Here is a 1153433-nt window from a genome sequence, read left to right on the forward strand (position 1 = left end):
ACCCGCCAAGCCTCCTGCACACCCATTCATTCCAATAGGTGTCTCACCCGCCAAAAACAAAATCGGGTGATTTCACCCGCCTTTGGACACAAATAGTTGAGAGCTATGCATAGGGACTCGGGTAGTTGTAGACATAAATCACATATGAACACACTCTAAACATAATCAGTGGGTGGCAAACCGCAGATGGAATGGTGGCAGTTCTACCACATTTTGCAAGACCCTTTATTAACCTGGTGTAAGTGGAAATTCAACCAGTGAATGACACCATTGCTCATACATGCCAACCCTCCCGATTTAGGCGGGAGACTCCCGATTTTCGAGTGAAAAATGCTGCTATTTTTCACGTTCTCCCGCCTAAAATAATGATTTCCCAATGCATTCCAATATCGAAATTGTTGTCTCCCGATTTCGCTGTAGAAATCTCCCTCTCAGCCACTTCGGAATGTTGGCATGTATGCCATTGCTAGCTGCTGGCACCATTTAGAGCATGCCTGCAAACTACAGGAGCACAGCATTGCATCCCTTTAACTGGGACCTTTCATACATGGCAACATTCAGATGCACCTGCGAGGGAGATTTCCACAGGGAAATAGGGAGACACATATTTCCCCATAGGAATGCATTGGGGCTACAGTTATTTTAGGTGGGAGACCATGAAAAATAGTAATATTTTCACCTAAAAATCGGGAGTCTCCCACCTAATTTGGTAAAGTTGGAATGTATGCACTTTAAGCATGTAATCTACATGCAGGCTCAAAGCATCTAAACACATGTTTGCTGAGTCTCTTCCAAGCACTTGCAGGGCTGCAGGAGACCAGTTCACCTTGCATCAGTGTCTGTTCAGTATAGTCATTACCACGGGTCCAGGTGCTCTCATGGCACAGTACAAAGGTTGGTAAAGCCACACCTGGAAGCACCAGGTGCCACATCGGCTTAGTCCCTTGAAGTTGGGGCAGATGGCGAGACGTAGGTAGCAGGGCGTCTAGGCTGCGCCACATTGATGTTAACAGGACATTGGGTGACAGCATGTTACTCACCCCCTTTTCTTGCCCACGCTCCTCCAGGCAGGAGTGTCACTTAACTGCAGTGGCACAGGAGGGCACACAAGCACTTGTGCAGCACTGCAACCCTCACTTGCCCATTGCACCACTTCTTGGTGGCAGGTGTCAGGACCACGTGACGTTGGTGGCCAGACACAGGTGACAGGGTGTCTGGGCCACTTCCTACCCTGCTCCCCCAGGTAGAAGTGCTTTTCATTCTTTCCTTTTTCTGCACCCGCCGGGGCAAGGTGTCGCTGGGGGCAGGGTGTTAGGGCCAATTACTGTGCAGGCAGGGCGACACTAGTGGCAGGTTGTTATGGCCACCTACTGTTCAGGCAGGGCGACACAAGTGGCAGGGCGATGAGGCCACTTGCTGCCTAGTTCTCTCCCCGAGGCACGAATGTGGGCAGGAAACTGCCAGCATCAGAGGGCACACACCAGTGGTAGGGTGCTGGGGCCACTTCTTTCTCCCCCTTGCAGGCATGGGGCTGGTGTCACTGGTGCATTGTACAGCTTTGTGGACAATATTGTGCATGTTGTGCTCCATATCACTGCCGGGCCCGGGATCTGCAGAAGACCATGTACAGTTTGAAATGTACACATCAACAGTTCACTGCCTCCTAGCCCGTGATATCTTTCTTTCAGCTCTGAAACGCAGCATGTGACTGCTTTCACTGCAGGGCAGCCCGGAAACGTTATTCTGCAGCCAGGCCCTCCATGCCGACATGGAGCTGCGTTTCAGCTCCAACATTGGAACTGTCCATGGCTCACCGCACTGGTGCCCAGGATCCCGCAGGGTGGCTGCCGGCACCGCACAGTGCTGGCAGGCACTGCTCAATATTGCTGGTGGGTGTAGGCACCCTCTTCTTTTATGCTCCGACGATGAACGCTTTCACTGTTCCCCACCTGCCTAGCCCGGGATATTTCTCTGAGGGCCCATGCTTCTTGTTTGCACTGCACAGGCACGCCTCGCTACCTTAATGCCTTCATGAGAGCTCCGGTGTGGCGTTGCCCCGTGAGGGTATGCGCACGCGGCGGCGTGACGTTGCACGTCGCCACGTGCGGCTTAAATAAACGGGGCGTTCCCGGCCGCGTCAGAGCGACCGGGGAGCCCGAAGCACACAGACGTGTCCTGCGTGAGGTCTGTAGGTGGAGGGGCTCACGGGCACGCATGGGGGCACCCAGAGACCCCCAACAGTGGCGACGAGTGATACTGGACGCCCGGGCCCGGCGGTGAGAGCCATCCAGGATAATTTTTCCATACGTCGGAACATCCGCGGATGTTTCGTCTCACGCCGTGGCCGCGGACCATACACGCGGCTGGCGGCCATTTTGCACACGTGGTTGCGGAACTTCCAGGAGCTCCGGTTTGGAGTCGGAAGGTGATACGAGCCAAATTTTTGGATATGCTGACTGCGGGCAGCCTAACCTGCAGGCCCATGCCTGGGTTTTGATGTTTTGACCAATTTTGGGTCTCTGACGTTGTGTAGTAGCTGGGAGACGGACTGAGGTGGCTGGGCCTTCTCAGCCCACTCCATTTTTCAAGCTCAATTTTTGGAACCTCCGGTTCAAGAAAGCTTCTTTAACCCCTTCATCATCACGAGGGTGGTGGCAGTGCGGGGAGAGGTCCAAGTTGCGGCCCTCAGGTCTGGAACGAGGGTGCCTGTGCGCTTCGCCCTATGAGTGATATTGGCGCCCTGGAGGGTGCGGCTGCCACGACCTCGGAGGATTCACAGGACGAAGGCTTGGCAGATCTATTTCGGCAGACTCCCCCACAGCCACCCACACCACTCGCGACGTCTGGACTGCCTGGACCTGCGGTAGGTGCCGCTGCTCCCCCGAATCAGCCAGGGCCTGGGGTCTTACAGGGCGCTCAACAACCCCCTCTGGCCATGGCCCAGGCCAGGGCGCAAGCGGCCCTGCAGCCCATTCTAGAATTTGACACTGCGGGTCCCCCGTCCAGCCTGGGCCCCCGGTGGAGAAGATGGATCGGACGCCTGGACATGTACTTCCGGGCCGCCCAGGTGACGGACAATGATAGTATGGTGGCTACTATGTTGTATTCAGCCGGAGCCGCCGTCCAGGAGATATTTGAATCGCTGACGCCGGTGGACAACTCCTACGACCAAGCCAAAGCCGCTCTCCTCGCACACTTCATTCCCCTTGCCAACGTGGATTACGAGAGATTCGTTATGCTGTCGGCCAGGCAAAAGGAGGATGAGACTCTCGACACCTTCTATGGTCGCCTGCGCCGCCTCTCCCAAGGGTGTGCGTGGGGGGATGCGGAGGACATGATGCGGACCATGCTAATCCAGGCTTGTTCATCGGGCAAACTGAGGCGGCAGGTCCTGAGAGATCCCGGCCTTACCCTACCCCGCATTCTGGAGCTGGGGCGGTGTCACGAGGTGGCCGAGGGCCGTGCCAACAAACTGGAAGCCGGATCCCGCGCCGCGCGGCCTGAAGAGGTGTGCGCCGTCAGGCGCAGAGGGGTGCGAAGGCCCGGTGGTGCTCCCAGAGACAGAGCAGGAAAACCCGTGGAGTCATGCCAAAAGTGCGGCTATGACCTCCCCCACTCATCTGAGTGTATGGCAATAGGGAAGATCTGTGGACGCTGCGGGATACCCGACCATTTCTCGAGGGTGTGTAGGGCGACCCTACCTGTACTGATTCCGAGAGGACAACCCCGACTGTGGACTCCTCGCCAGAATCGCCCGCCCAATGTAGCTCAAGTGGAGCAGGCGGAGGAGGATGCGCCAGCGGAGGAAGCTGAGGAGGAGGACGAGGAAAACATCTTCTTCGTCTCCAGTATGGAAGTCCTCAAAGGGAGGAGCAGGAGACAGCCGAGATGCGTCGTGGAAGTGAACTGCTCGCCTGTCCCGGTGCTGGTCGACACTGGGGCATCAGTCAACGTAATGGCGAGAGGACATTATGCCGCGCTCAAACCACCACCGAGTCTGGCGACGCCGAGAGCCCGCATCTTTGCATTTGGGGGGCGGAAGCCCTTGCCACTGGACGGAGCGTTCGTTGCAAAGGTGGAGTATGACGGGTCCATGATCAAGGCCCGTTTTTACGTGACTCCAGTGAGCAGCAGCACCCTGTTGAGTTGTGCGGCAGCGGAGGCTCTTGGCATCGTGAGTTTCGCATACTCAGTCTACCTAGAGGACATAAACGACCTCCTAGACAAGTATGCTGCCATCTTTGAGGGGATTGGGAGAATGAATGGTGATCCGGTGAGGCTCCACATTGATGAGTCGGTGCAGCCGGTGGCTCTGAAACATAGGAGGATCCCTTTTCATCTGAGGGACCAGGTTGACAAGGAACTAGACAACCTGGTAAACATGGACATAATCGAGAGGGTGGAGGGCCCAACACCCTGGGTGTCCCCCATCGTAGTGGCGAGGAAACCGAAACAGCCGGACTCTGTCCGGATATGTGTGGACATGAGGTTGCCCAACAAGGCCATCAGGAGAGAACGGCACTTGACCCCGACCATCGATGACATAATTGCAGAAGTGCAGGGGGCCAGGTTCTTCTCCAAATTGGACCTGCGAGCCGGATACCATCAAGTTGTTCTCCACCCAGAGTCCCGTTACATCACGACCTTCACTACTCACAGGGGGCTCTATCGATACAGGCGGCTGAGCTTCGGAGTATCATCAGCAGCCGAAGTGTTTCAAAACATAATTCAAGGCGCCCTCGCAGATCTGGAGGGCGTCCTCAACATTAGTGACGATATTCTGGTCTTCGCCAAGACTGAGCTGGACCATCTGAAACGTCTTGCCAAGACCCTTGAGAGGCTGCAGTCGCTGGGGCTCACCCTCCACAAGGACAAATGCGAATTCCTCCGCCCGACCATTGAGTTCTTTGGGTTCATATTCAAGGAGGGCGGTGTATCGCCTGACCCGAGGAAGGTCCGTGACATCAAGACGGCGCGACCGCCTGAGTCGGCATCGGATGTGCGAAGCTTCCTGGGTATGGTGACATACTGCGGGCGCTTCATCCGGAACCTGGCCACAGGTCGGAGCCACTAAGGGCCCTGACGAAGAAGGATACAGCCTGGCAGTGGGGCCCGTTGGAGCAGTCGGCGTTCGAGGACATCAAGGGCGCCCTGACAGCAGATGATACAGTGGCCTTCTTTGACCCGGCCCTTGAATCTGAAATTGTGATGGACGCGAGCCCGTTCGGTCTGGGAGCTGTGCTCACTCAAGTGGGCCGAGATGGAGGGATCAGACCAGTGGCCTACGCCAGCAAAGCCCTCTCCGAAACCGAACAGAGGTATTCCCAGATAGAACGCGAAGCCCTGGCCGTCCTGTGGGGTTGTCGGCACTTTCGTCTGTATGTGCTGGGAAGACCTGTAACTGTGGTGACGGACCATAAGCCGCTGCTCCTGATAATGGCTGGATCATCATCGAAGCCGCCGGCCAGAATCGAGAGGTGGATGCTTGCCCTCTTGGAATATGGCGTCACCCTGATCTACCGGCCGGGTGCCAACAATGCGGCTGACTATCTGTCCCGACACCCGGAAGGTGGTGGAGGATCAGTGCAAGACTCCTGCGCCGATGAAGCCGACGACCACATCAGAATGGTGGTAGAGGGTGCCACGCCCAACGCAATGCCGCTACCCGAACTAGAGGCTGCCGCGGCCAACGACGAATGCTTCCGAATATTGAGGAGCTCAATGCGGTCGGGATCCTGGAAGTCCGTGCTGGAGCTGGTGGCGGGGGGCACTGAAGAGGCCAAAGTGACCCTCGAGCAACTCTGGAAAGTGAAGGACGAGCTATCCCTCTCGGAGTCAGGCCTTCTGCTGCGGGGCGATCGCCTGGTGGTGCCGGGCTCCAAAGTCAATGAGGTCATCAATCTGGCACACCAGGGACACCAAGGAGCCGCCAAGACGAAGGCGAGACTGAGGCTGAAGGTGTGGTTTCCCGAGCTAGAAAGGAAGGTGGACGACTTTGTGGCGGCCTGCGTGTGGTGCCAGGCGGCCTCCCCGGTCCAGCGGGAACCTGAGATCGAGGTAATGCCACGAGGGACCCGGCCGTGGGAGATCGTACATGCGGACTTTGGATCCACAGCTGTGGGCACCCACTTCCTGGCCATTGTGGATGAATACTCCCGATACCCCGAGGTAGAGTTCGTCGAGTCAGTGGCGTTCGAGCACGTGGTGGGAGCAGTGGAGAAGATCTTTGCCACCCATGGGTTTCCAGTAACCCTATGCTCGGACAATGGATCCCCATTCCAGAGCGCACGGTTCTCGGAGTTCCTGGAGAGCTGCGGAGTGACACATAGGAAGGTGTCCCCGCTGTGGCCCCGTGCGAACGGGGACGCAGAGCGGCTGATGAGAACACTGAATAAAACGTTCCGAATAGCCCAAGGGCAGGGCCAGCCCCTCCAGCGGGTATATACCAATTCCTGAGGGTATACCGCACCACCCCACACGCCTCGACGGGGGTTGCCCCGGCGGAAGTCTTATTCCGACGATGCCCCCGAGGCCTCCTGCCGGAGGTACAAGAAAAGGAGCCCGGCATGATAGACGATCAACGGGTGGACGCGGAGCGACAGACAAGGACACAACAAGAAAATATCAGGCGGGGTCTCCGTCCGCAGCGGCTGGAACCGGGTGACGAAGTACTGATCCGGAACCAGCATCCTCATGGCAAGCTCTCGCTCCCGTATGAACCGGAGCCACTGGATGTGGTTGCAGTAAAAGGGTCAATGGTGACGGTCTCGGATGGGAAATCGGCCGTCACTCGTAATGCGAGTTTCTTTAAGAAGCTGGGCGACTCTCGAGCCGAACTACCGCCGGACCCGGATGAGACGGACCTCCCGGATGAAGACACCCCCGGGGGGAAATCTTGGGGTCGCCAGATCGAGGGACTGGAACAATGGGAAGTCCTGCGGTAGAGGTAGGCGGGAGGTACCCCCAGAGGGCTGGGCGAGGGAAACCTGCCTACCTCGGTGACTATGTGCTAGGACCGATTGATTGTGTTCCGAAGTGCAGGGACTCGGGTGGTTGACATTAAAGGGGCATGGGCTCTGAGTTTTCAATTGGTGTTTTGTGTGCAGTGCAATATCTAGAAGTATGTGTTATTGTTGTTCCTCCCGGAAAAAGGAGGAGTGTGGCGTTGCCCCGTGAGGATATGCGCACGCGGCGGCGTGACGTTGCACGTCGCCGCGTGCGGCTTAAATAAACGGGGCGTTCCCGGCCGCGTCAGAGCGACCGGGGAGCCCGAAGCACACAGACGTGTCCTGCGTGAGGTCTGTAGGTGGAGGGGCTCACGGGCACGCATGGGGGAACCCAGAGACCCCTAACATCCGGTAGGCAGCGCCTGACTGCTTTCACCACCAGCTGGGCCTGCAATCATGTCAGGAGTACAGGGGCGCTTCTGTTCCGCTTTGCTCTGCACCAGAGCACTTCAAGGTATACACCGCCTCCTGGCCCGGGATACTACTGTCTCCCACATGCTCCGGAGTCAGGAGCACACCACCGCATGGGCCAGGAATCTCTCTGGGGGGCGGCAGCATGGTGGGACACCCGCCGACAATGTCGCTTGCGGGGCCGTGTGGGCCCTCACCTCCTCTTTTCTGGGGTGCGTGCGAGATTACTTTATTCTTTGTTGGAGCACCGCCAGCAGCATGCAGGGACCATTTGGATGATATCTTCTTCTCGGCAGATGCCGCAGGGGCTGCGGGCAGACCCCCCACACGAGCACCCTCCACCAGCACCTGGGCATGGCATCCTCCATCCCCTTCTCCCACTTCCCTTTTTTTTGGGGAAAAAATGAGGGACAACAGGGACGGGGACATCACAGAGGTTCTTCCTCTTTTATCGGCGCGATTATTGTGGGGCCGGCTGCGGTCACATGGCTGACCTCGCAGGTGCTGGGGTCACCCAGACTTACTTGGTTGCAGGGTAGGACCCTGTGAGGCTGTGGGGACACAGCCTGGGTGCCGGCGCACCTCGGATGCCAGCAGCATCCTGGATGGTGGGTGGCTGGGTGCCTGGGCTGGACCCAGGGCACCAGGCTGGTCTGGGGGGCCCAGACCTGCAGGACCGTGATCACACGGCACAGGCCTGTAGACCCAAAATGAGAGACAGAGACAACAGGAGTTCCATAGTTGGAGTCTGCAGCCGTTCTGATACCTTTGCCTGCAGTTGCTCCTTTTATTAGTCACAGTCATGGCCCATCTTAAAAGGGCATTATACATTCGGAGGGGTCCACCTCTTCAAATACACATAGGAGGGTCACACATAACACCTTAGCTCTCTCAAAGGAGCTTTGACATGCATGCCAACAACCCAAAGCACCTGGGAGGGAGATTTCATCATAGAAACGGGAGATAACATTTATCCCATATGAATGCATTGGGGAAAGAATTATTTTGGGCAGGAGAACGTGAAAAATAGCAATATTATTCACAAATAAATCGGGAGTCTCCTGCCTAAATCGTGACAGTTGACATGTGTGCTTTGATAATATCAAGAATCCGGAATTATAAAATGATTCTAGTTGGTTGAAACTGTCGCCAGAGATGTTTCAGGCAGAGAACCTGCCTGGATTAATGTTATGAGACGTTCTGACAGAGCCCTCTTCCTGCTTCTGTAAAACGAGTCAGCTCACGAGAGTGTGTGCCGACCAGCATGTGAGAGCTGGTTCGTCTCTCCTTCTGGGTCTACTCTCTGCTGCCATCCAGTGTTTTTCAAGAAAATTAAAGTAACATTTTTAATTTTCATTTATCTCTCTACATCTTTAATTTCTGCCACATACCGTTGGCACCCACATTACCATTTAGATACAATACATTTGTAAAAGACAATTGTATATGTGAAAGCATTTTCAACAATTTCAAGATTAAACACCAAAGAGAGGCAATGGGCTGATTTATATATTTTGAATTACATTATCCTCCTCAATTACCTCCACCAAACACAGGAATACTAAACTTTTCAGCTGTATTCATTTACACAAAAGCTATATATAACATTCTTTATCAGACATGGCTATCAATCCATACCCAGTTCCTCAGGAGATTTATCAAGCATCAACAAAGGCATGGAAAATGTTTCATTGAAGCTCACCTCTATACAGTAATGTATGGGGAGCAGGTGCACGTGGATCTTGGTCACCTGGCCTAAGCCCCACCCACCTGGCACCTTCCTGGTTGACGCTCTTTTTCCCTACTTTAGAAGCCAGCCCTCCTCTTTTCCTTAGCATATGGGGAGCAGTTGCAAGTGGATCTTGGTCACCTGGCCTAAGCACCGCCCACCTTCTTAGCCCTGCCTCTTCCTTCCTGCTCTTAATTCTTAGATCAAGGCATCTCTTGAGTGGGTGTCTGAAGTGAAGGGCACTCGAAGAAAAAGGACAATTTCTGGTTTGACCTGTTCGGACCAGCAAACCCCTGCTCAGACAGCAGGTAAGCATGCATCAACATGCGTTTACTCCCTCTGTCCCCACAGGCCATCCCCACCCCTCTGGTCCCCCCGTGATAAGCCCTTGTGCCCCCGTTCTCGCACACAGGTGTTGCCTGTTTTACTTGATTCTTCTACCCTGCTCCCGCTGACCCCCTCCAGCCTACTTCTTCAGGAGTCTGTCATGATACATTCTAGTTTCATCATCACCGTATTGTGGCTAATGCTGGATTGGACTTTTATGGACTTCATTGATTCACAGTGCATCACCCTTTCTCATGGTGGCCCTCAATCATGCTGTTCCCATCTTGTATCCAGGCTTGCAACATTATGTGTTACTACTGACTTCTGCAATTGTATTCGCTTTCCCCTCTTGCTTTTCCACTTTTTTTGACTGCTTAGTCTCTGTTCTCTCCTCCTCTCCCTTTCTCCCTTTTCCTATCTCCTCCCTCCTCCCCTTACTTTCTTCTATGCACTTATTCTATCAGAATTGTCCCTGGACCTAGTATGAAAGCAACCTCGTCTGTCTCCTCCCCTTACTTGTTTTTTCCTCCCCACACCCAACCAGCACTATCTGAAATGTCGTCAGGTCTAGTACAATAGTCGCTTGTTTTGTCCCTCTCCCTCTGTTTTCTCCGGCTCTACCAGAAATGTCGTCAGGCCTAGTATGGTAGTCGCCTGTCTGATCCATTTCCTTCCCACTCTCTCCCTCCCTTCCTTCCTTATCTATGTCTTAGCTCTTGCACTATCTGAAATGTCGTCAGGCCGAGTACAATAGTTAATTTCACATCCTTTCTGTTCATGGCCTGTAAGAATGTCATTGTATTTTCCCTTGTTCCTTCCCTTGCCTTGAAGCGCTTTGAAACACATTGTGTATAGGCGCCATAAAAATAAACTATCATATTATACAGTCTTCCTTTTCAATTTTAGACAATACATCCCTATCCCTCCAAGATGGATTTAATGCTTTCAAGAATAATATCACTACAATTAACCCTAGACTATCTGAAATGGAAGAGCAGGTGTCCTTTTCCGAGGATAGGTTAGAAGGCCTTGAGCAAATGCAGTTTAAACATTTTAATTTAGAGACTGAAGTCTCTAACTTGGAGGATAGGAACAGGAGGGACAACATTCGAATTTATGGTGTCCCGGAAAACTCGAAACAAAATAATGCCATTAAATTCCTGACTGACTGGATTGCTAAAATACTGAATATCTCCTTTTCTCCCCCTCTGGAGTTCCAAAGGGCACACACAATTAGACCATGCTTTATCACAAACAGCTCTTCACCAAGACCACTCTAAAGCCTAGGCACACATCAGCGGGAGGTTTTACTGTCCTGGCATCCATGCTGATATAAAAACCTTTATTCAGAAGTGTGAAATATGTCAAAAAAATATGTACTTACATCCCAATGCCTACCCCTTTGAATTCTTTGCCAATCGTAGAAGTCCCTTTTTCAAGAATTGGGATGAACATCATTGGACCTTCGGAAACATCTAGAAAGGGCAACAAATATGTTCTTGTAATTGCCGACTAGGCATCCAGCTACCCAGAGATATTCCCTTTGTGTAACATCACTCAGCAAATTCTAAAGCACCTCCTACCGTATTGTTCCAGGGTTGGCTTTCCTAAAGAAATCCTAACAGATCAAGGCTAACATTTTGTGAGCAAGCTCATGGAGGAAGTCAAGGAACCACTCCATATTACCACTTTATGAACTTCAGTGTACCATCCCCAAACAGATGGTTTGGTAGAAAGATTCAATAAAAGGCTTAAATAATCCTAAAACGGTTGGCAAATAAGGATGGGAAGGACTTGGACCGTATGATCCCGTGTCAGGGCTGGGCCACGTGTTGGGGCCAAAAGGCAGATTGCAGCCACTGTGGGGGCTGCAGAAGGGGTGATAGCCCCCCCAAAAAGCCCTACCCAGTACTCAAGGCGGGTTCTCCATCCCTTTTGCAGAAAGAAGTCCCTGGGATGGAGAACCGCCTTGGAACTACATTTCCCAGCAGGCCGTGCCTTGCACGAGCCTGCTGTCCGGAAATGCCACGCCCGCGCTAATGCGCATGCGCGAGCAGCGCCATCGGGACGACGCTCGCAATTCCGGATGCAGAGGAGAGAAGACGTGTTTCATCCGAGCTCCGGCAGGCACGCCTTCGCGGGGCACAAGCTCCCGCCTGAACACCCCAGGCCCCGCGCACAACTAAAAGATAAGTTCCTCTTTTAGAAGTGCTTGTTGTCGGCTGTACTTTCGGCTGGGATTACGGTTTAGATACCGAACCGCAAACTGGGGCAGAGGCACGAGAAGCATCGCGCACGAGTCCCCTGTAAACTGGGAATCAATACATAGACCCCGCATGATTTGGGCAATGCCATGACTAATTGCCCACGCACGGAATGCGGGGAAAACATTACTGAGGCAACTCAGAGTGAAGTCAACTACGAGTTGTTTTCGCCCGCACTGACAATGTGTTTTGGTATTTTGCAGTGAAAGCTGAGCGTACTTTGGCTGAGCACACAAACAAGTCAGGAGGATCGGAGGCACCAGCCAGCAATCAGAGACTAAGTTCTGTTATTTGTTTGTTCCCTGTACGAGAATAATGTGAGGGGGTTGGTGATTACGCACATGATTTGGGAAAGCGTGCTGCATGAGTAAATGCCGGTGTAATTTATGTTGCGACACTGCAGTTAGTAGCGGAGCAGCTACAATGGTCAGCACTTTAATGTCATAGTGTCCTGGTTCAGGAGCTCCAGTACAGAGGCTCCCCTCCGAAGGGCACACAGTGTGGGTGAGGTGCATGAGTGCATGGGCGGAGTACGTCCATCGGAGCGGCGCACAGGAGCCGAGGAGTATGTTTCCCTAAAAACCCCCACCTATCCATAACAGCCTCCTAACCCTCTTTCCGGTTATCGTGAACTCCCTCTACCCATCCAAACCAACGGACCCTAACCCTCTTTCCCCAGCGGGTCAAGGTGGCCTGTGGTTTTTACATCCCAGGTGCTAAGACCCAACGGGGAGGCAGGTGTTTGTGCTGCCTCTGCGCCAGACAACAGGAGCCTGACAGAATTGCGAGCCCAAGTATACTAGGCGCCCGGGCAGTACAACCATGGCTGACGTAGTGACCCTACTTCAGGAACTAAAGGCGGAATTAGCCGCAACCAGACAGGATTATCAAGACCTGGCGGGGCAAGTACACAATTTGACGATTCAAACTCAGGCCAAAGCAACCCCCTTACCCAGAGCTTCCCCTCCAACCCCCGTGCAGGTGCAGGTGTCCACGGAGCCACCCTTACCCTTAGCTGCCCCAGAGAGGTACCATGGAGACCCCCAACAATTCAACCAATTCATCATGCAGTGCCAATTGCACTTTCTGACTAAACCAGCTGTGTTCAGGACAGCCCAAGCGCGCACAGCGTTTGTAATCTCCTACCTCACTGAAGATGCTGCTTCTTGGGCCACACCCTTGGTTCGTAAAGATGACGCCCTGCTATACAGTTGGGACATGTTCCTGGAGGAGTTCGGCAAAATATTTAATCGACGCTCAGCATCCTTGATTAAGGACAGGGAATTACTCACTTTAAGGCAAGGAAGCAGAGACCTAGTGTCTTACGTGACAGCCTTCAACCGATTGGCTATGGAGACTGATTGGCCACAGGACAAAAGAATGGCTCTGTTTTATCAAGGCCTCAGGGAAGATCTAAAAGACCTCATTGCTCAGGTGGACCCGCAGCCTGAAACATGTTCTACAATGATAGATTTAGCACTCTGCCTGGATCAACGGCAGAATGAACGCCGGCAGGATAAACGTAAGTGGGATACTAAACCCTTGGCACGACTGGATCAGCAGAAAATTTACAGAGCGGTGGAAAGGGCTACTGACGAACCCATGCAGATCGGGACGGTTTGCGGCCCGCTGTCCAAGGAGGAAAAGGATAAAAGAAGACGAGAAAAATTATGCTTGTACTGCGGTAAGGCCTGCCATTTCGTACGTGAATGTTCTGCCAAACCATCTAAAGAAGGGGGTTCGGGAAACGCCGCAGCTTGCCCATGAGGGTGGCAAGGGCGAGCGAAACTAAAAACACCCCGAGACTACTGGCCAACACTCATCACAACCAGGCAGCACATGTCATGCTTGCAGGCAATCTAAGTTGGCAAGGTAAACGCATTCCTGTGTCTTTAATGGTAGATTCTGGAGCTACGGGCAATTTTGTAGATGAGCAGGTAGCGCTAAGATTGGGTCTTCCATTGAGCAACAAGGCACTGAAAGAAGAAGTTAAATCGGTGGATGGTTCACCCCTAATCTCAGGACCCATTACACAGCAAACCCATCTCTTACGCCTGGATTGCGGAAAGTTTCATCAAGAGACAATACAATTCGATGTTATCGCCGCTCCACAGTTCGGCTTCATTTTGGGGTTACCATGGTTAAGGCTCCATAACCCCACCGTCAACTGGAGTGCGGGAACGTTGCTGTTCCAGTCAAGACATTGCCGTAAGACCTGCGGAACGCCGGGGGATTCGTCTCACTTCATAGGAGGCGTGGAGACAGTGTTGCCGGAAGTATATGAAGATTACCGGGATGTTTTTAGTAAAGTGGCGGCTGAGACTTTGCCTCCACACCGATCGTTTGACTGCAGGATTGATCTCGAGGGTGGTGCGATCCTCCCCTGCAGTAGAATCTACACCCTTACGGAGTCAGAAATTGAACATCTAAAAGAATACATTGACACCAACTTGGCAAATGGATTTATTAGGCATTCAACATCTCCAGTCTCATCGCCCCTGTTTTTCGTGCCCAAAAAATCCGGAGAACTCAGGACATGCATTGACTACAGAGTGGTCAACCGCATTACCATCAAAAACCGCTACCCTCTTCCTTTGATTCCAGTGTTATTGGACGAGGTGCGTGGTTCGACGGTGTATACGAAACTTGATTTGCGAGGGGCATATCACCTTGTGAGAGTAAGACAAGGGGATGAGTGGAAGACAGCTTTCCGCACAAAATTCGGCCTATACGAGTACCAAGTTATGCCCTTTGGACTTTGCAACGCCCCTGCCGCATTTCAACACTTCTTGGACGAGGTTCTACGAGGGTATCTGGATGTATTCGCGGTGGTGTACATCGACGATATACTAATCTATTCACAAAGTATTGAAGAACACCGGGGCCATGTGAGGGCAGTGTTGCAGAGATTGAGGGAACACCAGCTCTACGCTAAATTAGAAAAATGTGAGTTCCATCAATCCACGGTAGAGTTTCTGGGATTCGTTTTGTCACCCCAAGGAGTGAATATGGACCAGAAGAAGGTACAAGCTATCATCGACTGGCCATCCCCAACCTCAGTAAAGGACGTCCAGACGGTGCTAGGCTTCGCGAACTTCTACCGCCGCTTCATAGAGGGATTTGCTAAAAAGGTTCAGCCTATTACCCGTCTCTTACGAAAGGGAATACCATTCCAGTGGGATGCAGAGGCAGAAGCAGGGTTCTGAGCCCTGAAGGACACATTCATCACAGCTCCGGTTCTCATGCATCCAGATCCAACCAAACCCTATGTAGTAGAGACTGATGCATCAAGTTATGCCATCGGCGCCATCCTGTCACAGCGTGATGACAACGGACAGTTGCACCCCGTTGCCTATTACTCCAGGACATTGTTACCCGCAGAACGGAACTATGTAATAGCTGACAAGGAGCTGTTAGCCATCAAAGCAGCCTTTGGGGAATGGCGCCATTACCTAATGGGGGCCCGACACACCATCACTATATTTACTGACCATCGTAACTTACAATTCTTGAAGTCGGCCAAGGCCCTTAGTCCCAGACAGCTAGGATGGGCCATGTACTTTTCAGAGTTTGACTTTGTTGTAACATATCGTCCGGGGATAGACAATAGGAAACCGGACATTTTGTCACGATATCCCGAGCCCAACACTGAACACTCAGAACCAAAGGAAGAAGTCAAACCAATAATAAAACCAAGGTGCATTGTAGGAAGCATTGTAGTAGACAACATGTTTGAAGATATCCGGAAAGCGATGCCTGTACAAGATTTAGCGCAATGGACGGCGCAGGATTCAGATCGGACAATCAAGGATGGATTGCCCTTTTTCAAAATGGCCCTATACATACCCACTACCCCAGTTCAACGACAAGCAATTCAGTGGTGTCACGACTCGCCATTTGTAGGTCATCCTGGCTCGGTGAAAACCATAGAACTACTAAGGAGGCACTTCTGGTGGCCGGGTATGAAGAGGGATGTGCAACATTACATTTCCAACTGTGATACTTGTATGAGAAACAAATCCGAACATAAGAAACCAGCGGGACATTTACAACCATTGCCAACACCACCAACTCCTTGGCATACCATTTCTTTAGACTTGATAGTGGAGTTGCCCCTTAGCCACGGATTCACATCCATTCTTGTAGTCGTAGACTACCTCACCAAGATGGCTCACTTTGTACCCTGTAAGGGCACGCCAACAGCTAGTGAACTGGCCGATCTGTTCCTGCAGAACATAGTCCGACTGCATGGAATCCCATATAATGTAATCTCGGACAGAGGGCCACAATTCACTTCGCGTTTTTGGCAAGCATTTTGTAGTACTGTAGGAATGAGTATACGTTTGTCCACTGCTTACCATCCAGAGACGGATGGACAAACGGAACGCTTAAACCAGACACTGGAGCAATACCTGCGTTGTCTCATTCAAGGCAAAGACAATACCTGGGCGGAGGTCATCTGGCTGGCAGAGCTAGCGTATAATAACGCTGTCCACTCGTCAACCAAGGTAACACCATTCTATGGTTCATATGGATACCATCCACGTTTCCAGCCGTTACCACAGGTTGATGTACCGGAAGTACCAGCTGCGCAGGAACAAAAAAGACAGCTTGAAACCCTTTGGCAGTCCATACAACATACCTTGAACTCAGCAAAATCATCATATAAACATTATGCAGACAAGAAAAGGAGAGTGAGCCCACCCTACAAGACAGGGGATCGGGTATGGCTTTCAACTCGAAACCTCCACCTACAAGGGCCTCGCAAATTCCAACCTTGTTTCATTGGCCCGTTCCCGATCACGTCAATCATCAATCCAGTGGCGGTCCGACTATCATTACCACAACATATGAAGGTACATCCGGTATTCCATGTGGCCTTATTAAAACCAGCCCCGGCTTCTGTAAAAACAAAACGGCCTCCACCCATGTTGGTGGATGGTTATCCGGAATACGAAGTAAGGGCTATTTTGGATTCAAGTTTTAGATTGGGAAAGCTATGGTACCTCATAGACTGTGAGGGGTACGGCCCTGAGGATCAATCCTGGGAACTGGCACAAAACATTCATGCTCCTCGACTCCTTCGCCAATTCCATTTTAGGTACCCCGCTAAACCAGGGCCTGCGAGAGGGAGGGGGAGTACTGTCAGGGCTGGGCCACATGTTGGGGCCAAAAGGCAGATTGCAGCCACTGTGGGGGCTGCAGAAAGGGTGATAGCCCCCCCAAAAAGCCCTACCCAGTACTCAAGGCGGGTTCTCCATCCCTTTTGCAGAAAGAAGTCCCTGGGATGGAGAACCGCCTTGGAACTACATTTCCCAGCAGGCCGTGCCTTGCACGAGCCTGCTGTCAGGAAATGCCACGCCCGCGCTAATGCGCATGCGCGAGCCGCGCCATCGGGACTACGTTCGCAATTCCGGATGCAGAGGAGAGAAGATATGTTTCATTCGAGCTCCGGCAGGCACGCCTTCGCGGGGCACAAGCTCCCGCCTGAACACCCCAGGCCCCGCGCACAACTAAAAGATAAGTTCCTTTTTTAGAAGTACTTGTGGTCGGCTGTACTTTCGGCTGGGATTACGGTTTAGATACCGAACCGCAAACTGGGGCAGAGGCACGAGAAGCATCGCGCACGAGTCCCCTGTAAACTGGGAATCAATACATAGGCCCCGCATGATTTGGGCAATGCTGTGACTAATTGCCCACGCACGGAATGCGGGGAAAACATTACTGAGGCAACTCGGAGTGAAGTCAACTACGAGTTGTTTTCGCCCGCACTGACAATGTGTTTTGGTATTTTGCAGTGAAAGCTGAGCGTACTTTGGCTGAGCACACGAACAAGTCAGGAGGATCAGGGGCACCAGCCAGCAATCAGAGACTAAGTTCTGTTATTTGTTTGTTCCCTGTATGAGAATAATGCGAGGGGGTTGGTGATTATGCACATGATTTGGGAAAGCGTGCTGCATGAGTAAATGCTGGTGTAATTTATGTTGCGACACTGCAGTTAGTAGCGGAGCAGCTACAATGGTCAGCACTTTAATGTCATAGTGTCCCGGTTCAGGAGCTCCAGTACAAAGGCTCCCCTCCGAAGGGCACACAGTGTGGGTGAGGTGCATGAGTGCATGGGCGAAGTACGTCCATCGGAGCGGCGCACAGGAGCCGAGGAGTATGTTTCCCTAAAAACACCCACCTATCCATAACAGCCTTCTAACCCTCTTTCCGGTTTCCTGAACTCCCTCTACCCATCCAAACCAACGGACCCTAACCCTCTTTCCCCGGCGGGTCAAGGTGGCCTGTGGTTTTTACATCCCAGGTGCTAAGACCCAACGGGGAGGCAGGTGTTTGTGCTGCCTCTGCGCCAGACAACAGGAGCCTGACACCTTGTGCACTGTTTGCAGTGAGAAAAACCCCTCAGGCATCTACTGGATTCTCTCGTTTTGAACTAATCTATGGAAGAGGACCTAGAGATGTCCTGGACATGCTGCGGGAGACCTGGGAAGAACGAAAAGAGGCACCCATTCCCCATTCGTAGATGGCTAATGGACTGCGAGAACATATGAGACTTGTTCACAGCCTAGTTTTTACTCAAATGGAAAAGGCCCAAATCCAGCAAAACTCTTCCTATGACAAAAAGGTGAGCTTTAGATCGTTTTCAATAGGCCTGTCACACTCTGGCCCTTGTCTCACCTGTTTGTCCTGTGTTGTCTTCTTTCTTGGAGGTCTTTCTTTGTTCCTGGACGTTCAGGACTTATACAGTTATGGTCAGGTATCCTCTGCCCCCAGTGTGTAGATCGGACACCAGCCTCGGAGAGAAGGTAAACATTCATTATTCCAGGAAGGTAAGGTGAGTAACGGTCAATGCCCGGGATGGATCTAGGAACCAGGGAGGAGTAGTAATGCTTGTTGAGTGCAGCAAGCAGTGTGTGAACACAAAAGGACAGGACCAAAGGCCTGGGGAGAGAGAGGAATGGGCGGACCCTCAGGCGGGAGCGCCAGGAGCAAGATAAGCACACCAGGAAGGAATTTGGGACCGATAGTCGGAGGAGTAGCACGGAAGATGAAGGGAAGTTAGGAACGCACTTTGTCATGCCTGCGCCATGGGCGCATCCATTTACGCTCAATATGGACTATTTGTTTATCATTTATTTGCAACAGACTCTTGGATCCATCTATATTTACTTTGGGAACTTTATTATTTTTCCCACAAACTACGTATACCACAATGCACCTGGCTACAAGCATCGATTCCTGGCTGTTCCTATGGGTTATCAAAGGAACTACACCCCCCAGAAGCCCAAGGGACTTGCCCTGCTTCCACCAGCCCAGGAACAGAAAGGGAGGAGGCCGATTGCCTGCAGGTGTGCTTAGCCAGGTGCAACCAATTAGCCTGCCTCTGTGCTGGGCTAGGCAGTATAAAGGCTGCTGCCTGCAGTGGCTCAGCCTCTTGCATCTGAGAGTCCTTCCTCCACCTTTCGCGTCTTCCTACGGATCCTGTATGCTGTTTACCTTCACTCCTACTTGGACCCTGCCTTGTTGCTTGCTACACCCTGCTGCCTACAGCCCTAGCCTTCTGGGCTCCCTGCCTCAGTCCAGCTCCTCTGGGCTTCCTGCCTTGCAGCCTGTTACACTTCGCTGCCTACAGCCATAGCCTTCTGGGCTCCCTGCCTCAGTCCAGCTCCTCTGGGCTTCCTGCCTTGCAGCCTGTTACACTTTGCTGCCCTCCAGCCTCCGCCCTTGCCCTGCCGGGCTCTCCACATTGCAGCCGATCACGCTCTGCTGCCTTCCAGCCTCCGCCCTTGCCCTGCCGGGCTCTCCACATTGCAGCCGATCACGCTCTGCTGCCTTCCAGCCTCCGCCCTTGCTCTGCCGGGCTCTCCACATTGCAGCCGATCACGCTCTGCTGCCTTCCAGCCTTCAGCCCTTGTCTTCTGGGCTCCCTGCTCTGCAGCCTGCCTCACTCCGGCTGCCTTAGCCCTTGTCCTCTGGGCTCCCTGCTCTACAGCCTACCTCACTCTGACTACCTACTGCCCTTGTCCTCTGGGCCTTCCTACTTTGCAGCTTATCACGCTCCGCTGCCTACTACCTACCTTTTCCGCTGGGTGCTCGGCCTAGCAGCCCTCTACAGTCCTCTGCTACCTTCTACGTTCAGCGGCCCTGTCCCTCAGGGTTCACTCCTTACTGCCCGGCCCTTTTGGGATCCTTGCCGTGCAGTCTGCTTTACTCTGCTGCCCTAAGCCCTTTTCCTCTGGGCTTTCTACCTTACAGTCCTACTCCTGTGGGCTTACTCATTGCTTTCCTGCTCCTCTGAGCTCTCAACCTTGTTCCTTACTGTCCTCTGCAATCCTATCCTGTTACACGACTTTCCCTTCATTTCCTTCTGCTAGTTTGCTATTACCTTCTTTCCTGGATTTGTCTGTAGTATCTTCTCTTGTACTGTTTGTAGACCCTTTTGTACAGAGCTTGTCTGTTGGTTCCCATCAGTCAACCTCTGCCCCTTCCCTTGTCTCGTTTCTACATTACAGACACCCATTGCTGCTGTTCCAAGTCATGAGCAAACAGCGTGGGCCTCTGTTATAGCAAACTGTGCAGAAGGCTAGAGTATTTCCAAGGTTCGTGGAATACTCTTTTCCTATATCTGCATACACCCCAAGAGGGTATTCATTCTGTATCTTTTCCCTTGCTACTCTTGCCCACTCTTCGTTTTCTTTCCTTTCCGCTGTGTGTGTTCTTATCTGTCCACTTTATTTGGGACAACCACCCAAACCCTTTCTGGGTGTCCTGTGCCACTCTTAATAGAGTGCCATCCTTGACACACTTGCCGGGTACTCGGAAGGCTAGGGTTAAGACACGCAGAGCCGCGGGAGCGTGCCTGTTTTCTAGGAAACAACCAGTCTTGCGTAAACACTAGACAGCAGCGTTTCTCTGGTGTCGGCCATGTTGGTAGGATAGCAGGTACGACGTTGCGGTGCCTGATGAACCATGAAGTCCAAAAGGGGTGGAAACGGCGAATCATGACAAGGAGAAAAAGTATTGGTCCTCTTGCCTACCTCGGAAAACAAGCTTGTCTCCAAGTGGCATGGGCCATATCAAATACTGGAACCAACAGGAACGTTTACTTATAAGGTAGCACAACCTCACAGGTCCATTTATATCATGTAAATCTCTTAAAAGAGTGGAAGGAAAACCTGTCTGCCCCCAGTGCCACAATAAAATCCTGTATGATGCCAAAAGAGGTTGACAACTTTGAATTACTTCTTCAAGAGCTATCTAGTCAACAACAAGAAGATTTAAAAGATATAATAGTCTCATTCCCCGATGTATTCACAGAGAAACCAGAAAGAGTGAAAGGCAGTACATTAGAACACCTAAAGGAAAAGTGGTTCATTTGAAACCATATAGACTCCCGGAAGCCCGCAATCAGATAGTGGTTGGGGTGTGAATAAAATGTTAAGAGCGAACATTATCAAACCCTTTTCAAACCCATGGTCCTCCCCTATCATATTGGTCACCAAACCTGCACAAGGGTGCCAACTCAAGAGACTCTGGTCGACCCCCTTCAGAGCGAAACTATGGGTACTAGTGTAGGAGAATCTCCGAAAGAGGTCAAAGTGGTCATACAGGAGGTCTTGTAAAACCTCTGTACAATCGAAAGACTCTGATCCACACCAGTTTGAAAGCAAGGGAAATGAATCCCACCAAATGAGAAAGCAAAGGAAGTGAATCCCGCAAATACTGACAATAAGGGGGCAAGTCTAAAGTCCTAGGAAACCGTGTGTTGACAAGAGTGAACCTGCCCGAGGGATGTCCATTGGAACTGTTTGAAAAGACATTAAGATTTGTGAGCAAAGTAAAAACCGTAGTGAACCCAGAGAAGGGATGTAGAAAGTAAAGAAGGGTCTGCTCCCAGAAGAGGGGTACCCTGGGTTGAATCCATCACCCCAAAGAAACCATGAAAAGGAACTTTGTTATTTTTCTGACCCTCAAAGGCAAGAGACTTTAGTTGAAGAGACTTTGCCGTCAAGACATTAGAGAAGTGGAAGCCGGAACTGTCGTCTCGTGCTGGAGAAAGCTCAAGAACTGTGCTGTGGCTCCAAGATCCCAACTTACACCGTGTTTAAAACGTGGGGAGGGAGATCAAAGCTATTGCATCCCGACATATTATTTGTGGACACTTCTTTCTTTTCTTGAAAACCATCCTACACCCTTTTTGTATTCGTTGTAAGGTTTGGCAATAGGTTTGTTAGTATAGGCCCTTTTATTTTACACAACACCACTAGGACTGCCTTATCATTCATTTGATGGTCGACACTTGCTCCCATCTTAGATTTAGGTTTAGAATAGCTGTTTTTCCAATCTGCATACAGAATTCATTGTTCTATAAACACCTTTGAACTGTGATCACTTGTGTCTGTCTTACTTGCTGCCACCATGAGTTCCTCATATATGGTGTCAGAGTGGGATGGGACACAATTGAAACAAATCAGGGGACCTTACAATTTCAAAAACTTAGTCAGAGAGCCTCTAACCCTTCCATCAACACCAATGAATCAATAGGGTTTGATATATGAAGCAGAAGGGAAGCTATTATACCCACTGGGAAGAGAGGAATGATTTCTACAGACTTGGCCTTGATAACCCCTCTGGGGTGTTATATAAGATTAGCCCCGAAATCTGGTTTAGCATGGAAGTTCAGGATAGATGTCTTAGCAGGTGTTATTGATTCTGACTTCCTGGGGAGATGTGAAGGTTCTCTTACAGAATAATGGCAAAGTCCCTTTTGAGGTACGCCGGGGAGACCAAATTGCACAGGGAATTCTGAAAAGGGCTCTGTTTCCTCAATTCAAAGAAAGTGAACCAGCTAAAACAAAAAGAGGTCACTTAGGCTTTGGGGAAGCTTATAAATCTTTTACTTTTTCAAATTTGTATTTTATTGAAGTTTTCAACCACATTACATTGTATAATGCACCTTTCTGGCGGTACTGGAGTCCCTAAGGACAAAAAGATTAAACAAAATTGAATAACTCCCCACCTCCCCTCCATCAGCACCCCCTTTCCTCGGTACTTCCCCTTCCTATACAAATAGCACTGCTGTGTTCCTCCAGGGACATTATGTAGGCAAAATTAAAGTTTTTAAGTCTGCATTGTAATCCCTCCTTTCGAGTCAATTTCTCGGAATTGCAAATCCAAAATTTGACAGTTCCTCCTTGGTGAGCACCCCCTTTAAAGCCTTATAATGTGTTTCTTGCACGAGTAGTTCCTTTATTGTCTCATTCCCACCTTCTGCCCCTGGACACCTCAAGATCCTACACCCATGGACTACAGAGCCTGGTTGATATATTTCTCAGTGAATTTGGCCCATTCCATCTCAAAAGTGCCCACCAGGCCATGAAGCCTTGCCGTTATTCTCTCCATTGCATACAGGTTCCTAGCTACGTTAAGCCACTCACTCTAACAAAGGTAGGTCTCAGACTTTCATCTGGTTGCAATGCAAGACCTTGCAGCTAGGAGCAATGACATGGCCATTTTGGGGAGCCTCACGTATTCCCCCCTCCTCGAACCCAAACAGAACCAGGAGGTGAGACTTCATCCGGGCTATTCCATCTACGTCCCTTATCCACCCAAGCACCTCGTCCCAGAAGACCTGCACCCTTGGGCAGTCCCACCACATATGCCAGTAATCAGCGTTTCTCCCACACACCCTACAACACTTGGGACTTGTATTAGGGAACATCCTAGTTGGTCTTACTGGATCGTAGTGTCACCTGTGGAGTAGCTTGATGGAGTGGAGTTTATATTCACAAGAGATGGATGTCTCTGCTGCAGCCCTACACAATCTATCCCATAGGTCAGTTTCAATGTTGGACCCAAAGTCATGTCCCCATCAACCCCTCTGTTTTTCAGTGGATCCCTTACCCTGTCCAACCAAGGCCCCAAACATAGCAGAGATCAACCCCCTCATTTCTGTCCTTTTATCCAGGAGTGATTCAAAGGGCGGGAGTTCCCTTTGTATCTTTTACCTCAGGCATGCCCCCATGAGGGCCCCTTTCAACTGTAGGTAGGTGAATACAGAGAGCATACCTATTCCCAGTGACTCCTCCAAATCAGTTATGGTAATGAAATACCTCCCCTCCAGAGTTGACCTATCCTCTCAAGTCCAGCCTCATACCATTTCTAAAATCTTTCAGGGTTCGGTATCATATCCTACACCCCCGGGACCAATAGATGTTCCAACTGGGAGGGCCAGGTGGTGACCCCCTTCAGATCCCCCTTGTTTCCAAATATCCCACAGGTGCCAACAATAAGGTGATCACAAATCCTGAACGGGATTCTGTTTTTCAGGACCCATACCCATTCACGACAGAAGCAGGGTGCAGCAGTAAGTTATCCAGCACGATCCACTGAAGGTCACGCTGAGATCTAAGATGAGGTATGAGGACACGCAGCTGTGCAGCCTAATAATATAGCTTCATGTCTGGGAGACCCACCACCCCTTTTTCTTTTTGTAAGATCAATGTCTCCCTGGGGATCTGTGCTTTTTTCCCCTGCCAAAGGAACCTTGAAATAGCACCCAGGATCTCTCTAAAGAACCCCTCAGGTATGCGAATGGGAAGCATCTGCAAAGCATAAAGAATCCTGGGCAGGACTACCATTTTGAGCGCGTTGAGACGCCCCAACCAAGAGATCGTTAGATTACCCCACTTCGTGAAATCTTCCTTCATTTTGTGCATCAGGAGGGGGCCTCAAATAGTTCCCCACAAGTTCTCTGAAAATTTATACCGAAGTATTTCATCTTGTTCAGACTTATATGTATCCCCAATGGCGTGAACCTCTCTATTTCCCAGTCTCTTTTCCGATCTAGGGGGAAAAGCACCGATTTAGGCCTGTTAATTTTGAGTTCTGCCCCCAGCCTTATTTCTCGATCAGTGAAAGCGCTGTGGGTATGGATTGCAGTGGGTCCCTAACGTACAGAAGCATAGCGTTAGCATATAATGCAATTTTATATTCCACCCTCGACCTGAAACCCGCCACGCCTGGGTCATCCCTAATCCTTTGGGCTAAAGGTTCCAAAGAGAGTGCAAATAGTATTGGAGATAGAGGGCAGCCCTGCCTCGTTCCTCTCCCCAGTTTAAACCAACGCGAGTATCCTCCATTCACCATTACACTCGCTCGGGGGGATGAGTAAAGGGCCAGTATACTTTGGAACAATCTCCCCCCAATACCGAATTTGACGAGGACAGCCTTAAGAAAGCTCCACTCCACCCTGTAAAACGCCTTCTCAGCGTCAAGTGATAAAAGTATCCGGTCCCCCGCCATGTCATGAGATTCGTGAATTATATGAAGAGTCTTCCACATTGTGTCCACCCCCTGTCTTCCCTTAATGAATCCCACCCATTCCGGGTGGGCTAGAATCAGCATATACCCCTCCAATCTGGTCGCCAGGATCCGAGTGTATATTTTTGCATCTATATTCAATAGGGAAATCGGGCGGCAGGAGGCACATCCCCGGGGATCCCTCTGCCACCTTGTGTATTACTGTAATGAGTACCCTCCCAAATGATTCTGTGGCCTTCCCCGTAGTTAGTCATTGAACAATTCCATCATGAACGGTGATAGGGCAGGGAGAAAGTACTTCTAAAACCCTGCCATTTATCCGTCCTCCCCTGGGACCTTACTGTAGAGATGTGTCTTTGGAATGTTAGGGCACGCAAACCACTCTCCTTGTATTCTTTCGGAGCTTAGTTCGCGTGACGGATTGATCCGTTAGATGCGATGTTGAGTGGATGGGCCCGGCGGGCCCCGTTGAAATAAACTCACCTTATACCCACTCGAAGTGCCTCCTCCAATCTTTACATTGGCGACAAAGGTGGGATAGTTGCTTTCCATGGACTCTGATTTCAAGGAAGACATATGAAGTTTGTTTGCAAAGAAGAGTGGGCGAATTGAAGGAGCACAGCATAGAGCCATATGCCTATAGCAATGTCAAGATAGACGTGTTGGGCAAATTCCAAGCAGTGATTAAGTATAAAGGCAGGAGCTGTGATTCGGAGGTATATGTCACACAGGAGGGCTCATCCTTGTTAGGCTGGGAGGAACAGCGCAAACCCGGGATCAGAATACAAGCAAGTGCCGAAGAGCCAGTTTCAGTAGCTAAATTCATGACAAGTGGGAAGAAGAGTTCCCGACAATTTTTAAGGGAGAATTGGGGATGGTTAGAGATTTTGAACATGAGATTCGCTTGAAGGCAGGAGAAGTCCCCAAAGTGCATAAAGTGAGGCCAATTCCTCATAACCTGAGAGAGAGACTAAAGACTGAGATTGAGTCCTTATTACAGAAAAGGATTATTGAAGAAAGTGAGAGTTCAGAATGGCTATCACCAGTTGTAGTGGCAGCCAAGGCAAATGGTGATATATGACTGTGCAGATATGAGGGACATCAACAGGAACATTCTTGTGGACAGGCACCCTTTGCCGATAATCAGTGACAAATTGTCGACTCTCGATAAGGCCAGAGTATTCTCTGTGATTGACCTCTCTCAGGCTTATCATCAGATCCCCTTGAAGGAAGAGTGCCAGCATTTGACGGCGTTCATTACAATCTTTGGAACTTTCAAGTATCGGAGAATGCCATTCGGCCTTGACTCGGCAGCGGCCGTATTTCAGAGGGTGATGGACAAAGTTATGGAGGGTCTGAAGAACATTGTGGTGTTCCAAGATGACATGCTTGTGTTTGCGAGTTCTAAGTCTGAACATGATGAAGTTTTGAGGCAAGTTTTGGGAAGATTGTCAAAAGCTGGTATGACTGTGAGAAGAGACAAGTGTAAGATTGCGGTGGGGAAGGTGGAGTATCTTGGACATGAGATCTATGAACGGGGTGTGAGACCGAAAAGGTGTTTGGTAGAGGCTGTGGAAAAAGCCCCTGTGCTGACTGACAAAGACCAAGTGAGGTCCTTTTTAGGCCTTGCGGAATATTACCATCGATTTGTGAATGATTTTGCTATGGTGTCGGCACCCATAAGAATGATACTCAAAAAAGGGTCGAGGTTTGAGTGGTCTTCAGAGTGTGGTAGGGCATTTGAAAGTATCAAGGAAGCAATCAGTAAAGCACCGTCTATTGGGAGGTTTAATCCCATGAACAAAACAGTTCTGGTTGTAGATGCTAGTCTGATGGGGTTGGGAGCCACATTGGTACAATTGGATAAGGAGAATAAGGAGAGAGTTATTGCCTTTGCTTCAAGAGCGTTGAGGGGGGCGGAGTCCAAATATTCAGTGATCGAGAGAGAGACATTGGCCATGTTCTGGGCTGTTATGCATTTTAAATTTTTCTTGTGGGGCAGGCGATTTGTAATTCGTTCTGATCATAAGCCATTAGCGCAGTTGTTTGAGAGTGGAAGGTGGGCTCTGGGTTCGCCAAGGATAAGCAGGTGGGGATTAGGGCTTCAAGGGTATAATTTTGACTTGAGTTTTCTGCCTGGGAAGAAAAACGTTGTGGCAGATTGCCTATCGAGGATGCCCTTAAGTGAAACTGAGATGATGGAGGATGAGACAGTGGAAGAATCGGTGGTAGCTGAAGTTAACGAGCCAGTTGCTCAAGAGAAGTGGTTGCAGGGGGAAGATTCTGATGAAGAACTCAAGTTGATCAAAGAATGGATGGTGAAAGGATGGCCCCACTAGAATAGTTTGGATAGGAGATTTGACATATGGTGGGAAGTCAAGGAGGAGTTAAACATACATGAGGGCAAACTGAGGAGAGGACGATGTGTTGTACCTGCATGCATGACACTGTAAAGGGAACATTTTTAAATGTTCTGTCGGCCACACCGCTTGTTTTTGCAGGTGTGACTGATGTCATTTTGTTGGGGACATCCTCCAAGTTTTTTTTGGTTGGATGGTGCGACAATTTTCAATAATTGCGCACTAATATGAAAAGTGTGAAGTTTATGCAAATTTAAAATGCAAAGTGTATGGGGACATCCATAAAAGTTTGGATGGTGCGGCTATCTTTAGTAGATGCGCACTTATGGAGTAAAAATACAAGCAGTGTGAAATCTATAAAGGTTAATGCAATTGCTGTTTGTGACTTTAGAGAAGAATTTTGAGTAATAGGAAAAAGGCCTCAGGATTTATGCTTAATGAGAATTTCAAATGTAAATACAGTGCACTAAGGAAAGTAAACAATGTATAGGTTGTTAGGGTACCCAAATATTTTAAACTGTTATAGTTTTAGTTATTATAGCAATGTTAAACAATAAGTTAATGCTACCAGGAGCATTTCATTTGTTTTTGGTGTCTTGGCCTGGGTCTGGTAGTGTCTGGTTTGCATGATTTCGGTGATCAGGTTATGTGCGTAAGTTCTCATTGACTGGTTGTAGTTTGATTGTTGATTGTGCTAGTAACTGTTTTTCAGCGTGTTGGTGATTCTGTGGGATGTATGTGGGAGTCAAGTGGAAGCGATTTGTATTTGGATGTGTTGTGAGGGTGTAAAGAGGAAGAGGAGTGATCTCAGTAGCCCCTCTGCAATTGTTGACCTGTCATGGCAACACCTTTTTTTTTGTGTTAGATGGTTGGACTTGGACTCTATCCCTTGGGTGTCATGGTTGTGGTGACACCGGGTCCGTGGCGGGGCAAATGCGTGATCCCCCCCCCTGTTTTCTTTCCAACCTGTATGTGTGATTGGTTTCCTTGGCTGTGTATGGTTGGTGCCAGAGTGTGGCAGGCTCTGTGTTTGGATGTGGGAGGTCCAAATGGAAGGAGTTTGTTTTGGTTAGATGGTTATGGTGATAGGGAGATGTTGTGGTGAGTCTGTTATGGAAAAGATATGTTGTGTGTGGTGAGTCTGGTATGAAAGGGAGATGTTGTAATGTAGTCCTGTCTTGCCACTGGCCTGGGTACTTGCTGTAGAATGTTGGTGCATGAATGCAGCTCAGGAGAATGTTGGGTGAATCTGTGTGTGGATGTTCTGCGAGTGTCAGTTGGGGGCCTGAGCTGGGTTGAATGGATGGCCGGTGGGTCTGCTCCTTTGTTAGTGATGTTTATACCTTCCTATGTTCCTGTCCATGTCTACGCGTGTTGTAAATACATGAAGAGTAACTGGAGTATTGTACAGATTGTACATATGTGAATAAAGCCTACCTGGAACCAAACCTAGACTACAGCTGGTCTGTACTTCAGTGATGCATCCTGAATGTCAAGCATAAGGCTTTACAACATTGGAGGTCTCGGAAGTGTCCGGCAAACGTAGTGCACCGACCGATGTATTTATGATGAATGGAAGGATGGTGGCTTTGAAGGTGGATAGTTGCTCTCCATGGACTCTGATTTCAAGGAAGACATATGAAGTTTGTTTGCAAAGAAGAGTGGGCAAATTGAAGGAGCCAAGCATAGAGCCATATGCCTATGGCAATGTCAAGATAGACGTGTTGGGCAAATTCCAAGCAGTGATTAAGTATAAAGGCAGGAGCTGTGATTCAGAGGTATATGTCACACAGGAGGGCTCGTCCTTGTTAGGCTGGGAGGAACAGCGCAGACTCGGGATCAGAATACAAGCAATTGCCGAAGAGCCGTACAACACATCGTCCTCTCCTCAGTCTGCCCTCATGTATGTTCAACTCCTCCTTGACTTCCCACCATATGTCAAATCTCCTATCCAAACTATTCTAGTGGGGCCATCCTCTCACCATCCATTCTTTGATCAACTTGAGTTCTTCATCAGAATCTTCCCCCTGCAACCACTTCTCTTGAGCAACTGGCTCGTTAACTTCAGCTACCACCGATTCTTCCACTGTCTCATCCTCCATCATCTCAGTTTCACTTAAGGGCATCCTCGATAGGCAATCTGCCACAACGTTTTTCTTCCCAGGCAGAAAACTCAAGTCAAAATTATACCCTTGAAGCCCTAATCCCCACCTGCTTATCCTTGGCGAACCCAGAGCCCACCTTCCACTCTCAAACAACTGCGCTAATGGCTTATGATCAGAACGAATTACAAATCGCCTGCCCCACAAGAAAAATTTAAAATGCATAACAGCCCAGAACATGGCCAATGTCTCTCTCTCGATCCCTGAATATTTGGACTCCGCCCCCCTCAACGCTCTTGAAGCAAAGGCAATAACTCTCTCCTTATTCTCCTTATCCAATTGTACCAATGTGGCTCCCAACCCCATCAGACTAGCATCTACAACCAGAACTGTTTTGTTCATGGGATTAAACCTCCCAATAGACGGTGCTTTACTGATTGCTTCCTTGATACTTTCAAATGCCCTACCACACTCTGAAGACCACTCAAACCTCAACCCTTTTTTGAGTATCATTCTTATGGGTGCCGACACCATAGCAAAATCATTCACAAATCGATGGTAATATTCCGCAAAGCCTAAAAAGGACCTCACTTGGTCTTTGTCAGTCAGCACAGGGGCTTTTTCCACAGCCTCTACCAAACACCTTTTCGGTCTCACACCCCGTTCATAGATCTCATGTCCAAGATACTCCACCTTCCCCACCGCAATCTTACACTTGTCTCTTCTCACAGTCATACCAGCTTTTGACAATCTTCCCAACACTTGCCTCAAAGCTTCATCATGTTCAGACTTAGAACTCGCAAACACAAGCATGTCATCTTGGAACACCACAATGTTCTTCAGACCCTCCATAACTTTGTCCATCACCCTCTGAAATACGGCCGCTGCCGAGGCAAGGCCGAATGGCATTCTCCGATACTTGAAAGTTCCAAAGATTGCAATGAACGCCGTCAAATGCTGGCACTCTTCCTTCAAGGGGATACGATGATAAGCCTGAGAGAGGTCAATCACAGAGAATACTCTGGCCTTATCGAGAGTCGACAATTTGTCACTGATTATCGGCAAAGGGTGCCTGTCCACAAGAATGTTCCTGTTGATGTCCCTCATATCTACACAAAGTCTTATATCACCATTTGCCTTGGCTGCCACTACAACTGGTGATAGCCATTCTGAACTCTCACTTCTTCAATAATCCCTTTCTGTAATAAGGACTCAATCTCAGTCTTTAGTCTCTCTCTCAGGTTATGAGGTATCAGCCTCACTTTATGCACTTTGGGAACTGCTCCTGCCTTCAAGCGAATCTCATGTTCAAAATCTCTAACCAACCCCAATTCTCCCTTAAAAACTGTCGGGAACTCTTCTTCCCACTTGTCATGAATTTCAGCTACTTAAACTGGCTCTTCGGCACTTGCTTGTATTCTGAACCCGAGTTTGCGCTGTTCCTCCCAGCCTAACAAGGACGAGCCCTCCTGTGTGACATATACCTCAGAATCACAGCTCCTGCCTTTATACTTAATCACTGCTTGGAATTTGCCCAACAAGTCTATCTTGACATTGCCATAGGCATATGGCTCTATGCTGTGCTCCTTCAATTCGCCCACTCTTCTTTCCAAACAAACTTCATATGTCTTCCTTGAAATCAGAGTCCATGGAGAGCAACTATCCACCTTCAAAGCCACCATCCTTCCGTTCATCATAAATACATTGGTCGGTGTACTACGTTTGCCGGACACTTCCGAGACCTCCAGCACATGTTTGGCCTGAGGTAGTTGAACAACATCCGCGTTCTCCTCCTGTTCCGAGATCCTTGCACCTGACCCAATGTATTGCACTTGCCCTGATTCTCTACACACTCTGGTGAAATGCCCTTTCTTCTTGCACTTCTAGCAGAAAATGTTCTTTGCAGGACAAAACGCGCTTGTAAAGATATGGCGATTGCTGCCACATTTGTAGCATTTGACTTCTTTACTCAAATTCATCTTCTTGAATGCTCTCACAGCCGCTACCTCACCCTCTGGTTTGTCACTCTTCATTGTGGACATGTACCTGTGGGTCTGTTCCATGCCCCTGGCAATCTCAATTGCTACTTCCAGAGACACATCCTTGGTCAACAACCTCGCCTGTATCTTCATGTTGTTGGTACAACGTACCAACTGATCCCGTATTAGTGAGTCGGTCAGCACTGCGAATTCACAGGTGTGACTTACGGATCTTAGCGTTGCCACAAAGTATTCCAATGGCTCCTGTGGTTCTTGAACTCTCTGAAAGAATTTGTGTCTTTCAAATGTTGTGTTCTTTTTTGCCTCAAAGTGAATTTCCAGTTTTTTTTCAGCTATAGTGTACTGGTCCATATCACTTTGACCCTCTAGTGGCGGCTGGGGCAAACCATCATAGACACTACGACCCTCAGTGCCCAGGTTGTGCAGGAGAATCGCCTCTTTCCTTCCCGCAGCAAATTTGTCGCCCCCAATTGCCACCAGGAAGGTATCAAAAATCTTCTTCCACCTGTCCCACCTGATGGGCGGTGCTCCCGGCTCAGATAAGAAAGGCGGGGGCGGGGCCATGCTAGCTGCTGCCATGATGAATAGAAAGTGTCACTTGTTCCACCCAGCAAGACTTGAATTTACTTGTCAGTTCTTTCCTGCCTGACTATTGCAATTGTCTCTAAATTGTCTTCTCTTCAGATTTGCTTGTCTGCACTAACTCCACGGCACTGTTCCTCTATGCAAAGTCCTATGACATTCATGTGCCGTGACAATGCTTGCTTAAAGCTTCCTGGCGCTCAAATCTTTTTTTTTTCTTTTGTTTCTTGGGCCGGTTGGGCTTGTATTTCCTTTATGCCGAGGGCGGATCCACTATTTGTCCTGAGCCGCCACCCTGTGTCCGCCTTTGCCTCCCCTGTCTCTCCTCACCTCTTTCTTGTGCGGATATGCGGCCAGGGGAGCGCGGCTGGCATTTGTTCACTAATGTTTGGACAGCAAATTTATGGGTCCTAGGAGAATTTCTGCAGTAAGGAAGAGTGTGGTTTTATTAGAAGGAGGAGAAGTCTGATCTAAAGGAAAAATTGCAAAAGCATATGGCATGGATAGGAGAGTGGAAACAAATGAATCTAACGACAGCAAAGAGAAAAAGGTGAAAGTGTTCAAGGTGGGAGTGAAAGTGTTCAAGGTGGAGGTGCTCATGACAGTTCCGGTAGTTATCAGAGATCCAGGTCTAAACCAGTGTGGATGAAAGACTATACATCATAATGAAAGAATGTGTGAACACTGTTTAGAATTGTTAACTAATTCGGATGAAAGACTATATCATCTTAATGAAAGAATGTGTCATCCGTGCTTTAGTTGGGAATTTTTTTGGTGTTGACGAAGGTTAATTGTATCATCATGATACAAGCATAGGAGTTAATTTAATTTAAAATATTATCATATGTGGTTATTCTCTATTCTACGTTTATAGTAGTGATGTTAAATTTAGTTTCATTAATTGTATTGTAAATGATTCTTGTTTTCTTTAAGGAGGAAGGTGTGTAGAGATGTGTCTTTGGAATGTTAGGGCACGCGAACCACTCTCCTTGTATTCTTTCGGAGCTTGGTTCACGTGACGGATTGATCTGTTAGATGCGATGTTGAGTGGATGGGCACGGCAGGCCCCGTTGAAATAAACTCACCTTATACCCACTCGAAGTGCCTCCTCCAATCTTTACACTTATCCATTGGTAGTCTATCCACTGCTGTCCTGACCTCTTCCTCCATTATGGGGGCGTTTAGTACCTCTGATTCTGTATGGGAGAGTTTAGGTAGAGGAGTCCCCTACAGGTTCCGGACTGGATCATCTGCTTCCTGGCCCTGCCTCTGAGGTATACAAGGATTCATAAATGGTCACAATGGCTTCTGTAACCCCCTGGCTCGGTTAATCAATGCCTTTGTCTACCCCATCAATTCCTCTCACCCTTCTTTCAGCCTGTTGCCCCCTCAGCCTCGCTGCCAATAATGCGTTCTCTTCATACCCCTTCTCATAGAACCTTTGCTTCAAATACTGGAGGTTTCGGAGTATCTTCCCCTCTTCCAATAACTTTTACTCCTTGCAACCGTTATATGTTGCTCACGACTACAGGACCACTCATATGCTATTTTGTCCAACCTTTGGATTTCTTCCCGCAGCCTACCTTCGATTAATACATGTTCCCTTTTTCTCCTTGCCTCTTCTCTAATTAGAATCCCTCTCCATGTGGCCTTTCCAGCATCCCATACAATGTCCCATGCAACCTCCCCTGTGTGGTTTGTTTTGACGTATTCCCTAATTTTCTCATTCAACTCAGTGTGAAATATGGGGCCCTTCCAGAGTGATTCATTGCACCTCCACTTTTTCCCCTTGGGTATCAGTCCCTCTCATTGGAGTTCGACCATGACCATATGGTCAGACCATGAAATTGGGGTGATCTCTGAGTCTATTGCCTCTTCCCACAGATCCCTCGATATATACATGTAATCTATTCTGGTGTATGTACCAAGCGGGGGTGAGAGAAAAGTGTATCCCCTCTCGGGGTGGAAGTGTCTCCATATATCTCTTAAACCATAACCCACTAATACACAGTGTCCTGGTCCGTGCGAGTCCTGGACCGTATCCTGCGATGTCTGCCTGTCTATTTCCTTATCATCCCAGATATTGAAATCCCCCCCCCCCCCGGTGATGAGGTGGCCCATGCTCTCAACCAGTAACTTTGCTAGTACATTCCTCAAAAACCTGAGCTGTCCCTGGTTTGGGGCATAAACCGTTGCAAAAGAGAACCTCACTCCCCTTATGTTACCCGTAACCACCAAGGCCCGGCCCTCAAAATCCAACCAGGTCTTAATAAGTTCCATACTTAGCTATCTGTTTACCAGGATGCCTACCCCTGCCTTCCTCAGTGGGCCCGAGCACCAGTATTGGCTGCCTGTCTGCGCACTTGGAATCCTCCTCTCCTCCCCCCTGGAGAATATAGTTTCCTGCCGGAATAGTATTTCCAGACCCGATCTCCGGAACTCTCTTGCTACTTTTTGTGGGCGAGTCAAGCCCTTTGACATTAAGGCTACCCACTTTCAACGTGTCACCTCTGTCATGAATCGGCGATATCGACCCTTCTGGTCTGTCTGGTCCCTCAGTCAATAACCATATACTCTGTTCCCTTTCAACATGGCCGACGCCAAGAAACGGCATGGTCTAGTCTTTCTGTATTCATGCACATGGCTCCTTGAAAACAGACACGCCCCGCACTTCCTCGCGTCTCAACGCTCCGCTTGCCTGCATCTTCGCTCCCGCAAGTTTTGTTCTAAGTTCCCAGTCCTTTACCTTCGTGATTCCTAGTGCCCAGCCTCTTTTCCTTCCCGGTATCCCTTCCTCTCCCTTTCGTGACCTCTGTACTCAGAGCCTCGTAACCTTTTTCCTTCCAGTCCTGGTTCCGTCCCGGATCCTTCCAGGAACATTGAACACCTTCCTAGTCCCAGAGCTGCCGCAGCCGGGAGCCAGAAACCAGTGCGCTTGCCGTAGCCCAGCAAGCTGGATTCAGAGTATTCTAGACCTTACCTCTACAAGGCTCGCTCGTTCAGGAAAAAGAAACCTGCAAACTCCAAAAAGAGATCCACAAGAAACAAACAGGTGAGTCACGAACCCGAAGATTCGGATTCTGACAGTTTGAGACGCCACCCAATTACTACCGTTTCCACTATGGAGGCAGCCATACAAGACCTAATGAGAGGTATGCAGGAACTTACTACTGAAGTACAGAACCTCAAGGCTGAAAATGTGGCCTTAAAATTACTTGTTTTGTCCAGGGATTCGGCATATCAATAAAGTGCATCAGTAGAAGGCATTGTGGATAAATACGATGGTAACCCAAAGACCTTACGCCCCTTCCGAGACTCATGCCTGGTTCATTTCACCTTCAAACCTTACTACTTCTCTACACCCAGAGCTCAGGTGGGGATTATGATCTCTCATCTATCCGGCAATGCACTGGCCTGGGCTACCCCTTTAGTGTCCGCTGGGAATCCCGTACTCGACAATTACAATGAATTAGTTTCTGCCATCAAGGCCATGTTCGACCGCCCTGAACAGGTGTATTCCGCCCAGGAAAAACTGCTGGATTCCAGCAGGGAAACCAGGACATGCTAACATATGTTACCCGTTTCAAACAATTAGCTAAAGATGCTAAAATGCCTGTTTTACCTTGTTTAGATGCAGATTAAGCGAAGAAGTCATGGATGAAGTAACCAGGGTAGCCCGTCCCGCAACCTACCAGGCCCTCTTAGACTTGTCCTTACAGATCGATTTCAGGATACAAGAGAGAAAGGAAGAGAAGAAGAAGACACGGAACCCGCCACCCAAATCTCCGCCTGAATATATCAGTCCCAGGGAAAAAGAAACACCAACCCAAAGTCCGACTGAGCCAGAACCCATGCAGCTTGGTTCCTTGAGAGGCCCCATCACTTCCCAGGAAAGGACTCGATGGATCAATAGCGGTCTCTGCATGTATTGTGCCTCAGACAAACATTAAGTGCGTAATTGCCCGATTGCCCCTCCACGATGCTCGGGAAACACCAGCTCCCGATCCTGAATGGAGCCTAGTTTCGGCAAAAATAATCATGCTCCGACGTTTCACTTACACTGGACTGTTCTCTAAAAGAAACCTTAGTGCTACTCCAAGTGAACCTTTCAACACCCAACAAGGAAATATCTTCCATCCTGGCCTTGGTGGACTGCGGTGCCATGGGTCTTTTCCTTGATGACGATTGGGCACAGAGACATCATATTCCTCGAGAAGCCAAGGAAGTCTTCCAGGCAGTGAAAGGAATCGACGGGAGACCTCTTTCTTCCGGACCCATAACGCAACAAACCTCCAAGCTCATGCTCTCTATTCACAACCATCAAGTGTTGATGTGTTTTGACATAATCAAGGCAGCTCACTACCCCATAGTGCTTGGCATGCCATGGTTGCAAAAACATAATCCATATATTAACTGGGTGCTGGATCTTTGTTTTTGGGTTTCCGAGTTTGTCTCCCTCATTGTCTATTCGGGAAACCTAAACAGACCTCCGGAGCCAAGCTACCTCATCCACAACACATCACTGTTTCCGGGTGTACAATAATTTTTCAGATGTATTCTCTTCTGCCATTGTTCAGTCACTCCCTCCTCATCGCCCTGAAGATTGTACTATTAACACAGAAGAGAATGCATTCATTCCTTTCGGAAGGATGTTCATTCTGTCAGAGCCCGAGAAAGCTGCCCTACGCGAGTATCTAGATACCAACCTATCCAATGGGACAATTCATCCATCCAAGTCCCCAGCTGGAGCATCTCTCTTTTTCGTACCTAAAAAGGATACTAAGGAACTCCATCCATGGCTGGACTACCGGGGCCTGAACAAATGCACCTTAAAAGATAGATATGCCTTGCCACTCATTTCAGACATCCTGGAGGCATTACGTGGAGGAGTGATCTTCACTAAGCTGGATTTGAGAGGAGCTTACCACCGGATTCGCATCAAGGAGGGCGATGAATGGAAGACGGCTTTTCGGACCCCCTTTGGCCACTATGACTATCTGGTAATGCCATTTAGATTAACAAACGCTCCTGCTGTATCCAACGTTTTATGGACCGAGGTTTTTCTGACATGCTGTTTCTATTCGTTATCGTCTACCTAGATGACATATTGATTTACTCACAAGATCGGACCCTGCATCAGAAACATGTCTCTTTGGTCTTACAACGGCTACGTGAACACCATCTGCTGGCCAAACCTGAGAAGTGTATCTTTCACGTATCCACAGTTAAATACTTAGGATTCGTTCTGAACCCTCAAGGGGTAGCCATGGATCCAACCAAAGTCGAAGCAAATCTCTCTTGGCCGGCTCCAATCTCAGTGAAACAAGTGCAGTCATTCCTAGGACTCACTAATTTCTACAGGAAATTCATCCCTACGTTCTCAGCTATTGTACAACCCATTGTCCTTTTCAATGGCCAGCAATCCAGGAAGCTGCCTTTCAAAAACTCAAACACCAGTTTGTTAGTGAACCCATCCTGGCTCAACCGGACACTACTAAACCCTTCCTGGTAGAAACTGATGCTTCAGAATAGGCAATCGGGGCAGTCCTCAAACAAGAAGCTGAAGACGGACAGGAACACCCCATTGCCTATCTGTCACGAACACTACATCCTAGCGAAACACATTACTCTGTCTTGGAGAAAGAACTACTCGCCATCAGACAAGCCTTCACAGATTGGCGTCATCTCCTTTTGGGCACAAGGTATCTGGTTGTAGTAAGGACCGATCACCAGAACCTCCAGGTCCTACAGTCTATGGAATGCCAAAACAGTCGCCAAGCACGATGGGCCTATTTTTTTGCCCAATATCAGTTTAGCTTTCAACCCGTTCCTGGTCCATCTAATGTAATAGCAGATGCTCTCTCCAGAAGACTGGATTACATGAACGAGGAAACACTAACCTTTTCCAAAATGTTCCCTGACAAGGTGTTCATAGCCTAGGCTAACTCGCTCTTAGAAACAATATGAGAAGAGACTGCAACTTCGTACATTTGGAAGGAGTACATTAAGGACAACCTCTGGGCTCTTTCTATCAAGGATGGATATCTTTTTAGGGACAAGAGTTTGGTGATCCCTATCCAGAAAATTCAGACTAGGGTCATGAGCATCTGCCATGACACATTTCATTCCGGGCACCGTGGAATCAAGGCCACCTACCAGACGATCAGAAGGAAATTCTGGTGGCCTAAAATGCGCTCTGACATACGCGCCTATATACAAGCCTGCTCAGTTTGCAATCAGAACAAGACCGACAATAGGAAGCCAGTGGGTCTGCTTCATCAACCTGATTTACCATCTCAACCCTGGGAAATTATTGCCACTGATTTCATTGTGGACCTTCCTCCCTCCAAAGGATTTACCACCATAATGGTCACTATAGACCTCTTTTCTCACATGTCCCACTTTACTCCTCTAACCAAACTACCTTCAGCACCTGAAATGACTGGGATCTTTGTTACCCACATATTTCGGTTGCATGGGCTGCCCTCCAAAATCATCTCTGACCACGGGCCACAATATATTTCCAGGTTCTGGAAGCACCTCTGCCAACAGTTAGGTATTCAACATGCTTTGTCATCAGGTTATTATCCACAAACAAATGGCATCACTGAGAGAGTAAACCAAACCCTTGAGCAGTATCTACGATATTTTGCCTGTAAGGTACAGGATGATTGGTCACTCCTGATTCCTGTGGCTGAATTTGCCTACAATAATTCAGACCATTCCACGACAAACACCAGTCCTTTTTTGTGTAACCAAGGATTCCACCCATCAGTGTTACCCACACTCTTACCACAACCCACGTTAACTCCTTCAGTGAACGCTTGGATTGCACACCTGGTCTCCACTCACAAGCAAGCGAAGGAATACCTAGAAAAGGCCATGATGGACATGAAAAGGTTTGCGGATACCAAAAGACGACCCGGGCCTGCCTATGCTGTTGGAGATAAAGTTTGGCTCTCATCTCGTTATCTACCCAGGCATCTGAGACCCAACAAGCTGGCACCTCGTTTTTACGGACCCTTCGCGGTGATTGAAATCATCAATCCGGTTGCCTTCCGACTCCAATTACCAGCCACCTGGAATAAGATCCACCCTGTTTTTCATACATCACTGCTGAAACCCTTCCACCACTCAACCAAGTCAATACCTCGGCCTCCCCCCCTTCTTGTCAATAACCAAATCGAATTTGAGGTTTCTAGGGTCTGCGATTCCAGATACAGGAGAGGTTGTCTCCAATATTTGGTGGAATGGAAGGGCTATCCACCAAGTGAACAGACATGGGAACCAGTCTCCAATATGAATGCACCCCGTCTATTGCAACATTTTCATCGGACTCATCCAGGCAAGCCGGGTGGACTGGAGTTTAGGAGGAGGCATGCTGTCATGAATCGGCAATATCGACCCTTCTGGTCTGCCTGGTCCCTCAGTCAATAACCATATACTCAGTTCCCTTTCAACATGGCCGACGCCAAGAAACGGCACGGTCTAGTCTTTCTGTATTCATACACATGGTTCCTTGAAAACAAACATGCCCCGTGCTTCCACGCGTCTCAATGCTCCGCTTGCCTGAAACTTCACTCCAGCAAGTTTTGTTCTAAGTTCCCAGTCCTTTACCGTTGTGATTCCTAGTACCCAGCCTCTTTTCCTTCCCGGTATCCCTTCATTTCCCTTTTGCGACCTCCGTACTCGGAGCCTCGGAACCTTTTTCCTTCCAGTCCTGGTTCCGTCCCAGATCCTCCCAGGAACATTGAACGCCTTCCTAGTCCCGGAGCTGCCGCGGCCGGTAGTTAGAAACCAGTGTGCTCGCCGTAGCTCAGCAGACTGGATTCAGAGGATTCTAGACCTTACCTCTACAAGGCTCGCTCGTCCAGGAAAAAGAAATCCGCTAACTCCAAGAAGAGATCCACAAGAAACAAACAGGTGATTCACGAATTGGAAGACTCGGATTCTGACAACCTCTGGAGACCATTTGAGCTTGGGCCATCACGTTATCCCTATAATGGGTCTCAATTCTTGCCACCTACGAGGAATGTGGACTACAAAGTAAGATGTGCCATGAAATTCTTGGCTACAGAATTGGGCCTTTACCAACAGTTCCCCCCTCCCCCATCCTTGCGTCCCCCTCCCTCCTCTTTTCTCCTCCCTTCCCCCTCCACCCACCCACTCCCTTCCTTCCCAGGTCAAGGCACCAGGTTAGAACCAAAACACCAGAACTCCCGGTCGCCCGGGCCCAGCCCTATCCAACCCCCCCCCCCCTGGTAGGACCAACCTTGTACATCCCCGTTTAGAAGATCCCCTCAAATTAACAATTATAAGAAAACAAATCTCAATATAATTCACACAATCTCAGATCCTGGACCCGCGCCGAGGCCCACTTCAAGTGGTAGCCACCTCCCTACATAGCCGCACACTAAGCCATGTGTCACTGTAAGGTTCCGGTGGGGTGCCCAACTTCTTGTACATCCAGGAGCCTGGGATACGTCTTCTACTCAGATGTTTCACCTGGCAGTGACATTCCTCGTTGTTTTCCCTCTGAGTATGCAGTACCTACTCCACGCCCGCAAGCTTCCTGGTGTATCTCCTCTGCTGTGGAGAGCCGGTATTTGTGGTCCTCAATTTTAAAGGAGAGGGCAAATGGAAGCCCCCGCCTGTACTGCACACCCTTCTCATTGAGCCACTTGGTGAGGGGTAGCTGAGGCGCCTCTTCGAGAGGGTAGGTGAGGAGAGATCTTGAAAAACATTGATCCTTGCAGAGCCGTATGTCATCTCGCCCTTTCAAGGGTCTTGAGCCTGTCCCTGTAATTATGGAAGTGGACTAAGACCGATCTTGGACCACCTGTCATTCCCCCAGCCCTATGAATCCTTTCTATCTTGGCTTCATCCACCTAGCCATTGTCAAAAATTAGCTTCATGATCTCGTAGAGGGCCCTCCTCAGGTCTGCTTCAGTCTCCCCCTCCCTCTGCAGGATCCCAAAGATTCTGAGGTTGTTACACCTCTCACGATTTTCCAGGTTGTCCATTTTGAGTAGCATCTCCTCCTCTCAATCTGCGAAAGGCGAACATCCATCTGGGTCGCCAGGGTATCGAGGGAGGACTGGTTATGCTCCACCTTCTCAAGCCGTTCTTCCATCTTGTCAATCCTTTTAGTGATTTTATCAACTAGTACGCCAATGTCCGCTCTCATATTCCTAATCTCCTCCATCAGTGCTGCAATGTCTTTTTTGTCACAGCTGACTCCTCATTGCCCTGCGACTTGGTGTCCGTATTATCCGGACCTTCTGTGTCCGCCCTTGGTATGTATCTGGATTTCACTAGTTTTGCTCTCGGGTCCATATGCAGCCCCCCCAACACCGCACGAGTGCTTGGGGACCGTCAGTGATTCCGGAGCCAGAATATATTCACTCCTGTTCCCTTGTAATAAGGGAACCAACCTGTACTGCTAACAGGAAGCCGATCCAGAGATCAACTCAGGCACTCCCTGAAGGCGCATTGATTAGGGGAGACCCACCCATTGCATGCTCTGCCCACTTTGCTGTTGAGGTCCCTCCTGCTGCCCCTTCCATCTCCTCCATCACTGTGAGCAGCGGTCTCGGGGCATCTCCTTACTACCAGAAGGGTGGCCGCCCAACTCCTGTGGGCTCCTCCAGTCAACACAGTTGCCACCTGATGATGTGTGGGAGCAGAGCGGTTCGCTACCAGCAGGATGCCCCAACCCCCTCCGTGCCACTCCAAGCACCGGCCCCTGTGTAGGCTGGGGCAATGTGCCACACATGGCTCACCGGCTCTGCGGCCCAGGCAAGGGGGTAGCCACTGCCTCCGAGTGGCAGCCAGGGTGCCTTTCTCATGGTTCCCCTGAGCATTCATTTTCTCTCCTTTTTTGGACCTGTGTCAGGGATCTTCACCTCATATCTGGTTCTTGCAGAACCTCGGGGGGGGGTGGGGGGGGCAGGTGGGTTTGTGCAGGGGTTACCTCTACTTTCTCGTGCCCAGGTTGGGAGCGCACGCTAATGTGGACTGGTCAACAGCAAGCCCCCAGGTAGCCACCCTTTTGATAAATCTTTTAACATCGAAGACAAGAAAGGCGAAGAACCCACCATATATCCCGACGTAACCTTTGCCCAGAGAAATGATCCAGCCCTCGCTGAGGCTTTCTTACAAGCAATTCCAGAAGAGAAAGTCCCTTTTTCTTCATAAAACTACTGTACCGATGAGAAACTTCCCCGGAAGGTTTTATAAAAATCCAACTGGTAATACCAAAAAGCCACCGAAAGGTTGTGCTAGAGATTGCACATTGCCATCTCACAGGAGGGCATTTGGGACACGTTAAGACCCAGGTGCATATTAGTGGAAAGTTTTACTGGCCAGGCATCCATGCCAATATAAAAACTTTCATGCAAACCTGTGAAATATTTCAAAAGACTAGCCCCCAAATCGTAGTGCCTGCCCCTCTGAACCCGTTGCCGATCATAGAAGTCCCTTTTTCTAGAATTGGTATGGACATAATAGGACATCTAGAAACATCTAAATTGGGCAACAAGTATCTACTCGTGATCGTAGATTATGAAACCCGATATCCCGAGGCATTCCCAATGAGAAATAATACCACTCAGCATATCCTAAAACACCTTCTACCATATTTCTCTAGGGTCGTTTTTCACAAAGAAATACTAACCGACCAAGGTTTGCATTTTATGAGTAAGCTTATGGCCGAAGCCAGAGAGCTACTCCACATTACCACCTTGCAAAACTCTTTGTACAATCCTGAAGAGGGAAGCTTCGAAACCAGCCTTCCGTCCCAGAAGACCCTCAAACAGGAAGAAGCACCAAAAGCAATACGGCTGCCGAGCCTACGATCTAAATTCAATTGCCACTGCTCCAACGATGAACATCTACCACAAACAATACCCTCTCAGCAGACCCTACAACCCTGCAGCAGTATAAACTCTACCTAGAGTGGACGGAGCTGGAGACAGGTGCATGGACAGCATTGACTAACGTGACGAGCAGCCTACCACAAGTCATTAGAGACGACATAGCTGAGTTAGACAGGAAGCACACGTGCTGCCTGCACATTCGGGACAGTCACACACCCAAACACATGAAGAATACTCATATACAGTTCTATTAGTTGGAGGACAGTGACATATACATGCTATTTGCATGTTAATTATTTTGTCATTAGGCGCGCTGCAGCAAAGCAGAAACACAAGAAGCAAGAAGAGCTATTGTACATGCTTGCAGATGCTTACATGCAAATAACCCCATGAAATGACAGGAGCACTCGAGGGACCTGACAGCCATGCCACTGACATATGGACACTATAGAAGACACATACAGCAGTGGCCAGACTATGGCTCGAGAAATGTAGTAGGCCCAATGGCCTCAGAAAACCTCAAGCCACAGACCGCTGCATAATCAGAATCACTGCAGCGAGGGATGGAGCCGCAGCCAAGGTCGCAATGTTGCAAGTGACATTCCACACTCTGAATCCAAGTAACACGGGCTGCAGGAGAGGCCCGCTTTCAGCAAAATACAAAATAATTGAGAGCTCCAAAGCTCACGAACGTGGTCTCACAAACACGTGATCTGGCCAAGTTGATGAGGTGCCAAGATTAGCAGTTGGGAAGAGCACACAGTCTCACGTCCCAGACGTTGGTCGCTACAATATTTTTACACCCAAGCTACAGTTCTGTGCTGGGAATGGAGTCCGCTCACGGCAGCAATGGTCTACACACTTATGTCACTCATACAAAATTACATCCAGCAGACACATAATTGCACATGCACCGTTCACAGGTATCTTGCATGCTGGGAAAAGTGTTTGTCCCTGGATTGAGGGCCCGCACCTCGACCAATCACAACCAGGGTCCTAAAGGTAGACAGTGGGAGGTCACTGACCAATCACAGGGTCTGCTCACTGTAACTAATTTCAAGTAACAACTTTAGGAGATATAGCATCTATATGGGATTGTATAGGCGAGCTAGCACTCCCATCAGCCTATCCGGAATGGAGATAGGGTTTGGAGCGGGGCCAGGGGAATGACGCAAGTTGTGACATCACAAGTCATGAAAACTGGCCTGCGAGCCAGAGTTTAGCAAGATGTGTCTGGACCTCCCTCCAAACATATGACCCTGTTGGTTCTTTGGCTTCGAATAAACCTCTGTAAGCTTTGCTTCCTGCATGGACCCCGAGTTCTTTTGGGCTAAGGGGAAGGATTTAGGCCTCCAGGGACTCCTAGCATGGCCCTGCCTGCAAGGGGGTTCACCCTAACAAGTTGGTGCCCTCGGGGAGCGGTTTGTGATGTCTGCCCAGCCAGGTGCTGCCGCCTTAGCCGTCGGACCCAGAGAGCTGTAGGACCCTCGCAGGAATTGCGAGACAACCAGACTGCGCAACCAGAGGTTGGTCGTCGGGAGCAGATTTTAGAACAATCCCGCCCGCAGTCAGTGAGGAGTCCACACAGTTCAGAAAGCGAGACGAGCTGTTAACGGGGAACTAGCGGGCGAGCAATGTCATCGAAGTGTTACACTCACCTGGTCTCTGCAGGGACGTTGGGGTACAGTTGCAGCCCTCCCTGGAATGTGATCACCCCCGTCTGGCTTCTCCCCCTGTGAGTGAGCTGCGGTAAGTGGTAGCACTGCTCCTGCGGAAATATGAGAGTAGGTGAGTTTGCCAAGCTGTGACAGCTACCCTCTGGCATCCTTCTTCCCAAAGCGTGGTTTCTGTGTGCATGCGCCGACCCATAGAAGCTCACCAGGTAATTATTGATGATGAGCTCTACGCCCGGCTTCTTCTAGCAGGGGCGCTTGTACTACAGGACCAAATTCCTTCACTGGCCCCTTGCACATGGTAGTCCAGTCCAGCTGCGACTATGCCACTTTGTGTTGATAAGTGGCTTTGTTCTTTCTCTTGTCTCTTCTTGCCTGTTTCTTAATGTGTTTGTATTGTTCGTTCCAATCCTGTTTTCAATACTGGCATCCGCTAATTAAATAATGTCTTTCTCCTGCTTTCTTCCGAATAGGAGAAGTTGCGGCCAAGCCGCAGCTTTGGAGCCAGAGACAAAGCCGGATGGAAGAGGAATGAATCTGCGATGATCTGACAACAGGTAAGTGTTGGTTTCAGGATAAGCGCGAGTCCGATGGTAGCGCGACCTCAAACTGAATGTTTTTTAAATGTATAACCTTGTCTTTTGTGTTCCTTGCAGGAGTCGTCTTCATAGATGAGGAGCGTGTCGTGCTGCGGTGTCAAGGTCAAGATTCTGCGTTACGGAAGCTATGAAGATGAAATAATGGTGCTGGGTTCAGCTGAAGATGTGTGCAGGTGGGAGTAGGTCTCCAAAGGTAAGGGCGAAGGCAGGAAGCTGGATTCCAAGAGGTAAGTCTGCACCCAGGCGGCGGTGAGCATTACGCTTCATGCGAGTGCAGAATAACACTTATCGCTGGCCTCTAGGATTGGAGCATCTTATATAGCCGAGCTTGTGGGACACGCCCATCATGCCTGGTTTACCTGCAACACCCTGACACTCCCTGAGTCAGCACGTGCAAGACAACCCAGAGAAGCAGCCACACCCAATATTGTACACGTGGGGCTGCTCCTAAGTAAAGTACATGGAAAGTTCTGATAATAAAAGCACTCCTGCGCAAAAATGAAGTGTTCTTGTTTATTGTTGTTCATGAGCCTGGCGACAAAGGCACCAGGACTGTGTCCATCCGGGCCCCCTGTGTGGTTTTTGTGACTTTGGTCCTGCGACAATGACACGAACTGAGAACTTAAGTATTGATCGACGGAAAAAGCAAAGTGTGGTGTGGGTGGGTTAGCGTGTGCAGGAGTGGATGGCGTGAACAGGGATTGATATCGATGACAAAGTAATAATAGCATGTGCATGGATATAAGGAATTGAGCGGAGGTAGAAGTCCCTTTTCTATATCAACGTCGCGTGTGGGTCACGAGGCAACAGACTCCGGAGAGAGAACTGTATGTGTATATATATCAGTGAAATAACGTTGTTGAAGGGACTTTATGGTTAATTTGCAGTAGTAAAAAGCTATGGAATTCAATGGTCAAAACGTATGTTACAGGGACGTTTTTGTTACAGGTAAAACCGAAACCCCCAGAAATTCGCCAGTTATGGAAAGCTAAAGAACCATAACTCGCGCCACCACTGTGCACTGCTATGACTCACACCCATGGCATCAAAGATGACATCACTAATGCCATTGATGATATCACTGACTTTTATTTTTCTGTACTCTGCCCTTCTTACAGTAAGCTGTTGAACGCATCCTGTACATGGTACAACAAAAGACCATTTGCAATGTTGGACAAAGAAATGCCATTGTCATGCGTTAAGTCAGGATATTCAAAATCAATGATGTCACTGTTGCAGAACTTTGCATCATCGCACAAAAAAGTAGACATTCTTCCATTGATGATACATCTTCCGCCCTCGGGCTGTGAACAAACTGCGTTAGAACAATCCCATACCCTTCTTGCTAGTATGGATAAAAAAAAGGATATTTGCTTTTCATAGACATTTTTATTTTTCGGTACTCCGCCCATTGTTACAGTAACGCATCTTATAGAAGGAACAACAAAATACCATTGCCAATGTTGGACAAAAATGCCATTGCCATGGAATAAGTCTGCATTTTCAGAATCAATGATGTAATTGTTGCAGAAGAACATTCCAGAATCGCACCAAAAATGTACACGTTTACATTGATGAACACCTTCTGCCCTCTGGATGTGAACAAACTGCATTAGAACAGTTCCATATTCTTCTTTGTGGTATAGATAAAAGAATTTTCGAAGTGGCAAACAAACGCTACAATGCTTTCATCAATCTCTTGAGTTGATGGAACACATATGAACACAGCGCGTAACCCAAATGCTGAGCTCCGTACTGTATGACGACAACATGAAAAGGCTCTAAAGTGAGCATTTCTTTGCAAAGGCCAAGGACAACGGCAAAACTGCTCACATTGGCAGCGCACCACAATGCCTTCACTCCTTCCAACACGAAATTGCTTGCTCTTTCCTGGGCATACCTGTGCAAATCTACCCCAAACGCATCTCCCAGTAACAGCACTCTGCGTCTCTCCATGTCTACTAATCTAAGTACACTAAGTAATGTCAATAAATGTTTCCGCCCCTTTCTGTGAAGCAGAACCTCAGCAGCTAATTGGATAATCCCCACAGTCACATTCCCATTGGCCAGCATGCTCTGAAGGGCAGAATGTGGCATGTGCGCTTTCAGAACTAGCGCAAGGGCTGCACCCTGGTGAAGCAGCAGCAGTCCTTCTTCCCTTTGCAGTACTTCTTTCCTAAGACTCCCTCATTGGCTACTATGAAATAGTCACACACGCTTCCACCAATGACATGCAAGAGCTCTGCATCTAACAGTATCACTTCTGTACAACACTCCTTTTTTTTGGACCGTTAAACATCTCTACGGAGAAGCGCAAGCACCTCCAAGGAAAGTTCTGTGAAACTGTGCAAGATTTCTGCATCCCCATTTCTACACATCGACACCCATCAGCACAAAGTACAGTTACAAATATTTCCTGTACACTATTTTCACGACTCTGCATACACACCACAACTGGAAACCTTAATAAGCAAGGCCCCAGGCTCCACACTCCAAAAGCCATGTCTGAAAAAGGCTGGATGTGGCACGTGTAATCCTGAAACTACCGCAGAGCCTGCAGTTATGTGACTATGAATCATGCTGTTCCCATCTTCATCTTGTATCCTGGCTTGCAACATTATGTGTTACTGCTGATTTCTGCAATTGAATTCACTCTCCCCTCTTGCTTCTCCACTCTTTTGACTGCTAACTCTCTGTTCTCTCCTCCTTTCCCTTCTCCCTTTTCCTATCTCATCCCCTTACTTTCTTCTATGCACTTACTCTATCAGAATTGTCCCTGGACCTAGTATGATAGTAACCTCGTCTGTCTCCTCTTCCCTCCCCTTACTGGTATTTTCCTCCCCAACGCCCTCCAGCACTATCTGAAATGTCGTCGGGCCCAATATAACAGTCGCTTGTTTTGTTCCTCCCCTACCTTTCTGCACCCCTCTCCCTCACCTCTTGTTTTTTTTCCGGCTCCGGCTCTACCAGAAATGTCGTCAGGCCTAGTACGGTAGTCGCCTGTCTGTTTCCATTTCCTTCCCACTCTCCCCCTCCCTTTCTTATCTATGTTTTAGCTCTTGCACTATCTGAAATGTCGTCAGACCGAGTACAATAGTTAATTTCACATCCTTACTGTTCATGGCCTGTAAGAATGTCATTGTTTTTTCGCTTGTTCCCTCCCTTGCCTTGAAGCGCTTTGAAACACATTGTGTATAGGCGCTATATAAATAAACTATCATATCATGAAAGAGATGGGGGCTGAGGGAGTAATGTGAAGGAACAAGTTACTTACCTGTAACTGTTGTTCTCCAGCATGGGTCTGGCATGGATTCACATGCTCATGAATATTCCCCGCCGTCAGGCCGGGAATCCTCGGTATAGAAAAAATCAGTATCAGTTTCGTTTCTGATATTTCTTTCTCAGTAGTAACCAATCACTGGTCTCTGGGTCATACTGCCCCCAGCCAATGAATGCCCTCTCCCTAAGCCCCGCCCCTGGCAGCCATCCTCAGATTTGGTAGAACGTGAAGTGGCAGTATGACCAAGTGAAGAGCCGCATAGGAGTAGGCGGGAGGGTTCGCATGTGAATCCATGCCAGACCCATGCTGGAGAACAACAGTTACAGGTAAGTAACTTGTTCCTTCTCCAGCATGGGGTCTGGCATGGATTCACATGCTCATTAATATAAGAATACATAGCGGTATACACATGCACAAACACGGGAGGTGGCAAAAGGCTCAATATCAAGCAATACAACAACTCAACATTAAGCAACTATTACCTCCTCATCAGGCTCACCTTAGGCGAACAGGTTGCGCAGCACTACCTGGCCGACTCTGGACTCCTCCCTGGAATCCCGGTCGACGCAGTAGAATCTCGTGAAGGTGTGCGTCGACCTTCACGTAGCAGCCCTGCAGATGTCGAGCAGGGGCACACCAGACAGGAACGCCGTAGTAGCAGCGATCGCTCTGGTCGAATGGGCCCTCAGACGGCCTGGCAATGGTCGGTTTGCCAACCGGTGACAGTGCATGATGCAGCCGGAGAGCCATCTGGAAATGGAAGTCTTCGAGAGAGCCTTCCCTTGATTCACAGGTCCAAAGTTCACAAAGTAGCTGTGATGTCTTCCGAAACTCTTTGTGCGGTCCACGTAGAACTTCAGCGCTCTAGCTACATCCAGCGAGTGCAGAGTCCTCTCAGCCGGCGACGAAGGCGACGGGAAGAAAACTGGCAACACCAAGGGCTCGTTGAGGTGGAAGTCCGACGGCACCTTGCGCATGAAGGAGGGGTGCGTCCTCAGCACCACCCTTGTGTCGTGAAAAGTCAAGTATGGAGGCTTGCAAGAGAGGGGCTGGATCTCTCACACTCGTCGTGCAGAGGTGATGGCCACGAGGAATACTGTATTCCACGACAGAAACTTCAACGGCACTGAATGCATAGGCTCGAATGGGGCCCCCCATGAGCCTAGTCAGCACCACATTGAGCTCCCACGCCGGGGCAGGGGCCTTCACCGGCGGGAATGATCGGAACAGTCCTTTCATAAATTCCTTCACCAGTCGATGAGACCACAAGGACGCCCGTCCTGTAGTTCTGGTGGAACGTGAGACGGCAACCAGATGTACCTTGATGGAAGCGTGAGACAGGCCAGCCTTGGCCAAGGACAATACTTGAGGGGCCGGAATCCGCAGAGGGTTAATCTTCTGTGCACGGCACCAGACAGAGAACCTCTTCCATTTGTGTCCGTAGCACTTGAGAGTTGAGGATGCCCTGGCCTTCGCAAGGACCTCTCTGCAGTCTGCCGGGATGTCGTATCCTCCAAACTCTAGTGCTGCAGGAGCCAAGCCTGCAAGTTCAGCGACTCTGGTTCGTGATGAAGAATGGCGCCTCCTTCTCTGGAGAGAAAATCCGCGTCCGTCGGCAGCTTGACCGGTGTGGACGCTGACAAGTCCAGAAGGTCCGGGAACCAGATCTGCCTCGGCCACGCCGGGGCGACAAGGATCATCCTGCACCGGGACCTCTTGAGCTGGTTGGCGAGCCGGAGTAGCAACGGCAACGGCGGGAACGCATAAAGGAACAGGCCGTCTCAAGGGAACGAGAAAGCATCGCCCATGCTCCTCGGTTGGGGAAACCTGCTGGCGAACCTCCGGCACTTGGAGTTCGCCGCCGTCGCGAAGAGATCGATCTGGGGTTCACCCCATCGTCGGAAGAGTTGGTCCACTTGATCCTGGCGCAGTTCCCACTCGTGGCACGAGCGCAGCTTTCTGCTGAGTGAGTCGGCGATGGTGTTTTTTATCCCTGCCAGATGAAAGGGTACCAGAAACATCCCTTGGGCGACGGCCCAATGCCACAGATCCTGGGCTTCCTTGGATAGGGCAGGGGATCTGGTTCCGCCCTGCTTCCGAATGTAAAACATCGTGGTGGTGTTGTCGGTGAAGATCCTCACCACCTTGCCCTTGAGGGACGGAAGGAAGGACCTGAGGGCCCAGAATACTGCACGGGGCTCCAAGATGTTGATGTGGAGAGTCTTCTCCTCCGGGAGCCAAAGGCCTCTCGTGTGGAGACCCCCGGTGTGCACTCCCCAACCTTCCAGGGAGGCATCCGTCGTCACCGTCACCTGGTGGGCCGGGACTAGGAAACCTGTTCCCGCCGTCAGATGAGAGCGGACACCCCACCATCGTATCGCCTGACGGAACGCTTCGTCGAGCGGGATCCTGTCCTCGAAGCTGCCCGTCGTCTGGATCCAGTGGGCGTCGAGGAATTCTTGCAAGGGCCGCATCCGAAGTCTACATTGGCGCACCAGATAAATACAGGAGGACATCATTCCGAGGAGGGACTTGATAGACCTCACTCTGGCCACGTCCGTGGCCAGCAGACGTTGCACCTTTCCCAGGATGGTCCTTATCCTTTCCTCCGACGGTGAGGCCCGCCGCGCCACTGTGTCAAGCTGTGCTCCCAGAAACAGGGCGACTTGTGACGGGACCAGGTGGGATTTTGGAAAGTTGATGGAGAACCCCAGGTCCGTGAGCAGCTGGACGGTCTTCGCAGTGTGTTCCACGGCGAGCTCCCTTAGCCTTGCCCGTATGAGCCAGTCGTCCAGGTAGGGGTAGACGTGGATCCCCTGCAGGCGCAGCCGCGCCGCCACCGGTGCTAGGCACTTGGTGAACACCCTGGGTGCCGATTTTAATCTGAACGGGAGGGCCTTGAACTGGTAGTGCCGCCCGTTGACCACGAACCTGAGGAACTTTCGGTGTCTCTTTAGAATAGGGATGTGGAAGTATGCATCCTCCAAGTCCAAAGACGACAGGAAATCGCCCTCCTCCAGCTGTCCCAGCACGTGCTGGAGGGTGACCATCCGGAACTTCTGTGCCTTGATGTATTTGTTCAGTCGTCGCAGGTCCAGGATGGGACGCCATCCTCCTGTCTTCTTTACGAGGAAGTATCTTGAGTAAACTCCGGAGCCCCGAAGCCTCTTTGGAACGAGCTTGACGGCACCTTTCCTGAGCATCGCCCTTACTTCCAACAGCAGTTGAGGGACGTGATTTTCCTTCCTGGCCACGGGAGGAACGCGGGGGCACCTCTTGTGGAACTCGAGGGCGTGCCCCAGGGCCAGGGCGCCCAGCACCCAACGGTCAGTGGAGATGGACTCCCACACGCCGACTAACTTCGTCAGCCGGCCTCCCACCGGGGTGCTTCGGCGGGGGCAGGACCCGACGGTCGGTTCTATCTTGCTTGAAGGCCGCTTTGCCTCCTTGACCACCTTGGCGCCGACGGCGGGATCCACCTGACTTGCCCCATCCCCTGTAGGCCTTCTGCGACGAAGATCTTGCCGCTTGACGGTACGTAGAGGAGCTGCTGCCGGCTCCCTTGGAGGCAACCTGTCTGCCTCTGGAGCTCCGAAAACGACGGCCGTCGCTGTTGGAGCACACCCAGTGCACGGGCCGTCTCCGTGTCCGTCTTGATCGCCTGAAGGGACTCATCAACCGCCTTGCCAAAAAGGTTGTTCCCATCGAAGGGCATGTCCAAAACTTTGGTCTGTACGTCCTGGCAGAAATCCGTCGCCTTGAGCCATCCTCGTTGTCTCAGGTAAACGCCATTGCCCAACTGACGGAAACCGGTGTCGGCGATGTCCGTAGCCACCGTAATGGCGGGGTCCGAGGAAATCTCACCTTCCTGTAAGATTTCCAGGGCCTCAGCCCTCTTGGTGTCCAGAAGGAAGTCCAACAGAGGGGCGATCTTGAACCACAACTCCCTGTCATAGCGGGCTACGATGGCCAGGGCGTTGGCCGCCTTGATGGTTGTCGCTGCAGATGAGATGACCCGTCGTCCCATCGCATCCAGCTTCCTACCCTCGCCGTCCGGCGGGGAGGTTGAAGTCGAGGCCGATGCCCCCCCGCTTTCTTCTTGGCCGCCGCTGAAACGACCGAATCCGGAGTAGGTTGTGCCCTAAGGCACAAGGGGGCAGTGTCGGGGACCCGGTACTTCTTCTCGTACCGGTCCCTCTTCGCAGGAGCCGTGGCAGGGTTCTTGAGGAGGGCAAGCCCCTCATCCCAGATGTCATCAAGAAGCGGTGCGGCGAGGACCGTCTTCCTTTTAGCCTTGCGCCGTTGGTAAAGGAACCCTTCCTTCTTCTTTTCTTCGGGGCAGAGCTGGAAGAGCTCGGATGCCCTGGAAATCATAGCATGGAAGGATCCAATCTCGTCGGGCGGGGACGCCCGGGCAGGGGGCGACGGGGGACACGTCCCGTCGTCACCTCCGTCGTCATCCGTACCCGTCGTAGTCGTGTCCATGCCTGTATCATCCCTGTGGGTAGTGGACCGGGGGGAAGGCAGAGAAGGCCGCAGAGGCGGGAGAGGAGGCCTAGGATGCGTCCTCCTCCTCTTAAATGGTGGGCTCTCCGAAGGTCCTGGCTCCGGTTCCCCCGTCGGGTCTGGCTCAGGTACCTCCGTCGGGGGGAGGGGTGTCAGGAATCTGTGGAAAGGCCGAGGACGGCGCTTGGTGCTTGGCAGGAGGAGATAAACTACATTTCCCATTAGGCTTTGGGAAGTGTGTAGTTCTCCTCTCTCGCGCGCGGCACCAGATGCTCATTAGCAGCAACTGTTAAAAATCAGCTGCCGCCCGTGCCTCGGTGCAGGTAATTACAGATTATCAGCACGGGCGGCGGCAGCGGTAGGAGCAGGCATGTGGGAGCATATCGAACGCCGAAGGACTTATTGAGCTTCCCCCTCCCCGAGCCGCGACGGTAACGCTGATGAACACAAGAAAGGCAGTCGCGGGCTGCGGCGGTGAAGCGGCTCTTCCTACCCTGTGTTGGGCATCGCTCTTCAGGGTCCAGATGTCCTCGTGAGGCATCCGGACCATCAGTTAAGTGTTTTGGGCCTCAGTGCTTACATTCTGGGGTTATAATACGTTGATGTTCATGTATTGATTTATTATCCAAATAATGCAGTGAGTGTGTGAGGTAACACGCTTTAGGATACACGCTCTGCGTGAGACACGCCATGTGGGAGGAAACATGTTATAAGAACTCTGAACTGATAAAACAGTGCACGGAGAGCAGATTATCCTAATGTGCACGTATTTGGAATAAGTATTTAGGGTCCACTTATCACAAGGGCCTGTTGTGTGTATTTGTTCCCAAAACACTGTTTGTGGCTTCATTGTGCCCAGCGGGCCATGTGTCTTGTATCTTTATGAAAGGGACACCCCTTTTGTTTGTGCCATTTTGCTTGTAAGCCATCTTATGTGTTTTCACGGATTACTGTCCCCAGTTACATGTTACGTTCAAGGTCTGTGTTCTAGGTTATGTTTGTGATGTACAAAGTGAAGACCTGTAAAGCCACAATGGTTATGATGTAGCAGGTTCACTTCAGGAATATGAGATTAGGCTAGGTGTTTAGGAATTAGGGTTACAGGTACAGGAGTATTGCTATTGTATGTATTTGTTTGTTATGTTCCCTTCCTTTCCTTTGTCACTCCATCCCCTTTCCCTAACTCCATCTTCCCCCCATTGGCTGCCACGTGGCTTCCTGTGATATCCATTCAGGCGCCCGTGCCAACCACGGTGGGAGGGGTCAATCAATTTGGCTTCTGTGGTTCGGAGGAGGGGATCGAGACCCCTACTCCCTATAAGTTTTTGACAAGGGGCAACCTAGTCCTTATCTCCGAGCATAAGAAATGGATGGCTGACAAAATGGCCGCCGAGGTGTCCTGCGGCGCCGGAAACGACGGGAGCGAGGGCTCTTGAGGAGCCTCGTCTGCGGCACCGTCGCCCTCGTCGTAGCCCTCGTCGGGATCCCTCCCGATGGGCTGGGCCTCCTCCATGACTTGGATGAGCTCCTCTTCAGAGGTCGTGTCCGTATCCACGATGGCCTCCAGCACCTCCGCCACCCTTTCCAATGAGGACTTTGTGGGGGTCTTCTCAATGGGCCTGAAAGACGACTCCCTCTGCGGTGGCAGGGAGACTCTGGTACCTGAGGGCGCCTCCACTGATGTAGCCTCCACAGGCTGAGCCAGGGCCGCGGCGACATCCTCAATCGCGGTCTTAGCAGGGTGAATTAAGGCCAACGTCACCTTCTGCACACCTGGGGCCTTCACCTTGGGGGGAGGGTCCGAGCCTCGCTCCCCCTCTGCCGGAATCTTCGAGATCGACCGGGGCCTCTCCAGAAGCTTCGCCGGGTTCTCTGACTTCCTCTTACCCGAGCCAGAGCGTTGGCTCATGGTGGATGGCGCCGGGGAGGATGCGCCATGCCTGGCAGCCAAGGAGCCTGACCGTTCGGTGCCCGCGGACTCGCGGTGCTTAGCCTTTTGTTGGGCCCCTGTCGCCGGGGCACCCTCACAGGACTTAGAAGACCGCTCTGACTTTTTTTTCTTCTTCTCGCCTGGCGGGCTCTTACCTTCCAGCCAGTTGGCGAGACGGAGGTGGCGATCCTTCATGGTCCGCTCTGACATGTTCCCACAAACCGCGCAGTCCTTTTCCTTGTGCGTCTTGTCCTCATGGAGACAGTAGAGGCATAACGAATGCTCGTCCTCCTTGAAAACGTTCTGAAGCTGGCATCCAGGTCAGGTCCTGAACAGCTTCCCGGGCGTCGAGCTCCCTTTCTCCTGGGCCAAGTCCGGGGTAGGCCTCGGAACTTCTGGAATCCCCCAAAAGCGTAACTTGGCGAAATCTTCACCCTTGAGGGGCGTAGAAACTCCGAAACGGATCCCCGTTGAACGGAGGTAGAAACGGTGGAGCTTGAGGCTCTATTTAACCGAAAAAATGAGAAAATCTCCTGAAAAAAGCGCGAAAATGCAGCAAAAGCTTGAGAGCTACAGCACGAGGACTCCCAACACTTGAGCGTGCGGTAAAAATCTGAGGATGGCTGCCAGGGGCGGGGCTTAGGGAGAAGGCAGTCATTGGCTGGGGGCAGTACGACCCAGAGACCAGTAATTGGTTACTACTGAGAAAGACAGATCAGAAACGAAACTGATACTGATTTTTTCTATACCGAGGATTCCCGGCCTGACGACGGGGAATATTCATGAGCATATGTGAATCCATGCCAGACCCCATGCTGGAGAAACAGGGTACAATATTTCGTGTTTCGCGGTGGCTTTAGAAAAGGGTTGGGTTCTTTTTTAAAATGCTTTTTATTTTATTTATTATTACGTGCTTTCAAAGAACTTCTTTTTTTCTCTTCATATGACTGTTTTCTTCGTCTCCTTACAGAATACACGAATACGGCAGGCACCCCACCATCTACTTCCACCTAATTAGATATATCAGATCGGTACAAGTCCTCCAGCAATGCATGGAAGAGCCTACGAGCGTACAAAAGCCAGCACACTATAGCACACGCTATGTAGAAATGTTCACGTCATGTGCAATGCATTCCCCTTCTGCAATTCACCTGCCACCAGTCACCACGGAAAGATCTCACGCGCGACCTATTGTGCCATAACCAGGGCTGCGTGGATTCATTATACAAGGTAAGTCCTCTGTGGAGATACCCGCGAATTGCCGCTGTATGCACGAATACGGCAGGCACCCACCAGCTTCTTGCACCTAATAAGATATATCAGATAAACCACTTCTTACTCCCCCACCCTTTAGATCCCTTCTTCCCACCTCCACATAGCGTATAGTATGTGTTCAGCCCCTTTCAACACTGTACTGTCCTCGGATAGAACATGGCTGCGGTACCCAAAATTGTGGGCCACAACACGCTTCCCTCCAGCCAACCACTGGCGCATCCAATAGTCACCGATAGCACGCCACACTTCGGCCCAATCAGAGTGCTACCTGCAAAGCGAACATGGAAATGGGACCACAGAGCAGAGCCAGATATAACTAATTTTTCAGATATAAATTTTAGCTGTTTTTAAAGAAAATAGTGGATATATTTTCACCAAATTTACAAAAGCACGCTTTCGGGAGCAAGTCGCGGCTCCTGCCACACATTTGGTGAAACTCCGTCCACCGGTTTCCCCTGTACAGGTGCACAAAGTGTTTGACCATTCAGTCTATAGAAAAAAATACCATTTTGGTAAACCCCCATACAACTTTGCCCCCCTTCACGAAACCTCACCCAACTTCCCAAAACAATTCCGAGTTCACCATATACGTTTATGGCAAACTTTGGTGAGCATTCCTCCAGGCGGAGCGAAGTTATAAGCTGCCCAAAAAAGGGTCTTCTTATGGGTGTAGCACTTCAACCATAATAACTGTAATTAACTGATATATATACTATACTAAATGTAAATACGGCCACTACTGTGAGCCGTGTAATAATATACCTATATATATATGGAACAGTTCGCATAATCTACAAACAAAACACTGTCTTTGGCACCCCTATACACTTTCATTCACATACTATGGTCTTACCCACTTCCATTCACAAACTATTGTGTCACTGTCACCCTAACCACATAATGGTCACAACATTGCCCTACTCCAACCAATCTGCACAAACCACACTATGCAAGCACCAGCCTCTACCTCATGTAGAGTCAAACATGCAATGCCACGGAGCGTGTGCTCAACCCTAGCCTGAAATACTCACAACATTCCCTATTCCAACCAATCTGCACACACCACACTATGCAAGCAACAGCCTCTACCTCATACACAGTCAAACATGCATTGCTGCAGAGCTTGTGATCAAGCCCTAGGCTCTTGAGTGCATGGGCTTCGACCTACGGCCTTCGGCCATACAGCCAATAGTCCAGTCCTGCAACACACCCACTCCCAGGCAATGGAGGCATGGATGGGATCATAGCACCCCACACCATACTTGACAAACATTGCACAGCCACTGACACCCCTACCCACCGCCACAACACAATGGTAACCCACAACAGCAACATAACCACTGGCACCCCTAGCCAACAGCGGGATGTCAGAAGGTATGCGTTTAATAACTTATGCAAATGGGCAAAGGAAATGCACTCTTTATACATATGTGTGCAATTCACACACCATTATCACAGTGATCCAATACATGCCTGCACTGCGGGTGTTGTGTCGAAACCATATGCTCTTCGGTACATGCAGAGGCCTACGTCCTCCGGCCATGCCCCCAAGAACCTAGTCCTAGTACACACCAACTGGATGGCAATGGAGGCATGCATGGGAACATGTGGCCAGGGACCTTCCCTAAGTACAGGTACGTATCGGTACACTAATGGACCCAAACAAGGCAACATTCTCACACCTACTTCCAACCAGTGCCCTCACTGTTAGGTTCAAGAGCCGTAGCCATCCACACAAGGCAGTAGGGGCTTTGCAGGCACAACACAACATAGTACACCGACTGCAAATATCCTCATATTATCTCCAATTCACTCCCCATCCTGAATGCAGTCTACCTGCACTGACCAAAATATGATACTCCACTGTCCACCTAACCACCAATGCAGTATATGTCAATAGCTATGTGAATGGTCCATATCGCAAAAGTGTGCTGGTAAAAAATCCTTCAATCTCAATGGCGTAATGGCCTTCCTTAAAGGAAGGGTGTGAGCAAGCACTAGCCTCTTGGGTACATCGGCGCAGGCCTACGCCCTCCACCGATGTACCCAAAAGCCTAGTTCTTGCACATCCACTAGAAGGCAATAGAGCCATTCATGGCAACATGTGGACACTTACCTTCCCCGACTACACATACGCATGAGTACACTAACAGACCCACACATTATATGATATTATATTGCATTTATAACGCACCTATACATGACAACTTTGTCACACTTACTTCCAACCAATGCCCGCACAGTTAGGTGCAAGGGCCCTAGCCATGCACACAAGCCAGTAGGGACTTTGCAGCCACAACACAACATGGCACACTGACTGGAAATATCCTCATAGTATATCCACTGCACTCCCCATCCCCACTGCAGTCTGCCTACACTGACCAAAATAGTCGCCTGTGCAGGTACCCGCCAATGACGTATAAGTGAGCAGCTGCGTGCATGAGCCATATAGGAAAAAGGTGATGGTAAAAAATCCTTTCATGTAGGAATGTCACCCAGTCTCAATTTTTTTCCACCATCTGCAATTCATTCCCCATTCCCAGAGCAGCGTCCATGCCGTTGCCACAGAAGGTACTTGCCTGCTGACCTATCCGCTAATTGCCTCACTGTTCTCCCATGCATGGATACATTGCGTTGCGGGGGTGGTGCCCAAGCTGTACGCTCTGGGGTACAAGGGGAGGCCTGCAGCCTCTGCCCATGCACTGAAAAGCCTACACCATACCCACAACCACTACAAGGCAAGGCAGAGAAGCATGGGAATATTTCACCACAAACCACCACCATAAAACACTGTAAATGCACAAAGTCAACATAACCACCGGCAGCCCTACGCTACAGCACAACAGATTGGCAATTTCTTCGCTTCGCCCTCTTTCACCCACCCGATCCTGAAAATCATGTTTAGCAACCCCTTCCGCTGCACTATCCTCTGATACACCATGGCAGCGTTTCCCCAAAACTTTGATGCACAGCACGCTTCCCTGCAGCCAACCACCGGCCACGTCCAATGTTGGCTGACATCACAGCGTTCCGCTGGCTAATGACACTTTGGTCCGCGGAGCGAACAGGGAAATGGGTCAGCTGAGCGGACCCAGATATCATAAATATTTTGGGACATACATTTCAGTTCTTTGCAACAAAAGTACTGCTTTGATTTCCACCTAACACCCAAAAGCACGCTTTCTGACCCAAGCCCCCGTTCCTGCTGCAAATTTGGTGAAAATCCGTCCAGCCGTTCGCCCTGTAGCCGAGCGGATAGTTTTTGCCCATTCAATCTATAGAGAAAAAAATATCTTTTGGGCCCCCTCTATAACTTTGCTCCCCCCTGCACAAAACCTCACCCTACTTGCGAAAAGTTTCAGACCCAACTATAATCTTTTTTTTTGTGCAAAGTTTGGTGAGGATTCCTCCAGGGGGAGCGAAGTTATAAACTGCAGAAAAAGTGCTCTTCCTATGAGTTTAGCAACTTAACCATAACTACACTGCTGCTACCGCAGGCCGTGTAATTTGTGTGGTTTTCCTGTGAGTTTTGACGTTTTAGTCCAAAACATAGACAACGGTTCCCCGTATGTGTAGTCGGGGAAGGTACGTGGCCACATGTTGCCATGAATGGCTCTATTGCCTTCTAGTGGATGTGCAAGAACTAGGCTTTTGGGTACATCGGTGGAGGCCGTAGGCCTGCGCCGATGTACCCAAGAGACTAGTGCTTGCTCACACCCTTGCTTTAGGAAGGCCATTGAGAGATTGAAGGATTTTTTACCAGCACACTTTTGCAATATAGACCATTCACATAGCTATTGACATATACTGCATTGGTGGTTAGGTGGGCAGTGGCGTATCATATTTTGGTCAGTGCAGGTAGACTGCATTCAGGATGGGGAGTGCACTGGAGATAATATGAGAATATTTGCAGTCGGTGTACTATGTTGTGTTGTGCCTGCAAATCCCCTAGTGCCTTGTGTGGATGGCTACGGCCTTGAACCTAACAGTGAGGGCACTGGTTAGAAGTAGGTGTGAGAATGTTGCCTTGTTTGGGTCCATTAGTGTACCGATACGTACCTGTACTTAGGAAAGGTCCCTGGCCACATGTTCCCATGCATGCCTCCATTGCCTTCCAGTTGGTGTGTACTAGGACTAGGCTCTTGGTTGCAGGGCCAAAGGCCGTAGGCCTCTGCATGTACCGAAGAGCGTAGGTTTTCGGCACAACACCCGCAACGCAATGCAGGCATGTATGGGACCACTGTGATACTGGTGTGTGAATTGCACACACATGTATAAAGAGTGCATTTCCTTTGCCCATTTGCATAAGTTAATTTACCCATACCTTCTGACATCCCGCTGTTGGCTAGCGGTGCCAGTGGTTATGTTTCCGTTGTGGGTTACCATTGTGTTGTGGCGGTGGGTAGGGGTGTCAGTGGCTGTGCAATGTTTGTCAAGTATGGTGTGGGGTGCCATGATCCCATGCATGCCTCCATTGCCTTGGAGTGGGTGTGTTGCAGGACTGGACTATTGGCTGTATGGCCGAAGGCCGTATGTCGAAGCCCATGCACTCAAGAACCTAGGGCTTGATCACACACTCTGCAGCATTGCATGTTTGACTGTGCATGAGGTAGAGGCTGTTGCTTGCATAGTGTGGTGTGTGCAGATTGGTTGGAATAGGGGAATGTTGTGAGTATTTGAGGCTAGGGCTTGAGCACACGCTCCGTAGCAATGCATGTTTGACTCTACACGAGGTAGAGGCTGGTGCTTGCATAGTGTGGTTTGTGCAGATTGGTTGGATTAGGGCAATGCTGTGACCAAAGTTTGCCATGAAAGTATATGGCTAACTCGGAATTGTTTTGGGAAGTTGGGTGAGCTTTCGTGAAGGGGGGCAAAGTTGTATGGGGGTTTACCAAAACGGTATTTTTTTTCCATAGACTGAATGGACAAACACTTTGTGCACCTGTAAAGGGGAAACCAGTGGACGGATTTTGGTACAAAAGGGGCAGAACACACAGCAACAACTGTTACCGCCCCTACAAACAGCCCCATCAGACCCTACCAGCGATAGCATCACTCTCAAATGACCACACCCCAAATGACAGCAACAACGCCCCAGTACTCAAAGGTAGTACAACAACTGACACAAATACAAGACAGCTCCCCAGAACCCATGGACACGATGGCAACAGTGCCAATATGACAGATGGGGGGGGTTATCATAGTGGGAAACAGGAATGTCATTATACCCACAATAGGACAGCCTACAGAAAAACTTGTTGTGTTCCATCCCATCAGTCACACCTAACCCTGCAGAGGAAACCTCGCATAAGGGCGGCGATAGGTAACAAAATGTTTTCCTTTCTTGTTGACACTGGGGCAACTAGGTCATGTATCCGGGAAGGGACATTTGCATTGTAAGGCGATGCCATGAACACTCAAGGTTTCTCTGGGGCTCGAGAAGTGGTTCACTTTACTGATAACATCTCCTTATCTGTAGGAGATCACACCTTATATTTACTTCTACTTTACTCTAAAGAAGCACCTGTAAACATATTGGGACGTGACATAATGAGCAGACTAAACATGACGATCTCCTTTACAGACAAAGGCATAATATGCTCTGTTTTAAGAAGGATTTCTGAACTCTGACTTGGAGGGACAGATGTTCAGAAGGCCAACCTAGTTTCTTGGAACAGGGTAACATCTGGACAAGCCAGACCAATCAGGGTAGCTATGGCAGGAGGTCAAGACTAAGTCTCAGGAGGGGTGAGGGTGACTGAAGGACCTCAATGAGCACACAGAGCAAGGACACTTACAAATTACTGCAGACAGGTGTTATATTAAAAATATCGACACATTTATTACAAGGCCTTTGTAACATAGACCATAGCAAAAGAATCACAGTAACACTAAGTAAACCAACACATCACTATCAATACAATGTATATACAAGATCATTGGGGTCTAAGGGGTTAACTGCACGAAATATGTAACTAAGAGGCAGTCCAAGCCCTAAGAAGAGAGGAGCCTTGTGCTCAAACGTACATGCAATGCAAGTGCATGCAGTTGTGCCAAGGGGCAGAATAGGGTCTGTTCAAGGGTCTCTAGCAGCTCGGGAAGGTGGATGAGGTGATACAGAACAAGTTCCCACTATTCAAGAAGGACCTCCACTTGAAGGCAGAGGCAGTTTGAGAGTTCGGGATGGAGTCGCTACTTCGCAATAGCAGTGGAAAGGCGAGGGGCCCCCAGGGGCCACTTGTGCGTAAAAATGGGCCCTTGCGCTAGGTGCCACCGGTTGGGGTATTGAGTACTCACTGGTCCCCAATGCAAGCGGACCCAAACTTCAGCAGGTCAGTCCACTTCGCTTGCAGGTTCAAATGCAGCAAAAAGGAGGTCTCTGCACCTTTTAGTTCCTGATATACAGCAATGCAACCCAAACGGGACAGTGGCGATTTCTCTGCTCTAAGTGGATGAATCGACCCAGTTTCACTGCAGCAGGCTTCAGGGGCAAGAGGGTCACAAATGCAGCAGACTTGCAAAGGACGTTGCTGCAGCAGGGCAACACGGTAACCGCGTTTACTCTGGTCCTGGCGCACTCATTTCACTTCAGACCTGGGAATGCCAAGTGTACGAAATTCGGTGTGAGGGTGCCGTGGACACAGAGCTAGCAGTATACGAAGTTTCGAGGGCCTCCTCGAAACGGTGCCAGCAACAGAGCAAATCAACTGGGCAAGCTGGTCAGTCCACTGGTTGGCCCAGGGACACTTCCGAGAAAGCCTACTTGCAGGGTTTGATGAAGGTGCAGAGAATAGTTGGTCCCACTATTCGAAGGGGTCGAAGCATCTTTGCAGACCTTCTAGGACGACCAGATGCAGAGGGGTCCCACGGGACAACAGCGGGCTCCGGGTGCCAAACCTTCCAGCGGGTCACCAGCGGTTCCTCGACTCAGCTTTGTAATTGCAGGATACTTGGATCCTATCCTTTGTTCAGTGAGAACTCGGGAGATTGACACGGTAGTGGTGTTTTCAGCCTCCTCTTATCCAAAGTTCCCTTCATGCCAAAATGGAGAGGACCCAATGGGAGATCTGCTCACAAACACACACTCCATGTCGACCAATCACGGACCACAGTGGTACCAGGCATTCATGGCACTCCAGACTCTCTGGCACCCAGGATGTTTATTGGAATCAGACATTCCAGCCCGCATCCTTGAAGCACACACACAAAGCATGCAGAAGCCAGCGAAAGCATTGGGATTCGTAGGAAAGTGCATGACCAAATAAGGACTGACCCGGATTGACTCGACCTGGGGAAGGTGAAGGGGCAAGATGGCCAAAGGACAGGACAAAGAACCTTGTGGCATGGCCAGGCCACCTATTAGTGCCAAACACAGTTAACACGGTTAACAGGGCAGGAAAGAGTTACAAATAATGCGAAAAGATAGCTGCCACCAGTCCTGTCCATGACACATCTGCACAGTTCATAAAAAGTCCAGCGAGAGTATCTAGGGCCTTTGGAAATGACTATAGGCCCAAAGGTGCTGTATGGTCAAATACATTGCACACTTGTTACAAGTTGCACAAAAGCTGCAACATGAGGAAAGGACCAAGGGAAACAAAGTCTCCCAGTACGGACTGTCTTAAGGGCATGTCAGTTTCCCCATAAAAAGTGAGCGAAAGCCCAGAGGAGTGCAGCCGAAGACTGTGCTTCTCTGGCAAAGTCAGTCAATGGTGTCTAAACAGCAGCAAAAAGTTTGGGGGTTGACACATGGATGGAACATTACATACAATTATGAAATCTTTCCTAACATGCTCTACACCAGCAATACATGCTCACAGTGAGACAAATTGTTCAAGCATACTGTGGGAAGAAGATACAGAGGGGCGAGCCAACTAACCCCGAGTTGTTTCCAATATGGGACGGACATGGCCCTCTCATGGCTACCAGGAATAGCAGGAAAGGTATGGAGGCAACCAGGTGAGTATCTATTCAGGCCAGAGACACCATCAGATGAGAAAGAAGGAACAGTTGTAGCAGTTCACATTGAAGGGGTTATGGCAAGGATTGGGTTGCAGTGCATGTTATTGATGATCAGGGAATGGCATGGAGAGCAATAATAGCAGTAGCAGAAGGATGCAGGTTAACACACATCACTGATGAGGAGATATTCACAGAGGAGAGTGTCAGAAATCCTCGGCAAATGCTTGACCACTTAGTGTAGCCGAAGATATCTTCCTAACAATGTCACTGACTGGCTGCCAAATATCGGACAGACAGACATTCTTTGAAAGATGGAAATCCACGAAAATCCGGAGGAAAACCAGAGGACGCCCCGAGGGTTAAACAGCAAGGGATGTCAGCCAATTCCGGTAACCTATAGAAAAAGCCCCGGTTAGTTATCAGCACAATGCAATGCAACAGTCGTAGAGTACTAAGTATTAGAACCAACCTTGTAAGGTAGGAACACAGGAGCCGGTAAGAAGTACAAGGAAATCTATCCTCCAAAAGTCTGTGACAAAGTAATCAAAAAACAAATATGATAAGAGGAGGAAATCCTACACCTTTGAGTGAGCAATGTATGTAGTGTATGATGTAGCTTACCATGGAACTCCAAGAAGTCAGCAAGAGAGGTTAATCCAGGGATGCCGTACCCAGGTAGCAACAGCCCAATTATGCCCGACGAAACGAGGACGCCTTCGTAGAGTCACTAGTTCCAGATAGGGAACCCGACGAAACGAGGACCCACAGGCAATACACTCAAAGAAGTCTCTAGTCCAAGGTGTATGTCTGGGGGAGGCGGTAAAGGGCTGAAGTAACACTGGGATACAGGCAACTTGCTTGAAAAGTCGAAGTGAAGAGAAGGTCAAACAGGTCCGGTACGCTTGATCCGTAGGAAGCACACAGAACACTGTACAATACGAGCAGGACACGAAGCAGACAAGGAAGTAGCCAGGCAGTCCAGGAAAACTTTCCGAGGTCGAGGAGCCAGAGAATCCAAATAATCCAGACAACAAGGCAGACAAGGATAAGGCAGGGACAAATCCGAAACACGAAATCAAGGGTCAAGGCAGCAGAAATCCAAACAGTTTTCAAAACAGGAAACACGGCGCACTTCCGCGTTAATCAGAAGCGCTGAATCCAAGGCAAATGGGAACTAAATAAGACCAAGTCACATGACAGGCATTCAAACCTGATGACGAAAACATCACGGGTGCCACAGTTTCCAGGCCAACCGCCAAGAACGCCCGTAGCGTCCCATATTTTGAGCCTTCTGGGAAATGTAGTGTACGTTAGCACTATGTGTAAAACGGCGCAGGTTCTTATGCAGAACGAGGCGTTTGGCATTTACGTGAGACCCTGGTGTGAAAAGAGCATGTTTCCTGCTATATTGCGAGGTATCTAGTAACTTAGCAGAGCCCCTTAAACCTTGTGTGCGTGAACGGAGCTTAGTGGTAGGTGGATTCCTACCAGAGAGGCAGAAATTATGCTAGAAAGGAGTGTGCGATTTTGTTTACACATTACGTAAAGAGAGGTAGAACAGAAAATGGCGATGGCAAAGGAGCCGCCACCACCATTCTGGGAAGAGGATCTGGCCAAAGAACCTGACAGTTTATGGACCACAAGTCCCTATGATGTAGGGTGTATAAAAAGCATATGGGGAGTGAAAATAAAACTGAAGTCAGGTGCAATTCTACCATGGGCGAAACAATAACCCTTGTCGAAGGAAGCAGATGAAGGCATTTATGAAACAATTAATGCCCTCATTGAAAGAGGAATACTGGTACCATCAGAATCTCCGTGCAACACTGCAGTGTACCCTGTACGCAAGGCGAACAGGGGTTCATAGCGTTTTATACAAGATTTACACCCTCCTAACCACATTGTGGAAGTAGAGTACCATGTGGCAGCAAATCCTGCAATAATCCTATGTGGCATCCCGGCAGAGGCAACCTGTTTCACAGTTATTGACCTCAAGAACGCCTTTTTCTCAGTACCATAACACCTGGATTGCCAAGACTTGACAAGCTTCATGTACCGCAACCAGAAATGGAACACTAGGCTGCCCCAGGGGTACTGCGAGTCCCCCTCTATCTTTTACAGTCATACAGATGAATTTAGGGCATGTCCGTACAGACAGCACAGTTCTACAAAATGTGGGTGATATACTCATTTGCAGCGACTCAGAAGAAACGTGCAGAAAGGATTCCGTACACATGCTCACAGTACTAGCAGAAAAGGGGTACAAGGTAAGCAAGGCCAAACTCCAGTACTCCCAGAAGGAAGTACTTTATATTGGACAGATAATATCCAAAGATGGCAGGCACATTGCCCCAAAAAAAGCACAAACAATACAAAATACACCACAGCCCAAAACAGTGAGCGAGTTGCAACAGTTCCTCGGATTGTGTAATTACTGCAGGGCATGGGTCTTCGACTACAGCACTTAGACATGTCTGTTGTTAACTGCCCTCAAGGAAGCACAAAAAGGGACAAAGCAACTGGGTTGGACAAGAGAAATGACTGAAGCATTCAACAAATTGAAGGAAGCAATAAGCACAGCCCCAGTATTAGGGACCCCATTGTTTCCTATTTTCACACTCTAATGGTGTGGTTATGAAGCAGTATTAACCCAAAAGACAAGTTTGGGCCATAAACCAGTTGCATATTACAGTGGCCAACTCGCCCCAGTAATGAATGGGCACTTTCTGTGTAAACAACATTTGCTGCTGCAGCATTCGCAGTAGAAAGGGCTTCATCCATAACTATGGGTTGATCTACAACCCTTTACGTTGAACATGCCCTCTTTGCGATATTGCATAAGCCAAAGAGCACACTGACCACACAAAGTGTTAGGATATGAGATAATACTGTCAAGACCAGAATTGAAAATAGTAAGGTGTAAAAATGTAAACCCCGTGCTATTCATAGCAGATATCAAAGAACCAGATGAGTGGGCCCAAGACTGCACCAAAAACATGGAGTTTTTCACAGAAACGCGTAAAGTAGAAGATGTGCTTGAGGGGGGAGAAGTGCTGTACATTGACGGGTCTTCAACTATTGATCAAACTGATGGGATAAGAAGAAATGGAGCTGCTGTAGTGAGGTTGAGGGAAGATTGGACAAGCAAAATAGTTATGTGTCAGACTACCTTCTCATTACTCAGCACAAGCAGCTGAATTAGTAGTGTTAATACTGGCACCACAAAAGAGTGTGGGGAAGAGGGTGACGATATATTCCGATAGTGCATATGTCACCTCTATAGTACATTCAGGATTGGCAAGATGGCTCAGAAAGGGATTCAGAAAAGCAGATAGCACTCCGGTGCAGCATGCTCATCTATTAGGAGAACTAATAGATGTAATAACATTCCCAGAAGATTTAGCATTGGTGAAGTGTCAAACACACACCAATGTGGAGGACCCAATCTCAAAGGGAATGAGGCTGCAGACTATCAGGTAAAGTGTGCATCATATTTTGGAGAGATGTGGGATCTAAAAGAAAAACAAAAAGAGAGGGGAGGAGTGAGACAAATGTTGTTAAAGGACGGTTACAATCACTTACCAGAAACACAGATAATGGAACTGCAGGCAGCTGCAACAAAAGAAGAGAAAGAGCTGTGGGTGAGAGAGGGTGTTCTATGTCCCCTACTTACACTCTATGGTGACAAAATAATATAGGGATGGTTGTCATGCCACTAACATTACTGAAAACAGCATTAAAACAATTGCATTACCCCACACACACTGGGAAAAAGGTAATTGCAGCACGCATTGGAGAATCATGGTTTTGCCCTGACCTAACTACCCATGTAGCATACTTTATTAGTAATTGTTTGACGTGCCAGCAATTCAATGCTGGAGACGCACACACAGAGTAGTCACAGGAAAAATACCTATACCTCAAGGCCGGTTCTTGCACCTTCATGTCGACTATGTGGACATGATCCAGGTATGCCAAGACTACTGCTACATGATTGTAGTGGTATGCCCCTTCTCATGGTGGGGAGAAATAAGGCCCATGTTCCCATGCTGATGCACTCCGAGATGCAAACTTTCTGGTTAGGGAAGTGTTCCCAAGATGGGGCGTTTGCGAGATGCTGCGGTCTGTCAATGGGCCTCACTTCGCCAATGAAATGTTCCAGCACATCACAGCCCTGCTAGGGAAAAAACACCAATTTGCCTGTGCGTACCACCCACAAGCAAATGGGGCGTGTGAATGCCTCAATGACCTTTTGAAGGAGTGCATTGCCAAAACCCAATAAAGTACTAAGAAAAACTGGCTCCACTGCTTGCCTCTAGCACTGTTCAAATTACGCCATAAACCCAGGTCCGACCAACATTTAACGCCCCATGAGGTGGTAACAGGACGACGAAGGAATCTCCCGTCAGCTCCACCCACAGAGGCCCTGAAGGATTGTGACAGTGCGGCTGAAATAATGGGACCGGAGATGTATGATTTTGTCTCTTCACTTGTTTCTAGCGCCTCTTTTATCTCTCGCCAAATACAGCAAACACAGGGAAGGCCGGAAGATGATCTACAAGAAGATACATGAGACCGAGAGACGCATAAAGAACCGCCTGTGCAAATTGGGGACCGTGTTCGAGTGAAGAACTTTGTGAGGTGGTGGAATGCGCCCCGTTTTACGGGTCCCAACATAGTGGAGGTGGTGACAGAGAGGGCTGTGAAACTTCAAGGAAAGAGTGCCTGGAATCATCTCCAGGACATCAAGCCCTAAAAAGCATCGGCCTCACCCCACCGCACCACTACAGAAATCAACAGGGCCAAACGCTGCGCCAACAAGAAAACGCTACCACCCAAACCCCACTGCATCACAAACAACTGGCCACCCCATGGTCAGACTTTCTCAAGCCCCTGAAGTTACCACATCAATACTGGTGCAACTTGACTAGTAAAGAACATTGCCCATCCCCAAGACTTTTAGCAACATTAATATCACCCAGCCCAAAACTCCCTCCCATAAACTGGAACGATTTTTACTAACTGTAATAGCACTGTGACTTACTTTGCCATTCTGCACATACAGTTCATACTACCGACTACACATCACTGTCTTAACATTTCTCCCTTTTTCACACATGCAGGGTTCTATGACTGTTAATGTGAATTGTTAGGTAATTGCAGACTACTCGACAACTATTGTCCAGATGCCTTGGGACATGGAGTATGAGGGTCGGAATATTTAGCAGATTTGTTCATGATGAATCTTGTTTAAATAATGAGGATTTTTGGGCGAGACTATCCTCGGGAAACGAGATGATTCTCTCGGTAGAGGTGGGCAGATCCCTAAAGGAACTAGAGTTGATAACAGATTGAGACACTAGGGAAGATTTGATAGGGGATAAAATCCAGAGGCCCCAATCCCTTTGATCTGGGTAAAATATATTTGGTGTGGTAATCGGTTGTTTCGTTTCCTTATTTTTTTCTCTTCTTGTTTTGTCTCTTCCAAATATTTCAAATATTTTACATATTTCCAACTTACTCTGTTTTTAGTGATGTATGATCTTGTTTTATTTAAGTATTTGTAATCAGAGTCTGATTATTGACTGCTTAATTTAATTTCTTATAAACGTATGTATAGTTTTGTCTAAATGTGCTAAAAGTCAATTTTGGCTCCTGCACAATAAATAAATTTAAAAAAATTAAAAATTAGGGAAATTGCTAGATGTTGCCTCCTATTGACAACCCTGAAAACTTCTCTAACCAATTCGTCCATGCTATAAGAAGACGACGACACTTTAGGCCGGAATCACCTGAAATTTAATTCTGCATATTAATAGCTTACTTAGCGCAGACATACCCATAACTCGAACATAGTGCATTCCCTGTCCTGCCCACGTTACGAGATTCCTCTATACAGAAGATATGGGAAGAGATATTTGCATGGGCACTAAATGACTATTTAGTATGCTGAGTTTAAGCACATTTACTTACAAATCCTAACACAATAACAGCATTTAACTCGATTTTCAGGCGGGCAACTTTATCATCTCATCAGCTGCTCAATAGCAGCGTAAGTAACCATGGTTAAATTAATAAAAATTATTGTACTTGTGTGGTTTTTGTCGACTACTAGGCTCGTAGGTGCTGCCTTCTGGCAGCTACACTTCTCTTTGCATGTCTCCGCTGTAACCCATACTAACACTTCCCAAATCCCAGCAGCATGGACTACTATGTCAGGTGGCATAGAAGACACCACTGATAAGATAAGGAGAGATAAGCGCAGTGTTGGCATAGATATAAAGGGAGTTGACACATATTTCACAGATACAGCACATGTAACAAACAAAAGGTGGTATAAACGCATGTCTAAAATTGGTAAGGATAGAACCGGGGAGAGTTATGTCTGTTCACTGATCCCTTATGCCATGGGCGCCTCCAGAACTTTCTTAGCAACCGAAATACCACCAGCAACAGCACAATGCCTTATGTATCTAACAATGTTCCAAACACGAGGAAGATTTCAGGGAAAAACAGCAACACTATGCTGGTTGTCCAAAGTGACCTTTCCGTACGAGGACAACTACATCAACACATTACCTATGATGAACAACTACTGGCAACTGAGCGAGGAACTGCAGTACATAACGGAGGGTCCAGAGAAAGAGAAACTAAAACAATCACACTGAAGTACATGCCGTGCAAGTGGGGAGCAAGAGAGATAGGAGGAGAGACAGGATGCTGGGAGAGGCCACAAATACTGATATATGGACAAGTATACACAGACGACGGCTGGCAATACGGAGTGGTGGGGAGTAAAGCACTAACACTAGCAAAGGCAGCAGTAACAAGGTACAAGAGGAAAACGACAAGTGCCTCAAAGAACGGGACAAGAACACAAAGTTAGTAACATGGGTAGACAACGAAGCTGGACCAATGCCAATAATTACCCTTACTACCCCGTCATTATGTTGTCAGTACAATGGTGCAGAAGAGGTAGGAGAAAACGTCAGCTGCAAAACAATAGAGGTAATACCAGGAATGGGAGCTGGGATGGCAGTGTTAATGAATCACTACTGGGCCTGTGGGGCAAAGGCATATTACAAGCTGCCACCCAATTGGGAAGGAGTATGCTTCCTGGCACACGTAAACATGCCTTCCTTAGTAGTACCTAAAAGGACGTCAAGATTAACAAATTCCCCAAGATGCAAATTAACAGGAGGAAGAAGAGGTTGGTAGACATTGCAGCAACAATCCAACCGATGACACCCAACCAACACAAGAAACTGAGGAGAGTAAAGAGAGAAGGAAACTACTTGTGGGAATGATATGAAGAATCACTGGATGAGGTAGCCCCGTCTCACAGATTGTTCACAGGACCCAAATGTTCTTTTCAGCACTAATATCTCCAGGATTGCAAGAATTTGCAAATGCTAAATGGCTCCGGATCACCCATTGGGAGTTGATGCTAACAACAAATTCAACAATAAACGGGTTCAACCCAATAAAAGAAGAGCTCAGAGCAGTACTTTTGGTGGCACTACAGAACAGATATGTTGTGGACCTTCTCACAGGCATGGAAGGAGGGGTTTGCGCAAAAAAAAAAAATAGAGAGTTCCTGCTGCACGTTCATACCTTCCAATGACGAGGACAATGGGACACTCTCAGATGCAGTAGGACAATTGGCCCAGATGAATGCCAAAATGGATGAAGAATTAAAGGGAACAGCAAAGGATCAGAGCTGCTTCGCCTATCTGTGGTCATGGATGCCCTCATGGCTGGCAGACGGCCTAAAGGTGATAGTGGGAGGACTGAGCATAAGAACAGCATACTTGTGTGGGATAAAGATGTGTTTTGGGAAATGCAAGAAGACAACGGAAGAGGTGATTGGAATGCAGCTGCTCATGGACCTGGAAAATGACAGAGCAATGAATGAGATTTTGAAGGAAAGAGAAAGACAGAAGATAATAGTAGTAATAATTGTAGTTGGAAATCAAAATACAAATAAAATAAAAAAATAAATACAAATAATATAACAGCATCAGACATGTTTTCACTTGGAACGAAGGTAGAACACCCACGGGACCCAAAGTAGTATGTAGGGAAGTGGGTATATTACAAGTCTGAAGGTGGTTGCGTCTACATGTCCCGGTCCTTTGAAGATCACATCAACTACTATGAGCACTTGGCAGGAATAACAAATGTATGACGCCTGATAGAGGATGGGAGGAACAATGGTGGTGTGGTCGACAAGTCGACCAGAGTGGAGACTGAAGAGGAAAGGCTCGAACTAGCGTTCCGTCCCGGAAGACTCTCAAACAGGACGAAGCACCAAAAGCAATATGGCCACCAAGCCTATGAACTAACTTCAATTCCCACTGCTCCCACAATGAACATCTACCACAAACAAAACCCTCTCAGCAGACCCTACAACCCTGCAGCAGCATGAACTCTACCTAGAGTGGACGAAGACAGAGCTGGAGACTGCTGCATGGACAGCATTGACTAACATGCCGAGCAGCCTGCCACAAGTCGTTAGAGACACCATGACGACACAGCTGCGTTGACAGGAAGCACAAGTGCCGCCTGTACATTTGGGACAGTCAGTCACACACCCAAACCCATGAAGAATATTCGTGTACACTTCTATTAGTTAGAGGACCATGACATATACATGCTGTCTGCATGTTTATTATTTTCTCATTAGGTGCACTACAGCAAAAAAGAGACGCAAGAAGCGCTTGCGTAGATGCTTGCAGATGCTTACATGGAATTAACCCCATGGTATGACAGGAGCCCTCGAGGGACCCGACAGCCATGACACCAACATATGGACACTATAGAAGACACAAAGCAGGGGCCAGACTATGGCTCGAGAAATGTAGCAGGCCCAATGGCCTCAGGAAATCGCAAGCCACAGACCGCTGCATAAGCAGAATCACCACAGCGAGGGACGGGGCTGCTGCCAAGGTCACAATGTTGCAAGTAACATTCCACACTCTGAACCCAAGTAACACGGGCTGCAGGAGAGGCCTGCTTTCAGCAAAATACAGGATAATTCAGAGCTCCAAAGCTCACCAACGTGGTCTCACAAACGCGTGATCTGGCCGAGCTGATGAGGTGCCAAGATTAGTAGCTGGGAAGAGCACACCTTCTCATGGCCCAGACGTTGGTTGCAACAATATTGTTGCACCCAAGCTACAGTTCTGCGCTGGGAATTGAGTCCGCTCACGGCAGCAATGGTCTACACACTAATGTCACTGATACAAATTTACATCCAGCAGACACATGCACCGTTCACAGGTGTTTTGCGGGCTGGGAAGAGAATGTGTCCCGGGTTGGGGGCCCGCACCTTAACAAATCACAACCGGGTTCCTAGGGGTAGACGGTGGGGGTCACTGACCAATCACGGTCTGCTCACTGTAACTAATTTCAAGTAACAATTTTAGGGGATAGTCCGAGTCTGACACCTGACATTGTGTAGCCCAACCACGTAGCATCTATATGGGACTGTATAGGTGAGCTACGACTCTTCAGCCTATTCAGAATGGAGATAGGTTTTGGAGCGGGGCCTGGGGAATGACGCAAGTTGTGACGTCACACGTCATAAAAACTGGCCTGCGAGCCAGAGTTTGGCGAGATGTGCCTGGACCTCCCTCTGAGCATATGACCCCTTTGGTTTGTTGGCTTCGAATAAACCTCTGTAAGCTTTGCTACTTGCGTGGACCCGGGGTTCTTTTGAGCTCTGGGGAAGGAGTTAGGCCTATCCCTAACTATATGGATGAAACAGCAAGGCTAACAGATAAACTTAAAAATGCTGAACCCCACATACTCCAATGGAATGAGGATGACGAGATATACTATAACATCTTAAAGCAGACATTATGCCAAAACCACATCCTAAAGGTAGTCGACTTCTCGAAAAAATGTGTGCTTCAGACTGACGCCTCTCTTACAGGGTTAGGAGCCATCTTGTCCCAAACCTGCGACAGACTAGAATACCCCATATATACACCAGTCACAAGTTGTTCCCAGGTGAAAAAAAACGACTCCATGGTAGAACTAGAGGCCCTAGCCATCAAGTGGGCCATTATCCATCTTAGATATTACCTATTGGGACAAAAGTTTAAAACTCTTTACTGACCACTCATTCTAGTTTGGATTAGCCAATGTAAAGAGTCCAACCCTCGGGTCATGCAATGGTTTCTAGACCTACAACCCTATTGTTTCATAGTGGAACGCCGGAAGAGAAAATACTAGGAAAACGTGGATTTTCTTACCCGGTTCCCTTGTGAAGCACATGTGACTACATCGCATGGAGCAAGGGCATGTGAGAAACCCGAAGGTGTCTCCCTAGCTAGTCCCCGGGGATCTTTTATCCAGGTGGCCAGGACACGGCCATCACTATTGGATCCAGTTCCTGGTGGTGGACCAGTGAGGGAGGATCACCTGGATGGGGGGTTCCTCAGGGAGTGGGACACCGACGGGTGAGACGCGGTATCCCCCTTCAACACCTTTTCCCCATCCTACCACGTAGGACATTCAAAACCACTGCCCCCCCTTTTCCAACACAAAAACACTTGCACGATATACCAAAGAAAGGACTAACACCAAACCCGTTTACCTGACATGTCCCAACACAAGGGTCAGGCAAAGTCAGTCAATGGATCAGAATCACACACACCTGACAGTCCTTTCCCTTCTCCACAGGGATAAAAGGTGGAGCAAGAAAGTACAGTACGAGCAATTTGAGCAAGGCAGACTGCACGACAAGACGGCTAAACCGGCGCAGCAGTTCAAGAGAAGGAGAAAGGCGGCAGGAATAAAGAGGGTGGCGATGAGAGAAGCAACCTTGCACTTTTCATCCCAAGCACGCAGGCCCTTTGTGGAGGAGAGCATAAGACTGTGAACAATAGCTCAAGTGTCATGCAGCAGATGTACACGGGGCAAGCCTATGCCAATAAGCAGGAGCGAAGGAAGCTCCAGCGAACGTGGTACCAGCCTTGACTCCAATGAAGACGAAAGCCAAGCGGTTCATCACAGCCGTTGAGTCTAGGGGAGAACCGATAAGAACTGAGCTGGGTTCAATGAGATGCACAAAGTGGCAAGTTTGAACCAGTTTTATAATGAACTGTCTAAAGAACTGTGAAAAGTGTTAAGGGGAAAACCAGCACCACAAGAGTGTTAACTCGAGAGACTCTGGACGACCCCCATCAGAGTGAAGCTACGGGTACCACAATGCCGTAGGAGAATCGCTGAAGGAGGTCAAAGTGGTCATACAGGAGGTCTAGTAAAATCCCCATACCATTGAAAGACTTTGATCCACACCAGTGTGAAAGCAAGGGAAAAGAATCCACTAAATGAGAAAGCAAGGGAAGCAAATCCTGCAAATGCTGACAAGAAGGGGGCAAGTCCCAGGAAACGGTGTGTTGACAAGAGTGGAACCCGCCCGATGAATGTCCTTTGGAACTGTTTGAAAAGACATTAAGATTTGTGGGAAAAGGAAAAACCGTAGTGAACCCAGAGATGGGAGGTAGAAAGTAAAGAAGGGCAAGAACCCCTAAGAGGGGGACCCCGGGGTGAATCCATCACCCCAAAAGAAACCATGAAAAGGAACTTTGTGTTTGTTCTTTTTCTGACCCTCGAAGGCAGGAGATTGCTGTTGAAGAGACTTGGCCGCCGAGACATTAGAGAAGTAGAAGCTGGAACCGTCATCTCGTGCTGGAGAAAGCTTGAGAACTGTGCTGTGCTCCAAGATCCCATCTGACCCAGTATTTAAAATATGGGGAAGGGAGATCCAAGCTATCTCATCCTGACATATTATTTGTGGACACATCTTTCTTTTCTTGAAAACCATCCCACACCCCTTTTGCATTAGTTGTAAGGTTTGGCAATAGGTTTCTTAGTATAGGCCCTTTTATTTGACACAAAGCCAGTAAGACTGCCTTATTTTTCATTTGATGGTCGACGCTTGCTCCCATCTTAGATTTAGGTTTAGAATAGGTATTTTTCCAACCTGCATACAGAATTCATTGTTAAATAAACACCGTTGAACTGTAATCACTTGTGCCTGTCTTACTTGTTGCCACCATGGGTTCCTCACATAACGCACACCTGACTTCCATCACACTTCCCCCAAATGGATAAAAGACGGACACGAAAGCACACTCTGAGCAAGGCGAAACACACGAGGAAGCAGAAGTTCCGAGATGACGGTTTAAACGAGGAGATAGACGGTGAGACCAGAAACGGTTGCAAGGAGGGAATTGCCCTTGGACTTCTCAGAGGAAACAAACCGTTACTAGCACAAGCCCTCGAGGATAAGAAACATAAGATCGGGAATTAAAGCTGAAGAAAGGTGCATTGTGTGTTAAAGGTACCCGGGGCTTTCACGCATCGCTGAGAGGTGGGAGGAACGATTGCCGCTGTGGTACTGTCCTTGACTCTGACAACAAAGCCACTCCAATAAAGTCAACACAGCCGGTGAGTAGGGAAGACAGGTAGCAAACCGGTCTGTGTTAGAACCAAGGTTGCAAGCAGCAACATTGTATGAAGAAATCTGCAAAGAACAAAATGTAAGGCGTATGTGATGAGTGGCGCGAATATAATTGAATATCCAAGCAGTGACTGAACTTTTGAAACTAACGTGGATACCATACAGAGTGGTCCAGCGCCACGTGAGCGCTCATTCGAAAGGTCTCTGTTAGGTATCCAATTGAGATGTAAAATTGTGAATTGTGATTACAAAGGCAACTGTGAACCCGACGGAGGGATGCCGAGAGAAAGATAGGGGAAGGGAACCCCCCACTTTCTGATCGTGTAAAATAGTGGACTGGGAAATTGAAGTGGTCCTGCAACATGTCAAGCCAAATCCTTTGCATATTCAAAAGTTTGATAGCAAAATTCTGAACTGTAATTGTTAAAAGGGGATCTGAGTCCAGAAGAAGGGGATCCGGGGTGAAGCGTGAGTCACCTGCGAAAAGGTATTGCTGTGGCAAATGCAAACCTGACTGAGCTTGCCAACGAACTGAACCAAGACTGGTCCGAGCCAGGCTGAGGGAGACTAGTTGTATAAAAGGGGATCTGAGCCCGGAAGAGGGGGATCCTGGGTGAAGATTGACTCACCTGACTTGCATATTCTTTTTAAAGAACCTTTAATTTGTTTTTGGTACATCAGGCCCTCTGAATCAAGAGACTTAGATAAAACAAGAGACTTGGGCACACAAGCCCCTGACGTTGGTAATGGAACTGTGTCCTTGTGCTGAAGAAGCCCATGAGTATGGTGTACTTGAGTGAAGCACCTTGTTCTATGCTCAAAACGTGGGGAGGGAGGCCAACGGCCTGAACATCCTGAATTATTTTGTGAACACTTATTTCTTTTTCATGAACATTACCCCACACTATTTGTAACTTTGCGGTAAGGATTGGCAAAAGGTTTCGTAGTATAGGCCCTTTTGTTTTGACGGGACTCCACTAGGACTGCATTATTATTATTTTATGGTCGTAGCTTGCCCCATCTTAGATTTAGATGCGTTTATCACACCCTTGATAAAGTTCAATAAACACACTTGAACGGTGGTCATTTGTGTCTGTCTTACTTAGATTCCTTACATATGGTATCAGAAATGGGATGCGACTCAATTGAAACAAATTGGGGAACTCTACAATTCCAGAAGCTTAGTACTCGAGCCGCCAATCCCTCAGTTGCCACGAAAGAATCAATAGGCTTCGATAGCGGTAGCAGTATAGAGGCTACTGTCCCTCCTGGGAAAAAGAGGAATGATTATGTAAGGAAGGCATGGTATCAAGAATGGATAGACACAAGTGATCACAGTTCAAGGGTGTTTATTAAACTGTAAAGGTAGGTTGGAAAAACGCCTAATCTAAACCTAAATCCAAGATAGGAGCAAACTTCAACCATCAAATAATATTAAGGCAGTCCTAGTGGCAATTGTGTCAAATAAAAGGGCCTATACTAAGAAAAACCAATTGCCAATTCTTACGCTAAAATACAAAAAGAAGTGTGGGATAATGTTCTTAAGAAACAAGGAAGTGTTCACAAATAATAAGTCTGGATGCAGGACATGAGGTCTCCGTTCCTCACATTTCCAGCAGAGGACAAGGTGGGACTTTGGATCACAGCACACACGTTAGCTTTCCCAGAACAAGCTAACAGTTCCGCTTTCAGCAATCGGGGCACTCAGTGGTTAAGTCTCTATTCTATCAAAAATTCTCTTGCCGCTGTGGGCCTGGGGTATTCAAATAAACAAAAAGTTCCACTTCACAGATACATCTGGTGATATCTCATCTCTGGATTTCCCTCTTCTGGGCACAGATCCCTGAAAATTCTTATCAATATCAGAATCTTTGGAGGTTGTCTCTCCTGCTTCCGAGAATCTGATAGTTCAAAAAAATCAAACAAAAAGATATTTTGGATTGCACTTGATTGACTATTCTTCACCCTTAGGTCCCCCTCTTTCTGGCACAGACCCCTTTGTGGTATTCACGAGTCTTAATGTCTTTTCAAACAATTAAATGTGGCCCACCCTCTGCCAGGTTCACTATAGTCAACACACTGTTCCTTTGGGACTTTAGACTTTGACAGTTTTCTTCGGCATCCCTCCTTCTGGTTCACTGTTGCCAATCTCACAGTTCCTTTTACTTTCTTACGATGTGGGATTCACTTCCCTTTTTCATGATCATCTGCCGGTCAAAGCCTTTCGACTGTACCGAGAATTTTACTAGACCCCCGTATGACCGCTTTGACCCTCTTTTCGCCTTTTCCAAGGCCTTTTGGTAATAGTAGTTTCAACAATAGGGTAATCGCCCTAAGATTCTCGAATGAGCACCCATGGGGTGCCTGGTTGATATGCAGCTGGCTTTCCCATCCTTTTCATCAATCACTCTTTACGCCTTCAAAGGTCAATTAGTCATTTGCTACTTTTTGTTCAACTTAGTTTGGTTTCTTATCGACTCACTGGCTGTGATGAACCGATTGGTTTTCTTCTTCTTTGGAGTCAAGGTTGGTACCACTCAGACAAGCGTCTCTCCCCGGCTTGGTTATCAGTGGAGGAGGGTCTTGTGTACTGTTGACATGTGCAACACGCACTTGCTATTGTTCATGTTCTTACGATTCCTTCTGCAGAGGTTTCACAAGCCTTGGTCAGAAACGGCAAGGTCGTTTCTCTCGTTGTCACCCACTCAGTATGCACCGTCTTTCTCCTTCTCTTGAATTGCCGTGCCAGGATATCGGTCTAGTCGTGTGGTCTGGCTTGCTTGTAGTGTGCTCTCATGCTCCACCTTTTATCCCTGTGTGGAAGGGAAAGGGCCATCAGGTGTGTGTGATTGAAGTGGATTGCCTGACTTTGCCTGACCTTTGTGTTGGGACACATCAGGTAAACGACTCTGGTGTTTGTCCGTCGTCTTTCATGATGTGTGAAAGTGTTAAGGGGGGGCAGTTTTGGAATATCCTATGTGGTAGGGGGGGTAAAGGTGTTGAAAGAAGGGGGATACCGCATCTCACCCTCGGTGTCCCACTTCCACTCCCAGAGGACCCTCCATCCAGGTGATCCTCCCTCGGTGGTCCACTCCTAGAAACTGGATCCAATAGCGATGGCCGTGTCTTGGATGACAGATCCCAGGGGGCTAGTCAGGGAGACACCGTCAGGTTTCTCACAATTCCCACAGACTTAGTTTTGAGACCCCCTTCTGGGTGTTATATAAGATTGGCCCCAAAATCTGACCTGGCCTGGAAGTTCAGTATAGACCTTATATCAGGCGTCATTACAGAACCATGGCAAGATACCATTTGAAGTACATTGTGGAGACAAAATTGCCCAAGGGATTCTTTACAAAGCTTTATTTCCCCATTTTAGAGAAAGTGAACCAGAAGAAACAGAGGTACCTTAGGCTTCGGGAAAGCTTATATACTTCGAGCACTGAATAGAAAAGGGGCATAGAGCCTACCATCTATCCCAACCTAGCCTTCACCGAGCAAAATGAGGCCTTTTCATAAGCAACTTCCAAAGGACAGGATGCAGAGCAGGGGTGCCCTTTCTTCTTCTTAAAGCAAGGATTGCTATATAGAAAAGAAACACCCACACAATGCTAGAGTAAAACCCATAAAAAGCAGACCTTAGATCCTCTCATCCCTACTAACTACCGTCCCATCACCACGGTACCCTTTCTACTCAAAATAATGGACAAAGCTGGCTACACTCAAATCCAAAAACACCTTGAACTGCAAAATCTATTAGGGTATAGACAATCTGGCTTCCACCCATTAAACGGAACAGAAACTGCCCTAATTGATTTAAAATCCCAAATTGATGAGCTGAGAGACAAAGGGAGGACAGTACTTCTGCTACTTCTTGATCTCTCAGCAGCATTTGATCTAGTGGACCACAAGGTCCTCTGCAGACACTTGGACTCTGCCGCTCACTTCTTCCATGAGGCCATCAGATGGATTGAGTCATTCTTGAGCGAGAGAACCATGAGAGTATTCTCTCCATCAGCAGCCGCTGACCATACCCCCACCTTGTGTGGTGTTCCTCAAGGCTATTGTGTCTCCCCAACTCTATATAACATCGTCACCAAGCCCCTGTTCGATGATTTGGACCATCTGGGTATCACCTACACTAACTATGCAGATGATACACAGATCCTCCTCCCGCTTTCTGGGGATCATAGCAAGGACATGGAATTGGTGAATAGGGTTTATCTTATCATTCAGGCATGAACGATGATAAGACCGAGCTGATCATCTTGGGCACTCATACCAACATTAAAAGACTAGGCCAAGAATTCTCCTCATTTAATATTGACGGGAATATCATCCAAGTTTTGAAGGAAGTAAAAACCCTTGGTTTCTACCTTGATTCCACTTTGTCATTCGATAAACAGGTAAAATCCCTGGCCTCCACCACGGCCTACACTCGCAAGCTGATAAGAGCTGGTAAGCCACTGCTTTCCAATGACAGCTGCATGATCCCGGCTAGAGCCTTAATACTCTCAAGAATTGACTACTGCAATGCCCTATACAGTGGCGCTATCAAAACCACCATCCGGAGGTTACAAATATTACAAAATAACACCTTGATAGCAGCACTTGGCATAAACAAAAGAACCCATATCTCCTCCATCAGACGCCAACATAAATGGCTATCTACCGATAACAAAATACAGTTAAAGATGATATCTCTGACCCACAAAGCTCTAAATAACACTGCCCCTAGTTACCTTAACGACAAACTTCACAGGAAAATTTCTCCTAGACCAACCAGAGCTGACAATGCTAACTGCCTGGCAATACCTAGAAACAGGCTTACCACGATCGGTAGAAATAGCTTCCCAGTGAAGGCAGCCAAAATCTGGAACCTATTGCCACAAGACCTGAGAGATGACCAACCCTACCTACACTTCAGAAAAAATGTAACTAAACATATAATCTCCACTGACCCCCTAGTAGCTCACCACCTGACGCTGCCTACCCCCACTTGCCCTCTGTGCCATTGCTCAGATGACTATATGTTACCTAATCTAGTGTAACACTAACGCACAGTAAATACTTAGTGTAATATCTGGTAAATTGTACTTTTCTATATTGTATATTCAATATCTATGTAATATTTATATATGTATATTGGATATTGTAGAACTGTTTTATATGTTACCCACGGTTCTGATGTGCATAACAAGTGAATAAACAAACAAACATCTGGTAATTCCCAAACCACACCAAAAGATTGTGCTCGAGATTGCACATTCCTATCTGACCGGGGGACACTTAGGACCATCTAAAACCCAAGCACACATCACAGGGAAGTTTTACTGGCCTGGTATCCATGCTGATATAAAAACCTTCATTCAGATGTGTGAAATATGTCAGAAAAATATGTACTCACATCCCAATGCCTGCCCCTTTGAGTCCTTTACCAATCATAGAAGTCCCTTTTCAAGAATTGGGATGGACATCATTGGACCTTCAGAAACATCTAGACTGGGCAACAAATATGTCCTCGTAATTGTTGACTACGCAACCAGATACCCAGAGACATTCCCAATGCGGAACACCGCTCAGCAAATTCTAAAGCACCTCATACCATATTTTTCCAGTGTTGGCTTTCCTAAGGAAATCCTAACGGATCAAGTCTCAAATTTTATGAGCAAGCTCTTGGAGGAAGTCAAGGAACTACTCTATATTATCACCTTACAAACTTCAGTGTACCATCCCCAAACAGATGGTTTGGTAGAGAGTTTCAATAAAATGCTTAAAATAATCCTAAGAAAGTTGGCAGATAAGGATGGGAAGGACTGGGACCATGTGATCCCCTGGGCACTGTTTGCAGTGAGAAAACCCCCTCAGGCATCTACTGGATTCTCTCCTTTTGTACTACTCTATGGAAGGGAACTTAGAGATGTCCTGAACATGCTCTGGAAGACCAGGGAAGAATGAGAAGAGGCACCCATTTCCCTTTCGCAGACAGCTACCCGACTGCGAGAACATATGAGACTTGTTCGCAACATAGTTTATACTCATACGAAAAAGGCCCAAATCCAGCAAAAATCTTCCTTTGACAAAAAGGGGAGCTTAAGATCATTTTCCATAGGGCAAAAAGTATTGGTCTTCCTGCCTACCTCGGAAAACAAGCTTGTTTCCAAGTGGCATGGGCCATATGAAACACTAACAAACAGGAACCTGGACTCACAGGAAACAGAAGGTCCATTTACATCATGTAAATCTCTTAAGAGTAAGATACAATTGTCTCATTACCCGATGTATTCTCAGAAAAACCAGGAAGAGTGAAAGGCACCTATCACTACATAAGGGCACCTAAAGGAAAAATGGTTCATTTTAAACTATATAGACTCCAGGAAGCCCGCAAGCAGATAGTGGTTGAGGAATTGAATAAAATGTTAAGAGCAAACATTATCAAACCCTCTTCAAACCCATGGTCCTCCCTTATCGTATTGGTCACCAAACCTGACCATTCCTGGAGGTTTTAAATAGATTTCCGCCAAGTTAATGCCATTTACAACTTCAATGCTTATACCACGCCATGCATCAATGACATAATTGATAAACTCAGAAACGCCACTTTTCTAGCAACCCTAGACTTAACAAAAGGGTACGGGCAGGTCCCAGTGGATGGACCTGATAAGGAAAAGACAGCTTTCTGTTTTAGTTCAATGTCGTTCCATTTGGCTTACACAGGGCTCCAGCTACTTTTCAATGCCTTATGGATAAAATACTACGACGCTACTCTGATTTCTGTGGAGCTTATATTGACGATATCGTCATTTGTAGTAAAACCTGCGAAGATGTTTTCCATTTTTTAACATTTGAGAGCTCTCAAAGAAGCTGGTCTAACTGCCAATCCATCCAAATGCAGAGTGGCCCAATACTCTGTGAAATACCTCAGCTTCTTTATAGGGAATGGTAGTGTGCATCCTCAAGGCGAGAATGTGAAAGCTGTACTAGATTGTCACAACCGCGGGTTCCTGGCGGATATGGAACAGGTGGAAACATGGCCCCCAACGTGTTGTGCCGTCATGTCTCCTCCCTAGTCGTCTTTTGACGGTCTAGTTCTTTCCAAGATGGCCGCCGCCTAGTGTATTTATCCTTTCCACTTTCGGCGGCTCGGCGCGTTGCAACTTTCTTACTACCCTTCGTTGTCACGCTCCTTGTTATTTACCTTGGCGGTGTTCCGCCCATTCCTCGCCTTGTATCTTGGCTTCCCTCCGGACTCTCCTTGGCCCCTTTGCCATTTATTCCTGTTCCAGCTTAGCATTCTCTTCCTCCCGGTTCCCTCCGCTCTCAACCTGCATCTTCCGGCTCTGTCTGTGTCTGGTCATCGGACTGCTACGTTTGGATGCTCGCTTCCCTTCTCTGCTTCCGGATCGCTGGGATCATCATCCAGAGGGGTTTTTGTGCCACAAGGCTTTTCCCCTATTCCGTCTTGTCTGTCGCAGAGGGGAGTCTCTGTTGACCCGTTTCCGAGGTCACAGTGGCTTCCTTCCGAGGCCGGCCTTACCTACTTACGAAGAGCAAGACACACGGGCATCGCACTCGTCGGAAGAGGCTGGACTACTCCTCTACATCAGGTGAGGAGGAGGGGGAATTTGTAGACACTCTGTGTTTGAGTGAAGAGGAAGACATAACCGAGGTATTGGAAAACTTACGCACTCAGTCTGATACACCTGATATAGATACTCCTACACCTAAATCTAAAAGAGATCTCAGAGCCTTTCTAGGGTTAATCTGTTACCACCATAGGTTTATCCAAAACTTCTCCAACAGGACAGCTATGCTGACAGATAAACTAAAGAACGCTGAGCCCCAGAAAATTCATTGGACGGATGAGGATGATATAGGTCACAACCTAAAACAAATCCTGTGCCATAACCCAATCCTAAAGGTATGCTTCTCAAAATAATTTGCACTGCAGACAAACGCCTCCCTTACAGGGCTAGGAGCAGTCTTATCACAAATTTGCAACAGATTAGAACATCCCATCTTGTTCACAAGTCGCAAACTTTTCCCACGTGAAAAGAATTACTCTGTGCTGTAATTCGAGGCCCTTGCCATCAGATGGGTCGTTATCCATCTTAGATACTACCTCCTAGGAAGAATGTTCACACTTGTCACTGACCATTCCCTTTCCCAATAACACCTTTTCCCCATCTGAGCAGGTTGGATACCTAGGAACTTAACCCCTCCCCCTTTCCCGACAAGAACACCTTCTTACAGACAGTTCAACTTGAGCAACAATGGACTAACACCCGAGCCGTATACCTGACTTGTCCCAACACAAGGGCCAGGCAGAGTCAGGCATTTACTGATAGTTGCTGTGAGAAACTTGAAGGGGTCTCCTTAGCTAGTCCCCGGGGATCTGTCATCCCGGTGGCCAGGACACAGCCATCGCTATAGGATACAGTTCCTGGGGGTGGACTAGTGAGCGAGGATCACCGGGATGGGGGGTCCTCGGGGAGAGGGACACCGATGGGTGAGACGCGGTATGCCCCTTTCTTCAACACCTTATCCCCATCCTACCATGTAGGACATTCCAAACCACTGCCTGCCCTTTGCTGACATAAACACTTTCAAACGATATACCAAAGAAAGGGCTAACACCAGAACCATTTACCTGACATGTCCCAACAATAGGCACAGGCAAAGTCAGGCAATTGATCAGACTCAAACATACCTGACGGCCCTTTCCCTCCCCCACAGGGATAAAAGGTGGAGCAAGAGCACAGTAAGAGCAAGGCAGAAAGTACGACGAGACGGCTAAACTGGCGCGGCATTTCAAGAGATGGAGAAAGGCAGCAGGAATCGAGAGGGTGGCGAGGAGAGAAGCTGCCTTGCCCTTTTCATCCCCAGCCCACAGACCCTTTGTGGAGGGGAGCATTAGACCGCAAACAATAGCTCAACTGTCATGCAGCAGATGTCAATGGTACACGGGGCAAGCTTATGCCGATGAGCACGACTCCAGAGAAGCCAAAAAGCCAAGCGGTACATCACAGCCAGTGAGTCAAGGGGAGAACTGATCAGAACCGGGCTGTGTTGAATGAGAAGCACAAAGTGGCAAGTTTGAACCAAGTTTAATGAACTGTGTAAATATCTGTTAAGAGTGTTAAGAGTGTTAAGGGGAGACCAACTGCAGAGGGGAAACTGGCACCACGAGGGTGCCAACTCAAGACACACTGGTCGACCCCCATCAGAGCGAAGCTACAGGTACCAGAAGGCCGTAGGAGAATATACAAAATAGGTCAAAGTGGTCATGCAGGAGGTCTAGTAAAATCCCCATACCATCGAAAGACTTTGATCCACACTAGTGAGAAAGCAAGAGAAATTAATCCCGCCAAATGAGAAAGCAAGGGAAGTGAATCCCGCAAATGCTGATAAGGGGGCAAGTCTAAAGTCCCAGGAAACAGTGTGTTGACAAGAGTGAACCCACCCGAAGTATGTCCATTGGAACTGTTTGAGAAGAAATTAAGATTTGTGAGCAAAGGAAAAACCGCAGTGAACCCAGAGAAGGGAGGTAGAAAGTAAAGAAGGGTTAATACCCATAAGAGGCAGACCCCGGGGTGAATCCATCACCCCAAAGATACTGTGAAAAGGAACTTTGTATTTGTTTGTTATTTTTCTGACCTTCCAAATGTTGCTGCCTGAGGGAAAACTGAATCTGAGACATAATTTCTCCCAATTCCTCTACTCTTCTACTAAACTTAGCATTTTCCTGATGGGTCATCCTAAGCTCATCCCTTAACTCCTTCATTAACTCTCCCATCTCAGCCATGGTTACTAAGTGAGTTCAGCAGCTCAGGCGGATTCAACTATTGGCCTTTCATTCTGTCCGGTCCTGCTACCTTGTCCACAGGAGCTGCTGAGCCCTACGGACCCTCCAAAGTGTGTTGTCAACTACTGATCAGAAACAGGAAAAGTCGCAACACCTCTGAGGGAAAGGGGAAGTGGATAAAATAAAAAACACATGCTTCGCTCTTTAACTGAACCACCTTAATTCCTCATGTGACTTCTAATACCTGTTGGACCTCCTTGAACAACCGGTAGGGGTGTTGAATATCCAATTACTGTAATACGTTTTAATTTCTCTGTGTCTTTAGACTGAAGAGTCTTCTCCCTGAATACTATGATTCATTGTGTAGACTTGCAGAACAGTGTTCATTTCATGTGAATGTATTATAACCAAGTCTTATTATAAGCAGGACGTTTTACATTTTAATTGTATTACATTTAATCCATTTGATTTGAATTTGAAGGCAAAGTCTTTTTCTGCTGAGATGGTTCCAAAAGTGTTTTCTCTCAATATGCGTTTAATCCATATGCGCCTGAAGGGCGCACACCTTGTAACATTAGGTGCACTGAAATTACCTCCTTGTGCGCATGCTCAAAAGAGAGCTGTCTGAACGAGAGACGATAATCTCCTCCAGGCTTGCTCTGCTTATCTTCTATGTAAGCATAATGAAAAAAGAGACACTAGCCTCGAACTAATGTGTGCGGCGGCGTAGTACCTCAGAGAAGCGCTTGCCGCACGTAACTGCTATCACTAAAACAAACTTAAATACTCTGTATGCACGGAAAATTAGTCTTTGTCGGAAGCCTCACTTGCGCTGTTCCATTTTAAAACTCAATAGCTTCTTATCACGAATGAGCGCTCCAGCTGTTATCCTTAGAGCATGTTCCGCTATGCAAGCGTAAATGTTTTTCACTTCAGATTCATAGATAAACTGTCACAAGAAACGAAGTGTTGAGAAAAGCTCTCTCATTACAATTCAACAAAGAACCATCAAAAAACCTCACTAAATACTTAAACTATTTGGAATAAAGCAAAATTAGTTTTTGACTTTTCTTCACTGCAGACGCTCTTTTAGAAATAGTCTATTCAATAACTAGAGCGCTGCGCTCCCACCCGTCAATCCGTTTGTCTTGTCCCATGTCATGCTCCTAGGAGAAACTTGACCTTCCCAGAAAACCTGACCAAGATATCTGCTACTCTGTATTCAGCCTTAAAATTAAGAGTTCACTGTAACAGGACCTTGCTGTTTGGGGAAGGACAATGAAAGGCAGTTTAGAATGGCATTTTAATTTCTTAGCACCTACAACCTCCAATCAGCTTACAGTTCCTCCTCCTCAATTGCCAGCTCCTAAAGCACCATATTGACTTGGGGAACTCTCCTAAAACAATAGGGTTAAGGGCCAAACCAACTAAAGTTAAAATATAGACTCAAAGAAAATAGAAGAAAACAAAAGAGTGTGAAAATACTGAATGTAGCTAATAGTCACTGTGGTCAGACATATATCAGAATGGGAATGGGAAATCATAAGCAATCAGAATGGGAAACCCGACAGTTGGTGGTGGAGTCGTCAGATGACATTGAGGATCAGCGCCCCTTTTGGACTTTCTCTTCCGCGGGTGTGAGCTCAACCTCGGAGGCTCTTGCGTTTTCATGTGGAGGCGTAGGTCCTGATGGTGGCATCCCCTGCTGGATTTTGGTGACCAGTGTGGGCGCAGGGTCCTTAGAATGTCCAGCAACACGTCCCTAGGTCTAGGGGTCAAAGGAGCCAGTGTAGTGGGGTCTGGGCTGACTAGTCTTTTGCGAGCAGGGAACTTAGGTCCACCGCCCTCAGATCCTCCCCCTTCGTGATCTGTGTAGTAATCGTTGTGCAGATCATTCTCTCCCTCATCGGTACTTGAGTAGATCTGCTCTGCTCTCTCTGGAGCAGCCTGCTGGTCCATGTGCTGGAAAAGTTCCACCGGGGGACCGTCTCTCTCTCTCTCTCTCTCTCTCTCTCTCTCTCCTTATCAGGAGGTTGCTGGGTCAGTGCGGTCACTGGGTCTTTTCCTGACCCTGCAGAGGACGCCGCCTTAGTTGCTGCCTCTGCAGCCGTATGTCGCCTTGGGAGCAAGGACACCCGTGGAGTGGACGTCACTTCCTTCGTTGACCCACTCCCCTCAAGTGCTGCTGTAGTGTAGTCTTTGTCGATGGCACCGTCTTGACTCAGTTGACCTGGCATGCTGCAAGCTGACGAGTCCTCTGCAGACTTGTCCTTCGTTGGTTTATCCATGTACACACAGAGTTTGGACGGGGTTAGGGACTTAATCTTTGAAGAGGCCCCTTTCGTTGGTAGGCTCACCGTGGAAGCCACCAGGGGTGGAGCTTGGGGAGGGGACTGTCATTTGATGGGGGCAGTATGACCCAGAGGACAGTGATTGGTTTAGAGGGGAAATACAGTTTTGAAGTGAAAGTGAAACTGTTTTTTCTTTTACAGAGGATTCCCAGCCTGACGGGGAATATTCATGAGCATGTGAATCCATGCCAGACCCCATGCTGGAGAATCACTATGCCTCCTGTTCAGGGTTGTTGCTAGGTCTGGAAAAGATCTGGGGCTATGCTAATGTCGTGACTGTCATGACTCAGGACTAGCTAGCCTTTTGGTTGTAGCTCGAGCTTCTAAAAGGGGCTACAACCAAAAGACCTGGGGATATAGTCCCCACAGCCCCCCTCCCTAGCAACACTTCTGCTCTTGTTGGCTTCTTTGTGCCAGTACTTGACAAACACTCTTCATTACTCATGTTGTTACTCTTCACAGTAGCAGGCTGATATTGTTCTTCTGGTATTACATTACATTAATACATGTAAGAGGAGTGTAGTGGTCTGTCAGTTAATAAAGTTGTACTGGCTTTGGGGGGGGAATAGTAAGAAGGGAGTTCCTTATGGAAAAAGGAGTCCATACCCACAAGAGGTGAGTCTCTCCCTGCGAGTTCCCGCTTACCACCACCCCTATGGGGAATGTTGCATAGCGGCCTCACAGGAAGGGGTCCCCCCCTTGGGGAAAGTGACGGAATCCCTCGATTCACCACAGTGCATACATGCATACAAACACAGCTGGAGTGACGCCAACCCTTCATTGTCTACCCATGACCCATTCAAAGTTGGGCGGCCACCCAATCAATGATGGGTAGGTCTCAATCCCATTTTCACAGGCAAGATCGCAGGCATGCAGAGAAATTGAGTTGTCTGTCTTGGGTGTCTCCTTAACATCCCATGCTCAGCTCCCCTTTTGGTAATGCACAGTGAAGTAAACCATCCCTTTAAAAGTGGTGAGCTCAGACTAAAGTGCTTGTTGTATGCGGTTAACCTTATGGTGTAATCCAAATGCTGTTCTATCCTACACAATTCTTAATGGCATTCTCCCTAGAGAAAATATCCTAAGAATTCCTTGGCTGAATTGCATCTTTAACTGTGTATTGGAAGCAGATGCAGAGAATCTTTTTAGGAATCCAGGCACTATCACCCAAAAAGATGCTGGGTTGGTCAGTGGGAAATCGAAATGTACATCGGGGGCAAAGAGGCAGGAAAAGAAACTGCTCAAACAGTCCGATAGGAACCATGCTAGCATCTCTACTCCAGGAAAAAGGATGAAGTACATGGACTGGACCGCAATCACCTAGAGGCAGGTCTCTAAACAACACGCTACAAATGTAATGTCTTGCCGATTGGCAGCGTATAGACCTGGAATGTCCATCCTTCCTTCCTCCCAGAGATTTATCTGCCCATAATACCACCATGCAGAAGAAGATATAATGCACTATATGCTTTTATGAAAGCTATATGCGAAGATCAGGCACAAGACTCCTTTTTCTCTATTCAGGTTTAAGTGTATTAGGACACTCAACTCTGCCTTGCTTTACCTACTTCTGGTTCCAAATATGGCAGTCTCATCAGCACTGCAAAGGTATCTTTGTGTTGCTTTGAGGCTGAGCATTTGTCATATAGCCAGGATACCCATTTTGTAATGATTTTGGTTTTTTCCAATGTTTGCATTTTTCACCGGACAGGCCAAGGGTAGCGTGTGGTGGGCAGCTCTGGAACCAGCTGCATAGGAGCTCTGATACCCTGTTCTGCTGTTTGCTTCCTTCCGACACCTTTGGTAGGCTAATCGCTCAGGACTCTGAGCGAGTGTTTCTTTTCCCACTGACTCTCCCTTTCCAGCAGGTTTTATGTTTGTCTGTTTGTTTTTATTATTTGTAATGTGCACCTAACCCGGAGGTAGCAGGGTGCCAGAGCAAGAAGAGGATTGTATATCTCAGGTTACATGTGGCACTGTGGATGGAGTCCAGCTATGGTTACAGTGCTGGACACAACAACAGTATTGAGAACAGATACGATAAGTCATATTTGCATTAAGACTATAATATACACAATTTACAAATTTATAGCAAAAGGGTCGGTAAGGTACCAGTACATTAGATGTCGTGTTCCTTGATCCAGTGAATAAGATTAGATCTGAATTGTGAGTAAGGCAGGTCTTCCCTTAGGGATGGCGGTAGAAAGTTCCAATGTTGTGCTGCTTTGACAGAGAAGCTACTTCCCCCAGTCGTAGTGCGTTTGAATCTTGGCACCAGTAGGAGGTTGGAGTTCGCCTTTCTAGAGGGGCGGCAGGATACTTGTCTAGTGTATCTCGTTATGAGGTATTGAGGGGCAGAATGGTGGAGACATTTGTGAGTCAGGGAGACAGATTTAAGGAAGATCTTGTCTGTCGTTTAGAGCCAGTTGACAGATCTCCCAATATCTGAAATGTGGGCTTTCTTCGGGAGACTGAGGGCTGCTCTTAATGCATTATTTTGCAGGATTTGAATCTTGTCCGTGATTTATTTATTGCTGCCTACGTAGAGAGCGTTGCAATAGTCCAACTTGGACACGATCAAGGCTCTAGCTAAGGTGATGCAGTTGTTAGATGAAAGGAAAGGTTTGACTACTCTGATGAGTTTGCAGGTATAGGAGGTAGCGAAGGCCATAGTGTTTACCTGTTTTTTTTTTTTTTTAACTTATTTTTCGGTTGGCATACAGGAGAATGCATTACAATATCAGGTCAACACTTTATCTCGGCATTATTATACGCTTATTTATATCCCAACACCCAACCCCACCTCTTAGTCTCGGGCGTCTACCGTGGACTGTCTTTTTTCCCCTATAAGGTCCGCTTCCTGACTCATTCGCTCCTGTCTCTTCCTACCTCGGTTCGCCTTCCTCCTTCCTCTCCCGGCTTACGCCCTCAAATCCTGGGTTTGGCTATCCTCCAGGGCCTGCTCCATCATCAGCTGGGACCGTTCCCTGTCCGCCGCCTGCTGGGCCAGTTGCACCAGGCGCGGTTTGTATGTCAGGGCCGGGAAGCGTAAGTCATAGTCTATCACAGGCGACCAAATGTTTGTGAAACGATGGAGGCGGCCTCTGTTTGCTGCCATCACTTTCTCAGCGATGAAGATGTCCCAGATTTTCAGCCACCATAGCACCGTTAGGGGGCCCTCCGGAGTCTTCCATGTCCGGGCTATTGTGATTTTAGCGGCTAGGAGTAATTGCGTAATGAGGGCCGCGGATGCGCCCGTTTTCGGGTAGGTGTCTGGGATCGGGGTCCCCAGCAGTAGCGGCTCCGGTTCCAGTGGCAGCGGAATTTGGGTTATGTCTGTGATGGTCGCTATACATTGGGACCAGAAGACCTTCACCACCGGGCATGACCACCACATGTGTAGGTAGGAGCCTGGCGAGCCGCACCGACGCCAGCACTGTGGGTCCAGCGACTGGTTGAAGTGGTGTAGTTGTAGCGGTGGGAAATACCATCTCATGAGCAGTTTATATGCACATTCCCGGTTAGTGATGCAGAAGGACGATGAGTGTGTGCGGGCCCAGATATCGGTCCAGTCTTGATCCTGGATTGAGTGCCCTAGGTCCTTTTCCCACTGCGCCATATATGTCGCTCTATTGGACAGGAGGTTCTCCTGGAATAGTCGATGCAGCGTCGAGATCCGCCCTCGGGAGGGGGGGTCCGCTACTGTTAATTCCAAGGCATCCAGGGTCCGGGTGGCCGCCTCTCGCGTCTGGGGGTGTGTGCACCAGTGTCTGATTTGGCAGTATGTGAACCTGTCTGACTCTGCTAGGTTAAACGTACTTTTGCATTGGGTGAATGCCAGCGGCTGAGTTCCCTCAAATAGTTGGCTTAGGGAGGAGAGGCCTCCGGCGATCCAGTTCTTGAAGTTAGTGGGGTGAGCTCCCGGAGAGAACGCCGGATTGTGGAAGACTGGGGCTGAGGGGCCCAGACCTCTCGGGATACCTCTGGATTTGCGGGCCCAATCCCACGCCTTCAAAGTTTGCTTGGTTGAGGATAGTATAGCTGGCCATGTCCGGCGCAGCGCGGTTGGCAAGTGTAGAAGAAAGCGCAATGGGAGGGGTAATCTGGACTGCTCTATGTCCATCCATTTGGGGCGCCCTGACGTTATAGTCCAAGCCCTGGTATGCGCTATCTGCGCCGCCATTTGGTATTTTTGGAGGTCAGGGACCCCTAGGCCTCCCTGGTCCGGAGCACATAGCATTGTCTTCCGAGGAATGCGGGCCTTCTTCCTCCTCCATATGAATCCAAATATCTTCCTTTGAAGTCTCTGTAGTTGGGGGCGAGGGACTATGATGGGGAGAGCCGAGCAGGCGTATAGGAATCGTGGCAACAGATTCATTTTACAGGCTGTGATACGACCTATTAGGGATATTTCCTGCTTGTGCCAGGAGTCTAGGTCTTTTTCCAAAGTTTTCATCAGGGGCGGGAAGTTTATCCGATAGATGTCTCCCGGGTTAGCGGGGATCTGCACCCCGAGGTAGGGGATGGATGTGTCATTTAACGGGACCGCGCACTGGGCACTGAAGGATGCCTTCTCTCTCTGATTCAACCCTATCCCCAGAGCTGTCGATTTCATCAAGTTAATGGCAAATCCGGACACCTTCCCGAATCTGTGGATTTCCGCTAGGGCGGCTTTTAAGGATTGCGAGGTGTCTGTGATGGTTAGCATCACGTCGTCAGCGTAGAGCGCTATCTTGTGCTGGGCAGAGCCCACTTGGAGGCCTTTGATTCTAGGGTTAAGGCGAATCCGCTGGGCCAACGATTCCATTACCATAGCGAACAGTAAGGGGGAGAGGAGGCAGCCCTGTCTGGTGCCGCATGTTAGGGAGATCGGGTTAGTCAGGAGGCCGTTCACCCGGAGCAGGGTGGTCGGGGATTGGTAGTTCGCTAGGGTGAGCTTTAGGAAGGAGGGCCCAACGCCGAACGACTCCAGAGTGAGGCAAAGGAACGACCAGTCCACTTTGTCGAAAGCCTTGGTCGCGTCTAAAGCTAGCAGGGCGAGTTTCTTCGAGTCTTGTCTGGCTATCTCGATCAGGTTGAGGACTCTGCGCGTATTATCTGTGGTGGCTCTGTTTAAGATAAATCCCGTCTGGTCTGGGTCTATGATGTCCGGAAGAAGCCTCGCTAATCGGTTTGCCAAGACCTTCGAGTAGATATTCGCATCCAGGTTTAGTAGGGAGATGGGTCGATAAGCTGCTATATCGCTGGGGTTTTTCCTGGTTTCAGCGCTAATACTGTTATTGACTCTTTCATTGACGGGGTTGTTGATCCAGAAGTGGCGAAGGAGTTGAAGAGGGTCGTCATTGAGGCTAGTAGCTGAGGCCTGAAGAGTTTGTAGAATCGGGACGAGAAACCATCTGGGCCCGGGGCTCTCGTTCTTAAGCTTTTGACGGCTTTGTCGATCTCCTCGCTGGTGATCGGGGCCTCCAACTCTTCCCTACTCGTAGTTGAGAGCTTAGGCAAGGCGGCTTCCCGCAGGGTAGCTGACATAGTTTCGGTTACGTGAGCTTCTGCAATTCTCAGCTTATCCTGATCCGCGAATTGGGCTGCACCCTGAGGGTCCCGGAGGCTTAGTATAGTGTTCCTTTTCTTGATTCTTGCGAGTTTTTCCACCAGGAATTTATTTGCTTTGTTTCCCCTGGCGTAGTAGCTCTGCTTCGTCTTGGTTAGTAGCTGGCCTGTGTCCTCCGCGTAATGAGCCTCTAGTTTCCTCCGTGCCGTCTGCAAGATTCGGTAGGTTCTCGGGGATCAGTTTTTAGCTTTACATGCCGTTTCCGCCTCCAGAACCTTGTCTTCTAGGATGCGGCGTGTCTGTTGCTTTTGCCTATGGTAGGCCGCTCCTCGAGAGATCAGCACCCCTCGCACTACGGCCTTCATTGCATCCCATGTCGTCGCTGGGGAGGTATCTTCGTTTTTATTGTCTTCGAAGTACTGTTTGATGGTTTTAGCTACTACGTCTCTCGTCGCCATGTTATTTAGGATCGGGTCATAAAGAGACCATCTGCGTCTTGGGGGCGGGTCCGGGTTATAGGCTCTTAGCGTTAGCATTACGGGTGCATGATCTGAATGGATTCTGGGGCCTATGAGGACATCGCCCGTGTACGACAGGATCTGCGGGGATGCAAGCAAGAGGTTGATACGTGAATAAGTCCTTTGCACATAAGAGTAGCATGAGTAGTCTCGTTCCTCTGGATGGAGGATCCTCCAGGTATCCACCACTTCGAAGGTTCGGAACAATTTAAGCAGGGCGATCGCCAAGCCAAAGTCTCCGCGGGCAGGGGGGTGTGATCTATCTACTAGTGGGTTGGGGACTCCGTTGAAATCTCCCCCGATGATGGTCTGACCCTCAACAAACGGAAGCAGGGTGTTTTCCAGGGTCGAGTAGAATGCCTCTTGTTCTTGATTTGGTGCGTATACTGAGATCAACGTGTATAGTTGGCCGAGAATTCGGCATTTCACTGCCACGAAGCGGCCGTTTGGGTCCCGTTTAGAGTCCAGGATTTGAGGCTTCAAATCTTTGGCGATTAAAATAGCTGTGCCACCCTTCTTCGCTCCATTCGAAGCTAGGAACTGCGTTGGGAATTGCCGATCTCTGAGCCTTGCGAAGTCCGCTGGGATCAAGTGTGTCTCCTGCAGGAAGACAACGGAGGCTTTATCATTCTGGATGCGTTGTAGGATTGTTTTTCCCTTCTGTGGGGCGTTGAGGCCTCTAACGTTCAGCGTTAGGATCCTTAGTTTCTGGATCGGCGGGGGGGCCTCTTGGGTGCCTTCTGGGGTGGGATACTGTTCCTCGTGGGAGGGCTGGGGGTATTCAGTCTTCATTTCGAGATTCCGAGTTAGCTAGGTCCTCCTGCAGCCGGGTTTTCTGCATCCTCCAACGGGAGGGCAACATTTTATCTCAGTGGGTCCACCAACGGGTGGGCAAACTTAAACGGGTGGGAGAACTCCAAACTGTACTGGGGGGCGGAATTTTCTGCGCAGCCACCCTTACGGCCAACGTGGCCCAAACAGTTTTCCTCGCCAAAGGGGCGAGGGTCGAACCATTGAGATCAGCTCGGCTCCAAGGGTGGGTAGGTGACATACTCCTTGGAGAGGGGGGACTGGGCCGTTCGGGGCCCACGGCATTGCCATGCTTCGTTTTGGCTTCAGCGTCGGTCTTAGTATCATGGCCGCAAACCTCTAAATCATTTCATCTTTCGGCGTCTTTGCGCTTTAGACCAGGGTTGTTGCTGTCTTTGAGGGGATTGATCTGGTTCCTCTGGCTGGAGGAGTGGACTAGGGGTGGTTGAGGTTTCCGGAGAGTTTGGGTGCAGGATCGATTTTGCGTCCTCTAGGTGGCTAATTTTGCGTAGAGTTCCCTGGTACGAGAATTGTAATGTAGCGGGGAAGAGCCAACGGTAGCGGATCTGCTGGCTCTGGAGGAACAGGGTCAAGGGCTTGAGAGCTCTCCTTTTCTGTAAGGTGATCGGGGAGAGATCTTGGTATATCTGCAGGGGGGTGCTCATGAACGACAGTTCATCTTTGGAGCGGCTTATTGCCGAGATGGCTTCTTTGGTAGCGTAGAAGTGTACTCTCGTGATCACATCCGGAGGGCCGTCTGAATCTACTCCTCGTTGTTAGGGAGAATTCTCTGTTTAGGCTGAATTTCCCTACCTAGTGAGTCCCCCAGCAGCTTTGCTGGATTTCTGGGGTTTCTTTTTTTCTCCTGCCAAGAGTGAGACTCTTTTACCCTCACTCTTGGGCATGTTTGAAGTGTGTTTTCTTGGTTAAACCTTGTGTTGAATGGGCTATGGGGTCTTTTACTCCATAGGGCCTCATGTATTTTTGTGATGTGGGTTACACAGCACCCTCTGTGCAGTAACCCAGGGGTGTCCTAGGGACTCCCCAACATAGACTCCATACCCTGGGACTGACTACTGTCTCCCAGGGCATGTAAAGTCACCAAAGACTTTACTAGTCTTAAATCCTGAACAGAACCAGTACAAACCATCATATTGTGGACGTACTGGCTGGGGCAATTCGATTGCCCCAGGGTCTGTTAGTCGAAGGGGCACGTCTCCGTCCCCCCTGATCGAGTTTTGGCTGGTGGCAGTGGAAACTACTTTTTATATTCAACCGCGAATATTTTCCTATGGGATTTCCCATTGTTTTAGGCTAACACATTTAATTATTTATTTACGGTAGCCTCAAACATACCGCCGGTTTATATATTTATTATATTAACTCCGGTTGGGATTTTTTGCCAAAACTTGATTCTAAAATGGCGTTGGCGTTCGCCTCTGTAACTCTGACCCAAAGTGGAGCCCTTTGTTCCACTTTTGGCGGGCTTCTCCACAGAAGCCCTCCAAAGTGGTGCCACTCTGTCTGGGGTACTCAGGAGGGGTGGAGGGCGATTTAGGCACCCTGGACTGAGTTACCTTGGTAACTCAAGTCGCACTCCGTCCTGATTGGCCCAAGTGGTGAGCCGGCCGGCTCACCACTTAGCATGTTTGAGTGACAGCTAGGCTGGGTGAATGGGGGTTTGCTGCATAAAAGCAGGGCTTTGGGGACTGGAACTTCAGAAGTCGCCACAGGACCAAGAATCCGAAGAGGGAAGAGCTGAGCCGACCTGCTACGACGACACCACCCGGTGGAGCCCTGCTGAACCGTCTCACCACTCTTCCCAACGACCGAGGAGAACTCTTAACGGAGTGGCTCCTTCCCTTGACTGGTGGGGACAACCAGTTTTCACCTTCTTTCCGCTTCTTCGAGGTATCTCGTGGCCGCCTTGCCCGTGCCAAGCACCCCGGCAACCGGAATACCACACTTTTACCACAACCGCGAAAGTCGGTACAACCCTTTAACCGGAGGACTCCGCGGCTGGTTTCTTCCCGGGCAGTGCAACGACCTTCTTCTTCTGCTCTTCAGCGAGAACTTCTTCTTCCCTGACCGACGTCGAGCCTTGCTGCCACTGCCTGGAACAACTGCCACCGCTGGAGGATCCTCCCCGTTTAAGGTACCGTGTTCCGCCTGGCTTCCCTTGCCACCGACTGTACGGGGTAGTTTTAGCCCCCGGCTTTCGAACCTGGGAGTGCCTGGGACACCCTGGCTAAACTTTCTAAGCCTCTCTAAACTCTTTCTGAACTCTTTTGCAAGACTCTGAATCCCTAATAACTGTGTGATCTTGGGCACATTTTCGCTCTGTCTGCTCTAAGAGTGGGCCCTGCCTAGTGACTTTTGCTCACCTGTGACTTTGTCCTTCTTTGAGCCTACTGAAAGTGTTCTTGACCTTAGAGTGGTGTGTTTATCCTAATTCTGCTCTTTTTCCCTCCCTTCTTTGAACCACTAGAGTGTCATCTAACGTTAAGCACTCACCTCTGTTTGAATTATGTGGTGTTAACCAAGAGTTGTCTAGTTAGGAATAAGGGTTGGGACTGCTTTCCATATAACTGTGTTTGAAGTGTTTTACTATATATTGCTAGAGTGTTTTCAACTTATGTGTTCTTAAAATAAATAACTATATACTTTTGAAACCAAGCTCTGGTCAGTGTTTGCTTGTACTATTGTGTTTGAGTACCTATTGTGTATACTTTGCATACTTCCTAACTCTTCTTGAGGGAAGTCTGACTGCTCAGCCACAGCTACCAGGTAAATCTGGGTGGTGCAGACTGCTACCAAGTGGGTTTACTGCTATACCTGTAGTCTTAAATCTTTTGCAGTGTTCCCTAAGGGAACTGCACAGGTTTCTGCCTAACACTCGTCTCGGGCGTAGTCTGTGGGTTCGGTCCAGGACGAGTTGGGCTTTGTCCGTTAGCGGAAGGAGAGCCTGGAAGAAGTTGCCTATATACTCCGGGAGCTCTTTATCTTGGATCGTTGCTGGGACCCCACGGATGCGCAGGTTATTCCGTCGGGCCCTGTTTTCTAAGTCCTCTTGCTTGAATGCGAGAATCTCACGCCGCATTTCTATTATTGCTGCATCGTGGTTCTGGGTCAAGTCTTCGACCTCTCCTATTCTCTGTTCCGCTTCCGTGAGTCGTTGGTCCGTCTGGTCTAGTCGTGTGGTGAGCTCGGTCATTCAGGACCGAATTTCGGCTTTGATGTCCCTCATGAAGGCCATTAAGTCATCTCTGGTGGCGAGGTTACCTTGTTCTTCTGGGGGCTTTTGCGGGGTAAGCTTAGGTGAGGGGTCCGGTTTTCTTGTCTTGTCTGTTACTAGGAGCATGGTGGAAATGTCAGCGGTTTTGGCTGGTTTGGTGAGTCTTGACATTTCGCCGGGGCTGGGACTCTGGGGATCCTCTTCTGGCTGGAAGCCCCTGGGGGGGGGGGCGCTTTGGGGAGGATGATTGGTTTCGGACGAATCTGCTGTGTAGGACGAGTGATCCGCCCGCCGTATTAGTTGTCAGATTTGCAGTGGTTATGTCTGGGTCTTGCCACTCTTGGATGTAGTGGAGGGGGTCGGCTCCGCTTGAGGTATATGTCCACCCTGCCAGGGGGCTGCAGCTATCCAGGATGATAGGCCTGGTGGATGAAGTGGGCAGGAGCGCCTCAGGATATTTTGGCAGTCGGAGACGTGGGGGTGCCTTCAGAAGGAGGTCGGGGAAAGCCGAGTGGTCAGGGGGGGGACCACCTGACCACTCTCCCCAGCCGGCAAGGTATCTGGTGGGCAGGGGCGCCCCAGGAAGCTGGAAGGGGGGGCTCTGGATTCAGCGCCGGGGGGATTGTGGGGGACGGCGGACACTCACCCAGTCAGGCCTCCGATACCGCCTCCGGGGTGCCGGGCCGCAGGGAGGAGCCGCAGCCTCCTCCGCTCTCCGGGTCGATCGTTGCCAGTGTAGAAGGTGGGGGGGGCGGTAGAAGGGCCCCTGCCCCCACAGCTGGTCCCGAGGCTAGAGGGCCCCGGGGGCTTGGTCGCCCCCCCGCGAGCTGGTCCGCCGCACGGGCGAGGGTCGGGGAGCCCTGGAGGCCCTCCTCCAGGAGGGCCTCCCTCCACGGCCCAGCCGCCAGGTCCGGAGGGCCGGAGAGTCAATCGGACTGGGGGGGTCGAGATGGTGGTGGGGGCTGACGTCAACCCCGTACTACGCTCCAATGGAGGGGGAGAGGGGTGGAAGGAGCACCCGAGCCTGCCCCGAGGCCTCAGGTGGAAGGGCCCTGGGGACCGGAGCGGCCGCCCCTCCAGCGAGGCTCAGGATCGGAGCAGAGGGCGAGAGCAGGAGGTCCTATGGGCGTCTCGTCACTGGGCGCCGGCGGAGGAAAGGGGCCCGGGTCGCGGCCGCCATCTTGGCTCGGCGCGGAGAGGCACCCGCGTCGAGTTCTTTCGCCGCGTTTTCAGGGTTCCCACCGCGTTCGCTTTACAAGATTGGAGCGGTGGATGCACAGGAGGTTCCGTCAGCTTCTCCCGCCAGAGGGACAGCAGCGGCGGCGCTGGCGCCGGCTAAATTTCAGCTGAGGCCGCGGGTCCCTACGGAGGCCATTAACGGAGCAGCCTCATCAGTGGCGCTCCAGGCCACGCCCCCCTACCTGTTTTTTAAATGTTAGTGTGGAATCTAGATAAAAGCCAAGGGTTTTGACCTCCTTAGCCACGGCAATAATGTTATTGTCGATTTCAAATGAGGAGTAGTTCTGGCCAAGTTTGTTGAGATTAGCTGTAGTGCCTAGGATGAGGAGTTCCGTTTTGTCATCATTCAGGCATAGACCATGGGAGGCCATCCATGCCTGGATGATGAGGTACACTCTGTTTACAAAGGCCAAATCCTCGTCATAATCCCCCATCAACGGGATGAGGATCGGAGTATCATCGGCGTAATTCGTGTAGGTGATACCCAGACCATCAAGATCATCGAAAAGGGGCTTTGTGAAGATGTTTTATAAGGTGGGAGAGACACAAGAGCCCTGTGGCACACCACAGGTAATGGGCATCCAGTCGGCAGATGCTAATGGGGAGAAGGCTCGCATTTTTCTGTTATTGAGAAAGGACTGAATCCAGTCGATTGCCTTTTGGGAGAAGTGGGCTGCTGACTAAGTGATAGCAGAGGATCTCATGGTCAACCAGATCAAATGCAGCTGAGAGATCAAGGAGCAGCAGTAGTGCCGTCTTACCCTCGTCTCTCAGCTCATCTATTTGAGCCTTAAGGTCTCCGAGAGCGGTCTCAGTACCATGTTGGAGTCTGAAACCGGACTGCCGGACTCCTAAGAGGTGGTTGTATTCAAGGTAATGTTGGATTTGTAGGTATGCTATTTTATCGAGGATTTTAAGTAGGAATGGGAGTGTGGTGATGGAGCGGTAATTAGTGGGGATGGAGGGTCTAAATTTTGTTTTTTGAGGAGAGGGAGGACCCATGATTGTTTTAAGTTATTAGGTATGGTGCCTGAAGTGAAGGATGCATTTATAAGTTTGGTGATTAAAAGGGGAGAGTTCACGAGCTGCGTCTTTTTATGAGTTGTGCTGGGCATAAATCTACCATGGCAGTTCGAGGGTTTGAGAGTAAGGATGACTTGTTCAACCTCTTTGGTGGATACTTTGCAAAAGTTAAAGTGGGGAATGGCTGCATAAGGTAGAGTCAGGATAGATTGTGGCGCTGTCACATTGGAATTGCTAGGTTTAGAGGAGGGAAGAGTTTTTTTTTGTTATTAATCTTGGTTTGCAGGGTTGTAATTTTATTGGCCAGAGCATTTTGTATGTCAGAGCACCAGTTTTTGTCCTGGAGGCAGGAGTCTGGAGTTTGGATAGGGGATTCTACCTCTTTCAGAATAGCGAAAAGCTCGTTGGTATTAGATTTAGCTTGGGAAATTTGGAGGTTGTAGGAGGTTTGTTTAGCAAGGATGATTTCTTTTTTGTAGAGAGACGCTTGTTTATTTAGGTTATTCTTATTGGTCTCTGAAGGGTCTAGTCTCCATATTTTTTCATATCAGCGTTTCTCTTGTCTAATTATTTTTAGGTGTGGAGAGAACCAAGAGTTCACATTTTTGCGAGGTTTGCTCTTTCTCATTTTCAGTGGTGCTATAACGTCAAGGGATGATAGCATCACTTTGTTGTACGTATCTACCATATTGAAAGGATCTGTGTGGTCTGGGATAGAGTTAAGGGTGGGTAATATCAAAGGAATGAGGTTTTCGGGAGTAATGTTTCTTTTGTTCCTAGTAGGGACAGCTGGGGATATACTGTTTGTATGCACAGGAGGTAGGACCTCTAGTGAGAACATAATCAGATGGTGGTCCAGCCAGGGTTGAGGCATTATGGACGTGACCGTAGTTGGGCAGTTGTGCTCAGCAAACCAGTCAAGGGTTCTACCTTTGATGTGGGTGGGACCTGAGATCTTTTGGGTAAAGCCTAGTTCCGCTAAAGAGTTGTTGATTTGAGTGGCATTGGAGTCTAAAGGGTCGCTGAAGCCAAGGTTGAAGTCTCCCAGTATGATGCTCTGAGAGGAGTTTTTAAGGCTGTTATACAGGATGTTTGTTAAGTCTTCTTCAAAGGACCCTAGAGGGCCTGGTGGTCGGTATATCAAGTGGATAGATACAGACTGCGTGTTGGATATGGTTAACTTGGCAGTTAAGGATTCACATGACTGAGTTATGAGGTGAGGAGAGTCTCAGTGTAAAGTTGGTTTTCGCTATTATGCAAGACCTCCACCCCGAGAGGTGGTGCGATCTAGTCTTAGGAGGGTGTAATCATCTGGGATGGCTAATAGAATTGCTGGCCCAGCTGCAGGGTGGAGCCAGGATTCAGTAATTGCTAGGAAGTCTATATGTTCGTTATGTTGAAGGTCTGCAATACCTGTTGCATGGGCAACCATAGAGCAGGCGTTTATAAGTGCTCCCTTTGTCCCAGACTGTACTGGTTGGGGCAGTTATGGCTGTACCTTAACATTGCATTTCAGGGCGGAAGTAGGCTCTCGGAAGAGTCTGCTATACAGTTGGAAAAGGTGCTGAGGGTGGTTAGTTTTGCAAGGACCAGTGCTAGTATTACTTGACGCTTTTTTGGTTAAAGGGTCGTACAATCTTGAGAACCTCGCTCATAATTTGAAGTTCTTCTGTGCTAAGGGACAAGGTCTGGTGAACACATCACCCTGCTTAGGGAGATGCAACATAGTGAAGTCTTGTAGGGTGATTATATAGAAGATTGTCCTTAGTAGGACAGTGTAGAGTGGTGGGAGGTACATATCGTATGCATGGAGCTAGTTGTGGGGCGGACTGTGGATAGAGATGGAGTATAAGCTGCTATCAAGGCTCAGTTCATAGATAGGACCACAGGTCTATAATTTGGCAACTGAACATGTAGCACCCATTTGGACTAATAGAGTATGAGGCTACTGTCTATTTGCATGCAGGCAGAGTAAATGTGGCAATCAGGCATGGCAGAGTAAATGTAGCAATCAGGCATGGCAGAGTAAATCTGGCAATCAGGCAAGGCAGAGTAAATCTGACAATCAGACATGGCTAGCAATCTAGCAATCTGGCATGGCAAGGTGAATCTAGCAATCAGGCCAGGCAGAGTAAATCTGACAATCAGGCATGACTAGCAATCTAGCAATCTGGCATGGCAGAGTAAGTCTAGCAATCAGGCATGGCAGAGTAAATCTAGCAATCAGGCATGGCACAGTAAATCAGACAATCTGGCATGGAAAAATGAATCTAACAAGCAGGTGTGGAGCATGTATGTGAGAGCCAAGGGCTATACAGTAGGGGAGAGGTGCATATAGAGTAAACAAACTTGCGTGAAGCTAGCATACTAAGTAGCATATTGGGGCAAGCAATCATACGCAGTGTTCACTTAGTTAGGGCTAGGTTGGTTACAGTATAGTTTACAAAGTACTGCAACCTAATGGCAGACACGGGCGCCAGAGGGTCCTCGCGGTCGCACGGCGTGTGAGCTGGTGCGCAGCAGAGCGTGGGCGGCAAGTATAGTTCAGGGTTATGGCAACATATATTATGTGATCGCAGATCTGATCATAGAAGTGTCAAGTCAATACAACACAGGGTGCTTAGATCAGGCGCGTAGCGCGTGGCGCGTGGGCTAATGTTACCTTGGGATAGGTTGGCGGATCAAAGTGCGAGCGAGGAGTCAGCCACTTTCAGCTTAACACGCCGCCACGCCTGGTCGCGCTCGGTCAGCTCAGTCAGAGGATGGCCTTCTCTCTAGCCCTTACCTCGTTGGCCAGCTCTCGCCGGACGGTGATTGGTGGCAGGATAAATTGAAGAATGGGGCCAATCCGATCGCAGCTACAGCTGGTATGCAGTCAGGCATACAATGAAGACAAGGTCAGGCGCGGGAGGCACAAAGGACGGCAGCCATTTTAGAAGGCACGGATCAGCCAGCTTTCGGGCATTCTAATTAGCACATAGACAGTGTACTCGTGGATATTGTAAACAAATAAGGTGGACACCTTGGCAGGGTGAAGCAGGCAGGGTGCTTGGCCATAAAATCGAATTTAGATGGCTTTGGCATGAATGCAACGCAATGTGAAAGAGGGGCTCTAAGGCAGCTGATGATATGCCTGGAGCTTACCTCTACATCTCGGCATCTCAGGGGCGGCGAGTACTGCTCCGTACTGCACTTATAAAACTGAGTTTTATAAGTGCCTGGGCATGGAACACTGATGTGTGTGCCTCTTGCGGGTACTCTTCACCCGTGACTGCAGTGTTTCAGCAAAGGAAACACTTAAAAAGATTTGAAGTCATAGGTATGGGGTGATTCATGTGTGTACTACCATGGATACAAGGTCAGGGTAGGGATCATGTCACAAAATGCTGCCCTATATCTCAAGGTAATGTCCTCCCAGTGAGGTGCTCATGTCTCAATGTACTCCCAGATCAATTGCAATGATTAATTCAGCACGGGTTTGGATTTGTGGGTCAAGCTTTCTGACCGAATCGCTGCTCGTGATTGCTCCTTAAAGTCCAGGTCCACCAACACCACCTCCCCCCAACCCTCCCATCTGTGTCTGGATAATGGCTCAGGTGTTGGAAATACATTATCTGTACCAGCCCATGCCTTAGTCCCTGCAGGCAGAGTCTGATAAATACTACTTCCACCATTTTGGTATCAAGGCAGTAGAGAAATGGCAGCCCACTGACACGGCTTGTAAGCTTCCCGTCAGCAAGGTCACAATTCTTTTGTGGTGCTGACTGCAAGCACCCACCCCCTGCCTGGGTATGCTGCATGAACCTCAGAGCCCCATTTAGGAATTCCGGCCAGACTCCTCCTGTATCCTTTCAGCCGGTGCTCCCACTCCACCAGCAGATCCGCAAATAGGGCTTGCAACTGGTCAACCCAGTCTGAATGGTGGGGATGAAATCTTGTATTCCAGATATTTTTTCTTTGGGGGCTCCTTTCAGGTTGACAGAATACGGATTGTTGTAGCCACCTCATTCATCTCCCTTCTTGGTATGTCTAGATAGAATTACCTCTATCCCTCCCACATGGGTCTTGCACTAGCAATCTCCCTGATAACCGAGGCACCCTCAATTAAGAGCTTGCAGAGCTCTAGGGGATCCACTCTGTACTGCTTCTAGGAGTTGTATCATGGTCCAGGTGGCTCGACCTGGCCCTCAGTCCTCCCTACCCACCTGTTAGGGCTGCTGAACAGGCAACAGCACCACGCAACCAGACTAAACCATTGACCAACACACAGGGTATCTTTATTGTTAAAAATGTTGAGGTAAGCCAAGACACACCTTGTCATATCGGTACCTTCTCCTTTAATGTATACAACGTGAAGATGAAGGACAACAAAGACCATGGCAGCATCAAAGGGCTTAAAAACACTTGGAAGCCATTTTGTAGTAGCCAAGGTCACATGTGAACTCAAGAACTGTTACGCTCACCTGGCTCCCACAGAGGCGTCGATCGGAACTGGACAGCTGCGGTCTCCACCAATGAGACGCATAGGGCAGAGATGATGGACTGGATTGGCCCCCCTAGCTTCGTTTGCTTGGCCCGTAGGAATATTCTTCTGCAAATGGAGAAAGGGAATTAACCACTAGTGGAGTTGAGCGTAAATCCCCCTACCCCTACTGCTCTCCCCACAGATCACCTTTGATGTCCCCTCTTATAGTCTCACCTGATGGTTTGAAAAGATGAGCTCTCCATCCTGCATTGAGCGCAGGGGCGCGTTGATAACCGGTTGCTTCACTGGCTCGAAGGAATTGGTGAGTTCCAGAACAATATTGACTCCGAAAAGTATGTAGTTCGTAAGAGTTCACATGTCTGACTTTCACTCTTGTCCGATTCCTTGCAGTTTGCAGCTTGACCCCAGCGAAGAGTTGCTCGTGGTAGCTGACGAAGTTCAGGTAAGTATTTGGCTTATCCTACACAGTTCAATAAAATAAGGCCAGAATGTAACCTGTGGCTTGCTCCCTTATTCAGGTGTGGAGAGAAAATATGAAGTTCGGGGAATGATGCCTCCGGTGGTAAAATTAGGTAAGTCTATTGTGGTGAGAAGAGTTCCCCTTGTTTGTCCTTTCGTCTCACCTTGTTGTCCTGTTGTTCCCCTGCCGGGGTACGGAGAGGATGCAATGGAGACTGCGCCGACCCGTGAAGAGGAATAGTACCCCCGGCTGTAATCAGGTAAGTCTATGGGGGTAGTTACTATTGCCTCTGTTTATTCCCTTGGCTCACCTTTGCTGTTCTTGTGTTCCCCTTAGGTGCCACAGTGCGGCGGGAACGTGCAGAAGGATGCGGCGGATCGTGAGGATGCTGCGAAGGCCGGGGAGTTCAGCGCGGCACTGCAGCAGGCCAGGCGGCGCACGTAAAATGCTTCTTTCTTCCAGCTTGAAGGCGCGGTGGATCCGGAATTCAGGTAAGGATCGAAGGTTTCGCTCTTATTCTAATCTCTTCTTCTTCTGTTCCTCCCTTTTTCTAGGAGTTGCAGACTCGAGGCAGGCGTGGCAGAAGACTGGATGCAGGCTTGCAGACACGGTGAGCGTTACGCTGCTGGATGCAGAATAACGCGAAGCGTGTGCTGCTCTTCGGGCGTGTTTTAAATAGCCTCCAAAGTAGTCCCAGGTAAGTATTCCTCCCCAGCCCCACCCGAGTAAAAAAAATAGTCCCTAGGTAAAATAGTCCCTTCCAAGCCTCCTTTGGCTTGGAGCTCTGCAACATGGTTTGCATCAGGTATGTTTGCAGCATGGTCATGCATCAGGTAAGTTCTACTCTATGAGCCTGGCGCCATAGGCGCCAGGACTGCAGGACCGCACCCAAACAGCCCCTAGCAGGGGTTTTTGGGCTTGCTCAAAATAACTTGATGCCTGCTCCTGGGGGTTGCTGGACCTGGTCTGGTTCCCCGGGGGTAGGCATCATGACAAGAACACACCAACTTTGTTTTTTTCCCTTGGGGCCTGGGTGTGCAAGGACAAAGAGTGCCTTTTGGCTTAGTTGCTGGCGGCCCATTGTGCACCATTTAGTAGCCACAATGCCTGCCCACGTACACTTTGAAGTGAATGCTTGTGTACATCCAGTGAGAATGTTATTGAGCTCTCCTCCGACGTCTACGTAAACGTGCTGCAGTAAAGGGGCCGTCTCTTGAACCAGTAGGGGAGAATTGGCGCGTATGCTTGTACCGACTCTGAATGCAGGTTTCAGCCACTTCCAAGTTGACCATTTGTACCAAGGGGTCGCCGTCACTCCAGATAGCAAACTACTACCCACCTTAGAACAATAGACCCTCTGCCATCAAACGCATCTCAACTCAAGGGTACTCTGCTTCAGTGCTGGTGTTCATAGACATTGAACCCAAATATTCACAGTCATTGGGTTGTGCATGTAAAGGCCATATTATTAGAGACCACAATGTAGTTCACTTGCATGGGCAGCACTCTCACCTTGGGTCCCTGCTAAAGCAGACAACCTTGAGGTTAATATTCCTGGTCACCAATTTTATGTATATGAATAACGAATGAGCGATCATGCATGTGATGCTGGAAATGCATTGGAGGGACAGGGCCTCCTTGTCCTGTAGTCCTTTTACATGTGTGTTCTGTGATATTTTCTGCACCGGAGTCCATGTGGGAATCCTGGTAGTGCAGTTCTTCCTCTTTTTGGTTTGGTGTACAGACCCATGGGATACCCTTATGGCACCCATGGCTGGGGGTACAACCCTGTGCTCCTAGTGTATGTTTTGAGCACCTGTGGGTGGCCCACTGAGCACAGTATGGGCTGGTGGCAGCACCATGCTGAATTTGACAGGTGCTCAGAGTACCCTCCATTTTGGGATATCCAGGCCCTGCCATTGGAATCAGTTGACTCCTGATGGGAGACAAGATGGTGCCTGTGGCCTCTTGCTTTCTATTGGCTGTTTGTAACGCTCACCTGATTCCCGCAGAGGCGCCGGTCTTGACTGGGTGAATGCCGTATTTTCAAAGGTGATGTGTAACACACGGTTGGCTCTTTGGGCTGGACCTCTGTGCACTGTATGTCTGACTCGAAGAGTAAGATGTCTGCAGATAGAAAATATGCGATTAATGAACTGGGGTTATTGGGTGCCTCTCTCCTCTTCCCTTTCTCTTCTCCTGTAGAACCCCAAAGGTTAACGCCCTCACCTTAGGTAAGTGAACGCCGAGCTCTCCATCTGCCTCGGGGCAGGGCGCCGTAACCAGTTTCTTCACTGGATAAGGGTGCAGGCCTCTTGACCTCAGAGAACTGCTGTCCGTCGTTAACTGCACGAACGGTAAGTTCTGGGCACTTCAAATGTCTTAAGTCTTTTGTAATGATATCTCTTGTTTTGCAGGGTTCCGGCGATGGCGGATGGCGGGCTGATGAGAGTTGAGGATCGACCCCGCGTGAGGAATATAAGCGCCTGGAAGCACGTAAGTAAGCGCTTGTAGCCTGCTTCACGATGCGCACTAACTGTCCCTTTTATCTTGCAGGTACAAGTTCGGAGCTTTAGAGAAGCTGAAGGGTGCTGGAATACCCACTGGATTCGGCGTGAGAAGGAGTAATGGCACGTGAGTAATAAAGTTGCCCAATGTCTTTAAACGCACCTTCTTTTGTCTTTCAGATGCGGGATGCAGCGCCGAAGGCCTCCGGAGCGTGCGAAGAGCTGGTAAGCTTTTGCCTTTCAGATGCCGGAATGCAGTGCGAAGACCTCCGGAGCATGCGAAGAGTAGGTAAGCCTTTGTCTTTCAGATGCCGGAATGCAGCGCGAGGCGTTGGTGACAGCCGATGGACCAGGTAAGAGATGCGCTGCCACTGAAGACCGTAGTGCTAACCTGTTCTTTCTTTGTCTTTACAGGTGCTGCTGAAGACTGGATTCCAGGATGGTAAGCCTTTGTTCCCTTAGGCCCAGGATCAGAAGCAGAAGAAACGATGAGCGTTCTGCTGAAGAGAATGCAGAATAACGCAAAGCAAGATTCATCCATCGGGTGTGGTTTAAATAGCCTCCTGTAGTGCTCAGGTGTCTCCTTCCTCAGCCTCGCCTAGGTAAGAAAAGAGTTCCTGCTTTCCAGTAGAGTTCCAGTGTTCTGAACCTAGGGAGTGGCTCCTGCCCCACCCAACAGGAAAAGTAGTCCCAAACAGAAGAGGATCAGGGGCTCAACTGGCAGGTAAGTAAGCAGCATGGTCTGCTGCAGGTAAGTCCACCCAAGCATTATGAGCCCGGCGCTTCCAGCGCTGGGACTGGACATCTTTATGAGCCTGGTGCCACTGGCGCCAGGACAGGGTCCAAAAGGTCCCAATTGGGACTGGCTGGCACTCGGAACCGGGGTTATGGGTCTGCTTCCAAGGGAGTCGGGCAAGTCCTGATCTTTTGGAAGCAGAGATCATGACACTGTTACCTTTTTCCCCAAAGACCTGGGAAGCCCTGCCTCTGTCCCTTCTCCTGACTGGCTGTTGGGTGGATGTTCCATATATGGTATTGTGGGGGAAGTGCAGGCCAGACTGGCTTGAGCCTTCTCAATGACTATGTTGTGGGTACGCCTGTGGGTGGAACCTATGTGAATGGAGTGTGTGACCAATATGCACTTCATGTTACGGGTGTCTGGTTTCTGGCATGAAATACAATGAATGAGACAGCCCTGCCAGAAAATTGTAAAATTGCAGTGTGGAGTGCTGAATGGCTGGGTACTTGACCCAATACACATTCCTTGTTGTGAGTGTCTGGAGGGAGGAGAATGGCCTGAATGCACTGTGAGCCTGATTGGCTGCCTGAATGCCCTTCTGAGTGATTGGTGGCCTGAATGTGACCCAGCAGAGTGAATGAGAGACAGCACAGTATATTTGGGGGCCTCTCACTGCTAGAATTCGTTCAGAATCTGAAGTTGATACTTGATGCTTACTCTCGAAGCCGAGCCTGAAAGAAGGTGAACCGCTGTTTCCCTTGAGCACAATCTGAAACCTGCTGTGCCTTCAAGAAATTGATCCAAGAGAGGACCTGGCTAGGAGACCTCTTCCCGAGCTACGAGGGACCATCGTGCACCGCTAATCTTCGGCGAAGCGCCCTGGAAGCCAGCCTACAAAAGACTCAACCGGAGACTGGGATCGCCGAGGAGAACGAAGAGAAGCATCGTACAGCCGTCCACCATTGTCAACCAGGGTTCACAAGTTTGCTATAACTACTGGAGGCCCGTCGAAGCTGTGTTGCCCAGAAGCAAGAGCCGCTTGATGCCGAGCCACCGACGACCGGAGCCACAACGTTCACGTTGATTAAGTCACTTTGAATCCAAGGAATCTCTCGCCCGCACCGTCGACTGCTTTGTCCCATCGGAGAAAGTCGAGGCCGCTGACGTGCCAAGGTGATTCCGCCAGTGGGTTTCCCGCCACCTGAAGAACTGTGTTATCACCAACAGTGTGTGGATGCTTGGGGACTACACTGTACTTCAGAACCAGCCTGCATCACCCCGAGAGCTAGGCCTTGATTGCTCGCCCACGTTTTACCAAATAGAGAACCTTGGCTGGGGTCCTCTGTGCCTCTCCTCTGCCATGTAGAAAGCAGGAGTACAGATACCCACCTCCACACTTTACACTGGTAGCAGCGGTGGGATGATTATGGTTTTAAGAATCAGTGTGTAACCTTGCCACTTATATAATATCCACACTTTGTAAAATTGAGGTTTTTAGTTGTGTACTAAATAACTATATTACAAAACAAAGCTTACAGGCTCTCCAGAGTGCTTGTGAAGCCAGGGAGTTAGACTTTGAGGATAAGTCTAGGGCTGAGCTGATAGCTGCCCTGGTGGACTACCAGACTGATTGTGAAGCTCTTAATGAAGGGGGAGGGATGCAACCAATGAGGACCCTGCCCCTGGGGGTGTTACTGAATCTATGCCTGGGATTGCCACCTCTCCTGCTGCCTATATTTTTAAACCCTGCACTGCCCTTTAGGGGGAAGCCCTGAAGATTGAATCTTTAAAATTTGAGCTACAAAGGGAAGATAGGCTTTCAATACAATACGTTGGAAAATGACGCAGAGTTGAAGAAAGAGGAGTTGGCACAGCAAGTGATACTCAAAGACAGGGACACTGAGCATCAGAAAATCCAGCTGGAGAGCTCTTGAGTGGAGACTTCAGCTAGACCAGTTGAGAGTGCCAGGTCCCCAGCCACCACGTTTATGAAAGATTTGGTTGGTGTGTATGTGGAGGGTCATGATATCCTCCAATGGATTGAAGCATTTGAAATGGCTTGTGGAATCCATGATGTTGATAAAAGAGATTGGGCTAAGTGTTTGTTAAGCAGAGTGCCTCAGACTGGATATGACTGTTCTGAAACTGAGTGTGGAAGAAAGGAGTCCGTATGAGTGTATGAAATCTGCTTTGATTGCCAAGTTTGGCAAGACACCTACCCAATACCTTAAAAGGTTCAGAGAATATAAGAAAAGAGAGAATGTGTCTTGGGTTGACTGGGTGAGTGCTGCACATTTGTACATGATGGAGTGGATTGATGGTTGCAAAGTGAAACGTTTGTTGAATTTTCTCATCTTTTGTTTGAGTATTTTTCTGAAGCCTGTTCACCAGAGCTGCGTCAGTATGTTGACCAGAACATTTTGGATCCCATTGAACTGGCCAGGCTGGCTGACAAGTGGGTCTCCTACCGGGTGTCCCCTAAGGGCTCCAGTGGGAAGGACAAGGAAAAAAGAGAAAGGGACCTCTCAGACGGCTGAGGAGTCCCAGAAGCAGTCACAGTCGACTAAACGAAAACCACCTTCTCTGAAGACCCAGAAATCTAGTGGGGACAAGTCCTTTGTGGGTGGAAGTAAGAGTAGTGGTCTGCCTGCTGCAAAGCAGGGTTCCAGTGGCTCCAGTACCATTCCTCGCATTCCTGGCACTTGTTGGGACTGTGGGGCTCTGGACCACAAAAGCGGTGACCCCAAGTGTAAAGGTAAGGCACTTGGAGTCCAGGCTGTCAGCCTGACCTACCCTTACCTCATGTCTGAGGTGGAGGCCAATGTCCTCCCCTCTTCTGCAGGAATCACATTCGGTGCTCCTGCAGAGATTTCCCTGGTGTCCCTTGGGGCCTGGGACCAGTACGCAGAAGTACTGGCTACAATCCAACAAAACACCCGTAGGTTTTTGAAGTGTCCTCTTGAATGGCCAGCCTTCTACTGGTTTGAGACACACTGGGGCAAGCAGGACAGTGGTGGACAGGACCCTGCTCATGCCACAGGACTATGTAGGTGCTCCTCTGAGAACTACCAGGTTAGCTGGTGGGCCTCCCAAATTATTGCCTGTAGCCTTAGTCACAATCATGATTGGAGACAAGACAGAAAAGCTTCCAGTCCTGGTTCAGGATAATGTACCTGCTAACATTTTGTTAGGCAATGATCTAGTGGAGTTGGGGTTGAGCTCTGATGGTCTTCCCCTGACTGCTGATGCAGTCACTAGGTCACAGGTACCACAGGGTCTGACTGAGTCAGGTACCCAAGCCAAAGGCGAGACCGAAGGCAAGAAGACAGAAAAGTAAGAAGGCCACCTCTGTGGAGGGGGCTGCTCCTCTTCCTGCTGCTTCAGCAGCACCCACTCGGATTCATGCTCCAGACGGGCTGGATCCAGTGGTAAGCCCAGTCTCAACTCCTGAGGGAGAAGAGCCAGAAGGCACTCCTGCGGTAGAGGTGCTCAACCCAGAGGATCACCCAGACCTTCAGTGCCTGCTGGATGAAGGGGGGCCCTCTAGGGGTGACTTCTGTAAGGGTCAGAGAGTGCCACTCTCTCGGGGGTCTGAGGAAACAGGCCCTGGCCCAAGCTGGAGTGCCTCGGTCATTCCGGATTTATTGGCAGGGTGAGTTCCTTGTTAGTAAGCCCACTAAGCCTGAACCTGGTGCCCTCAAGAGGTTGGTGGTACCCCAGGTTTACAGGTCCTTCCTGTTGCAGTTGGCGCATGAGGTGCCCTTAGCTGGTCATCTTGGTACCAAGAAGACTAGGCAGAGGCTCTCTGTACATTTCTACTGGCCTCGGATGGGAGCTGAAGTAGAGGCCCACTGCAAAACCTGCCCAACTTGTCAGTTGTCTGGCAAGATCGGAGGCAGTATAATTGCCCCACTGTAGCAGTTGCCAGTGGTTGGCATACCATTTGAGAGGGTTGGCATCGACATTGTCGGTCCCCTTGACCCTCCCTTTTCAGGTGGACATTGGTTCCTCCTGGTCTTGGTAGATCATGCCACCAGGTACCCTGAGGCTATCCCCCTTCGGACAGTTACTGCCAACGTGGTTGCCAGGGCTCTCCTCGGCATTTTTACCCATGTTGGATTCCCTAAGGAGGTTGACTCTGACAGAGGATCCAACTTCATGTCGAGCTACATGAAAGCAATGTGGAAAGTGTGTGGGGATAACCTACAAGTTATTCACCTCTTACCATACCCAGACCAATGGTCTGGTTGAGAGATTTAACAAAACTCTCAAGGGCATGCTAGGTGCGCTTTTGAAGAGCCCCTGAGGAGGAAATGGGATCTCCTCCTACCATGCCTGCTGCTTGCTTACAGACGTACCTCAAGAGGGTGTTGGTTTCAGACCCTTTGAGTTACTCTTTGGACATCCCGTGAGGGGGCCCCTTACCTTGATCAGAGAAGGTTTAGAAGCTACCCCTCCAGGTCCTGCCAAGCAAGTGGGGGACTATATGTTAGGCCTCAGACGGAGGATGACACAGATGATGCACCAGGCGAGAGCGAACCTTAAGGCCAGCCAGGAATTGAACAAGTACTGGCATGACCTTAAAGCCTCGCAAGTGGATTGGACTCCAAGGCAGGAGATCCTTGTGATGGAGCCTATCAAGCCTAGAGCTTTGGCAGACAAGTGGACAGGACCCTTCAGGATCATCGCCAAGATGGGCGAAGTCAATTATCTGGTTGACATGGAAGTCCCTGGGGTAGCCCCTCAGGTATTCCATGTTAACAGTCTCAAGCCTTTCCATAGGCGAGCAGAAGTCTCATGCCTCTTGCTGGATTCAGAGCAAGAAGTGGATGAGAGTGAACCCCTTCCTGATTTGCTGCATAGCAACCCTCAGGATGGCTCAGTGGATGGAGTGCATCTCCCTCTAGATCTGACACCAGAGCAGCAGAGGGCCTGCAGGGCTTTGCTCCGGCAGTATGCCCCTCTGTTCTCACTGACACCAGGCCTCACTCCATGGTGCAGGCACGAAATTGACACTGGTGAGAGCATGCTTGTCGGAAGGACATACTACCGGATGTTAGAAACTTAAGTATCACATCCAGGAAGAGGTCGCCAAGATGTTGAATCTGGGTGTAATTGAACCCTCAACCAGTCCCTGGTCCAGTCCAGTGGTCCTTGTCGCCAAGGCAGGTTCCCAGGCAGGTACCAAGGATTGGCAGTTCTGTGTGGTCTACAGAGGGGTCAATGCCGTCAACAAAACGGACACACCCATTGCCCAGGGCTGACGAGCTCGTGGCCACTATAGGTGCTGCCAAATTTATGAGCACCTTTGACCTTACCACGGGCTATTGGCAAATAGCACTGACAGACCATGCCAAGGAAAAGACGGCGTTCCCAACACCTGAGGGAGTCTACCAGTTTAGGGTCATGCCTTTTGGGTTGAAGAATGCTCCTGCCAACTTCCAGAGATTAATTAATAATGCGCTCAGTGGGCTGGAGGCCTTTTGTGTGGTCTATTTTGACAACATTGCTGTCTACAGTTCCAAGGACTAACCTTACTATCAAGGCCACCAAGTGCCCGATAGCTCAGGGAAAAGTCACCTATCTCCCCAGTAAAGTACAGGATGTACATGACTGGGAGACTCCCACTACTCAAACCCAGGTGAGAGCCTTTTTTTGCCTCACTGGGTATTACCGAACTTCATGGCAGACTACAAAACCATAGCTGCCCCTCCGACAGCTCGGACTTTGCCCAAACAACCAAGGAAGGTTAATTGGACAGAAGACTGTCAGAGGGCCTTTGATGGCTTGAAAGAAAGTCTGCGTAGGGCATCTGTGGTGTGTGCGCCTGACTACAGCAAACCCTTTATCGTTCAAACTGATGCCTGCGACACCGGAATTGGAGCGTTTTTGTCCCAGTTAGATGACAAAGGAAGAGAACATCCAATCACATTCATCAGTAGACAACTCAAGGGTACATAATGTAGGTGGGCTACTGTTGAAAAGGAATGTTTTAGTATAGTTTGGAGCCTTAGGTGTTTTATCCCCTACCTTACAGGGTCTACCTTCAAAGTGCAAACAGACCATAAGCCCCTGAAGTGGCTTATGCAGATGAAGTGTGAAAACCCGAAACTGCTCAGGTGGTCCATTAGCCTGCAAGGGTTGGACTTCACCATTGTGCATAGACCAGGGAAGAGTCACGATAATGCAGATGGCCTTTCCAGAAGTTATGTTGACCGTCTGGATGAAGGTGTCAATCTCGTGGGAGATTAGACACCCTAACCTCAGTCTGGGGGCAGAGGGGCGACTGTGATGCTGGAAATGCATTGGAGGGACAGGCCCTCCCTGCCTTGTCTTGTAGTCCTTTTTCATATGTATTCTGTGATAATGTCTGCACAGGAGTTCATGTGGGACTCCTGGCAGTGCAGCTCTCCCTCTTTTTGGTTTGGTGAACAGACCCATGGGATACCCATATGGCACCCATGGGTGGGTGTACAACCCTGTGCCCCGAGTGTATGTTTTTGGGCACCTATGTGTGGCCCACAGAGCAGGGTATGGGCTGGTGGCAGCTCCATGCTGAATTTGACAGGTGCTCTGAGATCCTCCATTTTGGGATTACCAGGCCCTGCCATTGGAATCAGTTGATTCCTGATAGGAGACACGATGACCCCTGTGGCCTCTTGCTTTCTATTGCCTGTTACATTGTTTTACCAAAGATCTGGGAAGCCCTGCCTCTGTCCCTTCACATGACTGGCTGGTGGGTGGAAGTTCCATATATGGTATTGTGGGGAAGCCCATGCCAGACTGGCTGGAGCCTTCCCAATGACTGCATGTTGTGGGTACACACTTGGGGTGGGACCTGTTGAATGGAGTGTGTGACCAATATGCACTTGTTATGGGTGTCTGGTTTCTGCTATGTAATACAATTAATGAGACAGCCCTGCCCGAAACTGGCATGAATGCAGTGTGGAGTGCTGAATGGCTGGATACGAGAGTGTCTGGAGGGAGGAGAATGGCCTGAATGCATTCTGAGCCCGATTGGCTGCCTGAATGCCCTTCTGCGTGATTGGCTGCCTGAGTGACCCAGCAGAGTGAATGAGAGACAGAACAGTATTTCTGGGGGCCTCTCACTGCTAGAATTCGTTCAAAAGCTGAATTTGATACTTGATGCTTACTCTCGAAGCTTCACCTGAAGGAGGTGAACCGCTGTTTCCCTTCAACACAATCTGAAAGCTGCTGTGCCTTCAGGAAACTGATCCAAGAGAGGACCTGGCTAGGAGACCTCTTCCCGAGCTACGAGGGACCATCGTGCACCGCTAACCTTCACTGAAGCGCCATGGAAGCCAGCCTACGAAAGACTGTCAACCTGAGATGGGGATCGCCAAGGAGAACGAAGAGAAGCACCAGACGTCGTCGACCAGGGTTCGCAGGTATGCTATAACCACTGGAGGCCCGTCGAAGCTGTGTTGCCCAGAAGCGGGAGCTGCTTAATTCTGAGCCGCCGGCGACTGGAGCCGCAATGCTCCCATTGATTAAGACACTTTGAATCCAAGGAATTTCTCGCCCGCACCGTCGACTGTGTTGACTTGTTGGAGAAAGTCGAGGCCACTGACACGGCAAGCAGAATCCGCTGGTGGGTTTCCCGCCACCTGAAGACCACAGAGACGCTGATGACCCGAAGCCCTTGCTGGGCCAAAGTTCTTCATCAACACTCTGTGGCAACAAACTATCATCACCGAGGTGCACCGCGCGCCTCTTCTTCGCAGGACGTCCACGACCGATCGTCAATTAGGACCGCCAGGACCGAAGCTGCTGCCTCGCAGCCGTTGTTCAAACTTTTCTTTGTGGGATTTCGACGATCTGTGACTCCTGCCTTAAAGGGAGCCGCTCAAGAAGGATCCATCGACGTCCCGATGTCAAACTCTACTATTCCAGGTACACTGGGATGGTAGAACTATTTAGAAGGAAATAAGACTCATATTGAACAAATTATGGACTGGGCTTGTAGTATATCTTTATTTACAGGTTGCCCAGGTGGGGGGATCCTCATACAGAACTGTGCATAGTGGTAGGGGCCCAGTATGCTGCCTATTGTTTTAACCAACGTGCTTTCCACCGGCGTCTATTGTTGGTTCACTTTATTAACTGATTTGTATGACATTTGAACTGAGTACAGATGATGCATTTTAATGAAATCAAAGCATAATCGTGGTACCACAGAAAACTGTATATATTTGCCATTTTAGATTAACTGGAGCACAAAGTGTGTTATTGTGACATAACTTGACCCTATTTATATAAAGAACTGTGTTATCACTAACATAGTGTGTCAACATTCCTTTGTGGATGCTTGGGGACTACACTGTACTTAAGAACCAGCCCGCATCACCTCATGAGAGCTAGGCCTTGATTGCTCGCCCACGTTTTACCCAATAGATAATCTTGGCTGGGGTCCTCTGTGCCTCTCCTCCATATAGAGAGCAGGAGTACAGATACCCCCCTCCAGTCTTTAGAATGCAATCACCACACAAGAAAAGATGAGTTAAATCAAGTGGACTGTAGTGACACTCCCATCAATTAAATTAAATTACAATGACACCCCACTGGTCCTTAGACTTCAGAGAACAGTTCAAATAGTGGTAACGCCATTGAAAGCGTGGCAAACACATGCTGCAATCATTGGGTACAAACCTATCAGTAATCTTCCTCATGCCGTACCCCATAAAGTTGAATTCAGCCTCACAAAACAAACTTAATGAGATTGACATTGCCACTGTCCCCAAATTACACTTACTGAAAGCAGTACATTTCAGAAATCGCATATACATGTCGGCCTCTTTTCAACAGAACAGCAAAATGGCATACATACCTGCAACCAAGGATGGAGACTTTTTCCCACTGATCCCTCTGGAAACCATTTGCAGATGACCCCATGGAACAAACAACCATCTTGTGTGCTGAGGGGAAACATTCACTGAACTGCAGTGGAACAAATGGACCATGCTCTGCACTCCAGTGTGCGAGACAGACCTGCATTTGCACATCTCAGGGCCCGCCACCAACAGGTATCCAACCACCATCATGACTACTCAGCAAGGCATCTAGAGTGTAGAGCTTTCCTGCTATTGACTGTGGGTTGGTGAAAAAAAGTTCATAACTCAATCCTTTCATTGACATGTAACTTGGGGATTAATGTTGGTTAAAATCTGAGGTGTGTTCAAAACAGCACCTTGCTATTAAAAAGTGACAAAAGGTGACAATGCTTGTAGTTCATCAACTCTTCTTATGGAAGTGACCACTTTGCGTGATGTTTTAAGGAACTTGCATGTAGTGGTTCAAAATGTGGCAACAGTCTGCGTACGAACGTGTTGAGATCTCACGCTCGGGTTGGATTTTCCACCATTGGGCGTATTCACAGGAGAACCTCAAGGAAGGATTTCCCTCCCCGGGATCATCCTTGGGGAGCATTTATGTAGTGTATGTGGCCGATGCTGTGAGGTGCATCCTGAGTGAATTATTATTTAGACATGTGTCCAATAGTTGCAAGAGGTATGCAACTATGTTAAACCTCTGAGCAGTTTAAATGCTCCACATTAAGTTTCCTGCAACAGATTACAAATCCATTCCATTTGAGAAAGCAGCATGCGCGCGTGTTTGATTCACACGCCCCATTAAGAATGCCAAGGCATGTTTGAAGTAGCTTAAGACCTCCAAACTCGATCTCGGGAGCCAGCCTGTGTGTTTTATTTTTTTATTTTATGGGTCACTTGTTAGGCGTTTGTACAATTAGCAAAACTGTTTCAGAGCACCCACAGGGCAGCAGGGTGGGGACAGAGGAAGGTAGACCATGAATTACAACAAAGATAAATAATTGAATTAATAGTACAACCAAGTAATGAGACTAAAAAGAGGGGAGACAAACCTACTTTGCCTTCTGAGTGTTCAGAACGTGCAAGTGCAGAGGGTGGAGGGATAGGTGCTGTGGTGCTCATGTAAAAGTGCTCAGGATAAGTGCTAAGAGGAGAAAAACTTAAGTGCAACCACCCGTGGGTAGGGTGAGCCTAACTGTGGTAGAAGACAGCAGCTAGGATGAGAGTTGTGGGGGGCCTTGGCCCAGAGGACATATAAGGGCCATGCACATCAGTCACACTACTATATGATTAGCAGGAAAGAGAGGAGAAGGAAGAGGTAAAGAGAAAGGTCTTGAGGCTTTTTGGGAACTTGAGAAGGTCATACTCAAGACGCAGAGGGAGCAGGAGGCTATTTCACAGGAGGGAGCCAGCAGAGAAAAGTGATCGACAACCAGCTCTCTGTTTAGTAAAGCGCTTAATACACAGAGAATTGGTGCCAGCGGAATAGAGGAGTCTATAAGGGGAGTATTTGGTCAGGAAGCGTTGAAGATAGAGTGGTCCCCAGCCCCAGATAGCCTTGTGGATGATACAGAGGGATTTGAATGTAATCCGTACTGAGACCGAAAGCCAGTGAGGGCTTTGTAGGGCAGGAGAGATGTGGTCCCTGGGCTTGAGGCTAAGGATAAGTCTTGCTTCCCTATTCTGGGTTAGCTGGAGCGGTCGCAGGGTGGACGAAGGAAGATTAATGAGGAAGCTATTGCAGTAGTCTAGCCTGAAGTGAACCAGAGCACGGGTAACATTGAGTCTCTGGGGGGAAAGTGAGGAAGGGTAGAGTTCCTTTGAGAAGGAAGAGCTGAAAGTGGGACTTCTTGACAATGTCCTGAATATGAGGGATGAAGGAAAGGGAGGAGTTGAAGGTGACTCAGATTCCTGGCTACAGAAGAAGGGGCGGGGGGGGTCCCATGGTGGGGAAGGCCAGTTTCACACCTGGCCGCTCATGGCGGGTATGGGATAGGCGGAGGAGCTGCCATTGAAACACCTGTTACGTTTCCTCATAACGCGCTGCTGCAGTCTAGTGTGTTTTAACATGGCCGCCGCCGCATCCTTTATAGGAACGCCAGTTTCAAACATCTGCGTGTTGCAACCCATTCCTTCGGTTACGGGTTTCCGCGCTAGTGTTAGGATCTAACCCCTTTGGTAAGCTCCATCTCATTTCTTTGGTTTCCTGTTGGCCTTGGAGCTCTCGCGCTGCTTGCTTCTGCCCTCCTACGGCCCCTCCTTTCATGGGTCCTCTTTCCTCCGCCTCAGCGTTGGGGGTTATTCTTTCTACTTAGGCTCTCCCCTTTCCACTTACCTTCCTGTTCTTCCTTAGCTCTCTCCCCGTTTGCAGTGTTTCTTCTCCCCTTTCCAGCGGCCTCCAGCTAGAACCATAGCTTACTTTATTTCTGGGACTTCGCTATTGCTGTCTTAGCTTTTTCTGGACTGTACACACTCCTTGGGATCGGATTCTCAGTCTAGAGTATTGGGGGTATTTCCTGGCTTCACCAGACCATCGCTGGTCTCACCGAACCATCTCTGCCCCTACTGGACCAACACCCCAGACTTTCACAGCCTACGTTGCTGCCACCTGGATATAATCCACCGCAAACCATGACCACAAGGGGTTTTTCTTCCCATTAGGCTTTTCCCTTTATTAGGCTGCCTCTCAGAGGTTGCCTCTGGTCCGCCATTTCACCTTGGCAGACAGAGTGGCTTCCCTTCGAGGTAGACCCATCAAAAGAAGGGAACATGGAAGGATTCCACCTCAAGTCAAGACCATTCAGGTGAGAACCCGATTATCCGTCTGATTGGGGTGAGGATCCGGACAGCCAGAGTGCTGGGAAGAAGTAGGGTGCAGGGGACCCAATAAGGAGAATCTCTGTGTTGCTGGCAATGAGGCAGCGGTCATTAGCAGTGCACCAGGCCTGGATGGCAGAGAGGTGGTCAGGGATGAAGGAGGGTGCGAGGCCGTCAGTGGGAAGTTTGAAGAAAAGTTGTTATCGTCAGCGTAGCACTGGAAGTTGGGAGGAGGAGGAAATGAGTCGTGCTAGCAGAGAAAGGTATATGTTAAAGAGCCAGGGCGAATGAATGGAGGGGCGCACCAGGGAGTGCTTGAGGGAAGATGGAAAAGAACCAGTAGCAAAGAAGTGGTTGCCAAGATCAGCAAGAGCAGAGGCGAGAGAGGCAATATTTTCCTTGATGGTTCTGGAGGAGCATGTGGCGGCCTGTTTGGAGGAGACCTTAATGGTGTTCGCAACTCTGGTGACTTCTTCAGAGGAGACAGGAGTGAAGGAGGGCGAGTGGTAAGGGGGCAGAGGGTTGGGATGGAAGAGTGCGTGACGAGACTGTTCAGTATGTCCTGGGTTTTGGAAGTGAAGTGAGAGGTGAGGGCATTGCAGAGGGCCTGGGAAGGATTAGGGGCAGAGGATGCTGTGGATGGGTTGGCAAGTTCTCTGCAGATTTTGAAGAGTTCAGCCAGGTTATTGGACGCATTGAACACTCGTGCCTGAATGTGGGCTTTTTTTGGCACGGATGGAGTCTGTAGTGTCTCTGGATCGGGCGGCAGGCAAGTTTGTCAGAGGGTGAGTCTGAAGTGTGCCACTTCCTCAGCAGCCCTGCACTTACTTTTCTTGGATAAACTTTTTGGTGTACATGGTTTGTTAGAAGATCCCACCTTGAAAGGCCCTGAATTGGGGCTATACCATCAGTTGTATTAGGCGAGGAATCCTATTTCTCTCTAACAATTCGGTGAAATGAGGTTCAGTGCCATGCTTTCCTGTAGCACTTTGTGTACCACACTGTATAACACTGGTGTTGGTGGAAAAGAGTAAGCAAATGTCGCGACCAATATCATCCATAAGGCATTGCCAAAGGGTATTGACTGTGGGTTTCTGGATGCAATATGTTGGCATTTTGTGCTGTGTACTTGCTGCAAAGAAACTATCTGGTATCCCCCATGTTTTGAAATGTGTTTAAGTGGCTTGCTGTTTAATTCCCACTTGTGTTCCTGTTGTATTTGTCTGCTGAAACTGTCGGCTAAACTGTTGCGTCCCTGGTACATGTTGCCCTTTAAACCATGTTTGTCTGGCTGTGCACAATCACCAAACTGAGTTATTTTCAATAGGTTTACAGAGTGAGTACCTCCGTATTTGTTCACTGAAAACATTGCTGTGGTGTCGTCTGATCTGATGAGTATGCTTTTGTGATGTACTTTCGTCTTGAAACTGTGCAATGCTAGCTGTGCTGCTTTCAGCGCCAATGCGTGGATATGGAGTCTGCCTTCCTGGACAGTCCATTTCATTTCACAGTTGGACAATACAATGTGCTCCACATCCTTTCATGGACGCGTCTGAGGTAAACGCCTCTTGTACCTGGAGATGCACGTTAGTGCTCTTACAAATTCCTTCTTAACTACCACTAGATCTTCTCAATGCCAAGAACTCTTGACCATTGGCTGGGCTGTTTATCTACTGTTCTACTGATTTCATGTAAACCTTGCTAGAGGAATGAGATGTATGCAAGGTGCCATCTTTCCTAATAGTTTAATCACATTTCTTACTGATATCAGTTTTCCTGGATAATAACAAGGAAGCAGTGCTTGGATTGCTTGCATTTGTTCCTTTGACGGGTAATCTTCACACCCATTTATTTTGTACCTTTTCTGGTTTTAGACTTCACTGTCTCTAGCTTGTGAATTAACGAGATCGTATTTTGGCGTTTTTCTCGCTTATGAGCCGCTCGTTTGACGTGAATGCCCCGCCTTTTCAGGTTTGTTGACACTACAATCAGCACCTCTGTAAATACATGTGGTGCCGATGTTATAACAAAAGGGAAGTACTTGGAACTTTTCTCCTACCTTGAATCTGAGGTATGCTCATGGTCCTGGGAATATGGAAGTATGCATCTTTCATGTCCAAGGACGCCATGTAATCGTCTTTATTTACATGTGGGAAGACCTCCTGGAGGCACCATTTTGAAGTTGTGTGGCTCAGCATCAGGGATGGCTGGTCATAGATCTGGCATGGGATGCACCCTGACATGCTTCTTGATTTGCCTCGTTTGACACTTCTTGGAGCGCTCCCTTCTCTAGTAGTGACTTTGCCTCCACTTTAAGCAGTAGCAAGTTTTTTTTTTTTAGGCGCGATTTCCTTAGGGAGGAGTTGTAAACGTGATACAGTGTCCACTGTGCAATGACTGGATGACACTTTTCAGTAGCTATTCCCTCCCACGTGTAAGTGAACATAAATATTATTTCCCAATCCTGGGGTGTGGTGAGGCCGTAAAAAGTAATGTCACCGTTTAGTGGGCATTTCTCCTCTTGGGGGGGGGGGGGGGGGGGGGATCATCCTGCCTCTCGCCCCATCCTCCTCTTTGCTTGAAGGGCTGCCAATAGACTCCCAATATAAAGGATTGCTCTGGCTGCATCCACATTTGAGGGGGTTGAAAACCCAGAAAATGTTGATCTGCTGTTTGTTGCCTGCATCCTCCTCTTTCGCTTGGTGACTCCCTCTTGTCGAAAGGTCTGGCTGTTAGAGATCCTAGTGACTTTAGAGGCTTTTGACCTTTTTCCGTCTTACCTAATGCCTTGTTCACAAGTCTTTTGAATAAAAGATTAATAACAAACGGCTTGTCAATTAAAGATGCTTTGGTCTCTGGTGCAACTCTGAGCCATGCAAATATTTTCATGACTGCTTCTCTAGCTGCCTGTATTCGTGCTGTTTCTGCTGTTTTTGACAGTAGCATTTGTTGCCTTGTTACCACTTTTGAAGGACCCAAGTGTCCCCTCACACCTGTGCGCACAAATGCCTGTAATTTGACACAATAAAAATGTGCAATTTTGTTAGTCTCACTATGAGTAGTTTTAATTGTATAAGTAACCTCGTGAATATTGCATCAAATTCCAATGCAATCATTAAAAGCCAACACTAACCTCCTGGCGCACATGTAGAATAGGGATCGACAAGACAACAGTATTCCCCCTCATCTTTGTCCTAGTTTTGTAGGATAAGGTTCTTGCTTCGAATCTGTGTCAGTGTCTGTCCACTAGGATATCTGCTGGTGTTGCAGGGCCTCCCACACCTCTTAATGGACAGTTCTTGACCACGTCGTCCCACGCTCGGCCATGTGGAGAGTCTTGCCTCTGGAAATGGGCCCTCAGGGTCTGAAAATTCATATTCATCTTCCTCATAGAAATTGCGTGGAAAGGCATGACCTCAAGGAACTAGAGTTGCCATCTTGCGCTGGGGACTATAACAGGATCACTCTTCAGTATTTAGGGATCATGTGAGGGAGTGACGTCTACAACATAGCACTGGAAAAAGCGAGTTGCATGTTCTTCCTTGGCGTTTACCCGCCATACCGAGGATCCATTGCAACTCTTTTGGGGTGCTTGGTGGAGATGTGGGATGGCCGTTTCATAGCCTTTGCTCCTTCCTGCCTGTGCCCCTGAAAGCTCTGATTGCTTGTGTTTTGAGACGTGCTCTTCCTCCCCCTGGCCTCGACCTGGAGTACTTCTGAGTTTGTACCTTGGCCCTTCTGCACCTGCATAGCTTAGGTCACCCACCGCTGTGATCCATTTTTCAATGTTTTGGATTTAAAACCTTCTAAGGCTGCACACTTTGCTGACTTTTGATGTTTGGAGAAAGCATGATGGAGAGCGCGTGATTGTGCACCGAGTGTGTGTCTGCCTAGTTAGATTTCAGACTTGTCCCTTCAATGTGTGTTCTCTGCAATGCCAAAGCTAAGCCCAGCACACCCTCCCCACTTAACCTGAGACAGTGATCTGCTCCTTCCTGTTTCCTCCAGTGGTTGCTTGTAGATCCATTGCTGCCAAATGATCTGCCCACCCCACCTCATTTTAAGCTCCCTGCTCCCTTGGACCTCCATTTCCCTCACTGCATACTTCCCCCTACGACTTGTACAGCGCTCAGTTGCTTCCCCCAAGCTAGGTCTGCGTTTGATAAATACCCTAATAATAATGGGAAAAACAATCTGAGGGTGAAGGCACACAGGGGCAGTGTCGGTACCTGTACATGTAGACAAGGGATAGTGCGAGAGGAATGGCCCTGTCGATGAGTATTCTTACTTTGGAAGAAAACAACTGAAATACTCGGAACCAACCACGTGGAGGTGCATGCATAGCATACAAATCTAAAGAGATTCACAAGGCCACCCCCAGCCCCCGCAACCCTCCTCCAACACACACACCGATCCAATGCTAGGCAATGTGTAAATATGGAGGAGTCCATTTATACTCCAACAAACGTCCCCACAATTTTGGATACTGAGCATGGTCTGCCAAAAGAGGCCTACCCCAAAGTCATTGTTCTAAAAGATAAAAGCTCCTTTTGCATGGACTTTGTGCAAAAGTGGTTTCCGTGAATGAGAAAAGTATCAAAAAAAAAAAACTGTGCACATTATGCCCAATGCTTTTAATTCGGGAGGGATAGCGCCTTGGTGTTGGCAGCTCTTGCGGCGCATTTCACAAATGACTGAAAATGAATAAGGCCTTAAATATCTTTATTGAATTTTTTTAATAAATAAATAAACATGCACATTTCAAATGTAAACCCAAGTGAACTCAAGTGCAGACCAGATTGTAACCCCCATCATGCAGGAGTTATTTTTACATAAAAAAGCAGCTTTAAAATACCAGGATGTAACACCAGCTTTAATATCAAGGTACAAAGCAAAGCCAAGTCCAACATACCTCATTTATCCTGGTCAAATGTTTAATGCTAATGTATAAATAAAATAATTTACCAAAATGTGCACTCACAGAGTGAACTTTTATTTACAATACACAATTTATAACCTATTGTATCTGAATTACATTAGTTCATGTGAAGAACCTACTTTCCGGCTCCTTTGATAGCAGAGGGAGAAAGAGTAATTCCTCAGGTAGACATTATGTGACGATTTGTCCGATAATAGGCAGAATTCTTATCAAAGGCAGAATTGTATACAATTGAAAATGCCTGCCGTAAGCCATGTTTACTTCTTTAGGCATCCTGCTCCCTTGAACATGGTTAAATGAAATCAAATTCAAGGTTTCTGTATGCTGTCTTGACTGCCCAATTTCTGATTCGTTCATGCAAATGTCAGTACTCAGACTGTCACAAATTGTTTTTTGAGATGAGCTGTAAGGCTACGGTGAATTCCATGAGGAACACAAAAGAAAATGGATGGACCTGCCTTTAAAACAGTCTATTAGCAATTTACAAAGGCAAGGCCCTGTAAAATAAGAATGAAGTGACGCTTGATGCACCATCATTAGTTTGGCAATGTCGAACTGCCAAAGCAAGCGGGTCTACCGCGACTGGAATGGTGAAAGTCACCAAGCAGAGAAAACCTACAGCACAGATTTAAAAGATGGCTGGCAGATGAAACTTGAGAGCTTCCTAAAGAAATAGCGAGATAACAGGACTCCAACAAGCAACAATGGATGCTTACATTCAGTTGAAACACAACTTTTTTTTGACAGTGTCATGAACACTCTAGAACCCGTTCCGCAGCAGCGATAAGTAAACCATAATACTCTGTAAATTGAAACTATACCACAAAAGGTTAAAACACCTTTGCTATCCATTTTCCCATTTCATGAACATGATTAGGTTTTTGTTTTTTTTCATTTTTTTCTTTTACTTACAAAGGCCTGCACTGATTTCTGGGTCACCCGAGAAAATATAGTGTTGGGACACTACTGCAACTTTACAAGCCGTACTCACTAACCACAATCATGATACGTTGAGTATGATGAATGAGTCAAGTGCGTGCAGCTGGCTAACAGACAAGTTCATTCAAAACTAGAACCTTGCACCAGTTGTCTTGGAAATACACAACAGGATAAATTACCAATGTCCACACATTTTTACATATTTTTGTTGACATCAATTAACTCACATCCAAAACAATCAATGAAAAAACATACAGATTTTCCTAAACAGCAGCAGAAAACTTATACCAAAGTTTGTTTGTGATTCCCTAAATGTGTAACTTGGGGAGACGAGCCTGCACATGGATTATAGGCAGTGCCTGTCAAGGTTGTCCATGAGTTTCACTAAGTAAATTGAAAAAATGATCTACATTCGGTTATCTGAAATTCCCAAGAACTTTGTAAAATATAGTCTAATATACCAAGTGATATACATACATATCACAATTTCTACATGTGTAGGTTTTATTTGGTGGGTATTCCTTGATCCAGTAGATTTCCAGCCATTCGAGTAGCTTCGCTTATTCAGTTCATTCGTTCGTGTTCATACAGTTTTCATTCTCTAGATCATTGTCGTTGTCATTACTATCTTCGTCGCTTTCCACCGGAAGGCTTGAGGCAGACGAAGCACTTGGCATGGAATCCTTCTCCACGGGAAAGAATCCAGTTGCACTGATGGTGTCCTGTCTCTGGTAGAAGAGGACATAGGCTGCTTTGGACTGTTGAGGAAAGATGCATCACATCATTAGAAAATAGCAAACATCAAACCAGATATTGGTTTGACAAGAAGGGCAAGAGAAGCACAAATCCTGTCTCCCTCTCACAAGATTAAAAAAAAGTGTGGATGTCTTGACCCCCCCCTCCCCACGCACTCCCACTCCCCCCCCCCCCCCATCTACTACAACACTGGGTAGTTGGAGTTTGCTCCCACAAGCAGGAGCTGGGGGAAGGGGAGTTTATTTCACTTTTGCATTTGTGCAGTGGATAGTTTATATATCAATTGCCTGTTGTACTATTGCCTGGAGGTTCACGCAGACACTATTCTTTGCATGTTTGACTTAAGACACACCTGTATGAATCTGGGGTGAATAGCTAGAATAAACCACAAGGCTACACTATTACCTTAATTCTAGTTTTATTTTCATCCTTTTGTTTGCCGGATAATCACAAAAAAAATCAAATAATTTCACAACTATTAGCGAAATCTTCCTTTTTGCAGCTTTCCCTCCCAACTTGAAAGCGCTGACCTGATTTTTGGGAGTGAGTTCTTTTTAAGCCCCACTTCACGCATTTTGTTTAGGGGCACTGGTCAGTCCATTTTTATTAACCTTCAAATTTGTCTTTTTATTGAAATCTCGATGAACGTGATAAGAAATCAACAGCAATATAGCGTTCAAAATGGAAACATCGAAACTTCTCATTTTCATTTGCTAACCCCCCAAAACAAAAAATAATAAGGTTAACAAATAATTGGTTTCACAGTGTCCCAGTGTACTTTTATGTATCTCAAAAAGTACTAATCATCATTCCTCACTGAACCTTCCCGTCCCTCACAGGGCCTCTGCAAGTTACATTAGTCTTGGAATAAGTGCTTCAGGGTCTGCGGCCTAAAAAACATGTGTTCCTTGTCTTGCACAAACTTGAAGAATGGGGCCTACGTTCGAGAGAATCAAGTCATGTTCTCCGTGATCTGTGCGGTCAACTTTTCCATAGCCACTATTTCCCATATCTTAACCCACCAGTATGACAGGAATGGCCCCTCTGTTTTCCAAAAGCGTGCTCGATGTAGATTTAGATTAGGTGCCAGCAATAGCTGTGTTATGAGCTCTGCCCTGGGACCCGATGCAGGGAAAATACCATCATCAGTGTTGAGGAGAATTCTTATTTATGTGCCAATTCCCTTCAACCTTAGAGATCTTTTGCTGGACTTGACGACTTTTTAATTTCAACCCTGGAGTGAGTGAACCCTTTTTCTCACTCCCTCATGTGTTTTGACCTGAATTGGATTATGTGTTTCCTCTGTTTATGTCCACACATAAAACAAACTCCATAGGCATCTACTTTTTGTATGCGACACACAGCACCTTCAGTGCAGTGTCACCGAGAAATCCTTTAGATTTCTCATAAGGATTAAATACCTTTTCTTGGGTGAACTACCGTTCACAAGAATAGTAAAGTGAAATTGACTTTACTTACCTTTTCTCTTTGTAGGTCCAGCACACACCATCTTATGTGGCATGCTGGGGGGTTACTTAGTAGCCCCTCTTCCTACCTACTCATGTAACATTTCGTATGTTACCCTGACTACTTTAAATGGCTGGTGGCAGTGGTTTATTTTTCCTACCATTGTGCTTTTCTACCGGAGGCTGAATCCTCCGCTGCAGTACAGCACTCATGGGTGACCATTTTGTCAAAATGGCCCTGGTCGCCTTTTTTAGCCATTTTCTGTTTGTGAGATCTTTCTTGGTTTTTACTCTTTGAGTTAAGCCAGGTTTGAGCCCTTTGTTCTTTTTTGCCGTGGGCAGGCTTCAGCCCTGAAACCCACCTCTGGCTCCAATGTGTCTGGAAGGGCAGGAGGTGAGGGAGGTTCCCGAAACGACCCTGTCCGTTGCCTTTAGGAATGCCTGAATGCACCCAGTCCTGCTGGACTGCTCCAAGCTTGCTGCATCCTCCTGGACCTTTGAATTGCCCGGTGAAGCCCTGCTGCTGTGCTGAAACTTTTCTAAATCGACAAGAGAAGCTCTGGAAGGGCGACTTCTTCCCTTGGGTTAGTGGGACCAACTAACGACGAGACGAACTCCACTGGACCATCTTCCCTGATGGGCTATACTTCTTTGCTGCTGGAAGAACAGAGTGGCAGGGGTCGAGTAATCCGTAGTCGAGTGCAACGTCTGAAATCCGGCTAGATGCTCCAGGAGTCTCCCAAGTACCCTCCAGAAGCAGGACGACCGGAGCTCGAATCCCCTCACCAGAGTGCAGGATCCAAGGAGTGAAGAAAGCCCAACCGGTATCCGAAATCCGCGACGGTGAGGTTTACTAAGTACTGAAACCGTGAAGTGCTGCTGAACCGAAAAGAGCCTGTAGCTGCCAATGACCTCCGAACTACCGCCGCAGGAGCCCTCCAGACATCCTCCCTCTTGTCCCCACGACTGAGGCTCAGGAACACAGCGTCTGCACCGCTGTAACAGGACAGAATCCAGCTGGACCAAAATTCTTCAAACCGGAGGTAATGTTTAGACTTGGGGTACTTACCTCATTGGCCCTCATTACAACTGAGGTGCTAAGTGCACCAACTTTACCACCATGGTGTAAACTACGTTTACACCATGGTGGATGGCGGATTTACCGCCCCATTACAAGGTGAGTGGGGCGGTAAATCCCCATTTCCCATTTTCCCTTCCCCATTCCCATTTTTGCCCCATAGGGCATAATGGGAGTGGGGAAGGCGCTAATTACGGCACCGTAAATTACGGTGCCGTAATTAGCACCAAGGTGCCTTACCACCATGGAACTTAACGCCTGCAAAAAGCAGGCGTTAAGGTGGGAATCAGGCGTTAAGGGTTAACGGTGGCGTTAACCCTTAACGCCTGAGTTGTAATGAGGGCCATTGTCTTTTAAATGCGCTTTTCTCAATTGGGGATCTCATTTCTTACCTTTAGAGTTGATTCCAACTCTCCTTCCACAGGCTTAACAGCTTGTGCCCCTACAAGTGATTTTATTTAACAAACTCTCTAACTTTGTGCAAGACTTTGATTCTAAGAAGTGCCTCAGCTCCATAGACAGTTTCAAATGAACTTGGGCTGTCCTGGCTTCCTGCAGACTCTTCTAGCCCAATGATTTGGATATTGCTGTCCCTCATAGGTGCTAACTTGTTTTAGACTGTTATTGCTGGGAAAGGCTTGTCTAGATTTCATTGGAAGATTTAAGCGTCCTCACAGATACTGAACCTGTTTAACCTTTTTCCTTCCTTAAACCCTTCCTTTCTGCAACCTCAATCTGAAAAGTATAACTAGCGTGATATATAAATGCCATTACTGTCCTTGTGATTGAAGTCACCTCAGGGTGTAGGAATGGTGTATGAAGCATATCCAAAGATCATCCACTAATTTGTCCTGATTCTGAAAAGTTTTTTTAAAGTATAGTTTTACTGTTACACAAATTGCCTTTTTAAAGAATGCTCATTTAAAACTTGATGTTAAATAAATAGCTATTATAACTGGAGTATAAGTGTTGTTACTTGGCTACTTGTATTTACAGATTTCATTTGTACAGCTCTATAGCTCACATCTACCACTTTTGAGATAAGCCTCGCTGCTCAGTCATATTGCCAACTTGTGTAGTACAGACCTATACCACAAGGTGGGTTACCTAATACCTAGCAGATAAGCGTTGTGTAGTCTCAAACAGTGTGACTACATTTATTCGTAACTAACAATCGGGCACATCCACTAGGAGCATGAAAAGCCTAAACACCCTGTGGTATCTTTTATCCTCAATCTGATTTCTTGCCAATATGTTTGAATTGTAGGGCAAAGCTACCACATATGTATGAGATCCCCTAGCTGCCCACACCCATGCCAACAGCGCTCTGGATATTCAGGTTGATCGATCGCATGTAACCTCTGCAGAGTCATGCACCAACGATAAAAATTTTATCGCACGCTCCTTGAACATGGTACACCTGCAGCTTGTTTGAGCTCAAGCCCATATCTTCTGCCATGAATCTGCTGGGATCTCTGTCCTCAAATCTTTTTCCCATCATTTCATGCATGGTAGTTTGTCTTCAACAGAAGCCTTTTCTAACAGGTGATAACAACTGGAGATTTCCTGAAGACCTTGTCTCTCCGAGACCTGGAGTTTGATGCCCCAGGGGAGGCGTGCACCAGCCTCAATAACTGTCATTGGACACCCAATGTCTAATTTGGAAGTATCTGTAACGATTGGTTTCGGGAAAGGTACATTTTTCTTTACATTCTATTAATGTGAGGTGATTTCCATCTTTGTTTATGTCCCAGAGCTACACAGTCCCAAGTGATTCCCATTGTGGAAAGATTCCTTTTGCCATTCCTAGGGAGAATTCTGGATTCTGTAACACTGGTGAGAAGGGTCCTAGTCCTGTTTTAACCCCCAATTGTGTGCAGGCTTTATCCCAGGTAATAAGAGTAGACTGGGTGCATTCTAGCAAGAGGGCCCTGGCAGATTTTAGTAGAAATGGCAGATGAGCTAGAGGGAAGTGGGTGCAGCCTTGCGTCCATTTTGGGTGCCTGTCATTTAGCACCCAGTCCAACATTGGCGCAATCTGTGCTGCCCGGAAGTAATACTATCGATGAGACCCCTTTATCCACACCCCCTTCGACCTCAGGAGTATGTGGAGTGGAATTCTAGCTTGTTTCTTTTTCCAAATGAATTGGCCTACTGCTTTCGATAAGTCTAGAAGGTCTCTTTCAGAGACAAGGATTGGCAATGTCTGGAAGGCAAACAGGAGTCTCGGTTGAATTGTCGTTTTGATTGCACTGACCCTACCCAGCTACAATATTTCCTGGATCCTGCCCCCATGTAAGCCTACTGTAACCCTATTACCTCCCTTAAGGAGAGTAGTGCAGGTAAACCTTGTTTTCGCATTGCTTTTGGTGTATGGGTTTTTTTTAAAAAATGTAGCCCAAAGAAGGTGGTGATGGGGGCAGTGGCATTTTTACGATTAGCTTTTTCGGTGCACTCCTGTGCACCACCATCATTTGCACAACATGGCAGCATATTATGAACTACGATGCACAAAACAGCTGGCAATGTGGTTTTAGCCCTATCAGTGGGAGGTGGGAACTCTCTTCCAAGGCACTGGTCAGAACACAGGAAGTAGCCTCAGTGAGCAAGGAATTAGTTTGGACTGGGTCTGGAGCTGTATATGCCCCCAATACCCGTTCTAAACCTTGCATGAGGTCATGGCTATACCAGAGCTGGCTGTCAAGTTTGAATGTAGCAGGTCTTCTGCTAGGTATGCAGACGTGTCCCCAGCCCAGGATTTCAGATATTAAGAGAGGATCTGGGGTCATTCTTCAATTCACCACTGGGTCCAAAGATTAAGTTGGCTGACTGTTCCTGGGACCACCATTGGCCAAGCCATCCACCAGAAGATAAAGCTTTGATCTTCAATTGACAGGGGACACCTGCGACGGTGAACTACTTTTTGTGCAAGAGGTATCCCAGGGAGCCTTCAAAATTGTGGAGTCATCGCAGAGGTCCTTTAACTGCAGCCCAGTCCAGCCTTTAGTTTATCCATTTTCTCATGTCAAGGACAAGACGGGAACCACCAGACCGGTGTCCTTTTTATCATTCTAAAACACCATCTCTGCACCAATAGTGAAAGGAGTTGTCCTCAACAGTCCCACCTGATCTGCAGTCATTGGTCATCATGGTTTGAGGATTTTACACTATTTCCGTGAAGTAAATTACGAAGTGTTCATTTATTTTGTCAAAATGACCTCTCCTTTTTATTCATTTTAATGGGGGCTCCCTCCCATGCCCCCATCATCCATCCCTTACCCACCCATTCCCCTCTGCTCCTCCATAGACGACATATAGTCGGCTTTACCATCACTATGTAATTGCAGCAAAGTAAATGACCACTTTGTAATTTACTGCCGTGAAGCAACTGTACGCTGGTTCCGAGGATCTCGGTTGCTTACCTGTTTGGATGCTCACATGTTCCCCATCCATTTCAATTGGTGTAATGTCCTAACCTGAAGCTACTTGGGCTGAGAATTTTAGTGGTGGAATTTGATCCCAGCCATCTGATCTGAAGTTCTCCTGGTCAATTGGGATAGGTAGCTGCCCCTTCCCTACAAGTGAAACCAGACTATCACTACACAAAATATCTGTTCTGCCTCTATTACTATCTACAGCACCAAGGCCAATGGAAGAACTATTTGCGAACTATCCTGGTTACTTACATGGAATATTGGTGGACTCTGTTCTTAGGCTAGGGCATGGACTTGTTTATAATTGAGTGCTGGTTTGTAAAATGTTAAGGCCTATAATATATTGTCCAACATCTTTTCCCTTACTTCAGTTTTGCTATTGAAATTGCCCCGAATTGTAAGATGTAATGTGTGTACCCAAACTGTGATTGTACCAGTTTATATATGTTTTATTATATGTGACTTAATGCATATGCGCTGCTGAATATAGTTTTTGCGTACTTACCTGTGTGGACCATTTAGTGTTTGTGAACTTTGTGTTTATTTAATGTACTTTACACTAAACCGTTGTATTCCTTCCTCCAAGACTTGCTGCTCAACTTTGTTACCAAGTGAGAGTTTAGTTAAACTCGTGTGTAAAACCCTCCGAGATCCACTAAGGTTGGCTTTCCAGAAGCCTACATCAGTAATGGTCCTGAAAAACCACATAACACCAATTCGTTCACAAAATTAAAATCGATTTTGGTATTTTTCCAACTGAACAAAACTATTAAAATGGATTGAAGGACAGCAGTACGTCCTTTGTGAGCATGAGTTCTGGGTAAATCGGCTACAGGCAGTAAAGAGAGTCCCACTGTTAATTTCACACAAAACAGCATCCAGAGATTCCCAGATAAAAAAAAAGGTGGGCAATAAAGTGTCGAGAAAAAAAAAAGTTTTAATTTTTTTTAATGGGGTTCCCCCCCCCACGCAAAACCCTGTTTAAAAAAAAAAAAACACTTATTTTACTATACGAAATTAAAATAAACCCTTTAATATTAAAAAAAATACATTTGAAACTTTTTTTTCAACACTTTTGTTTCGGAACTTTTGTCATTGGAAACTATTGTCATTCAAAACTATTGTTTCGAAACTTTGACTGGACAGCACAATGATAGGGGAGAAGACATGCCAGATGAGTGAGCCCGGAGTGGAGGCAACTACATACCTCACCTTTGCGGTGGGTGAAGACTAAGTACTGTCATGACAGAAGGGGACAATAACGCAACCCTGACTGCAATAGAACTCTGGGAACTCAGAGTTCAATAGAGGGGTCTGGTGTTTCCCGGAGTGTACCTACTAGACTGGCTGGTTAGGAGGTCCTCTACTGGATTTCAATAGCTAATGCATTTGCAGAACAGCCTCCTTCGGTAATAGAAGATGGTCTTTACATCTCAAAGGAGAAAAGGGCAGAGCTACCTACCACCTGAAAAGGATTCCTTTCAGGTGCCACTTGGACATAAGGAAGGAGTGCTACAAAGACTGTGTGGTAAGAAGATGCCAACTAGGATTGGCAGATAGAGTTTGAGGCTCTGAAAAGAGAAGCAAATGGACAAGTGAGAGAGAGGAGAAAGATGCAGAGATGCTGTGAGCAGAGCAAGGCTGGTTAACAGTATTTCTATTTCCCTGCGGAAGAAACCTTTAGCAGCTGAATATATCCTTGTGCCCGAAAGTGAATGGTTCCATCATGGAACCAAATTAAGAACTGCAGACCACACTGAAGAAACACAAATAAGGAGCCCGAAAAGTAGTTCCAAATGCTAATGGCAATATAAAAAATGCCCAAACCTCATTACTTCTTGTGTTTCCTGTGTCCCACATGCAACTTTCCATCACCAAGTCATTCCAGTTTTTAAAAAGTGGCAGCATCCTTGCGGTTCAGCATGCATCATGAGGTAAATGGGCGAGGGACAAGACATTGAAGGGTCTATTTAATCTACTTGTTTCACCAAGATTTCTAGTCAAAGGTTTGTACTCATCTGGAGGAAAGGTTTTCAAAGAAAGATTATATATGTTGGTCTGGATAAAAGAGTGGAGTTGACTGCTGCGAGTTTAGGTAGAAGTCTGGGAGCACCCAAACAATTTTTGGGTAAAGTCTACCACTGGTTCCATTAGTCAATCAGCCGGTGGAGCACCCAAGTTTGCTGTGCATAGATCGTCTAATATGTCATTAGACTGCCAGAGTGGCGTGTCTGTGTGTGTACGGACTCGTAACTTGCCTCGGTTGACTAGCAACACAGCCACATACACTGCCTGTGAGAGGTTAGGCTGCTCCTTTATAGCAGTTACTTTAAATGGCTTTGTATTCATTAAATTAGAACTGGATTGGAGTAATAAGGTTAATTCAGGCCACAAAGATAGCACTGAACAAGATCAGAGAAGATTACGAACAACAATAGGGTAATTCCAATAAGTAGCTAATGGTCTACATCCGAAAAACTACAGTTCCTCTCGACAAGGGCAGTACTGTGAGCACTGATCACATGTATGAGTGATACTTTCCCTAGGCTACGTTTTGGCAGCATTACTGATACACATTTCCAAGAGAATTAGCAACCTACCTTGCTGGAATATGTTGGGTACATTTGATCTAGGCCAATCCATAGGGTAGGTCTACTTCTTGAAGCACAGAATTTAATGCAATGAGGCAATATGTCCGCTTCTATTATTGCGGCAAACATGGCCAATGCCCAACTGCTTTTCCCCTTTGCTAGTTGCACATTGTTTGCAGATGTTTCATTGTAATGGGATTAGGCAAAAATATGTCCATAACATACACAGTCGGTTTTGATTGTGTGGGGCGCATTAGTGTCAGTAGGTAACAGCTTTGGACAAACAGTTCACACACGAGCCTCAACCAGTGCAAACTATTGATCCATGTGGCAAGGCTAGACCAACCTTTCTGCATAGGCGTATTGGGTTCTTTTCATCATGAAATGAGCAACCACCCTCTTTGCTCTATATTATGTACTTACTATGACTTCTCCAGGATTCCTGTAATTCAGTGCATGGCCATTTCCGAATTAATTAAAAAGGATCATTAAGGAGGTAATACTTGCCACAATTTGATCTTCTGATGCAGTTGAGACACTGCTGTCATCAAAATAGTACCACTTGCCATCATCCTTATTTTTCGCAAAAGCTGTATCTAAGAAAGAAATAAAACAAAAGTTTGATACATTTGACAACCGATTAATGTGATCAGTATCTTGTGTTCACACGATGACTTACTATTATACAACCCATTTTATACTTCAACTCTGTGAAACGTACTACCAGATCATTGTACAAGGGGTCCTCAAGGTTCTCCCAAAACCATCCTTTGGGATATGGCAGGTGATACTGTATTGGCTGTGCATTATTATCAAAATCACATTTATAGATTTCAGGAACAGGCCCAAATGAAAGAGCAGTCTAGTTTGGAATGTCTGAAGTATTTGTCCGAGCACCAGCTTGCTTGACAAACTGCCTACAACTGTGTATGACTGCACATATCATATCATATGCTGCATATCTTAAGGCAGAAGTATATTCTATTTTCGCCCCATGAAATTACTGTTTGTGGTGAATATAATTAAATTTACAGAACCAATCATTCATACATACAAGTACATACAATGTTTATGCAAATATACTTATAAATTCTTCGGTAGCGCTTACGTTTTAGGTCATAAAAGCACTCGGACTACTGATTTAAAAAGGAGTGCATAAATGCGGAGTGACATGTCAAACTATCAGAAATTGGCAAAACAAAACTGCTTTTAAATGTTTTTTTGAAACAAAGAATTGCATATAAGTAACAGGGTATAAAAGCAATTAACTATTACATGACACCCATGCTGTTCGCCACCATTTCTTATGGGCTTTTCTTCTTTCCCAGGTTTTTCAGAATCACCACACGAGCCACTTAGTAAATGGTCATATAGTCTCTTATGTTTATTGGTCAATATTAGTATGAAGATGTTCCGCATCAGCCCTGAGGAAGGATTCAGGAGGCCAGCCTATTGTAGTGAACAAGGTTTAAACACTTGCATCTAAATCAAACTATCAAGGAAACCAGCAAGGTTTAAAACTTCACGTTCAGGAACAGTGGGGGTGGTGAAGGGGTACAAAGACACAAAGCACTCACATAAAACCAGTTAAGCAAGAGAGTACCAAAATACACCGTTCTAATAGGCCTGGATCCACACTATGAAATAAAACACATAGCTAAGTATTACTGCCACACTAATATCATATGCAATCACCATGGGGCTGAGGGATTCACTATAGACGATATGAAACATTCCATTAAGAATAAAAGGTAAAGCCTGTTGCAGTTAAGTCAGCAAAACAGGTTAGAAGTTCAAGAACAGTTGCACATTGGAGGTAAGAAAAACAGTATGTGCAAGACAATTACCCTACCATATAAAATAAGGCCCCCAACATTGCAAATGCCCTACCCTGATATAGTGAGTGGGCCTAGTCACTAGCCCCAAGTAGACATCTTTACAGAGAGTCAAGAGGTTTTTGGAGTGGTGAAATACGTTTTGGCAAAGTCAACAGGTTGGAAAAAAAGGTCCCTGAAATGCAGAAACAAAGGTCAGTCCCAGAGAGTAATGACCCTCTGCCAATCGCACCATATTAGGGAATCCCCAGGGGCTGGGGGATCCTTGGCCAGAACTTGACTGATCCCAACCAGGTAAGAGAGAGGGTGGGTCAGGACCAGGTGCCCGCATAGTCCGATGGGCGGGGCTGCAGCTGCAACAGCAATGTTCTAATAGAGACCGTATTACAATTTGGCTAGGAACCACACCAGGGTTCCCACATTTGCTCTTGGGCTACAAGCCAGAGTCCTACGTCGAAACATGGAACGACAACCAGTGCACATCAGGAGACCTGGACTGAGCTGGACAGTACACAGGCTTGTCGTAGAGCACCTCTGAAGAGTGCAGAGGGCAGATGTGTGGACTGGTTGGCCCCACCAGTCTAAGGGCCAAAACACTAGTGAGGGTCCTCAGCGGACAGCAGCTCTTTGCAGTAGTCTTGGCTCCAACACCTATCTCAAGAATGGTGGCATGGTCTTCCTTTCATCCCAGATTTGAGCTGGGGTCGACCTGAGCTTTAGAATGGAAAGGATCTGCACAAATCGAACTGGCAAGGTTGTGTAATCCAGGACAGTGTCTTGCCCAGCATATGCCCAGCAACAGACATGGAACAAGTTACTTACCTGTAACTCCTGCTCTCCAGCACTGGTATCTCTCATACATTCACATGCTGTGAATATTCCCCATCAGGCTGGGAATCCTCAGTAAAATAGAGAAGTTTAAATCAAACTGAAATTTCAGTCACTTTTGTACTGCATAGCCGTAATTTTGGGTCATACTGCCCCAAGCCAATAGGAATCACTCCCTTAGCTCCTCCCCTGTCAGCCATCCTTAGAGTTGGCACGCGAGTAGCAGTAAGAGCCAAATGATGAGTCATGAGGGGTTGGAGGGAGGGTTGCATGTGAATCTATGAAAGATACCAATGCTGGAGAACAGGAGTTACAGGTAAGTAACTTGTTCCTTCTCCAGCATTGGATCTTTCATAGATTCACATCCTGTGAATAGATTACAAAGCAGTAAATATAACCAATACACAATGGTGGAGGAGCTGCCCATATCACTTAACAAAGGAGACTTACCAACCTTATGCTAACAGGTTTCGTAGAACTGCCTGGCCAAATCCATGTCGACACAGTAGAATATGGTGAATGTGTGCACCAATCTCCAGGTGGCTGCAGTCCAAATGCAACAAATAGTTGACCTGTTAAACGGAATGACTGTGTGGCCCATATAGTACTTGAGGGAACGCATCACATCCAATGTGTGCAGGGTGTGCTCCGCTGGAGATGCAGGAGAGCCAAAGAACACTGGCAACATCACCTGCTGGTTAAGGTGAAAGGATAAAGGTACCCGAGTTGAGTGGTCCGCTGTGACCGGGATCAATTCTTCGTTGGTGGGCCCACTGTTTGGAGGAAGTCTCTACTCCATCTCTATTGTCATACAACAAAAGTGGACCCTTGGATAGAGGATGACAACATATTCATTTATCTTTTTTTTTACAAATATCGACAAATGATTTATTTATATCTTTTCAATCTTTTTAAAAAGATTTCACCACTTTAGTGTAAAATATTTTAAACCATAAAAAAACATTTTATTCTCACTTCGGATCCATAAACATTCACCCCTACATTCCATTCATTCACGCTCTTGTTTCTCATACAATCAATCACAACAATACAAAATAACCTAATATTTTAGGTCACACTCCACAATTTTAAACGTGAACAAAAATATATTCTCTCAGTTCAGTCTTAAATTCATATGACTGCCTGTCCTTAATCACGCAGTTGGTCGACACGTGTTTTGGTTGCATCTTTGGACTCAAATCAGCCCACCGCTCTCCCTCTCCCTCTCCAGTTTCCACCCTCTCCCCCCAAACCCCTACCGCCGCAGCTCCGACACCAACCACACCTACCGAAGTGAATTGCATCCTATTTAACGCCCGATCCGTAGCAAAAAACAGACACAGCATCTTTGACCTCCTCGCCTCTGACAAACCAGACCTGGTTTTCATCACTGAAACTTGGTTCTCTGACGACTTCGCCCCAATTGCCTATGAAGCCCCCCCCCCTGCACCCCGACTACTCCCTCATCCCACTGAACCGTCCCTCTAGAGGCGGGGGAATAGCATTCGTCTTCTCTTCAAGTCTCACTTCCACCCCTCAGTCATAGACAATCAACCTTCCATTCCTTCCTGCGAATCACTCTTCGTTAAACTATCCCTCTCCCCGTCGTTCTCACACACCTTCCTAATAATCTACAGACCACCAGGCTACGATAGACAATTCGCAAACCACCTCTGCAACTTTTCAACATATGGTTCGACATCCCCACCAACCCTATGACACTCTCTGGTTGACGGTCTAGATGCAATTAACCTCCAACCCCACATAAACGGCCTGACTCACTATAAAGGAAACACTCTTGATGCCATCTTTAGCTCCCACAACCGGGTACATCTAAAACCCCCCCCCACCCCTATCATCTGGTCCGACCACTTCATTGTTTCTTTCGCCATCTGCTCACCCGAACCGCTTCCCGTACTCAAGTCTGAACCTCCGGATCTACGCAAATGCTGGAAAAAACTAATAATCGTTCCTGACCTAGCCGACGCACTCCTCCACCTACCTGCCAACTCAATAAACGACTAACCCCCGACGCCTTCGACTCATGGCTCAACACCTCACTAATGCGACTCACATCCTCTTGTAAACCATCAGCCCGCCGTGGCATGTTCCCTAGATGGTTCATACCTGACTTGAAGGCCACTAAACAACTATATAAATACCTAGAACGCAAATGGCAGGAAGACAAAACCCAAGAGAGCAGAGGCACCTTAGCCCATCACCTTAATCAGTACAAGGCCGAAATCCGGAAAGCAAAAAAAGCCTACTACAACTCCCGAATCCTAAACTGCAAAAAACCCCAGCAAAGAACTTCACAAAAGCATATCCGAATTCACCAAACCGACATGCTCTACCACCGTCCCGACCCCCTCACAATCACTATGCGACTCACTCTCTCTCCACTTTTACGCCACGGCTCTCGAAAGAACAAATGCACTAACCACCAAACTAGCTCTCTTACATCCACCAGGCAACCCTCCCCCATACCGGCCAACCCCCCGCCCTAGACAACTACGCAATCAACATTCGACTGCTTTAGTCCATTATCACCCAACCAATTTCTCAAGCTCCTCTCTGCCCGCAAACCATCCGGCTCTCTGCTAGACCCGTGCCTGGCCACAACCCTCAAAGAAATTTTCACTTCTACCTGTGCAGGAGAACACGCAAGATCCACCATAAATGACTCCCTTTCCTCAGGTATTTTTCCTGACGCATTCAAAATAGTTCATGTCAAACTGCTTTTAAAAAAACCTTACCTTGACCCTCTCGAGCCCAAAAACTACCGCCCCATCTCAAACACCAGATTCCTTGCCAAACTCATTAACCAAACCACCTACTCCCAACTAAATGCCTTTGTTGAAGCCAACAATCTCCTTGACCCCACACAATCAGGTTTCAGAGCCAGTCACGGAACTGAAACCACCCTAACTTCAATCTGGGATGACCTTAAAATCACGGCAGAATCCATCCGCGGGATGCGCCGCATTAATCCTTCTCGACCTATCCGCCGCCTTTGACACAATCAATCACTCAATCCTCCTTGACCGCCTCCAGTCCCTAGCAATTCGTGGAACCGCGCTCAAGTAGATAACCTCATTCCTCAAAGATCGGTACCAAATAACGATACTGTCCACCTATTCCTCCCAAGCCCGACGAGTCGACACGGGAGTCCCACAAGGAGCATGCCTATCTGCCCTCTTGTTCAATCTCTACTTGACCACCCTCCCACCAATAATTCGTTCACACAACATCCTGTGTTACAACTACGCTGATGACACTCAACTAATTCTAAAACTCCTGAACTCAATACCCAACTGCCGACCAGACCTCGCCTCCTGCCTCCTTGACATAGAGCTCTGGATGACCCAAAGCCACCTCTTGTTAAACCCCTCCAAAACTGAAATCATGGTATGTGGCAACACCAAACTTCTTCCACATCCACTACCCTGGCCATCCGCCATGGGCAACTCACCGACTCCTTCTAACTCAGTAAAAAACCGTGGATGCACCCTTGACTCTGACCTAACACTCTCATGCCAAGTCAACAACGTCTCAAAGTCCTGCCACTACCACCTTAAAACTCTCAGGCACATCTTTCCATATCTCTTCTTTCCCAACAGACTCTCCGCGGTTCAATCAATTGTTATATGACTACCTCGGAGCCCACGCTTACCAACTGAATAAACTTCAAAGAGCCCAAAACGCTGCAGCCAAACTGCTACTTGCGCTCGGCCCGAGAGACCACATCCATTAAGCCATTAAGACTCTGCACTGGCTCCCAGTGGCCCGAAGGGTGACTTTCAAAACCTTATGCATTTCTCATCGAGCATTGCATAAAACAGGACCTCAATATCTTCAAGACAAACTAAAACCCTATCACCCTCCACGTCCTCTAAGATCAAGCTCAGCCGGCCTCCTAGTCATACCTAAAACAAACTCAGTCAGGTTAGGCGGATCATCATTCTCAGCCTTGGCCCCCACGCTGTGGAACACATTCCCACCCCACATCCGTCTAACTGAAGATCTAATGTCTTTCTGCAAATTACTGAAAACCTGGCTCTTCCCAGTGCAATGGACAAAATGATCAAAACGGGCAAAACGAATAAAGAGAAAAGGATGGAAAGATGAATACAACAGTCTGATGAGTACACAGATTGATGACTCCGACCACATGAGTGCATGGCATAAATGGAAAGTACAGAATTGAATATTCATGTACCCGAGACGAGAGTAGTGCATGAAATAGACAGAGAGCATGGAACGGATCCAGTGCGTATGACAAGTGACATGGCCTTAATCTATATTGCTTGATGAATGAACTAATGGAGTGGAAGAAAACGTTAGAATGGATGAAGCGCTTGGAACTGATGAGCACGCTGAGCGGAAGAATTCGTTGAACAGATAAGTGTGTAGATCGGACGAGTGTATAACGCGGATGAATGTATAGAACCAGACGAGTGTATCAAGCTGATGAATGTATAGGAGCAGACGAGGGCATAGGGGCAGACGAGGGCATAGGGGCAGACAAGGGCATAGGGGCAGACGAGGGCATAGGGGCAGACGAGGGCATAGGGGCAGACGAGGGCATAGGGGCAGACGAGGGCATAGGGGCAGACGAGGGCATAGGGGCAGACGAGGGCATAGGGGCAGACAAGTGTGTAGAGCGGATGAGTGCATAAGTGCGGAGGAGTGTTTAGAACACAGGAGCAGATGAATGTACTGAGCAGATGAGCGTATAGAGCAGACGGGCGCCTATGAGCAAACGACTTTGTAGAACAGACGGACGCGCAGAGTGAACGACTTTGTAGAGCAGATGGGCGCGCAGAGCAGACGGGTGCGCAGAGCAGACGGGTGCGCAGGGTGGTTCTGAGGGGCGGTTCTGAGTGCGCAGGGTGGTTCTGAGTGCGCAGGGCGGTTCTGAGTGCATGTAACGTTTGAAAGAACATGTAAACCATCCTATCACATTACTATGCTTAATCTCCTCTTTACACCACCATTCAACTAGAACACAGAGATACTACAACACCATTCGGTATAGCTGTTCTCATACCAACATCTGCCTCATACTCCACATCACTAACTAATCACTGCTGGTTTCACACCAGCCAGCCAGGTGTTCTCCTCAGGCCTAGAGCAGCCAGAACCGGTCTGGATAAAACCTGCCAGAACTAACACATACCCCTGATCTCTCAATCTCGACACCTACCGCTATGAAGCAGCTAATACACGAATGCCACACCAGCTGCACACAAGCACCTTTGACTCTCTCTACTGACTTGAAATTCGGTTCCCGAGGGCGTTCAACCTACTAGCGTCCTCAGACCATACCAATGGTACATAAGGCGCTATGTAAATGTAACATAACATAACACTGTGTACATCAACCATCTTCAGGACAAACGGGAGAGATGATTGTGTCCCGTTGCATATTGTAGGGTGGACCACACTTCCTTCGTCTTGCAATGGCGGTGCAGGAAACCAGAGTAGTGGATTAATCCTGTCTGCAGTTGTAAATGTTTCCCCAATCAATGAGAACAAACCTGGGAAACAACAAAGTGTCCATAGGAGTCTTCTGGGTTGTATCATCCGTTAGGCCACCATTTGATCCCCTTATTCAACCTCGGTCTATTCCAGAGACCATATTTATGGTAAACTATTTCCAATAAGACAGGTGGTGTCTGATCGCTTCCTACCGTTGAAGCTTTGAGTCAATTCTTATATATTCATCTTGTGTCTCTCCAATAATGAAGGCACGATGATCTTTCTTCTGTGGATCTCGCAGAATTGACTTCAGTAGACTATCAAGCTCGCCACATATCTGTCGGTGCTGACAGATACATGGCGAGCTTGATAGCGTACTGAAGTAAAAACACAGAAGAAAGATCTAAGCTTCAACAGTAGGAAGCGATCCTCTATCCAAGGGTCCACTTTTGTTGTTTGATAAGTATTTAGCCTGAAGGACCCAGGATCTCATCAGGCAATCCCCTTTGTTTTGGAACTCCATGTCTATTGTACAGAGGACTCGCCTTCTACAAAAACCTGCTCCATAGCAGAGCGTATGCGGAGTGTGTTGAGTGTTCCATGTTCCCGTGGCTCCTGTGACTCCGTAGACAGCTGAGAATCACTACACATACACGGAAGCGCACTCACAACGAAGGCAGTCTTTTGTTTCTATCTGTGGTAAACAACATCCTCTGTTATATGTTGTGAACTCCCAAACCGGGAGAACTCCATCTAAAGACTTATTTGCTTTATAACTAATTAAATCGGCAGCGACCGCTCTGAGCCTGAGGTGATCGCTCGCATGTGCAACGGCATTGAAGTTCTCATATATTCACAGAAGCTTTTCGACGAACTGATTTTATTTAGCAACAGCCTGTGGTTGAGGCTATCAGCCGCAGAGCGGACCTCCCAGCGATTGAAACAGTAGCCACTGCTGTTGTTTTACAGTGCAAACTGTGGGAGTGATGGTGAATGTGGGAAATATCCTTTGAACCGTTCTCCCCTCATTTCCAACGCATCTTTCATACTGTGAATTTGACAAAGAACCTGTGCCTGCTCGGCGTGCCCTTTGACTCGCCTCCCTTCTTCAACCTATTCCTTCCCCTGGGTCCCCTTCTTTCCGATACGCTACCTATTGCGTGTTCCTATGCCTGGCAGAGCCCAGAACCGCTCTAAGGCTGCAGCGTGCCGCACTAAAAAGCACTATGGGCTGCGATCCTGAAAACACACCAAAGTGAGCACTCAAGCACTGAGGTCAATGGGACAAAGTCAGACTAATGGGTGCATTGTTAGGGGGGTGGAAACTGTCCAGAAAGGCCCTATGGATGCATACTTCTCTACCAAGTCGTCTGGTCACCGGGTGGCTTTGGCAACAGTAGAGGCATTAAATTGCTCCTTAGAAGGCGACAACTGCTCAAACCCTCTAGATTTGGACAACTCCTCGCTACTCCAACTGTGCTATGCCCTGCAAGGAAATGCCCCGGTTGACCTAGATATAGGTGAAACTGGACCTCCAGTTCCTTTGGTGGGGTCTACCTCTGTGACACCTGAAATTGGTAATGGCACTAACATGGAGCTTGAAGCGACTGCAGCAAACAGAACTGGAGATTTGGGTCGGCCATCACCTACACGCCCACCCTTTCTGGCCCCCTTCTCAGTATCTTCTTTACCTGCCCCTCTGCTGCAAGCAACCACCTCAATCAGAGACTATCTGCTAGTCCCAATTTACTCAGAATCTGGAACTGCGCACTCAGACTCAGCCCATGACGCCTAAAGCACCCATGAAACCTCTGGAACTATGCAGAGCAACGGAGTGTTACACTTCGCCGTAAAGATCTTATTAAAACTCTGCAGGGCACTGCACGAGGACCTTAAAGCCCAGGGGCGGACTATAGAAGTAATGCATAATCTGCCAACTGATTATAAAGCATCTGAAGCGCCACATTCTGATTATCCTCGTGAGGAAGCAAACCAAAAGATTGGCCCTCAAAATCCTAAACTCTTGACCCTAGACATACACCTCCTGAACAGAGCCCATTGATGGATGCTCAACCGCTAAATTCCACATTGTGTCCTGGCAATTACATTACGTCAAAGAAACAACGAACAAGAGTAGCACAAAATAAGAGAAGGTCTGCACAGACTGTGGGAACTTTAACAAGTTGGCTTGTAGTGGAGGTACCTGCAAAAGAACAAACTTTGCAAGAGGAGCAAATTCCTCCAAATAATGTGAACATTAACTCCTCTTTAAATAAGTTTAATGGGCGCGAGGACGTTAACATATCACATTCAGCCTCATGTGATCTGGGCCGAGAACAAAGTCCCAGGAAAGTTCCCACTGTTATCTTGGATGAGAAAAAACTTCCCATAACCCCTATGGATACAACCAAAGCCTGCCGCCAACCAAATCCCTCCACATTAATTGCATTGCTCAGCAAAATACCTTAATTAAGGATCTTGAACTCGGGAGACTTCATTGAACCTCTGCGTAACCAACGGCAAAAAACAACGCAGATCCACAGTTGCCTACCTGAGACAGCGGCACGTATACGGCAGCATCAGCCTTCCCTGGTTCACTTGGGTTTTTTACTGGACATTCCCTTGCCCATAGAGGTGAAGCCTACGGGTTGCTCAGCGTGTAGCTGTTCCCGAGCTGCCATAAAACCCACATCTACACAAAAGAGCCACCAGGCCCGTTCAATGATGCCCAAGGATGGGAATGGCTTATGAGAATGATTCCCCAAAAGAGACTGATGGAGTGATACAACTATCCTAAACTGGGACACTAGGGGTTTCAATCATTGGCTCTGCCAGGGCAGGTGTCGAGATTTGCTTAGGGATAGTGAAATCTTTGCCCTTCAGGAAACATGGGCCACCTTTGAGTTCGAGTTAGATGGGTACGTAATATTCCAGACCCTAGCCAAAAAGGGTGAGCGTGGGCGACCAGCTGGTGGCCTACTGATTGGGTCTAAAAATAGCCACAATCCAAAAATCTACCAGGGCCAGCCGGGAGGTAACATACTGGCTGTGGAAGAATCCACCCCCGAGGGGGGAGTGGGGTACGTAAGAACATGCTGATAGTTAACATCTATGACCCACCTGGCACTTGCACAACAGAGACCATATTTGATGAACTGGATTCAATTTTATCATCCTGTTATGATACAGTAAGTGGCAAACCGTTGATCCATTGCAGAGACTGGAATGCCAAATGTGTGGACAAAGATGGGTCTGGGGCATGTGGAAATGGTGTAATGCTAACTTGTAAATCCAACGACAAGGGAAGACAGTAGTTGGACTATCTAAAAGAATGGAACTTGATCATATTGAATGTTCGTACCTCTGGGGACCAATCTGCCCGTGTAACCTGGTCTGTGGGTGCAAAAGAGGCGACATTGGACTATATGGCTGTGAACTCTTGTCTACTGGAACAAGTGGCATGCCTAAAAGTGTGCCTCAATGATTAGTGACTACGCAACCCTTACAATGGCAGTTAAGTCGCATGTCGTTGGGGAGGGGACCAGTTTATGTGGAGATGTAATGCCTAACCATGCTGGAAATAGAATCTGCTGGACTCAAGAAGGAATTGATAAGATGTGGCCTTCCCTGTGGGGTTTGATGTGTGTAATAGCCTCAGGGGTAAAGACCCGGAGGCTATTGAAGCATGGATACAGGCATTAACCCATTCAGTCTGAAAGAGCAATGGTAAACCCAGCTTAGTGTGGAAAACTGGGGGAAGCAAATCTTTTAATATAAACATTCGTGATCAAAAGTGCAGGATGCGCAGGGAGATGAGAGCACTCAGGGTGCATGCCCAGCACCTCGGCTCGGTCTCCAAGGCGCATAGAGCAATCAACTGTAAGGGGGAAAATATAGCTCCTGGCTGAAACACTATCGGTTATCTGAGCAAAGGACAGCTTGGCAGTACTTTGTCCAAGTAATGATCAGCAAAGATAGTCGAAAAATAGGGAAAGTATTCTCGAAAGCCAGGGGTGAAAAGTTAACTAGAATTTTTAACCCGATATCTAGTACCTAATGGATTATATGATATGATAAGATATTTGTAACACACTTAATACCCAGAGGTTTCTAAGCACGGACCGAACCTGCATTGCTCTGTGTCGTCTTGCTTCCAAGTCAAGCACTTTGCACCTGAGCTGTCCTCCCGAGACAGACGTACACACCTAATAGCAAATTTCACACTGACAATCCTTGCCCCACGGCTAACCACTTCTGTGAGCCATGGCCTTTGCTTCTAAGCCGTAGGATTCTGTTTGACGCCATACTGAAACTCAGTTGGACTCTTGAGCACAACAGAAATATGTCGTATGTTTACTTACAAAAATCCTTTGAGAAGAAATGTGATAAATGGGACTGGTGCGGAAATTATATCCATCTCTCAAAATTAAAGGGATATGAAGCAGTATTGCATGTAGTCCATCGATATAGAATAACCCAACCATATCTGCTTCTATGCCCCGCCCAGGACATAAGACTTTTCCTGTTGAAATTACATGCAAACCAACTGCCGGTCCATTCAGTCACGGGACCTCTCTAAAACTAGCCATTGAAGACATGTACTGCCGCATCTGCGGCGTAACAGGCAAACTGGAATCGGCCAGACATGTACTTACACAGTATGCTAACCTGGGGCCATTGTACATGTGCAATTTGGGTAGTTATGTACTTAAATACGAGGAAATCATAGAAGCCTTCTTTTGGGATTACTGCTTAAATACAGACGCCATGCACATTGCTTTATACCGAGTGTGGCTGCATATTAAAACTCTGCTGCCTGAATGAGGTGGCTCCTCCCTGGAGACTCAGGGCCATTATGATGGGTGCATCATGAACTGATGAATTGATGAATCTATGAGTCTATGAAACTTTGGAAAGCTGTGAATTGTTTACATTGATGCTTACGCGAAATTGTTTCATTGTTGTATGTATCCATTTATTCAATTTAATTCATTTGTATTTTGTATTTTACTTGCATCTAGATTAAGTTTGTGTAAAGTTCTAATTTTAACTAAATCACAATAAACATATTATTAAAAGGTACCTTAGGTATGAACTTTGGATTAGTTTGCAATATAGCCTTGTCCTTGTGAAACGTCAAAGTAAGGCGGTTTTAAAGAAAATGCCTGTATTTCCCCTACTCGTCTCGCCAAAATAATTGCCACCAAAAACGCTGTCTTCCACGACAGGTGCTTGATGGACGCCTGGTGCCTGGTACATGGACTGAAAAGGCGGTCTCCTCAGCCTTGTGAGCAGTACGTCGAGTACCCAGACTGGTGCAGGGTGGCGGACTGGAGGGAATGAACGAAACTGTCCTTGAAGGAATTCTTTCACCTAGACAATGAGACCAGAGGGAAGGTCCTCCTGAGGACCGGCAGTGTCTGGAGATTGCGGCCAGGTGCACTCTAAAAGAGGAGTGTGTCAAACCATGCATTAGCCAGCACCTCCTGGTAAGCCTGAGGGAGGGAAAGGGTCCCGAATTGTAGGAACACAGGAGCTAGGCCATCAGAGGCCAGGTCATGGTGAAAAACCGTTCCCTGGTTCCTGGACAAGAGCGACTGGTGCGGCGGCAGTCTGATTTGACCTCTCGCCTAAAGAGCACTGAGCTCGGAGTTGGCCACGCAGGTGCCACTAATATCAGTCTGCACCGATACTGTTTGCAAGTGTGTAGGACAAGCGGCAAAAGAGGAATTAGGGGAAATGCATACAGAAATTTCCCCTCCCATGGGAATGCAAAGGCATCCCCAAACGGTCCTGGTGGGGAACCCGGCTGGCAAAAATCTTGCAGTGGCTGTTGTCGCAGGTGGCAAACAGGTCGATATCCAGGGTGCCCCACTCATGAAACAGTAGGTGCAGCTGGTCTTCGTGCAACTCCCATTCGTGACAAGAGCACACCTCCCTGCTCAGAGAGTCCGCCAGAGTGTTGTGGATCCCCGGCAGATGGTGGGGAATAAGGAACATGTTCTGTTGCAGGGCAAATGCCAGAGCGCTTGGGCCTACTTGGAAAGCTGTGGGGACCTGGTCTCCCCCACCTTGCTTGCGGATGTAAAACATTGACGTTGTGTTGTCTGTGTAAAACCAAACCACTTTCCCCGCGAGCAGGGGGGAGGAAAGACTTCAGTGCCCAGAATATCACCCGTAGCTCCAAGCAAGTTGATGTGCTGGGTCTTGTCGGTCTCTGACCACAAACCCCCGGTGTGCTGGTCTTGGCAGTGGGCTCCCCAGTCCTCCAGGGAAGCGTCCGTAGTGATGGTTATCTGATGGCCCAAAAGCCTGAAGGGGGGCATCTTGCAGGATGTGTTCTCTCACTGACTACCAGAGCAGGCCCATCCTGAAGGCTGGAGTCTGCATAATGCAGTCCTCCCAGGAGCCTGAAGCTTGTACTCATCTGGCATCCAAGAATTCTTGCACTGGTCTCATGCGCAGTCTGTAGTTGGTGACCAGTGGGATGCATGAAGACAACATCGCCAGCAGAGACTTGTAGCTGCGAACTGTTGTCGACCGGGTCTTGCTGAGGCAGTGCACTTTCTGCAGGAGGGCCATCACTCTCTCGTCTGGGGCCTGGCTCTGCATGTTCTGGTGTCTAGCAGCGTCCAGAGGTAAAGCGCCCTCCGAGAGGGGGCCAGCTGCGACTTCGGGAAGTTGAAGGAGAACCCCAGTTGTTGAAGACATTGGATCGTGACAGCAGGGTTGTACTTGGCAAGAGAGTAGGACGGGCCTCTTATCAATCAGTTGTCTAAGTATGGGTAGACGTGGACTCCTCTCCGCCGCAGGTGAGCCACCACCAGTGCGAGGCATTTGGCGATCACCCGAGGGGCCGATGTGAGCCCGAAGAGAAGAGCCTTTAACTGATAGTGCACTCCCGCCGGTGTGAAGGGCAAATAGGAATGTGAAAGTATGCATCTTCGAGATCGAGGGACGCTAGGAAATCCCCCTGTTGCAGCTGGGTTAGTACTTGTTGCAATGTCACAATGTGAAAGATTTGCGCCTTTAGAAACTTGTAGCACACCCTTAGGTCTAGCATTGGTCTCCAGCCCCGTGATTTGTTCAGTAAGACCTTTTTTCTTACCAGGAAGTAGCAGGAAACCACCCCCTTTTGCATCTCGTTCCTGCGGACCTTTTCACAGTGCCCTTTCATAGCAGAGACTGCACTACCTGGACCAGAAGGTGCTGCCATCTTTCTGGTTTGCGTACTGGAGGAATGTCTTGAGAGGGGGGGGGGGCCAATTTGTGAACTCCAGCGAGTGCCCCGAAGAGGGACAGCATCCATTCGTTGGATGGGATTCTAGCCCATTTGTCGACGAAGTTTGATGGACGACCCCCACTGGGGAGCTGAAGTGGGAGCCTGCGGCTCTCACCCGGTCATGGGTGCTTGCCGGACTGGGCCCTAGGCTGGGAGGAGCCTCAGCGTCGCTACGAACCCCTGTAAGACTGGGTTTGCATCCTGTACTGATCCCCCGATGAATAAGGGGTCTTATAGAACATGGACGACTGGTACGTACTGCGGTTGTAACGCAAAGTTCTGTTAGAACGCCCTTTCCCCGAAGGAAACTGCTGGCGCCTGTGTTGTAATATGCCCAGGGAGCAGGCGGTTTCAGTGTCCGTCTTTAAGGCCTGCAGGGCCTCATCCACCTTTTTCCGCCCCCAAACAAGGATGTGCCATCGAAGGGCATGTCTGTAACCCAGGACTGGACATCTGGTCGAAAGTTTGCGGCCTTGAGCCAAACTTGTTGGTGTAGGCTCACTGCATTACCCATCTGGTGATGGCCCTTGTCGGCAGTGTCAACAGAGACAGTGATGGCATGGTCAGAGGTAATCTCACCCTCTGGGAGAATGTCCAGTGCCTCCTGCTTTTTGTCCTCAGGCAAGAATTCCCACAGGGGCCACAACTAGCACTATAACTCACGATCATAGCGGGCGAGTATGGCCATAGAGTTGTCCGCCTTGATAGTCGTGGTAGTTGTTGTGATGATTCTCTTGCCGAAGGCGTCAAAGAGCTTGCCCTCTTTGTCCGGGGGCACCAACCAGGAGGAAGATGGGTTGACCTAGCTCTTACTGGCTGCCACAGAAAGGACAGTCTGGCGGTGGGCTGCGCTCACTGGTGCCCTGTATTTTTTGTCGAAATGGTCCTTCTTTGGAGGTGCAGTTGCAGGGTGCGCCATGGCAACTAGGCAGCCCTTCCAGATATCCTCCAGTAGTGGGATTGACATGATGTACTTCCTGCGCTGTTCCCTGCGTCGATATAAAACGCTCTTTCTTTGCTTCTCCTGTGCTAAGCCGAACATTGTGGATGCACTAGTCATGAGCGCATGGAAAGCTTCTACTCACCGGTTTGATCGGAATGAGTGGGAAACGTGCCCTCCTCAGGCTATGTGTCCACTCTTTCATCCGCCAGTGGCTGCAGTGCTGACTAGTGCCTTTGCGGCCTGGTGAGGATTCTCTTACCCCTCTCAGGAGGGTCCTGGGGCCTCAGCCGGCACCGGCCAGCTAGGTTCGGCAACCGGTGTTCTTACGGGTAGTGCATGCAAGGTCACCACCAGTGTTGTCAGTGTTGACAAAAGATCCAGTGTTCCGTTCCTTTGACGGAACGTTTGTTGACGCTGGACTGCTCCTGCTGGCGGCATGGGGTTCCATTGGGGCACAGGTTGTAGATTCTGTACAACCCCCGCCTACAGGGGGTTCAAAGATAGTGGTCTAATGATGCTTGCCTCACCCCACAGTGGACTTCTCGGTGGCAGTGTCCTAGGGGAAAGATGGCTGCTCTGACACAACCGCTTCCTTCTCTTCCGATTGCTAAAGACTTGGTTCTGGGACCACGAGCCTCCCTGGTAATAGAACCACCCCCAGGTTTGGAAACAGTTCATGGACAATCTAGCTGTGCTTCTGCTGTGTTGGTGCGGGTATCAGGGCAAACAGCTGTGGCGACAATCGTCTGGTTGGATTTTTGACTCGTCAACGGTGCTGTCGATCATGGTATGGTTGACGAAGCACTCGTAGTCATAGCCGTCAAGGTTGAGGTCGACGACGGTCCTGTCGTCTTGGTCGATAATGGTCCTGGTGTCAACGGCCTTGTAGATGACGAAGTAGATGTCGCCAACTATGACGACAATTCCGTGGACTTAGCCGCCGTCGACGAGGAAGTTGTGGTCGATAAGTTCAGTGTAGATGACCTAGAGTGAGACGAAGGCGGCTTTGTAGCTGACTGTGATCAGGTCGGAGAGGAGTGCTCACCAGACTTAGAGCTGGACCTAGAGGTAGATGCTTCCTTGGGGCGATGAAAAGGGTTTTGGTCTTTCTCCCGTCCCACTGCTCACTGGGTACCGACCTTCGTGGAGGCCCGGTCCTTGTAAAACGACCTCGAGCCATCGCCTGAGGCTGCTTACGGCTTGGTCGTCGTGCAATCTGTACCTCTTACTTGAGGTGGGCGTCCTGCCCAGCCGTAACGAGGCATGACTTCGTACCGAAAATGAGTCAGAGGCCTCACCAGCGTCTTCCTGCCAAGCGACAAGACGGCGGCTACGGTCCTTCAGTGTCCTGGACGAGAAAAGCAGGCAGATCTCACAGTCCTTAATGACATGTTGGGGTGAAGGTGAAGGCAATAGAGGCATTCCTTGTGGTGATCCTCCACATAAACATTCTTCAGCCCACAACGGGTAAATGCCCTGAAGAGGCACTTCCTTATGGATTCCGCTATGAGATAGGCCCAACTGCGTAGCAGACTTGTCTTCAACATTTATCAGCGTCAGGAACGTTGGACGGAGGTCTCGTTGGCACCATGTTGTCGTCAAACATGTCGGAGAAAACACTTCTTTTTTGTAGAAAAAGCAAAATGATCCTATATTGATCGAAGAAAATTGTAGAAGAAGATTTTAGAGGACTCCCAACACTAACATGCAGTAAATCTGAAGATGGCCAATAGGGGAGGTGCTAAGGGAGTGTTTCCTATTGGGTATGGTCAGTATGACCCAAAACGACAACGATAGAGCACTAAAGATACTGAAATTTGAGTTTAATTTAAAGTGCTCTATTCTACTGAGGATTCCAAGCATGTGATTCTATGAAAGATCCAATGCTGGAGAACCCATTGGCCACAATGTGGATTGGGACTAGACAGTCCCAGCCTCCACACGAGGCCAGGTACACACTGCTGCTTTGCCCCATTTATCAATGCCAGGTCTCTCCCAGCACAAGCATTAGATATTGCTGACCTAATCACAACTCAAGATCTCGATTTCTTAGCCATAACAGAGAGTTGGTTACATGCCGCAGCAGGGCCAACCCTCTCACTCACCATCGCAAACGACTATGCTATTATCAGATGCAATAGAAACTCCAACCATTGTAAAGGCGGAGCTGTTGCATTTATAGCTAGAACCTCATTAGGCCTCAGACCTACACCAGGCCCGGACATACCATCAGCTGAGCTTCTGTCTGTCAAGCTACCGATTTCAACTACCCGAACCATTACTACCCACCTCATATATAGACCACCTGGTCCAGTCTCCACGTTTGTAGAAGACATCACCACTCTCCTATCCACTAACACCAAGCCTAATTCACAAATCATTCTATTGGGTGACTTCAACTTAGGCTTCCAAGATCCCAAAGATCACAATGCCCTTGACATGGCCATCACCATTTCAGAACTTGGCTTCACACACCACATCCAGGAACCTACCCATATCAAAGGAAGGATTCTTGATTGGCTCGCAGGCGTCAACTGCAGCAGTAACCTCCTGTCCAACGTGCCCTGAACCTGGTCGGATCACCATCTGATCACCTTCGCCACTAAATCTGACAAGCACTGCTCCAAACATGACATCACCCCACCCACCCGCACTAGAAATTAAAAGGACATTACCAGTGATAAACTGCTCCCGCTGATTTTACCTAATCTCAACAAGGCCGCCGAGCAGCACCAAGATGCAGTGTTAGTTGATATTTACAATGCAGGTACCAGCACTTTTTCTAACTAAATTACATCACTCTCTTCCTGCAACATGCAGGTATTTCAGCTAACAATTAGTGCCACTTCTGTCCATTATTATCCAGCTGCAGGTTGACTGCACAGGAAAACTTTGAGGTTGGGGAGGTCCTTAAATCACCGGATGTCACACCCTTCCAGCTCCTTCCAATCTTTGAACACTTACACACAAGTCGGGACAACTACCCAGGTAGGGCTCCCACTATGGGACATATGGGGCTCTCAATATCTAGCATAGAGGCAGCCAATCAGCATCTAATTTGCGCCTTTTTCTCTACTACCCTCTCCCTTTTTTTGTGTGTGTGTTTTTAATTCACAGGTATAAGAACACACACTACTTCCAGGAAAGGGATATTGGACCTTAGGATCCCCGCCCTTATTACAACGGTGTACAGGGCGGGCCACAACTAGAGGGGAAAGGATGGCCTAGCACTCCAGACCGGAGTCAACCCGAGACTTGGGATCCATTTATTGGCAGGTAAAGCCATAGCCGATATATCAGAGGTTATATTTTATACACAGATTCAGATACATACTGACTACGCATAAGAGAGGGAATTACAATCTCTGTTCTTTGCATATCCATACAGGGTCTTGAAATAAGACGCCCTGATGAAGGCGGATGTTTGTAAAAGCAGAAGGACCGCCGAAACGTGAACAGTTTGGTAGGGAACCAAGCGCCACGTCGGCAAAGAATTCTTTTACCACAAAAGACCCAGACACCAGGCTAGAGTCAAGCCCTAAAGAAAACTTTTTGGAATTCTCACCTACTCCTTTCACTACTACTAATTTAGAAGTAATTACCAGGGGAAGATATAGGGAGTTCTTTCAAAACCACCCATAAACAGGGTGTGCAAATAAGGGAACTGCATTCAAGTTTTCCCTTTGCAGAATTAATTTCGAAGTTTACATGTTGAAACCTTAATTTTGATTGTCAGGTTGTTCAATGTTTTGTCTTTCTATTAAATACAATGAAGATTGATTTTTCTTTTGATTATGACATATTATGGAATGGAACACAGATGCTAATCTTTCTATTAAGCACTATGAGGATTATTGTTTTTTCTTTTGATTATGACATTTATTATGGAATGGAATACATGTTAATACAAGATTGTTTTTTCTCTAACTAGCTCAATTCTGCTAAGAAAATCCACAAATAATTGTATTAGAAGATTGATGCAACTTAGTGGTCACCCGGAAAGCAATTATCAAGTGATCACTCCTGAATATACTTTTTTTCTGCTTAGACTATTAACATATAGGGTGAGATGCATCTATATTTACGTATTTGGAATTCTTGAGTCTTAGTATCCTCACCCTTTACAGCCTCGTTCTAGAACCCCAATTGGGGGTCTTCATGATACCAATAAGGGCAACCCAAGTTGACCCCAACAATCTCAAACACGCCTAGGTGCTACCACTACTTAAAAAACATACACTAGAATCTAGCACCGCGTCCAACTACAGGCCTATCACCACCGTCCCATTTCTGCTCAAAATACTGGACAGAACCTGCAGATCCAGGATATCTATAATCCAATAACCTCCTTGGCCTGAGGCAATCAGGCTACAGACCGAGGCACCGAACTGAAACCGTCCTGCTAGATTTAAAAACTCAAATAGAAACCTTGAAAGATAATGGCAAACTGGCTCTCCTATTGCTTGACCTATCGGCAGCATTTGACTTGGTCAACCATCAAATACTCTGCAACCACCTTAAATCTGCAGCCCACTTCTCGGACAAAGCCACTTCCTGGATCACCTCCTTCCTGGAGAATAGATCCATGAGGGCCTTCTCCCAGTTGGCCTCAGCTGAACCATCACCAGTTCTGTGCGGAGTTCACCAAGAAACATGTGCATCACTGACACTTTACAATGTATTTACGAAGCCCCCCTTCGACATTCTTGACCATTTGCGTGTCAATTACACTAATTATGCGGATGACACCCAAATACTCATCCCTATCTCTGGTGATCACATAAAAGATTCTAAAGCTTTGAAGGATATTTACTTGGTCATCCAGGCCTGGATGGCCTAACACAGACTTTGTTTGAACAACAACAAAACAGAGCTCCTACTCCTCGGGTCTCTACCCAGACTTAGGAACAAGTTACTTACCTGTAACTGTTGTTCTCCAGCATGGGTCTGGCATGGATTCACATGCTCATGAATATTCCCCGTCGTCAGGCTGGGAATCCTCGGTACAGGAAAAAACAAATCAGTTTCGCTTCTGATCGGTCTTTCCTACTAGTAACCAATCACTGATCTCTGGGTCATACTGCCCACAGCCAATGACTGCCCTCTCCCTAAACCCCGCCTCTGGCAGCCATCCTCAGATTTGGTAGCACGTAAAGTGGCAGTATGACCAAGTGAAGAGCCGCAGAGGGGTAGGCGGGAGGGTTCGCATGTGAATCCATGCCAGACCCATGCTGGAGAACAACAGTTACAGGTAAGTAACTTGTTCCTTCTCCAGCATGGGGTCTGGCATGGATTCACATGCTCATGAATATAAGGTTACATAGCAGTACACACATGCACAACCACGGGAGGTGGCAAAAGGCTCAACATTAAGCAACTCTTACCTCCTCACCAGTCCCTTCAGGCGAACAGGTTGCGCAGCACTGCTTGGCCGACCCTGGACTCCTCCCTGGAATCCCGATCAACGCAGTAGAATTTCGTGAAGGTGTGCGTCGACCTCCACGTAGCAGCCCTGCAGATGTCCAGCAGGGGCACACCAGACAAGAATGCCGTGGTAGCAGCGATGGCTCTGGTCGAATGGGCTCTCGGACGGCCGGGCAACGGTCGGTTTGCCAACCGGTGACAGTGCATGATACAGCGGGAGAGCCATCTGGAAATGGAAGCCTTCGAGAGAGCCTTCCATTTATTCACAGGTCCAAAGTTCACAAAAAGCTGTGACGTCTTCCGAAAACTCTTCGTGCGGTCCACGTAGAACGTCAGCGCTCTAGCTACATCCAGCGAGGGCAAATTCCTCTCGGCCGGCGACAAAGGCGACGGGAAGAACACTGGTAACACCAAGGGCTTGTTGAGGTGCAAGTCCGACGGCACCCTGGGCATGAAGGAGGGGTGCGTCCCGAGCACCACCCTCGTGTCGTGAAAAGTCAAGTATGGAGGCTTGCAAGATAGGGCCTGAATCGCTCCCACGCGCCGTGCAGAGGTGATGGGTGTTAGGCAGAAACCTGTACAGTTCCCTTAGGGACCACTGCAAAAGATTTAAGACTACAGGTGTTAGCAGTAAACCCACTTGGTAGCAGTCTGTACCACCCAGATTTACCTGGTAGCTGTGGCTGAGCAGTCAGACTTCCCTCAAGAAGAGTTAGGCAGTATGCAAAGTATACTCAATAGGCACTCAGATACAATAATACAAGCAAACACTGACCAGAGCTTTGGTATCAAAGTATATAATTATTTATTTATAAACACACAGTTGAAACACTCCAGCACTCTTATCGTAAAATATTCTAAACACAGTTACTATTATGATATATACACCCCTTTTTCCCTTATTAGAAAATCACAGTAAGACACCACTTATTTTCATACAGAGGTGAGTGCTTAACTAGATTGCACTATACTAAGGTTGTGAAAAAGGGAGGGAAAAAGACAGAATATGCAGGATTACACCACTCTACGATTCAGGAACACTATTAGCAAGGCAGAAAGCAAAAAGTCACTGGTGAGCCAAAGTCCAAAGGCTGGGCCCACTCTTAGAGAGAGCAGAGCACAAATGCGCCCAAGATCACACAGTTACACTAGGCTTAGAAAGTCTTGCACAGAGTTCAGAGAAGAGTTTAGAGAGGCTTAGAAAAGTTTAGCCAGGGTGTCCCAGACTAACCCAGGTTCGAAAGCTGGGGGCTAAATCTACCCCGTACAGTCGGTTGCAAGAGAAGCCAGGTGGGACACGGTACCTCAAGTGGGAAGTATCCTCCAGCGGTGGCAGTTGTTCCTGGTAGTGGTTGCAAGTTGCAGCGTCGTCCAGGGGAAGAGAAGATCTCGACGTGGAGGAAAGATGCAGGTCGTTGAACTACCAGGGCAGAAACCAGCCGCAGAGTTTTCCGGTAAAAGGTGGTACCTTTATCTCGCGGTCGTGGTAAAACGTGGTATCCCGGTTGCCAGGATGCTTAGCACGGGCAAGGCGGCCACGAGATACGTTGGGAAATCGAAAAGACGGTGAAACTGGTTATCCCCACCAGTCAAAGGAAGAAGACTCTCCGGCGGGAGATCTCCTCTGTCGTTGGGAAAAGTGGTGAGACGGTCCTGCAGGGCTCCACCGGTCGTGGTATCGTGGCAGGTCGGCTCAGCTTCTCCCTCGTCGGATTCTTAGGTCCTGTAGCGACTTCTGAAGTTCCAGTCCCCAAAGCCCTGCTTTTATGCAGCAAACCCCCATTCACTCAGCCTAGCTGTCACTCAAACATGCTAAGTGGTGAGCCGGCCGGCTCACCACTTGGGCCAATTAGGACGGAGTGCGACTTGAGTTGCCTAGGCAACTCAGTCCAGGGTGCCTAAATTCCCCTCCACCCCTGCTAAGTACCCCAGACATAGTGGCACCACTTTGGAGGGTTTCTGTGGAGAAGCCCGCCAAAAAGTGGAACAAAGGGCTTGACTTGGGTTGGAGTCACAGAAGAGAACACAAACGCCATTTTAGAATCAAGTTTTGGCAAAAAATACCAACCGGAGAATTAATATTAATTAAATAAACCGGCGGTATGTTCGAGGCTACCTTAAATAATTAAATAAAGATAGTAGCCTAAATCAATGGGAAATCCCATAGGAAAGTATTCCCGGTTGAATATAAAAAGTAGTATCCACTGCCACCAGCCAAAACTCGATCAGGGGGGACGGAGACGTGCCCCCTCGACTAACAGACCCTGGGGCAATCGAATTGCCCCAGCCAGTACGTCCACAATATGATGGTTTGTACTGGTTCTGTTCAGAATTTAAGACTAGTAAAGTCAATGGTGACTTTACATGCCCTGGGAGACAGTAGTCAGTCCCAGGGTATGGAGCCTATACTGGGGGGTCACTATGAAACCCCTGTGTTACTGCACGGAGGGTGCTGTGAAACACACATCACAAAAACACATGAAACCCTATGGAGTAAAAGACCCCATAGCCCATTAAACACATCTAGATTCAAAGAAACACACTCACATGTCCAAGAGTGAGGGTAAAAGAGTCTCACTCTTGGCAGGAGAAAAAAATAAACCCCAAAAATCCAGCAAAGCTTCTGGGGGACACACTAGGTTAGGAAATTCAGCCTACACAGAGATTCTCCCTAACAATGGGCACAAGAAAAGCTGTTTCTCCTAGTTTCCAGGAAGGCTTCTTTCCTTTTTTCGTGATTTGACATAAGTAGCTCTATTTCCGTGATGTCAAGTGAGAGTCGGGCTACGCCCGTGTCGGTGTATGGAAAGCAGAAGATTTTATATCATCAGATTTAATTCTTTGGCCATGCTTTAATTGCCAGCATTGTTTTGCCAAGAGTGCTTTCTTTTTTTGGGAAGGTTCCCAATTAACCAGCGGGAGTGTATAGCTCAGGTCTGGGTCATCTCTGCTGGGCTCAACGTGAGACTCATGCCCCAGCCGGATCCTGCCAGCAATAGAGTTCTTTTGGGAAATCAGAGCAGGGTTTGGTGGTGTCGGTGCATTATCAGCCATTGCTCGTGTGTTTGGAGACTTTATCTGTGGTATTGAGTCCTCTTGGTGGTTACAGGTGTCCTTTTCGATCGAAGTTTTGGTGGTATGCTTAGAGCCAACAGCGTCATCTTTTGATGTGGAGCGGTCGGATTGATCTAGAGCGAATATTAGTTCTGTTTCAGCATCGCCTGGGAACGGTTTTGGCTCGACTCTGTTTAAGGTCGATGTATTCAGATGATATACGTCAGGAGGGACTGTCGTACCTCGGCTCTCCACGGTGGCTGGTTTGCCGTGAGGAGCGCACTCTCGTGGCTGCAGATCTGAGGGCTCTAGCGTAGCTTGCATTTCCGCGTTGGCTTGTCTTTCGAGGCGGGCGCATCGGGAGAGGCTACCTCTCTCACTAGCTCTGGGAGTACAGCGAGTGCCGCTTTACCTTGCTCCGACATGGATTCGACCTTCTCGGATGCCATGTGAGTAATGGGCGCAACAGTATTTGAAGCTCTTCCTGGCCTTTTGGTTCTAGAATCTTGGGTCCCCACACTAGCTGGTTGGCCCTTTTTCTGCACCTGTTTAACTTACTTTTTTCTATAACTACGATGGACCTATGGGATTTGTCCCCAATGCGTCCTCATGGGAGACCATTTGGACTCTAGCACTGCGATTCTAAGTGTACTTGCTGTTGGTTTGCTATTTGGACCTGTTCCCTAACACCTTTCTCTCCCCCCCCCCCCCAACCCCCTTATGACTTCTATGCGCTCAGTACTCGCCTGTTAGGCTTTGATATTGTGTGTCCTGGAATGGAGCAGGCTCATTCTCTTATCCCTTCAACATTTATTTGCTGGTATATTTTAAGTACTTATTTGCCTGTTTTACACTATTATGCAATACCAAAGAAATGTTTGTATATCTTTACAGTATATTATGTGGGGCGTATTTTATTGCAAAGGGGTATGAGTCTTATTGTACTTTGGTACCAGCACATCCCCTCCTAACAGAGAAGCCCGACTGCTCTGCTACCCTTTGGGTGAGGTTTACTTCAATTCGGTTGACACCCAGTTTGTCTGCTCAGGATAGATCTTTTCTAACACCTGACCAGAGGACTGTGGAAAAACCATTGGAATGATTAATCAAGCATTTTCATTCCTATGTACTTCTTGAATTCCCTTTATAAGGCTCCCATCCAACCTCAAGAGCCTTGTAGCCCTTGAGAACAGACTCAAACAGGACTGTTTTTCTTTACCTCCACCTCATAACAGTGAGCATAATCAGAAGGTTTCACAATGTTGAGTGACCGAGTTGCACTACAGTGCCAAGCTTTCAAAAACATCAGATTATCCGGCAATGGGACCCCGTGATTTAAAGTAATCAATGTTTCCAAGCAGCTCAGCTCTTGGTCTCTCTCAGCAATTTGCACCAAGACATTTTCAGCTTTTAAAGGGAATGGCTGACTAGCAGTTTAATATTCATTAAAATTCACTTCCAAAGGAGGGAGAGTAAGTGCATCACAAAACATCTGAAGAACCGTCTTGCCATAGAATCCTTCTCGTCTCCCATTAATTTGTTCAGGCTAATTCTGTCTTTCTGGTCCATACAAGTTTGGTTCAAAAGTTGTTCAAACGCTGTAAAAAATCTATTGGGGTTAGTGCCAAAATACAGCGAAATAGAAATTACATAAATTGGACCGTCACTTAATTAAGGCTATAAGAAAGTGATGTAGATTTCCAAGGAATTGCATTGTTAACTGTGTACACACACAGACACACATCTGCACACTTATGCCACTCATTCTCGCAGATGGGAGACCTTTTCAAGGGTTAGAAAATCAAGATTGAATTCCAAAATTAGAGCAACTTGTTCCAATATTTGAAAGATGTGGGAAAGAACATCTGTCAAGTCAGCTATTTATAACACACTATGTTCTGCGTAATAGGAGACTAAAATAACAGCCATGTCAAACAATGCCACAATCAGTCGGATTTAGAACAGTGTCTCAAAGGTCACTCAACCGCCACTTCAAAGCTGATGGGAAGAGCAGGCATCCCCAAGTTGCACTCTCATGCGCATAAAGCACAAATAATTTAAACTTTTCGCCTGCAGCATGGCTAATTTCCATTGTACTTGGAGGCTCATGTAGGGCCAAGTGCTTTGACTTTAAGCACATCCCTATTTGGATCATATGCTCGCAGCTGACAGAATGAAATAATGAAAAAGCTACAACCATTTGGAAGGTTCTTTCCCTAATGAAATACTAAACAATGTATAAATGAGGAGCAAGTAAAACAGATTGGGTGTTTTTAGACAGCCGAGGTTACCATCAAGACTTCCTTCACAATTGATGGGAAAATGTAATTTTAATGCAGTTTTCTAGCCTATATCTTTGCTAAGAAAAAGTGATCTGAATAGTAAGAGCTATTGCTCCTTACAGTGGCCCCAAAATAATTAGAAAGAACACCTTGAATAGGTTCCCATATGTGGTGTGTTAGGAAAGATTTATGTTTTAGGCAACTTTTCCTCCATGTTCCATGGACCCCCAAACCTTTTGCTATTGTTTTACACCTTATCCGGACTATTTTTTTTACAGAGAAGAGAAGCATTTGGTTTCATGAGGCCAAGACATTTATAGGATACCCCTGTTAGGACAGTTTTTCTGAAGTCCAACTAAAGGCTTAGCAAAACCATTCATCTGAGACTCCACTCTTAGTAGACGGCTGTACAACCTGAGTATATGGTAGTGTAGACAGAGCAGCAAGGCTTCTCCTAGGAGGGAGGAGGGCTGTAGAATCAGTACAAAGACATTGTAGTACACATATGGTCCAAAGAAACACTGAAACACTATTGTACAAATACATGGTTTATTTAAATACAAGTAGGGCCAGATAGATCTTGGGGGAAATAAGTACCATCACAGATCATATAGACACATTATAAAAACAGAACACTACGTTTTAAAGTACACAGACTAAAGCAAATGACTTATTTAATAAACTAACAGTATTTCTAGGTAAGTCAGACCTTATCAAACACATTTAGTATAGGCCACACCTATTCACAAGTTACTTTCAGATTACTTTCCGTAATATAAGGGTAGTAGACTGTCAGTTATGCAGTGATACTCAGCAAAGAAATCACGTAATCAACCAATCCTGTTAACAAGATACTTTTCTGAATAGTGGAACACAGATTCAAGGAACGGTATATCCCTACTACTACATTTATGATAACACAGCTATACTAGATGAGTAAGACCTATTGGTGTTATATACAATTACAGCTGCACTTCAGCTCAGTTGAACACTAAGATAAGTAAGAACTCTTTACACTGATTTAGGATGCATCAGGCAGGACAAGTTCAGCTACACCTAAGAACACTTTTTAAGAATGGCACACCGCTATCTTAGGCAGGTAAAACCTACTGTTGTAATATACTATAAGAGTTGCTTTTCAGATCAGTGGAACACCGACCGAGATAAGCAATAACTATCTTATTTTAGGATGGCACACAGCTAACTCAGGGTAAGTAAAACCTATATACTTTTTAAAGGAGCTATAAAGGAGCTAAAAGCAACTTAAAGGTAAGTATAGACCCGAGACTGTTTTAGCATCTGTATGAAACAGACCAGGGAAATCAAACGCAATCTTACACTTTAGGCAGACTTACTCTAAAGAGGCTATACGGCAAATTAGGGGAAGCAAGACCCAGTTGGGAACGTATACAACTATTCTCTGAAAGAAATAGTTAGTAAAGCCAAAAGCATATTATTTTTGGGAAAGTGGCATAACCAATTCACAGGTGAGTAAAAATAACCTTACATATACTTTTCAGAATGTCACAACACACATTCAAGCGAAGTAAGGACTTTTGTAACTATTCACTCTTAGAGATACAGTTACCAACTAACTCTTTCACAAGTACTTTTCAACACTTGTTATACTTTTCCAGACAGAATCCTTGTCTTATCCAGTCCTTCCCTATTCTATGGAATGAGTTCATTCAGAGGGACCCTAGTGGTCTAGGTGCCAGCTGTAGGCAGGAAGAGAATGAGTTCTGTTGCAGACAAAAGTCAGAGTTCCTGTGGAAGACTGTTCAAACAAGTAAGCAGTTCACTTTAAAGTTAGTTAGGATCCAGGGACGTCCGAGAAAACAGCCTAGGAGGATTCCAGAGGTGGGCCTGCATGGACTGGATGAGAGGACTCCCAATAACAGAAAACACCCCCAAAGCTTACCAGAAATCACACAGGCTTAACGTAAGTAAACACCCCAGCCAACACAGTACCTCAGCAGAGAAGAGTTGCAGCAGGAATACATCAGGATCTGCAGCCAAAAACCTGGTCGATGGATTCTTTGTCATGAAGACAGGACTGTGGAAAGGAATTTGCAGCAGGGATCAATGGCTAAGGGTGCAGGCAAGAGTTTTCTCAGCTTTAGTTTCTACTTCGGTTTCAGCTCCAGTGGTCGACTTGTCAGTAGTTTCCAGGTTCAGAGTTTTTATCAGGAACTACAGCACAACCTCTGCATTCTCTCCCCGCTTTTTACAGAAAGGGGCAGTCTGGTGGTCCAATCAGGACAGCCAGCGCGCTCCCACCCTCCCGCCCCCACTGGGATTTGCTCCCATTCAGGCAAGGTGGATGACAAAGGGCTGCAGAGGTTTGGACACCTACCTTGCTTCCTGCCTTTCCTGACACTATGGAGCCTGGGCGTGGAATCTACAGGATTACTGTTGATGACAAAACAGCCACTGAGGTAGTTCCTGCCTAGAATAGCAGGGTAAGGCCTCAGAAACGGCAAGCACACAACAAGTGTCGAAAAAAAGGAGCCCACCTTTTTAGAAAAAAAGGTGGGCCCTCTGTGCATTACTAAAAGTCATAAAGGTAAAACCACTGACACCAGCCATTCATGTAAAATCGCAATTGTAACAAAATGTTACCAGGTAAGTAAGAAAGGGGATAGATTGTTAAGCCCCCCCAAGCACTCCACATAAGGTGGGGTGTGCTGGCTCAATATATAAAATGTAAAGAGGGATACAAATCCCTCTTTACTACTTGGGAACTTTAGCATACCCATAAAAAGAGTAAAAGACTTGGTGACAGTGGGGAAAAAGATCCCCCTTCACCTAGGGACAAGGTAAAATAGTTACCTAGTGCAGGTCAGGAAGATTTATCATTGATATGAAAATCTTACCTAACAACCCCTCAGACTACCTCAAGTCAGGGTGGTTTGGCAGCCTCCCCTGTTCAAATGCACCACTTTCGTACAGAAGAGGTTTAGTGTTCCAGGCCATACCTTTCAGAGTAGTCTTCAAAAGTTTTTAAATAGCATTCTTCATTCGTGGCTTTCAGCAGAGCCTTGAAACTTTTCATATTTCGGTAAATCGCAGATCTGGGGTCACTAAGGCTGGCTCATTTGACTCCAAGTTGGTTGCTTGGCTACTAGCGACAAACATTCCAGTTTGTTTTGGGGTTTTACACAGCACTACATTGCAAGCAAGCTGCTGGAAAAAGGGCATCATTAAAAGGCCAAAGGGATCAACAGTCCAGTGTAAGCGGACTTTACTGGCCCCAAGGAAAACCACCCCAGTTGAACAGGGATTAGGTTGATATACATTGAAGAATTGCGACAAAAGAACTTTTAGCATTATTAAATATCGTCTCGGGAGGATAGCTCAGGGGCAGCGTGCTTGCCTTGGAAGCAAGACGATACAGAGCAACACAGGTTCGATCCCCGAGTCCGCGCTTAGAAACCTCTGGGTATTAAGCGTGTTATAAATAACCTATCATATCATAACATATCGATCCAAGCACAAATCTCTTCAGAAAACTATCTACAGAGCTTGGCTTAAAACAAGTAAAAACCAGTCAGTGATCAAAGCATGCTAAGAGCTTACCACTGCAGCAGCTGGAACACATTCTAGGGAAATCTGGCAATTAGTAGCTCACAGTATTGATGTGGACACCGGAAAGTATTGAGGCAAAATGTCCATGTCCAGAGCAGGGCTTCTCATAATGCAAATATCTATGGGATCTCATATATAAATGAAGATGAGCATCAATGAAAAGGGAAGCGCTCTGATATGTTAAGTACAGAAGGTGAGGACTGTACCTGCACCATTACTTTCCTGAATTGAATCACAGCCCTTGCAAAGGAACGCCAGGTGGCCTGTTTAAATGTACAGTTCTTGACACCACTGTTATTAACTGACTTCATTTAGACTTCAAGATTGACTCTTTGACACCAGTACATTTTCCGAAAAGGTCTGGGAACAACTTAAAAGGCAGCAAATTATGTAACTGCCAAGCAATTTCCCCTATAGTTGACCCACTGGCTTAATTCGATCTTGGTAACCAAAACCAATTCTTGGCATCCTGTAACATGGGTATACCTTTTGGGGTACTCAGTTGACAGGTGAGGATATATGGCCAACATTGTGCAGTTATGATGTCTGATGGGGGGCAGGGGGAGGGGGCTGGGCGGAAAGTTACTGATTAGTGCCCTGCCTATAAAAGAGTGCTGTAGGGGGTGTGCTCTCACCCTTCTATTGTTTAGCCTGTATAACTCACAGCAATCATCCCTGCAACAGGACACACAAGATGTACAGCATGTAGGCAAAAGAGGTATTGCTTTGATATCCTATTCAGAGGACTTGGTTCTAAGCGCTAGAACCTCCACTACTAATGAATGCAAATACAGAATTAACAAGGGACAGATTATTCAAGAAATTAGTCAAATCGAGCATACTGACTGAGCAATCAGAACAAACGGTCCTGCTTCTTTCACTCAAAGGCAACCAGATAGGTCAATGCAGAGAATTTGATTATCTAAGTATCCGATTTACTGAAGTGATGAAGGGGGAGCCAAAGTCGATAGACAAACACTAAAAGTTCAGTTAACAGCTGCTATTTTCAGGTTTGTGAAACAGTTTCATGAACATTCTGTTAAGGTGGTTTTCTCAAACCTGGCTTGGTGGACAGATTTCAGGATGCCACCCTAGTTCTATTGAACAGGATGAACTATGAGAGGTTAGCCAAACCCAATCAAGGTAAGCGTGCAGAGTGGTCAAGGCTTAGTCTCAGGAGTGCATGAGCGTGGTCGGAGGTCCACAATAGTCCACAAAGTGAAGCAAAAAATAATTCTGCTTAGACAGGTAAGTACCAAAATACTTTATAGGCACAAAAGATACTACAAAAATGAACACTCAGTTATCAAACATATATACATTCACCTTTGGTTTGTAGAAATGCGCACAATTCACTTAAACATCTGAAAGGAAGGTAAGCAATGATGCCGAAAGGAAAACCAGTTCACAAGGATAATACCCTAACTTACTAATTCCCACGCCTATGTTGGCTGGGGCCTTGTGCCTACAAAGGTAGGAAACATTCTTGTGGTGGTGCAAAATGTTCCAGAAGACTTCTCAAGAATATTAGAGGTAAGCAAGATGCTTTTACTAGCTTTTAGAACACTTTTTGAACAAACGTTTAAAAAGCGATGGAATAGAATAAACAAAAGTTTATTCTAAATTGTATTATAGGTGAGAAAGGGGTGGGTTTAATTATTGCGATTACTCACCACCCTTGCTCCAATTTTCCCAATTGTCTAGGCAGGTCGACTGGGAGCCGTTGGAGGTAGGTTTTCATGCCGCTGGATCCAGTCGAGGAAGCCCTCAGGCACGGTTGCAGGCTTCTTCAGGACACTAGCACACAGAGAAAAGCTGGTTCCTGCGACAATCACTGCACACGGTCAACAGCAGGTGTTTTTCTGTGGTGGTTGAAGACGATCTTCCCAGACAGGATCCCTGGATGCTGGGAGGCAGAATCTTTACAGGAAGGCGACTTGTAAAATGATCTGGCGACCACCGAAGTTCCGGATGAAACTGCGGAACGGCAAATCTTCTAGTGCATGTGGTGCGTCGGAAGGAGGCGTTGGGACACATTGTGGACATTTCTAGCTTCTTTTATGTAATTATAATGAAAAAGGAGTATCGCTATAGGGACTTTCCTGCCTAACGAAAGAAACTAAAAGTGCTGGTCTGTCGTCAGAAAGTCAGAAGTAAATGTTCTTGGTCCAAACCTAACCAACCCTTCCACTAATATGTACTAAAGTAGAGCAAAAGAATGTCTCTTGGAGGGGGCGTGGCCAGCAAGCATGGCATGCAGACTTGAATTGCTGGAGCTTCTGTGGCCGTCTGTAGAAATCCTGATTGAATAGCGGTCAAACCGCATTCCGCTGAAAAAAATATGGTGCCGAGAAGAGGGGAATAATTTGCGACCCTGCCGATGAGCTTTGGGAGCTTGAGGTGCGCTCCTAATGTAATTATTCTTGTGCAAAGTCCTGAGGTGCGGTGGTCGAGCAGGTGGGATTAAGTTTGCCGCCGGCAGGCTCAGAAAGTGACCGGCCCAGAAGCAGCACGCAGTGAAAGGACCTGCAGCAGAGTGGAAAGTGCAACGCCGGAGAGCACTAGCTGGAGGAGGCGGACTCCACCACCTGGAGCAGGGAGGTGGAGCAGTAATGGAGTGCAGGGTCGTCTCAGGGCGACACAGGCTATGAGGACAGCAGAGCCCCTGGGGCTGTACGCCAAGGTAAAGTGGTGGCTAGGGAGGGCTGCCTCACTGGAGCGCGGGCTGATAAAGCCACGTCGTGGCTTGGCGGCCACCAGGAGGGACAGTAACCCGACCCACGGCAGGCGCGCCAGGAGGCTATATCACGCAGGCTGTTTTATGGAGGTGAGACTGATGGGCAAGTGGTGTGCAGCCTGTGGAGAGACCAGCTGCTGACTCCCGATGCATTGGGGTGTTAAGGAGATGGAGGGCAGACTGAGTGCAGGGAGGACCCTCCACCAGTCTCCTCGCTAACGCTGGACAAGGAGTTACCATTGGAGAAGGGGACAGCTGAGGAGTGCTGGGCTGGAAGATTAGCAGGGCTACATAACTGGAGGAGAGCAGTGCCAGCATGGTTTTTGACACATTGGGGGAAGAGCAGACTCTTCTATGTGGAGACAGCAAAGCTCCCATCGTTGGACAGCAAACAGGAAAGAGGCTGCATCTTTTCTTGATTGGCCCTTAGATGGAGGGCTGTTAGTGGGTACCAGGGTGTGATGATGCCCGCGCTATGCAGAAGCAGACCCCGTCACCGGACTCTTGGTCAGGCAGATGAAAGAAGGACACTGGAATGATCTCGCAGCAAAGGATTCTTCATGGTTCTGTGATTTTGTCGCCTTTTTCTAAGCACCAGTGAAGAACAGATACTGCCCGGGCGATTAGTCTCGCTTTCTCAGTCCAGTGCTCTGGTGAGTGGAATCCAAAGAGTCCAGAGTCCACCAAAGTTTCGGGAGGATTCGATTTTCGGAAGGTGAAGCATTGCACAGTGACCAAAGGTCCACGGGTCCCCATAAAGGTCACAGCTTGTCGTGGGATACCTCGAAATGCTGGTCGTCCTGAGAAGGATTGGACCCACCAGTCTAAGGGAGAGTGTCGTTTTCGGGGCTCTCCTGATGCTTGGAAGAAGGGGTCAGACAGCAGCGATTACTCAGAAGTCATCCCCGGTGGTATTGAGGTGGCTGTGGGAACCTCTCCTCTTCCTTCTCCTCAATTCTTCAGTTCTTGTGGTCGGCTTGTCTTCAGCTGAAAGATCCAGGCCTCTAATGCACAAGTACAGCAAATTAGCACCCATGCACCATTCAAACTGTGGGTGATGGCCGTCTTTTCAGGTCAGCCAGCCTCCCAGTTGGAACTGGTTCCAGGCAGGCACAGCAGTAGAAAAAACAGCAGAGTTTCAGAGTTCTCCCCCTTTTCCTGTCCTTACAGACACACTGGCGCCTTGGCGGCCTTCACAAAGGGATCCTGCTGAAGACAAAAGTCAAATCAGGACCTCCTCCACCCTGCACGACAGAAGGACCAATAAAGGACAAGCCATCATGAAATGGTGAAAAAAGAACACATGTCATCATTTTGGGTAAATGGTGACCCCTCTGTGCACTACTGTGGCTGCGAGTACAGCTTGGGAATATAAAACGGGCACAAAAGGAGGTAGGATAAAACCACTGCCTTCTGCCGTTCAGATTAGCTTGGCTTGCCATGTAACCAAAAAGTTACAGGAGCAGTGAGAAAGGGGATGCAGTGCAAGCACCCCACATAAGGTGGGTGTCCTGATCTAACAATAGAAAGTATAGGATACTAAACATCCCCTGCCCATGGGATCTATTACTGGGAAGTTGCTTCTTTTTTTTTTATAAGAGGGGGACTGAACTAACAGACCCTCGGGAGGTGTTTCTTCTCGTGAATTTAAGTTAGGCTTTTTTGCATGACCCTCTGTAGAAGGCCCTAATGATCCCGAGGGGTCTCCAGATCAGGAAGAAGGCCAAAGAACAATATGGCCAAAGGACAAGTGAAAAATCTCATGGCACAGCCATTTTAGGGCACTAGCCACGTTTAGTAGTCATGTGAGGTAAACGCGAATGTGCAAACTGACAATAATGCAAAAATTGTCAACATTTATCTGCGGCCATCAGCTTGTCTTTAGGCACATATAAAAGCATCAAGTGTAAAAGACAAGGGTGATCCGAAAGTATCCCCATGGCACTGCATTGCAATAACAGTATCCTACTGAGATTCAAGAAAGCACACATGGCAGCATTCTGATAAATGCATAAATACAATTTAAGCAGGGAGTGAGCTATTAGTATATTGGAAGAGGGTGGTTATTTAACTGTAATGTCACTTCAGCTTTTGACCAGTCAATGCCAATTATATAACACTGCACTCTTGAGTCATTAAACAGTTTTCAAAACAACTACACGTTCTTTAACAATAGTGTATAAATATAACTTACAATGCCCTCCTCCCATTCCTCCGTAGTGGTTTGACACAGCAATTAAATTGTAACGGCACGGCCCAGCATTTGGATTAATCAGGAACTCTGCCATGTCCAAGTCACTAAGTGAAGAAAACAAGTCACATTTAGCATTTTCAATACTTTGTAGTTGACTGTCTCTTACAGCACTTTCGATTGCAGATATGTGAGTGCCATGTAACGATACCAATTGCAAGCATAGCAAATACACGTCAGCAACAGGCATGCATCCTAGGAATGCGCAAACATTAATGACGCTGCATGACGCTGCATGAGCACAATGCTGCATCTTGGCCAATTATTTACCAGTAAATGTAGTATTCCTTTATTGGTGACTTTTGGATTCATATACTGTGCAAATCCCCATTTGTCAGGCTTGCACCAATTAACAGTTAAATAAAAAAATTAAACGTTGCTCTCGTTTGACTGTAAACAGGTGTGTACTGTTGAGAAGTATATTCCATCAGTACTGGGCAGATGCACCTTAGCCTGGGTTGATGAAAAGAAAAAAGCTGTATATGTATCTGTTACAGCAGTATTCCATTTTTGGGGGTTCTGCTGAGTCTTAAGGATTCCCCTAAACTTTTTTCCTCTTTGGAACTTCAACCTATATTCGTGGCCAATTCGTGGCTACAAAGACTACTTCGGAAGTTTCCCTGATACTGGTAGCCCATACTGCCCTTGGACAGGCTGGCTTTTTAAGCACCCCATTTTAATTCTACGGTGATTTCACCACTCTGGACTGGTTTAAGGAAATAAGCTGACGGCAGCTGTAATTGAGTGTAGGTTTTTCTAGGGGAGACACCGATTCTGTCTCAAGTTTTGTCAGATCTTTCTGAGAATCGATCAGGTTTACTTACCTGCTGTAGGATTATGCTGCCTGTTGAGGCAGTTTTTGGATTCACCCTCTATCCACAGCTACTTACCTTGATGGGGGCTAATAGACCCGACAACAAAGGGAAGCCAAACCTCTCAAAGTTTAGGTAACCTGGACAGAGGTGTAACTATCAGGTAGGGGGCACTGTAAGGAAGGCATGGTATCAACAGTAAGACTGACAAGTGACCACAGTTCAAGGGAGTTTATTGAACTTCAATTGGGTTTGGAAAATGCCCATCTAATCCTAAATCTAAAGATGAGAGCAAGCTACGACCATCAAACAATAACGTAGTCCTAGTGGTGTCTTGTCAAAATAAAAGGGCCAAAACGAATAAACCTTTTGCCAATCCTTACCTCTAAATACAAATAGTGTGGGAAATAATGTTAAAAAAAGAGAAGCGTTCAAGAAATGATATGTCAGAATATTCAAGCAATTGGCTTCCCTTGCCCACGTTTTCAGCACGGGACACGGCAGCACACTATAGCTTAGCACAGTCTCTGGCTTCTCTGGCAGGAGGGTGCAGTTCAAAGCTTCAACGTCATGGCCATCTGTGCCAAAGTCTCTTTGCCATTCAAAGTCTCTTCTTTCAGAGGGCCTGATGCAACAAAGTTCCTTTCCTCTATGTATTTCAAAGATACACAGTTCTCTTAGGTGATTTACTATGCACCTCGGGTTCCCCCTCCACCGGGCACAGAACCTTCAATCAGTCCCCCTCAGCCGGGCTCGACCCAATTCACACAAACATGCTTTAACTCAGAGCTTTCAATTGATCTCCCTCTGCCAGGCTCAGTCTAACTTTATCTAGTTGGCCATCAACTTTCTTTACTGTATCAATATCGAAGACTTTCAATTGTGCACTGGATTTTGCTTAACCCGTTGCAGGACTACATTGATTCACAATCTTTTGCCACTCCTTCTCTTACTCTCAGCTGAATACCTTACAGAGAACTTCCATTGAGCACACATGCGAGGCTGGACCACTCTGTCAAAGGTATTGTATCTAGAGTTTCAAAGTTCAATCACTCATCTGCACTACAATGTTATGTTTCATACAATGTTTGTTCCAGCACTCGCCATACAATGTTGCTGCTTGCAACCTTGGCTTCAACACAGACCGGTGTTGTATCGGTCTCCCCAACTCACCGGCTGTGTTAGTTTCACTGACTCTGCTTTGTTGTTGGAGTCAAGGACAGTACCACGGCAGCTGGTGATTCTCCCCACCTTTATTATCGACACAGAGGGCCCCGGGTACCTCCGACACATGATGCAGAATTCTTCAGCCTGGTTTGCTGGTCTTATGCTTTCTATTCTCGAGGTCTCTCGAAAATAACGGTTACTTGTGGAAAAGGTGTCATCTTGGAATTGCCGTTTCCTCGTGTGCTTTGCCTCGCTTAGTGTGCTCACATGTTCCGCCTTTTATCTGTGTGGGGAAGTGTAATGAAGTCAGGTGTGTTTGATGGTCAGTAATTGCCTACCATTGTATTGGGACACGTCAAGTATACGCTCGGGTGATAATCATTTTCTCTCGTCGTGGGTTGTATGTGAAAAAGTGTTTGTGTTGTAAAAAGGGAGGGTGGGGGTTGATTTACTAAATATCCTACCTGGTAGGATGGGGTGAAGGGGGATCATGCATCTCACCATCTGGTGTCTCACTCCCAGAAGACCACTCAACCAGATGATCCTCCCGCACTGGTCCACCCCTAAGAACTGGATCCCAAAGCTTCGGCCATGTCCTGGATGACAAATCCCCTGGGATTAGTGGGTGAGACACCTTCTGGTTTCTCACAGCACACATTATAAAAGCAGTAATGTACAGGACTCTCCTAACCCCACGGTCCATAGGTGCTCCCACTACCATAGGTAAACACCCAATATAAAATAACAGGTTGGTGGTGAGAATCAGGAAACCATAAAACATAAAAAGCAGGTAAGCCCCCTATGGGCTTGCAAAAATCTTCACAGCTTCCTAAAGACAAGGACCCCAGGAAGACATGGGAAGCCTCGTAAAGAGCTCCTAGTAGCTTGATGGAACGAAGTTAGCTGCACACGGTCTGAGAACAGGGTAGGGAGGACAATAGCTCGGGCGCCATCGGACATCCCCAGCTGACGATCTGGTAGATTGATGAAGTCTCAGCACCGTTCTGGACTCCAGCAGCAACCCACCGCCAAAGCGGAAGATCCTGGTGGTAAACTGCATGATGCAGGGGTAAACAACGCAAGAAACGGTTATAGAGTAGAGAGATCAGCCCAACAGTTGTGAGGAGTCACAATGTGCCTTCAAGAAGAACAAACTGGACCTCCAGTGGCCCAAAAAAAAGTATTGCCAAGTGAGGGCTTTACATCTGATAAAAAGAGTGGGAGATCTACTTCAGCAGACCTGCTACCACCAAGTTACAGGAACTAAGGGGCAAAAGAGTGAGGCTGTGGCAGGGCAGAACCAAAATACCCCTGCAAAAGGCAGCTGCACAAAGGCCAGCAAGCGATTACTAACGGGACCTTGGGGCAAAAGGGTCAGATGACCAAACCATTCTGGAATTGCCACTAAGCCACCCCACATGAAGTCAGGGGCGTATACTGATGTAAACCAGTAAGGACCTGTATGGAGATTGCCATTGAGGGATCAAAGAGCCCACATCATATCATCAGTACAGCCATTTTAGGACACCTCAAGGCCTCTCGAAAAAAAGGAAACGGCCGAGAGCAGGATTTTAAAACATTCAGTGGTGCCGCAATGGGCTTCCAATGTAGTTAAATGGCTCAAGTCCAGCTGCCACCAAACTACTCCCTAAAAAACAATGTTCCACCCAACAAATTACTTACCTCTCGGTAATGTTCTTTCTGATGAATGTTCCTCTCATGGATTCCTCATCTAGGATATCCCTCTCTCAACGCAACTGTCCTCCAGAAACGCTGTGACCCATGACCTCAGTTCCACCCTTTTTCCCTGGCACTCTGAAGCTGAGGGATCGTAGAACTGATGGTATACTAGCTTCCCGCAAGAGGAGCGGGTAGGGAGGGCGATGAGGAATCTGTGGGAGGAACCACCATCAGAAAGAACATTAGCGAGAGGTAAGTAATTTGTTCTTCTAATGGATTGCTTCCTTTGCACAGAATCCTCATCTATGATAGACTCCCAAAGCAGTATGTAAACCAGGAGGAGGGAGGAAGCAAGAACAATGCCTAGACCAGAAAACTCTGGAGCACTGCCCTACCAAAACAGTCATCGTGGCCCACAAGGGAATTCAAGAAGTAATGCTTAGCAAATGTGTGCAAAGACGCCCACGTTGTTGTCTGGCAAATATCCAGGACGCAGAGTGCCCTCTGCAGGGCAGCCACCACTCTGGTAGAATGAGCTCTGAGACTCTCAGGCACATATTTATCAGACAGATCATAGCTTTGAGATGCAGAGAATGATCCACCTAGGCAGAGTCTGTTTGGTTACAGCCCTTCCAGCACGAGCACCAGCGTAACCAACAAAAAGCTGGTCATCTTTCCTAGCCTCTCTAGTAGAAGAGACTGAGAACTTTAGGGCCCGTACCGGGTCCAGCTGATGGAATCATTCCTCCGTCTTAGAAGGGTGATGCGGAAGAAAAAACATAGGAAGATGGAACTTCTGAGAGAGATGACAATTCGAGACCACCTTCTGCGGAAAGGAAGGTCTCACTCTCAATATTATCACCTCTTTAGGAAAAAACAAACAGGGAGGTAAAACAGACAATGCCTGGAACTCCTTCACCCATCTAGTGGAAGTGATGTCAACCAGGAAAATCACCTTATGGGTGAGCATTCTAATAGAACTTTAATCAAGGGGCACAAACTGAGCACCCATAAGAAACATAACTAAATTGAAATCCCACACCGTAACCACAAACTGGCGGGAAGGAAACTGGGTACACAATTCCCACAGGATTGTGAAAAACATGCCGCTTTCTAGGCACCTCTTGAACACTCAAATAGGTAACCCTTCACAGTGGCAATCTGCAAGTCCGCCTGGGCCAAGAAATGCAGAGAATCCAACATAGGTGTGGGACAGAGGACAGGATAAAGAATACAGGTCCCTCTCCCAGCCCCAAATCAAAAATGTACACCACCGGCAGGCATAAATGGATTTTGTAGCGGGCCTCCAAGCTGAAAGTAGCATACAAGGAATTTGTCTAACAAGTCCCACTCCTTGTAGCTCAGCCTCTCAGTAGCCAAGCACAAAGGTTCAGGCTGCTGAGGTTCAGATGTCAAGTCTACACTCCCCGGAAGGTGCCCGGGAGGGGGGATGGACATGTCCAGCAACACATTCTTCAGGCTCGGTCTGGGGGATACCAGGATAATCGCGTTTCTGAACAGGCGCAACCTCCAGAACCAGCGAAAGTCAGGGGTCGGTGTGAATGCTTAAAGGAGGTTGAAAGTCCACTTGAGATTCAGCGCATCGGCCAGAGTTCTCTGATGAGGAAATTCCCTGGAGAAGAACGACTTGCACTTCCAGTTGACAATATAAGCAAAGAGATCCACTTGAGGAGTTCCACCAGAACTTCCTGACAAAGCTCCCACTTGTGGAAGGCCAAAGTCTGTCTGCTCCCATCTGCTGTGACATTCTCTCGCCAGATAAGGCGCTGTCAGAGAGACACTGTTCTCCAGTGCACAGAACCACCATCGCATTACTTCTCTGCACAGAAGCAAGGACCCCACACCACCTTGTATGGTGAGGTAGTGCATGGCCACTGTGTTGTCCGTCAGGATCAGCACAGTCTTGTGTCTCACAGTGGGAAGGAAAGCAACCAGGACCAGGCTGATCGCCCTCAGCTCCAGCAAGTTCATGTGTTCCAGAGACCCCACACACCCCAAGGGGTCCACAGTCCACTCACTGTTGGGTCTGAGAAGTGAGCGCACCAGCCAGTCAGATGCACCTGTGACCTGGGGCTACGGTTGGCAAAACATGCATCAGCAAGTTGTCTAGCATGGCCCACCACACAAGATCCGTACTCACCTAGTTTGAGACCTGAAGAAGGTACGACATTTGGCCCTGGAACTGTGACCATTGGCAGCAGAGAAGCCACTGAAGCGATCTCATGCGCAACTTCGCCTCAGGCCCCACAAGGATGCAGGATGCCATGAGGCTCAGAAGGCGCAGCAAAGCCAAGGCATGGACTTGTTCCTGTGAATGGAGGACATCGACCATCCTAAAGATGTTTGTCACCCGAACCTCGGGAGGGACAGCCCTGGCAAATGTCCAAGACTGCCCCAATGAATTGGAGAGACTCGGATGGCGAACCTGAGACTTTTTGAAGTTCAGGGAAAAGCACAAGCTCAGCAAGAGAGTGAATGTGCAGTGTAGGTGCTCCGAGTCTAGATCCGGGGAGGGAGCTCCGACGAGCCAGTTGTCCAGGTATGGTAAGACATGAATGCCTTCCCTCCTGAAGCAAGCTGCTACCACTGCCATCAGCTTGGTGAAAACCCTGGGTGACGGGGAAAGACCGCCTGGCAGGTCCTTGAATTGGTAATGGTGCTGGCCCACTGCGAACCTCAGCTTTTTCCCATGCTTCCAATGATTGGCACATGGAAGTAGGCATCCTGAAGGTTCAGGGAAACCAACCAGTCCTGCAGATTGAGGGCTTGTAGAATCTGGGCTAGAGTAACCGTCTTGAATTTCTCCTTGCGCAAGAACAAGTTCAGCAGCCGGGTGTATGGACTGGCACGGCCCACAGTCCTGGGTGTTTTGGTCCTCGCTCAAGCAATATAAAAAACGATCCGAGACTGACATCCGTCGGGCACAATCCTCACACGGCTTAATTCCCAAGGCCTTTGATGGACTAGGCATGGAATTGGAGAAAAATATTTAGGTCAACGAGTGTGTTCCCAATTAGCAAACAGAGCGCAGAAAAAGGGAACTGAGGTCATGGGGTGCGGCACAGCTATATATACTGGCACCGACATCATATCCGGCAGGGGGCGCATAGAGGAGTCGGATGGAGCCTAGAACAGAGCTGTGAAAAGGATCCCCTGGAAGCAGAGATGGCATAGGGTTATCATAGATGAGGAATCAGTGGAAGGAATCAATTAGAAACATATGTAGTATAAAAAAATAAAAAAATCACCATATCAATGGGGAGCCTGAGAGACCCCTGTGAATGGGCGCCTTAGTGGCGACCCAATACCATATACCCTAAGCGAGGTATAAAGGGTTCTAATGGCCGGGAGACCTCAAGAGAAATACCACTGGCCACCAAAAAGTAAAGATCCCAAAAATACTATGGAAAAAAGCAAAAGGTTGATTGGTTCCAAAAAGTGAGAAGTTGAGACCCAATGTGGCCATATTGACTGGGCTTGTTCCTCTGTTCCAAGCACTTGTTCTGATTTTTGCCTGTTTGACGTCCTTCCCTGTCGTTGGCAGGACTAGGGCTGATCTACTGGGACCATCTTTGTGATGTTTTACTGCTGTCGTCTTTGTTTTACCACCTTGGGCATCTGCCTTGGTGTAGGAAGCTGCCAACGCCCAGGTGGTGTGTTGGAACCCCACACACCTCTGGGAATGTGCTAGGGAGGGGGGGGGGAACTGTTGAACCATGGTTGAACGATCAGAAATAACAACTAACAGGTAAGTAATTTGTTCTTCTAATGGGATTCCTTCCTACAACAGATTCCTTATCTATGATAAGACTGCCATAGCAGGACATGGATCTGGAGAAGAGAGGACAGCAAGAGAACACCGCCTAAACCTGAAAACTCTGGAGGACTGCTCTGACGAAGCGAGCCCCCCACTCCTAAAGGGAAACCAAGCAGTAATGTTTGGTACACGTGTGCAGAGAAGCCCACATAGCACTTGGCAAATACCAAAGACAGGGACCTCAACCTGCTCTGAAAGGCACAGGTGGCAGCCAGACTGCTGGTGGGGGTATGAGCCTGGAGGTACATTTTTCCAAGACAGATCATAGCATTCGGAGATGCATAGAATGAGCCAACTCGACAGGGTCTGTTCAGTCACATTTCTGCCAGCATGGGCCCCAGCATAACCCACAAAGAGCTGGTGATCTTTCGTAACATCCTGCGTACGAGTGATGTGGTAGCTGAAAGCCTGCACAAGGCCTACCCTATGGAATCGCTCTTCTGCCTGGGAAGAGCAAGAGGGGAGGAAAAAAAAAGACAGGAAGATGGATCTTTTGAAAGAGATTAAAGTCTGAGACCACCTTTGTGAAGAACGAAGGTCTCAGTCAACTTCTCTTTGGAAAAAAATAAAAAGGAAGGCTTAACAGATAATGCCTGGAGCCACCCTCACCAACCGTATGGAGAGGACAACCAAAAAATACAAATAACCATAAGGCTGATCAAAATGAATAAAAAGGCTCAAACAAAGCACCCTTAAGGAATGTGAACAGTAATTTTAAATCCAATGCTGGAAGCACAAACTGGCGTGATGGACATTGCGCAGCTCCACAAAAATTGCATAACAATGGGAATTGTTGAGGAAAAGCCTTGCTCCGGGGTGCTTTTGAAACAAGTCAGATGCTGGGCACCCCTTCATAGTGCTCATCAGCAGGCCCACGCCAAGGAAACTATAAAATCCAAACCCAAGGATATGTTTTAGGAAAGATTTTCTTTTTGCTGCTTTTCTACCATATACTTCTATGGGATACCCTTTTTTTGCTCCGTTTTGTCTCCTGACCTGATTTCTTGGAGCCAAGTAAAGCCTTCTGCTTTAGTTTCCTTGCTTTGTGCTCATGCTCTTCATGGGGAGACTGATCAGTCCAGAAGATTATCAGTGCAGCAACACAGTCTTTATGGATTTCTTGTATTTTACAACTTCACACAAAACCTTAAAGTTAAGTGTGGTTACAATACTTTTTATCCTATTTTATTTGTAACACAAAAGTTACAAAAGAAAAAGATGTGTCCAAAATGGGCTGTTAGCAGCCGATATTTTCCAGCTGTTTTGAAATTTTTAACTTGCACACCTTTGCAACTGTCGCAAATTGCTACCAAGAGCAGCTAGGACTCTAAGATGGACATGGCACAAGTATTTTGCCTGTCCTTTGGCCAAATGGTTCTCTGACCACCTTCCTGCTCTCAGGGTTGGATAGAATTTATAGGGAATACACTTTCCCGGGAAAGGCTGCTGTTTTCTTGGGATAAGGGGTAGTCGGTGTATGTGGTTGGATGTGGGGGCTAGGACTGTCCGTCCCAATACACTTCCTGGTGCCTGAATGCCTGTTTCTGGGCATATTGTGTGGCCAGTCGCTAGCCATAATTAGATAGTCACTACCAGCTTGAATGGTGCAGGTGCCTTACCGTTAGTGGACCTGGGCGAGCTTCCAGTCCAAATCTGCGATAAAAGGAGAACTCATGCAGCCACTCCACAGATCACTGGAGCAAAGATTTACAAAGAAGTGCAGCCGCTGACAAACCAAGGACGGCTCCAGTAGCTGACCGGCACCAAACGCCAGTGAAGTCACAAAGAAGGCCTGCTAATATGCCTGATTTCGAAGAAGATCCTTGCCTGTGCTTCAACCCTTAGAACCGGTGGGAACAACCAGGGTCGCCCATTACGCCAGGATCCCAAAGTGTCCATGGACCAACTGTGGACTGACCAGCTCTTTCCTGGGCTACTTTTGAACTTGGAGGATCTTCAGCGTGTACTACAAGACACCTGCTTGTGTATTTTCAGACTTCTTGCATCAACGGAAGCTGTGCAGGGCCTGCTCCTTTGTTCATCCACTGAAGATAACATGTTGCTGCCTGACCGTGATAACTCTCATTATAATCAGTCTTCTTTGTTCTCGTTGTATGTATATGTTTCATAGCAAATGTCTAACTGGAATTAATGCTGTTGCAGTGTGTGAGCTCACTGTATTCTTAGAACACTCACACATCCCCACCCAGGTCTAAGCCTTAACGCTCTGCTACCTACCTTGATTGGGTTTGGCTTGACTTTAGAGTCTTACTTGTTCACCATAATAGGTTGTCCTCCCAAATTCAACCCCGAGGGTGGATTTAGGTAATTCACCTTAGCAATATGGGACAGGTCAAAGTGTCTAGACCCCTCTCCCAGCACCAAGCCGCATGTTTTTACACTATCCGCAAGCATAAAAGGACTTCTTGTTGGGCCTCTGAGCGGAGAGATTAACATCCAGGACATCGTTCGACAAGCCCCGCTCTTTGTACCTCTCAGCATGCAAGCATGATGGTTCAGCCTGTTGAGGTTCGGATGGAGGTCCCACACCTCCCACAGAGAGAAGATCCACTCCCTTCAAGGAGGGAAGATGGACATGTCCAGCAACTCCCAGTACTATGTTCTTCAAGCCCAGTCTTGAGTGATCAAAATCAGTGCAGACCTGAACAGGTGTGGCTCGAATGTCCAGTCAGCCGTCAGTGTGTTCCAGAGAGCTCCCTACTGAGGAAATTCCCTGGAGCAGAACAACTACCCCTTCCTGTTAACACTGGAAGTGAAGAGGTCCACCACAGGAGTCGCCCAACAGGAAAACAACTCCTCCAGAACTTCTGGGCAGAGCTTCCACTCGGAGGCCAAAGTCTGTCAGAGTGGAGGACTCAAGCAGGCACTCTGTTTGGGCAAGATGCACCACCATCAGCGATACGCCATTCTCCAGAACCACTTTTGCATTGCTTCTCTGTACAGTAGCAAGGACTCCACATCACCCGATCTGTTGAGGTAGTGCATGTCTTCTGTGTTGTACATCAGGAACAGTACATACTTGCCCTTCACTGCGGGGAGGAAGGCCACCAGGACCAGCATGACCTCCCTCAATTCCAGCAACTTGATGTGCTCCCGAGAGAGACCACAGACTGTTCAATGTCGGATCCAACAGTTGGTGCTCCCCAACCTTTCAAGGGGGCATCATTGATCACAGTTAAAAGAGGCCATGGTTGCCAAAGCAACACCCCTTTCAACAGAAAGTCTCGCAAGGCACACCATCCAAGCTCTTGAGAAGCGTGTTTGAGACCTGCAAAAGGTCTGACATATTCCCCTGAAACAAACCACTGGTAACGTAGGAGCCCCTGATGTGCAGTTGGGTGTCGGAACCACCAAATTGAAGGAGGAAATGAGCCTCAACAAGCTTAGGAAGACTGAGGCAGGAACTTGTTCCAGAGATTGGAGGACTTGCACCATTTAGAATAATATTGCCACTCATCGGGCAGCAAATCTCTGCCCGGGCGAGTGTCCATGACCACACAGATAAAATCGGAGGGACTGAGTTGGCATTACATGAGACTTCTTGAGGTTCAGGAAGAAGCCCAAGCTGCGCATACAGAATAGACATGCCAACACCTGGTCTGAGTAGTGAACCTGAATGAGCCAGTCGTCCAGGTAGGGAAAACATGAATGCTGTAGCTACTGCGGTGAGTTGCCACCACTGCCAACAGCTTAGTGAAGACCCTGGGTTTCAAAGACAGACCAAATGGCAGGATTTAGAATTGGCAGTGGCAATGACCCACAACTAATCTCAGGTACATTGTGCTTGTGTAAGTAAGCACATGGAAGTAGGGACCTGACAATCCAGTGAAACCAATGAGTCCTGTTGATCGAGGGCTTGAGGGATCTGGGCATTTTGAATTTTCCCTTGCGAAGGTACACATTTAATAGCCTAGGATACTGGATGGGATGCAAGCCCTGTCCCTCCTGCAGTACCAGAAATAAATCGAATACCAGCCCCTGTCTTCTTCACAGCGTGGTTCAAGCCCTATCCCTTCCTTCTCCAGAAGGAACCAAACCACTGCCACTAGGAGCAAGTCAGGAGGCAAAAGAGGGCTGGAAGGAGGATGGTCTGTTGGGCACGGAAGGAAAAGCACACAATAGCCCTGGAAAACAACCTGTAAGGCACAAGAGTTCGATGTGGTGCGACACTATTCCGAGCTGAACAGATAAGTCACCCCGCTCCCTCCCGCACTGCGGACTGATGAAGGAAATCGCCTTCACAGGGCGTTAGCAGCTGAGTGGGTAGAGGGCACAGCAAAGGCAGACACCCCACCTCTGGGAGTACCTCTGCCTCACCCCCCTGGGGAAACAAACTGGTTGCGGTTTGCCAAAGGGTACTTGACATCATCCACAGAGCACACAGGCGGTGGAGGGATGAAACCCTCTACCTCTTCTAGTAGGTGCCGAGTGCTGATCTACTGCAAGTCCTGGGGGAACCATCAGGTCCTCACTGAGGAGTGCCTACTCAGCTCCGTGCCCGTAGCAATTGCCAACCCAACACAGTTGTGCACACTCTCGATGGTAATATCTGTTGGGATTCTTCTTTGTAATTCAGGACCAAATCCCTCATCTCTCCACCCAGATGGGCTCTGCCACACGAATGACAGCCAAAGAGGCCAAAAGAAAATGTGGCTAGGGAAGAGGAAGCATTTATGATTGGATTTATTTTTTGTAAAGTGCCAACTCGTCCATAGGCGTATGCGCTACAATAAATGCAACACACTTTCATCACACACAAAAAAACAGTCCAAATAAAATAAATATAGAGGTAATCTATAAAACAGACTACTCTGTCAATTATCATTCTTAGGCTAGTGGTAGATGATAGATTTCCCAATTTGTTAAAATGCCTAAGAACGACGGGAGATTACTATGACTGCAGGCAAAGATAATACAGTCTGTGTTATTCTTCTAGGACCACTTGTTAATTTTAACCCTCCGAAGAAGTCTAAAGTCCTGGGCTCTAATGCAGCCGACTGTGGTAATTAATCCTATGGGTCAACTCTGAGTTTACCTGGATCTCAATCCCAGAAGAGGCTTGAAATGCCCCCACCATCAGAGTTCCGCAAAACACTAAGAAATTGTCTCTTTCAACAATACTTGCCAGATTAAAAGAAATCTCTCTCTCCCTTCACTAACAGTACTGCGCTACTGTATAAAGTGCCAAGTCCAATGCTGGCACACACCGGGTGTAAAGCACTGAGCTAGGTTAACACTATAAGTAATACAATCATATAAAAACTCTCCTACAGTGACTTTGGAGGTACTTACCTGCCTCTGGACTTTTATCCTGTGTCCACATTGGGTTTCTTTGAGTTTTAAAGCAAAGACTACAATTTAAGCCTGTACCATTGATTTTTTGTATATTTTTAAAGTTACATTTATGTCAATAAAAAGTGCTGGGCTAAAACGTAGAACAAAGTCGCCCTGCAACAACTTTCTCTAGGAGTGGCGCCATCGGTTTAACCAACATGAGGTCGCGTCTGGCTTTGAGCTGTGGAGTATTCTCCCTGTTTTTCCCTTCTCTAGGCCACACATTTACTGTGAGATGTACGTTGATATTTTAAATAATACTATGACCTAAAGGGGACCTAAAGGTTTAGGAATACAATGTCTGAGTTGGCAGTTTTGGCTCTGAAGAGGACAGTATGAATATACTGTCCTACTGTTTCTAGGACCCCCTTGTGCCTTCTCAGCCTAAATGTAACTTGTCTTTATTGTACCTACAGCTTGTAATTTTCTCCATTGTACTTTGGAGGGCAACATCACGCTGGTTTAACGCCTTACAACACACTACATAAAAAGCATGGCTTCAGTATTAATGTTCAGCAGAACAGTCTAGGAAATGACATTTCAGAGCTCAGCTTAAAGTGAATTCCTAGAACTAATGAGATATACCCTTGTGTTTTTAAAAGTGCTGTACAAGTATCACCTGGTGAAACAATGTGCACCTTAATTTTGGTCACTGCAAATCTATCACTGTTAGCCAATGTTCCAGTGTGACTAAATTCAAGAATTCTGATAACAATCCAGTTATCAATTAACCCGTCCCCTGAACTGGATTATCGGTGCAAAGACCTAAACATTGTTCCTTATGATGGTTTATTGTGCCCTGCTCAAAGATACATCCTATGGAGGGTCCCTAACAAGCGGGCTGTGGAACTAGAAGGGGGGTAGGCTCAGGTCATACCATTACATTTCAATCTGTTGTCTTTTCCAACTAATGATGAAAAAGATTGTGGAATCAAAACACCATCAATCTTCAGTTACACAAAGGAAAATGGGGATCCATTAATTAAATGTCTGAAAGCGCCTTATCTATATTGAAGGACAATAGTAAATAAATATTGGCCCACTTTCTAATGCAATTCTAAAGACCAAAAACTACAATATGTGTCCCCATTTATGGAGTAACTAGTCTACTAAAATTCTTGAAATAAACTGTTAATGTTCTCCATGGATACATTCACAGCGGAAGGTGTAGATTAAGTCTCTGCTAAAATACTATTTGTCTTGTAATAGTGATGGGCCTCAATGGCCGGCTTAAAGGCAGTAGTGTCAATAATAACACTTCCAGATTTATCTGGACTTTAAGACATGCTCAGAGTTCACAAAACCAGAGGAAAATGCACAATACGCAGTCATTCACCATACATGTACTACATAGAACCTAAAATAATGCGTGAACTGCAAGATGCTTGTCTGATTATCTAGGACCCTAATTCCCATAGAGATTAAACCATGCTAAAAAAAAGAGGCAATTTCGATGAATACTGCACATGAATACATGCAACACACATGCAACACACAATCATTTAAAAGTATATACACACAAGTACGTGTCACATGTTAATTCTTGCAAGCACAAGCTTTCTTCTTACAGTATTGGGAAGTCCACCAATGTGTCCAATTTATCCCTCATGTAGCGGCTGTAAGAGAAGCGTTTTAGATGGACCACGAGCACTGGCGGCAACGACCAGAGATCTAGCTTTTTAGAAGCTTGTTGATGTTCCTTGCAGGTTGGACAGTACCTACAATGTAAGAAACAGTATTGTAGACAATTGAATGCAAGGATGATGTCTTAAGGTCAGTACATTACTTCTCTCTGATCCCAATATTGGTCTATTACTTACAACAAATATTTTTAACATGCATTTTGCAGACGTTTATTTTCTGCTATAAGTGCTGTTAGTAATAACAGTTGTACCCCTATAATCAGCCAACAAAACAAGACCTACTGTGGTGGTGTGTAGTATCGCAATACTACAGTAGCTACAGCAGCTACGAAACATGAAGTGAACAAAATAAGACTAAAGGGGGTATACAATTTTCACTAAAATCAAGTATGTTGTTCCTAACTGCCAACCTTTTATCTTCTGCCTATTTTCTAGTAAAACAAAGTTCACATCTCATCTATCTTATTTTCCACATTTATGTGAGCATTTCTCTTGTTTCAGGTCTGAGATGCTTTGAACCCATAAAGAGGAAGTGACATCAGAGGAGGAGCGGAAGTGAAGCCTGCAGATCCATTACAGCAACAAAGGACAGCGAAAAATGTTGCATTATCTTTTAATTAACAAACAACTTTATTTACCCATTATTGGTGAAAAGGGAGCTTTGAGAGTTTAGCCAAAACTCAATCAAGGTAGAATGGAGAGCGGTCAAGGCTATACCTCAAGATTGCATGAGTGGGGTCAGGGGTCCTCAATGTGTCCAGACAGAATGACGCACAATAAATTCAGTTTACATAGTCCGTTATTATTTAGGCCTTTAGAACACAATGAAAAATTAAATTAGCAGGTAGTAATGTCACAATACTCTAGAATGGAATACATTACTTAGCGTAATCTAATTTCTGATGCTTGTATCTGCTCATGTGCATTTGCTTCGCATAGGCCAATATCTAGTGGTAGGTGTGGCACGGATCTGCGTGATTTTTCTGTCGCGGAAACCTCTGCGACGCAAAAGTTTGCATGAGAAATGTACGGACCACAAAAGGTTCATACATTTCCCATGCGAACATACATTTAAAACCCCTACAAACCCACAACACACCTCCCACCCACAACATAACCCCACGCACACCCTACTTACCTTTCAAGACGCGCTCTGTCCCTGCAGCGCCAGTTCCCTTTTGCTTCCGTGATCAGGAAGCGGCGCTGCAGGGTCCTTTTTTTTTTTTCCGGGCAGCTGTTGGGGTTTTCCCCCCGCTCACTATACTGTGCAGTATAGGGAGCGGGGTGTTGCGGGGGACACCCCCACAGCCCCTGTTTTTTTGTTTTTTTCTCTCAGGTGTGCTGCGGGGGTGTCCCCCGCAACCCCAGCTCACTATACTGTACAGTTTAGTGAGCGGGGTGTTGCAGGGGACACCCCTGCAGCCTTTTCTTTTTTACTTACCTAAAATGCATGCCACCAAAGGTTTGAACTTTTGGTGTTCGAACCTTTGGTGGCATGCATTTGGGATCTTTTTGCATAGGTCAGAACTTTTGGTGCAGTTATTTTGTCCTATACCTGTGGAGTATGGCCTAACTTGTTTGTGAAGTTCGAAAAGGGACGTCGACTTTGTGCGTTTGTAATACTATGTCTAATGTGACGTGTAGTGTACCCATGGGCCTCCACGAGTCGAGGTCCCTCGGCCAAATATATACAATCACCAGTATGTTCATTTGCAATACATCACAAAATAACTAACCATGTAAAACAGGTAAGTAATGCAGATGTAGTTCAAATGTTGAGAAGCAGTAATAAGTTCAACTCCCCACAGTTTAGAAGTCCAAACCCTAAAGGTATTTGGAGCTCAGTACCCAAAAGTCACAGGTTACAACAAAAGGTTTCTCACAGGTATTTGTTCTCAAAAGGGATACAATGGACCTGTGGTGGTGATTCAGAATACTACGTAAAAGTTCATCAACAATTTACCCGAAAGTAAGCGCTCCTCTTAATTCCAAATCCAAGGCTAACTTACGGGCAGGATACTTGACACAGGTTCGATGACCAAAGGTAAGTAAGAGGTAGCTAGGAGACAAAGAGCTTTGTTACCAATGATATCCTATGGAGGGCAGGGAAGGGGGAGTTGGGGGACAGGTATGTTTACTACAATTCCCCCAGCTCCCCGACTCTGATCTTCCCAGGGTTCATGATGGGTCAACTGGGGGTGGCTGGGAGCTTGGCTTTCCGTCCTTTGCTCCAAGGAGGTGCCCAGTGGTTACAGGTTCAAGGATTCTTCCAGTTGGGTGCAACTACACTCGAAGAAATTCAGATTCCGATGATGCAGACCTCTTCAGGACCCTTCACAGGAAGGAGGAAGAAGAGATCCAGCAATGCTCACCCTTTGCAGGTGACGACAGGTGCCCTTCGAGTCGCAGTCAAAGAAGCAGCTCCAGGACATGTTCCATTGATGTTAGGAAGCTGAAAATCCAGGAGGCGGCGACTTATGGCACAAGCTGGTGATCACCAAAGTTTCGGGGTTAAACGCAGAAGAGCTACGATTCTGGCGAGGTAGCCCATGCGGGAGCTGGTCAGTCCACCGGGAAAAGGATCCTCGAGAAAGGCATAGACTAGTTGGTCCCATTAGTCCCAGGGCGGAAGAACCAACAAAGGTCATTGTAGATCAAGCAGAGGAGCAGGGCTTTAACAAGCCAGTGGCTGAAGGGGATATTGTCCACTACAGAAGTCGTCCACAGGTCTCAACAGACTTTTCTTCAAAACAATTATTATTAAGATGGATTTCTAGAATCTGGCCTGGTAGACAGATTTTAGGCAGCCCCCCTAGTTCTAGTGAACAGGGGAACTCAGAGGTTAGCCAAACCCCAGTCAAGGTAGCAGAGATCAGATCAGTCGAGGCTATTCCCAGGAGAGTGCGAGTGGGGTCAGGATTCCACATTGAGTCCACACAGTAAAGCACACAATTCAATTTAGACTGGTAAGTACACAAAATACTATATTTATTCTAATCCCAAAACACACACTAAGAAATGAAACAAGCAGGTGATATTACACAACACTCAATTATATAAATATATGCAATCACCATAGATTCTTCGGAATGCATTCATTAACTTATTCAACAAAGGAAGGTAAGTAAGTGATGCAGTAGGATGTAACCAAGTCACAAGAAATGTGCCTTAACTTCAGACATCCAATCCCTATGAAGAGTGGGGCCTTGGGCCCAAAAGTCAAAGCTTCTCCCCGGAAAGTTAAGTAGGTACATTTCTTGTGTTGGTGAATGTTCCAGAGAAGATAAGCAACAAAGTTACTGGTAGGTATAATTGTGTTTCTATCTTTCAGGTACAGCTGCAAGACACGATGATAAAAAAGCAAGAGAACGGAATACGTTTATTCTAAGGTTTATTTCAAGGAGAACAGAGAGCGAGGCAATGACAAATGCTATGCGTTTACCCCCCTCCCACTTTTCCCAGATGACTAGGTGGGTCGACTGAGGTGGGGGTCGCTGGAGGTAGGTTTTTCCCACTGTTGGTTCCAGAGCGAGGTGCCCTTGAGCTATGGGTGCAAAGATTCTTACATCGGTTCCAGGAGCAGAGGTCAACCCTTCGCGATGAAGAAATACAGAAGGCACTGATGCAGACCTCTTCAGGACACTTCAACTGACGGGGGGCGGGGTCGGGGGCTTGGAGGCAAGGAGAGTTCAAGCTACAGTCACCACACACAAGGGACAGCATGCCTCCTTCCAGTCATGGTTGAAGATCTTCCAGAGCAGGATCCCTTGAAGGTGGGAGGATGAAATTAGTCAGGAAGGCAACTTACAGCACAAGCTGGTGACTACCAAAATGCTGGCACGAACGCGGAACAGCAAATGTTCTAGCGAGGTAGCCCATTGGAGAGCTGGTTAGTCCACCGGGTGGTCCAGGGACACGTCCAAAAGCTCAGGACGGCTGGATTATCAAGAACGCCCATATATTATCGGTCCCACCAGTCCAAGGGTTGAAGCAGATTAGGTAGTCTCCAGCGGGGCTTCACCAGGCCAAATGCAAGAAGCGATGCAGGGCCTCTTCGGGAGTCTACTGATCTTTAGTCGGCTGCTCTATGGACCCTTTGCCAACCAGGTTCTTCTGTGCAGTCATAACCTGTTGGCTTTTGTTTCTTTGACTGTTTCTGCTCTTTAGATGCTAGCAACGAAGCCTGATCAGGCTTATATTCCTGCCCCAATGCCAGTCTCTCTTGACCGCTAGTGATGGTGGTGTAATAGGTGCATAAACAGTGTCTCGATCTTACTGCGTGGGCATGGTTAGTGGGTAATGCAAATTACTGATGGTAATAGGGGACGATCAGTGCCTCTGTGCTGCTGTGTAGAGCGCTGTTTCTGAGCGGTCAATGTGCCATGCCTGTCTAGCAGTGCCTTGGCACTATAGAGTGGGCCATTGCAAAAGAGCAGCACAGACTTCCTTAAAAGTCACCCCTTGTCTTACTTCTGCACGAATGCGAGCATTTAGATCAACGCAAGTCCCACTTTCCCCCCATGGGCAGTGCAGCTTATTTTATATACCTAAATGATTTGCTTAGTCATTCCAAGTCCAGACTGAAACCCAAGGGAAATTCTAAGAACATCTGAAAGAACTGAAAGCAGAGCAAGCAAATTTGGCCATCCCTAAGAATAGAAAAGGATGCAGCAGACTTATCTGGCATTTCATGGGGTACCCCAAGCAAAAGAAACTTCAAAGACTATTTTAGAATTGTATAAACCGGTTATACTGAATTTTGCACCTGATCAGTCACCAGACCACCACTTGGCAGATGAATCTGCCTGCCATCTCCACCAGATGGGAAGATTCAATTTCAGAACCCAGATTCATTCCCCAGTGAGCAGTCAGCATATAGTCAATCTACACCTATACAATCACAGGGAGGGTCTACATCCCAACCACTTTCAATCATTGATGCGCGACACGATAGATGGCCCATTTCTAATATTGTTGGTGCCTCATCTAAGGCATCTGCAACGTCTGAAGGGTTCCCTAAACACAACCCTTCAGACTGACGCTGCAGCGGACCCTTTAAAACAGTTTAATGGGGTAGGCAATGCAGTGACTGTACATTGTCACAGACAGCCTAAATAACTTGCAGACACTTCGGAGAGGTTTCAAGGGTTTTAATCTGGCCAACTGAACCACAGCTTCACATAAGGAGTTATTTTCTAGATGGTTCAATGAATCAATACAGGCTGGAGCGCCAGTCTTCCCAAAACCCTGTTTAATGTCAAGGAATGGTAACCCCTATTTTCTAGGCACTTGTGTGATCCTAGGGTTCTCTCGCTAAAAGCCGCCTGTCAACACCCTCAGGGAATTTCCAACTGTCCCTACTCTATCCAGATGTTAATGTTCCAATAGGGATTTGAGTCGTGCACCTTGCACTTGTTTGGTAGGATTTAGGCAATACCACTCAAGCCTGCTGTGTCCTTACCCTTTTTACTCTGCTTGTCCTCCCTTAAGTCCTCTCACACCTAGCTTCTGCCCTCTGATTTTTCACTCTCAGGGCCCGATTCTCATCTAGGTGTTAAGTACCGAAAAGGACGTTAAAAGGCTTAACAACCTTTTCGGTACTTAAGACCTATTCCGAAGGTGGCGCATTCTTCTGAAGTCGGAAGGAATGTGCCACTTTCGGAATACATGTGGCGGTTGCTAGGATGGGTTGGAAACCAACCTAGCAACCGCCACATTTGTAAACTGCCTTTTTGGAAGCCTATTCTTGTGGCACTCCTCCAGTTTAATATGTGCGCTAAACTAGCGCACATTTACGCTACCCTTTTGGTGCCGTTAAACTGGAAGAGGGCCACCAGTGTAAATGGAAGTGTCCATACACCTGTGTTGTATATGTACACTTTCATGTACACCAAAGCAAGCAGCTTCAACGTTGAAGCTGCTTGCTTTGGTGTACATGAAAGTGTACATATACAACACACGGGTGTATATGAACACTTTCATTTACACCAAAGCGAGCAGCTTCAACGTTGCAGGATGCAGGATAAATCCTGTTCTTCAGCATTGATATCTTTCATGGATTCACAGGATTTGAATATTCCCTCCGACAGGATGGGAATCTTCTGTAACATTTTATTATAGCTTATAATAGAACTTTTACGCTCACGTTAGTAGCCCATCCATGTCCTTTTGGGTGCATTCTGCCTCAGCCAATGGGACGTCGAGTGACCAGCTCCACCAAAAAGGCCATCATCAGATTCTAACCCCAGAGGGATGAGAGTTGTCGTAAAGTAGCCTTCTTCCCTTAGGGGTGGTAGGTGGGCGCATATGAATCCAGGAAAGCTACCAATGCTGGAGAAAGGAGCTACAGGTAAGCAACATACTCTTCTCCAGCATTGGATCTTTCATGGATTTGCATGCTTTGAATAGATTGCCACATCAGTCAACATTTTGTAATAGGAGGTGTAAAGGGAGAAGGCATACCTTATTGAAACAATCGTAGGACGGCTCTTCCGACCCGTGCTTCAGCCTCTCCTTGGTCCCTCCATGAGCTGCCCAGGATACCGCGCAGCTTATTTCCGGCAGGACAACTCCTGCCCATGGTGCTGCCGAAGAGCCCACTGCCCAATGGAATGAGCCTGAACGGGTCCTTGTAGTAGTCGCTTGGCCTGGGTGACCGCTGTCGAAATTCCAGTGGAAACCCATCTGTCAATACCTTGCTTTGAAATAGGCAGACCTTTGTTAGGGGGGCTGAAAGCTACGTTCAGCTGGTGTGGAAAGATGTGCAAAGAAAACCGTTAGCGTTATTTTAGTCTGCAGGTGGAAGTTGGACAACACCTTGGGAACGAACGTAGGGTTTATTTTTAAGATGACCTTGTTCTTCTCAAACCGTAGATATGGGGGTTTAACATATAGTGTTCCAATCTCCACTGGGGAGTGGGGGGTTCGTTTGAGGGGGATATGTGCATAATAGACCACTCATGATGTGGTTTACAATGAGTGTTTAAAAATGTAGGCTCCGGAAATGGGAGCTTTTCCTTGTTCTAGGTGGAACTAGAAATGGCCGCCAAATGCACTGATGAACGAGTGAGATAAACCATCTTTTGCTAATTGTAATAGGTATGGTAGGATTTGGTGAGGTGCCACACAGAGGATCCAATTGTTGTTGAGAACACCAAGTGCAAAACAGATTCCATTTCTATACGTATGACCTGTTTGTGGACTACGCCCTGGCAGCCTTTAGGATGTTTCTGCACTCTTGCGTGAGTGGGACTTGTACGAACTCGTTGAAGTCAGGCCTTTAATGTTGAGCACCACTGGGTTGTCGTGTCCGACATGCTGGTTGCACATAGTCAGCAGGTCGGGGTCTTGACCCAGAGGGATTGGACAGTCCTGGGACAGGTGAAGAAGCACTGAGAACCATAGTTGTCGCACCCATGTTGGTGCTATGAGAATGACCGTGAACTTGCATGTCGCAATCATTTGTATGACCTTGCATATGACTGGCATTGGAGGAAATGCATAGGTGAATATTCCTTCCCATGACATTGCGAACGCATCACCTAGCGATTGATGGCGCAGACACTTACTTACGAACTGCAGGCATTTTTTGTTCTCCCATTTGGCAAACAAATCGATATTCGGTGTTCCCCACTAGTTAAAGACTTGTTGGAGCTTCCTGTTCGCCAGTTGCCATTCATGTGACTGGTCGATGGTTCTGCTCAGTTGATATGCATTTTCGATTTTCTTCCCGAGAAGGTGAAATGTTTGTAGTTGCATGTTGTTATCGATGTGAAGTGGGAGAATGGAAGACCAGGCTCCCGTCCTTCACCTCTCGCGCTTGGCCTAGAGGGTCACGGCCCAGACACCCGCCGCGAGAAGAATTTGTCCATCTACCAGACGACCAGGTACCCTGGTACAGGAACATACGGATGTGTCCACCTGCCTGCCCAGCAGCCCGCACTGGCCATGCCGACACCTGCGGCTCGGATCAGCTAGACTAAAAACCACACGTCGTTAGAGATGCCATGACGACCTAGACAACGGGAAGCACATCTGTATAAATATACCCACTTAACATTTCCACACCAATCTACACGAAGAACATACTCAGTGCTCTGACGTAGGCGACAGGCATATTCACGGACGTGCATCTTTATTATTTTTACATAGGCTTTCAGAGTGCAGAAACGCAAGACGCATCATGAACTCATCTATAACGCTTGCTCACGCTTCCCTTGAAACCCGTTACCACCATGAGAGGTATAATGGAAACACGATATTGGTCATGGAAATATATGCCACTATAATCTAAAGCACCCATGCACGAAATGGATCACTTATGCACCAGGCCCAAGTAGGCCTCAAGCAAGAGTTCCGTGGACATTAACAAAGCAAAAGTCAGGTTGCTGATCCTGCAGAATGAGCCTGGTGGAGCAACCAGCCAAGGTCGCAATGTTGCAAACCCACATCCAAGAACAAATCATCAAAGGCACGATGTTGCAACCTTGCACTCCGCGTACCAACGTTAAAATCATATCTACAAATTAAACCAGACACACAGTGGAAAAACAATATTAATTGTGCAGAATTCTGCCTCAAACACGGTCCCGCCTCACGTGACCAAGCCGAACCTGACGAGATGCCAAAACCCAGGAGAGAAAGGGCGTCTGGGTCCCTCACTACGAGACACAGGCCGGGACACTTGAAAGGCTCAATGGACACCTGCTACAGTGGGAACGGTCAGCTCCCACCTATGAATAAATCCTCACATTGTCTGCATGTACCCATATTGAAACATTGTTGCAAACACAGGTACACCGAGAGCTGGGAACAACGGTGGTCCCAGGCTGGGGAGCTCACGGATGCACCAATCAGAACATGGGGCTCTTATCTCAGACGTCAGTAACATTAGCCAATCCTCAGGGGTCTTCATGTAACAATTCTTATGTATCTAATTGAAGGGACAACCCAGATATACCACCTGACTACACCTTGACCACTAATATCATTCTCTATATGTGTACTATACTAACCCTACCACTCGAGCAACCAATTAAGAGTGGCGATAGGTTTTTTGTTAACTTTCTGAAGTGACGCAAGTAGCGCGTCATAATGTAGTAAAAAGGGCCTGCGAGCCCCACGATTATGTGTGTGTCAGGACGAACGCGTACGCTCCTTGACCCATCCCTGCCGTTTTGCATAAATAAACAGCAGAGTCGCCTTGCTCCTTGTGTGCGTCTCATACTCTATCTCACACCTGGGATATACGGGAGGTGTTGGGGCCTCCCTGCCCGGAGGTCTGCGGACGGCCCGGCCGACCCCGGCAGAATTTCCCCCCGACAAGTTGGAGGCACTGCTGAGATCTGTTTAAGATCAACTTTTATTTTCAGTTTTCCAGGCACTCCCGTTGCGAGGAGGCCCGGCGGCGCGGCCCCCTCTGCCGTTGCCCCCTTCTGAGGACTACAGGACCATCGCGGAGCCGCGAGAAGACCGGACAGCGCAATCCGGATATTGGCCCTCGGGAGCCGGTTGAGAAGTATCCCGCCCGCGGTCGGCGAGTGTCCAGACGTGGTCCAGACGAGGGGAGGTGGCGAGCCGCTTGGAGGGTGCACGCAGTCGAGCGGCCCTGCATCGAGAGAACTTGGTGAGCATGACACGCACAACAAGCAATGCGAAATTGTGAGGGAGGGGGAGGAAGTAAATAAGGGAGGGGGGAGGTATTGTAGAGATGTGCGGTGAAGGTTTAACTGAGTGTTGCAAATGGAATGAATGGTAGCGAAACGAGTGCGAGAACAGTGGGCTAACGTTACGCGAAAGAGGGGGGCGGGGCACGAAAACATCACGTGCAGCCGCTCGTAACAAGTGAGCTAACGTTACGCGAAAGAGGGGGGCGGGGCACGAAAACATCACGTGCACCCGCTCGTAAGACACTGATGGTCTAAATTGCGATTAAGTGTGAGGATGGGTGTGTGTGGTTTCCTACGACTTGACATTTATTGATCAATGAGTAGATGAGGTTCCCTATTGTTCGAGCAAGAAACTCGATAGGTAGATGACGTTTCCCTGTGGCCGGTAGCTAGTCACATAGTTGCCCAAAACGGAAGATAATTGGCTGGTTAAGCCCTCCTGTTGAGGGGCGTATCACACGCGAGGCGACGCAGCGTGCGCAGTCCGGTTATAATATTGATGAGATTACCTTGTTCCAGGAGAGACAGGAAGACAGCTGTAGGGTTAGCGGGGTAGATTGTAAGTGTATTTTGAACTTAAAAAACCATAACAAGAATATACCAGTAGCTCGAAGAAATCGGTGACGTCACCAGTAGGGATTTAATAGAATATAGCGAGCACAAGGAATTTTGGGTTTTAGAGTGGTGGGAAAGAGAAGCATGGTAAAGGAGCTGGTACGGAGATAAACTATAAACCAGTGGATCGAAAGAAGAAGGGGAAAGGGGCGTGGCTGCGCACGGAGAACGCCGGCCACGGCAAGTGTAAAAGGGGGAGGAGAACGGAGAAACAGGACGACTGTATAAGATAATCGTAAGGGGTACGCAGCCGCAGGGGGCTGCGTGCGCTTCGGCCGCAGGGGGCCGTAGGGGAAGGAATATAATATAACATCATATCTATTATTATTGCATAATTTGTCAGAGGATTATCGTAAGTCCCCACACTTGCGGGGCGAGGTAAGCAATACAAGGTTGTATATTGTAAACTGCTAAGTAAGGGGAAGGGTAACACGGGGAGTGAAATTATGTCATACGGGAGAGGGTCGGGAGGGTGGGGGAACACCCTCACTACCCCACTACAGCACATATGCACCACACTGCCACCACATAGGGAGAAGTTAATTAAGTACAGCATAGAGTGGACCCAGGGGACAGACAATAAAATGTTAACACCATGGCCGCCTAATGGCAGTTTCGATCCATATGCCCAACATTCACTACTAAACCATCTGCACAATACATACAAGGGGAAGAAGTTAGCAAACCATGTGGAGGTGTTTAACTTATGGAGGATGTTCCAGGGGTCTCGACCAGGACCAAATGGAATGTTCACTATGGGGGAAACACCGGAAGAAGAGGAGATTAAGAAAGAAGGAACGGGTGGGGAAAAGGAGTGCGAAAGCACAAAGAATACGGGGATCGAAAGACAGGGAGGAGAAAAGATTAATAAATCAGACGACATAAAAAAGGAACCGAGCAATGAGATAGCCATAACACCGGGTGTGAAAACAGAGGGAGGAGGGTTGTACCCTTTAAGAGAATTAGGAGAAATAGGACAGTTAAGGGCGGCTGAAGGATACTCAAACCCGGCATACAGCCCTCCACCATATGTGGCTCATGGGAAGATACCAATGGGGGACAAGAGGATTAGAGAAGAGCAGACTGTAGAGATAGGAAACGATGAGTGGGTAGCTGCACAGATATTGTTGAAATTACGAGGCTCACTAACTGGAGAAGAAAGGGAGGCGGTAAAGAGAACAAACGAGGATAGTGCCAGAGAGAGTGAAATGAGGGGAGAGGAGCTACTACGGCAGAAGGAAGAGATTTTGGAGGGAAGATTAGCAGAACTAAGGGATGAGCAGAATGAACTGGTTAAACAACTTGAGCGGGAGGAAAGAGAGAGAGTGAGAAAAAGGAAAGAAGGTAAGGACGAATTGGAAAAATTAAGGGAACGAAGTGAGGAGCAAAAGAGAGAAGCTGAAAGGGTAAAAGGAGCAGCAGATAGGATATCAAGAGTAGTGCTGAGAGAGAAGAAGAAGGAAGAAGAAGAAAAGGAGAAAGAAATGGAAATATGGAGGAGGAGGATAATATCAGAGGCAACTAAGAAATATGAAGAGGGGAAGGTAATAGAGAGTATAGTAGAAAGAGAAAGGGTGAAATGGGAAAGGAAGAAAGAGGATGAAAGGATATTGGAACAGATGAGCAACGAAGTAATGGAGGAGTTGAAAAGGAAAAGGGAGGAAAATAGTAGGGAAATGGAGGAGAGGAGTGAAGGAGGAATTGAAGAGAGGGGTTGGGAGAGTGAAAGATGGGGAGATGTATATAAGAATAGAGAGGTAGCAACAACATCAGCACTAAGGGGAACAGTTGGTAACAACGGAAAGGGAGAAAGAGACCTAATAGACTTAAAAACAGTAACAATAAAAGGAAAAAAGGCAGAGTGGGGGGTGCCATTTATGAATGATTTTTGCAGTGAGGAGGAAGGAGAAGTGGTGAAGGATGGAAGGAAGAGTGAAAGGGAAAGCTTAGATAAACTATACCTCACTAGAACAAACATAGATTCGCCCTGGATGAGTAGAAGATGGGAGGAGCTGGAGAGAAGTAAGGAGGAAGTGAAAAGAATAGGGGAAACACAAACCAATGAAACCACGCCACCCACATCACCACCGCGCCCTTCCACGTCACGCCCTACATGTTCAACCACCGCGCGCTCTCTGCACAGAATAAAGCTCGCGCCCTTCATGAATGAACTTACACCTTATGCATGTCGGCTTAGGGACCTCCCTAGTCGCAGGCAAGACAGACAAATAAACATACCCATATTGAACACAGAAAATGATGGAAAAAGGGGAAAGGAAGAAGAGGGAGGTAGGAGCAGAGGTAGTAAGGAAGAATTTGAAGTAGTAAAAGAAATGGGGGAAGAGGAGGGGTGTGAAGACTCAACATTATGGAGCGTAAAGGGTGACGCAAGACAGAATTTAATGCCACTGCTAGAGAGAGGAGGGGCTAGACCACAGTATGTACCTTGGAAACATACGGATAAGGAAAATATAAAATGTAGGCTCCCATCACTAAGTGGAGGTGCGGGTAAGTGGATATATGAAATGGAAAAACACACCGCAGGACAGAAACTAGCAGTAGGAGACGTGAAGGGCCTGTTAATATCAATATTAGGGGATAGAGCGGATGACATTTGGAAAAGAGCGGGATTCCATGGGGTAACAATAACGAACACATCGCATGATGGGGCACCATTTGCAAACTGCAGACATGCGCTATGGCAGGCACTGAGAGTACAGTACCCAGACACATCAGACATAGGAGCCATTACTTCCCGTAAGATGGGCGAAAATGAGGATCCTGTTGATTATATCCAGGATATTCAAGAGAAGTGGCGCATGGAAACTAGAGAACAATGGGACAAAACACCAGCCATATTTTATCATATACTAGTACAAGGGCTCCCAGAAGGAGTTCAAAAACAACTAAAGAAAGTAGTGGGGATGGAAGCAAAACCATGGCCAGAAATACAACTGACTATAGTACATCACTGCAGAACATGGCAAGGAAAAATGAAACAAAAGGAAGAGGATAGGAAAACAGAAGAGGCCAAATTAGTACAGAAAAAACTTACTAAATACACAATGGAAGGGGCACTAATAACTACGCCCACACCAATGGCCCAAAGCCCAACGCAAGTAGTGGCTGCACAAGATCCCGCTCAAATAGCGCCTCCACAAGGGGTAATAGAGCAAGTGCCGCCTCTGCAATTACACGCACCAAACATGGGAGGAGGGTACCCAATGCAAGGAACTGGGTATTATAGTTATAACAGAGGGAGAGGAGGGTTTATGAGAGGGAGAGGATATGGATATAATACCCAACAACAGGCTGGGGGACTCAGAAATAACTACCCCACAGGGCAACCCGTATACCAAGACAACACAGGGAGCTTCCCATGGCAAAACAGGGAACCACCCGTGTGTTGGAGCTGCGGACTATTAGGGCACATGTCACGTACATGTAGGGTCAGGCCAGGAACACCAGCATGGAATGAACAAGCACAACCTAGGACATCACAAGAACAGCAGGGCATACAACAGCAGCAGATGTCACAAGGGAGTGGCCAACCACAACAACCACAACAGCCACAAACCTATTCACTGCCACAACAACAAATAACACAGTATCTGCCACCGCCACAACAACAAGTAGCGTTAATACAACCACCACCACAAAATGAACGAACACAATTGGGTGGGGTGACGGTGTTGGGACACAACCCTTACACAGGGAATGGCCAATCATTGTACCCCCAATAGGCCAGCCCACAGACGGCCTTGGTGTGTCCCATCCTGTCAGTAACACCTAATAGTGCGGAGGAACCACGCATAGAGGTAACGATAGGTGACAAAAAATTATCATTTCTTGTTGACACCGGGGCAACCCGGTCTTGCATAAGGGAAGGTAAATTTAAGATGTCAGGCGAAGCCATGAACACCCAAGGATTTTCTGGGGCCAAAGGGTTGGTTCCATTCACTGATAACGTTCCGTTATCTATTGGAGATTATGATCTGTCAGTTCCACTTTTGTATTATAGTGCCTCACCAGTAAATATACTGGGGAGGGACATAATGAACAGGTTGAACATGACGATCTCTTTTACAGAGGATGGCATAATTTGCTCTACTCCAGGGATTAACATGCTCGCAGCACGACAGATTTTGCAAGCATACTGTGGACAGACAGCGATTAGGGCGGAGCCAGTAGATGGAGAGATATTCCAATATGGCACAGACATGGCATTTGCATGGATGCCAGGGATAGAAGGGAAAATATGGAGGAGACCAGCAGCCTATCTATTCCGACCAGAAACACCAGCTAATGAACTAGAAGGGAAGGTGTTTGTAGTGGACATTGAGAGCATTATTGCAACGGCTGATTATGTTGCTGTGCACGCCCAAGATAAAGAAGGGAGAGCATGGAGGGCGGTGATAGCACTAGCAGAAGGATGTAGGCTGACCCAGGTGTCAGATGAAGAGCTGTTCTCAGAAGAAAAGGAAGAAAATGAAATGGTGTTCATGATGAGTGTAGAAATATGGCTAAGAGTGGCTCACAGACAAGTAGCACAGAAAATTGCAATGGCACTTGAGGCACCCGCAGGCACCCCAGTCCCATTTTTTAAGGAGGATATGTCAAAGGTGCCCAAATCATTATGGACTACTAGCCCTTATGACGTAGGATGCATAAAAAGCATAGGGGGTGTAAGGATAAAATTGAAAAAGGGTGCCATATTACCAAGAGTGAAACAGTACCCATTGTCAAAAGAGGCAGATGAGGGCATATATGAAACCATAACGGCCATTATAAACAATGGCATATTGGTCCCCTCAGAATCACCATGTAACACAGCTGTGTACCCGGTGCGCAAGGCTAAAGGGGGGTCTTGGCGCTTCATACAGGACCTCAGACCCTTGAACAACATAGTAGAAGCAGAGTATCCAGTAACAGCAAACCCGGCCACAATATTGTGTGGCATTCCGGCAGAAGCATCACGGTTTACAGTGATTGACCTTAAAAATGCTTTTTTCTCAATACCATTACACCCAGACTCACAAGATTTGACAAGCTTTACTTACCGAAATACAAAGTGGAAACATACCAGATTACCACAGGGGTATTGTGAATCACCCTCAATTTTCAATAGAGTAATACAGATGGATTTGGGTAACGTTGAGGTGGAAAGCACAGTGTTACAGTATGTGGATGACATAATAATTTGTAGTACAAACGAAAGCAAATGTAGAGAGGACTCCTTAAAAATGTTGACGATACTGGCAGAAAAGGGGTACAAGGTAGACATGGAAAAGATACAATACTGTCAGGAACAGGTACTTTACATTGGCCAACTGATATCCCAACATGGAAGAAGGATTGCACCACAAAGAGCACAGGCCATCTCAAGCACTCCCGTGCCACAGACTGTGAGAGAACTGCAGCAATTTTTGGGGCTGTGCAACTACTGTAGAGCATGGGTATTTGATTACAGCTCATACATAGGACCCCTGCTTGAGGGTTTGAAGGAAGCAAATAAAGGGGAGAAAAAGTTGGGATGGACTATGGAAATGAGGGAGGCATTTGACGAATTAAAAGACGCAATATCAACTGCTCCAGTACTGGCATCCCCAGACTATGAGCGGCGCTTCTTTATATTTTCACATTGCGACTCAGCAGTGATGAAAGCAGTGTTGGCCCAAAAAACTAGCATGGGCTATAAACCAGTAGCATTTTACAGCGGTCACTTAGACCCTATAATGTTAGGCCACTTCTCTTGTGAACAAGGTCTCGCTGCAGCTGCTTTTGCAGTAGAAAAAGCATCAGCAATAACTATGGGGTGTCCAACTACACTATTTGTGGAACATGCACTATTTGCAATATTGAATAAACCTAAGTCCACATTAACGACACAGAGGGCATCAGGTTATGAGATTATTTTGTCTAAAGCTGAACTAGCAATTGTTAGATGTAGCACGGTTAACCCTGCAAGGTTCCTAGCAGAAGTAATTGAAGAGGGAGATTACGCCCACGACTGCACCCAAGTAACTGAACTATACTCATGTACTAGGAAAGTTGAAGAAAACGCACTAGAGGGAGGTGAGCTTTTGTTTATTGATGGGTCATCAACTATTGATCAAGGAGATGGGATAAGAAGGACTGGGGCAGCAGTAGTAAAAATGATGGAGGCGCCGGTGTGTGTGGCTATGAAGTGTGTACAATTACCACAGCATTACTCTGCTCAAGCGGCGGAACTCGTTGCACTCATATTGGCATTAAAGGAAAGTTTTAACAAAAGAGTAACTATATATTCCGACAGTGCATATGTTACATCCACTGTCCACTCAGGGCTATCAAAATGGAGAAGAAGAGGGTTTAGGAGAGCTGATGGCACTCCAGTACAACATGCCCTCTTGTTGGCTGAACTAATTGAAGTAATAAACGATCCCCAAGAACTAGCCCTAGTAAAATGCACCGCACACACCAATGGAGAAGACTACGTGTCAAAAGGAAATGCAGCAGCAGACGCACATGCGAAATATGCTGCATATTTTGGTGAGATATGGAACCCCACCGACTCACAGAGAGGGAGAGGGAGGGGAATAGCGAGGGAGATGTTAATAAGAGAAGGGTACACCCATCTCCCAGCCACACAGATTATGGAGCTACAAGCGGCTGCACCAATGGCCGAAAAAGAAGTATGGGTGAAAAGAGGATGCACAATGTCACCAACCGACGCACTATGGCGCCAGGGTGGCACTGGGAAAGTTGTAATACCAGTGGCACTGTTAAATACCGCCTTGAGCCAATTACATCACCCTGCCCATACAGGCAAGGAAATAATTGCAGCACGAATTAGAGAAGATTGGTTTTGTCCCGAGTTAACCTCTCATGTGTCAAATTTTATCAGCAATTGCCTAACATGTCAACAGTTTACGGCCGGTCATACTTTAAAAGTGATAAGAGGTACCATACCCCGGCCAGAAGGACCTTTTCGGCACCTTCACATTGACTATGTTGATATGATCAACATCTGTCAAGGCAATAGGTATATGATTGTAGTAGTATGCCCATTTTCTAGGTGGATTGAAGCAGGGCCCTGTTCACACCCCGATGCGTTTAGAGCAGCCAAATTCATAGTAAGGGAGGTCTTCCCCAGGTGGGGAGTGTGCGAGGTGTTAAGATCAGACAAAGGCCCCCATTTCGCAAATGAAATGTTCCAGCATATCACATCCCTGCTGAACATTAAACACAAATTTGCATGTGCATACCACCCACAGGCTAATGGTGTATGTGAACGCCTGAATGGCCTATTGAAGGAGGCAATTGCTAAAATACAACAAACAACAAAGAAAAGTTGGTTGTATTGCCTTCCGTTAGCATTGTTTGAACTCAGAAACAGGCCAGGGTCCGACCACCACCTCACCCCTCACGAAGTGGTTACTGGACGTCAAATGCGCCTTCCCCTAACACCAACGTCAAGGGCATTCACCGACAACGAAAGTTCAGCGAATGTGTTAGGTGATGAAATGTATCAATATGTGTCTTCTTTGATTACTAGTGTCGTGTTTGTGTCTCAACAGCTCGAGCGCACACGGGGCGGGTCTACCAGCAATCAAGAAAAAGACGAAAGTACGGAATTGGGAAAGGAGAACTCGTGCAAACTTGCCAAAGGTGACCACGTACTACTTCGCAATTTCAATAGAAAGTGGAACCAGAAGAGGTTCACTGGCCCCCATCTGGTAGAGGACGTATCAACAAGAGCAGTAAAACTAAAGGATAAGCGTGCATGGAACCACCTACATGACGTAAAGATCTACAAACTGCAGACCCGCCCCAGCGCCAACGACAGATCCATTGGAAGAACAGCAACAACATCGCCGACAGCGGAAGAAAGTTCCACCACAGACGACGACCCAATTGTTCCCTCGGAGACAATAACTGACGAAGAAGGGGGTGATCCCCATACTGCCCACCCCATGGTCACACGCTCAAAGAGTAAAAATACTTCCGCCATCTGAGCGCAAACCCCCCCCCATTGACTGCTAAGTACAGTTGTAACTAAAATTGAAGGACATTGCTAGCACCAATACACATGTAAACACGTGAATGTTCTCTTTTTTTTTCTCTCGCACATACAGGAACTGCGTAATATTGTATTGTTAAGAAAAGCTAATTAACAAATTCAGTGTGCAGGTGTCGATGGTGCTGCCAGACGATAACTACCCAGAAGAATTGTCACACCAATTTGTATACGAAATAAAGAGGCCAACATACTTAAAAAAGAGAAGGGTACGTGTATACTACACAGCCTTCCTCCTGGCCATAGAATATCACATGCCCCACCTTCACCCATACTTGCCAGTCCTAAGAGACCCATCACTTAGAGTAGCGTGGGAGCAGCTCTTCGCCTGGGCACTGAATGACTACTTGATAGGGAGAGCTTAAAGGTAACAAAACTAACATCTAATAACCATCACTTTTGAGAATTTTCAGGCGGGCAACTATAACGTCGCAAGAATAAGCTGCCAGGACCGCAGCAAGGTAAGAGCAAAATGCCGGTGAAATTAGCATATGTAATAAAAATAATAGGGATTTTTATGATCACCGGGTTCTTGGCTGCTTCTGTCTGGCAGTACAGCTATGCTATTGATTTTATTGCTGCACCCAAACTTAATATACCCCCGTCCCCTGCTGCAACAGGAGTTACGTCAGGTGGTAATAGTAATTTTGCACCCAAGCAAAATAGAGTTAAACGCAGCACATACTCAGACAATAAAGGTATTGATAATTATGTACAAGATTCGGCACACGTCACAAACAACATATGGTACCAGCACATGACCCGCATTGGTAAGCAGACAACTGAGGACAGCTGTTACGTTTGCTCATTAATACCATACGCCATGAGCGCTTCACGAACATTTGTTGCCACAGAAATAGATGAAAAAACAGCACAGTGCATAATATATTTGGCCCTGTTCCAAACGAAAGGAAGATTTCAAGGAACAGTAGTGCACATGACATGGAAAACACGAGACTCATACCCATATGAAAACAACTTCCTCAAGACCTATCTGAGTTATCACAAGACCAGTTTACATGCTGAAGCATTCAGGTACATAACAAGTGGCCCTGCAAAAGGAGAAACAAAGAAGGTAACACTGCAGTATCTACCATGTGATTGGTACGCCACTGAAGTTCCGGGTAAACAAGGATGCTGGGAGAGGCCGCTACTGACGATAACAGGAAAGGTGTTCCTGGTCAACAGCTGGGAGATAGGAGTGATTGGCAGCAACATGGTAACAAAAGAAACTATCTCAACTATCGAGACACACAATCATCGATGTTGGACGACGTGGATCAAGTATGTACCAATGCTCACATGGGTAGAAGAAGATGAAGACCCGATAACTATACTACCATTGACTGCGCCCAAAGTATGCTACCAGCATAAAGGAGAGGTGGACGTAGGATATAACACCAATTGTGCAAGCGTGATGGAGTTACCTGAGGGGGGAGCGGGAACAGCAGTAATAATGGACCATTATTGGGCCTGTGGAGAAAAGGCATATCATACACTGCCTCCCCTGTGGAATGGTGTGTGCACAATGGTACACGTCAATGTACCATCACTAGTGGTACCTAAGAAGCATGTCGATGTGGCGAAATTTCCTAAAATGGATGAAGGGGATAAGAGAAGAAAGAGATCTGCACCACTCCAGAAGGAGCAAGGAAACAGGACCAACAGCAATGATACTGTCCTAAATAGGAGAAAAAGACAAGGAGAGCCATTGACAGGAAATTACCTGTGGGGAAGGTCGGAAACGGAACTAACATCAATACCGCCAGAACACAGACTATTCAGCAGAGCAGCAATGTTCTTCTCCTCAATAATACATCCGGGACTGCAGGCATACGCAAACGCAAAATGGCTCCAAATAACCAGGTGGGAACTAATGATGACCATCAATTCAACAGTAAATGGGTTCAACGCAATTAAAGAGGAGCTGCGAGCTGTAAGGATGGTAGCACTCCAGAACAGATATGTATTGGACCTCCTCACAGCAATGGAAGGAGGAGTTTGTGCAAAGATAGGACAATCTTGCTGCACGTTCATACCTGCCAACGATGCTGACAATGGTACACTGACAGAAGCAGTTTCACAATTGGCCCAGATGCACTCCAAAATGATGGACGAAAGTAACGGTGTAAACAAGGATAAGAGCTGGTTTTCACTATTATGGTCATGGATGCCATCTTGGCTGTCAGATGGACTGAAAATAATAGTGGGATGTGCTATTTTGGCTGGAGCTGCCCTGATCATAATTAGATTTTGGAAGGCCCGGAAGGCGCGCACGACTGACGAGTTGCTGGAAATGGTGGGAATGCACCCCTTGATGCCAGCAGATAACGGCCAGCATACAGGTGTGATAATACAAGAAAGGGAGAAGTTGCGCACCCAAATCATCACCAATCACCTAGACCCACCATCAGTGAAGATCGAGAACCCAAGGAACCCCAGGAGCTACATAGGAAGATGGGTATACTGTACTCCTGGAGGAACCTGTGAATACATGTATTGGTCATTTGAAGATCATGTAAATCATTATGGACATCTCGGCGGGATAACTAAGATATGGAGGGTAAGAGGAGATAACGAGAAGGATATGTTTGTGGTCGACAAGTCGACCAGAGGGGGGACTGAAGTGGGAGAATGGAAGACCAGGCTCCCGTCCTTCACCTCTCGCGCTTGGCCTAGAGGGTCACGGCCCAGACACCCGCCGCGAGAAGAATTTGTCCATCTACCAGACGACCAGGTACCCTGGTACAGGAACATACGGATGTGTCCACCTGCCTGCCCAGCAGCCCGCACTGGCCATGCCGACACCTGCGGCTCGGATCAGCTAGACTAAAAACCACACGTCGTTAGAGATGCCATGACGACCTAGACAACGGGAAGCACATCTGTATAAATATACCCACTTAACATTTCCACACCAATCTACACGAAGAACATACTCAGTGCTCTGACGTAGGCGACAGGCATATTCACGGACGTGCATCTTTATTATTTTTACATAGGCTTTCAGAGTGCAGAAACGCAAGACGCATCATGAACTCATCTATAACGCTTGCTCACGCTTCCCTTGAAACCCGTTACCACCATGAGAGGTATAATGGAAACACGATATTGGTCATGGAAATATATGCCACTATAATCTAAAGCACCCATGCACGAAATGGATCACTTATGCACCAGGCCCAAGTAGGCCTCAAGCAAGAGTTCCGTGGACATTAACAAAGCAAAAGTCAGGTTGCTGATCCTGCAGAATGAGCCTGGTGGAGCAACCAGCCAAGGTCGCAATGTTGCAAACCCACATCCAAGAACAAATCATCAAAGGCACGATGTTGCAACCTTGCACTCCGCGTACCAACGTTAAAATCATATCTACAAATTAAACCAGACACACAGTGGAAAAACAATATTAATTGTGCAGAATTCTGCCTCAAACACGGTCCCGCCTCACGTGACCAAGCCGAACCTGACGAGATGCCAAAACCCAGGAGAGAAAGGGCGTCTGGGTCCCTCACTACGAGACACAGGCCGGGACACTTGAAAGGCTCAATGGACACCTGCTACAGTGGGAACGGTCAGCTCCCACCTATGAATAAATCCTCACATTGTCTGCATGTACCCATATTGAAACATTGTTGCAAACACAGGTACACCGAGAGCTGGGAACAACGGTGGTCCCAGGCTGGGGAGCTCACGGATGCACCAATCAGAACATGGGGCTCTTATCTCAGACGTCAGTAACATTAGCCAATCCTCAGGGGTCTTCATGTAACAATTCTTATGTATCTAATTGAAGGGACAACCCAGATATACCACCTGACTACACCTTGACCACTAATATCATTCTCTATATGTGTACTATACTAACCCTACCACTCGAGCAACCAATTAAGAGTGGCGATAGGTTTTTTGTTAACTTTCTGAAGTGACGCAAGTAGCGCGTCATAATGTAGTAAAAAGGGCCTGCGAGCCCCACGATTATGTGTGTGTCAGGACGAACGCGTACGCTCCTTGACCCATCCCTGCCGTTTTGCATAAATAAACAGCAGAGTCGCCTTGCTCCTTGTGTGCGTCTCATACTCTATCTCACACCTGGGATATACGGGAGGTGTTGGGGCCTCCCTGCCCGGAGGTCTGCGGACGGCCCGGCCGACCCCGGCAGAATTTCCCCCCGACAGATGGCCCAGTGCCACAGCTGTTGAGCTTCTCTGGTGAGTGCCCTCAACCTCGTGCCTCCCTGTTTTCGCACGCATTGGGGTTGTGTTGACCATGAACACTCGTACCAGTTCATCTTTGAGCACTAGTTGGAATGAGTGAAGGGCGTGTGCTACTGGCTTCATCTCCAGTATGTTGGTGTGGAGTTGTGTCTCGGTCAGCGACCAACAGCCCTTTACTGATAACTGGTTTGCGTACGGGCCCCATCCTGTTAGTGAGGCATCCTGTATCACGGTTTCTTGAAAGGGCAGATCCCTGAATGGGGCTCCTTTGGTGATGTGAGATGTGTGAGCGAAAAACCGTAAGCTGTGAGTGACATTGTTACAGTCAGCGTGTCGTTCCATGTTCCTGTTGGCTGGAACCACCAATCCGCTAAGAATTCTTGCAGTAGTCTCATTTGCAACCTACAATGTTGTTTTCGGGGAATGCAGGACGACATGGTGCCTAAGTGTTGCATGACGGTTCTGACTGATCTTGGCGCACTGGCAGAATGTCACGACTAGACTGGGTATGGCTGCTGACCTTTCTACAGAGGGACGTATCCGGACCTTGTTGGTGTTGAACTGTGCCCATAGGAACACTAGCATGTTTGATGGTTTGCAGCAGGATTTGCTTGCATGTATTGCCGAGGTGTAAGAAGGTGTTGGACACCTACTGGATCACTATTTTTGCTGACCAGTGCAATGGTGCTCGTACTAACCAATTGTCGAGATATGGATACACATGATATCCTTTTCTCCTGAATGACGTGGCTATTGGGGATAGATATTTTGTGAATTGGTCTTGCTGCTGAGCAAAGACCAAACAGGAGTATTTTGAAATGATAGTAATTTGTGCCCATGACAAATCTTAGGAACTTTGTGGCTTTTGCGAATGGGAATGTGAAAATATGCGTCTTTGAGATGCAGTGATGCTAGGTAGTCTGCTTGAACTTTTGTTTCTGGACATACTTGTTCAGACTTCTTAGGTCCAGAATTGGTCACCATGAGTCATCTGGTTTTTCGACTACAAAGAATCTTTAGTAGGTGCCTTTGCCCCTCTGATGCTTCGGAACTTTTTAGATTGAGTGCTTTATGAGCAGTTTCTCCACTTCGCAGGTCAAGATGTTTAAGAGCGGCTGGTGTTGAAATATTGGGGGCATCAGAGGTGGGTTTCCTTGGAATTGTCCGATGTGTCCACTTTGTATGATGTCCAACATCCATTTGTCTGTGGTTGTTACCATTGCTGTAGATGGTATTGCAAGTTGCCCCCACACTTCCTGCAGTTAGACTGTGGGTGCCAACAGTCGATGGAAATCAGGCTTGTTTTTGCTGCCTGTCCCTAGAGGCGGATATTGTTTGTTACCTTCTTGAAGCTTGTTTTGTACGGGTGGCCCAATGCGATACCACTGGTAGTACATTTGTGAATATGAGGTTCCCCTCTAGTATCCCTTTACACCTCCGTTTGTTGTCGTGGAACGACCCGAGGTTCCTCAGAAGCAGCGAAAAGTGAGTCTCACCGCTAGCGTGGTAAGAAATCTTGCCATTTCTGTGTACGTTTTTATTGTTTTAAGGGTGCTGTCAATTTTAAGACCAACCAGTCTCCCTCGAAAGGCATGTCTAGCACCTTCGACTGAACATCTGCCCTGAAAACTGCACTTTACATGCCTGTCTTCAGAGAAAGACGCGGTTATTGATTTGTTTAAATCATGCTATGTTGATTGCATGATTGGAGGGGGTCTTCACCTTCTGACAGTATGTCTAGAGTCTGCTTTCTTTAATCTTCTGGCAAGCACTCTAATAGCAGAGCCATCCGGTTCAACATCTCGCAGTCAACTCTCGAGAGCATCGCCAGTGAATTTGCCTCTTTTACTGTCGTGGATTCTATGGATAGAACCTTCTTGCTAAATTTCGTTTCCTGCTGTCGTCATGTGGTACAGTGCATTTTTGACATTGCGGGTTAGATTTTCTGCATGCTGATACCACCAATTCGGGGGTGGTTGGTTGAGATCTAAGACATTTCGGGGACAACTCTGGCGCTTTACATTTCTTCTCTAAGCAACCTTTTAATGCTGGTCCCGAGAACAATTTTTTTCATGAGCAACAGCCCTTCTTCCCAGGCATGGCCTATAATGGGAGTCTACATCACCTTTTTGCGCTTGTGCATTAAATCGAAAATGAAACTTTCTTGTTTCCGCTCAGATGGTATTAGGTCAAATTCTTCGCAAGCCTTTTGGACTGTATTGAGGAATGCTGTTATGTCATCGGGTGGAGACTGACTCGACGGTTCTTCAGAGTCTTGGTTTAGACACAAGTCTGTCCTCCCAGTTATCTAGCTGTGGTGACTTTGAGGTAGAGGTGTCAGTGTCTCTATTGTCTCTGCCATCATCTGTGGTAGAGGATTGGAGTTCTCCTTCCTGACTGTATGGGGAATGTTGTGACCGTGGAGAAGCCCCTCGTGTTTTAGTGGGGCTGCTGGTCCTGTACAGTCATGTGTACTTGCTAGCCGGCCAATGCGTTGAGGTTGTATGCCTTGTGGGTGTATTATCTCTTGGTTCATTGACCTGGCCCATTGCTGTTCTGTCAGACCTGCGGGGTTCCCCCGAAGGGCCCAGTGTGTCATCGGATGCCTGCGGGTGGGCTGGTTCACTGGTAGTCTAGTATCCAGTTGTTGAAGCAGAGACTGGAGAGTAGATAAAACCTGTAATGATAAAGGACTGTGGGTTAAGTAAAGGTTCTGTTGGCTTTGAAGGGACGGTCAGGGCCGCCATTGTCGGTTCCAGCAACTCCTGTAACCTTGGTTCCACAGTTTCTTCCTGTGGCAAATATTTGTCTCCCTCAGATGACTGCGGTGAATATCCCTGTTCAAATTCTGAATCAATATGGTGCTCCAGTATCTGGTCTGGAAGAATTGACGAGATCGGAGATAGGGCTGGCCCTTTGGACCCAATGGGGTGATCAGTGTCTCACTCGGGTGGTTAGGTGAAGATGGTTCCCCACTTCCTGCTATTATGGCCTGGTTGTCTACGACAATGGGCAAGTGCAGGGGCCCTGACAGGTATTTTAAGGAATATCAGGCATTGTTGTACAGGTGAAGAGTCTCCTATTGGCTCTTGTTCCTTTCTTTCTGGTATAGGTTTGCCTCCAGACCTGTGTTTGTGTCTTCATTTTTCAAATTCTCCTTCAGTTTTCTTGATTTATTTTTGTATTTTCTGCGTTCCTGTGGACAAGGATGCTCTAATTTCCTTTTTCGGGCTTCCCCTGTTGGCGGCACGGACTGAAAAGGTGATGGCGACTTTCCATGTACTGTCAATGCTGCAGTCTATGTTTGGGATTCTGTGGATGGTGTCTGGGAAGCAGCTGACTTTACCGAGGAATTTTTCAAGGGCATGGATGTCGTCAGGGGTTGTGTAGACGATATCGTCATCAACAATGATTTTACTTTTTCCCTTCGTCGACGAGGTTGACTACAGTGGTTTAATGGGCGATGACGAAGCTGATGACGATGCGTTGATAGACCTGGACTATGATTGTGTTGTGGACGATCATGGTGCCATCGACCGTGGTTGTCGGCGACGGCAGGGATCGCTGCGCTTGTTGACAGAGCGCTTACAGTGGATTCTGTCGCAGCTCTCGTCTTTGACGAGTCTCTCGTTGGCAAGGTCGACTGACGGACTTTTCTGTTTTCCTTCCTTTTTTTTTTTTAAAGGAAGAACACATTCTCTCATCCGACCTGCCTCTTTTATGGGTTTTTGGCCTGTTGTCCTCCACCACACTTCGAGAGGAGACAGGTCTAGTCTACTTTTTCTATCCTTGAGGGTTTTTCTGCTAAAAGTGGCACACATTTCACAATCCTCCTGGATGTGATTTGGATATAGACAGTATATGCATTCAGAATACTAGCCTCCCTCATATACATTTTTAAGCCATGACTTGAAAAGATCTTTCAGTTTTTCTTCCATATTTGAAAGTTAAAAGCACTTATCTGTTTTTATGAAGTGAAGAAATATTTCCAGATTTTCTTTGAAGAAATATATTGGTTTCTGGTCTTTTTGCCCCAGGAGAGAAAGCCTTGAGGACTCCTCAGCACGATGTGCGGTTAGAATCTGAAGATGGGACTCCTGGGTGGTGCTTGTCACTCGACGTCCCTTTGGCTGAGGCAAAATTCACCCAAAAGGACATGGATGGGCTACTAAAGTGAACTTAAAGTTATATTATAAGCTATAATAAAATGTTAACTAGGATTCCCAGCCTGTCGGTGGGGAATATTCAAAGCATGTGAATCCATGAAAGATTCAATGCTGGCGACATTTTATTACCGTAACATTTTACACTAGGGATGTGTTGCTAGATTTGTGTCTTTTATATGTGCATTAAGACAAGCGGGTGGCAGCAGTTAAACTTTCTGCATTTTTTAAATTATTTTGATGTGCACATTCGCACTTACCGTGCATGGCTACTAAACTTGACTTGTGCCCTAAAATGGCTGTGCCTCAACATTTTCAATTGTTCTTTGGCCAGATTGTAGTTTATACTTCTTCCAGGCTTCTCAGGTCAGTTAAGTCCTTATGAGGTCATGCACTTACCCAAAAAAGCGTGTGTGCGGCCCAGAAAGGGGGCTGATATTATTTAGTCCCAGTCCACACTCGTGCCAGAAAGTCTGTTACTGGGGCAGATGTGAAAACGGGAGTTGTCTCTGACTGGACAACTACTGGCTGTGTGAATGGTGCAGATCCTTACCATTGGTGGGCTTGGACTTGCTTCCAGCAAGGATTTTGGATAAGAGGGGGACTCCTGCAGCCGTTCCTCAGATCTACAGGTTCGAGCCAAGAATCCTTCGAAGAAGAGGAGCCTGTTGATTACCGGAGGACATGCAGAAGCTCTACTCCTCTGCTAGATCTCTGAAGACCCTCATCTGTGCTTCAGCCCTTGTAAAAGTGGGAACAACTAGTTTTGACGCCTACGAGGATCCAGCCCCTCAGAGCCAAGTGTCCCCGGTCAACCAGGTGGACTGCCCAGCCCTGTTGAGGGCTACTTTGTCAGAACCATCGTCGTTCTGTGTTCAAGCCCATACCTTTCGGTGGCTGTCAGCTTAAGCCACAAGTCGCATTCTCCCTGAATGTCAGCTTCCTAACCTCAAGAGAACCTGTCCTAGACAGCTTCTGTTACTGCAACTGAAAGGACGCCTGTCGTCGCCTGCAAATGGGGATTGTTGCTGGAATTCGCCTTCCTCCATTCTGTGCAATGTCCTAAACATGCCTGCATCGTTGGAATCTGCATTACTTCTTCAACCGGGATTGCATCTTGCAGTTGCACCCTACCGGAAGAATCCTTGCACTGCAACCCTTGGCCACCTCTCACTGGACAAAGGACATAAGACCACACTCCCAGCGACACCCAGTTGTCCGATTGTGATCTCTGGCAAAATCAGAGTCTGGGGGATAAGCATAACCATGCCTGTCCCCCCCGACCCTCCATAGGTTAATATTGGGAACAAGTCCCTTTGTCTCCCATCTACCTCTAACTTACCTTTGGTCGTCGAACCTGGGTCAAGTATCCAGCTCCTGCAGTGCTCCAGATAAGATTTCGAGTTGAGAGTATTTTACTCCCTATTTTTCAACTTTGAGAATTTGCAGGAGTAAATAGTACGTAACATCCAGTCGACGTGTGCAAAAGGTTAGCTGTATAGAAATTATTCTCATGAGTGACCACATTGTGACAGAAAAGCAGGTTTCTCTCACAATTAATAGATAAAGCACATAAGTAACCTCTCGCTAACGGAACAGATATACACTAACATTGAGCTTTCCCTTGAATGCATAGAATCTCATCGTCAAACATGTTGGCTGGACAGTTAGCTTTAAATTCTTCAGAAGGCTGTAAATTACTGACTGAGGAAATAATAATGACAGTGCTTAGAAGTTGAAAGAAGACTGCATGAACCACTACAGAAAGTTAAATACCGACGTGGCTTACCTCTAGAGGGACAGGTCTTGCTTAGTTTCCATTTCAGTTACAAATGAAGCCATTTTATTTTTTTGTTTTGTAAGAGCGCTTGCACTGGCTGGAGTGTCAGATTTTGAATGGTAGAAATATATTCTTGAATGAAATATGCTGTGAACCCTGCGATTGGTGTAATGACAATCACTAAAGTGCGAGCAAGGGCCTAGCTGCCACTAAGCGTGGCGTAAGTATTTTACATCCTTTTTATAATTAGAGTGTTAACTAAATTGTAAGGGTAAAAATGATTTGCCTACAAAAGAGTGTCAAATGTATGAGACAGGCACCCAAAAAATAACTCATCTTGAAAATGAATAGAACACATCATCAACAAAACAGTTGTGTAGCAAAGATGTCTGGCAAACAATGTTTTACATTTGTAGAAAACCTCCTACACATTAATATGAATGGAAACACCACGCACAAAACATAGGAACTCTGAAAAATACTTGTGTGTAATGCAAGGAAGAAGTTACTTACCTGTAACTGTTGTTCTCCAGCACGGGTCTGGCATGTATTCACATGCTCATAAATATTCACGGTCAGGCTGGGAATCCTCGGTAAAAGAAAAATACAGTTTCACTTTCACTCTAAAACTGTATTTCTCCTCTAAACCAATCACTGTCCTCTGGGTCATACTGTCCCCATCCAATGACAGTCCTGGAAAGCATTCCAAGCTTTAGAAGCCTTTACTGCACCTCCAAATTTAGACAACAGGAAGCAAGGTTGTACAAATGTGTGGCTATCGCCAGAGCTGAGGGATCATAGTGATCGATCGACCATAAGCCATTCTGAGAGATAGGCGGGGGCAGTTGAGGTCCAGCATTTATAAGCTAGTGTCAGGGTCTTGTGCAGTATCCTGTGCTTAACGGGCAGCGAGTGCAAAGCCCCCTGAGAATAAGAAATATGATCCTGCTTACGGAGGCCAAAGACTGCTCGTACCACGTTCAGTGTGGTCTGGAGGGCAGACAGGTTAGTTTGTGTGGTCCCACTGAGGAGACTATTACAGTAGTCAAGTCTTGAATTGACTACAGCAGATGCTAGGGTGGTTCAGTTGTTGACTGAGATGTAGGGCCCGGTTTGATTGAGAAGCCTGACCATATAGCCCATGATGAGCGTGTGTGGCACATGAGGTTTCATGTTAAGTTTTGCATCTAGATGAATTCCTAGGGTTTTGACACATTGAGACCGTTATCTGATTGTTTGCAATATTTAACTTTTTGTAGGTGGTATCAGGTTTCTTAGGTCTCTGGCTAGTAATCACAATAAGAAACTCGGGTTTAGAATCATTTAGAGCGAGTGATGTGGCTGCTTCCTTGAGGGCCTCCGTCCGAGACCCGCGGCATCCAGCATTTAATCAATCTCTGGCGATCGGATTGAAGCGATGGATGGAGTTATGGCGAGCCGATATGCTGGGGCACCCGCCGATGTGCAGCAAGGCTTCACTGTCCCCCGATTGAGCCCTGAAATGGCCCGAATTCTCCCGCGCTCGCTGTCCGGCATCGACACTTCCAAGATGGCAGACGGGACCCGCTGAGGAAGTGGAGGAGGAGCTGAGAGGAGAGATTCCTCGCTTCGTCGCCCGCGGCACGCTCCCGTAGCTTCCAAAGTTCTGACGGTGACTGCGCCGTGAAGACGGAGGGCTCCCCTCTTCGTGGGTGAGCGGCGAGGAGGCACCGGAGCTGGACCCGGAGCAGAGACTGGGAGGACTGCGGCGACAGAAGAGAGGTGAGCCCAACCCTCATGAGCATCGGCCCTGCGGAGTGGGCGATGCGCTCGGCCCCGAGGCACATTAACTGTGGGCTCCGGAGCCTCACTCCGACTCGACCCAACGGGGGCGAGTCACTTGAGCCCCTGACAAGTGGCGGCACTCCGGCTCCCCCTCCCCCAATATCCTCCCAACTATGGCAGAGGGACCCAGACACAGGAAAGGAGAGAGTCCCGCTCCACGGCTCACGCCACTTCCAGCTGACAGCCACTGCACAGAGTCCTGACGACACAACCGCCATCGGGGGCAACAAATAACAGACCCCCCCCCCCATCCTGATAACCTCCTGGGGCGCTCCGGCCCACACTCCCTAGTTCGGGGATTCCTCAGGGCCAACCACCAGCAGTGGCGCCCCTGGAAGCCCTCCTTCGGAAGCCTATTTGAGCCCCTTAGCTCCGTGGCATAGCCAAAACAAAGCTACTATGCCAGAGGTAACAAAGCAAACAAATTCTTGGTGGAGAAGCTAGCGAGAACCAAGAAGAGGAACACAATCATAGGCTTACGAAACCCGAACGGCAGAGTGCAGTTTCCTGACAGCGATAAACTGAAGATTGCAGAAGCCCACCTGATAGACACAATGTCGGCAACCACAAAAGCCAGCGGAGAGCAACAAAGCTACCTGCAGGAGACAGCCTTGCTGCACATCACAACTGCAAAGAGAGAAGAGTTGGAAGCCCCGATCACCCAGGAGGAGGTCGACGCGGCCATCAAATCTCTGAATTCAAGAGCCCCCGGTCTACACGGGTTTTCGACCCGATTCTATAAACTCTTCCGGCCCCAGCTACTAGCTCCTAGGACGGTGCTCTTCAATTCTTTTGCCAACTCAGGGAGGTTACGCCGATAATTGTAAGAGTCAATCACAGTTTTAGCCCTCAAGCCCGGAAAAGACCCCAGAGAAATTGCGGCATACAGACCAATTGCCCTCCTAAACCTCGATGCGAACATTTACTCGAAGGTCATGGCAAACCGGCTAGCAAGAATACTCCCAGATATTATAGATCCTGACCAGACGGATTCATAATGAACAGAGCAACGGCAGATAACACACGCAGGATCCTCAACTTGATCGAGATAGCTAATCGGGACTCGCAGAAATTAGCTTTGCTAGCCCTGGACGCGACGAAGGCCTTTGATAAAGTAGACTGGTCATTCCTCCAACTAACCCTAAAATCCTTCCACTTTGGACCCTCCTTCATGAAGCTAGTCCTAGCGAATTACCAAGCTCCGAAGACCCTCCTCCGTATTAATGGCTCACTATCCATCCCCCTAACGTGCGGCACCAGGCAGGGATGCCCTTTGTCCCCCCTACTCTTCACCCTAGTAAAGGAGCCCCTAGCCCAACATATCCGCCGCAATGCCAGAATTAAAGGCCTCCAAGTAGGCCCTTCCCAACATAAGATTGCACTATATGCGGACGACGCGCTGCTGGCTATAACGGACACCTCCCTGTCGCTGAGGGCTGCCCTAGCAGAGATCCACAGATTCGCGAGGGTCTCAGGGTTCTCCATTACCTTCGTGAAATCAACAGCTTTTGGAGTAAACCTGGAATTAGGAGACAAAGAATCCTTCGGATCCCATTGCTCGATCCCACTGAGCGGAAACTTAATACCTTACCTCAGGGTCCAGATCCCCGCTCGCCCCGAAGATACCTACCGGATAAACTTCCCGTCGCTATTCAAGACCTTGGAGGAAGACCTGACCCACTGGAGCTCACAGGAAATTTCCCTACTAGGTCGCATCGCGGCTTGCAGGATGAACCTACTTCCACGATTTCTATACGCCTGCTCAGCCCTCCCCACCATAATACCCCGCCTCCCCATCCAGCGCCTCCAGTGGAAGATATTCAGCTTCATCTGGAAGGGGAAAAAAAAAAAAAAAAAAGAAGAATCACAAATGCCACAGAAAACCACGATGTGCGCCTCAAACCTGGGAGGCCTCGGGGTTCCAGACCTCCAAAAATATCAGATGGCGGCTCAGATAGCTCACACCCGAGCCTGCACCATCGCATCTGGGCGCCCCAAGTGGACGGAAATTGAACAATCCCGGCTACCCCTGCCCCTCCGCTTCCTGCTACATCTGCTTGCTTCCCTGCGACGGACATGGCCATCTATCCTATCATCAACCAAACAGACGTTAAAAGCTTGGGATTGGGCGCGTAAATTCAGAGGCATCCCGCGAGACTTAAGCCCATCCGCCCCAATATTCCACAACCCGCCCTTCTCACCTTGAACCTGTCCCTCGAATTTTAAAAATTGGATCGCCGGTGGCCTCAACTCTCTAGGTCAGCTTTTTGAAGGAACTCAGCCACTGACCTTTGACCAATGCAAAAGCGCTTTCGGCCTATCGGAGTCCGACAGGTTAACCTATGCCCAAATCTGACATTGGTGCACGCATCCCCAGACCCGCATAGCGGCCACAAGGGATCTAGATCCCCTTGAGCTGACAGCTACCGACCCACCAAGCCGAGGGCGAATCTCGACATTATATAAACTATTGCAGACAAGCCTTCTTGACGCTAAAGCAACCTATATGACACAGTGGGAAACGGATCTGGGGCACCTGATACAAGATCAGTCTTGGGCAGACATCTGGTCGCGAACACACTCATCCTTCTGTAAAACCAACCGGGAATGTGCCCATAAACTGCTATTAAGATGGTATTATCCACCTCTCCGCCTACACCACTTCAATAAGTCCCTACACCCGCTATGCTGGCACCGCTACGGCCTAACGGGTTCCTATCTACATATGTGGTGGACATGCCCGATGGTGGCGAACTTTTGGTCCCAGTGTATAGCCATCATAGCTGACATTACCCAGACAACGCTACCACAGGAGCCGGAACTAATATTGCTGATGGTCCCAATCCCGGGCATTTACCCGCTATCGGGTAAGCAGGCGGCCCTCATAACACAGCTGCTTTTAGCCGCTAAAATCACAGTGGCACGAACCTGGAAATCGCCGGAGGGCCCGCTAATGATCCTGTGGTGGCTAAAGCTCTGGGACATCTTCATTGCAGAAAAGATCACGGCGGCAAGCAGGGGCCACCTTCACCGCTTCACGAATACCTGGGCGCCCGTGATGGACTTCGACCAAAGCTACCCAGCCCTAACGTATAAACCACGCTTGCTAACAAACGCCTTGTGGGCGGGAGACAGAGATTTGGCCCAAGAAGGAGTGGAACAGGAGATGCAGAGCAGCCAGATATAGAGGGTGGGGGAGAATAGTTAAGGGATGTTGAATATGGCTTTAAATGCGGCAGTTGCCGAATGATCTGTAATTTAATGTTTCTTGTGTGCTGACCAAAAATAAACAAGTTAAAAAAAAAAAGAATCATTTAGAGCCAGGGAGTTTGAGACCATCCAGGTTTGTATTGCGTTATGTCTGGCGCCGAGGAACAGCACTTTCTACGATGGCATCAAGCAGGACTTCAGAAAGTTTATGGAGAATCCCAGCTCCGCCAGAAGTTAGACGGTCTCCTTCGTGTGCTTGTCAGCCAGATGTTGCGAGGGGGCGCATACCAGCCAATCGTCCAGGTATGGGTATACATGCCCTACAGACGCAGATAGGCCGCCACCCGGGCCGGTCATTTCGTAAACACCCTTGGGGCCGATTTCAGGCCGATGGGCAGGGCCTTGAACTGGTGGAGCTGGTTTTGCACCATGAATCGTAGGAAATGTAGATGTTTCTTGTGGATGGGGACACGCGTCCTCTAGGTCCAACAACGTCAAGAAATCCTGTTCCTCCAGTTGGTCGAGCACGTGCTGCAACGTGATGATCCTGAATATTTGGGACTTCAGGTACTTGTTCAGATGGCGCAGGTCCAGGATGGGTCTCCAACCCCCCCTGTCTTCCTGCTTACCAGAAAGTATTTGGAATAGACTCCAGAGCCCCAGAGTTGTTGGGGAACATGCTCCATCACCCCTTTCCTTTACATATCTCACACTTCTTCCAGGAGCTGAGGGATGAGGAGCTCCTGACGGGAAACCGGTGGCATATGAGGGCACCTGTGTTGGAGCTAGGCGAGAGAGTGCGGCACCCATCTGTCAGTGGTGTTCTTACTCCACTCGCTGATGAACCTCGTCAGCCGGACTCCCACCGGGGTGCATGAGTGGGGGCCTGACGTCTTGGCCGGTGCAGGCCTGTTTGGGTGCTGGTGCCCTTCCTTGCGGGCAACGGTGACGCTGACCTCTGCTACCGTAGGCCTGGGAGCGACTGCTGTAGGCTTCCTGTGTGGAGAATCGGGGAGGCGGGCTGTATGAGGAGGAGAATCCCTTGGATGATCTGCTCGATTTACCCCTAGAGGAGTGAAAATACGTGCAATGCTGTTGAAGAGTGTCAAGGGAACGGCGTCTCTGTAGCCGTCTTTATGGCTTGAAGGGATTTGTCGACCACCTTCCCAAGTTTTCACTGCCGAAGGGCATGTCCAGCACCTTCGCCTGAACGTCCTGCCAAAAGTTCATGGCCTTCATCCTTCCCTGCCAATGAAGGCACACACTGTTTCCCATCTGCCCTGAAACCTGTTTTGGTGATGTCCACTGCCACCGTAATCGCATGCTCCAACACAAACCACCCTTTCCTGAAAGAGGGCGAGAGCTTATGATATGATATGGCATTTGTAACGTGCCTAAACACAAGTGTTTCAAGGCGTGACGAGGTAGGGAGGGGGGAACAAAGGGAAGACAGACAACGATCCTACTAGGCCAGGTGTCATTCAGATCGCACGACTGCATGGGTGGAGGGAAGTGAAAAGTGCAAGGGGAAAGGGGGGAGTGGGGGTGCAATACAGGGAGAGTAGAATAACAAATAGGGCCAGCTGGTGGCAAGTGCAAGGTAAGTGCAGAAAAGTGCTGGGAAGGGGGGCTGTAGGGATACAGAGACAGTCCCGCAGTGCAGGGGTTGCCAGGGAGGCAGTGCAAGTGGAGAGTGCTGGGCCAAGGACCGAGATCGGTGAGAGCGGCCCAGTTGCAGATTCAGTGCAGTTTCAGTCAAGAATTTAGCTGGGGAGAGGGGGAGAGAAAGCAGAAGCAAAGAGGAAGGTTTTGAGGTGCTTCTGGAACCGGAGATGGTTCTCCTGAAATTTCAGGGAGGCAGGAAGGCTGTTCCAGAGAGAGGCCCCTGCCAAGGAGAGAGATCTACCCCCAACTCGTTGCTTGGAGAAGCGGCTGACCCTGAGGGAGTTTGAGCCCGATTAGCGAAGAGCTCGAGATGGAAGATATTTAGGAAGAGAGAGTTGAAGGTATTTAGGCCCCAGAAGGCCTTGTGGACAATGCAGAGGGTTTTGAACTTAATCCTCGCTGCCACTGGGAGCCAGTGTAGAGATTTCAGTCCTGGAGAGATACGGTCCCTGGGCTTGAGGCCAAGGACAAGTCTTGCAGTCCTGTTCTGGATAAGTTGCAGAGTGCGGAGAGTAGAGGCAGGCAGATTTAGGTAGAGGCTGTTACAGTAGTCCAGCTTCGAGAGAACCAGGGCTCGGGAGACAATGAGCTTGTGGGGGAAGGAGAGGAAAGGAAGAATACCTCTAAGGCGGTGCAGCTGGTAGTGTGACTTCTTAGAGACGTCAGAAATGTGAGGAGAGAAGGAGAGTGTGGAGTCGAAGATGACCCCGAGTTTTTTTGCCTTGCAGGTAGGAGCAGGAAGAGGGCCAAGAGAGGCCGGCCAGAGAGCTGCAGGGAAGGAGGGAGTGGGTGTGCCGATGAGTAGAATCTCAGTCATACTGGCATTAAGGCAGAGGTCATTGGCGGCACACCATTCCTGGATGGCAGACAGGCAGACAGAGATGAGGGAAGGAGAGGAGGAGGCCGAGGGTAGCCTGAAAATGAGCTGGGTATCATCCGCATAGCACTGAAAGTTGGGGCAGAGAGTGGCGATGCGGTGGGCAAGGAGGGCCAGATACTGGTTGAACAGCCAGGGAGAGAGCTTAGATCCCTGGGGGACACCACAGGTAGAGAAAAAGATGTCAGAGAGGAAGGACCCCAGTTGGACCTGGGAGGGTCGATTGGAGAGGAAAGAGGTCAGCCACGCCAGAGCCTGACCAGTGATACCCAGGTTATCACGGAGATGGGTGAGCAGGATGGCATGGTTGACAGTATCAAAGGCAGAAGAGAGATCAAGCAAAATGAGAGTAGGAATTCCAGGATCGGGCCAAGCTTGTACCAAAGCTCCCGATCGTATCGGGCCAAGATGACAGTGCATTAGCTGCCTTGATCGTGGATGTTGCAGTGTAAATCACTCTTTTTCCCATGGCGTTCATCTTCTTCCCCTCATTGTCTGGGGGAATAGATGACAATGAAGCCGGGTAAGCGAACATTTCCTTGCGGCAGCCAACACTACTGAGTGCGGCGACCGTTGCGTCCTCAAGAACTTGGGATGTCTCGCTTGGTTGGAGACGTGCATGGGTTCTTCATGAGGGCTAGACCTTCCTCCCAAATATCATCAGAAAGGGCACCACCATGATAGTCATCCTCTTGGACTCTTGTCACTGATACAAGAAGCCCTCTTCACTGGTTTCCTCAGGCACCAGCTGGAACAGCTCGGAGGCCCTAGAAATCAGAGTGGAATGATCGGACCTCGTCTGGCGGAGAGACTCCAGCAGGGGCATCCAGGTGCGGTGATTCATCGTCTGCCGCGATGAAGTCCTCATCTTCGTCGGTTCTCGTGGCTGTGTCCGCATCTGCTGGTGGAGTTGGGGCCAGACGTGGTGGAGGCGCCGCCGGATTAAGCTTTCTCTTCTTCCGCAGAGGCTGGTCATGGGCCTGCGGCACCACCGGTGTCGGTGATGTTGCAACCTATGCTGGATCTCCATCACCAGGGTGTGGAGAGCCGACAGGATGTCCATGTATATGTTCCTTGGATGCGAGGGAAACAATGGGTCGTCCTCCTGGAAGACTCTTGGTCGTCATTTGTTTAGGGCTGTTTTGACCCCCCCTCCTTTTTCCTCCTTGAGGGTCCCCCCCCCTATTCCCCATGTGTGCCTGCAGCATTTTCAGCTGCATCGGCGGCTGTGTCGTGCCTTGGAGGCAGGGATACCATTTTGGGCATAGGAGCCACCCTTGCAGTATTGGCACCTACCACTGCTCTGGCCGTGGTGGTCACAGTAGGTGACGACGAAGTGGTCGATGAGGTCTTTGGCTGTGCTGGTTGAGACTGATTGGGCTGTGCAGCCTCCTTCTCTTCCTCCGGCCTAGGCGTCTGATTTTTCCCATAACCTGGCCGGGGTGGACGAATTCCTCTGAGGAGGAGCTTGATGGCAGCCTGGCTACAGAGGCTGAAGGTTTTAGTGATTGCAGCCTATCCAACCTGGAACCCGCATCGGCAGAGAACCCGGCGGAATCGGACTTGCGATTCTTGGCCTTATCTTGGACCCCCATGGATGGGGCAGCCTCAAAGGACTTGGATCCCTTCCCAGAGGGAGACCGCTCTTCGGACCGGCCAGTGCTGGGCGAGGCAGGACTCTGCTCAGAGCACAGGGTAAGGGCCTTGCTCAAATTGAGCTAGGACACCAGCCTGCTATGCCTGTCTTTCGCTGCCTTCTTCGAGAAGCCCAGACATATCTCGCACTCTATCTCCTCGTGAAAGACACTGTAGACGTTTGTTCTCCACAAAGACGTTCCGTACACCCGCATTAAGTGCAGGGCCTGAAGAGGGCCCTTCTCTCCTTTTTCTCTCCCGTCATGGTCAGAGGGCGTGAAGTATGCCCAAGACGGCCTTCCAGAAACTTTGACTAATCTTCGTCCCTTGAGGCATTCACAACTTCACCAATAACGGGTCCCTGTTGCCGGCTGATGAAGAAAGAGCACACAGGCGCTGGTGGGAACATAAATTGAACTTTTCCGCGAACAAACTTGGAAAAAACGTAGCTCGGAGAGCAACTCGAGAACTCCCAACACTGAAGCGTGCAGTAAAAATCTGCGGATGACTGCCAGAGTCAGGGCGTAGAGTGAGGACTGTCATTTGATGGGGGCAGTATGACCCAGAGGACAGAGATTGGTTTAGAGGAGAAGAACTAGTTACTCTTACCTTGTAACGTTCTTTCGATGGGATGTTCCTCCGACGTATTCCTTATCTTAGATATAAATCCTTCAGCTTTGCTGGCCTCGGAAAATTTTTTTTTTTGCCAGAGGGCGCTGCGCGTCGATGATCGCCGAGTCGATGACCCTCGACGGCCTCCGTGCCGACGTCGACGTCATCCTGCCTATAAAGGCCGCGCGCAGCGTCCGTTGCTCAGTTCCGTTTTGTAGTCCCCAGTAATGTTTTTGGATTAGACTAATCACCTTGAAGGAGCATAGGCTGCAAACCCACAGGAAGTCATACTGCGGGGATGGATGGGAGGGTCGATAAGGAATACGTCGGAGGAACATCCCATCGAAAGAACGTTACAAGGTAAGAGTAACTAGTTCTTCGAAGGGATTGTGTCCTCCGACGTATTCCTTATCTTAGATAGACTCCCATAGCAGTGGTATTGTGACTGGAGGCGGGAGTAATAAAAGTTATGTTACCCTTCCAGAATGGACAGAGTGTAACACAGCCTTGCCGAATCTAGTTTCTTGACTAGAGGAGGAATCCAGGCTATAGAATTTGGTAAATGTATGTGCGGACGACCATGTGGCAGCCGCACATATATCTCGAATTGGCACCCCTCTTTGAAGGGCTGAGGATGTTGCGATACCCCTGGTAGAATGAGCCCTTAGATTTTGAGGAGGCTCCTTTCCTGCCAATTTGTAGCACTCCAGAATGGCTAAAATAATCCATCTGGAGATGGTTTGTTTTGTTATTGGAAGGCCCAACTTATGTCCTGCATAACCTACAAAGAGTTGGTCTGCTTGTCTGATCTTAGCCAATCTGCTGATATAGAAGCTCAAGGCTCGCTTAGGGTCCAGCCTGTGCAGTCTCTCTTCCTCCTTCCCCGGATGAGGAGGAGGGTAGAAAGAAGGTAATATAATCTTCTGAGTGATGTGAAACTCCGAGACTACCTTCGGGAGGAAGTTAGGCTTCACCTGAAGAACAACTTTGTCCTTGTAAAAGATTGTATGTGGAGGTTTACACGATAAGGCTTGCAACTCGCTAACCCTTCTAGCAGATGTCAATGCTATTAGCAAAACAGTTTTGAGGGTGAGAAGCTTCAATGAACAAGAGTGTAGTGGTTCAAAAGGGGCACCCTTTAGGAAGTTTAAAATTAGGTTTAAATCCCATAAGGGAACTTGAAAAGGTTTCGGGGGATAAACATTAGTTAATCCTTTTAGGTATTGTATTACCAATGGAATTTTGAAGTATGAAGGCTCCTCTGCAGTGCGCTTAAAGATTGATAGCGCTGCGAGATAGCCCTTAATTGTGCCAACCTGTAGGCCTGAATTAGCCAGGTAAAGTAAGAATGACAACACCATAGGTGTACCACAAGAAAAGGGTTCAATATTCTTTTCTCTGCACCAGCTGCAAAATTTGTTCCAACGGCAGCGGTATAGAGTTTTAGTTGCCGGCCTTCTGGCCGAAAGCAACACCTCCATAACATCATCCGGAAGGTCCCAATCCTTGTACCTCAACCTTTCAGACACCAAGCGTGAAGGTTGAGGGTCTTGATGGCTGGATGGAGAACCTGACCTTCCTTCTGCGAGAGAAGATCCTCTCTGTATGGCAGTCGAATTGGAGGGCAGATGGACATGTCTAGAAGGTCCGGGTACCACGTTCTCCTGGCCCAATCCGGGGCAATTAGGATCATGGTCTTCCGAAACCTTCTCAACCTCCTGATCATTTGAGGAATGACAGGGACCGGAGGGAACGCGTACAGAAGTGGGAACTCCCAGTCCACTACGAACGCATCTCCTAGAGCTCCTCTCGGGGGAAATTCCCTTGAGCAAAATCTGTCGCACTTCCTGTTGATACTGGTGGCGAACAGATCCACTTGAGGGGTTCCCCAAAGGGCGAAGATCTCTTGAAGGACTTCCTGAGCTATCTCCCACTCGTGAGAGACTGTGCTCTGCCTGCTCAGAGCGTCCGCTGTCAAGTTCTTCTCTCCGGCTAGGTGAATTGCCGATAGAGAGATTCCTTCCTGAATTGCCCAAAACCAGAGCTGCATCGCCTCTCTGCACAGTGGTAGTGAGCCTACGCCTCCTCTTTTGTTGAGGTAGTGCATGGCCACTGTATTGTCCGTCATTATTAGGACGTTTCTTCCCCGTACAGACGGCAGAAAAGCCTTCAGCGCTAGTCTGATGGCTCTCAGCTCCAACAGGTTGATATGTAGTCTGGACTCCGATGGAGACCAACGACCGCTGATGGTCAAGTCGTTGGCGTGAGCTCCCCACCCCGTGAGTGAGGCATCCGTGACTACTGTTATCTCCGGCCATGGTTGCCAAAACATTTCTCCTTTCAGGATGTTCTCCCGACAGGCCCACCACTGAAGGTCTCGGGCTACTTTGACCGGGATCCGAAGGAGATCTGTCATCCTTCCTGAGAACTGTGACCACTGAGTTCTCAGTGCCCACTGGAGGGATCTCATTCTCAGGCGAGCCTCCGGCACGAGGAATATGCAGGATGCCATGAGGCCTAGCAACCTCAGAAAGTCGTAGGCTGGGAGATATTGGGCATTCTGAAATCTGATGACCATCTGCAGAATATCTCGAGCCCTCACCTCTGGTGGCAAGGCTTTTCCCAGGGAAGTGTCCAGGACTGCTCCAATGAATTGGAGTCTCTGTGATGGTATCATCTGTGACTTCTTTAAATTGAGGGAGAAGCCCAGCTTGTGAAGGAAGTGGCAAACATAATCCAGTTGTCTCTGAGCCTGTTCCGAAGATACAGCTCTGATCAACCAATCGTCTAGGTAAGGGTAGACATGAATCCCTTCCCTCCTTAGACTTGCAGCCACAACCGACATTAGCTTGGTAAAGACCCTCGGGGCGGAGGTTAGCCCAAATGGCAGAACTCGAAATTGATAATGAGAGCTGCCAATTGCGAACCTCAGGTATCTCCTGTGCCTGGGATGGATCGGCACATGGAAATAAGCGTCCTGGAGGTCTAGAGATACCAACCAGTCCTGAAGCTGGAGGGCCTGAAGGATCTGAGAGAGAGTCACCATCTTGAACTTGTCCTTTCGGAGGAATTTGTTCAATTCCCGTAAGTCTAAGATGGGTCTCAGTCCTCCGTCCTTCTTCGGTATTATGAAGTAGGGGGAGTACCAACCCTTGTTCCTTTCCGCTACAGGTACCAGTTCTATGGCACCTTTCTCTAGCAGGTCTAAAACCTCCTGCAAGAGGAGCGGATCTGGAAGCTTCAAAGGGTTGTTCCCCGGTGGATGACTCTGAGGGATATGTAGGAAGGGCAGGCAGTAACCTTGGGCCACTGTCTCCAGAGCCCAAGCATCTGACGTAATAGCCTGCCATTCCGTCAGATGGTGAGTTAACCTGCCCCCTACTGGTGTTCTGTGAGGGGAGACCTCAGAGTGGTTTTGAAGCGGCTGATGCAGTTGCCGAAGGTAAAGTGGCTCCTGCTCCTGCGGGTGCGGCTTTCTTTCCCCTACCCCGTCCACCACGGGTAAATCTTCCTTGGCCTCTTTGAGCCGGTCGTCCCCTGCCCCTTCCATATGAGGAATAGTAACGAAAGGACCGTCCTCTCCACGATGATCCCGAAGGACGAAAGGTATTCTGACGGATAGCAGCTCCCAATGACTTGGCTGCTGCCTTGGACGTTTGCAGTTTCTCCAAACTGTCATCCGCCTTCTTTCCAAAGAGGGTAGAACCGTCAAAGGGCATATTCAAAAGCCTGGTCTGCACGTCAGAGGCAAAACCAGACTTCCTCAACCACGCATGCCTGCGGATTGTGGTACTTGCCGCCATGGCCCTGCTGATACTGTCAGCAGAATCTAGGCCAGTTTGTAGGGTCTCGCACATCGCATCTTTACCATCCCTGATGATGTGTAAAAATGCGTCCCTTTCCTCTCCTTCTTGGAGGCAGTCAGCCGCTGATGAAGCGCACTCCCAAAGGGTGTGGCTGAACCTAGCGAGCGTACAGGTCGCGTTAATAGACTTTAACGCCATGCTACAGGCAGAAAAAACCTTCTTAGCCATGGCATCATACTTTTTGTCATCCCTATCCTGCGGAGCAGTGGGGTATGCAGATGTGCTGCCTGATGAGGTTGCAGCCTGTACAACCAAGCTCTCAGGAGTAGGGTGTTTTGACAAATATTCAGGGTCAGAACTAGCCACCCTGTATTTTGTTGACAGTTTTTTATTTACTGCCGGGATAATTTCTGGCGTTTCCCAGTTTGTCAAAATCCTTCTCTGTAGAGCAGAGTGAAATGGAACCACAGGATCCTCCTGTGGGCCCTTGTCCAGTATGTCAGTGAGGTCATCCTGCTGAAAGGCAGGAGAAGGTGCAGACCAACCCATAAATTCTATGATTCTAGACATCAGAGCTCTATATGGAGTCTCCGCATGTTCTCCTGGGTCTGGTTTGATAAATTCTGCTTCAGGAGAAGTGTCCAAGCCACTAGCTTCCTGAAGTGCATCCTGAAGATTTTTTAATCTTCCTTCCTCAGAGGCGAAAGTCTCTGGCTCTGGTGATGTGGTCCTCTGTAAATCAATATCTTGGTCTGAATCCTCCCTTTCCTCAAAAATCGAGGTTAAAGGGGGATACATTGGTTTTTGGAATGGTATAAACCCCATTTCCAATGCAGAAGGAGCCATCATCACAGGCCTTGAAAACGTCGATGTCGTCGACACCGACGTGAAAGTACTCGAAGGCGCCGTGAAAAGCGTCGAGAAATGTGTACTAGGCCTCGAAGAACTCGAAAGGATCGGAGTCCTGCTCGAGAACGACGTCGACGTTCTCGGCGTCGAGTCGGAGGTCTTTTGTCTAACCGTTGGCTGTGGAGTAGCCGTGGTTCTTTCCTTCACCGGCGTCGATATCGGCGTCGACGTCGGCGTCGACTCGATCGACTGATGCGCCGATGAATCCTTCGACAACGGCGTCGATGGCGCCGACCTCTGTTTCGAAGGAGTTTTCGACGATGGCGTCGATGATGCTTTATCTCCCGATGGCTCGAGGCGCTTTCGGGTTGACTTTTCCGCCGGGTACTGCGACTCGCGGCGTTTAGATTTTTTGGGTTTTTTACCCGGGGTATCACCCTCAGCTGTCTTCGAGGGGGACGAGGCCGCTTTCTCGAAGACGCTTAGCATCTTTTTCCTGAATTCCTCCCACTCAGCTTGCGAGCTGCGTTTTGTGGGGCAATGAACTCTCTCAGGAGAACTCGACGAAGATGACGAAGGGGATCTCCTACGTCTCTTCTTCGAGTGTCTCGATGTCGACGAGTGGTGGGAGCCACTTCGTGATCTAGATCGAGAGTGTTTTTTATGGTGAGGAGACGAACGTCTCGACTCTACCGAAGAAGCTTTCGAGGAAGTTAAAGTTGACCTACCTCTCTCGAGCTTCCCCCTACGCTCCTTCAAGGCTTTCGCCGTCATGGAAAGGCATTCCTCACACTCCGAACTCTGGTGCGTGATTCCCAGACACCACAAACAGACCCTGTGAGGGTCCGTCAACGACATTTTCTTCCCGCAGTCTCGGCACTTTTTGAAACCGGACCGAGGGGTCGTCGGGTCGGAGGAGGATGCCATCGATATCGAGGTAAATAGTAGTTATTATATACGTTATCTTGACGAGAACTGAGCAACGGTGTTCCGAGGCACAACGAAGCGCGGAAAAACGGAACTGAGCAACGGACGCTGCGCGCGGCCTTTATAGGCAGGATGACGTCGACGTCGGCACGGAGGCCGTCGAGGGTCATCGACTCGGCGATCATCGACGCGCAGCGCCCTCTGGCAAAAAAAAAAATTTTCCGAGGCCAGCAAAGCTGAAGGATTTATATCTAAGATAAGGAATACGTCGGAGGACACAATCCCTTCGAAATACAGTTTTAGAGTGAAAGTGAAACTGTTTTCTCTTTTAACAAGGATTCCCAGCCTGACGGGGAATATTCATGAGCATGTGAATCCATGCCAGACCACATGCTGGAGAACCATGCATTCACTTAAAGCACAATTTGTTTGTTACAAATGATTCTTCCCAATGGTAACCGCATTTTACATCATTTAAGGGGGGGAGCCCTTTCCCATGAGGCTAGAGCGGTGCAGCCGCTACCCAATAGTTCCCCCAAGGTGGTTTAATGCGGGAGAGACTCCCCTTCTGGGTAAAAGGACGATCACCTAGGGTACAGCCGGTTGAATAACGTCACACCCCAACCTTCCCTAACCCCTGTGAGAAACCTGACTGTGTTCCCTGGGTAAACAATGGGGATCTGTCATCCGGGTGGCCACGACACGGGCATCGCTATTGGATCCAGTTCCTGGGGGTGGACCAGTGAGGGAGGAAGACCTGGATGGGGGGGTGCTCGGGGAGTGGGACACCGACGTCTGAGACACGGTATCCCCCTTCTTCCAACACGTTTTCCCCATCCTACCACGTAGGTCATTCAAAACCACTGCCCTCCCACCCCCTTTTTACGACACAAACACTTTTGCACGACACACCAGAGAATGGACTAACATCAGAGACGTTTACCTGGCATGTCCCAATGCAAGGGTCAGGTAAAGTCAGGCAATTGATCAGAATCACACAAATCTGACGGCCCTTTCCCTTCCCCACAGGGATAAAAGGTGGAGCAAGAGAGCACAGTATGAGCAAGGACAGGTATCCAGGTCCGGCAGATCAAGAGGAGGAGAAAGGTGGTGAATATCGAGAGGATGACGAGGAGAGACACAACCTTGCCATTTCCGACGCAGATGCACGAAACCTCCGTAGAGACCGAGGACAATAGCCTAAGTGAGCTGCAACAAATGTCAACGGTACACGGAGCGTGTCGACGTTAATAAGCGGGAGCAGAGAAATCTCCTGCTGCCGTGGTACCGGCCTCAACTCCAGCGAAGAAGAAAGCCAATCGGTTCATCACAGCTGGTGAGTCGAGGGGAGAGCCGATACGAACAGAGATGTGGTGAATGTAAAGCCAAAGTGGCAAAATGAACCGAGTTCAAAAGAACTGCAAAAGTGTTGAGGGCAGACCAGATGCAGAGGAAACCGGCACCACGTGGGTGCCAACTCGAGAGACTCTGGTCGATCCCCGTGTGAATGAAACTACAGAAACTAGAAGTCCCCACTTCCCAGCTCTTAACACCTGCTGTCTGCACTTACCATGCACTTGCCACATGCTGGCCGCTACTTATTGTTATCATCTTTGCCATGTACCGCACTGTCCCTGCCCCTTCCCACACACTTGAGCAATCTGAATGACACCTGGCCTAGTAGCATCGTTGTCCGTCCTTCCTTTGTTCCCCTCCCCTGCCTCGCCGCGCCTTTAAACACTTGTGTATAGGCACATTATAAATGCCATATCATATACCCCAAGCCGGTATCCAGAAAGAGAGATGAATAGGCAGTGCAGGAACCCCCAGGGGGCTGGAAAAACTCCAGCATTGAATGTAAACTAGGCCAAAAAGAAATATTTCAGCAGCAAGGACAGAGAATGTGAATGGTTGCTTGTGCTTGGTACACAAACATGGTTCATTGCTTACACTTTCTAATGCAGCCTGACCGTGAGGATAGACAGTTTTCAGCAAATCTGGCTGGCAGAATGCAGACTCAAAACACCACCAGTATTCCTCTACCTGATTGACACAGAGGGTTCATGAAAGGGCCTGACAAACCCTACACAAATCCCTGAAATTAAAATGGAACAGGGCATAAATCACAGACACATGGGTTGAAGCTTGACGCAGAGGGGCAAGGTTTGTCAGAACCTGGGAAGCTAAAGCGGGACCATGCCAGTGAGTCAAAGCCTTTACAGTTGAAATAGTCCAATTATCCACAGTATTAAATGGGGGAGCCACTTTTTGACTTGTTGGTCAAGAAGATGGTGTTCCAGAGTAATGTGATTCTGAGAGCATCAGGAGTGCAGGAGCTGTGGTGGTGGTGGGTAACCATGGAGTAGATCCAGACAAGAGGTGGGGGATGTAGGCAGGGAATATCAGATTTAAGATTCCAGACTACAGCCGGTGGTGTGCCACAGACCTGTACCAAAAGACTTGCAGGGACCAGGGTATCAGGAGGTGAAGTGTATCCAGTGACTATATACCTTAGATGGGTGAAGAAGCGCCCTGCATCACATCCACCTCTTCATGCCCCCTCATGCCCCCTCATGGCTGCCCCTCAATCTCATACTGGTGTTCCACCTCATGTTGACACTCTACTGCCTCTTGTTTCCTTTAATGCTGAGCCCCCCCACCCCCATCTGTGCATTCCACTTCATGCTGACTTTTCTCCTCCTCAAGAGATGATGTTACAAAAGAAATCTACTCGTTCTTTTTCTTTTATTTATGGAAACAGCTGTGGGGCACTATGGGAAGTTTTTCCACAAGGGCTACTACAAAGGGTTTCAACGCGGATTTCCTTTACCATTGTCGAATATCTCAAAGGCAATATTTGGCTTGTCCCATAGATGGGGAGATTTCTGAGATTTCGAAAGTAGTGATTTATGCAGAAGTCACTAAATGTTCAAGATTCAACTCAAATTAATTACCTTTCCGGAATGTTCTTTGTTTCTTTCATGGAGTCTGCATTCATAATCTATGCCAAGTGCAGCCGATCTTCTGAAACTTTTCCCCCACCACAGGGCGCAACGCGGCTGTGTCGGCTCTGTTTGAAATCCCTACGCGCACCACAACAGACATGGCGGTGAGGGCCAGTATATATATTGAGATCCCACACTCCATAACCTCAGTTCCACATTTTCCCCAGAACTCTGTGGCATGGAGGAGGCAGAACCTTAAGATGTTGAACTTGGCTATCCGCCAAGTGGGGCAGTTTTCAAGGGTGATGATCCATGGCAGAAGCATCCATCAGAAGAACAAGTTACTTACCCATGGTAACGTTCTTTCGACTGTATGTTCATCCCACGTATTCCGCATCTTTGATATATTCCCATTATCTCAGCTCAGCTGCCTTGGAAAAAAAGATTTTTTAGCAGGGGGTGCCGTACGTCGATTGCCTGTTGAGTCGATATCCCTCGGAGGCCTCCGTCACGATGTTGAGGTCACTGCAGGTATATGTAGCACGGGCAGCATTCCCTTTGGCCTCAGTTCCATTTTGACAAGTGGAGCTTCTTGTGTTGGACGATTACTGCCCTGAGAGCATAGACTGCAACCGCAAAGCAAATTCTACTGCGGGGTGGGTTAGGAGGGGCGGTAAGGAATACGTGGGAGGAACATCCAGTCAAAAGAACATTACCATGAGTAAGTAACTTGTTCTTCGAATGGACTGTGTCCTCCTACGTATTCCTTATCTTTGATACACTCCTGCGCAAATATCTTATCGGAACTCCCCACTGAAAGTCAGATGAAGTTGTGATTCCCCTGGTCGAATGAGCCCTTAGATGTTCTGGAGGGTCTTTACCTGCCAGTTTGTAACATTTCTATATTGTTTGTATGATCCATCTTGATATAGTTTGCTTGGTAATGGCCAATACCAATGTGTGACTTGAATAGCCCACAAATAACTGGTCATCCTGCTGCAGTTTAGCCAATCTGGAGATGTAAAAGCTCAGTGCACGTCTAGGGTCAAGCCTGTGAAGTCTTTCTTCTTCCTTCCCCGGATGTGGAGGAGGATAAAAAGATGTAAGCGTTATTTTCTGAGTGATATGAAACTCGGAAACAATTTTGGGGAGAAAAGTAGGCTTCACTTTTAGTGCCACTCTGTCTTTATGAAAGATAGCATGAGGCGGCTTACAGGATAAAGCCTGTAGCTCACTCCCCCTTCGGCCTGATGTTATTGCCACCAAGAAGACAGTTTTCAGAGTTAAATGTCTTAATGGACAAGAATGTAGAGGCTCGAAAGGAGCTCCCAATCAAGTAGTTTAACAGCAAGTTGAGATCCCATAGTGGTATTTGAAACGGAATTGGAGGATAACATTAGTCCGTCGCTTTAGAAATTGTACTACTAAAGGAATAGAGACTTCCTCTGAAGTGCGCTTATAATAGAAAGTACCAATCTGGATCCCCAGATTTGCCAGATGTAATATAAAGGATAACACCATCAGTATTACATGAGAAGGGGGGTCCATTTGTATCTCTACACCAGCTGCAGAAATCATTCCAGCAGCAGCGGTATAACGATTTGGTTGCTGGCCTTCTGGCCAAAACCATAATCTCCATCAAGTTGTCCGGGAGGTCCCAATCTTTGTATCCCAGCCTTTCAGAAACCATGCGTGAAGGCTGAGAGTCCTGATATTCGGAAGGAGAACTCGACCCTCTCACGAGGGAAGGTCCTCTCTTTGTGGAAGACGCATCAGAGGGCAGATGGACATGTCCAGAAGGTCCGGGTACCACCATCTCCTGGCCCAGTCTGGGGCAATTAGGATCATGGGTTTCCTGAACCTTCTCAACCTCCTGATTACCTGAGGAATTATGGGGATTGGAGGAAACGCGAATAGGAGTGGCAACTCCCAGTTCACCACAAAAACGTCTCGTAGAGCTCCTCTCGGGGGAAATTCCTTTCAGCAGTACAGTTTACACTTCCTGTTGGCACTGGTCGCAAACATCCACTTGAGTGGGGAAGGACTTCCTGAGCTAGTTCCCACTCGTGGGAGACTGCTCTGCCTGCTCAGCACATCCGCCGACATGTTCTCATCTCCAGCTAGTTGAACTGCTGAGATTCCTTCTTGTATTGCCCAGAACCAGAGCTGCATTGCCTCTCTGCACAGCGGCAGTGACCCTACATCTCCTCTCTTGTTGAGGTAGTACATGGCCACTGTGTTGTCCGTCATTATCAGGACATTCTTTCCCTGTACAGAGGGCAGAAAGGCTTTCAGCGCTAGTCTGATTGCCCTCGGCTCTAAAAGGTTGGTATGTAGTTTGGACTCCGATGGAGACCAACGACCGCTGATGGTCAAATCTTGGTATGGGCTTCCCACCCCATGAGTGAGGCATCCATCACTACTGTTATCTCCGGCCATGGTTGCCAAAAAGGTTCTCCTTTCAAGATGTTCTCCAAACAGGCCCACCACTGAAGATCCAGCGAGAGACTGTTTGGGATTTGTAGGAGATCTGACATCCTTCCTGAGAATTATGACCACTGGGTCCTGTGAGCCCACTGGCGAGATCTCAGGTACTGTCTGTGCTTGTGATGATTCAGCACGAGAGTAAGCATCGCGGAGGCCCAATGATACCATCCAATCCTGAAGCTGGAGGGCTAGGATCTGAGAAAGGGTTACCATCTTGAACTTGTCCTTCCCGAGGAACCTTTTCAAGTATCTTAAATTCAAGATGGGTCTCAATTCTCCATCCTTCTTGGGAATTAGAAAATATGGGGAGTACCAACCCTTGTTCCTTTCCGCTATAGGTACTGGGTCTATAGCACCTTTCTCTAGCAAGGTTAAAATGTCCTGCATAAGGAGCGGATCTGTAACTTTCAAAGAGTTGTTCCCTGGTGGATGACTGAGGTTTTTGCAGGAAATGTAGGCAGTAAACTTGGGCAACTGTTTCCAATGCCCAAGCATCTGAAGTAATAGCCTGCCATTCTGACAGGTGCTGTGACAACCTGCCTCTTACTAGTCTTGTGAACGAAAGCCTCAGAGGTTTTGGATGCAGCTGATGCAGTGGCTGAAGGCAAGGCAGCCGCTGCTGTTGCGGTCTTGGTACTTCTTCCCCGACCACCACGGGGGAATCGTCTTTGTTCTTTTTGAACTGGTTGTCCTCTGCCTCTTCCAAATGTGGAGTAATGGCAAAAGGACCAACCTCTCCAAGGCGTACCTTTGGGGCGGTTTGGAGTTTGTCTTATTGCAGCTCCAAGGAATTTTGCCATTTCCCCAGACTGTCATCAGCTTTGTTCCCAAATAAATGCGTGCCGTCAAAGGGCATGTTGTCATGCCCTCCTCGTGCTCACCTGGTCTGGTGGCGTGTCGGCGGCACGGACCGCGGACCCCCTCCGCTCCTGCATCCACCCGGCCTCCGGGTGGATGCTGCGCGCCATGGCATCCCTGGTGCTTGTTTTCCCGATCGCGTCGAGGCTTACCCTGGTGCCTGAAGGCACACAGAAGTGCCGTTCTTCATCGCGGGCACCCACTGGACAGCGCTTCGCGGGGGAAGGTCACGTGGCCCGGATAGCAGTCACGTGACCAGGAAACTAAACGAAATGTGGTCATGTGACCAGAAGGGCAGTCACGTGACCCAGAAGAACGGCATAAAAGAGGTACAGCCCTCTCATTCAGTGCTTCTCAGCTGTTCCTACAGCGTGTAGCTACTCTTGTGCTTCCTGTGTTATTGGCTTTGACCCTCTGGATTTCGGACCTCGTTTTTCTCTTGGATTGCGTTTGGATTTGTCCCCTGGATCTCTGCTGGACTGCCTACTGGAATTGACTAGACCTCTGGATTATGCTATTTTGGATTGCCCTTTGTTTTGCCCTTTGGATCTGGATACTTGTGGACTTTACCTGAACTGCTCAGACATCTGGATTGTTTCCTGGACTGCCTTGTTCCCTACCCCTTCGGCTCAGGTACTTTTGCATCTGGAACTAAGTTCTGCATCTCTTGTGATACTCTCCGACCACGCTGGACCCTGCTACATTGAGGTTCCTTTTCCTCTCCTATAACCCAACTCACCACACCTTCAGGAGGAACAGTTAGGTTCTAAGCTGTCATCGGTCACCCCTAAGGGTAGGTGTTTTCTCTGCCTATCTACTTATGCTTACTTGTAGATTTCCTGTACCTACCTGTTAACCTTGTGTTTTCCTTACAGCCATCCGGAACCCGGTGTTCTCTGTTCCTGCCACTTGTTGCCCCAATAACCGGTCAGCGAGTTAATTGCTCTTCTCTGACTGGTACTTGAGGAGGAAGGTATAATAATCCACGTGGACCTCATATCTTGACACATGTTGAGAAGTCTGGATTGAACGTCTCGGCCAAAACCAGACTTTCGCAACCAAGCAAATCTGTGTATCACTGCACTAGCCGCCATAGCTCTGCTGATACTGTCAGTAGAGTCGAGACCAGTCTGGAGGGATTCACACATTGCGTCTTTCCCATCCTTGACGATGTTAAGGAAACCGTCTCACTCCTCCCCCTCTGGGATATGGTCAGCCGCCATAGAAATACACTCCCAAAGGGTGTGTGAGAATCTTGCTAGCATGCCCGTAGCACTGGCATATTTTAAAGCCATGATGCCGGCCAAAAGAACTTTTTGGGCCATGGCATCATAACGTTTGTCGTCTCTGTCCTTAGGGTAGTCATTTTGTCTGCCTGTGGAAGTGGCTGCCTGCAATACAAGGCTTTCTGGTGTTGGGTGCTTGGAGAGGTAAAAAGGGTCAGACCTAGAAACTCTGTACTTAGCCGTCAGTTTTTTATTTACAGCTGGAATAACCTGTGCTGCCTCCCAATTAAAAGTCACCCGCCATCGCAAGGATTGGTGAAAAGGGTCAATTGGATTTTCCTGTGGCCCTCTGTCCAATATGTCAGTGAGATCATCCTGCTTAAAAACAGGCTTGGGTCTCGACCATCCCATACATTCCATGACCCTTGACATTAGCTGCCTGTATGTTACCTCAGCGTCACCAGGGTCTGGCCTTCCGAATTCGACCTCAGGAGATGTGTCAATCCCACTAGCCTCATGAAGGCACTCCTTCAGGTTCTTCATGCGCGAGTCCTCCGAGTCCCATATTGTAGACCAAAGGGTCTTTTTTCATCAGAGGACTCCTCTGCATCTTCATAAATTGAAGATAGGGATTTAAAGAAGTTTGAATGTGATAGAGTATACATTTTTTCAACTGAAGTCGACATAATATTAGTTATAGGAGCCGAAAAAGTCAAAATTGCGGATGTTCTTGACAAATGCGTTGATGGCTTCGACGATTGGGTCGATGGAATTGACATGTGGTGTCGAGGTGGTCGACACAGGAGGCATCGATGGCTTCTCCACCAGTATTGGTGCTGATGGCGTCGGTGACGCACTTTTCGGTCTTGTCATAGTGGACTCTTTCGATGTCGGTATATTAGTCTTTGAGGAGACTTTCTCGACGGATGGGATTGCTCTCAAGGAGCCTTGGCGGCCGGGTCCAAAGACGCACAGCTCTTGTGCTTCTGAGGTCTTTCGACTGGAGTATCGCCTTTAGGTGTTGTCGAGGGGGACAAGGCGGCGTTCTCGAAAACCCTTAACATTCGGAGTCTAAATTCCTCCCACTGGGCCGGTGAACTAGATTTGGTGGGACAAATGACCCGTTCAGGTGAACTAGACGACAAGGTACATGGCGACCTATGGTGCCTTTTCTTTCCATGCCACAAAGTCGACGAATGGTGTGAACCACTTCGTGAACGGGAACGTTTGGATCTTTTTCGACGAGGAGAAGTTGTCCTCGACTGAGAGGTTTTTTGTTAAGATGGAGAAGGGGATTTTTGGGGCTTACCTACCGCAAACTTCTCTATATGCTCTCTCAAGGCTTTGACCCTCATCGATGGGCAGTCCTCGCACTCGGAAGATGGATGATTCGACCCCAGGCAGAGCCTGTGAGGGTCTGTCATGGACATCTTTGCACCACAGTCATGGCACTTGTTTAAGGCGGATCGAGGAGTGGACGACACCGAAGACAAAGCCATTTCGCGTTGAAACTCGAGATGGTGAAGAGATTTTGTTAGGCAAGATATATGCAGTACCCTCTGGGTGCACTACAACAACCATGACCTCCTGGCAATAGGAACCCAACCTTTGGTATAATGCTGTACTACACAGGTTGGTAGCGTGTTGAGCAGCCAGGGTTATATCAAGAGGGGTAAATGGGAGCTGTAGGGGATTTACACAGAGATTCACAGTGTACTCAAATAAAGCTCTTATACACAAGGTTTGATTAAACAATTTATTTAACAGTTAGAGTAAGCCTTCTTCAGAAGGGGCAATGTAATAGTAACTCAAACACACTTCTAGATAACTTCTAAATCATTAAGTACCCTTTTGGGATGGCACACAGACACTTGCTACACCCTCAGGTGACTTTAGTAACTACAACACTGTCGATATTAATATACTACTGTTTGCATTTAGAATCAGACTTCGGAGTATGTCAAAGGAAAAAGGTTATTAGACACAAAAGAAGAGATCACACAAATATTCTGAAGCAGGTTAAGTACTTTTGGTAACCTCCCCACTGCAAGGTTAGTTAACCCCTTCCTGGAAGGAACACCAACCACAATGTCAGAGGGAAGAAGAGTCATTCAGGGAGCCAGGCTAGGCCAATGTCAATTGGGCAAAAGTCTAGGTGAACTGAAACACTTCTTGCAGGCATGTTAAAGTCTTGCACAATGTTTTAGAAGTCTTTGTAGGAAAGAAGAAATCAAAGCAGGGCCACAAGCTGATTAGGCTTGTGAAGTAAAGAAGCTGTCAGCAACCCTACAGAGCAACACAGGCAAGTCTCAGCATAGAACAACTAACGATACAACAAGACGAAAGTTCTCTTAACCTGTACAGTACCTTTGGTTAGAACAAAAAGGGCTCTGGCTGACTTCTCTTCCTGTGCAGCTATGCAGATCCAGTGTTCCTGGCCCTCAGTCATGGGGACAAGAGGGAGGACGTCTGGAGGACTCCTGCACAGCAACAGGACGATCAGCGAGAGAAAAGGTCCAACTTCTATTCAGCTGCGCTTTGCGGTTTCAGCTCCTCGCCTCTAAGCAAATGGCAACACCGCAGACTCTTGGCTGTTGAGATGGGCTTTCCTTGCATCTGGGGTCCAGCACTCTATTGAGGTGGCTAATCTAAGATAGTATGTGCTGGGTCTAGAAAGTTAAAAGTGTAAGTAAAGTCAATTTCACTTAACTGCTCTTGGAAAGGGTAGTTTATGCAAGAGAAGGTATTTAAACCTTGGGAAATCTGAGAAGACTTCCCGGTGTCGCTGCACTGAAGGTCCTGTGTGACAATGTAAAAGATGATGCCTATGGAGTTTGTCAGACTCCACAACCAAAAGAAACAGTTCAAATCACAATAAAAAAATACATGAGAGAGTGGGAAAAAAAGGGTCTCACTCTCTCCAGGTAAAAAATCAAAGTCCTAGAGTCCAACAAAAGAGCCGGGGGTCTGTAAGGCAGAGGAGAATTAGCACATTTCTGAGAATTCTCCCTAACAGATTTCGTAGAAATTTCCAAGAAGATTTTCAGAAATATTCCTGTCAGGAACGAGGCGTTACGTTTCTGATGCTGAAAGTGCGGAAAAACAGAACTGAGGCCAACGGGCGCTGCATGTGCCACATATACCTGCGGTGACGTCGAGACGAAGGCCTTCGAGGGACATCGACTCCACAGTCATCGACGCACAGGGCCCTCGACTGACATTTATTTTTCTGTTTTCTGAGGCACTAAAGCTGAGATATTGGAAATATATCGAAGATAAGGAATACGCAGGAGGCCAAAATCCATTCGAAAGAGCATTACTGAGAGGTAAATAATTTGTTCCTTGAATTCCTTCTCCCCCACAGATTTCTCACCTTTGATACTCACATAGCTGTATATGACCACCCTGCCGAAATCAAACTCTAAAGAGCTTTTCACCATCCTTAGAGAACTGGAAAATCCAACCCCCGTCACCACTATGGCCAACTCCATTAAAGAGTGTTTTACCACTATCCAAAATGCATTAGCCTCCAAAATTGAATTTACAAAAGAAAATTCTCATAAAAAGAAAAATCCTAGCTGACAAAAACATTCCTGAATCCACTCTTTATATAACTAATGACAATGCAAACGTGCTATTCCACTTCTCTCCAGTGACCCAAGATCTAGTGTAAGACACCATCTCTAAATTAAAAGCCTCCAGTTTTAAAAGGGATAATTTCCCAGCACACCTAATCAAACTATGTGCCCCCACTCTCACTCCTATTATTACTAACTCTGTGAATGCCTCGTTCAACACGAACACAGTTCCAGCCAGTATAGAAGCAGCACGGGTGCCCCCACTTCTGAAAAAACATTCGCTGGACTCAACAATCCCTACAAACTACCGACCAATAACTACGGTCTCCTTTCTGCTGAAGATCATAGATAAAATAGCGTACATCCAAATTCAAGCCCATCTACAACAAAACCAGCTCCTCGGAGCTAGACAATCGGGATTTAGGCCTAACCATAGCACCGAAACGGCGCTCCTTGACCTCAAAATCCAGATGGACACCATTAGGCACACCGGTAAACTCTGCAATTTCTGTTGTTCGATCTATCGGCAGCATTCGATCTAGTGGATCACGATAAACTATGTGCTACACTAGCAAATATTTTAGATTCTCTAAAGTTGCCACCCTCTGGGTGAAATTCTTTCTAGCCGAATGTACGTCTCGAGTATCCATTGGTAAAGAGGCTGCTGATCCCATCCCAGTCCCCATTGGGCTACGTCAAGGGTCCCATCTCTCGCCCACCCTATACAATGCATACACTAAGCTCTTTTTTCAGCTTTGGATGCTATGGGTGTCATCTATACCAACTTTGCAGAGGATACCCAAATCCTCATTCCGATCACAGGAACTATGACCATGACACGTTGATCATCAACAAAATGTATGCAATAATACAAAACTGGATGAATCTGAACAGCCTCTGCCTCAACAATGAGAAAACAGATTCTCATTGTGGGCTCCCAAACTAAAATCAATGCCCTCCACTCAGACTACACATCCATCAACATTGATGGTACTCTTATTAGAATATCAAAACAAGTTAAAACCTTAGGAGTCTACTTAGATGCTAACTTAACTATGACGAAACATGTGAATGCTCTATCCTCATCTACCTCCTATACGTTCAGGTTGATTGCCCTAAGTCGCCAGTTCCTCTCGCCCACAAACTGCATTACCTTAGCTAGGGCATTGATATTATCCAAGTTGGACTACAGCAACGTACTCCTAATAGGTACCTTAAATACTAACCTAGGCAAATTACAAGTCATGCCAAACAAAGCGCTACGAGCTGCCCTAGGTCTAAAAAAGTCAGACCACATCTCTAATATCAGGAGCGAGACCCACAGGTTACCCATTAAGGCTAGAATTATTTTCAAATCACTGTGCGTTACCCACAAATGTCTCGCTAAGAGAGCACCCATTTACACCAATAACTCAATAAGTAAAAAATAATCTAACAGAACCCTCAGATGTAATAAAAATGTGCTGCTTGTGGTCCCACGTTATAAAAGTTCTAGAGCCGGGTGAAGTAGCTTCCAATATATGGGCCCTAAACACTGGAACGCCCTACCCTTAAGCATCAAAAATGAAGACTCCTTTCACCGCTTCAAAAAACTACTAAAAACTTGGTTGTTTAATCAATTTTAGATAGTGAATACCCAGCTAACAATAGTCACCTTCCGCCCTAGACAAATACCAATTTAACAATGACTACTACCAAAATATGTAAACAAGTAACATGACACCCATGTAACGTCAACCTATGTCGCTTCATTATGTATTCTTTTTGTAATTGTATTTTATATGCATGTAACTTGAATGCGGTTGAATTATAATTAAGATGTCTGTAACAACGCTGTGATACCCCCGGGTTTCGGTGCAGAACAAATGCAATAAATATAATAAATTAATAGCATCTGGCCCTAGAAGGGAATCCAAGCAGCAATGCTTTGCAAACGCGGGCAGAGAAGCCCAGGAAGCTGCTTGGCAAATGTCCAAGGCAGGTACTCGCCGCTGTAAGGCAGAGTTGGCAGCCAGGATCGGGCAGAATAGGGTCCGAGGCCTCCAGGCAAATATTTTACCGCCAGATCACAGCATTGCAGAATGAAGGGAATGGTCCACCTTGACAGGGTCCATTTAGCGACAGTCCTGCCTGCACAGGTACCAGTATAAACAATAAAAAGCTGGTCATCTTTCCCGACATCCCCCGTCCAAACACATAGTAGTTGAGAGTCCGCACCGGGTCCAGCTGGTGACATGAGGTGTAGGAAAAAGCACAGGAAGACAGATCTTAAGTCTGAGACCACCTGTGGGAGGATGCAAGTTCTCACTTTCAGTGTCACCTTCCCTTTGGAGAAAACCAAACAGGGATGTTGAACAGAACGCCTGGAGCTCAAACATCCATGTGGCGGAAGTGATGGCAACTAGAAATGAGAGCGGTACACCCAGACCTTCGTCCCATAAGTCCCACTCTTTGCATCTCAGCCTCTCAGCAGTCAAGCACGAAGGTTCAGGTTGCTGAGTTGTGGGTGGTGGGCCCACCCTTCAGACTGGCAGAGGGAATCCACTCCCTTTGGGAGCGCCAGAGAGGGCATATGAACATGTCCAGCATGCGTCCCACAGAGCTCCCTTCCAAGAGAATTCTCTGGAGCAGAACAACTTGCACTTCATGCTTACACTAGAAGAGAAGAGGTCCACCTGAGGACTCCCCCAGTCAGAGAATATCTCCTCCAGAACTTCTTGGCAGAGCTCTGACTCGTGGGAGGTCTAAGTCTGTTTGCTCAAGGCATCTGCCTTGACATTCTCTGTCCGGGCAAGATGAGCCACTGTCACATTGCTTCACTGCATAGTGGTAAGGACCGCACAGCACATCGCTTGTTGAGATTGTGCATGGCTACTGTGTTGTCTGAGAACCAGTACACACTTGCCCCTTCACAGAGGGGAGGAAATATCCAGCCACAAGCCTCCAATACACATCTGTGCGACAGGAAGTAGCTAGAGCACTGGATGGTTAGGGGCTGTAAACAGGTGGGACCAGAGGACTAATCTTAACAAAAGATGATCTGCTAGTGAAGAACATTCATCAAAGACCCAAGGTATCCCAGCCCTACCAACGTGCACTGCTTGGCTACTAGATCTACACTGTCAGCTAGCAGGCAGCTGGACGCTATGCTGGAATCTGGTCACCTTGTCTCAGTCCCAGTATTGCCTCTGGCAACTTTAAAATCATCCTAACTGGAGAGAAGCTTGTTTTCAATCTTTGGAATTGCTGCTGCCAAACTAGAGACGGTCCCTGCCGTTGGTGAACGTTGATCTCTAAAATAAGGTCCAAAGTGCAAGACAGCTAGCAGGTACTTATCATAACTGAATTCTTGTCCATGAGCTTTACACCAAGAGCATTGACCCATATTGGAGTCGTATTCCCTTTAGCAGGAGGGGTACAACTTTCAAGTTGCAAAGTACTTGCCAAATATAAAGTCACTTGTCCCCATAACTCTCCATGTACACACACACATACCATTTCTTACTTGACAACACTCAATTGTGACTAGCCAATAGCTGGTGGCAAGTGCACATTTTGAGGCCTGTCTCTCTGGGCATTCTAACCACACATAGTTAACACTACATTGAAGTATTGCTATTTTCATGAATTGCTTGTAATTCTGTACAAGAATTCTTTTCCCTGCATGGCAAATATAAAATATTACAGTGTGTGGGCGCATGTTCTTACTGAATACTATAAAGTGCTGACTTTACCTTTAACAACACTGACCCCAGACTTTGTACTGCGCTGCCTTTTTTAATACTAGGATAGCCGGGTGGTCTTGAGTGTAACACTGTTGCCTAGTTGTTAAATTTCTCTCATCACATGAACAAAGGGGCAGAGAGGAAGCAGCAAGGCCTGTATGCCGAACCACCAATGAGCCTCGGGAAATTGCCTATTAAACAAACCTCTGATCAGTAAAAATAACTAATGTCACCCTGCAGCATCATCCTCTACGGCACAGCTCATTCAGCCCATCCCCTTGTCGCCATTGCAGACACAAAGACACTTATTGAAAAATAACACAATTGGGATTAGCAGTCAGGAATATAGTCAAAGGAAACATATGACAGGTTAAAAATACACATTACCCCAGCATCCGATTTTGATTGAAATGAAAGGGCCCAGAATTAAGGCAATGATACAATATAGTTTATTTCAACTTATTGCTTATCAATCCAAAACACACACACCGCAATAAGCCTTAGAAGAAAACTCACCATGGATCCTCCACACCTAGTTTTTCCTTGGTCGTGAAGAGTTCAATACAATCTTTTAATTTGACAGAGATCTTTTTCTGTGGTTTGTACTCCATGCTTTCATGTTTTTCAAAATCCTAAAGAGAAGTAGGTCTTCAGTTAAGAGAGAACAGATGAAACAAGACTAAATTTAGTGACCTCGTCGTGCATCATATGATGTCTGTCAAAAAGCTTAAGGAAACATTTATGACAGCGGTACACCTCTTGGACCTGGCATTTCAATACTACTCCATGAAGCACTCCTGTTCAGCCTGTTTTTTGTTATTGTTACTAGGCTTTGGATGCAAGGCACATATTTCTCACTCAACTCTAACACATACAAATCATCTTTCTTTTTTAAAGGACTTCTTTTAAAGGAGTGGAAACCTAACCTGATCTTCTCTGTCCCCATCAGATAAAACAAACAAAAAACCAAACTTTAAAAAAGGTAAAATTAGGGCCCCTTGCCCAAATAGGATGGTGGCTGATTTCGGACCCCATTGATATACCTCTATTTGTATTTGTATTGTTTATTTGATAATGCGCACAAAACCCAGGGGTAGCCGGGCGCAGCAGGTACAAGGTTACTTAAGCTTGGGTTACATACAGAGTATAGACGAAAAACAACATAACAGTGCAGTAAGAACATATCATTACACGCCGTGTGGGAGAAAAAAAACTAGCATATTATAGTTTTGAGGGAATGTACAGGTGTGGGTATGAGAACAGAATCATTTTAGACAACTGTGCCTGAAAGAAGGGGTTTGTTACCATATTTCACACTTCAAGAAGAAGGCACCAAAATGTGCCCCCTCCCAGGGGAGCGTAACAGTCATTGTTCAATCTCTTTATCTTATAACAGTATTTGGTCAGTATCTTAGGCAAATACTTTATCTCAGTTCCAGGTCACCGTCCACCCTTGAGACACTTGGTTCCCAATTCCACACTGTTAGGCAGAATTGCAGGCAGTACCCTCTGGGACCACTACACACAATTAGGAATACAGGTGTTAGCCAAACCCACCTTTGGTATAAGTCTGTACTACACAGTTTTGGTAGCGAGCTGAGCAGCCAGGCTTATCTCAAGAGTGAATGTGAGCAGTACAAGTTCAAGTGGTTCAAGTTAACACTTCTACTGACGGTTTCTTGGTAAAAAAACGCTTAGTAATTTATTACACAATCATTTAGAAAACATTTCACAAGAAGATAACAACTTAATATTATAAACCAACACACTTCAATACAAAATTCGAAGGATTTGAGACAGTTTGAGCTCCCCTGAAATAGGAGCCAAATAGCAGTTCAGTACTTTAGAAGGGAGCAAAAGACACAAGATAAGTAGAATAGATCATATATACTTTTTAGACAGTGCAAATAGTTTCAGTTCACCAGAGGAGCGCAACTCAAGTCAATAGACCAGGTCAAAGTCAATGGGCTAGTGTTCTGGATAGGAAAGAACAGTTCTGGTATCAAACGGTAAAGTCTTTGCAAAAGTTCTTAGAAGTAGTTTAGGCGAAAAAGAATCATATGTCGGGTCACAAGTTGATAAGGCCTGCAAGTTGAGAAAGTTTCACAAACTTTCACTGCAAGAGTGGTTTTCTCTCAATCGGGTTGGCACAGTACCTTTTATATGAAGAAATAAATGCTGCTGAAGTCGTGGTTCCTGGCAGGTCCTGCAGATCTCGCTGTTCCTGAGCCTCAGTCGTGGGGACTCCTGCACTGCACGGGATCGTTGAAGAAAGCAAACAAAATGGAGTCACTTCAGTTCCAGTAGCTGTAGATTCAAGAACACAAGCTGGTGTCCCTCTCCCTGGTTAATCCCAACCAGCCTTGAGAATGGTACCCAGGTGTCTTATGAGTTGGTTGGTCCCACCACCTCAAGGGAAGAAGCCGTCCTTGACGGAGCTTCTCTGTCGAATGGAGTTTGGCAATTCGGACCTGTAGCAGGGCTTCACCGGGCAAACCAACGGTCCAGGAGTTGCAGCAGCTGTCCTCTTCCAGCTCGTCTTCGGTTCTTTTGTTCCAGTGGTCGACTCTGCCTTCCAGTCCTGGATGCTCACCTTTTTAACAGTTTTCTCCCATTCATTCCAGCCTAGCTGTCACTCACCCAGCAGGGTGGCTGTCCTGGCCGGATAGTCTGCCGGCCAATCACCACAGAGTGCATTTGGGTCTCCTAGGAGACTAAGCACATGCAGTTTCAGGCACCTCCCTCACTTCCTGCCCACCCCAGACACCCTGGAGCCAGAGGCAGGCTTCACTCGTGAATCCCGCCAAAGGCAAATCGAACAATGGGACGGACAAAAAGTGGTGTGGCGCGCAGAGTAAATCTCAAGAAGGACCTTTCCACAAAGAAAAGGCGAAAAAAGAAGACCAGGGCCATTTTGACAAAAATGGCACCCTTGGGTGCTTTACTGCAGCTGCAAACGCAGCCTGTGGTAAATGCACACCACGGTAGTTGAAATGAAACCACTGCTACCAGCCATTCAGTGAGAAAAGGGTAACATAAAAATGTTACATGAGAAGCTAGACAAAGGGGATGATAGGTAACCCCTGCAGCACCCGATTGTAAGAGTGTGTGCTGGGTCTAGAAAGATACAAATGTAATTAAAGTCAATTTCACTTTACTGCTCTTAGAAACAGTAGTTTATCCAAGAGAAGGTTTTTAAAGCTTTGGGAAATCTGAAAGACTTCCCTGTGCCACTGCACTGAAGGTGCTGTGTGACAATGTAAATGATGATGCCAATGGAGTTTGTCAAACTCCACAACCAAAGGAAACACAGAGCTCAAAATCAAATTAAAATACATGAGTGTGGGAAAAAGGGTCTCACTCTCTCCAGGTTTAAAAAAATCAAGTCCTCAAAATCCAGAAAAGTTGCTGGTGGTCTCTAAGGTGAAGGGAATTAGCACATTTCTGAGAATTCTCCCTAACAACTCATACGAAGAAAAGATGCAGACTTGTGCAATGCACGTGGCCTCTGGACTGTCTGGGATGAGAAGATGGATTGCAACAGTAGTCAGAATGGTCAAGTGGCAACAGGTAATCTTCCAGGGACATACAAAGGAGCAGGTCCTAAATGGCTCCCATTGACGCAGGAGGATGGAAAATGCAGGAGCAGGAGTCTTGTTGAAGGTTCTCCGAGTTCCAAGGATGCATTTGCAACGGCAACTCCTGCAGAGGTAGCCCAGAGAGGTGGCCAGTCCACTGGTTAGTCCGGGGACATTTCTGAAGGCTCAGATCCCCGATTTCTCCTGAGACTTAGCCTTGACCACTCTCCATGCTACCTTGATTGTTTTGGCTACAGCTCCCAGAGTTTCCATGTTTACAACAACTAGGGCGGCCTTCTAAACATTTGTCCACCAGAGTTTAGAAACTCAGTCTCACAAATTGGTGTTACAGCTGTGAGAATAAGGTCTTGGGTACCCCAGTGATGTCCACTGTTGTAGTCCCTGGATGTTGAGCCAGAGCGGGTTCGAGCGGTCGCCCGTAGCCCCGTGTGGCCTGCTGCTGAGGCTGCCTTCCTAGCCCTGTTGGGCTCCAGTAAGCCTCCTCCTTTTTCATTGTTTGGCCTTTGCCTGCGCTCCGTGCGCGTTTGTGCTGCCCCCTGCCCCCTCCCTCCCTCCTCACTTCCTGGTCCTCCTTCCCCTCTCCCTTCCCGCCCACCCCCCCCTCTGATTGGTTGTCCGCGCAGCCGTTCTGGGACTACGGAACGACCGCTCACCACGCTCGCTTCTTTGTTGAGCCAGAGCGGGTTCGAGCGGTTGCCCGTAGCCCCGTGTGGCCTGCTGCTGAGGCTGCCTTCCTAGCCCTGTTGGGCTCCAGTAAGCCTCCTTCTTTTTCATTGTTTGGCCTTGCCTGCGCTCCGTGCGCGTTGTACTGCCCCCTGCCACTCCCTCCTCCTCACTTCCTGGTCCTCCTTCCCCTCTCCCTTCCCGCCTCCCTGCCCGCCCACACCCCCCTCCCCTTCCTCTCCTCCTGCCTTTATTCCCCCCCCACCCCCTGGGCAGCCCCCCTGCCCGGCAGCCCCCTCGGCTAAGGGCCCCTTAGGCAAAGGGCGGCTCCTACGGCTGCGGCTCCCTGTGTGTCTGCAGGTGTCCGCAGGGGCCGCCAGGCGCCAGTGTCGCCTTCTATCTCCAGCTTCTGCCAGCCCACCCCCACCTACTCCTGTTCACCTCATGCGCATGGTGCCTTCACCTCACTGTCTTCCACAGCTGTGGCTACTTTTTTTTTTTTCTCTCCCCTCGCAGGTTTCTCAAACTTAGGTGGCCTCTCCACTGGGTGTACCTAATACGCATTTACTGTTGTTTTTCTGAAAAGTGGCCTCCTACTCCATGGTGCTCTCTATCTCGCCTATCTTCTCTAACTGCTTCTCTATTGACTATCCTGCTCTCCTCACTAAATCTGGTAGGAAAAAGTTTAAAAAGGACATCCTGGTCTCCAACCCAGGCCTCCCTATCGCTGACACCTACACTAGTGTGTGCTCCAAGGAAACTCTTACCGACAACCTCTTTTTTGTGACTTCGCCTGACCTATGGACCCTTCATATGGTCTCTGTGCTCTCTCCTTTCTCCTCTTCTCCCATTAATGGTAGCACCCGTTGGGATGTCCTCTTGGCCCCCTTCCGCTCCTCTAAGGCCATCATTAATGTCTACGCTAATGGGACCGTCTTGGTCCAAGGTCCTCAGGCCAACCTTCACCTCTTTGATAGACGTTTCCCACGCCTCATCAACTTCCTTTCCTCTCCTGCTGTCCCCCCTCCTCTGTCCTCGTCTACCTTGCCTCTACCCTCCCTCCCTGCCCCCTCTCTTGCTCCTTCTTCACCTCCTTCTTCTACACCTCCGCATAGCGTACCTCTGATCTGTACCCCTCCCCGGAAGTCCTTCAAGGATGGCAACCTTCTCCACATTGCCACTCTTAACTCTCGCTCTGCCATCAAACATTCCTCTGATATCCGTCACCTTCTTGAGGAACTGGACCTGGATTTCCTCGGTCTCACTGAGACATGGTTCACGGCCAGCTCTGTCACCAGCTTTGATACTCTGCTACCTGACGGATACAAGATCCTCTCCGTGCCCAGGCCCAACCGTGCAGGGGGGGGGTGGGTGGCCCTCATCTTCCCCAAGTGGATTCCTGCCACTGTCACTCCTATGCAGACCTACTCCTCTTTTGAGTGTCTTGTCTGCCGACTCTCTCTCCTAGCCATTCCCTTACAGTGGCTACTATCTATCGGCCACCTGGCCAAATTTCCTCCTTTCTCTCTATGTGGGCTGACCTCTCATCCTCACTCCTGGCCTCAACCACTCAACTCCTCTTCCTTGGTGACTTCAGCATCCACCTGGATGCCTCCTGTCCCCCCTCTGGACTCTTTCGAGACCTATGCGACTCTCTCTCACTCTCTATTCTCCCATCTGGGCCTACCCATTCTGCAGGGCACACTCTTGATGCTCTGATCTCTTCTGACCTTCCCCTCTCCGTCCCTCTCTCCACTCCTCTCTCCTGGAGTGATCACTTTCTCCTATCCTCCCACCTCACCCTCCCTACCCCACAGGCAAAGCCACTCATCACTGCCACCCACCTTCTCGGTCATCCGACCCATGAAGCGCGTGTCAATTGAGGCTTTCGCTGCCACCTTCTCGCCCCCCCCCATCCCCCTTCGGCTGACTCCCACCCTGACACAGCCCTCTCCACGCTCCACTCTGCTATATCTGATAGTCTTGATATCCTTGCCCCTGTCATGAGAATCCTCCTGAAGCCCAAAGCCAAATGCAACTCCTGGTATGACTCGGATTTCGTCACCCTAAAACGCAAGTGCAGGGTGGCAGAGAGGAAATGGCGTGCTTCATGTGCATCCTCTGACAAACGGGCCTGCCGCCTGCTCCAAAGGCAATACTGTCTCTCCGTTCTCACCAAGAAGAGCCCTTATCCAAGCCCGCATCTCTGCTGCATCTAACAACTCGGCCGAACTCTTTAAAATCTGCAAGGAGCTTGCCAACCCTGCTGCAGTCTCTACCTCTCCTGTCCCCTCCCAGGCCCTCTGCACTGCACTGGCCTCTCACTTCATCTCTAAAACTCAGGACATCCTGTCCACACTCTCCTCCTATCACCTCCCTCCATCTCTTCCTGGCTCTTCCTCTGGCCCTTCTGCAGCCACACCTCCTCCCTCCTTCTCTGCCTTTCCCCTTTTTTCTGCTGACGAGGTTTCAAGACAAGTCCGATCTATGAAAGTCTCGTCTAAACAGGTTCACCCCTGCTCCTTCAAAACTATCAAGGACCACATCGACTCCCTGGCTCCTGCCCTGGCTGACTTTTGTAACCACTCGTTCGCCTCTGGAGTCTTCCCATCCCCCCTTAAGCACTCCCTTGTGCACCCTCTTCTTAAGAAACCCTCTTCCGACCCCGCCTGCCCGGCTAACTATCGCCCAATCTCCATCACTCCCTTCCTGGGCAAGCTCCTGGAGAAATTGGCCATCAACCAGCTCAACCTCCATGCTGAATCTGTTGGTAGTCTTCATGACCATCAATCTGGCTTCAGAGCTGCCAGAAGCACGGAAACTGCTCTCCTGAACATCCGTGAGGACCTGCTCTCGAACCTCGAATCCAACACTCCGTGTGTTCTCATTCTGCTCGATCTCTCTTCTGCCTTTGACACTGTTAACCATGCCATCCTGCTCAACCGTCTCCGTGATAGCCTGGGTATCACTGGTCAGGTTCTGGCTTGGCTGACCTCTTTCCTTTCCAATCGACCCTCCCAGGTCCAACTGGGGCCCTTCCTCTCTGACATCTTCTTCTCTACCTGTGGTGTCCCCCAGGGATCTAATCTCTCTCCCTGGCTTTTCAACCAGTATCTGGCACTCCTTGCCCACTGCATCGCCACTCTCTGCCCCAACTTTCAGTGCTATGCGGACGATACCCAGCTCATTTTCAGGCTACCCTCGGCCTCCTCCTCTCCTTCCCTCATCTCCGACTGTCTGTCTGCTATCCAGGAATGGTGTGCCGCCAATGACCTCTGCCTTAATGCCAGTAAGACTGAGATTCTACTCATCGGCACACCCACTCCCTCCTTCCCTGCAGCGCTCTGGCCAGCCTCTCTTGGCCCGCTTCCTGCTCCTACCTGCAAGGCAAAAAACCTCGGGGTCATCTTCGACTCCACACTCTCCTTCTCTCCTCATATATCTGACGACACTAAGAAGTCACACTACCAGCTGCACCTCCTCAGAGGTATTCTTCCCTTCCTCTCCTTCCCCCAGAAGCTCACGGTCTCCAGAGCCCTGGTTCCCTCGAAGCTGGACTACTGTAACAGCCTCTATCTTAATCTGCCTGCCTCCACTCTCCGCCCTCTGCAACTCATCCAGAACAGGACTGCGAGACTTGTCCTTGGCCTCAAGCCCAGGGACCGTATCTCTCCAGGACTGAAATCTCTACACTGGCTCCCTGTGGCCGCGAGGATTAAGTTCAAAACCCTCTGCATTGTCCACAAGGCCTTCTGGGGCCTGGGGCCTAAATACCTTCAACTCTCTCTTCCTAAATATCTTCCTTCCCGAGCCCTTCGCTCATCTGTCTCCAACTCCCTCAGGGTCAGCTGCTTCTCGAAGCAACGAGCTGGGGGTAGATCTCTCTCTGCGGCAGGGGCCTCCCTCTGGAACAGCCTTCCTGCTTCCCTGAAACTTGAGAAGAACCATCTTCGGTTCCGGAAGCACCTCAAACCTTCCTCTTTGCTTCTGCTTTCTCTCTCCCTCTCCCCAGCTAAATTCTTCACGGAATCTGCACTGAACCTGCACCTGGGCCACTCTCACCGACCTCGGTCCTTGGCCCAGCCACTCGCCACTTGCACTGCCTCCCTGGCAACCCCTGCACTGCGGGACTGTCTCTGCCTCCCTACAGCCCCCCCCCCCCCTCCCAGCACTTGTCTGCACTTACCTTGCACTTGCCACCAGCTGGCCCTATTTATTTATTTATTTATTTTTTATTCTACTTACCCTGTTCAGCACTTCCCCCCTCTCCCCTCCCCTTGCACTTTTTCCTTTCCCCCTACCCCTGCATTTGCGCGATCTGAATGACACCTGGCCTAGTAGGATCTTTGTCTGTCTTTCCCCCCTGCTCCCCCCCTCCCTGCCTCGTCGCGCCTTGAAACACTTGTGTATAGGCGCGTTACAAATGCCATATCATATCATATCATTATACCTACACAAAACACTGATTTTGAGTTGGCTAGTAGTATGCAGTCACCTACTATAGTTAATACCATGGAAGCAGACAGTGAGCCCTTTTAAAGTTGATCAATTGAAAAAGCAACAAGGCTGACTGTTAGACTGGATGTCTACACTCTGGCTTTGTGGACAGATGTGTAGAAGGCCAACCTAGTTCGTGAACAGAAAACACTGGGAGCTGTAGCCAACCCAATCAAGGTAGCATGGAGAATGGTCAAGGCTAAGACTCTGGAGGGGTGAGCCTGATAAAGGGTCCACAATGAGTCCACACAGTGAGCAAACAAGGACTTGTGGTTCTACAAATGACAATGCATTACTTACCGTAAAAGCATTTCTGATGGTTGTATCTGCTTAGATTCACATGCTGTGCATAGTCCGACATCCAGTGGTCACTGCGGAGTATTGCATTTTGTTTTTCGTAGTCGTAAAGGGGACGTCGACAAGGCGTGTCTGTAACACTATCCCTATAGTGACGTGCAGTGTACCCACAATCCCTCACGCGGCGAGGTCCCTCTGTTTGTATTTTTTCTGCCCCGAGGGAGCCTTCTATACGTGAGTGAGTACAGAAAAGATAGAGAGATGTAGAAAGATGTCTATGTTCCTTCCATCCGAGCGGGGAGGAAGGGTGGGCGCATGTGAATCTAAGCAGATACAACCATCAGAAATGCTTTTACGGTAAGTAATGCATTGTCTTCTGAAGTTTGTTAATCTGCTTAGAATCACATGCTGTGCATAGACTAGCGAGCAGTACCCGGAGTTGGAGGTGGGTTGTGAGAAGGAACAGTAGAGAAAAGATGTCTTAATACTGCTTGTCCCACCTGGGAATCTGATCTAGAGTGAGCATCTAGACAGTAGTGTTTTGTAAAGGTGTGTACAGAACTCCAGGTTGCCGCTTTGCAAATGGACTCAAGGGGAACGTTTGCAATGAATGCTATAGATGCCCCAGTGCCTCGAGTAGAATGTGCTCTTGGCTTGAAGGGTAGTTCTCTCTTAGCAAGAGTGTAACAGAGAGTGATGCATTGAACAATCCATCTAGAAATAGTGGACTTTGAGACTGCATCTCCTTCTCTTCCTGCTGCCACCGAGACAAAGAACTGATTAGTCTTTCTCAGTGGCCTAGTTCTTTCCATATAAAACATGACAGCTCTGCGCACATCGAGTGTATGCAGGCTTTTTTCTCCCAAATTGGAAGGGTTTTGAAAGAATGTTGGTAGTTCTATTGACTGGTTGACATGGAATTTCGAGATGAATTTCGGTGCAAACCTTGGGTGTGTGCGTAGAACCACCTTATCTTTGTGAACTGTTACGAAGGGGTCTATAATAGAAAGAGCCTGTAGTTTACTTACTCTCCTAATGGAGGTGATAGCTATTAGGAAAGCAGTCTTAAGGGTGAGGTCCTTAAGAGTTGCCTTGTGCATGGGTTCAAAGGGTGAGCCCATGAGCCTGGTAAGTACCACATTAAGGTCCCAGCCGGGAGCTGGGTTTGCTATCGGAGGGTGTATTCTCTTTACCCCCTCCATGAAGGCTTTGATAACTGGGACTTTCCACCATGACACCTTAAGTTGAGAGGTGGTGTATGCAGAAAGTGCCGCTAGATGGACTTTAATAGAATTGAACACTAGACCGGAGTCCAGTAAATGGGTCAGGTACAGGACAATTTGTGTGGGAGAGCAGTGGACTGGGTTGATGCCCTTACCTCTACACCAGATGACAAATCTCTTCCACTTGCTAGAGTAGCAGTGGCGAGTGTTGGGTTTTCTAGCTTCTTTGAGAATGTCCATGCATCTCTGAGGGAGTTGTAAATGGCCAAATTCTATGACCTCAGGAGCCAGGCAGCTAAGTTCATGTTCTGTGGGCATGGGTGTAGTGTCTTGCCCTTGTCCTATGACAGCAAGTTGTACGGGCAGGGCAGTTTCACTGGTGGGGACAGGGACATCTCCATCAGGTGAGCAAACCATGGTTGGCGGGCCCACATCGGGGCTATCAGTATCATGGTGACTGGTACCTGGTGCATCTTGTGCACTATCTTGTTCAGCAGAGGAGTCGGTGGAAAAGCGTAAACAAATTTCCCTGACCATGGTATCCAGAGACCGTTCCCCTTGGAGCGGTTCTGTGTGCATCTAGAGGCGTAATCTAGGCATTGTGAGTTCTCCAGAGTTGCGAACAGGTCTATTTCTGGGAAGCCCCATTGTGTGAAGACGTCGAAGACGATGTCTTCGTGTAACCGCCATTCGTACTCTGAGGGCAGAGGGAAGTCTCTGCTGAGTTCGTCTGCTAGCAGATTGAGTTCCCCTGGTACATGTTGTGACAATAGGAACATGTGTCTGAGAGCCCACTTCCAGATGTTCTCGGACAGCTTGGACAGTCCTGGTGAGTGAGTGCCCCCTTGCTTGTTGAGGGAGTACATGGCTGTGGTGCTGTCTGTGAGGACCATCACTGTCTTCCCTTGTAGGTGTGTCTGGAAGGCTTTTAGTGCCTTGAACACCGCAAGTAGCTCTAATAAGTTTATGTGTTTGGACGCTACGTTCGGAGTCCAGACTCCGTGAGCAGTCTGATGGGATAGGTGAGCCCCCCATCCTGTGAGGGATGCGTCTGTGGTTAGAGTGGCTTCCACTGCGGGGGTGGCGAATGGTTTCCCTATTACCAGGTTTTCCTTCGACCACCACCATAGCGAGAGAACCAAGGCCTGTGAGACCACCACTAGATCGTCCCATTGTCCGCTGGCCTGACACCACTGGCTGTTGAGCCACTCTTGCATTGGGCGCAGGCGCGCGTGAGGTACCAAATAAATACATGACGCCATCATTCCTAGCAAGCGCATTGCTTTGCGTACCGTCACCTCTCGACCGGCCACATATTGAGGGATCTGAAACAGCATATTTTGGACCCTCTCATTGGAGGGGAAGACGAGGCCGTCCTTTGTTCGAATTAGAGCCCCTAGGAATTGCTGGGGTCTAAGCTGGACTTCTTCTCGTTGATGGAGAAGCCCAGTTGGAATAAAAGGTCTACTGTCTTCTGGGTGTTTGAGAAGCATGTCTCGTAGGACTCCCCTGTTATGAGCCAATCGTCGAGGTAAGGGTATACCGGTATGGACAACCTGCGCAGGTGGGCCGCTGCCACTGCAAGTACCTTCGTAAATACCCTCAGTGCAGACGCTATGCCGAAGGGTAGCACTCTGAACTGGTAGTATTTGCCCTCTATCATGAACCTGAGGTATTTTCTGTGCGCTGGCAACATCAAAATATGAAAGTATGCATCTTTCATGTCTAGTGTTGTCATGTAGTCCCCCTGAGATAGCAGGGGAATTACCTCCTGTAATGTTACCATACAAAATTTTTGTGGTTTTACAAATTTGTTCGCTGGGCGCAGATCTAGTACAGGGCGCATGGTTAGGTCCTTTTTGGGTACAAGGAAGTACACTGAATAAATACCTTCCATTACCTGAGATAGGGGCACGGCCTCTATTGCTCCTTTCTGTAGCAGCTGTTCTACTTCTTGCAGGAGGATGACGAGGTGTTCTGGTGACAGGTGTCGTCCCCTTGGAGGTCTGTAGGTGGGGGACCGATTGAACTCTATACAGTACCCGTGGGCTACGGTTGACAATACCCACCGGTCTGATGTTATTCCCTCCCATGCTGAAAGGAACAATGTTATCTGGCCCCCAACCGGAGACGCATGGGAGGGGACCCGAACCTTCGGGTCATTTGGTGTTACTTGCCGGGGTGCCTCTGGGGCTGGAGCCTCGGCCTCTGCCCTTGCCACGGCGTTGTCCTCTTTGGTTATACTGGTTACTGGTACCCTGATTAGAGGGCCAGTTGCCCGCAGTGTATTGCTGTTGCTGCTGCTGCTGTTGGCCACGAAAAAAGCGCTTGTTCCCAAATCCCCGCCTGTTTGGAGGCTTTGAGATTTGGTATTAAGTCTTTATGGTGTCGAATTCTTTCTTCGCATTTTCCAGTGCATCGTCCACTGCCCTTCCAAAGAGATTTGACTCTTCTATTGGCTTATTAATGAGCGACGCCTGCGTTTCTGCCTTGAAACCGGAATTGCAAAGCCAGACGTGACGCTTTAACAGAATTCCCTGCACCAAAGAACGGCCAGCAGTTTCTGCCGCATCAAGAGTGTTCTTAATGATGCTCTGGTTGACCAGAGCTCCTTCTGTAACTGTAGCCAATAAGCGTGTTCTTAGAGGTTCAGGGGCTTCTTCGATGTCCTGCTTAAGCTTTCCCCATTGGCATCGGCATAGCTTGCCAACAATGTATTATTATTGGCAATCGTAATTGAAAACGCTGCCGAGGCGGAAATTCTTTTGCCCAAGGCGTAATGTTTTTTCCCTTCTTTGTCTGGGGGAGCCTCGCTGGTTGACAGTGGAACCCCAGCCCTCTTCCTTGTGTTAGTAACCACTAAGGAGTCCGGGACTGAGTGACCCCTGATATATAATGGGTCTGACTGCGAGGGTGAGAACAATTTCTCGATTCTCTCGATTCTTGGATTGACCCCTCTTACCAGCGCGGGGGTAGATAGGGATGGGGTGAGTCGTCTCTTAACTGAGGCGAGGATAGGAATAGTTTGACTAGTTGGAGGTTTTTCCTTAATAATCCTTTCGACGAAATCAGTATCTGGAATGACCTCCCCAGTTTCAACTTCAAAATGCGCTGCTGCCTTACTCAGTAGCGCATTGAAGGTGGGCTGATCGTCTACTCGAGATGGGTTCCTGACCGGTGTGGTCCGAGGAGAAGAAATGTCTATAATGCTGGGGTCTGTAGACCCTGATGGCGACTGCCAGGGCTGTGAGCCACCTTCACCTGGGTCCTCCTCGTAGCCCTCCTCACCTATGTTAGTGTCATCATGAAAACCTTCTTCCTCTTGTTGGTCTTCATTATTCACAAACTCATCCTCTTCCTGGAAGTGAGAGTCCTCTTCAGTGAGGTCGTAAGAGTTCATGTCTTCCTGTAGGGGGTTAAAGAGCTTCGAGTATTTAGCCCATGGCCCCTCCTGGAGTACCTCCCTTGGCATCTTGGGTGTCCTATTTTCTGGGATGGCCATGAACCTGTCTAGCTTGTCCATACATGACTGGAACCTCTACAGTCCAGTAAGGTAGGCCAGAGCGGTCTGGGAGTGAAAAGGGAGGTTCTCCTTGCAGCTGCTTAGTTCTGTCCCATAGCGTCGAAGATAGCGTCCCTTCGCCTTCTGAGAAACCTACTCGCAGGCTAGGGTCTTCTGTCGACAGTGGGAGCTGTCCCAGCCTACCCTCCGGCGTCCTCGGCATTTCTTTGGCCTTGTGAGCGGTTATCGACGTGTTACCCGCCGTCCGTGTCTGGCCGTCTTTCGAAGCTATACGCGCGAGGCTTTCGGAGAGCAGCTTCTCCGTCGAGGGATCGCTCTCCGTCGCTGTAGGCAGTGCAGAGTCTTTACTGGCGACGTATGCACTCTTGCGAGGCGCGTCACCCGAGGATTTGGGGTTAGCGCCCTTATTTACAGAAAGCCCAGTCGCGGAAGCGGTGGCGGGGAGGGCTTGCGACCCTTATGGTCGGCGGAAGGCGCCGGTGGACCCGACGCCTCCGTTGACGCTATGGCTGCCTTAGTCTTCGACGAATGCATGCCGTGGCGTATGTGCTTATGTGTTTTCCTGTGTTCGTCCTTGTCGCCGGGGTGTTCATCCCCATAAGCGGGGCGTGAGCCGGGCGTGTCGGGGCCGGGGACGGACGCCGAGGAGCGGGAACGCTCCTTCGAGAGGTCTACAACCTCCGTTGCGGAGGTCGTGTAATCACTTTCCTCGTCACATTCGGCGATGGCGGCAGTCGGCGAGGAGTCAGACCTAGACATCGCATAGGCTGCCCACCTTTTGACCCTGCGGTCTTTTAAGGTTTTGGGTTTAAGTAACTTACAGGCCGCACAGCCGTCCTCTTTGTGATCGAGGGGCAAGCAACGGTTACACCGTTTGTGCTTGTCCTTCCAGGTAAACTTGCCCTTGCAGCACGGGCAAAACCTAAAGGGCGTCCTCTCCATAGCTGAGGGTATGAAATGTGATTACGACCTCGAAAGAGAAAGGCATTCTTAGAGTGAAGCAAAGAAATTACCACACAACCCCACTCTCCCTACTGTATTAGGCCGGCGAGGACAGGCCACGTGTTCGGCAGTGCCGAAGGATCTCCTCCGCTCGTCCCTCCGTCGAAGATCTTGCTCGGCGGAGAACAGCTTCTGCGTCGAGGGAGGGATCTATGTGTATGGTTATAAATAATAGTAAACGACCAAAGGTCGAGGAAATGATTTCGCAATGTCTCTCGAAGAGCTCTGCATAAAGGCGACCAATAACTGGGTGGAAAAAAAACAATCTGAGGGACCTCGACGCGTGAGGGATTGTGGGTACACTGTACGTCACTATAGGGATAGTGATACAGACACGCCTTGTCAACGTCCCCTTTTCGACTACGAAAAACAAAATGCAATACTCCGCAGTGACCACTGGATGTCGGACTATGCACAGCATGTTATTCTAAGCAGATTAACAAACATCAGAAACTATTTTTATGGCCAAAGAAGAGGATGGGCCCACAGGTCTTCCGACGTCGTCACAGCTGGGAATGATACTTGGATCCTCACAGGATCTCTGGGGAATGGCTGCAGGACTCATCTTATCCAGAAGCTCGGTTGAGACAAACTCAGCTCACCAAATGTAACATCTGCCCTTCAGACACATCCCCAGCAATGGTCCCATCAGGACCACTGATCGAGAATTACATGCATACTTTCTAGACATACAGAAATCAGTTTGTGGATTGTGAAAACACACACACACACACACCCACCCCACAAAAATCATGGCTTTCCTGGGCAGTGCATGACCATAAAAGGAATTTCCTAGCCTGGTAAGCCAGGAAGGTGGTAACAGAACAAGATGGCCAAGGAACAAACTTAAAATGTTGTGGCACGGCCATGGTGGAACTCTTGCCACTGTTAGAAGCCAAATGTGGCAAGGCTAACAAACAGTACCGTAAGAATCACTAAATGTAACGGCTGCCACCTGTTTGTCCTTAGGCACTTCTACAGTAACCAGACAATCCTTTTGAGCGTAGTCTAGGGTCATACAAAAGAAACCCAATTGCAGTGCCTTGTAAGATGTATTGTGCAATGGTAAAAATTTACTAAAAAAATAGATAGCATGTAAAAAGAATAGGGAAACAGTTTCCCAGTACTGACAGTTTGAATGAATGATCAAATGAGCAAATGAGTAGTGGAGTGACGCTACGCTACAAGCGTCACTCCACTGGAGAAAATCAGGACAGTGTCCCAAAACAAAAGCTAAATGTTGGGTGGTACATAGAAATGGAGGGAAAGTTGCTAAAAACAAAACTTTCCTAAAATTGACCTTATACAGAGGATTATGGATCAGCAGAAAAGCAGGATTGTGCCTGTTCCAGTAAATGGCGATACAGAAGATGCTGGGGCTCGGCCCAAGAGCACTAATGGACTTAATGTTACAGCCGATATTGAGCAGGAGGAGGAGCGTGATGACAAAGCTACCAATGTCTCACTTACAAATTCAGAAGCTGAAGTTATGTGGGAGCTGAAAGAAGAGAAGCGCAAACTTGGGCAGAAAGCTTGAGTAAAACATGGCCGGGCTGGAGTTTGATAGGGCTGAGAAGCAGAAGGACAGGGATCACCAACTGGAGCTTGCCAGGCTGCACGAACCACAAGGCTCATCCAAATGATCTGGAAATAGTTCTGGGTCCTCTTCTCATCCTAGGTTTCCTAAAGATCTGCTCAATATATATATGAGAAGAACGATATCATTGATTGGCTGACAACATTTGAGTACACTTATGAGGTACCTCCCCCGGGCCCAACATCACCACTCCTGTCAAAAAAACACTCGCACCCTCCCACGCCGAACTGGGATCGTGCTCATCAATGCCCGATCCCTCCCAGCACACGCCCTAGAGATCAACGACCTCATCACAGCCCTTGAACTTGACCTACTAGCCATCTCTGAAACCTGGCTACATGAAGCATCAGGCCCTTCCCTCTCTCTTGCCCTCCCTCAAGGTTGCACTATTCTGAGACAAGACCGCAAAACATCTAAAGATGAAGGCGTAGCCATCATATTCAAAGATACCCTCTACATTAGATTCTGTAACCAACAATGGGATAATAAAAAAGACCTCTTTGCCAAACTCGCTCTCTCACCCAACTGCACCATAAATATCACCATCACCTACAGACCACCTGGCTCACCACCAGACTACCAAAAGTACCTTCTCCAAACCGTAGGGAATAACTTAAAAAGCTCCACCAAAACCATCTGCTCAGCAACCTCAACTTAGGCCTGCATGACCCTAAGGACAAAGCAGCCGCCTCCCTAGCCAAAGAACTCACCAACATGGGGTTTGAACACAAAGTCTCTGCACCCACGCACAGCAAAGGTCGATCCATTTGGCTGGATCACTGACCACAACTGCACATCTTCCATCACCAACATCTCACCTCTCCCATGGACACACCAGCAACTCATCCAATTTGCTATTCCCACCTTTCCTATCCGAAAGATACTCTCACATGCCCCACCTGCTTAAGTCAGAAACTCAAAAAAACAAACTAAAATCAACCTCGCCCCGCTCCTCGACACTCCTGAACTTAAACCTCCTTTCAACAATGACCCCATATCTCTGGCCAACACCTATGCTCGGGTGCTCTAACAAGCCATTGAATTCATAGCTCCCCTAGAAGACAAAAAGGAAAATAAATCAATGCACTAACTCCTGGTTTACAAAAGAACTACCCACTTTACGCATCAACAAGCGGAAAGCCTTAGCCAAGTGGCAATCCTCACCCATCCAACCCTCTCTAAATGAATTCAAAGAAATCTCATCCACTTACAAAAAAGCCATATTCCTAGCCAAATCTGACTCTTTCAACAAAAGAATTCTCAAAGCCAACTCCAAATCCAGGGACATTTTCACTATCTTTAAAGATCTCACCACCACCGCCACTACCCCGGATGAAATCACCAAAGACAAAGCCTGGTGCTCCAGCATTCAGGATGCACTCATCAATAAAGTCAAAACGCTCCAAGAACAAATAATAGCTCAGCGCAAAGCCCTTAACAATAAGAACACTCCCCATCTGACCCCCTCATAAACCTCCTCCTCAAATACCTCTCTTCACCTTCAAAGATGTCACCGAAGCAGAAGTCACCAACCTTCTCAAAAACATCAAACCCTCCACTTGTAAAGGAGACATTTGTCCTCCCACCATCATTAAAGAATGCACAGACTTCCTCACCCCCATCATCACAGCATTCATCAATGCATCTTTCTTGTATGGTATACCACAAAGCCTCTTAAAAAACCCTACCCTAGACCCTGCATGCCCTAACAAATACCACCCCATCACGACTGTCCCTTTCCTCCTTAAAATCCTGGACAAAGCCGCACACATGCAAATCCAACAATACCTAGAATCCAATGCCATTCTAGGCAGAAGAGAATCAGGCTTCCGCAAAGGCCATGACACAGAAACTGCACTCTTAGATCTTAAGAATCAAATCTCCAAAATAATGGATACTGGCAAACCTGCCCTCCTTGATCTCTCCGCTGCGTTTGATCTCGTTGACCATGATATCCTAACCTCCCACCTATCCAACTCCGCCCATTTCTCTGACAAAGCCACATCATGGATAACATCCTTCTTAGAAGGAAGGGCTATGAAGGTCTACTCCGACCAAGCCAATGCAGACCCCACCACCATCAACTGTGGAGTCCCCCCGGGCTCCTGTACCGCACCCACCCTCTATAACATGTTCACCAAACCTCTCCGACTTGTTGGATACGCTCGGCATAGCATACACAAACTATGCAGACGACACCCAAGTCCTCCTCCCCCTTACTGGAGACTAAGACCATGATGCAGAAGCTCTGCTCCAGATATACTCCACTATCCAAACCTGGATGGCCCATCAACTGTCTGCCTAAATGGGGATAAAACTGAGATCATCTTGGGCCCCAAGGAAACCATTTCCAAACAACGCTAAATACAATGACTTCATCATCGACCACACTAACATAATGGTCTCCTCAGCTGTTAAGACCCTCGGAGTCTACTTAGACACGACTCTCTCAATGTCAAGACAGGTCAGCGCCATCACTTCTGCTTACACCACTAAACTCATAGCGGCCATAAAACCCTTTCTAACCTCTTCCATTCACCTCCATGCTTTCCCTGGACGCATCCTCCACACCTGTGGCTTGGCTGGCCATTTCTTTCTAATTTCTACATGCTCCGGAGAGCAGAACAGCTTGCAGGGTAAGCCCTAAAAATCTGTGTGCATTTTAGTGCGTGAAGCGCGATTTTCGAGAAAAAAAAGCACATTTTATTTTCGAATTTTGCTGGGCTGGCAGTGGATTGCACATTGAAGCTCCTCAGATTCCTTGTGAACCCAGCTCATGGGTTAAACACTGCCTGCTACCTTCTGACCTGCTCACATTGGTTTTTGGGCCCCTCCAAGATGGCCTCATCTTTTCTTCATCTGCCTGATGTCCTCTAGCCCTGCCTGACTCCCACCCGCATTGGTGGCCTGGGCCTTCATTGACCAATAGGAGCAACTGAGAGGCGAGAGCCGGCACCATCTACAAAGGCCCACTTCTAAGGCCCTGTCTGCTGTACAGGTCGCTAAATGAGACTCCTGCTTCTGCCACAGCCCAACCCTCCCTGAGGCTGCTACCCCCTTCACTATTCGGACTACCATGACTCTTCCCACATTCTGCATGGGTTAGTTTCCCTCCCTCTTATGTACTCATCTGAAGTCTTTCCATACTCACCCTCACCATTTCACTCCCATTTGTATTTCCTTAACCACTGGCCCCTGTATTAAATTGGACTTGGGTGTGTTTTTGCATTTAACTAGAAAGTCAAACTTGGGTGTTTTTTGCATTTAACTATGGCCACTGATTGTTACCTGCTAGCCCAGTGACTGCTCTATACCGCTGTACTTGCTTACTCCTCCCTCTGCCTCCTCTCTTCCCAATCATGGCACTTTCTGTTTCTCCCATCTATTCCAACTGCCTCTCTTATCAACTATCCTTCCCTTCTCACCAAGTCTGGAAAGAACTAGTTTAAAAAGGATATCTTGGCCTCAAGCCCAGGTCTCCCTATCGCTGATACTTATACCAGCCCCTCTTCCAGACAGACCCTCACCGACATCCTCTTTGTTGTTCCTTCGCCAGATCTAAGGACCCCCCCATATGATCTCTGCGCTCTGTCCTGCCTCCTCCTCTCCCATTAACGGTGGCACTCGCTAGGAAGTCCTCATGGCCTCATTCGACTCCTCCAGAGTTATCCTTAATGTCTACCTAAACGGCACTGTCACGGTCCAAGGTCCTCAGGCCAATCTCCTCCTCTTTGATAGGCGGTTATCTCGCCTCATCAACTTAATTTCATCTCTGGCTGTCCCCGCCTCTCATTCCTTAGCTACCTCACCCACTCTTCGCTCCTCCTCTGCCCCTCTTCAGGCCAACTCTACAACTCTGCAGGGCGTACCTCTGATTAGTACCCCTCCCCGGAAGGTCTTTAAGGCCGGCAACCTTCTTCACCTTGCCACACTCAACTCTCGTTCTGCTGTCAAACACTCCTTGAAGAACTAGACCTTGATGTCCTCTCTCTTACGGAGACATGGTTCACGGCCAGCTCTGTCACAAGCTTTGACACACTCCACCCGGCTCGGAGGGGGTGTAGCCCTGATCTTTCCAGAATGGATTCCTGCCACCATCATTCCCACTCAGATTTACTCCTCCTTCGAATGCCTTGTCTGCAGGCTCTTAATCTCTCCTAGCCACTCTCTTACTGTTGCTACTCTCTAACGGCCCCCTGGGCAAACCACCTCTTTTCTTTCTGAGTGGGCTGACCTCTCCTCCTCCCTCCTGACCTCTACCACTCAACTCCTCCTCCTTGGTAACCTCAACATCCACCTCGATTCTCCCTGTCCCTCATCTCTGCTCTTTCGTGACTTCTGCAATTCCCTCTCACTCTCTATCCTTCCCTCTGGCCTGACGCACTCTGCTGGACACACACTCGATGTCCTGATCTCCTCAGGCCCCCCCCTCTCTATCCCTCTGACCACTCCTTTAACCTTGAGTGACCACTGCCTTCTCTCCTCACATCTCTCACTCTCTTCCCCCCAAGCCAAGCTCACACCTACACTGCCACCTACCTTCTTGGACATCCGTCCTATGAAGCGTGTGTTAGTTGAGGCTTTCGTTGCCACCTCCCCCCCCTCCTCCTCTGGCTGAATCACACCCAGACACAACCCTTTCCTTTCTCTAGTCTTCCATTTCTGTTATGCTCTTGCCCCTGTCATGAGAATCCGCTTAAAGTCCAAAGCCAAGTGCAATTCCTGGTATGACTCTGACCTAGCTACACTTAAACGTAAGTGTAGAGCGGCTGAGAGGAAATGGAGGGCTTCTTGTTCATCCTCTGACAAACTGGCCTGTCGCCTGCTCCAAAGGCAATACAGACCCGCTGTCCGCACCAAGAAGAGAGTCCACATTCAAGCCCGTGTCTCTGCGGCATCTAACAACTCGGCCGAACTCTTTAAAATCTGCAAGGAGCTTGCCAACCCTGCTGGAGTCTCTACCCCTCCTCTTGCCTCCCAGGCTCTCTGCAATGACCTTGCTTCTCACTTTATCTCAAAAACCCATGACATCTTGTCCACTCTATCCTCCCCTCCCCTTCCTATTCCCCCCTCAGTCTGCGCTTGCTAACCACCCTTTAAGCTCCTCCCCTCGTCTTCCTATTCCCCCTCAGTCTGCACTTGCTAACCCCCCTTTAACCACCACCCTTCCCTTCTTCTTTTCCTTTCCTCTCTTCTCCCCTGATGAGGTTGCTAGACAAGTCCGATCTATGAAAGCCTCATCAAAACAGGTTCATCCCTGTTCCTCTAAAACCATCAAGGACCACACTGACACCCTTGCTCGAGCCCTTGCTGATTTCTGCAACCATTCCTTTGCCTCAGGATCCTTCCCCTCCCCTCTGAAACACTCCCTTGTGCATCCTCTGTTCAAGAAACGCACAGCGGATCCTTTCTGTCCTGCTATCGCCCAATCTCCATTACTCCCTTTCTGGGCAAACTCCTGGAAAAGGTGGCCATTTCTCAGCTTAACCTTCATTCTGATTCTGTTGGCTGTCTCCATGACCACCAGTCTGGTTTCAGAGCGGCCAGAAGTACGTAAACTGCTCTCCTGAACATCCGCGAAGATCTGCTCTCCAACCTTGACTCTAACATTCTCTCTGTACTCATCCTACTCGAACTATCTTCTGCCTTTGACATGGTCAACCATACCATCCTGCTCAACCGTCTCCGTGAGAACCTGGGTATCACCGATCAGGCTCTGGCTGACCGCTTTCCTTTCTGATTGACCTTCCCAGGTCCAACTGGGGTCCTTCCCATCATCTATCTTCCTCTCTAGTTGTGGTGTTCCCCAGGGTTCTAACCTCTCGCCCTGGCTCATCAACCGATACCTGGCAACTCTCAAGCACTGCATTGCCACTCTATGCTCACATTTCCAGTACTACGCTGACTATACTCAACTCAATTTCAGGCTGCCCTCAGCCACCTCCTCTCGGATTGCCTAACTGCCATTCAAGATTGGTGTGCCGCCAATGATCTTTGCCTGAATGCCAGCAAGACGGAGATCCTCCTCATCGGCACACCTTCTCCATCCTTTCCCCTCGCTTGGCCCTCATCCCATCCCCAACCGCAAGGCTAAGAACCTCGGGGTCATCTTTGACTCCACACTTTCCTTCTCCTCCCACATCTCAGAGGTCTCTAAAAAGTCAAACTTCCTACTGCACCTCCTCAGAGGTACTCTTCCTTTCCTCTCCTCCCCCCAGAAGCTCACTGTCTCCCAAGCTCTGGTCCTCTCTGGGTTGGACTATTGTAACAGCCTCTTTCTAAATTTTACCTGCCTCTGCTTTTCGCCCTCTTCAACTAATCCAGAAGAAGACTGCGAGACTTGTCCTTGGCCTCAAGCCCTCGGATCGTATCTCTCCAGCTCTGAAATCTCTCCACTGGCTCCCAGTGGATGCAAGGATTAAATTTAAAACCCTCTGCATTGTCCACAAGGCTTTCTGGGGCCTGGGCCCAAAATACCTTCAGCTATCCCTCCGCAAATACCTCCCCTCTTGAGCCCTTTGGCTCCTCTACCTCCAACTCCCTCAGGGTCAGCAGTTTTTCAAAGAAACGAGCTGGGGGGAGATCTCTGTCTTCGGCTGGGGCCTCCCTCTGGAATAGCCTCCCTGCCACTCTAAAATTTGAGGAGAACCATCTCCGGTTCTGGAAGCACCTCAAGACCTTCCTCTTTGCATCTGCCTTTGCTTCGCCTCTGCCCTGCTGATCCGCTCTCTTGGCACTGTGCACCTGGCTATCCTCTGTCCCCCAGGCCCAGGTACCGGCTCACCCTGCCAACCTTCTGCACTGCCTCCCGGCCACCCCTCGCACTGGGGACTGTACCTGTAACCCCCCCAGTCCCCCATGCCCCATTTTTCTTCTTTTATGCACTTATCAGACTTACCCAGTTCTGCAGCCGTAAACACAGCTCTTACCACTTGCTGACCGCACTACCCCTGTTATTGCTTCATTATCCATTTATTTATATTATCTGTTCTCCTCTGCGCTTTCCACTCTCCCCCTTCCATGCACTTTTCCCCTTTCCCTTTCCCATGCACTTGCACGTTCTCAATGTCACTGGGCCTAGTAGGATCATTGTTCTCCCGTTTCCTCTCCCTTGCCGCGCTCTGAAACACTTGTGTACGAGCGCGATACAAATAAAATATATATCACTCAGAACTGCCTATCCATAGCAAGAGCCACAATAGGAGACTTGATTATTGCAATGCCCTTCTGGCATGCACCTCAACTACAAAGGTCAATAGGCTCCAAATAACACAAAACGATGTGCTCCGCGCAGCCCTTCACATTTCTAAAAGGGACCATATTTCCCAAGCCAGACGTGATGCACACTAGCTCCCAGTCAAGGGAAGGATCAATTTCAAAATCCTCACTCTCACGCACAAATGCATCAATCTCTCCGCCCCATCTTACCTCTCTGATACCATATCCAAAAACATCTCTACTCGCCCCACCAGGAGCGACCTTGCTAACCAACTCTGTGTACCTCTCATAAAAAGAGCCAACGCCGGTGGCATTGGCTTCCCCTACATAGCCCCTAAACTCTGGAATGCCCTCCCCAGCGCACTCAGAGCAGAACCTTCACTACTCACATTTCGCAAAACCCTCAGAACCACACTATTCACATAAATCTCTGCACCCTGTAACACCCTGATGAACCCCAAATGCATATGTTGATGTAACTACTAAAGCCTTCCTGTGTAACTATCAATGTATCATATATGTAACAGCGCCACAATGCCTCCGGGCTGATGTGCGGTTTAGAAATGCGAATATATAAGTGGGTGAGTCTGATAAGATTGCTTGGTTGATCAGCACGCTACCCCACTCTGGCTGCAGTGCCATTATGGATATGTCAAAGGTTGAGAGAAAAGACTTTGCAAAACTTAAGCAGGCTCTCCTCTTAAAGTTTGGGAAAACACCTGCGCAAGACTTGGAGCTTTAGAGAGAAAGAGCAAGAAAAAAGAAAATATGACTTGGGTGTCATGTGTGGCAGACTCCCTGATGAACTTGAGTGGCTGGGTAGAAGGTTATAAGGCAGCCACATTTTGAGGGCATGGTCCATCTGGTCATGCATGAACCCATTTTTGCCTCATGTTCCCCTAAAATGAAGCAGCATTTGGCTGATTCCAAGGAGTTGGATCCAAAGAAAATGACATATGGGTGTCCCCTAGAGTGTCCCATAAGGACAAGCCAGCTTCTGGTAATCAGGAGGAGGTGAAGAAACAACAAGAGAAAGAAGGGGTGGATCATCAGATAACTCTTCATGCAAAAGGCCCACAAGAAATTCAATAAGGGGAAGTCACAAGATCCTGGAAAGGGTAGTCGGCCAACTATCCTAAGCATGAGAGTGCTTCTCTATATACAAAAGGTCCAGTGGATCCAAGTGACCACCAGAAGGGGTACCCTAGATGCAAGGGTAAAACCTTGGGGGTCCACTCTGAGTCTAGCCCTTTCCCATGAAGAGGAAGAGATCATCACAGGGGTTTCCTTCTCTCTAGACTCCTTGCCCAATGGTGAAGGGTCTGAAGTAGAGTTAGATTCATTAGAACCTAGCAATGCTGGAGCGTCTGCTCCCATACCTGTCCAAAATTATTTTCCCGAGGATGTTGTCCAAGTAGCAGGTGTAAGTGCCTCTACCTTTGGTAACACTGGGCTCAGTCCTACTGTAATAGATTCCCTTGTTGTAAACCCAGAGGTTTTTGCCAGAAATCCTTTGGGGCCTCTACATTGGCTGTGAGGCGCTCAACTTCCCAGAATTGCCTGTCATTCTTCAAGACTTGGGTCATGAGAGTCAGGGGAGTATCAGGAAGTGAACAAGACCTATAACCTCATCCAGGATTGGATGTGCATGAGTGGGTTGGCACTTAACCATGATGAAAACCAAACTCATGGTTATAGGCTCTAGCCCTAGACTGAAAAATCTCAGTGCAGATTATCAAAGCTTTCATATCGTCGTTAACAAAATAGTGACCAAGGATAAAATAAACACACTGGGTGCCCTTTTTATTTATTTATTTTTGCATTTATTTCAGCGCACAAAGCCATGCGGCATCTAGGTGCTAGTTACAGTAAGTGCTTGTTACAGTTTGTGGTTACAAGGATACACATTCGGATTACAGCGTAGTGGCAGTTGGTGAAAGCAGGCACTTCCATGCCTTACCAAATTATACGGGAGGCTACATCAGGCCTGCAGACATCAGAGACACAAAAGGTGCAAGTTTATACAGAATGGCAAAGCCTCACACAGGCATGCATGCATGATGGGGACAAACTAGGTGAGAATGTTTCTTCTGGTAGAGCTTAACTCTCTGGAATGGAGCATAGCAGCAGAGGAGATCAATACATAGGTTAAAAAACACCTAAATTCTACTTTATAGCAGTGTACGCTGTACAATGGGAAGCAATCAGTGCACCGATTAAAGATTGCATCTAGATTCGAGATCCCCATGCATCACTGAAATGCAGCACAAGATCAGAAGTGCACAGGTCAAAAACTAACCTTACGATGAGTTGGTAGCCAGCAGGAAGTGAACAAAGTTGGGGTTTCCCAGTAAGCACTGCATACAGTACAAATGGGGGAATGCACAGTTGGAAAAACATGCCAGAGGGATACAGTGAGGTAGAAGGACAGAGTAGCATTGGCGCATCTAGTTTCATCAGCATAGTGTGATGGGGAAAGGCTAAACAATGTCCTGGACATGACTCATGGCGTTTGTACTTGGAGAGCTACGTTCCTGTGGTGCAAGTTCATGGGGTGGTAGAACGCATGAAGTGGAGCTATCCTTGAGGCCTCACTTCAGGTACAGGTGGGGGGTGGGGGGTTACATCAGGCGTGCCGATAGGAAATTACAGTGCAAGTGTAGTAGAGCAAGTAGAAAATGCTGTAATAGCTCGAGGGTAGTGTAAAATGTACGTACAGTGCAAGCACCACACAGGGCTGGTGGGACGACACAGGCAAATTGGGAACACAGAAGATGCAGCGAGGAAGAGTGCATTTAGCCTAGGCAGACGTGGTGCATATGGTATGCGCTGCAAGCAATGCTGTGACCAAACCCTGTCCATGAAGGCTAGGGTGAGTAGTCCTGTCTCCTCAGCTGCTTATTACATTAGACTTGTGCGTCATATCCTCCCTTATCTGTCCCAAAACTGTGGTGAGCTAGTGACCAGAGCAATCGTTTGCTCAATGATTGACTACTGTAGCAGCCTACTGGTGGGGATTGCGAAGGGTGAGATGGCACGGAATAACACAGAGCCATTATGGGACTAAGAAAAGGTTTTGTATGGAGGAAAGGGGACTAGGAGTATTTTAGTCACTACAGTAACATTTCATGACTCCTACGTCCTGTCCCTCCATCCTATATGGGCAATTCCAACGTATCCCTCAGCTCTGGGAGGAGGACCCGAGTTAATTAGCTGCAAACAGTTTTATTAAAACCGCCTGCCCGAGGGGGTGAGAGGGTGCTGTTGCACAGCTACAACATGGCCGCAGCCGGAGAAGGCTCTGACAAATTACCCTAGAATCCTGTTTAAATATCATTTTCCTACAGCTTTCATCCGGCGAGCTTACTATTGCAGGTCGGAACTGCTGAGGAACACCCCAATGTTATTACTTCAGTGAAAGGTGAAAGCGGGAGGTCCCGCGATGTGGCCCTCAGTGCGAAGACAGCCTTTTGGCAGACTGAGGGGCACAGTGCGGGCACCCAACACTATCCATGGTGGAGCACAGTGATTGCACCTGGACACCGTGACCCCTGCTGGCTTGTGCCCGTGAGAGCCACTGGTGTGAGCTGCAGAGGCAGCGCTGTGAGCGGGTGTACTTCTCCACCTTGCATGCATCTGTGCCGTGGCACTGCTGCCATCTATTGGGGCGGGCGCCAGTGCTCTGTGGTCGAGCAGTGATCCGCACAATGCCTGGTACATCGTGCGCTATGTAGAATAAAAGGAACCTTCCAGACACACAGTATGCGACTAGAGCTTGTGGATCCAGACGCCCTGCAATGCAACAACCAGAAAAATCTCAATTGCTTACAACAACCATAGTTAGTGATTCAGGGGTTGAAGTACGTAAACAGCAAGTGGCAGGAAACAATGCTCAGCTGCCCAGCAAAAGGCCTTCTGGGATACGAAAAGGGAGTAGTGGCGATTTGTGGGAAAAACATGTGCACAAATATAGACAGAGCACATCCCAAAATTTACATGGATTGCAGCGATGGAGTAGCCAGTGAAAGTGCACCGAGTGGAGAACTACGAATTATGCTTCCACAGCGAAGGAACTGTCTTTGTCGGCTCCCAACGAGCGATGCAACAGGACATCGTTGATTCCAGAGTTGAAAAGGGGCACGGTAGCAGTGATGGACTACTACTGGGTCTGTGGCCAACAAGCGTACTTGCACCTCCCACCATCATGGAAGGGCTTACTGTTCCCTGGCCATACTACACTCGGCACGACTAGTAGTGCCAGAAAAACACTTGAAAATGGGGGCCAATACCTGACAACTCCAACAGTTCACCCCCTTGCCCCCCGGCATTCGAAGAACAGAACCCAATAATGCCACCAGAACTTTGCATCCTACCCGGGAAGAGCCAATATGATAACCTGCAAAGAAAGAAGAGAGCATCAAACTATCTATCAAAAGACTCAACGGCACTGATTGTGGAAATACCTGAAGAATACAGACTCTTCAGCTCTGCTGAAACCTTTTCCGCCTAACTATTGCTACGCGGGGTACAGGCTGCAGCTAATGCTAAATGGCTGCTGATAGTACGCGGGGAATTGGTCCAGATGGCAAAGGATACAGAGTATGTGTTCAACGTCATGAAGGTCGAGCTATGTGCCCTAAGGTTGATGAAGATGCAGAACCCTTCGTCCTGGATATGCTGACGGCAATAGAAGGAAGGAGGCATGTGCCAAAAGATCAGAGATTCATGTTGCACATCTGTACCTCACGAAAATACAGAAAATGGATCTTTGTCTCACATAATAGCAGCAGTACACGGTCTGGTGCGAAGGAAAAAAAAATCTAGTATCCAAGGAGAAGACTGGTTTGACATCGCCTTTGAGTGGGCCCCATCCTTAATAGGAGCTCTTGTGAAGATACTGGTACCGGTCATCATGTTCATCCTGGTTCTTTTCTGCACGTGCCAAATGGGAGTACGATGTTGTGCCAAAGCAGCGCCGAATAGCACAATGCTGATGGTTTCAATTGGCTTTTTAAAAGTACCTCATAATACAAAAGACATAGAAATACAAACGGACCATGCCATCCCCCAAATGCTCCCTATCTACTATGAAGTAGAGTGGGATGTATGTAGGGCAGTGATGCCAATTAAGGGAACACCACCATATGAGGCTGCAGTAAGATGGGAAAATGAACGCAAGTATGCGGAGGAATTTGTTACTGTAGAAGTAACGAAAGGGGGGAATGTTGGTAAAGAAATTAACCTCTCCCACCCCCACAGGCGCTTTAGAGTAAGTCAAATCCCATAACCAAATTTGCGATGTGCTAGGGGGGGCGTGCAAAGAAACCCTGCACAAAACACAATATTAAATATAAAGGTGTAGATTTAGTGTGCACATATAAAGAAGTGCCATTTTTGTAGTTCTGGTAGAAACCTTCGGCACTGCATGGCTGTGTGGTAAATGCAAATCCAACGAAGAAACCTGAACAGGCCCAGGCACTGCTGATCGAGAGACCCACGATTCTAGCTCCCATAGAAAGTTTCCTTTGTTCCATATGTGTTATCCCAAAAAGGAATGTGCTCTGCAAGGCCACAAGACAGTACCAGGCATCTTGCAATGCAGGTTTATAACAGCCAGGCCAAAAGCAGACCTGCAACCCCCACCAAGCCCACGATGACTTCTGGCACCCACAATTGCCCAAGTCGAAGACCCCTGAATTTCGCGATAGGTGACCTCAGACCAACAACCATAAACCCAGTGTCATAAAAGATCTAAAAGAACACAACCATTCCACCTTATTTCATAATGACACTTTGTAATGTGAGGAACAGGGAGGAATAAATTATAGCCCTAAGCGGTGGTGGAAACCTTGGGTGCGATATGGAATACGAGAGGAATGTGTGGGTCAGAAGGATCTTAAGCCTCCCTTGTGCCAGTTCCAGAGCTTCCAAGGTGCACACAATAATGCTAGAGTTGCATTGTCTTGCAATAGTAACTAATGAGGCACGTGACCTCCATTTCCTGGAGAGATGGAGAGATGAGCCCAGCTGACCCCGCGTGATGAAGACGGCCGGACGGGGCTGGATCACACAGCAGCCTGGCATCCCCTATGGAGCAGGCCGCCCATGTATAGGGTTTCACCAACCAGCCACGCAGGTTGTTATTGTATGTGTGACATTAGTGACCATGTGTTTCCTTATAACCATCTGCTTGTCCCATTTTTCGGCAGAACGTTTGAGCAGCAGGGTTCTTTGCTGACCTACCTATTTTTTTATGTAATTAAAAACTGGTTATCCTTGCAAGAATATCTAGGCCTTTTTTCCCCTTGCGGGTTGTGTTGATTCTAGCGTGAGCGTTCAGGAGCGTGTTTTCAGGTTGGCAGAGTCCAGGACATTCTTTAGCATATTTTGTGACCCCCCCCCCCTTTGCGGCCACCTTAAACAGGTGTGATTGTGTATGCTTGGGCACAGAGTCTAGGTGTTTGATGACCTTATGCCACAGGGTGCTGTTATAGCTAGCAAGCAACGTGGTGTGGTTTGAATTCCTGGTCATAAATGTGCCAGAGGTAGTAATATGCTTGCCCAGTGTGTAGAGCCGTTTACATTCCTTATTCTGGGGCACCTTGTCGGTGGAGAGTGGAATGCCAGCTCTCTTCCTGGTGGCAGTGACTACCAGAGAATGGCTTCACATGTCCTCTGGTATAGAGAACATCGGATGGCGATGGTTTAAAAGATCCTTACCACCCTTGGGTTGACTGCCCTAGTGAGTGAGGGGATCAACAGAGATGGAGACCCTCTTTTTGATGGATTTAAGTAAGCGAACAGCCTGACTGATGGGCTTTTTCTCATTGAGAATGTTGTAGACAAAATCAGTTCCCCCATGGGCTGTCTCTTCTGTCTGTATGCCGAAATGGTGAGCTGCTTTTGTCAGCTGGTCATTATATAGCAGTTTGCCCGCTATGGGCGAAGTATGACCGCTCTCGACTGCCACGGCATCAGTTGGATCTATAATAGTGAAATCCGGGTAATCTTGGTCTTGTAGCCAAGTATCATTGGGATCCAGATCAGGATCATCCTGATCAATGAGCCAAAGTTTCCCTCCTGAGAGGCCTCTCTGGGCGTGATGGTAGGGTTAGGTGTGGGTGACAACGGCCTTGGGGTTGAGTAGGTCCCACTGGTCCTGAAAATTGTTCCACAGGTTTTTGTGGAGTAGACCATTGCTCACGAAGTCGATAACGTATATTTTATCCATGGTTTCCACAAATCTTGCTTGAGTCCATGCCCCATTAATTGGCGTTTCTGCCAAAGGGAACGCTACCACATCAGGGTCTGCCCTGGGGGTTTCTATATGATATGATATGGCATTTGTAACGCGCCTATACACAAGTGTTTCAAGGCGCGACAAGGCGGGGGGGGGACAAGGAGAGACAGACAACGATCCTACTAGGCCAGGTGTCATTCAGATCGCGCAAGTGCAAGGGTAGAGGGGAAGGGAAAATTGCATGGGGGAAAGAGAGAGGAAAGTGCAGTACAGGGTTATTAGCATACAGCATACAGGATAAATAACAAGGGCCAGCTGGTGGCAAGTGCGAGGTAAGTGCAGACAAGTGCTGGGAAGGGGGGCTGTAGGGATAGACAGTCCCGCAGTGCAGGGGTTGCCGGGGAGGCAGTGCAGGGGAGAGTGGCTGGGCCAAGGACCGAGAACGGTGAGTGGCCCAGTTGCAGATTCAGTGCAGTTTCAGTAGTATTAGCAGGGGAGAGGGGGAGAAAGCGGAGGCAAAGAGGAAGGTTTTGAGAAGCTTCCGGAACCGGAGATGGTGGTTCTCAAGTTTCAGAGAGGCAGGAAGGCTGTTCCAGAGGGAGGCCCCTGCAGCAGAGAGGTCTCCCCCCAACTCGTTGTTTGGAGAAGCGGCTGAACCTGAGGGAGTTGGAGGCAGATGAGCGAAGAGCTCGAGAAGCAAGATATTTAGGAAGAAAGAGTTGAAGGTATTTTGGCCCAAGGCCCCAGACGGCCTTGTGGACAATGCAGAGGGTTTTGAACTTGATCCTCGCAGTCACTGGGAGCCAGTGTAGTGATTTCAGTCCTGGAGAGATACGGTCCCTGGGCTTGAGGCCAAGGACAAGTCTCGCAGTCCTGTTCTGGATGAGTTGCAAAGGGCGGAGAGTAGAGGTGGGCAGATTTAGATAGAGGCTGTTACAGGAGTCCAGCTTCGAGAGAACCAGGGCTCTAGAGACAGTGAGCTTCTGGGGGAAGGAGAGGAAAGGACGGATACCTCTGAGGAGGTGTAGCTGGTAGTGTGACTTCTTAGAGACGTCGGATATGTGAGGAGAGAAGGAGAGTGTGGAGTCGAAGATGACCCCGAGGTTTTTTGCCGTGCAGGTAGGAGCAGGAAGAGGGCCCAGAGAGCTGCAGGGAAGGAGGGAGTGGGAATGCCGATGAGTAGAATCTCAGTCTTACTGGCATTAAGGCAGAGGTCGTTGGCGGCACACCATTCCTGGATAGCAGAAAGACAGTCAGAGATGAGGGAAGGCGAAGAGGAGGCCGAGGGTAGCCTGAAAATGAGCTGGGTATCGTCCGCATAGCACTGAAAGTTGGGGCAGAGAGCAGCGATGCAGTGGGCGAGAAGTGCCAGATACTGGTTTAACAGCCAGGGAGACAGGTTAGATCCCTGGGGGACACCACAGGTAGAGAAAAAAATGTCAGAGAGGAAAGACCCCAGTTGGACCTGGGAGGGTCGATTGGAGAGGAAAGAGGTCAGCCACGCCAGAGCCTGACCAGCGATACCCAGGTTATCACGGAGACGGTTGAGCAGGATGGTATGGTTGACAGTATCAAAGGCAGAAGAGAGATCAAGCAAAATGAGGACACATGGAATGCTAGAGTCAAGGTTCGAGAGCAAGTCCTCACGGATGTTCAGGAGAGCAGTTTCCGTGCTTCTGGCAGCTCTGAAGCCAGACTGATGGTCATGAAGACTACCAACAGATTCAGCATGGAGATTAAGCTGGGAGATGGCCAGTTTCAACAGGAGCTTGCCCAGGAAGGGAGTGATAGAGATTGGGCATTCTTTTGGATGGTCTGCCCTAAGGATATCTACAGGACTTTCCCTTGGAGGTTTTTTTCTGAGCTGATGATAAAAGAGGTGAAGGGGCTTCCTCATAGCTAGAGTTTGTTTGCTATGAGCATGAGGCTCCTTGTGATGTTTTTGGATGGAGATTTTGATTTGTATATTTGACAGCTCTTTCGGCATCACGCCTGTTCCGTCGAAAGGGGTTCATGAGAGTTCTTTCATGAACACCTTGTGGTAAGTGCAGTTGCAGAACCAGAGCTGGTTTTGTCGACGGTGAATCGGTAGGTCGAGATACGCCTGCTGCATGCAGCCTTCCTTCGACAGTTCCGCCGAGGAACAGCCCTGGGGTATGTGCTTGGGTGTAGGCGTGTGCGCGCAGTCGCCAGATGTCTGCCTCATAGCAGCGCTCTGTGACTGCCTTTTGAGGCTGGGGACAGGCGCACAGGAACCAGAGGGTTCCTCAGTTATGTTCTCTAGCTCTGAATTGGAGCCTTGGCCTTCGGGATCTGAATCGAAGAGTCCTGCGGCGGCATCCGACCATCCTGGCGTGTGCCGCCCAACTCTGTTTGGTGCTCTTTGAGGCTTTTCGGCCTAGAGCGTTTGCAAGAGGCGCAGCGGGACGGGATCACGGGGAAGGCAGTGGTTACACACTGTCTTTCTACTGGAATTTCGATTGCACTTAGGGAAAAATTTAAAGAGTACGTTCCATGGCGAAACATGGATGAAAAGGCAGCGAGACAAGGGCAGCAGAGATTACGGATGGGGGCAGGCATTTTTTAGAAGAAAGGCTCAGTCCCCCCGCTCTCCCTACTTGTAGGCAGAAGCCAGGTGTAGACCAAAGCCTTTTGTTGAAACAAACTTATGTCTCGGTCTCCGAGGATTAGGTATTGAGATGGTCCCGAAGATCAACCGTCGAGAAGGTGCGTTGAACGGTAACTGACAAAATAAATTAAGAAGTATTAACTCCAAAGTAGCTTTTGCTACGGGACTCCGCGAAAACACAACTATCCACAATGGCAGGAAAAAATAATCTGAGGGACCTCTACGCATGAGGCACGTGTACAGGGTACCGTCACACTAGGGATAGTATTACAGACACGGCCTGTCGACATCCCCTTTTGATCTTTGAAAAACGTCATGTGCAATACTCTGAAACTTCCACTAGATGTCAGCCTATGCAAAGCATATGATTCTAAGCAGATCCACAAGCATCAGAAATGCATTTTATTATTAATGTGTGATGGTGTTACTTGCTTATAGTCATTTTTGTAGTGTTTGTTTGGTCATAAATAAATACAGTATTTGTATAACTGCTTGTCTAAATGTAATCTTTGATTACTTGCCTTGTGGACTCATTGTGCACCCTTTAACAGGCTCACCCTTCCTGAGACTTAGCCTTGACCACTCTCCATGCTACCTTGATTGGTTTGGCTATAGCTCCCTGAGTTTGACCTGTTCACCAGCTAGGTTGGTCTCCTACACATCTGTCCATCAGGCCAGAAGGCAGAAATCCAGTCTAACACAGGTCAGGAAAATCCTTTTATGGTCATGCATTTGCCCAGGAAAGCAGTGCTTTTCGCAGGCTAGTGCAGGCCATGTGTGTTGCAGGAAGTGGGCTGGACTGGCTGGTACCAATCCACAAAGTGGCTTCTGTATGCCTGGAGTGTATACATGAGTTCACCAACAGAGGTCCCCGATTGGACCAGTGCTGGGATGTGTATGAGGGGAAGATATTTGATTGGTTGGGCTTAGTTTCTGTGGTCTTCGGAGTATTGGACAAGAGGTGTCCTAGAGCCATTACCCAGAGATCTGAAGAAAAGTCAAGTATCCTGTATTGCCGCGAAGACTTCGGACGACACATGGACCGCTCCGGAGAAGGCCTGGCGACCAACTTTTGATTCAGTTCTGGTGGAGCTCTGTCTGTCTAATGATCTTAGAAGACCCTTGTCGGGTGTTCGACCCGGTGGAGTGGTGGGAACAACCATTCTCCACGTCTTCTTGGTGCCCTGTGATTTGGAGTCTTCAGAAGAGTTTCTGGGCCATCCAGTGGACTGACCAACTCCAATTTGTGCTTCCGTGGTATAAGCGGTGCTGTTCTGTGTTTTGACTCGGAACTTCAGGGTTCTTCAGCTTGTCCTGCAAGTAGCTTGCCTACGAAATGTTGGCGTCCCTGCATCCAAGGATCCTGGGATAGAAGACTTTCTTTAACTGCAAATCTTTGATGCCTGCTGTCGCCATGCACCGGTGACCACCGCTGAAACCAGCTTTCAAGCATCTAGTCAAGGATCCTGAAGTGTCATGCACCAGTGCCTGCTGCATTGTTGCGCAAGAGGCTTCACACAGCTCCAGTACCTGAACGGAACTCTTCTTAATTCTTCTACAGCAGCTCCTCGGCTTCTTCAACCAGAACCAACAGGAATAAAACAGACCTATGGTTATGCTCCAACGACCTGCTGAGTCTGCAGAAAAATCAGAGTAAGGATATGGGGGTAAGTTACAACGGTACTTACCTGCACCCCATCTTCATCCTTTAAAAGTTTAAAGACCTTTTAAATTATTTTATAACCTTTGGCTTTGGCAATACTTGTTACCTAAAGCCCTCCCATACGGTAGAAGAACAAGTTACTTACCAACTGGTAACGTTCTTTCGACTGGATGTTCCTCCAACCCATTCCACATCTTTGACATCTAATGTCCACAGCTGTGCACTTCGGAAATTTTTTCAGCAGAGGGTGCCCTGCTTCGATGGCGTTGGGTACATGTCACTCGAGGGCCTCCGTCGAGGACAACGTCACAGGATGTTATAAATAGGACGCATGGCACCCGTAGCCTCAGTTTAAGTTTTTTCCCCCAGAAAGTGTGAAACCAGTCTGATGCCTGCTGGACTGCACTTAGTCTTGCGGAAATGGAAGCTGCAATCGCATAGGAAATTCTCCTGAGGGGCAGGCTGGGAGGGCGATGTGGAAAGCGGTGGAGGAACATCCAGTCGAAAGAACGTTACCAGTTGGTAAGTAACTTGTTCTTCGAATGGATTGTGTCCTCCAACACATTCCACCTCTTTGACAGACTCCCAAAGCAGTACCAGTAAATGGAGGAGGGAAAAGAATTTTGAGTACCCAATTAGACTGCGGAATAAAGAACTGCCTTCCCAAAGGCCATATCCTGACCATGGATTGTATCCAGGGAATAATGTTTTACAAACGTATGATTGAAGCCCAAGTAGTGGCATCACAAATATTCCCAATAGGAACACCCGCTGGAGCGCGGTGGAAGTAGCCACGCCCCTAGTGGAATGAGCTCTCAACCCATCAGGAGGGTCTTTACCTGCCAACCGATAACACTCCGTAATGGTAAGGATAATCCACCTGCACAAGGTCTGTTTGGTAACAGCCTGGCCTAATCGGTGTCCAGCATATCCTAAAAAGAGTTGATCGTCCACTCTGACCCTGGACATCCTAGAAATGTAAAAGCTCAGAGCTCTCCTAGGATCCAACCAATGGAGTCTCTCCTCTTCCTTACCAGGTTGAGGAGGAGGGTAGAAAGATGGAAGAACCACCTTTTGATTCAAATGATATTCAGAGATTACCTTAGGTAGAAAAGAAGGACGTACTCGCAGTACAACCCTGTCCTTGTGAAACACAGTAAACAATGGCTTAGATGAAAGTGCATGCAATTCACTCACTCTGCGAGCGGAAGAAACCGCAACCAAGAACACAGTCTTGAAGGACAGTAATCTCAAAGGACAAGAGTGCAAAGGTGCAAACGGAGCACCCATGAGAAATATCAAAACCAAATTCAAATCCCAAACCGGCACCTGGAAAGGGGACGGCGGGAATACATTAGTCAGTCCTTTAAGAAACTGAGAAATCAAAGGAATCTCAAAGTAAGAACATTCTTCAGACGAGCGCCTAAAGATAGACAGAGCCGCCAGGTAACCTTTAATGGTACCCACTTGAAAGCCCCTGTGGGCCAAAGAAAGCAAGAAAGAAAACAATAGGAATTGAACACTGAAAAGGATCAACATTGTGATCCCTGCACCAGTCGCAGAATTTACGGCAACGGTACAGGGATTTTGTTGCAGGCCGCCTAGCTGAAACCTACACCGGTCCCAATCCTTATACCTCAACCTTTCAGATACCAAGTGTGAAGGTTGAGTCTCTTGACCTCTGGATGGTGACCCTGTATCCCCTAGCACGAGAGTAGATCCTCTCAGTGGGGAAGCCGGCGTGGAGGGCAGATGGACATTTCCAGAAGGTCCGGGTACCACGCTCTCCTGGCCCAATCCGGAGCAATGAGGATCATGTGGGAACCGAACCTCTGTAACCTCTGCAACACTTGGGGAATGACGGGGACTGGAGGAAACTCATACAGCAGCGGGAATGACCAATCCACCACAAGCGCGTCTCCTAAGGCTCCTCTTAGAGGAAATTCCCTTGAGCAGAATCTCTCGCACTTCCGGTTGACACTGATGGCCAAGAGATCCACTTGCAGGGTTCCCCAAAGGGCAAAGATCTCCTGAGACAACTCCCACTCGTGAGAGACTGTGCTCTGCCTGCTCAGAGCGTCAGCTGCTGCATTTTCGTCAACGGCCAGATGAACTGCCGAGATCGAAATTTCCTGCTGGATGGCCCAGAAGCAGAGCTGCATTGCCTATCTGCACCACGCCCCCCCCCCCCTTTTTGTTGAGGTAATGCATGGCCACTGTGTTGTCCGTCATGACCAGAACACTCTTCCCCCCGTACCGAGGGCAGAAAACCTTCAGGGGTAGCCTGATGGCTCTCAGCTCTAACAGATTGATGTGGAGTCTGGACTCCGACAGAGACCAATGTCCACTGGCTGTCAAGTTGTTGGCATGAGCGCCCCATCCTGTGAGGGAAGCGTCCGTCACTACAGTCGCCTCTGACCACGGTTGCAAAAACGGTTCCCCCTTCATCAGGTTCCCTTCGCTCACCCACCACAGAAGCTCCTGGGAGACCGAGCGTGGGATCTGAAAAGGATCTGTCATCTTGGCGGAGAACTGCGACCACTGCATCTTGAGGACCGATTGCAGGGATCTCATCCGGAGCCTGGCCTCTGGCACCAGAAAAATGCAGGAAGCCATGAGGCCGAGCAACTTTAAGAATTCGAAAGCCGGGAGACTCTGGACATGTTGAAACTTGTCCACCATCTGCACAATGTGATGGGAGGCGAAAACTTCCCCAAAGACGTATCCAACACACAGGTGACACCGAGAGGATCCAAAGCCTGCTCGTTAGAACGTGCTCGGATCAGCCAGTGTGCCCAGGTAGGGGTAGATGTGAATCCCCCCCCCCTCGCCTGAGGAACGCTGCCACCACCACCATGAGCTTGGTGAAGACCCTCGGGCGGAGATCAATTCGAACGGCAGGACCCGAAACTGAAAGTGCGAGTCCCCAGCCGCAAACCTCGGGTACTTCCTGTGCGTGGGATGAATCAGCACATGGAAGTAAGCATCCTTAAGGACTTGAGAAAGAGTGGCTATCTTGTACTTGTTCTTCCGGTGGAGTTTGTTCAACCAACGCAAGTCCACGATGGGTCTCAAACCCACTCTTTCTTTGGGATCATAAAATAAGGGGAATACCATCCCTTGTTCCTCTCCACTACAGGCACCAGCAGGGACAAGAATTCCTGCGCAAGGAGCGGATCCGGAAGCTTCAAAGAGTTTCCCCGGTGGATTGTCGTGAGGCCGCTGAAGGAAAGGAAGACAGTAGCCGTGGGCTATGGTATCCAACACCCATGCATCTGAAGTAATGGCCCGCCATTCTTCGAGATGCTGAGACAGTCTGCCCCCAACCGGCGAACCATGGGACATGGCCTCATGAATGTTTGGAAGCGGCTGCGGCAGTGCCTGAAGGCAAAGAGGCAGCTGCCTGAGCGGCTCTGGCACCACGATTTCCCCGTCCACCACGGGTACCTTTCGGCTTGCCCCTTTGACTGGCGGCCCCTCTCGTACTACCAAAGGAGGAGTAGTACTGAAAGGAACCTCCCCCTCCACTGCTGTTCCCTAGGATGAAAAGGCAGAGGATGACGCACCGCGGCGCTCAAAGACTTCGCTGCAGCTTTTGAGCTCTGCAACCTCTCAAGGATCTAGTCAGCCTTGCTGCCAAATAAATGTGCGCCATCAAAGGGCATGTTGAGAAGACGGGCCTGCACATCTGGAGTAAACCCTGACTTCCACAACCACGCAAATCTGCGTATTACGGTGCTCGCAGCCATGGATCGGCTAACACTGTCGGCCGTATTCAAACACGACTGAAGGGATTCACACATGGCATCCTTGCCGTCTTGCATGAGAGCAAGGAAACTATACCTTTCTTCCTCCTCGGGAATATGCTCAGCCGCCAAGGAAACAATTCCACAGAGTGTGTGAAAACCTTGCCAAGGCACACATGGAGTTGGCCGATTTCAAGGCCATGCTATAGCAGAAAACACCTTCCGGGACCGACCGTCGAATCGCTTGTCGTCCCTATCCAGAGGGATGGTAGGGTACGCCGCCTGCCTTGAGGTGGCCGTAGTTGACTGAACCACCAAACTCTCAGGAGTGGGGTGAGAAGACAAATCGCTGGGGTCGCTAAAGGAAGGGTGCTAGTTCTTAGATTTTTATTCACAGCCGGAAGAGATTCCGGTGAACTGCCAAGCAGCTGCCACCCTTTTCTGCAAGGTAGAATGAAATGGCAAAACAGGATCAGAGGACGGACTTGAGAAGATTGCCCAATCGAAAGTCTCTGAAATTTCTGATGATGTAGAAGGGGCAGGAATAGAAAGAAACGGATGCAAGATTTGTACTCGTTAGGTTTGACCACGGCAGAGGGCAACCTAGATGAGTTATCTTTGAACTTTGAATTTAGTACTATGCTGAAACTATATTTACCAAGAGGCCTTGGTGTAGGAGAGAAAAAGTGACGTTTTAGAAAAGAAGGTCGAAGTGGTCATGCCGAAGTAAGAGCAAAAGCCTCGCAGTTTTGAAAGTCTTCAACAGCGGAAGGAAAGTAAAAGGAGGCTTGAACCCGATGGAGGGAAGCCTATGAAGGTGTGATTGAAGCTTGGGGAAGGGAACCCCCACAAATTGTGATTGAAAGGTTTGTGCCCGGCGGAGGGAAACCTGTACTGAATTGCGGTAACCAGAAGGAAACAAACTGAATTACAAGTTAAAGGGTGACCTGGGCTGGAGTGAGAGAAAGCCGAGAGGTCCAGCAGTTAAACTAGTGACTTTTCGTGGAAGGCCAAGTGGACCCTGGTCCACGAGGCCAGAGTGCGTCGCAAGGTCCAAGTGCACCACCTTATCTTGTGCTACAAAATGTGGGGAAGGGAGTTTAATCCGTCATACTGGCATTTCTTTTGAACACTGATTTTCCTTTTTGCATTACACATTCCCTTCACACATTTATTGTATTAGAAAGAGGACAGGCTCAGAAGCACTTTGCCATACATTCCCCATTCCATTCAGTAGATGCAAGTCCAGTAACAGTGTTTCCTTTTCATTCTAGAGCTTTTAGACCTAGATTTGGAATTGGGAAATCCAGAACTACAAGTTACAGAATATGAATTAAAAAAGGAACTGGAACAGATCGGAGGCCTTTTGGCTTGTATGCTTTGCTGCTGCAAATGTCGCTTTTCCATGATTGAATGGCAACATCTCTGATTGGTTAATGCACCTGGGATAGCCACACAGGAAGGAGGCTGTCTCACCATTATAAGGGAACATGAGCCATCGGCTTCACTTGTGCAAAATCACTGGCATAGATGACAACATACAGCAGTCGTGCCCTAAATGTCAATGGTGCCGATCACTTCTCCCCAGCCACTCCCTACTCACCCACGTCTGATACTTGCTTCTGAGTTAGTCTGCATTTTATATTAATGAAAACCCTTGGAATACAATAATCAATTTTACCAGTGGGCAGGTGAGGAGTTCTGCAGTTGCTTTTGAACTAGGCCCGCAACAATGTGCATGTGTGGGATGTGGTTCTTACCATACCACTGTGAAAAAGATAATGTTATTGCCTTCAATTGTTTAAGTGATGAATGCATTTCCTTTTTTTAATGTGGGCATGTCCTTCAGAGCAAGGTTCAGATCAAAGAAAAGAGCACATTTATATTTTAGATTTCATAAAAATAAAAACAAATATGTACCACTTACCTCTGCAGTATTCTCATCAAAATATTTATTTTTCAAATCTGGATCCCAGTCCAAAGCAAGATAGGATCTTTCTAAAACAATAAAAAGTACAACTGGGTTCTCCAAGATGCAATAATGGAAATAACAAAAAAGACTGATATACATTGCTTCGACTCCTACAGCAGGAGTTACTCCTGATCAGTTCAACTGAACTAAAATTCCGACATCCGTTCATATTGTGTGAAAACTGCATTATCTGAATAGGAGGACCCTACCCATCCAAATGACCACCCACTGAAGCTGAAGAAGGTAATGTTGCCCCTTAAAGGACATTGGTTTATGGCTCTCAAACTTACTAGCACACCAATTCTCCTATTACTATCATTGCTAGAGTTCTGGATGTATTTAATTCAGGCAATGTCTGATGACGGCGTATAGCCTAATTTTTAACACTTATTATCCCATTATGGCTTGCTGTACATGTGCTCACTTTTCCCTCTCACACTCACCCCTCCCCCATACTGCTTTTCCTCCCTTTGGATTTCTTGCTCTCGCCTTTTAAGCTTGAAGTCTCTTGATCATGACATTTTGGTTAATGATGAAGGCATCCTCCCCTTTGTCTCCTATACAAACAATTACTTTGAGCATCCTAGTTAGGGCCTGGAATAAGGCTTAATGGGTAAAAGCTGAATGAGTCCCGTGTCTCTCTGTGCGTGTGTATCTCGAAGAGTGTAAGATGATCGGAGAGGCAGAGGTGGGAGGGGTGAGTAGAGAAGGGGAGAGGGAGGGAGAGTAGGAATCAGGAGACCAGAGGGAGAAGCTGGGAGAATATCGGATGGAGTAGGTAGGGATAGACGGTGTGAAAGTAGGAAGAGGACAGAGGGAGTTGGAGGAGAAAGGGGATTAGATTAATGAGACATAAGATAACTTAAGATGGATTTTTAGAATCTGGCGTGGGGGACAGATTTTAGGAGGGCATCCTAGTTATAGTGAACAGGGGAACTCTGAGGTTAGCCAAAACCCAAGCAAGGCAGCAATGGAGGGCAGTCAAGACTATTCTCAGAAGTGTGAGAGTGGGGGTCAGGGGTCCACAGTGAGTCCACACGGAGAAGCACACAATAATTCAATTTAAACAAATGTACAAAAATACTGTTTATTATATGCCCAAAACAAACACTAAAAAAATTAAACAAGCAGGCGATATCGCACAAGACTCAATAATAAACACATATATAGTCACCATAGGTTCTAAAAATGCATTCAATGACTTAAATCAAGAAAATAAGGTAAGTGATGCAGTAAGATGGAACCAAGTGACGAGAAACGTGCCCTGGATTCAGAAGTCCAATCCCTATAAAGAGTGGGGCCTTGTGTAAAAAAGACACAATGCTTCGCCCCAGAATGTATCTGATGCAGGTAAACTACTTTGTTGATGAATTGTTCGAGAGGAGATGCAAAAAAGAAAGTAAAAATGTGTTCTTATCTTTCAGGTTTCACTGTCCAGTGTTAGGAAATTTCTCTTTAGGAAACTTTCCATCCATATTCTATGTACCCCCAAACCTTTTGCTTTTGAACATGTCCTCACTTTTTACAGTGAGCTGAAGCCTTCCGTTTCACTCCACGGCACTTTTGCTCATTGTTATGGGGAAACTGATCAGTCCTTCAGACAATCAGTATTGGGAAACTAGGTTCCCCTTTTTGGTAACGTTTTTGACAGTGCACACAGTGCTTACAATGCAGTGGGGATACTTTTGTATCACCCTATTCATTTACACTTTGGATTTCAGGTTATTTTTATATGTGCCTAAAGTCAAGCTGGTGGGAGAAGATCTCTTTAAAATATTTACATTATTTTAGCGACCAACAGCAAGCCAGGCATTTATCAAGCTGTACAAACAAACATCTGTAATGGGGTGTGCTCAGACCAGAGGGTGGTGCTGGAGTTCGACATATTAGTCAAAAATCTTTATCCCATTTTGTTAGGCAAAGTTTGAATGGAGTACCCTCTGGGAACACTACAAGCAACTATGACTACAGGTGTAAGCAAACCAACCTTTGGTATAAGTCTGTACTACACTGTTTTGTTAGCGTGTTGAGCAGCCAGGCTTATCTCAAGAGGGGAAATGTGAGCAGTAATGATGTTACACAGAGGTCTACAATCACAGGTGTTCAAATAAACTCTTACACTCAAGGTTTCTTGGTTAAATACTTATTAATGTATTAAGCATTCAACTATAAAACATTCAAAAGAAAGGCAATCCTGTAATAACACACAAATGTACTTAAATACTGTACACTCCAAGTTTCTGAATCCGATAAGACCCTTTTGGGATGGCCCACAAACACAACCTACAACCACAGGCAACTTTTGTAACAAGGTTGCTGGGGACATAAATATTTTACTGTTGGCATTCAGAATACTTTTCAAGAGTAAAAGGCAAAGGTTATTAGAACATAAAAGGTTACAATTATTCTTAGACCGTGCAAATATTTTGACTTCACCAAAAGAGTCAGTTTAATTCAATAGCCTAGGCCAAAGTCAATGGGCTAAAGTCTTGGATAGGACAAAGCAGTTCTGGTAAGTAAACGGAAAAGTCTCTGCACAATTTCTTAGAAGTCGTTTGCAGAAAGAAGAATCATATGTTGGGTCACAAGCTGATTAGGCCTGTGAGTTGCAAAAGTTTCAAGCACTTTCACCGCGAGAGGCAAGTACTCTCACAGTCTTGATTTACAGCATCTTACAATGAAGAAAAAGTGGTATCTGATGACGTCTGTTCCTGCAGATCTCACTGTTTCTGTGCCCCAGTCGTGGGGACAAGAGGGAGGACGTTGGGGGACTCCTGCACTGGGACAGTCAAAAGCTCGCAACTGGCAACTTCAGTTCCGGTGGCTGCAAGTAACACACAAACTGGTGTCCCTCTCCCTGGTCACCGGGCAACCAACGGTCCAGGAGTTGCAGCAGCCGTCTTCAAGCTCTTTTTTCGGTTCCTTCGTTCCAGTGGTTGACTCTGCCTTCCAAGCCAAGAGTCTCGCCTTTTATTCAGTTCTCTCCCATTCATTCCAGCCTAGCTGTCACTCACCCAGCAGGGTGGCTGTCCTTGCCAGACAGTCAGCCAGCCAATCACCACAGAGTGCATTAGGGTCTCCTAGGAAACTAAGCACAGGGAGTTTCGGGCACCTTCCTCACTTCCTGCCCACCCCAGACACTCGGGCGCCAGAGGCAGTCCTCACTCCTAAAGCCTGCCAAAGGCGAATAAACAAAGGGACCAAACTAGGTTTGGCGCGCAGAGAAACTCTAGAAGGACCTTTCCAAAAAGAAAAGGCAAAAAAAGACCGGGACCTGTTTAAACAAAGGGGTTCAGACGCCATCTTGAAAAACATGGGTCCCGCGATTTTACGTTACCGGGGCTACGAATAGTTTGCAGTCGGGAAAAATCATGGTAGTTTGTTGTAAAACCACTGCCGCCAGCCATTATAAGAGGAAAGGGTAGCATTTGACTGCTACATGAGTATCTAGACATAGAGGATACTAAGTAACCCCTCCAGCACTCTATTTTAAGTTAAGAGTGTGCTGGGTCTAGGAATTTAAACGACTAGTAAAGTCAATTTCACTTTACTTACTCTGGGAAACAGTAGTTTATCCCAGAGAAGGTATTTAAACCTTGGGAAAGCCTGAAAAGGTTTCCCTGTGCCACTGCACTGAGGGTGCTGTGTGACACAAATGAAAAGATGATGCCTATGGAGTTGGTTAGACTCCATAACCAAAGAAAATACAGAGTTAAAACACATATCAAAATACATGAGATTGGGAAAAAGGCTTACACTCCCTCCAGGTAAAATAATCAAGTCCTCAAATACCAGCAAAGTTGCTGAGGGTCTCCAAGGTGAAGGGAATTAGAACATTCTTGAGAATTCTCCTTAACACCTTTAACAACCTCCATGGTTATGACCATAAGGAAAACTCAGTGGTTTGATGAAGAGTGTAGAGCCGCAAAGAAGGAAATTGGGCTATGCCTAGCATGTAATTTGCCTGTGGCCAAGATACGAATGCGGACTCTCAGAGCGACTATAAACGGGTAATTAAAAGGAAAGGGTCTTTCGTTAGTGAAAGATGGGATGATTTCATGGGTGCAGTCAAGAGGCGAGACTCTGCAATGTTTTGAAAACAAGTAATAGGCCAGTAACTTCGTGGTGATACCGACCTGCAATGTAGCATAAGCCCAGACATGTGGCAGAATAATTTTCAATGATTGTACATGGATGCCGGAGCATCCGTAACTATCCGGAGAGTAGGACTCAGCTACATCTGCTGGGGACACAGTAAATGTAGGTATAGGGGGTTTTAGTTTAGCCATAGCTGAGGAAGCTACAGGTTTATTGAGGAGGCGGAATGCCTCAGGCCCTGACAAAATCGCTATTGATTTCTCCAAGGACGAACCATTGGTGTGGACATCACTATTGTGCTGTGTTTTCAATTCAGTGATCAGAAGGAATACGGTACCAGGCTCCTGGCGGTAGGCCGAGTTAGCCTCCCATTTACAAGACGGGAGGATGGCGGTGTTCCAGAAATCACTGCCCAATATCACGGTTAGACGCGTCAGGCAAAATCTTTGCCACAGTGATTTTTGAGCATCTTCAGGGGTGGGTTGAATCAGGCGAGATCATTAATCACTTACACGCCGGCTTCCAGAAAGGAAAAAGCACCCTCGAACAAAGCTTTATGGAACTTTGGTTAAGTATGCAACCCTCAATAGATGCAAGATCTATGCAGACATTGTAGATTTAAAGACCTCTTTTGATGGTGTGCCGAGGAAGCAGAAACAGGTACTTAATAAAAAGAAAAATACCTGACCATTTATTGGAAATAATACCGATTTGTATACAGATAATAAGGCAGTTGTGCGATGGGGTTGTGGACGACCATGGACCCCCATAGGGGTGAGCGTTATGATGATTTAGGATACAACGAAATGGAAGGAGTTTTGGAAATGTAAACACTGATGTTTTATTTGTTATTTGTGTACAAGCAAGTCCAGTGTTCATTATTTTCTTTTGTTTTCAGCATACAGTGGTTAGGGAATAACCCACCAATTGGCATGGGTATTACGTGGCCGAGTCCCGGGAGCACCAGAGCTCAAGCATGCGCTGTAGGATTGCTGAGACAGCGGTTTGGGAGATCTCAGGAAATCTCAGGATTACTGGGTGAAGGCCACTTGGGCCACCATCTTGGATATAGCTAGTTTGGACTTGACAGAACAATGGGACCCAATTCATGGCAGGAAATACGTCGGGGAGCGTTGGCCCTATGACCATCAGCTGAGGAGTTAGACAACCGATATCTTCAGACCAGAGCGACAGAACCGGTAGGAAACCATCACGTGGGAAGGAGGATACACATGTAAACTGAGGACAGACTACTGTAAAAGAACAATTGCGACTATTGTGAAGACAGGAGGGGTGGGAAAGGTCAATTGGACATGTCAAATGGATGGGGCGAGACCATGAGGGGGATCTATAAGGAGAAGGCAAGTTGGAGGTGGGCTAATTGGGTACTGTCAGTTTATTCTGTTTGAAAACCTGGTTTGAATAAAACTACTTGCGTTGTCCATTCTCTACCCGACAATCAAGTCTCTTATTGCGTTGGATGACTGACACGGATCACATCGCCCTAAGCTGCAGACCTCCCACTCCTGAGGATCTCTGTCTGGACACCCCCAAGAGCGCTCAACACAAGAAGGTAGAAGACCTACTTTCAAATCTCTGAGGGGTTTATCCGAGGCGGATATTCGGGCTGGTGAGTGCATGCACAGCCACATGCGGAAATGACCAACGCAGGAAGGGACATTTTTAAGGGGTATGCGGAAATGGGATGGAAATTCTGGCCAGGATATATAGTATTGCTGGCTGCTATTTGTTTTGTCATTGTTGAGATTCTAGTGATTGTTTTCTTCTACACAGAGATTAATTTGGAAAAATATTGAGGTTAGGGGCTGGGTTGGTGTGGTAATTTGGCAGTTCCAAGGTGTCTCAGCAGGGGAAGCCAGTGGCCAGCCGTCAACCAGCAGCAACCACCAAAGTAAGTGTGGCATGGGTGGGGAATAGAGCAATCACTACTCCAGAAAGCCATGCCACTCTACATTACCTTACCTCAGAGCATAGCTTGCCAGGCAAATGTCACCTGCATCACTCTCTTGGAAATACTCAACACTAACAATCGCCCATTATAAATATACTCTCAAATATAGGTATATCAAACCATCTGTGTCTGCTATACACTAAAGCCACTGTATCATATTCTGAAACCTGCTGCACTATGTAACCTTGGCCTTTCTCCCAGTATACAAGACTCTCAAATCTAGGCGTAGCCCCATCTTTATATATGGTTAAAACACTATTAACCAATAGCCTGCGTCGCATCCAGACAGATTTGTGAATGTTGGCAAGCGTCGCATCCAGATAGAACTTTGAATGTTAGCAAGTGCCACACTTAGCTACAATTGTGAACATTAGCCTGCGTCGCATCCACTCTGCAGGACTCACAAATCTAGGTGTAGCCTCCACCTTTGTCTATTATATGGTTGAACGTAATGTACTATGAGGCTGGAGCCCCTCTCTCACTTTGCGGAACTCGCAGGGCTAGGTGTGGCCTACATCTTTCTCTATTGTATGATGAAACAGTGTGTTGTGGGACCTGGGCCTCTCTCATATGTAGCCCCATCTCTGTCTATTTTATGGTGAAGCCCAATTATTGTGGAACCTAGGCCTTTCCCCACTATTCGGGACTCTCGTATCTAGGTATAGCCTCCATCTTTGTCTACTGTCCATTGAAACGTAATGCATTATGAAACCTAGGCTTCTCCACTACATTGCAGGACACTCAAATCTAGGGGTGGCCTACATCCTTGTCTATTGTATGGTGGAACAGTGCATTTTGAGACCTGCACCCCCCCTCCCCCCCACAATGCAGGATTCTCAAATCTAGGCTTTAGCCAAACTGCAAAGGTTAGATGCGAGACCTAAAACTAACTAACCAAAAAAAAAAGCTCACCATTTTTGCATATTTAACTCATACAAAAACCCACGCAACCACCTCTCGCGCAGCAAGCCGCACGCACTTTACCACACTGCAACAAACTGAAGAAAACAACACACCAACAGCACACGAGGACTGACATTGATCCGATACCCACACCAAAGCTCAGCGCACAGTGTAAACCGAAATGAAGCTGCCAACAGGACACATCTTCCCTCACTATCCTACTCCCTCTACACCTTACTAACCCACTCCACCTTCTCCTTTACAGATCCGCCTGGGGACCAATCCCGTTGGTGACGGTGTACGGTACAAATACTTTAACATATATGTATAGTGGGCTATTAGGGTAGGTGAAGAACAAAAGCCCATCAGGACCACTTAACTATGTCTCCCTTATCCCTTTCAGGAACACGAAAGAATGGAGTCAAAGTATGAATGGAACAGGGGTATCTGGGGAACGAGGTAAGTGAATTAAACAAACTAGGGAAAGGAAAATGGGCAAGCAACAGTCAAAACAGGCAGAGAAACCCCAAAGGGGTAGCCCGCCCATTAGGCAGTTTAATAGTTTGTCTTATGACTATTTGGATTCATGGCATTATTTGTTTGTTTATTTGTTGTGCGCGCCGGACCTAGAGGTATCAGGGGCGCAGGTAAAAAGATAACTTACAGCTTAGTTACAGGAGTGGTAAAGACAGGTTGCCTCAAGGTTACAGGGGGAGGGTAATCAACATAGAACAAGTATAGTGGCATATAGGTGTGGACAACATGTCGTAACTTTACAGATATTTAACAGAACTAAATCAAAAATACAATGCATGTAGGCAGGATGGCTAAGTTAGGTAGGAGTAGGTTAAAATATCTTTCTCAATGAGCCAATTAATTGTGCTCTTTCTGAACTTGGTAAACGTTTGGTCAGATCTGAGTGTGTGTGGCAGGGAGTTCCACAGAACTGGGAAACTGGACCCTCCAATGGTGGACAGTTTGAATCTTGGCACTTCACGACAGTTTGGGTTGGCTATTCTTGGGGGTCTGATGAAGATTTTTTTAAAGAATCGCTCAGTTAGGTAGCGAGGGGCTTTGTTATTTAGGCATTTGTGGATGAGGGAAGCCGATTTGAGGTTGATTTTTTCTTGGGTGGAGAGCCATTTGTGTTTCCTTCTTATTTCGGATATGTGTACTCTTCTAGGGATGCTTAGGGCGGCCCGAGAGCATTTAATTTGTTTGTTTGCCCCATTGTAGAGAGCGTTACAATAATCAAGTTTTGATAGGATGAGGGCTCTGGAGAGGATTAAGCAGCTGTCAGTTGATAGGAATTGTTTCCCTGCTCTTATTAGTTTACAGGTATAGGCTGTAGCTGAGGCCAGTGAATTTACCTGTTTGGTGAGGGATAGGGTTGAGTCGAGGTAAAATGCTCGGGTTTTTACTTTTCTGGCGACCTTGATCGTGTTCCCATCAATGATGAATGCTGAGTAATTAAGGTTGAGTTTTGAGATGCGAGCTGCGGTGCCCAGGATGATGAGCTCTGTTTTGTCATCGTTTAGACACAGGCCATGGTTAGCCATCCATGCCTGAACGATGCTATACACTATTCACCAATGCCAGATCTTCTTCGTAATCCCCCTTGAGTGGTAGGAGAATCTGGGTATCGTCTGCGTAGTTGGTATAGGTGATACCCAGATTGTCAAGATCGTCAAAGAGTGGCTTGGTGAAGATATTATAGAGTGTTGGCGAGACACATGACCCTTGGGGCACCCCGCAAGTAATAAGAATCGGGTCTGCTGCAGCCGATGGTGAGAAGACCCTCATAGTCCTGTCACTAAGGAAAGACTGTATCCAAACTATAGCTTCCTTTGAGAAGTGGGCCGCTGAGTCCAAGTGACTGCACAGGACTTTATGGTCCACCAAGTCAAAGGCAGCTAATAGAAGGAGAAGTGCTGTTTTCCCTCATCTCTTAGTGAGTCTATTTGTGCCTTTAGATCGACAAGGGCCGTCTCTGTACCAAGTTGTGGTCGGAAACCAGATTGGCGGGCGCCTAAGAGTAGATTCACCTCAAGGAGGTTCTGAATTTGGGTGTATGCTACCTTATCTAAGATCTTTAGTAGAGAAGGCACCGTGGTGATGGGCCTATAGTTGGTGGGAATATTCGGGTTCAGTGTTTGTTTTTTCAGAAGAGGGAGTACCCAAGATTCCTTTAGATTGCGTGGGATGGTGCCGGTCCTAAATGAGGCGTTAATGAGTTTGGTGATAAAGGGGGCTAGCTCTCTAGCAGCGTGCTTGATCAGTTGTGCTGGGCATTGGTCACCTTTGCAATTAGATGGTTTAAGCGCAAGAATAGTTTTCTCTACCACAAAAACTGAGACCTTAGAGAAGTTAAATTGGGTAAGTTCTGTGGGCTTGGGTTGCTGTGTTAAGTTGGGTGGAGCTAGAGTTTGAGCTGGTAGAGAGGCTTTTTTTTAGAGCCATTTTGTTTTGGCGCTTGGTCACTTTATTAGTAAGTGCCAACTGGATGTCAGTACACCAGGTTTTATCTTTAATGGAGTTATCGTGTACTACGATTGGGGTTTCCAATTCTTTTAAGATCGAGAAGAGCTCCCTTCATGCTAGAGTTGGCTTGTGTGATCCTATTGTTATACGTTTCTTGTTTGGCTGTGAGGATATCCTTTTTGTATTGCGATGAGATACTTATTAGCTTGGTTTTATTTTCTATAGTAGGGTATAGATTCCAGGCCGTTTCACATTTTCTTTTCTGTAGTCTTAGGTTTTTTAGGTGAGGTGTGAACCAAGAGTTTAGGTGCTTTTTAGGTTTGCTATTCCTAGGTTTTAGCAGGGCAATGCTATCAAGAGCGGTAGTCATGGCATTGTTGTATTCTTCCACAATTAGACCGGGGTCGGTATGGTCTGGTAGGGAGTTGAGATTAGGAATGATGTGGGGTAAGATATTGTCGACTGTGATGTTTTTCTTATTTCTCGTCAAGGTCTGTATGGCGGGAGGAGGAGTAGGTGCAGTGGGTCTTTTAGTATTGAGAGTGAAGGCAATTAGGTGATGTTCAGTCCATATTTGGGGGGAGATGGAGGTGATGGATAGGTCGCAGTTGTGGCTGGCAATCCAGTCAAGAGTTCTCCCTTTGGTGTGCGTGGGGGTATTCACTTTCTGAATGAAGCCCAATTCTGTAAGGATGTTAGCTACGGAGGTAGCCTGGTGATCGTTGGTATCATCGTACCCTAGGTTAATATCTCCTAGCACTAGGGTTTGTGAGGAGTTTTTTAGCTTCTCTGAGATAATAGTAGTAATGACTTCATTAAAGGTGCTGATCGGACCCGGGGGTCTATAAAGAAGATGGATATTTACCGTTTGGGAGTTGGCGGTGGGTAGTTTGATGGATAGTGATTCACAGGATTTTAGGTTAGGTGTTGAGGTAATTCTCAAAGAGAGATTGGTTTTAGCTATAATCGCTAATCCTCCACCTCGTGAATCAGGTCTGTCTGCTCTAAGGATAGTGTAATTATCTGGGACTGCTAATGTTAATGCTGGGCCTGCTGCCTCATGAAGCCAGGATTCCGTGATGGCGATGAAGTCGAGGTCATTTTTCAGAATGGTCTCTGCTATGTCTGTAGCATGGCCGACTAAGGATCTAGCATTAATTGATGCGCATTTGAGGTCAGGTTCTGGCTGTGGCAAAAGTTGTGGGTTAGGAATGGCGTGTCGGTTAGCAGTGGTCTTGTTTCTTTTGGAGCAAGGTTTGGAACATGGAATTGGGGTGATTTCCATTTCTATGGGGTGATGTGTTTTAGGTCGAGGGTGATCTATGTTAACATTATATTTCTTAAGGGGTTCGACTCAACGCAACAGACAGGCTTAGTTTCCCATTGAAGGGATGTTTAATTTGGAACAATTGGGGGCTCGGAGGAGGGCTCTGGCAGCTGAGGGGATTAACATATCAGTAGAGTGTGGAGTATTTGACACATGGCTAGAAGAGGCAACGGATAGGAAATGCAACAGTAGGGACAGAGAAATAAATGACCTATTCAGGGGGCAGATTACATTTTTAAGGGTTAGGACAGGAGCAGATGGGGCTCAGTTGTGCCCCCAGATAGTTCAGAAGCAAGCGCCAATTGAACCAAATAAGGCAGAGGAGGGAAATGAGGAACATAACAGTGAGATACCGGAGGATATTATTCACCAGCAGTAGACCATTCAGGGGTCTGGGAATGGAAGACAGGAGGGGTGCTCATGGTAGAGCTACCCCCTTTGGGAGCAGTAGCTTCAGGGGCCCAAGGGCCGAGCGGGTCGGGATCTGCAGAGGTGCAAACATCCAGGGGGCGGCCACCTGCGTACGATCCCCAGATGACAAGGGGGGTGGGGGGGGGGGGGGAGTACGATATATGGAAGGGATTCAACTACCTTTCAGGTACCCATCAGACAGGTACCGTCTGGTCAGGGGGATGGGGAACTGCAGCCTCTGGTGACGGTCCATGTACCATGGACCCCGGGGGACCTTCGAACATTGGCGAAGGAGTTTACCAATATATGGGAGGAACCCCAACAGTTTCTGGAGGAGTTGCTGACAGTAATAGTGGTATCATTCGTCATGGGCTAATATATGAATCAGTTAATGAGACTAGTGATGTGTGACAAATCCCAGGATGTTGTCACTGCTTCCGTAGAGGGAGCCCATTTCCATGAGGCCAGGGAGGTGAGGCAGCTACCTGATAGCCCCCTTGGGGGTGGTACTCAGCTGGTGGATCTCATCGGAGGGGGATCCCCATGTGGGACCAGTAACGACTATTATGGGAGAACGCGGTATCCATTTGAAACCTACATATCTCCTTCGCCCCCACTCTCTTCACCACTATCCTTCTATCCCATATACTATTATAGTATGCAAGAAGTAAAAAGGACTGATACGAGGAAGAATAGGGATGACATTCATGAAGATCCAAATCAAGAAACTGTGACGAGGAAGAGGCACTGATTTGCAGAGATCACTCAGATAACCCTATCTTAACGGTCTAGTATTCAGCCACAGACCTTACCAGACACAGATATAGAAACTGACAACAGACTCAACCGAATGTCAGATACTCAGGAGAGGAACCGCGAGAGGGACCAGTGCTCGGCGAGGCAAGTAGAAGGCACAGACTCAGGTGCAGAGATGCTGAAGTGACAGTCCAAAGGACATGCTGAGAGAACCGAGAGGATGGCTGGGAAAAGCACCAGCAGCGCAGCACCACATGGTCAGGCTGGAAGAAAAATCTCAAACAGGGTCAGAAGCCGTAGAGGTGCTGCAGCAAGCCGAGAAGAACACCACAGTGCCAGAATTTTAGGATTGTATAACTAATAAGATGGAAAACTAAGTTGCAATTGAGAATTCATATTTTTCAACAAGTTATGTTTTTTTCCCAGTGAAAGCAAACCAGTATTGCACAATTGTATTTTTCAAAGTTCCGGTGCTGTGTGCATAATCATGCGGAGGCAGATCATTTTTACACTTCTAATTTAATTTACACTCTAATTTTAAGAACAGTGTGTAAAATGATGACTATGCACAGTCTAGTTTACATCCATTCAACCTTGCAGTCAATGGGGTACATTACTATAAATGGTCAGTGGCAGCAGTCTTTGCTCAAGGGTGAGTGATTGTCATTACATTGATCACAGGTGTTCTAGCCTCTCAAATCTTCAGGACTACAATTAAAACATCCAAAACCTGACTCTTAAGGAGTGCAAGTGCTGTTCAAAAACAAACAAATGAAAGTTACATTGGTAATTGAAATAGAAACTTAGCAAAACCTGTCCCTGTGATAATCCAGATAGGTATTTAACTTTACGTAGCGCTTCACGAATGGCTCGTCATACATCTAGGTACTGTGATTATTATACCTCAGTCGATATTCAGTTAACCAACCTCTGACGGATGTTAGCCAATAAGATAGCTCAGCCGGTTGAGCACTCATTGCTGCAATCTGTGTGTGATCTGTAGGTTGCTGGTTGGAATCCCGGAAAGTCCAACTTAGCCTTTCATCCTTTCGAGGTCGATAAAAGGAGTACCAACTTTGGTTTGGTGGTAATTGTAATAAATATGTTCTATGCACAGCGCTTTGCCAAAAGAGCTATATAAATAACCATTTGACCACTAGATTAGATATCTAATTTAGCATGGAGTTATTGCCTCTCTGCACTGTTGCATCTTAACACTGGCATACCATTAGGTAGTAATAGCTCCAGGAAATTAGGACTTTCATTAAACATCAAAAGACAATTCTGCTACTGAATCTCAAAACACAATACAATTCATGTTTGCTTTACTATATAATTGGCTAGGTTTTTGTGATTTCAACATTTAAATATATACAGGAGAGATCAAATGGGCAGAAATAATGAAAGGTGTATTCTGTCACAATGCAGAAAGCTGCCGCATAGTAACGATTTCCATACAGTTTTTGCACACGTCGGCTGGATATCGTGTACATTTTACTCTCTAGCAAAGGAGAAAAGCCATTTTAACTCTTAAAATCATATTTACTCTGAAAGTTTAAAAATAGAGAGTAAAATACTCCCACCTCCAAAATCTTATCTGGAGCACTGCCTACAGGGCACAAAGAGAAACATTATCACTATTACTGTCACAAGGGGAGTGGGGCCTTGGACCCTTACAGAAAAAACAACAAGTATATCTAATCTTTCTTGCGACAGTACTTAGAGGGAAGGAGACCCAGGGCTGTCAAATATGGGAGAAAGTGAAGAGACCTGTGAGAAGACGACATACGAACGCAGTACTTGGCATGCAAGTAATCCAAGTCTGTGTTTGGGACCAAGGGACCCGGAAGAAAAGGGAACCATGTCTGCCAGCCAGGGTCAAGGAACCCACTCAGGTTTGGAGAAGCATCCAAACTCCTATTCTTCGTCACAGTGCCACCACAGCTGGGAGAGGTATCCAGGCCACTCGTCTTCATCGCAGTGCCTGGAAGAAGGAAACCAAGAATGCCAACCTGGGTCACAGACCCACCACAGCTTGAAGGAGTATCCAAACCACCCTTCTTCGCCATAGTGCCCATGAGGAGGAAACAAGGTCTGCCAACCAGGTTCTGGGACCCCAAAGACCAGGAGGAAGCCTGGGAAGGGCTGGTTAAGAAAGGGAGACATTTCCCCACCAATTGCTGTACTGGGTGTTGACCCTAAGGAAGGCTGGGGAAAGGAGACATACCTTGAGAAAACTTGTAATCCAAGAACTGCCTTTGTGTCCAGAGGAAGAGAATCACTCCTGTAGACTAAGATCATCTCCTTATTTAGTTTAACGGCGTGAGGGGGACTAAGGTAGGATTCCGACATAGAACGGTGGACTTTTTGGACATTCTGACTCACATTACTAACGTTGGTTGAGGCATGGAAACCCTTCTTAGAGCTAGGGCGAGATAGGATTTTCTTTTATTTTCAGTTTGAATAAACGTTTATGCCAACCACAATGACCTCTCTCCGTCAGTCTTACTTCGGTATTAGCCAAATAGTTTGTTTATAATTGATCGAATGGTACATTTGACCGAATTCGGCCAGTACTATTCGATCAATTATAAAACATACCGAACATGTGGAGTGGGGGTCCCCCGCTCCACATGTTGGGTATTTTTGGCCTTGAGGGGTTTCGGGGGTTGTCCCCGCTTCCTCAACATGGGAGGCAAAGGACCGGAAAAAAAGAAAAGCGGACGCTGCAGCGTTAGAGGGACGGATCCGACGCCGCAAGGGTGCAGAGGACATGGAGGCGAGCAAACGAGTAAGTAGGGAAGGGAGGGTGGGGGCGGCTGCATTTCAGTTTCATATTTGTTGGGGTTGTTTTTTCGCCTGATAATTGTTCTAATGCGAGCAGATTTATTGTGGACAGTTCACCGCAATTATCAGACAAACAACCCCACTCCTCTTACTTCTGCACCCTTACAGATGCCACCAGAGGTAAGACAGGTTGGTTTAAAGGGCTGCCTGGCCAACCGCTGATACAGGCACAGGGGGCACCCTGGTGCAAGCGAAGGAAAGGCTACTTACGACGGTTGCAGAGGAGTGCCCTAGAAAGACTGATTGGGTGAAAATATCAACTTGTAAACAGAATAAGGGCGAATCTCCTGCAGATTATTTAGACCCACTGAAGGTAGTATTCACACAGCATTCTGGTATTACTAAACTAGAAGAAACGGCGCAGGAGGCTATAGCAAATTCATTCATGGCAGGTCTACCTCTGAAGGTGCAAGCACAGCTTAAGAATGTGTGCGGAGGTTGGCAGACCAAGTCTGCAAAGACCAAAAGAAGGCAACATTTGAGAACAAGCGAATGTCATTACAGATATAGATTCTGCAGGGACAAGTGCAGGCACAGTTGCAGGGGGCAACACATTATCAGGAAACTCAGGCCCAAGGTGGGGAAGACAGAAGATGAGGCAGAGGCCAGGGGGGGTCCGCCACGATATCCAATACCCCAGGGAGGATTTGGGGGACAACTGCAACAGCAGAGACAGTGGACACCGGGTGTGCCACAGCAAACATGGGGAGCACAGGGACAACAGGGAGGTTGGAGTAATCAGGCTGCTGGAGCTATCGGACAAAGTTCTTTGGTTTGTAATTACTGTAAACAGTAAGGTCATTGGAAGAATGAGAGCCAGTTTAGGCCACAGACATTACCATCACAAGGTAATATCGTCCCAAGTAATATTCCCATGCCGCAAAAGGGGGACAGATTCTGAGGCAATCCGCCCTCAGTTTCCCAATCCGAATTTCAATCCCTTCATCCCTGGAGATTTTTTAGGGGTGAGTGGGGATTTCAGTGGATTCTGAGAACCTGAAGGGGAGGGGAATAAAGAAGCATTACAAAATTCTCATTGATCAGGACTGTCATTATGTCCACTGTAGTGTGCAAGGGATACCGATGCCATATTTGGTGGGTAAAGGAGCAAATAGATCAGCTTTACGAATGAATACATTTTCCCATGTCCCCATATCTGAAGGGATGGCGAGTATTTTTAATACCACTGTTGATCACCCAGTAACAGACCCTTTGACTATTACATTGAGACACATTACTGAGCACCATGCATTCCTCTTGAGCCCTACATATCCTGTGAATCTTTTCTGGATAGATTTGGTGTGCAAAATGAGGTGCTCCCGAGTGTGCCCCCAGATAACACAGGGCAGTGATGGCTGCTTCAAGGGTGGAACCAGGAGAGGGGATAGATGAGAGAGAGAGAGGAGCGATGGTCAGAGGATTTACAGGAATTTATTCTATACCAAAATGTGTATGGGCCACCCATGATAAGAAGGTGGGTTATATTCATAGAGCTGAACCAGTAGAGATAAAGGTAGACCAGTTTAAGGGATTGCCACATACACCTCTGCACCATCTAAAGCCTGAGGCAGAAGTGGTCATCACCCCAGTCATTGAATCCTTACTGAGTCAGGGAATCATTGTATCAACCAGCAGTGTGTGTTTAACACTTCCCATGAAAAAGCCTGCTAAGGAAGTATATCATTTTGTGCAAGACCTGAGAGCTATTAATGCCGTGGTGATACCCCCTTTCCCTGTTGTGCCAAATCCAGCCACTATATTGTCCGGTATACCACCAGATGCTACACATTTTATAGTAGTTGATTTGTGCTCAGTTTCCTTTCTCAGTACCTATGCACAAGGATAGACAGTATCTGTTTGCTTTTTCACATATGGGTCCAGTACACATGGACCTGTTTGCCCCAGGGGTGCAAAGAGTCCCTGATCCCCCTTTTCACAATTAAAGAAAGATTTGAATTATTTAAAATTGCAAGGAAAATCAGTACTGGTGCAGTACGTGGATGACCTATTCATTGCCTCTCCTTTATATGAGGCCTGCAAGTAAGACACTACAGTATTACTGACTGTTATGTAGATTTATCATGTTTATGCTTCATCCCCTCTCCCAGTCAGGCCCCCAGCACTTTTTGCTGAACTTCTAGAATGTTTTCCTTCTATCCTGAATGAGTGAACTCTTTCTCCACTCATGCAAACTCTGTTCTCTGTGTTTTACTTTTACTATGGAGTCTACTTCAATCCATATCTCTTAAGGCATCTGTGTTTACACAGCCCTAATGGGTAGTGTTGCTGGGAACCCTTTGGGTTCTCCTTTGAGATTCTTTCCTTATTCTTATTATTTACTCTGGAGGCTAAGCGCGTACACCCAACTGTTCCCGTCAAATGGAAAATACATACACTGGCACCCCCTCCCAGAATGGTAGAAGGGCCCACAAAGAACAACCACGCTACTAATGGCAAAGAAATGTGTTACTCACCGTAGTGACTAATGTACTCTTAGTCCTTAGTCCCCTTTCCTCTTATACTGCAAGTGTGACCCTTCCAAGGGACGGGAGACGGAACCTTTCTCACCAGAAAAAAAATCTCCCCTTTAAATTTAGAGGCGCGCAGGGGTGCGGCCCTGGGAGCATGCGCTACCCTGACTCCGCCCACTTGCGCCACTCCTCAGTCCCCCATTGACGCATCGACAATATTTAACATTGTCTAATGACACCAGTATTATTAAGGGGGGGGGAGTCACTACGGTGAGTAACTCAATTATTCTTACGCCCCATCCCCTTTCCTCCATACTGCATGGGCGATTACAACTGAATGTAGCCCCAGGGTAGAGAGGAGACCCTCCTTAAAGAAATAAGTTCATTAGAACCGCCTGTCCGAAGGCCGTGTCTGATTTAGAGCTGGCGTCCAAACAGTAATGCTTACAGAAAGCCGAAGGGGTGGCCCAGGTAGCCGCCCTGCTTATGACTTGCCACGGAACCTGCCGCTAGAAGGCAATTGGCTCTGACCGCATGAGCGTGCATGTTGGCTGGCAGTGGCTTGTGCTGCGCCTCATGGCCTCTTTGATGGCTGCAACCCTCTAAACATCTGTCCCTTGTCAGAGCGTTGACGTGACTGGGTGTACGCCTTGGGCTTGGCCTTCGTAAGGATAAAGACTTCACAGTTTGAAAACTGTTTTTCTTTCTATCTAGCTCCTAGTCGGTGGTGGAGTGGAAGAGGTCTATGGAGTGGAAGAGTCTAGGACTATGGCCCGGCCCGAGGTGTCAATGTGGGCCATGGTGGACTCCATTGTGTCCTGCGCCACCATGCCAGTCCCACCTTGAAACGTGACTGGCTTTGCACCGGAAGTTCTGGAAGGAAGTCGGCTATTTACCGCCAAAGCCTCTGGTTAACTGCTGCCAGCATAGCATCTGCGTTGGCCTGTCGAAGATGCAGCGAAGCATTGGAGTAAAGCGTCTTCCCGTACGCCTCCAAGATCTTCTCCTCCTTAGCCTAGCAGCACCGAGGACGAGGTGGTCGAGGACGACTGAGGCTTGAAGTGGAGTAATGCCGCAGGAATCACAGAAGAGTGCAGTTGAAGGTAGGTTGACAGCAAGATTGCATCCCCCTCCATTTGCTTCTACTTGGCGTCCAGGTGTCGATTGACCGGCTGGACCAAGTGGGGGTTTATCCACCCCTTATTGGCCAAGGCGACAACGTCCTTTTGCATAGGAATCCACATCCTAGCCGAGGGGTGTAGGGCGAGGACCTCGGCAAGCACCCCTGCCGCTGGTTGTTCGACTTTGGGCTGAGGAAGGCCCAGGTACTCAGCCAGACCTGCAAGTCGTTTGTGGAAGGCCTTGGCAGATGATGTGTCAGGGTTTTCTTCCTCATCTGTGTCCACCTGGGCGCCCAGCTGGACCGGTACGAGAGGCAGAGTGCTGGGCGCTGAGGGATGGGGTGTGGCGACCAGAGCCGGAGGCTGGCACAGAACCACCTGGACTTTGGGAGGCAGGGGAGCCAGAATCGAAGGAGCTGGCGTGGGTAGCAGAGGCGGCACAGGGGCCTGCGGCATTGGAGCCATAGGAGGAATGTCTATGGGCACGGGTGGTGTGGCCGGAGGGAGCATGTCCCTGATAGCATCCCTGAGGATGGCCCCTATCTGAGGAGATCTCATGAGGGTGAGGAACTTTTCAAAGAACCTGTCCTCACGGACTGGTGGAGTTGCAGGTGATATTGACGGATTCGCGTGCAGCTGCTGGGGCCGGTGCGTATTCTGTCTCGGTTGCAGAGGGAACATGGCCTGCGCTACTGATGGATAAACTGTAGGCCACATACGTGGTTGACCCCAATCCCGCCTTGTAACTCGTTCACCCACCTGCACCGTTCCTCTGGGAGGTATCGATAAGAGTGGTGATAGGAAGAATTCTCAAATATTTGCTAATTCCCTTTACCTTAGAGACCCCCATCAACTTTGAAGACTTGATTTTTTTACCTGGAGAGAGTGTGAGCCTTTTTTCCCCACTCTCTCCTGTATTTTGATGTGTGGTTTTCTCTTGTGTTCTTTGATTATGTTGTTTTAGACAACTCCATAGGCATCATCTTTTCATGTGTGTTACACAGCACCCTCAGTGCAGTGACAGAGGGAAGCTTTTTAGGCTGTCCCAAGGTTTAAATACCTTACCTGGGATAAACTACTGTTTCCCAGAGAATGTAAAGTTAAATTGACTTCAGTAGTCTTTTTAAATTCCTAGACCCAGCACACACTGCTGGAGGGGTTATTTATTATCCCGTGTCTAGAAACTCATGTAGCAGTCAAATGCTACCCTTTCCTATCGAAATGGCTGGTGGCAGTGGTTTTACAACGAACTACCATGATTTTTCCCGACCGCAAACACTGGTAGCTAAAAATCGCAGGAGTCATGTTTTTCAAGATGGCAGCTTAATCATCTTAATTTGTTTAAACAGGTCCCGGTCTTTTTTTGCAATTTCTTTTTGGAAAGGTCCTTCTAGAGTTTGTCTCTGCGCGCCAATCTAGGTTTGGTCCCTTTGTTTCTGTGCCTTTGGCGGGCTTCAGAACTGAAGACCGCCACTGACATTTGAGAGTGTCTGGGGTGGGCAGGAAGTGAGGGAGGTGCCCGAAACTCCCCATGCTTAGTCTCCTAGGAGACCCAAATGCACTCTGGCATGATTGGCTGGCTGACTGTCCAGCAAGGACAGCCACCTTGCTGGCTGAGTGGCAGGTAGGCTGGAATGAATGGGAGAAAACTGTTTAAAAGGCGAGTCTGTTTGCTTTGAAGGCAGTGTCGACTACTGAAACGAAACATCCGAAGACAAGCTGGAATAGGACGGCTGCTGCAACTACTGGACCGTTGGTTTGCCCGGTGGAGCCCTGCTGCAGGTCCGAATCGCCAATTTATCTCGACAGAAAAACCCCTTCAAGGACAACGTCTTCCTTTGAGTTGGTAGGACAAATCAACTCGTAAGACACCTGGATACCATTCTCGGAGCTGGTTAGAATTAACCAGGGAGAAGGACACCAGCTTGTGTGCTTGAAGAACAGCAACCTGAATCGAAGATTTGCCAAGTGTCAGCTTTGGGATCCATCCCCATGCAGTGCAGGAGTCCCCTCCCCACCCCCCGACGTCCTCCCTCTTGTCCCCATGACTGGGGCCCAGGAAAAGCGAGATCGGCTGGAACAGAAGTCTTCAGCTGCACCTTTTTCTTCAATATAAGGTACTGTGAAAACCCAACAGAGAGAACTTACCTCTCACTGCGAAAGTTTGTGGAACTTTGGCAACTTGCAGGCCTAGTCAGCTTGTGACCCGACATACAAACCTTTCTTCCGTGAACTACTTCTAAGAACCGTGGCAAAGACTTTTCCGTTTTAAATACCAGAACCGTTTTTGCTTATATAAGTCACTAGCCCATTGACTTTGGCCTATCTATTGCATGAATCAACTCCTCTGGTGAACTCAAATTATTTGCACTGTTTTAAAGTAACTGTAATATTCGTTTTTATTAATGTATGCCTTTTTGCTCCTGGTTCATTGCTATTTGGCTACTACTTCAAGGAAGCTTAACTGCTTAGTAATCCGTATTGTAGTATTATTGTGTGATATTGGTTGCCTCATTTAGTGCATGCTTTATAAATGATTGTGTAATAAATTAAGAAGTGTTTTACCAAGACACCTTGAGTATAAGTGTCTATCTGAATACTTGTCATTGTAGACCTTTGTGTAACACTCATTATTATTTATTTATTTATCATTACAAGCTCACATTCCCTCTTGAGATCAGCCTGCATGCTCAGCTCGCTTCCAAAAACTGTGTGGTACATACTTATAACAAAGGTTGGTTTTGCTTACACCCGTAGTCTTAGTTTTGTGTAGTGGTCCCAGAGGGTACTGCATACAAACTTTGCTTAACAAGCGGCCATCTTGTTTGGCGCGTCAGCCATCTTGTCGAGCTGCATGCCACATGCCGAAGTCGTGGTGCTTGGCTCACTGGGCCCAGCCTCCTCCAGGACTCTTGACGGTGACCGAGGCCTGGTAGGCATGTGGCCCTCGGCAAAGTCGCCGGTAGTGCTGCATGTAGGCGCCCCCTTAGTCATAATGCCGGTACTAGGGCGTAGCCCCTCGGGTGTAAACCTGGTAAAAGAACCTCGTGGTCCCTCAGCACCATCTTCGGTGGGAGTCTACGGACCCCTCAGCCTGGCGGCCGGTAGCTGAATTAGCCTCGGTACTCATGCTGGTATAAGAACCTGAGAGGTTCCTCCCGCTCAGGCGCTTGCTTGGAAAGGAGTCGCCCGTGTACGGTGCGCTGGAAAAGATCAGCCCTACCTTGGGCCTTGATCGATGTTTGATGAAGTTCTTCAGGTCCTCTGGAGGCAAGCTCGCAGAGTGCTACCTCCACCTAGCCAGTCTATTCTTCAGGGCCCGCGAGGGAAGTGCGTCACACACAGTACAATCTTCCCATCCGTGGTCAGGGCCAAGGCAGCGGAGGCAAAGGGCGTGGGGATCGGATGTAGGGAACAGCCCCTCGCAGGCTGGACACCTGCTGAAGCCCGCTGAAGTCGACATGCGCCGGCGGAGGATCGTGGCGCCAGAGGACCGAGTACCTGATTGATAAAAGAAGACAAAAAGACAGAAGAAAGTATCCAGGGAAAAGCTTGTGGAATTACATGGCAAAAGCCAAACCAAGGAGCGCTGGTGAAATCGGGCCATTCCCGTCAATGCAGAAAAGGGGACTGAGGTGTGGTGCTGGTGGGTGGGGTCAGGGTTGCACATGCTCCAGACGGAACCTTTTTAACCAGAAAAACACCTTCTTCCCCCTTTAGATTTAGAGGCGTGCGGCCCTGGGAGCATGCACTGCCCTGACTTCGCCCTCTGGCGCCACACCTCAGTCCCCCATGACCCATCGACAATAGATTTAACATTGCCTAATGACACCAGTATTATTAGGGGGGGGAGGATGGTGGGACGTATGGAGGAAAGGGGAGTAAGAGTATGTTAGGTACTACGGTGAGTAACTTCTAATTACTCTTACGCCCCGTCCCTTTTCCTCCATACTGCATGGGCGATTACAACTGAAAGTAGCCCCAGGGTGGAGAGGAGACCCTCCTTTAGCAAATAGGTTCCGGAGAACCGCTTGCCCGAAAGCCGCATCGGATCTAGAGCCGGCATCCAAACAGTAATGCTTCCAGAAAGCCGAGGCAGTGGCCCAAGTGGCCGCCCTGCTTATGATTTGCCAAGGGACATGGCGCTGGAATGCGATGGCCGTTGCCTTGGCCCTGACTGCATGGGCGTGCATTTTCGCCAGAAGAGGCTTGTGCTGGTCCTCGTACGCTTCTTTGATGGCCGAGACCATCCAGCGGGATATGGAGGCCTGGTCTTGCACGTCCGAAAGTGACAAACAGGGCGTCTGATTTGTGGAAGCCATTGCTGGGTGTGTCCGCAGGACTATATTGTCCCTGTGAAAGGACTTATATGGTTTCTGAGGCGACCAGCGCCTGGATTTCACTGACTCTGCGAGTCGAGATGAGGCCAGCTAGTAAGGCCGTCTTGATGGTGACCAGCGTGAGGCCTGCGGATGCCATTGGCTCAAACGGTTTGTGCGCTTGGGTGCCTAAGACTATGTTCAGGTCCCACGCGGGGAGTGGCCTCTTAATGGGCAGGTAGAGCCTTGCAAGCCCCGCCAAATGTTTGACAATCGGATTGGAGGAGGAGAAAACCCACTAAGCCGAGTTTCTGTAAGCCCCGATGGCTGAGGTAAGTGCGGCAGGTGTCTAGCGGCACGCCAGAGTGGGCGAGGTGCGCAAAGAAGGAGAGCACGTCATCCAAAGTACATGTCAGGGGGTCGATTTCCTTGCAGTCTGCCCAGTGACAGAACCTGGTCCATTTACTTTTATACTGGGCCCTGCCATTTACTTTTATACTGGGCCCTGGTAGCCTTGCTTCTTGCGCCCTGTATGATAGGATTTGCGCCCTGGGAGAGGCTCAGGTGCCTTAGCGTTAACTACTCAGGAACCACGCTGTGAGGGCTAGTTTTTGTGGTTCTGATTGGTTTATCCTGCCCCCCTGCTGCACCAGAAGATGTGCTCGGCCCGCTGGAAGGTGAATCAGAGCAGAGGCATCTCCGAGAGGCTGAGCAGCTCCGAGAACCATTGCCTGGCCAGCCACCATGGAGCTACTAGAATTATGTTGAGCTGGCGTGACTACTTGATCTTGCAAGTCACTCTGTGAATCAGCGGAGTGGGCGGGAAGGCATATGCTGATATGCTGTTCCACTGAATCTGAAATGCGTCGCCCAGGGAGTCGGGGCCCTGTCACTGCCAGGAGGCGAACTGAGGGCACTTCTTGTTGTAACAGGTGGCAAAGAGATCCACCTGGGGGAGCCCCCATCTGTTGAAGATCTCCTGAATAACGAGGTTGTTTACTGCCACTCGTAATTGTCCGCTCCCAACCTGCGGAGCAGTCCACGGAACGTGGACTGCCGTGAGGTAGATGTCGTTTTCCAGGGCCCACTCCCACATGCTGATGGCCAGTCTGCACAGTGGAGGGGATCTGGTGCCTCTCTGCTTGTTGATATAGTACATTCTGGTCGAGTTGTCTGTCTGGATGAGGACAACCCTGCCCCTGAGAAGTGGAAGGAATGCTCCGAGCGCTAGCCAGATGGCGTTCAGCTCCAACCAATTGATATGGTATTCCTGCTCCTGTCGAGTCCAGGTGCCGTGAACAGAGAGATCGTCCAGGGTGGCTCCCCAGCCCTCGAGCGAGGAGTCCATGGTGATGGTGACCTGCAGGGAGGGAGGCCGGAAGGGCTTGCCCGTCCATAGGTTGCAGTCCCTGGACCACCATGTGAGGTCCGGGCAGAGATATGGAGGAACGTTGATCATTTTGGATTGAGAGCCCCTCTCCTGGATCCATGAAGCCGCGAAGTGCAGCTGAATCCTCCTCATCCTCAGTCTCGTGTGTGTGACTGCTAATAGGACAGCTGCCAAGAGACCCAGGAGACGCTGGTACCACCAGGCCGAGGTCACCTCTCTGCTGAGGAAGTGAGTGGTGGCCCTCCTGATGGCTGAGATCTTGTCCTCTGACGGAAACAACCTCTCGGAACACGTGTCCCAGATGAGGCCCAAGAATGTCAGAGTCTGCGTGGGCTGCAGCTGCGACTTCTTGAGATTGAGCGAAAAGCCCAGATCTTGCAGTGTGTTCAAAAGGGCATGGGAAGAGTGGTGAACCGCTGCAGGAGAAGTAGCTCTGACGAGCCAGTCGTCGAGGTATGGGTAGATGTCGATGCCCTGTGCTCGGAGGAGGGCAGCCACAGCATTCATGAGTCTGGTAAAGAACCTGGAGGCCGAGTTGAGGCTAAAAGGAAGGACCTTGTATTGGAAATGGTAGCCCATGATCCTGAACCGCAGGAAAGACCGATCAAGCTGCCAAATCGGGACATGTAGGTACATGTTCTTCAGATCCAGGGAGCACATCCAGTCTCCCTTGCACAATGTCTCCACTGTAAAAGCTGGCGTAACCATTTTGAATTTTTGTAGAGGTAAGGAGAGGTTGAGGGTGGAAAGGTCCGCCTGGTTCATTTTCTGAATGACGAAAATCCTGGAGTAAAAGCCCAAGCCTCACTGGGGGGCTGGGACTTCCTCCACAGCCTGGCTCTCTACGAGCGACTGGACCTCTGCGAGAAGAGTTGCTGTCCCAACTTAAGGGAGGGGAGGGGAGGAGGGAGGAGAGGCTGGGATGGGTAGGCAGTACCCTGTGGATACTACGGAGAGGATCCAGGGGTCAGTGAAATTCTGGCACCAGAAATGTGCATGGAGAGCAAGCCTGCCCCCCACTGGAGACATGTGGACCCGGAGGGGCATGTGATGCCTTCTTTCCCTCAGAGGCTGTTGCGGAGGAGGGGGACTGGAAAAATCCCTTACTCCCCCGACCCCCTTTCTGTTGCGTGTGCCGATTTGGAGTCGGCGAGCGGTCCTTCGTTCCTGGAAGCCGCAGAACCCTCCGTACGTACGTCCCTTGTCAGAGCGCTGCTGCGACAGGGTGTACGATTTGGGCGTGGTCTTTGTCAAGATGGAAAAGACTTGTCCTTTTGCTAGCTGTTTTTCTTTTTGTCCAGCTCCTCGTCCGTGGTGGAGTGGAAGAGGTTTTCCCTCTACCCCCCGTCGAACGGCAGGTCTAATATGCGTTCCTGGACATCCGGGTTGAATTTAGTTGCACAGAGCCAGGCTGCCCTTCTCATGTCCGTGGCGATGCAGATGGCACGGCCAGAGGTGTATATATGGGCCACAGTGGACTCCATGAGGTCCTGCGCCACCAGCTGCTTGGCATCAGCCAATCACGCCTTGAAACGTGATTTGCTCTGCGGAGGGAGTTCCAGGAGGAAGTCTGCAATTTCCTGCCATAACCTTTGGTTAGCGGCAGCCAGCATGGCATCGGCATTGGCTCGACGAAGATGCAAGGACGCGTTGGAATACAGCTTCTTCCCGTAAGCCTCCCAAGATCTTCTCCTCCTTGCCTAGCAGCATTGCAGAGGAGGAGGCTGAAGACGACTATGGCTTGGAGTATAGTAATGCTGCAGCGATCACCGAAGAGTGTGGCTGAGGATGGGCCGATAGTAAGAGTGTATCCCCCTCCAGCTGCCTGTACTTGGCGTCCATGCGTCGATTGACCGGCTGGACAGAGTGGGGCTTGAGCCAACCCTTTTTGGCCAGGGAGACTACATCGGTCTGCAGTGGAATTCCCATTTGGCAGGGGGGCGGTGCGTGAGGACTTCAGCAAGGACCCCCTCTGCCAGTTGCTTGACCTCGGGTTGAGGAAGGCCCAGGTACTCCGCCAGCCCTGCAAGACGTTCGTTGAAGGCCTTGGCCGACGAGGGTGGGTTAGGGTCCTCCTCCTCATCCGTATCCTGTGGATCAGGAGGATCCTGCATCAGTGGGGGGGGAAGCAGGAGCCAGCGGCTGAGGTACCGGGACCACAGCCGGAGTCTGTGGAGGAGGCAGGTACGGAACTGCAAGAGGAATCAGCTGGTGGGCCGGAGGCAGCGCCGGGGGCGCAGGCGCCTGAGGTGCTGGAAGCATTGGAGGGAGAACATCCTGTATGGCATCCCTGAGGATAACCCCAATCCGAGGGGAATTCATGAGCCTGAGGAACCTCTCAAAGAACCGATCTTCACAGGTCCGAGGAGTGGTAGGGGAAATAGACGGGGTAGCGGGAGGCTACTGGAGCCACTGCATACCCTGCCCATACAGACACAGCGGGAACCTGCCCTGTGCAAATGAGGGATAGGCTGTAGGCCACGTACCTGGTTGAGGCCAGTCCCACCTTGACACTTGTTCCTCGCCGAACTCCTGGAATGACGTTGGACGGGTGCTAATGTCTGGCACAGCGGCCATTTTGTAGAGCTGCCTGCCACGTGCCTGTGTCGTGTTGCTGGGCCTAGCCTCCTCCAGGACTCTTGAGTGTGGCTCGCGAGGCCTACCCTGCTCCTCGAACCTAGACCCGGTAGGTGTGACACCTTCAGCGCGAGGGCCGGTAGAGCTGCGTTTAAGCGCCCCCTCGGACGTATTGCCGGTACTCGGGCGTGGACCCTCAGACATGATGCCGGTACAAGGGCTGAACCCCTCGGGTGAAGACCCGGTACAAGAACCTTCCGGTCCCTCAACACTGTCACCAGGATTATCCGAAGATCACTCAGCCTGTAGGCTGGTAGCTGCTGCAGCCTCGGTGCACGTGCTGGTACAAGGACCTGAATGGTCCCTCCCGCGTAGACGAGTCCTTGGAACGAGTCCCCCTTGCGGGGTGCAATGGAAAACAGAGGCCCTAACTTGGGCCTGGATCGATGTTTCACAAAGTCCTTGAGGTCCACTGGAGGCAACTTCTGGAAGAGCTCCCTCCACCTGGCCAATCTGTTCTTCAGAGACCTCGTTGACAGGGCGTTGCACGCTGTACAATCTTGCCAACCGTGGTCTGGGCCAAGGCAACGTAGGCAGAGGGCGTGGGGGTCTGAAGTTGGGAAGAGCCCGTCGCCGGATGGACACCTGCTGAACCCTGTGGAAGTCGACATGCGCCGGGGAGGACCGTGACGCCGGAGGACAGAGCACCTGAATGATAAAAAGACAAAAGAGAAGTATCCGTGCATGGAATTACATGGCCGAAGCCAAACCCAGGAGCGCTGGTAAATTCGGCCCATTCTCGTCGCCGCAGTAAACAGAAAAGGGGGTTGGGGTGTGGTGCCAGAGGGCAGAGTCAGGGCAGTGCATGCTCCCAGGGCCGCAACCCTGCGCGCCTCTAAATTTAAAGGGGAAGAAGGTTTTTTCTGGTGAAAAAGGTTCTGTCTCCCGTCCCTTCGAAGGGACGCCCATGCAGTATGGAGGGAAAGGGACATATCCTTATATGTTTGGTTGTGAAAAGGTTTTGCTAAATATCAAGGCAAAGACATTTCCATGCACCTTTTGTTGTTTTGTATCTAGTGTGAGGGTCAGCTTAGAATGTTTGGACACAAGGACGGCTTTTAAGTTACTGACTACTTGAGACAGAGATCTCCTTTGTTTTTGTTTTCCAGGTAGGGAGAATCCTCTTTAGAATAGGGCTAGAGCATCGTTTTTCGAACCGATTTGTGTTTAATAAAAAGCCCGACTTTGTGAATAATATAACTGTGTCCTCCTCTCATTTCTGACTCCTCACAGCACACATCGTGGAGTCCAAAAGTCCATTCCACCAGAAAGTAATCCCCAATGCCCCCTTTGGAGAAATACTTGCACTCTGTTGTTCTTCGTCACAACAAGATTGACAGCAGGGATTGTTCCCAAAGGTAGAAAACATCTAAATGGACCTTAGGGCAAAGCTTCCCTTGGTCAGGTCAAGTCCTAGATGCCAAGCGGTCCACCAACCCATTCTCCTTTCCATCAGATAAGCTGCAGAGACTGGGATGCCGTTCTCCAGGTACCACAGCCAGGGCTGTGATGACCCACCCAACCCCCCCTTGTTTAGGTAGTGCATAGCCAATATATTGTTCTAGATCAGAACATTATTCCGCTGCATGGAAGGCAGGAAAGCCACCAGCAGCAATCTGATGCCTTGCAGCTCCAAAAGATTGATGTGCCAACAGCACTTTGCCTGGGACCAAAGTCTACTTGCATAAAGATCCCTAAGTTGAACACCCCAGCCTTTCAGGGATGCATATAATAATCTTGGCATCTGGCCAGAGTTGACAAAACGACTTTCCTTCGATTAGACTATCCTGGTGACACTTCCACCGAAGACCCTCGGTGAACCTTCTCGACACTCAGTACGAGATCAAAATCTTGCTGGAAACTGGTGGAATTGACTTCGGAGCAATTACTTAAGTGAACAGTCTCAATCAGGCCTTCACCACCAGAAAAATGCAGGATGCTAAGAGGCCTAGAAGGCTAAATAGGCTGAATCTGCCAGCATGCGTGAATTAATTGTGGACCAGGACCGCACTGATAAGCCATTTGTGAAGGGATCACCTGCGACTACTAAAATGTAGGGAGAAGCCCAAGCCATGCAGCAGCTGAACAATGTGGACACCTGTTCTGGCAAGTGCCCTTGGAAGAAGCCAGTCGTACAGGTAGGGTAAGACCTGAATGTTGTCCCCCATGAGATGGTCTGCCACCAATGCCATCAGATTTGTGAAAACCAGAGGGGCAGCGGTTATGAAAAAACCATTCAAGTAATTTTACAAAACCAACTCGAACATCTTACAAATCCATCTATCACAAGTAAAAGCAGATGATTCAAAACAAATCATAATATTTAAAGGATACCTATTGAATGCTAAAAGCAATATTTAAGCAATGTAACAATATGAAAAAATTGATACGTTAACCACAAATAACAGTACAATTTCAATACAGCAGTATCATTAGCAATGCATAGGATTATTTAATCTACAGTACTTCCTCCAACAGTTCCAGGCTCTAGTTAGATTGCTAGTAAGCGCATAAACTCTTGAGATACAAGTAGGTGTTTTACAAAACTCAAGAGCCACAATTAAGAGTGTCAATATTGTTAACTTTTAAAATCGGAAGAAGCCATCTTCTAAATGGCATCAATACCGGATGGAAAAAAATAGAAAATGATAATCATCCCCCCTTTCCGAACATCGGACAACAAGAACAAGCTTGCATGGAGCATTTTTTAGCATGGAAATGTAAAGGTAGGATTACCCAGACGTAACTTAATATAAAGATGTCTGGTCCCTATCTGAATAATCCAAGAAAGGCACTGTTCCAGTCTTAAAGTCAGCTTAATTCTTAAATAGTTTTTGAATTTACTGTTTCACTCATTACTACACATTAGAACCCAATCCCAGCAAGAAGCTTTTTTATTCTTTCCAAATTGAAACGTTTTAATTTTCCTTTCAAAGATCAATCAATACCATGCTTTAATCACGAAAAGTGGAACAGTACATGCAAATACAACTTCTCAAAGAAAATCAGTTCCAACATACCCTTTTTTGTTGAACCCAGCACCCCCTCACGCCCTCCCACCCCAACCGACATCGGCTGCTGGGAACCCTCCTTATACCACCGTCAGGGAACATTGCAAGGATTGAGTTTATAAGCTACGCGTGTCATCCGCATCACCTCGTAGTTTAACACTACAGACCACCAGACATGCCAATATGTGCCGAATGCTCCACAACCCCCCCAGTGCGGGTCCACCCCTGGATACATAATGGGCCAGTCGTGCCGGGGGGAGCTGCCACCTATGTACCGTCTTGACTGCATTCATTTTATGCTGGGCAGAGATAGAGACCCTTCTTGTCTATCCACACATGGCTCCCCACAGTTCATCCATTACCTCCCTCCCCAAGTCGTTTCCCCACTGGATTCTAGCCCTCGGTTCCTCTACGGGGGCCACCTCCCTCAGAGCTTGATATAACTTAGAAATCCTACACCTCTCAGGGGCCCCTTCCACCAGAGTTTTTTTTCGAACATAGTGAGCTCTCTCGCCATGTTCATGCCCCATCTAGCTTGTGCCAGGACTCCCTTGAGCCGCAGAAACAGGAAAGGCTTTAGTGACCCCTTACCAAGTAGTTCTCACAGTCTATGTATAATGTGGAACCTACCCCACTAAAGCTGGCCCGCCCTACTAAACCCTGCCTCATACCAGCCTTGAAATCTTGCCGGCTCCAGGAGGCGGTCCCTGATAGAGAGTGCCCATAAAGAATTTAGGGGCGAGGGCCATGTGGATAGCCAGCATGTGTCCGCCTTCTCTCTCCACAGATCCCAAAGGACCTGTAAGACTGGATGGGAGCGTAGCCTCACCGAGATGTCTTTCTGAGGGACCCGGAGCCATTCGCTAAAGGGGACCGTGAATAGACCACATGGACCCCCAGACCAGTAAGCAATGGGTAGCCATTGCTTACTGGTCTGGGGTCCATGCAGTCTTTTAGGACCCACAACTGTGCTGCACGTTAATGTAGAGGAGAAGTTGGATGCATTTTCCCCAACTCCCGCCCCCTCACCACCGTCATACTGGAACAGTAGGAGAATGGCCCCATATGGGACTCCATGTGTTATGCCTATGCTGCATCGAGTATACGAGAGACAATATACACTCATAACCGTATCGAATGTACACTCGCACTCAAAGTGAGGAAGGAGGTCAGCACGCACCATTCGACGACATGGAGCGCTGAGCAAAATCTGACGAGGGCAGATTGATGTCATAAAGAAGCTATATGAGGACATACTGAAATTATATGAAAATACTGAAGAGAAACGCTGTAACTGAAGTGATAAGAGAAACATGTATTAAACGATAAATTAATCATGAATGCAAAAGAAGACAGTAACTTGCTGACCAATAAGTGTAAATACGCAGCAACGCAAGATAGATGAGATACATAGATGCTTGCTATAGAGCAGGGCTGCACAACTGATTTTGCCAGAGGGCCGAATGTACCCTATATGCTGCCTATAGTGGGCGGAAAAATAAATGCGGGAGGAGCGGCAGGCGGGGGAGTGGCAGAAGTGTTTTTCAACCCTCCATTTTTATTAAACACATGGAAAAAGAATACATGTTTAGGTGTGCCGGTCTTTATTTGTATTTCAAACGTACATTTTGTACTACAGATTTTACATTTTTATAATTCATTTCTTTCATAGGGATATATTGGCAACGGGGGACAAAGTAGACAAATCATTCAGGAGAAAAAACACTGCGCTCAAACATTTGACGCGTTATGCCGCTTTAGCTTTGCAAGGCACAAGCTCGTTATTTTGGACTGCTATTTGAGCTATACTTTGCTGTTTGAGTTGGCCATACTCTTGGGAGTATGGCCTTCGTTAAGTCAGGTTTCCACAAAAGGCGAAGGAGGTACATCTCTCAACTGTGCCTAATTTAGCTTTATGATTGGGTTCACTCTTGAGTGTGACACTATGCCCCATGGCTTCCACCCCCCAACCAAACACTATGCCCCATGCCTCCCACCCCCCAACCAAACACTATGCCCCATGCCTCCCACCCCCCAACCAAACACTATGTCCAATGGCCAACACCCCCCAACCAGACACTATGCCCCATGCCTCCCACCCCCCAACCAAACACTATGCCCAGTGGCCACCACCCTAACCAAACACTATGCCCCATGCCTCCCATCCCCAACCAAACACTATGCCTCATGGTCCCCACCCCCTAACCAAACACTATGCCCAATGGCCCCCACCCTCCAACCAGACACTGTGCCCCATGGCCACAATCCCACAACTAAAAACGGTGCCCTATGGCCTGCACCCCCTCACAAGGACTGTGAGCTAAATAGCATTGGCATCAACAAATGAAACTGTCTGCATCTCGGTTTCACTACTAACCAAAGTGTGTGATCCTGGGCTCTAACCCGTTAATGGAAGCGGATATTCTCTGCAAAAGCTAAAATAATAGGGGCAGTTCAAAGAATAAGAGCCCTGATTTGAGAAAGGTCTATTAAGGGACCGAAACACGTGTCATCACAAAGGGCACCTCAACGCATTAAATATTATTTTCTTAAAACTGGGCGCAGTCTCATTCTCAGTCTTTTTTCCTTTTCTTGAATGCTATACAATGTTGCATAGACCAATCGCTGTCATTTTGTTTTCTATAATCAGTATTATACGTATTTAGAGGTAGTTTAAGGTGTGCCCTACAGATAAGAGGCAGCCAATGGTGTACTAATACCTATGTATTCTATAAGTAGATATGCTCCCTTAACTAATCCCTCCCGCTAGTACGATTTTATGGTTTGCCACGAAGGATGACTTCATAGATGCCGCATATTGGAGTATAAGGCTGCTTTGTAATCAAGTTTGTGTGCAAGCATCCATCTGATGTCTGCCAGTTGACCCTGCTTAATTAAATTGAGAATATAGTAGTACTTTGCCATATTCTTTTCGTCTGTCCAGTTATTTGGTCCGAGATCATTATTGGCAATTCCATCTAGCACAAGAGATACTTTAAGGTGCCAGAGCACAGTAATACACCTCAAAGTCCAGGAAACCCACTTCTCTCTCCGTCCATGGCCCAAACAAAGTGGCATAAGCCATCCTCGGTCGAGCCCCCGCCCAGAGAAATTCCACCACCTGCCTGCAAATTTTGGCGAGGAAGGACCGCGGCACCACAATCGGTAACGATTGAAATAGATACAAGCATCTGGGGAGGATGTTCATCTTGATAATATTGAGGCATGCCATCCAAGACAGGGATTGTTTGTTCCACCTCTCCATGTCTGCTCTAATCTCCACCGCTAGGGGGAATTATTGGCCCCAATAGATCCCCCATTGGGTAGGTGATGTGTATGCCTAGATATTTAACTGAGTGCTCCTTGATACCAAATTGTGTCTGCCTTATGTACGCCAAAGCCTCACTGGAGACTTTCTCTATCGGGAAGAACGTGGATTTTGAGTGGTTGATTTTAAATCCCGATCTCAGCCGTAGTCCTACAGCTCAACCAGTACCTCAGGCAAGGTTTCCCCCGGGTTACTGATATACAGGAGCAGGTCATCTACGAACAAGATTACTCTATAGTGGGCCTCCTGGACCTGGATTCCCCCCCACCTTCGGATTCCCTCTCAGTCACGCTACCAGTGGCTCCATAACCAGGGCATAGAACAGGGGGGAGAGCAGGCAGCTCTGCCTTGGTCCCCACTCCAGTGGAAGAACCTCTGACTAGCCCCTATTAACCTGTATCCTAGCTGTTTGACCAGTGTAGAACCTTTCCACCGAACCCAGCCACTAGGGCCCAAACCCACATTTGACCATGACCCGTCTAAGTAAGGCCAAGTCCATGCGGTAAAAGGCCTCTTCCATGTCCAGCGTCAGGAAGAAAGTGTCTCTCATATCCTGGGGGGGGGGGGGGGGGTTGGTACAATCAGGTTGAAAGTTAACCTCAGATTTTCCCCTCCCTGCCTCTGCCTAACAAAGGCCAGGATGTATAAACAACGAGAGGAGCCTCTCCAAGCGAGACGCCAGGACCTTGGTGAAGACCTTCATGTCTATTTTCTAAAGTGAGATGGGTCTGTAAGAGGAGTGGAGGCAGGGGTCTTTTCCTTCCTTACCTATCACCAGCATTAGGGCCTTCAGAAAAGATGGGAGCTTCATGGGGTCCCCAAAGCTATTAAAAAGCTTAGCTATGAACGGCACAAGCGCGCCATAGAAGGTTTTGTAAATGAGGGATGTGAAGCCATCTTCCGCCGGAGCCTTCCCCACCTTCAGGCTCTTAAATCGCCTGGGCAACCTACTGTCTGCCAAGCCCTCCAGTTCACCGTCCATAAGGGATGATTGTCCCATTCCTCCCAGGTACCTTTCCAGGTCCTCCTCCCCCCACCAAACTTTCCTGGGCGTTCAGACACTTGTAGAACGACGTGAAGGCAGCCGCAATGTCCTCTGGGTATGTAAGAATCCCACCGTCGTCCTCCCTGATCGCCTTAACCTGACTCTCTGCTTCCTAATCCCTATGTGCGAACATGGCCCCTGCCCTATCTACCCACTCGAAGTACTCTGCTGGACCCCTTTCAGGCTTTGAAAGACTATTATAGCCAATTGCGCCTAGCTGCTGCCGTTTCCCCCCAATTTCCTCGGCCAGCTCATCATGCACCCGGGTCCCCTGGCACAGTTCCCCCCTCAGGACCTCAATATCTGTCCAAAGTTTGATCTTCTGAAGCCCTCTAAGCCGCGCGATTAGCAACCCCCTAATAGGGGCCTTTACTGCCTCCCACACCATCCCCAGTGCCATATCTCCTGTGTCGTTCACAGCAAAGAAGTGACTACATTCGTCCCTGAAACATTGGTCCAACAACTTATCATTACAAAGCCACTTGTCTCCAGGGGGACTGGACACCCACCACCCCCCACCCCCACCCATGCCAGTTACACTTGGACAGAGTCATAATCGGACCAGCCGACAGTGGCACTACTGTCACTTACCTGACAAGATGCTCAGCTCCTTTCCCCAGTAACAGGTAATCGATCCTAGAGAAAGAACCATAGGTTTGAGAATAGAAGGTGTAACCACCGGGCTCCTCATGCATCTGTCAGTCCAGAAAAAGTAGACACCCCTCAATCATACGGCAATATACTTTGTTGGCCGAAGACCAACCGCCTCATGTGTTTAGTATTGGAAATATATAGCCATAAGCTTGACTAAAGTGCGGCCATTTTGAAGTGACTGAAATCGCCATTTTGTTTTCTAACGTTTGCCTTTTGCTTTCTGTTAAAACTGCTTTGCTGAAAACTTATTCTGCTCCACTAGTACATCATTGTTCATGTAAAGTGCAAGGTCGCGAGAGACTTGTTGAAACATAACGCAGCAACCCAGACAGAAATGCCCGGTCTCCTGCCACAAAAATCCTTGGAAGCAAGTAGTGAGGCATTCTAATCAGTACACAGGTGCCAGCTAGTCTCGTTAATACAGTAGAATGTTAGAAGCGAACATTAAATGGCTTGAATTATGCTCTTCTTTGCGGCCCCCCTTTCCTGAGCCCTGTAGAGCAAGTTGACTCCCCAGTACACGAATAGAAACTAGGAGATAGCAAGGCCTGGAATGTGTCTCTCCCCTGCACGCAGCTTGCTTGCAGAGAACAGAAGCAGTGTTTCTTATAACAAAGAATTGTGTCTACAGGCTCATGAAATTGCAAACTGTTGCTAAATAAATGTCAGAAGGTGTCATACTCGTCACCATTGTCAATCCTCGTGCCCAATTCAAAGGAAATGTATTAGGGGCGGTATTGGATGTGTCACTACTGATTGTAAGATGCTTGCTTTGTATATATGTAAATGTTGTACGATTCTCACTCTTGCGTCCCCCAAGGTCTGGAAACACACGTCGCGGGGCGTGGGACCCAGTTGGCCAACTGAGACTATTTGCTTTGCAATAAACCCTAGCTTTTGGGAATACAACCTTGTGCCTGGCGTATCAGTGGTTACAGGTCATTTGGTTGAAAAAAAAAGGTCGACAGGACAAATGGTCGACGCAATTTGGTCCAAAGACAAATGGTCGAATGTTTTTTTTTTTTGTATTTTCACATTTTTTGGGGGGGGGGGTCCCCACCCAAACCCCCCTTTTTTTGCTAAAAAACCCTTTTTTTTCCCTAAATGAAAACCTGAAAAATAAATATAAAATAAAAAAAAATTCGACCATTTGTTTTTCGACCAATTGTCTGTCGACCAAATGACTGGCCAGCGTATCAGTTCGTGTGTGGTGATTGTGCCTTGTTTCCATACGCGAGGGTCTCCTAGGGGCCCCTTCACATCTTGCAAGTATCACACCAACCTGAAACGTCAAGCCCTTCGGTGAGCAAGTGCACCCCTGTGGTGTTCGAGCTAAAAAACATGGCGCTGGTGCGCAGTGCATTCTGGGGGAACTCAGAGCCATGATGGATATTTATCCATGCCTCAGTGGAAAGCTGCACTTGCTTTGCGAAACAACATGTTTTCAACGTTATTCGCTGATGGGTTTGGAATGCAGGCCTTCTCAGCCAAGGACACGGCGCTGGGAAAGCTAAGATCCGCAGGTGCCGGCTGGTACCTGATAACGAAGTTTGTTTTGGTTTGCTATGCTTGCGCCAAGGTTTTGAGATGAGTTATGGAATTGTTTTCCGGGGCGCTTAGGAGAGGGAAGCGCTCTGCTCCTTGAGGTTACTGTCGGTTGACCCAGCTGGCAATCAACGGTCACCCATCAATGCGCAAGCGCATTTGCCAGAAGGTTCGAGAAGGTGCCACCCCTTGTTGAGGAGGGCATATATGCGGAAGCCCTCAACGGTCAGACGGGACATGCACAAAGACCTCAGTCGGAGGGGGGACGCCCTGGTCCGATATACCTGTGGGCTGTTGTGCTCTTGGCCTGGCTGTTGTTGGGGTCTTTCAGCCGCTTCTGGCGAGATGAGGTTTTGTCAAGATACGCCCATGGTGATGTATTCCTGCTAATTTCCTATGATTTATCTGATTTATGCTTGTATTGTATATATGCCTAATTACGAATAAATAGCCGTATAAGTGCTACTTACTCTCTAAGCGTGCGTGTGGTTGTAAGTCATTGCGTTGTCTACCTGCGTTCAAAGTATTGGCTCTGCGGCTGCGCTGGTGATAAATTACTGTCCGTGCACTATTGGCGAGCAATACATGTTTTGGCTCTGCGGCTGTACTGGTGATAAATTACTGTCCGTGCATTTGGAGAGCAATACATTTTGGCGACGAGCGGATGGGATGGTTTGTGATGAATTGTTCCAACCATTAAAGAATCCGGTTGAACGCAGATAGGTTTTGCTTACATTGCGAGCGAAAGGTTGTTTTCATTTGGCAGAGAGTGCTGGACGGTGTTAATCTGTTCTGTGTGTGTGTGCGTGTCTGCACAAGTGACTGCGGTGTGGAAAGAAATATTTATATATATATACAGAGGCTTTGTACATTACTGCAGTGATGAATAGTTTGTTCAAGAAAAAGGGAGTTCTCGCTGGCGGTGAATGTCCCGATGTAATGATTCCAGGGTGGGCGAAAAGCCCATATGATAAGTTGGCTCAGTTATGGGCATGCGGTGCAGGGCTGTGTGAAACATGGGATTGTGAAGTGGGAGACGCTGATCCGTCAGAAGTAATGTCTTGTTTACAACAGATTTCAGTAGAGAGGGGAAAGGAATGTGCCGCGCTGGGCAGGCGGGGTTGGGTTCTCCTGCATGCCTACCGAAAGATGCATCAGAAAAATGTGGAAATGAAGGATAATATTTTGCGATTGGAAAAAGAGTTAGCTGCTGAGAAACAGATTGCATTAATGCAGCAAATTCAGATGAAACTTTTCAAAGACAAAGCTGACAAATATCAGGCTGTGGCTGAAAGGGCAGCAGTCAGAGTAGCCCGATATAAGTATAGGAAAAGACGGGGAGGGGTCAACCAAAGAAAAGTGGCAGCGGTAATCGCTACTGCAGATGTAAATTGGGATCCCGATAAATGGGATGGAGACATCTTTGACTCAACAAGCCCAGAGAGTAGCTCGGCAAATGAGTCAGATTCCAAAGCAGAAATTAATCAGAAGGCAGTGGCAGCCAAGCCGGTTAGAAGACGCCGTGCTGGGCCCCACCCGCAGAACCCTGGAGGCGGTGTTGTAGATTTAACCACGTTGGAAGATTACACTCAGCAGGAGGTTGGAGAGATTATTACTCGTTTGAGGCAAAAGTCAGGGGAACCTTTATTGACATGGATGGTGAGACTACTAGACGGGGGAGCTGCAGGGCTGTTCGTGGATGCCACAGACTCACCGCGTTTTTTGCCTTTGTCCAATGACACCAGTGTACAGGAGGTTTTAAGGGCAGGGCCGCCCCCTGATGAGAATGGCCAACCTCCACAAATGTCTTTGTTGGATTTAGCAGCCCAAGCATGTAACCGCAAGTACCCCATTACCACAGATTGGCCCAGTGAGGAAACAAAGTGGTATACTTTGAAAGAGGCGATTCAAAAGGTCAGAGAGCATGCCATGAAAGAGGCGATTCATATAGATGCTCCAGGACACATGGGGGCCGTGGCGCTCTCAGTTTCAACCAGAAACATGGTGATCAGAACTGCACCGCCCGCATACAAAAGTGTCATTATGACTTTGCTCGTAGGTATGACGGGCAAACCCACAGATGAAGTAGTGGATGCCATTCGGCAACTGGCAGATTTAGGGGAGTGGGATAGGAGTGACAACAGGCCACGGGAGAGAGAGGGGCGTAGCGAGAGAAGAACTGAAGGCAGGAGACAAGATAGCAGAGACTCCCGAGTGTCCAGAAAAGACATGTTTTTGGCCCTGTTAAAAGATGGTGTGCCACGGGAAGAAATTGATGGCATTGAAACCAGGGTCATGTACGAACTATATAGAAAGAGAGGGCTTGCAGCCAAGGAGCGCTACAAACAGGTTAAGAAACAGGTAGTGACTAAACCAGAGGGGGACACCACCCCTTCTGCCCCTCCTGAGGAAGAACAGGAGGAGGGGTCTATGGGGACACCTTCCCCGTACCAACCGACATATGCTGATTTGAGGAAGGTGGTGAGTGCAATGCTAAAGGCAGAGTCAGGTTACACTCATTCAAAATTTGACTAGGGTTATGGCCAAGCCCCGGCAGCGTCTGCTCGCATAAAGGTGGATAGGCGGCCCCATGTTAATGTCAAGATTTTTTGGGGGCCAGGAAATACGCAAGGGGTGCGAGCATTGATAGACACCGGGGCGGAGGCCTCTTTGATTCACGGGAATCCGACACGATTCAAAGGCAGACACTTTACTATTACAGGACTAGGGGGGAAGGAGACCCCCGCAGTACAAACTGAAGTGGAAATGAAAATAGGCAGTTTGGCTAGGCAGAAATACCAAGTGTTGATTGTCCCGATACCTGAGTACATAATTGGCTTTGACATTCTGGAAGGGTTGACTTTAGGACTTGGAGGTAAAACATACCAGTTTGGGGTGAGTGCATTAATTTGTACACCCATTACAGTAGGCAAATTGAAGATGCCCCCAGTACATGTGCCTGTGGCGACCAAGCGGGTAGCAATGAAGCAATACCGCATTCCTGGGGGGCAAAAGGAAATTTCAGACACCATCAAGGAGTATGTAGAGGCGGGGGTGTTACGACCTATCACTACCGCCTGGAATAACCCCCTTTGGCCCGTCAAAAAAGGGGATGGGTCTTGGAGGATGACGGTGGATTACCGCGAGTTGAATAAACACACTCCTCCATTGGTGCCTGCAGTCCCAGATGCCATTACCTTGATTGAAAATGTCCAAAAGTTTGAGGGGACTTGGTATGCAGTGATAGATTTAGCCAATGCATTTTTCTCTGTGCCAATTGCTGAAGAGTGTCAAGAGCAGTTTGCATTTTCTTGGAGCGGGCGTCAGTACACCTTCACAAGGTTACCTATGGGGTACATACATAGCCCGACCATCTGTCACCGGCTGGTGGCAGAGCACTTAGACAAGATACCGTGTAAAACGGACATACAAATCTCTCACTACATTGATGATATTTTGATTCAGGGCAAGGATGAGTGCAGTGTGCAAAACCAGTTAGAAGTCATTATGGAAGGATTGAAGAAGGAAGGGTGGGAGATTAACCCGAACAAAATTCAAGGCCCAGCTGAGACAGTGACATTTCTAGGAATTCAGTGGCATAATGGGCATCGAGAAATGGTGCCGAAGGCCCGACAGAAAATACTTGAGTTTACCACGCCAATGAATAAAAAGCAAGCTCAACAGTTCATAGGGCTGTTTGGGTTCTGGAGACAGCACATTCCCCATTTAGGGCAGATACTGGCCCCCCTTTACAAAGTGACACGAAAGAAATATGAGTTTCAGTGGGGGGAAGAGCAGCAGAAAGCATTTGAGTTGGCAAAAGACACCGTGCAGCAGGTGCTCGATCTATGGCCATTGAAGGAAGGCGAAGTGGAATTGAATGTGTCTGTACAAGACAATTATGCTAACTGGAGTGTGTGGCAGAAACAGGACAGGAAACGTGTGCCATTGGGGTTTTGGAGTCGTAAGTTGCCCGATGCTGGTAATTCATACACTCCATTTGAAAAGCAGTTGCTGGCATGTTACTGGGCCCTGGTTGATACTGAACAAATGACGGTGGGCCATGATGTATTGATGAGGCCAGAAATACCGATTATGCAATGGGTGTTGAGTTCTCCTAAAACACACAGAATAGGACATGCCCAGGAAGCCAGCATAATTAAATGGAAATGGTACATTCAAGACAGAGCCAAATCAGGAAAGGGTGGGGTTGCAAAGTTACACGAGCAAGTAGCCAACATACCGCCCTCGGATTACATACCACCAGAAGTGTCTGAGAAACGCGAGTCTCCCGTGAAATGGGGAGTACCATATGGTGATTTGACCGTAGAGCAGACAGAGCATGCCTGGTTTACTGATGGCTCAGCCCGATATGTGGGAACAGAGCGATACTGGAAAGCGGTGTCATATAATCCCAAGACAAAAAAGATTTTGACGACGTCAGGGAAAGGGAAGAGCAGTCAGTTTGCAGAGCTTTACGCAGTTTACCAAGCCTTGAAACAAGAGACCCCTGGTCGATGTCATTTGTACACAGATTCATGGTCAGTGGCGAATGGGTTGGCGGTGTGGCTGCCAACCTGGCAGAAGAATGGGTGGAAGATTCATTCGAAAGAGTTGTGGGGAAAAGAATTGTGGCAAGATATTGCAGAAATGCTATCACAAAGTGAAGTCACAGTGTATCATGTGGATGCGCATTGTGCGACAGATTCATTGGAACGTTGGTTTAATTCTGTTGCAGATGAACACACCAAGATTTCATCTGTGGATGCGGAGCCTCAGGAAGACGATTTGGAGGGTTTGGCCAAGTGGGCTCACCAGAAATGTGGGCACCTTGGAGAAAAGGCTACTATCAGGTGGGCACAAGCTCGAGGAATTAGTATTCCTTTAGAGGTAGTGAAAACAGTCATCTTGCAATGTCCGGTGTGCCAACACCAACAGCATAGGCCTATCCCTCAGATTGTTCACGGCACGTTGCGAAGAGGAAAGTTACCAGGTCAAATTTGGCAGATCGATTTTATCGGTCCTCTGCCAATCAGCAAAGGTTGTCAGTATGCATGCACTATTGTGGATACTTACTCTGGATACATGATGGTTTTGCCATGCAAGCGTGCCACACAACTGAATACCATTAAGTTGCTAGATCAGATCACGTTGCATTACGGAGTGCCTTTGCAAATTCAAAGTGACAACGGATCACACTTCAAAGGCAAATTAATTCAGGACTATTGTCAGGAGAAGAGTATAGAGTGGCTTTACCACGTGCCCTATCACCCGGAAGCGGCAGGGTTAATTGAAAGAATGAATGGGTTGTTGAAGGAACAGCTACGTAAGTCTGGAGATGGCAGTTTGGCAGGTTGGCGTGATCGCGTGTTTGATGCGGTGCAAGTGTTGAATAATAGACCGGTGAACAATCATGAGACTCCATTGTTGCGACTAATGACTCCTGCTTTACAGATTCAACCGAACCTAGTTAGAGAGACTCTATTGTACTGGGAGATTACCCCGGGCTCTTTAGCTCCCTATCGGGCGACTCCCGAGTCAGCAGGGGTAGACTTGCATTCTCATGAAGAAATCAGATTAGACCCGAGAGGGATTGTTGTGATTGAAACAGGGATTGGGGTACAAATTCCTCCAGAGCATATGGGATGGATTGCCCCTAGATCTGGACTAGCATTGAAGGGAGTTCAAGTGCTGGGAGGGGTCATTGATGCTGATTACCAAGGCGAGATCAAAGTCATCTTGATGAATAGTGGGGACCAAGTGTTACCGATTCATAAGGGTGATAGAGTGGCTCAGTTAATTATCATTCCTGTTAAGTTGTCCATGATTAAAAAGGGGGAGCCTCCCACAGTGTTAACTACCCGTGGGGATCGTGGTTTTGGCTCTTCAGACAGTATGATACCGGGTGCAAAGGTGTGGGTCGAAAGGCCAAGTGGTCCACCCGTGCCCGCAGATGTTATTGCATCAGGCAAAGACCAGATAGTTTTAGTAATGGAACCTGGTAAAGACAAATGGCAGTATGTGCCCGCAGACAAATGTTACCTAAGGGAGTGATTTTCAACACTGATATCTCTTTTCTGGGTTTGCCTTGTAGATCCTGTGTCTGGCTGGTGTGATTGTGGGACTAAATGGACTCCATTTGGGAGAGTCAAACGGCATAATGCTCCGGATAAAAAATGCCATGTCTGTGCCAACGATCAATGTGAGTCCGATGATGAGGAGCAATGATGTCCGAAAGCAACTCGATACCGATGCCAAAAAGCCAGCCAGACCAACGACATGGATTCATGGAAGGCGACGAAAACGTCAGGTGCAAGTCCAAACAACATCGATGCCAGCTATGCAAGAGGCGTCTTTAGGACGGCGAAAATATTCCCCGATGATTACCCAAACGGAGAATATGTGGACGTACCTGGCACAACAAGTACTTAACATTACGCACTTTTGCTTAACCGATGTGCCCAATGCTGAAGCTTTACTAACTACATGTTTAGTTGCAGTGCCAACGCCAGTTCCGGTTCTAAAGCACATTTTTGGCGTCACACACAATGATTCGTTAGTTCAAGATTCCGATATCAGACAATCTTTTTCCGTCTATGAGTACTGCAGGTTTTGCACGGAAACGGATCGCAAATGGAGAAATTTGACACGTATTATAACCTACAATATAACTCAAGGCGATGTGTGCTACTTTATGACCTGCGATGCTAAAGAAATTGGCAAATGCCAACAGCTAAATTTAACCAAACAGAAAAATCAAACTGTGTTCGAGAAACGATTGTGTTCACGAGTTCCAAGCACATGTACCAGTGTGAATAATACTATGTCTTGCAATCATACCGTAATAGCTGCCAGTCATCTAAATCATGTGAAACTTCCAACAGGATGGCTCTTTTCATGTGGTAACATCACATACACTTACATTCCAGCTAACATTTCTGGAGGTCCGTGTGCCTTAACTCGATTAGGACTAATGATGTTTCCTTTACACCCAGCAATATCTCGAAACAAAAGATCAACTTTTGAATCTGTGGGTCTATCCCCCGATTGTGATTCACATGTGCATTTGCTATCAGAAGCTGAAGTTCTAGCATTAACCCTTTCATTAGTAGGAGTTTGGGGTTTATCTGCTGGGGGATACAAGTCTTTGATCAAATTAGCATGTTTAGTAGTAAAAGGACTCAATCATACTTCTCAAGCTTTAGAAGAGTTACTCCTTGACAGCAAAGTTATTAGAAAAGCTACTTTGCAAAACAGAGCTGCTGTCGATTACTTATTGCTGAAGCATAATTTAGGCTGTAACGCAGTTGAAGGTATGTGTTGTTTCAATCTAAGTGACCATTCACGATCCATTGAAAGTCATATTCGAGGTTTGAGGGATCTCATTTCTCAAGTGTCCCAGGAGCAAACTGGGAATTGGTGGGATTGGTTATTTTCATGGATTCCTGATATCGGAGGTACACTGCGTTATGCCTTTGCTTGCATTTGTATTATATTAGCTATCATAATAGCGTGTTGTTGTTGTATTCAATGTATTCCCAACTTGGGTTTAATATTTCGGCGGTTTCAAAGGCCGCCTCCTTTACCACTGGGCTATGGAAGGTAAATATCCAAGGGTGGATTGTGGTGTTCGAGCTAAAAAACATGGCGCTGGTGCGCAGTGCATTCTGGGGGAACTCAGAGCCATGATGGATATTTATCCATGCCTCAGTGGAAAGCTGCACTTGCTTTGCGAAACAACATGTTTTCAACGTTATTCGCTGATGGGTTTGGAATGCAGGCCTTCTCAGCCAAGGACACGGCGCTGGGAAAGCTAAGATCCGCAGGTGCCGGCTGGTACCTGATAACGAAGTTTGTTTTGGTTTGCTATGCTTGCGCCAAGGTTTTGAGATGAGTTATGGAATTGTTTTCCGGGGCGCTTAGGAGAGGGAAGCGCTCTGCTCCTTGAGGTTACTGTCGGTTGACCCAGCTGGCAATCAACGGTCACCCATCAATGCGCAAGCGCATTTGCCAGAAGGTTCGAGAAGGTGCCACCCCTTGTTGAGGAGGGCATATATGCGGAAGCCCTCAACGGTCAGACGGGACATGCACAAAGACCTCAGTCGGAGGGGGGACGCCCTGGTCCGATATACCTGTGGGCTGTTGTGCTCTTGGCCTGGCTGTTGTTGGGGTCTTTCAGCCGCTTCTGGCGAGATGAGGTTTTGTCAAGATACGCCCATGGTGATGTATTCCTGCTAATTTCCTATGATTTATCTGATTTATGCTTGTATTGTATATATGCCTAATTACGAATAAATAGCCGTATAAGTGCTACTTACTCTCTAAGCGTGCGTGTGGTTGTAAGTCATTGCGTTGTCTACCTGCGTTCAAAGTATTGGCTCTGCGGCTGCGCTGGTGATAAATTACTGTCCGTGCACTATTGGCGAGCAATACATGTTTTGGCTCTGCGGCTGTACTGGTGATAAATTACTGTCCGTGCATTTGGAGAGCAATACAACCCCCTAGACTGTGCCCTCAGCTCAGGCTCCTACCCCAAAACCCACCTTTACAATCCAGGGGCGAGACCTGTATCATGTTGAGGTCACTCCCAGGACACCCCCTCTGTGCAGCTTTGCACAGCCCACAATGCTTCCTTCACGAAGTGAGATGTCCCCATGGCGCATAGAGCGAGGTAACAGTCAGTGGAATTTACCCATCACCATTAGGAGACGCCCCTCCGAATCCCGCTTGACTTGGGCCTCCTCTGGTGTGACCCGAGAGTGCAATATGATCCCCCACTCCACTTTTTTATTTTTTTAGCAGTTTGAGGACCAGTAGCACTGACCCCACCGATCTCCCCATGATCGCTATTTCCTGCCCTCACCTGTAATGCGTCTCCTGAACCATCAGTATGGCGAAGCCCAGAGAGCCCATTGCCCTGCTTACAAGGGAACCCTTAGTGGGGGAATTGAGTCGCTGTCGTAAGTGAGATCATCACGGTCTGAGTTAATCACGTTGCCCGCGTGTTCTCCATTCTCCCCTCTGACAACCCTCGCTCCTTCCCTGCAATGCTTCCTTGGTTTTCCCTCCCCCAAGTGTCAGAATTCTCCCTGCCTCCTCCCCCATAAAACCCCTGCCTTCTCCTTTCACCTGGCTCCCGAGCACTCCTTTCTCAGTTAAAGTACCTCCCTCACCGACTTGAGCCCAGGAAGCCCTCAAGACGTCTTGACAACACCAGGCCAGCAGTGCATGGTATCCACCCAGCCACCCCACTTTGAGACAACCATTGATACTGCTAAAAAGCCCCCCCCTCGCCGAAACTTTAAATTGACCACGACTGCCCAGTAACACTCTCCAAACATTTCAAATTGAACATTGAAATGCCCCCCCCCCCCACCTCTCCCTTGATCCCCCCCACACCCCCTCAGTGCCCAACCTTGACGACACACTAACCTCCCCGGGACTACAGCTTAAAGACAACAGGCAGGGCTCCTCAGGAATTGGGACTGCCAGCTTCCGGAATTTATGGGACCCTGCCATTTTGACCCTTGTCCCTTTGTTATTGAACGCTTTAAAAAATGTGTCCTCCTTTTCTGCCCCTCACGGCAGTGGACCCACCCCAGACTTGAGATGTTCCAAGGCCTCTGGGATCCTGGCGACATCTGTGAGCCGGTATGGCACCCCTTGTAGCTTGAATGACAAAGAGAAGGGGGAAACCCCATCGATATCTGATGTCCTGCGCCGAGAGAGTCCGAGTGACTGCCTCGTCAGCTTCCAGGATCAGACTTATGCAGGAACCCAGCCAATCAAAAAACAGCCATGTAACATTCAAACTTGGGGGGTTGGCAATCCTTCCAGGACAGCCATCCTTCCAATTTGAACTGGATTCTCACAGTCTGACTGGAAGAAAAGGGCTGCACAGTTTTGGATTCCTCCCTCGCTTCTTGCCTTCACAGACACTCTGGGGCCTGGGCGGGAAATCCACAGGATTCCCGCCAAAAATAAAAATAAAAAAATCACACAAAGGAATTTCCCACCCCAGAGGTCAGGAGAAGGAACAAGAAAGGTCAAAGAACGCTGAAATGGTGAAAAAAAGACAACAGTGGCCATTTTGGTAAAATGAGCACCCTTGGGTACTCTTTACAGGGGCTGTGGAAACAGCCCACGGTAAAGGTGCTCCGAATTAATAAAAAGGTACACTGCCACCAGCCATTAAAGGAACGTTTGTCCTTGTAACTAACAAGTTACTTACCACTGGTAACGTTCTTTCGATTGGATGTTCCTCCCATGTATTCCTCAACTTATAATTATCCTTCCAGGATTAGCTGCTTTGAAAAAATGACAACAGTAGGTGCTGTGTGCTGTCTCGTCAAGTCAATGTCCCTCGAGGAACTCCGTTCGACTATCAACGTCATCATCAGTATAAATAGCGCACGCAGCGCCTGTTGGGTTCAGTTCTGTTTTCCCCCTCCTGTAGAGGAATTACCAGGAGTACCCTAGGCTCCAAGCAAGCATTAAGTGTAAGAACACGTAAATTGTACGGCGGGCTAGGCTGGGAGGGGCGATGAGGAATATGTGGGAGGAACATCCAATTGAAAGAACGTTACCAGGGGAAAGTAACTTGTTCTTTGAATGGATCGTGTACGGCCACGTATTGCCAAATAGATAGACTCCCAAAGCAGTACTATTTTGGCGTTGGGAGTACTAATTATATTTAACTGTTACCATGGACAGAATGAAGGACCGCTTATCCAAATTGTCCTTCCTGACTGGAAGATGAATCCAGGCAGTAATGTTTCACAAAAGTGTGAATAGACGACTGAGTGGCCACTGAACAAATATCTTTGACTGAGACACCTCTCTGAAGAGTAGCAGAAGTGCCCCTTGTTGAATGTGCTCTTAAGCCCTCCGGCGGGTCTTTGCCCGCTAATCTGTAACTTTGCCTAATAGCCAGGATGATCCATCTGAATAGGGTCTGTTTAATAACAGCTAAACCCAATTTAGGGCCTGTATAGCCAACAAATAATTGGTCAGTATGACGAAATTTAGCAATTCTTGACATATAAAAATTGAGAGCCCTTTTTGGGTCCACCCTATGCATTCTTTCCTCCTCCTCTGAAGCATAAAGAGGTGGATAGAAAGTTGGCAAATTATTTTTTTGCGGCAAGTGGAAGTCGGAGATTACTTCAGGGAAAAAAGTAGAAGGTTTCACCCTGAGAACAACCTTGTCTTTATAGAAAACCTCATGTGGGGGTTTACAGGAAAGTGCCAGCAACTCGCTTACCCTGCAGGCATACGTTATTGCTATTAGCAAAACAGTTTTCGGGGGTTAACAGTCTTAATGGGCATGAGTGTATAGGCTCAAAAGGAATGCACGTTAGAAATTTTAACAGCAGGTTAAGATCCCATACAGGGACTTTGAATGTAACTGGTGGAAATACATTAGTAAGACCCTTTAGGAATTGAACAATCAGAGGGATCTGAAAATATGACTCCTACTCTGAAAAGCGCTTGAAAATAGATAGCGCCGCCAGATAACCTTTAGTTGGTCCAATCTGGAGCCCCAAATTCGCCATAGGCAACAAAAAAGAAAGCACCAGATGTGTGTCACATAGAAAGGGATCCACATTCTTATCCCTGTACCAACTGCTGAACTTGTTCCAACAGCAGCAGTACAAATATTTTGTTGCTGGCCTTCTGGCCGAAAGAAACATCTCCATTACGTCACCTAGGAGGTCCCAATCCTTGTATCTCAACCTCTCAGAAACCATGCGTGAAGGTTGAGCATCATGACCTCTGGATGGAGAATCCGACCCTCCTCTCACAAGAGAAGGTCCTCTCTTTGTGGAAGATGCATTGGAGGGCAGATGGACTTGTCCAGCAGGTCCGGGTACCACATCCTCTTGGCCCAATCCGGAGCAATTAGGATCATGGATTTCCCGAACTTTCTCAACCTCCTGATCACATGAGGAATGACGGGGACGGGAGGAAACGCGTACAGCAGTGGAAACTCCCAGTCCACTACAAACAAGTCTCCTAGAGATCCTCTTGGGGGAAATTCCCTGGAGCAGAACAGTTCACACTTCCGGTCGACACTGGTCGGGAACAGATCCACTTGCGGTGTTCCCCAAAGGGTGAAGATCTTTATAAGGACTTCCTAAGCTAGTTCCCCACTCTTGGTAGACTGTGCTCTGCCTGTTCTCATCGCAGACTAGGTGAACTGCTGATAGAGAGATTCCTTCTTGAATTGCCCAGAACCAGAGCTGCATTGCTTCTCAGCACAGTGGTAGTGACCCTACATCTCCTTTCTTGTTGAAGTAGTACATGGCCACTGTGTTGTCCGTCATTATCAGGACGTTCTTTCCCCATACAGAGGGCAGAAAGGCCTTCAGAGCTAGTCCGAATGCTCTGAGCTCCAAAAGGTTGATGTGTAGTTTGGACTCTGATGGAGACCAACGACCGCTGATTTTCAGTTCACGTAGGCTCCCCACTGCGTGATAAACGGCGTCTGTCACTACAGTTATCTCCTGCCATGGTTGCCAAAAAGATTCTCCCTTTGGAATGCTGTCCCTGCAAGCCTAACAAAGAAGGTCTTCAGAGACTCTGCTTGGAGCTTTCAGATGGTATGACATGCTGCCTGAAAACTGGGACCATTCAGTCCTGAGAGCCCATTGGAGGGATCTCATACTGAGGTGGGCCTCCGACACCAGAAAAATGCAGGATGCCAGGAGACCGAGCAACCTCAAAAAAATCGAAGGCTGGAAGATGCTGGGCACTCTGGAATTTAGTGATCATCTGCAGAATATGTTGAGCTCTCACCTCGAGTGGTGAGGCTTTCCCAGAGGAAGTACCCAGGACTGCTCCAAAAAATTGGGAGTCTTTGAGATGGTAGCATGTGGAACTTCTTATAATTGAGGGAGACGCCCAGTCTGTGGAGAGAGTGGCAGGTTACACCGAGATGCTCCAGGGCTTGTTCGGGTGAACGCACCCTGATCAGCCAATCGTCCAGGTAGGGATGGACGTGAATCCCCCTCCATCCTGAGACTCGCTGCCACTACCGCCATTAACTTGGTGAAAACCCTTGGGGTCGGAGGTCAGCCCGAATGGCTGAACTCGAAACTGATAATGAGAACCGCCAACCTCAGGTACTTTCTGCGCTTTAGATGGATAGGCACATGAAAGTAACTACCTGCACGTCCAATGATACCATCAAGCCCTGGAGTTGGAGAGCCTGAAGGATTTGGGAAACAGTAACCATCTTGAACTTGTCCTTCCTGTCAAACTTGTTCAAGTTTCTTGAGTCCAAGATGGGTCTCAATCATCCGTCCTTTTTGGGAATTAGAAAGTATGGGGAGTACCAGCCCTTGTTACTTTCCACCACATGAACTGGTTCTATAGCACCTTTCTCTAGAAGGATCAACATTTCCTGCAGATGGAGCGGATCCGGAACTTTGAAATAGTTGTTTCCCGGTGGATGATCCCGAGGCCCCTTTTGAAAAGGAAGGCAGTAACCTTGGGCTACAGATTTCAGTGGCCATGAATCTGAAGTAACGCCCCACCATTCTTTCAGATGCTGAGTAAGTCTGCTTTCCCATCGGGATCTTGTGAATCAAGGTCTCATAGAGGTTTTGAGGAAGCAGCTGAGGGTAAAACTGCCGCTGCTTGGGCTGGCCTAGCACCTCTCTCTCGTCCACCACAAGGGAATCTTCTCTGACCTCTTTGATTGGCTTGTCCTCTTCCTCTTCCAATTGAGGAGTAGAATCGAAAGGACTTACCCCGCCAAAAAGATGAACCGGAGTAGGGGTATTGAACTGTCTAATGGCAGCGCTAAGGGATATAGCCGGCGCTGTCAAGGTGTGCAGCCTTTCCAAACTCATCAGCCTTGCTGCCAAGCAGCCTCTAGCCGTCAAAGAGCATATAGAGTAATTCGACTGCACATCTGGAGCAAATCCAGACTTCCTCAACCACACAAATCGGTGCAACACTGTGCTGGTTGCCATGGATCTGCTGATGCTGTCTGCAGTAGCCAGACCTGACCCATTGCCTCCTTACCATCCCTGATAACAGCTAGGAAGCCGTCTCTTTGTTCACCTTCCGCCATAGCTACGCAGTCCCAGAGGGTAAACGTAAACCTTGATAAGGTACAAGTTGAGTTAGTTGACTTTAATGCCATACTACCAGCAGTAAATGTTCATGCCCAGGCATCTACACTCTTATTATCCCTATCAGGAGGGATAGAACGGTATGCGGATTGCTTAGTAGATGTAGCAGCTTGAACCACAAAACATTCTGGTGTTGGATGTTTTGTCAAGTACTCTTGCTCACTGCTGGATGGCCTATAGTCTCTAGCAAAATGTGTATTCACCGCAGCCTCTGGTATCTCCCAGTTTGCTGAGACCCTTTTTTGTAGTGCAGTATGAAATGGCAAAATGGGATATTTTTGGGGACCCTGATCCAAAATATCTGTCAGATCATCCTGCTCAAAAGAAGGAGTAGGCCTGCTCCAACCTAAAAACAATCACATTGCTCATCAGGTCATCATACAAGGAGTCAGCGTGGTCAGTAGGACCTGGTTTACCAAATTCCAGTTCGGGAGAGGTATCTAAACCTCACACCGACTGGAGGTTATCATACAAGTCTTTTAGCCTAGACTCTTCCGAGATCAATTCCTCTGGCACATTAGGGGTGCCATATTGTAACCCAAATGGTGGCGTGTCATCATCGGAAGGTTCATCATCTTCAGAGAGGTTAAAGGCTTTAAAAGGGAAATCTCTCTGACTTTGCTTGCATAATTCTATTTGCTTGGACCGCACCCTCATTACCCACAACCCCATATTAGACAGGAACGTGCGCGTTTGCCCACGCACGTTTGGGAAAACCCTGTTTGGGAAAGCCCTGTTTGGTGAAGGGCTGTCTGTGGCTGCCAGAATATTTGCAACGCGGAAGGACTTCTGAACTTTTAAGCAAACAGTATGGTCTTTACATTGACTAACAGACATCAAAGGATCTAACCACACCCAAGTGAAACCGGACTTTCACAGAGTGAAACTTACGTGTTTATCTTTTCTTTGTAAGTGCTTTGTTTGCATAATTCTATTTGCATGGACCGCCCCCTCATTACCCACAACCCCATATTACACGGCAACATGCGCGTTTGCGCACTAGTTTGGGAAAGCCCTGTTTGGAGAAGGGCTGTCTGGGGCTGGGGACGGTGTAAACAGTTACCTTCCGACTGCATTTGGTGAGTGAACTGTCTTGTTTACATTCTCATCGTTGCTTAGCTGCTTGCCCGCTAAACAGGATATCTGACATGTCATTTAGGAATATAACGAGAGGCTGGTGTGTATCTACACAGATTTTGCGGATTGCTGGTATTATATGCGTGGGCTGAGAAATAGCGGCGCCTATACATTGAAAACAAATATGCCGTCTAGGTTGGCAAGACTACAGCTGGTGAAGCAAACTCCCATAAAAAGTGTCACGGATTCCCGTGACGAAGACGGAACTGTATTTTCATGCGGTAGAAGCCTTAGGTCAATTACAGACATACAAAGCTTCTATCCAGTAGAAAATACTAAGTTGATGGTAAATGAGATGCATGAGAAAATACTTAGAACCCAAGCCGCGAGAAGAATGGATACAAGTGAACGAACACCTCATTCAAATGTTATCGACTTAACTATGGAAACAATTACCAGATCAGCTTGTTCAGAACAAATAATGACGCAACCAGCGACATCCAAAAGTAAACCTAATGAGATAATTCAGAGTAAGTAGCGGAACACGGCAGAAATGGTGAACTTAATAGATGCATCCCTACCAATAACAATGGATTTGATAGTTAGAGATTCACCTAGGAAGAACAAAAAAACCTAATGATGGCGAAAAGAAAACGAAAAAATTGCCCCTTCCACGTTAACACCTGTGAGTAACATGCAACCCATGGTGAGACCTATGCATGGACTGCCTGAAATAGGAGGTAATTACTGATGCCATGTCTCAGCCAGATTTGTCTCAATCTCCAGATATGTTTGACAATGGCTCAAATAATTCATCGCCATTATCCATATCACTTGCAATCAATAAAGCAAATAACACCCACCACATGTGAAAGTTGTGCGGTTGCACAACAAGCGATAACTTCATCTATTGGCTTGTTGGAAATGACTGACAGCTATGAACCTAGCGCTGACCTCCATGTCAAGGCTTTACGATATAATGGATACATAAATACGAACGAGTTTAGTGGAAAAAATATTGTGGAACCAAGAAAAATCAAGCCTTAATCAATTGGAATATAGCGCAAGGATCATAAAGCTATATGAGGAATGGCAACAAAATAAACAATTTTAAACTGCTAATAGTGAAGATGAAGTTATGCATGAGGATTGTGATCCTGTAGTCATGATCATTGAAGACGATAATCTGAGTAACCTGAACGGAATGAGTAAAGAAAGACATTCAATGGGCAAGCAGACCCATGTTACTAAAACAATAATTACAGGAAAATTTGATAATCCTCAGGTGGTTGATACTGATGTAGCTAATGTTGCGAGGAGCTTAAACTCTAATGCAACAAACTCAGATTTCTAATTTGCCATTGGTGGGGAGCATAGAGAAATCAATTAAAAAGAAACCGAAAGTGATCAATAAAAAACTGATGAATAAACCAGTGAAAAACCAAGAAGATATATCTATTTTCCGTAAATCAATGAGAGTCGAAAGCTTTTCTGCAAAGAAAATTACAACCAACAAAACAAAGACAACAAACTGTAATAGACCAATGTAAGACGAGACAATTCATTAAAAGTTTGACAAAACCCAAACATTAAACGCAAAATTGCTAGATATAATGGAACCCCTATAACCAGTGAAAATCAATATCGACCATTACAAGATTGGCATGAACCATTAGATGACTTATTACATGAAATTGATGTTAAAAAAAATATATCAAAAACACCTATAAATCTGAGCAATCACGAAGCAGTAAAGAAAATATCATCCCAGAATAGTGGACTGACCAATCTAAAACAAAGATTAGCCCTAAAAGACATATCTATACAACATCTAATTCCGGGACATGATATAAAATGCTCTGTTGACCAGTCCATGGACAATGGACAACAGTCGCATAGACACTATGGCAAATATTTTCATGCAGAAAGTGATACAATAAGAGCAGCAAAACCACAGAATAATATGAATAATACTGAAACCCGTAAAACGGGCCCCTTACTTCATACATTGATAATCCCATTCAGATCACATTCAAGTGAGATGTACGACTTGAACAGAACATCTATACTAAATATATTTGCAGACATTCCTAGCCTAGAGGATCTGACTACCACAGATATAAATCAGATATAATTTTATACAAGTCTGATTTATCCATTGCTAAAATATAGATTCAATGTGGCGTGGTTTTGAATCTGATATGGCAGGCCAGACGAGATCTGTATGAACTTGGTTTTGAGCTCACATACGTATCAATGCAGGAAAAAGGATGGGGAAAAAAGAAAAGAGCAGGCGTTGGGAGGAAATATGAAAAGTGTGAATACATTTCTGAATGGAGAGGAACAACATACAAACAAATCTAGATATGATCGACTTGAGACTAGAGTCTACTGGAATCAAAAGAATGAACAACATTGATTAAGGGAAATATTCTAGCCACCAAATGCCACTATATCTAAGACTATCAAGTTGGTGAGTTGGACTACGTGTGACCATAAGCACTTGATCAACAAAGATTTCAATCTTGATAGGTTCGATATCGTGGTAGTACAGGAGACTTGGCTAGTGAATAAACCCATATGGGATAACTAACAATCACTATACTGGCTATTCAATAGGCAAAGAGTAGACCGATGGCTGGCCCGTTAATAGCAACTAGAATGTCATATAAACTAGCTTTGACTAAATGGGCGGAACCTAATCCATTTACGATGTTGGCACGAATCTCATATAATACTCGGGTTATAGCACTTAAAAACATACTGGAACCACGCTAGTATATCAGACCATGGTTTTCTAGCGGAAATGTTTGATCTGATAGTATTCGAGACAAAGGTAAACGCAATCTTGGTCATGGGGGTTTTAAATATACATTGCATGTCAAATGAAAAACATCAGAAAATAGCACTAACAAGATGGAATAAACGTGTAAATCTAGACAGCTGCTGATGCTTAATGGCACGATTGCTGGTGATGTTCCGGCACAATCAACGTGGCATCGTCTGAACCAAAAAGACTTTATATATACAGATCGCTCCACGTTTGCACAAATAGGTCAATTTGCAATACAAGAACAGCAGGTTAGTGATCATAATTGACTATGACATGGACGTGTCAAGATCCTTCAGACACAGATAAATATATGAGATTAAAGATCGAAATACCCAATGGCAGGAATCGATTAAGGTGGGCTCCTCACCACCTGAGCGAATTGAATGATTGCCCGAGTAATTCGATTCGAGAATAAAATTGATCTCTCTCTTGATGGGCTTATATATATGCTCTTTTATTATTTAGAGATACACTCTTTGGGAACCAAAAAGTATTGTTTAAACACAAACATATTTGATCCGGACATCAACCTACAAAAGACATTACTGCGTAAAGAGATTAGAAAACTTAATAAACTCTCTACATCTGTGCAATGCAGCAAAATAAAAATTAAGATTAAAATATAAAAACTGGATTAAAAGCAGAAAAATTGCACATGTATCAACAAGATGGCGAGAAAATGCTGCAAGCCCTAGCCATAAAAAGCTTAGGTGCTATATGGCGACAATTAAATCAAGTAACCAATGCGCCTCAAGCTGCCTTAACCATAAACGCTGGTGCCTGAGCAAGCTTGGATTGAGTACTTTACCAACCTGTATTCGCCTGAAGAGAATAGCGAGCACAAACATCAGAAATACCAAAGTAGGATTAGAATTTAATATAGAGGATATTATCTTCGACATATCAAAACTATCTAACTCGAGGGCCCCAGGACCAGAGGGCCTGTCGAATTTTATATTTAAGGCTAACCCGATATCCTGGGCCTGGATATTAAATCTCATCTATGTAGAAGCTCTAGATTTACAAACTATCCCAGCAATGTGGCGCAAATTGATAATTGTGCCCATATTTAAAAAGGGAAGTTGTCATGATCCAGGCAGCTATCGACCCATCTAATTTCTGGATGTGCTAGGCAAACACTTCTCAAGACTTACCTTGAGAGATCTTACTCGATGGATCACCACACAATCTATGTCATCCCCACCAGACGGGTTTCATTCCAGGAATTGGCACGTCCATTAACCTGACAGTTATTACGGCAATCCAACAACAGATTGAACGCGCCAAACAATCCATATATATGGCCTACGTAGATTTTAAATCTGCATTAGATACTGTAAGCAGATCTCGTCTGCTATCTAAGTTAGTGAAAGATGAATGTCCAGAACCACTAGTGGTGCGGATCACGCAACTTCATACAAATACCACCATCTGAGAGACTGACACAGGAAGGTCTCCTGTCTGGTCCTATTTCTACATTTCGGGGAGTTAAACAGGGATGTGTATTAGCTTCTACCCTGTTTAACTTCTATATAGCAGACATGGGAAATGCCTTTGCGTCTGAACAATCAGACCCTCCTTTGCTCGGTACATCGTCGGTAGCATGGATATGCTACACGGATGACCTAGTGTTATTGTCCAAGACCCCACGTGGTCTTCAGAGTTTACTGAATGTTTTGGAGAAATATGCAGCCTCAAATTACCTAAAAATAAATGTAGAAAACCAAAGTAATGTGCTGCTATCCAAAAACACAAAGAAAGAGAAAAATGACTCCAAACTGGCATCTAAATGGAACCAAACTGGACATCATAGAACAGTATAAATATCTTGGAACTATCATTAGTGGTCAAACTACTGATCAATCATATGTATAAGAAATTAGAGCAAAAACGAATATGATAACATCACCGGCAGTGATAATTCAAAAATAGATATGGCAAGTTCTCTTGCTCAGCACTTGTACACTTTTATAAACAAAAAGCAACTGCTATTGTTCTATATGGGGCTGAAGCCAAACCACAGCAGAATATGAACTTTTGGACAAGAATAGAGGGCACACATTGGAATCGGGTATTAAAACTACCTAAAAGCCAACCAATGGCTATTAGAAGATTTGAAATAGGCCCGTCTTCCTTATATGCCCTATATTCATGGAGAGTTTTGAGTTTATATAGAAAGATGATAAATGTATCAGATGGGAATCTATTGGTAAACAAAGTATCCAAATATATGCTACAATCAGAGCATACATTTCCGTTGCAATGGAGAAACCACGCGGTAAATGTAATGTATGCGGCAGATATCTCACAGGATTTGCTCATGACAAATCCAACTAAAGTGAAAATAAAACTGTGGAATGCTGATTGTATACGGACTACAGAAACATGTAAAAAATATTGGGTATATAAAGAAAATACCTTTGTTGAAAAAAAGATTACGAGAAATGGAATAATATTTACCAAGTCCCAAACATCGGTATGTCTATATGACCCATCTAAATTTGTGCAAAACTAGGTAGATTTTGGAAAAACGTCAGCAGATTAAAACGTGCGACAGCTTCTGTAGATTCTGCGGCAACCAAGAACAGCATGATACTTTGTATCATTTATTTACAGAATGCATAAAGTTGATCAACAAAATGTAATATTGAAACCCTATTTCATATACTACCGATTATTAACATCTGAAAGTCTGTGATTAAACGGTTTCATTCCAAACTACAGTGGGTACAAGTGGCAATTGCTAAATTCATAATATCACTAAAGTTAGATGAATAAGGAAAACTCGCCAAATTATACAAGTTGACCTATACTTTAATAAGTTGAGAATGAATATATTTATGATGAACTTCCTTGATCTTATTTTAATATTAATTCGTGGTATATTGCAATAATGGACATAAATATGCAATTCTCTTCCTTTTTAATGTCAAGTGCAATGTAACGATACGTACTAAGTTAACTCAAATTTAATAATGTAAAAATAATGTTATATTGTATTATTTTATTCTTTTATCTTGTCAAAACTATTGAAAGGTAGACTTTGAAATCGACGTCTCCGACGCTAAATGTGTTCGCTAAGGCATCGTTGACTTATTTTTTCCAAAGTAACCCTTGATGGACTAGATTCCTGACTTGTCGAAGCCCTCAAACATTAATTGTCGGATCGATGCTGTACCGACTTATGGTTCGGTTTCAAAGATTTCATCTTCGACTTCCCTTTGTCTTGATGCAGATCGACAGGGGCATGGGCTTTTTGCTTGACCTTTGAGGGGGTTGTGCCACATTCTCAAAGATTTTAAGCATTTCTGAACGAAATGCATCCCATTTTGCTGGGGAGTGCGACTTAGTTGGACATTTGATTACTTCAGCCAAGGAATCACTAGAGGTCGAAGGTGACTGACGCCGTTTTTTGGCTTTCTTCGAAGATGAAGAATGGGGCGACAGACTTCTCGATCGTGATCTTTTAGATATTTTCCGCCGAGGAGAATCCCTCAACTCAGTCTTTCTTTTTGAGCTCTTCGAAGGAGACTTCGAATGCAACCTCCCCACCGCCAATTTACTTTTATGCTCCCTGAAAGCCTTTTCGGTCATCGCCTGACAGGAGCCACAGTCGGAGGTATGGTGACCAGTACCAAGACACCACAGACATATGCGGTGGAGGTCGGCGATCGACATCTTCAATCCACCGTCTTGTCACTTCTTGAAGCCTGTCTTAGGCGTAAATGAAGCCGACGGGGGGAAGACATTTTCGTTGATCGAAAATAGCAGATGAAGTTCACTGAAGAACCGAAGCGTGCCGTAATTCTTTGAAGCGTTAGCTTGGAAAAACGGAACTGAAGCCAACAGGCAATGCATGCGCTATTTATACTGATGATGATGATGTCGACAGTCGAACAGAGGCTCTCAAGGGACATCGACTCACGGCGCACAGCGCCCCCCTGTCGAAAAACAAATTCCGAAGCAGCTGAAGCTGGAAGGATAGTTATCATAGGATGAGGACTCCGTCGGAGGACACAATCCATTCGAAATACTCAGTATCTCCCCAGCATTCCACATAAATTGGGGTGTGCTGGTCTCGCCTAATAAAATGTAAAAAGGGATCCAAAGATCCTTTCTACCCTTGGGAACAGTAGTTCTCACAAGGTTAGCCAGAGAAAGTTAAAAGGGGAGCCCCTAGGGCAACCCAGCAACAACAGGCAATTATTTCCATGTTGTCAAAGAGGATAACTTTGAAAGACATTATGGAGAGTCTTAAAAATGACACCCATGAAAACAGTAAAAGACTGAGTGTCGAAAAAGGTTCCCACTCACTGAGGTATAACTAAAAAGAATCTACCTGTCCAGCAAAATGTTCTGACACAGCTCAGGAAGATTTCTCATTGATATGAAAATCTTACCTAAAATTGGTGGATAAGGAGGAGTAAGACGAGTTGTGTGACTCATTGTGGGAGCATAAATGTTTTTTCGCCATATTGTGCCCTCCCTCTCGTATGGTTTCTCTGGGGTAGGATACTCCATCTCCAGCTCCAAAGACGCGGACAACATTTCAACAGGGGACCACCTACCTCCACTTTGGTGAGCCGCTCCCTGAGGTTCACTGACTGATCAGCCCCATGGTGCTCCACATCATGGTGCACCATGAGAAATCACACACAAACATTGTGCAGGTCAGTACTGGACCTCTTGGAGATGCAGTCACACCAGTGCTTAAACCCAAAAGGCTTGGGACTAGTAATTCTGGCGCAACAACATTTTACAAAGGAGTGTTCATGAAAGACAGCATGCTGAATGTTAAAATGGATTTCTAGAATCTGTCTTGGTAGACAGATTTTAGGAGGCCACCCTTCTTTTATGGAACAGGGAACTCCGAGGTTAGCCAAAAGTCAATCGAGGTAAACTTGGAGCAGTCAAGGCTATTCTCGTGAGTTTGTGAGTGGGGTTAGGGGGCCCTCAATGAGTCTACACAATGTAATACACCATAATTCAATTTAAACAGGAATGTATACAAATATAAATATTTATTCTAGGCTTTCTACACAATGAAAAAAGAAACTAGCAGAATACTTAAACAAATATACATTCACCATAGGTTCATAAAAAGCATTCAAATTAGTAAACAAAGAAAGGATGTAAAATAATGCAGTATATGGTGAGCCAATTCACAAGTGATTTCCGTAGCTTAAGAAGTCCAAGCCCTGAGAAGAATGGGGTCTTGCACCCAAAAGTCACAAAGGCCACAATGCTTCTGCCCAGAATGAGTCTTTGAAGGTAAGTTAGAATTTACTTGTGTTGGCAATTGTTGAAAGATATTCAACAATGGTAGCAAGGTAAGTAATTGTGCTATCTTTCAGAAAATACCACCCAGGTTCGATGACCAAAAGGCAGTGGAATGGAAGGCTAGTAGACAAAGAAACTTGTTCCCAATGTTATCCTATGGAGGACAGGAGGGGGACAAATGCCTTGCGTTAACTTACCAATTTCCCCAGATGACCAGTGGGTTTGGTGGGTATAGTGTGTTTGCTGGAGGATGGATTTCCCACTGTTGGTTTCAGTGCCCAGCAGCTGTGGTTGCAAGGGTTCTTCCGGACAGGTCCAGGTGCAACCCCTGGCGATTAAGATATACAAGATTCACTGATGCAGGCCTCTTCATAGGATGAGGGAAGGCGAGCTCAGCAACGGTCTACGCACACAGGCGATGACAGGCTTCCTTCTAGTTGCGTTGTAGTAGCTTCTCTTGGACAGGATTCCTTAATGCTGGGATGCTGAAATGTGGAGGGAAGGTGATTTGTATCACAAGCTGGCGACCACCAAAGTTCTGGGTGCAACTGCGGAAAAGTGACACTAGTTGGTCCCACTACTTCAAGGGCTGAAGCCCTGGTCAAGGTTTTTGGAGATCAGGTAATTCACATGGCTACACCTGCCCAGACACAGCAGCTTTCTCGGGCAAGTGCATGGCCTTATTTGGTTTCCTGTCCTGCCCCAAGGCAGGAAGAAGGCCAAACTACCATCTGGCCAAATAAGTGAAAATCTTGTGGCCCTGCCATTTTAGGGCACTAGCCATGTTTAGTAGCCATACGTGGCAAACTCTAATGTGCACACTAAAAATATTACACATACGGTAGAAATTAATCTGTCACCTACTTGTCTATAGGCACATATAAAAGTAACCAAAAATCCCAAGTGTAAAAAGCTATTGTGATACAAAAGTAACCCCATTGCACTGCATTTTAAGATGCTGTGTAAAAGGTTAAAAAGTCACAAAATACAAAAGGGAAACAGTTTCCCCCAGTACTGATAGTCTGAAGCACTGATCAGTTTCCCCCAGTACTGATAGTCTAAAGCACTGATCAGTTTCCCCCAGTACCGACAGTCTGAAGCACTGATCAGTTTCCCCCAGTACTGACAGTCTGAAGCACTGATCAGTTTCCCACAGTACTGACAGTCTGAAGCACTGATCAGTTTCCCCCAGTACTGACAGTCTGAAGCACTGATCAGTTTCCCCAAAATAAATGAGCAAAAGGCAAAAGTGAAGCTGAAGGCTTTACTTCCCCTCCAAAAAGTGAGAGGAGGTTCAAAAACAGAGCAAAAAGATCAGGGTCCCTAGGAACTATGGACAGAAAGTTGCAACAAGAGAAATCTTTCCTAACACTGGAAAAATAGCAACTAGAGGTAAAGGGGGCATAGTGTTATACAGAAGCGGTACTCCTGGAGTTGAGGAAGTTGAATGCCTCAGATGATGGTAGTCGAGCTGAACTACACCCGCTGGTGAACATTTCCAAGAACAGCTTGCCCCGAGCGATAGCCATCTAGATGAGGAATCTGCATGAGGATGCACTCAGAAATATCTTTCAACTCGAAAACCGATATTTTATGTAATCCATAAAATTAAAAGATGCCATTTTACCATAAAGTTCCTCTTAAAATAAGACAGTAATGAAAGAGATCCTCCTATGACCCTGCTCTGATAGCACCGTGGATTGAGCATATCGGCGGAGATGTGTGGGTGGAAGCAGTGGGCAAGCTTCGAAGTGTCCGTTTTCCCCTATTTATTGATAGTATTATTCATATGCCCTATTTTCTTATTAGGTGTTTGTGCATATTTGTATTGCGTTCAAGTGGCTGATACGATGCTTATCAGAAGGAATGGGTACAGCAAAAACCACTGACAGTTACAAAAGATAAGGATAGCACATTCTTTTGTAAAATACAATCATAACTCACCATCCAGTCTAAGCTGCTTATCATCGAATCGAATATGCCTGGTGTCGTCCTTGATATAGTTGACATCAGTATTGCCCAAATTGTTGAACTGGAATGTAAAGAAACGTTTCTTGTGTCCCGTGGGAAGCTGTCCTTTACAACTCTCTTCACTGCATAATCCATTTTCAGAGTCATTATCTCCCCCAACAGAATCTTCCGACTGGCTGTTTTCATTTTCTGAAGGAAGCTCCTGATCCTGACTAGACTCGTCATCTGGTTCGTCCGTCTCCATCTCACCTGTGGCAGCAAAAACAACTGGTCCCATAAATAAATTGCCTTTTAACGCTTCTCAAAACAACTGTGAATTAAACATTTTAATGCCTGTGTATTTGCCATTTCTCATATGCTCAAGGAAAGACAGAAACAAATAGATGGAAAATGTGTGCAAACATGAACAAATTGGAGTGGCCAAGGAAACAGATCAACAGGACCGAATGACGTTTCATCTCAGTTTTAGGTAAAACGAGACGTAGACAAGAAGGTGACTGACTAACTGGATTCTGCCGACAGGAGTACAAGGGGGAGTAGAGGCTTAAGTGCATACACGGTCAGTTTTAAATAAGCATTCATTAAACAGGGCAATGTGCAACAAGAAAAATACACTTCGTAACACGTTCTCAGAATCAAGATAAGTAAGTAGATACTCGTTAGAGATGCTTCATACACACTTCCTCCACCCTGAGGTGACTTCATTTACTAGGACAGTATTGGCATTGATATATCACTTTTGCATTTAGTAAAATTCTGAGGGTGTGGAAAAGGAAAAGGTTAGGGAAGGAAAAAGGTTAACGGGTTCTCAGAGCATGTGAGCACTTTTCAATCCCCCAATGAAGTCTCGATAAAACCTTTCCCAGCATTATTAGTTCAAGACCAATGCATCACCTATGAGGGTCAGTCGGAATCAAAGTCAATGGGTTAGAAAAGTCTGCATGGAGCCAGGGCAGCCAAAGTCAAAGTCAATTTGAACAATGTCTATGGAGCTGAGGCACTTCTTAGATAGCACAAATGTCTTGCACAAAGTTAGAGAGTTTGTAGGAAATCACTTTTGGGCCACAAGCTGATCTCTGCTCTACACCAACCATTGTGTGGTGTAGAGCAGAAATCAGTTCTGCTAAAAGCAGCTACTGCAAGTCTCAAGTGAGATAATGCGAGCTACAGACAAAAGAGGTAAGTACCCCTTAGTCAGCACAGTACCTTAAAAAAAACACTACACAACCCCCCCCCCCCAGAGGAAAGAACACAGAATAAGCAAAGATAGAATAATGCAGCCCTTGAGAGTACTGACTCAGGGGTGTAAGGCAAGTAATAACCACAATGTTCCTTAAAAGTATATGTTCTTGGGGATAAAAGGGATAAAAGTGGCCTAGGAGTCTATAGGCTCCAAAAATTGACCAAGTGGGAGCAGTGTTAGATACGAATTTGTAGAGTTCAACTTGGTATTAGGTAACGCACCTTTCAATATAGGCCTGCACTACAAAAGTTGGTAGTGTGACTGAGCAGCCAGGCTTATCTTAAGTGGGGTATGTGAGCTGTAGAATGAAATCAGTAAATACAGGGATCCAAGTAAACACTTACGCACTTAGAGTTATAGTATAAATGACATGCATTACTCACTGGAATAGCATTTCTGATGATTGCATTTGCTTAGATTCACATGCTGTGCATATAGTCTGGCATCTAGTGGAAATCCCCGAGTATTGCATCTTTCTTTCAAAGATCGAAAGGGGACGTCGAAATGGGCATTACTAACACTATCCCCAACGTGACGTGTAGTGTATCGAAGATCCCTCAAGCGCCGAGGTCCCTCGGTTGTGTTTTTTCTGTGTGAGGCGGCCTTATAGTCAGCATGAGAGAGTATAGAAGAGACAAGGTGTAAGAGGTCTATTTTCCTTCTACTCCACGAGGGGAGGAAGGGTGGGGTGCATGTGAATCTAAGCAGATACACTCATCAGAAATGCTATTACGGTGAGTAATGCACATCTTCTGATGCTTGTGAATCTGCTTAGAATCACATGCTGTGCATAGACTAGCAAGCAGTAGCCAGAGATGGTGGGATGTGAGAAGGAACAGTAGCAAAGAGATGTTTTAGCACTGCTTGTCCCACCTGAGAATCGGACCTAGAGTGTGTATCTAGGCAGTAGTGTTGTGTAAAGGTGTAGGTGTGTACAGAACTCCAGGTTGCTGCTTTGCAAATGGAATCAAGAGGAACATTGGCAATGAATGCTATGTGTTAGGCAAGATTTGAGGTAGTAACACTGTGGGAGACTACTCCAACCTTGTCCTCTTGGTATTGGTAATAGGTCTGCATTACAAAAGTTAGTAGAGTGACTGAGCATCCAGACTTCTCTCAAGAGGGGTAAATGTGAGCTGTAGAGCTTTAACATCGAAATCCACAAATACAAGAAATACAAGTATCCACTTACACTCAAGGTTTTCTAGTAAAATAATTATTTAACAGCCAGTTTTAAATAAGCATTCTTTAAAATGGGCAATGTGCAACAATAAAAATACAATTCAAAATACTTTCTCAGAATCAAGTTAAGCAAGTAGATACTCTTTAGAGATGCTTCATACACACTTCCTACACCCCGAGGTGACTTCACTAGCTAGGACAGTAATGGCATTTATATATCACTTTTTTTTTTAAAATTCTGAGGTTGGTAAAGAGGAAAGGTTAACAGGTTCTTGGAGCATGTGAGCACTTTTAAATCCCCCAATGAAGTCTAGATTAAACCTTTCCCAGCAATACTAGTTAGAATCCAATGTACCACCTATGAGGGACAGAAGGAACCAAAGTCAATGGGTTAGACAAGTCTGTGCAGGGAGCCATGACAGCCAAAGTCAATTTGAACAATGTCTAAGGAGCTGATGCAATTCTGAAGATGGCACAAAAGTCTTGCACAAAATTAGAGCGTTTGTAGAAAATCACTGTTGGGTCACAAGCTGTTAGGCTTGTGAAAGTCAAAGTAGTGTTCAACTCTTCAAAAAGAAGCTACTGCAAATCTCAAGTGAGATAATGCAAGATACAGACAAAAGAGGTAAGTCCCCTTAGTCAGAACAGTACCTTAGGTTAGAAGAGGATCCAGCTGGCTTCTGTCCTGGTTGCGGTGTTGTAGATCCTGGGTTCCTGGACCTCAGTTGTGGGGACAAGAGGGAGGACGTCTGGAGGACTCCTGCACTGCATTTCGAAGGTCGGCAGCAGATACAGGCTCTTTTCAGTTCAGCTGCACTTTGCAGTTTCAGCTACCGGCAAATAGCACCCCCGCGGATCTTGTTCACTGGATGGGGTTCCTTCACTCCTCGAGTCCAGCACTCTGGTGAGGTGACTCGAGCTTGGGTCGTCCTGCTTCTGTAGGGTCCTCAGGATCTTACTGGAGCTTAAAGACAATGCACCCAACTACGGATTTCTCAAACCCTAGCACTAAGTTCCAGCAGCACCAAAGAAGTACAGCCAGTTGGGGAAGGTCTTCCAGTAAAGTTAGTCTTGGGGTTAGTTGATCCCACCAACCCAAGGGAAGAAGTCGTACTCTCAGGAGCTTCTCTAGTCGATTTGGAAAAGGAGCTTCAGCACTGCAGCAGGGCTTCACCAGGCAGTGCAACAGTCCAGGAGGGTGTTCCGTTCAGTGTCGACTCTGCCTCTTGTCCAAGAAGCCTCGCCTTTATGGAGGTTTCTCCCATTCATGCCCAGCCTAGCTGTCACTCACACAGCATGGTAGCTGTCCTGCAAGGACAGCCAACCAGCCAATCAGCACTGGGTGCATTCAGGTTGCCCTGGAGACTAAGGACAGGGAGTTTCGGGCACCTCCCTCGCTTCCTGCCCTGCCAGACACACTGGAGCCAGAGGTGGGTTTCAGTACTGAAACCCGCCAAAGGCAAAACGAACAAAATGATTAAACCTGGTTTGGCACGCAAAGTAAAACCCAAGAAAGACCTCACAAGCAAGAAATGGCACAAAAAAAAGACTGCAGCCATTTTTACACAATGGTCACCCATGGGGGCTATACTGCAGCTGCGGATTCAGCCTGCAGTAAAAATTCACCATCGTAGGAAAATTAAACCACTGCCACTAGCCATTAAATGTAGTGAGGGCAACATGAAAAATGTAACCAGATAAAGTCGGAAAAGCGGCTACTAGGTAACCCCCCAGCACTCCACATAAGATGGGGAGTGCTGGACCAACATAGGAAAAAGTTAAGTAAAGTCAAGTTCACTTTACTATTCTTGGGAACGGTAGTTCACCCAAGAAAAGGTATTTAGAGGAGAAATCCAAAGGACTTCTCTGTGACAGTACACTGAAGGTGCGGGGTGTCCCTACAAAAAGTAGATGCCTATGGAGTTTGTCAGACTCCAGAAACAAAGAAACAGAGTCCAAATCATGTCAAAAATACATGAGTGAGAAAAAGGTCTCGCTCACTCCAGGCTAGAAATGAAAAGTCCTAAAGTCCAGCAAAAGAGCTGGGGGTCTGTAAGGTTGAAGGGAATTAGCACAGACATGAGAATTCTCCCCAACACTATGGTAGCCTCTGTGCCCCGGGTAGAGGGTGCTCTAGGCGTCAGGGGTAAATCTCTCTTGGCAAGAGTGTAACAGTGCGATGCAGTTTATGATCCACTTGGATATAGCTGATTTAGAGACAGGGTCCCCTTCTCTACCAGCTGCCACTGAAACGAAGAACTGATTTGTTTTTCCTAGAAGCTTTGTCTTTTCCAGATGGTAGATGACCGCTCTCCTTACATCCAGTGTGTGGAGGCTTCTTTCAGTCACGTTAGTGGGGTTTTGGAAAAGGGTGGGTAGTTCTATGGACTGGTTTACATGGAACTTTGAGATAAATTTAGGCGCAAAACGAGGGTGTGTGCTCAAACCATCATATCTTTGTGAATCGTGACGAATGGGTCCTGAACTGAAAGGGCCTGCAGTTCACCACCTCTACTTATAGAGGTGATCTCCACCAGGAAGGCGGACGTGTAGGGGACTGCCTTAAGGCTAACTTTGTGGATTGGTTCAAAGGGTGGCCCCATTAGTCTGGTAAGAACAACATTCAAGTCCCACCCGGGAGCTGGGTTGGAAATAGGGGGATGTTGTCTTTTTACCCCTTCCATAAAGGCTTTAATTACAGCAATTTTCCACCATGAAACCTTGCCCTGGGTATTGAAAACTAGTCCTGAATCTAAGAGGTGGGTTGGGAAAATGACGATATCTTTAGGTGAGCATTCAATAGGATTGATACCCTTGCCATTACACCAGATGACAAAGCGCTTCCATTTGCTGGAGTAGCAATGTCTGGTGTTGGGTTTCCGTGCATCTTTGAGGGAGCTAGAGGTGCCCGAACTCTATGAAAGTTTGCTAAATTGATAGTTTGAGGGCATGGATGTAGTGTTTCCCCCCTGGTCTTTAGACATCATGTTGTACGGGCATGGCAGCTTCCTGGGAGGGGAGACCGACATTGCCATGAGATGGGAGAACCAAGATGGGCGGGCCCACATAGGGGCCACCAGAATCATCCTAACTGGCTCTTGGTTTAGGTTGTGCACTATTCTGTTGAGCAGGAGATTTGGGGGGGGGTGGTCGGAGGGGCAAAGAGCATAGACGAATTTCTTGGACCATGTTATCCAAAGACTGTACCCATTGGCGCTGTTCTGCTGGTTTCTGGAGGTGTAATATGGGGACTGGGCATTCTCTAGCGTGGCGAACAAGTCTATCTCTGGGAAGCCTCATTCTGTGAAGACGTGGAGTACAATGTCCCCCTGTAGCCGCCACTCGTACTCTACGGGTAGGGGGGGAGGTCTCTGCGGAGTACGTCCGTTAGAAGATTTAGACACCCCTGGATCATGTTGTGAAAGGAGGAACATTTTGTGCTTTAGAGCCCCCTTACATATGTTCTGGGACAGTTTGGACAGCCCTAGAGAGTGAGTGCCCCACTTTTTGTTTAAGTAATACATGGCTGTAGTACTTTCTGTGAGGACTAGAATGGTTTTCCCCTGGAGGTGTGTCTGGAAGGCCTTCAGGGCCTTGAACACTGTTAGCAGTTATAACAGGTTGATGTGATTGGATGCTACCGCTAGGGGCCACACAGTGTGTGCCATCTGTTGAAGGAGGTGAGCCCCCCACCCCGTCAGAGATGAGTCTGTGGTGAGAGTGGCTTCTACTGCGGGGGTGGTGAAGGTTTTCCCATGCAGAAGGTTTTCCCTTGACCACCACTGCAGAGACTGAACGAGGGCTGCCGAGACAACCACTAGATCATCCCACTGGCCTGACACCAGTTGCTCGAAAGCCACTCTTGCATGGGCTGCATGCGCAGACTAGCGAGATACTAGGTAAACGCAGGAAGCCATCATCCCCAACAGTCGCACGGTCACCTGATGACTAGCTACACAGTGAGGTATCTGGAATAGCAAGTTTTGAACCCTCTCTGAGTGAAATAGGAGGCCGACTTTGGTCTGAATTAGAGCCCCAGAAATTATTTTACTTGATTGGGGTTTAGGCTGGAATTTTTTCACGTTGATGGAGAAACCTAGGTTGAAGAGATGATCTACCATCTTCTGAGTGTTTGTTTAGCATGAACCTGAGGTACTCTGTGTGCTGGCAACATTGAAATATGAAAATATGGTGTCCATGTGCAGAGATGGGGAATTTCTGCAGTTTATAAAGGAATGGGGCAGGAATCCTCTTGCCTGGGTCTTTTGTGGGTAATGTACCTGTCAGAAAAGTCAATTAATTGGGCCATTTTGTTCATGTATTGTTCAAATCTCTCCCTAGTCCACAGGGAAGAGGCAGAAGAGTGTGGAGTTGGAAAAGGTTGCCTAGAAGGGGGGAGACGTACCTAATAAGGCCTTAGCGAGAGGCTTGGGGGCTTCAGAACATTCCTCTCGACGAGAGGGGGAGCCCTTGTGCACTGCGACTGCCGAAATGATAGCTGCAAGGCTTTTGTGGATGTTCTGCGGTTGAATCGAAGGTCTCGAAGTGCCTGACAGCACTGTCGTGGTCGGTGACTCCACCGAGGACTTAGGCCTGTTCCAGAAAGATGACCAGTCGCATGCCACGAAGAAGGCGGTTGCATGGAGGGCACCGAAATGCGAGGTTTGGAAGACTCAGTCGAAATTTTCGGTGGCCCCATTGGCATTGTGTGCTTCTTCAACGACTCTGTCGAAGAGGCCTTAGGGGTTGTGGGTTCTTCTATCCGTGGTGGGTGTGTGCCCTTGTCGCCGGGGTGTGAACTCCCCATTTCAGAGCTAGTGGGGTGGTCTGTGTTAGGGAGGGGCATTTGGGAGCCTGTAGGATCTCCTGAGAGGTCGATGGCTTCCAATTCGGAGCCATGGCTGCCGACTGATTCCTTTGTCCAAAGCAACAGCGCCAACGGGGGAAAAGGCTTTCGGCCTGCATAGCACAGGCCCCCACCGTTAAGTCTGCCCGTCTTTTAACGTTTTCAGTCGAAAGAGTTTACAGGACTTGCATGAGCACTCGTCGTGGTCTCGAGGAAGACAGCAATTGCATCAGCGATGGGTGTCCTTCCAAGGAAACTTGCAGTTGCACGAAGGGCAACATTTAAAGGGCGTACCCTCCATAGCAGAGGGTAGCAGCAGCCAGACCAAGAGGAGAAAGAGGGGTAAAGGAAATACATTCTTAGAGAAGAATAAACCCAGGGCCCCACTCTCCCTACTGTAAGGGCTACGCGGTCGACAGTCAAACAGTTGCTGAGCAGGTGTAGCTGTCTTCGGTAGCAGGGAACCCACGTGGCAGTAGTCGAGAAGATTAGTCAGGAGACTAGACGACCGCAGGTCGTGGGGACAAAGTTAGCAATATATAACTTGCAAGCTCGGCATAGGCGACCAACTAAATTGGCAGAAAAAAACTATCTGAGGGACCTCGACGCGTGAGGGATTTTGGGTACACTCCAGGTCGGGATAGTGTTACAGTCACACCTATGTCGACGACCCCTTTTGGTTTTCGAAAGAAAGATGCAATACTCTGCAATTTCCACTAGATGTCGGACTATATGCACAGCATGTGATTCTAAGCAGATTCACAAGCATCAGGAATGTATTTATATATACACACACATACGAGGATAAATTAGACAATCTTTAAAATGCAGCACCTAATAGTAACAGTCATCTCAAAGTTAGGATTCAGTTCAACAAGAGCAATAAAGTAGGCGAGTAAATCTTTCTTAGGTTATGCATATTCCAGCACACTGCATGATGTCATATGAGGTCAGTAATAAACTGTATTTGCCATCACCATTACAATATTGTGTTTCAAGGAGGGAATACTTAAGTCCGATCAGAACATACTTTGTAAGTAGAAAAACAGGTAGATTCTCCTAGAGGGATGTAGGCAGTCTTTTATCCCAGCAATAATAGTGTTCAACAATTAAAACCTGTAAGGGAACAAGCACTGTCAAAGCCAATAGGTTCAGAATGGGGCCTTCAGGGAGCCAGGACAGGCAAAGTCAATGGGCCAGTTCAAAGTTTTGATGCACTCTTCTTAGAATCATGTTTTAAAATAGTCAGTAGTTCAGTGGAAAATCACAGAAGCTGAAGAGGAGCCACCTTGATGAAGCACAAGATGGTAGGCAAGTACAAGTGAGATGAGGTCAACTCAAAAGGGTTTAATATGGTACCCCAAGCTACGAAGCACCACATTTGGCCAAAGGTAGATGTACCCCAAGCCCCACTGTACCTGTGAAATGAATTGGTTCCAGCTGGATGCCTTCCTGTTGCAGTGTAGCAGACCCTTGTTCCTGGTCCGTAGTCGTGGTAACGAAAGGGAGGAAGTCTGGTGGGCTTCTGCGGCAGCACTCGGGAGAGGGACTCTGCAGAAATGGATTCTTCGTGATTCAGCAGCCTTTTGTGGTTTTAGTGCCTTTTTTTATCAGCACCAAAGAAGAACAAACAGCTCTGGTTGGAAGTTACTTGTTCCCATGGTCCTAGACTCTGGTGAGGGGACTCTGGGCGAAGATTTCCTGCTTTTGTAGGGTCCTCTGGATGCCCACAAAGTTTTGGCCGGATTCGCTTTTCCGATGACAATGCACTCAATGGTCAGTGACCCCTGGGTATTGGGATCCTGCAGCTTTGGAAAGTTACTACAAGTCGGGGGTTGCGCCAAAATTAAGCTCGTCTCAAGGCTAGTTGTTCCCACCATCCCAGGGGAGGAAGTCGTCCCTTGCGGATATCTTCCCAGTCGAAACGAAAACAGGGCCAGCACAGCTGCAAGGCTTCACCGGGCACTTCGCGGTCCAGGAGGGTGCTGCTGGCGTCTCTTCTAGTCTCCTTCATCGGATGTTGTCCTCCAGTGGTCGACTCTCCCTCTAGTCCCCAAAAACCTCGCCTTTTAAGCAAGTTCCCATTCATTTACAGCCCTAGGCTGTCAATCGCACAGCAGGGTGGCTGTCCTCCCAGACAGCCAGCCAATCAGAACTGTCACTCAGGCACACCTAGAGACAAAGGACAGGGAAGTTTCGGGACCCTCCCTGACTTCTGCCTTTCCAGACACACTGAAGCCTTGGCGGGCACCTTATGTGCAGTGCTGCTGGGAACCCTTTAGGTGCTCCTTTGAGATTCTTTCCTTATCCTTAACTAACTACAGTTCTTAAGGATAGCAGGATACTTTGTATCCTTCCTAAAACTTTATACTATGAGAGATTAGTACCCCGGCGAGAGACAATCAGAATGCAACAAGCATTCTGATTGGCTCTCGCCAGGTCCCTACCCGGCCGGGAATCCCTCTGTCGGGATTCCACGGCATTTGTCCCTGGCGTGGGGCGTGGCATTCCCTCAGCCAATGAGGAGGCTCGAAGCATCCCCGCGGCTGAGAGGCTGCCCTTGCGCCCCCTCCCTCCCCCCCCGGCCGGGTAAGTTTTTTTTCCCTTCCCTACCCCCCCCCCCCAACTTACCTTCTTGATCCTGCATCCCCGGCGGGGGACGAGGGAAGCCTCCAGCCGTGTGGAGACTCGGAGCAAGGCTATCCCCGCTCTGCGCTTCCACGCGGCTGGGGGCTTCCCTCGTCCACCGCTGGGAACGCAGGTACTTATTTTTTTTCTTTTTCCCCTGTCCCACTCCCGCCCTCACAATCCCACTTACCTTTTTTTTTTATCCTATTTCGGGAGCGGACGCGCTGGGAACACTTGGTTGTTTTTTTTCTGTCCCAAAACGCTGCAGCATTGACACGCCGCAGCGTTTCAGGACAGAAAAAAATTGCTTTTAGTACCCCAGCCACGCAAAGTCTGCGGGCCGGGATACTAATAGCAATAGAACCCGAGCGGCGGGGGCATTACCGACTCTGGTAATGCCCCGGGGCCGCTCGGGTTCTATTGCTTATTTGGCACACATCACCTTATGTGTATTTGTAATTTATTGAATTTATATAGCGCTTTTATCCAAAGTCCTTTGTGGAGTACTAAGGGGAATACCTAGTATCCCCCTTCTGTCTGCTCCTGTGACATTTTAGTCACAGACAACCCTATATTTATGGCTGGTGGCAGTGGACGTGTTCTACCAACTATTGTGCTTTTTTATTTTTATTTACTGCAGACTGTATTCAGTGTCTCGGTTGTGCACAACAGGGTCACCCATGTCCTAACATGGTGGCTCCTTTCTTTTTTCACTATTTCTATTGTTGTTCTCGGTTAGTCCTTCTACCATTCTGGGATGGGGAGGTCTGTGTGTGTTCTGCCTTTGGTAAGAACCCTTGGGTGTCCCCGCCTAGGCTCCTGTGTGTCTGGGCAGGCAAGAAGTGAGGGAGGAGTTATTCACTAATCTGCCCTTTGTCTGCCAGAGTGCGTGAATGGAACCAGTTCCCACTGGGTGCTGGCTGTCCTGATTGGACAGCCACCCGCTCCTTTCTGTAAAATGCTGAGAGGTTGCAGAGGAGTGTGTGGAAAAACGCAATAAAAGATGAGATGAAAGCCAAACCACTGGAACAGAAGAATCCAAGCTGAAGACGTCCAGAGACGACTGCAGACCCTTCCAATCACTGTGAAGCAACCACTGCTCTCATGAACCCGTTTTTTAATTTACAGAGGAGCCCCAAAGAGGAAGACTTCTCTTTTGGCTGGTAGGACCAACCAGCCCTTAGATGAACTACAAATTGAGCCATCTCCTGAGGTGCTGTGCCTTTCCAGCGTTGCAGACTGCGAATACCAGGAGACCTCCAACCCATTTGCAGTGCAACGTCTTTGGCAAGGCCGAATCCGTCTAGACCATTGGTGAGCTCCAGTTGGACCTCCAGAGGCATGATCCGACTCATCTAAGTCCTCTCATCAGAGCGCAGGAGTTCAGAAGCGAAGAAGATAGACTTGACAAACACCGTCCTTTGTTGGTGCTGAGAAAAAGGCGCCAAAACTGTAGACCGACCAAGTAAAATGAAAAAATCTGTGCCAAGGGTCCTCTCTCGATACTGCTACTGAGGCATCCCATTCAGAGTCCTTCCTTTCGTCACCAGACAGGAATCAGGAGACCGAGGAGAATCCAGCTATGAGCATTTCTCCTAACTGAAGGTTCTGTGGAGTGATTGATTGGAGTGTGCGTGAAGAGGTGTCCAGTGTGTCCATCTACCCCTGACCGAAGCTTGCCAGCTTGTGTCACTTTAGGGAGACCTTTTGCAGGGTCCCTCACGTTGTATTATATCAGTAACTAATCCTGAACACTGAAAGTATCCTTAGGAGCCTTTGCCATTCTGCTACTTAAGACTTCGGATCCACGCCTACACTGACTTCGTTGTATAGTTTGGGCTTGAACTTTAAAAGCGTCAGTCTGAAAAGCGTCAGTCTGAAAGGTTAAGCTCTGATGCTGTGTGATTAACCAACCTTTTTCCGTCCTAAAAGACTATCATAGATGGCTTTGCTAACTAAATACAATAACTTTATATCTGTGAAGTAAGGCGGTGCGCGGTAGTACCAATAATACAGTAGAACTGTCATTTGTGTCAAACTAACAATTGTAACCGCAAGCTCTCCTTTACTTCTTTTTATTGTGTTATCTGTTGTGTTTTCTGCGCAGGAGTTCATGTGGGACTCCTGGCGGTGCAGCTCTCTCTTTTGGTTTGTGTACAGACCCATGGGATACCCTTATGGCACCCATGGGTGGGGGTACAACCCTGTGCCCCTAGTGTAAGTTATTGGGGACCTGTGGGTGGCCCAGAGAGCAGGGTACGGGCTGGTGGCAGCTCTGTGTTGAATGGACTGGTGCCCTGAACGTCCTCCATTTTGGGATGCCCAGGCCCGGTCATGGGAATCGGTAGATTCCTGATGGAGACAAGATGGCCCCGTGGCCTCTTGCCTTCCATCGCCTGTTACCTTGATCTTCCCGAAGGCCCGGGAAGCCCTGACTCCGTCTCTTCCCCCTGACTGGCTGTTGGGTGGAAGTTCCATATATGGTAGTGTGGGGAAGTGTAGACCAGACAGGCTGGAGCCTTCCGAACGACCGTATGTTGTGGGTACACCTGTGGGTGGGACCTGGGTGAATGAAGTGTGTGACGAATCTACACTTCTTGTAATGGATGTCTGGTATCTGGTGTTTGACACAATGACTGAGACAGCCCTGCCCGAAACTGGTATGAATGCAGTGTGTAGTGTTGAAAGGCGTGGTACTTGTCCGAATCCACATTCTATGTTGTGAGTGTCTGGATGGAGAAGAATGGCCTGAATGTACCGTGTGCCTGATTGGCTGACAGACTGCTGTATGCCCTTCGTAGTGATCGGCTGCTTAAGTGTGACCCAGCAGAATGAATGGGAGATCAACAGTATATCTGGGTGCCTCTCACTGCTAGGAAGTGTTCTGAAGTGTTCAGAAGCTGAAGTCCAAACTATGAAGAGTAACTGGAGTGAAAATGAAGCTTGACCTTGAAGCCCTGCTGGAAGGGAAGAATTGCTGTTGCTCTCCATCAATCTGAAAGCTTCTGTGTCTCCAAGGACTGACCCAGAGAGGACCTGGTAAGGCGCCCTCTTCCCGAGCTACGAGTGACCATTGTGCACCAGCTGATCTTTGCCAAAGCTCCCTGGTAGACAGACCTATGACAGGCGGCCGACCGGAGACTGGGACCGCTGCAGAATCACAAGGAGAAGTGCCCAGACTGTTTTCCGCCCCCGTTGTCGACCGGAGCCGCTGTGCATTGAACTTTCGATTCACGGATGCGCTCGTCCGCACCGCCGCCCGCCTTATCCCTCCGGAGAAGGCCAGGCTGTCGATGCTCCGAGGAGCATCCGCCGTTGATTTTCCCGCCACCCAAAGACCACAGAGACGCCGACGGCTCGACACCCTTGCTGGGCCACAGTGTCTTCAAACTCTTTGCCGTCCAGAACTATCGACATCGAGGTGCCCCGCACGCCTCTTCCTTGCAGGACGTTTACGCTTCCCCGTTGACGAGCACAGCTAGGAAAGAAGCTGCCACTTCACGCCGTAGTTCAACCTGTTCTTCACCGGACGTTTGATGACCTGTGACTCCTGCCTTAAAGAGAGGGCACTCAAGAAGGGCCGTTGATTCCCCGACAAGGAACGCTACAACGCCAGGTACTTTGGGGTTGCTGAACTATTGGAAAGACTCTTCTGAACATAATATGGACTGGGCTTGTGATATATCTTTATTCTACAGGTTGCCCAGGTGGGGGGGATCTCCACACAGAACTGTGTCTAGGTATTGGGCCAGTATTCTGCCAATTGTTCTAACCAACTGCTTTCCTCTTATATCTATTGTTGGTTTCCTTTACAAACCAATGTGTGTGACATTTAACCGTACAGTTGATGCACTTTAAAGAGATCGAATAGTAATTGTGGTACCACGTAGAACTGTATAGATTTGCCATTATAGATAACTGAGTACAAAGTGAATTATCGTGATATTGTACATAACCTTGAATATTAATTATATAAAAACTGTTTTAACCAATGCAGTGTGCGGACATTCCTTTGTGGGTGCTTGGGGACTACACTGTACTTAAGAACCAGTCCGCATCACCTCCTGAGAAGCTAGGCTTTGATTGCTCGACCACGCACCAACAATAGAGAATCTTGGCTACAGACACCCCCCTCCGGTCCTTTACAGTGGTCCAATCCCAGTTCTTAAATAAGCAGACTTTACTCTTCTGACATCACACCCAAATTGCTTTGTTCTAGAGGAAGTGGAGGGGACAGGAGGGAGAGGCGCAGAGAGAAACAAGATGGTGTAAGTCTTCCTCAACTGTACATCCATCTTCTGTCTACACTAACCCGCCCCTCCCCTTCTCACTAGGATTAAAGGCCTTTAGAAATGCAGCACTCTGGCGTAGGTTACTCCTTTTGGATGGGGGTGCTCCTTTGATGCCTGGTCTCAAGACAGTTGCTTGTTGTGTGGCTGTCTCTGGAGGAGGGCATTATCTACTTTCATAAAGAGGAGGCATGGCCATTCAGGATCCCGTCCTGACACTTTGGTAGGATTAGCTTGTCTGGCCAGAATGCACATAACTTTCAGCAGCTGAGCTGGCTCACAGGAGCAAGCACGTGTGATATGAAATTGGATGTGGCAGCAATGATTGCAAGTAGGGTCATGCACCATGCCTTAAATCAGGCAAGGCTTATTTTAGCGTTTGTCCTGCCAGCATCATGGGCTAATTCTGATAATCAAAGCTCTGGTACAGGGGTGCTCATCTGTGAGATTGAGAAAACAGGACACAATGTTCTGGGTAACAAGATGTATTATCTATTACAATGTAGTAATGACACCAGCTCTGTCGTCGCTCTCTCCATGGGGCTCGACCACCCTGTGTGTGGTCTGAGTACTCTCAGCAGGGTTCTCCTCACAATATCCTGAATGCAGCCTCTCTGCTCCAGAGGCCTGGCTGTCACTGCAGTTGTCAGATGGGCATCTGTGACCTGTGAACCTTATCTGTGATACTGGTAGAGCAGGTGCTGCAGACCAGGATACTGATGTAGCAAGGCACAAGTACACACTATGCTTTTGGCATTGTGCTTATAAAAAGGGGAATCCGATTACCAGATTACCTTTTCAGAGATGGAATTACATGCAACATTTTTATTAAGTAATACAAATAAAACCAGGACTTTCACAACTTTGCCAGATGGCAATTCATCACAGTGACTGAGTTTGAAAGCTGTGGCATGGCATTTGTGGGGGGCTGGGCTGGGAGAGCCAACTGAGCTGTGTGTTTATAATATAGGCCTGGACGATTCAATATTCTGGGCTCTTGGTCAGGGTGATTTCTCGTTGTTTCTAGGTTCACTGCCCTCTGTGTCCGAATTCTTATTTGGTTATTTATTTTGTATTGCAATGTATCATTTTTTTTAATGTCGATTGTACTCTATCTATATTGTATTTTATCACTGTTTTATATTTGTTTTAACATGCACCGAGTCCACCCCTGTGGAGTAGCAGTTAAATAAAATGATTTTGGACTGATTTACATAAGATAAAGCAGCTCCAGCTTGCCTAGAGCTGTACACACGATTTTGTGCAATTTGCCATTATCTTGATCACTGCTGAAAAGGTTTGCCAGAGTGCAGCTCCGTCTTGTTCCAGCTCAATTCCTTCCCCGATATTCATATGATCCAAAAAGTTAAATAAATTCTTCCATACATTCATTTCCTACATGCACTCTTGCATACCTTTTTTTAAAAAAATTAGGGATGTCATAATAACTGTAGCTTTGCTTCCTGGCTCCATACAAGATTGACAATGTTGAAACATGCAGTGCTATTAAACGAAGATACATAAAAAGCTCTTGTTCACCTGGGACAGAGTTTTGCGTTGAAATGCGATAAAGAAATACTGAGGTGTGAGATACTTGGAATCCGGAGGGCAGGCCAGCTTTCCTGGTGCAAACAAATCAAGTTCTTGTTTGGAAAAAGGTACTGCCCTTACTGAAATTCTGCACTTGTGTTGGAAATCGGTCACCTACGTCACAGGAGTGGCCGAGTGGTAGCAATCCCCAAGGCTTATCATATAGCCTTCTAGCTTGTACAAGGAACATAATAAAGCATAATGGAGCCTGTGACCTATACCTAGATAAAATGAGACTGAGGGCTAGTGCTGTATATCCCCACTTCAAACTAGACCATTGTTGGAAACTGACTGCTATCTAGCTCCCAGACAGGGTCTAGAAGAGCATGGCTAACTGGACTCAAACCGAGTTTTTTCTGGCTCCCCAATCTAACCAGTGCCACACAAATCCAGCTATCTGACATCAACTGAATGTGTCTGGGTATGTGCTTAGAAGGTGCATAAGTAAACCTGTACAAGACAGGTAAAGCTTGAGTGGTGATGTGTACTAGACACAGAGTTATAGTTGCAGCTCATTTGGAAGTTGGATTTGTTGTGTGCTACTCATTAGTGCCTCATTCTGCAAGCGCAGAGAGCAAGATTGAGAAAGGACATGCCATAGAAAAAGGGACGGCAGCAGCAATGAAAATGTTGTGGCAGTTAAGAGAGAGTAACCGAGATTAATGCAGTAACAGATGAAGTGGCATAGTTATGATGTAGCTGTAAAGACTAAATAACAGGTAGCAGCAAGACGGAAGAACATACAAGAATAGTCAAAGAAATAAAAGGGAAAGCAATTTAAATAGGAGAACATAAAAAACAGTGAAGACAAAGCATCATTGCAAGAGACGGAGGATTCAACAGAAACTGTCAGCAAGCACAAGACACGAGTATCACAGTATTAAAAAGAGCGGTTCTAACAAGGAAGGCACACTTTGCATGGGTGCCACAGTTTGTTAGAGGAAAAATAAAACCTAAGAAACAAAAGATTTCCGCAATTTAAGGGCCGCTCCAATCATCAGGCTGGACATTAATAGCCCCTAGGACAGAATGACTAACTCCCGATCAGAGGAAAATCCTAAATCCCCGGAGCAACTTCCAGCTCTGGTTCCTTTAATTCCAATTTCGACTCCCGATAGATGACTTTTGGTAGGAACTTAGCATAAGCATTGCAGGAGTTTTAGGTTATATGGTAAACTTTTGATCCATACGGAACACCGAGCCAGAGCAGCTACAGGAAGTTTTGGACCCAGCAGCATAGTTCCTCTCTGCCGGGTCGTCATTCATGACATAGCTGATGCACCAGCTGAGCAGTCTGCAGGCAAAAGTTAACCGGGCCATGATGCAAGCAAGAGCGCTATTTATAGAAGGATAACTTGAGCTGTATCATTGTGAGCCTCCAGAGCATCATGAATGCAAGGTATTTAACACCTTCTGTTTGGCACAGTGCATTCATTTTATAATATTTGTTTTCTACTGTCACCATCTGGTGAGGGCTTTCGTAAGAGAAGACGTGTGGATTTTGAAGTCAGCATGTGTCCCATCGGACTCTGTTCTTGCATGAGTCAGCTGAGGCTTCTGCAGTTGGCGGTGTGTATTTGTATGTCCTAATGTACAATGTAAAAGCTCACTTTTGCTATTTCTTAGTGTAAGGGAAGCATGGTATCACAAGTATGACAGATACAAGAGCTACACATTTCAGAACCTTTATTACATTCTTGGCGTTGGGAAAAACTCCTTCTTTGCCTTATAACTATGATGGTCTCTACCATCAAATAATAAAGAAAACACTGTCCTAGTCAGTCCATGTCAGATCAAAATGGCCTATACTAACAAAAACCTAATGCCTGGCCTATCTCCTACACAGGAATTGTGCAAAAGGGAAGGTGTATGCAAAGGAAAGTCGGTGTTTTAACAAGGGATCAAGATGGCAGAGTCAGCTCTCCTCCCCATGTTGGACAGCACGGGGTAAGGCGGCCCCCGTCGATAGGATGACACACTCTGGCTCAGGTTATCAAAAAAAGGCAGTTCAAAATGTGGGTCGAGGCCCGCTTGGCCTTCCACATTAAAGTCACTTATTTTCAGTACACCAAAGGTTCACGCAGGTCTCCTTCCGTCGGGCTTGGACCTCTCAACAAAAAGTATCTGATTCAATGCAGATCTCCGTCAGCCGGGCGTGGGCCTTGCAATCACAGCACTTGCAGGGGATTCCTTCCCCAAGCTTCGTTCACCTTCGTTAGGGGTTCCCTTCCCCCAATTTATTTCATGTTGCTGGTCTCTCTCAGTCGGGCTCAGACGTTTCACTTATGTCAAAGACTTTCGAGTGTGCAAGGCTTTTTCCATAGACATCTGCAGGACCACTTCGACTTTCACTTCCATAACACAATCAGAAATGTTCAAAGAAATTCTTCTCTTAAAACATTCACCTTTTAAACTTCCCCCATCAATGGGATTAATCTTGACCATTACGCATTTCGAGTTCGTTCACTTTGTCGCTTTTTATCGAGTCATCAAACATTTCGCGGAGACTTTTGAGTCAGCTATTTCCTTTCGCCGGACCACTCCGCTACTCTATATCACTGGCTTCACAGTTATCAGTAACTTTAAAATTCACTACTGGTTTGCTTTCTTTAGTGTCTCATCAGCACGCGCGCAACCTTCAATTGGGAGATACAGTGTTGCGGCTTCAATCTTTCCTTGACACAAACCAGCCTTTCATGTCATTCGCTAACTCACCGGTTGTGTTTATCTTTGGTTGTTCGTCCTCCCCAACTCCATGGGCCACCCGCAAGGGAAAAGCAGGCATGTGTGTGGCACTTCAAAGGAGGAACCTCTTCCACTCTGTGGGTCTCACCTCTTGAAATGTATTTCTCTCGCTTGGCTCTCTCTCTGGTTCTCATCAGCTTTTGATCAGTCTCTTGGCAATTTGATTTCCTCAGCCTGGTTTGTAGCAGCCCAGTAAGAGCGGTCCTCTCATGCCTAGCCCTGCTGACTGAGTGCTTGGGAGTTTGGTAGGGATCCTCGGTCAGACTCAGCTTTGCAGCCTCCCGTCTTCCCAAGATCAACTTCCTTCTTTCTACACCTGGGAGCTATTAATTGGTTGCAGGTGTTTGGTCGGGGCTGGCTCTATCACTAGGACAGTCCAGTGTTAGCATGAGGCAGTCTTGTTTCTCAGTGTGTTTTTGAGTAATCATTCATCTTAGTTGCCTCTTCTTCTTAGTAATTTTCGGAATTGGGGAGGGGGGAGTTGTGATGGATAGAATAGCCTTTAAAGGCAAAATGGATGTGAGTGAGCGCTTGACTCTGCTTTGTTTCATTAGTGGGACAGGGCCACTGCATATCACTAGAGGTACTCTTCCTAGTTTTAGTACACGGGTAGCTCAGTGGGGTAAGGGAATTATCATGCCGGTAGGTAGCTTGTGTACAAACATGTCAGAAAAGGAGGGATGTCTTGGTGAATAAGATTTCTGGGTTTTGTAGTTCCCAGGAGAGGACAATGGGAGATGTATTAATCGTCCTCTGGGTTTAGAAGGGAAAACTAGGTTTCTTTTAAGGATTGGAAAATGTTTCAACTTCCCTTGGTGTTTTCTCTTTCCCAAGATAAAGAGTTGTGGAATGATGGGATTAGAGTGATAGCATCCCATTACAGTAGAGAGAGGGTAAGATGAATCAGGGCAAGGAAAGGGCCGATTTAATGCAACAAAACCCCTGAAATTCAGCAGGTGCTTGAAGCTGCGCAACCTTAACTATGAGCCCTGCATTGCACAGCCTGTAAGCACCTTGACAACATCATAAATTACCCTACTGATGATAACGCAGATGATATCACTTACTGCTTCATGAGCGACATCCCTGGTTACAGTGGATCATGCGTGCAAGGAAGGGGTGCAACATTTAAAAAGTGTGTTTTTGCATGTACGGGTGGATTCAGGTGCAAAGATGGATGGACTATGCATTTAAAAATACTGTCCATTTAACTGAACAGTGCGTCAACTACAGGTTTTTTACTGTATGTTTTTAGATATTTGTTAGAATGTTTAGTCTGGTACAGTGACAATCTTAATGACTATGGAGCCAGGAATTTACTTTGGTTTAAATATGTAAAAAAAATATGCTATGGGAGTTGAATTTAGTATAGCTGTGGCACGGATCTCGCCGCTGTGGTGCTCACGGAAAATCAATACTTTAGGGGGCATATGACTCATGGGTCATGGATGAATTGGTAGGTACCAGTGAGGGTTGGCATCTACCAAGATCATAGTGGCCTTGAGACATATCTTCTAGTCAACATGAGGTTGGTAATACTCCCATTTGATATGATATTTTATTTATAGCGCGCCTATACACAAGTGTTTCAAAGCGCACCGAGACTGGGGAGGGGAACAGTGGATTGGGGGGGCAAGACAATGATCTTACTAGGCCCAGTGAAATTGAGATTGCATAAGTGCAGGGGAGAGGAAAGGGGAAAGTGCTGAGGGAAGGAGGAGCAAGTGCAGGACATAGGATCCAAACATCAAGAAACAAGAAGTGCGGCCAACAGGTGGCAGTGCAAGGTTAAGTGCAAAAAAGCTAGTGATGCATAGTGCAGGTAGGGGGACTGTAGGGTTACAGATACAGCCCGGAGTGCAGGGTTGCCAGGATGCAGTGCAGGTGTGCAGCTGGGAGGGAGGGCAGGGACCTGGGCCCGTGGTTTAGAGGGTAGCCAGGTAACCAGTGCAATATCAGATAGGAGATCAGAAGGGGAGAGGAAGAGAGAAGGCAGAGGCAAAGAGGAACGTCTTGAGCTGCTTCCAGAAACGGAGATGGCTCTGCTCAAGTTTCAGAGAGGCAGAGAAGCAGTTCCAGAGGAAGGCACCCGCTGAAGAGAGGTCTGCCCCCAGCTTGTTGCTTGGAAAAGCGCCTGACACTACTGGAGTTGGAGGAGCAAAGGTCTCGAGTAGGAAGATCTTTCTGAAGAGAAAGCTGGAGATATTTTTGTCCCAGGCCCCACAAGGCCCCTTGGACAAAGCAAAGGGTATTGAATTTGATCCTTGCAGCCACTGGGAGCCAATGGAGGGATTTCAGTGCTGGAGAAATACAATCCCTGGGCTTGAGGCCAAGGACAAGTATCGCAGTCCTGTTCTGGATGAGTTGCAAAGGACGGAGAGTAGAGGTAGGGAGATTTAAAAAGAGGCAGTTATAGTAGTCAAGCCTAGAGAGAACCAGAGCTCTAGAAACAGTGAGCTTCGGGGGAAGGAGAGGAGGAATACATCTGAGGAGGTGCAGCTGGTAGTTTGACTTCTTAGAGACAGATGTGAGTAGAGAAGGAGAGTGTGGAGTCGAAGAAACCCCCTAGGTTCTTAGCCTCGCAGGTGGGGCCAGGGCAGTGGGGGGGGGGGGGGGGGGAGGCCGGCCAGAGTGAGAGGAAAGGGGTCCAGGTGTGCCAATGAGGAGGATATCTGTCTTGCTGGCATTCAGGCAGAGATCATTGGCGGTGCACCACCCTTGGATTGCAGAGAGACAGTCCGGGATGAGAGAAGGAGAAGAGGTGGCTGTAGGGAGCCTGAAAGCGAGCTGGGTGTCAACCGCATAGCACTGGAAGTTGGTGTAGAATGCAGCAATGCGGTGGGCGAGAGGTGCCAGGTATTGGTTGAACAACGAGGGAGAAAGGTTAGACCCCAGTGGAACACTGCAGCTGGAGAGAGATAGAGGAGAGGAAGGACCCTAGTTGGACCTGGGAGGGTCGGTCAGACAGGAAAGAAGTTAACCAGGCCAGAACCTGATCAGTGATACTCAGATTATCACAGAACTGGTTGAGCAGGATGGCATGGTTAACTGTCAAATGCAGAGGAGAGATCAAGTAGGACGAGGACAGAGGGGAGATTAGAAAGCAGGCCTTCACGGAAGTTCAGGAGAGCAGTTTCCGTGCTTCTGGCTTCTCTGAAACCAGACGGATGGTCATGGAGACAGCCAACAGATTCAGTGTGAAGATTATGCTGGGAGAAGGGCAGCTTTTCCAGGAATTTGTCCAGCAAAGGAGTAATAGAGATTGGGCAATAATTAGCTAGAAGGGAGGGTCGGCTGAGTGCTTCTTGCAAAGAGGGTACACAAGAGAGTTCTTCAGGAGGGAGGGGAAGGTATTAGAGGCGAAGGAGTGGTTGCAGAAGTCACCCAAGGCTCAGGCGAGGGTGCCAATGTGGTCCTTGATGGTTTTGGAAGAACCTGTTTAGATGAGGTTTTCATAGATCGGACCTGCCTAGAAACCTCATCAGGGGAGAAGAGCGGACAGGCAGAGAAGTGAGGGGGGGGCGACCGCAGGGGGGCCGCAGAGAGATGAGAGTGTGAGGGGAGAGGCAGGAGAAGCCGATAGAGTGGACATAATGTCCTGAGTTTTAGAGATGAAGTGAGAAGCCAGGGATGTACAGAGGGACTGGAAAGGGATAGTAGAGGTAGAGACTGCGGCAGGATTGGCCAGCTCCTTGCAGATTTGAATGAGTTCGGCCAAGTTGTTACATGCCGCAGAAACACAGGCTTGGATGTGAGCTCTCTTAGTGAGGACAGAATCGGTACTGCCTTTGGAGCAGGCAACAGGCCAGTTTGTCAGAGGGTGTACAAGATGACAACTATTTCCTATCAGCCACCCTAAAGTTGCGTTTGAGAGTGAAGAGCTCTGAGTCGTACCAGGAGATGCACTTGGTTTTAGGCTTCATGGGATCCTCATAACAGGGGCAAGTAAATCAAGAGCATCAGAGATAGCAGAATGGAGCATGTAAAGGGCTGTGTCAGGGTGTGTGTCAGACAGGTACAGGAGGAGAGAAAGATGTGCCGAAAGCCTCAGCTGACACCCGCTTCATGGATCGAATGACTGAGAAGGTGGGTGGCAATGTGGGGGTAGGCCTGGTCTGTGGGGTAGAGAGAGAGAGATGAGAAAGTGGTCACTCCAGAACAGAGGAGTTGTGAGTTACAGAGGGGGAGGTCTGAGGAGATCAGATAATCAAGAGTGTGCCCTGCAGATCGAGTCAGGCCAGAGGGAAGAATTGAGAGTTTAGTTTATTTGTATAGCGCAGCCAAACCCTAGGGTAACTAGGCGCATTAAACTTCTAAAGCAACATAGGTTACAGAAGGTTACACATGTGATGGATAACAGAGGGCAATACAATAAATTTAATGAGGGACAGGTTTATAGGATGATCCAGACAGTAGAAAGCATAAATAGTTACAGAGCAAACCGGGTTACAGAGTGGTCCGCAGCTATAGAGAACACAGAATTACAGGGTGCGAGAGTTTGCTGGAGGCAGGGTTACAGAATAGTCCGCAACTATAGATAACACAGTGTTACAGGGTGAGAGTTTGCTGCGGACAGATAACCAGTTATTGCCGAGCTGTGAATAACTCCTTCACCTTGGCTCTGAACATCCAAAACGAGGCGTCGGCTCGAATTACCATGGGAAGTGCATTCCAGCATTTAGCTGCTGGCACAGGGAAGCTTGTTCCCCCTGCTGTTTTTAGGTTAAACGCTGGCTTTGGAATGTTAAGTTGGTGCAGATATGGGGATCTGGTTGGTCTGGATGAGCTTTGTCTGATAAGTAGCGTTGGGCTGTCTGGGAGAGGCATTTGTGTGCGATGACGAATGAGCGTAGCTTGATTCGGTCACGGATAGGGAGCCAATGAACTTTCTTTCTGAAGGTGGAGATGTGGGCCTTAAGAGAAAGATTAAGGGCACACCTGAGTGCGTTATTCTGTCCAACCTTTAGTCTGTTGAGGTTGTGATTTGTAGAGCCAAGGAAGAGAGTGTTGGAGTAATCCAGTCTGGACAAGATCAGGGCCCTAGCAAATGTGAGGCAGCCGTTGGTTGATAATAATGGTTTACAGGCATTCATGCGTTTATTGGTGTAGGTAGAGGATGAAATTTTGGCGTTTATTTGTTTTTTGAGTGAGTGTGGAGTCAAGATAAACACCCAATGTTTTGACTTCTTTTGAGACTTTCATGATGTAACCATCAATGGTGAAGGACTGGTACCTGGGGTCGAGTTTGTTAAGACAGGCCTGGGAGCCGACGATAAGCAGTTCCGTCTTGTCGTCATTTAAGCAGAGGCTACGAGTGGCCATCCATGCTTGGATTTCGAGGTAGATTTAATTAAGTTTTGCAACATCCTTCTCATAGCTTCCAGTGAGCGTGATGAGGACCTGGGTGTCATCTGCATAGTTAGTATGTGTGACACCCAGGTCGTCAAGGCGGTCAAAGGGGAGCTTGGTAAAGATGTTGGAAAGCGTAGGGGAGATACAAGATCCTTGGGGGACACCACATTGGATTGGGACGGGGTCGGCCGCCGCAGAAGGGCCGAACACCCTAGTCATTCTGTCGAACAGGAAGAACCGAATCCAGTTGGTGCCATTCTGGGGGAATGCGGCAGTCGAGGAGAGGTGTTTGGTTGGAATTTGATGATCGACCAGACCGAAGGCTGCAGACAGATCCAACAAGAGCAAGATAACCAGATTACCCTTGTCTTTAGCTTCATCCATTTGGATTTTTAGATCCAGGAGGGCTGTTTCGGTCCCATGCCTGGGTCTAAAGCCAGATTGTCACAGGCCTAGGAGGTTGTTGTCTTCCAAATGTCGTATCTGGAGGTAAACCACTGTCTATTTTCAAAAGGAAAGGGACAGTCGTGATGGGTCTGTAGTTAGTTGGTATATTAGGGTCTAGGTTAGGTTTTTTGAGGAGAGCCTACAGACCAGGCATTCAAAGGTGGAGTAGGCCTGCATTTAATGCATTGACCTATAAATGGGAATTCATTTATCGGCTAAATGCTGTTATTGTGCTTTCCAGGATTAAACACATTTCCTTTTCTTCTGTCCACTGTACAAATAAGTAAGATCTCCTTGTTGAAAGCCAAAGGATCAGCTATGTATTGGATGCACTTGCACTTTGTAGATCACTAAATGATCCTGACATTGAAAAACCTGTGGCTCAATTTATGACTGATGCCTGAAAGAAAAGATTACGATTTATGCACGCAGCAAACTAATCTGCACCAGCTTGTATAACTGATGCACTGAAATGGTTTCGACCCCTTCTGGGGCAAGAACACTTGTGCAGAGCCAGCATTTTTTTATTTAATTAGTTTTAAATTCAGTATATGCCCAGGCTAGCATGTCTTGTGGTTTGTTTCTCAGCTTATGCAGAGCCAGATCTAGGCAAACATTTACTCATAAATGAACTTTTTCTACTGTACTTGGTCCTGATCCCTTGCAACATATTGCACAGTGCACTTTATATTTAATAGACTGTTTTTCTACCAAATGCTAGATCAACATCAAATGTGTACAGGGCAGAAGCAGAATTAAATTTTAATGTTCCAAGTCTTGATTTTGTTATGTATTTATGAATTCTTAACCTTCATTTCTATCTTCGCAGATATTTTATGATGCTTTGCACTGTAGGTATGCTTTATGGCTTGGCCGAAATTAAACGATTGATAATGTTTAGTGATGTTACTTATTGGTTGCGTCTTGTATTTATTGCATATATTACTTACCGTAATCCTATTTCAGATGCTTATATCTGCTTACATTCACATGCTGTGCATAGGCCGACATCTAGTGGCAGGTGCAGAGTATTGCATTCGGTTTTTCTAAATTAGAAAAGGAATGCAGACTGGGCGTGCTTGTAATACTATCCCTGTGTGATGTGGATTGTACCCATGATCCTTCACGCGTCATGGTCCCTCCGAATGTTTTGTTTCTGACAAGAGGGAGCATGACGTGATAATTGAGTACAGAAGATAATGAAGGTGTAGGATGTCTTTGTACCTTCAAACCCAAGAGAGGAGGAAGTGTGGGTGCATGTGAATCTAAGCAAATACAAGCATCAGAAATACGATTACGGTCAATGTAAGTAATGTATGTCTTCTGATGTGTGTGAATCTGCTTAGAATCACATGCTGTGCAAAGACTAGCAAGCAGTAACCGGTGATGGTGGTAAGAAGTTAGAAGGTATTGCGGCAAAAAGATGTGTTAACACCGCCAGGCACACCTGTGAATCACTCTTAGAATGTGTATCTAAGCTGTAATGTTGTGTAAAGGTGTGAATAGAACTCCTGTTAGCTGCTTGGCAGATGGCATCTTAAGGTACATTTACAATGAAGGCTTAAGAAGCCCCTGTGCCACAAGTAGTGTGCTCTGGAGCGTACAAGGTAAAGTTCTCTTTGAAAGAGAACACCACATCTGGATGTCTTTTGTTAGGCAAAGTTGGAATGCAGTACCCTTTGGGACCGCTACACACAACTAGGACTACAGGTGTAAGCAAACCCAACCTTTGGTATAAGTTTGTACTACACAGTTTTGTGGTAGCGTTGCTGAGCAGCCAGACTCATCTCAAGAGGGAATGTGAGCTGCAAGGATGTTACACAGAGGTGTATAATTACAAGTATTCAAATAGACTCTTATACTCAAGTTTTCTTGGTAAAACACTTATTAATTTATTTCACAGTCAGTTATAAAACATTCACTAGAAGGAGGCAATCTATAGCACAACAAAAATACACTTCAGTACTTCACATATCAGGTTCTGAGGCATTGAAGCTACTTTGAAGGAGGAGCAAAATGGCATTCAGAGGGTTTGAAGTAGGAGAAAAAAGGCATAAATTAATAAAAAGAATATTACAGTTACTCTTAAACAGTGCAAATAGATTGCGTTCCCCAGAGGAGTTGATTCAATGCAATAGGTTAGGCCAAAGTCAATGGGCTAAAGTCTTGTATAGGATAAAGCACTTCTGGGAGTTTAACGGAAAAGTCTTACCCAATGTTCTCAGAAGTTTTTTGTAAAAGAAAGATTCATATGTTGGGTCACAAGCTGACTAGGCCTGCAAGTTGCCAAAGTTTCAAGCACTTTCGCAGTGAGTGGCAAATTCTCACGGTCAGATTTTCAGAGTACTTTACAATGAAGATAAAGATGCAGCTGAAGATGTCTGTTCCTGGCAGTTCCTGAAGATCTCGCTGTTCCTGAGCCTCAGTCGTGGGGACAAGAGGGAGGACGTCAGGGGACTTGGCCACTGCACTGGGACTGCTCACAAAGCTGGAAAAGGCAAATCTTCAATTCCGGTAGCTGTAGTCAAGCACATAAACTGATGTCCTTCTCCCTGGCTATTCCGTTTCCTCCAGCGCTCTGAGGATAATACAGGAGACTAAGCAGAGTTTCAGGCACCTCCCTCACTTCCTCCCCACCCCAGACACTTCGGTGCCAGAGGCGGTCTTCAGTCCTGAAGCCCGCCAAAGGCGTAGGAACAAAGGGGCCAAACCTGGTTTGGCGCGCAGAGACAAACTCTAGAAGGACCTTTCCAAAAAGAAATAGCGAAAAAAGAAGTCGGACACGTTTAAACAAAGGAGGCTCAGACGCCATCTTGAAAAACATAGCTCTCATGATGTAATTCTACCGGTGTTCACGGTTGGGAAAAATCATGGTAGTTCATTGTAAAACCACTGCCACCAGCCATTCTGAGAGGGTATGAGTTTCTAGACATAGGGGATACTAAGTAACCCATCCAGCACTCTATGGTAAGATAAGTGTGTGCTGGGTCAGGAATTTGGAAAGACTAGAAAAGTCAATTTCACTTTACTTTCTCTGGGAAACCGTAGTTTATCCCAGAGAAGGTATTTAAACTGTGGGACAGCATAAAAGGCTTCCCTTTGTCAGTGCACTGAGGGTGCTGCGTGACACACATGAAAAGATGCCTATGGAGTTGTTTATTGTTTAAAACTCCACAATCAAAGAACACAAGAGTAAAACGCATATATAAATACATAAAAGAGTGGGAAAAAAGGCTCACACTCTCTCCAGGTAAAAAAATCAAGTCCTCAAAATCCAGCAAAGTTGCTGGGGGTCTCCAAGGTGAAGGGAATGAGCACATTTATGAGAATTCTCCCTAACACATTTCACAACCCATTTTGAAATGGCTGTATTTGGGATAGGATCCCCTTCTCTTCCAGTGCCTTTGGAAACAAAGAATTGGGGCTCATTACAGTTTTCCCCGGTCTGGAAAAAATGGTGGAAAAATTGCCAGTAATTCTGGCAATCTAAAGGTCCACTTCTGGCCCCCTGATCATTCACTTCTTGGCTTCTCTACTGGCTTGCAATTTCTGCTCGCGCTCTCTGCGCACAACATCCGTGGCTACATCAGCTGTTTCCAAAATTGGGTGTGCTGTGCCTGAACCTTGCGCTCTGCGTGAGCACCTTCCATTTACAAATCAGCTGTTTTGTGATCAGGCGTGCATCGCCTGAACTTCGAGCTCTCTGCACGTTCATCAACTCCTCATCAGCTGGCTCTCCCGATCACGTGGAAATCATCTGCAACTGCGTTCCGCCTCTGAAGGTAAGCCTTGTGCCCCCCCCCAGCATTTAAATTAGCCTTATAACAACAAGCTTAACAAGGCTTGCAACTTTCTATTTTGGTTCTTTCCAAATTGGGGATAAATACTTTTTGCTCTGCCTAACCACAGCGTTAACCCTCATTGGAAATACGTGCCGTGAATCTGGTCACTGTAGTGCTGCACATGGGCCGTATTGGTGAAGAATTTAATGTGACTGCTTGCACATTGAGGTAACCCCAACCCCTTCTAAGATGGCCGCCTGAAAATAATCCTACCGACAGCCCTGCACGGTCCATCCACCATTGGCTAAACTTTCCTTATAAGCCAATCAGCGGGACCGGGAGGTGGGAGCCGGCCCCCTGTACAAAGGCCCACTTCTAAAGCCCTCGTCTGCTCCCTGTCCGCTACCGGACGCTATATGATTCCACTACCACAACCTGACCCTACCTGGGGCTGCCAGCATACATGAAACTTCAAAACTCTTACTTCCCTCACCATGGGTTAGTTTCTCCTCTTCTGTTAACCTTTTCTTTTCCCTTTTTGGACCTTCACTCTCCACTCTACCTGCTCCAACTGGTCTCCCTGTTACACTCTCTAATGCTCTTATTTCAGCACTCACCTCTATCTCATACCCCATTTGTTTTTCCGATGCTGCCTTAGCATTTGCCTCTAAAAGTCAAATTTGGGTGTGTATTGAAAGTCAAATTTGGGTTGTTCTTGAAAGTCAAATTTGGGTGTGTAGTGAAAAAGTCAACTTTGGGTGTGTAGTGAAAAAGTCAACTTTGGGTGTGTAGTGAAAAATTCAAATTTGGGTGTGTAGTGAAAAAGTCAAATTTGGGTGTGTAGTGAAAAAGTCAAATTTGGGTGTGTAGTGAAAAAGTCAAATTTGGGTGTGTAGTGAAAAAGTCAAATTTGGGTGTGTAGTGAACAAATTTGGATGTGTATTGAAAGTCAAATTTGGGTGAATTATTGTTTTAAAACTACAGCCGTAGTGACTGTTACATACTGCTATACTTGCCTATTTCTCCCACTGTCTCCTCTCTCTACCTGCCCATGGCGTTATCCCAACTGCTTCACTATCAACTATTCTTTCCTTCTCACCAAGTCTGGTATGAAGATATTTAAAAAGGATTACTTGGCCTCCAACCCAGGTCTCCTCATTGCAGATACCTATTCCAGTGCCTCTGCCAAACACTCTCTGACATCCTCTTTATCGTACCTTCGCTAGATCTCTGGACCCCTCATATGATCTCTGTCCTGTCTCCTCCTCTCCCATTAGTGGTGGCCTCCGCTGGGAAGTCCTCATGGATTCCTTCGACTCCTCCAGAGTCATCATTAATGTCTACATAAATGGCACGGTCATGGTGCAAGACCGTCAGGCCAATCTCCTCTTTGATAAGCGGTTCCCTCGCCTCATCAATTTCCTTCCTTCTCCAGCTGTCTTTTCATGCCTCCTCTGCCCCACCTCTAGCACCCTCCAAACCTCAGCATGGCATACCTCTGATTTGTACCCCTTCCCGGAAAGTCTTTGAGGCTGGTCACCTTCATCTTGCCACTCTTAACTCTCACTCTGCTGTCAAACAATCATCTGACATCGCCACATCCTAGAAGAACTTGACATTAATCCCCTCGGTTTTACCGAGAAATGATTCATGGCCAGCTCTGTCACAAGCTTTGACAATTTCCTCCCTGATGGCTACAAGATCCTCTGCCGCCAGATCCACCCGGCCTGGAGGGGGTGTAGGCCTGATCTTTCCTGAGTGGATTACTGCCTCCATCATCCCCACTCAGACTTACACCTCTTTCAAATGCCTTGTCTGCAGGCTCTCTCTCTCTCTCTCTCTTAGCCACTCTCTTAGTGTTGCTACTCTCTACCATCCCCCTGGTCATATCACCTCTTTTCTCTCTGAGTGGGCCGACCTTGCCTCCTCCCTCCTGGCCTCAACCACTCAACAACTCCTCCTTGGTGACCTCAACATCCAGCTTGATTCTTCCTGTTCCTCATCTGCGTTCTTTCGCGACCTCTGCGATTCATTCTCCCGGTCTTATCCTCCCCCCCTCCCCGGCCGAACTCACTCTGCTGGTCATACACTTGATGTCTTGAACTCCTCTGGCCTCTCCCTCTCTATTCCCCGCACCACTCCTCTCTCCTGGAGTGATCACTGTCTCCTCTCCTCATCTTTCCATCTCCTCCCCTCAAGCCAAGCCTACCCCTAGATTGCCACCTACCTTCTCGGACATCCTACCCATGAAGCATGCGTCAGTTGAGGCTTCCGATACCACCCCCCCCCTCATTCCACCGTGTGGCTACCTCACACCCTGACACAGCCCTGCCCCTGCTTTACTCATCTATTTCTGCTACTCTTGAAACTCTTGCCCCAGTTATGAGGATCCGTTTGAAGTCCAAATCCAAGTGCAACTCTTGGTATGACTCTGACCTAGCTAAACTTAAACGTAAGTGTAGGGCGGCAAAGAGGAAATGGGGGGGGGGCTTCTTGTTCATCCTCTGACAAACTGTCCTGCCGCCTGCTCCAAAGGTAATACCGAATCTCTGTCCGCACCAAGAACAAGAGTCCACATTCAAGCCTGTCTCTCTGCGGCATCTAACAACTCTGCCGAACTCTTTAAAATCTGCAAGGAGCTGGCAAACCCTGCTGCAGTCTCCACTCATCCTCTCGCCTCCCAGGCTCTTTGCAATGCCCTTGCCTCTCACTTTATCTCTAAAATCCAGGACATCCTGTCCTCCCTCTCATCCGCTCCCCCTCCTCTCCCCTCCGTCTCCGCTTACTGACCCTCCTTCAGCTACCCCACCACCCTCTTTCTCCTCCTGTCTTCTTTTCTCCCCTGCTGAGGTCAGTAGAAAAGTCAGATCTATGAAAGCCTCATCAAAACAGGACTCCATGGAATTGGGATTTGCCAGCATTCCCGCCGCCCATAATATCCCTGTAATACCGGGATATCAGTATTCTTAATTAACCAAGGGTATTAATGTCAAGTTCTTCTAGGATGTGGCGATGTCAGATGAGTGTTTGACAGCAGAGTGAGAGTTAAGAGTGGCAAGTTGAAGGTGACCAGCCTCAAAGACTTTCCGGGAAGGGGTACAAATCAGAGGTATGCCATGCTGAGGTGTGGAGGGTGCTAGAGGTGGGGCAGAGGGGGCATGAAAAGAGGGCAAGGTAGCCAAGAGAGGAGAGTAGGGGACAGCTGGAGAAGGAAGGAAATTGATGAGGCAAGGGAACCGCTTATCAAAGAGGAGATTGGCCTGACGGTCTTGCACCATGACCGTGCCATTTATGTAGACATTAACGATGACTCTGGAGGAGTCGAAGGAATCCATGAGGACTTCCCAGCAGATGCCACCACTAATGGGAGAGGAGGAGACAGGACAGAGATCATATGAGGGGTCCAGAGATCTAGCGAAGGTACGACAAAGAGGATGTCAGAGTGTGTTTGGCAGAGGCACTGGAATAGGTATCTGCAATGAGGAGACCTTGGTTGGAGGCCAAGTAATCCTTTTTAAATATCTTCATACCAGACTTGGTGCGAAGGAAAGAATAGTTGATAGTGAAGCAGTTGGGATAACGCCATGGGCAGGTAGAGAGAGGAGATAGTGGGAGAAATAGGCAAGTACAGCAGTAAGTAACAGTCACTACGGGCGTAGTTTTAAAACAATTTACCCAAATTTGACTTTCAATACACACCCAAATTTGTTCACTACACACCCAAATTGGTGGTGGGAATGCTAATCCCATTTTGGTGGCATCCCGCCGGAATTACCGGTGGGACACCAACAAACTCGGAATATGGCCTTTGGTCTGTTTTCCGTAGTGGATTAGTTTTATTTAGGTAATACACTACATCTCTTCTGATATTAATGTATGGAGGCCTCTCTCTGATGAATTTGCTGGGTTTTGGAAGAAAGCCAGATGTTCTATAGACTGATTGACATGGAACTTGGAGATGAATGTAGGAGAGAAGCATTGAAGTGTGCACAAAACCACTTCGTCCCTGTTAATGGTGACAAATGGATCTTGACCTGAGAGCGCCTGCAGTTGGACTCATCATCCGTTTAGGTGTAATGGCCATGAGAAAAGCAGTCTTATAAGTGAGACACCCAAGGTTTTATGCATCGACTCAAAAGGAGGGCCCATAAGTTTAGTAAGGACTACATCCAAGTGCCATCCGGGAGTTCGATTTGAAATTGGAGAGTGTAATCTTTTGACTCCTTCCATAAAGGCTTTAATGACAGGGACTTTCTACCAAGAAACTTTCTTTTGAGAGGTGGTGGAAGATGAGAATGCAGCTAGATGCGCTTGCAGTGAATTAAAGACCAGCCCTGAAGCCAAAAGGTGAGGTAGGTATAGAACAATGTGAGTGTGCAGTCCAAAGGATTGATGATAAGTTATCTGCACCTAATGACAAAGCGTTTCCATTTATAGCAGTGTCTGGTATTAGGTTTATGTGTCTCTAAGATTGTCCATTGTTAGGGAGAATTCTAAGAAATGTGCTAATTCCCTTCTACCTTAGAGACCCCCAGCTCTTTTTGCTTGATTTTTAATTTCTAACCTGGAGAGAGTGAGACCTTTTTCCCACTCATGTATATTTTTGGTGATTTGGACTGTTTCTTTTGAAGTCTAAAAAACTCCATAGGCATCATCTTTACATTGTGTGTCACAGCACCTTCAGTGCAGTTGCACAGGGAAATCTCTTAAATTTCCCAAAGGTTTAAATGCCTTCTCTGGGTGTAACTACTGGTTCCAAGAGAAGTCAAATTGACTTTACTTACATTTTGTAACTTTCTAGACCCAGCACACACCATCTTACAATAGGGTGCTGGAAGGGTTACTTAATATGCCCTTTGTCTAGTTTCTCATGTAACTTTTTTTAATGTTATCCTTTCTACAATTAATGGCTGGTGGCAGTGGTTTACTTTTCCCTACCACTGTGTGTTTCTACCGTGGGCTGCAATTGCAGCTGCAATAAAGCATCCATGGGTGCACATTTTGTCAAAATGGTCCCGGTGTTCTTTTTTCACAATTTCTTGTTGGAAATGTCCTTCTTGAGATTTACTCTGTGCGCCAAACCAGGTTTGGGGCCTTTTTTTGTCTTTGGCGGGATTCACTGGTGAAGCCTGCCTCTGGCTCCAGTGTGTCTGGTGGGGCAGGAAGCAAGGGAGGTGCTGAAACTCCCTGTGCTTAGTCTCCTTGGTTATAGGAATGCACCGAAGGGTGATTAGCTGGAGGGCTGCCCTCGGTGGACAGCCACCCTGCTGTGTGATTGACACCTAGGCTACAAATGAATGGGAGAAACCTGCATAAAAGGCAAGGCTTTTTGCTTGGAAGGCAGAGCCGACCACTGGACAAAGGAATCCGAAGAAGAACTTGGAAGAGACATGCTGCAACTCCTGGACCATTGGTTTGCGCGGTGAAGCCCTGCTGCATTGTTGAAGCTCCAAATTCGCCCCGATTAGAGAAGACCTGCAAAAGACTACTTCTCCCCTTGGGTTGGTGGGACCAATCACCCCCAAGAAGAGCTCATTTGTAAATCCTCTAGGAGCTGGCTGTACTTCCATTGCTGCTGCAGGAACCGATTAGCAGGGAGAGTAACACCAGCATCAATTGAGTGTCTAAGTCGGACCGAACTCCAGGAAGATCCTACGGACTCCCAGGAAGCAGGACTGACCAAGCCTGAGCCACCTCAAAAGAGTGCTGGACGCCAGATGCAACGAAAGTCCATAGTGGTATACGAGAACCGCAGTGGTGCTATTTGTGAGAGTTGCGAGAAGCTGAAACCGCGAAGTGCCACTGATCTGAAGTTTGCCCATTGTTGCCGTCGACCTTCAATTCGTGGTGCAGGAGTCCCCAGACGCCCTCCTTCTTGTCCCCACGACTGAGGCCCAGGAACAACAGGATCTGCAGACCTATACAGGAACAGAAGGCAGCTGGAACCAATTTCTTCTAACCAAAGGTACTGTAAAACTAAGAGGACTTACCTCTTGTCTTGTAGCCTTGCTAGTTCTCAGTTGAGACTTGTCTTGGTTGCTTTTGCAGAGTTGCTTGAAACATTGCCCCTCACAAGGCTCCCAGCTTGTGGCCCTACAGTGATTTATTTTTATAAAAAAAACATCTAAAACATTGTGCAAGACTTTTTACCTACCTGCAAGAAGTGCTTCAGCTCACCTAGACTTTTGCTCAACAAACATGGACTGTCCTGGCTCCCTGAAAGACTCTTCTTACCTCAGACTTTGTGCTTTACCTTTCCCCCCGGAAAAGGGTTTATTTACTTTGCATTGGAGGGTTCAAAAAGTACTTACCTGCTTAAGAATATTTGTTATCCATTGTTGTATTCCCTCAACTTCTTCTTTGACATTACCTTCAGTATTGTTCTAAATATACCAGTGATATATTAATGTCCACAGCGTCCTAGTTATTTAAGTCACCTCAGGGTTAGGAAGAATCTGTGTGCCATCCCAAATGGGTATTTACTGATTTAGAGAAACTAAGTGTATTTTAAAGTGTATTTGTGTTACTTATATATTGCTCCCTTCTAAAGAAGGCTTATTCAACTGACTGTTAAATAAATTAATAATTGTTTAATCAAGAAACCTTGATTGTTAGTGTTTATTTGGATACTTGTCACTGTGAATCTCTGTGTAATAACCCTGCAGCTCACATTGACCCCTCTCGAGATAAGCCTGGCTGCTCAGTCACTCTACCAACTTGTGTGTTCTACCAAAGGTTGGGTTAACTATTGCCAAGAGGTCAAGGCTGGTGCAGTCTCCCAAAGGGTACTGCACACAATCTTGCCTTACATCCATACATCTCTGAGGCAGATTTAAATGCCCAAACTATGAATTCACAAGCCAAACTGCTACATTTAGTGTTTCAGGAAATGGATGTTGATCCCGGATTCTGGGGCAGCATCTTAAATGGGCATGAAGTTTGAGTGTCTCTTAATAAGGTTCCTTGAGCAAGGACTCTGCCTGCTGTTTCTAGAGAATTTTTCAAAATATTACAGGTAACCTGTCTACACTCTTTAATGATGTTCAGTAATTGAGACTTAGTTGGCTCTAGGACGTCAGTTACGTTATTCTTGAGTAATCCCCACTGGACATCGCAGTAGCTCGCCAACACAGTGGTGTTATTGGCAACGCGCGCTGAGTAGGCGGCTGAAGCAGTGGTCCGCTTGCCTACAATCATAAAGCTTCTGCATTCTATACCTGGAGGCACCTCAGTATTAGATAGGGGCGCTCCAGTACGCTTTTTAGTGGCAGCCACTACCAGCGAGTCCCGTGTTAAATGACCGCGAATATAGAGGGTCAGTTGGTGCAGGTCTAAACATTTCTTCCACTCATGGGTTAACGCCCCGTGTGAGGGATGGTGTGAGAAGGGAAGGCGCGGTTCTCTTTGAAATTGTGTTCAATAGGGGAACAGACTGGATGGCAGCCTTTTCCTCTTTTAAAATGTCCCCTATAAAGTAAGGATCTGAAATAGTTTCCAGAGCTTGGATTTGAAAATGCTATGGTGCTCTTTGAAGCAGATTATTAACGAGGAGTTGATTGCCAATGGGCAACAAGTCTCTGGACTGAATCACCAAAAAAAAAACCACCTGGCTCATCCAGTGTATTGCGAGTGGGAGTTGCTGGCCACGTACCCCATCAGCGCCCCTTGCCAAATACTTTGATCTTTATCCCCTAGGTCTTGGTGATAATATAAATTACCCTGATCATCGTGAACATCTTGAAAAATGCTAGAAGTGACTTCAGACACATCGTGCTGGAGAGTGGAGAGTCTGCGAGATTTGGGAGGAAGCTCACCCTCAGCTAGAAACAGACGTTTGCTTAATTGGGTACCTTTCCATAAAGTTTACAAACTTAAGACACCCTGTCCATTGTTTTCTGTTCTGAAATGCTTCCTCTGTCCATGTTCTTGGGGCCTCGGGAAGGGGAAAACAAATCTCTTCAATGAAGGGTTTTGGACAAAGTGTCAATAGCCTTGCTATAGGTAGAGTAAGTTAGTGGTGTAGTCGACCTAGATGAAAGTGTAGGGACCTGTGGTGTTAGTTGTTTTCCCCCATGTTGATGCTTGGAAATATGATTCAATGGACGTTTCGGCATATCTGAATCGGCAGTTGATGGTCGATTATGAGCGGCGACTTGTTTTTCATTAGATTTAGAGCCATGCGACAAGCGTTAAAGCACAGCAGGCTTCGAAAGCGAGGGTTCGATCACTTTAGATGAAACTTTAGACAAAAGTGTGGGTGCCTTGGAAGCAGCTTTTGAGGCTCTTATCTAAAATTCGCTTCGAGTTGTGTGTTTTTGTGAATGCACGTGTGCGTCTTTTACACCAGCAGACTTCACCGTAGCAGAGCTGTCTTCCTGTCTAGTGGGGCAGGGTAAAGACACGCAGGAGTCTACCAACTCCTCCTGTAAGTATTCCGAAACCGAGCCATTGCTGCCGAGCACTTCCGCATACGTATCGACAGCGCAAGCAGGGAATGGCATTTGGTCGGCAAGGCAAAGGCTGCCCTCTGCTTACTGCGCCTTTCTTTGTTAGGGAGAATTTTCATGTCTATGCGAATTCCCTTTAACCTTAGAGACCCCCAGCTCTTTTGCTGGACTTTAGGTCTTTTTAATTTTAACCCTAGAGAGAGCCCTTTTTCTCACTCCCTCATGTATTTTGATCTGATTTGGATTATAGGTTTCCTCTGTTTTTGGAGTCTGACAAACTCCAAAGGCATCTAATTTTTGTGTGGTGACACAGCTCCTTCACTGCAGTGTCACAGAGACATCCTTTAGATTTCCCATAAGGTTTAAATACTTTTGCTTGGGTGAACTACTGTTCCCAAGAATAGTAATGTGATATTGACTTTACTTACCTTTTCTCTTCGTGGGCCCAGCACACACCCTCTTATGTGGAGTGCTGGGGGATTACCTAGTAGTCCCTTATCCTACATTGTCATGTAACATTTCTATGTTACCCTCACTATTTTAAATGGCTGGTGGCAGTGGTTTAAAATTTTCCTACCATTTTGCTTACCGCAGCTACTACCTCTAGTCTCAAAAACCTCGCCTTTTAAGCAGGTTTTTCCATTCATGCACAGCCTAGGCTGTCAATCACACAGCTGGGTGGCTGTCCTAAAAGCCAACCGGACTAGTTGGATTCAGGCATTCCGGGAGACAAAGGACAGGGAAGTTTCAGATACACTGGAGCCTGGGATGGGCTTCAGGGCTGAAGCCTGACAAAGGCAAGACAAACAAAGGGCTCAAACCTGTCTCAATGCACAGAGTAAAACCCAGGAAATACCTTACAAACAGAAAATGGGGAAAAAAGAAAACGGCCCATTTTTTCAGCCGGCGGTAGAAAAGCACAATGGTAGGAAAAAGTAAACCACTGCCACCAGCTATTTAAAGTAGTGAAGGTAACATAAAAATGTTACACGAGAGGGTAGGATAAGGGTCTACTAAGTAACGCCCCAGCACTCCACATAAGATGGTGTGTGCTGGACCTACAAAGAGAAAAGGTAGGTAAAGTCAATTTCACTACTATTCTTGGGAACTGTAGCTCAACTAAGAAAATGTAGTTAAACCTTATGAGAAATGTTTCTCAGTGACACTGCACTGAAGGTGCTGCTGTGTGTCACCATACAAAAAGCAGATGCCGATGGAGTTTCAGACTCCAAAAACAGTGAAAACAAAATCCAAATCAGGAAAAAACACATACGAGAAAAAGGTCTCCCTCACTCCAGGGTTAAAATTAAAAAGTCCTAAATTCAGCAGAAGAGCTGGGGCTCTCCGAGTTGAAAGGAATTGGCACATAAATTAGCATTCTCCCTAAAGCCGGACTGCTCTGCCACTCTACAAATGTCCTGAGTTAGTACAGACTGATACTAAGAGTTGGGGATTTACAGACCACTGGGATAGCTTACTATAGTTTTACTAGCAGTAAGACTTAAGGAAAACCTGGTACTCGCCGAACATTAATATTTTTTAATTCAAATATGTATGTATTAGTTATGCTACGAACGCCACATAAAGCAATCTGAAGGATCTAAACACGTGAAGGATCATGGGTACAATACATGTCACACAGGGATAGTATTAGTCGAAGTCCCTTCCAGAATTTCAAAAACGGCATGCAATACTCTGCACCTACCACCTGATGTCGGCCTATGTACAGCATGTGATTATAAGCAGATCCACAAGCCTCAAATTGCATATATCAGCTCTTGAAAAAGGACATGTTATCCGAAAAAATGTTGAGCAACACGTTTTTGTTGTGTTGAATCTAAACCTTCAAAACACGTACGAGGAGTAAAAAGATCTCTTTGAAGTGGAGAATCAAGAATCATTAAAGACTTGGATTTTTAAATGTGGGTGGTTTGTCTTGGTTGGGTATCGGTTGATGTGTAGACCCTCAGTGGGGATTCTGCCACTGTTTACCAGGACAATCGATTGCTTGACAGTAGGCATAGATGCTGAAAAACATCAAAATGACATATCGACGTTTGAACAGTCACACCGTTGCAAATTTAGATGGATTTGTTTGGGAGAGCGAAAGAATCATATTGATTTGTGAATTTCAACAAGCACTTGTGGGTTAGGGGTCCAGTCTATAAAGAACCAACATTAAGGATTGAACGAGGTCAGCTGCATACATTTTTAATTGAAAACCAAACATTTACTAACTTTGCTATGGCATGGCAACTGAATCTCATCCTGTTTATCAGCAAGTATTGCATCTGCTCATTTCATAAAAGGTGCATTTATTCCAGAGACGCCAATACTAAATAGGTTCAAATTGGTGCAATATTTAAAAATACTTTGAGCATTAATACATTCTTTTCTTACTGAATGTAGGATTGGTCACAGGCATGTTTTCCAGCAAATTAATGTCAAACACCAATTAAACAAAAATACCAATACTTAAGAGGGCCAATATATGTTACACAGATGCACAGGAAATATGTGACTTGCAATGGATCGGATCGTGAGAACAATCTCTTATTTAAATCTAAATAGAAAATTATATCTGAACAAGACCCACAAATATATATTGACACCAACATTAAGAAACATGTTTTACTATTTATCCAAAGTCTTACTAAAGAGTATAATAAAAACACTCTTTATGGATATCCAGAAACATTTCATGTAGCATACAACACATTAGCTTTGTTATAGGGGGCAAGCCTATTTAGACATGATCAAATTGCCCTTGTTTGTGTTGTCATTCCCACTTTGAATGGACTCCGCGTGCCAGATTCTGGTGGACATACTGGCAGACTGCTCATCAATGCTTTGTTAAGTCTGCCGAGACACTGAATGCTATGTCAACGGATGGTGTCAAAAGCTATTTTATGGACTTTCTGAACAAATTACGATTTTTTTAAAACTGCCATAGTCGTTGGGGTCAATTTCACAATTATAAAGTTCTGTTATATGATCAAGCATGCAGGTGTGTCTGGCGCACTCAAATCTTACTTGGGGATCCTTCTTCAAGTATTCCGTTGGGGCCATTTCCATTAATAGCAAGGTCTTTACAGCAGCGGGACGATCCTTCACTTTCGTCACAATCCACAGGTGATGTTTTTACATATCGGCTGTAATACAAATATTGTTAGAGATCAAATGACGCACCTAACTCCATCATTTTGAGTCTGACGAACCAATACTCATCCATCACGAATATAAAGGCCTCACATTTGCACTACCCATTGTCTGAATTTATCAGCACTAGCTTACTTGCATGGCATATTAATGAAGTACAATATTTAATTAACAAAACCGCACAAACGACCATTGAGCTGTCATTATATACAATGCATGGTTATTTCAAATAAAATTAACTTTTAAAGTTAAATAATCGTACTAGGAGAACATCTGGAAAGGAAGTTCATGGGACCCTCAAACTTCATCCTGAGATTCAAGATAAATTTTAACTGATCTCACGTCTATACTAATCTCATGGCAAGGCTCCAGGGAAGTTTGCGGCAGGTGGACATATTCCAAGTTCAAAAAGGATGTCGGAGGTATTTTGCAGGCCCTAACATACTAGTATAATGCATTGATGGGTTAACAGACCGCAGATCACAGGCCGTTGTGATTTTTGTCTTTTTCCTGATTGGTTGCTTGCTTTTTGTGTCTTATGAGCCCAATACTGAGTGCCTCATCAGGGAAGCCAATGTTTATGTACCCCTGAGGTCTCTCAAGGTCAGGTAACAAGTATCCTGTTCTGTTATATTTGAGTATTCACACACACACACCTAGCTGTGAGCCCACTGCTGGATGGTGGAGTAGTATTGACTTATACTGAGGTTGGGGGGGGGGGAACTTGGTGGTACCACCATGGGTGGCTCTACAGGGAACCCAGCAAAAGCACCGCACAGTGTTCTGAGAGCAGACCTGGTTACCTGCTTGTGGGTTCATGTGATATGAATAGTGGCCAGCACAGGGCTTCCATCTCCTGTCTTGAGTGCTGTAGGCAGGCGATGATACACCAGCCCTGAAAGTACAAAGTGAATGATACAGCTATAACCTTATAAGGGCCTTTCCTGACTGAGCCCTCTTGCTGGCTCAGCTCAGAATCTGCACAGATAAGACCAGCGTTGATTTGCCTTTTACTGTGCTGCTAATTCTCCTGTTTTTACTGTGCTGCATTGTTAATTTGTGTCCTGATTTTAGTAGCCTTGTGCTATTAATCTTTTGCTAAATTGCTTTTTTAGTTGTACCACCGTTCTCCTGTTACTCTCTTGCTCTTTTTGTTGCGCTAGTGCGATTTAAAACAGAAGTTTACAGCTTTCTGCACGTACTTAGCGGCCGGAAACTACATTACCTAGAAATCCCTGTAGTTTTCTGGCCTATTTCGCTCTAAACCCGGTGCGAACGTGTCAATCCAGTCTGTGCCGGGCCGTTCTTGGCGTGCACGGCTGGTACTCCTGTGTGCCACTATGGGTCTCCAGGAAGTTTTTGTAGCCATTAAAGTGGCTAGAAATATCTTCAGCTTCCGTGCAGCGCCTCTGCAGCAACGAACCACGGTAGGTTCTCTGACTCCTATTGTAGTCCCGACTTGTCTTCCCGACTGTCGCTCCCATCCCACCTTTTTCCCCTCCGCCGTCCTCTTGTGTGGATTCTAATAAGGAAACAGGGGACGTAGTGACTAATCTGAACCCCCTCCTATGCTCAGAGGTGCCTGGACCTGGCAAGCCGGGCCTCTAGAGATCTTTCTCATGGATCGATCCGCTTCACTGGTATCCCGCACCAGCCCGCATTCACCAGCCACTAATCTACGCTGCATGCTTTTGAACACCTGTTCACTGATCAAGCATGTACATGAGGTCTCAGACAAGATCACACAAAACAACCTTGATATATGCGCCCTAACTGAAACACAGGCCTCTAGAACCTCTGGCCCAGCCCTCAATTTAGCTATTCCAGACGGCCATGTCATGTCACGCCAGGACAGAATAGAGGGCTGAGGTGGCGGGGATGCGTTCATCTTTAAAAATGCCTTGTCCATTTAGGAAGTACAATTTTAAGGCACTGAGTCCCTACATATTAAAGTGGGCATGAATGCGGAATCCACAGTGAACCTTTTGATGCTTTACCGTCCACCATCGATGACTGCTAACTTCATTGTGCTCTCTAATTACCTACTACTACTACTATTAAAGCTTAATTCACGCTTCATCCTCCTTGGTGATTTTAATCTTTGGCTCGGTTGTGTCGAAGACCCTCTAACAGAAGACTTAGAACAGCTTCTCTCTGATCTAGGTTTTGTACAATCCTACCCATATCTTGGGACACACTCTGGATTGGGTCTCAGTGGCCAATGTCACTTGTCAAGACACCCAGATTATACCTTGCCCTTGGTCCGACCACGTTTTTGTGCTTTTTGCCATCTCTGTTGCCTTTGCTTCTAAAATTAAGCAAAAGAAGTCAAGTTCTGTTCTGGTATGCAATTTGAAACACCTTACCTTGGATAAAATCGAACCCCTTCTCGATCAAGCAATTCATTTTGCAGAATTAGTCTCTGTTCGCAACATGGCTCGTTGCTTAACAGAAAATCTGGACCGCATTCCTAACTTGCTGGCCCCCCAGAGACCCAAAAAATTCTCATTGGGGGAAAAAAGTCAACCATGGTTCTCAAAGGAGCTAAAAAAAACTTAAATATCTGACCCTGAAATCATTCCATCACTGGAAAGCCAACCCCAGTTCTACCTCCCTGGCAGTCTACAAAACAGCTGCTAAAACATACAAAAATGCGATAGTGGACGCAAAGAAAAACACTAGAATTCAAAATGCAAACTCAGAGGTCAAAGAACTTTTTAAAATTCTAAAAGAACATGAGAACATCACCCAGCCTCAGGCACCCTTATTAATACCGGACGCCAACTGGTGCCAACAAATTCAAGACGGTATGCAAATCAAACTTTTAGGTATCAGAGGACATAAGCCTCAAAAAAGCTACTGATCTATTAGATAGACGTTAGCAGCCATGACCTCCCCACCAGAAATGCTATGATCCCCCAATTGAATTTCCAATCTATATCAGAACTGGAACTGAAGTCTGTGATGGAGCACTAGGCCACCAGTTGCAAGGGAGATCCTTGCTCCTCTCTGATTATTAATTCTTGTCCTCCGGCCCTTTTAAAGGCAATTTGCAAATTTTGTGAATGCCTCGCTTCTGGACGGAAACGTCCCGGATCACATTAAACATGCCTGGTTGACACCCATCCTGAAAAAAACCAGGGTTGGCAGCGGATAACCCACTGAACTACAGACCTATAACATGCTGTTTCTGCTTAAGATCTTAGATAGGATCGCCTATAGCCAGATCTTGCAACATCTGAACCAGTTGCCTATACTGAATCGCTATCAGCCGGGATTCAGACAAGGATTTGGTACAGACCTCCTCACTTGAGTTGAAATCTAGACTTCTTGAACGTATGGACAAAGGTCCCACCTCCCTCCTTGTTTCTTTGGATCAGTCAGCAGCGTTCAACTTGGTCGACCATTCTATTTTAGTGGCAATGGCAGAGGTGGCTAATTTCTTCCACTCTGCAGCGCTTTGGATTAGATCCTTCCTGGAAAACAGGCAGAGCAGAGTTTACTTGGAGGATGCAGAAGCCGTACCAATCTCTGTGCTTTTTGGGATGCTGCAGGGGCGAGCACTTCACCCTGTATCTCTAACATCTTCATGGCCCCTTTTTTCGCGTTGTTGGAGCAGGAAGAGGTCATGTTCCCAAACTATGCGGATGACATGCAGTGTGTCATCCCGTTAACAGGTGAGCACTCACAGGACGAACTAGAGCTCAATAGAATTTTCTCTGATTGAAGACTGGATGAAGAGTAATAACCTAACTTTGAACAGAGGAAAAACGAAGCTGATGATCGTGGGCAACTCAGCGACATCAGCTAGTTTGGACCCAGCCTATAACTCCTTCAGGGAGGTGAAAATCATTCCTCTACCAAAACTAAAAATATTGGGTGTGGTCCTGGACCAGATGCTGAACATGAGGGCTCATGTGGTCAGCATTGTTTCTGCGTTGGTCTATTATGTTAAATTACTATCGCATCTTAGACCTTTTATATCGCGGGAAAACACAGAAGCTGTGTTGTGCCCTATGGTCGCCCCAGACAATATCTAAACTGTGTTGTGCCCTATGTGTTGTGCCTTATGGTCGCCCCAGACTACACCTGAACTGTGTTGTGCCTTATGGTCGCCCCAGACCATATCTGAACTGTGTTATGCCCTATGGTCGCCCCAGACCACACTCGAACTGTGTTGTGCCTTATGGTCGCCCTAGACCACATCTGAACTGTGTTGTGCCCTATGGTCGCCCCAGACTACATTTGAACTGTGTTGTGCCTTATGGTCGCCCCAGACCATATCTGAACTGTGTTGTGCCTATGGTCGCCCCAGACCATATCTGAACTGTGTTATGCCCTATGGTCGCCCCAGACCACACTCGAACTGTGTTGTGCCTTATGGTCGCCCTAGACCACATCTGAACTGTGTTGTGCCCTATGGTCGCCCCAGACTACATTTGAACTGTGTTGTGCCCTATGGTCGCCCCAGACTACATTTGAACTGTGTTGTGCCCTATGGTCGCCCCAGACTACATTTGAACTGTGTTGTGCCTTATGGTCGCCCCAGACCATATCTGAACTGTGTTGTGCCCTATGGTCGCCCCAGACAATATCTAAACTGTGTTGTGCCCTATGTGTTGTGCCTTATGGTCGCCCCAGACTACACCTGAACTGTGTTGTGCCTTATGGTCGCCCCAGACCATATCTGAACTGTGTTATGCCCTATGGTCGCCCCAGACCACACTCGAACTGTGTTGTGCCTTATGGTCGCCCTAGACCACAGTGCACTTAGCCTGTCCCTGACGGCATTTAACCTGTCTCTGATTGCATCTAGCCTACATATGATTGCTCCGTCTAGCCTAGAGGTACCTTGCAAACCAACTGCTCGAGCCTAAAACCAGGCCACAATGTTACTAACCTTTATTTACCTGTCAGCCTTTTGGACCACAATGCCTAAAGTAAACTACTATCCGAGGCCCACACTACAGGGCTTACCGCCTGTGGATGAAGGACTCTTAACTCCCCCCCCTAGAACCCAGCCATCAACTTTCACACTCACTTATTACCCACCAATCACTAACATACCTTCCCTGTGACATTGCAAATAGAAACGCAAAACTACGCTCAAGACTACCTAAAATTTACGAACCATTAGCTAGACTCAATACCTCTTGCAATAGAAGTAACGCTAACATCCGAAACACTCCTCCTGTAAAAATTGACCTCCATCGCAACAACCGCCAAAATAAGCAGCCCAACGCTAATAATAGCATACCAAAAAAGAAAAGTAATACCACCCAGGCCACAGCAAAGCCGAACATCCAACTGAAGTGCGCCCTTATTAATGCCAGATCACTAATAGCACACGCTACCGAAATCGCGGATCTCATTCAAATAGGAGACTACGACATCTTCGCCATAACAGAAACTTGGCTGCACCAATCTGCAGGACCTGCCCTAATGCTTGCCTTACCCCATAATTACACCATACTTAGAGTAGACAGAGTCAACTCTCGAGGAGGTGGCCTAGCTATTATTGCTAAAAATAATCTCACCCTAAAAATTGAATCAAGTTCAACGACTAACTCCTGCGAATCATTAACTGCTAAACTCCTCGCATCTCCCTCTCAAACTATTACTATTCACCTTATCTATAGACCACCAGGCCCTATTGGCACATTCGAGGAGGACATCTCCACAATCCTCTCAAACAACCTAAAAACTGCATCCCAAGCTATCCTTCTGGGAGACCTAAACCTAGGCTACAATGACCCTAAAGACCTGCAAGCAACCAATATCACTAACGTCATCTCAGAACTAGGCTTCTCCCAAAAAATCCTACAACCCACACACGAAAAAGGCCGTATACTTGACTGGGTTGCTGACTATAACTGCAATACAACGATTGTCGATATCACCTCACAATTCTGGACTGATCATGCACTGATAACTTTCCTCCTAAATGTTAACCAGACCCTACCTATTGAAAATGCTCTGGCTCCCCCCTTGCCAACCAGAAACAAAAAACTTATAACTACAGAAAAACTGATACCACTCATCCTCCCCAGATTAAACTCTCTACCTGACTTATTGGACACCTCATCACTAGTAAATGAATTCAACTCTTCCATGGCTACAGCTCTAGATACTATTGCCCCACTGAAACTGAGAAAGAGCAAGCCCAGAGCCCACCTAAACACCTGGTTTACTCCTCACCTCAAATCTCTAAGACTTGAAAAACGTAAATGCGAATCTGCTTGGCGACTAACCCCAACAGAGACAAATAAAATTACACTCATCAATGCCTCCAAGATTTACAAAAATGAAATAAAGAAAGCAAAAAGAGATAATTTCAACAATAGAATACTGCAGGCCAAATCTGGAACGAAAGAACTATTCCTTATACTAAAGGAACTAGAAAACCCTATTCCTGTCCAAGATAACTGTGACAAAAATAAAATATGGTGCTCAAACATCCAAAAAGCACTAAATGACAAAATTACCACACTCCAAACAAAAATTGAGACAAAGAAACAGAATATTCCACCCTCAACTAACCCAAGAGGCAAACCACCAATCAGCACTAAACTAGACCTTAAATTTAACTTCTCGAAAGTAACTATACTCGAAACTGAAAAGATAATACTTTCACTCAAGCCATCCAATTGCCGAGGCGACCTATGCCCAGCCCAACTAATAAAGGACGCGGCCAGAGACCTCTCCCCATTCATCTCTAAGCTTATTAATGCCTCCTTTGCTTCAGGCACTATACCAGATAACCTCAAGCAATCCTGAGTCCTCCCCCTCCTAAAAAAACAAACACTGGACCCGTCCATCCCGACTAACTACAGGCCTATCACAACGGTACCCTTCCTGTTAAAAATCCTTGACAGGGTAGCCTACCTGCAGATCCAAAAACATCTGGAGCTGCACCACCTTTTAGGCACAAGACAATCAGGCTTCAGACCTCAGCACGGAACTGAAACTGCGCTCATCGATCTTAAAACTCAGGTTGATGAGCTGAGAGACTCGGGAAAGATGGCCCTACTCCTCTTACTGGACCTCTCTGCAGCCTTCGACCTAGTGGATCATGATGTGCTCTGCACCCACGTAGAAACAGCTGCCCATTTCTCCACACATGCCATCACATGGATCAAATCATTCCTAACCGGTAGAACTATGAGAGTCTTCTCTACTTCTGCTGCTGCTGACCCTGTATCCATCACATGTGGAGTCCCACAAGGTTCTTGTGTCTCCCCCACTATGTACAACATCTTCACGAAGCCCTTGTTCGATGATCTAGATGATCTGGGTGTTACCTACACTAACTATGCGGATGACACTCAGATTCTCATACCACTTTCAGGGGATTATGAACAAGATTTGGCATTGGTGAACAAGACCTATCTCATCATTCAGGCATGGATGGCCACCCACGGGCTATGCCTGAATGATGACAAAACGGAACTTATCATACTGGGGAACAAACAAAACATCAACAGACTAAAAGTAGAATACTCCTCCTTCGTCATAGACGGCAACACTATCAAGGTGGCTAAAGAGGTAAAAACACTAGGGTTTTACTTTGATTCCCACCTCTCCCTAACCAAACAGGTGAGCGCAATGGCATCCAGCACCGCATATACCTGCAAGCTGATTAGAGCCGCAAAACCATACCTATCCACTGCCAATTGCCTAACCCTTGCTCGAGCATTAGTGCTGTCGAAATTGGACTATTGCAACGCACTATACTTAGGGGCCAATAAACATACGTTGCAAAAGATTCAAACACTACAGAACAATGCTCTTAGAGCTGCCTTAGGAATTCCAAGAAGGGAGCATATCTCAGAGGCTAGAAGACAATCCAACTGGCTCTCCACAGCGGACAAAATCAAACTCAAGACAGCTTCTCTAACTTTCAAAAGTATCAACCACCTAGCACCCAAATACCTAACTGCTAAATTCAATAGAAAAATCTCCACTAGACCCACCAGAGAAGTATACTCCAACCAGTTAGTGATACCCCCATTTAAACTAAGTACGGCCGGAGGAAACAGCTTCCCGGTCAAAGCGGCCCAGCTTTGGAACTCCCTCCCGCCCGGCCTGAGATCTACCCAATCCTACGCTCTCTTCAGATCTAACTGTATCAACTGGATCAAAGAAAATGACCGATAGTCCCGCCCTACACTAACATAACTACTGTCCTACAGACGTACTATGCACATAATTATATACTCTCTATCTTCCTACTGCATATGTCCTGTACATATTATGTTATATGTTTATTTTATGCACAATGTATATTCTCCCTATTGTCCTGCATTATGTAATTTCTACGATGTATAACCAACACTTGTAAGCATGCGTAACCTGTAAAGCTTAAAGTATCCTTGAACAACGCGCCCGGTTACCCTCGGGTTTGGTGCGCGCTATAAATAATAAACAAACAAACAAACATAGCCAGAGCTATTATCGGGCAAAGATCGACTATTGTAGTAGCCTTTTAGTCGGGCTTTGCAAGTCCGTTTCTAACAGACTCCAAGTGGTGCAGAATGGAGCTGTAAGAGTTGTCGTCGGCTTATCCTGCCGTGACCACGTCTCAGACGCCAGACGCTCCCTGCATTGGCTCCCAGTGGAGACTCGAACTAGGTTTAGACTACTTGTGATCACCTTTAAATGCAGACTTGGCCTAATGCCCTCATACCTGCAAGACCACGTCATTGAGAAGGCTAATTACCAGTCACTAAGATCTAGTAACCAAAATGATATGCATCTTCCACGCTGTAGAACGAAGAAGGCGGAAAACAGCCTTTTTTTATTGCAGCTCCTAAACTGTGGAACCAGCTACCGTTGACTCTAAGAGGCCAGCCCTCTCTGACTGCCTTTAAGAAAGGCTTGAAGACTTGGCTGTTCTCCTGATCTCCCCCCCTATCTCCCCCCCCCCCCTCAGGGATATGATCTCGGTCTATTAGCCGGCTTGTGGGATTTTCGTACCCTCTCTGTCTCTGTTTTTCTGTTCTCTGTTCTCTGTCCGCGCCCTTATGTCCTAGTGTCCATGGATGCGCATTATAAATAATGCAAAGTAAAGTAAAAATCGTGAAAGATTTTTTTGGTGGTCCGGAGTGGGAACACATCCCAGCCCAGAGCTCAGAAATTAGGTTTGAATGGGGTAGCGCCAGTGATTGCGGCATCACCAAAATGTTTGAATGGATGCATTTCTAGGTCTGTAGGCTGAGCTACACAGTGAGCACCAAATTTCCCATGCACCATTTTTTGTTTAATGCTTCGATGGATGCCTGAAGCATGAAAAGGAACTTTCAAAAGAGGGCTGTGTATATGTTTGTAGCTCATTTTAACATCTTGAGGGTATGTAGGGAAAAGGGATTCCAAGGAAGACGGTGAAGAGACCAAATGTTGGAAAATGACCTGATGGAACGTGTGAAGAATACGTTTAATCTCTAGCACCGGCGGTCTTCCTCTCCCAGAACCCAGAGTTACTGCCTTGTCCCTTTTTACAGTGAACAAATCACTCTGGGCCAATGACTCCTTGATCTCGGGCAGCTTGTAGTGTGTGATCCTGTGCTGAAACCTAGACACTGAGAAAGGGACACAGCTAAGAGAGCACCAGCTACCGGACAGGCTAGCAGAACTGATGCTATTACGCAACTGGATTACACATGTGAGAGATTCAGTTTTAAAAAGCAGATTAACAGATCCCTGTGACGGGGTGAGGAACTCCACACCGTCAGGGGGCATAGGAAATAGGGGTCGGGTGGGTATGAGGGTATAGCCAGAGTCAGTCCTACTCTCCTGTGGCAGACTGGGGAGTTGAGGGACCCTAGTACCCGTCTCCTCAGAGTGATTCAATATGTGCAAGGATATTTGTACAAATGACCCTGCCTCAATACCCATCGACCTCTCTTGGCCTGGTGTTAGGGGAGATTTCCTAAAGTTCACTCGAGGTAAGACTTCATAAAACCATCCCAATAGTATACAGGTCTCCAACTGTTAGTATCAGTCTGTACCACTCATGGAACCTTGGTAGAGGCAGAGCAGTCAGGCTTATACGAGGAAGACGCGAGCTGTAGGCAAGTGCACTGAACACAGTTAGTACAGTAGTCCACACCAATAAATTTATATTAAAATATATATTTATTATTTACACAAAGAATGTCTAAAAATACTTAGATCACTTAACCAAAACACACAGAATTACTTTTCAAGGCCAACTAAATACTTTTCAAAGGCCACTGCTTAGTTGGTAGTTGCTCGCGGTTGACACTAATGACAGTTCTACCATATTATCGGTACGACCGAGTACAGACTAAGATATATGGTAATTGTATTTAGTTAGCAAAACCACATAAGATAAAGTATTTTAGGAAGGAAAAGGGTTGGTTAGTCGAACAGTAGCAGAGCTTAAGGTTCTAGTGGCGTTTCCTCTGCAAACTAGAGCTTTAAAAGTCTGATCACTAACTCTATGCAAAGGTCAGTTTGGAGAGGGCTTAAAGTCTTACTAAAAAGCAGAACAGCAAAGGTTCCTGTGGATACTTTCAGTCTCTAGTTTAAGGATTCAATAAGAATTAAAGTTGGAGACCCTATTAAAAGGACTCGCAAAAGGGACAAAAGCCGACAGCTTGAGTCTGAGGTAAGAGTGGACACCCTGGGCACTCAACACTCTGGAGCAACACCTTTTCACCCAACAGAAGCTTAGGTTAGAAGAAATGTTTGTGGCTGGATTCTCCTCTGTGCAGCAGTGACGGACCCAGTCTCTGGATTCCTTGGTCTTGTGACAAAAGGCAGGACACTGAACGGGATGTCTCAGTAGCAGTCTCGAGAGAGAGAGAGAGGACACGGATTTCTTCAGCTTCTCTGGTCAGTCTGCGGTTTTGGTGCCTTTTCTGCAGCACCAACAAAGGACATGATTCGCCGGTCCATCTTCTTCGATTCCTGGAGTCCTGCACTCTGGTGAGGGGACTTGGATGTGTTGGATTGTGCCTCTGGAGGTTCACCTGTAGCTTAGCAAAGACTTGAACGAATTCAGCCTCAGCAAGACGTTGCAATACAAATCGGTCAGAGGTCTCTTGGTATTCGCGGTCTGCAGCTCTGGAAAGGCACAGCACCTAGGGAGATGGCTCAGATTGTAGGTAGTCTGTTTTAGGGCTGGTTGGTCCCACCAGGCAAAGGGAAGAAGGAGTCCTCTTTGCAGCTCCTCTGTCACACAGTAAACGGGGTCACGACAGCAGTGGTCGCTTCACAGTGTTGCAGAGGGTCTGCAGGAGTCTCTGGTAGTCTTCTTCGCTTACTTCAATTTCCAGTGGTCGACTTGCCTTTCACCTCAGGAACCTCACCTTTTATTCAGTTTCAGCACACTCCTCTGCAATCTCTCTCAGCAGTTTACAGTAACCTGCGGGTGGCTGTCCAATCAGGACAGCCAGACCCCTAGAGTGGGCACTGGTTCCATTCAGGTACTCTGGCAGAAAGAGGGCACGGGAGTGAAAACACACACACAGACCCCAGAATGGTAGAAGAAGGGCTAACAAAGAACAACCAAATAAGAAATGGCGAAAAAAGAAAGGAGCAATCATGTTAGTACATGGGTGACCCTATTATGCACTACCGAGACTGAATGCAGTCTGCGGTCCAAAATAGCACAATAGTTGGTAGAACACGCCCACTGCCACCAGCCAGAACTAGAGGGTTATCTATGTGACCAAAAAGTCACAGGAGCAGAGAGGAGTAGGATACTAGGTATCCCCTTAACACCCAACTTACGGTGGTGTGTGACAATCCATCAGAAATAACATTTTTAGGAGGGATACCAAGTATTCCCCATTCCTTAAGAACAGTACGGTGGTGTGTGACAATCCATCAGAAAACATTTTAAGAGGGATACCAAGTATTCCTCCATCCTTAAGAACAGTAGTAAGGCTAAGGAAATAATCTCAAAGGAGAACCCAAAGGGCCATCAGCAACACTGCCAATAAGCAGCTGTGTGCCGCAAAAGTTAAACACAGATGCCTTAAAAGAGATCGGGAGGAAAGTAGATTCCATAGTAAAGGTAAAACTCAGAACAGAGTTCCAAAAGACAGAGCCCAAAAGAATGAAATGGGGAAAAAGCTCCACTTTTTCAGGATGGAAAGAAAAAGGTCCAGAAGTCCAGCAAAAAGTGCTGGGGGTCTCGCTAGGACAGGGGATGAAGCACAAAAATGATACATCTCCCTATAAACTGGTCTCCTTTTCTTTTTTCAGAACACACGAGGACCTGTGAACTCTGAACACAGGCATGGCAGGACCAGAATCCAAGAGCCAAGGTAACAAAGTAATGGGAGAATGGAAACATCCCTCCCAGAATGTAACTGGGCTCTTACAGCCCGGAGCCTGGAGAATAGAGTTGTGGCCAGAATTAGAATGGAAAGGAATGTTCCCTTCCCAGGGATGCAACCCCCACCAACTCTAGGCGGACTGCAGGGGAATGGTGAGATAACAGCAAAAGGACTGAGAATGGAAAAGACCGCTGGGAAACAGGGTAGACCCAGAAATGATCTCTAACCCCGGTTGGAAGCAACTCTCACCAAATCTTTGAAGGAATCTCAGTAAAAACAAGCAGCAAGGATAGAGAGAAGGGGGAGAAATTAGAAGTAGGTGTGAGGCAGGCTGTGGGTGTGTGCCAGCATGAAAGAGCGGGAAGTAAGCTTCGAGTCAGTAGCAGAGAGTAGAGGCAGATGTAATGGTAGGTGGTCAGATGAATTTTCAGAATCCCTCCCTATGGGAGGATTCTTAGAGGCCAGCTTATTAAGGGTAACAGGAAAGACAATGAATTCTAGTCAAGCCCAATCAAGATAGAGAGCGATAAGGCTCAAACTCAGGAGGGGTACAAGTGTGCTTTAGTGCAACAATCGCACACAAAAATGATTCCAGTAAGACAGAAGATGTACACAAATATACAATTATTTAGTATGCCTTTAAGATACAATCCAATCGATAAAAACCTAAGGTAAGCACTATCACACAACTACCACCATATACGGCCACTTATGGGGGCGGTCTACACGCAAGTAATCAAATAAAAGTAATACAGAAAAATCACTTATGAGCAATCCTAGAATTAGATCCCTAACTCTTAGTAGGTCCAGTCCTGAAAGTAGATGGGGCTCAGAGCCCTAGAGTGACCAGTTCCACAAGTTATACTGTTTAGGTAGGCCTACTAATACGTTTTGCAATGCCAGTGGTTGTGATTAAGTGTTCCAGAAATCAGGAAAAGTTCAGGTAAGTATCTCTCCAAGTCACATCACACTAGAGAAGGTCCAGGAACGAATCCTTGACGAGACCACCACTGATCTTACTCAAGCAAGGGAAAGATAGGTCCAGGACTTTAAGCCCACGCTACTCTGTAGAAGAGAAGGGGGCAGAGATATGTATGTTAACTTACCCCTGTTATTGCAATTTTTCCAGGGACTACTTCAGGAGGTTCCAGTACCCTGCGGCCATTCCTATGAGAACTGACACTGCTCAGGAAGTTGCCAAAGCCTACAAGGTATGTAACCAGAGTAGGATTTCCTAAGGAGTTCATCTTTGACAGGGGAATCAGCTTTATGTCCCACTACATGCAAGCAATGTGGAAAACCTGTGGGGTAACCTGCAAGTACACAACTGCCAACCATCCTTAAACAAATGGACTGGTAATGCGGTTTAACAGAACCATGAAGAGCATGAAAGGAGTTTTACAAGAACCCCTTCACAGGAAGTGAGACCGTCGACTGCCATGCCTTCAGCCCATTTGAACTCCTCTATGGACATCCAAGTCAGAGGCTCTTTGGCTCTGATCAAAGAGGGTCTGGAGGCTTTTCCACCTTCCAAATTGTGATCATCACCGACTATATGCTAGGCCTGAGGAAACGGATGGCACTTATGCCTGAAGCTACTAAGAACCTGAAAGCTGGACAGACTGTGGTTAAGCATTGTTATAACCAGAAGGCTAACATGGTGCAGTTTACTCTAAACCAGAACATTCTAGTTATGGTCCCAGTAAGGCTTAGAGCCCTACAAGATAAGTGGGATGGACCCTTCAAGGTTGTAGGCAAACTTGGAGAGGTTAACTATCTGGTGGACTTGGGCAACCCCAAGGAGGCCCCTGGGGTCTTCCATGTTATCAGTCTGAAGGCTTATGTCCCAAGGGTACAGATGGGGGCTTTGCTCCTAGCATCTGACCGAGAAGAGGAAGAGAGTGACGCTCTCCCTGAACATCTTCAGGGACACCCTACAGATTGGCAAGTAGAGGGGATACAACTCTGTACTAATCTGATACTGGAACAGCAAAGGCAGTGCAAAGCTTGGTTAACTCAGTTTGCCCCATGTTTTCTACTACACCAGGCCCGACCCCTTGGAGCCAGCACGAGATTGACATTGGTGATGGCGTCCGCGTCAAAAGCAGGGGTTACAGGATGTCAGCTAATTTGAGGAATCGCATTAAGATGGAGCTCAACAAGATGCGTGACCTTGGCGTTTGAACACTCCAGTAGTCCTTCGTCTAGTCCAATTGATCTAGTACCAAAAGCAGGCACTAAGGAACTTCGATTCTGAGTGGACTACAGGGCTTTGAATGAAGTCACCAAGAATGATGCACATCCACTGCCCAGAACAGATGAGCTGATGGATAAACTGGGTTCAGCAAATTTCCTCAGTACAGTTGATCAAACTTCAGGCTACTGGCAAATAGCCCTGCCAGACCATGCCAAGGAGAAGACAGCGTTTTCTATTCGAGAAGGTCTTTACCAGTTCAAGGTAATTCCTTTTGTAATGAAGAATGCACCTGGCAATTTCCAAAGGTTTGTGAATCATGTCCTGAGTGGGCTAGATACCTTTTGCATGAATTACTTCGATGACATTGCAGTGTTCAGCCCAACATGGAAAGAACATCTTTCCCACCTTTGACAAGTGTTGCAGGCTCTTCAGCAAGCCAATGTGACCATCAAAGCAGTAAAAAGGGCCACATTGGTCAGAGCTCTGCGGTTTACCACGGACATGAAGTAGGAGGGGGTGCAATAACACCCTTACCCAGCAAAGTACAAGCTATACAAGACTGGCCAACCCTAATACTCAAACTCAGTTGAGAGCCTCCTTAGGCCTCGCTGGCTAATCTAGGAGCTTCATTGCCGATTAGAGAACTATAGCAGCACCTTTAAATAGCATCTTCTCTCCAAAGTAGCCTAAGAAGATGAAATGGAATGAGGAGTGCTAGAAAGCTTTTCGGGGGCTGAAAGATGCCCTATGCCAAGCTCGCGCTGAGCGCTCCAGATTATGGGCAACCGTTACTTGTACAGACAGGCGCATCTAATACAGGAATAGGGGCAGTCTTGAGTCAAATGGGTGACAAAGGAAGGGAACACCCCATCTGCTTCATCAGCAATAAACTAAAAGATAGGGAATACAGGTGCGCAACAATAAAAGCTGAGGTAGCCCCTGGGCCTCGAGTAGAGTGCACTCTGGGCGCGAAAGGTTGAGTTGCTTTGGATAGAGGATGACATTTTTATATTTCCCCATCAATTTTGAAATAGCGGACTTGGAGGCTTCTCTCCCTGAAGCCATGGAAACAAAGAACTGATCTGTTTTCCTTAGTGGGCTTTGTCTAAGCAATACATCACAGTCCTAACATCTAATGTATGGAGGCTCTTTTCTGCTGAATAACTTAGATGTTGGAAAAAGCTGGAAGTTCTATGGACTGGCTGACATGGAACTTTGAGATACATTTTGTAGAAAAATGTGGGTGTGTTCTTAAAACTACTTTGCCTTTATGAATAACAACACATGGATCTTGAACTGAGGGGCTTGCAGTTCACTAATCCTTCTTATTGAAGTAATAGCCACGAGAAACAGTCTTCTAAGTGAGATGTTTAAGACTGGTTTGAAGCATTGGGTCAAATGGGTGACCGATGAGTTTAGCAAGTACAACATTCAAGTCCCATCTGGGGATTGGATCTGAAATTGGGGTGTAATCTTAACATCTTCCAGGAAGGCTTTAATGATTGGAACTTTCCACCAAGATACTTTATTCCGAGAGGTGGTGTATGCATAGAGTGCTGCTAAATGAACTGTAAGGCAGTGAAAGACTAACAGAGTCTAACAAGTAAAGCAGGTAAAGAACTATGTGAGAAGGTGAGCAGTCAATACGATTGATGCTGCGTGTTTGGCACCAAATGACAAAGATTTTCCACTTGTTGAAATAGCAGTGTTTCGTGCTGGGTTTGCATGCCTCTTTTAGGATGCCCATACATCTTTGTGGCACGTTTAAATGTCCAAACACTAGGACTTCAGGAGCCAAGCTACCAAGTCCAGTGTGAGGACACAGATGAAGTGTTGTTCCCTGATGCTGGGACAGCACGCTGTAAGAGGATGGAAGTTTGACTGGTGTGCAAGGAGACATCTTCATGAGGTGAGAAAACCAAGGTTGACATGCCCACATTGGCGCAATTAGAAGTGTGAATTGATACTGGTGCATCCTGTGGACTATTTCGATCAGAAGTGGTGTTGGGGGGGGGGGAGGGTGAGAGGGAAGCGTGTTGAAATCTCCCTGACCAATTCCTCCCCAGAGCTTTCTTTTTGGACCCTGTTTGGGGATGCCTGGACGCATAGTCGGGGCATTCTGTGTTTTTTCGAGTAGCAAAGAGATCTATGTTTGGCTGACCTTAGTTTGTGAAAACATAGTGTAGGATGAATTAGTGGAAGTTCATTGTTCCTGCTTAGCACATCCACTAGACAGTTGTGTTCCCTTGGAACATGTTGGGATAGGAGGAACATGTGCTTTAGTGCCCAATCCAATGTGTTTTTGGCTAGTTTGGATAGACCTGGTGAGTGTGTTCCACCTTGCTTGTTTATACATAACATGGCTGTAGTGCTGTCTGTTAGGGCTAGGACAGTTTCCCCCTGATGCTGGCGCTTGAAAGCTCTGAACACTGCTAGTAGCTCTAGAAGGTTGATGGGTTTGTTTGCTAGTGACTGTGCGCAGTAAACTGGAGAAGGTGCGTTTCCCACCTCGATTGCTGTTAGGCAAGACTGTGTGCAGTACCCTTTGGGAGACTACAGCAACCTTGACCTCCTGGCAATAAGAACCCAACCTTTGGTATATGTCTGTACTACACAGGTTGGTACTGTGGCTGAGCAGCCAGGCTTATCTCACGAGGGGTCAATGTGAGCAGTAGGGTTTTAACACAGAGATTCACAGTGACAAGTACTCAAACTTTTACACTCAAGGTTTCTGGATTAAACAATTATTCATTTATTTAACAGTCAGTTGAATACGCCTTCTTCAGAAGGGAGCAATATATAAGCAACACAAATACACTTCAAAATACACACTCTTAGTTTCTCTAAATCAGCAGGTTTCCACTTGGGATGGCACCCAGACGTTTCTGACACCCTGAGGTGACTTAAATAACTAGGACACTGTGGACATTAATATATCAATGGTACATTTAGAGCAATACTGAGTTGGTGTCAAAGAAAAGGGTTTGGGGATAAAACAAAGGTTAAACAAATATTCCGAAGCAGGTAAGTACTTTTGAACCCCCAATGCAAAGTAAATTAACCCTTTCTTGGAGGAGAAGTAAAGCACAAAGTCAGAGGTAAGAAGAGTCTTTCAGAGAGCCAGCCAGCCAATGTTAGTTGAGCAAAAGTCTAGGTGAGCTGAAGCACGTCTTGCAGGCAAGTAAAAGTCTTGCACAATGTTTTAGAAGTCCTTGTAGGAAAAATAGAATCACTGTATGGCCACAAGCTGGGAGGCTTGTGAGGGGCAAAGCTGCAAGCAACTCTGCAAACGTAACCAAGAAAAGTCTCAACTGAGATCAAGCAAGGCTACACAAGAGGTAAGTCCCCTTAGTTTTACAGTACCTTTGGTTAGAAGAAATGGTTCCAGCTGGCTTCTGTTTCTGTGAAGGTCTGCAGATCCTGTCTCTGGGCCTTGGTCGTGGGGACAAGAGGGAGGATGGCTGGGGACTCCTGCACTACGATGGGAAGGTCGGCAGCAGCAAAGTGCAAACTTCAATTCAGCGGCACTTTGCGGTTTCAGCTCCTCGCATCTATAGCAAATAGCACCAACGCGGTCTCTCAAATACCACTCTAGACTTTCCCCGCATCTGGGGTCCAACACTCTTGAGGTGGCTCAGGCCTGGTCAGTCCTGCTTCCTGGGAGTCCAGAGGATCTTCCTGGAGCTCGGTTCTGACTTAAAGACACTCACTTGATTCTGGTGTTCCTCTCCCTAGCACTTTGGTTCCTGCTGGAAGTACAGCCAGTTTCGAGAGATTTCTAGATGAGCTTGATTTGGGGTCGATTGGTGCCACCAACCCAAAGGGAGAAGTCCTTGCAGGGCTTCTCTAGTTGAGGCAAATTCGGAGTTTCAGCACAGCAGCAGGGCTTCACCGGGCAAACCAATGGTCTAGGAGTTGCAGCAGGCGTCTCTTCCAAGTTCCTCTTAGGATTCCTTCGTCCAGTGGTCGACTCTGCCTTTCAAGCCAAAAGGCTTCACCTTTTATGCAGCTTCCTCCCATTCATTCCAGCCTAGCTGTCAATCACAGCAGGGTGGCTGTCCTTGCTGGACACCCAGCCGCCCAATCACCTGTGGGTGCATTCCTGTAACCAATGGGATTAAGCACAGGGAGTTTCGGGCACCTCCCTCACTTCCTGCCCCTGCCAGACATACTTGAGCCAGAGGCAGGCTTCACTTGTGAATCCCGCCAAAGACCAAACGAACAAAGGGACCAAACCTGTTTTGGTGCGCAGAGTAAATCTCAAGAAGGACCTTTCCAACAAGAAATGGCGAAAAAAAAGACCGGGGCCATTTTGACAAAATGGGCACCCATGGGTGCCTTACTGTGGCTGCGAACACAGCCCGTGGTAAAAACACACAATGGTAGCAAAAAGTAAACCACTGCCACCAGCCATTAATTGTAGAAAGGGTAACATAAAATTGTTACATGAGAAACTAGACAAAGGAGATACTAAGTAACCCCTCCGGCACCCTATGGTAAGAGTGTGTGCTGGTTCTAGAAAGTTACAAAATGTAAGTAAAGTCAATTTCACTTCACTGCTCTTGGAAATAGTAGTTTCACCAAGAGAAGGTATTTAAACCTTTGGGAAATCTAAGAGACTTCCCTGTGTCACTGCACTGAAGGTGCCTTGTGTCTCAATGTAGAGATGATGCCTATGGAGTTTGTCAGACTCCAAAGTCAAAAGAAACAGAGTCCAAAGCACAGAAAAATACACGAGAGAGTGGGAAAATGGTCTCACTCTCTCCAGGTTAGAAATTAAAAGTCCTAAAGTCCAGCAAAAAGAGCTGGGGGTCTCAAAGGTAGAAGGGAATTAGCACATTTCTGAGAATTCTCCCTAACAATAGCGATGCGTCTGTGGTTAGAGTGGCCTCTACTGCAGGGATGGTGAATGATTTTTCCCTTCAAAAGATTTTCTTTTGTCCACTGTTAGGTGAGTTTTCCTAAAGTCCACGTGAGGTTAGACTCTATAAAACTATCCATCGTTATACAGGTCCCTAACTTATAGTACAAGTCTGTACTACCCAAAGGATCTTGGTAGAATGGCAGAGCAGCCAGGCTTAATTAATGAGGACAATTTGAGCTGTAGGTATGTACACTGAACCCAGTAAATACAATAGTCCAGAGAAACTCTTAAACAGTACATGTTATATTAAACATATACATTTATTCTTAGCTACACAAGGAAGGTAGATAAATACTTGTTTCACTTAACCAAAACACACAGGAATTAATAGAAATACTTTAGAGGGGATTGATTCAATAGTAGTGGCTCGCGGTCACATTTGTTAGAGAATGCACTATTGACAGTTTTACCATATTATCGGTACTACTGCGCATGCACATTGATTTACAACATATAAGGTAATTGTATTTGTTTAGAAAAACCACATCAATTAAAGTCTGCAGGGAAGAAAATAGGTGGTTATAGATATTTTAGCAATTTGTCTTGTAGTGACAATTTAAGTCTTCTAATGCTTTTATAGTCCAATCACTAACTATACCAAAAAGGTCGGCGTAGGCGTTGAATCAATGTCTTATGTAGCAGAAGAACAGTTCAACCTTAGTCACACAATTAGAAATGTCTAGGAATATAAGCCAAAGTAGGGGTACCCTGCAAAAGGACTCCCTAATAGGACTCAAGTCGCCATGCCTGGGCCAGAGATAGGGTGGACACCCAGGCACCTCTTCACGCACTCCAGTCACACTGGAGCGATTCTTTGGTTTAAGTCAAGTTCTACTTTTAGCCCAAAAGTACCTTAGGTTAGTGGAAGCAAACGTAGGTGGATTCTCTCCTGTGGAGCAGCAACAGACCCTTGTCTCCCCGATTCCTCGGTCTGATGACGAAAGGTAGGACTCTAAATGGGATATCACAGCAGCAGTCTTGAAAGGACCTTTGGCACAGATTTCTTCGGTCACCTGGGTCGGTCTGTGGTTTTGGTGCCCTTTTTATCAGCTCCAACAAAGGACGGTACTCGCCCGTTCTATTTTCCTCGCTTCTCTTGTCCTGCCCTCTAGTGATGAACTTGAATGAGTGGAATCATGCCTCTGGAGTTCCAACTGGAGCACACTAAAGTTCTGGGCATATTCGTCCACGCCAAGACATTGCGCTGCAAATGAGTCAGCGGTCTCCTGGTATTTGTCGTCTGCAGCCATGGAGAGTTACAGCTCCTCAGGAGATGGCTCGATCTGCAGTTCGTCTTGTGGCTAGTTGGTCCCACCAGCCAAAGGAAAGGAGTCGTTCTCTTCGGAGCTCCTCTGTCGAAAAGAAAACCGGGTCAGGGCAGAAGTGGTCGCTTCACGGTTACTGGAAGGGTCTGCAGGCATCACCTTCAGCTTCAGATCTTCTGTTCCAGCGGTCGACTTACCTTCTACCTCAGGAACCTCGCCTTTTATTTCGGTTTTCCCACTCAGTCCTCTGCAAACTCTCTCAGCATTTTACAGACAGGGGGGGTGGCTGTGCAATCAGGACAGCCAGCCCCCCAGTGGGAACTGGTTCCATTCAGGCACTCTGGCCGACAAAGGGCAGGGTAGTGTTAAACTCCTCCCCTGCTTCATGCCTGCACAGACACACTGGAGCCTAGGCAGGGACAGCCAAGGGTTCCCGCCAAAGGCAAAACGTACACACACAGACCTCCCCTCCTAGAATGGTAGAAGGAAGCACTAACAAAGGACAGCCACACAAGAAAGGGTAAAAAAAATAAAGGTGCATCATGTTAGAACATAGGTGACCCTATTGTGCACAACCAAGACCATGAATGCAGTCTGAGGTAAAATAAATAGCACAATAGTTTGTAGAACACTTCCACTGCCATCAGCCATAACTATAGGGTTGTCTATGTGACTAAAAGGTCCTAGGAGCAAAGAGAAGAGGAATATTAGGCATCCCCTTAGCACTCCACATACGGTGGTGTTTGCCAATCTCTGAATCTCAAAGGAGAACCCAAAGGGTTCCCAGCAACACTGCACAGAGTGCTGTGCGCTGCAAAAGTTAAACCCAGATGCCTTTAAAGAGATAGGGCGGGAAGCAGACGCCACAGTAAAAGGTATATTACAGAGAACAGAATTCCAAAAGTCATAGAAAATAAGAATGATTGAGGGGGAAAAGGCTACCGTTTTTCAGGATAGAAAGAAAAAGGTCCAAAAGTGAGCAAAACGTGATAGGGGTCTCACTAGGACAGGGGATTAAGCATAAAACTGATAAATATCCTTAACATCCACTACTGCAGGGAGTGAATAAGGGACTGCGAAACCATCACTAGATCGTCCCATTGACCGAATGCTTGGGACCATTGTTTCACCAGCAATTCTTGCATAGGATGTATGTGCAGCCGAGCGTGAGGCACTAGATAAATGCATGAAGCAACATTCTGAGAAGGCACATGGCCTTTCGTGCGGTTATCTGACGGCCAGCTACATAATGTGGGATTTGAAAAAACATGTTTTGTACCCTCTAGTTTTAGGGGAAGACTCAAGCGTCTTCCGTCAGAATTTGAGCTCCAAGAAACTGTTTTACTTGACGTGGAATGAGAATTTTCTGCTCGTTGACTGAGCAGCTTAGCTTGAAGATTAGGTTGATTGTTCCTTGGGTGTTTTGTTGATATGCTTGAGGTGTCGCTCCTATAATTAGCCGGTCACTGAGATAAGGGTACACTGGAATGGACTGTCTGCACAGGTGCGCTGCTACAACTTCGAGCACTTTGGTGAATACCCTTGGCGCGGAGGCTATGCCGAAGCCAAGTACTTTGAACTGGTAATGAGTAGTTCCCAATTTGAACCTTAGGTATTTCCTGTGTGCTGGCAAACTTGAAATATGAAAGTAAGCATCTTTCATTTCCAAGGTTGCCATGTAATCTGCCTGTTTCAAAGTGGAATTACTTCTTGAAGTTTTGCCCCTCGAAATGTTTGTGGTTTGACATATGTGTTTGCTGGACATAGGTCTAACACAGGGCGCATAATTAAGTCCTTTTTGGGTACAAGGAAGTATGTTGAATGAATACCCTTGTTTAACTTATGAGGCGGGACCAGTTCCATCACTCCTTTGTGCAGAATAGACTATTTCGCCCTCTATAATTTACTGGCGTTCCTGCGACATTCTTCTGCGTCTTGGTGGGTGGTAACAAGGTTTTTAGAGGAACTCTATGGAATACCCATTGGGCACAGTTGATAGTACCCACTTGTATGAAGCGATACCCTCATGCGTGGAATGATGAGATTCATCACCCTACCGGGGAGAGATGGGAGGGAACTTGGATGGGCATGTCATTGTTGTGAGGCAGCGCAGTCCTTGGGGCTGCAACCTCTACCCTGTTTAAAGCCCCTTTGAAAGCTGGATTTATAGGGTGTTTACGATTGTGAAATGGCAAAATACCAAGGCGACAAAGATCCTTGGGAGTAGCTAGTTTGTGTTGTTCGGGGGTATGCTGGCCCTTGGAAAAAAGGGCGGGTCTTTAACACCACGCTGGGCATAAGGCTTATTAGACATTTGGCATAAAGACTTTAGGGTCTCATGTTCCTTTTCAGCGTTTTCCAGGGCATCATATGCTGCCTTAGCAAAGAAATAATTTGCTAGTATAGGCATATTGAGCAGGGTGGCCTGTATTTCAAACAAAGCCTGACTGATGCACCCAAGCAAGGTGTTTTAATAGCTTGCCCCCTCTGCCACAATTCTGCGTGCAGTATCTGCTGCATCTAAATTGCAACCGGTTTGCCTTCAGCAGAGTGAGATTTGAGAGAGGGTTGGGGTTCTGGGGTAGAGTCTAGTTGACTCTAAGATGTCCCATAGTGCTCTGTTGTAGCTGGATAGAAGAGTACTAATGTTTGCAATGCATTTTTGGTAAGCAGTGTTTCAGTTGACGCCATATGAGTACCTGCTCTTTTCCGGGTGGTAGTTACACTAGAGAATCTCGTTTAAGATGTCATCTTCTATATTTGGGGTCTGAAGGAGCAGGTCAAAGTTTTCTATATGCAGGGATTAACTTCTCTAGCAAGAGAAGGAGTGTTTGAAGAGGGCAAAATATGCTTAGTAACCGATTGGCGCAGTGGAGTAAGTTGACCTATTGATGTTTTTTCTTCTAACATTTCATCAACAACATCCATACCTGCGCAGTGATACCTCTGAATTTGGGCGTATAACAAATGCCATAAATAAATACAAATAAATATCTTGTATGGTTTCTTGTGGCTGGATCTTAAAGTGATCTGCTGCCTTTTTTGAGTAAATCATTATAAAGAATTGGGTTGCTAATAGGGCTTCTGTGTAATGAGACTTTCAATTACTTCTGTTGCTGCGTCTGTTTTGGCATAGGTTGAGGGATGTGCACTTTCAAGACATCAACTGGTGTCTTCATGCGATGGGGAGGTTGCACTCGACGCTTGTTTGGGAAGTATGTCTTGTCGCACACGTAGAGCAGACGCAGAGGAATGCGTTGAGGAAGAGGCGCCATAAGTGCATTCGGATACCACAGTGCCATGTTTCGATTGTCGACAAATGGCTGAGGGTTGTGTGTTTGCAGTCGTTCTGCCTACCTCAATGCTTTTGTGTGCCGTGGTCACTGGGTGTAGTCTCCATAGCAGGGCCGCTAGACTTCCTTCCGGAAGGGGGGTGGTGGGTGCTGCCACGTGGGAATATGCAGATCCACTAATTTCCTCTACGTCACTGTGCACCGGGACTGCTGTGCTCCTCTTCGGACTCTTCAGTGATCTTCATCCAGATGGGATGCCTGAATAAGCTTTGGCCTGCATGGCTTAGGCCACCCAGCATTTGGTGCATCAATCTTTAATGTTTTAGGGCGAAAATGATGACAAGCTGAGCAGTGTGTTTCACAATGGTCCCTCGGGAGGCAGTGATTGCACACCCAGTGTGTGTCCTTCCGGGGGTATTTTTTTTTACAAAGGGCAGACTATAAAAGGAGCATTTTCCATACTGAAGAGGCAGGGAAATTAAAGGTTGAGTTTATAGGGAGTGAGTAAATATAGACAATCTCTAAGAGTAAAAGAATATAGAAACCACCCTCCACAATCCCAAATTTACAGGCCCTAGCCTGATGTATGGCAAAGCAGCTGACAGTCGTTGGATGTGCAGACGGTCGCCGAACTGCTTCTTCTGGAAATGGCACAGCGTTGATCGTCAAAGATGTTTAAAGAAACAGTATTGAATTTCCGTCAAATTTAGTGACAAAAGGCTATAAGCCACGAACTTCGCAGAATGTGACCCACCACGAGGGCAGAAAATAAATCAATCTGAGGGACTTCGACGCATGAAGGAGCATGGGTACAATACACGTCACTAGGGATAATATTACAGACGCACCCAGACATCCCTTTTCCAAACTCCTGCAATACTCTGCAACTACCAATAGATGTCTGCCTAGGCAAGCATGTGATTCTAAGCAGATCCACAAGCCTCAGAAATATGCTTTATATTTAGAGTGTTGTGTGATGATATCGGCTGGATTCATTATTGTGTTTTTTGGGCCTACAATAGAGTATTTATGTGCTTACCTGTCTTAGTGAATCACTGTCTTGAGTCTTTGTGGACCCCTGAACCCACTCCTGAGACTTAGTCGACCACTCTTCCACGCCTATCTTGATTAGTTTGGCTAAAATCCCAGAGTTCCCTGTTCACTATAACTAGGGTGGCCTCCTAAAATCTGTCCGCCAGATTTAGAAATCTGTGAAAAACACAGCAGTTGGACTGTGATCCCCTTTGAAAGGGGCGTTTTGATAGTTTCGTGATCATTTTTAGCAGCTTCCAGAGCCTCATCCACTGCTTTTTCAAACAAGACCTGGTTTTGTATAGGCATATTTAATAAAGTTGCCTGTGTCTCTACCCTAAAGCCTGAATTCGAAGTCAAGCATGCCTCTTAAACAGGATCCCTTCTGCAGTCACTCTACCAGCAGCGTCTTAGGTGTTTTTGAGGACTGCATTAGCAGTTTGCTTATTGGTGTTTTTAGCATTCCTGATTTAATTTAAAAAAAAATCACTGGGATCTATTATAACTAGCTATAATAGCACTATAGTTAGCTAAATACATTTGGTAGGCTGCCGAGGTAGCAACTTTTTGGCCAAAAGCATATATCTTCTTGCTTTCCTTGTCAGGTGGTGCTTCAGATGTTGCTGAAGCTGCTACTGCCCTTTTACGTGTTGTGGTGACAACTAGGGAATCCAGCTTTAAATGACACTTGATGAACAGAGGGTGTTGTAGGGACTGGCTTACATTTGTTTTCAATTCGTGGATTAATAGCCTTGCTTAACCCTGGTGTAGCTAGAGACAAGTCTAACCATCTCTCGACAGACTTTAGAAGCAGTATTTATTTATTTCGCAATTTTTATAGCGAACTGAAACCAGATGCATCTAGGCTCTGTTCTTACAGAAGTGGACAAAAGTTAATACAGTAGTTAAATATTTACACAGAAGCATGATCAAGATGATTACATGGGTTACATAGTTACACAATACATGACAGATAGTATGATAATACAAGCTAGGCTGTAACGTAATCTTAACATGGTGTTACAAGTGTAGCTGGGTTACTGACTGGTGAGCATGAATTGGGTCTGTATTTCTTGTGAGAAAAGCCAGGTTTTCATTTGTTTTCGGAAGGTCCAAAATGAATATTCAGACCTTAGTTTGGATGGTAGAGTGTTCCAGTGTCTAGTGGCTGTATTGACTAATCCGATTCTTTTCGTTAAGGATACCATCCACAAAACCTGTCATCTGTCGACTCTTGTGTCTCGATTTGAAAATAATTTACTTCAAAGTTTTCCTCGGTCCATCCCCCTGACCCACTTGCAGGCGAGACTAATGGTGGAAAGAACCCCTCTTTATCACGCACCTGTGTGTCCATCCCTTTTTCTTTTAAGTGTATCACTGATAGTGGAGGAACTTTGTGTGTGGACTGTTTTTTCCACATGCGTCGAAACCGAAGTTCGGCGCCTGTGAGTGTGTTTCGTATAAGTCTTAAACATCCTTACATACAGAGAAGGTCGGTGTAGAAGCATGCGTCAAGTATTTTAAACTCGAAGATGTCTTTAGCGACAGACTGCTAAGTGCCGAGGAACCCTTCTCTGGCACCGATTTTGACATTTTCAAGAAATATGTCAAAACAGACTTTGGGTGCAAAGTGTTTCATCCCAAGAGAGTGTTTGCTCAGCATTCCCGCTGGATAAGCCGAAACAGTGACGTGTATTGTTTTACCGTGTGTAGACTTATCACCAGGGGAAGCCCCCATAGCCGCGCGTGGTGTCTGTCTTCCAGAGTTGGGGACCAGCCCTCAGGACCTTTCCGTTTTCCCAATCTGAACTATCTTCAGCATCCGAAGGGACAATCCTGTCCTGTTCCAGCTCAGATTCCTCTGCTCCTGCGGGATATTCAGACAATGCCTCAGCTTGCATTGCGAAAGCCAACCAGCATTTCAAATCACCAATCTTTTAATGTCTTTGGCTTAAATAGCCTACACAACTGGCATCGCTAGTGCTGGTAGTCTATAGGGAAGCAATAACTACACACCACGTGGGGCAGAACTTGAAAGGTATGTTTTCCAAGATCGAAGCTGGGGGACAGAGAGATAATTTAAGGGGGAAATGTGTGGAGACATTCTCCTAAAGTAAGGACATAGAATTATATTCCCCTGTTAGGGAGAATTCTCAGAAATGTGCTGATTCCTCTCTACCATAGAGACCCCCAGCAACTTTGCTGGATTTTGAGGACATGCATTTTTAACCTGGAGAGAGCAGGGCACTTTTTTATCTCACTCTCATGCATTTTAATGTGATTTTGAACACGGTTTCTTTTGGTTATGGAGTCTGACAAACTCCATAGACATCATCTTTTACGTTGTGTCACACAGCACCTTCAGTGCAGTGGAACAGGGAAGTCTTTCAGATTCCCCCAAGGTTTAAATACCTTCTCTTGGATGAACTACTGTTTCCAAGTGCAATTGACTTTACTTAGATTTGTAACTTTCTAGACACAGCACACACTATCTTACAATAGGGTGCTGGAGGGGTTACTTAGGATTCCCTTTGTCTAGTCTCTCATGTAACATTTTTATGTTACCCTTTCCTCGATGAATGGATGGTGGCAGTGGTTTACTTTTAACTACCGTGGTGTGCTTTTACGGCAGGCTGCGTTCGCAGCTGCAGTAAAGCACCCAAGGGTGCCATTTTTGTCAAAATGGCCCGGTTGTCTTTTGTCGCCATTTCTTTGTGGAGATTTACTCTGCATGCAAATTAGGTTTGGTCCCTTTGTCCGTTTTGTCTTTGTCGGGATTCAGAGTGAAGTCCGCCTCTGGCTGCAGGGTGTCTGGCCGGGGCAGGAAGCGAGGGAGGTGCCCGAAACTCCCTGTGCTTAGTCTCGTAGGAAATAAGAATGCACTCCTAGATTGGCCGGCTGGCTGTCCGCCAAGGACAGCCACCCTGCTGGGTGGCTGACAGCTGGGCTGGAATGAATGGGAGAAACCTGCATAAAAGGTGAGGCTTTTTGGCTTGAAGGCAGTCGACCGCTGGATGAAGGAATCCGAAGAACTTGGAAGAGACGCCTGCTGCAACTCCTGGACTGTTGGTTGCCGGTGAAGCCCTGCTGCTGTGCTGAAGCTCCGAATTCGCTGCGACTAGAGAAGCCCTGGAAGGACGACTTCTCCCCTTGAGTTGGTGGGACCAATAAACTCCTAAGTCAGTCACCTGGACATCGTCTCGAAGCTGGTCGAATTTCCACTGCAGTTGCTGTTGGAAACCGTAGAGCCAGGGAGATGATCACCAATGTGTGTGCATTGCTTTTAAGTTGGCCAAGAGCTCCAGGAAGATCAACCAGACTCCCAGGAAGCAGGACTGACCAAGCCTGAGCCACCTCAACAGAGTGCTGGACCCCAGATATAAGGAAAGCCCATCTCGAAAGCCAACAATCGGCGGTGTTGCTATTTTCTTAGACGCGAGGAGCTGAAACTGCAAAGTGCCAAAGACTAGAAGTTGGTCCTTTTCTGTCGTCGACCGTCCTGTTGCAGTGCAAGAGTCGTCCAGACGTACTCTCTCGTCCCCACGACTGAGGCCAAGGAACACAGAATCTGCAGAGCTGCACAGGAACAGAAGCCAGCCAAAACCCTTTTCCTCTAACCAAAAGGTACTGTAAAGTCTAAGAGAACTTAACTCTTGTTGTAACCTCACTTGTTCTCAGTTGAGACTTGTCGTGGTTGCTTTTGGAGAGTTGCTAACTGCTTTTTTACCTCACAAGCCTCCCAGCGTGTGACCCTGCTTCGATTTCTTCTTTTCTACAAAGACTTCTAAAACATTGTGCAAGACTTTTACCTACCTGCAAGAAGTGCTTCAGCTCACCTAGACTTTTGCCCAATTGACTTTGGCCTAGCCTGGCTCCCTGAATGACTCTTCTTCCCTCTGACATTGTGTTTTTTGTTATTCCTTCCAGGAAGGGGTTATCTAACTTTGCATTGGGTGGTTTCTCAAAAGTACTTACCTGCTTCTGAATATTTATGTGACCTCTTGTGTTGTTCAATAACTTTTTCTTTGACATACTCTTAAGTCTGGTTCTAAATGCAAACAGTGGTATATTAATGTCTACAGTGTCCTAGTTACTAAGGTCACCTGAGGGTGTAGGAAGTGTCTGTGTGCCATCCCAAAAGGGTACTCACTGATTTAGAAAAATTGTGAATGTCTATTTTGGAGTGCATTTGTGTGTTACTATTATATTGCCCTCCTGAAGAAGGCGTAATCAAACTGACTGTTAAATTAATAATGGTTTAATCAAGAAACCTTGTGTGTAAGAGTTTATTTAGATACTTGTCATTGTGATTCTCTGTGCAACACCCCTACAGCTCAGATTGACCCCTCTTGCGCTTAAGCCTGGCTGCTCAACACTCAACCTGTATAGTACAGACTTCTACCAAAGGTTGAGTTCCTATTGCCAGGAGGTCAGGGTTGTTGTAGTGCACCCAAAGGGTATGGCAGACAATCTTGCCGAACACCCCCACTCTCTGTACTGTGAAGGCCAAAGCCTGTAGCTGTAAGCCATCTAGCACTGATGTATGCAGCCGTTGGGCACTGGATGCCGTTTCTCAGCGCTGATTCAAGGACCGTGAAAAAGGTTATAAAAAAAAGGTTATACAAGGAACAAGTTACTTACCTGTAACTGTTCTCCAGCATGGGTCTGGCATGGATTCACACGCTCATGAATATTCCCATCGTCAGGCTGGGAATCCTCTGTAAAGAAAAAATCAGTATCAGTTTCGTTTCTGATCTGTCTTTCTCAGTAGTAACCAATCATTGGCCCCCAGCCAATGACTGCCCTCTCCCTAAGCCCTGCCTCTGGCAGCCATCTTCAGATTTGGTATCACGCAAAGTGGCAGTATGACCGAGTGAAGAGCCGTAGAGGGGCAGGAGGGAAGGTTCGCATGTGAATCCATGCCAGACCCATGCTGGAGAACAACAGTTACAGGTAAGTAACTTGTTCCTTCTCCAGCATGGGGTCTGGCATGGATTCACATGCTCATGAATATAAGAATACATAGCAGTACACATGCACAACCACGGGAGGTGGCAAGGCTCAACATTAAGCATTAAATAAAACTCAACATTAAGCATCTCTTACCTCCCCACTAGGCTCAGTTTAAGCGAACAGGTTGCGCAGCACTACCTGGCCGACTCTGGACTCCTCCCTGGAATCCCGGTCGACGCAGTAGAATCTCGTGACGGTGTGCGTCGACCTCCACGTAGCAGCCCTGCAGATGTCCAGCAGGGGCACACCAGACAAGAACGCCGTGGTAGCAGCGATCGCTCTGGTCGAATGGGCTCTCGGACGGCCGGGCAACGGTCGGTTTGCCAACCGATGACAATGCATGATGAAGCCAGAGAGCCATCTGGAAATGGAAACCTTTGAGAGAGCCTTCCCTTGGTTCACAGGTCCAAAGTTCACAAACAGCTGTGATGTCTTCCGAAAACTCTTCGTTCCGTCCACGTATAACTTCAGCGCTCTAGCCACATCCAGCGAGTGCAAAGTCCTCTCGGCCGGAGACGGAAAGAAAACAGGTAGCACCAAGGGCTCGTTGAGGTGGAAGTCCGACGGCACCTTGGGCATAAACGAGGGGTGCGTCCTCAGCACCACCCTCGTGTCGTGAAAAGTCAAGTATGGAGGCTTGCAGGATAGGGCCTGGATCTCTCCCACTCGCCGTGCAGAGGTAATGGTCACAAGAAACGCAGTCTTCCACGACAGGAATTTCAGCGGCGCCGAATGCAGGGGCTCGAATGGCGCCCCCATGAGCCTGGTCAGCACCACGTTGAGTTCCCACGCCGGGGCAGGGGCCTTCACCGGCGGGAACGATCGGAACAGTCCCTTCATAAATTCCTTCACCAGGCGATGGGACCCCAAGGACGCCTGTCCTGTGGTTCTGGTGTATCGGGAAATCGCAGCCAGATGTATCTTGATGGAGGCGTGAGCCAGTCCAGCCTTGGCCAGCGACAGTAGGTACGGCAACACTTGAGGGGTCGTAATCCGTAGAGGGTTAATCTTCTGTGCACGGCACCAGACAGAGAACCTCTTCCACTTATGTCCGTAGCACTTGAGAGTTGAGGACGCCTTGGCTTTTGCAAGGACCTCTCTGCAGTCAGCCGGGATATCGTACCCTCCAAACTCTAGCGCTGCAGGAGCCAGGCCTGCAAGTTCAGCGGCTCCGGGTCGTGATGAAGTATGGTGCCTCCTTCTCTGGAGAGAAGATCTGTGTCCGCCGGCAGCTTGACTGGTGGGGACGCTGACAAGTCCAGAAGGTCCGGGAACCAGATCTGCCTCGGCCACGCCAGTGCGACCAGGATCATCCTGCACCGGGACCTCTTGAGCTGGTTGACGAGTCGGAGCAGCAACGGCAACGGAGGGAACGCATAAAGGAAACGGGCCTTCCCAAGGGAACGAGAAAGCATCGCCCATGCTCCTCGGCTGGGGAAACCTGCTGGCGAACCTCTGGCACTTGGAGTTCGTCGCTGTCGTGAACAGGTCGATCTGGGGTCTTCCCCATCGTCGGAAGAGTCGATCCACTTGACCCTGATGTAGTTCCCACTCGTGGCACAAGCGCAGCTCCCTGCTGAGTGAGTCGGCGATGGGGTTTATCCCTGCCAGATGAAAGGGCACCAGAAACATCCCTTGGGCGACAGCCCAATGCCACAGATCCTGGGCTTCCTTGGAGAGGGCTGGGGGTCTGGTTCCTCCCTGCTTCCGGATGTAGAACATCATGGTGGCGTTGTCGGTGAAGATTCTCACCACCTTGCCCTTGAGGGATGGGAGAAAGGACCTGAGGGCTCAGAACACTGCACAGAGCTCCAAGATGTTGATGTGGAGCGTCTTCTCCTCCGGGAGCCAAAGGCCTCTTGCGTGAAGTTCTCCGGTGTGCGCTCCCCACCCTTCCAGGGAGGCATCCGTCGTCACCGTTATCTGGTGGGAAAGTCTGTGTCCGCCGTCAGATGAGCGCGGGTGCCCCACCACCGGATCGCTCGTCGGAAGGTCTCGTTGAGCGGGATCCTGTCCTCGAAGCTGCCCGTCGCTTGGATCCAGCGGGAGTCGAGGAACTCTTGCAGAGGGCGCATCCGAAGCCTGCACAGGCGCACGAGATATATGCAGGAGGACATCGCGAGGAAGGACTTCATGGACCTCACTCTAGCCACGTCCGTGGCCAGCAGGCGCTGCACCTTGCCCAGGATGGCCTTTGTCCTTTCTTCCGACGGTGAGGACAGGCACGCCACTGTGTCGCGCTTTACTCCCAGAAACAGTGCGACTTGCGACGGGACCAGGTGGGATTTGGGAAAGTTGAGTGGATCGCCTGGAGGCGCAGCCGCGCCGCCACCGGTGCGAGGCACTTGGTGAACACCCTGGGTGCCGACTTCAATCCGAACGGGAGGGCCTTGAACTGGTAGTGCCGTCCTTGGACCACGAACCTGAGGACCTTTCGGTGACCTTTTAGAATGGGGATGTGGAAGTACGCAGCCTCCAAATCCAACGACGACAGGAAATCACCCTCCTCCAGCTGTCCCAGCACGTGCTGGAGGATGACCATCCGGAATTTCTGTGCCTTGATGTATTTGTTCAGCCGTCGCAGGTCCAGGATGGGGTGCCATTCTCCTGCCTTCTTTTTTACTAGGAAGTACCTTGAGTATACTCCGGAGCCCCGGAGCCTCTTCGGGACAAGCTTGATCGCACCTTTTCTGAGCAACGCCCTCACCTACAAGAGTAGTTGAGGGACGTGATTTTCCTTCCCGACCACGGGTGGAATGCGGGGGCACTTTTTTTTTAGAAATTCGAGGGCATGCCCCTGGGCCAGGGCATCCAGCAGCCGACGGTCGGTGGAGATGGACTCCCACACGCTGACGAACTTCATCAGCCGGCCTCCCACCGGGGTGCTTCGGTGGGGGCCCGACCCCGCTGTCGGTTCAATCTTGCTTGGCGGACGCCTTGCCGCCTTGGCCTCCCTGGCGCCGACGGCGGGATACCCCCCGACTTGCCTCGTCCTCTTATAGGCTTCCTGTGACGAGGAGCGGGCCGCTTGGCTGTACGTAGAGGAGCCACCGCCAAATCCCTTGGAGGCACTCTGCTTGCCTCCGGCGCTACGAAGGTTCGGCCTCTGTTGCCGGAGGAAGCCTAGGGCCCTACCAGTCTCTGTGTCTGCCTTGATGGCTTGGAGGGACTCATCCACCTTTTTCCCAAACAGGTTGTTCCCGTCGAACGGCATGTCCAGCACCTTGGCTTGCACATCCTGGCGGAAATCCGTCGCCTTGAGCCAACCTCGTCTAAGGCAAACGCTGTTACCTAGCTGGTGGAAACCGGTGTCGCAATGTCCGTTGCCACCGTAATGGCGTGGTCCGACGCCACTTCGCCTTCTTGCAAGATCTCCAGGGTCTCGGCCCTCTTGTCATCCGGTAGGAAGTCCAACAGGGGGGCGATCTTGAACCATAACCCCCTGTTGTAGCGGGTCACGATCGCGAGGGCGTTGGCCGCCTTAATCGTTGTTGCCGCCGACGAGATAACTCGTCGTCCCATTGCGTCCAGCTTCTTCCCTTCGCCGTCCGGTGGGGAAGTTGATGTTGAGATCGACGCCCCCCCCCCGCTTTCTTCTTGGCCGCCGCTTCGACGACCGAGTCCGGGGTAGGTTGTGCCCTAAGGCACAGAGGGGCTGCGTCGGGGCCCCGGTACTACTTCTCGTACCGATCCTTCTTGGCAGGCGTCGTAGAAGGGTTCTTGAAAAGGGCGAGACCCTCGTCCCAGATGTCATCCAGCAGAGGCACGGCGAGGACTGACTTCCTCCTGGCCTCGCGCCGTTGATACAGGAAACCTTCCTTCTCCTCGGGGCAGAGCTGAAAAAGCTTGGATGCCCTGGCGATCATTGCGTGGAAAGATCCGATCTCATTGGACGGGGAGGCTGGTGATGGGAGCTCCGTCCCGTCGTCACCGCCGTCGTCGGTACCCGTTGTGACTGTGTCTGTTCCCGTGTCATCCCCAGGGACGGGGGACGTGGGTAAAGGCCGAGCAGGCTGTGAGGGCTGAGAAGGTGGGGCTGGGTGGATCCGTCTTCTCTTGTTCGGGGGGCTTCCCACCGGGACCGGCTCTGGTTCCTCCGCTGGACCTGGTACCGGGTCCTCTGTCGGTGGTAAGGGCAATCTCGTCCTTATCTCTGAACATAAGGATTGTATCGCCAACAAAATGGCCGCCGAGTTATCCTGCGGCTGCGGAAGCTACGGCTGACTAGGACCCTCGCCAGTGTCGCCGTCACTTTCATAGTCACCCTCGTCGGGATCCCTCCTGTGGGGACGGGCCTCCTCGACGCCCTCGTCGAGGCCCTCTAGGACTTCTGCCAACTCCTCCTCGGATGTTGTGTCCGTGTCCACAATGGCCACCGCCCCCCGCCCCTCCTTTTTCCGCCGGGGTCTTCATGGGGGTCTTTTCGATGGGTCTGAAAGAGGCTTCCCTCCGCGGAGGCAGGGAGACTCTGGGCCCCGAGGTCGCCTCCACTGGTGTAGCCTCCACAGGCTGCGCCAGGGCCGCCGCGACTCCCTCGATAGAGGCCTTGGCCGGGTGAATCAAGGCCTTCACCGCCTTAGGCGCGTTTGAGGCCTTCACCTTGGGGGGAGGGTCACCGCCTCGCTTCCCCTCGGCCGAATCCTTCGAGATCGACCAGGGCCTCTCCAGATGCTTAGCCGGGTTCTCGGACCTCTGCACGACGCGTGGGAGAGATTCAGGCCCTATCCTGCAAGCCTCCATACTCGACTTTCCACGAGACAAGGGTAGTGCTGAGGACGCACCCCTCCTTCATGCCCTGGCAGCCAGAGCGCTGGCTCGTGGTTGATGGCGTCGGTGAAGGTGCGCCCTGCCTGGCAGCCGAGGAGCCCGACCGTTCGGCGCTCCCGGTGGCCGCGGACTCGCGGTGCTTTGCCTCTGTTGGGCCCCCGTCGCCGGGGCGCCCTCACAGGACTTAGAAGACCGCTTGGACTTCTCACCTGCTGGGCTCTTGCATTCCAGCCAGTTGGAGAGACGGGTCCGACGATCCCTCATAGTCCGATCCGACATGTTCATGCAAAACGCACAGTCCTTCTCCACGTGTGTTTTGTCCTTGTGGAGGCAGTAAAGGCATTTCGAATGCTCGTCCTCCTTGAACACATTTTGTAGGTTGCATCCAGGGCAGATCCTGAACAGTTTGCAGGGAGTCGAGCTTCCCTTCTCCTGGGCCATGTTCTTCTCGTCCACGAGGTAGGCCTCAAACTTCTGGAATCCTCCAAGAAGCATAACTCGATGAAAACTTCACCCTTGAGGGGCGTAGATAAATCCGAAACGGGTCCCCGTTGATCGGAAGTATAAACGGTGGAGCTTGAGGCTCGATTAAACCGAAAAATTAGATAAATCTCTCTGAAAAAGCGCAAAACGCAGTAAAAGCTCGAGAGCTATAGCACGAGGACTCCCAACACTTGAACGTGTGGTAAAAATCTGAGGATGGCTGCCAGGGGCGGGGCTTAGGAAGAGGGCAGTCAGTGGCTGGGGACAGTATGACCCAGAGACCAGTGATTGGTTACTACTAAAAAAAGACAGATCAGAAACAAAACTGATACTGATTTTTTCTTTACCAAGGATTTCCCAGCCTGACGACGGGGAATATTCATGAGCATGTGAATCCATGCCAGACCCCATGCTGGAGAAATTATAATTAAAGTAACGCTTGAAACTCAAGCATGTGCAAAAGGTACAACAAACTCTGCGTAGTGCAATCAACCCGATGGCGTAAAAAAAACAATCCAAGAGCCTCAACGCGTGAGGGATCATGGGTACAGCACATGTCATGAAGGGAATAGTATTACAGACAACCTGTTGATGTCCCTTTTTGAAAGCGAAAACAAATCCGCACCCACCACTAGAGGTCGGCCTATGCAAAGCATGTAATTCTACAGAGTTCCACAAGCCTCAGAAATGTTTATTGAATACTGCGCTATATCACCACCTGGTAGTTTAATGTTTAGTGTGTGCTCAAGGCCTCAAATACATATTTGTATACATTCATATCTAAATTCAAGGATTGTGTATTATATTGAGTAGACTCACTGAAGGCACCTGCCCCCACTCGCACACTCTTGGGAATAGCCTTGACTGCTCTCCACTTACCTTGCCTGGCTTTTGGCCAACTGGTCAGTGACCCGTTCACTAAAACTAGGGTGGCCTCTTAAAATCTGTCCACCAAGCCAGATTCTAGAAATCCATTTCAAAACTACTAGAACTGCCATTAAATTGTCTTATCTATTGTTGGGTAGATTTTCCTTTTTGAGTGGAATTCTCACCACTTTGAGAGTCCCTCAGCATTTGTGCTGAACTATTGGATTTTTATATGGATTCTCCTGAGTGGGAAACTTTTTCCACACTTGCTCATCCTTTTAATCCGATGCCCTGGGAGTACCTAGAGCTTACATTTTTGTTTTACCTGTGATAACACAATGTTACCAGGGCAGGGGGACAGTTTGTCCAACCTGTATTTTATTTTCCAGATCAGCACACCCCACCTGAAGTGAGGTGCTGAGGGGAAACAATGTCTCCCTTTTCTCGCCTCTGGAGTAACTTTTTTTGGTTACTGTGACAAGAGCATCTGACAGGCTTTTTACACAGCTTTTTGTGGACTTTTGTCACAGGCTGTCTTTGTAGCTGCGATAAGAGACACAATGGACACCATTTGCCTGGCTGCTTCTACCTAGCTGGGTGGGGGAGGTCTTGATGTGACTTTTGTCTTTGGTGGGCTTTCTTTGGAAACCCTGTGAAGACTCAGTGCCCGAGAGGACAAGAAGCGGGGGAGGTGACCAAAACTCCCCTGGTCTTTGTCCTACTTTGTGCTTGCCTGAAACCAGCTTTCACATGGAGGCAGCTGCCCCCATTTGACAGCCACCTCTCCCCCGCTCCTCCCCTCCTCCCCTCCCCCCAAGATTGTATGGTGCACGATTGGTGGACTCAGCCAGTGTTCTTGGATAAATCGGAGGGTCCTGGAGCTATAACTCTGGGTCTACCACTGGAACCAAGTTTCCGACGAAGGAGGACATCGGCAGCCACTTCCAGCGACCGCCAGAGCAGTCTGAGTAACCGCTGCTGTCCCGACCTCAACTTCTGTGTGAGGGGGAAGCTCACTTGGATTGGTGGGCCTAAATCAGTCCCAGGTCGAACTGCATTTAGCACCCTCCTTGGAAGAGCTGCAACCTCCACGGCCCGCAATTCGCCAATGCCCGGGTTCCTGTGGCATTTTGCAGTGCAACGTCTTCCGAAGCGTTTCATCTAAATCCTTGTGGGCATCCTCCCTGGTCTACAGATACTTGATCCTGCTCCTAAAAGTTAGCACAGCTGAGATGAGGACCAAGAACCAGAGTCAAATCTACCGCACGACAACCATCCTTTACCCGAACCTTGAAAAGGGCACCAACGAGCCACTGTTGCAAAGATCCTCTGCTAGGCATCCCACTACAGAAGTGCAGCTACCAGATCCACTCCAAGTTCTTCCTTTCTGTCGCTAAGACCCGCAATTCTGAAGCAGGGCCTGTTGTTGCCTCACTGTGGGGACCGTCCTGCTGCATCAGTTTCTTTGCTTAAAGGTACTGTCCTGCTCCTAGTTACTTACCTGGAGATTTGCGTTGTTGATCCTGTGCTTCTGGGTGTTGCAAATAGCAACATCTCGCACACCTCCAGGGCCTACCTTGAACTACATTGCGGTGGAAACCCCATTGTGGTCTACCTTGCCCTAGGACACTTGTCCTTGGGGCAATCTGGATAGGGAAACTTAATTTCCTTGTCCTTTGAAACCCGACTGATACCAACCTGAGAACCTAAATAATTTCTGCTGGACTCTGCTTCTTTGATACCTCAACTCTGCTTTGTCTTCCTCAGTCCTTGGTCACTGGTGCCCCAGTGTCCCCTCTGACTTTGTGAGGCTCACCTAAAACAGTGTTGGAATGTATAGCAGAAGTAATTTAAAGTAGTCAAAGTTTCAATAAGTTTGCATATATGTTTCAGGAGGTTTGACTATGTGATTTATTACGATTATTATTATTTTGAAGTATCCAACTATGAATACTGCAACGGTATTGCTTTTACATTGCTGTGTGATAGTACATAACTTACTTGAATGCTATAAGCCTTCGTGCATATATTACTACTCACCATAGGGACTAACGTACTCTTAGTCCATAGTCCCCTTTCCCTCATACTGCATGGGGGTCCCTCGCTAGGGAAGGGAGACTGAACCTTTTCCACCAGAAAAACGTTCTTCCCCTTTAAATTTAGAGGCGTGCGGGGCACGCCCCTGGGAGCCTACGCGCCCCTGACTCCGCCCATCGGCACCACTCCTCAGTCCCCATTGACGAGTTGACAATATTTAACATTGCCTAATGACACCAGTATTATTTGGGGTGGGGGGAATGGTGAACCGTATGGAGGAAAGGGGACTATGTACTAAGAGTACGTTAGCCACTACAGTGAGTAACTAGCAATTACTTTTACGTTCCATCCCCTTTCCTCCATACTGCATGGGCGATTACAACTGAATGTAGCCCCAGGGTGGAGAGGAGACCCCCCCTTAAGCAAATAGGTTTCTTATAACCGCCTTTCCAAAGGCCGCGTCTGACTTGGAGCCGGCATCCAAACAGTAATGCTTGCAGAAAGCCGAAGGGGTGGCCCAAGTGGCCGCGCTACTGATGATCTGCCATGGAACCTGCCGTTGGAATGCAATGGCCGTGGCTTTGGCTCCAACAGCGTGGGCATGCATGTTAGCTGGCAGTGGCTTGTGCTTCCCTTCGTAGGCCTCCTTGATGGCCGCAACCATCCACTGTGTAATAGAGGCCTTGGATGCTTGATACCCAGGCCTGGAGCCCCCAAAGGTGACAGTGTGTCCGACTTGCGGAAGCCCTTGGTCCTGTCCAGAAAGAATTTCAGAGCGCGTCTGACATCCAGACAGTGCAAGACTCTCCTAGTCTCGTCCTTGGGGTCAGCAAAAAAACGTAGTTAAGACCATTTCCTCGTTTAGATTAAAAGCAGAGGGTACCTTGGGTAGGAAAGCAGAGTGAGTCCGCAGGACCACCTTATCCCTGTGAAAAGTGGCATAGGGTTCTGAGGCCACCAGAGCTTGGATCTCGCTGACTCTGCGAGCAGAGGCCCACTAACAAAGCTGTATTAATGGTGACTACCCTGATGTCCGCGGACGCCAGTGGCTCGAAGGGTTTGTGCGCCAAGGCGCTCAACACCACATTGAAGTCCCACACAGGGTGTGGCTTCTTGATGGGGGGGTAGAGCCTGGACAGGCCCGCCAAATGTTTGATTATCCGGTTGGAGGAGGAGGAGCACTCCTCCGAATTTCTATAGGCACCTATGGCTGCCAGATGCGGCATGTATCCACAGGCACGCCCGAGTGCGCAAGGTGTGCCGAGAAGGAGAGCACATGATCCAACGTGAACGCAAGGGGGTCGATCTCCTTAGAGTCCGTCCAATGACAGAACCTCATCCATTTACTCTTGTATTGGCTCCTGGTAGCCATGCTCCTGGCACCCTGAATGATCTCCAGGTTAGCCTGTGATAGGCTCAGGAACTTGAGGGTGACCTGCTCAGGAACCATGCAGCAAGGGCTAACTTCTGTGGGGCGGGGTGTATGACCCTGCCCCCCTGCTGGGACATGAGATGGGCTGGCAAAATCGGAAGGTGAATGGGTGGTCTGTCCATGAGGCTGAGGAGTTTGGAGAACCACAGTCTCGCCGGCCATCATGGAGCTATCAGAATGATGCGGAGGTGACAAGATTACTTTATCTTGCGGATCACCCTGTGGACCAGGGGTGTGTTAGGAAAGGCATAGGATGTCATGCCGTCCCATTGTATCTGTAATGCCTCGCCCAGGGAGCCAGGGCCCTGCCCCTGACAGGACACGAACAGTAGGCAGGAGTAAAACAGATCCATTTGAGAAGCCCCCCCCCCCATCTGCTGAAAACCTCCGGCAGCACCCGGTCGTTCAATTGCCATTCGTAAATGTCCGCTCCCAGCCTGCTGAGCCTGTCCGCTTCCAAGTTTGCCTCCCCCGGGAGGTGGACAGCCCGTGAGGTAGATGTTGCTCTCCAGGGCCCATTCCCACATGCTGACCGCTAGGCTGCACAGTGGCAGGGACCTGGTATCCCCCTACTTGTTGACATAGTATATGCTGGTGGAGTTGTCAGTCTGGATAAGGACGGTCTTCCCCCCCAATGAGCGGAAGGAAAGGTCTGAGAGCTAGCTAGATGGCCCTGAGCTCCAGGCAGTTGATATGAGACTTCTGCCGGTTCCAAACACCACAGACGCTGTGGCTCCGAGCCCTCTGGGGCGGAGTCTGTAGTGATGGTGACCTGCAGGGATGGCTGCCGGAAGGGCTTGCCGGTCCATAGGTTGCAGTCCCTGGACCACCATGTGAGGTCCGAGTGGAGAAAAGGTGGTATGCTGACCAGCTGTGCTTGGGAACCCTTATCCCAATTCCATGAGGCTGCGAAAATGCAGCTGCAACTTCATCTTGAGTCTCGTGTGTGGCATGGCCAGTAGGACCGCTGCCATGATACCCAATAAGTGTTTGTACCACCAGGCCGAGGTCAATGCTCTGGTAAGGAAGTGCATAGTGGCTCTCTTGATGGCAGTAATCTGGTCTTCAGAGGGAAAGACCCTCTTGGTGCTCGTATCCCAGATGAGGCCCAGGAAGGTCAGGCTCTGTGTAGGCTGCAGCTGAGATTTCTTGAGGTTGATAGTAAACCCCAGGTCGTGGAGTGTGTTCATCAGTGCAAATGAATTGTGGAAAAAACCCTCCGGAGATCTTGCCCTGACGAGCCAGTCGTCTAGGTACGGGTAGACGTGGTGGCCCCGAAGAGGGCTGCCACTGCATTCATGGTGGCCCAATGCCCCGAGGAGGGCTGCCACTGCATTCATAAATACCGCAGGGCCTGAGTTGAAGCCAAAGGGTAGCACCTTGTATTGGAAATGGCAGCCCATGACCCTGAAGCGTGGAAAGGAGCGATGTGGCTTCCAAATCGGGACGTGTAGATAAGCGTCCTTCAGATCCAGGGAGCACATCCAGTCTCCCTTGTCTAGTGTCTCCGCAATGAGTGCATGCATAACCATCTTGAATTTCTGAAGAGAGAGGGTGAGGGTTGATAGGTCCAAGGCTACTCTCAGGCCAAAGTGGTTATTCTTTTGTATGGTGAGAATCCTGGAATAGAAGCCCAATTGTTAGTCAAGATTGTATGCCGTACCCTTTGGGTGCACTACAACAACCCTGACCTCCAGGCAATAGGAACCCAACCTTTGGTATAAGTCTGCACTACACAGGTTGGTAGTGTGATGAGCAGCCAGGCTCATCTCAAGTGGGGTCAATGTGAGTAGTAGGGGAGTTGCACAGAGATTCACAGTGACAAGTATTCAAATAAACTCTTACACACAAGGTTTCTTGATTAAACAATTATTAATTTATTTAATAGCAAGTTTGAGTAAGCCTTCTTCAGAAGGGGCAATATAATAGTAACACACAAATAGACTACAAAATACACACTCAGTTTCTCTAAATCAGCAAATACTCTTTTGGGATGGCACACAGACGATTCTGTGAAACGGGTTGACTCTGGCAAAATTTAGAACATATCACATTAAATTTAAATTGCTTTATTCCAAAAATATAACTTTAATTATTTAGGTACTTTTTTAAAAAAAAATTCAACAATTCATCAACTCATTCATTCCCTAATACAATCCCCATTCTAACATGTCTATCTAAAAAACACACACCAAATAGTGTCCTACACTCAGTACTTTAGCAGAGCATCAGTTGTTGTTTGTTTGGTGGCATATTTAACAATGACCCAGTCCATAACATCAAGTGTCGTTATGTGGCTGATATGGTGTTTGACCAGATGTTACAAATATAACATCTGGTCAAACACCATATCAGCCACATAACGACACTGAATGAGTTGATGAATTGTTGAATTTTTTTTAAAAAAAGTACCTAAATAATTAAAGTTATATTTTTGGAATAAAGCAATTTAAATTTAATGTGATATGTTCTAAATTTTGCCAGAGTCAACCCGTTTCACTGATCCAATATATAGTTTTGCACTGTACAATACCTGAAGGATCAGGAACTATAGCGCAGGTCTACCCCTTTATTTTTTCTTTACACAGACGATTCTTACACCCTCAGGTGAGTTAAATAGCTGGGACACTGAACATTAATAGATCACTGCTGCATTTAGAGCAATACTTCGGAGTATGTCAAAGAGAAAGGTTATTAGAATAAAACAAGAGATCTCACAAATATAGTGTAGCAGACAAGTACTTTTGGCAAACCCAATGCAAAGTAAGTTAACCCCTTCCTGGAAGGAAGGCAAAACACAATGGTCCTCATTAGGAGTTTGGAGGTAGCCATGCCGTTCTTACCGGCATGGCTACCTCCAAACCGGGTACTGGGTCCCAAAAATAGGGAATTACCGGGCCATGCCGACCTTAGCGGGCCCAGTAATTCCCTTTCGTGGGACCCGTAACGTCCCCATTCCCATTGAGCCCCCATAGGGCTCAATGGGAATGGGCAGGATGCCAACAACGGGCCTGTTAACGACGGGCCTGTATTTGGCATCCAGTACTGCTAGTGGGTCCGACTCTGCACGTCTGGTCTGGCCAGGCATCCAGAGTGGGACCCGCTGCAGACCTCGTAATATGGCGGCCCGGAATGAACGCTGCCGGTCCCTTACCGGCACCATTCATTCCGCGGCCGCCAGCCTCCTACTGAGGCCCAATGTCAGAGGGAAGAACAATCATTCAGGGAGCCAGGCCAAAGTCAATTGGACAAAAGTATAGGTGAGCTGAAGCAATTCTTGCAGGTAGGTAAAAGTCTTGCACAAGTAGGGCCATAAGCTGATTAGGCTTGTGAGGTAAAGAAGCTAGCAACTTTACAGAAGGAACCAAGACAAGTCTCCACTGAGAACAAGAGAGGTTACACAACAAGAGGTAAGTTCTCTTAGACTGTACAGTACCTTTGGTTAGAAGAAATGGTTCCAGCTGGCTTCTGTTCCTGTGCAGCTCTGCAGATCCCGTGTTCGTGGGGACAAGAGGGAAGACGTCTGGAGGACTCCTGCACTGCAACGGGACGGTCAGAGACAGGAAAGGACAAACTTCTATTCAGTGGCACTTCGCGGTCCAGCTCCTCACGTCTCAGCAAACAGCAACACTGTGGACTCTTGGCTGTAGAGATGGGCTTTCCTTGCATCTGGGGTCCAGCTCCCTGTTGAGGTGGCTCAGGCTCTGCCAGACCAGCTTCCTGGGAGTACAGAGGATCTTCCTGGAGCTCTTGGCCAACTTAAAAGCAACGCACACAATCTGGTGTTACTCTCCCTGGCTCTTCAGTTTCCAGCAGCAACTGCAGTGAAATACAACCAGCTTCAAGAGGAGGTCCAGGTGGCTTACTTTGGAATTGACTGGTCCCACCAACTCACGGGGAGAAGTCGTCCTTGCAGGGCTTCTCTAGTCGAGGCAAATTCGGAACTTCAGCACAGCAGCAGGGCTTCACCGGGCAAACCAACGGTCCAGGAGTTGCAGCAGGAGTCTCTTCCAAGTTCTTCTTCGGATTCCTTCGTCCAGTGGTAGACTGTCTTCCAAGCCAAAAAGGCTCGCCTTTTATGCAGGTTTCTCCCATTCATTCCAGCCTAGCTCTCAATCACACAGCAGGCCAATCATCTAAGAGTGCATTTCTGTCTCCTAGGAGACAAAGCAAAAGGGAGTTTCGGCACCTCCCACACTTCCTGCCCCTGCCAGACACCCTGGGTGCTTTACTGCAGCTGAAGAACCGGTCTTTGTAGGCTGAAGAGGTGGCTGGTGATATTGACAGAGTAGATGGAGGCTGCTGGGGCCGGAGTGCACTGTCTCTGTTGCAGGAGGAACCTACCCAGCACTGCCGATGGATAAACTGTAGGCCACGTACCTGGTTCACACCAGTCCCACCTTGAAACTCGTTCTCCTGCCTGCTACGTTCCTAGGAGTGGCATCGGACGAGCGGCCATGTTGTCTGGCATGGCAGCCATTTTGTCGAGCTGCGTGCCACGTGCCAAAGTCGGGGTGCTTGGATCCCTGGGCCCGGCCCCCTCAAAGACTCTTGGCGGTGGAGCATGAGACCTACTCTGCACCTCAGGCCGGGGCCTGGAAGGCGTATTGCCCTCGGCAGGGTCGCTGGTAGTGCTGCGTGCAGGCGCCCCCTCAGACATTAGGCCGGTACTAGGGCGTTGCCCCTTGGGTGAACACCTGGTAAAAGAACCTTGCGGTTCCTCAGCACAGCTTCCGGAAGGATCTGCTGACCCCTTGGCCGCTAGGCCGTTAGCTGGACTAGCCTTGGTAAGTGTGCTGGTGCAAGAACCAGAGAGGTTCCTCCCGCTAGTGCACTTCCTAGGAAAGGAGTCTCCCCTACGGGGTGGATGGAAAACAGCCCCCGCCCCCATGGGCCTCGAACTCTGTCTGACCAAGTCCTTCAAGTCCTGTGGAGGCGACCTTTCAAACAGCTCCCTCCACCTAGCTAGCCTGTTCAGTGCGTGTGGAGTCAGTTTGTCGCACACGGAACATCCTTCCCAGCCGTGGTCGGGGCCAAGGCAGCGGAGGCAAAAAGCATGAGGCTCGGATGTAGGGAAGAGCCCCTCGCAGGCTGGACGCCCGCTGAAGTCGACATGCGCACGGGAGGACCAAGTACCTGAATGACAAAAAGAAGACAAAAAGATAGAAGTATCTGGGAAGAGTGCATGGTATTACATGGCCGAAGCCAAACCCAGGAGCGCTGGTGAAATCAGCCTGTTCCTGTCGACGCGGAAAAGGGGACTGAGGAGTGGCGCCAGTGGGCAGAGTCAGGAGAGCGCATGCTCCCAGGGCAGCGCCTCTAAATTTAAAGGTGAAGAAGGTTTTTCTGGTGAAAAAGGTTCAGTCTCCTGTCCATAGCAAGGGATGCCCATGCAGTAATGCAGTAAAGGGGACGGGACGTAGGAGTAACCCATGTAATATATTTATATAGCTCCACGTGTGCAAGAGTTTCTTTGAACTAAGTGTATGCTCTGGGTTCTTTATGCCTTACTAGAGCCCTCCTCCCTACTAGACTAAGGCTGGCTGCTCGTCCAGAGCTCTCAAACCTTTGGGTAGTTCAGGCTAAACCTAAGGGGTGCAACCCTGCTCATCCAAGGTGGGCTTTCTAAGGGCTTGTCACAGACAGGACTTTGACCAAAAATCCTAACATCCATGTTACAGAACTTAATTACATTGCTCTGACATGACTTGCCCCATGCTAAGCCATGAAGCTCAGGGCCTGTTAAGCCACTCGTTTGTATACAACCACTGCCTTGTTCTGTGTTTATTTAGCAGGAGGGTCACTGAAACAGCCTCTACCAGGACATGTTACATTATAGGTGCCATTGGAACATACAAGAAAACAAATACTCACCACATCCTAAGCAATAATAGGTTGTAAAGTTTATCTTCAGTGATATTTCTAGGCACGGTCATAAGGAAAGGTTGTCCAAATAACGTTGAACCATGATGGCTGTACCCTGTATGCCGATATTTTTCTCTTAAGTAAATGGGAATAACGACTTGCTCTGTATCTTCTGTTCCATTTATAGCTGTTTCAAAACTGAAAGTCAAAAGAAAGAAAGGAGAAATTACTAAACGCTTCTTTCATTCAAATGTTCTCAATATTTATTAGACAGGAGGGGTGCTTTGGAGACACAATCCAAGAAATTTAACAATCTGAAATGTACAGTTTAGCACCTGCTTTTTGCTTTCCTTCAACATTAAAGACACAAAGGTAGTGTTTAGAAATATTAGACAAAATAAATAAATAAATAAAATCAATATATTTAGCCAGAGGGAGTTTTGACTCCAAAGACTGAGCAGTAGTGAACGCAAAGGCAAGATTAGCAATTTGTTCCTTAATTTGCAAACATTGCCAATCAAGATTCCCCAAGCCAGGTTTCTAAGGCTATAGAGAAAACTAAACTTTTAGGTTCACCCCCCTCTGGACGTTCTCACTTCACCCACAAGGTAGTAACTGCTGTTGAGTCTTGCCCAGTCTAAACCGATTCAATATGGAAACCATGAGCCAACAAAGACCAACGTTACCCTCTAAAAATACTATGTGGTTTGAAATTTCAATCAGAAAGCAGTTATCCTAAAATAAATAAACTTTTATTTGCTGCTCATTGATACTATTAGGTAAGATTTAGAGGGCTCATTTAAATTGGCTCGGGTGGATTCACGTAATTAATTTATTAAGGGGGCTTCACATTTCACCTTGCACCAACCCTGTGCAGGAATACAAAAAAGTGCTGTCTACTGAAATGCCGCCACTGAGGACAGGAACGGGCCAGGCAACAGAGCTGAATGTCTGAATAGAAAAGCTTCCTAGACTATTTACTGGCACACTACCACCCAGAATGGTTTGTTGTCCCTCTTCCCTGGTCCCCTTTATTTTTCTAGAATTTCCATTTGGAAAGCTTCTGTGAGGTTGACAGATCTCATTTGTACATCTGGCGATAAATCCCTGTACTTTTAAAGAATCAGGGGCCTTGTAACAGCCCCTATGTGGCCCCAATGCCTTTCTAGATTGGGGTGTGCCAGAGCAGCTACTTAACATTGCATATATGTGTGTGTGATGGCTTGTGTCACATGAGGTGGGGTCTCCCTATAGAGAACCCATGATCAAAATGGAGTCCAGCACCTATCCTTTGTTCCTGCAAGAATTAACGATACAGGTGCCTGTATATACATGTTCATGGCTTCCGTCATGTTAGGGGAGCTTTCCTAAAGTCCACTTGCAGCTAATACTCTAAAAAACGATCCCTTGGTATACAGATACCAAACTCTTACTATAGGTCTGTACTAACCAAAGGATCTTGTAGAATGGCAGAGCAGCCAGGCTTATCTTATGAGGAGGATGTGAGCTGTAGGTAAGTACACTAAACCCAGTCAATATAAAAGTCCAAAGAAACCTTTACACACTACAATTTATAGTAAAATATACATTTTATATACTCAAGGCAGGTAAGTAAATGCTCTTAGACTAACCAATACTCATATGAAATATCAACAATACCTTTTAAAGAGGACTGCTACAATAGTAGTTGCTTGTTAGGTACGATTTTAACTTTAGTGCTAAATCTACCTCACTTGTGAGAACCCCAGAACTTTTTGCTGGACTAGAAGATTATTTTTCCCTATACCTCAGTGAGTGGGAACCTTTTTCCATACTCGCAGAAACATTTACTCTTTTTATGGGTGTCATTTTTAAGACTCTCCATAGTATCCTTTTAATTCTATCCTCTGACAACTTTTGGTATATACCTTTTTATTGTTACAGGGTTGCCCTTTGGGCTACCCTTTTACTTTCTCTGGCTAACCTTGTGAGAACTACAGTTTCCGAGGGTAGGGAGGATATTTCTATCCCTTCTACATTTTGTTAGGTGAAAACCAGCACACCCCACCTTATGTGGAATGCTGGGGAGATACAATGTATCCCCTTTCTCATTAGCACTGTAACAATTCTGTTACAGGGACAAGCTTAGAATAACTGGCTGATGGCAGTGAACCCATTTACAAATTCGGTGCACATTTACCACGTGCTGTTTTTACAGCTTTGTTTATTTATATAGCGCACCAAACACGGAGATATCTGGGCGCGTCACAAACGTTTCACACGTTACATACAGGAAAGACAGCAATACAATTGGGACGTGTGCATGAGAATATTTACAATAAATTACAAGTATTTGCAAGTGTTACATACAGATATGGCAGACTGATGCATTGCTTCTACATCATGAGTTAGTAGCCATGTTTTCGATCTTATGTCAACAGGCAATGAGTTCGAGTTCGGATGCCAGCACCGGAAAGCTACTTCTGCCTGCTTTCTGAAGTTTAAATCATAGGACCTTCAGGCAATGCGAGTGTGAGGTTCTGCTAGGGCGTTCAGATGTTTTTTTTAAAAAACGTGTCTGCTAGATATTTGGGTGTACAGTTAGAGAGGCATTTATGTGTAAGGATTTGTTGGGCAAAGTTTGTAGGCAGTAGCCTCTGGGAACACTACAAACAACTATGATTACAGGTATAGGCAACCCAACCTTTGGAATAAGCTTGTACTAAACCGTTTTGGTAGCGTGTTGAGCAGCCAGGCTTATCTCAAGAGGGGAAAGGAACAAGTTACTTACCTGTAACTGTTGTTCTCCAGCATGGGTCTGGCATGGATTCACATGCTCATGAATATTCCCCGTCGTCAGGCTGGGACTCCTCGGTAAAGAAAAAAATCAGTATCAGTTTCGTTTCTGATCTGTCTTTCTAATTAGTAACCAATCACTGATCTCTGGGTCATACTGCCCCCAGCCAATGACTGTCCTCTTCCCTAAGCCCCACTTCTGGCAGCCATCCTCAGATTTGGTAGCACGCCAAGTGGCAATATGACGTATGACCAAGTGAAGAGCCGCAGAGGGGTAGGTGGGAGGGTTCGCATGTGAATCCATGCCAGACCCATGCTGGAGAACAACAGTTACAGGTAAGTAACTTGTTCCTTCTCCAGCATGGGGTCTGACATGGATTCACATGCTCATGAATAAAAGAATACATAGCAGTATACACATGCACAACCACGGGAGGTGGCAACAGGCTCAACATTAAGCAATACAACCGCTCAACATTAAGCATCTTACCTCCTCACCAGGCTCACCTTAAGCGAACAGGTTGCGCAGCACTGTTTGGCCGACTCTGGACTCCTCCCTGGAGTCCCGATCGACGCAGTAGAATCTTGTGAAGGTGTGCGTCGACCTCCACGTAGAAGCCCTGCAGATGTCGAGCAGGGGCACACCAGACAGGAACGCTGTTGTAGCAGCGATCGCTCTGGTCGAATGGGCTCTCGGACGGCCGGGCAGCGGTCGGTTTGCCAACCGGTGACAATGCATGATGCAGCCGGAGAGCCATCTGGAAATGGAAGTCTTCGAGAGAGCCTTCCCTTGATTCACAGACCCAAAGTTCACAAACAGTTGTGACGTCTTCCGAAAACTCTTTGTGCGGTCCACGTAGAACTTCAGTGCTCTAGCTACATCGAGCGAGTGCAAAGTCCTCTCGGCCGGCGTCGAAGGCGTCGGGAAGAAAACTGGTAACACCAAGGGCTTGTTGAGGTCCGACGGCACCTTGGGCATTAAGGAGGGGTGGGTCCTCAGCACCACCCTCGTGTCATGAAAAGTCAAGTATGGAGGCTTGCAAGATAGGGCCTGAATCTCTCCCACTCGTCGTGCAGAGGTGGTGGCCACGAGGAACGCCGTCTTCCATGACAGGAACTTCAAAGGCGAACTTCAAAGGCGCCGAATTCATAGGCTCGAATGGGGCTCCCATGAGCCTGGTCAGCACCACATTAGGCTCCCACGCCGGGGCAGGAGACTTCACCGGCGGGAATGATCGGAATAGTCCCTTCATAAATTCCTTCACCAGGCGATGAGACCACAAGGACGCCCGTCCCGTAGTCCTGGTATATCAGAAGATGACAGCCAGATGCATTTTTATGGAGGCGTGAGCCAGTCCAGCTTTGGCCAGCAACAGCAGGTACGGCAGCACTTGAGGGGCCATAATCCGCAGAGGGTTAATCTTTTCCATTTATGACCACTTGAGAGTTGAGGACGCCCTGGCCTTTGCAAGAACCTCTCTGCAATCAGCCGGGATATCGTACCCTCCTAACTCTAGTGCTGCAGGAGCCAGGCCTGCAAGTTCAGCGACTGTGGGTCATGATGGAGAATGGCGCCTCCTTCTCTGGGGAGAAGATCCGCGTCCGCCGGCAGCCTGACTGGCGGGGACGTTGACAAGTCCAGAAGGTCCGGGAACCAGATCTGCCTCGGCCACGCCGGTGCGACGAAGATCATCCTGCACCTGGACTTCTTGAGCTGGTTGATGAGGCGGAGCAGCAACGACAATGGAGGGAATGCGTATAGAAACAGGCCGTCCCAAGGGAACGGGAAAGCATCGCCCATGCTCCTCGGCTGTGGGAACCTGCTGGCGAACCTCTGGCACTTGGAGTTTGTCGCCGTCGCGAACAGGTCGATCTGGGGTTTGCCCCATCGTTGGAAGAGGCAATCCACTTGATCCTGGCGCAGTTCCCACTCGTTGCATGAGCACAGCTCCCTGCTGGTGAGTCGGCGATGGTGTTTTTTATTCCTGCCAGGTGGAAGGGAACCAGAAACTTCCCCTGGGCGACAGCCGAGTGCCTCAGATCCTGGGCCTCCTTGGATAGGGCTGGGGATCTGGTGCCTCCTTGCTTCTGTATATAGAACATCGTGGTGGTGTTGTCTGTGAAGATCCTCACCACTTTGCCCTTGAGGGACGGAAGGAACGACTTGAGAGCCCAGAACACTGCTCGGAGCTCCAGAATGTTGATGTGGAGAGACCTCTCCTCCGGGAGCCAAAGGCCTCTTGCGTGGAGGTCTCCGGTGTGGGCCCCCCCAACCCTCCAGAGAGGCGTCCGTCGACACAGTCTCCTGAAACGCCGGGATTTGAAATTCCGTGCCTGTAGTGAGTTGAGCACGGATGCCCCACCATAAAATCGCCCAACGGAACTCCTCGTCGAGAGGGATCCTGTCCTCGAAACAGCCTGTCGCCTGAAACCAGCGGGCGTCGAGGAACTCCTGTAGCAGACGCATCCGAAGTCTGCAAAGGGGTACAAGATAGATGCATGAGTACATCATCCCGAGGAGGGTCTTGATGGACCTCACCCTGGCCAAGTCCGTGGCTAGCAGGCGCCGCACCTTGCCCAGGATCGTCTTGGTCCTCTCCTCTGAAAGGGAGGCCAATTGCCCCACTGTATCGAGCTTCGCTCCCAGAACAGTGCCATCTGCGATGGAACTAGGTGGGATTTGGGGTAGTTGATGGCGAACCCCAGCTCTGTGAGCAACCGGACGGTCCTTGCCGTGTGTTTGACAGCGAGTTCCCTTGTCCGGATTAGCCTGTCGTCCAGGTAGGGGTAAACGTGGATCCCCGCAGGTGCAGCCGCGCCGCCACTGGTGTCAGGTCCTTGGTGAAAACCCTGGGTGCTGACTTTAATCCGAACGGTAGGGCTCTGAATTGGTGGTGGCGTCCCTGAACCACGAACCTGAGGAACCTCCTGTGCCTTTTTAGAATAGGGATGTGGAAGTAAGCATCCTCCAGGTCCAAAGACGACAGGAAGTCGCCTTCCTCCAGCTGTCCCAGCACGTGCTGGAGGGTGACCATCCTGAATTTCTGCGCCTTGATGTACTTGTTTAAGCGACGCAGGTCCAGGATGGGGTACCAACCGCCTGTCTTCTTCCTGACGAGGAAGTACCTTGAGTACACTCCGGAGCCCCGGAGCATTCTGGGGACGAGCTCGATGGCACCTTTCTTGAGCATCGCCCTTACTTCCAACAGCAGTTGAGGGACGTGATTTTCCTTCCTGGCCACGGGAGGAATGCGAGGGCACTTCCATTGGAATTCCAGCGAGTGCCCGTTGGCCAGGGTGTCCAACACCCAACGGTCGGTGGAGATGGACTCCCACACGCTGACGAACTTCGTCAGCCGGCCTCCCACCGGGGTGCTTCGGTGGGGGCCCGACAACACGGCCGGGTCAGTCTTGCTTGGAGGCGGCCTTGCCGCCTTGGCGATGACGGCGGCATCCCCCTTGCTTGCCGCGACCTCTGTAGGCCTCCTGTGAAGAGGAGGGGCCGCCTGGCGGTAAGTGGAGGAGCCACCGCTGGAACCTTTGGAGCCACCGCTGGAACCTTTGGAGGCACCCTGTCTGCCTCCGTCGCTGTTGAAGACCCCCTAAGGCCCGGGCCGTCTCCGAGTCGGTCTTGATGGCCTGTAGAGATTCGTCCACCGCCTTGCCAAAGAGGTTGTTGCCGTCGAACGGCATGTCCAACACTCTGGTCTGGACGTCCTGGCGAAAGTCTGTCGCCTTGAGCCATCCTCGTCGTCGGAGGCAAACTCCGTTGCCCAGTGGGTGAAATCCGGTATCGGCAATGTTCGTTGCCACCGTTATGGCGTGATCCGACGCCACCTCGCCTTCCTGCAGAATTTCTAGGACCTCTGCCCTCTTGTCAGGTAGGAAGTCTAGCAGGGGAGCTATCTTGAACCAGAGCTCCCTGTCGTAGCAGGCCATGATCGCTAAGGCATTGGCCGCCTTAATCGTCGTTGCCGCTGACATGACGACTCGTCCCATGGAGTCCAACTTCTTGCCCTCGCTGTCCGGCGGGGAAGTGGAAGTTGAAGCCACCACACCTGCTGCCTTCTTAGCCGCTGGCGAGATGACAGAGTCCGGCATGGGCTGGCTCTGAGGCACAAGGGGGCGGCATCGGGGACTCGGTACTTCTTCTCGCACCTGTCCCTCTTGGCGGGTGCCGTGGAAGGGTTCTTGAGGACAGCAAGCCCCTCGTTCCAGATGTCGTCGAGCAAAGGCACCGCGAGGGCCGTCTTCCTCTTGGCCTCTCGTTGTTGGTACAGAAACCCTTCCTTTTTTTGTTCTTCAGGGCAGAGCTGGAAGAGCTTGGATGCCCTGGTTATCATGGCGTGGAAAGAGCCAATTTCGTCGGCTGGGGAAGCCCGCGGGGGTTTTTGGTGATGACGGGATGTCCGCTGTGTCATCGCCGCCGTCATCGTCCGTCCCCGTCGCTGTGTCTGTCGCCGTATCCTCTCTAGGATCCGGCGAGGACGAGGGGTCCACAGGTCTCGCAGGCACGAAGGGCGGAGCGGGGTGGACTCTCCTCCACTTGTTCGGAGGGCTTCCCGATGAGGCCGGTTCTGGATCCTCCGTCGGGGTCCGTGGTAATCTCGTCCTTATCTCGGTACATAAGGATTGGATTGCCAACAAAATGGCCGCTGAGCTATCCTGGGGCTCGGGTAATGGCTGCGACGAACGGGATGGCCGTTCCACTGGGCCCTCTACGTCGCCATCGTCGCTATCTTCGATCACGTCAGCGGGGACCGTCCCCTGGGATCGAACCTGCTCGAACCTCTCGTTGAGGCCTATGGACCTCTCGTTGAGGCCTATGGAACTCTCGTTGAGGCCCTTCTCGGCTTCCACCAGCTCCTCCTCAGAGGCTGATTCCGAGTCTGTACTGGCCACCTCCCCCCCTCTTTTTCCGCCAGGGGCTTCACGGGGGTCTTAACGATGGGCTGGAAAGAGGACTCCCTCCGCGGTGGCAGGGATACTCTGGGCCCACAGGCCATTTCCACTGGCGTAGTCTCAGCCGGCTTCGCCAGGGTCGCAGCGACCACTTCGCCAGAGGCCTTTGCTGGATGGATCAAAGCCCTCACCACCTTAGGTGCGTCCTGGGCCTTCGCCTTGGGGGGAGGGTCAGCGCCTCGCTCCCCCTTCGAGATCGACCATCCACTCCAGCGGCTTACCCGGGTTCTCGGACTTCCTCTTCCCCGAACCAGAGCGCTGGCTCGTGGTCGAATGTGCCGGGGAAGTAGTGCCCTGCTTGGCAGCCGAAGAGCCCGACCTTTCGGCGCTCTCGGTGCCCGTGGACTCGCAGTGCTTGGCCTTCTGTTGGGTCCCCGTCGCACCCTGACAGGATTTAGAAGCCCGCTCAGACTTTTTCTTCGCCTTCTCACCTGCTGTGCCCTTCTCCAGCCAGGCGGCGAGGCGGGAATGACGATCTTGTTTGGTCCGTTCCGAAAGGTTCTTGCAGAACGCACAGTCCTTCTCCACGTGCGTCGTGTCCTCATGAAGACAGAGTCAACGCGAGTGCTCGTCCTCCTTGAAAACGTTCTGCAATCCCCATCCAGGTCAGAACCTGAACAGCTTGGATCCGGGCATCGAGCTTCCCTTGTCCTGGGCCATGGCTGTTGAGGTAGGCCGCAGATCTTCCGGAATTCTCCAAGAAGTGTAAACTCGACGAAAACTTCACCCTTGAGGGGCGTAGAAGAATTCCAAAATGGGTCCCCGTTATCGGAAGTAGAAACGGTGGCGCTTGAGGCTCAATTAAACCAAAAAAATGAGAAAATAATCTGAAAAACAACGAAAATGCAGCAAAAACTCGAGAGCTAAAGCACGAGGACTCCCAACACTTGAGCGTGTGGTAAAAATCTGAGGATAGCTGCCAGAGGCGGGGCTTAGGGAGAGGGCAGTCATTGGCTGGGGGCAGTATGACCCAGAGATCAGTGATTGCTTACTACTAAGAAAGACAGATCAGAAACAAAACTGATACTGATTTTTTCTTTACCGAGGATTCCCAGCCTGACGACGGGGAATATTCATGAGCATGTGAATCCATGCCAGACCCCATGCTGGAGAATGTGAGCTGTAGTGGAGTTACACTAAGATTCACAGTTACAGGTATTCAAGTAAACGCTTACACTCAAGGTTTCTTGCATAAACAATTATTAATTTATCAGTCAGTTATAAAGCCTTCTTTAGAAGGAGGCAATAGAATAGTAACACACAAATCTACTTCAATACTGTACACTGAGTTTCTGAATCAGACTAGACCCTTTGGGGATGGCCCACAGACAACCTACACCCACAGGTGACTTCAGTAACAAGGTGCTGGGACATTAATATCTTTCTGTTGGCATTCAGAATCCTCTTAAAAGTTTGTAAAAGACAAAAGGTTATTAGAACAACAAAAGACCACAAATATTCCTAAGCAGCTAAGTACTTTTAAAAATTCTTAGAAGAGTCATTCAATTCAATAGTCTAAGCCAAAGTCAATGGGCAAAGGTCTTGGATAGGATGAAGCACTTAATGGAAAACTCTTTTCACAAGTACTCAGGAGTCTTTCAAGGAAAGAAGAATCAAATGTAGTGCCACAAGCTGATTAGACTTGTGAGTTGTGGAAGTTACAAGCACTTCTACAGCAGGAGGCAAGTTCTCTTAGACTTGTTTTACAGAACCTTGGTAAAGAAGAAAAGATGCAGCTGATGACTTCTGTTCCTGTGCAGCTCTGCAGATCTCACTGTTCCTGGCCTCAGTCATGGGGACAAGAGGGAGGACGTCGGGGGACTCCTGCAATGCACTGGGACTGCCAAAACCTGCAACCGGGAAACTTCACTTTCAGGGGCCGTTTCACGTTTCAGCTACCGCAAATAGCAACAATGCAGTTCCTGGCTGTCGAGGTGGACTGTCCTTGCTTCTGGGGTCCCGCACTCTGCTAAGCGGGCTCAGGCTTTGTCACTCCTGCTTCGTGGGAGTCGGAGCATCTTCCAAAAGCTTTAGGCCAGTTTAAAAGTAACGCACACAATCTTGTGTCCCTCTCCATGGCTATACGGTTTCCTGCAGGAACTCGGAGGAAATTCAACAAGCTCCGAGATGGGTGTGGTGGCTTACTTTGGAGTTGATTTGTCCCACCAACTGAAAAGGGAGAAGTCGTCCTTGCACGGGCTTCTCGGTCGATGCGTTTCGGCACTGCAGCAGGGCTTCACTGGGCAAACCAACAGTCCAGGAGTTGCAGCAGGCGTCCTCTTCAAACTCTTCTTCGGTTCCTTCATCCAGTGGTCGACTCTGCCTTCCAAGCGAAAAGACTAGTCTTTTATTCCGCTCTCTACCATTCATTCCAGCCTAGCTGTCACTCACCCAGCAGGATGGCTGTCCCGGACAGTCAGCCAGCCAATCACCACAGAGTGCATTTGGATCTCCTAGAAGACTAAGCACAGGGAGCTTCGGGCACCTGCCTCACTTCCTGCCTACCCCAGACACTCTGGAGCCAGAGGCGGGTTTCACTCCAGAAATCCTGCCAAAGGCGAAATGAACAAAGAGACCAAACCTGGTGTGGCGCGCAGAGAAAATCTCTAGAAGGACCTTTCCACAAAGACATGGCAAAAAAAGAAGACCGGGGACCATTTTGTCAAAGATGGCTCCGCGGCATTTTGAAAAAGCTGGCTCTGCGGCATTTTGAAAAAGATGGCTCAGCGGCATTTTGAAAAAGCTGGCTCTGCGGCATTTTGAAAAAGATGGCTCCTGCGGTTAGCGTTACCGGAGCTGTGAACAGCCGCAGTAAATGCAAACCATGGTAGTTCAAAACAAAACCACTGCCACCAGCCATTCTGTGAGGAAAGGGTAACCTAAAAATGTTCATGGCCATCCTCTATGGGCTCTCCCCCTTCTCCTTCATCTGAGGCCAGAAACTTTGGAGTCCTCTTCGACTCCGCTCTACCCTTCCTCGCTCACATTCAGGACATTGCCAAGAAGTCCAACTTTCAACTCTCCCTTCTCAAAGGAATTCTCCCGTTCCCCCAGAAGCTCAATGTGACCAGAGCTCTGGTTCTCTCTACGCTCGACTACTGCAACAGCCTCATTCTGAATCTATCCTCTTCCGCTCTACGACCCCTCCAGCTTATCCAGAATAGGGCAGCAAGACTTCTCCTTGGCCTCAAGCCCAGGGACTGCATCTCTCCTGCCCTAAAAACTCTTTATTGGGTCTCGGTTGCTACACGGATTAAATTCAAATCCCTCTGCATCATCCACAAAGATGTCTGGGGCCGGGGACCAAGTTATCTGCAACTTGCTATTACTAAATACTCTCCCTCTAGACCTATATGTTCCTCTGGAACCAACACTCTGTGTGTGTTAAGGGTTCTGCTAAACAGAGGGCCGCAGGCCAATCTCTTGCTTCGGCTGGCTCCCTCTTGTGGAACACCCTCCACCTTCCTCTTTGGCTTCAGCCAGACCTCCTCAAATTCCGGAAGCTCCTCAAGACTCTACATTTCACATCTTTCTTCCCTTCAGACTTCCCTTCTTCTGCTAACCTCACGGTCGCTGTGATTGGTGACCCAGGCCCATGTGTCCTTGGGGCCCTGGCCTCCCACAACCATTCACCTCAGCTTCTACTTACACACAGCACTTGCCACAGCACCCACAGGCCTACAGCTTTGTAGGCTTGCACTGACCTTCTTACTGCAGCTAATGCTGCGTAACAGCTACTATACTTGGCACTTACATCTGCTGCTCACTCACGAGTCGGACACCCCAGCACTTACCCCACTCCCTCATACCCTCTTCTCTCTGCACTTGCATGATCTGAATACTCACAAGGCATAGTAGATTTGTCTTTATCTCCCAGTGTATATATTGTTTTTTCAATCCCAGTGTATATATTGTTTTTCCAATCCCATGTTCCCACCCTGCGGCCAGGTGGGTGCTTTGAAACACAATTTACTTGTTGTGTAAATGCTTAACAAATGCACAGTAAATTATTTTATATGATAAATGGGAGTGTGGTCTCTCTAGAAAAACAGTATGCAGACTTAAGAGAAGTACCATGCAGCTAGAAAGGGCCAAACACATTTTGAGATCAGACCTAAACTGCATTAAGTGAAGAAAAACACTACAAAGACTAACAAAATAAATGTTGAGAATGGTTTTCTAAATAAGTAGGAGGCAGAAAACAGAAGCAGAGACATTTTTCGAAAAAAATAGGAAGTTTAATCAAAGACAAAATAAACATACAGGCGGTGTACCATGGAAAACAAGATCAACTTTAACCAATGTTAAGATCTTTAATGCGCGAGTAATAAAGAACTGGGACAATGGAGAAAAATAGAAACGTAAAGCTAACGACATGGAAGCAAAATAGGAATTTTAATTTAAAATCGGCATAAGGCATTGTCAAAGACGCCACTTTCTTGTCCAATGTAACATGTGCATAAGGCACATAGGGACTCTGTACACTCTTTGTGCTCATCCTTCAAATGTCTTATCTGCAAATCTATGCTTTCCAATAACTTATTATTGGCAAGTTAGAGTAATCTCTGCACATTCCATTCCAAGAAACGTCCACATAATCAAAACAAGCGGCACAAGGGGCGAGTGATCTTTCCAAGATCAAAGAGGGATTTGCTGTTCATACAGTAATGTCCACTTATTGGTTGCAATCCTTCATTCCATGTAGTTGCCAGGAATTAACTCCTTATCTGAGAGCAGAACTAGCACAGTGGATACATTTAGTTTGAAGACTGACATACTTCAAGTTTACAAATTACAGTAAACGAAGGCCAGTCTTAGGATGTTAGGCACACCTAACACGGCCTACTGTAGTCTTAGTTATTCAAAAGCCAGCAATTCAAATCGGAATTTAAGGTTAAATAGAATTAAATGAAGAACATTAAAAAATGACACGTAAAAAGAAAATTAACAGGATGCTTGCAATGATCGGTCTTCAAGTTCTGATTTGCTCTAGAAGCCATACTTACACATATATGTCGTCCCGTTCCATAATATTACTTAAGTTTTCATCTGTGGCAAATATTCGGTGAAACCTGTGGTTGTAAATATCTGTAACTATCATCTAAATAGAAAAAAAACAGTTGCATTTACATTGTGAACAACTTTACCAAGCGACGGTTGCTAATATTCTGCCATTCGTGTGCCTCACCTTATCTGCAGGGATACCAGACAAAACTGACAGCCCTGTACAAAGATCTTGTATATTTCCAATTTTCGGAACAATCACCTTGTACTGAAACAGAAAAAAGAAAAGAACGTTTGGCATAAAAGGTTGTCACGAAAATAAAACCAAATAAATCAAAATTCTTGATATGCCCACTTCAATTAAAAATGTCTGTTAAATCGAAATGTAACCTCTTCTGAAACTACTGAAGCTGTAATTGGACAACCAATTAAAACAAAATTATAAAATATTTACAAGCCCTATTCTGCATCATGTTAAAATGGAACACATCGACAAGGAGATGGAGCTTAATCTGTCGTCACTACAATCCTAGTACGATGGGTACATCTATGTGCGGGATCTCGGAATACTTGGATAGAAAACAAAGCAGTAAATAAACAAGAGGCTGCTGGATTCAAGGCTTAAGGAACCTGCCCAAGCTCGAAGAGATGCTATGTAATAGGGAATCACATATGAAATGTTAGGAGTGTCTCGCCAACTTTCAATGAGCTACATGGTTGATTAACAATCAATGCCTTGTTTTTTACATCAAATCTGGGTTTGACATCCCCAGTGCCTATTGTCTCTCTTCCTGCCTCTCCAGGATAAACAAACATATCTGCTCAGCTCCAGTTCATATAGAATGCCATTTGATGTCTTTGCAAAGCTATATCTTGTCCTGTTTGTAATCATTAAATATAGTTCTGTGGGTCCTCAACAATTTGTCGATTTGAGTGCTGTGGAAATTCACAATAAAACTATTAAAGCGAGAAAAAAAAAGCATACCATTTGACTTTAGGCTGAACAGGAAAACATTGTACGGATAGCTATACTTGTTAAAAAACATGAGGAACTTTCAACGTTTGTTTGACAATGAGATATGGACATAGGATGCCTGCCGGTCTATTGCACACATCCAGTCATTCTTTGCCAGGTGAGGAAAAATGTGATAAACCACCAACCACAAATCAGAGATTGGTCCTTTGCCTCACTAACATTAGAAATCTTTCTTTGGTGCCTTGATCTTTTAAATATTTGTTTATTCAGGTTTTCGGATTACATCAAGACCACGATACAGCACGCACATAAACTTGTATCAACACATACTACAGCCAGGGTGCATAAATCGTCCTACCAACCATCCCCTCTACCCCCAGATATTCCCCATTTTGCCAATCTCCTCTAACCCCCCCCACCTCTAGCTTCCCTCTATGCACCTACCCAACCCATTTTTCCCTTCTCAAGGGGGTTACAGGTCCCTGGAGGAACAGATCATTTAACAGCTGGCCCCAGTCCACTGTCACCCTTTCCTCCAACCCGGGGTTCCTGACTCTTTGGAAAATATAAAACTCTGCCATTCCCCCACCTGCAGATGTCATCCATCCAGTGTACCAGAGATGGACCCTGAGGCTTCTTCCATGCAATGGCTACCCGCGTCTTCTCTAACATCAGCATGAACGGAGCCATGCGGTTTCTGGTCTTACACTGCTTCACCCTACGAAATGAAACCTTGCACTCCTCAAGACCTTTCATACTTGTTCCCAAATCATCACCCATTCCCCCTCCGAGATCTAACACCCTATGTCCTTTTCCCATTTACTCTTGAGCACTAGCTCCCTCAAGGGGAATTCACTCCCTATTGCCTAATAGATTCAAGAAACCTGGGCCACCCGCCATCTTGTGTGAGAAACACCTGCACTAACGGAATTGTACTTGGCTACTTTGGAATCTCCTTCCACATGGCAGCTAGTCGTCTGTTAGGCAGTGCCCCTTCGGGACCCCATATCGGGTACTCCACTCCTCAAAACAGCATCAGCCTCCTGTCTTCGAAAATGTCAACCATCGTCTGACACCACCTGTCCCCTAGGTCAGAGAGCCCCACTCTCCTTCACGCTGATCGAAGCCTTGAGTCCACACTCCACGGCAAGTCAGGGCTGTACAATCCTGTTACCTGTATTCTCCCATAGAAGCTTCCTCCAGAGCGCTCTAACCACCTGAAATACATTTGGGGCCCCCATTCCTCCTAACGTGCCCCACAGCAGGTCTATTCCCCTTCGATGAACTCGAAGCGTTCCCAACTGCCCCGTCAACAATTCTCCTTTTGTCCGCCCACAACAATACTGCCTGCAGCTGTGCTGCTACAAAGTATCACTCCAAATCTGGTAAATTGAGACCACCCTTCCAGACGTGGACGCCTCAAGGTAGCTAGCGAGACCCTCCTCCTCCCTGCATCCCACAACAATTCCCCCACCTTTTCATCCAGCATCTTAATGAACACCTTCTTAATGCTATAAGGAATAATAGTACAACCACCGCAGGAGTATAACCATTTTACACAGTGCCACCCTCCCAAACAATGATACTGGTAACGGTTTCCAGAATTGGGTAGACTCCCCTATCCCTGACAGTGCCCTGTCCAAGTTATACACAAATGTTTCCTCTATATAATGAAAGATTTGGATTCCCAAGTACCGGAATGATTCCTTCCCCCACCTTATCGCCTAATCTGGGAGGGCAGTTAAGTTGTGGCCTTGAAGACCCCCACCTTAACATAACAGTAGGGACTTCTCTTTATTTATGCGGAATACCAACATCCTCCGAAAGTTGCCCATTATTTCCAACATTGGCATGTTGTCCCACGGACTCCCCATGTATAGCAACAGATAATCTGCATACAATAAAATATGTCTCACCCGTCATGCTATTATCTCTGTCTCGCCAATCTCCCTTCGAAGAAACTGCCAGAAGTTCCAGTGCCATGGAAAACAGGATTGGCAAGTCTGGGCACCCTTGCTGCACCCCTCTGCCCAATGCCCACTGCTGCAATACCCACTCATTCGTTTTCACAGTTCCCTTCCCGCGGTCTGTTGTATAAAAGCTGTAACCACAGTCAGATATTGTCCCCAGACCCAAAGGTTCAGGACATTTCCATTCCAGTGAATCGAAGGCCTTAATTGCATCAAACTAGGCCAGTGCTATTTCCCCCTTCGTGTCATTCACCCGATCGATCACATGATGCAGGCGGCACAAATTCATTGTAGTTTTCCGTCCCCCCACAAATCCGCACTGGTCGGGATGCACCAATACCGGAGCTACCCTCCACAATCTGGTGGCCAGAATCATTGCATTGACATTTAAGAGCGAGATAGGCCGGTATGATGCGCAATCCAATGGGTCTTTTCGCTCTTAATAGGACTGTTATGAACACCTCCTTCATTGAAGCTGTGAGAACCCCTGTCTCGAATGCCTCATATACTTTGCGCCGAGGGACCAAAAGGTGAGCGTATTTACAGTGGAAACCAGCACTTCCGGGGGACCTCTTCTTCAGAGAATGCAGCTCACACATCTTTTATCAGATTCCTCAATTGGCTCCTCTAACCCTTCCCTAAGGTCCCCAGCCAGGACCGGCAGCTGAATCAGGTCCAGCATTTTATCCGCAAATGCCTTGGAGTACGTCCCCTCACTCGTGTACAAAGATAGATTAAAAAAAGCCAGAACGGTGCTGACCAAATCTACAGATTCTCGTCTGACCTGCATGACAGTATGCCGAGGCTGTTCGATGGATCAAACGCCCTGCCTTAGCCCCTTCCCCATGAATCTGTACATCCCCAGGTACTCTGTGTGATCAAAGGAGTGAAAATCTTCCATCCCCACAAAGAAATATAACCGAGAGTAGGAATCATGTGTATAGGCGCATTATAAATACAGAATAAATAAATACAAAATGTGTCCACCAAAAAATAGGAGTAGTCCCTCCCCTGCCGCCATGACTCCCTCCACAATTCCATCAGGTCCCGATCCCCCACTAATTTCTGCAGCGCTGCTCGGTATTTTAGCATCCCGGTCTTCCCTGTACTATCCATATCTGGGTTCAGAAAACAATTCAAGCCCCCCACATATAAACAGCCCTTCCCTATAACCCCTCCACCATATCCAGTAACGAGGGGAAATGATCATCATCCAGGTTGGGTGCATAGGGAGTTCACCACACAGATGTCCCCCGCTCCCCTCGAACGTCTCCAGAAGTACCACCATCCTCCCAACTGCATCGTCAGGACCTTGTCCACTTGGACAGGAAACCCCAACACCACCCAAATCAGGACCCCTCTGGCGTATGACGAATAAGACGTACCCACTACTCTAAATGACCCCACCGTTAAGAGTGTCCAGGTCTTTCTGCACCATATGCATTTCTTTTAGCCGAGCAAGCTTAACCCCATGCAGTCATAGAAATCCCCCCCACCTATTGGCATTTATGCTGTTTGTCAAGCCCTCGGACGTTCCATGTACCAATTTTCAAGTAATCGCATCCCCCCAATGTAAGGTCTGTTCTAGAGAACCCCCTTTTGCTTGCACCCACACTGCCACAGAGTTCTTGCTGTTACCTGTACTGTCAAATCAGTCTGCCACCCTTGAACGAAACACATCTATCCCAACTGCTTCTGCGCCACCCCGCCACCCACCCACCCACCATTGCCATTAACCACTGGTTAACCATTCCAGGAACCTTCAAAACTTCACCCTACCCCCTGTACCTTGCCCCTCTACAGGGCCCCAATCCTCAAAACACTCTGGGCTAACTCCCACACACAACGCCCAACCCCCTCCATCCCAACCCCCTTCCCGCATCCACTTGAACGAACAGCCATCCCATCCACTTCACCCACCCTCTCCGATGTACTGACAACCGCAAGTCTGGGAGCTCACCCGATCAGGCCCCACCGCGCCCACCCGGCTATACACATCACTTATCTGCTTCTCCCGAACTCGCCACTCCACAAGACCCCAGTACAGAACCCCCTTGAACGTGCACATCCAATCTGCCCCACCTCACTCTTGGTCCCCAGGTTGCGGAGCTATTTCCACCCACTCCCCATGTTGTCCTGGGCGCCGTGCTGGTGTGTTCAGCCAGGCCCACAACTCCTGCTGCGACATGAAAAACTAGGATTGCCATTTGCAATCATTTTAAACTTCGCTGAATAAAACTTGTACTTGCAATTCAGCTCCCGAAGGCGCTGTCGCACTCCGTCAAAAGTTCTCTGTTGTCCTTGCACCTCCAGTGTTAAGTCTGGAAAGACGAGTATCTTAGCATTGCCCAACTCATTGCAGCCGACCTATGAGACTCCTGCAGGATAGCGTTCCTGTCTCTGAAGTGGAGAATGTTGGCAACTATCACCTTTGGCGGGAGTTGTAATGTGAGCTTCTGCTCTCCAGCTGGGAGTGTGGAATGTGATGGTGACCTCACTTCTGGAATGTGTGCACTGTGGTGTTCTGCGGGCGACGGTTGGGCTGCAGTAGAGAGAGTGTGAGTGGGGTGTGGGGCAAGCCCAGTGTTTCTCCTTGTCCTGTTATTGTGCCCCCCACGATCCCTGTGTATCTGGGAAGGTGCAGGACCTGGACAATAAAGCTGAAGTAACTTACCTGGAGTACCCGAGCTTCACTTTACCACACTGGCGACGAGGATGAGATGGTGAAGGGACCGCTGTCTGCTGGGGGTGATAGGAGGGGGGTGCAGCAATTTCATCTGGAGAACACTGCCCCTGACGCAAGGCCCCACACCCTGGGATGGTTTTGCAGCCCTGAGTCACTTGGTTGTTGCAGCCACAAATTGCTCCTGGTGATTTCTTGCGTGGAGGTTTTGCAGCGCGTAGTTGCTCGCAGTGACAACGAAGTCCGACGACTATCTTTGTGTGATCTGGGATGTCCGTGAGGTGTGGCGCTGCGACGATCCGACCAGCGGAGTGGAGCGGAGAGCAGGTTTTTCTTGCGAGCTGCAGCACCCTGGAACGTGGGGGTTTGCGACAGTCGTTGAAGGGGTTCTGGCTCCGGAGATGAAGCGGTGAGCAGCAGTTTGGATGCGGTCGGGTCCAGCCATGGAGCCGAAGCGTAGGACTTGTCACGTCTTGGAGGGCTGGCAGCTGTGGGTTCTCGGTCCGTCTCCAGGAGGTTTCCCTGTGTTTTGTGACAACCTGGTGGGACACTATTCTGAGGACGGCTCTGCAGGAGCTAGCGGTGTTGTGGATAGCTCGGTGTCTGGAGCAGGAATGATGACGTCGCCTTCATCAGGGGCTCCGTGCGCCAATCAGCTTTGCAGCCGTTGGTGTCTCTGCAGGTCTTCTCCCGCACACGCCATGATCGAGGTGAATAGGAGAATGCAGAGGCGTGGTATGCCTCAAGTGAACGACAACAGCAGTCAAGTGACGCGTTCAAAAGAGGTGCGTAACTTTAGTGTGGTTCCAGATTCTGTACTGGTGAAGTGCAGATTGAATGTCGTGGGCTGTACTGGACCTGGTGTAGATGTCCGGCAGAGGACAGTGTATCCCATGATGGGTGTTCCTGTTGCTGGTGCTGAGATCCATTTCATTTCCTGGATGAGGCCCTGGGGTGTTTTGAGGAACCCGTTGGGTCAGCAGTAGTTTTGGACCACCGGTTAGAACAGGTTAGTGTCTTGGGCCAGTGTGATGTTGTTTATGTGTAGTGGCCCATGTTTAAGGGTGCAAAGAATAGCTCCTGAGTAGTGTAAGGGGTTGATGTTGTGTCAAGGCCGTTGTCTGTTTTCAGTGGAGTGCTTTGTTGTGGCCTTTTAGTCCCTGTTAGGTTCACCTCATTGTTTTCTCTCTTTTGGGTTTAAAGTTTGTGGGTAATGCCAGACTTTAGGGGGTGCTTCCATGGAACTGGAGGTAAAGTTGGACCTGTGGGGGTGGGTACTTCCAAGGGGCTGGAAGTAATTTCGTACGGTCGGACTTGAGGGTGGTCTTACGGGGTTCTGGAGGTGACATTGGACCTGTGGGTGGTACTTCCAAGGCGCTGGAGGATTTGATGGAACTTGAGGTGGTGATAACTTCACAACCATTTACGGAGGACTAAGAAAAGTTTCTGAAATGCATAAGCCTTAAGATATGTGATAAATGTGTGAAATGCAAAATATTTGTTGTGTTTTCATGTCATCCATACCTGTATGTGGCCCTGGATGTAGTAAAATTCAGTGGTGTATATGGGTACTGTCCGGGTGCGTTGAGGTGAGTATGTGCTGCTGACGTTTTTGGTTCAGATTTTAGTGTTTAAATTGCAGTTGTGGGATTAGGGTGCTTGGCGGTGGATAGAGCGTGGATGACCGGGTGGGTCTACGCTACGCTGCCTCACCGTATTTCATTGGTTCGTCAGTGTTAGGGATCTTTTAAGTTGGTTAAAAGAGCTGTAGATGGCCGGGTGGGTCCACGTGTTTTGCCATTGGAGGCAGAGTGTGAGTTAGAGGAGGCTCCGGTTCATTTTGGGGTGTGTTGAGCAGGCAGAGTTTTAATTTCTGGCTTAGGGAGCGTTCATAGTGGACAGCTTTGTGGACAGCTGGGTGGGTCCACAAATTTCGAACAAATTTCTAGATTGAGAGGGTTTTGTGGGATTTAATAACGCCGTGGATGCCCGGGCGGGTTCATGCATTTTGTTTTATTGCAGCAGGTCAGTTAGTTTGCAGGTTTATGTCAACGTAGGTGGAGGGCCGGGAGGGTCCACGTATTCTCCTGTATTGTGGTTAGAGGTAGTGTGTCTTAGTTGACGTCTTAGTTTTCTGCTTAAGGTTCATTAGCAGTTGTAGTTGAGTATTAGGTGAGTTGGCGTTTACATCAATATGGATGGACGGGTGGGTCCGCATTTTGGGCTACAACTATATGTGCTTTTGTTGGCTGGGTTAGGTTGTGAGTATTGGGGTGCAATGGCCATGCTTGTGTATTTGTGGGTGCGTGTACATACACAAGTGTATTTGTGTGCCATTTTGTGGTTCGCCATTTGTTTACAGGAGCCCAAATTTCAATGTACTTCTTGTTCTGTGTCGGGGCTGGGTTTCCAGTTCAGATTCCCAGTTCATATGCAGTGGGTGGGGATACTGATCAGTGGGATATTGATTGGTGTCCAGTTTTGGGTTCCTCCCTGGTGGTATGTTGGTTTTGGGGTATGTGTGGTTCCTTGATAGAGTTTGGCATTTGTTGTTGAGCTGGGTTGTGCTTGGGGGTGGCAGTTCCGAGACTCTGGGGGGCAGACCAGAGTGGAATGATGTTTGTGCATTAGTGGTCTAGGGTTCGTTAGGTAGTAGTGTTTCTGAAACAATAGTTTGATGTAGGAGTGGCAGTCCTAAATTCCGAGGGACAGCTCGGGACGGTGGAGGTGCTTTGTTATTTTGTTTCTCGTGGGTTCCATCAAGGTTTTGAGTATTCGCTGTGGTTCTGTTGGGTGTTTCAGTTGTGTTGCATTGGACCATGGTGTTCTGGCGTTTTGGAATGGTCCGGTTAGGCCTGTGAGAATTCTCCTTGTGTGTGGGTGCTGAAGTTGCGAATATGGACGGCGGCCGTGTTCTGTGACTTAGTGCTGGTCTTATAGCGATGTGGGTGGTATGCTGGTCATATTGCTTCCATCGTTTTGTTGTGTTATTCCCTGAGGGAGGGGGAAGTGTTGTAATGTGAGCTTCTGCTCTCCAGCTGGGAGTGTCGAATGTGATGGTGACCTCACTTGTGCAATGTGTGAGCTGTGGTGTTCTGCAGGTGACGGTTGGGCTGCAGTAGAGAGAGTGTGAGTGGGGTGTGGGGCAAGCACAGTGTTCCTCCTTGTCCTGTTATTGTGTCCCCCACCATCCCTGTGTATCTGGGAAGGTGCAGGACCTGGACAATAAAGCTGAATTAACTTACCTGGAGTACCTGAGCTTCACTTTACCACAGCGGGCTCCTCGGTGGCAGAGCTCTACCAGGTACCCTACGTGCTTGTTCCACAGTGAAGAGCCTCGAAAGACCTTTCACTTGCAACTTCTCCAGTATCAATCTCTCAATGATCAGTTCCACACTGGGCCCTCCTCTCTCTCTCCGGGATCCCCACTAATCGAATATTACATCATCGGGATTGTCCCTCCACGCCCTCTGCTCTGGACTCCAGCATCCTCGTCGCACCTACCATGTCCAGCACCTGACTTTGAAGGTGTTGGAGGTCATCCTCTACAGTGCTAACTCTTTTCTCCACCGCAGTTACCCTCTGGCACACTTTACAGAGATCTGCCCTCACCAGGTAAACGTCCATTCCCACTCCTTAATATCCCCCTCCCCCTCCCAGGGATGTCTTGGTAGCCTGAATATCCCCCATTAGAGTAGCTCCTCCAGCCCCTTCTTTGTTGCCTGCCCCCCCACCCCCCCATATCTCCCTCTTGCGCCGTCAACTCTGTTTTGGCTCTGTGATTTCTCCCACTTTTTCTGGTCCTTAGCCACGATTTCGTTGGTCCTGGGCCCTGTCTCCCCAGTCCAAACTCTCTGTCCAGATGAACCAGCGCTTCCAAGCTATCCTGTGGGGCCAGCCCGTGTCCTCCTCGGCTACTGTGTTCCCACCAAAAGGCTACCGCCACACCTTCCACCATTCCAGGTAAATGGTCAGTCGCACTTCCACTGCCAGAGCCCTTGTTGCCCTTCTTCAGGCACGACACCAAGGTCCTCCACAATTGTGACCCCCTGCACTTTCTCCCTCCCCCTTTTTAAATATATATTCCCCCCCCCTTCTTTCTCGCTTCCTGTATCCCTGCGTATCCTCTTAAGCCGCGCAAAACACCCCGGGGCACACCAGCACTTCTGCTCCTCCTCACCATCTTGTTCCAGATGGGGGGGGCGCTTCCCCGGTCAGGCGCCCTCCAGTGACTTCCACTCTCCTCCACTGTAAGCACAAGCCATTACTGGTGATTCCATTCCTGCTGTAGCTATGTTGTGTACTATGTTGTCTGTCGTTGCGAGCGCTCTGAGGCCTGCGGGCGATTCAGCGATATATAAAAATAAATATAAATGATAGAAGCAGTGTGAGTGACAAACAAAATCCTGTCGCCGAAAGTGATCTCTACACCGGTACCCTGAGGGCCCTCCCTAAACGGGACCAAGCACAGATGACCGTGTTCCCAATGGAATCCAGAACCTCAGCAGTGTTCTTTGGAGTAATTGGAGTGCGGAGATAAGTTAACATACCTGGTCCTATCCCCCCTTTTCTTCATAGGGATACATGGAGATAAAGTCCTATCCCTATCTCACTCTTTCCTAACTTTGATTGGTGGTGATCTGGTTAAGGATTACCTTCATAGGCCTATCCTAGTGTAGTGGGATTGAGTAAGTTAGTTACTTACCTGAACTTTCCTTATCTTTTTGAACTAGGAGTCATAACCACTGGAATCGCATAGTAAACCTTCATGTTATGTTTTGTTAAAGTATATTTATACTGCGCACTATCATCACTGTAGTGGTGTCCTGGTGGATCTGAGAAAGGAAGAGGGTGGGATGGGTTAGGAAGGTTGAGCGGGAACAAGAGAGCTGTGATGTGCTGTTGGCAGCCTCAGTTTGGTTAACACAGTTCGCTGAGCTTTTCAGTTGGTAGCCATTGTGCAGGACTATGTGCGTTTTGTTGTTGTGAAGTGCATGCAGTTTGTAGTGCTTTGGAGGTGTGGTTGTGTAGATTGTGAGTTGTATGCAGTGGGGGGAGATTGTTTAGTGGGGTTGGTTAGTGGCATTGCTATTTAGAAGCAATGCCTGATAGTCTTCAACATTCTGTCTAGATGTGGCACAATGCTAATCTTTGCAATTCTATCTAGATGTGATGCAGGCCGACATTCACAATTCTGTCTAGATGTGACTCAAGCTAATCTTTACAATTCTATTTGGATGTGACGTAAGCTAGTATTACAAGTATGTCTAGATGTGATGCAATGCTAATCTTCGCAATTCTTTCTGGATGTGACGCAAGTTCGTATTACAATTCTCTCTAGATCTGAAGCAATTTCAGTCTTCACAAATTCTGCCTGGATGTGATTTGAGCTAATCTTCACAATTCTGTCTCGATATGACGCAAGCTAGTATTACAATTCTGTCTAGCTGTAACAATGCTGATCCTCACAATTCCGCCTAGATGTGACTAGCTTCACAATTCAGTCTGGGCATGAAGCAGGCTACTGTTACAGTTCTGTCAAGATATGATGCAATGCTAATCTTCCAAACTCTGTCTAGATGTGGTTTAAGCTGACATTCCCAAGTCTGTCTAGATGCAACACCAGCTAACCTTTACAATCCTGTCCAAGTGTGGTGCAAGATGACATTCACAATTCTGTATTGATGCGACGCAATCTGACATTCATAATTCTGTAAAGGTATGAAGCAAACTAGTATTACAGCTCTGTCTAAATAGAATGCAAGCTAATCTTCACAATTCTGTCTGGATGTGACAGACGCTGGTATTATAGTTTTGTCTAGATATTATGCTAGTTATTCACAATTCTGTCCAGAAATGACGACCGCTAGTATTATGGTTCTTTCAAGATAGAACGTATATGGTTCTTTCAAGATAGAACGTAATGCTAATCGTCACAATGCTGTCTAATTGTGATGCTGGCTCATTTCTGAAACTTTATGTGGACTAGCTAGTACAGAGAATAAATAGTCTAACTAGATGTGAGATATTGCTCGTAAATAGTTATCTTGATGTGAGAGATCTGGCATAATCAATCTATATTTCACAATTAGGCTATCTGGCACAATTAGGCTATCTGGCACAATCAGGCTAAACGTGAAATGCTATCTGGCACAATCAGGCTATCTGGCACAACCAGGCTAAATGTGGAATGCTGCCATCTGGCACAACCAGGCTATCTGGCACAACCAGGCTAAATGTGGAAAGCTGCTATCTGGCACAACCAGGCTATCTGGCACAATTAGGTTAGCTGGCACAATCAAGCTAAATGTGAAATGCTGCCATCTGGCACAGCCAGGCTATCTGGCACAACCAGGCTATCTGGCACAGCCAGGCTAAATGTGAAATGCTGCTATCTGTGACAGTCAGTCTATATGGCACAATAGGGTTAAATGTGAAATGCTATCTGGTACAATCAGGCCATCAGGCACAATCAGGTTAAATGTGAACTGCTGCTATATGGCAAAATCAGGCTATCTGGCACAATCAGGTTATCTAGCACAACCAGGCTAAATGTGAAATGCTGCTATCTGGTACCATCTGGCTATCTGGCACAACCAGGCTAAATGGGAAATGCTATCTGGCACAATTAGTTTACCTGGCACAATCAACCTAAATGTGAAATGCTCTGGCACAATAAGGTTATCTAGCATAATTAGGTTACCTGGCACAATGAGGCTAATTGTGAAATGTGGCCATCTGGCACAATCAGGCTAAATAGGAAATGCTGCTATCTGGCACAATCAGGCTTAATGTGAAATGCTGCTATCTGGCACATTCAGGCAAAACGTGAAATGATGCTATCTTGCACAATCAGGCTATCTGGCACAATCAGGCTAAATGTCAAATGCTGCTATCTGGCACAATCAGGCTAAATGTGAAATGCTATCTGGCACAATCAGGCTATCTGGCACAATTCGGTTAGCTGGCACAATCAGGCTAAATGTGAAATGATGTTATCTGGCACAACCGGCTTTCTGGCACAATTAGGTTATCTGGCACAACCAGGCTAAATGTGAAATGCTATCTGGCACGACCAGGCTATCTGGCACAATTAGGTTAGCTGGCACAATCAGGCTAAATGTGAAATGCTGCTTTGGTGCTAGTATCGGATCGATGAAGGCCTCGAGTGCTTGGGTGAAGTTTATGTGTTGTTGATGCGGTGTGGTAAAGTGCGTGCGGATTGCTGAAAGAGAGATGGTTGTGTTGTTTTGTGTGGGTTTAAGTATGCAGAAGATTTGAGGGTTGGGTAAGTGGGTCCTGTCTCCTGTATTTGTATGTTATTTATATAACACACCAGGCTCAAGGGCAACCGGGCGCATATCTTGGCAAGTAAGTACATCACAATAATAGTTACAGATAAACAGAGACAATGCACAGGATATACAAAATGGTAAATTAACAATATAAAGGTGTGCGCAATATATACAGTAACATTATACATTATACATAGTATACAGTATGAAGTGCATCAATATTTACAGTTAGCATAATCTTGGATACATATGCTGAGCAGGTGATGACCAAAAAGTTCTAAGTGGCATTAGGCTTGTGTGGTGGATAACCACAGTTTGGTTTTTTGTTTGAATAAGGTTGGAGAATTTTCAGATCTAATGGTTAATGGAATGGAGTTCCATAATTTGGAGGCAAGGACTGGGAAGCTAGTGCCCCCAGCTCTCTGCAGTTTATATCTAGGGATGGTCAGGCAGTGTGCTTGAGCCGATACTCAAGCTTACGCTCGAGTATCCTGGTTCAGGTACTTATGATTCCGTTAGAGTTGTATACCTGTGGGTTCGGATGTTGCTGGTTCCTCGTGGGCCGACTCGATTTGGAGGTGTTGCGCTGATCCAACTGTATCCTATTGAGTATAATTTGTATTGGTGGGTGCGTCTGAACCTAATCTTCAGGTGTGGGACTAGGTGGGTGATATCTATTCCCAGGTGATCTAATGTGACCTTGGTTGGTTAAGGCTTTGAATGGTTCAGGGTCGTGTTGAAGTGTTGTCCTAGTGGATCAGTCTTGGTGAGCGTGTGTATTCAGACGTTTGTGTCCTTTTGTCCTGACTGGTTCTTCGATTTCCGTGGGGTGAACATCCATGGGACTGTTTAGTTGTAGTTTTGTGTGATGGGCATTGTGCTTCCTGCTTTGTATTGGTGGACAGTATGTAGTGATGAAACATTCTGTTTCTCACCCATTCCATTGGGGCCTGTGATGCAGTGCTTCCTTTCCCTCTCTATGTTTTGTTCTTAGGGCTGTTGAGGAAGGTCATAGTTAAGACCATGGTCCTCTTGATGATTCGGTCTAGTCTTTCTGTCTTAGTTTGCTATGTTTACTGTCTTTGGTCGTATTGCGACTGTCTCCCGTTAGGTCCTTTAGTATGCCGTGGGATATTTACCTCAGCTTTTCCCATTGATTGATCGGTGTGTATCGCGGTCGCTCTATGTTCATTGATGTTTTTAGTTATGTCAGTGCCCCTGTAGCCAGTCTTTCTAGTTATGACGCGAAGAGCCAGGTTTTGAGTAATTTCCTGAATAATAGGTGGTTTCTTGTGTTACGCATGTACTTTGGAAGGTCGCTCCAGGTTTTCGGGGCTTGGTGAGTGAAGGAGGCTCCTCCAAGTTTTCTTTTGTAGTATGGCTTCGGTTCTAGGCAGATGTCCATGCTTGATCTGAGCATTCCTGTTGGCTGATGTAGGCACAGTTTGTCTCTTAGGAACTCAGCGCCTTCGTTGTGTACTGCTCTGTGCGTAATGCACATTGTTTTGAATTTTATTTGTTGTTTTATTGGTAGCCAATGTAGTGTTTTCAGCGCTGGTGCAGTGTGTTCTCTTCGGGGTAGTTTCAGAAGTAGTCTGGCTGCCGCATTCTCTTTGCCGCTCGCAGGAGAAAAAAGCATTTCTTGAGGAGAGCGTTTACTTGTGGCTCTAGCGTGAGATTATTGTCCATCAGAACCCCCTAGGTTTTTTACAATCGCTGAGGGTGTTGAGACTGCAGTACTACCAATGGAACCTCCAGTTCAGCAACTCTGAACTCCAACAATTCAGCTTGCAGCTTGAATAACAGTCCTGACGAAGATGGCTCTATCCACCGACGCCATTGAAACCGGTCGACCACAGTGGTCATGAGGGCTCTCATGACCAACCTTTGATCTCTCCCTCATCATCACAGAGACATTTTTTTAATACTTTGCTTTGTTTGCACACTCACATTCACTGAGTGAGCTGATTTTTTTTTATATAAGAGCCACCTTTTAGCCCACCAGCTCTTCAGCTGTTTTTTTTTTCTTTTTACTTGTTTGTCAGTCATTGGGTTCTCCAAGTGAACTTTCTTGCATTCCAACTTCTGTGGCCCAAGGGCTTGATTAAAGTTGTACACTCCAGATGGAATACAATTAGTTGACCTGTTTCAAGGTGGTCTCAAGTTTAGATACAGCAGCTACAGAATCCAATCCACTATTCTGTTGATTACTGCAATACCATTTGGATTACACCACGCATATTTTTTATATTTTGCATACTTTGTCTGCCACCAGACGCAGCCATTAGTATAGAAGGTTAGGGACAGTCCTCTCCTCTATGACTTTTAGATAAGCGATACACCACGCGTCACCAAGGGACAGGCCCCCCCACTAGGGTCAGGGTGTTCTTCCCCAGGGTGAGATACGCTGAGCCAGGTGGCCCTCCTTGTTTGAGTCTGAGCACTCAATGATTCAGTTTCATACCCATGAATACCTTTGAATAACTACCTTCCTATATAACCATTGTTTTTGTGCTACCGCATGTTACTTTGTTAACGGTTTAAAGGACGCCAACGGCAGAAGCCGTGCTCGATAGCTTCCACAAGCTTTCCCTTTGTTTCTCAATAAGTGCTATCTGGAACAATTAGTTTACCTGGCACAATCAACCTAAATGTGAAATGCTATCTGGCACAATCAGGTTATCTGGCATAATTAGGTTATCTGGCACAATCAGGCCAATTGTGAAATGTGGCTATCTGGCACAATCAGGTTTAATGTGAAATGTTGCTATCTGGCCTACTCAGGCAAAACGTGAAATACTGCTATCTGGCACAATCATGCTAAATGTGAAATGCTGCTATCTGGCTCAATGAGGATTTCTGTCACAATTAGGCTATCTGGCACAAGGCTAAGTGTGAAATGCTGCTATCTGGTACAAGTAGGTTACCTGGCACAATCAGGCTAAATGTGGAATTGTGGTATTTGGCACAATCAGGTTAAATGTGAAATGTTGCTATCTGGCCCAATTAGGCTATCTGGAAAAATAAGGTTATCTGGCACAGCCAGGCTAAATGTGAAATGCTGCGCTCTGGCACAACCAGGTTATCTGGCACAATCAGGCTAAACGTGAAATGCTGCCATCTGGCTCAATGAGGATTTCTGTCACAATTAGGCTATCTGGCACAAGGCTAAGTGTGAAATGCTGCTATCTGGTACAATTAGGTTACCTGGCACAATCAGGCTAAATGTGGAATGCTGCTATCTGGCACAATCAAGCTAAATATGAAATGCTATCTGGCAATCAGGCTATCTGGCACACTCAGGCTATCTGGCACACTCAGGTTAAATGTGAAATGCTGACATCTGGCACAATAAGGCTATATGTGACAAGTTATCTGGCACAATTAGGCCATCTGGTACAATTAGGTTACTTGGCACAATCAGGCTAAATGTGAAATGCTGCTATCTGGCACAATAAGGCTAAATGTGACATGCTATCTGGCACACAAAGGCTATCTGGCACACAAAGGCTATCTGGCACACAAAGGCTATCTGGCACAACCAGGCTAAATGTGAAATGCTGCTATCTGGCACAATCAGGCTAAATATTAAATGCTATCTGGCAATCAAGCTATCAGGCACACTCAGGCTGTCTGGCACAATCAGGCTATATGGCACAATCAGGCTAAATATGAAAAGCTATATGGCACAATCAGGCTAAATATGAAATGCTATCTGGCGCAACCAGGCTATCTGGCGCAACCAGGCTAAATGTGAAATGCTATCTGGCAAACAAGCTATCAGACACAATCAGGCCATCTGTTACAATTAGGTTACCTGGCACAATCAGAATGCTGCTATCTGGCACAATTCCGCTATCTGGCACAAACAGGATAAATATGAAATGCTGCTATCTGGCAATCAGGTTTTCTGGCACAATCAGGCTACCATTGCACAATCATGCTAAATGTGAAATGCTGCTCTCTAGCACAATCAGGTTATCTGGCACAATCAAGCTAAATATGGAATGCTGCTATCTGGCATAATTAGGTTACCTGGTACAATCAGGCTAAATGTGGAATTCTGGTATCTGACACAATCAGGATGAATGTGAAATGTTGCTATCTGGCACAATCAGGCTAAATGTAAAATGCTATCTGGCACAATCAGGTTATCTGGTACAATTAGGTTAACGGGCACAATCAGGCTCAATGTGAAATGTGGCTATCTGGCACAACAAGGCTAAACATGAAATGCTGCTATCAGGCACAAACAGGCTATCTGGCGCAACCAGGCTATCTGGCGCAACCAGGCTATCTGGCGCAACCAGGCTATCTGGCGCAACCAGGCTAAATGTAAAATGCTATCTGGCACAATCAGGCTATCTGGTACAATTAGGTTACCTGGCACAATCAGGCTAATGTGAAATGTGGCTATCTGGCCCAATCAGGCTAAATGTAAAATGCTGTCTGGCGCAATCAGGCTAAATGTAAAATGCTATCTGGCACAATCAGGCTATCTGGTGGCACAATCAGCCTAAATGTGAAATGCTGGTATCAAGCACAATCGGACAACTAGGCCACCTGGTACAATGAGGTTACCTGGCACAATCAGGCTAAATGTGGAATTGTGGTATCTGGCACAATCAGGTTAAATGTGAAATGTTGCTATCTGGCCCAATCAGGCTATCTGGAAAAATAAGGTTATCTCGCACAGCCAGGCTAAATGTGAAATGCTGCGCTCTGGCACAACCAGGTTATCTGGCACAATCAGGCTAAACGTGAAATACGGCCATCTGGCGCAACCAGGCTACCTGGCGCAATCAGGCTAAAAGTGGAATTTTGGTATCTGGCACAATCGGGTTAAATGTGAAATGTTGCTATCTGGCCCAATCAGGCTATCTGGAAAAATCAGGTTATCTGGCACAGCCAGGCTAAATGTGAAATGCTGCGCTCTGGCACAATCGGGCTAAATGTGAAATGCTGCTATCTGGCACAATCGGGCTAAATGTGAAATGCTGCTATCTGGCACAATCGGGCTATCTGGCACAATCGGGCTTAATGTGAAATTATTTCTGGCACAGTCAGGCTATCTGGCACAATCAGGTTATCTGACACAATCAGGACACCTGGCACAATCAGGCTAAATGTAAAATGCTGCTATCTGGCACAATCGGGCTATCTAGCACAATCGGTCTAAATGTGAAGTGCTATCTGGCACAATCAGGCTCTCTGGCACAATTAGGTTAAGTGCAAAGTTAATAAGGTGGATTTAGGTTGCCCAGTTTAGTGGGCGGGAGAGGCAATAGCTGCACCCCCTACCCGTAACCACACTTAGTCAGTGGCTGTTGGGTGATGGTTGCAGGCCCCACAGGCCAACACGGTCTGGAGCTGCTCTTCCACTGGCACTGTCCTTTGCCTTGAGGTCCTTCTTCGAGAGGTGGCTGCCTGGGCAGGAGGCTGCCGTACCAGTGTTGAAGATGAAGTGTTCCAAGTCACATGGCAAGTCCAAGGGCCAATCAGCAGGCGGGGAGAGAAGCGCAAAGGACGGAGGGGGTGAGGGTATGGAAACAGGCACTGAGTGCGCAATGGGTTAAAAATGGCCTCAGAGTAAACTAATTTAGTTTACCTAGAAACGAAAATGGGAGCGCTGGTGCTCCTACACTGCTCTCACCCTCTCTGCCGGTCCAAATGAGTCCTTGGGGGCTCAGCTGCAGGCTCTACAGCCCCGCTGTAGCTTACCGTTTTCCTGGGGCCTACAAGCCAATCGGCAGGCAACAAGTGGGGAGAGGGAATGTTACGCTCGCCCGGCTCCGACAGGGGCGTCAATCTGAACTGGACAGCTGCGGTCTCCACCAATGTGACACGTAGTGCCGAGATGACGGACTGGACTGGACTGGCCCACCTAGCTTAGTTTGCTTGGCCCTTAGGAATAGTCTTCTGCAAATGGAGAAAGGGAATTAACCACCCGTGGAGTTGAGCGTTAACCCCTCTCCCCACTGATCACCATTGATGTCCCCTCTTATAGTCTCACCTGATGGTTTGGAAAGATTAGCTCTCCATCCTGCATTGAGCGCAGGGGCGCATAGATAACCAGACTTGGTGAGTTCCAGAACAATATTGACTCCGATTCCCGGCAAGACGCCGTAAGTATGTAGTTCGTAAGAGTTCAAATGTCTAACTTTCACTCTTGTCCGATTCCTTGCAGGATGCAGCTTGACCTTAGCGAAAAGTTCCTCGTGGCAACCGGTGATATTCAGGTAAGGATTTGATTATCCAACACAGTTCGATAAAATAATGTCAATATGTAACCTGTTGCTTTCTCCCTTATTCAGGCGCTGAGAGAAAGTATGAAGTCTCGGGGAATAATGCCTCCGGCGGTAAAATCAGGTAAGTCTATTGTGGTGAGGAGGTTTCCCCTTGTTTGTCCCTTTGTTTCACCTTGCTGTCCTTTTGTTTCCCCTTAGGGGCCGGGGTTCGGCGAGGATGCAGTGGAAGCTGTGCCGACCCATGAAGAGGAATAGTACCCCCGGTGGTAAAATCAGGTAAGTCTATGGGGGTAACTATATGGCCTCTGTGTATTCCCTTGGCTCACCTTGCTGTTCTTGTCTTCCCCTTAGGTGCCGGAGTGCAGCAGGAACATGCAGATGCAGTGGAATGTGAAGATGCTGCGAAGGCCGATGAGTTCAGCGCGGCGCTGCAGCAGGCGAGGTGACGCACATGAAATAACTTCTTTCTTCCAGCTCGAAGGCGTGATGGATCGGGAATTCAGGTAAGGATCAAAGGTATTGCTTGTTCTAACCTTTTCTCCTTCTTTCTCCCTTTTTCTAGGAGCTATCGAGGCGGGCGTGGAAGAAGACTGGAGGCAGACTTGCAGGCACGGTGAGCGTTACGCTGCTGGATGCAGAATAACGCGAAACGTATGCTGCTCTTCGGGCGTGGTTTAAACAGCCTCCAAAGTAGTCCCAGGTAAGTATTCCTCCCCAGCCCCACCCGAGTAAAAAATAGTCCCTAGGTAAAGTAGTCCCTTCCAAGCTTCTTTTGGCTTGGAGCTCTTGCAGCATGGTCTGCATCAGGTAAGTTTTAATCTATGAGCATGGCGCCTATGGCGCCAGGACTGACTCTCCATATGATCCTGGTGCCATAGACGCCAGGACTGCACCCAAATAGCCCCTAGCAGGAGTTGTTGGGCTTGCTTGGAATAACTTGATGCCTGCTTCCGGGGGTGCTGGACTTGGTCTGGGTCCCCGGGGGTCGGCATCATGACAGGGAAGCGCAAAGGACAGAGGGGGAGGAAAGAGGGAAACATGCGCCGAGTGTCTCTACTAAACTTTATGCATCCGACTACTTACCTGTTTTTCACGGGTTATTGAATCAAATGTTTTCCCATCTTCTCCCAAGAGTAAATGTATATAGCTGTTTTATAACAACTGTGCAACAATATTTGCCCAGAGGTTTAATTTCTTTACCGTGTATTCTAAAGGTCTAATCATTGTATATTTTTGTACTTACCGGTCTAACTGGAATTATTGCTGGTCGGTGTGGACTCCTAGCCCTAGACCACCCTCACAACCCTCCTGAATCTAAGCGTTGGTGCTCTACTATCTACCTTGATTGGGTTTGGCGAGACTTAGTGCCTCCCTGTTCACTAGAATAGGGTGGCTTCCCAAAATCCACTACAAGGTTTATTTTGTAAATCCATCTGAACACTAAACAAAGGATGAGTGATCCCATTAATGGAAATACTTCTTAGAAGAGTGGAACGATGAGAATTTCAACTCACTTTAATATGTCCGCCTTACTTTTCTCTCTGCCCAGCAGCATGTACTCACAAGTAAACAGTAAACCCAGGACAAGTCTTTCAAGCTTTTTCTCTATTTTAGGAGGCTCTCTTCATCGATGAGCCATGGTAGTTCTCATAGGTGCCAATATCTGCCATATGCTTTGATTCACTGAAGACATGGCTGCCGACTATGCAACCTTTTTAAACCACTTCGAAGAAGTCTTGTCCAGAGGCAAGTACTCACCATTTGCTCCACCTCCTCCCACGTACTAGGGTCACATCTGCCCAGAAGAGCCACAAAACCAGCAGAAGTAGATGCATATTGGCTTGAAAATTGGAGTTGAATTTTTTGTCCCATCGTACGTACCACCGCTGTAGGTGAATGAAAAGGGCCCATCACTGGTTGCAGGAGAGCGGACACCAGAAGGATGAGTGGACACAGGATCATTTGGCTACTGCAATTCAAAAACACAATGATAGCCTCAGGAGGCATGAATCGAAGGATGGGCACTCTTTCCTGTACCTCCACAAAGAGCTCAGAGGCGTCAGTTGGTGAGACTGGCACAAATAGTCGAAGCCAATATTGCCATGTCCTGGAGTTCATGCCGTCTTGTTTGTGTGGCATGCCTAGGTGGTGTGCTCAGGAACTTGCAATGAAAAGATGGTTCAGCAGGTTCGTCCAAATGTATCCCCAGTTACGTTTTGATTCCTTTGGTCTAACCGGAGGAAATGGAGGTGCTGTAGGAGCAAGGGGAGAGGTGCTTCACTGGCCTATTGAGGTTGCTGGTCAACTTGCCACTGAAAAGTGCACTGTTTTGTCGACAAGGTGGACACTAAAAGGACATCGGCCTGCCTTAACTATGATTGAGAATGAGAACATTCTCCATATGCCATAAAAATGGCATGACCAGCAAGGGGCTAGTGGATAGGCAGAAAAACAGTGCATCCATGAAACTGACTCCAACACAATGCATTCTAGGACACAGCGACACACTGCTTTAAAAGGGACATCACTTCTCCATGTTTTAGATGCTTGCTTATTTGTTTCCTTGCTTTTCTTTATTCTTAACCTGCACTGTATAGGAAACGATTTTCAAAACCTAATTCCTGTACATTTTTAGGGTTAAATTGGTTATAAATTAACACTGAAAGCCAGATATGCACGGTTAATATGTTCTACTATGCTTATTTTTAAAGATAGAATGTTCTCTCTATTGTTAAAAGTGTTCAGCGATCACACCTGTAGGAGGAGAAGTCCAGCATTTATGACCAACAGATCCCAGGGTGCAGATTGGAGAAAGGGGAATTGGGTGGAGCCAAGCAAAGTTGTTAGTGTGCCGTTTAGCTTCAAAGAACACTTGAGACCAGAACCTGAAAAAGTGGCACAGGTAGGGGGTGGGACTGTCTGGTCCCAGTCCACATCTGCGGTGCCAGAGTCTTTAGGTGCGGGGCATGAGTGAAACCAATAGTTGTTCCTGAGTGGACTGGTTGTTTGAATGGTGCAGATACTTATCATTGGTTGGCTGGGACTTGCCTTGCTTCCAGCCTGGACTTTGGTATTAGGTCAACAGACCTTTTTTTAAAAAAATGAACAAAAAGAAAAACGATTTAAAAAGACCACTGTGACCGCACATAGTGGTCTTTCTAAATTGAACTGTCAGCCTCTGCAACGCACACAAGTGCGCACATGGGCTGACAGGCACACCAGGACCTGGAAGCGGCCTTGACGGAGAACGGGTACTTTGATATGTGGGTGTGTTTGTTGGGTGTTCATGTGTGGGTTTGTGTGTGTTTTGGTGTGTGGAAGTCTTGGGAGGGGAGGGAGGCTGCGGGGGCTGAGGGAGTGGGATGGAAGGCAAAGAAATGTCATGATTTGGATTTTTTGTAGAACACCTAAAAATCAGGCAAACCAAATCGAACTTTTGGTTAGGCGACCTATAAAAATCGAACTAATGAAATAATAACATAGAACATGGATTTTGGATAAGAACGACTCCTGCAGCCATTTCTCCAAATCAGCGTTAGAGCCAAGAATGCCTCATAGAACACCCAACAGAAGATCTGAAGACGACTCCTAAAGAGGCCTGGCATCCCTTCCTGCATCTAGCCTGTGAAGTCCAGTTGGGCAACCTCATCTCTGAAGAACCTGACCGGTGCTGCAGCCCTTGGATGAGTGGGACCAACTAGTCTTGGCCCCCTCTTGAGGATCCAGCCGTTTTGAACCTTCGGATGTGGCCCTGGACCACCCGGTGAACTAACCAGCTCTTTCGTCAGCTACCTCACCAGAACCGTCGCCGTTCCACGGTTGCAACTGAATCTTTGGTAGTCGCATGCATGTGGTAAAAGTCACTGGTCCAAGAGAAGCTTCTCCAACTGCAACTGCAAGGACGTCTGTGTGTGAAGACAGTTGCTGGAATTTGCTTTCCCCCTTCTAGTGAAGTGTCCTGAACATGCCTGCATTGGTGAATCTTGCATCTCTCTATCGCCAGGAGCTGGATCTTGCATCTGGGCCCGAGCGGAAGAATCCATGCCCCTGCAGCTCCTGGGCACGTCTCACTGGACCAACAGCGGGAAATCCAACCTCCAGTGACCCCCAGTAGATCCACAATGTTCTCTGTGAAAATCAGAGCCGGAGGGGCGGGGGGGGGGGTGGTGGGCTAAGTAACTGGAGTGGATCTATTCCGTCCTCCATAGGAAAACACTGGGAACCAGTCCCTTTGTCTCCCACCCTTCGGTTCCACTGTCGTTTGCTTGTCGGAGATGGTAGTAACTCCTGAAATCCAAAAGACTATTTACTTACCTTAGTAAAATTGAAGATTATTTTATCCCCTCACCACACAAGTATATTATAACTTACCTGCAAAGGCTCATTCTGTGATACATTGTGGCTCCTGTGACTTTTGGGCACAACCCCCTTTCTTCTTAGGGATTGGACTGCTTAAATTGGGGAATTCACTTTTCAACTGGTTCCATCATTTACTGTATCATTTTACCTACCTCTTGTGTTCAATAAGTAATTTGAAAGCTGTTGTGAAGTTGCTTATTCAGAGAGTAATGCATAATAGGCATAAATTAGAATGCTATGTAAATCTGGTTCAAGTGGCTCTGGTGATGTCATAGAACCAACATGTGAGCTTTTATGTTGTTCAATGTTCTATGTTTGTCAGTTGGTATCTTTGCACTGGAGCAGAGAGGTCCTCAGCTGTGGGGGGTCTTTTCATCCCTTTACTTAAATAAATACTTATATGAAGACTTACCTGAGACTCATTCGTCTTCATAACAATGGCGACGAGGATGGGATGTTAGGAGACCCCCCACGACCAGTCCACAGTGTGTAAGTCGCTCCGCTTTCCTTAGCGTTGAGTGGCCTCCGAGGGAGCTTTTGGCGTCGTGCCCCAGCAACGTGCCTTCCCTGCTGATCTTGGTCGTCTGGAGTCCGGACCGCCTGATTTCTGGGCTGTGCTGGAGCGGGGCCTATGGACGAGAGTTCCGGATGCTGTTCCCCAGAGTGAGCCGGCCGCCCACTGCCAAGTAAGTGACGCGCGAGTTGCCCTGCCAGCGTCGCGGAGGCCGTGGTGCAGTCGTATTTATACGAGAACTTTTTGGGGCCGGACAGTAACTACTCGTGCGTACAAAACGGGGAGGAGTGCGTTAGCCCAGCAGCCTGAGTTGCTGCCCCGTAGTGCAGAAGCGAAGAATCAGCTCAACCGTGTGTGTCGAGAAGGCTCACAACGTCTGTGTGCGGAAACGATTCTGCGTTGTAAACTCGAAGACGCCCAGTGTTTGACGGGCAGGCAGTGGGCAGGGCACAGCACAGAACAATACCGTATACACGGTGAAGAACGTGCAGCACAAATAAAACGCAAGTTCAGATGGACACACAGTAGCAGTGCAATCTACCGTTTGATTTGATGAATATTCGAGATACAGAAGAAAAATGATGGTGGTCCATTGATACTCGGTGAAATCTTTACCAGTGAAGAATTTGTTTTCTGTTGCAAAACTAGGAACTGTAATTTTACTGGGCGCCTACTGCAAACAGAAGAGCGTGGAGAGACGGCCAAGAGTTTTTTTTTCTCACAAGCCAAGAGGTGTTCATTGAAACTGTATACTGTTCCAGCTAGGAGAGTTGCTCAGCAACATGGCAGGATTACCGGGCATCGCAGGTCCACCAATTTTTATGCCAATTCCAGGACCTGTTAAAATTTTATGGGCCCAATGGCGCAAGGGGTTCTTGCACTATTTGAGAGCAGCTGGGAGAACATCTTACTCAAGTGAGAGGAAATTAGCTTTGTTACTACATTTCTTGGGGTATGAGGGTCAAAGAGTATACGAGACGCTTCCACAACCCCATGGTGATGGCTCTGGAGATGACATGAACGAGTTCGACGTGGCTTTGATGAAGTTGGATAAGCACTTCAACCCAAAGACCAGCACTATATTGGAGCGTTATAACTTTCGCATGCGTGTGCAGGCATCTGGAGAATCGGTGGAAGAATATGTAACGGCATTGAGACACCTTGCTTTGTCTTGCAAATTTCAAGAGAAATTTGATGAACACATACGTGATCAGTTTATGACACATTGCAGGGCAAACAAAATTCGAGAGGAGATATGGCTGAGAGATGAGCCTAATTTAGATGAAGTGTTGGACATTGCAAGAAGAGTGGAACATTCCTTAGCGTGTGTAGCCAAGTTATCTAAGAATGAGATGGGAGAAACAAAGGAAAACAAATCCGAAGTCTTAAGTGTAACTGATGGGAAGCCAAAGAAAAAGTCCAGGACTCGGCAGTCAAGTCGTGGAGTTATAGAGGAGAAAAGAGGTCAAGAGACAGTGCAGAAGACTGAGAAGAAGGAGGAAAGACTATGTTTCCGATGTGCTAGCAACACACATTTTGCATCATCTGTTGTATGCCCGGGTCGCAGGGCTACATGTGCTAGGTGTAAAAGGAAGGGGCATTATGCGAATTGCTGTAAAAACTTTCAATTTGGACAGACTAATCAAAGGAAAGTTTTATATGTGAATGAAGAAGAAGATGGGAGATCATCTGAGGAGGAAATGTCCATTCCATTGCAGAATGTTGTTATTAATACAGTTAATGTTGTGTCGGAGAGCGAAAACATGGATGATTGTGAGCGTCCGTATGCGTTAGTTAAAGTGAACGGGCATGAGATATCCATGATGGCAGATTCTGGGTCAAAAATTACATTAGTGCCTAAAAGTGTGTTTGAGAAAGACATGCAAGGAGAAGTGTCCAGTTTATCTAAACCTGATATAAATCCAGGTGGTTATAATCAAGATAAGATTGACTTATTGGGGTATGTCTGGAGCGAATTTGAGTTCAAGGGACGCAAATGTAATGGCAAGGTTTATATAACAAAAAGGGGTCAGACCTTATTAGGATGGAGGGAGCAGAAAAATCTGGCCATCAGGCTAGATTCCAACAAAGTTGAGCAGGTTTTCCAGGTGTCAGAACCATGTGTAGAGTCATGCAAATATGCAGAAAAGCACAGAGGTGTGTTCAATGGGAATATGGGGAAAGTGAAGGGTTTTATACACCAAATTGTACTAAAGCGAAATAGTACACCCGTGGTTGCGAAACTCAGGCCAGTACCATTGTCCTTAAGGGAAGGGGTCAAAAAGGAGTTGATGAAGTTGTTACAGTTGGGTGTAATTGAGAAGGCAGGAGGTGTTGAATGGGTGTCCCCGGTAGTAGTTGTTAAAAAGAGCTCAGGGGATCTAAGATTGTGCATAGACATGCGTGAACTCAACAAATGTGTAATGGTGGACAGGCACCCTTTGCCAAACATGTGTGAAATGTTAACCATGGTTGGGCGGGGGAAATTTTTTTTCAAAATTGGATATGGCCTCAGCTTATCACCAGATTGAGTTGGAGGAGGGATGCAGAAAATATACTGCTTTCATCACTCACGAGGGAGTTTTTCAGTTTAGAAGGATGCCTTTTGGATTAGCATCGGCCTCGTCGGTTTTTCAAAAAGTGATGGATCGGTTGCTCAGATGTGTGAAAGGGGTATTTTGTTTCCAAGATGATGTTTTAGTATGTGGGGAACCGCTGGAAGAACATGACAAAAGATTGCTCGAGGTGTTGAGAATTTTTGAGGAGAGAGGGGTCACGTTAAGGCAGGAAAAGTGTAAATTTGTGGTTTCAAAAGTTGATTACTTAGGCCATGAAGTTTCACATAAAGGGGTGAAACCCAAGGAGAACATTGTAAATTCGATAAAGATGATCGAAAAGCCAACCAATAAAAGTGAACTGCGGTCATTTTTGGGCATGACGGAATTCTATCAAAAGTTCGTCATGAATTATGCATCCAAGGTATTGGAAATGAGGAAGATTCTAAAAAAGGGTGCTGAGTTCATATGGAACAAAAAGTGTGATATGGAATTTGCAAGGATCAAACAAGAGATTGATATGGCCCGCCCGTTAGGGTGTTTTGATACAAAAAGGTGTTCCATCATCACAGTAGATGCCAGTGAGGGCGGTCTGGGTGCAGTACTTTCACAAAAACAGGATGATGGTTCAGAAGAAGTGATAGCGCATGCATCACGTGGCTTGAAAGGTGCGGAGTTAAGGTATTCTGTACTCGAGAAGGAAGCTCTAGCATGTTATTGGGCAGTTGAGAGGTTCAAGAATTTTGTGTGGGGTATGAAATGTATATTACGCACGGATCATAAGCCCCTAAAGATTATTTTCGAAAGTAAAGGTTTGGATAAGGTGTCACGCAGGGTAGCCGGGTGGGTTACCAGGATGCAGGAGCACACATTTTCTATGGAAGTGATTCCCGGGAAGGAGAACAAGTTAGCAGACAATCTCTCAAGGGTGAAAGTTGCAGACCAGGAAGGGTCAATTGAGGAGATGGAAATGGAAATGGTATTTGTAAACACTGAAGGAATTGTGTCCAAAGAAGAGTGGTTAGCAGAGATTGAAAGGGACGTAATGTTTAGCAGGGTAATTGCTTACGTATTGACGTCCGTATGGCCCAACAAATCTGAATTGGCAAAGGAGGAAAGACCTTATTGGGAGGTAAAGGATGAATTATCTGTTATCGATGGTGTTATGTTCAGGTGGGGGAGAGCAGTTGTGCCGGCAGGGTTACGGAAAAGGATTATCGACATAGCGCATGCTGGTCATATCGGGATTACCAAAACCAAGGGGGTTTTGAGATCGGATTATTGGTGGCCGGGATTTGACAGGGAAGTTGAGAATCGACTGGCAGAATGTCAGTTTTGCATCAAGAGTGGGAAGGGGTGGAAGCTAGAAAACAACCTCTCATTGATGTAGGTGTTCCAACTAAGGTTTGGAGTGAAATAGCAATGGACATTTTAGGTCCTGTTGAGCTAGGATATGGACGAGGAAAGTATGTGGTGCTTGTGGTTGATTTATTTTCGAGGTGGGTAGAATTCAAGGTTGTTCGTGAAATATCAGGAGAAAACATGGTGAAGGTGGTGCAGGAAATTTTTGCGAATGAAGGGTTACCTGAAAGCGTTCTCACGGATAATGGAACTCAATTTGTGGGAGGTGTGTTCCCTGCATATCTAAAGAAGTGTGGAGTAGACCATAAGAGGGCAGCATTATATCATCCCGAAACTAATGGAATGGTAGAAAGGTTGAATAGATGTGTGATGGAGAGTGTACGAATGGGTGAACAATGTGGTATCGACAAGTTAGTAACCATTCAAAATAGAATGTGGGCTTTGCGCATGGCGCCACACCCAGTCACTGGATTGTCTCCCCTTTTGAGTTAATGAGGGGTAGAAAACCGTCCTCTATGGCATGTCCTCCATGGTTAGGGAGGAGCAGAGATTCGGATGTGATTATTGATCAAGTGAGACATGTTATGAAAAGGAAGAAGAGTGAATGGGTTGCGAGAGAAAACAAGAAGAGAGGAAGGAAGGAATTACATGTGGAACTAGGTGACTGGGTAAGAATAAAGAAGGGTGTGGTAAAGAGGAAGGGAAAGCCATTATATTCTGACCCAGTTAGAGTAATTGCAGTTATGAAAGGTGCAGTGCGAGTAGATGGTGGTCAGGTTTGGAACAAAAATAGAGTGGCTACTGTGAAGAGAGGTCCGAGGTGAGGTGAGTCAAAGGTGAGGAATGGAGTTATGCAAGTGCATCTTTAAAAATAAAAAGGGGAGATGTGTTGTGAAGTTGCTTATTCAGAGAGTAATGCATAATAGGCATAAATTAGAATGCTATGTAAATCTGGTTCAAGTGGCTCTGGTGATGTCATAGAACCAACCTGTGAGCTTTTATGTTGTTCAATGTTCTATGTTTGTCAGTTGGTATCTTTGCACTGGAGCAGAGAGGTCCTCAGCTGTGGGGGGTCTTTTCATCCCTTTACTTAAATAAATACTTATATGAAGACTTACCTGAGACTCATTCGTCTTCATAACAAAAGCATTTATGAACCTATGGTGAATGCATACGTTTATTATTGTGCGATAATTTCACCTGTCATGTGTGCAAAAAGCCTAGAATAAATAACTATTTTCCCCACTTACCTGTCTAAATTGAATTCTTGTGTATTATATTGCGTGGACTAATTGAGGGCCCCTGATCACACTCACTCTCCTGAGAATAGCCTTGACTGTTCGCCATTGCTACCTTGATTGGTTTATGGCTAACCTCTCAGAGTTCCCTGATCACAATAACTAGGGTGGCCTCCTAAAATCTGTCCCCCCAGGCAGATTCTAGCAATCGATCTAAACAGTTAGGAACAGAAGGAAACACTCATGGCTGTCCAGCTGCAGAACCTCCATTGCCAGACTTCCCAGGGTGGGGCTGGGGAGGAAGTGAAGGGTGGGGCAGCGATTTCAGTAGGAAGGCAGGAGCAGTTAGGGCAGAGGGTTTACAGAACTATCAGAGAACTGGTGCAAGGAGCCCCAGTGCTTGTATACAATGCAAACAGCAGAGTCACTGGAAAAAATAATGCCCCATTCCCGAACCAGAGCACAACAACCTTATAGCCGAATATATACAGCCCAGAGTGCCCCAAATGAAGATAATCAGTCCGCAAGCAAGATGATAACCCTGCCATAGGTCCTCTGATTGAACTAAGACCTTCTTGGTCAATTACTGATGTAGGAGGACAGTGAACCATGTCTAAGTAAACAGAACTAGTAAGTGAACCGAGAAGACACGCATTACTCACTATAATAGCATTTCTACTGATTGTATCTCCTTAGATTCACATGCGTGCATATAGTCTGACATCTAATGGTAATCGCAGAGTATTGCATCTTTCTTTCAAGGATCGAAAGGGGACGTCGACATGGGCGTGACTGTAACACAATCCTTAGAGCGACGTGTAGTGTATCCAAAATCCCTCACGAGTCGAGGTCCCTCGGATTGTGTTTTTTCTGCCATGAAGGAGCCTCATGGTCAGCGTGAGTGAGTACAGAAGAGAGAAGGTGTAAGATGTCTATGTTCCTTCTACGGCATGAGGGGAGAAAGGGTGGGCACATGTGAATCTAAGCAGATACAATCATCAGAAATGCTATTACGGTAGTAATGCAGGTCTTCCGATGCTTGTTAATCTGCTTAGAATAACATGCTGTGCATAGACCTGCGGGCAGTACCCAGAGATGGTGGTGGGATGTGTGAAGGAACAGTATCGAAGAGATGTCTTACCACTGCTTGTCCCACCTGCGAATCAGACCTAGAGTGTATCTAGGCAATAGTGTGTAAAGGTGTGTACAGAACTCCAGGTTTCTGCTTTTCAAATGGAATCAAGAGGAACATTTGCAATTAATGCTATGGTAGCCCCTGTGCCCTGAGTAGTATGCTTTAGGCGTGAAGGGCAGATCTCTCTTGGCAAGAGTAGCACAATGTGATGCAGTTTACGATCCACTTTGAAATAGCTAATTTAGAGACAGGGTCCCCTTCCCTACCAGCTGCCACTGACACAAAAAACTGGTTTGTCTTTCTTAGTGGTCTTGCCTTTTCCAGGTAATAGATCACTGCTTTTCTTACATCTAGTGTGTGGAGGCATCTGCCACGTTAGTGGGGTTCTGGAACAAAGGTGGGTAGTTCAATGGCCTGGTTCACATGGAACTTTGAAATAAATGTAGGTGCAAATCGTGGGTGAGTGCGCATGACCACTTTATCCTTGTGAATTGTCATTAATGGGTCTTGAACTGAAAAGACTTCCAGTTCACTAACTCTTCTTATTGATGTGATCGCCACCAAGAAGGCCGTCTTGTTGGTGAGAGCTTTAAGACTAGCCTTATGCATAGGTTCAAAGGGAGGCCCCATTAGTCTAGTAAGTAAAATGTTCAGGGCCCATCCGGGAGCTGGGTTGGAAAGGGGGGGATTCATTCTTTTTGCCCCCTCCATAAATGCCTTTATTACAGGAATTTTACACCACAAAACTTTCTTCTGGGACGTGGCGTATGGCGAAAGTGCAGCTAAGTGGACCTTCAAAGAATTGAAAACCAGGCCTGAATCTGGCCAGTGAGTTAGGTACAGGACAATATGTGTTGGTGTGCATTCAATCTGATTGATGCTCTTGCCACTACACCAGATGAGAGTTTCCATTTACTGGTGTAGCAATATCTATTGTTGGGTTTCCGTACTTCCCCAAGTATGTCCATACATATTTGAGGGAGTTGGAGGTGCCCGAACTCTGACCTCAGGAGCCAGGCTGACAAGTTGAGAGTTTGAGGGCATGGATGTAGTGTCCTCCCCTTGTCTTTCAACAGCACGTTGTAAGGGCATTGCAGCTTCTTGGGAGAGGAAACTGACATTGCCATGAGGTGGGAGAACCAAGGTTGTCGGGCACACATCGGAGCCACCATAATCATTCGGACAGGTTCCTGGTGCATCTTGAGCACTATCCTGTTGAGCAGGGTAGTCAAAGGGGGGCAGAGGGTCAGACAAATTTCCCTGACCAGGTTATCCAGAGACCTTTTCCCTTGGAGTGGTTCTGCTGGTACCTGGAGGTGTAATCTTGGCATTGTGCGTTCTCCAGAGTTGCGAACAACACGATCTCCGGGAAGCTCCAGTCTGCGAAGACATTGAGAACAATGTCTGTATAATTGCCACTCGTGCTCTGCGGGTAATGGGAAGTCTCTGCGGAGTACATCCGTCAGACGATTGAGTTCACCTGGAACGTGTTGTGAAAGGAGGAACATCTTGTGTTTAAGGGCCCATTTGCATATGTTCTGTGACAGTTTGGATAGCCCCGGAGAGTGAGTGCCCCCTTGTTTTTTTTAGGTAATACATGGCCGTAGTACTATCCGTGAGGACTAGGACTGTCTTCCCCTGGAGGTGTGTTTGGAATGCCTTCAGGGCCTTGAACACTGCTAACAGTTCCAAAAGGTTTATGTGGTTGGTTGCTACTCCTGGAGCCCACACGCTGTGCGCCGTCTGATGAAGGAGGTGAGACCCCCCCACCCCCAGTCAGAGATGCGTCTGTGGTGAGAGTGACTTCTACTGCGGGGGTGGTGAAGGTTTTCCCCTGCAGAAGGTTTTCCCTTGACCACCACTGCAGAGACTGAACGAAGGCCACTAGATCGTCCCATTGTTGCTGGCCTGACACCATTGGTTCAAGAGCCACTCTTGCATGGGGCGTATGCGCAGACGTGCGTGTGGAACTAGCTAAATGCAGGAGCCCATCAACCCTAACAGTTGCATGGCTTTGTGTACGGTCACCTTGTGACTGGCTAGATAGTGAGGATCTGTAACAGCATGTTTTGAACCCTGTCGGATGGGAAAGGCTAGGCTGTCTTTGGTCCAAATTAGAGGCCCCAGAAACTGTTTGACTTGGCTGCCGTCTTCTGGGTATTTGCTTGGCATGTTCCGTTCACATCCTCCGTTATTGGCCAGTCGTCGAGGTAAGGGTAGACTGGCATGGACTGCATGCGCAGGTGAGCAGCTGCTACTGCCAGTACCTTTGTGAACACCCGTGGAGCTGAGGCAATGTCGAAGGGAAGAACCTTGAACTGATAGAGCATATCCTCCATCATGAACCTTAGGTACTTTCTGTGCGTTGGCAACATTGAAATATGAAAGTATGCATCTTTCATATAGAATGTTGCCATGTAATCCCCCTGCACCAGCAGAGGGATTACTTCCTGCAATGTTGTCATTCTGAACTTTTGCGGTTTGACAAATATGCTCACTGGGCGCATTGTGAGATCCTTTCTTAAGTACAAGGTAGTACACTGAATAAATACCCTTGTTTACCTGGTGAATGGGAACAACTTCTATGGTGCCCTTTTCCTGAAGTATCTGCACCTCTTCCAGCAGGATTTGCAGGTGTGCTGGTGATAGCTCTCGGGAGGATAGCTCTAGGGCAACGTGCTCACCTTGGAAGCAGGACGACTCAGAGCACCACAGGTCCGATCCCCGGGACAGCGCTTAGAAACCTCTGGGTATTAAGTGTGTTATAAACAACATATATCATAGGCGTCTGCTCTTTGGTGGATGGTATCGAGGTAGCCGGAACTCGATGCAATAACCGTGAGCGACGTTCTTGAGTATCCACTGGTCTGATGTGATCCCCTCCATTGCGTGAATGAATGACAACCGTCCTCCGACCGGGGAGGCATGGGAGGCGACCCGGACTGGCAAGTCATTTTGATGGAGGCCGGGGAGCCTCTTTGGATGGAGTTTCTGCCTCTACCCTTGCCTCTGCGCTGTCCCCTTTGCTGATATTGGCTGTTGCCAGCTGAACCTTTTTCCGGAGGGCCATGGGGTATCTCCTGCGCCATATTGCCCGTGTGGAGATCGGTAGAAGGACTGACCTCAATAGGAACAGTGAGAGTTTGCACCTCCCCGCTGTTGGGAAGGCTTGGCTATAATCGGGTTGAGGGATTTCAGCGTCTCATGTTCTTTTATTTAGCATTTTCCAAGGCGTCATCCACAGCGTTACCAAACAAGTTACTCTTCTATGTGGGTTAATTTACAAGGAGGCCCGAGTCTCCGGCTTGAAACATGATTTATTTTAGCCAGGCGTGTCTCTTGAGGAGTGATCCCTGTGCCAGAGTGTGTCCCGCCGTTTCAACAGTGTCTAATGTGTTCTTGAGAAAGTTGTGGGTGACCCATCTACCCTCAGATGACCGCCAGCAGGCATGATCGTGTGCGTTCAGAGACCTCTTGGAGGCCTTATTGAAGCAGGCCCCATTGCACGTCGCTGTAACTACCGAGAAACTATTTTTTGCAATTCTGGGAGTATAGGCTGCAGACGTGGTAATATGCTTGCCAAGGGCATAGAGTTTTTTGCAGTCCTTATCGGGAGGAGCCTCTGCCATAGACAGTGGAACGCCAACCCCTTGTCTGGTGGTTGTAACAACCAGAAAGTCTGGTGTGGCATGACCTTGATTGTACATAGGGTCAGATGGAGAGGGGAGAAACAGTTTCTCAAACCAAGGGTTGGCAGCCCTTGTAAGGGAAGGAGACAATAAGGAAGGAGCAAGGTGTTTCTTTATTGAGTTCAGAAGAGGAATAGCTTGACTTGTGGGAGGTTTTTCTTTAAGAATGTCCTCAACAAAATCAGAGTCCTGAATAGCCTCATGTGTGGCGATCTGAAAGTGGTCTGCGGCCCTCTTTAGGATGGCATTAAATACCATTTGTGGGTGAGAGCCAAGTGCCTTCATCTGCTGGTTGATCTTGTCCCCAGTCTAGGCACTGGTCAGTTGTGTCCTGACCAAAAGGATTGTCCTCATGACTAAAAGTCTCTTTATACATTTCTTCTGGCACAGAATACTTCCTCATGATGAGTGCGTGTCTGAATTGGGAGCTCCTGCAGCTTTGGTAGAATCGGGCAGGAGTCCTCCTCCCTAGGTCTCTTGGGAGTAATCTATCTTTCTATAAAATAAAACATCAATATCAATTTCTAGTCTATGAATTGTGACATCTTATCCATATAATTTTCAAACCTCTGCCTAGTCCACCGGGATGAAGCAGAGGGGTCTGGAGAAGGGAAAGGCTCTTCTGAGGGAGGTTTGGGGGGCAGGGGGTGTACCAGTTAAAGCCCTACAGAGGGGCTAGGGGCTTTCAGAGTACTCCTCTCGACGAGAGGTGGTGCTTCTGGGCTGTTCTGCTGCCGAAACAATAGCCACTGGACTCTCGCGCATTCTTGGCAGCTGTATGATGGATTTTCGACATGCATGTTGGCGTTGTTGCGGTTGTCGACACCGCCGAAGCCTTATGAGCTGACACACTCTTGGACGGCGTGTCAGCACTTGTGCTTTTTTTGTAGAATGCCCAGTTGCATGCGAAGAAGACGGTTGTAGGGAGTGCGCTGGACCATGCAGTTCGGCGGGCACCAAAGTTTTCGGTGGGCCTGTTGGGGTTTGGTGCTTCTTCGACATATCTGTCGAGGAGACTCTGGGGGTTGTGTGCTTTTCCTTGGGTTGTGCGTGTGTGCCCCTGTCGCCGGGGTGTGAACTCCCCATTACAGTACCGGTGGTCTGTTTGGCAGGGACGGGCATCTGAGAACCGGAGGGTTGCACAGAAAGGTCTATGGCCTCCAGGTCAGAGCAATGGCTGCCGCTAGAGTCCTCGTCATCCGAGGTGATGGCGCCAATAGGGGAACAACTTTCGACCTGCATTGCGTAGGCCGCCCACCGCTTTGTCCACCTATCTTTAACGTTTTAGGACGAAAGTTTGCAGGACTTACAGGAACGCTTGTCGTGGTCACGAGGTAAGCACCTATTGCATTTGCAATGGGTGTCTTTCCAGGGGTATTTTCCGTTGCACGACGGACAAAATTTAAATGGAGTCCTCTCCATAGTAGAGGTAAAAAGGCAGCCAGACCAGAGAGGGGGGGAAAAGGAAATGAATTCTGAGAAAGAATCAACCCAGGGGCTCCACTCTCCCTAGTGTATGGGCCTGGCCGGAGGACCGAGGACACGCGGGCGACAGACATCGTTCAAGGCACCAGTCGCCGAACAGCAGTGGATGTTTACGGTGTAGGGGTCCATGAAGCAGTCGAAGAGAAATAGTCGAAGACTAGACCACCATCGGTCATGGGACAATGAAGAAACTGAAACTGTTGAGCAATATAAACTCTTGCCAGCTCTGCATAAGACGTCCAACTAGTTGGGTGGAAAAAACAATCTGAGGGACATCGACGCATGAGGGATTTTTGGTACACTCCACATCATGTTAGGGATAGTGTTACAGTCACGCCCATGTCGACGTCCCCTTTCGATCCTCCAAAGAAAGATGCAATACCACTAGATGTCAGACTACATGCACAGCATGTGATTCTAAGCAGATTAACAAGCATCAGAAATGTCATTACATCCTCAGGTCCTTCAATAAAGCATATTGTGCATGTTTCAGCCATCTGATTATGTTACCAAAGTAAATAGCTTTAGCAGATGCTGCTGCTAAACAAGAAGCTGCTCCCAGCTTTCATGCCGAATATGTATCAATAGAAGCAAGTCAGGTGTAGACCCAGCCATCATCCTCGTTACAAGACACTGCCCCAGAATTAGTTCTGTGGCTAAAGGTGGTATGTTGCCTGCACCCTGTAACTTTGGTAGGATCAAAATGGTCACCTAGTGGCACCAAATTCACTGATATACTATTTGTCTTGCATTTATCAAAAGGCTCGTACATGTAAAGAGAAAGAAGAATAGGGTGGTGGGCAGTATGATGGCTTCCCTCAATGAAGATTGGTTTGTGCCACATTTTTCTTCAACAGTCCAAATATATTGTAGGTAGTGTATCATATGTCAACAGTACAATATGGGTAAGATAGTAAAAGTGGAACTAGGATCAAACCCATCACCATTATTTAAGTGGACTTCAATCAATTACATAAAATTAAAAAAACATTGGTACCCTAGTGGTTACCAAAAATGTACTGGGGCTTCCAATGCCGTAAAATGGCTTGCACCATGGTGAAGCCAAAACTAAAGTATGTTAATGAGGGGTGAGTGTCAGACCATGACTGCGCCTCTTATTGTTGATTTAGTGTTGTGATGGAGCAGCAGCTGTTTGGCAAGTAGCGCACAACCAAGTGCTACATATATCTAAGAAGGTATGTAATGTTTCATCCCAGACACATGTGCTCCAACATCCAATAGTGTGGTCTACAAGTGAGCTGTGTTGTTGGTTTATCATCATAAAGGATTGTACCAATTCACACATACAGAGAAGGTTCTCGCGATGTTAGTGAGTTTCAACTATTACATTACATACAAAGGTTACAAGAATCTGCCAACTGTATGGCCATCAGTTTCACCCACCAGGGCTTTATCAAAGCAATGCATTAAAACAAATATGCTGTTAACATAGCAATAGAAGGAGGGAATGGATCCATGTTGGGAAAAGTTCATGAACCATGTACACATGGTTGGTCCAAATCATTATAAGAATGCCCTTTGGCTGTAAGGCAACCAATTGCCACTGGGATAAGGGTTAGCTAGGTGGCTCTGTTCTGGTCGAGCTATATATAACTGGGATGGTTTCCAAGTGTACATGTATGCATGTCAGGTCAATAGGTAAAGCATGTTGCCTAGCACAGTAACGCTGACCCTGCGCGCAGTGTTCTCAGTAAAGTATAGCTGCCACCAACCTACTCCCTAACTCTTGAGTAGGGTGATAACATCTTCCAACAGCAAAAATGGGGAGCCTCAGAGGCACCCCTGGTACTGGATTCCTTAAGGGAGACCCCACACCATATACATTCTACAAGGTACAAAGGAGCCCAATGGAAGGAGGACTTCAGGAAAAGTCACTCTGGCCACAAAAAAAGAAATCAAAGAGCAGACAAATATAGGGGAAAAGAAAAGGATTGAGGGGGTCTCAAAAAGTGGCACTAGTAGCTCCAATTTCGGAATAATTGTGGCTTAAAAGCTTTTTTTTATTGCAGCGATTGAACACTGTGCGCAGACTAGCATGGAATCGAACATGGCTGGCAGTTGGGAGTGTACTTTATACATTACAAAGTGGGTATCCCCGGGCCTACAAAACTGTTGCATCTCAAACTGCTATCAACCATCCTTTTTACTTCTCCACTCACCACATCCGCGGAATGCAAAAGGAAAACAAATATTTCCTTGAGGGGGGAATCGTGTCACATTCCCATTCAGATATTTGAAAAAGAAATTCACAAAGACAATGGTTAATGACCAGTTCAGTGAGCCTTGTGGGTCAAATGCTGTTAATGGCATGTGGCTACTTATGAGCATGGGAGTACAGAAAGAGAAAAAGGTATGACACTAAGAACCATCTATACTGATGAGATCCTCAGCAGGGTCATCATTAAGCAATGGTGAATCCATAGTAAATTAACCCCCATTAGCCACCCCGAGAAAGATGGGGGACGGAACCAGTCTCCAGCGTCTGACGGGTCAGGGACTGCACATGTCTGGAGGATGGTTTAGGTGGAGGACTCCAGACTGTATGTTGTATAGGAGAATAATCTTATGGGTGGTGGAAGAACATGCCAAGGGACTGTGAAATCCTGTATGTAATCTTTACCTGGTCAAGCAGATGAAGAATTATGAATGAAGCACTTCCGGCTTCTTTGTGGGTGGAAAGGCAGTATTTGATAAGTATCTATGAAGGTTCCCTTTGTGCTCGACTGTGGTCCCAGGTTTCCAAATAGCAAATTAACTCACCATGGTTTCATTTAATTTATAGGATTTCCTTAAGATATGAACTTGCATTAGCTTCACAATTACATTTGTCTTGCCACAGCATTTAAACACAAGTGAACATTTTCTCAGGCAAGAATAAAAAAAAGAAAGACCTCCTCACCTGCATAGGTTTGGCAAGCGGGTCCATTCTAACCAAATATACTTCTAAAGAGCGTTCTTTCTTCATAGGAAGAGGCAGCGTTAAATAACAAAAAGGGTCAAACGTTACAGAAATCTTTGCACATTCAGGACAGACAAGGGTGGACTTAAAAAGGCCATGAAAAATATCTACAATGATGGAATCGTTTCTTTTTATATGGTTTTCCCAGGATTCTTCTGCCACTATCTGAAATTAAAAGAAAACATTTTTTTACAATCTTGTAGCAAGCACCAGGAAAAGAACTACCTGAGATGGGCGTCAGAGAGCGGTACCTTGTCGGGCCTTCCTTCTGCGTCTTTCAGCTGGATATAGGGTTTCTTCCTAATACGATTCAAATCCTCATGCAGCCCGTCCAGGAGGAATGCTAGCAGCTCTTGACAATCTTGCTGCTGATAGCCAGAAAACTGTGGTGCGAAACGTCCCACCTGTGTCTAACGGAGAGTGAAAGTGGGAGGAAGAAAACAATTACTATTTTAGATACTCGTGCTGGCGCGTACATATTGCCATTTCTGGTCTTTTGTTAAGCGTGACTTTCCATTACTTGCATCTTGGAGCTAAATGAAGGAGAGGCCTGCTTGGTGGCTAAAGGTAATTTCAAGCATAATGCAGCAAAGCTAACTTGCACCCATGAAGTCCGCTTTAATGAAGCTATCATTGCAGGGAAGTTGCTTTGTAAGATGGTTGTGTGGCAAGTATTTTCTCTGCCGATTTATCTTGTGGTGGGGAGTTTCGGGGTATTGCTACACATTTTACGGTGACAATTCAAATTGTCCTCACTCAATGCAAGAGCTTCTGCTCAATGTCGGAGAATAAGTAAAGTATGGATTCACTTACCAGGGAGACAGAGGCAGGGATTTTGCTTTCTTAGTCCCTGTAGTTTCAGCTACCAAATTAAGACCTAATCCACAATTTCTTTTCAGATCTATTAGAATGCTTGTTTTATGGGCAGGGAAATATTAATGCCTAAATATACAGATGTTCATCAATTAGTTACGCACCGCTGTAGAGATATAAAGCTGGATTTAGAGGTGTTGCACAATGCAAATTTGCGTTTAACCACCATATTTCCACATGTGCAAAATTTCTTAGGTACATCTCTTAATGCAGAGCAATCCATTAGGGTTCTATTGCTGTAGTGTGCTGAGCTCAGCCTTTAGCGGACAACTATAAGGTTGTCGAAAATTAATACAACACATGAAACAAGCATATTCAGAATAATTACAATCCAACTACATAAACAAATAAACACGTGCAGTAACAAAAATTGCAATTATAGATTTTGTTAAAACGATCCAATGAGTTTGGGGTCAAAATAAAGAGTGCGATGGTCAATGACCCTATTTGACATTTCAATTCTAACCCGGCAGCTCGCGTCATCTCGGTCTTTGATGCCTGGGTCGGATTAGTCTTGACGTAGAACACCACCAGTGATAACTAATAAACTGGCACAGCACTTCTCGTGACCTTTCACGACAGGCATAAATCTAACGTAGTAGGCCAGCAACATAAACCATTGCCTTTTTAAGCCCAAAAAAGATGAGCAGAGGTACAAATGGTCCTGTCTTGAGCTTTGGGAAAACATTTTGGGAAGGCATAGCATAGTAATCTTGGCAATAGTAGAAACATGCTGGAGCTCTACGAAACATTAACTTGGGGGTCGGAGGATGATAAAAAAAAATCTATCATTCACATGCTTTATTTGTTTATCACAGACAGATATATAGCATTTTTTTGTTGAAACCTCCCCATCATGATTATCACATGTAAAGTTCTGCACATGGAAAACACTAAAGATTTCAAAGGAGACACGGTCGCAGTGGTCTACAAAACGAAAAAGTTGAAGACTCCCTTTTACCAAAAGTTCTTAAAATTAACTGATTAGTGGAAAAAAGTGTAAAGCCCCTTCTATGATTAATACAAAGACATTACAAACCAAGCATGACACGTTTGTAGACATCAGAGCAAGACAGTTTGAAGCAACATTGAATATAGAGTTGGTAATTGCATTACAGACTCGATACTAACCTTAAAAGCTTTTGGCGTTACATAGCTGTATTTTCCTGACCACATTTGCTTGATGTGCTCGGCGTACGATTTAGCTATTTCACCTCGCATTCCTAAAGGATTATCAAAATTTAGCTCATCCTGGTACTTGTCATTGAGAAAGTATTCAGTGAGAGGAGGGGTGTTGCTTAAACACTGAAGGAAGAAACAGACATAATAATGTACAACACAGAGCCATACTCCCAACTATTTCTGTACATGAAACTATTACTTTTCAAACACATTTGCAAACATCTCATTTAGTTATGTCTCTGATGATGCTCGTGCCTCGCTTTCACAATAAACACGTGACCAATAGCACTTTTGGAAATATACAAGGAGCATTCCATTATCTCAAATGAATTGTTAAGCACAATTGCCTGACATTTGATCTATTTAATACTTAAAAACCATGGAGCAAGGTAGCAATTCATTTTCACCAGCCCAAATTGCAAATATTTAGACCAGTGTCCAAATAGTCAGGGCATCCTCCTAATAGCCCTCCAAAGCTTCCAGCTGCGGTCTGGCTACATTGCTTCAGTTCAAGCTTCCCGCATGCAAATAGGGGCACAGCTGAACTCATCCATTACCAGCAACTCCTCCTCCCTCATGCACACCCAGGCGACCAGCAATGCAAGTGTACCCAGATGGAGAGTTACATAAAACCAGACTCCTGTTACCAACTACTTTGAGCCTCAACATCCAATGGGAATTCAGGAAGTGTCACTCTCCGAGCAATGGGTCCACAGTTGCATCTGTGTCTAGGGAAACATGAGTCTTTCCTGGAGGGAATCCAGGTCTCGTCAGTCAAGGGAGCTATGGTACTTGGAGAGGTTTGCACAGTTTATCCTAAAAGGTAGTAAATCAGTATCTGGTGTGCTGGGGCTTTGGGATGGTGAGATAAGTAACCACTCCCACCGCCCCCCTGCATCGGCCAGGGGGCTTGCTAGCATTGCATGTTTTACAAGATACATACTCACAGCTGGAGATGGGAAATGCATCACAACGAGTCCTACCGCTCAGGGGGACAGACTGCAAAGAAGGCACCTATACTTGCACCCCCATATACCCCCTAATGCCAATTTGTTTGTTTGCAGACCACTGGGATCATATGCCATAGCTCTATGAGAATCTCGCAAGTCTATTTCATGGCAGGGGCCATAGGCCTGAGCAAAGAACCCAGAAGGGCAAGCAGTAAGAGGAGAGTGGAACAAGAAGTGAAACCGGGCATAAGCTGCTATATAAATGACAAATACGAAAATGCTAGAGAGAAAGGGGGAGAGAGAAAGGGGATAGAGGGAGAGAGAAAGGGGGGAGAGGGAGAGAGAGAAGGAGAGAGGGGGAGAGAGAAAGGGGAGAGAGGGAGAGGGAGAGAAAAGGAGAGGAGAGAGAAGGAGAGGAGAGAGAAGGAGAGAGAGAGAAGGGGAGAGAGAGAGAAGGAGAGAGAGAGAAGAGGGGAGAGAGAGAGAGAGAGAAGGGGAGAGAAAAGGAGAAAGAGAGAAAAGGAGAGAGCGAGAGAAAGGCAAGACCAAGAGGAAATACAGACTGAAGGAATATCAGAAAGGAGTGAACGGGAAGTAGTCAGAGTAGAGAGGGAGAGGTGATTGTGGACGTGCAAGGATAGCCCAAGTCCAGTTAGAGTTACTGCAAGGCACTGCCTACATTCCTGCTAGAATATTAACCGTTGGATAGAGTGGGGACATTTAGTCAGTCACTAAGGGAGATTAGACATCCATCACCTTAGTTCACCATCTGCATCATAAATCAGCATACACACAGTAGTGGTCAGCATTCACTAGCACTAACTAGGGGCGTTGGATGCGTGGGTGAGCGGGGAGGGTCAAATTGAGATGAGGGAGAGAGGGGCATAAGGGGCGGAGGAGGACTTATGCCACACAATTAAAATAAGAAATCCTTTAACTGTCTCTATGACTCAAGTGGGATACATTTGACCCGAAACAGAGCTTCCCCTCTATTGCCATCCAAGAGGTGAGACAAGTATGGCTGGCTTCCCACCAGTCACCACAGGAGCAGCCTGTTGTGATCTATATGCTGATGAAGTGACAATACTTCCTCTGGACCAAGCCTAGGTAGACTGGACTGAAAGTGGAAATACCAGAAAAGACTTCTAGAAGCATGCCCCAAAGTCAGTACCTATATGTAAGAGCAGACGTAATAGATTGGGACTACCAGGAAAAGTGAGGCTTCTTCTGCTGAACCTTGCCAACACTGCCTTCATTCTAAAACATGGCACATGGTATAACTTGTTTGTAAATGAGGGCTCAGTAAGACCGTTGAGCCGACAAGCCGAGCAGAAGCTGGATTTGGGGAGATAACTGGCCCCTTCAATGAATTTGCATGGATATAGTCCGACCACTAGACCCATCAAGATCCGGCAAAAAATACATCTTGCAACTATGTGCCCCGATATCTGGAGGCCCTCCCCATCAAAGGTTAAACTACCAAGGGCATATTGAAGGTACTTGCACTGTTCCTCACAAGGGTGGGCTATACTACTGTTATGTTGACAGACCAGTAGAGCATTGTATGCACCTGCTAGTAAATAAGATGAAAGAACTAATGAAGATGAACAAGTTACTTCTTACTTTGTAACGTTCTTTCGACGGGATGTTCCTCCGACGTATTCCTCATCTTAGATAGCTCCTTCCAGCTCTGCTGGCCTCGGAAAATTTTTTTCTCTAGAGGGCGCTGCGCGTCGACGTCCCCCGAGTCGATGTCCCTCGACAGCCGCCGTATCGACGTCATCCTGCCTATAAAGGCTGCGCGCAGCGTCCGTTGCTCAGTTCCGTTTTGTAGCCCACAATAATTCTTTCTGGACTAGACTAATCACCCTGAAGGAGCGTAAGCTGCAACAACAAGGGAAGTAGAACTGCGGGGATGGATGGGAGGGTCGATGAGGAATACGTCGGAGGAACATCCCGTCGAAAGAACGTTACAAGGTAAGAAGTAACTTGTTCTTCGAAGGGATTGTGTCCTCCGACGTATTCCTCATCTTAGATAGGCTCCCATAGCAGTATTCTATTATCGGAGGAGGGAGTACTGATTTCATGCTGTCTTCTATTGATGAATAGAATGCAGTACAGCCCTTCCAAACCTAGTCTCTTGACTGGAGGAGGAATCCAAGTTGTAAAATCGTGTAAAGGTATGGACAGACGACCATGTAGCGGCCGCACCGATGTCTTTAACCGGCACACCTCTTTTGAGGGCCGATGAAGCTGCAATACCTCTGGTCGAATGAGCCCTAAGGTTTTGAGGGGGCTCTTTCGCTGCCAGTTTATAACATTCCAGAATGGCTAGAATGATCCATCTGGAAATGGTCTGCTTAGTTATTGGTAACCCCAGCTTGTGACCTGTGTAACCTACAAACAGCTGGTCTGCCTGTCTTATCCTGGCTAGTCTACTGATGTAAAAACTTAAAGCCCTTCTAGGGTCTAGCCTGTGTAACCTCTCTTCCTCTTTCCCCAGATGAGGAGGAGGATAGAAAGATGGTAGGGTAATCTTCTGAGTGATATGGAATTCCGAAACCACCTTTGGGAGGAAATTAGGCTTCACTTGCAGGACAACTTTGTCTTTGTAAAATATTGTGTGAGGGGGTTTACAAGAAAGAGCTTGTAATTCGCTCACCCTTCTAGCAGATGTAAGTGCTATTAATAAAACAGTTTTAAGGGTAAGGAATCTTAACGAACAAGAATGGAGAGGTTCGAAAGGTGTGCCCATCAGGAAAGTTAGTACTAAGTTTAAATCCCATAGGGGAACTGGGAATGGTCTTGGGGGATAAACATTAGTTAACCCCTTTAGAAACTGTATTACCAAGGGTAATTTGAAATAGGATGGTTCTTCCGCAGTGCGCTTAAAGATGGATAGCGCTGCGAGATAGCCCTTAATGGTGCCAACTTGAAGGCCTGAATTCGGCAAATATAGAAGGAAGGACAAAACCATTGGTGTACCACATGAAAAAGGGTCGATATTCTGTTCTCTACACCAGCTGCAAAATCTGTTCCAACGGCAGCGGTATAAAGACTTTGTTGCTGGCTTCCTTGCCGAGAGCAACACCTCCATAACATCATCAGGGAGGTCCCAATCCTTGTACCTCAACCTTTCAGAAGCCAAGCGTGAAGGTTGAGGGTTTTGATGTCTGGATGGAGAACCTGACCTCCCTTCTGTGAGAGTAGGTTCTCTCTGAGTGGAAGTCGAATTGGAGGGCAGATGGACAAGTTTAGAAGGTCCGGGTACCACGTTCTCCTGGCCCAATCCGGGGCAATTAGGATCATGGTCTCCAGAATCTTCTCAACCTCCTGATCATTTGAGGAATGACAGGGACCGGTGGGAACGCGTACGGAAGCGGAAACTCCCAGTCCACTATGAACGCGTCTCCCAGAGCTCCTCTTGGGGGAAATTCCCTTGAGCAGAACAGATCGCATTTCCTGTTGACGCTGGTGGCGAACAGATCCACCTGAGGGGTTCCCCAAAGGGCGAAGATCTCTTGAAGGACTTCCTGAGCTAGTTCCCACTCGTGGGAGACTGTGCTCTGCCTGCTCAGAGCGTCCGCTGTCAAGTTCTTCTCTCCGGCTAGGTGAACTGCCGATAGAGAGATTCCTTCTTGGATTGCCCAAAACCAGAGCTGCATCGCCTCTCTGCACAGGGGTAGTGATCCTACGCCTCCTCTTTTGTTGAGGTAATGCATGGCCAATGTGTTGTCCGTCATTATCAGGACTTTTTTCCCTTGTACAGCTGGCAGGAACGCCTTCAGCGCAAGTCTGATGGCTCTCAGCTCTAACAGGTTGATATGTAGTCTGGACTCCGATGGAGACCAACGACCGCTGATGGTCAAGTCCTTGGCGTGGGCTCCCCACCCCGTGAGTGAGGCATCCGTGACTACTGTTATCTCCGGCCAGGGTTGCCAAAACTGTTCTCCTTTCAGAATGTTCTCCTGACAGGCCCACCACTGAAGGTCTCGAGCTACTCTGTCGGGAACCTGAAGAAGATCTGTCATTCTCCCTGAGAATTGTGACCACTGAGTCCTCAGTGCCCACTGGAGGGATCTCATTCTCAGGCGAGCCTCTGGCACTAGGAAAATGCAGGATGCCATGAGGCCTAGCAACCTCAAAAAGTCGAAGGCTGGGAGATGTTGGGCATGTTGGAACTTGGTAACCATCTGTAGAATATCTTGAGCCCTCACCTCTGGTGGCGAGGCTTTTCCCAGGGAAGTGTCCAGGATCGCTCCTATGAACTGGAGTCTCTGCGATGGTATCATTTGTGACTTCTTTAAATTGAGGGAGAAGCCCAGTCTGTGAAGGGAGTGGCAAACGTGATTTAGCTGGATCTGAGCTTGTTCCGAAGAAACAGCCCTGATCAACCAATCGTCCAGGTAGGGGTAGACGTGAATCCCTTCCCTCCTTAGACTTGCTGCCACTACCGACATTAACTTGGTGAAGACCCTCGGGGCGGAGGTCAGCCCAAATGGCAGCACTCGAAATTGATAGTGAGAGTTGCCAATTGCGAACCTCAGGTATTTCCTGTGTTTCAGATGGATAGGCACATGGAAATAAGCGTCCTGAAGGTCCAGAGATACCAACCAGTCCTGGAACTGAAGGGCCAGGAGGATCTGAGAAAGAGTGACCATCTTGAATCTGTCTTTTCTGAGGAATTTGTTCAATTCTCGCAAGTCCAAGATGGGTCTCAGTCCTCCGTCTTTCTTTGGAATGAGAAAGTAAGGGGAGTACCAGCCCTTGTTCCTCTCCGCTACAGGTACCGGTTTTATGGCACCTTTCTCTAGCAGGTCCAAAATTTCCTGCAAGAGGAGCGGATCTGGAGCTTTCTGAGAGCTGATCCCCGGTGGATGACTGAGGTATATGTAGGAAAGGCAGGCAGTAACCTTGGGCAACTGTTTCCAATGCCCAAGCATCTGACGTGATAACCTGCCATACCGCCAGATGTTGAGTCAACCCGCCTCCTACAGGTGTCCTGTGAGGGAAGTCCTCAGAGTGGTTTTGGGGCGGCTGATGCAGATGCCGATGGTAAAGAGGCACCTGCTGTTGCTGCGGCTTTTGAATATCTACCCCATCCACCTCGGGTAGTTCTTCTTTGTCCCCTTTGAGCCGGTCGTCCTCTACCTCTTCCGAATGCAGAGTAGAAGTGAAAGGACTTGCCCCTCGCAGAGGTTCCTGTAGGACGAAAAGGAGTTTGACGGATTGCAGCTACTAGGGATTTTGCTGCTGCTTTTGAAGTTTGCAGTTTTTCTAAACTGTCATCCGCCTTTTTCCCGAACAAAGAAGAGCCATCGAATGGCATGTTCAAGAGCCTGGCTTGCACATCTGGGGCAAAACCAGACTCTCAACCAAGCGAATCTCCTGGTTGATGTACTTGCCGCCATTGCTCTGCTGATACTGTCAGCCGAATCAATGCCCGTCTGGAGGGATTCGCACATAGCGTCTTTACCGTCCTGTATAATATTCAGGAACGCATCCCTTTCTTCTCCCTCCGGGATGCAGTCAGCCGCTGTAGAAGCACACTCCCAAAGTGTATGGCTGAACCTAGCAAGGGTGCAAGTAGCATTAACAGATTTTAACGCCATGCTACATGCTGAAAAAACTTTCTTTGCCATAGCATCATATTTTTTATCGTCCCTGTCCTGTGGGACGGTAGGATAAGCCGTCTTGACATCGGTAGAGGATGCTGCCTGTACCACCAGACTTTCTGGGGATGGGTGTTTAGACAAAAACTCCGGGTCTGTAGAGGATACCCTGTACTTAGTAGGCAGTTTTTTATTTACTGCTGGTACGACATCTGGGGTTTCCCAGTTTGTCATGACCTTCCCTCTGAAGAGCTTTATGAAAAGGCACCACAGGATCCTCCTGTGGGCCTTTGTCAAGAATATCCGTGAGGTCATCTTGTTGGAAAGATTGTGAAGGTGCAGACCACCCCATGAAATCTGTGATCCTGGCCATTAAGGCTCTATAGCGGGTTTCAACATGCTCCCCCGGGTCTGGCCTAGCAAACTCCACCTCAGGGGAAGTGTCTAACCCACTTGCCTCATGTAAGGAATCATGAAGATCCTTTAACCTGCGTTCTTCAGAGGAAAATTCCTCTCTAATTGGGGTTACAGGTCCCTGCAACTCAAATGTGTCTTCCTGTTCAGACAATTCACCCTCTTCCAAAATTGAGGACATAGTTCTCAATTGTTCTGAACTCATAAAGGGAGTAAATCCCATTTCCAGGGCAGAGGGTGCCGAGCTTGTCATTATCGGCCTCGAAAACGTCGATGTCGTCGACGCCGAAGGCTTCGAGCGTGGCGTCGAAAACAAAGGCGGAGGCTTCGATGACCTCGACAGTATTGGGATTCTACTCGACAATCTCGAAGCCATCGCCATCGAGGACCTGGGGATAGTCACTGGGTGTGTCGTGACCGTGACTTTTCTTGGCGTCGACGCCGGTGTCGAGTCGACAGACCCGCGTGTCGAAGGTTCCTTCGACGACGGCATCGAAGACATCGACCTCTGCGTCGACGGAACCCTCGTCGACGGCGTCGACGGAACCTTCGAGGAAGGTTTGGAGGTCATAGTCCTACTCAAGGGTTCGAGACGCGCTCGAGAGGTTTCCTTCGCCGGGTACTGCGACTCGCAGCGTTTTTGACCTTCGGGTCTTTCGACCAGAGCATCGCTCTCGGCAGTCTTCGAGGGGGTCGAGGCCGCTTTCTCGAAGACGCTCATCATATTTTTGCGGAATTCCTACCATTCAGCCCGGGAACTATGTTTTGTGGGGCAAGGGATTCTTTTTGGCGAAACAGAGGAAGATGAAGACGGAGAAGGGGATCTTCGACGTCTCCTCTTCGAGTGCTTCGATCTCGAGGAGTGATGGGACCCACTCCGAGACCTGGAGCGCGAATGGTGACGAGGAGACGAATATCTTGACTTCGTCGACTAAGAAGAAGCTTTAAAAGTCTTACCTTTCTCCAGCTTCCCCCTACGCTCCTTCAGGGCTTTAGCTGTCATGGACATACAGTCCTCACACTCCGAACAATGATGTTCAGCTTCCAAACACCACAGAAATTCTGTGAGGGTCAGTCAGCGACATCTTTTTCCCACAATCTCGGCATTTTTTGAAGCCGGATCGAGGAGTTGTCGGTTCCGACGAGGAAGCCATCGAGTATGGATCGAATAACTCGAGGTAAATAAGATTAATCTGACAAGAACTGAGCAACGGTATTTCGAGGCACTGAGTAAGCGCGGAAAAACGGAACTGAGCAACGGACGCTGCGCGCGGCCTTTATAGGCAGGATGACGTCGATACGGCGGCTGTCGAGGGACATCGACTCGGAGGACGTCGACGCGCAGCGCCCTCTAGAGGACACAATCCCTTCGAAACAGAATCTTCCTACATCCATTTATCATCCACAGACGGCCTGGTGGAGTGGTTTAACAAGACCTTGAGGCAGATCCTTAGGGAAACTGGTGGCAGAGGACAATCAGTACTGGAAAGACCCAATTCCTTGGGCCCTTTTCACCACTCAGGAAAACCTCTCAAGCATTAATGTGGTTTTCACCATTCGAACTGATGTATGGGTGAAACCCCAGAGACATTTTGACATCCTTAGAGAAAAGTGGGAAGGCCCCCAAGAGCAGACAAACCAGGGTTCACCCCCAAATCCAAAATATCGGTTAATATAAGGAAAAGTTAATTAATTATTACAACAAAGAAGACTGAATGTGGACCTTCGAAATGGGAGACCAACTATTGGTCTTGTTACATACCACCAAAACAAAACTATTGACCTGGTGGTATGGGCCTTACACAATCAATGAAAATGATCTCCAACTTAACTTCTAAGGGACAGCAGGCCGATCAGCGAAACCATCACAACTGTTCCATATTGATAAACCCAAAGTCTGCAAAGAAAATTGTAATCCCAAACTGTTGGTGTTATACATGAAAAAAACCAGAGAAAGTCTGGCTATCAAATTATGTGGAATGGTTTCCAATAAGGATGAAGCATCTAGAACATCAGGAACTCTCCCCATGGATCAGCGGGTATGCAGACATGTTTTCCACAACACCATGGAAAGTCCAAGGAATAATCCACCGGATCACCACAACTCCAGGAAGAGTAGTCATTTGAAATCATACAAACTAATGAAAGTCCGGAAACAGATTATTAGCGAGGAGCTGTGAAAATGTTGGACTTGGGGATGATAGAGAAGTCCCATAGTCAATGGTAATTGCCAGTCATGCTGGTACTCGGATGCCTGAATGAAGTCTCTCAATTTGACGCCTATGCCATGCCATAAACTGATGAGCTGGTCAAGAGGCTGGGTCTGGCAAAGTTAATCTCCATGGTGGACCTTGCAAAAGGCTATTGGTAGGTGCTCCTGGAGCAGGAGGCCAAACCAAAAACAGCCTTTTCAAACCCAGATGGCCTATACCCATTTACTGTGCTTCCCTTTGGGATACATGAGGCCTCTGCTACATTCCAAAAACGTCCTGGCTCCCTGAAAATGTTTTCCAGTGCTTACTCAGATGGCACAGACTACAGTTCAAGCTGAAAGGAACATCCGCAGCACCTTACAGCTGTGTGCAATCTGCTACGGAAATCCCATCTAATAGCGAACTCTTAAAAAAATGTCATCTAGCCCAACACACAAAGATACTTGGGCTTCCAGATGTAGAACAGGAAAATGCTAAATTGTCAAAGTGGAGGCCATACGTCTGGCACAGATGTGTGTCGCAAAGAACATTCAGGCATTTTTAGATCTGGTGGGTTATTACTGCCAGTTCACACTGAGGTTCTCGAAAACTGCCAGTCCATTAACCGACCGACAGAATAAGAAACACACCAACATCTTACAATGAGAGGGCCCAGCCCATCAATTTCAAGAAGTCTCATGTAAACCTCCTGTCCTGATCATACCAGACTTCAACAAAGAGTTTATTCTGCAGACAGATGCCTCAACCATCGGCTTGGAAGCCGTATTGTCACAAATGGAGGCTGGGGAAGAGAACCCCATTATCTACATTCCTTGAAAACTCCAACCGAGAGAGATGTACCAGCAGAAAGAACTAGACCACTAGCTATTCAAATCTGCTGTGTACAGTCTACGGTACTATTTAACAGGAAGGAGGTTCAAGCTTGTGACTGACGTCACCCCTCTGGTGTGGATGGCCCAACAAAGACACAAATCCTTGAGTATTTAGCTGGTTCTTGGCTTACAGCCATAATCCATTACTGTCAAACATTGGGCGGCAACCATACAATCAAATGTAGAGTTTTTAGTGTTAGGAAAGTTTCTCATTTAGGCAACTTTTCCTCCATGTTCTATGGACCCTCAAACATTTTGCTTTTGTTTTACAGCCTGTGCTGACTTTTTGCAGAGAAGTGAAGCCTTCAGCTTTATTTCCCTGGCCTTTTACTCATTTGTTATGGGGAAACTGACAAATCCTTCAGACTGTCAGTACTGGTAAACTAGGTTTCCCTTTTGTCTTGACTTATCTGTTGGGGTAATTTTTTCATATTGCACACAGCATCTTCCAATGGGGATACTTTAGTATCGCACTACACTTATACCAAAGGGATTTTTGGTTACTTTTAATTGTGCCTAAAACCAGCTGGCGGCAGCAGTTGCATTTTTACAATTTTTGCTATATTTTTAGCTAGCAAATTCTTGTTGACTGTTTGGCTACTGTTAGGGAGATGTCATTTTTATGCTTCGTCCCCTCTTAGTGAGACCCCCAGCACATTATGCTGGACTTCTGGACCTTTTTCTGAAATCCTGAATGAGTGGAGTCTTTTTCCACTCATTCATTCTTATGGGCTCTTTCTTTTGGAACTCTTTTCTTAGTATTTTTACCTGTCATGTGGAGTCTAATTTCCTCCATACCACTTAAAAGCATCTGTATTTTGCTATTGCAACACACAGCTCCTTAGGGCCAGTGTTGTTGGGGACCCTTAGGGTCCTCTGAGATTCTTTCCTTTATCTTTGAATAACTACATTTCTCCAGGATAGAGAGATACTTAGTATCCCCTTTCTCTCTGCTCCTGTGATTTTTAGGTCACATAGACAAACTCCTAGTTATGGTTGGTGGCAGAGGACGTGTCCTACCAACTATTGTGCGATGTCCATAGCCTCAGTGCACAATAGGCGCACCCAAAACCAACTTGGGGCCGCCCTTTTTTCCACCTTTACTAGCCTGGTTGTTCTTTGTTAACCCATCTACCATTCTGGGAGGAGGAGGCTGGTGGGTGCGTTTTGCCTTTGGCAGGAACCCTTGGGTGTCCCCGCCTTGGCTCCAGAGTGTCTGGGCAGGCAGGAAGTGGGGGAGGAGTTTTCCACCCCCCGGTCCTTTGTCTGCCAGAGTGCCGGAATGGGACCAGCTCCCACTCAGGAAATGGCTGTCCTGATTGGACAGCCAAACACCAATTTCTGTAAATTGCAGAGGAGCGAGTGCTGGAACTGTATAAAAGGCGATGTTCCTGGAGTGAAAAGCAAGTGAACCACTGGAAGTTGAAGTAACCGAAGAAGACGACGACCAGCGACGCCTGCAGACCCTTTGCAACACTGAAGTGACCACTGCTGTCTTGACCCTGTTTTCTGTGCAACAGAGGAACTCTAAAGAGGACTCCTTCCCTTTAACTGGTGGGAACAACCTGGCCCAAAACTAACTTTGATTTGAGCCATCTCCCGAGGTCCTCTTAGTTTCCAGAGCTGCAGAACCCCAATATACAAGGAGACCTGCTGCCCATTCTGAGTGCATCTTTGTGGAAAGGCCGAATCCGTCCAAGTCTTTGCTGAGCCCTCAAGGATCTTGCAAAGACCCAATCCAACTCAACGAGACCCCCTCAGAGTGTGGTACTGCAGGAACCCGAAGAAGATTGGCCGGGTGAATCACGCCCTTTGATGGTGCTGCAGAAAAGGCTCCAAAACCGCAGTGACCAAAGAAGTTGATGAAAGCTGTGTCAGAGGTCCTCCCTGAAATGCTGCTGGGAGATCCCCTCCATTGTCCTGCCTTTCGTCATCAGACCAAGGAATCCGGAGGTCAGGTCCAGAGCTGCAACATCGCGGAGCATCTAGCGGAGCATCTAGCACAAACATTTTCTTCAAACATAAGGTACTGTGGGGGAAAAGGTATTGCTTACCTTATTCCAGAAAGTCGACCCACAGCATTGGAGTGCACGTGGAGGTATTCAGGGAAACCCCCTCTTACCTCCGACTGAAGCCGCTGCTTGTGTCCCGTTAGCAAGTCCTTTAACAGAATCTCCAACCTTGGTTAAGTCTGCTTTTATCTTCTTTCCTAGAGACTAGAAAGTATCCACAGGAACTTTTGACTTCTGCTGCTTTCCAAGACTTGAGCCGCTCTGATCTGCCCTTAGCTAGGGTTGTGTTTTGGACTTTAAAAGACTGTGTGCAGGGAAACCGCCTCTAGAATCTGACGCTCTGCTGGAATAACACTAAGCAACTGGTTTCCTTCCCAAAAATCACTCTTATATGTGTATGCTAACTTTATGCAATTACCATAATACTTTGTGGGTGTGCCTTATTATCAAGTACAGTAGACATGTCAAACTCCTGTAACATTTGTGCGCATTCAGCAACTACCTAACTAAGAATTGGCCTTTTGAAAGTATTGTAAAGTATACCTATGTGTGATGTTTTATTGTGCTAAATATTTAACAGTGACTCTTCTGTAAATATAATAAATCTATAGTTTACAATACATTTATGTGTAAGCGTTTCTTTGATGTGCATTACTAACTAGGTTCAGTGTACTTACCTACAGCTCACATCTCAAGATAAGCTTGACTGCTCCGTCACAATACCAATGTCTGAGTAGTACGGACTGATGCTATGAGCTGGGGATCTACAAACCACTGGGATAGCTTACTTAAGTCTTAACACCAATTGGTACTTTAGGGGAAAGTCCTCTAACAGCTACTAACAGCGGCTAGTGGCCAAAGATGGCTGTGACACAAGATTATTCGCTTGTTCTTTGGCCATTTTGTTCTTTGGCCTTCTTCCTGCCAGCTCCGGTCAGAAATTCCCTTTTACGGTCATGCATTTGCCCGGGAAAGCAGTGGTTATCGCAGGCTAGTGCATGACGTGTGTATGGGCTGGCACTGTCTGGTCCCAATCCACAAACTGTTGTCATTGTGTCTAGTGTGCATGCATGAGACAGCCCCACAGCGGTACATGATTGGACCACTGCTGGTGTGCACGAGTGGTGCAGATCCTTGTGATTGGAGGGCAGAGTTTGATCATTCCCCTGAATTTAGAATAAGATGAGTCCTACAGCCATTCCAGCAGATCAGATGAGAAGAGGAGCCAAGCATCCTGTGTAGCTGTGCAGACAGAAGATTCGAGGACGAATCCTGAAGAGGCCTGCAACCATTCTTGCTGCTGTCCAGGTGAAGCCCTGCTGGACTACCTGGTCTCAGAAGACCTTTGCCGGTATGTCAACCCTTTGGACTGGTGGGACCAACCTGACTTAACGCCTTATCTCAATCCTGCAGCATGGAGCCCTCGTAAGTGTCCCTGGACCACCCGTTGGACTGACCAGCTCCGTTTTGGTCTATTGTGCCACAATCTTTGCTGTTCCGCGTTTTCCCCCAGAACATTAGGGATCTCCAGCTTGTCCTACAAGTCACCTTTGTGCCAAGTTTCAGAGTCCCAGCATCGACGGGTCCTGTTCTGAAAGGCTTCCTTTGTTTGAGACTGGTGAGACGCCTGCTGTCTGGTAGAGTGTCCCGAAGAGTCCTGCATCAGTGCCTGCTGCATTCTTTTTATTGAAAGAGCACCTGGACCTGACCGGAAACGTCCTTACACCCACAGCTACTGGGCATCTTCTACTGGATTCTATGGTAGGAAAACCTACCTCCAGCGACAACCATTCGACCTGCCAAGTCCTTTGGGAAAAATCGGGGAAAGGGCGGTGAGTAGTCACAATACTTACCTGTGCTCCTGTAGGACAGTTTTTCCAAAGTCCACTCAAGGGGCTTTATAAAACTATACCTACGGCAATACAGAACTCCAACTCTTCGTGTAGACCTGTACCACCTGATTATGGTAGCAATGACAGAGCAGCCAAGCTCATGTTAGGAGGGAGAGAGGGTTGTAGGATGATGCAAAGAACCTGTAGCATAGATACGGTCCAAAGAAACACTTATACTCTGATGTATTATAAAAATAAAGGTTTATTTATATAAATACACACAGGCAAAGAGAATTCTTTAGAAAGGCAAATCAAACATAAAAGCCAACATAGTGCTTATGTTAAGTACACCAATGCATAAATCACATTTTGAAAAGCAATATACAATTCAAGGAGAGTGGTAGTTTATTAAACATACCTGGGGAGCAGTGGGGGTGGGGGGTGATGTCCTCCCCCACATATAATCACAGGGAAGTGTTTGGGAAAAAAAACAAAATTCGACATTTTCGGTTTCGCCATTATAGATTTGCAGTGATCACATAGATCCATTGAAACCCTACTGGTAGTAGATCCTTACACTTATTCTGTTTCAGGAATGACATGCATTACTCACCTGAATAGCATTCCTGATGATGGTTATCTGCTTAGAGTCACATGCTGTGCATATAGTCGGATATCTAGTGCGAAATCGCAGAGTATTGCATCTTTCTTTCGAAGATCGAAAGAGGACGTCGACATGGGGATGACTAACACTAGCCCCAACTTGACGTGTAGTATACCCAAAATCTCTCATGCGTCAAAGTCCCTCTGGTTGGGGTTTTTTTGCTGTGAGGGAGCCTTATAGTCAGCGTGAGCGAGTACAGAAGAGAGAAGGTATAAGTGGTCTATGTTCCTTCTACTCCACAAGGGGAGTAAGGGTGGGTGCATGTGAATCTTAGCAATACCACCAGGTCAAGGTCACTTCTCTGCTGAGGAAGTCCACTGTGGCCCTCTTGATGGCCGTGATCTTGTCCTCCGAGGGAAAAACCTTCTCGGAGCAGGTTTCCCAAATGAGGCCCAAGAAGGTCGGTCTCTGCGTAGGCTGCAGCTGCAACTTCTTGAGGTTGAGTGAGAAATCCAGCATGTGCATTGTGTTCATGAGAGTGTGGGAAGTGTGTTGCACCACTTCCGCAGAAGCCGCCCTGATGAGCCAGTCATCGAGGTACAGGTAGATGTGGTGGCCCTGCGCCCTGAGGAGGGCCGCCACTGTATTAATCAGCTGGATAAAGACCCTGGGGGCTGAGTTGAGGCCGAAAGGAAGCACCTTGTATTGGAAATGATAGACCATGATCTTGAATCGTAGAAACGAACGATGAGGCTGCCAGAGCGGGGCATGCAAGTACGTGTCCTTCAGATCCAGGGAGCACATCCAGTCTCCCGTGCACAATGTCTCCGCTATCAAAGCTGGCGTAACCATCTTGAATTTTTGTAGAGGGAGGGAGAGGTTGAGGGTGGAAAGGTTCAGTAAAACTCTCAGGCCTGCCTGGTACTTTGGCGAAAATCCTGGAATAAAAGCCCAAGCCTCACTGAGAGGCTGGGACTTCCTCCAACGCCTGGCTCTCAACGAGCGACTGGATCTCCGCCAAAAGAGTTGCTGTCCCAACCTATGGGAGTGGCTGGGGTAGGGGACGGTACCCCGTGGATACTTCCGAGAGGATCCAGGGGTCTGCGAAATTCTGGCGCCAGAAATGTGCATGGAGAGCAAGCCTGCCCCCCACTGGAGACACGTGGACCTGAAGGGGTGTGTCATGAGATCTTTCCCTCCAAGGCTGCTGTGGAGGAGGGGGGCTGGAAAACGCCCTTACCCCCACACCATTTTGTTGCTTACGCCGATGTTGGATCTGCAAACGGTCAGGCTGCCTGGACCTCTGCTCTTGGAAGCCGCGGAACCCTCCGTATGCACGCCCCTTCTCAGAGCGCTGTTGTGACTTGGTGTATGCTTTGGACGTGGTCTTTGTAAGGATGGATAAAGACTTGGCCGTTTGTGAGCTGTTTTTCTTCTTGTCCAGCTCGTCCGTTGTGGAGTGGAAGAGGTCACCCCCTTCGAACGGAAGGTCTAAGATGCGTTTCTGGACATCCGGGCTGAATTTCGTGGCATGGAGCCAGGCCGTTCTTATCATGTACGTGGCAATGCAGATGGCACGGCCATAGGTGTCAATATGGGTCACTTTGGACTCCATGATGTCCTGTCCCATCATCTTGGCCTCTGCCAATCCCGCCTTGAATCGTGATTGGCTCCTTGCCGGAAGCTCTGGGAGGAAATCTGTAATTTCCTGCCAGAGCCTCGGGTTAATGTCTGCCAGCATGGCATCCGCGGTGGCTTGACGAAGGTGCAAGGACGCATTGGAATACAGCTTCTTCCCATACGCCTCCAAGATCATCTCCTGGCCTAGAAGCGCTGCAGAGGAGGAGGCTGAGGACGACTGAGGCTTGGAGTATAATGATGCCACAGCAATCACCATGGGGTGTGGCTGAGGGTGGGCCGATTGCAAGAGTGTATCCCCCTCCATCTGCCTATACTTGGCATCCAGGCGTTTATTCACCGGCTAGACCGAGCGAGGCTTGAGCCAACCCTTCTTGGCCAAGGCAACTAAGTCCTTCTGCATCGGGATCCCCGTTCTAGTAAAGGGACGTAGCGTGAGAACTTCTCTGAGGACCCCCTCTGCTTGTTGCTCGACCTCGGGTTGAGGAAGGCCCAAGTACTCTGCCAGCCCTGACGGACGTTCGTGGAAGACCTTGGCTGAAGATGGTGTGTCGGGGTCCTCCTCCTCATCTGTGTCCACGTGAGGGTCCGGTACCGGAGGAGGGGTGCTGGGAGCCGAGGGCTGAGGTGTGGAGACCAGAGCCAGAGGCTGCAGCAGAGGCTGGTGCGGAACCGCCTGTACAATCGGTTGGGGGGGCCGGAGTGGGCTGCTGAGGCTGAACAGGGGCCAGGGGCACCTGTACTGGGGCATGCGGCGCTGAAGGCATTGGCAGAAGCACGTCCCTGATGGCGTACCTGAGGATGACCCCCAACCGAGGAGATTTCATGAGCCTGAGGAACCGCTCAAAGAACCTGTCCTCGCAGGCCAGATTGGTGGTAGGTGATATTGACGGGGTAGTGGGCGGCTGCTGGAGCTGTTGCATGCCCTGCCCATACGGACACAGAGGGAACCTGCCTTGTGAAAATGAATTGTAAGCTGTAGGCCACATACCTGGTGGACACCAGTCCCACCTTGACACACGTTCCTCCACCTGCTGCCTACCCTGGAGCGGCCTTGGCCCGATGTATGAAAAGTCTGGCATGTCAGCCATCTTGTTGAGCTGCTTTCCACGTCCCTGTGTCGTGTTGCTCGGCTCACTGGCACCCGCCCCGTCTAGGACTCAGTGTGAATCATGGGGCCTACCCTGTTCCTCAGGACGAGGCCTGCTAGGCGTTATGCCCTCGCCAGATCTTCCGGTAGAACTGCGTATAGGCGCCCCCTCTGACATATTGCCGGTACTAGGGCGTAGCCCCTCGGGTGATTACCCAGTAAAAGAACTTTCCGGTCCCTCAGCACTGTCACCGGGAGGATCCACTGACCCCTCGCCCTGCTGGCCCTGCTGGCCCTTAGCTGATTTAGCCTCAGTACTTGTGCTGGTACCAGGACCTGCGCGGGCAAGTCCTTGGGAAGGAGTCTCCCTTGCGGGGTGCGCTGGAAAAGAGCAGCCCTACCTTGGGCTTGGATCGATGATAAACAAAGTCCGTTAGGTCCTTTGGAGGCTTTCTCTGGGAGAGCTCCCTCCACCTGGCTAGTCTGTTCTTCAGAGACCTTGAGGAGAGCGCACTGCACGTGGTACAAGTTTGTCAGCCGTGGTCTGGGCCAAGGCCACGTAGGCAGAGGGCGTGGGGGTCTTTAGTCGGAAAGAGCCCGCAGCATGATGGACACCTGCTGAACGCTGTAGAAGGCGAAATGCTCTGGGGAGGAGCGCGACGTCTGAGGACCGAGTACCTGAATGATAAAGACAGAAGAGAAGAAGCATCCATGCAAGGAATTACATGGCCAAAGCCATACCCAGGAGCGCTGGTGAATTCGGCTCGTTCACGTCAACGCGGCAAAGTGGAATAAGGTATAGAGGAGGAGCCAAGTACCGCCACCTCAAACCCCCTTTTACCTGTATGCTGGAAACCAAAGTATGAGACGTATACAGAACAGCTGAATCGACAAAGAGCAGAATATGGACTCAGTCCAGTACCAGTGCAAGGGCCAGTACCTAAGAGAATCTGGGAGCCAAGGTACTCATTGAGAAAACTATATATACATACAAAGAAATATGATGGTCATCTGAACGAGATCCCTGAAGCAGCAGAACCAATAAACGGCAAGGATTAATGGTAGTGTTACTAGCCATTGCCAAAATATATATTTATATGGAGCTGAAGCTGAAATAAGATGCAATGATCAGAGAATGTGGATATTCTATAAGGCATCAAGAAAGCAATAAGGATAAGTAACATCTTGGGCTCAATGTGTAGAAACCTATACCACAGAAACAGATTAAGATATTAAATCATTTTACTTGTGTACAGATGCAGAAGAAACACAAGCAACAAAGTCATCGTGAATCTAGCTCCAAGCTTATAGTAAAATAGATTGCAGCAAGCGCCAACGTATAGATACATAGGAATGAGAGGATTATGGATGTTTCCACTAAACGTATTTAAGCAGGTTGGACATTAGCAAAAAGGCCTCAGTTCAGTGTGTTGCAGTTTAAAAAGACTTTGAATTACAGAAGCAGAACTCAGAAAGGCGATGTTGGATGAGCCCCAAGAAATCAAGGTCTTATCAAACTGGAGTAAACTGACTTTGGATACAAAATCATGTGAAAGAACGAGCCTCCTGTCCAGAAGGAGTGAACATAACAAGGAAGACGTCAGAGGACTATTGGGATAAAATATTAAATACCTGAATAGGCTTAATTTTATTGTCTCTAGTCACATGGAAGCATGAAGCTGGACGAACAAGATGGTTACACCTACGCATGGAGGCAGACTGTGCTGCTCACTCCCTAATTTTCTCAGAGCTAAGAACACTCTCAAGGACGAAGTTCAAAGGACTAATTGACAGTAGACCACTGAGGTGATGATGGATTGATATGCTAATTGGTGGGAAGCTAAAGTTAAGGCAACCTCACCAGCATCTGAACGGCCAACCTTCAGGCTGCTAACGTAGGTGAAAAAAAAAAGAAAATGGCTAGAGTGCCAACCAATTGTAGAGGACCTGCGTATTCAGGGGTCCTAAAGTGTGAAAACCAATGGGATGTTGTGTATTTAGTGATGTTCACGGTGGTCATTTGTAGAGGAGGGCTTAGTTGCCCACCTGATGTTAAGTACCCAATCACATAGTTGCACTTTTTTAGACTAATATGGATCATATACTTAGATGTTCACTCAGAGCCAATCACTCATGTTTATAGGTTTTTGTAGTTTGCCACCTAGGATGACGCTGGTAACACGTAGGTTAGACGTCAGTAATGACACATTTTGCTTATAAAAATACATGTTTTTCTTAAATGTGGAGAGTTGAAGAACGAGCATTTGTGTTGATGTTTCGTTATGCACCCCGTTTTAGATAATTGACATTAAAACAGTTTACCTTTTGTCAACTTCCTGAGTCGGCTCTATTATTTGGTGTAGGAGTAAGATCTGCATCCCCAACCATCTCAAAGGGTAATTGTTGCTCATCAAAGGGGCTAGAATAGCCAGTTCAGCGGTGTGGTGCCAGAGGGCGGAATAAGGGCAGTGCATGCTCCCAGGGCTGCACCCCTGCGCGCCTCTAAATTTCAAGGCAAAGAAGTTTTTTCTGGTGAAAGAGGTTCCGTCTCCCGTCCCTTGGAAGGGACGCCCATGCACTATGGAGGAAAGGGGACGCGACGTAAGAGTACAAGTGAGCAAAAGGGAAGTGAAGCTCAAGGCTTTACTTTCCTGGAAAAAGTCAGGACAGGATTAAAACAGCACAAAGAATGGGGTTCCATAGGAAACTCTGGAGGGAAAGTTTTGAACTCATTAGCTGAGGCACCTTTGAATTCAGAGAATGTGGATGTATATGCACACATCACCTCAGTGAGAAAGACGGGATTTCAGAGACTTGTTAAAGTAGGGGCCATAACAAGGTTTTTTGCTAAGAGGATGCTCTAGTATCATGACAGATTTTTTCGATCCATGGTCATCATGAGTTTAGTATTAAAGTGGACATGGATTTTTCTTTCCTTTTAAAATAACCAGACTTTTCAGGCCATTGTTTGCAGTTCACTCTCTGCATGAGCATTGTAATACATCCTGTCTTGAACAGCTCATTTCCAATACTTTATCTCTTTGTGACCTGTGGGCCAAGCAAGATTCCATTCATAGGTATTCTCGGCAGGTCGGTGCGTTTTTTCAGGACCAAAAAGCTACAAGTGAGAATGGACACTGAAGGGGAGATTTTTGCACAACTCTCAGGTGAGGGCTGTGTAATCATCCAACCTAATGTTGGGACAGTGGGTCACCCAAAAGGGCAGGCCAGACTTTCCAATTGTAGCAGAGCAGTCAGGCTTACATTCAGGAGGGAAGAAGGCTGGCACTGAGGTACAATTCACCCCAACAGTCAGCGTAAAATAATACACCACGCTGGTATACTGAAAATATGCATTTGTATTTCTAAGGTCACTCAAAATATTTATGATTGGGAAAAGGGAATCTGATTTCACAGAACACAAAGCAGAGCAGGGTGTAAGTAAAAAACAGCAAATAGCTTGTTAAGACCAAACTCCCTCTTTACACTAAAATGTAAGCCCAATATGCCTGGTGGCAAGCGCAATACCTATAGATAGCCAGATGCAAGTTAAAGCCTAGGCTGCTAGGCTATATTACACTGTAATTACCATCACGTTCAGGATCCAAAAGGTACCACACAGAATTTAGCACAGGTTTCCTACTACATTCTAAATTAAGTATTATCTATAATACACATGCACAAAACACAGTTGTGCTATTCTGATTTAGTGAACTGTGGAACACACAGCCAGGAGGGCTACCAAAGTGCAGGACATATTTTAGGAAGACAGTGCCTAGGCTCAGAAGGGAATATTACACACCAGGGTGTGTAAGGGTTGCGGGGGGGGGGGTACAGAATCACAGTGAAATAATGCATTCCCCTTATTTATTAACTGAAAAATCATTAATAAATAAGGGGAAGTCTTTAATAATGCAAGGATCCTAGAAAAAAAGCATTATATCCCCAGGAGACACCGGTGACGACCCGGAAGACGAGATCCAATAAATGATTCAAACCAGACAGCCCAAGAGCACAAAAACAGAGCAGATTTGGCCTCAAAATGTTAATGCGGTAGAGGGTGACCTGCAGAACCAGATGACCCCCAAGTGTGTGTATCCTGAGTAACCCACAAACTCATGGCGCAGAGGCAAGTACTTGCTTCCAGAAAGTCGCTTCCCATAAGCAAAAACAATCCAGTAAGCAAGGGAATCGTTTTAAAAGCCAAAATGATGGATCCGGTCAACCAAGGGATTGGCAGCCAGCGCCAACAATGACCCCAATCCCAATAGCCCAAAGTAGAACAATCATCCTTCACAGAGTGAGACCACCATCCAGAAGTGAAATCAACAATGGAGAGGGCTCCAGTAGGACTGAGGAACCTGTACACAGCAGACCATGGTGGCTCAGCAGCCAAACATGGATGGCACACCAGCAAAAATTCCCTCTGATTTGGTGGGTTGTTGGGGTTCAAACAGCCTTCCAGGTGGAAAACAGTCACAGGATGGAAGGACTGGCCGCAGCAGATGAGGACTACCAGTAGCAGATCTCGGGTAGGAAGCCAGCAGCCAAAAACACAAACAGGAGCTATGGCCAGACCACTGCCAGTATGACCAGAAGCATACCTAAAAACGCTGCAACAGCAGGAAACGGCTGGACCTCCTCAAGCTGATAAGCAGCCCTGCTTCACCATCCCAAAATCCAGCAGCACTGAGCTAAGGAACAATGCTTGCCCTGTATATCATAAGGCCCATGCCCACAGGAGGTCGAGTGGCCTGTTTAGTGCCAGGAACTGGTCTAAACCAGTGCAAACCACCATGGATGCAGCTTCACAAAGAACACATGTGGGCACAACAGCCATAGTAAGGCCTGTCTCGTGGTTTCCCTTAACCAAATAAACTCAAATAAAATGGCAGAGAATAGGCCTTTATTGGATAAAGTACATTGGGCTACTAATACAGTAAATCGGCTTGCACCACTGGTGAACCAAAAACTAAATTTTAGCTGCTAGCAGCCTCCCTTAAAACCCCTCTAAGGTAATCTGACCACACTAGGGCAAAACCTTGGTGCCTTATGTGCCAGCCAATACTATATACCTTAAGAATGTAAAAATGGAACGTAGCTGAAGGGGGAGGGGGATGTTGGGCTTCAGTAGAAGTTACTCTGAACACCAAAATACATTAGAAGACCCAAATAATTAAGAAGGGAAGAAGCCATAAGTAGAGGTTGAATACAATGAAATTGCAGAACCCCAAAAACTGAATTCTGCCCCAACAGGTAACGTGGTGGTGCACAGGGATGGATAATGCGCAGCATAGAGACTTCTTGAGCAGTTGGCCATGGAAGGCCCTTAAGAGAGGGGAGGATTGCTTCCACTTGAAGAGCACCTCTCACATTTAAGCATATTATGAACTATTGATGGGTGTTGCGCGGCTGGGCACAGTACCTCATTCGAATGTGAGGTTTTGTTTTTGAAAAGACATTGACGTCAAAACAACGTGTTCTAGAAGGTATTTCTGTTACAGCCAGATTATGCTAAAGATTCAGTTGAAGCTGGTTTCACGTGAGCAAGGACTGCAACAAGGAACTATTGGAGTAGAGCATATTACTGGTGAGTAATCGGGAAGTTCTCTTTTCTTTAATGTTCAATTGACCCTATAGATGCAAATTCTAGTCAATTCTAAGATGATTGAAATTAAAACCGAAACAAATGGAAAATCAATATAACATTTTTCTAAGTACATTTAATTGCGGCCAGCACAGCCCTCCCCTTTCCATGACCCCCAAAATATGTCACATTAAATTCTGCTTCTATTAGGAGACTTAAATTTAGGGTACAATGATCCTAAGGATAAATCCGCTGCAAACCTAGCTAAAGAACTCGCAGACTTAGGTTTCTCCCAAAGAGTCCCCATCCCTACTCACTCCAAAGGCCGCACCCTTGACTGGGTCATGGATCACAACTGTGCATCCAACATTACCTCAAACACCGCCCTTCCTTGGACGGACCACACATGCATCGAATTCCTCATCCCCACCAACCCTAAACCTAAGACTCTCACCCACGCACCACCTGCCACAATAAGTTGTTCTAAAAAACTCAACGCAGACAACTTGCGTCCCCCCCTTAAAAGCCCCTGCCTAGCACCACCTTTCTCTCAGGACCCAAATATACTATCAGCTATCTTCAATGATACTCTCACCAATGCCATAAACTCTATAGCCCCACCTGAAAGCAAGAAGAAAAAAAAATAATTTCACTGCAACTCTTGGTTCTCGGAAGAACTCCAAACCCTCCGAGCTCAAAAGCGGCAGTCGCTTAAAAACTGGCAAACGGATCCGAGTGATCTAAATAAGAGCCTCTTCAAACAAAGAGCCCTCCAATATATAAAAAGCCATTTTAGCAGCAAAATCCAACTCCTTCAATGATAAGGCCAACTCCCAAGCTAAAGAACTATTTGCAATCTTTAATGAATTAGTCACTCCTCCGGCTACAGCTGACGAGATAACTAAAGACAAAGCCTGGTGTGCCAGCATTCAGTCTGCCATGCTCAACAAAATAAAACTCCTCCAGAATAAAATCCAAAACCACTGCAAAGCCCTCCCAAAACAAAAAAACAACCGGCCTACACAAGACAAGCGTAGTAATCTCAATCACGCTCAATTCTCCTTCAGAAACATCACTGAACCGGAGGTCCTTAATCTCATCAAAAACCTCAAACCATCCATCTGCAAAGCAGACATTTGCCCTCCCAAAATCATCAAGGAATGTGCCAATGACCTAGCACCCCTGATTACTGCCTTCATTAACGCATCTTTCCAAACAGGAACTGTCCCAAACAATCTCAAGGAAGCCTGGGTGCGGCCACTTCTAAAAAAGGCCACACTTGACGCAGCGCAACCCAACAACTACAGACCGATAACGACAGTCCTGTTCCTCCTAAAAATCCTGGACAAAGCAGCTCACATCCAGATCCAATCATCCATAGAAGCTAACTCCATACTAGGCAAAAGACAATCTGGCTTCCGTGTCGGGCATGGAACAGAATCCGCCTTATTAGACCTAAAAATTCAAATCTCACAGATCAAGGACAAAGGCAAACCTGCCTTGCTCCTCCTCCTCCATGATCTATCAGCTGCTTTTGACCTGGTAGATCACCAAACCCTCACCACCCACCTCACCCATGCAGCCCATTTCTCTAATCAAGCCGCATCCTGGATCACTTCCTTCCTTGAAGGAAGAGCCATGAAGGTCTACTCCGACACAGCTAACACAGATGCTACCACTCTAAACTGCAGTGTCCCCCCAAGGATCTTGTACAGCCCTCAACCTCTATAACCTCTTCACAAAACCCCTCTTCGACCTACTTGACTCCATGGGTGTTGCATATACAAACTATGCAGACAACACTCAAGTACTTTTACCCCTATCTGGACTCAATCACCAAGATGCCACGGCCCTTCACAACATCTATGCCACTATCCAAGTTTGGATGGCAATCAATGGCCTCTGTCCTAACGGGGAGAAGAATGAAATTCTCATCCTGGGCCAGACAAACACATTATCGAAACTAAGCCCCCAATACAACAACTTCAGCATAGACAACTCAACCATCTCTGTATCATCCTCTGTCAAGACTCTAGGTGTTCACATTGATGCAAATCTATCGATGAACAAACAAGAAAGCGTCATAGCCTCTGCATCAGCACCAAACTCATTAATGCCATTAAACCCTACTTATCCACCCCCAACAGCTTGGCCATAGCTAGAGCAACTATAGGAGCCAAACTCGATTATTGCAACGCCCTTCTAGCTGGCACCTCCGCCAAAAACATTCACAGACTGCAATTCACACAAAACAATGCCCTCAGAGACACCATGAGCATCCCTAGAAGAGACCATATATCCCACGCCAGACGTGAAGCACAGTGGCTCAGGTCAAAGACTATTACTCTGAAAATCCTAACCATCACTCACAGGTGCATCAACAAAACCGCTCCAGCATACCCATCTGAAGCAATATCAAGGACCACATCCACTCGCCCCACCAGAGTTCAGTACACCAACCAGCTACACATACCACGCATAAAGAGAGCCACAGCGGGAGGTCTAGGCTTCTACTATATTGCACCGAAACTCTGGAACTCACTCCCTGCCACCCTTAGAGCTGAAACTTCCATCTCTGTCTTCCGCAACAACCTCAAGGCCACTCTCCTCAACTAGCAAGTGGAGGACTGCCTCCTCTACTTCTGCCATGTATATTGTAATATAACACAAATGTGATATAACTATATTGTAACCTGTATATATACTGCTAATGACTATGCAACTATATTGCAAACTGTATATATATTGCCAATGACCATGTAACTAAGTAACTAAGCTTTGTACTGCAACAAGTGCCACAATGTCCTCGGGCTGTTGTGTGCTATATAAATACGAATAAAACAAAAACAAATAAAATGCCTGCAATGGTTAGGTTTAGCATTTCAATACTATGATACTACAATAGCTCAGTAACATGGGATTCCAAGGTGAAAACATGCATTAGAAACAGCACAAGAGCCCAGTGAGAGTCCCACCAAACACCTACCTGAATTGCAGAATTCATGAAACACGTGTTCCCCAAATTACTGAGGCCACACAGGCCAGGCTGCTCGTTGTGTCTTCCAGGCTCGGAGTAATCATAATTCTTATAGGCGGTGTAGGATGGGAGGCTATAGTTGGAATTTTTCACACTGCAGAAAGAAAATGCAGTGATCACACCATTGCAGAATAGATCTTTAGGAACATAGACCATCTTGGAATTGGGAAATTACATCCATTCTTTGACACAAGCATAAATGGCGTATCCATGAATATCAAGTCACTAATTATTTTTTGTTGCCTAAAACTTGTGGCAGGTACGTTTTCACTATTATCCATTAGCACAAAGCCTAGGGATTAATTTGTGCCTGTGCAGTACCTTTTAAATCAGTTTGCTAACATCATTAGACAATAGTTTTCATTTGGCTACTAATAAGAAACTGAGGTGGGGCAGCAATGAAAAAGAGATTAGCCTCGAAAGATTCAGCCAGAAGACCAGGCTCCCAGTCAAAATACATTTCCCTAATAACTGACTATCTGAATGACAATTCTCTGAACTAAAACCAATTCAATGCAAGCAAGCATTGGCAATGTCAACAGTTTGGGCTTTTGTTTAGGTAGTGGTACTAACTGGTCACCGATGGTAGCATCTGCAAAATGGTCCGAGTACCTCAGTATATACTACCAGTGCCTTGCAAATACCTGAAGCGTATACACAAGCCAATAGTCATCTTCAACAGGAGTTCAGTCAAGGACACGCATAGTGCTTAATAAATACAGTGGCTGAAGGCAGGCATGGTTAATCGTTCTTTTCAGGAAGCCTTCGTCCCAGAAAGCATTAAGGAGGCATGGGTCACTCAATTACTTAAAAAGGAAACCCTGGACCCTAAAGAGGTGGGAAACTACAGGCCCATTACTAATCTATCGTTTATTCTAAAATCTTGGATAAAATTGCATACAACCAATATCAAACATTCGTGGAACACCAGGACATTCTTGCAACACAGCAATCTGGTTTCCGCCCCCTAACAACGGGAGAGAGAACACTGTGCTGGACTTGAAATCAAATCTTGTCGGTATTATTGAGGATGGAACTGCAGCACTACTCTTGCTTTCAGATCTTTCGGCCGCCATCGCCTCTTGGCAGACAAACTGTTCATGGTTGGTAAATGCACCGCTTAGGCCACCTACTGGTTTAAATCATTTCTTGGTCCTAGAACCATGAATGTGGTTAAAGGCAGTGGCCAATCCCGTAGAACCTCCCTCACATGTGGAGTCCCTCAGGGATCTTGATTATCGCCTGTGCTCTTCAATACTTACTTGAGACACTTGTGTGATCTCTTATCTGATCTGGGGGTAAAATTTGCTAACTACGCGAAAGATACCCAGATTGTACTGAAGCGATCTGGCTCATATCTTGATGACATTGAGAAAATTAACAAGATCTTCTCAGCTATACAGACATGGATGGCTTTGAATTCCCTAGCTCTGAATAACTCTAAAACAGAGCCTCATTCTGGGTACCCAACAAAAACGAAAATAATTAGACGCGAAGTATGAGAGTTTTACTATTGCAGAACATGTTATTCCAGCCTCTAAATCAGTTAGAACCTTGTGTGTCTTTTTTGACCCCCAGCTATTTTAAGAAACAAGTCAGCCATAATAAATCCTCTTGCTCCTACTATGTTCATCTGCTATAGCAGATTCGCCACTTTGTATCCGAGGCAAACCGAGCAATGATTGCTGCTGCAATTATAAATACATGCCGGACTAGTGAAATAGTTTGCTAGTAGGGACCTCGCAGACCAACATTAAAAAACTGCAGGTGATTCAGAATGTGGACTGAAACGTCTTGCCCATCCCGGAGGCCCAGAGGAGACTGCACTAGCTTCAGGTCCAACAGAGAATCCAGTTAAAGGGCTTTTCTATGGTTTTCAAATGCCTCCAGGACGAGGTGCCACCCTACCCGACTGCTAGAATAAATATTACCCCCATTAGACGTGTTATGCCCTCTAACAATACCATCAGACTTGGCCAACCACAAATCAACCTAAAGAAAATTGGTGCAGCAAGCTTCAATTTCTGGGCCCCAGCTCTGTGGAATGCACTTCAAGGTTCTTATTTAAAGTGCTTCAACCACTCTTCAAAAAACACCTGAAGACCTTCCTCTTTGACAAAGAACTTGGCTAAAATTCTGCAGTCCCTAAGTCGTATCTATCTGTTTTCTGTTCTTCATGTGAGCGCCCTAAGGCCTTCGGGTTAGCAGCGCTATATAAAAATAATATAGATAGACATTTTAATTATATCAGTAGCAGGTTGACAGATCAAATTAAGTCATTACCTCTCAGAAGACTGCTTAGAAAAAACAATGGAAGGCACTTGAGTGCAAAGCTTGATGGCCAGGCTTATTTAAAGTAAGCTCAAAGAGTTTCCATGAGGAGGGGTTTTGGGCGGGGAGGGAAAGGAACTGGAGGGGAATGGCCATTGGGTGGGCACATAACTAAACACCATCAAGCTTTGCATCCCTCATCATATGCCATTTCGCCCTATCTGTACTCTAATGCAATAGTTTACAGGTGGTTCTGCCACCTAACAACCCAAATGAAAAACAACACAATTAAAAAAAATACAGTCACACCGCACTGTCTAGTACTTAATTTATTAACTGCCAAAAACTATTAAGGATGATAGTTCCATAACAAAAGGTGAAAAACACAGCCAACACGTGTTTCGTATTTAAAGATAAATCGAGAGAAAATGTTAAAAGGAGACGAGACTCAAAAGGGAGAAGAGATATCGAAAGTAGGGAGGGTGTGATCGAAAATCAAGGAGAGAAAAAAGGCGAACAGAAGAGTTACAGAGTTACAGATGGAGCAAAGAGGAAGAGAGGCAGGGAGACCAAAGAGGTGAGATGAACAATAATCAATACGAGAGAAGACAACAGGAAAGAAGCCTAGTAGCATGAAAAGAAAGATAAGGTAGGGCACAACAAATATTAAAAAGAGCATAATGACCAAATTGAGCAGTAGAAAAAAATATGTAAAGAAAAGGAAAGCGAGTGGTCAAAGACTACACCCAAGTTATGAGCAGAAGAAGAAAAACAAAAGGAGAAGGGGAAAAGAAGGGAAAGTAGAATGAACAGTGGGGGGAATCATAGTGGCAGGAAAAAAAACAGAAGATACTTAACTAACTATTGTTCTCCAGCATGGAGCTGGCATGGATTCACATGCTCATGAATATTCCCCGTCAGGCTGGGAATCCTCAGTAAAAGAAAAAACAGTTTCACTTTCACTTGAAAACTGTATTTCTTCTCTAAACCAATCACTGTCCTCTGGGTCATACTGCCCCCATCCAATGACAGTCCTCCCCCTAAACCCCACCTCTGGCAGCCATCTTCAGATGTGGTAAGCACGTAAAGTCGCAGTATGACCAAGAAGAGTTGCAGGAGGCCGGAGGGATGGTTCGCAAGTGAATCCATCCCAGACCCATGCTGGAGAACAATAGTTACAGGCAAGTATCTTAAACCTTCTCCAGCATGAGGTCTGGCATGAAATCACATGCTCATGAATAACGAATACACAGCAGTGCAACACGGGAGGTGGCAAGGCTCAACAGAAGCAATTAACACTTACCTCTGGAACAGACTCAGCTCAAGCAAACAGGTTGGGTAGTAATGCTTGTCCGACTCTGAACTCCTCCCTGGAATCCCTGTCGATGCAGTAGAACTTCGTGAAGGTTTATGTGGACCTCCACATACCAGTCCTGCAGATGTCTAGCAGCTGCACACCAGACAGAAACGCTGTCGTTGCAGCGATCGCTCTGGTGAAGGGGGCTCTCGGACAGCCCGGCAGCGGTCGATTCGCCGACCGATGGCAGTGCCTGATGCAGAGAGCCATCTTGAAATGGAAGCCTTGGACAAGGCCTTCCCATGGGTCACAGGACCAAAGTTCACGAACAGTTGTGAAGTCTTCCGAAAACTCTTGTGCGCATCACGTAGAACTTCAAGGCACAAGCAACGTCCAGCGAGTGCAAGGCCCTCTCCGCCGGTGACAAAGGCTTCAGGAAGAAAACAGGTAACGCCAAATGCTCATAGGTGGAATTCCGACAACCTTCGGCATGAAAGCGGGGGTGCATACGCAATACCATCCTTGATTCGTAGAAAGTCAGGTAGGGTTGCTTGCAGGATAGGGCCTGGATCTCACCTACACATCTGGTAGAGGTGATGGCCATAAGGAAAGCCATCTTCCACGAGAGAAACTTGAGTGGGGCCTGATGCATAGGCTCGAAAGGGCCCCCCACCCCATGAGCCTCATCAGCACCACGTCGAGTTCTCATGCCGGGGCCGGAGCCTTCACCAGCAGAAAAGATCAGAAAAGACCTTTGAGAAACTCCTTGACAAGTCTGTGGGACCACAGCAAGGATTTCCCCGGGGACCTGGTGTAGCGGGAGATGGCCGCCAGATGTACCTTGATGGATGCGTGAGCGGGTCCAGCTTTTGCCAGTGACAGCAATTATCGAAGGATCTGAGGAGTCGTGACCCTCAGGAGGGGTAATCTTCTGCGATCGGCACCAAGTAGCGAAACACTTTCACTTATGGCCATTGCTTTTCAAAGTCAGCGACACTATGGTTGTGGCAAGGACCTCCCGGCAGTCCGCTGGCAACTCATAACCTCCAAATTCTAAGGCTGCAGGAGCCACGCCTTCAGGTTCAACGATCCTGGCTCGCGATGAAGGATTGCGCCACCCTTTCTGGTGAGCAGATCTGGAACCACCGGCAACCTAACTGGAGAAGACACTGATAGGAGAAGGTCCAGATACCAAATCTGCCTCTGACACGCTGGGACAATGAGTATCAGCTTGTATTGACATAGAGTGTGTTGATGACTTGTAGCAGGAGATGGAACGGAGGGAATGCGTACAGAAACAGCCCTTTGCACAGGAAGGAGAACTTGTCTACCAAGCTCCTCAGCTGGTGAAATCTGCTGGCAAACCTCTGGCATTTGGAATTCGCCGCTGTGGCAAACAGATCGATCTGGGGTCTGCCCCATTCGACGAACAGGCAGTCCACCTTGTCCTGAAAAAGCTCCGACTCGTGGCAGCAGCGCAGTTCCCTGCTGAGGGAGTCTGCAATGGTGTGCTTGACTCCCGCAAGGTGGGGAAGGAAGAGGAACATCCCCTGTCCAATGGCCCAGTGCCACAAGCCCTGACCTTCCTTGGAGAGCGCTGGGGATAGAGTACCCCCTGCTTTCTGATGTAGAACATGGTGATGGTGTTGTCCGTGAAGATCCTCACCACTTTGCCTTTCAGTGAAGATTGGAACAACTTGCGGGACCAGAACGCTGCCCATAGCTCCAGGATGTTGATATGCAGATCCTTCTCCACGGGCAGCCACAGGCCTCTGGCATGCCAACATCCAGTGTGCGCTCCCCAACCTTTCAGGGAGGTGACCGTCTCCTGGTATGGGGTTTTTGAAATCCTGTGCCCTGGGAGCAGACCCCCCACCATTATCGCTCGTCGGAACTCTTCGTTGAGAGGTATCTTGTCCGTGAAACTTCCGGACACTTATCCAACGGGCATCTAGGAATTCTTGTAGGGGTCGCACCGGCTTCCTGCAAAGACGGACGAGATAGATGCAGGACGACATCATGCTCATTAACGACTTGATGGCCCACACAGCGGCCATCTTCGCGGACGACAGTGGTACCTTTCCTTGAATGGCCGCTAGCCTCTCCTCCGAGGGCGATGCCAGGCCAGACACCGTATTGAGCCTGGCAACGAGAAATAGCGCGTTCTGCACTGGTGTTCAGCAGGACTTCGGATAGTTGACGTAGAAATCCAGATCCGTCAATAGTTGGGCGGTCATCTTCGTGTGTTCGTCGGCCAGCTCACATGAGTGGGCGCATATCAGCCAATTGTCCAGGTACGGGTATACGTGTATGCCCTGAAGAATTAGATGGGCCTCCACTGGTGCCAGACTTCAAGCTGAACGGTAGGGCTTTGAACCGGTAGTGCTGGCCCTGCACCACGAAACGTAAACATTTCCAATGTTTCTTTGAATTGGGATGTGGACATAGTTGTCCTCCAGGTCCAACGACGTCAAGAAATCCCCTTCCTCTGGTTGGCCGAGCAAGTGCTGCAATGTGACCATCATGAACTTTTGGGACTTTGTATGTCCAGGATTGGTCCCCAGCCCCTGTATTCTTCCCGACTAGAAAGTATCTGGAATAGACTCGGAGCCATCGGGGAACTAGCTCTATCGCCCCATTCCGTAGAATGGTTCGTAACACTTCCAGAAGTTGAGGGATATGCTGCTCCTGACGGGGAACCGGTGGAATACGAGGACACCTGCATTTGAATTCCATGGTGTGCCCCTGGGTGAGAGCGTCCAGCACCCATCTGTCGGGGGGGCAGGGGGCATCTTCCTCCACTCGCTGGCGGTCCTAGTCAGTTGACCTCCCACCGGGGTGCACAACTGGGGGTCAGACATCTTGGCCGGTTCAGGCTTGCTTGGGTGCCGGGGTATTGTCCTGCAGGCAACAAAGACGCTTTCCTCTGCTACTGCAGGCCTGGGAGAAGCCTCTGTAAACTTGTGTCGAGTACCAGGAAGGTTGTCTGTAAGATGTGGGGAAACCATTTGATGATCTGCTCGATTTCCCCTGGTGGAGTAAAAAGTAGTCGAGCGGTGATGCTGGAGAGTGCTGAGGGAACGGGCCATATCAGTCTTGATGGCCTGTAGGGACTCATTGACTGTCTTCCCAAAAATATTTTCTGCGAAGGGCATGTCCTTTACGTTCGTTTGGACCTCCTGGCGGACGTTAGTGGCCTTCATCCATTCCTTGCCGACGAAGGCTGACACCGTTCCCCCCATCTGCCGGAACCCTGTGTCTGCAACGTCCACTGCCACCGTGATGGCATGGTCTGAAAGAGGGCGAGGGCTTCCATTTTATGATCATTGGGGAGGAACTCCAGGATCGGTAATGGCTTGTACCACAATTCCCTGTTGTACCTGGCTAGGATTGCCAGGGCGTTGGCTTCCTTGATTGTTGACACAGCCGTGTAAATCACCTTCCCCATGGCGTCTATCCTTCTTCCCTCGATGTCCGGAGGGACTGACGACGTTGAGGATGGGTTAGCCGAGAATTTCCTCGTGGCCGGCGACACTACCGAGTCTGGTGATGGTTGCGACCTCAGGCCCTTGGGTGCGGAGTCCGGCACTCTATACTTCTTCTCCAGACTATCCCGCTTAGCTGGAGCTGTGCAAGGGCCTGACAACAGGGAATATTCATGAGCCTGTGCAAGGGTTTTTCATGAGGGCCAGGCCCTCCTCCCAAATATCTTCCAGAAAAGGCACAGGTATGACAAGTTTTCCTTTTGGCCTCTCGCCTTTGGTACAAAAAGCCCTCCTCCTTGGTTTCCTCAGGTACCAGCTGAAATAGCTCAGAGGCCCTGGCGATCATGGAGTGGAACGATCCCAACTCATCTGGAGGGGAAACCCTGTGAGGAGCATCCAAATGTGGCGATTCATTGTCTGCTGGGATGAAGTCTTCCTCCTCATCCGTGCTTGTGGCTGTATCCGTTCCCATCTCTGGGTTCGCCGTTGGTAGTGGGTCGGGGGGGGGAGGCTTAGGAGCCTGATGCGGTGGAGGAGGTTGATATGGGGGCATCAGGTGACGTTTCCTCTTTTTAGACAGAGGCCGATCGAGGCCTGGTGCACTGCAGGCAATGGTGAAATCCTCAGCTGGATCTCTGACACTCCGGTGTAGAGAGCTGAAAGGAGGTCTAAAGAAATGTCCCTCGGCTGAGAAGGCAAAGAAGGAAAACTCGGCCATGCGCCGCCGTCCTCGTGGACTGTATGCATGGACTCTTCATCCTGATCTTCTGTGGACGCCACCTCCATAGTTTGAGCTGCGACCTTGAAGGATGGGGCCTCCTCGCCTCCCTCCCATTTTCCTCCCTGAGGGTTCTGAACTGGGACCTGCGACGGTACCTTTGCCCCATCCAGAGAGCCTGCTGTCTTTGCCAAGGCCTCTGCGGTGGTGTTGCGCCATGGGGGTAGGACACTTTGAGCTTCGGGAGCCACCCTGGTAGGATACGCGCCTGTAGCTGCTGTGATAGTACTAGCCGTCGCCGACGAGGTCTTTTTATGCGCCGGTTGGGTCTGCTTGGACTGCGCTGCCTTCTCCTCGGTCCTTGGCTTATCAGATTTCTCCCGTAGTTTAACCGGGGTGGACGACTTCCTTTTTGAAGAGGAGCTCAACAGTAGGCTGGCAATGGAGGCGGAAGGTGATGCTGAACGCGCCCTATTCAACTTGGGACCCGCATCAGTGGCGAACCCGGTGGACTCAGACTTGCAGATCTTGGCCTTATATTGGACCCCACAGATGGGGTGACCTCAAAGGACTTAAAAGACCGCTCCTCGTACCGACCGGTCCTGGACGAGGCATGACCCTGGTCAGAAGCCTTGTTTCAGTTAAGCCATGCCGCCAGCCATGACTCTTCCGTCGTCGTCTTAGAGAAACCTAGGCATATCTTGCACTCTACCTCCTTATGGCCCGGGTGTAGGCAGCAGAGGCATTGTAGGGGCTTGTCTTCCACAAAAACATTGCATAGCCCGCATTTGGTGCAGGGCCTGCCCTCCTCCTCCTCATCCAACACGGTTGGAGGGCGCGAAGCAGGCCCAAGAGGCCTTCTAGAATCTTCGATGAATCTCCGCCCTTTAGGGGTGCAGAACTTCATCGATAACGGATCCCAGTTGGTGGCAGATGAGGAAGAGCACACTGGCTCTTTGGAACAAAAATTGAACTTTTGTAGTTGAAAAACTGACAAAAACATACAAATAGCTCAGAGAGCAACTCGAGGACTCCCAACACTGAAGCGTGCAGTATAAATCTGAAAATGGCTGCCAGATTCGGGGCTTAGGAAGAGAACAGTCATTGGATGGGGGCAGTATGACCCAGAGGACAGTGATTGGTTTAGAGGAGAAATACAGTTTTAGAGTGAAACAGTTGTTTTTTTTACCAAGGATTCACAGCCTGACGACAGGGAATATTCATGAGCATGTGAATCCATGCCAGACCGCAGGATTGAGAACCTCGGTTTTCGAAGGATTAAGTCTTGGCTCCTTCAGGTTGCTCCAAGATCTCTTCTTGAATCTAGTGGATCTCCCTAGACTGGGTTGGGTTCGTCCATTTTGGGGATCCTCAGGTCGATTGGAAGGAAGGGTTACAGCAGGCTCCGGTTCCACAGCAGGCTCTCCGGTCTCTGGAAATAGCTACAGCCTTTGTTTCTTGGTCTTCCTCTTCGTTTTCAGCTCCAATGGTCAATTTGTCAGCAGCTTCCAGTTTGAGTATTTAACAGGAACTACAGTACAACTTCTGCATTCTCTCCCTGCATTTTACAGCAAGGGCGGTCTGGCTGGCCAATTGGGACAGCCAGCCCCCACTGGGAGTGGTTTCCTTTCAGGCAAGGTGGAAGACAAAGTACTGCAGAGATTTGGACTCCGCCCTCGCTTCCTGCCTTTCGAGACACTAAGGATCCTTTGCTGGGAATCGAAAGGATTCCCACGGGAAGACAAAACTTCCACTGACGTTGTTCCCGCCTAAAATGGCAGGTGAAGCCCTCAAACAGCAAGCACACAAGAATTGGCAAAAATGGAGCCCACCATTTTAGAAAAATGGTGGCCCTTCTGTGTTTTTCCAAGGCTGAATCAACAGCCTGCGAGTAATAAAGACTAAAAGTCATAAAGATAAAACCACTGCCACTAGCCATTCATGTAAAACTTGCCATTTTAACAAAATGTTACCAGGTAAGTAAGAAAGGGGATACATTGCATCCCCCTGCACGCGACATAAGGGGGGGGGTTGCTCACTATATTAACTGTGAAGGGGATGAAAATCCCTTTTTACCCCTTGGGAACAGTAGTTCACCCAAGTACATTAAAGAGAAATTATGAGGGAAGCCCAAAGGGGCAACCCAGCCTAAGCCCAAAAGTTATAGGAAACTATAACTACTATCACACACTATGGAGAGACACACAAAGGCCACCCATAAAAAGAGTAAAAGACTAAGTTTGAGGGGAAAAAGATTCCCGCTGACCTAGGGACAAGCAGAAATAATTCCCAAGTCCAAGCATAAAATTCTGGGTTTGACACAGGTCAAGAAGATTTATCACAAATATGAAAATCTTACTCAACAATACATGTAAGTGTTATTAGATTTAAATTGGGGCTATTGTTATTGTAAGCACACATCTTACTGAAAAAAGCTTTATTGTGTTATAAATTAAATAATCCCCCCTGGAAAAAAATGCATTTGCAATTTTTACCGATAAAGATTCAAAGTTGAATAATTTTCACCGGATTAAAAAAATTGAAACATTGGAAGTTGAGGGGTTGAGTGGAGATTCAGTGTGTGATAACCGAGCAGCGTATACATAACGATTATGGCTTATTGACTGGTGCTGAACTTGTAACTCTGGGCAATTCTAAACATTATAGTATTTTTAAGAATGGTCACAAACGGCAGGGGAAATGTGCACAATATTTTTTCAAAGCTCCCTTCATGGAAGTTTGCAAGCACTTTATGCTCGATTTTCTTCCAACAAGGGCCAATTGTAAATTGCGACTCAAACAAGTCGTTTGAAAGAAAGTGAGACCTTGCATGATCGGTTCCTTAAGTGCGAGGTCTTGGCCGGCCAGCAACAAATCTGCTTTGAAACATATATAAATGATGCTGGTCTGAATACAGGAACACATTATGGAATAATGTAGATTATGGAACACATTATGGAATAACACAGGAATACATTATGGAACTGGATTTGGTCATCATTGCCACTCCATCTAAGCAAGGCTTTGTATCAATTTTTAATTCTCATAAAATTGGTTGAGTAGAATAAAGGAATCTTGATATAGATCATAAGTCTTAGAATTTCAGATTTATGAATTATCGGACTGAATAGTAGTATTTACGACCAATTTGTAAGTCTCCATGTTTTTAGGAAGAATGAAGAACAAAAAAGAATTTATTTTGCAATATGAATTTGAAATCATATGTGATTGTAATATTTTGGTTTTAATAGTTGTGTAATGTTTCATTAAACTGAATGCACAATAAAAGATTTAAGTAAAGCTGTTACTATGGGATGACCAAAAAGCAGTGGAATGGAAGGATACAAAGAGACGTGTTCTCAATGTTATCCTAGGGAGGACAGGGGAAGACATATGCTTTGTGCCTACTTACTCCCCCAACCACACGTCTGACGGAGGGGGAGAGAAAGAGAGCAGGCCACGAAAGCTGGGGCTTTCCTAGGTAAGTGCATGACCTTATATGGGGGTTCCTGACAAGGAAGGAATAAGGCCGAACAACAATATGGCCAAATCGCAAGCAAAAAACCTGTGGTGTTGCCATTTCAGGGCATTAGCCACGCTTAGTAGCCATACACAGTGTAAGCGAACATACACGCTAGAAATAACACAAAGATTGAACAAATAGAATTGCTGCCACCAGCTTATCTTTAGGCAGATATAAAAGCAACCAACAATCTTAAGTGTGATACAAAAGTATCCCTATTGTACTGCATTGTAAGATGTTGTGTGCAATGTGTAAAAAGTCAATAGGGTTGGTAGAATGGATTTCTATACTCTGGCCTGGTGGACAGATGTTTATGAGGCCCCCCTTGTTATATTGACAGGGAGCAACTTCTGGGCAGTAGTCAAACCAATCAAGGTAGCATGGAGATAGGATAGGCCAAGGCTAAACCTCGGGAGAGGCGAGTGGGGTCAGGGGTTCCACAATGAGTCCACACAGTAAACCACCAAGAATTACAATTAGTCACTTTAATCTGCCTGCCTCCCCACTACCTCCTTTCCTGTCACTCTGGCCGCCTCTCTTGGCCCTCTTCCTGCTCCCACCTGCGAGGCTAAAAACCTTGGGGTCATCTTCGACTCCACACTCTCCTTCTCCCTTCACATCTCTGACGTCTCCAAGAAGTCACACTACCAGCTGCACCTCCTCAGAGCTATTCTTCCTTTCCTCTCCTTCCTTCAGAAGCTCACTGTCTCCAGAGCTCTGGTTCGCTCTAGGCTGGACTATTGCAACAGCCTCTTTCTAAATCTGCCTGCCTCTACTCTCCGCCCTCTGCAACTCATCCAGAACAGGACTGCGAGACTTGTCCTTGGCCTCAAGCCCAGGGATCGTATCTCTCCAGGACTGAAATCTCTGCACTGGCTCCCAGTGGCTGCGAGGATTAAGTTCAAAACCCTCTGCATTGTCCAGAAGGCCTTCTGGGGCCTGGGGCCTCAATACCTTCAACTCTCTTCCTAAATACCTTCCTTCTCGAGCTCTTTGCTCAACCGCATCCAACTCTCTCAGGGCCAGTCGTTCTCCAAGCAATGAGTTGGTGGTAGATCTCCTTCTTCGGCTGGTGCCTCCCTCTGGAACAGCCTCCCTGAAACTTAAGCACCTCAAAACCCTTCTCTTTGCTTCTGCTTTTTCTTCTCTCCCCAGCTGACCTCCTGGCTGCAACAAACTGCACCGGTTACCTGGTCACCCTCTGATCTCAGGCCGAGGTCCCTCCCCTGCCAGTCTCACACACCTGCTTGGCAACCCCCGCACTTGGGGACTGTTTCTGTATCCCCAACAGTCCCACTACCAGCACTTACACCCGACTTCTGCACTTAATTCTGTACACAACAGATTTCCCCATGCCTCTGCAGCCTGGCTCCTTACTTCACCCCTCACACCATTTGCGAGGCATTCAATCTGGCTATAATCCATCCTGCTCGGCACCAATAACTAACCTTTATAAACCATGCTGCTGCCTTACTTATTTACTTTAAATGTTCCTGGGTGGAGTTGCCCCCTCCTCTGAGTGCCTTTATATACAGGTTTCTCTTGATGGACCTGCCAACTTCTACTTTACCGTATGCTACCTTTCACCCTCATATCTCTATGGTTGTGTCAAGCTTTGCATTAGCCTAATCTTCAGCCAGTACTCTTGTTACTGAATTTCAACATATTACAATTACATGCTCGACAACTGCTTGTTTCATGTAATTTGCGATGCTCTTCTCTATTCAAAATAGTAAATCTGCCTTGTTCTGAATCAGCTAGCTTTACTCAATAGTTGCACTTTGACTGTATATTTTCTTCAAATCAACTATATATTTTAGAACTGATGGCTTTTTGACTATTTAAAAAAAAATAATTTCTAGTTTTTGAATTGCTGGATTTATTTCAGAAATTGCATTTTGATTATTTTTGAATATCGATTCTAGATGTTTTTGAATCTGCTGGCTTTATTCAAAAAGTTGCTTTTTGAATGTATTTTTGAAAATCGATTCTATAGGTTTTTGAATATGCTGACTTTACTCAATTTTTTTTTGATAAACACATCCTGTTACTCTAAATTCTCAGTCTGTGCTAAAATGTTAGTCTGATTTGAATTTTACAAATAGGTTAAAAAAAGCCTATTTGTATAATACTGCTGTGTCAATTGCTTACCTTTAGTATCATTTCTGGATGCTCACTTTATTGGCTGCGCCTCCAAATTGGTTAAATGATTGTACTCCCCTTCTGCCTTTAGTAACCCGAGCCATGTGCCTCATTACCATTTGGTTATACGGTTTCACCTGTTGCATTTGATTCTTTTTCACCTGACCTGCTGCTAGGCCACCTGGTGAGTTCTCATGCATTGTGCAGTCCCTCTATCTGCTCTCCATACCACCCCCCCTGCAACTATGGTGCTCTTCATCTCTCCTATCTATTCTAATTGCTACTCTATCACCTTTCCTACCCCTCTCGAAGCCTGGAAGGAAAAAATGTAAGAAAGCTCACCGGGTCTCCAACCCAAGATTGCCCATTGCAGACACCTATGCCAATGCATCCGCCTTAAGGCAGTCTATCACCAACATCCTCTTTACTGTCCCCTCTCCTGACCTATGGACTCCTCTTAAGGTCTCCATCCTCTCCCCTTTTTCTTCCTCACCGATTAATGGTGGAACCAGATGGGAAGTTCTCTTGGCACACTTATCTAGATGCATCATTAATGTCAACCAGAATGGCCCAGGGCTCCCAACTTCCTCCTCCTTGAAAGGAGTCTTCTGCGTCTCATTAACTTCCTCTCTTCTCTTGCCACCCCTCCGTCTGCCACCCCTGTGGCCGCTTTGCCCCCACTGACAAGTGTACCCCATCCCTGTAACACGCCTCAGATGACCTTAAAAAGCCAGCAACGAGTTTCACCTAGCACACCTCTGACAGCTGTCAAATCCTTGAAGACTCACCTGGACGTCCTTGCTCTCACTGAGACGTGGTTCAATGCTAGCTCTGTCACTGCTTTTGATACTCTCCTTCCAGAGGGCTACAAGACCCTCTCCAAGCCCACGCCTAACCGGTCATGAGGTGAAGTTGCCCTTGTCTTCCCTGAATGGGTCCCTGCTTCCATTATACCAACTCAATCCTACTCTTCCTTTGAATGTCTTGTCTGCAAGCTTTGCGTCTCTCCTACCCTTTCACTCACTCTCGCTACCATCTACAGGACCTCTGGGCCTATCTCCCTCCTCATTTCAGAGTGGGCTGACTTCACCTCCAAGTTTCTCCTCCTTGCAGACTTCAAACATTCATCTTGGCTCTCCTGATGCGGCCACTTTACTCTTCCGCAACCTCTGACACTTTCCCTCACCATTCTGCCCTCTGATCCAACCTACTCAGCCGGGCACACCTTGGATGCTCTCATCTCAGATGATATCACCTTCTCTAACCCTCTCACTACTCCTCTCTCCTGGTCTGACCATGCCCTCCTTTCCTACCATCTGGAGCTCCTGTACTCCTCGGGCTAAGCCCCTGCCCGCACTGCCAGTCTCCTTCTGCATCATTCGACCGATGAAGCGAGTGTCAGTAGCTGCTGTTGTCGCCTCCTCCCCCCACTCCTATTGACTCTCACTGACTCCTGAAAGGTAGACCAACTTCAGGGGTACCCGTTAATTATATCGGTACCCCTAATCACGCTCACACCAGAGTAAATACACCCCTCTAGGGATTTAAGGCCAAGAGTCTTATCTTGCAAGGATAAGAAGTTTAATCTTTACAGAAATTAGGATGGGGCAAGGAACACTGCTCCCTGGACAGTATATTCTGTCCCTCAACCGCTCCAAGCTCCTCCAGACTGGTGCCAGGTAAGGAGCTTGTATACTCAACTTGCTGTAGTGGCATCTCTGATATGGACATAGCGTTATCCCAACTTGTCCTGCTTCCATACAAAGGATGCTCCAGTCTTCCTAGTGCTAGCTATGCAAGAATATACTGTAGCTTCATTTTTCTTCATTTTGTTACTTATGAACATTTGTATACAAACATCTTCCCGTCATGCTCTCCATACTTCACTCAATATACTCGTATTTTAATCTGATGCAGTGTGTCGTGCATTGAACATGTTCAATCCTATTTTAGCATACATTGGTTTTTAACAGACAGCAAACTGCTGCTCAGCCACTTCATGCGCTCTGCCAGATCTTAGCCTCAGTGACAACACTGCATGCTCTGCGATCCATTTTTAGCGCACGCCACATTGCTTCCGGGAAGCTTTTAAAACTAAATAGAACATTTACAAATGTATTCAGCTAATAGTTATTGACACCTTATATTTAAATACTATCTTCATTTAGTACCCGCCTCTGTATGTGATTATATTTGCATAAAAAAAAGCTTTCGCCTGTGTTCCTCTTCCCCCCCTGTCCTCTTTGTGGTGCCTAGAAACAGTTAGAAGTCTTGCCTAAAGCGTTCCATAAATAAATAAATAAATAAATAAAGCAAGCAAGCAAGCAAGCAAGCAAGCAAGCGCTTGGGAATCCTTCCCAACATTTCCCCCCCTTTCGTTACTTCTACAGTAAAAAACTCATCCCCACCCGACATATCTACAACCCCAGAAATATTAGTTTGAGTTTTGCTGTTTATTGTATGGCAAAGTATTTTAGATCCCCCAATTGATACCATAATCTTTGTACTATTATGGACTATATTAAACACAACATCAGAGACCCAATTGGCACGTGCAGAAGAGGACCAAGAAGAATAAGATTACAGAAACCAGTATTTTGTACTGCTGCCTCCAGCCATGACAGTACTCAATTAAAGGTAAGTGATAGCCAATCTGTGTTCTGAACTCTTCCTTCTTTCTTAATTTGAACACCTAGATTGTGCGCCGCCTCAATGACGTGGGATAGTGACCTATTCTCAGCATCCTCCAGGGGTACAAAAGTGCAGCAGCTGCTTCCCAATCCTTTTACACATGTAGCGGGTCTGCATCGTCTCAATGCAGGAAGCTCTACTTTCATGGCATTGAACCCATTCTCTGTCACTGGGTAGCTGGACTAGCTCCCATCGGACGATCCGAACCCACTGGGCGTTAGCCGCTACTTGTACCCCAGGAGCCAAAAAAGATGAAAAGAAAGTCTCTGCTGAGATAAAAAGCAGATACTGGTTGGGTATTCCTCTGTGCCGTGTGGAAGAGTCCGTGGAGATCTAGTTTGATCTCTTCCCCACTGTTGCAATCGTCCTTGTTCTGTCAGCATACCAGATTCTTGTGTGGTCTGCAAGTTTCTTTCGGCTTCTTTAGGTGCTGGAGTGGCAGGCATTTCTTCGCCCTTCAGGTGTTCTTCTGGGATTACTAGTAGCACTGAGTGCAGGGTGGCCAATGGACACTTGCCACTCCAAGAGGGTGGGAGGTGCAAGTAGGCGTGTCGGTCACAAACCCAGTAGGTATCCATCACTGCTGCCGTACTGTTTGTCAAATCAAGGATCACAAGAGTGTGGTTGCACTGTGCGTTTGCACCGACAGGAACTGTTCCTTCATTGCTAAAACAAAGTTCATAGTCCATGTGTCTATGTATTAGCACTGGCTTCTCCATTATTGCAATCCATGTCAGCCTTGTGATGTATTGGGACCCTATTTGCACACATAGTCTCTACTTGGGCTATTGCTTCTCTGCTGTACTCTATCAGTCCATCTGGCAGGCACGTCACTGTGGGGTTCTGCCATTTGTCGTTGACATGTGAGTAACCTCCCAAGGAAAAATATGGTACTTGTATACACTGGCGGTATTTCGTGTTGCCATTGCATAACTCTGGGTCTAGATCAATGCTCCTCAACTGCACGCTGCGTGCCTGGAACGTGTCCTTTATCCTACATAGTGCAAGATTTACCAGGCATTGTGCCTCTGTAATTGGGACTGGATGTCAAACTAAAACCTTAGGAGCCCCTGATGCGTGCAGGATATGTGCACACACATAACAGCTTTCCTTGATTACATTCCTTCCTGCAGGGCACATATTATAGTACCAGCTATTGCAGGGTTCTGGATACTCCCGATCAGTAAATGCGTCAAAGCCCAACCCCTTATATAAAATCATACGTCATTTGTACTTCCCGTTTCATTCGTCTAAGAAAACTTGTAGGGGTGGCCGGCAAAAAGTGAGACATTTTGTGATTGTGTTTTTGTTTCATAGATATATTCATAATAGCATTATTTTCCAACTGTCCATCCCCCCTTCATAGGGCCACCCCATATAACAGACATACCGTCATCCACTCCAACAACCACGAACAGTGTCACACAAAACATCATAATACTAAACAGACACTGCATAATTGCTCAACAAATGTAATGTATCTTAACTTTATCCCTACATAACGTTGGTCGGGCATCCTTGCCTATTCCTAGAGAGGAGAAAAAAGGTTATCAAGACAGAGAAAAAGAGAAAGAGGGAGGGATAAAGAAAGAGGGAGGGAGAGAGAGGGAGGGAGAGAGATAGAGGGAGAGAGAGAGAAAGAGGGAGAGGGAGAGAAAGAGGGAGAAAGGGAGAGGAGAAAGAGTGGGAGGGAGAGAGAGAGAGATCCTTTTTTCCACCAGGGCCGACCGGGTTCTGGACCTTCAAAACATTGAAAAAAAAATGAATCTGAAAAAAAGAAAAGAAAGGCAAAAAAAATAAAAGTAGGCGTGTGCCATATGCACCACCCTGCCATGGATCCTTTATCCTACTCTGTTGATTGAGCTTTGCCTTGTCTCATGTGCTCTTCGGACATCCGAGAGATGCATCTAACATCTAACTCCTTCATATGGACGGCGAGAGGAGTACAGAACACCACCTCATATGGACCTTCAAACCTGGGGCGGAATAGTTCCCCAGGTAATAATGGTCCAGTTGTAATATGTGCAATGCTGGTATACAGTCTTTCCAACAAAGTCATTTCCAAAAAATTAATTTCCATTGAATTTCATTCATTGAAAAGCTTTTCCAACAAAAAGCATATTCATTTAATGGCTGTGTTGGAAATTGGGTTGCGGAAAGGGTTACATTTGGAAAATGGGGCTGGAGGGTGTTGGCGGGGGGGGTGTTTGGGGCACCCCCTTAAAACAAAAGTTACAGGGAGATGCCCAGTGTTAAAATTACAGTCTTCAGCACTAGACCGCTCCCTGCAACGTATTCATATATTCGATGGAGCAGGTTCGATGGATAAGCACTTTGCAATAGAATAGATCACATTTCGATGGATTTATTTTCAGTGCTTTTTTTCAATGGGTTTAATCTTCGATGAAACATGTTCGAGGGAAAGACCATAAACCAGCATAGTGTATGGAACTATGGTCTTGCTTTCTACAGGGGCGGTCGCTATTTCTCCCGCACTTTACTGTGCCCCACTACCTCCCCTGTGTGCCTCAGTCCAGTCACCCGGTCAATTATTTATGACGCATCAAAATATACTATGTCTCCTTCGGTCAATGCATGAGCCGTTCATCAGAGTGGGAAAATAAATAAAACTCCTGTGTATAATCCGGAGTTGCTAAAACCGGGGACGTGCAAATAGCTTCTTTTAAGTCCTCAAATTGTCTAGACATGTATTTAGTCCATTCCATCTGTCCTTCCCTCAGACTTCGTAACAGTGGTCTTGTGTAGACTGCGTAGTCTAGGATCCATGTCCTACAATAATTAAATAAACCCAAAAAACTGCTGCATTTACTTCACAGTACTGGGCCTATGGGTGGCCTATTTGGTCATATTTTTTCCTGTGTGCAATAAATGAGTTGTCCCAAGTATAGTACCTCCTGTTGGCAGTATTGTAGCTTCTTTTCATCTGCATTGTACCCTTTGTGAGGCAACAACAGCAATAATGCAACAGAATCCCTCCTGCACTGATGTTCATTTTCACTACATACCAGCAGATCATCCACATACTGGACGATTGTGCTAGGCACCTGACTTCAATGTTATCTGTACTGGGGTCACATCTTTCAGTAACCCAACATCATGTGGATTAACAATCCCCAATTGTGCTGGCACATATCGCATGTCCTAAAATAATAGACAGGGTCACCACTGCCATCAGGGGGCACTGTACCTTCCTATACTGCACCATATCACATCACAGGGGATGCAGATTTCCAAAATAATCTCCCCAGTTTGCTCACTGTCCTCAAATAACTCCTCATCAGTCATTTCCTTCAATTGTACTATCAGGTCTATACAGAATACTGAGCGCCTCTCGCACCAGTCCTGGTCTGTTCCAATCAGGACTACTTTTGTCTAACACTACTAGTCCTTGTAAATCTAATGACAATATTGTCCCTGCCACCATCTCGGGTGGCACCATGGGTTGGAAAATAAAATCTGTGGGCACTTGCCAACACTTTGGAGGCACTGCTTTTACTAATACCTTAATACCATACATAAAATATATCTGGGACCACAGGAACCCCATGGGCTACTGGCTCCCTTGCTATTGCATTGATTATTACCATTGCTCGAGATACACACATCCCTGGAGTGGAACACACTACCCCTTGATCTGTGTATGATATAGTTATATTTAGTTTGATGAGTAGATCCCTTCCCAACAAGTTCACAGGGGAACTCTGAATATAACAAGGGGGCTCGTACTACCTCCCCTCCCCCTTTTATATCCAGCTCCTTAGTGTATGGAACCGAAGAAATAGCCCCTAGAGAATTCCTGTGTGTCAAGAGTTTTACCCGATAATGGAAAGTTCCCCTCCATAATGCATGATTTAGTTGCATCTGAATCTACCATAAATATAAATTGCCTGTTTCCTATTTCCACCTCCACCAAGGCCTCCTCTGAGGGGTGTGAGATTGTCAATAGCATTGGACATGCAAGTGCTCTCTGTGGGATGTCCTAATCTGAATATGTATTTGTCCCAGGGAATGAAAAAGGGCCGCCCCCTGCCATTGTAACTCCTTGGAATGGGGCACCTGTTCCCCCTGCCATCCTGTTGAACTGCGTTCCCTCACCTGCTGTGGTTGATGCCCACGTTGCCCCTCTCTATCAAGGGAACCGATTTTGACCCCCTCGACCAAATTGCTGTTGTCCCATTCCTTGAGGCCCTTGGAAACCCTGCCCTGGAAGTAATGGCCCATAATTAAATCCCATCCCATGCTTGTTCCTGCACTCCCTTGCTAAATGCCCCCATCTCCCGCAATATCAGCACTGTGACGCTCCCAATCCTCCTCCCAGAGGCCCTATCCCCCCCAAAGCCTCTTGCTCTTGCTCCTCGAAATCCTTCTCTTCCCCTTGGTGCTCCTTCATACTGCCACTGTGGGTTGGGGTACCGTCCTCCCCCATCCCATTGTCCCTATCCTCCTTAGATCCACAATTGTGGCATTCACAATTTGTTGAGTGCCTCCTGTGCTTTCCCCCTGAGCCGGGGCAGTCACCAGTGCTTGGACGACAACCTTATTTAGTTTCTTTTTCACTAGTTTTGGCTCGACCGTTTGCTGCTTTGGGGCTGTCTCCCTGTCCTGCTCCTTGATTCTCTTACAATGGTGGACTATTATACTTTGTACCTCTACCCACCCTTTGGCTTCCATTCCCACAATCTTATCTAGTGCCTTCTGGACCCCTTTTGGTAATCCCCTCTTTACAATAAAATAGAAAAAAAAAGTCCCGTTTCAACTCTCCACATTTCTTGTAACTTAAGAATAAACTTAACTGGGTCCTCATCATCACCCATTGTGCACTGCATTAAAGAATGTAACTCAGGGGTATCTAGGTACATCGTTCGTAGGGCAGCCCATGCCCTTACCTCATCAAAGGATGCTCCATCATATCCATTATCTGCAAGACTTACCCCAGCCCTTGCCCATATGTCCCCACCCTGGTCCCAGACTATGGTGACCAGTAAACTCTTAAAATCTGCTAGTGCTAAGGCTACCCCAACTGTTTGTTTTTTCAATTCATAGATCCATTTACTAGCTCCGGCTGGATTTTTGTCCATTTGAAGCAACGGCACATACTGCGTTATCCCTACTCCTTTATGTATGAGGCATCTTCATATCCATTTTGTTTTCTACCCCTTTAGTGTTCTTCTGATTTTGTACTACCACCATTAAATCTGGTCTATTTCTTGGTCTGTCCATCTTCACTGCCTTTTGTGGCAGGGACGGGTTTCTCACCAAACTCCTCTCCTTGATCTCCTTCTTACCAAGCCTCTTTATTTCTACCACCTTGATCTTCCCATTCATTTTCCCTTGCTTGTTCTACTTCTTGTCCCAGGACCATCCATAGCCTATACACATCATCTTTTTCAACACAAACCTTTCTTAATGCCCCAGGGTTGAATCTAAACAAAAAATCTCCTGACTGCCAATCCCCTGTTTTCTGCATCAGTACCCTTATTTCTGGTGCTACTTCTTCAGGTTCTTGTAACCTGACTAACCTTTCACGCAATGCTTTTAACTCATTGTCTATCTCTACTTGTGGACCGTCTGGGTACACTGATGCTACAGGCATATCAGCACTTGTGGATGGGTTATATGGAGGTGCAAAAACTCGAGGCCCCACCCCCCATTGTTGCTAATCCTGAAAATCCTGTTGACACTCTCTACCACTGGAGGCTTATAGACTGGGTTTGTATACCCTACTTCAGATTCAGGCATTATGGGGTATATCCCGCTACTTTGGATCTCTTTTTCACCTTCCTGATTTTCTATATCCACAAATAATTGGCAGAGAGCTATAATCTCTTCTTTTTTGGGATTTGTTCCCTTCAAAATGTTGCTGCTAAAAAGATGGACATCTTTTCTAGCATGTTTCTGTTATGGGAGCCCTGCTCTGGCCAGGAGCCGAACACCCACCCCTTCCTTTGTTTCTACTATCCATTGTTTATTTATTCTGTCACAATACAGTGGCAGAACCCTATGCATGCGTTTTATTGGGAGTTGTTTTATTTGAGTTTCTTCCTCCATAATGCTTCACTTAGACCCTACTGCTATGCTGCGCATGCTTCTGTATTTGTGTAATAAGCTGATCAAGCCACGTTTTCCCCCCACACCCTTTATACTATTTCCACTTTAATTTTACACACACACACACACACAAGCAAGAGAAAATATACAAAAAGAAATTGACAAACTCAGGCCCATTCCCAATACCGAGCCACTGTTTTTCCTTATGTCCTTTGTAATACCACCTTCCCAACAACTTAATATGCTGAGGATCCCATTGCTTTTACCGTCATCAAAAAATAATGCGTGGTACTACCTTCTCAACTTATTATGGCTGACGATCCCTTACTTCCCAGGCCTTAAAAGCTGGGGCTCCCTTTCCTTAGCCTTTATACGCCGAGGTTCCCTTTTTCCATTATAAAAAGTAGAAAAACAGAAATATGCGACAATTTCAACACATAACCCACCTCCTATCCAACCTATTCCTTAACCCATCACCAGAAATCCTATTCCATAATACCTTGTACATCATCCACATTACCATACTATCCTTCAAATCACCATACTATACTATCATACATACATACATACATACATGTTCCCATGTTGTTGTCACTTGCAAGAGTATACTCGCGTGTGTGTTTCACTTGAGTTTTCCACCGTTACGAAGCTGGCCTGTCTTTCTGGAGCCACGCCTACTAAATTCGCTCAAGATACATGCGTTTCATGATTTAGGGGACTGATCACTGTAGATGGGCGTGGCTCCTTTCTTGGTGACTGGCATGGGGCTTCGCAAAGTACAGGGGCAAAAACTAAGATCCCGTCAAGGGGTCACCAATGAAAGGTAGCCCAACTCCAGGGGTACCCCTAATCACGCTCACACCAGAGTAAATGCACCCCTCTAGGAAATTAAGGCCAAGAGTCTTATCTTGCAAGGATAACGTTTCATCTTTACAGAAATGAGGATGGGGCAAAGGTCTCTGCTCCCTGAATGGTATATTCTGTCCCTCAACCGCTCCAAGCTACTCCAGACTGGTGCCAGGCAGGGAGCTTTTATGCTCATAACTTGCTGTAGTGGCATCTCTGGATATGGACATAGCTTTATCCGAACTGGTCTTGCTTCCATACAAGGGATGCTCCAGTCTTCCTTCCTCCATGGCCGGCGATGTCTGTTTTAGGACATGCTACTTGACATAGTGCTAGCCTATGCAAGAATATACTATAGCTTCATTTTTTATCATTTTGTTACTTCTGAACATTTATATATAAACACAGTTTCCCGTCATGCTCTCCATACTTCACTCAATATACTCATATTTTATCTGGTCCAGTAATTCCCCTTAAAACCTTTGTTTTCCATAATTCTGTGTCATGCATTGAGCATGCACAATCCCATTTTAGCATACATGGGTTTTCGACCGAGCAAACAGCTGCTCAGCCACTTCGTGTGCTCTGCCAGAGCTTAGCCTCAGTGACGCAACACTGCATGCTCTGTGATCCATTTTTAGCGCAAGCCACATTCCTTCCAGGAAGCTTTTAAAACTAAATAGAATAACATTTAAAAATGTATTCAGCTAATAGTTATTTATACCTTATATTTAAATACTATCTTCATTTAGTGTCCGCCCATGTCTGTATGTGATTATATTTGCATAAAAAAGCTTTTCTCAGTGTTTCTCCTCCCCCCTGGTCTCTTTGTAGTGCCTAGAAACAGTTAGAAGTCTTGCCCAATTCTAAAGCGCTTGGGAGTGAAGGAAGGAGTCCGCCCTTGCTAACCTTAACCTCTCCATCTCCAACACCCTTTTCATCCTTGTCCATGCCATGACGCATGAAGCTTGCTTCCAAGTGCAATAGTTGGTAGGATTCAGACTTCGCCTCGCTGAAACGCAAGTGCAAAGTCGCAGAACAGAAGTGGCTGGCTTCTAGCACATCTTCCAACAAACTGGCCTGTCGGCTTATCCAGAGGCAATATAGACTAGTCGCTCCAAGAAACGGGCCCATATCCAAGCCCGCATCTCTGGGGCCACAAACACGGCTGAACTTTTCAAAAATCTTTAAGGAATGTGCAAATCCTACTGCAGGTTCCACTTCTCTTCCTTCCCAGGCCCTCTGCACGGCTTTAGCCTCCCATTTCACAACCAAAACTCAGGACATTCTGTTCTCTCTCTCCTCTACTCCCTTCCCTCCTCCTCCTCCTCCTCCTCCTCCTCCTCCTCCTCCTCCTCCCCCCTGCCCGCTCTCCTCCTCCTCACCCATAGCACCAGATGAGGTCACCAAGACAGTTTGCTCTATGAAAGTCTCCTACAAACCGGTGCTTCCCAGCTCCTGCAGAACTATCAAAGACAACATTGCCTCTCTCGCTCCCTCCTTGGCCGAGTTCTGTAACTACTCTTTTGTCACTGGCTCCTTCGCCTCTTGAGCACTCCCTTGGTCACCCCTCCTAGAAAAGCCATCTGAGGACCCTTCCCGCCCAGCTAACTACTGCCCCATTCCTGGGCAAACTCTTGGAGAAGTTGATCATCTCCCAACTAATCCATGATGTTGGATCCATTGGCTGTCTTCCCGACCACCAGTCTGACTTCAGAGCAGCCAGAGGCATGGAAACTGCTCTCCTTATCATCCCTGGTGACTTGCTCTCAAACCTCGACTTCAACTCTTCGTCTGTTCTCATCCTCCTCGATCTGTCCTCTGCCTTTGACAAGGTCAATCACTGTATCCTCATAAAAGGCTCTGTTATACCCTTGGCATCACGGACCGGGCACTGGACTGGTTGACCTCTTGAAATTGGCCTTCCCAAGTGCAACTGGGCCCTTTTCTCTCCTCTACCTCACTATCAACTTGGGGCGCCCTGCATGGCTCTATCCTCTCGCTGTGTCTTTTCTACATTTACCTTGCCCCTCTTGCCTACTTGATCACCTTCGCGCCTCATTTCCAGTGTTATGCTGAAGAGACACAGCTCTCCTTTAAGCTTGCCTCCTATTCCTCCTCTCCTTCCTTTCTCATTCCAGTCTGTCTGCTATTCAGGCATGGTGTGCTAACGATCTCTGCCTTAATGCCAGTAAGACCTATCTTTCTCATTGGGACCACAGCACTCTCTAACTCTCTGGCCGCCCTCCTTGGGCCCCCTCACCCTCTTGTGGGGCTAAAAACATGGGTGTCATGTTAGATTACTCCCTCTCTCCTTTTCCTCTCATATCGTTGACCTTGCCAAGAGGGCCCACTTTCAGCTTCACCTCAGATGCATTCTCCCTTTCCTCACCTTTCCCCAGAAACTCAATGTCTTCATAGCTTTGGTACTCTCCAAACTGGATAACTGGAACAGCCTCTTCTAATCTGCCCCTTTCCTCCCTCTTCAACTAATCCAGAATAGGATCTTATTTTATTTTACCTAATCCCGTCTTCAAGCCCAGGGACTGCATCTCTCCAGCCCTAAAATCTCTCCACTGGCTCCCGGGGGCTGCAAGGATCAAATGTAAGACCTTCTGAATCATCCACAAGGCTTTCTGGGGACTGGGGCATTGCTACATCCAACTTTCTCTCCCTAAATACCTCCCTGCTTGAGTCCTTTGGTTCTCTAGCTCCAACTCTCTGCCAATCAGACTTTTCTCTAAACAGAGAATGGGGGGGGGGGGTAAATCGCTTCCTTCGGCAGTAGCATCCTTCTGGAACATCCTCTCTGCCCCTCTCCGACTTGAGCCGGATCTCCTTAAGTTCTGGAAGCTTCTCAAGACTTCTCCTCAACCCCTCTCCCCCTCCCTTGCTAGTCTCCACCTGCCGTTGCAACTGGTTGCCTGTGTCCCTTATGAGTCTTACGGTTGCCAGACATTTGGTCGAAAAAATGTGGTCGACTGGACAAATGGTCGAATTTTTTTATTTTTTATTTTCACCCCTTTTTTTGGGTGGGGGGTCCCGCAAACCCCTTTTTTTTCTAAAAAAAACCTTTTTTCCCTAAACAAAAACCAACAAAAATACATATATAAATAAAATAAAAAATTCGACCATTTGGTTTTCGACCAATTTACAGTCGACCACTTGTCTGGACAGCGAGTCTTACTACTGGGGCCAGGCCCTCCTTTGACCAGTCTTCCCCCGCACCACTTTTACCAGCACTTGCCCTTGGGCACCCTTACATGACTAGCCTACCGAGTCTGGTCCACCCCTGTGCTCGCACTAGTTGAGCCACACCCCTGGTTTCCCCGAGTACTTGCCCTCCTTGGGCTCCTCTTAGCACTTGCCCAGACCCTGGCGCCCCCTCCCTCCAGCAGTTCTCCCTCTTCCCCCTCTCCAATACCCTCGCCCTGATTGCACCCCCCCTGCATTTCTTGATACTGCACTTGAACGATCCAACTGTCAAAAGACCTAGTATGACCATTATTGTTGTTTCTCCTCTGCCCCCCACCCCGCTCTCCTCTTTTTTTGTCTTGTGGCGCTTGGAAACACTTTTGCTGTATAGGCACCATGCAAATATTCAATAAATAAATCCAATCCTAACTTAAATCCAATCTTAAATTGTATGCAGCCTTGAACCCAAGAGGTCAAAGTTTTCCAAATGTTTAGGAGTTGGGATAAAAATAGGAGAGGGGTCCTGGGGGTGTGAAGATGGGTCCTAATGTTAGATGATGACGTATTCTAGTGAATAAGACAGTTCCCAGCTTTCAGAGGGCTTTTGGCAACAAGCTTTGCCAAAGCCAAATAAGTGTAAATGTTTTCAAAGCTATGCAAACCTTCTAAGGGAGGACATGGGGGAGGGGCAGGTAAGTATTGCTATAATTTACCACCCGTACTCAGATTTCTCTTCAGACTTGTGGTGCTGGGATGCAGGTTCAGGTTACTGCCCCTCGCAAACGATTTAGACTGCAGAAAATATATTAAAACATGGAGAATGCGTAAAGGATGGCGTAGTGGGTGGGGGGCGCTTTATAGGTATAAGCAATTGCCGGGAGTGGGATATTATATAAGGGGGAACTAACCATTTGCTTCGTAGTAGTGTTATGTAGAATACATTTCATGTGTATGATAGTTATAACATTAACTAATGCTGCATTTACAAGTAGGCCTGAATCCTCGCAGGCTGTGTTGGAGACACAGAACCAGGCCTCATCTCTTGCTGATCACATTTCGAATCTCAGGCGTGGCAAGGAACCCATACATACACCCACATATAAATGTATCTGGTTAGGCCTTTGAACAATTAGGCAGGAATGTGCACAGCCAAACGGTCTAAGGGCTGGGCCCAGTACGAAGGCCATACTCAAGGGAGCTGGATCAGAGGTCTCGGGTTCCCTATAAGCAAACAGCTTGTACCACTTTGGCTTTAGGGGATTTCGAAAAGCATGTTTGTGTCGATACTGGGAGATCAGGCTGATGACAAATGGATCAAAGCTGGGTACCTAGGTGTGAAGTTGGGCGACGATAGTCACGATTAAGCGCATTTCATTGACATTAGGCAAGTGTGGGTGGCGCTATGGCGCACATATCCGGATACGCATGATCTCCAGTCGATCATGCAGAGGACGATGCAAGATGAGTACGATGCAAGATGAAGATCCTACCCAGTATATATTGCATATACAAGGAGCAGTGAAGTGCAGAAACGGGGGATTCCCGAGATCGAGTGGTTCAATTTTTCCATTTCGTAGTTTAAAGAGGTCTTCTGAAGGAGGTACAGAAGGTGCTTTACAAGATAGTGAGGAATGAGGCAATGGCCTGGGCAGACATTCAGTCTTATTATACATCATTGTAAACTGTTGAAAGAAAAGGAGGAACCCACACAGCGAGCACAAGCGGAGGAAGAAAAACTGGTTCTAAAGAAGCCAGTAAAGGTTGCATTGGAGGGGGCGGTAACAACTGTGCAGACAGAAGGATCAGCAAAGTTCAGGGCGGTTCAGGCCAATGTGCTAGTGGCACCTGTGTGGGGAGGTGAAAATGATTGGGCAGTTGGGTATGAGCCCCATTATCAAGGGAGGTTTCTGGGGTGATTTCAGCGAGGTAGAAGGGATCTTTCAGAACCCATAGGGGGACGAGGACGGTTTGGAGGAATGGGGCCTTGGGGAGGAAGAGCGGGTCAGTGCTGGATGTGTGGGTGAATGGGACATTTTTCAAGAGAATGTAGAAGTAGGCAACAGTTTGCATACCCTCAATAGCAGATGTATCCTTTTCCTCAGGGAGGTATGGCCCCCTATCCCCAGTCGTACGGACAGTTACTACCGGCAGTTCCTTATGGTGCGCCATTGCCCCTTGCCCTGCCTGCTTCCCCACCATATTTCCCCACAGTTTACAGCTCATGGATCCAGTAACATGCCACTGTAACCTGTGCATTAAGGACAACAGTAGGGTAGTCAAATACCAAACAGTAACACTGACGCCTTTTCAGAGGCCACAGTGGTTGGTGGGAATTTGTTTGTTTTTCAGGGACAAACACCTATCCAGACTAGGACAGCCCATAGAGAGCCTTAGCTTGCCCAGTCCTATCGGTCACTGCTGACCCACAAGAGGAACCCTTGGTGGGCGTGGAGATGGGTAACACCATTTATTTTCATGGTGGATACAGGTGCAACTAATTCATGCATCAGCGAGGGAGGATTCCCTGTATCAGGCGAGGTCATGGATATGCAGGGCTTCACTGGGGTAATTCATTCGGTTCCTTTAACAAAGAAATTACCCATTAAGTAGGGGGCAGAGAGGTGTGGGCCCCCTTATACTCTACTGCGATATCCAATTAATTTGTTGGGAGGGCACATTTTGAGTAAGCTCAACATGACCATATCGTTCACTGAGAGGAGTGTGCTCAATGCGTGGCCTGTGTGCCTTGAGGGTAATGTTGACTTTACAAGCATTGGGCATTGACTGAGAGGAACTTCAGTGAGAGGAATTTCAGTGGCCCCTGATTTGGTTATGTACGCATCACAATATTTCTTAGTGCTGTGCCGCAGGTGGCTAACAGATATTGGTGAGTACCTTCCGAATTCATGTTTAGGCCAGCCCAATTGCAGGAACAATCATCATGCTCGACATACAAGGATTTCTAGCGTCGAAGGACAGGATTGTGCTGATAGCAGTGGATTCTGACAAGGGGAGTGACGCATAGTTTTGTGCATTGATCCTATCTTACCAATGACATTTTTTTCAGATGAGGCCCTTTTTGAAAACCAAAAAAATTATGGCGAGCTAATATTGGAAGTGTATCCCCCTTGTGAGATGAAGTTACAACATAGGCATGTAGCTTGTTCCATACTACTGGAGGGGAATGCCCACTCTTGCTGCTGAAGATTTGTCTCAGGTACCTGACAAGTTGTGGACATGTAATCTGCATGATGTAGGACTTCTGCAGAGTGTCGTGCCAGTATGCATAACATTGAAACCGGCTGCTGTGTTGCCCAGAGTTAAAAAGAATGCCTTCTCAAAAGGTAGCGGAGGAAGGAATTTATGACACCATAATTGCTCTTTTACATCATGGTATCATAGTACCATCTAACTCAACCCTGTAATAAATCTATTTACCCCGAGAAGAAATCAAAGGGAGCTAGTTGGTGGATGATTCAGGATTCACGCCCCCTTAATGTTGTTGTACAGGCAAAGTTCCCAGTGGTTGCAAATCCCGCTACCATATTATGCAACATACCCGTTGAGGCAACCAATTTCACGGTGGTGGATTTAAAGAACGTCTTTCTCAGTGCCCTTCCATCCGGACTCACAATATCTCACTGCGTTTAAATTTGCTGGGAGCAGATTTCAGCACACTAGGCTTCCTCAAGGGTACTGCCAGTCCCCAAGTATTTTTAACAGGGTCGTTCATGAGGACTTAGGAAATACTGATGTCCCAAAAACCATTATTCAGTACGTGGATGATTTGTTGGTGTGCAGTACTACTGAACAACAGTGTAGGGAGGATTATATTGATTTGTAACAATTGTTGGCTGACAAAGCGTAGAAGGTGGACAGAGCGAAGTTACAGTACTGCCAACAGGAGGTATTATACCTGGGTCAATTGATTTCAGTGAACAGTAAAAGTGAATCCAGAACATGCAGCAGCAGTGCGCGCTACCCCCCCAGCCAGTGACAGTTAAAGATATGCAAACATTTCTCGATCTGTGCAATTATTGTAGTGCATGAATCTTCGACTACATGTCATATACTCGTCCATTGTTGCAGGCTCTTAGAGAAGCACAACAGATCTCTCTACTGCTCCTGTACTGGCAACTCCTGACTATACTAAAAGAGTTCTATCTTTTTTCACATTCAAATGGCCACATGACTACTGCAGTTTTGACTCGGAACAGTACTATGGGTCATATACCCTTAGCATATTACAGTGGCATACTGGACTCTGTCATGGACGGGCAGTTTCCGTGTGAACAAGCGTTGGCTGCAGCTGCCTTTGCTATTGAGAAGTCTGCCACTATTGTTATGGGGTGTTCACTGATGCTGTATGTCGAGGACGCTGTATTTGCAATACTGGAGAGGTTTAACATTGACAATGCAAAGGCCTTCTGCATATGAAGCGATTCTGCTGACCTCATCTATTCATATTGTCCGCTGTAAAACAGTGAACCCAACTCCATTTCCAAGTGAACCCATTACTGAGTGACTAAGTGCATGACTGTCACATATGAGGGTCCTGTGGATGACATTCACAAGGCACAGGATTATGCTTTAGATGACGTAGAGGTATTTTTCGTTAAGAATCTCTAACTATTGACCAGGAGACGGGCCAAGGACATACTGGGGCAGCAGTGGTGCGATTAGTAGACAGGGAATATGAGTTTTCTGTGCAGTGAAGGTTACAAGGCCACTATTGCTTCAGTTGATTCTGTGCGGGGCTACGCTGTAAAATTGCCAGTGAAACTGATTTGAGGATAGCAAAATAATCATTATTACCGCTAGTGATTACCCATTTTATGCTGATTGGCTTTTTATATATACTGCCTTTTTTAACAGTTTCAATTAATTGTAAGGCACTGTTACGCTCACCTGATATCCCCGGGGGCGTCTGGAAGCCTCTGAGATCTGGAACCCTGGATGCGTAGTTGCCCAGTGCTGAATAATGAATCTGCAATTACAGAAGGGAGGATTTGTGATAACTTTCTCTAATGGGTGAATCTTCTGACCAAGCCCCTTCCCACTGGGTCTTTCTCACCTTAGTTATTTGTAGGGTGAGCTATCTGTCCTGTGTTTCTTGTGCAGGAGCACTTGACGTTTGATGGCAAGCTGCCCGAGTTGCTTCACTGGTGCAGTGCACCTTCGTTGGACCCAGGCCTGCTGTGACCCCGAATCTGCTGATAGGCAGGTAGGTTTGTTAATTGTAAGCCTTTGTTCTGTTTATGGTGGGAATTCGTTAATGTCTATCTCCTCCTTTTCAGGTGTGAAGGTCTTGATGCCGACGTGCCGGATGGAGAGGCACGTTGTTAGGTAAGAGAAAGCGCGAAGCGCGGCGCCTTTGTCTTTTAAAGCTAACCTATATTTTCTTCTCCTCCTCACAGGCCGCTGTGGTGCTGCAAGAGATTGAGAGCGCAATGACAAACTGGCCCCCGGAATCCCTTAAGATAAGTAAAGCGCTGTGCGGTTGTTAAATATTGAAAGCGAACCTGAATAGGTCTCCTTTTCCTTTGCAGGATGTTGCTGTGGTGTTCCGGATAGAAGCGCGGCATAGCGCAATGGAATTCAGGTGAGACACTTGGAATTCGAAGTTTTGGAAGCGCGCGCGCGCTCCAATATTGTTTTTCCTTTTCTGGTTATCGCAGGTCGCGATGTTCGAGCAGCAGCTGTGGTAGCAGTAAATCGGACGTCCTTAAGCTAGTACTCACAGGAGAGTGATGTTTCTTCTTCTCTCGGTTTCCACAGATTGCAGCCCGGTTGAGATGCTGAGTGCTGGATGGTGTATTCTCAGGTAAGACAGAATAATCTTGTTCTTGCAGGACTACAGGAAGATGCTGAAGTCCAGCAGCTGGACACGGTGAGCGTCATGCTGCTAGTTGCAGAATAACGCGAAGCGTGTTCTGCAGTCAGGGTGTGGTTTATATCGCCAGGTAAAGTAGTACCAGGGAAAGTAGCTCCAGACCTGCCACAACCAAAACACTAGACCCTATGGCTTGGTTATTAAGAACTAGGCTGTGTGGTTGCTTCGATGTTGGATTTAAAGACCCAGGAAGTCAATTGAAAGTAAGCCTGGTAAGCATTTCCTTACAGTACATGAGCCTGCTGCCAGATGCGCCAGGACTGGCTCCAGGAGCCTTTTTGCAGTAGTCTTGAGGCCCTTAGAGTAATTGTGGGAGCTTGCTTGTGGCACAGCTTGTGGCCCCTGACAGTGGTCATGACAGGCACATGTTGAATACGTTTTTATAATCTTGCATATATTAGGCGATTGCTTATCTTGTTTACCGTGTTGTTGGTGGATTTTACTTGCGTGGTGAACAACACGCGGCTTTGGGACTTCATTGCCCATCATTCCGGTTTGCCCACACCCTGCTGACGTGCTACATACGCGACACAGGACATAAGTGGCCTGCGGCAGCTGGCATGTTCGGCGGGTTGCGGCGACCGGCGTGTTACGCTGCTCTTTGCTCCTCTCTTCGTTATGGTATCTACACTATAGGTAAGCGGGTTAACTGGTACCTTCGCTATTTTATTGATCCGACTACTACATCAAGTATAAATCATGTCAAAAACCTATTATACAAGGAACTCATTGCTGAATATGAATATCAACAAGGGGTCCTTCTCGCTGCGCGCATTACCTAAAATCAGGGGCCTGGGAATTGAAAGTGTAAAACCAGTGAGTGATTGTATTGAATCACATCTTGATACTCAGTGGTCTATCAGCTAGAATGTTAAACACGGGATCTGCCGTTGCTCATGCCACAGAGATCGATCTTCTAATTGAGTCCCAGAGATTGGATGTCTTATTCATGACAGAAACGTGGTTAAGAGATACTTCCCATTCCATCTTTCATTGTTTAATACCAGAGGGTTATTTAATCCAATATATTGACAGGGCAAGGTGGGTGGAGGAATAGCAATTATATATCGATCTCATCTAAAGTTTGACTATCTGAAATCCTTACAATGGGACTCTAGCTCGGAGATGGGTGTTATGACCTTTTCATTAACTCCAAAGTATTCAGTAAGGATCGTACTGATCAACAGGCCCACTGGGCTGGCAGCACTATTCTTAGAGGGTCTGGATGACCTTCTCATCTCAACAGGTAGCAAATATGAGGGAATGCTGTGTATTTGGTGATTTCAATATTTGGTTGGAGGACTCCACCAAACCAGACTCAAGGCAATTACACAAATTTTTATCTCAACATGAGGCATCAATTTTAGCCCATACACCATCCCACATACTGGGCCACTATCTTGATGTAGTTCTGGCCAGATGAAAAGGGATTAGTATGATTAACACATTCCCTTACAATGGACAGACCATCATCTCAGGGTGTTTCTTATTAAGGCAAATCAATGCAAAACTCTCACCCTGGCCTTTGTTGGGGTTACACTTGCCAGAAAGAAAAAGGAACTGGACAGTATACCCGGAAATAAATTAAGTAAGGCACTGAGTAATTGTACTCAATTATATGATTGTTATGATGGAACTCAAATTACAGGCAACATTTGTACAAAATATGCACCTTTGAGAACTATTGCTACCAAAAAGTCATCCAAGACGTGGAATACTACAGGACTGAGTTAAGAATGGAACACAAATACCACGAAAACAGATGGTATCGCCTTCAATCACCGGAATATGCCGCATTGGCAAGTACAGCATTGAGTAATTATAAAAAGGTTAGAGTTAAATCCAACTTTTTGTCAAAATAAAAACACAACAGCAATAAATTGCCCGAAAGAACTATTTAAAACAATAGCAAATTTTGTTAGACCCAATACAAAAACTCCAGTGAAGACCTCATATGTAACCCTTGCTAATGGGCTGAATATTTCTTTTAGATAACATTTTGAATATTCAAAGTAACATCATGCTTCATAGAGAACCAGATAATATATCTTAATTGGAGGCTGTCAATTCAAATATATCGGAGGCTGTAATGACTGGGACAGCTCAGTTTAGCTTTAAACAAGTACTGTGCAGACATTGAGGACTTTGAGGGGCACATTGCCTCGCCCAATTGACCCTTTGAGACATTCAAATAGACTTTGCAGACATGGGGGAGAGATGTAATAGTTTTCGTTAGCTCATAGTTGTGGTATGTCCTTTCTCCCGTTGGATTGGGGCTGGTCCATGTGCGTATCCTGAAGCTAAGATGGCCGCCAAGTTTTTGGCGAGAGAAGTGTTCCCCCCAATGGTGGGTGTGCGAAACACCAATGGCTCTCACTTCTTCAATGAGCTGTTCAAGGAACTTGCAGCTTTTTTAGGAATTAAAAAAAGATGAGTTCCATTTATCACCTCCAGGCCAATGGCGTAGTAGAAAGTTGTCTAAGCTTTACGTTACCCTGAAAAAGAACTGGGCGCACTGCCTTCCCGTGGTCCTGTTCAGTTTAAGGACTGTAAAGACCATCACCTCTACCCACATAAAATGTTTACAGGGAGACGTACGCACACCCCGCCGTCTTCTGTGCGTAGTATATCGATGCTCACGGGCTGCATCAATTTTGGGGGAGTTTCCTTCATATTTGACTCAGTTAAAGTGTATTGAATACCTTTCTCAACAGATTGCACCACGCAGAACGGAAGGTGAAAACAGCACTGCACTGGAATCTGCAAGCTTGCCGCCATTTCAACTGTTCCCTTGTGACAGGGTATATGTCAAGAATTTTGTCTGCAGGTGGTGCGTCTCTCGTTACAACGGCCCTTATACCATGGTGTATGCTATTCCGGTTGCACTCAAAGTAAAAGAAATGCAGTATTGGGTGCATTTGTTTGATGTTAGGAAGGCCCCACAAACATTGCTTCCAACCACAAGTATTTTATGAGTGTTTTTAATTTGGTGATTTTATATGGCTATTTCTTTTTATGAGAAAAAACATACAAGCTACATTTCATTTTGTTGAGTGTTTGTTTTCCAGCTGAAAGTTCTGTTGACATTTGGGATTGTGTGATTTTTTAAATGACAATTTCTTCTTTGTATTTGCAAAGTTCTAAATTTCAGTGGTATAAACCAACGGTATATGTTTTAGAATGTTTTAAAGAGGATATTTTCTCCGCTTCTGTGTGGATTTGTTCTTGGTTTATTTGTATTTGTCTAGTGAGTTTATATGGTCATGTCTGAATGAGGACTACCTTGCCCTCGATAACCAGAAGGAAGGCCCTTGGCGCTAGCCAGATGGCCTTTAGTTCCAGCCAATTGATGTGATACTCCTGTTCCTGCCGGGTCCAGGTGCCATGGATACAGTGGTTGTCCAGGGTGCCCCCCCCATCCCTCGAGAGAGGAGTCGGAGGCCGGAAAGACTTGCCCGCCCGCAGGTTGCAGTCCCTGGACCACCATGTGAGGTCCGGGTAAAGCGAAGGAGGAACGTTGATCATCTCCGCCTGAAAGCCTCGCTCCTGGTTCCATGACGCTGCGAAGTGCAGCTGTATCCTCCTCATCCGGAGTCTCGTGTGGGCTACAGCCAATAGGACCGCTGCCATGAGACCCAGTAGGTGTTGGTACCACCAGGCCGATGTCACTTCTCTGCTGAGGAAGTGTGCTGTGGCCTTCTTGATGGCCGTGATCTTGTCTTCCGAGGGAAAAACTCGGAGCACGGGCTCCAGATGAGCCGCAAGGTGGTCAGTCTCTGTAGGCTGCAGCTGTGACTTCTTGAGGTTGAGCGAAAAGCCCAGATCGTGCAGTGTGCTCATAAGAGCATGGGATTTGTGGTGCACTGCTTCCGGAGATATCGCCAGGACAAGCCAGTCGTCTAGGTACGGGTAGATGTGGCCACTATTTATCAGCCTGGTAAAGACCCTTGGGGCCAAATTGAGGCCGAAAGGAAGCACCTTGTATTGGAAATGGTAGCCCATGATCCTGAATCACAGAAAAGAACAATGAGGCTGCCAATTCGGGACGTGTAAATTCGCATCCTTCAGATCCAGTGAGCACATCCAGTCTCCCTTGCACATTGTCTCCACAATTAAAGCTGGCGTAATCATCTTGAATTTTTGTAGAGGTAGGGAGAGGTTGAGGATGGAAAAATCCAGCACAACTCTCAGGCCCGCCTGGTTCTTTTTCTGAATGGTGAAAATCCTGGCGTAAAAGTCCAAGCCTTGCTGGGAGGCTGGGACTTCCTCCACTGCCTGGCTCTCGACGATCAACCGGATCTCTGCCAAAATAGATGCTGCCCCAATCTGTGGGAGTAGATGGGTAGAGGGAGGAGAGGCTTGGATGGGTAGCGGTACTCTGTTGATACTACGGAGAGAATCCAGGGATCCATGAAATTCTGGTGCCAGAAGTGTGCATGGAGAGCAAGCCTGCCCCCACTGGAGACACGTGGACCCAGAGGGGCGTGTCATGCCTTATTTCCCTCTGCGGCTGTCGCAGAGGGGGACTGGAAAAAGCTCTTCCTCCCCACAGACCCCTTTTTGTTGCTTGCGCCTATGTTGGGTCGACGAATGGTCCCGCTACCTGGACCTCTGCTCTGGGAAGCTGCTGAACCCTCTGTACGTACACCCCTTGTCTGAGCGCTGCTGTGACTGGGTGTATGTTTTGGCCGTGGTCTTTGTCAGGATGGATAAAGACTTGGTCGCTTGTGAGCTGTTCTTTTTATCCAGCTCCTCGTCCGTGGTGGAGCGGAAGAGGTCACCCCCCACTCGAACGGCAGGTCTAAGATGCGCTCCTGGACATCCGGGTTGAATTTCGTAGCACAGAGCCAGACTGTTCTTCTCATGTCCGTGGCAATGCAGATGGCCCGGCCAGAGGTGTCAATGAGGGTCCACGGTGGACTCCATGATGTCCTGTGCCAACATCTTGGCCTCTGCCAATCCTGCCTTGAATCGTGATTAGCTCTGTGCCGGAAGCTCTGGGAGAAAATCCGCAATTTCCTGCCACAGCCTCTGGGGAACGGCTGCCAGCATGGCATCCACGCTGTCTTGACGAAGGTGCAAGGACACGTTGGAATGCAGCTTCTTCCCGTACGCCTCCAAGATCTTCTCCTCCTTGCCTAGCAGCGCTGCAGAAAGAGGCCGAGGACGACTGAGGCTTGAAAGTGATGGCGCAGCGATCACAGAGGAGTGTGGCTGAGGATGGGCTGATAGCAAGAGTGTATCCCCCCCCCCCCCATCTGCCTGTACTTGGCATCCAGGCGTTTGACCGACTGGACCAAATGGGGCTTGAGACAGCCCTTCTTGGCCAAGGCCACTACGTCCTTCTGCAAGGGATCCCCGTTCTGGCAACGGGGCATAGCGCAAGGACTTCTGCAAGGACCACACGCCCTCTGCTGGTTGCACGACCTCGGGTTGAGGAAGGCCAAGTACTCTGCCAGCCTTGCAAGACGTTCGTGGAAGGCCTTGGCTGATGATAGTGTGTCGGGGTCCTCTTCCACATCTGTGTCCACCTGGGGGAACGGTTGGTCCGGCACCGGTGGAGAGGTGCTGGGAACCGAAGTCTGAGGAGTGGGGACCGAAGTCGAAGGCTGGTACGGAACTGTCTGTACTATCGGTTGTAGGGCCGGAGTGGGCGGTGGAGGCTGTACAGGGCCCAGGGCGGGAGTACGTCTCTAATGGTGTTCCCGAGGATGACCCCCATCCAAGGAGAGTTCATGAGCCTGAAGAATCTTTCAAAGAACCTGTCCTCACAGGGAGCAGGGGTGGTGATATTGACGGGGTAGCGAGAGGCTGGTGGCGCCGTTGCATGCCCTGCCTGTAAAGGGACCTGCCCTGCGCAAAAGAAGCATAGGCTGTAGGTCACGTACCTGGTTGAGACCAGTCCCACCTAGACATTTGTTCCTTCAGCAGCTCCCTTCCTTGGTGCGGTATCAGGCGGTTGTTCATAATGTCTGGCACAGCGGCCATCTTGTCGAGCTGCCTTCCACATGCCTGCGTCGTGTTGCTTGGCTCATCCTCCTCCAGGACTCTTGGATCATGAGGCCTACCCTGTTCCTCAGGCCGAGGCCTACCCTGTTCCTCAGGCCGAGGCCTACCCTGTTCCTCAGGCCGAGGCCTACCCTGTTCCTCAGGCCGAGGCCTGGTAGGCGTTTCGCCCACGGCAGATCTGCCGGAAGAACTGCGTATAGGAGGCCCCTCGGACAAGACACCGGTACTAGGGCTTGGACCTGGTAAAGAACCTTCCGTTCCTCAGCACTGTCACCGGGAGGATCCACTGGGCCTGCCGGCCGGTAGCTGAAGTAGCCTCAGTACTTGTGCTGGTACTAGGACCTGAGCGGTGCCTCCCTCGTGGGCAAGTTCTTGGCAAGGAGTCTCCCTTGCGGGGTGCGCTGGTAAAAAAAGCGGCCCTACCTTGGGCATAGATCGATGATAGAAGACCTCTTAAAGAACTCCCTACACCTGGCTATTCTGTTCTTCAGAGACTTCGAAGAGAGCGCGTCGGACGTGGTACAAGCTTGCCAGCTGCAGTCTGGGCCAAGGAAACGTAGGCAGAGGGTGTGGGGGTCTGAAGTTGGAAAGAGCCAGTCGCAGGCTGGACACCTGCTGAACCCTGTAGAAGTCTACATGCACCGGGGCGCAGCATGATGCCGGAGTACCTGAATGATAAAAAGACAAAGATAGCAGAGAAGAAGTATCCGCGCGTGGAATTACATGGCCGAAGCCAAACCCAGGAGCGCTGGTGAATTCGGCCCGTTCCCGTCAACGCGGAAAAGGGGACCAAGGTGTGGCGCTGGAGGGCGAGTCAGGGCAGCGTATGCTTCCAGGGCCGCACCCCGGCACGCTTCTAACTTTTAAAGGGGAAGGTGTTTTTTTCTGGTGAAAAAGGTTCCATCTCCCGTCCCTAGGAAGGGACGCCCATGCAGTATTCAGGAAAGGGGACGGGACGTAAGAGTATTAACATGGATTGATGCACGTAAAACTCCAGTAAAGGTGCAACCAGCAGAAGAATATCAATTCTGTTTGAGGGCATCGGAACGTTCCTGTAGGCACTAACACTAAGTGCAACAAGACAATGTTTATTGCACATCTTGCAAAAGGAATGTTTATTGCACATCTTGCAAAAGGAACAGCGCCTCTGATGGATCTGTACTGGGTATGTGGCCAACAAGCATATCTGCACCTTCCATCTTCCTGGTGAGGTACGTATGCATTAACAACATTTCACTCAGCTATCCTGGTGGTGCCTGAAGCACACTTGCCAATAGTTTCCAAGCATGGGGTGCCGCAATCTGTTCCAGCTTCCATCCAACCCGCCAAAAGGAGGAAGAAGCAGCGATCAGTGAAGTTGAGAAAGAAGAGATCGAATTATCTGGGAGGATTTATCCAAGCTGCTCAAAGCGATTCCAGACAAATACCGGCTGTATACCAAGACCAAGGTGTTCTTTGCATCTCTTCTAACACCAGGAATCCAGGCAGCAGCCAATGCAAAGTGGTTGCAGATTGTTCGGTGGGAAGTGATCCAGCTGGCGAATGACACTGAACTAGACCCAAAAGCTATCAAGAGTGAACTGAGGGAGATCCAGTTGATGACGCTTCAAAACCGGTATGTCCTAGATCTGACAGCAATGGAAGGGGGCGTGTGCAAGTAGATAGGGCTATCCTGCTGCACATACACACCCCCAAATGATGCAGAGAATGGGTGCCTGACCCGTATCACAAGGTCCTTGCACAAGCAAAAGACCGATATGGAAAGTGAAGCAGGTGTGTAGGCCGAAGGTTGTTTGACACATTCTCATAGGCGCCATCCTGGCTTGGGGCAGTGGTGAAGGCATTTGTTTCCGATCGTGGTGCTACTGCTGGTGGTGTTCTGCATGTGCCAGATTATGCTTCGATGCTGCGCCAAGACTATTGGAAACAGTGCAATGATGAAGGTTACTATAGGGAGGAATGGCACTCCCAGCTACAAAGGATGGGCAGGCTCAAACTGAGGAACCAAATAAGCCATGCATGGTTAGAATTGAAAAGCCTATGTACCCCAAGAGACATTAACCTCACCTCAACCAGATCCCGAAAACTACACTGAGCACTGGGTGGATTTAGCAGGTGATGGGGATTGTATATAAGTTACGTGCACCACAGAGAAATATACACGGAAAGGTGATAGTTTGCGTCATGTATGTATGGCATGGGTTCCCAAGGATGAAGCGGACAGAAAGAGAAAGGGAGAAGTTTGTTAATGGGGAATTAACTAAAGCGGGGAACGTTGGGATGCATGTTCAAGTTACCATCCCTCCCAAACTATTTAGACTGTGGAAAATATATTAAAATATGGAGAAAGCATAAAGGATGGTGTAGGAGGGAGGTGGGATCATGACAGGTAGAAGCAACTGGCAAGAATGAGAAGTTATATACAGGTGGGAACTGCTTTGTGGTAGTGTTATGTTTCATGCGTGTGATAGTTCTTACATGAAATAATGCTGCATTTACAAGTAGACCTGAATCCTTGCAGGCCGTGTTGGAGACACAGAACAACAAGGCCTCATCTCTTGCTCATTACATTCCGATCCTCAGGCACATCAAGGACCACACACGCATACCCACATGACATGCATTACTTACCGTAAAAGCATTTATGATGATTGCATCTGCTTAGATTCACATGCTATGCACATAGTCCAACATCCAGTGGTAACTGCAGAGTATTGCATCTTGTCTTTCGAGAATCGAAAGGGGACGTCGACACGGGCATTCCTGTAACACTATCCCTAATGTGACGTGTAGTGTACCCAAAATCCTTCACGCATCGAGGTCCCTCTGATTGTATTTTTTCTGCCGTGCGGGAGCCTTAGGACGATCGTGAGTGAGTGAGTACAGAAAAGAGCAAAAAGCAGTAGACGTTTATGTTCCTTCCATCCGAGCTGGGAGGAAGGGTGGACGCATGGGAATCTAAGCAGATACGATCATCAGAAATGCTATTACAGTGAGTAATGCAGGTCTTGTGATTCTTGTTAATCTGCTTAGAATCACATGCTGTGCATAGACTAGCGAGCAGTACCCAGAGTTGGAGGTGGGTTGTGAGAAGGAACAGTAGTGAAAACATGTCTTAGTACTGCTTGTCCCACCTGAGAATCAGACCTAGAATGAGTGTCTAGGCAACATTGTTTGTAAAGGTTTGTACAGAGCTCAAGGTTGCCGCTTTGCAAATGGACTCTAGGGGAACATTTGCAATGAATGCTATGGAAGCCCCTGTGCCTCGAGTAGTGTGCGCTCTAGGCTTGAAGGGCTGTTCTCTCTTAGCAAGAGTGTAAGAGTGTGATGCATTTGAAATCCACCTTGAGGCAGTAGATTTGGAGACAGGGTCTCCCACTCTACCTGCTGCCACTGAAAAGAAAACCTGATTTGTCTTTCTTAGTGGTCGAGTTCTTTCCATGTAAAACATGATTGCTCTGCGTACATCCGATGTGTGCAGGCTTCTCTCTCCCATGCTTGAGGGGTTCTGAAAGAACGTTGGTAGTTCTATGGACTGGTTCACATGGAACTTTGAAGTTAATTTAGGCACAGACCTAGGGTGAGTGCACAGAACCACCTTATCTCTGAACTGTAACAAAGGGGTCAAGAACTGAGAGGGCATGTAGTTCACTGACTCTCCTTATGGAAGTAATAGATATTAAAAAGGCAGTCTTGTGGGTGAGATCCTTGAGACTTGCTTTATGCATGGGCTCGAGCAGAGACCCCATAAGTCTAGTCAACACCACATTTAGGTCCCATCTGGGAGCTGGGTTAGAAATGGGAGGGTAAATTCTCTTTACTCCCTCCATGAAAGCCTAAATAACTGGTATCTTCCACCACAACACCTTCTGTTGTGACGTGTGTGGGCTGAAAGAGCAGCCAAGTGAACCTTTAGAGAGTTAAAAACCAGGCCTGAGTCTAGTAAATGAGTCGGGTACAAAACAATATGGGTAGGAGATCAGTGAATAGGGTTGATGCTCTTAGAATTGCGCCAGAGGGCAAAACACTTCCACTTACTGGAATAGCAATATTGTGCATTAGGTTTCCTTGCCTCTCCGAGTATGCCCATACATCTCTGAGGGAGTTGCAGGTGCCCGAACTCTATGACCTCAGGAGCCAGGCTGCTAAATTCAGTATTTGCGGGCATTGGTGAAGTGTCTCCCCTCTGTTTTGAGACAACAAGTACGGGCAAGGCAGTTTCATTGGAAGAGATAGGGACATCTCCATCATATGAGCGTACCAGGGTTGGCAGGCCCACATGGGGGCCACCAATATCATGGTGACTGGTTCCTGGTGCACTATCTTGTTGAGTAGGGGGACCGGGGGGAAAAGCGTAAACAAATTTCCCTAACCATGTGATCCAGAGTCCGTTACCCTAGGAACAGTTCTGGGGGTAACTGGAGGCGTAATCTTGGCATTGAGCGTTCTCCAGAGTTGCGAACAGATCGGTATCTGGGAAGCCCCATTCTGCGAAAACGTTGGGGAGGATGTCTTCGTGCAATCGCTATTCGTACTCCATAGGTAGTGGGAAATCTCTGCTGAGCACGTCTGCCAGAAGATTGAGTTCCCCTGCACCATGTTGTGACAACAGGAACATGTGTTTGAGAGCCCACTTCCAAATGTTCTGGGACAGTTTGGACAGCCCTGGAGAGTGAGTGCCCCCTTGTTTGTTCAGATAGTACATGGCCGTGGTGCTGCCGGTAAGGATCAGGACTGTCTTTTCTTGCAGTTGTCTCTGAAAGGCTTTCAGAGCTTTGAATATCGCTAATCGCTCCAACAGATTTACATGGTTGGATGCCATTTCTGAGGACCAGACACCGTGAGCCGTTTCCTGAAGCAGGTGAAGCCCACCCCATGAGAGATGAGTCTGTAGTGAGAGTGGCTTCTACTGCAGGGGTGGTGAAGGGCTTTCTCTTAAAGAGGTTTTCCTTCAACCACCACTGCAGAGAGAACGAGGGCTGATGAAACAACCTCTAGGTCGTCCCATTGTCCGCTGGCCTGACACCACTGGCTATTGAGCCACTCTTGCATTGGACGCATGCGCAACCGTGCATGAGCAAAATAAATGCATGACACCATCATTCCTAACAGTCGCATAGCCTTGCGTACCGTCACCGCCCAACTGGCTACATATTAAGGGATTTGAAACAACATGTTTTGGACCCTCTCGTTGGAGGGGAAGACGAGGCCGTCCGTTGTTCGAATTAGAGCTCCTAGGAACTGTTTGCCTTGACTCAGGTCTTAGCTGGATTTTTTCTCGTTGATGGAGAATCCCAGGCTGAATAAGAGGTCTATCACCTTGATTATTTGGCAGGCATGTTCCGTAGGAATTCCCTGTTGTGATCAAGTCGTCGAGGTAAGAATATACTTGGATGGATAGCCTGCGCAGGTGTGACGCTGCCATTGCCAGTACCTTTGTAAATACCCTTGGTGCTGAGGCAATGCTGAAGGGTAGTACTTTGAACTGATAGTGTTTGCCTTCTAACATAAATCTGAGGGATTTTCTGTGTGCTAGAAACATTGAAATATGAAATTATGAATCTTTCATGTCCAATGTTGCCATGTAGTCTCCCTGTGTGAGCAGGGGAATTACTTCCTGCAGAGTGAGCATACGGAACTTTGAGGTCTGACAAATTTGTTTGCTGGGTGCAAATCTAGTACAGGGCGCATGGTGAGATCCTTTTTTGGGTACAAGGAAGTAAACTGAATAAATACTCTTGTTTACTGTAGAAGAGGTACGACTACCATGGCGCCCTTTTCCTGCAGGGTCTCGACCTCTTGTAGCAGGATGCACAGGTGTTCCGGCATGAGGTGCCGTGAAGGTCTGAATTGGGGGGTCCGGCTGAATTCTATGCAGTACCCGTGGGCGACGACGGTCTTGAGTACCCACTGGTCTGTTACCCCCTCCCATGCTTTAAGAAATGATGTTAGCCGCCCGTGACCGAAGAGGCATGGGAGGGAACCCGGATCTGGTCATTTCTGACCTGAAGCTGGGGAGCCTCTAGGGGTGGAATTCCGGCCCCTTCCTTTACCACGTTGTTGACCTCTTGGGGGATACAGGGTGGCGTAGCTGGGTCCCTCGGACGAGGACCTGCTATTTCCGAAGCCATATTGGTTGTGAGGGAAGCAAGATTGGCCACAAAAGGAATGTCTAGAACAGCTCCCTCTCCTTGGGGAAGGCCTCTGGGTGATTTGATTGAGGGTCTTGAGGGTGTTGTGCTCCTTTTTAGCTGTTTCAAGCACTGCGTCAACTGCTTTCCCAAATAAGTTAGTCTCCTCCACAGGCTTATTTATTAGTGAAGTTTGGGTTTCTGGTTTGAAACCAGAGTTCCGTAACCATGCGTGCCTCTTTAGGAGGGTACCTTGTGCCAAGGTCCTGCCAGCTGTTTCTGCTGCATCCAAAGTATTTTTGAGAATACTCCGATTAACCTGTTTGCCCTCAGCTACAATGGAAAACAGGCGAGCCTGCAGCGGTTCCGGGACTTTTTGAAGGCCTTCTTGTAGCATGTTCCATTGTGCCTCTGAATAGCTAGCCAACAAAGTTGTGTTATTAGCTATACGAGTGGAAAAAGCAGCAGCAGTTTTTACTCTTTTCCCTAGTGCGTATAACCTTTTGCACTCCTTGTCAGGGGGTGCTTCCCGAGTGGACAGGGGGACCCACGCCCCCTTCCTGGTTTTAGTTACCACCAGGGAATCTGGAGTAGCATGTCCCCTGATGTATAGGGGATCAGAAGGGAAAGGGCGAAACAGTTTTTCTACTCTAGGATTGACTGCCCATGTTAGGGCAGGTGTCAACAATGAAGGAGCCAAGCATTTCTTGATTGAATGTAACAAAGGAATAGCTTGGCTGGCCGGTGGTTTCTCTTTCAAGAGGTCCTCGACCAAATCAGCCTTTGGTACAGCTTCCTGAGTATCAATCTGGAAATGTTCAGCTGCCCTCCTTAAGATGGCATTAAACGCCATCTGGTCGTCAACTGGGGAGGCCTGTCGAGTGGGTCTGGTAGGGGGGAATCCATGCACAGGGCGTCAGGTTCTGGTGTTCGAGCAGGTGATGGCCAAGGCTGAGGGTCGATCCGGTCGTGGTTGTCCTCCCAACCCTCTGTGGGGTCAATGTGATTACCCACAGGGTCCCCAAATGTATATTCGTCCTGATTTAATTGGTCTATCGGGATCTCATCTTCAGTGAGGTCATAAGTCTCTTCTTCCTGAGAAGGATCAAAGGTCTTTTGAAATTTTGCAACAGGGGGGGGGAAAAGGCTCTCCTCTCGAGATCTTTTGGGTGTAGATTTCTCTGAGAGTTTCACAAACCTCTCTAACCTATTCATACACCCCTCAAACTTCTGTCTGGTCCATAATGAGGAACCAGAGGAGTCTAGGGGTGGGAAAGACTCTTCTAGTTGATCTGCTGCAGAACATCAAGATTTTTCTTTTAACGTTGAAGAAAGATCCCCAGGGCCCTCTGAAAAGTCCTTTCGAGGTTGTGGCGTGTCTTCAGGCCTCTCTGTAGCTTTCAATGAATCCTTAGGCCCATCTCTAGGTTTCGATGAGTCCTTCGACCATTCTTTTTGATTTGACGCCTTAACGATCCTAGCAATGCTTTCGGTAATACTTGGTGTCACAGGAGGGTGTTTGGACAGGGCCTGCAGTTGCTTTTGGCAGAACTGGGGCCTTCCATTTCATTGACGCATTCTTCTGATGCGTCTCGACAGTAGCTTGAATATTGGTGGTAGTGCCCTTTAATTTAGACTGCCTAGTCGCATGCCGCACCTGCGGTTGCAGGGAGGGCTGCCGATCAGCGCGCACTGCCGAACTATCCGGTATGCCCCTTGGCACTATGGAACGCCTCAACTGTTTCGTTGAAGACAGACCGGGGGTTGTGTCTTCAGTGTGGGAAGAATGTGCGTCCTTGTCGCTGGGATGTACAGTCCCCATAGCAGGACTCATGTCGTGCCTTTTGGGGCCGGGGACGGACACTAAGCCCTTCTTCACACTCAGCGGCCAGGGGGGTTAGAGGGGAAGTCGGGGGAACTACTCTCGGCCTGCAACATTCAGTAGGCTGCCCACCGCTCAACACGGCGCTCCTTTACTGTCTTCGGATACAGGACCTTACAAGCTGCAGAGGCCACCTTGTTGTGGTTAAGGGGAAGACACCTATTATACTTAAGGTGTTTGCCTTTCCATAGGAATTTGGCCTTGTATGAAAGACACAACCTAAATGGAGTCCTCTCCATAGCTGAGGAACAATACAGTGACGACAAGACCAAGGGAAGAAAGAGGGAGGGGAAAGGCATTCTTAAAAAGGAAATGCCCACCCCGACCCCACTCTCCCTACTGTGTAGGCTGAACAGAAGGCCCGGCCACAGCAACGACCGGTTCACTTTCCATCAAAGGTCCGTGGAGCAGGCTTCGGCGCAGGTCAGGAAACAGCCATCCAGTACACTGGGCGGAAAAAATCGTTCTGAGGGACCTCGACGCGTAAGGGATTTTGGGTACACTACACGTCATGGTAGGGATAGTGTTACAGGCATGCCCACGTCGACAACCCCTTTCAATTCTCGAAAGACAATATGCAATACTCCGCAGTTACCACTGGATGTCAGACTATAGAATCGCATGCTGTGCATAAGCAGATTTACAAGCATAAGAAATAAGGACCAAGTTACTTACCTGTAACTGTTGTTCTCCAGCATGGGTCTGGCATGGATTCACATGCTCATGAATATTCCCCGTCGTCAGGCTGGGAATCCTCGGTAAAGAAAAAACCAGTATCAGTTTCGTTTCAGATCTGTCTTTCGTAGTAGTAACCAATCACTGGTCTCTGCGTCATACTGACCACAGCCAATGACTGGCCTCTACCTAAGCCCCGCCTCTGGCAGCCATCTTCAGATTTGGAAGCACGTGAAGTGGCAGTATGGCCAAGTGAAGAGCCGCAGAGGGGTAGGCGGGAGGGTTCGCATGTGAATCCATGCCAGACCCATGCTGGAGAACAACAGTTACAGGTAAGTAACTTGTTCCTTCTCCAGCATGGGGTCTGGCATGGATTCACATGCTCATGAATAAAGAATACATAGCAGTACACACGTGCACAACCACGTGAGGTGGCAAAGGCTCAACATTAAGCATTACATCAACTCAACATTAAGCAATCTTACCTCCTCACCAGGCTCACCTCAGGCGAACAGGTTGCGCAGCACTGCTTGGCCAACCCTGGACTCCTCCCTGGAATCCCGATTGATGCAGTAGAATTTTGTGAAGGTGTGCGTCGACCTCCACGTAGCAGCCCTGCATATGTCCAGCAGGGGCACACCAGATAGGAACGCCGTGGTAGCTGCGATCGCTCTGGTGGAATGGGCTCTTTGACGGCCAGGCAGCGGTCGGTTTGCCAACCGATGACAGTACATGATACAGCCGGAGAGCCACCTGGAAATGGAAGCCTTCGAGAGAGCCTTCCCCTGATTGACAGGTCCAAAGTTCACAAAGAGTTGTGACGTCTTCCGAAAACACTTTGTGCGGTCCACGTAGAACTTCAGCGCTCTAGCCACATCAAGCGAGTGCAAAGTCCTCTCAGCCGGCGACGAAGGCGACGGGAAAAAAAAAAACAGGCAACACCAAGGGTTCGTTGAGGTGGAATTCCGACGGCACCTTGGGCATGAAGGAGGGGTGCGTCCTGAGCACCACCCTCGTGTCGTGAAAAGTCAAGTATGGTGGCTTGCAAGATAGGGCCTGGATCTTTCCCACTCGTCGTGCGGAGGTGATGGCCACAAGAAACGCTGTTTTCCACGACAGGAACTTCAACTGGGCCGAGTGCAGAGGCTCGAACGGAGGTCCCATGAGCTTGGTCAGCACCACGTTGAGCTCCCACGCCGGGGCCGGAGCCTTCACCGGCGGGAACGATCTGAACAGTCCCTTCATGAACTCTTTCACCAGACGATGAGACCACAAGGACGTCCGCCCCGTGGTTCTGGTGTATCGGGAGATCGCAGCAAGATGAATCTTGATGGACGCGTGCGCCAGTCCAGCCTTGGCCAGCGTCAACAGGTACGGCTGTACTTGGGGAGCCATAATCCATAGAGGGTTAATCTTCTGTGCGTGGCACCAGACAGAGAACCTCTTCCATTTGTGTCCGTAGCATTTAAGAGTCGAGGACGCCCTGGCCTTTGCAAGAACCTCTATGCAGTCGGCCGGTATATCGTATCCTCCAAACTCTAGCGCTGCAGGAGCCAGGCCTGCAAGTTCAGCGACTTCGGGTCGTGGTGGAGGATGGCGCCTCCTTCCCTGGAGAGCAGATCCGCGTCCACTGGCAGCTTGATTGACGGGGACGCTGACAAGTCCAGAAGGTCCGGGAACCATATCTGCCTCGGCCACGCGGGTGCGACGAGGATCATCCTGCACCGTGACCTCTTGAGCTGGTTGATGAGCCGGATCAGCAGTGGCAGTGGAGGGAACGCGTACAGGAACAGGCCTTCCCAGGGGAACGAGAAAGCATCGCCCATGCGCCTCGGCTGGGGAAACCTGCTGGCGAACCTCCGGCACTTGGAGTTCGTCGATCTGGGGTGTGCCCCACCGTCGGAAGAGGCGATCCACTAGATCCTGCCATAGTTCCCACTCGTGGCACGAGCGCAGCTCCCTTCTGAGTGAGTCGGCGATGGTGTTTTTTATCCCTGCCAGATGAAACGGCACCAGAAACATCCTTTGGGCGACGGCCCAATGCCACAGGTCCTGCGCCTCCTTGGACAGTGCTGGGGACCTGGTTCCGCCCGGTTTCCTGATGTAAAACATGGTGGTGGTGTTGTCGGTGAAGATCCTCACCACCTGAGGGCCCAAAACACTGCACGGAGCTCCAGGACGTTGATATGGAGGGACTTCTCCGTCGGGAGCCAAAGGCCTCTCGTGTGCAGATTTTCAGTGTGCGCTCCCCACCCTTCCAGGGAGGCATCCGTGGTCACTGTCTCCTGGTGGCCTGGGGTCTGGAAGTCCATGCCCGCCGTCAGATGCGCGCGGGTGCCCCACCACCGGATCGCTCGTCGGAAACTCTCGTCGAGTGTGATCCTCTCCTCGAAGTTGCCCGTCGTTTGGATCCAGCGCGCGTCCAGGAACTCCTGCAACGGGCGCATCCGGAGCCTGCACATGGGAATGAGGTAGATGCAAGAAGACATCATTCCGAGGAGGGACTTGATGGACCTCACCTTGGCCGCGTCGGCAACCAGCATCCGCTGTACCTTGCCCAGGATGGCCCTGGTCCTTTCCTCCGACGGGGAGGCCAGAAGGGACACTGTGTCGAGCTTCGCTCCCAGAAACAGTGCGTCTTGCGCGGGTACCAGGTTGGACTTGGCGTAGTTCACGGAGAATCCCAGGTCCGTGAGAAGTTGGACGGTCCTTGCCGTGTGCTTCACGGCGAGCTCCCTCATCTTGGCTCGGATGAGCCAGTCGTCCAGGTAGGGGTAGACGTGGATCCCCTCTCGGCGCAGCTGCGCCGCCACTGGTGCAAGGCACTTGGTGAATACCCTGGGAGCCGACCGTAGACCGAAGGGAAGGGCTCTGAACTGATAGTGACGCCCTTGGACCACGAACCTGAGAAATTTTTGGTGCCCCTTTAGGATGGGAATATGGAAGTAGGCATCCTCCAAATCCAACGACGACAGGAAGTCGCCCTCCTCCAGCTGCCCCAGGACGTGCTGGAGGGTGACCATCCGGAACTTCCGTGCCTTGATGAACTTGTTCAGCCGTCGTAGGTCTAGGATGGGGCGCCATCCTCCCGTCTTCTTCTTCACGAGGAAGTATCTTGAGTAAACTCCGGAGCCCCGAAGCCTCTTTGGGACGAGTTCGATGGCGCCCTTCCTGAGCATCGCCTTTACCTCCCGGAGAAGCTGAGGGACGTGAAGCTCTGTCCTGGCCACAGGGGGGACGCGCGGGCACCTTCTTTGAAATTCGAGCGCGTGGCCCTGGGCTAGGGCGTCCAGCACCCAACGGTCGATGGAGATGGACTCCCACACGCTGACGAAGCTTGCCAGCCGGCCTCCCACCGGGGTGCTTCGGTGGGGGCCCGACCCCACGGCCGGTTCAATCCTGCTTAGACGAGGCTTTGCCGCCTTGACCTCCTTGGCGACGACGGCGGGGTCTGCCTGACTTGCCTCGTCCCCTGTAAGCTTCCTGAGACGACGAACGGGCCGCTTGACGGTAGGTGGAAAATCCGCCGCCGGAACCTTTGGAGGCGCCCTTGCCTCCGCCGCTCCGAAAGGGCGGCTGCCGTTGCTGGAGAACCCCGAGAGCCCGGGCCGTCTCCGTGTCCGCTTTAATGGCTTGAAGGGAATCGTCCACTGTTTTCTCAAACAGGTTGTTCCCATCGAACTGCATGTCCAGGACTCTGGTCTGTACGTCTTGACGGAAGTCCGTAGCCTTGAGCCATCCACGCCGCCTAAGGCACACGCTGTTGCCCAACTGGCGAAATCCAGTGTCTGCGATGTCCGTCGCAATCGTGATGGCGTGGTCCGACGCCACCTCACCTTCCTGCAAGATCTCTAGGGCATCCGCCCTCTTGTCGTCCGGTAGGAAGTCCAGCAGGGGAGCCAGTTTGTACCACAGCTCCCTGTCGTAGCGGGCTACGATAGCTAAAGCGTTGGCCGCCTTAATTGTCGTCGCTGCAGACGAGATGACCCTGCGCCCCATCGTATCCAATTTCTTTCCCTCGCCGTCCGGCAGGGAAGTCGTCGTGGAGGCCGCACCCCCCCCCCCGCTTTCTTCCTGGCCGCCGCGGAGACGACGGAGTCCGGGGTAGGCTGTGCCCGGAGGCACAAGGGGGGGAACGTCCGGGACCCGGTACTTCTTCTCGTACCGGTCTCTTCTAGCCGGCGTCATGGATGGGTTCTTGAGGAAGGCAAGGCCCTCATCCCAAATATCGTCCAGCAGAGGCACCGCGAGGACCGTCTTCCTCTTGGCCTCGCGCCGCTGATAAAGGAAACCTTCCTTCTTCTTCTCCTCCTCAGGGCAGAGCTGGAAGAGCTTGGATGCCCTGCCGATCATGGAGTGAAAAGATCCAATCTCGTCGGGCGGGGAAGCCCGGGTGGGAGGTGACGACGGCAGATCCTCGTCGTACACCTCGCGTACCCGTCACGGCCGTGTCAGTCCCCGTGTCATCCCCTCGAGTCGTGGACGGGGAGGAGGGCTGAACGGGGCGCGACGGCTGAAAAGGAGGTGGAGGGTGAATCCTTCTCTTCTTAGGAGGGGGGCTGCCCGAAGGGCCTGGTTCCGGGTCCCCCGACGGGAGTGGCTCCTCCACTGGTAACGGCAGTCTCGTCCTTATCTCTGAGCATAAGGACTGTATAGCCAACAAAATGGCTGCCGAGTTGTCTTGCGGCGCTGGTAGAGGGGTGTCCGATGGGCGGTCAGGGGCCCCGTCGGTACCCTCGACGATGTCGTCTCCTGCGTCGGGATCCCTCCCGACGGGCTGGTCTTCTTCCACGCCAAGGCCGTGGCTTAAGACCTCGATCAGTTCTTCCTCAGAGGTTGAGGCCGAATCCACGACGACCTCCTGCCCCCCCATTTTCTTCTCCGTCAGAGGTTTCACGGGGGGCCTGTCGATGGGCATAAAAGAGGACTCCCTCCGCGGTGGCAGGGAGACTGAGCCCCAAGGTCGCCGCCACTGGTGTAGCCTCCACAGGCTGAGCCAGGGCCGCCGCGACTGTCTCGATAGAGGCCTTGGCTGGATGGATGAAGGCTTTCACCACCTTAGGTGCGCTCACCGCCTTCTCCTTGAGGGGGGGGGGGGACACTGCCTCGCTCCCCCTCCGCCTTCGAGCTCGACCGGGGCCTCTCCAGGAGCTTCGCCGGGTGCTCGGCCTTCCTCTTACCCGACCCAGAGCGTTGGCTCGTGGTTGATGGTGCCGGGGAGGGTGCGCCCTGCCTGGCGCCCGTAGAGCCCGACCGTTCGGCGCTCCCGGTGCCAGCGGACTCGCGGTGCTTGACCTTGTGTTGGACCCCCGTCGCCGGGGCGTCCTCAAAGGTCTTAGAAGACCGCTCAGATTTCTTCCTCTTCTTCTCGCCGGACGGGCTCTTCCCTTCCAGCCAGTTGGCGAGACGTTGATGGCGGTCCTTCATGGTCCGCTCCGACATGTTGCCGCAAAAAGCACAGTCCTTCGCCACGTGTGTCTTGTCCTCATGTAGGCAGTAAAGACAAAAGGAGTGTTCGTCTTCCTTAAATACATTCTGCAGCTGGCATCCAGGGCAGACCCTGAACAGCTTTCCGGGCGTCGAGCTTCCCTTCTCCTGGGCCATGACCGAGATGGGCCTGAGAAACTTCTGGAATCCTCCAAAAGCGTAGCTCGACGAAATCTTCACCCTTGAGGGGCGTAGACGAATCCGACACGGGTCCCCGTTGATCGGATGGAGAGTCGGTGGAGCTTGAGGCTCTTTTGACCGAAAAAACAAAGTTTTTGAGAAAAAACGTGAAAAAATAGCACTAACGCTCGAGAGCAATAGCACGAGGATCCCAACACATGAACGTGCGGTAAAAATCTGAAGATGGCTGCCAGAGGCGGGGCTTAGGTAGAGGGCAGTCATTGGCTGTGGTCAGTATGACGCAGAGACCAGTGACTGGTTACTACTACGAAAGACAGATCAGAAACAAAACTGATACTGGTTTTTTCTTTACCGAGGATTCCCAGCCTGACGACGGGGAATATTCATGAGCATATGAATCCATGCCAGACCCCATGCTGGAGAAATATATCTGGTTAGGCCTTTCAACAATTAGGCAGGAATGCACGCAGTCAAATAGGCAAAGGGCTGTGGCCCAGTAAGAATGCCATACTCATGGGAGCCGGGGCAGAGGTCTTGGGTTGCCAAAACATGAACTAAGATTTAGGACACTAGTGCTCCACCAGAATGATGGTCACTCTGTGTGATCTACCAGATGTGCAGGGATATGAGTCTTAAATCCTTCAGGGATTGAATGGATTAGCGGAACACCAGGCCTACCTCTTGGGAGGGGGAACGGATGCAAGGGAGAGGGGGAACGGATGCAGGGGGGAGCAGAGAACAACACGATCAGTGATTTGTACTAGGGAGAGCCAAGGGTGATGTCCATATAGTGGGGAGGCATAATGGGAGCTCCTGCCTGCATGCAATGACAGAAGAGTTGCTTTGTTTGCAAGGACCAGACTGACCTCAAAGTTAACTGCGTAGTTCATGTTGATGACCAGGTGCACATCACGTGATTAGGAGTAAACACAGGGTTGTGTTTATCAAGCTTAACCAATCATTTTGCAGCGCTTCAAAGTGAAAGACGACGTTACCCACGTGTGGTGAAGATGGAGAAGACGATACGGGCAGTTAGAAGAAGGGCTATCTGCAATCCTACGCATGTAAATAGGCGGTAGCCAATGTGGTTGGGGGGGGTCAATACTGTATATTGAGTGCGTCATGACTGACTATTTGTACGTTTATAAGACAGACTTAGGAGGACGAGAGAGAGAGCTCTATGACAGCAGATTAATACCCTGTTGCTCTTTCCTTTCTGTATGCATAATAAAGCTCTTGTTCTTCACAAAAAAGGGTGCACCTAGCCTTTTTACCTAGCGGGTTGTCTTTTCTACATCTGGTTGTTGTGGAGTTACCCTACATGCGTTGAGGGTCACCTGTGGCAAGTTTTCCTACCTTTTGTTCCAGTCGCTGGAGACCAGGATCTGCGGGTGCAAGACTTCCGGTCAGTGATGGAAGCTTGGTGCAACCTCTTTGTCGAACAATGCAAGAATCACTGCTGAATCACTCCTCAGGGCACTCGACCAGGCGCGGGAAACACGGTTACAGGGACGGTCACCGTTGAACAGCAACACCAGGCATCACAATTGGCATGGTCAAAGAAAGCCTTCTATTTCAGGGCCAGTCGATGGCATGGAGCTGATACTCGCAGGAAGACATCAAGTCGCAAAAGCTGAAGACCCCTGGAGTTCCTGGCAGAAACTCAACAACAGCTCTTCTGTCGCAGTAGCCCAAAATGGAGCTTGTCAGCCCACTGGATGGTGCAGTGACACTTCAGAAGGCTCTTATTTGGCAAGCACCAGAAGATGCCGGGACCAGCTGTTCCAACCGTTCCAGAAGGTTGAAGCACAGATGAGGGTCTTTGGAGATCAGTAGCCAGATAGGGCTTACCCCGGGACTGCAGCAAAAGCTGGTCACTAGTCCTCCTTAAGGATCATCCACGGTTCTTCCACGGTCTTCACAGCTAAACCAGGATACTGCTGGAATGGCTGCAGGACCTCTTCTTATCTCAAAGTCAGGTGAGTGATCAGACTCAACTTTCCAATGGCCTGATCTGCCCCACACACACGCGCACACACACCAGCAGTGGTCCAATCAGGGACCACTGTGGGTTTTACTCAAGCATGTACACCAGACTCAGACTCAAGTGCCAGTATGTGGAATGGGACCAGACCCAGACAGTTCCAGCCCACTTCCTGGGACACCACTCACCTGGTATGCACTAGAGTGGGAAAAGCAAGCCTTACCTGGGCAAGTGTGTGACCATAAGAGGAATGTCCTGTCCTGGCAGGGCAGAATGAAGGCCAAAAGATTGCTAAGGAACAAACAAAAAAACTTGTGGTTTGGCTATTTTGGGACGCTAGCCACTGTAAGTAGCCAAATGCAGGGAGGTGAACAAAACGTACAGTAAGAAGTATGAAGAAATAACTGCTGCCACCAGTTTGTCCTTCGGCACACCTTAGGAAACCACAGAAGAAACCTCACTGCACTGCATTGTGCAATGATAACAAGTTACCAAAATAAGTATCGAAGCCGAAAGACTAAGGGAAACAGTTTCCCAGTACTGTCAGTCTGAAGGACTAGTCCGTTTCCTCATAAAATGTGAGCAAAAGCCCAGAGGAGTAAAGCTGAAGGCTTGACTTCACTGTGAAATGTCAGGACATGGCGAAAAAAGAAAAAATGTGGATGTCCATAGAAATATGGAGGGAAAGTTGCTAAACAGAAACCTTTCCCAACATCCTCTTGTCCAAAATCCAGGCTGGAAGCAAGTCCAAGCCCACCAATAGTAAGGAACCAGTAGTTGTAAAATCAGGGATAACTATTGGTTTGACTGTTGCCCATACCCAGAGTCTCTGTCACCACAGATGTGGAGTGGGATGGTCTGGTTCCACCAACTTCCTGGGCCACACATACACAAAGCATCACGAGTCTGCAAAAGCAGCAGCTTTTTCCGGGCAATTGCATGACCTTATAAGGGATTTCCTGACCTGGCAGGGCAGGAAGGTGAGCAAAACAATATGGCCAAAGAACAAGTGAAAGTCTTGTGGCACTGCCATTTTGGGGAACTAGTCACATTTAGTAGCCAAACAAGGTAAGCCAGGAGGAGGACTCGGACCAGAGGGCACGTTTGAACATATTTTTATTTAAATTAAAAGAAAAAAACGCCTCACTGGCCCTACTACTAAAAGGGATCCCCCCTTCCTAACGAAACTAAACTAAGGTGCTAGTCTATAGTGAAAATAGAAATAGTCTTTCTCGGTTCCTACATAATCACTAAACTGGCCCCACTCAGCAAAAACACAAAAGAAAACCGGTTGAGTTCCCTGTACTCTTGGATCTTCACAAATGTATCGCCGGTTGTCACAGGAATCCCTCCTGGGTTTGGCCCCAATGGTTGGAAGTAAATAACACAGAAAACATTTCTGGTTAGTCTATGCAAAAGTTCCTCAAAGTTCGAACAAAAAATCTCAATTTCCTGGAAAAACCATATATTTCCAAACGTGAGCAGAGGGGCTTATCCCGATCCCTTTCCACCCACTTTGTTGATCTCGCCCCACTTAAACCAACTTTCAGGTGCCTATGTGCTCCCGTGATATCTGCTTTTCACTACGTCTATTGTGCACCTATGGCTCCTTTGGGGTCCCCTGACTCAGTAGCACACTTAGTTCTTTAGGGTACCTGTGACCCGTTTCTCCTTCTGGTTCAAGTATTTGTGGGTCCCAGTTACCCTTCTGGAGGTTTGCGTTTCTCTGGCTCCTGTGACGCTTCTCATTGTCTCAGGATCTCTCTTCTCAGGTCCCTGTGACCCTTGGATGGGGCTAGGGTATTCCTGCTCTTGTTCCCGCTCGTTCTCTCTTCTCCTCCCTCAAACGACCTGGGCAACCCACGTACCTGTTGTGTTGCAGTGCCTTCTCCAGTGACAGTCCGTCTCAAACTACGTCAGCGTTCTCCATGGCTTGCCGCCCTGCCACACTAGAGGCTAGTGGTTTTCGTGTTCCGCTCATCTTGGCTCTCTCTTGCTGGCTCCCGGTCTTAGAGCAGAGGACCAAAACTCCCTTCATCTGACTCTGCGTCTGTTGGTGGGTGGCTCTGGGCCTACCACTTCCTGTAGCAGTCACGTTGCCCTGTCCTGTTCGCGTCGAGAGGCCTCTCAGACCCTGTACGCTTACTTGTCTTGCAGAGGCCATCTCCCTCAGGCATCTGCTTCCCTCTGCACTCCAGCATGCTCTGGGCCCTTGCTGACTGTCTCATGTCTGAGGGTCACCTCAGCGTTGGGTTTCTTCTCCTACTCCATTCAAGGATTGTAGGCCCTTTTAAACTTGCTGCAATATTCGTAAGGGGCGTATTGTTCACCATAGGTTGTCAAGTATGTGGAAAGTTCAGCATTACCCTGAGGCAAACTCTGATGTATTGTCAGCATTACCTCTGTTGCTAAGCATTACCCTGAGCCAAACACAAAGGTAATGTCAGTATTTCGTACTCCCATGCAGGCAGATAATAACTTGTGTATAGGGACTTCCCAACGGGAATGGGAGTCCTTGTACCCTAAACAGGAGTCACTCCCAATGAGGTCCCATTTTCCGAAATCCCCAAGGAGGGTTTTGCTGAGTGGGTTCACCTCCCTAGCCTCAAAGTAGGCGTCTCCCCCTAGGGAAGAAGGGATGAATTCCCCAGATTCACCACAGGGTCCATTGGAACTATGTCAGGAATGTAGCGGTTAGGGAGATTTATGTTATACGACATGACATTTTTATGCTTCATCCCCCCCAGCACTTTTTGCTGAACTTCGGGACATTTTTCTTTATATCCTGAATAAGTGGAGCCTTTTTCCACTCATTCATTTTTATATGCTCGGTCTTTAGAAACTCTGTTCTGTGTTTTTCCTTTACTATGGAGTCCATTTTCCTCCATCTCTCAAGGCATTGGTTTAAATTTTGCAGTACACAGCTCCTTATGGGCAGTGTTGCTGAGAACTCTTTGGGTTCGCCTTTGAAATTCTTTCTTTATCCTTACTTGCTACTGTTCTTAAGAATAGGGGGATACTTTTTATCCCTCCTAAAACATTATACTCCGAGATTGCCACTGCACCTTATGAGGAGTGCCAAGGGGAATCTAGTATCCCCAGTCTCTCTGCTCCTGTGACCTTTTAGTCATGGACAACCCTCTAGTTACGGCTGGTAGCAGTGGACATGTACGACCAACTATTGTGCTATTTGTTACCACAGACTGTATTCACAGTCTCGGTTGTGCAGAACAGGGTCACCTAAATTCTAATATAACATAGGTTATTTATAACGTGCTTAATACCCAGAGGATTCTAAGGCCCGGGGATCGAAACCTGTGGCGCTCCGTGACGTCTTGCTTCCGAGGCAAGCACGTTGCTCCTGAGCTATCCTCCCGAGACATGGTGGCTCCTTTTGTTTTTTTTGCCATGTCTTGCGTGGTTGCTCTTTATTAGCCCTTATTCTACTGGGAAGATCGTTGCCCCCAATCTCTAGTGCTGCAGGAGCCATGCCTTCAGGTTCAGCAATCCTAGGTTGTGGTGCAGAATCGCACCTCCTTCCCTGGTGAGAAGATCTGCGACCGCTGGAAGCATGACTGGAGGGGACGCTGACATGTCCAGAAGGTCCGGGTACCATATCTATCTCGGCCACGCTGGTGCGACGAGGATCCTCCTGCACTGGGACCGTCCGAGTTGATTGACTAGTCGAAGAAACAACGGCAGCAGAGGGAATGCATACAGAAACAGACCATTCCAGCGGAAAGAGAATGCGTCCCCTATGCTCCCCGGCTGGGGAAAACTGCTGCGAACCTCTGGCACTTGGTGTTAGTTGCTGTCGCAAATAGATCGATCTGGGGATTGCCCCATCTGTGGAACAGGTGAGCCACTTGGTCCTGCCGAAGTTCCCACTCATGGCAAGAGCGCAGCTCCCTGTTGAGTGAGTCACAACGGTGTTCTTCACTCCTGCCAGATGAAACGGGATGAGGAACATCCCCTGGGCTACGGCCCAGTGCCTAAAGGTCCTGCGCCATTTTGGAGAGCCCCGGGGATGTGGTTCACCCCTGCTTTCAGATGTAGAACATCGTGGTGGTGTTGTCTGTGAAGACCCATACCACCTTGCCCTTGCGGGACGGAAGGAAGGACTTGAGGGCTCAAAACACTGCCCGCAGCTCCAACACGTTGATGTGCAACGTCTTCTCCTCTGGTAGCCACAGGCCTCTTGCATGAAGACTTCCGGTGTGCGCTCCCCATCCATCCAGGGAGGCATCCATCGTGGCCGTCTTCTGATGAAGTGGGGCCTGGAAATCCGTGCCTGCGGACAGATGTACATGCACTCCCACCACGTATCGCTCGACCAACTCTCGTCGAGTGTGATCTTGTCCTCAAAGATTCCTGACACTTGTATCCAACGGGCGTCGAGGAACTCCTGCGGCAGACGCATCCGTAGCCTGCACAGCCGAATGAGGTATATGCATGACGATATCATGCCGAGTAGGGACTTGATGGACCTCACCCTTGCGATCTTCAGGGCCAACAGCCGTTGTACCTTGCTCAAGATGGCCACTATCCTCTCCTCCGACGGAGACGCCAGGCACGACACTGTTGAGTCAGGATCCCAGAAACCGTGCGTCCAGCGATGGAATCTAGCAGGACTTTGCTTAGTTCACCGAGAACCCCAGATCTGTTAGGGGTTGGACAGTCCTCGCCGTGTGTTCGACGGTGATGTCCTTTTGAGTTTGCCTGGATGATCCAGTCGTCCAGGTAAGGGTATACATGGATTCCTCAGACGCAGCTGCGGCGCCACCAGCACCTGGCACTTGGTGAACACTCTTGGCGCCGACTTCAATCCAAAGGGAAGGGCCTTGAACTGGTAAGGTTGCCCTTGATCCACGAAGCGTAGGTACTTGCGGTGGCCCTTGTGTATGGGGATGTGAAAATAGGCATCTTCAAAGTCCAGCAACGATAGAAAATCGCCCTCTTGCAGCTGCCCTAGCATATGCTGAATATTCACCATCCGAAACCTTTGAGACTTGATGTACTTGTTCAGACGGCAGAGGTCCAGGATGGGCCTCCAACCACCGGCCTTCTTTTTGACGAGGAAGTAACAAGAGTACACTCCGGAGCCCTGGAGCTTCTTTGGGATGAGCTCTATCGCACCCTTTTTTAGCATGGCCCGCACCTCAAGCAGAAGCTGAGGGACGTTGTTTTCCTGACGGGCCACTGGTGGTATATGGGGACAATTCCGTTGGAACTTTAAGATGCGTCTTTGGGCGAGAGCGTCCAGCAACAAACGGTCAGTGGAGATGGTCTTCCACACGCTGATAAAGTTCGCCAGCCGGACTCCCACCGGGGTGCACAGGTGGTGGCCCGACTCCACGGCCGGTTCAATTCTGTTTTGACGTCGACACGCCACCTTGGGGGCCTTGGTGATGACGCCCCCCCTCCAGACTTGGCACGGCCCCTGTAGGTCTCCTGGGTTGACGAGCGGGAGGGTTGACGGTAGGACGAAGCTCCTCCTCCGAATCCTTTAGAAAAACATTGGGATTTTCCTCCAGACGTCCGAAAGGATGGCCGTCATTGCTGAAGCGTGCTCAAGGCACGAGCCGTCAGAGTGTCCGCCTTGATGGCCTGAAGAGACTCGTCCAGTCTTTCCGAACAAATAGTCCCCGTTGAAGGGCATGTCCAACACCTTCGACTGAACATCCTGGCGGAAATTAGTGGCCCTCAACCAGCCCCGCCAACAAAGAAACGCTTTTGCCCATTTGGTAGAATCCCGTGTCGACAATGTCCGTGGCCACTGTAATGGTGTGGTCCGAAGCCACCTCGCCTTACTGTAGGATCTCCAACGCCTCTGCCCTCTTGTCATAGGAAATGAAGTCCAGGAGGGGGTCCATCTTAAACCTAAGTTCTGTGTCTTAACGCGTCACGATGGAGAGCCTTGATGGTCGTCGCTGCCGACCTGATAATTCTTCTCCCCATGGCATCCAACTTCTTCCCCTCACCGTCTGGGCGAGGGGATACGGGGCAGGAGCCCGAAGACTTCTTGGCCGCCGCCAAAACCACAGAATTCAGAGATGGCTGGGACCGTAAGCACTTGGGCGCAGAGTCCGGCACCCTGTATTTCTCCTCATAAAGGTCCCACCTTGCCGGGGCCGATGAAGGGTTCTTCATGAGTGACAACCACTCGTCCCAAATGTCATCCAACTACTCTTCCCAAATGTCATCCAAGAGCGGGATAGAAGGCACTTCCTCTTCGCCTCTCGGCGCTGGTATAGGGAACCCTCTTTCTCCTCAGGGGTGAGCTGGAATAGTTCAGAGGCCCTGGAGATCATGGCGTGGAACAAGCCTATCTCGTGCGGCAGTGAAGATCTGGCAGACAGACGGGAAATGCCCTAAGCCGCCGTCGTCAGTGCCCATCATCGCTGTGTCCGGATCCGTCTCATCCCTTGGGGAGTGGGGTGGCGGGGGTGGGGGAGAAGGGGAGGCGAAGGGTGGAAAGGAGGAGGGGAGTGAAATCTCCTCCTTTTGGATGGTGGTTCCTCTGATGGTCCTGGGGCCGGCTGCGCAAGTGGCATCCTCATCCGGATCTCCGAGCGCAGGGTATGCAGAGCCATGAAAATGTCCACCGAGAAGTCCCCAGGTGGTTGCTGAGGTGGAGATGGCATTTGCGGCTTAGGTTGGTCCTCCGAGCCCTCCACACCCTGTTGCTCCTCGTAGGTCTCCTCGTCGTCACCTTCATAGTGGCCCTTGTCGGGGACCCCTTCTGTAGGGCCTGCTCTCGACGCATCGTCCCTCCTGGAGGATCGGGAGGCTGGTGAGCTCCTCCTCTGAGATGTCCATGCCCTGGAGAACTACCGTGCCCGCCTCGTCTCTGCGACCAAGGGAGATGGTTTCGGTGAAATGATAGACATCTTCTCTGGCGTCTTTTCGATGGGCTGGAAAGAGGTTTCCCTCCTGGCAGGCAGGGATACTCTCGCTTTGGGGGCGTGCCCTGTGGATCCACCACAGCGTCCTTCGCGAGCGACGCCACCATTCCTTCAATGGAAATTTGGGCCTTCGTCTGATGCACCTGGGCCTTCACGGCCTTGGCCGAGCCCGCGGCCTTCACCTTAGGGGGAGGTTCGAGCCCCGCCCCCTCTTGGCCTTTTCTGCGGGCCAGTCTGGGTCTTCTCCAAGAGCTTGCACGATGGTCCGACTTCCTCCTCTTAGAAGATCTTGAGCGTTGGTTCGTGGTTGAAGGCGCTGGAGATGCTGTACTCGCCCTGGCCGCCGAGGAGCCCGTAGCAACAGCGCTCCCGGCAGCAGTGGACTTGAGGTGCTTAGCCTTATGTTGGGACCCTGAAGGAGGGGTGCCCTCACAGGTCATAGAAGACCGCTCAACTTTCCTCTTCTGGGCAGGTGAGGCATGCTGCCGGGACTCACCCAGAGCAGGGGCCTTGGCATGCAGCCTATTGTTGAGACGTTTGCGCCGATCGGTGCGCATGCTTGGCACCATCTCCCGACAGGCCACACAGTTCTCCTCCACGTGCGTCGGGTCAGAATGCAGGCATTAAATGCACAGGGAATGTCCGTCATCCAGATAGACATTTCCGTAGGTTGCAGCCGGGGCAAACCTTGGAGAGGCGCTGAGTCCTTCAACTCATCCGCCATGTCCAAGTGGCGTAGGCCTTGAAGAAGCTTCTGGAACCCTTCAAGAAGAAACTTGATGAAAAATCGCCCTTGAGAGGCGCTGAAGAATCCGAAAAACGGGTCCCCGTTAATCGGAAGGTGGATCGATGGTGCTGGAGGCTCGATCGACCGAAAAAAATAGAGCAACACTCTTAGAAAAATTGCAAAACGCAGTAGAAGTTCGAGAGGACTTCTACAAGGCTACACAAGCACTCCCAACATTTGAACGTGCAGTAAAAAACTGAAGACTGCTGCCAGAGGAGGGGTTTAGGTAGAAGGCAGTCATTGGCTGGGGGCAGTATGACCCAGAGACCAGTGATTGGTTGTTGGGAGAAAGACAGTTCAGAAGTGAAACAAACAGATTTTTTTCTTTACCGAGGATTCCCAGCCTGATGATGGGGAATATTCATGAGCATGTGAATCCATGCTAGACCCCATGCTGGATTATTCTCCCCAAAACTCGTTCCCCCAAGACTAAGAAACAGAAGGATTTAATCCACTCCTGGATGAATCTCCTTACTCCAGTCGGTCATACTTTCTGGAGAGACCATCATCATTTTGGTGATTACACCCGGACCTGTGTTCTATGGTGAAATCAAACCCTTGAAGGCTGATTGACGATCTTAACAATTTAGCATTCTCCCCTTTTATCTGCATTAACCATCTCAAGGGTTGGTGGTCTGTTTGAATTACAAAACTAGATCCATACAGTATGGTCTAAACTTCTTCAAAGACCACGCAATGGCAAAACATGCACGTTCTATGGTTGCCCACCTGGTGTCTCAGTCCTTCGGTTTCCTACTGATGAAGCAGGTCGGGTGTTCCCTGCCTTTCTTATCAAGCTGACTCAGAACTGCACCTATCCCTGTACTGGAAGCATCAGTTTGTACAATGAAGGATTGGCTGTAGTCAGGAGCTCTCAAGATTGGGCTTGACAAAGGGCTTTAAGTTAGTGCACTCCTCATTCCACCTGACCTTCTTGGGGAATTTGGGTGAGGGGATCACATTCAAGGGAGTAGCAATGGTCCCACAGTTCCCTATAAAGTTCCAATAGTAACAAGTGGGAACTAAAAAGGCTCTCACTTGGGTTTGAGTAGTAGGGGTGGCCCAGTCTTGTACAGCTTGTACCTTGATAAGCAATGGCCTTATTTCATCTCCTCATACCTCATGTCCAAGGTAGACCACTTTACTCTGGCCAATTTCACACTTGCTTGCCTTTATGGTCAGATGGGCTTGCTCAAGAGCCTGCAATACATATCCTAGGTGGTCAATATGCTCTTCCCAAGTAGGGCTGAGCACTGCAATGTCATCCAAGTATGCCATACAGAGGTCCTCCATCCTATTCCGAACATGATTTACCATCCTTTGTAATGTAGCAGGATCATTCTTTAGTCCAAAAGGCATGACCTTAAACTGGTAGAGGCCTCCTGGGGTAGAAAATGCAGTTTTCTCCTTGGCATGGTTTGTCAGAGCTATGTGCCAATAGCCTGAGGTTAGATAAAATGTACTGAGGTACTTGGCTGAACCAAGTTGATCCACCAGTTCATCTTTCCTAGGTTGGGCATCAGTCGTGGTGACTGCATTGAGAGCTATATAGTCCACACAGAGAATCTCAACTCTTTGGATCATGTCTTTGGCACTAGTACAACAGTACTAGCCCATGTACTTGTAGATGGCTCTTTAACCCTGAGATCAAGAATCTTCTTGACCTCCTTTATGTGGGTTGTTACATGGTCCGACAATCTGTAACCCCTGCTTTTGACAGGTTGACAGTCACAATTGAGGATATCATGCTAGCCCAAAGGGGTCAAGCCTGGTGTTAGTGAAAACAGGGAGGCAAACTGATTTAACAAGAGCTTTGCACTCTTCCTGTTTCAGAGTCAGATCAGAAGCAAGATTAACTCCTATTTTCCCCATCTAAAGACGGTCTCCTGAAAAGGTCAGATCGAGGTTCATTCTCTTCCTCTTGATCAGATGCTAAGAGCAAAGCTCCTAGGTCTGGTTGGGATACATCTGCCTTTAGGCAGTTGGGGCGAAAGACCCTGGGGGCCTCCTTGGGATTTCCCAAGTCCACCAAATAATTGACCTCTCCAAGTTTGCCCACAACCTTGAAGGGTCTAATCCATTTGTCCTGTAAGATCCTCTGCCTTGTAGGTACAATTATTAGAACTAGCTGGTCTTGAGTAAACTCAACCATGTTGGCCTTCTGGTCATGCCATTGCTTAACCAGAGCCTGACCTGCTTTCATGTTATCAGAAGCTTCTGTCATCATGTGTGCCATTCTCCTTCAGAGACCTAACACATAGTCAGCGACTCGCACTAGCTTGTGGGAAGGGGCACACTCCAACCCTTCCTTGATTAGTGCCAATGGACCTCTAACCGGATGACCATAGAGGAGCTCAAAAGGGGCTGAAGCCAACCCCTTCTTGAGGGACTTCTCTAAAAGCAAAGAGAAGGCATGGCAGTAGAAGGTCTAGCTTTCTTCTAAGGGGTTCTTCTAAAGCACCTATCGTGCCCTTCATAGTTCTATTAAATCTCTCCACCAACCCATTGGTTTGAGGATTGTAGGCTGTTGAGAACCTGTAGGTCACTCCACAGTTTTTCCACATGGCCTGCATGTAGTGAGACAAAGTTGGATCCCCTGTCTGAGATCACCTCCTTAGGAAAACCTACCCTGGTAAAATACCAAGGTGGGCCTGAGCAGTAACAGTTCTCATAGGTATTGCTGCAGGATACCTGGTAGCATGGTCTACCACAACCAATATACATCGGTTGCTGGAAGATGTGGGAGGGTCTAAGGGACCAACAATGTCAATCGCTGCCCTTTCAAAAGGAACTCCCACCACTGGGAGAGGCAGCAAGGGTGCCACATTCCTGGCTCCACTCTTGCAAGATGTCTAACAAGTTGACAGCTTCTACAGAATGCATCTAAATCAGACCCCATTTTAGGCCATTAGAACTACAGACAAATCCTTTATTTGGTCTTCTTAAAACTTAAGTGACCAAAGGAATCGCATGGGCTAACTGTAGAAACTGGGGTCTCACCTCCTGAGGCACTACAAGTCTTCTGTAGACTCCAATGGGGTCTTCAGTTAATAGATGAATGTTTCCACTTGCCATATGAACTTCTCCCTCAGGGGTGAAGGCTAAGGAGGCAGTGTTGACCCTTGAAGGTTTACCCTTGCATCTGGGATCCCCTTTCACATGATCAGCTGACCCACATGCATAACATTTACCAAATGTTTTCTGGAATTGGGGCTTCTGCTGACCTCCCTCTGATTTAGCACCAGAGGTTTCACTAGCCTGACATGGTTTCCCATATGGCTTACACTTCTCATGTTTGTGGCCCTCGTATGGGTGGTTGGATTTAGAATTCTCTTTGTCATCTTTCTTGTGCCGTTTCCCCTCATCATTTTGGTAAGTGGCCCTGTTGGCAACCCACAAGTCAGCAGCCTTTGCTAGCTTCTTGGGATCATTCTCTTTTGAGTCAGCCAAGTGTTGTCTCAGCTCAGGAGAGCAGGCATCAAAAATAGATTACAACAAAAACAGATTTCTCATTCCTTCAAAGGAGTTCACTCTGTAACCCTTAACGTACCCATCTACGTTTTTCAAACATTCACACATCCAGGTAGCCCAAGGTATACCATCAGTCTTTTTGAGGGTCCTAACCCTCTTAAGGTACTGGGGAGGAGTTTTCCCAAATCTGGCTATTAAAGCCAGCTTCACATTCTCATACGCCTGCCTTTCAAGTTCACCCACCTCAATTACAGCAACAGTTACAACCTGGGGAAGCCTAGACAAAAGCCAAGGAATCAACAGATTCCCTGAATTCCATGATTGTATTCAAAAGTACCCAACCAATCCAAAATATCAAGTTTCACATCATACATACTGTTACGCTCACCTGGTTCCCACAGGGGCGTCGATCGGACCCGGTCAGCTGCGGTCTCCACCAACGTGATGCGTAGTGAAGAGATGACAGTCTGGACTGGCTCGCCTAATCTTGTCTGCTGGACTCATAGAAGTATTCTCCTGCAAGTGGAGAAAGGGATTTAGCCACCCGTGGACTTTAGTGATGGCCTTCCCCCGCCCCAACTGTTCTCGTTCTCCCCACCAATCACCTCCGATATCCCCTCTTGGTAACCTCACCTTATGTTTTTAAATGATGAGCTCTCCATCCTGCATGGCATGCAGGGGCGCGTAGATACCAGTTACTTCACTGGTTTGAAGGTACTGGAGGAGTTCAATATGTCCGATGTTCACTCTTGTTCCATTCCTTCGTTAGGTTGCAGTTGGGTCCAAAAGAATGTTGCCTGGAGGCAGCTGATGGCGTTCAGGTAAGAGTCTGTATTACCAAACACTGTCCGGTAAAAGTTGCATGAGTTTAACTTGCTGTTTTCTCTCCCTTTATAGGTGCGGCATAGAAAGATGCGGCGAATTAAAGGATAATACCTCCGGTGGTAAAGCAGGTAAGCCTATGGTGGCAAAGAGATTGTCTTTGTCGGTTTTCTCGGCTCACCTTGTTATTACTTTTGTTTTCCCCCCCAGGTGCTGGGTTTCGACGAAGAAAATGATGGAGGCAGCGCCGAGTTGAAAGATGCGGTGGACTGGTGAGTATAACGCGGCGCTGCTGCTGGCGAAGCGACGCGTGCTGAAATAATGTCCTTTCCAGGCTCGGAGATGTGCTGGGTCCGGAATCAGGTAAGGAATCAAATGTCCGTTATCTAACCTCTTCTCCTTTCTTTTCCTTCTGTCTAGGAGCTCTGGATTCGAGGCGGGCGTGGCAGAAGACTGGATGCCGACTTGCAGACATGGTGAGCGTTACGCTGCTGGATGCAGAATAACACGAAGCATGAGCTGCTGTTCGGGCATGGTTTAAATAGCCTGCAAAGTAGTCCCAGGTAAGAAGTTCCCCAGAACCACACCCGAGTAAAAAATAGTCCCTGTAATAAAATAGTCCCATCCAGGCCTCATGTTGGCTTGGACTGATTTGCAGCATGGTCTGCATAAGGTAAGTAAAGTCTATGAGCCTGGCGCCTATGGCGCCAGGACTGAATCCAAACAGCCCCCAGCCGGGGCTGTTGGGGTTTTAAGGAGTATCTGGATGCCTGCTCCGGGGGCTGATGGACTCGATCCGGATGCCCGGGGGTAGGCATCATGACACATACTCACTGCTGATTTGGGCAGGCAAGGCCTTTTGGGACTGGAAGAACTAGAGGATTCTGGGAAGGAAACATTCAAGAGCCAATCTTTTCATTTCAAGAGCATGTTGCATTTCCAATTCCCCCCGAGTTTGATGTCTGGCTTCAGCTTGAGCTAGCAACCCTTTAAATTTCAATCCAAGTCTCATTTTCTCAAGAGACACATATTCTGGACTCCGTGATGGACCTTGTGGGGTCCCAGAGGATATAGGTTGAGGCAAAAGGGCCTGCTGATGCAAAGAAGGACTCCCATACTGGGACTCCTCTCCCTCTCGCCTCTGACTCTTCTAAGACATTAGAGTTAGACTCTGAATTATCATCCTCATGATCAATTTCCACATGTTCTGGATTAGTAGGAGTTACAGGCCTACTATCCAACCTTTGGTGATCTAACAACCTTGTTATTCATGAATTTCTCTTTCCTTTAACAGAGATTCCTGATCATACACATTTCTCTCAGTTCTACTGGAAACAAGTTCAGGGTTTCCGGTTTAAAGTTATCCATACTTGGCATGTTACAATTGCTGTTCTAGTGGAACTTAGCCTTGTGAAGTTTTTATTTGAACAAAAAGCAAAGCAAATACTTAATGTAACAACTCTACAATAGATCCTCACCGCCTGCCACCAGTGTTAGGCAAGATTGTGTGCAGTACCGTTTGGGAGACTACAGCAACCTTGATCTCCTGGCAATAGGGACCCAGCCTTTGGTAGAAGTCTGTACTACACAGGTTGGTAGTGTGGCTGAGCAGCTAGGCTCATCTCAAGAGGGGTCAATGTGAGCAGTTGAGTTTTTACACAGATTCACAGTGACAATTATTCAAATAAACTCTTACACTCAAGGTTTCTTGTTTAAACAATTATTAATTTAACAGTCAGTTATATAAACCTTCTTCATAAGGGAGCAAAACATGTAACACTTCAAAATACACTTCAAAACACACTCTTAGTTTCTCTAAATCAGATGATACCCATTGGGGATGGCACAGAGAGACTTCCTACACCCTCAGGTGACTTAAATAGCTAGGACACTGGACATTAATATATCACTGGTACGTTTAGAGCAATACTGAATTTGGCGCAAAGGTTAGATAGGGGAATAAAACAAAGGTTAACAAATAATTCATGAACTGTAAGTACTTTCTGAACCCTCCAAGGTAAAGTAAATTAACCCTTTCCTGGGGGAAAGGTAAAGTACAGATTCAGGAGTAAGAAGAGTCTCTCAGTGAGCCAGGACAGCCAATGTTAGTTGAGCAAAGTCTAGGGGAGCTGAAGATCTTCTTTGCAGGAAAGTAAAAGTCTTGCAATGTTTTTAGAAAAGTTTGTAGGAATAAAATCACTGGAAGGGCTACACGCTGGGAGGCTTGTGAGGGGCAAAGCTATCAGCAACTCTGCAAGGTTAACCAAGACAAGTCTCAACTGAGAACAAGTAAGGCTAAACCGCAAGAGATAAGTCCTCTTAACTTTACAGTACCTTTGGTTAGATGAAATGGTTCCAGCTGGCTTCTTTTCCTGTACAGCTCTGCAGATCCTGGTGTTCCTGGGCCTCAGTCGTGGGGACAAGAGGGAGGACTTCTGGCGACTTCTGCACTGCAAAGGTCGGCGGCAGCAACGGGCAAACTTCAATTCAGTGGCACTTCGCGGTTTCAGCTCCTCGCGTCTATAGCAAATAGCACCACTGCGGTCTCACTGATACCACGGTGGACTCCTTGCATCTGGGGTCCAGCACTCTGCTGAAGTGGCTCAGGCTTTGTCAGTCCTGCTTCAAGGGAGTCCGGGGAATCTTCCTGAAACACGATTCTGACTTAAAAGCGATGCACACGTTTTGGTGTCCCTCTCCCTGGCACTTCGATTCCAGCAGCAGCAGTACAGTCAGCTCAGCTCAGAGAGGATGTCCAAACAAGTTCACTATGGGGTTGATTGGTCCCACCAACCCAAGGGGAGAAGTCGCCCTTGCAAGGCTTCTCTAGTCGAAATGAATTTGGAGCTTCAGCACAGCAGCAGGTCTTCACCGGGCAAATCAATGGTTCAGGAGTTGCAGCAAGCGTCTCTTCCAAGTTCTTCTTCGGATTCCTTCGTCCAGTGTTCGACTCTGCCTTCCAAGCCAAAAAGCCTTGCCTTTTATGCAGGTTTCTCCAATTCATTCCAGCCTAGCTGTCAATCACACAGCAGGGTGCCTGTCCTTCTAGGACAGCCAGCCGGCCAATCAACTACGGTTGCATTCCTGTAACCATGGGGATTAAGAAGAGGGAGTTTCGGGCACCTCCCTTACTTCCTGCCAGTGCCAGAGGCGGGCTTCACTCGTGAATCCTGCCAAAGACAAAAACAAACAAAGGGACCAAACCTGATTTGGCACGCCGAGCAAATCTCAAGAAGGACCTTTCCAACAAGAAATGGTGAAAAAAGAAGACCGGGCCATTTTGACAAAAATGGGCACCCATGGATGCCTTACTGTAGCTGCACAGCCCGCGGTAAAAACACACAATGGTAGCAAAAAGTAAACCACTGCCACCAGCCATTAATTGTAGAAAGGGTAACATAAAATTGTTACATGAGAAACTAGACAAAGGGGATACTAAGTTACCCCTCCAGCACCCTATGGTAAGAGTGTGTGCTGGTTCTAGAAAGTTACAAAATGTAAGTAAAGTCAATTTCACTTCACTGCTCTTGGAAACAGTAGTTTAACTAAGAGAAGGTATTTAAACCTTTGGGAAATCTAAGAGACTTCCCTGTGTCACTGCACTGAAGGTGCCTTGTGTCTCAATGTAGAGATGATGCCTATGGAGTTTGTCAGACTCCAAAGTCAAAAGAAACAGAGTCCAAAGCACAGAAAAATACATGAGAGTGGGGAAAAGGTCTCACTCTCTCCAGGTTAGAAATTAAAAAGGGCTACAGTCCATCAAAAGTGTTAGGGGTCTTTAAGGTAGAAGGGAATTAGCACATTCCTGAGAATTCTCCCTAGCACTCGTCCCTTCGAAAAAAAGATGCAATACTCTGCGATTACCACTAGATGTCGGACTATATGCACAGCATGTGATTCTAAGATTGACAAGCATCAGCAATCTGTTTTATAGTGTTGGTGTAACAATATTTGACTAGATGTTTTACTTGGTGTGCATTTTTAAAGGCCCAATAAATTATTGTATATTTGTATACTTACCTGTCTAACTGGAATTATCTGCAACCTACCTTGATTGGGTTTGGCTATACTCTGTCTCCATATTCACGAGAGTAGGGTGGCCCCCCAAAATTGTTCCACCAAGTTTAATTTTGCAAATCCATTTTAATCCCTCTGCCCCTGAATGGCTAAGAACTTACATATGACCATGAAAGCAGCACACATGCTTTTATGCAGGAATGTATAGACTATATTTGAGGCAATGTGTTCCGAGGCCCCGCCCATAAGCGGACCCATTCATTGCTAATAACTCAATGGCGTTCCAATGATAGAATATACCGGCATCATGAAATTGGGTATGTCATGTTCCTTTTAACTTTGAGAATCTGTAAAGCCTCCGTTTCTGGACTACACTTTTCTTTCGATCACCTGTTTAGGTCTGTGTGTGTGTTTAATTGGAAGGGAGGGGCTCTGTAACGTCCTGGGGTTTCAGCCTCAGTCATTAGTCTCCTTTCCATCCTCTGCAGTTCCCCCTCGTCTTCATGGAAGCAACATTACCTTAGGCCATATGCCTCCACCTGTTCGTCCCATCTGTCAAGATCACGTTTGGTGCCACACACTTGACCGTCCTGCACAGTAAGCAGCAAATGTCAGACCACATGGTGAGAGGAAAAATCAAAAAGGGAGATATTTGGCTGTCATTTTTGGTCGACTGAGATGCCATGACCATCTGATCTGCGAGGGAAATATTTCAGTGCTGCCGATGACTGGTCATTATTAAAATGTATGCGCCCGTCAGACCGTTGCACGCCCAAAGGAAGTGTGGGATGCACAGTAAAGATACTTATAGAACAGATCAAAATGCAGCTTGGATGATTAATCTCTCTCGGCCACGGCAGTTATAATGATCAATGTTCATTTTTAGCGTGCTTAATACCAACAAGTGTTTTCTAAGTGCGGGATTAGGATTCAAAGCAGTGTTGCGCCGTGTTGTCTTGCTTCCAAGACAAACGCGTTGTCCCTGAGCTATCCTTCAATTCAGTACTCGTCATGCTGTGCTGCTGGTCACCTGCATCAAAGCAAAGCAAATACCCAAGGCAGTTGTTGCGTGATAGACATGTTAATGCAAAAAAGAAGTGAGACCATCATCCACATTCATCTATCATTTTATTGATTTAAATAAGGACGTGTAGTACCATGAGGTAGACAAAAATATGCTTGTGACATCATTGAAGTATTGTCCGATGAGGTGGCCCAATACGAGACCAGGAAAATGGAAATACCAATTCACATCTCAGGAGAAAGTGCACCAATTTTAAAGGTTAGGAAACGTAATGGACAGAATTGTTCATATATTACTTACTAAAATACAATCTGAATTGCCAGAGCATGAAATGCAACTGATTTGTGTGCGGACATATGAAAGGTCAAAGTACATCTATGTGCTCCTCAAAAAAAAGAGGGCTGTCAAACTCTGGGAGCTGCTGAAAGGATGGCCAATGAGGCAAACTGAGTGATAGGTTTTTTTTTTAACAAAAGTACTGTCTGAGACAGCACTTAAGAAAGCCCACCTTCGGTGAACAGGGTTACACTACTTGGGTTTAGCATGAACCACACAAGGGTTTGGTAGAATGGCAAACAGCCATGCTTAGTCTAAGGAGGGAGGAGGGCTGTAGTGAGGTACAAAGAACTCAGAGCATACACTGAGGCCAAGAAAACACTGATACACTTAGAGGTTACAAAAACAATAGTTGTGTGTTTAATATATACACTAAAGCACACTATTGTACCTTTCCAGCCAAGTAAGTACTATAATACAGTAAAACAATAGAAGCACACTTGCAATATTCTTTGGAGAATAAACCACAGTTGGGGTCACAGTAGAATAGCTTTTTCAGTACTTAATCACATAGTAAACGCAGCTGAAAGATATATGCAAACTTTTTCAAACTCTTATAACTTTCAGTAACTTTGTTCCAGTCCGTCTTAAAGAGTCCAACCATATCCTTTGAGAGTCTCACAATGTTCTGAGAGGACACCAGCGACCATGTGTTGGGCAGGAAAGGCAGAAAAACATTGTACGAGGCTCCGTGTGGCAGAGTCTTGTCGACAGAAGAAAGGGACTTTGGTGGATCTTGAGACATTTGTGCACACTGATGCCCAGCAAATGATTTTCACAGTTCTGGCTTGTGGGCATCTTTTTCAGGCCTGGATGAAGGAAAGGAGTCGCGGCAGTAGACTCTTCTCCTTTTCTAGGTCTTCGTCTCTGGTGAGGGGTTTTAGGGAGCTGGCTTGAGTCACTGCATGCCTCGGAGGATGCTCAGAAAGTTCAATGAGAAACCGTGCTTTAGGTGATGATGCAGAGCAATGCAGGATAGGTCCCCACGTATTGGTGAATTGCAGGTAGTGGAGGTCGCAGCTCTTCCAGGAATAGTCTAAGTTGCGGTTAGTTTTGGAACTCGTCAGGCCCACAAGTCCAATCGAGGAAGTCGTTGTGTTCGGATGTTCCCTGTCGCTTTGAAGTTGAGGTCGGACCAGCGGCGGTTACGCAACAGGCTATAGCGGTCGTTGGAAGCTGCTAGCAGTGTCATTCTTTGTTCTTCTTTGGAATCTTCTGTTCCAGTGGTCTACTCAAGAGTTTCTGCTCCAGAACCTCGGAATGTCCAGGAACATTAGCTGAGTACACCAATCAAGTGCTGCAAAAAGGTACACTGCCACCAGTCTGAGCAGAGCTTGTCATAGTTACTAAACATTACTGGAGAGTCGAGACATATGGTGGGGTCTGCTGATATTGCAAAAGAAAATACAGGTAGGATACAAAGTATCCCCCTGGCTTGGTAACAGAGTTAAACAAGGGAAAATAAAGAAATACTTAAGTGGAAACTCTTGGGGCTCCCAGCAACACTGTACAGAAAGTGTTGTGAGCTGCTTTAGTAGACTGTAGATGCCAGAAATGTTGGAGGAAAGCAGGACTCCAAAAAGGAAAGCCCAGAAAGTGGTAAAAAGGGTTCCTAAAAGCAAAGTAAATGAATGAGTGGGAAGTCAAAACACCAGTGGTGAAATTAAAAGTGATGGCGACTCACAGGTGGAGAGAATTACACACTAAAGGAAATATCTACTCCAATACTGCAGACAGTGTTGCGGGGAGAGAGGGGTGCTCAACAACCAACCCCTGGGAACTAAATTGCTAAAGCACGTCAATTTAACCACTGCCATGCCAGTTTCAAAAAATGTCGATCACATACTATAAATGTCAATCCAGTGTTGCCCTAGTTAAGCGTACTGTGAATATGGGTTCCACTTTGACCCCCAGAAAATGATATCAGTTAAAACAAACACTGACATGGCAATGTTGCTCTGTTCAACACACTGTCATGCTAGTTTCTACATTACCCCAGAAAAATGTGATGTAGTACAGTGTCTTGTTGGCTTCGACTAATTCAAGAAAATGCTTCCCGTGTTGCCCCATATAAAGGACATTGATAGGTTATTTGACACATCAGATATTTTCACACTGACCTTTGTTCACCAACACCACCACTGTCTACAAGAAATCCAGTTCTCAGCGAGACACTTAACTCGAAGAGCCAGTGTATTCAGGGCTCCAGAGGCCCCACAATGTTTCCTCTGTCCCCCAGATAGCACAACACACACTATGAAAGTGAAAGGCAGTGCTTTCACATACAGACAAAAGACATTAGGTCTCAAAGTTTTCACTCGCCACTAATGGTTAGTGATAATAGAGTATTGACAAGTAAGAAATGCTGTGCTGTGTGTGTATAATTGAGAGGTTGAGTGACCTTTCATGCTTAGCTAGTCACTTGCAACTTGAAATATTTACCCCTGGAATATATCACATAGTTTAAGCTATTTTCTGAAGAAAAGTAGTAGCACTTGGTTTAATGTCCTACAAAGCTCCAAATTATTGGCACAGGGCTTTGGGTTAATGCTACACCACGCTTGATGAACAAGCACCCCCTGGTATAGTGTGCATGTGTCAAAGGGAGTTTTCCTAAAGTCCACCTAGAGGTAATACTATAGATCTACCCCATGGTATAAGTCTGTACTAACCAAAGGAACTTGGTAGAATGGCAGAGCAGCCAGGCTTATCTTATGAGGAGGATGCGAGCTGTGGGTAAGTACAATGAACCCAGTCAATACATTAGACCAAAGAAACTCTTATATACTGAAAGTTAAAATAAAGTACAGGTTTATTTTATATACACAAGGTAAGGTAGGTAAGTACCATTTTAGACTAACCAATACACATAGATTATTACTTATGTACACATAGATTACTATGTATCATAAGCAATACTTTTCATAGGTGACTGCATCAATAGTAGTGACTTGCGCCCACAAATGCTACAGAAAATGACAACAATGACAGTTCCACTTTTTAAATAGTAGTGACCCGCACAGTGAAACGACAGTTTCATTCATTTACAAAAAGACTGTAGGAAGGAAAAAAAGGTTATTTAGTACTAGCAGCATTGATTTACCTCTTAGCAACACTTTTCAAGGATTCCAATGCTTTAGCAGTCCAATATGTAACTAGTCAAGAGTTCATCAAAGTCAGTGTAGGAGTGGAACCAAAGTCTTATCCAGCAGCAGGAAAGGCTTTAGGTACTTCAGATAAAATGCTTTACAAGGATAACACAATAGGGACCTGGCAAAGGACTCCCTAAAAGAGCACAAGCTGTTAAGCCTGGGCAAGATGTATGGGTGGACGTCCAAACACCAAGTATTGCACTTCAGTCACACTGGAGCAACTATTCGGCTTGAGATAAGTTCTACCTCGAGCCCCACAGTACCGTGGAGTGGTTGAAGAAAATGTAGCTGGATTCTTTCCTGTGCAGCAGCGACTGGCCCGGTCTCCTGATTGCTCGGTCTGGTGACAAAAGGAAGGACTTTGAATGGGATGCTACAGCAGCAGTTGCAAGAAAGGCCCCTCAGCAAGGATTTCTTTGGTCTCCCACGTTGGTCTGCGGTTTTGGCACCTTTTTATCAGCTCCAACAGTGAACGGTTACCGCTCGGTCGATCTTCCACGATTCTGCAGTCCTGCACTCTGGTGAGGGGACTTGGATCGTGCTTCTGGAGATCCAACTGGAGCACAAGTTCTGGGAGGATTCGTTCACGCAAAGACGTTGCACTGCAACTGGGTCTGAGGTCCCCTGGTATTTGCAGTTTGCAGCCCTGGAAGGTCACAGCATGTCAGGGGATGGCTTGATCTTCAGTTCGTCTTTGGGCTGGTTGGTTCTGCAAGCCAAAAGGGAAGGAGTCATCCTCTTCGGAGCTCCTCTGTCGATAAGAAAACTGGGTCAGGACAGCAGTGGTTGCTTCACGGTTACTTGAAGGGTCTGCCAGCGTCTCTTGTAATGTTCAGATTCGGATCGTCTGTTCCAGTGGTCGACTTGCCTTCTGCCTCAGGAACCTCACCTTGTATTCAGATTTCCAATTCACTCCTCTGTAAACTCTACCTGCAGTTTACAGAAAGGGGCGGGTGTCTGTCCAATCAGGACAGCAAGACCCCCAATTGGGAACTGGTTCCATTCAGGCAGATCCGCAGACAAAGGACAGGGGAGTGTCGGGCTCCTCCCATGCTTCCTGTCTTCAGAAACACTGGAGCCTTGACAGGCTACACAAAGGGTTCCCGGCAAAGGCGAAACACATTCAGACCTCCCCCTCCCAGATGGGTGAAAGAAGGGCTAACAAAGGACAACCACACAAGAAATGGAGAAAAAGAAAGGAGCTACCATGTTAGAACATGTGTGACCCTTGTGTGCAGGGCTGAGGATTAAGCCTGTGGTAGCAGATAGCACAAAAGTTGGTAGGACAAACGCTGGTAGGACAAAAGTTGGTTGAACACGTCCACTGGCACCAGCCATATCTATAGGGTTATTACTGTGACCAACAAGTTACAGGAGCATGGAGAAGGGGGATATTAGGTATCCTTTTAGCACTCATCAGGTGGGGTGTGCTAATCTCTCATAAATTTAGGATAGATACAAAGTACCCCCCTCTTTCCTTAAGAACAGTAGTTCTTAGGGAAAATGAAAGAATATAAAAAGGAGAACCCAAAGGGCTCCCAGTAACACAGCACAGAGGGTGCTGTGTGCTGCAAAATTGTAACAGGTGCCTTTTAGAGATATGGAGGAAAGCAAGACTCCATTAAATAAGGTCAAACAAACAGAGTTCATATGGTTAGAGCATGTAAGAATGAATCAGGGGGGAAAAAGGCTCCCCTCATTCAGGAGAACAGGAAAAGGGTCCAGAAAAAGTGCTGGGGGTCTCACTAGGAGAGGGGATTAAGCATCCAACTGATAAATCTCCCTAACAGCATGTACATACCATAAAGGGGAGGCAAGCATCACCTACCTTTTACTATGGACTTCCATCTTGCCCCATGGAAATATCAAAATAGTAGGAGTCTGCATACATCATAACGAATAGTTGGTGTTTCTCCAATGCAGACTATTTCAAGATAAAGGCCTGCTTCAGGAACACCAATAATTGCCAACACTAGGAGCACAGAATTACACAACCCAGCATGGAGAAATTAATTCAGAGCGGATAATGCATTCCTCTTAATCATCTTCCTTTGAGAAGCAAGGCCAGGAATCATTTCCTATAATACACCGGCACCGGCACTGACCTTGCTCAGTGCTACAAGACCACTACGCCTTGCTCAGTGCTACAAGACCACTACAGGGGTGATATGGGCAGTATAAAAGACTAATGACATACCCACATGGAAGATGTAATATTAAAGGTCAAGAGCTCAGTTTTTCCAACAAGGAAAGGAATTCAGATGGGAGTATCCAAAAACTATTGCATTTAAACATAGAACACAAACCTGAAAAGACAATAGCCAATAGCAGTTCTTAGAGCATGGTTTCTTCTCTTTAGGCAATCAGAAGTGTGGAATCCAGACTCAAGCCAGAGTAGAACCATGCACTGCATGCTTTCCCTTTGTTCAATTTTGAGTCCTCTAGTGTATAAAGGCTGCACTCAGATCTTCAGATTTTGACGTGTACTCAAAGCACTGGTCAAGGAGACATGGACAAGCCATGTCACAGGAAGTCTTAGGCTCCACTCCCCTTTTTCACCTTTCACAAGCTCAATTAGTTTAACAGCCCGCATTGTTGGGCTCTACTGTGTGCTAGTTCACCTTCGACTGGGGACCACTGACTTGGTCATCAGTCACCTACAACCGAATAGAGCTCTCTGGAGTGAGCTTCAACACTTTCTTCTAGAATGGAACAGCAGCTTCAGAGGTTGAATGGGAGTGATATGAAATGAAAGTGGTGCAAGGAAGTTAATGAATCAAACACGCAATTGGTTTGAAAGCGGGAGGATCAATCAGTTGTGTCACTGCTTAAGTGTCCTCGTTACCTAAACATCCCTTTTGACTTTTTCAATTCGTTGACAAAACACCAAACAAAATTAGGAATATGTAGGGGATACGCACACGTCAAACTGATAATGCGAAAAGCTAAGCTATTCTTTATATGCACAAGTGTTTCTTACAAAAGTGCCCATAATTCAAAGTCTTTACAGCAATAAACGATTTTTCTTTTTATAAATCTTATCTTTCATGTTTATTTATTGACACACCTGAAGGTTTGTTTATAAATGAAAAGTAACCCATTAAGTTCCCAAGCTAATACTTGTCAACAGACTGAAGTAAGGAGTTCAAATAATACAAATTCATCTTTGCGGAACCTATGTTTTCTACCTAAAAATCAGAGGATTGACAAATGCATACATCCTTGAGAACCTCAATTGTGGCATCAAGAAACATCTGGAATAAAGCAGTGGTATCTAAGTGCGAAGGAAAACATAAAAGTTTATAATCGCCAAGAGAGGAAACTAATCAAAGATGCTGCAACGCGCGCACAAATGCAAATTAAATAGCATTCAATTACTACTTTGTTGCTGTTTTTGCTGGACAGGTCCAATCACCAACACCGTCAATTTACTTCTTGTGCAGGACTCCCAATTTTTATTTTTGTATTATTTATATATGCCATTATGAGCGTTACATTTGTTAACCTTCACATTATACTGCGCTACAGAACACTTGAGATTTAATAAAATTAAGTGGATACTAAAATTAAACTCCTACACATAATATTCAAAGTGATATATTAAATGGGTAAGGGACGGCATTCTTTTGAAAAGAAGTTCAGTTCAGAAGAGGCAGCTTATTCCAGTGCAGGACAAAAACTGAATCTACCAATTCAATAATAACCCCAGTAACGTGGGTCTTATTTGCTTAGATTAGATTAATCACGTACAACAGCTATTTGTACTTTTACCAAAACACCTTGCTATCAATTTCTGGTTTGCAGAGTACTCAATTATATATCTATGCAGCGCACTACAAAGTAACATTAATTTTAACAAGCTATTTGCATTTTTAATGTTGCAATTTCAAATTAGCAAGGTGGCCATTCCCTACTATACCATAAAAATTAGAAAGTATGGCGCAAAGATTTCTGCTTCCAAATACCCCAAAAAAACTTTAAGAACATCTGTAAAGTACAGAACACAGTAACTGTGCCTTAATGCGTCTAATCCATTACACAAACAATTCTGAAAGGCAATGCTTACTTTCTGTTGTTGATGCTGTTATAATTATTTGACATTGTTGGTGAGATCTTTGGTAAAGATGAAAAATTGGATGCACCTGGGGAACTTCAAAAAATATGAGAATGTTAAATTAGGAGAAAACGCTGAATTGTTTTAAAATCAATCATGAGGTGAGGAAAAAAAATAATTGAATGGGTTATGTATGCAGAAAAGAAAACATGACGATCCAAAGAAAACCTACCATGTAGGGAACCCAAAACCTGAGACATTGGTTCTTTTTGTTTCAATTGCTTTCACAGAGTTTAAAATCAAAACTTGCTTTGCTGTGAGAGTTGTAGGACAGCATATTACAAACTTGTACGAAATACGTGTGTGGCTTATTCTCCCTGGAACATGAGGAACACAGCAAAAGCAAAGTACTAAAATCAATTTGTTAAATTTCTTTTTGTAAAGGTTTTGAATAAACCATATGCAAATAAATGAAAAAAGCAAAGTACATGTAAACAGGTAAACACGCTTTTCAATACGAGTGGTTTTAAAGCTTGAGGCAGCATGGAAGACCACACTAGAATATTGGCAGGTCTCGGGCTAAAGGGGATTCTAGATGCAGAATTAAGTCTACAATGGAAGTTCACAGTATTTCATCCGTCACAATGATTTTAATACAATTCATTTGTTTTCTCATTCCAAAATAGTGCAAACCACTATGAGAATGACGAATCGAAGCCTGCAGTTACCCTTCAGAGTTCCAAAGGTAACAAGCACACAGATGAACAGGGGTACCATATCATGGCAGTAGGCGGGCACAGTGATCAAAATGAGGAGTGTGAAGACAGCAAAAAGGAAGGAAAATGTAAGGAAATCAACCCAACAGTACAACGTGGCAGCTGCTGTACACCAGAGCGCCATGCAGTTCACAGAACAAGGCTTGGATACGTACAAGCAATGAGTGCAGCATGAAAATCCATACCAACCACTTAGTGCACAATAACAGTTCCAATGACATACACATCCAACAAAGATCTCCAGTGGCGTCTGTGAGAAACAGAGAACATAGCTAACACCTCAACAACCACGATCTTCGATGCTTAACGGAAGACCACCGATTTGTTTCATCACTCATTTATTTTTTATATTAATGTTTTCTCTGAATGCACCAAGATTTTCAGGATTCAATAACAAACAATATATCTAATGAAACAAACATTAAACATTTGCTTGCAAGTACATATTACAAATGTCACATTTTGTCACTCCACCATAGCAATGCCCATCTTTGTCTCACCAATACCACTACCCGGTGACCAACAAAGGTTGTTTGACTAGACATTACTTTGGAGCTTTCACTGTGGAGTATTCCCTTATCTTGATATCAACAAAAGCCAACCTCAACATCACATGATCTTCACAGGGTCATATTTAGGGTGGGTACTAGTCCGATGGATCGTCTGTCATGTCTAGAACTTTGTCCCATATGCAATTTATTGTTTCTCCCTCCCATGTTACCTTTTCCGAAATCTGAAGTCACGCTCCACCTCTCCCCATTTCCTAAGATCCCATTTCCAATCTGCTCACATGGTGGGATTGGTGGGGTTTGGTGGGTGAATTTTGGGCAGATTGTTTCCAACCCAAAGCGATACACCTTCTGGCTAAGACCAGGCCCAGCAAGATGTATTCATACATTCATTCATCGTGGTGCCAGGGAGGGAACAGTGCCATACCTCTGGCGTCAATTCCAGTCTTGCCTCTGCTATGCTGGCCAGTTCCTCATTGACCACAGCTGAAACATCCCCCAGCATTGAGCAGCCCCACCACCTATGCATGAAGGTGCTATTAACACTCTGCATCTGTTTTGTCTGAGGATAGATAGATGTGCCCTTTTGGAGGCATGCATACCGGATTGGTTGGAACCTTGCATTCAGACATACCTTTTTGGTATTGCCATTAGCCGTGTCCCACTCCGATTCTAAGATCTCCCTCCCAAAGTCACATCCTTAGACTTCACTACCGTAGTCCTATTAAGCCTAGCTTGTCTTTTTTGCACAGATCTATAATGCGGATGTGCATTGTTTCGCATGCCAGAGAACAAGTAGGATTTGGTTGATGTTCTGTACTTCGGGTCCCTGTGGAATGTTGTGCCATTAGTGAGCCAATACAGGCAGCGTACTGAGTATAAGTCAGTAAGTGTCCGACTCCCATTTTTGACAGAAGCCTGCAAAGTTTACAAGGCTGCCATTCTAAGCTCCTATCCCACCTTGATCATGGGGACGTTGTAAGGTTTTAAGCCCTATCCTAGCAAATTTACCTTCCCAGTAAAGTTTGAGTAAGAGAGTCAAGTCTAACAAAAATTATCGAAGGATTTGTACCATCAGGGATTGGAAATGGAAGAGAGCTTTGCAGAGAAGTAGCATTTTGAATAGAGCTACTCTACTTATCAGGGACATCGGAAAACTCAACCAGAAGTTTGATGTGTCTTTCAAAGCTAGGCAGCAGCTGTCTGATATTCTCTTAAATTACTCTCATTTAAGTGGTTTACTTGGATGTCTAAATACTTAAATTACACTTCCACCACTTGGAGGGGTGAGCTGGTTAACCATTGAGCGTTAACGCCAGGTTGCGGGTATCAAGTCAACTTCGACAACTTAATTAGCAGACACAAAAATGCCACTAATCCTACTGTCTCGAGCATCCCCTCAAACACAATATTTGGCCTATGCACATATACTAATATATCTTCAGCATACATTATGCATGCCAGTGATTCTAGGATTAATGCAAAGTCCACTGGAGAGAGCGGGCAGCCCGGTCTTGTTCCCCTATTTATCAGACATCTTTCTGATATGTTCCAGTTTATCTTAATCCTTGCTGAAGGTGAGGTATAGAACAATTAAATCCAATTATCGAACTCCGAGCCCAGCCTGAATCTGTCCACAGTCTCACGCATTAAGCGCCAGTGGATCGAATCAAAGGCCTTGTGGGAGTCTAAGTTTATTAAGGCATGGTGTTGATCTCCCCTTCTGAGTTGCTCCAATAGTAAGAATAGCCTTCGAAGATTCAGCACTGTGCTTCTGCCTGGCATAAAGCCAGCCTGGTCATGGTGGACAAGCTTGGTGAGAACACTCAGTAGTCGTTTGACCAAGATATTGTTGTCCACATTTATCATGACAGAAGACACTTTGATGCACAATCCAGTAGATCTTTGACAGCTTTGTGAAGATTGACAATTGTCGCCTCCCGGAATGATTCAGGCAATATACTATTGCTTTCTTATAATTAGCCAGCAACCTAGGTGTAAGACCCTGAATTATTTGTAGAATTCCACCAGGAATACATTGCAGCCTTTCCTCTCACCCTTCCAACTGAGGAGTATTAATGAAAAAATCTACACCTTCAAGGTTGCCCACTAAGACAAAAAGGTTGAGGTTGCCTAATAGCAGCGCCGAAAGATTTGGCAGCCGCCTTTCAGGTCTGCAACCTCAAGGCTCTCATCAGCCTTGTTGCCAAGAAGAGGACACCCGTCAAAAGGCATGTTGAGAAGCCTAGCTTGCACATCCGGTGCAAAACCAGACTTCCCCAAACACGCAAACCTGCGCATTACGGTGCTGGTAGCCATGGATCTGCTAATGCCAACTGCAGAATCCAATCCAGATTGAAGGGACTCACAAAGGGCTTCTTTGCCCTCCCTAACAATAGCTTAGAAGCCGTCCCTTTCATCCCCTTCGGGAATATGCCCTGCCGCCATGGAGATACAGTCACATAGAGTATATGAAAACTTTGCGAGGGCACAAGTGGAGTTGGCAGATTTTAGTGCCATGCTCCTTGTGAAAATAACTTCCTCGCCCATCCATCTACGCGCTTGTCGTCCGTATCCGGAGGGATTGTAGGGTACGCTGCCTGTTTCGAAGTAGCCATGGCTGCCTGCACCACCAGACTCTCCGGAGTGGGGTGTTTAGACAGGTAGTCTGGGTCACTACTGGAGAGGTAGTATTTTTTGGTCAAGTTCTTGTCGACTGCCGGATTAGATTCCAGAGTCTCCCAGTTCTTAGCCACCCTTTTTTGCAGTGCCACATGAAAAGGCAAAATGGGATCCGTTTGTGGACCCAGAATGTCTGAGGTCGTCTTGGTCATAGAGCAAAGGTGGCCTGCTCCAACCCAAATATTCAACCACCTTTGAGATAACCTGTCTATAAGAAGTTCTGGTTCTGGCTTTCCGAATTCAAGTTCAGGTGAGGTATCAACCCCACTTGCTGTTTGCTTGCATTCTACTTTCCTCCGAGATAAAGCTCTCTGGTACATTGGGTGTACCATACTGCAAGCCAAATGGGGCTCCCTCATTGTAAGATTGCTCTTCCTCTTTAAATGAAGAAGAGACTTAAAAAAACACTTTCTTCGGGAGTGGAGCATATATTTGTTCTGGTTTTGTACCCAGAGGCTTTGATGTTGAAGTTGTCAACATTTTCTTTGTCTGCGCCGATTTTGAAGGGGCGCTTGGCTCCGACGTCTTAGCTGGCAAATGTGGCGCAGCTGGCGTCAAAGACTTTGGGGCTGATGTCGAGGGCTTAGTATGCGTCGAGTGTCTGACGGGCGTCGAAGGCACCACCGGCGTCAAAGGTGTCGATGGCGTCGACAAACTCGACATCTCACCATGTCGAGTGATCCTTTGATTTTTCAGATCGAGGCCCCTCAATGTGGATCAGTTCTTTTATCCAGGCTCGAAGGCGCACAGATTTTCAGTCAAGACCTCTGCTTTTCATCTTCTTTCGAAGGCTTGGTCGGAGCATGATTTGCTTGTTAAAACTTTCAACATTTCCACCCTGAAGTCTTCCCATTCAGCAGTGGTTTTTCTTTTGTAGGGCATGCAACCCTTTCAGGGGAACCGCCCGATGAAGTCGACGAAGGCGACCTTCGTTGCCTCCTCTGATTTCTTTGAAGATGGCGACGAGTGGTGGGAACCCCTTCTGGACCTAGAAGGCTGGCCGCCGTTCTCCGAGGAGTCTCGCCTCTCGACTCGTCGGTCGAAGGCCTAGCCGGTCGGAGCTTAGGTGATTTGGGGATTTTTCCTACCTTAAGTTTCCCCTTCCGTTCACTCAAGGCTTTTACCGTCATGGATTGGCACTTGGAACAATCTGTGGTGTCGTGGTCCTCCGTGAGGCACCAGAGACAGACAATGCAGGTCAGTTAGAGACATCTTCGTCCCGCAATCTTGGAATTTTTTTAAAACCGGACTTTGGCGTTCACGGTGTTGAAGATGATGACATCATTTCTCCATGAAGTAACAGTACGTCACAGATGAAGCGCGCCGAATTTCACACTAAACAAACGCCTTTTGCGGAAAAAGGCCAACAGGCGCTGCGCGTGCTATGTATACCCCTCGATGGCATCTTCCTTGGCGGAGGCCTTCTAGGGACATCTACGCGACGACATGGACGCAGAGAGCCCTCTGCCAAATTTCTTTTCCGAATCATGTCAAAGATTAGGAATACGTGGGAGGACACAATCCACTCGAAATGGAGTTACAGGTAAGAAACTACTCCCTTCCCCAGCATTGGATCTTTCATGGATTCACATGCTGTGAATACACTTTATATCAGTATACTTGTCTGGAGGAGAAAGAAACAGGCAAACAAAGTTTTGTAACCTTTGCATTTTTACGCTCATGCCAGAAGTACACATACGTAATTACAAAAAACCCTGGAAGCTGCGGGACTTACTTTACTGGAACAGCCGTTGAAGGACTGCTCGTCCCATTTGCACATCTTCCACGTGCTGTTGTTGAATGTATGATAGCTGCCGAAGCTGCTGTGGCTCTAGTAGAATGTGCCCTGGCTGTAGTCTGTAGTGGCCTGTTGGAAATCACTGAGGACATTCACCTTGCAAAACCCTGCTTTATGATAGCTTGCCCTTTGTTCGAGGGTCCAAAAGCGATAAAGAACTGTTGTGCTGCTCTAAAGCATTTTGTCCTTCCAGGTAGTATTGTAACACCCTTTTTACCTCTAGGGCATGCAATGCTCTCTCCGCTGGGGAATTGACATCCTGGAAGAATGTAGGTAAGGTGATAGTTGCATATTTGTGGAATTCAGATGGCACTTTCGGGATAACGTGAGGATTAGTGGAGAGGATTACTTTGTACTTTGCAAATCAGAGGTATGGAGGGTCCACCACTAAGGCCTATAGTTCAGAGACTCGGCTGGAGTACGTAATAGCGATCAGGAACACCACTTTCCAGGTCAGAAACTTGCTGTGCACCAAAGAGGTTCAAAAGAAGCTTTCATGAGGCTGGCTAGGAAATGATTTAAGGTCCACACAGGTGGTATTCTTTTCCTCGGAGGAAAAATACAAAAAAGCCCCTTTAGGAACTGCTTGAGCAGCCTGTCGCTGTAGAGAGGAAGTTTTCCTTTTTCTGGTGTACCTGGAGATTGCTGCCAGGTGTACCTTTATGAAGGAGATTGCAAGACCTTCCTTTGCCAGCTTCAGAAAACAGGGAAAAACCTGTTGTGCTCGTATGGCCAGTGGTTGAAGGTTGGACTGCTGCAAACACCGTGCGCAGAACCTTTCCACTTCTGGTTGTAGGAGCTATTTGTGAAATGTGCCCTAGCTGCTGCTAGAATGCGCTGCCATTCCTGCGGGATGTCTAGGTGGCCGAATTTGGCATGATCAGGAGCCATGCTGTCAGCTTGAGGGAGCATGGGTCATGATGCAGGATTAAAGCAAGGGCCAGGTTTGTCAGGGCCAGTATGGTGCCACCAACCAGGATTATTTTGCAATGGTATTTGCAGATCATCTGGATTGTCTTCCTGATAAGCGGAAGTGGAGGGAACGCATATGCGAAGATGCCGCTCCAGGGGAACGAGAATGCGCCCCCCTGTGAGCTCGGGTGTGGCAACCTGCGTGCAAATGCTTTGCATTGTTTGTTGCACCTTGTGGCGAAGAGGTCCAGAGGTGGCTGGCCCCACGCAGATACAATCTTTTTTTATTTGGTTGCCGTGAAGGTTCCATTCGTGGGACTGCGTAGAGTCTTTGCTGAGTGTGTCTGCCTGTTAGTTGTGTATCCCAGAAAGGGGAATGCTTGCAAATCAATGTTGCGAATGGCCCAGTGCCAAATGGCTTGAGCTTCCTGAGACAAGGTGTTTGATCATGTTCCTCCCTGCTTGCGCAGGTAAAACATTGCGGTGGTATGGTCTGTGAGGATCCGCACTACTGAAGTGGCAGAAAGGAATATAGGGCCCAACGGACCGCTCGCAGCTGCAGGACATTTACGTGTAGGGTCGATTCTTTGGGAGTCCACAGGCCTTTGATCTGGTGTGTGCCTAGGTGATCTCCACAACCCGCCAAGGAGGCATCGGTCATGATCGGGAGTTGGTGAGTCGGTTCTACTAGTGACATCCCATTTGAGATTTTGTCAAGGACCGGCCACCATTTGAGAGACTTTGAGAGCGCTGGAGTGATGGTTATCTGGTCTTCCCAGGAACCTTGTGTCTGCGACCATCTGATATCTAGAAATCATTTTACCTGTAACATGGTCCCTAGCAGAGCCATGTATTTGCACACGGATTTGTTTGGGGTGAAAGAGCGTGCAAGGGTTAATCTGTGCACTGTCGGCTGAGGGTCTGAATAGGCCCTTTTCTGTGAAAAATGTGCCCAGGAACACCAAACTTTCGATGACACTTCGCAAGATTTGGTGTAGTTTATTTCAAATCCCAATTGTTGGAGTAGAGTTTCTGTCCATCTCAGCGAAGTGGAGGTTTCTTGATGTTTTGGGCCTCAGACCAACCAGTCCTCTAGGTATGGGTAAACGTGGTGGCCCCGTTTTCTGAGGAAAGCTGCCACTGACGCTAGGTATTTGACTAAAGTCCTGGGGACTCAGATTCAAGGTCGCCGAAAGTCATTACCAGTTCTGAGATACTTTCAGTTTCTCAGATGTATTGGGATGTGAAAGTAGGCTTCTTGCAGGTCTAAAGCCGATAAATATTTGTGAGGCTATACGGCCTTTATGACGTCTTGTAGTGTGACCATTTTGAACTTTGGTTTCTTGATGTTTAATTTTCTTAAATCCAAGATTGGACACCACTTGACGTCCAGCTTTTTTACTATTAAGTATCTTGTGTATACCCCTTTTCCCCCCTCGATGAAGGTGGAACTCTTACATTTGAAGCACTTCTTGTTGAAGAATTCGAAGGTGCGAATGTGACAGCGTTACAGGAGGTAAGGGTTTCTATGTGCGTTTGAATTCCAACAGATGGCTGTTTTGGATGGCATCTAGCACCCATCTGTCTTTTGTAATTGCTCGCCACCTGTTGAAATGAAGCGCCACATTTCTTCCCACTGGTGGGCTTTGAGGTAGTCATTGCTGGGCTTTTTTCTGCCTACCTCTCTGCGAGGGGGACAAGGCGTGTTTGCGTTGTGCTTGGTGGTAATCCCTGCTGCGTTGTGAGGTCTGGTATTTCCTTCTATATCCCTGGGAGTAGTAGCCGGATCTTGTGTAGTTCTTGGCATCCCTTGTAGAAGACAGCCTGGTTTGACCCGAGGCTCCAAGAAAGGGACGATAAAACCTTCTTTCCTGTAAGGCAGTTAATGATCTAGCAGTATCGGAGTCTGCCTTCATTGCCTTAAGGGCCTAATTGATTTTGTCCCCAAAAACGTTCTCTCCCTTGAATGGCAGGTTAACGACCTTATGTTGCACCTCCTGCCCAAAGTCGGTGCAGCGTAGCCATCCTTGTCTTCTAAGGACGACACCATTACAAATTTGCTTGAATCCTGTCTCTACGAGATCCACTGCAATGTTGGTTTGAGGCTTCCTCACCCTCACGTACCAGTGTCATGGCCTCCTTTCACTGTTGTACTGGCAAATGCTCAAATATGGGAGCCAACCAGTGGCACATTTCGGCATCATAGCGAGCCACTATCGCCAGGGCGTTGGCAGCTTTAACTGTCATGCTTCGATGGTTGGTACTTTCTTGCCGAAAGCATCAGGTTTTCTGCCCTCATTCTCCAGGGGTGTAGCACATTTGTGGTGTTCACAGGCTTTGCGACTTTCTGCCGCTGACATTACCGAATCTGGAGAGGGTTGAGAGGTTAGACATTTTGGGGTTGTGTCCATTGCCTTGAATTTCTTGACTATTCTTCCTTTTACTGCAGGTTCGGTGAAAGGATGTTTCAGAGTTCATACCCCTCTTGTCAGACATGATCTAGGGTGGGTATTGCAAATACAGCCTTTCTGCGCTTACCCATGTGATCAAAAAGAAAACAGTATCCACTAACTCCTTCTTCTTGTACGCCTATTAACGGGCTATCTTTTCGTGGAGGTGGCGGCCTGGGTGGAGATTGCGACCTGTGTGCGTTTGCCGTGCTCCCTGGACGAGTGCCCCGGATCTCTTCCATGTACTGCTTGCTGACCTGGTGTTAGCTGATCTTTCCTGCATTGAGGGATCCCCTGAGGCTGAGGAGGTGGGAGCCTCACATTGAGTTGCCCTAATATACTTTGTAGAGTTGAAAGTACTTGCAGAGATGGTAGAGATTGTGGATTTATTAGAGGGTATGTTGGTGTCATACCTCCTGTTCCCGATGGTGTAGGAGGGAAAAACAAAGGGTACTCTCTTTAGTCTTACTGGTATTCCTTCCCCTCTTGATTGGAGCCAAATAGAAGACCTGTCCTGTGCATGGGGTTGGATCACTGTGCATTCCTCGGAATCAGAATCCATGACTCTTGGGCACTCCTCCCTAGGAGGTTCAAAGTCAGATGCTATCTCATGTTGTAGGATTTCATCAGGCATGATTTCAGTTTATTTTATGGGTGACACACCTAGAGGGAGTTGCCTGGGCTCTGTTGGTTCCTCCATTAGAGTTCTAAGTATTCCTTTACTTCAGGATAGTATATTTTCCTGCTGTAGCTGTAGGATAGGTTGTTCGGGATGAACCATGGCTTCAACTCGTTGATGGGGGTGTGTGCACTACTGCTTCACTCCATGGAGATTTTCATTTTTTCGTTGTCGACGAGTGATGTCCCGTTTCGTCAGAGTATGTAACGTCGATGATTTTGGCAGAGGAGGAGGATGTCTCGTGGACGACTCTTGTTCAGAGGAGGATCTATGCCCTTCACTAGAAGTACGAGACTCTGGCAACAAGTGGTGTTTCTTCTTCATCAAAGAAGGTGGGGTCTTTGTGGACGATTTGGTCTTATGCTTCTTCGTCGGAGAGGATGTTCTTGATGAAAGGGAGGTTGACTTTGTTGACGGGCGTGGGCCCTTATAGGCCTGCTTTGAGGACGATGACGCTTTCGCCGACAGGATTTTCGATGACTGCTTCGACATGGAGCCTTCGTTGCTAACCAGTTTCTTTTTAGTAGGAGACTGGGGTTGTGGGGCAGTCTTATCCTAGCTTGTTGACGATTTAGACTCACCTTTTTTTTGTTTCTTCATAGGTCGGTCTTCCGACCTGGACCTTTGGCTTGATGGCGAACATCTATCAGAGGGGGTGGTAGCTCTCCCACTCCTTGACGAGACCGTCTTCGACGCCGGTATGCCCCTTCTTTTAGCCAAAAAAATCAGTCAACACTTCCTGTCCTTGAGGGTTTTCTGAGAAAAACCCTGACAGATTTCACATTCCTCTGAGGAATGGTTAGGGTATGGGCAGTATATGCAGTCTACATGCCTGTCACCTTCATAGACATCTTTTTGGCTGCACGTCCCACAGGGCCTGAACAAGGATTTCCTAGGTCTGACGGTCTCCATGTTGTAGCCGACGCCGTAGAAGAGTCATCGGTTGCTCTGGATTGAATTTAGTGTGACAAAATATTTTTATTGTGGGTAAAGAATTTCTCAGTGAAGATTAGAACTTGAGGAATCCCACCTGCTAGAAAGACGGTTGAAATCTGAGGGGAAGAAGCTGCTGGGGCAGAGGTCTACACTCGGCATCCTATTGGTGGGGCCTAAAAGCATCCACGACTATGCTGATGGCACACTCAAGGTGTGAACATTTTTCCATAGGAAAAGTACTAAATTAAAGTAACCAGGGATTCTCATCCGGACGACAGGGAATATTCACAGCATGTGAATCCATGAAAGATCCAATTGCTGGAGTAAGTGTGCATGGGCAGGGTGATGTAGTTTGGCAGTGTTTGTGGGTGCTGGCATGTGTGATGGTATTGATATAGACTTGGAAGCTTGGTTTGCCTTCATTTTTGTAAGCTGGAGTTGGAAATGGGGGATACAGTTTGGCCGTCCTGCAAAAAGGTGTAAGGTGCTGGGAAAGCGGTGACATCCATTGGTTTATCAAGCGTGTGCTAATTCTAGAACCCTATTTGTGAACCAAATGCAATGGTTGCAGATCCCCAATGGTACCTGCAGTGCCTGTATGAGCTGTAGATGCTTCACTATGGGGAGCACCCAACAGCTCAGGGAATGCCCATGTTAAATCAAGTTATGCACCAATGAAAGAACTAAGCATAGCCCTTAAATGACTAGGTGGATGATAAGCCACAGGTGAGTTGAGGGCAAGATTTAACAGTAGTGAACAGCACAGTTATAAGCAGGTCCTAACCAGCTCTCTGATGAGGCTGAAGAGAAGCAGGAAGAGTTCCAAGGGTGACTAACATACAGGAAACAGCAATTCAAGACATTTAAATTAAAAGGCGTCATTCCATACGGTGCAATGTATTTTTTTTTTTTAAATTTCACTTTTATTGATTTTGAAAAGTTCGGCAGTCACATAAATGCAGCTTACATCTCTTGGTTACAGAAAGAAAAAAAAGCGAGCATGTAAGTATTATAACAATCAGTTATATCGCATACCTGAGAAAAGAAAAGAGAAAAAGAAAGGAAAAAGAAAACCCCAAACTATTGCATCTAAACATATCCCACCCCTAATTCCCACCCCCCGCACATGATATCAAACCGGAACTTAGAGAGAGCGTTGAACAACATTAATTAACCGTCATTTCAGTCATGGCAGTGGGCATAAAAGTCGCACATTGATTTAACAGACACGTACTCGAGTCAATCCAATCGTTAGGCCTTCGTAGCTTTGGACATAGCGTGTGTCAAACACACCTTACAACGCATATATAGAGCGAAACTCCAACCAGGCGTTCTCTACCGTGGAACGATCCCCATGCAATGCTGCAGTCAGGCACTCCATTCTGTAAATGCTCAGTGCGACTGCTCGCCATTCACTCTTGCTGGGGAGCGTGGGTCTCTTCCATGTCATAGTAAGACATGCTCGAGCAGCCATCAATAGACCCTGCACCATTTTGCATGCCACCACTATTCTATCCTCTTCCTCAGTTAGAGAAAACAAAACGAGCAGTGGATGCATCTCTCTTTCCTCCCCATCGAGGTCCCTGATCCAGCTAAGGACTTCTGACCAATAGAATTGGACCTTTGCGCATCCCCACCACATATGCCAATAATCGGCCCGCCTCCCACAACCCCTCCAACAGTTCGGGCTCACTCCCTGGTACATCTTGGCCAGCCGGGCAGGGTCGTATTGCCATCTGTATAGTAATTTGGTGGCATGTAATTTATATTGGCACGAGAGGGAGGACTTCGCCGTCCTTCTGCACATTTGTAACCACAGTTTTGGGGAAATTTGCCTGCCCATATCAGCTTCCCATTTTCTCTTAAGTGTCAAGGAGGGTTTAATATCGATTTCAATGAGTGCGAGGTACATAGCACTGATCAGACCCTTGGAGCTAGTGCACCGATCGAGGATCTCTTCAAACGGCGTGAGGTCTCTTTGTAACTGTTGCTTCCATATGGGTCTGGTCATTACCCCCTTGAGTCTAAGATACAGGAAGACCGAGAGTTTACCTATGCCGAGGGCTTCCTGCAACTCCTGAATGGTAATAAAGGAGTCATTGCGGCGCAGTTGTCCTGCCCTTTCTAGCCCCGCCTGGTACCATGCTTCATAACTCCCTGGTTCCGGAATAGCATCGCGGATCCCTGGTGACCAGAGATGCCCCAGTGGGGCAGGCCACGTTGTGACACCCACCATTTTCCTCCCTGGTTTCCATATCGACCATATCGTACCTATGATGGGATGGGATTTGACAGTGTTACGTAGTTGTGGTCCAGGCACCCATAGCCATTCACTCATGATAAAGGGACGGAGGTGGTAATTATCAAGCGCTATCCACTGGGGTTCTGACTGCTGTCTGAAATGTGGGACAAGGACCCTAAGCTGAGTGGCTCTATAGTATGTCTCAATATCTGGGAGGCCCACCCCAGCGTTATCTTTTCTAAGTTGAAGGAGGGGTCTCGGGATTCTTGGCTTTTGGCCTTGCCATAAAAAGGTTAGTATCAATTTCCTTATGTCTGTAAAGTAGTCCGGGGGCATTTGAATAGGGAGCATTTGAAATAAGTACAATATTTTAGGGAGCAGGACCATTTTTACAGCATTCAGACGCCCTAGCCACGAGATGGTAAGTTTGGACCACCTTTGGACATCTTTCTGGAGAGCAATGGACATTGGGGGAAAGTTGGCCTCATACAGGGATTCAAGGTCTCGGGTGACGTTAATGCCCAGGTATCGGAGCGTAGTGAGGCTGACCTTAACGCCCAAGGGGGCGAAGCGCTCGACGTCCGCGTCTCTGCGGGTGTCTATTGGAAGGACGACAGACTTGCCCGTGTTAATTTTCAGTCCTGCCAACGCTCCATACTCCTCAATAATACTAAATGCTGCCGGGATCGAGTTCAAAGGGTCGGTCACATGTAGCAGAATGTCATCTGCGTATAGTCCCAATTTATATTCCCGGTCGCCCACCGTGATACCCTTAACTCTGGCGTCGTTTCTCAGTTTTTGTGCCAACGGTTCTAGAGACAGCACAAATAGGATCGCCGACAGTGGACAGCCTTGCCTTGTGCCTCTCTCAAGGGGAAACCAACGAGAGTATCCCCCGTTCACCGCCACGGACGTCACAGGGGAGCTATAAAGTGCTTTAATGGCACGGGAGAGCTGTGGTCCCAGCCCGTATGAACTCAATACCCTCTCTAGGAATTCCCAGGAGACCCGGTCAAAGGCCTTCTCGGCATCCAAAGACAGGAGAGACGGGTCTCCCCCCATCTCCTTTGCTTCGTGGATTAGGTGCAGCGTTTTTCTCATTGTATCCGCGCCCTGTCTGCCAAGGACAAAGCCAACTTGGTCGGAATTTATCAGCCTAGGGAGGAATGTCTCTAACCGGGCTGCGATCACTCTGGCGTAAATCTTCGCATCGATATTAAGCAAGGAGATGGGGCGATAAGAGCTACAGTGTCTGGGGTCACGGCCCTCTTTTGGGATGACCGCGAGGAGGGCTTGCGAAAAAGATGGAGGTGCCTGGCCTGTGATAAAGATGTTGTTAAATAGTGATGTAAGAAAGGGAGCAATGAAGGGGGAGAACGTTTTATAGAACCCAGGCGTGAATCCATCGTCCCCTGGGGCTTTGCCTGTTTTCAACCTCTTGATGGCCTCTATGACTTCCTCTTCAAGAACAGGCGTGTCTAAGGAATCCGCATCAGTGGGTGATAGTGTGGGGATCTGCAATTCCTTCAGATATGCATCTATACTCCCTACGGGGGGGGGCGGGTCACATGTATATAGGTCTTCGTAAAAGTAAGCAAATGCTTCCTGTATGTCCTCAGGGGCCGTGACTACCGTGTCTGTGAGAGTGCCATCAAGTCTCTCGATCGTTTCAACCCATCTCTCCGCTTTTTGCGCGCGAAGGCGGGCCGCCAAGAGAGCGTCGGCCCTGTCACCCTTCTCATAGAACTTCTGCTTGAGATACTGTAGGGTCTGTGCCGTCTTACCGGCAATGAGTATCCTCAACTCCTCCCTGAGACGGCGGACTTCGGCAATATGTGCAGCCCTCTCAGATGGGGATGACTGTGCCATGGCCTGCGCCCTCCCAAGCCTTTCCCTTATATCCGTCTCCACCAGAGCACGTTCACGTTTTTTATCGGCTCCCTCTTTTATTAATATTCCCCTCAGCGTCGCTTTGCCGGCCTCCCAGACATGTAGCTTCCCCACCTCCCCCGTATCATTTATAAGGAAAAACTGTTTTATTTCATTTTCCAGGTTTTCTCTGAAGGCCAAATCGGCCCATAGAGAGTCGTTGCATCTCCATTTGGAGTTTCGCGGGGCTAGGTCATGCCAGGGTATGTCCACCGCCACCATATCATGATCCGTCCAGGCGGAGGTATGTATACTGGCTGCCTGCATTATACGCGTGAGATGTTCTGAGAGAAAAATGTAATCAATGCGCGTAAGCGTGTCATGGGGGAGGGAATGGAAGGTGAAGCCCCTCTCCAACGGGTGTAAGTGACGCCAGGAGTCAGTGAGGCCAAAGAGGTCAAGGGTCAGCTTGATGTTCGCCTCGTTTGATATACCGGGTGGGTCTGCTGCGTCTGCTTTGGATTGTCTATCTAAGGAGCTGTCCATCCACGTGTTAAAGTCTCCGCCGAGGACCGTGTGTCCTTTGGCCATTCCAAAGACCTTTTCACTGATTTTATGCAGAAATCTGTTCTGCCCCTGGTTAGGTGCATAGAGTGTGGCGAGGGTGACTATCGTGCCCCTTATGTTAGCAATGACTATGAGGGCCCTCCCCTCCTGATCTGTCCATGTCTCCATAATAGTGCTCCGCAGGCTCTTGCGGATTATGATTCCCACCCCCGCTTTCTTCAGAGCGCCCGAGCTCCAAAAGGTGGGCCCAACCTCCCGTGATGGAATCATTCTCTCCTCGCCCTTCCGATATCTCGTTTCCTGAAGAAAGAGAATGTCGATCTTCGATCTCTTAAATTCCCTGGCCACCATAGATCTCTTGGTGGGGGAGTTCAGCCCCTTAACATTAAGCGTGCAGATACGTATGGTATCTGTGGAAAGTGTGTGTGTCATTTTAGGTCATATACGTGTGTATGCACCTCGAGTGTGCCTGCGACAGCGCCAATTCCGTGTGTAAAGCCCTCGCGTACATGGGTATTGTGCTATTTCTCCCTTCAAATCTAAGTTGTGGTCGATTAAATGTTGCCCTTCTACCCCACCCTCCCCACCCTCCCCACCCTCCCCCATCCCCTTTATGATCGGCGCCCGACCCGGCTGGGTTGACCTCACCCAGTCGAATTCGGACCATCAGCGGGGACCGCAAGAACAAGCAGTCCCTTCCCATTACAAGCAAACATAACAGTGAGCCCCCAACAAACAAATCACACAAAAACCTGAGTAAACCGCAGCTTCGAAACAGTACTATCGACTCCCCCCAGAATGTCTATGCTGCATGGATATTACCTCATATCCATCACCAAGTTCACCGTGCAAACAGAATCGAATGCTCCCTACGTAGGTTGATATATCGCAGTCAAGGAGCGCCTCGAGGAAGGCGTGTGGATCCATGATCCTCAATGAGCAAGTAACACCTCAGTCGACCCCTCGACCCATCAGGCGGGGCCTCAAATGAAGCGATCGGGGCAAGGCACCCTTCTGAGGAAGGCATTTTTCCCCCAGTAATTGAGCACACACGACCCCTGTCCAAGCTAGTGTTCCATGTCACGCGAGTCATCCATCCTCCGAAATTTCCTGGAGCCCTGGATACGCCTCCGGCGGGGGCCCTTGATGCGCCATTCAGCTTCCTTTATATTTGGATCCCCCTGGGAGGGCTCCCCTGCGTGATCGCCCAAGAGATCAGCTGTGCAGTCTGCAATTTCCTTCTCCGTTGCGAGCTTTATTGTCGAGCCTTGCCACTCGAAGGTGAGAGAGAACGGGTACCCCCATCGATATCTGCTTCCCTTGTCTTTCAGCATCCTTGTAATTGGGATACATTTTCTTCTCAGAGCAAGCGTGAGGGATGACAAATCCTGGTAAAGAGAGACAGTCGCGTCACCCATGGTGAGTGGTGGGGCATTTCTAGCTTTTTCCAAGATGCGGGCCCTGTCAGCGTAGTTGTGAAATCTGACTAGGACCGAACGCGGACCTCCTGCCCTGCCTCCTGCCCTGTGGACGCGGTCGATTTTGGGTTCGTCTACCAGATCGTCCTTAAAGAGGAGTTTCAGGATGTTGTGGATGGATTGCCTCAAATCAAGATCAGTCTCCCCTTCCTTTTCGGGAATGCCATGCACACGTATGTTGTTACGACGTTCTCTATTTTCAAGATCGTCCACCTTCAGCTTTATTTCCTCTTCCCTATGTTCTAACTCCGCAATACGAAGGTCCATCTGCGTTTCCAGTGTATTTAAGGAGGTTTGATTGTGTTCGAGCTGTTCCACTCTATCATCCATTTTATCCATCCTTTGCGTGATCTTGTCAATCCGACCCCCTATGTCTGCTCTCATGCTTCTCATTTCTTTGAGTAGGTCAGCAACGTCCCCTTTAGTTGCCGCGGCCTCAGATCCTTGGGAGGCCATCATTTGCTCGTCCGGGCCTCGGGGGTCGTCTTGCGATGGGGTAAACTTGTATTTTGCCAATTTGTCCATAGGGTCCTTGGGCAGTGGGGTCACAATCACACAATGGGGTGCTCTCAGGACAGCGTCTGCATGTGGTGGTGTGTCTTGCGGGCCGGATAGGTTCCGTGTCGTCGAGGCCTGTGGCCGTGTCCGGAGGTCCCCGTCCAGGCGAAGTGACAGTTCGATGGGACCAGCAGGAGCAGTGGCCGGGAACGGGGGCCGAGGAGGGCACACGCCCTGGAGTCCAGGGGCCCAACCCTCAGCCCACTGCACGCCGGAGGAGAGGGAAGCGCGTAGCGCTGATATCCCCGGAGTGCATTTTTCCCCACCAAAAGAACTATGAGCTCGGGGGAGGGTTCGGTATATCCCCGTAGAGAAGGCCTTCCTCCGTTGTCGCCCTGGCAGGGACCCGCGCACCGGGCGCGGCTTAAAGTCTGGGACCGTGTCTTACGCCGGTCAGGTGAGGCCTGTGCGTCTTTCAAGTTGCACGCACCTTCTCGCAGGATTCAGCCGAGGGTCCACGAAGTCGCCAGTTTCCTTGGGCCGTGTCAGCGCAGCGTGTGCTGGAAGCTTCCAGGCCTCGCGCGTCCTCCTTCCGTATGGCGCAGGAGAGTGTTTCTCCGGAATGCAAGATCCGATTTCGATCGGAGTTGGAACCAGACGGTGCCCGGGAGGTTCCGACACCAGGTTCCGACGTTCTTTTAGCCAGCGGGGGTCTCGTGGTGGGGGCTCAACCCACTTTTTGGGACCCTTGCGCGGAGCTCACACGGAGAACGTCTCCATCCGTGCGCCCCCTGGTGGCCGTCAATCGGTGCAATGTATTTTTAAAGCCATTTTGAACAAAAGGCAATGGAGAAGAACAAGACATTGATGAAGCAGTTCTATTCAGTGGATGTACAGAAGGCAGATTGTGGCACTACTGCAAATGACCTTTATCTCCAAATTCCACATTCACATAATCACCATAACTCATGCAAATACCACAGAAATGGCACTCAGCACAGAGGACATAACCTAGACAAATGTTTGCCACAATGCAATTCCACATTCCTTGTTAAGCCCACCTCCACAGCAGGCTCGGACTAGCCTATAGGCTAAAAGGGCAATGCCCGAACCAAAATCGCAAAATGATAGTAGGGGGCAGTTTTTTTGGTCACAGTGGGCAACCTTTATGGCCCATGTGGGCCAGTTTGATAAGTTAATGTGGGTAGTACTTTTGACCAGTGTTACTGAATAAATATTCATTAAAATGCACAATTTGCAAAATGTTTGATCAAAAATCTCCCCCTTGGGTACTACCGAGTGTCACAAAAGCAACAAATTGCCGTTTGCAACTGCGGGCCACTTTTTCAGTAGTGCCCGAGACAATTTTATGCCCCAGTCTGATCTTCTCAACAGGTTTTTATTTTTTAAACTACTTTGAATTTACATTCAACAGGCCACTCCAAAAACCTAGTCCCCCCCTCATGGACATTCTTAATAATTCAAAGTCCTGTCCTTGCAAGTGTATGAAATCATACTATCTTTCCGCTTGCACGTAAAATATTTTTGTTTATTAAAATCTTAGTTTGCATTAAAAAAACTCTAATTAGGCAATTTAATAGACATATGTCAACATAAAAAGCCTATTAACAGCTATCAGCAGATAAAACCTGATTTGGTGAAAGTGATAAGGCCTGTTAGAGTCTAGGTCATTTTAATTCATACACAAAAAAATAAGTTATCTAGGATTGTCTATTCACAGGAGTACGTTTTTTTTTCTTCAGCCATAATACTTGACTCACCAATTTTGTAAAGGAACTGTGTTCCAACTGGGCCATTGGGATTCTAGATATTGCAAGAACAATTCCAAATGTGTTTGTAGAAACATCTGCCAGGACCATCAACTACTGTAATTTTAAATACAAATGAGAGCCTTAATGTACACAGTCTATGGCGTCCATTACCAGATACAACTGCAGAGGACTTGGGCACAACCTGTATTATGCATCATACAGGTGTGATAATTCGAGGCAGCAATGAAATGCCAGATCCAATGAGGTGATAGATTTAGCCACCCATATGATCGAAGCTTAACGGCCACATTTTGTGGATGGTAGGTTTGGGGCAAGTAGAGGGACCAAGGCTGTGAAATGGAAGTTTGGGCTGGGTGGGAGAGGTGGGGCGGGAGGGGGGGTTGAAAAGGATAGGGATTGCTGGAACACTTGGTGTGGGGAACTGTCTCCCCATAGAAAACTTGCAGTAAATTACAAAGACATTTCCCATGCAGTGAGATGGGGGTGATCCATTTGGAAAGATTTAATCTAGCTTCTTCTCTTTTTCTATTAGCACTGTTATTTCAAGATAGTGTCCCTAATATGTCGGAGACTGGGCTCTTTATGTGTAATACTTTCAAAGGTTCGGCCAAAAATCTTAAGGCAACAAAGATCATGGAAACCAATTAATGATTAAGGTCCAATATTTCAGATTGAAGAAAAAGAAAGGCAAGCCGTACCTGGGAGGATTAGTGTTCACAAATCATCTTGCTTTATACAATACAAATTATATGTGAAAAGTTACCATTTATAAAATGTTGATCCAAAATAGAATAGATCAATAGAGAGTATGGTTCTGCATTATTCTGAGCAAGCTAATGTGTAAAGGAACCAGTTGAAAACTTTACGTTCAAATAAAAATAAAATAATCACTGGTGAATCATGTACAAACTTTATTGGACAAGTTAGGCATATGCATAATATATATTTCACCAATATTCCGCACAGTCAGAACAGACACTTTCTCCAAAGCCAACCCCATTATAATAAAATCTGCCTGAAGTGCATACAATGTGTTGTGAAATTAAACCTGAATCATTTATCAGAATAAATTGGTCATCCCATCCTTGGACCAGAACATTCCAAACAATAAATTAGCAACCAAGACAACAATTGGAGTTATAATATCCAGAAATAGTATGCAAATATATCCAATGAAAGACTCACTTTGATGCAGAAGGCCCTCGTGGCCATGTCCCATCTTCATTTTTTTGTTCAATCACTAACACCTGAAGGTTTAAACAGAGAAACAAGAACCAACAATTAAACAGGAGGATGGCAATTACACGGTTTTTAAATGTTTTAGACTATGTGAAGGTGATAATAGTTTTCACTGGAGCAAATCAGGTGATATGTTGAGGTTCGCACATAGGATTTCAGAACTTTAGAGAACCCCTGCGCTGAACCATCGAATAAAAGCATGAAACCAGGTTTAACGTGCAGAATAGAGAGGTTTAATAGATCGGTTTGCGGCAGTGTTGAAATGGATTTTGAGACAAATTCTGGAAGGCCTTCATACTTATTCTGGTGAAAAGGGAAAGACACTAATATCTACCCAATCTCTTTCAAGGTAGTGTGGCTGAGCAGTAATGTCTAGACTGTTCAGTTAAGCGCACACAGAGCACTCAACACAAATTAGGTAGAATATATAAAAATATGATTATTGCGGCCTTGGACAACTCTTTGCAATTAAAAACTACAAATATATTACAAATGAACTATTAGTAACACATTACTTGCCTGTAACTGTTGTTCTCCAGCACGGGTCTGGCATGGATTCACATGCTCATGAATATTCCCTGTCAGGCAGGGAATCCTCGGTAAAAGAAAAACAGTTTCACTATCACTTACAAAAATGTATTTCTCCCATAAACCAAACACTGTCCTCTAGGTCATACTGCCCCAGCCAATGACAGACCTCTCCCTAAGTCCCTCCTCTGGCAACCATCTTCAGATTTTTACTGCACGCTTCAGTGCTGGGAGTCCATGAGTTTTGCTCTGTGAGCTACTTCTAGGTTTTTGTTTTTTCACGGAAAAGGTTCTATTTTTGTTCCAAAAGAGCCTGTGTGCTCTTCTGTCCATCTGCCGACAGCGGGGATCCATTGTCGACGAAGTTCAGTGCCCCTCAAAGGTGAAAATCGTTGAAGTTTCTAGAAGTCCATCAGGCTTACTTAGCGCCCTCTGACCATGAAGGAGGAGAAGAAGAAAGGAAGATCCCTCTTCAAGCCCTGCACCAAGTGAGGGCTCCGGAACGTGTTTGTGGAGGACAAACACCTACAATGCCTTTACTGCCTGCATCCAGACCACAAGTAAGAGGATTGCGAGATTTGCTGCAGATTCTCCAAGACGACGACAAAGGACAGGCATAAGTAGACTGGCGGCGTGGCTGAACGCCAAGGTCTCTGCCCCGTTCCCCGAGCAGGGACATGCCTCACCCAAGACCGGTCTATCCGAGGAGCGGGCTTCTAAGTCCTGTGATGGCGCCTCATCCATGGGGGCCCCAAGATAAGACCCAGCACTACAAGTCTCGGTTCTCCAGGGTCACCACAGAAGTGGGTCGCACGACAGACAGGGTACGATTGACATCACCCTCTGCCTCCATTGATAGCCGGCAATCGAGCTCCTCCTCGAAGAGAAAGTCGTCCAAACCGGCTAAACTGCGGGAGAAGCCACGGATGGAGGAGAAGGCCAAGCTGCCCAAGAAGGCCCATTTGGCACAGGAAAAGTCTTTATTGACGATAGAGCTGGTGGCGGCTGCTCTTTCAAAAGCTAAAGGGGCTGACCCGGAAAGGGTAACTCCCGAAACGCTGAAGTTATCCCTCCCCCCAGGGCGAGAAGCCGCAGTGGTGACCTTGATAACGTCTGCCAGCACTCCGGAGAAGGGGAACCCCCTCAACCAGTTCCAGCCCCTCAGGGTGGAAAAAGGGCGTGACTAACACCAGCCCTAGTGTGACATACCCTGTACCCCATGATCCCTCACGCGCCAAGGTCCCTCAGATTATTTGTTTCTGACAAGAGTGAGTGCAAGTTGTAAGCGTGAAGTGTAGATAGAGACCATGAGGTGTGAAAGTTATTAAGTTATGTAAATATATTGATACTTGGCTTATATTAATATATGTATATAGACTGTGGGGCATGCTCCAATGAACACAAAATGATCTTTGCTTTCTCCAACGACCAAACTATTGTTAAGATATGAGCAACAAGGTGATTTACATTATGGTGCTCTTAAATAGACTTGCAATTTCATTTTGATGGAGTCTTCTGAACATTGGCGCCCCATTTCACCTAATTAAGTTGCACAGGCCCAGCGTTTGTCTCTTGGGATCCAAGCCATCCATTAGACATGCACAGATAGCATTGTATGGCTGAGCCAGAGTTTAGAAAAGGTTGAGGATGAGTGGAACTTGTGCAGAAATATTGTTCTGTTGAATGCAGATGTCTGCCATAAAGCAGTAATAGGCCTAGTCATGCTCGTAGGCACTGTCCATAGACGGCAGAATGGAGTTTTTTGGAATGTGTATATTTGCTATTTTTCTAAGAAGAGCATTTCTTCCCTTTGGGCGCCACCAAGCTCAATGGGCTTATTGCATGATGGCTAAGAGGCCTGGCTTTGATATATGGCTTCAAAAAGGTTTGCATTCTGACAGCGAGTCTGAACTCAGTTTTGTCTTGAACAGACTGCATTAGGCCCAGGCAAAGATGTAGTGGTTAGGACAGTTTTTCTAAAGTCCTACCCAGACTTCAGAAAAACCATATCCGAGGCAGTACATAAGATAAACTCTTAGTATAAGGCTGTAACACCTGTGAATGTGGTAGCATGGACAGAACCAGCCAGGCTGATCTTAGGAGGGAGAGAGGGCTATAGCTTGGTACAAAGAAATCAAACATATGGTTCAAGAAAAACTGAAACACTATGTATTGTAAAAATAAAGGGTTTATTTAAATACAAGCAGGCCAAGATAAATCTTGGCTGAGGGAAAGTACCATCAACATCATATTAACACAATTATAAAAACCAACAATACTTCTAGGTTAGAACGCAAAGTATAAACTTTTTGATCATACAATCAGTAGTCAAGGTGATTCAAACCTGGCAGTCAGCTATTCATGGGGAGTAAAACCAGGTTATATATACTTTAACACAATCAGTATTTGAAGGGTAGTAGACCCTGTCAGTCATGCAGTGACACTCAGTTGTAAAAATCACATAATAAACTAACCTTGTTACCAGTATAGAACCTCCAACATTACTTTTTAGAACTCAGTTCAGAGCTAGTCAAACAACTCTTACTTTCTTGAGGGACCGCGAGCTACTCAATGATAGGTATGAACACACACCTATTTTAAAATGCACTAAACAAATCAGGGAAAACAAAAACACAATTAAGTTTTAATAAAGACACAATGTATTTCAAGGTAATTATTGACCTATTGGTACATAACTATAGTTTATCTAACAGCTAGTTATACCCAGTGAACTTTTAAGAAGTGTACAATACAGTTTCTCAGCTAAGTGAGAACTTCATGAAACGATTTTAGAATAGCAGCAAAGCAATTCAGGGAAGCACAACCCAGTGTTACAAGTTTAGAAGAGCAGCAGCTAATCAAGGCAAGTAAGACCTACATACTTTTAAGGAGGGACTACCAGCAACGCAAAGCGAAGTATTAACTCAGAGACTGGTTTAGATCTGTATAAAGCAGACTAGGGAAAGCAAAATCCAACGTTACACTTCAAGACCATGTATTTCAAGGTAGGTAACCCCTATTGGTGAGCTTTTACACTCATCCAGTTAAGAACGCTAAAACAGTACCAACACATATTACCTTTCAGAAGGGGGTGGGGGGGAAGACACATTTCAAAAACTTGTATACTTTTAGAGGGGCATAATGCAACTGAAAAGGTAAGCATAAACTTAAATGACACTTTGTAATGTCTTCTTTCACAGAGATACAGTCACCACACTAACGTCTTTAGCAAGTAAGCACGTTAACACTCAATATACTTTCAAGACAGAATCCTTAATTTATAAAGTCCTTCCCTAGTCTATAGGATGAGTTTTCTTAGAGGCAGTAGAGGGACCCCGGTGGTCTAAGTGCCAGCTGTAGGCAGGTCAAGATGGGTTTCAGTTGCAAGAAAGAAAGTCCCAGAGGATATCTTCTTAAATAAGTATTAGCTTCAGAGTTAGTTAAAGGGTTCAGGGATTTCACAGAAGGCTCTCTATGTGCGTTCCAGCATAAGACCTGGGCAAGTGGTATGGGAAAACACCAAACCACACGAATTACCCACTCAGCCTCACAGGATGCACACCAGGCTTAAGATAAGTATTATCCAAGCCAGCACAGGACTGTAGGCGAAAAGAAGAGCTTTGGAGTGGATGCCTTCTGGATACAGCAGCACAGGACCTAGTGACTGGCTTCTTGGTCTGGAGACTAAAGAACTGGATGGGAAATTGCTGCAGCAGTCGTCAGAGGAGGCTTCCAGCAAAGGACTCTTCATAAATGCTCATGGCTTTATGGATTTGGCACTTTTTTACAGCAGCCAGATGAAGAACGAATATCGCTGGTCGGAGTCTCTTCACTCTCGGTCCCGCACTCTGGTCAGGGGAATTCAAGGATTTGAATGTTGTGTTTGGAGATTCAGCTGAAGTTCAAACGTTTCGGATAGATTCAGACTTTGGAAGACCATGCATCGCACTCAGGCTCAAGCGCCCAGGGTATTGGCGGTTTGCAGCCCAGCAAGGTTACGGCACGATATGGGATGGCTCAAAATGCAGGTTCTCTTGAGACTAGTGTATCTCACCAGCCTCTGGTAGGAGTGGTCGTTTCCGGGAACCCCTGGTCGATTGGTTCAGGCTCCAGTTACACAGCAGCCTCTCTGGTTGCTGGAAATCGCTACAAACGTCTTTTCTTCATCTTCCTCTTCAGATTCGGCTCTTGTGGTCGACTTGTCAGCAGCTTCCAGTATCAGTATTTATCAGGACCTACAGCACAACTTCTGCAAACTGTCCCTGCAGTTTACAGAAATGGGCGGTCTGGCTGTCCAATATGGACAGCCACCCCCCTCCCCTCCCCATTGTGATTTGGTTCCTTTCAGGCAAGGTTAAAGACAAAAGGGATGCAGAGCTTTGGACTCCTGCCTCGCTTCCTGCCTTCTCAGACACTATGGAGCCTTGAATACAAAGGATTCCCAGCAAAGACAACTTCAACTGAGACTGTTCCTGCCTAGAATGGCAGGGGAAGACCTCAGAAACAACAAGCAAACAAGAAATGGTGAAAAAAGGAGCCCACCATTCTAGTAGAATGATGGCCCTTATGTGCATACCGAGGCTGATTGAACAGCCTGCGAGTAATAAGACTAAAAAGTCCCTATGGTAAAACCACTGCCACCAGCCATTCAAGTAAGCGTGCAATTATAACAGAAATATTACCAGTTAAGTAAGAAAGGGGATACATTGTATCCCCCCCCAGCACTCCACATAAGGTGGGGTGTGCCGGATCACTATACTGGTACTGAACTTTTACCCCACTGTAACACCGACCATGACCACTATGTTACTGGCCCTGCACTATCGTTAATGGTATTAATGTTGAATTCTCTAATTTCTGACACCTCCCTGTGCTTTGCTAAAAAGTGGAATCTAGCCCCGTCTCCAAAACTGTTAATCAAGCACTTCTGCTGCTATGCTGCGGACCACACCGTTAGACCTTGCCAATCTGCAAACTTGCACCCATCTTGTCCTTTTCATGTTTGCATGCCTGACGTAGAGGCATGACAAGAATATGCACCCACCGACGACCACTATGCCGTAATCCTAATGCGTGTCCTTGTACCTTCAAATTGTAACAAGCACTTACTGTAACTAGCACATAAATGCCTCAAGGCTTTGTGCGCTGAAATAAATGCAAAAATAAATAAAATGTAAAGGGGATGGAAATCCCACTTCTTGGGAACAGTACTTCACCCAAGAAATAGCCTCGGAGAGAACACATTTCCGAGATTAGAAGAGCCAATAACTGGCTTTCAACTCATGATAAAATTAATCTAAAGGTTGCCTCACTCACTTATAAATGCCTGAACAACGCGGCACCTTGCTGTTTGACTGAAATACTTAACTAGAAAATCCTCCACAAGAACCACCAGATTATCCAATATCAACTGCCTTCTAGTCCCAAGATTCAAGCCATCTAGAGTTGGGGGCAATAGCTTCACGGTCAAGGCAGCCCAATTTTGGAATGCCTTACCTCCCCTATTGAGAGCAGGCCAATCTTACCAGAACTCCCACCAAAATGTAATAAGATGGATCAAAGACACATAAATAAAATCTTCTTTCTGACACCTACAATTGATCTTCTCTGCCACCGTGTAAAGAATTGTAGACAAGTATCCACCTGTGATTTTAAATGTACAGTTTTGACTAGCCATTGTAAATGACCATTCGTCCATTTTTTCCCCTGACCATGTTCTGTTGCTTTTTATGAAACCTTGATGTATGCATAACTATAGATCTGTGTTTTACGGATATTGCTTGACTTGTATAAATCATATGCACTGTGTATTTTCTCATTGTGTAACTAAACTTAAAGTTGTCTTATGCTATGCGCCCTGATACCCACGGGTCTGGTGCGCAATACAAATAATAAACAAGAAAATTTTAAAAAAACCACTGCATTTAAAATGCAGTGTGCTGCCATAGTAAATGAATCAATCCAAAATTATAGGAAACTAACTACAATCACCCACTATGGAGAGACATAAAAAGTTCACCCATAAAAAGAGTAAAAGACTAGGTGAGAGGGGGGAAAAGATTCCAACTCACCTAGGGACAAGGTGAAATAGTTACCAAGTCCAAGCAAAAGGTTCTGGGGTTGACACAAGTCAGGAAGATTTATCATAAATATGAAAATCTTACCCAACCAGTTTGTATTTGACAATTTGGCATTGAACTAAAGCCAATGTGCTCATTATGTCTCTGTATTGTGAAAACATAAAAATAATATGAGGCCGGGAAGCCCAGAAAGAAACACACCAACACAGGTTACAAAGTACATACAAGTTCTTTATTTAAAAGCTACAACAGTTACCAAAGTCAGTTGACAAACGGATAGCTATTCGGCTCTCAGAGTAACATAACGAACTTCAACAAGAGTTCAATGCGTTAGTGAGAGAGACCGTACATTGGAATATTTGGGTCTTTTATACTCTTTATCCAGCCCTTGGCCAACCCTCTTGCGGGTTAACCATTCTAGGAGTCGGGCCGATGGGTTCCTTGCCAGGTCAATCCTATAATATATGCATTTTGATTAGTTTCGCTGATATAGTTGTACATTTACAAATAGGTCAACAGTAAGACAAGGTCTCAGTTCGCGACCCCGACAAGTGGCCTGCAGGCATATTAATTATTTGTGTGTACGGAGGTCACAACGGCCAGAATCTTACTCAGAATATCACTCGGCCTCCATTTTTGATGTTCAGGGTGACTTCCATATAACAAGAGAACCTAAAATGGCGGCTTAATCCAAGATGGCGACTTACATTACTTTCTCTAAGGTCAAGACCTTGCCATGGAGTTTGTTCGCATATGATGTTTAGACAACTTGGCGTAGGCCAATACACATACAATTGTTGCAATAGGAGGCATAACATTGTTTCAATTCCGACAAACCCTCCTTTTGGCCTATGCCAAGTGCTAATATCATTTATAATATCTTTGTAAATAACTCCATGCATTGTCATCCATACATCCTGAATCATTGTCTAACGTCTATAGCCATTAGGTCGTTCATCAGAACTTCTTGTAACACAAACTCTTTAGATGCTGTATCTGAGGCATACATTTTGTGCCCTACTGTGCTCACCGCTTGAGCACAACATCCCCCTAGCATTGCACATACACTAGGTAGACATTGGAAACAGCAACAAAGGAATAGCAGGATTCCCAAAATAACCAGGATAACAGAAAGCACCTTCCAACCCCAGGATCGTAGAGAATGCCAGAACCAGGCGCTAATATTCCAATCTCCCACAGGAACATGCACTTCAGAACTAAGGATGTGCAAGTTCTGTATTGCTATGGAAATTGTCGGTGAGGAATCTGGTACGAAAACAACAAGCGGTCCCCACTAATTTGCATACTCCACCACGTTCTGCCAGAATGACATCTAATGCCATCCGATTTTGGAGTGCTACCAATCTTATTGCTTTTTGTTCTAGTGTCATATTGTAGAGTATATCCGTGGTCCGGTTGATGGTTCTCTCCAGTACCCTTGCTAGTCCCCTAATATTTTCAGAATTTGCCATCTGTCCCCAAAATGGCACAACTGATTTTGCTATATCTCCCAATACTTGCCCAAGGGTATCTCCGTTCTCGTCCCGCCGTGGGCGAGCCTTAGAAACTTCCAATGTACTAGCTATAAATACCCCAGGTAACAGGATTCCTAAATAACAGGTTCCCTGCCAATCCTTGGGCAACCAGGGAAATGCTGAACTACCACAAACGAAATAGACAGGCCCCCCTACATACAGAGGCCTGTTCTCTCTGGTCAAATTTACAATGTTCACACAACCTTCAAAATCTCCCATTGACCGAGTGCCATTTCTTTGTACACAGAAGGGGACTGAATCAGGGCTATGATTAATAGAGTAGGAAGGAGGCACGGCGTCCTTATTGCCTATCAGAGCCATTTTAAAGGAAATTAGAGTTTGAAAAGGAAGAGATAGTTTATCAGATGGCCTAATAGAAGCAACATTAGGTTTACTTCTATTTGCAAAAAGCGAGCATCCCAGGGGAGTCAATTCATGTTTTTCAAAATCATTTAAATTAGTTCCATCAAAGTTCCCTGAGATGCTATCATTCCAACGGCCAAAGAATAGTGCTCTAAGAGAGGCATAGCAAGTAGTCGTTAAAGGTAAAGGGTGAATATACCATCCTAGCCCCTTGTTCCCATGTTGCGGTAAATGGGTACAAATCCAGCAATTACTCTTATTAAAAATGGCATGCGTCGAATTCATTATTATCATTAAAGTGTTACTATGGTACTTTCGTCTATGCTGGGAGTCTCTAGGTGACACAGTGTGAAGGTGTACAGAGGGAGTCAAAGCAGTAGGTACAATTTCAATTGGCAGTAGAGGTTTTAGAGGGTAAATTTCTTCGAAGTACCAAAGTCCCACAGCAGTAACTATACAAATTCCAATTATTATTAACACAACACAGCAATACGTTTTCAGGGCCCAGGCACATTGTTCGTTGTCCGAGTTGGTCACCCCCTTATTTACAAGTCCAATGCGAACAGCAGCGGTGGAGGTGGCAGGCATCATAGTTTCTCAATCAACGACCCCAATGTTCGTTGCTGGCGACACTACGGTCGCGCGACTTCTTAGTCCTTCCCCAACCCTAGCCAGCAGAATACCTTTTTTCAACAAAAACTTCCTTTTGCAAGAGAAAAAACTCTCAATGACTTTCTTTCCAGATGCACAGGCAAAACCCGTGCCGTAGTTCTATTTTCTTTGTCGAAGGTCATACCTGGTGGTACCCAATGCTGTTTGATCCGGAAATAAGGTAACGTCACTTCCTGAGGGAAGTGAACGTATCAGAGGCGACGGAAGTCGCAGAACTTGAAACAGTGTTTTCCGGAAGTGACTTTTTCAAAGAGTGCAGAGACAAAATGGACTGTTCCCCAAGCTCCACGGGCTCAGAGAAATTCTCCGACGCACTCACAGTGCTGTTTGCTACTCCAGGATCAGAGATTGTAGCATCAGCGAGGGGTTCTGCTTCTTCTGTAACGTGTGGCGTCGGGTGAGGAAGTTTCTTGACATGCATCGCGTGGATCCAATGCTTCTTTCCAGCCACCTGCACTGCTGTTTGGGTGACCAACAGTACCTGGTGGGGTCCCCGCCAGCAAGGCGCGAGACAGGAAGACCTTTCGTAGGCCTTCACTAGGACCCAACTTCCAGGCTGAATATCGTGTCCTGGGCCCGCAAACCGAAGAGGTAAATCTGATTGAACCTGATGATAAATGAGATACAGATTTCTAGTCAAGTGGTTACAGTAGTCTACAAGCAATACATTTTCTACCTCCCTCAATGCTTTGCTTTGGAAGACCCCAAATGTTAGCAGGTCTCCCCATCACTACCTCAAATGGAGAGAGCCCAGTCTTAGTTTGAGGTGTGGTACGCATGGCTAACAATACAATAGGTAAGGCATCTGGCCATTTCAATTTGGTGCCGGCACATGCTTTTGCAAGCTTATTCTTTAAGATACCGTTATGTCTCTCTACCAACCCAGCACTTTGAGGATGTCTAGCCGAGTGAAATCGCTTTTCAATGTGCAACGCTGTGCATATCTGCAAAATTACTGTTGCAACAAAATGGGGACCATTGTCCGACCAAATTACCCTTGGAAGCCCAAATCGTGGAAGGAATTCTTTTACCATAGTCTTTGCAGTGGTCATGGCAGTAGCATCCTAAACGGGGAAAGCCTTGACCCATTTACTAAAAGCACAAATAATCACAAGAACATATTTTAGATTGTTACACCGTTCCATCTCAATAAAATCAAAGTGGATGACCTCGAAGGGAACCCCTTGGAGTTACTGTCCCCTTCCCCGCATTGTGCTGTAAACAAATCATACAATTCTGAACATGTCGCTGTGCAGTCTTCAAAATTTTATCATTCACCCAGACTTGTTCTAGCATTTTCGTGATCTGTTGAGCACACACATGCGTAGGACCGTGTGCCATCGTAACCATTGCCAGCACATATGAATCAGGGAGCAACCATTTTCCTTCAGATGTATCTACCCAACACCCATCGGCATCCAGTTTCCCCATCCCTTCGGCCCACCTTTTAGATTCTTCTATTGTAGCATCAGTTTGAATAACTCGCCCAGACCCGATACCCTCATCTATTACATAGGCATCTTTTGTTTCCCTTAGAGCATACATGTCTGCGCTAAGGTCTGTGGCCATTTGCCTGGCTATCTGGTCAGCAAAAGCGTATCATCTATGACCTTACGATGTGCTGCACATTTCATGATCGCTAACTGCCTAGGGAGTGAGAGTGCCGAGAGCAGTTGCACTATCAGGGGACCATGCTGGATCTTGGTCCCATGTGAGGTTAGGAACCCTCTTTCCGACCAGAGCCTCCCAAAGTTGTGAGCCACCCCAAAGGCGTACTGGCTATCAGTATATATGTTTACTATATGCCCTTCGGAGAGTTCACAAGCTCGGGTCAACGCTATAATCTCTGCTGCCTGCGCGGAGTTATGCGGAATTCTCTTAGTTTCAACAACCATACTCAACGTAGTAACTGCATAGGCAGCTGTAGATGTACCAAACAGCTCCCCTTCTGCATTGCCCAAAGGAGTATCTATAAGATCTATCTTGCCCTTCGTTTCCTGTTCAGTGGTATACAGGCAGTCATGCAATTCTTCGTCACTGCAAACAGTATTTTGCGGGAAAGGAAGAAGTTCAGCCGGATTAAGAACACAACACCTCTTAATTTGAATGTGAGGGGCAAACAGAATTAATTCATACCTTGTCAGCCGGGCAGAGGTGAGGTGTTGCGTTTGAGTTTTATTCAATAGGACATCTACAGAGTGAGGTACCATCAAAATTAAATCATGGCCTAGGACCATTCCCTCACTCTGCTTTACAGACGTGGCAGCAGCAGCGACAGCTCGCAAACATCTTGAAAAAGCGCATGCGACAGGATCAAGGGCGGAGGAGTAGTAGCCGCAAGGCCTATTCTTCCCTCCGTGTTCCTGTGTTAACACAGCCAAAGCACATCCATCACATTCATGCACAAACAACACAAAGGCCTTGTCATAATTTGGAGTACCCAGAACCGGTGCAGAGCATAACGCGGTTTTGAGAAGCTCAAATGATCGTTGATGTTCCGATTTCCATGGCAGCGGCAAAGAAATGCCCTTCTTCGTCAAAGCCAACATCGGTTTTATCACTAGTGAGAAGTTCGGGATCCACAACCTACAGTAAGAAGCCATACCTATTAAGGCTCTGACTTCTTTCTGTGTATTTGGAACAGACATGCCAGAAATGTGTTTTATTCTTCCAGGTGTCAATCTTCTCCCCTCCTTTGACAGGAGGTAGCCTAAATAGGCGACCTCCTGACAACAATATTGAAATTTTTTGAGCGAAGCTTTATGACCATTTTTAGATAGATGAACAAGCAACAGTACAGTGCCTTCTTTACAAGCACTTTCAGAATCTGCGGCCAAAAGCAAGCCATCGACTTACTGGAGCAGTGTACAAGTAGGTGGCAATTCAAGGGTATCAAGCTGCTCTTTCAAAGCTCTACTATAAATGCTTGTACTTTCAGTATACCCTTGAGGTGCACGAGTAAATGTGAATGAACGTCCCCCCAAGGTGAACGCGAACAAATTTCTACTCTCCCTGTGTATCGGAATACTAAAGAAAGCATTCTTTAGTTCCACAACACTAAAGTGCATAGCTGTAGCAGGGATCATTGTTAGTATCGTTGTTACATCAGGCACAATTGGAAATTGTGGGGCGAGAACTTTGTTAATAGCACAAAGATCAATTATGAAACGGTATGGGATTGCATTGTCGCCTTTCTTGTATACAGGCAAAATCGGGCTGTTACATAAACTACCTGCAATCTCTTCAATCACCCCTCGATGCACAAAATCAGAGACAATACACTTCAAAGCATGCTCGCCCTCAACTGATATTTTATATTGCGAAATGCGTGGTAGTTTAACTCCATGCTTCAAAACTATTTTAACAGGCTCAATCTGTAGCACCCCGACAACATTGTCGTCAACCGCCCATAAACATTCTGGAACAACACTAAACTCAGGAGGCAATGGTCGAATCAAAATCTGAGAATTGGGAAGTTGATGTGGTGAAACCGTCAGTCGTACTCCATCAGAGGAACAATGAATTACTGCATTTAGTTTCTTCAACAAATTTAACCCCAGTAAATTCTCTCCACAGTTCGAAGTCAGGAGGAAGGGACAATGGTCAGTGAAGGGACCCAAAGAAACAGACACCGGCGAAGAAACCGGGCAAGCAATTGGTATACTAGAAAACCCTACAGAAACATCTGTTTGCCCTGACAGTGGAATGTTTGGAACCCGGGAATGATCAATGGAGCACTTCTGTGCTCCAGTGTCTATCAAAAACTGATGCTTTCTATTCCCCACTAACAATTCAACGTAGGGACCTTTCTGATACGGGAATAGGTGAAGGTTCCAAACCCTGCTTCGGGCAGTCCTAACGAAATAAAATGTCATCGGAAGGGAGCTCTTCAGAAAGATAGGCAGCAGAAGGGTGATCAAATATGTTTCTCGTGTCCACACTCGAAGTCTGATTTTCCTGTGAAAAAGGTTGCTGAGGATCTTGCGAGAACTGACCTCTATCAGGCCCCCCCCACTCCGGGGCGACCTCTAGGTCGTCTACCCATACTCCCAAACGCATTGTTTGACCGTTGTCGAAGGACGGGGCACTGTGCTCGCCAATGACCTTCCTGGCGGCAATAGGAACATTGATTAACATTCACAGGACCCAAAGGAGCGTTTCCTTTTGGGACATACTGACCTCTGATCTGTGAAGTACCTCCTCTGGGATTTCTAACAATTTTGTTTTAACAATACTTTAGTCTTCAAATCTCCTTTCCTCTTCTCTATTTTCTCTTTTTCATTATTAACACGGTTCTCATAATACTGAGCCATGTGCAAAACTTCAGATTGGGATTTCGCCTGCCAAGCGCTCTCAGAGGACATAATCTGTGACTGGATGTCAGGCAACAATCCACGTACAAATGTGTCCACAAACAACCTTTTCCCAGACTCTGTGCCCAAGTCCTGTCCACTGAAGTCAGAGAATACCTGTTTGAATCTATTAAAGAATTCGGTGGCACCTTCAGTTTTTCCTTGAACACAGGCCGTAAGCTTGTCCCAAATAATTCTTTTCTCTGGAATTATAGTTTTCAATTTTGCAAAATTCTATCAGGCAAAGTAAGTATTACCTGAGGTGGTTTCTCACCAGCTGGTCTTCCCCCATCAAACCTAGTCAGGTTAGCCCACGTATCTCCCAACCCTGGCACATCGTCTATTGTCCGAACCTGCTTCCATAAATCTACGGGCAGGAGTACAGGGAATAGCAAGTCAATATCACTTAAGGTGAACACAGAGGACTGCAAAACGGACTCTATCTCTTTGTAAAACCCTGTCGGGTTTTTCCTGATATCGGGAATTGATTGTCTAATAGTGTTCACTTCCTGTCGTGAAAACGGGACGTGAACAAATTGTGATACATAATGTGCAGGGATATCCACAGCGGGTGCACCAGTCCCAGCGTTAGCGGGAATCTCAACCTTTGGGACAAATGTCGGAGGAACCTCTCTCATAGGCAACTGAGATATAGGTAACTCTGACAGCTTACCAAGCAACAGAGCCAGGTCGAGCGCTAAGGCAGTCAAAGAAGTATCGGGCGAAAAAGCCCTTTTACAAATTCCCAATAACTCTATAGGACAACTAATCTTCTTCCTTCCACATTCTTCCTGCAGGTATTGTACCATTACCTGAATCACCTTCCTCTGCATTTCTACTGTATACTGACTATACGTGTCATATACTTCATCTGGCGGTATCGATGAATCCGAGATCCATCGAATCGCATCTTTGGTACAAATTCGTACTTCCTCAGGTGCCGATCTACAACACGGAAGGAACCGTTTCTGCACATACATACTGTCGTCTTCATCATCCTCATCCCGCAATTTCTGAAAATGTCCCTCCAATACTCAAACAATCTCTCAACATGACCATGTACTTTCTCCTCTGTATCCCTCGAAAGTGCTAAAGTATTTAGATCCCTCACCCTTTGTGGGAGATCCGAATTATGTAATCTACCCCACATTACACATAAATGAGTCCCCAAACCTTCGATAAAAACATTTCTCGGGAAAATTGTCCTTATTTGATAATGTGGAAAAACGTTGACTTGATCACCTTTCTCCATACAGTGCTTAGCCCATGCAAATAATTCCTGTTTCTTGTCTGCAGAAACAGTATTTTGAGTGACAATCTTTGACCCCGCACCCCAATCAACTTCAGTCAATACAGAACCACTCGGGAGCGGAGGTGAGGGCAAATTCAATGAGGGTGCAACTATCGGCGCAAGAGGAAGGGGTGGCGGGATAGGTGGAGGAACAACAACTAGAGGAATAGGAACAATAGGTTGTACAGGGCGAACAGGAATAACAACAGGAACAACAGCAGGAATGGGCAGAGCACCCGGGAGTGGATCATACAGAGGTGGCGCAGAGGCACCAGGCCTGCGTTCGTTTAACAATTTTTCAATAAATTCTTCAGAAACATGGAAATCTTTAGAGGGATACATTTTCTGGATACCGAGTGAGAAAGCCCTTTCCATATTTTTAACTGACTCCGAATGTTTTTCCTTATCATATAACAACGCCTTTTCGGCATTTGTTTTATGACGGCATGCATGTTTATCCCAACTTTTAAGCTGCTGCAACGCTTCTTTTTTCCAATTCTGCAAAACATCAAATGCTGCAGGTCTGGCCTTCTTTTTTAGCAAGACCGATTCTAGGTATTCAATAAGGGGGATCTCGAAACTACCATTGATTGGTCAGTGAAATTCGGAGGCATGTCTGGTTTGTCTGTGCCAAATATCATTAAATACTATACTTCCAATGCCATACTTACAGTACATAGTACATGCCGGCGACCCATCCTGTGGTGCCGGGCGGCTAAATTCCAAAGATTGTCGATCGCTGCGGAACAGAGCCCTAAAGCAGCTAGACAATTTCCCAGGCATTTCACAAAAAAATTGGTGTTACCTGGTCAGTAATTGTGTCTGCAGATACAATACACCAAATTCAAATTGTCAGGGTTAAATTAAGAGCCGGGTCACGACTGCATCTGACCAAACCTAAGGAGGACCGTACGGTTTACCAAAGAACTTACCTAACGAATTTTACCTTGTGTTTGGTGGTGTCGACAAATCTGCCCGCCTCGAAAAAATGGACCCTCGTCAAGATGCCGTGTCAGACCACACGACTATCGTCCAAGGATCGGATCGTGCAGCGCTGCCGAGGTATCGCGTCTCGTTCGGTCGAGCCCGCAGTATCACACCGTCCGATCCCTGTTCTATAGTCTGCGTCAACCTTCAATGATCCGGCATCAATCTTGAGGGTCCCTGTTCGGGCGCCAACTGTGAAAACATAAAAATAATATGAGGCCGGGAAGCCCAGAAAGAAACACACCAACACAGGTTACAAAGTACATACAAGTGCTTTATTTAAAAGCTACAACAGTTACCAAAGTCAATTGACAAACGGATAGCTATTCAGCTCACAGAGTAGCATAACAAACTTCAACGCGTTAGTGAGAGAGAACGTACATTGGAATATTTGGGTCTTTTATACTCTTTATCCAGCCCTTGGCCAACCCTCTCGCGGGTTAACCATTCTAGGAGTCGGGCCTATGGGTTCCTTGCCAGGTCAATCCTATAATATATGCATTTTGATTAGTTTCGCTGATATAGTTGTACATTTACACATAGGTCAACAGTAGGACAAGTGGCCTGCAGGCATATTAATTATTCGTGTGTACGGAGGTCACAACGGCCAGAATCTTACTCAGAATGTCATTCGGCCTCCATTTTTGATGTTCAGGGTGACTTCCATATAACAAGAGAACCTAAAATGGCAGCTTAATCCAAGATGGCGACTTACATTACTTTCTCTAAGGTCAAGTCCTTGCCATGGAGTTTGTTCGCATATGATGTTTAGACAACTTGGCGTAGGCCAATACACATACAATTGTTGCGATAGGAGGCATAACATTGATTCAATTCCGACAGTATAATAGGGCCCACTTCTAGTTTGCATTAAACAATTTCCACGAGATAGCAGGTAGATAGATAAATGCATACGGCTGGAGAAAGCAACGTATACAAATTACTATTGGGTTACACGTCCTCAATGATCAGCACATTACAGAAATGAAAAACAGTGTAAATATACAAGTCATGGAGATTTTCTTTTTAAGGGCATACTTCTGATATAATTATATACATTTTGCATTATTTTGGTGCAACAGGGCTGTGCAAAATCAATGTGCTTCCTGGAACATCTACCGCCCTGTAACATTTGGGAAATTTAGTGCGTGATAGAAATGCAGGCAAAGCACATTGTGTTGGTTCATTTCTTTTTTTTAATATAATCCCTATAGCTAATGTCACACGTAAGAGTGGAGACAAACACACAGTAGACCACAATACCTCAGATGATCCAGGCAAGGAGGAAAGGGATGAAATCGATGGGGCAAGCACATGGTATACTTCAATTGCCTCAATTACACTCCGGTGAATCCCATTCCAAAGCCTATGGTCTGTATACTACATAACAAAGACATTCCACAGCTCATTTAACTTGTACATACCGTATTCCTATTGGGCCGACCTGCATTCTAGAGTTGCCAATCTCAAACGATCCGACAACCACATTGCTATGTTTAGGTATGCTTTTTCACTACCATCCCCCTCTCAGCTACACAAACGATCCTCAAGCACCTCATTTACCGACCTCCAGGTCATATCACCAACTTCGAGGAAGACATCACAGACCTGCTACCTAATAACACTAAACCAGGCTTATAGATCAAAATGCTTGGATACTTCAACCTAGGTCTCCTTGTCCCCAATGCCACTGCATTGGAAAACGCCATCTCCCAGCTCGGCCTTAACCACCACATTATGGCACTCACGCACAGTAAAGGCCGTACTTTGGACTGGCTTGCGGAGCTCAACTGCCCAATAGCCAACTTTCAGAATGAGCCTTCCGCATAGTCTGACCATCATTACATTTCCTTTGACATTCAGGAGAAGGCACTCCCTAAGCCTCTCCCTACCCACGACTCCCAAATTCCCTCCAGAAACAACCGCAACATAATGATACAAAACCTTCACCCACTGATCCATGACATATTGGACCCTTTGGTCTACAAAGACATGGACTCAAACAAACTAGTTGACCTCTACGACGACACTCTTGAATCTGCTCTAAATATAATCGCCCCTATCAAGAAAAAAAAGCCAAACCTATAGGCCTCCTCAACAAATGGTTCACACCAGAACTAAAGATACTCTAGATTGCCAAGTGAGCAGCTGAAACCACTTGGAGAAAAGCGCCCACACATACTTATAAAGCTCTCTTCATCTCAGCTGCCGCCACCTACAAATCTGCCATTCATGGCATAAAAATAAATGTACAACAACTGAATACTTCATGCCAAATCTGGGACGAAGGAGCTGTTCGGCATCATAAAGGGGACTAGAATCCCCTGGCTCCCAGCCCCACTGAAGCCTGTGTGAAGGATGCAGTCTTGTGTACTAAAATGCAGAAAGCTCTCGCGGACAAAATTACACTGCTCCAAACTAAATTCAAATTTTAAAAAAGCATCTTGACTTAGAGTACAAATACTACTGCTCTACCGATCCACCCAACCCCTTCCCCTTTGCCTCCTCTTCTCCTTCTCACCAGTCTCTCCTGCAGAAATTGAAAGCATCATAAAAGGCCTAAAACCACCTAGATGCCAAGGCGATCTCTGCCCCGCCACAACCATCCGGGAAGGCGCCAAGGACTTGGCCCCTTTCATGGCGCCACTGATCAACTCCTTATTCAAATCCAGCTCAGTCCCCAACAACCTCAAAGAAGCATGGGCCATGCTCCTCTTAAAAAAAAAAAAAATTTTAAAAAAAAGTTTACACCCAAACATACCTACAACTATAGGCCCATCACCACTGTCCCTTACCTACTAAAGATTTTGGATAGAGTGGCCTATCTACAAATCCAGAAACATTTGGAGGACAACAATTGACTTGACCTTAGACAATCTGGCTTTAGGCCAAGACACGGCACAGAGACAGCCTTCTTGGACTTCAAAATCCAAATGGATGAGGCCAAGGACAACGGTAAGTTGGCTATGCTCCTGCTGTTGGACCTATCGGCAGCATATGACCTTGTTGATCATCAAATTCTCACTGATCACAGCAGCTGACTTCTCCAGTAACGCCTCTAACTGGATACAGTCATTCCTATCTAACAGAACCACTAGGGTCTTCCCTCCAGCAGCCTCAGCTGACCCAATCCCCATTTATTGCGGCGCACCCGCAAGGCTCATGCGTCTCGCCAACACTCTACAATATTTTCACCAAGCTCCTCTTCGATGGTCTTAATAACTTGGGTGTTACATACACGAACTACGCTGACGACAGCCAGGTTCTCATTACGTTGTCAGGACACTATGAAGATGAGTCTAATCTGATTAATGACATCTACTCAGAGATTCAGGCCTGGATGGCAGACCACAATCTTTGTCTCAACAATGAGAAGACTGAGCTCCCGATTGTCGGCTCCCAAATATGCCTAAACAAACTACCCGCAATATTCCTCCTTCAACATCGATGGTAACACCATTAAAGTTGCCTAGGATATCAAAACCTTGGGCGTCTACCTAGATGCCACACACTCACTCAAGAAACAATTGAGTGCCACTGCATCCTCTACGGACCTACACGAACAAGCTGATTAATGCTTGCAAATAATTTCTGTCACCCAACAGCTGTATCACGCTAGCCAGGGCCTTTGTGCTTTCCAAAATCGATTACTGCAACACCCTCTTCCTAGGCTCGTCTGAACGGAACTCAACAGGCTCTAAGTCCTACAAAACAACACCTTGAAATCTGCACTCAACATCCCCAGATCCACCCAGATCACTTGCGTCAGGCAGGATGCCCACTGTGCTTGATAGAATTGCTCTCCATACTTACCCACAAATGTCTGACTAATGCAGCCCCTAAGTACCTCTAAGACAGATTCTCCAAGCACTATTCAACCAGACCGTGCAGAACTCTACTCACATAAACTAGATCCTTCCTACCAGCCATTTATCATAGATGGAAATACAATCAAAGTCTCGAAAGACACAAAAACATTAAGTTTTTACCTTGACGCCACTCTATCCTTGTCTCGGCAAACAAATGCAGTCGGATCAGCCTCTGCTTACACTGCTTAAACTTATTGCAGCTTGTAGACCGTTTGACTATTCCGAACAGCGTCACTCTAGCCAGAACGCTCATTATGTCTAAAATGGACTATTGTAGTGCCCTCTACTTACGGACTAGCCAAGGGAATCTGAATAAACTACAAATCACCCAGAACAATGCCATTAGGGCAGCCCTAAACATTCCTAGAAACCACCACATTTCTGAATCCAGAACTAACCTACATTGGCTACCTGTCAAGCAGAGAATCTCATTGAAAACACTTGCCCTCACGCACAAATGCCTTGCCAACAAGCCCCCCACCTCAGCAACCGGCTCTCCCTCCATTCTTCCACCCGACCTCAAAGAACTGCCCAGACCCATAGCCTATCGATTCCAAGGTTCAAACTCCAAAAAGAGGGGGGCACGAGCTTCCCTGTCTTAGCCTCCAAGCTGTGGAACACCCTCCCTGTCGCCATCAGATCTGAAGACTCATTTAACACCTTCAAGTTGAAAACGAAATCATGGCTCTTCGATCAGAATTTAGGCACTCCTATACTTGCGCTATACGCAACAGCTTCACAGTCGCCGGCGCTGCCTCCGACTACTTTGTTAATCTCTTAAACACAGCATATTTACCTGCCGAACTTCTGTTTTACTAGGACTATTGCTCCACTTTTTCTACTACACATCTATCCATTGATCTCTGCTCGTTGTACATTTTCTGTTATTATGCCTCACCTTGTTAACTTCTATTGTAATTCATGTATATCTATGTTTTCATACTATTCATGTATATAACTATGTATATAACTATGTATGTATATAACTATGTATGTATATAACTATGCATGTATTTACCTATGCATGTATTTACCTATGCATGTATTTACCTATGCATGTATTTACCTATGCATGTATGTATATAACTATGTATGTATGTATATAATCTATGTATGTATGTATATAAGCTATGTATGTATATAAGCTATGTATGTATATAAGCTATGTATGTATATTTGCACAAGTTGCGCCCCGATGCCCCTGTGCCGGATGGTGCGAGTTATAAATAAACAAAATACAAACTGCCTCACCATCCCAAGATTTAAACTAAAAAGAGCTGGAGGTGCCAGCTTCCTGGTTCTAGCTGCCAAATCTTGGAATGTCCTCCCGCCCACCATCAGATTGGGACATTCTTTCTGGACCTTTAGAGCCAAAGTAAAAAGTTGGCTCCTCAACAAGAAACACTAATGGCCCGCCATCCAGCACAGTAATAATTATCTAGAGACCGGTTAAACCGCTCTGGCTATACCTATAGATGTAACGCTGTCTGCCTTGCACTGCCTAAACTGCTACCTCTAGAGTCCTCTATAGGATTAGGTGTACTGTTTCTCTATTCCAATCTCGACCACATTGTAACCACCGGTCATCCGCAATCTCTTGCGTATTTGTAAATTTGCTGTACATTTTGACGGTCTGTAATTCACTGTATCTGTACATTTTCTGTAAACTTTGTAAAGCATTGCATTTCTATAACACTGTTTAAGCTCTTGCGCCCATTTACCTCAGAGTTCGGTGCCCGATACAAATAAACTACCTCACCATGTTACTTTTGGCACGGTTCCATGTCCTTTTCCTCGGTGGAAAAATCATTGTTGGGTTCCACAATATTTTCTATCTCCTACTAAACAGCCATCCCAAAACATATATGTGGAAAGAGCAGGATCGTGAGAGAACCAATATTGTTCTCCAAACTATATTTATTCCAAATATTAAAGACAACTGGATGCAGTTTGGCATAGGTCACTGTTAAAATGGATTTTCAGAATCAACCCAGGGGGTGGATTTTGAGAGGCCAGCCTATTATAGCGAACAGGGAGAAGAGACTGATGTCTAGCCAGAATCAACCATGGTAGGGTAGCAGAGCATCAAGGCTTTGACTCTGGAGGAAACAAGAGTGGTCCAGTGCTACTATGAAAGAGACAGCACACCAATAATTCAAGTCAGAAGGAAGATTTACAACAATACAATTATGTATTAGTCATTTGACTACACTCCAAGCAATGAAAGCACCAGGTAAGTATGACAATGCATTACTTACCGTAAAAGCATTTCTGATGGTTGTATCTGCTTAGATTCACATGCTGTGCATAGGTCCGACATCCAGTGGTCACTGCGGTGTATTGCATTTTGTTTTTCGTAGTCGAAAAGGGGACATCGACAAGGAGTGTCTCTAACACTATCCCTATAGTGACGTGCGTTGTACCCATAATCCCTCACGCGTCGAGGTCCCTCTGTTTGTATTTTTCTGCCCTGAGGGAGCCTTCTAGACGTGAGTGAGTACAGAAAAGAGAGAGATATAGAAAAGGATGTCTATGTTCCTTCCATCCGAGCGGGGAGGAAGGGTGGGCGCATGTGAATCTAAGCAGATACAACCATCAGAAATGCTTTTACGGTAAGTAATGCATTGTCTTCTGATGTTTGTTAATCTGCTTAGAATCACATGCTGTGCATAGACTAGCGAGCAGTACCCGGAGTTGGAGGTGGGTTGTGAGAAGGAACAGTAGAGAAAAGATGTCTTAATACTGCTTGTCCCACCTGGGAATCAGATCTAGAGTGGGCATCTAGACAGTAGTGTTTTGTAAAGGTGTGTACCGAACTCCAGGTTGCCGCTTTGCAGATGGACTCAAGGGGAACATTTGCAATGAATGCTATGGAAGCCCCAGTGCCTCGAGTAGAGTGTGCTCTTGGCTTGAAGGGTAGTTCTCTCTTAGCAAGAGTGTAACAGAGAGTGATGCATTGTACAATCCATCTAGATATAGTGGATTTTGAAACTGCATCTCCTTCTCTTCCTGCTGCCACCGAGACAAAGAACTGATTAGCCTTTCTCAGTGGACTAGTTCTTTCCATGTAAAACATGACAGCTCTGCGCACATCAAGTGTATGCAGGCTTTTTTCTCCTAGATTTGAAGGATTTTGAAAGAACGTTGATAGTTCTATAGACTGGTTGACATGGAATTTGGAGATGAATTTCGGTGCGAACCTTGGGTGTGTGCGTAGAACCACTTTATCTTTGTGAACTGTTACAAAGGGGTCTAAAACCGAAAGGGCCGGTAGTTCACTTACTCTCCTAATGGAGGTAATAGCGATTAGGAAAGCAGTCTTAAGAGTGAGATCTTTAAGAGTTGCCTTGTGCATGGGTTCAAAGGGTGACCCCATGAGCCTGGTGAGTACCACATTTAGATCCCAGCCAGGAGCTGGGTTTGCTATTGGAGGGTGTATTCTCTTTACCCCTTCCATGAAGGCTTTGATTACTGGGATCTTCCACCACGATACTTTGAGTTGTGAAGTGGTGTAAGCAGAAAGCGCTGCCAGGTGTACTTTAATAGAATTGAATACTAGACCAGAGTCCAGTAAATGGGTCAGGTACAGAATAATTTGTGTGGGAGAGCAGTCAACGGGGTTGATACTCTTCCCTCTACACCAGACGACAAATCTTTTCCATTTGCTAGAATAGCAGTGACAAGTGTTAGGCTTTCTGGCCTCTCTGAGGATGTCCATGCACCTCTGTGGAAGTTGTAAATGTCCAAATTCTATGACCTCAGGAGCCAGGCTGCTAAATTCATGGTCTGAGGGCATGGGTGCAGTGTCCTGCCCATGTCTTGTGACAGCATGTTGTACGGGCAGGGCAGTTTCACTGGTGGAGATAGAGACATCTTCAACAAGTGAGCGAACCATGGCTGTCGGATCCACATAGGGGCCACCAGTATCATGGTAACTTGTTCCTGGTGCATCTTGTTGAGAAGTGGAGTCGGGGGGAAAAGCGTAAACAAATTTCCCTGACCATGGAATCGATAGATCGTTCCCCTTGGACTGGTTCTGGGGGTACCTGGAGGCGTAATCTTGGCATTGAGAGTTTTCCAGAGTTGCGAACAGGTCTATTTCTGGGAAACCCCACTGTGTGAAGACGTCGAAGACGATGTCTTCTTGTAACCGCCATTCGTATGGGCAGGGGGAAGTCTCTGCTGAGTTTGTCTGCTAGCAGATTGAGTTCCCCTGGCACATGTGATAGTAGGAACATGTTGTGTTTGAGAGCCCACTTCCAGATGTTCTGGGACAGCTTGGACAGTCCTGGAGAGCGAGTGCCCCCTTGCTTGTTGAGGTAGTACATGGCTGTGGTGCTGTCTGTGAGGACCATCACTGTCTTTCCTTGTAGGTGTTCCTGAAAGGCTTTCAGTGCTTTGAACACCGCTAGTAGTTCCAGCAGGTTTATATGCTTGGATGCTAAGGTCAGAGTCCACGCTCCGTGAGCAGTCTGATGGGATAGGTGAGCCCCCCCCCATCCTGTAAGGGATGCGTCTGTGGTTAGAGTGGCTTCCACTGCGGGTGTGGCAAAAGTTTTCCCTAATAACAGGTTTTCTTTTGTCCACCACCGTAGCGAGAGAACGAAGGCCTGCGAGACCACCACTAGATCGGCCTATTGTCCGCTGGCCTGACACCACTGGCTGTTGAGCCACTCTTGCATTGGGCGCATGCGCAGGCCCGCGTGAGGTACCAAATAAATACAGGACGCCATCATTCCTAGCAAGCACATTGCTTTGCGTACCGTCACCTCTCGACCTGCCACATAATGGGGGATGTGAAACAGCATGTTTTGGACCCTCTCGTTGGAGGGGAAGACGAGGCCGTCCTTTGTTCGAATTAGAGCCCCTAGGAATTGTTTGATTTGGCTGGGGTCTAAGCTGGACTTCTTTTCGTTAATGGAGAAGCCCAGTTGGAACAAAAGGTCTACGGTCTTTTGGGTATTGGAGAAGCATGTTTCGTAAGAATCCCCTGTTATGAGCCAGTCGTCGAGGTAAGGGTATACCGGGATGGATAACCTGCGCAGGTGGGCCGCTGCCACTGCCAGTACCTTTGTGAATACCCGCGCCTGAAGATCGCCGCGAGGCCTATTTTCTGTCTCCCACACTGTTAAATGTATTCTCTACGCACTCAGTCTGCCTGTGCAGAGTAGTACTGTCTCAGAATTTGAAGGGCTCCGAGCTACTATCCTCACCCCACCCCCCACACCATGTCCCCACCTTCCTGGAGCGCTCTGAAAGACTTGCTTGTGTATAGGGGCTATATAAATAAACAATACCATACCAGTGAATAAATTGTGTTAAAGGGACGTTATGGTAACAAATAAAACTGAAACCCCTCCCTTCCCCCAGAAACTTGGCAGTTCTGGTAAGCTAAGCAACCATAACTCACGCCACCACCATGCACTGCTAACACCAACACCCAGGACATCAAAGGCTACACCTATTCTTACTGACTCTCCATCTGCAATCCAGGTGAGAGCACACGATTGGAAGACTATTAGCACAACTGCTATTTAACCATTTGGGTTCCCCTTTTACTTTCTCTGGCTAGCCTTATGAGAAATACAGTTCACAAGGGTAGAAAGGATATTTCTATCCCTTCTACATTTTGTTAGGTGAAACCAGCACACCGCACCTTATGTGGAGTGCTGCGGAGATACAGTGCTAGTGAGAAAGGGAATGCATTGTAACAATTATGTTACAGGGACAAGCGCACCTTACATGGCTGATGGCAGTGAACCTTTTTGCAAATTCCCCGCACCTTTACCGCATGCTGTTTTCACAGGGCAGGAATTTCCTTTGCGTGATTTTTATCTTCTGCGTGAGACCTTGGTCAAGACCGCCCAGGCTCCAGAGTGTGGAAGGCAGGAAGCAAGGGACGAGTGCAAAACTCTGCAGCCTTTTGTCTTCCAGCCTGCCTGCAAGAATCCAGTTTAAACTGGGAGGCTGGCTGTCCTAAAAGTTTGAATGTTGCACGCATGTTTGATTGGCTGGGTTCCTGTATAAACGTCAGATCCTGGAAGCTGAAGAGGAAGTCGACCAATGGACCTGAAGACAAAGAGTAAGATGAAGAAAACACAGAGATGATTTCCAGTGACCGGAGAGCCTCCTTCCAAGTAAATTTGGGATTCTGAAAATAATAACCCAACCCAGAGCCTGGTGAGGTCCACTATCCTCCAGAAGACCGGCATTTGAAGCTAACCCATGTCATACTCCGACCTTGCGGAACTGCAATACCCAAAAACCCTGGGACCTCGATCCATCGTAGGGTGCATGTCTTCAGAATCGAGCTAAAATTCCGATGGCCCCCTGCTGGTCCTCCAGAGAGGCGATTCCAGTCCTGCAAGTCCCCACGCCAGAGGGCTGAACCAGATTAGCCACACAAATCCAATCAGTGATCTTCAGTCTTTTGCTGGCTCCTGAAAAGGGCACCCAAAACCACAGAGCCGCATCAAGCCCCAAATAAACTCTTGCCTGGAGCCCACCAAGAGGATCCCTGCTGCAGAACCCTTTCCAGTGTCGTGTCTTCAGGACAAAAAATTAATTGACCAGATTTTTGGTTGTGGATCCTGGCGTCTCCCCCGCTGCAACCTCTTCTGCTGTGCCGAGTAAACCATGCGAAGGACCTCTTGCCTAGAGTCTTCCCCGTGATCCCTGCTGCAAAATCCCTTCCGGTCTTCGGTGTTCAGGACAAGGAATTTATCGACTGGGTTTTTGGCTGCAGATCCTGAAGTCTTCTTGCTGTAACACCACTTCCGTGCAATGGTACTGTGTTGGCTTGGGTATTTACTTACATTAAGCCTTTGTGATTACTGTGTAGCTATTGGGGTGTTTCCATGTGATTGTGAGGCCACTCGTCCAATTCAGCCAGGCCCACTGCTGGAATCCTTCTAGGGTGTCTTCTCAGAAGTCCCTGGATCCTTTCAACCTCTCTAAAGTGAGACGGACAACGGAAAAACAACAATGATGCAGATAAGAATCAAGAGGACCAGGACGATGAGTTCGAGGAAATGCATACCTCCAGCATTAAGAGAGAATCATGTGTGGCGGTTCTGTACCACCATTGGGGGTGTAACTAAGGCTAAGGCTACCAACGTGAAATGCTGTACTCAGTTGCAGAAACCTGGGCTGTACTCCTACGGGACCACCTCCATGCGCCGTCACACCAAAACCAACCATTGGGATGCTCTGAGAAAGGCTGTTCCTTCATCAGGAATTAGTAGGCTGTCTTCCTCTACCTCATCTTCCTCAACCAATACTGCCACCAGACAGGCTACTCCTGTTAAGTAGAATATCCCACCCGTAGATTAACATGCTCATGAATATTCCCAGTCGTCAGGCAAGGAATCCTCTGTAAAAGAAAAAAACAGTTTCACTTTCACTTACAAACCGTCTTTCTCCTATAAACCAATCGCTGAGCTCAGGCTCATACTGCCCCCAACCAATGACTGCCCTCTCTCCCTAAGCCCCTCCACTGGCAGCCACCTTCAGATTTGGTAGCACTTTAAGTGGCAGTATGACCAAGAAGGAGGGAGGGTTTGCATGTGAATCCATGCCAGACCCATGCTAGAGAACAACAGTTACAGGTAAGTAACGTGTTCCTTCTCCAGCATGGGGTCTGGCATGGATTCACTTGCTCATGAATAAAGAATACATAGCAGTACATCAATAGACAACCACGCGAGGTGGCAAGGCTCAAAGGAAGCAATTACTCTTACCTCCGGCACAGGCTCACCTTCCAGCGAACAGGTTGCATAGTACTACTTGGCCGACCATGGACTCCTCTGTGGAATCCCCGTCGACACAGTAGAATCTTGTGAAGGTGTGCGTAGACCACCACATAGCAGCTCTGCAGATGACCAGCAGGGGCACACCAGACAGGAATGCCGTCTTCGCACCGATTGCTCTGGTAGAATGCGCTCTCGGACAGCCAGGCAGTGGTCGGTTTGGCAACCGGTGACGTTGTGTGATTCAGCCGGAGAGCTACCTGGAAATGGAAGCCTTAAAGATTTCCCATGGCTCACAGGACCGAAGTTCACAAAAAGCTGAGACGTCTTCCGGAAACTCTTTGTGCGTGCCATATAGAACTTCAGAGCACGCGCCACAGCCAGTGAGTGCAAAGTCCTTTCAGCCGGCGAAGGTGTCAGAAAAAACACGGGCAACACCAAAGGTTTGTTAAGGTGGAATTCTGACGGGACCTTTGGCATGAAGGAGGGGTGCGTCCACAGCACCACCCTCGTCTCATGTAAAGTCAGATCAGGCTGCTTACAGGACAGGGCCTGGATCTCACCTACCCTCCTGGCAGAGGTGATGGCCATGAGAAAAGCGGTCTTCCACTATCCTTGATGCATAGGCTCGAAGGAGCTCCCCCCATGTCAGTACCACGTTGAGTTCCCACGCCGGGGCAGGCGCCTTCACCGACGGGAACTTTCGAAACAGTCCTTTGAGGAACTCCTCGACTAGACGATGTGACCAAAGAGAAGACCGTCCTGGAGACCTGGTGTAGCGGGAGATGGCTGCCAGATGCACTTTGATGGAGACGTGGGCCAGCCCCGCCTTGGCCAAAGACAAGTACTGAAGCAACCGAGGGGCCGTGACCCTCAGGGGGTAACATTTTCTGAGTCCGGCACCAAGTTGCGAAACACTTCCACTTGTGGCCATAGCACGAGAGTGGATGACGCTTTGGCCATGGCAAGGACCTCCCTGAATTTCGCCTGTAGCTCGTATCCACGGAACTATAAGGCTGCGGGAGCCAGGCCTTCAGGTTCAGCAATCCTGGGTCGTGGTGAAGGATTTCACCTCCTTTGGCAAGCAGATGCGTGACCACTGGCAGCTTAGCTGGAAGTGACGTTGACAGGCTGAGAAGGTCCGGGTACCAAATCTGCCTCAGTCATGCCATAGTGACGAGGATCAACCTGTATCGGCACCGTTTTGAGCTGATTGATGACTCGCAGCAGGAGCGGCAACAGCGCGAATGGGTATAGGAACAGGCCTTCCCGCAGGAAGGAGAACGCGTCCCCCATGCTCCCCGGCTGGTGGAACCTGCTGGCGAATCTCTGGCATGTGGAGTTCGTCGCCGTCACTAACAGATCGATCTGGGGTCTGCCCGACTTGAAGTAGTTGCTGTCAACTTGATCCTGATTAAGCTCCCACTCGTGGCAAGAGCACAGCTCCCTGCTGAGGGAGTCAGCGATCGTGTTCTTGACTCCCGCCAGTGGTGCCCCCCTGCTTCCCGATTTAGAACATTGTGGTGGTATTGTCCTTGAAGACACTCGCCACCCTGCCCCTGAGGGACAGGAGGAACGACTTGAGGGCTCAGAATACTGCTCACAGTTCCAGAACATCGATGTGGAGATCCCTCTCCTCCAGTAGCCACAGGCCTCTGGCGTGGAGACGTCCAGTGGGGGCTCCACAGCCCTCCAGGGAAGCATCCGTTGTGAAGTCTCTTGGTATGGGGGCTCTGGAAATCCATGCCCCCGGCGATGTTTGAGCGCACGCCCCACCACCTTATTGCTCGACGGAACTACTCGTCGAGCACAATCCTGTTTGCAAAGCTTCCGGACACATGAAGCCACCGAGCGTCCAGGAGTTCCTGAAGGGGCCGCATCAGCAACCTGCAGATAAAAACACAGGTAAGTACACAATGAAATCATGCTGAGCAGCGACTTGAGGGTCTGTACTGTGGCAATCTTCAGTGCCAACAGCCGTCACACCTTGCCCAAAATGGCCGCTAGTTGACCTCCGCGGGGGCCGCCAGGCAGGAGACCGTGTTGACCCTGGACACCAGGAACAGCCCGTTCTGCGATGACATCAAGCCTGACTTTGGATAGTTCACTGAGAATCCCAGATCCGCAAGCAGCCGGACTGTCCTGTCCGTGTGTTCAACTGAGATTTACCTTGACTTGGCCCGGACGAGCCAGTCGCCAAGGTACGGGTACACATGTATCCCTTGCAGACGTAGATGGGCTGCCACTGGTGCCAGGCACTTCGTAAACACCCTGGGCGCTGACTTTGTTCGAAGGGGAGGGCCTTGAATTGGTAGTGCTTTCCTTTTATGATGAATCGCAGGAACTTCCGATGCTTCTCGTGAATGGGGACGTGGAAGTAAGCGTCCTCTAGACCCAGCGACGTCAGGAAATCCCTTTCCTCCAGTTGGCCGAGCACGTGTTACAACGTGACCATTCTGAACTTCCCGCCAAAAATTGGTGGCTTTTAACCAGCCACGATGACGGAGGCAAAAACTGTTCCCCATCTGTCAGAACCCCGTGTCCATGATATCCAGGGCCACAGTGATTGCATGGTCTGATGCTACCTCGCCCTCCTGGAGAATCTCCAGCACCTCAACCAATTTGTCAGGGAGAAATTCCAGCAGCAGGGCCATCTTGTAACACAGCTTGTAACACAGCTCCCTGTCATACCTGCCAGGATCACAAGAGCATTCACTGCCTTGACCATTGTCGCCGCCGAGTAGATCACCTTTCTACCCATGGCGTGCAACTTCTTCCCCTCGCTGTCCGCGGGAACAGAAGCCGAAGATGATGGATTTGAGGACTTCTTCCTCGCAGCCGCCGGCACCCGGTATTTCTTTTCCAGCCTCTCTCTTTTCGCAGGGGCTGAGGCGGTATTCTTCAGCAGCATCAGGCCTTCATCCCAATCATCATCCAGGTGAGGCACTGCCAGAATGGTCTTCCTCTTTGCCTCTCGGCGCTGGTAATGGAAACCCTCCTCCTTGGTCTGTTCTGGGGTCAGCTGAAAGAGCCCCGACGCGCGGGCGCCCATGGATGGAACAAACCCACTTTGTCCGGCGGGGAAGCTCTCGGCGGAGGGGAGATGCCGCCATCATCGTCGTCCGTGTCAGTCGTCGCTGTGCCAGTCCCCGTATCCCCGACACCCTGCGTGGGGGCTAGGGCAAGGGCATGTGAGGCGGTTTATGAGGAGGCGTGGGATGCTGTTACTCTTCTTCAGCGGCATAGGGTCCAGTGCCACTGGGGCAGGTGGTACTGTCGGCATCCTCCTCTGGTGCTAAGCCCAGTGCCTAAGTCGTCACCCTCGACGATTCCACAGTCTTCGTCCTCAGCATTTCCGTGGTCTTCGTTCCCCACGTCCTCCAGGACCGTGTGAACGGACACCATGTCCTTTTCGTCTGAAGAAGAAATATCCGTGCCCTGGAGCACGGTAGAGGCCTCCACTGCCTGCCCCCCTTTTTTGCATCCTGAGGGGTCAAAGCCAGGCTCAGGGCTGGCATCCTTTTCTCCAGTGTTTTCTCCAGCGGCTAGGCCGAAGCCACCAGTCTGGGAGCAAGGGCCACTCTGGGCACCACAGGAGTCCCCTGGACTGGGTCACTTTCGAGAGGGCGGCCGCCACCAGCTCGATTGTCGAGGAGGACTTCCTCCTGGACTAAATGGGCATTCACGGGTAGGTCGGACACCTAACCCTGAGCCTTGGTCTTCTCCCGCAGCTTTCCGGGGTTAGCCGAATTCCTCTTTGAGGAGGAGCTGGAGCAATGGCTGGAGATGGAGGCAGATGGCGAAGATAAGCGTACCCTGTTCGTCGCGGGACCCGCTTGCGTAGTGCCCAGACGGAAAGGGACTTGCGGTGCTTGGCCTGGACTTGGGCCCTCACAGATGGAGAAGGCCGCTCCTCGGACGGGCCAGACCTGGGTGAGGCATGCTCCTGTTTGCCACACGGGGTAGAGGCCATAGCGTTGAGCCATGCCGATAATCTACTGTGCTGATACTTGATGGTGCGTTTAGTGAATCCCAGGCAAATTTTGCAATCTGCTTCCTTGTGATCCGGATGGAGATAGTAGAGGCACTGGGAGTGTTTGTCCTCCACAAACACATTCATCAATTTGCAGCTGGAGCAGAGCTTGGGGAGAGAACCTCCGTCATTCTCCTCCAACATGGTCCGGTGTGCGGTGTAGGTCCGATGGCCCTTCGATGAACGCTCGACAATTCTTGCCCTTGAGGGGCGATGAAAGACGCCGACAAACAGATCCCCACTTGCCGGTCAAAGGAATGAAAGAGCACACAGGCACCATTTGACAACGATTTCAACTTTTATTACAAAAAAGCGAGAAAACTTAGAAAAGCTTGGAGCAAAACACAAGGAGTCCCAACACTTGAAAGTGCGGTAAAAATCTGAAGATGGCTGCCAGAGGAGGGGCTAAGGGAGAGGGCAGTCATTGGCTGGGGGCAGTATGACCCAGAGCTCAGCGATTGGTTTATAGGTGAAAGACAGTTTGCAAGTGAAAGTGAAACTTTTTTCTTTTACCGAGGATTCCCGGCCTGACGACGGGGAATATTCATGAGCATATGAATCCAGGCCAGAACCCATGCTGGAGAACTTCCGGAAGTCCGGCTTAAGTCTAAGAGGGGTAGGGAGCCTGTTCCAAATAGAGGAACCAGCGAAACAGAGAAACATTCCTCCACTCTGTTTCAACAAGCATTTAACAAACAGAGAATTCAACACAAACAGAGAATTCAAGTTACAGGAGGGAAGGGCTCTAGCAGGGGAGTATTTAGAGAGACAAAGTAGTAAATCGAATGGTCCCAGGCCACAAAAAGCCTTCTAGATAATGCACTGGGTCTTCAATTTCATTCTTGTGGCCAACAGGAGCCAGTGTAGAGATTTTACGGCTGCAGAGATACGATCCATGGGCTTCAGGCCAAGAATAAGTCTTGCAGCCCTATTCTGGACTAGCTGAAGGTGTGTACGGCACAAAGGGGGACGTTGAGGAAGCGGCTGTTGCAGTAGTCCAGCCTAGAACCCTGGTAAACACTGCAAGTAGAGAGTGAGGTGGTGAAGGAGAAATTACCCAGTTGCAGCTGCGAAAGGTGGTTAATGACTGAAGGTCAGCCAGTCCAGTGCCGGGTCCGTAATGCCAAAGGTATCATGGAGCCATTTAATAAGGATAGAATTGTTGACTGTGTGAAAGGCGAAGCAAAGATCAACGATCACCATCTTCAATTGTACTACAATCAAATACCATACACACTTCAACTTTATCATTCCACCATAGCACAAATACGATATACGCCCTGTGATGCACTGTGACGCAAATTAGACTTTCTTTTCTGCATTTACGCTTTTTTTTGCATATACGTTCTTCTTTGCATATACATTCTTCTCTTCTGCATTTTTGTCTTCTACAGTTCTTTTGTAAAAATAATTAATTTGATTAAATCAAGTAAATAAATAAAAAAATATATACGCCACTTATAGCAGCTATACACATATTACTATAGTGCATGTGGCCAATGGCCACAACCACCACAATAGGATGAAACCATATAACATGTACAATACACCTTGAAATAACAATACTCACCCTGCCACCCCAAACCTCCCCAACCCCCATCCAATCCCAATGTCCACAAACAGAAGAATTCACGGAACACACCCCAACACCTACTTACCTTTTTCCACCTATAAAAAGTGCTCTATCTCAACTTTTCTCCACTCCCCCATCCTTTCCAGGCCCTCTTTCATCCACAACATAACCCCAAATATATTTTCCAGACTTGCACGGACCACAAATAAAGGCCATAATCCGCCCATCCAATCTGGCCACCATTTCAAAAATGAGGAATGTTTCCTTTTTGTTTACAAGTACTAAAAAAATACTCCATATTTTATATGTTCACGGAAACTGTTTCAATGCATTTTCACAAAAAATCCAATTGCCAACATCAGTCAAATGCACTCCATCTCTTCAAAAAATGTTGACAATATGAAACTTTATATTTTCACTCTGAAAAGAAGTAATTCCAACATCCTGCAAAAAAGCACATACAGCTTTGTTTCTCAATTTATGGACAAAATAAATTCAAATACTTCCACATTTGTCTTTCAACTATCCGAGAGAAAAACTTCAAATGTGGAAACAGTTCCATCCACTATGAAAATGTATCCTTCATTAGAAACTAATAAAATTCCAATTACATAGTCCAAACATTGCCACTACAGTGAACTACAATGATGTCCGGATGCTTCAAAGTAACCATACACTCACAAAACTGGAGCCATTTCGTTTGGGTCTAAAATGATACTGCACAATTTCATGCAGTTTCATTGAGTGGTGCCAAAGTTATAAGCCATCCAAAAATGGCTTTTCACTGACCCTATAATGCAGAAATATGCATGGATGTCCCTGAACATCCGAGATGCTCGCGGACATCGGAGATGGAAAAAGACCAGATTTTTGGCTTTTTATGGCCATATCCCATGCTCATCAACCCTCACCTGCCCAGAGATGGTTTCATCAGTTTGACAAGTGTAATGTTGTGTTTAATATGTTTTCACTGTGACATCCGTGGACTACGGGGGGCAGTTAGCAAATGCAACATGGTGTCCGTTTCAAATGTTTTGACGCAGCTCACGTTTTTAAATCACCATCAGCAGGCGCGTATGATGTCGGCGAACGTCACGCAGCTCGGATTGGTCCAGAGTAGTGCGCGGACTCCGAATCAGTAAATGGGTCCGCTGGCCAGACCTAGAGATCACATTTTTTTTAAAATCTACTTTATGGTCATTTTTTTTAAAAAAATACAGATTCCCACCAAATTTGCAAACAATTAGATTGGATACGTATATGGGAGATTTGATAGATGGAACTCAAGTGGGATTTATGAAACAGTGTTATGGTTATGATAACATTAGAACCATCCTAGATGTTTTGAATCTGTCGAGCTCGGAAACAGATAGTCTATTTCTTAATTTTTTTACACGCCGAGAAGGCTTTTCATAGTGTAAACGGGACCTTCTTAAATTTCACACTCATGAGGATGGGCTTTGGTCCATTATTCATTAATGCTGTTGGAGCATTGCAGTCAGATATCAGCGATAGAGTTTGGGTAAACAGAGACTTGTCAGCTTCTTTTAAGCTTTTTAAGGACACATGTCAGGGGTGTCCTTTTTTGCCTTACCTTTTTAATTTAGCCTTGGAGTCATTTTTCATTTATATTTGACAGACTCAGAGTCTTTTTGGGTTTAGAGTAGGGATCGAAATTAAAGTACTGTCCTATGCAGATGATGTTACGATTGTCCTTGGTAACCCTGAGGAGGAGGGCACTATTTTGCGAACTATGGTTCAGGAGGTGGGTAGACTCTCAGGTTACAAAATAAACTGGGAGAAAACAGTGTTTCCGCCTCAGGATACCCCTGTACGTAATCAGTTGATGGACTGGAAATAAAATGGGAAAATTAATGTGTCAAATATTTGGGAGTATATCTCACTATGGACGCAAGAGGAATGGCTGGGTTTAATGTGGATAGAGTTATAGAAACTCTTCAGAAAGACATTGTTAAGTGGGGGAGGCTCCCATTATCTATTTGGGTTAAGGTTAATGCCATCAGATGGTACTCTTGCCTAAGATTCTATACATTATCTAATCCTTTCCTTTAAGATTCACCAAAGGGGTTCTGGGCCGTGTGGATAAAGTTTTTCAGAATTTTTTATGGGGCAATGGTAAAAGACCTAGAATACCACGGTATCCTATGGTTCGTAGCGTCCATGATGGGGGATTTGGTTATCCCATTCTTGAAAATTACTGTAAAGGTTTATTGTCAACAAAAAATAATTGGTTGCTTATTTTTCTATGGATGGTCTAGTGATTCCACTTTGTGTATTCTTCAATCCGAACCCAATGATTCAGTTTCTTAGTAAAAGCCTGTACTCTTTTGGTAAGGTACCCAGGCAAGTTGCTAACTTGCAAGCAGTGATGGACACTAAGGATGCTCTCACTTTGATATTGAGTGGTGGACAGGGATGGTGTATGTATAAGTAGGCCTCCATCTGGCAGAATCCAGGATTACAAATTGATAAGATGTTATGTTGGAGGAGTTCGATCAATAGAGGCATATTACTGGTGGAAGATCTCGTGTGATGGAGATGGGGGATGCAAACTTTTGAGTTCTTACAGAGGAAGGTTGGTTTACAAAAACAGGAGCTAAGAAGGTATAATTTGCTAAAAGCATTGTTCGAAAGGCGAAATATGCTGGCCACACCTCTCATTCAGAGGCCTGAGTGTTTTGATTTTCTTATGGTTGCACCCCACAAGGAGTACAGTTTTTTAAAACTTTTCACGGTTGAGAATCATTCAGTAGTATCTTGGGATAACTCGAGACTTGCATGGTCTGAAGAATTGGGAGTGAATTTATCAATGAAAGAATGGGAAAGCATGTGGCAAGTTCCGATTAAGGCAAAAGTGGACCTGAATCTATGCTACATCCAACAGAGGATTTTAGGGCGTCTTTTTTGGACTCCAGATAGAATGAGCAGGTTTGGATTGAGTGATTGCAATAAGTGTTGATGTTGTTTGAAGGGAAGGGGCACTATGTTGCACATGTTGTGGAATTGTACAAAGGTAATGGGTTTTTGGAATTATATCCTAGATTGGGTTGACATGGTATGGAATATTGTTTTTCCAAGAACGCCATTGGCCGTACTTTTGAAATCCCCAGGTTGTGTACGGCACCTTGATTATGTGATGTTGTGTTGGGTCACTAAAGTTCTTCTGGTGGTTACTAGACAAATATGTGTCTGGAAAACTAGGAAAAAGTCATGCGTTGAAGAATGGCTTGTCCATGTGCAGCTCCTTTCGCGTTTTGAGAAGATCAAATTTGGTAAATTGCATAAAGAAGAAGCTTGTAATGAACAATGGAGTGTATTTAATGAATTTGATGCCTAATACTCGGCCAGAGCAGGTTTGATTATATATTACTGTTTAAGACGGGGTGGAATAGAGGATGGGGGGGTTGGGGTTTGTCATGTCTATGTTCTTGTGTGTGTCTGTGTACTATTTGTACTTTTGGCAATATTCTATCAAAGTTTTGTTTGACATTCAAGTTACCTGTGGATATTCCTTTTTATTGTTAATGCTGTTTTTCCTATGCTTATTACTTTTTCATTGTTCTGATTGCATTGTATCGAGTTATTATCCTGATTTATAACTTAATAAATTATGGTTATTTATAAAATAAATAAAGTGGTTAAAAAAAAATCCCTGATGCTCCTCACAACACCAGAGGCCTTAGCCATGTCCGAGCAGAAAAGAGGAGCAGCAGCTGGGAATAAGATGACGCACAAAGGAGGATCCTGCTTGGGTAGCTAATGCACAAGCATACCGGAACCCAACTAGAATAAAGTTCCATTTACCTCCATGCTGGTTGAATGTTGTCCTTGGGAAGAAGTATGTTAGCGGGAAAGGGTGCAGGGAAACAAACCTTGCCAACAGTCGGAATATGAAAAAAGACCAATAGGACACAAAGAGAAGACTTGAGAAAGTATGAATTGAAAGAAGAAAGCTATGCCAAGAGGGGTGAAAGAATTGGAATAAAGTTTTTTTTATTAGGAGCACTTTCTTTTCTGGACACAGGCCCAGAGCTCTGGGTCTGCCGAAAGGTAAATCAACATTAGAAGGCAAACAATAGGTGGACAAGCACTCATGCATTCAATGGGAGCCCTTCACTGGTCTGAAAATGGTGGGCCTGGAAGAAACACTGGAGGGGCTCGACAAGCATAGGATCTAGGTTGGACGCCTCAAATGAGACAGTGGGTATTCTAAAAGGGAATTAAAAAAGGATCTACACAGTCCAACGTGGGGCAAAAGTGTAACGATATTGGAAAACAACATTTTCTTTGTGCAAATTATAATGAAAACACCACAATACCTGTCCTTGGTACAAACCAGCATCCTGTATCGTACTATCCGGTTTATTTAGGGGTTCGAATGTATTGCTCATGTATTTGTTCCACAATCTTGTCTCTTTTTCATTTGGAATATTGAAAGCTTTTCTCATTTCCTTCTCAATGGAATCTAGGTTTTGAGAGAAAAACAGAAGTGAAATGACACTTTGCGTTACGTTGCAATCAGTAGAAACATGTGACCGTTTTCTCAAGATACAATCTCTTTCTCACTCTTCCTAAATGCATGTGTGTACTTTTCCTTGAGCTTTCAAGACACATGCATTTAAACTGTAAAGGCACGCAACTATACCTGCAAACAGCTACAAAAGCGTGTTGGCAATAAATGGAAGTAATGTGTCAATATAATGTCTGTTAGAAGTCTTTTAATAAATTATTAAGCTCCACTGTGCCTGCCTGTAAAACTGTTACATTTGACCTAGTTTGCAACAACCGAAACAGAAAAACAAAGAATTAAAAATATGCTAGGATTGATTTTACAGGAACCTTTGAATGGAGACCAGAGAATGAATACAGCAAACATGTGCATTTGGAACCTGACAAGCAATTATACAATTAAAAAAGATTCCATCAATTAGCCACACTCTAATGCTCATTCCTCTTACAGCAGGAGGTGATGATGCAAATATGCAAAACATATATGACTAACAGATTTGATGACTACAGACTACATCTCACAAAAATGATATTGTCCTTAAAATGGGACAAGCATTTTTCTAAAAAGAGATGTTCACCATGGCAAAAGGTCTCACTGGTACGGCTCCTCTTTTTTTTAAGCCTTGGGAGGAAGTACACTTTTGAAGTCCTTCAGTGCAAAGGCTGTACTTGCTGTGATAGTACCCAAATGATGCACAGAGGCGCGCCACTTGAAATAATAAGGGGGTGCTATTCCAGGGTTTAAGAACCGCAGTGCCGTGTCATGTATGTCACAGCACCCACACACCAAAGCATGTTCAACCCTCACCGGGGCTTTAACATCATGGAATCATCACCATGTGGTTACTTCAGTCTGAAGTGGATGATAAAAAATAATTTAAAACAAAACTAAACTTCATTAACATAGTGCTATGGTTGGGACAAACAAGTTAAATGTAAAATACAATCAGTTTTCAGAATGGCCAAAAACTTCAAGTAATCCACATTTTAATGCTTCATGTGTATTCCTAAAATATTCACAGGATTTTACTATTGTGGGGGGGGGGTGGAGCTATGCAGAGAAAATCGACAAGCCCAGCACTAATCAGAAGACAGACTTACGACACAAGGAAAGATCAAGTTTTACACAGTAAGAATAGAGTGATATTTCTAATTAAACTATGGATTTGCACAAAAGCAGTCCCGCAGAAGGCAGTGCACACCGGAACATGTGGATTTTTAGAAATAAATTACTTGAAGGAACAGGGCCATCAACTGTCAAACTAGTCCAACTTGAGGGCCGGAAATAATGAGGCGGTAAAAGCATTGCCCAAGTGACCAAACGAGCTTTGTAACATAAGCACAATAGTGAGGTATTCACACACACACACTGAAAACAACACATAATTCATACCTATTGTATCAGCTTTGCTAAATCTTCGCGTAACCAAGTTGTTCATATTTCCACTGTCACAGAGCTTTAGTTCTGTAAGATAAACTTCTACTTTGCAGTGCTTCACAAACATACCCTGTTCAACCACCTGAAAACACAGCAAAAACGAAGTGTAAACAGTAACACCACAAACGGTGCATTTTAGCGCTTTGAGATGCAGCATACGTTTGCATGTGTGTTTTTAAGAATTCTGTTTGAGAAAACAAGTTAAAGAGAAACTGTAATCAATTTGGGAGTGGGGACGGATTGACTTCACCAATATTTGCCATCCACCCCTGAAGAGAAGAGACATTTCTTTCACAGAAGGCTCTGGTGCATCTGCCAAAAAATACCTGCATTCCAAGCAAGCTCTTGGCCGTTCCGTGCCCACCATTAGCTTGTTTAAAGGAAAAATAAAGAATTACTCACTGTAGTGACTGAAGTACTCCTAGTCCATGGTCCCCTTTTCTCTACACCATATGGGTGTCCCAGTAAAAGGACAGGTACATTTTTGCGTCACGATTCCCCTTTAAAATTAGAGCGCTTTTTGGCACTGGTGCGGGCGTAACCACGTCCCACTAGACCTGCTCACTGGCACCTCACCTCAGTCCCCTTTGTCGCATCAGACATGAGAAGAACTCGTTTTAATAGCTGACTGTTTTAGGGGGCTGGTGGTGGGCAGCATGGAGGAAAGGGGACTATGTACTAGCAGTACATCAGTCACTACAGTGAGTAACTTTGTATTACTCCTACATCCAGTCCCATTTCCTCCATAATGTATGGGCGATTCCAAAGCACCATTCTCCAGGGAGGAGAACCACTTATGAATTATTGGAGAACAGGTTTTGTAGTACTGAATGCCCAAATGCAGCATCCGACCTCGCACTAATGTTGAGGCAGTAAAGTTTGCATAACGCTGTCGGTGATGCCCATGTGGCAGTCCTACTTATGACATCCTATGATACATGTCTCTGAAATGCCAGAGCTGTGGCTTTAGCTCTGACCGCATGTGCATTCATTCCTACTGGTAGTCGTACCCTGTAATTTGTAGGATTCTGAAAGAGCTGGATATGGATGCCTTGAATGATTGAGACCCTGGAGAGGAACCACCAAAAGTGACAAACAGGGCATTTGATTTTATGAAATGTTTGGTCCTGTCCAAGTAGAACTTGAATGCGCTGTATACATCTCGGTAATGCAACACTTGGTCCGCCTCAGAGGTGAGACTCTGAAAAAATGTTGGAAGTACTATCTCCTGGCTAAGATGGATAGCCGATACCACTTTAGGAAGGAAACCAGGGTGGGTTCTAAGCCCCACCTTGTCCTTATGAAACACAGTGAAGGCTTGTTAGCTGTTATTACTTGAATTTCTCTGACCCGGCAAGCAAACATTAAGACTACTAGAATAGTGGTTTTCCACGCGATTAGCTAAATGCCAATGGATGCCAACAGTTGAAAGGTTTTATGACCTAGTGCCACCCGAATTATATTCAAGTCCCATACTGGATGTGGATGAGAAACCGGGGCATACATTCTTATAAGTCATTGTAGATGTCTCTTCACTATTGGGTGACTATAGCAGAAGATGTTTGGAATTCCTGTACGCGCCTATGGCCAGTAGATAGGTCCTATCTGAATTCGTAAAGCACATCGGTCGCCCAAAAGCATCATGGCACTGATAAAGGATAAATAACATAAGGCAGCAAGTGTAACGAGTGGACAAAGTTAAAAGAGAAAGGTCTTAACTTGACGACGGAACAAAAGCTGGTTTTCAGTGGAGCGGACAGAAAATGGTAACATGTTCCAGAGAGTGGTGGCAACATTAGAGAAAGCAGGGCCTCAAACGCTGGTACAGCGAAACCAAGGAACCTGGATGGACTGGGCATTTACAGAGCGGAGAGATCTGGGAGGAACATTAGTGCAGAATTTAACCTGCAGAAATTTGGCTCCATGACCATAGAAGGCACAGTGGACGATGCAGAGGAAACAATTCTGCCCACTACAGGAAGCCAATGCAGTGGGAGAGATATGCGTATGGTAGGAGTAACTTGAAGGCGGTGAAGCGGGTACGCAGGTTGAGCTAGATAAAAAGTTGCATTAGTCAAGGTGGGCAACACAGCAGAGGCCACAACAGGTGTACGGAGGTGGCTGGGTCGGAGGTGGTTGGGTAAGAAAAGGACAACCCTACTTAAGACTTTAAGTTTGAAGTGGCCAGTTTGACAGACAAGAGCCGATAGGAGCCTCCATAGATAATGAGGCAGTGATCTGAACGCCTAGATCTTTCAGCCAATGGACAGGGAAAATATGAAGATGCCATTTCCAGTGAATGGTAAAACTGTCCAAGGTAGCTTCCCCAGCCTTCCATTGAAGAATCTGTGGTAATAATCATCACTGCATGAGGGATTTGACAGAATGGAGCCCCTGTCATAACATTGGACTCATGCTTCCACCATATGAGGTCTTGTTGACGAGAGGGGGGGAATGGGGAGGGGCAAACGAGATTTTGTCCATTTGACTTCCCCTTGCCGGTTATCCCATGAACTGGATAAATGCATCTGAAGTGGTCTCATCTCGAGTCTGGATACTGGTACTGGGAGGGCACAAGAATCTAGGAGTGTATGCTGGTACCAGCATGCTTACATTGATTGCCTCTCTTTAAAGTGAATGACAGCTGATACAACATCCCTGAACCTGTCCTGGGTCAAAAACATACTCTCCGATAGAGTGTTCCGCCTATTCCTCCACCTTCTTGAGGTTGATTGAGAACCCTAGGTTGAATAGTATTTGCATCAGCCTGTAGCATGAGGATGTAGAATTCTGTGGGGAACTGGTTCAAATAAGCCAGTCGTCCAGGTAGGGATAAATGTGATCACCATCCACTGAGAACACCACCAATAGCATTAATGATTGCGTGGAGCATAGTTCAGCCCAAATGGAAGCACTTTGAACTGAAAGTGATGGCTCTCAGTACAATTGCCTTTGTAGCTGCCAAATGGGGACAGGTATATAGGTGTCCTTTAACTCCAGGGAGCACATTCAATCTCCTGTGAAGAGTGCCACTGCTACGTGGGGTGGCGTCACCATTTTGATCTTTTCTAGAGGGAGGAAAGGTTTGAAGTACTACTGTGGGGCCAGTAGAGTGGTTCTTGTGAACAGTGACTATTCTTGAGCAGTAGCCCAGACTCTCCTCTTCCTTTGGGACCTTTTGCTCTGCATGATCGCAAACTAGCTGATTATCTCTGAGGAGAGCTGGTGAGCCTATCTGAAGGAGGGGAGGCGATGTCGGAAGACCGGAAGGAAGCAGGAGTCAAACACCTATGGAAATAACAGATCTGAGCCACAGGTCTTGAAAAAGGTGATGCCATACTAACACATGTCAGACTTATCTGCCCCCAACAAAGGTGTCGTGGACCCCGACACTGGCCTCATTGCCTTTTAGGATCTGCGGGTTGGGAGGAGGGGCGCGCGAAAAACCTATTAGCTGCCATACGCTGCTTTCTAAGGTGCACACTGGGCAAACAATCAAGTTGCCTGTCTATTCTGTCCTGAAAACCTCTAAAACCCCATAAGGAACAAGGTCTTTACTGGGAGCTTGAAAATTGCTTTGGTGACAGCTTTAACAAGATTGCAAATGACTTCACTGTCTGGGTGCTTGGTTTTTCTTTGATAAAAATTCCTGATCTGTTGAGGGATGGAACAGATTTGTTCCCTGAAAAGGGAGATCTAGGATCCTGTCTTGCACATCGGCTGTACATTTACTGGCGTGTATCCACACAGACCTCATGTTTGTAGCTACACACATGGCTCTGCTGGCTGTATCGATGTGCGATACTGATGCCTCCAGAATATCCTGAGCAATAAACTTTGCTTCCGATAAGCCTGCTTTAAAAGCTGCTTGCCTTTCTACTGTGTATCCAGTGGAAAACGCTCTGCAATAATCCTGCGGCCAAAAAAGCCACAGTTTAAAATGCACTTTTAAACGTATCTATGTGGGGGTTGGATTGAGGTAATACTTTCAACTCCCTCAGGGTCAGTCGTTCTTCAAAGAAACGAGCTGGGGGTAGATCTCCGTCTTCGGCTGGGACCTCCATCTGGAACAGCCTCCCTTCCACTCTAAAACTTGAGAACCGTCTCCGGTTTCGGAAGCTCCTCAAGACCTTCCTCTTTGCTTCCGCTTTCGCTCTCCCCCTTCTGAACTGCTCTCTTGGCACTGTGCACCTGGCCACCCTCTGTCCCCTGGGCCCAGGTACCTGTTCACCCTGCCACCCTCCTGCACTGCCTCCTGGCCACCCCTTGCACTGGTAGACTTTATCTGTACCCATACAGTTCCCCACACCCCCATTTTCTTCTTTTTTCTGCAATCAGACTTACCCAGTCTGCTGCCTTAAACACAGCACTTTGACTGCACTACCACTGTTTATTGCCTCTACTATCTATTTATTTTTATTTATTATTATTTATATTTTTCTTCTCTGCTCCGCACTTTCCACTCTCCCCCTTCCAGGCACTTGCACGTTCTCAATGTCACTGGGCCTAGTAAGATCGTTTTGTTCTCACCAGTTTCCCTCCCTTGCCTTGTCGCGCTCTGAAACACTGTGTACGAGCGCAATATAAATACATTATCATATCATATTTGAAGGTAAGGGGGAGCAAGGGAGAGCTCCAGGGAGAGGGGGGTGGCCTAACCCCGAATATAAATGGATGTAAAAGTGCATTTTAAAAGGCAGTTTTCTCAGCCGCAGGATTATTTTAGGTGAGATTTTCACATAGAACCTTCTACTGGTAGATCGAGAAGAAAGTCCCCCATTTCTCTCCATAATGTTTGATTTGCTGCTGCAAGCAACGCGTCCGCATTAGCTTGTATGAAGTTCAACCATGCATTCATGTAAACCTTCTTTCCAAATGACTCCAAAAGCTTGTCCTCTCTGGATAAAAAGGCTGTTGCAGATGATGTTGAGGAAGTAGACCCTGCTGACACCTTTGAATAAAGAGATGCAGCAGCTACTACAGAAGAAGGCGACAGGCTAATAACGCAGATTTGCCTACCATTTGCCTGAACCTGGTGTCCAAACATAAGTTGGAGTGGGATTTAAGCCATATCTTTTTCACTACCACCAATGCATACTTCTGTAGAGGAATTCCCCAGTGGTTAGTTTGCCTGAGAGTTAAATCTCCGACAGCGCCCCGGCTTCCTGTTTCTGGTGCGATACAGGTACTCCTAAGAATTCAGTAAGGCCAGACATGCGGTCATAAAATTCTTTAGCACAGTATGCAGGACCTTCTTCATCCTCCTCATTTGTGTCTCTGTGAGGAGACTTCACTCCCTGAGCATAATGTCCCAGAACCACCTGGTTAAGCGTGGCACATGGCTGGCTGGGCACATTAGGAGTGGATTTTGGTGGTTGAGCAATTAAAAGCACTGGAGAAGGTGGTGTGGGAGGAGGATACATTGGAATTGTGAGGAACCCGGAATGAGACACAGACAAAGCGGGTTCATAGTTTTGGCTATAGACTTCTTTCAAACAAAGGGGGGCAGAAAACGCTTTGCTGTCCCTACTCTATTTTCCCCTACCTAAACAAAAATTTAGGGCATGTCCGATGTCAAGATGTCCAAAGCAAAATTTCAATTCGGGCCCTCACATTCTAAACATAATTTCTAAGGTGAAACAGGTAATGCCTTGCCTGAGAAAGTGTATACAAATGTTCGAGTTCAAAAGGAAAGAGGACACTCTAACACAAAGTTCCGTATTGGAGGACTTTCACAGCTCCAGGGGACTGTTCCCTTCCCTAGGGTTTTCCTCTTATAGATGTCCAAGCTCCTAAGGGTAGGAGCCTTCCTTAAGACTTTTCTGTTCAGCAAAAATTGTTTATATTAAAAATGTGGCTGTTAGCCTTAATTTCGCAGGATACCGGGTGTATTCCCTTGCCAGGTTTTTTTTCTTCTCGTCAATGTAATTTCAACACAGATTTCGGCTATACCCGATTTATCCACATTTTACAACTTCATGTGATCTACTTTACACACTTACCAACTTGACTTTACCTGGTATACTCTCCTGCTATAGCTTTCTTGTATGCTTTAATGGACACTTGCAAATGTGAAAATATCTTGTGTTCATTCCGTTATTTCTCAGCTTCCCTCTTATGAGCTCACAAGTTCTCTGATGTGCTTCTGTTTTCCTGTGGTAAGCATGCAGCGGCTCTTCGGCATCCCGTACCTTCTCCCTGGTTTCACCAACCTCGCTTTGTGGTTTTCGCATCCTCAGTTTGCCTACTTTACGCTTCCCTGTGGTCAAGCATTGTGGGTGTTGCCGTGCGGTATCTGCGAATCCCAGGAAGTCTTCCCTTCTCTTCGTCTCATGGCGTCCTAGCTGCGGACCAGCTCCTGCAGTCTTCTTTCCTTGGTCTTCCCAGCAGCACAGTGGTCCCTCGGTCAGTAAAGAGGACGAGAGTCTCCCAGCCAATATCTCCCTCCCGTCTGCTGGTTCAGTGTTTAAAATGTCCTGGCACCAATAATGCGCTCACAACCACTAGAGCACAGCTTACGCAGCTGTCCTTTAATCGATCTTCATTACTCCACTCAGATTTCTCATCACAGTACTTTTACATTCATAGAAAGGGAAGTCTGTTCTTGGTGACTTATAGGCAGAGCATCTGAAGGTATTCTTAGCAGCTTTCATGGGTCAGTGAAGGGAGACATGACGATATACCGTTAAGGTATGGGGAATGGACGGGGTATCCCTAAAAAGAAAAGGGGGATACCATGTCTCATCCGATGAAGAAGTGTCAATCCTTTGATGGTTGCCCCCCCCCATGTGATCCTCCCTCATATAGCCACCCCCAGGGATAGGATCATGTAGCAGCGGCAGTCCCCTGGCCACAGCGGGAGAGATCACCCCTGGGAAAAGAGTGACGACACCGCCGGATTCATCACAGAACCAATAACTGAGGATCTGGTTGAGGGCCCCGTAGGCTGTACCTGAGGTACAACTTCACTGATCAAACTCCTCAAGATGCCAGTCATTTGTTGGGACTTCATCAGTAACATAAAACGGTCAAAGAACTGTTCCTCGGATGTCGCTTGAGATGATGATTGCCTCTGACGCACCAGAAGTCGCAGCAGCCCTTGGTGTATAAGTGGGGGAAGCCATTGGTGTGTAAGTTGCAGAAGGCCAGTCTGAAGCCTGTCTGGTGTGGTATCCAGTTCAGATCTATGCCCTGAAGGTAATGGATATTTGGTACCACAGTGAATGAGACCATTCCTCCCTTGAATCCCCATATCCTAATGATGGACAACTGCCTGGCTGCAAGACCCACTCAGAGGGAGAGGAACCCAATGAACATTGTGAATCTTCCCCTGGGGTACGCCCTAGTGTATCTATTTGTTTGGCTGCCATAATTGGGCAAGGTCGAAAAAGGATACTCAGAAACTGTGGGCTCAGAGTAAAGCCCGGACCAATAGGCCCTTCATTGGCCTCAGTATATTTCTCGGTACCTTGAACGACCTTGGACGTGACTCCGGGAGGCTTAATGTCCTCAGGCGTAGAGCTTTAAAGCCCTCCGACTTGTGTCTGGTAGAGAGACCTCTAGGTCACTCAGACTTGGGCCGGTAGAGTCAGACTACCCCTCAGTGTGTATAATGGTAGCCCGAGGGGACTTCGGCGCCCTGCAGGTGCGAGAGTCTCTAGGATCCTTCACAGCCAAACAACTTCCTGGGAATGAGCATCCACGCTGTGGTGGAGTGCAGAAGAAATGACTTGCCTGCTTCTTCTATTTTTGTCGAAGGCCTTGAGGTGCTCTGGGAAGACTGTTCTTGAGAGACCGCACAGTTAAAGCGTCATACGGCACACAAAAATCCCACCGGTTTTCAACCCCCAGGCACTCAACAGAGCGAGTGGGGGTCTGAAGCTGGGAAGGATCTCTCGCAGGACGAGCACCTGGAGAAACAGCTCGGAGCAGACATACGCCGGAGAACAAGCCGCCGGAGGCTGGAGAACTGAGGAAAGAAACGTAGGGGAATCTAGTTGCGCAGCAAAAAATGCTTGCGCAATGCAAGGTAGGGTCCGATCCCTTCCAAGCAGAAAAGAGGACGGAGTTAAGGTGCCGGTGGGCAGGGCTAGTGGGGAATAGTTGCAGCCGCACCCATGCATGCTCTAAATTTAAAGGGGAAGTATTATTTGCAAGGTAAAATGGTACCAGGACCCCCACACAGTATGGAGGAAAAGGAACAGGACATAGAATTAAAGAAAAATACCAGACGGCTGTCTTGTTTCTGTGCTTCAGCCTGGAACCTCTTTCTCAAACACGCTTGGTGCAGGCATGGAAATAGTTCTTTCAATTCAGAAGAACAAGTTACTTACCCCTGGTAAAGTTCTTTCAACTGGATGTTCCTCCCACGTATTCATCTTTGACATTTGTTGTCCAGCTTTAGCTGCCTCAGAAAAAATAATTCTCGGAAGAGGGCGCTGTGCGTTAATGGCGTCGTTTCGGTGTCCCTTGGAGGCCTCAGTCAAGGATGAGGTCATCAAGGGCATATATAGAGCACGCAGGGCCCGTTGGCTTCAGTTCTGTTTTTCTTTGTTCCCCTTTCACAGTAGAATACCTGCAAAACACGGGAGTGACCGTACTCAGCATTGATGGAACGGAAACTATAGAAGCACAGGAAATTCTACTGAGGGGTAGGTTGGGGAGGGTGATGAGGGATACGTGGGAGGAACATCCAGTCGAAAAAACATTACCAGGTGTAAGTAACTTGTTCTTCAAATGGATTGTGTCCTCCCACGTATTCCTCATCTTTGACAGACTTCCAAAGGAGTATTTGATTTGGAGCGGGGGCGTGGGGGGAGTAGAATTAGATCTCTATTGGTTTTCATGGACCGAGTGCAAGACTGCTTTACCAAAGTTACCATCCTGACCGAGGGAAGATTTCAGGCAATAATGCTTTGGGAAGGTGTGGCTAGTAGACCACGTTGCCGCTTCACAAATGTTTTTAATTGGTACGCCTCTTTTCAGGGCTGTAGAGGCAGCCATGCCCCTGGTGGAATGGGCTCTTAAACCTTCCGGGGGCTCCTTTCCCGCCAATCTAGAACATTCTGAAAAAGCCAGAATTATCCATCTGGACATGGTCTGCTTAGAAACAGCCTGACCCAATTTATGACCCGTGTATCCAATGAAGAGTTGGTCATCAATACACAGTTTTGACATCCTAGATATATAAAAGCTAAACGCTCTATGAGGATCCAACCTATGTAGCCTTTCCTCTTCCTTGCCAGGGTGAGGAGTGGGATAGAAAGAAGGTAGAACCATTTTCTGTCCTATATGGAAATCAGAAATGATTTGGGGCAAAAATGAAGGTTTGACTCTTAGAACAACCCTATCCTTGTGGAAGATAGTAAAGGGTGGCTTGGATGAAAGTCACTCTCTACGGGCTGATGTTTAGAGCCACCAATAGGATGGTTTTAAAGTTTAGCCACCTTAAAAGGACATGAGCCTAAAGGCTCAAAAGGTGCACACATTAGGAATTTTAGAACTAGATTAAGGTCCCAAATTGTCCCAAAAAGATGGGGAGGGGAGGAGGGAAACACTAGTGAGCCCCTTTAGAAATTGTTGAAGACGTACTGAGGACAGATGGACATGTCCAGAAGGTCCGGGTACCACATCCTCCTGGCCCAATCCAGGGCCATTAGGATCAGGTGTTTCCCAAACTTTCTCCACCTCCTGATCATGTGAGTAATGACGGGGACTGGAGGAAAGACATACAGGAGTGGAAATTCCCAGTCCACCATGAACGCATCTCCTAGAGCTCCTGTTGGAGGAAATACCCTGGAGCAGTACAGTTCGTGATCGGTGTCAACCGGAAGTGCGAACAGATCCACTTGAGGGGTTCCCCAAAGGGTGAAAATCTTTTGAATGACTTCCTGAGCTAGTGCCCACTCGTGGGAGACTGCTCATCCTGCTCAGAGCATCCGCCGCCATGTACTCCTCTCCAGCTAGGTGAACTGCCAATAGGGAGATTCCTTCTTAAATTGCCCAGTACCAGAGCTGCACTGCCCCTCTGCGCAGTGGTATTGACCCTACACCTCCTCTCTTGTTGAGGTAGTACATGGCCACTGTGTTTTCCGTCATTATCAGCACATTGTTTCCCCGTGCAGAGGGCAGGAAGGCCTTCAGCTCTAGTCTGATCAGCTCCAAAAGATTGATATGTAGTTTGGACTCCGATGGAGACCAACGACTGCTGACTGTCAGATAGTTGGTGTGGACTACCCACCCCGTGAGTGAGGCGTCCGTGACTAATGTTCTCTCCGGCCATGGTTCCCAAAAAGGTTCTCCCTTCAGAATATTGTCCTTGCAGGCCCACCACAGAAGATCATGTGCGACCCTGCTTGGAACCTGAAGTAGGTCCGACATCTTTCCTGAGAACTGGGACCATTGAGTTCCTAGAGCCCATTGAAGGGATCTCATTCTCAGGAGAGCCTAAGGCACCAGGAAAATGCAGGAAGCCATAAGGCTGAGCAACTTCAAAAAATCTAATGCCAGTAGACTCTGGGCATTCTGAAACTTGGTAACCACCTGAAGAATGTCTTGAGCCCTCACCTCAGGAGGCAAGCTCTTTCCCAAGGAAGTATCCAGTACAGCTCTGATGAACTGGAGCTTTGAGAAGGTATTATATGGAACTTTTTGTAATTGAGGGAAAAGCCCAGTCTGTGTAGAGACTGGCAGGGGATGTTGAGATGATCCAGGGCTTGTCCGGGAGAACGCGCCCTGATCAGTCAATCGTCCAGGTAGGGGTAGATGTGAATCCCCCCTCTCCTGAGACCCACTGCCATCAGTTTGGTGAATACCCCCAGGCGGAGGTCAGCCCGAAAGGCAGAACTCAAAATTGATAATGAGAACCGGCAACTGCAAACCTCAGGTATTTTCTGGGCTTGAGATGGATTGACACATGAAAATAATCTGGAATTGGAGGGCCTGAAGGATCTGAGAAAGTGCGACCATCTTCAACGTGTCCTTCCTGAGGAACTTGTTCAAGTATCTCAAATCCAAGATGGGTCTCAGTCTCCGTTCTTCTTGGGTATTAGGAAATAAGGGGAGTACCATCCCTTGTTCCTCTCCGCTACAGGCACCGGTTCTATAGAGCGTTTCTCTAGCAGGGTTAAAATCTCCTGCACAAGGAGCAAATCCAGAATCCTCAAACAGTGGTTCCCCGGTGGATTGTTCTGAGGTCTTTTTATAAAAGGAAGGCAGTAACCATGGGCTACCGTTTCCAGAGCACAAGCATCCAAAGTAATGTCTCGCCATTCTTCTAGATACTGAGACAGCCTGCCCCCCCAATGGTGAACTGTGACTCATGACCTCAGAGGTTTTGAGGCGGCTGATGGTAAAGAAGGAACTTCTTGAGCTGGCTTTGCACCCCTTCATCGTCCACCATGAGGGAATCTTCTTTGGCCCACTTGACTGGCCAACCCTTTCGCCCTTCCAACTGAGGAGTACTAGCAAAAAGATCTACCCCTCCAAGGTTGTCCACTAGGTCAAAAAGGCTGAGGTTGCCTAGTAGCGGCGCCTAAAGATTTGGCTGCCGCCTTCGAGGTCTGCAACTTCAAGACTCATCAGCCTGGTTGCCAAAAAGGTGAGACCCGTCAAAAGGCATGTTGAGAAGTCTGGATTGCACGTCTGGTGCAAAACCACACTTCCGCAACCACGCAAACCTGCGCATAACGGTGCTGGTAGCCATGGCTCTGCTGATGCTATCAGCAGAAGAAAAACTTGACTGAAGTGACTCGCACATGGCCTCTTTGCCGTCTCAAACTATGGCTAAGAAGCAATTTCTTTCATCCCCATCGGGAATATGCTCCGCCGCCATGGTAATGCAGTCTCAGAGTGAACGTTAACTTCGCAAGGGCACAAGTGGAGTTGGCAGATTTCAGTGCCATGCTCCCAGCAGAAAATACCTTCCTCACCCATCCATCTACGTGTTTATCGTCTATATCAGGACGGATGGTAGGGTGCACTGCTGGTTTTGATCTTGCAGTAGCTGCCTGCACCACTAGACTCTCCGGAATGGGGTGCTTAGACAGGTAGTCGGGGTCACTGCTGCAAGGAAGGTATTTTTTAGTCAAGTTTTTATCAAATGCCGGATTGGTCTCCGGTGTCTTACAGTTCCTTGACACCCTTTACTGTAAGTCCATGTAGAATGGTAAGATGGGATCTGACTGTGGACCTTTGTCTAGAATGTCAGTAAGGTTGTCATGTTTGAATGGTAATGGAGGCCTACTCCAACCCATGCAATCCACTACCTTTGACATAGGTTGCCTGTAGGATGCAATTGCATTCTCCCCAGCCTCTGGTTTCCCAGACTCTAGTGCAGGGGAGATATCCATCCCACTTGCAGTCCTCAAATTATCATAAAGGTCCCTCGTCCTGGACTCTTCCGCAATTAAACTCTCTGGTACATTGGGCGTACCATATTGTAGGCCAAATTCCTCTTCTTCATAAATTGAGGAAAGAGACTTAAGAAGTCTTTCCTAGGTAGTGGAACATAGGTTTTGTCAGGAATCATGTTTCTTTTGACAGAATTTGTTTCTACGCTGTAGTAGTCAAGGTCTTTATCTGCGCCATTGGTTTAGGAGGGGCGATCGGCGCCCATGGCATAGCTGGTAAAGATGGCGCAGCTGACGAAGTCTACGGCATTGAGGGTTTGGCAGGCATCGAAGGGATCGACGACCTCGACGTGTTTATGTATCGACAGATCCTTCGATGTTACATCGGATCGAGACCTCGAAAGCTCACGATGCAGATCGGGCCTTTGTCCCGGGTTCAAGGTCGCGCAAGACTTGGGTCGAGACCTTTCCTTCCCGGCTTCTTTCGAAGGAGCAGTAGGAGCATGGCTTGGTGTTTGCTTTTCAAATTTTTTTAAGCATTTCAGCCTGAAGGCATTCGACTACAAAGTTGACCTACGGTGCCTTCTCTTCGACTTCTTCGTGGACTAAGAAGAGTGCACTCGACCTGGACCGCTTGGCCTTCTTCCTCCGAGGAGAGTCGCCTCTCGACTAGTCAGTCGAAGGTTTCACGGATCGGGAAGGGGATTTAGGGATTTTGCCTACCTTCAGCTTCCCCTTCCGTTCCCGCAAGGCTTTTCCAGTCATAGACTTGCACTTGGCACCTCAGACTGCTCCATGATCTGCTCCGAGGCACCACAAGCAGATTCAGTGCGGAACAGTCCGGGACATTTTCAAATCGGCAATGCCAAAACATTTTTAAAACCGGACTTCGGCGTCATCTGTGTTGATGAAGAAGACATCTCGATGTCGAAGTTTTAACAAAGACGTCACAAGATGTGAGAAGTGCACCGTATTCTTTCGAAGCTATCGCTGTCACGGAAAACCAGCACTGTAGCCAACGGGTGATGTGTGTGCTCTATATGCCCTAGATGACATCATCCTCGACGGAGGCGTTGGAGGGACGAGACGATGCCATTGACGCACAGCCCCCACTGCAGAGAAAATTTGTTTCCGAAGCAGCTAATGCAGGACAACAAATGTCAAAGATGAGGAATACGTGGGAGGACACAATCCATTTGAAAGATCTCTTTTTCACAGTGACCATTTTGAACTTTTATGAAGAACCTTGTACTCACCATCTGGGATGTTTGGGCCACATTGCTACTGGCCATCAACACCAATGGGCCATTCCAGCTAGTAACGGTAATTCTGCTCTTGGTAACAGACTTTGCTTGGGCCAACAGGTGCAGTCAGCTACTCTATCTCTGAAGGTGTGGTGTGATCCTTAGTAGCTCCTGACAGTCGCATCACCATCCCAGAAGTAGGCGCACTCTTTGGCAATAGAAAATGCTTTCTCCATCCTTGGTCTCATCAGGATAGTCTCTTGCACCGTCATATTAGAAGGACCCCCACTGTCCCATACTACAACTTAAGCTCTGGATTGGAGCATCCACTGCACTGACTTGATCTGAAGGGTCAGTATTGTGCTCACTTGCTGCCGTTTCAATACCCACCGGCTTGAGAGCAGCATCTAGAAGTCCTTTGCCCTATACATTGGTGGTCTTGTCCTTCTGTTGGTGGTGGCTCTGCTTGAGGAACATGCTGCATGTTATCAAAACCAGTGGAAAGTCAGATATTGGAACTCTTCTCTGCATCCGGGTCCCCTGAGCGTATTCAACACTCTAGCAGTCTTTCCTGTAGCTTGGGTTTCTTCTGACCTAATCTGTGTATCCTGTTCGCCTGTGCCTATGGGCTCCATCTGCAGACACTTCTGCCAGGCACTGGCCCACAACACTGGGGAGTTGGAGTGGCGTTTCGGAAGCAGGCAACTTTCCTTAAAGCTCCGTCGAATCTTGGCCTAGATATCCTATGGTGGGCCACTCATCAACAAGATCTTCAATGACGGGGACCCTCACTGGCCAGAAGGTCTATGGTGGAGCCCCTTGACCAGAAGAATGCTTCTTCAGCTCCCATACAGAATTGGTAATTTGTGACAGTTCTCCATTATACCTTGCGAGCGGCCCAATGACTTTGTATGGTTTTCTGTGGACAAACTGTTCTGAATACAGAAACCTCTTTCCACAAATGCTAAAATATTTATAGACCTGAGGTTTTATGGAAGGTCATGATTTAAACTGCATATATTTTATGGTGAAATTAATGTGATTATGCACATTTTAGATGTTTTACCTGAGGGTATTCTGTATGAATGATGTCTTATGGATCTTCTATATTATCTATTGTGTGATAATGATATATACAAAGTCAATCTTTTGACCATATATATTATGAAATATATTTATTGGTTTGAATTGTTGGTTTTCCTTTAGTGATCACCTCCATGTTTTTAATGCACTATTTTGTATAATTTGTACTTAGTGGTTATTTAGATCTTTATCAACTACTTGATATGAATAATGTCATAATCTGCGAGGACATTCCTACATCGCATGCAAGTTGAACCTTACTACCTTCCTTCACTCCTCTGGACGGTGAAGCCTTGACTTTTCCGCCAGTCATCACTGAGAGGCCGCCATGACTTAAGGGGCATCCTGCCTACCGTTAACAGGTTGATGTCCCTAAACCTGCAAAGGACTTTTGGGAAATCTCCAACACCCAGAGAGGACTCTTTAGATCTTTTAAGTCAAAGCTTGCGCACAAGTTAGCTCAGCATTCTACTGTTGTCCGACACGGTTTGTATGCTAGGTTGACCTGGGAAAGTTGATAACCCCTTTTAGCTGAGGAAGTAGATATAATCAGCTTTTCAGCACTGAATCATGCTTTATATCGCAGCAAGGTTTTGAAACCAAAACTTTTTTTTACCATGAAAAGGAAGGTATAGGTCCCTTTTCTGAATTACTTTTTGGTGAAGAATCTGAGAAATAAGCGTGTTGCAGATGTAAATTGAACCCTTCATTTCCTGCTCTTGCAGTCATGAGTCACATGCTTGTAATTTGAATATGTTGCATAGCAGGCTTCTTTTATTCACTCCGCTAAAAACATTAGTAGTTAAATCATTTCTTGCAGATACTGACAAGCTACTCAAGTATTTCCCATTTTAAAAGATCAAAACCTGCTAAAAACAGTGCAATTGTTTATAGGTCTACACCAAAGATCTGCATTTAAGGACGATTTCCGTTTTGATTTTTGCATTGTGTAATGGGGTGCAATCTGCAAGTTTGTTAGCCGTCGCTTTTTGAGGTTTAAAATAAAATTATGCTGGTAATTGTGTCTCTGAAAGTGAGATCTGCTAATCAGACCCAACTTTCGTAATGCTCCATGTAGGATTGCATAGTGCAAACATAACTATGCTGCAACCGTCCACAGATATCCCTCACCAGCTACCCTGTAGTTTGGAAACGTGGCAGTTACAGGGTAAGGTATGCATTTCTACAAATGATCTGATGGAACCCAACATTCCAACAGCCAGGGAGTTCCTTTCCTCAAGCACAACCCCGATGCCAATTGTACAATTGAACGTTCCCAGTGCCTGGTGGCAGATTAATAAATATAAATCATATCTAGCTTTGGATGGTGGCCTCAGGGAATCTACAAGCATACTGGCCAAAACCTATTGCTGTCATTGTGGTTTCTAGTGACTCATTCTCCTGTTCAGAGTTTGTGCATCCAGCTGTCTGGGACAGAGTTTGACCCAAATATGATCATAGAGGTTTTGCACTAGCAAAGCAGCTGTTCTCTCTGGGAAGACTGGTGGCCTTCCAGAAGAACAGGAACTGTGCCAGAGAGAGAGAAAGACAGAGGTGTGGGGGCAGGAAGAGGACTGGTGTATCAGATAACACACTGTCCGCAAGAGAAAGTCGCACCAGGGTGAGAATTGTTTGAGACTTTGAATTAGGTAGACAGGGGAGTGGGCGATTTAGGGTAGCTCATGAGAGTAGTGCAGTCCAGAGAAGGAAATAAGAGTCTGGGTGAAACCGCTTTTTAGTGCGTTTGGTCCCTAATTATATGTAGTGTAGCGTGCTGCATAACTAGTATGTTGAGGTTCAACCCGTAGCCTATTAAGTTATATACAGTTAACCAATTGTACTAGTTAATCACGCTTGCCCCTGACATTAGCATCATGTACAGGTATGATCAACAGAAAAGTCTGTCCAATTATTAATTCTCCAAGAGTTGGATTTATTGTGCTCCAATTCTACTTCTGATTACAGCCAACACTTATTTCAACACAAGGTCTTTTTCAAGGCATTTGTGACAAATGGATCTTTCCCATTGTGTTGGTGGTAATGCTCGACTGAAAATCAATAGTTGCTTTATCTGTTGTACTAGATTCTTTTTTTATGGCTCAGATGCTTAGTTGTTCAGTTAATGTTGAAGCTGTCCTGTGGGCTGTCGCTTCTTAATTCCCAGTATCAAATATTACAGGAGGGGTGTCCTGTAAGGAGTCATCCCAAACAACAAGTAGAATTGGATCACAACACATCCAACTCTTTGGATCATTTATAATTGTACAGATTTATCGGTTGATCATAACTGTATGATGCCAATGTCAGGGGCAAGCGCAATTAACTAGTATAATTGGCTAACTTTGTATAACAGTCCAGAGAAGGATATCAATTTCTTGGCATCTCACAGGGCTCCCAAAAGTCCTTTGCCTCCTTCTCCATTACCTCCAGACAAGGCACTTTCGGACTGAAATACCAGGACAAGAGACTGATTAAGGCAGCCACAACTGAAACTTTAGAGCAGGCTTACAATGCACAAATCCACTGGGACAGTCAGATGAAATAAGCCAAAGAAGAAGAATTTTGCTGAAGCTAGAGGAACCCAAAACTATACGTGCTCTCTAGCATCGTTCCGGGGAAGGGCAGAACAAGCACGCCCCATAGCTCTGGACAGGGACCCTTTGGAGTCTAGGAGAAGCAGCGGGCTATATTTCTTGCCATCATCAGCTTTTAAAAAAACTGGACTGCTTTCAAATTATTGAAGTCTGGGCGCTGCTTTGGCACTTGTCACTTTTCAATCAGATTTGACCCGCAGACTCAATCATCGCCTGCACGTACCCTAAGTATTTGAGCCGATTGCCACTAGGAAATGCATCGCAGATTTGTACCTCTAAGTGATTCTTTAGTGATCCAAGTCTATCACTGCATCTTGGCTCGCTCAGTTCATTGGGAGCAATGGACTACCATCTCAATGGGTACTCGACCCATAAGCTGTTCAACTAAAAGCTATACATTTGTACCACCCTTCTTAGGTAGAACCAGCATATTGTTCTCTCATTCTGCATGCATGTAACCTGTCATGCTATGCTGTATCCTACCGCAAAGCCTAAAGCGCCTCAACCTGTATGTCAAACTTCTTACATATTCACATATTCTTGTAACAGCGCCTCGGTGTCCCTGGGCTGCAAGTGCGCTATACAAATACAAATAAATAAAAATAAAAAAAATAATAGTAAAGAATCCCGTTTCAAGATAATCCACAAGGACATGCCTAAAAAGGTATCAGTCACCCTGACCTGCGATTATGGTCTCTAGTGATATTGAAGACCCCACTCCTTAACCTTTTTAATTTTTGTAAAAGACATCTTCATTGAACTTAAAAATTGCCTATCTCCCCCATTCTACAGACCCAAAATGCTACTTTTCATCCTAAAGTCTGCATATTCGATAGCCGTGGGCCATTAGTGTGTTTATTAGTTGTGTGTATTTTTAACTATACTACTTTTCTAGAACCTTGGTTGGACATTTGCTTATTTTACAACCAAAGGACTATTGTTGTTTGGATGCTTCTTTGCAAAATCAAACCCCTTTCTGAAGAGGATAGCCTGCCCTCAGCACACGTTACCAGAGACAAATGAGGTATACCCATTTGGGATCACTGCTGGTTTTGTAGTAGTGGCCGAGTATAAGTTTTATACACCGCTAGTCCCTGCAGTCCAGTAATCAAGAAGACTCCTGTTCTTACTTCTTTCGCCTACGCAGTGACCCTTTCTATCTTTTTTCTCCCTTGCTCCTTTCGCCCCTCCATTCTTTTTACGCTTAACTTTGATAATCTAATCTATCCTTTTACTTCTTCCCTTCCTATCGATTGCTATTGAACATGCATTCCAAAGAACAATCTACTGAACCTCTGTTCATCTTACTGTAGTTTCACTTTCTCACAGAGACTTGGATTATCCCTTTGAATACTTGTAACTTCCGTTGCTCACCCTCTAATAATCAATACCTGGTTGTAGCCTGCCTAATGCTCACTGGCTATTGTTCACTTATTCAATCAATTGCCAACCTATTTCCATCTCATTCTTTAGTTCCCAATGTCTGTCCTCATTCCACCTTGCAACACTCCACATGCAAATAGATGTCCCCACTCATGACTCATCCAATTTAATTTCCATTTGTCATCCTTTTTCCTCTCTGCAGATTATTTCTGGTCTTCTAAGCGCCTGGTCGATCACCAACAAATCCCACATAGTTCTTGACAATTTCTTTTATTTAAACGTGCACTTACTCTGCCCATATGAAATATGGATCCTTCCCACTTGCACTACCACCGCCGCTGCTGTCGCAACCAAATTCTTAAATGTTTCCCATTCCCCACTTCAATCAGGGAGCAGCGGCAAAACTGGTATTCTTACTCCCTCATCTTTTACTATAGACCCATATTCTGTTCCCCTACTTTGGTGCTCTTCTTTGAATATTAACTTCTCTAAACCCTATTGCTATTGTTTCCTAGTTAACTGTCCCCCCTGACCATCACCTCATGTGATGACCTAGACTCCCTTCTTTCTTCACTTGTTCCTGCAACGTTTCTCTCCTTTTTCTCCGTTTATATTTCTTGCGTTCTCTTTTCGGATCATTTTCGTCTCCCACTGCAGTGTCTTCTGGGATTATAACGAATGAACATAGGAGAAGAAGTAGAGGAGCCAGATCATTTCAGGTGCCCATCTTCAGTTCCTCTCAGTCTTGAAACTCTCTCTCCTCTCTTACTATTCTTAACACGGTTTTGCTCTCCACTCTTGATTCTCTATGTTCTCCTTGTCCCTTCTGACGCACCCTTAACCTCCATCGACCTTGGGTCACACCTGATCTCACTGTCTGCTCTCCTCTTAAAGTCACACAGAAGGCAAATATCACTCACAATTACCTTAACATTATTCTCTTTACACTCTTATTATTCTTTGATGTGGACTGCAAAAAAAAAAAAAACACAATATTTTTTTCTGACTTATCACATCTTAAACGCCCCCCCCACCGCTGTCATCTGTTTTACGTCCTCAGCCGCATATCTCCTCCTTCACTTGATCCCACTGTCACTTCTCTCTCTTCCACAATCTTTCCCAACTTCACCAATAAAGTGACTCAGCTAAGTTCTTCTATTGCTCTCTCAAGCAATCCTCTTTCCTTCCCTACCTTCCACATCTCCTTTACGCTGCATTAATTCATACCGCTCTCTGAATCTGATATTGCTTCCCATCTTTCTCGTACCACCTCTTCGGCTTCCCCTCTGCCCCGTTACCATCGCCACTCATCACTACAATATATCCTCTATTACTGCCTTTCTTGACTTCCCTAATCAAATGTCACTTGATACAGCCAAGGCGTCTACTCCCAAGAATTCTCATATCTTGAGCTTCATTCCTTTCTCCCACAGCACCAATTGGGTTTCCATCCCCTCCACTGAAACTGCTGCTCTTTGTGCATCCGATTCGTCCGTAAATGCTGGTTATTCAATACTTTCTTCAAATCTTATCCTTTGTGTTCCTTCTACTGTATTTGATACTGTCGATCATACGACTTCTTTCAGCTCTCTTGTTCAGGTTCTCTGGTTCTGTTTTATGTCTGCTCCTTTTCTATCTCTTGGGCTGGTAAGCGCTACTCCCATTTTCCCCTACAACATGGTGTGCTACAGTGACTGGTCCTCAGGTTTTCCCAACTACACTCCACCCCCACTCATTTGTTTCCAGCTGGCCTTTCTTCCTAATTCTATGCCGACAGCGCTCCGATATCTAATTTCTCTTTTTTAGACTCACTTTGTGCAACTAGTTCCTCTTTTCTTCTTTCAATACATCCTGACGCAGGCTCGTTTTCTACATATTAACACAAACTGAGATTTTCCTTGTCCTTGCCTCTTCTGTACCTCCTCTACTTCGGCCCCCTACTTTCTTTCCACCTTATGTACTTCCACTGTATACCTCTGCAAATAATCTTGGCGTCATCTTTAATTCCTCCTGGTCTCTATCTTCTACCATTTCTAATATCCCTTATTGCTGTCAATTATTCAATCTTCGCCCACTCCTTGTTTAACTTTCTTTTCATGCCACTAAGCTACTTATTTTTCATCCTAGCCCATCTGGACTACTGCTCTGCACTACTTGTTGGCCTCCCTGCCAATCAGTTTACTTCTTTACGTTCTAGATTTATTCCTCTATCTGTACTCATTTTGTTCTCTCCCTCTACACTTCGATTTCTCTCTCTCTCAACGCTCTTTCCTGGCTTTCCTTTCGAAATCGATTAATCTTGTTTTCTCTGCATTACCATTAAATGTATACATTTTATTTATTACACTCCCAAGCCCTGGCGTATCACAGTGTAGTTAAGGGACATCTTGATTATAATTGGGTAACATTCACTGTAAATTCAATAGCAATAGTTATACAAATTAAATGCATCATTTGAGAACATTGGTAATCATTACACAATATGTATTTACAGATTCGAGGTACGTTTCATTCTTTCATAGGTGTCTATCTAGGGGGTCGGGGGAGGGGACCGAGTAGTATTGGCAGTTAACTAAAAGGCAGTTAACTAAAATTGGTTAAAATAGTCCAAGTTCTGAGTAACCTTTTGAAACACTGGAAGGACCCTTCATTTTTGATGTTTGAAGGGAGTGTGTTCAAGTGTTTTGGAGCCATGGCTGGGAAGCTACTTCCCCCTGCTCTAGAGCAATTGTAGCGTGGGACAAAGAAGAGGATTTTTGTTTGATCCAAGTATTCCATTTGGGTTTTTTTGGGTTATTAAGTTGTTGATATTTATGAGTGCTTTCTTCGAGGCATTTATGGGTAATGCACAAAGATTTGAAGATAATTCCGGCTATGATGGGAAGCCAATGGGTTTCTCTCCTGATGTTAGAGATGTGGTCTGATTTTTTTAGTCCCAGGGCTGCTCTTGATCTGGGTCCTCTTCATTATCATTTGCGACTAGCTGTTTCCAAACCTCCCCTGCTCAATCCAATTTCAGATCTCTTCCACTCATTAAGATGGATTTCTAGACTCGGGCCTGGTGGAGAGATTTTTCGGAAGCCACCCTGGTTCCGATGAACATGGAGCTTGGAGAGGTTAGCCAAAACTCAATTAAGCTGTGGATGAGCAGTCAAGGCTTAGTCTCAGCAGAGCGTGGGTGGGTACAGGGGGCCTCAATGAGTCCACACAGAATAGCACACAATTCAATTTAGACAGCTGTATAGCCATTTATTTTAGGCCTTTAAAACTCACTGACAAATTAAGCTAGCAGGTAGTACTATCACACAACACTCTAATGCAAATATATACAGTATGTTCACTCATATTTCATCAAATAAATCGACCAAACAATGCTATGTAATGCAGATGCAGTAAATGATGGGATTCAAATGACAAGAAGAGTAACCTAACCTTAGAAGTCCAAAGCCTGAGTTGAGTGAGGCCTTCTGCCCAAGTCACAAAATGCAGCACAATGTGTCTCACAGGTACGTTCTCTCTGTACAAAGGGATGCAATGGATTTGTGGTGGTGATTAGTTGCAATAAAAGATCTACAACAATTTACCAGAAAGTAGGTACATTTGCTCCTTTCTTACAAACCCAAGGCTAACCCAGAAGCAGGATACCCGACCCTAGTTCAATGACCAAACTAGAATGGAAAAGAACTAGGAGACATAAAGGGACTTGTTCCCAATGCTATTCTATGGAGGACAGGCGGGGGTACAGGCACACCGATACTTACATACCCCACTGACTCAGATTTTCCCAGATTTCGTGGTGGATCCTCTGTAAGGTCACCGGAAGCTAGACCACCACCTTGCACCCCCTTTGTTCCGGTGAAAGGTGTGCAGGAGTTGTGGGTTCAGGGATTCTTACAGTCGGGTGCAACTGCAAGATGCAACACCTGTTGGTGAAGAAATGCAGAATGAAACGATGCGGGCCTCCTTAGGACACTACGCAGGATGGTGGAAGTCGAGTTCTAGCGATGATCACAGTTTGCAGGCGACACTGGCGTCCTTACAGTAGCAGTCACAGAAGCTGCACCAAGACAGGTTCCCTTGAAGATGGGAAACTGAAATTCTGCGAGAAGGCTACTAGTGGCACAAGCTGGCAACCACCAATGTTTTGGACTCTTAAGCGGAACAGCGACACCTCTGGCGAGGTAGCTCATGAGAGCTGGCCAGTCCACCGGGCAGTCGAGGGGCACTTTCGAAGGCTGTGATGGGCTGGATCCTGGAGAAGGCTTTGAGACTAGTTGGTCCCACTAGTCCAAGGGCTGAAACACCACTCAGGGTCTTTAGAGATCAGGCAGAGGAACAGGGCTTCACCGGGCCAGACACTGTAGGGAATGATGGGCCACTTCACAAGTAGTTTTTAGGTCCTCAACTGTCTGCTCTTCTTCGAGGGATTCTTGGCTCCAATGTAGATCTGACAAATGGCTGCGGAAATCGAAGCACACTAATGGTAAGGATCAGCACCATTCAAACAGCCAGTAGTTTTCCAATCAGGGACAACTACTGGTTTCACATCCACCCCAGTAGCAGACTTTCTGACATCAGTGACGTGGACTGGAACTGGACAGTACAGGCCCCCTTCATGGGCCACCCCCACACACACAAGCTTTCTGGGGCAAGTGCAGGACCATATAAGGACCTTCCTTGAAACACTTGTGTATTAGGCACGTTACAAATGCCATATCATATTCCTGACCCGATAGGTATGGAAGAAGGACAAATTACAATATGGCCAAAGAAACAAGCAAATATCTCGTGGCATGGCCATTTTATGGCACTGGCCACGTTTAGCAGTCATGAATGGTAACTGCAAATTTACACACCAAAAACAATTAAAATGGTAAAAACATAACTGATGTCACCGGTGTCTTTGAGCACATATAAAAGCTTAAGGCTTTCCATCCCTTCAAAAAGTCAAGACAGGATCAAAAACAGCCAAATGAATGGGGTTCTATGGTAGGAAACAACTCTTGCCACCCAAATACTGGAACTCTTTACCACTCTATATTAGTTACTCTTAGAACCTCCCTTTTTCACTCCAATCTCAAAAATGTTCTCCTTGCCTAGTCTTAAAGCAGTGTTTAAATTAAATTGTTAATTTCTACTTTTTGTTCCACATTTTAACGTAGAGCACTTTGGCAAAAGTGCTCATTACAAAATACAAACACGGTTTTCTCATTGTCCTGGAAATCTGGCACTGGTGGGGGTACTGCTATTCTTCCTCGATTCCTTCTGGACCTTTTTTCCTGATCATATTAGCTACTTTTGAATATTGTCATTTCTTTTTCTAAATCTTGACAAGCTTTGTTTGTGATTGTTTACGCGTTCCAGGTCCTCCTCTACCTTTTTCTGATTCTAGACATTCTTCACTTGCTTTTCTTCTTCCCTCTTTTTAGGGGATTTTGCTCTTCACACTAAACATGCTTCCTGTCCCTTTATTTCCATTGCAGACTTCCTTCAACAGTTGCACCTTCCTGCCCCCTCCCCCCTCATATTTCTGGATCTTCTAAAACTCATTTGCACTACTCATTTTACAGACCTTCCAATTCCTTCCCCAGAACCTCTGCTGACCATGTGCGTCTAATCTTGCTTCCCTTTCCTTCCCCTTCAACATCAAGACCTTATCACTTTGATGTTTCCTCATTTTATATTAATGTCCATTCGTCAGATTTTGCTCTTCCCCATCCTGAACCTACTGATGTTCTTTTCCTCTGCTACGTTAACCTCTCTCGATTCCCTCTCCTTTCACCTTTACTCGAACATCTTCCCTACCCCGTGCCGACGATTCCTCCTTAGTCCTCTTGCATTTCTTTGCAGAAACTTGAATTCTAATCTTGCTTTACTTACCCTCTTTGCAGACACCTTGCGTATCGTTATTTCATGCTAAGCAACTTTATAATCAACTTCTCACTGTTCTTTTCACCACACCCTAGTTCTCTATTCTCCCTTCTCAATAATCATGTGACTCTCCATTCTACTAAAGCATCTTTAAATTCATCCCTTTCTAACTTTCCTTTCTAAATTACCATCAAAATTGATTCTCCTCACGTTTCATTCTTGTCTGATTCTCCCTTTCCCACCACCTCTTCTTCTGTTACTCGCATCTTTTTCTAGTTTTACTTCTCTCTCTGAAGGCTTTTACTTCACGGCTTCAGTGTGCTACCTGTACATCCCCTCTGTTGGATCTACTTTCACAGATATTCCTGAGATTTACTCCTTCTCTAGTTATTCTTTTCAAGTATTATTTTTCTACTGGTACTCTTACCTCTTTAAGCATGCTACTATACTAATATTCTTGCAATTCTTAACAATCCGTCAAGTATCTGTGTGAAAAAGGTCCTTACTATCCCTAACTTCTAAGAGGGGTTTCAGTGCCTCAAAACTAATACTGAAAGTGCCTGTCAGAACGTCAGTCAACGTAAAATCCACTGTCCTGTGTCAAAACCTACTTCTATCCCTCACACTATATAACTAAGAGGTAAACTAACAAAAAGTGTCTTCTTCTGGGAAAATGGCTCCCTTCTCGTTCTGGAGTAATGTTCAAAAGATTGCTCTCTCAGATTCAAATTACCAGGGTGAATGACTTCCCCTGGATTGTGGGTTTCACACAGTTCTTGCACAACAAATGGGTCCCTTCCCCTGGTGCTGCTCCTTATACTCTTCAATAGAACCAGGAGGAATGACCACCTCCCCCTGGCTTTTTATCTCATCTCTTTATTCAAGAGAGCCTCCCTTCTCATGCTATGCTTTGGCACAGTTCATCACAAGGCCAGACGTCTTTATCAGAACTCTCGATGTGGTACCAGGAGAATGACTCCCTTCTCCTGGTATGGCTTGATATATTTCTTTCTCACGGCTTTCAACGTCATGCACACTTTGCCACTTTGACTGGTTCTTAACAAGGTCCCAGAACCTTGATGGACAGTGGTTCTCTTTCACATTGTGAAGAGGAAGTTCTCGTCTGATGCCTTCAGTCTCTAGGTGTGGGTCCCAGTCCCTTCTCAGGTGGTCAATGGTCTTATAAGTGCCACTGGGACGAGGAAGCGTTCCCCCGGAGGCATCCTGTGTCAGTGGTTCCCTTTGTTTCCCCACTGAGTCTTCTGTGCCCACACCCTTTACCTTCACGTGGGATCAGGCACTGCTCCGGTTCTTCCAGGTATGGGTTTTCCGCTCTGCTGCTTCCAGGCGCCTTCTTCGGCCGGCAGGCTCCACAGCGTTCTCGTGGATTTTCCACCTTTGATGTCTCAGCATCTCTGTGGGACCCCGTCGGTCCACTTGGCCAAGGTTATGCCACTGCTCTTCTTTCCAGGTCGGGCAGATGGGTCTGCTTCTGCAGGGACCCTGGTTAACTCTCGCAGCAACTTGCTGGTCCACCTGCTTCTGTCGGGATTCAAATACGCTGCACTCCTCGAAGACAACGTTGAGTCAGTTTTCGTTGAGTCAGTTTTCATTATATAGGACTGGTCCCCACCTCCGAGCGGTCGCTCTTCATGACTCTGGTGAGACACCTAGTGGCAGTACTTGAAGGTCTAATCTTCATACTTCTGATGTTCTTCCTGGGTGGTTTCATCACTATGACAATAGTACATGTTTGCTCTCGAAGGAAGGATTACAGGGAGTGTAGGAATAGGGAATGTGTGTGGGTGATGGGATTTCCAGGGCTGCACCCCAGGTGGTCATCCTTGCCAAGGGGTGGGGGTGTCCCTCCCCCATGAGGTCCTCCCACATTAAACCACCCCTAGTGGGACTATTGGGTAGGGGCCTAACCTCGTGAGAAGCCCCCCCCCCATTGGGGAGAAGTGACAACACCTTGGGAATCGTCACTATTGCAGCACAAACACATTGTGGCATTTAGGATTCATGAAGCTAGTAACAAGCAGCCAACACACTTAGGGTTCCACTACTGATTTCTCTACTGTGCACCCTTCTTGAAAGCAAGCTCTTCTAGAGGGAATGTCTTGATTAAAATCATCTGTGGGTGTCTTATATCTGAAATTGATATGCACTGGTCTTCAAGACCAATTAAATACTACATTTTTCTCGGGTTAGAATTTTAGACATTTTTTAAGATATTTTAAAAAAGACCTCTGGTGGGCTCAGTTGTAAGCTAGATGCATTTGATCAAGTCTTTGCATTGAGCACTAGGGAGAGCTAGGTCATGTCAGTAAAAAGGGGCAGTCTGTTGTTCCTCCATTTGGGTAGATATTCATATTGGCATAAAAGACTGAACGTGCTGTAGTTCCTTGGCAGTTTAGGAACACTCAGATGCAGAAGATTGACTGGATGTTTCTCAGATGGTAGTTAAGGAAAAACTAATCAATGAAGGAAGTGTAGCCATGACAGAAAATACATTTCACTTTAGTACTTGGAATGAAGAGGAAAAACACACAGAGGAGGAATGTATATTTCAAATGAACACTCAATTTAATATTTGCATGAGAAAGAAAGAAGGATTTCTTTTAGGAACACAAAATGGAAGGGAGAATGTTCTTGAACACCAATTTCAATAGAAGAAAAATGAGCAGTACAGTGGCTAGGCAGGCTGGGGTTGGAAGAAGGAATGCAACTTCCATATTGGTCAAACATTACATGGGGAAGGCATGTGGCTCATTGGCATTTACCTTCCACCATAGCTGGGTGCTGTAAAGAGGCCAGACATTCAGGAAGATCTGTGCAGTAAGCAACCACAAGTATCAAGCCAGTGACCAACACAACAGACTCATATCAAAACTTCTGATTACTAGTACAAAGAAAGGCATTGCAACAGTGACTGACACTATTTGGCAGATCACTCTAAATCTGCCTTTGATGAGGTTTTCACAGTCTGGCACATGCCAAATACTAAAGCATCCATCTGTGTTGAGACTTTTAGTGCAGCAACCGCAAGTGTGTTGAGATGCACGTACAGCATCCCAGCCATGCCAAATGATTCCGATTGAGAAAGATCTATTAGAATGAACTATTGCGGGAGCAGATTAAAGGCGGTGCGGCAGAAGTACACGTTTTAGTTCGGTTTGACACATTTGATACTAACATATAGCAATAGTGAAAGAGCAACAAAATGCATCATTGTTGTGTTTGCAGAGGTCATACATAGGGCAGCATATAGGTCCAGGGTTTTAAGTTCTGTATTAGTAGCAACATAGTATAGCGTGATGTGTGGAAAAGACCGAATTAGGTGGAAAATGGAGTCAGTAAAGTACCATGGTAGAAGCAAAGTCGGTAAGTTAACATGGCAGGAGTATCACCATTTTGGATCTTAAGGACTAGCACACAAATAAAATAGAACACAGGCTGTGATGTGGCGCTGTGGCAATGTTACTTCAGCTCCAGAAGCAAATTCCCTTTCCTGTTCCCCAGGAGAGAAGCCAAGGTCAGAGGCACCCATGGTACATAAGTATGAAATGTGTCCAGCTGCAGTGCTTGAATAGGGTGGGAGTGGATGTCAACTGGTAGGGATGTGCCCTCTTTGAAGGACAAATTCATGAGAACAGGTTATAAAGGTCTTATGATTCCAATGGGCAACAAGAGCATTTAGAGCACTACCGCCCTCCCCAATGAGCTGTCATCCAATATGAATTAAAAGTAGGGACACAACCAAAAGCAAATAAAACCCTGAAATTCAAACCAAGAGCGATGCTCCCAGTCACGTCATTACTGGGCACCTGGGGTTCGAAGAAAAGAAGGGGGGAGTCATGTCTGGATCGTTCCGAAATTTGGGATAAGAAGAGCAGAGGTGATGGCAATAAATTAAGTACAAAATCTGGGACGCAGCTTGTGTGGGCCACGGCGTCTGGGTTGATGTGGCCTATTGTCCATTAGTGCAGAGTTGGCCTCGCCAAGATACTTTGTTCAGGTCTGGAACTGGGGGGTGCACATCACATGATAGTCTCAATTTACAAACAGATCAATAGGAAACCACAAATCAGGTACCTGGTGTTGATCGTCACAATGTAGGAGAAAACGTGTCTAGAGAAATGGGTTTTGATTAGATGTGGCTAATCAGTCCAGCGACTACTCGGGGGCTGGGTGATTAGCATGTTCTATAGGGCGTACGCAATGGGGATGGAAGGATTATGCTGTATTCATTATTTTGCAAAGTACTGTTAATTTGCTGTTTATCCACTTTAAAAGATGTAACGCCTTGAGATAAGACAAGCTCTGTCAGTTCGTTACTACAGGACCGTCAGATCTTTTTGCATGCAATAAACCTCTTTTTCCCTTGCAAAGAGGTGCAGTAATTATTTGGCCTTCTTGGATTATTTTCACAGGCGGTTTTTTGTGTTGCGACCATTTCAATATGGTGACCCCAACGTGATCTCAGACTTTTCATGAGGTCGGGGTTGTCCGAGCTGTGCATTATGGGGTGCGGCGCCCATCTACAGCAGCGAGTCCCTGTCCACGACGTGAAGAGGTCTGCACGCGCCACATTGTAAGAAATCCTGTGCAGGCCATTGATGGGACCCCATGACGGAGGAGCTTGAGAGAACGCATAGATGCAAGTGCATCAATAATGGAGAAAACAAGCAGAGAGTGGGCATGTGTGGAGTGATTTGTTGGTGAAGGGATGGAGTTTGAAAAGCCACGTGGTAATCTATATTGGTTTTATATAAGGTGACATCACACGGCACATATAGCAGAAAGAGATGGAGAAAGTAAAGGGGAACTTCTCAGATTGTGGAGGAAAGGCAGCGCTGCAGAATTAAATAAAAAGGTGAGGTCCATTATATGGAGGTCCTTGGATCCCTCCACTCTGGAAAAGGGAGTGTGAGGAGGTAAACACCCTCATCCCGAGGTAAGTGGATAGAGGGAGGGTACACACCATTTGTAAATAAATGTGATCTTGTTGTGTGGGACCATTATATGGAAGGTTTGGGATTCCTTTGCCTGGTACAAGGGGTGTAAGGAGATTTAAGGTGTTTTTGGACATGTAATGTGGAGTGCCGATTGTTGTGGCATGTAAGAAGTTGCGTGGAGCATCAAGTGTGTGTGTGGGGTGAAACGGACGGGAAGTGTGGGCAGTGTTGGGACGGGGCGTGGCGATCGGCACTGCTGATCTGTGTCTAAAAAGCAACGGATTGTTATAAGTTTGAACTAGACGTAATGAGTTCTCTCACCCCACTTGAATATATGTGTACCGGGCTCCTGGTGTATAGGGAGAAAAATATGAACTAACGCTAAAGGCGGGTTGCTGACACAAGGGGAGATAATAATAATAATGTCCTTCTCATATAGCACTACACACCCATAGTTCTGAGACCGCTCAAATAACAGAAGACATTGTACAAGGTATGGCCTGAAGAAGGAACAAATAAAGATGTCCTGAGCCACATGTACTCATATTTGGCAGCAAGGTATAAGGGCAAGAAGTAAAGAAATAGGAAAGGTGCTGTAGAAGATGGTGGAGGATTTGGAAGATGTTCCCGAGCATTCTAAAAAGGGGAGAAATTGCACTAAAAGCACCCTGTGTCAACAAGGTGCCTAGCATAGCGCTAGAGTCTGGCGATACCCCTACAACCCCCACAGCCCCGCCACCCCCACAGGGATGCTTCCAATTACAAGCAGCAGCAGGTTAAACCCAGAATATGTAACTCACACAGCCCCTTGACAGTTAGTGCCCGCAACAAACGAGAATGTCCTACCTCCAGGAGTACGGATGGGCGATGACAATCATGATGGGGCACATTTTTACGATAGTAGGGATAGAGTGTGGGCCTACTTAAGAAATGCATATCCTGATCACCCGATATACTTTCAATTATGGCACGTACTATGAAGGACGATGAGGACCCAGCACAATACATATAACAGATTCAGGAGATGTACAGGGCTGAGACAGGGGAATCATGGGATAAACCTATTGCCATATTTCATCACATGTTGAAGAAGGGACATCCAAAGGCGGTGCAGAAAGACTTGGATTAGGTAGTAGGGATCGAGGCTAAGGGATGGGCAGATATTCAGGCAATTATAGCGCATCATTGCAGACGACGATAGGAGAGGGAAAAGGAAGTAGTGGATAATGCACAGAAATCTGAAGCGAAGTTAGTACAGAAGAAACTAGCGAAGTTGAGTAAAGAAGGAGCCGTGATCACGGGTCCGCCTGTGGGGCAGGCAGAGCCGTGATCACAGGTCCGCCTGTGGGGCAGGCAGAACAGCGAGTGGCAACAGTGGACATGAGGGTGGTGCCAGAATGGGCAGGAGGATATAAATACTATCCAGACATCAAAGGGTACCATAGAGTGTACCAGGGAGTCTATGCAAGAGGAATAGCAGGCTTTCAAGGATTCCGAAGAGGTAAAGGAGGAGGATTTGGCAGGATGTGGCTGAGGTTTGGTGGACCATGGTTGTGTTGCTCATGTAGTAAAATGGGTAATTTTGCCTGAGAGCGTAGGAGTAGGCAAGCAGCTGCGTATGATCCCCGCACATTTCCCAGTGGGCCGATGGCCACGGCCACATATCCACAGCAGTATGGGATGATGCCTCTGAGTGTCCCATATGGCACAACACCGGCACAGACGTCCCAGCAGGGACAACAGCCCAAAAACCAGTATCAATTCCCACTACCGCAACAAAAGGGACAGCCGCTAGCACTAAATAGCACACCTGTGCACACACAACCCCCACAAGTCAGCACCACCTGTATGGGAGAAAAATCCCTAACCATATGGTACAGTGACAAAACACCAAGGGGCAAGTGTGGTGGGTGCTAACCCTTTTGGGTTCCCAGGAGAGAAAACCCACCCAGATTAAGACTGTCCAGAGAGGTTTGGCATGCCCAGTTCTATCAGCTACTGCCGACCCGAAAGAGGGACCCATGGTAGGTGTAGAAATAGGCAACAAATAGTTTTCATATTTGACACAGGTGCGACAAAATCATGCATAAAGGAAGGCCGCTTTCCCTTATCAGGTAAAGACTGGGGAAATTAATGTGGTTCCATTTACAGAAGACTTACCCATCAAGGTAGGGAACAAAGGGGTGATAGCCCCACTACTGTTTTCAACAGCAAATCTGGTGAACTTGTTAGGCAGGGATCTGTTAAGCAAGTTGAACAGGACAATTTAATTTTCGGAAGAAGGGGTAGTGTGCTCTACACCAGGAATTTGTTATGTTAGAGCACTGGTGAGAATGTAAGCAATGTACAGGGATGTCACCACTAAAGGAATACCACTGCATCCTGATTTGTTTATGTATGGAGTGACGGTGTTGTTGAGTTGGGTGCCTGGTATTGGAAACCAGCCGTGGAGGGTGCTGTCAGAAGAACAAGTTACTTTCTTACCTGGTAACGTTCTTTCGATGGGATGGTCCGACGACGTATTCCATATCTATGACAGATAATGTCCACAGCTGTGCTGCTTCGGAAAATCTTCGCCATCTGCGTCCTGCGTCGATGCGCCGTCCCAGAGGACCTCCTCCGACGGCCGACGTCACCCGATGTGATAAGTAGGACGCACGACGCCCATAGCCTCAGTTACAGTTTTTTCCCCAGAACGTGTACCAACAGTTTACTGCCAGTCAGACACACAAGGCCTTGCGGAACGCAAGCTGCAATCGCAAAAGAAATTCTGAAGCGGGGAAGGTAGGGAGGGAGCGATATGGAATACGTCGTCGGACCATCCCATCGAAAGAACGTTACCAGGCAAGAAAGTAACTTGTTCTTCGAGGGGATTGGGTCCTCCGACATATCCATATCTATGACAGACTCCTAAAGCAGTACCAAGCAAGGATGTGGGAAAGAATTTCGAACACAAATTCAGCATGCCCAATCAAATTGCGGAATAGAGGACTGCCTTGCCAAAGGCCAGATCCAGCCCTCTGATGGAATCGAGGGAGTAGTGACGTACACAAGTATGTACTGAAGCCCAGGTAGCTGCATCACAGATGTGGCAAATAGGAACGCCCCTCTGCAGGGCAGTAGACGCAGCCACTCCCCTGGTAGAATGGGCCCGCAAGCCAGCCGGAGGGTCCTTACCCGCCAAGCGGTAACACAAAGTCTGTTTCGTCACAGCTTGTCCCAAACGCTTTCCAGCGTAACCAATGAAAAGTTGATCGTCCACTCTGACCCGGGACATGCGCAAAATATGAAAGCTCAACGCTCTCCTAGGATCAAGCCTATGGAGCCTCTCCTCTTCCTTACCAGGATGTGGCGGAGGATAGAACGCCGGAAGAACAACCTTCTGGCTCAAATGAAAATCCGAAACCACCTTCGGAAGAAAAGAAGGACAAACTCTAAGGACAACCCTGTCCTTATGAAACACAGTGAAGGGTGGCTTAACTGAAAGTGCCTGTAACTCACTCACTCTGCGAGCAGAACTAACCGCAACCAAAAAGTTAGGAACATTCTTCAGACGAGCGCTTAAAGATGGACAGCGCCGCCAGGTAACCTTTAATGGTCCCCACTTGCAAGCCCCTGTGGGCCAAAGAAAGCAAAAAAGACAGAACCATGGGAATGTCACATTCAAAAGGATCCACATTCTTAACTCTGCACCAGTCGCAGAACTTTCTCCAACGGCAACGGGACAGAGACTTTGTTGCCAGCTGCCTGGCCGAGAGCAACACCTCCATCACGTCTTCAGGGCGGTCCCAATCCTTATACCTCAACCTTTCAGAAGCAAGCGTGAAGGTTAAGGGATCTGACCTCTGGATGGAGAACCTGACACCCCACCCGTGAGAGCAGATCGTCGCGGTAGGGAAGACGACGTGGAGGGCAGATGGACAAGTCGAGAAGGTCGGGGTACCATGTCCTCCGGGCCCACGCCTGAGCAATGAGGATCATCCGGGAACCGAACCTCCGCAGTACTTGCGGGATGACGGGGACTGGAGGAAACGCGTACAGCAGTGGGAATGACCACTCCACCACAAACACGTCTCCCAAGGCTCCTTTTGGAGGAAATTCCCGCGAGCAAAATCTTTCGCACTTCCGGTTGACACTGGAGGTGAAGAGATCCACTTGAGGGATCCCCCAAAGGGCGAAGATCTCCAGGAGAATCTCCTGAGCCAGCTCCCACTCGTGAGACATCATGCTCTGCCTGCTCAGAGAGTCCGCCGTCTCGTTGTCATCTCCGGCCAGATGAACATCCGAGATCGAAACTTCCTGCTGGATGGCCCAGAACTCGAGCTGCATCGCCTCCCTGCACAGATGAAGTGACCCTGCCCCCCCCCTTCCCCTTTTTGTTGAGGTAGTGCATGGCCACCGTGTTGTCCATTAGAATCAGGACACTCCTTCCTCGCACAGTCGGCAGAAAAGCCTTCAGGGCTAGCCTGACGGCCCTCAGCTCCAGCAGATTGATATGGAGTCTGGACTCCGACGGAGACCAACGACCGCTGACTGTCAACTCGTTGGCATGAGCTCCCCATCCCATGAGGGATGCGTCTGTCACGTTCGTCACCTCCGGCCAGGGCAGCCAAAATGGGGCCCCCTTCATCAGATTGCCTTTGACGGACCACAACAGAAGGTCCTGGGCGACCGAGGGCGGTACCTGAACAGGGTCCGACAGCCTGCCGGAGGACTGAGACCACTGGAGCTTGAGTGCCCACTGCAAAGATCTCATCCGCAGACAAGCCTCTGGCACCAGAAGAATGCAGGATGCCATGAGGCCGAGCAGTCTCAAAAACTCTAACACTGGGAGATTCGGGGCAAGTTAAAACTTGTGCACCATCTGCTGAATGTGAAGAGCCCTCACCTGGGGAGGAAAACACTTCCCCTAGGGACGTGTCGAGCACTGCTCCGATGTACTAGAGCCGCTGCGTTGGTGTCAAATGGGACTTCTTTAAATTGAGGGAGAAGCCCAGCTTGTGAAGGGAGTGGCAGGTGACGGACAGATGATCCAGGACTTGCTCGGGAGGGCTCCCCCTGATCAATCAATTGTCCAGGTAGAGGTAGACATGAATCCCCACTTTCCTGAGATGCGCTGCCATCACCACCATGAGCTTGGTGAAAACCCTCGGGGTGGAGGTCAATCCGAACGGCAGGACCCGAAACTGAAAATGCGAGTCGCCAACCGAGAACCTCAGGTACTTCTTGTGCTTGGGATGGATCGGCACATGGAAGTAAGCATCCTTGAGGTCGAGGGACACCAACCAGTCCTGAAGTCGAAGGGCCTGGAGGACTTGAGAGAGAGTAACCATCTTGAACTTGTCCTTCCTGAGGAGTTTGTTAAAACCGCGCAAGTCCATGATGGGTCTCAATCCCCAGTCTTTTTTCGAAATCAAAAAAATAAGGGGAATAGCATCCCTTGTTCCTCTCCGCTACAGGCACCAGTTCTATGGCGCCTTTCTCCAGCAGGGCTTGAATTTCCAGCGCAAGGAGCAGATCCAGACTCTACAAAGAGAGGTTCCCAGGTGGATTGTTGTGAGGCCTCTGCCAAAAAGGAAGACAGTAGCCGTGGGTTATGAACTCCAGAACCCACACATCTGAAGTAATGGCTTGCCACTCTATAAGATGCTGCGCCAGCCTTCCCCCAACCGGCGAACCATGGGACCTGGCCTCATGATTGAGTGGTAGCGGCTGCGGCGTTGCCTGAGGGTAAAGAGGCAACTGCCCGAGCGGACTTGGCACCTCAAGTACCATTGTTTCCACCTCTGGCACTCTTACGGTGGCCTCTTTGACTGCTAGCTCCTCTCGCTTTACTGAAGGACGAGTAATAGCGAAAGGAACCTCCCCTCCATTGCTGTCCCCTAGGACGAAAAGGCGGAGGTTGGCGAACTGCAGCGCCCAACGACTTCGCTGCAGCTTTGGAGGTCTGCAACCTCTCAAGGCTCTCGTCAGCCTTGCCGCCAAAAAGGTGTTCACCGTCAAAGGGCATGTTGAGGAGCCGGGACTGCACATCAGGAGCGAACCCAGACTTCCGCAACCACGCAAACCTGCGTATTACGGTGCTCGCCGCCATGGACCAGCTGACACAATCTGCCATGTCCAAACCCGACTGAACGGCCTCACACATGGCATCCTTGCCATCCTGAACCATAGCAAGGAAACCATCCCGTTCGTCCCCTTCGGGAATACGGTCAGCCGCTAATGCAACACAGTTCCACAGAGTGTGTGTGAAACGAGACAAGGCACATATGGAGTTGGCCGCCTGAAGCGCCATATCCCCTGAAGAAAACACTTTCTTCGCCCAGCCGTCAAAACGTTTGTCGTCCCTATCCGGAGGGATGGTAGGATACGACGCCTGCTTTGCCGGGGCCGTAGACGCCTGCACCACCAAACTCTCAGGAGTGGGGTGCCTGGTCAAGTAGCAGGGGTCGCTACTGGCTGGACGGTATTTTCGCACCAAATACTTGCCCACTGCCGGGAGAATCTCCGGAGCAGGCCAAGCCGCCACCACCCTTCTCTGCAGAGCCATATGAAACGCTGGCGTCGACAGAAACAGCGTCGAGTGAATAGGCATCGACGTCAGCTGCAGCGCCGCCAGCATCAGCGGCGTCGGCACAGGCCTCGAAGCCGGAACTCTGGCATTTCTCTCGACGACCTAGGCGCCAACAGCGTCGACGACCCCCTCGGAGGCGGAGCCTCGAGAGAAATCGTCGACGACCTCTGCGCCACAGGCGTCGATGTCTTCTTTGAAGACGGCACAGGCTCACGCGGTCTCGAGCGCGTCGAGGACCGGGACCTGGAACGGGCATGGCGAGAATGGCTACCCTGGTCCGAGCGGGACCTCTCCCGTGAGCCGTGCCGACCACCCGAGCCCGAAGGCGTACGAGCGGTGTCGCTCGACCGGTGCCGACCAACCCCACTCGGAGGTGCGGACGGACCGGTGCCCTGCGATTCAAGAATTACTAGCATCTGCTTCCCGAAGGAAGCCCATTCCTCCGGTGTCGCTTGCATGGAGGGATAAGCGACCCCCCGACGGGGAGTCCTCTGAAGAGGACAGGGAAGGCGACAGATGCCGGCGCTTCCGGGAATGTCTCGAAGAGGCGGAGGAGTGGCGAGACCTACTCCTGGAAGCAGACCCACTGGACTTCCGATGATGATGCTGAGAGTCGCCCCTCGAGTCATCCGTAGAAAGCCCCGCAGACCTCGACTTCCGGGGCTTAGACACCCGACCTACCGACAGCTTCTTGTGTTCCCGCAAGGCCTTTGCCTTGAGCGACTGGCAGTCGACACAGTCGTCCGTATCGTGGGCCTCCCAGAGACACCAGAGGCAGGCGTCGTGCAAGTCCGTGACCGACATCTTGGACCCACAGTCCCCGCATTTCTTGAAGCCCGCACGCGGGGTTGAAGACGAAGTAGACATCGCCACGAACAGGTCTTCACAAAAAACCGAACAGGTTCAACGAACCGAGAATTGAAAACAGCAAACTCTAAAGAGTCGAGGCGTACCGAGATTCACGAAGCAAACCCGTTCGCGGAAAAAACGGAACTGAGGCTATGGGCGTCGTGCATCCTACTTATCACATCGGGTGACGTTGGCCGTCGGAGAAGGTCCTCGGGGACGGCGCATCGACGCAGACGATTTTCCGAAGCAGCACAGCTGTGGACATTATCTGTCATAGATATGGAATACGTCGGAGGACCCAATCCCCTCGAATGTTTGTTTCGGCCTGCAATGATCCGGGTACCATCGTTACGCTAGATTTGGAGGGGGTGTTGATTGCGGATTATAAGGTAATGCTTAAAGGGATTTGGGAGAAGGGAGGTGAGTGGCGTAGTTTTGTGCATCAACCCGGGTCAACCACTATGGGAAGTTGTTTGAGGATGCTGACAAAGATGGTGAAATGATCCTGCAGGTTTGTATCCGGTGTTACATAATGTTTAGGCATCGGAATGTCCCTTGTCCTATACGTATTGCTAAATGCATGCCTAAACACTTACAGGCAGATTTATTACAGGTCCCAAGCACTTCATGGACCGACAACCCCCATGATGTAGGATTCTTTTAGAGCATAGGGGCAGTGCGTATCAAGTTAATACAAGGAGCTGCGTTACCGAGAGTGACAAAGTACCCATTGTCCAGAGTGACAAATGAGGGAATACATGAGCCAATATGTGTGTTATGGCAGCAAGGCATTATAGTACCATCTGAATCCCTGTGCAACACAGCCATATACCCTATCAAAAAAGCAAAAGGCTCAAGTGGAAGGATGTTGATTTATGCCCATTAAATAACAGTTGAGGCTGAATTCCCAGTTGCAATGAACCCTGCCACGATCCTTTGCAGTAAACCAACTGAGGATACACACTTTACTGTCCTTGATTTAAAAATTGCATTCTTTTCTATACCATTGCACTCAGATTCGCAATATCTCACTGTGCTTACTTATCGCGGGCAAAGGTTCCAACAAACTAGACTCCCTATGTGGTATTGCGAGTCCCCAGTATTTTAACATTGTATTGCACATGGATTTTGGTAATATAAACGTACCAAGTAGTCATCCAGTTTGTAGATGACATCTTGGTGGGCAGCACAACAGAAGATGTGTGCAATTGCTCGCAGACAAATAATACAAAGTGGACAAGGACAAAATGCAGCACTGTCAGAAAGAGGTAGTGTAGTTGGGACAAATTATATCCTCTGAAGGGAAACAAGTAACACCAGGAAGGGCAGCTGCAGTATAGAACACACCACAGCCTGTGACATGGAATGCAATGCAACAGTTCTTGGGATTGGGCAACTATTGTAAAGCACAGATTTATGACTATTCTACTTACATAAAACCCTACTGCAGGGACTCAAGGATGCACAAAAAAGGAAGGAGTGACTCACATAGACAGGAGAAATGAGAACATGTTTCCAGGAGCTTAAAGAGGCCATAAGCAACACATCATTAGCAAACCCTGATTATACAAAAGAATGCTTATCTCTGCTCACATTGCAATGGTCAAATAATGACTGCTGTATTGGCTCAGCACACATCTCTGCAACATAAACCCTTAGTAGATAACAGTGGCATACTAGATTCAGTAACACAGGATCAATTACCATGTGAGCAGGCACTGGCCGCTGAAGCATTTGTCATCGAACAATCAGCGACACACACTATGGGGTGATTGGCCACGTTAGATGTAGAGCATGCAGTGTTTGTAATTCTTGAATTATCTAAGTCCACTTTAAACTGCACAAAGAGCCTCGGCATACGTAGTAATTTCATCAAGCCCATCCATTCACATTGTGAATGTTGTACTCCGCCACGTTTATCGCAATACCTGTTGAGGAAGAAGAGGAAGTGCATGATTGTATCATTTATGAAGGCCCGGAGGGTGATTTAATAAGAGCTAGAGAGGATGCGCTGGAGGAGGTTCTCTTCGTTGATGGGTCATCAACGATCGATCAAGAGACAGGCCAGAGACTCAAGTGCAGATGTGGTGTGCCGTGTAGATAGAGAATATGAAGTTCTACTCCAAAAAAGGCCATGCACACATTATTCGGCCAAGGCAGCAGAACGAATTGCATCGTTAGAAGCATTGGAAGCGTCCCAGGGATGCTTAGTTACAATATATCCAGACTCTGCGGCCTACACCCAAAATACAGACCCCGTTTCTCTTGGCAATGACGCAGAAGATAAGGCCGCCAAAGAAGCAGTGTATTATAGGGATCCAGATGTCACTGCATAACGTGAGGTGGCAAACAAACATTTGGAGTTAGCAATCTCAAACACTGCAGTAGCAATTAAGCAAATAATGACAAGGCCAGGAACCTCAGGATGGGAAGGATATTTGGATTAAGCAGGGTTGCTCAAAGAAACCGACTGATCTGATTTGGAGACAAAACATTACAGGTAAATGTGAGGGGTCAGAAAGGTGAGGCGGACAAGTAGATAGAGTTCTCACATGTAGGATTTCCCTACCTATTAAACTAAGAATAAAGGAAAACACTAAAAGGTTTCTGTCCCTCACACAACAAAACATACAGGTATTCGATGGCAATTCAAATTATTATTAAACACAACTTTATAACCATAGTTCCTTGTAACCTGGGTCAGTTCCCCCTTCTCTAGGATTAAAGCAGGATTCTTAGCTCAAAGTTCCAGTCAAGAAAGTTCTTTCAATATCCAAAGTCTGTTTGAAAATTCAACATAAAGTTCACTCCATAGGTTTTCCACTTGGCATTTGGATCAAATGCAACACAAAGTTCTTCCAATGAGACAGTTCACATTTTTCCCAAATGTTCTGCTTCAAGAAAATCAAGAGACTTCCAACTATTGCTCAATAGCTTTCTCTTGATACACAATAAGAATTTGTCAAGATGAGTTTTTAAATCACAGTTTAAATCACCTTCTAGGGACGTTGACACTTTCCACTTCAACACAATACTTATATTTCTTCTTCCTGGTCCACTAACCTGCCTGGACTAGCCCCTAAATAGTCCCTCTCCTGGTGTACTCGCCTGCCAGGATAACACTCCTACCACCACCATCACCACCACCACCAGTACTCAGTGGTGAGGTTTACTTCAAACTTCAACAAAATTAATATTTATAATTTGTTTTAAAAAAGGACAATGCCAAATCGATGCCCTTTGTTCCTCTGACTTGTTTGCCACATGTAATGCAGGTTAATGTCCTCTTTCCCTTGATAAGGATTACAAGGAGGGTTTCCCTTCTGCCACCTTTGGGTTTCTTCTGCTTCACCAATTGACTGCTGATAATATCTCAGATTTTGTTTTCTCTAGGAAAACATGTTTCACTAATTTATTATTGCCTCTCTTGGGTTTAACCAATGCTGGTACTCTTGTTCAAGTATTGCTGCCTCTTTACTTTGGAAACGGTAGTTCTAATCATTAACCGGTCTTGTTCTCTTCTTTTGGCTTATGTAATATTGGTTCTTTTGATCAAGTATTGCCTTCTCCTTTCTTCGGCAACAATGAATATAGCGTTTCATTTTCCCCATTCCTCTTTATTTAAGAATAAGTCCAAAAGTACTTTACTTCATTATTTCGGTATTCAAAGTGTCTGTTTCCAGACAGTAGTTTGTCATGGACCGCCCCGGGGTCACCTCGCATAGGCAGACTCACCGGTCATCTTCTGCGCTTCCTTCCTACATGCTGCTGGTTCAACGTCAGGATTCAAATGTTTGACTACTCAGGTCACATTTCCAGTGCATGCGCCTTCTGTGCTGGAAGTCTGCTTCACTCAAGTGCTTACCAGCCACCTGAGTACTGAAAAGAGCTAAGAGAGCTCTTTTCTCCCATGGGACAGTCAGCCTCCACACTGCTTCCCGCTGCACGATCTCTGCACTTTGAGGCCACAACTTCTAAGACTATCAGGACCATAACGCTCGGTAAATGCAGCGGCATTCATGGCGTCTCCTCTGATTCTACTGCATACACGGAAGAGGAGTTCTCTTGGCCTGCACCTGAGGTAGCCTTACGTAGTCACAAGTTCTGCTCAGGTGTGGGTAAGTGTTGCTCTGCCATTAGACAGAGTATCAGAGTTATGCACCTCTGTACTCCTGTGCCTCGTCCCAGTACTTAAAGCATTATGGCTCTTGAAGTCGCCAATGTTCTATCCTTATTCAATTTGTTCTGTTTAAAGGTTTTATTAAAGTTTTTTTTTGGAGATGAATTTAAAGGGATTATGGTTTGGTTTTTGATTCTATATCTTATAAACAAAGGTGAACCATAACTCTCAGAAATGATGGTATTGATTCTCCCACTGCTATACACATCATTCTCATGCTGATCATAAGGGTCAGCACCAATAATACCTTGTGTGCTTCTGGGATGGGGAACCTTAGTCTGACAACACGCTATTAGGCATTCTGGCATTAGGGAAACTTCACCTTCCGGAGAAGAAAAATACGGAATCTCTCCTAGCAGAGTCACATTATTCCCTTGGTGGCCTTCTCCTCCCAGGTGATTTCCCCCCTGACGAATACCACCCACAGGGTTAGGATCAGGAAGCGGCTGCCTTTCCCATGCCACCTTGGAGGAGATTCTAGGCAGGGATTCTGTGAGGACTTTGCAGGATTCATCACAAAAAGTTAGTAATGCCACAGGATTTGGTAACAGTTGCTTTTGAGAAGCTGCACTACCCAGTGCATGTTTGTAAACAGCATATTGCTGCTGACATTCAGGAGGACTGGTTTGTCCCCAATTTACAGGAATTCATCAACACGATTGTGGCAAATTGCACAACGTGTCATCTTTACAACACTGGCTAGATGCTTAGGAAGTTAAGTGGCACATTGCCCCATCCCACTGGGCCATTCAGGGAGCTTCACATCAACGTGTTTATGATCTACAGGTACAGTAATTATCGTTACAGTATTGTTGTAGTCGGTGTTCTCCCGTTGGGTTGAGGTTGGTCCCTGCACACAACCGGATGCAGAATCAGCTGTAAAATATTTGGTATGCAAGGTATTCCCTCGCTGGTGTATGAGGTCCTAAAATTTGACAGCTGAACTCACTTTTTTAATGATCTATAAGAAATAGTAGCCCTATTGGGGATTACGCAAAACTGTACTCAATATATCCTCAGGCCAATGAAATTGTGTAGAAGATTAACAGATGTTTAAAGAATAAATGGTCTAAGAAGTGTGTAACATAAGGGAACTGGGTGCAATGTCTCCCTTTGGCTCTGTTTAACCTGAGAATGCAGCCTACGAAACACCACAATTGGCCCCCTCACAAGACAGTGACTGGGATTAGAAGGCTGAGAGTTCAGAAATGAGAGCCGGAAACAAGGTTGTCATGTTTTTGTCAAAGATATTAAATGAAAAGGGCTGGGAAAAGGTCTCTCTGATCCTATGCTAAAGAGAAGATTCCCCACCTATAAACCAAAACTAAGGATCTGGGTCAGGATGTCAATAACTGAAGAGCCGTCCTTGTGTCCAAAACGTCCTATCCTGACCCTCATACTACAAACAAAACAATACAAATGTGAAAGGAAAATATCTTCAACTTGAACCTGGCAAAAAGCGTTCACAACTGATGCAAGACTAATTCTAACAAAATGTTTTCCAAGGAGGAAGCCCTTGGTTCCAGAGGGTAGATCCCTTCCCCAGAATTCTTAAGAGTGAAAACAGTTTTTTACTAGCAGTTCCATTGTTTCCTGCTTTGCTTCACAAGGTTCACATTTAAGCCATAACGCCTGTGACTGTCTTTCTTTAATGAAACTTCCTCCTTGATTCAAACAAACACAAATCTTTCCTTGGATCAGCCAAAATGGTGCATCTTGAAGACTTCTGGGGCTTTTAAATTGCCTTGTATTCTCTCCTGCCAGGTCCCCTTCTGCAATGCCTACTGCTTGGTGAACTCTCCTGCCAGTACTCTTTCTGCAATGTCAACTACCTGGTTTACTCGCCCAGCAGGACCTTTATATATCGCTCAGTTGCCTGGCATCTTGCTTGCCAGGGATTCTCATGCGCTTTACAGTTCTCCGTGTTACCAATACTGTATGTATTGTTCTTGGTTTCCTAAGCAGGTTTGTGTGAAGGTTTGTTCAAGGTATGCTCCACATGTGCACTTTGTGGATTCATAGTTCATTGGGGGAGGGGGGTTGTACTTTGCCTTTTCTGCACTCTAACATTTTTTCAATGGGTTTCGGTTCAAGCTGCTATTGGGGGAGTTGCGGTAAAGCCCTGGGGTTCTCACTGGCCTCGGGTAGACGCACCGGCTTTCTCCAGTGTCTGCAGTTCACACTTCTGCAGCGTGCTGCTTTCAGCCGCTTTCCAAACTGGAGGGAGTAGACGTTCTGATGGCTTCCCTTGAGGCTCTGCAATCACAAGCCTTCGTTCCTACAACTCCCGGAATGGAGAACACAATGTTCTTGACTTGCTGAACGGCCAGTGCCTTTCTTGCGGCTTGTTACCAACTCTGGTACTGCATGTTCTTTTTATTTCTTTGAGGCACATGAAATGCAAGGAGACGGGCCTACCGCTGAACACCCATGCCAAGCGAGTTTGCAGAGCTGAGAAATGCATGATGCCTCAGGCTGCTCTGTGCCAATTCATGAGCCCCTACCAAGAAGTACACAGCTGATGACACTGCTGGCTCTAATCCCAAGGCCAGAGGCTGCGCCTCGATATGACAGTGCACTTCCCCAACTGCAGGATACTGCTTCCCCCTTTCCTCCGAAATGTACCGGACGTGCATTACACATGCTGTTTTATGGGTGGGGAGTGGATTTAGCCACTCCGTTTGTATAGAAGGATGGGTCAGACCTGGCGGGGAAAGGCAGTAAGTAGCCCTCCCATGCACTGGTTTGTTTTGCATTACAGCCCATTTCTCTCTACTTCTGGTCTGCTGTTTATTATTTGTGTCCAAGCGCTTTGAGTGTGTTGTGGGGGAGTAGGACGAGCCTGTAACACGACTCTCTACGTCTACACAGCACTTCAGTCTGTGGTATGGAGTGTCTCCCTCGAATGCAGCGGCATCCTATGCCCTGCCACACCGGTAAGTCATCTTTGCGTCTCTGAACTCCAGGATGGAACCAATGTCTTCTCCTGCACTGCCTCCTCGAATAGTGCGCTCGCCAGGTTTAAATGTCTCATGCACGGGTGCTTCAGAAACAACTAGACGGCACTTTAGGTTTCAGGCTCTAGGTATTTCCTTTGACCTCCTGCACCCTCCTCATCTCAGTACTTAGGAATTCTGGGAGTTGAAGTCCATAGGAGGTTTTGAATTGTGCTTACTGATTTTACAAAAAGGTACTTTGGAAGCAAAAGATGTTGTGTTGGTTTTGTGTGCGTTTGTGTCGTAGTTAGGCACTTGACCAGAAAGATTTGAAGCAATTGCTTTACTTCTACATGGGGGAGAGGTGGAGGCAAGCAATTGGCAGTATGAATTGAACTTACCACCGCCTCAGCTGTTTCCTGAAGAGAAGATGTACGTTCGGAATGTTGTATGCCACTGGTAGAGGTTCCAGGACCCATTCACAGTGGTGTCCACCACGCCCTTTGCTGTGCTGTTCCGGTGAAGGAGTTACAGTATTGTGTTCATCTATCCAATGTTCGGAGGCGTATGTTTGCTGACCACCCTACACTCTGCAGTTTTAGTCGTTTAAAATTCTTATCTGTCAGTAATAAATGTGCCGGCCCATTCAACGTCAGAAGAGATCAAACTATTGATCAAAGGATTCCTTCGAGAAATGAAAAGTGATTCCAGACCAATACCACCTATTTACCAAAATGGGGAACTTTTCTGCTTCCCTCCTGGTGCAAGGTATCCAGAATGCAGCTAATGCAAAATGGCTGCAGATAACCAGATGGGAGATGCTTCAGATGGCAAACCAGACAGAGCAGGGCCTTAACTCAAAGAGCGAGTTAAGGGCTATCCGGCTTATGACCTATCTACTCATGGAAGGCGTATGCAAGAAAATTGGACTGTCCTGCTATATGAATATTCCCACAAGGGGCGTGGCTAACTAGCCATGGGATAAGACGTGTCCCGACGAAGCTCCGGTTGATCATGGATGATCCGTGTGTGCACAATCAAATTCGAAAGGTTCGCGTAATGAGGAAAAAGTGCCTGCAGCTGTGGGAACATAACCGGCATGTATTGACCCAAGCTTGAAGCTGAATGGAGGAAATACACGGGAGATATAAGGCGAAGATGTCGCAGGGACCTGCAAGCACAGAAGCAAGATGGCGGCGGCCCGTACCCAAAGGACAAGGCCAGTAAGCGGTGCCAGAACAACGCCAGGACTGCAACCGATCGACTGACCACACTACACGGAACGAATTGTGAGCAGGTGAATGTGCCCCTGTGGCGTCCCAGTGCACACGAACGCTGGGTATTGAAGCGGCATAGTCCGGAGTAGTGCCCGCTCGTAATGGAAGGAAAGATTGCGATCTGAACGCCTTCTTGGGCCCATAAGCCCTGGAATAATGCGGCCCCCACAATAGGTTTGGCTGAAGACAGACGCTGGCACTGCTGCAGCATACTGCGTTGGGAGGATGCGTCAACAGGCAGCAGCTGACTGCGAGATAAAAGCGGACTGGATGTAAAACAGTGCTGGTGAAGTCCAGCAAATCCACGAGAGCTGCTGGCAGACTGGCGCGGTGTGCGCCCGCTACATTGTATCTGGCCGCCATGTATTGAAGCGTGACCTGCACTATGGCCTGGATAGAATGAATACATGATACAAAGTGGCCACGCGGAGAGAGCTGAGCAGTGGACCACAGCTGCCAGCTGGGAGCACAGTATAATTAGGATGCTTAACCCCATTTGGCATGGACTCCACAATGGGTATGGTGCCAGGTCAGATGGATATGCTGTAATACCATACAGTGGGAGCACAAATGCCGGCCGATATGCCCAAAATGGCAGCATGCTCCGAACAAAGAGGGGCACCGCGGTGATAGGAGGCAGTGCCCGACCTTTGCTGGCGTGGGGAAACAAGTAGCCTGAACAACTGAAGCCATCCAGCGCTGCCGTGCAGAAAGCAAAAGGATCGCGGTACGTCTGCTGATACGAGGTCTGCAGCGGGAAGGAAAGCGGTCCAGTGGCTAAGGCAGGGCGCACACGACGGTTGGATTTGAGGACCGGAGTGGTGCGCTGAGGGCGGCCACAGGCTCCCCCTGAGAAGCACTGAATGGAGCAAGGTAAGTGGACTAGAACGGAAATGCACAGCTGCTCATCGCTGCACAGAAAGTGAACAACTAGGGCCAAGGGAATGAGCCAAAGCCTGTGACACTGTAGACAGAGGCAGGCGCCCTGCCAACATCAGTGGGGCGCCAGCCTGATATAAAACAGTACGTGTGGAAGGGAGCACAAGGGAGAAGACTGGACAGGGCAGTGGAAGACACTGCCACAGGAAACAAGATCCCTGCCAGCAGAATAAAGACCCACACACGAAACTGCACTGGATGGCCAGACAAGATAGGACTCATAGCGACCACAGTGAATGGCATCTGAAAAGTGCTGGGGTCCATGAGACCACATTACCAAATAATGCCAGGAGGCTGACGGAGGGAGCGGGAGCACACTACCAGATCTTGCCTGGATGCACAATACCCCAGGACAAGACACACAAGTGCGCGCCAACGCACGCTGGCATCCACACATCATGCTTCCACGTAACAGGCTGTGTAACGACCTGCTATAGAACCACGTTGGACCCACAGGCACTGGGATGCGCAGATGAGGAGGGTGACCTAACCAGAGCCGGGACAATAAGACTAAGTTAAAGAACGGCGGCCAAAGACGTGGGAGGATGCAATCCATTCGCGCAACGGGCAGCGCATCCTGAATGGACAAAAATGGAGATTCCTAGCCCCCTGGAGAATAGATCCAGAAGCAGAGGGACACCTAGCCGTGCTCTAGGTGTTTAGAGTTCGTGTGAATCCAGGCACCAAGATGACATCCAAACTCCCCAAATCCAGGGGGAAGCAGTCCACATTGGAGGACTTCACCAAAACCTCACAACAAACAGAGGGGGGCGAGACCTTAAGACAAAAACCCACAGGTGGACATGACCCCAATGCGCGATGACCGGCAGATCCTGGAAGCAATTGCGGACCTAAACGCTACGTGGGAGAGCAAGCTGGAAGCAGCCACAGCTGAACTTAAAGCAGCGCTGGAGTTCAAAGTGGGCACAATACAGGAGGAAGTCAATCTTCTCAGACAGGATGTACGGAAAATAGCAGAACGCACAGATGAGCTGGAAAATGAGGTGACCACAAACACGACAGCCCGAACATCTCATGCCTCGGAGATCCACATTCTGAAGCAACAGCTCAGCTATCTAGAGAACAGAGCGGAGGAAGCTGAAGGGCGTGCCCGGAGAAACAATGTACGCATAGTCGGCCTTCCGGAAGGGGGAAGAAGGCCCTAACCCGACAAGACTACGTTGAAAACATGCTGCTGCAGGAAATAGGAGGCGAGGCTCTTGCGCAAGGATTTGCGGTGGAGAGAGCACAGAGCGCTCACAAGGAGACCTCCCCCAGGAGCCCTCCCAAGGCCAATCATTGCCAAGATATTGAACTACAGAGATATTTTTTATTGGAATATTTCCGGAAAGGGGGCACCATACAGAGGGCATCTGCGAGCATCGGCATATCCTGACTACACTCTTCAAGTGCAGAGACGGCGACTGAATTACGGCACAGTGAAGAGGAGATTGCGAGACGCGGGCTAACGATTTATGCTGATGTACCCAGCAAAGATTAAAGTGTTCCACAAAAACAAAGCTCCGTTCTTTGAGACTCCGGAAGACGCAACCGAATGGTTGGACACCCAAAATTGTCCAGAGGGAGCGGACAGTCAGAAAGAGGACAGCACGGACAAGTGAAGCCTGATCCTGAGACAGAGGTGCTGTATATACTGTGACTTTGGGACATGAATATAAGATGGAGTAGGATTGTGTTGAAATTAAAGGGTGACGGATTAAGAATGTAACGTGGAACGTGCACAACATGATGCTTCAGAAGCGAAGGATGCACTCTTAAACCCCAATAGTTAGGATAGTTAGGGTGCTGGTAGGGTGGCAACCCCCTGTGTCCTAGTATCGGCATTGCCGGCAGAGGTACAAAATGCAGGTAGGGCTGAGATCCAGGGATGGAGCTGGGCACCAGTTGGGGCTGGGGAGCGTGAGGGGCAGGGAGGGGAGAGGGGGGAGCTGTTGGGGTGTTTGTAGAGGAAGGGAGGGAGGGTTGGGTGTTGGGAAGTAAGTTGGGGTTGGAAAAGGAGGGGGGAGGTAAAGTTTGGGAAAGAGCCTACACACACGTGAGCGATGGCTTACAAGAAAAACCTGCAGACCCATGCAAGGAGGGGCGGGAAGGCATTGGATAATGGGGGACTTCAAAGTACTAACTTGGAATGTTAGGGGGCTCAATGGTTACCTGAAAAAGAATAAGGTGATGATGTACCTGCGCAGACAGAAAATAGACATAGCCCTGATACAAGAGACACACCTTACGAATGAGAAACTAGAGGTTATCAAGAAGAAATAGAAGGGGACGGTGGTTGGTGCGACATTCGGCTTATGCTAGAGGGGTGATCATCTGGGTGGCGCTGCATGTTCCGTTACAGTTATTACAATCCACAGTGGAAGCAGACGGGAGGATGGTTGGAGTAAGGGGGTTGGTGGAAAATAAAGAAATATGTATTATAAATACTTACGCCCCAAATCAGGACACAGTGGCATATTTTAGGACCGTGTTTACCAAACTGAGCATGTACTTGGGGGGAGGCGGTGATTTGGGGGGGGGGGGGGGGGGATTTTAACTGTATGCTAAACCCAAGAGTAGATAGATCAGATAACAAAATAGACAGACCTGCCCCGGCTGCCACGGTACTGCAGTCATTGTTAAAGGACTTCGGGTTTGAGGACGCTTGGAGGATGTGCCACCAGCAGGACAGACAGTGCTCGCATTACTCGGCCCCACAAAACTTGCATACTAGGCTGGATTACATGTTTGTCATGCAAGAGCTGATGGCAGAAATAGCACAGATAAAATGCAAGGCAAGGGTCTTGTCAGACCACTCGTCACTGGCCCTCACATGGCAATACAGACCCCCAAGAGCAAGGACACCGACATGGCGCCTCAGAGCGGAGGCGTTAAAAGATATAATGTTCAGGGAGGACTTGAGAGAAGAGCTAGTCAGTTACTTTGAGACCAACACCGGTAGTGTTGAGTCGGCGGGTATGCTTTGGGAAGCCTTTAAAGTGGTAGTGAGGGGGGTAGCCATAGCTAAGACTAAAGGATTGCAAGGAGGGATACTAACAGCACTGCAGGAAGCAGAAAGGGAGCTGGAGAAAATGATGAGAAGCGAAGGCAATACTAAAGAGGACACCGAAACCATATGCAGGCTGCAACAAGAATGTGCAGGACACTGGGAGAGAATGTGCAACCTAAATTATAAGAGATATGTAGAAAGACAACATGCGGGAGGAGATAAACCAGGAAGGGTGTTAGCATGGTTATACAAAAGTGAGACCCCCAAGACCAACAATCAGGGCAATAGAGAAGGAGGATGGGCAGGTAGTGGATACCCAAGAGGGCGTGAATAGAGAATTCCTAAAGTACTATCAACAACTGTATGGGGATGAAGGCGAAAGCGACCACAGGGACACAAGTGAAACACTGGAAGACATAGGTATGCCATGAATTAGTGCTGAGGAGCAAGCGGACCTCAACGCCCCCGATAACCCTGGAAGAACTAGAGGAGGTGGTGGTGCAGCTACCCACTTGCAAGACCACAGGGGCCGACGGTCTCCCTAGTGAATTTAATAAACTGTACAGAAAGGAGGTGCTCCCCCCGTTTTTGGCCATGTTAAATGAGGCATACGAAATAGGAAGACTGCTGGAGTCCTTGAGAGAGGCGATTATCATACCACTCCCTAAACCCAATAAGCCGGGCAAAGATTGCGGATCATTCAGACCGTTGTCGATGCTTAATCAAGATAGCAAAATGCTCACGGCGGTACGGGCAAACAGGATGAAACGGATTATTGACAAACTAATACACCCTGACCAGACTGGGTACGTCCCACATGGAAATATAACTAACAACCTCAGGCAACTACACTGAATTACAGAACACACAAAAGGGGAAACTTCGGAAATTGCAATTGTATCACTAGACGCAATAAAAGCATGTGACTCAGTTAATTGGCCATGGCTGATAGTAGCCCTGTTCAGTTATGAGATAGGACCTGGGTACCTTAAATGGGTCAAATTGCTGTACAGTGCACCGTTGGCAAGGGATAAAACGGGAGCAATAATATCGGAAAGGTGGCAACTTAGCTGGGGCACTAGACAAGGATGCCTGTGGTCCCCCATACTGTATATCTTAGCATTAGAGCCCCTGGCGCTATATCTAAGGCAACAGTATGACATGATAGGGATAAACGTAAATGGAGAACCACACTTCATTTCCTTGTACGCTGATGATATGCTGTTGTATTTACAATACCCAGAGGAAAACCTCCAATATGTTCTGGAAGTAATGGAACGATTTGCGGCGCTGTCAGGCATAGCGGTGAACCCCAGAAAATCATGCATATTCCCTATGGGTAGATACATTGGTATTCCACAAGAGAAATTGCCAGTCTTACAAATACATTGGGAGGTTAATACATTTAGGTACCTTGGGATAGACATCTACCATACGGTAGAGGCAGAGCACCAGCATAACACAGAGAAGGCGGTCAAGGGCATCGAAAATAGCATGACGTTTTGGGTAAAGCTCCCTCTGGCGATGACGGGGAGAGAGGCAATGTTGAAAATGGTGGTCCTACCCAGTTTATTGCATCATCTTGGGAATATACCATATCTGATATCAAAACTATTCTTTGACAAGGTGCACAGCATGTGTAGGGGGTTCCTCTGGCATGGAACGAGGAGCAGGGTCGCCCTTTGGAAATTGCAAAATGCGTATGATAAGGGGGGTATAAACTTGCCAAACTTCGAAATTTATTATCTAGCGAGCCAGCTACAATACGTGGCAAAATGGCTATCAGAGGACCCCAGAATCTAGGTTGTTCAGACAGGACTGTGCCCCATACTTCTTGAAGGGAATCATATGGCTGTCCAAACCAGACATGAAAGAGTGCCCAAAGATGATGACATTGGGGTGGAAAATATGGCGCAAGGCCTGTCAGTTAATGGAAAATCCGACCCTTTGTTCCCCGCAGGTGCCACTGGTTGCACTGGCAGGGAAAGAGGTGCAGTTAATGAAGATGATTAGGAAACACTGGGAACCGGTGGGGATGGCGACAATAGGAGATATTTGGCAAGAGGGGGAGATAAAGGAATTTGGGACGCTGGTGGAGGAAACAGGGTTACATACGGGACAATATATTACATATCACAGGGTGGTCCAGCGAATTAAAGAAACATGGTCAGAAATAGTATTGGAAGAACAACCGGACACCACCATAGAAATAATATACGATATAGCAGAGGGAGGGCACGAGATATCCAGGATATATGAGCTGGTAATGTCTAAAGTGGGAAAGGAAGTGGTACAACTACGACAGGACTGGGAAGAGGAGGTGGGTGCCCCGATGAGTGATGGAATGTGGGAGAGTGCCCAAGGGTACCACAAGAAAGTGTCAAGGAACGCGAGGTTACAGCAAATACAGTTGTAAAAACCCACAGGGCTTATATGACACCTCAAAGGATAGCTAAATTCGGCAATGCAGAAAGACAAATATGCCCCAAATGTGGCGAAGAAAACACTGGGAAGACGCATATGTTCTGGGCGTGCCTGGAAATTGAGAACTTTTGGGGAGAAATAGCTCACAGATTGGAGGAAAAGGGGATTAAGACAACTGTTGGGATAGCGTGGGCATGTCTGCTTGGGGTTTTCCCAAGACCACGTAAACTTAAACATGTAAGCAAACTAAAGGATTTGGCGTATATACTGGCAAAGCGTAGGATCGCAATGGGATGGAAGGTGTGTCACAGACCTAGGATTGAGATATGGTGGAAAGGAAGAAGCAGAAACCCTGACAAGCTGGAGACACCCAACAGCTACACTATCTACCAATCTTGATTGGTCAAGCGACCAGGACCCAGCGGAGAACAAGAGTAAGGAAACCCCTTTGCAAACTGCAGAAGTAGATCGCAAAGAGATGTAGGCTTGGGGGGGGGGGGCAGTCAACAATGATTATGTTGTATAAAATTCGACATATTGTAATATGCACTGCAAGTAAACTGTTTCCATCTGTTTAGGATTTGAGAATTGCCAATTAGCAGGTGGTGATGTAATGTCAAATATTTATCTCTGGACTCCCTTGGTTAAGGTGGATTTCTGGGATGGGTGTTTTAGTTGTTCAATTGAATACAATAAGAATTACTTTCCAGTTTCCATAATTATCGCCGGAAGTGTCATCGGGAATTGTATCAATGCGGGCAGTAATGCCCTTGGTTATTTTCTTAGCGCAGGTAATTTGAAGTTCCTGTTTATGCTGCTTGTTTTCCTATCTCTAGTCTTTCTTGACCTGTAGCGTTCCGTGTTGTTCGGTGTGGCGCAAGCGTTCATTACAATATTAGCCAATAAATTAAGTACACTGTCAGGGAGGCAGCTTGTTTGCGCCATGGTGTCTGGGTTGATGAGAAGCAGAATTGTCCATTAGCGCAGAGTCAGATCGCGTCTGGAACTGAGGAGTGTCTGGAGGAATCCCCTCTGGCTTGTATTCAATCCCCCTATATCACCACCCGGACCCAAGCAACTTTGCTGTGCAGTGCAGCATCCCATATAGGGAAAACATGTGCAGGCAACCAAGGAACACTCCTCCAAAGGGGATTTGGAACAGTATAACAAGCCACCGGTTCAAATAAAGGAACATCCACACATGGATTTACTTGTACTTTTTCTACTGTTGCAGGTATGCCATTTCTAGGTACACAGAGCACGCATAACGTGTACAAAGCTCTGTTGAGATGATTGCGCAGCCACTGGCACTTGCAGGGCCACCAGAGCTTGAATCTAGAAGGTTAGCCCAAGCAGGCCCAGAATGTCCAGGGTTCCAGCCTGTTGCCTTTTGTTTAATCTCAGGAAACATTTTACCGCAACCATGATGGTTATTCCCAATGGGAATTAAAGCATGCAGCTAATTGCCATAGTTGTATCCCCCAGCCCCTCTCAGGCCTTCAGTTATGTGAGTGCAATTGGTTTAAACTTTTAGGGATGCTGGTGAGGGTTCCAGTACCAATAAGGATACCCAAGCACTGCAAGAAGCTGGAGATCCACTGAAGAATGGAAGGTGGTTCGGGGGAAGTGGGCCTGCTGGATAATTGGCAACCGTCCAGGCTAGAGGAAAACAAAAGTACTTTGAGGACGGTGCAAAGATCAGCCATCAACAGGTAAACAAATGTACCTTTCTATGGTACCAGTACTCTATGCAAAATCAAATTTCTCAAAGTTGGAATATGTTGGCATAATATCCCAGACCTGCTGGTCTGCCTTTTATTGGTGTTCCCGTGCTTTGGCGTCCTTGACTTCGTGTCTTGCTTTCTGTGCAGTCACACCTTTGGAATCAACGAACCGTTAAAATGGACCACTTGGTGGATCCCACAGAGTCAATGGGACAAGGCCCCAACACAAGGCCTTGGTCTACTTCCACAGTCTTTGGAATCCACAAATCTTCACTGTCACGATCCGGCGTTCATAGCGCCTCCCTAGCATTGGCCCCTACAACTGATGTTTTTCTGTGGCTGATGCACGGCCTATCCAGTTGCATGGGAACCCTCTGCTCTAAGAAATACAGAAGTAAAATGTCTGTATCCCGGCATATGCCTGCTGCCCAAACTGCGAGTACCGCTCGGTGAACCGCATTTGTCTCTGCGTTCCAGTCTTTCCTGATGATGGCAACTATGGCTCCCGTCTTCGGGACCTGCCCTTGGATATTTTACTTCACAGACACTGCAGTTAACAGCTTTTTGGATATACATGGTTGTGGGTCTGGCTTGTGTTCATTTGGACTTGTTTTTTCCTTGATACAGATTTAAGCTTTGGACCATAGACTTGCATCTACTACAGACCTACGGGCTTGTGTATTCGACTAGCCCTTGGATTCTGAATTTGGACTCTGAACCGTATCTGGTGCTAAAAATCGGCATGCGTTTCGATTATCCTTTAAATTTGTTTATTGGACTGATGACTTGGTTGCCTCTTTTCTCCTTCAGCTCTTCGTCCTCCTTCCACCTGGGTCAGGTCCCTGAACACTTTCATTTGGATCTTTTAGGGGCCACCATACATCTGGTTCTCGTACCAAGCGGGTTACCTGCCCAACATAGTCTGGCTTCTCCAGTGGAGTGTGGCAACATTAGTTTCCTGTTGATCACCCTCTATAAGGTCGGACAAGGGAAGGGTGGTGTCAGGCAGTAAGTTTGGCAACAAATCACTGTCCTTTCCTTTTTAGCCTGGCAGAGCAGCGCAACACCCACTGCTGCCTTTCCACCAAACGCTTCCTCTCAAACATTTAGTTGTTCTGTTTAGAGGGATGTAGTCTGTGGGAAGTCTACAACCCTGCAGTACACACTTCCAGTCTGGACGTTGAGTATCTGTGACATTCACCGCCAGTTATAGTTTAGGTTGGGGTGCAAATCTGGTAGAGCTTCCACACAGTCCTCCAGTAGAAACATCCTGGTTGTGCTTCCTTCAGGGCCACGATCCTGTATTTAAGAAACAAATTGTGCAGACTGCCTGTGGGAGATTTGGGCTAAATCTCAGAAAAGCCTCCATTCAAACATTGTGCCTGCCACCCATTTACTGGGGTTGCTACTATCACAAGTATGTTCCGAGGCTTTCGGTTGGGGGTGCATATTCCCAGTAAAAGCCCCAGAAACCATTTCACACTTGTCTTTCGACACATTCTAATCTAATGCCTTCAAAAAGCAGCACCTGTGCCATTCATTTTATATATGCAGGGAATACAGTTTTGATTTCCTGGTCTGCCTCACAACAATCAAGGTAGACGAGTAAAGCTCCCTGCAACTTGCCATGTGTACCATGGTCAGTCTAGAAAAATGGATACCTCTCATGATTGGCAGCAAATGTATTTTGGTGGCCGTGGGCCAACCGTCTCATGCACGATATGATAGACATACAGGTTGCCGAGTTTGCCAATGAACGACTATTCTGATGTAACAAGGATCGCCATTTTGTTTTCTAACAATTGCTCATTGCTTTCTGTTCAAATTGCTTCGCAGCACATTTTCTGCTCACACTGCTCGATTGTTAATATTGTTGTCTGCACGTAAAAGGACAAGGCCACAGGGCCGCGAGGCTAATAAGAGTTCGTTGAAACACAACATAGGCAGAGCCGGGAAGGAATGCCCGGCTCCCTCCCGAAAGTAGCCTTGAAGCAGAGCCGCAGGGTATTTAATCATTTCACAGCTGCCAGCCAGTCTCGTTATATGGTAGAATATGTTAGAATAAAGCAGCTAAAGGCTTGAATTATGCTCTTCTTACGGCCCCCCTTTACTAAGCCCTGTAGAGCATGTTGGCTCCCAGGACACGAATAGCACCTCATAGATAGCAAGGTCTGGAATGTGACTCTTCCCCCGTATGTAGCTCGCTTCCAAGAACAGAAGCACTGTGTTCTGTTCAACAACTAAAAGATGCCTCCGCACTTGCAAAATTGCATATTGTTACTAGAATAGATATTTGAAGGTGTCATAATTGTCGAAAGTGTCCATCATCACACCGAGTTCAAAGAAACCCAATAAAGGGGGGTGTTAAACATGTCATAGCTATTTGTATGATATGCATTTTGTAAATATGTAACTGATGTACGTAATTCACTCTCTTGCGTCCCTCGAGGTCTAGAGATACACGTCGCTGGGCGTGAGACCGAGTTAGCCAACTGAGACTATTTTGCTTTGCAATAAACCCTAGCTTTGGGAATACAACCTTGTGTCTGCCGTATCTATCGTGTGTGGTGACTCGCCTTGTTTCCATAGACGTAAGGGACCCCCTAGGGGCCCCTTTCACCATAAGCAATCATGTTTGTCAGCAGTACACTGTACTGGACTTTAACAACGTGCTCTGCAGGCCTGTTTGCCTATTACACTTGGGTACTGGCCAGTGGTGTAGTCAAAGCTAGTTGTGAGAAAATTCATAGCTTTATGTTCTCTTGGGGGGCACACTGATCACTTTCATGACTTTCAGCATCAGATTGTAAATCCTAAAAATGTGAATGAATAACGAGAAGCCTCTGGTGGACATATACGATACAAAAGATAGTCTCCAAGATCCAGAGCAACAACAATTTCCATGCATTCCATTGAAAGAGACTTAGTGACAACGAAAAGTGTATTTTCTCCCAAGACACTGCAGCAACTGTTTGCAATTTCTTACATAAGACAAACCCCACAGAAACATAACTGAAATAAAAAAATAAATAGCAGTAATAAATGGAATATGATTTCAGAGACGGAAAGCAAAAATGTAATTGTGAAAATTCAGCAACCACACTGTGACCACCCACACCAAGTATGGCCTTGACGATTGTGCACCATGAAGAAATGTGCTTATCCTACTCCAGCCCAAAAGCCTGAGCCAGGTCAAAGTCCACAATAGAAATCTACTGCTTTTGTGAGCCAGATCATGCAAACAAAAGCAAGCCTGTTCATACTATGCTTAATATTGCCCACCAAATCAGCTCACACTGCAGTTGTCAATCAAAGAGCATTCAATGCATAGCATGTGTTGCCGCTGCAGCCCATAGTAGCATACTGCCAGGTGAAGACATCAATCCTTCCCTTGTTATGGGGAAGGTGTTCCTTTTTGTTGCCTTTTAACCTCACTTTGTGCAAAGGAGGTTTATCCAGTCCTCTGGAGGATGTGGTGGTGGTGGTGGTGGTGGTGAATACAGGGTTTTCACCAAAGAAAAGGTAACCTCCATCCATTGAGACTCATAGCAGTGAAGTCAAGCTTCACCCAGGGGAAGAGAGGAGGCTGGCAGGGAGGGGGGCAGTTAGGCCAGGGAGGTTACGCAAACGAGACACTACACAGATGCACTGAAAAAGCATATACTCTCTGTTATAGGATTATAGAGTAGTCATTCACAGTAGAAAAATTCACTACATACAGTAGCCACACAGTGCTCTTTTTGGAACTTTCCTCAATTGGCTTCAATGGAGCCCACCAGCATAATTCCAGCAGAACTGCTTTCCGTTTTCGGATGAGAGAGGCCTTTTTTGCATCACACACCTGCATCTTTCATTTCATTTGGGGTGTACTGGCAAGTCGCAATGGTTACACATGTAGGGAATGTGTCTCCCTTTCTTTTTTCACCTTTATTTCTACATGGTAGCACAAGTCAACTTCAGTGGAACCCAGCAGTGGGTCAGCAAGGGTGACCATTCTTTTTTCACAAAGTAATATACCAGTTACTAGTGTGATATGTACTAAACAGACGGGTGGCAGTGAACAGTTTGTCTTTTTCCTGGTGCACAGTTGTGCACCTTTATTTCTTGCTGCCAGAATGCCTTTAAGAGTACCATATACACAAAATGACAGTTCTTTGTGACAAGACTTGTTCTTTGCACCATCTTTGTTTGCCAGCTTCTGCCCTTCAAAAGGTTAAACAGTTTAAAAGGAGGGCTTACACTTTCACAGCAATACAGCTCTGAGTGCCAGTCAGCGGTTTGTGTGTGTCTGGTCCCAATCCACACTTCAGCCAAGCTATGTCCTGTTACTGGGCTAAATGTGAGGTGGCCGGTTGTTCCCAAATAGACAGCCTCCAATTGTTTGAAAGTTACAGATCCCTTCCATAGGTGGGCTGGGGCAGCCCCCAGCCAAACTCTGAATAAAAGGAGAGGACCTTAAGCCATTTGAGATCGGCTACCAATGCTTGGATCTTGTGGTAGACTAAAGGAAAACCAGAGATCCATTGGATGTCTGCTTTGACCAGCATTTAAATCAGCATTTGATAGGTCAACTACCATGTTTTGAACCTCTGTCTTCAATTCGCCTGGCAAAACCTAAGCCAATGACTTCCTACTATGTACGGATGTCTAACTGGGAACTGGTTTAGGCTGGGTGTTGGGCTTCTGGATACACGTATGTGACGTCACAGGAGGAAGTTGGCATGCCCACCAATTTTTTGAATGGTACATGACCAGCGATTAGAAAGCCGGGGTATACCTGGTGGGAATTTGGAGCTGTTCCTTAGGCAATCACTGAACATGTTGACCATGAAGAATGCGGAGGATTTTCTGAAGCTGTGCTGCCAATCTACTGTTCTTGAGGCAAAGCTCTGCGCCTCATCAACCACAGGAGGGCTACTAAAAAGGACGCCCCCCCCCCGACTCAGCATTCATCATCCTCCACAAGCTGCTGGGGCTCACCAGATTCTCTTGGGACAAAATGCTGCTCATCCCAGGAGAGGCTCTTTGTGCCCGAGCGTGTGACATTGCATGCTGTTCACCTTTCTGCCTCATGGCCCTGCTGCTGTTCTGGTGTGGGAGAGTTAGATGCCTGTGCTGCAGCCTTTGTCCCTTCCTGTGTTGTATCACCTGCTGAAAGGGTCAAAACAAGACTGCTCCAATTCTTTAATTCTCATGTGCCCCTCATTGTGGGCTCGTGAAAGGCGGTCGTCACTAGTTATGGACCCTTTAGCGCTGGTCCAGTCTCAACAGCGAAACTCCCCAAATCCACAACCCTTGAGGTTGATCTGCAGCCTCCATTGAGAGACTTCTGAATAGAGCTTGAGGCCTCCTCCTGCTCCTCCTCTACAACAGCCATCGTTCCTTTTTACATTTGGTGGTGGGGCCCAAGCTTGGAAGTCTTCTGTAGGGTCCCCTCGCCTCCCCAGCTGGGTGGGTATCTTTGCCTCTGCCCTAGGGACCAGCAAGTAATACTTAACATTTGCGTTGTGTGATGAATCAAAGGTATTTATCCCTTCTACCCAAGGGGCTATGGAGGTGAGCCCACTCCACAAGACCCTCACTTGGGGTGTGGGCAAGTGGGACCTTACTGGGAGAGAATGCTGCATAGGGGACAAGAACTCCCGTTCCCGTAAGGAACTCACTAGACCATCCTCCATAATGGCATATATGGGATCGTGCACAAAAAGAAGGATCTGTCTCTTTAAGAAGGGACGTTTATCTACCTTAGATGAGGAGGCTGGTGAAGGAGGATATGCAGAGTAAAGGCAAAGCGCAACCAGAGAAAGACAAGCATAAGCAAGGTGAGCCCTAGGATAAGCTGACCCCAGGAGGAGGCAGAGCCAAGAAGAGTCAGAGCCTGGAGTCCTGGGCCGCAGAGGGAAAAGCGAAAAACTGTTTCCGAGGAGAGGGCAACAAAGAAGGGAAGCCTTATCCCTGTGGCGGCATGACAACTTTGTGGTGGGTAGTCCGCCCATCGACCAACACCAAAACCACCAAGTAAGCGAGTCCAGGAGAAATCCAGAGACCCCTAGTCCGACACGGCTGCATAGTGGGAAGAGAACCAATGGAGATATACCGACACCAAGGAAGAATACAAGCAAGGAAGTTGAGGGAGAGAACCCAGGCAAACGCTGACCCTGAAAGACTTGCCCTGAAAACACAGAGGTAACAGGGAGAATCAGAGCACCGTGAGACTGCCAGAGCATCGCAATGTAAGAAGAGAAACTTGCCTCAGTGAAATTAGAGAGATCAGAAAAGGCATAAACGCCTAGGAGAGAGTATAAGAAAGAGAATTATAAAGGCTCGTGGAATAACTATCCCAAGAGGGGAAAGCAGACCCAAGTACATTATAAAAGAACTACAGGACCTTGTCCAGAAGGTGACAAGAGACTATCTGAACATATCTTACTAAAGGAGAACTATGGAACACAAACATTGCCATAATAGAAGTACCAGAAGCAAGAGATATTTTGCTAGTATAATTTAAGTTAGTCAAATATTGGCAGGGTCAGTTAGAATTAGTTGTGGACGGAAGACATCTTTATTTTGGAATTCCAGACTTAAGAGCACCTCGAGTTACTTATATAGGCAGGAAAACCCCTATATTGATGAGGGAAGATAGGCCATATTCTTGTTTATTAGTACTCTGGGAGGGGGGTGTGGCGGCCTAACAGCCAATGGGGAGGCTTAAAACACAGGCGTTAACAGACGGTAATCCCGCCGCCCTGAGCCTCCTCAGGGCTGGCGGCCGCCATTTCCCTTCTCTAGGTAAAGTCTTCCCCACGCCCCCAGCCAAAGAATTCCTCCTCCCGCCCACATTTAACTTCCTTTCTGTCCATTTTGGGAACGTACACGCTGGGAACACTGGTCCGCTCCCGATCAGCAACAGGCCGTCAAGGAAAGGAAGAAGGGACTATACATAGTCCATTTTGCCTTTCCATGGCGGCCATTTTTTTGGTTTACTTTTTTTTAATGGCCGCCACGGAACAGGAGTAGGGACAACGTGTAGTTCCATCTCCCATTTGCATGGCAGCCATTTTTCTGTTTACTTTTTTCTATTTTTTCCAATGGCTGCTATGGAAAGTTAAAACGGACTCAGTTTTCCCTTTCTCACAGGCCTTTTTTCACTTTTTTCTCTGTTCCGAAATGCTGCAGCGTTTCGAACAGAAAACAAAATGCTTTTAGAACCCCAGTCTTATGGGCCAGCGTACTAATAGCAATAGGCCCCTCGCAGGCGGGGCATTACCACTTCAGGTAATGCCCAGGGGTCTTCGTTAAGGCCCTTGTTTAGCTTGGGCCTGTAACTATGGGTTCCGGGGCATTACCTGAAGTGGTAATGCCCCACCCCCTGCGAGGGGGGCCTATTGCTTAAATAAACCACACTCAAAATGTCCTTCAAGTGTCTGCCTCCTTCTTCCGAACTGCCACAGTTGCTAAACCCAGCACAAGGGTGAACACCGAATTTCTATGAGAAAAAAAGACTAGAACAGCTGAAAACGCTTTCTAACTTGTGAACCGGGAATGATCACTGGTCTATGTACTTGGGCTGGACTTTATGAAACACAGTCATGTTTTAACCCCTCTTTAAGATTGTTGGGTTTAACATTCCTTCCCAATTCACAATTTTCTTGTTGCTGAATATATGTACTGCTTTTCCAACTATAATAGTTGAGTGTCTTTGGTGTCCACTTTGGACAACATTATGCTTTGAAATATCGGTTTAATGAGAGTATGGATCTTCTGTAGAGATTAATATTTATGCACAATCCTTATAAACAGAATATTTATTCCTCATATTTATTCCTCAGTACACACTTGCTTGGAAAATCTTATTTGGTGCATCTGTGTCTGTGATCTGTACTTTATGCCAGACTCTACTGTCCTAATGGACCAGTGTGAAGGCAGTTGTACAAACCTCTATTACAGCCACTGGCCTTCATGGGGAGCCAACACCTTCCAAGAAGGGGACATCAAACCTCTAAAAATGAAGCCACACACTTAACGCTAGAAAATACACACAAAAAGAAATATACACATTTACTATGCTACACAAAGCACTATCACATCAAATAAGGACTTGGAACATAACAGTATTTAATAAAATAGACTATATTATGAAAACAATAAATGTCTTCACCATTTCAAATAGGCAGGCAATATAAAATAACAGTGTGATGAGGGGAGAGACCACCTAACAAAGCTAGTAAAATCCCCCTAGGGCTGGCATACCTAAGCAGAGTGTCCTAAAACTCAACACTCCCTTGTGATATATGGTAGGTCCTAGACCAGGTGGGTTAGCACTCAACACATAGGCAAGGGACCAGAGATTTTAACCAGGAGAAAGAAAAAAAAAATAGAAAAAAACACTGTTCTAAACACACTCAAGGCCAATAATCCAAATTAACACTCCACCCCCCCCCCCCCCCCAAGGGAGTGGTATTAAAATAAACCAAATACACACATCATAATTAATAGGGCTACAGCAGGGGTCAGCAACCTGTGGCTCTCCAGAGGACTACTCCCATGGTCCCTCGCCATTGACTAAGCCGAATAGGACTGGTGGGATTTGTAGTCCAAAACATCTGGAGAGCCAAAGGTTGTAGACCCTGCAGTTAGAGAGTGGAAAACAATTTGCACACAGAACAATGCTTCCAAACAAAATCAGGATACATTTTAGCAACAATCGGCTGTACATTTCACTCCCAGGAAAAATAGTCACAGTTAATGACATTAGAGACAGTCTAGCAAGTAATCACTTTTACAAGGGAGAAGAGCAGGACTTTAGAAATACATTACAAATTGCTGTTAATGACTACAGAGCCAGTATTCGGCATAGGTCTCCCTGAACACATTGTGGGCCCAGGAAGAAGTGTATAGGTGTAGGCAAGTACCCCCATAGTGCTTTTACAAGATTATCAATCAGGTAGCAAGTTCCACAGAAGTCACTGGGAGGGTCAGTATGCCATCTGCTTGTGAAAATGGAGCAGGTCTGTAAAGATCCACAGCGTGTACCTATGCTCGGACTGAGGAAATAGGTCCATGCAGGATAGCCAGCAGAGTATACCCAATATTAATAGTTACTGCTGGGTATTTTACCTGATGGTCTTAATTCAATCCAAAAGCCCAAGTCAAAAAGACTGCAGAGAGGAGAGGGAGGCAATGGGCTTTTGCTGTATGGGAGCTCCATTCAACATCTTACAATAGACCACACAGGCTGTTCTCAAAGCGGGTTGAAGGCAACTAGGGTGCTGAGCTAGAAAAATCTATATTGGCGAGTCCGTCGCTGAATGGGAGTGGATAAAAGGTTTTGAGAAGTTGGATTTGAAAGCCATTTCCAAATTTGGAGAGACACTCATTTAAGGAGCCGATAGACTGCTTCATTGTGGGGATGAAAGAATGTATAGGCGAGACATACTGGTAATGTTCCATGCAAAGTGATGCCAATAGTAGACACGAAGGCCAACTTAGAAAAATATATAGTTATATAGTGGGTCAAGTTAATTTCCAAACTGTGGTGTGCTGGTGACTTCACTTCCAGTCAGCCAAACTGATTGGATGGCTAAATGAGAGTGTGCAAGACAGGTAGTGAAACCCGCCATACTGTGGTTGATCCAACCTAAGCACCTCTCACTATATTATACCATAGAAGAAGAAGCCATTTCAGAGTATACGACACACACAACATAACTTACTGCCACATAATAGCCATTGCTGGAAGTTCATCTCTAGATCTGAGCGACACAATGCATCTTGGCTATGCAAATGAGCTAAAAACCTTCCTTTTGTTCCGCACAAAGAATAGTCACCGGCTTATATGGGTGGTGCTATATTATTGGAGTGCGTTTCCAGCAACATTGCATACTCGTGATGCACTGCTTTGTGGCTCGGAGGTGAATTTACAGTGATATCTTCTAGGTGCGTAGTGGTGCGAGGGCCTTATTTGCCGAAAGGCCTATTCTACACTAGAATTACAGATGGAATTTTTTAAACCCACTATCCAATGAAGTTCTTTAGTGTATTATACTGGGGAGAGATTGGTCCAATGCATCCAGAACAGAGCAGGAGATCCATCATCCCCCAGAGGGGAAAACCACCATAGAAGAATATTGGGAGGAAGGTTACTCTGGTACTTCCAAATACTTGAGATCCATTTAGAGCCGGACTGAAGCAGATACTCATGGTGGTCACTGGAGTACAGAAACCAAAAGAGACAACAAAGAACAAGTTACTCACCAACTGGTAACGTTCTTTCGATTGGATGTTCCTCCAACGTATTCTACATCTTTGACATGTAATGTCCACAGTTGTGCACTTCGGAAACTTTTTCGGCAGATGGTGTCCCGCGTCGATGGCGTCGGGTCGATGTCCCTTGAAGGTCTCTGTCGAGGCCGACTGATGTTATAAATAGGACCCACGGCGCCCGTACCCTCAGTTTATGTTTTTTCCCTCAGAACGTGTGGCACCAATCCAATGCCTGCAGGATTGCACATAGCCTTGCAGAAACGTAAGCTGCAATCGCATAGGAAATTCTCCAGAGGGGCAGGCTGGAAGGGCGATGTGGAATACGTTGGAGGAACATCCAATCGAAAGAACGTTACCAGTTGGTAAGTAACTTGTTCTTTAAATGGATTATGCCCTCCAATGTATTCCACATCTTTGACAAACTCCCAAAGCAGTACCAGAAAAATGGAGAAGGGAAAAGAATTTAGAATATCCAATCAGATGGCAGAATAAATAACTGCCTTACCAAAGGCCATATCTTGGCCATGGATCATCCATATCTTGGCCATGGATCATATCCAGGGAGTAATGTTTAACAAAGGTGTGGATAGAAGCCAATGTGGCTGCATCACAAACGTTTCTAATAGGAACTCCCCGTTGGAGGGCTGTGGAAGTAGCCACGCCCCTAGTGGAATGAGCTTGCAACCCTTCAGGAGTGTCCTTACCCGCCAATCAGTAACACTCCGTAATGGTAAGGATAATCCACCTGGACAAGGTCTGTTGGGTAACAGCTTGGGCCAATTAGCGTCCAGTATATCCCACAAAGAGTTGATCGTCCACTCTGACCCTGGACATCCTAGAACTATAAAAGCTGAGAGCTCTCCTAGGATCCAACCTATGGAGTCGCTCCTCTTCCTTACCAGGATGAGGAGGAGGCTGCTTGAAGGAAGGAAGAACCACTTTCTGGCTCAAATGAAATTCAGAAACTACCTTAGGTAGAAAGGAAGGACGTACCCATAGTACAACCCTGTCCTTGTGGAACACAGTAAAGGGCGGCTTCGATGAAAGTGCCTGCAATTCACTCACTCTGCGAGCGTAAGTAACCACAACCAAGAACACTGTCTTGAAGGACAATAATCTCAAAGGCCAAGAGTGCAAAGGTTCAAATGGAGCACCCATTAGAAATTTCAAAACCAAATTCAAATCCCAAACCGGCACCTGGAAAGGGGATGGCGGGAACACATTAGTCAGTCCTTTAAGAAATTGAGAAAATCAAAAGGAATCTTAAAGTAAGAACATTCTTCAGATGAGCACTTAAATATAGACCGCGCAGCCAGGTACCCTTTAATGGTACCAACAAGAAGGCCCCTGTGGGCCAAAGAAAGTAAGAAAGACAAAACCATAGGAATGGAACACTGAAAAGGATCAACATTTTGTCCTCTGCACCATATGCAAAACTTACCGCAACAGTACAGGGAGCCTTCTGGCTGAGAGCAACACCTCCACCACATCATCCAGGAGGTCCCAATCCTTATATCTCAACCTTTCATATACCAAGCGTGGAGGTTGAGAGTCCTGACCTCTGGATGGAGAACCTCACCCCCCCCCCCCCTCGCAAGAGCAGATCCTCTTGGTAGGGAAGACAGCGGAGGGCAGATGGACAGTTCTAGAAGGTCTGGGTACCACGCTCTTCTGGCCCAATCCGGAGCAATGAGGATCATGAGGGACCCGAACTTAACACTTGAGGAATGACGGGGACAGGAGGAAACACGTACAGCAGTGGGAATGACCAGTCCACCACGAACGAGTCTCTCAAGGCTCCTCTCGGGGAAAATCCCTTGAGCAAAATCTCTCGCACTTCCGGTTGGCACTGGTGGCAAAGAGATCCACATGTGGGGTTCCCCAAAGGGCGCAAATCTCCAGAAGGACTTCCTGAGTCAACTCCCAGTCGTGAGAGATCGTGCTCTGCCTGTTCAGAGCGTCCACCGCTGCATTTTTGTCTCCAGCCAGATTAACTGCCAAAAGCGAAATTCCCTGCTGGGTGGCCCAGAAGCAGAGCTGCATCACCTCTCTGCACAACGGGAGTGACCCTACCCTGTCCCCTTTTTTTTGAGGTAATGCATGGCCACTGTGTTGTCCGTCATGATCAGGACACTCTTCCCCTGCAAAGGCGGCATAAAAGCCTCAGGAGAAGACTGATGGCCCTCAGCTCTAACAGGTTGATGTGGAGTATGGACTCTGGCGGAGACCAACGACCGCTGGCGGTCAAGACATGAGCACACCATCCTGTGAGGGAAGCATCCGTCACTACAGTCACCTCCGGCCATGGTTGCCAAAACGGCTCCCCCTTCATCAGGTTCCCTTCGCTGGCCCAACACAGAAGATCCTGGGAGCCCGAGAGTGGAATCTGAACGGGATTGCCTGAGAACTGCGACAACTTTATCATTAGGACCCATTGCAGGGATCTCATCCTCAGCCTGGCCTCAATGCCGAGCAACCTTAAGAATTGGAAAGCCGGGAGACTCTGGGCACGTTGAAACTTGTCCACCATCTGCACAATGTGATGAGCCCTCACCTTGGGAGGCGAGCACTTCCAAGGATGTGTCCAACACAGCCCGATGTACTGGAGCTGTTGGGAAGGTGTCCGATGCAATTTCTTGAAATTGAGGGAGAAGCCCAGCCTGTGGAGGGAGCGGCAGGTGAGACCGAGGTGAGCAAATGCTTGCTTGGGGGAGAGCGCGCACGGATCGGCCAGTCCAGGTAGGGGTAGATGTGAATCCCCTCTTGTCTGAGATATGCTACCACCATCATTAGCTTGGTGAAGACCCTCGGGCAGAAGTCAATCCGAATGGCAGGACCCGAAACTGAAAGTGCGAGTCACAAGCTGCAAACCTCAGGTACTCTGTGCTTGGGATGAATCGGCACATGAAAGTAAACATCCTGGAGGTCCAGAGACACCAACCAATCCTGAAGTTGAAGGGCCTGGAGGACTTGAGAAAGTAACTATCTTGAACTTGTCCTTCCTGAGAAGTCTATTCAACCAACGCAAGTCCAGGATGGGTCTCAATCCCCAGTCTTTCTTTGGGATAAAAAAATAAGGGGAATACCAACCCTTGTTCCTTACACTAGTAGGGTCAAGATCTGCTGCACAAGGAGCAGATCCGGAAGCTTCAAAGAGAGATTCCCCGGTGGATTGTCATGAGGCCGCTTTAGGAAGGGAAGGCAGTAGCCGTGGGCGATTGTATCCAGAAGCCACGCATCCAAAGAAATGGCTCGCCACTCTTCGAGATACTAAGACAGTCTGCCCCCAACCGGTGAACCATGGGACATGGCCTCATGACTGTTTTGGAGCGGCTACAGGAGTGTCTGAAGGCAAAGAGGCAGCTGCCTGAGCGGCTTTGGCACCTCTATTTCCCCTATCACCATGGGTACTTTTACGCTGACCCCTTTGACTGGCGGCTCCTCTTGTTCTACCAAAGGAGGAGTAGTAACGAAAAGAACCTCCCCTCCACTGCTGTCCCCTAGGACGAAAAGGCGGAAGTTGACACAGCTGCGCTTCAAGATTTCGCCACAGCTTTTGAGGTCTGCAACCTCTCAAGGCTCTGGTCAGCCTTTCTGACAAACAAATGCGTGCCATCAAAGGGCATGTTCAAAAAACAGGCTTGCACATCCGGAGCAAAACCCGACTTCCGCAACCACGCAAATCTGCGTATAATGGTGCTCGCAGTCATGGACCGGATAACACTGTCGGCCGTGTCTAAACTCGACTGAAGGGATTCACACATGGCACCCTTGCCATTTTGCACGAGAGCAAGGAACCCATCCCTTTCTTTCCCCTCGGGAATATGCTCAGCCGCAAGAGAACAACAGTTCCACAGAGTGTGTGCAAATCTTGCCAAGGCACAAGTGGAGTTGGCGGATTTCAGCACCATACTCCACACAGAAAACACCTTGCGTGCCCAACCATCTAAGCGTTTGTCGTCCCCATCAGGAGGGATGGTAGGGTACACCGCCTGCCTCGAGGTGGCCATAGCCGCATGAACTAAAACTCTCAGGAGTGGGGTGAGTGGATAGGTAGCTACGGTCACTACCGGAAGGGCGGGATTTCTTGGTTAACGATTTTCTAACAGCCGAAGAGATTCCGGTGACTGCTAAGCAGCCGCCACCCTTTTCTGTAAGGTTAGATGAAAAAGTAACACCGGTCAGACGACGGACCTTGATCTTAAATGTCAGTGAGATCATCTTGCACAAAATCTTCAGGAGGACTGGACCAGCCCAGATACTCTGAGACTCTAGCCATGAGTCTCCTGTGGGACGACTCAGCATGAGCTCCAGGCTCAGGCCTGTCAAACTCCACTTCCGGAGAAGTGTCCAGGCCACTAGCGCCATGAAGAATTTGTCTCAACTCTTCCAGTTGGCCATCCCCTGAAAAGACAGGAGCTCCATCAGGCTCAACAGGGTCAAGATCAAAATATGACCTCTCCTCCGCCTCATGGATGTCATCCAGAGGGAGGAAAAAGTCCTGTCTCAGAACAGCCGGGGGCCTGGAGTCCATAACAGGCCTCTCAGACAAATTTCAGCCAAAAGGCTTTGAAGTCGTCAATGGCGACGATGGCTTCAGCCTCGAGGGTTTTTGTATCGACACTGGTGGGCTGATACGAAGGCAAAGCTTCAACGTCGGTATCCGACAGACATGACGGAGTCGACGCTGACCTCGAGCCCTTAGCAGGTTTCTGCGGTCTCGATGGGGACCAGGATCGAGACCTGGAAGCACGTCTCTTGCGACCATCCGGATCATTGTCCGAACGGGATCTCAAAGGTTCCCGATTAGGATCGCGCCGAGGACCTGAGCCCGAAGGCATGCGAGCCACGGATCGAGACCATTCCTTGCCGGCTTCGTCAGAAGGCGCGGACGGAACTGTGCCCTGCGATTGAAAAAAATCGCCAAAATCTGCTCACGAAAAGCAGACCATTCCCCCGGGATCAAGGGCTCAGTCGGGCAATCCACTCCTAGCAGCACCATCCTCAGAGGACAAAGGGGAAGGCGACCGGTGACAGAGCTTCCTAGAACGCCGAGACGAGGAGAACGAATGGCAGAAACCACTCCGGGAACGAGACCCCTGGGACTCCTTCTGACACGGAGACGTATCCCTCGAATCGTCGGTGGACATACCGTTGGATTTGGATTTACAACTTACTGGGTTTTGAACCCCTACCTACCTGAAGCTTCCTCTTACCTTCCCCACAAGGCCTTAGCAGCCAGCGACTGGAATTTGGAACAGTCGTCTGTGTCGTGACTCTCGCCCAAGCACGACAAACAAATGCGACGCGGGTCGGTGACATACATTTTAGACTTGCAGTCCCAGCAGTTCTTGAAGCCAGACCGCGGAGTCGGAGGGGTCGAAGAGGAAGACATTCTCACGAAGAATACAGGAGGTGCGCCGAGTTCTCGAAGCAAACTGAGGCTACGGGCGCCGTGCGTCTTATTTATAACATCCGGTGACATCATCCTCAACGGAGGCCTTCGAGGGACATCGATCCGACGCCATTGACGCACAAGGCCCTCTGCAGAATAAGTTTCCGAAGTGCACAGCTGTAGACATTACATGTCAAAGATGTGGAATACGTTGGAGGACAAAATACATTCGAAATACATATAGGAGTAGGGGACACAGTAGGGTAGGGAGGGGGGCGCTGGAATACTACATCAGGCAATGCAAAGTGGCTACAAACAATGTCAATCCATAAACACTGAGCAAGGGGTGTATGGGGGAAGGGTTTTCTCAAAGAAAACGTATGGAGTAGGTGGAAGCCCTTCTTCCGAATGGATGAATAGACATAAAAACATGCTTGTTGACAGAGGGAAAGAGGCAGGGGGCAAGTATGGTGTAGAGGAAAAGGGATGCATAAGCAACAAACGCATGGTGTTCCCAAGATGGCCTGCAACTCTAGATAAGACAGTGGATTTCTAATAGTGCATATCAATTTTTTTGTGGGAACACATGGAAAACAAGCATTCATTAAATGCACGCACCCACAGTACTTCACCTTTAAACCAAAGATAAAGTCCCTTCTTCAATTCTGGTTCAGCTCACTGGTGATTAGCATCTCCCCAAAGCCATTGCTATAGCACTTGCGCACTACACTGAACAGAACATTAACAGGTGCAAATGATTGGTGCCGTTATGGAGCAGGGCAATGCTTTAGTTTTTCAAAGAGTTTTTGAATAGACTAGGCAGTGCTACCATATTTAGAATGAAAGACAGGTCATTCATTCAAGCAGAACGGAAAAGGTTTACAAACAAATAAGTGTGTTTGATTACCATTATACTGCTTTATGTCATTTTAAACTGGACATATAGCATCCACCCTAAGCATGCCCCTCGGCATTTCCAAAGTACACTTATTTCTTTTTAAAGCTTATAGTCAATCTCACCCACAAACTGGTGGCGGGTGATGAAATACTGCAATATAGGGCCTCCATTCATGCCTCCTAGACTGGTCAGATCTCAAAGCTCTAGCAACTTTATCCATCCCCCAGATTGTTGTCCAAATAGCTATGATACACCGGGACAGCAATCCACCATATTGAACCAGTAAGAGTGGCTTGCAGTATTATTGTATTGTTTTGCAAAAGACTGTCAGCTTTTGCATGCAATGAAGTGCATAAACAGGAAACCGGTGGATCATCAGTGGTGTGGATGTGGCAAGCGAACAAGGTAGGTACTGACGTTGCAGTTTGCAATTCTACATGTCGGAGCAAACTGGTGCATAAACAATTAGCTTCCAGCACCTTTTGTTCAGGGGGGTATCAACTGAAAAACAATTAACACTATTCTTCTGGTATTCTCACTAGTTCCTACTAAAATTGCCACCCACCTTTAGGTCACAACTTCAGGGCAGAGGGCACCTCGCTTGCTACCGGTACCAAAGAGGCAATGCTGTTTTTGTTATTTCTAAAAGGCAGAAGATAAAGTTGGGTGAGGGTTCTGATACATTTCAATACTCAAGCTCTGGAGGGTGTGGAGTGAAACTTTCGTTTCAATAAAAGAAAAATTAAAAACACGGTTTACAATGACTGCTTGAAGACCACTCCTAACAGTCTTTCTAAAATCGAACTGTCATGTCAATACCACACAAACTAGTGCGCGCAGGGGCCGACAGGCAAGGGAGGAGGAGGAAAGACGTGGACGTCTGAGGAAAGTCTTTCTCTGAATTTTGAGTGTGTGGCGGAGGAGGAGGCATGGTAGAGAGGTCAGGGGAGCGGGTAAACACGAGTGTGTTTGTATGTGTGTGAATCAGTTTGTCTTCGGTGCGGTGAAGGGAAATGTTTTTCGAGGGAAGCAGGAGGGAAGAAGGAGCAGCTCGCGGGTGAACCCCCTTCCAATTCCAAAGAAATTCCACACGCGTGATATGGTGGGGCGGCAGGTGAATCGATAAAACCAGTGAAACACCCTCCCCCCAAGAGACATTATATTTCTGCATTTTGAAAGCCACACAAAAACGGCTGAAATAAAATAGTCTTTTTTGTGTTCAGCCTTCAAAATGCAGAAATATCACATAGAACCGCTCTGGAGAGGTTTACTCATTGTTTTTGTGCAGTTTTGACGGTTTCAGACCTTTGTGTAGGGTGAGAGCGTCCCACCCCTCACAAGGTAAAACCCTGGGTTGGAGGCAGTGCCCCTGACTCGCAGAAACTATTCCAAGGACTTACCCCCTTTGTAAACATTTCTCAGCAACCGTCTCACAGAGGGCCACATTCTCTTTTGTGTGCTTAAGCTGCAGCCCCCATCGTCAGCCTACTCGAGCACTTTGCTTCAGCGTAGACCATCCGAATTACAAATCTTACTAAAATGTCCTTTAATAGTTACAAAAAAGAATGCCCTACTTTAATGGCTGTCCACCACTCATTACATGCTCCTCTCCAGGTGTATGCTGGCCCTGACTCATCCCAAAACAAAATCGACTAACGGAAGCAGGACTATACTGGGCTTAATATAGGATTGAATCACCACACAAAATCCCCCCATAACTGCTTGTATTCAGACAGGCTCAGTCTTCAGAGATTCACACACTAATTGATTTTGAATTGTGTTTGAATTTCCATCTGTTTTGTAGAATTCATGATCTCTCCTGAAACTCTGAAGAGAGGTTCATGTAATGTAACTGGGTTGGCTCACAGACTGTTCGACTGGATGTGAAACTCACAGGGCGACTGGAGGCTCGCATTGGCAAGGCTGAAGGGTTGCTTTATTCTTAATAAACTACTATTGACAATGCAATAATGCACTCAACCGTGAATCCCAGATGCATCAGCGTGGTTTACTTTGTATGGTTTGTAAAGATGTGCATTCTCTTACGCAGTATATTCCTGGTGGATCAGTTCACACGCTGGATCAGCTGCTTTAAATGTGCAGCCTTAATGATATACTATTTTAAGGCACTACCATGAAAACAACCAGAAAAATCGGCACAGAAAATCCTATTTCATGAATGGTGAATTTGGGTAAAGTTAACCCGCAGCACATCTCTGTAGGAAGCCTATCTGAATCAGTCTAATGCTACCATCAGGCTCAGCTACACAGGTCAGTGGACCAGGCCTGGCACTAGGGAAGCACATTTCACAATGTTGGGTAAACATGGCTTCATTTTACAAACCGCTTTGTGGAATTAGATATGACATAATCCACTGATTAGTATAACGCCAACACATGATACTTTCTTCCTTTGCCCACCAATTCCCCACATGTCGAAACTCTGATCTTTGGTCATTCCATTTAATTTGTTTTTCTAGGTGGTTGAGTAGACAGTCCTGCAAGAATTCATTCATATATGTCAGATAAGAGTACATTACATCAGGATATATTCTATCCTTTTTCACTAACAGATACAATACAATTATACAGGACACAACACAAATCAACTTCAAATCATACAAACGTAAACAATAGAAGAATACCTTGCGTGCAATTGGCTCCTGCCCCTCCATCAGAGTGTACCAGCTGACCAGCTTATTCCAGCCCTCCGTGGGCAGCAGGATGTAGTCCAGCTCATCAATGAGGTGCTCTTTGAGAGACTGAGAGTCACTATCTGTAAGGAAGGATTTACAATTCAGAACACATTGCAAGTGGTTTAAAATGATTTCCCAGAGAGGTACCCCGCTAAACTCTTGTAAAACCAGAAGGTTAATTCTTAAAAGGACTGTATTCTTTAAATTGAATGAAATATATATTTATGAAAGATTTTAGCTAAACCTAAATCTTACATTTATCCATGCGGTTAGAAAGTTTGCACTCAAACATCTTTGGGCCACTAGCACATAGACAGAAACAAACAAATGCATTCAAATCTTGGCGTTTTTGTGGGGGAGATAACCTGCAAACTACATGAAGGAAGTATGGTAACTAACACTGCACCTAGCGCTAAAACTATACTTAAGAATTACATTACTAACAAGCAACAAAAGGAAAGCAGGTCATGAAGGAGACCACTCTGCCATCTTAAATCGATTTCTTTCAGCACTAATGACTCATAGGCTATCTTAATTATATTCAGGGTGGAACCTACAATTAACTTCCTGGTGTCCAAAATCTAGCAGAAGGCCACAGCAAAACCGAAGGATTTATTAATTAGAGGGAGTATGCTTTTAAAAATACAAGATTGCCTACTGTAAATGAAACCATCAAGAATATCAAGGCAAGAAGCACACTGCAGCCAGGCAAGTGCAGAAGAGAGCTGCTGTATCAGTTGCAAGGCATAAATAGAGGTTACATAGGAGAGCAGAACGTCCTCTCAATTCTGGCTCCCACCCTGAATCTTGTTCAACGGTCTTCCCTGTAATCTTTGGAGCTCCAGGTTCACCAGTCACTAAGCTTCCATACCACACACCACCCTTCTTACAAATAACAAAAGAAAGGTTACCTTCACTAGTCCTTAACTGGGTGATCCATGCAGAGCCAACCACCCTACATCCACAGAGAACCTCGATACTTCATCCCAACAATGCCAACATTCCTTTAAGTCACCAAGGGAACATGTACACTTACTGTCCAAGGCTGCAACCGCCACACCCAATCAAAACTACCTTGCCATCTATAGCTTTAATGCCTGAAGCAAGAGGGTGCGGCTTTCCACATCTTTGATGCTAGAAACCAAGAACACCCAAACAAAACAACGCTCAAATCTAACGACAAATACAAACACTTCACCCCTGGGACGGCTACACCCAAATAATGAGCCTACCATTCTCGTGCACATACCATTGCAAAGGGGAGCAATAACCATCTACCATGAGGACCATCTGAAGGACCCGTCACATTTACAAAAGAGCACTATACAAAAATGTAAGAACAGAAGAATACTGGATGCTAACCTTGCAGTTGACACACCGTGCTCTTCCATTTGTCATGTGTTGGATACGAAGTAGCAGGAGGTACCATCATGGGCTGGTGGTGTCCTGGCCACAGTCTTACTATCAGTTTGCTAAGCACTCGCCAGGTGCAGATATTTATGAGGAGTCTTCAAGTAGCCTGCTCGCTACAAACTAGTCAAATAGTCCCATGTCAGTCGCTTTTATCCAGACCATGCCAATTAGCAAACATGAAAATTGAATGCTGGCATTTGTAAGGCCACACTCCCAATGAAAAACGTTTGGTTCACTTTATCAATTGTGTTTGTTGCAACTCTTGGCTCTGGTGCTTTTAACTCAACATTCTACACTAAACTGACTGATCCCCTGAACAGCTGCACAACAAGTCCACGTGCTTTACTTTCCTGCAGGCCTCGTAAAGACAGAAACAAAGTGACAAACAACCAAAGTGCAATAGATAAAAAGCTTTGAATAATGACTTAATCACTAGATTGAATTATTCATGGCTACAAGACTTGCATGTAATGCGTCTTGACGGTACTAGTATCATTTCAGTTTGTTCATGGTTTGGAAAAGCAATGTATGGTTAAAAACAATACACTGGGAATTCAGCTGTTAGCATTCGATTGCACCCAGTTTAATTAAAGATGGGGGTGAGCTTTGCGGGAAGGGGGCAACCCCCTCCTGCTCCCCTAAGCGCTTAAGAGTAAGTTGAGCTGCATTCGAAGCACGATGATGGTCTGGGGGGAGGGTAGGAGGAGGGACGGTGGTAGGACCCCACCCCAATACAATCAACCCACATACTGTAACCCAGGGGATGAGCAAGATTGCCATTTTGTGTAGATGTTAGTGCATTATGCATAGATGTTAGTAATCATAGTTAGGAGACAAGCCCTGCATGGCAAATGCGACATTTCATGCACTAGGCCCCAATTGCGAGCTCCCATGAGGATAACCCACACCCCCAACCGCCATAAAGCTAATTCATTGTTCCAACAGTGTTGCAAAAATGTTTCTCTACCCAAAAGGATTGTGGCCTGATGTCAAGGGTACATGAGACCCTCCTCCGCTGAGAACCAAGCCGGGGAGAGACGCTGGTCTCTGGAGTATCGACCTTGACTGCGAAAACAAAGAAAGCCAAGCAGTTCATCACTGCTGGAGAGTCGATAAGAAACCGAACTTTGTTGAACGAAAAGTAGCAAGCGACTAATTGAACTGTGAAAGCTTAAAAAACTATTGATGTAAAAAAAAGGGGACAACCAGAAACAGAGAAGTTTATCACATGGGTGTTCAAGCAGGAACTTCTGTGCAATTACCCGATCATGGAAACTACAAGGAACAGAAGGCCTTGGGAAAGGCGAGAAGAGATGACAAAGAGGTCATACAGGGGTCTTGTAAAATCCTCTATACAGTTGAAAGTCTTTGATCAACAGATGAATGTGAAACTAAGGGAAACCAATCCAGCTTGATGAAATTAACGAATGAACAGTGTGTTGACAGGAGTGAACCCGATGAAGGAATGTCCACAGTAAATGGTTTGAAAATACATTAAGGCTTGTGAATGCAAGGAAAGTCATAGTGATCCAGAAGGAGGGAGGACGACATTCAAAAGGGGCCCGATCACGAGAGAGGGAGATCCAAGGGTGGAAAATCATCACCCAAACTTCACTGAGAAAGTAACTGTTTTGTTTACTTTGTTGAATACGATTTGTGAGAGGTCAGCACCAGGAAGAGGGGGGATCCAGGGGTGAAGCGTTCACCCAAAACATATGTGGAACAGAACTTTGTGTTTGTTTGAATAAGGCTCACGCTGGCGAGAGACTATTGAGAGAAAAGAGACAACCACCAGATGTCCTGATTGCTGAAAACTGAACAGTTACCTTGTGCATGGAAAGCTCGAGCGTGTGCTCTGCTCCAAAGTCCCACCTTGTCCCGTGCTGAAAACGTGGGGAAGGGAGACCTCAAGTACCGCCTCCCGACTTATTTTGTGAACACTTCTATTATCCCACACTTCTTTTTGCATCTAGAATAAGGATTGGCAATAGGTTTTTCTTAGTATACACCTTTTTATATGACACAACGCCACTAAGACTGCCTTATTATTTGATGGTCAAAGCTTGCTCCCATCTTAGATTTAGGTTTATGTTAGGTGTTTTTCCATCCTGCATTTATAGTTCAATAAACACCCTGAACTGTGATCACTTGTGTCTGTCTTTACTGTGGCCACCACGAGTTCCTTGCATATGGTTTCATGAGTTGGATGTGACTCAACTGAAACAAATTGGGGAACCCTACAATTTCAAAAGTGTAGTCGGGGAGCTTCTAATCCTTCCATTGCCACCAAGGAATCAGTAGGGTTTGATATCTGTAGCAGAAGGGAAGCTATTATTCCCCCTGGGAAAAGAGGAACGATTCCTACGGATTTCGTTTTGATACCCCCCCCCCTCTCCAGGGTTATACATCCAATTAGCCCCAATTAGTTTGGTATAGATGTCTTAACAGGCATTATTGATCCCAACTTCCGGGGAGACAGAATTACAGGAGGGAGAGGGGGGGAGGATTTACTTTATAGGAGAGAAACCACCACCGAAGTTGTGGTAAAAACCTAATGAGTGATACCCAAGATTCATCAATAGGTTGTGCTAGAGATTTTGCATTCCCATCTTACAGGAGGGCATTTAGGACAATTTAAAACACAGGCACTCAGTGGGAAGTTTTATTGGCCGGGTATTCACGCCGATATAAAAACTTTCATCCAGTCATGCGAAATATGTCAAAAGACCAGAAGGCACATCCCATTACCTGCCCCTCTGAACCCGCTACTGATCACACAAGTCCTCTTTTCTAGAATTGGCATGGACATAACAGGACCTCTAGAGACATCTAAATTGGGCAATAAATATGTCCTGGTGATAGTAGACTATGGAACCCTCATATCCACGAGGCATTCCCAATGTGAAATAACATCACCCAGCAGATCCTTAAGCATCATCTTCTACTGCATTTCTCCAGGGTTGGCTTTCCCAAAGAAATACTATTAGACCAAGGTTCAATTTTTATGAGTCAGCTAATGGCTGAACTTGAAGAGCTACTCCACATCACCACCTTGCGAACTTTGGGTATAGTACACACAAATCAATGGTCTGGTAGAAAGATTCAATAAGACCCTGAAACTAATTTCATGGAAATTAGTAGTCAAGGATGGGAAGGACTGGGATCAGATGTTCCCATGGGCATTATTTGCCTTAGGGAAAAGCCCTCAGGCTTCCACATGTTTCTCTCCCTTTGGAATTGTTCTACAGAAGAGAACCCAGAGATGTCGTGGACATGCTCTGGGAAACTTGGGAAGAACGAGGGGAGCCCCCCATTCCAATCTGAAAAAACGCCACTCGAATACGAGAACACATGAAAATGGTCAGAGACTTGTTTGTACTCATATAGGGAAGTCCCAGAGTCAATAAAGGGTTGCTTACGATGATAAAGTGAATTTAAGATCATTCTCTATAGGACAAAGTGCTGGTCCTCTTAGCCACCTCAGAAAAACTGTCTCCAAGTGGCACAGACCTTATGAGATAATAGAACGGACGGGAACCTGTACGTATAAAATAGCCCAACCAGACAGAAAACAGAAAATCCACTTATAACATATAAACCTCTTGAAAGAGTAAGTGAGAACCAGTCAGCCACCCATGCCAAAGTATTAGCCTGTCTGGTTCCTGAGGACATAGACAAAGTTGACTTCATTCCTTCCGAGTGGGGTCTATCCAACAGCAAGAAGATCTAAAAGAACGACTAATCTCATTTCCTGGTGTATTCTCAGAGAAACCAGGAAGAGTAAAAGCTACATACCACTATATGAGAACACCTAAAGGTAAAGTAGTTTATCTAAAGCCATATCGACTACCAGAAGCCTGTGAACAGATAGTGATCGAGGAAGTCAACAAAATGTTGAAAGTCAATATTATTAAGCCCCCCTCAAGACCACAGTGCTCTCCTATCGTGTTAGTCACTAAACTTGACCGTTCCTGGAGATTCTGCATAGACTTCTTTCAAGTTAATACCATCTCAGACTTCGATGCCTATCCCATGCCATGCATCAATGACACGACTGATAAACTCAAACAGCCACCTATTTATCCACCCTAGATTTAACCAAGGGCACTGACAAGTTCCCATATATGGGCCAGATAAGGAAGAGAAGGAAAAAAACATGTTCTCAACACAGGAATAGTTTAAAGTCCTCCCCTTCGGCCTACATGGTGCACCAGCCACTTTTCAACGCCTCATGGATAGGATTCTACAACCCTACTCCAACTTGAGGAGCTTACATTGATATCGTCATTTACAGTAAAACATGGGAAGACCATCTCTTCCACCTTTAAACCATCATGAAAGTCCTCAGAAACGCGTGCCTAACTGCTAATCCAGCTAAGTGCAGATTGGCCCAATCAGCCGTAAAATATCTTTACTTTAAATTATTTATACAGCGCTGCCAAAGTGGCCCGGTGGTATGCGGCGCCGAAGAGGCTGAAAAGTAGCCCAGTGTCTAAACATTGGACCATACTCGCCCTAACCCACGAATTATCTGAACAGATGTGCATTGAGCTGTTTCTTGAAACACTCCAGAGACTAGCAGCTTCTTAATTCGACAGGCAGGGTATTCCACTTAAATGGAGCAGCCACCCCAAAGGCCCCTTTTTTTTTACTAATTCAAGGGTGGCTTTCCGTATTTGCAACTATTTCAGAATGCTTCAGCGCAGGGTGTGTGGATCTAGTTTGTTCTTAAGTCTGCAGGCTATGTATGCAGGGAAAAGCCTTGCCAAGGATTTATAGGTAATCATCAGTAATCAAAAATCTATCCAAGCTACAATGCGCAGCCAATGCAGACTTCTCCGCACCTCTCATACATGCTCACACTTCTGCATCCACATAAAATCGCTCTAATGGTGCCATTGTGGACTACTTGGAGTTTAGTCAGTTCTCTTTTACCAACACCCACCAGCAGGGAGCTACAATAATGAATTTTAGACGAAATAGTGGACCGGGCAACTGTTGTGCAGCCCTTTTCGGAAAGAAAAGGGGCGAATATGGGACAGTACCCTTATGTGATAGGCGGACACCGACACAAGGCTACTAACCTGTGCTGTCATGCTTGGCTTTGATAACCGCCAGTTTAAATTCCCTGGCAGACTGCTGATAAGATAGCTCATCAGGCACCGTTTTAGACTTTTTCCACTGGTAGAAATCTTTTCGCTTACCTTTTAGGTCGTCAGAAAACCAAATATTTTTAGTGTGACTGATCACCTTCCTATTATTTTAAAGGTGCTAAAATAGTAATAGCTTTATCAAGTACATCCAGCAGGGAGTCAGTCATGCTTCCGACACTAACAAAGGGCAAGAGGTCCTTCTGGGAGAGGGAAAGGATCCACTCCTTCATTGACTCAGGATTAATCCTCCTCAAGTTTCTAGACATTTTTCAGTTTTGTTTAGCTAAGCCATTTTTGCTAGCAGAGTCGAGGCTTATAATAAATTCAATGAAAGAGTGATCGGACCATTGGCATATGGAAATATACGGCTGACTTACATTCATATTATGTGAAAAGACCCAGTTAAGCATAGGACCTTTGCTAGGCGTAGGTTGTTTAAAGCCCAATGCATTCATGAACCCAACAAGTTCCCCGGCTGCTAGGTCCTTAAGATTGTCCTTCCAGAGATTTAGGTTGCCCTTTCTAAGCCATTTGGGGCACCTTTCAGTTGTGTAAGGACCAGGCTATTCAAATGCGAGACAAAAATCAGGCATGATAGATGGTCGACAATAAATCAGTAACATGTTCAGCGTAGTGGATCCATCTGTTCTAACTAAACAGTCTCTCAGAGCCGCTAGGGTCTTGTACGTCTGATTGCCATATATCCAAATTATTATTGAAGATAATTGCCACTCCCCACATCTTGATTCTCCCTATTAACACATAAATTAGAAAAGTCTTTGGGGGTAGCTAGTATCAAGTAAGGGCCAGCCGTCTCATGGAGCCATGTCTGTCAGGGAACAACTATCTATATCCGATCCAAAATGTACTCTATTTCTACAGAGTGTTTAACCAGAGATCTGGTGTTCAGTAATAGTGCTCCAAGGACCTTATTAGCACCATTAGAGCTACCGAGGGAAGAGCTCAGACTTCCTCAATGCTTGCCCCAGGGCTCTATTTCTATTACCCTAAATTAAATCAGTACTCATTATGGAAAACCAACAAATAATGGAAACGTACTTGAGGCACACGAAGTGTGGCAGGACCGACATCGGAATGTTTAGCCCCAACATGAAAAGGTAAAAGCCGTCTTAGATACAGCAACCCATACGACCAAAAGAGCACAGAGCTTTCCTTGAATTAATAGGGATGGGTATTACCGTAGGTTTATCGCCAACTTTTTGGACAAAACAGCCCGGCTAACCAATAATCTTAAAAATGCAGAACCCCAGAAACTTCATTGGAATGACGAAGACAAGCTAGTCTAGAACATTCTGAAACAGACTTTGTGCCAGAACCCAATCCTGAAGATTGTCGACTTCTCAAAAGGAGTTTGTGTTACAGACGGATGCCTCCCTTACAGTGTTAGGAGCCGTCTTGTCCCAAATTTGCGACAGATTACAACATACCATACTATACGCCAGTCACAAGTTGTTCTGAGGTGAAAAAAACGGCTCTGTGGTAGAATTAGAGGCACTAGCCATCAAATGGGCCATTATATATCGCAGGTACTACCCATTAGGGTGAAGGTTTATACTTGCCGCCGATCACTCACCCCTTGGTTGGATTAGCCAAAGTAAAGATTACAACCCCGAGGTCATGCAATGGTTTCTAGACCTACAACCCTATTGTTTCGCAGTGGAACACCGAAAAGTAAAATACCAGGAAAATGTAGATTTTCTTTCCTAGTTCCCCAGTGAAACAAATGTGGCTACATCACATGAAGGAAGGTGTCTCCCCGACTAGTCCCTGGGGATCTGTCATCCAGGTGGCCAGGACACGGCCATCACTATTGGATCCAGTTCCTGGGGTTGGACCCGTGAGGGTGAATCATGTGGATGGGGGGGGTGAAAGAGTCCTTGAGAGTGGGACACCGACGGGTGAGACAATGTATCCCCCTTCTTTGAATACCTTTTCCCCCTACCTACCACGTAGGATATTCCAAAACACTGCCTCCCCCCCTCTTTTACGACACAAACACTTTCACAAAACACAAAAAACATGGACTAACACCACAGCCGTTTACCTGACATGCCCCAATACCAAGGTCAGGCAATAGACCGGAATTACACACACCTGACAGCCCTTTCCCTTCCCCACCTCGATAAAAGGTGGGAGCATGAGAGCACAGTACGAGCAAGGCAGACCGCACAACATGAAAGCTAACTCAGCACAGCAGTTCAAGAGGAGGCGAAACACGGTGCATACCGAGAGGGTGACTAGGAAAAAAGCGACCTTGCCCTTTCCGACCAAGGCCTGTGAAAACTCAGCAGAAGGAATCGTAAGACCGCAAACAATAGCCAGTGTGTGTTGCTGCAGATGTCAACGTTACACAAGACCCTCCTCCGCTGATAACCAAGCCGGGGAGAGACGCTGCTCTCCAGAGTATCGACCTTGACTCCAAAAACAAAGAAAGACAAGCAGTTCATCACAGCCTGTGAGTCGAGGGGAGAGTATATAAGAAACCAAACTGTGTTGAACGAAAAGTAGCAAGCGACTAATTGAACTGTGAAAGCTAATAGAACCATTGATGTGAAAAGGGGGAAACCTGTAACAGACGTTTGAAACCACAAGGGTGTTCACGCAGGAACCTCTGTGCAATTACCCGATCATGGAAACTACAAGAACAAGTGTGTGTCTTTACTGTTGCCACCATGAGTTCCTTACATCTCACACTGGCCAAAGCATGAAACGGCCCACGCCCCAGGCAACCACGAGTTATAATCCATATAAAATTGACTAAACCCCCCCAAGAACCTTAAATTCCATGGCATCAGGTGACCTTCGACCACTAATCCTAAACAAGTCTAGAATGTTCAAAGAAAACAGACATTGCACGTCTTTGAGATACAATAATATGATTTGTATTGCGAGGTGCTGGGAGGGATGAATTATAGTTCAAAACGAGGGTGGAGACCTTGGATTCGGATGGCACGAAAGGGGGTGAGTGAAATGTGAGTGTGTGGAGGTCAGAGTGCCCCAGAACCTCCTTTGTGCCAGTCTTAAAGCTTGCCAGGTGCACAGTATAATGATGAAGTAGAATTATGTTAGAAGTGTAGCTAATTTGTTCTTTGACCTTTGTCAGTGAGAAGAAGATTATCTCTGCAGCACCCACATGATGGAAGATGGACTGACTGGGCTGGAACCAATGACCTGGCATCCCTTATGTGGCAGGCAGATCCTGTATAGGTGCACACCAACCATCCATGCAGGTTTTTACTGCATGGTATTGCGGCACAATGACAATGTGTCTCCTCTTAAGCCTCTGCTTGTACCCTTTTCCAGCAGAGCGTTCTTGGCCGCAGAGTTCTTTGCTGTTGCTCTAATTTTGTGTGAGATTAAAACGTTATCTTTACAAGATCGACTTAGGCCTTTTTTCTCTAGCCGGTTGCATTTTTCTCCGGTGTGAGCGTTCAAGGGCGTGCCTTCAGCCATATGACGGCTACAAAGTCTTGTGCTTGGTGAGAGGTGCGAAGAAGAGCAGCCACCTGCCAAAAAGGGGCCTTTAGGTTGGGAGATCAAGGGACGGTTAAATGCAGCACTTCAAAAGGTCTAATTCCTTGCAAGCACAGATATGTCCATAAGAAATGGTGGGGTCTATTTGTCTAACCGGTTTCCCATTACCCAACTCTACCATCCCTGATCGCCACTCGATTTCTACTCTTCAATTAAGCCTACATGGTGTTTTCCCTATTCGGCATTGACCCCCCCCCCCCCCAACACCCCCCAATCACTGCCATATTAGTTACCTTCCCCATTAATGAGGGAAATTCCTCATACCCCCTTTCTATCATCACACAACACATGCCTTCCCCTCCATATATCAAATCCTTTCCTCCATCTGTTAATGGGGGTAGATGGGGAGTTTTCACGCCATACCACTATTTACTCTACCCCACCCCTCCCCTGTGGCACATGCTCCATTGTACTTTTTCCAGGGTCACCTCGGTCGGTGGCTCTGGGTACAAGTAGTATTCAAATCTTGCCAAACATCAGCCGCCAACCAGCTTCCAACAATGAGCATTGAAAGAGTGGACTTTTATTTTCATTCGGCAAATAGAGCAACAGTGATCGCAAAGGGTCAGCCCACTGACTGGAGAGAGAGTAGAATCAGCGCGTTGGTCGTCAGCAAACATGGGCACATTTGAATGTTCAGGAGGCAGCTGCAGGATGGATTATGATGAAACTGTTTTGTACTACACAGGAAACAGTTAGATTTCACCCGATCTTGGACCAACAAAAACATACCAACTGGCATGGAGCTTTATTGGCCACTTAGTGCTTTGGCATGAAGAACGGTCGCATCTGGATTAGCAAATCCATGTACCATTGATTTGCATGAGAGATGATTATGTATGTTTGACTAAGCTCTGCCACATCCTCCCCTCCCACAATTACAGGGTACACGGCCCCCACAAGTATAAAGACTGGAGCAACATGCTACACAATGCCTTTGCGTAAAGCAAAGGAATGTGCGTAGTCCAGATACTTACTTGGATACCAGTGAAGCCATGTTCATCCTCCTTTGCTCCTTGATTGCAAAGGTACACAAAAAACCTAGTTTCGTAATGGAGACAATATCGGAAAACACAGAAGGATATCCGCCAGAGACCTTTTTACAGTAGTCAAGATCCCCTTACTCTCCAATTGAAATGTCTTGGTACATGCTCGTAAATGGATTAAACCACCTAATATTATCATAAAAGATTTGCAGTGATAAAGCAGCAGAGAATTTGCAGTAATAATGAGAGGGAGGGGGCAAAAAAAACAAAAAAAAAAAAACAAATTGGACTTGCTTAGTCGTTGGATTTGATTTAAAAGCTTAAATTGGAATTTTTTTGCAGATAGTCAAATGACCAGTGTGGTCTGGCTGTCAGGTCTCCAGAGCAAATGATCCCGAGGAATAATATGATAGTTTATTTATATAGCGCCTATACACAAAGAGTTTCAAAGCACTTCAAGGAAAGGGAGGGAACAAGGGAAAATGACATGCATTACTTACCGTAATGGCATTTCTGATGATTGTATCTGCTTAGATTCACATGCTGTGCATATGGTCCGACATCCAGTGGTAACCGCAGAGTATTGCATCTTGTCTTTCGGGGACCGAAAGGGGACGTCGGCATAGGCGTGTCTGTAACACTATCCCTATCGTGACGTGTAGTGTACCCAAAATCCCTCATGTGCCGAGGTCCCTACGATTGTATTTTTTCTGCCATGAGAGCACAAGGCTATAGTGAGTGAGTACATAAAGAGAGAAATTAGTAAGACGTCTATGTTACTTCCACCCCTAGCAGGGAGGTGGGAGGGCGCATGTGAATCTAAGCAGATACAATCATCAGAAATGCTATTACGGTAAGTAATGCATGTCTTCTAATGCTTGTTAATCTGCTTAGAATCACATGCTGTGCATCGACTAGCGAACAGTACCCAGAGTTGGAGGTGGGTTGTGAGAAGGAACAGTAGAGAAAAGATGTCTTAATACTGCTTGTCCCACCTGAGAATCAGACCTAGAATGAGTGTCTAGGCAACAGTGTTTTGTAAAGGTGTGTACAGAACTCCAGGTTGCTGCTTTGCAAATGGACTCAAGGGGAACATTTGCAATGAATGCTATGGATGCCCCAGTGCCTCGAGTAGAATGTGCTCTATGCTTGAAGGGCAGTTCTCTCTTAGTAAGAGTGTAACATATTGTGATGCATTTGACAATCCACCTTGAGATAGCCGATTTAGAGACAGGATCCCCTTCTCTACCAGCTGCCACTGAGACAAAGAATTGTTTTGTCTTTCTCAGTTGTTTAGTTCTTTCCAGGTAGAACAGAACTGCCCTACGCACATCTAGTGTGTGAAGGGCTCTTTCGGCCATGTTAATAGGGTTCTGGAAGAAAGTGTGTAGTTCGATTGATTTGTTTATTCAGATTTGTAGAGCGCACGGCAGCCCGGGGGCATCGTGGTGCTTGTTACAGACAATGTCTTGGTTACATAGGATACAGTAATTACATACAATAATGAATTTACAGTAGACATATATACATTGGCAACGCAGTATATTTACATGGATTCCTGAGAATTTCCTGATTATTTTGCAAGGACAGAGGTTTTTAGTTTCCTGCGGAAAATAGGGAGTGAGTATTCTGCTCTGATGTCTGCAGGGAGTGCGTTCCAGGTCTTGGCTGCAATGTAGGGGAAACTAAGACCACCGGCTTTGGCTTTTTTGATGCGTGGGATGCAGATTAAGTTGGAGTATTGCGTCCTGGTGGGACGGGAGGAGGAGGGTTTGAGGATGGTTTCAGATAGATAGGACGGGGCGGAGAGAGAGAGGCATTTGTGAGTGAGGGTGAGGATTTTGAGAGTGATCCGTTCTTTGACCGGAAGCCATTGGGCTGAGTGCCTGGCCTGGGTGACATGCTCTCTTCTTGGGATACTAAGAGCAGCCCGGAGGGCATTGTTCTGCGTGACTTGTAGTCTGTTTATGTTTTTGGCTGAAGTGCCTGCTAGGAGTGTGTTACAGTAGTCCAGCTTGGCTCCAATGGTTGCCTTCGCTATAGAGAGGCAGTTGGGTTTAGAGAGGTAGGGCTTGATGGCGTTTATGAGTTTGGTGGTGTGTGCGGATGCGGATGTGATTGCGCTGACTTGTCTGGTCATCGAAAGTGAAGAGTCAAGGTATACTCCCAGTGTCTTGACGGCTGTGGATACGGGGATGATGGAGTTGTCTATGGAGAAGTTAACTTATAGTTTGTCAAGTTTGTCTAGGGTGTTCTGTTGACCTAATATCATGATTTCAGTCTTATCACCATTGAGGCAGAGGCCATTGACTGCCATCCATGCCTTGATGACGGAGTAGATAGTGCGGAGTGCCTTAGCGTCTTCGTTGTATGATCCGGTAAGTGGTAGAAGTACTTGTGTGTCGTCGCGTAGTTCGTGTATGTGATGCCGTATGAGTCAAGTTTGTCAAAGAGGGGCTTGGTGAACAAGTTATAGAGTGTGGGTGCAGTGCAAAATCCTTGAGGGACCCCGCAGTGGATTGTCGTGGGAGTGGCGTTGGCGATGTCCGAGAAGACTTTCATGGCTCTTGATTGATTCACGTGGAACTTTGAGATGAATTTAGGTGCAAACCTGGGATGTGTGCGCAGAACTACCTTATCTTTGTGGACTGTAACAAAGGGGTCTAGAACAGATAGAGTCTGTAGTTCGCTAACCCCTCTGATAGAAGTGGTAGCCACTAGGAAGATCTTTCAGACTCGCTTTATGCTTAGGCTCAAAAGGGAGCTCCCATGAGCCTGGTCAAAACCACATTCAGATCCCATCCAGGCGCTGGGTGAGAAATGGGAGGATAAATCCCCTTAACCCCTTCCATAAAGGCCTTAATCACTGGTATTTTCCATCACGACACCTTTTGTTGTGATGTGGTGTAGGCTGACAGCAGCCAGATGAACTAACCCAGGGAGTTGAAGACTAACCCAGTTTCCAACAGATGTGTAAGAAACAGCACAATTTGAGTGGGTGAGCAATCGATGGGATTGACGCCCTTGGAGTTGCACCAGATGACAAAACGTTTCCATTCGCTGGCATAGCAATAACGTATATTCGGTTTTCTCGCTTCCCTGAGTATGTCCATGCACCTCTGAGGGAGTTGCAGGTGTCCAAACTCTATGACCTCAGGAGCCAAGCTGCTAAATTCAGGGTTTGTGGGCATGGGTGTAGGGTCTTCCCCCTGTCCTGAGACAACATGTTGTACGGGAGGGTAGTTTTACTGGTGGGGAGAGGGACATTTCCATCAGGTGAGCGAACCAGGGTTGGCGGGCCCACATGTGGGCCACCAGTATCATGGTAACTGGTTCCTGGTGCATCTTGGGCACTTGGTGGAGGATCGCCAGATGGTCCGGTGAAAGGCGTCGTGAGCGCAGCGGTCTGAATTGTGGAGGTCGGGCGAATTCCACACAGTAACTGTGGGTGACCGTCTTTATGACCCACTGGTCTGAAGTTATCCCCTCCCATGCCATGAGGAAAGATGTTAATCGCCCCCCCCGACCGTTGTAACATGGGAGGGGACCTGGATTTGAAGGTCATTTCTGACCAGAGGCTGTGGCTCCTCTGGGATTGGGAAACCTCTGCCTTTGCCGCATTTCTGACCCCTTGCTGAGTAGTATGCAGTGTTTCCAGTAGTCTGTCCTGAGTTGAAGTTTCCCGTGACGTAGTTGTTTTGACCAGCACGGGCTTGCCCTCGAAAGGACCGCCGAGAGTTATTACCCCTCTGGGTGGAAGGTTTCTGTCTGATGTGGTGAAGAGACTCTATAGTCTCATGCTCCTTTTTGGCTGTTTCCAAAGCCTCATCCACCGCCTTCCCGAAGAGGTTAGAGTCCTCAATGGGCTTGTTGATGAGGGAGGCTTGAGTTTCCGGTTTAAAACCCGACGTACGCAGCCAAGTGTGTCTTTTTAGTAGGGTCCCTTGGGCCAGAGACCTGCCTGCAGTTTCCGCAGTGTCGAGGAAGATTTTGATCACATGCTGGTTAACTGGTCTTCCCTCCATTACAATGGAGAGAAGCTTTGATTTGGCGGGTTCAGGAACCTCTTGGAAGCCATATAGTACATATATGTACATATAGATGTATTGGTTTTAGGAAGTTTCCTAGAATACATGTTTTAAGTCTACTGATCCTCACATTGATGATTATGAAGTTGATCTAAGAATGTAGTAATATCATCATCGTGCCAAATGTTGTTCTTCATTATTATATTTGAAACAAGGGGCGAAATAGATGTTTTGGATGCACCTTTTAAAAAAAGTCATGGCTTTGTTCTGCAATTTTGTAATAGGATCGTATACTGCTGACAAAAGGGTTTGAACAGATGCTGAGACTGTACCTTTGAAAAATAGATGGCAATTCGGTGATTGTGTGATTGTGTTTATTTGACAATTCTACTGATTATACTCATGTTTACAAACTATATCACAGCTTACCATGACAATACATTGTTTTGATACCTTATGGGGCACGGTCAGCGATGTTCTTTTACCTTATTATTTTTTTCCCTCAATTTTTTTTCCCTCATGATCTTTTCTCTTTATTCCTTCCTCTTTATGTACCCCACAGCTTTGGGAGTTAGGGAGTGAGCTTCAGTATGCCCGCCTCTGGTTACAGTTTCTTAGACATTGTCACACGCGATTTGTGGACACTACGCGACACGTGATGACGTCACTACGCGATTTCATACGCGTGACGTCTGCACGTTTTTCGAGTAACGTGACGGAGTCACATGAATATTTTGAAAAGTGCTTTGGGTTCAGTGTTAGGTGGCGTATTCTTACCTGGGATCTATCCAGAGGCCACACTCGGTTTTTCAAGGTAAGAGGGAGTGTGTGTACAGACTCGCAACTTAGATATATAATTATCTTTAGCAGTACTCCAGTCATAAAAAAGTCCCGGTATCCAATTTTTGTGTCGTATTTGCTGTAACTTTAGAGTTCCAAGCGACACGTGGTAAGAGGGATAATATATATAGTGGCTCGTAGCTTCGATATACAATCACCTTTCGTAGTAATTTGGTTGTAAGAGTACTTGGAATTTAAGTATTGGTCGTAACCCTAGAGTTTTAAGAGTTTGGGCGAACTTTCACCCTATCCTTGATTGAAGTTCCCTTACATAAGGGGATTTTTTTAAATAAAGTGTCCAGAGACAAATGGTTACCACAACTCATTGGTTCTCTTTTGACTCCACAGGGAGATTTAATTTTGCCGTCCCACCCTACCATCTATCGAGTTGGAGGCACATCCTCACCTGGAGTCCTGATTTACATGGAAGTGCTGTAAGTAAGACTTGGATACTTAAAGACAATAGATCATATACAGTCCTCACCTGAGTTGAAAATGAGTTTAGGAATTCTATCTGTGTGTTTCTTTTTATAGAAGTTGAGAGGCAGTTTGTGAGCGACCTCCTGTAATCATTTGGAAGTCGTGTGTCACCAAAATCTACGATTTGGTGAGGCTTGTGGAAGTTATCACCACAATTCAGAAGGTATGTCAAGTAAGATATTTACCTCACACCCTTTTTTGGATCAGGGTGATGATGTTTGTAGTCTATTTAATAGACACAAAACTACCATACAAGTTAGTAATACACGCTGTTTCTATCCAACAGGTGTCAATTTTAGCTATATCCAGAGCGACAAGAAAGTGCCAGGAAAGAGATACAATCCACCTTCAGATACAAACACATACCATCTGTACCCCTGATGAATGTCCCACAGTAATACGTGCTCTTAGGACAGAAACTTGTACAAGTTGGGTTATTGAGGAAATACTAATAAAACTGATATTGAAAAGAAATTTCTTCAGTGTGGAGTCCCACACGGAGTCAATGTAAAAATCAGCAGATTTAACCCGAATTTTTGGGATTGTTATGTGTTGTAAAGTTGAGTCTTTTTTTATGTTTTATATCTTGTGTGTTGGATGATGAATTTTATGTAATATGATCATTTTAAGAGTGTTATAATGAATTAAATAAAGACATGTTTTAAAGGAATATACGGATTTACGTGTAGGTGCAATTCCTGTGGATATATTGTGCGTCATGTTTTACACCTTCTTTTATATACTACCAGTCTTATCCATGTGGTAAGGAGTGTGTTTTGTGATCCATTAATGCATGGTTTTTGCCGTTTGAGAAAAATATAGTTAGAGACCATCTGGTCTCGGTGGCTTGTACAGCCTTACTCTCTCTTGATTCTGTAAAAGAACCACACAGTATATACCCTCACCGTGTACCACGGTTATGATGGCGTCTCAATCAGATAAATGCCTGGCATATAATGATGAATATGTACGTAAATTGATAGAATCCCTACCAATAATGGGCTTGGACAAAGACCTAGATATCCTCACTAAAGACGATCAATGGGATGAACTTGCACAATTAAGAAAAAGACTCATAAGAACTGAGTTACATGCCATCATCATGTTAGAATACGTCAAGCACCAGGCATTACCACAAGGATTGATTGTCAGGAATGAACCTAGATTATTTTTGGATAACCAAGATTTTAAATTGAAATGGAGTTACATTTCTAATAAATGTGGTCGAGATTGGCTTATTCTAATAATAGAAACAGCCCAGGAAACTGCTAAAAAAATAGAAGTGGATTTAAAATCATTGGAAGAAGAGATTAAGAAGAAATTTGAAGTTGAGGCTTTTAAGACTAGTCTAGACAAACATCTAAAAGAAATGCAGGATTTCAAAATGGAAACAATTACAGAACGAGTGAAACGTATGAAGAAAGATGTACAGAATTTCTCACATGAGAAGGCTTTTATTTATACTAACAAAGATTATAAGTTTGGAGATCCAAAACCTGGACGTAATCAACAGCCAAATCGTAGAGTACGTTTTAGAAATACTTCATACAGTTCGAGTGCAGGATCTGATGATAATGAGGAGTATAGTAGAACAGGATCGAGTGGTAACAGCAAGGAAAGCGAGAATAGACCCAATAGAGGAAGGGGTGCAAGGGGTAACTATCAAGGTAGAAATGATCAACGACAGCCTTTTTTAGAAAGAGGCAGCGGACAAAGACAATGGGCCCCAGACCGGATGCAGACCCGGAGTCACAGGGGTTGGTAGTTAATCTCTCCGCTACCATTCTAACTGAACATGAAAAATGTGTACTGAATAAAGGTCTAAATTATGTGATATCTAAACATCATAACCCATTTGAGTTCAGAGTGGAGTTTCAAAAATTCATGAGAAAAGTCCACCTTAAAGAATTCTTTGAAAATAATGCCTTTAATGGTTCAAAAAATTGTAGTAGCCTCAGAAACCCTTCTATTTTCTGTGCCCCCCCATCTTCGTATTCCCCTGAATCTATTGTTTTCGAAAAGAAGGTATTAGAAGAGTTAAGAGCATTGGAATCTATGGGCATCCCCAGACATTCCAACCTCAGCAAAAGTGAACAGAGTACTCTTAAATCTTTAGGGTCGAATACCAATATCATCATTCGACAAGCTGACAAAGGGGGTGCAATAGTAGTTCTAGATAGAACTCAATATGTGGAAGAGTGTTTGAATCTACTATCAAATACTAACCATTACAAAAAAATAGATAAGGATCCCAGTAATGAATTACTTACGAACATTAGAGACAAAGTGACTAAAGCAGTGGATTTAAAACTCATTAGTAAACAAGAAGGAGAATATCTTGTGAGAGAGAATGGTAGAATTCCAATCTTCTACATACTCCCCAAAATCCATAAAAACCTAAGAAACCCCCCCGGAAGACCCATAGTCTCTGGTATTGATTCGCTGCTGGAACCGTTGTCCAAATACGCAGATTGCTATCTCCGACCTTTCATACCCAGCATGAGAAGCTATGTAAAAGATACCACTGATGCCATAATGAGAATTGAGGGTAGCCAGTTTGATCCAGATATCAATCTATTATTATGTCTGGACATACAGGCTTTATATACCAACATACCCCAACAAGCAACACTTGAGGTTGTAGAAGAAACCCTCCTCAAAAGAGAAGATGACCATCCGGTTTCCAATTCTTTCATAAAGTGGTGTACAGAGATGGCGTTGACGAACAATTTTTTTCAATTTATGGGACAGTTTTATGTCCAAATTGAAGGGACGGCCATGGGTGCAGCTATGGCACCTAATCTAGCTAATCTATACGTCAATATGTTTGAAGAAACCATCATATATCGCAGTCTAAACCCGTTTCAAGACAATATAGTGTGTTGGCTGCGTTACATAGATGACATTTTTGTCATTTGGAAGGGCAGTGTAGAAGAAGCCAATGAATTCAACAAATGGCTGAACACACAAAATAGGTACCTTAAATTTACTATGAAAATGAGTAATTTTACGATTGATTTTCTGGACATTTCGATATACCATCATCAGGGTACCTTATTGATAAAACCTTATAACAAAGCAACAGATAGAAATGCTCTTCTTCATTATTCTAGTCACCATGCCCAACATGTGAAGAATAATTTACCCTTTGGTCAATTTCTTCGTATTAAGAGGAATAGCAGTACGAGAGAGTCATATGAGGAAGGTGCCAACAAATTGATTACGAAACTGACTAACCGAGGATATCCCAAACGTCTAGTTAAAGATGCAGCGAAGAGAGCATTTAATAACAACAGAGAAGCCCTATTTGACCACCATTTACACCAGAATAAGACATGTAAAGAGAATCCATTAGTGTTTGTAAATACTTTTAGTAATCTATCCTATAAGATTAAAGCCATTATCAACAAAAATTGGAAGAAGGTGATGCCTAAGGAAAGGGTTAAACCACTAGTGGCATTCAAGAAGAGTACCACGATACGCAATCTAGTGATGAGGAACGGCATTGGAAACAATAGAACCAGAGAAACCCAACAGAGAAGACTGTGGGATCTACCTCCAGTTGTAGGACATCATCCATGCGGCAATTGCAGCATGTGTGCACAGACCACCAAAACAACCCAAGTAGATTTAGGTCTCAATAAAGAATGGAACATTACTGAGCATACAAACTGTAATACAGAGAATGTTGTATATGTTATTAAATGCCCGTGCCAATACATCTATATTGGTAAAACCAATCGGAAATGTAAAATAAGAATGACTGAACATAAGAGTTGCATCAAAAATAAGGTGGAACAAGCACCACTCGTGAAGCATTTTTTGGAAAAAAATCATAAAAGTACAGACTTTTATTGGACTATTTTGAAACATATAAAAGGTAAAACACAAGATTTGATTAACAAGAAACTTTTAAGTCTGGAGCAAAAATTAATTTTCCAAACTAAGAGCCATATCCAGGGTTTAAACGAGAATATAGAGTGGCACAATGCATAAGGGACATCGTCTCTATACAGTCATTCTTGTTATTAGTCTCTATTTACAATTGTACATATAGATGTATTGGTTTTAGGAAGTTTCCTAGAATACATGTTTTAAGTCTACTGATCCTCACATTGATGATTATGAAGTTGATCTAAGAATGTAGTAATATCATCATCGTGCCAAATGTTGTTCTTCATTATTATATTTGAAACAAGGGGCGAAATAGATGTTTTGGATGCACCTTTTAAAAAAAGTCATGGCTTTGTTCTGCAATTTTGTAATAGGATCGTATACTGCTGACAAAAGGGTTTGAACAGATGCTGAGACTGTACCTTTGAAAAATAGATGGCAATTCGGTGATTGTGTGATTGTGTTTATTTGACAATTCTACTGATTATACTCATGTTTACAAACTATATCACAGCTTACCATGACAATACATTGTTTTGATACCTTATGGGGCACGGTCAGCGATGTTCTTTTACCTTATTATTTTTTTCCCTCAATTTTTTTTCCCTCATGATCTTTTCTCTTTATTCCTTCCTCATTACGTACCCCACAGCTTTGGGAGTTAGGGAGTGAGCTTCAGTATGCCCGCCTCTGGTTACAGTTTCTTAGACATTGTCACACGCGATTTGTGGACACTACGCGACACGTGATGACGTCACTACGCGATTTCATACGCGTGACGTCTGCACGTTTTTCGAGTAACGTGACGGAGTCACATGAATATTTTGAAAAGTGCTTTGGGTTCAGTGTTAGGTGGCGTATTCTTACCTGGGATCTATCCAGAGGCCACACTCGGTTTTTCAAGGTAAGAGGGAGTGTGTGTACAGACTCGCAACTTAGATATATAATTATCTTTAGCAGTACTCCAGTCATAAAAAAGTCCCGGTATCCAATTTTTGTGTCGTATTTGCTGTAACTTTAGAGTTCCAAGCGACACGTGGTAAGAGGGATAATATATATAGTGGCTCGTAGCTTCGATATACAATCACCTTTCGTAGTAATTTGGTTGTAAGAGTACTTGGAATTTAAGTATTGGTCGTAACCCTAGAGTTTTAAGAGTTTGGGCGAACTTTCACCCTATCCTTGATTGAAGTTCCCTTACATAAGGGGATTTTTTTAAATAAAGTGTCCAGAGACAAATGGTTACCACAACTCATTGGTTCTCTTTTGACTCCACAGGGAGATTTAATTTTGCCGTCCCACCCTACCATCTATCGAGTTGGAGGCACATCCTCACCTGGAGTCCTGATTTACATGGAAGTGCTGTAAGTAAGACTTGGATACTTAAAGACAATAGATCATATACAGTCCTCACCTGAGTTGAAAATGAGTTTAGGAATTCTATCTGTGTGTTTCTTTTTATAGAAGTTGAGAGGCAGTTTGTGAGCGACCTCCTGTAATCATTTGGAAGTCGTGTGTCACCAAAATCTACGATTTGGTGAGGCTTGTGGAAGTTATCACCACAATTCAGAAGGTATGTCAAGTAAGATATTTACCTCACACCCTTTTTTGGATCAGGGTGATGATGTTTGTAGTCTATTTAATAGACACAAAACTACCATACAAGTTAGTAATACACGCTGTTTCTATCCAACAGGTGTCAATTTTAGCTATATCCAGAGCGACAAGAAAGTGCCAGGAAAGAGATACAATCCACCTTCAGATACAAACACATACCATCTGTACCCCTGATGAATGTCCCACAGTAATACGTGCTCTTAGGACAGAAACTTGTACAAGTTGGGTTATTGAGGAAATACTAATAAAACTGATATTGAAAAGAAATTTCTTCAGTGTGGAGTCCCACACGGAGTCAATGTAAAAATCAGCAGATTTAACCCGATTTTTTGGGATTGTTATGTGTTGTAAAGTTGAGTCTTTTTTTATGTTTTATATCTTGTGTGTTGGATGATGAATTTTATGTAATATGATCATTTTAAGAGTGTTATAATGAATTAAATAAAGACATGTTTTAAAGGAATATACGGATTTACGTGTAGGTGCAATTCCTGTGGATATATTGTGCGTCATGTTTTACACCTTCTTTTATATACTACCCACCTCTTGGAAGCCTTCATGGATCAAGATCCATTGGGCGTCGGCATAGCTTGCCAATAGTGTTGTGTTATTAGCAATCCGCGTAGTGTATGCGGCTGCTGACGTAACACGTTTGCTAAGGGTATACAGTCGCTTAGATTCCTTGTCCGGCGGTGATTCCCCCGTGGCAAGGGGTACCCTTGCCCTTTGTTGAGTGGTAGTCACTACCAATGAATCTGGGATGGCGTGCCCTCTGATTTATAGAGGGTCAGAAGGGGAAGGCCTAAATAATTTTTTGACTCCTGGGTTCACTGCCCGGGTTTGAGCTGGTGAAACCAATGAGGGAGCCACCCTTCTCTTCACAGAGTTGAGGAGGGGTATGGCCTGGCTAGATGGAGGTTTTTCCTTAAGGATATCCTCTACAAAATCCTGCTCAGGCACTGCCACTTGAGTGGAAATTTTGAAGTATTCAGCTGCTTTTTTCAACATGGGGAGTTGAATGCCATTTGGTAATCTACAAGAGAGGCCTGGCGAGCTGGGGTGGACGGATGAGAATCCAGGCACAAAACATCAGAGTCCTGATCTTGCTGTGTGCATGGGTCCTGACCTTCTTGCTGGGTTTCTTCCAAGTTGTCCGTAGTATCCTGTTCTGAAGAAATGAAGCTTCCTCTTCGTCGTTATAAATGTCCCTATATGTGTCCATGTGGACAACGTCTTCCTGCTGGAAGGCACGAGACTGATCTTCGATTTGGAGATTAGGGTCCATCCGAGCCCTCTTCGGGGGAGGATGGTCAGAAAATCCGATAACCCTCCCCAGCCGATCCATACGCCCCTCAAACTTCTCTGTAGTCCATTTAGAGGACCCAAACGGGCCTGCTGGTGAAGAAAGGACGTTTTCCGCCTTGCGGCATCGAAAAGAGTCTTTTAGGGTGTCGGAGAGAGGCTCCTGGCTATCTTCATAAGCGTCGTAAGAATCGGGATCCCAATCCGCATCTGAAACTTTTTCTGCGGCGTGTCCCATAACTTTAGGCGGAACCGGGGTAAGACCCACTGCCGCTGTAATTCTTTCGATGCTGCTTTCGATAGTCGCCGAATCGGCATGAGACAGTGGCACCGATGGTTTACCGGCAGGCAAACTACCTTCTGCGGCACTAGAGGGCCTAGCGGTCGGTTTTTCGGGTAGAGGCCTAGCCATAGTTTTCGGGCCTACCGCGGCCTTTGAGACGGTCGAAGCGGCAGATTTCCGCGCTTCGACGTGTGCAGTTTTTGGAGTAGCACCCTTGTTTGATTTGGATTGCCTAGTCGCAAGCCACTGCTGCGGATGCAGTGAAGACTTTGGATCAGAACGATCCGAGGAAACCGGCAAATTTTTCGGCGGCCCTGTTGGCGCTTTCACCTTTTTCGACGAAGACGTCGAAACCGGTATAGGGGTTGTTTGCTTAGTGCGATGCGCTTGTACACCCCTGTCGCCGGGTATTGTCCCTGTAGCGAGACAAGAGTCAGGCCTTAAAGGGTCAGGGACGGGCGTGGCGGACCTAGAAGGATCCGCCTCAAGGTCTATAACATCCGCAACTGATGTTTGGTCATCCGAAGTAACACCAACACTCTCAGCGGGTGTGGCGGTGGGGGAACGGGGTTCCACCGTTGACATACGTACGCGGCCCACCGCTTTACACAGCGCTCTTTATGGGTTTTAGGCCGAAGGAGTTTGTAGGCCGCACTCCGCTTCTAGTCGTGCTCTAGGGGGGAGACAGGCGTTACACGTCCTGTGTTCGTCCTTCCAAGGATATCTAACCCTACACTTAGGGGAGAATCTAAAAGGAGTCCTTTCCATAGCTAAAGGGAAGGATGACCAGACCAGAAGGGAAAAGAGGAGAAAAGGAGGAAAGACATACCGACAATACGGCCAACCCGACCCCACTCTCCCTCCTGTATAGGTCGGCCAGAGGGCCCGACCACGTGGAAAATCCGTCCGCCGGATCTCAATACTCCACGGTTGCCACTGGATGTCGGACCATATGCACAGCATGCGATTCTAGGCAGATTAACAAGCATCAGAAACAATGACATTCTTAGAGGCCATGAACAGTAAGGATGTGAAATTAACTATCGTACTCGGCCTGAGGAAATTTCAGATAGTGCAAGAGCTAAGACATAGATAAGGAAGGGAGAGGGAGAGTGGGAGGAAATGGAAACAGACAGCGACTACCGTATTAGGCCCGATGACATTTCTGGTAGAGCTGGAGAAAACAAAAAGGTGAGGGAGAGTGGTGCAGAAAGGGAGGGGGGGGGGAACAAAACAAGTGACTATTGTACTAGGCATGTTATTTCAGATAGTGCTGGGCGAAGGGGAGAAAAATAAACAAGGGGGGGGGAGACAGACAAGGTTGCTATCATACTAGGTCCAGGGACAATTCTGATAGAGTAAATACTTAGAAAAAAGTAAGGGGAGGAGGGGAGGAGATAAGAAAAGAGAGGAGGTGAGAACAGAGTAAGAAGTCAAAAAGAGTGGAGAAGCTAAAAGGGGAGAGCAATTACAAATGGACTTTATTTCCCCAGCTCCCCACAAAGGGGCTGTGAAAGAGGGAGTATGAAGTTCATGTGATTCCAGGAGTCTACGTGGCACTGGGAGCCCCGACTGCGTCGTTCATGAAGCCTCTGCAGAAAAATGTATATGTCCTCTTCTCTAGAGTTTTCCTGCGGGCAGGGGTGCAGAGATGGAAGGAGGGCGGGATGTTGAACCCGGTTTCAAGTGCAAGCCCTCGCCAGATTGTACTCTGGTAATGGCTTAGACTGCAAGACGTCACAGGCACAGAGGGACTAAACCTTGTTGCATCGTAAAATAATGCGTTTACCACAATTGGGGGGAATAACCCGCTATTCCATTGAGCATCATAGTTATGTATACCTTACAATAGTCAAATGTGCTTTCTATGAGATTTGTGCACTGGAAGTGCTAGTCCGCTGCAGACATTTACAAGAAAGTAAAATTACTACAACTATGAGATCCCTTGGCAGCATCAACCCCTGCAACCATTGGAAGAAGTAATAAAGAGCAAGGAATTCCAGGTAGACAAGGATGGGCAAGTCTGCAACTAGCTGAATGAATCCTTGAACATGCATGACTATTGCTCCTCAGAGTTCTTTTCAGAGCAGCAACTAACGTAAATGAAAGTAGCTTAAGAAGAGTGCAGATATAAGGAAAGGCAACGTGGACGGCACTACCACTCATGAATGTGCTAGCGAGAAACATATGGATCAGCTGATTTCAAGCCAATTGGTTTATAACGTTTCAAACTCAAGAGGTAGACTTGGAAATAGTTTAAAATATTTTAGTTGGAGAGTATGAAATAGGGCTTGATTTTCCAGCTCCCTATTGAACATGGACATTGGTGCCTTAAAGACTTGGGTGGCATGCTGCTAACCTTCTGAAACGTTTTTTGCATCAGAAAGGTACTAGAATATTGAAGATTAGTATACTGAACGGGCAGGAGCTTAATTGTCCAAACAAAAGGAACAGGAAACGAAATATAACTGGTATGTTAATATACAGAAATCCCACACCAGCAACACATCCCTATTTCATAAAGACCAATCTAACAAAAGAAACATGCTAGGGGCACAACCATTTTTCGCATCAACCCAACTAAAAAAAAAAAAAAAAAAAGAACTAGCTAGTCACATTAACTTTCCCTGTCACCTCATTAAATAAACAGACAGGGTTTAGGTGATAACCAGTCAAAGGTAGTCTCCATACCCCCACATTAGACCTGGAAGTATTTGATGGCTTTCTGCAGAAGATCCTAAATTCTGCACAGCGTTAACTTAAGTTGTGTTGTGGTGTGGTGCATAATCTTGCAATAGATCAAAATGGAGGTATTACTTATAGGAATTCTATTAGTTTGGAAAGCAAGAGAATATTTTGAGTCTTAATTTTGTAACAGATGTTTAAGTAAGTGTAGCTTGGGTCTTACTCTTCATAAACCTGAACAAAAGGTGCATCTTCCCCACTTTGCACCCATCAATCCCCAGATTCTCCCACAGCCGAAGAAGCCAACGCTCTATCCAGATGACTCATCTACTAGTGTCGCGCTACACACCTTCCCTTCATTGGTAGAGTCACCAGGCAAATTTGTCCTCCAACTGCGCTAAAGGAGAGCACACAATGTCCCACAAGAATCAATCCGGCTTCTAACCCAGATGCAGCACTTAGACCGCCACCTTCCATGTCATTGTGGACAAGCTCCAAGTTTACGGAAACTATACAGTGGATGTATGCAAATGATATATCACCATCATATTGTAACTTGCTCATCTAAGGTCCGACCAGACAATAGCACCGTTAAAACCTTATCTGGTGGTGGTGGCCTTATCGTCCATATAGTTCCTTGAATGATGCCCACATATCCAAATAGAGGTCCTCCCTAGCCAGCTTCTCATAAATCATTTTCAAACCCTGATCATATTTGGAAGTCAGTAATCCAGTCATCTACTTGGTTTTTTCGTACATTGGCCTTTGGCAATGCCTGACTGATTCACGAGATCCTGTCACTCACTTCTCCCCAGAGGCGAACCCTTCCCTGTGAGGCTACGGAGGTGAACCCGCTCTGCATCATTCCACCTGGATGTTGTGATAAGTGGGACCCCACAGGGAGATACTTCCCTCTTGGGGATAGTAACTCCCATTCCGTGAAGGAACTCCCTAACCCTCGATCGTGATCTATTCAGTACCTCAGCCTGAATAGATCACGGTTTGCTATTGTAACATCTCTTCCCTTACTCAATTAAAACCCACTACCAGTGTGAAGAGGAAGAGTGAAGGAAACATGACGAGTGCCAACAGGTTTGAATCCAATCATTCTGGGAAGAAGAGTTAAGGAAGAATAACGATCACTCACCTGTTAGATCACTGGGAAGAGTTGTAACCATGGAGTAATTAAGAATTCTTCATGGAGACTAAAGAAGGACAATGATCCGCTGCTGGGGAGGACCCAGAAAGATTGTATAGAAATTGAAGAAGGACTTGCAGAAAGGGGAAGCCAACGCCACACAGGTGTAGCCCAGGAAGCTCAATCCTTGGTGAGAGAGACCCGTTGAAGAAGGCTGGTGCAGACATGGTGAAGCAGAAGGAAAAGCAGTCCAGGAGCCGGCAGCGAGCCGACCAACATGGTGGTCTGGAAGATTCAGATGGTGGCATGACCTCGCGAAGGTGGACCATGCGGTCTGCAAACGACGGAGCCCGCCGAGCAGAGAGCTCTTATTTGAGCCGCAGAGAAGCACAGAAAGTCGAACAGAGAAGAGCTGGGAGTGTTTAGCAGTCCGAAGTAAGGCAACGACAGCAGGAGGAGTGGGTGATGCCGACCCACCAAGACAAAGGTAACAGGAGTGGCGGGAGACCTGGGAGGGGGACCAGGCACAGAGAAGGCAGTAACAAAATGCAAGAATGCTACGCGAGTCATTTCCTTAGTCTCAGTAATTGAGAAAACCCTAAAACAAGTCCAGAAGACTTCGGGAGTCTTCTCCCTTGTCTCAGTAGCTGAAAAACTAGTAAAGCAAAGACTACTAGAGGAGGTTTCTTCATAGTCCCATTAGTAGCGAAGGAACTAAAGTCAGCCAAGAGGACTACAGGATTGGTGACACTAGCCCCCTGTAGCAGAAAAAATAAATAGCATTGGAAGAAGGGATCCTGGTTGCTGGTCCCATTAGAACAAGAGACTAATTATCAGGAGGAACAGTTGGAACCAAAGGAATGGCTAACACTTAGTGAAGACTGGAGTATTGAGAAAGACACTCACCGACAGCCAGTGGGGAAAGGAGCAAGATCTGAAATAGTGTAACAAGACATTGAGACGGAATAGACATTTAAGAGAGGCTGGAAGAGTCCCCTTAAGGAACTACAGGGGTTAATTAATATCACAAGGAACTATATTAAGGTAAGCTACCAAGGCTAGTCCAGGAGAAGGGAGTCATTCCCCCTGGACCCCTTTTCGATTTAATTAACCGTTTTTTCAGTGGTATGGTCAGCAGACAGACTATTTTGATTTGGACTACATTACTGATGACTAGCACCATAGTTAGAATTATGTTAGGCAGGGAGCCTCCTGGACCACCCACCCCCCACTTTGTACAGGGATGGATAGGCCTTTTTTCTATTATTTCAATGAAGTCCTGGTTAAAAATGCCAACATGTCTGCCTCCTTCTGACCTACCACACCAGGGTTTGAAATTGAGGAGAGCTAGGAGCTATTTCGCTCCTGCTTCTAGCATAGTAGAGTCTGGTTAGATTGAAACAAACAGCTACCAGGAGCTACTTTTGGCTCCTAGGACCAACTGGTGCCTTCCAAACATGTACATGTCACATTAACTTGGAGTATTGGAGAATGTTAATGAAGATGAATTAGAATGTATTTGGTTATTTATAACGCGCTTAATACCCAGAGGTTTCTAAGCGCGTACCTGGGGATCGAACCTGTGTTGCTAAGTGTCGTCTTGCTTACAAGGAGAGTATGTTGCCCCTGAGCTATCCTTCTGAGACTCTGGTGTATTAGAACACATCTAATGGTGTACTAGAACACATCCAATACACCATTTAAACACAATGGTTCATACTAAATGAACAAAAGGGTTAAAGGAGCACCTCTGGTAGCCCCTGGTCCCCCTGCGGTAGCACCTGCCTACTGGGTGATGCAGCACCCAGGAGCTGGGTTTAGCTCAGTTTCGAACCCTGCACACCATACAGAGAACAGTGAACTGAATTTCTAACAGTACAATCTTTCATTTCCAAATTCAATCCTCTGACTGTGACAAAACTTCAAATAATAGGATACAAAATAGCCTCATCCATTCTCGCAGACCATCTATTTTGTTGTTCGAAGGGCCCAGTGTCTGCATTCTTACAGGGTCCAATATAAACAAACATCCTACCACCTTTTCTTGTATGGAGACATAGGATGATATCACGTTTTTATTGAAAATGTCACAGCTTATCCTCTCCCACTGTTCTGATGAAAGATCATAGTCCATATCAGCCCCCCAATATTCTCATCCTCTATCCCACTGACCAATGTGCGATTTCTTCTCAGGTGTAACCTTGATAAAAACGTGGCTACTGTTCTACGAGAAGTCTTGAGCAGCTTTCATAACTCGGGCTCATCTTTTAGAGCAGCATCCAGCATTTAAATCTTTGCAATAGTAACTTCTTACCAGCTGCTGCCTTCTTGGGTGGCACCAGTTTCCGAACCCATCAAAAGGGACTGTTCAAAGAGTTGCTATCCAAATCCACCCTGCTCAACAGATTGAGAAGAATTCCGAGCAATTGACAGGGCTTTGCCTTATCTCCAGAGTGAGAGCTCTGAAATACCAGATACATTTTCTTGAGGATATATTTATTGAATGGCATAAGTGTACTGTCTATTGAGGTCTAGATTTATTTTATTTATAGAATCAGATTATGTCTGTTGGGTGGACATATTAGTCACGATATTATTGTGCATCGTGCAGCTTTAGATTAAATATATATATATCTCAAAATATTACTATAACTAACAGAACACACAATGTTTTTTTTTAATAAGTGCTTCAAAGTGAGAGGTCATACAGTTCAAATATGGCCACCTCCTTGACTAACAATCATCACTGCATTTAAGTAGTAAACATCAACAATGGACGCACACACTATTCTCTATAAGATTACAGTCCTCTCTCTCCGTCACATACCAGACGAAGCCAGAGAAGGGTGAAACACGTCCTTTTTTCTGTGCATTCAAGACTGCTTTGTCCTCCTTGTCTATGCAGTTTTAACTAATAAAGGACACTTTAATTGCACAATACACAAAGACTGTTTGTGGATCAATTGGAGAAATACAACGTTTTGCTGGAAACACAGCCGGAGTGCCGATGCGACTCGGATTGGCTTCCAATCCATTTCTTTTTTATATATATTTATTTCTTTAATTATGGAAACCATGTTTCTGGCCTTAACAATTCTAAGCAACATTTTACATGGTGTAACACAGGACTTAAAATGTGCACTCACCACTTGCAACTATCTAGTGGTAATTGACTCCGAGCGTAAGAAATGGTGTGTTGAGTTTGTAGAATTGAAATGGCAAGTGACTTTATAGCTGGCTAGTAGGCTGCAACTTGAACATTTTACCCCTGGTGTTGCACAAAGATCTGCTAACATACTGGCCTCACTCATGGGCTTTAACGAAACCCTCTTGTTTTCCTTCATGTTCTCCACAGCTGTCAAGTACCAGGTAACCCAGCAGGAAAAAGAGGATTCCTCAGACAGTCGTCCTCATCTCAAATGAGTTACAGAAGGGGTGGGGGCAGAGACTTATGGCCAAGCATCACATATAGATTTACCCATTTGCTGATAAAATACAGCACTACCTAAAGTTTAACTGGTCAACGCATACAATCTGAAATGCTGCCTCCCCTAAATACTGGCTTGGATATGAACCCCCATCAAGTCTTCAAGTTACCATCCTACTGCCTAGTCCACAAAGTAGATCTTGGGAAGTGCAGGCTGGACATACGAGTGCTTAAACGTCTGCAGGCCCAACTCAGACCTTCTGAGTTGAAGTCAAAGTGTGAATCGATACATTTGGCCAAATTAATTGAGGGTCATAAGAACAAGTTATTACAGTCGTTAGACGTGGGAGGAATCCAGCATGAAGCTCTCCATGAGAACATAAATTATAATTTACCATCAATGGAGAGACATCCTTTAGGGCTCAGATCCTTAAACTGCCTAGCACCCATTGCTCTTATGAAGGCTTTCATCCCAGAACAGGTCCCAGCTCTCGCCCACTCCGATCAGGAAAGAGCACCTCCCCACCCCCTTCTCAAGTATGCCAGCCTCCGCCCCGAACCCAGAGAAAGCCACCCAACATGCCGAGGCCCACATACTTCGTAAAGAAACTGAACCGCATTGCACCTCTCCTCAAGGAGCTGCTGTCATCCCCTCCAAAAACACAACCTTTAAGATAACGTGCATCATGTTTTGACCTTCGTGTGCGAGTGTGGAACTCAGATGTTGTGTTCTGTGCTGTCTGCATGTTTTTCGGGTCACAGTGAATGAGAGATGAAATGCTGCTCAATTATGAGTGACTCAACTCCGAGAATGTTGGGTGCCGTCTGTGTGTGCTTTTGCTTTGAATGAATGTTCCTTGTAGTATTCTAGTGGCGGGCTAAGCTGATTGAGTGCAGGAGCCAGTGATCGCCACTTGTCCTTGAGAGTAGTAATTAATACCGAAGAGTAGTAAATAAAGCTTACGTCGAACTTCTCTAAAGTGGAATAAACCATACAAATTCATCCTGCCGCCTCCTGCCTGATCTTCGTGCAACTCCCTGAACTTTTAAAACCGCAGCGACTAACTAGGCACAAGCAGCGACTAACAAGGCACCCTCCTACCTGGACAATAAGCTTGCCATCTCAGGAGGCAGCTCGCCCAATGGGCGATGGGGCACGATCTACGTACCACCCATTATCGCCAAGCCAAACACAGCTAGCCAAGTGAAAACCAAGTGCTCTCCACGGCAAGCTGCAGCCCAGGGAGTACTCCTGGGTTGGCTGTGCTGTGGGGAAACGAGGCTTCCTCTTGGGTGCAGCAACACCAATGTGCATGGCCAATGAGCAATGCAAGGCCAGGGCGTTTTCCTTCCCCAGGCTTGCATGGCCTACTAGCAATGCAGTCTGGGTTATTGTTTTTGGATGTGTGAGTTTATGAATGCACAGGACTGCTGAATGCGCAAAAGAATGCTGGTGAATATGTGAGTGAATGAATGCAGCTGAACACGTCGAGTGTATGAATGGGGGATGCATGCTAGCACATTTTCTTTTTGTTTTAATGGCTGTGTATGTGAGGGGTTGAATGGAGGTGTGGCTGCGTGTGTGAATGGATATGAATGTGCGAGTGAGTCGATGGGAATTACAGGACAGGTTTTTCTACTGCAGCACAGCATTTCAGACTGGCGTTCAGCGTAAAGCCAGCATGATTAGTGTTCTTAAATGTGTGGGGGTCATGGAACATTTGGCTACACAAAGAAATGCGTTCTTCTTATGGCATGGCCTTCTATACTGGCGTTAAGGGCAAAGCCCAAATAAGTGTTTAAACATATGGGAGGTTGGGGGACCATTTGTATAGCCAGCATGTCTCCTTACTGTGGCAAGGTCAACCTGATGAGTTCCTACACATATGAGGGTGCAGGGGATGGGGGGGGGGGGGGGGGGCAGTGAAGGTGTAGCCAGAAAGAACATGATTTCTTAATATTGCATTGCATACTGGGGTTGTGTGAAACGCCAACAAGATGAGTGTTCTCAAGTGGGGGGTGGCGGCATTTTTGCAACCACCAAAGACTTTTTTGTGGCTTGCTATTTCTTTTCCTTTTGTTAAGGGCAAAGCCCATACAATGTTTGTTGTTACATGGCTATACTGGCCTACATTGGTGCAACCAGTCTCGACATGTTTTCTTACTGTGGCATGGCGTTGCTTTTACCAGAATCAAGGTGAAATCCAATACAAGTGTTCTTACCTGGACATACTGGCCTGCATTTATGCAGCCAGTCTGGAAATGTTCCTTTTTCCAGCATGGCATTTTCTACTGGCATTAAGGTCAAGGCCAATAGGAATATGTTTGTATGCGAGGATAATGGCTTATGTTGGAAGCGCCAGCATGAACAAGGTTTCCTATAGCATCCCTGCTAACCTTATAGGCAAAGCAAAAAGGGAGTATGTTCTAATGTGGCAATACTGGCATATATTGGCACAGCCAGCATGGAGATGTACGAGTACAGTCAACATGAACTTTATTTGTTTACACTGGCATATAGGAGGAAGAGCATCCTCCTTCGCCCCCACATTCCCAAGCACATCTTGGTTGGTTCAAGCTCACTAGCTATACTTTGTCGCTACTGTATTTCATGGGAAATTCTTACAGCCCTCCAATAAAACATATTAAAAAAAAAGTAAATCACCACAAGGCACTCTCCTTAGCATTGCAAGAAAGCTTCAAGAAGGAAAAAAAAACACACAAAAAACAAGAAAGCAAACCTTTACAGTCTTACACTTCAGAAGTGACAGCAATCAGGATGCCCCTCGTATTTGGCCACCACCTATGTCCCTACACTTTTATATTGTACTCCTTAAATAAGAATTAAACTAAGCACACTTTTAGGAAGAATGGATGAACAATACATTTCAAAGGCAAAAGAAAACTGGTCTCTAATATTATGAGCAGTTCTCTGCTTAGTCGATGGAATAGTCAACAATTTGGGGTCTAGGACACAACCTCAGAACCCAAATGGACGGATGTAGCGAGATGGGCATAAACTTTGTTCCTTCTAGGAATAGAATGAGGCACTATTAGTGCTAGGAGTTTGATGTTCTTGTGAACCTAAAACATGACATTAATGATCTACATATAATTTCTACAGTGTTGCAAAAACAAAAAGGAAGCCATTTTGGATGACCTTTGAGAAGTCCGAAGTTATCAATGGGTCCAGGATACACATTTTGGTCTCCCATCTGGTACTTGTCCCAGCTGTCAAACCCAACATACTTTTTCCACTGCTTGAACCAGCGACTGTCAACCAAATACCTAAGGAAAAGAAAGAAGAGAAAATAAGACTAACGTTTTAAGAGTACTAGCTTCAGAGACAGAAAACTGTAAAGAGCACCCAGCAAACATACATATTAAACTACCTTCATATGGTGTCCACTTGTATTATCTGAACAAGTGTACATTGCATAGCAGCAGCACCACTGATCAAGGGAAAGTCATTTTATAGCAGAAAAATCAAGAATACAAAAAGGTGTAGCGTAACGGTGCAACATTTGCACTGGTCACTAGCCACTGGCTTGTAGGAAATGGTGTCCTGCGAGTGTATGTATAGATTTGCAATGGCGAGTAACTTTATGGCTGCCTAGTAGCTTGAAACTTCAAATTTGCACACTGGAGTAAGTGTGTACAAAAAGAAGTTGCAAGTCAATTGACTTAATGAATTGTCAAACGAAAATTCTGAGCTGTTTATAAGTGGTAAAAACCAATGGCACTAAAAAAAAAAGAAAAACAAAGATATTAAAATAGTTTGACTGATTTTAATCCCTTTACCTGGCCCTGTACCATCTGCCATCAATTTGTTTATAGGTTTAGTAGAATATTACTTTTATTTCACTGTTTATATGTAAAACAGTTTGTTTTGAGATTGAAAACGGTTTGACAAAATACATTTGTTTGCATTTACATGCAGAAAGAATCCGGACAGAGGAAGGAATACCATTGCAATATGTTTACCCACAACGTAGGACGATAGAAATAAACAGCATAGGACTGTAGAAGACTCCTTTTAGTGTACAGGGCTCCAACTCTTAGTATAGGCCCGAACTACCAAAAAGGTTTGGTAGCTGTGGCTGAGCAGCCAGGCTTAGTCTAGGAGGGAGAAGAGTTGTAGTAGAGTTACCAAGGCCTTTGAGCACACCAGCCACCAAGAAGACACTTGCACACTTGTAGCTATGTAACAGTTATGTATTATATATACTTGGCAATGTTACAATTCACTACAGGTAAGAGAAACTTTATACACATATACAGTAGAACCTTTGCAATAGAACAACTCAACTCAATAGTAACCTTAAGTTCGAATTCAGGCAATAAAAAGTTTCTTCAGGTTAGCAAAAGCATTCAACCACCAAATAGTAATACTGATAGGTAAAAAGCTTTGAAGTCGCTTGTAGAATAGTTGGAAGCAGCTCAAGGTAAGTAAAAGCACTTGGCAATCAATTCTTGGAATCGCTGTTTCCGGAAAGAAAGAATGAATCAAACCCAACACAGAGCAGGTAAGACTTGCATAATTTCACAGAGGCCTAGGCTTTAGTAGTCCATCCCTATCTAGTTATGAGTGTCTCAGTGTTCGATTGGGGGGGGGGGGGCAGCGCATATCAAGCAAGGCACACGCTGTAGAGAGTAAAAAGAGTTCCAGGGGAAATCTTCAGTAGCAAGCAAGTAACAATCTTTATTGAGGAAACGTTTCAGGTACCTTGGGAAAGGCTCCCTAAATAAACACAGGTTTTGGGCCTGTGTGAATTAAAGAACTCCCAAACACACAAACCACCACCACAGCAACAGAGGTGTGGCAAAGCTACTCTAGGATTCTTCTACCAAGAGTCTCACGGTACCTTGGAAATGAAGGAGGATGCTGCAGCAGACCTGGTCACCAGATTCTTGCAGCAGCAGTCGAGTAGAGAGCCTTCAGGCACAGGATTCTTCTCGGTTCTTTGATTTTGGTACCTTTTTCAAAGCACTATTGAAGAACTGTTACCGCCCGGTTGATTCAGCCTTCTTGTGAGGGGAATTCAAGGGACAGCCAGGCACCAGTTTGAACTGGATCCAAGTAGGCTCACTGGAGGACAAAGAACTGAGGAGTTTCGGAGTCATCCCAGTTTCCTGTCCTCCCAGACACACTGGCACTTTCGGGCGGGCTTCACAAAGGGACCCCAGCGAAGACAAAAGGGCGAGCAAGACTTCCCCACCCAGGTTGGCAGAAGAAGGCTCAAGAAAGGACAAAACATCATGAGTTGGCGATAGCAACCTGCATGTAAAAATCGCAAAATAAATCTGTACAAAATATCCACTACCTGCAGCCTCTCAAACCTGCCACTGTGGCAAGAAAGTTACACTAGAAGTGGAAAAAGGTATACATGTGCCGATTCCACAAAATAAAGATAGGATAAAAAAGTAACCCCCCCATGCCCTCGGGAACAGTTCTCAAAAGGAATAAAAATAAAAGCAAAGCGGGAAGCTCAAGTAGCTTCCAGCAGTACTACATAAGGTGCTGCAAAAGGAAAGTGCAGATGCCATAGAAATAGATCGAGGAAAATAGATTCCCATCAAAAGAAATCCAAAAAGAGATGCCCAGAGTATTAAACACGAATGAGGGAGTGGGGGTGCAGGGGTTTGGGGAGGGGAGTTCCCACTCTCTCCCAAGAGTCTGAAAAAATCCAATAGTTCAGTAAAAGTACTGGAGGACTCCCCAGGTGAGGAGAATATCACACAAGATGGACATTCTACCTAAGAGAGGCTAGCTCAAGCACAACTTGGGAAAAAGCTGCTGACCGCACCATGGGTTTGAAACCCCAGTCAGACCAAATCAGCCCTTCATTCCTTACCACCACCAATGTCAATACATTGGGCACCACAGGTGGTTAAGAACAGGCACATTGATAATTACAGTGCTTAGAACCTGGATAAATCGGTAATGGAGCACTGATTAAGACCCCAAATTATTAAAAAGGCAAATGCCATGGAACGTTCAGTGCCAAGTGAATATTTTGTCATGTTTTTTGTAACCATATTGTACAAGAGACATGTATGCGGTTTATAGTCTGTGCACCACTTTACACAGAAACCATACATTTCTGAAATCCAGAATGAGCTTGCTAGCATGGTTTTCAGAACTCAAAATACTTGGGCTTTAAAGAACCTACGGTCATTGACCACTAATACAGACCGTCATAGCAACAAGCATTTTTAAACTGCTTACAGTGAAAAGGACACCAAAGTTGGTACTATTTTTCAGTATTTGTAGCGCAGCCACTTCAGTGCTCTTCAACATCCCAGCGAGTGGGAGGAAAGTGGAAAAAGTAAAAACCGTGAAGGGCGAGAGAGCAGAGTTGGGAAGAAGTAAAAAACGGAGTGCAGCAAAGGTAGGCATGGAGGGATTTAAAACAGAGATAGGGGCATTGGGAACAGGTCAGGTGAAAGTAAATGTGGGTAGAAGTGGTTAAATGCCAATTGAGGAACAGTAGGAAGGAAACACGGCGAGCAAGTGGCGCTCATGCCGGTGGATGTCCCGGCTTCAGAAGCAGAGATGAAGGAACGCGAACCACTGGGGAGAGGCACAGACTGCTGACTGGTGTCAGGAAGGTGCTCCAGCACCCGAGCTCTCCCATAGGACCGCAAGGGAACAACAGTCCGCAAATGTAAGCAAACAAATACTTATTGAATACCGAACCAAGTGGAAACTTAACACTGAACTAAGCAAAGGCATATTGAATGCCAAACTAAATGGAAGCTTAACATTGAAGCAAACAAGTGCATATTGAATACCGGATACTATTGAGAAACATAAGTTTACATTGAACACGGAACTGAAAGTAAACCATATTGAATATATGTTGCACAACGATTTAACTCAAACCTTGAAGTCAGGTACATCAAAGGCCGAAGGGACATCAAAGGCTGAAGGGAGCCAAACAGTGAACTTTAATGAGTAAATGCAATGCGGCAAGGCCACATTTTGGCAAGAGGTGTGTGACACGTGGTGGCAGAGCCACAGGGCTATCCAGGAGAAGCCAGAGGTGCGCAAGATTACACATTAAGCCAAGAGGCCAATAAAAGGAATTAAGTGAAGATGACTTGGTGCACAGTAGCAAGTGCCAAGGCAACTGTGTTGGCTGAAGAGCCCAGGGAACCTTGTTGCGCGACCTGTGGTGGGTGGACCGTGCGGTCCGACAACTGGGTCTAGACCAGAGAGCCCTGAATGGTTAAAGATAAGGACTCTGTGAAACAGCCCAGTGATCCCCATGCAAATGAACTGGCGAGTTGTCAAGTTGACCTGGTGCTTTGTTAATACCTTTTGAAAGACAAACAAGTGTATGTACCGAAGGGGACGTCTTGGGGAAGGGAACCCTGAGACCTGAAGGACCACACTTGTTGTCTTGGGAACTGAGTCTCAAGACAGTCTTTGTTTTGGATTGTGTTACTGGGGAAGGTAACCCCAAGGATTGGTTCTTAACTATATCGCCTTGAAATGGAGAGGTAAACAAACGTTTTCCTGGAACTTTCGAATGCGTGGGGAAGGGGAGCTGTAAGAAAGCTGTGAGCTGGAAGAAGCTCAGAACTTTGGATTGAACACAGTTTCTTTTAACTTTGACATACTTACACATTTATTAGCTTTAGTTGTGAGGACAAGGATAGGTTTTAGACAAAAAGACTTTTAAGTTGAACTCTTTTACTCAGACTTTACTTCGTTTCGTTCAGGTAGAGAAATCCCACCTTAGTATAGGGCAAGTTAGGCCTTCTACCATCCAGACATTTGATTTATTACAGTATTTTACTCTGAATTTTAAGTCGGTTGTCTGCGTCTTACTTCATGATGCCTTCACACAACTCATCTGCCAAACTATACCCCAAAGGTCATTCGAGACCAGGGCGACTTCCCCCGCTCACTTGATACATGTTCCACACCAAAAGGAGAGTATGCATCTTATTTGAATACTAATGGAACCTATTCCTGACTTGAAATTGCTGGAAGCTAGACATTATTCATCTGCTTCTTGCAGCATAGATGACCTTATTTGCTTGACACCAAAAGCTAACAGGAGCGACGCTTCACTCAAGGCAAATGGTACTGTACAAACATACCTACATGACATTGGCTGTAAAGAGGAAGGCAACCCAGTTAAAGAATGTAAAGAGGAACGCAACCCAAAACCTGAACAGTAAAAATAATCCAAAAGGCCAAATAATCAATGCACCTCTTTGCAAGGGAAAACAAGGTTTATTGCATGCAAAAAGTTCTCAGAAGGTCCCGTAGAAATGTACTGACACAAAGCTAGTAACTTCCCAAAAAGTTACATGTCACACAGCGGAAAACCGCAAAATCTGAAAACATAAGTTACAATGTTATCCCACTTCATTGGCTACCCCCTATAGAACAAGCGAAGATCCCACTATAGTCTCTGCACCGATTGGCCACACCTTTTCTAAACCCATTCTCCTAAATACGTGGTCTACTTGACGTCATTGCCAATTACCGTCCTATAGTGGGACTTGTGTGGATCGCCACAATCTAGGAAAAGGTAATCACTAAACTCATGCTGAAAATGACAATCTGCTGGATTGTCTTCAAACCAGCTTTTGCACAGGGAACAGCACTACAGATGCTCCATTGAACAAAGTGGGGCAACATTCTTGGCTTTGCCTACAATCAGCATAATACCAATGCCCATTGTCACTCATTTGACAGCAGCCTGTGACATGTCTAACCACCATAGTCTCCTAGCACAGCTGATGCGCCTGCCTGTCCTCTCCTACCACCCCCCCCCCTTTTCTGTTAGTCCTACAAGTCTCTCTGCTATACTATTTTTTTCTAGGACTGACTTCTCACGCGCCATCTATTCATTACCCATCCCCTTTCTTCTTGCACCCTCAAACTCGCCCTCCTCCGTCTAAACTCGCTTCCTCTCCCTTTTGTGTCCTACCCTCACTGTCCGACCCACTGCCTTTTTTGCCTCTATTGTCTAGTGACAGCTAGCAAATAGTGTTGTGGTGTGTGCAATATGAGAAAAATTAAATAAAAAAGGAGCCTCTGCGCTGAATATGAAACGTTGCATGTTCTATTTGCACAGATATGCGACAATGCCAGAAATGGACACCTTGCCTCTTTGGGTGGGGGTGGGTCAGAAATGAAGGAGTGGTCTACACGTCAAGGTATTTTCTTATTGAGCACTATGTGGCCCATGAAAAACGATCACAAGTGGTTTTTCTAGCACACACTTTTGAGAAGTGCAGCAGATAGGGAAGCCCACTCACATCAAACATTTATGAATCGGCTTTTGCAGACCCGGTCATCTGCTGCCTAGGTGTGCTGCCTAGGTGTCCAAGCATCGTCTGCCAGCACATCTCATCCCTCTTGCCATATCACAGCACCAGCTTGCATGCTAATCCCCCGTCAGCAGTGTGTGTGTTATTAGCAAGCTTAACCATTCCAAGACTAGTATAGCCCATCCTTGGGTCACCGAAAGGGAACTTCAGTTCTGCATACATTATCAGCATCTGCTGAACACCTCATTATCTGCCAGGGCACTGAAACATTCTTTCTCACTCAACACCACACCTCCGTCATCCACACCCCGTTAAATACAGTGCGGCAGCCTGCATTAGACTATTTGATTTGGTTGGGCGGCCAAAAAATACAAAACGAGAAAATAGCTGGGACCCAACAGCCTCCCGGTCGATCTATGGCAGCAGCAAGGAAAAGAGGATTCTGCCCCCGGATTAGAGGTACTCTACTACAGCAACCGTCCGATGCAAATAGGAGAGTCCCCCCAAACAATTGTGCCACCTACAAGCCCATCTTGCTGATAAATGGACAGTTGAAGGCTCTGGCCAAGGTTCTCGCTGAAAGACTGAAGGGAAAGATGGACAAGATGGTTCATCCTGACCAGTTCAAATTTGTACCACATAGGGCCAATAAACCAAACCTAAGGGAACTGAACGATGCAATGGTAGTGGCGAATAGGATTGAGGGGTACTTCAAGGTAATGTGGTTGGAACTGGAGAAAGCCTGTGCCGCAGTTAAACGCAGCTTTGTCACAGCAGTAATGCGCGACATTGGGTTTGGCTCTACATTCATTACCTGGGTACACAAGCTGTATGTGGAACTTATGGATACTTGTCAAATTCTTCTGCTGGGGAAGGATACAAGTAAGGCAGAACAGAAGTCACTGGTGCAGTTTGTATTGGTTACGGAGCCTTTATCACGTGCATACAATCAGAGCTTGTATACAAGGGGATTCTGTTTGCCCAGAAGTGGAGAACAGGGTTTCCCCTCTATGAATTTGCAGATTTGGGATTTTTCCCTAGATCAGAGACATAATTAGGGAGTTTGGGAGACACTGTGTCGATGATAAACTAAATAAAATCGGTCTTCTGTTCCTGATTCAGTGTGGAAAGGTAACATACATGCCGACATTATCCATTCCATTCAGGAGGTGCTAGGCCAGTCCAGGTTTTCTCTTTGCAGTCAGGGACTTGTAGTCCTGTATCTATAATGGGGAATCCCAGCACTGCAAGTCCCAGAATGCAAAGTAAAAACCAGGACTAGACTAGCGTGCCCGAAGGGGGATTGATAATGTTAGCATGTATGGGGGAACAATGCGGTGATGATGGCCCTTGAGAATGGAGAACAACTGGTCTAAATATGTGGACATTCCATCTCCAAGAGGGGCTGGAAGTTTACATTGGTTTAGTTTGGACCTACCGCTTTCCTGTTTTATTACAATGGACGACGCTGATCAGACTCTCAATGACAATGATGGGGCAGGTAAAATTTTTCAAAATGGTAGCCAATCTCCTGTTTCTTTGCATTCTCCGGACTACTGTTCCCCATTCCATCTGCTACTTTCAATAGGATGGGTCAATCGTCAGACATTACAGGTTGGTGTAGGGGTTTTTGCAATGCAAATGTTCGACATAAAGAATGGATAGTGCAAAATCAGGGACAAAAAGAATGGTTTAGTGTCACAACTCTAACCCCTTGATAGGATTGGCTAAAAATGATATGTGAAACAATGGACCTAAAAGTGCTGTATGGAAACCTTACCCACCCCCCTCTCCACCACACATCTGCTTTCCCATGCAGCTAAAGTTGATGTGGAAACCTGGCCGAGACAATGGCACAGACAGGCTGGAAGGGTAGGATCCTGATGGAGACACCATTATAGAGTGGTGAGGATACGCTGGAGTTTACTTAAAGGGATGGTCTAGTAAAATTTTTTATTTAAAAAATAGATAGGCCACATACAAAAAAAAAAAAATACTAGCATCCTTCGTTTTAAAACTTCCTATGTAAAATTTTGAGCTATTCAAGCTCAAAATTCGAAAAAGCAAGCACAGGGGCGCAGCCATTTTGTGAAATGGAGGCCCTCCTGTGCTGGCTTTTGCTTTTGCGGCACTAATGAAGGAAAAGCCAGCCAGCTGTAGTAAACAAAGTCTACCGCTGGGTGGCTTTCCCTTCATTAGTGCCGGGACTCGGAGGACGTGGACCGGAGACCAGAGCAGGAAAGCTGCAGCTGAATCTCGGTAAGTGCTATTTATTTTTTTTACAAAAAATAAGCACTAGCTGCGTTTTTTTTTCTAAGTTTTCCGGGCTGGAGGAGCCCGGAAAACTTAGAAAAAAACTGCAGCTTTAAAAACGTTGTATTTATGTTTGCGGTCGCTTTTGAAGCGACCGCAAACATAAATACAACGTTATTGGTTTGGAAAACGATGCGGTTTTTCTTTCCAAGTTTCTCAGGCTCCTCCGGCTCGCAGCGTTTTCCAACACAACCGCGTTGTGTCTGTCTGAATCTGCTTTTCCATTTGGGGCTCTCGGGCTCCCCACGGGGAGCCCGAGAGCCCCAAATGGGAAATGCTAAATGGTGCGTTGTCTGCCTAAATCTGCTTTCCCATTTGGGGAGCCCGAGAGCCCCAAATGGGAAATCAGCTGCAGGTAGAAACACTACGCGGCATGTAAACATAACCGCGTGTGTTTCTGCCTGCTCTGGCTTTCACTTTGGGTCTCCGGTGCTCCCCAAAGTGATAGCCACAGCAGGCAGAAACACACGCGGTTGTGTTGGAAAACGCTGCGGTTTTTCTTTCTGAGTTTCTCAGGCTTCCTCCGAGCCGGAAGAGGAGCCTGAGAAACTTGGAAAGAAAAACCGCAGCGTTTTCCAACACAATAACGTTGTATTTATGTTTGCGGTCGCTTCAAAAGTGACCGCAAACATAAATACAACGTTTTTAAAGCTAGGTTTTCCGGGCTCCTCCAGCCCGGAAAACCTAGAAAAAAAACCGCAGCTAGTGCTTAATAAATAGCACTTACCGAGATTCAGCTGCAGCTTTCCTGCTCTGGTCTCCGGTCCGCGTCCTCCGAGTCCCGGCACTAATGAAGGGAAAGCCACCCAGCGGTAGACTTTGTTTACTACAGCTGGCTGGCTTTTCCTTCATTAGTGCCGCAAAAGCAAAAGCCAGCACAGGAGGGCCTCCATTTCACAAAATGGCTGCGCCCCTGTGCTTGCTTTTTCGAATTTTGAGCTTGAATAGCTCAAAATTTTACATAGGAAGTTTTAAAACGGAGGATGCTAGTATTTTTTTTTTTATGTGGCCTATTTTTTAAATAACATTTTTTACTAGACCATCCCTTTAATTTAGAGTGTCTATGATGAAAGATCTGGGTGTTTCACAGGTGAAACACAATTTACAGGGCTAGAAAATGAAACCATTTGCTGAAAAGGAGGAATGTGAAAATGGAAAGACACGATCACTACAGATACTTGCAGTTACAGTACACAATCAACCACCATTTAAGGACACAGAAACTATACCATGCATACCAACACCCAAGTGAAATAAATGTCCTACATGAACAGATTGTAGAGAAACCTGCATGTAATCTGTGCAAGGTGCTTCTTACTGAAACGAGAGGTGGGGAGTTGGAAATTGGAGACCATCAAACAGATGAAGGTTTTGATATGGCTTAGGAAAGCAGTGATTGGTTCCAGTTTTCATTGCATGAAACCCAAGATCCTTCAGAAGCCATATTATTCCAGGGACCAGCCTATAGGGAGTGAAGATCTGATTTATAGTATTTGTTTCATGCACTGGGCAGAACTGTATCTAGGTGCAGGTTTTCAGACGGTGGACTAAATAGGGATCCAGAAAGAACATCTAAAGCAGGGTGCAAAATGTATGCTCGCCAATGGCTAGTTATATTGGACTCTTATCGAGTAAGAAATGGTGTGCTGGTTTTACGTATAGAATTGAGGTGGCGAGTGATTTAGGACTGGCTAGCAGCTTGCAACTTAAAATTTTGCACCCTGCTCTAAAGGGATAGGTTAAGGGCTTTCGGAAATAAAGCTAAGGCAGTCATACCTCTGAGAGACAATGGTAGCGTGTTCCATAATCGATGTCCATAGATGGAAAAAACATCCATCGCCTCTCTGAAGCAACAGAAGGAAGGTAGCAGCCACAAAAACTTGTCTGAGGATCGGAGTGAGCGGGCTGGATGATAAAGGAATCTTATCAGACAGAAGATTGTGCAAGTCTGTTTAAACTAGGCAGAAGATTTTAAATCAATCCTCTGCCTAACTAGCAGCCAGTGAAGAGATATTCTTAAAGGTAAAGATCAAGGCAAACCTAGGTAGCCTGAACAGAAAAGTCTAGCAGCAGCATTTTGAGCACACTATAAATGCTGAAGTCGTCTCAACGGGATGCCAACAAAAATAGCGCAGTCCAATTTGGAATTGACCAACGATCCAACTACTGCTGCATGGTCGCTCGGAGCATTGAAAGGAAGAGCATGGCGTAGAAGGCATAATTATTGTGAGATGGATCCAACTTGCTGATCACTTCCCAAATTGGACAGGTTCTTCACATTTTAACAAAAAGACATGGGCACTTTAAACATGCAAAGAAGAGAAACAATGTGTAGTCATCCACCATATATTTAGGCCCCAACAAGACATCTCACACACAAACGCAAACTGCAAACTGTACCTCCAGCGGGGATCGAAATTGGGATTTGTTGACCAGGAGCAAAAACCAGCTCCTGGGTATCCGACATAACCAGTTACGCAGGAGCCACCTCTGAGGAACGAGGAGCTAGTACAGATTGCGCAGCAAATCTAACTTTGCACAAGATGCAAACTCTAACCTTTTGTCCATTTCATGTTATCCAATATGCTCTACATGTCCTTTAGGTGTGTGCTTTATCAACCTTTGTATAAATTCCCAAACATACATCGTAATAAATAAATAAATCACATAGCTACGTTCCTATGGCACCACTTGCCCTAGGAGTCAAAAGTAGCTGCTGGCAGCTGTTGGTTTCAAGCGAACCATGCTCCCCTTGGCTATAAGCAAGAGCTAAATAGCTCCCAGCTACTTGCAATTTCAAACCCTGCTCCAGCATCAATAAACATATACTCACAAGTCATAGAAAATGCTCAGGCACTCCAACTCGATAAAGCGCAGAAAATAAAATAGATTTTATGGATGCAGGTTCAACCCGCTAAAGGTTTACAATAAACCACGGCAGAGTATTACTCCCACACATGGTTCTGCCATGCATGACACCCAAACATGGGGCTTTGTCAGGCAAAGGTATCAGTGCATACAAACACGCGTAATATACTACACACGACATGCTTGTGACCAAGGATGTAAAAATAAAGGAAGGACTCTAAACATCGCAATCACTAAAGATTTAAGCAATGATGGCGGCCATCTTAACAGTGTTTCAAAAGCAACACCCAATGAAGGCCAAAGATATAAGCAAAGATCCCCAAAAAATCCAAAGGATCTCACTACACCTCATGTTGTGCGCAACACAAGGCAGTGGACAACTACAAATTCTACAGAGTCACGCTACAAAGTGCAAAATCAATAGTGCAAACATTTATTGACATCTCATATGTTAATCAATCTTATTGAAATGAGAGTAATGGAAATGAGAGCTCAATTGAGCCCTCCCCCCACAGACTGCACATTTTGGGAAAGATTAATTACAAAAAATAGGAGTTAAGAAAACAAATCAGCATAGTCCCCATTTATTTTCCCATAGACAAAAAAGGTCAATTTATGCCGGACTGCATAACAAAAACCACTGTACGGAATTGGACCAGGTCCCAAACAACCTGGGCACGAAGCATTGACTCGCAATCCTTGTGGTTTGGGGATATTGCGTTCAGTGCTTTTTAAAATGTTTGACAGAGAAAAGGGTGCACCCACCTTTCACCCGAACAAACGGCTATATCTCCCATGGTGCAGTGCAGGATGAGGCTTTTCAGAAATGGAAAAGCTGCCATCTTTTTTTTACGATGGGAGAGATAGCCGCAGCTACACCAGAGGCTACATCAACATTTGGGAATTGGAGGTGGGCTAGGGACCGAGTTTGTGATGTCATCTTTGATGTCCTCTGTGTTAGCAGTGCATGTTGGTGTTGCGAGATATGGTTGCATAGATTAACATAACTGGCGAATTTCTTTGGTTTTTCGATTTTACCCTGCAACCATAACATCCCTTTAACAATGTTTTTTTCAACACCTTTCATAGGTTTTTATAGTGCAATTTATGCAGAACGTCCCTTTAGTAACGTTTTCTCAGTGAATATATATCAGCATATGGATGATGAAAATAAAATTTAGCAAAGATCGACATAAGTGGTTGAACAAAAATATCGAAGAGGTGTGGGGACAAAGATGAACCAATGCAGAGCATGTTCGGATACTCCCGCCACTGCTGATAGCCTAGACAACAAAGTGTCAGAGTCCACCATATCGCAGGATGCCAATAAATCCAGCATGATCAGCAACATCATAGCACCTTCATCAGCATTTTTAAGAATATCCCAGATGGCGGCAGACACAGATCACCCAGGGCGGAGTCACGCGTTAAACCAAGCACAGGGTTTGTTCTTCACACTCAAAGCCACACGAAGACCACCAAACAAACATTCAGCAGTCAAGTCTCACGCCAGTCCTTGTTAGTTTCTAGAAACCTGTTCCTTGCACTAGGTCAGCGGTTGGACTCACAAGAGATCTGCAGAAGGAGCTGACCTCTAGACTGGGGAGTACTGCTTACAAATCGGGCACTTCTACCAGACTGCAATATGGCAGACCAGGGTTAAGCTCAGTAACTGCCAAAGGAGAAAACTAGGCAATTAGAAAGTTCCACTATGATCAGCTGAGGGGACTAAAAGAAGAAAGTGAAACACATGGAGAAATCCAGGGTACAAAACATGGCCCATCACATGACATAGTAATGAAGAAAGACAGGTAAATCAATTGGGAGCCAATTAGGACAGGCAAATGAACTATAGAGGGACCCAGAGGACTCCTCAGTTGGCTCCTCCCTCTGGAATGGCCTACCTTCCCCCTCCAACTTGAGCCGGATCTTCTAAAGTTCTGGAAACTTCTCAAGGCTTTCCTGGTCTCCTCTTCCTACCCTTTCCTGTGATAACTCTCCCGCTGCGACTGGGGACTGGTCCCTTCAGAGTCATACATGGGCCAGACCAACCCCCACCAGTCCCCTCTGCACCCTTTGCCAGCGCTTGTCCTCAGGCTCCCTTTCTTAGACTAGCCCAACTTGGTCCACCCTGGCCACCTCACTCATCCTACCATTCGCCCCTTGTCCCCTGGCACTTGCCACCTTGGCCTGCCCAGCACTTCCATGCCCCCTTCCCCTGCAGGCACCACACTCCTGCACTTCTCCCTTCATCCCCTCACCTCCTGCACTTACCACCTTCTCAAGCCCTTGCAAGGAAGGATTGTCACAAGGCCAATATAACAATATTTAGTGGTTCTACGTTCACGATTCCCTAGTCTCCCCCTTCCCACAAGCTTGTATTGTGGCGCCTGAAAACACTTGTGTATAGGCACCAAGCAAGTGTCCAATAAATAAATCCTAATAAGTAAAGGCTGACTGCTCGCCTGGAAGCAGAAGCAAGGTGTGGGGGGGTTATAGGAAGGCTGTAAAGCAGAGCCTGTAAGATCGGATCAAGAGAAATGCGTAAATCCTGCACAGGATTATTTCTCAGACACTGACCGAGATCAGAAATAAAAGGCAAGGAGGGTGACCCATAGCTTAGGAGTAAGTGTATCACAGCCTGACAAAACCCTTAAGTTAGGGGAGAAAAGAAATACTTGCTGGTAAAATTTTATAAAGCAAACATTGAACGATAGCCATTGGACTAACAAGCAGCGAGCAGGACATTCTACCCCTAGGAATACCCAGGCGAGAGTAGGACACTATATGCCTACATCGGTCAAGAAGCTAGTAGGCGGTTTGAATGCTAGGACTTAGTAGGCAAGAAGTGAGTTGGCCACAATAACATGGACACACAGTTCTTATCCAAGAAGCAAATGGCACTATAACCCTAAGACTTGTGTTGGACCAGAGGTTCCAAGAAAGATCAGAGGTCCCTACATTGGTCCTTCACTACGTTTAGTGGTCTATACTTGTGTTCCATAGGTAAACAAGCCCACAAACTGAAAAACAAGGGTTCTTACAGCAGCCCCGAGTTATCCATACTGGCACTTTTTTTTTTAAAAAGAACAGTTTTCCCTCTAGCGCATCAGGCAAAACTCTAGGCCACTATATGTGCTACTAATTGTGAGACAAAGGTGAGGAATGTAATTTTACAATTTTTCCTCAAATAAATTTTAAAAAAACTGAATAAATCAAGAAATTACTGAGACTGCCGCTTTAACATCAGAATTTAAGGGGCATCTGACTGCACAAGTTCCATAACTTTGGATCCTCCAGTATAGGTTGTTCGGGAATGGTCTACAGTAACGCCTGAAAGCGATTCAAGGTGGTCTTGGATTGGCTGGATGTTGAAAGTCAATGTTGTGCTGGTTTCTCTGGTAACTTATGTGTTGTGAAGACACATATCTATCGGGAAGAAATCATTTTACAGGAATAAAAGGATGTGTTTTTAAGGCTATTTTAAAACTGCCAGATCAGGCCAAGAGGATTTAGATGAAAAAGCATGGCTCACACATTGCAGACACAAGTCCATTCAGGGGAGAAAAAGGCACCCTTTTTTATATAGCTGGAAGAGACTCAATGTTGCATTATGTAACAATGTTCTTTGCAGGTTTCCAGGTAATATTTTGAGATGCAAGTATTTTACTTCCTAATTTTAGACATTGAGAGCGAAATTATTTTTGGAGGAGTAAATAAGTAATTCCAATTCCGAAATGTGTGCATTTTTGAAGGCGAGTAAACATATACTGTAATTCTAACAAGGTATTATTTGTGAGCAAAACTACTTTGCACTTTGTAATTTATGAATATTAAATGATGCATTTTTACATTAAAGTTGCTTTACAGACCAAGTAAGCATTGATACAATTATAATTCCTTCCTGTGGTGCTGCTCGGGCGGGCAGGCTCCATTGAGTCGGTATTTGTACTCCTGTTTTTTTGTCTATTGGGAGTATTCACCCGTCTAGAGAGTAGAAGTGACAGTGGTTATCTGAAGGGCTGGTTTTTGACATATTACTGGTGAAGAAAACAGTCTCACTGGAGAATGCATAGAGAAGACAGCGAGCAACCAAGGAGAGGCCCATTGAATATGCTTAAATTCATCACCTAACAAGTGCTAGCACAAAAAAAACATTAAAGTAGAGGCCCTGTCACACCTAGAGTCAGGTGTCCTGAGAAGGAAGGGATTGTAGATAAGATAACCCTTTGCCTATGGGGAAATTTAAGATTATGTAAATTCCACAGTTTTTACTCAAGTAAAAGGTTCCAAGCACAATAAGCGGATTATTGACACATTAACGAATTCCTTCGGAAGGGTGCAAAATTTGCACTAACCATTGGCTAGTAATATTTGACTGTTGGCAAGAAATAGTGTGCTGATCACATGTAAAACACTGAGGTGGCAGGGGCGTGGTCAAGATTGCAGAGTGAAAGACACTCTTCCTTGCACCGGTCACCGACCAGACTCTGGCGGACACCTCCCCCAGAGAAGGAATGTAAAACCCTCGGAAGACAACCCTAGAATGTCAAGGCAGTCGGGGTGATGGTCGGCGGGTCAAAGGCGGCGGCAGCAGCAGAGACGCAGCAGATGGGCCGACAGCCAAGGCCAGATCCTGCAGCCTCCGGCATGGGCAACGGACTTGGCCAAGGCTAGAGGAGGAGCTGAGAGCATGCTTGATGCAGCAGAGCGGATGCCTCTCCCGAAGCGCGACAGCCTCCTTCCTTGCGCCTCCCTGTTGACTTTCAGGGGCGAGGAGAAGAGCTTGAAGGAGGTCAGAACTGTCCCCAACATGGCAGAGGTGCTGCAGTGAGGGGTACAGCTAAGAGGGCCGCAGAGCATGCCCGGACGTAGCAGAGAGTGCTGCCCTCTCCGGCACCAACAGAGGTGGCGGCAAGCCAGCATAAACCCAGAAGAGAAGGCCCATGTGAGAAGACTGGCCAGAAGAGGGGCTGATCGGGGAAGTGTATTAGACGGTGCACCTCGCCTCTTGAGCTTTCGGAGCATCACCAGACCATGGAGGATCCAACTGGGGGAAGACTGGGGAACTAGGGGCTACACAGTACAACACAGCATCACCCATGAGCGGCATGGCAGACAGCGATACGGCTCAATAAAGCAGGTATAAAACTGGGAGTACTAGGTCAAACATCCTGTCTAAAAGGGAAAGAACTAATTCAGACTCTGGTGGCTCCGGGCAGAAAGTGTGGGGGCAGAGGGAACCCAACAGAAGCAGCAGCAATTGATAAGGGGGGGTGACATGGTGAACCGAGATGAAGGCGGAGGTCTGTTTACCATGGATATTCTGCTCACCACGCGCTGCGCAATTAAAGGAAGATATGAAAACCACACTGCACACCGAACTAGCCTGACTTAAAATGTAACCGTCTGAAGGCATCAGTGAGAACAAGAGGGAGATATCTAGGCTAGGGGAGCAGGTCGACCAGACCGAAAGGTAGGTCACTGCCCTGGACGAGAAGTTGTGAAGCCTAGAGAAAACCAGCAGGAAAGTGTAAGGGGTCAGACATGTGAAGTTGACAACTTTTGGATTTCTCAAAATATGCCACCTCACTATCCCTACTCTGACGAGGATTTCGCTGCTTATCAATACTAAAGGAAACGCTACCACAGAATATCTGACCCTCAGACTAAAACATACAATACACATGGAATATATGGCAATTCACAACAATATCAACAATTGTACTTCTGATATATTTAGTCTCTCTTGGTAACCTGGGGAAACTCAACCAGGTTTCAAGTTAGATTCAGTTCCAATGTTCAACAAAAAGACACATGGAAATCTGGGTTTTAAACAAAATCTCAATTCAGTTATTGGCTCTTTCAAGATATCAAAAGAAAGATTTGTTAAGCACAGTTCAATCAAAAGAAAGGTTCCCCTTCTTCCTTGAACATGGGAGGAAGATTCCTCGTCTTGGGAGGATAGTTCAGGGGCAGCGCGCTCACTTTGGAAGCAAGACGACGTGGAGCAACACAGCCACCGCTTGTATCCTTTTTAACTTAGGATAATGCTGGCACCACTGTCTTTGCGAAAGGTTTCATTCACTCTTGTTTGGGCAATGCTTATTTTGCTCTTGGCTTCGGCAATGCTTGTTCTCATCAGCTCACAATTAAATGTTTTAGTCACTTCGCTTGAGTTTAACATTGTATTCAACCACTTTATAATTAACTCAGAGGCTAACCATTCCTAAGAAAAACTTATACACGACCAGTCTTTCATCTGTTTTACAATGTTTAAACATTCAATTAAAGTGGTTCTCAGCATTCTGCTTCTACGTGAATAAGGGAATCAAGTTTCACTCGCACGCGAGTGCTATTTTTCGTACTCCCTCCCCCCCATTGTTCAGTCATCAACGGTCACGTTATAACAGCTTTCACTCATACGCGAGTGATCCCGCCTGTGTTCGTGCAAAGGTTCAGAAAGCTCGGTTTCACTGACCAGCTTCTGTGTTACTCCCTTTTGTGTTGCACAGGGCTTGAACGGCTTCAGGACTCGTAAAGGTGCCTCTGACTACGCCATGCAGTTCTGGAGCTCTTCCCGCTGCTAGGACCTTCAGCTGCAAACCACTCCTCAGCCATGTCCTCTGGCAAGTTTCCCACTGCACACTCTCTGCAATCAGGTTCACTGGTAGGAAATCAGTCTTCCGTAACACTTTCAGCTGTGCAACCGCTGCACTTCAAAGTTTGGGAGTACAGGACTCAGGACAGGCAGGTGGAATCTGCTTGGTCAAAGTCCTGGTGTCCCTTCTGTTCACCCACTTATGCCTGGATTGCCAACACTGTGCACTCTTCTTTATGCTACAACTGCTGCCGCACTGACTCCAGCTCCATCCAATGGCCCGCACCCGAGGGGGGCCTTTTCAGGCTCTCAGCTTCCTTCAGGTGTGGGTTATTACTTGCAGTCCCAATCAAAATTAGGTATTTTTTTATCAATTTCTTAATTTTTTAAAGGTAGCTTTATTCCTATTAAAGGTATTTAAGGACAAATTACCAGAATTCACTGGTAAGGAGGAAGACAGTTTATTTAAACCAAGATTTATAGATTCCCTTTTGGAGTAAGGGGGATTTTTATTATGTATCAAATGGTCTTTCTTTCCTTGGGCGTTTTACAGATTTTACCTTCGCTGCATCTACAGCCAGAGGTTTAATATGTGGCTCAGATACATTATAATGACAATTGGCCATTACCCTCTGCGGGCCTGCTCACCGCAATTCGATCTTGTAGCAGTTTACACTTGGAAAAAACACTTAGCGCCTTCATCCTGGCTTCTCTAATTTCGTGGCAACCAAGCCTTGTTTCCAGAGCCTCATTCAAACCTAGGCTCTACTTTGTGGTTAATCTGAAAGTCTTCAACGACTCTGCCTACACGCTCAAAATAGAACTAATTGAAGAGACCACACGTTCAACTGAGATAGACTACACCATAATATGTGGAGACCGAACAATTCTGAGCCTCGACTTGAGCAACAAGGCTGTGAAGACTTTTTCCAGAGATAAAGTTAGAAGCTTGGATCGGAAAGGGCAATCCTGGGCGACAAGCATAGAAGGAATAGATCTACACAACCTCCACACCTTAAATTCCACAACTAAACCCACCATTCCCACTTGGGAACAGGGCAATTACAAAGTCTCCTTGGACCACATTTACGTTTCTAGAAACCTGTTCGTAACAACCACCACGTTTGAGGTGATAAGGACACGGCACAGTGATCACAACCTCCTGTTGGCCACCTGGTCACTGCCTGAAACTCAGAACCCCGGTATAAGGAAAGTGATGACTCGCACAACGGAGACTCAACTCTGCATCGAGGAGATCCATAACAGCCCACTATCGCAAGGAAACCGAACAAAATAAGTGGAAACTAAGAACACCAACCACAGATTACCGCCCACTGCCAATTCCTTACCAACAACAAAGGAAAAAAGGCAACAGTACTTGAGAAACACACAACTCTCCGAACAGGCAACTGACGGAAAAAAGGAGAGAAATGCAAAGGGCTCTCAGAAGAGCCAAAACTTCAACCGAGCAACGAGGAAGCAGCCCAGGCTGCCAGGAGATGCTACAAAAAGTGGGTCAAACTTCGCAAAATCAATCTATATCAAGGTGACTCAGAAAAAATGCTGAGAAGCTTAAATGGTAAACAACCTCAAGCTTTCTGGGCGCTGATTAACTCTATAGGGAAAAACACACAGGAACCCCCAACGAACAGCATCAGTGAAAAACACTGGATGGCTTACTTCTTAGAAATGTTCGCTCCACTAAAGGAACCATATCAGTCGCCTCCATCGGAACTGGAACGTAGAACAAGAGAAAAGTGAGATCTGTCTCAAAATAAGAAAGCCAAACAATTCCCGAGCCCCGGGTGGCATTTCCAACATGGACTTAAAACCCAATATTGATGCTTTGGGTGGGTGGGGAGGGGCGGGGGGTTCTCATTGTACAAAATCTTCAAGAACTGTGCTGCCTCATCATCAATTCCGAGATCATGGAAGACAGTCACCGTTGTCCCGATCCATAAAAAAGGAAACAAGGGCATACCCAGTAACTACCGCCCAATTGCCCTACTGGACACAATTGGGAAACTGTTTGGCACATTCCTCCTCGACAAATTCAAGACCTGGGCCGTAAACTCCAAAGCCCACAACAACTTCCAAACAGGTTTTGTCATGAATATTGGAACAGCGGCAAACATACTGCTCTTGAGCATCCTAAAAGCTGAAGTGCTGGCGGGAAGTCCCAAAATACACCTGCCGTTTGTTGAACTCTCCCAAGCATTTTACACAGTCAATAGGGAAAAATGATGGTCCAAATTAAGGACCTGGAAATGTCCTCCCGCTATACTCAACCCGATAATCGAGCTATACTCCGGAACATCAATGATAGTACGATTGAACAGTGCTGGTCAGCTCTCGGAAGCTATACAGACGCACAGAGGGGTCAAACAAGGATGCCCCTTGGTGCCGGCTCTATACAACGCATATATTGGAGACTGCCAAACATGGGAAAGCTTGATCAGAACCTTTCCACCGAGTGTCGGAACGGAAAAAGTAGGCAGAATGCTTTATGCAGATGACATTCTCCTCCTCGATCAAACCCTGGTCGGACTTCAAAGGAAACTGGACGCCCTGCTAACCTACCTGCAGACAAACGATTTGAAAATCAACACCACGAAAACTAAGGGGATGACACTTGAGAAGACCTCCACCAGAACGGCAAAAACAAAATGGCAAATAGCAGGTGACCAACTGGAAAAAAGAAAAAAAAAAAAAAAATCAAGGCCTTGAGATATTTGGGAGTCACAATCAACTCTAACCGCTTCGAACTTCCTATGCAAGAGACGCTCTTAGACAAGACAAAAACCATGGCAAACCAGACCAGAACCCTGGATAGAACATTTGGCAGATTCTCGCTAAAAGCAGCTTTGAACTTTTACAAGGCCAATGCAGTCCCAGCAATTGTCTATGGAGCGGACGCAATGCCACTGCTACCCCAACACATCTGGCCCAAGCTTGAGGGTCACTTTTGGAGGAAAGTCTTAATGCTTCCACAATCCACCCCAATAACCTCAATACGAAGAGTGCTCAGTCTGACATCTTTGAAACGAACAGTGGAATTGAACGGTCTGATGCTACACAGGAAAATAAGACTCTCAACCCAAACAATTTGAGATAATCCGAAAATAACTAATTGCAGGCACTAACAAAACAATGACAACTTGGGCAAATAAGAACCTGCTACTCTTGGAGGAAATAGGAATTTCATGGGTAGAATTGGAAACAAACCCAACCAAAACTGCAAAAAAACTAACGGGAGACATATTGGATCAAAACTTTAGAAAAGGCCGGAAAAAACAAGTTAACTAACGGCCTTCCAACTATCCCTCGAAAAATAAACTAACCCATGGGATGCCTGTTGAAATGTCCGAGCAAACAAATCAGATTCATTTACTTAAGGGCCAGGCTCAACCTTTTTTAAACTAAGGAAATACTTGCGATCAAATGTCTGGCAGAAAACAACACCTGCAGATTCTGTGACAAGACTGACTCCAATGAGACGTTAAGACATCTCCTACTCGCATGTACAGGGTTGAGAGCAAAAAGATCACTACATATGGGCCACTTGTTCAAGAACACCCGATGCTGGGGGGAAGATTATTGGTGGAACATACTGATGAGTGGGAAAGATTCAAAAACTGTAATTGCGGTTTCACAATTCCTCTGGAACTTAAATCTAAATCCAAACCCCAACAACACCCTGGCTTCCCAGACAACAAAACATAAGCGGGGTAACAGTCATCATGGCAATGGACTTTAAGAACAAATCTTACCTTCCTCTTGTAAAAACGGTATAACAGTTGAATCAAGTTAAAAAAAAAGAAAATACTGCTAATGACAATAGGCCATTACATGCTTTCACAGCTTTACAAGGTTCTTCCCCTTTAATGATAAATACTGTGTCTCATCCCACAGGATCTCCTCACCACCCTGGGCCTGGTCTCATTCCAGGCAATCCTTCTGCAGTACACCACACCCAAGGTCAGTTTCGGGAAGCATAGGCCTTTCCCTGGCCACCCAGGAGGAGACTTTAGGGAGGGTTTTAGTAAGGAATCCATAGGATTCATCACAAGAGGTCCTTCAGATGAAGTGTGAAGAGTTGGACAACAGAGCGCCGAGTTATAATCTGCAGATGCACTTCCTGAAAGAGGTCATGGAGGCGGGGACACTGCAGTATGCACAGTCGACATTCTGAGATGCATCCTGGGAGAGAGCGAAATTCTGCTGATCAGGATTGACATGAAACCTGGGGAAGACCACCCCCCAAAGCCAAGGCTATAATTGTCAAGCTCCACCATTATACAAAATAAGCTATACAGAACAAACTGAGGAAGATGGGCCACGTTAAATTCAAGGGCAGCAAGATTCAGATATATCAAGACCTATCTCAGGCAACCCTGGAAAGGCAGGGACTGGTGAAGCCAGTTACGGAAGAACTATTAAAAGGAGGGACATTAGGTATAAATGGTCATATCATTTCAGCCTACAGTTCAGAAGAGAAGGCCAGGTGCACATTACCATCTTGCTTGAAGCCGGCACCAAGCGCCTAAACATCAAAATCCCCAGAGTCGTGGGGCAATGGCAGATAACCCCCCCCCACCTCTAAGAGGATGGGGAGAGTGACCAGTAGCTGACAAACGAAGAGGAAAGAAAAGGTGGAAAGCCACCGCCTAGAGGGAATAGATCTCCCTACTCTGTCGGACAGAGACGCACACTGTAGACATCCCAGTAGACCTGCAGAAAGTCATTGCAGCCATTAAGGCACCAAACCCCTCATTGTCCAGCAGAAGGAACAGAAGCATAATGCTCCCTAGAGACCCCACTGGCTTATCTCTCCTTAGAGAGGCTTTATCTTGAAGGTAAGCCCATTTGGGCTCAGAAAATCACCTAGCACTTTCCCTCATCTTAATCATTTGAAACAAGCATTTTTAACATATAATTAATTTTACAAGTATTTGCGGCCATGCACGCGACACGCACATACATTTGAGCATGTTAGCAAATTAAATTTAGAGAAAAGTGATTATGTTTTGGATGCATCCGTGATGCTTATGATGGTTTGAGGGGCCTATTTGCATCTGCCTCCACAGATTCTGCTCCTCGTTGGCGCTCTTCAAGATGGCTGCCCTTGTATAAGGCAGTGGAGCCACCCTTTGTCTTCAACCTTGTCCCATGCAATTGGCTGCCTCGCTGTACTTTTATCCAATCAGGGGCACTGGGAGGCGTGAGTCGGCCCTTGCACCGAAGGCCCACATCTAAGGTCCCGTCTGTGCCGAGGAGGGCCTTAACCCTCTCAAACTATGCTCCATCCTCCAGACTAACCACTTCTCCCAGATCATGGGTTCCTAGGCTCTGCAGTCACGTAAGTGTACTTGTCTGATCACCACCACCATCTCTCCTAACGTCAACTGTGCCTTTCACTTCTTTCCACGCTGCAATGAACACTGGTCTTCCATCAGTGCACTTGGGACTACTAGGTACGTTGGATTAGGTGTGCTTGTGAACCTCCTACATTTCACTGTGTTGTGCCTCCATTTTTAAAAATCGGATTTGGGTGGTATTGTATTCCATCTGTGAACCTCCTGCATTTCTCTCTGATGTGCCTCTGTTTTGACGTCTCCTACTAGACCCCCTGGTGAGTTTAGCTAGAAGTGTACTGTGCAGCCACTCCTCTTTCTTCCCTGTCCAAACCTCTGACGACCTATGGCTCTCTCCATTTCTCCTATATTCTCTAATTGCTACACATCACCTATCCCCCCCTCTCTCACAAAGTCCAGTAGAAACGAGCACCAAAAAAAAAAAAAAAAAAAACACATCTTGAGTGCAAACCCTTGACATCCCATCGCCGACACGGATGTCAGCGCTTCCTCTAGAGGCGTTTTCACAGATATCCTCTTTCCTGTCCCCTCTCCAGATCTATGGACCCCTGCCCCCAATTCATCTCTACTCTCTCTCCCTCCCTCCCTCTACATGTTCTATCATGAACGGTGGCACCAAGTGGGAAGTCCTCTTGCTTTTTTGTTCATGTCGATCACACTGGCACCTACCTGGTTCAGGGCTCCTCCTCCTCCTTTCTCTCATGAACTTCCTCCCTTTTCCTGCATCTCTGCCTTCTACTCTCTCTCGCCCTCCTCTGACTGATGTACCATGCCCCTGTACACCACCTCAGAAAACCTTCAAAGGCACAGACTTCCTCCACCTGGCAACCCTAAAGACCCGCTCAGCCAACAAACACTTTACTGACATCCGTCTTTTTCTTGAAGGCATTGACCTAGACATTCTCGCTCTTACCAAGACATGGTTCAATGCCAGCTCAGTCACTGCTTTTGACTTCCTCCTCCCCCCTCCCTGAAGGCTTCAAGATCATCTCCAAGCCTCACCCCACTGCACTGGTGGGCGGTTGCCTTAATCTTCCCCAAGTGGGTTCTTGCTTCCATTTTACCTGCCCAGCAATACTCTTCCTTTGAAAGCCTGGTTTGCAAGTTGGTCATCCCTCCTATCTCCACCCTGACCATTGCCACCATTTACCGGCCTCCAGGCGCCACCACCCTGTTCCTCTCTGAATGGGCTAACTTCACCCCTTTCCTCTCATTTGAGTCCCCTTGACCGCCACCCTAAAAGTCCCACCAGCCTCATTTGCACAATTAAATAAGTGTCTGCCTTCGCTTTCACCTTCAGCCCCCACCCCCGAATCCCTCCACCTTTGACTCTGCCCTCAGCAACCTCCACCAATAATTGACATTCTTGCCCCAGTCAATAGGATCCGCCTGAAACCTGCCTCTAAGCGTAACACCTGGTACAAAACTGAACTTGTGGCCCTGAAGCTTAAGTGCAGGGCACCAGAACGGAAGTGGAAAACCTCAGGCTCATCCTCTAAACTGGCCTGCAGCCTGATCCAAACGCAATACAGACACCATCCATGCCAAGAAAAGTGCCCACATTCAGGCACGGGTTTCCGGTGCATCCATTAACACAGCAGAACTTTCCAAGATCTGCAGGGAACTAGCCAACCCCTCCTCAGTCTCCTCCTCCCCGTCTCCCTCCCAGGCCCTCTGCAATGCACCAGCCTCACACTTTGCCTCCAAAACCCAGGACATCCTTACCACCCTTGCTACTCTCCCTCATAACCCGTACCACATCCTCTCACCTCCAACCCTAACCCCACCCCCCACCTTCCATCTCCATCATCCTCCTCCACCCCCATCACACCTGAGGCAGTTACCAGAGTTGTCTGCTCCATGAAGGCCTCTTCAAAGCAGGTTTCCCCCTGCTCAACCAGGACCATCAAGGATAACATTGGCTCTCTTGCCCCTGCTCTTGCTGATTTCTGCAATTACTCTTTTGTCACAGGATCTTTCCTCTCCTCCTTTAAGCACTCCCTTGTGCGCCCACTCCTGAAAAAGCCTTCATCAAATCCTACCTGCCCTGCCAACTACCGCCCTATTTTCATCACCCATTTCCTGGGGAAACTGCTGGAGAAGTTGGTTTTGCCCCAACTCAACTCACACATTGAACTTGGTGGTCTCCGCAACCATCAATCTGGATTCTGAGCATCCAGAGGCACGAAAACTGCTCTTCCGAACAACCGTGAAGAACAGCATGCATCGCTGGACTCCAACTCCCCAGGTGTCCTTATCCTTCTCCATCTCTCATCTGCCTTTGACAGTCAACCATTCCATCCTAATTTAAAGGCTCCACTAAACCCTTGGTATCTCGGAACAGGCACTGTACTGGCTGACATCCTTCCTTACTGACTGCTCTTCCCAAGTCATCCTGGGCACTTTATCCTCTCCTACTTCTCCCTCCACCTGTGGTGTCCCCCAGGGTTCCATCCTCTCCCTCTGGCTCTTTAACATCTACCTTGCTCTGCTTGCATGTCTTATTTCCTCCCTTTCCAACTTCCAGTGTTACGCAGATGATACACAGCTCTTTTTCAAACTCACTGTTGACCCTCTCGTACCCTCCATCATCCCCAACTGCCTATCTGCCATCCAGTCCTGGTGCACTGCCAATCGTCTCTGCCTCAATGCCTGTAAAACTGAGATACTTCCCATCGGGACCCCTGCTCACTCCTTCCCTTCACTTCACTAGGGCCTTCCTCATTGTGCTCTCCCCCTGCGCCCTCTTCGGAAGCCAGAAACCTTGGAGTAATCTTCGACTCCTCTCTCTCGTTCCTTCCTCACACTCAGGACATTGCCAAGTAGTCCCACTTTCAGCTCTTCCTTCTCAAAGGAATTCTCCCTTTTCTCACTTTCCCCCAGAGGCTCAATGTGACCCAAGCCCTTGTTCTCTCTAGGCTGGACTATGGCAATATCCTTCTGAATCTCCCTCTTGTGCTTCGCGCCATGAAACACTTGTGTATAGGTGCATTATAAATGCCATATCATATCGTGCCACCGCCGCCTCCCCCCCGCCCCCCCCCCGAGTAATCCTGAATAGAGCAGCAAGACTTACCTTTGGTCTTAAGCCCAGGGATCGCATCTCTCCTGCACTAAAAAGTCTTCACTGGTTCCCGGTTGCTGCAAGGATTACATTTAAATCCCTCTGCATCATCCACAAGGCGGTCTGGGCCCGGGGACCACAAGATCTTCAACGTTATCTTACTAAATACTCCCCCGCACCCCCTCTAGACCACTACATGCTACTCTGGCTCTAACTCTCGGTCTGTAAAGAGTTTTGCTAAACAGCAGGCAGGTTGTTGTTCGCTTTCCTCAGCTGGCTCACTCCAATTGAACAGCCTCTCCCTCCCTCCCTCTACACCTTGAGCAGGATCTTCTTAAATTTCCTGATGCTCCTTAAAACTCCTCATTACCTCCAACCTCCCTTCTTCCCTCCCCTGCTAACCCCAGAGTTGCTGCGATTGGTGTCCTGGGCCCTTATGCATGCTTGGGTCCGTGGCCTCCCACACCCAATCGGCCCAGCTCCTGTCCATCTGCATTTGCACTTCCACCCTCCGTCCTGGTGGCTCGCACTTACACTCCTCGCAGCTCCAGGCCGTGTAGCACTCACCATTCCTAGCACTTCATCTGTGGCTCACCCATGAGCTCAGACGCCACAGCACTGACCCCCCCCTGCTTTCTTCCTTGCTGCACTTGCACCTTCTAAATACTCACAAGGCATAGTAGGTTTGTCCTGTTTTCCGCCTCCCCCACTGCTCTTATATATTGTGTTTTTAATGTACTTTAATGTATTTCCTAATCCTTCTCCCTCCCATGCCCTGTAGGAGCTCTGAAACAGTATTTTCTTATTGTATAAGCACCTAAAAACAAACAAATAAAATAAATAAGGCTCTGGGGCTGGATGAGCCGACAGACCCCTTTTACAAAACACTAAATCAAATATTGGGGAGTCCACTCGCCAGGTTATTCAATGCTACTAGGGAGGGAGAGGGATCTTAGCCATCAATGAGGGAGACCCACATGATACTAATCCCAAAGGCAGGGAAGCACGCCAGAATATGCCCTTCCCATATACCAATTTGGATGCAAAAACATTCACGAGAATTCTGGTTGCAACATTCGAGCAGCTTATCCCTGGGCTTATAGATCCAAATCAAAATCGGGACTTGTGCTGGGAAGGGGAGACATGACAACATTTGCAGGGTCCTTCAGCTAGTCCACAAGGCGAATAGACCCCCGTTCCACTCCCGGCTATTGATGCTAGATGCCAAAAAAGCATTTGACAGCGTAGAATGGGACTTCCTCAAACTCACACTATCGAAATTTGGACTTGGTCTGGGGATGTCTAACATGATCTTCGCCAATTACAACTTCCCCATAGCCAGATAAACAGTTAATTGGGAGTCAATAAATTAAGGATAACAACATTATCAATAATCACCGGGAAAGCCTTAATGGACAATCATTTGGAATGCCATGTATATGTATAGCCTTTTAAACTTAGTGTTTCAATTAGGGACCAAATCATTAGAAGGGATGTCAAAATACAAGAGATAAAAAGCAATTCTAGCAAATCACACGGATGTGGTGATTACCCCTTATTATGACACTTCATCCATGTGGTACATGCATTGTAAGTAAACACAGGAATTGAATTTTTGGACTAAAACATAATTAGGTACAAAATCAGTTTAAAAACTGTAACAGCAATATGGCCATAGACTCAATATGGTATCTTTGCAAACTACTTTACATCGCAATGACCAAGAGAAAGGGTAAAACAGGTATGTGCATGCGAACATCAAAGTCGTATCCTCTGCGTTATGGCAACCCCGTTTGTAGAACAGAATACAAGAAGAAAAATAAAAACATACAGAAGAGGACTTCCAATGGACAATACTGAAGGGAATTACTCATACAAACATGAAAGTTGCAGAAGAGATTATGGGACAAGTTGCCCAATGTATGATATTTATTATCAATAGTCATAGAAGGGGGATACATGAAGCAATCTATGGGGTATACTCAAATAAAAGTCCTCTTGTCAGTCTTATTATAATCTTATATACATATTTAAGAAGGCAGGAATGTAAGTCATATAGATGTACCTGAAGATCACAAGATGAATTGACTTGACTATGAAGAAAGTGTAATATTCAGGGAGAAAATGTATTTGTCTTGAAGAATATATTGTGGGATGTTTTCACCCACGCATCCAAGCCCTACAACACTACTGTGAATTGCTGGTAGCAGAAACATCAGAATGGCCACTGGAAAGCATGCTGCTCGCCAGAAATCACCAGAAAAAGCGCAGTGCAAACCTGACAGATAGGCCACAATCCACTTTTGCCTCTGTCAGTGTTAATACAGGAGACCATTGCCAGACCCCATCCTTTGGCTGCACACATAGCAAAATCAGTGCAAAGGAATACAGAGCTGTTCAAGAATCCGTTTTATTTGGTGTCAAAAATTGCTAAAATCATGGCTCACAAAAATCACCAAAAAGATCCAACCTTCTTGAGGGGTGTTCCACATTAATCTACTGCAAGAATCCACATCAGTCCAATATTAGCAAGAATCTTATGCTATCAAAGTAAAATCCCCTTTTTAAAAAATAGACAGCTGTCAAAATGGGTGCAGTACCGTTGCTCGCCTCCGACAGGCGCTGGCGATCTAAATTCTGAAAGGAGAGCTGTATTTCCGAAGCTAAATATGCCAAGCAAGAGAATTCCATCAAAATGCCATATAGAGTGCCACCCAGTGATTTCATGTTGAAAAATACTTGGTTTAAGGAGATATTGATTATTTTAAAGTTTATAATGTTATTTATTTTTTACAAGGAACTAAGTTGCAATTGACTAGGAGGCAGCCTGATGCAGTTCAGACTTCAAAAGGTTTGCTTTCCCATGAGAACCCTTCACACCTCAGGCCCCTACACCAGAAGGCAGGATATTGCATGGTCATGTTAATCAGATGGAGTGGCACCCTGGTCTGCTGCCCTCAGTCAAGACAATGGATTCTTTCAGCTGAATAGGATATGCTGATTTGGGTGTGCCTGAACAACACTGCTCTGGGAGAAACAAGACATGTGACCTCTGAGTCAGAGCCAAGCTTCTGGGGGCAGAGAAAAACTGATGGGTGAATTCAATTGAGAGCAAATATATGTTTTATAAAATTGCAATTTAAAAAGTGTTCCAAGCTGACAGAAATGTACAACTTTGAGAGTCTTAAAATGAAAAATGCACTCACAGTTGGACGCCGTGGGAAGTTCCGAGGCCAAACCCTGTAATTATTAATATTGTAGACACAGTATTTATGTTAGAAACATGAAAACTTACAGTAATATGCTCAGAGAGGGTGTGTAGGTCTGTGTAAAATTGGGGGCCGGACCAATATTGCAAAACCCACCAAAATCGCGAATCAGTTGTCATTTTTGAACTGAAGCTCTTAGGAAAATCAGAGTTGGAACAGAATGTACCTTAAGTAATCTGTGATGTGTACAGGTATTCTCAACAACTAACTTGTGTATCTGGGAAACATGTTTGGTTATGAAAAATTGATTTCTAAGTAAAAGCAAAGGGGAGTTTCTTCACTAGATTGTAAAATGGCAGCATCACTACTCCTTTCTCAGTCAGGGCACAGAGAATCCTCTAACCTATCAAATCCTTAGGGGGTTGGGCATAGAAAGTCAACCTCCACACCCACTTTGAAAACACATAAAAAGAGACTGCTGAGACCCAGAGAGGAACTTCTTCTCTTTACACTACTCACAGATTCCTGCGAAGCGCTCTGCCAGACCAGATTCCAGACAAAGACTCCAGACAGATTCAGAGACCAGACTCTAGAAACCAGCTCTAGAATCTTAAGCAGGGGCCTAACCCAAAAGCTGAAAACTTCTCAGCAGGCCTCAGAATCCAGCAACCTAACCAAACTATTCAACAGCCTTGCTGTGCTGTTCGCTTCTAGCCCCGAACCCCGTGCCAGAACCGAGACCCAGAGAAATCAGAGGTGTATCCAGAACCCATCAGATCCAGTTCAAGAGACCAGACCAGTCCGCCGTGCAGTGCCGATAGCAGACCAGAGGCCGTGCTGTGAGCAGAACCCAGAGGGCCCGAGACCTGTCCGGTGGCGAGAGAACCGCAGCCCAAACCTGACCAGATCTGTGATGAGGTCCATTCTATTCCAAAACTAGGAGTGAGTAGCCAGTCTAGAACTGTACAGAACCAATCTCTTAGTCTAAAGTAATCTTATCCCATCCATTTCAACCTGTCCAGAACTGCATTCAGAATTTTGTGTCTATCCTGTGATTTCAAATCTGTAACAGCGTCATCTGTCATTCTGAAATCTTGACTTTATTTTTGAAAATCTGCCACCACAAAAACGTCCGTATCTTTTGAACTTCACGTCCTAGAAGCGAAATCTGTCATTTTAAAGCTAAGATCCTAAGATTTCCAACAAACCCAAACTCCTTATAGTTTTTCCGTAATCGCGATTTACGAACGCGGAAAAAGTGCCATGAATTGCAATCTAGCTCCATTTCATTTTCTGTCAAAATAGCTGTCTTTTGCTTGCAACTGCTGACTTTCGTTTTCAATCGGATAATCATTCATGAATCATTGCTAGTGTTGACCTGCACCAATCCAAACTATCACCTACCCTGAATCTCCTTTAGTGAATTAAAATCATTTTTAGCATATTTTCCTTTCATTGCAATCACATTTAAAAGGATTTTGCCTGTTTTCAAATCATACCTGTCTCTCTAAGCTTGCTGGGGGGGAACTGGAATTGAACTGCATCCGTGATTGTATTCCTGAAACCTGTGTGTCCTCATTTCCATCTCTTCCTATTGCATAAGGGGGTGGGGGGTGGGGTGGGGAGTGAGTTGTTACAAGGGAAAAAGTGATCATATTATCTCTTGCTGAAACCATATCGAGTTTATTCCTGTGTTGCCTTCTTTCCCACTATTGCCTTTCCTTGAACCATAAAAGTATTCTCTGCTACCTTATCCTTTTTATACCAACTCCTAAGTGATGTGCTATTGTAATATTACCCATTGTTAACCACCATTATATTCATAAGTGTGCCATCAGATATTATTTTGTTCATAAAATTGTGAGCAAGCGACAAGTTAGTCGCGAAACGCGTCAACACCTCGAAATAGGAGGAGTGTTGCACTTGGGAGGACCCATACTGGGGTCATTTTTCTATTTTATGGAAACAAATGTCCATTGTTTTTTCCCCTGTGTTAATAAATAAAGTAAGATAACAAGAAAACTAGAAAGCGTTGGTGTGGATTTTAAATTCCCCCCCCTTTTTTGTGGATACTGGGCGAACACGGCATTGTGGAGAGTGCAGCTCGATTTTGCTACCTGAAGGTAGAATTTGCTATATATATATATATATATATATATATATATATATATATATATATATATATATATATAGTTTAATTTTTCCAATAAACCTTTTAATTTGCAAAACAAACCTACTTCTTGGCTCAGCGAGGTCAGAGGGATTCAAAGAGAGGGGTGTTATATAAAAGGGTTCATCATCCAGATTTAAGAACTTTGACATAAAAATATATATAAATAAGGGCTTCCATTGGGCATCCCAGACTAGGCATTGACTTAGTTGGAGTGCTGGATTGAAGTCACTTAGAATATAACATGGGAACATGAGATGTAGCCTTCTCAGAGGCATGCAAGTTAAGCAGATATTTGTTTTCATAATATAGAATACATTTATACAATGTCAATAATGGTGCTTTTTCTAAGAATAATTTATAATAAAAACCAGATGTACGTAGTGTTTGTAATGGAGGTGAGGATCAAACATGTTGAGAAATGATGAGCAAAGATCTCCACAGCGTTTTAGAAATGATATAATTAGCAGAGGGACTTTGCATTTTAGGTGTCCACAGGAGAGCATGCACAACATATTCCACATTAAAAGATGGCAGAGATGAAGGAGAAGAAAAGGCCATTTTGATGGTGAGCAATCATAACCCCAGAGACTAGCAATATATATTGTTGCCATATTATATGATCAATTAAAGACCCAAACAGTTCTAGAACACACAATATATGTTTTTCAACATGTTTTGCAGACTTAAATGACAAAAACATATGGTGGTCTGTAACAAGAAAACGTATTACATATAGATCAAAAATAAAATAGTAGTACCCCTGTAAGAAAGGTTTATATAAGGAGCTTTAGACGGGTAAGACAAGGAGCCACATTCTTTTTTGTGCTGGAGCGGTCTTTCTTAGTAGTTTTGCACTCAAGATCCATTCATCGCCAAATTCTTTTCACAGCACTTTTTGCCAAAAATGTTTTGCTGGAAAGAAACACCGAAATATATGGAGGGAGTGGGGTGGGCATATAAGGAGTAGGGTGGGGTACAGGGAATAAATAATAGGGGAGGGGGCTTGAGGGGAAACTCCCCCCAAATGGAAAAAAAGAGAAAATATTCAATGCATTTTTTCAGCAAAAAAAAAAGCCATGAAATAAAACTAGGGATGAATGAACATAGAACACCCTATAGATAGCAGCATAAGCACGCCCATCTGATAAAGTAATGCTGTGGCTGCAGCCCAATAAATGAGGATGCTCGGATAACTAGAGTGCAATAAAAACCCCCTTGGAAGATGTCTGAAAGAGTGGACTTGGGCAGGTAAACCATAGCATGCCGCCTTTTCATTTTACTACATTTAACAATACCAGACTAGTACATACTTTTAAATTGTGGGTCTGCCTTTTTGTACAAATTGTTAATTCAATTCAAACAATAAAAAACAAACAAAACAATTGTGGGTCACTACGTCATACGGCTGTGATAGAAGTTGCAACATTGCCTTTAGGGAGCCTCCATATTAGCAAGGCATAGCTGATGTTAAAGCACTCATCACAAGACTTGATAGAACGTATTTAAAGTTGTATTGCATACATGTCGAAGTCATGTAAAGTAAGGGAGTGTGTTTATAGCTCAAACAATTGGAATTGGGAGTACCAATTTTGGCTTTTTCGGAATCTAAATAAGAAGGGGAAACGAAGTAAGCTTTGGATGTTGTGTATTTTTTAAAACTCACATGTTTTTGTGTGAAACCCTTTTTTTGTAAAAGTTTTGAAAGGGATTTCAGAGTTTGGAAATACATACATTATTTGTTTAGTGATACGGAAAATGTGGTATGTTGACCTTAGGTCACTATATCAAAAGGACATACTATGTTTTGTTCTAAATCTCAAAAGCCAGAGCAGTCCTTTTGGTGCATAGCACATATAGATGCAAGTCGGGTTACTCCTTTTTAGTTGTTATGCCAAGGGGCAAAAATAAAAGTTGCAAGCTACTAGCCAAACAAAAAAGTCACCTGCCCCCTTAATTGTACACATACACAGAGAACACCTGTTTCATTACTCTCCAAGAGCCAACTATTACTAGCCAGTGGCTAGTGGCGAGTGCACATTTTGCACCCTGGTTATACTATAAACAGATCAAACTTAATTCGTTTTATTCAGAGAAAGGGGCTAATAAACTATTGATCGTTCTCCCCGAGTGTGTTGTGAGCCGGTAGTCAAAGATTTGCCAAAAGAATTAAACCCCCAAGCCCTGCTTCCACGTGTGCGCACAGGGTGTCAAAACAGAATTGTCCGTGTCCCCATTGTGCTCTGAAAAACAAATGGTCATCAGCATTTTCTTTCTCACATTGCATCCAAACCCAAAAACTATTTTCTATTGTGTGCTGACCAATATTCCTGAAACCCCTGCCTGTCCTTTTTGGTTTAAGAAAAACAAATTTCCCATTTCTTTCTATGCTTTCCCATTGCAACTGTGCTAGGTAATATGAAACTGATTGTTCGATCCTTTTCTGTCCATAATCCTAAACCCCGGCGTGCCCTTTTAGATGCAAGAATAATAAATTCCCCATTCCTTTCTATTCTTTCCTATTGCAGTGGTGCTACATAATTAACCAATTTTACAATTGTGTTCTGCAAAACGAATTTTCCCCCTTACCTTTCTTCCTCACATATTGTTTCTGTGAACCATACCCCAGATCCGATTTTCCCATTGTATTCCCACTCCCCGCCACTGGCTTCCCATAGTGGATGTTTGGGGGGGGGGGAGGGCTCGGTTTGCTGGGAGAAAAGTACTACTCTGTTCATTTTAATTGTGTGCTTTGAAATTGTTCTTTGCCTGTATTCAGAGGTGATGTAAAAGGAAACTATTCTCCTGCATATTCTAGTGTCATCTCGGTGTGGATATTTACCAAAGTCATTTTGTTTTTGTGTTGCTCCAACAGTGGTGGCCAACGTAATCTGTGTGCTCTAATTTGGACTTAAATAAAATAATTATTCTTAATACACACCGGCCTGGTTCGCAGTCCATTGGGGCACTGGGTATTTGTAGAGGTTGTGTGTGAGACGGGTTGGAGGCCTTACCAGAGTGTACCAAATACAAACTCATAGTGATTTATTGAGCCCAACATTCATTTTAGGGGGAAGGCGGGTGGGCGTGAAAAAAAAAGAAGAAAAAAAGAAGTTTGGTAGGAGGTGTGCGAGATCAGGTTTGGTAGGTGGTGTGCGAGATCAGGTTTGGTAGGTGGTGTGCGAGATCAGGTTTGGTTGGTAGGTGGTGTGAGAGATCAGGTTTGGTTGGTAGGTGGTGTGAGAGATCAGGTTTGGTAGGAGGTGTGCGAGATCAGGTTTGGTAGGAGGTGTGCGAGATCAGGTTTGGTAGGTGGTTTGCGAGATCAGGTTTGGTTGGTAGGTGGTGTGCGAGATCAGGTTTGGTTGGTAGGTGGTGTGAGAGATCAGGTTTGGTTGGTAGGTGGTGTGAGAGATCAGGTTTGGTAGGAGGTGTGCGAGATCAGGTTTGGTAGGTGGTTTGCGAGATCAGGTTTGGTTGGTAGGTGGTGTGCGAGATCAGGTTTGGTAGGTGGTGTGCGAGATCAGGTTTGGTAGATGGTGTGCGAGATCCGGTTTGGTTGGTAGGTGGTGTGCGAGATCAGGTTTGGTTGGTAGGTGGTGTGCGAGATCAGGTTTGGTTGGTAGGTGGTGTGCGAGATCAGGTTTGGTAGGTGGTGTGCGAGAGTGATCACGTTTGGTAAGAGGTGTGTGTGTGAGAGGGATAGAGATCACGTTTGGTAAGAGGTCTTGGGCTCCAATCACCATCTTAATAAGCTAGATCCGTCCTTTAAATCAGTCATCATCAATGGCAACACCATCAAGGTATCCACTGATACTAAAACTCTGGGCATTTATCTTGATTCCACTCCAGGCAAACCAATGCCGTTATCTCTGCATCCGCATACACATGCAAACTTACTACAGCTTGCTGTCCCTTCCTCACTACTGCCAACTGTACCATCCTTGCCAGAACCTTGATTATGTCAAAACTTGATTATTGCAATGCCCTTTTTATCTAGGGAAGAGCCAACATAATCTAAACAAAATACAGGTCACCCAAAACAACGCCATTAGGCCAGCTCTAAATATCCCTAGAAATCAGCACATCTCCGACACCAGATGCAGCCTGCGCTGTCTCTCAGTAGCCCAGTTTCCCTCAACACGCTCGCCCTCACACACAAATGTCTAGCTAACCAAGCTCCCATCTACCTTGCAAATAGTTTCACTCACCACACCTCCACCCGACCTCAGAGTTGCTCAAGTTCACTGTCTTGCCTTAACCAGATACAAACGGCAGAAAGCTGGTGGGGTTAGTTTCCCGGTCCTCACCACCAAATTGTGGTAATCATTGCTCCACCCACTTAGATCAGAACCATCCTTCCACGCATTAAAGAGCAAGGCCAAATTGTGGCTGATCGCTCAAGATGCTAACAACTCTCACCCGACATAGCGGCCATAATCTTGCTGGAACTTCCCCTACACCCTTATCTATGCTGTGCCCTGTTAGCACCCCGATGGTAAATACTTTGCATATATCTTGCAAGTAATCCTGTAAGTAATTTGACTCTGTGTTTAATCTGACTGTTTGTTCATCCTGTATATTGCCATTGCTCTATATGTATACTATGTCACTGTGTAAGAGGATTCAATTCAACACTACAGCTAAGTCAACGCCTAGTCTATAATACTGAATGAAAACCCTTATTGATATACCTTTATGTCCAGTTCATGCGTTCTGGATGACTACCCCTATATAACACCCCTCTCTTGGAATCCCCCTGACCCCACTGAGCCAAGAAGTAGTTCTGTTTTGCAAATTAAAAGGTTTAATTGATAATTTAAACAATATATATTATATCACGCTTTATAATAAATTAATAATTGAATATCACACTTAATCTGATATGATAAAGATTAACAACGGAGAATCTGGCACTAACACGCTTCTCTATAATCAATAAGGAGTTGACATGAAATGGATAAGGTAGCACACAGGTGAATAGGAACAAAAGAAGAAGGTGGTACAAAATGCTTTATAGAGTTCAAATGGATGCAAGGTTGAATGAATGAAATGCAGTATAGAAATACTCAATATGATTTCAACAAAAAAATGTAATCACTTGTCTCTGGCAATCCCCTCCCCCCCTTGATGCAAGGCAAGGAAATGGAAGGAAAACACACAGTTCTCAGAAATGCAATCAAATGTGATTCAGTTCACCCCAGCAAGCTTAGACTACAGAAGTTTAAAAACACAGGCCCAAATTGCTTTGATATGTGCTGGCAATTCAGTGAAAAGTATGCTAAAATGCTTTTGATTCCCTCTAGAGGTTCAGGGTGAGTGATATCTAGTTAATATTAGTCCAGGCTCACACTAGCAATGATTCAGGGATGATTAGCAGGTTAAACGAATTTCTGGCAAATGGAAGGCAAGCAGCAGCTGATTTTACATGTGGAGAAATTTGCAAATCGCGGTAAAATTCGCGAATGCGTGTTCCGCGATTGCGGTAAAACTATAAGGGGTAGGAAGGTGGTTCTTGGTGCGATTCAAAGCTAAGATTCTAAGCTTTCAAATGAAAGTTACTGCAAGTCTCTAGCACAAACGGTCACGGAGATATGAGCGATTGAATAAAGGTCGTTTTTCAGATTTGAAATTTTAAAAGCTCAGAAAGACAAGTGCAGCTTTTGCAGCTAGAATGACAGGTGACAGATTTGGAGCTATCAGGCAGTTCTACTTAGGTTAAATAGATTGAATTAGATGAATTTAAACTAAGAGATTGGTTTGGTACAGTTTGGCGGTACTCACAAGAGATTTTAAACAGGAAGGCGGCTTTGTCACGATCTGGTCAACAGGTCTGGACTTCGGACGGTCTCTGGGCACAGCGTCTGGTCTCTGGAACTGCTCACAGCATCGGGGTCAGCACTCTGGATACAATGGCTTGGTCTCTGCTAGGCACCGGTTCTCTGGGTCGAGTCCTGCCTTCTCTTTGGATATTTCTGTCACCGGGTTCTTGCAAAAGTTCTTGGCAAAATTCAGACGGCGTCAGCCGGCTGTCTGAAGAGTTCAGTTGCAAAAAGATTTTTAGGCCTGCTGACAAATACTCTTGCTGGCAGTGACCTTTTTGGTTAAGGTTCTGAAGTCTCTGTTTATCTTGGAGTCTAAGTGTTGGCTCTTTGAAGTTTGATGGAGGTAAGTATGGATTTTTCCGGCAGAGCTTCCAGCGGCAGATGGAATTGAAGACCCCTATCTGTCCTGTCTGTCTGCTTTTATGTGTTTAGAATGTGGGTGTGTTCTAGCATCACTGACCCTACCTCTCTCTCAGCTTCTAATTGGTCAAACTTCCATTTCTCATTTGATTGGGGAAGGAAGTGTGTGTCAGCGTGATGTCATTTTATGGCTTGCAGAGAGTCCACTCCTCCTGTCAACTTACACACAAATCTAGATTTGAAACAAATACATATTTGCAGAGGTACATATTGTTTTAAAATCATATGCACCCATCATGCATTACAGGAGGTATACCCTGTTCAAACTCTGCTCTTCCTGGGAGCTTGCATTCAGAAATGGCACATATTTCACTTTTTAACTGATTTTGCAATTTCTGACATTGACCCAACTTTACATACATGTGCGCAGGGAGTATGGACATTAACTGATGAAGTTTCAGATTTTTAACATGCATACATTTAGAGTAATATCCACTTTTCCGCTGACACCCCCCTGAACATACCACCGGTTCTAAAAACCTCTTAAACTGTGGGCAGAAAAATCACAAGAATTATGGTATCATTTATAAAATTTTCACATGTCCGCTCTATGAATGATCCATCTTTTTAAAGTTATGTTCTGGCTCCAAAGGGGTGTGGTTTCCTCTCAGCACAAGGTAGAAATACTGGTTTATCCAGTTCTGCCAAGCCAGCTTGCTCTCACAGGCAGTGCCCCTCCCAGCTTCTGCCAAGAGGAAGCTACATTTTACGACCGCTGTAATAAAACCTTTGCATGAGTCAAGACAGGCTTTGTTCAGAGCTCCTGTAGAGCACAGGTAATTCAATTATCAGATAGATGGCATATCCTTAGTGTGAGCAGCAAAAGGGCAGCTAGGCCTGGGAACACAGCTGTGACTCAAGTTTCACTCCTGATGGGGGTAGTTGTCAAGCAAAATCAAGTTCCTTAAGCCAGACTTTCAGCTAACTGTCATGTTTTTTGTTGCTTTTTAAATTAACTTGCAATTTTACACATGCAGCTAGAATGCTGATTCTAAGTGCAAAACTATGACATTTCAACAGTTACAAAGGCATGTGACACCAAACATAGGTCACTCATTTAATCTAAACATTTTCGATTTTAGTGTCTTTAAATCCAGTGCAACTTAAACTGCTGACTCCATAGCTCAGCCAGTTTTGTTATAAGCATTGTTCTGGCTCTTCATTTCCCAGATTTTGTAGGCACACCAAACTCCATTCTGCCAAATGTCTGCTGGTGTTCAGTGAATATTTTGCACATATTGTAATGTTTGAAAATAGGCATTTTGAGCCTGCCTTCAGAGAAACACAGGGTGGTTTTAAAACGCCGGCTTTTGGATAGTGGTGAGTACTGGTACTGCACCCCTTTTTGGGATTTAAGAAAATGAATTCCCAACAGTTATGGGTTTGCATTTGGCAATCAGCATTGCCATTCCCAATGGTTTCAGACTACTGTGCGGGTAGTCCAATGGTGGTTTTAAAGCGCTTTGAAGCTAACCGGCGCTACTGTTTTTCCTTTGGCAACCCAGCCTATCATTCTCGCACTGGTGGGTGGCAAGTGAGGCAACCATTTTGGTGTGCGCACAAACTGCGCAGCTTTCCTGGATTTCGGCGCACATGTGGGTTTTCCGCCATCTTGAACTTTCTAAGCCCACAGCACCAAATGTTGTGGCATGATAGCTTAAACGTGGGTCAGGACACCCAACAACTGTAACCTAAGATACGCGCCCAGATGCCTGTGGGCCAGGTGTGCTATACAAATAAACAAAATACAAATACGGTGTGTGAGATCAGGTTTAGTAAGAGGTGTGTGTGTGGGGTGTACACACACACACACACACACACACACACACACACACACACACACACACACACACACACACACACACACACATATATATATATATATATATACTGGCTAGTTGTATCCAGAAAGGGGTGGTCTAGTGTTGGTTTGTTCTGTGCAGGAGAAAGTTATGTTGGTGTGCGTTTTAGTGCATTTCATATGTAGTTTGGCTGGAATTTATGGTTGGAAGCATTGGTTTGTTCTGTCTGGAAGGGTAAGGTCCAGTGTCTGGGATTGTTTGTGTGCGGATTTGATGTGGGTGCGTTTGTGTAGTTTGGCTAGCTCATAGGCATGTATGGTGCGTGTGAATTACATAGGAGGTGAGCAGGAGCAAGGCGGTTACTCACGAAATTCTTCCAAGTATGTCATCCAAGCTCAGCCAGCTGCAACTCAATAGTACCCTCCAAGTCTTCCAGCTCCGGTACACAGCCCGCCCCCGCCATCTCTCCGAACACTAGCCCCTCCCACAGGTTTCTGAGGGTGCAGCACATTCGCTACTCCCATTATACTATTTGCGCAGACAGAATTATTAGATAAACCTCTAACACCCAGGCACAGAATAGTAACAGCTAAAGTGACGCATGGGTAATTCTCAGAACTTTCTAGAAGACATGTGTGGCTAATATACCGAAATCTAATGTGACGCATGGTTAGTCTACATAATTCTCACTAATATGTTGCATGGATAAATCTTCCCAGATTATCTAAATGTTACACATGGCATGTCCTCACAGATGTGTCTAATGTGAGACATGGCTAGTCTTTGCAGATCTAGGTGTGGCGCATGGCTAGGAGAGGAGGAGTGGGAAGAGGCGGGTTGGTGGTTAGGGGATTTTCCTTCAGTTCTCGTAGGCATCACTGGTGTTGTCCCTTTTGTGCGGTCATTGGCAGCTGCCATGTTTTCAGTTGTTTCCTGAAGTTGAGGTGGTCTCCTGTGGTTCTAATTTCCTTTGACATTGTGTTCCATAGGTTAGCAATTTGACTTGAGAATGCAGTTTCTCCTAGTTTCCTTTTTTCATATTGCTTTGTCTCGAGTTTGGAAGTTGTTGCTTGATTCAAGGTCTCTTCCCGGTTAGTAGCTGATCTTGGCCTGGAGAAATTCACCTCCTTGTCTGTGTAGAGATTTGTGGGCAATGCAGAGGGCCTTGAACTGAATGAGTTTTTTTTACTGGGTGTCAATGTAGGCTCCTCAAAGCTGGTGTGATGTGGTCTCTTCGGCTTAATCTCAGGAGTATCTTTGCTGCAATGTTCTGGATGCATTGAAGTTTTTTGCAGAGCCTTTCAGCCATTCCGTGATAGAGGCCGTTTGCGTAGTCGATTCTTGACAACATCAGGGAAATTATTGCAAGTGCTCCATGTTGAAAGGAGAGGTAGAGGAGCATTCCTTTGAGTAATCTCAGAAGGTAGAATAACTTCTTTGCGATAGCGTTCGCTTGTGGTTCCAGAGATAGGGCCTCATCACAAGTCCAGCGGGAACCCTTAAAAGTGGCAGTAACGGAATTAGCTCCGACAATACCACTCTGCCGGATCATGAGCCGGCGCAAATACATCCGACTGTAAAATCAGCTGGTGCAATTACAGACGGCTACATGAGGCGCAAACAGAGCCACATCAAAAGTCCATGTCTGTTGCGAATACCGCCGAAAACATGGTGCAGTAACCTCCAGCTGGAGGTACATGAACACAGGTGCCTGAAATGAATCCACAGGTGATCACAATTCATCCCAGAGGGCTACCTAAGACATACCTCTACCACAAACAATGTTTCCAACACCATACAGCCACTCTGAGCGGGACAGGCAGCTACTCATGCTGCGCTTGGAAGTAGAGGCTGGACAACCATGCCAGGGCACAGGGAGTACAGGGTGGGGAAAAGTAGGAGGAGAGCACAAGCAATGAGTGCCCCAATCCCCAGGGTCAGTCCCTCACCTTGGGCCCTCACTGACAGCCAGCTGGTCACCCGGTACCACCTCAACAGGGAGATCATAACAGAGCTGCTCACCATGATACAGGATGACACAGGGAACAAGATCAACATGTAGACAGCTGTGCCTCCACTTGTTAAACTAGTGGCACCTTCTAGCACTCCGTGGCCATGATGCATGCATGGCACAGCCCACATTTTGTGCAGTGTTAGCCCAGGTGCTTGAAGCCCTCCTGCGGCAAGTGCAACGCCACAGCTCACCGCCTACCACCCCAGCACAGGTCTATGCCATGAAGGCACAGTTCTAGGTCGTTGCCCAAATGCGATTGCTGCCCTGTACCCATGTTGCGCTGGTGGACCCCCCCAGGCCCACAAAGCAGTGTACCGAAACCACAAGCACTACCACTCCCCGAATGTGCAGGTGACCTGCGACCCCAACCTCATCATCCACTGCTGTGCCCGCTACCCTGTTTCCACCCACGATGCCATGGTCCTACGGAAAAGCACACTGCCATGATACATGGAGAGGCACAGAGGACAACAGATCTGGATAGTGGAGGAGTTGAAAAGCTATCACACTTGTGCTTCCGGTCACATGCCCAAAGGGAGTGGAGGTGTGTGAATGACCACACAAAGGATGGCATGACAAGCAAATGTGAAATCCGCACTTTACCACCTCTCGCACCAACATCACAGTACAGACCAGGGAGCATGCACATGTCGGACATACCTGCATGGAGAAACAGTTGTACACATACAGTATCAAATACACCAACATGACTACATGTACCACAATGCAACATGCACCCACTAAAGCAATGCAGACAAAAGGCCAAATTGCCACACAGAACAGTGCCACAGCCCCTCACCCATGGCCACAAACTACAAAATTCCACCTAGTTTGCCCAGTTCTCTGCCTGCTACGCCATCCACTATACTTAGTCTCAGACTTTATTTCCTTTTACATAATGAATACACAAAGCTAACAAGATGTTTTTGCAAAGTAGTGATCAATAATTCAATCCAGTCTATACATCTACAGATCTACTGCAATGCCATAGACTGTAGCTCGCCTCCAGAGCTTGCTTTGCTCTATGACTACTATTTATTACCACCTATGAGCGAGAGCTGGCCAAACTGTTTTCAGAGACCATATGGAGTTGGCCATTGATGTGGCTAACATTTTACAGGCACTCAACCAGAGCTAGCAAAGTATTTTTGTCCACTCACATAGTCGGGTAGATTTTATGAAGGGCGAGTACCATTTGTAGGGGATGTTTGAAAAACATTTATACTGTTCGCAGTAAATGCCAAATAACAGTTCTGTGCATGGCTGACCTCTGTGTGGCCATAGTGGTCCAAACATTTTGTGGTGACATGCACCATTTTACAGAAGGTGCATTTACATTTTATGTCAGTTGCTATGGGATGAGTGCATTTCTCTTAGGTCAACTAGGTAAACTAAGCTACTTGACCATCAGGACTTGCCAAATTGTAACACATTTGCAAGGCCTGACTCATCTCACTCATGTCTTACTTCAGCGGTACACAAAACTGCTGTATTGTTGCTCATTTTATGCCTTCGGTATAAATAACTTCTGGTAACATCAATATTAGTACAACATTGCTAACCAAATGAGTTTGTTTGCTAATCAAGAAAACTTTAAATTAGCAAACTCTGCTAATCCATTTTTTGTAAACTAATTTATGCCTTGCGTAACATATGCTGTAACGGAATGGTGCATGCAAAGCACAAACAATGCATGGCACGATGACACAGCATACATAGAATAGACACATGCCGTAAATGAAGGCCCATCTGCATACATAAGTAGTCTATTGACCCGATATTGTGCAAGTCCACCCCCACACAGTGACTAATGCCGGTGCCTCCACCCATGCAGGCGACTCCGGATACCTACAACTGCCCTGGCTAATGATCCCTGTGCGTCATCCACAAACACTGCAAGAGAATGCCTACAACTACACTCACAGCAGGACCTGTGTGTGCATCGAGTGTACCTTTGGCCTCCTGAAGGCACGTTTCCGCTGCCTTGACCATACCAGTGGAGCCCTGATGTATTTTCCAGAGAAAGTTGGGGAAATTGTGCTTGTGCGTGCTATGTTGCGCAATATCTGCCTAAGGAGAAATGTTCCGCTACCCCCTGACCTGGACATGCCACCCCCAGAGGATGAGGAAGCATTGCCTCTGGCAGAGGCAAACGCACACATTGGCAGAGATGATGGGAGAATGGCACAACAGGGACTGAGAATTTATTTTGACACGTTCACATGGCACAAGCCATGCACCAGTGTGTGACACCACCCCAATCAATAAACACGACAATGACACAATCCGGAATATCCATGCATGGATTAATTTTTAACGGAAGTGCCCCAACTATTCCCCTTCCACTACCAACTCCCACCACACAACCCCCACCTCCAACTACCAACTCCCACCACACAATCACCCCCTCCCATCACCAACTCCCCAGCACACCATCCCCTCTCCCCCTCCCACCACCAACTCTCCCGCACAATATTCCCCTCCCCTCGCACCACCAACTCCCCAGCAAGGCCACTCAGGGCAAAATATATCACAATGTTATTTCTGTGGACTCCTTCCCCCCGCACTTCCTTACCCTCCCCCATGCCAGACACTGGTGATCTGGGACCCAATTGGCACTGGGATCAGTGCCTGGGTGCGCTCTGCTGCGACTCAGTGGGTGTCGGGGAACTGGAGGGTATCAACCCTGTTCCCCAGATGTGCTGCAGTGTGACCGCTGTGCTTTGCGGATGGCCTCTGCAAGGGCTGATACCCCTTCAAGCATCTCCCAGAATCTATGCCCATACACAGTCAGGGCGGCAGTACTGGCAGCTGCCTCTTCCCGGTTTCTTCCTATGGCTCTCGCAATCCTACGGGTGGCCCCTTGCAGGCAATCACGGATTAGCTGGAGGTGTTCTGAATGAGTGTCCCAGTGGCCTCCATATCCCTTTGTAGTCCAATCCAGCCTCTGAAGGATGGGGTTGCTGAATAGGAGTGGGGCTGTGCAGTGGCTCTGGGCTGTAGGCCGGTGAGCCATAGGATGGCGTGTCCACATCAGGCTCAGGTGTCGGGGCACACTGGCGGCGGTGAGGGCCTCAGAGGTTTGTGCCCCTTCTTCGTGCTGTGAAACTGGGCTGATGGTCCCCTGTGACTCAACAATGGCCCTGCCAGGAGGTGTGGCGTCAGTGTGGGGCACTGCAGCTGCGGGAGTGGGCCTGCTCCTGGTGGCCTGTGGTGTTGCCGTGGGGCCTGCAGTGCTACCTGCTGGCTTGGCAGAGGTGTTTTGCGGCAGTCCATGCGCCTAGGGGGTAGTCTGTGTGCGCCTTTGTGGCGTGGTGCTGGCTGCCCTGGTATGCCTGGAGGCGCCACTTCCATATGGGCCTGCTCCCTAGTCATCCTCCGATGCCTCTGGTAATGCGCGAGTGCCTGTAGGAGGCACAGGTTCTACCACACGTGTTGGCATGAAAGAAACATTTGCTATGGTACAGAGTGGGGCCCTACACATTTGGGCTGATGGGCATAGTTGGTCAGGGGACACTGCATGTGTGCACAGCATTGTGGGGATGGTTGCAGAAATGTGTGTGAGACACATGGCCAGGTGGCCGTTTGCATGTGTGTGGGGAGGGTGGGGTGTCCATGCTGGGCTAGCTGATGTATAGGCATTCATGCCTGTGGTCCTTAATGCCCACCTCATCTGCTCCCCGGGTGGTACACCTTGTGGGTGTGGTGGCTTCATTTATGGCACTGCCATGGATCTATGGGGCGCTGCTGTGCAGCCAGCAGTGTTCAGCTGTGGTGTACAGTGATAGGCTAGCTGCAACCATGTCAGTGTAGGGGGACATGCACTTCCATGTGGCTCGACTGCCATACAATTATACACATAACAGGGATACAGGCTACCCCTTCCTTCCGCACCTATAGATATGAACACTTTATACTCCACTTTTGCAGACACTTTAACTTCGTCTGTATATCATATGAAAACAGATCACCAATTTCAATAATAAAACACAATTTTATTTGTCATCATATTGTTTAAAAAGGGACTGGTTTCAGGCTTAATACTATAACATGAACAACTTTAGTTGTATGTAAACAATTTATGTCAACACCATATTAAATAGTCATATGGTGCTTCTGTGAACCATGCTGTGATCTTTGTGAGGGGTTAGTGACATGTTGGTCAGACATGTTGGTCAGATTGCTGCACAGTGTCATGGTTACTCACGCACAACATTCCCTCTGGCACAGGGTGCACCAGCAGGGGTGTGGTGTGCATGGCACTTTAATTGATCACTTGCCACCCCTTCACACTGCTGTGACACTCGGGGGTGCCCTTGGTCGCCTGCCCTTTTGCTGCTGTGGAGGGTGGCTGATGTGGCACCCTGTCACTTCACCGATTGGCCTGCCGAGATGCTGGGTCTGCTAACAAGTGTCCCTGTCCACTGAGGCGTCTTGTGCTAGGCTGAAATTTGTGCATGGACTTGTGCTAGGGCCATGGGTTTGACTCACCTCCTGACTGCTGGTACCCGCCTCCACACCTCTGACTCCCTCAATGCCCTCCATGTCAAGGACCGTGCTGTACGTCTCCTCCCAGGCAGTCGGGAACAGAGGTTCGACAGTACTACCCTCCAGTTGCCAGGGACTCCTGGCGGTGTTGGGACAGGAGTCCTCGCACCCCGACCACGAGATCGTTCCGGCGCTTCCTGCAGTCTTCACCATCATGGGGAACGCTGGACACCGCAATCACCTCTGCGGGTGCGTTCATTATTTCTGTTTTGGCAGACGTCAGTTTGAGGTTGTTCATCGCCATCCAGCTGTATATGTCTGTAAGACAATTTTTGAAGGTGTTTGGTGCTTGGGGCGTCGCCAACTTGTTAATGAGTTGTGTGTTGTCTGCATAGTTGTAGGCGGTCAGTCCATGGGTTGGAACAATTGTCTTTTTCAAAACTTTTATTTGCATTTGAGACTTCTAACACAATCCAAGTTAGCTTGTAATTTAGCCACTGTAAAAGCTCCTGTACCGGAGGGAGCATATGCACAATCTGTGCCAATACAAAGTCCAATATAACATACCTAAACCACAACTAGATTCCCCACCACCAACTACCCCACCCCTTGACACATTTAACTCAAGCAAATGAGGTCACAACCAGTTACGGTACACCTCCATCTGCAGGGAAAACTGCCATACTAATAGCATTTCTGTGTCCCTCCTGCTCCTAGGGGCTTTCCAAAGGGCCCATCACACGCCAACAAGACGGACAGGTAAAGTCTCTATTGTGGGTTTGTGCGCAAGTCAAGAACTGTCCCCACTTCCGATAGAATCGAGGCTGGTTCTCTATACAGAAAAGCACTTTCTCAGCAGCCACCATTGCCCAGAGACGCGCCCACCAATCTTCTTCGCTCGGGGGTCTAGCAGATCTCCAAAAGCAGGCTACTGTGGTTCCCGCCACTAGGAGCAATGTTTGAAGTACCCCACGTGCACAACGAACCTCGGAAGCAGGCCGGCCCCCCCAGCGATCACAAAAGACACAGCCCAGGCTCTACCGGGCAAGTGGACCCTGTAATGCCATTAATTGACTAGCATCTCTGTCCAGTACCTCCAGAGCTTCGGGCACCTCCACCATACGTGCATATAGATTCCATCTGCCCCGCAGCCCCTCCAGCACAGACCATTGTTATTTTGTCCCCCCCTCACAGGACTCATTCTATCTGGTGTAAGATCGCCCCTAGCCAGAAAGCAGAAACCACGCTCAGCATATGCAACACTTCTAGCTGCATGCTTAAACCCCATCCAGATCCTAATCCATTCTTCTGAGGATAATTCATCCCCCCCCCCCCGCCCCCAAGTCCTTGTGCCAGGCTTCGACATATGCTGGCAATTCAGCATCTTTTTTCTCCCCAAAGCATCCATAGAAGTTGGCGAGCAACCCCCCCCCACCCCCACATAGATCCTGGAGAAAATGAGCTTCCTAAAACCCGCGAGAGGTCTAATCGATGTCTGCCGGCTATGAGTTTACATCGCCCAATGCCGAATCTGCCAATACTGGGATCAATCTCATTCTCCCACCCTGAAGGCCGCCTTGAAGGAGGTGAAGAAGCGAATCTGCCCCTGCTCAAACATGGGAAAAACTCACAGCACCGCACCCTCCTGTTACAGAAGGTTGTACCCACATAGGCCGGCTGAAAATGTGGGTTGTTATGAATGGGAGTGAGAGGGGAATGTGGACAGCCCCTGTTTAACCACCAGTGAATCCCATACCCACATAGTCATACCCGCCACTGGAAGATCAGAGACACTTAGTGGCCTATCACCCTTGGCATCCATGGAAGGTAGCAGAGGGGCTTGCCCGCTACATCTTCCTCAAGCCGTCGTCAAGCCTTGGTCGAGCCTGGGTAAATCCAGTCCCTCAGAGCATTAAGTTGGGCTGCCCAAAAATAGCTGTCTGTTCAGGAGCACCATATCACCTCTTACCCTTGCCCTAAATAGCACAACCTTGGAAACACGGCCTACCTACATCCCCAGACAAAATTCATAATCTTCTTTTGCAAGGTTGCTAAGGTATAAGCTGGGACCGCAATCGGGAGAACTTCAAATAGATACAGCAACCTGGGAAGAACAGTCATCTTAATAGTCGCTATCCTCTCGTACCTAGAGATTGCCTTTACAGATCAGTTTTAATAGTTTTAAGTAAGACAGGATAGTTAGCCCACTAAAGGTCCTCACATTGCAGAGTAAGAAAGATCCTGAGGTATTTCAGTCTCTGGGTGGCTCAGGCGAAAGAGGCCCCCCACTTAAAGACAATAATAGCTTCCGGCCCATAGTGGATATTCAATATCTCACTCGTGCTAAGGTTTTTTTTTTTTTTTTTTTTAAATGTATTTTATTTTATAACGACCACACAGTGCAACAGAACATAAATAGAACACATCAAGCCACAACAAAGGCCAAACAACAGATATGAAAAAGAAAAGAAAGAAAAAACAGGACAGAATTAACTTAACAATCCCCTTCCCTCCCCCCTATGAGCCTGCAGGGTGTCCACCATCATTGTCCGTTCCGTGTGGTGGGGTTCCGTCGCTCTCAGATCCAGCCGAGGTCGACCCCGTACTAAACAGTTCAGCCAATAGCACCTTCCATGCCGTGAGGGAGCTCACCTCTTCCTCCCCTCCTGCCCTGCTGGCCTCCCACCATGCTGTCGTCTCGGCGGCAGCCCATTTCTGGAGGTCACGCCACCATACCTCCACCCGTGGCCTCTGACAATCCTTCCATCCCATGGCTATTCTGCGTTTGGCAAGTGTATAAGCCAAATCTTTAAGCTTCTCCACGTGCCGAAGCTTGCGCGCCCTGGGGTACCCTCCAAGCAAACAGGCCCAGGCCGAATCTATCTTAAGTACAATGCCCCTCCCTGCCAGCTTCTGCGCCACTTCACTCCAGTAGGTTGCAATCACAGGGCAGGCCCAGAACATGTGAATCATATCAGCGTTCTCTGTGTTACACTTGGGACACGCCTGGCGCCCAGCGTCTCGAAATCTGGAAATTCTCAGGGGGGTCATGTATGCCCTATGCGTGATATATAGTTGTATCTGTTTAAACCTGGCATTCCTCGATACTTTTTTGTGGTACCCCAGGGCGCGCTCCCACTGCCCATCCGCCATCGGGGCCCCCATCTCTGTTTCCCATTCCAACCTCAGGTACCCCAAATCCTTCCCAACCTTTGCCATCAGCATCTCGTACAGCCTGGAGACCTCATGCCCGCCCTCGGATGCGTCATACATAATCTCCAGCGTCGCATCCGGCTCGTCAGCCAATACGGTCTCGGGCCAAGTGCTCCGGACCTCCCTGACCACTCTGTGGAACGTCATGTATTGCCCCGCATGCAGCCCCGCCCCCGCCTCTAGATCTGCGAACTCCGCCAAGGCCCCATCCTGCCAAATGTCCCCCAAAGTGACCAGCCCCACTGACTCCCAGTATGTTCGCAGGATGGCCCTAAGCTGTCCGTCTTCCCCTGCCAAGGCCACTAGCGGCAGCTGCGGCATGCACGGCAGGGGATCCCCCATCATCCGGCAGGCTCTTCGCCACATGTTCCTGCCCAACGCTAGCATCTTAGGACGCCCCCTCATCCATGTGCTGGATACCCAAATAATCTCTCGCAGGTAGAAGGGGGAGCAGTCCTTTCCCAACAGTCTATGTTCCGGGGTTTCGTCGTCCGAAAGCCACTTGGCCACGTACTGCAGCTGCGCTGCCACGTAGTAGGCCTCAAAGTTCGGCAGCCTCACGCCGCCTTTCTCATAAGCCTTCTGCAATTTCCACAATGCGACCCTGTTACGCGTGCCCTGCCATAAGAAATCTCTACATACCCTATGTAGTCTAGCAAAAAACCCCTTGGGTATCATGTATGGAATGTTATTGAAATAATGCAGCAGCCTAGGTAGCACGACCATCTTAAGCATAGCACCCCGGCCCATCATCGCTAAGGGTAGTTTCTCCCAAAACCTCATGCACTTCTCGATCCTCCCCACTGCCAATTCAGTATTGTGCCTATGTTCCTCCCCGGTCGTGTGATATACGTCTATGCCAAGGTACCGAAAGGTGCTTGTCGCCCATGGGATTCGCAATACTGGCAACCTCTCAGCCGGTATCCCCACATAGCCGCCCAGCGGGAACAGGGTGGATTTCCGAGGGTTGACCGCTATACCAGAAAGCCAAGCAAACCTCTCCATCACCTCCAAGACATATTGCAAGTTCTCTTCAGGGTATTGGAGGTACAACAGCATATCGTCGGCATACAGGGATATCAGATGGCTCTCCCCCCCCACCTCTATGCCCACCGGGTCATACTGTTGCCGGAGGTAAATTGCCAAGGGCTCAAGGGCCAGGATGTACAACATTGGGGACCAAGGACATCCCTGCCTGGTGCCTCTACCTAACTGCCACCTATCCGACACTACTGCCCCCGTACGAACTCTGGCTAGAGGCGCGCTATATAATAATTCAGCCCACCTCCTGTACCCTGGCCCCATTCCGAAGTGATCCAGTGCCGCCAACAGCCACGGCCAACGAACAGAGTCGAACGCCTTGACCGCATCCAGCGCCACTATCGCCATTTCGCCGTCTTTGTTACATCCCCATTCGACCACGCTGTGTAGGCGTCTATGGTTGTGGGTAATGTTCCTGTCCGGGACATAGCCCGTCTGGTCAGGGTGAATCAGCTTGCCTATCACTCTCCTCATTCTAGCCGCCAAGACAGCTGTTAGGATCTTGCTGTCCTGGTTCAGCATTGACAAGGGTCGATAGGACCCGCAACCGTGTCCCGGTGTATTGTGCTTGGGGAGTGACACTATGACCGCTTCCCTGAGTGATTCTGGTAGCTGTCCCAGCTCAAACGCCTCATTAAACATGTCCAGCATGGGTGGGAGTACCTCCTCCCCATACGCCTTATAAAACTCGCTGGGGAACCCGTCCGCCCCCGGGGCCTTGCAAGTGGGCAGCTGTCGCACTATTTCTCTGAGCTCTTCCAGAGTGATCGGAGCATCCATCTCCTCTCGCTCTTCATCGCTGATTCTGGGCAGGCCTATATCCCCGAGTACTTCATCTATCTCCTCTCGGCTCCCCCCTTCCCGATCTTCATACAATGTTTGGTAGTATTCTGCGAATGCCCCATTTACCCCTTCTTGCGTATCGATCTCCGCACCCCCTTCGGTGATGACCGATCGGATCGGAGCCCTAGGGGTTTCGCTCTTATATAGCCAAGCGAGGAGCCTGCCTGTCTTGTCCCCACCCGCATGCAACCTCTCAATGTACTTCGTATAATTCAGGTTACAAAGTCTGTCCCAATGCCCAGAGCACCGCTGCTGCAGCTCAGTAACTACTTCCATATCGGTCCCACCCTTCTCCAATTCTTTTTCCAGCTCGATCTCGGCCTCTGGCAGGTCGGTCAGGATTCCGCCCATTAATCCCTTGGACTTCGCGATAGCAACTCCCCTCATCACCACCTTAAAAGCCTCCCACAAAGTACCAGCCGATTTGACACTCCCTGTGTTTACGCGACTATCTCCTCCCTCATGTCCTCCTTGAATACCGGATCCCGTAGCGCTTCCGCCCGAAGGCGCCATGTTGGAATCCGTGCACGTGGGGGGCGCAGCCGCCAATGCATGATTAGGGGCGAGTGGTCCGAGAGGACCCTCGCCCTGTAGTCAATCTGTTCACACTCCGTAAGAATGTCTGGAGTGGCAAAAAAGTAGTCGAGCCTCGTGTGCAGTTGGTGCGGAGCCGAATAGTGCGAATACTGCCTCCCACCCGGGTGTCTCGCTCTCCACACGTCTACCAGGCCTAGATCCGCTAGCAGCGACTGCAACACCTTGGCCGCTGGGCTGGGCCTAACCATTTTGTCATCCGACCTGTCCTCCCTGGGGTTAAGCACACAATTAAAGTCTCCACCCCAGATTACTGTGCTCCCCATCCCTTCACCGAGTCTCGCGCACAGTGTCTTGAAGTAAGCCGCTGTGTCCTGGTTGGGCGCATAAGTGTTTATGATACAGACAACTCTACCTTCCACAATCCCCCGAACCATGGCCAGCCGCCCGTCCGACTCCACAACCTCCCCCAAGAGCTTGAACGGGACATGTGGTGCAACCCAAACCAGCACACCCCTGGCATACGCAGAGAATGTGGATCCAACCACTGTCCCCCTCCATTTTCTCCGCACCATTTCAAGTTTATCCCGTGTCAAATGCGTCTCCTGTAGCAAGGCCACGTCTATCCTCTGCCTCTTCAAATACAACATGACCTTATTATGCTTCAGGTAGCTATTCAACCCTCTAACATTCCATGTCAATACCTTAAGGTCTCCCATGATTTATCCGTAGCTCCCACTTCCCCCTCTGGTCTGATCGCCTCCCCCCAGTCCCGACTACATCCCTTCTCAGTTTCTTCCCCAGGCTCACATAACAACTAACACCCCCCTGGATCTCAGGCATCCCCGTGTTCGGTTCTCTACGGAAGCCCCCGTAGAGAACCCGACAGGGTGTCACACCCCACACAGTGACTAACCTAACCACACACTGGGGTACGAATAAAACGGCCCTCGGATGCCCCCTACACATTTATATCCGCGCTCGCGGACCATGTTCGAAACAGTTAAAAAGTACATCCCCATCACAAAGTGGCAAAGACTATATTCCTGTCCAAATGTTCAAAGTCCGCCGGGCCCACTGTTTCACTTAACTCTCCCTGCTCCGTCCGCCATCTGCTCATCAGGCTCCTGAGGGCAGTTCTGCGCATCGAGCCATTCCATGGCCTCCTCAGGGGTGTCGAAAAACAGCGTCTTAGCCTTGAAGAAGACCTTAAGTTTGGCTGGGTAGAGTAACATATACTTGAAACCGGCCGTCCGCAGGCGCCTTTTGACCGCCCCAAAGTTCATCCGACTGCGCTGCACTTGTAGAGTGTAGTCGGGGTAAGCAGTGATGGTTGCCTCCCCTCGCCGTATGGTGCCCCCTTTACGAAAATGTTCCAGAATCTTCTCCCGGTCTTTGTAGTTGAGGATCTTGGCGATCACGGGCCTGGGCGGATTACCCGGCGGTGGCCTTCTGATCAGGGCCCTATGTGCCCTCTCCACTGCAAATCCCTGCGTTAGGGCACCTCCGGTGATCTCCTGCAGCAGCAAAGTCTCAATAAAATCTGTGGGATTCTGGCCCTCAGCTCCCTCCGGTAGGCCCACAATCCGGATGTTGTTTCTGCGGGCCCGACCTTCTGCCTCTTCAGCCCTGCTTTCCAGGTTGCCTACCCTCTGCACCAGGGCATGGATCTCTCGTTTGTGCGCGGTGCATTCCGCCACAGTCGGGCCCATCTCCTTCTCCAGGGTCTCTGTGCGCTCGGCCAGGGTTCGCACATCTTGCCTCAGGAGGTTCACGTCCTCCTGTACCGCCCCGACCTGAAGTTCCATCGCAGTTTTCAGTTCGGCCACCGCAAGTTGGAGTTTGGTCTCCCATGTCGCCTTCAGATCTGCGATCGCTGCCAGGACCTCCTGATTCGTTCCTCCTGCGGCCATCTCCTTGGGCTGGGCCTTCTCTTTGCTCCTGGTCCCCTCGGTGCCAGGCGATGTCTTGGCAAATTCGTCGAGCGTGGGCTGTTTATTCTTCGCCCTCAGGAGCTTGCTCGTCATATCTTCGATCAGGAGCGTCCCTTCGATCTCGCTTAGGCCCCAGGCCTGGGGGCACTATGTCCCCCCGTCGCCACACAGTTTCGGCTACCTCCAGTCAAGCTTGCTTTCGCTGGATCGCGCTGAACGTGAACTGAGGGAATCGCCTCCAGGATCCGGTCCCCGATCCTTTGTCCCAACATCAAGCGACGGCAGCCATTTTGTCTGCCGGCGAAGCTCCGGCCCAAAAACTTCACGCGGTTCCTGAGTACACAAGCGCTGCACAATCCCGTATGAGAATGCATCCACATGTGCAGCCGAGCTTCGCATTTACAGTCATCACCGTCTATGCCACATCGTAGCGGCCGTTGCGCGGATTCAGCCGGATAATGTTCGGATCAGCGGGAGCTCCCGTTCAGGCACGTCCTTTCACATGGCGTCCAAGCCACGCCCCCCCCTCACTCGTGCTAAGGTTAACCTTAAAAACCAACATTGGCTTAAAAGCATCAAGAATCTCTAGCAGCTTGGGGAAAGAGGATTCTGCATTTGTCAGGGTTAAGATTGTATCATCCGCGAATAAGAGCAATTATATGAGGTTACCTCATATAGAATGCCATGGTCGCCTCTTCCCTCACCCGTATGGCCAGGGACTCCACCGTGATAGCGAAAAACAGGGGTAAAAAGGGGCACCCCTGCCTCATGCTCCTGGACAGCGCCAACTCCTTCAATAAAGCCCCATTGACCAGCACCCGAGTGTTGGGGCAAGAATAGAATTCAAAGACTGGCCCAATGAAGCCACTCCCCCGCACTCCCACATTGGACCTACATAGTACCTCCCGCAGGAACGGCCACTCCACGCAGTCAAACGCTTTTTCAGCGTCTAACCCCAAAAGAATGGCTTGGGAGCCTGCGCGGCAAGCCACGTCTAGCAGATTTACAATTTCCCGAACATTGTCGGCTCCTTGGAGCCCCATTAAAAACCTGGCTTGGTCCTCTGCTATCAAGAGTTGGAGAAGCCTCTCCAACTTCAGTGCTAAAATCTTAGCATATATATTTATGTTAGGAACCACTATATGTCTGCAAGGTGCGTAGGATGTTGGATCTTTATGGGGCATTGCTATCAAGGTGGTCCTCGGGTCACCCCATAGACCTCGACGAGACACCCCGCTTGAACATCTCATTGAATAAAACTCAGAAGTTCCAAAAGCCTTCCAGAGTAAGTTTTAAAGTAGGCCAAAGCAAGACCATCAAGCACCGGGCCATAGCCCACCCTCATGGCGGAAATTGCCTGCAGGGTTTCTTCCTTGGCAATTCCTATTTCTAATGAGTCCCATTGCTCGGTGGCGAGATGTGGAATCCCGCTTAGGGTATGCTGATGTGTACAGCTTCTGGAAGAATGCATCAAATCCCTTTCGTAACCCAGGAGTACTGGCTAACATGTTGCCTGCATCATCCCCAATAGCACCAGAGATAACCCCTCCGCTTCAGTATCCACGCCAATATCTTCCCCACCCTGTTCCCTTCCTCAAAGTATTTTTGTTTCGCCTTATTGTGAATTCCACCCTAGCTGCCTCCATGTTCACTTGCCGCCACGCTGCCTGCAAAGCTCGAAACATCTTCAGCAAACCAGTCTCTCTGTAGTCCTTCTCCCGATCCTGAATATCCTGTTCATTAAGAGCCGCCGGTTCTCTCCTGCAACGATTCATCCCGGCGCCTGTAAAGATATATGCCTTAAAGGCATCCCAGCGATGATCCTCCTGAACCTGGCCCACCCGATTCACCTGAAAGTATTCAGCAATTGCCTCCCCAACCTCCTCCACCACCTTATTGTTCAGTAGGGCATGGTTAAGCGTCCAGCCCCTGTGGACCCCACTATCCGTAGGGTGAGTGAGATGCATGGCAAAAGGGGCGTGGTCAGAGAGATCGATGGTACCTATTTTGACAGTCAATTTTAGGAATCAGAACCGCCCCAACCCAGAAGTAGTCGATCCTCGAGTAGACGTAATGGGAATGGGAGAAGGTGGTTTAGTCCCTCTCCCCTGGGTGGGACGCTCGCCATGCATCCACCAGGCGCCAGTCTCTCAAAAGCTCCTGTACTGCTTCCATGGGCAGTGCAGCTCCCCAGTAATCCCTCTTGGATTAATCCCAGTTGGGGTCCATAAGCAGATTAAAATTGCCTCCTAGCATAATGTGACACCCTCAGAGAACACTAAGATTCCCCAAGCATTGTGCTAGGAAACTTGCTCTGCCCTGCTTTAGGATCATACACCATTGCAAGAGTGACTTGGATACCTCCCATCAGCCCTTTAACAAATAGAAACCTCCCCTCTTTATCATCTCTGGTTTCGTGAGCCTGAAAAGCCATCCTCCTCCCAATGAGGATACCCACTCCCCGCTTCTTAAGACCATTTGCGGAAGAAAACTGCAGCGGGAACTCACTCATTTTAAGTCTACCCACATCACATCTACGTAAGTGTGTCTCTTGGAGGAACCCAATATCCATGTCTGTTCTCCTTAAGCTATGCAACAGTGAACTGCACTTCCTGGGGTAATTCAGCCTCTTACATTATAGGTTAACCACCCATCGTATTATAAGGGCTCTCCTTACATTGTACCTCCCTATTCCTTCAGACACGGGGGAGCCCCAGACTGAGGTAAGTGACTCCAGACTCATCCCCAGCATTATTGGAGTGTTCCCTCTATGGCAATGCAGCAACTCCAAAAACAAATCCACAACTTTTATAAACACCAACAAAAGTCCCAAAAACGTCCCCCACTCACCAGTGTGAAGGTGTGAATAGGTGGAAACATCCGCCAGAACATCTATTTGATCGCCAGCCCCCCTCCCCCCCCCCCCATCACTCCCCAGATGGCACACCCCCAGATATTTTCCCACATCGGGACTATGAGCTTCCATTGCTGCCCCCCTGCCCCCCACCCAAATCCTCCTCCTCCTACACTGGGGGTGATGATCCTCCTCCTCCTCCTCAAGTGAGATCCCCAGGATAGGATCTTTGCACCATCCTCCAGTGTAATGCATCTCCTCGGCCTTCCCTCCCAGGTGAATATCACGCAGAAAGGGAACAGTCATCTGTATGGGACCATTTAAGCTTCCCAGTCACCGGTCTAAATGAGAATCGTTTCTGCAGGGTGAGAGTGGGCAAGTCCTGAACAATCAGAAGTTTATGTTTGCCGTACACAATCTCTGCCAGGGACCTGGATGCTTTCAGGATTACTTTTTTTACAGTATAGGCATGGAATTTCATAATATCCCTAGGTTGGGCCCGGAGCCCCATCCTCAGCTGACCCACCCTGTGAACTTTGTCCAACGGGACGGGGTCCGATGATACTGCTCGGAAGGTATCCACGAGAACCTCAGCACCCATAACTTCAAATTGGACCCCTCAACCCCCTGCTCCAGGCCATGGATTCTTAGGTTCTCACGTCGGGTGTCTATTCTCTAAATCCTCAATGGTTGAGAGTAGCTCCTCCATTGCCTGCTTAGCTCCAGCTAATTCCCCTTGCAAGTGGAGCACTTGCTCATGCAGGGAGTAAATGGACTCCTCAGCATCCCCATGCAGGTGTTTATCTGCTTCATGTCTTTAACCAGGACATACAGGGATTTATGTAAACCTTCAGTTGCGGTCACAATTTCTCTCCTAACCGATGAGGTCAGCTTCTCCTCCAGTGCCGACATACATTCTAGCAGGTCCGCTTTTGTGAGCGTTGCAGCGCCTCCTCCGCCATTGCCATGTCTACCACCACTTGTTGGTGGGGGAAGGGAGGGTTCGATGTCCCAGCCTCCCACAAGGCAGTCACTGCTCCAAGCAACTTATCTGGGGAAGATCCGGGCGGGCCAACCTTTGCTTCTCCCTGGGGCCTCTTGTTAGCTTGTTCTTGGTGCTCCAGAGGCAGTTGCTCTCTGTGGTCCCACCACTCCTCCTCCCCACTGCTGGGGCTCCTGGACTTGGGAGGGCTAACAAAGGCCGCCAAGCAGGCTCTCTCCTCGTTTCCTCTGCCACGCTCCTCTGCAGTGCGCTCCTTGATACAGCGGGAGGAAGGGCCCCCCCCCGGTCACCTGGTGCCATACAAGCCAATCCCTCCAGATCCTCGAGTGCGGGCTGCTCTCCGCCCCCCCTATCTGCCAGTGTATGCGGCTCCACGCCAAGCCAGAGGGGCTGCTCAACTCACTGGGCCCGCTAGCCTCACCACAGGACCTCCAGCACTCTCCCGCTGGGGCAGTTAGCGGACCCTAAGCCCCTCACGGGAGCACCCCAGGGCCGGGCAGCAAGAATGCAGGAGTGGCGCTGGGCTCCTCCCCACCTCGCAGCCGCCACCCACGCTCTCTGCACGCTCTCTGCAATGCTCTTCCGAGATCCAACACTGCCCTAGCCCCGCGGCAGTCCATCTTCTCCCTGCACACTCCTGCAGGGGCGATCCTTCCGACAGCTGCCACACTTCCGCACTTCAGCCCAGTGCTGCTTGTGATCAGCGGGGGTGGGGGTCGTCATGGACCGTTGCTCATGTAGCAGACAGTCAGCTTTCAGGTGATCCACGCCCAGGTTTAGAAGGTGGCCATCTTGGTCCCCGTATGAGAAGAACATTTTGATTTAGTGAGGAAGGATTTTAACCATTTTAAGGCAAAGTCTTTTATACTGCATTCCCCTAGTCTTTTTATTAGAGTTGTGTGACTGTCAAATGCCGTCAAGATGTCCAGTAGTATGAGGGCAGGTGGAGTGCCATTGTCTGCATTTATTTTCAGGTCATCCATATGGATAGGAGTGCCGATTCTGTGACTCTCATTAGTCTGAAGCCAACTTGCGAGTGGTCAACTATCCCATTTGTTCCTACGTAGTTAAGTAGGATTTTGTATAAATGGTTCTCCAGTATTTTCGCTGGGTGGGGCAGGTGGAATATAGGTCTATTATTGCTGGATTCTTCTGCACTTTCCATTTCTTTTTTTTTTTTTAATCAGTGGTCTATGTATGCCGATTAGAAGGACTTCTGCATTATTCCTGTGTTTAGGGGTCGGCTTGTTAGATGCTGGAAGTATGAGGGTGGGGTGCAGTGATTGATCTTCGTAGATGTCTGGGGGCAAGGGTCGCTTGGAAATCCTGAAGGTTGGTGTCCCTTATTAATGTGGAGAACGTTTCTTCATCTATTGGTTCAAAGCAGACGAGTCTTGCGTTGGTTGGTGTATCACCAGTTATTCATGATTCAGTGGTTGTGTTTATATTTGTGCGGTTGTATCAATGGTCTAGTGGATTGTTTCAATTTTTGTTCCAAGGTAGTTGCTGATGTTAACACATAGTGCTGGTTTTGAGATGGCCTCTTTGCTGCAAGATGCTGTTTTTTGTTTGTTATCTCTGATGATTCTGAAGGGGTCTTTGTGGGCTGGTTGCCGATTGGGTTCTTGTAGCACAGTACATTTTCTTTTTTTAATTTATGGACTGTCGATTTGTATCACCCGAGTTGTCTTTAGTATTTTATTCGGTTGGTTGTAATGTTTTCTCCATATTTGCCCCAGTTTGTGGTTTGTTTTGTTGAGCTCTTTCAGCTCTTCAGTGAATCAGCTTGATGCAGCTTTGAAAGATTTTGCTGGTGGTAGTTGGCCTAGGCGTTCCGGGTTTTGAGTATGGTTTTTTTTTGCTGATGCCAGGGTTATTCTGTTCAGCGCGGTGGTGTTCCATTGAGTTGACTCCAGCAGATCTATTAAGGATTCCAAGTCAAGACCTTTTCAGTTTCTTTTCCTAGTGGCATGTAATATCGTGTTTCCGGACAGTATGCGCGTTTGAAGCAGAATGGTATTAGGTAATGATCACTCCATACCATTGGTGTTGGTGGGGCAGATGCACAGAGTACTTTTCTGCAAAAGATCGCGTTCAAGGTGTGTCCGGCGTTGTGGGTGGATCCGTTTACCATTTGCATGAAGTAAAGTGTTTCCAGGAGGTTGCAGAGTAGGTTCGCTGTGGTTTCGTTCTCTCTTTTAAACCAGATGTTGAAACCCCCCCCCCCCCGTCCCCAGTACGATAAGGTTGTCATGGTAGGTCAGCAATGGAGTCTGGGAGCTTTGTCGCAAAGTTTGGGTTGTAAGATAGCGGTCTGTAGAACACAGGTTGGCTTGGTCTTTTCAGTATGATCTTGACGAGGAGGGATTCACAGTCTTCTATGTCAGTTGAGGGAAGTGGGCACAGATGTGTTCTTTGTGCACCATTGCAATTCCGTCTCCTCTTTGGTTTTCTCTGTTGACGTGTATTAGTTTGAAGTTATCCGGTATGCCTTTGTGCACGATAGTTTTGTAGTTCTCCGATAGCCATGTTTCTGTGAGGAAAAGCGCGGCTGACTTCCTCACTTATGCGGTCGTGAATTTCTGCTTTGTATTTAGCCATAGATCTTACGTAGAGTAAGCTGCAGTGTAATTTGTCTATTTTCCCCTTGTGGGTTGTTGTCCGTTCTTTTTGTCTACCAGTCGGTGTGGCGTTTGTCGGGTTTTCATTACTGGGAATTCTCTCCTGGTTGCGCTGGCTAGGTGGTGTTGTTCTTGGGTGTTCCATCTCTTCGTACAGTAGTCTAATTAGGATGATGCCTGGGTTGCTTAGTTTTGGTTTGTGCAGGTTGGTGGGTTGTTTGTGTGCGAGTCCTTTATTCCATCTTTGGTAATGTAGGGCATGTTAATGGTTATGGACTCAAGTGTGCTCCCGATTTTTGTATTTTTTCTTCTTTTCCAAAAGGTGTTATCCAGGTTGCAATGGTTTGCTTTTTGGTGCGTTTGGTTCGGTGTCCTGGAGGGGTTCATGGTTTTTTGGAGTTATTGCATGTGGGTTGATTGCCGGTTGTCCATTATCCACTGCGATGAAGTCGTAGGTGGAGAGGTAGCATGAAAGTACTCTGTGTCTGATCTTTCCGTAGTCTGTATCCTTTGTCCGTTTAGGATGGTAGGTTCCTTCTTGTAGGGTTACGATTTCCCTACTGTTTCCATTTTCCTTTCTTGCTTCTTTGTCTTTCTTGTGGCGCGGGTAGTGTTTGTTTTATGTTAAATTGTGAGAATGTGTTTCCCGGAACAGGTGTCCTCTTGGTTAGGCAGCTTCCTGCTCCCCAGTAATATTGCCTTCACTTTTGTAATTTGCATTATGTTTGAGGTGTACGTTTGTTGTTATTTGTATATTGTTACTAGTGAAACAGGGGCGTGTACCCTAGCGGTTGGGTTGTTTCCAGTTATATTTCAATGCGGTGCCGATTTCCTTTCTGATTGGTGTCGTCTGAGTTTATAGTGCTGTGAGGAGCTCTGCTTCAAAGCGATACTGAAACACTTATGGTATGGCATTTATAACGCGCCTATACACATCTCAATATTTTGGGTTTTGTGCTCGAGTCGTGTTCACAGTGGCGAAGGCCTCCGTGTGGTGGCACTAGATTAGGTCTGTAGTCAGAACGGACTACAGCTCAAACCGTTGCGTGGCAAGGAGTAACTAATCCCAACGTTTTATTGAATGCAGGGAGATTAATAGCGGGTGGAATCAGTGCCCTGTAAGATTAGGGCGCAGCCGCTTGTAGAACAGTCACTGAGGGGCATGGGAGTGTTCATAAAAATATAGCTTCAAAGAATGTTTGGATTACAAGAAAATTGCCATTTCTTTTTAAGTATATTTATTTTTACTTGTTTAATCGTGCACTAGTTGGGTAGCATTTTAGCTACCTAAAAGAAATCAACTTACTCCGAAACTAGGAAGTAAAAAACCTCAGGTTTTTATGTGGGGCCATCCAAATGTTCCTGCAGGTTTACTCCAATTGAAGGAAATGCTGATAAGGCCAAAGTGTTTGGAAACTAGTCTAAGAAGAACATGATCAGCCCTGCCACACTAACGTGATGTAATAGCACACCTAGAAATAGGCCTGCCCCGGGTACAAAATACCAGCTGGTCAGGTTTTCTTTCAGGTTGCAATTTGGGTCATCTTTACCACAAATCGTCAAGACAAGCAATATTAGTCTCACCTTCTATACATCACATTATGACACCTTTCTGGTCTCCAGAATGAACACATGGAATTAGAAAACCTGTAGCCCCCAAGAGCTTGCTTTCTATAACAACTTTAAGGTATGCATTTTTTGGTTCTGCAAAGCTAAAATAATATTACTTTTAGATAGCAGGGATCCAAATAATATTTGTTTAGGGGCTAAAAGTAGCTCCTGGGTGTCAGCATCACCCAGTACGTAGGAGATACTTTTGGGGAACAAGCAGCTAGTATATAGCACCAACATGAGATGCCAACTATAATTTCTCAATTTTAAAGAACCCATAACGCTTTAAATAACAGAGTTCATGTACCACTGTAGGTTTGTAAGGCAGCAGTGGCCTGTGGAATTAGTGCCACTCCACCCAGGTTCTCCTAGGCTATTAACAGGAGAATCGCTGCCAGAAATGTCAAGCCTTGCATAGATATGTTGGTCTTGCACTAGTTGGCCAGAGGAGTCAAAGGTAGCTTGTTGTGTGTTGGGATGCACGTACAGCGTCCCAGACAAGCAAAAAAGGTACAGGTTGAGAAAGACCTATTAGAACATATTTATCGTTCGGGCAGACTGAGGTTTGAACAGCAGAAGGCGCATGTATTGTTTTTAGTTGGGTTTGACACATATTAGATACTTACATATAGCAACACAGGAGGAGCAGGACATGCATTACTGTTGCGGTTGCAGGGGTTATAGATAGGGCAGCATTATAGGCCCTGTGGTTAGTGGTATATTTAAAGGTGTGGTCCCAAGTGAGGCTTGCAGGAAGAATTGAACCAAAAAAGGTATTGCAGTAGACACAAGGTCAGTGTATTAATATGGCAGAAGTTTCGCCATATCGGATGTTAAGGTCTAGTACACTATGAACAGACTAGAACGCAGGCCGTGATGTGAAGTTGTAGATCTTTGTAGCTCAGCTCTAAAAATAAATCCCCTTTCCCCTCCCCCAAGAGAGAAGCCAAGGTCAGAGGCACAGATAAAAGCTAATTGTATATAGCGGCAAGGCCTGAACCTGGTGGGAACGGAATGTTTACTGCTGCGAGATGTGCCCTTTGAAGGACAAATTCATGACAATAGGGTATAAGGTTGTGTGATGCCAATGGGTAAGGAGAATATTTAGAGCACTACTGCCCTCCCACCTGAGCAGTCATACCATATGAATTACAAGTAGACAACACAAATAAATCCCTGAAATTCAGACTCAAGAGCGGTGCCCCAGTCACGTCATTAATGGACACCTGGGGTTTGAAGGAGACAAGGGGAGCCATGCCTGGACCGTTCCATGATGTAGGATAGGATGAGCAGAGCGGATGCCAATACATTTAGTACAAGATCGGGAGGCAGCTCGTGTGCGTCATGAGCGCGGTGTAGTGAGAAGGTCTATTGTATTATCAAAGCAGAGTTGCGAATGGGTTTAGACAAGGTGTGGTCAATCAGTACAGGGACTATAGAGGGACATTAGCATGTCCCATAGGCGGTAACCAAAGAGGGTGGTGGGATAATATTGCAACCTATGTATTCAAATGTTGCGGTTTACTGCTCTATAACCTGTAGCTTTGTGGGAAGCAATGAGCTCTGTGTTAGTTTAGTTCTAGGGGACCGTCTGAGACCTTTTGACATTTAATAAACCTTGTTTTCCCCTTGAAAAGAGGTAAAGTGATTATTTGGCCTTTTGCATTATTCTTATTATTCAGGTTGCTAATTTCTTTTACAAGTGTCAGGTGGTATCAAGCTAATCAAGCTCTTCTCGTGCTAAAAACAGGAGGTAAATAGCTCATAGCAATTTCAGCCCATATAATGCTTAGTCATTCCATTGCTTCAATAAGGAAGGAGTGCAATCTGACAGTGACAGATCATCAATGAACATATACGTGATAACCTGGAACACATTGGACATTGGTGTGGAGCTGATCAAACCTCTTGCAGACCCCGATAACTAAAACCTCTATTCAGCACGATAAAAACACAAGTTAATGGGCACAAGGTTGTTGCTAAACTAATAGAAGCTATTTAGGGCACTAAAAAGGAACATGCTGCCATTTCTTTTTTTCCTTTCTTTTTTTTTTTTTTATATTTCACATAGTACTTTCTACCGCAGTATATGTCACATTTTAGTGCAGTAAACAGGCATTTCTACTGTGCAAGTTAAGGTTATTCAATGTGTTACTCTCAGAAGACTTACAGCGATTGAAGCCTAGGACATGCAAGTTAATCACACATGGTTGGGATTGGTTAAGAGTGGAATTGATTTACTTGGAAGCAAAACACTGTAAGCAGCAACTAATAGATCCCTACGTCCACATATCAAACACTGAATGTAAGCCCTTCCTCATCAATTCCCCCCCGCCCCCCGACTCCTTCCCTACCTACCTAAACCCTAGCCATCCCCTCCCACCTTCCTTCTCATCCCTCTGACCTCATACAGGAAGCTGAAACCACCCACGGGTGTTATACTCTCCCGTGAACTCCCCTTCCCCCGCCTCCTACGGAGTTCATTGTTCCATATACTGTACCACTGGTTTGTTTCAATTTTGAAAATGTGCCCCTTCTCATGTACTGTTATTCTGTAAAGCGTTTTGGTGTAAAGCGCTATATACACTCAATAAACATAAACATAATGATCGTGAATTAATTGAGATTACTTGCACTGAGCGGAAAGATATGCCCATCAAAAGCCATAGCATATATCTGCATCTAAAACTCCAAAACATCAGTGTAGCTACTGCACCAAGAGTGACAGAAAAGTCATTGTGAGGGCTGTATCACCCGAGCGCTCTTGATTTTTAGTAATAAAAAGATGTGGGTACGTCAGTCTCTGAAAGTGAGGTCTGCTAATCAAACTTCCACCCTTCCACAATGTTCCATGCTAAAAACCATGTTGCACACGTCCACCTCTGCTGGACCGGTCTACTGACTCCTCTCAGCTGCTGCCACCTTATGGTTTAGAAACATGTTGTTCCTGACGAGAGCTGTTGGGACCAAAGGCACAGAGACCAGGCTTTACCTTTAACAGTGGGCAATCCTGCCGCTCAATTTAATTATACAACTGTGCATCCCAGGATAAGGTGACAGATGTCAAAAGTCTTGTTATGGCCTGGTGATCTATAAACTCCATGAATAGGTTGGCCAAAACAATTAGTGTCATTTTAATATCTGCCTGGTTTCTTAGTGACCATCCTGATCAGGGGTTCCAATGCAAAGACACTGACAGTGTCACACAAAACAAACAATTTGAGCTTGGCCGCAGCAACAGCCTGTGTCTTCCCTGGGAAAGGATTGTCATCTTCCAAGAAAATAAACTGCCCCGGGGACAGCAAGAGGATCAGTGATTCAAAAGGCCAGACTAAGCCAAAGGAACTCACACCAGGGCGGCAATTAAAAAAAAAAGACTCTGAAGTAGGCTGACAGAGAAAGGGGTCAGAGTTAAGAGTAGTCATGAGACGGGACCTTTCTGTGGACTGAAGCCCATCAACTTGGATTCTCGCAGGACTACCAAACTTCTAAAGACCTGTTCCCTACTTTCAGCAGAAAAGGTACTCTGGGAACGACATCACCAGGCAGAAGAGTATAAAACAGCAGCTTGTATTGGACCAACAGAAATCTAGAAGGGAACCAATCTGCTATACAAGATTGTATTAAGGGGGCGGGGGGAATTCAACTTTGGACAGTTGAAGAATTCATCTGAAACCTGGTTGGGAGTACAGTCTAATCCAAAGTTCTCCATAGAGGTGAAGGACAAGACTGCCACAGAAAAGGCAAGCTCATCCCTTCCCTGGCCAGGATCCCCTTTCCCCAGCAACCAGAAGTTAAGAAACAGCTCACGACCCAGTTTTTCAATCCAGCTCGAGTGCTTCGGGACGCTTTGAGTCACTGCAAGCACCCGGAACTGCCTTTGACAACAGCCACTCTTGTTGACCCATTTTTAAGCCCTCCTCGACCCCTCACCTGCCGGCACTAAAGCATTTGACCCGATTGGCAATAAACAACCATATTGCAGGGCCCTTTCAAGCCAACTTGATCGATTCAAGACATCACCTTATCCCACTGCTGCCCAATTTCTTCATCCACATTCCAGACAATCACTGCTACAGGACTGCACCGCATTGGTAGACCGTCTTGAGCATACTCCATCTAGACACCTGCAATCCAGTGGGAATCGGTGACTTGAAATATTGCGATGCTGACTCGACCCATTTAAACCCTGGCTCTATGCTGTTGGCCCTAAGAACAAGCATTTTAAGATATTTAAAGTGGTTCCGTCCCCCTGAGCTGCCCCACTCTCCAAGACATCTTCATTAACTTTGACATTGCTGCTGAAATAATTGCTTGGGCGCCCTCGACTTCAAGCCCACCATGCCAAATTACTCTAAAGTCTTCCTTCTCCGTTTCCTTACATGGGTGGATTATTAATGTTTTTTTTTTTAGTTGTGTGTATGTTGTAGTTTAATTTAAAATATCCTATGTTTACAGATGTTTGGTCATTCTTTAATTTTGGGACCCAGGTACTATTGCTTTTTAGTTTGCCTCTGTACCATCCCGCCTGAAGATTATAGCCCACCTAGGCCTGCTTGTTTGATAGTGGCGTGGGGGCTGATTAGACATATGTATTCGCTACACCTCCTGGTACGAATGCAGAGCAGTAGAGATTTTGTCACAACAAGACTCTCATCAATCTCTTCCTATTTACTCAGATCATCTAAAACTCCTTAGACAGTTGAAGGCCAACATAATTTGTTCTCGATTTTGCTAGAGAGCTTCCACTGAGAACATATTTTGATGATTTTAGAACCTCTCAAGAGCGGAAATGCTACAAACCTTCAGAAAATATATAAGGGTGCTAAATATACATCACTAGGGGACTGGAGGAACACCTTCAGATACCAACTAAATGATGCATCCACCAATGTCTTATATTACAATGTGCAAACACAGCTCAGTGACACTTTAGGGATACGACATAATAATGGAATAGAACTCAATTAATCCCTTCAAAGGTCTAAGGGCAGAGATGGCTCTGCCAGGATTTGAGCCTGTGTATTACAAGCTAACATAGGGGTCCGTGGAGAGTGATAAACCTACTGAGCTACCATGTGCTGCATGTGCCATAGCTAATGGCATTAGTCAAATGGAAACCGCCAAGAGAAAACTGATGCTCAGTATTTTAGCTTTTTAATTTCATTAAGATAGCTGCCTCTCTGCGTATCAGATTCTTTTCCCATAAGCACGGCCGACTCATTTCAAGTGCTTTTAATCCATGAGAAACAGTTTGCAGCGAGTAACATTCTGAAAGACTGATGGACACAACATTCATCCAAGTGAGTCCTGCGCAGAATGAATTTCAGAAACCCTCACACAGCAGGGCTAAAGCTACAGGCTATTGCGCCTTTGCAGAGACAGCTGACCGTGTGCTAAGAAACAACGAGGCTGATGACCCGCTGCTTTCTTTGGCATGCACCCACAAAGAGCAACATTCGCCGAACAACTGTTTTTAACCTGCTTTGGGAATAGAGGCCTCGTGTCAAACATTTTGTTTTTAAGATGGCTAAATAAATTAGGTTGTAAACATCCCCGAAAAGAATATTGTTGCCATCACAGATTAAAAAAAAAAGAATGCTTCAAAAGCCAACTAATCCACTGAAGAGTGGCTTCAAATAATGAAAGGAAGGTCTTCGTGTTGCCCCTCCACACTCCCAATCCCAGGACCCAGGGGTAGGAATCTCAATTTACAAGCTGCTAACTAGGCCTAAAATGTCACTTGTCCCCTCAACTGTCCGCACACACAAAGCAGACAGTCTCTTACTCGGCAAGAGCTAATAATAACTATCCAATGGCGGGTGCAAAGTTTGAGGCCAGCCAGTGAGAAAGCATTTGCTGCTAAAGCGGTCATCAAAACCTTGCCTGCAGTCCCCTTTAAATAACATCTTGGACCTGAAAAGTGGGATAGAGAGATCCACCTGTGAATGGTGATCCAGAAAGAAACCTACATGCGTGACATGAACTTTGGGCTAGCAAGTTACAACAAAAGACAAAAACAGAGCAGATCCCGTAGTGCCAAGTAACTGAAAAGAGAGAGAGAGAGACAGAAAGAGACTTTTTTTAAAATCACATTTGTTCCTGCCTCTCAATTAGGACGTAAGCCTGCGGATGCGATGCGGGAGGGGATGTCCCTTTTCCAACATAGCTTAAGGAACAAGCGACTGGCTTTTTCTTTGTGAATCCGAATGCATCATGTGTAGTACCCCAGTAATGGTGCCGTTGGTGTTAAAGGAGGTGTAGTACCCTGCCGCCCGAAAACCTCATGGCTGCGTGCCAACCAGCCGCACAATTTGCGCACACACATTTTCACTGCAATAAATCACAAATTGCATACTTTCTCCTTCTGTGACTCAGGAGCAACTCGAGGCAACAAAACCACATGAGGCTGCTACTTGGATCGAGCTTCTTTGCATGCCACCACTCGACTAAAGCAAAGCTGACTTTTCTCCTCTGTAAGGAGGGTGTGAGATCATCCATGGAAGGAACAGAACCAGGAAACAGTGTTTATGGGGGGTGGGGGTGCGGTTATTTGGAGGACTTGGACAATTGTAACCACAGACTGTTCCAGGAATAGTAAAGTGACGTGAAAAAGTATTCTTTCCTTCAAAGGCAGTGAAAATGAATGACTTGCATATCTATATTCTGCCAGGCACCTCCATTTATAGAAGTGATCAGACCCGATACCATGCCACCATTTGCTTTTAAACAAGGCAATCTATACAAACACCATCTTATTGAAGTCAAATACAACAAAATGGAAAATACAGCTGCTAATCTGCAGGACACACATCTTCAATTCATCAGCCAATCATCAAGGTCTAGTTCAACTGGCAGCAGGGTTACTACTTCCTAGACAGATGGGTTTCATGCAGTCCCAAGCAATAGCACACGTGTGTTTATACATTGCACCCAAAGGCACGCAAACAAGTCTTAGACTAGACCCACACCTGTGGTCTTCTCTTGCGAAACCCCTCACCAGATGGTGACAGCACAAATAAAAAAACGAATGTTCTTTGCCAAACGAGGGCCTTAAATACCTTGCACACATGCACGCTGTGCTGAAGGCTCACAATGAGGTAGCTCGGGTTATCAGTCTATAAACAGCGCTCTTCCCACCCCCAGACAGCTTCTTCCTGCAGGGCGCTCAGCTGTTGAGGTAGCTATGTCGGAATGATGACACGGCACACGGGAGGCATGCTGCTGGGTCCAAGACTTCCTGTTGCCGCTCTGGCTCTGGGGCCCCTTTGGATTAAAGTTTCCCACGTGGCCTCAAGAGATCCTATAACTCGCTCCTACTGAATGTGAGCCATCTAGTGTGAACGCCCGACTCAATTAAGAAAGGGGGTAGGGTGGCACTAATGACCCTTAACATAAGCATTCTCTTGGCACTTTAATCCAAACCCATCGAAACTGACATGTGTGGTCCACAAAAATGGAATGAAAACTGCAATGTTACAAACATTCCCAACCTCGGCCCGTTTGTGATTTACAGGTTACCGACAGCTGGCACAATGTCTTCATAGCACCTCCAGAGAGTGAGTGCCAAGATCTTTCGCAGGCCTTGGAAGCACGCAGACCATGAAGGGCACAGGGAGCGGGATATGGGGAAATCCGACCGATGAATTATGCATGAGCGGGGAGCAACCCCAACGAAAACAATCACCCAACTCTCTGGGTGCAACAATAGGGCCGGCACATTTCTTTCCAGGGAATAGAATAATCACCATACGAGAGTATTTCACCAGCCTTAGAGTAACTTAACAGATATCTTAGTTTTTCCATGTTTCATTTATTTGATGGCAGAGGTGATGTGTAGAAAAACAAATCTTATATCATTCATTTATTCAAGCTTCAACAATTATTCAGTACACAAAAAAATATATATATTTTCCAATCCCTTCCAACACACCGGCCCCAAGTGAAGTTAAAATTCGGCACGCTGTATGACCCACTGGAGGTTATGTGGGCCAGTATTTGCTACTTTACAACTCTTGTGCGCAGGGTTTGTCATAAACTAGACATCTAAAGTTACTTATGACCTGTGTCGAAATACCAGTGGGAATAGTATCTTTCATTGCAACCCCACCGCGTAACTAGGTGTATGTAGCAGGGGTGCGACATGATGTAAAACGGGGTACACTGCGACTAACATTAACCGCACGCGGTGAAGGTGTGTTCCGCGGGATTGGGAATTCTAGTAAACAGGATTTAAACATACGATTGTACTGAGAAAAACGTTTTTAAAAACAGTAGATACAAAAAAAATATATTTTTTGTGTACACATCACCTCTTTAACCAGACTGGACCTAATACATTGAAAAAAGGAAAAATGAAAAACCAGGAGGGTGTTCCAGCCTGGGACTGTACGGATGGGCGGAAAAGTGAAAGATGAAAATAATGGTCATTTTTCAAAAAATATGTTTCCGTAGTGGAGGTGCGTTAGGTGAATACAATACAGGCATAAGTGCAAGGCCCAAAGAGCCTGTGACCCTAGGGGCCAGTTCTTCCCTAAAACAGCGTTACTCTTAACTTTGGATCTGACGGCCAGACTAGCCCTGCTCCAGACACAGAAGGTACGGGACAGAGAAGGCACCACACTCTTCTAAAGGCCGATCACGCCACTGATGTAACAGGTACAAAGGATAGCAAGTACGTGCTAGAAAGCAGCTACCCAGAAACTACACATTCCATGATTCGGGGGAGTAAGCTATGGAAACAACCATTGGGGCCCGGGACAGCACCAGCGCCTTCATTCTCCAATTTTGGAATTCCACATCAGACTTTGAAAGATAGTCCATCGGTTGGGGTTTTCTCAATGCACATGCCTTTAGGATTCGTGTTGATTCAAGCACTTTTGAAAAAGTCAAGTCATATTTTACATGTAGCTCTGTCAAATGCCTCAATCGTAGAGATGTATGTTGCGGATGTCTACCAGTTCAAGCCTCTGTGCTCGTGCTTACATGTAGTTCTGTCGATATCCTTTATCTTAACAAATACTACATGAGTTCACAATGGCAGCACACAGACATTGTTTGCCTCCATTTCGGGGTAGACACCAGAAGATCGAGACAGAACTTCGTTAATCATATCCCAAACTCTGATCTCCTGTGCAACTCCAAAGTATAGAGGGTGCTGGTGGTCTGTACAGTTTCTGTTTCCTATTCGAGCCACACTGCCCTCTATTCAAGCACTTGGACAGGTATATCTTAGAAACTGTTGCTAGTCCAAGGTACAATAGTTGGAAGCATCTCCTGGCAATTGCCCCATTCTCGGTTCTACTTTTCAGGCTAGCTTCCCCTTTGCCTACAATCATGAAGACTTAGCCAATGCTGGTGATATGCTTTCTCAACTGCCTTCCTCAAGCTTTCATTCTAGCATCCTTCTCCAGCAAATCTCAATAGTGTTCTTGGCTTCTGACATTGTCCTTTACCGCTACAAGTGGTCGAATGATCCGCTTCCATACACTACAACACAGAGGATGTTCACCACCAGAAACGGACTGCAACACCCCAAAATCCCGAGCTACCCAATAGCAATACCCAGACTCATTTCCGCACGTCCAGCGAGGATGTGAGGGCTGGTTTTCACATACATAGCCCCGATGGCAGACTTGCACCCACCTCCATGCCAACACATGGTCCACTCCAGAACTTCAACTGGTACACAGGTGACCATCTCTCCTTTCCAAACCCTGATAAATGGACTCGTGCGACTCCAGAATATGTCAATCCCCTTCATCATCCATGGGCCGGCAGATAACTTTCTATCCTGAATGGTACAGATCACTAGTCAATCACTTAATTACTGCCCCTTTTAGTGTCTATGAGCCATGCCTCTTTAGCCGCCATGCTGACCTCTATGATGCACATACCTGGCTGTCTAGCTGTCCCTTTTGGCGTCTATGGTACACATCCTTACTGCATGGCTCTGCATTTGTCATTTTCAGGGGCCATGGTCCCAGGCTCTCTAGGATTCCAGACTACAGTAGCACCTACGGGTTTCTATGGGACATGGCTCTCGAGCTACCAGTTTTTCATATGGTCTTTTAGTTTATCCTTGTGGTAGGTATGATCCATGGCTCTCGGTATGTCCCTGTTGTATTCCATGCTACTCTGGCCCACAATTCAAATCAGTCCCTCCATCTACCCTTCCTATTTTCTAGGCTTTTAGGGTACCTAACCACTGCAGCACGTACCCATTGTGAATGGCGCTCTAACATACCCTATAACTTTTCACCCACCCTGGTGGCCGCTTTACACCGTCAGCATTTAGACGACCCAGCTGGCTGTCACAGTCCACAGCTCTCCTGCTGCCTCTACTGGCATCCATGGGCCATTACTCTAGCTACCTCCATAGACGATAGCTATTTAGCCGACTGTTACTTGCTGTGGTCAATGGCGCTCTTCATAACTGTGTGGCCGCTTTGCTCCATGTCTCAGGCTTATGGCTCTTTGGTTGGTCCTGCTGGCATCGAAAGCTCATGGCTCATCAACGGTCCCCAGTAGGAATGGCTGCTTCCACTCCAACCGTCATCTATGGACACCAGCAGTCTTGGTACACCTATTAATTTCTATCACTCACGGAGGGTCCAAAAATCAAAGTCACCACTAACCATTGACTATTAATAATGGACTACTGGTGAGTATAAAATGGTGTGCATGTGTGGAACTGAGGTGGTGAGTGCTTCATTGCTCTTCTACTGCCGACTGATCAGTATTGCCAGCGTTACCTATGGTCAAAGCGCAGTCCATGGCTCCCTGGCTGACACACCAGTCTCTCTGGTACAGGTATGTGGCACATTGCTCTGTACCTGCCCCGACGATGCAAGCCCTTGGGTTCTCTAGCTTCTCCAGCGGTTGCACTGCTGTCCATCTGCCTGATTGGGTTTCTACATGCCTCCGGTGGTGTATGTGGTCCAATCTTTATATCCCCAACTTCCCTTTTTATGATCCTGGTGTCTCTATGCTGGTCTCTAGGTTGTAAGGGTCTAAAGCTGCCTGTGGTGGGCTCAGCAGCTCATTGGCAGTCCGCTGCTAATGTCAATGGCCCAGTGCACCCCAGTTGCTCCAGTTATGGGACATGGATGGCCGGCTGTGCTCTTCACTGCTTGGATCTTCAGCTACCCCATCAATTTCTATAGGGCACAGATGTTCACCTGAACTTCTCCGTGCAACATGTCAGCAAGTCGTGGTTCTCTGGCTGTCCATATTGCACTCCGATACATGGGCCACGGCAACCCTGGATGTGCTTCAGGTATCCTGCTCCACTTCTATAGTTCATGGATTTTCACTTGCCCCTGCAGCTTTCTATGTTATGAAGTCTAACATGCACCACTGAAATATTCTCAGAGCACATAGGCTTAAAAAAAAATAAACAAAATAATAAAATAAATGTCATATTTTGCCCCCAGTGGAGGGTTTCCAGGCCACAGTTTTAAAAGAGGGTGCAAAGCAAGATGGGCAGAGTGAACCAAATAAAAGTTGAACAGGGTAATCAAACTAAAGAGGCGAGGAGAAGGGATTGTGGAAGCATGGAACGGCATAAAACTTGGAACATGAACAAAAATAGCTTGAAAGCGAAAAGAAAGTTCCAAGGTGTCTGTGCATAAATGAGTTTATTTGAGGGTGTTTAAAATATGCTATTATACATTACAGTGTATGGCTGTATGATGGATTTGAAAACTGCTCAAATAACCCCTCGAAGCATGGAGGCATCCTAATATTGAGGATCCCAAGCCAAAGGGCCAGTCCTACAGATAAGGGGTATATTGGCGACTTTTGCTCGCTAAAAGAAAAATAATAATAATAATAATAGGGAAACAGACACATGACCATGTGCCCCTGCTTTCACCCACACAGCTCCATGGATATGTTTGGACTAGCAGTGCACATAGTAGCACAGGAAGAAACCGCTATTATTACTGCGTGATTGGAAAAGTAAACGTATCTTCTCATCTGTATGCATAACTAGGTGCAATGAAATGATTACAAAAACATTTCCGTTTCATAGTTAAAACATTTTTTACTCGCTTATAAAATACACCCATTGGGAATTGGACTTACATTTTCACTCCCCAAAAAAAATCATTTGACTCCCAACTTTAAAAAATAGGAGGTCAATACTCCTGCTTCAAAATCTTATCTGAAACACTGCAAAGGGTCAAAGGTAACCCAGTCCAGAAAGGACTTTGTGATAGGTTTATGTGTACTGAAACATGGGGTCAGGCAGGTGAAAGATGTCCAATTTATAGGAAAACGTGCAACCCTTGGAGCCCTGGAAACACTCCAGCGGGGACACAATAAGCTCCTTTTCAGACAATAGTACGATATGCGTTTTTGTAGTTCTTGTGCTGTGTGCCCACGTGCTATATTAAATTGAATAGAGACTTGCTAAAAGAGGTGCATGGTCGCAGAGGTCTAACAGCACAAAGACTTGTTCGAAGAGCATCATGTATTGCCCTGGTCAGGGATATCCATACTTTGGTCTGCGAGAGACTAGAAAAGAACAGCAGAGCAGGGGAAAGGGAGAGAAAGGGCTAAACACACATGAACGATTTGTACAGGTAATAAAACAAATGAGGGGCAGAGATGGAGGTACGTGATAGTTTGTATACCTGTAGAGTCAGCATAGAATGATGAAGGCATAGGACTGACCAAATAAGGGAAATTGCTTAACGATGCTGCCCCTTTGGTACACAGGTTTAAGCCATGGTTCTCTGGCAGCTCTTGTTGCCCTCTACGGTGCAGGGAGCTTGCGCTTTCAGCCCTTTGTGGTACATGGAGCTTCGCTCTACGCCTGCTCCCTACTGTGATCGTTCGCTGCCCATGCCAATCTTTATGGTGCATGGATCCTCAGCTGCCATGGGCGCTGCCCATGATGGCACATGGTTCTTCAGCTACCAATGCATGTATATCGGAGAGCTGCCAAGTTTTCAGTTTGTGTATGCGTGAGTTACACATGCTTGAAATAGGCATGTTTAACATTTCAATATTCTTTGTATGACATTTTGAGTGATACTTGACATCCGGGTGCTACTAGCCAATCCCCTTCAACAACCCAAACAGAATGAGGCAGAGAGCAGCTGGATTTGTGGCAGTATACACAAGAAGTGGTATCCCCAGCATGTAGCCAAGGACTGTGAAGGACATCTTTGAGAAGAAAAAGTTACTGATGAACAGCAGGTGGCTCGAGCATGAGCATTACACATATGCATTAAGGCCCTGCTCCAACAACTCTTCAGTTTGTGGCATTTTCCTTGGTTTCCTGGAATGCGGCACAGACCATTCAAATGCACGTGTGTCACACGCTGTGTGGCAACAGGCAGTTCTGGGCTAGGATAATGAGCACTTAAGCTTTTTGCCTCGTGCCCGCCAATCAGCACACCAACAGCCAATTTCGCTCCATAGTAACAGAAAGTGGCCATTCTCTGGACCTCATCAAATGAGGGATACGTCCTTGGAAGGACCACCTAGTAAGGGCCCATACTCTGTCCGATGACCAAACCCGTTTGTCATTGATCCTCCAGCGACCAATTATTGAGCCTAGGGCCTGCAGAAACTGGCTCTTGGGAGAGCCTAGGCATCTCTTTAAATAGAAAAGCACTCCCTTGGACATGCACCCAGGCAGGTAAATGTCAAAACTATAAAGATTGAGCGGTGGGGAGTAAATGGCAACAACGGAAGGTTGTGGCAGAGCTGGTAGGTTTTCAGTTTGTGTACGTTTGTCAATTACACATGCACATACATTACACATAGCCGGTCAAGTGGCACAGCGAGTAGAGCGCTCGCTTTGACATCAGTGCAGAGCCTGCGAACGCAGGTTCGAATCCCGGCAGCGCCAAACTCAGCGTTTCATCCTTCCGAGGTCGATAAATGAGCACCACACACCGTGGGTAATAATTAAGCAGCGCTCAGATACCTAAGGGTTCGTAGCGCTATATAAATGCCAAATTATTATTATTATTATTTATGTAATGGGCATATGCCAGACCCGAAGGTATCAGGGCACGAAAACAAGAATACTTTAAGCTTACATACAAGTTACAAGATTACATAGTCACAGAGCAGAGCAACAGGTCAGTGATCTTTGTTTTTTTTATGAGACCGAGCGACACATGAGGGAACTTGGATTGAAGAACACTGATGCCACAAACTGAACCGAATGTGGTGGATAGCAGAAAGCAGCTGTTTTTCTGAGTGTAGGGTAGGAGAAACGAGCAGCGAGATCTGAAGATTGAAAATAAGGTTATGGAAGAAAATTGTGCTGAAGGACAGACTGCTGACGAACAGCAGATATTTTAAACATGAGCTACACATCTAGGTATATTATTGACTCTGCTCTGGCACTTCCCTTATGTGTGACATGTTGCATGGCTTGCTGGAATGTGGTAGAGTGCGTAAAACTGAGTGGCACACTAGATGTGTGACACCGATATCGACGGTACACAGCATCTGCCCTTGCCAGTCCCCAAATTGGCACGTGGCTCTTCAGCAACACAAGCACATTTGTCTCTACTGTGAATGTCTCTGTGCCACCATAGTTCTGTGGTTGCTCGCCAGCGAGCATGGAGTTTCAGCTTTCCCTGTTCTCGGGCAAGGTTTATTTATTTTAATTTGTATAGAGCACATCAGCCCAGGGGCATCCTGGCACTGTTACAGTATGCTCACCTGGTACAGAATACATTGCAAACAGGTAGGTCAGTTCATTGATTTACATGCAGTCAACCTATGTAAGCAAGGTGGAGAGAAGGCTTAGTACAGGTGTCCCTGGAACATGGATTTCACCCTGCACTCTGTGGTATGCAGCTCTTCAGCTGCCAGTTCCTATGGCACCTAGAACCACAGCTGTACCTGCTGCTCTCTCTTGGTGCATGGGTTTCCAACAGCCACCCATGCTGTGCACTAGGTACATGCACCTTCAGCTGCTCCCTCTGCTCTCTATTGGTGCATGGGTTTCCAGCAGCCACCCGTGCTGTGCGCTAGGTGCATGAACCTTCAGCAGCTCCCTCTGCTCTCTCTTGGTGCATGGGTTTCCAGCAGCCACCCGTGCTGTGCGCTAGGTACATGCACCTTCAGCTGCTCCCTCTGCTCTCTATTGGTGCATGGGTTTCCAACAGCCACCCGTGCTGTGCGCTAGGTACATGCACCTTCAGCTGCTGCCTCTGCCCTCTATTGGTGCATGGGTTTCCAGCAGCCACCCATGCTGTGCGCTAGGTACATGCACCTTCAGCAGCTCCCTCTGCTCTCTATTGATGCATGGGTTTCCAGCAGCCACCCATGCTGTGCGCTAGGTACATGCACCTTCAGCTGCTCCCTCTGCTCTCTATTGGTGCATGGGTTTCCAGCAGCCACCCATGCTGTGCACTAGGTGCATGCACCTTCAGCTGCTCCCTCTGCTCTCTCTTGGTGCATGGGTTTCCAGCAGCCACCCATGCTGTGCACTAGGTGCATGCACCTTCAGCTGCTGCCTCTGCCCTCTATTGGTGCATGGGTTTCCAGCAGCCACCCATGCTGTGCACTAGGTGCATGCACCTTCAGCTGCTCCCTCTGCTCTCTCTTGGTGCATGGGTTTCCAGCAGCCACCCATGCTGTGCACTAGGTGCATGCACCTTCAGCTGCTGCCTCTGCCCTCTATTGGTGCATGGGTTTCCAGCAGCCACCCATGCTGTGCACTAGGTGCATGCACCTTCAGCTGCTCCCTCTGCCCTCTCTTGGTGCATGGGTTTCCAGCAGCCACCCATGCTGTGCACTAGGTGCATGCACCTCCAGCTGCTGCCTCTGCTTTCTATTGGTGCATGGGTTTCCAGCAGCCACCCATGCTGTGCACTAGGTACATGCACCTTCAGCAGCTCCCTCTGCTCTCTATTGGTGCATGGGTTTCCAGCAGCCACCCATGCTGTGCACTAGGTACATGCACCTTCAGCAGCTCCCTCTGCTCTCTATTGGTGCATGGGTTTCCAGCAGCCACCCATGCTGTGCACTAGGTGCATGAACCTTCAGCAGCTCCCTCTGCTCTATGGATCTGTAGCAGCCCCTGCTGGCCACAATGGTCCATGTCTGCAGCTACCCCAGCTCCAGTACTGGCCTCCACCTGATGAGCCTCGAGTCCACGGACCCGTAGCTGTCGCTGCTAGCTACTCTGCTGCACACGCTTGGCCCATGGTCCTCTAGATGCCCCTGCTGATTCCATGCCCTGGCCTGCCATGCCCAGACCGTGCCGTGCTCCCTCCCTGCCTCCAGCCCCGCCCCCCTGAGGCTCTAGCCCCCGCCCCATTACCAAGTGTCCCCTTTCCGGAGCGGAGTCTTCTGCAGCGCTGCCACCTCGCTCCTCTGGGTCTCCAGATCCACCACTCCGCCTTCCGCCATCTTGCCAGGCTCTGGCAGCAGCAGCCGCTGCCGCCCCGCAGCATGCTGGGAGTGGCGTCAGGCGCCGGGTCCCGCGTCCACCGACCGAGAAAGAGGACTGGAGCTGTCAGAAAGCTTTTCGGAAGGTTGGCATGGAAGCTGTACCTTCATCGTGCGGAGCCGGGCCTTTAAATTGAAATAAAAAACGGACGCGAGAAGTGCGCACAACGCTGCAAGGATTATGTGCGCGCTGAGCCGCCATCTATAATGAGTTCTTTCGTCTTTCCTGAAAGAACAAGCACATGGCTAGAGTGCAGGTTCACTTATTTTTTTAAATAAATATCGCGTGTACCTTCCACAAATCAAATTATTTGCTACAATATGGGAATTTTAGTAAAATCTTTTAAACTATCATTTATTTTACTCAAGACTTTTTAATATGTCTTTTTTCCTATATTTTCTTGGGAATCATTTTTACTACGACTCCTGACCCATGAAAGGTGAATATTATACGCAATTTAGCAATCTGAATGATACTTGTTGTTTTTCCAAATGGTTGCAGCCATTACTTCCTGATAGGGCGGGGCAAATATGCCTGCCACTCTTGTCACTGTCTGACAGTCAGAGCGTGTTTAGAGAATTCGAGGTTCCCACAATGCACTTGTGCGTGTGGTAAATAACATCATTTGGAATGGGAAGAGAACATTCTAGGTCAGAAATCGCCAAGGGCTTCTTATGCTTAGTGCACATACCTAGCTGCGGGGGCCTGGACAGATGACAGTACTCTGTTGAGGTTTGACTAGTGTTTATTTAGACACCTGGTATAACAAAACAGTGGGGTGAGCATAGGGCATAGCTCTCAACTCACACGCTTTTGGCAGGTGTCACCCTCCTTGTAAAGAGCTGACTCCATTCATTCCAATGGGCCTTTGCAACGCAAATGGTTGAGAGCTTTGGCATAGGGTCCAGGGTAGGGTTGGAGTCAGTACTCACAATTGTGCTGTCCAGCTCATGCAGTTATTTCACTGCATGCAAGTTGTCAGAGAACTTGACACACTTAAACAGCAAGCGCACCCAGGAAGCTGCCCTCAGCCTGGAATTACGCTCTGCTGTTTGGGGCCTCTGTGAGGCAGGCCTTGCTGAGGCTTTCAGCTCTGCAGGAGGAGCGCCGGGGCTGACTCACTCTCTCAGCCTTCCGTCGAGTTCTGCCCGCTCTCTTCTTTTTGGCGCAATCTCACGAGAAGGAACCTCCACGCATCTCCTTTGGTGGGAAAAGAGGGTTGCTAGTTCATGATGAAGTCAGTGAACCTGGTGGGCATTCTTCTCTCCCTTTGGGGTTTGTTCTGGTTAGAGATGGTGCTTGGGGAGTGGGTGGTGATGCAGGGTGTTTCGGGTGGAGTGAGATCCTCTGGGGTTGCTTCCCAGTATGGGTCTCTGGACTGACACAAGGCGCTTGTGTAAAGGCATGTTCCCTTTGATTCTTTTCTCCTGAAGCATCCCTCTCTGGTTGTTGGGGGTCGCTTGCCAAAACCCCTTGTTTATGGTCATCCCCTGCTTCCGTAGAGGAGTAGTTGGTGGACGCTATTTTGCGGTACACAGCCACTCTTTCCAGGTTCCACCGTCTTCGGTCACTGGTGTGGACGTGGTTGGTTCCCATTGCAAGTGACTTCTATGGCCTTGCTGTATTTGGAGCCTGTGCTGGCGTCTTTGTGGGGTAGGCGTATCTTTACCAAATCGCCTTCACTGACCACTGTGTGATGGGCGGCTCTGCGTGTATCGCCTTGGGATTTCATGACCTTGTTCTTTTGCAGTCGGAAAACAATGTCATTCATGCCTTATCCAAGGTTGCCGGTCCGGTAATAACGATACCGGTAAGGGAATACCGGCATCGTTTACCGGACTAGTGCATTACGACCCACGATGCCGGTGCTACAGGCATCTGCAGGGACCACTTGTGACCAGGTAGCAGCATCCCGGGATGGGCACAGGCACGCGGCAACCGTGCCAATAATACTGTCTTCTTGTAAAGAAGTGCACATTATGAGGTACACAGACATGCACATACTGGCATCCAGATAAGTAAGAACGGGTACCATGATGCCGTTAACACCGGCATCACGGGGCAGCCGTTAATAGCAATCTTCTGTGTTCAAACCTGCTACAGGTGCACACAATCAGCACAGGTGGAGGCAATGGAGTCTGGCACAGCACAAAAGGAGCACACCCACACACCACACCCCTTCCAAGCCTAAAATGCTACCATTAGCAGTTGGAATACTGGGGCTAGAGGACCTGTCTGCACTGCTACTACTCCAGTAGGCATTGAACCAGGGAATGCAGCAGAGGCACAGGAGGATAAGGAGGGTGGGACAGGGCCAGCACAGACAACCAGGTCAGGCAGTTGTACCCCACAGGCAGCCACCAATCCCTCGCCTAAGGGCCAGTCCATTTGACCTAACCCCTGCACAGATCCACACCCCGTACCGCCTGGACTGGGACACCATATGCACAATAGTGGACCTCATCCATGACAAACTGGTAAGCCTCATCAACATCCGGACAGGCATCCCCCCTTTGCTAAATGTAGTGTCTGTGCTGCTTTTCCTTGCCACAGGCACCTACCAGCACACAGCGGGGCAGCTGCATGGCATCTCACAACCATATTTCTCCCGTGTGCTCAACCAGGTGCTAGATGCCCTCCTGAAACATGGGAAGGACCACATATATTCACCACAGACTGTGGAGAAGGTGAATGCATCCAAAATCAAATTCTATGCACTGGTAGGCATGCCAAACGTAATCGGTGCCATCGACTGCACCCATGTGGAGCTGGTAGTCCGGCATGGCGAGGAGGTAGTGTACCGCAACAGGAAGCTCTACCATTCCCTGAATGTCCAGATGGTGTGCGATGCAAGCCAATTGATTACGCATTGCTGTGCAAGATACCGGGGATCCACACATGATGCCATGGTGCTGTGCAACTCCACGCTTCCCAGCTACATGGCACGAGGCGCTGCACAACGTACCTGGCTGTTGGGTAAGTCCAACAACAGGGCAATGAGGGGTGTTGCCTGGGGGGGCACACAAACATAGGCAACCTGTCTGCTGGCTGGGGTATGAGGGGTGTTTCCGGGGGGGACACAAGCATAGGCAACCTGTCTGCTGGCTGTGTATGAGGGGTGTTGCCTGGGGGCGGACACAAGCATAGGCAACCTGTCTGCTGGCTGGGGTCTGAGGGGTGTTGCCAGGGGGCCGGGGGGGACACTGCGACCTGGGTGGTAAAACTGTGAGCCCAATCACCTCGACAGAATGTTCGACAGAGCCAATGGATGCAGATATGGCATACCTACACAGCTGTGCGTTGATATAAGCAACATACACAGCACCCACCCCAGCACATGCACCTTGAACACCATCAGTCATGAACCACGGGTACCATGATGCACCACCCTACAGGCACAATGCCTGAAATACGTGAGTGGAACAAAGTCCATCACTGGACATGCAGCCATGCCTGGGGCAAATCCAACTGCCACACATGGAAATCTCTGTCACTGCAACCACCCCCCAGGTACACTGCAGACCAGTATACCGGCCCAGGCACCTCAAGGGACACTTAGAATTGTAATGGCGCAAGCAAGGAAACAAATTTAATCACCGATCAGTCACCACCACCAACATATGAGCGAGTGGCGCAGGACCCATCCACAGTACCTCAGCTCCACCATGCCAGTACACACCCAACCCCATCACAGAAATGTTTGCCGTCACTGGCGGACCATACCACCATTGCCATTGGGCCCTGGTCACATGGGGTAAGGCAGTGATGGACAACTACATGGTGACATCAAGTAGTTGGAAACACGATTAGCAAACCACTGTGTATCATGAAGCACATCAGGCATATGTGTCATGATGCACTCCACATGCATAGTACAAAGTTCAAATGCAACACACCCATCAGATGTCAGCAGATCATGGTCATCATCAACTCATATGTGTGAGTGCTGTACCTGATGGAAAGGTCCCTAAGACGTGAACGGCACACATACCCCCCAAGCGTGGACCATCCCTAAGTACACTTACCTCAGTCTTACTATAAGGAAATGTCAAGTGCAGTCATGATGAATCTGTGGCATGTGACCATTAACACTGTACAGGCATTGCACACAAGGAATGACAACAATGTTCACAAATACACTTTCCATTGCTCCCGTGCATGTGATGCCGGGTATCCCCTGAAGCCGTGGCTCCTGATCCCCATCAGGCAACCAGTCAACAGGCACGAAGAGGACTACAACCGTGCACATGCACGCACTTGTGTCACGATTGAGCAGACGTTTGGCCTGTTGAAGGCCCGTTTCCGCTGCCTCAGCAGTTCGGGTGGGGCACTCGTATACAGGCCTGAGAAGGTGGGCAAGATAGTGTTGGCATGTGCCATGCTGCACAACATGTGTATCCAGCGCAACGTACCCCTGCCCCCTGACACGGACCAGATTCCACCAGAAGAAGAGGAGGATGATGATGGAGAAGATGCATATCGACCACGGCACAATGTGAATGAAGGACGTGTAGTACACCAAAATTTGATTGCACATTACCTTTGATGGACTGGGTTACACAAGGCACTTGGAATGGGGGACACTGAGCACTGGGCACTGTTAAGAAATAAATTGACACATACTCAAAAAGCAATGTCCATTCATGTGTTTTTCTTATGCACGCCAGGTGTATTAAATGATTCATAACTATGTACCGTGAACAGGAAGCCCTCAATATGCAACTAACTACCTCCCAATCCCCACCCCCAACACACCCACACACCCACGACCCCACACACCACCACCCAAAACCCCCACACACCCCACCTCTCAACACCCCCACACACCCACACCTCTGCACCCACTTCAAGTTCAACTCGACCCCCAATGTGTGTCAGGCTACTGACGCCCCCTTTTAGGTGTAGGGGATTGTTCATTTGGCCAGCGCAGACAGCACTATGACCTGCGCGCCGGGCTCGTCTGGGTCAAACTCGCCGGTGTTGAGTTGGTCGATGGGTGGGCTTGTGGGTCGGCCTCTGCAGCACGATGTTGGGCCATGGTGGCCACCAACTGGGTGACAGCCTGTGTCATTGCTGACATGACCTCACGCATGCGCCGGGCCACACGGTCGACTGCACAGCTTATTGTCCTGGTGTTCTCTTGCATGGCCAGGCATATGGCTTCCGCTACGTATTGTTTGACTATATCATGCATGGCCTGCTGGCACTCCTCCATGCCAGTCAACCCGCCCTCCAAGTCCCGGATGGATTGCGCAGCCGGTGGTTGCACAGGAGGTGGTTGTGGGTGCGTGGTTGCAGGGCTGCGTGATAGTACGGGAATGTCATCCACGGAGGCGTTCCCACCGGAGCCAGATTCAGGTTAGAACTGTGGGTTGTCCAGCCTGATTGGGGTGTCCGGCGTGTCCTCTGGCAAACTGTAGACTGCAGTGTCCTTTTCCTCCGCCTCCTCCACTTCCCCAGCGCTATGTTGCGCAGATTGCGCTGCCTCTCCAAGGTCACTGGTGGCCGTCGACTGTGGCCCCTCCACATCACTGGTCGCAGGGTATTCCTCCTCCTCCACCTGAGGTGTTTCCTGTGGGGCTGATGGCTTTTTGGTGGGGAGATTTGTGGCAGGTTTAACTTTTGGCATGGGTGCCTTCATGGCAGTAGTGCCTCCCTCCTTCCGGGGTGTTGGTAGTAGCTGCTAGCTAGGTTCTGCAGCCTGTGCGCCCTGTAGGCTGTGGGGCCGTGGCTTGGCAGCAGTGGTTTGCTTATAGCCAGCCCTTGATGTGGAGGGCCTGGAGGCGTTGTCGTAGCCTCGGCTCAGGCATGCAGCTGTCTTTGTAGGTGTTGCAGTGTCTTCCGCCTCGCTGTCTGATCCTGTGCCTGTGGGGGGTAGAGAGGTAGGGCCTCAGTCATGGGTCAACGTACATCCTATATACATCGATGCTACTTAATTTTGAGTCCTGTGCATTCTCGTGTACATGTTGGAGGAGCGGCCATGGTGGTTACAGGAGTTGGGGGGGGGGGGTGTGCAATGTTTGGGCATCCTTCTGGTGCAGCCATGATGGGCATGGTGTCTGTTGGGTGGCTGACAGGTGTATCGTGACTTGCATGTTCAGGCTATGCCTCAGGGGCTGTGTGCCATGTGGTGTCTAGATGTGGGTCCGACATGCTTGCATAATGTGCATTGTTGCATTTGTGTTTACACTTCGTGCATGGTAATGGTGGGTGTGTCAAGTGTGCAATCGGCAGTGGTGATGTGTGCACCATGCAATGGGATGGCACAGTGGTCAGGCCTGTATCTTTGCGGTGATGTATATGTGTGTGTGTGTATGCAGATGGTGCTTGTGTTTGCAAATGGGGACTCGTGTGGTTTGTGTCAGTGGGGTTAGTTGTGTGTTTTCATGGCAGGGATGTTGCGCTTTTGTAGGGGCTGACTTTAGGTGGGAGGTGATGGCCCATGTATTTGCTCACATCTACTTGCCATTTGGACTCCACCATTGTACTTGGGGTATTGGGTGTGTGTGGTGACTTTTGTGTTACGCTAAGGGTCACTCACCATCATCCGCCGATGATGGGACTCCCATCTCGGAATGGCCAAACCCTCGATGGCCTCCATATCTATTACGGAGCTGCAGGTTTCCTCCCACTGTGCCAGCTTTATAGGCGATGATGCTCCACCAGCTGTTACTTGGGCCTGGCTGCGGTTTGCCGACAGGATGTTGCGGACACGCAGCCACAGATCGTCCCAACATTTCCTGCAGTCTTTGACTGTGCATGGGGTTATCCCTTGACTCGAAGACAAGTACGTCTTAATTCTAAAGCCCTTGAGACCTTCTGCGCCACCTCTTCCCAACTGTTATTTTTTCATATTTGTGCCGCACGGCATAGGTCTGCACAGAAGACGACATCTGCATGCTGGACCAGAGTGTCAGCCGGCATGTTGAGTTCCTCATCTGAAAAACGTGGCTTTCGCTGCTGCACTGCGCCTTTTCGGCCATGTCCTTGCTAACACTGTCCACAGTTTCAAAATCCAGGTGCTGTAGGCAGAGGATTTCAATGGATTGTGTTTTTAATGATGGCTGTCGGAGCATTTCCCATTTCAGCATGATGACGTTGCTTCTGGTACCGGCACTTCCAGTGCCGGTATTTACGATATCGGTATCACCGGTACTGTTCTATACGGCAACTAGGATGCCGGTGCCCTTGCCTGCAGCATGGATGATGCTATCGGAGGTTTGGAGGGCCTTACTGGCATGCTGGTGCAGCCGTTAACGGCATGCCGGTATGTGCGTGCCCACTGACTCAGAATCAACTGTTGATTTCGGCAGCAGTGCAACATGCACACGGTTGCACTGGCATGCCGGTAATTTGTTTTTTTTACCAGCCAACTCGTGATGAGGTCCTTTGTCTTCGTCCTCTCTGACTTGGTGTAGCATGTAGTTTTTTATCTTCCCTGGTGTTACTGAGAACAACTTGTGGAATGCTTCTTTGAGGTTCAGCACTCCTCCTGAGGAGACCAGCCGCACTTGATCGGGGGTGCTGGGGTCTAGTCGTATGCTCAGCTTATGTTGGTCGTCCCACCCCAATATGGCTGGGCCCTGAGACGAGAACTATACTTTTGTGTTAGTGGACCTGTCCTTGAGTTCAATATTTGCCTTGATATAGCCCAGTAGATCTACGGTGGCCCCTCCAAAGACAGTTGGCTTTTGCTTAGTGCTTCTGATTTCGACCTGGTCGCGTCCCATCATTTTCTTGTATTTCTGAATGGGGAGGATGATGAGGTTAGACCCGGAATCAGCCATGAGACGCATTTCAATGCCATCCACTCTTACGAAGCAGTGGGGCTATTCCCTCCTTGCTTGGGGTGAGTTGACCATGATCACCATGGGCTTATCATACTGGTCGTCGCCATCACTCGCCTCCCTATCGCCGTCGAAGCAGGTGATGGTCTTTTCTCGCCACGTGCATGCTTCAGCCACATGGCCGAAACGCCTGCACTTGAAGCATTCCTTATTCCTCGTAGGACAGTCTCGATCATTCGCCATGTGCTTGGACACCTATAACACTTTTGTGCTTCTCTCGGGTTTGGTCCCTTTTCTCTGCCAGTCTCCAAAGGCTGTCTGTTCCTGCGCCCTCTCCGCTGCAGAGCGGCCAGTTCAGGTGCTGGCGATGGCCCACCGACTTCTCTGCGCCTGCTCGAGGTTTCCTCTTCGGCCCTGGCGATTTGTATGGCTTTATCCAGGTCTACTTCTTTCTCCTGTATAAATTTGTCCTGTACTTTTCTGGAATTCGTGTGGACTACTAGCATGTCGCAGATGATTTGTTCGACGTTGTCGCCAGACCCGCACAATGCCACCAGTGCCCTCATCTTGTTGATGAAGTCAGATACAGGTTTTTTGCTCTCCTGATTCCTTGTGTACAATTTAAGTCTGTGGAGGAGCACATTTTCTTTGTTGGTGAATCTTTTGACAATGCGGCGGATCGTCTCCATGTAGACAAAGGGTATGGCTTTTAGTCAAGCAAAAATGCATTGCCCTTCAACCCCCCATGGCGTTGAGCAGCATGGCCTTCTTTCTGGCTGGTGCGTAGTCCATACCACCTAGTGCTTCCAGGTACGTGGAAAAAAATGGTTCCCATTGCTGCTACGGAATAGCCGCTGTGCTGGGGGACGGATGGAAGGCAGAAGGCGGTGTGGGGCCCTGTATGGTCTGCACATGTGTTTTAGAGTCCTCAACGCCAATTATATGGTGGCCTGGACAGATGACAGTACACTGTTGAGGTTTGACTGGTGTTTATTTAGACACCTGGTATAACAAAACAGTGGGGTGAGCATAGGGTCCAGGGTAGGGTTGGAGTCAGTACTCACAATTGTGCTTTCCAGCTCATGCAGTTGATTTCACTGCATGCAAGGTGTCAGAGAACCTGCCACACTTAAACAGCAAGAGCACCCAGGAGGCTGCCCTCAGCCTCGAAATTACGCTCTGCTGTTTGAGGCCTCACTCTCTCAGCCCCCCCGCTGAGTTCTTCCTGCTCTCTTCTTTCTGGCGCTTCGCGCTGATCACCTGTCGCAAGATCACGCTGCCGCGATCTCGCAAGAAGGATTCCCCACAATAGCTCCCAAGTTTCCAGTGGCAATGATGCGTTAAGAGGCCATCCAGTCCTGTGTTTTTCCTGGGATTCTGGGTCGTTCCATTTTCAAATGGGAGATCGAAACTACGAGTCCCAGAATACAAAGGGGGAAAAACAGGAAATGATGGCCTTTTCATACAGAGCCACGCGAAACCTGGGAGCTCTGTATATATATCAAGCATAAATTGATTTTGATTTGATTGTTGGGCATGGAGCATCAATAATGACGAAAGAAAAAAGCTGAAGTCAACAAAAGTAATGGATCATGACTCTAGGAAACTTAACGAACCAGCTCGCTACCTTTTACATTGCCCATCCCGCTATCATAGAGCTCAATTCTTACGGTTTCGAGTCAACATCCTAAAAACCAAGGAAGTCCTATGGCAAAGAAGGGAGCCATCCTTAAAAGACAATCTGTGTCGTTTTTGTGAATCTTCAAAAGAAACCACCAAACATCTACTAGTTGAATGTCAGCGAACAACTATCCAGCGATCGTTGCATCTGGGTCAATTTGCACCTCTGGATGATGACATGGAGACGTGGTGGGCTAGGATCATCTCTGGTCACAGCACACAACTTGTTTGTGCAACTGTGAACTATTTTGATATGATTTTGAAAACAGATATTTAATGTCAAATTTTCCTTCCTTCGTTGTTTCGCCTCTGTTCTCTCTGCTTTTTAGATTGTTTTGATGTGTTTGATTCTGGTTTGATCTGTTGGTGGTGGTTCGAAAGTTAATTCGGCTGTTGTGAAACAAAAGTTTGTAACACAATTTCCTTGTATTAAGTACCGCTTTGCCCGCTCAGAGACATTGCTTTGTTGCTGGAATTCGACCAACGCTGTTGCTGCGAGCAGCTGAGGTGTCTGAAGGTATTGAAGCTTGTCTGCTCCAGCCTACGTTCCTGTATTGCTTGTTTGGCGAACAAGGACTCATATTTTATGTTTGTTTTACTTGCAGCGTGAACTTTTCCTAAGTGTATAGCAACGACCTTAACAGGGCAGGACTTGTTTCAACACGCTCAAAAACGTGCTCGCCCGCGCCCCCGCGCACTTAGAGCGAAGTACCTTGTGTTAAGTACCGCTTTGCCCGCTTCACCTGGTGCAGCGGAGCGCAGCAGTTGTTATTTTGTGGTTATTTTGCTCTGATATCTGCCGGTAGCAATCTACAGTATACGCGGCACTCGCTACAATTGTTTATTTCATTCACATCAAAGTTTGTCATGTTTGATCATTTGCACTCTCTTAAATCAGGCATGTCTGATCACGCCAGTATCTCTTCTAAAATGGCAATCACAGGTAATTTAAATGCAATGTGCAGAATGCACACTTTGAATTCACTCACACCCAATCCTAATAATAACCCTATTTCAAATGCGTCTATGCAGATGAGCAGTTTGACGAGTGCAAAGGGGCCAAGTGCGCTTTCCTCTAAAAACATGTCTTTACCGCCTGGCAGCTTTCCAGGTCTTTTGAATTCTCCATTTCGCGCCTCTGAGCGTCCTTATCATACTGTTTTTACTAACCCTCATTCTCACAATGCAGTCCCAATGACACAGCTGCTTTCTGATTCCAGCTTGCTCGCAACAGATGGTCTCAGGAATATCACTTCTATTGAACCTATAACATCTTTATCATCTAATGTACACCCAATTTCCAATTACCACGATTCTTTGAATAATGATGATATTTCCATTCATTTGAGGCAAGGGGCATCTCCAATATCCATCTCTAGCGAAAAAGTATACCAACAACATGACATTTCTTCTATAAGTAGTGTCTCCGATGAAACTTCACAGTATGTACATCAGACGCCGCGCCACCGTTCTAAGCCATCTGTCAACCAACACCCCTGTAGCATCACACCTACAATGCTAGAAATCACTCTTGATGCTATTAACACCACAATCCTGAGTGTGTTTAAATTACTAGAACGGTTGGATGAAAAAGCATCCCTTCAGATGCAACAAATCAACTCCTTACATGAATGGATGGTCTCTTTAAAAAATGATTTCCCCACTTCTGGTCCTCCGCCGTTTATGGCGCCACTCAACATTACAGAACACCTGGTTACCTATCCAACGGTGCCTGCCTTTGCTGACATTATTCGACCAATTGCTGGTCCAATGCTGAGTTCTGAACCTCAACTAGGCAAAACCTCGTGGGTGAGTATACCCGCTAACTAAGAGGTTCTGCCTCAAGAGCCTGCAAACATAGCAAATGAGGTTGTTGTTGATCTTGATCCTCCCTTTCAGCCTACACCATCTCATTCTGATTCTCCAATCCCCTCGAAAGGTAAAAGGCAAAAGAAAAAGAAGTCAATTGCAAGTCAATCACTGATTAAGAAATCCAAGAATATGACTATTCCGAAGATTCCCAAAAACTCAGTTGCAACTTTCTTCAAAGCTGTTTCTTCAGCCTCTCATTCCGAGGCTAACGCTACCAGGAACAGCCGGTCGTCCTTACAAGATGTTGCGGTTGAGAATATTGTACATACCACAGTCCATAGCCTGCATTATTCCCTGTTGAATAAACTTGTCAATGCTTTGGGAGATTCTGCAGTTCCGTCTTCATTGAAATCATTAACCTCATTGACAAACAACACGAAATCTCAGATTGCGTCATCCTGCACTGCGCCTTCTTCCATAGGTGAGCATTTGTCTGTTACTAACTCTCATGCTGCTCATGCTAAATTTATCAGTGAAGAGCATATGACCTCTAAAATTCCTGTGACAACTATTCCTAGTGGAAAAAAATGTGATATTTCAATTCGAGACCATATGTGAGAAATTATTGATGAATATTTAAAATCCAAACTCCCACCTCCAGCATCTCAATGTCCACCTCCAGCACCTATGGAGCCAAGAGCATCAACTATGTCCAGTAGACCGGAACAATCAATTTTTTCATCTCCCTCCGTAATAGATGGTTCTCAACCAATGGCTCAAAGAATACTGCATAAAGACCCCCTCCAATCTGATATGATTGCACTACAGATAAAGTCTCTGGTAGACGGCTTCTTTGCCACTCAATCAAATGTACCCTCAGACATTATTAGTATTGAGCCTAAGATCGATATCTCGGCCCAGGGCCTTATGTCTGCACAACCAAACTCCTTTTCTAATAACAATGCTAATGCAACTAAGACTAATTCTGCTCCTTGGGCTTCGAGGTCTACAGAACCTCTAATGAAGGACAGAGTGTCCACTTTCCATTCACTGATGCCACTTGTTCCGAATTCCAACACATCGATCAATGTCACCACTGACAAACCGTCTCAGCCTTTGATCAAACCTGTCCCCAATTGTCATTCACTCATTATGAAATGCAGAGGAGGCAACTTTCCTCTGTATGATCTTAATAGGCAATGTATTTTAAATATCTTCAATGATGTGGGCACGTTAGAAAATGTGACTTCGAGTGACATTGATCTTGTAGAGTTCATTGCTGGTCATGACTTCACCATTGTGCGATTATGGATCCCTTCAGCGATAGTTGCCAAAACCATCTGGAACGCAAAATTATCAATGTTTGACATGGGGTTTCTTATCTCTCAAGATCCTGACAGGTCCCAAATCTTATTCGCTCCTATGATTCCATCTTCAACTAGGCCTGAATGTTTGATCCCTAAGTCACAAACATATGTATCCACCAAAAATTCCACCATAATTTCATAACCACAAAGTAGATACCAGATCAGTACTGTAAGTTTATGTAGTTGGAACACAAGAGGGCATGTGCACCTCCAGAAATCTATTGATTTGTTTCCACACCCTTATGATATTCTTGTGTTTCAGGAAACCTGGTTTATCATTCCACCAGTCTAGGACAATTACTCCATCTCGCTAGTCCCAGCTACAAGAGGAGATAAGGGACGACATATGTCGGGTCTATTGGTGGCAGCTTGTTCTACCTCAAACTTCTCCATAGAACCTTGGCTTAGCTTTGATACCTCCATCCAATTGGTCAAATTAGTTAGTTCTTGTGGAAACATTGCACTGTTTAAAATTTATTGCAATCCGGCAAAAATTCAAAATGGTATATTTCTAGGCGAACTCTCAGACATGTTAGAGACTGTTGCTCTCGCTAAAGACATCACAGCTATATTGCTAGTTGGCGATTTATAATCGATTGCCTCAATCCTAAAAATGATGCTGCCACTCAAGAGGCTGTGACATGGTCTGCCTTTATGTCTGAACGTAACCTTAAAATGATTAACTGGGCTGTGCCTGGAGATTTACCAGCTGCCACTACCTGGCGGAGGGACGGAATCGTCCGTACAATTGATTATATTTATACTGATCTAACCTTGTTCCATGACATCAACTCTCTAATTATTACACCTCAAATGTATAGTGATCACAAGTTATTATCTCTTGTATTTTCGAGATCAGATGGGTCCATTCCTCTACAGAGACAATGGTATGATCAACCACTAACGATCAACCAGGCCAAAACACGTTTCTCGTGGACTCCTACTAAACTTTGCGATCTTAACAACTCTATCGCTTGCATGACACTTAATAATATGAAGATGGATTATACTCATATTCTTTAAAAATTCCAAAATAGCATTTTAATTATGAAGTCCAAGCCAGTCACTCATTTACACTCCTTTGATCTCGAACTACATAACAGGAGAGCGAGTTACAGAAAAGAGTGCAAAGCGCTGATTTCCTCTTCCCATATTCTTCGATTTGATGCTCTCAAAAAGGCCAAAACTAGATATTTGAATTGGGTCCGTTCTCACAGATCCATTCTCTTTCAGCATGACAGTGAGATCATGCTTAACACCCTTGCCTCTAAAAGCTCTGCAGACATCTGGAAACTTCTAAACCATACAAATTGTTCACACCAACTGGGTTCACAGGCAAACGGAGTGGATGAAGAGCAATGGGTCTCACACTTCTCTAAACTATACGCTGATCCTTTGTTTGACAACTTTGTATATGACATGCAAACTAGTCTAATTGGCATTTAGATTGTGACACTGAAACCATCTTATACTACATAAAATTGGCCAATAACTCGAGAGCGGCTGGGCCGGATGTTTAAGCAACATCATGTTAAAGAATAATCCGGAGCAGTGGGCACAAATTCTATTTCACCTTTTCCAACATGAACTGAATACAAAAAATGTACCAACATCTTGGCACACGTCCATCATTGTGCCCATCTTTAAAAAGGGTGATCACTCCTCTCCGAAGAATTATAGACCCATTGCGCTTCTTGACACTCTGGGAAAATTCTTTGCTAACCTAGTACTTCGAGATTTTTCTGCTGGACCCTACTCCATCAACATCGTGATCCATGCCAATCAGGCTTTGTTGCGGGAATGGGCACGGCTGTTAACTTGTTTTTTCTCAATGCTTTAAAACTGCAATGCCTCTCACAGAAACAGCAGATTTATTTTGCCTTTGTGGATTTACATTCGGCATTTGACTCAATTTCCAGAGTCAAACTCATGACAAAACTCGCTAGAGATAATTGTCCGCCCACTCTGTCTGACATAATTTTCATTCTTTCACCTCTGTACAAATTAGACTCAACTTTAATGGATTACTCTCAAGACCCATCCTTACATCTCGTGGCCTTAAGCAAGGCTGTTTATTGCCCTCAGCTATCTTCAATTATTTCATTCATGACTTTGGGCCTCATTACGACCCCGGCGCTAAACCATGGTGCTATTAGCACCATGGTCCATGCCGGGGTCCGCCATGGTGAATGGCGGAATTACCGCCCCATTCCAAGGTTGGCGGGGCGGTAATTCCCCATTCACCATGGTCCCTTCCCCATTCCCATTTTTGGCCCATAGGGCTCAATGGGAATGGTTAAGGCGCTAATTACGGCACCGTAAATTACGGTGCCATAATTAGCTCCTAGGTCCCTTTGCGGGTTGGTTTTTTAACGCCTGCTAAAAGCAGGCGTTAAAGTGCAACCCGCAAAGGGACCTCGTAATCAGGCGTTAAGGGTTTAACGGCGCTGACACCATTTACGGCACCGTTAACCCCTTAACGCCTGGGTTGTAATGAGGCCCTTTAAGTTTGAAGCTGTAATGTCTGATTCAACGAAGAATTAATGGAGTTCCCATAAAAGCACTTATGTATGCGGATGATATTGTGTTAATTTCCAAGACCCCTGGTGGATTACAAAAACTACTATCAACGTTTGAATCCTACATTGTAGAGAACAAACTCAAAGTAAATTCATCTAAGACCCAGGTGGTCATGCACAATCCTTACCGTGGTAGCCATACACTGAAGCATTGTACTACTGACAAGGTAAATTTGTCAATCGTGCCTGCTTACATGTACCTAGGTGTCATCTTTGAACCAGCATCCAAAGCCACAAAACATCTAACCCAGATAGATTCCAAACTCCTATCATCTATTTCTCAGGCCCACATCCTTCTTGCCAGGTACGGCAAATTCTCGATTACTCCGGCAGGAATCTTTTGGAAAATGAAAGTCTCACCAGCAATTTTATATGGTCTAGAAACAGGGTCCCCTATGTCCACGTTCATCTTGGATAAGTGGGAAGCAAAATTTTGGCATAAAGTGCTGCAACTCCCTCAATTTATCCCAATTTTGTGGATACGCTACGAAATAGGCACCATTTCGTTGTCTGCCATCTATCATTGGAGACAATGTGCATTTCTGAGAAAGTGCCTTATATCAACTCACACAGAAACCCTACTTAGAATGCTCTCAAACTATATGTTTAGCACGGAACAATCATTCCTTCGAAAATGGCTTTTATCAACATCCAAGGTAATGGCTCATGCAGATGTTGAAATCGATCTTTTGATTGCAAATCCTGATAAGGCAAAACAGAAAATCTTTCAAATGGCCTGGATTGACAATCAACAGCAATGCCTAACATACAAAAATACCATTAGCCAACGTTTTCCACCACAACTAAGAGGAATCATGGAAAAATATTTGTCTAAAGCTCCATCTCCATACTATAGACAATTGATCTTGCGTTTCCGTCTTCACATATGGCAAACCAAGGATCTCTTGTGTACTCGAAAAATGTTATCCCCTGATCAAAATGTTTGTCGTTTCTGTCATCTCCCTGGAACTTCTGAAACCTTGATACATCTTACTACTCAATGTCCTCTGTTGTGCTCTGAAGACAAACACATTTTCAGAAGTACTGTTCGACTTTTGCCTTGTGTGATCAGAATCAATGCTGGGCTCTCATTTATGGACCTTCTTTGTTGGTTTTACAGATTGCAATGGTACACTTTTTGCGTTCGCTGCAATTAGACACTATTGATACATCTGAGAACTTGTATACATTAGTTTATTTGTGAATTGATCATGATCTCTTCAAATTATGATATTAAGAACATGTTTGTTTTATAGATTGTTTTATAGTTTGTTCTGTTTTAATTGTGTTTTTTTCTATCAATGTTAATTGGAAAACTCAAAATGTATACATGTGATTTTTCATTTTTATCATCATTCATTTGTTCTGATTTGTCAGATTCTAAAAATTGTAGTGATCCATATGATTTCTTTACAAATGATTTTGTTATATGTATTTTATATTGAAAAGTTGATGTATTCAACTAAATTAATTAAAAAAAAAGAAATCACCTTGAAAATCGCTTTGAGAAAACACAGCAGAGTTTTACTTCATTGCGCTGCTCCTTTAATGCAGGCAGGGGACGCTGTGTGAGCGGAAGAGCTCTACCCACTATATTGGCCATAAGACCTTGCAGGCCCGTGAAGCGGTCCAACCTGGTGTGCAGTCTGCAGACAGCCACAGAAGGTGTCCACTTTTGTATTTATTTTTACACACACGAAGAGCTGAACTAGCTGAAGTGGCAGCGGTGCGTGGCATATCTTTTTCCTGATTGGAAGTCCTAATCCCATGGTCATGGAGGATGATACCAGAAACCTGCAACGGACTCGAAGACAAGTACTTCTTAATTCTAAAACCCTTGTGACCGACTATTGCTCTGGGATTGATAAGAGCCCGGCCGGAACTGCTATCTCCATCGATCTCATCGTCCCTAAAAATAACACTATGAAGCTGTGTCCGGAACGCCCCAGCCAGCTGAGCTAATGCAAGGCATTGGTTTACAGGAGGCTAATGAAGGTGTGATGAGCAATGAAAAGAGCCTGTTGTCCTCCCCGCTGCCTCAGGAGGGAAAATGCTTATTGCCGGTGAGACCTATGCTTACGGAAAACCCACCCATATTACACCTTCAGCCTCCCTTGCTTGAATTGGCAGGGAGGAAAGTGTGCTGCTCTGAGCCCTGCATTGAAACAGAGGACCTGGCTAAAGTGGGCGGTTTAACTTTGCCGGTATCTGCACAGCCTGGTGACCTCAGGGAGTTGTTTGGTGGCAATGAAGGGAGTGAGGGTGCATCTACAACTGCATCCCCAGAGAAATCATTTTAGAGGGGAGGCAACAAAAAAATATACTTGACCAGAAGGCAGAGTCCCTCATGGGCAAGGTTGTTTATTCTGGATACATTGAGACGAATAAAGACCTTGCTGACCTTAAGGTGGCCCCCCTTTTCAAGAAAAGGGCCTATTCGGTGTTGGATGTGGGCAAATTAAAATGGCATTTTAGGAGACCTGCCCCTCATCCTTCATTGGCCCAACCATCTGTAAGAAAATACCCCCAAATGGAGGAACTGGACCCCCGACCCCCGTGACACCCAACGGAAATATCCCGTCAATGTCACCCTGGGAGGACCCTCTGATGAAATCCTGCTTAGCAGCGGAAAGCTGGTCAGCCCGGACCTCGTACCCCTGCCCCTCTTGGATGTGGGATCTACTGATTTGGTTCAACCAGTGGATGTTCTTAGCGATGAGGTGGCTGCGAAAGAGGAAACTCAAATAGTTGGTGCAACACTGGCACCCCTGGAAGGGAAAACTACAAAGAACGTCATGAAACCCCAGGAAAGGAGGCAGTCATTTGACCTTTGTCCACCTTTGGCCACTCCTCTATTCAAGGAAAGGAGGTACCCTCAACCCCTTGATCGATTTGATAAAGACCCAAAGGGAAATTCGGCCTGAGAGCAGTGAGGTCGACCACCCGTCTCTCACTTCGGAGAGTACGGACTGGGGGGGGGGAGCAACGGTGCCAAATCGTCAAATTAAGAAGGAGCCGTATTCAGTCTATTGAGGTGGCGGAGGGCACTCGTGAGGCAGCACACCTCACAAAAGATCTGGCAGAATTGGCCCTACATTTATGTAAACATTTCGGCCCCAAAAAGGCAAAACAAAATCATCTAATGATGTCTATTGCCCCTGAAAAGTCTGCTCCTGTGCCAGCATAAAAAGTAAGAATGGCTGGGAACGAGCTGTCAATGCGGATGATGTCCTCCTGATAGAGGACTCAATGAACACCAGATGCAAGGGTCTGGGATCGATATCTGAGGCACCTGCCTCTCGCAAGCAACCAAAAGCCTTTTCCACAACAGACTCCGAGACAACTGATGAATCAGACTCAGGGCAGGACTCCAAAGGCCTTACCAACGGCAAGACGAAGACTAAATTTCCACGAGCCAAAGAAGCTAAGTACTTAACTATACTTACCATCCTCCTCCTTGAATCCCCTACCCCCTTCTACTTCCCCCCTTCTTCTCTCTTTCCCTGACTCTCTCCCTCCCCTCCTCTACCCCCCTTTTCCTCCCTCCCTTTCCCCCTCTTGCCCTCCTCCCCCTTTACTCCCCCCCAAACTATCCCTCTCCCTTTTCTCCGCTCCCCTTTCAGTTAATTGCTCTTTCCATTGTTTTGTTGTTTGATTGATTCATATTGTTATGCTTCCACAGTTTATCGGTCATGTTTTTATGTATCATGTTGTTCTTTGTACAGGGCTTTGGTGTAAGGCGCTTTATAAATCAATAAAATACAAATACAAACTAAGTGCCAATCTGTTCAACCACCTTAGGCAATTAACACGCAGGAATCAATGCTTTCCTCATTAACAATGTCTTGGCACCCTACTTAAAATTAAATGAGCACCTTCAGGAGAACTACAAGGATCAAACAACATTGATAGCCTTGATGAATTCAAAGCTAATACATGTTGAATCTTTCATAGATGCAGTAAAGGAGAAAAGGGGAAGAGAATAGGAGATGGACGGGGTCATTTTAAAATCCATGATTGACCTCTAACAGAACATCAACACAGATAAACGGATCTTTTTGGCGGGGGTGAGAGAAATTGCTTCCTCCTTTAAAAGTCAGGATGAACAACAGAGGGTCTTAGTGCAGCATTCCGATGAAGGAGAAGACGGGACTAAAGACAGTGGCCCCAAAGGTCCCTCCGAGATAAACCAACTTTCAGGGGGTCAATTTATGACAGTGCTCAACCCGTCTGCCAACTTGGGCCCCCCTGCTAAAGCCGCATCCCGAACAAGTGCAGCTATCATAAAATAACAAACATCGAGACCCTGTCCCACTAAATCCAGTGAGTGTGGTTACTCCACCCAAGATAAATGTACGCGAGATTCTGAAAGAATTGCAGAGTCCGAAGGCAAAGAAAAAGCCCTTCACTATTTTTGGCCACCCTAAATGAGGTGGACCTTCTAAAAAGAGAGACAAACTGGTTGTTTTAATGAAAAAAAACAATAAATATGAAGGCTTCTATCCATCATAAAGCTTGTGGCTCTCGAAGCTTCTTGAGAAACCTAAAAGAAAACGCCAGTAGACACACTACCGAGCTTGGCACAGGGGCAAGTTTAAACATCCGCCTTAGCACCAAAATGCTCTATTCATCTCGTTCTTTCAGATTGAGACTCTATAATCTCAGTAACTCTGAATTTAAAAACAGATAGAGAGGAGGTGGACCCAATGGACCTGTGGATATATGAAGATCTTGAAGTTGAAAGTAGTGGGATGGCCTCGGTGGACCATCTTGAAGTGACTGCTAATGTGTCTTCGGAAAGGCATCTGAGGAGCCGAGGTGAGGAACGTCCATCGTCCCCTTTCCTCACGATGGAGGAAAAAAGGTGGAAGTCGGGAGCCCCACTGGACAAAGATCATAGCACTCAGAACCCTGAGTGCTTAATGGAAAAACTTGTCCTGAAGTCAAACCGGGACCGTTTGCCAACTTTAAAAAAAGACGACATGGCAGCCCGTTAAGACAAAGGTGGGATCGGACATGAGAAGAGACACTGACAGTCGCTCGAGTAATCATGCTCAAGAGTAAGATAGTAGGTCCACTATAACGATTGAGAGAATTTTGCGAGCATCCGATGGACTAATATTAAATAGCTCTAACATCATGACACTTTTACATCATATCCCAAAACTGAGGGTAGTAAATTTGGCGGACATTAAAATAGTCAGCTTTCCAAGTGAACAAATCCACGACAGAGTGATAGTGTTAATGAGGTTGTTATTTGAAGCATATGACAATTTACGAATTCTGGGTTTTGAAATGAAGAGTACTCAAAACATAAGGGAAAGATCCCAGGACTTGAAGAGAAATTACTCATCACATGCAGAAGCCCGAAATTGGAAGCAAGCCCAAAATAGTAGAAGGAATTCTTCATCCTCATGCTCTCAAGAGAAGGAACCAAATTGCCTGTCTAATTTCCAAATCACTGTACCAGGGAATGAAGCTGTGGTACCCAAAAAAAATCATCAGTCTGGGGTATCATTTCAGCCCCGCTGGCTGAGGACACTGAATCATGGAGCTGGCTAGCAGCAGCTCTAGGTGCTAAACATCATGCCTTAGAGCCAAAAGTCAGATAGGGTAAAAATCCTGGAATTTGGATCATGGAACACACAAGGACACAAACACCTTTTTAATGATCTAGATCCAGTCTTTGCCAAACTGGACATTATTTGTATCCAGGAAGCCTGGTTGATGGAAGTGCCAGTCTATGATGGTTATCAAGTCTTCCTGAATCAGGCAAAAAAGGCCCAAATGTGCAGACCTTCTGCGGGCCCCCTGATAATGATAAAGAATGCCCTAAAAAATAATGAAGCTAAATCAAATAATTAACTTGAACGTATAAATACAGATATTACTCTGCAGTTTAGAAGACTCAAAGATCCAGGTTTGCTACTGCTGTTCAAGCTGTACTGGAACACCGACGTGAAAGAAGGGGAAACATTCCTGGAAACAGTAATCGATTGGATTGACCAATTGGCTGGTGATATGTGGAGACTTGAACTCAGACTGTTCAAAAATCTAAAAACCAGGCATAAGATCTGACGCTTCTAAATGATGCAGAGGCTGGGAGTGGATGGAAGAATTGCATCTGAGAAGTCTCCACATGCTCACTGGAAACACCCATGGAGACATACTGGGCAGAGCAACCTGGAAAATAGGATCAAAGACCGCCATCTGGGATTTTCTTTTGTCTCTGTCAATATGCTGCATAAGGTAAACCTATTAACTGTATATCCAACAAAACACAGTGATCATGACCTCATAGTAATGTCATGTATGGGAATGAGACTGGCTAAATAATCCTGCTGGAAAGAATCAATTCAGCTGGAAGGAGGAAGAAATCGCTTGCGATTATACCCTAAAGACCTCCCAGTTTTGACTAAGGATCTTGAGCTATGGCAAAACTATGATATCAATGATGTGGAATACGAGATATCTTTTAGAGAAAAAAGCCAAGGTCCTTTGAAACCATTTTTCAAAGCCCGCCACGTTTCCGATAAAAAGGTAATGGCGCAGAAAAAAATCTTAAGGAAAGATCTACGAAAGATCCAGCTTGAAACCAATACGAACCTAAAAGACCATCTCCAAAAAAGAAAATGAAAATATCGTAACTGGTCAAAATAGCACAATGCACTGACTCTCGAAAAGGATGCAGAAGTAATGATGAAGGCCCTTAACAACTCAAACAGCAGATCATTATGGCAGCTTCTGGATGCAAGGGGACCGAAATGCCCATACCTCCTAAATTCCATCCCAGAAAATATATGGCTGGCCCATTTAGTATCAATATTTGAAGCTAAAGGGATAATAAAATCAAAAGCTGTACCTTCTCAGAAGTGGAATATAAAAATTGACATGGACGACATTTTGTTCCTTATAAAAAAAGCAAGCTGGTCGAGCATGCCTGGGCCGGACGATCTGTCAAATCATATCCTAAAGGTGGCCCCTGAACAATGGACGGACTTCTGTTATATCTTATTCTGAAGAATTGTAGAACTAGGCAAACTCCCCAAATCTTGGAAATAATTGATTGTGGTCCCAGTGTTCAAAAAGGGAGACCAGACCTTTCAGAGAAATTATAGACCAATAGCTCTATTAGACGTCGTTGGGAAATTATTTGCAACAATCTTACTTAGACGTTTAAATGAGTGGATTTTGGCGACAGGAAACTTTGACATAAGACAGGCCAGATTCGTTAAAGAGGTCGGCTGCAGCTTAAGCCTACTCTTGATCAATCTACTAAAACTGCAAGCAAATAAGACCAAAGGAAATATCTATGTGGCCTGTATAGACTTCAAGCAGGCTTTTGATAGTATTGATAGAGATTTACTGTGGCAGAAGCTTGCAGTCAAAGGATGCCCAACTGACCATCTGGTTGCCATCAAAGACCTCTATAGAGACATCAGTATACAAATTAAGCCTGATCAAATGTGTCCCTAACAAAAAACATCAACGCAAGGAAAGGCCTCAAACAAGGATGTCCACTAACACCAATCCTATTCCCTTTTCTTGTAGAAGACCTGAAGCACGACTTGGGGAACACCCCATCCTTTTCAGCCAAGATAAATGGAACACACGTGGGGTGATTACTCTACGCTGATGATTTGGTGCTAGTGGACCAAACTAAGATTGGGCTTTAGAGAAAATTGGCCACCCTGGAAGATTACATCAGGCGAAATGGCCTAAAGATAAATGCATCTAAGTCGAAAATTCTGCTATTTGGAGCTTAAAACAGTAAAAAAACAAAGAAGGAAAGTTGGATCCTAGATGGTAAACATCTGACTGCCTCTAAGGAATTAAAGTATCTGGGCAAAATTCTGAATCCAGAAAAAGGAGAACAAGCCTAGAGTGTCTGCCTAAAAAAGAAAGAGAGGAGGCAGAGGGGGGAGACAAAGAAGCCGAAGAAGGGAGAGAAGGGACAGCAGGAGATGAAAGAAAATTGATAAAGCGCGGGAAGCATCTATGAAAGAGGAGTACGTTGGCCTGAGGGCCTTGGACCAATACGGTGCCATTCAGGTAAACATTAATGATGACCTTAGGGGAGTGGAAGTGGGCCAGGAGGGCCTCCTACCGTGTGCCACCATTAATGGGAGAGGAAGTAAAAAGAGAGAGCACAGAGACCATATGAGGAGTTCATAGGTCTCGCAAAGGAACGACAAAGAGGATGTTGGTGAGTGTCTGTCTAGAGGAAGCACTGATATAGGTATCAGCGATAGGGAGGCCTGGGTTGAAGACCAGGATATCCTTTTTGAACTTCTTCCTACCAGACTTAGTGAGAAGAGCAGGATAGTCAATAGAGAAGCAGTTAGAAAAGATAGGAGAAACAGGTAGCACCATAGAGGAGGTGAGGGAAAGAGGGGAGAGGAAGAGGGGTAGAGGTGAGGAGCGGGAAAGAACGTTAAGGGGGAGACACTAGGGGTGGACACGAGGGGGGGAGCGGTGCAAGCAGACGAGACAGAAAGGGACAAGAACAAGTAGTAAATAATTAAACTGAATGAGATGAAGACCTTGGAAGGAAGAGCACAGCAGAACACAAGGCAGTAAGGTGAACAACAATCAGGTTACCAGGGCATCAAGAAACAGAGCAGTTGCCGAAAGAAACCTAATAGAGCGAAGAGCATAGCAGAACACAGAGCAATACACAGCAAAACAGAGCAGTTGACGAAAGAAAACCTAGAAGAAGAAAGAGCACAGCCAAACACACAGCAATACAGTGCAGAACAGTGCAGTCGATGAGGAAAACATAGAAGAAGGAAGAGCACAGCAGAACACAGAGCAATACACCAAAGAACAGGGAAGCAGCTGAAATGAGGGATATGGCAGAGGAAGGGGAGGGTAAGGACATGCAGGGGAGCAAGGAAACTTAGGGGGCGCGTGGGTGTAGGTGAGCTGGAGAAGGGGGGCATGAGGCACACGCGATCAGGGGTTGCGAGGGACCACACAGGCAGGGAAGCGCAGCTGCGAATGAAGCCAAGGATGGAAAGTGCGAGGAACCCACATGATCAAGGATTGCGAGGTACCACTTGGGCTAAGGATACGCAGGTGTGATTGCGGCAAGGATGGAAGTGGGCGGTGGGACACACAATCAAGGAAGGCAGTGGATGCGCAGGAGCGAGCATGGCCGAGGATGGAAGTGCGCTGAGGCACACGCGATCACGGGATTGCGAGGCACCACGCAGGCAGTGGATGTGCAGGCACGAGCGTGGCTGAGGATGGAAGGGCGCTGAGGCACATGCAATCGTGGGATTGTGAGGTGCCATGCAGGCCGAGGACACGAGACGCGGGCAGGCAATGATGGAAAGGGGTGCAGAGGCACACGCGATTCAAGTTTGCGAGGCACCGCGCAAGTCAGGGATGCGCAGTGCGTGTGGGGTCAAGGATGGAAGTGGCGCAGGCACACACAATGGAAGATTGTGAGGGACCACGTAAGTCGGGGACACGCAGTGCAAGCAGGATGGAAGAGGCGTGGTGAAACGCGCAATATAATTTTGCGAGAGACCACCCAATTCAGGGACACGCAGCGAGATCGGTGCCGAAGATGGAAGTGGCGTAGAAGCACACGCGATCAGAGGTTGTGAGGGACCATGCGGGCCAAGGACACGCACGTCACAGGCAGGGATAGCAGGGTGCAGATGGACACGCGATCAAGGAATGTGAGGGGCCACGCAGGGAAAGGACGGAAGGGGGAGGCATCCTGGAGGCAGGACCATGATGCATGATGGGTGGAGAGCCCATGGAATGCTACCGAGCCCAGGAGCATTGAACTCCCCAAGCTCCAAGGTCTCGGGAGGAGCAAGACCAAGCCATGACACAACAAGGCCGAAACATGTCTGATTTTCCTTGTGTATCCTTGTGTATCCATGCAGAGGGGATGTGACTTAGCAGATCGGACTGAACTGGTCTCATTGGTAGCAGGTGTAATGGTTTCCTCCATTACATCATGCCAGAAGTACGGCAAGAGTGTATCTCCCGAGTTTCAGGAGGTTTGGACTATCGGCAGCAGTGACAGTCTAGTGGTTACGGCGCCCGTACCGAAAGCAGTAACCCGCCGAGAAAGTATGGCCCCGCCCTTGAAGGGAAGGAGCTACACTTTAAAAGCAGGAAGAACGGACAAGTCGTCGCGTTGCTACTCTCTCAGAGATTGCGAAATGCTTCGTAAGTACGCTGTAGGGATATTCTGACTTGTGCTTACTTGTGCTAGTATTGTATTCTTTACAGACTGTGTATACTTATTTGGGAACCTTTTTTCCTTCTTTTCGTCTTGTTAGATCAGCACGCCTTTCTTTACGGTAGCGTACCATCCAGCATCCACTTGGGGTCGGGTGCTTCTTTGTCATTTTGGTGCAACCTATGTTCTATGCTAGCAGGTAGGCGCTGATACAGTCCTTTGGTCTCCTTTGGTTTCTTCCGAGTCCGGGATAGGAAAACACATAATTATTCATCTTGCTGTTATTTGTTTAGGAAACTAAACTGATTTAGGAGGTACAACTTCAACTTTCTTTTACCGTAACTACCGGTCCCAGAATCCTCTCCAGAATTCTTTTCAAACCACCCGCAAATTTGAATACTTGTCAGCCTTCGTGCAGCCAGATTGGGGGATCCTCTTATTTTAGGAATCTATTAGTATACACTGATTGTTATCATTTCCACTCTGATATATCTTTATAATTTGGTGTAGTGTTAAGTACAGTACTTTAAGGCCCTTTGGTCTGGGACCTTATTCTTCTCCACTGAGCGCCCAACAGTTTAGCACTCTTGGTAAGGGTTGAGGATTAGTCCTTTTTCTATTACCTTTCTGATTTTTCACTTCCTTCTAAAACTAATCTCTCTTGTTTAACACATCTATAGCTGGACTGTTTGGGAACAATCCACTACCTTCAGATTCCGGGAGGCAAGAGTGAGTCATACGGCACCGGAAGAGGAAGAACATTTATCTACGCTCTCTAGCAGCGCAGCCCAGGGTTTTTTCCCCTCGTGAGGGTTTCTCTGGGACTCATTCCAGGGTTAGCCTTATTTGAGCTGACTGCGCGAGGAGTACCAGGGGGATTCCTTTTATCTTCCGAATCCAGACCGGGCTACACTCCTTGGTGTCTTTCCGAGATGGATCTTTGCAAAGAGAAGGTAGGAACTACCAGCATATTGTGGTTGTTTATTTGTTGTTGGCCACTAGGGGAAGTCTTTTAGGGGCTTCCCACAAGTTGGGTTGGATTCATAGATTACAGCAGGACCACGACCCGTTTGCTTATGGGTGGTCCTTCAATGGTGCAGAAGGGTTAAGAACAATGGTTTGAAGGATTGCTCAGAGCAATGCAAGTGGTTAAGATAAGTTCTTAACCTTTCACCCATTACATTTTCTGGTTGCAGAAAGGGGCATATCTACACATCTGGTTGGGCTGCCTCAGCATTAGATCTGTAGAGTCTTGGGGTCTGATTTCGAGTTTGGTGGTTTCGGTAAAAAAATGCAGTATTTTGAAATACCGCATGATTTACCGCTCCACCGACCTACAATTTTTGTTATCAAAACACTTCAATTCTGGCTGCTTTGGTGTGGTAGTAACTGCCACCTCACCAAAGTATTGCCTCATGTGATATTAATATATACGGTTAATCCGCTTGCGATATGTATTTTTCTCATGGAGTCCTATCAGAAATGGGGAATAACCTAAGAGTCCACATTGCTCAGAATCATTCAGATCCTTCAAGTTATGGCAAAAACCTCCAAACTTGTAATCAGCCCCATAGAGCTTTCTTGGATGTACTGCGGCTGTCTCCGAGTTCATGGGGTTTTCCTGGGTGTGGGAAGGAATTCTGAACAGACAAAACCTACGACAAGTAAGTGATGTATATAGCGCATTTATGAGGAAAGTAAGATATTCCACTTAGACAAAGGTAGCTGCATGCTTGGGCAGCGGCACATGATAAAACATACTCAGAAACAGCTTTGTCACCATTCTTGAATTTTCTAAATGGCTTTCTGCACCCACAACCCACTCCAGAGATTGAGGGCATTGGACCTTTTCGGCTTCCGAGCCACAACGATGGGCGACACCTAAGGTGTAGGATCAAACCGCCTTTTTCATAATGCCAGCCTCCTCCATGTTTCGCAGCTCTTGTTAAGCCATCGGTCTTAAGTGAAAGGGAACTCTGAGATACTTTAACTCCACAGGCTGGCCGTGGGGTCGATGTGGTGGCGTATTTCAAGCAATCTGAGGCAGACAATTCCCTGAAAGATATCAGTGAATTCATGCAGCAGTCCTTCATTGGGCCTCATTACAAGGTTGGAGGTAGCCTTGCCGGTAAAACCAGCAAGGCCACCTACAAACTTGCAAGAAAGCCCGGCACCCGCGAATTGGCAATTACCGGAGTATTCCGGCCCCGCCGGACCCAGTAATGGTCCTTTTGCAGGTGCCGGAATCGGGTGATCCCCATTCCCATTTGAGCCCCATAGGGCTCAATGGGAATGGGAAAGCCTGTAGCACCGGCACGGTTCATTACTGTGCCAGTGCTACAGGCAAGCTGTGCTCGCAGTGCCTTTCATTCCGCCAGGTCAGACCTGGCGGAATGAAAGGCACCCGCGAGCACAATCAATGTTCATAACATTAACTGATGCACCTGTGTAGATGATGGCGGTAATGGGTTCCCCCTCGGTCAAAATCTTGCAGTGCGCCTGCTGCTGCCTTGATTGTCTGAATCCCAGCACTTAGATGATGAAAACATTGCAATTGTCATCTGAGTCTTCAGGGTCAGGGTTGTCCTCTGTGCCAAATTGCCGGACGTGTGCTGCGCATTGTACCTGGATTCTGCATGGTACTGTGAACATACCCGCCTTGCATAGCTTGACAAAGTGGCCAATGCGTCCACAGTTTCTGCACTCTATGCCCCTGGCCAAGCATCCACTGTGATGTGGCAACACACATCTGCAGTGTTCACAGGTCAAGGTTCTGGAATGCTGCTTCCATTTTCCCAGCTTGGACATCCGTAGGTTTGTGTGAATGGCCCAATGCCAGAATATGTTGTAGAGAAGCAGCTGAATGTCTCTACAGTAAGGCCCGCCCCCCCTGCATCCTGTATGTTGGAAGCCAGAGATTGTGCCATGTTTGACACTTATGTGTGTGCCAATTCTGCAGCGAGTGTTCGAGAGAAAATATCCTCTGAGAAAATCCTATCAAATGTATCCCCGAAGAGACGACAATCTGAGGGAGGAAATCCCTGAAGGAATATTAGAAAGAGCGAAAGAGGAGCCTGTGATGTCACAAGAGAAAAGGGTGACACGCTAAGAAGACTGACTGAAGAAAATGCATGGACCTTATAGAAATTGATGATGAAGTTAAGAATCGAGTAAACAATCAAAGAAGATTGCGTGTGTTTGACGCACTGCAGAAAATACAAGCTGTTCAATAACTGTACCGATGCAGCAACGCAAGTTAACTAAGTGATCATAGAAGCAGGCTATATGTAGTGTATGGACTGCAGGCGAGACCGCCATTGTATAGAAGCTGGAAATCGGTGTCCTGAATTAAGTAAGCCCTAAACCATGAAGAGGAAAGGCAGAGAACTGTGTTGCAGCACGAATTAGCTGAGATTGTGGACATGAGTGGCAAGGTTGTCTGGCCTGGTACCAAAGCTGAAGGCAGCCAAGACCGGTTATCTATTCTTGAAGGCGGAGAACGTGATAAATTGAATCATCCCGTGTTAAGGTACAACGCAAGTACACCATGCGTGCTAAGTTTTATTAATTTAAGACATTTAAATGCTGGAAATTGGCCCAAATCGTGGTCTCCTGTCACGTGAGCCAAGGATGAAAATAGAGTTGCGCATTGAGTTCCAGAATTACGATAGTGCATGCTCGCACTCTCTTATATTCCCAGAGACAAGAATACTCAGCAAGACCAAGTTCAAAGACAATCTTCATGGCAGAAGGCAAGGGTGATGAGAGACGTTAGGCTAATTGGGTGGGGAGGGAGTGTCAAGTCCACCTCCTGGCACCTGGGTCTGAGCTGAAGAAATGATGAAAGGAATAGGTGAGCACAACTAAGTAACTCAAATTTTCAGAATTATGCTGTCTTCACTAATCCAGTAGCAAAAATTAGAGGAGCAGACCAGTTGAAGAGATCCAAAGACACAGGGATCAAACATCAGCAACACAGAAAAACTGGATGGGAACCACACAGTTAGCCAGTTGTTCTCACTCTGTTGCCCTTACAGGGTTACCGGTGAGTTGAAGGAAAGTAAATATAAGGGATGTCCCTTCTGAAAAATTAAAGCAAATAGTATCTTCAAGTAATATTAGGCTTACAAAACCAGTCATAGGATTTTCTTGCGAAAAAATAAAATCTTAATAATAAAAAAAGTAGGGGAGGCCAGCTGTTGCCTCAATGAAAGGAGCTCATAAGCCAATGCATTTCGGAGTGGTTCTCCTTCATCAGGTCAGAGCCCTACCAGGTACCATTGCAAATAAGTATTTTCAACATTATAATCATGTTCAAAGTTATCCAACAGTCCGGATCAGTTCATAAAGAAGAAGACATAAATAAACCAATATCATACAACATTGTATGTAGTCATCAAATCAATATCATACATACCCAATTGGGTGCGCGGAGAAGTACATGTACAAAAATATATGAAAAAAAGAATGATGATACATAGTATGAATAGTGCAATTTACCCACACAATACTCAGTGGAAGAGCCATGAAAGGCAAAAATGATGAAAATACCTTTGTTGTTTGACCAGGCGGTCAATGTCTACGAATTCTGTAAAGTCCAAAATAAACGTTTAAAGCACTTTCCAATGTGAACTCATTAGTGAAATTGTAGTGTCTGCTGGAAATATACATGAAGTTACCTGATACGAGTTAGCCAAGTGCTTCAATTTCAATAGCAAATCAAGCTGTGAAGTTAAGCACATGTGACAGTTACGTCCGTGCTTACTCAGTGATTGTAAAAGACATGCCAGGGCATGTAATGTGGGCGCTTACCTGATGTTTCTGCACAGAAGTCTTGACAGCTAATGGAGGCTGTGTTTGAACGCGTGCCTCCAAATATTTCAGATTGTCTCCATGGGGACCAGTAGGACGCTGCAACGCAGCACACCCAGGGGTGGGGCCACGCCTGCGGCGTCTCACGTCCCAACCTCTCCATGGCAACAAAGAGGTCGGGACGCGCCGGTCCCCAGGAGAACGATCACAACCGTATGTTGGTGTATAAAAACATCTATAAGAATGACTCTGCATATACATTACAACTGAAATGGTGAAATCCATTCATATTAAAATCCATAACACAAACAGATGTGAACACTAATGGATGGCAGCTACTCGATGTTGAGCCATTGTAAGAAAAATATAATTAAGACAGATGTGCTTAACTGGTTCAAACATGCTCTGTGTAGTGAAGTTTCTAGTCGTAAAATGGTAGATATACAGACATAAATAGGTTCAATTAGGCTATGAGAGCAGCCTAAAGAGAGTGTGTATTATACCTTAGCATGTACACAAAATAGGGTGAAGTTAGTGGAAGAAAAGTGATGATATACACAATAGTGTAGAACCTCCAGTGGTGGGGTTATGCAGATATATGCGTATATATAATGGAATACAAGATGAAGCCATCTATATGAACTGTCAGGCCATATATAAAAATGTGAAGAGAGGTAAATGGAATAAAGTGGTGCAGTTATATTGATGTGTATATACAGCTTAGATAGGGTAACATGGATCCAAAATGTTCACTAAGGGGCCAATGTCATAAATTAAGTCTGTCAGATGTAGCAAAGAATGTTCATCTCCTCGTTCATCCCATTTGGGGTGACAGTGCCAAGGCAATCTATCCAGCAAGTGTCTCTTCTGTCCAATTTGGTGGCAATGTCTTTGTGCGGATTTCATTTAGTCACAACTTCAACTATCTGGAACTTAATCGGGGATAAATTGTGTCTCTTCTCCAGCCAAGGTCTTGCCACTGCTGAATTAGGGTTGGTATTCCTAATGCAGGACCTTTGCTGCTCGTTTCGTTTGACTTGCGTAGTAAAGCCCACATGAGCCTTGGATCGAATAGATAATATTGTTGCTGTCACAAGTCGGAAAACTCCTCAGTTTAATCTTCTGACCTGTGTAGGATGGGTAATAGTGTTACCCTTGGTTATAAATCCGCAGTTGGAGCAGTGTAGGCAAGGAAATGTGCCAATGCGACTCGTGATCATCTCTTTGGTCGATGGTTTAGTAGAGACACGTTTGTCCCTGAGGTTCCTGCTTCTCTGGTATTGTCAAGAAGCGAGGTAGTTGAACTTGAAGTGTAGCCGTCAAGTTCTTCCTACCAATGTACCCCTCTAGACACAATAATCTAAATGCAGAGGGATCCATTAGTTGGAAGCACCACACGAAAGGCGAGGCACTGTAAGGAAACAAACAACAATGTCACGCGGAGGTCTGACTCCAATGTACAATGAGTCAAAATACGAGAACAAGACCAATAAGTGAGAATATACCTTTTCTTTTCTAACCAAGGACACAGTTCTGTTTTTTTCTGTATGTCAAGGAAAGGCAGAACAATACCTAGGAGAAAGGGTGTGAAATAGTAAGACCAAGAGATGAGGTAGGAAATGTCAATACACAGGATGCAGCAAACCAGAAACAAACTTACCAGGTTAGACAAGAGCAGGCGTGAAAACAGAGTGAGCAGTCATTATAACCCAGGACCTATCTCTAACCATGACGGCACGAGGACGGACGCAGCAAGTCTCTAGTCCCAAATGTCTATCCCGACGAAACGAGTATGCCTAGCGTTCTAAGCGCCAGTGGTGGCAGTCTCAAGTCTGTGCGCTGGTTTGGGTTATGCTGAACTGCACCTGGAGGGGATATCCTTGTTGGATCCAGTATGCTGGTATTGATTGAGACTGAGTTGTATTCACGTGATGGTACAGGTGAATCCTGAAGTTTTCCTCTCTGTGGTGCGTGTTGTTTCAATTCCGTTCCTTTGCAGGATGTGGAGGAAGGGGTTAGCCAGAGGCAGAGTCGAGGATTAGCAGTCCAGGTTTGTTATTATGCAGGTATTGACAAAGCTGAATTCAGGAGGCAGCGGAATAGTCATAAAGCATTCCGGGTTCGTTATCACGCAGGAGATGACAAAGATATAGTCGCTTGACAGTAGAATGGTCGAAATAGGTTACAGGTTCGTTAACAGGGAAACAAGTACCAGATTTAAGTCAAAATGTGTACGGGGGTCAAAAGCGTTCCATATTAGATACCTGGATTCCTAGATCAAGGACAAGAGGCAATGCATGGGTAGGAAAACAGGAACAGGATGAAGACAACATCAAAAGTGAGCAGCTGCGATTTACACAAAATCAGAAGCGGCGAGTGCGGCAACCTGGAAGCATTATATAGAGTTGCTGTAGACACATTTGGCTCCGCCCTTCCAGCGTAGCGTTGTCCGACGAGTGTGAAGGAGACGCCACAAATGCCATGGAAACCCCCACGTGACATAGGAGATCTATAATGGAGAGGACATAAACTAGATCGAAGTCTGTGCAGTCCTGAATCCCTTGTTGAATGCAGTACTGGACCATTCAGTAGCATGGCCGTCCTACGTTTTATCAGTGTAAGAGACCGTACACGAGCGGTCTGTACGTGAGCACTTCGGGACCCAATCCTGACAGGCATGAGAATAGCAGGAGGTCTTTGAACAGACGTTGCACTCTAAGATCACACGTGAGAGTTCCCCAATTCTTTTTAATGATGTTCTTAATGTGATTGCTCTGCATGGAGAACTTGGAGACATATACCAGTGGTGGTGAATTCTTGTGTTCCTTCTTCTGTGAAAATAACGTATTACAGTCATTCGAATCAATCCTGGTGGTTGCTGCTTCCATGTCTGTGATCTTGTATCCACGTGCAATGAATTTCTTTCCCATCTCTGCTTGCTCTCGTATGTAATCATCCGGATCACTGACTATTCGTTTCACCCGAAATATCTGACTGAATGGTACGTTTTTGATAAGACTGGGCTGATGAAAATGTAGGCGATATAAGAGATTATTTCTGTCTATATCTTTGCGGTACAAACTTGTAGTATACCCATTGGTACCTGTTCTGATGTTCACATCCAGGAAATTAATCTCAGTTCTAGATATTTCATGGGTAAATTGAGTCCTGGGATCTACTTGGTTGAGGTAAATGAAGAAATCCTGAAGTTCTGACTCTGTACCGGACCATATTCCGAAACTCTCATCAATGTACCGGACCCATAGATGTACATTCTTACTCCAGATAGTGTGTGTCAGTACATGATCCATTTCAAATGTATACATACAATAGTTTAAATAGGTTGGGGGTCATAGTGGCCCCCATGGATGTTCCAGAAACATGTAAATAAAAATTGTCCTTGTACTGAAAGTTTTCAGCTATAAATTGGAGTAGGGCCATGATGAACTCTTTTTGTGCTTTCATATCCAACTCTCTCAAGAGCATCCATTTGATGGCTTCAAGACCAGGGTCGCGTGGTATCGATGTATATAAGCTTTTAACGTCCACTGCAAATAGTATATTGTTGGAATCATATCTGGTTGTTTTGAGCTGTTGTAGAAAGTGGGTAGCATCTCTCACATACGTGTGCATTTTCTGAATGAGGGGTTGTAAAAAGAAGTCCACATACTTCCCCAAAGGTTGTAACACACTGGCCCTCATTACGACCCTGGCGGAGGACCATGGTGCAATTTGCACCATGGTCCATGGCGCAAAGCTGCCAACTCCGCCATGGGGGTTGGCGGACTTACCGCCCCATTCCGACCTTGGCGGGGCGGTAAGTCCCCAATCCCCATTTACCCTTCCCCATTCCCATTTTTGCCCCATAGGGTATAATGGGAGTGGGGAAGGCGTTAATTACGCCACCGTAAATTACGGTGGCGTAATTAACAACAAGTCCCGTAGCGCCATGGATTTTTCCGCCTGCAAAAAGCAGGCGTAAAAATCACCATGGCGCTACGGGAACTCGTAGTCAGGCGGAAAGGTACGCCATGCTTTACGCCGGCGTAAACCCCTTTCCGCCAGGGTCGTAATGAGGGCCACTGTCCTTACCAGCTACAATTGGTCTGCCCAGTGGTCTCATAAGGTTCTTATGAATTCTGTGTAAATGTAAAAATTGGGGATTCTTGGATGAGATGTGGTGAGGAACTTGTGCGTATGGCGGTTAACCCATCCTAGATCCTCCGCTTTGGTAAGTAGTTCTTCAAGATTCCACATGATGATGATTGTAGGGCCCCCATCAAGTGGGGCATAGGTGTTAATGTCCCTAGTTGCCTCATGCATTTGGTCTCATAAACACATGTGTTCATAATTACTAGGGCCCCTCCCTTATCCACAGGACGGATGGTAATTTCTTTGTCTTCATAAAGATTTTTTTTTATTTGTCTTTATTAAGTTGTGCAACAAATAATACACAACCTTTACCATACATACATGGTAACATGACCATATGGTGATCTACATCAGTTTTTATGTCCTCCCTCCGCCCTTGCCTCCTCCCCCCTTGGGACAAACTCTCCTTGTATTTGTGAGTTCGCATTATCATGTGATATTTCAATCATAGCATGCATAGCTATTATACATTTTCAAAGGCATTAATTGGTCATTTTCTAGCTTCGACAAACGTGGCAATGTTCTCTGTCGGCCGGAAGGTGTGTACTTTTTTTTATATAGTCCTTATCAAGTTCTCTGGTAATTTTACGATGGATCATTACATACTTTATTCCTCCTCAGAAGTTCTCTGTGGTACGGTGACAACATACTCATTCACAAAATTGTTCCACATCATCTCATATTGTGCGGCTTTTCCATAGAGGGACGCTGTGAATCTCTCCATTACGCAAATATTTGTGGCAACGTTAACCCATTCTCTTTTGCTTGGGGGGAATCCAATGTTCCATCTAACCACCAGACCGGCCCTTGCTGCCAATAAGACCAGGGCAACAATCCCAGTTAGCCTTCTTACTTCACCATCACACTCTTCCAAGCAGAATAGTACCAAGAGAGGTGTTGACTCTCGGGGGATCCCATCAATCTGCCTGATCCAGCCCAGCACCTCATACCAGTACATTTTCACCTTTGGGCACTTCCACCACATATGCCAGTAGTTGGCCCTCTGCCCACATTGGCACCAACACATGGGGTTAGTAGATTGGAACACTTTAGATAACCTGTCTGGGTCATATTGCCATCTGTGGAGGCGTTTGATGGCATGGAGCTTGTACTGGGCGGCTATCGATGCTTGTGCAGCCCCTCTACAAATCTTTGTCCATGTTTCTCGGTCTAATTCCATGTTCATGTCACGTTCCCACCTTTCCCTTAATTGGGCAATGGACCCCTTCCCCGCCTCTATCAGTACTTTATACTTGGCGGAGATCAGATATTTGTTTTCTATTGTTGTGTCAAGCAATTTTTCATAGGGGGTGAGGTCTCTCTGTAACTTCTCCTTCCATTCATTTCTCGTGAGTACCCATTTTAGCTGCAGGAAGGAAAAGACTGTTAATGGGTGTATTCCTAACGACTCCTCGAGTTCGGTGATTGAGAGGAAGCGTCCTCCTCTCCAGAGCTGTCTGTCAGGAAAGGAAGAAGGCGATGGATATGGCAGGGGAAATGTGCACAAAATACACAGTAAACAACCTTGAATATAACAACGTGCATTCAATACCCAAGACTCGTGTATACCACTATATGAAAAGGAATGTAGGGTAAGCACTTAGAACCTCCTTATGACTGAAAGGAAAGTCGGCAAACTCCTTACCCACTATGCTATTACAGATACTGACAGCGCTAAGCCCACGTAGAGGGCAAGCAGGGACAGAATCAGTAAGCTGACACTCTAGACGGTACTGAATAAAGAATTTGGAAACAGTACTCACAAGGACCGGAATGACCACATGAATGCCAGTACTCACGAAGACCGGAAAGACCACTTGGATGTCCGTATTCACGAGGACCGGAAAGACCACTCAAAAGTCAGTACTAACCCACAACCCTGTAAATCAAACAAGAACCCAGAAGGCAGTAAAGGCAAAGAGTGAGGATGACTAAATACCTAAGCCCAAGTCAAGAGGCAAGAAGGAATAGTACAGTGTGGAAAACAAAAGATAATCACACAGGAGCTAGTTACAACAGCCTCCCACACCTAATAATAAAATAGGAAATAAATGTAAAAGTGTAAAGGAAAACATGGCATGGATCCCAATAGAAGGCAAGGATCAGGAGCAGTGAAAACGATATCAAAAGGGAAACTTTCCCACCCATCCAAGGTGAAAAGGCAGGAAACTAAACCTGTAAAGGAAAGATTAATGCAACAAGTCTTTCAGTAGCAAAGGACAATTTCTAGGAAACAGTGAACACAGGCAATTGGGCTACAGCAAAAGGAAAGCTCAGAGAAAGGCTGCCTGCAGACAGAGAAAGGGAGAAAGGGATTTCCAAAAGGCAGAAATCAATTAGGCATACAAATACGAATTCCAGGACAAGGAACAAGAACCACTAACTAGAAACTGGGCACAAAAACTAGGAACCAGGAACAAGGGACCAGTCAAGACAGGAACGCTGCAACAATGACCAGCGCTGGACTGAAGCAGACTGAGGCTTTTAAAGCTGCTTAACGAGCACACCCCTCAGGCGTGTCGCCTGCTGCACCTGCAGCCACAGGTGTTGCCTATCCTCCACCCAGCCTTGTCCTGCAAGGGAGGAGGTGAGGCAGTGAGCCAGGCATTCTGGGAAGCATAGTCATTTGATTAAAGTAGCAGTAGCATGCTGGCTGCCAAAAACCTGGAATGGATCCGGAAGGGAAGTAATTTGGGAAATAAGGTTTTAGCGCTCCCAATTCATCAGGACACTGTAGCATAAGGTTCGGGGGAAATGTCCAGTAGGGAAGAAACCCCAAAACATGCCCCCAAGTGGCGGGAACGGGAGCGAAGGGAGCGAGCCGTGACACTATACCCCCTTCCACGGCCGACTCCAGGCGGCCGTTACTCGCACAAAACATCTTTTTTCCATGACAGGAGCGCTTTGTCTTCAGAAGTGGCACTGACGGAAACGATGACCCACGGGCAGAAGCAGAAGGACTGGAATGAATAGAATCAGGCCGCAGTCTATAAGAGCCATAGGTGGGTTTTCGGTGAGGAAGAGACTCATGGGTCGAAGAAAGGCATGAAGGACTTGCAGGACCCGAAGCAGAGTTGGAAGGTCCAGGAAGCTTAGTCACTGGAAGAGGATATGCATACATCCTTGAGGAGAGAGGTAGGCTGGTGCTACATGCCTTAGACAACGGTAGAAGTTCTGTTAGCCTCACTGCCGAGAGTGGACACACAGGAGGTGAGGAAACAGTAGGTTTCAGGAAATGTTGATGTTCGGAAGAGGAAGGTGGCGGCTGAGGTAGAGGTTCGGATACTCTGTCATCCATCTGGGTAAAGGTTTGTGGTTGAAAGTGACAAAGATTCGCCTGCATAAGTTCCTTGCCTTGGAGGTCTGGAGATCCAATGGGTTGTACGAGGCTGGCACTCCCATTGACAGTCATGTAGCCAGTCAAGTAGCCACCTTGTTGCACGTGGGATACAACCGCAGGAACGTTTGGCATACTGATAGGAGTGTTAGACACAGTACTCGGAACATCAGGCATACTAGCAGCGGGAGCAAAAACAGGCACATCTTGAACTGCAGCAGATATTCCCCTCCTTTGGCTACTAGCACCCAACTGGCGCTGCAGCTGGAGGGCCGTGCCCGTCCCTTCCCTCAGGCTCATGTGGGATCCGGCAACAAAAGGGTTGTCAAGCGGTTGATCCAAACCGGACTCCAAACGCGGACCGTCCAGCCCGCTATCCTGGTCGGCTACTCGTTCGGTGACTGGGCCGTGGTGGCTGGCATCCGTTTCTCTCTCGTAATACTCCAGGCAAGTCCAGCGGCCTCGCATGTAAGGCCCTCCCGAGTCGTGAGCCGGCTTGATGTTTCTGAAGAGAGAGCTGGCAGAAGTCTCAGGCTCAGATGTTGCATATTCGGGAGGCGCTGATGCTACAGTCAAGTAGTTGGGAGAATTGTTTTGTGTACAAGGCAGACATTCTGGTGATCCCCCTGAAGCATAAGAAGGGCAAGATGGACGTTCATCAGTAAATGGTTGGGATTCAGGAGGAATCTCTGGAGCAGAGGAATATGCAGCAGGATCTGACAGTGTAGACAGGTACACCTCCGATATTGGCAGCGAGGCTGAGCAGGATACAGGTCTCTCATGAACTGAAGCCAAACTAGCAGTAGGCTCTGGGACCGAAGACATGCACTTAGAATGTACTACCGGAGGCTCCATGGCTGAAGGATAATCTGCTGGATGAGTCACTGTAGCCGAAGACAAACATGCCAGAGGAAATTCTGAGGCTAAGGGCATGCAAGCTGGAGCCGTCTTGTTAGCTGAAGACAAACTCGTCAAGGTCTTTGGCTCTGACTGCGTACATGGTGAAGGCTCTTGGGTGACTGGCAGACATAGCACTCTTTTATTGATCGAAGATACGTGTGCCAACGATGACTGCAGAGCTGTGGACAGGATTATTGAAGAGTCAATGGTAGTAGGAGGACAGTCTGAAGTTCCAGAAGTCGACAGACACACTTGTGGTTCAGGAATGGAAAGCCCCTTAAAGGCAGTTGACCCCTTGGCACCAGTAACCAAAGTCTGAGCTGTACACCTGCCGTCCCTCTCCTTAGTGGATGACACAGAGTCTCTTCCTTTGTAGAAGTCAAAATCAACCAGAGGAATCACCATAGTAAAGTCTCTGTTAATCAGGATTTCGTCAATTGACCATTCCTCTGTTTTAGCTTCTGAAAGTGGCTGATTAACAATCAACAGTTCAGGGATCGGCTGCCGGGTTTTTGGTTCAGTAATCTGTGGAATGAGTCCATCAAAACATGAATTCTGCACTGTCTTTGACTGCTCGTAGTGACCGAAATTGGCAGAAGGAAGAGCGAACACAGAGGTAGCATCGTTTTCCACATCAGCTTGAATGTCTACTTCAGTCTCAGCAGCTAGATCAAGGGCAGAACCTAGGCCTACAGTTGTGACTGATTCTGTGTATGCCACCATTGTGGATTGTGTTTGGAAATCAGAAGCATGTATGTGTTCAAGCTCAGAGTTATGACAAACTGCTACACAGGAAGCTTCAGGTAAAGGAGTGGCTTGTGAATCTTCAGCTAACAGCAATTCCGGACAAACGGTAGGACAGTTGTCAGAACCTGTGCCCTGAATAAGCGCTGTGCTTGAAAAAAGACTTTCACTCCCAATAGATCTTACATATTGACAAGTATCATGATTTACAAAAGTCTCCGCACTCAGGGACTGAACAGTATTCACTTCATCAACGGATAAAGTTGGAGGTGTATTCAGAAAAGACTGTAACATCTTATTCTCCTCTTTTAAGGAAATGTATTCTTGTTTTAACTCCTCAAATTCTGCTTTTAGCATGTCCCGCATTAACTGTACATCCCTATCAGTAGGCACAGGGGAAGGCATGGTGGCATCAGGGCTGGATCCTGCCCTAGCCATCTGGAAGTGCATTGATTGTATATTGTCATCTACTGCTTGCAGGTCTTGTGATCTATACTCTCTCTTACCGACGTGGTCTGTGTTTCTTTTAAGCAGACTATTGGCATCAGACCCCTTAGCATTAGTGACCACAGTAAGAATCTGTGCAGAGGAGTAAGCTGTAGACTGAGGGCAGAAAACAGAAGATATGCAAGGAACCCCTCCATTCTTCCTGCTTGAATCATGAAACTGTTCAATCTGAGGAAAAGCACAACCGGAGTCATGGGGTTCAATAACAGAGGTACTTGTGTGTATACATTCTAGCAGTGTGTTGTTTTCCACTGCTAAGGCTTGTGCGGACATAGACTCTGGATCAGAATTAAAGACAGAGCTAGGATCAGGCAATGTACGATGGGTCACCCAGTGGGAAAAATACTTTGCACGTAAATACCCATTCGTGTCAAGGAGTTCATTTAAGTCAGGAGCAGAGATTCGATTTTCACGGGTAATTGTAAGGGAAGCTTTCTGTATAAACTTGTTAGAGGCCTTGCTGCCTTTCCTTCGTAATCTGGCCATGTTCAAACGGGAACAACGGCTGGTCATTCTGTCAGGAAAGGAAGAAGGCGATGGATATGGCAGGGGAAATGTGCACAAAATACACAGTAAACAACCTTGAATATAACAACGTGCATTCAATACCCAAGACTCGTGTATACCACTATATGAAAAGGAATGTAGGGTAAGCACTTAGAACCTCCTTATGACTGAAAGGAAAGTCGGCAAACTCCTTACCCACTATGCTATTACAGATACTGACAGCGCTAAGCCCACGTAGAGGGCAAGCAGGGACAGAATCAGTAAGCTGACACTCTAGACGGTACTGAATAAAGAATTTGGAAACAGTACTCACAAGGACCGGAATGACCACATGAATGCCAGTACTCACGAAGACCGGAAAGACCACTTGGATGTCCGTATTCACGAGGACCGGAAAGACCACTCAAAAGTCAGTACTAACCCACAACCCTGTAAATCAAACAAGAACCCAGAAGGCAGTAAAGGCAAAGAGTGAGGATGACTAAATACCTAAGCCCAAGTCAAGAGGCAAGAAGGAATAGTACAGTGTGGAAAACAAAAGATAATCACACAGGAGCTAGTTACAACAGCCTCCCACACCTAATAATAAAATAGGAAATAAATGTAAAAGTGTAAAGGAAAACATGGCATGGATCCCAATAGAAGGCAAGGATCAGGAGCAGTGAAAACGATATCAAAAGGGAAACTTTCCCACCCATCCAAGGTGAAAAGGCAGGAAACTAAACCTGTAAAGGAAAGATTAATGCAACAAGTCTTTCAGTAGCAAAGGACAATTTCTAGGAAACAGTGAACACAGGCAATTGGGCTACAGCAAAAGGAAAGCTCAGAGAAAGGCTGCCTGCAGACAGAGAAAGGGAGAAAGGGATTTCCAAAAGGCAGAAATCAATTAGGCATACAAATACGAATTCCAGGACAAGGAACAAGAACCACTAACTAGAAACTGGGCACAAAAACTAGGAACCAGGAACAAGGGACCAGTCAAGACAGGAACGCTGCAACAATGACCAGCGCTGGACTGAAGCAGACTGAGGCTTTTAAAGCTGCTTAACGAGCACACCCCTCAGGCGTGTCGCCTGCTGCACCTGCAGCCACCGGTGTTGCCTATCCTCCACCCAGCCTTGTCCTGCAAGGGAGGAGGTGAGGCAGTGAGCCAGGCATTCTGGGAAGCATAGTCATTTGATTAAAGTAGCAGTAGCACTGTCCCACCCTTTGAAGACCAGCTTCGAACCATGCCTGGAATCGGTTAAGATTGGGTATCTCTTCACGGATTCCCGGGGCCCATATGTGGTTTATCAGTGAATGCCATGTGGTTATTCCCCTCAATTCCGCCCCCTCCCTCCAGATATCCCATAGTGTGCCCAGTATTGGATGATTTCAGAGCCTCCTGAAGAGTTTGTTTCTGGGGACCCGTAGCCACTCTGCAACAGTAGCAGGTGCCACATTCTTGTTATCAAGGTGCACCCATTGTAACTCTGTTCGTCCTCTTAAGTGGGGAACCATGACTCTTAGTTGGGTGGCTTGATAATATCTTTTGAGGTTGGGGAGCCCTACTCCTCCCTTTTCCTTAGGTAGGACCAGGATATCGTATGCTATTCTATGCTTTTTCCCCTGCCACAAGAATTTCAAAATGGCCCTTTTAGTTTCCTGGAAAAATGCCTCTGGCAGTCGCACAAGGAGCATTTGGAAAGGGTAAAGAAATCTTGGGAGGCAAACCATCTTGACAGCATTGAGCCTTCCGACCCACAAGATAGTAAGGTTCTACCATTTGTTTAAATCTGCCTGAAGACTGGCTATTAGACTGGGATAATTTGCTTCATATAGCGTTCCCAAGTCTCGCGTTAGATTGATCCCTAAATATCGAAGGCTGGTGCCGCCTAGTTCGAGGCCAAGCCCAGTTAATCTGTTAATGGTTTCGGGAGTAGGATATTTTAATGGTCATAATATGGATTTGGATTTATTGATCTTGAACCCCGAACACCTTCCATATTCTCCTGTTATTTGGATCGTCTTTGGTATTGATGACATAGGGTTCTTTATGTGCAAGAGAATATCATCTGCATAAAGATTGACCTTATATTCCCTCCCCTTCACTTGTAGGCCCTGAACTTGGTGGTCCATTCTGAGCGCCTGGGCCAGAGGTTCCACAGAGAGTGCAAAGAGTATCGCCAATAGGGGGCAGCCCTGTCTAGTACCTCTTTCCAGGTGGAACCATTTTGAGTATTCGGAATTGGAGACCACCAACGCTTTGGGGAATGTGTATACTGCCTTGATTCCCCTCCTAAAAATAGGACCCAGGCCCACTTTTCCTAATACCGCCTCCAGGAAGCCCCACTCCACTCTGTCGAATGCCTTTTCTGCATCGACCGATAGGCGAGCCGGGCCTCCCGTCATTTTCTCTGATTCGTGAATTAGATGCAGCATCTTGCACATGGTGTCAGCCCCTTGCCTCCCTAGAAAAAACCCCACCTGGTCCGAGTGCATTAATCGGGGCATGTGCACTTCGAGTCTGGCTGCCAGTACTCGCATTTAGATTTTAGCATCGATGTTCAACAGTGAAATCGGGCTGTAGGACCCATACTGGTTAGGGTTTCTACCTTCCTTGGGGATTACTGTTATGTGTGCCTCTCAGCAGGATTCTGGGGCTATTCCAGTTTGTAGGATTTCATTAAATAGCTCCACCATGAAGGGAAGGAGAGAGGAGATTTGAAGGTTTTATAGAAGCCTGCTGTGTATCTGTCATTCCCCGGGGCCTTCCCCAACGGCAGCCGCTTTATCGCTTGCTCAATCTCCTCACTTGTAATTGGGGTGTCTATTACCTGTATGGGCCTCATTATGAGGAGGGCAGTAAGGGGTTAACGGCGTCGGTAAAGGTGTCGGAGCCGTTAACCCCTTACTGCCCCATTACGAGGTCCGCTAGCGGGACCCACTCAGGACGCCTGGCTTTACCAGATGTCCTTAGCGGGTCCTGCGAGTGGCCCAGCATGCTAACAACGGGCCCGTCCTTAACTGGCCCATTGTTAGCATGCTCCCCATTCCCATTGAGCTCTATGGGGGCTCAAATGGGAATGGGGATGGACCGGGCATGGGTTCCTTGAATGGGGAAATACCGAGCACTCCAATGTCGTAATGGCCCAGTATTTCCCCATTCAGGGAACCTGGACCTGGGTTTGGGGGGTAGCCATGCCCTTTTTAAGGGCATGGCTACCTCCAAACACGTAATGAGGACCTATATCGTCACGGGAGAGCCGTGGAATGTCCACTGCTTGCAGATAATGTTCTAATTGCGCCTGTCCCTGTACCATTTCTGATTTATATAGTTCCTCATAGAACCGCACAAACCTTTCTGCAATTTCCTTTGGGTCTTTTGTTGGAGTACCTCCTTCCCCTTCTATGCTGACAAAGGCCCGGTCTGCGTGTTGGCTCCTTAGTCTAGCCGCAAGTTTAGCGTCTGCTTTGTTCCCATTTTCGTAGTGTTTCTGTGTAAGGAACTGCAACTTGCGCGCCACCTGACCTTCCTCTAGGAGTCGGAGCTCCTCTCTTACCTGCCTGGCCTCAGCTATTTTTTCGGCACGCACCTCGTTTGAGTTGCGGGTGGCAATGTCCAATTGCGCAATCTTATCCATTAGACCTATCTCAATTAATGCCCTTTATCGCTTCTTATTTGCACCTTCTCTTATCGGCGTCCCCCTCTATGTCGCCTTATTAGCTTCCCAAACCACTCCCTTGGGCACGTCCCCTGTGTTGTTGAGGTGAGTGTATTCCTCTATCCCCTTCCCCATCTCCTCCCTAAATAGATGATCCTTCCAAAGGGTCTTGTTACAGCGCCATTTCACCCCCCTGTATGGGAGGGTCAATAAATTCATGTCCACAGTGACCATATCGTGAGCTGACCATGAGATTGGTACTATCTCCGATACAGTTGCCACTCTCCTTGCTTCTTCGGACAGGTATATGTAATCTATTCTGGTGAACGTGGCGTGAGGTGCGGAGTAGAAGGTGTATCCTTCCTCAGTAGGGTGGAGAACCCTCCATATGTCCCATAGTTTATACGTTTTCATCATCCCCGCTACTCCAGCTCAGCCCCCTTCTGCGGGTTTGTGTGCTTCCGGATTGCCGGACTTTCCGTCCAATACTGGGGTACCCATATGTTAAGGTCCCCTCCCAGTATTACATGGCTTGTGGCTTCCAGCATCACTTTTGGAATTGTTCGGTGTAGAAACCTAGCTTGCCCCACATTTGGAGCATAAAGCGTTGCAAGTGTGCACACTCTCTCACATACTTTGCCCACCACCACACAAGCCCTTCCTTCTGTGTCTGCCCATGACTTGATAACTTCCAGTTTCAGCCCCTTTCTCATCAATTTTCCCACCCCCACTTTTCTGAGAGGTCCAGAGCCCCAATATTCTGTTCCCCATCTGGAGTGTAGAACTCTACGCTCCTCTCCCCGCATATATTTGGTCTCTTGCAGAAAAAGCACATCCAATCGTGCCCTCTTGAACTCTCTGCAGACCAGAAATCTCTTCGTTGGTGAGTTCAAGCCCTTTACGTTGAGTGTCCCCACCCTGAAATGCCTATCTCCCAAGAGTTCAGATGTTGTCGCTATTCTTTATATTGTGTCTATGCCATTCGCTCCTTGAGCTCATGCCGCTGTTGTTTTCACTGGTTCTCACTGCCCACCAATCGCTTTTAAAGAGGTGTGTTCCAATGGCCCCTTCCCTCCCCCTCTTCCTCCCCCACCATTCCCTGTTGGTGTCCGATCCCAGCGGGTCATCTGTACCTGGTTGAACTTGGACCACCAGAGGAGTCGGCTTTTCTTGGGGCCCCATTCTATTTCATACATTATAACCTTGAGCCCCAAAGTGTACTCCCTCCCCCAACTGTGGTCACTTAACATATCAGTTCAACTCCAGAATGTCTCACCCTCCGCGTGTACTTCCATGTCCTGATTTTACGACAGGAAGTGCTCTTACCTTCTCCCTCCAAATTTCAATCTCTGGACGTCATCCAGCACGGTTGCAAATATATTGTTATTCCCCTCCTTCCCATGGAGCAGGCACTTCTGCCTCCTCGGTGCGTCTCCTTGCATATCATGGGTCTTTCCTCGCGAACATGTGGCGTTACATGTACTCAGATCCATGGACATGTGTCCATATGGTGTTGTTAAAATCAGTGTTCCATGTCTGGGGACGCATTCATTCTCCTCAATTTCCTGGATCCAGGTATACGTCTCAGCTTCAGATCTTTGATCCGCCATTCCCTATCTTCTGCCCTTTTTCCTTCACGGTTTGCTTCGTCCTCTTTCTCTCCAAACAGGTCAGTCGTACAGCTCTGAATGTCTCTTTCGGTTTTGAGCCTGATCACATTTCCTTCCCATTTGAATGTTAGCGAGAAGGGGTATCCCCATCGATAGTGTATGACCTTCTCCTTCAGCCATCTGGTGAGTGGGCCGCACTTCCTTCTCATGGCTAGCGTGAGGGTCTGGTATATTGACACTCTCGCCGTATCCAAGATGATCTGTGGGTTGTGCTTGGTCTTTTCCAGGACCCTGGCTTTGTCTGCATAATTATGGAACTGGGATAACACCGTTTTTGGCCCACCTGCTGCACCTCCTGCCCTGTGTAATCGATCTATTTTGTTTCAATAGTGTATGCAGTGTTCTTTTCAGGTCTAGGTCGGTCTCCCCGTCCCGTTCCGGTATGCCAAAAATGAGTATATTGTTGCGTCGCTCACGGTTTTCCAGGTCATCCATTTTCAAGCGGAACTCCTCTTCTCTTGCTTCGATGTCCGCAATTCTCTGGTCCATTTGGGTTTCCATCGTGCTCAGCGAGGATTGGTTGTGTTCCACCTCCTCAAGTCTTTCCTCCATTTTGTCTATTCTTTGTGTTATTTTGTTGACTTTCCTGCCTATGTCAGTTCTCATGTTTTTCATTTCATTCAGTAGATCCTCTGCATCAGCCTTTATTGCGGCTCCCTCTGCTCCCCGGGTCAACATTTTAGAGACCGGGGGTTCGGCCACGTGAGTGTCATGTGGGGAGAACCTGTATGGAGCAAGTCTCTCCCTGATGCCCATGCAATCGTGGCACTTGATGTTTCTCCTGGGTACATCCCTTATAGTACGTCCTCCTTCCAGACCCTGTATTGACGAGGGGAAGAGAGTAGTACCTTCACCTGGAGAAGAGGGCACATGCCCCGAATTCGGGGGCCCAACCTTGTCAGGGGTGATGTACAGTGGTCAGTGATGCAGAGGAGGTATTCTGTCTTCTGAGAGGCCTCAGCTTTAGGAGGGGGCAGCTCCAGTGAGGTCACTCGCTCTGTTAGGTAGAGATCTAGCATACTAGTATTCTCTTGGGGTGAGTGTTGGATTCGTTGGGTAGCAATCCCGGGATTACTACCTTTTTCTCCCCCCCCCCTCGGGATCGGACCCGTTACTTCATGCATCACAAAAGGCATGTCCAACCCTAGGGGACTTGAGTGTACAGTTTATTTATGGAGTGTTCAATTGTACCACCCTTGCAAGTGTTCACAGTGGGTATCTCCTGTATTGCAGGACGTGATGAATCAACCCCCTGTAGTGGAGCTTCTAGTCAGCTCCTTCCTTGTTGCAGTTCGTTTTATGCGGGGGGTTCACGAGCACCTGTTACCTCACCTGCACCTTAGCTCTGTATGTCAGTTCATTAGGTGCTTCAGAGCTGTGGAGGTATTGCCACGACGTCAGGCGTGTTCTTGGGTAATTCCAGATTGATTCCAGTATCTGTATTTTGGTTCAGGGCTCTCCCTTCCTATGTGGATTAAAGGGTAAGATCTACCCAGTTCCTTAACCTTCCTGAGTATAGCATGGCACGACTGCTCCTAGCCGTGTGTACTGTCCTCACTGAGATTCATCTATGTTTTCAGTGTTCCATCGTGTATCGTAGCTTTCAGATGTAGTGATCATTCACTGTGTTTTGGAGAGAAGCCTCATGGGTCAGGGGGAAGCAGGCGCCTTCCTGGGTGCGCGCACGCCCGCTTATTATCCCGTGTCCCTTGGCGTATTGACCTCTGTTGTAACGTGTGCTGGTGCGAGGCGCAGGGAGGCGGGGAGCCGACTCACGGAGCTGCACGTAAGGTGTCAAGGGGTCCAGGGGTGTTGCACCGCTCTGTTAGGCAGGGGTCCTAGGGCTGTTCACTTTCAGTGTTTCTAACCCCGAGTGGTAGAGAGCTCTGTTCTGGCAGGAAGGTCTAATATGCACAGGGCCGTTCGCTGTCCCGGAGGAGGTGTCGTATCCGTGGGCTGCGGGCTCCCGTTTTTAGACACTTCAGTGGCAGCCATTTCTCTGCAGGCATATAGTGTTTGCCGGCTCTGTCACTTGTTTGCCGTGTGCCACCAGGCTGCAGAGCTGATAGTCTTTACCTGCTTCATGCTCCGCACTGCCTTGATGGCATGGGTTCTCACTCTGGGGTCAAGAGGTGACCACTGTGGGGCGATTTATTACACCCGCCTTTGGGATGTCGTCGTCTACTCATCCGGGGTAATAGCACGCCTGTTGTGGCCTGGAATTCTCGGTGCGTTGCGCAGCAGAAAGTCAGAACTTCACAGTTAGTTTTCTCCATGAAAACAGTTCCGATTTTCATCGGATTTTAACCCAGATGACGACGGACACTTTCAGATGGTAAAACTCTGGTAGTCTTTGTGGTGTGGTGGGCCCGCAGCGGGGGCTCGGGCCGCTTTTTGGGGCTGCAGAACGGAGCTCACATGGGAGAGGTACTCATCCGTGAGCCCCCTGGTAGCCCACTCGTCATAAAGATTTTTAATCAGGGTCATCTCATGTGGTTTGAGGTTTTTACGTGTGGGACAATTATAAATAATCAGTTCTAGATCTTTGATGACTTGTTTGTGGAACATTTCTACTGATAGTATTGGTATAGGGGGCATGAAGAAGCTTTTAGCTCTGAATTCCTTCATTTCAGGTTCATTGGTGTTCATAGAGGAAGAGCCACTCAACTCAATTTCGTCAAAGACCTTCAATTTCAATTTCCTTATGAACCGAAATAAGTCCATGTTTGTGTCAAATCGGTTTGTGCCGTAAGTAGGCACAAAACGGAGGCCTTTCTGTAAAATGTCTTTCTCTTTCAAGGTGAGTGCTCTGTAAGACATGTTGATAACTAGGTTATTTTGTTACCTCGTGACACGTTCCTCTTTTTTGGTTGCCTCTTGCCTCTTCTGGTTCTTTTCGTCTGGCCCCTAAAATAAACCTGATGTGGTGGCCGTTGCTGCTGCACCTTCGTTAGTATCACTTGAGTTTGGTATTATACCTTTTCTGCGAGTCTGTTCCCTGGCTGGTTCGGAATCTGAACTGGAGGTATTACTTGAATTATGTCATAGTGGTTTTCTCAAAGGTGGCCAATACTTCTCCAGCCACTTGTAAACTTCCTCGTTGAAATAGTCATACGTATCATTTTTACATTTTCTTACTTTTCTTTACTACAGCTCATTTCTGTAGCTCTCAAGTGTTTGGTTGATCTATGCTAGAATCCCTTCTAAGACATCTTTGCCCAATGTCTCCAGTAGTTCTTTCTCTATTTCTTCTATTTCTGTATTGAGCGTCGTTAAGTTTGCTGACAATTCTTGAATGGTTAGGAGAATTAGGCCCAGCAAGCACTTATTAAGGATGGCCTCCCACTTTCGCACAAACTCCCTGTTTTCCTTGCATAAAGTCAGTCGTAACTGGATCCTTAGTCCTCTTGGAATTCATTGATAGGACATTCGATTTATCTCTTTGCTTATTAAGTATGTTTAATGCGTTTGCCAGATCTGAGTTTGTAGAATTGGATTTGCTGAATGGGGTATCTCTGCTGAGGGCTAGGATGGCATCCGCCTCTTCTGTGGTGAAACATAGAGTGCCTGCACACTTTGTGGTTAAGGTTTCAATATCTTCAAATGACATTTTACAGAAGTAATAGTAGCAAGGTAGATCGTTGCGTGCCTCCACCAGAATGTGTCTGAATGTTTTTATACACCAACATTTGGTTGTGATCGTTCTGCTGGGGGCCGACGCATCCCGACCTCTTCGTTGCCATGGAGAGGTCGGGACAAGAGACGCCGCAGCTGTGGCCACACCCCTGGGTGTGCCTCGTCACAGCATCCTATTGGTCCTCATGGAAATTATATGCAGTATTTGGAGACGCAAGGTCGCACACGGCCTCTATTAGCTGTCAAGACTTCTGTGCAGAAACATCAGGTAAGCGCCCACATTACATGCCCTGGCATGTCTTTTACAATCACTGAGTAAGCACGGACGTAACCGTCACATTTGCTTAACTTCACTGCTTGATTTGCTATTGAAATTGAAGCACTTGGCTAACTCGTATCAGGTAACTTCATGTATATTTCCAGCAGACACTACAATTTCACTAATGAGTTCACATTGGATAGTGCTTTAAACGTTTATTTTGGACTTTACAGAATTCGTAGAGATTGACTGGCTGGTCAAACAACAAAGGGATTTTCATCATTTTTGCCTTGACTCCTCCACTGAGTATTGTGTGGATGAATTGTACTATTCATACTATGTTTCATTGTTAGGTAAGATTTGGAGCAGTACCCTTTGGGGGCACTACAACAACCTTAGCCTCCTGGTAATAGGAACCCAACCTTTGGGTTGGTACTACACAGGTTGGTAGTGTGGTTGAGCAGCCAGGCTTATCTCAAGAGTGGTCAATGTGAGCAGTAGGGGATTTACAAAGAGATACACAGTGACAAGTATCCAAATAAACACTTACACTCAAGGTCTCTTGATTAAACAATTATTCATTTATTTAACAGTCAGTTTGTGTAAGCCTTCTTCTGAAGGGCAATATAATATTAACACTCAAAAACACTCAAAAATACAAACACTGACTTTCTCTAAATCAGTAAATACCCTTTCGGGATGGCACACACACTCAGGTGACCTAAATAGCTAGGACACTGTGGATATTACTATATCACTAGTACATTTAGAGCAATAATTAGATGATTGTCAAAGAAAAGAGTTAATAGAATCAGACAAGAGATCACACAATTATTCTGAAGCAGTTAAGTACTTTTTGAACCCCCAATGCAAAGTCAGTTAACCCTTTCCTGGAAGGAAGGCAAAACACACAAACAGAGGAGAGAAGAATTTTAGAAATCTTTGTAGAAAAGTAGAATCAATGTAGGGCCACAAGCTGTTAGGCTTGTGAGTAGTAGAAGATGCAAGCAACTCTACAGAAGCAACCAAGACAAGTCTCAACTGAGATCAAGTAATAGTATAACAAGAGGTAAGTTCTTTTAGACTGTACAGTACCTTAGGTTAGAAGAGATAGTTCCCGCTGGCTTCTGTTCCTGTGCAGCTCTGCAGATCCTGTTGTTCCTGGGCCTCAGCTGTGGGGCCAAGAGGGAGGACTTCTGGGGACTCCTGCTCTGCAATGGAACAGTCAGCGGAAGAAAAGGACCAACTTCTATTCAGTGGCACTTCGCGGTTTCAGCTCCTCGCGTCTCAGCAAATAACACCACTATGGACTCTCGGCTACCACTCTGGACTTTCCTCGCACCTGGGGTCCAGCACTCTGTTGAGGTGGCTCAGGCTTGGTCAGTCCTGCTTACTGGGAGTCCGGAGGATCTTCCACAGGCTCGGGTCTGACTTAAAAGCAACACACACAATCTGGTGTTCCTTTCCCTGGCACTTCGGTTCCAGCAGCAGCAGCAGCAGTGGAAGTACAGCCAGCTTCGAGAGGATGTCCAGACAGGCTTACTTTGGAGTTGATTGGTCCCACCAACTCAAGGGGAGAAGTCGTCCTTGCAGGCCTTCTCTAGTCAAGGTGAATTCAGAGCTCCAGCACAGCAGCAGGGCTTCACTGGGCAAACCAACGGTCCAGGAGTTGCAGTAGGCGTCTCTTCCAAGTTCTTTTTTTCAGATTCCTTCAATCACACAGCAGGGTGGCTGTCTTTGCCGGACTGCCAGCCGGCCAATCACCTTTGGGTGCATTCCTGTAACCAAGGGGATTAAGCACAGGGTTTTTCAGGCAACTCCCTTACTTTCTGCCCCTGCCAGACAAACTGGAGCCAGAGGCGGGCTTCACTCATGAATTCTGCCAAAGACAAAATTAACAAAGGGACCAAACCTGGTCTGGCATGCAGATTAAATCTCAAGAAGGACTGCTCCAGCAAGAAATGTCGAAAAAAGAAGACCAAGCCATTTTGAGAACAATGGAACCCATGGGTGCTGTACTTCAGCTGCAAACACAGCCAGTGGTAAAAACACACAACAGTATTTAAAAGTAAACCACTGCCAACAGCCATTAATAGTGGAAAGGGAAACATTAAATTGTTAGATGATAAGCTAGACAAAGGGGATACTAGATAACCCCTCCAGCACCCTATTGTAAGATAGTGTGGGCTGGGTCTAGAAAGTTACAAATATATGTAAAGTCAATTTCACTTCACTGCTCTTGGAAACAGTGGTTATCCAAGAGAAAGGTATTTAAACCTTCAGGGAAATCTGAAAGACTTCCCTGTGCCACTCCACTGAAAAAGATGATGCCTTTGGAGTTTGTCAGTCTCAAAAACCAAACGAAACACAGAGTTCAAATCACAGAAAAATTGTATCACTACATACTATCCCCACCAAAAATATCGCCGTATATTTGGTTGTCTGAAACAGTCATAGGCGATATTTTTGGGGGGGATACTTTTTGAGGGTTTTGGGAGCAGGGGTTGCGGGGGATTCATGCATGAGAGAGTGGGAAAAGGTCTCACTCTCTCCTGGTTAAAAATAAAAAAGTCCTAGAATCCAGCAAAAGTGCTGGGGGTCTCTCAGGTAGAAAGGAATTAGCACATTTCTGAGAATTCTCCCTAACAATCATTCTTTTTTTCGTACATGTTTTTACATGTACTTCTCGGCGCACCTAATTGGGTATGTACGACATTGATTTGATGACTGCATACAATGTTGTATGATATTGGTTTATCCATGTCTTCTTTATGAACTAATCCGGATTGTTGGATAACTTTGAACACGATTATAATGTTGAATATACTTATTTGCAATGGTACGTGCTAGGGCTCAGCCCTGATGAAGGAGAACCACTCCAAAATGCATTGGCTTATGAGCTCTTTCCGTTGAGGCAACAGCTGGCCTCCCCTACTTTTGTTATTAAAATTTAATTTTTTTGCAAGAAAATTCTACGACTGGTTTTGTAAGCCTTACATTACTTGAAGATACTATTTGCATTCATTTTTCAGAAGGGACATCCCTTATATTTACCTTCCTTCAACTCAACGGTAACCCTGTAAGGGCAACAGAGTGAGAGCGACACGCTAACTGTGTGGTTCCCACCCAGTTTTTCTGTGTACCTGGGTCAGAGCTCACATGCTGCTAAGTGAACCGAATGTTCCAGCCTTGGTACAAGGGTGCAAACCGATTGTAGAGGGCTGTATAACAAAGGGCCTTATAGTTTAAGTGCCACTTATATATATTGTGTACTTACTGTCAAGACAGATTTCTGAAATCTGACCTGGTGGGCAGAGGTTCAGAAGGCCGGCCCAGTTTCTTGGAACAGGGTAACCTTCTGGACAAGCCAGGCCAATCAAGGTGGCATTGGCAGCGGTCAAGACTAGGTCTCAGGAGGGGTGAGGGCAATCGAAAGCTTGCAATGAGCACACACAGCAAGAACACTACAAATGAATCTAAGTCAGGTGTATATCAAAAATACATTTATTAAAGGCCTTTTAAATCAAACACAAGTAAAGATCAGCAGTAATAACAAAAACAAAACAACACTACTATTAAACATGTATACAGTAACCAAATGGCCTAAATCTATGGCACACAGTAAGGATCCACAACCTGTAAAGAAAGGGAGCAAACAGTGCAAATATCTTTTAGGAAGTCCTTCACAAATCAAACCCTAAATGAGAGGCAGTCCAAACCCGAAAATGTAAGAAGCCTGGTGCTCAAAAGTACTTTCGGTGTGTGGTGCATGCAATCGTGCGGTAGAGTGAAAATGGGGTCTCTTGCAGGGGCTGTAGCAGCTCAAGAAGGTGGGTGAGGCAGTGAATAATATGTTCCCACTAATCGTGGAGGGTCTATCCAAGAGGGCAGAACAGGATTCAAGAGTTGAGAATGGTTGGGTAGCACAGGCTACCTCGTTATGGCAGAGTGGCCCTCAGGCGACACTCATGCATAAAAATGGATGGATGCGCCAAGGGCCACCGGTAAGGGTTGCAAACACTCACTGACCCTCAGCGCACTCAGGACCAAACTTCAGCAGCCAAGTCCAGTTCTGTTGCAGGTTTAAATCCCACAGTTGTGCGGCTCTGCAGCTTTCAGCAGCTGAGTTCCAAGGAGGATTCTGTGGTGGTACCTGGGCAATTTCTGCGCTCCTGGTGAAGGGATCAGGCCAGTTCCACTGCATTATGTCTCAGGGTAGAGGGGAGCAGAGCAACAAGGAACCCACAAAGTTCCTCACCATAGCTGGGTGACACGGCGACCACGTGTTCTCCGGTTCAGGCATACTCTCCTAATTCCAGACTTAGGAATGCTAGGCATACGAAACTTGGCAGGACAGTGCCTTATACCCAGCACTTAGGATCTCCAAAGTCTCAAGTGCCAACTCAAGACGGCAGCGGTTCCAGGGCAAAGGTCCTGTACAAGCTGGTCCGTTCACTGGTTGGCCCAGGAACACTTCAGAGAAGGCTTGCGTTCAGGTTAAGTTGGAGCTGCCAAGAGTAGTTGGTCCCACTATTCCAATGGGTCAAAGTGCCTTTGCAGACCTTCTAAATTTGATCAGAAACGGGGGGTCCAGCGGGACAATAGTGGGCTCAGGGTGTCAAACCTTCCAGCGGGCACCAGCAGTTCCTCGGCTCTGCTTCTTGGTTTCATGATACTTGGCTCCTATCCTAAGTTCGGTGTGAACTCAAGAGATCGACTTGCAATGGGTGTAAGATGCCTTCTCATATCCAGAATTTCATTCGCGCCAAAATGAAGAGGACCCAATGAGAGATCTGCTCACATGCAGCCATCCTAGACGTACACCAATCACATACCACGGTGGTCCCAGTCTTTCCCAGCACACCAGACTCTCTGGCACCCATGATGTGTATTGGAACTAGACAGTCCAGCCCACATCCTGGAGGCACACACAGAAGGCATGCAGAAGCCTGCAAAAGCTTTGGTTTGCGTTGGGATCTGCATGAACAAATAAGGACTTTCCCGGGTCTGCTCAATGTGGGGAAGGCAAAGGGACAAGATGGCCAAAGAACAGAACAAAGGACCTTGTGGAATGGCCATTTTGAGGCCATGCCACTGTCCTGGTCCAAACACGGTAAATGCAATATGAACCACATTAAAGGGTTACACATATGTGAAAATTAACAGATGCCACCAGCACATCTTTACTTCTACCAAAAAATCCTTTGAGGGTGTCTAGGGCCTTAGAAACGAAAGGAAGACCCCACTGCACTGTACTGTAAGGTACTTCGTGCACTGATAACATGTTGCTATAAAATAGCAACAAAGTGAAAGAGTAAGGGAAATAAAGTCTCCCAGTAATGAGTGTCTGAAGGGCATGTCAGTTTCCCCATAACAAAATGAGCAATAGCTCAGCGGAGGGCAGCAGAAGGCTGTGCTCCACTAGAAGAAAAATTCAGCTAGGATTGTCAGACAACAGCAAAAAGTTGGGGGTTCACAACTGGAAGGAAAATTACACATAAATGGAAATCGTTCCTAACACTTACTAGTATAGAGGATGACAAATTTTAGAGGTAGGCATAAGTTGCCACCTGACAGTAGATATCCAGTCACAACCTCACCCATTATAGAAAGTATACTTAGAAGTTCCCCTTACGTGTATCACAACCCCTCACAGGTTTTTCTTATTTGCCACATTGTATGACATCACTTATGACCAATTATTAGTATATAAATGTGTTTTTATGAGATATGAACCAAGTGTTCAAGTGAACGTCCATTGATGTCCATTGTTTATTCTCCATCCCATTCACTGCATGCATGTTACCCAAAGGGCCATAAACTCACAAGGTAGCATTACGGATGGTTCAAGATCCAAACTAGTTCTGCTCCAGATTTTCGGACGATCGAGTATCCTCCACCATTATCTGGAATATCGCAGGGCTTCCTGTGGGGAGCAACCAAATAGAAATAAACTTGCTGGAAGAACTGAGACGGTGGGCCGGTCCCCCTTTGATGAAATACCTGCTCGGTTTCCATGGCCGCTCTGCAGACAGAAGGTGAAGTGGTCAGATTGGTGAGAGGAGCCGATACCGAAGGCCTCGAGTCGATTAACGAACAAATGGTGAGTAGACTAAGGGGAATGGCAAATAAAGGGGATGGGTTGTGATAATTTCTTAGTAACAGGAAATATTGTGTAAAGAAGAATTAAATAGAGCCTAGAGTCCTAACTCAAGGGAGTTCAGAAGCAGATGTCTCAAACTCCAATGGGAATAGAGTGAAATATATAACGCAGAAACAGGTTCACGTCCCAAACCCTGTACAGGGTACATGTAAAGGCGAGAGAGAAAAAAGCGTGATCATTGTGTTTATTAATGTGTAAAGTCGACTAGTCCGTCTGTTTGTTTTGTTGAGTAAAAATATCGAAGAGCGATAGAAGTTGTGAAGTAATTGAAAAACGTTGAGGAGCTAGAGTGACTACCTATTGAAGAGGTTGGTACTAATCCAGAGGTAGAGATAGCTAATTAAGAAATAAGAGGCTTGAGCGACAATTGATGGTACGCGCTCATATTTGTTGTTTTTAAAGGCATTGAAGAGGTGGTGATTTAAGTAATAGAAGAAAGGTCATTTGATAAGTCTGGTAAGTATTGACAGTCAATTGAGACTTGTCATCATGGGAGACACTCCTCTTATGCACTTATGCAAGACACTGAAAAAGCACATGCCCAAGCTCAAACAATATAGTGCGGAATGGGCACAGCAGATAAGGTTGTCATGCTGTGGCCACAAGGACGACCATTGTCAAAAGCGGTATTGCAACACATGACCAGATGCTTGCACGCTGCGTATGCGGGGAAGAAATTAGAGAAAAGATGATCTGTTATAGAGCTCTGGAAAATTTACCAGCAAGAGAGAGAGCACACACCACCTGAGGAGTGGATGCTCATTCAGCATAAGGAGGAAGGTAGATGACAGGAATAGAAAAGAAAGGGAGAGAGAAGAGGAGGAAGCACATACATTAAGGGCCAAAATAATACAGTTTTAAAGGGAAGAAGAGGAAAGAAGGGAAGGAGTAAAGCAAGAAGAACAAAGGCAAGAGGAAGAAAGAAATAAAAGAGAAGCGAGAAAGCGAAGAGAATTGGATGAAGAAATTGAACGAAGAAGGAGACAGCAGGGTCTTGATACCAGTCTCATTCGTAGGGAGCCGGTAAGGCCAAGCCCAGAAACACGATAGGATAGAACAGAAGAGTTTCTTCCAATAAAGGAAGTAACACCGGAGCATCTAGAGTTGCGTTAGACGAGTAAAGATTTGAGGTGGAAAGTATCGGAGACAGGATCGATAAAGCCTATCAACAGTTGAGACAAAATAGCGAGCATGGAACTCGAGGGAACGATGATTGATCCCTCGATCACAAAGAGAGGAGGAAAGCCTGTTGAGTAATGAATATCAAGCATTGTCTTTAAGTAGACTGAACCTGGATAGGGGTGAAGGGGATGATAGTCACACTAGTTGGGGACAAGCAATGTCAGACGAGAAAAAAGAGTCTATTCTCGAGACTGGCGGGGGAGCATGTGCGCTCCTAAAGGATGCCTGCAAATGGGTAAAGAAGTAAGATGGTTAGATCTCAAACAACCTAAGGACAGGACGCCAGATCCCATACCATATCCAGAGCATCCCAGAGGACGATCGTAGAGTGAATAGGGAGAATTGCCACTATATGTGAGCTGGTTAAGATCGCTACCATCAAGGAGATGGTCAGGGACGATCATCCCTGCCATGGATAGGCTAATGATGGGAGCCGACTGTGGGTTGGGGTTTACGCAGTTTCCCTTATTGGAAAAATGGGGAGCAAGACCACAGTATATTCCATGGCCACTCATGGACAAGGATAATTTAAGATGCAAGCTCCCGAGTTTGTCTTCAAGCTCTAGGAAATGGATATACGAGTTAGAAAAAATGACAGGAGAAAAAATGTTGGCCATAGGGGACATAAAAGGTCTCCTATCGGCTATTAATGGGCAAAGAGCTGATGACATATGGAGGAGAGCAGGGTATTCAGCACAAAACACAGCGCATGACGGAGTGCTGTTTAATAATTGCAGAGCAGATGTTTGGTGAGCACTCAGTGCACAGTATCCTGTCACATCAGATATGGGTGCAATTATGACACGTAAAATGAAGGAAGATGAAGACCCTATTGCTTACATTCAGGACATTCAAGAGAAATGGCAGCTTGAAACTCGAGAGCCGTGGGAAAAACCGGTGGCATTATTTTACCACATTTTATATCAGGGGTTGCCTGAGCCAGTACATAGACAAATGAAGAAACAAGTGGGAATGGAAGCCAAACCGTGGGCTGAGATACAGTTGACGATAGTGCATCACTGTCGGCTGTTGCAAGAGAAAAATAGGAAGAAAGATGAGAATAAGAAAATCGAGCAAGCCAAGCAAGTTCAGAAACAAATGTCAAAATGTGTAATAGAAGCAGCGGTATTGACAAGGGGAGAAGGATTGGGAATGCAGGAAGCAATGGGTACATCACAGGTGAATAATCAGCGCCCAATGGAGTAAGGTGGATATGGGTTTGTGCCACGAGGCAGAGGTATGGGCTATAGAGGAAGAGGTGGAATGCAAAATAATCAAGGTGGGATTCACAATGTACAGAATGAGAATCAGAACAACCAAGAAGGATTTAACCTAGGGGGGGGTGTCAGACGAGCACCCCTAGTATGTTGGACTTGTGGGATGACAGGGCACATTGCACGCATATGTGGGATTCAAGGGAATGTACAGAATGGCCAATTCTCAAGAGGGGGGACAGCTTATTTTCCACCATATAGCACACAAACTGGGGAAGGGTTTGTCCAAGATCACACAGTGTATCAGACACACATGCCATGAGTGCAGCAGGCACAGCAGCAAGAGCGAGTACAGATAAATCCACCACAAGAGCAGACACAACAAACCCCTATGCAGATACAGCAGTATGCAAACACAGGACAAGTGATGGCACCCAGAATAGGAGGCATCAATCTGGTAGGAGGAAATCCTTTCACAGGGACGAGCCTGTGCCCACAATAAGACAGCTCACAGGGTGGCTTGATGTGTTCAGTACTATCTGTGACACCAGACCCCCAAGAGGAACCAAGGGTCAATGTGACGATAGGAGGCAAATCCTTTTCTTTTGATGAAACTTAACATGACGATTGCATTCACTGATCAAGGAATAGTGTGCTCCACTCCGGGAATACACTATTTAAACGTAGGTGAATGTATATTAGTGTTCTCAGGGCAAGTGGCTCTGCGAGCCGTTCCAGTACATCCAGAGGTTTTTTTACATGGAGTGAGCATTCTACTGACATGGCTACCTGGTTTAGTGGGAAAAATTGTGAGGATAACTGATGAGTTCTTGTTTAGACGACGAATACCGATGGACAAAGAGGGGGGACAGACAATCCCTATAGAATTAGAAACAGCCATAGTACGAAGGTTAATGGTAATGCTTGAAGGAATAGATGATGAGGGTACACCATGGAAAAGATTAATAGCTCTCAATGAAAGGTACAGACTGACTACATTACTCATGATGATATGTTTAGGGAAGATCAAACAGATGATGAAGTGGTGTTCTTTATGAGCATCACATACTGTATAAGAATAGAAAAGAGGGAAGTGCCACAGCGAATGGCGATAAAGTGGCAGCATCCAGCATACTTTCAGGAAGACTTGAATAAGGTGCCAAATAACCTTTGGACCACAGGCCCTTATTACATAGGTTTATTAAAAGGAATAGGGGAGGTTAAAATTAAGCTGAAGGCTGGAGCGATTTTACCTTGAGCAAGACAGTACCGAAAGGCAGATGAGGGGATATTTCAGACTATCTCAGGTTCATGGAGATTTATACAAGAAATTAGAACGGTTAACCAGATTGTAGAGGCAGAGTTTCCTTTAGCTTCTAATCCAGCGACGATACTTTGTAGTATCACAGTGGAAGCTCAATATTTTACAGTGATCAATTTCAAAAATGTGTTTTTCTTCATCCCGCTGCACAAAGACTCACAAGACTTGACTTCCTGTACTTCCGCCAATGTCCGACTGAAACACTTTCGTATACCCCAGAGGTATTGTGAGTCCTCATAATTCAGTTCTACAGATGGATTTAGGCAATATTGATCTTAAGAGTGCGGTGATATAATACATAGATGACATTTTAATTTGTAGCAACACTGTTACGCTCACCTGGTATCCACTGGGGTACCACACGATACTGGATGGAGGTCTAAGCGCTATCCTGGACCACTCTCTGCTTGGTTATGTGTCAGATATTGGGTAGTGCCTTAGGTTTCTGTGCGTTGAACTCTCCGTCCTGCGTCCCTGTGCAGGGGCGCGTGGTTGGTGCGGGTGTTCCATGGACCTAGTTGCTTCACTGGTCTGTGTGCCCTTATGTCTGGTCCAGACCGGCTGTGACTTCCAGGTGAGTTATAATGTCTTTTCCGTCTTTATTCTGTCTCTTTCTTTGCCTCCGTTTTCTCTGTCTTCTCGGCGTCTTGCTCCACTACGATGTTCCCTAACAATGTCTCTTTTTGTTTTCACAGGGATGGTTGAGATCTTGGAGTTACCACACCAATGGCGAAGACCACGGTGAGTTATTGATGCGCGGAGCGCTGCGCTGTTTATTGGTGTTAATTGCTAACCTGTGTTATCTTCTCTTTGTACAGGTTGTGGTTATGTTCCGGAGTGATGAGCGAACAAAGCGCTGCTTTCCCAGGTAAGTGCTTTGTTAATGCTGACCTTGTTTCTTCTCCCTTGCAGGTTGCGATGAAACCCAGAGATGGACAAGGTAAGAGAAGCGCAGAGTTCTGTCAGGTAAGTATTGTTATTAATGCTGTCCTTGTTTCTTTACCTTTGCAGGTTGCAGCGAACTCCGGAGATGGGCGAGGTAAGCGAAGCGCAGGATGGATTCAAGACTGGTTACTTCACAGGTAAGTGTTCTTGCTCACTAATACTGTTCTTGTTCTTCCAGGTTATTAATGGAATCCGGATCTAGGGCTTCAGGATCGGGCTGAAGGAGAAGCAGATGAGCAGGAGCTGGACACAGTGAGCGTTACGCTGCAGGAGTGCAGAATAACGTGAAGCATGTTCTGCTGTTTGGGTGTGGTTTAAACAGCCCAGGTAAAATAGTTCCAGGCCAAGTAGTTCCAGGCCCAGTCACACCCAAAACACTAGACCGCATGGCTTGGTTCTAAAGAACTGAGCTGTGTAATAGACCTCCATGTTGGATTAAGGACCAAAACTGGTATTACTTTATTCTTGATAATGAGCCTGGCGCCAAAGGTGCTAGGACTGACTCCAAGTATGTTTCTGATGGAGTTTTAAGGCCTTTGTGGCCAGTGTGAAGGGCTTTAGCCCCACTGCTGCCAGGGGGCTGTTATACCTGAGGGGGTCAGAGGCATGGATTGTGACAAACACGGAAGATGAGTGCAGACAGGATTCTTTTGAGTTGATAACTATTCTAGCAGACAAGGGATCTTAGGTAGACAATGAGAAATTACAATATTGCCAAGAATAGGTGTTATACATAGGGCAGTTGATTTCACATGAAGGAAAGAAGGTGACACCCGAGAGAGCTGAGACAATTATGAAAACCTCAAAGCCAAATACAGTGAAACAGATGCATCAGTTATTGGGATTATGCAACTATATTAGAGCATGGCTGTTTGATTACAGTTCATAGACAAGAACCCTTTTGCAAGCTTTAAAGAAAGCACAGGTGAATAAAGTAAAAATAGAATGGACTGAGGAAATGGAGGAAGGGTTTGATGAGCTGAAAAAAGCAATCTGTACAGCCCCTGTTTTGGGGATTCTCAATTATGCAGAGGAACTTTATTTGTTTTCACAACCAAATGGGACAGCCATGACAGCAGTACTCACACAGAGGACTACATTGGGGTACAAGCCTGTAGCATATAACAGTGGTATTTTAGACCCAGTTATGAGAAGACGTTTTCCTTGTGACCAGTTATTGGCAGCCACCACGTGCACAATTGATAAGTCTACAAGTACTATGATGGGCTGCTCAATAGCTCTCTTTGTGGAGCATGCTCTGTTTGCCATTTTAGAGAAACCCAAAGGCACATTGAAATCCCAAAGAGCTGCAGTTTATGAGGTAATGATTTCAAACCCAACAATTATAATTGTAAGATGTAAAATAGTGAATCCTGCCATGTTTATAGCTGAGCCAATAGCTGTCATGCCTGTGCCATGGGCGCACACATTGGCAACCATCATGGACTATTTGTTATGCATTTATCTTCAGAATACTCTTGGAACAACCCCTATTCACACTTTGGTACTTAATTCCCATTTGCGTGACTTTGGTGCTTTCTTATTCAACTCAACTAACTACATGTACCACAATGCACCTTGCTACAGCTATCAATTACTGGCCATTCCCATTAGTCAGCATTGGAACCACAATCGCCAGAAGCCCTAGGGATCAGTGCTGCTTCCACCATCTCAGGACCACAGAGGGAGGAGGCAGATTGTATTCAGGTGTGCTGCTCCAGGTGCTGCCAATTAGCCTGCCTCAGTAAGAACAGGGCGGTGTTTAAGCAGCTGCCTGCAGGAGCTCAGTCTCTTGCATCAAGAGTCCTCCCAGCCCCTTTTTGCCTTTTGACGCAAATTTGTATGCTGTTCCTGCTGCTGCATTTTCCTGCTTTTTGTTCCAGTGCTCTTTCTGGGCTCCCTGTCTTGCAGCCTGCTACACCCTGCTGCCTACAGCCCTAGCCTTTTGGGCTCCCTGCCTCACAGTCCTGCTCCTCTGGGCCTCCTGCCTTGCAGCCTGCTACACCCTGCTGCCTACAGCCCTAGCCTTTTGGGCTCCCTGCCTCACAGCCCTGCTCCTCTGGGCTTCCTGCCTTGCAGCCTGCTACACTCTGCTGCCTACAACCCTAGCCTTTTGGGCTCCCTGCCTCACAGCCCTGCTCCTCTGGGCTTCCTGCCTTGCAGCCTGTTACACTCCGCTGCCTACAGCCATAGCCTTCCGGGCTCCCTGCCTCGCTGCTCTGCTCCTCTGAGCTCGCTCCTTGCTGCTCTGCTCCGCTGGGCTCCCTGCCTTGCAGCCTGCTACTCTCTTCTGCTTTCAGCCCTGACCCTCTGGTCTCTCTGCCTCAATGCCCTGTTCCTTTGGGGTTGCTCCTTGCTGCCCTACTCCTCTGGGCTCTCTGTCTGCCGACTACTACAGCTCTCAGTCCTGCTCCTCTGGACTCTCTGCCTTGCAGCCTACAACAGTCCTCTGCAATCCACTACAGTTTTTATGTACCTTGTGCCATTCGGTACTGCAGCCCTACTTCCTTGTTTGCAGCCCCCCTCTTTCCTGGCTGCTGCTCCCTTGCTCTCTTCCTTGTTTGCAACCCCTTGTTCTTGATCCCTGTCCTTCTCTTCCTTGACTCCTCTGTCCTCCCCTTTAGTTTACCCATTTCTATTGCACTGTTTTTTCCTTCATTCCCTTCTGCTAGATTTCTCTTAGACTTCCTTGTCCTTGGTTATTTCTGTTCTTGTCGCTCTTGTGTCTTATGTTGATCCTTTGTACAGAGCTTGACTGTTGGTTTCCGGCAGGCAACCTCTGCCCCTTCCCTTGTCGCATTTTCTGTTTAACAGACACCCACAGCTGTTGTTCCCAGCCATGAGCAGACAGAGTGGGGCTCTGTAATAGCAATCTGTGCAGAAGGCTGCAGTTTCCAAAGGTCTGTGGAACACTCTTTTTCCATATCTGCATACACCCCAAGTGGGAATCCAGTTTGGTTGTATCTTTGTATTTTCTGCCCCTTTCTGTTCACAACTACAGTTGCCTACTTTTCTTTCTTGAGTAGTTTCCTGCTGTGTGTGTACTTATCTGTCACCTTACATCAGCACAGCCACCCAAACCCTTCCTGGGGGCCCTCTGCCACTCTTGACAGAGTGCCATCCTTGACAATAGCAGAAGGTTATCATGTGCATGCCTGTGTTAATTATGTTGAATTTTATGATGACATACCCCGTGTGAAGGAAAATGCTTTAGCAGGAGGGGAAGTTCTCTTTATTGATGATTCTTTGAAAATTGATCAGACTAGTGGGGAAAGGCATTCAGGCGCAGCAGTGATAAGACACAAATTAATTGGAGAATTTAAAGTTGTAGCAAGTGCAAGGCTACCGTCTCACTTTTCAGCGCAAGCAGCAGCATTGGTTGCGCTTATTGTCGCACTTGAGAACGACAAAGGGCAGGAAGTAACAGTGTACAGTGACTGCGCCTATGTGATGTCAACCGTACATGCAGGAGTGTCACGTTGGAAAAGGAGGGGCTACCTCCGTGCGGACGGCACTCCAGTACAGCACGCATCCTTATTGGACAGGCTTATTAAGGCACTAAAACTTTCAGTAGCTATAACGGTCATTAAGTGCAAACAGATTCTGAAGCCGATTCATGGAATTATTAGCGCGGCGCAAGTGGGCAAAAACGAGCGAATCGCAGTGGAATAGCGAAAATCGCAGTGCAAGTGCGAAAATCGCACGAAAAGCAGCGCACATCGATTCATGGAAGGCCGTGCGCGAGAAAACCATCGGATGTGCGATAAAAAAGTGCGCGGCGCACGTTGGCGCACAGGCCATCTAACGGCGTGCGCCAGGTTACAGCGAAAATCGCACAGGCCACAGCAAAAATCGCACATAGCGCGGTGCACTCAACAAAAGTAGGCGGAACACGGGGCGTAACACTCGGAATGGGGAACAACTTGCCAAAATGTGGGCGTCACAGGGGAAGCACAGGGTACAAGTGCGCGGAACGCCCACACACTCGCCTACAACACGTATTCATGGAATAGAATAGGGCAAAAAAGCGCACGCTCAAACCAGCGCACAGGCACAAACACGACCACCACAAGAAAGCAGGCGGTAGCGTCTCTGCGCCTGTAAGAAATGTGCGCCAAAAGGTGCGCCAACAAATAGCACCTATATACAGCCATGATGAATGCCCAATACTGTGGCCCTCCAGGACAAATGACGTGCAAAGGGGTACCCACAAACACAGACACGCGCTGACAGAAAAAAAATGTGTGCGTGTATACCGGGGTGCGCGGGAAGTCTCACACGCGAATTGGCCGGGTACGTTGATTACAGGGGTGCGCGGGAAGTACCACACGCGATTTGTCAGGGTACGTGGATTTCAGGGGTGCGCGGGAAGTCCCACACGCGATTAGGCAGGGTACGTGGATTTCAGGGGTGCGCGGGAAGTTCCACACGCGATTTGGCCGGGTACGTGGATTTCAGGGGTGCGCGGGAAGTCCCACACGCGATTAGTCAGTGTACTTGGATTGCAGGGGTGCGCGGGAAGTTACACACGCGATTTGGCCGTGTACGTGGATTTCAGAGGTGCGCGGGAAGTACCAACCGCGATTTGTCAGGGTACGTGGATTTCAGGGGTGCGCGGGAAGTTACACACGCGATTTGGCCGGGTACGTGGATTTCAGGGGTGCGCGGGAAGTTCCACACGCGATTTGGCCGGGTACATGGATTTCAGGGGTGCGCGGGAAGTACCACACGCGATTTGTCAGGGTACGTGGATTTCAGGGGTGCGCGGGAAGTTACACACACGATTTGGCCCTGTACGTGGATTTCAGGGGTGCGCGGGAAGTACCACACGCGATTTGTCAGGGTACGTGGATTTCAGAGGTGCGCGGGAAGTTACACACGCTATTTGGCCGGGTACGTGGATTTCAGGGGTGCACGGGAAGTTCCACACGCGATTTGGCTGGGTACATGGATTTCAGGGGTGTGCGGGAAGTACCACACGCGATTTGTCAGGGTACGTGGATTTCAGGGGTGCGCGGGAAGTTACACACGCGATTTGGCCGTGTACGTGGATTTCAGGGGTGCGCGGGACGTACCACACGCGATTTGTCAGGGTACGTGGATTTCAGGGGTGCGCGGGAAGTTACACACGCGATTTGGCAGGGTACGTGGATTTCAGGGGTGCGCGGGAAGGTCCACACGCGATTTGGCCATGTACGTGGATTTCAGGGGTGCGCGGGAAGTACCACACGCGATTTGTCAGGGTACGTGGATTGCAGGGGTGCGCGGGAAGTTCCACACGCGATTTGGCTGTGTGCTCCCTATTACCTGTACACCCTCCACGGCCCCTGCAGGCAGCACACACCACTGGGTACTACCCTGCACACCTGCTCATGTCATCCACCACCCCCACCCCCCCAGCCACCAGGGGCACCCTCCACCAGGCCCCCACCCATGTCACCCACCACCCCCACCCCCCAGCAGTGCAGGGGCATCCTCCACCAGGCCCCACCCATGTCTCCCACCACCCCCACCTCCCAGCACTGTGGGGCACCTGCCAGGAGGCCCCCACCCATGTCCAACCCATGTCTCCCACCACCCCCACCCCCCAGCACTGTGGGGCACCTGCCAGCAGGCCCCCGCCCATGTCTCCCACCACCCCCACCCCCCAGCAGTGCAGGGGCATCCTCCACCAGGCCACCACCCATGTCTCCCACCACCCCCACCCCCCAGCCACCAGGGGCACCCTCCACCAGGCCCCCACCCATGTCACCCACCACCCCCACCCCCCAGCCACCAGGGGCACCCTCCACCAGGCCCCCACCCATGTCACCCACCACCCCCACCCCCCAGCAGTGCAGGGGCATCCTCCACCAGGCCACCACCCATGTATCCCACCACCCCCACCCCCCAGCCACCAGGGGCACCCTCCACCAGGCCCCCACCCATGTCACCCACCACCCCCACCCCCCAGCCACCAGGGGCACCCTCCACCAGGCCCCCACCCATGTCTCCCACCACCCCCACCTCCCAGCAGTGCAGGGGCAGCCTCCACCAGGCCCCCACCCATGTCTCTCACCACCCCCACCCCCAGCAGTGAGGGGGCATCCTCCACCAGGCCCCCACCCATGTCTCCCACCACCCCCACCCCCAGCAGTGCAGGGGCATCCTCCACCAGGCCCCCACACATGTCTCCCACCACCCCCACCCCCCAGGGGCACCCTCCACCAGGCCCCCACCCATGTCTCCCACCACCCCCACCCCCCAGCAGTGCAGGGGCAGCCTCCACCAGGCCCCCACCCATGTCTCCCACCACCCCCACCCCCCAGCAGTGCAGGGGCATCCTCCACCAGGCCCCCACCCATGTCTCCCACCACCCCCACCCCCCAGCCACCAGGGGCACCCTCCACCAGGCCCCCACCCATGTCTCCCACCACCCCCAGCCACCAGGGGCACCCTCCACCAGGCCCCCACCCATGTCACCCACCACCCCCACCCCCCAGCAGTGCAGGGGCATCCTCCACCAGGCCCCCACCCATGTCTCCCACCACCCCCACCCCCCAGCCACCAGGAGCACCCTCCACCAGGCCCCCACCCATGTCTCCCACCACCCCCACCTCCCAGCAGTGCAGGGGCAGCCTCCACCAGGCCCCCACCCATGTCTCTCACCACCCCCACCCCCAGCAGTGCAGGGGCATCCTCCACCAGGCCCCCACCCATGTCTCCCACCACCCCCACCCCCAGCAGTGCAGGGGCATCCTCCACCAGGCCCCCACCCATGTCTCCCACCACCCCCAACCCCCAGGGGCACCCTCCACCAGGCCCCCACCCATGTCTCCCACCACCCCCACCCCCCAGCAGTGCCGGGGCAGCCTCCACCAGGCCCCCACCCATGTCTCCCACCACCCCCACCCCCCAGCAGTGCAGGGGCATCCTCCACCAGGCCCCCACCCATGTCTCCCACCACCCCCACCCCCCAGCACTGTGGGGCACCTGCCAGCAGGCCCCCACCCATGTCTCCCACCACCCCCACCCCCCAGCCACCAGGGGCACCCTCCACCAGGCCCCCACCCATGTCACCCACCACCCCCACCCCCCAGCAGTGCAGGGGCATCCTCCACCAGGCCCCCACCCATGTCTCCCACCACCCCCACCCCCCAGCCACCAGGGGCACCCTCCACCAGGCCCCCACCCATGTCACCCACCACCCCCACCCCCCAGCCACCAGGGGCACCCTCCACCAGGCCCCCACCCATGTCTCCCACCACCCCCACCCCCCAGCAGTGCAGGGGCAGCCTCCACCAGGCCCCCACCCATGTCTCCCACCACCCCCACCCCCCAGCAGTGCAGGGGCATCCTCCACCAGGCCCCCACCCATGTCTCCCACCACCCCCACCCCCCAGGGGCACCCTCCACCAGGCCCCCACCCATGTCTCCCACCACCCCCACCCCCCAGCAGTGCAGGGGCAGCCTCCACCAGGCCCCCACCCATGTCTCCCACCACCCCCACCCCCCAGCAGTGCAGGGGCATCCTCCACCAGGCCCCCACCCATGTCTCCCACCACCCCCACCCCCCAGCACTGTGGGGCACCTGCCAGCAGGCCCCCACCCATGTCTCCCACCACCCCCACCCCCCAGCCACCAGGGGCACCCTCCACCAGGCCCCCACCCATGTCACCCACCACCCCCACCCCCCAGCAGTGCAGGGGCATCCTCCACCAGGCCCCCACCCATGTCTCCCACCACCCCCACCCCCCAGCCACCAGGGGCACCCTCCACCAGGCCCCCACCCATGTCACCCACCACCCCCACCCCCCAGCCACTAGGGGCACCCTCCACCAGGCCCCCACCCATGTCTCCCACCACCCCCACCCCCCAGCAGTGCAGGGGCAGCCTCCACCAGGCCCCCACCCATGTCTCCCACCACCCCCACCCCCCAGCAGTGCAGGGGCATCCTCCACCAGGCCCCCACCCATGTCTCCCACCACCCCCACCCCCCAGCCACCAGGGGCACCCTCCACCAGGCCCCCACCCATGTCACCCACCACCCCCACCCCCCAGCAGTGCAGGGGCATCCTCCACCAGGCCCCCACCCATGTCTCCCACCACCCCCACCCCCCAGCCACCAGGGGAACCCTCCACCAGGCCCCTACCCATGTCTCCCACCACCCCCACCCACCAGCACTGTGGGGCACCTGCCAGCAGGCCCCCACCCATGTCTCCAACCACCCCCACCCCCTAGCCACCAGGGGCACCCTCCACCAGGCCCCCACCCATGTCACCCACCATCCCCACCCCCCAGCAGTGCAGGGGCATCCTCCACCAGGCCCCCACCCATGTCTCCCACCACCCCCACCCCCCAGCCACCAGGGGCACCCTCCACCAGGCCCCCACCCATGTCTCCCACCACCCCCACCCCCCAGCAGTGCAGGGGCATCCTCCACCAGGCCCCCACCCATGTCTCCCACCACCCCCACCCCCCAGCCACCAGGGGCACCCTCCACCAGGCCCCCACCCATGTCACCCACCACCCCCACCCCCCAGCAGTGCAGGGGCATCCTCCACCAGGCCCCCACCCATGTCTCCCACCACCCCCACCCCCCAGGGGCACCCTCCACCAGGCCCCCACCCATGTCTCCCACCACCCCCACCCCCCAGCAGTGCAGGGGCAGCCTCCACCAGGCCCCCACCCATGTCACCCACCACCCCCACCCCCCAGCAGTGCAGGGGCATCCTCCACCAGGCCCCACCCATGTCTCCCACCACCCCCACCTCCCAGCACTGTGGGGCACCTGCCAGGAGGCCCCCACCCATGTCCAACCCATGTCTCCCACCACCCCCACCCCCCAGCACTGTGGGGCACCTGCCAGCAGGCCCCCGCCCATGTCTCCCACCACCCCCACCCCCCAGCAGTGCAGGGGCATCCTCCACCAGGCCACCACCCATGTCTCCCACCACCCCACCCCCAGCCACCAGGGGCACCCTCCACCAGGCCCCCACCCATGTCACCCACCACCCCCACCCCCCAGCCACCAGGGGCACCCTCCACCAGGCCCCCACCCATGTCTCCCACCACCCCCACCCCCCAGCAGTGCAGGGGCATCCTCCACCAGGCCCCCACCCATGTCTCCCACCACCCCCAGCCACCAGGGGCACCCTCCACCAGGCCCCCACCCATGTCACCCACCACCCCCACCCCCCAGCAGTGCAGGGGCATCCTCCACCAGGCCCCCACCCATGTCTCCCACCACCCCCACCCCCCAGGGGCACCCTCCACCAGGCCCCCACCCATGTCTCCCACCACCCCCACCCCCCAGCAGTGCAGGGGCAGCCTCCACCAGGCCCCCACCCATGTCACCCACCACCCCCACCCCCCAGCAGTGCAGGGGCATCCTCCACCAGGCCCCACCCATGTCTCCCACCACCCCCACCTCCCAGCACTGTGGGGCACCTGCCAGGAGGCCCCCACCCATGTCCAACCCATGTCTCCCACCACCCCCACCCCCCAGCACTGTGGGGCACCTGCCAGCAGGCCCCCGCCCATGTCTCCCACCACCCCCACCCCCCAGCAGTGCAGGGGCATCCTCCACCAGGCCACCACCCATGTCTCCCACCACCCCCACCCCCAGCCACCAGGGGCACCCTCCACCAGGCCCCCACCCATGTCACCCACCACCCCCACCCCCCAGCCACCAGGGGCACCCTCCACCAGGCCCCCACCCATGTCACCCACCACCCCCACCCCCCAGCAGTGCAGGGGCATCCTCCACCAGGCCACCACCCATGTATCCCACCACCCCCACCCCCCAGCCACCAGGGGCACCCTCCACCAGGCCCCCACCCATGTCACCCACCACCCCCACCCCCCAGCCACCAGGGGCACCCTCCACCAGGCCCCCACCCATGTCTCCCACCACCCCCACCTCCCAGCAGTGCAGGGGCAGCCTCCACCAGGCCCCCACCCATGTCTCTCACCACCCCCACCCCCAGCAGTGAAGGGGCATCCTCCACCAGGCCCCCACCCATGTCTCCCACCACCCCCACCCCCAGCAGTGCAGGGGCATCCTCCACCAGGCCCCCACCCATGTCTCCCACCACCCCCACCCCCCAGGGGCACCCTCCACCAGGCCCCCACCCATGTCTCCCACCACCCCCACCCCCCAGCAGTGCAGGGGCAGCCTCCACCAGGCCCCCACCCATGTCTCCCACCCCCCCCACCCCCCAGCAGTGCAGGGGCATCCTCCACCAGGCCCCCACCCATGTCTCCCACCACCCCCACCCCCCAGCCACCAGGGGCACCCTCCACCAGGCCCCCACCCATGTCTCCCACCACCCCCACCCCCCAGCCACCAGGGGCACCCTCCACCAGGCCCCCACCCATGTCACCCACCACCCCCACCCCCCAGCAGTGCAGGGGCATCCTCCACCAGGCCCCCACCCATGTCTCCCACCACCCCCAGCCACCAGGGGCACCCTCCACCAGGCCCCCACCCATGTCTCCCACCACCCCCACCTCCCAGCAGTGCAGGGGCAGCCTCCACCAGGCCCCCACCCATGTCTCACCACCCCCACCCCCAGCAGTGCAGGGGCATCCTCCACCAGGCCCCCACCCATGTCTCCCACCACCCCCACCCCCAGCAGTGCAGGGGCATCCTCCACCAGGCCCCCACCCATGTCTCCCACCACCCCCACCCCCCAGCAGTGCAGGGGCAGCCTCCACCAGGCCCCCACCCATGTCTCCCACCACCCCCACCCCCCAGCAGTGCAGGGGCATCCTCCACCAGGCCCCCACCCATGTCTCCCACCACCCCCACCCCCCAGCACTGTGGGGCACCTGCCAGCAGGCCCCCACCCATGTCTCCCACCACCCCCACCCCCCAGCCACCAGGGGCACCCTCCACCAGGCCCCCACCCATGTCACCCACCACCCCCACCCCCCAGCAGTGCAGGGGCATCCTCCACCAGGCCCCCACCCATGTCTCCCACCACCCCCACCCCCCAGCCACCAGGGGCACCCTCCACCAGGCCCCCACCCATGTCACCCACCACCCCCACCCCCCAGCCACCAGGGGCACCCTCCACCAGGCCCCCACCCATGTCTCCCACCACCCCCACCCCCCAGCAGTGCAGGGGCAGCCTCCACCAGGCCCCCACCCATGTCTCCCACCACCCCCACCCCCCAGCAGTGCAGGGGCATCCTCCACCAGGCCCCCACCCATGTCTTCCACCACCCCCACCCCCCAGCCACCAGGGGCACCCTCCACCAGGCCCCCACCCATGTCACCCACCACCCCCACCCCCCAGCAGTGCAGGGGCATCCTCCACCAGGCCCCCACCCATGTCTCCCACCACCCCCACCCCCCAGCCACCAGGGGCACCCTCCACCAGGCCCCTACCCATGTCTCCCACCACCCCCACCCCCCAGCACTGTGGGGCACCTGCCAGCAGGCCCCCACCCATGTCTCCAACCACCCCCACCCCCTAGCCACCAGGGGCACCCTCCACCAGGCCCCCACCCATGTCACCCACCATCCCCACCCCCCAGCAGTGCAGGGGCATCCTCCACCAGGCCCCCACCCATGTCTCCCACCACCCCCACCCCCCAGCCACCAGGGGCACCCTCCACCAGGCCCCCACCCATGTCTCCCACCACCCCCACCCCCCAGCAGTGCAGGGTCATCCTCCACCAGGCCCCCACCCATGTCTCCCACCACCCCCACCCCCCAGCCACCAGGGGCACCCTCCACCAGGCCCCCACCCATGTCACCCACCACCCCACCCCCCAGCAGTGCAGGGGCATCCTCCACCAGGCCCCCACCCATGTCTCCCACCACCCCCACCCCCCAGCACTGTGGGGCACCTGCCAGCAGGCCCCCACCCATGTCGACCACCACCCCCACCCCCCAGCAGTGCAGGGGCAGCCTCCACCAGGCCCCCACCCATGTCTCTCACCACCCGCACCCCCCAGCACTGTGGGGCACCTGCCAGCAGGCCCCCACCCATGTCTCCCACCACCCCCACCCCCCAGCAGTGCAGGGGCAGCCTCCACCAGGCCCCCACCCATGTCTCCCACCACCCCCACCCCCCCGCACTGTGGCGCACCTGCCAGCAGGCCCCCACCCATGTCTCCCACCACCCCCACCCCCCAGCAGTGCAGGGGCAGCCTCCACCAGGCCCCCACCCATGTCTCTCACCACCCCCACCCCCCAGCAGTGCAGGGGCATCCTCCACCAGGCCCCCACCCATGTCTCCCACCACCCCCACACCCCAGCAGTGCAGGGGCATCCTCCACCAGGCCCCCACCCATGTCTCCCACCACCCCCACCCCCCAGGGGCACCCTCCACCAGGCCCCCACCCATGTCTCCCACCACCCCGCCCCCCAGCAGTGCAGGGGCAGCCTCCACCAGGCCCCCACCCATGTCTCCCACCACCCCCACCCCCCAGCAGTGCAGGGGCATCCTCCACCAGGCCCCCACCCATGTCTCCCACCACCCCCACCCCCCAGCCACCAGGGGCACCCTCCACCAGGCCCCCACCCATGTCACCCACCACCCCCACCCCCCAGCAGTGCAGGGGCATCCTCCACCAGGCCCCCACCCATGTCTCCCACCACCCCCACCCCCCAGCCACCAGGGGCACCCTCCACCAGGCCCCCACCCATGTCACCCACCACCCCCACCCCCCAGCAGTGCAGGGGCATCCTCCACCAGGCACCCACACATGTCCCCCTGCCCCCAGGTCCTGACGATACTCAATCATGGCAGTAATGGGCAGCATACCCAGCACAAACACCCAGGCAAGGATTGCATCCACCCACATAGTGAATGCAATTACATGATACAACCCCAATGGCAAGTATGTAAATGAACACATGTCCGTCACACACACATACACAATGGGTGCAAGTGAATGTCAAAACCCATATCATGACATGTATGAAACCAATGAGAAAATACCACAAGTGAAAGTTAAAAAAACATGTATTAAAGATGAAAAATAAGAAAACAAATCAAACATACAACAATGGGGATAACAAAATAAATGGTCCATGTCCGAGAACAAATGTAAAAATAAAAAAAACAAAGTAATCCAAAAACAAATGTTGTCCAAAGCAATATCCTGTGGAAGGAAAATAATGAAAAACCATTTCCTCATGGTGAACACAATAATTAATAAAAAAAATGTTTCTTCAAAAAGCAAACTATATACAAGAATATTCCAGGGTCCATGAGCCCAACACCATAAATGAAACCTACTACTACCTAATGAAAAAAATATATACAAAAAAGTGGCCATTGTCCGAGCGGTCCAAAAAAATAAAAATGAATAAAGGAAACCTAACACTAACTAACTAAATAACTATATACAAAGGCAGCGGGCAAGTCCTGCGGCTCACTCGGTGATGTTGCTGGCCAGGGCATCATCGAACTCCATGTCGATGTCCTGGAGGCGGGACTCTGTCCTGGCCCGAGGTCTCGCAGGGATAACCCCATGTTCAGCTCAAACTCCCTGCGAGCTTCCTCGAGGCACTCAGCCCGCCTCAACGCCCGACGCATGGAGAACTCCGCCCTGACCATGGTGAGCCGCTCCTCTTCCGCCCGCTGCCGCTCCGCACCTATCCGCTGGACCAACTGCTCCCACACGGAAGACACCACCATCCCAGGGTTGCCCTGCCCTCCGGCCGATGCCTGCCCCTCTGATCTTGATGGCCCCGAGCCATGATGCCTCCCACGTCGAGCCTGCTGCTGCCTCCGACGCCACTGCCTCTGCCAGCACGACGGCATCCAGGCTGATGGAAACCACCGACGCCGTCGTGCACGTGCCCTGCCCGATGATGCTGTCACGTCTTCCATCTGCTGGGGTCCAGTTGCTGTGTTGTCCACCCCTGCTGGACCTCCGACTCCCAACTGTGGCAGGGATGGGATCCCCACCGAGCTGGCTGCATTGGTCGGGGCAGGTCCACAGGGGGCCCTGGTGGCATCTGGGCCGGAAGACGGCAAGGAGAACGACTGGTGTATAGCCTGCACAGAGGAGGAGAGGGCCGCCAGATTGGCCAACACATGCAGCAAACCCCCGAACATGGCCGATCCCAATTGGGCCACGTCGGCACGGTGCACTTCGTGATGACGTGCGTGCTCCTCCCGGGAAGCATGCACGGCATCACGAATCACAGCCGTGCGCATCGCGACCCCAATCAGGACCTTCTCCACACGGCCAGGGGTTCCCACGTCCGCAGGTGGAGGGGAGTCAGGTGACATGGACATCCCCTCTACCTGCGGACGGGCCTGGGACGGGGCATCCCTGCTGGTGCATGGTGGTGCACTCACAGGGTCAGGGACAGCGACATGCACAGGCTCCTCCACGGTGACCTGTGCTGCCTCCTGCCCCTGGCCCTGGACTGCACCACTTGCACCAGCAGGGATGCCCCCACCAGGCCCCATGTGTGCCCCAGTGGCGGCCTCCTCCTCCTCTGTGCAAACCACCAACCTGGATGGCTCCTCACCGTCTCCCACCGTAGCAGGCCCCTGTGGGGGCTCACCCACCCCTTCCGCTGCAGCCGTGGGGGCATCCCCGCCGCCTTGCTCCACAGCGCCGTCTCCGCCCTCTTCTTCACTAGCCGCTGCGTAGAGGGAGACAAAGAACACAAGCATCAGGGTACTGTACAATGGTCCCCTAGACAGGAAGCAATAGCAGATGAGCACCACTGTCAAAGTACACTTTCATCATGTCCCTCCACAACACATGGGTCAGTCCAGGCAAAACACACACAGTAACAGGCATGGTGCATGCCATGGACATTTCCATGCATGTCCAATGGACTCTTGAAACATTCAATGATATGTAACTCACATGCATCATGGCTCATGCCTATCACATGCACACACTTCACCTCAGTCACATCCATCTGGCCCCAAACACACCAAACACAGCGGATACAAGGGTAATTTGGCTGCTTCACTGAATCTGTGCATTGTCACACACATGTGTCATGCAACCATGGCATGCACAAGTCACAGACACGCAGGTCAGGCACACAGACATGGCTACCATATATGTACCTGGCATCAGCACCCATCCCTCACCCCCACCCATGTCCAGGTACAGAGACTGGCATGCTCTCATGTTCAAAATCTGCATAGGGCTCCCCATGCGGCATTTGAACACATGCAACAACCATGTGGGTCACACATCACTGGTCGCACATGCATTACTATGATGTCCCTGCACACATACATGCATACATGGCCTATGGCACACATACAGGCAAGTATCATAGAACCAGCACACTGCAACATGCCCTGTCTCACACAGTAATGCTTGGACACTTACCGCTCAACTCCAGACGGGCCTCCCTCTCAAGGATCTGGGCGTGGAGCGCTGGGCGTACGCGTTCCAGGACCCTCATCTGGATGGAACTCATGCGGCCCCGGCCCCCCTCCACGAGGCGCCGGGCCTTCACAAGGGTCCTGGACCTCAAGTCCTCCCAGCGCTTCTTGATCTTCTGGAGGTTGCGGGTTGCCACCCCCTCCGCGTTGATGGCAACCACACAGTCGGCCCAGATCCTCTCCCGTCCTTCCTTGCTGGCGCGGGACGATCCAAAGAGGGCATCATACTGCCCCAGGACATGCTCCACCAGGACACCAACTTCGGTGGCAGTGAAGCTGGTGCCCCTCTGCCCCTCTGGCCTGGGGTTGCCACTGGTGCCAGATGTGGAAGTGCCCGACATGGCAACCCCAGAGGCAGGTGTGGGTGGGCAACTGGGTCCTGGGGCTGGGCTGTGGAGCGATGTAATCCCAGTCGGGAGTCTTCAGTTCCAGCAGGGGTGGACACAGGGGTGGACACAGCAACTGGACCCCTGCAGATGGCTGATGTGCAGGCACCAAATGGCAGGGCACGGTGGCAGCAGGCAGGCAGGCAGGCAGGCAGCAACACGTGGGAGGCTGCTCGGGGCACTGGGGGGCAGTAACTCGGCCTTCTGGGCAGGAGCGTGGTCTTCCGTGTGTTTTCGCGTGCCCAGCTTGATACGGAGTGATTTGGCACGTGAAAATCCTGCACGTCAGCGTGAAATCCGAGGAAAGGCCCTTAGCGCGTAAGCGCGTCAGCACGCATACGCGATTCTATTGGACCAGAGTCCCTCAGCGTGTAAGCGCGTCTGTGACGTGACCCGCACGGGTGTTCCCCACTCAGCACGTGATGACGGAGCACACGTGGAAATACTGCACGTCAGAGTGTCATTGCGTGTAATTGGACAAAAGTGCGCGTACACGCGATTGGCCTATGTACGTGTATTTCAGGGGTGCGCGGGCACTTACACACGCAAGTACGTCAGCGCACCTGTATCCCGTGGTGCGTGGGAATTTCCACACGCTATTGGACTGGGAACTGGATTCCAGGGGTGCGCGGGTCACACGCTCGCCTAGAACACGCGCAAAGCATAAATTTGCGCACTTTAACAATAACAAGCTCAGACGCCAGGATGAACATACCGTTCCTAGCAGCAGTGGCAGTGGGCTACCAAAGGAGGAGGAGGAGGATAGTCAGGGCCAGAATATTAACACCCAGAACCAGCCTTTTCGGGATGCCTTATGACCAGGTGTATGGGAGGTACAGGTTTCCACTGTACTGCACTTCTTAGCCACTGGATCATTTCAGCGGACAAGTGCCATAGTGGGTGGGGTGTCACAGGCCACCCAGTCACGCTGCCTACACCAGGTCTTGAACATCATCACTGCACGCCCATCAGTCCGCAGGCACATATACCTGCCCAGAACACCTGCAGAAAGGCATGCTGCCGCCCTGGATTTTTACGGTGTGGCACGATTCCCCAAAGTGCTAGGTGCCATCGACTGCACCCATGTGGCTCTACGTCCCCCCAGGGCATCTGAGCACATCTATAGGAACCGCAAGCACTGGCATTCCATCAACGTGCAGGTAGCATGTAATGCCAAGGGAATCATCACCTCAGTATATGCCAACTATCCCGGGTCCACCCACGACAGCTTCATTTACCGAATGTCCACCCTAAGCCGGGACCTAGAAGCTGGGCGGCATGGCGATACATGGCTGCTTGGTGAGTATGTATGCCACTGCACATGCATGCATGTTGGATACTGAGCAAGGTCACAACCCCACCAATGATACCAATCACCACCTCCACAGGGGACAGTGCCTACCCTCTCAGCCCCCACATGATGACGCCAATTCGGAACCCCACCACGCCACCCGAGGTAAGATATAACATAGCCCACATTACGACCCGGGGCATAGTGGAGCGCACATTCGGAGTGCTAAAGTCACGCTTTCGCTCCCTTGACCGTTCTGGCGGGCAGCTGTTATACGCTCCCCCAGTAGTGTGCAGGATCATAGTGGCAGCATGTGTCCTGCACAACGTTGCAACACGCCGGGGCCTGGCCGTGGACATGGTGGTGGCCCCACATCCCCAACCACATGCACAGCCGCTGCGCATGGGAGGGGAAAGGGCACGGGGGGAGGCAGCCCATACACAGCTAGTGGCTAATTACTTCACATAGTGATCACACCCCTGTGGAGTGCACACTGGCCTGGCACATTCCATCTGACAATCAATGATGACTCAACCTGACACTGATCCTGAATGTCTGGAGATTCAACCGTGAAAAGCATATCAGCCTGAGATTGTTCACCTGGAAGTGTTACAATGTGTCCATCCCTACCCACACACACCACCAATGCAGTTTTGTGAAGAAACACATTCAAGCAGCTAAAATGAATACCCACTTGCTAAATGCAACAAGAGGACAGTGCCATGTCACCCAACCCATCCCCAGCACCGCCACACAACACACCGTGCCATGTCATGCTATGTGCAGGTAAACAAAGTAATCCCCAGAACATGACAAGTGTCACGATGTACAGTGTCCCCAATTGAAACTTGCTACACCTGAAATGCTCACTGTAATGCAGGACCAACAACAAACTTGAGCAGGTACTACCATTAACATGACTTCACTAATGTAATAAATCAGTAGTCTCACCACCTGGAAATACCTGCACTCCCACCACTTCCAACTGTACAGTGTTGGCGCCATGTAGAGTTGTAGGTGCACTGCTGCCAACAAGGACCCCATCTCCAGACTAGAGGGCCTTGTGTAGACATGAGGAAGGGACCTGCAAATTGGGAGGCAGACACAGATGATGAGTTACACATCAATGCAACATGCAGTGTACAACAGAACAGCAATATGCACTAGGAATGTATACACAGTATTGACTAGACTACCCACACATGTAGTGGGAGTCCAATGTCACCATGTACTTCAATGTCACTTGGGCACACCCTTTGCAAGCCCATGGAAACGGGAAGCAGGATGGGTGTGTGTGACTCAAACCCAGGCATCTGAACCAAATACATGACAAGCCTGCATGTGCCCAGCCACAATGCAGCGTATGCCCACAGGAACCACGGAAGCCAACAAATTGTCCCAAAAAAATTGGGAAAAATATAAAAATAAAAATAAAAATAAAAATAAAAAAAAATCAAAAATGGCCATTAATGGGCCCGGGGGGGTTGGGGAGGCCACCCAGGAGGTCCGAGGACAGGGTGCACACCAAAACCCACCTGTGTGGATCCTGGGAAAAAAAACACCTCCATGGGCTCATGGCCCACACGGCTACCCTGTTGTGGGAGTATCACTGCTGTCGCTATTATCACCCTGTGCAGCTGCATCCGGAGGTGGTTGCACTATGGGAGGCAGCCTATGCAAGGCCCTACTCTGTTCCTCCATGGCTGCAAGTATGCGGGTGTGGTAGGTCTCGTTCTGGAGGATGAGGGTGCGGAGGTCCCCATGCAACAACTCACGGGATGCCCGGACCTCCGCCCTTGTTGCTTGCATCTCAGCTGAGAGCGTACGGGTAAGACGCTCCAGCTGCTGTTCTGTCCTTTGGTGTGTTGAAGCCTCAAGCTCAACAAGAGTCGTCCTGAGTTGATGGAGCTCCTGCCTCAGGGCTTCCCTGTGGCCCTGGGACTCTATGGAGATGGCCTCCTGCAGAGTCGCCAGTGCCGCCCGCCTGTCCCTGTTGGACGCCAACATGTCCTCCCTGTGTGACTGGCAGATGGAGTCAGTTGCCTGCTCTAGTCGCTCCATCAGCCTTTCAGGGGGGACAATGGAAGTGGCCACCCTATCCATGGCCTGAGCCATCATCTCGGATGATGCTGCCTGTTGGGTAGCCATACCGTAAATGGATTGCTCCCATGCGGTATTGCCAGGTGGCGTACGGCCGCCACGTCGGCGGGCACCACACCTGTCTGGGGCAAGGCGGACTGCGCCTTGCTGTGCCGGCACTGCCTGAGGCTGCAGGACTGCATTCCCCCTCTGATCTGCTGGCCCAGGAACAGGATCAGATGTCGCGGAGTGTGACCCTGCATCCGTAACCACCAAAGGCCTAGCTGCCAACACTGACATCCCCATTGAGGGTTCTGACCCTGGTGCAGGTGGGTGGGACAGAACAGAATCCCTCCCTGGAACACACACCTGCAATGGCACGTAGGTCTCATCATCCGAATCAACAGCTGAGTACAGCTCGGGGGAGGTGCAGCCAGAGACACCCCTTGAGAGCACGACCTGCAGCACTTGTGGGTTCTCACCCACCAGCACACCACGTCCCTCACTGGTGGTTGGTCGGCCCTCGGACCCCTCCTGGCTCTGCACCATCTCCACAACCCCAGCAGTATCAGGTGCGTCTTCCCCTGCAAAGACATAATAACAAAGAAATGGAAACAGGCATTAGCACAATGGCACACAATGAGGGCTGAGAAGCAAGAGAACCAGTACTTGATTGACACATGTCCCACATGACTAAGACCCTCCCATGCATGCACCCTCACTGCGTATGAAGGGCAGGCAAATGGCACACACTGATGACACAAAGATGGAAGATGAACACATTTCCTGCATGCTGCCTGGCAGTGGCATCACACATTGGCCTGTGATTGCCAGGTGAAACACACATGCCATCACACAGATGGCATGTACCATTGCTATTGAGGCAAGATGGAGAGGAGGGCAGCACTTATTCATTCAGTCCAGTTCCCGCATGTAATAGCTTTTCTAAATCAAACAGGTCTGATTTTCACCTGGAGCTGGCAGTCCCAAATGGTCCAATTGCACAGGGACATGTGTGAACATATGATATCCAGGTAACAAAGTCACTCCACTTTACCATAGCCATGCCAGACATGTGACTAGAGGACTGAGAAATGCTTAGTATAAGTGGTGGAATGCAAACAATCTGTCTGAATGAACAGAGAAAAATAAGCAACAATGTTGTGGCAAGGTGACACTTCAAGGGCAACTGGCGTGCTGTTGGGCTAGATGTCTACTGTTGGCAGAAGGGATACTGCAATGGCCAAATGCAGCTGCGCAGGATGTATTGCATGAAGCACATGGCTGACCCATACGACTCAGGCGCACACACTCTCACCTGGCACACAAACAGAAGCCCTCCCACACACACCATGCACATGGATGACACACAGATGCATGTGCACTCACCGGACAATGCCTCGTAATCAGGCAGATCTCCCACACCTTGGATCTGTTCCTCCGTGACGTAGGTCCCAGCGACTGACTCATGTGGAGTGAGTTCCATGTCTACTACTGGAGACCCACCTCCAGTCACTAGAGTTGCGGCATGACTTGAGGCCAGCTTCTTCTTTGCCCTGCGCTTTAGGTCATTCCAGCGCTTATAGCAATCATTGGCTGTGCGCCTCACAATTCCAAGGGCACTTACGATGTCCGCAACGGTCTGCCAGTGTGCCTGGCGTTGTGCAGGTGTGGTCTTGGATCCTGCAACAATGGCCATCTCGTTATCATGTCCGGACACATACTCGACAAGTGCATTCAGTTCGTCATCCGTGAAGCTGGGCTTCCTCGACGGGCCGGACTGTGTAGCCGTGTCTGGGGCATCAGCCTGTGCCGGACGAGCACTCTTCCTCTTCCGCTTGGAAGGTGGTGGTGATCCTGAGTGTCCTGCGCCGCTCTGGACACTAGGGGCAGGAGCCCTGGTGGGCTCTGTATCAGGTGTGTGGGATTGCACACTCAGCATGGGAGTTGGTGCAGGCATTGGCTCAAGTGTAATGGTGTCAGGGGGAATGTCAGCAGGATGGACTAGGACCGACACTGTCCTGGCTGGGTGTGTGAGAGCTGGGGTGGATGGAGCCGCAGCTGCCCCTGCAGCCTCTCCGCCCTGCCTACTTGGGGCAGCAGATGACCTTGCTGCCCCAGATCCACGTGGCATGATGCCATCAACGTGCACCAGCGCACGTGTCGTAGCCCTGCTGACCTGGAAGTCAGCCATGGAGTCAGCCAGGTCTGGTGCCACAATGGGCTGGTCCAACAAGGGCTGAGCATGGATGGTGTCAGCCACATCAGCCTCAACGGGTGGGGGGTAGGGGGGGATTATGGGTGCCCTTGACTGGTCCTCCACACATGGGGGGACAGGCTCACCCTGCAAGTTACGACCACGTCCCCTACCGGATCCACCACGGCCACCACTTGTGGCTCTTCCACCTTTGCCACCCTTACGGAATCCTCGCCTCCCAGCCATGGCACTGATGTTAATGTGCGTATGGGAGTGGATGTAGACTATTGTCCTGGGCAATTGGGGGTCAAAGGGGTTGGGTACCAGTTGGTAATTGTACCCTAGTGCTCTAGCAAGGCTGAATGTAACCCCTGGGGAAAGATGACGGGTCACGCAACGCACAGGAGGCCCAAAAAAGGGAGATGACGTGCACGAACCCCTCCTAGACCACGTGTGCAGAAAGAAAAACCTGCACTACGCTGTGGCACCCAGTAACACAAGAATGAACGTATGCGTGTCACACACAGCCTAGAATGACCTCTGAAGGGGTAGGCTACACACGGGGCAAGCACAGATGTTAGATACGTGCGTGACTCACCGTCTGCCAGGTAAAAGAGCGTGAAAAATGAGCGCGTTTGGTTGGCAACACCCCCGCCAAAAGAAGATATGTACGCTGTCTGAGGAGACAGGACAACAGTAGAAGGGAACACTGTTTGAGGGAACAGGCCCAGGTAAACCAGTACAAGAGAAAAAATAGAAAAAGCTGTCAGAGGTAACAGGGAGTACGAACTTGAAACGCCGTGAAGTAAATCGCGTGTGAAACGACAAGAAGTACAGAATTCACCCACTCGCTCTCCACGAAAAGCACGTACAAGGAATTGGTGTTCTACACGTACCTTATATGCAGGCCCACACGTACAGCGTCACTTACGCGGCGTGTACGTGCTAGGCCCATTCCCACCAATTACACGCTTTGTCACTTCTGCGTGTAGGTCCATTTGCACCAATTACACGCTTTGTCACTTCTGCGTGTAGGTCCATTTGCACCAATTACACGCTTTGACACTTCTGCGTGTAGGTCCATTTGCACCAATTACACGCTTTGACACTTCTGCGTGTAGGTCCATTTGCACCAATTACACGCTTTGACACTTCTGCGTGTAGGTCCATTTGCACCAATTACACGCTTTGACACTTCTGCGTGTAGGTCCATTTGCACCAATTACACGCTTTGACACTTCTGCGTGTAGGTCCATTTTCACCAATTACTCGCTTTGTAACTTCTGCGTGTAGGGCTATTTCCACCAATAACACGCTTTGACACTCGGACGTGTCACGCAACTTTTTCCTACGCGTGCACGTGACTTCATAGACGCGCATACGCTAGTGACACGTTTACGCGCTAAGGGCCTTTCATCGATTTACACGCAGACGTGTGGGATTTTCACGTGCTAAATCACTCCGTATCAAGCTGTCCACGCGTTCACACACGAAAGACCACGCTCCTGCCCAGGAGGCCCAATTACTGCCCCCCAGAGCCCTGAGCACGCTCCCACCTGCCATCTGCTGCTGCCTGACTGCCTGCTGCCCACATGCCCTGCCATTTGCTGCCTGCACATCAGCCAGGGGTGCTGTTGCTGTGACCACCCCTGCTGGAATCAAAGGCTCCCGACTGCTTTTCCGTCACCCCACAGCCCAGCCCCAGGACCCAGTTGCCCACCCACTCCTGCCTCTGGGGTTGCCATGTCGGGCACTACAACATCTGGCACCAGTGGCAACCCCCGGCCAAGGAGGCAGAGGGGCACCAGCTTCAGTGCCAGGGAAGTTGGTGTCCTGGTGGAGCATGTCCTGGGGCAGTATGATGCCCTCTTCGGAAGGTTGCGCGCCGACAAGGAAGGACGGACTCGGATCTGGATGGACATCGTGACTGCCATCAACGCGGAGGAGGTGGCAGTCCGCAACTACGAACGTGTCAGGAAGCGCTGGGAGGACTTCAGGTCCAGGACCCTCAACAAGGCCCGGCGCCTCATGATGGCAGCAGATGCTAAGGGGCGGGCGGGGCCACTTGTCGGAAGATCAGATGAGTGTCCTGGAACGCATATCCCCAGCGCTCCACATCCAGGTCCTTGAGAAGCAGACTCGTCTGGAGTCGAGCGGTAAGTGTGCATGCATACTGATTGTAAGCTGTGCGTGTGGTGGTGTGCCAGGAGTGTGCAGGTTGAACATGTATTTTTATGTGGCCAAGTAGGGGGGTTGTACAGGGCTGTGAGGGTGACACATGCGAGGGGTCTCATGTGTGACACATGGATGGTGCTTGTGTGTGTGGGCTTGCATGGCACAGGATGTGGAGGAATGATTGTCAGGTGTGACATGGATGTCGATCGAGACACTGCGACAGTTGGCGGAGGTGTACACATGCATGCAGGTTTGGTGTTGTGTGTGCATGTGTAGTGTACTCCCTATGTTGCATGTGATGTGTGGATGACCTTTGGCTGCCCATGCTGTTGTATGTGAATGGATGGTGCTGGCTGTTGCATTATGGCTGGGGTATGGCTCATGTGTGCAAGTTGAAATGACATGTGTATTGGGGATTGTGATGCCATGTGTGAGGTTTACCAATGCCACTCATGTATAACTGTCATGTGTGTATGAGTCCATTTTACAGTGCCCTGATGCCTGTGTTTTCTTTCTCCCTGTCTGCAGCGTCAACTGATGAAGAGTGCGGAGAAGGTGCTGTGGAGCACAGCGGCAGGGGTCGCACCACCAGCCGAAGACGCAAGGCCCGGATCCCATCCCAAGTTGTGATCTCGTCGGGGAGTGAGGAGTCTGGTGCGGCGTCCCAGGCCGCAGCTGGCGAGGGGAGGTCCAAGAGGCGGAGGTCGGAGTTGGACTCCTCAGCAGCAGAAGGGGCAGCTGGGACCCCACAGGGCCCAACGGGGGAAGATGGCACAGAGTCATCCAGGTTGGTGGGGTGTTTGGTGGAGGGTGCCCCTGCACTGCTGGGGGGTGGGGGTGGTGGGAGACATGGGTGGGGGCCTGGTGGAGGGTGCCCCTGGTGGCTGGGGGGTGGGGGTGGTGGGAGACATGGGTGGGGGCCTGGTGGAGGATGCCCCTGCACTGCTGGGGGGTGGGGGTGGTGGGAGACATGGGTTGGACATGGGTGGGGGCCTGCTGGCAGGTGCCCCACAGTGCTGGGGGGTGGGGTGGTAGGAGACATAGATGGGGGCCTGGTGGAGGCTGCCCCTGCACTGCTGGGGGGCGCGGGTGGTGGGAGACATGGGTTGGACATGGGTGGGGGCCTGCTGGCAGGTGCCCCACAGTGCTGGGGGGTGGGGGTGGTAGGAGACATGGGTGGGGGCCTGGTGGAGGATGCCCCTGGTGGCTGGGGGGTGGGGGTGGTGGGAGACATGAGTTGGGCATAAGTGGGGGCCTGGTGGAGGGTGCCCCTGGGGGGTGGGGGTGGTGGGAGACATGAGTGTGGGCCTGGTGGAGGCTGCCCCTGCACTGCTGGGGGGTGGGGGTGGTGGGAGACATAAGTTGGGCATGAGTGGGGGCCTGGTGGAGGCTGCCCCTGGTGGCTGGGGGGTGGGGGTGGTGGGAGACATGGGTGGGGGCCTGGTGGAGGGTGCCCCTGGTGGCTGGTGGGTGGGGGTGGTGGGAGACATGAGTTGGGCATGAGTGGGGGCCTGGTGGAGGGTGCCCCTGGTGGCTGGGGGGTGGGGGTGGTGGGAGACATGAGTTGGGCATGAGTGGGGGCCTGGTGGAGGGTGCCCCTGGTGGCTGGGGGGTGGGGGTGGTGGGAGACATGAGTTGGGCATGAGTGGGGGCCTGGTGGAGGGTGCCCCTGGTGGCTGGGGGGTGGGGGTGGTGGGAGACATGAGTTGGGCATGAGTGGGGGCCTGGTGGAGGGTGCCCCTGGTGGCTGGGGGGTGGGGGTGGTGGGAGACATGGGTTGGACATGGGTGGGGGCCTGCTGGCAGGTGCCCCACAGCGCTGGGGGGTGGGGTGGTAGGAGACATGGGTGGGGGCCTGGTGGTGGGTGCCCCTGGTGGCTGGTGGGTGGGGGTGGTGGGAGACATGAGTTGGGCATGAGTGGGGGCCTGGTGGAGGGTGCCCCTCGGGGTGGGGGGTGGGGGTGGTGGGAGACATGAGTTGGGCATGAGTGGGGGCCTGGTGGAGGGTGCCCCTGGTGGCTGGGGTGTGGGGGTGGTGGGAGACATGAGTTGGGCATGAGTGGGGGCCTGGTGGAGGGTGCCCCTGGTGGCTGGGGGGTGGGGGTGGTGGGAGACATGGGTTGGACATGGGTGGGGGCCTGCTGCAGGTGCCCCACAGCGCTGGGGGGTGGGGGCGGTAGGAGACATGGGTGGGGGCCTGGTGGTGGGTGCCCCTGGTGGCTGGTGGGTGGGGGTGGTGGGAGACATGAGTTGGGCATGAGTGGGGGCCTGGTGGAGGGTGCCCCTGGTGGCTGGGGGGTGGGGGTGGTGGGAGACATGAGTTGGGCATGAGTGGGGGCCTGGTGGAGGGTGCCCCTGGTGGCTGGGGGGTGGGGGTGGTGGGAGACATGGGTGGGGGCCTGGTGGAGGCTGCCCCTGCACTGCTGGGGGATGGGGGTGGTGGGAGACATGGGTGGGGGCCTGGTGGAGGGTGCCCTTGATGGCTTGGGGGTGGGGGTGGTGGGAGACATGAGTTGGGCATGAGTGGGGGCCTGGTGGAGGGTGCCCCTGGTGGCTGGGGGTGGGGGTGGTGGGAGACATGGGTTGGACATGGGTGGGGGCCTGCTGGCAGGTGCCCCACAGTGCTGGGGGGTGGGGGTGGTAGGAGACATGGGTGGGGGCCTGGTGGAGGCTGCCCCTGCACTGCTGGGGGGTGGGGGTGGTGGGAGACATAAGTTGGGCATGAGTGGGGGCCTGGTGGAGGCTGCCCCTGGTGGCTGGGGGGTGGGGGTGGTGGGAGACATGAGTTGGGCATGAGTGGGGGCCTGGTGGAGGGTGCCCCTGGTGGTTGGGGGGTGGTGGGAGACATGAGTTGGGCATGAGTGGGGGCCTGGTGGAGGGTGCCCCTGGTGGCTGGGGGGTGGGGGTGGTGGGAGACATGGGTTGGACATGGGTGGGGGCCTGCTGGCAGGTGCCCCACAGCGCTGGGGGGTGGGGGTGGTAGGAGACATGGGTGGGGGCCTGGTGGTGGGTGAGCCTGGTGGCTGGTGGGTGGGGGTGGTGGGAGACATGAGTTGGGCATGAGTGGGGGCCTGGTGGAGGGTGCCCCTGGTGGCTGGGGGGTGGGGGTGGTGGGAGACATGAGTTGGGCATGAGTGGGGGCCTGGTGGAGGGTGCCCCTGGTGGCTGGGGGGTGGGGGTGGTGGGAGACATGAGTTGGGCATGAGTGGGGCCTGGGGGAGGGTGCCCCTGGTGGCTGGGGGGTGGGGGTGGTGGGAGACATGGGTTGGACATGGGTGGGGGCCTGCTGGCAGGTGCCCCACAGCGCTGGGGGGTGGGGGTGGTAGGAGACATGGGTGAGGGCCTGGTGGTGGGTGCCCCTGGTGGCTGGTGGGTGGGGGTGGTGGGAGACATGAGTTGGGCATGAGTGGGGGCCTGGTGGAGGGTGCCCCTGGTGGCTGGGGGGTGGGGGTGGTGGGAGACATGAGTTGGGCATGAGTGGGGGCCTGGTGGAGGGTGCCCCTGGAGGCTGGGGGGTGGGGGTGGTGGGAGACATGGGTGGGGCCTGGTGGAGGCTGCCCCTGCACTGCTGGGGGGTGGGGGTGGTGGGAGACATGGGTGGGGGCCTGGTGGAGGGTGCCCCTGGTGGCTGGGGGGTGGGGGTGGTGGGAGACATGAGTTGGGCATGAGTGGGGGCCTGGTGGAGGGTGCCCCTGGTGGCTGGGGGGTGGGGGTGGTGGGAGACATGAGTGGGGCATGAGTGGGGGCCTGGTGGAGGGTGCCCCTGGTGGCTGGGGGGTGGGGGTGGTGGAAGACATGAGTGGGGGCCTGGTGGAGGCTGCCCCTGCACTGCTGGGGGGTGGGGGTGGTGGGAGACATGGGTTGGACATGGGTGGGGGCCTGCTGGCAGGTGTCCCACAGTGCTGGGGGGTGGGGGTGGTGGGAGACATGAGTTGGTCATGAGTGGGGGCCTGGTGGAGGGTTCCCCTGGTGGCTGGGGGGTGGGGGTGGTGGGAGACATGGGTTGGACATGGGTGGGGGCCTGCTGGCAGGTGCCCCACAGCGCTGGGGGGTGGGGGTGGTAGGAGGCATGGGTGGGGGCCTGGTGGTGGGTGCCCCTGGTGGGTGGGGGTGGTGGGAGACATGAGTTGGGCATGAGTGGGGGCCTGGTGGAGGGTGCCCCTGGTAGCTGGGGGGTGGGGGTGGTGGGAGACATGAGTGGGGGCCTGGTGGAGGGTGCCCCTGGTGGCTGGGGGTGGGGGTGGTGGGAGACATGGGTTGGACATGGGTGGGGGCCTGCTGGCAGGTGCCCCACAGCGCTGGGGGGTGGGGGTGGTAGGAGACATGGGTGGGGGCCTGGTGGAGGCTGCCCCTGCACTGCTGGGGGGTGGGGGTGGTGGGAGACATAAGTTGGGCATGAGTGGGGGCCTGGTGGAGGCTGCCCCTGGTGGCTGGGGGGTGGGGGTGGTGGGAGACATGAGTTGGGCATGAGTGGGGGCCTGGTGGAGGGTGCCCCTGGTGGTTGGGGGGTGGTGGGAGACATGAGTTGGGCATGAGTGGGGGCCTGGTGGAGGGTGGCCCTGGTGGCTGGGGGGTGGGGGTGGTGGGAGACATGGGTTGGACATGGGTGGGGGCCTGCTGGCAGGTGCCCCACAGCGCTGGGGGGTGGGGGTGGTAGGAGACATGGGTGGGGGCCTGGTGGTGGGTGAGCCTGGTGGCTGGTGGGTGGGGGTGGTGGGAGACATGAGTTGGGCATGAGTGGGGGCCTGGTGGAGGGTGCCCCTGGTGGCTGGGGGGTGGGGGTGGTGGGAGACATGAGTTGGGCATGAGTGGGGGCCTGGTGGAGGGTGCCCCTGGTGGCTGGGGGGTGGGGGTGGTGGGAGACATGAGTTGGGCATGAGTGGGGGCCTGGTGGAGGGTGCCCCTGGTGGCTGGGGGGTGGGGGTGGTGGGAGACATGGGTTGGACATGGGTGGGGGCCTGCTGGCAGGTGCCCCACAGCGCTGGGGGGTGGGGGTGGTAGGAGACATGGGTGGGGGCCTGGTGGTGGGTGCCCCTGGTGGCTGGTTGGTGGGGGTGGTGGGAGACATGAGTTGGGCATGAGTGGGGGCCTGGTGGAGGGTGCCCCTGGTGGCTGGGGGGTGGGGGTGGTGGGAGACATGAGTTGGGCATGAGTGGGGGCCTGGTGGAGGGTGCCCCTGGTGGCTGGGGGGTGGGGGTGGTGGGAGACATGGGTGGGGCCTGGTGGAGGCTGCCCCTGCACTGCTGGGGGGTGGGGGTTTTGGGAGACATGGGTGGGGGCCTGGTGGAGGGTGCCCCTGGTGGCTGGGGGGTGGGGGTGGTGGGAGACATGAGTTGGGCATGAGTGGGGGCCTGGTGGAGGGTGCCCCTGGTGGCTGGGGGGTGGGGGTGGTGGGAGACATGAGTTGGGCATGAGTGGGGGCCTGGTGGAGGGTGCCCCTGGTGGCTGGGGGGTGGGGGTGGTGGAAGACATGAGTGGGGGCCTGGTGGAGGCTGCCCCTGCACTGCTGGGGGGTGGGGGTGGTGGGAGACATGGGTTGGACATGGGTGGGGGCCTGCTGGCAGGTGCCCCACAGTGCTGGGGGGTGGGGGTGGTGGGTGACATGGGTGGGGGCCTGGTGGAGGGTGCCCCTGGTGGCTGGGGGGTGGGGGTGGTGGGAGACATGGGTGGGGGCCTGGTGGAGGGTGCCCCTGGTGGCTGGGTGGTGGGGGTGGTGGGAGACATGAGTTGGTCATGAGTGGGGGCCTGGTGGAGGGTGCCCCTGGTGGCTGGGGGGTGGGGGTGGTGAGAGACATGGGTTGGACATGGGTGGGGGCCTGCTGGCAGGTGCCCCACAGCGCTGGGGGGTGGGGGTGGTAGGAGGCATGGGTGGGGGCCTGGTGGTGGGTGCCCCTGGTGGGTGGGGGTGGTGGGAGACATGAGTTGGCCATGAGTGGGGGCCTGGTGGAGGGTGCCCCTGGTAGCTGGGGTGTGGGGGTGGTGGGAGACATGAGTTGGGCATGAGTGGGGGCCTGGTGGAGGGTGCCCCTGGTGGCTGGGGGTGGGGGTGGTGGGAGACATGGGTTGGACATGGGTGGGGGCCTGCTGGCAGGTGCCCCACAGCGCTGGGGGGGTGGGGGTGGTAGGAGACATGGGTGGGGGCCTGGTGGTGGGTGCCCCTGGTGGCTGGGGGGTGGGGGTGGTGGGAGACATGAATTGGGCATGAGTGGGGGCCTGGTGGAGGGTGCCCCTGGTGGCTGGGGGTGGGGGTGGTGGGAGACATGGGTTGGACATGGGTGGGGGCCTGCTGGCAGGTGCGCCACAGTGCTGGGGGGTGGGGGTGGTGGGAGACATGGGTGGGGGCCTGGTGGAGGCTGCCCCTGCACTGCTGGGGGGTGGGGGTGGTGGGAGACATAAGTTGGGCATGAGTGGGGGCCTGGTGGAGGCTGCCCCTGGTGGCTGGGGGGTGGGGGTGGTGGGAGACATGAGTTGGGCATGAGTGGGGGCCTGGTGGAGGGTGCCCCTGGTGGCTGGGGGGTGGGGGTGGTGGGAGACATGAGTTGGGCATGAGTGGGGGCCTGGTGGAGGGTGCCCCTGGTGGCTGGGGGGTGGGGGTGGTGGGAGACATGGGTTGGACATGGGTGGGGGCCTGCTGGCAGGTGCCCCACAGCGCTGGGGGGTGGGGGTGGTAGGAGACATGGGTGGGGGCCTGGTGGTGGGTGCCCCTGGTGGCTGGTGGGTGCGGGTGGTGGGAGACATGAGTTGGGCATGAGTGGGGGCCTGGTGGAGGGTGCCCCTGGTGGCTGGGGGTGGTGGGAGACATGAGTTGGGCATGAGTGGGGGCCTGGTGGAGGGTGCCCCTGGTGGCTGGGGCGTGGGGGTGGTGGGAGACATGAGTTGGGCATGAGTGGGGGCCTGGTGGAGGGTGCCCCTGGTGGCTGGGGGGTGGGGGTGGTGGGAGACATGGGTTGGACATGGGTGGGGGCCTGCTGGCAGGTGCCCCACAGCGCTGGGGGGTGGGGGTGGTAGGAGACATGGGTGGGGGCCTGGTGGTGGGTGCCCCTGGTGCCTGGTGGGTGGGGGTGGTGGGAGACATGAGTTGGGCATGAGTGGAGGCCTGGTGGAGGGTGCCCCTGGTGGCTGGGGGGTGGGGGTGGTGGGAGACATGAGTTGGGCATGAGTGGGGGCCTGGTGGAGGGTGCCGCTGGTGGCTGGGGGGTGGGGGTGGTGGGAGACATGGGTGGGGGCCTGGTGGAGGGTGCCCCTGGTGGCTGGGGGTGGGGGTGGTGGGAGACATGAGTTGGGCATGAGTGGGGGCCTGGTGGAGGGTGCCCCTGGTGGCTGTGGGGTGGGGGTGGTGGCAGACATGAGTTGGGCAAGAGTGGGGGCCTGGTGGAGGGTGCCCCTGGTGGCTGGGGGGTGGGGGTGGTGGGAGACATGGGTTGAACATGGGTGGGGGCCTGCTGGCAGGTGCCCCACAGTGCTGGGGGGTGGGGGTGGTGGGTGACATGGGTGGGGGCCTGGTGGAGGGTGCCCCTGGTGGCTGGGGGGTGGGGGTGGTGGGAGACATGGGTGGGGCCTGGTGGAGGATGCCCCTGCACTGCTGGGGGGTGGGGGTGGTGGGAGACATGGGTTGGACATGGGTGGGGGCCTGCTGGCAGGTGCCCCACAGTGCTGGGGGGTGGGGGTGGTAGGAGACATGGGTGGGGGCCTGGTGGAGGATGCCCCTGGTGGCTGGGGGGTGGGGGTGGTGGGAGACATGAGTTGGGCATGAGGGGGGGCCTGGTGGAGGGTGCCCCTGGTGGCTTGGGGGTGGGGGTGGTGGGAGACATGAGTGTGGGCCTGGTGGAGGCTGCCCCTGCACTGCTGTGGGGTGGGGGTGGTGGGAGACATAAATTGGGCATGAGTGGGGGCCCGGTGGAGGCTGCCCCTGGTGGCTGGGGGGTGGGGGTGGTGGGAGACATGGGTGGGGGCCTGGTGGAGGGTGCCCCTGGTGGCTGGGGGGTGGGGGTGGTGGGAGACATGAGTTGGGCATGAGTGGGGGCCTGGTGGAGGGTGCCCCTGGTGGCTGGGGGGTGGGGGTGGTGGGAGACATGAGTTGGGCATGAGTGGGGGCCTGGTGGAGGGTGCCCCTGGTGGCTGGGGGTGGGGGTGGTGGGAGACATGGGTTGGACATGGGTGGGGGCCTGCTGGCAGGTGCCCCACAGCGCTGGGGGGTGGGGGTGGTAGGAGACATGGGTGGGGGCCTGGTGGTGGGTGCCCCTGGTGGCTGGGGGGTGGGGGTGGTAGGAGACATGAGTTGGGCATGAGTGGGGGCCTGGTGGAGGGTGCCCCTGGTGGCTGGGGGTGGGGGTGGTGGGAGACATGGGTTGGACATGGGTGCGGGCCTGGTGGCAGGTGCCCCACAGTGCTGGGGGGTGGGGGTGGTAGGAGACATGGGTGGGGGCCTGGTGGTGGGTGCCCCTGGTGGCTGGGGGGTGGGGGTGGTGGGAGACATGAGTTGGGCATGAGTGGGGGCCTGGTGGAAGCTGCCCCTGGTGGCTGGGGGGTGGGGGTGGTGGGTGACATGGGTGGGGGCCTGGTGGAGGGTGCCCCTGGTGGCTGGGGGGTGGGGGTGGTGGGAGACATGGGTGGGGGCCTGGTGGAGGCTGCCCCTGCACTGCTGGGGGGTGGGGGTGGTAGGAGACATGTGTGGGGGCCTGGTGGTGGGTGCCCCTGGTGGCTGGGGGTGGGGGTGCAGGGGGACATGAGCAGTTGTGCAGGGTAGTCCCCTGTTTTGTGGGCTGCCTGCAGGGGCCGTGGAGGGTGTACAGGGAACACCTGTGAGGACCCACCCAGCCTAATCGTGTGTGATAATTCCCACGCACCCCTGTAATACACGTACCCAGCAAAATGGCGTGTGATAATTACCACGCACCCCTGTAATTCACGTACCCTGCCAAATCGCGTGTGATAATTCCCGCGTACCCCTGTATTACACGTGCCCTGGCTAATCGCATGTAAGACTTCACGTGTACCCCTGTAATACACGTTCCCTGGACAATCGCGTGTTGAACTTCCCGCGTACCCCTGTAATACACGTACCCTGGCTAATCGCGTGTAAAACTTCCCGCGTACTTCTAATATGAAGGTTGCCCGCTTTGCGTTCCTTGTTTGGCAGCCCTGTAAACTGGTCCAGGGTTAGCGCAGCCCTTTGCGATGATTTAGCAATGTTGATGGCTTTTCCTTGCGCGAGGGCGTTCTTGGGGGCGTTACTGGCGCTGCTGCAGGCTCGCTGCGATACTCTGCGCCACGGCTGGTTTGGGAGCATGAAATCCATGAATACGCTGTGCGCGGAAATCGGTTTTAGCGCATGTGCCTGGCGCACACAATCGCACGCGGACACTCTGCGCCAGCCGCTTGCGACACTTTTCTGCGAAATTCTATGAATTACCCTGTCAGTCTCTTGCGGGAATGAAGCCGTAGATGTAGAAGCCAACAGGGTTGCATATTCCCCTGATATTTCGAGTTTTGACACTTTGAATATTAAAGAGAAAGTAGTTATAGTCATAATATTGCAAGAAGGGTTTAATAAATTGTTGATAACCCAACTAAAGGAGATTCAAGGAAGTACGACGCAGGATGAGCAGGAATTATGGAAACAAAGGGGGTATTCTTTATTCCCCACCGAAGCACTATGGCGACAAGACAGCACTGGAAAGCCGGTGATGCTAGGAGCATTATTAAAGGTTGTGCTTGAGCAGGCTGCAGTACCCCTCACATGTAAATAAATAATAATAATAATAATAAGTAACTAGGGAGAGTCTTCTTGCAACGTTTGTGGAAGACTGGTTCATTCCAAATCTGTTGGAACAGGTTGCACTCTTTATGGTAAATTGTATTTTGTGTCAAAGGTTTACTGCTGACATACACTGAGAACAATTAGAGGGGTAATACCTCGACCGAATGGTCAGTTTCAGCATTTACATATTGACTATGTCGATATTCTGCAAGTTTGGATACAGATTGGCGTGTCTCTTTTCTAGGTGGATCCCGGCAGGTCCGTGTACACACCCTGATGCCACTTGTGTAGCAAAGTTTTTAGTATGTGAAGTATTTCCAAAATGGGGTGTGTTTGACATGCTGAGATCTGACAATGGGCCACATTTTGTTAATGAGATGTTTTAACAAATAACGCTTTTATTGAATATAAAACACAAGTTTTCTTCTGCTTATCACCCACAAGCGAACGGAAAATGTGAGAGACTCAGTGGCCTCCTTAAAGAAAGTCTTGCTAAGATCAAATTGACTTTGAAGAAGGGATGGCTATATTGCCTACCCTTAGCTTTATGTGCCCTTTGGAATCAGCCTGTGTTCAGACCATCACCTCACCCCTCATGAGCTAGTGACAGGACGGTGAATGAGAACGCCTCTTACACCTCTGTCTAGGAGTAGAAGTGATGCCCAGAGTGTAGCTAAGACTTTAGGTGATGAGCTACATGATTATTTGACATGTATGACCTCTAGCATCTGTCATTTCAGGTCAACTCAAGCTTCAGGGGCGGTCGGTCTCAAAACACAGATGAAGACAATTAAACAAACCAGCACAACTGAACAGTTTTCGGCACCCAAGTTATATGTTGGTGATCTGATCTTGAAAGGAATGAATCCACGGCGGTCCTTAAATTAGGTAACACGTCATATGATGGATGGGATGCAGAATACGTGTTACACCAAATAAGATTGACTCAGGAATTTGGAAAAAGTTCTTTATCAGACTGTTTTATTTTCAATTATCTAAAACAGGGACTAACAACGGACATCAAAGGACGCTGCACAGCATAGTCTCAATGCATTTCATGAAAAGGTATTCTTATATAACACAAATTCATCATACATGACATCATACTATGTGGCAAATTAAGAAAACCTACCGGGGATTGTGGTTGGTTCAAGGGGGTTCCCCACTCAATTAGCCCCATAACTCTCATCACTGGGAATATAAGGGTGTGTGAGCATATGTTATATTCAGTCTGGTGCACCATTCTCTCCATTTATTTTCATCCTCAGCTCACACAACTGGAGGCCATGAATCAGACCCTGTTATAGCATTTAATTGTCTTATGATGAAACTTGACACCCATGGTGTTCTTTCCTTGCACATATACAAGGGATACCTCGGCTTCTCACGTTCACTGTTCTTTGATAACTGATAACCAGTTCTTGGCTGTTTCTAGCCTTTGACACCAAGCCAGATAGCCTTCTTGGTCTTGCTTCGAGCTCTTAGCTTATTCATTGGTGCAACACACACACACAGCTATCAACCCTTCTTTCTCCATGGAGTTGAGCTTACCAAGATTGTGACCTCGAATGTCCAGAATTCTATATAATGGTGGCATCAATTCACTACATATAGCTGTCATGACCACTGTGAGGGGGCACAAGTTGTGCCACAAGCAGGCTCACACCAGAACCCTGAGGGCCTTAAAACCACTGCAAAAGGGCTCCTGGAGCCAGTCCTGGCACCTTTGGCACCATGTACATATGTAGGGAGGAAGGGCTGTTCAAACTAGGTCCCATTTATGTACATGGACCTTTCAATCCAACATGGAAGCACCCACACAGTCTAGTTCTAAGAACCAAGCCATGCGGTCTAGTGTTTTGGGTGTGGTAGGCTTGGAACTACTTTCCCTGATACTACTTTACCTGGGCTATATAAACCACACCCTGACTGCAGAACACGCTTCGTGTTATTCTGCAACCAGCAGCGCAACGCTCACTGTGTCCAGCTCCTGGTCTTCAGCATCTTCCTGTAATTCTGCAAGAACAAGATTATTCTGTTTTACCTGAGAAAACACCATCCAGCACTCAGCATCTCAACTGGGCCGCAATCTGTGGAAACTGAGAGAAGAAGAAACATCACTCACCTGTGAGTATTAGCTTAAGGACTTCCGGTGAACCTCTACCACAGCTGCTGTTCGAACATTGCAACCTGCAATAACGAGAAAGGGAAAAACAATATTAGAACACGCGCTTCCAAAACATCGAATTCCATCAGTCTTACCTGAATTCCATCGCGCTACTCCACGCTTCCATCCGGAGCACCAATGCAACATCTGCAAAGGAAAAGAGACATATTAAGGTTCGCTTTCAATGTTAAACAACCGCACAGTGCTGTACTTACCCTAACGGATTCCGGGGGCCTGTTTTTCATCGCGCTCTCCTCCACTCGCAGCACCACAGCGGCCTGTGAGGAGAAAAAAAGAAAACACAGTTAGCTTTCTTTTACCTAGAAACGTGCCTCTCCATCTGGCACGCCAGCATCAAGACCTTCGCACCTGAAAAGAAGGAGATAAAGAAATGAACAAATTCCCACCATAAACAGAACAAAGACTTACAATTAACAAACCTACCTTCCTTCCAGCAGATTCGGGGTCACAGCAGGCCTGGGCCCAAGGAAGGCGTACTGCACCAGTGAAGCAACTTGGGCAGCTCGCCAACAAACATCAAGCGCCCCTGCACAAGAAACGCAGGACGGATAGCTCACCCTACAAATATCTAAGGTGAGAAAAGAATCCAGTGGGAAGGGAATCGGTCAGAGGGAAGTGGGAGATTCACCCATTAGAGACAGTTATCACAAATCCTCCCTTCTGTAATTGCAGATTCATTATTCAGCACTGGGCAACTATGCACCCAGGGTTACAGATCTCAGAGCCGTCCAGACGCCCCCGGGGATATCAGGTGAGCGTATCAATAGCCAGTCTTATGATTACTTCATCTACTTGCGTTAGTGCATCTGTACAATTGTAAAACGACTTGTTTTTTCTTCAGTGTTCTTCACACATGTAATCTTCATTCTGCATATGAAAACTTACTTGATTCTTCATCATCAGTTTCCATATAGTCTACACATCTTCTCCTTTGACTACCCTTCTTAGTGTGTCATGCTTTTTCTCTTATTTTCATATTCCTTTGGGGACTGCTTCCATGAGATCGTCATCTCTTTGGGGGCACATCATATAGGGTCTTCTTAATGGGTACCTTGTTTCAAAGACTTTCCTCTGAATAGTCACAGTTACTGGTATCAAACTCGGCACAACCTCTGGTTTCCAGCACACAGGTAGCAGAGGGGCAGGACTTCCTGTAGAAGCATTCGGTCCTCTTCTAAAGGAAATGTACCCATAAGTGGCAAAAGGCACGTTTTCATGGCCCCTTTTGTGTTGAAAATATAACCCCTTCAGCTGTGAAGGTCCAAGGAAGATGAACGTGGCTTCACTTAGGCGACATTAAGGCTTACAAAGGTGCGACCCTCCCTCCCACCATTGCCGATCCAGAAGTAAGATAAGAAGAAGAATTTCAGCGTGTGCAGACTCGATCGATGACCAAGAAGAAGGACGTTAAAACAACCAGCTGTTAATGAAGATTTTGCATTTGGACTGTGATGCGGACGGACACTCCTTATAGATATTTTAGCAGGGGTACAAGGACTGCTTTTGATTTGCTTACTTCCACTGAGCTAGAAACCTCCATGGTTCCCCCACTAGGAGAACTGCTTTTGATTTACTTCATGAGCATTACTCAACCTTTGAATTCATGAGACATAAGAGAAATGCAGAGGAAGATAATGATGGGATAAATACCTACTTAGATAATGCAGCACACTTGGTTAATAACATGTGGTATCAGCATATAAGAACGGTGGGAGAGAGAACATCCAAAGAAAGTTGCTACGTCTGCGCTCTCATACCCTATGCCATGAATACAGTGCAAACTTTCATTTCCAAAGAAATCCCAGAACATGATGCCACATGTCTCGTACATCTTGCAGCATGCATGACCAGAGGACAATTCCAAGGAAGTTGGGCCACTTTGCGATGAAGATCGAAATGGTTGTTTTTGTTCCAGGATGATTATATCACAACTTCACAAATGGAAAAGCAACCTGGATGGGAGAGCAAGATGCTTGTGTATCTTGCAGACGGACAGGAAGAAGTAGTTATAAAAGACATTAAGAGAATGGAATGCCCTGATATAGCTGGATGCATGATATAGCTATATTGCATGATATAGCTAGATCGCCTGGGTGTTGGGAACAAACTCAAGAAGGGATGGGAACGAGGACTGATGTCCTGTGCAGCTCATTTACTGAAGTCAGAATATGTGCAAGAGATACAGAGAGTGAACGATGGGTGTTTGAAGGCATGGGCTAAGCATGCCAAACTGGCGACATGGGTAGAAGATGAATCAGGTCCAATGGTTATGATTCCACTGGCAAATGCAACATTGTGCTTCTGAAGAGAAGGAAAGAAGCGTGTGGGAGACAATATAGGCTGCAAAACTACAATTGACGTTTCCAGAATGCGAGCAGGAACAGCTGTCCTGATGGATCGATATTGGGCTTGTGGGCATAAGTCCTACATGAAGCTGCCCAAGTATTGGGGCGGAAAGTGCTACTTGGTGCTTATCCATGTTCCAGTATTAGTGGTTCCTCAGAGTGACCTGAACATTGGAGAATTTCCAAAGGTAGATGCCCATTTGAGAAAGAGAAGAACGCTTGCATTTCTCAATCAAAGCAGAAGAGAGAACTACTTCTCAGCTAAGTCTATAAAAGCATTTTATGCCATTCCATATAAACATAGGTTGTTCAGTTAAACTGCTTCGATCTTCACGACTATCTTCATGCCTGGGATCCAGACGATGGCTAATGCCAAATGGTTGCAAACCACCAGATGGGAGTTTCTGCAAACACTCAACACCATCATAAAGGGATTCAATGCTATCAAGGTGAGCTGAGGGCCATACGAATGATGACTCTCCAGAAAAGACATATCCTTGACATGATCACAGCGATGGAAGGAGGAGGTTGCGCTACAATTGGGCCATCATGTTGCACGTTTATACCTTCTCATTATGACGAGAATGGGACCTTGACAGAGGCCATAACGCTGTTGACAACCCAGCATAATAAAATGGAAGACGAGACAGAGCACATTGGACATGACAGTTGATTTGCGTCCATATTTTCATGGATTCCACAGTGGATGGCAAACATCTTCAAGTTTTTTGGAGTACTATTGCTAATGGTGATGATTGGATTCTGTGTACTCTAGATAATAATTGCCCAATGTAAGAAGACAGCAAAGAAGGTAGGTTTGGACCTAAAGAATTGACTGATGAAGATGTCAGAAAATACATAGACGCCAGCATTGTAGCACACGAAGGAGCAAAGTTTCTGTATCCGAAGACTCATAAGAAGTATGTGGGACGATGGTTCTATTGTAATCTGAATGTACAGTGCAGCTATATGACCTGGAGTGTGGATGAGCATGTTAAATCAGCCGGCACCCTGAGGAGGGTGATGAAGATCTGGACTACAAACAAGCACTTTTACAATAGGAAATATCACGATGTGGAGACCATTGTTGAAGAGGAGGTTGATGACTCAACCCTACCTCCTGTATGCTTGAAGCCAGAGATTGTACCATGTTTGACACTTATATATGTGCCAGTTCCACAGTGAGTGTTCGAGAGAAGATATCCTCTGATAAAACCCTATCAAATATATCCCCGAAGAGATGACAATCAGAGGGACGGAAATCCCCAAAGAAATATGAGAAAGAGTGAAAGAGGAGTTGGTGACATCACAAGAGACAAGCGTGACGCACTAAGAAGACTGACTGAAGAAAATACATGGACCTTATAGAAACTGATGACGAAGATAAGAATCGAGTAAACTTCCATATGCAAAAAGAAGATTGCATGTGTGTGACGCACTGCAGAAAATACAAGCTGTTCAATAACTGTACAGATGCAGCAACGCAAGTGGACTAAGTGATCATAGAAGCTGGCTGTAAGCCGTGAATAGACTGCAGGCGTAGCTGCCATTGTATAGAAGCTGGACATCGGTATCATGAATTTAGTAAGCCCGGACCCATGAAGAGGAAACTACAGAGAACTGTGTCACAGCCAGAATTAGCTGGGATTGTGGACATGAGTGGAGAAGTTGCCTAGCAAAGTAATACATCTGCTCCTTCAATGCAGTTCAACATCTCTGACATGATAGCTCAGTGGGTTGAGCACTCGCTGCTGCGATCTGAGTGTGATCTGCAGGTCGCAGGTTCGAATCCTGGCAAGACCAACTCAGCCTTTTATCCTTCCAAGGTCAATAAATGAGTACCAATTTCGGTTGGGTGATATTGTATATACATATGTGCTATGTAAAGTGCTTTGGATTAAGGCGCTATATAAATAACACATCATTATCATGATAGGCAACAGTTATTTGTCCACCAATATATTCTTATTTAAATCTATAAGATCTACACAAATTCTCAGCTTCCCATTCTTCTTCACAGCAACAACAATGGGGCTCACCCATTGAGACAATTCTTCCTTTATTAATCACGCCAACGATCCAGCGCCCCCTCCGCCATTCACCATCAACAATCTCTCTCTCCATCCCCATTCCATCCCTCATGTCACACACCAACATTCCAACATTCCCTTTCATGCACACTCTACATTCAAACGCAAACAATCACACCGGTGGAAGCGCAGGTGATGATTATGAAACACTATACGGAACATGCCGTGTTTGTTCTGGAGAGGGGCGCCTGCTACCTTTTTTGTATTTTTTAAAGGAACTTGGGGTTGGTCACCCTAAGTTACCTGGGGCAAGCCTGGGGGAACCCAGACATGGACCCCTTGGTCACTGTGCTCAGAGAGGCACAGCTCCAACTCACTCATGAGGCCCAACAAGGCTGAAACACCTGTATGGGGTTGCTGTTGGTACTCTTATTCAAAGGAGGTTTGCCTGGCATTTCTGTGCTGGACTGCCCTTGTTGGCGGGACAAAGACTGATATGAAAATTGATATTCTTCCTTTGTGAAAAGTACAGTGAACAAAAAGCGATGGCTGCAGACTCTCAAAGTGGGTATAAACCACTGAACAGGTTATCATGCTGTGTTCTTTCTGGAGAGGGGCGCCTGCGACCTTTTTTACATTTTAGAGGTAGGCATAATTTGTCCACCTGACCGTATATATCCAATCACAACCTCATCCTTTATAGAAAGTATACTTAGAAGTTCCCCTTAAGCATATCACAACCCCTCGTAGGATTGTCTCATTTGTCATGTAGTATGACAACAATTATGATGAATTTTAAATATATAAATGTGGCTTTATGAGATATGCACCGAGTGGTCGAACGAACGTCCGTTGATGTCCGTTGTAGCTCCCTGTTTTAGACAATTGATATTAAAACAGTAAACTTTGCCTTCCTGAGTTGATTCGATTATTTGGTGTCAGAGTTATTCTGCATCCCATCCACTGCATGCGTGTTACCCAAAGGGCCATCAGCTCAATCTTGCTCTCTTCTGGGGTCAAGGTTTGTTGGAATGACACCCTTGAATAAACTGAGATCTCACCTCATCAGTTTCATCCGCCAGAGCGCACATGGATGATAACTGTCTTAAACGTGTGTGAAATGCGTCAATTGGTTCTAGTGCAGCCTGCCTCGCCTGATGCAGCTGGAAACCTTCGAAGTCAGCTTTTGCTTGCGGATTGAAATGTTTGGCCAAGACTCTCTTGGCACTGTCATAAGAATTGTAATTCGTAGGGAGTATTTTGAAGACGTTGTGTACACAAGGGCCTATGTAGAAAAGAAGGGCGTACTTTGTTCTCCTGTCATCATCAAAATCATCAACAGTGTTGAAGTACAGTTCAAGACTTTCTGCGCAGGTGGACCATTTGGACCCAAGTGCTGAAGGCGTCCATTGGATATCAAAGTTTTCAATGGGGATTGACCCACCCCCAAGCATGCTGGCCGCACTTGGCCTCAGATTGGTCACACAAGGCGTGTCCTCATCTCCTGAGTCAACCATCCTCGTTGCAGGTTGATGTGCCCCTGTGTGGACCCAGCCCCTAGAATCATAGGTGAGGGCAGGCTACCCTCAGGCACTCTCACACAGGGCCAGGGGTTGTATCACAGAGCCCTGACAGGATTCCAAGAGCCCAATGACTGAGACACACCAGATCGTATCTCTGGTCTCACTGAGCTCATGCCTAGTCTTTACTTACTGTGGTGACACAGTGAAGTGTCACCTCATGAATGCTTGCATGCTTGCAAGTCAGCACGCGGCATCCGCTAACATCGCGGGCCACATCGGAACACAGTGGTGCTACATGCTCTCCCACTTTGCTTTGTGCATTGATTCATGCATCTTTACTTCCTGCGCGTTGCGCAATCCCAACAATACTGGCCTGGCTGACATCACCCTAATACCAGGGCTCTGGATAAGAGAAGAGCTCCCTGCTCCGACTTGAGCATTTGGCTCCATGGGCTGCCAAACTCACCCGGACGCTACTCTGCTGGACATTCTCCACCAACTCTTGAACTTGGAGGCTCTCCAATGCTGGTCGCCCTTGGCCTGTGCCTCCAGCCATCCTCCTGGGCCACTGCCGACCCCCTCTGTAGGGCCACCCCTCCACTGCACCAAATTCAGCCACTGCTTTGCTGAGCTCCTTCCTTGCTGGTTCCCTTGCTTGTTGATGTCCCAGTTACTTGTGAGTTTGGGCAGATCCTTGGGGGACAGTGGCTGTTCCATTTGGCCTCTCCTCCCACTGCAACACTCTGCTACTTCCTCCTGAAAACCACCTCATCGCCAATGATTGTGTAAGTAGCTTTAATGCCCTTGGTAGCCAGACACAAGGTATACACATTAAGGAAGGACTTCACTTGAAAGTAAGTTGACACAGACACTGACAAACAGACCACTGGATATCCACACCCAAGCAAGCCCCAGACATAACTGTCACTCCTTAGAACATTAATTCTGATGCAAACAGAACATCCCACTGTGACACATTCCGCTATGACATCACAACCGTGGCAGCCACCAGATACATGAGACTACAACCGAGACACAGAACTGAGACTGCGACAACACCCTGAGACTTGAAACCCAAGTCCATGGAACTCTTAAAGGGTCTGAGAAACCTTTTATATGGTCAACTGTTAAACTCCATTTCATTGCCATTCATTTCAGAATCGCCACTGTCCTTGTGGACATCACATTTGGATTTAACTAGGGATGTGATAAGTGCCATGCAATTCCTGGGGTGCAGTTCCCAAAGGCCATGGGCGCTGGCCATTCCATGCGACCACTGGAGTCAGGGCGCTTGATCTGATTTATGGCTGAAGATCTGCTGGGCTTACAGGAAATGGCCGCAGATTTTGCTCTTCGCTGCCTAAATCTACGCTTTCCTCCAGGCCAATTACAATATATCAAACAAAACAGTTTTACATTAGCTACATTATTTTCAGATGTTCATATCTAATCAGGGCCGGTCTTAGACCAGATTGCACCCCAGGCAGGAAGCATCATTGGTACCCCCCCCCAAAAATGTTGGCAGGGGTGCTAACTTCAGAGACGATGGGGAGGGGCAAACTTTCTTGTATGGGGGCATCTAACTTCTTTACACATTCTAATGAGGCTATTCTAGTGCAGCTTCAATGTTACAATCAGTTATATCTCTCTTTCACTTATAAAACCACTCAGAAACCACACACTTAAGCTCTGCTGTGAAAATGAACGGCCTCCTACCCCTACATTTAAAATCACTCCCCTGACATGCAAGAATGAACACCCATCTGATTTCAATTGCCTAAAAATGTATGCATACGGTTGCAGGTGCTAACAATAAAATGTTTTACATTGCCAATTGCTGGTCATTTGTTAAATGTGTCGCTGCCACCACCATTTATTTTCTGTGCCTTGTCCTTCTACGGCTCTGTTCGTCTTACCAAACATGATGAACGGAAGAGTATCACTGAAGCTGATCATGGGTATTTGCCTGGACTCTGCTTGATTCACTCAAGGTGAGTGGTTGGGTGCACATTCATTCTAACCGGTGGCTGTGCCCACCATTTATCCACACCCTCTCATTTGTGTCTGATCTGGTGCTTCTTCAATGCCTGTGTGTGCCTCGGCTGCAACACAATGATGGGTGCAGCTTTGTGTCTCTGTGTGTCCTATGCAGTCTCTTAGCAAAACCAAGCAGCATGGGGAAGCCTGGCTTGGGGCACATTTAAGACAGATTGCAGAGTGCTAGGGAAGCAAGGACGACCCACAAAATATATAACCGCATGTGGATGCTGTATCACTTCTCTGCACAGTGTTTTTAGGCTGCAACGTTCACTAATTTTCAAGGTGATTGCATTATTTCAGTGACAACACAGATGGTGAGGCAGAAACGTAAATGGTGGACTTGTAAACATAGAATGTTGCTTCTGCAATCTGCAACCCCAGCCTTACCTTGTGGTCTTACAGAGTAATATTACATTCCGAATGCCCGTTCCTCTATATTCTTTGTATTGGTTGCCCTATTTATTAATATTAAATAGAAGCAATTCCAGGTTATTTTACACTCTTAATTAAAACGCTTGATGTTTATAAATTGATGTGCTTGTGCTACACCCAGAGCGTGGCAAAGAAAGGACTATTCCTGTCTGTGTTCAAATGTAATTAAAATAATAATGGAGTCAGACTGGCGCCCCCTAGAGCCTGGAACCTCAGGCAGCCGCCTGCACTGTCTGATGCAAAGACCGGCTCTGGACACAAGTGTTCACATCTCAAGGGTGTTTATTAAAGTGTAGGCAGGTTGGAAAAATGCCAAATCTAAACCTAAATCTAAGATAGGAGCAAGCGTCGACCATCAAATGAAAATAAGGCAGGCCTTGTGTCAAATAAAAAAGGGCCTATACTAGGAAACCTATTGCCAACCCTTACAACTAATACAAAAAGGGTGTGAGATAGTTTTCAAGGAAAGAAAGAAGTGTTCACAAATAATGTGTCACGGTGTGGTAGCTTGGATCGCCCTTCCCCACGTTTTGCACACGGGGCAAAGTGGGATCTTGGAGCACAGTACACTCTCAACCTTCCCCAGCACGAGATGACAGTTACACTTGCAGCTATCAGGACCGTCGATGGCCAAGACTCGTTTCTCTTGAAAGTCTCTTGCCTTCGAGGGCCTGACGTATTCAATAACAAAAAGTTCCTTCAACAAAATGAAAGTTTGTTTCCTAGTTTTACTTAGGGTGGGAATTCTTCACCCCTGGTTCCACCTCTTCTGGGCACTGACCCATGTTCCTTGTGGTGCCAAGTGACAGCTTTTCACCCACTTGGATCTCCCTCTTCCGGGCTTTAGATTCTAAAACAGTTCTTATCTGTATCAGGGCCATCAGATCTGTATCAGGGCCATCAGTGGTTTTGCCTCCTGGTTTTTCTCGTCACCAATCTTAATGTCTTTTTAAACCGTTACAGTGGACATCCCTTGTCGGGTTCACATTTGTCAACACACTGTTTCTTGGGACTTTAGACTTCGTCCCCTCTTCGTCAGCATCCCTCGTCTGGGTACAATCTTACCAACTTCACATTTACTTTTGCTTTTAATGTTTGCAGGATTCACTTCTCTTGCTTTCTCTACAGTTCTTAGGTCAAAGGCTTTCTACTGTGCCGGTTTTTTGCTTGACCTCCTGTATGACCACTTTGACCTAACTTGAAAGCTCTCCGATGGCCTTCTGGTATATGTAGTTTCACTGAGACAGGGATCAACCAGAGTCTCTCAAGTTAGCACCCACGTGGTGTCAGTTCCCTCTGCAACTGGTCTCCCCTTTAACACTTTTACAGTTCTTTGAACTTGGTTCAAGTTGCCACTTTGCGACAGTCATTCACCACAGCCTGGCTCTTATCAGTTCTCCCCTCGACTCACCGGCTGTGATGAAACTCCTGGCTTTACTTGTAACTGGAGTCAAGGCCAGTAACACAGAAGCAGGAGTCTGCCTCGCTTCTGCTTATCAGCGTGGACACACTCCATGTATCATTGACATCTGTTGCAGCACACTTGGGCAGGTGTCCTTGGTCTTACGATTCCCTCTGCAGAGGTTTTGCGGGTCTCCGTTGAAAAGGGCAAGGTTGTGTCTCTCTTTGTCAACCTCTCGATATTTGCCACCTTTCTCCTCCTCTTAAACTGCCGGGTCTGGATAGCTGTTTCGTCGTGCGGTCTGCCTTGCTCGTACTGTGCTCCCTTGCCCCACCTTTTATCCTGGTGGGAAGAGGAAAGGGCCGTCAAGTGTGTGTGATTTAGGTCAATTGCCTGACTCTGCTTGACTCTTGTATCGGGACATGTCAGTTAAATAGCTCTATGGGTCTGTTGTCTTTCGTGGGTCAAAAAGGTGTTCGGGTCAGAAAGGGGGAGAGTTAGAGTGTCAGATTGTTCTACGGGGTAGAATGGAGAAACCGTGCTATATGGAATTGTAACCTTCGTATTCGTTTTTTTTTGTTTTTTGGTGAACTTGGAAGGGTGGGTTTTGGAGGGGTTTTGAAGTGAGTATGAAGGTTTGTAAAGCAAACAGGAATAGCTAGGATTGTGAAATGAACAGACGGTTTTGTGGGAACTGTAGTGTTTTATTAGAACAGGTTGGGAGTTCAGAAAATAATAATCAGAGGGCGGGAAGAAGAATGATTGGGAGTATTCGGGTAGAAATCCAGAAAGCAGGGCTTCTCGGAGATGTGGTTTTCTAGTCTAATCGTGTCCCTAGGGTATTTACCAGATCGAGAGGGGACATTGTGTTCGGCCAGGAGAGATCTAGTGGGAGGAGGGGAGGCAGATGTCATACTCTGAAAGTTTCAGGGATCTCGCCCTCCTCTTCTTCTCTGGTACAATATTGCATCTCCCTTGGGTTATTCCCTTGAGTACAACCCCAGGCTTCCCCATCCTGGTGAGCCTTTCTCGCTCTTTCACACCTAGAGTTGGGATCTGAGCAGATCAGCCCTACAAATGAAGAAGTAATACTGATATGTTGGGAAACAGGCACAGCTACAAATCAAAGGAACAGTGCTCACTCCTGAAGGATGGGCTGATGGAGTGGTTGTGTGCAGAGCAAGAGAATTAACAGGAAAATGGGACATAGTTGTGATTAAGGTAGAAAAACAATGTCTAGACCAATGGACTAAGATTACAAGCCTGTTGACTTGGGTTCACGATGAAGGGGGACCATTGTAGATACTACCCCTGCAGAATGCATCCTTATGCTTCAGAAATAATGGCACTTTAAAAGTTGGAGAAAACCAAAAGTGTGGGCAAGTTTTTGATGTCCCAGACGTGAATGAAGGTACAGCAGTCCTGATGGACCATTATTGGGCTTGTGGATCAAGAGCATATGTAAAGTTGCCACCAGAATGGGGAGGAGTTTGTTCATTGGTACTAATAGACATACCAGTATTGGTGGTACCACAAAGTGACCTGCAAATTGTAGACTTCCCAAAGATGAAGGCACACCTGAGGAAGAAAAGATTGCTTCACCGAAGCCGACAAAAAAGAGAGAATTACTTCTCAGCAAAATCAGTAGAAGCCTATTATGCTATCCCAGATGAGCACAAGTTGTTCAGCAGAACGGCAATGATATATACATCTAAATTCTTGCCAGGAATTCAGACTGCAGTGAATGCCAAGTGGCTCCAGATTACCAGATGGGAGCTGCTGCATACGATCAACACAACAATAAAAGGATTTAATGCAATCAGAGAAGAACTGAGGGCATCTCCTACACCTTTGGCTGACTCACACTCTGACACAGCCCTTTCCAACCTGCATCTCTCAATCGCTAACACTCTGGATGTTCTTGCCCCTGCCATGAGGATCTGTCTGAGGACCGCATCCAAGTGCAACTCTTGGTACGATTCTGACCTCGCCACTCTTAAGCGGAAGTGTAGGGTGGCTGAGAGGAAGTGGAGGGCTTCAGGCTCATCCTCTGACAAACTGGCCTGCTGCCTGCTCCAAAGGCAATACAGACCATCTGTCCTTTCTAAGAGAGAGACTACATCCAAGCGCACGTCTTTGCAGCCTCTAACAACTTGGCCAAACTTTTCAAAATCTGCATGGAGCTTGCCACTCCTGCTGCAGCCACCCAGGCCCTTTGCACGGCTTTGGCATCTCATTTCACCACTAAGACTCAGGACAGCCTGTCCACTCTCTCCTCTTCCTCTACCTCCTCTTCCTCTCCATCTACCAATCCAGGCCCCTCTCCGGCCGTCTCTTCTGCCTTTCTCCTCCTTCTCCCTGTTCACTCCCGACAATGTTTCTAGACATGTCTCATCAAAGCAGGTGCTCCCCTGCTCCTCCAGAACCATTAAGGACCACATCGGCATCCTTGCTCCAGCCTTGGCTGATTTTTGCAATCACTCTTTTGCCATTGGAACCTTCCCCTCCAACCTTGAGCACTCCTTTGTGCACCCCCTCCTTAAGAAGCCCTCTGCCGATCCTTCCTCTCTGGCAAACTACCGCCCGATCTCCATCGCTCCTTTCATGGGCAACCTCTTGGAGAAGGGGAACATCTCCCAGCTTAATCCACATACTGAATCTGTTGGTTGTCTCCTGTACCACCAGTCTGGCTTCAGAGCAGCCAGAAGCTCAGAAACTACTCTCCTAAACATTTTCTCTCTAATCTACACTCTAACCTTCCTGCTGTCCTCATTCTCTGTAGTATCCCATTTCTATGTTTGGGGACAGCAAAGGAGGACCCGGTCCTCTGTCTATGGCGAGCGTGGACGCTTGCAGTGGTAGGTGGGGTTACCGCCTAACGTTAGTCAGTTGTTATATTGAAATAAAGAAAATAATACGTACACTGTGTGTCTCCCTGACTTATTATTGCTGTGCAGTTCATTTACTTGTGCAACTTCATTGTTACTGCTTGCGCATGGAACGTAACATTGATGACGATGATCAGCCACGCCATCCTGCTCGATCGTCTCTGTGACAAACTGGTTATTGCTGGTTAGGCCCTAGCCTAGTTGACCTCCTTTCTCTCAGATCAACCCTCCCACGTCCAACTTGGGTCTTTCCTCTCTTATATCTGTCTCTCTACATGTGGTGTTCCCCATGCACCAGAAGGGATAAAGTTTCTCTATCCCAGGAAGCACAGAAATTATGTGGGAAGATGGGTTTACTGCAGCCCAAATGGACAATGTCAATTAATGACACGGAATAAAGACAAACACGTTAAGAACAGCAGGAAGCCTGAAAGGAGTAATAAAAATATGGACTCCAAAGAGACACTTCTTCAAACCATCGTGTATAGACCCAGAAAATGAAGAAGGAATTAACCCAGGCGACGGAGTGAAGATAAATATAGAAGAATTGAGTAAAATGAATCCAAAAATGGAGGTGAAAGTGGTTGATGAATCGCCCAGAGGGGGAGTGTAGAGGAGGTCCCAAATAAAGCCTGCACTCCAGTCTCCCATGTTGAAGTACCAGGAACGTTCACACCAAAATATGTGACGTATGATGAGCAAATAAACCAGCAGAGAGCTGCAGTAGGGCGCTGCCCTGTACCTATCAGAAGAGCAACGCCTATTGAAGTACCGATACCCAGAAACCATGGACAGTAAGGTATCCATTAAGAAAACACTACCAGCAAATGAGACGAAATGAAGAGTGCCTAAGTACAGTCCCGGAAGAAACCAAAAAGGTCTTAATGGAAGATGAATGGTGACATCACGAGGACCTGGACGGACTCATAGATAGAAGAAATGACGACCCGAGAATGACACTAAGAGACGAAACGCCATAAGAAAAGAGATTGTGAACTTAAAGTGAAAGAATGCTATCAAAAACGTAAGAGAGTTAAGCTGCAAGCAAAATGAACACAGTCAATCAGTTTACACCTGTACATATGATTGGAACCACAAGAAAGCTAAAAAAACAGTACGGCTTGCTATGCTAAGTAGAAGAATAGTGCAGCAAGTGCCATTATACATAAATCTACATCAAACGAAGCATGTTAGTATAAGTATATTCCACTTTGCAAACGAAGCAGAATCAACTCAGGTTACTAAAGGCCGAACGAGCAGACATTCATATTCTAGCAAAACAAGAAGAGACGGCTGAATCAGAACTCGGCAGATGCAACTTGTGCCAGGAGAGCCAATGTCATACCAATAGAAGGAACGAACAGTAGCTACATATGATTGAAACTTAAGAACAGAATATCCTGTCTCTGAAAGGTCAAGATAAGGAGGCGTAGACAGGTGGCAAGCTAAATAAGAATCAAATGCACAAATTGAGAGAAACTAGACAAATTCACGGTGTGGGAAGCACATGACCAGCCGAGCGAGAAGAGGCACGGGTTCACACCTACGCTTGGCATCCGCCCAGGCAGAGATATCTGAACTTTTCCAGACAGAAGATGCAGTTTCGAGGCCAACCCCAGTGAAATAATTGACACATAGTTGCTGAAGCGATGATTGATTGTAACATTAATTGGAGAAAGACCGGGTAACTAGGGGGTACCCCGCACCTGGCCGACTATTAGTTTAGTTTTAGTTTAGTTTGTTTATTTATAGAGCGCGGCCGAACCCACAGGTAGCTGGGTGCATAATCATGTGGACAACATAGTTACATATCGTTGCATGAGATCATAAGAAATAGGTACATACATTCAAAGTTGCATAGATGGGTACAATGAGAGTAGCAAATACAGTGGATCGTGCGGACCGGTTACAATATGGTCCGTTTCAGGATACAGATAAATCATACGGTAGGAATTGGTGTAGACAGGCAAGTACATAGAGGAGTGGCAGCGTGTTAGGTAGAGAGCCAGGATTTCACCATGGCTCTGAATGGTCAGAAGGATGCTTCCGATCTGATAGCGAGAGGGAGTGTATTCCAGCATTGTGCTGCAAGAACAGGGAAGCTGGAGCCTCCTGCTGTTTTTAGATTGAATTTGTGGATCTTTAGTTGGTGCAGGTAGGGAGTTATAGTAGGTCTGGAGGTGCTGTGTCTAGAGAATTTGTCAGATAGGTAGCGTGGGGCAGTTAGTGAAAGGCACTTGTGTGTAATGACAAGGGTTCTTAACTTCATTCTGTCGCGGATGGGGAGCCAATGGGCTTCTTTGCTGGCCGTGGATATGTGAGCCTTAAGCGGGAGGTTGAGAGCGCATCTTAAGGCGTTATTTTGTAGAATCTGGAGTCTGTTCAGATTTTTCGATGTGGAGCCCAGGAAAGAGTGTTACAATAATCTAATTTAGACAATATCAGCGCTCTAGCTAAGGTGAAACAACTGGAGGAGGATAGAAATGGTCTGCATGCATTGATCAGTTTAAATAGTGTAGGTGGTAGCTGAGATGGTGGTATTTATTTGTTTTTTTAGTGATAGAATGGAGTCGAGATACACACCTAATGTTTTGACCTCTTTAGATACTTTTATAATGTTGCCATCAATTGTGAAGGAGTGGTACCTGGAATCCAATTTATTGAGGTGGGCCTGGGATCCTACGATAAGTAGTTCCGTCTTATCGTCATTGAGGCAAAGACTATGGGACTCATTACACGTAATGCGGTAAGGGTTTACCGGTACCGGTAAGGGCACTGGTACCGGTAAACCCTTATCGCCTTACTACGAGGTCCCTTTGCGGGTTGGAACTTTAACGCCTGCTGTTTAGCAGGCGTTAAAAACCAACCCGCAAAGGGACCAGGGTGCTAATTACGGTACCGCAATTTGCGGCACCGTAATTAGCGCCTTCCCCATTCCCATAGAGCCCTATGGGGCAAAAATGGGAATGGGGAAGGGCAATGGCGGAAGGGGGAATTACCACCCCGCCAACCTTGGAATAGGGCGGTAATTCCCCTTTCCTCCAAGGCGGTGCCGGTATTTTACCGGCATAGACCAAGGTGCTAATAGCACCTTGGTCCACCGCCTACCGTGTAATGAGGCCCTATGTGTGGCCATCCAGGCTTGAATTTCTAGGTAGATTTCGTTAAGCTTTGCAACATCTTTTTCGTAGCAGCCAGTGATTGTGATGAGGACCTGGGTGTCATGAGCGTAGTTGGTGTAGCTGACACCCAGTTCGTCAAGTCGGTCAAAGAGAAGCTTTGTGAAGATGTTGTAAAGTGTAGGCGAGATGCAGGAACATTGGGGGACTCCACATTGGATTGGGATAGGGTCAGCAGCCGCTGAAGGGGCGAAGACCCTAGTCGACCTGTCAAATCCAATTGGTGGCATTCTGGGAGAATGCGGCAGCCGAAAAGAGGTGTTTAGTAAGGATCTAGTGGTCAACCAGATCGAAGGCAGCGGAGAGATCCAACAGGAGCAAGATGGCCAGATTGCCCTTGTCTTTGGCTTCATCCATTTGGAATTTTAGATCCAGGAGGGCGGTTTCTGTCCCGTGCCTAGGTCTAAAGCCGGATTGTCGCAGGCCTAAGAGGTTATTTTCTTCCAAATGTTGTTGTATTTGGAGGTAGGCTACTCTGTCTAATATTTCGAGGAGAAAAGGGACCGTTGTGATGTTTCTGTAATTTGTGGGGATGTTAGGGTCTAGGTTGGGTTTTTAAGAAGGGGGAGGACCCATGCTTCTTTGAGGTTATTGGGGACCACTGAATTCTTAAATGAAGAATTGATCAGTGAAGTGATGAGGGGAGCTAGGTCTTTGGCTCCGTCCTTGATGACGGAAGCAGGGCATAGGTCACCTTCACAATTAGATGGTTTAAGGCTGGCGATTATCTTAATTACTTCATCCTCAGTGACTGAGGAGAAGTGAAAAGGAGGGCAGTTGGGAGTGGTGAGGTCTTTTTTACTATTGAGGTAGTCTTTGGCGGCAATGTTAGCTTTTTTGTTTCAATCTTAGCTTGTAGCAGGGCAATTTTGTTGGAGAGGGCTAGCTGGATATTATTACACCATGCTTTGTCTTTAGTACAGTCCTCTGTGGGTGGTAATGGTGATTCAAGTTCTCTTAGTATAGTGAATAGTTATTTTGTGCCAGATTTAGCATTGAGTATTTTCGTATTGTAAATCTCTTTGTTGGCGTTTAGGATAGCAGATTTGTAGATGGAGTCCGCTGTAGTGAAATGATCTTTTGTGGAAGGGGAGGGAGCTTTTCTCCAGCTAGTTTCTGCAGCTCTTTTGATGTTATGGAGAGCCTTTAGTTCTGCAGAGAACCATTTGTTAGTATGGGCTATTGGTTTGGTTTTACGTTGTTTGAGTGGGGCTATCTGGTTGAGGGCTAGTTCCATCGTGTTGTTGTAAAGGTCTACCAAGGTAGCAGGGTTGATATTCTGGGAAGGGAGATTGGCTTTGGTGATGGGCGTGATGAGAGGTCTAAGGTTATCTATGGTGATGTTCCGGTTGTTTCTGGAGATTATTTGTGGTGTCCTAGAGAGTAGTGTCATTCTGGGAGCAGTTCTGGGTAATGAGAATGTGATAAGGTGATGATCGGTCCCAGCACACGGTGTGATGTGTGTCAGTGAGAGGTTGCGGTTGGCATCTGCTATCCAGTCTAGGGATCTTCCTTTTGTGTGTGTTGGCTTATTGATGTGTTGAGTGAGGCCTAGGTGAGTAATGGTGTCATTGAGAGAGGTGGCGTGATTGTCGTTAGGGTCATTAAGTCCCAAGTTGAAGTCACCCATGATGATAATTTGTGAATTGGGTTTGGTGTTCGTGGTGAGCAAGAGAGAGATGTCCTCTTCAAAGGTGGATAGGGGGCCTGGTGGTCTGTAAATAATATGTAGGAGGATGGTTTGGGTGTTCGATAATGGAAGTTTCATGGATAGGAGTTCGGCGTGCTGCTAAGCGAAGTGGAAGAATATGCATGGGGTTGATGCCAACCCAATCACAATGGACCAAATAATCGAGGGTCCTATAGTTAGTGGAACCAATGGGAAGTCATACTTTTAGTGACGTGTACAGTAGTCATTTTTGAACGAAGGGCTTAGACGCCCACCTGACAGTGTTTACCCAAACCCCTCACTCTGTTACCATATACAGATATAGTACCTATATTAAAGTTACCTTTTCCTAGAATTGCATATTAACTTTTGAGTGTTACACGTCAATTATGATGAGTTTTGAGTATAAATGTTACAACTTGTATGAGGTTCGTTGGAGTTGAAGCGAGAAGGACGATTGCATCACTGCTGATTTCCATGACTCCCCATTTTTGTACTTGTCATTAAACAGACTCCCTTTGCCAAACCATTGAGTTGTCCTTATTGATTGGTGTTGGAGTAATACATCTGCACCCCATCCATCTCAGCTATCTTGTCTTAAAGTACTTTGGAGCAAACCTCGGCTCTATGGGCCAGCCGGGGGTCTCCGTAGTACACCATGACTGCGGCAAGGACATTTATGCTATAAGAATGCCTTCACATGATGCAAAATGTCTCAGTCATCTAGCAGCATGCACAACCAGAGGACAATTCAAAGGAAAATCGGCAACTCCATGGTGGCGATCAAGAGGGATATTTCCATATGAGGATACTTATGTGAAAACAAGGAGCATAAAAAATGGAATGGGGTGACAAGCAATAAACGTATGTATCCATCCCAGATTGGAGAACGAATAAAGGTTGTCGAGATGAGGAGGATGGACTGTTCAGATATGCCTGAAATATCAGGAGAAACAGGATGCTGGGAGAGACCTCACCTATTGGTTTATGGACGTGTTGCCACCAGTACCGGATGGGAAGATGGACTATTGTCTTGCCCTGCACACTTATTGAAGGAACCAGTAAGCATAGTGCAAATGGTGAATGACAGCTGCCTCGAATCATGGGATAAGTACTCTAATCTACTAACATGGGTTGACAATGAAGCAGGACCAGAATCTATAGTACCACTAAGGAATGCAATAACATGCTTCAAGAATAACGCCTGGTCCTGGTTGGAGAAAGCAAAGGATGTGGGCATATAATCGAAGCCCCAGGAAGGAATGGAGGAATTGCAGTGTTCATGGACTGATATTGGACCTGTGGATCCAGAGCTTACATGCAGTTGCCTAAGAATTGCTGTATAGTAGTGATACATGTTCCAGTATTGGTGATTCCCCAAAGTGACCTGCATATTGATGAATTTCCAAAAAATGAATGAACACCAGAGGAAAAAGAGGTCGCTCAACCTCTGCCGCCTGAAGAAAGAAAACTATTTCTCATCAAAATCAATAAAGGCATATGAAGACATTCCAGATTAAAATAAACTGTTCAGCAAGTCAGCAATGATAATGACAGCAATATTTATGCCAGGACTCCAGACTGCAGTGAACGCTAAGTTGCTGCAGATCACAAGATGGGAGCTGCTCTAAACAATCAATGCAACAATAAAAGGATTCAATGCAATCAGAGAAGAATTGAGAGCAATCATGATGTTGACCCTTCAGAACAGATATGTCCTGGACCTAATTACAGCGATGGAAGGAGGTGTGTGCGCCAAGGTCGGACCTTCTTGCTGTACATTCACATCACCCCATGATGGAGAAAATGGAACCCTGCCCGAGGCAATAACTATGCTGACAACCCTGCATAGGAAGATGGAGGATCCTTTGAAAAATAATTGTAACGCTCACCTGACTCCCACGGAGGCGCTGGTCTAGTCTGGGCTCCTGTGGCCTCTTCGAGCGTGATGCGCAGAACTCAGAACACCGACTGAACAGGACTCTCAAATCTTGCTTGTCTGGCCCGTAGGAATATCCTTCTGCAGATGAGAAAGGGGATTAACAGTCTGAAGAACAGTGTACTTGCTCCCTCCTTGCCCCCTTCATTCTTCTCTAACTTCCTCCGAAATCCCCGGTTGAAGCTCACCTTATGGTTTGAAAGGATGAACTCTGCATCCTGCTTCTGGTGCAGGGGCGCGTGTTTGTCCAGTTACTTCACTGGTTTTCAGAATGGCGCTGGCAAAATCCACTTGACTTTTCCGAGCGGAACGCCGTAAGTATGAAGATTACAAAAGTTCAAGTGTAGAGCTTCCTTTTCTGTTGCCTTCCTAAACTGTGATCTGTCCTTTATTTCAGTTGCAGAATAAAGGCGATGCGTTGAGGGATTGAATTGCCGATGGTAAACTCAGGTGAGTTAGCGATGGGGGCGATCCCTCTTAATGTCTTTATATTCCTCCAGTAATGTCTTTTGTCCTTTCCCCATAGGAGCCGGGGTGCGGTACCTGCCAACGTAGCGGCGCCGACCCAAAATGAGGAATGGTCCACCAACAGAAGACCGGTAAGTGTTATGGCGGAAAATTAGGCTTTCCTCATATGTTCCTTCTGCTCACCTTTTGTCTCTTCTTTTCTCCCCTAGGCGCAGAGATGTGGCGACCGGTGCAGACAGTCGCGGTGGAGCCAGAAGAACTCCCGAGGATAGGTGAGTGAAGCGCGGCGCTGCAGCGAGCAACGCGGTGCTTTTAAATGAAAGTCTTTTCTCAGGAACGCTGGCGTGAAGGTTCCGGATGCAGGTAAGAAGTTTGATAAAATTCTTGGTTTTCACCTTTCTCTTCTCTTCTTTCCTTACAGGTGTTCCAGGATCGAGGCGGGCGTGGCTGGAGACCAGATGCAGGAGCAGACACGGTGAGCGTTCAGCTGCTTGGATGCAGAACAACGCGAAGCGTGAGCTACTGTCTGGGCGTGGCTTAAATAGCCCCCAAAGTAGTTCCAGGTAAGTATCCTTCCCTGGCCATGCCCGAGTGGCAAAATAGTCCCAATGAAAAAATAGTCCCTTTTAGGTCTCAGGGAGGCCTGAATCTTGCAGCATGGTCTGCATCAGGTAAGTGCACAAAACACCTTCCTTTATGAGCCTGGAGCCTATGGCGGCAGGACTGATGTCCAACATGAGCCTTGCGCCAACGGCCGCAGGACAGAGTCCAAAGAGCCCCTATAAGGGGCCGCTGGGCTTTTACCCGGGGGCATGATGCCTGCTCCCGGGGGTGCTGGGCCTGGCCTGGTGCTCCGGGGGTAGGCATCATGACAATAATTGCATGTCGATTGTTAGCTGGTTTAGGTCAGATATTTAAATTTAAGTTTTATTAGAAGTGCTTTTAAGATTTTACTAGTCAGTTCCGCTATTTTACATTTGGTTAAGCATTGATTCCTTTGTTAATTCATCCTGCTCTGCTTACCTTGTGTTTGACTGTAAAGACAGCCGTTGCTTTATTTCACTGCAAAGTAAAGCGAGCAGACTCTTTGCAACGCTGCTCCCGGCACGCGTTTTCAGACGGTAGGAACTACAATTCCCAGCAGGATTGTAGTCCTCCAATCAAATTTCTTTTCAAACCCGGCGAGAACACGCCAGCGCGCACGGGCAGGCACAGTCTGCTTCAGTCTGTGCAAGGAGGTGCACAGTGGTACCGGAGGTAAGAGAGGCAGTACTCAGGAGATCTTTACACCTATTTTATTTTGTATTTTGGCAACCTTATACACCTTAGAAACCCTTACCTGCACCCTTGATACCTGCCTAAGCACCCTTACGCTCTCACAGGGTGGGTCTAAGGTAGAGAGAGGGGTGAAACTACCATAACGTTTGGAAGTATGTGGGAAGGGGCTACCTCTCAGAAACTCCCACACACTCCACTCCGACAAGATGTTACAGGGAGCACAGAGTCACCCACTAAACAGTGTTATAAAAAGGCAAGGCCGAGTATAGATGGTACACAAGACAACACAAGATTGAAAATAGGTCTGTTAAATACGCGTTCACTAAATAAACATGCACTTAGCGTCCACAACCTTATAAAAGAGAGGGATTTGGATATAATTTGTATAACAGAAACCTGGCTGAAGGAGCCTATTGGCCCTGTAGCTTCAACCACCGTTCCAGAGGGATACATTATGTATAATAAAAATAGAGACAAGGGTCTGGGCGGTGGAGTGGCAGCGATAGCAAAAGAAACCTTGCATTTCTTTAAAGCTAGTTTTGAATGTACGGGCTGTGAGTCAATTCAATTAAAACTGACCCATACACCCAACAAGTGTTTGAATATTATTGTGGTCTCCAGACCCCCTGTGCTATCCTCAGATTTCGACAACGAGGTGGCCAGTCAAATCAGCAAGTTAACCTCGGTAAACTCCGCCACCATATTAGTAGGTGATATGAATAGGTGGAGGGGGAATCCGGCAGATAAAGAGGCATTGGCATTTGAAAAGTCCTTGAATAACATGGGCTTTTACGTTATTAACAATGACCCGACCACACCCGAAGGGAACCAGCTGGACTGGGTTTGCACAAACAATGTACAATCAAAACACGTCACTACTGAGCCGTGTATTTGGTCTGATCACAGTCTGGTTACCTTCGAAATAACACTAGAACCACCCCCCAAAAGACAGGAAAACCCACACGTAGTAATCCGGAGTAGAAATTTTAAGAACCTAGGGCCAGCACTCCTGAAATCATGCCTACAGCAAGTCCAAGAATCTTTTGTGGAAAATGATAGCTGTGAGAGTATGCTAGCAAAATACAATTCTGGTCTGGAAAAATTAGTAGATAAGCATGCTCCATTAAAAAACAAGTCTGTTAGGAAAAACAACAACCAATGCAAATGGTACAATGACGAAATTAATACACTGAAACAATAAAAACGTGCCAAAGAAAGAGTTTGGTTTCGAAACCAATCACAAGAGAATAGAAATGACTGGAAACGCAAGGACCTAGAGTATAGAAAGGCAGTCAAAGAAGCCAAACTAAACTATTATAATAGAGAAATAGAGTCAGCTGCTAACTTTACAAGCAAACTTTTCGAAATCCTCAAGTCTATCGAAAAACCTAAGGCACTCTCACTACCACATAATCCTTCTAAAGAAGATTGTGAGAGAGTACAAGAAGCATTTGCTGCTAAAATATCAAAAGCCAGAACGAATATAATGCAGGCAAGGGAGTCCACTAGTATGGAAACTTGCACCATGGAAGAACCTAGAACGAACAACGGAGAAGGCTTTCAGTTCAAGGCCATAACGGAGGAGGATTTCTGTCTGCTATTGTCCAAGATGAAACCCACATCCTGTGCGGACAACATTCTGCCCACAAAAATCATCCTGGACAATAAAGAGCTTTTCGCACCTACCCTCACTAAAATAATTAACGCCTCATTTTCCGAAGGGAAAATACCCAATAACATTAAAAAATTAACAATAACTCCTTTGGTTAAAAAGGCAGACCTGTATCTGAAAGACCTCAGCAACATACGCCCTATAACAAACTCTAATTTTGTACTGAAGATTCTGGACAAAATCGCCACGAATCAGTTACAAACACACGTGGAGACTTTGGAGATGTTACACACACAGCAATCGGGCTTCAGAACAGCACGCAGCACGGAGTCAGCTATGCTCGACCTACAGTCCCACATGTTAGAGCTGATAGAACAGGGCAAATCAGGGATGCTTATGCTTCTGGATCTCAGCGCAGCATTTGATTTAGTGGACCATCAACTACTTCAAGTGGCACTGGATAAGATCGTAGGCTGCTCTCCATCAGCACTGGATTGGATAGCATCCTTCCTAAGTGATAGGAAGGCACGTATTCATTGGGGAGACACATTCTCTGATGCAGCTCTCATCATTTTCGGAGTACCGCAGGGAGCCAGCCTGTCTCCTCTGCTTTTCAACATTTATATGCGTAGTCTCTGTGACTTATTAGAAAGCGTTGGTGTGTTTTTCACTAACTACGCCGATGATACTCAGTTGGTTTTCGAAATGACGGGAGATTACACCACAGACTGCGCGAAAATAGAAGAAGTCTATAAAATCATTGACATCTGGATGCAGAAGCACTGGATGTGTCTTAATAACAGCAAGACCGAGCTCATGATCTTTGGTTCTAAGCATGTAAGATCCACATTAGGAGACCAATATAGGGAGTTCATGATAAAAGGAGCCATAATTCCAGTGCTACCCCAAGTTAAAACATTAGGGATGCTGGCAGAAGCATCAGTGGGGGCCGAAGCACAAGTAAATTATTTGCAGAAAAACAATACTTATTACTTGCGACTGTTGAGAGCCATCAGAACCTATATAAGTGAAGCTAACGCTGCAAATATCGCAAGAGCGACTATTCTGTCCCGTTTGGACTATGGCAATTCGATGCTAGTGGGTGCCATCAAAAGGTAAGGCAACGATGCCAGGTTATGCAAAATGATGCCGTTCGCATTGTTAAGAAAATCAAATATGGAGAACACATATCGGCGGCAAGGAAGGATCTTCATTGGCTCAGAATTGAAGAGCGAGTCCTCTTCAAGGCCATGACGATCGTTCATAGATGCCTTCATGGCAAGGCCCCAAAATATTTTAAGGAGAAATTCTCTATCTACACACCTAGGAGAAACCTGAGATCAGCCAACATAGGCCTCCTGGTTGTCCCATTGCTCAAACGAGCAGCAGGTGGTGGCAGAGCTTTCCCGATTAGAGCGGCTAAGTCCTGGAACAGCCTTCCAGTGAATTTAAGACTGGAAGGTAATTATAGCAAGTTCAGGAAACAATTGAAAACACATCTTTTCCAATAAACTTTCTGACTCTACAGGGCCTCCTTAGGTATATATAAGACTGACTTGTTCCTCGCGAACCAACATTGGTTTATCTTACCCTCTTAATATGCTACTTTTCCTCTCAGGATGTCTCCGCGCCCTGATGCCTGCGGGCTGTCGGCGCATTACAAACACATAGGGCCTCATTACACGGAAGGCGGTGAGCCATGGCGCTATTAGCCGGTTCATGCCGGTAAAATACTGGCACCGCCTTGGCGGAAAGGGGATTTACCGCCCCATTCCAAGGTTGGTGGGGCGGTAAATCCCCCTTCCGCCACTGCCCTTCCCCATTCCCATTTCTGCCCCATAGGGCTCTATGGGAATGGGGAAGGCGCTAATTACGGCACCGCAATTTTGCGGTGCCGTAATTAGCTCCAAGGTCCCTTAGCGGGTTGGTTTTTAACGCCTGCAAAAAGCAGGCGTTAAAGCACCAACCCGCTAAGGGACCTCGTAGTAAGGCGGTAATGGTTAACGGTCACCGTTACCATTAACGGTGGCCGTTAACCATTACCGCCTTCCGTGTAATGAGGCCCATAGAAATAGAAATAGAAAAATAGGATGATGCTGATGAGACCGCAGGAGATGATTGGATATTATTGTGGATTCCAACCTGGCTGGCAAATGCCTTCAAGCTACTTAGAGCAATACTAGTGTTGGTGATGCTGGGATTTTGTCGCATCAGGAACATCTTGGGACAATGCCCGAAGACAGCCAAGAAAGCTATTGGACTGTAGATCATGATTGCCATAGATGCTGCAGCGGCAGCAGAAATGCAGAATGAGGAAAGTACCTGTGAAAATATAAAGAAAAGTCCCCTGGCACCTCCAGAAACCACGTTCTTCTACCCCTAGGATCATAAAAAATATGTAGGGCATTGGACATCCTGTCCACCATATGGAGATTGCTGTCACATGACCTGGAGTGTGGATGAACACATAACGAATGCAGGTCACCTGAGGGGGGTGACAAAGATTTGGATCCCGAAGAAAACACAGTATGAAGAGAAGATGAAGACAATTGAAGAAGAGAATATGGTCAAAGATTTGACCAGAGGGGGGAATGCAGAGGAGCATGTGGATGCTTTCTCACTAGTTCCCGCCTCCTCACTACCGTCATATTGGAACAGCAGGAGAAAAGCAGTAAATGGGACCCCCTGTATTGTCCCTATACTGCAATGCGTGTATGAGAGATGCTATGCACTCAGACATACATACAGAATGTACCTTTGCACTGAAAGAGTGGAAGGATGCCACATAGAAGGATGTCAGCACACACCAATGGACATCATAGAGCGCTAAGTGAAATTTGATGAGGGCAGAATGATGTGTTAAAGAAGATATATGAACCTATGCTGAAACTATATGAACATACTTAAGAGTAACAATGTAACTGAAGCACCAAGAGAAACATGGACCTAAAGATAAAGTAATCATGGATACAAAAAAGATAAAGTAACTTACTGGCTAAGAACTGTAAATACGCAGTAACATATGGTATAAAAGACATATAGAAGCTTGTTATAAAGATATATATAACATGACTAGGATGGCCATGATAGGAAAATGGAAAGCAGCTTGTGTCAGATTTAACCAAGCTGCCTCAGAAACAGACCGAGTCTTTAGAATCAGGAGACGTTGGAGAATAGTTTTGTGTACAAAGCAGAGGTGAGTCTATGTTGGCCTTGGATCAAGGACGCTATTTTAAGGAATAATCACAGGGCACAAAGGGAGGCAGACAGGTAAGCCCTGAATGTCAGATATAGTTCTCATAAACTGAGGAAGAAGAAAACATTTGCAAGAGCCAAGTATTGGACAATTAAAAGTGTATACAGTTCATATGAGAAAGAGTGAGCAAGTCTCTTGAGGCTAAGAGGAGCAACTGCACCAAGCACAATTGAATCAAATAGCAGTAAATGGAAGGTTGAAATTGACAAAGTTGTGGTCTCTTAATACGTGATCCTGAAGTAGAAAACGAGGGCTAATCATTAAGCCTAGATGAAGATAGTGGTGTGCTAACACTCCCTCGAATTTTCCAAGACATTGAGCAGGCTACAAGATCAACTACAGACGGAAGACTTTGGTATATGACATACTGATGAGAGATGATGGGCTAATTGGGAAAACAGGGAGTAGTCTAACGTGATTCAAACACCAAAATTTGTTTCAATTATGTGCTGCTAACGTGCCGAAAATCCAAGTTTGGGTGGGATGCCAACTAATCAGTGGGTCTAGTGGACAATCTCACATAGAACGTTGCATAGACCAGTCTGCTGCCATTGTGTCTGTTATAATCAGTACTATATGTTTTTAACGGTAGTTCAAGGTGTGCCTTACAGATAAGGGGTAGCCAGTGATGCACTAATCCTTATATGTTTTATAAGTAGATATGTTCCCCTAACATATCCTTCCCCTCAATAGGGTTTGCACTTTGCCACATAGGATGACATCATAAATGACGCATAAAGGGGTATAAGACCCTGGTATAATCAAGTTTAGGTGTGAGTGTGCATGCATCAGTCTGATGTTTGCCAGGTCTCCCAGGTTTATGAATGAGACTAAAGTAGTGTTTTGCCATATTCATTGCGTCTGCCTAATTATTTGGTCAGTAATATTTATTGGTAATTCCATCTACCACAAAAGACGCTTGAAGGTGCTAGAGCACAGTACTTACACAGAAGAGGATGTTAGGACATGGACACCAACCATTAGCCTATTATAGTGGAATTCTAGACCCAGTAATGAAAGTACATTACCCTTGTGAACAAGCGTTAGCTGCTGCTTTCGTGAAAGAGAAAGCCACCAGTATTACAATGGGATGCTCAATAATATTATTCATTCAAGCTTTCCCTATTTGCCACTTTGCAGAAACCTAAAAGTACATTGACTACACAAAGAACATCTGGATACAAAATGATTATTTTGAATTCAGCAATCAAAATTGTTAGATGTAGAATAGTGAATCCAGTGACATTTATAGCAGAGCTACTAGAAAAGGAAGACAATGTACTTGACTGCACGATGTATACTGAATTTTATGATGCTATTCCCCATGTTAGAGAAAATGCCCTTAATTGATGGTTCAAACTACTGGCGAAAGACATACTGGGAAGACAGTAGTGAAGTTAAAAAGGAATGGTGAATTCAAAGTAGTGACCAGTGCAAGATTGCATTCACATTGTTCAGCATAGGCTGCAAAATTAGTGGCCATCGCCGCAATCCAGAGATTTGAGGATGAGGAAGTGACGGTGTATTCTGACTCCACCTATGTGATGACAACCGTACAGGTAGGGTTGTCACTTTGGAAAAGGAGGGGTTTTCTTCGCGCAGACAGCACTCAAGTGCAACATGCGTGCCTATTGGGCAAGCTCATTAAAGTACTCCCATTGGCTATCAACGTGGTGAAATGCGCAGCCCATACTAAAGGGCAGACATGATTTCACACAGTAACGAAACCGCAGATGTTGAGGCCAAAAGAACAGCATATTTTCCAAATATTTCTGATTTTGAATTAGAAGATGTTGAGCATATATCAGTATGGTGCATAATGGTGCAGGAAGGCTTTAACATGTTATCCATTATACAGTTAATTGAGCTGCAAGATTGGGCACCACAAAAAGAGCAGAATTTATGGTAGAGACAAGGGTGTTCTTGATGACGTGAGTGAATAAATCCAAATGACTGAGTATACAGTGATCAAAGATTCTTTCATTCTTGGCCCTATGTGATAACACGTGTTTTGGCAACTTTCTGTGCCTTTCTCAAATCAGGGCATATCCTTGTTTCATGTCCATATTGATTCAGCTTTGGTTCACAAAAGAACAAGCCTCAAATCAACACAATACATTGATGGAGATGAGAAACCCCTACAGTCTCAGCATGAAAAATTATTATTTCTTATCAGACCATACATATGTACGCCATGCATATAATTTTGTTTCCAAACTGTTTTCATGAATTCTCTTACCCTTGTTTCATTTCCATTTTGATTCAGCTTTGGTTCACAAAAGAATAGAGTCCTGGGTTAAATCCCCCTTAGGTGGAGTAAAATAAATGCGCTATAATTGCCTTAAGCATTAGTACATGATGTAATCTATACTTAAACATTAAGCATTCCTATTTTCTGCTGAATATAAGTCTCACGTCTTTTCCGTGTTCGTGGGAACCCTCGACCGTGCTATTGCTTTAAGAGGTCCTAACGGTTCATTGTCAACCGAAAGGAACACATCCCAAAACATTCTGCAACCAGCATCAGTGACCGAATATTTGGGGAATATCGACGGTTTCGGAAATGGCATCTTCATAAAAGAATATGTGACTAATTATAAGCCGTTGCAGGTCCCGTTAAGGGACCGAAAGGCCAATTGAACTTTATTAGTATCCCAATGCAAATAATAAATTAGGTTAAGATGCCAAATGAAACACTAACTACTACCCAAAATGACATTTCCTTGATTCGTGCTCGTTTCGAAATGCTTCGTACATGGCATTGCACAGACAATCGTTCAATTGGTTAATAGATTATGGTGGGCTGGCTGAGACCCCAGGCTTGTTCTTTTGTGAACCAAAGCTGAATCAATATGGACATGAAACAAGGATATGCCCTGATTTGAGAAAGGCACAGAAAGTTGCCGAAACACGTGTTATCATATAGGGCCAAGATTTAAAGCATCTTTGATCACTGTATACTCAGTTGTTTGGATTTATTGACTCACGTCATCAATATTCTTGTGGCGCAACAAGTGGTGTGAAAGAAGCACAATTTTCTCACTTATTTTCCAATGGAGTAGAGGAACTCTAGGTCTCTGTGTGATTCACACACCATTGCGACACATTTTCAAACCGAATGAGACCCTGGTCGCAGAGGTAATTTGATATCGCCAAAAAAGTTCCTCATGAGATGTTCTCTATATGGAGACAGGACAGCACTGGAAAGCCAGTTATGCCTCTAGCTTTATTGAGGGTGGCACTGGAACAGCTTCACTACCCCTCACACACTACAAAAGAAAGTCTTGCTGCAATAGAAGACTGGTTCACACCAAATTGCTTAGAACATGTTGCACAGCTTATTGTAAATTGCATTGTGTGCCACATTTTTACAGCAGGACACAACTTGTGAACAGTGAGAGCAGCAATCCCTAGATGCAATGGTCTGTTTCAGCCTCTACATAGAGATTATGTGGATATGTTGCAAGTCTGCAATGGCTATAGGTACATGCTAGTGGTAGTATGTCCTTTTTCCTTAGGGATCGAGGCAGGTGCATGCATGCACCCCGATGCCACATGTGCTGCCAAGTTTCTCATGCGTGAGGCGTTTCCCAGGATGGGGTGTGTGAGAAGTCCTGCGGTTGGATAGGGGATGCATTTTGTAAACAAATTGAACAGATAGTTCCCACAGAAATAAAAACCAATGCCCATAGTGTAGTAAAAATCATTAGGGGATGAGATGCATGATTGTTTAACATATATGACCACTTGTGTTTCTTTTATTTCTCAGCATATAAAAAATCGGAGGGAAGGGTCGCAATAGACTGATGAAGACGACAAAACAACTGATTTCATTAACTTACTTAAGCAGCCTAGTTTTTACCCAGAGGACCAAGTGCTTGTAAAGAATTTTGTACGAACTTGAAATAAGCTCTGCTTTGAGGGACCATACTTAGTAGAGGAAGTCACTCCTACTGCCATGAAGCTTGAAGGAAAAAGAGCCTGGCTGCATTTTGTTGGGTGTCCTGACCCACGTTTGAGCTATCATGCTGCAACATTTGGTGCTGTGGGCTTAGAAAATCCAGGATGGCCAAGAAGCCCACATGTGCGCCAGAATCCAGGAGAACCACGCAGTTTGTGCACACTAAAATGGTTGCCTAACTTGCCACCCACCAGTGCGAGCAGGATGGGCCGGGGTGCCATGAGTGAAATGTGTGCCAAAGGAAAAACCGCACTTTAAAATCACCTTTTGTTTCTCTGAATGCCAGCTCAAAATGCCTATTTTCAAACATTGCAACACATCCAAAAATCTCACTGAACACCAGCGGACATCTGGCTGAATGAAGTATGTGTGCATACTAAATCTGGGAAGTTGAAGAGCCCCAAAACAATGTTCATAACAAGACTGGCTGAGCTCTGCAGGTCTGCAGCAGCCTAACTGAAACTGGATTTAAAATTACCAAAAATTGAAAATGTTTAAATTAACTGAGTGACCTACTTTTGTGTGTCACATAGTTTGTCACTGTTGAAATGTCATAGTTTTGAACTTAGAATCATCATTCTAGCTGCATATGTAAAAATTGTCTTGACTTAAACTGGGGAACAAAAAGTGACATTTTATCTGAAACCTGGCTTAATGAAACTGAATTCTGCCTGACATCTACCCCCACAGGAGTTAAAACCTGCTCAGCCACTCTTTCCCTTGCCAAAAGGAGTTGTCACCTCTCTGATTAGATTAGGGGTGGAGCAGCTACAGGGAGTTGAACAAAGGCCTGTCCTGGGCCCAGGCAGATGGTTTATTAGGGTGGCCGTAAAATAGCTTCCTCTTGGCAGAAGCTGGGAGGGGCAGGGTCTCTGAGCTTGGCAGAAACTGGATAAACTGGTTTCTACACCATGTGACCTGAAAAGACACACCTCTGTTGGCAAGAATATGATTCTAAGTTAGATGTATAACTCATGGTGCGGACTTGTCAAAATTATTTAAATGATACCATAATTCTTGTGATTTTTTGTGCACATTTTAAGACGCGTTGGGAATTTGTGCGATGTTCTGGTGAAAAATCCTGCTATTTATGGATACTTCAGACTCTGTGTTTAAGCTAGAGACATGGGAATTTACTGGAGTATGTATGGACAGGCCGTGTATATGTGTATAATTTTTAATGAAGAACCAAGGTTGCATAACCCACTAAAATCGAAAATGTTGCCGTTTCTGAATGCAAGCCCTCAGGAAGAGCAGATTTGGGGCAGAGACTACCTCATGTGATAGGTAATATGTACATGCAATGACAAACCACTATGTATTTTAGAAATGTGTATTTTGATCAAATATAGATTTGTGGGCAAACTGACCAGGGGAGGATCCTCTGACCCATAAAACCTACAGCATCACTCTGACTCACAGTTCCTTCCCCAATCATGGGAGAGGGGAGAATTGGGCCAATGACAAGTTGAAAGAGGGGCTGGCTAGTGATGCTGCACACACACCCACTTTCAAAAGACATAAAAAGAGCCACTGGAAGCTAGAGAGGACATTCAATTCCATTTGCTGCAACGCGCTCTGCCGGACCATACAACATCCAGAAGATACCAGATTTAACACTTAGACTTTAAAACTCCAAATAACTTGATTCAGAACTCAAAGCAAGGGCCTAAACCCACAAACTGAGAACTCTTCTCAGTAGGCCTCAGCATCCAGCAAACCTAACAGTGGTAGCAGCATCCAGGAGCCGTGCAGATCAGCGCTGGGTCCAGAGAAAGCTGTGCCGAAAGATCCAGAAGCAGTGCTGTACCCAGAGAAAGCAGAGCAGTATCCAGAATCCAGAGAGGCTAGACCAGCAGAGCAGAGCTGACCCAGACCGCTGTTCGCAGAACCAGAGAGCTGACCCAGATCACTGTGAAGTGCCGAGACCAGAACCGGAGTCCAGTCCAAAACCTGACTAGATCCGTGGCGAGGCCTATTTCTAAATATATTGTGAGTACCTAGCAGAACTGTGCAGAACCAATCTCTTAGTTAAAATAATATAATTCAATCTATTTTAATCTAACCAGAACTGCCTCCTAACTGTCACCTGTCATTTTCTAGCTGCAAGCTGTAACCTGTCGCTTTGAACTTTTAAAATTTCAAATCCGAAAAACTACCTTTATTTAATCGTCCGTATCTCTGGAACCGTTTGGGCTAGGAACTTGGTTTAACTTTCCTCCGAAAGCTTACAATCTCAGCTTTTCAATGAGCCTAGAACCTACTCATTATACTTTCTCCGTAATCACGATTCTCGCACCCGCGAATTTTGCCGCGATTTGCGATTTGGCCCGATTTCTTTACTTGTAAAAAGATAGCTGCTTTTGCCTGAACTACTAAATTTCGTTTGCCTCTTAAGAACCATCCCTGAATCATTGCTAGAGTGAGCCTGGACTAATATTAACTAGATACCACTCACCCTGAACCTCCTGAAGGGAATTAAAAGCATTTTCAGCATATTCCTCACTTCATTGCCAGCACATATATAAGCATTTTGGGCCTGTGTTTTAAACTTCTGTAGTCTAAGCTTGCTGGGGTGAACTGAATTACATTTGATTGCATTTCTGAGAACTGTGTGCTTTCCTTCCATTTCCTTGCATTGCATAAAGGGGGGGGGGTGAATTGTCCAAGAAAGTGATTACATTGTTTTGTTGAAATCATATTGAGTATTTTCTGTATTGCATTTTCATTCCACCTTGCATCCATTTGAAACCATAAAAGTATTGTTGCTATCATATCCATCCTATAACCACTCATCATTGATTATAAAGAAGTGTGCTAGTGCCGGACTATCCATTATTGATTACTGCTCAGATTAAGTGTGATATTCAATTATTAATTTATTATAAAGTGTGATATATATATATATATATATTGTTTAAATTATCAAATAAACCATTTAAACTTGCAAAACAGAACTACTTCTTGGCTCAGTGGGGTCAGGGGGATTCCAAGAGAGGGGTGTTATATATAGGGGTAGTCATCCAGAACTCATGAACTGGACGTAAAGATATATCAATAAGGGTTTCCATTCAGTATCCCAGACTAGGCATTGACTTAGCTGTAGTGTTGAATTGAATCCTCTTACAAATTGGCGGCTCGAGCCGGACGTTTGGGTTAGATCTATCACTTGTGCAGATTAATACAGGGTGCCAGCTGACCAGATACACATATCCGGTCGGATCACCACGCTGTGTTACGCTGTAAAGCACTCCTCAAAGGAACGCTCTAAGGAAAAGGTCTGTTTTGCAAAAATAAAATACAAACTTCTGTAAGTCAGGAAGGAACTCAAATTCCAGAATGACGACCTTAGTAGACATGAAAATAGCCAGAGAGCACTTCTTACATAAGCTATTTGTGAGAGGTGAGTGGACTCATCAGGACCAGACGGTCTGGTTGCAGGCAATCGCACCCCAGATCACTGAAACAGGGTCAGATATATGGGGAGATCAGGGTCCCCTACATGTGGCCCTGAGGGAACTATATATGGCCCCTAAGGCCAAGGATGAGCACCACAAGATTGCCAGGGTAGCGGCATATTTATATTTACATATGGGAGCCATGCAGGACAAATGTGCTGAAAGCCAAGATCTGGCGAGTAGGCAACTGCTGGCATTACAGAAGGCCCAATCTGATCTGGACTCTTCTGAGCAGAGGCTGCACAGAAGCCAGGAGTCCGAAAATGAGAGTAGACAGCACATCATTAAAATAAAGAAGGATATGGATATCCTGCAACAGGAAAAGGCTGACCAGGATACCAAAATTCTGGCTTTGCAGAAGGAATGCCAAGACAGTTTGGGCTCAACTACTGCAGAGCCAGAAAAAGCTGGAGCAACAGATCAATTTCAACAGGGCATGCACAGAGCAGGTAGCCACCCTGCAAATCCAACTAGACAGAGAGAAAGAGGAGAGCAATAAACTGATCCTGAAAGACCTGGATACCCAGGCAGAGTTTGATCAGGAGCGCCAGAAAGCTGGTGCCTTCCAAAGGCAAAGGGACGACCTGGCGTCACAAATTCAAGCTCTTGGTCAGGAAAGGGACACCTTAGGCCAGGAAGTCTGCCACTTAAGGAGAAAAATGGAAGAAAACCACCTGGCCCACCAGGAACTGGGTGACCTCCAAAAAGAACACCAGGACTTGCTAGAGCACACCAGGAGGGTGGAGGAGGCTCTGGCAAGACAGGAGCAGGCCAATAGGGACACAGCTCAGGAGGTAACCCTCCTGCAGCAAAGACTGGCCCAGTGCTCCAGGACCAATCAGGAAACGCAGAGAGAGAATGAGGCTCTCTGCCAGCACAGTGATAGGCTCCAACAACAGGTAGCGATGCAGGAGAGACTGATAGAGTCTAGTAAGGCCTTAACTGAGGAACTGAAGGTGCAGGCTCTTGCATTGCAACAGGGAGCAGGGTCGGATAGAGACCAGGTTCACTGGGAAAGGGAAACTCCTGAGCATAACCTCAGGAGCCCTAGTACCAGAGGCCTTTATCTCTCTCAGTCCCTGGACTCTGCCACCCCCATGTCCCCTGGCGCACATGAGCACCGGGCCACAGGGATGGCAGATTACTATCCAGCCAGAAGCATGGGGCTCATAGGCCAGTACCTCCCAGGAATGGATGTGCGGGCATCCGGGTATGGGCACCCAAGCACAGTGCAACTTAGTGGGGAACCCCAGGAGAATAGGCCCATTAAGGGCATCCTGAAAACTTCTGCCCAGTTAGGTCAGTGGGGGGGGGGGTACCCATCAAATCCTGGCAGCAAAGAGGAATCTGAAGACTCCTCTGAACGGCGCAGGACACAGGAGACCAGGTCCCCACATTCTGCCAGCCATTCCCAGGCTCGCAGAATCCGCGAAAACCTGGAAGATCAGACAGGAACCTCTGGGAGCAGTGCCTCTGAGTCAGAGGATGAATGGACCCGGGTTACCGGAACTAAAAAGGCCAATAAGGCAAAAAGGGCCTTGCTTAAGGACCCATTGAAGCAAATAAAGGCAAGAAGGAGTGTCATCACGCCTTATCACAAGAACGCCAAGTATTCTGTTTGGGAACACTTGGAGCTTTACGAGCAAATGATGGAGACTTTCCATTTGAAGGACAGCCAAAGCTGTATTCAATATGTAAAGTGGACCTTCTCACCAGAATACTCCAGTTTCTTTGCGGGGCTGGAGGACCAAAATCATTTAAGATGGTCCACCTATAAGGCGGCCATCTTGAAACATTTTTCTGTTCACAGAAATCCTCAAGAGGCTCGCAAGGCAGCCTACAATTTGCAATGTGGGGAGGATCAGGCCCCACAAGAATTCGTGCAAGAACTGAAACGTGACTTTGCGCAGACCACCAGAAGGATGCGCACAGACAGCAGAGAATTTGTCAATACATTTTTCCATGCCTTGCCCAAATATATAATGACCCAGCTCGTGAGAGATTTTCATGAGAAAAGATCTTTAGACTGGGTCATTGAACAGGCTACCCGGATCTATGAGGTGCAGAAGCCCATAGAAAATAAAAGCAATACCCAGAAAAATCCCAAAACCAACAGCACCCCTGCTGCTGCCAAGGTGGCAGAGGTAAAGGTCACCCCCGTTTTGGATTTGGAGATGGGGGGGGCCTAAAAACCTACCTGCACCTAATAATTCACAGCCCAGAAGGCCCTCGGGCCAGTCACAGACAGGGAGTCGAGGAGGTAGTCCCACAAATGGGGTCCCCCGCTCCCCTGACTATGTAAGTCCCCGCTATAAGGGAAACCGACCAATCCTGGGTTATGTGTGGACTCCTCCAGCCCAAGGGGGGGGATCCGGCCAAGCACCTAACCCAGGGAACTTCCCTCCCAACTTCCCACAGGAGGGCAGAAATTCTCCAAATCCTGGGCAGAACTTTTTCCCCAGGTATCCGCCCAATTTCCAGCCCCAAAATCATCCATCCTTCTTTCCCCAATTCCCTGAGCCCAGACAACCTAATCCGGGAGAGGGGAGGCCAAGGGTGGAGGGGTACCAAAATCTTTCCAACCAGGGGTACTACCAGAGAAGGGATAGCTACCCTTCCCGGGATCAGCCCAGGGGAGAAAATAGAGCCCCGTATCAGCCTGAGCGGGTTTCCCAGTTAGAGCGCCAGGTCCAAAATATGGCACGGGATCTGGGTCACATACTGAGGGCTCAACAGAACCCTCAGATGAGCGTGCCACCGCAGAATGCCCCAAACTCTGGACCTGGTGCTCCAGAACAATGACGGGGGCAGCACCCCGATAACACACCGGCTCCCAGGGAGGAGGCACAAGGGGAAGGGGGGTGTAAAACCTTGGCGGAAGCTTCCTTCCCAACTTGTAAACAGCCCCTGGAAAACCAGGAACCGGAAACAAAATCTCCTACCCCTGAAAGTCTGCCACCCAAGGAGCAGAGAGGAGGTAGGAGAAACAAAGGACCCAAACAGACCCACTTTGTGGAGGAGGTTCAGGTCTTCCAATTTGAGGGACAGGGATCCTCAGAAGATCTTGGGAAAAGGATCTTCTCCTTCAGAGATGGGGGAACTCCTCCCAAGGAAAAATGGGTCCTAAGGGATGTCAATTCAGACTGGGGAGATATGGAGACTGAGCTACCGCCACCCATCATCTCATCCCAGAACCCACAATACCGAAATCCCCTGGTTCAAACCCATCCTGGTGACTGCCTCCAAGAAGGGGGGGCGGCCCAGAACCGGAACCAGGGGAACCCACAATGGCTCTGATCTCCAGTTGCCAACTTTTTCTTTCAGATTCCCCAGGTTCTCCACAGAATTCTACCCAAATCTCTTCGCTAGCAATGTCCAAAACCAGAAAGTTAGCCCACCAGTTGTCCAAAAATGTGCATTATCTGTGCCCCCTTGAGGAGAAGGAGGGAAGATACTATGCCCCGGTACAAGTACAGGGGCAGGGTACAATTTTGGCACTGGTGGACACTGGATCCCAAGCTACCCTTCTGTCCAAAAGGGCCTTTGAGGAACTAAACGCAGGAAGGGGGAGAATTACCGAATTCCTCTCACCTCTCTTCCTGGACAACTGCAGAACTTTGACGGGAAGGAAATTCCCTTTGAGGGGACTGCACACTTGGACATTAAAATTGGGCAACACAAGGTGAAACACCCGGTCATAGTAGTGATTCCAGAGGGCACCCCTTGTTTTCTAGGGAATGACCTCCTGAGAAGGTTGTCACCCCTAATAGATTGTGTAAACAAGGTCCTCCGGACCCAGACTAGCCGACCAATAAAATTAAAACAGAGTGTCAACCATGTTAGTTTAAACGGCACCTGCCACATGGTTGAACAAAAATCTGACCAAGTAGAATTTCACTTCCAAAACAACCAAATTCCAGACGTGACAGTAATAGCAGTAGGACAACAGACTGGTGATGGGGGGTCCTCTCTATTTCTGAAAATCAACCTTCCTTCCAGTTTAAAGTGGTATTCCACACTGGAAGGAAACACCCTGAAATTCTTTACTAATCCACAATCAGAAACTCCCACTCCTATAGTCCAGAAAGATGTGAAATCAGCTCAGAGCCTGGCTGATATTCAGCAAATTGGAGAGCAGTTGTTCATCCCTGTTCAGTTAAATGATGGGAAGGACTCTGTTCTCGCTCGAGTGTGCATGAACAATGGTAAGAGCTTCATCAGCGAAGCCATGTTCCGCCAACTCCCAAAAGATCCAGCCATTCCCACATTCAAACTGATAGACAAATGGGAAATGGACCTGGAAGCACCCAATTCCAAACATCTCCTGCCAAGCAGGTGTATGCTCAAAATCTCCATTGGCAACAAGAGCATAGTCCACAATTGTTGGGTCGTGCGAGACGTCACTGCCGCTTTTTACTTAGGCAGTGACATTCTCAATCGCTTTGCCATTAGTTTGGACCTAATAACCTTCAAAGCTTGGTCCCGATTAGCAGATAATCCCATGGGCTTTGAGGATCCAGAAAAAGCATTTAGGTCAGCTCAATTGCTACCTTATGCAGTTGAAATTCAGATCAAAGAGGAAGTCACCATCCCAGAAAGGACCCGACAATTCTCCCTGGAAGTGAAAGCTAAAAGAGGACAACATTTGAAAAACCCTGATGCTTACATACATCTAAACGCTTCTCTCCAACAGCAAGGGTTGGGGGTAAACCCAACTCCATTAGTCAACATAGAACATAACACCATTCTAATAGAGGTGGATAACAGCGACTTAAAGAGTATTACTCTAGCCGCAGGCACCATTATTGGAATGGCGGTTGATGACCGACATCTTTCCATCAATTTAGGAAATGAACTGTTAGGACCAATCCCCAAGGACTGTTTTGATAGTGACAGTGATGACAATACAACACCAGACAGGATTTTTACCCGGCATGGGGGGAACTTCCTGGTGTACACTTCCTGCCCCTATGGTAAGGAAGATGTGACTTGTGACTTCAGGAGGGATGAGGTGATTTTCCAGGTCCATGAGGGTTGCCTTTCCCACCTGAGGCCTCCAGTCCAAATCAGCACTCTGACCAGGGACTTCTCCACCCAGCTGGAGGAGGCCGCTGAGATAGCCAAACCAGAAGTCTTTCCAGGCTTCAGGCAGATGGTGGAAGAGAGAGTCAACCTAGCTGATGCCTGTGTGACTCTGGAACAAAAGCAAAAGTTGAAACAAGTTTTCTTGGATTTCCAAGATCTCTTTGCGGTAGACTCATATGACTGTGGTCGCACTGACATCCACACAACAACAATCCCCACGGACCCTGGCATGACTCCTGTGTTTGTGAAGCAATATCGCTTGCCTCTCGCATCAATGGAGTCCCTTACTGAAATAATTAAGAACCTTGAGTCCCGGGGAATAATCCGTCCAGTCCACAGCACCTTCAATAATCCGGTGCTGGGAATATTGAAGCCGAACGGCCAGTGGAGACTCTGTGCTGACCTTAGGGAGCTCAACAAACGGGTCCATACTTCCCGATGGCCTCTGCCCTACATTGACCAAGGGCTGGCCCAGATCCAGGGGTCACAGGTATTCACGGCAATAGACCTGACCAATGGATACTGGACTGTGCCTGTCAGTAGGGAGGACCAATACAAGCTGGCAGTACACATGGACCCGGACTCCCTTCGGATACCTCAACTCCGGCAATGAATTCAACATTTTCCTACACAAGGCTATGCCCGACCTGGGTGCAAGGGGTAACCTGGCTTATGTAGATGATGTCCTCATCAAAAGTTCATCTGTGGAGGAACACATAGCGGAGATCCGTTATGTTCTGACGCAGTTGAGGGCCGCCGGAGCAAAACTTTCCTTTCAGAAAGCACAGTGGTGTAGAACCCGTGTTAATTTCTTGGGGCATGCGATTACTCCTCAGGGTCTCTGTCCCCAGGAAAAGAAAGTGGAAGCACTTCAGAAACTGAAAGACCCCACAACTCTGCGGGAACTCAGGAGCCTCCTTGGACTGACTAATTACAGCAGAAAGTTCATTGAGGGCTACGCAGAGATCACCAGACCCCTGATTCATCTCCTGAAGGGGGGGTCAAGTGGGAATGGGGTCCAGAACAAGCCGAGGCAGTAAGACAACTCAAAAGAAGCCTCTCACAAGCGCCCTGCCTAGCTTACCCTGTCAGAAACAAGGAGTTCTTCCTGGAGACGGGGTTCTCTAATACGTGCTTGACGGCAGTATTATACCAAAAGCATGACAAGGTCAATAAAGTAATCTCCTATGAGAGCAAAACTTTATCCTCTGTGGAGGAAAAATTCAACGATTGTGAGAAGGCACTCCTGGCAACGGTGTGGGCATTGAAGAATTACCGCCCGTTTATCCAGGGGGACCACATCATAGTGGAGACTCCACACCAGCCTCTGCAATATCTCCAAAGTGACAGAATCCGGGCCGGAAATGTGAGTAATTCCCGAATTACTTCCTGGATTCTGTCAATGCAAGGCTTTCCTGTGGAGGTCCGATATGGCCAAAACAAGAAGAGTCCCCTCGCGCAAGGTCTGGCTGACTTGCATGATTGTGCCAGAGAAAACTGTCTCGAGGACGAAAGTCTAAAAATCAAGGACAACATGGAGGCATACCTTAATTCCCCACACAAAGTCTTTGAAGAGGACAAGTGTGAGGGAATGCCCGCTGTCTATGTGGATGGATGCTCTTTCCATGTTGACAACAACGGGGAGAAAGAACTGGTGGCCGGCGTAGGGAATGCATGGGTGAATGAGTCCCCAGAACCCTCCGCTGGATACAAAATTGGTCCCCGAAGTAGTCAGGTGGCAGAGTTGATGGCTGTGCATCAGGCCATCCTCACGGCTGTCCAGCATCAACTCCACGAACTGGTCATAATCACAGATTCTGATTATGTACGGAACGGGTTCGTGGAGCACCTGGTTAATTGGAAAACCAGAGGCATGTTATGTGCTAACAACAAACCCTTGAAACATGGGAAGTTGATCCAAAACATTGATGATCTGGTCACATCGAATGGGATGACCATCTACTGGAAAAAGATCAAGGGTCATTCCAAGGTAGAGGGACCAGACAAAACTGGAAATGACTTAGCTGATCAGCTGGCCAAAACCGGGGCCATCCAAGGGGATCTAATTGAGATTGAGTCCCTGTTGGGGGAAATCCAGGTCACTGCTATCACTAGGTCCCAGACAAATGCTCACAATGATCTTTCAACTGCCCAATGGAGCAAGGAGACCCCTGATGCTGATTTGATTACAGCTCAGAAGGGGGATCCAATTATTGGTAAGTTTTACCAACACCTTGAGGACCCTGAGAACTTTCCCCTGACGGATACCGATTACATTGGGAAAGAGGACCTAAGAGTGTTGATGAAATGTCCAAAAATGTTCCGAATCCAAGACGGTTTGCTGTTAAGGAAATCCAAAGCTGGCCACGATCAGTGGGTGGTTCCTACCTCATTCCGAAGCCTGATGTTAAGTCACGCCCATGATGCGGCCACCGCCGTTCATAGGGGGTTTCACACAACATTGGAAATCTTAAGCGAGGTTGCATACTGGCCACACATGGGGCAGGACCTCAACCAATATTTGAAGGGTTGTCTTGTGTGTGCACAATTTCAGCCATCATCCCTCACGCACCGTGCGCCCCTCCAAAAGAGGGGGATGACACTGCCATGGTCAGATTTGCAAATCGACTTTGTAGGCCCTGTGATTCGCTCGTCTAGAGGAAACAAGTACATGTTGACCGTTACATGCTTGTTTACCAAGTGGGTGGAATGTCTCCCAGCCCCAAATTGCAAGGCAGAAACAGCAGCTGCCCTGATGATTAACCACATCTTTTCCCGTTTTGGTCTACCTCAAAGGATTGAGTCAGACCGAGGTAGCCACTTCACCAGTGAAGTGATGACAAAGATGTGGGAGATACTGGGGGTCAAGAGAAAGCTACACATTGCTTACAGGCCAGCTTCTTCTGGAGCAGTGGAACGCTACAACCGGACAATTGTGAGCATATTAAAGAAGTTTGTGGCAGATTCTGGGCCAAGTTGGGATATCCGATTACCTCTGGTCCTAATGGCCATCAGATCTACCCCTTCATCTGCAACCAAAATGTCACCATTCGAGTTGATGACTGGATGCAAGATGGTGCTTCCGCAGCATTTGCTCTACAGGACCCAAGAGCAGACACTAATAAATGCCTCCACAACTCATGAGTATGTGGAGAATTTAAGGAAACACCTTCAACATGCTTTTGCCTATGCTCAGCGGAATCTAGAAAGATCAGCTGAGAGTATGAAGACCCACTATGACCTGAAAACTTCCAGGAAGGAATATCAGGTGGGGGACCGGGTCTATTTATACAACTTCCAAAGAAACCAGGCCAAACAGCGAAAATGTTTGCCTACATGGAAGGGACCGTTTGAAATTATAGACAAGATATCCCCTGTGGCCTACAAGATCCACATCCCCAAAGGTGGTTTGGCAGAGGGGGAAGACAAGTGGGTCCACATTAACCAGTTGAAGTGTTGCCATCCCAGGCACACTCTGCAACAACTGGAGGAATCCTCTGGAATCCCAGGGGGTACTGTCTCAGATTAATTCAGTTCTAACTTAAAATATCCTGCATATGGCCTATCAAATTCTGTGTTTCTCAAGTTTATGTGTTCCTGTCTCTTAATTTAAAAAAATGTGCATGTTCATATCTGTTGAGTTCTAAAATATATATGCCACCCCACTATATCAATGGTGGGGGAGAAATGTCCATGAATAGGTATTGCCGATCTTCCTTTGTCGTCCTAGGAGAAAGAAAACCTGGAGACTGGCCAAGGAGGACGATCCGGAGACCGGGAGCCGAGACCCGAGGGGCCCAGGGTACCGCCCGATATTCCCATCAGAACCGGCGAGGAGAACCGATCGATCAGTACCGGATGGAGGAAAAGATGCTGAACTGTGCCATTTGCAGAATTGGAAGAAGATTATGTGGACATACCAGTGCTTGGGTCATCACCTTCTGTGCACCCGACTCCCCATCGACTCAACTTCAAAGTGCAGTCGAGTGTTGGGCTTTGTTGGGTGTCCTGACCCACGTTTGAGCTATCATGCTGCAACATTTGGTGCTGTGGGCTTAGAAAATCCAAGATGGCCAAAAAGCCCACATGTGCGCCAGAATCCAGGAGAACCACGCAGTTTGTGCACACTAAAATGGTTGCCTAACTTGCCACCCACCAGTGCGAGCAGGATGGGCCGGGGTGCCATGAGTGAAATGTGTGCCAAAGGAAAAACCGCACTTTAAAATCACCTTTTGTTTCTCTGAATGCCAGCTCAAAATGCCTATTTTCAAACATTGCAACACATCCAAAAATCTCACTGAACACCAGCGGACATCTGGCTGAATGAAGTATGTGTGCATACTAAATCTGGGAAGTTGAAGAGCCCCAAAACAATGTTCATAACAAGACTGGCTGAGCTCTGCAGCAGCCTATCTGAAACTGGATTTAAAACTACCAAAAATCGAAAATGTTTAAATTAACTGAGTGACCTACTTTTGAGTGTCACATAGTTTGTCACTGTTGAAATGTCATAGTTTTGAACTTAGAATCAGCATTCTAGCTGCATATGTAAAAATTGTCTTGACTTAAACTGGGGAACAAAAAGTGACATTTTATCTGAAACCTGGCTTAATGAAACTGAATTCTGCCTGACATCTACCCCCACAGGAGTTAAAACCTGCTCAGCCACTCTTCCCCTTGCCAAAAGGAGTTGTCACCTCTCTGATTAGATTAGGGGTGGAGCAGCTACAGGGAGTTGAACAAAGGCCTGTCCTGGGCCCAGGCAGATGGTTTATTAGGGTGGCCGTAAAATAGCTTCCTCTTGGCAGAAGCTGGGAGGGGCAGGGTCTCTGAGTTTGGCAGAAACTGGATAAACTGGTTTCTACACCATGTGACCTGAAAAGACACACCCCTGTTGGCCAGAATATGATTCTAAGAAAGATGTATAACTCATGGTGCGGACTTGTCAAAATTATTTAAATGATACCATAATTCTTGTGATTTTTCTGTGCACATTTTAAGACGCGTTGGGAACTTGTGTGATGTTCTGGGGAAAAACCCTGCTATTTATGGATACTACAGACACTGTGTTTAAGCTAGAGACATGGGAATTTACTGGAGTATGTATGGACAGGCCGTGTATATGTGTATAATTTTTAATGAAGAACCAAGGTTGCATAACCCACTAAAATCGAAAATGTTGCCGTTTCTGAATGCAAGCCCTCAGGAAGAGCAGATTTGGGACAGAGACTACCTCATGTGATAGGTAATATGTACATGCAATGACAAACCACTATGTATTTGAGAAATGTGTATTTTGATCAAATATAGATTTGTGGGTAAACTGACCAGGGGAGGATCCTCTGACCCATAAAACCTACAGCATCACTCTGACTCACAGTTCCTTCCCCAATCATGGGAGAGGGGAGAATTGGGCCAATGACAAGTTGAAAGAGGGGCTGGCTAGTGATGCTGCACACACACCCACTTTCAAAAGACATAAAAAGAGCCACTGGAAGCTAGAGAGGACATTCAATTCCATTTGCTGCAACGCGCTCTGCCGGACCATACAACATCCAGAAGATACCAGATTTAACACTTAGACTTTAAAACTCCAAATAACTTGATTCAGAACTCAAAGCAAGGGCCTAAACCCACAAACTGAGAACTCTTCTCAGTAGGCCTCAGCATCCAGCAAACCTAACAGCGGTAGCAGCATCCAGGAGCCGTGCAGATCAGCGCTGGGTCCAGAGAAAGCTGTGCCGAAAGATCCAGAAGCAATGCTGTACCCAGAGAAAGCAGAGCAGTATCCAGAATCCAGAGAGGCTAGACCAGCAGAGCAGAGCTGACCCAGACCGCTGTTCACAGAACCAGAGAGCTGACCCAGATCACTGTGAAGTGCCGAGACCAGAACCGGAGTCCAGTCCAAAACCTGACCAGATCCGTGGCGAGGCCTATTTCTAAATATATTGTGAGTACCTAGCAGAACTGTGCAGAACCAATCTCTTAGTTAAAATAATATAATTCAATCTATTTTAATCTAACCAGAACTGCCTCCTAACTGTCACCTGTCATTTTCTAGCTGCAAGCTGTAACCTGTCGCTTTGAACTTTTAAAATTTCAAATCCGAAAAACTACCTTTATTTAATCGTCCGTATCTCTGGAACCGTTTGGGCTAGGAACTTGGTTTAACTTTCCTCCGAAAGCTTACAATCTCAGCTTTTCAATGAGCCTAGAACCTACTCATTATACTTTCTCCGTAATCACGATTCTCGCACCCGCGAATTTTGCCGCGATTTGCGATTTGGCCCGATTTCTTTACTTGTAAAAAGATAGCTGCTTTTGCCTGAACTACTAAATTTCGTTTGCCTCTTAAGAACCATCCCTGAATCATTGCTAGAGTGAGCCTGGACTAATATTAACTAGATACCACTCACCCTGAACCTCCTGAAGGGAATTAAAAGCATTTTCAGCATATTCCTCACTTCATTGCCAGCACATATATAAGCATTTTGGGCCTGTGTTTTAAACTTCTGTAGTCTAAGCTTGCTGGGGTGAACTGAATTACATTTGATTGCATTTCTGAGAACTGTGTGCTTTCCTTCCATTTCCTTGCATTGCATAAAGGGGGGGGGGTGAATTGTCCAAGAAAGTGATTACATTGTTTTGTTGAAATCATATTGAGTATTTTCTGTATTGCATTTTCATTCCACCTTGCATCCATTTGAAACCATAAAAGTATTGTTGCTATCGTATCCATCCTATAACCACTCATCATTGATTATAAAGAAGTGTGCTAGTGCCGGACTATCCATTATTGATTACTGCTCAGATTAAGTGTGATATTCAATTATTAATTTATTATAAAGTGTTATATATATATATATATTGTTTAAATTATCAAATAAACCGTTTAAACTTGCAAAACAGAACTACTTCTTGGCTCAGTGGGGTCAGGGGGATTCCAAGAGAGGGGTGTTATATAGGGGTAGTCATCCAGAACTCATGAACTGGACGTAAAGATATATCAATAAGGGTTTCCATTCAGTATCCCAGACTAGGCATTGACTTAGCTGTAGTGTTGAATTGAATCCTCTTACAATTTGAATGATGTGAAGCTCCACAAAGGAGAGACCCTGACCCCTTCTGCAACCGCTGACAGTGAAACTAGAGAAGAAGTTATGCAAATGATGACCAGATTGACTACTAAGAGCCAAAACAAAGTCCCACTGAACTAAAAACATTTTCTAATGCTTATAACATTTCGTGACATATTGTTTTACAATTCAAATGAAGTACCCAACAATGAGACATCCATTTTTATCCCTAACAAAAACACAAATTATATCTTTCCTGAAGTTTCTAAACAAATTATCCGACTTAAAAGGGGTGATGGGGAATATTATGAAGATATAAATTCATATCTTGATAATTTCGGCCCATTTACAGAATAACATGAGGTATCAGCACATAAAGGAATTGGGGAGGAGAACGTCAGACGAAAGCTGTTAAGTATGTTCTATCATCTCTTATGCCATGAGCATTTATTCCAAGAGAAATACACATACATGATGCAAAGTGTCTTAGCCATCTAGAAACATGCACACCAAGAGGACAGTCCGAAGGAAGATGGACAACCCTACGATGGCGGTCGAAGAAAACATTCCCATATTCCCACATTCCCATATGAAGATGCTTACATAAAAACGCAGAAGATGGAACAAGACATGCTCATGCTCATGTATTCATTCAAGACTGGCGAACAGATGAGGATTGTTGAACAAAAAAGGCTGAATTGTGCAGACACATGGGAAACACCAGGATTGCCAGGATGCTGGGAGAGACCTCAGCTATTGGTGTATGGACAAGTTGCCACCAATATAGAATGGGAAGAAGGAATGTTAGCATGCAGTGCACACTTATTGATGACAGCAACAGTAAAGATAGAGAAGTAACTATGCTTGGCTAGACTTTCCGGAGAATCATACATTAACCCAGGAAACACCCAGCAACCCAGCTTAAAATTCCACCAGGTACTTGGAAAATGGGCCCTTCGAGTCCCACTCCATAGCATCTGGAAAAGGATTGGCCGACCGAAATAACACAGCATACCCTCACCGGCAAGTTTACCTCTCTCTGAAATCCACTACCACGAACCACCAGGTCAGACACGGCTGGGTCACTGAACTTCGAAAGCATCCCAAGAAGGCGAGCCACCCACTGATAACCACAGAGACTCATTCCTACCAATATGCTCACTCTCCAATTTACATTAGCAAGCAATAGAATGCAGCTACACCCCTCGATCAATTCAGCCTAGCTGCACACGTACCTACATCGCTCATAGAATACCTCAACAACCTGGTAGAATGCAGCTATACCCCATGAAAAAATCACCCTAGCTGCACACAATCTCTTACACATGCCCCACGGCAGCCAGAATGTAAACTCTGTGACCACCCTCCTTGCTGTGCACATTACACTGCTCTCTCACACCCACCGCATGACATGTAGCATTAGAATGCAGCCAACCCATGCAAACCACTCTGCCTGCACACATACCAAGTGCACCCAAGCACTATATGCTAAACTACTCTCTTCACTAATATGGCCCACTGTCCCCGAGGGTGTTCAACCCACAGCACTTTGAGATCATACCAATGGTTCATAAGGTACTATACAAATGCACCATAACATCACATAACATAACATGACACCAGGCAGTGGGCCTCATCACGACTTGGGCGGTAACCCTTAAAATCGGCGGTAATGCTCTTAGTGCCGATTTTAAAGGAGAGTTCCGGGACTTTTTTTTTATTGTCCCTACGGTTCGGCCATGTGTTTTTAAGCATAACTCGGTAGATCGTAGAAAACTTTCCTATGGACCTTACCCGACTTTTCGTCCATTAACGCACTCGAAATCAGCCGCCATTTTCTGATAATCCTATCATTTCCCCCCATCGCCCTGGCTCACCTGCTTTTGCGGCACTAAACCAAATCCCCCGCCCCTGAGCCTGACATCAGCAGACGCGTACCGCCCATTTCCCAACGCCAAAGCACGTTTCGTGTCAACAATCGCTGCGCCTCAGCTAATGAAGTGTCGCCATGGAAATGGCAGGACGCCTCTTTCCTCAATAAGTATAAACACACCGTTTCACAACACACAGCAGCAGATTTTCGATTCCATTACTCTCGCTGTGTTACTTTGAGTATTCTGTGACTCGTTTCTGTGCTCTGGTCAGCTACATTCGCCGCTTCTAGGCCTTGTGAACACCTGTACCATCTCTGTAAATTATTTTACTTTCTTTACCACACAATGGCTACAATAATGCCGTATATGTACGAGCCCGAGTACACCGAGGAAGAACTACTGGAAAGGCAAGCACGCGAAAACGATGGGGATTCGGACGGCAGTTGGGAGGACCAGTCAACGGATGAAGAGCCTGGACCATGTCGCATGGACGGCGTCTCCACCTGGTGCACGTGCAATCGGTGCGAGCTAATGCCAACTGAGGAGGAGAACTGCTGCTGCCGTGAAAATTCCGGGTGCTTGGCCTACATTTCGGAAGGCGAGCCAAGTCCGCAATGCATCACCGAGCTGCCAGAGTTCAGGGAAGCCTGCCTCTCACGGACCGTGTTGAGGATGATGATGGTGCTTATGCACGAACTTCGCGGCACTGTTCGTCCGCGTAATCCGAGTAACGAGTAAGTATACTCTGGTTGTGATGTCAGTGATGCCACTACTATTTCATGGTCGTCTCCCACATATAAAATTACATCTACATATCATTCGAATGCATGTAAATTGGTTCCATATTGTGCATTTTCTAGATAGAATTTTTTTCAAAGCAGAATGACATTTTTTACCTGAATCGACAGTGATAAGAAAGTTTTGTCATTTTAATACAGTTTGCATCTTTCATTTTCACAGGTGGTACAGGCTGGTGGCCTATCGTTGCTTCACTTGGTGGCTTCACGGGAGGCTCGGACACCGCGTTCGGAGAGTAATACCTGCCTGTGCGGTACTTGCCATTAGACGACATTTCCCCAGCGACAGTGGACAATACCGCGGATTTTCCCTGGATGTGCTGCAACCGGAACTTTACAATGTGTAATGTTTATTATTTATGTTCTATTGAAATTAAGATCTAAAATAAAACCCAACATATATTTTAACAATGGTTGTTTTGATTTTTTAAATGAATCTAGTGTGTCTCCATTGAATAGTCTTCCTGTGCCTTGTCTTGTCACACCACATGTCTCCGGCCAGCATCCTCCCTCACGCTGGCCGCCCACCTTCAATCCACATAACCGTTGAACCCATATGCAGCAGACATACATATGTTATTTTGCGGGTTGGCATCAAGCCTCCCGGCCTTGCCTCCTCCCCCAAAAATACTTACCACACCACTTTGTTCAAGTGTTGGCAATAAAAGGAAGGCCGTTGGATTTTATTGATCCAAAACATGGTTATAGGTAAATAATCAATATGGTTGATCATAATAAATCATCCTTTTGGTGACCGGGTACAGAGATGACCCCCTCTGGGCCGTGCCGCCTTGCCACCACAGGCCAGCCTGCTGCTGACTAACTGCCTAGGCATCCAGGGTCTCCAGGGTGAACTGCACCCATATATTCTCCTGGGAGGCTGAGGTATTTATAAACTCACCCCCCTGCCTTCCATGTACTAGATCCTGCAGCCTGCCTCTTACATGCAGTTAGATGGCCTCTCCTTGGTGAGGCCCTGCGGCAAACGAGCCTTGTCTGCACGACCACCGCCCCAATCCACCCCCCGCCCTATCAAAGGCAGTTCGCACCGGGGTACTTGCGCTGGCAAGTGGAGCTGTCAGGGAGCGATAAAGGCCAAGAGGTGCCAAAGACCATGTACACTTGAAAGTGGTCTATAGAGCATGGGTTGTTGTTCCCATGTCTACCTCCAGACCCTGTGTCTCCTGCCAAGCATCCCCCCTCACGCTGGACGCCCCCCTGCAATCCACATAAGTGTGTCTCCATTCACGAGTCTTCCTGTGTCTTGTCTGCACGACCACCGCCCCAATCCGCCCCCCGCCCTATCAAAGGCAGTTCGCACCGGGGTACTTGCGCTGGCAAGTGGAGCTGTCAGGGAGCGATAAAGGCCAAGAGGTGCCAAACACCATGTACACTTCAAAGTGGTCTATAGAGCATGGGTTGTTGTTCCCATGTCTACCTCCAGACCCCGTGTCTCCTGCCAAGCATCCCCCCTCACGCTGGACGGCCCCCTGCAATCCACATAAGTGTGTCTCCATTCACGAGTCTTCCTGTGTCTTGTCTGCACGACCACCGCCCCAATCCACCCCCCGCCCTATCAAAGGCAGTTCGCACCGGGGTACTTGTGCTGGCAAGTGGAGCTGTCAGGGAGCGATAAAGGCCAAGAGGTGCCAAACACCATGTACACTTCAAAGTGGTCTATAGAGCATGGGTTGTTGTTCCCATGTCTACCTCCAGACCCCGTGTCTCCTGCCAAGCATCCCCCCTCACGCTGGACGGCCCCCTGCAATCCGCATAATGCCACGACATATACACGTCATTCATTCACAAACACACCCCTGTTTCGAATTCTTTATAACCCACTTCATATTTCTAATGAGCACTTCTTTGCGCTTTGCTAGTCAACCCGTGAAGGTGCTGGTTATCTGCTCTTGTTCTCTGTGAACTTCCGTGAACACTTCGAGGAAACTCCTCAGTTTGCAACCTGTGAACTGCTCCCTGTTCTACGACAAGAAACTACTCTGATCCCTGCATCTAACTGTTTGTTCGTCAAGGTAAGGCCATGTACCATAATCATTTTGCGTCCAATTTCTTTTCGTTCAAGACAGTACATGCAAGGAACTAGTCACATGTTCTGAGTTTACATTGGTATTCATAGAGAATTGTTGATCTTTACTTTTCAGAACTTTCCACAATGCCTGCCTGTTCCATTGGCGGTTGCCCTTCGAAGACCCATAATAAATCTGAAGGTACTATAATGCATGTTTTCCCTAAGACAATAGATCAGATAAGAGAATGGGTCCGATATTGCGGATATCCACCGTCTGAGCTTGAAAGTAGAGTCCTAGAAGTCTTTGCGGACAAGAGGGGTGATCGATACCGCATCTGCAGCAGGCACTTTAGCTCAGACATGTACTCTACATCATTGCTAATAAAGAAGAACACACCGCGAGCGAGGCGAAAATTGCTCTCAACCGCTATTCCCACTCTATTCGTCCACATCCCTCCACTGGTGAGTCAAGTTTACGTATTTATCTCTCGGCCTTGCGGTAGTGTGTAGCATTAGCTAACAATAATTTCCCCATTTATGTATCCACTCAATATGAAGGCGGAAGATTCTCCATCCGTGTGGTTATTGCAGTCATCAGCCACTTCAAGCGCCTATCGGGTAATCTTACTTGGCTATTCTGCCACTGACTTGTTTTAGGCATGTAAATCAATAGTTTTAATTTATCGTGTAATTATTTTACCTAATGGTACACCCTTGTACTCGTCCTCTAGTCTTTGTTTTCAGTTATACTTATTGTTATCCAAAATAATGCAAGTACTGTCTTTCAGGGAGATGCTGAGGAGTCCAACGTATTGACGACAACCGTTGATGTCACTCAGATGCTCGAGGTACGTTTCCGGACAGTTCCATCGATGGAGATCATCAGATCTTGCATTCTTGTAGCGTGATTGTTACACACAATGTTTCTTTCGTTTTTAGCCATTGATATGTCCTTCTGTCGTCGCCCTCCTATGTGTCTTCTTTTTTCAATATTGTGTTCATTACTAATGAAAGTTCTATGTTTCAGGGAGTCGATGGAGCATTAGTCCAAGAAGAAGGGGGAGCATGCAGTTACGGGTCTGCGCAACAGCTTGCAGAAGTGTGCACCGCAGTTACATTGTCCCTTGATGTTCTTATGCATTTCGAGTTATGGATACTGACAGTTCGATCAAGCGAAATCATATGACGTGATTACATCCGCTATACTTCCTTCTTTATTAACGCAAGTACTATGTTTCAGGGAGATGACGGAGCTTCTTCTACAAGAACATCACCCCTAGTAGTTGATGCAGATCTCTGGGTGGTGACACTTCCAACGATCGAGCAAATCGAATCATATTTACATATCCATTATTTATTTTAGACAACTGATCATTTGTGCAGGTCTATTTAGATGAGCCGTTGACGCCTGCACAAAGTTTATGTTCTTTTTAACAAAATAGAAAACCATACTAATGCAATTACTGTGTTTCAGGGAGTTACTGAAGCATCATCTTCAATAATATCATCAATGGAAGTCTATGAGGAGCCCGAGGTATGGATCTTGACAGTTCCATCTAACTAGATCAACAATGCGTGAATAATTGTCGTTTGAATGTTCTACACAAAGCGTTCATTCGTGTTTTGCTATTGAGATGTACGTGGGTATTGGTCCCCAAGTACATTTTGTGTTTTCGATATTATTATACATACTAATGAAAGTTCTATGTTTCAGGGAGTCGATGGAGCGTCAGTGCGTGATGGATGTGCTTATCATGAAAATATAGTCATTGCAGCGCAAGAGGAAGTGGAGACATGCACACACGAGTCGGAGCAACAGCGTCCTGATGTTGAAGTTCGAGGCAAGAAAGTTTCAAAGAAAAGAAAGCAAAAGAAGGTTAGTGTCCTGGTCACTATATTATGTTGTTTTTCACTGTTATTAGTTCAATACTGTAAGTTGTGTTTAAACTGAACATCCCTTTTCCAATCTGTCCTCTAGTTGCGAGTGGGTGTACGAACTAGATCTACACAGACAGTGAAGCGAACGAGAGATGTTGCTTGTCAAACCTTTTGGCAGGGACTTGAGACTGGAGATGCATCGTGCCAATGGGAAGAATATGAAGTGATTGACAACGGAGCTATACCACCACCAGCCATTGATAGTGAATGTCCTCCTAGTAGTTCGGATGCAGTCGGAGATCAATTCACAGAATCCACACCCGCAAAAACTAAGACCGCAAGAAAGTTGAAGAAATTGTTTTATTCACCCATCGCCGGAGAAGGAACAGATGTTGCAATGGAAGAGAATGAAGTGGACGACAATGAAACACCATCAATATCACTGAACATAGCGGAAGACGATATCAGAGATTCTACCTTTCATGTGAGTGACATGTCCTCAACGTTACAGGCCGAACCAGCTGGGATGCAGAGTGACAGTATAAGGAAAGAGGCCAAATTCATTGTATTCGATAGTTGTTTGATTGATATTATTATTCGGATGAAATGTGGGCATTCGGTTGGTGGGGAAGTATGTGGGGAGCCATTGATTAATGTGACTCGTGCAATTCGAGGCACTAACCTTAAAATACATGCCACCTGTACAAAATATCATCCTTTCTCATGGTCTGCACAACCCATGATGGGGCAACTGCCAGCAGGCAATCTACTTTGTGCAGCGGCTGCACTTTTTAGTGGTTCAAGTTTTAAAAAGTTAGAGTCTTTCTTTCAGTTTGTGGGAATCCATTTCATTGCGAAAACTCAGTTCTACAAATACCAAACCGATTATCTATTTCCAGCCATTAGCGAAGCTTGGAGAATGGAAAAAATGTCTATTGATCGTACATTCGCGGGCAAACGGTTCAGGCTAGCCGGTGATGGACAGTGCGACAGCCCAGGATTTTCAGCCAAGTACTGCACCTACCACTTTCAGGACATGGAAAGTAAGAAAATTGTGAGTTCGGTGGTCGTGCAGGTGTCACAAAGTACATCCTCAGTGGCCATGGAGAAAGTTGGCTTTGTAGCATCATTGCAAGAACTACAATCGCGGGGAATGGTGATCGACCTGATAGCCACGGACAGACACGTTTCAATTGCCAAGACAATGAGAGAAGAGTACAAAAATATAAATCACCAATTTGACGTTTGGCATCTTGCAAAAACAATCAATAAAAAAATGTCGGCTGCAGGTAAAAAAAAAAGATATGCAAGGTATTTCACAGTGGTCCAAGTCAATCAGCAACCATCTTTGGTGGAGCTCAAAAACATGTGGAGGGTCGTTGGAAATTCTACTGGAAAAATGGCGGTCAGTAATGCTACACTGTACCAACGTTCACCGTTGGAACACAAACCAACATTTCCACAATTGTGAACATGGCCATTTGTCCACAGAGGAGGCACGGAAGAAGAAGTGGTTGATTCCTTCATCACCCACTCACAAAGCCATTGAAAATATTGTATTTAATAAAACTATAACAAGAGATTTGAGGGGACTCACGGAATTCTGCCACACAGGAGATTTGGAGGTGTTCCACAATATGTGCCTAAAGTACAGGCCAAAACGATTGCATTTTGGCATGGAGGGCATGATAAATCGGACTCTTCTAGCGGTCTTGGCACATAACCATAATGTTGGCCGTCAACAAAGTAGGACGACCGGAACTTTAGGGACGCTTCGCTACAATAAGGCCTTCACTAAAAGAAGTAAACAATGGGTGATCAAACCAGTGTTTGAGGATATGCAATATGAGTTTATTGAGAGACTTATTGTGGATGTCATAGATAGGCACATACATGGAGTTGTGAACGAACCTGTGCAGGGGACAACTGCATTGCCACCCAACATTGCCTCTGTTCCATGTCCACCTAAAGAAGAGCTCATTGAGAAATACACATCACGGTTTAAATGATTGTAATTTGATTGTCTGTTCTCTCGAGTCTCCTCATGTCGCAGGCCCATTGAATATGTGTAGCTATGTATTGTGTAAATAAAAGTGATTGCTCAGTGTACATGCAATGTGTCTATCCAACCTTGTTCATTTGCGCATTAAATTAAACCAAACAGTAATATAAATAATTTTTCAAAAAATATAGAATGTCTCCGTATTTATGGTTCTCTGGGGCTGCAAAGCACGCATACAAAATGCAAAGATGGAGTGTAAATTTCAAGTCCTGTGAGATGGCCTTACACTGAATGTAGCTAACTAGGAATGTGTGCTCGTTCAAAGTGAAGGTCAGCTGCTTTGATTTTTTGCTCGGGTGCCGGAATGGCCCACGACCCAGTATAAGGTTCTATTGTTATTTGACCTTGACAGGCCGGGACCATCCCGAAAGACTTCTTTTTGGGGGTGTGGTGCAATAACGTAAGAAACGATAATGAATAAAATTTCAGAAATTATAGCCATTTAATGTTCGTTCATTAGAAGAAATAACGTCGGCATAGAAGGAGTGGTATTTCGGGGCTGCCCTACGCACAGACACAATGGAAAATGCAAATATAATGTAAGTAACTCTTTAGATGAGTTTATACCGCAATTTAATTACTATACAGTAGCTTTAAAGACGGGTTAAGTTGTACTTGTTCGTTCAATGTGGCATATTGTTTTGTACCACGCACTATCTTGAGGAGAACAATCTCCTTTTACGGAAGCACCTCAAAACCTTACTCTTTGCTTCTGCTTTCTCTCTCCCTCTCCCCTGCTACAACTGGACCACTGTCTGCGACCTCAGTCCTGGGCCCTTCCACTCTCCACCTGCACTGCCTCCCTGTCAACCCCTGCACTGGGGGACTGTCTCAGTATCCTACAGCCCCCCCTTCCCAGCACTTGTTCTGCACTTACCTTGCCCTCGCCACCAGCTGGCCCTATGTATTTATTATTTTATGCTACTTACCTTGTACTCCACTTCCCCCCTCCCCTTCCCCTTGCACTTTTACCTTCCCCCTACCCCTGCACTTGCGCGATCTGAATGACACCTGGCCTAGTAGGATCGTTGTCTGTCTTCTCCTTGTTCCCCCCCCCTCCCTGCCTCGCCACGCCTTGAAACACTTGTGTATAGGCGCGTTGCAAATGCCATATTATATCATATCAGTGACGAAGTGGTCCACTGGCGCTCAGGCGGCTGTGAAAAAGGCGGAGGAGAGGGGGTGGGTTACTGGAAATGACGTATAATACCCAGTTGCACTGTCCTAGCTATGAAATAATTTCCCGACCTAATATATAAAATTAATAATTTTAATAAAGATCTGATGCTGAGACTAATTTCATTTTTTATGTTTTTAAAACAGGTACATCACTCATTATTGTGTGTGTCACGAGTACCAGACACCGGCGGATGGGTTTTTCAACCGCCAGTTGCTTCTCCACGTGAACAACGTTACCACCCTGACCATTTTATGGGACGATCGCCAAGTACAAGTATGCCCTTACGCGGTACTAACGGCTAGATGCAACATACAGACCGTTGTGGTGGCCTAGTGCCTCGTTGTTGGAACAGCCATGCGATTATCAGTGCGACCGAAGAGCTTATTTTATCGTAAACCAACACCCTGTGTACTGCACACGAACATCGCTTGCCTCAAGACGAACTATTTTGGATCGAGAGCAAAGAAAAATGCAAATCGCTGAATATTTTCTAAACATTTGATGTCCAATAAATGTACTTTGCCAAATGTACAATCTTGCAGTTTGCTTTTAAACCACAGTTTCATATTCCGAATTGTGGCGCTGTATTGTGAGATGATCTAAGACCCTGTGTACAGCAAAGGAACATCGCGTGCCTCAAAACGAACTTTTTGGAACGTGAGCAAATAAAAATGAAAATCGCTGAATATTCTCTAAACATTTGATGTCAAATAAATGTACTTTACCAAATTTACAATCTTGCGGTTTGATTTAAAAGTACAGTTTCATATTCCGAATTGTGGCGCGCTGTGTTGTGAGCTGATCTGTGTTGATTTCCGGGTTCTGTGTGGAGTCGCGTAGAAGACGCCTGGGCGCGTTTGCCTACGCTGCACAGTCACGTCATGGATAGAGGCGGGGAATATGAATGTTTTGATAAAGTCTGTTTCAGGGGCGGGGGATTTGATTTAGTGCCGCAAAAGCAGGTGAGCCAGGTCGATGGGGGGAAATGATAGGATTATCAGAAAATGGCAGCTGATTTCGAGTGCGTTAATGGACGAAAAGTCGGGTAAGGTCCATAGGAAAGTTTTCTACGATCTACCGAGTTATGCTTAAAAACACATGGCCGAACCGTAGGGACAATAAAAAAAAAGTCCCGGAACTCTCCTTTAAGGGTCCGTCGGATCACGACTCCTAATACCGCCGGCGCCATTACAGCCGGCGCAAGGACAACCGGCAGCACAAGTGCCGGCCATAACAGTGCCAGGAACCATTAGCGCTAAAACATCAGCAATCACGAGTCCGGCGTAAGCCCTATTAGCGCCAGAAAAGCGGCGGATAATCCGCCGAAAATGCATCCAGCAAAAAGCTGGAGGTAACAGAACACAGGCCACAGCAATAAGGGCCCAGGTGGAACCAATGCAAATAAGAGGCCTACAAAGGACCCACCCATGCACAACACACCCTCCCCAACACCATTACACCAGCAGGGGCAGGGAGGAGACAGCAATGAGGGCCCAGGTGGAACCAATGAAAATCAGAGGCCTACAAAGGACCCACCCATGCACAACACACCCTCCCCAACACCATTACACCAGCAGGAGCAGGGAGGAGACAGCAATGAGGGCCCAGGTGGAACCAATGCAAATCAGAGGCCTACAAAGGACCCACCCATGCACAACACACCCTCGCCAACACCATGCTGCCATTTGGAGCCGGGAGCCTTGATGTCGACTTCTACCTGCTGCGCCTGGAGCTACAGAGGCCAGTCAACCAGGCCAGGGCCCTGGGAGTGCAGGGGGCAGTGGGGATGGGAGAAGGAGGAGGAGAGCAGCACCAGCAAGGCGGCCAGCCATCCCCAGGGTCAGCCCAACACCCTGGGCCCTGACTGATGGTCAGTTGGTGACAGAATATCGGCTGGACAGGGCAACCATCACCCAGTTGCTGGACACAATCCAGGGTGACATATGCAGCCGCATAGCCACCAGCACGGCAGTACCTCCCCTAGTGAAGCTCGTGTCTGTGCTTCAATTTCTTGGGACTGGCAGCTACCAACATACCGTTGCCATGATGCATGGAATGGCCCAGTCCACATTCAGTGCCATGCTGGGACAGGTGCTTGATGCACTGTTGAATCATGTGAATGAATACATTGCATTGCCAGCCACACAGGCACAGGTGAACCAGCTCAAGGGTCAATTCTATGCCATTGCCCAAGTCCCGAATGTAATAGCAGCCCTGGACTGCACACATGTGGCACTTGTACCACCCTAGGCACATGAGGCTGCCTACAGAAACCGTAAACAGCACCATTCCCTCAACGTGCAGATGACATGTGGTCCTGACCTCACCTTCAGCCACTGCTGTGCCCGCTACCCAGGATCCACCCACGACTCCATGGTCCTACGCAATAGTACCCTGCCGGCGTACATGGAAAGGCACCGAGGCCAAAACACATGGCTACTGGGTGAGTAGAAATGTATACCACAAAGCATGTCAATCCACAACTGATGGTGCCTGTCACAGAATCCATCATTCCCAATAGGTAGCAGCATCACTGCAGCATACACATTCAAGCACCTTGCATGATGAACCTTGGACATGTCCAACACAGCAGAACACACCCATGCAGGATGTAAGACATGTGGCGGCACAGTGACATATGGAAGCCCCACCACAACAAAGCCTCCTGTGTGAGTAGCACCATGGCTCCCAACACTGACACAGTACAGAAATCCCACCCTGCCCATCCAACAGTAATGAAATTCCAAACCATGAGCTGGCACATCCACGAATGCTCCACACATAAGTAGGCCGAGTAATGACAATGCACATCCCACAAACACTGTCCCCAAAATGGCCATGGAAATGCATGGAGAACAGTACAGAATAGTGACAACCAGCAAATGCAACTGCAGCCAAATGGAATGGCAATGACACATGAGGCAGCCACTTCTGTCAAGCAGAAGTAGATGGAAGGGCCCCCTTATCCTGCGACAAGTGAATGAGTACTGTTACATACAGAAACATAGGCGTACCAAGTGGAGAGTTTCTCATTGATTCAATCGTGCCCGTAGGACAGCACACTCCACAATGTTATAGGCCAAATGACAAATATGGCAAGATCACACTGATGACAGGGCTCTGTACACCCACTGGACTTACCTTGTCCCCACACCGTCTTTCTCTCCCCTGCAGGTGATTCTGGATATCCCCAGTACACGTGGCTCATGACCCCTGTGCGTCACCCACACACGGCGACGGAGCGGGCATACAACCCTGGCCATGCCCGTACACGGATCTGCGTGGAGAGGGCATTTGGACTGCTGAAGGCACGCTTCCGGTGCCTCGACCACACGGGAGGGGCAATGATGTATGCACCAGAAAAAGTTGGAAAAATTGTACTGACATGTGCCATGCTGCACAACATCTGTTGTCGCAGAAATGTGCCACTGCCCCCTGATGCTCATGTGCAGCCACCTGAGGATGGTAGTGAGGGCGATGAAGTGCCAGAAGGTGTTGCACATGCACAAAGGGTTGGGCTGAGGGAGGGGAGGTTGGCCAGACAGGGATTGATTGATGGATTCTTTTAGAAATGGGTAATGGGTAAATTGTAAATATGTCACTTCAACATTAAATAGCATTTGTAACAATCACTACTGTCCATGCATTGTGATATATATTTTTTTTTGTATTTTAATCTTTAAGATTTTTTACAAAGGGTGATTTTCTGTTTATCTGTATTTGTCTATCTTCCTTTCTTGAGTCTCTATGGAGCTGTCAGCGGAGCAGTTTGTTTATTGTGGTAAGGAAGTTGGTGAGGTACAAGACGCCACTAAGTCTGTTGAGGCCTGAAAGGTTTCTTGTAAGCTGTGTAAGATGTTGTAGGCTGCCAACAGCCATGGGGTCTTGTCACCCGCTATTAGCCTTGCCCAGCAAAGTGATTCATCCTGCAGCACAAAGTCTGAGAAAATATGTCTCAGATAAGGTGATCTTAACTTCAAAGTTCCAGGACAAGACAGCAGCAAGTGGCGGATAGTTTCCGTTACTTCCGTTTGTCCACAAAATCTGCAGGCGTTAGTTGTTGCAGGCCCCCGTACGAATAGGATCTTGTTTGTATGTAACAAGTTCAATCTTGCTCTTAGTAGCAGGGACCTTGCTTGCTTGGACGGGAACTGTTTGATGAACGGTTGAAGCTCATTCAATTTGCGAATGGTCACCGGCAAGTGTCTCGTTAGCTTGTTTGAGGCGGCTTTCTCAGCTGTTTTAATCCAGTCGAGTTCCTTCACTCTGTTCAGTACTTTTACTAGGTTGTTATTGAGAGTCTCTACGTCAGATGAAACTTCTTGGAGGATTTCCTTGATCCGATTTGACCAGCTGTTTAACATCTTGCAATTTTGGTCATTTATTTCTTGTAGGATCAGATGGTATACTGAAGGATTTTCCGCAAGTTGGCATTTGCGGTAGAGCATTATAGAGTTGCATCTTACTGATCCCTCGAGGGAAAGTAAACTAAGTTCTTGTCTTATACAAGCTATAGGCACGCATTTGGGAAGCCCCAGGATAGCCCGCCAGAACGTTGCCTCTAGGCCAAAGCGATGAAGGAATGTTGGGCATAGCGTCTGCTCCGTAAACTAGGGTTGGGACCACCTTGATTTTGTAAAAATTGATCACCGGGATCAAGGAAAATCGCCCAAATTTTCTATCAATGGCTTTGCCTTGTGCCGTGAGTTTTCTTGCTTTGTCTTTTAGGAGATTTTGCATTCCTATCTCATTTTTGGAGTTGTCCAGGATAACGCCCAGATATTTAAATTCCGCCACATTTTCAATCTGGTTCTTGTTCAGCACTAGTTTCGTTTTTGCGTTGATTTTGGCGTTTTTGGACAAAGACATAAGTTTGGTTTTCTTGTCGTTTATCTCTAGGTTGTTTCTTTCCATGTATATCTGGAGGTTGCTCAGCTGACGTTGCAGTCCTATTGGTGTATAATCTAGGAGTATCACGTCGTCTGCGTACAGGAGCCTTCCCACATGCGATTTTCTGATTTTTGGTGCAAAACTACGAACGGTTTCTTCAGATGTTTTGATGTCTCCAAGGAATGCCAAGAACACTGCCGGAGCCAGAGGGCATCCTTGTTTAACACTCCTTTGCGTGGGGATCAGAGTGGATAAAGATCCTTCTTGATCCAAGCGCACCCTCATGTTGGTGTCCGAGTACAGCCCTTTGATAGGCTCTAAGATAGAAGAAGGACAGTTCCATGCCTCAGGCTTGTCCCATAGCAGTGCCCTGTCTATATGGTCAAAGGCCTGGGTAAGGTCCACAAAGACGATGAAGATCCTAGGACCTCCCTCAAGCACTTTATGTTTCATGGTGTTCATTATCAGGATGTTTGCCGATGTACCAAAGTTTTTCTTAAACCCTGATTGTAAGTGGTCCTCGCAGGGCGCCGTTTTTGCCCACGCTTTAAATTCATTTAAAAGGAGGGACCCAAACACTTTGCCTATGCAGTCTAGCAAGGCGATTGGGCGATAGTTTGCCGGCTCACTCTTGTTCCCTTTTTTAAAGATGGGGACCACCGTTGCTGATTTCCATGATGGCGGGATTGATTTTGATTGGGCACATCTGCGGAAAATTTCACATAGGAGCGCTGTCCATTCTTCGGGGTGTGTCTTTAGGTCCACGTTAGTGATCCCGTCAGGGCCGAGAGCTCTGGAGTTCTTGAGTGACCTGATCTGGCGGCTTATGTCTTCGCGATTGTCCAGAGTGATCCATTGTGCTAGTTCAGTGTTCTGCTTAGTTGCCTTTGTTGTTTTTGGCGGGGCGAAGAGGGTTCTGAAGAAGTTCACCCAGACAGATTCTCCTACATTGTTGATTATGGTTGATGTCTCTTGTGGTGTAGTTGAATTTAAGAGCGACCAGAATTCACGGCTTTTGTTCCCTCGTATAGCTGTTTGGATTTCCTCGGCGTGTTGCTGGTATAGTGTTGCCCGGTGGTGTTTGAGCCATGATTTGTAAACCCTGGTGGCCTCTATAACTGTCTTGTTTGTTTTTATGGGGCCTCGGGCTAGGGCTGTCCTCTTCACTTTCCTTAGAACTTTCCTTTTTTCGACCAAAAGTTTGTCGTACACATGCTTCCTGGATTCTACGTTGTTTTTAGGTCCCCTCTTCTTTTTGTAGATCTCTAGGAATGGCAGGTAGTCAATCTCGTTTACTAGAGTGCCGGAGTTTTGTGCACAGTACTTTTGTTTAAGGTTGATTATTGCTTTGGCTGACAGTTTTATTTTTGTTCCTCTGGTGTTTGCTTCCAAGAGCGTGGTTGACTTTGAAGTTAGACTCAGATTTGTCGGCCAGGTGACATACAACAAGTTATGATCGCTTTTGCTAGTCCGTGTCACCCCAAATTCCGTGATTAATCTGGCCAGGCTGTCGGATACGTAAATATAGTCAATCATTGCGCTGGCTGAACCGTTTTCCCATGTGGGGAGGAAGGTTTCTTTAGGTAGGACCTCGCTCATGTTATGTAGTTCTCTAGATGACATCAGTTTTGTCCATGCCATCCCACTTGAGACTGTAGATGAAGCTTTTTGAACTGAGTGTTCTTTTTGTTTTTCTTGGCCACAAGAGGCGTTGATGTCACCACACAGCAATAGGCGTGAAGCAGCATGCGTGGCGGTAGCCGTGTCAATGGCTTGTTCAAACAATCTCAAAAAGTTACTGGCTTCAACGGCGGATGGATTCCAGTAAATGTCGATTTTGCGTTTTTTGCTTCATTTGTATTAGACTCGGCCAGCTTTGCTTCTCAACACTTTTGCACGGGACAGACCACAGTTATGTCGAATCGCTGTCAAGATTCCCGATGAAGGACGCCCCAGCGGGCCTTTTTTGGCAGGGGCCAGAAAAATTTCATACCCGTCAAGGGATGGTGAATCTGTTAGCCAAGTCTCCTGGAGACAGAGGACGTCAAATTCTGTTAGTTTTACATCACTAGGTGCCGTGAGGTGACCATGGCCTCTTGTGTTTCAGGAGCAAAGCTTTAGTCCGCCTGTAGCTGGCTTTGTGTCGCGTTGCAGTTGGTCAGCTTGCTCCGGGATCAAGGATTGCTAACTTTTGTGTTGTTTTTGTAGCATTTTAGGGAGCCAAGCCCACAAGTTTCTTGCCAGAGATTTGCTAGAGAAAGCCACAGTCTTGGCTGATTTCACTTCTCGTCCACGAGCGTTTAACCTCAGTGAATCGCGGTGAGGCTTAACGGAGGGTCTCTCTGAGGCTGAGTGATCTCTTTCACTGCACTTTCTGTTCCTCATCGGTGTCCTGGGGTAGTGCTCTTCCGACGCTCGCTCTGGAGATTTCTTCAATCGGCTGTTTTCAGCTCGACTGTAGTGTATAGTTTCCTTAAAGGGGTCCTTAGATCTCCCCCTTCGGTCTTGAGAATGGTTTGTGGCCTCTGTATCTCGTTTCTGGCTCGGGGCACGCTTAGGTAAAGGCGGAGCTGCACCGAACTTTGAAGTAATCTCTCTCGTTGACTCTGTTAGGTCATACCCCATTTTGAGCAGTTTGTTGGAATCTTTTTCCAGCTGACTTCTGATGTTCTTGGAAGCAATATACAAGTGGGCCAGTGCCTTTCCCCGTTTATGACTCGGGTCAACAATTATTAAGTCTTCAGACCTTATTTGGTGTAATGACGGAATGTAACTGAACAAAGTGAGCACTGACCCACGGTTTAACGTAATTTCGTCGTCGTTGCCCTCGATCTGTTCTAGTTTCATAATCCATCTTGTGGTCTCTTTTTTGATGTGTACTTTGTTGTACTTTGCCGTTTTAGAAACATAGTGGAGTTTAAAAGGCCCGTCTGATGTTTCGCTTTGCTCTGGCGATGTTTTGTGTCTTTTAGTTGCTCTCTGGGGGGAAGACGATCTGTCGGGCCTCTTGTGTTGCTTCCGCAGAGTACTCGTGTCGTTTTCTGATTTGTAGAGTGTGTAGGCCCTTTTCGATTTCTGTGTCTATTGTTTTCGTGTCCACTCTCCGCTCTATGAGCTTTTTCCTCTTCTTTATTGGGTTTACTTAGGGTTTCTATATGTCGAAGAGTTGTAGTTATTGGCTCCTTTCTTGATTTCTCAGCTCTTCTTTTTTCCGGGACTTCGAGAACTTTTTCTTCTTTTTTGTTGGGTTTGCTTTGGTTTTCTAGATGTCGGGGAGTTACAGTCACTGACTCCTTTCTTGATTTTTCAGCTCTTATTTTCTGCGGGACTTCATCGTCGGAGTAAGTACTCAAGTTTATCAAGTCGTCGGACTGCAAGAATTCTTCTGTTGTCTTTGGTGACTTGTTTGTCCTCGCAACTTCAATTGTCATTGCTATTTCCGCTGGTGCCACCGAGGGTGTTTTTTTTCCTAGCTTGTTTCTCGGCTTTTCATTTTCTTTTGACGTCCCTTTATTCGTTTTGTTTAACACAAATACTGGCTCTAACATTGGTGTAATTTTACTTGTCTCAGACTTTGGCTCCCATTTGGGATTGGCCTTTGCTGCTTTCGGCGGCGCATTAGAGCTCTCAGTTAGATCAATCGTGAGTGTTGTTTGGGTACCAGCTTCTTTGTTAGATGGTCTTTTAGGGTACTGGTCTGGCCCAGTCCCCACTGGACCCAAAGCCCTTGTTTGGGCTTCACTTACTTTGGTGTTTTCCTGCGCTATAATGTAGGCTTCCAAAAAAGACAATTTAGTCAGTAACGATGCTTGGATTGACGTGTGGTCTTTCAGTGTGTCGCTTATCCCTTCATACAATTTCATGAATGGGCAGAGAGCAATTGTCACTGTCGACATTATTGCAGGCATGCCCAAGTTGTTTGCCATGGGAGGTCTCAGGTTCTGCTCTGTGGGTTCAGATGTTCTCCCTTTCTCCAAAGGGTTGAGCCGGTCAGACGGGGAACCTGTTTGGAACGGGCAGCGTGGTTTATTAAAATCTGTTGTTTTTCTGCATGCTTTGTGCGCATTTGGGTGGTCACAAAACTCTTGGTCAGTACTAGGTGTTTGGAGATTGTTTTTATTTCTACGTGATAGTATGCTGTTTGTCTGTAGGCTGGAGTTTTGCTCCAACTTGTTTTGCGCATTTTCCAGAGGATCTTTATCGATGTCTACGAGTGTATTTTCGTTGTTGTCCCCTTGTGCCAACGTTGCCTCTTGCCCCTCCGTTTGTCCGCCACACTTTTCTAGATCCAGAAACGGCCTTTCCGTAGTGTTAGTAAGTGAAGGCGTTAGTGAAGGAGTTTTATCTAGGTCTATAGTGGTGATTAAGTCTTTGGTAGTTGATTTTGAGTTCATCGCCAACTTCAAATGGTTGGGTTCCGGGAATGGAATAATAGCATCAAGTGCCATTGAGGTTTCTGTTAACTTTTGAGTTTTAGTCTCTAGTAGTGAAGTGGCTGGTCATTTTCCTTCAGAATAGGAGATTTGGTCACCGTTTCTTGTACTGTGGTGGGGCACTCTGTCCCCTCGGCCGGCTCTAGGTTCACAGAATTGTCAGTGGGTGGCGCTGTTTGATGAGCCGTCAGTTTTTGGGAACTTAGGGCTCTGCTGATGGAAGGCAACTGCTCTTTGCTCGGCTCAGCAGGGCCAAAGACCTCCTTTGCCGGATTTGGAACCTGTGGTGTAAAGTGTTCAATCCGTCTCTGTTTAGATACCGGCATACAATCGTTCAAAGCCTCTAGGATTTCAAGGTCAGTTAGTTCGACCCTTCTAGCATTGGTAATTGCTGGCTTGAGGTTAAAGAAGTCTCTCAGATTTGTGGCACTGCCTTCGGTGTTTATGGTTTTTTTCCGGGCTAGACCTTTTCCTTTGGTCAATAGCCCCTTTATTAAGCCTTTTGCATTTTTCCTGTGGTAAGTACTCCCCGCTTTTTGGGGTTGTACAGGTCTTTGGCGCTTCCTGTTGTTTGTCGTCAGGGCCTCATGTGTTTCTTGACTCAACTCCCCCAGGGATGGCAAAGTTCCTGTGCTCGGCTCCACGTGGATCTGAGTCTGCACATTGCGGATGGTTTCCAGGAGAGGAGCCACAGCCATCTCCAGGGCTGACTCTGGTCGCTGCATTCCCACCAGCAAGGAAGCTGGTGGCGTGGCAGGCGCTCCTCCCCTCGCAATCTCCCCACAGAACTCATCGACGCTCCCCCTTTTCCACGGATGCCGCGTCCGCAGAATCTTCACTGCAACACCTCATCACAGTGGTAGATGGATCCAGGTTAGTCGTTTCGATGAGGATGATGTTTGTCTGGGTGCGTTGAGCGGTTCAGTGGCCTTGGGCTTCCCTTTTGTTTTTGGACGTGGTGGCTGATCCAACTTTGTGTTGGTTATGTCTTGCAGAGTTATTGTTTTTTTGTTAGTGTAGAGGCTCTGAGTCAAGCGCTGCAAAGGCACCGTCCACCTTCTTCGAGGAGGGAAGGGGAGTCCATGACAGCCCTGGCTCTGGTAGCCCGGCCTGCCAGGACTTCAGGATTGTCACTCTACGTCCACTCCGCGGCCGCTCCGCGGCGTAAATGTTCTTTTGTACTGTGGGTCCACCCACCAGTACAGCAATGGTAAACAGACTCAGGAAGCAGGTAGGAGGGAGAGCAGTCCTCTCTAACAGGGCAGGACTGTCACTCTACGTCCACTGCGCGGCCGCTCCGCGGCGTAAATGTTCTTTTGTATTGTGGGTCCACCCACCAGTACAGCAATGGTAAACAGACTCAGGAAGCAGGTAGGAGGGAGAGCAGTCCTCTCTAGCAAGGCAGGACTGTCACTCTACGTCCACTCCGCGGCCGCTCCGCGGCGTAAATGTTCTTTTGTACTGTGGGTCAACCCACCAGTACAGCAATGGTAAACAGACTCAGGAAGCAGGTAGGAGGGAGAGCAGTCCCCTCTAGCAGGGCAGGACTGTCACTCTACGTCCACTACGTCACTCCTGTGATTTTTGTAACGTGATTTATTTTCCGTCCAACGAACCCCCCTTCCCCCAGTAAACACCCAGCACACAATCCCTCCTCCCCCCAGTGAACACCCAACAATCCCCCCTCTCCCCAGTGAACACCCAACAATCCCCCCTCCCCCCAGTGAACACCCAACAATCTCCCCTCCCCCCAGTGAACACCCAACAATCCCACCTCCCCCCAGTGTACAACCCCCAACTGTGCAGTTGCCTCATCAGGCCAACAACAATGATGCCATGCGCCACTAGGATAGGCGCGGGCGCTTCCCTCTCCCAGGCCCCTCCGGTGTGTGTGCCCTCAGGTGGCACATGGACCGGCACCTCGGAGATGGCTCTAGTGAACCCTCTGTGGGTGTGGTGGAAGTAGAGGGTACAGAAGCGCTGGCCATCATGTGCTGACGCATGAGGTTATTGGCCTCGCGTTGCTGTTCTGCAAGTGCTGACACTGCCTCTGTGAACTCGCGGACTCGTTGCCCAAAGCCTGTCAGGGCAGCGGTGCATTGTTGTATGACTTGCCATGTACGCGCATTGTCCTGCGCCACGTATTTGCACCCATTCCTGATGGAATGACTGACAGCCTTTATGTGCCTGTTCTGCACCTTTGCCATGGCTTCAACCCCGGCCTGTTTGGCCTCGATGATGTCCAGTCTGCCATGACTGCTGCCCCAGTGATAAAGGGCACCCCTGGTGCATCACGTGGTGGACCGCGAATTGGGGGCTGTTGGGGGGGGGTGGCTACATGTCGAGAAGCCACCAGCCTGGACTGGGCTGCCTGGCTCAGATTGCTGGTCCTCTGGCCTCCCATAGGACGGTGTGTCCACATCTGGCTGCGGTGTGCTGCAGCGACGCACAGGCACATGGCGAGTCCCTGCCTGCTGTCTGCCTGGGCTTGGGCTTCCATGGGGTGTTGACACCCCTCTCCATCACTACTACTGTGAGAGTGTAGTGCGGCGGCATGATGCCCACGTGGAGGTGTTGCTCCCACGTCGGGCTCCAATTCAGACCTCTCTCTCTCGGCATCGGGGCTGTGGATGGTGGCTTGGGGTGAGCTGCCAGTCGCCTCCCAACGGCCATGTGGCTGCTGCTGCTGTCTGGCGGGGCTGCGTTGGGGTGAGGTGGGTGTTCCCCTGGGTTGTCTCCCTTGGGTGTGGCGTCTTTGTGGGGTGCTGGTGCTGGTGGAGGCACGGTGCTGTGGGCGCGTTGTCGCTGTGGCCTCATCCCCATCATCACCGGGCTGTTGGGATCGACGTGTGCCTGTGGGGTACATAGGGGGTGGTTTGAGTACAATGCTACATATATTTGTATGATGCAGGTCATGCCAGCAAGTGTGATTGAAAACAGTACCAATGACGCACTCAACTTGCATTCTGTTCAGTCACCATGTGGTGCTTGTTGTGGATGTGCATGGAGGTACACTGCATGGGAACGCGTGGTTGGGGTGGACTGCGCTCAGGCTTTTGTGGTTGTGTTGATGCACAGTACCACTCTACGTAGCTGTCCTATGGCTATGGGAGTCTATCCCCTGCCCCTGTCATTCATGCACTGCATGTACGGGGTTGTCTAGGCAGCACTACCGTTCTAGGGATGTGGGCCTCACTTACGGTTGTATGCAGTGCCTCAAACACATGCGTTCACTCTCATTCAGATGCATGTATTTGTGGATGGGACTCACCTGCCGTTGGGTCGATGCCAGTCCCTGCCTCCGCTCCACCAATGCCCTCGATGGTTCCGACGTCGATCAGGCCCGTCAATTTCTCCTCCCATGGTGTGTGGTCGGGTGGGGGTGGTGGTGGCCTTCCTCCTGTGGCCCTGCTTGCACTCCTGTGCTGGGACAGGATGCCTCGCACTCGTACGCGCAGGTCATTCAGCCGCTTGCGGCAGTCCTCCCCATCCCGGGGCACGCGCCCCATGGCCCTGACCCTTTGGGTGACGGATCGCCATATTTGGCCTCTACGATGGGCACTGGTTTTCCACTGCTGCATCTCATTATGGTATGTCAGTGCCTCCTCCACAAGTACCTCAAGCTCCTGGTCACTGAACTTGGGTTTCCTGACCCTGTCCAGTGCAGACTTGCCCCTAGTGCGCTCTTGACTCATTTTCCAGCCTTGGATTGCGTGGATGGCTTCCAGTAGCTGTGATATCTGATGGATTGTGATTTCCAAGATGGCCGCCGCTTTATTTCCTGTTCCGGCGGTGACGCGTTTCCCACGCGCTATGAGCGCGACGTGGCGGTAGCGCACGGTGCGGCGGATTTAAGGGTTCACCTTAATCGCGCTAACGCCAGGGACCGGGGCTGTGCACGATGACTCGTGATCTGGCGGATTATCCGCCGGGTGCGTTGGCGTTAGCGCTATTTAGGTCCGGCGGATAATCCGCCACATTTACCGCCCAAGTCGTGATGAGGCCCATTATCTCGATACTGCACCGAACATATGAAAGACGTTATGCACTCAGAGAACCGTATCGGATGTACCCTTGAACTAAAGTGCTAGAAGGAAGTCTGCAGACACCATTGAATGCCAAAGAGCTGCAGATGAAATCTGACATGTGCAAAGTGATGTCATGAAGGGAAGACGCGATAACGTTCTGAACCGGTGTAAGAAAACTTAAAGAATGAAGATGTAACTGAAGAAGAGTAAGCATATATACGAGTGTGAAGAAACCATGTATGACAAAGAAGACAAGTAACCAGAGATGCAGCATAAGCAGAAACGCAAGGTAGATGAGCCACATAGAAGCTTGCTGCGGTAGAAAATATAACGCGAGTGAAGCAGCCATGCTGGTTAGATGGACATTGGTTCTGAATAATAGTAAGCAAAAAGCTTGAAGGGAAGAGACCAGGGCTGCAGACCTGGCAGACACTGGAACATAAATTCATGCACGAACAAAGAATAGCTGTTGGCCAAAGATCAAAGATGTCACAGCAAGAAGCAATTTCAAGGTACAAAGGAAGTCCGCGAGGATAAGCAATGTACACAGGTCATATTTCTCTCAGATTAAGTAAATGAGCGAACAGTTGTGAATGCCAAGTGTAAAAATTAAAGCTTCAGAAAGCATATGCGAGACGGAGCAACCAAGTCTCCAGAGGCCAGAAACGGTAATGATACCCAGTTTCATTGAATCAAATAGCACTAAATAGAAAGGCAAGATGGACAAAATCATGGCCTTCTCACATGTGTTGCAAGACCGGAAAACAAGGCCTATTCATAAGCCTGAGATGAAGATAGTGATGCATGTTAACTCCCCTAAAGGTCCCAGAGAAGAGAACACCTAGCAAGGTCAACTACAAAGGAGACACCTTGACTGAGGGCCTAACTGATGAGAGATGGTTTGCTAACTGACTAAGTGGGCAGTGGTCTGACGTTGTTCTCTGCACCTGGGTTTCATTTTGCTTACATGCTGCTAACGAGCCGAAGGTCCAAGGTTGGGAGAGGATGCCAACCAATCATGGGGGCCTATGCAACGCCGAACATACATTGTTACAGAGGCCAATCCGCTGCGGTTATTCTGCTTTAATCTGTATTATACATAGAGGGAAGTTTGAGTCATACCTACCAGATGAGGGGCAGCCAATTATGTCACTAAGGCCTATAGAAGTTATAAGTAGATATGTTCCCCTAACCATTCCCTCCACCTGATAGGTTTTATTATTTGCCACGCAGGATGATGTCATAGCTGACATATATCGAGGTATAAAGTCGAGAGTATGTGAGCTATGACTTGTTGTTCGCCAGGTTACCCTACTTTATTGAGCTCATAATAAAGTAGTATTTTGCCATATTCTTTGAGTCTGTCTGGTTATTTGGGTCTGAGATCATTTATTGTGGTAATTCCATTCTGAATAGAAACGAGCAAAGGTGCTACTGCACAGCTTCAAATCTGCCTAATGTTTGGCAAGAAGGCGTGCTCCAGTTAGAGCAGCAAGGGCAGACCGATTACCCTCCTGGATGTTGGTGATCAATGTTGTGACAAACAGAAACTTTACGGAACAAGATGATACAGAGGGAAAACAAGAATCATAATCAAAAGAATATCAGAAGGGACTGACTCCCAAAGTAGAGTGTGCGGAATTGCTATGAGCGAACTCTGTGAGGGGGAGTAGTTCATACTAATTATCTTGAACAGCGGAGACAAAGCACCGGAGGTAGCCTTCCAGGGTCTCATTTAGTCTCTCTGTCTGACTGTTAGTTTGAGGATGGGTGCCAACACTAAGAGCTCTTTGAATGCCTAATGACTTGCAAACAATTTGCCAATACGCTGAGGTGTATTGTGAACCTTGTTCCAATAGAATGGAATATGGAAGACCATGATGAGAAAATATAGTGTCCAGAAAATGAGGAGCTGTTTGTGGGGTCCTCAGGAACTGAGGTAATACCCAGAAATGAGCCATCTTGGTAAAGGAATCGATGGTGACCATGATGGCCGTAAGCCCATTGGAAGAAGGAAGATCAACTATAAATTCAGTTGATTCCATGCACCATGGTCTGGATGGTAGAGCAGGCCGGACTAGTTGACCCAATGGGCATTTGCGAGGGGTCTTGGACTGTAGACAAATCACACACGAAGCAACATAGTCACGGATATCGGAGGTGACACTGGGCCACCAAAAATATGAGATCCAACGTGGTCTTCACACCACGATGACCTGCAATCACGGAATCATGACACATATGAACAATGGACCTTTGTATAGCAATGGTAGGGATTAAAGCCTTCTGGTCATAGAAAAACAAATCACCTTCCTGCACCTGTTTATATTTAGCCATCAAAGCTCTACTAAAGGATTCATCTGCTTGTGATGCCTTACGAAGAGTCTGGACAACATCCGATACATAAAACAGAAAGGTGGCCTTAGGAAACAGTCTTTCTTTCTGACAACACGGAAATGGGAGTCCATACTTATGAGATAAAGCATCCACCATTACGTTAGTTCCTCCTGGAATGACAGTAAAGGTGATGTTAAATGGTGAGAAGAAATATGCCCATCGGGTTTGTCTGCTATTTTGTGTCTCAGCATGTTGAAGACTCTTCAGGTTCTGATGGTCTGTTCTTACTTTCACCAGATGTTTAGAACCCAAAAGAAGACGTCTCCATTCTTGTTAGGCTCTTTTTAATGCCAAGAGTTCCTTTTCAAGGACGGTATAGTTCAGTTCTGAAGGAGCTAGAGTTTTAGATAGATACGCCAATGTGTGTTCCACACCCTTATCGCTGTTCTGTTTTAGTACTGCACCAAATGCAGTGTGGGACGCGTCAGACTCTAAGATAAAACATCGGTTCAGATCCAGCATCCATAGGATGGGGGCAGCGGTAAAAACAATCTTGAGTGTCTGAGAAGCCTTACAGGCTTCTGGTGTCCAAAGAAAACGTGCTCCGTTCTTTAGAAGTGCCGTTAATCGTAATATAGATCGAGAAGAATTGGACATGAACTTTCTATAGAGGTTTGTGAAACCTAGAAAATGCTGCAATTCCTTTATGGTCATGGGAAGAGGCCAGTGTAGCACTGCAGACACTTTGTCAGGATCCATGGTAGTACCTTTATTGGATAGTGCATATCCTAAGTAGGTGACGTCTGTTTGATGGAAAACAATTTTTTTCAATTTTGGAAAAAGGTGGTTGGCTTGAAGTCTCTGGAGTACTGTCCTGACATGATCGATATGTTCCAAGATGGACTGCGACAACACCAAAATATTGTTCAGGTAGACAATCACAGAATGCATGAGCAGATCCCAAAACACATGGTCCATAACACATTGAAATACTGCGGGCGTTGGAGAGACTAAAGGACATAACTTGGTATTCATGATGTCCAACTGGGGTCTGGAATGCCGTCTTCCACTCGTTCCCTGGACAGATACGGATGATGTGGTATGCGCGCCTGAGGTCCAATTTAGTGAAAAAGGATACAACCATCATGGCCTCAGAATGTCAGGAATGAGGGGCATTGGATATCTGTCAGGTACATTGATTTTGTTGAGTCCTCTATAATGGATACACAGACAGAGTGAAGAGGAAGTGCCAGACTACGTCCGCTCTCCAGCCACCCCCTTCGAAGTGCCAGGAACGTTCACACCAAAATTTGTGACGTATGGAGAACAGAGAAACCAGCAGAGAGCTGCAGTTGGGCTCTGCCCAGTGTCTATCAGAATAACAGCATCTATTGAAGTACCGGCACCTAAGCGAACCTGGACAGTAAGGTACCCACTGAGAAATCCATATCTACAGACCCGACAAAAGAACATTTGTCAGAATGGAATACCCGAAGAAACCAAGAAGATACTAAAAGAAGACGACTGGTGATGTCATGAGAAATCAGACTGAAGCACATACAGAATATAATGACCTAAAAATGCTGTTAAAGAGACGAAAGACCATGGATAAGTGACATCTTGACCCTAAGGTGAAACAGTTGATTTCAAAATGAAGAACCTTATGCCGTAGGCCCGATGGAGACATTAAGTCAGCTAAAACGTGTACATATGCAAGAAACCGCAAGAACAAAGAAATCATGGAGCTTGCTTACGCTTAGTAGAAAAATTGATTGCCGCAGGCACCAACTATACATATTTCTACCTCAAAGCACTTTATAGATGAGTGAAAAATCCACTACGCACATGAGCAGAATTGAAAAGAGGTTACTAAAGGTTTCAAGAGGAAAAGGCTGCAGCAACAAATCAAAAAGTAAAGACTGATAGAAACCCCACTGAAGGTAATCCTGCAAAGAAGCCAAGGTCGTATCAGGCTGGAATAGGCTGGTGATGCCTACAACTAGAGATAAGAATAACAAGAGTCTCCTGTTCAGCAAGGTCGAGATAAGCCGCAGGTGGTAAACGACTGACAGAAGTAAATCAAATACACGAAATTGCATGAAGAAGAGGCCGATTTCACGGTGTCCTAGTCACGTGGCAAGGCGGCAGAAAGGGAGGAGACTTTCACACCTACACATGGAGCCTTGTTGTGCCCATCCTCTTTAACTTTCTCAGACCAAGAAGCAGACTCAATGCCAAACTACAAAGCAGTAATTGACACACGGCCACTGAGGTGATGTATGGTTGTAACATAAATTGAAGAAAAGCTGGAGTGCAGATTTACTCCCTGCACCTGGCCAATTATTCTGCATGTGCTAAGCGCAAGTGGAAAAGTATGTGTGGGATCCATGCCAACCCAATCATAGTGGACCATGTAATCTAGGGTTCTATAGAGAGTAGAGCCAATGGGACGACATACTTTTAGTGATGTTTACAGTACCCAGTTCGAAGGAAGGGCTTAGTTGCCCCACCTGACACTATTACTCAATCCCCTCTCCCCGCTACCATATACAGATATAGTACCTATGTCAAAATTACCTTCCTATAACCAATAAAGTTGCATGTTAGGTTTTTAAAGATTACACGTCAATGATGACTACTTTTTGGTATAAAGGTTGTGGTTTTTCTGAAATTAATCGTAGTTTAAGCGAGAAGGAAGATCAAGTGGTTGCTGATGTTCATTGAACTCCCTGTTTTTTTGTACTTGTCATTAAATGGAGTCCCTTTGCCAAACTATTGAGTTGTCATCATTATTTGTTGCGAGAGTACGAATCTGCAACCCCATCTATCTCAAGGGTACTGCTGCTCATCTTAAAGGGCTGTTTGGAGACCCCCAGTCTTATGGGAAGGCTGGGGTCCATCCAGTGCAAGATTTCCATGGCATTTTTCTTGGGTAAAGAAAAGAGAAGCTCCCGGACTTGGATTAATCAGTTTTCCAAATTAGTGTGTAGATATTCCTTAAGGCCAACATTCTTTGCTTTGGACAAGATGTATATGCATCCAAAGGGGACCCGTTTATCCGATGGGGAGGGAGAACCCTGTACTGGAGGTCACAGTTGGGCTGGAACAGTGTAAACCTACAAATCCCTTGGTTAAACAATGAGAGACACCGAACTCAGATCCCAAGAACAGTGAACCTGCCATCCAGTTAATAAAGGGATTGTGGCGACGTAACCAAGGCAAACCCAGAATAACTGGATAATGTGCAGCTTTCATGGGGTAATTTGTTCTGAATGAGTGGAGATAGTCATGGTTAGCTGAGTCGCCTGCTCTTTAATTGGGCCCAAAACCAAAGGGGTTCAATCAACTCCTTCCACTCGGACAATGTTGTCCTTCAAGTGTTGAACTATACTATTCCTTTCAGGCCAGTGATCGTTAGTAAAGAGAGGTATAATGATTGAACAATCAAGAGATGTTACAGATGTGGCAGCCCTCTGCATCTAGCTATGGATAGAGAACGTATGGCAGCATTCATTGAGTGCAGATTGTGTTGAAGGAAAGGGCATTTGCCAAAGTGTTGCAGGATGGGTAACAACCAGAGTAGTCGCAGTTATGCAAAAGCAGGCATGAATGAAAATATGGTGAATGTGATGATGAGAAAACGTATGATGCGGCTGAAATAGTGAACATAGTAAATGCAGTAACAGGAGCAAAATTAGAGAAACCCAAGACTGTAATTAAAGTCAAAGGGGCGGGATACAAATGCTAGAAGATAGTGGTGTTGATTACACCGTGATCAGCAAGAAATCTTGGCATCTTGTCATTCCGATCTGAAATGTTGTACATTGCGGGAATTGAACGTTAAAGCTAGTGCCTCTGGAGAGAACCCCATTGAGACAATAGGAGACTTAGTACCAAAAACACAGTTCCAAATCAGAAGCACAGTTTCTCGGATATTTATTACAATCTATGGAGGACATTTGTTTTCATGGGGGTGTCAGGCTGAGTTGGGAATTAGATTACATCCTAATGCTGAACAACAAGTATACACAGAGACAAATGTCACAATCACAGAGTTGAAGGAGCAAGAAATAAGAGAATCAGTACCACAATTATTTCAGGACAAGGTTAGGTGTTTGAAAGACGTTGTGCACAAGATCAAACCACAGAGCAAAGCAATATAATGTATTGCCAAAGTGAGGACAGTACCTTTAGCCTTAAAGAAGTGGGTTGAGGAGGAGTTGAGACGAATGCAGAAAGAGGGAGTAAGCATACCCACAGATGCAGCAGAATGGGTCAGACCCATTGTAGTTGTGAGGAACACCAAAGGGAAGGTACGAATCTGCATAGAGTTAGGAGAGGTAAATCGCAGCAGAGTAGATGAGAGATTTCCCTTGCTGAAAATAGGTGACTTGATCTCTGTGTATCAGGAGCATGGCTGTTTTCATTATTAGATCTTAGATAAGCATATCACCAAATTAAATTACACCCACAATCTGCCGATTTGATCTCATTCAAACATATGTAGTCATGTTTAAATGTGTGGAAATGCTGTTTGGAATGGTGTCGGCAGCCAGTGTATTTCTGTAAATCATGCACAGAATTTTGGAAGGATAACAGAGAGTTACATTTTTATCAAGATGACATTCTCATATGGGGTGGTGATGAGTCTGACCATGAAGACATACTTTGAGAAGTGTTTGAAAGATTGGGAACGGCTGGACTTACGTTGACGTTAGAGAAATGCAAGTTCAGGCTAACAGAGGTTGACTACCTTGGTTACAATTTATCAATGGCTGTAGTTAAACCTAAATTATTATTTTTTTTTTTTAAACTTTTATTTTTATCGGCAGAGGTTCACAAGGTACAAACGTCAAGGCAACAAGCATATGAATCGTATACAACATGGAGGTGCTTACAGGCCACCTTATCAACATTACAGCAGTGACTACAATGTTTTGCGAATGGGGGAGGAGAGCTGAGGAGATCATGAAGCAGGAGTGGTGGCCGGGGACAGACAGGTCTCCGACCCAGCCTCGGACTGAATATTGAGATATGTGTTGAATTCATTCCAAATGTTCTTGGGACGGGACTGGGCCGGTAGCATAGTCAAGTAGTCCTCCTCGCAGTTCCGTGACCAAGTAAGCAGGCCCAACCATCTCTGCGGGGTCAGGGGAGAGGGGCACCTCCAACTCTGGAGTATACACTTCTTGGCAATCATACAACTTATATTTAAAAACTTTTTCAGGCGTTTAGTTTCCTCAGTGCTCCAAACCCCAAATAGGACTGTCAGAGGATCGGGATCAATAGTGGTCTCAATTACTGCACTAAGTGTCTTTAGGACCCCGTCCCAAAAATTGAACAAGTTCTGACAGGTCCAGAACATATGTAGATGATCAGCGTCCGTGGCCCCACACCGTGGGCAGAGGCGCACCTCCAAGCGAGCAAACCCGGAAGTCCTGTGCGGTGTATAATACAGCCTATTAAGGAGCTTATATTGCATGGCCCGAAAGCGGAAGTTGAGAGAAACTTTTTGGGTGTGGAGACACATGCTCTCCCATAGCTCATCAGTTATTTCTAGGCCCAGTTCGTCTGCCCATTTGTTGCGCGCTCCGAGGACCGGAATAGAGGGGGCGTCTTGCAGGATGTGATATAGTGATGAGATGACGCCTCGTGCACCGCCCGAGTTAGCAATGTAAGCTATTGCCGGGTTATCAGGGGGCTCATCAGGGAAAGAGGGCCACCTAGAGCGGAACGCAGCGCGGAGCCTGTAGTACTGAAGAGTTTCTAAGGGGGATCTAGTGTGACCCGGCCTCCAAGTCTGGGGGTCTATGAATTTACCCTCTGGATAGAAGTCCGACAGTGCCCTATACCCCAGAGCCTCCCAGTGGCGGGCCAAGGCAGCGTCAAGCGTGGGCTCTAACCCGGGACAGGCCCATGCGGGCAGCCACTTGTAGTACGGGGAGATCCCATCAGATGGGCCTAGAATGCGTGTCCAGGCAAACATGGTAGCTGCGACGGGATCAATTGGGGAGTCCGGGGCGTAGTGTCGCTGTAGCACTAGGGACATTAAATTAATGCCAGCGGTTGCCAACCATTCCAGCTTAACATGAGGGCGCACTGGGGCGCCAGGGTACCAGTGAGTGGCATATTGGGCTTGGGCCGCCATCCAGTATGTAGCAAAGTCAGGAGCAGCAATACCCAAATTAAATACGATAATGGCCACATCAGATATACCAACACTCAAGAATAAGATGAAGGTTGCATCATTTTTAGGATTAATAGAATAATACTTTACATTTGTTAAAGGTTTGTCGAGTAAAACACACAATCTGAGGAGATTTACGAGAAAAGTTCAGTTTAATTGGTCAGGCGATTGTGAGAGCGAATTCAATGATGTAAAGCAAGACATGATGATGGCTCTGATACTGAAATCATATAGGGATGATCTATACATGGTACTTTACACCGATGCCAGTGAGTATGGGCTTAGAGCACTGTTGGTACAAGAAGAAGGTGTGGCAGAACATACTATAGTGTTTTCTTCAAGAATACTGAAGGATGCACGGTTGAGGTACTCAGTTATTGAGCTGGTGGCGTTGGCTTGTGTATGGGCAGTTACTAAATTTAAAGCATATTTTTATGGCTGATCATTCATGATTAGAATGCATCACAAGACTTTGGTGGCAATAGTTGGTTAGAAGCATATGATGGAGTTCCGAGGAGAATAGTAAAGCAGGTGGCAGAACTGCAAGGATTAGACTTTATGTGTGGGTGGAAGAAAATGTGGTGGCAGGTGGGCTGTCTAGAAATCCCATGGTTGATGAAGGGAATATAGAGAGTGAGGACATGGAAGATTATGTCAAAGACATGCTTGCAATTGAAGGAAGTCTCAATGAAGGTTACTTGATAGAAGCATGTTGAGCTCATGTTGTGTATCAAAATATCTCACAGCTGGTCATGGTTCTTGGGGTAAAGTTGATTTCAATGAGGAGGAATTGAGGAATGAACTCAAGGGATTATGATGAGTTAAGGAGGAGTTGGGAATACAAGCAATGTGCTTATGCAGGGGGCAAAGGTTAGTATTACCCAAAAACATGAGAGAAGTAGTGGTAAAAGTGGGAAATGGGGGGTCTCATATAAATATCGAGAACTAAGGCAGTAATACAAACAGAGTTTTGGTGGTCAAATGTGAATTATTTTATTGAGACAAGGGTGAGAGAATGTGAGTGCAAAGATAGCGATAATGTTTTGGAAACAAGAGTTCCTCCAATGTAAATACCGAAAACACCTGAGATTACATGGAAAATGGTAGCTGTCGATTTGCTAGGACTACTAACTTTTAATGGAGGCAGAGATGTTTATGTGATAGTGGTAATGGATCTATTGTTGAAAGAGATAGGTGGTTTGAGAGATATTACAATGAAAAGTGTTATACCATTTTTGGAAGGTGTGTTCTGGAGAGAAGGCATACCAGTGAAACTTTTAAGTGATAATGGGCCTCATTTTGTAGCAAGGGAGTTTCAGAACTTTCGAGAAATTAGTGGTATCAAACATATCAGGATATAATTGTATCATCCTAAGAGCAATGGTGTGTAGAGAGGTTTAATAGAACCACAATGGATTGCATAAGAATGTCAGTGAGATCGGGAAAAGATTGGTTCAAAGCATTGATGAGGCAGATTTTCCAGTACAGGATAACCCCATAGCACAACTGGGGTGTTGCCCTTTGAGGTGTTGAATGGTAGGAAACCTAACACCATGTTATGTCCATGATGGGTGGGAAAGTCGAGAATATACACACCTGACATTATTGGTATCAGAGAAAGAATTGAGGAAAACAGTGAAAGTTCAAAGGTTTGGTATGGCAATAGATTTGCCTGCAGGAAAGGATTGTTCAGACCAGGTAATCTAGTTGACGTCAAAATGCCAATAAGAGTGAGGACAGGTTAGTCTGTGTGTTCAACCAGAAGGACACTTCTGAAAGACTATGGGAATGCTGTGAAGCTGGAATGAGATGAAGTGTGGAATAAAGACAGATTAGCCAAGGTGACATAAAGGTAAGACAGATACAGACTAACTCATTTCATTAATATTTTAAACCAACCAGCAATTACTAGGCTGTTCACATACCTGGACAAAGTTTAGTCAACCGCATAGAAGTTTTGAACTTGTACATAGTTCATTCGATATGTATATTAATGTGACACTCTTGTGAGAAAAGGAGCTTGTGTTATATCTCACAAGCTATCACAGTCATAGACTGTGGAATGTTGTAGTGCTGGAGAGAATGTTAGGATGTTGAGAGGCGGCCAGTTGGAAGGTGCTGCAGCTCTACGATGATTCTAAACAGAATAAAGACTCGCCATCTGTGCAACCTTTCAAATGTGTGCGAATGCATCCATTTTCACAATATAACAGGCACAGGGTTTACACCCACCGCTATAAAAACAAAGCAATCTGCATGAAAGGGAATGATTGGATATAAGTGTGCATTTCAGGGTTTCCATTTTATCTGGGGTTGTATGCGAAATGGCGGGGGTGGGGGTGCAGGCAAGGGAAGCACGGCTAGCGAAACCCCCAGAATAAAACATGCACATCTTTTAGCCTGATGGTGTTTCACTGTTGAGATTTCATGCATTTTTCATTTTCGAATGGACATATCGACCTTTGTAGCAGGTCGACCTTTTCGGCCTAGACGTAGAAATCGCTCGCTGTAGATCATAAGACATGCCGCCGGTCTTGACACCTGTGGCGCTGCGCTGAATGAGTGAGCGAGTAAAGGGTGTTTGTAAAGCATAACCCCATGCTGAACAATGAGAACAGGTTTTTCTGCAGTTCCTTCCTGTCTCTGTTTTTCACGCAATTTCATTCGCCCACTGCATCCGTACACATTTGCATATTTAAACTGTGTTTCGTTCTGCCGTGCTGTCAAAGTTTGTATCTGCACCGTGGAGCTGAAAAGTGGGCACTTAGCTCTTGAAAGAAAGGCTGAGAAATTATGTCAGGCAATATTCTCTGTTATCTTTCATTGAGGCTCTAAGTAGAGAACGGTAGGCCCAAAAACCGATCTAAGTTAGTAGTAAAATGATTTTTTAGGGAGTAAAAATGTAATTCTAATTCTCAAGGGGAGTATTTTATAAGCAAGTAAAAATGTGTTTCAACTGGAAAATGGAAATGTTTTTGTAATAATTATTTCTTTGCACCTAGTTATTCATGCACACTAAAAGATGCATGTTTACTTCTTCCCATCAGGCAGTAATAATAGTTTCTTCCTGTGTTACTATGTGTTACTACGTGTACTACAGGTACAAACATATCCATGCACCTGTGCGGGTGAGAGCAGGGGCACAATGTTCTACATGTCTTATTCCTATTTTTGTTGGGATTATTTGTACTCCCTATTTTTCTTTGGGAGTATTTTCCTCTTTTTAGGGAGTAAAAGTGACAGATACAACCCTTATCTGTAGGGACTACGCCTCCTCCAGAGACACGCGTGTAATCTGCACGGCAAAGAAACGAATTGCACCATAGCTGACAAAATGGCTACCATTGAGTTGACGAACAACAGGCCACACAATATGTAAGCGCCAAGACACTGATCAGTCTGCATTGTGCACTGTATGCATTGTGAATATTGTATTAGGATATTGAATGTGGAGTTGGGTTGGTGGGAAGTATAGTTCGCACAGGGGTGCACCTAGGCTAACGTTTCAGGGGGGCCCGGCTAACCCTTCAAATGTTGGGAGAGGGACTGACTTCAGAGACTTTGTGGGGGGGGACCTACCTGTGTGGGAGCAGCTCACTTCTTTACACATTCTAGTGAGACTATTCTAGTGCAGCTTCAATGCTACAGTTAACTCTCCGTTCTCGCCTGAAGCCACACACTGAAGGACTGCTGAGAAAACGAGCAGCCTCCTGTCCCTACCACTCAAATACTAACACCCCATCATGTTTTCAATTGCCTAAAAATGTCTGCATCCGAATAAAGTTGCTAAGAATTAAATTATTTATATTAATAATTGCTGCGCATTTGTTAACAGTGCAGCCCTTAGCACTGTCTATCTGTTTCTTGTTCTGCTGGGCCACATTCCCTTAGGTCAACAAGGTCAAGTCAACATAGCCCAAAGGTTTGGTGGGGTAAGGGGTTAAAGCCTGATGTGCCCAATGGTGATTGCGCCACTGACATAGCACACGGCCGGGCACATACATCTGTTTACATCTTGGGGTACATTTGTCACTTGCATTACCAGGCTGGTGCAGAGCGCAGCTTGGCTGCGTTTGGTGACTTGTCGCGTCTCTTGACAGGACTCGACACATCTCTCCCCTGACTGTACCTGGCCTCTACACGTATAAATACCTCACTTCACGTAACATTTAAAAACGCAACAACTTGTTTGATAGTATCAAAGGGTACGGCTGCCTTTCCTTTGCATTACATTCCCATCCATTGCAGACCATCCTTTTCCATGAAAGGTATAAATACATTCAACACCTACCTTTTTCTTGGTGGGAATCTGAGGCAGACAGATAAGAGGACAGTGTGACAGCTTGGACGCCCCTTGGCAGGGTTTCAGCTCACTGCTGGGGCCCCTTGTTGACTGGTGTTCCAGTTGCTGCATGTGCATATGTGCATAAGTGCATATGTGTTAAACTACATCTCCACACAGCACACCTTCAATCCCCACTGGCTAAAAAGAGAGGCCAATGGCTTTTTTTTTTTTTAAACTTTTATTTTTGCTGGCAGAGGCAAACAGCATACACACACATCTGAGGCATAAGGACAAATTTGTAGCATATACATGCGCATACAGAGCATATTGGCAGAGATACGACGACAGCAGTCGAGAAAAAACATATCGCAGAGCACCAAAATACCAAGCAGTTAATTGAGGGGCTAGGAGGACTCATCCATCGAAGAAGTGTCATTTAAGCTAATCAAGTAGCTGTTGAAAGCCGACCATATGTTTTTAGGTCGAGAACACACTGGGAGCATACCCAGGAACTCCTCCTCGCAGTTTCGGGACCACGTAAGTAGATTTAACCATTTCTGGAATGTAGGGGGAGTAGGGCTCTTCCAGCTTTGTAAAACACATTTCTTGGCTACGACACAGCTCACATTCAAGAACTTAACAATGTCCTTAGCCCCCCCAGTCTGCCACACTCCAAACAGAACCCCCATTGGATCGGGATCAACAACAGTATCGGTGATTGCGGACAATGTCTCTATGACTTTACTCCAGAATGTGGCCAGTTCCGGGCAGTCCCAAAACATGTGCAGGTGGTCAGCACCCTCCGCACCGCAGCGGGGGCACAGTCGAGGATCAGAGCGAGCAAACTTCGAGATTCTACATGGAGTGTAATACAGCCTGTTGAGTAATTTATATTGTATGGTGCGGTAGTGGAAGTTTAGGGACACCCTGCTAGTATGGGAACACATCTTCTCCCACTGTTGATCAGTGAGATCCAGTTCCAGCTCGGAGGCCCAGCCATCACGAGCCCTGGATGGAGGGGGAGAGGCAGCGGTCAGGAGGAGCTTGTACAATGAAGAAACTACCCCACGGGCGCCACCCGAGTTAGCAATGTAAGCAATCCCAGGAGAGTCCTGGGGCTCAATGGGGAAGACAGGCCAAGCATTTCGAAAGGCAGCGTGGAGTCTGTAGAACTGCAGAAGCTCCAGAACCGAACCCGAGTGCCCCGGCCTCCACGTTTGCGGTGTTATAAACTGTCCCTCTGGATAGAAATCAGTAAGGGCACGGTAACCCAGGGCCTCCCAGTGTCGCGCCAGGGCGGTATCATGTGTGGGTTCCAGCCCGGGAAAGCTCCAGGCGGGGAGCCATTTGTAGTACGGATATTGTTCGTCGCAAGTTTTGAATATCTGGATCCAAGCCTGCACCGTAGTCCGGACCGGGTCAATGGGCGAGTCTGGCACATACTGCCGGCTTAGAATCAAGGACATTACATCAGTGCCTGCTGCTGCCAGAACCTCGAGTTTGACGTGGGGACGGGGTGGGGGCCCAGGGTACCAGTAAGATGCGAACTGCGCCTGTGAGGCAGTCCAATATCGCAGCAGGTCCGGGGCTGTGAAGCCCCCTCTGTCGTAGGTTAATGACATATCCGACCACTTTTTACGCACGGCGCCAGAGTGCCATAGGAATTGAGCAAACAATTTGTGCAGGTTCGTGAAGTATCTCCTACCCGGCCAGACGGGGACATTACTAAATACATATAACAACTTGGGGAGCAATATAATTTTTACCAGCAAGAGTCTTCCGGCCAGTGATAGTGGAAGGGCACGCCAGCGCGTGATTTTGGCCTCGGCCTGCTCTGCAACAGCCCGGTAATTGTCTGCTAGTAGCAAGTCTTTGGAGAGGGACACCTGAACTCCCAAGTACTTGATCCCATCCGGGGACCAACGGAGCGGGTACTCGGTGGTGGGCTGTATCGTGGAGCTAGTGAGGGGGAAAATCTCAGATTTAGTATAATTTATAGTGAACCCAGAGTATGTACCTATGCGGGTGACGTCACGTAAAATTGGGTCCAGATGAACAGGTGGGTCCCTTATGAAGAGCAATACATCGTCCGCATAAAGCGAAATAATCTCAGGGGAGTTTCTCAGCCGCACCCCTTTGCGCGCATGCCGCTCCCTGACATAATCGGCCATCGGCTCTATAGCCAAGGCAAATAGGATCGGGGAAAACGGGCAACCTTGTCGAGTGCCTCTGAAAAGAGGGAACAGACCGGACGTCTGGGAGTTAACTCGCACCCTGGCCACCGGGGAAGTGTACAGTAACCGAATATATGCTATCATGTTAGGCCCTATACCCATATTTTCCAAAACCAACCAAATATATTTCCAAGACACCATGTCGAACGCCTTCTGGGCATCCAGTGTGACCGCAACCGCACTCGCCCCCTGGTCAATGCGTGACATGACATTAAGCAGCCTTCTAATGTTGTGGGATGTTGATCTCCCGGGTACAAAGCCTGACTGATCATCGTGGACCATGTACGACATGACCGGGAGGAAGCGGCTAGCAATCACCTTGGCGAGGATTTTGGTGTCCAAATTCATTAGCGAGAGGGGCCTATATGATCCGCACTCATTAGTGGGTTTACCGGGTTTGAGCAGGACAGTGATGACGGCCTCACGCAACGATGGGGGAAGGGCACCCAGCCGGAGTGACTCGTTCCAAACTTCTAGTAGTTTGGGGGCCAAAATGGCCACGTGCTCTAGATAAAACTCAGCTGTCAGCCCGTCAGGACCAGGTGCTTTTCCTTTAGGGAATTTAGATATAGCCTCAACGAGGCCAATGGCTTTTGACTGTGTGCATGATTGACTGCAGACCCTGGCTTCATACTTGCCAAAGTCTGCTGTCTGTCACACCTAGGGAATTGCAGCAGTGTTTGGGTATAGTTTAAGTGAAGCAGCGGGCCAGGCCTCTGACAAAGGCCAGGCTCAACCCTACCCAGCTAGCCAACTCAAAAAGAATTACCAAACTTGCGTTGCAGAGTGTTAATGATGCAGTCTGCAATGCCATCTAGTGGAAGAAAGAGGAATCTTTTTTAAATTAATAAATACTGTGAAAACGTTCCGTAAACGATACGCAGTGGAAAATTAAATGTTCCTTATTTGCTACAATTACATGCTTAAGAAGGCACAATATGCACCTTATCTGGAGGGTTGCTAATTGATTAAAAACAATAGATGGAATTAATAAGGAATGCACAATTTGCAAAATAAAACATGATTTATTACAGTTAGCTCCCTAGAACTGAAGAATGGAAGAACTGAAAACTGAAAATGCTCACGGTCCACCCACATTTGAGATGATTATTTAAAGACAAAAACGAAAAAGTGAACAGTCATCACACATAGCAAGTACATGTTAATCTCACATTGTCCTTTGGCTAGCCCCTATACAAAAATCTAAACACCACCTATGCAACTCAAACCCATTGGTCAGTAACTTCTTCATGACCACTTAAATGCCACCCCCTACGAATGACCTAATTTGGTAGTTAGCAAAAAATACTCTGTTTTGATTGTACATTATTGATATTACTGTTGCTACAATGGCCTCTTCCAATTGGACAGGACAACTTCATGATATGCATGTCCCCCGAGATGACACAATCCTGAAGCGAGTGTGAACAGTGAAGTCAGCACTCTGTGGCAACAGAATGGACACAATACTACTTTCTCATGAGACCAGACAACTTGGAGTCTCAGCAATGATACTCAGCACTTTGTTAGAGTGCAGAAGGAGGCTGACGCAAAGGTGCCATGTTAGGGGATAAAGACTTTTATTGAATAGGAGAAGAGGAAAGTAAAATGAAAAGCTAACTATGCCTATTCCTAGGAGGGGTTTCCCTGCCTCAACTCAAGAGATAAGGTGTCTGTTAGGATGTCTGTCAACTCAAACATGTCCACCGTCCTGTGTCAAGAAAAACCTTACTTCTGTCCCTTACACTAGAAACTAAAGAATAAGGCAGTACTGTTCTTGTCACAGGAGGATGTTTCCCTTCTCCTGGGTTAAGGTTCCTGGTTTGGTACAATTCCCAAATCTTAGAACATTCTTGTATCTCACATGTTGTCAGGGGGAATAACTCTCTTCCCCTGATGGGAGAGTTCCAAACAATACTTTTATTCTTCTTCTGGATGAGAATGTCTCACCTCTCCTGGCGTCTGGTCTCACATAGTGTGGGGGAATGACTCCCCTCCGCAGGCTTTTGGACCTTACTTGCAACCGGATTACCAGTAGGATGATTCCATTCTCCTGGTACCGTGTTATCAGTTCCTTACAACCAGTGGGAATGACTCCCTTCCTCGTGTATTCTTTTAATTTGGCTTCCCACCTACAATACCCAGTGAGTGTTAGGAGGGTCCACAAACCTAGCTTCTCTTCTTCTTTGAATTGAGTCTCGTGGTTCACTAATTTGCCAAGTACTGCCATGAGGAAGATGACTTGTATCACTTTCTTACTTTGGGTCCCAGAACCCAGTTTCTGCTCTTCTTCGAACTGGCTCACTTGGTTCACTTCCCCACCAAGCAGGACCATGGGGAAGATGACTTGGGAAGATGACTCATACTTTATTTGGCTGTCAGTGTGCTTATCTCTGCCACTGTTGTGAGGGACTCACCATTTCAAGTTCTCTTTATGGTGCTTGATGTCCACAACCCTTATCTGGTGGTCAACGGGCTCCGTTCCTGTGAGGAATTTGACCATCCGCACAGTCGGTGTGAGGTCGTCTGTTTTAAAAAAAGATTTTTTTATTTGAAATTGAATGCTTGTAGATCAACCTCTGGAAAATGTGTGGGGCTACATTTTCCAATGCTCACCGCACAACATATTCATAGACTTGTGTACTCTGGGTGGGCACAGCCTACAGGCACAGTCCCCCCTGTCATATTTAGTTTGGATATGACAGCCAGGAGTACACCATGTCATCCCAGAAGGGGGAGGGCTAAACCTTCCCCCTGTCATGGCCAGCCTAATGAACTAACAAAGGATCCATTAACACCCCTGACCTTTTGTTGAGCCATGTAGCTGGTGGAAGCATTCACATACTAATCAGAGTTTAATTCAAACAGGCCCACATGGGGCCTGGCTGCAGAGGACAAAGAGACATGAAACCCCCAACACAATCAAATGCACTGTGTCAACCTGATGTCAGTTGCTGCCTTCAGTATCAATTGACAGGGGAATGTCATGTCTGGGACTGCATGTTTACAGTAGTCACCCCCCTGCAGGTAGATTCTATTCAGAAGGTACAAGTATGTGGACTGATGATGCCAGACAGTCTGTCCTTGCAGTAGCTTCAAGGGAGACCTGCCACTTTAATCAGGAACCACAGAACTCCATTAACCGGAGAGACCCTTTGATACACAACAGACAGGAAGATGGGTGGGACTTAGTATTACATGTTTTCACCCCTTACCTTTTCTGTTGCAAAGACTCTGGTTATGACCTCACGCATATAGGAGATTGTTGGTGGGGACCTAAGATTGCTTAATTAAGGTGGGCTTATCCTACACCAATCACTGTGGCCCATTTGGCTTCAATAGAGGGCTGAGACCCTCTTTTGGCAGATCATCTGAAGACTGTTCAAGAAGTAGCAAGAATAACTCATCATTTCATCTTTCGGCATTGAAGGAAGGCCAGGACCTCCAAGAGGGAAGCAAGATCCCTCCCCTAAACATCTCCAAGGGAACAGAGGGAGGTACTGAATCCAGAAGACCCTTCAGCAGCTCCAGGACCAGTACCCAGCCAGCACACAGTGTGCCCTGCTAGGCTCTGCAAGGAGGCTTCCTAGGTGGAATGGCAGAGAGTCTCTGAACCAAAGAAAGGACAACACTCTCCTCAGCTTTGACCCGACCGCCTTAAAGGATGACTCTATTTCAGTAAAGAAGCTAGGAGGAGTGCATCAACAAGCATCTACTGACGTCCACCTTTTTCGAGCTAGGTGAGCCCCATGAGCTGTAACGACTGCACCACTGACTGGTGTTACGTCGCAGAGGCTAACGCTGTCCGAGACATACCGAACAATGCTTCAGAACCACCGACCAGCACTGAGACAATGATTCCTGACCCCGAGCCGCCATGTAGCCCAGCCTGCAGCCATCCATCCAGCTCTGCTCGCCAAACTGCCTGGCGTCTGATACCCACAGCTGTCTCCCGTCTTGAACTCTGTCACAGAAGCTGCAAAGCTTGTCACGATGCCCGCTCCCGGGGAGCCGGCTCAGGCCCTGTGTCCCCGAAAGCGGACATCAAGTCCCCGGGGAAGGTCCCAGCAACCCCTTATAGGGGCCCTTTGGACAGCATCCTGGCGCCTATGGCGCCAGGCTCATAGAAAACGTCAGTCCTGGCGCCATAGGCGCCAGGCTCATTATGAAAGTGTTTGGGTGCACTTACCTGATGCAGACCATGCTGCAGAACCCCGGCCTCCTTGAGGCCTGAAAGGAACTACTTTACCTGTGGGACTCATTTACCACCCGGGCATGGTCGGGGAAGGATACATACCTGATTGGAGGAAGGACACATTCTAGGAACTTCTTCCAAGGCTATTTAAACCACACCCGATCAGCCACACGTGATTCGCGTTGTTCTGCATCTAGCAGCTGGACGCTCACCGTGTCTGCTACTGCATCTTGACTTCTACCACACCTGCCAGCATCCTGAATCACCTGCAAAGGAAGGGAACAAGAAAACAGAAGAAGGAAAAGGCCTCACCTGCTAAATCTGCATCCCAGAGACATTTCGCCGACAATCCTGAAAAGGAAGACATTTATTTTTAAAAGCACATTGCATCGATCGCTGCAGCGCAGCATTCTACTCACCTTTACAGGGCGCCTCCATGTTCAGCAGCGACTATCCGGATTCGCAGTCGCGCCCCCGCGCCTAGGGAGAAAAAGACACGAACAAAGGTGAGAGAAAGAAGGGAAAAGGGAAGCTAAAACTCCATGTCAAGACTTACCTGTTGGGTCATTCCCTTTTCATTTCGGGTCCGCGCCGCATCCAGGCATTTTCGGACCCCGGCCCCTAAGGGGAAAAAGACATCAGCGTTAATGAGTGAATGAAAAGACATTACCAAAACACTCATTAAAGACTTACCTGATTTCCACAAGGATTTCACCGCTCACCTCGGGTCGGTGCCTGTTCCCCGGCATTCCGTACCCCGGCCCCTATGGGGAAAAAGACACTAGCATTAGAACATTAATGCATGGACACAAGGGGAACCACTTATAGAAAAACTTACCTGGAAGCCAAGCAAGTTTGGTTCTCACCCATCCAAAAATCCAGTGACGTAACTGGATACCAACGAGCCCCTGCATCAGAAGCAGGATGGAGAGCTCGTCCTTTCAGACCCTAAGGTGAGACGCTACGGGGAAGCACAGAAGGGTTTTGAGGAGGGTGAGAGGGGTAAGTGGGAGGCCGATTGCATTACCCCGCAGACAGTTAACCCCCTATTCTCACCTACAGAAGGATACTTCTGCGAGTCAGACAAGCCAGATCTGGGGCCCGGTCCAGTCCGTCTTCCGAACCCTGCGCATCACCTTAGACGAGGTCACAGCAGCGCGAACCAGGCCAGCGCCCCCGTGGGAGTCAGGTGAGCGTTACAGAACGCGAAGACTTCCTACAAATTCCCCCCCAGGCGCTATGGAAACTTCTGAGACTGATCAGTTGGCCCAATTACTGGGGGAATTACGGGTCGAAGTGCATGCCGCTCGTCAAGAGACTAATGCCCTCAAGAGGGAATTAATAATATCAAAGGAAAGAACTGATGACCTGGCCAGACAGCTTTTGCAAGGTCAAGCTGGACAAACTCCTCTACCCTGTTCCGGAGGGAACCCCGCTCCTGTGGTTCCCAGTAACCCTGTGCAGATTAATCTACCTGGAAACATGCCGCTGGCCCCACCTGAACGCTTTGCTGGGGACCCCAAACGATTCGCTGTATTCATGAATCAGTGTTGTTTGCACTTCCTATGCAGACCTGGGGCCTTCCCTAATGATCAGACCAAAGTAGCCTTTGTATTGTCATATCTCAGCGGCTGCGCTGCCGATTGGTCAGTTCCACTGGTTACTCAAGATGACCCGATTCTCCGTGATTTTCAAGGATTTCAAGCAAGCATGGAAAGGTTATTTGCTCGACACTCTCAGGGGCAGGCTCTGGATGACGAACTTCTATCCCTGCGACAGGGCAATCAGGACCTCCTATCCTATATTGCAACCTTTAATAGACTAATTGTGGAAACGGGATGGCCAGAGGATAAAAGAGTCACGTTATTTTATCGAGGTCTACGCGGAGAACTTAAAGATGTCTTGGCCCAAGTTGTAAATCCGCCCCAAGAATGCACAGAATATATAGACTTAGTGGTCCAATTGGATCACAGACTTCAAAACAGAAAAACAGATCGGTCCAGGTTTGAGACCCGGGTGTTGGTCAAGACCCACGCTAACCCCAAGGGAGTTGATGTCTCTGAGCCTATGCAAATTGGAGGGGTTAAAGAACCCTTAACTCAAAAGGAACGTGAAAGGAGGCGGCAGTTAAAATTATGTCTTTATTGTGGGATCTCTGGACACTTTCTACGAGATTGCCCGGCAAAACCGCCCCGAAAAGCGGTAGGAGCCGCTGATAAAAACCATGAAGACTCTGTTTCGGGAAACGACTCAGCCCGACAAGCGTAGGGGTCCGCTTGCCGAGCTTGAAAACTAACTCTCAGACCTCGCATTTCATTGTGCCAATGGTTCTCGTAGATCCAGAAAAGCCTAAGCGGTTGCATGCAATAAAGGCATACATCGATAGTGGGGTTATTGGAAACTATGTGGATCGTGAATTGGCCTCTAGGATTAACCTCCCTCTCCATCCTAAAACCAGCAAAGATGTCATCACCACAGTCGATGGAACTGAAATTGCCTCTGGACCGGTAACACATTCCACTACTGGGGTGACTCTTATTGGTCCTGACGGCCATCGGGAGGCAGTTGTGTTTGATATAATCAAGGCTCCACAGTTTCAGGTTATTCTTGGAATTCCTTGGTTAGAGACACATAATCCTCGAATTGATTGGCGAGCTAAGAGAATAACCTTCCCGGATTGTGCACAAACATGCTACCCAGAAAACCTGAAGCTTAATCTAGCATCTGTAACCTCTGCCTCCATGCAATTACCTCCGGAATACCAGGACTTTCAGGACGTCTTCCAAAAGGAACAGGCCAACACGTTACCTCCTCACCGATCGTACGATTGCAAAATCGATCTGGTGCCCGGTGCACAACCCCCTTGTAGCAGGATTTATGCCCTTACCGAACCTGAGAACCTGCATTTGAGACAATATTTGGATCAATACCTCGCCAATGGTTTTATTCGCCCGTCCAAGTCCCCGGCATCCTCGGCTTTGTTCTTCGTGCCTAAAAAAGAAGGCGACCTTAGAACTTGTATCGATTACCGCGCATTGAACCAGATAACGGTTAAAAACCGTTATCCTCTGCCTCTGATTCCTGAACTCCTTGACCAGGTGAAGGACGCTTGCATATACACCAAGTTCGATCTCCGGGGGGCATATCATCTGGTGCGAGTAAAAGAAGGCGACAAATGGAAAACAGCCTTCCGTACAAAATATGGATTATTCGAATACCAGGTAATGCCTTTCGGGTTGTGCAATGCACCTGCTGCCTTCCAATTCTTCATGAATGATGTCCTTCGGGAACTCATCGATGTTTGTGTTGTCGTCTATATCGATGACATTCTAGTGTACTCCTCTTCGGAATCTGATCACAGAAAACACGTTAGGGCAGTTCTGGAAAAACTGCGCCAACACAAACTATTTGCTAAACTGGAGAAATGTGTTTCCATACCACAGAAGTTGAGTTTCTCGGTTTCATCCTGACACCCAAAGGAGTCCGAATGGACTCAAAAAAAGTGGATGCCATCCTCAAATGGCCATCACCTAGCTCTGTAAAAGGGGTTCAAAGCATGCTCGGCTTTGCCAATTTCTATCGCAGGTTTATCCCGGAATTTTCACGCATAGAACAACCCATTACTGCACTCTTGAGGAAAAATAAACGTTTTGAATGGTCTGAAGAAGCCGAGCAGGCCTTCCAGGATTTAAAAGCTAAGTTTACCTCCGCACCTATATTGAAACACCCACGTCCAGATCTCCCGTATGTCGTCGAAACTAACGCATCCAGCCTAGCCATGGGAGCAGTTCTGTCTCAAAGAGATCCTGAAACCAACCAACTGCATCCCGTAGCATTTTGGTCCAGAAAATTCTCGGCACCAGAGATTAATAACGCAATCACTGACAAAGAACTGTTAGCCATAAAGTCAGCTTTTAAAGCCTGGTGGCATTACCTGCTTGACGCTCGACATACCATCACGGTGAACACTGATCACCGGAATTTACAGTATTTGAAAACCGCCAAGGCTCAGTCATCACGGCAGCTCCGATGGGCTTTGTTTTTCGCTGAATTTGATTTCGTGGTTACCTATCGACCTGGCTGCAAGAACGGCAAAGCAGACGCCTTATCCCGAATTGGAATGGGAGAATCTGATACAAACTCAGAACCAGTACCAATAATTCCCGAACAGAGAATTCTAGGCATGACTTCGTTACAGACGCATGAAGACATTCAAGTCAGAGTGAAACAACTCCTGGACCCTACAGTCCTACAGGATTGGATACAAAAGGGATCAGACTTTACCATAGATAATGGTTTACCTTATTACCAAGGACGCTTATTCCTGCCGCACAAGGATTTACACGAACTAGTTATTTCAGGTTATCATGATACATTAATAGAGGGACACCCCGGTATTGCCAAGACAATGGAAAAGGTGAAACGACAATTCTGGTGGCCCTCTTGGCGAAAAGATGTTAAATCTTTTGTGATGTCCTGTGGTGTTTGCGCCCAAAATAAAGGTCAAAAGAAAAGACCAGCCGGTCTCCTTCAACCTCTAGACATACCGCCAGCACCCTGGCACACCCTATCAATGGATTTTATTACGGACTTGCCTCCTTGTTCGGGATACAATACCATTCTGGTAATTGTGGATTTGTTTTCCAAAATGGCCCACTTCATTCCTTTGAAAGGTTTACCTTCAGCTTCTGTCCTAGCCAAAGAATTCCTCGAAAATATTGTTCGGCTACATGGATTCCCATCTATACTAATCTCTGACCGGGGAAGCCAATTCATTTCCCACTTCTGGCGCAAATGTTGTCAAATGGCACAAATCGACGTAAGATTATCGACCAGTCACCACCCTTAGACCGATGGTCAGACCGAGAGGACAAATCAGACCCTTGAGCAGTACTTACGGTGTATGTTACAGCAATTTGAAAGCAACTGGAAAGACATTCTTTGGATAGCCGAATACGCATATAATAATTCGGTACACTCTGGAACTGGCCATAGTCCTTTTTATACCTTGTTTGGACATCACCCTCGAACCTTAAACCTCGACTCACCTCAGAACCTCGGAGTGCCCGCAGTAGAACATCTGCATTCTACCATTACCCGAGCCTTCAAAGAGGCAACCACGCATTTACAACAAGCCAAGAGAAAATACAAGGAGAATGCTGACCTACATCGGAGTGAAGCACCTCCGTATCAGATTGGGGATCAAGTGTGGTTAGCTACCAGACATTTACCGCTCAAACGGCCTCAAACTTTTAACCCAAAAAATCTGAGACCTTATTCTATTACGGCAATAATTAACCCAGTAGCGGTTAAACTTGATTTACAAGCTAATATGCGAATTCACCCTGTTTTTCATGTGTCACTTCTGAAACCAGTGGTCCCCGGAACCCGACTACTCAAACCTCCAGAACCTATTCAAATAGATGGGGAACCCGAATTCGAAGTGAAGAACATTTTAGATTCAAAAATGTTTAGGTCAAAGCTTTTCTACCTAATTGATTGGAAGGGGTACGGACCTCAGGAGAGGTCGTGGGAACCCAGTGACCATGTGCATGCACCTCGATTAGTCAGGAAATTCCACCGACTCTTCCCAAACAAACCAAAACCCCCGGAGGGAACAACCTTGGGAGGGGCCTTGGGGGGGAGTGCTGTCACGATGCCCGCTCCCGGGGAGCCGGCTCAGGCCCTGCGTCCCCGAAAGCGGACATCAAGTCCCCGGGGAAGGTACCAGCAACCCCTTATAGGGGCCCTTTGGACAGCGTCCTGGCGCCTATGGCGCCAGGCTCATAGAAAACGTCAGTCCTGGCGCCATAGGCGCCAGGCTCATTATGAAAGTGTTTGGGTGCACTTACCTGATGCAGACCATGCTGCAGAACCCCGGCCTCCTTGGGGCCTGAAAGGAACTACTTTACCTGTGGGACTCATTTACCACCCGGGCGTGGTCGGGGAAGGATACATACCTGATTGGAGGAAGGACACATTCTAGGAACTTCTTCCAAGGCTATTTGAACCTCACCCGATCAGCCACACGTGCTTCGCGTTGTTCTGTATCTAGCAGCTGGACGCTCACCGTGTCTGCTCCTGCATCTTGACTTCTGCCACACCTGCCAGCATCCTGAATCACCTGCAAAGGAAGGGAACAAGAGAACAGAAGAAGGAAAAGGCCTCACCTGCTAAATCTGCATCCCAGAGACATTTCGCCGACAATCCTGAAAAGGAAGACATTTATTTTTAAAAGCACATCGCATCGATCGCTGCAGCGCTGCATTCTACTCACCTTTACAGGGCGCCTCCATGTTCAGCAGCGACCATCCGGATTCGCAGTCGCGCCCCCGCGCCTAGGGAGAAAAAGACAAGAACAAAGGTGAGAGAAAGAGGGGAAAAGGGAAGCTAAAACTCCATGTCAAGACTTACCTGTTGGGTCATTCCCTTTTCATTTCGGGTCCGCGCCGCATCCAGGCATTTTCGGACCCCGGCCCCTAAGGGGAAAAAGACATCAGCATTAATGAGTGAATGAAAAGACATTACCAAAACACTCATTAAAGACTTACCTGATTTCCACAAGGATTTCACTGCTCACCTCGGGTCGGTGCCTGTTCCCCGGCATTCCGTACCCCGGCCCCTATGGGGAAAAAGACACTAGCATTAGAACATTAATGCATGGACACAAGGGGAACCACTTATAGAAAAACTTACCTGGAAGCCAAGCAAGTTTGGTTCTCACCCATCCAAAAATCCAGTGACGTAACTGGATACCAACGCGCCCCTGCATCAGAAGCAGGATGGAGAGCTCGTCCTTCCAGACCCTAAGGTGAGACGCTACGGGGAAGCACAGAAGGGTTTTGAGGAGGGTGAGAGGGGTAAGTGGGAGGCCGATTGCATTACCCCGCAGACAGTTAACCCCCTATTCTCACCTACAGAAGGATACTTCTGCGAGTCAGACAAGCCAGATCTGGGGCCCGGTCCAGTCCGTCTTCCGAACCCTGCGCATCACCTTAGACGAGGTCACAGCAGCGCGAACCAGGCCAGCGCCCCCGTGGGAGTCAGGTGAGCGTTACAAGCTCCCTGAAACCGACTCGACCATGTCGAGCAAAAAGACCTCCTACAGCACAAGGTACATTGTGGTTCTGTCCCCCTGCTCCTTCTCCGAAGGCCCCTAGCGGCATATTACGACCCATTGTTCCTTGGTGTAGAAACCAAGTATCCTTGAACTATTGTGATTAATTACTATACCGACTAACCTCCCGTTCGTATCCAGAGTGCATCCCTTTTCCTTATTTGAAACTGCCTGTCCTTTGCACTTCTTTACAGGGTGGGTTGTATTTTGTAGTTTTGCTAGAACTGTCTTTTGTGATAATAATAAAGTAGATATTTTTTTACAACTTTGACTGGACAGTCCCTTTTATCATTTGGTAATAATTGTATTTTCGCTGTGTTGCAATTAATCAATGATCCACGACCTTGCAGAGATAAGCCTGCCGTTCCGTCCACGTTATCAAAATTGGACAAGGAAGTTTATAATTTGCTTATGTTTCCAATCTGCTCAGTTCCCTTCTGGTGTACTAGAGGTGTGGGGCTGGTTGATGGTTTAGAAACCGATATTCATCCCTGGACCACTGGTGCCCGGAAGCTGATTCATCACAGTTCCATGTTAGGCAGAATCACATGCAGTACCGTTTGGGAACATCACACACAATTAAGACTCCAAGTGACAGTACAAATTCACCTCTGGTACAAGCCTGTACTACACAGTAAAAGTGGTAGTGATGGCTGAGCAGCCAGACTTATCTCAAGAGCAAATGAGCAGTATCAATAGTTACACAAAGGACAGCAATTACTTTGATTCAAACAAACACTGACTCAAGGTTTCTGAGTAAAAGAACATACATTTATTTACACATCAGTTGTATAACATCTCACTAAAGTAAAGCAGATAAAGAATCACACTCTTAATACACCACACCACTCCCAATAGTTTCCAGAAAAGTTAAGCTCACAAAATGAAGTGGGAGCAAAATGGCACTCTAGCAATTAAAAAGGGAGGGAAAGACAAAGTTAGGCCGAATTTGAGCAGCACCAATAGGTAAGTAAACATGGCAATCTAGAAAGAGGAACTACAGTGATGGAATCAAATCAAAATGGCTTAGGGCCAAAGTTAATAGGACAAAAGTCTTTTGCTCAAGATCACACAGTTCAGGGTAGTTCGCAGTTAAGTCTTTGCCAAGAGTTCCAGACGAAGTTGGTTGGCAGAAAAGTTAGTTTAAAGAGTAGAGAAGGACAAGCCCTCGGGTTGGTTAAAGGTTTCACACACCTTCGACGCGGCTGGAAGAAACGAACATCTGGATTTGCACAGTACCTTTAAATGGAGAAGAAGCTGTAGCTGAGGTGGACGTTCCTGGCATTTCCTGCAGGGTCATGGTTCCCGAAGCGACTGCCTGACTGACATGAAGTAGGAAGACTGGAGGGTCCTGCACTGCCCAGGGAAGAAACCCGCAGCAGAGCAAAGCAACAAATAAAAGGTGCGCTTCTTAAAACCCAAGTAGGGTCTGACCTTCCTGGCTATCCGGCCCACTGTAGCTCTGTACAGCAAATTCGACCAGAGGAGGGAGTCCTGGCTTGCAGTTTGGGTGAACTGGTGGTCCCACAAGCTCAGGGAAAGAAGATTCTGGGAGTATCTTCTCTGTCATTGGAGTTCGAGGATTCAGACCTGCAGCAGGGCTTCACCGGGCGGTTCAGTCGTAGTAGGGGTCCTCTTCCGTCAGCTCCTAGTCGGTTCTTTCGTTCCAGTGGCGACTCTGCCTTTCCAGACCCAGAGACCTGCTTTTTATGCAGTTTTTCCCCATTCACACAGCCTGGCTGTCAATCACACAGCAGGTTGGCTGGCCTGGCCGGACAGTCACCTAGCCAATCAAACAGGAGTGCAACTTGGGCTACCAAGGGAACCCATGGCAGGGGTCCTAAAACCCCTCCCTCACATCCTGCCTACCCAGACTTTCAGGCGCCTAAGGATGGCTTCTGTGTAGCCGCCAGCGAAGAGATGGTGAACAAAGGAACCAAACCTGGTTTGGCGTGCAGAGAAAAACACCAGAAAGACATTTTCAAAAAGAAATGGCGAATAAATACAGCCGGAACCGTATAAAAACATATATGTTCTAGCGTGTTTAAGTTCGAGGCTACCAAGATAGCCTAAAACAATACCAAGGTTATTTAAGATAACCGCGGTAGGAAAAAGAGGGTAGTTACCACTGCCACCAGCCAAGTCTTGATGAAAAGGGAGCAAAACAATGCTCCAAAAGAAACACACAAAAAGGGATAAGTATTAACCCTTTCCAGTACTCCATGTAAGATGGTTTGTACTGGGTCTGTGGATTTAAAAAGACTAATAAAGTCACTGGCAAATTTACATGTTCTGGGAGACAGTAGTCAGTCCCAGAAAATGGAGTCTGAGTTTGGAAGTCTAAAAGACAACCCTGTGTCACTGCACTGAGGGTGCTGTGTAACATACAGTAAAAAGATGATGCCTGTGGAGTCGGTGAGGCTCCACAGTCTATGAACACAAAAATGTTAAACACACACAGCAAATCACATGTAAGAGTGGAAAAAAGGGCCCACACTCTTACCAGGTGAGAACATAAATCCTAGAAATCCAGCAAAGCTGCTGAGGGACTCAGTAGGTAAGGGAAATTAGCCATTCCTGAGAATTCTCCCTAACATTCCATCACTGCAAATAGTAGGAGAAGGTTTGTAGGATTTCTGCCCCTGCCATGCCACCCCCGCATTATGATTGCAATGGGGCCTATGGATAAGTGCTTGCACACTCCTGATGAGCTGCGCTGCATCCCCTGCGGGTCTCCCGTGCCCTCTTTACCCTATTGGGGTACCAGCATGTCACTGGGGCTTCCTGGGATGGTGGTCGTTCAGTTTGGCCTCTCCAACATCCTGCTTTCCTTACTGCTTTGCGATGCCGTTGCCTGCTGCCATCTGCATTCCTTGCTCCTCTCAATAATGCTGCATACAGGTCTGCTTCCACAGACCTTCCAGTCATCAGATGAGGTGGACTGCCAGCGTCCTTGGAGCTCTCTCCCTTTGGATCAGTGATGCAGGTTTGGATCTCCCGCCTTTGGTGCGCAGCACACCCGCAGTCTTCTGCGGCTGCCAGTGACCAAGTGTTTTAATCCATTGTCGATCTTTATACAATGTTGCTGGCAGTGTCTGAGCCCATTGTATACTTCCTTCATCTCTTTCACGGGTTCCATTTTCATTGCTCCATGGGTACAACCCGCCTCAGTACTTGGATTACCTAGGTTCCTGTCATTCTTCTTAGTCTCAGTACTGTAAAGAACACTGAGGTACTCTGCCTTATAACAGTACATAGGTCTACTGTCTACAAAGAGGTGAGCAGAGGAAGGTGGGTTGGGGGTGTGTTGTTCTCATAAGGGCTGTACCCTAGATGGTCATCCTTATCCCCAGAGCGGGAGTCCCTTCCCATGAGATCCTCTGGCATTTTACCATCCCCAGGGGGACTATCGGGTAGTGGCCTCACATCACTAAGTGACAACATGTATTGAAGCACCACACTTTGCAGTTGTACATTTGACAACATCTCATGTGACTCCCGTCATTAACCATGTTGCTGTCCTAGCAGACATCCTCCCACATCTCTCTTGGGAATCAGGTGGCTCCATCAAAATGCAGCTAAGGGACTGCTCTTGAGAACTAATTTCTCTGATTGATTTGCTCTATGTAGTGCCTGTCAGCTGCAGGTCAAATGGCCCTACCACTTCTCAATGGGGCCAGTATACCACAGCATCGTTCAATACCCTGGCTAGGTCTTGCCTCTCTGGCTTGTTCATACCAAAATGTCCTTCAGTGCCGTTACATGTATCTAATGTTGGGAATATAGCGTTACCTATCTCCTGCTTAAAGCATCTGTGAACAGCTAAGTCATGCAACAATAACCAATCTTTGTGTGGTGCTTCACCCTTCCTCCAAGGTGTTGGTCGTCTGAACACTCGCTGGCGGGGGGAAGCAGGAATAAAGTCTAATTAAATTAACAGGACAGAAGCATAGAAATGCGGCCTGGTGCTTCTTACTGACAGAGAGTTGCAAACTCTAACTACGAAGGCATCAAATAAGCAGTGTCGCATAGCAAATTGCTATGCAATTCTCTAGGTTTGCTAATCAAATAGACACTCATGTAGCAAAGTTAGCTACTTAAGTTGCCCTCTTCACTGATAGCACAGCTTGCCCTGCATTCCTCTCTTTACCCTCTTTCCTCTGTTCACTTCTAGTGCTAATGGGTAGAAAGTGCAGCAGAAATCATCTCCTTCACTCTTAAGTGCCAAATGCATGTGTGGCAGTGCTAGGCAAGAATGTCCTTTTCAAATAATTGCAAACCCGAAGTAATCGAGATGATACTTTTATTAAGCTTTCTATATCGTGTTTGGCAAAGACAGGTATGTAAATTAACAAGGGGGGGTCCTGGGAGTCCCTCTGCCAGACATGAGTCCTGGTTATGAGAGACTTACCCAGAGTCTTTAGCTCACTATCTTTCACAGAGAAGAAATATCCCAAACATATCAGTCTTTGTCCTGCCCTGGGGAAGTACAGCACCGAAATGCTAGGCAATTCTCCTCTGGAACAAGAGTACCAACAGCATCCCCAGACATGTATTTTGGTACTCTGTATTCTGGGTAAGTCTCTCGTAACCAGGACTAATGTCTGGCAGAGGGACTCCCAGGACCCCCCTTGTTAATTTGCATATTCAAGTAACTGTGTGTCTCACCATAAGTTACTAGGGGAATCCAGACGTGGACCCCTTGCTCACTATTCTTAGCGAGGCACAGCTACACCCTACTGATGAGGTCCAACCAGACCGAAACACGTGTATGGGGTTGCTGTTGGTACTCTTGTTCAGAGGAGAATTGTCTATCATTTCGGTGCTGGACTGCCCCAGGGCAGGACAAAGACTGATATGTTTGGGATATTTCTTCTCTGTGAAAAGATAGTGAGCTAAAGACTCTGGGTAAGTCTCTCGTAACCGGGACTAACGTCTGGCAGAGGGACTCCCAGGACCCCCCTTGTTAAGAGACAGGTATGTGACAACTTTATATTTCTTTAAAAGACAGTCATGCAATTCCATTTGTAAAAATTAAGTTCTTACATAATGCATAATTACAGTATTGCTACAGTAAAACACTGTACAATCTCTGTGCTTTACAATAAAGTGCAGGTTAGTGCATCTAAATGTCATAGTGTCAACAATATTTCATTTTGTTGATGAAGATGCACCACATTGACATGTGAAGACTTTTGAAAATGTACATGATCACATGATCCAATACTTTGATGGCAAACCTAGTTCTGTAACCTGCAGGTTGCACACATCTTGCAACTGGCACTCACCCCATGAGCTGATCACACACTCCTTGACATTCTATAGTATCCCTATGTTGCTTTATACCGGCTAGTCTGAAAGTGAGATGACCACAAACTACAATATTCCACCTAGTTTGCCCAGTTCTCTGCTGCTACACCATCCATCTTTTTCTTTTCTTTCCTCTTACACAATGACTACACAAAGCTAACTCGCTGCTTACGCAAAGATGTGATCAATAGTTCCATCCAGTCTGTACATCTACAGATCTACTGCAATACCATACACTGTAGTTAACCTTCAGAGCTACCTTTGCTTCATGATTGCATTATATAGAGCACCTGCAGCGGACAGCTGGCCAAACTGTGTTCAAAGCCTTTTTTTATCATATCTATTTCTTTGTGTCCATTCATGCAGCCAGCCTTTTACATTTTACAGACACTCATCTATGACTGGCAAAGTATTTTCGCCCACAGACGAGTAGATTTGATAAAGGGCTAGTAGCATTTGCAAGAGATGATTGATACTACAGAAATCACATTTTAAATTTGTTGTCATCCATTGCTATGGGTCGGGTGCATTTCTCTTAGGTTGAATAGGTAAACTAAGTTACCTGACCTGCGGGTCTATCTGAAGTTTAAAGAATTTGCAAGGCCTGACTCCTCACACTAATGTGTTATTTCAGTGGTACACAAAACTGCTGTATTGTTGCTCATTTCATGCCTTGGGTATAAATAACTTCTGGTGACATTAAACATATTAGTACAAATTGCTAATCAAATGGGGCTGTTTGCTAATCAAAAAAATGTTAATTAGCAAACTATTAATCAATTTTTGCAAACTAATTTATGCATTGCTAGGGCTAGTTCAAGATGGCAAGACTCTGGCTAATGTGGCAGGTGACCCTTATGTTGATAAAAAAACAATATCTACCCTACTTAATGCTCGCACGACCTTGCACTTAAGACATATACTCGACACTAACATAAAGCTTCTCCTAATACAACAGTGTAATCTAATTCCCTCCACTGCAACAAAGACAACATCTAATTCAGTGATGCTTGCTAGGAAACATTTGGAGTGTCACAGGCATACATGCTAAGTGTAAGGGACAGTACACGTTGCTGCCCTTAATTTCACCATCTAATGCTTTGTAGGATGTGTCAAAACTAAGTGCACTTCACACCTGGACACAAATGCTAAAGCAAATAATAGAAATACTGAATGTAAACTAACCAGCTGTCCATGTTATCAAAATTCACGCAACAAAGGGGAAAGTGATGGAAAAGTTAAACCTGGCACTTTGGCAGCAGTCTCTGTAACTTGTTAAGTGAGCGGTTAGCATTTTCTACACTCCACTACACCAGCCTGGGAGCTCAGTGCTCAGCCTGGGTAGTCTGCAATCTTTTCCCATAAAAACCCTGAAATAACGCAAAAGCGCGCGTGAAAGGGAAAGTGATGGAAAAGTTAAACCTGGCAGTTTGACAGCAGTCTCTGTGACTTGTTAAGTGAGCGGTTAGCATTTTCTACACTCCACTACATCTGCCTGGGAGCTCGGTTCTCGGCTTGGGTAGTCTGCAATCTGCAATCTTTTCCCATAAAACCCCCAAAATAGCGCGAAAGCGTGCACAAAGGGGAAAGTGAAGGAAGACTGAAACCTGACAGTTTGGCAGTTCGGGAGTCGAGGTCGCAGTAAATCCCCTATATGGTTGAACCCCCACTTTGACTCTGTTCTGCTTTGTGAAGATACATTGATTTTGAGCTCCATGTGTTCAATCTCATAGTTTGTAATACTGATGTTTCCTGTTGGCATTCTGACTATTTCTTTTGGTTAAATAACTGTGCCTCCCAAGCATCGCTCGCATAATCTTCGATGTAAGAAGAGAAACCCAAGTTTGGATTCTGCAAATTCACAGTCATCGTCTGTATGTGTGAAATTGAAGAAAAAAGATAACGGCTTCCGCACCTCTAAACCTGTATCAGCACGAAAGGAAGTGAAAGAGAAACCGGATGAAGAGCAACCTGAAATTACGGGATTGTTGGTTGCTAACCCTCAGGTTCTCAGTGAATTGGCAACTAACAACCTCGATGACGGAGGGGTTATAACGTTTGTTAATAGTGAAGTCAGCTCAGTGGTGGAAAACAACTCCCTACTTAATTTGTGCTATGAGTTTACGTTGCCACCTTTAAGTGTTTTGCCACCGATTGAGCCAGTACCGATCGATCAAAGCACTGAGGGGTTTGACAATATTATTGGAACCAATTTATCTGTTAATCCGGATCTGGCAGCAGAATCTATCCCTTCGAATGATGGTTGCTCCTCATTGGAAAGCTCTTTTTGGGGCCCAGGAAGAGACAGTAAATTCATCTATTAAGTTGGAAGCCATTGCAGTTACCCTGGATGCGATATATGGACTCTGTTCCTCTATTATGAAGGAAGATAGAGAGCTCAATGCTGTGGTGGCTAAAATCGTAGATATAATAATATATAATAATAGAGGTTTGGATAATTATAGCTTTGCTAATAGTGGAAGTGAATGCCAATCTGACGCACCATTGAGTGATTTATGTACAGCTATTGCAGAGCATGAATCGGGTGAATTGCAAGTAACTACATTGTTTGAGGATCACAATGTTGTTAATACTTCAGGAAAAGCCAATACAAACTCTATGTTAAACTCTAATACTAATTCAGTATTAGAGGATGCTTCCTCGTATGGGTAAAGGAAACGTACCCGACATAAACATAACAATACAAAAATGGGCGAAGAAGAGGAGCAAAAATGGTAGTGTTAGTAATTTGAAATCACCTAAAAAGAATAGTGTCTCTCTGGCAGAGTTGCAATGGAAGGATGTTGTATGCGTTAATAAAGGTAACATGTTTGAATTGACTGCTCCACCTACCCAGAATATTGATAAAAACCTACCAGTAGATAAGAATTGTGGACCTTGGATATGTGGCTAAATGATAAACAAGTTAGATCCAATTACATTATACCCATGCCTGAGACTAATTCAGGAGACGATTCCTGGGATGATTTGGATGCTTGTAGACAAGTTAGCTTTGCAAATATAGTGACAAATAAAGCGATTGAATCCTTACCTTCAAAGGCAAAGGATGTTTACCAGAGTGAAATGGAAAGGCTCGCCATGTGTAATATCAATACATTACGCAACAAATGACCTTGGTATAAATCTGCTGATAGTGATTCCAAGGAGCCAATGTTGGTAAAGCAATGAGATTTATTGAACTATCTACTACTGCTGAAAGCCCTTTTTTAAATCGGATGCGAATTCTTGAATTGTTACCTGTTGCCAAACAACTGGAATATCGTCTTCAGATATCTAGACGTTAGAATGACCAGATTTGTTTTGTCGAGGAAATTGGGTAATCATTCAGTTTATTTCACCCATCGTAGTAGTATTGGGTAGACTATATTCAGAACTTCTTATGAGGATGGGGTTTAAAATCGTTATTTGTAAAAAAAAATACGAGTGCAAAGGCCCTACACCAATTGCCACTGCAGACAAATATATCAGGTGTTCAAAATTGTAGCTATACACAGAGTTTCAGTTTGTTGCATAATGTGGACTACATGTTGGCCCCATGGGGGATAGGGATAGGTGAATTTTGGGTTCCAGAAAGCTTGCCTTATAATACACAATGGAATTTGGTTGTAGAGCATGCTCCTGTCATCATTTCTTGCAATACCAGAGGGTTCTGTTCTTTTTTAGCCCTGTAGGTAGTCATATAGTAGCTAATTCTGATATTTTTGCTTTCCAAGAGACCTGGGTATGAGGAAATATCCTGGTTGACGGATTTGACATACTAGACGACTTGCGATTTGTACTGGGGTAGGACGGCCTATTGGAGGGCTCTATATTGGAGCTAAGAGCTCCTTGTGGATTAGAGAGTATGGCAAATTTGATAGCTGACCTTTTGTCTTACGTGCCATTGGGCCTCATCACGAGGTGGGTGGTAAATAGTGCTACCACCAACCAGTCCAGCAGCATTAGCACCGGATCAGTGGTAGCTGTTACTCCCCATTCCCTATTGGTTCCAGTGAACCCAATGGGGCATTGTTGGTGCAATTACCAGGCACTAATACCGCTGGTGGTAATTGCACCAAATAATTGCATTTTTTTGGTGTATTTTCCCCAGCTTAGAGCTGGGGGTAATGCTGCCAGACTTGTGATAGGGCCAGCCCTTAAATGCAGCAGTAATACCGTTACTGCCGCATTTAAGGGCTGCTGCCCAACTCATGATGAGGGTCATTGTTTCAGGACTGGGTAACCTTGGGGAGTTTTTGCTCATTAATGTATACTCTCATCCTGGTGGGTCCTATATGGAGTCAGTAGTTATATTAGTGGCAGACTCTGTAGAAAGACTGGTGGAGGAATTTTCTAGCTTTGAGTTTATGGTTATGAGTGATTTTTACTCTTATTGCCATCTTGCCTCTAATACTGTGGACGATTGGAAGGAAATGTGTGGAACATTTGTAGTAACTCTTCCTCTGGAATTGGTTGAAATTGGGAATACCAGAACCACTACTATGCAAATAAGTAATGGCATAAAATGGCTTGGGTTGTTTCGAAGTTTTGGGTTGGAATTTCTTAATGCTATCCCCACAGATTCTCAGCAACAATGTAACACTTGGACAAATGGGGTGGCGGCATCCCGTGTGGACTATGTATTTGTTAGTCATGGTGTACGCAAGTGTATGGAACAGTTTGTACATGCATGCACTTCTCTTAGTGACCATACAGTAATAAAATGCCCTTTACAGGAAGTGGATAAACAATGCTGCCAAATTGAGTTGAAGGATGTTCAGGTAAATGCTGGTTGTGATAGGATATTTTGGACTGATAGCAAGCTTGCGAAATTTGATGGAATGTTTGCCTCTTGATCCTTGGGAACACAGCATTTGGCTCGTATGAGCATGCTGGACTTTGTTGAAATGCTCAATACTGCTTTGATGGATTTGAATAAGTGTCGTATTACACATAATAGGAACAAAATGCTGGGCAACGTAGTAAACTATTGAGCTGGGAGGAGAGATCTAATATAATTGCTTCCTTACGTACAAACTTTGGAATTGGTCTCGAGTGCATAGATATGATATTAACAATGCTAATGGGAGGAAGATCTTTAAACTCTTTAGGACCAAGGACTCTAAGAAATGTTGGTACATGTACAGACAGTATTTCATTGATGATGATTATAAAGATGCAAATGGCGCATCTGCTGATGAATGGACTAAATATGATCATCAATTATATTTTGTAGAATGTAATGAACATTTGCTGCTTAAAACCCCCTAGAGGGATAGTTTAATGGTATTTCCATTTGATTATGAAGACATTTTGGGGATCATCACCAGCTTGAAAGCCTCTAGAGCCCCGGGACCCGATGGGTTCTCAAATGCAGTTATTAAACATAATCCAGATAAATGCGCAACATTGTTATTGCAATTGTTCACCACTATCTGGATAAGTGGTGAAATACCCGGTAGTTGGCGTAAATCAATCTTAATACCGATTTTTTAAAAAGGTAGACGCTCTTCTCCTATTGATCAGTTACTGGCCATGTCAGATTCAGGCTGTAAGATTGTTTGCACAAAACTATTGAATATTATGAGCAGGTAGATTAGGGCTAATAACCTCCTCTCCCTGCAGCAGACTAGGTGTAGGCCAGGGCTTAGTACACCAAATAATATGTTCACTTTAAATTACATAATATCGGACACCCTCCGATGCAGGGGGCGAAGTTTCTATTTCAGTTACTTTGATTACTCTGGAGCCTTTGACTGTGCTCATCGGGATATGTTCTGTGGTAAAATGCAGGGTTGGGCGATTTGCCCCAAAGTGCTGCATTTTATACAAACTATGTACACAAATACAGCAGTGGCTATACATTTGGATAGGGGTTGAACTATTACATCCCGACCATCGCTAATAAAGACTTAAAATGGGGTTGTGTAATTTCCCATGTATTGCATAATATCTATGTAGCTGATATGAATGCTATCCTGAGTAATGTACTCTGTTTCCCACCTAAGATTGGAGATATAGGAATTAGATGGATGATATACGCAGACGATACTGTCATAATGGATAAAACGTCCCTTGGATTGCAGAGGTTGCAAAATGCCCTGCACAAATTTGCCACAGAGAATAACCTTATCATTGTCATTAATATAAAAAGGAATAAGGTAATAATAATCGGTGTTCATGTGCGCAAGAAGAGAAAGCCCTCTTTCTCCTGAAGGGTTAATAATGAGCTATTGGAGGTGGTGGATATTTTCCCTGATCTAGGTATCCCGATTGTGAACCTCCCTTCAATATGATTCTATGAAAACACATTATCTGACAAAATGATAGGTAAATGGATTGTGATCAGGGATACCTGGCCTCTCCATTGGAATTGTTTAAGAGATCTGTAAAAGTAGCATTGTGCCTGGTATTCTATATGCTTTGGGCATTTTAGAGAAAAATATGTGACATGGTTTGACAAATTAGAAGGGAAACTTTGGTAAACTGTTTTAAGATTACCTAATGCTGTCCCCATGGAAGCCATTAGAAGTGAATTAGTCTCCCTCGCTACTTTGTGGGAGATACAATGCCCGCAATTGTATATTAAGATAATGTACTGTCAAATGAACCAGGAAAGCCTTTTTGGAATCATATCCAGGGCTACCAGTGGTGGACAAAAATGATTTGATGGTGATTAACAGTGCAGACCTTTTTGCAGGAAATGTGTTTGACTATCCCACTGGATAATTCATATATCCCTAGTTTTCTTATCCAGTTGAAAAGGAAGGCATTTGAGTGGGACATGATTAATACCTAGGGGATTTTAAGTAACAAGAAACAATATGCACTTTATATTAGGTAGGGGTTCAAGATAGCAAAACCTTGCACATATTTTTTGAAATTTTTTAGTCAGGATTTTAAAAGATGTATTATGTGTCCTCGATTTAACATTTTACTTTGCTATGAGTATACGGGGGCTTGGACATCTATCCCATACGAAGATAGAAAATGTCGATTTTGCAATCTCGAAATAGAAACAGCTCGACACATATTAACTTCATGCTGTTGTTTGCAGGAGTACTATCATGGGGGATTCAGGGATTTTGTCTGTGATTTTATGATGGCCACTTCGGATCAATTTTGCACTGCTATTTTATCTGCTGAAACACAGATGTAGGTTGGAGCAGCATATTATGTTTGGAAAATAACTCTTCAATGAGGTGTTAAGATTAAGGATGACTGTATTTAATAAAGTGGTTTTATGAGGATTCATTTCGGATCAGGATTTCTATGAGTATTATAATGTATGTTTAACACATTTTGTGTTTGTTTTATTTTTTATTGAATGCTTTAATATATATTTTATATGTTATGATAATTAATTTTATTTTCCATGCATATGGTTTTAAGTAACCAGTTGGCACGTTAACAAATAAAAAGAACATTTAAAAAGAATTCACGCAGCTTGAACTTCCTTCCATGTTTGGGATGTTGTGCCTGCATGCCAACACCGGCCGTGCTGTTTCCACCTTGAAGACAAATCATTGGCCCTCATCGTGTTGGACATGTTTTCAGTTCTAGCGCTTATACTAGTGGCAGTACCTCGCTGAATAATACACTGTGCCAAATAGAAGGCTTGGCGGTCCCCTCTGAGCAGAATCTAGACAGAAGTGGACACTGTCTTGTCATAAAGAATGCCCCGTCTAATGCTTGACTATGGCGGTTGAAATAATCACTGATTGAGTTGAGTTGTTCACTGTGCTGGTCTAGCCTGGCAGAGTGGAGGGCCAACGGGTGGTAACTGCGGTTTTCAAGTTGTGTTGGACCAGCTTGTGGTGTGCATGCAATTTGGCCACTGCAACTCTTGCTGAAGTGTGGGTGCGTGTTCTGGGCCACGGCAATCATTTCCTTCACAGGCTGGCAATTGCTGATGACATGTATTTCTATAAGGTGAAGGATATGTGCCAAGCAAGGAACATGAATTGTCTTAGACCTGCTGTAAGCCCTGCTCTAGGAGACAGGAGCTTAATCACTGTGTAACCACATCCTCCACCTCTTCTCTGCCCTCTGCCATCCAATCCTTGCATTCCCAGAGTGCACCTGGAGTATCCCCCTCCCTACTTTGCAAATGGATCATTTCGGGATCAGGACCCCTTTAAGCGGAGAAGGGAAGTTCAATCAATGGGCGGCCCCAACCATATAGTCAGTTCGCTAACCACTGCTCCATATGTCCATGGTGAAGTGGACTTTCTTGCCCTCTAACTACTCTAGTGCATGCCGCACTGCTAAAGATACCTTGTCATATACAACTGCTCTATAGCATTACATGAAGAGTAATCAACCAGGAGAGCCAACCCAGCCCTTTAAGACGAGGTGGCATTACTTTGAGATGAATGGGGATGCAGAAGTTACTCAAACATCAATAATCAAAACTACTCAGGAAGTTGGCAAAAGTGACTGTTTTAATAGCAATGATCTAAAACATGGAGTCGAACTACATGGCAAACTACAAAAACCTAGTGGCAAATGTGATAGTCGTAGAGGGAACATCTAGGTATATGGTCCATACTAGTCTAAGAAAGTGATAGGCTCTTTAACATCAGGTGGGACTACTAAGCCCATCCTTCAAACAAGTCACTATGAACGTCACTAAATACACAACGTCCTACTGGTTATACAAATGATAGGGCTCTTAATTACACGCCCCCTACAATTGGTTGGCACTCTTGCATTCGTCAGTACTTTTCCACCCACGTTAGCAGCACGCAGGCTGAACTTCCAGGTGCTGGTTAACTGGTCATAACCATAGCTTCCCACCAGTTAGCATATCATATATCATCACCTCTGTTGTCTTCACGTCAATTAAGCCTTTGAACTTGGCCTTGGAAATGTTCTTTGCTCTGGAGAATACAGGGGAGTAGAGGCACACGCTGCCTCTCTGCGTAGTTGTGGTTTGTCATGTTTGTCCAAGTTCATCCCTCCACTTGACTGAAGATGAGAAATTTGATCTCGGGTGCATTTAAAATACTATTATGTAATGAAACTCTGACGTCTTCCTTGTTTTCGTCCATGCCTTCTGAACAGGAGTTTCTTTGCATCTGTACACGTATAAAATAACTTGATATCTTCATTGTTTCTGTAGCATACATTTCTTCATCTCGAGCCCGAGATGTCTCTAATCTTTAAAACTTTCTTAATGCCTTATAGAATATCTTCATTCTCTCGTCTCTGCATCTCTTCAATGCACATTAGTCTGGCTTCATATGACGTCACGAATCTGCTCTTTCATTCATTGGTCCTGCTTCTTCCGGGATTTCATTCAAATGGCCATCATACTGTCGTGTATGCAGGTATGGCTTTCTCAATGGGAATCCTGCCTCCAGGATTCTTCTTGGTATCAGTATTTTCACTGGTATTGCACGTGTTTCAAACTCTGGTTCCCAACATATAGGCAATATGGGTGAGATGCTTGAGGTGGGGGTACTTGGCTCCTTCTCTACACTCCCCCCTCTGGGCAATTCATCGACCACTCTCCCATTATTCTTCACATCTAGACATCCTTGTCTGAAGAAATGATATCTTGATTACTCCTTTCAGGCATCCAGCTGATTTCACATGCTCATCCTTGTTCAATGTCATGAGCATGCACTGTCCACTTGGACTGCAATAGATCCATTTTCCCACATACTTCTTATGGTTCTTTGGATACAGGAATTTCGTTCCTTCAGGTGCATGGATGCTGGCTTTCAAGAAATCTCTGATTTTTTCATCTGCTAGCTCTTTGGTCTTCCATCCGTACTCAACATCGATCATGATCTTCATTCCTATGGATTTCTTTGCAGTCTTTTTGCATTGTGAAAATATTATCCTAATCACACAGAATCCAAGCAAAACCATCACTATCAGGGCCTCAGGAATCTTGAACATACATGCCATCCATTGTGGAACCCAAGAAAAGAGCGCTCCAAACCAGCTATCATCAGCAATATACTCCACTTCATCCACCACTTGGACATGCAGCTTCGTCAGCATCTCTATGGCCTCTGTCAAGGTACCATTCTCATCATCGTTAGAAGGTATAAATGTGCAACATGATTCTCCAGTTTTTGCACAAACACCTCCATCCATAGCTGTGATCATGTCTAGGACTTATCTATTCTGAAGAGTCATCAGTCGTATGGCTCTCAGCACTTCTCTGATAGCATTGAATCCCTTTATGGTAGTGTTGATTGTCTGCAACAACTCCCATCAGGTAATATGCAGCCATTTAGTATTTGCTCCAACCTGGATACTCTGCATAAAGATACATTTAAATATCGACGAAGTCTAGCTGAACAGTCTGTGTTCATATGGAATGGCATCAAAAGCTTCTATTGACTTGGCTGAGAAATAGTTCTCACTCTTTATTCTACTTATCAGTTCCACAGATCTCTTCTTCCTCAGGCGAGCATCTGATTTAAGAAAGCTGTCAATGTTCAAGTCCCTTTTAGGAATCACCAACTCTGGAACATGAACATTTACTATGGAACATCGTCCTCCCCAGTCTTTGGGCAGCTTCATATAAGCTCTGGATCCACACGCCCAGTAGTGATCTATGATCACTGTTGTTCCAGGTTCATTCCTGGTGCATGAAAGATTCAACCACAGTTCTGCTTCTCTCCAACTTTTCTTGTGCCATTGTTTCTAAAGCACAGTTTTGCACTTTCAAAAGGCAATATCTGCAAAGGTCCTCCTTTATCCTTGACCCATGTCAGTAGTTTAGCCTTAGATGCTTGCATCCATGTTCCACAGTGCCAATACTCAATTTAGGACGACCAATTACCATACATGCTCTGAAAATGACCACTCCTTCTTTCCATCCATCTGGTGAAAGCACTGATCCCCACATCTGCATCTGGCCTCTATTCTTCTATCTATGAATTTCGTCTGAAGATTTCCCTGGACTCTCCAGTCTTTTATTTACTTCCCATCTGATTCCAGCTCCTTTCACTCCAGGCTTTTCGTATCTGATCATGTGATTCTTGATATGAGCTTTTAGCCTTGTATTTGTGTCTTGGACATAATCATCTTCTTCTGGATCTGTCCATTCAGTTGTCCATTTGAGATAGGCTGTTCAGCCCATGAACTGACCTCTTGTATGGCAGAGTGCTATGTGTGATAGACAATGTGCTGTCTTAACATCTATTTCAATAGCTATGAAGATCTTAGACTTCCCCATGCTATATGGCAGGAGTGCACATACAAAGCATTCCTCCGTCGAGATCCTCCTTCCCACTTCTTTCATATGCTGATACCATATGTTATTCCCCAAGTGTGCTGTACTATCCAGGTAATCATTCAACTCGTGATCATCCTCCCTAGCACTTCTCTTAGATCTCATTCTTTTCTTACAAGTTTCTATAATCATCTCATGAAGTATGTCAGCATAATTCCTTCTTACTGGATCAATTACAGAAACATTTGACAGTGAACTTGGTGTTTTGACATGTACTACCTGTGTAGTAGAAAGTTCTAGAAGCCTCATCCTATTAACATATGGAGGCAAAAAAGAGTCCTGTATAATCTCCATACGTGACCTTCCCCCAAAAGGAAGCCTAGATGTATCTATCATTGGACTAGGTGCCTTTGAATGCACCTCTAGAGTAGGGACAATTGCACAAGGACTCGGCTGCCTTGTAGTTGCCACTTCTGTACCCTCCTTCTGCATAGGAAGGAAGATACACAGGAATCCTTGCCTAATGTGGATCCAAATAGTAAGCTGTGTGTACTATAAGCGAAATAAGGATCACAATAAACAAGATGCATGTATAAATGATGTATAGGTAGGCCCACTTCATGCAGCAGTAGCTTCTTGCACATCGTGGAGGTCTCTCGTTGTTGGCCATGACATTATTACTGTGGATGCTGCCCATTTTGTATCTATTTTCACTAAGGAAAAATCAACTTTTATTTGGGCAACATCATGCAATACTCGGGAAATATCTTAATCTTCTCAACAAGCTCTTCAAGCAGCTGGCTGATTGCAGGATGATTAACAGGGTTCCCGATGTACAGAAAAGAGTCGTCCTTTCGCCAAACAAAATGTGTATGCCTCTCCAAAAAGAAGTAGAAGACTACAAATAGTAGGCTCTGGATCTCTTCCTTCAAAAGTCTCATTCAGGAAGTTCTCAGTGTTCGCTCAGAGTATAGATTAACTTGCTCAATTATGTCACATAGCAATTCATTAAGTGCCACTGTATTCCTCAGATCTCTCAAGAAGGTGCGAACATCAGTTTGTCTTCCAACAAGATGTTGGCATTCCTCAATCAGGTAGTGGAAAAGCAACCCTACGAGTCTATGAACATTTTCATCGGATAGGGGCATTTGTGTTTTCTCCACTGTACTCAGGAAGCTGGAGAACTTGCACTATTATGGCTGCAAGCAATCTCCTCATGATTGAACCGTTCTAAGGATCTTGCAGGAAATTACAAATGTCAATAGTTGTCCCCACCAATGAAGGGGATGGACGAAGAATGTAGGAAAAAATAGCAAGGATGATCCGATGAACGTTGTCATTGGGCACCACTATGGGAGCCTCCAAAGAGAAACTCAGTGAGAAAAGAATTGGGGAACTGTTCCCTCTTCCAGTCATTGAAAAGGAAATCCAGATCTGGCATTCTTTCCTTCCCGATCAAGACTTAAGCATGTCTCAGTCGAATGTTTAGCAAGCTCCTGTGCCTCAAGAACAAATAGCCTTCTTTCACTCCTCTTTTGGCAGCTTAAAAGAGTGTCCTGAAACAAGCCACAGACCAAAGTATTCTGTATCTGTTTGTTTGACCATTTCTGCGTCTTTCTTCCTCGTCATGGATCTCGTCTCCACATGCTGAGGTTCTTCCCTGATGCTTGCTTCCGATTGGGGTGGCGGTGAAGGGCGTTCTCCAGCTTAGATCTTTACATCTCCAAAAAATATCCATGCACGTCTTCCTAGCACTTTCACTGCAGACGTTGTTATGTCCTCCACAATGAATGGGCCATTAAAGCTTGGCTCGTGCCACCTACACGTAAAGGTCTTGATCAGGATTTGACCACCGGGGAAACGTTTGGGACGACGTAATTCTTCAGATTGTTGGATTGTCTCCATCTGTGTTCTGAGACCCACACCCCTTCCATTTCAGCTGATCTGAGATGACAGAGATACTTGTAGTCATACATGTTAAATAATCACATAACTCCTTTCCTAATAATGCTGCTCTCGTCTGGGCATCACTTCTAGTTCTAGATGGAGATGTGAGGGGTGTCCTCATCTGCCTCCCTGTCACTATTTCATGGAGTGTAAGATGGTGGTCAGAACCTGGTTGATTTCTCAACGCATACAATGCCAGTGGTAGGCAATGCAACCATTCTTTCTTCAAGGGAAGCTTCAATTTGGCTATCCTTTCTTTAAGCAGGCCATTGAGTCTCTCACAGAACTGTTCGCTTGCGGGTGATGAGCAATGAAAACTTGTGCTTTACACTGAGCAACAAGCTTATCTGTTCAAAGACTTCATTAACAAAATGATGGCCATTATCTGATCTTAATACTTCACATATTCCCCATCTAGGAAATGCTTCTCATACTAAAAATGTTGCTACGCAGGTGGAATCTGGATGTGTACATGGCCCAGCCTCAATCCACCTTGAAAAGGGACAAACTACCTCTATCATATATCTGTATCCATTACAGAGTTGCAGCATGTTGACATAGTCGATATGTAAATGCTGAAAGGAACCATTAGGTCTTGGGATAACTCCTCTAACTGCATGCAGTGTGTGCCCAGCAGTAAATGTTTGACATACGATGCAGTTCACTACAAAAATTCCAACGTGTTCTAACAAATTCAGAATGAACCAATCCTCTGCAATTGTTGCAGCGAGGCTCTCTCTAGTGACATGCACAGGGTAGTGTAGCAGTTCCAACGCTGCCCTTAATAAGGCTACAGGCATCACCTGTTTACCAGTGCTCTCCTGTCACCACAATGATTTGGAATGAGTTAAAGAACACCCCCTCCACATCCACAGGTCTTTCTCATCCTGCAGCGCTTCCCCTTGAATTTGCATTAACTGGGTTTTAGACAAATTGTTATAACAATCAGGCACACTCATCATTACCACCATACTTTCACTCACATCAGGCGTATCAAACTTCATAATATTTTCTGAACATGCAACACGTTTTGCTTCCTCGTCTGCAGCTTGATTTCCACGTGAGATAAAATATGTTCCTTTAGTGTGAGCTGCAGATTCAACGACTGCAATTGCTACTGGGAGTTGTAGTGCTTTAATAAGTTTGTCCAATAAGGTGGCATGCTGCACTGGAGTACCATCTGCTAGGTGGTAGCCCCTCCTTTTCCCATGTGCTAACCCTGCGTGTACCATCAACGTCAAGTAGGCTGAGTCACTGTACACAGTTACTTCCTGGTCTGTGTTTTTCTAGAGCACGACAATTAGCGCCACTAATTCTGCAGCCTCTGCTGAAAAGTGAGACGGTAGTTGTGCACCTATCAATACTTCAAATTCTCCATTGGCCCTGTGCTTTACCACAGCGGCACCTGTATATCTCTGTCCATCATTCGGTTTGATTCTAGAAGAACCATCAATAAGAGAATCTCCCCAGCTGCCAATGCATTTTCCTTTACTCTCTGGATCTCATCATAGAATTCCTCATAGTTCGAGCACTCATGTGCATGCTTGTCTTCTGCCAGTGGTTCTGCTATAAACATGGCAGGGTTCACTATTCTACATCTGACTATTTTAATCGCTGGATTCAACATGAGTACTTCGTAGGTCAAAGCCCTTTGAGAAGTCAACATAACCTTTGTCTTTTCCAAAATGGCAAACAAAGCATGTTCAACAAAAAACGTCATGGAACATCCCATTACTATGCTAGCAGCCTTCTCAATGGCGAACGCGGTGGCTGCCAAAGATTGTTCACAGGGAAAGTGACCCCTCATTACTGGGTCCAGAATCCCACTATAATACGCTAGAGGCTTGTACCCCAATGTGGTTTTCTGTGTGAGAACTGCCGTCATGACTGTGTCATTCGTATGCGTAAATAAGAAGAATTCCTCAGCAAAATTGGGAATCCCTAAAACTGGAGCTGTGCAAATTGCCTTTTTCAATTCATCAAACCCTTTTTCCATGTCCTCAGGCTAGACAATGTTTTCCTGGGTTGCCTGTGCTTTTTTCAGAGCCTGCAACAAGGGCCTTATATATGAACTATAATAAAAAACCCATGCTCTCACATAATTGCATAGTGCCATAATTCTTTGCATGTGCTTTATCGTGTGTGGCTTTGCTGTTTTCAAAATAGCCTCAACTCTCTCAGGAGTAACTTTCTTTCCTTCATCCGAAATCAACTGACCTATATACAACACTTCCTCTTGGTAATACTACAATTTCTCTTTATCTAATTTATGTCCTTTTTCTGCAAGAATAATCATTAGCTGTACTGAGTCCTGTCTTCACTCTTCCTCTGAGATGCTACAGACTAATATGTCATCTACGTATTGCAACCCAACACTTTGCAAATCGATATTGCTTAAGTCCATCTGCAAGACTCTATTGAAAATCGATGGAGACTCACAGTACCCCTGAGGTAATCTTGTGCTTTTTAACTTAGTCTGACGAAACGTAAATGACATCAGATCCTGAGAATCTTTATGCAATGGGATAGAGAAAAATGCATTTTTCAAGTCAATCACTGTGAAATATCGTGCCTCAACAAGGATACTTCATAAGATTGTAGCAGGATTGGGAACTAGAGGGAACTCGGCCTCTGTAATCTGGTTAATAGGGCATAAATCCTGAATTAAATGCCATGACCCCCCTGAATTAAACGCCACCATTTTTGATAGGGTACACTGACGTATTACATAGTGACTCTGACGTCACTAAAATACCTTGTTCCATCATGGTGGATATCGTCTTGAAAATACCTTTGCCTGCCTCTCGAGACATGGGATACTGCTGTGCTCGAGGTAAAATTGCTCCGGGTTTCAATTTAATCTTAACTTCTCCGGCCCCTTTCAATAGGTCTACGTCATAGGGGCCTGTTGTCCATAATGAAGCTGGGACCTCTGCCATATCTTCATCGAAAAACTTGGGACGTTTCAATGCTAGCATCATTTTTTGAGGAACCTCACGTTTAATTGCTCTCACCCAATAAGTAATACTCATTTCAAATACTAATTCGTCATCTGACGGATGGTCTCTATATATATCCTCATCAGTGATGTTATTCAATCTATAACCTTCCGCAGTGGCAATCACTGTGCACCATAGTCTTCCTTCATAATCAGTTCCATCAAGCGAAGCCATTTCTCCCCTGTTTGTAATTCTAAGGGAAAGACTCGTCCTCCCTCTTCATCCATGGGTATCGTTGGCCTGAATAAAAACTCATCAGGTATTCTCACAGTTTTACCCACTAAACCTGGTAGCCATGTTAACAAATGCGTACCCCATAGTTAAAAAACTCTGGTTTAAGCGGTACCCCGCATACGGCCATTTGTCCTGTGAATAGCATAATAAATTCACTTAAATAATGCATTCCTGGCATTGAACATACTATGCCTTCATCAGTACATGAAATCATCATGTTCAATTTTGTCATTAAATCTCAACCTAATATATTAACAGGCGTCTGTCTCAAATATAATAATGGTACAAACATGTCACATTCCCCTATAGACACTGTCAATTTCACAATAAAAGGAACTCTACTTGAGCAGTCATGGCATTCCCAGATAATGTAAATTTCCCCTCTCGTATACATGATCGCGTTGCACACGTGTCTACTAAAAAAGTAATAGATATGCCTCCTATATTGATGTCAACCCTTGGTTGCTCTTGAGGATTGGGCATCACTGATAGTATCTAACACATCAAGTCTCCCAATGAGCTGTCCTATTGTGGGTATATGTTTATTCCTGTAACTGTGAAAGGATTTCCTCCTTCGACAGTGACACCCCCCGTTATAGGAGTCATTAACTGACCTGTGCTTGTGCCCTGCTGTATCTGCATTGGTGAATGCTGTGACTGCCCTTGCGGCAGATTCATTGTTGTCTGCTGTGTTTGTAAACTTTGCTGCATTCTCAGCGCTTGTGTTTGCTGTGCTGTCTGATTTTGGGCAAACCCTCTCCACTATGTTGAGTGTATGCAGGCGGGTATGTAATCCTCCCTCTTGAGAAGGTCCAACATACAGGAGGTCTCCTAATTTGCCCTTCCTGCATGCCTTGACTATCATTCTGCATGTTCTGAAACCCACCATGGTTATTCTGGCAATGTCCCTGATTATTCTGGAAGCCTCTTCTTCAGAAGCCTCCCTTTCCCTGTGGTATAAATCCATTATTACCTTGATCAAACTGCCTTTGGTTATTCACCTATGGTATGCCTGCAATTTGTTCTGCCCTAATTTCGCTTCTTCACCTTTCCTAGCATCATGTTTCTTTCGATTCTTCTTCTGTAATAATCTGCAATAATGTGCAACGGTCAGCTGTATTTCTGACCATGACTTCGCTTTCATGCCCACCAATTTGTTTAGCTGCTTCTGCTCTGGCAACCCTTGGCATAGTATATGATAAAATACAGGTATAGATTTCCCCCCACGCTCACGAGTTTCCAAAGACCATTTCTCTTGGAAATTTTGAATGTACACAAGAGGATCATCTCCTTCCTGCATCTTTTTCATCATTATAGCTCCCATATCTGATGTGTCCAGATACAGCACTCTGAGCGCTTTCCAGCCTGCCACCCTACAGTTATTAAATGGTGCTCCATCGTGAGCCTTGTTCTGCATAGTGACACTTGAGTATTCTGCTCTCGACCAAACATCGTCTGCTCTCTCCCCAAGGAGGATAGTGGCTAGAAGACCTTTAATGTCTCCTATAGCTAACGTGTTTCCTCCTGTCATTTTCTCAACCTCATGTATCCATTTCCCAGCGCCAGAAGTTAATCTCAGACGTTTGCAGCTTAAATTGTCCTTATCCATCTGTGGCTATGATATATGGTATATATTGTGGTTGGCTCCTCCTCCTTTCTCTAACAAGGGAAACTGCAATATCCCAAACTCACATTCATCCCCCATCGTCTGTCTGTCCATAGCAGGGACAATGGTTCCCCACCACCTTCTTCCTGGCAGCGATCTTAACCAGCTCACACAGCATACCTGCAGGACACGGCAATAGCCATGAACACTGACCACCTTCTGACCTGAACGTCTTGACAAACGGCTTCCCTTGAATAATCTCTGGGGCATTATTCCTTTAGACAAACGGTTTTTATTTTGCCTTGAGAAGGACCCTCCGGGGTCGAAACACGTGTTGGCTGACACCTATCAAAACTATGTGTCTACACTATGCACATTAAAATCCACTTTTGAAACACAGCAACCAGCATGAGAATCTTTTTATGTATAAGGATTCAAGACATCCCTTCTGTTGCAAGGTAACCAGGACCGTCTACAAATTCTCCATAAGAGATTTTGAGCAAAATCTGGCCACCCATCCATTAGTTCTGTATGAGCGCTACCTCATTAGCCTTATCTTTTTCTCCTTTCCATCTCTTTATTTCTCTTCCTATATCTAAGGATGTACCCGGTCGATCACTTCTCTCCTTGTCCATTCTCTCTTTGTCCCTCAGGACTTTAGAGATCACCTCTCTTTCAGGAATCTTCTCGGCACAGGCAACTCATATACCGGATTGCTGTACCCTGCAGCTGCCTTAAGTTCTCTCAATGGGTACACTCCATCATCTTTTATACTATCACCTTTTACTTCAGGTGTGGCGGGGGAGCAGAAGGTTCCATACCCCCCACTTGCATATGTTAAGTATCCAATCTTCAGAAGGCAGCTCTTCTCTTTCCTCCTGGTAGATTTTCCAGAGATCTAAGCTCGCTAGCCTTTTACCTAACTTTTTTCCCGTGTATGCTGCGTGCAAATATGTCATCATGTGTTGCAAAACTGCCTTTGATAGTGATCCCCCTTGTGGCCATGGCATGAACATCTTGTCTGCCGTGACCTTAACCAAGTCTGCACTGTACTGTTTAAGCTTAGATGCGTGCTTTGGCAACTGTTTGCATGAATGTATAAGCGGAGTAATATCCTCCATTTTGACTCATCACACTTGACTGTCAATACTCACCTTTATACTTTGCACGTTTTCAAAAATATGTTTTTCAGAAAAATAAGACAATATGAGCATGCACCAATAGTCACAGCTCCAAACCCTTTATATCATGTTTTTCTCCAATCTACTTATTCCCTAAACGCCATCAATTCAATTTCAATAAATAAATAATGAACTCTTAAAACTCGTGTTTTTTCTTTTCACGTCTCTTAATTTGTCTATTATTTCTTCACCTCATGTACATCTATAAAGTACATAAAACAAACAAACTGACATACTTGACTGGTCACATATTTCTCAGTCTGCGATCCTCGAGACTTAGCCTCCCCCCTTAAAAATACTCTGATTGGGGTGTGAATTGTTCTCTTTAGACAAGTCTTTAAACGAGTCCATAGCCTATGTCATCTGCTAATAGGACTCTAGATACAACTCCTTCTGTTACGTGCTATGACGCAGGATACTGGGCTTACTCTACTGTGACGTTCCTCGTCTCACAATTTCTTAAATGCTTGGCTCCTCTCTTCAAGTCAATTACTTAATAACTTGATGCTCATCGTCTTGAGTTTTCTTTACCCCAACCTCCCTCCGTTACTCGTTTCCCCTTATCACTTTCTCCATTCACTGCCCATTCACAATTTTGCCACTTCACTTAGTTTTACTCACCATTCGCTGTTTCGACTTCCGGCTCTCAGGATCGCCTCCTCCTTATCAGCCGCTTCAGCCTTCTGTCCGTTCAGCTTCCTGTAGAAGTCGGGAGGGGATTTCGCACAAACCGAGGGACCCGTCTCACCTATGCTTGCAAGCCTTAGTTTAAAAACTGTTTCCGCTATCTACAGGAAGCTTCACGCCCTTTCAGCCGAATGGTAGAGGACATTTGATATTGCCGGGACCCCAAAGTTTACTTAGGTCAATGGCTCTTGAACCGTCATCTCTGCTACCACGTGAACTGGGACAGCCGACCCAGCCCTTTAAGACGAGGTAGCAATACTTTGAGATGAATGGGGATGCAGAAGTTACTCAAACATCAATAATCAAAACGACTCAGGAAGTTGGCAAAGTTGACTGTTTTAATATCAATGATCAAGAACGGAGTGCAACAGACATCAACTGACGTCACATAGCAGGGTCTCTCAATGCATTTCACAAAAAACATAATACTTATAGTAAAAATCTGTCATAGCTGAGGTCAACCTACGTATTTGCTACCGTCATCCTACGTGGCAAACTACAAAAACCTAGTAGCAAATGTGATAGGCTTAGAGGGAACATTTGGTATACGTTCCATACTAGTGTAAGAAAGTGATAGGCTCCTTAACATCAGGTGGGACTACTAAGCCCATCCTTCAAACAAGTCACTATGAATGTCACTAAATACGCAACAACCTATTAGTTACACAAACTATAGGGCTCTTAATTGCGCAGCCCCCTGCAATTGGTTGGCACTCTTGCATTTGTCAGTACTTTTCTACCTACGTTAGCAGCACGCACTTCCAGCTGCTGGTGAGCTGGTCATAGCCATAGCTTCCCACCAGTTAGCATATCATCTATCATCACCTAAGTGGTCTGCACGTCAATTAAGGCTTTGAACTTGGCCTTGGAAATGTTCTTTGCTCTGGAGAATACAGGGGAGTAGAGGCACACTCTGCCTCTCTGCGTAGGTGTGGTTCATCATGTTTGTCCAGTTCCATCCATCCACGTTGACTGAAGACCACAAATTTGAGCTCTGGTGCATTTAAAACATTACTATTTAATGAAACTCTGACGTCTTCCTTGTTTTCGTCCATGCCTTCTGAACAGACGTTTCATTCTTTCACACGATTTGTATCCAATGTCTGCTCACCCCAGCCTGATACGGCCTTGGCTTCTTGGGGATGATCCAGCCTCACCTTTCTGAGGTTCATTTCTGTAATTCAATTGTTTTTACCTGCGACACACTGGGAAAAGGCCTTCCTTCTCTGGTCCGGCTCTGCTATAACACGTAGTGGAAACATCCATTCTTTACTCACTTCAATATATATGTATATATATACGTCGGCGCTTGCCGCAATCTATTCACTATAAAGCTGGCCTCAAGAATACTTTGTCTGCTTGCGTTTCTTTGCATCTGTACACGTGTAAAATAACTTGATGTCTTCATCGTTTCTGTGGCATAAGTTTCTACATCTCGAGCTCAAGTTGTCTCTTATCTTTGATACTCTCTTGATGCCTTATAGAATATCTTCATTCTCTCATCTCTGCATATCTTCTATGCACATCAGTCTGGCTTCTTGTGACATCACCAATGTGCTCTTTCATTCATTGGTCCTGCTTCTTCTGCGATTTCATTCAAATGGCCATCATATTGTCTTGTATGCAGGTATGGCTTGCTCAATGGGAAGCTTACCTCCAGGATTCTCCTTGGTATTGGTGATTTTCACTGGTACTGCAAACTTGTTTCAAACTCTGGTTCCCAACATATAGGCAATATGGGCGAGATGGTTGAGGTGGGGGTACTTGGCTCCTTCTCTACAGTAATGTCGACTGGGGATTGCCCTAGGTGATTGACTTTCTCTCATATAATGATGGAAATGGCGTGTTTGACAAAAGAATAGGTTAAGAGGTCCATAGACAACATCACCACCAGGTTCCCGTAGCACAGGTGATCTCTGACATCTTTCTCGCTTAGCTCTTGTATCCACTTGTTGCCTCTCTCTGCTTTCTCACCATCTCTCCATCCATTCTACCATCTCGTTTCCTCCCATTTATTCCCAATCTTTCTCCTTTCTTTCTCCTTCTTTTTCATCCATTCATCCATCTTCCGTCTCCTTTTCCTTCAAAGCCCTAGTTTTGCCCAATGCTCCTTCTCTCCTTTGCAGGAGTAGCTCCATGAGACCCTGCCAGCTTGCCTAGGCTCATGACGAACACTGCGCCAGCTCGGCTGCAGTGCAGAGCCCCTCAAACTGACCAGGCACACATGTGTTCCTTTATCCCCAAAAGCCACAACCATGAACTCACCACAAAGCAAGCCAGAATGGCCAGGTGGCAAGCCATTCACAAGTTGGCAGGCAGGGGCTCTCTTTCCAGATGTGAGGCTACTCTGTCTGGAGGCCCGGAAGCTGCTTTCCTTAAAAAAAGGGCTGAACAGTAAAACTAGCAAAAGAACACGCCGCCTTCTCCAGTGGGCAGGACTGCATGTTATTTCACATGCTTTAGTAGCAGAATGAGTGTGCATGTGCAAGCAGTTTCACCAGGCTCTATACAACCTTCTGCGTACACAGTATATAAGATATCATAACATATGATGTATTTTCCAAAATGCGGGGCGTTACCATGTGCCTCTCCTGGTACATTGTATACGCTGATTCTCGTGACATCATGCAAGTTTTTCACGGGAGTTTATATATTCGATTTATTAATATTAAGCATATCTCCTAATTTAACAGTTGTGGAGAGTTGAGGAGAGCAGCCTGTGTTTGTGCCCGTGTCTTTCTTCAGTGACTGCTTTTTCAAGAGGTGCTTATACTTTTAAATCTCCCAGGACCGCGGAGCAGAGTGGTGAAGAGTTGAGAAGAGCAGTCTGTGTTTGTGCTGTGTCTTTCTTCAATGACTGCTTTTTGAGGAGGAGCTTATAGTTTAAAATCTCCCAGGACTGCAGAGCGAGGTTGTGGAGAGTTGAGGAGAGCAGTCTGTGTTTGTGCTGTGTCTTTCTTCAGTGACTGCTTTTTGGGGAGGAGCTTATACTTCAAAATCTCCTAGGACCGCGGAGTGGAGCAGAGTTGTGGAGAGTTGAGGAGAGCAGTTTGTCCCCAGGACCGCGGAGCAGAGTGGAGTTGTGGAGAGTTGAGGAGAGCAGTCTGTGTTTGTGCCCGTGTTTTTCTTCAGTGACTGCTTTTTGAGGAGGAGCTTATACTTCAAAATATCCAGGACTGCAGAGCGGAGTTGTGGAGAGTTGAGAAGAGCAGTCTGTGTTTGTGCCTGTGTCTTTCTTCAGTGAGTGCTTTTTGAGGAGGTGCTTAAACTGTCAAATCTCCCAGGACCGCAGAGAGGAGTTGTGGAGAGTTTAGGAGAGCAGTTTGTGTTTGTGCCCGTGTCTTTCTTCAGTGACTGCTTTTTGAGGAGGAGCTTATACTTCAAATTCTCCCAGGACTGCAGAGCGGAGTTGTGGAGAGTTGAGGAGAGCAGTCTGTGTTTGTGCCCGTGTTTTTCTTCAGTGACTGCTTTTTGAGGAGGAGCTTATACTTCAAAATATCCAGGACTGCAGAGCGGAGTTGTGGAGAGTTGAGAAGAGCAGTCTGTGTTTGTGCCTGTGTCTTTCTTCAGTGAGTGCTTTTTGAGGAGGTGCTTAAACTGTCAAATCTCCCAGGACCGCAGAGAGGAGTTGTGGAGAGTTTAGGAGAGCAGTTTGTGTTTGTGCCCGTGTCTTTCTTCAGTGACTGATTTTTGAGGAGGAGCTTATACTTCAAATTCTCCCAGGACTGCAGAGCGGAGTTGTGGAGAGTTGAGGAGAGCAGTCTGTGTTTGTGTCAGTGTCTTTCTTCAATGACTGCTTTTTGAGGAGGAGCTTATACTTCAAAATATCCCAGGACTGCAGAGCGGAGTTGTGGAGAGTTGAGGAGAGCAGTCTGTGTTTGTGCCTGTGTCTTTCTTCAGTGAGTGCTTTTTGAGGAGGTGCTTAAACTGTCAAATCTCCCAGGACCGCAGAGAGGAGTTGTGGAGAGTTTAGGAGAGCAGTCTGTGTTTGTGCCTGTGTCTTTCTTCAGTGACTGCTTTTTGAGGAGGAGCTTATACTTTAAAATCTCCCAGGACCGCAGAGTGGAGCTGAGTTGTGGAGACTTGAGGAGAGCAGTCTGCGTTTGTGCCTGTGTCTTTCTTCAGTGACTGCTTTTTCAAGAGGTGCTTATACTTTTAAATCTCCCAGGACCGCGGAGCAGAGTGGTGAAGAGTTGAGAAGAGCAGTCTGTGTTTGTGCTGTGTCTTTCTTCAGTGACTGCTTTTTGAGGAGGAGCTTATACTTCAAAATCTCCCAGGACCGCTGAGCGGAGCAGAGTTGTGGAGAGTTGAGGAGAGCAGTCTGTGTTTGTGCCTGTGTCTTTCTTCAGTGAGTGCTTTTTGAGGAGGTGCTTAAACTGTCAAATCTCCCAGGACCGCGGAGCGGAGTTGTGGAGAGTTGAGGGGAGCAGTATGTGTTTGTTCCTGTGTCTTTCTTCAGTGACTGCTTTTTGAGGAGGTGCTTATACCTTAAAATCTCCCAGGACCGCGGAGCAGAGTGGAGTTGTGGAGAGTTGAGGAGAGCAGTTTGTGTTTGTGCCCGTGTCTTTCTTCAGTGAGTGCTTTTTGAGGAGGTGCTTATACTTTAAAATCTCCCAGGATCGCGGAGTGGAGTGGAGTTGTGGAGAGTTGAGGGGAGCAGTCTGTGTTTGAGCCCGTGTCTTTCTTCAGTGACTGCTTTTTGAGGAGGAGCTTATACTTTGCCCCAGGCCCCGTGCGGCACAAAGTGCGGCACAATAGAGGGCCTGGGGGTTTAGGCGTGGGGTGGGGGATCCAAACGGCACGAAATGCAAGGGGAAGGGCAGCCAAGCGGCGCCCCCACCCGCGGCGTCGCCAAGGAAACACAAACACACACGGGGAAAGGTGTGAGGTAAAAGCAGCAGGGGGGCAGGAGGAAGTCCGGCCCCCCAGAAGTACAACAAAGGGCCAAGGGGTATAAGTACCCCAACGAAAAGCAGGATAGGCACAACCAGGTAAGGAGCTCACCTCATTCGGGTAAGCTCCCAGGGCCTGGAAAAGGGGGAGAAGGAAACGTTTTGCCACCCAACCCACCCAGCGAAAAGGCAAGGCAAGGAGAAAGAACAAGGACCAGGAACGCCGAGTACTTTCTTCGGTACACGATTGCAGAAAGTCGTAGGCAGCGACATGTGTCCAGGATCGGATGCCCCAGGGTAACTAAGACTAGCCAAGGAGAAGGCTGGGCATCTGCACCCCCTGGACACGAAGTACCCAAAAGTGAGTTGGTGTTATTGTTGGTTGTTATGATTATTGTTTGGTGTTATTTTCTGTAGAAAATAAAGAAGGCTACGGCCTATAATTTTTCCACAAACAAAAACACTGTCTGTATTATTATTTCTTTATCAGGGGTACTAGGGTGTAAGAATTAGAGCAAAGGGGAGCCCACACTACTCAGCCTATAAAATCTCCCAGGACTGCGGAGCAGAGCGGATTTGTTGAGAGTTGAGGAGAGCAGTCTGTGCAGTCCGTGCACGTCCGGTGTCCGCTGCCGGGTCCTATTGAGGTAACTGTCTCCTGTGCAGCTCCTGTACTGTGTGAACTGACCTGACTTGTATGATCTGCTGCGGCGAATCTTCGTGGTTTGGGTACACGGTGAACATGGTTTTGTGGCTTCCTTTGAGTTCAAGGGGGCTGCTCCTCCCCGACGCTATACTTTGTTTAACTACGTGATGCACATGTGAGGAGTTGTTCGTCACATGTATTTTTTCAAGCCTACCGAATAAATGATTTAAGAGACTGATTTGGCTGCGCAAGGCATCGGCGGGCCTGGTGCCATAAAGCCTTCAGCATATTTGAACTGTGAAATCTACACTCCGATTATATATATACAGGGAATATTCAAGTGAACTGCTATATTCTGTGTCGATAGACTTTGGTACAGGAGGCGTACGCCACTTGAACGTATAAGTGACTGTCTTGAACTGTTACAATTAACTACTGGAGGCGACTGCGGGCTAAGTTCCTTTGAGCCTCACCGCTCTTGATTTTGTGACAACTACTTTGTGGTGCCTACTACTGTTCACTGACTTATGCAACTTGAACTGATACATGTATTTGAGGGAGGCGACTGTGGGCCTTGAGAGTTTGAGTTTTATCGCTCTCGTTTTCGTGATAAACATTTGTGGCCCGATTCACAGAACGTTTTCCTATGGGATTGCACCATTATAAAACGCTTTCATGAATCAGGCCCTTGTTGGCAAGTACTACTGCTTATTGACCTTTCCATCCTGAACGGATACAAGTGAACACGGGAGGCGACTGCGGGCCTCGTGCCTTTGAGCCGCGTCGTATAGGCTTTTGTGGTGTTTGGCATTGTTCCCTTTACGCTACCACACTGTGGGATTTATAGCGCACTCTTAGCGACTGCTGTGGCCCGCAAAATTCTGTGAATCATCTAGTTACTAAAATTGACCTTTGATTTGGGGTCTGTAGATCGATACCTGCTTGTGCTTTTCTTGGTGGATCCATGCCTACTCTGAGAAGCGGCTTTGGTTCCAGCGAAGAAAATAGCACCAAGGAGACTAGCTCTATGCCTACTAAACCTTCTATTCTGTCCTGGACCAAGGATCATGCTGCATCAGAGGAGTTACAGCCTTTGTTTACGAATCTTTTACAGTGCACGAAGAATTATATGATTAAAAAGGGAACAAGGGAGAGAAACGAGTCTGATGCCCTGGCTATGGTTGCTCTGGGTAACGGTGTGTTACCTGAAAATGATAAAGGGGGGGGTCGCGCCTAGATATTTCTCCTCCTGTGAATGCAGCAGAAGCTACATTTGGAAATTCCGCTTTTACTGCAGGCATATATGAGTTGAGTGATGCTGAATCTCTGCTAGAATGCCTACCTTGTATATAAAGGATCTACGTGAAATGACCGAATCGAAAAGTCTCAGCCCCAAAAGTCCTTTTTTAAAAAAATGTATTTCCCATTTGTTTGCATATATATATGTGGGGCGATATCCCTCCTGTTGTGCCCTGGGGAAGCCCTGTGGTGGTGCGCGGGCCTCCCAGGGTCGGGACACCAGCGCGCGTAGGCAGCGCGCAAGGGCACACGCCGGAGACATCTGCTCATTCCGGTGCTCCGGCGCGAACTGCCCGGGCACCGCCTTTATTAACTAGCGCGCATGCGCCGGCCCGCTGGGCCGCGCATGCGCGCTTCGTGTACACAACATCCCTCCTTTTCCCCCAAACAACAAACACATTAAACAGGGGAGCCAACGTGGCTCAAATCAAACTGTACTTAACAGGCTTCGTTACTCAGGCTGCCGAGTCCATGATGAAATCTTGGAACCTTTGCGGTGGACGGCGTCCTTCCCTGCGCGGGTACCTGGGCGAGCCTCTCTCTCGAGATCCTCTGGCCCCCCAGGGTCCCCGGGCGGTTCACCGCCTTCCTGCGGTGCCTCTGCTGCTTGTCCTTCGGCAGGACTGGTTTCTTCCTCCTCGGCCACGGGTCCTATGCGCTTGAAGAAAGACACGTTTCTGGTTACCGTCCCTCGCTCATTCGCAGCTGTGACCATTGACCCTTTGACATGAGTTACTCCCATTGGCTGGGTTTCATAAGTCATCGAGAGTTTCCCTTCCGGTTTCCTGTTCCGGACTAGGACGGTATCTCCTACTGCTATCTCTTTTCCTGGCAGCCTCCGCCTTGTTGTCTCGCTCTCGTTTCTCACTGCTCTGTCTGCTGTCACCCGTGCGCTATCGATCACACCTTGGCGTCGGTCTCCAGCCTCGGGTATCAGCCCTCTGGGTATTCGCTTGAACAGTGCCTCAGCGGGTGTGATTCCGGTGGATCGATGTGGGGTGGACCGGTACTCACAGAGAAAGTCGATTAGGTTGTGTCGCAGGTCCTCCCCTCCATCGACAGAAATACGAAAAATTTTGTTTAGTGTCCGCATGAAACGCTCAACCTCTCCATTGGCCCTTGGCCATAGCGGGGTTACCTTCCGGTGCTTGATGCCTCGCTCCGCGCAGTATCTAGCAAACCGCTGTCCTTGGAACGGCGCTCCATTGTCTGAGCAAATCTCAAATGGGAACCCATGGGTGGCGAAGATTTTGTCCATCGCCAGGATGGTGTGATCGCTGGCGGTGGATTCCACGAGTTCCACTTCCGGATACCTCGACCACTGGTCTGTGACCACCAGGAAATATAGGCCTCTTCCTGTCAAGCTGAAATCTGCGTGCACCGTTCCCCATGGCACGTTGCTCCGTTCCATGGCCTGAATGGGTGGGCCTCTTTCCACAGGACTCGTGGCCTGGCAGGGAATGCAGGTCCTCACAAACTCGGCTACCCTGTGCTCCAGATCGGGGAACCAGACCTTCAGCCTGAGGCTTGCCTTCATCTTGGCCATGCCCTGGTGCCCTGTGTGGGCCAACTGGAGGACTCTCATGACCAACGACCTGGGGATCACGATCTGGTTCCCTCGCAGCAACAGGCCGTCCGTGGACACCGAGAGCTCGTGTCGAGCTTTCCACAGCAGTTGTAGGTCCCTTTGTACCTCGGGGTTCCTCCTGGCATTGTTTAGAAGGATGTCCCACCACTCTCCTGTGGCCACCGCCCTTTTCACTCTTAGGAACGCCTCGTCGGAGTTCGAGTCGTCCGCAATGTCCTCTCTCGACAAGGCCACTGGCAGGGCTGATTCAATGACGAGATGCACGGCGTCTCCAGCGTCTGCTACCTCTACGGGACTCTGGGTGTCCCTCGTGCCTGGGTGGCGAGAAAGGTAGTCGGCTGGGTTATGGGTGCCTGGGCGGTAAACTAGCTTGACGCCGTATTCAATGAGGGACAGCATCCATCTTTCGATGCGGGGAGGCGGTTTGGATGACGTTCCCGACAGGATAGGAATCAGGGGTTTGTGGTCCGTAATCACGACGACGGGTTTGCCGAGGATGTAAATTCTAAAGTGTTTGCACCCCCACAGGATGGCGAGGGCTTCCTTTTCTATCTGGGAGTACCGCTTTTTCGTGTCAGTGAGGGCTTTGCTGGCATATGCTATGGGCCTCATGACCCCTAGTTCGTCTGCCTGCATGAGTACTGCCCCCAGTCCCACCGGGCTGGCATCGACCACAATCTCCGATTCCCGGCTGGGGTTGAAATAGGCCATTGTCTCCTGCTCTGACAGGGCTTCTTTGATGGCTTTGAAGGATCGTTGTTCAATCTCCGTCCACTGCCAAGTCACGTCATTCCTCGTAAGTGCCCTCAGTGGTTCCGACAGAGAGGCTAGGTCTTTGATGAAACGGCCGCAGTAGTTGACCACCCCCAAGAAGCTCCGAACCTCCGCCGGTGATGTGGGTGGAGGCGCATCCCTTATGTCCCTCACTTTTCCAGGGTCTGGGGATAAGCCCCCCGCATGGAAGGTGAACCCAAAGAATTCCAGTCGGTCTTTGAGGAATTCGCACTTTTCTTGGTGCAGGGTCAGGCCCACCGCCTGTAGTCTCTCAAAAGTTTTCTCTAGCCGTTTAAGGTGTTCAATTTCCGACTTTGCGAAGACTAAGATGTCGTCGGACATGTTAATGACACCTTTCAGTCCGGACAGGGCTCCTCTGATGGCATTCTGGAAGACCTCTGCCGCGGACGAGATTCCAAAGTTTAGTCTCTTGTACTGGTACAACCCCTCGTGAGTAGTGAATGTCGTAATGTACCTCGACTCGGGGTGTAGCTCCAACTGGTGGTACCAAGATCTGAGGTCCAGTTTGGAGAAGACTTTGGCACCTTGGAGTTCTCCGACGATGTCGTCTAGAGTGGGTGTGAGGTGACGCTCCCTTTTGATGGCGGCATTTGGGAGCCTCATGTCCACGCAGATGCGTACCACCCCCGGCTGTTTCGGCTTTGGGGCTACCACAATGGGCGACACCCAAGGGGTGGGGCCTTCCACTCTTTCAATGATGTCCCGGTCGACCAGCTGTTGCAACTCCTCTTCCACTTGGGCTCTTAAGTGAAAGGGAATCCGGCGATGTTTGAGGGCTGTCGGCCTTACGGACTTGTCGATGTGTAAGCGAACGGGCTCTGCTTTCAGTTTGCCAATGCCCTTGAAGAGAGTTTCGAACCTGTGCAGCATGCTTTTCAGATCGGCGTGGTATACCCCAAACGTGAAGTGGACAATGTCGAGTGCTTCTGACGCCGCACAGCTCAGCAGGGAATGTGGGCTGACGCTGGTGACAAAGAATCTTGCTTTGATGGTGTTTTGTCCATGAGAAACCGGGGCAATGAACACGCCTTGGATGGGAAGGGGCGTATCCCCACCGAATGCATATATTCGTGCCATGGACGCTGACAGCTCCGGTGGGCCAGGCAGGGCCTCATAATGTTTGGTGGCTAGCACGCAGACCGAAGCCACAGTGTCAATGAGAATGGGGGTGGGGACGTCATCGATGTTGACAGTGCATGTGGGTTGGCGCCTCGTGCCAGGGTCTTTTACGATGCTGGAGATGAAGAAAACCTCTTCTTCCTCCTCTTCTTCTTCCGCGATGTCCAGGTCCTGCAGGCCCTGATCGATCGAAGAGATGCCTCTCACTCTGCGAGCGCCTCCCCATCCAACTCTCTCCGGTCCTCTTCCTGCCGCAACAGGGGAGGCAGCCCGGCCCATCCTGGTGTAGTGTCCCGGTGTGCCACACCGGCCGCACGTTCTCGACTTCGTCGGGCATTCACCGCTGTGGGGGAGGTCATACCCACAGTAGGAGCACGATGAGGCGTTGCCTGGCGTGGGCGGGGTATTAGGCCTTCTCGACGCCCACCTTGACCTTCCTGCTGCTGACCGCCCCACAACAAATGCGTCTTCGTCGTTCTTCGGTCGCGTGGCAGCGTCCATTTTCGCACCTCTGGCTTCCGCTAGCTCATGTGCTCTTCCCAGGTCCAAAATTTGCTGGAGGGTCAAGCCAGGTTCTCTCAGTAACTGCCTTCGAAGTTTGCCGGAGCTGCACCCCTGCAGTAGTTGGTTGCGGACCATTTCCTCCTCATCGACCCATCTGCAGGAGGTCGCCAGGTGTCTCAGACGGGCACAAAATTTGTCTAGGGGCTCGTCGTCTAGTTGCCTTTCGGCACCCATGACAAATCTATCAAAATCCACGTTAGCCATGGGGAGGAAATGGTCTTTGAGTGCTTGCTTGACTGCGTCATACGTGACCACGGGGATGACGAGGGAGTCGTAGATCTTGTGGACTTCTGCGCCTGCCGAGTAGATCATAGTCGCGATTTTGGTGTCATCATCGTTCACCCCCGATGCCCTGAAGAACATATCTAGTCTCTTGACCCACAATAGCCACTTTGGGCCCAGCTTGGAAGGGGGGCCAGTAGTATCGAATTCAGGCATGGGGGCTAGGGAGCTGCGAGATCTGCAATTGTATAATTGCTTTTTCGCGCTCTGAGCGCGGTGTTTGGCCTGCTCCTGCTCCCCCCTCCCACTTCCTGGTCCTCCTCTCCCTCCCCGCCTCCCTGCCCGCTCACCCCCCCTTCCTCTCCCTCTGCCTATAACCTCCCCCCTCCTGGGCAGCCCTCTGCCCGGCAGCCCCCGCGGCTAAGGGCCCCAGGCCAAGGGCGACTCCTACAGTGCGGCTCCCTGTGTGTCTGCAGGTGTCCGCAGGGGACGCCAGGCGCCAGTTCCACCTGTTCTCCGTTCCCCGGCCCACCCCTCCTACTCCTGGTTACATCCGCATGGGGCCTTGCCTCACTGTATTCACAGTTGAGGTAAACTAGGTGGTTTTATTTTCTCCCCTCGCAGGATTCTCAAACTTAGGTGGCCCGGTACCTAATACGCATTACTGTTTGCTCTGAACTGTGGTAAACTAGGGTGTTTTTCTCCCCTCGCAGGATTCTCAAACTTAGGTGGCCCGGTACCTAATACGCATTACTGTTTGCTCTGAACTGTGGTAAACTAGGGTGTTTTTCTCCCCTCGCAGGATTCTCAAACTTAGGTGGCCCGGTACCTAATACGCATTACTGTTTGCTCTGAACTGTGGTAAACTAGGGTGTTTTTCTCCCCTTGCAGGATTCTCAAACTTAGGTGGCCCGGTACCTAATACGCATTACTGTTTGTTTGCTCTAATTGTGGTAACTTGTGCCTGCCGCTCACTTCCTGTCTGCGTGCTCTCGTTTCGTCTGTCTCCCCCCCCCTCCTACTCCATGGTGCTCTCTGTCTCGCCTATCTTCTCTAACTGCTTCTCCATTGACTATCCTGCTCTCCTCACTAAATCTGGTAGGAAAAAGTTTAAAAAGGACATCCTGGTCTCCAACCCAGGCCTCCCTATCGCTGACACCTACACTAGTGCCTGCTCTAAGGAAACTCTCACTGACATCCTCTTCTTCGTGCCTTCGCCTGACCTATGGACCCTTCATATGGTCTCTGTGCTCTCTCCTTTCTCCTCCTCTCCCATTAATGGTGGCACCCGTTGGGATGTCCTCTTGGCCCCCTTCCGCTCCTCTAAGGCCATCATTAATGTCTACGCTAATAGGACCATCTTGGTCCAAGGCCCTCACGCAAACCTTCACCTCTTTGATAGACGCTTCCCACACCTCATCAACTTCCTCTCCTCTCCTGCTGCCCCCCCTCCTCTATCCTTGGCTACCTTGCCTCTACCCTCCCTCCCTGCCCCCTCTCGTGCTCCTTCTTCACTGCCTTCTTCAACACCTCCGCAGGGTGTACCTCTGATCTGTACCCCTCTCGGAAGTTCTTCAAGGATGGCAACCTTCTCACATTGCCAGTCTAAATTCTCGCTCTGCCATCAAGCACTCCTCTGATATCTGTCACCTTCTTGAGGAACTGGACCTCGACGTCCTCTGTCTCACTGAGACATGGTTCACAGCCAGCTCTGCCACCAGCTTTGACACACTCCTACCTGACGGTTACAAGATCCTCTCCATGCCCAGGCCTAACCGTGCAGGGGGTGGTGTTGCCCTTATCTTCCCTGAGTGGATTCCTGCCACTGTCACTCCTACGCAGACCTACTCCTCTTTTGAATGTCTTGTCTGCCGACTCTCTCTCTCTCCTAGCCATTCCCTTACCGTGGCTACTATCTATCGGCCACCTGGTCAAATTTCCTCCTTCCTCTCTGAGTGGGCTGACCTCTCCTCCTCACTCCTGTCCTCAACCACTCAACTCCTCCTTCTTGGCGACTTCAACATCCACCTTGATGCCTCCAGTCCCCCCACTGGTCTCTTTCGTGACCTCTGCGACTCTCTCTCACTCTCTATTCTCCCGTCTGGGCCTACTCACTCTGCTGGGCACACTCTTGATGCTCTGATCTCTTCTGACCTTCCCCTCTCCGTCCCTCTCTCCACTCCTCTCTCCTGGAGTGATCACTTTCTCCTATCCTCCCACCTCACCCTCCCTACTCCACAGGCAAAGCCACCCTCTTCACTGCCACCCACCTTCTCGGTCATCCGACCCATGAAGCGTGTGTCAGTTGAGGCTTTCGCTGCTACCTTCTCGCCCCCCCCCCCTTCGGCTGACTCCCACCCTGACACAGCCCTCTTCTCACTTCACTCTGCTATATGTGCTACTCTTGATATCCTTGCCCCCGTCATGAGAATCCGCCTGAAGCCCAAAGCCAAATGTAACTCCTGGTATGACTCGGATCTCGTCACCCTAAAACGCAAGTGCAGGGTTGCAGAGAGGAAATGGCGTGCTTCATGTTCATCCTCTGACAAACTGGCCTGCCGCCCGCTTCAAAGGCAATTACCGGCTCTCCGTTCTCACCAAGAAGAGAGCCCTTATCCAAGCCCGCATCTCTGCGGCATCTAACAACTCCGCCGAACTCTTTAAAATCTGCAAGGAGCTGGCCAACCCTGTTGCAGTCTCTACCTCTCCTGTCCCCTCCCAGGCCCTCTGCACTGCACTGGCCTCTCACTTCATCTCTAAAACTCAGGACATCCTGTCCTCGCTCTCCTCCTTTCACCTCCCTCCCTCCCTTCCCGGCTCCTCCTCTGGCCCTTCTGCAGTCACCCCTCCTCCCTCTTTCTCTGCCTTTCCACTTTTCTCTGCTGACGAGGTTTCCAGACAAGTCCGATCTATGAAAGTCTCGTCTAAACAGGTTCACCCCTGTTCCTCCAAAACTATCAAGGACCACATCGACTCCCTGGCTCCTGCCCTGGCTGACTTTTGCAACCACTCCTTCGCCTCTGGAGTCTTCCCTTCCCCCCTCAAGCACTCCCTTGTGCACCCTCTTCTCAAGAAACCCTCTTCCGACCCCTCCTGCCCGGCTAACTATCGCCCTATCTCCATCACTCCCTTCCTGGGCAAGCTCCTGGAGAAACTGGCCATCTCCCAGCTTAACCTCCATGCTGAATCTGTTGGTAGTCTTCATGACCATCAATCTGGCTTCAGAGCTGCCAGAAGCACGGAAACTGCTCTCCTGAACATCCGTGAAGACCTGCTCTTGAACCTCGATTCCAACACTCCGTGTGTTCTCATTCTGCTCGATCTCTCCTCTGCCTTTGACACTGTCAACCATGCCATCCTGCTCAACCGTCTCCGTGAAAACCTGGGTATCACTGGTCAGGCTCTGGCGTGGCTGACCTCTTTCCTTTCAAATCGACCCTCCCAGGTCCAACTGGGGTCCTTTCTCTCCGACATCTTTTTCTCCACCTGTGGTGTCCCCCAGGGATCTAATCTCTCTCCCTGGCTGTTCAACCAGTATCTGGCACTCCTTGCCCACCGCATCGCCGCTCTCTGCCCTAATTTCCAGTGCTATGCGGACGATATCCAGCTCATTTTCAGGCTACCCTCAGCCTCCCCCTCTCCTTCCCTCATCTCTGACTGTCTGTCTGCTATCCAGGAATGGTGTGCCGCCAATGACCTCTGCCTTAATGCCAGTAAGACTGAGATTCTACTCATCGGTACACCCACTCCCTCCTTCCCTGCAGCTCTCTGGCCTGCCTCCCTTCGCCCCCTCCCTGCTCCTACCTGCAAGGCAAAAAACCTTGGGGTCATCTTCGACTCCACACTCTCCTTCTCTCCTCATATTTCTGACGTCGCTAAGAAGTCACACTACCAGCTGCACCTCCTCAGAGGTATTCTTCCCTTCCTCTCCTTCCCCCAGAAGCTCACTGTCTCCCGAGCCCTGGTTCTCTCGAAGCTGGATTACTGTAACAGCCTCTATCTTAATCTGCCTGCCTCCACTCTCCGCCCTCTGCAACTCATCCAGAACAGAACTGCGAGACTTGTCCTTGGCCTCAAGCCCAGGGACCGTATCTCTCCAGGACTGAAATCTCTACACTGGCTCCCAGTGGCTGCGAGGATCAAGTTCAAAACCCTCTGCATTGTCCACAAGGCCTTCTGGGGCCTTGGTCCTAAATACCTTCAACTCTCTCTTCCCAAATATCTTCCTTCCCGAGCCCTTCGCTCATCCGCCTCCAACTCCCTCAGGGTCAGCCGCTTCTCGAAGCAACGAGCTGGGGGTAGATCTCTCTCCGCGGCAGGGGCCTCCCTCTGGAACAGCCTTCCTGCCTCCCTGAAACTTGAGGAGAACCATCTCCGGTTCCGGAAGCACCTCAAAACCTTCCTCTTTGCTTCTGCTTTCTCTCTCCCTCTCCCCTGCTGAACAGCTAATATCCTTCACTGAAACTGCACTGATTCTGCAACTGGACCACTCTTAACGGCCTCGGTCCTGGGCCCAGCCACTCTCCACTTGCACTGATGCACTGGAACCCCTCTGCACTGCGGGACTGTCTCTGTAACCCTACAGCCTCCCCCCCTTTCCCAGCACTTGTTCTGCTTACCTTGCACTTGCCACCAGCTGGCCCTATTTATTTATTACTTTACGCCACTTACCTTGTACTGCACTTCCCCCCCTCCCCTTCCCCTTGCACTTTTCCCCCTCCCCCACCCCTGCACTTGCGCGATCTGAATGACACCTGGCCTAGTAGGATTGTTGTCTGTCTCCCCTTGTTCCTCCCCTCCCTGCCTCGTCGCGCCTTGAAACACCTGTGTATAGGCGCGTTACAAATGCCATATCATATCATATCATATATCATAGCGGCACCCTCATCGTCGGTCTCTTCTCCCATTTCTGCGTCACGTACTCACAGTTGTCTTTCTTGAGAGAAGGGCGGCTTGTCCTGGTCTCGTGGTAGTATTGGGGTGTAGAAACCCACTTCTTTCTTCTTAAATGCCACAGCCCTGCGCCTGCAGGACTGTGGGTTTTCCAAAAATTGTCTGTGACCTCCAACACAGCTGGTATGTGGCGCACGAGCACCCTTTCGGGCCGCAACCACTGCCGCCACGTGTGAAGAGGGGAGGAGTGAACTCAAAATGGCCACCGGCGCTCCGCGGGTCCGTAATACGGAAGACTTTCCGTCTCTCCGAAGCTGTCGGAGCACGGAAGCAGTCCGTACCTCCTCGTCGCCAGTGTTGTGCCCTGGGGAAGCCCTGTGGTGGTGCGCGGGCCTCCCAGGGTCGGGACACCAGCGCGCGTAGGCAGCGCGCAAGGACACACGCCGGAGACGTCTGCTTGTTCCGGTGCTCCGGCGCGAACTGCCCGGGCACCGCCTTTATTAACTAGCGCGCATGCGCCGGCCCGCTGGGCCGCGCATGCGTGCTTCGTGTACACAACACCTCCCACGGCACCCCACCTTACCCCTATACATTTGTATCCCCCCCACACATATATTTACGAACTCATTTAGTGGTGGGGGCATAAGTACTTCCACTACTGAATCAAGGTCCTGGAATTTAACAGACATGAAATTCAGTACACAGTATGGAGATGCGCCAATCTTGAATTATGTCTACAGCCCCCATAAAAAAACACTAACCCTTTGCAAAGGCCGTTGCGCTTTTGTTGGGGTTGAAGCCCCAGAATGAAAGCGTAGAAGAGGTCGTGGGTGTTGACATTTCTCACTGGGGAATACCCCACATTGCAAGTCGCGGGAACCCAAGCAAAAGCGCAGAGCAATATTATTATTGAATGACAGACCGCACAAGGTGCATTACCACTGACTTCCGCTGGGTGGAGACAAAGGCCGCGCTTTGCTCTGCTTGTGACCACGTGCACTGTTCGCGCCCGCACGCCGCTGGGCCGGGCTGCCTGGCGCTCGCATCCTCAGAGCTAGTTCCCAGGGATGCTGGAGAAACGGAGCAGGCTTATTCCCGGGCTCTGAACGCGATTTGCCTGCTCCGGAGCACGGGGGCCCTGCTGTACTTCTCATGCACGGGCGGCCCCGGGCATTCCCTGAGCTGGGGAGGCCGTTCAAGGTTTGCTCCGAGTGAAAGAAGCGAAAAGGGCACAGGGAGGCTGCAAAAAGCACAAAAAGCGGCAGGAAAAGAAAGAAGAGGAAAAAAGAAGCCGGGAGAGGAGCAAAAGAAGAAATGACGAGCCCTTAAAACCAATCCTGATCGCAGATTGCTGCGCGTCGTGTTAGGTGCACACGGGAGTTGGCAGCGGATTTTTCACCACTAATTTGAAGTTTATTTGTGATTGCCGGCTTGGCTTTTGCAGTTGCCACTTGGATATACAGGGGGCCGTGTTTTGGTTCGTGGCCCCCAGCAGCCGTGTGGGGGTTCCGCGTTGGGAGCCGAGTTCTCAGGGATTGGCTTTGCTGTTCACAAGGTTGCATTTCCACCGCGGGCCTTTGCCCGCACACCTGGCCGTGGAAACGCGGAAGCATTGCGCCGAGACGCGGAGGTGACCTTCGAGTTCCCTTCTGGAGCCTTTTGGGGGGCCCAACCCTGGAAGTGGCACGCGAAGGTGGGCTGTTGGGGGCACCGGACTGTGTGGGGTGCGGGCAGACATTGGGGAGAGGAGGGTAAAGTCCCCATCACAGGCTGTGCCTCACTGTCTTGGATGTCGTGAAACCCACTGACCTCGGAGAACAGCCACCAACCAACCCATCCATCCATCAATCCGTCAGAGACCCCAGTCCACCAGTTCACCCAACTATCCCCCACAAAACAAGCAATTCATTCATCCATCCAGCCATCCATCCATCAGAGACCCCAGTCCATCCATCTACCGGTCCACCCAGCTATCCTCCCCAAAACAAGCAATCCATCCATCCATCCATCCATCCATCCTCCATCCATCCATCCATCCGAGACCCCCGTCCACCGGTTCAGCGAGCTATCCTCCCAAAAACAAGCAATCCATCCATTCATTCATTCATTCATTCATTCATTCATTCATTCATTCATTCATTCATCCATCCGAGACCCCAGTCCGTCAACCCACCGGTCCACCCAGCTATCCTCCAAAACAATCAATCCATCCAGCCACCTATCCATTCATCCACCAATTCATTCACCCACCTTCCCAGCATCAATCCCTTCACTCAACACCCATCCACCCGCCCTTCTGCACCCCCACACGGAGGAGCTCGCTCTAGAGGGCGGGGGCGGCTCTCCTGAAGGTGAACCTCTCCGTCCAGTCCCCTTTTCCAGGAGCCAGGGGCCGCCGGATGCGCTCAAGGTGCTGAGACCAGGAGCTGCGCTAGGACTGGGCACCCACCGGGCAGCAGGACCTGCAGGGGGGCTATGGGGGAGAGTCTGCTTTGGTAATTGCCGTCTTTGGAAGCTGCTGTTCTCCATCTGGAATTCTACCTGACCGCACACCCTAGCAGGCAGCGCCTCGGATGTAACTTTGGCTGCATAGGAGCTACAGTCTGGGCTGCGCGTGTGGATTGTGTGTCCTGGAAACGCAAGCCGCCGCCGCTGCCGCCTGGAAGGGAGCCCTGGGGGGAGAGAGGGTAGGAGATGCTGCAGAGTGAGATCCGGCCCTGCTGCCCAGCCCGGACCTGAAGACGCGCAATTCTGGAGGGAAGAGGCCGCAGGTAGGTCCCTGCCAGGCACAGCTTGGCATAGTCCTGCCCGTGCCAGGCACGGCGTGGCACCACCGTGCCTGTGCTAGGTACATCATCGCACAGCCCTGTCTGTGCCAGACCACCAGTACGGTGCCTCCCTGCCTGTGCAAAGGTACCGGTAGGGCACAATCTGAGTGTGCCAGTGCCTAGCATGGCACAGCCCTGCCAGTGCTAGGCACATCAGGGCGCCACCCTGCCCGTGCCACGTCTTAGATGGGCGCAGCTCTGCCCGTTCCAGAGCCTAACATGGCACGGCCATGCCCTGCCCGTGCCAGGGCATCTTTGCATTAATGTGCGGCTGTATTGTTTGTTGGTGGGCATGGCCCCTGGTCTTGACTATAGCATTTTTAATTTAGGGGGGTACAGGAGACCGCCGGAGCTACGTGTTCATGTTTCCTGCAGGGGCACGTTGGCAGCACCAGGGGAGCCGGTGTACATACGCCCTTCTCTGGGGCGCCCAACTACGAGGGCACGTGGATGTTGGCATGTGGGTCACGAGAGCGGGCTGGGCTGGGGGGCTACCTTAGCTTTACCTTGGAGCAGGCTGCATTGTATGTCTTGTCAAAGAGAGGGGGGGCGGTGGTTACAGAACGAAACAAGTGCAGAGAGGGGGCACACAGAGGGTCAATGAGCCCACTTCCTGGCACTTGGAGGCTGGGGAGGGGAGCTGGGTGCGGATTCAGGGGCAGGCTTGTGGGGGTGAACGGTGCTTGGAACAAGTGCACATTGGAACATGGGGTTCGGAGAGAGGGGGGAGGGCATGGGATTTAAGGACAAGGGGGGTGTTGGGGGCTGGAATAAGGGTAGGGTGACGCTTGGGGCAAGATAAGGGGAGTGGCAGGGCTTGGCATTGTGGATTCAATAAGGGCACATTGTGCTTGGGGTAGGAGAAGGGGAGATGGGCTCGTCTTCAGGGGCAGGCCTTGGGGGAGGCCTGGGGGGCTTGATGGAACAAGGGCACCTTGATGCTTGGGGCAGGATAAGGGGTGGTGTCATTGCTTCAGCGACAAGGCTTGGGGAGAGGTTTGGGATGGAACAAGGACACACTGTGCTTGGGGCAGCATAAGGGGAGGTGGTGACAGGGCTTCAAGGACAGGCCTTGGGGAAAGGTTTGGGGATGGAATAAGGGCACATTGTGCTTGGGCCAGCATAAGGGGAGGTGTGTGGGCTACAGGGGCAGGCCCTGGGGAGAGGTTTGGGGATGGAATTAGGACACATTGTGCTTGGGCCAGCATAAGGAGAGGTGTGTGGGCTACAGGGGCAGGCCCTGGGGAGAGCTTTGGGGATGGAATTGGGACAGGTATCATGGGGAAGTTTGGAAGGAGCTTGCCCCTGGGTTTGGTGCTTGGGGCAGGAGAAGGGGCAATGGGATTGGCTGTGCATTGGGTGATGGGGAAATGGGCTGCACTCCAGGAGAGGGCTGGTGGGGATGAAGCAAGGGTCGGGGCATGGGATGGGGGTAAAGGTGGAGGGCGGGAGATGTGACAATCCACACACTCAGGCTATGAAACAATAGAAGGCGAGGCGACAGTGGCTTCGAAGGCTTTAATGGAATTGGGCGGAGGGTGTGTATTTATAATGCGCCTATTCACAATGTGTTTCGAGGGGGTCGGAGAGGCACTGGCTGGTTTTGGCTTTTCCACAGGGTGTGGATGGTAGTGGTGTGGGATCTGTGGTAGTGCCAGCCTCCCTGGCACTACACCCAGCTACATAGTTGGGCCCCGGCTGAGGGACTACAGAAGGAAGAAATGATGTGGCACGTTTGCTTGTGGTCACTGTGTTTTCAGTGTGGGGAATTGTGGTTGTGCGCTTTAGGCCATGGGGCAGGATGTGGATATGATGGTGCAGGGCCACAGGCACATAAGGCTGGATCCTCCAGTGTAGACCTTTAGAGCTGTGGGGGTGGGCATGGATTCCCTGGTACATAGCATCCGAGCTTTAAGGTGGGTTCTGGATCCACAAGTACAACGCTTTACAGCTGTGGGCCTGGGTCTGGATCTACTGGTATAGCGCCTTAGAGCTGTATCACTGGCTTTAGAATATCTGGTACAAAGCTTTAGAGCTGTCAGTCTGGGTCTACTGGTATAGAGCTTTAGAGCTGTATCTCTGATTTCCGAATGTCTGGTACAAAGTGGTAGTGCTGTGGGTCTGGGCCTGGATCTACTGGATTCGAGCCTTAGAGCTGTATCACTGGCTTCAGAATATCTGGTACAAAGCTTTAGAGCTGTCAGTCTGGGTCTACTGGTATAGAGCTTTAGAGCTGTATCTCTGATTTCCGAATGTCTGGTACAAAGTGGTAGTGCTGTGGGTCTGGATCTGGATCTACTGGTATAAATCTTTAGAGCTGTATCACTGGTTTCAGAATGTCTGGTACAAAGCTTTAGAGCTGTGGGTCTGGGTCTGGGTCTACTGGTATAAAACTTTAGAGCTGCATCACTGGTTTCAGAATATCTGGTACAAAGCTTTAGAGCTGTCAGTCTGGGTCTACTGGTATAGAGCTTTAGAGCTGTATCTCTGATTTCTGAATGTCTGGTACAAAGTGGTAGTGCTGTGGGTCTGGGCCTGGATCTACTGGATTCGAGCCTTAGAACTGTATCATTGGTCCCGGAATGTCTGGTACAGAGGTTTTCAGCTGTGGGTCCAGGCCTGCATTCAGTGGTATAGAGCTTTAGAGCTGTATGGCTGGGACTGGATCCACTGGTGCAGAGCGTTAGAGCTGTTGGTCTGGATCAACTCGTACAGAGCTTTAGAGCTGTGAGGCAGGATATAGATTTACTTGTAAAGAGCTTTAGATCGGTTTGGCGCTACATCTGGATTCACTGGTATATAGTGGAAGAGCTCTAGAGCTGGGACTAGATCCACTAGTGCAGAACTTAAGAGCAGTGGAGCTGCGTCCCGATCCTATGGTACAGAGCTTTACCTGCAGGGTGACGATGGGGATCCTCTGGTACAGCGCTTTAGAACTACCGTCTGATTGAAGAACATTTGACATATAGCTTTGGAGCTGTGGGCCTCAGTATGGATTCAATGGCACAGAGCTTTAGAGATGTAGGGCTGGCTCTGTGTCCACTGGTACAGAGCTTTAGAGCTGTGACTCTGGGTATGGATGCACTAGTGCAGAGCTTTAGAGATGTAAGGCTGGCTCCGTGTCCACTGGTACAGAGCTTTAGAGCTGTGACTCTGGGTATGGATGTACTAGTGCAGAGCTTTAGAGATGTAGGGCTGGCTCTGTGTCCACTGGTACAGAGCTTTACAGCTGTGACTCTGGGTATGGATGCACAAGTGCAGAGCTTTAGAGGTGTAAGGCTGGCTCTGTGTCCACTGGTACAGAGCTTTAGAGCTGTGACTCTGGGTATGGATGCACTAGTGCAGAGCTTTGGGGCTGCAGGGCCGGCTGTGTGTCCACTGGTACAGAGCTTTAGAGCTGTGACTCTGGGTATGGATGCACTAGTGCAGAGCTTTAGAGATGTAGGGCCGGCTCTGTGTCCACTGGTACAGAGCTTTAGAGCTGTGACTCTGGGTATGGATCCAATGGTACAGAGCTTTAGAGATGTAGGGCCGGCTCTGTGTTCACTGGTACAGAGCTTTAGAGCCGTGACTCTGGGTATGGATGCACTAGTGCAGAGCTTTAGAGATGTAAGGCTGGCTCTGTGTCCACTGGTACAGAGCTTTAGAGCCGTGACTCTGGGTATGGATGCACTAGTGCAGAGCTTTAGAGATGTAGGGCTGGCTCTGGGTCCACTGGTACAAAGCTTTAGAGCCGTGACTCTGGGAATGGATGCACTAGTGCAGAGCTTTAGAGATGTAGGGATGGCTCTGTGTCCACTGGTACAGAGCTTTAGAGCCGTGACTCTGGGTATGGATGCACTAGTGCAGAGCTTTAGAGATGTAGGGCTGGCTCTGTGTCCACTGGTACAGAGCTTTACAGCTGTGACTCTGGGTATGGATGCACTAGTGCAGAGCTTTAGAGATGTAAGGCTGGCTCCGTGTCCACTGGCACAGAGCTTTAGAGCTGTGACTCTGGGTATGGATGAGCTAGTGCAGAGCTTTAGAGATGTAAGGCTGTCTCCGTGTCCACTGGTACAGAGCTTTAGAGCTGTGACTCTGGGTATGGATGCACTAGTGCAGAGCTTTAGGGTGCAGGGCTGAGGCTGGTTCTCCTGGTACAGAGCAGCTTTAGAGCTGTGGGGCTAGAACTGAATTCAATTATATAGAGCTTTAGAGGTATGGTCTGGGTCTGGGACTGGCTCCACTGGTGCAGAGCTTTAGAGCTGTGGGGCTGGGACTGGATCCACTGGTGCAGAGCTTTAGGGCTGCTGATCTGGCTATGGATCCTCTGATACAGAGCTTTAGAGCTGTGGAGCTGAGACTGGCTCCACTGGGGCAGAGCTTTAGGGCTGCTTGTCTGGGTATGGATCCTCTGATACAGAGATTTAGAGCTGTGGAGCTGGGTCTGGTTTCGAAACACATTGTGTATAGGCGCTATATAAATAAACTATCCTATCATGTCACTGGTACAAAGCTTTAGAGCTGTGCTGCTGTGGGTCTGTATCCACTGGAGCAGAGCTTCAGGGCTGCTGGTCTGGGTATGGATCCTCTGATACAGAGCTTTAGAGCTGTGGGGCTGGGACTGGCGCCACTGGAGCAGAGATTTGACGTCGTGGGACTGGATCCACTGGTGCAGAGCTTTAGAGCTGTGGGGCTGGGACTGGCCCCACTTGAGCAGAGCTTTAGGGCTGCTGGTCTGGGTATGGATATTCTGATACAGAGCTTTAGAGCTGTGGGGCTGGAAATGGCACCACTGGAGCAGAGCTTTAGGGCTGCTGGTCTGGGTATGGATATTCTGATACAGAGCTTTAGAGCTGTGGGGCTGGAAATGGCACCACTGGAGCAGAGATTTGACGTTGTGGGTCTGGATTCACTGGTGCAGAGCTTTAGAGCTGTGGAGCTGGGTCTGGTTTCGAAACACATTGTGTATAGGCGCTATATAAATAAACTATTCTATCATGTCACTGGTACAAAGCTTTAGAGCTGTGCTGCTGTGGGCCTGTATCCACTGGTCTAGAGCGTATGGGCTGCAGGGCTGGGTTATTGCAGTGGGGCTAATTGTGCATCCTTTGCTCCAATGAGTCATGGGGCTGGGCGTGGATCCTCTGGCACAGGCTCATATTTAGGCACGTGGACTGGGTATAGACATTGGTGCCCAGATCCACGCGTTGGCTTGTATAGGCCAGCAGTGCTATGGGCCTCCATAGTGATGCCCCTGGTGCAAACTCAAGCTTAGGCTGTGGGCGTGGCTATAAAAGACACGGGCTAAGAGGCTGCTGAGCTAGAATATGAATCTTCTGATGCAAAGACAGGCGTAGGGCTGTGGAGATGGCTGTGGACATGGTATTCAGACATAACCCTAGTCTATTGTGCTAGAATCTGGTCCTCTGGTACAGATCCAGGCCGAGGACTGTGGAAATGGACCTCATGATATAGATATTCACTTCCGCTTTCATGCTGGTAAGGAGGCATACACTTCCACTGTGAGGCTGGTAAGGAGGCATACACTTCCACTGTAAGGCTGGTAAGGAGACATACACTTCCGTTGTGAGGCTGGTAAGGAGACATACACTTCCGCTGTGAGGCTGGTAAGGAGGCATACACTTCCACTGTGAGGCTGGTAAGGAGGCATACACTTCCACTGTGAGGCTGGTAAGGAGACATACACTTCCGTTGTGAGGCTGGTAAGGAGGCATACACTTCCACTGTGAGGCTGGAAAGGAGGCATACACTTCCGTTGTGAGGCTGGTAAGGAGGCATACACTTCCACTGTGAGGCTGGTAAGGAGGCATACACTTCCGCTGTGAGGCTGGTAAGGAGGCATACACTTCCGCTGTGAGGCTGGTAAGGAGGCATACACTTCCACTGTGAGGCTGGTAAGGAGACATACACTTCCGCTGTGAGGCTGGTAAGGAGGCATACACTTCCGCTGTGAGGCTGGTAAGGAGGCATACACTTCCGCTGTGAGGCTGGTAAGGAGACATACACTTCCACTGTGAGGCTGGTAAGGAGGCATACACTTCCGCTGTGAGGCTGGTAAGAAGACATACACTTCCGCTGTGAGGCTGGTAAGGAGGCATACACTTCCGCTGTGAGGCTGGTAAGGAGACATACACTTCCACTGTGAGGCTGGTAAGGAGACATACACTTCCGTTGTGAGGCTGGTAAGGAGACATACACTTCCGCTGTGAGGCTGGTAAGGAGGCATACACTTCCACTGTGAGGCTGGTAAGGAGGCATACACTTCCACTGTGAGGCTGGTAAGGAGACATACACTTCCACTCCGAGGCTGGTAAGGAGACATACACTTCCGCTGTGAGGCTGGTAAGGAGACATACACTTCCACTGCGAGGCTGGTAAGGAGACATACACTTCCACTGTGAGTCTGGTAAGGAGACATACACTTACGCTGTGGGGCTGGTAAGGAGACATACACTTCCGTTGTGAGGCTGGTAAGGAGGCATACACTTCCGCTGTGAGGCTGGTAAGGAGGCATACACTTCCACTGTGAGGCTGGTAAGGAGACATACACTTACGCTGTGAGGCTGGTAAGGAGGCATACACTTCCACTGTGAGGCTGGTAAGGAGACATACACTTCCACTGTGAGGCTGGTAAGGAGACATACACTTCCACTGTGAGGCTGGTAAGGAGACATACACTTCCACTGTGAGGCTGGTAAGGAGACATACACTTCCACTGTGAGGCTGGTAAGGAGACATACACTTCCACTGTGAGGCTGGTAAGGAGACATACACTTACGCTGTGAGGCTGGTAAGGAGACATACACTTCCACTGTGAGGCTGGTAAGGAGACATACACTTCCACTCCGAGGCTGGTAAGGAGACATACACTTCCACTGTGAGGCTGGTAAGGAGACATACACTTACGCTGTGAGGCTGGTAAGGAGACATACACTTCCACTGTGAGGCTGGTAAGGAGACATACACTTCCACTGTGAGGCTGGTAAGGAGACATACACTTACGCTGTGAGGCTGGTAAGGAGACATACACTTCCACTGTGAGGCTGGTAAGGAGACATACACTTCCACTGTGAGGCTGGTAAGGACCTCTCGTATAGAAATCCAAGGACATGACTGTAAAGCTGGACCCTTTGAAATAGACAAGCATTTCTGCTGTGAGGCTGTGCATGGATCCTTCTGCACAGGCCCAGGCTTGAGTCATGCAGCGGGACATGGGCGCAGTTCTACAGGGAACTGTGTTTACACCCACTAGTGGAGACCCTAAGTGCTGTGGCCCCCGAGAAAAGTCCGCGGGGAGCAATCAAAGGAGAGGCTGAGGTATAGAAGCAGGAAGTGGAGTAGTTGGAGGGGGCGGGGTGGGGGGTTAGTAGTAGGTTGAGAGAAAGCTTAGCATTCGTCAGCCAGATGCGGGCAAGGCAAAGGCAAGTTGGGGTCAGCAGGTCAGGAAAAGGGGAGTCCATTGTAGGTTGACGTTAGCCGGCCAGAATCAGGTTGCGGTTAATTTGTCAGCCGTTGGAGAGTCTGCATTACTTTGGGGATAGTGGGTCAGGTCTATGCTGACGATGGGAGCTTTAGACTAAGGGCTGGAAATCTGAGGGTGCAGGCTCAATAGAGGTTCTAGGCTAAGGACTGGCAATGTGGGTCTGGAGGATCAATGGGGGCCCTAACCTAAGGACTGGCAACGTGGGTCTGGAGGATCAATGGGGGTCCTAACCTAAGGACTGGCAATACTGGGATGGAGGATCAATGGGGGACAATGCTGGGATGGAGGATCAATGGGGTCCTAACCTAAGGACTGGCAATGCTGGGATGGAGGATTAGTAGGGGTCCTAACCTAAGGACTGGCAATGCTGGGATTGGAGTATCAATGCAGGCAATGCTGGGATGGAGGATCAATGGGTGTCCTAACCTAAGGATTGGCAATGCTGGGATGGAGGATCAATGGGGGGCAATGCTGGGATGGAGGATCAATGGGGGTCCTAACCTAAGGACTGGCAATGCTGGGATTGGAGTATCAATGCAGGCAATGCTGGGATGGAGGATCAATGGGTGTCCTAACCTAAGGATTGGCAATGCTGGGATGGAGGATCAATGGGGGGCAATGCTGGGATGGAGGATCAATGGGGGTCCTAACCTAGCGACTGGCAATTTGGGCCTGGGGGATCAATTGAGTCCTAACCTAAGGACTGGCAAAATGTGTCTGGAGGATCAATGGGAGAGAGGGAGAGAGGAGAGAGAGAAGAGAGAGAGGGGGAGGGAGCGAGAGAGAGAGAGGGAGAAGAAGAGAAAGAGAGAGTGCAGAAAGAGAGGGAGGGGATAGATCGAGCAGAGAGAGAGAGGGAGAGAAAGAGAAAGAGAGAGTGGGAGAAACAGAGAGAGTGAGAAACAGAGGAAAAAAGAGGGAGAGAGAGAGAGTGGGAGCGAGAGGGAGAGAGAGAGCGGGAGAAGAAGAGAGAGAGAGAGAGAGAGAGAGGGAGAGAGAGAGGACAGACGGAAAGAGAGAGAGAGGAGGGAGAGAGAGAGATCGAGTAGAGAGAGAGAGAGAGGGAGAGAAAGAGAAAGAGCAGAGAGAGAGGGGGAGCGAGAGGACAAAGGACAGAGAGAGAGAGGGAGAGAGAGAGAAAGAGAGAGTGGGAGAAACAGAGAGAGTGAGAAACAGAGGGAAAAAGAGGGAGAGAGAGAGTGGGAGCGAGAGGGAGAGAGAGAGCGGGAGAAGAAGAGAGAGAGAGAGAGAGAGAGGGAGAGAGAGAGGACAGACGGAAAGAGAGAGAGAGGAGGGAGAGAGAGAGATCGAGTAGAGAGAGAGAGAGAGGGAGAGAGAGAGAAAGAGAGAGAGAGAGGGAGGGAGAGAGAGACACACACACTCGGGTGGGTATGCGCCTAGTTTGGTGCAGGTGTGCGTCCAGGCTCATCCTGGATACCCAAGAGATCAGCCTTTGCCATGCCTTGGCGTAAGGCGCAATATAAATCACACATTAAATACAACGTACACATGCCCGGTGCTCTCGCCTGGTGGTGGTTCTGGCCATCTCTGCAGCTGTCAGGGCCTGAGCTGAGTGGGTGCAGCTGGGTCTGGAGAGCAGGGTTGTAGTGGGAACTAAAAGAGACCCTAGAAATAATGTTCAAAGTGGCCCCATATGACACATTTTCAACAAGCCCAATGCTTTTCCTATGAGAAAAATTGGAAATACCACAAAAGAGGCCCAGGGTGCAGAGGTCTAAAGGGAAATCGCCAGAGTTCCCCGATAGGCCAGTCCACCCCTTGCTGGAGAGGGCGCTTCTGGGGCTGGAGGGGCTGCTGCTGGGTCTGGAGAGGGTGCTGCTGGGTCTGGAGAGGGTGCTGCTGGAGCTGGAGAGGGTGCTGCTGGGGCTGTTGAAGGTGCATCTGGGCTTGGCGAGTGTGCAGTTGGGTCTGGAGAGGTTGCAGCGGGGAATGGAGAGGGTGCACCGGGGTCTGGAAAGGGTGCATCTGGGTCTGGAGAGGGTGGTGCTGGGGCTGGAGAGGGTGAATCTGGGTCTGGAGAGGGTGATGCTGGGGCTGGTGAAGGTGCTGCTGGGTCTGGAGAGGGTGCCTCTGGGTCTGGAGAGGTTGCTGCTCGAGCTGGAGAGGGTACTGCTGGGTCTGGAGAGGGTGCCTCAGGGTCTGGAGAGGGTGCTGCTGGAGCTGGAGAGGGTGCACCTGGGTCTGGAGATGGTGCACCTGGGTCTGGAGAGGGTGCTGCTGGAGCTGGTGAAGGTGCTGCTGGGTCTGGAGAGGGTGCCTCTGGGTCTGGAGAGGTTGCTGCTCGAGCTGGAGAGGGTGCTGCTGGGTCTGGAGAGGGTGCCTCTGGGTCTGGAGAGGGTGCTGCTGGAGCTGGAGAGGGTGCACCTGGGTCTGGAGATGGTGCACCTGGGTCTGGAGATGGTGCACCTGGGTCTGGAGAGGGTGCTGCTGGAGCTGGAGAGGGTGCACCTGGGTCTGGAGAGGGTGAATCTGGGTCTGGCGAGGGTGCTGCTGGGGCTGGAGAGGGTGCATCTGGGTCTGGCGAGGGTGCAGTTGGGTCTGGAGAGGTTTCAGCGGGGAATGAGGGGTGCACCTGGGTCTGGAAAGGGTGCATCTGGGTCTGAAAAGGGTGCATCTGGGTCTGGAGAGGGTGCTGTTGGAGCTGGAGAGGGTGCACCTGGGTCTGGAGAGGGTGAATCAGGGTCTGGAGAAGCGTGCTGCTGGGTCTGGAGAGGGTGCCTCTGGGTCTGCAGAGGGTGCTGCAGGGTCTGGAGAGGCTGGGGCTAGATAGGGTGCAGGCTGGCGAGGGTGCAGCTGGAGAGGGTGCTGCTGGGGCTGTAGAGGGTGCAGCTGGTGAGGGTGCTGCTCGTGCTGTATAGGGTGCAGCTGGAGAGGGTGCTGCTGAGGCTGGCGAGGGTGCAGCTGGAGAGGGTGCTGCTGGGGCTGTAGAGGGTGCAGCTGGTGAGGGTGCTGCTCGTGCTGTATAGGGTGCAGCTGGAGAGGGTGCTGCTGAGGCTGGCGAGGGTGCAGCTGGAGAGGGTGCTGCTGGGGCTGTAGAGGGTGCAGCTGGTGAGGGTGCTGCTCGGGCTGTATAGGGTGCAGTTGGAGAGGGTGCTACTGGAGGTGGTGCAGCTTTAGAGGGCGCTGCTGGGGCTGTAGAGGGTGCAGCTGGAGAGGGTGCTGCTCGGGCTGTAGAGGGTGCAGCTGGTGAGGGTGCTGCTCGGGCTGCATAGGGTGCAGCTGGAGAGGGTGCGGCTGGGGCTGGAGGGGATACAGCTGGGGCTGCAGAGGGTGCAGGTGGGGCTGGGGAGGGTGTGACTGGAGAGAGTGTTGCTGGAGTTGGAGAGGGTGCAGCTGGAGAGGGTGTTGCTGGGGCTGGCGAGGGTGCAGCTGGAGAAGGTGCAGCTGGGTCTGGAGAGGGTGCAGCTGGACAGGGTGCAGCTGGGGGGTCTGGATAGGGTGCAGCTGGAGAGGGTGCCACTGGGTCTGGAGAGGGTGCAGCTGGAGAGGGTGCGGCTGGGGCTGGAGGGGGTGCAGCTGGAGAGGGTGCTGCTGGGGCTGGAGGGGATACAGCTGGGGCTGCAGAGGGTGCAGGTGGGGCTGGGGAGGGTGTGACTGGAGAGAGTGTTGCTGGAGTTGGAGAGGGTGCAGCTGGAGAGGGTGTTGCTGGGGCTGGCGAGGGTGCAGCTGGAGAAGGTGCAGCTGGGTCTGGAGAGGGTGCAGCTGGACAGGGTGCAGCTGGGGGGTCTGGATAGGGTGCAGCTGGAGAGGGTGCCACTGGGTCTGGAGAGGGTGCAGCTGGAGAGGGTGCGGCTGGGGCTGGCGAGGGTCAGCTGGAGAGGGTACTGCTGGGGCTGGAGGGGTGCAGCTGGAGAGGGTGCTGCTGGGGCTGGAGGGGATACAGCTGGGGCTTCAGAGGGTGCAGGTGGGGCTGGGAAGGGTGTAACTGGAGAGGGTGTTCCTGGGGCTGGCGAGGGTGCAGCTGGAGAGGGTGTTGCTGGGGCTGGCGAGGATGCAGCTGGAAAAGGTGCTGCTGGGGCTGGAGAGGGTGCAGCTGGAGAGGGTGATGCTGGGGCCTGCGAGGGTGTGACAGGAGAGGGCGCTGCTGGGGCTGGATCAGATGTAGCTGCAGAGGGTGCTACTGGGGCTGTAGAGGGTGCAGCTGGAGAGGGTGCTGCTGGGGCTGGCGAGGGTGCAGCTGGAGAGGGTGCTGCTGGGGCTGGAGGGGGTACAGCTGGGGCTGCAGAGGGTGCAGGTGGGGCTGGGGAGGGTGTGACTGGAGAGGGTGTTGCTGGGGCTAGAGGGGGTGCAGCTGGAGAGGGGGCCGCTAGGGCTGGCGAGGGTGCAGCTGGAGAGGGTGCTGCTGGGGCTGGAGGGGGTGCAGCTGGAGAGGGTGCTGCTGGGGTTGTAGAGGGTGCAGCTGGAGAGGGTGCAGCTGGAGAGGGTGCAGTTGGAGCTGTAGAGGATGCAGCTGGAGAGGGTGCTACTGGGGCTGGAGGTGGCGCAGCTGGAGGTGTTGCAGCTGGGGCTGCTGAGGGTGCTACTGGGGCTGGCGAGGGTGCAGCTGGAGAGGGTGTGACTGGGGCTGGAGAGGGTGCAGCTGGAGATGGTGATATTGGGGCTGGAGGGGGTGCAGCTGGAGACGGTGTAGCTGGGTCTGGAGAGGGTGCAGCTGGAGAGGGTGCAGCTGGGGCTGTAGAGGGTGCAGCGGGAGAGGGTGCTGCTGGGGCTGTAGAGGGTGCAGCTGGAGAGGGCGCTGCTGGGGCTGTAGAGGGTGCAGCTGGAGAGGGTGCTGCTCGGGCTGTAGAGGGTGCAGCTGGTGAGGGTGCTGCTCGGGCTGTATAGGGTGCAGCTGGAGAGGGTGCGGCTGGGGCTGGAGGGGATACAGCTGGGGCTGCAGAGGGTGCAGGTGGGGCTGGGGAGGGTGTGACTGGAGAGAGTGTTGCTGGGGTTGGAGAGGGTGCAGCTGGAGAGGGTGTTGCTGGGGCTGGCGAGAGTGCAGCTGGAGAGGGTGCTACTGGGGCTGGAGGGGGTTCAGCTGGAGAGGGTGCCGCTGGGGCTGGCGTGGGTGCAGCTGGAGAGGATGCTGCTGGGACTGGCGAGGGTGTGAATGGAGAGAGTCCAGCTGAGGTTGGAGAGGGTGCAGCTGGAGAGGGCGCTGCTGGGGCTGGAGGGGGTGCAGCTGGTGCTGGAGAGGGTGCATCTGGAGAGGGTGCTGCTGGGATGTAGAGGGTGCAGCTGGGGCTGTAGAGGGTGCAGCTGGAGAGGGTGCTACTGGGGCTGGAGGTGGTGCAGCTGGAGAGGGTGCAGCTGTGGGGTCTGGAGAGGGTGCAGCTGTAGAGGGTGCTACTGGGGCTGGAGGTGGTGCAGCTGGAGGGGGTGCAGCTGGGGCTGGAGAGGGTGCTATTGTGGCTGGAGGGGGTGCAGCTGGAGAGGCTGCTGCTGGGGATGTAGAGGGTGTAGATGGAGAGGGTGATGCTGGGTCTGGCGAAGGTGATTCTGGGGCTGGCGAGGGTGCAGCTGGAGAGGGTGCTACTGGGGCTGGAGGGGGTGCAGCTGTAGAGGTTGCAGCTGTGGGGTCTGGAGAGGGTGCAGCTGGAGAGGGTGCTACTGGGGCTGGAGGGGGTGAGCTGGAGAGGGTGCTGCTGGGGCTGTAGAGGGTGCAGCTGGAGAGGGTGCTGCTGGGGCTGGCGAGGGTGCAGCTAGGGTTGGAGAGGGTGCAGCTGGAGAGGGTGATGCTGGGGCTGGCGAGGGTGCAGCTGGAGAGGATGCAGCTGGGGCTGGAGACGGTGCAGCTGTAGAGGGTGCTGCTGGGGGGTCTGGAGAGGGTGTAGCTAGGGTTGGAGAGGGTGCAGCTGGAGAGGGTGATGCTGGGGCTGACGAGGGTGCAGCTGGAGAGGGTGCTGCTGGGGCTAGAGGGGGTGCAGCTGGAGAGGGTGCAGCTAGGGTTGGAGAGGGTGCACTTGGAGAGGGTGATGCTGGGGCTGGCGAGGGTGCAGCTGGAGAGGGTGCTACTGGGGCTAGAGGGGGTGCAGCCAGAGAGGGTGCAGCTGGAGAGGGTGCTGCTGGGGATGTAGAGGGTGCAGCTGGAGAGGGTGCATCTGGTGCTGGAGAGGGTGCAGCTGAAGAGGGTGCTGCTGGGGCTGTAGGGGGTGCAGCTGTAGAGGGTGCTGATGGGGCTGGAGAGGGTGCAGCTGGAGAGGGTGCTGCTGGGGCTGTAGAGGGTGCAGCTGGAGAGGGTGTTGCCGGGGGTGTAGGTGGCGCAGCTGGAGAGGGTGTTGCTGGGGCTGGAGAGGGTGCAGCTGCAGAGGGTGCTGCTGGGGCTGGCGAGGGTGCAGCTGGAGAGGGTGCTGCTGGGTCTGGAGAGGGTGCAGCTGGAGAGGGTGCTGCTGGGTCTGGAGAGGGTGCAGCTGGGGCTGACGAGGGAGTGACTAGATAGAGTCCAGCGGAGGTTGGAGAGGCTTGAGCTGGGTCTGGAGAGGGTGCAGCAGAGGGTGCTGCTGGGGCTGGAGGGGGTACAGCTGCAGAGGGTGCTACTGGGGCTGGAGAGGGTGCAGCTGGAGAGGGTGCTACTGGGGCTGGAGGGGGTTCAGCTGGAGAGGGTGCAGCTAGGGGGTCTGGAGAGGGTGCAGCTGGAGAGGGTGCTACTGATGCTGGAGGGGGTGCAGCTGGAGAGGGTGCAGCTGGGCCTGGAGAGGGTGCAGCTGGAGAGGGTGCTGCTGGGGCTGTAGAGGGTGCAGCTGGTGAGGGTGCTGCTGGGGATGTAGAGGGTGCAGCTGGAGAGGGTGCATCTGGTGCTGTAGAGGGTGCAGCTGAAGAGGGTGCAGCTGGGGCTGTAGGGGGTGCAGCTGTAGAGGGTGCTGATGGGGCTGGAGAGGGTGCAGCTGGAGAGGGTGCTGCTGGGGCTGTAGAGGGTGCAGCTGGAGAGGGTGTTGCTGGGGCTGTAGGGGGTGCAGCTGGAGAGGGTGTTGCTGGGGCTGGAGAGGGTGCAGCTGGAGAGGGTGCTGCTGGGGCTGGCGAGGGTGCAGCTGGAGAGGGTGCTGCTGGGTCTGGAGAGGGTGCAGCTGGAGAGGGTGCTGCTGGGTCTGGAGAGGGTGCAGCTGGGGCTGACGAGGGAGTGACTAGATAGAGTCCAGCAGAGGTTGGAGAGGCTTGAGCTGGGTCTGGAGAGGGTGCAGCAGAGGGTGCTGCTAGGGCTGGAGGGGGTACAGCTGCAGAGGGTGCTACTGGGGCTGGAGAGGGTGCTGCTGGAGAGGGTGCTACTGGGGCTGGAGGGGGTTCAGCTGGAGAGGGTGCAGCTAGGGGGTCTGGAGAGGGTGCAGCTGGAGAGGGTGCTACTGAGGCTGGAGGGGGTGCGGCTGGAGAGGGTGCAGCTGGGCCTGGAGAGGGTGCAGCTGGAGAGGGTGCTGCTGGGGCTGTAGAGAGTGCAGCTGGTGAGGGTGCTGCTGGGGCTGTAGAGGGTGCAGATGGTGAGGGTGCTGCTGGTGCTGTAGAGGGTGCAGCTGGAGGGGGTGCTACTGGGGTTGGCAAGGGTGCAGCTGGAGAGGGTGCTACTGGGGCTGGCGAGGGTGCAGCTGGAGAGGGTGCTGCTGGGGCTGGCGAGGGTTTGACAGGAGAGGATGCCGCTGGGTCTGGAGAGAGTGCAGCTGGAGAGGGTGCTACTGGGGCTGGAGAGGACGCTGCTGGGGCTGTAGATGGTGCAGCTTGGGCTGGAGAGGGTGCAGCTGAGGTTGGAGAGTGTGCTGCTGGGGTTGTAGAGGGTGCAGCTGGGTCAGGAGGGGGTGCAGCTGGAGAGGGTTCTGCTCGGGCTGTAGGGGTGCAGCTGGAGAGGGTGCTGCTGGGGCTGGCGAGGGTGCAGCTGGAGAGGGTGCTGCTGGAGCTGGCGAGGGTGCAGCTGGAGAGGGTGCTGCTGGGGCTGGATGGGGTGCAGCTGGAGAGGATGCTGCTGGGGCTGGAGAGGGTGCAGCTGTAGGTTCAGACAGAGGCAGATATTTCCAGAGATGATCCCATGCTGTGGGTGGGGCTGGGCAGTCTGCAGCTGTTGCGATGAGAAAGGGCTGAAGAGTAGACATTCTGAGGTTCAAGCAGGGCTCAGAGACGAACTGCACATGCAGAGGCGTGCCTGTCTTGGGGCACCTGACAGCCCCCCACATAAATGTCTAACAGTGGAACGTGTTTCGAGGTCAAACTCAATTACTTCTCTTCCTGTTCCCAGCTTCATTTTCAGGTCACTCTACCCATTCCCCTCCAAGTGTGGATTAACTGCCTGGTCACTCTAGTCATTCCCTTCCCAGTGTGGATTAATTGCCTGGTCACTCTACCCATTCCCTTCCAAGTGTGGATTAATTGCCTGGTCACTCTAGTCATTCCCTTCCATGTGTGGATTAATTGCCTGGTCACTCTAGTCATTCCCTTCCCAGTGTGGATTAATTGGCTGGTCACTCTAGTCATTCCCTTCCCTGTGTGGATTCATTGCCTGGTCACTCCAGTCATTCCCTTCCCAGTGTGGATTCATTGCCTGGTCACTCTAGTCATTCCCTTCCAGTGTGGATGCATTGCCTGGTCACTCTAGTCATTCCCTTCCCAGTGTGGATTCATTACCTGGTCACTCTAGTCATTCCCTTCCCAGTGTGGATTAATTGCCTGGTCACTCTACCCATTCCCTTCCAAGTGTGGATTAATTGCCTGGTCACTCTAGTCATTCCCTTCCAAGTGTGGATTAATTGCCTGGTCACTCTAGTCATTCCCTTCCCAGTGTGGGTTAATTACCTGGTCACTCTACCCATTCCCCTCCAAGTGTGGATTAATTGCCTGGTCACTCTAGTCATTCCCTTCCCAGTGTGGATTAATTGCCTGGTCACTCTACCCATTCCCCTCCAAGTGTGGATTAATTGCCTGGTCACTCTAGCCATTCCCTTCCCAGTGTGGATTAATTGCCTGGTCACTCTACCCATTCCCTTCCAAGTGTGGATTAATTGCCTGGTCACTCTACCCATTCCCCTCCAAGTGTGGATTAATTGCCTGGTCACTCTAGTCATTCCCTTCCCAGTTTTGATTAATTGCCTGGTCACTCTACCCATTCCCCTCCAAGTGTGGATTAATTGCCTGGTCACTCTAGTCATTCCCTTCCCAGTGTGGATTAATTGCCTGGTCACTCTACCCATTCCCTTCCCAGTGTGGATTAATTGCCCGGTCACTCTAGTTATTCCCTTCCCAGTGTGGGTTAATTACCTGGTCACTCTAGTCATTCCCTTCCAGAGTGGATGCATTGCCTGGTCACTCTAGTCATTCCCTTCCCAGTGTGGATTCATTACCTGGTCACCTTAGTCATTCCCTTCCCAGTGTGGATTCATTACCTGGTCACTCTAGTCATTCCCTTTCCAGTGTGGATTCATTACCTGGTCACCTTAGTCATTCCCTTCCCAGTGTGGATTCATTACCTGGTCGCTCTAGTCATTCCCTTCCCAGTGTGGATGAATTGCCTGGTTACTCTAGTCATTCCCTTCCCAGTGTGGATTCATTACCTGGTCACTCTAGTCATTCCCTTCCCAGTGTGGATTAATTGCCTGGTCACTCTACCCATTCCCTTCCAAGTGTGGATTAATTGCCTGGTCACTCTAGTCATTCCCTTCCCAGTGTGGGTTAATTACCTGGTCACTCTAGTCATTCCCTTCCAGTGTGGATGCATTGCCTGTTCACTCTAGGCATTCCCTTCCCAGTGTGGATTCATTACCTGGTCACTCTAGTCATTCCCTTCCCAGTGTGGATTCATTACCTGGTCACTCTACCCATTCCCTTCCAAGTGTGGATTAATTGCCTGGTCACTCTAGTCATTCCCTCCCCAGTGTGGATTCATTACCTGGTCACACTACCCATTCCCTTCCAAGTGTGGATTAATTGCCTGGTCACTCTACCCATTCCCTTCCAGTGTGGATTAATTGCCTGGTCACTCTAGTCATTCCCTTCCAGTGTGGATTAATTGCCTGGTCACTCTAGTCATTCCCTCGAGTGTGGATGCATTGCCTGGTCACTCTAGTCATTCCCTTCCCAGTGTGGATTCATTACCTGGTCACTCTAGTCATTCCCTTCCCAGTGTGGATTCATTACCTGGTCACTCTAGTCATTCCCTTCCCAGTGTGGATTCATTACCTGGTCACTCTAGTCATTCCCTTCCCAGTGTGGATTCATTACCTGGTCACTCTAGTCATTCCTTTCCCAGTGTGGATTCATTACCTGGTCACTCTAGTCATTCCCTTCCCAGTGTGGATTCATTACCTGGTCACTCTAGTCATTCCCTTCCCAGTGTGGATTAATTGCCTGGTCACTCTACCCATTCCCTTCCAAGTGTGGAATAATTGCCTGGTCACTCTACCCATTCCCTTCCAGTGTGGATGCATTGCCTGGTCACTCTAGTCATTCCCTTCCAAGTGTGGATTAATTGCCTGGTCACTCTACCGTTTCCCTTCCAGTGTGGATGCATTGCCTGGTCACTCTAGTCATTCCCTTCCCAGTGTGGATTCATTACCTGGTCACTCTAGTCATTCCCTTCCCAGTGTGGATTCATTACCTGGTCACTCTAGTCATTCCCTTCCCTGTGTGGATTAATTGCCTGGTCACTCTAGTAATTCCCTTCCAGTGTGGATGCATTGCCTGGTCACTCTAGTCATTCCCTTCCCAGTGTGGATTCATTACCTGGTCACTCTAGTCATTAACTTCCCAGTGTGGATTAATTGCCTGGTCACTCTACCCATTCCCTTCCAAGTGTGGATTAATTGCCTGGTTACTCTACCCGTTCCCTTCCAGTGTGGATGCATTGCCTGGTCACTCTAGTCATTCCCTTCCCAGTGTGGATTCATTACCTGGTCACTCTAGTCATTCCCTTCCCAGTGTGGATTCATTACCTGGTCACTCTAGTCATTCCCTTCCCAGTGTGGATTCATTACCTGGTCACTCTAGTCATTCCCTTCCCAGTGTGGATTCATTACCTGGTCACTCTAGTCATTCCCTTCTCAGTGTGGATTCATTACCTGGTCACTCTAGTCATTCCCTTCCCAGTGTGGATTAATTGCCTGGTCACTCTACCCATTCCCTTCCAAGTGTGGATTAATTGCCTGGTCACTCTACCCATTCCCTTCCAGTGTGGATGCATTGCCTGGTCACTCTAGTCATTCCCTTCCCAGTGTGGATTCATTACCTGGTCACTCGAGTCATTCCCTTCCCAGTGTGGATTCATTACCTGGTCACTCTAGTCATTCCCTTCCAAGTGTGGATTAATTGCCTGGTCACTCTACCCATTCCCTTCCAGTGTGGATGCATTGCCTGGTCACTCTAGTCATTCCCTTCCCAGTGTGGATTCATTACCTGGTCATTCTAGTCATTCCCTTCCCTGTGTGGATTAATTGCCTGGTCACTCTAGTCATTCCCTTCCAGTGTGGATGCATTGCCTGGTCACTCTAGTCATTCCCTTCCCAGTGTGGATTCATTACCTGGTCACTCTACTCATTCCCTTCCCAGTGTGGATTAATTGCCTGGTCACTCTACCCATTCCCTTCCAAGAGTGGATTAATTGCCTGGTTACTCTACCCATTCCCTTCCAGTGTGGATGCATTGCCCGGTCACTCTAGTCATTCCCTTCCCAGTGTGGATTCATTACCTGGTCACTCTAGTCATTCCCTTCCCAGTGTGGATTCATTACCTGGTCACTCTAGTCATTCCCTTCCCAGTGTGGATTCATTACCTGGTCACTCTAGTCATTCCCTTCCCAGTGTGGATTCATTACCTGGTCACTCTAGTCATTCCCTTCCCAGTGTGGATTCATTACCTGGTCACTCTAGTCATTCCCTTCCCAGTGTGGATTCATTACCTGGTCACTCTAGTCATTCCCTTCCCAGTGTGGATTAATTGCCTGGTCACTCTACCCATTCCCTTCCAAGTGTGGATTAATTGCTTGGTCACTCTACCCATTCCCTTCCAAGTGTGGATTAATTGCCTGGTCACTCTACCCATTCCCTTCCAGTGTGGATGCATTGCCTGGTCACTCTAGTCATTCCCTTCCCAATGTGGATTCATTACCTGGTCACTCTAGTCATTCCCTTCCCAGTGTGGATTCATTACCTGGTCACTCTAGTCATTCCCTTCCCAGTGTGGATTAATTGCCTGGTCACTCTACCCATTCCTTTCCAAGTGTGGATTAATTGCCTGGTCACTCTACCCATTCCCTTCCAGTGTGGATGCTTTGCCTGGTCACTCTAGTCATTCCCTTCCCAGTGTGGATTCATTACCTGGTCACTCGAGTCATTCCCTTCCCAGTGTGGATTCATTACCTGGTCACTATAGTCATTCCCTTCAAAGTGTGGATTAATTGCCTGGCCACTCTACCCATTCCCTTCCAGTGTGGATGCTTTGCCTGGTCACTCTAGTCATTCCCTTCCCAGTGTGGATTCATTACCTGGTCACTCGAGTCATTCCCTTCCCAGTGTGGATTCATTACCTGGTCACTATAGTCATTCCCTTCAAAGTGTGGATTAATTGCCTGGCGACTCTACCCATTCCCTTCCAGTGTGGATGCATTGCCTGGTCACTCTAGTCATTCCCTTCCCAGTGTGGATTCATTACCTGGTCACTCTAGTCATTCCCTTCCCAGTGTGGATTCATTACCTGGTCACTCTAGTCATTCCCTTCCCTGTGTGGATTAATTGCCTGGTCACTCTAGTCATTCCCTTCCAGTGTGGATGCATTGCCTGGTCACTCTAGTCATTCCCTTCCCAGTGTGGATTCATTACCTGGTCACTCTAGTCATTCCCTTCCCAGTGTGGATTCATTACCTGGTCACTCTAGTCATTCCCTTCCCTGTGTGGATTAATTGCCTGGTCACTCTAGTCATTCCCTTCCAGTGTGGATGCATTGCCTGGTCACTCTAGTCATTCCCTTCCCAGTGTGGATTCATTACCTGGTCACTCTAGTCATTCCCTTCCCAGTGTGGATTAATTGCCTGGTTACTCTACCCATTCCCTTCCAAGCGTGGATTAATTGCCTGGTCACTCTACCCATTCCCTTCCAAGTGTGGATTAATTGCCTGGTCACTCTACCCATTCCCTTCCAGTGTGGATGCATTGACTGGTCACTCTAGTCATTCCCTTCCCAGTGTGGAATAATTACCTGGTCACTCTAGTCATTCCCTTCCCAGTGTGGATTCATAACCTGGTCACTCTAGCCATTCCCTTCCAAGTGTGGATTAATTGCCTGGTCACTCTAGTCATTCCCTTCCCAGTGTGGATTCATTACCTGGTCACTCTAGTCATTCCCTTCCCAGAGTGGATTCATTACCTGGTCACTGTATTCATTCCCTTCCAAGTGTGGATTAATTTCCTGGTCACTCTACCCATTCCCTTCCAGTGTGGATGCATTGCCTGGTCACTCTAGTCATTCCCTTCCCAGTGTGGATTCATTACCTGGTCACTCTAGTCATTCCCTTCCCAGTGTGGATTCATTACCTGGTCACTCTAGTCGTTCCCTTCCAGTGTGGATTAATTGCCTGGTCACTCTAGTCATTCCCTTCCAGTGTGGATGCATTGCCTGGTCACTCTAGTCATTCCCTTCCAGTGTGGATTAATTGCCTGGTCACTCTACCCATTCCCTTCCAGTGTGGATGCATTGCCTGGACACTTTAGTCATTCCCTTCCCAGTGGGGATTCATTACCTTGTCACTGTAGTCATTCCCTTCCCAGTGTGGATTCATTACCTGGTCACTCTAGTCATTCCCTTCCAGTGTGGATTAATTGCCTGGTCACTGTAGTCATTCCCTTCCAAGTGTGGATTAATTGCCTGGTCGCTCTACCCATTCCCTTCCAGTGTGGATGCATTGCCTGGTCACTCTAGTCATTCCCTTCCCAGTGTGGATTCATTACCTGGTCACTCTAGTCATTCCCTTCCCAGTGTGGATTCATTACCTGGTCACTCTAGTCATTCCCTTCCAGTGTGGATTAATTGCCTGGTCACTCTAGTCATTCCCTTCCCAGTGTGGATTCATTACCTGGTCACTCTAGTCATTCCCTTCCCAGTGTGGATTAATTACCTGGTCACTCTAGTCATTCCCTTCCCAGTGTGGATTCATTACCTGGTCACTCTAGTCATTCCCTTCCCAGTGTGGATTAATTGCCTGGTCACTCTACCCATTCCCTTCCAAGTGTGGATTAATTGCCTGGTCACTCTAGTCATTCCCTTCCCAGTGTGGGTTAATTACCTGGTCACTCTACCCATTCCCTTCCCAATGTGGATTCATTGCCTGGTCACTCTAGTCATTCCCTTCCAAGTGTGGATTAATTGCCTGGTCACTCTAGTCATTCCCTTCCCAGTGTGGATTCATTACCTGGTCACTCTAGCCATTCCCTTCCCAGTGTGGATTCATTACCTGGTCACTCTAGTCATTCCCTTCCCAGTGTGAATTAATTACCTGGTCACTCTACCCATTCCCTTCCCAATGTGGATTCATTGCCTGGTCACTCTAGTCATTCCCTTCCAAGTGTGGATTAATTGCCTGGTCACTCTAGTCATTCCCTTCCCAGTGTGGATTCATTACCTGGTCACTCTAGTCATTCCCTTCCCAGTGTGGATTCATTACCTGGTCACTCAAGTCATTCCCTTCCCAGTGTGGATTCATTACCTGGTCACTCTAGTCATTCCCTTCCCAGTGTGGATTCATTACCTGGTCACTCTACCCATTCCCTTCCCTGTGTGGATTAATTGCCTGATTACTCTAGTCATTCCCTTCCCAGTGTAGATTCATTGCCTGGTCACTCTAGTCATTCCCTTCCCAGTGTGGATTCATTACCTGGTCACTCTACCCATTCCCTTCCAGTGTGGATTATTTGCCTGGTCACTCTAGTCATTCCCTTCCAGTGAGGATGCATTATCTGGTCACTCTACCCATTCACTTCCAGTGGGGATTCATTACCTGGTCACTCTAGTCATTCCCTTCCCAGTGTGGATTCATTACCTGGTCACTCAAGGCATTCCCTTCCCAGTGTGGATTCATTACCTGGTCACTCTAGTCATTCCCTTCCCAGTGTGGATTTATTACCTGGTCACTCTACCCATTCCCTTCCCTGTGTGGATTAATTGCCTGATTACTCTAGTCATTCCCTTCCCAGTGTAGATTCATTGCCTGGTCACTCTAGTCATTCCCTTCCCAGTGTGGATTCATTACCTGATCACTCTACCCATTCCCTTGCCTATGTGGATTAATTGCCTGGTTAATCTAGTCATTCCCTTCCCAGTGTAGATTCATTGCCTGGTCACTCTAGTCATTCCCTTCCCAGTGTGGATTCATTACCTGGTCACTCTAGTCATTCCCTTCCCAGTGTGGATTCATTACCTGGTCACTCTAGTCATTCCCTTCCAGTGTGGATTAATTGCCTGGTCACTCTAGTCATTCCCTTCCAGTGTGGATGCATTGCATTGCCTGGTCACTCTAGTCATCTAGTCATTCCCTTCCCAGTGTAGATTCATTGCCTGGTCACTCTAGTCATTCCCTTCCCAGTGTGGATTAATTGCCTGGTCACTCTAGTCATTCCCTTCCAGTGTGGATGCATTGCCTGGTCACTCTAGTCATTCCCTTCACAGTGTGGATTAATTACCTGGTCATTCTACCCATTCCCTTCCCTGTGTGGATTAATTGCCTGGTTACTCTACCCATTCCCTTCCCTGTGTGGATTAATTACCTGGTCACTCTAGTCATTCCCTTCCCAGTGTAGATTCATTGCCTGGTCACTCTAGTCATTCCCTTCCCAGTGTGGATTCATTACCTGGTCACTCTACCCATTCCCTTCCCTGTGTGGATTAATTGCCTGGTTAATCTAGTCATTCCCTTCCCAGTGTAGATTTATTGCCTGGTCACTCTAGTCATTCCCTTCCAGTGAGGATGCATTACCTGGTCACTCTACCCATTCACTTCCAGTGGGGATTCATTACCTGGTCACTCTCGTCATTCCCTTTCCAGTGTAGATTCATTGCCTGGTCACTCTAGTCATTCCCTTCCCAGTGTGGATTCATTACCTGATCACTCTACCCATTCCCTTGCCTGTGTGGATTAATTGCCTGGTTAATCTAGTCATTCCCTTCCCAGTGTAGATTCATTGCCTGGTCACTCTAGTCATTCCCTTCCCAGTGTGGATTCATTACCTGGTCACTCTAGTCATTCCCTTCCAGTGTGGATTAATTGCCTGGTCACTCTAGTCATTCCCTTCCAGTGTGGATGCATTGCATTGCCTGGTCACTCTAGTCATCTAGTCATTCCCTTCCCAGTGTAGATTCATTGCCTGGTCACTCTAGTCATTCCCTTCCCAGTGTGGATTAATTGCCTTGTCACTCCAGTCATTCCCTTCCAGTGTGGATGCATTGCCTGGTCACTCTAGTCATTCCCTTCACAGTGTGGATTAATTACCTGGTCATTCTACCCATTCCCTTCCCTGTGTGGATTAATTGCCTGGTTACTGTACCCATTCCCTTCCCTGTGTGGATTAATTACCTGGTCACTCTAGTCATTCCCTTCCCAGTGTAGATTCATTGCCTGGTCACTCTAGTCATTCCCTTCCCAGTGTGGATTCATTACCTGGTCACTCTACCCATTCCCTTCCCTGTGTGGATTAATTGCCTGGTTACTCTAGTCATTCCCTTCCCAGTGTAGATTCATTGCCTGGTCACTCTAGGCATTCCCTTCCCAGTGTGGATTCATTACCTGGTCACTCTAGTCATTCCCTTCCAGTGTGGATTAATTGCCTGGTCACTCTCGTCATTCCCTTCCAGTGTGGATGCATTGCCTGGTCACTCTACTTATTCCCTTCCCAGTGTGGATTCATTACCTGGTCACTCTACCCATTCCCTTCCAAGTGTGGATTAATTGCCTGGTCACTCTAGTCATTCCCTTCACAGTGTGGATTAATTACCTGGTCACTCTACCCATTCCCTTCCCTGTGTGGATTAATTGCCTGGTTACTCTAGTCATTCCCTTCCCAGTGTAGATTCATTGCCTGGTCACTCTAGTCATTCCCTTCCCAGTGTAGATTCATTGCCTGGTCACTCTAGTCATTCCCTTCACAGTGTGGATTAATTACCTGGTCACTCTACCCATTCCCTTCCCTGTGTGGATTAATTGCCTGTTTACTCTAGTCATTCCCTTCCCAGTGTGGGTTCATTACCTGGTCACTCTACCCATTCCCTTCCAAGTGTGGATTAATTGCCTGGTCACTCTAGTCATTCCCTTCCAAGTGTGGATTCATTGCCTGTTCACTCTAGTCATTCCCTTCCAAGTGTGGATTAATTGCCTGGTCACTCTAGTCATTCCCTTCCCTGTGTGGATGCATTGCCTGGTCACTCTAGTCATTCCCTTCCCAATGTGGATTCATTACCTGGTCACTCTACCCATTCCCTTCCCAATGTGGATTCATTGCCTGGTCACTCTAGTCATCCCCTTCCAAGTGTGGATTAATTGCCTGGTCACTCTAGTCATTCCCTTCCAAGTGTGGATTAATTGCCTGGTCACTCTAGTCATTCCCTTCCAAGTGTGGATTAATTGCCTGGTCACTCTAGTCATTCCCTTCCCTGTGTGGATGCATTGCCTGGTCACTCTAGTCATTCCCTTCCCAATGTGGATTCATTACCTGGTCACTCTACCCATTCCCTTCCCAATGTGGATTCATTGCCTGGTCACTCTAGTCATTCCCTTCCAAGTGTGGATTCATTACCTGGTCACTCTACCCATTCCCTTCCCAATGTGGATTCATTGCCTGGTCACTGTAGTCATTCCCTTCCAAGTGTGGATTAATTGCCTGGTCTCTCTAGTCATTCCCTTCCCAGTGTGGGTTCAATGCCGATCACTCTTCCCATAACTTTCCCGATGTTGATTAATTGCCAGGTCACTCTTACCGTTCCCTGACAAATGTGGATTAATTGCCAGGTCACTCTACCCATTCCCTCTACGCAATGTGGATTCATTGCCAGGTCACTCTAACCATTCCCTTCCCAATGTATGTTAATTGCCAGGACAATCTACCAATTCCCTACCCAATGTATATTAATTGCCAGGTCAATCTACCCATTCCCTACCCAATGTATATTAATTCCCAGGTCAATCTACCCATTCCCTACCCAATGTATATTAATTGCCAGGTCAATCTATCCATTCCCTACCCAATGTCGAGCTTTAGAACTGTAGCTTTTATTTATTTATTTATTTATTTTTAATGTGTTATAGTCTATAAATATACGTTACACATGACAAATAAATGTAACAAAATAAAACAAGTTTCAAAACAATTTTCAAGAAATAACAATTTCAAAACAATTTACAAAATACATAAAAACATACTATTTACAATTTACAATGAATAAAGAGGTGAAAAGAAAACCAGACCATAGTTACATTAATTTTACAACACATGTCTTCACGATAAGCAACAGTGCACCCAAATCAGGGCACACTCAAGACATATCGGAGTTTCACTCACTCATATTCAAGAAACACAAAGGAGATGCAAGATCTTATTTTCCAATAGCAAATGGTAAGTAGCTATTATTCTTTGCTTTTCAGAGAAATAGAGATGTAGAACTTTCTGGCTAAGAATTCATTTCCCCCATTCAAGGAAATCAATTCAAATGGATATTTCCAATAAGCTCTCAATACATAACCATACATTGTACATAGCCAAAAAAAGATTGATGTTCATTGAATTAATACTACGGCGCCAGAAGGCTGTTGTTGTTATGTACTCACAGTTGTGAACATATTTACTATAGTGGGTCAGATAAGTTGTTAATAATTTAGGACAGTTCATTAGAACATGTTTACCAGTTTCAACTGTTGAGTGGTTCTTACACAGCCGGCAATAGCGTTCCGAATAGGGAATCTGTTTTACTACGCCTACATTGGCCAGGACCGGGAGATGGTTCAACCTAAGTAGCAAGATGAAACGTCTTACTCTCACTGTCGGACATAAATTGAAGTAGAATTGCGGTTTTTTATATGTATATAACATATACGTGATAAAGTGATATTTCTTAAGTTTTTCCAAGTGAGAGTAATTCTCAAGCCAGTCACCCAAGTCAGCCTTTTTTTGTAATGCCCTTTTTGATCTAAGAGTGAATTCCCCATCGCAAGTGTACCATCCAATTTCTTTCAGGTATATCTCAGCTTTAGCTCTCAGGGGTAATTTCCCGGTATTTCTAATCATCTCTTTAATCATGGTTTTCAATAATTGGTTACCAGATGTATTCAACATTAGAAGATACAGTTCAGCCCTTTTCTTGAGAACCGGCAATTTTAGAGAATTTAAGCCCAATTCAAGCCTGATGATGGCCATTGGTATGCAGTTCGGGAGGCCAAGAATTCTCTTCCAATATTTGCTTTCCGCAACCTGCTGCCAATCAAGGTTAGAACTGTATCACTGCCACCGTTTTTATCGTTCCACTGCAAATACGCATCACCACTTCCAAAGGGCCCTCATATGAACCAGATAACACAAGGACTGCACTCTCGTGGGAGTTCATGTTATAATGGGAGCTGTGTTATATTGAGAGCATTTTAAAAATAATAGAGAGCTGTGTTATGTTGGGAGCTGTGTTATTTTGGGAACATTGTTATGATGAGGCCTGTGCTATAATGAGAGGTGTGTTATTATGAGAGCTGTGTTATCATGAGAGCTGTGTTATATTGGGCACTGTTTTCTAACGGGAACTGTGCTATATTGAGAGCAATCTTATAATGAGAACTGCATTATGTAGGGAACTGTGTTATATACGGAGCCGTCTTATAAAGAGAGCTATGTTATAATGGGAGTTATGTGGTAATGGGAGGTATGCTATTGTGAGAGCTGTGTGCAATTTGGCGCTTTGTTGTAGTGGGAGCAGTGTTATAATGAGAGGTATGATATAATGAGAGGCGTGTTATATTAGGCACTGTGTTATAATGAGCGCTGCATTATGTAGGGAGCTGTGTTATAAAGAGAGCTATGTGATAATGGGATTTATGTGATAATGGGAGGTATGCTATAATGAGAGACGTGTTATATTGGGCACTGTGTTATAATGAGAGCTGTTTTATAGAGCTGTGTTATACTCGGATTTCTATTGTAAGGGAGCTGTGTTACATTGGAGACTATGTTATAAGTGGAGCAGAATAATAACGGTGCCTATATTATAACAAATAATAATATTTATTATAATAATTTGATATTTATACTAAGCTAAATATAAAATGTAATGTGAGTTGGATCAAAAAATGTGTTGTGAGTTGATGTATGTTATGATAGGCGCTAGATTATATTCTAATTGGAATTATTCCTGTGCTATTTAGTAAGGTCAGCACAGAGTAAATACATGTTCCTTCAAGATCAAAATACAAGTGGCCGCAAGGAATTGGTGTAAATATCCTACTTACCCGTAAACTTTAGAGCTTAAAACAATCCGAAAACAATACAAGCTGGAAATTCCAGAAGTAGAGAAAACCTATGACAAGACCCAGATTGCCAGTGGAACAAACTCTACAAAGATGCTTCCAGAAATCTTATGACACTTAGCACCCCAAATCCACCAACCTTTAGATGCGTAATAATGCACAATTGGGTGTGAGGAGCTCCAACATTTCTTCGAAAGTAACATCTTAGACATTTGGAAGACAGCTGGAAGGAAGTTTGCAACCTCAAACTCGTCGTCATCTGATGTTGCCAGGGCCACTCTTGAGACATAACAAATGCATCCAGTTTTATGTTCCATCCAGTCGTTGAAAACGCAATGTGCTCAATAGTGAATTTGTTTAGCCCCGACCTCAGGCCTGGATGACTCATTACCCCTCTACTGTGATACAAACTCAGTCACCTTGAGGTCTGAGTACCTCTCGTGTCGACTATTACAAATTTGCTTTCATGGAGGGCTCCATCCCTGACTGTCTGAAAAGTACCTGGGTCACCACACTCTTAAAAAAACCTTCTCTAGATCCTGCAATTTATGCTAGTTATAGGCCAATTTCCAACTTCCCTTTCATGCAAAAAATCCTGAACAAAGTAGACTTTGTCCAGTTAAGGGACTTCATTGAGGAAGGCACATTACAGGGAGTTTATCAATGTGGCTTTCGGTCTAACTGCCACATCGAAACTGCCTTACTTGGCTTGAAAGAAAATCCCCTCAATTTTCTGAAATTGACGGGTCCAGCATCCTCCAATTTTCTGAAATTGACGGGTCCAGCATTCTCCAATTCTCTGAAATTGACGGGTCGGCATTATCCAATTCTTTGAAATTGACGGGTCCAGCATCCTCCAATTCTCTGAAATTGACTGGTCCAGCATCCTCCAATTCTCTGAAATGGACAGGACCAGCATCCTTCAATTCTCTGCAATTGATGGGTCCAGCATCCTCCAATTCTCTGAAATTGACTGGTCCAGCATCCTCCAATTCTCTGAAATTGACTGGTTCATCTTTTTCCAATTCTCTGAAATTGACGAGTCCAGCATCCTCCAATTCTCTGAAATCGACTGGTCCATCTTTTTCCAATTCTCTGAAATTGACGGGTCCAGCATCCTCCAATTCTCTGAAATTGACGAGTCCAGCATCCTCCAATTCTCTGAAATGGACAGGACCAGGATCCTCCAATTCTCTGCAATTGATGGGTCCAGCATCCTCAAATTCTCTGAAATTGACTGGTCCATCTTTTTCCAATTCTCTGAAATTGACGAGTCCAGCATCCTCCAATTCTCTGAAATCGACTGGTCCATCTTTTTCCAATTCTCTGAAATTGACGGGTCCAGCATCCTCGTGCTGCTTGACCTGTCAGCAGCTTTCGAACAATCAGATCTTGCTAGAAAGACTCACTGGGAGCGCAGTCCTCGATCTGATTGTGTTTCCACTCTTTTCTCTGTCACAGGGTAATCTCTGTCAGAATAGAGCCTTTGAGTCTTTGCTCTCTCTCCGCTCAACTGTGGTGTACCACATGGTCCTTGTCTTTCACCCATTCCTTTCAATATATACGTGGAAACCATTGCACGGTTTATTAGAGGAAGCCGGAGGGACACGTATGTGGATGATACGTCTATCCCATGAAAATTAGCTGGAAAGCCAGGGGAAAACCTAGAACAGATTCTGTTCTTTTTAACTTGCTTGAGAGCTGGATGCCCCTCCTAGTAGGGTCTGGGATCATTCATATTGTGTGTACATCACTGTCAGCATGTTCAAGCTAATATCGGTCTAGAGTTGTAAGAAACAGGAGAAGGGGGTAGTCTGTGGTTCCTGTATATAATATCATATGCTCCTCCTACTTTATACTGATCATTTAAAAGCTGTCATGAATTTATCACATATTACCATCTCCCAATAACACATCAGCGTCTCTGACAGAGTGAACTCCCTCGGCGTCCAATTTGACGCCTCTCCGGCTCGGCCTTCTCAAGCTGACGCCAATCTCAGCAGATCATTCTGTTACTTGAAGTTGCTCAGATACGTCAGTTTCCATTGGAAGAAAACTATAGTTGTTGAATGAACGATCATGTGCCTCACATTAGACTATTGCAATGTTCTATTTCTAGGCGCTAAAAAGACGCAGCAGTGGCCTCGCATCCTTCTCGACACCGCGGCATGGATCATGATAATATCCAATACGAGCGATTGTGCCGGTACTCAGAAGACTTTCCTGGTTAGCGGTCATCGCTAAAGTCAAAATTAAGGCACTCACTCTAGTGCACACAATTATTTCTGGCCACGCTCCAATTTACCTGAAGGTGAAAATGTCCTGCCTTGTACCAACCAGGAATCTGAGGTCAGTGAACACATTCTTAGCCACGGTCCCTCACTACAAACGCAAGTGCCCATTTTGACCAAACAAACTGACCCACACTAGCAAGTTGGGCATTGCCCTATTGCCCACTCAGAGCCCCCAATTTAAGGTTTTCAATGTACCGACCTGAAGGGCTGAATCGGCCCTGTTGGGGTTAGAACCTGTGAACTGCGAGCTAGTTCCATGTCAGAGGCGAGTGCTTAACCCACTGAGTCAACTTCCAAATGTTAAAGTTACAAGAGACTCGGGATGGAGGGGTGCAGCAGACTGCAGGGATACAGTGGGGACAGAAAGGCAGGGTTTCAGGATACAGGATTCTAGGAGTGCAGGAGCTAGGCAAATGGGGTCAAAGGGAGGGGGCTGCAGGAGTCGCAGAAGACACATAGGGTTAAGGGTAAACACGCATAAGTGTAAGGGTAGAGACACATAGGGTTAAGGGTAGAGGATGAAGATGGAGATGAAGAATACGCTAACCCTGCCTCGGAGTGCAGGGTCACTTGGAGACCGGGCAGGGGGCATTGTAACAGGGGGTGGGGTAAAGATGGCTAGAAGTGTGTGAGCTAGGGGTGCAAGGTGCTAGAGGATGCAGTGGACTGGTATTGCAGGGGCTAGAGGTAAAAGAGGCACATAGGGTTTAAGGGTCCAGGCCGCCATAAAGGGTACTAGACTATTGAAGGCAATATGTGCATGGGTCAGGCGGCTAGGGCAACCCAGGGCCATGAGCAGGCCCAATTGCCCGGGGCTTGCACCCTTTTCTATTGAAATGGCTCAACACATCTTGGCCCCCACTCCTCTATGTAGCCATTTAGGGCTTCGCTCCCTGGCTAGCAGCCTTTATTTGTTCTGCTGTGCAGAGGCCAGTGCATTTTCCTTGGAGGACCCACAAGCCTCTCGCCCCCAGCTCAATTGATTTATCTAGAATTCTGCCACAGAATGAACCTATGAGGAGTGGGTGTTCCCAGAAGGAATCCAGTGGGTGGGGGGGGGGGGGCAGGGAGGCACAAGTGCCCTGTGCATTTTCAGCCGACCCTTGCCATGCAGCGTAAGAGGAAGGGGTGATGGTGGCCGCCTCGAGGACTGTATATATTTGAACCCAATGGGCGAGTCAGGGCCTAAGTACAACCCTTGGGCCACGAGGTCCAAACATCACTCGTAAGAATACTACCGGAACCTCACACTTGTCTGTTTCTTGAGCTGTACCACCAGCCCCTCCCCCACCCTGACTGACATACACAACTTTCAGAACTGATGATATCCCATTTGCCACTGTGCAGTGTGTGCTGCGCCAGGGAGCCGCGAGGGGGCAGGGCTGAGTGCACAGGAGATGGACTCAGGGTAACATACATGGCGCTGGAGGGCGCAGTGCCGGCTGCATAGCTGGGACTCCCACAGCAGGGCTTTCAACTCTGCAGCCCTCACCGCTCCCTTCAGCAGCACAAGGGCAAGGCCCGCCCTCAATGCCACAGAGTCCAACCTGCCGTGCTTGACAGGCAGCTGTGTTCAGAGGTTTTCATTACAGCTGGCGAGTTTGCATATTTGTCTTTTTTGTGGAACGCCAGATTTGATGCTTAAGATCCCAGCTGCATCTCACATAATGAAACAATGACTACAATCATGCAGCTTTATCACACAGGCTCTTCTGGGATGTGTCAAGTCTTGCAAGCAGTACAGTTAGTTGGGCAGGATCTCACGTTTTTCCATTCCCAGTGAAATAATGATCCAGTCTTGGCTTTTACACCTACATTTAATTTTTTTCTGCTACTTGTAGGCCAGTATTTAAAAGCTGCACAGACATATAAAATGATATGTGCTTTTGATAGAGGAGGAAGGAGGGGGCAGAGAATATATGGGCAGGGCCGAGCCAGAGCTGAGCCAAGGAGCTGGCCTGGCTCTAGAGCCAAACATGGGTGGAGCCAAGAGTCTGATTCCCATTTCGCTGGGCTCCCTGTTGAAGATCTTAGGGTTCACTTTCACTATTATAATTGTCAGTACAGTTTTAAAATTAAATGGGAAGTTGTAGGCTCACACTGCTTAGCATGGTACTACTGTCACATTCCATTCATTATGGCGAGTCTGAAGCTACAATCCCACTCTGTTTAGGTTGACATGTTTCTATAACGAGTAACATATATATACATTGTCTGATTGCTTTATTATGTGATTTGTGTATTTTTCAAGGCACCTATCAAACTAAGTATTGAAACCTGATCCTTAACAAACATTTGTTCAAACTAGAGCCCGTGCTGGGAAGATATGTGATTAAGCACCTACATCGCCAACACAGCTCTAAACCTGGGTTCAACACTTAAGCAAATTGTGTGATCCTGGGCAAATGATTTAATCTCACTATGCCTTATCGGCAAACATTGTGAACCCCTAGAAGTGATTCAGTTATGCAGTTATGCTATTAAAAAAGCCCCACTCACGGATCACTAGAGTTTAGAGTAGCTTTAACCATAAACAGTGCTACTAACAATACAAATGTGAATAATAAGAATAGTCATACTAATAATGGTGTCCTTCAAAAAAGTTATGGGCCTGTTGGATTACTAATGGGAACTTCTTGCGATGCGAAAGAGGCATGGGGTGGGAGGCACTACTGCAAGTTCATGGGATCAATATAAATGTAAATGATGACTCCAGTGGATTCAGATTGTTTGATAAATAAGGTTTCAGGTGCAACCGGGCGGGTCCTGAGGCCACTCGAGGTCAGAACACAGGAAGAGAAACATACATCGGGTGTTGCCAACCGATAGCCCTGTATTGCACTCTTAGTGGGATAGAATCCCTTGACAATTTGAATAACAATTGTGAGTGCAATAGAGGGCTATCGGTTGGCAACTTCTTGCGATGCCACATAATCACAGGCATGTGCTAGGCTTCTGCCTGACTCGGAAAGCATTTGGTGAAGTTGGACACCCTGTGGGGGACTGAAACAGCGATGGGGCCCCAGGGGGCCAGCGCTAGGCCTTGAAGCATGCATTGAAGGACAGCCTCTCGCTTCCAATGGGACCTCTGTTAATCAGAACTGAATTATCTGCCAAGTCATTGCTCCAAGAGTTAGGCCCCAAAGTCCTGGGGAGAGCCTGGATGGATCCGTTTCCCGTGCTCTAAGAGTTGAACTCTTACTGTGCGGCTTTCACACTGTTGCCTTCGGCCGATTGCAGCTGTGATGGGAGCGGCTCGGGGGGAAAGCCCACAAGCACAGCACCCCCAATCGCCAGAGCCAGAAATGTTGTCACCCGAAGCATTGTGGTCTCACTGCTTAAAGGATAGTTCCGGGACTTTTTTTTTATTGTCCCTACGGTTCGGCCATGTGTTTTTAAGCATAACTCGGTAGATCGTAGAAAACTTTCCTGTGGACCTTACCCGACTTTTCGTCCATTAACGCACTCGAAATCAGCCGCCATTTTCTGATAATCCTATCATTTCCCCCCATCGCCCTGGCTCACCTGCTTTTGCGGCACTAAATCAAATCCCCCGCCCCTGAAACAGACTTTATCAAAACATTCATATTCCCCGCCTCTATCCGTGACGTGACTGTGCTGCGTAGGCAAACGCGCCCAGGCGTCTTCTACGCGACTCCACACAGAACCCGGAAACCAACACAGATCAGCTCACAACACAGCGCGCCACAATTCGCAATATGAAACTGTACTTTTAAATCAAACCGCAAGATTGTAAATTTGGTAAAGTACATTTATTTGACATCAAATGTTTAGAGAATATTCAGCGATTTTCATTTTTATTTGCTCACGTTCCAAAAAGTTCGTTTTGAGGCACGCGATGTTCCTTTGCTGTACACAGGGTCTTACATCATCTCACAATACAGCGCCACAATTCGGAATATGAAACTGTGGTTTAAAAGCAAACTGCAAGATTGTACATTTGGCAAAGTACATTTATTGGACATCAAATGTTTAGAGAATATTCAGCGATTTTCATTTTTCTTTGCTCTCGATCCAAAATAGTTTGTCTTGAGGCAAGCGATGTTCGTGTGCAGTACACAGGGTGTTGGTTTACGATAACATAAGCTCTTCGGTCGCACTGATAATCGCATGGCTGTTCCAACAACGAGGCACTAGGCCACCACAACGGTCTGTATGTTGCATCTAGCCGTTAGTACCGCGTAAGGGCATACTTGTACTTGGCGATCGTCCCATAAAATGGTCAGGGTGGTAACGTTGTTCACGCGGAGAAGCAACTGGCGGTTATAAAAGCCATCCGCCGGTGTCTGGTACTCGTGACACAGACAATAATGGGTGAAGTACCTGTTTGAAAAACATAAAAAATGACATTAGTCTCACCATCAGATCTTTATTAAAATTATTCATTTTATATATTCGGTCGGTAAATTATTTCATAGCTAGGACAGTGCAACTGGGTTTTAAACGTCAAGGGGGGGCTGTAGGATACTGAGACAGTCCCCCAGTGCAGGGGTTGACAGGGAGTGCAGGTGGAGAGTGGAAGGGCCCAGGACCGAGATCGCAGACAGTGGACCAGTTGTAGCAGGGGAGAGGGAGAGAGAAAGCAGAAGCAAAGAGGAAGGTTTTGAGGTGCTTCCGTAAAAGGAGACGGTTCTCCCCAAGATAGTGCGCGGTACAAAACAATATGCCACATAGAACGAACAAGTCCAACTTAACCCGTCTTTAAAGCTACTGTATAGTAATTAAATTGCGGTATAAACTCATCTAAAGAGTTACTTACATTATATTTGCATTTTCCATTGTGTCTGTGCGTAGGGCAGCCCCGAAATACCACTCCTTCTATGCAGACGTTATTTCTTCTAATGAACGAACATGAAATGGCTTTCGTTTCTGAAATTATATTCATTATCGTTTCTTACGTGGTCCCGGCCTGTCAAGGTCAAATAACAATAGAACCTTATACTGAGTCGTGGGCCATTCTGGCACCCTAGAAAAAATCAAAGCAGCTGACCTTCACTTTGAACGAGCACACATTCCTAGTTAGCTACATTCAGTGTAAGGCCGTCTCACAGGACTTGAAATTTACACTCCATCTTTGCATTTTGTCTGCGTGCTTTGCAGCCCCACAGAACCATAAATACGGAGACATTCTATATTTTTTGAAAAATGATTTATATTACTGTTTGGTTTAATTTAATGCGCAAATGAACAAGGGTGGAGAGACACATTGCATGTACACTGAGCAATCACTTTTATTTACACAATACATAGCTACACATATTCAATGGGCCTGCGACATGAGGAGACTCCAGAGCAAAGTCACAGGTGACACCCGGGTGGTTCGCACTACTGCACGGTGAAGGGAGGGGCAAGGGTGGAGAGACACATTGCATGTACACTGAGCAATCACTTTTATTTACACAATACATAGCTACACATATTCAATGGGCCTGCGACATGAGGAGACTCGAGAGAACAGACAATCAAATTACAATCATTTAAACCGTGATGTGTATTTCTCAATGAGTTCTTCTTTAGGTGGACATGGAACAGAGGCAATGTTGGGTGGCAATGCAGTTGTCCCCTGCACAGGTTCGTTCACAACTCCATTTATGTGCCTATCTAGGACGTCAACAATAAGTTTCTCAATAAACTCATATTGCATATCCTCAAACACTGGTTTGATCACCCATTGTTTACTTCTTTTAGTGAAGGCCTTATTGTAGCGAAGCGTCCCTAAAGTTCCGGTCGTCCTACTTTGTTGACGGCCAACATTATGGTTATGTGCCAAGACCGCTAAAAGAGTCCGATTTATCATGCCCTCCATGCCAAAATGCAATCGTTTTGGCCTGTACTTTAGGCACATATTGTGGAACACCTCCAAATCTCCTGTGTGGCAGAATTCCGTGAGTCCCCTCAAAGCTTTTGTTATAGTTTTATCAAATACAATCTTTTCAATGGCTTTGTGAGTGGGTGATGAAGGAATCAACCACTTCTTCTTCCGTGCCTCCTCTGTGGACAAATGGCCATGTTCACAATTGTGGAAATGTTGGTTCGTGTTCCATCGGTGAACGTTTGTACAGTGTGGCATTACTGACCGCCATTTTTCCAGTAGAATTTCCAACGACCCTCCACATGTTTTTGAGCTCCACCAAAGATGGTTGCTGATTGACTTGGACCACTGTGAAATACCTTGCAATTCTTTTTTTTTACCTGCAGCCGACAATTTTTTATTGATTGATTTTGCAAGATGCCAAACGTCAAATTGGTGATTTATATTTTTGTACTGTTCTCTCATTGTCTTGGCAATTGAAACGTGTCTGTCCGTGGCTATCAGGTCGATCACCATTCCCCGCGATTGTAGTTCTTGCAATGATGCTACAAAGCCAACTTTCTCCATGGCCACTGAGGATGTACTTTGTGACACCTGCACGACCACCGAACTCACAATTTTCTTACTTTCCATGTCCTGAAAGTGGTAGGTGCAGTACTTGGCTGAAAATCCTGGGCTGTCGCACTGTCCATCACCGGCTAGCCTGAACCGTTTGCCCGCGAATGTACTATCAATAGACATTTTTTCCATTCTCCTAGCTTCGCTAATGGCTGGAAATAGATAATCGGTTTGGTATTTGTAGAACTGAGTTTTCGCAATGAAATGGATTCCCACAAACTGAAAGAAAGACTCTAATTTTTTAAAACTTGAACCACTAAAAAGTGCAGCCGCTGCACAAAGTAGATTGCCTGCTGGCAGTTGCCCCAGCATGGGTTGTGCAGACCATGAGAAAGGATGATAATTTGTACAGGTGGCATGTATTTTAAGGTTAGTGCCTCGAATTGCACGAGTCACATTAATCAATGGCTCCCCACATACTTCCCCACCAACCGAATGCCCACATTTCATCCGAATAATAATATCAATCAAACAACTATCGAATACAATGAATTTGGCCTCTTTCCTTATACTGTCACTCTGCATCCCAGCTGGTTCGGCCTGTAACGTTGAGGACATGTCACTCACATGAAAGGTAGAATCTCTGATATCGTCTTCCGCTATGTTCAGTGATATTGATGGTGTTTCATTGTCGTCCACTTCATTCTCTTCCATTGCAACATCTGTTCCTTCTCCGGAGATGGGTGAATAAAACAATTTCTTCAACTTTCTCGCGGTCTTAGTTTTTGCGGGTGTGGATTCTGTGAATTGATCTCCGACTGCATCCGAACTACCAGGAGGACATTCACTATCAATGGCTGGTGGTGGTATAGCTCCGTTGTCAATCACTTCATATTCTTCCCATTGGCACGATGCATCTCCAGTCTCAAGTCCCTGCCAAAAGGTTTGACAAGCAACATCTCTCGTTCGCTTCACTGTCTGTGTAGATCTAGTTCGTACACCCACTCGCAACTAGAGGACAGATTGGAAAAGGGATGTTCAGTTTAAACACAACTTACAGTATTGAACTATTAACAGTGAAAAACAACATAATATAGTGACCAGGACACTAACCTTCTTTTGCTTTCTTTTCTTTGAAACTTTCTTGCCTCGAACTTCAACATCAGGACGCTGTTGCTCCGACTCGTGTGTGCATGTCTCCACTTCCTCTTGCGCTGCAACGACTATGTTTTCCTGATAAGCACATCCATCACGCACTGACGCTCCATCGACTCCCTGAAACATAGAACTTTCATTAGTATGTATAATAATATCGAAAACACAAAATGTACTTGGGGACCAATACCCACGTACATCTCAATAGCAAAACACGAATGAACGCTTTGTGTAGAACATTCAAACGACAATTATTCACGCATTGTTGATCTAGTTAGATGGAACTGTCAAGATCCATACCTCGGGCTCCTCATAGACTTCCATTGATGATATTATTGAAGATGATGCTTCAGTGACTCCCTGAAACACAGTAATTGCATTAGTATGGTTTTCTATTTTGATAAAAAGAACAGAAACTTTGTGCAGGCGTGAACGGCTCATCTAAATAGACCTGCACAAATGATCAGTTGTCTAAAATAAATAATGGATATGTAAATATGATTCGATTTGCTCGATCGTTGGAAGTGTCACCACCCAGAGATCTGCATCAACTACTAGGGGTGATGTTCTTGTAGAAGAAGCTCCGTCATCTCCCTGAAACATAGTACTTGCGTTAATAAAGAAGGAAGTATAGCAGATGTAATCACGTCATATGATTTCGCTTGATTGAACTGTCAGTATCCATACCTCGAAATGCATAAGAACATCAAGGGACGATGTAACTGCGGTGCACACTTCTGCAAGCTGTTGCGCCGACCCGTAACTGCACGCTCCCCCTTCTTCTTGGACTAATGCTCCATCGACTCCCTGAAACATAGGACTTTCATTAGTAATGAACACAATATTGAAAAAAGAAGACACATAGGAGGGCGACGACAGAAGGACATATCAATGGCTAAAAACGAAAGAAACATTGTGTGTAACAATCACGCTACAAGAATGCAAGATCTGATGATCTCCATCGATGGAACTGTCCTGAAACGTACCTCGAGCGTCTGAGTGACATCAACGGTAGTCGTCAATACGTTGGACTCCTCAGCATCTCCCTGAAAGACAGTACTTGAATTATTTTGGATAACAATAATTATAACTGAAAACAAAGACTAGAGGACGAGTACAAGGGTGTACCATTAGGTAAAATAATTACACGATAAATTAAAACTATTGATTTACATGCCTAAAACAAGTCAGTGGCAGAATAGCCAAGTAAGATTACCCGATAGGCGCTTGAAGTGGCTGATGACTGCAATAACGACACGGATGGAGAATCTTCCGCCTTCATATTGAGTGGATACATAAATGGGGAAATTATTGTTAGTTAATGCTACACACTACCGCAAGGCCGAGAGATAAATACGTAAACTTGACTCACCAGTGGAGGGATGTGGACGAATAGAGTGGGAATAGCGGTTGAGAGCAATTTTCGCCTCGCTCGCGGTGTGTTCTTCTTTATTAGCAATGATGTGGAGTACATGTCAGAGGTAAAGTGCCTGCTGCAGATGCGGTATCGATCACCCCTCTTGTCCGCAAAGACTTCTAGGACTCTACTTCAAGCTCAGAGGGTGGATATCCGCAATATCGGACCCATTCTCTTATCTGATCTATTGTCTTAGGGAAAACATGCATTATAGTACCTTCAGATTTATTATGGGTCTTCGAAGGGCAACCGCCAATGGAACAGGCAGGCATTGTGGAAAGTTCTGAAAAGTAAAGATCAACAATTCTCTATGAATATCAATGTGTTAAAAAATTAAATGACACATAAAAGGTTCAATGCAAGGTATGTTTTGGTTCTTGGAACTATACACGTTATTCACATGCGGATAAGTATTTGAATAACTTTAAAAAAATAGAAAAATAATTTGACTAAACTCAGAACATGTGACTAGTTCCTTGCATGTACTGTCTTGAACGAAAAGAAATTGGACGCAAAATGAGTATGGTACATGGCCTTACCTTGACGAGCAAACAGTTAGATGCAGGGATCAGAGTAGTTTCTTGTCGTAGAACAGGGAGCAGTTCACAGGTTGCAAACTGACGAGTTTCCTCGAAGTGGTCACGGAAGTTCACAGAGACGAAGAGCAGATAACCAGCACCTTCACGGGTTGACTAGCAAAGTGCAAAGAAGTTCTCATTAGAAATATGAAGTGGGTTATAAAGAATTCGAAACAGGGGTGTGTTTGTGAATGAATGACGTGTATATGTCGTGGCATTATGCGGTTTGCAGGGGGCCGTCCAGCGTGAGGGGGGATGCTTGGCAGGAGACACGGGGTCTGGCGGTAGACATGGGAACAACAACCCATGCTCTATAGACCACTTTGAAGTGTACATGGTCTTTGGCACCTCTTGGCCTTTATCGCTCCCTGACAGCTCCACTTGCCAGCACAAGTACCCCGGTGCGAACTGCCTTTGATAGGGCGGGGGGTGGATTGGGGCGGTGGTCGTGCAGACAAGACACAGGAAGACTCGTGAATGGAGACACACTTATGTGGATTGCAGGGGGCCGTCCAGCGTGAGGGGGGATGCTTGGCAGGAGACACGGGGTCTGGCGGTAGACATGGGAACAACAACCCATGCTCTATAGACCACTTTGAAGTGTACATGGTCTTTGGCACCTCTTGGCCTTTATCGCTCCCTGACAGCTCCACTTGCCAGCACAAGTACCCCGGTGCGAACTGCCTTTGATAGGGCGGGGGGTGGATTGGGGCGGTGGTCGTGCAGACAAGACTCGTTTGCCGCAGGGCCTCACCAAGGAGAGGCCATCTAACTGCATGTAAGAGGCAGGCTGCAGGATCTAGTACATGGAAGGCAGGGGGGTGAGTTTATAAATACCTCACCCTCCCAGGAGAATATATGGGTGCAGTTCACCCTGGAGACCCTGGATGCCTAGGCAATTAGTCAGCAGCAGGCTGGTCTGTGGTGGCAAGGCGGCACGGGCAAGAGGGGGTCATCTCTGTACCCGGTGCCCAAAAGGATGATTTATTATGATCAACCATATTGATTATTTACCTATAACCATGTTTTGTATCAATAAAATCCAACGGCCTTCCTTTTATTGCCAACGCTTGAACAAAGTGGTGTGGTAAGTATTTTTGGGGGAGGAGGCAAGGCCGGGAGGCTTGATGCCAACCCGCAAAATAACATATGTATGTCTGCTGCATATGGGTTCAACGGTTATGTGGATTGAAGGTGGGCGGCCAGCGTGAGGGAGGATGCTGGCCGGAGACATGTGGTGTGACAAGACAAGGCACAGGAAGACTATTCAATGGAGACACACTAGATTCATTTAAAAAATCAAAACAACCATTGTTAAAATATATGTTGGGTTTTATTTTAGATCTTAATTTCAATAGAACATAAATAATAAACATTACACATTGTAAAGTTCCGGTTGCAGCACATCCAGGGAAAATCCGCGGTATTGTCCACTGTCGCTGGGGAAATGTTGTCTAATGGCAAGTACCGCACAGGCAGGTATTACTCTCCGAACGCGGTGTCCGAGCCTCCCGTGAAGCCACCAAGTGAAGCAACGATAGGCCACCAGCCTGTACCACCTGTGAAAATGAAAGATGCAAACTGTATTAAAATGACAACTTTCTTATCACTGTCGATTCAGGTAAAAAATGTCATTCTGCTTTGAAAAAAATTCTATCTAGAAAATGCACAACATGGAACCAATTTACATGCATTCGAATGATGAGACGACCATGAAATAGTAGTGGCATCACTGACATCACAACCAGAGTATACTTACTCGTTACTCGGATTACGCGGACGAACAGTGCCGCAAAGTTCGTGCATAAGCACCATCATCATCCTCAACACGGTCCGTGAGAGGCAGGCTTCCCTGAACTCTGGCAGCTCGGTGATGCATTGCGGACTTGGCTCGCCTTCCGAAATGTAGGCCAAGCACCCGGAATTTTCACGGCAGCAGCAGTTCTCCTCCTCAGTTGGCATTAGCTCGCACCGATTGCACGTGCACCAGGTGGAGACGCCGTCCATGCGACATGGTCCAGGCTCTTCATCCGTTGACTGGTCCTCCCAACTGCCGTCCGAATCCCTATCGTTTTCGCGTGCTTGCCTTTCCAGTAGTTCTTCCTCGGTGTACTCGGGCTCGTACATATACGGCATTATTGTAGCCATTGTGTGGTAAAGAAAGTAAAATAATTTATAGCGGTGGTACTGGTATCTGTTCACACGGGCTACAATCAATGAAGGTAGCTGACCAGAGCACAGAAACGAGTCACAGAATACTCAAAAAAACACAGAGAGAGTAATGGAATCGAAAATCTGCTGCTGTGTGTTGTGAAACGGTGTGTTTATACTTATTGAGGAAAGAGGCGTCCTGCCATTTCCATGGCGACACGTCATTAGCTGAGGCGCAGCGATTGTTGACACGAAACGTGCTTTGGCGTTGGGAAATGGGCGGTACGCGTCTGCTGATGTCAGGCTCAGGGGCGGGGGATTTGATTTAGTGCCCCAAAAGCAGGTGAGCCAGGGCGATGGGGGGAAATGATAGGATTATCAGAAAATGGCGGCTGATTTCGAGTGCGTTAATGGACGAAAAGTCGGGTAAGGTCCATAGGAAAGTTTTCTACGATCTACCGAGTTATGCTTAAAAACACATGGCCGAACCGTAGGGACAATAAAAAAAAAGTCCCGGAACTCTCCTTTAAGCGGGGAAATATGGGTGGCACTGGGACGCTGTTAGGTGGGTATACACGATAAGTATACACGTCATGTTTTAGTGAACCACGAATCACCCACTGGTCATGCCCCTGGGGTCTTCTTCAGCCGTAATACCCACCCCCACGTGGGATGGCGGGGTCTCACTCTGCCTTGGCACTCTTGCCCTCTCCAGGTCTCACTCTGCCTTGGCACTCTTGCCCTCTCCACGGGGTGAATTGTGGCCTTCGGCCGAGGCCTTTGCTGACACTGGCATCGACCCCGTTCACCTTTGGGGCACCGTGGCCTTCGCTGGCACTGGCATCTCGCCCCTTCACATTTGGGGTGCAGAGGCCTTCGCTGGCACGGGCATCTCGACCCTTCACCTTTGGGGTGCCGTCGCATCGTTGCCACTGGCAGCGCCACGTTCACCTTTGGGGTGCTGTGGCCATCTCTGGCACTGGCATCGCCCCCTTCACCTTTGGGGTGCCTGGCCTTCGCTGCCACTGCAGCACTCGACTCCTTCCTTGGGGGAAATGGGGGACGCTCTGAGCAGGCAATAGCTGTGCCTGTCATGCCAGCCAGTGATGGGGAGGGGCGGCCCGTTCAGCAGGAGTGGGCACTGGGCACACAGAAGGCATCCGAGGGTCTTGTGAATTTTTCACCAGGAACGCTTTGACATGCGCACGCCTCAAGGCTGGCATATTTGTTGAGGCGGCAGTTTTATTGGCGACGCCTCATTTAGCCTCATCAAGGCCCAGCTGCTGGGAAATGGCCGCTCAGAGCCCACAGCATCGCATACCGAGCTCATAGAATCCGCTGGGCTAGCAGGGTGCTCAGGCCTTCCTGTGCCCCCTTCACCTGCCCCCTCCCTCACACCCCGTCCTCACACCTCTCCCTCAAACTCTTTCCTCCCCTCCTTCCTCACACCCCTCCTTCACACCCCTTCCTCACACCTCTCCCTCGAACTCTTTCCTCCCCTCCTTCCTCACACCTCTTCCTCACAACTCTCCCTCGCACCTCTTTCCTCCCTTCCTTCCTCACACCCCTCCTTCACACCCCTCCCTCACAACTCTTCCTCTCACCCTTCCTTGTACCCCTTCCTAACACCCCTTCCTCACCCCTCTTCCCCTCACCCTTCTGTGTAAGCCTTCCTAACACCCCTTACTCTCACCCTTCTTTGTACCCCTTCCTAACACCCCTTCCTCACCCCTCTTCCCCTCACCCTTCCTTGTACCCCTTCCTCACACCCCTTCCTCATACCTCTCCTTTGAACTCTTTGCTCCCCTCCTTTCTCACACCTCTCCTGCATACCCCTTCCGCACCCCTCTTCCTCTCACCCTTCCTTGTACCCCTTCCTCACACCCTTCTCACACCCTTCCGTGTACCTCTTCCTCACACCTCTTCCTCACACCCCTTCCTCACACCCCTTTTATCCCCACACCCCTTCATCACACCTCTTCCTCTCACTCTTCCTTGTACCCCTTCTTCACACCCCTTCCTTGTACCTCTTCCTCATACCTCTTCCTCGTACCTCACACTCCTTCCTCGTACCTCTACGTCATATCCCTTCCCCACACGCTTTCCTCATATCCTTTCCTCACACCCCAACCTGACACCTTTTCCTCACACCCCATCCTCACACCTCTTCCTCACACCCCATCCTCACACCTCTTCCTCACAAGCCATCCTCACACCTCTTCCTCACACCTCTTCCTCACACCTCTTAGTTGCACCCCTTCCTCGTACCCTTTCCTCCCACTCCAAGGGTGGGCTGTAGGCGCATTCAAAAGGCGCCCTATACCAAATGTGTGGGGGCCCCTGTGCAAGGCAGGCACCCATTGCCCCCGCGGCCTCCAGAGCAAGCAGGGCAACCTGCAGCCCCAGCCTCAGGGCGCAGAGCCCCTCAGAACCTCTCCGCCTTCCAGATCACACGGAGGATAATGCAGGCGCATTTGGTACGAATTAGACGTTTTAATGCTACATTGTGTTATTTATGAAGGAGATGGACTCTGATGGAGCCAATATCCTGGCGAGCAGAGTGTGTCTTGCTGTTTCCTGCTATCCATGGTACTTCCGGCTACCTGCAGTGCTGCCTCCTGCTATCCATGGTACTTCCGGCTACCCGCAGTGCTGCCTCGTGCTCTCCACTCCCCACTCTAAATGCTGCTTCCTGCTATCTAGAGTACTTCCGGCTACCCGCGGTGCTGTCTGCCAACCCGCCCGCTCTCCACTCTAAATGCTGCTTCCTACTATCTAGGGTACTTCCGGCTACCCGCAGTGCTGCCTCCTCTCCACTCCCCACCCTAAATGCTGCTTCCTGCTATCCATGGTACTTCCGGCTACCCGCAGTGCTGCCTCGTGCTCTCCACTCCCCACTCTAAATGCTGCTTCCTGCTATCCATGGTACTTCCGGCTACCCGCAGTGCTGCCTCGTGCTCTCCACTCCCCACTCTAAATGCTGCTTCCTGTTATCTAGAGTACTTCCGGCTACCCGCGGTGCTGTCTGCCAACCCGCCCGCTCTCCACTCTAAATGCTGCTTCCTGCTATCCATGGTACTTCCGGCTACCCGCAGTGCTGCCTCCTCTCCACTCCCCACTCTAAATGCTGCTTCCTGCTATCCATGGTACTTCCGGCTACCCGCAGTGCTGCCTCGTGCTCTCCACTCCCCACTCTAAATGCTGCTTCCTGGTATCTAGGGTACTTCCGGCTACCCACAGTGCTGCCTCGTGCTCTCCACTCCCCACTCTAAATGCTGCTTCCTGCTATCCAGGGTACTTCCGGCTACCCACAGTGCTGCCTCGTGCTCTCCACTCCCCACTCTAAATGCTGCTTCCTGCTATCCAGGGTACTTCCGGCTACCCACAGTGCTGCCTCGTGCTCTCCACTCCCCACTCTAAATGCTGCTTCCTGCTATCCAGGGTACTTCCGGCTACCCACAGTGCTGCCTCGTGCTCTCCACTCCCCACTCTAAATGCTGCTTCCTGCTATCCAGGGTACTTCCGGCTACCCGCAGTGCTGCCTCGTGCTCTCCACTCCCCACTCTAAATGCTGCTTCCTGCTATCTAGGGTACTTCCGGCTACCCGGTGCGGTCTGCCAACCCGCCCGCTCTCCACTCTAAGCTGAGGAGGAGTAATGGCCAGTGGGCCCCACAAAACTACCCCCTCCCAACCTTTCTGGGTTCTTGCCCAAAGATTTCTGACACATTATTGTTAGTGTTGGCAGTAAAAGGTTGTGGCCTTTATTGCACAGTTACATGTACAATAATCAAAATTGTATTCATAAAATTTGCATGAAAAACACGAAAGTCCTTTTGGGCATAATACAATGTGCCTTTTAATTTTTAACTTAGCATTTTTTAGATTTGCATGTGAACGTTTGTTGAGGATTTGAACCTGCTGGCACTTCTCATGCTTTTAGGAGTATGTCTTCCATATAGTACCTTGGTCTGCAAACATTGCCTCTCCAGATGTTCTGGGCTACAAATCCTATCACCCCTAACCAGCATAGTCAATTGCCAGAAACCATGGGAATTGTAGTCCAAAATATCTGGTGAGCCAAAGGTTGCAGACCCCTGATATAGTAAGACGAGGGATACCTTTGGAGTCTGGTGGTGTGTCCACCAGGGACACTCAGCACCCAAAAGGCGTACTTTCTTGCAGGTGGTATTTGATTTGCAGGGTGCTGACTGCTATCCGGGGCACCATGTGCTGTGCACCCATGCTGTCTGCTGCCCATGGAGGAGGGTGGTGCCTGCTTCCTGTTGTGCAATTAATTGTGCATCGTGCTGTTTAGCACCCAGAGAGCCCCTTTCTAGGACACCGTATCTTCTCTAGTGGGGTGTCTCCTGCTGAGAGTGCTGTGCTCTTTCCAGAGTGCTGTCCCCCGCTGAGTTGCTTGCCACCGCCCAGAGTGCCCTACAGAGTCAGAGATTGCTGTGCTTGGCTCAGACTGCCAACCACTTCCAGGGGTGCATTCCGCGACTTCGGTGCTGTCTGCTACTAACTAAAGTGTTGCCGTCACTTCCAGGCGCTATACGTTTCTGTTTGCTGTCTAGGGTGCTTTATGCTCTCCATGGTGCTGCCCACGGTCTGGAGTGCTGCTCGTTGTCCACAGAGCTGTTGACTGGGTAGGGTGCTTTCCACTGGCCATGGGGTAATTAGCTACATATGGTGCTGTTCACTGCCCAGTGTGCTGTCGCTGTTCAGAGTGCTATCAATGGTGCTGTCTTCTGGTCAGTGTGCCCTATGCATAATATAAAAGATACACACTGGCACGACGTCTCCTCGATGAGTTCGAGGATTTTCACAATCACTGGTGGCACCGCCCCCCTTTTAGGCGATCCCGTAATTAATCTAACCTACTCTAGCCCCTCAGAGCCACATACAAAAGGATGCGCTGAGCCGCATCCTTCATAGAGCATCCTCATTGGCCAGAAGTCGAGTGCTCCTGATAATGAGCCCGTTAGTTTGGAGCAAGATACTAATATTGCCCACGAGGCATGTTATTAAACACTAGGTCTTTGATCAAACACTCGACCGAGGTAGCCGACTTTATTCTAAATCACCTGGATCTTAAATCTAACATCTTGCAGTACTGTGATAAAGGTAACTCTGCTCCCCTGATGTATTTGGAACGCAGCGCTTCATTGGATCTGCTGGACCATTCATTTCTGGTGACTGTGCGGCCTCTTCTGGGGTTCACTCATTTCTGACGCCCCCGGTGGGCAGAGTTCATCATGAAGACACCATGGCGGATGGTTATGTGCTATCCTGTGGTGTACCACAGGGGTTCCGTGTGTCTTCCTCTCAGTTTAACATTTCCACCTTCCTCTTTTTGAGTTGCTGGATTCAGAAGGCATAGTGTATGCCAACGATACAGATGATACAGAGTGCCGCACACCATTCACTGGGTAATCATGCTCGGGATACTGAGACCATTAACACCGTCTACAACCACATTCATTTATTTCTTTATTTTATTTTGCATTTTTTTTAAAGGGCTCACACAGCCCAGGGGCATCGAGGCACTGTTACAGGAATATGTCTCTTGGTTGCGTATTTATAATGCGCTTAATACCCAGAGGTTTCTAAGCGCGGACCCGGGGATCGAACCTGTGTTGCTTCGTGTCGTCTTGTTTCCAAGGCGAGCACGTTGCCACTGAGCTATCCTCCCGGATTCGTGTATGATGTTGCACAATGGGTTGGCTCTTACCAAAGCCAAAACCGAGATTATGATTTCCGGCGCTGCAGCCAAATTACGCAAATTGGATATTGCGTATCAATCTTTCCAAATTGCAGACTGTATCATGGTGACTCTTCCTAAGATCAAGACTCTGGGAGTAGTCTTTGATCAAGAGATTACTCTGCGCTCTCACATCAGTTGCCGTGTGTCATGTACCTTACATTATCTTAAGCTTCTGGCTCAAATCAGACCGTTCCTTGACTCTTCCAATTGTGCCACTCTGGCCCGCGCCATCATGGGAGCTCACCTCCATTATTGCTCGAGCCTGCTGCAGGGCATAGGTAGGGGAGGAATGAATCGTTCGCAGGTGGGGCAAAATAACGCTGTGTGGTGGATATGGACCTCCAATAAAAACGGATCATTTTTCAGTGGCAAGGAGATCCCTACGCTGGTTACCTATCGGAAATTGGATTACGTTTCGGACCTTGTGTATCACCCATGCTTGCCTTTACGGGAACAGCCCAATCTATCTCTCTGAGCAGCTTTCCTGGCTCGCTATCTGGCAAACATTGAGGTGTAATAACTCATGCCTCCTGCAAACTCCCAACCAAAACTGTCTCTTGTATTCGGATGGGTGGTTCCCCATGGCAATCCCACGCCTCCGCTCTGCCTCCTGACCTCAGATTGTGCCCGTCCCATGCAACTTCAAACATGGGCTGAAGACCCTTCTATTTGAATAATTGATGTCCCCCTGATCCAGCTGTCTGAGGTTCTTCTCTGTTCTTTGTGTGCATGTCCTTTGTCTTAGCGCTTCCATGCCAATGGGCTCTGTTCCAGCATTTTAGAAATACACACATGAATAAATAAATAAATACAATTTCTGTGGCATCTCTAAAATGTCACTCCTGTGAACTCTCTGGAATGCAATTTCTGTGGACTTTCTGACCTGTCACTCTTGTGGACTCACTCAAATGTTATTCCTATGTATTCCCCGAAATATCATTCCCGTGAAATCTCTAAAAACGTCACTCCTATGAACTCCCCGGAATAACAGGTATTCATGGCTGGCAGGCAGGCTGGCTGGCAGGCTGGCAGGCAGGCTGGCAGGCAGGCAGGCTGGCAGGCAGGCTGGCAGGCAGGCAGGCAGGCAGGCAGGCTGGCAGGCAGGCTGGCAGGCAGGCTGGCAGGCAGGAATGCAAAATCCTGCACAGAAGAAATGCTGCATTTTACAACTTAAGATAATGTTAGTTTGTGATAAATTAATTACAATGTGTTTCTTTGAACAATAAAACTTAAACCCCCTTCTCTTCCAGCCGCTACTGAAGTGTAGTGCCTTGACAGCCACTTTCAAGAGTTAGTCCTACTTTTATTTCAGTTTCCCTGTCCCGGGTTTTTAAGTTTTAAATATGATCACTGTACGTGCCGAGCATGCGCGAACTCCACGCAAGTCCAGGAAAAGTACTGCACATTCGATTCCGTGAATCGACGAAGGCGGATTTGCATGCAGTTGCGCACGCAGAATACCGTATTTTCCACGCAAATAGTTCCATGAATCGGGTCCAAGGTCTACAGCCTGATGTAATTAAATAACTGTGTTGCAGGATGCATGCTGCTTTGAAATGTGCTCCCCGATGTGCAGCGGCTGTCCTCTGTGCAGGGTGCTGTTCCCGGTATAGAGTGCTGTCCCCTGCCAAGGATGCTGTTGTGCATGGTCTTCCTTGTTTAGAAAGCTACCTGCTGGGTAGGGTGAACTCTGGTCTTCGGGGCACTGCCTGCTGTCATGAGTGCTGTCTACTGTTTCAGACGCTACCAGGTATGCAGAGAGCTGTTTGCTCTTCAGGGTGCTGGTTGTGCTGTGTAGTGTTAGTGTGCTGATTGCTACCTGTGGTGCTGTCTACTTTCCTGATGGCTGTCTGCTGACCGAGGTCCTTTATGCTGTCCAGGGAGCTGTCTGCTGTTCAGCATAGTATCCACTGCGCAGGGCGCTCTCCACTAACCATGTTGCTACCTGCTGTCCGGGGTGCTGTCTGCTGTTCAGCATGTTAGCCACTGCATAGGGCGCTCTCCACGAACCATGTTGCTACCTGCTGTCCGGGGTGCTGTCTGCTGTTCAGCATGTTAGCCACTGCATAGGGCGCTCTCCACGAACCATGTTGCTACCTGCTGTCCGGGGTGCTGTCTGCTGTTCAGCATGATCTCCACTGCATAGGGCGCTCTCCACTAACCTTTTTGCTATCTGCTGTCCATGGTGTTGTCCGCTGTTCAGCACGCTGTCCACTGCATAGGGAGCCTTCCACTAACCATGTTGCTACTTGTTGTCCGGGGTGCTGTCGGGTTCAGCATGATGTACATTGCATAAGGAGCTCTCCACTAACTACGTTGCTACCTGCTCTCCGGGGTGCTGTCTGCTGTTCAGCATGTTAGCCACTGCATAGGGCGCTCTCAACTAACCATGTTGCTACCTGCTGTCCGGGGTGCTGTTAGCTGTTCAGCATAGTATCCACTGCACAGGGCGCTCTCCACTAACCATGTTGCTACCTGCTGTCCAGAGTGCTGTCTGCTGTTCAGCATGTTAGCCACTGCATAGCTAACTCCCCACTAACAATGGTGCTACTTGCTGTCTGGGGAGCTGTCTGCTGTACTGCATGCTGTCCACTGCATAGGGAGCTCTCAATTAACCAAGTAGCTACCTGTTGTCCAGTGTGCTGTCTGCTTTTCGGGGTGCTGTCTGCTGTTCTGCATGCTGTCCACTGCATAGGGAGCTCTCAATTAACCAAGTAGCTACCTGCTGTCCAGTGTGCTGTCTGCTGTCCAGTGTGCTGTCTGCTGTTCTGCATGCTGTCCACTGCATAGGGAGCTCTCAATTAACCAAGTAGCTACCTGCTGTCCAGTGTTCTGTCTGCTGTCCAGTGTGCTGTCTGCTGTCCAGTGTGCTGTCTGCTGTTCGGGGTGCTGTCTTCTGTTCAGCCTTGTGTCTATGACATAAGGAGCTCTCCACTAACCATATTGCGATCTGCTGCCCAGTGCGCTGTCTGCTGTTCGGGGTGCTGTCTGCTGTTCTGCATGCTGTCCACTGCATCGGGTGTTCTGCATTAACCGTGTTAGTACCTGCCTTCCAGGGTGCCGTCTGCTGTTCGGTGTGTTGTCTGCTGTTTAGGGTGTCCCTTACTGTCCGGGGTCTGGACTGTTTCCTGGGGTGCTGTCCACTGTCCAGGATGATGACTGCTGAAGGGGTGTGCTCTGCTATTCTGTATCATTCCTGCTGTGCGTGTTTCTGTTCTCTGCTCTCAGGGTTGTTTAGCTGCTTGATGGTTAGGTAGGGGTCTAAGATCAGGTTCAGGTCCTGCGCAGGATACATGCTGCTGCACGCGGTGCTGTTCAGGCTGCAGAACGTGGTGCTGTCTATTGCCACAGGTGCTTTGTGCGTTGCTGTTTTCTGCTATCGGGGATGTTGTCTGAAGGTTGGAGTTTAGTCCTTGGGGCTGTCCGCTTTCACCTGTCCTCTGTCCACAATGTTGTCCTCTGTGCATGATGTTGTCTCCTGTCCTGTGTCCAGTCCATGGGGCTGTCTTCTGTGCATGGTGTTATCTGTACGCTTGGTGCTGTCCATGTTGCTGTACTCTAATTATATCTGCTGTTGTTGTTGCTGTCCACGGTGCTGACCCCTTTGGTGCTGTCATTCCCCCTGCCTTTTTGCGCCACCTACCCTGACCATGCACTTACCACCGCTCCCTCCACCACTCCCATCCCCCACTGCACTTCTTGTTACTGCACTTGCACGATCCGAATGTCTCAAGGCCTAGTAAGATCGTTATTGTTGTTTATCTCCCCTGTTCCCCCACCCCCTTTTTGTCTTGCGGCTGTCATGATGCCTACCTCTAAGGAGCCAGGCCGGGCCCAGCAACCCCAGAGGCAGACATCATTTTCCCCAGGGAAGTCTCAGCGGGCCCAAGTCGGGGCCCTTTGGACTCAGTCCTGGCGCCTTAGGCGCCAGGCTCATAGCGGACCCCAGTCCTGGCGCCTTAGGCGCCAGGCTCATAGAAGAGGATATGTGTTTAAGTGCTTGGGTGCACACTTACCTGATGCAGACCTTGCTGCTTCATCCAGGCCCTCTTGAGGCCTGAATGGGACTACTTTACCTGTAGGACTACTTCACCACCCGGGTGTGGTCGGGGAAGGATACATACCTGATTGGTGGAAGGATACATACCAGGAACTTCTTCCAAGGCTATTTAAACCCCACCCAAACAGCCACACATGCTTCGCGTTGTTCTGCACCTAGCAGCTGGACGCTCACCGTGTCAGCTCCTGCATCCTGACTTCAGCCACGCCTGCCAGCACCCTGGAACACCTGCAAGGGGAGAAAGGAAGAGAATAGGAGAAGAAAAGCCCTTACCTGCTAAATCTGCATCCCGGAGTCATTTCTCCAATGGCCCTGAAAAGGAAGACATCATTTTAAAGGCATTTCGTTTCGATCGCTACAGCGCTGCATTTTACTCACCTTTGCAAGGCGCTTCCATCTTCAGCAGCGATCTTCCGGATTCAGCTACGCCCCGGCGCCTAGAGGAAAAAAGACAAGAACAAAGGTGAGAGGGAGAAAAGGAATAAGGAAAGCTCAGTTTCCTTTTAAGTCTTACCTGTTGGATTATTCCCACTGCATTTCGGGTCCTGCCGCTTCCTGGCATCTCCGGACCCCGGCCCCTATGGGGAAAAAAGACAAAGACATTGAATGAGCGAATGCAAAGACATTACCTGAGCGCTCATCCAGAACTGTTTCACTTCGGGTCGGCGCCATATCTCCGGCACTCCGAACCCCGGCCCCTAAGGGGAAAAAGACGTAAGCATTAGCGCTTGCTGCAATTAGACAACGAACATTATTATTAAGCTTGAACTTTTGAACAGAACTTTTACAGCGCCTTACCTGAACAGTCAAGCTTACCTGAACTCCCATCAATCCTCAATCCAGTGAAGTAACTGGGTTTCAACGCGCCCCTGCATCAGAAGCAGGATGGAGAGCTCATCCTTCCAAACCCTAAGGTGAGGCTTCACAGGGAATCGTGGAGGAGGTATCGTGGAGGGTTGGAAGGGAGTGGGAGGCTTGAGCATTGTTCCACAGTTGGTAATACTCCCTTTTCACGCACAGGAGGGTATCCAACGAGCCAGGGAAGCCAGAATAGAGGGGCCCTTCCTGTCCATCTTCAGAGTTCTGCGCCTTCGACGCCGCGCCTCCGTGGGAACCAGGTGAGTGTTACAGCGGCACCTGGAAACACAATTTTGCTGTATAGTGAGCCTTATAAATATACAATAAATAAATGGTGTTGTCTGCTGCGGTTGTTGGTGTCCACGGTGCTGTACTCTGTCCATGGTGCATGATGATGCCTTCTGAGCTGGTTGCTGTCCATGGTGCTGTACTCTGGCCATGGTGCATGATGATGTCTGCTGAGCTGGTTGCTGTCCATGGTGCTGTACTCTGGCCATGGTGCATGATGATGTCTGCTGAGCTGGTTTCTGTCCATGGTGCTTTGTTTTGTTTGTTTTATTTTGTTTTATTTGTATTTATATAGCGCACAACAGCCCGAGGACATCATGGCACTTGTTACGGTACAAAGCTTAGTTACTTAGTTACATGGTCATTAGAAATATATATACAGGTTGCAATATAGTTACATAGTCATTTGCAGTATATATACAGGTTACAATATAGTTATATTACATTTGTGTTATATTACAATATACATGGCAGAAGTGGAGGAGGCAGTCCTCCACTTGCTAGTTGAGGAGAGTGGCCTTGAGGTTGTTGCGGAGGACAGAGATGGAAGTTTCAGCTCTAAGGGTTGCAGGGAGTGAGTTCCAGAGTTTCGGTGCAATATAGGAGAAGCCTAGACCTCCCACTGTGGCTCTCTTTATGCGTGGTATGTGTAGCTGGTTGGTGTACTGAACTCTGGTGGGGCGAGTGGATGTGGTCCTTGATATTGCTTCAGATAGGTATGCTGGAGCCGTTTTGTTGATGCACCTGTGAGTGATAGTGAGGATTTTCAGAGTAATACGGTCTTTGACCTGGAGCCACCGGGCTTCACATCTGGCGTGGGATATATGGTCTCTTCTATGGATGCTCATGGCGGCTCTGAGGGCATTGTTTTGTGTGGTTTGCAGTCTGTGAATGTTTTTGGCGGAGGTGCCAGCTAGGAGGGCATTGCAATAATCGAGTTTGGCTCTTATAGTTGCTCTAGCTATTGCCAAGCGGTTGGGGGTGGATAAGTAGGGTTTAATGGCATTGATGAGTTTGGTGCTGAAGGCTGATGCAGAGGCTATGGCGCTGATTTATTTGTTCATCAAGAGATTTTCATCACCTAGAGTCTTGACAGAGGATGATACGGAGATGGTTGAGTTGTCTATGTTGAAGTTGTTGTATTGGGAGCTTAGTTTCGATAATGTGTTTGTCTGGCCCAGGATGAGAATCTCAGTCTTCTCCCCGTTAAGACAGAGGCCATTGATTGCCATCCAAGCTTGGATAGTGGCATAGATGTTGTGAAGGGCCGTGGCGTCTTGGTGATAGAGTCCAGATAGGGGTAAATGTACTTGAGTGTCGTCTGCATAGTTTGTATATGCAACACCCATGGAGTCAAGTAGGTCGAAGAGGGGTTTTGTGAAGAGGTTGTAGAGGGTCGGGGCTGTACAAGATCCTTGGGGGACACCGCTGTTTATAGTGGTAGGATCTGCGTTAGCTGTGTTGGAGTAGACCTTCATGGCTCTTCCTTCAAGGAAGGAAGTGATCCAGGATGCTGCTTGATTAGAGAAATGGGCTGCATTGGTGAGGTGGGTGGTGAGTATTTGGTGATCTACCAGGTCAAAAGCAGCTGATAGATTGAGAAGGAGGAGCAATGCAGGTTTGCTTTTGTCCATGATCTGTGAGATTTGATTTTTTAGGTTTAATAAGGCGGATTCTGTTCCATGCCCGTCACAGAAGCCAGATTGTCTTTTGCCTAGTATGGAGTTAGCTTCTATGTATGATTGGATCTGGATGTGAGCTGCTTTGTCCAAGATTTTTAGGAGGAACGGGACTGTCGTTATCGGTCTGTAGTTGGTGGGTTGCGCTGGGTCAAGTGTGGCCTTTTTTAGAAGTGGCTGCACTCAGGCTTCATTGAGATTGTTTGGGACAGTTCCTGTTTGGAAAGATGCGTTAATGAAGGCAGTAATCAGGGGTGCTAGGTCATTGGCACATTCCTTGATGATTTTGGGAGGGCAAATGTCTGCTTTGCAGAGGGATGGTTTGAGGTTTTTGATGAGATTAAGTACCTCAGGTTCACTGACGTCTCTGAAGGAGATTTGAGCGTGATTGAAATTACTATGCTTGTCTTCTGTAGGGCGGTTGTTTTTTTGGTTTGGGAGGGCTTTGCAGTGGGTCTGGATTTTGTTCTGGAGGAGTTTTATTTTGTTGAGCATGGGGGACTGAATGCTGGCACACCAGGCTTTGTCTAGTTATCTCATCAGCGGTAGCCGGAGGAGTGACTAATTCATTAAAGATTGCGACTAGTTGTTTAACTTGGGGGTTGGCCTTTGAGATCCTATCATTGAAGGAGTTGGATTTTGCTGCTAACTTGGCTTTTTTATATTGGAGGGCTCTTTGTTTGAAGAGGCTCTTATTTAGATCACTCAGATCCGTTTGCCAGTTTTTAAGCGACTGATGCTTTTGAGCTCGGAGGGTTTGGAGTTCTTCCGAGAACCAAGAGTTGCAATGAAATGATTTTTTTCCTTCTTGCTTTCAGGTGGTGCTTTAGAGTTTATGGCATTGGTGAGAGTTTCATTGAAGATAGCTGATAGTATATTTGGGTCCTGAGAGAAAGGTGGTGCTAGGCAAGGGCTTTTAAGGTGGGGACGCAAGTTGTCTGCGTTGAGTTTTTTAGAACTTCTTTTTGTGGCAGGTGGTGCGTGGGTGAGAGTCTTAGGTTTAGGGTTGCTGGGGATGAGGAATTTGATGCACATGTGGTCCGTCCATGGAAGGGCGGTGTTTGAGGTAATGTTGGATGCACAGTTGTGATCCATGACCCAGTCAAGGGTGCGGCCTTTGGAGTGAGTAGGGGTGAGAACTCCTTGGGAGAAACCTAAGTCTGCGAGTTCTTTAGCTAGGGTTGCAGCGGATTTATCCTTAGGATCATTGTATCCTAAATTTAAGTCTCCTAATAGAAGGATTTTGGAGGACTTTTTAATGTTGTTGCTGAGTCGATGGGAGAGGTGCTCTTGGAAGTCAGCTGGGAGTCCGGGAGGTCTGCATAGGATGTGGATGTTGATTAGATTATTGGAGGAGAGCGTAAGCTTGGCTGCTAGGATATCAGCTTTACTCTGGCTTACTCTGGCTATGGTGCATGATGATGTCTGCTGAGCTGGTTGCTGTCCATGGTGCTGTACTCTGTCCATGGTGCATAATGTCTGCTGAGCAGGTTTCTGTCCATGGTGCTTTACTCTAGCTATGGTGCATGATGATGTCTGCTGAGCTGGTTGCTGGCCATGGTGCTGTACTCTGTCCATGGTGCATAATAATGTCTGTTGTGCTAGTTTGTTTGTTTGTTTGTTTGTTTGTTTTATTATTTATAATGCGCGAGCATACCCTAGGGTAACAGGGCACAGCAGTTACATGAATATGCAAAGCTTGGTTACAACAGCGTTATTATTTACATACAGGTATTAAAAACAAGGTATATACAGACTAGATCCTATTACAGGCGGAAGGTACAAGAGCAAAATATAAATGATACATATAGCTTGTTTACATCAGCAAGATTTACAAGTGGAAGTGATAGTAGGGTGAGTGAGTGTAGAAGTACAGTCGGGTGTAGGGGGGTTCAAGCTCCTCACCGTGAAGCCTGGCTGCTTGTTAAATGTAGTGATCATTCGCTTTCAGCCACAGGATGGTGTTGGTCCTAAAATTTTGGTAGAGGCGGTCAGTTCTCAGTGTGGGAGGTAAGGAGTTCCATAATTTGGCTGTTTTCACCGGGAAGCTATTGCCACCGATAGTGGAGCGATTGAAGTTAGGAATAGAGAGGCAATCTTTGTAAGCTGTTCTGGAGGGTCTCAGGGAGGTCTGTCTGTCGAATCTGTCGAACAAGTAGATGGGCGCAGCGTTGTTGAGGGATTTGTGTGTGAGTGACAAGGTTTTTAGGAGAATTTTGTCATTGGTAGGGAGCCAGTTGTTCTGTCGGCTACTCTCAGAGACGTGGCTTCATTTAGAGATGCCTAATGCCGCTCTAAGGGCATTATTTTGTAAGGTTTGGACTTTTCTAATAGTGGCTTTGGTGGACCCTAGATAGAGGGCGTTGCAGTAGTCCAGGTGAGACAGGATGAGGGCTCTGGCCAAGGTTGTGCAACTAGTATCGGGTAGAAATGGCTTGGCTGTGCGGATTAATTTGCACATGTAGGCCGTGGAGGATGCTAGAGAATTAACTTGTTTGGTAAATGAGAGGTTTGTGTCTAGGTAAAAGCCCAGCGTTTTTACCTCTTGTCCTACTTTGATGCTGTTGCCATCGATAATGAATGAGGAATAGTGAGGTCCTAGTTTTTTTAGGTTAGAGGTGGTGCCCAGGATGATGAGTTCGGTTTTATCGTCATTCAGGCATAGTCCATGTGTGGCCATCCATGCCTGGATGATGATGTACACTCTATTCACCAAGTCCAAATCCATTTCATAATCCCCAGAAAGGGGGAGGAGGATCTGGGTATCATCTGCATAATTAGTGTGGGTGATACAGAGATGATCCAGATCATCAAAAGGGGCTTGGTAAAAATGTTGTACAATGTGGGAGAGACACAAGAACCCTGGGGCATGCCACAGGTGATTGGTATAGGGTCGGCAGCTCCTGTAGGCGGAAAGACCCTCATTGTTCTACCATTTAGGAAATATCTAATCCAGGTAATTGCGTCATCAGAGAAGTGGGCAGCTGCGTTAAGGTGGTTGCATAGAATAGTATGGTCGACCAAGTCGAATGCTGCCGAGAGGTCTAGGAGGAGGAGAAGAGCAGCTTTGCTGGTGTCTCTAAGCTCATCGACTTGGGCCTTAAGGTTGATGAGTGCTGTCTCAGTTCTGTGTTGAGGACGGAAGCCTGATTGTCTGGCTCCTAACAGGTGGTGTACTTCCAAATGTTTCTGGATTTGTACATAAGCAACCCTTATCCAGAATTTTTAGGAGAAAAGGTACTGTTGTGATTGGTCTCTAGTTGTTTGGAGTGGATGGGTCGAGAGTGGGTTTTTTTAAAAAGTGGAAGTACCCAGGATTGTTTAAGATTAGTAGGGATGATGCCAGTGGAAAAGGACGCGTTGATAAGCTTTGTGATGAAAGGAGCGAGGTCTCTGGCAGCATCCTTGATAAGCTGCACGGGGCAGAGATCACACAGACAATTAGACGGTTTCAGTGACAGAATGATTCTTTCCACTTCAAGAATGGAAACTTTAGTGAAGTTAAATCAGGTAGACTCATTAGCTGTGATACTCAGTTATTTTAGATGGGAGAGAGTTGTTTAGGGAAGCTCTTTTACTGGAGATTTTATTTTGTAAGGTGGAGATTTTGTTGGCTAGTGCGTTTTGGATCTCTGAGCACCATTTTTTATCTTTAATACATGTGTCGGGTGGTGCTATGGGGGTCTCTATTTCTTTGAGGATAGAGAATAGTTCCTTCATATTGGATTTGGTTTGGGATATGCGTGAGTCAAAGGAGGCTCGTTTTGGTAGGCATATTTCTCTTTTATAGAGGGCTGAGAGTTTAGTGAGTTTGAGTTTGTCGGCTGCAAAGGGTAGTTTTTTCCAGGTGGCCTCACAGTTTCTTTTTTGCTGCCTTAAGTTTTTTTAGGAAGGGCGTGAACCATTTATTGAGATGAGTTTTAGGTGTACTTGGTCTAAGTTTTAGGTGCTGTCCGTGGTCCTTTCCGCTGTCATCAGTGCATTGTGTTGTCTGTTGCGCTGGTTGTTGTCCATGGTGCTGTACTCTGTCCATGGTGCATGATGATGTCTGCTTTGGTGGTTGCTGTCCATGGTGCTGCACTCTGTCCATGGTGCATGGTGTTGTCTGTTGTGCTGGTTGCTGTCCATGGTGCTGTACTCTGCCCATGGTGGATGATGATGTCTGCTGAGCTGGTTGATGTCCGTGGTGCTACAATCTGTGCATGGTGTTGTCTGTTGTGGTGGTTGCTGCCCATGGACTATACTCTGTCCAAGGTGCTGTACTCTGTCCATGGTGCATGATGATGTCTGCTGAGCTGGTTGCTGCCCATGGTGCTGTACTCTGTCCATGGTGCTGTACTCTGTTCATGGTGCTGTACTCTGTCCATGGTGCTTGAGGTTGTCTGTTGTTCTGGTTGGTGTCCATAGTGCTGTACTCTGTTCATGGTGCATGGTGGTGTCTGCTGAGCTGGTTGCTGCCCATGGTGCTGTACTCTGGCCATGGTGCAAGATGATGTCTGTTGAGCTGTTTGTTGCCCATGTTGCTGTACTCTGGCCATGATGCATGAAGATGTCTGCTGAGCTGATTGCTGCCGATGGTGCTGTACTTTGACTATGGTGCATGATGTTGTCTGCTGAGTGGGTTGCTGTCAATGGTGCTGTTTCTCTGTCCATGGTGCATGATGTTGTCTGTTGTGGTTGCTGTCTGTGGTCCTGTCCACTGTCTTCTGTGCATGGTGGTGTCTGCTAAGCTGGTTGCTGTCAATGGTGCTGTACTCTCATCATGGTGCATGATGATGTCTCTTGTGCTGGTTGCTGTCCGTGGTCCTGTTCTCTGGCCATGTTGCATGATGTTGTCTGTTGTGCTGGTTGCTGTCTGTGGTCCTGTCCGCTGTCTTCTGTGCATGGTGGTGTCTTCTTTGCTGGTTGCTGTCAATGGTGCTGTATTCTCACCATGGTGCATGATATAGTCTGTTGTGCTGGTTGCTGTCCCTGGTGCTGTACTCTGGCCATGGTGCATTGTGTTGTCTGCTGCGCTTGTTGCTATCCATGGTGCTGTTCTCTGGCCATTGTGCATTGTGTTGTCTGCTGCACTGGTTGCTGTCCATGGTGCTGTACTCTGTCCATGGTGCATGATGTTGTCTGCTGAGCTGGTTGCTGACCATGGTGCCGTACTCTGGCCACGGTGCAGGATGATGTCCGCTGAGCTGTTTGCTGCCCATGGTTCTGTAGTCTGGCCATGGTGCATGAAGACGTCTGCTGAGCTGGTTGCTGGGCATGGTGCTGTACCCTGACTATGGTGCATGATGATGTTTGCTGATCTGGTTGCTGTCCATGTTACTGTACTCTGTCCATGGTGCATGATGTTGTCTGTTGAGCTGCTTGCTGTCCGTGGTCCTGTCCGCTGTCTTCTGTCCATTGGCCCTTATTCCGAGGTTGGTGCTAGTCATGGCGCTATTAGCGTCATGACTAGCACCATTACTGGTACCGTGTCTGCCCACGTTCAATGGGGACTTACCGGTTTAGTCTGACCTCTGCGGGACCGGTAAATCCCCATTGAAAATGTCAATCCCCATTCCCATTTGAGCCCCCATAGGGCTCAATGGGAATGGGGAGGGTGCTAATTACGGTACCGTAAATTACAGTACCGTTATTAGCTCTGAAGTCCTGGTAAAAGTTGCTGGTAAAAGCAGGCAAGTTGAAGTTGCTGGTAAAAGCAGGCGTTAAGGACGGGGCCGCAAAGGGACCTCGTAGTAGGGCGCAAAGGGTTTACCAGCACCGATGTCCTTAACGGTGCCCGTATCCCTTTGCGCCCTACTCGGAATGACCCCCATTGTGTTGTCTGCTGCGCTGGTTGCTGTCCATGGTGCTGTCCGCTGTCTTCTGTGCATGGTGGTGTCTGCTGAGCTGGTTGCTGTCAATGGTGGTGTACTCTCACCATGGTGCAGGATGATGTCTCTTGTGCTGCTTCCTGTCCGTGGTACTGTCCGCTGTCATCTGTGCATTGTGTTGTCTGCTGCGCTGGTTGCTATCCATGGTGCTGTTATCTAGCCATTGTGCATTGTGTTGTCTGCTGCACTGGTTGCTGTCCATGGTGCTGTACTCTGTCCATGGTGCATGATGATGACTCTTGTGCTGCTTGCTGTCCATGGTGCTGTACTCTGTCCATGGTGCATGATGTTATCTGCTGAGCTGGTTGCTGTCAATTGTGCTGTACTCTGTCCATGGTGCATGATGATGTCTCTTGTGCTGGTTGCTGTCAATGGTGCTGTACTTTGGCCATGGTGGATGACGATGTCTGCTGAGCTAGTTGCTGTCCGTGGTGCTACCCTCTGTCCATGGTGTATGGTGTTGTCTATTGTGGTGGTTGCTGCCCCTGGTGCTGTACTCTGTCCAAGGTGCTGTACTCTGTCCATGGTGCTACACTCTGTCCATGGTGCATGGTGTTGTCTGTTGTGGTGGTTGCTGCCCCTGGTGCTGTACTCTGTCCAAGGTGCTGTACTCTTTCCATGGTGCTGTACTGTGTCCATGGTGCATGATGATGTCTGCTGAGCTGGTTGCTGTCCATGGTGCTGTTATCTGACCAATGTGCATGATGATGTCTGTTGTGCTGGTTGCTGTTCATGGTGCTGTACTCTGTCTATGGTGCATGATGTTGTCTGGTGTGCTGGTTGCTGTCCATGGTCCTGTCCGCTGTCATCTGTGCATTGTGTTGTCTGCTGCGCTGGTTGCTGTTCAGGTTCTGTTTTCTGGCCATGGTGCTTGAGGTTGTCTGTTGTTCTGGTTGGCATCCATGATGCTGTACTCTGTCCATGGTGCATTGCGGTATCTGCTGAGCTGGTTGCTGACCATGGTGCCGTACTCTGGCCACGGTGCAGGATGATGTCCACTGAGCTGTTTGCTGCCCATGGTTCTGTACTCTGGCCATGGTGCATGAAGACGTCTGCTGAGCTGGTTGCTGGGCATGGTGCTGTACTCTGACTATGGTGCATGATGATGTTTGCTGATCTGGTTGCTGTCCATGGTACTGTACTCTGTCCATGGTGCATGATGTTGTCTGTTGAGCTGGTTGCTGTCCGTGGTCCTGTCCACTGTCTTCTGTCCATTGGCCCTTATTCCGAGGTTGGTGCTAGTCATGGCGCTATTAGCGTCATGACTAGCACCATTACCAGTACCGTGTCTGCCCACGTTCAATGGGGACTTACCGGTCTAGTCTGACCTCTGCGGGACCGGTAAGTCCCCATTGAAAATGTCAATCCCCATTCCCATTTGAGCCCCCATAGGGCTCAATGGGAATGGGGAGGGTGCTAATTACGGTACCGTAAATTACAGTACCGTTATTAGCTCTGAAGTCCTGGTAAAATTTGCTGGTAAAAGCAGGCAAGTTGAAGTTGCTGGTAAAAGCAGGCGTTAAGGACGGGGCCGCAAAGGGACCTTGTAGTAGGGCGCAAAGGGTTTACCGGCACCGATGTCCTTAACGGTGCCCGTATCCCTTTGCGCCCTACTCGGAATGACCCCCATTGTGTTGTCTGCTGCGCTGGTTGCTGTCCATGGTGCTGTCCGCTGTCTTCTGTGCATGGTGGTGTCTGCTGAGCTGGTTGCTGTCAATGGTGGTGTACTCTCACCATGGTGCAGGATGATGTCTCTTGTGCTGCTTCCTGTCTGTGGTACTATCCGCTGTCATCTGTGCATTGTGTTGTCTGCTGCACTGGTTGCTATCCATGGTGCTGTTCTCTAGCCATTGTGCATTGTGTTGTCTGCTGCACTGGTTGCTGTCCATGGTGCTGTACTCTGTCCATGGTGCATGATGATGTCTCTTGTGCTGCTTGCTGTCCATGGTGCTGTACTCTGGCTATGGTGCATGATGATGTCTGCTGAGCTGGTTGCTGTCAATGGTGTTGTACTTTGTCCATGGGCATGATATTGTCTGTTGAGCTGGTTGCTGTCAGTGGTCCTGTCCACTGTCTTCTGTGAATGGTGTGGCTGCTGAGCTGGTTGCTGTCAATGGTGCTGTACTCTCACCATGGTGCATGATGATGCCGCTTGTGCTGGTTGCTTTTCATAGTGCTGTACTCTGTCCATGGGGCTGTACTCTGTCCATATTGCATGATGTTGTCTGTTGTGCTGGTTGCTGTCTGTGCTCCTGTCTGCTGAAATCTGTGCATTGTGTTGTCTGCTGCTCTGATTGCTGTCCATGGTGCTGTTCCCTGGCCATTGTGCATTGTGTTGTCTGTTGCGCTGGTTGCTGTCCGTGGTCCTGTCCACTGTCTTCTGTGCATGGTGGTGTCTGCTGAGCTGGTTGCTGTCAATGGTGCTGTACTCTGACCATGGTGAATGATGATGTCTCGGGTGCTGGTTGCTGTCCATGGTGCTGTACTCTGTCCATGGTGCTATACTCTGTCCATGGTGCATGATGATGTCTCTTGTGCTGGTTGCTGTCCATTGTGCTGTACTCTGTTCATGGTGCTGTACTCTGTCTATGGTGCATGATATTGTCTGTTGTGCTGGTTCCTGTCCGTGGTACTGTCCGCTGTCATCTGTGCATTGTGTTGTCTGCTGCGCTGGTTGCTATCCATGGTGCTGTTCTCTGGCCATTGTGCATTGTGTTGTCTGCTGCGCTATTTGCTGTCCATGGCGCTGTACTCTGGCTATGGTGCATGATGATGTCTGCTGAGCTGGTTGCTGTCCCTGGTGCTGTACTCTGGCCATGGTGCACGATGATGTCTCTTGTGCTGGTTGCTGTCCCTGGTGCTGTACTCTGTCCATGGTGCATGATGATGTCTGCTGAGCTGGTTGCTGTGCATGGTGCTGTACTCTGTCCATGGTCCATAATGTTGTCTGTTCTGCTAGTTGCTGTCAGTGGCCCTGTCCGCTGTCCTCAGTGCATTGTGTTGTCTGTTGTGCAGGTTGCTCTCCATGGTGCTGTACTCTGTCCATGGTGCATGATGATGTCTGCTTTGGTGGTTGCTGTCCATGGTGATATACTCTGTCATGGTGCATGGTGTTGTCTGTTGTGCTGGTTGCTGTCAATGGTGCTGTACTTGGCCATGGTGGATGACGATTTCTGCTGAGCTAGTTGCTGTCCGTGGAGCTACACTCTGTCCATGGTGCATGGTGTTGTCTGTTGTGGTGGTTGCTGCCCCTGGTGCTGTACTCTGTCCAAGGTGCTGTACTCTGTCCATGGTGCTACACTCTGTCCATGGTGCATGGTGTTGTCTATTGTGGTGGTTGCTGCCCATGGTGCTGTACTCTGTCCAAGGTGCTGTACTCTGTCCATGGTGCTGTACTGTGTCAATGGTGCATGATGATGTCTGCTGAGCTGGTTGCTGTCCATGGTGCTGTTATCTGACCAATGTGCATGATGATGTCTGTTGTGCTGGTTGCTGTCCATGGTGCCGTACTCTATCTATGGTGCTTGATGTTGTCTGGTGTGCTGGTTGCTGTCCATGGTCCTGTCCGCTGTCATCTGTGCATTGTGTTGTCTGCTGCGCTGGTTTCTGTTCAGGTTCTGTTTTCTGGCCATGGTGCTTGAGGTTGCCTGTTGTTCTGGTTGGTGTCCATGGTGCTGTACTCTGTCCATGGTGAATGGCGGTATCTGCTGAGCTGGTTGCTGCCCATGGTTCTGTACTCTGGCCATGGTGCATGAAGATGTCTGCTGAGCTGGTTGCTGCCCATGGTGCTGTACTCTGGCCATGGTGCATGAAGGCGTCTGCTGAGCTGGTTCCTGGGCATGGTGCTGTACTCTGTCCATGGTGCATGATGTTGTCTGTTGAGCTGGTTGCTGTTCGTGGTCCTGTCCGCTGTCTTCTGTCCATTGGCCCTCATTCCGAGGTTGGTGCTAGTCATGGCGCTATTAGCGTCATGACTAGCACCATTACCGGTACCGTGTCTGCCCACGTTCAATGGGGACTTACCGGTCTAGTCTGACCTCTGCGGGACCAGTAAGTCCCCATTGAAAATGTCAATCCCCATTCCCATTTGAGCCCCCATAGGGCTCAATGGGAATGGGGAGGGTGCTAATTACGGTACCGTAAATTACAGTACCGTTATTAGCTCTGAAGTCCTGGTAAAAGTTGCTGGTAAAAGCAGGCAAGTTGAAGACGGGGCCGCAAAGGGACCTCGTAGTAGGGCGCAAAGGGTTTACCGGCACCGATGTCCTTAACAGTGCCCGTATCCCTTTGCGCCCTACTCGGAATTACCCCCATTGTGTTGTCTGCTGCGCTGGTTGCTGTCCATGGTGCTGTTCTCTGGCCATGGTGCAGGATGTTGTCTGTTGTGCTGGTTGCTGTCCGTGGGCCTGTCCGCTGTCTTCTGTGCATGGTGGTGTCTGCTGAGCTGGTTGCTGTCAATGGTGGTGTACTCTCACCATGGTGCAGGATGATGTCTCTTGTGCTGCTTCCTGTCCGTGGTACTGTCCGCTGTCATCTGTGCATTGTGTTGTCTGCTGCGCTGGTTGCTATCCATGGTGCTGTTCTCTTGCCATTGTGCATTGTGTTGTCTGCTGCACTGGTTGCTGTCCATGGTGCTGTACTCTGGCTATGGTGCATGATGATGTCTGCTGAGCTGGTTGCTGTCAATGGTGCTGTACTCTGTCCATGGTGCATGATGATGTCTCTTGTGCTGCTTGCTGTCCATGGTGCTGTACTCTGGCTATGGTGTATGATGATGTCTGCTGAGCTGATTGCTGTCAATGGTGCTGTACTTTGTCCATGGGCATGATATTGTCTGTTGAGCTGGTTGCTGTCCGTGGTCCTGTCCACTGTCTTCTGTGAATGGTGGTGTCTGCTGAGCTGGTTGCTGTCAATGGTGCTGTACTCTCACCATGGTGCATGATGATGCCGCTTGTGCTGGTTGCTGTCCATAGTGCTGTACTCTGTCCATGGGGCTGTACTCTGTCCATATTGCATGATGTTGTCTGTTGTGCTGGTTGCTGTCTGTGCTCCTGTCTGCTTAAATATGTGCATTGTGTTGTCTGCTGCTATGGTTGCTGTTCATGGTGCTGTTCCCTGGCCATTGTGCATTGTGTTGTCTGTTGTGCTGGTTGCTGTCCGTGGTCCTGTCCACTGTCTTCTGTGCATGGTGGTGTCTGCTGAGCTGGTTGCTGTCAATGGTGCTGTACTCTGACCATGGTGAATGATGATGTCTCGTGTGCTGGTTGCTGTCCATGGTGCTGTACTCTGTCCATGGTGCTGTACTCTGTCCATGATGCATGATGTTGTCTGTTGTTCTGGTTGCTGTCCGTGGTCCCGTCCGCTGTCATCTGTGCATTGTGTTGTCTGCTGCGCTGGTTGCTATCCATGGTGCTGTTCATCTTCATCTCACTGATGAGGCCCAAAAAGGCTGAAACACGTGTATGGGGTTGCTGTTGGTACTCTTGTTCAGAAGAGAATTGCCATAGCATTTTGGTGCCGGACTGCCCATGTGGGCGGGACAAAGACTGATATGCAAATGGATATTTCCTATCTGTGAAAGGTACAGTGAGCAAAAAGGAGATGGCTGCGTAGACTCAAAGTGGTTAATAACCACTGAACAGGTTATCATGCCGTGTTCTTTCGTGAGAGGGGCGCCTGCTACCTTTTTTGTATTTTTGGAAGGAACTTGGGGTTGGTCACCCTAACTTACCTGGGGGCAACCAGACGTGGACTCCCTGCTCACTGTGTTTAGAGAGGCACAGCTTCACCTCACTGATGAGGCCCAACAAGGCTGAAACACGTTTATGGGGTTGCTGTTGGTACTCTTGTTCAGAAGAGAATTGCCATAGCATTTCGGTGCTGGACTGCCCATGTGGGCGGGACAAAGACTGATATGCAAATGGATATTTCCTATCTGTGAAAGGTACAGTGAGCAAAAAGCAGATGGCTGCGTAGACTCAAAGTGGTTAATAACCACTGAACAGGTTATCATGCCGTGTTCTTTCAAGAGAGGGGCGCCTGCTACCTTTTTTCTGTTCTCTGGCCATTGTGCATTGTGTTGTCTGCTGCGCTGGTTGCTGTCCATGGTGCTGTTCTCTGGCCATGGTGCATGATGATGTCTCGTGTGCTGGTTGCTGTCCATGGTGCTGTACTCTGTCCATGTTGCTGTACTCTGTCCATGATGCATGATGTTGTCTGTTGTTCTGGTTGCTGTCCGTGGTCCCGTCCGCTGTCATCTGTGCATTGTGTTGTCTGCTGCGCTGGTTGATAACCATGGTGCTGTTCATCTTCATCTCACTGAAGAGGCTCAAAAAGGCTGAAACACGTGTATGGGGTTGCTGTTGGTACTCTTGTTCAGAAGAGAATTGCCATAGCATTTTGGTGCCGGACTGCCCATGTGGGCGGGACAAAGACTGATATGCAAATGGATATTTCCTATCTGTGAAAGGTACAGTGCGCAAAAAGCAGATGGCTGTGTAGACTCAAAGTGGTTAATAACCACTGAACAGTTTATCATGCCGTGTTCTTTCGTGAGAGGGGCGCCTGCTACCTTTTTTGTATTTTTGGAAGGAACTTGGGGTTGGTCACCCTAACTTACCTGGGGGCAACCAGACATGGACTCCCTGCTCACTGTGTTTAGAGAGGCACAGCTTCACCTCACTGATGAGGCCCAACAAGGCTGAAACACGTTTATGGGGTTGCTGTTGGTACTCTTGTTCAGAAGAGAATTGCCATAGCATTTCGGTGCTGGACTGCCCATGTGGGCGGAACAAAGACTGATATGCAAATGGATATTTCCTATCTGTGAAAGGTACAGTGAGCAAAAAGCAGACGGCTGCGTAGACTCAAAGTGGTTAATAACCACTGAACAGGTTATCATGCCGTGTTCTTTCGAGAGAGGGGCGCCTGCTACCTTTTTTCTGTTCTCCGGCCATTGTGCATTGTGTTGTCTGCTGCGCTGGTTGCTGTCCATGGTGCTGTTCTCTGGCCATGGTGCATGATGTTGTCTGTTGTGCTGGTTGCTGTCTGTGGTCATGTCCGCTGTCTTCTGTGCATGGTGGTGTTTGCTGAGCTAGTTGCTGTCAATGGTGCTGTACTCTCTGTACTCTGTCCACAGTGCTGTACTTTGTCCATGGTTCATGATGTTGTACTTTGTGCTGGTTCCTGTCCGTGGTCCTGTCCGCTGTCATCTGTGCATTGTGTTGTCTGCTGCGCTGGTTGCTGTTCATGGTGCTGTTCTCTGGCCATTGTGCATTGTGTTGTCTGCTGCGCTTGTTGCTTTCCATGGTGCTGTACTCTGATTATGGTGCATGATGATGTCTGCTGAGCTGGTTGCTGTCAATGGTGATGTACTCTGGCTATGGTGCATGATGATGTCTCTTGTGCTGGTTGCTTTCCATGGTGCTGTACTCTGTGCATGGTGCTGTACTCTGTCCATGGTGCTGTACTCTGTCCATGGTGCATGGTGGTGTCTGCTGAGCTGGTTGCTGTCCATGGTTCTGTTCTCTGTCCATGGTGCTGTACTCTGTCCATGGTGCACGGTGGTGTCTGCTGAGCTGGTTGCTGTCCATGGTGGTGGACTCTGTCCATGGTGCTGTACTCTGTCTGTACTCTGTCCCTGGTGCATGGTGGCGTCTGCTGAGCTGGTCGCTGTCCATGGTGCTGTACTCTGTCCATGGTGCACGGTGGTGTCTGCTGAGTTGGTTGCTGTCCATGGTGTTGTACTCTGTCCATGGTGCTGTACTCTGTCCATGGTGCACGGTGGTGTCTGCTGAGCTGGTTGCTGTCCATGTTGCTGTACTCTGTCCATGGTGCTGTACTCTGTCCATGATGCACGGTGGTGTCTGCTGAGCTGGTTGCTGTCTATGTTGCTGTACTCTGTCCACGGTGCTGTACTCTGTCCATGGTGCACGATGGTGTCTGCTGAGCTGGTTGCTGTCCATGGTGTTCTTCGTCCTGACTGGCCAGCGCTGTTCATGGTGCGTTGGCTTGGTTCTCGTCCTCAGTCCGGTGGAAGTCCAGGGTGGTGTCGGGGGCACTGACCCCTCCACCATTGTTTTCAGTTCCTGTTCAGAGAAAGGCCCCCGTCCTGCCATGCATACTCAGTCAGCACCTCATGACATTGTACCATTAAATCTCCTTGCGCGAGACAGTTCCATCCAGTCTTCCCGGGGCAGGTGAACATCCCCACCGGGCCGTGCCTCCTTCGAATAGCGCTGCTGACAACAAAGCTGAAGGAGGCGCTGGACGAACCATCGGCTTCAGCTCGAGAACCCTGGGCTGAGTTTATCTGTCCAGGTTCATAACCCCCTTGCAAGTCACCTTGGAGTCACCCAGGCCAGCAGCCTTGTAATTCCCTTAAAGAGAGAGGTTTTCACAACGAAAAATAGCAGCAAGAAAAATGCAACATTTATAATAATAATAATAATAATAATAATAATAATAATTAATAATAATAATGATATTAAGAGTGGCATGCTTTTATGCAGTTCTTTCTGACCCACGCAGGGCTACTTTCACAAACAAGGCACCTTTGACCAGCCTTCTTGCTTGACGTGCACACCCAATAATTCCATTACTGGCCAATCACAGCGCTGCAGCTTGGAACTGCTTCCTCTGTGAAGTCAGTCATATCCCGTTGCTAGATACAGAAAAGGGAATCACTTATTTTGCCATGACTACTATGTGCACCGCGTAGCCATGAACAATGTCTTCAGGCTAAAAATGGGGTCCTCCACGTCTATTGCGAGATCTTTGAAGACTATGTTGAGGGGTGCAGTCTTCGGAGTGGATTGTGAGGCCTTTGGACTCCATCGTGAGGCCTTGGAAGTCTATCGCTAGGCTTGAGTCAATCGCAAGGCATTAGGCCTGTGGAGTGCATCGCGAGTCCTTCAGAGTCCATGCCGAGGCATTTGGAGCAGATCGATTGTTCGGCTCTCAAAGTCTCAAAGTCTATTGTGAGACCTTCACAGTCAATCGAGAGGCCTTTATCTCAATTTTCGGGCATTAGGAGTCTATTGCAAAGTTTTGAAGTTTATGTTGAGGCGTTCAGAGTCCATCAGGAGGCCTTCTGAGGCTATCGCGAGCCATTCATTGTCTTTGATGAGGCCTTTGGAGTCCATCCCAAGGCATTTGGAGTCTGTCACTCAGCTTTCAAAGTCTATTGAGGCCTTCAGAGTCCTTTGAGAGGCCCTCAGAGTGTAACGCAAGGCTTTGAGAGTCTATAAGGAGACATTCAGAGTCCCTCGTGAGGCCTTTGGAGTCTATTGCATGGCCTATGGAGTCAATCACAAGGCATTCATGATCTATTGCAAGACCTATCGGGATGCCTTAGGAGTCTATCGGGATGCCTTCGGAGTCTATCAGGATGCCTTCGGAGTCTATCGGGAAGCCTTCAGTGTCTATCAGTATGCCTTTGGAGTGCATCGGGATGCCTTCAGATTCTATTGGGTTGCCTTCGGAGTCTTTCGGGATGCCTTCAGAGTCTATTGGGATGCCTTAGGGGTCTATCAGGATGCCTTCGGAGTCTATAGGGATGCCTTCGGACTCTATCAGGATACCTTCAGAGTCTATCGGGGTGCCTTTGGAATCTATCGGAACTCCTTCAGTGTCTATCAGGATGCCTTTGGAGTATATCGGGATGCCTTTGGAGTCTATCGGGATGCCTTTGGAGTCTATCGGGATACCTTCAGAGTCTATCAGGATGCCTTTGGAATCTATCAGAACTCCAGCATCTATCGGGATGCCTTCAGAGTCTATCGGGATGCCTTTGGAGTCTATTGGGATGCCTTGAAAGTCTATCGGGATGCCTTCAGTGTCTATCAGGATGCCGTTGGAGTTTATTGGGATGCCTTTGGAGTCTAGCGGAATGTCTTCAGTGTCTATCGTGATACCTTTAAAGTCTGTCGGGATACCTTCAGAGCCTATCGGAATGCCTTCAGTGTCTATCAGGATGCCTACAGAGTCTATCGGGATGCCTTCAGTGTCTACGAGGATGCCTTCAGTGTCTACGAGGATGCCTTAGGAGTCTATTAGGATGCCTTAATTGTCTATCGGTCGGCCTCCGTAGCCTGCTGATGGAGCCCCATAAATTGACTACTATCCTGCACACTTAGGTGAGTGCAGAAGGCGCTGTTCTGGGCAGATGACACCGGACCCAGCGGCGCATGTATCGGCTGCATAGTCAGACACATTGGACTGTAGCTCCATGGTCAGGCAGGTCGAAGAATATCGATTCCCTCCCCAGGGCTTGTAAAGCGCTCTGTAAATCCAACGACTAGTAAATGCCAATCAATATTCGGACTCTTTTGTAGACTGATTTATTTATCGCCCTCGGGCACCAGGGCCTGTAGTGCAAGGCAACCACATATATGAACAATGCATCCAAAAATCCTAGCACAAATAATACATTTTACACAGAAACGAAAAAGGGGGCTTCATATCAGCCCCTTATGACCTCCCGTTTCTCCAGGGGCAAGCGGTGCTTTACGCATGACACGAATTTACAAAAAGCCCAACTTTCTTCCCTTTTAATTGTAATTTCCATGTCAACCTCACGGAACCAGCCCTAATGTCAATGCCTGGTCCCGACACGGGAGACCCATAATCTGATCCCCTTTCGGGGGCCTTCTCTTCTCAGTGAATAGTTTATTTTCTGAGTCGCCACCCCGCTTTACGTGAATGCCTCTGCAGCCCCTCTACGTGTTATGTGTATTGCTTTGTGCTAAGGGTGCAAACATTTCATAGGCATCCTACCACACAACAAGCGATAATGTCCAAGATCACGTGTGCGCGTGGCGGCGACCATCACAACAAATATTTCTGGCGGATGGAAATCTCTACAAGTAGCGGGAGTCCCCCTGATGAACAGAGCCTATTGCACGGGTAAGGGCTTACTTATTTATTTATTAACATTTATATAGCGCACAGCAGCCAAATCTCTGGCAGGCCGACTTATGCCTTCATCCTTCCGCGGTCTCAAGTTGAGCACCACAGATGTGGGTAATCATAACGGCAGTTCCAACACCTCTTATGAAGCGCCATGAGACTGGTTAACTCCGGTGTGCGGTGCTATATAAAACACACACTGTAATTATTAGGCATAACAATGCCTGCTGGAGCAGGTTTAAAATGGAGGTGGAAAGCATGAACATTCTGCCATCTCCGCCCGCATCAGAATTAGGTGCGAGTGGACATATTGGAAGATTTCAAGCATGGAACTGGGGTAAGAGGAAGGCCAGATCCTTCCAGAAAGGCAGCAATCATAGGCCGCCCGCCTGGGCCTGCGTGTAAAATATGATATAGACCATTCTACGCCAAGATGTGAATGGACATGTTGGCCGTATTTTGGGCCCGCGGGCAGGAGATGTGGAAGAGTCGCCTTCTTAAAATCCTCAGAAGTGACCCAGCTTGTGTCCATTTTTCCAAATGTATTGTGAAAGCAGTGATTACCCCGTGCCGGGGTACATGGTCTCTGTTTTGTTTGATTAACATTGACATATGTTATGTTAAGTTGATTTATACCATGCACCGCTGCCACTATCATGGTCTCCAGGCGCTATTGTGGTAGGATTGTGGCAGCAGCCCTATGGAGATCCACAGCCACAGTATTTGATCTAACTTCTCCTCATTTCTGTCTGATGTGTCCTTCTGTCTGCGCCCAGTACAGCGTTCATATGGGAAACTTGCTTGCACTGAAACCTTCCACCTTCACCTGGCCCTTGCATTTCAATCAAGCCATTCCCTTCTCTAGTGTGCGGTTTCCTTTCGTGAGGAGTTGTGTTTCTCTGCTCTCCTTCCACATTCTGGGCACTGGCATCTGGGAACTTGACATTGCCCTTGTGATGTTGAACCAGATTATGTTACTTCTCATTCTGCTTGCCACAGCGGAGTATGCTGCGATTATTCTGATGAATCATTACGTATCCTGATGAGCCTTTGGGTGTCCTGATGAGTCTGCTGTGTCCTTATGAGTCATTATGTATACTGGTGAGTAATTCTGTATCCTGATGAGCCTTTGGGTATCCTGATGGGTCTGATGTGTCCTTATGAGTCATTATGTATACTGATGAGTAATTCTGTATCCTGATGAGCCTTTGGGTATCCTGATGAGTCTGCTGTGTCCTTATGAGTCATTATGTATACTGGTGAGTAATTCTGTATCCTGATGAGCCTTTGGGTGTCCTGATGGGTCTGATGTGTCCTTATGAGTCATTATGTATACTGATGAGTAATTCTGTATCCTGATGAGCCTTTGGGTATCCTGATGAGTCTGCTTTGTCCTTATGAGTCATTATGTATACTGGTGAGTAATTCTGTATCCTGATGAGCCTTTGGGTATCCTGATGGGTCTGATGTGTCCTTATGAGTCATTATGTATACTGGAGAGTCATTCTGTATCCTGATGAGTCATTACTTACCCTGATCAATGAATCTGATGAATCATTCTAGATTCTGAAAAGTCATTAATTAGGCCGATGAGTCATTACATCTACTGGTGAGTCATTCTGTATACTAATGAGTCATTGAGAATCCTGATAAGCTGTTTTTTTTCCTGATGAGTCGTTCTGTATCCTGATGAGTTATTGCATATCTTGATGAGATATTCTGCATCCTGATGAATCATTCTAGATTCTGACAAGTCATCCATTTTTCGGATGAGTCATTGAGAATTCTGATGAGTCATTGTGTACACTGATGACTCATTGCATACCAGAGGAGTCATTCTTTACCCTGATGGGTCATTGCACGTACTGAGGAGTCATTCTGTATCCTGATGAATTATTACGTACACTGATGAGTTATCCTACATCCTGTTGAATCATTCTAGATACTAGTGAGTCATTACTTATCCTGAGGAGTCAATGTATCGTGTGAAGAGTTATTGGAAATCTTGATGAGTCATATGAATCCTGCTGAGTTATTCTGTATCCTGTTTAGTCATTGTGTATCCTGGTGTGTCATTGTGCATACTGATGAGGTATTTCTTAAATGGAGTTATCCTGCATCCAGGTGAATTATTCTAGATTCTGGAGAGTCATTCCTTATGCTGAGGAGTCACAGCATCGACTGATGAGTTATTGCAAAATCCTTGTGAGTCATTAGTATTCCTGAGGAGTCATTCTGTATCCTTATGAGTCTTTCTAGACTCTGGTGATGGATTCATTAACCTTATCAGTACATCAAGAGATATTGATTAACGATATGGTAAATCTGAAAGGAAAGTATACGTGTCACTCAATTTCCCTGAAGAAGGATCCATATATGTAAGGTGAAACCTGGCTTCGTCCACCCCTCCTTTCACACATATGTGCCACTTTTTCTCTATACCTCTCCTTTAATACATTATATTAGTAACACTACTACAAGGGGGAGGGGAGTTTGCTGGCTTCACAGTTTGTTAAATTAGATTGAGGGCGTGTACCTTAACTTTGGCATCCTAAAAATATCTTGCTTTTACCTTTTTAAAGATTGGTGTCACTGTCCATGAACATATCCCGACCCTGAGATGCCGCCAATCCAGTGCTGTACTTGAGGAACGTCAGCACAGGCCTGGGCACCTCAAGATGTCCAGACGCAAGTCTTATATCTACTAGCAGAGAATGGTAAGAAATTATTGGTTGAGATGTTTCTCCAGGCCAGTCAATAAAAGGAATGTACATATTTTCCATGAACACTTAGTAGACATAGAGGATAACCTACTTGGAATGGCACAACCCAGCACTCCGCAAACATAAACAACAGACTGAGTAGCATAAATAAATATCAGAATGGTTCCGTTCCTTCGCTGACCGCTACCCGCAACCCATCACGGCAAAGATCCTATGAAACCAGCCTTATTGTGACAAGTCCACACAGACTAAGAAGAAATCCAACCCACGATATCACACTCAACCCAAGGGGGTGGAGTAATGAGGCTCAAGCTTCGGTATCCATTGATCATTGCTGATGGATAAAATCTGTCAGCAAGAAGGAGAAAATCGTAGCCTGTCTTTTTCCCGTTAATGTCCACTCACATCTACTGAAATTACAACGCGCGTCTCCATGCACTCCAGTCCGGTCTAATATCTGCATTACTGCACTGTGCCACATCTTTGGCAGCCATCAATTTGGCATTCACATGCATGATGAGTTACCCATCTGCAGCTAAACCTTCAGGAAGTCCCTGTGGGAGCTGAATCGATGTCACATCATCTCCTGCAAAACTACAGGATAATGGAAGGAAGGTTTGCATCCATCACCAACCACTGGCATTGCGGCTCTGGCATTAATGACGACAAAATTGCATTGGTACTCACAGTGTCGAGTACTGACGCTCAATGGTGCAATTCCTTGGTTGTCATCGAGTAATGCGCACTTGATCTGATGATTCAATAAAAAAAGTGCAGATCCATAAATGTTGCCCCACATTCCCCCCACCATGGGATTCTTGCCCAACACTACTCTCCGTGGAATCGAATCTCCCGCAGTTTAGGAAAGCACTCTCTTGTGTGACCTGTTGCTCTGGACCTTCTTTCTGAGCTTGCCTGCCGTGCTCCCCACTCTCCAGATAGCGCTCCGAAGTGACACTACTGCAATGTGAGCACTATAAAAAAAAACACAAATAAAATGAAATAAAACAATATCGGCACTCATTGCACGAGAGCCTAAATGAAGCAGTGTTAAGAGAGCAGAAAGGAACAATTGATCGAAAGATGCCAGCTGTGGAGAAAAATGGACACAGATGCAACCAGAGTGAGCACAACAAGTCCTCTTTTTTGTGAAGGGGGCTTTTTTGGATGAAGACGTCAGTAAATCCTATACATACCGTTTCCAAAGAAACGACCTTATTGTTACACGTATATCTAGAGAAAACATAGTTGACACAAAGGTGATGTTACCATCTTTATAATCAAATGTAAAAAATTGTCACGGGTCACACAAAATATACTAAACTCAATTGATTAGCAAATGTATTAAAAGCTGTACACAACTACGTCACAAAATCACACAATCAAAAAATATTATTAAAAAAACAGAGACAACACAATGAGTCCTGTTTCACATCTAACCATTTCATTTTTTGTTGGGATCACAGTTGTTGTAATGATCATAGGTGATGTTAGTAACCTTTTGAGAGTGACCTTTACCCACAATCAGATGACATATATGTGAAAAAGGCGTCATGAGAAGAGTGTGGACAACTGAGTGTGTTTCTGGCCTTTTAATCTTTTTTTATCCAAAACCTTCATAGCCCCATCATGCTTTTCGTTTGGTTCAAGGCTCTCTTCAGTACACACGAACCCTTGTCGGGGTGGATATTAGACACGTCTGGGATTCTTGGTTGTCACGCAAATACCATACACATCTTATTAAATTTGTAGAACAAACAACAGCTAAATGATTCTGTCTGTCCATTCGGATTTCTGCTGAGATTAACTGATATCTCAGGATTATTTCGGTACCGGCTTTTCGTAGGCAACAAGACAAGCCAATCTTTGTCCCCGAGGAAAGTATTGTCGCCTAGCCGCCAACGTGTTATAACCATTCGGTTAGCGCCGCGTCAAACTCTACTTCAAGGCAAGTCCAATGCACTAGAAATTAATTGTCTTTAGCGTTCTATCTCTTTTAGCGCATTCGCATTCTCTAGCGATACGTGTGACGATAGGGTAGTTTTTTTGGAAACTATGTATATGATTCACAGATGCAACCAACTGGCAAAACAAGTAATAACAATGTTGTTCTGTGAGCAGGAACGTGCCTCGACAAAACATTTGTTCTCATGTAGTTACCGCGCGGCTATTTTCACTGTGGTGTTTTCACCCCGACTATTTGGCCAATTTAAAAAAAAAATATATATATATATATATGTGTGTGTTGTGTGTTTGAGTAGGGGTTTTGGGGGTGATGGGTGGGAGGATCGGGACGGGCCACCTTTTAAAAAAATTAGTTTTTTTAATAAACGGCAATAGTGAAAATAGACACGGTGGAAATTGTGGCGATTAAATCCGTTTTCATAAAGGTGTGTGAGCAGGTGGAGCCGACATGATGAGCAGGGTTTGTTGGTGTTGAGTGGGGGAGTTGGTACTAATTGTCCAGGATCAGGGTGGGATGAGATTTATTTGTGTGTTCCACTTAAGCGCCAACGCGCTATTATAGACCGAGAGAGGGCGTGAAAAGATGTACATAACACTTGCTGCAGTCTAAGTTCTACTCAGTGGCCCACATGGATGTCGGTCAGTGCCGCACTTTGGACCTTGGCCGCACTTTCGCAGGCGCAATGCTTGCCCTGCGCTTGAGGAGGCGCCTGAAGACCCTACTCTACAAAAAATATCTCACCAAAGAACATGCTTCCTGCGCTTGCGTGATCTGAATGACACAGGGTCTATTAAGATTGTTGTTTTGTCCTTCCTCTGTTTCCCACTCCTTGCCTCGTCGCCTCTAGAAACACCTGTGTACAGACGCGTTATAAAGGCCACATCATATCATACCATTGGTCTGATCGCTCCACTCAATCCTTTCTCCCCCTGTGGACTCCCACCCATCTCAGCTTCCCCTGCTCATCTCGGTGCCCACGCTGCCTCTGCACCCTACCTGCCATCTCGGGGTGCAGCCCGTTTGTATAGCTCTCAGCTGCTTCACATTTAGGTTTGCACTTTGTGAATCCCACACATACATACATACGAGTACATACGAGTACACATGGTACATTGTGACACGCCTGTTTCACATGAATCACGAGAGACTGGGAATAACCTGATTACTGGACCCCTTTTGAATAACCTGATTTCTGGACCCCTTTGTACGCTATGTGACTATTCTACGCTGCTAAGGAATTGTGTGCTTTAAACCATGAGGTCTAAGGTGACTTGAAATATCCATCTAATGCACTATTTGATTTAGGTACTTTACTCTGTGCACTACCACAATGACAATGGGCCTCATTACGAGGTTGAAGGTAGCCTTGCCGGTTTTACTGGCAAGGCTACCTCCAAACTCGCATCCGGGTCTGGCACCCGCAAATCAGCAATTACTGGGCTATTCCGGCCCAGCCGGACCCGGTAATTGCCCTTTTGTGTATGCCTGGCCCGGTACATCCCCATTCCCATTGAGCCCAATAGGGCTCAATGGGAATGGGGAGGGTGGTAGCACCGGTATCGTTGATAATGGTACCGGAGCTACCATCATGTTCTGCTCGCGGGTGCCAGTACGGCCACCAGGTCAGACCTGGTGGCTGCAAGGGCACCCGTGAGCAGAACTCCTAGTATGGCGGTACGGTAGCAACGGTGCCGGTAGCGATACCGGCACCATTGTTGCCTTACCGCCATACTTGTAATGAGGCCCAATGTCTCCTTTTGCAGTTGTCGATAGGTGCCACAGTGCTTAAAAGGGCTGTCTTTTGTTTTTTTGGAAAGTGCAACTGTCTGAGACTTACTTCCTTGCTTGTCAAAACCAACTCTTATTAGAAAACAGTTGTGATGTCAGAACTCGCTTGCGATATATGGAATAAAAGACTGCGCACCATATAGTATAAGGATATTGCAAGTAGAGGACCAAGGCCGACGGCCGAGGTCCTTTATAAGGCCATGGGTCTCTGAGGAATGCACTTTTTTGCACTTTTTTGTATTCCTTTTAATACACGACTGCATATTCCTTCCCTTTAATACTTTCTCTGTTGCTTGTAATTTGTAATTGTCATTGGGTATTTATAACACGCTTAATACCCAGAGGTTTCTAAGCGTGGATCCGGGGAGCGAACCTGTGTTGCTCCACGCAACCAAGACGAACGCGTTGCCCCTGAGCTATCCTCCCGGCTCGCTCTCATTCACGGGACGTTCCATACACGTAAACAATGTAACATATGTTTGGATAAAAAAGAAAACATACACAGCTTGTAACACGTTGTACAAAACTATTTTAAGCAGTTTGCTAAAAAGCATTTAAAACCCATTTTGTGGTTTAAAATAAATAAGTTGCTGCTTGAGTGTGTTAATTGCAGCAGTGCACAAAATAAACGTACTACCATAAATCATTCCTTATGAATGAATGGCTGAAAAGTGTCTTGCGAAGCTATTTTAGAAGAAAGGAATTAGTTTGCAGAAAGTGTGCGGCTCAAGGCCTTCTGATGCCACAAATGCATTGTAATCAAGTATTACAGTTGTGGTAGTGATGTCATTTTACTATTACTGGCGTGTGGTGATGTCACAAGTAGCCTCTAATCAGAACATTATTCACAAGCTTCTATACAGTTATTGCAGGCGGCCATGTTTCATAAGAACATTTCTTGCAGAAGTTTGCAGGCCACTGACAGGGACATTGGAATTGGAAGTCTATTATGGGCTGTTAATTAGGTGCTTACGCGAGTGCACTTGCTACAGCAGAACACGGAAACTCTCCTCTACCAGGTCCACCTTTGCCAGTGTCCTGCTGGACAGCACCTTCCTGCGTGCACCCAAGCTGCTGGAAAAAATCATAGCATCACTAAAACCATCTAACTGTAAAGGTGACAGTTGCCCAGCTCAGATCATAAAAGATGCAGCCAGAGATTTATCTCCTTTTATTACCAAACTTATAAACTCTTCATTCGCCAGCAACTCAGTCCCAAGTAACCTGAAACAATCTTGGGTTCTCCCATTACTCAAGGAACAAACACTAGATCCGTATATACCCACTAATTATAGACCGATCACCACAGTCCCTTTCTTACTGAAAATCTTAGACAGAGTTGCATACCTGCAAATTCAAGACTATCTAGAGACAAACCAACTATTAGGAACTCGTCAATCTGGCTTTAGACCCCAACATGGAACCGAAACTGCCCTTGTTCACCTTAAAAGTCAGATTGACAAACTAAAAGACAAAGGCAGAGTTGCCATCCTACTTCTCTTAGACTTATCGGCAGCCTTTGATCTGGTTGACCATAAAATCTGATGCAACCACCTGCCTTCGGCAGCACACTTCTCCAACTCTGCTGTCACGTGGATCCAATCCTTCCTCGCAAACAGAACCATGCGTGTTTTCTCAGCTACAGCGGTGGCCGATCCGATCCCCATCACCTGCGATGTCCCACTAGGCTTCTGCGTCTCGGCCACTTTGTACAATATCTTTACAAAGCCCCTATTCGACAAACTGGACCGTCTGGGTGTCACCTACACCAACTATGCAGATGACACCCAGATACTCCTAACACTATCAGGGACCTGCGACACAGATGTTTGCTGGATTAACGAAGTCTAACCATCATTCAGGCATGCTTGGCCACACATGGTCTCTGCCTGAATGATGATAAGACTGGGCTGCTCCTAGTCGGCTCACCCAACAACCCACTGAAACATAGTCCCAAATACAGTAGCATCCTCATTAATGGGACAAACATACCCATTGCCAAGGATGCAAAAACCCTTGGTGTCTACCTCAATGCCAATACCAATCTTACCAAACAGGTAAATATGACTGCCTCAGCCACCGCCTACATTGGCAAGCTGATCAGGGCTTGCAGACCCCTACTGTTCTCCAATAGCTCATACTGGCACAAGCACTTATACATTCCAAATTGGACTACTGTAATGACCTAGACTTAGGCACCAACAAATCCATAATTAACAAATTGCAGGTTCTGCAAAATAATGCGCTCAGAGCTGCATTAAACGTACTTAGAAGAGAGCACATTTCTGCAACCAGAATGTTGTGCAAATGGCTCACCATCAACTTAAATACCATCTGCCTCACCTATAAAGCTTTGAACCACCAAGCCCCACCATATCTCATGGATAAATTCACTCTGAAATTGTCAGCCAGAATCACAAGATCTACTAACACATCTTGCATGGTGGTGCCCAGGTATATCCTAAAAAGAGCTGGCGGAACCAGTTTCCCAGTTCTAGCCTCCCAATTATTTAACACACTTCCACAGGACATCAACACTATTCAATCCTTTGAAAGATTCAGAAGTCACGCCATCATATGGTTACTGAATAAAAACTAACATTACTTTCCTTACACTTAACATCACCCTGTACTCCCATTCCCTTAATTGTATATATAATTCTCCATGTTTCGTATCTCATACCTTTCTATGCTCCCCACCTACTTTTGCCTTTCCTTTGTTATTTGAATGTATTTTCTGTAATCTGTCTGTATAAACTGTATAAATTGCATCTTGTAGCCACAACCTTCACCATAAGCGCCCAGATACCCCTGGGTCAGGCGCGCTATATGAATAAAACAAACAAACAATCTCCTGGACAGCACCTTCCTGCGTGCACCCAGGCTGCTGTTACATGCACTCCTGGACAGCACCTTCCTGCGTGCACCCAGGCTGCTGTTACATGCACTCCTGGATAGCACCCTTCTGTGTGCACCCAGGCTGCTGGTACATGCACTCCTGGACAGCACCTTCCTTCGTGCACCGAGACTGCTGTTACATGCACTCCTGGACAGCACCTTCCTGCGTGCACCCAGGCTGCAGTTACTTGCACTCCTGGACAGCACCCTCCTGCGTGCACCCAGGCTGCTGTTACATGCACTCCTGGACAGCACCTTCCTGCGTGCACCCAGGCTGCTGTTACATGCACTCCTGGACAGCACCTTCCTGCGTGCACCCAGGCTGCTGTTACATGCACTCCTGCATAGCACCCTCCTGCGTGCACCCAGGCTGCTGATACATGCACTCCTGGACAGCACCTCCCTGCGTGCACCCAAGCTGCTGTTACATGCACTCCTGGACAGCACCCTCCTGCGTGCACCCAGGCTGCTGTTACATGCACTCCTGGTCAGCAGCCTCCTGCGTGCACCCAGGCTGCTGTTACATGCACTCCTGGACAGCACCTTCCTGCGTGCACCCAGGCTGCTGGTACATGCACTTCTGGACAGCACCTTCCTGCGTGCACCCAAGCTGCTGTTACATGCACTCCTGGACAGCACCCTCCTGCGTGCACCCAGGCTGCTGTTACATGCACTCGTGGACAGCACCTTCCTGCGTGCACCCAGGCTGCTGTTACATGCACTCCTGGACAGCACCCTCCTGCGTGCACCCAGGCTGCTGTTACATGCACTCCTGGACAGGTGCACCCAGGCTGCTGTTACATGCACTCCTGGTCAGCAGCCTCCTGCGTGCACCCAGGCTGCTGTTACATGCACTCCTGGACAGCACCTTCCTGCGTGCACCCAGGCTGCTGGTACATGCACTCCTGGACAGCACCTTCCTGTGTGCACCCTGGTACATGCACCCGGCCCCTTCCCTCGGGCGTGCTGTGTGATGCCACAGGGATGTCTGTGTACCTTACAGTGTGACTCACATCCTTCTGTGAAGATGCTGTGTTGTAGAGGGATGTGTTCAGCGTTCAGAGCACCAATATGACTCTATAAATTATGCATCACAATAATTGCAGAACTTCCCTCCTGTCATTTCCTATCAGAGCGGCCCGGGAGGCAGTGATCTCACGCGAAACACTGTGTCTATTCATGTTGCCTCTTTCCGGCGCCGCCGGAATGCTCCTTACACCAGCCAAGAATATGCTTATTTATTTATTTTTGCATTTATACGAGCGCACAAAGCCTGAGGGCATCTAGACGCTGGTTTCAGTGAGGATAGAGGAGAAAAGAATGTGTGGAAATGAGTTTCCTCTTCTTTTTTTATTTTGTGGAAACATAATAATAACTTATATTCTTATATAGCGTTACACACCCGTAGGTCACAGAGCGCTCAAATGTCAGAAGGCATTATTATACCACAGTGTGGCACGCATTTTATCGACCTTGGAAAAATGAAAGGCTGAGTTGACACTGCTGGGATTCAAACCTGCCACAGCAGCCTGCACACAGATTAGCTTAGCTCGCTGTGCTGTCTGACCGGCTCTTAAAAGCTCTGGCGTCCAAGCGCTGTAATGCTCAGTTCCATGGCACACATTTTATCGACTTATGTAGCATTGAATTGTAGTATGAATAGGTCCGGCTGGCTTGAATTGCACCAGAAAATATATAAAGCGTGCCAGGAAGCCGACATAACGGGTTCAGGTTAAAGGTTAAGGGGCATCCTTTACAAGTGGACATTTTGATTGGCTGCACAACTGGGGGCAAAGGGATTGTGCATATTGGCAGTATTTCTTGGGACACACTGGGGGAGGGGGTCATTATTAGTATGGCAGTATTGGCAAAAAGGTGCCATTCTAAATACCTCTATTTATTGAGTACCACCTAATTGGGAGTTGCAATCACATGAGATTTTTACAGCATGGGGGACATGGAAAGTACCGGTAGAGATAAATAAATAAATCATATTTGCCCCAAGGTTTGTTTTCAGATGGGTGACCCCGTTTAACTCCACAGGCTCCTTAGCAATGGAGGGCAGGGTCTTCTGTGCCTAAGTTTATAAGCGCTACCGAATTAGGGAGTGCTTATATAACAACTTTGCAAACCTTATTACGCTTGACTCATTAAACGGGACGAACCTGTAACAGATTCTTTAAAAATGAGCTTGCAAATATATTGTTGTGAATGCTTTCGAGATATCAAGAGG

At 47.6% G+C, this 1153433-nt stretch overlaps 3 protein-coding genes across 9 annotated transcripts in view; 1 reads left to right on the plus strand and 2 right to left on the minus strand.

Annotated features, from left to right (window-relative positions):
• Positions 1 to 125780: 125780 nt before the first annotated feature.
• USP15 (ubiquitin specific peptidase 15) lies at positions 125781 to 835466 on the minus strand. Of its 5 annotated transcripts, none has more exons than XM_069629847.1 (22): positions 835308 to 835459; positions 757071 to 757198; positions 723059 to 723189; positions 650417 to 650543; positions 648834 to 648979; positions 611409 to 611470; positions 591047 to 591130; positions 511977 to 512121; positions 486116 to 486289; positions 484363 to 484521; positions 484052 to 484276; positions 445807 to 445890; positions 445625 to 445719; positions 432891 to 433079; positions 387273 to 387391; positions 347662 to 347937; positions 286026 to 286096; positions 245718 to 245833; positions 186404 to 186553; positions 171927 to 172030; positions 136786 to 136874; positions 125781 to 127711 (listed from the first exon to the last, which is right to left on the minus strand). In XM_069629847.1, exons 1-22 carry the CDS (start codon positions 835394 to 835396, stop codon positions 127523 to 127525), a joined length of 2952 nt encoding a protein of 983 aa, XP_069485948.1. In that variant the 5' UTR covers positions 835397 to 835459; the 3' UTR covers positions 125781 to 127522. The 5 variants fall into 5 exon arrangements, 4 of the variants coding, with proteins under 4 accessions (XP_069485948.1, XP_069485947.1, XP_069485950.1 ...); XM_069629846.1 differs by having other exon boundaries at positions 127390 to 127711; positions 347662 to 347955; XM_069629849.1 differs by lacking the exon at positions 591047 to 591130 and having other exon boundaries at positions 127390 to 127711.
• Positions 835467 to 1068703: 233237 nt separating this feature from the next.
• Positions 1068704 to 1153433, plus strand: part of TAFA2 (TAFA chemokine like family member 2) — a 1145470-nt gene continuing 1060740 nt past the window's right edge. For all 3 annotated transcript variants that reach the window (XR_011281920.1, XR_011281919.1, XM_069629850.1), the window contains exon 1: positions 1068704 to 1070416. The gene's annotated coding sequence lies outside the window, so the exon portion shown is untranslated. The remainder of the gene's footprint in view (positions 1070417 to 1153433) is intronic.
• LOC138514746 (uncharacterized) lies at positions 1082076 to 1097314 on the minus strand. Its single transcript, XM_069630131.1, has 3 exons — positions 1097118 to 1097314; positions 1082978 to 1084390; positions 1082076 to 1082853 (listed from the first exon to the last, which is right to left on the minus strand). Exons 1-3 carry the CDS (start codon positions 1097312 to 1097314, stop codon positions 1082076 to 1082078), a joined length of 2388 nt encoding a protein of 795 aa, XP_069486232.1.

The sequence above is a fragment of the Ambystoma mexicanum genome, chromosome 12, assembly GCF_040938575.1.
Source record: "Ambystoma mexicanum isolate Mex_15411 chromosome 12, UKY_AmexF1_1, whole genome shotgun sequence".
Lineage (NCBI taxonomy): Eukaryota > Metazoa > Chordata > Amphibia > Caudata > Ambystomatidae > Ambystoma > Ambystoma mexicanum.

Coding starts and splice junctions, on each gene's coding strand:
- USP15 (XM_069629846.1), bottom strand. CDS start 835,396: ATGGCGGAAGGCGGAGTGGTGGATCTGGAGACCCAGAGGAGCGAGGTG. Junction 648,980..650,416: donor TAGCAAAGCTGATACAATAG/GTATGAATTATG, acceptor CTCAAAACCTAG/ATTCCATTGAGAAGGAAATG. Junction 445,891..484,051: donor CGCTTGCCAAACCTATGCAG/GTGAGGAGGTCT, acceptor TTTCTGTTTCAG/TACAAGGTGATTGTTCCGAA.
- LOC138514746 (XM_069630131.1), bottom strand. CDS start 1,097,314: ATGGCCATCATCAGGCTTGAATTGGGCTTAAATTCTCTAAAATTGCCG. Junction 1,084,391..1,097,117: donor TACCTGAAAGAAATTGGATG/GTACACTTGCGA, acceptor GACTCTATCTAG/TCACTCCCTCGTCAGCCCCA. Junction 1,082,854..1,082,977: donor CTGAACCCCCTCCAGCCCCA/GTAGCACCCTCT, acceptor CACCCTCTGCAG/CCCCAGCTGTATCCCCTCCA.